This window comes from Caenorhabditis remanei, chromosome IV, assembly GCF_010183535.1.
Source record: "Caenorhabditis remanei strain PX506 chromosome IV, whole genome shotgun sequence".
Classification (NCBI taxonomy): domain Eukaryota; kingdom Metazoa; phylum Nematoda; class Chromadorea; order Rhabditida; family Rhabditidae; genus Caenorhabditis; species Caenorhabditis remanei.
The window spans coordinates 12,575,411-13,663,010 of NC_071331.1; the positions used below are offsets into that span (position 1 = coordinate 12,575,411).

General features: G+C 37.4%; 261 protein-coding genes and 1 pseudogene across 262 annotated transcripts; 133 read left to right on the forward strand and 129 right to left on the reverse strand.

The window, feature by feature from the left end:
- Positions 1-1,610: 1,610 nt before the first annotated feature.
- GCK72_013569 (uncharacterized protein) lies at positions 1,611-9,363 on the forward strand (the record flags this gene model as incomplete). The annotated part of the gene is made up of 10 exons (XM_053729895.1): positions 1,611-1,670; positions 3,018-3,236; positions 3,509-3,858; positions 3,961-4,228; positions 6,872-7,185; positions 7,284-7,446; positions 8,120-8,281; positions 8,534-8,669; positions 8,725-8,874; positions 9,293-9,363. 10 exons carry the CDS (start codon positions 1,611-1,613, stop codon positions 9,361-9,363), a joined length of 1,893 nt encoding a protein of 630 aa, XP_053584667.1.
- Positions 9,364-10,383: 1,020 nt separating this feature from the next.
- On the reverse strand, positions 10,384-12,144 carry GCK72_013570 (uncharacterized protein; the record flags this gene model as incomplete). Its single annotated transcript, XM_003101343.2, has 5 exons — positions 10,384-10,466; positions 10,619-10,782; positions 10,825-10,922; positions 11,057-11,760; positions 12,030-12,144. 5 exons carry the CDS (start codon positions 12,142-12,144, stop codon positions 10,384-10,386), a joined length of 1,164 nt encoding a protein of 387 aa, XP_003101391.2.
- A 1,438-nt stretch (positions 12,145-13,582) lies between these two features.
- Positions 13,583-15,491, reverse strand: GCK72_013571 (uncharacterized protein; the record flags this gene model as incomplete). The annotated part of the gene is made up of 6 exons (XM_053729896.1): positions 13,583-13,768; positions 14,034-14,203; positions 14,258-14,381; positions 14,489-14,622; positions 14,791-14,871; positions 15,347-15,491. The coding sequence occupies 6 exons, from the start codon at positions 15,489-15,491 to the stop codon at positions 13,583-13,585; spliced, it is 840 nt and encodes a 279-aa protein (XP_053584668.1).
- A 1,557-nt stretch (positions 15,492-17,048) lies between these two features.
- GCK72_013572 (uncharacterized protein) lies at positions 17,049-18,277 on the reverse strand (the record flags this gene model as incomplete). The annotated part of the gene is made up of 5 exons (XM_003101369.2): positions 17,049-17,306; positions 17,376-17,669; positions 17,712-17,965; positions 18,010-18,090; positions 18,139-18,277. 5 exons carry the CDS (start codon positions 18,275-18,277, stop codon positions 17,049-17,051), a joined length of 1,026 nt encoding a protein of 341 aa, XP_003101417.2.
- Positions 18,278-19,289: 1,012 nt separating this feature from the next.
- Positions 19,290-20,405, reverse strand: GCK72_013573 (uncharacterized protein; the record flags this gene model as incomplete). Its single annotated transcript, XM_003101325.2, has 3 exons — positions 19,290-19,568; positions 19,621-20,047; positions 20,131-20,405. The coding sequence occupies 3 exons, from the start codon at positions 20,403-20,405 to the stop codon at positions 19,290-19,292; spliced, it is 981 nt and encodes a 326-aa protein (XP_003101373.2).
- Positions 20,406-22,179: 1,774 nt separating this feature from the next.
- GCK72_013574 (uncharacterized protein) lies at positions 22,180-23,046 on the reverse strand (the record flags this gene model as incomplete). The annotated part of the gene is made up of 3 exons (XM_003089100.2): positions 22,180-22,449; positions 22,496-22,922; positions 22,967-23,046. The coding sequence occupies 3 exons, from the start codon at positions 23,044-23,046 to the stop codon at positions 22,180-22,182; spliced, it is 777 nt and encodes a 258-aa protein (XP_003089148.2).
- Positions 23,047-23,870: 824 nt separating this feature from the next.
- Positions 23,871-24,617, forward strand: GCK72_013575 (uncharacterized protein; the record flags this gene model as incomplete). Its single annotated transcript, XM_003101290.2, has 1 exon — positions 23,871-24,617. One exon carries the CDS (start codon positions 23,871-23,873, stop codon positions 24,615-24,617), a length of 747 nt encoding a protein of 248 aa, XP_003101338.2.
- Positions 24,618-25,084: 467 nt separating this feature from the next.
- Positions 25,085-26,116, reverse strand: GCK72_013576 (uncharacterized protein; the record flags this gene model as incomplete). The annotated part of the gene is made up of 3 exons (XM_003089101.2): positions 25,085-25,489; positions 25,540-25,993; positions 26,043-26,116. The coding sequence occupies 3 exons, from the start codon at positions 26,114-26,116 to the stop codon at positions 25,085-25,087; spliced, it is 933 nt and encodes a 310-aa protein (XP_003089149.2).
- Positions 26,117-26,786: 670 nt separating this feature from the next.
- GCK72_013577 (uncharacterized protein) lies at positions 26,787-28,061 on the forward strand (the record flags this gene model as incomplete). The annotated part of the gene is made up of 4 exons (XM_003101351.2): positions 26,787-26,852; positions 26,917-27,015; positions 27,064-27,218; positions 27,266-28,061. 4 exons carry the CDS (start codon positions 26,787-26,789, stop codon positions 28,059-28,061), a joined length of 1,116 nt encoding a protein of 371 aa, XP_003101399.1.
- Positions 28,062-29,706: 1,645 nt separating this feature from the next.
- GCK72_013578 (uncharacterized protein) lies at positions 29,707-33,790 on the reverse strand (the record flags this gene model as incomplete). Its single annotated transcript, XM_053729897.1, has 8 exons — positions 29,707-29,792; positions 29,846-30,201; positions 30,504-30,768; positions 31,365-31,517; positions 31,566-31,860; positions 33,020-33,411; positions 33,561-33,702; positions 33,764-33,790. 8 exons carry the CDS (start codon positions 33,788-33,790, stop codon positions 29,707-29,709), a joined length of 1,716 nt encoding a protein of 571 aa, XP_053584669.1.
- On the forward strand, positions 31,955-32,927 carry GCK72_013579 (uncharacterized protein; the record flags this gene model as incomplete). The annotated part of the gene is made up of 3 exons (XM_003101262.2): positions 31,955-32,119; positions 32,503-32,653; positions 32,698-32,927. 3 exons carry the CDS (start codon positions 31,955-31,957, stop codon positions 32,925-32,927), a joined length of 546 nt encoding a protein of 181 aa, XP_003101310.2.
- Positions 33,791-38,503: 4,713 nt separating the features above from the next.
- On the reverse strand, positions 38,504-40,403 carry GCK72_013580 (uncharacterized protein; the record flags this gene model as incomplete). Its single annotated transcript, XM_003101362.2, has 6 exons — positions 38,504-38,689; positions 38,758-38,967; positions 39,162-39,393; positions 39,571-39,872; positions 39,924-40,022; positions 40,308-40,403. The coding sequence occupies 6 exons, from the start codon at positions 40,401-40,403 to the stop codon at positions 38,504-38,506; spliced, it is 1,125 nt and encodes a 374-aa protein (XP_003101410.1).
- A 3,427-nt stretch (positions 40,404-43,830) lies between these two features.
- GCK72_013581 (uncharacterized protein) lies at positions 43,831-44,871 on the reverse strand (the record flags this gene model as incomplete). Its single annotated transcript, XM_003101312.2, has 3 exons — positions 43,831-43,920; positions 44,354-44,512; positions 44,746-44,871. 3 exons carry the CDS (start codon positions 44,869-44,871, stop codon positions 43,831-43,833), a joined length of 375 nt encoding a protein of 124 aa, XP_003101360.2.
- A 2,433-nt stretch (positions 44,872-47,304) lies between these two features.
- Positions 47,305-48,473, reverse strand: GCK72_013582 (uncharacterized protein; the record flags this gene model as incomplete). The annotated part of the gene is made up of 4 exons (XM_003089779.2): positions 47,305-47,598; positions 47,644-48,070; positions 48,151-48,231; positions 48,289-48,473. The coding sequence occupies 4 exons, from the start codon at positions 48,471-48,473 to the stop codon at positions 47,305-47,307; spliced, it is 987 nt and encodes a 328-aa protein (XP_003089827.2).
- A 515-nt stretch (positions 48,474-48,988) lies between these two features.
- Positions 48,989-50,340, reverse strand: GCK72_013583 (uncharacterized protein; the record flags this gene model as incomplete). Its single annotated transcript, XM_003089776.2, has 5 exons — positions 48,989-49,212; positions 49,504-49,671; positions 49,731-50,020; positions 50,074-50,228; positions 50,272-50,340. 5 exons carry the CDS (start codon positions 50,338-50,340, stop codon positions 48,989-48,991), a joined length of 906 nt encoding a protein of 301 aa, XP_003089824.2.
- A 1,192-nt stretch (positions 50,341-51,532) lies between these two features.
- GCK72_013584 (uncharacterized protein) lies at positions 51,533-52,674 on the reverse strand (the record flags this gene model as incomplete). Its single annotated transcript, XM_003089777.2, has 5 exons — positions 51,533-51,756; positions 51,806-51,970; positions 52,021-52,301; positions 52,408-52,553; positions 52,600-52,674. 5 exons carry the CDS (start codon positions 52,672-52,674, stop codon positions 51,533-51,535), a joined length of 891 nt encoding a protein of 296 aa, XP_003089825.2.
- A 540-nt stretch (positions 52,675-53,214) lies between these two features.
- Positions 53,215-55,225, forward strand: GCK72_013585 (uncharacterized protein; the record flags this gene model as incomplete). The annotated part of the gene is made up of 5 exons (XM_053729898.1): positions 53,215-53,389; positions 53,712-54,061; positions 54,146-54,391; positions 54,461-54,778; positions 54,827-55,225. 5 exons carry the CDS (start codon positions 53,215-53,217, stop codon positions 55,223-55,225), a joined length of 1,488 nt encoding a protein of 495 aa, XP_053584670.1.
- A 446-nt stretch (positions 55,226-55,671) lies between these two features.
- Positions 55,672-60,404, reverse strand: GCK72_013586 (uncharacterized protein; the record flags this gene model as incomplete). The annotated part of the gene is made up of 7 exons (XM_003088366.2): positions 55,672-55,838; positions 55,893-56,227; positions 56,275-56,667; positions 56,713-57,093; positions 57,303-57,430; positions 60,166-60,304; positions 60,385-60,404. 7 exons carry the CDS (start codon positions 60,402-60,404, stop codon positions 55,672-55,674), a joined length of 1,563 nt encoding a protein of 520 aa, XP_003088414.2.
- A 3,694-nt stretch (positions 60,405-64,098) lies between these two features.
- Positions 64,099-67,243, forward strand: GCK72_013587 (uncharacterized protein; the record flags this gene model as incomplete). Its single annotated transcript, XM_003103401.2, has 11 exons — positions 64,099-64,302; positions 64,378-64,490; positions 64,643-64,723; positions 64,770-64,875; positions 64,991-65,355; positions 65,482-65,709; positions 65,821-66,014; positions 66,118-66,236; positions 66,329-66,503; positions 66,899-67,042; positions 67,131-67,243. The coding sequence occupies 11 exons, from the start codon at positions 64,099-64,101 to the stop codon at positions 67,241-67,243; spliced, it is 1,842 nt and encodes a 613-aa protein (XP_003103449.2).
- A 14,908-nt stretch (positions 67,244-82,151) lies between these two features.
- GCK72_013588 (uncharacterized protein) lies at positions 82,152-84,952 on the forward strand (the record flags this gene model as incomplete). The annotated part of the gene is made up of 8 exons (XM_053729899.1): positions 82,152-82,257; positions 82,372-82,445; positions 83,018-83,151; positions 83,199-83,307; positions 83,423-83,750; positions 84,255-84,358; positions 84,431-84,761; positions 84,813-84,952. The coding sequence occupies 8 exons, from the start codon at positions 82,152-82,154 to the stop codon at positions 84,950-84,952; spliced, it is 1,326 nt and encodes a 441-aa protein (XP_053584671.1).
- Positions 84,953-89,374: 4,422 nt separating this feature from the next.
- Positions 89,375-90,747, forward strand: GCK72_013589 (uncharacterized protein; the record flags this gene model as incomplete). Its single annotated transcript, XM_003103365.2, has 4 exons — positions 89,375-89,458; positions 89,965-90,202; positions 90,333-90,427; positions 90,655-90,747. 4 exons carry the CDS (start codon positions 89,375-89,377, stop codon positions 90,745-90,747), a joined length of 510 nt encoding a protein of 169 aa, XP_003103413.2.
- A 316-nt stretch (positions 90,748-91,063) lies between these two features.
- Positions 91,064-92,322, forward strand: GCK72_013590 (uncharacterized protein; the record flags this gene model as incomplete). The annotated part of the gene is made up of 4 exons (XM_003090580.2): positions 91,064-91,260; positions 91,419-91,712; positions 91,782-92,084; positions 92,205-92,322. The coding sequence occupies 4 exons, from the start codon at positions 91,064-91,066 to the stop codon at positions 92,320-92,322; spliced, it is 912 nt and encodes a 303-aa protein (XP_003090628.2).
- Positions 92,323-92,441: 119 nt separating this feature from the next.
- GCK72_013591 (uncharacterized protein) lies at positions 92,442-94,032 on the reverse strand (the record flags this gene model as incomplete). The annotated part of the gene is made up of 8 exons (XM_003103461.2): positions 92,442-92,701; positions 92,747-92,873; positions 92,918-93,057; positions 93,183-93,285; positions 93,331-93,463; positions 93,512-93,639; positions 93,686-93,829; positions 93,880-94,032. 8 exons carry the CDS (start codon positions 94,030-94,032, stop codon positions 92,442-92,444), a joined length of 1,188 nt encoding a protein of 395 aa, XP_003103509.2.
- A 739-nt stretch (positions 94,033-94,771) lies between these two features.
- Positions 94,772-95,510, reverse strand: GCK72_013592 (uncharacterized protein; the record flags this gene model as incomplete). The annotated part of the gene is made up of 2 exons (XM_003090581.2): positions 94,772-94,920; positions 94,967-95,510. 2 exons carry the CDS (start codon positions 95,508-95,510, stop codon positions 94,772-94,774), a joined length of 693 nt encoding a protein of 230 aa, XP_003090629.2.
- A 359-nt stretch (positions 95,511-95,869) lies between these two features.
- GCK72_013593 (uncharacterized protein) lies at positions 95,870-96,618 on the forward strand (the record flags this gene model as incomplete). Its single annotated transcript, XM_003090584.2, has 2 exons — positions 95,870-96,407; positions 96,458-96,618. The coding sequence occupies 2 exons, from the start codon at positions 95,870-95,872 to the stop codon at positions 96,616-96,618; spliced, it is 699 nt and encodes a 232-aa protein (XP_003090632.2).
- Positions 96,619-97,244: 626 nt separating this feature from the next.
- Positions 97,245-100,639, reverse strand: GCK72_013594 (uncharacterized protein; the record flags this gene model as incomplete). Its single annotated transcript, XM_003103471.2, has 6 exons — positions 97,245-97,352; positions 97,408-97,568; positions 97,620-98,025; positions 99,375-99,877; positions 100,101-100,254; positions 100,373-100,639. The coding sequence occupies 6 exons, from the start codon at positions 100,637-100,639 to the stop codon at positions 97,245-97,247; spliced, it is 1,599 nt and encodes a 532-aa protein (XP_003103519.2).
- Positions 100,640-101,695: 1,056 nt separating this feature from the next.
- GCK72_013595 (uncharacterized protein) lies at positions 101,696-101,935 on the forward strand (the record flags this gene model as incomplete). The annotated part of the gene is made up of 1 exon (XM_053729900.1): positions 101,696-101,935. The coding sequence occupies one exon, from the start codon at positions 101,696-101,698 to the stop codon at positions 101,933-101,935; it is 240 nt and encodes a 79-aa protein (XP_053584672.1).
- Positions 101,936-106,838: 4,903 nt separating this feature from the next.
- Positions 106,839-107,237, reverse strand: GCK72_013596 (uncharacterized protein; the record flags this gene model as incomplete). Its single annotated transcript, XM_053729901.1, has 1 exon — positions 106,839-107,237. The coding sequence occupies one exon, from the start codon at positions 107,235-107,237 to the stop codon at positions 106,839-106,841; it is 399 nt and encodes a 132-aa protein (XP_053584673.1).
- Positions 107,238-148,094: 40,857 nt separating this feature from the next.
- On the reverse strand, positions 148,095-149,159 carry GCK72_013597 (uncharacterized protein; the record flags this gene model as incomplete). Its single annotated transcript, XM_053729902.1, has 6 exons — positions 148,095-148,192; positions 148,237-148,434; positions 148,480-148,684; positions 148,737-148,834; positions 148,882-148,994; positions 149,041-149,159. 6 exons carry the CDS (start codon positions 149,157-149,159, stop codon positions 148,095-148,097), a joined length of 831 nt encoding a protein of 276 aa, XP_053584674.1.
- A 359-nt stretch (positions 149,160-149,518) lies between these two features.
- On the reverse strand, positions 149,519-152,350 carry GCK72_013598 (uncharacterized protein; the record flags this gene model as incomplete). The annotated part of the gene is made up of 7 exons (XM_053729903.1): positions 149,519-149,620; positions 149,698-149,810; positions 150,064-150,118; positions 150,215-150,541; positions 150,592-150,678; positions 151,544-151,660; positions 152,300-152,350. The coding sequence occupies 7 exons, from the start codon at positions 152,348-152,350 to the stop codon at positions 149,519-149,521; spliced, it is 852 nt and encodes a 283-aa protein (XP_053584675.1).
- Positions 152,351-158,568: 6,218 nt separating this feature from the next.
- Positions 158,569-159,652, reverse strand: GCK72_013599 (uncharacterized protein; the record flags this gene model as incomplete). The annotated part of the gene is made up of 3 exons (XM_003103509.2): positions 158,569-158,855; positions 158,908-159,525; positions 159,574-159,652. The coding sequence occupies 3 exons, from the start codon at positions 159,650-159,652 to the stop codon at positions 158,569-158,571; spliced, it is 984 nt and encodes a 327-aa protein (XP_003103557.2).
- A 6,603-nt stretch (positions 159,653-166,255) lies between these two features.
- Positions 166,256-168,654, forward strand: GCK72_013600 (uncharacterized protein; the record flags this gene model as incomplete). The annotated part of the gene is made up of 6 exons (XM_053729904.1): positions 166,256-166,426; positions 166,535-167,375; positions 167,427-167,617; positions 167,730-167,878; positions 167,990-168,146; positions 168,439-168,654. 6 exons carry the CDS (start codon positions 166,256-166,258, stop codon positions 168,652-168,654), a joined length of 1,725 nt encoding a protein of 574 aa, XP_053584676.1.
- A 664-nt stretch (positions 168,655-169,318) lies between these two features.
- GCK72_013601 (uncharacterized protein) lies at positions 169,319-172,115 on the forward strand (the record flags this gene model as incomplete). Its single annotated transcript, XM_053729905.1, has 3 exons — positions 169,319-169,593; positions 171,392-171,818; positions 171,861-172,115. The coding sequence occupies 3 exons, from the start codon at positions 169,319-169,321 to the stop codon at positions 172,113-172,115; spliced, it is 957 nt and encodes a 318-aa protein (XP_053584677.1).
- Positions 172,116-178,621: 6,506 nt separating this feature from the next.
- On the forward strand, positions 178,622-180,709 carry GCK72_013602 (uncharacterized protein; the record flags this gene model as incomplete). Its single annotated transcript, XM_003103423.2, has 8 exons — positions 178,622-178,753; positions 178,929-179,039; positions 179,114-179,220; positions 179,264-179,487; positions 179,537-179,654; positions 179,702-179,816; positions 179,881-180,031; positions 180,105-180,709. The coding sequence occupies 8 exons, from the start codon at positions 178,622-178,624 to the stop codon at positions 180,707-180,709; spliced, it is 1,563 nt and encodes a 520-aa protein (XP_003103471.2).
- Positions 180,710-181,081: 372 nt separating this feature from the next.
- Positions 181,082-182,952, reverse strand: GCK72_013603 (uncharacterized protein; the record flags this gene model as incomplete). Its single annotated transcript, XM_003103485.2, has 6 exons — positions 181,082-181,247; positions 181,295-181,704; positions 181,753-182,135; positions 182,269-182,391; positions 182,767-182,827; positions 182,881-182,952. The coding sequence occupies 6 exons, from the start codon at positions 182,950-182,952 to the stop codon at positions 181,082-181,084; spliced, it is 1,215 nt and encodes a 404-aa protein (XP_003103533.2).
- Positions 182,953-185,484: 2,532 nt separating this feature from the next.
- Positions 185,485-187,332, forward strand: GCK72_013604 (uncharacterized protein; the record flags this gene model as incomplete). The annotated part of the gene is made up of 6 exons (XM_053729906.1): positions 185,485-185,553; positions 185,603-185,663; positions 186,039-186,161; positions 186,282-186,664; positions 186,711-187,120; positions 187,167-187,332. 6 exons carry the CDS (start codon positions 185,485-185,487, stop codon positions 187,330-187,332), a joined length of 1,212 nt encoding a protein of 403 aa, XP_053584678.1.
- On the reverse strand, positions 186,278-186,676 carry GCK72_013605 (uncharacterized protein; the record flags this gene model as incomplete). The annotated part of the gene is made up of 1 exon (XM_053729907.1): positions 186,278-186,676. One exon carries the CDS (start codon positions 186,674-186,676, stop codon positions 186,278-186,280), a length of 399 nt encoding a protein of 132 aa, XP_053584679.1.
- Positions 187,333-187,700: 368 nt separating the features above from the next.
- Positions 187,701-193,395, reverse strand: GCK72_013606 (uncharacterized protein; the record flags this gene model as incomplete). Its single annotated transcript, XM_053729908.1, has 7 exons — positions 187,701-187,892; positions 187,938-188,104; positions 188,152-188,452; positions 188,504-188,586; positions 188,786-188,910; positions 189,026-189,148; positions 192,902-193,395. 7 exons carry the CDS (start codon positions 193,393-193,395, stop codon positions 187,701-187,703), a joined length of 1,485 nt encoding a protein of 494 aa, XP_053584680.1.
- A 3,545-nt stretch (positions 193,396-196,940) lies between these two features.
- GCK72_013607 (uncharacterized protein) lies at positions 196,941-197,675 on the reverse strand (the record flags this gene model as incomplete). Its single annotated transcript, XM_053729909.1, has 5 exons — positions 196,941-197,045; positions 197,110-197,190; positions 197,243-197,309; positions 197,471-197,554; positions 197,605-197,675. The coding sequence occupies 5 exons, from the start codon at positions 197,673-197,675 to the stop codon at positions 196,941-196,943; spliced, it is 408 nt and encodes a 135-aa protein (XP_053584681.1).
- A 112-nt stretch (positions 197,676-197,787) lies between these two features.
- GCK72_013608 (uncharacterized protein) lies at positions 197,788-198,494 on the reverse strand (the record flags this gene model as incomplete). Its single annotated transcript, XM_003089026.2, has 4 exons — positions 197,788-197,911; positions 197,958-198,124; positions 198,243-198,376; positions 198,422-198,494. The coding sequence occupies 4 exons, from the start codon at positions 198,492-198,494 to the stop codon at positions 197,788-197,790; spliced, it is 498 nt and encodes a 165-aa protein (XP_003089074.2).
- A 353-nt stretch (positions 198,495-198,847) lies between these two features.
- Positions 198,848-200,139, reverse strand: GCK72_013609 (uncharacterized protein; the record flags this gene model as incomplete). The annotated part of the gene is made up of 4 exons (XM_003089027.2): positions 198,848-199,220; positions 199,267-199,382; positions 199,453-199,762; positions 199,811-200,139. The coding sequence occupies 4 exons, from the start codon at positions 200,137-200,139 to the stop codon at positions 198,848-198,850; spliced, it is 1,128 nt and encodes a 375-aa protein (XP_003089075.1).
- Positions 200,140-200,604: 465 nt separating this feature from the next.
- Positions 200,605-202,877, reverse strand: GCK72_013610 (uncharacterized protein; the record flags this gene model as incomplete). The annotated part of the gene is made up of 9 exons (XM_053729910.1): positions 200,605-200,676; positions 200,723-200,860; positions 200,907-201,018; positions 201,066-201,175; positions 201,221-201,367; positions 201,424-201,524; positions 201,579-201,684; positions 202,356-202,493; positions 202,845-202,877. 9 exons carry the CDS (start codon positions 202,875-202,877, stop codon positions 200,605-200,607), a joined length of 957 nt encoding a protein of 318 aa, XP_053584682.1.
- Positions 202,878-204,638: 1,761 nt separating this feature from the next.
- Positions 204,639-205,060, reverse strand: GCK72_013611 (uncharacterized protein; the record flags this gene model as incomplete). Its single annotated transcript, XM_003089028.2, has 3 exons — positions 204,639-204,842; positions 204,893-205,004; positions 205,053-205,060. The coding sequence occupies 3 exons, from the start codon at positions 205,058-205,060 to the stop codon at positions 204,639-204,641; spliced, it is 324 nt and encodes a 107-aa protein (XP_003089076.2).
- Positions 205,061-206,786: 1,726 nt separating this feature from the next.
- Positions 206,787-207,208, reverse strand: GCK72_013612 (uncharacterized protein; the record flags this gene model as incomplete). The annotated part of the gene is made up of 3 exons (XM_003103465.2): positions 206,787-206,990; positions 207,041-207,152; positions 207,201-207,208. The coding sequence occupies 3 exons, from the start codon at positions 207,206-207,208 to the stop codon at positions 206,787-206,789; spliced, it is 324 nt and encodes a 107-aa protein (XP_003103513.2).
- Positions 207,209-210,320: 3,112 nt separating this feature from the next.
- Positions 210,321-211,498, forward strand: GCK72_013613 (uncharacterized protein; the record flags this gene model as incomplete). The annotated part of the gene is made up of 6 exons (XM_003103382.2): positions 210,321-210,482; positions 210,529-210,637; positions 210,682-210,938; positions 210,982-211,091; positions 211,138-211,249; positions 211,295-211,498. 6 exons carry the CDS (start codon positions 210,321-210,323, stop codon positions 211,496-211,498), a joined length of 954 nt encoding a protein of 317 aa, XP_003103430.2.
- Positions 211,499-211,621: 123 nt separating this feature from the next.
- Positions 211,622-212,286, reverse strand: GCK72_013614 (uncharacterized protein; the record flags this gene model as incomplete). The annotated part of the gene is made up of 3 exons (XM_003103353.2): positions 211,622-211,699; positions 211,767-211,883; positions 211,930-212,286. 3 exons carry the CDS (start codon positions 212,284-212,286, stop codon positions 211,622-211,624), a joined length of 552 nt encoding a protein of 183 aa, XP_003103401.2.
- Positions 212,287-212,960: 674 nt separating this feature from the next.
- GCK72_013615 (uncharacterized protein) lies at positions 212,961-213,745 on the reverse strand (the record flags this gene model as incomplete). The annotated part of the gene is made up of 4 exons (XM_003100914.2): positions 212,961-213,050; positions 213,098-213,211; positions 213,261-213,627; positions 213,672-213,745. The coding sequence occupies 4 exons, from the start codon at positions 213,743-213,745 to the stop codon at positions 212,961-212,963; spliced, it is 645 nt and encodes a 214-aa protein (XP_003100962.2).
- A 493-nt stretch (positions 213,746-214,238) lies between these two features.
- GCK72_013616 (uncharacterized protein) lies at positions 214,239-214,680 on the reverse strand (the record flags this gene model as incomplete). Its single annotated transcript, XM_003100886.2, has 4 exons — positions 214,239-214,283; positions 214,328-214,435; positions 214,479-214,624; positions 214,671-214,680. The coding sequence occupies 4 exons, from the start codon at positions 214,678-214,680 to the stop codon at positions 214,239-214,241; spliced, it is 309 nt and encodes a 102-aa protein (XP_003100934.2).
- A 968-nt stretch (positions 214,681-215,648) lies between these two features.
- On the reverse strand, positions 215,649-221,330 carry GCK72_013617 (uncharacterized protein; the record flags this gene model as incomplete). The annotated part of the gene is made up of 8 exons (XM_053729911.1): positions 215,649-215,774; positions 215,824-215,918; positions 215,962-216,124; positions 216,185-216,518; positions 216,566-216,773; positions 219,376-219,485; positions 219,700-219,999; positions 221,221-221,330. 8 exons carry the CDS (start codon positions 221,328-221,330, stop codon positions 215,649-215,651), a joined length of 1,446 nt encoding a protein of 481 aa, XP_053584683.1.
- GCK72_013618 (uncharacterized protein) lies at positions 218,665-221,440 on the forward strand (the record flags this gene model as incomplete). Its single annotated transcript, XM_003100880.2, has 7 exons — positions 218,665-218,784; positions 219,341-219,631; positions 219,729-220,064; positions 220,137-220,298; positions 220,415-220,606; positions 220,707-220,835; positions 221,240-221,440. 7 exons carry the CDS (start codon positions 218,665-218,667, stop codon positions 221,438-221,440), a joined length of 1,431 nt encoding a protein of 476 aa, XP_003100928.2.
- Positions 221,441-223,000: 1,560 nt separating this feature from the next.
- On the forward strand, positions 223,001-224,264 carry GCK72_013619 (uncharacterized protein; the record flags this gene model as incomplete). Its single annotated transcript, XM_003100962.2, has 4 exons — positions 223,001-223,306; positions 223,363-223,448; positions 223,496-223,675; positions 223,823-224,264. 4 exons carry the CDS (start codon positions 223,001-223,003, stop codon positions 224,262-224,264), a joined length of 1,014 nt encoding a protein of 337 aa, XP_003101010.2.
- A 977-nt stretch (positions 224,265-225,241) lies between these two features.
- On the reverse strand, positions 225,242-226,048 carry GCK72_013620 (uncharacterized protein; the record flags this gene model as incomplete). Its single annotated transcript, XM_003100897.2, has 3 exons — positions 225,242-225,467; positions 225,510-225,784; positions 225,833-226,048. 3 exons carry the CDS (start codon positions 226,046-226,048, stop codon positions 225,242-225,244), a joined length of 717 nt encoding a protein of 238 aa, XP_003100945.2.
- A 1,767-nt stretch (positions 226,049-227,815) lies between these two features.
- Positions 227,816-228,049, reverse strand: GCK72_013621 (uncharacterized protein; the record flags this gene model as incomplete). The annotated part of the gene is made up of 1 exon (XM_003090572.2): positions 227,816-228,049. The coding sequence occupies one exon, from the start codon at positions 228,047-228,049 to the stop codon at positions 227,816-227,818; it is 234 nt and encodes a 77-aa protein (XP_003090620.1).
- A 2,185-nt stretch (positions 228,050-230,234) lies between these two features.
- Positions 230,235-232,089, forward strand: GCK72_013622 (uncharacterized protein; the record flags this gene model as incomplete). The annotated part of the gene is made up of 6 exons (XM_003100865.2): positions 230,235-230,791; positions 230,841-230,956; positions 231,012-231,150; positions 231,196-231,502; positions 231,547-231,821; positions 231,864-232,089. The coding sequence occupies 6 exons, from the start codon at positions 230,235-230,237 to the stop codon at positions 232,087-232,089; spliced, it is 1,620 nt and encodes a 539-aa protein (XP_003100913.2).
- A 2,374-nt stretch (positions 232,090-234,463) lies between these two features.
- On the reverse strand, positions 234,464-237,718 carry GCK72_013623 (uncharacterized protein; the record flags this gene model as incomplete). Its single annotated transcript, XM_053729912.1, has 6 exons — positions 234,464-234,706; positions 234,758-234,892; positions 234,943-235,092; positions 235,139-235,301; positions 235,744-235,943; positions 237,707-237,718. 6 exons carry the CDS (start codon positions 237,716-237,718, stop codon positions 234,464-234,466), a joined length of 903 nt encoding a protein of 300 aa, XP_053584684.1.
- A 5,629-nt stretch (positions 237,719-243,347) lies between these two features.
- Positions 243,348-245,908, forward strand: GCK72_013624 (uncharacterized protein; the record flags this gene model as incomplete). Its single annotated transcript, XM_053729913.1, has 10 exons — positions 243,348-243,433; positions 243,478-243,651; positions 243,699-243,810; positions 243,913-244,048; positions 244,147-244,401; positions 244,495-244,593; positions 244,728-244,908; positions 245,146-245,465; positions 245,512-245,683; positions 245,734-245,908. 10 exons carry the CDS (start codon positions 243,348-243,350, stop codon positions 245,906-245,908), a joined length of 1,710 nt encoding a protein of 569 aa, XP_053584685.1.
- A 5,669-nt stretch (positions 245,909-251,577) lies between these two features.
- Positions 251,578-253,288, forward strand: GCK72_013625 (uncharacterized protein; the record flags this gene model as incomplete). Its single annotated transcript, XM_053729914.1, has 5 exons — positions 251,578-251,620; positions 252,312-252,497; positions 252,607-252,788; positions 252,910-253,113; positions 253,166-253,288. 5 exons carry the CDS (start codon positions 251,578-251,580, stop codon positions 253,286-253,288), a joined length of 738 nt encoding a protein of 245 aa, XP_053584686.1.
- Positions 253,289-254,022: 734 nt separating this feature from the next.
- GCK72_013626 (uncharacterized protein) lies at positions 254,023-255,747 on the forward strand (the record flags this gene model as incomplete). Its single annotated transcript, XM_003089892.2, has 9 exons — positions 254,023-254,079; positions 254,128-254,250; positions 254,298-254,485; positions 254,536-254,750; positions 254,857-255,074; positions 255,170-255,255; positions 255,305-255,495; positions 255,540-255,625; positions 255,679-255,747. The coding sequence occupies 9 exons, from the start codon at positions 254,023-254,025 to the stop codon at positions 255,745-255,747; spliced, it is 1,233 nt and encodes a 410-aa protein (XP_003089940.2).
- A 252-nt stretch (positions 255,748-255,999) lies between these two features.
- Positions 256,000-257,281, reverse strand: GCK72_013627 (uncharacterized protein; the record flags this gene model as incomplete). The annotated part of the gene is made up of 6 exons (XM_053729915.1): positions 256,000-256,203; positions 256,249-256,367; positions 256,412-256,638; positions 256,700-256,832; positions 256,885-257,113; positions 257,192-257,281. 6 exons carry the CDS (start codon positions 257,279-257,281, stop codon positions 256,000-256,002), a joined length of 1,002 nt encoding a protein of 333 aa, XP_053584687.1.
- A 2,801-nt stretch (positions 257,282-260,082) lies between these two features.
- On the forward strand, positions 260,083-262,019 carry GCK72_013628 (uncharacterized protein; the record flags this gene model as incomplete). The annotated part of the gene is made up of 7 exons (XM_003100907.2): positions 260,083-260,152; positions 260,197-260,422; positions 260,741-260,948; positions 261,001-261,252; positions 261,301-261,687; positions 261,740-261,919; positions 261,969-262,019. The coding sequence occupies 7 exons, from the start codon at positions 260,083-260,085 to the stop codon at positions 262,017-262,019; spliced, it is 1,374 nt and encodes a 457-aa protein (XP_003100955.1).
- GCK72_013629 (uncharacterized protein) lies at positions 261,290-264,426 on the reverse strand (the record flags this gene model as incomplete). Its single annotated transcript, XM_003100955.2, has 9 exons — positions 261,290-261,523; positions 262,380-262,517; positions 262,563-262,673; positions 262,723-262,870; positions 262,922-263,078; positions 263,130-263,266; positions 263,369-263,599; positions 263,662-263,795; positions 263,842-264,426. 9 exons carry the CDS (start codon positions 264,424-264,426, stop codon positions 261,290-261,292), a joined length of 1,875 nt encoding a protein of 624 aa, XP_003101003.2.
- Positions 264,427-264,571: 145 nt separating this feature from the next.
- Positions 264,572-265,026, reverse strand: GCK72_013630 (uncharacterized protein; the record flags this gene model as incomplete). The annotated part of the gene is made up of 2 exons (XM_003100883.2): positions 264,572-264,754; positions 264,856-265,026. The coding sequence occupies 2 exons, from the start codon at positions 265,024-265,026 to the stop codon at positions 264,572-264,574; spliced, it is 354 nt and encodes a 117-aa protein (XP_003100931.1).
- Positions 265,027-286,490: 21,464 nt separating this feature from the next.
- GCK72_013631 (uncharacterized protein) lies at positions 286,491-294,572 on the forward strand (the record flags this gene model as incomplete). Its single annotated transcript, XM_053729916.1, has 12 exons — positions 286,491-286,778; positions 286,981-287,334; positions 287,384-287,523; positions 287,955-288,772; positions 288,826-289,580; positions 289,798-290,088; positions 290,850-291,202; positions 291,808-291,940; positions 292,030-293,872; positions 293,957-294,134; positions 294,181-294,362; positions 294,487-294,572. 12 exons carry the CDS (start codon positions 286,491-286,493, stop codon positions 294,570-294,572), a joined length of 5,421 nt encoding a protein of 1,806 aa, XP_053584688.1.
- A 346-nt stretch (positions 294,573-294,918) lies between these two features.
- GCK72_013632 (uncharacterized protein) lies at positions 294,919-295,143 on the reverse strand (the record flags this gene model as incomplete). Its single annotated transcript, XM_053729917.1, has 1 exon — positions 294,919-295,143. One exon carries the CDS (start codon positions 295,141-295,143, stop codon positions 294,919-294,921), a length of 225 nt encoding a protein of 74 aa, XP_053584689.1.
- GCK72_013633 (uncharacterized protein) lies at positions 295,036-315,252 on the forward strand (the record flags this gene model as incomplete). The annotated part of the gene is made up of 7 exons (XM_053729918.1): positions 295,036-295,813; positions 295,938-296,087; positions 296,605-296,631; positions 297,636-301,805; positions 301,854-314,758; positions 314,810-315,040; positions 315,088-315,252. The coding sequence occupies 7 exons, from the start codon at positions 295,036-295,038 to the stop codon at positions 315,250-315,252; spliced, it is 18,426 nt and encodes a 6,141-aa protein (XP_053584690.1).
- A 3,266-nt stretch (positions 315,253-318,518) lies between these two features.
- Positions 318,519-319,178, forward strand: GCK72_013634 (uncharacterized protein; the record flags this gene model as incomplete). The annotated part of the gene is made up of 4 exons (XM_053729919.1): positions 318,519-318,710; positions 318,760-318,850; positions 318,900-319,067; positions 319,120-319,178. The coding sequence occupies 4 exons, from the start codon at positions 318,519-318,521 to the stop codon at positions 319,176-319,178; spliced, it is 510 nt and encodes a 169-aa protein (XP_053584691.1).
- A 4,844-nt stretch (positions 319,179-324,022) lies between these two features.
- GCK72_013635 (uncharacterized protein) lies at positions 324,023-327,007 on the forward strand (the record flags this gene model as incomplete). The annotated part of the gene is made up of 9 exons (XM_053729920.1): positions 324,023-324,102; positions 324,282-324,482; positions 324,645-324,849; positions 324,952-325,026; positions 325,071-325,166; positions 325,377-325,449; positions 325,773-325,849; positions 325,946-326,061; positions 326,905-327,007. 9 exons carry the CDS (start codon positions 324,023-324,025, stop codon positions 327,005-327,007), a joined length of 1,026 nt encoding a protein of 341 aa, XP_053584692.1.
- Positions 327,008-327,425: 418 nt separating this feature from the next.
- GCK72_013636 (uncharacterized protein) lies at positions 327,426-335,060 on the reverse strand (the record flags this gene model as incomplete). The annotated part of the gene is made up of 18 exons (XM_053729921.1): positions 327,426-327,635; positions 327,841-328,086; positions 328,174-328,332; positions 328,457-328,633; positions 328,676-328,762; positions 328,863-328,976; positions 329,170-329,238; positions 329,411-329,542; positions 330,024-330,361; positions 330,655-330,733; positions 330,926-331,030; positions 331,205-331,294; positions 331,546-331,656; positions 332,146-332,427; positions 332,512-333,132; positions 333,319-333,430; positions 333,878-334,002; positions 334,878-335,060. 18 exons carry the CDS (start codon positions 335,058-335,060, stop codon positions 327,426-327,428), a joined length of 3,240 nt encoding a protein of 1,079 aa, XP_053584693.1.
- Positions 335,061-355,737: 20,677 nt separating this feature from the next.
- Positions 355,738-356,034, reverse strand: GCK72_013637 (uncharacterized protein; the record flags this gene model as incomplete). The annotated part of the gene is made up of 1 exon (XM_053729922.1): positions 355,738-356,034. The coding sequence occupies one exon, from the start codon at positions 356,032-356,034 to the stop codon at positions 355,738-355,740; it is 297 nt and encodes a 98-aa protein (XP_053584694.1).
- GCK72_013638 (uncharacterized protein) lies at positions 355,868-363,495 on the forward strand (the record flags this gene model as incomplete). The annotated part of the gene is made up of 14 exons (XM_053729923.1): positions 355,868-356,054; positions 356,301-356,359; positions 357,593-357,700; positions 358,980-359,129; positions 359,468-360,007; positions 360,117-360,465; positions 360,513-360,864; positions 361,032-361,614; positions 361,931-362,136; positions 362,353-362,545; positions 362,639-362,803; positions 362,852-362,983; positions 363,091-363,274; positions 363,404-363,495. 14 exons carry the CDS (start codon positions 355,868-355,870, stop codon positions 363,493-363,495), a joined length of 3,300 nt encoding a protein of 1,099 aa, XP_053584695.1.
- A 735-nt stretch (positions 363,496-364,230) lies between these two features.
- GCK72_013639 (uncharacterized protein) lies at positions 364,231-366,720 on the reverse strand (the record flags this gene model as incomplete). Its single annotated transcript, XM_003100879.2, has 9 exons — positions 364,231-364,414; positions 364,465-364,560; positions 364,766-364,902; positions 365,032-365,254; positions 365,374-365,603; positions 365,650-365,912; positions 366,050-366,182; positions 366,266-366,442; positions 366,556-366,720. The coding sequence occupies 9 exons, from the start codon at positions 366,718-366,720 to the stop codon at positions 364,231-364,233; spliced, it is 1,608 nt and encodes a 535-aa protein (XP_003100927.2).
- Positions 366,721-367,416: 696 nt separating this feature from the next.
- On the reverse strand, positions 367,417-368,174 carry GCK72_013640 (uncharacterized protein; the record flags this gene model as incomplete). The annotated part of the gene is made up of 4 exons (XM_003100884.2): positions 367,417-367,549; positions 367,596-367,698; positions 367,826-368,074; positions 368,123-368,174. The coding sequence occupies 4 exons, from the start codon at positions 368,172-368,174 to the stop codon at positions 367,417-367,419; spliced, it is 537 nt and encodes a 178-aa protein (XP_003100932.2).
- Positions 368,175-368,534: 360 nt separating this feature from the next.
- GCK72_013641 (uncharacterized protein) lies at positions 368,535-370,538 on the reverse strand (the record flags this gene model as incomplete). The annotated part of the gene is made up of 7 exons (XM_003100920.2): positions 368,535-368,718; positions 368,763-368,995; positions 369,080-369,302; positions 369,354-369,846; positions 369,947-370,079; positions 370,128-370,295; positions 370,389-370,538. The coding sequence occupies 7 exons, from the start codon at positions 370,536-370,538 to the stop codon at positions 368,535-368,537; spliced, it is 1,584 nt and encodes a 527-aa protein (XP_003100968.2).
- A 620-nt stretch (positions 370,539-371,158) lies between these two features.
- Positions 371,159-371,772, reverse strand: GCK72_013642 (uncharacterized protein; the record flags this gene model as incomplete). The annotated part of the gene is made up of 3 exons (XM_003100898.2): positions 371,159-371,419; positions 371,474-371,545; positions 371,596-371,772. 3 exons carry the CDS (start codon positions 371,770-371,772, stop codon positions 371,159-371,161), a joined length of 510 nt encoding a protein of 169 aa, XP_003100946.2.
- Positions 371,773-372,043: 271 nt separating this feature from the next.
- Positions 372,044-389,351, forward strand: GCK72_013643 (uncharacterized protein; the record flags this gene model as incomplete). The annotated part of the gene is made up of 16 exons (XM_053729924.1): positions 372,044-372,151; positions 372,457-372,672; positions 374,585-374,676; positions 380,669-380,706; positions 380,755-380,825; positions 381,414-381,479; positions 382,477-382,615; positions 384,643-385,348; positions 386,011-386,073; positions 386,126-386,601; positions 386,676-386,862; positions 386,916-387,017; positions 387,885-388,155; positions 388,201-388,522; positions 388,575-389,191; positions 389,241-389,351. The coding sequence occupies 16 exons, from the start codon at positions 372,044-372,046 to the stop codon at positions 389,349-389,351; spliced, it is 3,585 nt and encodes a 1,194-aa protein (XP_053584696.1).
- Positions 372,837-373,396, reverse strand: GCK72_013644 (uncharacterized protein; the record flags this gene model as incomplete). Its single annotated transcript, XM_003100889.2, has 3 exons — positions 372,837-373,082; positions 373,178-373,249; positions 373,295-373,396. The coding sequence occupies 3 exons, from the start codon at positions 373,394-373,396 to the stop codon at positions 372,837-372,839; spliced, it is 420 nt and encodes a 139-aa protein (XP_003100937.2).
- A 3,955-nt stretch (positions 389,352-393,306) lies between the features above and the next one.
- Positions 393,307-396,163, forward strand: GCK72_013645 (uncharacterized protein; the record flags this gene model as incomplete). Its single annotated transcript, XM_053729925.1, has 8 exons — positions 393,307-393,749; positions 393,796-394,044; positions 394,137-394,436; positions 394,490-394,736; positions 394,783-394,965; positions 395,016-395,741; positions 395,790-395,876; positions 396,047-396,163. 8 exons carry the CDS (start codon positions 393,307-393,309, stop codon positions 396,161-396,163), a joined length of 2,352 nt encoding a protein of 783 aa, XP_053584697.1.
- A 1,243-nt stretch (positions 396,164-397,406) lies between these two features.
- Positions 397,407-401,142, reverse strand: GCK72_013646 (uncharacterized protein; the record flags this gene model as incomplete). Its single annotated transcript, XM_003087925.2, has 8 exons — positions 397,407-397,511; positions 397,584-398,056; positions 398,152-398,420; positions 398,699-398,820; positions 398,872-398,958; positions 399,142-399,255; positions 399,394-399,600; positions 400,996-401,142. 8 exons carry the CDS (start codon positions 401,140-401,142, stop codon positions 397,407-397,409), a joined length of 1,524 nt encoding a protein of 507 aa, XP_003087973.2.
- A 9,360-nt stretch (positions 401,143-410,502) lies between these two features.
- On the reverse strand, positions 410,503-413,625 carry GCK72_013647 (uncharacterized protein; the record flags this gene model as incomplete). The annotated part of the gene is made up of 12 exons (XM_053729926.1): positions 410,503-410,599; positions 410,649-410,941; positions 410,989-411,240; positions 411,292-411,381; positions 411,429-411,822; positions 411,871-412,106; positions 412,154-412,602; positions 412,649-412,764; positions 412,811-412,870; positions 412,914-413,113; positions 413,164-413,417; positions 413,466-413,625. 12 exons carry the CDS (start codon positions 413,623-413,625, stop codon positions 410,503-410,505), a joined length of 2,601 nt encoding a protein of 866 aa, XP_053584698.1.
- A 2,295-nt stretch (positions 413,626-415,920) lies between these two features.
- GCK72_013648 (uncharacterized protein) lies at positions 415,921-416,804 on the reverse strand (the record flags this gene model as incomplete). Its single annotated transcript, XM_003090428.2, has 3 exons — positions 415,921-416,127; positions 416,279-416,556; positions 416,609-416,804. 3 exons carry the CDS (start codon positions 416,802-416,804, stop codon positions 415,921-415,923), a joined length of 681 nt encoding a protein of 226 aa, XP_003090476.2.
- A 1,437-nt stretch (positions 416,805-418,241) lies between these two features.
- GCK72_013649 (uncharacterized protein) lies at positions 418,242-419,235 on the forward strand (the record flags this gene model as incomplete). The annotated part of the gene is made up of 6 exons (XM_003100878.2): positions 418,242-418,260; positions 418,303-418,412; positions 418,461-418,642; positions 418,688-418,768; positions 418,816-419,013; positions 419,061-419,235. The coding sequence occupies 6 exons, from the start codon at positions 418,242-418,244 to the stop codon at positions 419,233-419,235; spliced, it is 765 nt and encodes a 254-aa protein (XP_003100926.2).
- Positions 419,236-419,437: 202 nt separating this feature from the next.
- On the reverse strand, positions 419,438-421,110 carry GCK72_013650 (uncharacterized protein; the record flags this gene model as incomplete). The annotated part of the gene is made up of 3 exons (XM_003090425.2): positions 419,438-419,704; positions 419,751-419,975; positions 421,045-421,110. 3 exons carry the CDS (start codon positions 421,108-421,110, stop codon positions 419,438-419,440), a joined length of 558 nt encoding a protein of 185 aa, XP_003090473.2.
- Positions 421,111-421,375: 265 nt separating this feature from the next.
- On the reverse strand, positions 421,376-422,592 carry GCK72_013651 (uncharacterized protein; the record flags this gene model as incomplete). Its single annotated transcript, XM_003100906.2, has 4 exons — positions 421,376-421,546; positions 421,597-422,257; positions 422,341-422,435; positions 422,485-422,592. The coding sequence occupies 4 exons, from the start codon at positions 422,590-422,592 to the stop codon at positions 421,376-421,378; spliced, it is 1,035 nt and encodes a 344-aa protein (XP_003100954.2).
- A 359-nt stretch (positions 422,593-422,951) lies between these two features.
- GCK72_013652 (uncharacterized protein) lies at positions 422,952-423,746 on the reverse strand (the record flags this gene model as incomplete). The annotated part of the gene is made up of 3 exons (XM_003090424.2): positions 422,952-423,166; positions 423,214-423,439; positions 423,489-423,746. 3 exons carry the CDS (start codon positions 423,744-423,746, stop codon positions 422,952-422,954), a joined length of 699 nt encoding a protein of 232 aa, XP_003090472.2.
- Positions 423,747-425,413: 1,667 nt separating this feature from the next.
- On the reverse strand, positions 425,414-435,229 carry GCK72_013653 (uncharacterized protein; the record flags this gene model as incomplete). Its single annotated transcript, XM_053729927.1, has 27 exons — positions 425,414-425,524; positions 425,572-425,679; positions 425,796-425,882; positions 426,076-426,147; positions 426,195-426,585; positions 426,662-426,935; positions 427,044-427,179; positions 427,338-427,431; positions 427,481-427,637; positions 427,799-428,642; positions 428,744-428,921; positions 428,973-429,067; positions 429,115-429,246; positions 429,324-429,639; positions 429,825-430,007; positions 430,668-430,788; positions 430,990-431,087; positions 431,133-431,311; positions 431,479-431,616; positions 431,713-432,207; positions 432,408-432,904; positions 433,050-433,165; positions 433,216-433,357; positions 433,403-433,502; positions 433,601-433,735; positions 433,814-433,878; positions 435,103-435,229. The coding sequence occupies 27 exons, from the start codon at positions 435,227-435,229 to the stop codon at positions 425,414-425,416; spliced, it is 5,391 nt and encodes a 1,796-aa protein (XP_053584699.1).
- A 12,474-nt stretch (positions 435,230-447,703) lies between these two features.
- GCK72_013654 (uncharacterized protein) lies at positions 447,704-449,727 on the reverse strand (the record flags this gene model as incomplete). The annotated part of the gene is made up of 11 exons (XM_053729928.1): positions 447,704-447,818; positions 447,865-448,019; positions 448,071-448,143; positions 448,188-448,430; positions 448,478-448,592; positions 448,639-448,849; positions 448,895-448,954; positions 449,003-449,155; positions 449,201-449,341; positions 449,390-449,455; positions 449,512-449,727. The coding sequence occupies 11 exons, from the start codon at positions 449,725-449,727 to the stop codon at positions 447,704-447,706; spliced, it is 1,548 nt and encodes a 515-aa protein (XP_053584700.1).
- Positions 449,728-450,320: 593 nt separating this feature from the next.
- Positions 450,321-451,890, forward strand: GCK72_013655 (uncharacterized protein; the record flags this gene model as incomplete). The annotated part of the gene is made up of 6 exons (XM_003100942.2): positions 450,321-450,472; positions 450,567-450,731; positions 450,788-450,920; positions 450,968-451,299; positions 451,380-451,623; positions 451,720-451,890. 6 exons carry the CDS (start codon positions 450,321-450,323, stop codon positions 451,888-451,890), a joined length of 1,197 nt encoding a protein of 398 aa, XP_003100990.2.
- An 8,384-nt stretch (positions 451,891-460,274) lies between these two features.
- GCK72_013656 (uncharacterized protein) lies at positions 460,275-461,827 on the forward strand (the record flags this gene model as incomplete). Its single annotated transcript, XM_003100912.2, has 8 exons — positions 460,275-460,411; positions 460,502-460,633; positions 460,736-460,828; positions 460,875-460,995; positions 461,045-461,145; positions 461,192-461,282; positions 461,365-461,615; positions 461,692-461,827. The coding sequence occupies 8 exons, from the start codon at positions 460,275-460,277 to the stop codon at positions 461,825-461,827; spliced, it is 1,062 nt and encodes a 353-aa protein (XP_003100960.2).
- Positions 461,828-461,989: 162 nt separating this feature from the next.
- GCK72_013657 (uncharacterized protein) lies at positions 461,990-462,518 on the reverse strand (the record flags this gene model as incomplete). The annotated part of the gene is made up of 3 exons (XM_003100869.2): positions 461,990-462,162; positions 462,211-462,307; positions 462,444-462,518. 3 exons carry the CDS (start codon positions 462,516-462,518, stop codon positions 461,990-461,992), a joined length of 345 nt encoding a protein of 114 aa, XP_003100917.1.
- Positions 462,519-463,579: 1,061 nt separating this feature from the next.
- GCK72_013658 (uncharacterized protein) lies at positions 463,580-464,715 on the forward strand (the record flags this gene model as incomplete). The annotated part of the gene is made up of 4 exons (XM_003100936.2): positions 463,580-463,959; positions 464,007-464,261; positions 464,305-464,548; positions 464,596-464,715. 4 exons carry the CDS (start codon positions 463,580-463,582, stop codon positions 464,713-464,715), a joined length of 999 nt encoding a protein of 332 aa, XP_003100984.2.
- A 247-nt stretch (positions 464,716-464,962) lies between these two features.
- GCK72_013659 (uncharacterized protein) lies at positions 464,963-466,270 on the forward strand (the record flags this gene model as incomplete). Its single annotated transcript, XM_003088994.2, has 8 exons — positions 464,963-465,051; positions 465,100-465,265; positions 465,312-465,442; positions 465,490-465,649; positions 465,697-465,773; positions 465,820-465,892; positions 465,940-466,116; positions 466,163-466,270. The coding sequence occupies 8 exons, from the start codon at positions 464,963-464,965 to the stop codon at positions 466,268-466,270; spliced, it is 981 nt and encodes a 326-aa protein (XP_003089042.2).
- A 42-nt stretch (positions 466,271-466,312) lies between these two features.
- On the reverse strand, positions 466,313-467,921 carry GCK72_013660 (uncharacterized protein; the record flags this gene model as incomplete). Its single annotated transcript, XM_003100873.2, has 7 exons — positions 466,313-466,586; positions 466,714-466,850; positions 466,901-467,123; positions 467,175-467,404; positions 467,450-467,601; positions 467,654-467,764; positions 467,813-467,921. 7 exons carry the CDS (start codon positions 467,919-467,921, stop codon positions 466,313-466,315), a joined length of 1,236 nt encoding a protein of 411 aa, XP_003100921.2.
- Positions 467,922-471,334: 3,413 nt separating this feature from the next.
- Positions 471,335-471,817, forward strand: GCK72_013661 (uncharacterized protein; the record flags this gene model as incomplete). The annotated part of the gene is made up of 1 exon (XM_053729929.1): positions 471,335-471,817. The coding sequence occupies one exon, from the start codon at positions 471,335-471,337 to the stop codon at positions 471,815-471,817; it is 483 nt and encodes a 160-aa protein (XP_053584701.1).
- A 258-nt stretch (positions 471,818-472,075) lies between these two features.
- On the forward strand, positions 472,076-473,754 carry GCK72_013662 (uncharacterized protein; the record flags this gene model as incomplete). Its single annotated transcript, XM_053729930.1, has 8 exons — positions 472,076-472,164; positions 472,212-472,377; positions 472,423-472,553; positions 472,734-473,115; positions 473,161-473,237; positions 473,286-473,358; positions 473,409-473,582; positions 473,626-473,754. 8 exons carry the CDS (start codon positions 472,076-472,078, stop codon positions 473,752-473,754), a joined length of 1,221 nt encoding a protein of 406 aa, XP_053584702.1.
- A 162-nt stretch (positions 473,755-473,916) lies between these two features.
- On the forward strand, positions 473,917-475,651 carry GCK72_013663 (uncharacterized protein; the record flags this gene model as incomplete). Its single annotated transcript, XM_003100877.2, has 9 exons — positions 473,917-473,996; positions 474,053-474,137; positions 474,262-474,392; positions 474,439-474,681; positions 474,729-475,038; positions 475,086-475,162; positions 475,205-475,277; positions 475,322-475,486; positions 475,538-475,651. 9 exons carry the CDS (start codon positions 473,917-473,919, stop codon positions 475,649-475,651), a joined length of 1,278 nt encoding a protein of 425 aa, XP_003100925.2.
- Positions 475,652-475,693: 42 nt separating this feature from the next.
- On the reverse strand, positions 475,694-476,114 carry GCK72_013664 (uncharacterized protein; the record flags this gene model as incomplete). The annotated part of the gene is made up of 2 exons (XM_003100925.1): positions 475,694-475,915; positions 475,962-476,114. 2 exons carry the CDS (start codon positions 476,112-476,114, stop codon positions 475,694-475,696), a joined length of 375 nt encoding a protein of 124 aa, XP_003100973.1.
- A 655-nt stretch (positions 476,115-476,769) lies between these two features.
- Positions 476,770-479,698, forward strand: GCK72_013665 (uncharacterized protein; the record flags this gene model as incomplete). Its single annotated transcript, XM_053729931.1, has 7 exons — positions 476,770-476,836; positions 478,342-478,367; positions 478,421-478,545; positions 478,666-479,178; positions 479,228-479,300; positions 479,352-479,528; positions 479,579-479,698. The coding sequence occupies 7 exons, from the start codon at positions 476,770-476,772 to the stop codon at positions 479,696-479,698; spliced, it is 1,101 nt and encodes a 366-aa protein (XP_053584703.1).
- Positions 477,452-477,866, reverse strand: GCK72_013666 (uncharacterized protein; the record flags this gene model as incomplete). The annotated part of the gene is made up of 4 exons (XM_053729932.1): positions 477,452-477,571; positions 477,617-477,700; positions 477,753-477,793; positions 477,845-477,866. The coding sequence occupies 4 exons, from the start codon at positions 477,864-477,866 to the stop codon at positions 477,452-477,454; spliced, it is 267 nt and encodes an 88-aa protein (XP_053584704.1).
- Positions 479,699-480,471: 773 nt separating the features above from the next.
- GCK72_013667 (uncharacterized protein) lies at positions 480,472-483,406 on the forward strand (the record flags this gene model as incomplete). Its single annotated transcript, XM_053729933.1, has 7 exons — positions 480,472-480,540; positions 480,588-480,730; positions 480,828-481,273; positions 481,440-481,618; positions 482,496-482,641; positions 482,688-483,154; positions 483,204-483,406. The coding sequence occupies 7 exons, from the start codon at positions 480,472-480,474 to the stop codon at positions 483,404-483,406; spliced, it is 1,653 nt and encodes a 550-aa protein (XP_053584705.1).
- A 319-nt stretch (positions 483,407-483,725) lies between these two features.
- On the forward strand, positions 483,726-484,800 carry GCK72_013668 (uncharacterized protein; the record flags this gene model as incomplete). The annotated part of the gene is made up of 4 exons (XM_053729934.1): positions 483,726-483,788; positions 483,835-483,983; positions 484,031-484,509; positions 484,562-484,800. 4 exons carry the CDS (start codon positions 483,726-483,728, stop codon positions 484,798-484,800), a joined length of 930 nt encoding a protein of 309 aa, XP_053584706.1.
- Positions 484,801-485,439: 639 nt separating this feature from the next.
- GCK72_013669 (uncharacterized protein) lies at positions 485,440-487,868 on the reverse strand (the record flags this gene model as incomplete). Its single annotated transcript, XM_053729935.1, has 10 exons — positions 485,440-485,551; positions 485,603-486,259; positions 486,309-486,482; positions 486,532-486,628; positions 486,681-486,781; positions 486,827-487,148; positions 487,197-487,338; positions 487,385-487,552; positions 487,597-487,728; positions 487,782-487,868. 10 exons carry the CDS (start codon positions 487,866-487,868, stop codon positions 485,440-485,442), a joined length of 1,992 nt encoding a protein of 663 aa, XP_053584707.1.
- A 3,167-nt stretch (positions 487,869-491,035) lies between these two features.
- Positions 491,036-502,460, reverse strand: GCK72_013670 (uncharacterized protein; the record flags this gene model as incomplete). The annotated part of the gene is made up of 31 exons (XM_053729936.1): positions 491,036-491,092; positions 491,137-491,280; positions 491,331-491,442; positions 491,490-491,599; positions 491,643-492,011; positions 492,521-492,565; positions 492,609-492,752; positions 493,073-493,184; positions 493,230-493,339; positions 493,435-493,803; positions 495,164-495,208; positions 495,254-495,397; positions 495,716-495,827; positions 495,873-495,982; positions 496,078-496,446; positions 497,687-497,798; positions 497,855-497,964; positions 498,011-498,379; positions 499,219-499,362; positions 499,407-499,518; positions 499,563-499,672; positions 499,722-499,868; positions 499,914-500,023; positions 500,071-500,182; positions 501,107-501,196; positions 501,246-501,389; positions 501,436-501,547; positions 501,592-501,701; positions 501,748-501,894; positions 501,940-502,161; positions 502,293-502,460. The coding sequence occupies 31 exons, from the start codon at positions 502,458-502,460 to the stop codon at positions 491,036-491,038; spliced, it is 4,671 nt and encodes a 1,556-aa protein (XP_053584708.1).
- Positions 502,461-504,518: 2,058 nt separating this feature from the next.
- On the reverse strand, positions 504,519-506,030 carry GCK72_013671 (uncharacterized protein; the record flags this gene model as incomplete). The annotated part of the gene is made up of 8 exons (XM_003100896.2): positions 504,519-504,650; positions 504,697-504,840; positions 504,884-504,995; positions 505,046-505,155; positions 505,206-505,352; positions 505,403-505,512; positions 505,572-505,683; positions 505,851-506,030. The coding sequence occupies 8 exons, from the start codon at positions 506,028-506,030 to the stop codon at positions 504,519-504,521; spliced, it is 1,047 nt and encodes a 348-aa protein (XP_003100944.2).
- A 1,091-nt stretch (positions 506,031-507,121) lies between these two features.
- On the reverse strand, positions 507,122-508,616 carry GCK72_013672 (uncharacterized protein; the record flags this gene model as incomplete). Its single annotated transcript, XM_003100953.2, has 8 exons — positions 507,122-507,241; positions 507,289-507,432; positions 507,477-507,588; positions 507,640-507,749; positions 507,798-507,944; positions 507,993-508,102; positions 508,152-508,263; positions 508,449-508,616. 8 exons carry the CDS (start codon positions 508,614-508,616, stop codon positions 507,122-507,124), a joined length of 1,023 nt encoding a protein of 340 aa, XP_003101001.2.
- A 1,001-nt stretch (positions 508,617-509,617) lies between these two features.
- Positions 509,618-513,758, reverse strand: GCK72_013673 (uncharacterized protein; the record flags this gene model as incomplete). Its single annotated transcript, XM_053729937.1, has 15 exons — positions 509,618-509,719; positions 509,773-509,916; positions 509,967-510,078; positions 510,121-510,230; positions 510,274-510,420; positions 510,662-510,727; positions 510,893-511,072; positions 512,211-512,312; positions 512,360-512,503; positions 512,554-512,665; positions 512,714-512,823; positions 512,899-513,045; positions 513,089-513,198; positions 513,244-513,355; positions 513,597-513,758. The coding sequence occupies 15 exons, from the start codon at positions 513,756-513,758 to the stop codon at positions 509,618-509,620; spliced, it is 1,860 nt and encodes a 619-aa protein (XP_053584709.1).
- Positions 513,759-514,185: 427 nt separating this feature from the next.
- On the reverse strand, positions 514,186-515,559 carry GCK72_013674 (uncharacterized protein; the record flags this gene model as incomplete). Its single annotated transcript, XM_003100946.2, has 8 exons — positions 514,186-514,263; positions 514,317-514,460; positions 514,509-514,620; positions 514,663-514,772; positions 514,876-515,022; positions 515,074-515,183; positions 515,227-515,338; positions 515,389-515,559. The coding sequence occupies 8 exons, from the start codon at positions 515,557-515,559 to the stop codon at positions 514,186-514,188; spliced, it is 984 nt and encodes a 327-aa protein (XP_003100994.2).
- Positions 515,560-517,016: 1,457 nt separating this feature from the next.
- GCK72_013675 (uncharacterized protein) lies at positions 517,017-518,472 on the forward strand (the record flags this gene model as incomplete). The annotated part of the gene is made up of 6 exons (XM_003100903.2): positions 517,017-517,124; positions 517,185-517,313; positions 517,374-517,537; positions 517,811-517,971; positions 518,022-518,209; positions 518,254-518,472. The coding sequence occupies 6 exons, from the start codon at positions 517,017-517,019 to the stop codon at positions 518,470-518,472; spliced, it is 969 nt and encodes a 322-aa protein (XP_003100951.2).
- Positions 518,473-519,298: 826 nt separating this feature from the next.
- Positions 519,299-520,395, forward strand: GCK72_013676 (uncharacterized protein; the record flags this gene model as incomplete). Its single annotated transcript, XM_053729938.1, has 3 exons — positions 519,299-519,592; positions 519,668-520,178; positions 520,280-520,395. 3 exons carry the CDS (start codon positions 519,299-519,301, stop codon positions 520,393-520,395), a joined length of 921 nt encoding a protein of 306 aa, XP_053584710.1.
- Positions 520,396-521,463: 1,068 nt separating this feature from the next.
- GCK72_013677 (uncharacterized protein) lies at positions 521,464-524,490 on the forward strand (the record flags this gene model as incomplete). Its single annotated transcript, XM_003100952.2, has 3 exons — positions 521,464-521,547; positions 521,764-521,879; positions 524,394-524,490. 3 exons carry the CDS (start codon positions 521,464-521,466, stop codon positions 524,488-524,490), a joined length of 297 nt encoding a protein of 98 aa, XP_003101000.1.
- Positions 524,491-525,382: 892 nt separating this feature from the next.
- GCK72_013678 (uncharacterized protein) lies at positions 525,383-529,319 on the forward strand (the record flags this gene model as incomplete). The annotated part of the gene is made up of 9 exons (XM_053729939.1): positions 525,383-525,394; positions 525,472-525,717; positions 525,858-526,034; positions 526,171-526,302; positions 527,278-527,641; positions 527,690-528,064; positions 528,430-528,612; positions 528,925-529,181; positions 529,230-529,319. 9 exons carry the CDS (start codon positions 525,383-525,385, stop codon positions 529,317-529,319), a joined length of 1,836 nt encoding a protein of 611 aa, XP_053584711.1.
- Positions 529,320-529,910: 591 nt separating this feature from the next.
- On the forward strand, positions 529,911-530,713 carry GCK72_013679 (uncharacterized protein; the record flags this gene model as incomplete). The annotated part of the gene is made up of 4 exons (XM_003100900.2): positions 529,911-530,046; positions 530,329-530,448; positions 530,498-530,602; positions 530,676-530,713. The coding sequence occupies 4 exons, from the start codon at positions 529,911-529,913 to the stop codon at positions 530,711-530,713; spliced, it is 399 nt and encodes a 132-aa protein (XP_003100948.2).
- Positions 530,714-530,979: 266 nt separating this feature from the next.
- Positions 530,980-531,445, reverse strand: GCK72_013680 (uncharacterized protein; the record flags this gene model as incomplete). Its single annotated transcript, XM_003090047.2, has 3 exons — positions 530,980-531,156; positions 531,211-531,339; positions 531,386-531,445. 3 exons carry the CDS (start codon positions 531,443-531,445, stop codon positions 530,980-530,982), a joined length of 366 nt encoding a protein of 121 aa, XP_003090095.2.
- A 1,562-nt stretch (positions 531,446-533,007) lies between these two features.
- On the forward strand, positions 533,008-535,209 carry GCK72_013681 (uncharacterized protein; the record flags this gene model as incomplete). Its single annotated transcript, XM_003100890.2, has 6 exons — positions 533,008-533,241; positions 533,291-533,367; positions 533,418-533,713; positions 533,765-533,856; positions 534,230-534,544; positions 534,592-535,209. The coding sequence occupies 6 exons, from the start codon at positions 533,008-533,010 to the stop codon at positions 535,207-535,209; spliced, it is 1,632 nt and encodes a 543-aa protein (XP_003100938.2).
- Positions 535,210-535,634: 425 nt separating this feature from the next.
- Positions 535,635-536,601, reverse strand: GCK72_013682 (uncharacterized protein; the record flags this gene model as incomplete). Its single annotated transcript, XM_003090045.2, has 2 exons — positions 535,635-536,468; positions 536,521-536,601. 2 exons carry the CDS (start codon positions 536,599-536,601, stop codon positions 535,635-535,637), a joined length of 915 nt encoding a protein of 304 aa, XP_003090093.1.
- Positions 536,602-538,337: 1,736 nt separating this feature from the next.
- GCK72_013683 (uncharacterized protein) lies at positions 538,338-539,246 on the forward strand (the record flags this gene model as incomplete). Its single annotated transcript, XM_003100932.1, has 4 exons — positions 538,338-538,457; positions 538,503-538,665; positions 538,960-539,061; positions 539,110-539,246. 4 exons carry the CDS (start codon positions 538,338-538,340, stop codon positions 539,244-539,246), a joined length of 522 nt encoding a protein of 173 aa, XP_003100980.1.
- An 8,595-nt stretch (positions 539,247-547,841) lies between these two features.
- Positions 547,842-550,400, reverse strand: GCK72_013684 (uncharacterized protein; the record flags this gene model as incomplete). Its single annotated transcript, XM_053729940.1, has 8 exons — positions 547,842-548,454; positions 548,509-548,702; positions 548,751-548,995; positions 549,329-549,387; positions 549,485-549,629; positions 549,745-549,882; positions 549,928-550,251; positions 550,298-550,400. 8 exons carry the CDS (start codon positions 550,398-550,400, stop codon positions 547,842-547,844), a joined length of 1,821 nt encoding a protein of 606 aa, XP_053584712.1.
- A 568-nt stretch (positions 550,401-550,968) lies between these two features.
- Positions 550,969-551,914, forward strand: GCK72_013685 (uncharacterized protein; the record flags this gene model as incomplete). The annotated part of the gene is made up of 2 exons (XM_003089422.2): positions 550,969-551,049; positions 551,099-551,914. 2 exons carry the CDS (start codon positions 550,969-550,971, stop codon positions 551,912-551,914), a joined length of 897 nt encoding a protein of 298 aa, XP_003089470.2.
- On the reverse strand, positions 551,248-555,327 carry GCK72_013686 (uncharacterized protein; the record flags this gene model as incomplete). Its single annotated transcript, XM_003100862.2, has 12 exons — positions 551,248-551,390; positions 551,487-551,747; positions 552,471-552,525; positions 552,577-552,658; positions 552,705-552,897; positions 553,002-553,104; positions 553,161-553,337; positions 553,484-553,699; positions 553,791-553,899; positions 553,997-554,445; positions 554,656-554,883; positions 555,226-555,327. 12 exons carry the CDS (start codon positions 555,325-555,327, stop codon positions 551,248-551,250), a joined length of 2,118 nt encoding a protein of 705 aa, XP_003100910.2.
- A 9,237-nt stretch (positions 555,328-564,564) lies between these two features.
- On the reverse strand, positions 564,565-567,805 carry GCK72_013687 (uncharacterized protein; the record flags this gene model as incomplete). The annotated part of the gene is made up of 8 exons (XM_003100872.2): positions 564,565-564,702; positions 564,924-565,069; positions 565,214-565,315; positions 566,101-566,181; positions 566,756-566,873; positions 567,321-567,413; positions 567,458-567,571; positions 567,653-567,805. The coding sequence occupies 8 exons, from the start codon at positions 567,803-567,805 to the stop codon at positions 564,565-564,567; spliced, it is 945 nt and encodes a 314-aa protein (XP_003100920.2).
- Positions 567,806-568,487: 682 nt separating this feature from the next.
- On the reverse strand, positions 568,488-569,610 carry GCK72_013688 (uncharacterized protein; the record flags this gene model as incomplete). Its single annotated transcript, XM_003089580.2, has 3 exons — positions 568,488-568,814; positions 568,860-569,475; positions 569,528-569,610. The coding sequence occupies 3 exons, from the start codon at positions 569,608-569,610 to the stop codon at positions 568,488-568,490; spliced, it is 1,026 nt and encodes a 341-aa protein (XP_003089628.2).
- A 280-nt stretch (positions 569,611-569,890) lies between these two features.
- Positions 569,891-571,111, forward strand: GCK72_013689 (uncharacterized protein; the record flags this gene model as incomplete). The annotated part of the gene is made up of 4 exons (XM_053729941.1): positions 569,891-570,105; positions 570,149-570,294; positions 570,344-570,979; positions 571,032-571,111. The coding sequence occupies 4 exons, from the start codon at positions 569,891-569,893 to the stop codon at positions 571,109-571,111; spliced, it is 1,077 nt and encodes a 358-aa protein (XP_053584713.1).
- An 884-nt stretch (positions 571,112-571,995) lies between these two features.
- GCK72_013690 (uncharacterized protein) lies at positions 571,996-573,177 on the forward strand (the record flags this gene model as incomplete). The annotated part of the gene is made up of 5 exons (XM_053729942.1): positions 571,996-572,080; positions 572,125-572,324; positions 572,383-572,519; positions 572,568-572,774; positions 573,126-573,177. The coding sequence occupies 5 exons, from the start codon at positions 571,996-571,998 to the stop codon at positions 573,175-573,177; spliced, it is 681 nt and encodes a 226-aa protein (XP_053584714.1).
- A 1,562-nt stretch (positions 573,178-574,739) lies between these two features.
- Positions 574,740-576,812, reverse strand: GCK72_013691 (uncharacterized protein; the record flags this gene model as incomplete). Its single annotated transcript, XM_053729943.1, has 3 exons — positions 574,740-574,866; positions 575,000-575,083; positions 576,760-576,812. The coding sequence occupies 3 exons, from the start codon at positions 576,810-576,812 to the stop codon at positions 574,740-574,742; spliced, it is 264 nt and encodes an 87-aa protein (XP_053584715.1).
- Positions 576,813-578,860: 2,048 nt separating this feature from the next.
- GCK72_013692 (uncharacterized protein) lies at positions 578,861-580,831 on the forward strand (the record flags this gene model as incomplete). Its single annotated transcript, XM_003100959.2, has 6 exons — positions 578,861-579,000; positions 579,052-579,220; positions 579,295-579,522; positions 580,324-580,479; positions 580,567-580,695; positions 580,742-580,831. 6 exons carry the CDS (start codon positions 578,861-578,863, stop codon positions 580,829-580,831), a joined length of 912 nt encoding a protein of 303 aa, XP_003101007.2.
- On the reverse strand, positions 579,624-579,978 carry GCK72_013693 (uncharacterized protein; the record flags this gene model as incomplete). The annotated part of the gene is made up of 2 exons (XM_053729944.1): positions 579,624-579,827; positions 579,871-579,978. The coding sequence occupies 2 exons, from the start codon at positions 579,976-579,978 to the stop codon at positions 579,624-579,626; spliced, it is 312 nt and encodes a 103-aa protein (XP_053584716.1).
- Positions 580,832-581,094: 263 nt separating the features above from the next.
- On the reverse strand, positions 581,095-582,477 carry GCK72_013694 (uncharacterized protein; the record flags this gene model as incomplete). Its single annotated transcript, XM_003100899.2, has 6 exons — positions 581,095-581,133; positions 581,183-581,431; positions 581,478-581,860; positions 581,910-582,054; positions 582,099-582,233; positions 582,283-582,477. 6 exons carry the CDS (start codon positions 582,475-582,477, stop codon positions 581,095-581,097), a joined length of 1,146 nt encoding a protein of 381 aa, XP_003100947.2.
- A 1,562-nt stretch (positions 582,478-584,039) lies between these two features.
- On the reverse strand, positions 584,040-585,862 carry GCK72_013695 (uncharacterized protein; the record flags this gene model as incomplete). Its single annotated transcript, XM_003089737.2, has 7 exons — positions 584,040-584,180; positions 584,242-584,490; positions 584,548-584,687; positions 584,750-585,143; positions 585,242-585,376; positions 585,609-585,690; positions 585,738-585,862. The coding sequence occupies 7 exons, from the start codon at positions 585,860-585,862 to the stop codon at positions 584,040-584,042; spliced, it is 1,266 nt and encodes a 421-aa protein (XP_003089785.2).
- Positions 585,863-591,947: 6,085 nt separating this feature from the next.
- GCK72_013696 (uncharacterized protein) lies at positions 591,948-593,261 on the forward strand (the record flags this gene model as incomplete). Its single annotated transcript, XM_003089736.2, has 4 exons — positions 591,948-592,072; positions 592,598-592,718; positions 592,897-593,021; positions 593,072-593,261. 4 exons carry the CDS (start codon positions 591,948-591,950, stop codon positions 593,259-593,261), a joined length of 561 nt encoding a protein of 186 aa, XP_003089784.2.
- A 1,165-nt stretch (positions 593,262-594,426) lies between these two features.
- GCK72_013697 (uncharacterized protein) lies at positions 594,427-595,593 on the reverse strand (the record flags this gene model as incomplete). Its single annotated transcript, XM_053729945.1, has 8 exons — positions 594,427-594,520; positions 594,572-594,639; positions 594,715-594,870; positions 594,913-595,080; positions 595,142-595,234; positions 595,278-595,356; positions 595,400-595,462; positions 595,511-595,593. 8 exons carry the CDS (start codon positions 595,591-595,593, stop codon positions 594,427-594,429), a joined length of 804 nt encoding a protein of 267 aa, XP_053584717.1.
- A 716-nt stretch (positions 595,594-596,309) lies between these two features.
- On the forward strand, positions 596,310-597,495 carry GCK72_013698 (uncharacterized protein; the record flags this gene model as incomplete). The annotated part of the gene is made up of 4 exons (XM_053729946.1): positions 596,310-596,375; positions 596,422-596,569; positions 596,622-597,298; positions 597,376-597,495. 4 exons carry the CDS (start codon positions 596,310-596,312, stop codon positions 597,493-597,495), a joined length of 1,011 nt encoding a protein of 336 aa, XP_053584718.1.
- Positions 597,496-598,764: 1,269 nt separating this feature from the next.
- GCK72_013699 (uncharacterized protein) lies at positions 598,765-600,236 on the forward strand (the record flags this gene model as incomplete). The annotated part of the gene is made up of 7 exons (XM_053729947.1): positions 598,765-598,929; positions 598,988-599,077; positions 599,130-599,251; positions 599,300-599,522; positions 599,569-599,881; positions 599,980-600,012; positions 600,058-600,236. The coding sequence occupies 7 exons, from the start codon at positions 598,765-598,767 to the stop codon at positions 600,234-600,236; spliced, it is 1,125 nt and encodes a 374-aa protein (XP_053584719.1).
- A 310-nt stretch (positions 600,237-600,546) lies between these two features.
- GCK72_013700 (uncharacterized protein) lies at positions 600,547-603,719 on the reverse strand (the record flags this gene model as incomplete). The annotated part of the gene is made up of 11 exons (XM_003100908.2): positions 600,547-600,690; positions 600,761-600,875; positions 600,923-601,037; positions 601,555-601,741; positions 602,533-602,670; positions 602,794-602,871; positions 602,917-603,075; positions 603,123-603,192; positions 603,292-603,446; positions 603,496-603,617; positions 603,716-603,719. 11 exons carry the CDS (start codon positions 603,717-603,719, stop codon positions 600,547-600,549), a joined length of 1,287 nt encoding a protein of 428 aa, XP_003100956.1.
- Positions 603,720-613,256: 9,537 nt separating this feature from the next.
- Positions 613,257-613,831, forward strand: GCK72_013701 (uncharacterized protein; the record flags this gene model as incomplete). Its single annotated transcript, XM_053729948.1, has 2 exons — positions 613,257-613,669; positions 613,714-613,831. The coding sequence occupies 2 exons, from the start codon at positions 613,257-613,259 to the stop codon at positions 613,829-613,831; spliced, it is 531 nt and encodes a 176-aa protein (XP_053584720.1).
- A 5,971-nt stretch (positions 613,832-619,802) lies between these two features.
- Positions 619,803-622,623, forward strand: GCK72_013702 (uncharacterized protein; the record flags this gene model as incomplete). Its single annotated transcript, XM_053729949.1, has 10 exons — positions 619,803-619,881; positions 619,989-620,339; positions 620,682-620,855; positions 620,908-621,009; positions 621,088-621,180; positions 621,227-621,423; positions 621,504-621,700; positions 621,838-622,087; positions 622,404-622,475; positions 622,525-622,623. 10 exons carry the CDS (start codon positions 619,803-619,805, stop codon positions 622,621-622,623), a joined length of 1,614 nt encoding a protein of 537 aa, XP_053584721.1.
- A 269-nt stretch (positions 622,624-622,892) lies between these two features.
- On the reverse strand, positions 622,893-623,719 carry GCK72_013703 (uncharacterized protein; the record flags this gene model as incomplete). Its single annotated transcript, XM_053729950.1, has 2 exons — positions 622,893-623,267; positions 623,450-623,719. 2 exons carry the CDS (start codon positions 623,717-623,719, stop codon positions 622,893-622,895), a joined length of 645 nt encoding a protein of 214 aa, XP_053584722.1.
- A 418-nt stretch (positions 623,720-624,137) lies between these two features.
- Positions 624,138-624,933, reverse strand: GCK72_013704 (uncharacterized protein; the record flags this gene model as incomplete). Its single annotated transcript, XM_003100901.2, has 2 exons — positions 624,138-624,620; positions 624,673-624,933. The coding sequence occupies 2 exons, from the start codon at positions 624,931-624,933 to the stop codon at positions 624,138-624,140; spliced, it is 744 nt and encodes a 247-aa protein (XP_003100949.2).
- Positions 624,934-625,743: 810 nt separating this feature from the next.
- Positions 625,744-626,465, reverse strand: GCK72_013705 (uncharacterized protein; the record flags this gene model as incomplete). The annotated part of the gene is made up of 5 exons (XM_003087354.2): positions 625,744-625,779; positions 625,823-625,912; positions 625,962-626,162; positions 626,212-626,391; positions 626,448-626,465. 5 exons carry the CDS (start codon positions 626,463-626,465, stop codon positions 625,744-625,746), a joined length of 525 nt encoding a protein of 174 aa, XP_003087402.2.
- Positions 626,466-627,718: 1,253 nt separating this feature from the next.
- GCK72_013706 (uncharacterized protein) lies at positions 627,719-628,276 on the reverse strand (the record flags this gene model as incomplete). Its single annotated transcript, XM_003100939.2, has 4 exons — positions 627,719-627,847; positions 627,895-627,982; positions 628,031-628,145; positions 628,213-628,276. The coding sequence occupies 4 exons, from the start codon at positions 628,274-628,276 to the stop codon at positions 627,719-627,721; spliced, it is 396 nt and encodes a 131-aa protein (XP_003100987.2).
- Positions 628,277-632,356: 4,080 nt separating this feature from the next.
- On the forward strand, positions 632,357-635,923 carry GCK72_013707 (uncharacterized protein; the record flags this gene model as incomplete). Its single annotated transcript, XM_053729951.1, has 13 exons — positions 632,357-632,561; positions 632,670-632,743; positions 633,044-633,329; positions 633,376-633,520; positions 633,748-633,825; positions 633,943-634,029; positions 634,078-634,192; positions 634,237-634,431; positions 634,536-634,826; positions 634,876-635,087; positions 635,134-635,332; positions 635,454-635,645; positions 635,747-635,923. The coding sequence occupies 13 exons, from the start codon at positions 632,357-632,359 to the stop codon at positions 635,921-635,923; spliced, it is 2,256 nt and encodes a 751-aa protein (XP_053584723.1).
- Positions 635,924-636,323: 400 nt separating this feature from the next.
- GCK72_013708 (uncharacterized protein) lies at positions 636,324-637,742 on the forward strand (the record flags this gene model as incomplete). The annotated part of the gene is made up of 6 exons (XM_003100902.2): positions 636,324-636,433; positions 636,483-636,682; positions 636,729-636,895; positions 636,948-637,031; positions 637,080-637,153; positions 637,241-637,742. 6 exons carry the CDS (start codon positions 636,324-636,326, stop codon positions 637,740-637,742), a joined length of 1,137 nt encoding a protein of 378 aa, XP_003100950.2.
- Positions 637,743-642,416: 4,674 nt separating this feature from the next.
- GCK72_013709 (uncharacterized protein) lies at positions 642,417-644,087 on the forward strand (the record flags this gene model as incomplete). The annotated part of the gene is made up of 6 exons (XM_003100918.2): positions 642,417-642,503; positions 642,549-642,652; positions 642,728-642,988; positions 643,167-643,266; positions 643,814-643,927; positions 644,013-644,087. The coding sequence occupies 6 exons, from the start codon at positions 642,417-642,419 to the stop codon at positions 644,085-644,087; spliced, it is 741 nt and encodes a 246-aa protein (XP_003100966.2).
- Positions 644,088-648,887: 4,800 nt separating this feature from the next.
- Positions 648,888-651,394, forward strand: GCK72_013710 (uncharacterized protein; the record flags this gene model as incomplete). Its single annotated transcript, XM_053729952.1, has 9 exons — positions 648,888-649,052; positions 649,179-649,340; positions 649,392-649,567; positions 649,618-649,735; positions 649,783-649,970; positions 650,198-650,444; positions 650,539-650,642; positions 650,688-650,854; positions 651,285-651,394. 9 exons carry the CDS (start codon positions 648,888-648,890, stop codon positions 651,392-651,394), a joined length of 1,437 nt encoding a protein of 478 aa, XP_053584724.1.
- Positions 651,395-654,055: 2,661 nt separating this feature from the next.
- Positions 654,056-654,907, forward strand: GCK72_013711 (uncharacterized protein; the record flags this gene model as incomplete). The annotated part of the gene is made up of 4 exons (XM_003100874.2): positions 654,056-654,125; positions 654,416-654,576; positions 654,624-654,758; positions 654,809-654,907. 4 exons carry the CDS (start codon positions 654,056-654,058, stop codon positions 654,905-654,907), a joined length of 465 nt encoding a protein of 154 aa, XP_003100922.2.
- A 311-nt stretch (positions 654,908-655,218) lies between these two features.
- GCK72_013712 (uncharacterized protein) lies at positions 655,219-658,819 on the forward strand (the record flags this gene model as incomplete). The annotated part of the gene is made up of 12 exons (XM_003100963.2): positions 655,219-655,252; positions 655,344-655,542; positions 655,606-655,894; positions 655,942-656,103; positions 656,147-656,253; positions 656,300-656,681; positions 657,336-657,407; positions 657,456-657,560; positions 657,641-658,031; positions 658,080-658,225; positions 658,280-658,638; positions 658,693-658,819. 12 exons carry the CDS (start codon positions 655,219-655,221, stop codon positions 658,817-658,819), a joined length of 2,373 nt encoding a protein of 790 aa, XP_003101011.2.
- A 324-nt stretch (positions 658,820-659,143) lies between these two features.
- On the forward strand, positions 659,144-660,373 carry GCK72_013713 (uncharacterized protein; the record flags this gene model as incomplete). Its single annotated transcript, XM_003100864.2, has 8 exons — positions 659,144-659,224; positions 659,271-659,369; positions 659,420-659,553; positions 659,600-659,712; positions 659,762-659,931; positions 659,982-660,071; positions 660,119-660,205; positions 660,275-660,373. 8 exons carry the CDS (start codon positions 659,144-659,146, stop codon positions 660,371-660,373), a joined length of 873 nt encoding a protein of 290 aa, XP_003100912.2.
- An 8,561-nt stretch (positions 660,374-668,934) lies between these two features.
- On the forward strand, positions 668,935-669,615 carry GCK72_013714 (uncharacterized protein; the record flags this gene model as incomplete). Its single annotated transcript, XM_003096832.2, has 3 exons — positions 668,935-668,997; positions 669,044-669,463; positions 669,511-669,615. The coding sequence occupies 3 exons, from the start codon at positions 668,935-668,937 to the stop codon at positions 669,613-669,615; spliced, it is 588 nt and encodes a 195-aa protein (XP_003096880.2).
- Positions 669,616-669,948: 333 nt separating this feature from the next.
- GCK72_013715 (uncharacterized protein) lies at positions 669,949-673,212 on the forward strand (the record flags this gene model as incomplete). The annotated part of the gene is made up of 15 exons (XM_003100866.2): positions 669,949-670,056; positions 670,109-670,201; positions 670,257-670,390; positions 670,442-670,697; positions 670,743-670,990; positions 671,036-671,103; positions 671,157-671,251; positions 671,298-671,456; positions 671,505-671,593; positions 671,646-671,747; positions 671,794-672,071; positions 672,115-672,194; positions 672,241-672,547; positions 672,594-672,898; positions 672,952-673,212. The coding sequence occupies 15 exons, from the start codon at positions 669,949-669,951 to the stop codon at positions 673,210-673,212; spliced, it is 2,583 nt and encodes an 860-aa protein (XP_003100914.2).
- Positions 673,213-673,626: 414 nt separating this feature from the next.
- GCK72_013716 (uncharacterized protein) lies at positions 673,627-675,655 on the reverse strand (the record flags this gene model as incomplete). Its single annotated transcript, XM_003096865.2, has 7 exons — positions 673,627-673,740; positions 673,789-673,955; positions 674,005-674,326; positions 674,371-674,542; positions 674,587-674,796; positions 674,841-675,067; positions 675,563-675,655. 7 exons carry the CDS (start codon positions 675,653-675,655, stop codon positions 673,627-673,629), a joined length of 1,305 nt encoding a protein of 434 aa, XP_003096913.2.
- Positions 675,656-676,767: 1,112 nt separating this feature from the next.
- Positions 676,768-680,996, forward strand: GCK72_013717 (uncharacterized protein; the record flags this gene model as incomplete). Its single annotated transcript, XM_053729953.1, has 11 exons — positions 676,768-676,819; positions 676,863-677,027; positions 677,073-679,290; positions 679,336-679,430; positions 679,482-679,655; positions 679,709-679,906; positions 679,954-680,048; positions 680,094-680,209; positions 680,256-680,409; positions 680,459-680,668; positions 680,718-680,996. 11 exons carry the CDS (start codon positions 676,768-676,770, stop codon positions 680,994-680,996), a joined length of 3,756 nt encoding a protein of 1,251 aa, XP_053584725.1.
- A 590-nt stretch (positions 680,997-681,586) lies between these two features.
- GCK72_013718 (uncharacterized protein) lies at positions 681,587-685,792 on the reverse strand (the record flags this gene model as incomplete). Its single annotated transcript, XM_053729954.1, has 8 exons — positions 681,587-682,083; positions 682,133-682,347; positions 682,395-682,492; positions 682,544-682,857; positions 682,906-683,082; positions 683,135-683,235; positions 683,283-685,632; positions 685,678-685,792. 8 exons carry the CDS (start codon positions 685,790-685,792, stop codon positions 681,587-681,589), a joined length of 3,867 nt encoding a protein of 1,288 aa, XP_053584726.1.
- A 781-nt stretch (positions 685,793-686,573) lies between these two features.
- Positions 686,574-687,526, forward strand: GCK72_013719 (uncharacterized protein; the record flags this gene model as incomplete). Its single annotated transcript, XM_053729955.1, has 5 exons — positions 686,574-686,674; positions 686,722-686,857; positions 686,958-687,078; positions 687,125-687,294; positions 687,341-687,526. 5 exons carry the CDS (start codon positions 686,574-686,576, stop codon positions 687,524-687,526), a joined length of 714 nt encoding a protein of 237 aa, XP_053584727.1.
- Positions 687,527-691,199: 3,673 nt separating this feature from the next.
- Positions 691,200-692,788, forward strand: GCK72_013720 (uncharacterized protein; the record flags this gene model as incomplete). Its single annotated transcript, XM_003096872.2, has 8 exons — positions 691,200-691,372; positions 691,416-691,514; positions 691,585-691,722; positions 691,804-691,909; positions 691,957-692,148; positions 692,199-692,342; positions 692,395-692,518; positions 692,565-692,788. 8 exons carry the CDS (start codon positions 691,200-691,202, stop codon positions 692,786-692,788), a joined length of 1,200 nt encoding a protein of 399 aa, XP_003096920.1.
- A 751-nt stretch (positions 692,789-693,539) lies between these two features.
- On the forward strand, positions 693,540-694,324 carry GCK72_013721 (uncharacterized protein; the record flags this gene model as incomplete). The annotated part of the gene is made up of 3 exons (XM_003096818.2): positions 693,540-693,632; positions 693,871-694,182; positions 694,229-694,324. The coding sequence occupies 3 exons, from the start codon at positions 693,540-693,542 to the stop codon at positions 694,322-694,324; spliced, it is 501 nt and encodes a 166-aa protein (XP_003096866.2).
- Positions 694,325-695,146: 822 nt separating this feature from the next.
- On the reverse strand, positions 695,147-698,052 carry GCK72_013722 (uncharacterized protein; the record flags this gene model as incomplete). Its single annotated transcript, XM_053729956.1, has 9 exons — positions 695,147-695,263; positions 695,309-695,485; positions 695,622-696,004; positions 696,055-696,391; positions 696,439-696,626; positions 696,676-696,868; positions 696,914-697,042; positions 697,325-697,801; positions 697,852-698,052. 9 exons carry the CDS (start codon positions 698,050-698,052, stop codon positions 695,147-695,149), a joined length of 2,202 nt encoding a protein of 733 aa, XP_053584728.1.
- Positions 698,053-701,813: 3,761 nt separating this feature from the next.
- Positions 701,814-704,061, reverse strand: GCK72_013723 (uncharacterized protein; the record flags this gene model as incomplete). Its single annotated transcript, XM_003088533.2, has 12 exons — positions 701,814-701,964; positions 702,013-702,181; positions 702,231-702,327; positions 702,373-702,554; positions 702,603-702,752; positions 702,805-702,904; positions 702,950-703,107; positions 703,154-703,250; positions 703,302-703,496; positions 703,543-703,724; positions 703,771-703,945; positions 703,993-704,061. 12 exons carry the CDS (start codon positions 704,059-704,061, stop codon positions 701,814-701,816), a joined length of 1,725 nt encoding a protein of 574 aa, XP_003088581.2.
- Positions 704,062-704,875: 814 nt separating this feature from the next.
- Positions 704,876-706,615, reverse strand: GCK72_013724 (uncharacterized protein; the record flags this gene model as incomplete). The annotated part of the gene is made up of 8 exons (XM_003096846.2): positions 704,876-704,989; positions 705,038-705,352; positions 705,421-705,558; positions 705,605-705,730; positions 705,780-706,078; positions 706,130-706,357; positions 706,431-706,476; positions 706,520-706,615. The coding sequence occupies 8 exons, from the start codon at positions 706,613-706,615 to the stop codon at positions 704,876-704,878; spliced, it is 1,362 nt and encodes a 453-aa protein (XP_003096894.2).
- Positions 706,616-707,115: 500 nt separating this feature from the next.
- Positions 707,116-709,168, forward strand: GCK72_013725 (uncharacterized protein; the record flags this gene model as incomplete). The annotated part of the gene is made up of 6 exons (XM_053729957.1): positions 707,116-707,199; positions 707,293-707,569; positions 707,616-708,151; positions 708,196-708,333; positions 708,390-708,752; positions 708,797-709,168. 6 exons carry the CDS (start codon positions 707,116-707,118, stop codon positions 709,166-709,168), a joined length of 1,770 nt encoding a protein of 589 aa, XP_053584729.1.
- Positions 709,169-709,545: 377 nt separating this feature from the next.
- On the reverse strand, positions 709,546-710,441 carry GCK72_013726 (uncharacterized protein; the record flags this gene model as incomplete). The annotated part of the gene is made up of 5 exons (XM_003096858.2): positions 709,546-709,799; positions 709,847-709,982; positions 710,031-710,229; positions 710,281-710,369; positions 710,418-710,441. 5 exons carry the CDS (start codon positions 710,439-710,441, stop codon positions 709,546-709,548), a joined length of 702 nt encoding a protein of 233 aa, XP_003096906.1.
- A 498-nt stretch (positions 710,442-710,939) lies between these two features.
- On the reverse strand, positions 710,940-711,483 carry GCK72_013727 (uncharacterized protein; the record flags this gene model as incomplete). Its single annotated transcript, XM_003096836.2, has 2 exons — positions 710,940-711,311; positions 711,367-711,483. The coding sequence occupies 2 exons, from the start codon at positions 711,481-711,483 to the stop codon at positions 710,940-710,942; spliced, it is 489 nt and encodes a 162-aa protein (XP_003096884.2).
- Positions 711,484-712,055: 572 nt separating this feature from the next.
- GCK72_013728 (uncharacterized protein) lies at positions 712,056-712,323 on the reverse strand (the record flags this gene model as incomplete). Its single annotated transcript, XM_003096816.2, has 2 exons — positions 712,056-712,109; positions 712,156-712,323. The coding sequence occupies 2 exons, from the start codon at positions 712,321-712,323 to the stop codon at positions 712,056-712,058; spliced, it is 222 nt and encodes a 73-aa protein (XP_003096864.2).
- A 482-nt stretch (positions 712,324-712,805) lies between these two features.
- GCK72_013729 (uncharacterized protein) lies at positions 712,806-713,097 on the forward strand (the record flags this gene model as incomplete). The annotated part of the gene is made up of 2 exons (XM_053729958.1): positions 712,806-712,997; positions 713,044-713,097. The coding sequence occupies 2 exons, from the start codon at positions 712,806-712,808 to the stop codon at positions 713,095-713,097; spliced, it is 246 nt and encodes an 81-aa protein (XP_053584730.1).
- Positions 713,098-713,181: 84 nt separating this feature from the next.
- On the reverse strand, positions 713,182-714,435 carry GCK72_013730 (uncharacterized protein; the record flags this gene model as incomplete). Its single annotated transcript, XM_053729959.1, has 7 exons — positions 713,182-713,310; positions 713,358-713,388; positions 713,434-713,501; positions 713,563-713,781; positions 713,828-714,028; positions 714,075-714,184; positions 714,348-714,435. 7 exons carry the CDS (start codon positions 714,433-714,435, stop codon positions 713,182-713,184), a joined length of 846 nt encoding a protein of 281 aa, XP_053584731.1.
- Positions 714,436-714,672: 237 nt separating this feature from the next.
- On the reverse strand, positions 714,673-715,249 carry GCK72_013731 (uncharacterized protein; the record flags this gene model as incomplete). Its single annotated transcript, XM_003096807.2, has 4 exons — positions 714,673-714,733; positions 714,783-714,928; positions 714,974-715,110; positions 715,159-715,249. The coding sequence occupies 4 exons, from the start codon at positions 715,247-715,249 to the stop codon at positions 714,673-714,675; spliced, it is 435 nt and encodes a 144-aa protein (XP_003096855.2).
- Positions 715,250-716,692: 1,443 nt separating this feature from the next.
- GCK72_013732 (uncharacterized protein) lies at positions 716,693-716,984 on the reverse strand (the record flags this gene model as incomplete). The annotated part of the gene is made up of 2 exons (XM_003096857.2): positions 716,693-716,746; positions 716,793-716,984. 2 exons carry the CDS (start codon positions 716,982-716,984, stop codon positions 716,693-716,695), a joined length of 246 nt encoding a protein of 81 aa, XP_003096905.2.
- Positions 716,985-717,467: 483 nt separating this feature from the next.
- GCK72_013733 (uncharacterized protein) lies at positions 717,468-717,759 on the forward strand (the record flags this gene model as incomplete). Its single annotated transcript, XM_003090225.2, has 2 exons — positions 717,468-717,659; positions 717,706-717,759. 2 exons carry the CDS (start codon positions 717,468-717,470, stop codon positions 717,757-717,759), a joined length of 246 nt encoding a protein of 81 aa, XP_003090273.2.
- Positions 717,760-720,798: 3,039 nt separating this feature from the next.
- On the reverse strand, positions 720,799-725,079 carry GCK72_013734 (uncharacterized protein; the record flags this gene model as incomplete). Its single annotated transcript, XM_003096837.2, has 21 exons — positions 720,799-720,939; positions 720,994-721,055; positions 721,098-721,185; positions 721,238-721,558; positions 721,602-721,687; positions 721,736-721,939; positions 721,990-722,199; positions 722,247-722,370; positions 722,417-722,631; positions 722,680-722,784; positions 722,832-723,062; positions 723,112-723,239; positions 723,285-723,373; positions 723,422-723,502; positions 723,550-723,716; positions 723,763-723,851; positions 724,117-724,231; positions 724,281-724,603; positions 724,653-724,719; positions 724,768-724,942; positions 724,987-725,079. The coding sequence occupies 21 exons, from the start codon at positions 725,077-725,079 to the stop codon at positions 720,799-720,801; spliced, it is 3,114 nt and encodes a 1,037-aa protein (XP_003096885.2).
- Positions 725,080-725,554: 475 nt separating this feature from the next.
- Positions 725,555-730,273, reverse strand: GCK72_013735 (uncharacterized protein; the record flags this gene model as incomplete). Its single annotated transcript, XM_003096801.2, has 17 exons — positions 725,555-725,716; positions 725,766-725,824; positions 726,744-726,834; positions 726,885-727,196; positions 727,241-727,326; positions 727,370-728,182; positions 728,231-728,461; positions 728,509-728,633; positions 728,684-728,772; positions 728,819-728,899; positions 728,947-729,113; positions 729,167-729,252; positions 729,299-729,401; positions 729,450-729,802; positions 729,848-729,914; positions 729,959-730,133; positions 730,181-730,273. The coding sequence occupies 17 exons, from the start codon at positions 730,271-730,273 to the stop codon at positions 725,555-725,557; spliced, it is 3,093 nt and encodes a 1,030-aa protein (XP_003096849.2).
- Positions 730,274-730,818: 545 nt separating this feature from the next.
- On the reverse strand, positions 730,819-732,401 carry GCK72_013736 (uncharacterized protein; the record flags this gene model as incomplete). The annotated part of the gene is made up of 9 exons (XM_003096814.2): positions 730,819-730,923; positions 730,968-731,084; positions 731,132-731,465; positions 731,515-731,720; positions 731,768-731,838; positions 731,885-731,993; positions 732,042-732,111; positions 732,159-732,295; positions 732,342-732,401. 9 exons carry the CDS (start codon positions 732,399-732,401, stop codon positions 730,819-730,821), a joined length of 1,209 nt encoding a protein of 402 aa, XP_003096862.1.
- A 1,607-nt stretch (positions 732,402-734,008) lies between these two features.
- Positions 734,009-738,608, reverse strand: GCK72_013737 (uncharacterized protein; the record flags this gene model as incomplete). The annotated part of the gene is made up of 19 exons (XM_053729960.1): positions 734,009-734,296; positions 734,344-734,610; positions 734,653-734,738; positions 734,790-735,040; positions 735,086-735,283; positions 735,327-735,471; positions 735,519-735,614; positions 735,658-735,769; positions 735,813-735,919; positions 736,596-736,707; positions 736,755-737,021; positions 737,065-737,150; positions 737,215-737,465; positions 737,509-737,706; positions 737,753-737,897; positions 737,942-738,037; positions 738,091-738,199; positions 738,245-738,351; positions 738,398-738,608. 19 exons carry the CDS (start codon positions 738,606-738,608, stop codon positions 734,009-734,011), a joined length of 3,132 nt encoding a protein of 1,043 aa, XP_053584732.1.
- Positions 738,609-740,374: 1,766 nt separating this feature from the next.
- Positions 740,375-742,539, forward strand: GCK72_013738 (uncharacterized protein; the record flags this gene model as incomplete). Its single annotated transcript, XM_053729961.1, has 9 exons — positions 740,375-740,500; positions 740,549-740,718; positions 740,839-741,027; positions 741,070-741,353; positions 741,398-741,677; positions 741,724-741,844; positions 741,891-742,052; positions 742,159-742,431; positions 742,477-742,539. 9 exons carry the CDS (start codon positions 740,375-740,377, stop codon positions 742,537-742,539), a joined length of 1,668 nt encoding a protein of 555 aa, XP_053584733.1.
- Positions 742,540-742,941: 402 nt separating this feature from the next.
- GCK72_013739 (uncharacterized protein) lies at positions 742,942-745,374 on the forward strand (the record flags this gene model as incomplete). The annotated part of the gene is made up of 11 exons (XM_053729962.1): positions 742,942-743,027; positions 743,076-743,301; positions 743,348-743,559; positions 743,610-743,721; positions 743,767-743,885; positions 743,931-744,068; positions 744,112-744,298; positions 744,347-744,518; positions 744,566-744,898; positions 744,947-745,191; positions 745,237-745,374. The coding sequence occupies 11 exons, from the start codon at positions 742,942-742,944 to the stop codon at positions 745,372-745,374; spliced, it is 1,968 nt and encodes a 655-aa protein (XP_053584734.1).
- Positions 745,375-745,718: 344 nt separating this feature from the next.
- Positions 745,719-746,190, forward strand: GCK72_013740 (uncharacterized protein; the record flags this gene model as incomplete). Its single annotated transcript, XM_003096864.2, has 3 exons — positions 745,719-745,817; positions 745,863-746,009; positions 746,056-746,190. Coding segments are annotated over 3 exons (381 nt in total), but the record flags the coding sequence as incomplete, so codon positions are not given.
- On the forward strand, positions 745,791-750,982 carry GCK72_013741 (uncharacterized protein; the record flags this gene model as incomplete). The annotated part of the gene is made up of 19 exons (XM_053729963.1): positions 745,791-745,817; positions 745,863-746,009; positions 746,056-746,169; positions 746,868-746,931; positions 748,177-748,227; positions 748,594-748,746; positions 748,790-748,910; positions 748,984-749,119; positions 749,170-749,259; positions 749,365-749,410; positions 749,497-749,573; positions 749,618-749,751; positions 749,797-749,906; positions 749,952-750,065; positions 750,118-750,199; positions 750,246-750,340; positions 750,569-750,772; positions 750,829-750,867; positions 750,915-750,982. The coding sequence occupies 19 exons, from the start codon at positions 745,791-745,793 to the stop codon at positions 750,980-750,982; spliced, it is 1,872 nt and encodes a 623-aa protein (XP_053584735.1).
- Positions 750,983-752,049: 1,067 nt separating this feature from the next.
- On the forward strand, positions 752,050-754,265 carry GCK72_013742 (uncharacterized protein; the record flags this gene model as incomplete). Its single annotated transcript, XM_053729964.1, has 3 exons — positions 752,050-752,130; positions 752,187-752,288; positions 754,197-754,265. The coding sequence occupies 3 exons, from the start codon at positions 752,050-752,052 to the stop codon at positions 754,263-754,265; spliced, it is 252 nt and encodes an 83-aa protein (XP_053584736.1).
- A 7,464-nt stretch (positions 754,266-761,729) lies between these two features.
- GCK72_013743 (uncharacterized protein) lies at positions 761,730-763,003 on the forward strand (the record flags this gene model as incomplete). Its single annotated transcript, XM_003096819.2, has 6 exons — positions 761,730-761,814; positions 761,934-762,085; positions 762,136-762,297; positions 762,391-762,502; positions 762,551-762,918; positions 762,968-763,003. 6 exons carry the CDS (start codon positions 761,730-761,732, stop codon positions 763,001-763,003), a joined length of 915 nt encoding a protein of 304 aa, XP_003096867.1.
- Positions 763,004-765,728: 2,725 nt separating this feature from the next.
- On the reverse strand, positions 765,729-770,178 carry GCK72_013744 (uncharacterized protein; the record flags this gene model as incomplete). Its single annotated transcript, XM_003096811.2, has 13 exons — positions 765,729-765,956; positions 766,004-766,415; positions 766,463-766,559; positions 766,608-766,866; positions 766,911-767,033; positions 767,083-767,282; positions 767,572-767,695; positions 767,746-768,045; positions 768,093-768,353; positions 768,516-768,638; positions 768,689-768,868; positions 769,014-769,181; positions 770,107-770,178. 13 exons carry the CDS (start codon positions 770,176-770,178, stop codon positions 765,729-765,731), a joined length of 2,547 nt encoding a protein of 848 aa, XP_003096859.2.
- A 6,703-nt stretch (positions 770,179-776,881) lies between these two features.
- GCK72_013745 (uncharacterized protein) lies at positions 776,882-781,312 on the forward strand (the record flags this gene model as incomplete). Its single annotated transcript, XM_053729965.1, has 13 exons — positions 776,882-776,956; positions 777,009-777,186; positions 777,237-777,427; positions 777,472-777,535; positions 777,582-777,721; positions 777,775-777,875; positions 778,024-778,284; positions 779,024-779,267; positions 779,325-779,864; positions 779,915-780,063; positions 780,136-780,897; positions 780,977-781,119; positions 781,194-781,312. The coding sequence occupies 13 exons, from the start codon at positions 776,882-776,884 to the stop codon at positions 781,310-781,312; spliced, it is 2,967 nt and encodes a 988-aa protein (XP_053584737.1).
- A 913-nt stretch (positions 781,313-782,225) lies between these two features.
- On the forward strand, positions 782,226-783,896 carry GCK72_013746 (uncharacterized protein; the record flags this gene model as incomplete). The annotated part of the gene is made up of 6 exons (XM_053729966.1): positions 782,226-782,400; positions 782,448-782,586; positions 782,631-783,161; positions 783,206-783,398; positions 783,444-783,689; positions 783,738-783,896. 6 exons carry the CDS (start codon positions 782,226-782,228, stop codon positions 783,894-783,896), a joined length of 1,443 nt encoding a protein of 480 aa, XP_053584738.1.
- A 5,071-nt stretch (positions 783,897-788,967) lies between these two features.
- GCK72_013747 (uncharacterized protein) lies at positions 788,968-794,392 on the forward strand (the record flags this gene model as incomplete). Its single annotated transcript, XM_003096885.2, has 6 exons — positions 788,968-789,049; positions 789,232-789,312; positions 793,529-793,664; positions 793,716-794,063; positions 794,131-794,227; positions 794,279-794,392. The coding sequence occupies 6 exons, from the start codon at positions 788,968-788,970 to the stop codon at positions 794,390-794,392; spliced, it is 858 nt and encodes a 285-aa protein (XP_003096933.2).
- A 383-nt stretch (positions 794,393-794,775) lies between these two features.
- GCK72_013748 (uncharacterized protein) lies at positions 794,776-795,444 on the reverse strand (the record flags this gene model as incomplete). Its single annotated transcript, XM_003096803.2, has 4 exons — positions 794,776-794,917; positions 794,964-795,157; positions 795,205-795,362; positions 795,405-795,444. 4 exons carry the CDS (start codon positions 795,442-795,444, stop codon positions 794,776-794,778), a joined length of 534 nt encoding a protein of 177 aa, XP_003096851.2.
- A 536-nt stretch (positions 795,445-795,980) lies between these two features.
- Positions 795,981-796,636, reverse strand: GCK72_013749 (uncharacterized protein; the record flags this gene model as incomplete). The annotated part of the gene is made up of 4 exons (XM_053729967.1): positions 795,981-796,119; positions 796,164-796,360; positions 796,403-796,545; positions 796,597-796,636. The coding sequence occupies 4 exons, from the start codon at positions 796,634-796,636 to the stop codon at positions 795,981-795,983; spliced, it is 519 nt and encodes a 172-aa protein (XP_053584739.1).
- A 1,257-nt stretch (positions 796,637-797,893) lies between these two features.
- On the forward strand, positions 797,894-799,244 carry GCK72_013750 (uncharacterized protein; the record flags this gene model as incomplete). The annotated part of the gene is made up of 6 exons (XM_003096840.2): positions 797,894-798,063; positions 798,115-798,195; positions 798,245-798,462; positions 798,546-798,802; positions 798,853-799,020; positions 799,071-799,244. 6 exons carry the CDS (start codon positions 797,894-797,896, stop codon positions 799,242-799,244), a joined length of 1,068 nt encoding a protein of 355 aa, XP_003096888.2.
- Positions 799,245-799,907: 663 nt separating this feature from the next.
- GCK72_013751 (uncharacterized protein) lies at positions 799,908-802,475 on the reverse strand (the record flags this gene model as incomplete). Its single annotated transcript, XM_053729968.1, has 11 exons — positions 799,908-799,962; positions 800,007-800,109; positions 800,172-800,280; positions 800,325-800,548; positions 800,604-800,739; positions 800,786-800,962; positions 801,011-801,226; positions 801,274-801,692; positions 801,844-801,970; positions 802,042-802,245; positions 802,293-802,475. The coding sequence occupies 11 exons, from the start codon at positions 802,473-802,475 to the stop codon at positions 799,908-799,910; spliced, it is 1,953 nt and encodes a 650-aa protein (XP_053584740.1).
- A 777-nt stretch (positions 802,476-803,252) lies between these two features.
- GCK72_013752 (uncharacterized protein) lies at positions 803,253-806,465 on the forward strand (the record flags this gene model as incomplete). Its single annotated transcript, XM_053729969.1, has 3 exons — positions 803,253-803,334; positions 805,636-805,744; positions 806,252-806,465. The coding sequence occupies 3 exons, from the start codon at positions 803,253-803,255 to the stop codon at positions 806,463-806,465; spliced, it is 405 nt and encodes a 134-aa protein (XP_053584741.1).
- Positions 804,368-806,455, reverse strand: GCK72_013753 (uncharacterized protein; the record flags this gene model as incomplete). Its single annotated transcript, XM_003096813.2, has 8 exons — positions 804,368-804,673; positions 804,725-804,817; positions 804,862-805,236; positions 805,281-805,563; positions 805,608-805,765; positions 805,809-805,901; positions 805,950-806,180; positions 806,225-806,455. 8 exons carry the CDS (start codon positions 806,453-806,455, stop codon positions 804,368-804,370), a joined length of 1,770 nt encoding a protein of 589 aa, XP_003096861.2.
- Positions 806,466-807,608: 1,143 nt separating the features above from the next.
- GCK72_013754 (uncharacterized protein) lies at positions 807,609-808,649 on the forward strand (the record flags this gene model as incomplete). Its single annotated transcript, XM_003089327.2, has 4 exons — positions 807,609-807,734; positions 807,873-808,001; positions 808,144-808,506; positions 808,587-808,649. 4 exons carry the CDS (start codon positions 807,609-807,611, stop codon positions 808,647-808,649), a joined length of 681 nt encoding a protein of 226 aa, XP_003089375.1.
- GCK72_013755 (uncharacterized protein) lies at positions 808,204-808,728 on the reverse strand (the record flags this gene model as incomplete). Its single annotated transcript, XM_053729970.1, has 2 exons — positions 808,204-808,447; positions 808,685-808,728. The coding sequence occupies 2 exons, from the start codon at positions 808,726-808,728 to the stop codon at positions 808,204-808,206; spliced, it is 288 nt and encodes a 95-aa protein (XP_053584742.1).
- A 451-nt stretch (positions 808,729-809,179) lies between these two features.
- Positions 809,180-809,894, reverse strand: GCK72_013756 (uncharacterized protein; the record flags this gene model as incomplete). The annotated part of the gene is made up of 3 exons (XM_053729971.1): positions 809,180-809,412; positions 809,458-809,668; positions 809,715-809,894. The coding sequence occupies 3 exons, from the start codon at positions 809,892-809,894 to the stop codon at positions 809,180-809,182; spliced, it is 624 nt and encodes a 207-aa protein (XP_053584743.1).
- Positions 809,895-810,088: 194 nt separating this feature from the next.
- On the reverse strand, positions 810,089-810,475 carry GCK72_013757 (uncharacterized protein; the record flags this gene model as incomplete). Its single annotated transcript, XM_053729972.1, has 1 exon — positions 810,089-810,475. One exon carries the CDS (start codon positions 810,473-810,475, stop codon positions 810,089-810,091), a length of 387 nt encoding a protein of 128 aa, XP_053584744.1.
- Positions 810,476-810,694: 219 nt separating this feature from the next.
- Positions 810,695-812,835, forward strand: GCK72_013758 (uncharacterized protein; the record flags this gene model as incomplete). Its single annotated transcript, XM_003089325.2, has 11 exons — positions 810,695-810,699; positions 810,748-810,831; positions 810,879-810,966; positions 811,009-811,143; positions 811,204-811,299; positions 811,349-811,563; positions 811,611-811,722; positions 811,769-812,033; positions 812,077-812,325; positions 812,369-812,590; positions 812,645-812,835. The coding sequence occupies 11 exons, from the start codon at positions 810,695-810,697 to the stop codon at positions 812,833-812,835; spliced, it is 1,662 nt and encodes a 553-aa protein (XP_003089373.2).
- Positions 812,836-812,976: 141 nt separating this feature from the next.
- On the reverse strand, positions 812,977-815,172 carry GCK72_013759 (uncharacterized protein; the record flags this gene model as incomplete). Its single annotated transcript, XM_053729973.1, has 10 exons — positions 812,977-813,252; positions 813,298-813,564; positions 813,615-813,700; positions 813,744-813,994; positions 814,040-814,237; positions 814,289-814,433; positions 814,480-814,575; positions 814,625-814,733; positions 814,780-814,886; positions 814,947-815,172. The coding sequence occupies 10 exons, from the start codon at positions 815,170-815,172 to the stop codon at positions 812,977-812,979; spliced, it is 1,761 nt and encodes a 586-aa protein (XP_053584745.1).
- Positions 815,173-816,545: 1,373 nt separating this feature from the next.
- On the forward strand, positions 816,546-817,649 carry GCK72_013760 (uncharacterized protein; the record flags this gene model as incomplete). Its single annotated transcript, XM_003089329.2, has 5 exons — positions 816,546-816,672; positions 816,722-816,831; positions 816,914-817,001; positions 817,288-817,368; positions 817,417-817,649. 5 exons carry the CDS (start codon positions 816,546-816,548, stop codon positions 817,647-817,649), a joined length of 639 nt encoding a protein of 212 aa, XP_003089377.2.
- A 508-nt stretch (positions 817,650-818,157) lies between these two features.
- GCK72_013761 (uncharacterized protein) lies at positions 818,158-820,477 on the forward strand (the record flags this gene model as incomplete). The annotated part of the gene is made up of 5 exons (XM_003096881.2): positions 818,158-818,325; positions 818,389-818,515; positions 818,560-818,702; positions 819,146-819,277; positions 820,343-820,477. The coding sequence occupies 5 exons, from the start codon at positions 818,158-818,160 to the stop codon at positions 820,475-820,477; spliced, it is 705 nt and encodes a 234-aa protein (XP_003096929.2).
- Positions 820,478-822,787: 2,310 nt separating this feature from the next.
- GCK72_013762 (uncharacterized protein) lies at positions 822,788-825,227 on the forward strand (the record flags this gene model as incomplete). The annotated part of the gene is made up of 7 exons (XM_003096856.2): positions 822,788-823,032; positions 823,568-823,678; positions 823,722-823,974; positions 824,020-824,192; positions 824,243-824,382; positions 824,430-824,857; positions 825,180-825,227. 7 exons carry the CDS (start codon positions 822,788-822,790, stop codon positions 825,225-825,227), a joined length of 1,398 nt encoding a protein of 465 aa, XP_003096904.2.
- A 1,118-nt stretch (positions 825,228-826,345) lies between these two features.
- GCK72_013763 (uncharacterized protein) lies at positions 826,346-827,676 on the forward strand (the record flags this gene model as incomplete). Its single annotated transcript, XM_053729974.1, has 6 exons — positions 826,346-826,445; positions 826,491-826,713; positions 826,760-826,878; positions 826,928-827,040; positions 827,087-827,443; positions 827,500-827,676. 6 exons carry the CDS (start codon positions 826,346-826,348, stop codon positions 827,674-827,676), a joined length of 1,089 nt encoding a protein of 362 aa, XP_053584746.1.
- Positions 827,677-828,354: 678 nt separating this feature from the next.
- GCK72_013764 (uncharacterized protein) lies at positions 828,355-829,609 on the forward strand (the record flags this gene model as incomplete). The annotated part of the gene is made up of 7 exons (XM_053729975.1): positions 828,355-828,518; positions 828,566-828,681; positions 828,732-828,773; positions 828,818-829,107; positions 829,197-829,281; positions 829,345-829,542; positions 829,587-829,609. The coding sequence occupies 7 exons, from the start codon at positions 828,355-828,357 to the stop codon at positions 829,607-829,609; spliced, it is 918 nt and encodes a 305-aa protein (XP_053584747.1).
- A 69-nt stretch (positions 829,610-829,678) lies between these two features.
- On the reverse strand, positions 829,679-831,387 carry GCK72_013765 (uncharacterized protein; the record flags this gene model as incomplete). The annotated part of the gene is made up of 7 exons (XM_053729976.1): positions 829,679-829,867; positions 829,921-830,289; positions 830,343-830,473; positions 830,563-830,633; positions 830,679-830,803; positions 830,848-830,890; positions 831,287-831,387. The coding sequence occupies 7 exons, from the start codon at positions 831,385-831,387 to the stop codon at positions 829,679-829,681; spliced, it is 1,029 nt and encodes a 342-aa protein (XP_053584748.1).
- Positions 831,388-832,788: 1,401 nt separating this feature from the next.
- Positions 832,789-834,170, forward strand: GCK72_013766 (uncharacterized protein; the record flags this gene model as incomplete). Its single annotated transcript, XM_003096839.2, has 7 exons — positions 832,789-832,843; positions 832,889-832,998; positions 833,053-833,177; positions 833,226-833,344; positions 833,392-833,513; positions 833,561-833,935; positions 833,991-834,170. 7 exons carry the CDS (start codon positions 832,789-832,791, stop codon positions 834,168-834,170), a joined length of 1,086 nt encoding a protein of 361 aa, XP_003096887.2.
- A 178-nt stretch (positions 834,171-834,348) lies between these two features.
- GCK72_013767 (uncharacterized protein) lies at positions 834,349-838,041 on the forward strand (the record flags this gene model as incomplete). Its single annotated transcript, XM_053729977.1, has 17 exons — positions 834,349-834,403; positions 834,449-834,558; positions 834,606-834,718; positions 834,764-834,882; positions 834,929-835,050; positions 835,095-835,481; positions 835,527-835,583; positions 836,039-836,147; positions 836,196-836,305; positions 836,375-836,487; positions 836,536-836,648; positions 836,699-836,802; positions 836,916-837,275; positions 837,326-837,596; positions 837,645-837,765; positions 837,817-837,941; positions 837,989-838,041. 17 exons carry the CDS (start codon positions 834,349-834,351, stop codon positions 838,039-838,041), a joined length of 2,442 nt encoding a protein of 813 aa, XP_053584749.1.
- An 8,921-nt stretch (positions 838,042-846,962) lies between these two features.
- GCK72_013768 (uncharacterized protein) lies at positions 846,963-849,045 on the forward strand (the record flags this gene model as incomplete). The annotated part of the gene is made up of 9 exons (XM_003096823.2): positions 846,963-847,027; positions 847,116-847,187; positions 847,587-847,683; positions 847,753-848,018; positions 848,173-848,295; positions 848,347-848,477; positions 848,521-848,638; positions 848,684-848,810; positions 848,899-849,045. The coding sequence occupies 9 exons, from the start codon at positions 846,963-846,965 to the stop codon at positions 849,043-849,045; spliced, it is 1,146 nt and encodes a 381-aa protein (XP_003096871.1).
- A 1,499-nt stretch (positions 849,046-850,544) lies between these two features.
- GCK72_013769 (uncharacterized protein) lies at positions 850,545-853,350 on the reverse strand (the record flags this gene model as incomplete). Its single annotated transcript, XM_003096851.2, has 11 exons — positions 850,545-850,602; positions 850,652-850,734; positions 851,140-851,214; positions 851,437-851,541; positions 851,590-851,683; positions 851,937-852,118; positions 852,161-852,350; positions 852,400-852,605; positions 852,760-852,921; positions 852,966-853,020; positions 853,238-853,350. 11 exons carry the CDS (start codon positions 853,348-853,350, stop codon positions 850,545-850,547), a joined length of 1,323 nt encoding a protein of 440 aa, XP_003096899.1.
- Positions 853,351-864,486: 11,136 nt separating this feature from the next.
- GCK72_013770 (uncharacterized protein) lies at positions 864,487-864,780 on the forward strand (the record flags this gene model as incomplete). Its single annotated transcript, XM_003096850.2, has 1 exon — positions 864,487-864,780. The coding sequence occupies one exon, from the start codon at positions 864,487-864,489 to the stop codon at positions 864,778-864,780; it is 294 nt and encodes a 97-aa protein (XP_003096898.2).
- A 989-nt stretch (positions 864,781-865,769) lies between these two features.
- GCK72_013771 (uncharacterized protein) lies at positions 865,770-866,512 on the forward strand (the record flags this gene model as incomplete). The annotated part of the gene is made up of 3 exons (XM_003096890.2): positions 865,770-866,311; positions 866,361-866,419; positions 866,466-866,512. 3 exons carry the CDS (start codon positions 865,770-865,772, stop codon positions 866,510-866,512), a joined length of 648 nt encoding a protein of 215 aa, XP_003096938.2.
- A 2,808-nt stretch (positions 866,513-869,320) lies between these two features.
- Positions 869,321-870,608, forward strand: GCK72_013772 (uncharacterized protein; the record flags this gene model as incomplete). The annotated part of the gene is made up of 4 exons (XM_003089938.2): positions 869,321-869,362; positions 869,411-869,571; positions 869,788-870,381; positions 870,431-870,608. 4 exons carry the CDS (start codon positions 869,321-869,323, stop codon positions 870,606-870,608), a joined length of 975 nt encoding a protein of 324 aa, XP_003089986.2.
- A 1,540-nt stretch (positions 870,609-872,148) lies between these two features.
- On the reverse strand, positions 872,149-874,798 carry GCK72_013773 (uncharacterized protein; the record flags this gene model as incomplete). Its single annotated transcript, XM_003096825.2, has 10 exons — positions 872,149-872,551; positions 872,602-872,738; positions 872,781-873,132; positions 873,259-873,446; positions 873,493-873,637; positions 873,684-873,797; positions 873,846-873,925; positions 873,971-874,057; positions 874,108-874,247; positions 874,687-874,798. The coding sequence occupies 10 exons, from the start codon at positions 874,796-874,798 to the stop codon at positions 872,149-872,151; spliced, it is 1,758 nt and encodes a 585-aa protein (XP_003096873.2).
- Positions 874,799-881,434: 6,636 nt separating this feature from the next.
- On the forward strand, positions 881,435-887,428 carry GCK72_013774 (uncharacterized protein; the record flags this gene model as incomplete). The annotated part of the gene is made up of 22 exons (XM_053729978.1): positions 881,435-881,464; positions 881,515-881,697; positions 881,746-881,900; positions 881,949-882,135; positions 882,185-882,330; positions 882,378-882,497; positions 882,560-882,854; positions 882,900-883,178; positions 883,227-883,350; positions 883,397-883,909; positions 883,953-884,189; positions 884,236-884,975; positions 885,018-885,092; positions 885,140-885,508; positions 885,696-885,850; positions 885,897-886,067; positions 886,120-886,428; positions 886,476-886,595; positions 886,645-886,789; positions 886,835-887,044; positions 887,088-887,319; positions 887,373-887,428. The coding sequence occupies 22 exons, from the start codon at positions 881,435-881,437 to the stop codon at positions 887,426-887,428; spliced, it is 4,851 nt and encodes a 1,616-aa protein (XP_053584750.1).
- A 583-nt stretch (positions 887,429-888,011) lies between these two features.
- Positions 888,012-888,671, reverse strand: GCK72_013775 (uncharacterized protein; the record flags this gene model as incomplete). The annotated part of the gene is made up of 3 exons (XM_003096848.2): positions 888,012-888,238; positions 888,291-888,536; positions 888,587-888,671. The coding sequence occupies 3 exons, from the start codon at positions 888,669-888,671 to the stop codon at positions 888,012-888,014; spliced, it is 558 nt and encodes a 185-aa protein (XP_003096896.2).
- Positions 888,672-889,088: 417 nt separating this feature from the next.
- GCK72_013776 (uncharacterized protein) lies at positions 889,089-889,863 on the reverse strand (the record flags this gene model as incomplete). Its single annotated transcript, XM_003096831.2, has 3 exons — positions 889,089-889,312; positions 889,356-889,604; positions 889,656-889,863. 3 exons carry the CDS (start codon positions 889,861-889,863, stop codon positions 889,089-889,091), a joined length of 681 nt encoding a protein of 226 aa, XP_003096879.2.
- Positions 889,864-890,167: 304 nt separating this feature from the next.
- Positions 890,168-892,503, reverse strand: GCK72_013777 (uncharacterized protein; the record flags this gene model as incomplete). Its single annotated transcript, XM_053729979.1, has 8 exons — positions 890,168-890,301; positions 890,383-890,542; positions 890,587-890,671; positions 890,735-890,884; positions 890,927-891,232; positions 891,280-891,457; positions 891,512-891,623; positions 892,414-892,503. 8 exons carry the CDS (start codon positions 892,501-892,503, stop codon positions 890,168-890,170), a joined length of 1,215 nt encoding a protein of 404 aa, XP_053584751.1.
- GCK72_013778 (uncharacterized protein) lies at positions 892,430-892,790 on the forward strand (the record flags this gene model as incomplete). Its single annotated transcript, XM_003096844.2, has 2 exons — positions 892,430-892,603; positions 892,674-892,790. The coding sequence occupies 2 exons, from the start codon at positions 892,430-892,432 to the stop codon at positions 892,788-892,790; spliced, it is 291 nt and encodes a 96-aa protein (XP_003096892.2).
- A 308-nt stretch (positions 892,791-893,098) lies between these two features.
- Positions 893,099-896,350, reverse strand: GCK72_013779 (uncharacterized protein; the record flags this gene model as incomplete). Its single annotated transcript, XM_003096875.2, has 7 exons — positions 893,099-893,187; positions 893,238-893,379; positions 893,429-893,539; positions 893,587-894,447; positions 894,494-895,433; positions 895,487-896,211; positions 896,255-896,350. The coding sequence occupies 7 exons, from the start codon at positions 896,348-896,350 to the stop codon at positions 893,099-893,101; spliced, it is 2,964 nt and encodes a 987-aa protein (XP_003096923.2).
- GCK72_013780 (uncharacterized protein) lies at positions 895,821-899,008 on the forward strand (the record flags this gene model as incomplete). The annotated part of the gene is made up of 5 exons (XM_003096880.2): positions 895,821-895,898; positions 897,065-897,229; positions 897,279-898,198; positions 898,268-898,526; positions 898,592-899,008. The coding sequence occupies 5 exons, from the start codon at positions 895,821-895,823 to the stop codon at positions 899,006-899,008; spliced, it is 1,839 nt and encodes a 612-aa protein (XP_003096928.2).
- Positions 899,009-899,866: 858 nt separating this feature from the next.
- On the forward strand, positions 899,867-902,689 carry GCK72_013781 (uncharacterized protein; the record flags this gene model as incomplete). Its single annotated transcript, XM_053729980.1, has 10 exons — positions 899,867-899,970; positions 900,018-900,168; positions 900,245-900,464; positions 900,510-900,583; positions 900,867-900,902; positions 901,146-901,301; positions 901,349-901,667; positions 901,712-902,006; positions 902,059-902,286; positions 902,668-902,689. 10 exons carry the CDS (start codon positions 899,867-899,869, stop codon positions 902,687-902,689), a joined length of 1,605 nt encoding a protein of 534 aa, XP_053584752.1.
- A 449-nt stretch (positions 902,690-903,138) lies between these two features.
- On the forward strand, positions 903,139-904,842 carry GCK72_013782 (uncharacterized protein; the record flags this gene model as incomplete). Its single annotated transcript, XM_053729981.1, has 7 exons — positions 903,139-903,180; positions 903,245-903,382; positions 903,434-903,562; positions 903,607-903,883; positions 903,973-904,363; positions 904,421-904,573; positions 904,629-904,842. 7 exons carry the CDS (start codon positions 903,139-903,141, stop codon positions 904,840-904,842), a joined length of 1,344 nt encoding a protein of 447 aa, XP_053584753.1.
- Positions 904,843-905,122: 280 nt separating this feature from the next.
- On the reverse strand, positions 905,123-905,769 carry GCK72_013783 (uncharacterized protein; the record flags this gene model as incomplete). The annotated part of the gene is made up of 4 exons (XM_003096867.2): positions 905,123-905,308; positions 905,358-905,510; positions 905,561-905,626; positions 905,671-905,769. The coding sequence occupies 4 exons, from the start codon at positions 905,767-905,769 to the stop codon at positions 905,123-905,125; spliced, it is 504 nt and encodes a 167-aa protein (XP_003096915.2).
- Positions 905,770-906,108: 339 nt separating this feature from the next.
- Positions 906,109-906,989, forward strand: GCK72_013784 (uncharacterized protein; the record flags this gene model as incomplete). The annotated part of the gene is made up of 3 exons (XM_003096843.2): positions 906,109-906,441; positions 906,606-906,758; positions 906,804-906,989. 3 exons carry the CDS (start codon positions 906,109-906,111, stop codon positions 906,987-906,989), a joined length of 672 nt encoding a protein of 223 aa, XP_003096891.2.
- A 111-nt stretch (positions 906,990-907,100) lies between these two features.
- GCK72_013785 (uncharacterized protein) lies at positions 907,101-909,056 on the reverse strand (the record flags this gene model as incomplete). Its single annotated transcript, XM_053729982.1, has 6 exons — positions 907,101-907,314; positions 907,361-907,744; positions 907,794-908,254; positions 908,299-908,517; positions 908,563-908,826; positions 908,871-909,056. 6 exons carry the CDS (start codon positions 909,054-909,056, stop codon positions 907,101-907,103), a joined length of 1,728 nt encoding a protein of 575 aa, XP_053584754.1.
- Positions 909,057-909,553: 497 nt separating this feature from the next.
- Positions 909,554-909,959, forward strand: GCK72_013786 (uncharacterized protein; the record flags this gene model as incomplete). The annotated part of the gene is made up of 2 exons (XM_003096808.2): positions 909,554-909,694; positions 909,738-909,959. 2 exons carry the CDS (start codon positions 909,554-909,556, stop codon positions 909,957-909,959), a joined length of 363 nt encoding a protein of 120 aa, XP_003096856.2.
- An 862-nt stretch (positions 909,960-910,821) lies between these two features.
- Positions 910,822-913,502, forward strand: GCK72_013787 (uncharacterized protein; the record flags this gene model as incomplete). Its single annotated transcript, XM_053729983.1, has 6 exons — positions 910,822-910,917; positions 911,510-911,735; positions 911,785-912,105; positions 912,705-913,030; positions 913,077-913,259; positions 913,314-913,502. The coding sequence occupies 6 exons, from the start codon at positions 910,822-910,824 to the stop codon at positions 913,500-913,502; spliced, it is 1,341 nt and encodes a 446-aa protein (XP_053584755.1).
- Positions 913,503-913,916: 414 nt separating this feature from the next.
- Positions 913,917-914,585, forward strand: GCK72_013788 (uncharacterized protein; the record flags this gene model as incomplete). Its single annotated transcript, XM_053729984.1, has 3 exons — positions 913,917-914,019; positions 914,103-914,414; positions 914,566-914,585. 3 exons carry the CDS (start codon positions 913,917-913,919, stop codon positions 914,583-914,585), a joined length of 435 nt encoding a protein of 144 aa, XP_053584756.1.
- Positions 914,586-915,017: 432 nt separating this feature from the next.
- GCK72_013789 (uncharacterized protein) lies at positions 915,018-916,062 on the forward strand (the record flags this gene model as incomplete). Its single annotated transcript, XM_053729985.1, has 4 exons — positions 915,018-915,458; positions 915,514-915,606; positions 915,669-915,824; positions 915,877-916,062. The coding sequence occupies 4 exons, from the start codon at positions 915,018-915,020 to the stop codon at positions 916,060-916,062; spliced, it is 876 nt and encodes a 291-aa protein (XP_053584757.1).
- Positions 916,063-918,283: 2,221 nt separating this feature from the next.
- On the forward strand, positions 918,284-920,192 carry GCK72_013790 (uncharacterized protein; the record flags this gene model as incomplete). Its single annotated transcript, XM_053729986.1, has 7 exons — positions 918,284-918,555; positions 918,598-918,726; positions 918,774-918,876; positions 918,922-918,983; positions 919,079-919,443; positions 919,488-919,635; positions 919,739-920,192. 7 exons carry the CDS (start codon positions 918,284-918,286, stop codon positions 920,190-920,192), a joined length of 1,533 nt encoding a protein of 510 aa, XP_053584758.1.
- Positions 920,193-920,558: 366 nt separating this feature from the next.
- GCK72_013791 (uncharacterized protein) lies at positions 920,559-920,939 on the reverse strand (the record flags this gene model as incomplete). The annotated part of the gene is made up of 1 exon (XM_053729987.1): positions 920,559-920,939. The coding sequence occupies one exon, from the start codon at positions 920,937-920,939 to the stop codon at positions 920,559-920,561; it is 381 nt and encodes a 126-aa protein (XP_053584759.1).
- Positions 920,940-921,043: 104 nt separating this feature from the next.
- Positions 921,044-922,182, reverse strand: GCK72_013792 (uncharacterized protein; the record flags this gene model as incomplete). Its single annotated transcript, XM_053729988.1, has 5 exons — positions 921,044-921,195; positions 921,239-921,603; positions 921,650-921,913; positions 921,967-922,078; positions 922,140-922,182. The coding sequence occupies 5 exons, from the start codon at positions 922,180-922,182 to the stop codon at positions 921,044-921,046; spliced, it is 936 nt and encodes a 311-aa protein (XP_053584760.1).
- Positions 922,183-923,086: 904 nt separating this feature from the next.
- Positions 923,087-924,929, reverse strand: GCK72_013793 (uncharacterized protein; the record flags this gene model as incomplete). The annotated part of the gene is made up of 7 exons (XM_003096815.2): positions 923,087-923,534; positions 923,589-923,736; positions 923,786-924,150; positions 924,196-924,311; positions 924,358-924,460; positions 924,511-924,639; positions 924,685-924,929. 7 exons carry the CDS (start codon positions 924,927-924,929, stop codon positions 923,087-923,089), a joined length of 1,554 nt encoding a protein of 517 aa, XP_003096863.2.
- A 773-nt stretch (positions 924,930-925,702) lies between these two features.
- On the forward strand, positions 925,703-927,504 carry GCK72_013794 (uncharacterized protein; the record flags this gene model as incomplete). Its single annotated transcript, XM_053729989.1, has 6 exons — positions 925,703-925,959; positions 926,003-926,234; positions 926,282-926,397; positions 926,441-926,805; positions 926,852-927,161; positions 927,213-927,504. The coding sequence occupies 6 exons, from the start codon at positions 925,703-925,705 to the stop codon at positions 927,502-927,504; spliced, it is 1,572 nt and encodes a 523-aa protein (XP_053584761.1).
- A 1,630-nt stretch (positions 927,505-929,134) lies between these two features.
- On the forward strand, positions 929,135-930,886 carry GCK72_013795 (uncharacterized protein; the record flags this gene model as incomplete). Its single annotated transcript, XM_053729990.1, has 7 exons — positions 929,135-929,313; positions 929,359-929,487; positions 929,536-929,638; positions 929,682-929,797; positions 929,840-930,204; positions 930,247-930,394; positions 930,439-930,886. The coding sequence occupies 7 exons, from the start codon at positions 929,135-929,137 to the stop codon at positions 930,884-930,886; spliced, it is 1,488 nt and encodes a 495-aa protein (XP_053584762.1).
- A 277-nt stretch (positions 930,887-931,163) lies between these two features.
- On the reverse strand, positions 931,164-932,990 carry GCK72_013796 (uncharacterized protein; the record flags this gene model as incomplete). The annotated part of the gene is made up of 7 exons (XM_003093240.2): positions 931,164-931,455; positions 931,503-931,661; positions 931,704-931,851; positions 931,895-932,259; positions 932,312-932,427; positions 932,474-932,705; positions 932,752-932,990. 7 exons carry the CDS (start codon positions 932,988-932,990, stop codon positions 931,164-931,166), a joined length of 1,551 nt encoding a protein of 516 aa, XP_003093288.2.
- A 948-nt stretch (positions 932,991-933,938) lies between these two features.
- Positions 933,939-934,580, forward strand: GCK72_013797 (uncharacterized protein; the record flags this gene model as incomplete). The annotated part of the gene is made up of 3 exons (XM_003093223.2): positions 933,939-934,179; positions 934,232-934,353; positions 934,482-934,580. 3 exons carry the CDS (start codon positions 933,939-933,941, stop codon positions 934,578-934,580), a joined length of 462 nt encoding a protein of 153 aa, XP_003093271.2.
- A 234-nt stretch (positions 934,581-934,814) lies between these two features.
- On the reverse strand, positions 934,815-939,723 carry GCK72_013798 (uncharacterized protein; the record flags this gene model as incomplete). The annotated part of the gene is made up of 11 exons (XM_003088835.2): positions 934,815-934,940; positions 934,988-935,103; positions 935,154-935,230; positions 935,446-935,524; positions 935,568-935,832; positions 935,912-936,109; positions 936,160-936,289; positions 936,336-936,421; positions 936,504-936,662; positions 936,710-936,819; positions 939,678-939,723. 11 exons carry the CDS (start codon positions 939,721-939,723, stop codon positions 934,815-934,817), a joined length of 1,392 nt encoding a protein of 463 aa, XP_003088883.1.
- A 17,796-nt stretch (positions 939,724-957,519) lies between these two features.
- GCK72_013799 (uncharacterized protein) lies at positions 957,520-959,052 on the forward strand (the record flags this gene model as incomplete). Its single annotated transcript, XM_003093216.2, has 7 exons — positions 957,520-957,594; positions 957,644-957,898; positions 957,950-958,189; positions 958,238-958,587; positions 958,634-958,733; positions 958,815-958,913; positions 958,996-959,052. The coding sequence occupies 7 exons, from the start codon at positions 957,520-957,522 to the stop codon at positions 959,050-959,052; spliced, it is 1,176 nt and encodes a 391-aa protein (XP_003093264.1).
- A 529-nt stretch (positions 959,053-959,581) lies between these two features.
- On the forward strand, positions 959,582-961,428 carry GCK72_013800 (uncharacterized protein; the record flags this gene model as incomplete). Its single annotated transcript, XM_003093230.2, has 9 exons — positions 959,582-959,789; positions 959,833-959,939; positions 959,985-960,093; positions 960,137-960,232; positions 960,282-960,426; positions 960,471-960,668; positions 960,714-960,964; positions 961,012-961,097; positions 961,144-961,428. 9 exons carry the CDS (start codon positions 959,582-959,584, stop codon positions 961,426-961,428), a joined length of 1,485 nt encoding a protein of 494 aa, XP_003093278.2.
- A 551-nt stretch (positions 961,429-961,979) lies between these two features.
- On the reverse strand, positions 961,980-964,518 carry GCK72_013801 (uncharacterized protein; the record flags this gene model as incomplete). The annotated part of the gene is made up of 11 exons (XM_053729991.1): positions 961,980-962,222; positions 962,270-962,480; positions 962,525-962,636; positions 962,682-962,915; positions 962,958-963,115; positions 963,158-963,397; positions 963,441-963,612; positions 963,657-963,746; positions 963,789-963,930; positions 963,985-964,273; positions 964,322-964,518. The coding sequence occupies 11 exons, from the start codon at positions 964,516-964,518 to the stop codon at positions 961,980-961,982; spliced, it is 2,088 nt and encodes a 695-aa protein (XP_053584763.1).
- Positions 964,519-967,084: 2,566 nt separating this feature from the next.
- On the reverse strand, positions 967,085-970,140 carry GCK72_013802 (uncharacterized protein; the record flags this gene model as incomplete). Its single annotated transcript, XM_053729992.1, has 8 exons — positions 967,085-967,327; positions 967,372-967,576; positions 967,622-967,736; positions 967,784-967,904; positions 967,948-968,060; positions 968,105-968,556; positions 968,608-968,712; positions 969,881-970,140. 8 exons carry the CDS (start codon positions 970,138-970,140, stop codon positions 967,085-967,087), a joined length of 1,614 nt encoding a protein of 537 aa, XP_053584764.1.
- Positions 970,141-975,023: 4,883 nt separating this feature from the next.
- Positions 975,024-976,728, forward strand: GCK72_013803 (uncharacterized protein; the record flags this gene model as incomplete). The annotated part of the gene is made up of 6 exons (XM_053729993.1): positions 975,024-975,189; positions 975,241-975,304; positions 975,352-975,752; positions 975,800-976,050; positions 976,099-976,199; positions 976,242-976,728. 6 exons carry the CDS (start codon positions 975,024-975,026, stop codon positions 976,726-976,728), a joined length of 1,470 nt encoding a protein of 489 aa, XP_053584765.1.
- A 166-nt stretch (positions 976,729-976,894) lies between these two features.
- On the reverse strand, positions 976,895-977,527 carry GCK72_013804 (uncharacterized protein; the record flags this gene model as incomplete). The annotated part of the gene is made up of 3 exons (XM_003093221.2): positions 976,895-976,945; positions 976,993-977,295; positions 977,387-977,527. The coding sequence occupies 3 exons, from the start codon at positions 977,525-977,527 to the stop codon at positions 976,895-976,897; spliced, it is 495 nt and encodes a 164-aa protein (XP_003093269.1).
- A 731-nt stretch (positions 977,528-978,258) lies between these two features.
- Positions 978,259-979,149, forward strand: GCK72_013805 (uncharacterized protein; the record flags this gene model as incomplete). Its single annotated transcript, XM_053729994.1, has 5 exons — positions 978,259-978,372; positions 978,427-978,545; positions 978,590-978,674; positions 978,719-978,838; positions 978,886-979,149. The coding sequence occupies 5 exons, from the start codon at positions 978,259-978,261 to the stop codon at positions 979,147-979,149; spliced, it is 702 nt and encodes a 233-aa protein (XP_053584766.1).
- Positions 978,882-979,506, reverse strand: GCK72_013806 (uncharacterized protein; the record flags this gene model as incomplete). Its single annotated transcript, XM_053729995.1, has 3 exons — positions 978,882-979,140; positions 979,204-979,371; positions 979,427-979,506. 3 exons carry the CDS (start codon positions 979,504-979,506, stop codon positions 978,882-978,884), a joined length of 507 nt encoding a protein of 168 aa, XP_053584767.1.
- A 1,267-nt stretch (positions 979,507-980,773) lies between these two features.
- GCK72_013807 (uncharacterized protein) lies at positions 980,774-981,735 on the forward strand (the record flags this gene model as incomplete). Its single annotated transcript, XM_053729996.1, has 5 exons — positions 980,774-980,883; positions 980,927-981,055; positions 981,103-981,172; positions 981,265-981,380; positions 981,432-981,735. 5 exons carry the CDS (start codon positions 980,774-980,776, stop codon positions 981,733-981,735), a joined length of 729 nt encoding a protein of 242 aa, XP_053584768.1.
- Positions 981,736-983,990: 2,255 nt separating this feature from the next.
- GCK72_013808 (uncharacterized protein) lies at positions 983,991-985,818 on the forward strand (the record flags this gene model as incomplete). The annotated part of the gene is made up of 5 exons (XM_053729997.1): positions 983,991-984,310; positions 984,356-984,484; positions 984,528-985,111; positions 985,192-985,339; positions 985,386-985,818. The coding sequence occupies 5 exons, from the start codon at positions 983,991-983,993 to the stop codon at positions 985,816-985,818; spliced, it is 1,614 nt and encodes a 537-aa protein (XP_053584769.1).
- A 544-nt stretch (positions 985,819-986,362) lies between these two features.
- GCK72_013809 (uncharacterized protein) lies at positions 986,363-988,674 on the reverse strand (the record flags this gene model as incomplete). Its single annotated transcript, XM_053729998.1, has 5 exons — positions 986,363-986,612; positions 986,666-986,721; positions 986,767-987,122; positions 987,187-987,270; positions 988,590-988,674. 5 exons carry the CDS (start codon positions 988,672-988,674, stop codon positions 986,363-986,365), a joined length of 831 nt encoding a protein of 276 aa, XP_053584770.1.
- A 2,641-nt stretch (positions 988,675-991,315) lies between these two features.
- On the reverse strand, positions 991,316-996,338 carry GCK72_013810 (uncharacterized protein; the record flags this gene model as incomplete). Its single annotated transcript, XM_053729999.1, has 8 exons — positions 991,316-991,429; positions 991,475-991,636; positions 991,688-992,237; positions 992,285-992,394; positions 993,011-993,070; positions 993,117-993,254; positions 995,740-995,982; positions 996,129-996,338. The coding sequence occupies 8 exons, from the start codon at positions 996,336-996,338 to the stop codon at positions 991,316-991,318; spliced, it is 1,587 nt and encodes a 528-aa protein (XP_053584771.1).
- Positions 996,339-1,006,184: 9,846 nt separating this feature from the next.
- GCK72_013811 (uncharacterized protein) lies at positions 1,006,185-1,010,025 on the forward strand (the record flags this gene model as incomplete). Its single annotated transcript, XM_053730000.1, has 15 exons — positions 1,006,185-1,006,292; positions 1,006,341-1,006,618; positions 1,006,665-1,006,875; positions 1,006,918-1,007,012; positions 1,007,059-1,007,326; positions 1,007,374-1,007,730; positions 1,007,774-1,008,072; positions 1,008,118-1,008,495; positions 1,008,540-1,008,811; positions 1,008,854-1,008,981; positions 1,009,026-1,009,116; positions 1,009,166-1,009,269; positions 1,009,314-1,009,402; positions 1,009,449-1,009,842; positions 1,009,891-1,010,025. 15 exons carry the CDS (start codon positions 1,006,185-1,006,187, stop codon positions 1,010,023-1,010,025), a joined length of 3,207 nt encoding a protein of 1,068 aa, XP_053584772.1.
- Positions 1,010,026-1,011,984: 1,959 nt separating this feature from the next.
- On the forward strand, positions 1,011,985-1,014,326 carry GCK72_013812 (uncharacterized protein; the record flags this gene model as incomplete). The annotated part of the gene is made up of 7 exons (XM_053730001.1): positions 1,011,985-1,012,612; positions 1,012,671-1,012,801; positions 1,012,851-1,013,129; positions 1,013,313-1,013,768; positions 1,013,819-1,014,025; positions 1,014,078-1,014,212; positions 1,014,261-1,014,326. The coding sequence occupies 7 exons, from the start codon at positions 1,011,985-1,011,987 to the stop codon at positions 1,014,324-1,014,326; spliced, it is 1,902 nt and encodes a 633-aa protein (XP_053584773.1).
- A 1,363-nt stretch (positions 1,014,327-1,015,689) lies between these two features.
- On the forward strand, positions 1,015,690-1,017,428 carry GCK72_013813 (uncharacterized protein; the record flags this gene model as incomplete). Its single annotated transcript, XM_053730002.1, has 3 exons — positions 1,015,690-1,015,879; positions 1,015,925-1,016,136; positions 1,016,193-1,017,428. 3 exons carry the CDS (start codon positions 1,015,690-1,015,692, stop codon positions 1,017,426-1,017,428), a joined length of 1,638 nt encoding a protein of 545 aa, XP_053584774.1.
- Positions 1,017,429-1,021,640: 4,212 nt separating this feature from the next.
- GCK72_013814 (uncharacterized protein) lies at positions 1,021,641-1,024,974 on the forward strand (the record flags this gene model as incomplete). Its single annotated transcript, XM_003093226.2, has 6 exons — positions 1,021,641-1,021,723; positions 1,023,678-1,023,809; positions 1,023,858-1,024,104; positions 1,024,157-1,024,298; positions 1,024,347-1,024,825; positions 1,024,882-1,024,974. The coding sequence occupies 6 exons, from the start codon at positions 1,021,641-1,021,643 to the stop codon at positions 1,024,972-1,024,974; spliced, it is 1,176 nt and encodes a 391-aa protein (XP_003093274.1).
- Positions 1,024,975-1,025,372: 398 nt separating this feature from the next.
- GCK72_013815 (uncharacterized protein) lies at positions 1,025,373-1,025,902 on the reverse strand (the record flags this gene model as incomplete). The annotated part of the gene is made up of 2 exons (XM_003093232.2): positions 1,025,373-1,025,447; positions 1,025,741-1,025,902. The coding sequence occupies 2 exons, from the start codon at positions 1,025,900-1,025,902 to the stop codon at positions 1,025,373-1,025,375; spliced, it is 237 nt and encodes a 78-aa protein (XP_003093280.1).
- An 879-nt stretch (positions 1,025,903-1,026,781) lies between these two features.
- On the reverse strand, positions 1,026,782-1,028,141 carry GCK72_013816 (uncharacterized protein; the record flags this gene model as incomplete). Its single annotated transcript, XM_053730003.1, has 7 exons — positions 1,026,782-1,026,898; positions 1,026,952-1,027,021; positions 1,027,067-1,027,259; positions 1,027,305-1,027,512; positions 1,027,557-1,027,700; positions 1,027,750-1,027,967; positions 1,028,012-1,028,141. The coding sequence occupies 7 exons, from the start codon at positions 1,028,139-1,028,141 to the stop codon at positions 1,026,782-1,026,784; spliced, it is 1,080 nt and encodes a 359-aa protein (XP_053584775.1).
- A 3,869-nt stretch (positions 1,028,142-1,032,010) lies between these two features.
- On the forward strand, positions 1,032,011-1,034,576 carry GCK72_013817 (uncharacterized protein; the record flags this gene model as incomplete). The annotated part of the gene is made up of 9 exons (XM_003093212.2): positions 1,032,011-1,032,059; positions 1,033,021-1,033,206; positions 1,033,254-1,033,325; positions 1,033,373-1,033,479; positions 1,033,523-1,033,666; positions 1,033,717-1,033,931; positions 1,033,979-1,034,184; positions 1,034,231-1,034,388; positions 1,034,439-1,034,576. 9 exons carry the CDS (start codon positions 1,032,011-1,032,013, stop codon positions 1,034,574-1,034,576), a joined length of 1,275 nt encoding a protein of 424 aa, XP_003093260.2.
- A 3,002-nt stretch (positions 1,034,577-1,037,578) lies between these two features.
- Positions 1,037,579-1,040,370, forward strand: GCK72_013818 (uncharacterized protein; the record flags this gene model as incomplete). Its single annotated transcript, XM_053730004.1, has 9 exons — positions 1,037,579-1,037,620; positions 1,037,668-1,037,828; positions 1,037,878-1,038,024; positions 1,038,067-1,038,107; positions 1,038,516-1,038,584; positions 1,039,716-1,039,888; positions 1,039,936-1,040,138; positions 1,040,186-1,040,247; positions 1,040,294-1,040,370. 9 exons carry the CDS (start codon positions 1,037,579-1,037,581, stop codon positions 1,040,368-1,040,370), a joined length of 975 nt encoding a protein of 324 aa, XP_053584776.1.
- A 103-nt stretch (positions 1,040,371-1,040,473) lies between these two features.
- Positions 1,040,474-1,041,714, reverse strand: GCK72_013819 (uncharacterized protein; the record flags this gene model as incomplete). The annotated part of the gene is made up of 7 exons (XM_053730005.1): positions 1,040,474-1,040,536; positions 1,040,582-1,040,729; positions 1,040,777-1,040,905; positions 1,040,952-1,041,058; positions 1,041,105-1,041,182; positions 1,041,434-1,041,554; positions 1,041,599-1,041,714. 7 exons carry the CDS (start codon positions 1,041,712-1,041,714, stop codon positions 1,040,474-1,040,476), a joined length of 762 nt encoding a protein of 253 aa, XP_053584777.1.
- A 1,054-nt stretch (positions 1,041,715-1,042,768) lies between these two features.
- On the forward strand, positions 1,042,769-1,043,302 carry GCK72_013820 (uncharacterized protein; the record flags this gene model as incomplete). The annotated part of the gene is made up of 1 exon (XM_003089398.2): positions 1,042,769-1,043,302. One exon carries the CDS (start codon positions 1,042,769-1,042,771, stop codon positions 1,043,300-1,043,302), a length of 534 nt encoding a protein of 177 aa, XP_003089446.2.
- Positions 1,043,303-1,045,078: 1,776 nt separating this feature from the next.
- On the forward strand, positions 1,045,079-1,045,365 carry GCK72_013821 (uncharacterized protein; the record flags this gene model as incomplete). Its single annotated transcript, XM_053730006.1, has 2 exons — positions 1,045,079-1,045,253; positions 1,045,298-1,045,365. 2 exons carry the CDS (start codon positions 1,045,079-1,045,081, stop codon positions 1,045,363-1,045,365), a joined length of 243 nt encoding a protein of 80 aa, XP_053584778.1.
- A 48-nt stretch (positions 1,045,366-1,045,413) lies between these two features.
- Positions 1,045,414-1,046,682, forward strand: GCK72_013822 (uncharacterized protein; the record flags this gene model as incomplete). The annotated part of the gene is made up of 4 exons (XM_053730007.1): positions 1,045,414-1,045,527; positions 1,045,856-1,046,062; positions 1,046,388-1,046,626; positions 1,046,676-1,046,682. 4 exons carry the CDS (start codon positions 1,045,414-1,045,416, stop codon positions 1,046,680-1,046,682), a joined length of 567 nt encoding a protein of 188 aa, XP_053584779.1.
- Positions 1,046,683-1,046,809: 127 nt separating this feature from the next.
- GCK72_013823 (uncharacterized protein) lies at positions 1,046,810-1,047,859 on the forward strand (the record flags this gene model as incomplete). The annotated part of the gene is made up of 3 exons (XM_053730008.1): positions 1,046,810-1,047,021; positions 1,047,476-1,047,740; positions 1,047,788-1,047,859. 3 exons carry the CDS (start codon positions 1,046,810-1,046,812, stop codon positions 1,047,857-1,047,859), a joined length of 549 nt encoding a protein of 182 aa, XP_053584780.1.
- Positions 1,047,860-1,048,091: 232 nt separating this feature from the next.
- Positions 1,048,092-1,051,184, forward strand: GCK72_013824 (annotated as a pseudogene). Its single transcript has 2 exons — positions 1,048,092-1,048,303; positions 1,051,040-1,051,184. Coding segments are annotated over exons 1-2 (357 nt in total).
- Positions 1,051,185-1,053,218: 2,034 nt separating this feature from the next.
- Positions 1,053,219-1,055,496, reverse strand: GCK72_013825 (uncharacterized protein; the record flags this gene model as incomplete). The annotated part of the gene is made up of 5 exons (XM_053730009.1): positions 1,053,219-1,053,525; positions 1,053,610-1,053,928; positions 1,054,704-1,054,832; positions 1,054,892-1,055,160; positions 1,055,288-1,055,496. 5 exons carry the CDS (start codon positions 1,055,494-1,055,496, stop codon positions 1,053,219-1,053,221), a joined length of 1,233 nt encoding a protein of 410 aa, XP_053584781.1.
- Positions 1,055,497-1,056,962: 1,466 nt separating this feature from the next.
- GCK72_013826 (uncharacterized protein) lies at positions 1,056,963-1,057,859 on the forward strand (the record flags this gene model as incomplete). Its single annotated transcript, XM_053730010.1, has 3 exons — positions 1,056,963-1,057,126; positions 1,057,169-1,057,411; positions 1,057,715-1,057,859. The coding sequence occupies 3 exons, from the start codon at positions 1,056,963-1,056,965 to the stop codon at positions 1,057,857-1,057,859; spliced, it is 552 nt and encodes a 183-aa protein (XP_053584782.1).
- Positions 1,057,860-1,060,787: 2,928 nt separating this feature from the next.
- On the forward strand, positions 1,060,788-1,061,074 carry GCK72_013827 (uncharacterized protein; the record flags this gene model as incomplete). Its single annotated transcript, XM_053730011.1, has 2 exons — positions 1,060,788-1,060,962; positions 1,061,007-1,061,074. The coding sequence occupies 2 exons, from the start codon at positions 1,060,788-1,060,790 to the stop codon at positions 1,061,072-1,061,074; spliced, it is 243 nt and encodes an 80-aa protein (XP_053584783.1).
- A 5,465-nt stretch (positions 1,061,075-1,066,539) lies between these two features.
- On the forward strand, positions 1,066,540-1,069,560 carry GCK72_013828 (uncharacterized protein; the record flags this gene model as incomplete). Its single annotated transcript, XM_053730012.1, has 6 exons — positions 1,066,540-1,066,718; positions 1,067,043-1,067,250; positions 1,067,576-1,067,814; positions 1,068,665-1,068,929; positions 1,069,245-1,069,451; positions 1,069,540-1,069,560. The coding sequence occupies 6 exons, from the start codon at positions 1,066,540-1,066,542 to the stop codon at positions 1,069,558-1,069,560; spliced, it is 1,119 nt and encodes a 372-aa protein (XP_053584784.1).
- A 9,301-nt stretch (positions 1,069,561-1,078,861) lies between these two features.
- GCK72_013829 (uncharacterized protein) lies at positions 1,078,862-1,079,350 on the forward strand (the record flags this gene model as incomplete). Its single annotated transcript, XM_053730013.1, has 2 exons — positions 1,078,862-1,079,120; positions 1,079,166-1,079,350. 2 exons carry the CDS (start codon positions 1,078,862-1,078,864, stop codon positions 1,079,348-1,079,350), a joined length of 444 nt encoding a protein of 147 aa, XP_053584785.1.
- A 299-nt stretch (positions 1,079,351-1,079,649) lies between these two features.
- GCK72_013830 (uncharacterized protein) lies at positions 1,079,650-1,080,546 on the forward strand (the record flags this gene model as incomplete). Its single annotated transcript, XM_053730014.1, has 3 exons — positions 1,079,650-1,079,813; positions 1,079,856-1,080,098; positions 1,080,402-1,080,546. The coding sequence occupies 3 exons, from the start codon at positions 1,079,650-1,079,652 to the stop codon at positions 1,080,544-1,080,546; spliced, it is 552 nt and encodes a 183-aa protein (XP_053584786.1).
- Between the last annotated feature and the right edge of the window lie 7,054 nt (positions 1,080,547-1,087,600).

The following is a 1,087,600-nucleotide window of genomic DNA, read 5'->3' on the forward strand; positions in this document are numbered from 1 at the left end:
TTATTGTTTATGATTCTTCATCTTCTTCTCGGTGTTCTTCCTTCTTCTACTTCATCTGCATCTTCATCTCCATCTCCTTCCCATCTTCTTCTTGTTTTCCGACCACCAGACGTCTTCAGCTTCTTCTTCTTCTTCCATAAAACCCCGCCCACTTTTCCTCGTATTCCTTTTTGCTTCTTCTTGTCTTGTTTGTGTTTTCATAGTTTTCCATCCCCTTTCCCGCTGCTTTTGCATTCTATTTCCTTTCGTTTCCTATTTTCACTACTCCCACTCCTCCCCCTTTTCTCACTATTTTTGTGTTTTTTTTCTGAGTTGAACAACACAAAACATCTCCAGACAAGGGGAGACATGGTGTGTGAACAAGTTCAATGTTTTCAGTCAAGCGAAAAGTTTCATTCCTTGACGTCTTCTGTTTTGGTCTAGAGAGCATTCAGAAGATGCTCGTGTTTGTGAAGATGCACTTCTATAGTTTCAAATTTGCTCTTCTTTTGTCTAATGATAAGAATCACGTTTTCATTTTGAGATTAGGTAGAGACGTTGGTTCTAATCAGACTGTTTCTCAGCTCAAAGCTGGCAGGGTTGTCTGACGTGATATGAAAAGTCTAGGTCAGAATGACCTAGACCAAAAAGGTCCAGTTAAACTATCTCTGAGCTTTAACTTTCAACTGAAACTCACATTAATCTCAAAGACTCTAGGGGATACTACTAGCCTACAGTAACCCGATTAGACGCATATGCTAGCTAACAAAGATTCTGAGTATCACTGTCCTTTTCTATCATAGTTTGGCACTTTTCAATATTTCTGATCAAACAATCAAATCACCTTTGCCCTCCCCTGTCCAGGACAGGAACTCCACTTTCGATACTTTTCTACCTCCCCCCTCTTCAATATATTAGTGTTCCTGTACTATAACAACACCCTCGTCTCATCTCAAAAGTGCAAAGTCTGTCTCTTCCAACCAGGCAACATAGTTTTGGGTTCAATATGATCACAACCTTTCCTTCTTCTCGACCGAAAAACCGAAAACACAGTGTGTGTATTTAGAAAAGAGGCTGCTAACTGGTGCATCACATAGTCGAATCCCATCCTTCCATCGAAGACAACGACGCGCAAAAGTGTGTGTGCACTAGAGTACAGACCCGCCTCCATCTACCTCAACCCTACTGGCCTTTCTTTTTTTTCAATCGCCCGCCTGTTTTCTGTTTCTTTTTCCGTGGGTGATGAGGCCAAAAGTGCGCAAAAATACCACTTATTCAAAACATCCGAACGGCCATTTTTGTTGTCTTTTTCCGTTTTGACAATATTTTTTTTTGGAAGAATTGAGACAAAGTGACATTGAATGACATAACGATGTAAATATGTTTACTAAAGAAATGCCTTGTTTTTTTTTGCTACTCGCTGGTTGCCGATCTCCTATGACTCGTAGTGACTTGATCTCTTTTTCTTTGGCTAATCCCCTCATTGCTCATTTTTGAATCAAAGAGAGAAAAAAATGTTTGTTTGGGGGGTGGAACCAAGGAGGAGGTGATGATGGTTTTGGAATGTTGAAGAGATTAGAAAAACATCCTGAAATGATAAATTTTGAATTAATTCTTGGTGCAAATAATGTATGATCCTCTGGGTGCGACATGTATCATTTCAATTAAGAAGTTGGCTACGATGTTTGAATGTGTGTACCTGAACTATAAATATGGGGACCTGTAATGTATCATTAGCTGTTTACGTATATTGTTAGGTAGTCGGTAATTCTTTGTGTTTAAAAAGTTTGAGTCATTAAAAACTGTTCCACTCAGTCAGGTAAACATTTCTTATCATACTGTTCCAGGTACTTTCGATCCAGATCAGTTTCTGTACTTTTTCCCCACTTTTCTGTACCTTTCAGTCTTTCTACCCATCACTTCTCTTGTGTACTTTCTCACCCTAGACTCATTTCGTAATCCCATTTACCATCTGTGCCACTGTTCATTAGTACTTCTTCGACTTCTCCTCCTTCGTTTCATGCCGATTGACCTCTTCCTAAACAAATAAAATGACGTGGCAAACAAATACAAATAACCTCTACATCTCCCTCTTCCTATTATCCGATATCCTCTCTCTCTCCATCTTCCAAATAACAAATATGGGCACAGCGCTCTCATTGAGACTGTACATGCAACAGTTTGTGCTGCTTTTGTTGCGGAGGTGGTGAGGTTGGTTGAGGACGATTGCATAGACATATCCGACGACCTCATCTCGAGATTTGAGAGAAATAGTGTGTGAGATGAAGAGACGCAGAGACAAGGCCCAAACAACCAATCGAACCAACCAAACCAACACCGGTGTTGACAAACAAAAGAGTGTTGAGGCGAGAAGAAGAGACGGAGAATAGTTGGGGCGGGCGAAGAGAAAAGATGAAAAAGAGAAAAAAGAGAAGAAGAAGGTCCTTCTCAGAGAGGACCACCTTCCGTCTAGATCAGATGTTTAGTTGCTTTTACAAAGTTTTTTTCTAGTTTTCGGATTTCAAAACTTCAAATTCGTTTTTCATTCTCAAGAAGGATACGGTTTCATACTATTCTCAAATTCTGTCGTATCTAGGTTCGCCGTTCATTAAAATTCCCAAATTTCCAAATTTTTCCTCCTGGCTTTGTTTAAAAGTGCAAGTACATTTGTCTACGTCTTTGATTTTTTCTTCTTCTGATTTTGAAAAATTCTACACTTTTTATCCCTTCAAACACTCACACACACAATGATTTCATATTTATTGGGTCAATTTACGTAAATCGGAATCACATGTGAATAAAAAAAGAGATTGGATGTATATGTTGATTATGTTTTGTTTTTGGTTTTCTAGAGAGGGTTTAACGTTTTTCGCCCCGGTTTCCGCGCCACCAGAAATCCTCTAATTCGTTTGCACTTTCTCGTTTTTTTCACTCTCTCTTTGACTCCCCTATGAGCCTTTTGGTCCTGAAACTCCTCCCACTTTATATCCTCCTGAACTTGATGATTTTTGTGAAACTGATCCATGAATTCATTACAGGACGATCAACATCGCCAGAGCACCACGACGCTAAATAACGTCCTGGCGCCGTCGTCGATGATCACCTCTGAATCATTGCCTCGACCGACTCAGGCTCCCTCATCATCATTTTCACATTCAACGATCGGTGGAGGGAATTCATCCCAATTACCAGTATCATTAGATACTGGAAATCCCCTCAACGATAATTTACTTCTGTTGGCATTGCAGGAGAGAATTGTGAGTTATTGTGAATTATAAAATTTGATGAGCCTTGAGAAGATTTAAAGAAACAGTGAAAACTCTTCAAACTCACAAAATGATAACCTAAATGCAACTAGGTACACAGAGAAGAAGAAGAATCACATGACATCAACAATCCATCAACATTATAAAATACCAAAAACTGAATCAACAGACACGGTACCTCATGAAAACATTCTGTTTCAAACTTCCTACTTTTTCACATATTTTTGAGAAACTCATTTTGTTCATCTCCTCTCTTATTTCAGATGCGTCCCCAACAACCCACCCTCACCCAATCAGCCACCACTCCCTCCCTTTCTCATCTGGCGGCTACCAACTCCTCCACCAATGCCACGTCACTAGCATCTGCTGATACGACACGACTGATACAGCAAATGTTTCTGGGGCAGATGTTGATCCCTCAACTTCCATCCGCACTGGATCTGGCGTCGTCGATGTCACTTCCATTGTCAACTGCAATACCACAAGCGATCACAACTCCCCAACATGCATTATGGCAACATAGTATGTGTGCATGGCCGAATTGTGATCAGCCGTGTGATTCGGTGATGGCTCTGATTGCTCATTTACAACAGGAACATCCATGTTGTGAAAGGTGAGTCTTTGATTACAGTTTCAATTAGATTTGAAGAATATACACATATCTATCGTATTATTAATTGTTTGACCAACATTTAAAAAATCTACACAATTACAGAACAAACGAAGAAATGCGAACGCAGATCGAAAAAGTGGAGAGTCTGGAGCACAAGTTGTCAGTGGAAAGAAATCGTCTGCAAGGGATGATGCAGCATTTACGAATGAAGCCATCTCCCGATACGACGACTCCAAGCCTTGGAAAAATAGATCCACAAAGTCCGATGAGGTCTCCGAAAGTAGAAGGAGCTGCGTTTTCGATTCAACCCGCCCATCAGCAACAACAACAACAACAGCAAGTGACACAACAGATATCACAAGTTTCCCCCGTGAGTATTTCATATTTGGAGTTTTCGAACATTTTGAGTGAAAACTTTTTTGAGAAAATTCGTATAGTAAAAAAGGTTTCGAATTCTTTAAAACTGTGTAGATGTCGGTTACGTCAAAAAAGTTACTGTTAAAATCAAAAATTACTGTTTCCTAAATGTTAGTTTTTACCTATTAGTTTAAATAAGCAGTTGAAACTCTTTGAACCTAATAAAAATTCTTCCTTCGCTATTTTCAGTCTAGCTCAGAAAAATGCATTAACTCATATCGACTTTATAATTCAAACTTTCCTGAAAGATTTCATAAATGCATTTCGAAATCCTCTCCCATACTTTCTTCTAAGAAGTAGTACATATTGACGATTTCGAAAGTTGTTCTCTGAAACATAATGGGCTCAGAATCACATGTTATTTACTTATTTGCTCACTGTCACCTCCTTCTTCCTCTTCTCTTTCGTATCCATGGTGTTTCTTTTCTATGAATGCTCTATCCTATTACACAATTCATAGTCCTTCTAGGATTGCACAACACTCTTGATAGACAACGTGGAACGAGATGGGAAGTCTCTTTTCGTTTTCGATGTGTTTGTCTATTTACAGAGTATTTGTTGAAATACGCTCTCTCTCTCTCTCTTCTCCATTTGCTATTTGGTTGTGTGTGCGTGTTTGTTTACATGTCGAATCGATAGTGCAGATAAACATAAAGGACGTCGCAGCCCTAACCACCAGTAGGACGTCCTTTTCTAAAAATTTTGGAATAGGGAACAAATTTTATAGAGAGTTGGGATAGGGAGCTGTCAGAAAATATGGAATATTATTTGGATACCGTAGTCTTGGCCTTCTAGAATTCCAATTCTCAAGCGGCCACATCAGAATTCAGAAGAGTTTACTGTTTTACTGAGAAAGTATATCTCGGAAAGTTTTGTATAATAGGTTCAATTTTTCTTTTTCCATTGCTAATGAAAATCAGAATCACATTCACGGCATGAATTCCCACGCAATGATGAATATCAGTCCGGAAATCCGCCTGAAATCAAATTAGCCTTCACTTCCGTTGCTTATTTCAGTAAGCACCTTTTCTCCTCCTCCCAGCTGCTTATACATAGATCAAACACTAATAGAAACGTGCACTTTTAGTGTCTCTTCATCCCAGACACCCTTTCATCTCGCGTGGCTTGTTTGTTTATTTACTACGTTTTTGTTTTCTCAGTCTCTGCGTCTATTCAAATTCTCTCATCTCTTATGATGATGATGACAAACTTTTTCGCCTCTTCCCCTCCATGTGATATGGATTTCGAGAACAATGAGTATATGAGGGAAAGCGAAATATGTTGTGTATGTTTATTTTGTGGTCACACAAATACACACGGAAAAAGGACGGATGGGAAGGAGAAGAAGATGCTGCTGCTTATTTTGTGTTGATAAACAATTTTCGCCTCGAGAAAAGAGCGCATCTTTTCGTTTGCTTCTTCATCTTCTCCTTGACTCCTCCCATTTATTTTTGGATAGCAAACAAAACACTTTGCAACTGAATAGAGAGAATAGTGGATGAGGAAGAGAACAAACTAATTGAAACAATATGCAGGGAAAATTGGATAACAAGAAAAACTGGAAAACGGAAACCATGACTTTGGGGATAGAAAAAAAGAAACATAAGCTTACCGTCCAGTTGGACCATTGAAGTTGAGGAAATTGTGTCTTCTTTTTTGAAAAGTTAACAACAGTAAAAACTTTTTGAGATCTAAAAATGTTCAGGGATTTCTCGATAAATTTTGAGTGTGACAGTCCAATTATGAAGATTTTGAGTGAAGTTGTCAGAAGCTAGGACTCACAGATTTCTGAAATCTTCTCGGTTAGGTATTCTAGAAACTTCAATATGTCATGAGTCTCCTGAAATAGATACTATTTTTATATTTATCCATAACACGATGTCACAGATTGAAAGTTGAACTCCACATATTTCAATCGCTGTCTGAAAAACTTTAAATTCTTCATATCAGAAGTACACTTTCCTACTCTTCTTACCATCCGGATAAAGAAAGATTGAAACAGTTCATAAAAGGAGATTTACCGTTTCCAATGACTCATTCCGTTCGTCCTTAAACATTTTATTCAAATGAGTCAGCTACATCTCTTCTCCTCTTCAACCAGATCTTGTCATTTTCCTCAATGAACAATAAAAAACAAAAACAACAAAAACACAACCAGTTGATGACATCAATCCCACTTCCTCAGTTGTTTTTGTTATTGTTTGTTCCCATTTTCCTTCCCATTCTATTCTCAAATGGTTCCCGCGCAATCCTTCCTTACTCATCTCTGATCGCTGAAGAAGACACATAAGAAGGCAAAAAACTGGGCCATTCAGTCAGTTGACTACAACAAAAAGTCAGTTGACACCACCGTACCGTGTAGGAAAAGAGGAAAAATGAGATGGAAAGGGGAAGAAGAGGAAAAAAACATGGATATATGGAAGGAAGAAGAAGAAGCTTCTTCTTGTTTTTGTTCCATTTTTTCCTTGATCATCACTTCCAAAGATACAAAAAATTGAGAATCCAATTGAGAAGGGGTCAATGAATGAGTCAGATCACAAAAAAACTAGAAACTGAGCAAACTCCACCAGAAGTACTTTTATAATCCTATTTTCAGACGTCCGAAGCCGCATCCTCCCTCCTGAGCATCGCAGCTTCAGTAGCCGCCTCTACCGCAGCTTCGAACCAGATGACTACAGTACCTTCCGTCAGTTCGATGCCAACTTTCATCAACCATCAGCTGTCAACATCCTCTCAACCATCATCTCATCAAGCCAGTGGATCAAGCGGACCGATTCTTCTTCAACGAGCAGCCAGTTCAGCATCAACAGAAACATCTCCAAATCCAGATTCGAAGTCATTTGTGCCTAGAAGGAGTCGGATATCAGACAAAACAGTTCAGCCGATTGCCACTGATATCGCAAAAAATCGGTGAGTTATTTTTTGAGACTAAAAAATCTCGGTTTCGTGCTCTTAATTTCAATTCAATTGAGAGAACTTTCTTGTTCGTTTCATAGTGTTTTTTTCAGAGAATTCTACCGAGCTAACGATGTCCGACCTCCTTACACTTATGCTTCACTGATCCGTCAAGCCATCATGGAATCCACGGATTGCCAGTTGACACTCAATGAAATCTACACGTGGTTCACCGAGACTTTTGCATATTTCCGAAGGAATGCCGCAACGTGGAAGGTTCGTAATTCTTTTGATGTTGTTAGAAATACCATAACTTCTACCAATTATATGTTCTTGCGACATTGACATCTAAGTCTCCACCATGAAACATTAGACTCTATTTCTGAAAATCAGTTCAGTTGAACTTTCTATCCATTTGTCCCCAGAGCTCTCTCTCTCTCATTTCCTCTCTCTTTCAATTCTGTCGCCGGAGGTCATATGATCCTTGTGTTGCTTCCTAGCTAGAGGCAATAAGAGTGAAAAAAGTGCATGCAACAAAACATCGTCGTCCGACTCGCTCTGAATGCATCCTTCCATCAGCTGAGTGTTCTCTCTCTCTCTCTCTTCGTCGTTGGATAGTGAGAGGCACCATCCAATCCTAAAAGATCATACAAAAAGAGGAGTGTGGTCGCCAGGAACAAGCAAAAAAGTGCAACTCAACATCATCAAGTGACAGACGTGTATGTGTGCACAGACAGACACGGACGGGGCGCCGGGGGGCCATGAGGGTCGTTTGTGAACAAAAAAAATAAACGAGGGAGTGTTTTTTTATTGTCTGGTTTTTTTTCGAAAGGAGAGAGTAAGGGGTCGAAAGTCATGGACTAGGGGTTGGAAGTTCCAAGAAAACAGAACAGAAAAACAGACTAAACAATTTTCGAAAATTCCGGAGATCAAAGAATCCAGATTTCAGAATGCCGTTCGACACAATCTATCCCTTCATAAATGCTTCCAACGGGTAGAACAAAACGTGAAAGGAGCTGTATGGACTGTCGATGATTCAGAATTCTATAGAAGGAGGCCTAATCGGTCGTCAGCTACAAGAAGTCAACCGCAGACGCCTCTTCCAGAAGACGTAAGTTTCTGATTGTTCTCTATGCATGTTTAGAAGGTTTTTGTTGCTTTTTAGAGTTCGCTTTTGTATTAGTCTCTAGTGTGAGTCTTGTCTTCCATTTTCAACTAACCTTTATATCATGTGATAGTCTATATTTTAACCTTTGAATATGGTCGACAAACCTAAAAAAGCGAACTTTGAATTGACACTGATACACCTGAAAAACATGCTCTTCACTCAAAAGAGCTCCCTTCTAGAACCTTGTCAATTCAGATTTCGCAGCATAGAATGTTTGATTCAAATGCTTTGAGCTCATTTTTGGAAATGCAGAACTTCGATCCGGCCACACTCTCTGGAGAACAATTTCAGCTGAATGGCGGAAATCTTGACAGTGTTTTGTCGCTTCTTGGTGAGCACACTCTTTTTGATGAATGTTTTGGAAATCGAGTTCGTTTCTTTTTTAGCAAACGCCGATGTGAACAACCCATTGCAAATGCTCTCAGCAGCTGCAGCTGCCGGTAATCATTCAGGAATACTGGAAGGGCAGCAGTTGAATAATGTGAAGGATGAAATGATGGATGTGGTGGAGCAGCATAATGGACACACTCTAAAAGGTGAGATTTACATTTGAAAGGGACTTCCGTTTTTCTGTTTCACTGAGTTTACTAGTCGTTAGCTTTATAAAATTTAGTTGCTAATTTTATTACTTTTAATTCAAATTCCATAAATGCATAGGTCTTCATTCGCACAGATTAGGATAAAATTGCCCAATCATTGAATTGATTTTTATCGCTTCAAAACTCGACTCACAGTAAAATAAATAATTTCAGCTGAGCGGTTTTCTTTCCGTAAAAGTTAAACACCAATAATTTTTAGCATCAAATTTGTAGACTATCTGAACACCATTACCAGAGATGCATTAGTAGTTCACGCTCTACATTATCACCATTTTATGTTCCCATTCTCGCTTAAAACCGCTTCTCATAATTACAGAAATCTCCCAAAATCAAAACTGAAACCAAAAAATTTCAGTGGCCGGAAACATTCAAAAGACGACAAAACGGCCCGCTTCAGCGAATCCATCAACAGTTTCCTCGTGCTGAGAGTGACGTTGTGTTAGTAACTTATCAAGAAGTCACAACTCATTCACAAATTTAGGGTATTTATATATCACTTAGGATATTCACTTTTCTTCCCATTTTTTGCCTTTTTTCTCTCTTTTTTCATTTTGCAATACATTGGCATTTGTTATCATACCATGTTTTGTGCTCCTTTGAAAGTCAACCTTTTTTTTTGTCCCCTCAAAAACTTCTTACGGTCTCAAAGTTCTCCTTAGAAAGTACCCTTTTCATATTCATTTGTTGCCTTCTTGTTCATTATTTTCTCAGTTTTCTCCCCTCATATTATCCCCCAAATCAATCATTTCCAAACCATTCAGAGCATTCGATGATCCCGACACACCCTTTTTGATCTACCATCTTCCACACACTTTCCCATCATTTTTCTCTCTGTCAGGGTCTCTCCATTTCACCTAATCTCTCCATTTCGATCAGTCTTTAGCGTTGTTTTCGTCTTGTGATCCCATTTCTTTTTTCGGTTTGTCTGAAACTGTTTCAGACAAATTCAACTACTGAAATTACCTCCTATCGATGCTCTCTCCTTCTCGTCTCTCAAAACCGCCCGAAATCCCATTTTGCCCACACTTATGAACTTTATACGCAAGTTGTGATATGTGTGATGGTTTCCTCTTCTTTGCCCTAATTCACTTTCTATATCATTGAAATACCTCATTTTGATTCGATTTGACACTAAGCCAGTTGATTTCAATGAATATTTCAGAATTGAATTTCAAAACATTTTCTGATTCACAACACTTTGAACAATACATTGAACAAGCATTGCATGTTAAATATGTGGATCTTACAGTAATCATCAAACAGAAAGAAAATAAAATTCCTGAAAGGAAAAATCAACTATTGAGAAGTTCAATACACTTCAAGAGACCTACAACTACCAAAGACATAGTTACGATCAAAAACATCTTTATTCGAAAACGATAAAATTTGTATCTCGTCAATATATTAATTTCCAAATAATAAATAACATAATGATTTTCTGCATTCTCAGAATCTGAAAGCGGCATTTTCGTGCGCGGCGGCGTACTCTCTGAACTCATCTTGTCGTTTCTTCTTCATCAATGATTGACCTGCAAAGTTCTCTTTAAGTTTGTATGGTTCACTGAAATTCTATGAAGCTTCTCAAACAATCAGCAAAGATTATCCATCTCTATAGCGCTTACAGCAAAAAACTAGGTCGTGACGCGAAAATCTATTGCCAGTTAAATTGAGGTTTCCTTACCAACACAACCATAGATACCACTGAAAGTGAAAACAATAATAATGAGCCCAGCGGCTCCACAGAGAATTGACAAGAAAGCGATTCTCTCGTCTGGAGTGAAACAATAATATTCCAAAAGTCCTCCCAGTGAAGGATCCATCCACGTGCACTGATCAGTGTCATGGCTGAAAATGATTTGTAGGAAGGGCAATTGACTCGAGACTTACTTGACACTGTTCACATTTTGGTAGGAAATTGCAGCGAATACAATGACTGTAATTGAGATGAGAACTCCAATTGTGTTTGAGAGATGGTAGAGGTTTGACTGTAACGTGGATAGGTCAAACAACATAAAAATTAACTGTGAAGCTAATCATCCTTAATTTGAAACATGACTTGGAATTTATATGTCAATATTAGGCTCGACAATTTCTAAAATTCAATTGATTGTTTACTCACCAAAATCGACTGTTTTTTGTACGAATTTCCATGAGCTGTTGTCAACACAACTTGACTGGAAAGAATGAAAACTCCAGCAACGAATGAAACAATATAGCATACATTCTCATTTGAATTCACTGAATTCAATCCCAATCCACGTCCCCAAAGCATCCATGTGGAGATGATTGTCATTGCAATAGCTGGATATCTTGAGAAGAAGTAGCATAGTCTCTGATATCCCAGTGAAGTATTATTGAAAAGAGCAAGACGATCCACGTCAGCTGGTGTTTCTGGGATGATTGGATTGTTTGATCTGACACTTGTTGTTTCGAGACCTCCATTTGGAGTGATCATTCTTGGGGGTTGCAATCCAATGACTTCTGCAGTTGCTGGATATTCTGAGAATCGAATGAAATCTTCTCGATTATCAGCAGATGTAATAGCTCGTTCTCTTATATAATCTCTGGCTGTTGTGTTGTAATCAGTGGCTGTATCCACGAATCTTGGAAGATTAGACACGTCGGTTCGAATTCTTAATGGAGTAGTTGAATACCCACTTATTGGAAGATGTGCTCTTGGAGGTCTCTCTGATGTAGACGATAAAAGATTTGGGAGGTAAAAGGGACTGTCGATTTCCGATAAACGACGAGATGGAAGATGATCAGTGATATATGTTGGTGAAGTGAGAACATCATTGCTTCGAGGGAGAGTTGAAGCATGAGCTGAAAGTTTGTTTCAGGTTTTAAGAAGATCCCAGTGATGTAGATCTCTATTTCAAAACTGAAGGTGATCAAATGTATTTCATACTGATCAGAAATGATTTTGTTCTTATTGTTCATCGCTTTTGCGTATTTCGAAAACCTCCACAAAAAAATAAAATTAGTACAAATCCAAAAACATTTTTTGTTTGACTGGAACTATTGCAGCCAGCGCCTAAAAAGTGAGTCACCAATCACAATGACTCAAATTTTAACTCCCTCAAAATACTCACTAGTGATATAATGTGTTCCAGTGAGAGTTGCAGACGGTGGAGCAATTGCAATTCTTGGGATTCGGATAGGTTGGGCTACCGTTGCCGAGTATGCTTGTCTGCTTCTTTCAGTCATTTTACCTATAATTTACACTTAATCAAGTTATGCAAATTCGAGTTCATAATTTGAAAGTAATACACAAAGTTTGGAACTACAAATTGAAAATACAATCAAAAACCGAAGCTCGAAATCGACCACTACGCCTCGTAACAATCAACTGATAAGTCGATTATTCGGCTGATAGTGAGAGGTAAGGCTGCAAAAGAAATAAGGAGAGAAAGAGCTGTACATACATACACACAAATAAAATGAAGCAACAAAATGAAGAATTCAGACTGAAATGTACACATAAAAGCACTTGGGTAACAGAGGTGTACAGAGAGAAAAACTCAAATTTTTAAGAGATGAGTAGTCGAAAAAAGGTGTGAGAAGGTGGGGGTTGAGAGGGTGCTTGATAAGGAGTTTTGGAGGGTAAAAGGGGAGAAAAAGCAACAGAAAATGGGTGGTAATATTGGGAAACATGGGAAGAATTGTTACGTGGCAGTGTTGTTGAAATGGTTCTATGAACATTTCGATAAGAACTCTTACGAATTGGATTTTTTACTGATGATGAAACCACTGGCAATAACCAAAAAACTTGAAGGGTAGCTACCCGATTCGTCTCAATCTGCTCTCATTCTCGCAATCCCAGCCTGACAGTTCCAACCCGTAAATGTTTTCTTAGTTTTGAACGTTCATCCTGGCCAAAATGTGACATCTTTTCTGATTCCGGCGGTTCTGATAAGAAATAGACCCAGAAATAAACATTTCTGTGTCAGAAACTGAGAAGCATTTTGAATTTAACAAACCTTCATTTTTAATATTGTAATAACAGGGTAATCGTAAAACTCATGAGCTCGTCTTCAAAGAATGTGCAATATTATCCACTTATTCGTTACAAATCTTCTTTAGTTTTCTCTGACGCATATAATTCCCATTAATTCTGTATCTTAAACTTGTAGCCAAAAGCTTATGCAGCATAGTTGTCCGGAATCCGGATTCCGGATTCCGAAATTCCGGAGTTCCGGGTTTTTTGACATTCCAGTTTCGGTTCTGGATTCCGGATTCTTCGTTTTCGGTTTTGATCCTCAAAAGTAGTTTTAAACCTTATTTATCATTAAAAACACTCGAAAAAATGACTTGGCCTTGAAAAATCATTCCAAATTCCGGATTGATTCCGAAATTCCGGAATTCCGGGTATTTTCGTCATTCCGGTTCCGGATTCCGGATTTCGAAAATTTGATTCCGGTTCCGGAAAATGTAAAATCTCAGTCGGGTTCCGGATTCCGGATTCCGGAAATCAAAAAATGTCATTCCGTTATGCAGTGAGGGAATACTGAAAAATTGATATAACTTGTTGGTGACATGAAGTTACTGATTCTTCATTCAAAACACGTAATTGACATAACAATGAAACAGTAGAATATTTGAACCCGTTTCTAAATAATTTCCACAAGAATTGTAACAAATCAGACTAGAATTTAACAACAGTGACTCCTCGTTTGAAACTCGTACTCCGTTCAGCTGACTTGATTGGGAATACTGCTTTAATACAAGGCATGTAAGTTGAAATCTGTTCAGTGAGCAGTCGACGATATTCTTCACTTCGGAAGAAGCAGACGTAGGCGTTTTGAGAGTAAGCAGCCATTGCTGGGATTACCTGTAAATAGATCTAGTTTAACGGAAGCACCCTGTTTTGGAACCTTCGAAAATCAAAGATAGGAAATTGAAAGATCTGTGTTAATCACTTCCTATTCAACCCCCTCACAATGAGACTCACAACTCGTAAATCATATTTTCGTCTTCCTGATTCTCTGACAAATTCAATTGAAACTAATCCAACTTGTCAATCATTTCTTTGCAACACGCACGTGTATCAGTCTACTACGTCTCTCTACTAGACTGAAATATCAATAATGACTCACGTTGTAATTATGTACAAGAGCAATATACTCTGGATTCACTTTCAGAACAGATACCAACGTGGCGAGTCCCGTGGAGAAGAATCGAGTGAACAGGAAGATAACAATGAGAACTTTCAGGGTTCGCAGTGCTTTTTTCTCAATCAGGCGAATGTCTGATGAATTGCGACGCACTGAAAGAATTGAATTTCCTGTTGGTCGAGAACTTTGCAATAAAACTAACTCACTTTTAATGGATAATAATCCGAGTGCACCCGAATAAAATATAACAGTCAGAAAAGAGAAAGTGAGCATTATCTCATACCAACATTCACGGACAGATGGAACCATTGATGAGGGGGGATTGCACATCTGAAATTAGTTGAATAACTTCATAAATTACCGTCTTTGCAATGCCATTAAAACAGAAGAGTACACAAAAGATATTGAAACTACAGTGAAACAGGAAAAAATCTTACCAAAATTTCCGAATTATCAAGAAGTATTTTTGCAGATGTAGCTATTCCGATTGCATAGCAAACTGGTAGAAAAAACAAGAAAGGTAGATACCAAGACAAATTGAAGTTCCTATACTTGAATGGTATGGCTACTGCTAAAAACAGATCCAGAGATAATATACAAATAGTTCCAGTCTGCAGACAATGCGCTAGTATCACTGGAAACGTGGTGTGAAAACAAACGTTTCGGAAAATACGGTAAGAGAAGAATGTGGCTGCAAATTATTTAAATTGCAATAAGCAATAACCGTCAAAAGGCTTACCAAGAATACCGTATCCCATGTTTATAAGCTCGAAGATTAAGCAGATAGTGTGGAAAAACGCAAGTGCGAGCATTATACATCCTGGAAATTGAGATCATTAGTGAGTCGCAGAGGTTTTATTTTCTAGTTTATCCAGACTTTTGATGTTGGAATTTTTTAGATGTTTGAACCTTGTAAAACAGAATATGTATTTCGATAAAGTTTGAATCGATCTGAATACTAGGATAAAGGAAAAGATAATGAAGCTACAGTACCTCTTGAGACTACCAGGAAATTGTTCACTATTTTCACATCTATGTATCTGGAATCTCAAGAGACTAGTTTGGCAAAATTGATATATGAAGCTGCTGGAAACATATGACAACAAATCTATCAACGCTTATACGTTTAAAACTGCAAATTACTGCATCTATAAAAATTTATGAGCACCTTCGGAACTTCTGTATCTCTTGGAACTGGATAATTAATTTTTATACAGTTCATTATCAAACCGTTTTAGCTTAGAGTTCAGTTTATTTTTATACAAATCACAATTGTTCACAACAAAAAAACTTACCAAAATTGGACCGCAGCATCTTGTTTCTCAGTAACACAACAATCAAATTAACATTTCCAAATAATCCGAAAACTTCAAAGAAAAGAACAATTGAATAAATAGCAATTCGATGCATTCTGTATTCTTCTTCTGTACTCATTACCATTGAAAGTTGAAATTGAGAGAGAAAAACATTTAAAAAACGAAAGAAAAAGCGAATACCACCAGACAAACAAGAATGGGGGCGGAGTCTTGAAGTAATGAAGTTTATCTAGGTTGGGTGGTGGACAGAGGGGAATTAAACATGAATGAAATGAGGGGACGTAGAACAGAAATGAGAAAATGGATTCACTTGTTGATGTATTTTACGTGAAAATAAAGAAATTAGATGCTTGTTCCGGAAATACGAGGAGTTGAAAAAACGAAAGAGTAGAGGAGGAGGCGGAGCGAATTGTAGAGACACTAATGAGATGTTGCAATGATTTATGCTTTCAAAAAAAAAGGAAGTATCCCGACGGAATGGTGATCTGATATTTGTCAAAGCATTGGAACAGCAAGTTAACTGTCAGATATGTATTTCTTTTGGAATTCATAAAGAAGTGCTAATTTATGAAAAAACATTCTTTAAATCTCTACAGTACTTCTTCACACATATATGTTATTTTCAGTATAGAACTTTATGCGAAACGTAGTGCAAGTCTAGCAGAGGTACGTGGAAAAAAATACAAATAGAACTTGGAATTTCAGAGAACTCCGAAGAGTTCTTCACTGCGAAAGAAAGAAATTTCGTTGCAGAAATTTATTTTTAGAAATGAGAAGTTCATAATAGTGGGACGTCTGCTGTAATCTCAAGAAACTTCGCTTTTGCTCACGAGGGGATCTTGGCCACGGGATCGTTCAGTATTGTTTGAAAGCCAACTTGGAAAATATGTAATGTGTTACTGATTAGCTTTGTTATTTGTAGCCTAATTATAAAAAATTCAGTAAATCTCTGAACATCAGTTCCATGCTAGACACGTTCTGTTTTTTTCATTATACACAACATGAATCATTTATGATTTCTAACATGTTTTGTGGATAATCTTCTTAGATTCATATAACAACAGTAAAAACCCCGACGACTGAAACAACGTGATTAGTAAATTCATAAAACAGGTTCCTGGAAACTGTAAATACTCCATTGACGATATCTTTTGATAGATATGTAGCACGAGCTCTAACTAAGCTTGAAGTGTGGGAATTTATTTGACAGAACGTAACTCGACTTCAAAAAACGCACACTAACAGATACGGCAGTAAATTTGATCGGTGTGGAGTTATTTATACCATGGAGTTAATAAGTTTTTAACATTTCTGAAAATTCCTAAATGATTTATTCCGCCTGCCTACTCTGTCTGGCATTTCTTTGTAGAACTGTTTTTAAATCAAAAGTCACAAAAAGATTTATATAATTTTCTGTCTCATACCAAAACGAATCTACTCTTTCGAAATTACCAAGAACTTGATTACTTAGAATTCAAAAAACAAAACAACAATCTGGTTTCAGTGGGTGTTACAATGCGAATTCTGCTGAAAATTGAAAACAGACTGACGATTTATTCGAAGAAATATGAGATTGGAACAATATAAAATAAAAATTGTAAATATTTTTAACCTGTTCAATAGATAAAACCTGTAAAATAAAGAATTGAAACATCTAAACCCTAAATCTTAAAACTAAATATCAATTGTCGTTTAAATTATTCTGTTGTTTCGATTTTGATTTGAGTCGAGGTTTGAATGGTTTCGTTGTAATGATTGACACTGCAGAAAGATGCCATTGTTGCCCTTCGATACTCGATTCTCCTGATAGTTTTGGCAGAATATTGACTAGTTTCGGATGAATTTTCGAAATTTGTTCGCTGAGTAACAAGCGATATTCAGAGCTTCGATAATAGCACACATAGGCATTTTGAGAATATGCGACGATTTGGGCAAGAACCTGAACTGATAATAATTTCATGGGAACAGTTGATTATCAAAGTTCAAATGACATCTTTAAAGAACGAACATTATAATTCTGAACCAACGCGACAATTTCCTTGTCCACTCCAACTGCAATCAACACACTTGCTATCGTAATTGTGATAAATCGAAACATCACAAATAGAAATATAAGATATTTCAGAGTTTTCAACGCTTTCCTCTCGACATATCGAATATCAGAGTTGTGACGATGTGCCTTGTAGTAGATCAAAACCAGTGCAATAGTATAGAAGACAACTGTGAGAATTGTGAAGACCATCATGAAGTAATACCATTGAGCTTGCACAATTGGATGGAGAGCTGACGGCGGATTACACATCTGAGCTGAAATATTGTTAAGAAAGAGATGAGTTCAACTCACTGGAAGTGTCTCGTCATCTAGATAAATGTAACCAAATATAACAGCCGTAGAACCATAGACAACTGGAAAAAAGAATAGCAAAGAAAAGTAGATTGGAATATTGAAATGTCGACTTTTCAGTGGAAAAATAATAGTAATCAATAGATCCAAAGATAGAATCCACATTGTTCCGGTTTGCATTGAATTGAGAAATATATAAGGGAACACCGCTTTGAAACAGACACCACGAAGAATTTTGTAGGTGTAGAATGTTGCTGAAAATGAAATGTTTGCATGGAATCAGATCTTCTAGACTAACCAGCAATACTGAAACTCATATCAACTAATTCATAGAGAAGACATAGGGTATGTATTGTTGCAAGAGTGGCTAGAATACATCCTGAAAATGTGTAAAGGGAGATTTTAATTGTATATTCGAATAACTCACCATACTTAGTCCTCAACGACTTCTTCCTAATTGTCAAAACTACTAAATTAATATTTCCGAATAATCCGAAAAATTCAAAAAATAAAACAAAGCAATAGATGATTGTTCGATGAATTTGATATGTTTCTTCTGAGAGCATTTGAACTAAAAGAGGCATCAATTAACGGGGAAATTGGGTTGACGGAGAGAAGAAAAAGTAAGAATAGAAATGAGAAGAAGAGCTTACTAATTGGAATTTGAGTGGGGGAGTGGGAAGTGAAAAATGAGAGAAAAGGGTGGATCAATTTGGAAAAGAAATTGCAGTCAGGTCTTAATGAATCACTAATTTCTTCTATGAATAAACAGAAGGGACAAATAGATACTTCAAAGTGTTCTCTTACTTGTCATTTTGAATTTGAGAAAAAGAATCGGAAGCAGTTACTAGTGGTGATAAGGATATAAAAAACAAGCAATTCTAGGTAGAACAATCTCAATAATAAATATTTAAATTAATCAAATCAAACTATAACACCGTCTTTAAAAATGTGATAAGCCGTTCTTTGCCGTCCAAGGTTTTTATTTCCGTATTTGACTTCATTATTCAGGAAAGCAGACCCGAAAATAAGTATAGACAAACACCGAAATCAAGGGAAGTATAAGGTTTTTTAGCAGAATTCCGCGAATTTCGATCATTTGTTGTATTTTTTGTCGAAATAAACAGCTTATCCTGAATAATCAGACACAAAGTGGGCTTGTAACTCCTTTGTCTACTCGAAAAACGTAATTTTATGATCTTTTCCGAAAATTGAATCTCCGGCTCACAAAGGAGACCTGAATAGGCGTAATTAGAGTCTGAATCACATGTGATCAATTTGTAGTCACGTAAATCTTTGTACTTATTTCGGTTCTGTGTCACCTAGGAGGATCGGCACGTTTCAGAAGAGATCGCACACTTTTGACGATCGAAAATGCTTTCGGAACATTTGGATTGAGAGACTCAAAGCGAGGGATTGAATTTTTGAAAAAGGGTTATTGACTTAATTGGAACTAACAACTTTTGACTTCAATTATCGATGAAAACTTGGGAAAATGAATTTATTTATTTGGTTGTAAAAATTGTCAGTCTGAGAATGATCGCTTGGTAAGAGTTTTACAAAAAATTTATTTTTAAATCAGCCAATAACATGAATGTGACTGGTATAATTATGAGGTGTAGAAGACGTTTCAGCTGGTTCCACATGTGCCATTTTGAAAAATGAGTGTTTGATGAATTTGCGATATGGAGTTACAAAAATAAATGAGGCGAGAGGGGATAGAAATGGGATTAACAAGAAAGAGGAAAATGTAAAATATTCTAGAGCTGGATGATTGTAGATTCCGAATTGTCCGATTGCATATGAAGCCACACTGAATAGATAGAAACCAGGAATAGCCGCTTGGTAGGTTAGAGCCTGAAAATTAAATCTGATTGTTTTAGATTTCGTTTTCAATTGAGAAACTCACCATTAAAAGTTGTGAATGCAAGTTTCTAGTGTCCTTTGTTATATTGACTCCTTGAAAACTGAGTCTCGATATAATTTTTCTTCTCAAAATGAGGATGCAAATGTAGACAGGAGTGATGGGTAAAGTCATATGAAGGATTGTGTAGAGTGCAGAGAAGCAGAGGATATTTTTTGTTCCAGTTACAGTATGCCCTGTCAAATTGTATGATGGAAAAGCTTCTTTCAGAATATCTCTGATTTCTTCTGGATCATCTTGGGCCCAGAGGAATGAGACCCATTGGAGTAGCGAAGGTAAGTAGATTACTAGAAGAATAAAAACGAGAATATGACGAGTTGGAGCCGGTTTATAGAGAATGTAGCAACGATAAGAGAAGGAAAGAAGCAGTGACCAGAGGGAATGGGATAGGAAATGAAGCATCAGGCTGTATCTGAAAATAAAATTTATTGTTTCGATGATAACATTAAGACAAGGAACTAGCACAGAATACATTGTAGAAGTATGCTAACTTACGCAACATAACAAGTCCTCGGTCCAAAATGACTACAGTATCCATTTGAAACGTATGCCAGTGTCAGTCCAGTTGGGATTAGTCTTTGTTGAACAAAGAAATCAAACATGCAAGCAAAGAAATCAGTGACTGCGAAGTTAACAATCAACGTGGCATATGACTTGATGACACGAGGAGTTTGAAACAAAGCCATGTATGCCAACAGTACGTTGAACAGCATTCCAAGGATTGCGATGATTGCATGAGCGTAAGAGAAGATGATAGAGAAATCAATCATTTCTGAAATATTAAAATTCATTGCTTTATTAGGAATTGGAAAAATAAGAAGTCAGTAAACTGAAAAATTGAAGACAAAGTTTTTATGGCGTACAAAGTAAAACAGCGGATGACAATTGTTCCAAGAGTTTCTAACGACGTCTGAGTACTATAAAAGTGTAATACTCGAACCAGTTTGAATATAGAAAACACAGATTTCACAAAACCAGTTTTTTTCCAAATTTGGGTAAATTTGAGAATAAAACCTCGATGTCACAAAAAGAAACGAAACTATTTTGTACATGTTGACGCTTTTAAATTTTTCTAGAAATACCTGGAAAACTCATTTGATGCTATTGAAAAGATACATGTTATTGGATATCAATGGATCAGACGCTGATGTTTCATTCCATTGAGAAAAATATCCTGGAGCAATGAAACGGTCATGGTGAGAACTAGATTGTAGTTGTAAATTATTTAAATTTTCCATGTTAACCTTCATAATTATTCAATTAATGACAATCGCCTAGACTTAAAAAGCGATGCTAAACTCTTTACAATCAAAACACAAATTTCGAGAGGAATAATTCTTCTCAAAATCCTGAATAGGCACGTAAAGTAATAAATAAAGGTGGTAAAGCTACCTTCGTCTTTATATACAAACCGCACTGAATAGTATTTCTTATGAGTAATTCTCCTTTCCGAGAAAACATCATTCACTCGGTGGTCCCACGGAACATTCCCGATTCTTCATCAATAGAGACTTGATTGTCAGTAGTACAAGGTGACACAACATGATCAATGAAAAGTATATATCTTTACTCGAAAATATTTGGAATTAATTCGAAGTAATTATCAAACCCATTGAAAAAGGTTATTGGAAGAGGTACTAAGAAATCCAGAGATCTAGGTCATTCTTTAAAAAGTCTAGAATTTTGGTCATTGGTTGTTCCGTTCATACTCCACAAATTAGAGATGATCTGGATTCAGTCAATCGAAAAACTATTTGCATACCTCAAATATCTGAAACACAAAAAGTAATGAAGACATTGTTAAGGAACGAAAGTTCAAACACAGTTTCCAATAACCAAAGAATTCAGTGGTCGCAAGCACACTACAACTACAAAACAACTACAAATGAGCTTAGTATTAAAAACCGACTGAACCCAAAACTTAAGGATTCATAAGGCTGATGATTTATCCCAGTTTTTATACGATTTCTTCTAATCCTTCCTTCCTTTTGTTCTTTAGATTATATTGTTCGATCACCCGCCTCTAAAGGCATTGCTTTCATTTACATACTGACTAAGATCGGTCGTTTTTTTCGCTTTTGAGCTCCTTAAGTGAGCAAACTCATTATAGATTTGAGGAATATCCATTTGGAGAGAATGATCATTGTTTGAATAGGATCAGAGTGAGAATGTGATAAAGATTAGTTATATAGATAGTTGGATGGAATGGGTACACTGTAACTTTCTGATAACTCTAAGATCTCTTTTTTAAAGCTTTAAGGTTTTAAACGAGGATCATTATCTTTTTCTCACAGCGAAGAAAAACTGTCTGTGCTCGATTTATTATTCAATTAATTTCCTTATTCTGTAAGTTCTCTGGTACAGTTCGGAAAATCAGTCTTTTTAGAGTTCGGAAAATCAGTCTTTATTTAAATAATGGGCAGATTATATTGAGGAAGTGTTAGTGTCTGTAAAAAGAATAAGGATGTACTATTGAGATAAAAGGAAATCATTGAACAAAAGATCTAATAAATTTACTGAAATTAGTCATCTTTTCATTATCAGCTATGCACCGATAGTTATCATGGAATTGGTGTGCAGTCGAGCTCTGGACACTTCATTTGACTTCTCTCCTTTGATAATTTTCAAAACAAATCGTTTGTAAGGAGTGACATAAATGAGAGAAGATAATGGTGTCAAAATGGGTACAATGAGAAAACACGTGAAAATTGAGAACTCGATTATTGGATGGGACCATATTCCAAATTGGGCGATGAAATAAAAAATAACTCCGAGAAGATAGAACACTGGAATTGTCGCTTGGAAGGTGAGAGCCTAAAAGAGAAAAGTAAAACTTCGAAAACGAATTCTCTCCACATACCCGTAGAAGCTGTGCATGTAAGTTCCTTGTTGCCTTCGTGATATCGATTCCTTTGTAGGTCAACTGCTTAACTATCTTCCTTCTCAGGACCCATATTCCAATTGAAATCGGTGTACTCAACACACTCATATGGATTATTGCGAACATGGCAGCAAACTTTGTTGTGTCAACCGATCCAGTTATTATGAGACCCGATAAATTATAATTGGGAAATTGAGATTTTAGCGCTTTCCGAACAATCTCTGGGTCAGTATGATCTAGAAGAAGAGAAACCATCATGATGAACGAAGGAATGTAGACAATGAGAATTGAGAGTTGGAGCATCCATCGACTTGGTTCTTCACGGAGCATCACGTAGTAGCGATAGGCAAATGCAAGGAACAGAAGCCAGAGAGAGTGGGAATAGAAGTGAAGCATTATTCCGTATCTGAATAGTTTATTTGAAGTGAGAGTCTGAAATAGCTGACTTACATATCAAAACACATTTCAGGTCCTGACTTGACACATGGTCCGTATGAAATATAGAACAGGTTGAAACCAGATGGAATCATTCTTTGTTGGATTAAAAAGTCAGATACACATGCTCCGACATTCGTTAATGCAACATTTACGACAATAATTGAATACGTTTTTATTAGAGATGGACTATGGAATATTGCCACGTAGCAGAGGAGAAAGTTGAAAAAACAACCGATCATAAAGCAGACGGTATGTGTTATTTTGAAAATCAATACCAGATAAGGAAGCATTGGTTTAGTGGTTGAGAAGTGAGCTGAGCTGATATATTATATAGAAAAAGGATGAGTGGGTTGACTAGTTAAGAGACCATTGAGAAATGAATTTTGGTGTCAAAATCCTCAAGAACTCGAGATGATTATCTAGGTAAGATCAACAATATTAAACTACTGGGTGGAGACTACAATGTTCGAGGAACTGCACTTGTTCAATAACCTAAAGACTCTGAGTGTCCAGGAAGTTAGAAGAAGATATCTGTAAACAAGGAACCAACTTCCAAATAAATGCATTTATTCCATGAATTTGCATTCTTCTTTTGTTCATTCAATAGGTATATCGAAAATATTTTCAAAAGTGAGAAAGAACCCGGAATTTGAAATTACACAAAATACAAAGATTATTTCATGCTTCTTCACACTTTCTTTTTTTTCAGATTTATGTTGTTTTGTTTTCACAACTTTACACCTTCCAAACAACCTGTTCTTATTTTCCGATAGAAGATTCCCAGTACTGGCTTTTCATATAAAAGTCAAACGTTTCAAGACAGAATCATCACATTTACATCTTTTCCTCTGTTGGAGTTTCTTAAAACAGTAAGTTTCCTTGAAGTTATTCGAGATCCATCCTCCTTTTTCAGAGAATGAAGCTTCATTTCTTCTTCACTTTCTCCCTTTCTATCCTATCGGCAACTTGTGACTATGCAAATTCTGGCGGAGGCGGAGGAGGTGATGTGTCTCCACCTGCACCACCAGTGGAACCCGCTCCTGCTCCAGAAGCGCCACCAGCTGATGCTGGAAGTTATGCTGCTGCTGCACCAGCTCCACCTACTGGAGGATCTTACCCAGCAAAAAGAAGAAGATTAGCTCGAGCCTATGCAGAGGGCGGAGATACTCCAGCTGCTCCAGCGGTTCCAGAACCAGCTCCAGCACCAGAGGTTGCCCTGGAAGCCGTACCCGAAGCTCCACCAGCAGATGCAGGAAGCTATGCGGCTTCAGCGCCAGCTCCGCCACCTTCTTACCCAGCCAAAAGAAGACGTGTTGCACGCGCCTATGCTGAAGGAGGAGAGGCTCCAGCAGCTCCTGAACCAGCTCCAGCACCAGAGGCCGCTCCTGAAGCCGCACCAGAAGCTCCACCAGCAGATGCAGGAAGCTATGCGGCTTCAGCGCCAGCTCCTCCACCATCTTACCCTGCAAAGAGAAGACGTGTTGTCCGCGCCTATGCTGAAGGAGGAGAGGCTCCAGCGGCACCAGCGGCTCCAGAGCCAGCTCCAGAAGCAGCGCCCGAAGCTCCACCAGCAGATGCTGGAGGATACGCTGCCTCAGCTCCAGCTTCAGGAGGATCTTATCCAGCACGAAAGATGATTGCTCGTGTTTCCCGTCTTGTCTAATATAATTTCCCTCAATATTTTGATCTTCTATTTCTCAACTGGTTGAATTAATTATACGGTTTCAATTAATAACTTTCAATAAACTTTCAATGATTTTCAAATTAAATGTAAACTTGAATGTTCTTCTTATGAATTTTATTCACACAAACCACAAAACTGCAATATTACAATGAGATGAGATAAATGAGTGGAGTAACAAATGATTTGCAAATAGATAACATCATATGTACAAGAAAAGAGACAAGATTGGATCAATGAGATCTCTCTCAAATATGGACAAAGTATGTGCATTCGAATCAAAGATTACAAATAAATACAGAGGAATCACAATTTTGTTTGACGACTAGTTCAAACATAGGTTTCGAATTAGTTTCCGTTAGTTATACAGGTAATTTAGGATAGTTTAGAAAATATATTAACAACAATATTTTTGAGAAGATGAGATGGAATAGAGAATCTGAAAATAGTTAGACAGCCATGTTGACGAAAGAGATAAATCCATCGACATCAAAAACACTGAGCCAGTTATCTTCACTGCAGATTGCAGTTGTTCCCTTTTGGATCATTTTGAAGCGAACGACGTGACTGATATCACCTCCGAAGATGACTGGAATGCGAACGAAATCTGGCAGGCAGACGACGAGCTCACAATCGGATCCTTCTACGTCGAAGACGAGACATTGAAGATGAGTTGCGTATTCAACATCTGGACGAGTGCATTCCAAATCATAACATTCATGCTTTGGTTGAACTCCGAGTTTTGGATTGAGATCTTGGAGAGCTTCGATTGCTCTCGGGAAGATTCTGGACTCAATTCCACCGGTTCCAATCTCAAGAGCCATTCCAGCAGTGTAGTTGAGAGTTTTGAATTGCTGAAAATTCAAAAAGGTTATTGTTCAGAGCCTATGTCTTTTAGATTTACCTGATAGACAGTTCTAATCATATCAACTCCAAAACGAGAAGCGAAAACGAAAGACTCTGGACACTTGATGACAAGAGCTTTCTCAAGATTTCTGCTGTCATAGCATATGTATCTTTGATGAATCAATTCTGGAACAACACACTTCTCCAGAACGTCCTCTGACGAAATGAGCAATTGATTGATTTTTGTTCCAGGTCTTCCCAAGAAATAATCAGTGATTTTCTTCAAAGAATCGTCGAGAGTCATTCCAGATGGCATATTGAATCCTTGGATCAATCCATTATTCGAGACAACGACTTTCACGGATTCTGGTTGAGGTCTCAAAACGAATGAGTGTTTGTCGATATTAATTTCAATGCGTCTTGGTTTATAATCGATGTGAACCATTTGAATTTGATATGGAACTTGACTTTCTTCTTGACGGAAAGAGGGGTCTTGCTCTCCGAGATTGATTCTGAATGTTTTCATTTTTAAATAAGAAAAACCTAATGAATAATTCCCACCTCTGCTCAATTGGCATGCAACTAATTGCAATATTTCTCAAAGACTCTGCGAGTTTATCTGCTTCAGACGACATTTCTGGAATTTTACGATATGTGGATCAGAAGAAAGTAGAGTAAAAAGGCCAACGACAATCAATAGTATGTGGCGAAATAGTCACGAGAATTCCCCGTCTCGTCTGGTGTTGCGAGCAGAGACAACAAGAGACGCAGAATAATTTGTGGAGGGAAATACAAGAGTTTGAATACAGGACCGGGTCGAGAGTGGATGAATTATAGACGCATTGAGTTTTATTTCCCTAGATTGATTCAATTTTGATATTAAGATTTTTGGAGAAGAAATTACAGTATGCTCAACAATAATGATTGAAACAGTTATGTTTCATCGACAATCTTCTCAATCGTTCAATTATATTGTCAAAAATTAATAATGAGTGCACTTTTTTAAATCACTATCTTTTTTAACTGTCTGAAATCTTTTCAAAATTTCATAAAAACCTATTTTGAAAATCATTCAAAAAAATTAATTTAAACTACCGCGCAAAAATTCTTGTGTCGATTTACGCTAAACAACACGCAGCCGTAATTTCGGAGCATCGTAAGACGCTACCAATTTTGAAGATGACAACGTTCAACGTCGCAATACTTGTGTTTTTTATTGATTCTCCTGCGTTTTTCTTGTTATTTTCTCTTTTCATAATGTCTGTCGGTATTTATCTCTCATTTATTCTCAAATATTTCAGCTAAATGGAAGTTGACAACGTTAAACCGTCGGGCTCAGTTCCTCAGAGAAACTGGGAAAAAGAAAACAATGTAAGTTTTATCATACGCTTTGCTTGAAAAACGTTATTTTTACTGTGTCTACTGAATATTGCAGGTTCAAAATGTCGATTCGATTTTTGAGTACAATAATCAACAGCAGGTAGAGATCAGAAATGCGAAACCATGGGATAAAGATCCACATTACTTCAAACAGGTAAATTTTATTCGTATTTAAGAAATTATTTATTTTCATATTTTCCAGATTAAAATTTCGGCTATCGCCCTTCTCAAAATGACGATGCATGCTAAAAGAGGTGGAAACTTGGAAATCATGGGACTTTTGCAAGGAAGAATCGACGCGAATTCATTCATTATTTTGGATGTATTTGCGCTTCCAGTCGAAGGAACTGAGACAAGGTACTCTTTGATTCCATTTTACAAATTATTGATTTTCTAATTTGCAGAGTGAATGCTCAAGCACAAGCATACGAATACATGACAGTCTATTCGGATTTGTGTGAGACAGAAGGTCGTCAAGAGAAAGTCGTTGGTTGGTATCACTCGCATCCAGGATACGGATGTTGGCTCTCGGGAATTGATGTATCAACACAGACTCTGAATCAGAAGTTCCAAGAACCATGGGTCGCCATCGTCATCGATCCATTGAGAACCATGTCGGCCGGAAAAGTTGATATCGGAGCTTTCCGTACTTATCCAGAAGGTTATCGTCCACCAGATGATGTTCCATCAGAGTATCAATCCATTCCACTCGCAAAGATTGAAGATTTCGGTGTTCACTGTAAACGATACTATTCTCTCGATGTGAGCTTCTTCAAATCACAACTTGATGCTCATATTCTCACTGCTTTGTGGAACAGTTACTGGATTTCAACTCTCAGCAATTCTCCACTCTTTTCCAATGTGGAATTCATAAATAATCAAATCCATGATATTAATCAAAAACTTCTGGCAGTTGATAAGAAACTTCAATTGAACGAGAGAAGTACCGAAGCACAAGAGGCTCTTTCGAAAGTTGTGACTGATGCGAAGGCAGTCGGGGATGAATTGGAAACTGGAAGAATCTCTCATTTCGTCAAACAATTGTTGTTTGCTCGTCAGAACGGAGGTGGTTGTGGATGCGGACATGCCTCTGTTGTCTCTGAATCTGCGATGGACGTCGCCGTTGTTCCAGAAGTCGAGAAAGAACAAGTCGCTGATGGAATTATTCCAGAGCCAGCTGTCGAAATGACCGACGCTTAATTTAACCAATCAGGTTACCCAAAAAGAAACATCTGAACCCCTTTCTTGTTCATATTTATAATTCAAAAGCACGTTCTTTTTCTGTTATTCGAGTCCCCAACATCATCTCTTTTTATCGAAAAATAAAAAGTTCTTCTAAATCAATTGGTTCCTTTTTCTCTTTTAATTTTATTGTAATTGTGTTTTTTGTTGTTGTTCAAGTTTCAAAATTTGAAATGATGGGCCAACATTTTGATTCTCAGTGTTGTATCCATGTTTACTAATTCTAGACTTCTCAGGACTCAGCGAAAAAACTATTCCAGTTTTTCGGTTGTTAAAGTTTTGAATTTGTATGAGAACTGTATGTATTTCAAAGGCAGACCCCAGAAACATGGTTTTGAGTACAAATTTAGAAAAAAATTCTGGAAAAATCGAAAACACCTATTTTCGCTACTTAATTTTTGAAAACTTCAATGGAAATTTCGAAAGTTTTTCGAACGGTTTTTTTTTCGGAAAACCACCGAAAAAGGCAGGCTCGAAGATCTCTTCGCTCGATCCGATCAAACTCCAATGAGTTGGAACTTGTATTGATCTCATCTTTTCTCCGATCATCTTTGTTCTGGTTTAGTTATTGTTATCGAGAACGTGTCACGGGAGTGTTGGAAATCCCACGTTTTGTATGGGGAAAAAGGGAAAGATCGCGTATAAAATAAAATTTGTTTATTGTTTAGCGAGAATTGATACTTTATAGGAAACGTGGACATCCGAGAAGTTTTAAATCGGGAGGCGTTTAGAAACCAAGTCATCTGACGAGTCAAGATCGGAGTCATACGTGTTCAGGATTTCTGCTAGAGGAAAAATTGATTTTTGCCGCCCTATCAGAAATTTAAAGATGAAATTTTAGGAAAAAAACTTTACGAAAAAAAATGTCCTTTCTTTTTTTCGCGCCCGATCACCACCCTCCTCAAATTTTCCTTTAAAAACTCCCTGTACTACTGGAATCTGAATATCTATGTTTCAAATTTATGTTTTGTCAATTTTATTTTTCATGAAGACAAACAATATATGGACATATGAAAATGTACATCTTTTTGAGACGGTAACGGGTGGGGGGATACAGAATCAAAAATACAGGTGGATAATAGATCTGAGAAAGTTGAGAAAAATTGAAAATGACAGAAAAGAAAACGACAGAAAATCAAGAGATTTGAGGATAATAGAAAAATATAAAGATCATAATTCAGAGTGGGTAAGGGTGGTTTGTGGGGGGGGGGGGGGGGGGGGGGAAGAAAAGGGGAAAAGGATGATGAGGGGGTCGTGATCAGTGTTCTTCACGAGACCCGTTTCTATCTATTTGTATGGTGAAGGGACAATGAGCTCCAGGCTCAAAAAGTAGGGGAAACTAGGAAAACGGATGCCAGATAATAAATAATAAACAAATTGGGTATTGGAGATGATAAAACTATTGCAAAGTGTTTGCGCATCCGGTGTTGGTTGAGGTATTTCACAGGGAAATCAGTATCCGAGGGTGGGGGGAAAGGAAAAAGTAGATCAAAGGAGTTGAGGGTGATAAGGAGAAAGGGGGATAGGGTGGATATAAATATTATATCATTAAGGGGAGCTTCATTATGAGTCAATACAGAAAAGTTCTCTTCTCGATTGACATTTAGATGTAATGAGTCATGCTGGAGACTTTGTCGTGGCGATCAGTGCGACGTTGACGGCAAGTGCGAGCAGCGACCTTGTTCTTTCCTGAAATGAAACATTGAATTCAGATCTTAACTTCTTGATTCTGGGTTTCTTACCGCGACGACGAATCTTGCGGATCAATTGTCTCTGATATTCGCTGAGATCGTCTTGCTTCAATACTTGTTGTAGTTCACTCAACGACATCTCCGAGATTTGATGAGCAGTAACGGGAAGAGCGTTCTCAGCAGCGAGCTGCTCATCCTTTGATTGACGTCCACGCTTCCGTGTTGCAACGTTCATAACCCGATTGATCTTGGAAGAGTGTGGAGAACGAGATGGAGATGGTCGATCGAAACGAGATCGGGATGGAATCAACTTCCCGTAGAAGCGAGACTCGTGTTGTCCAGATGAGCTTTCCGAATTGTAACGTGGAGATTCAGATGACAAACGGGAGCATGGGGAGGATGAATCACTGTAAATTTCACTGGTTGCACTTTTATCCTCGACGCTTACAATAAGAGCTTTCATACTCGTTTAAAATCATCAAGGTGTCTAGAGATCCTTACTTGCACTCTTATGCTTTTGAAAAGTGAGTAATGAACTTTTCTAATCCGTCTAAAACTTTATTGCTAATTAACATTCTCAGAAGACTAAGAGTGCACTTCTAACTGTGAACTTCTCATCATCACGAGAACTTGATCAGTTAGTCGCGTATTCAATTCCCAAAGGCCCCTTTGACGTTGATAGAATTGATGTCTCTATGAGTTCACTTACGTTGTGCAATCACTGAACGAGTTTCTTGGCATGTAGTGTGACTCGAAGAGAGAATGAGTTGCCGTGGCAGTGACCGTTGCGCTTCCTGGGCTCGTCTGAGTCTGTTGTTGACGTCCATTGGTGGATCTTGCAAGATTCAATGGGGAAAGTGGAGCCTGAACTGATGAGGAGTACGCGTGATCGTAACCGATTTGTCCATTGGAAACGATGGCTTGTGGAGTGTCATTTGTCATTCCAACGTAGACGTAGTTTGGTGGTTGGAACACTGAAATTGATAATTTGTACAGGAGAAGAATGAGGATGAGACTAGATGAGTTGAATGAAGCTAGAAAGAAAGGAATGAGCCTAGAAGAGAATGACTATGATGATAAACCTCTTTCGAAAGTGCTCGAGATTCCAGAATGAGGGTATTGTTGATGTTGTTGATTATGATACTCCATTGGTGGTTGGCTGAACATTTGGAGATACATGTTGATGATCTTCTTGCCCTCTTCGTCTTCGTCCACAGGATGGGTCTTGTTGGTAGATGGGGTAGAAGAGAGGAGGGAAGTGGTAAAATCAGAAGGGAAGGACATTCGGTGGAGCTTCAATTCCAGCTGCTTATATAAAGTTCTTTGTGCGGAAGGAGAATGGATTAGCTTGATTAAACCCCGCCCCTAAAACTCAAACTTCTTTGTCTAGTTTCAGCAGTTCAAAAAGGGGGCTGGACGATTGGCCACGCCCACTTCATTAGTCTATCAACTTTCGTCAGGAAACATCAGTTATCAAGAGAGCAAGTCTGATAAGAGAAAGTGGAAAAGAGAGAAAAGGAATAGAAAAGCAGAGAAAAGTGACTAGGAGGATGAAGAGCATAGAACTTACAATCAGTATGAACCATATCGGCATCTTGCCACCGTTCACGAGTCTGAGCATCAGTATCATTGAAAAGGGAAGCTGCTTGGGAAGAGGAAACAACTGATGATGCAGTGCAGTTGACTTGATTACACGAATCTTGGAGTTCCTGCATTTCAGTAACTGAAAATAAAGAGTTTAGAATACAGATACTCTCATTGAATAACCAACAGTTTGCTTGTGTGTATACAATTCCCTCGGACAGTGAAATATTGTTGAGCACGGGATTCGTGTTCTCAAAGACTTTGTTCAATTCACTTTCTTCACGAGATACATCTTTCAGAAGCTCCTCAAGATCGTTGTCAGTTGGCAAATCATCTGCAGACTCATCATGCGAGCAGTGTTGTTCAGGAGTATGCAACTTCACTTGTTCTGGTTGCGCTTTCTGGTACTGACATTCAAAGAAACCTTGATACAAATTCAACGATAAACCTTCATAAGCATCACGTTCTTCTTGATTCAGTGGCTGAAATAATATATTGTTTATATTCAGAGAAATCAGATACCATCAAGCACTCTCCTCCAATTTTCCTCTTTTTTTCATTCATTTCATTCAAACAATGATACTACTACCGCTTCTCCCAACTTTTATTTTGTTACCTTTGGCTTCTACAGTAGTTATTCCCAGCCCTCTGAAATCTTCATATCAGTCAATTGCTGGTCAACGTGCGATCAATCTTGATGTCAATGTTCGTCTTCTAACCGTTTTAGCTCTTCAGCAAAGTGTAAGTATGAAATGCGTAATACTCGCTAAACTCTTTCCCAGACGGCTCGCCACTAATATGTATGACGTTGCTAGTCGTTAATTTCGATGCAACTCAAAGTCTAGCTACGTGCTCTTTTTGACCTACAAAATACTCTCTTTCTATCTTTTTCAAAGTACGTCAGTATGGTTAGCGGGTTGAATTGTCATCGTCGAACGCTCCTCTGGAAAAGAGAAAACGCCCTGTTAAGTGATAAGAGTCGAATCACCGACGAATCCGAGAAAGGAGTCTTTCGATAAGGTATCGAGAAATAAGAAAAATAAAAATGACGGCAACCAGGAAAAGTGGCGTGTGCTAAGACTGTTATCAAGGGTGGGAAAAGACAAAGAAAATGACGATTACAGGGATGGCAATTGTACGAAGATCACTGGTACAAACTGTTTGAGACTGATCTCATGTGGATCCCTGCTGAGAACGTGTGCAGATCAATGGGCGGTCATTTGGTCAGTATCAAGGACGAATCGGAGAACTTATTTGTTCACAAGTTGCGGAAAAGTGAGTAAATCAAATTTTATCTCAAACAAGCTCTACATATTCAGAGAGCAATGTCTGGATCGGGTTGAACAAGCTAAATGACACTTTCCAAGTTTACAAATGGTCTGACGGAACAGAGGCTGACTACTTGAATTGGGACTCGTCGCAACCGAATGAGCCAGAAGTTGATTGTGCTTACATGGCTTTTCATCAAGAGCAAAGAGGAACTTGGTTCGATTATGGTTGCAGAGAAATGCTCCCACAATTCTTTGTCTGTGAATTGCCAATGCCTTGATTGAATAAATTTCGAGAACTGTTGATACTGTTAATTTACTTTCTACTGACTCCAGTATTCTATACTCTGTTTTTATCCTATTTGACACTTACTCCTGACGATGATTTTTCAGTCAGTGTCATCAAATCACGCTCGTACTGCTCAGCTGGTTCCACTGTTGGTGTTCCTTTCTCTCCAGCAATATCTCTTCTCCAGAGTACATCAATTAGGTCCATATCTTCAAGAGTTGGACTGTTATATCCGTATCCATTAGAAGTTGTTGCATGATGGTTTGAAGTGGATGGTAAACCGAATGGCGTTCTCGGATGCTCTGTGAGAATGGGTCGAATAGGTACGGCTGATTGCTGCATTCGCATTCGCATCAGTGGTTCATCGTTACGGTAACGAAGACCCATCGGACGATTGAAGATCGGATAATCTGATTTCATGTTGAACATATTTCCTTGATCATACTGTTGATTGTTGTCTAGTTGACCGTTCATTTCTGAAAATAGACAATTTGGGTTCAATTGAAAGTTCATTTTCATCTAAAGTGCATCTGATTCAACTGATCACTTTTTGGTCCCAGGAGGGGAAAAGTGCAATGATGACCAGACGGACTTTCGCAAAATGGTTATAATGAAAGATACTCACTGAATGTTGATGTTATATCGTCCAGACTGAGCTTTTCTGCTGTCGTAATAGGATCGTATGACGTTGATCGGGGGTGATTGGTGGATGGAGGGGTGATCACCACAATCAGTGAAGACGTCGCAAGAATCCAGATGAGTACAGACTGAAAATGGGAGATACTTTAGAAATGTAGAAATTTCTCAATTTGTGAATGAAAAAGGAACCGAAAAAGGCGAAACTTCATCAAACATCAGGGAGATTTGTGTTAACAAGGGGAGGAAAAATAAGAAGAACAACGATTGGAAAAAGAAGAAAATGAAGAGAGAAATGCCGTTTGTCTCTCTCCGCATCCATCCAATTCTCTCTCACGGGGTCGGGAGAAATAGAGGCGGTGGACGTGACTGTTGTCAGTTTTGTACGCCGTCTCCTCTCTCTATAGACCGATTTTCGATGATGTCATCGAGTTTTGGCCCGGCGCCAAGTTAAAATTGAGTTAGAGCAAGAATGGTATGATGGATACATGAGAATATGAGAGTCTGAGATTATCTGAAGAATTCTCAACATGTTCATAAATTTATAGATCAAAATCAGTTCTTAAAATTTAATCGATATGATGCAATTTCGTAATATATTTGACTTTCTGAATTTTTTCTTCAAAATTTTTAGAAATACAATGATCATCTTGAAAAGAAGAACAATATTTGAAATTGCCTGATAGTATTGAAATTCATACTGTACAACTAGTAGAACTGTCTGGGAGAAGAGAAAACTGAACTGTGAACTTTGAAGAGTGATCGGAGAAGAGAGAGAGAAAATCAACGAAGCCAGCAAGATCGGAACAGAACAAAAAATCTAGAGAGCAAATATAAAACAACTTGGACAGTCTATGAGAACAGTTGAAAAAGTGATTTATGAATGATGTGATGGTGATTGGATGTTACGGTAGATGGGTTACGGTAGAATTTATTCAATTCTGCAGTTTCCAAATAGAAGAAGCAATTTGAGACATCAAATCTTGGAGAGTAATTGAAACGATTGCAATCCAAAAATGGAGAAAACTAACGACAGAGTGATTGCAACTTTTCGAGAAAGGTCGGAATGAAATGAGTTGAAGCAAACTAAAAAATCATGAAAATTGAAGCGAGTCGGTTGACTTGAGATGCTTAAACAAAAAGACAGAATCAAGATAAGGACAGCCAAACTAATAGTCGGAAAACCTCGAGTTCGACCTGCTATCAACACATTGCCACGAGAATGAAACTTGGCAAAAAATGAAAAAGGTTTCGATTGTTTGAGCGGAAAAAGAGAGAATTGCAAAAAGATAGAATTCGACGTTGAAAAACATAGAATATTGTGTCTACAGTAAACAACGAGGTCAGAAGATATTCTGGGCGGACCGACCGACATCAAAAAACAGTTTGGAATCGATTTGTAAAAACTGTAAACAGTCAGTAGTTCGATTTGGGGGGAAAACCAAGTGAAAAAGACAGAGGCGCCAAAAAAATCGAGGAGATTGCACGCGGGAAAACAGGAGGAAACCATTGAAACAGTGCACTCGCCTGGCCTTATTTCTCTGATCTCTCTTCACAACTTCTGCTAACTTCGCGCCGAAGAAATGATGACAAATGAGAAATAGTGCGCCAGTAGTGTAGATCATCGACGAGGAGAGGTGGCTGCAACTGTTGAAACCCAGGCGGATGGTGGAACGCTGAGAAGTGTATAGCAAGGGACAAGACGGCGACGAGGAAAGATTTTGTGACCGCCGTGTCTACAAAGGCAGAGAGTGGCGTGTCTATTTGGCTGAACACGGATAGACACAAAACAATGAGAGATCGAAAATCGCAACTTTTTGATCTGAAATATTCGCGGAGAAACTGCAAAACAAAATTAAGTTAACTCGAAGACGTCGTGCGTATTTATTCGAATCCGCTGCTGTTAACGAAGTCAATTCTACTGATAAGATCAACTCTGCCGCACGCGAATTGCCACTACAAAACGACTACAAAACGGAAGATAAGCTGTGTAGTGATAAGAGAAGAGAGACCGATTTGTTTCTGCATCAAACAAGAAGAAAATTGGAGAACAAGAAGAAGAAAACCGTAGATCTTATGAGTTTGTTGACGAACAAATCGATGAAAAATAGAAATATCTCATGTGAACTTGTGTTTTTTGAAACCACTCCAAGGGGTGTGTGTGTGTGTTCAAAATAACTTCTGGCTCAACTACTACTTCCCGAAAACCTTCATCTTCCCGGAACTCAATATCGTTGATCAAAAAACTTGACCAATGTTTTTCTGTGTTCCTGTACCCAATTTTTGATTTCATAAGCCGCACTTTTTGTTTGTCGGGATGAAATGGAGCAGTACACTATGTAGATTCACTTACACTCCAATTTGAAAATTCCTATTCCAATAGGAATTTTCAGCTCTGGGATCTCATGTGATGGGAAAAAGACAATAAATTTTCTGGGATTTACGTTAGAATTAAATTGAATTATTGATAACAAGGAGACTATAAGAATCAAAGTTGTTGATGTGGCCATTATAAAACCAATAAGTGATCACGTTCTTTTACTTTATACTTGTTTCCAGAAAGATGTAAACAATCTACAGTAACCTAGTGTTGGAATTATAGAATTCGAAGTAAAGACGGTGGAAAGTGGAAGTAAAGGTCACGCATTTTCTTTCGATTAATTTTTTCCGATAGCGGAGTGAATTTCGATCATTGAGAAAAATGAGAGAGTCTATAAGGTCAAAAGCTACGTAAACTCTTCTTTCAGTTGATATCGGAATTCCGAAATCAAACACAAACTGATAAGAAAAGCGACTTGAAGCACCTAAATGTTGAATTTGAAATTTGGGTGCACGGGGTGTATTGACATTGAGTGCCTAGGAAACGAGATTTCTTTGACTTCGTTTCGGATACATTTTGGGCACAAAATCTGAGATAAACAACCTACGCAAGTATAGGGGGGAGAAGGTGGGAAAATTTGGTTTCCGAGAGGGAGTTGAATTGGATTATAGTCGGATATGTTGATCACAATTCTTCGAATGGATTTATTTTTCTAAAAAATACTAAGAAAGAACAGAGCAAAGACCACGGATTTAATTTCGTATTGGAAGATTTATATCCGTAGGTCTGACTGATTGTGCTAATGTTAGTCCATGATACTGCTATGAATTGAACTTTTGAACTGAAACGTTTTACGTGTTGAACTATTCATAAACCATGTCTACACCCACTCGGTTCCGAATCAATTCACAGAAATCTCTATCAACCTTTTTCCAGATGATATCATGCAAAGAGAGAGCGTCGCACCGACTTATCAAACAGTTTGATCAAAGAATTCAACGTAGAGGGAAAATAGGAAAACGAGTGAGGGAGAAGTTCAGAAAATCAGCAGTGTCTCGTGGTGGCGTCTGTTAAAGACTAAATGGCGATTAGGCTGAAAAAAGACAAAATTGTGCTTCAATAATTTTAGGCAAACACTAAACCAAGGTGCAGAAGAGAGGGAGCAACTGGAAATGGAGCAGAAAATTTCATTTGAATTCAGATAACTTCTCATAGAGGAAAGAACAGCTTGAAGTATGTTAATCTAACAGAAGGAATGTCAATTAATCCAACGCTCAGAGCTTAAAATCACTGGAATTACAGATTACTCCTACAATACAACTTTCCAGCTCTTGACCCAATTCCGTAGTTTTCGACTTTGTCCTTCACCATTCACGAACATCGTCGTTCCGGCTTCACTCTTGCAAGAAGTTAGTGATAAAAAGAGCAAGTAGATGACAGACAACGAGACAAATGTGACATAACCGATCAGATAGTAACGATCACTATGGGAAATGCGGGAGACTCCAGATAACGAGGGCGATGTGACTGAACTGATAAGGAGCGTTAGAGAAAGTGGTATGATACGGGGAAAAGCTGTTCAAAGTAAATATGTTACGCGATTTCTGAAAAATGATCTGTTGTAAAGAAGAGAAAAATAGAGGGAGAAAAGGAATACATTGTAGCTCCGATGGAAAGAAACAACTAGATCTACATTCTAGGGGCTTAGTCTCTGAAATCAAAAAAAATATCACAAGTGTCCGTTAGGATAATCCGTTATGATAGAAGTCAAACAAGAGTATTTTAAGAAGAGGCATTTTATTAAGAGTTATGGGATCAACAATTGCTGATATACTAGGATAATCTTTTAGATAGAAAGAACGGCAAAAGCAACGAATCGAAAATTGAAATCATATTGCCTCAGAATTGAGAGAATTGTGAAAATGACACGAAAAATGTCATGCTCCGTGAAATGATGATATTTTTAAGGTTCTTTTTTTTTAACTTCTAGATAAAACATAGAGTAGAAACTGACCGACAGGCCATGAATTGTTGTTGTTGTCGTTTCTTCTTCTTCGTCGGACGTCGAGAACTGTCGCCTTCTTTGTGCTCGTCGTCTCGTCGCCGACGTACTTCGTTGGCGTGATGAACCGCCCATCGACTGATTTGTGGTGGATTTGAAAAAGGTTTCTTTGGGTTTCCTGAGATACTCAATTCACGGACTCAAGTGATCAGAGTCCGATCGGAGGGAGGGACACGTGTTTAACGACACGAAATCCTTCTCTGAAAATTTACAGAATAGTTGAGTTAAGAAAAAGTCCAGAGAGAAGTAACGTATTAAAAAAGGGCAGAAGTAAACGAAACAAGAAAAAAAAGAGATGATTAGGTAACACAATTGGTTTCGAACCAATAAACATAAATAAGAAGTAAAATATTTCGCGAAGGTAAAGAAAAAAACCATTTATTTTATATTATTTACAAGTTATACAAGAAAAAGCAGGCGAAAAATCTGTATAAACATCACAAAAATTTAGAAAGCATCCCTGAGAACTTCTCAAATTTTGATAAGAAAAAAAAGTTTCTAGCGTTGAAAATTCTAAAAATCCCCCGTAAGAATTGTCTCATGATCTGCTTCAAATTGGAGCTCTGAGAGCATCACATTGAGCACAAGCGGCCTTCATGTCTGTGAGCATCAGAGCCATCGCTCTACTCCAGCGAACATCAGTATTGAGAGTCATGACTGCGTTGTACTTGACACCATTGTCAACAAGAGACTCAGCATGGATTTGATATGGCGGCTTGAAGTTTTTATTTCGATCCTGAAAAAGAAAAAAAACCGTTTGAATCAACTAACATCAGCTTGAAGAGCTCTAAAGACCCAACTCACTTTGAGTTCTTTGAGCAAAAACTCGAGCAATTGCAAAAATCGTCGAATTCCAGCATCGATACCAGACGATCCGGAGAGTGGAGTGCCTTGACCATACAACGCGTAATTCTCAATGTCATTGCCGTTGCGTCGAAGCTTAATGTAGGAGTGACTACCCATGGCGACGGGCACCAGTTCATGATGTTGGACGCCGATACGCTCCAACAGGATCTGAAGAAAAATGGAATGAAATAGTGTGGTGGGTTGAAGGAGAAATAGAAATAGTGAGATGATTCGAAGAAGAAGAAACGGAATGAAATGATGATGAGAGTGAAGCAATTTGGAAAATTGACGACAGATTTCGGATTGAACTTTTTAGATACAAATGGTGACGTAAAATATCGATATTCTCTCTACAATCTTACCTCTAACAACAGAACAATTTGTCCAAGTGCTGCATTGATTTCAGTGAATTCAACAGGAGCTTCTTTCAAATATCCCAATCGGAATCCGTTAATTTCTCCGACGATTCCATCGACCCAAATGTGGAAACACAAATCGAGAACGTTGGTGTCGATGAGTTTTCTATGCTGAACTTCTGCATATTGTCGTTCTGATTCCAGTGAATGTAACTCATCTTGATCATCGAATACTTGTCTGGAAAACAATCAACTAGTGGATGAAAGTTTTAAAATTTGGTAAGAATGGACACTGATTCCAAGAATTTAAACTGGACAAATGATTTTCGAAATTTTGCGAAAGAATTCGTAACATTTCTCAAAGAATATTTTCGATTTTCATGTCTTTTTAAAAAAGAATTTATCAAAAGCTCACCTCAAATTATCTCTGTACTTCTTCCATAATTCTGTAGATGTTTCCGACGACGCTTCGGCCGCCCGTCTCTTCGTCTGAAGTTCTGTGTCAATCGCCTCTTCTTCACACAACAGTTTTTTCAGTTGTAGCTCCAAATCTCTCTCCTCATCTGCCACATTTTGTAATTTCGCTTTCAGCTCAGGAATGGCCGTTGTCGGATGATTCTCTTTCAAATAAGTTATATATGTTTGGTATGTTTTTACTTCATCATCCAACGTCGTCACTTGAGCATCCATTTCTTTTACGAGAGCGTCAGAGCAGTCCTGAAAAATGGAAATGAAAAAACAGATAGTTTTTAAAAAGGTAAAACTAACATTGCAAACTGGAGCATCCGATGGAAATTGTGCATCTGAGATGAGCTTCATGAGATTCCGAGAGTGTCCTGTCAATGCTTCTGTGATCACTGTTTCGCTCTGAAAAAGTAATTTCGATAGAGAATTATTCAATTTAATATTTCTACAACAAAATATATATTTTGCTTTTTTATTTTCAGATGGAATAGTCTATTTGAAATTATACAGTAAAAAATCACATTTTGAAAGAAAAAATGGAAAACTCTGAAGCAAAAAATGACTTTCGCAAATATGCTCTAAATTATGATAAATTTTCCATTTTCACTTGATTCCCACAGCAAACAGAAATGTTATTTCTCACACAATTTTTAAAAATAAACATTTTAAAACTGCAAAAGAACTCACCTTTTTCTCAGAATCCGCAGAATCTGGTCTTCGTTGTGCGAACTCCAGCCTAAGCGGATTCTGACAATTTAAACAAATGTAGCTCCGTTGCTCCATGCTTGAAACTGAAAAAAAACATTTCCAATTTATTTTCGCTCAAAAACATAGTGACCAACGGCATGAACGACATGATAAGACGACAAAAAAGGAGTGATGGGGTGAGGAGTAAGTGATAACAATTGATTTTATGGCATCCATCTAATTCGTGAAAAATACAACTTCTTAGTCGATTCAAGTGAACAATTTCGAACACAAGACGCCACAAAAGTCACAAAAAAAACGTAGATGACATCGGTTTGTTCGCCACACCACAATTGCGATTAAGTCAATAACTAGATAACCTTGTGAGACGGAAAGGAAGACAGACGAGCAGATGGTGGATCGCGTGGATTGTTGAAACCGAAATTTTCAAACCGACACAAATCTTTTGGGTCAGCCCACCGCTAGTAAATCGATGGTCTTTCTAGCAGGAGACAAGGCCAAAAGTGTCGTGAGGTATAAAGGGACAAACTGAAGGCACTGAATACGACCGCCCGCGATTACGCAGCGGAAGGGACGGAGAGAAGGACGGGCGCCGCGTCCACTACCGCGCGGATAGACGGAGAGGCTATTTTTAAAAGCAGAAAAGAGACGGAGACAGAGAAGAAAATGGGAGGTAGACAGGGAGATAGATTGATTTGCACTTTTAGACTGTTTGGTTGTGCTTTTTTCATTTGGAAAACAAGAGGGAGAGAAAGGGAGAGCTGTTCTGTGGTTTTTTGAGATTAATTTCCATCAGCAAAGTTCGGAAAAGAAGGATTTGAACAGGGAAAAGAGACAGCTTATAAATGTCAATTTTTGAGCATTAGACTAGAGAAGTACATCAATAAGTAGAGAGCAAAAAATACTATCCTGATGCCACTAGAAATTGAAAAATAACTATGAAACTGCTTCCACCTGAGACAGCTACAATAAGAAAGACTGAAAATTCTGCTCTTTCAAATAAATGGCATAATTACTCGAGTGCAAAATATTAATGTTAAACTGTGAAGCTTTGGAGTTATCAACATATTACGAATAAAAAAACTCATTATTTCTATCGTTCAATAGAAAAAGGCATACACACTCAAAACACATTTAATTATGAAAGAACGAGTGATTCATAGAAGATCTAGAACCATCCAAACGGGTTCTGAAGAACTAATGGTCAAGTGAGAATTGGCAAAATCAGAGAGGGAGAGAGAGAGAGAGATAGAGGAGTTCAAATATCTCAAAAGTACTCAAAAACAGATTCAGAAAAAATTGTTTTTCTTATTTTTGAACCAAGTGGAAGCTGAGAAAGTGAGAATCCAGGAAAAAAAACAAGAGGAGAGCTCGAAAGTCACAAGATTCTATTTGGGAGTTCACATGGATCGTCACATTTTGAATGGAGAGAGAGACGAAAAATCAAAAAGGTTGAGTTCATGAAGACGAACAGCTGGTGTTATCCTTGATTTGTGACGTCTTCATCTTCTCATCAACTGCCAATATGTGCTGACAATTGCGAAAGCGCGCCCTGCTGCACGCTCGAATGTTCTACGGGTACACACGTCTCTCGACTTCTCTAACTCTCCCGTCTCCTTCCTGTCTTGATCATGCCTTATTCGAACAAAACTACACATGGTAGGATACAAAAATAAAGGAGTGTGAGTCTCTTAATTCGAAAAGAAAAGTTGTAAACGAATTTGTTAATGAAAAGTGTTCAAAGGATGAGCAATACCATGGAATACAGATGAAGTTCTTGATGAAAAACATGTTTTTTTCGAACTATCTGTCTAGAGAAGGCACAAATGACCTAATTTCGCAACATTTTCGAATAACCGTGAAAACAAGTAAAATACGGAAAGAAATGAGAGAGAAATCGATATGAAGAAATGTAAGAGAAACGCAGATATACTCGTTTCTTACCGTAGCTTACTAGTTAGGCCTGAAGTTTTTTTAAGCCACAGTAAAAGAAATATATAGTTTTCAAGTTATATCTAAAGAGTCTTTTCGGAAAATAAATTTCAAATGAAGCATTGTATTTCTCAAGAACTGGGAGATTAGGTTTCAATGTCGAATATGTTTTCAAGTGAACAAAGTAGAAATAGAACAACAATGGCGAAAAACGTGCCGAGAAAAACAATTACCAGAATGCAGGTGAAAAGTATACATTTCATGGAAGGTGTGAATACAAACTTTCTATGTTAAGTAGGTGTTAGAAAAACTAGAAAACAATTTAATCCTCACCTCCCAAACAAACTCATAACTTCTTGAATTGTTCCAGAACGCTGACGTTTCATTATCAGTGTCACAAGCCGTCCAACTGATAAAAAGCCAAAAATACAAGAAACAGTTCTAGTCAATGAGCACAAACTGGTACTGCTGAGAGTCTCGACTTTTATAGCTTATTCCGAGTGGTACCAGTCACCTGTTTCCCGGTAACTATACGTACTTGAGAATACTTTTTTCGTCTCGCAAATGAACGCTGTCGTCACAAAAAAATTTGAAGAAAAACTGTTCGTTTACCTATTTTTCTCTCAGGGTGACCGAACAGATGTGAAGAGAAAAAAGTTGAGAGAAAGAGAAAACGAACGCGTCAGGGAGAAGCGACGAAAAAAATCATGTGGCCCACCCAATATCGACGCCTGATCTCTTATTTACTGAGCTTTACACCGATTTTATCAGATCTTCGGACAATGTGACAGCGATTTATCAAATGAGTCTACGAAAATAATGGAAAAAACTAGGATTTCAGGCGTGAAAAACAGTGGAAATTGACGATAGATGAATCAATATTTCGGAGAGAAATCGTTAGAAGACACGACGCGCGAACGCAAACGACGAAAATTGTGCATGCGCCTTTAAATGAGAAATTCTTACTGTAGTTCACAACTGAAATTAATATTTTCTGTAAAAAATATGCTCGGTTTTCTTTTTATTTTCGAGGTTTTCAAGTATTTAAAAAAGGTTGACTTCATAGTCAATTGTCAGAATATAAAACTTAAAATGTAACATATGAAGACCTTGTTCAAATGAAGAAGCATTCTCTTGTAGATTTCCCTTGAATGGGCCCCATAAAAACAAATGTAGAATTCGAGGCGCAGACATTCATTCCTTTCTCTGCGTCTCTCTTCCTCTCGTGCTTTTTCATTTGACTGGGGGTCGGTGCCTGTCGGTACTGGCGTTCAGTTGTGGGTCTCTAGCGTGGGCATCCACAAGTGTGTCTCAACTTGTCTCTGTGCCAAAAGTGAGTGAGAGAAAGAAAAAAAGTGGACCGAATAAATAAATAAACAAGATAAACGCAGATAAGTTTTTATTAGACATCAGTGATTAGGGTTCAAGGACACAATTTTATCAGGAAAATAGATTTCGAAGTGGAAGGGGTTCAGGAGAAAAAGAGAAGATATTGACAAGAGATGTGCATTAATAATTCATCAGAGGGAAGTGAAGAAAAATAATGAAAAAGAGAACGGAAATGAGGGTATTATTCGAATCGATATCCACGTTTGTGAAGAATATTTTTCAGAAATTCGATACTTCCATGGCTTTGATGATCCAGTTTTTCGCCGCCGAGCTGAAAATTGGTGGGATTAAAATTTATTTGGAAATACCGTAAAAACTGTATTAGAGCGACACCTTTAATAGAACGGCACCTCTAATAGAACGACACCCACCAATACTCGATTCATGAATATGATTATCCCAGTGTCCTTTCTTGGTTCTGATTAGAAGCAGCGTTAATAGTAACCTCTAGATCAACAAATAGAACTTTCAAAAAAGTTTTTTTCCGTTTAACTTTAATGAGTTTCTGAAACCACAAAATTTTTCTGAGAGGCGGTTGAAAAATAGAGCGACATGTCGCTCTAATACAGTTTTTACGGTAGTCCCAGTTGTGTTCAGATAACTATGTTTGGAGGCGATTCAAATAGGAAATGTAGATTTGAAGACAAAGATTGATAGCGTTTTTTTTTGTGGAACATCCTCAAACTTCTAGTTCAGAAACTCACCAAAATAATTCGATTCTCCTGTTCTTCCAACTCATCTCTTGGCTCTTCTTTCACAATTCGACATCTCAAACTTGGTTTCGAAAGGATGAGAGCAGCAAAGTACTTGTAGTGTGATTCAATGTCTGTCAACATGTATTGAGCGATTCCTTCGTCGAAAATCTAGAAAAATGTTTGGATTAAGTAGAGTAGATCGGTTATATTAGGGTAACACAGGGTTTTCAGAATTACTCTGACACTGACGGTCATTTTTAGTATACTGTCAGAAAACAGAAACTTTTGAAGATACCCTTTTCCAGCATGCTACTCACTTTTAATTTTTAAGATTATTAAAGCTAAATAAATATATCCCTTATTATTTCTACCCGATACAGTAATTCATTTGTTTCCCTCACCTGAATACTTCCATCAATTTCCCAATCATGATTCCATCTCTCCACAAAAAGTGCCAGTTTATCCACGTGGATCTCTGTGATTGTTGGTCGAATGAGTCGAGTCGAAACGTCTTTTTCACGGAACATCTTTTTTTCGTCTTCGTTTTTTGTCGCTGAATCCATTAGAGATGATTGAGAAAATGGAAGAAGTTCAGAAGAATTGACTAATGGATTCGAGATTCACTTGGATAGAGAAGGGTGGATTTGAATGAATTGGAACGAAGAAATGAAAAAGGAAGAAGATAAAAGAAGGAGAAGAAAGAGATTGATTTAAATTTGATAAAGGGTTGATAACCGTGATGACACTGTCAACATCATCCAAATTCGTCCGATCTTTTATAGAAAAAGAGAGGAGTCACAAGGTAAAAAAGTAAACTAATAATAACATTAATAACAGAAAAGTCAACGTTCGTGCCTTTTTTCAATCCAAAAATTGAAAGGAGTACCTCTTGGTAAACACAGAAAAAAGTCATATCTGAAGAGGAAGAACACCAGAATGAGTCAGTCAAACAACACAAAAAAGAGAGATTGAAACAAAAGAATATTTCGAAACAAAATGGGATGAATAGGAAAAAAAGAAGATCCGCCCGGAGGGAAGAAGAGGAAATAAATAATGGTGGTCTTGGAGAAGGCGGGTGAAAAATGAGAACTGAGTGACCGCACATTAAATTGAAAAGACGAGGGAAGAGGATGGGTAGATTTGTAACAAAAATCAAAGAGATTCGTACTGAGATATGCATTTCCGAGTATTTCTTTCTTACAAGATTAAGAATGTGTCATTGATGTATCAACTGTCACTGTATGAAGAACAAACGGAACACACCAAGATTCTCATTTTGGTAGTTGAAAACTTTTTTGCACGATCTCCGCCTAGGAAGCCTCTGCATCTGAAATTAGAACGCTCAAAATCAACATAATTTCAGATGAATCAATTGTTTTGCAGAGTTATACCTTTCTAGTGAGGTCTCTTACAAATAGTCAACAACTACACAAATGGAAATCAGGATTTCCAAACAAAGATAAACTTTTTGATCAGTATTTATCTGCTCAATTTTATGGCAACCGGAACCGTTCTAGAATCTTAGAATCTAACTAGTTGTCCAATAAAAAATGAAACTAGTTCTGATCCCTCTTGCAAAATGAACCCACTTTGCCACGTCACAACTACAGATCGGTGCAAATGATCGAAATGCAAACATGATCGATGATAGTTTTGAGGGTGTCTATTTACTTCTTTTGCTGTTTTTTTCTGTTCGATTGGAAGGAATTAATTGGGTCTCGGTTTCCTTAAAATTAACAGTTTCGGGTTTGATATCATTATCCAAAACCTTCATTGGTAGTGCCTCCTATTTCAGAAAAAATACTCGCAAGTTTGCCGGCTCATAACTTGATTCACAGAAGGATTTAGAAGAATTTTATTTCCGATTCGGAATCTGCTGACTCGAAAGTATCAAGAGCCAATTTCTTGAGTCGTTTGAAAGATGACACTTTGAGGACTTCCCTTGTCGGAATAAGCTCAAAAAATATACAGTGCTTGCGCACCTCAATACCAAAAAGCATTTCTAGCGAGAAAAAGGAGCAGCAAATAAACATGAAAACTGTGAATGGATTGGACAGAATGCATGATGAAAAGAATGAAAAAAGGGCTGTTGACAGGGGAGAGTGTTTGCATAAATTCCGACGGATTAGTAGCCACCCAAACACAGTATGATTCATGCCAATTCGAGAGAGAGTTTAGTGGCAAACTGAACTTCTGGGACAAAAAAACTTTAGGAAGAAGGAGGTCGAAAGTAAAAATATAAATAAACGGAAAAATTAGATACTGTATGCTCTGGGGAGGGCACAAGACAAATAGAAGAATGGAAGAACACGGAGAACCACACATTTAGAAAAAAGAAAGAGTTTTGTGTGCAAGTTGAAGAACAATAGTACATGCGCAAACATACAGAAAAAGAATTGACATTTCGAAATATACCAAATGAGACAGATTTCTGGAAGAAAAGAGATGGAAAAGGACATTTCGGAATGAGGATTCGCACGATTTATACGGGGAAGAATTGTTTCATAGGAGATGAGATGAAGAGTGGAAAAGACACAGAAAGTGTGGAGAATTGTATACAGTTTTTTGAAAAGTTCCGTTTCGTTAGCCAGTCGGAAGATTGATTCCAGTTAGTAGGAACAATTGGTTTAGCCGTTTAGTCATCCAGAAGATTTTTAGTTTTGTATAGTATACTGTAATTGGTTGAAGTTTTTTATAGTTTTGCAATTAAAAAAGTCATAAATCACTCAGAAACTATTGAGTGTTGGTCAGAAACATCTTTGTCAGCTTCTTTTCTGAAAACAGATTTTCACGTTCCTGTTCAACCTGTTCCAAAGTTCCAAAAATAATATTTAGTTCTCTGTTGAAAAATCTCTTTGCTCATTTCTTTTAGTTAACATAAATGTATTATCAATATCACTTAAAATATTTCAAATTTATTAAAATTTCAAAACAGTAAATCTCTTGAACTAATAAATAATTCAGTTTGTTTTTGTCGATTGTCCCCAACGTGTCTCATTCGTCACTTCTTTCGTTGTCTCATTTTTCTCTGATTCAACACGATAAATGCTCAGATGGCATGCTCTCAATAGCCATTTCCTGTAGGGGGTGACAAAAGTGAATGCTGAAATTGGAGAGAGAACAGGAACAAATAGGAATGCAGAGAAAATGAGATATTCGAAGAATGGATCTCTATAGATTTTCAGTCGACTGATGAAGTAACTGACAACTCCAATGAGATAGAAGCATGGGATGATGGCTTGGACGGTTAGAGCCTGAATTAGAGGTACAGTAGTAGTAGATTAGAAACTAACGCTTACCCGAAGTAGCTGCAACTGTAAAGTTCTTGTATTCGAATTCACTTCGACTCCCTTGAATGACATTTTCTTCAATATTTTCTTCCTCAAAACAACTATGCATAACACGATCGGAGTACTCATAACTGCCACGTGGATGATAGAAAACATTGCATTGAAGGAGGTACTATCAGCAATTCCGAATATCATGAGACCTTTCAGATTGTACTGAGGGACTAAGGATTGTTGGATTTTAAGAAGAATTGAAGGATCGGTGAAATCAAAGAAAAGAAGAATCATTTGAAAGAATGAAGGAATATAAATAATCAGAAGAAGCAGGTTAACTCTAGTTTTTGATGGTTCTGACTTCACCATAACATAGTATCGATAGCAGAATGACACGAACAGTAACCAGATTGTGTGAGTGTATACGTGGACAAGGACACTGTACCTGGAAATTCACAATTCTATTTTTCCGGTTCTAGATTATTAGGGTCTAAATCGTAGTTTGACAAAGAAGAGAACACTTACAAATCAAAACAAATTCTGTTATTTAACCATTGACAGGGTCCATATGATACAAAAATTATAGTCTTCTCGATTGGAATCATTCTGAAAAAACCAAATAATTCAGCCCGCTTTCTTTCCTGAAAGTTCTATAAAACCAACCTCATTTGTAATACAAAGTTCACAACACAAATAGCCAGGTTAGTGATTGCAAAGTTGACAGTGATGATAGAATACGTTTTGATTACAGTAGGACTTTTCCATGCTGCCACGTAGCAGAGCAATGAGTTCAAAACACATCCGATTAAGGATAGAGTCGTGTGGAAAATGATAAAGATTAAGGACATTGGCTTAATGGATTTGGGGTAGAGAGAGACCTCCGCTTTTATAGATTTTTTAAAAAGGAATTAGAGGAATATGCCACAACAAAAAATCACGAGATTGTAGTCTTAGATGGAGCACTAGAATTTATAAAATAAGGAGAAGCGATTAGGTAAGAATAATAAAATATGAGAAGAATGAATAGGAGGTGTGATTGATCTTACAGACTTTAGGAAGAGGAATTGGGAAATGAACGATGGTCAGTTCAGTGCATGGACTTTAAAGAATGACGGATCAGTTACAGAATAGGAATTGTGTTTATGTGACGGAAGCTCTGATGCTTTCTTTTTCACAGAGAACAATCTACTTGACAACTACAAACCGATGTTACGCAGTACCGCCTACGATTCAGAGAATAAATTAAAACATCTAAGATACGAGAGAACTCTCGACACAACTGCTACTCTTTGTCTTTGTTCTCAAGAATAGTTCAAATCGATTAGATTTTCGCCATTAAAATGTTCAAAATTCTTCATTCTCATCAATGGTAAACAGTGATATATGCTCCTTGAACATAAGATCTGATTTCCTTTCCGGTGTAGTCATAAATCCAATTACGAGTCTCAGTGTTGCACGTGAATGAAGCTTCAGTTGATTGTCTTTTATTCACATTTATGCATTCTGAAACATAGTCGTAGGTACATCCGCCGTCCACTTCAACCATTATCAGTAGAGCCACGTATGGGTACACTACATTCAATTCACCTGAAGTTTTGATAATTTATCAGATCTAGTAGAGTGAAATGAATTGGAGACATAAAAGTAACTAAAAGGTTCCAAAAAGTTTGAAAATAACAGATATTTAGACAGAAAACTAACTTGACACTTAGGAAAATCGCACACTAAAGTTTCTCATATTTGTTATCCTATGTCAACAATCAGGTGTTTCCTTTGGTATTATCTATTTCCAATCCAGAATCAGTCAGATCTAGATTCATTTTCTACTTTAAAATTCTTCCCCTCTTTTTCAATGCAACAACAACTAGATCCACTTACGAAGGGAACTGCAAAAAGGACTCCCCGGAAAATTATTATGGTTGATCATTTCCAACGTGGCGGTACAGGATTCGTGTTGAATAGCTAAATTCTTCATTGTGCTCGGTCGACCATTGGGAATGGATGGACATGCGCTAGCTGCAGAAGGAGGTTGAACGCAGGGACAATCTATAATTTTCTTTATATTCGACAATCATCTACGAAAATTGAGAGGTTGTTTGACTCACTAGAAGACCCAGTAGTTGGATCCCCAATGCATGGACATCCGACAGACTCAGAAAGGCATCTTCTCGTTCTGACCCATTGGTTATTTATTCTCTGATATCCAGTAGAATAATCGGACCAAAGTCCTCCAACTGGACAACAGCTCACAGCCGGTTCCTTAATAGTTTTAGGAACTGGACCACACATCATAGTTCCATTGATTACCATTGGAACGTAGGGGATACAACAAGATTTTTGAATTGGGTATTGACAAGTTTGCATATTACAGGGAATGAATCTGGATGAAATTCCTCTGAAATATATTTCAGATTAGTCTATTATTTCCTCCTTTCAGTAGTATCTCACGTGCAAATACACTCCGGAATTTCTGAACTGAGACATGTTCTTGTCTGAAACAATTCTGCACAACTTCCACATTCTAGCTTACATACACCATTTCCTTCGGTAGCCCATTCACCCCAAATTCCACCTGGTGGACATTTCCGTCCAGCATCACATGGCTGAAAAGTGATCGAAATGAATATAAACTCTTGATCTACTTACAGGAAATGCTGCATTGACGCAGATTAGAGAAGAAACAAATAGTATCGCCTTCATCATCTGAAGACTCATGTTTAGAGCTTGATTCTGATAGAACTGTAATATTATATAGGTTCCATTGAAACGATTGTTATTCAAATTCTGTCAAAGATCGAGGGTTTTTCATCGGTGCAGATGGCATGGATGTTTCGGAAATATCTGAAGACATGCAATATTTTGTATGTAGTTTGGTTTCTCCTGATCGCTAACAGAAATGACTCGTGTATGGTTCCTATCTCGAAGTTTGAATCTAAATTGGATATTTTTCACGTCCTTGCCTAAACCGTACCAAAATGTTAATGGGGGCCCATTCACAAGATAACTACTAGAAACAAAAACTTTTCTCATTAGTTTCAACATCATAAATTTCGATAGTTTCAGTGAGAACCATCAGAACATGACAGCTGCTGCACAATGAGAATCGTTCTGAAAAAATCGATCAGAGTTTCAACGGACCGCACCGAAAACCGAATTTCTGCGGACCGATCCGGATTTTTTTTAACACTGAAATTTTTTTTTGTTGTTGATTTTTCCGGCGAAAATGCTCACAAGTGTCCCTTCCATGTGTACTCCATTTACGCCACATTCCACCTAGTGACTTTTCGCCTGGAGTTTACCATTGTCTGAACTATACATGACTACTTCCAAGTTTTTATCGGAAGAGGATCGAGACTTTCTTTTTTGCAGTTTTATGGAGAAAACACTAGCTTTCAGAAAATTCCCCATAGCTACAAAATTTTCTACAATTCCAAGTTTCCATGATTGTGAGATTGAGACCTAGAGCAGTGCGTTAAGATGGGAACCTTGGATACGAAAAGCAAATCATGAGTTGACGAATTTTAGTGTACGTTTCCGCACTAGAAAGACTAGTCAAGTTTTCATCCATCTTGACTTATTTTAGGACAGAAACTGCAAGATAATTTCTCTTGCGTGTAGCTTACTGGAGAGTAGTTTTCAAAAAAAAAAGTGATAACTACATGAGTGGAGGTCTAGGGAAACTCCATACTTTCTAAGAAGCACGAAATCATCTGACAGTTTTTGACAACGTGAGAGTTTCCTAAATTTCTAATTCTTCAACTGATAATGAGTCCCGTTTTTTGCTTCTCTCTCCACCCAGAAAAGGTTTGTCGATGAGTCTCGAAATTTTTGAAATGACATATCAGGAAAATATATTTACAAATGAGAATTTTGCAAACACTTTATTCAAAATGATCTGCTAATCTTTTCAGACCCATGATCCAATAACAGTTCGAATAATTTCCATTCCAGTGAAATCATAAATCCAATTTCCAGAAGTTCCATTGCATGTGAACGTTGCTTTCTGTCTTTTGGTATCACCATCAGTACCATTTACGCAATCGAATACTGTATCAGTTGTGCATACTCCCGAAGCGTCTTGCATTATAAGCAGTACTCCTTCAAATTCCATTTCTGCACCATATTTGTCAGCTGAAAATGATTTGTTTAGATAAGTATTTGAGTTGTTTTGACAGCTTACTCAAAAGTTGACAATATGTATTTCCATCTTGATTTTCTCCAATCATAACGAGATCAGCACTATCTTCTCCATCATTCATAACGAGGTCTTGGTGTTTTACAGCTCTCCCTACTGGTATATTCTTACAATATTCTGTAGCATCCCCTGGTTGACTGCACGGAGGTTCTATAAATCATATTTGTCCAAATAGCAACGAACCAGTAATATGTACATACGGGTTTGGGTTTGAGTCGATGCTGCTGTACAAGGACATCCAATAGATTCAGCAATACATTTTCTAGTTCGACTCCACGTGCTGTCTGAAAGTTGCCATCCAGTCCACGGGGAGAACAAATCTGTTTGAGGACAACAGGCAGTTGATTCGATGGTTTTCGGTACTGGACCACACATGTAAACACCATTAATGACCATGGGAAGATACGGAGGACAGCAGGTTTTTTGAGTTGGATATTCACAGGCTCCGAAGTTGCAACCGATGTAACGATGAGAATTCCCACTGAAAATATAATTTCCTGACTTGAGATATTATTTCTCAGATTTAGTTACAACTGATTGTGAGACTCGATCCGTACCAATACGGGATAAATTCACATTATACTCACGTGCAATTACAGACCGGTGTACTCAAACACTCTCTAGTTTGAAATGAAGTTCCACAGCCTCCACACGTCATATTACAAATTGATTTCGTATCATTTTTCCACTCTCCCCAAACTCCATTTGCTGGACATCCAGGTTCTGCGCATTTCTGAGAAGTTACAGTATGGCACAGCTAATTAAGTTCTTTGACTTACTGCAAGTTGAGCGAAGGATACACCAATAAAGTAGAATGTGAGGAAACAAAATATAATATACTGTTGAGTCTTCATCGTAGCTCAACTTTGATCTACTTTCTTTCGTTTGGAATGATATTTATGAAGAACATTCATTCTTTGTTATGCTAATGTGAACATGATTTTCTTTCAAAAGACGTGTTGTTGATACTGATCTTTTTTTCAGAAATTCAAAGCCGAATATTTTACTTCCTCGACCAGAGAACAAAATCAAAAATCAAGTATACTGTAGCGTTCATTTGGATACTTCCTCTCATAATCTTTCCAGTGAGAAGTTTGTTTTTAGTGACATTTAGACATAAAATCTCTCAATTAGCACTGAAAATCTGTATTTCACAATTTTTTCCAATTTTTAGTGAATCCCTCCCGCAAGTGTAGCAAATGCGCTCCATCGGTACCTCTCGGTCGCCAGAGCGCAACCACGACCACTGCATTCCTTTCTACACATTTGCTGCCGCGGCGCTATTGATTTTCATTTCAACCACCCTATTTCTAGTATTTTGGTTATTTATTACTCAAACAATAATATTTTGGAGAAAAAAAAAGAGTTAAAATTTTTTTTCTTAGTTTCTCAAAATGCAACGACCACCAAGATATCCAGGACTTTCGTCTGTGGAGGAGAAAGTTGCGTTGGCTTTGGCTGATAAAGAAGGAATAGCACTGAAAAGACAAAGAGCGATTCAAGAAGAAGCGGAAAAGAAAAGATTGAAGAAAGAAGCCGCTGATAGAGCAAAACAAAAAGCACTTGTGAGTTTTTGATTAAAAATTGTAAAAGTTTGTAATTTTCTTTTTTTTGACATTCCAATTTTATTTTTGCTCTGAAATTTCGAGCGCGGATTTTTGAACACGGAACAGTGGGCGGAGCTTGTTGGGAAAACCGTGCGGCACTTTCCAGCTTCAAATCTGAAACTATTTCTCCTCTTTCGAGAAAAATTATGCGATTTCTTTCGAATTTTTGCTGCTTCTTGAAATCAAAACTTATTATAATTTTTTGAAACGGTATTTTCGTTATTTTTGCTACTTATTCTTCTTCGCAACCAATTTTGTTTCTTTTCGAACATTATTCCTTCTAGAAATGTTCACAAACCCGCGTACTCGTTGTCTGAGATGCTTCGGCACCCAACCGAAAACCAATCCAACAAAAGCAAATCCAACAAAAACCAATCCAACCAAAACATCCTTTCGATCCGTCAGTTGTCAAGTCAAACCAAATAATATTCCGGGATTCCATTGTCTTCAATACATTGGAACAGAATCGCAGTATACTGGAGTTCATTTTAAAGAAGACTATGGTTATATCCGAACGAAAGTCGAAGTTCCTACTTTCCTCCCTTTCAATGCTCCGATTCCGGACAGCATTCCTGAAAAAGTGTTGAGCGTTTGGGATAAAGAAAAGAAAGCTGAGAAGGTTACAGCTAAAAAGGTTGGAGTTATGTGTTTTTAATTAGTTATATTATAGTTAATATTGAAGGTTCAAGTGTAATATAATTAAATGAACATATTACAGGCTCAAGTTCAAGGAATAATAAGAAATCCAGTCGAAACTGCACCAGTCGAAGAGAAGTATTGCGGTCCCCTTCTGGATGGATCTGCACCTGAAATGATTGTGCCATCTGGAGCACTGGGAATGACTGAAACTCGGAGAAAACAACAAATCAATTATCAACAATCAAAAAGGAAAAGAACAGTCGACGCGGGTTTCGGTATTTCTGAAGCGGGGCCACCGAAATTTTACAAACCGAAATCATATCAGGTGAGCAAGTGAATCGCTTCAATTTCTCTAGAAAACACTTTCATCATTCTCCAATTTATATTTTTTCAGCCAATTGATCATTTGAATTCGCACGATTCTTATTATGAAGGATCAATGCCGTCGTCTTCATCATCGTTTCCAACAATTTCTGATTTCGAGTCAGAGCCAGGGAATATTGATCCAATCAGTCAAAGTATCCTGCGTTGCATAGAGAACTCATTGACTGAAACTAGAGAAGAATCAGATTTTCCTATCGAATATTCGAATGAAAAATCCATAGAAGTTGACAATCTCATCGCTCAGGTTCACGAATTCGCTGCTCCTATTGAAGAACCAGCTCCTGAATTGACCGAAGAGGAGAAGAGACGCATCGAAGATAATGAGAAGGTAACAAAAATATTAACTTTAGTTTTTATTTCAGTTTTCATTTTTCAGGCGATCGCTCGTTTCCGAGAAATCGGTCGACGAATTTGCGAGATCGAACTCATCGATTTCTCGGCGGATAAAGGGAAAAACGATCGAAAAACGTTCATGATCGCTTCTCGAGGAGAAGAAATTCTTGCGACTGTCAAACGGAATCTGGCAGTAATTCGAGATAAGCTTGGAGAATATGCGAAAGGAACAATCTTCGATTACGTCGATGAGTTGTCAAATTCATTTGCCGATGTTACTCCGAATGCAATCACTCGTCTCAATATGGTTGTCGCTGAAAAAATGAGACAAAACACAATGCAAGAAGTGGAGAAAGCAGCAACATCTTCGTTGGAGTCAGGGGAATTCAAAACGGAAGACTTTGAAGTCAAACTTGAACCACCCGAATATACGGAAGATTAATGTTTTTTTTTCACATATGATCTCATTTCAAGTGTCAAACGGTTTATTTTTCATACGTTTTAAAACATTGTTACTTTTTAGAATAAATTTTCAAAAACAAGGCAAGTTAAATAACAAGTTTATCAAATTTATTTTCAACTAAGTACTGTATATTTTTAAAATAGGACAAAATTACAAATTCCAAATATCGGGACAAAATTTCAACAATATATCATAGGATGTCATGTGTTTTTAGAAGCATATCTGATGGGAAAAATGATGATGAAGAAGGGGAGAGAACTATACACGTATCAGACGATAAAACCCATGGAACACGTGGCAAAGGGAACAAAACATTTTGAACAAGAAGAGAAAACAGGTTGAATGGGAAATGGAAAATGGCAAAGTGTGAGGGTGAGAATGGCAAGCAGAGGATGTACTGATAAAAATTAAATTTCGAATTATGATTAAAAGAAGTCTAGAAGGCTTCGACGGCGTCTGGAGAATGGGGAAGGCGTCGTCTTCTGAAGGAGTTTTGATGTGTTTGGAATCGAGCTTTTGAGGTCTTTTAGACAAGCTTCTGACTGGAACATTGGTAAAACGAGGCGAGTAGAGAGGGAGAAACTTCCTTCGGCTGAAAATGGATTTTATTCATTTATTTATTTTTTCAAATCGTATCAAAACTCACCTATATCAATCACCACATTATTCGGATCGATACCGCAGAATTTGCTCAACTTTAATCCCTTTCCATATGTTAAATCTTCAATAGCACTCTTGATTTCCGGCCACATCATATCCATAATCATTCCGCGTATCAAATCACTCATGAAGAACCCCCACGTCTTTGGGAATGCTCCTTTTTCCATTTCAATAAGTGTATCGAGCAGTTCAACATTCGTTCGAAGAGTTCCATTATCGAATGATGGACGGAGTTCTGCTTGAATTGTGAGTACCAATGAGACGAAGACCGTTGTTTTCTTTTGTTCCGGGTTCACGACTTGAAGATGAATGCGGTCGGTTCTAAAATTGAAAGTTTAATTTCACATTCTTTGATTTTCAGAAATTACTTTGTCAGCTGTAACGATGAATTTGTTGCTGAAATGGTAGGCCTTCCTTTTGCATTCACATTGACTTGGAAGTAGCATTCAGTACAAAGTGTGGAGAGGAATTCTCTGGAATCTGGTGGAATGATGGGACTTGAAACTGGAATTTGCTCGTCCATCCATTCAAAATTCCAATCGATTTGATCCAAAATCTCATTCAAAATCGCATCTTCTAACCAAATTGTAACTAAGTCTCCATTTTTCATCTCCATATCCAAAAGTTTCGTCGCATTACTGTGCTCTTCCTGACCATTAAGAAGATTCGATGTTTCATCGTTGGCCGCCGGCACCAATTTCTGCCATTCAATTTGAGCACGGACAGTTAGCTGATGGTCATCTGCATCAATTGAATTCACTCTGAAAATATCGATTAATGATTTCAAACGAGCCATTCATTATTACCTATAAAACAGAGTGGTATTTCTCGCAGCCATATGATCTTGCACTTTCTTCGGTAAGAACTCATAAATCGGAAATTTCCGTTCAGTTCTGTGTCGTAAATCGTTTGTCGACGAGGAAAGTGCTGAGCAGAGAGCTCCTTCGAAAAACGATGAAACCATCGAACCGAATGTAGATATTCCCTTGTTAACCAACCACGAATCTCTCAATCGAAATGCGATATCCGGATTGAACAATGCACATTTCGAGAGCGTAACTTTCTGATCGTCCACGATGAATCTCAAATGTCCACGTGGCACTTTCACATGTGAATCAACGAGTGAATCAGCGAATGGAATGGGCCAGATCACATCAGAAAGATTTGCATGAGATGTGATATTGAGACTGAAAAATTAAGATTTGTTCTATTCAATGCAACTTTTTCCGTTACTTTTCAATACATTTAAATCACCTTCGAAGAGTGATATTCTATTTGTATTAGACTTCAGAAGACCTTGACGTCAAGGTGTTCTTCGCTCTTTTTTGTGACTTTCATTGAAAAGTCTTTCAATGCGAACCGTTAGCATTGGCAAATAGAAGAAGAGAATACTCACTTTTCAAAGAATACATGGACAACTTTCGGTCGGAATTGAACAGAAACATTTCGATAAGATACTGTATTGAAGAGTTTCAAATGAGCCAACGAGCCGAATGATGGTTCTTCGTTTGATTTGAGAAGAATCTGAAAACAAAATCGGATGAGTCAGGTTTGAGCATTCAAATTGTATGAAAACAAAAAGCAATTTATAGAAAACCGAGGGGTATTTTGTGCAGTTTTACGCTTCATTGGTCGAAGTTTACGGAACAAATCTATTAAGCTGGGATGATGAAAGCTTCGGAACATTTTTTACATTCTGCTGTTTCGCTCATAGTTTCAGCTTTCAACCTATATAATTTTTTCTCCGACACTTCTCATTTTCTAGCGAAAGATTCAGTATCGACCATTTGTCATTTGAACCTCATCAAAGAGCCCGACATGCCCATTTACTCCAGACAGTCTTCCTCATTTACCCTCATCAATATTCCCATTCCGAATACTATTCCCATCAACCCATTTTTCATCATCAAATCGTTCATTTCATCTATCTCCCTTCGGAGTCACTCCATTATCTTGCATTTTTCACTCGAAATCGCTCATCGACATTCAAATTTCGAAGGTCGTCACCTCCTCCTTCGACGAACCCCTTTCGTCCGAATTCAGTATGTCCTTGTCTGGAGAGGGTCAAATCACTCTCGAATGAAATAAGGAGTGAGGAAAAGAAAAGAGGAATAAGAGAAAGAGATCTCAACACTAGATCCAACACTTTTATTGTCGCATCTTTCATTCTCTCCGGGAAAACGGATCGAATGTTGGTGTATTCGGATGATGATGACCGGAGGAGGAGAGGTAAGATACGGATCATCCGCAAAATGTTTTGTCTTTTCTTTTTCTCTCACTCGTGTCATTTCTTTCAAACGGCACTGTCAAGAGTTAATGCGGAGAAGAGAACGACGAGATTTAGAACAGATTGTGACACTTCTTTGAAGAGTCAGGCGCATCGAACGGAACGTTTGACAAGGATGATGAGGGGAAGGTATAATGAAAAAGGATAAGGAGAGGATTACTGATAGTAATCATTTGTCACCTGACGACATTTATATGGATCACGTTATGCAATGTATTACAAAGCAAAATCTTCACAGCTGGGTAAGACGCCGTCTGATAAGTGTAACATGACGCTAAAGCTTATCAAGAGACGTTTTCAGTGAGCAAATTGTAGACAAAACAACTCTTAACCAACTTTCGCTCTTTACTTTCACTCTGTAATTGATCCAATCGAAACCTCGCTCCATTGCGCAAACACCAAACACTTCGGGACAATTAATCCCCGAATTGGACTAATCTTCTCTTTTTCCTCTCCCACTAAACTAATTTCAGAAGACCTAATCAGAATCAGAACCTAATCGAATCATCACTTTTTTCAAAAAGTTTGTTTAGTTCTGTCCCTTTCCCTCCCAACGTTTTCTTCTAATACCCAGAAACCGTCTCTCTCCTTAGCCGCCATGTCAACCGGGCGGCAGCGGCGAAGAGGACCGTCTAATTGGATTGCGCCAGAAATGACAAGCCATTTTTCTGTATGTGTATGTGTCGATTTGCCGCCCAAGGACGACTGGAAGGAAGAAAAAATAAGGAGGGAGGAGGGAAGAACAAACTCTTCTCTTTCCCTTTTTTGCAGATGAGGTAGCGCCCGCTTTACCTAATTAATCTTTCGGTAAAGAAGAGAAATGAATGGGTGACGAAAACAATTTCGGTTCTTGGATGTTCTGGAACTGGAACTGACTAGATTTGTTCTGGCAACAGTGATCAATTGTTAGCCGTTATACGAGAACCTAACGACCAGCAATAAAACAATGAAACTGTCATTACGAATCACGAGATGGTTTATGGTTCACTATTTCTCCAGTTTCAGAATAGAAGAAACAAACCCCAATAAATTACTCGAATTCTCTTCGATTTCGCTTCTAAAAGTCCATCGACACCTAGTTTCTTTTCAAACCCATTCAACCGTGAGCCATCTCACTTCTTTTTTTGAATCTCGGATTCCCGTGTCCGAATGTTTCTTGTTTTTCCACTGGTGCCTTTCGTTTTCTCATTTCAAAAGAATTGAAAGTAGGTCAAACATTTCAAGGATGACTCAATACGCCGCTCTCAGAGTGCGTCGTGGTGGATTCAGAAGAGGCGAGGAATTGGGCAAAACGATCAGACGGGTAATCTGTGTGTCGCTTTCGAAAAGCTGTGAAAAGAGGATCGGAGGAGGGTGCGAGAGACTCAGAAATCCATGATGAACATGACGAGAACGGTGCATTTCGAAATATGCATGATTGAAAAGTCGGAAGAGGGGAAAAGAGGACCAATTACTATGTTCAGGTCATACGGGTCGACAGGCAGCGACTAGTAGGAAGAAGACAATTAGGTTTTGTAGTAGTGAAGTGTTACAGATGAGTAGAAGTACTGAAGAATCAAATGAAGATGATGTGGAAGAAGTACCTAATTATTCTAGAATGTCATTTCGCAAGAGAAAGTGTGACGTTTCAATATAATAATCGAGAAATGTTTTGTTTCGTTTTTTATTACAATTTTTAATGCAGCCTCTGCATACAGTACATCGAGCAGAAATATCTCCCATGACTCAGAAGATTGACAAATGATGGAAAACAATGTAATGGTAGCTGCAGGAAAGTCAAGGAGGGAAAATCCGGACGAGGATCATAACACATTTGTCGAAAATTTAAGTCGAACTAAACAGTTTATTTCTACTAAAAGTATGAAGACTTTTCAGAAAAGTTGATTAAAAAACACATTGTAAAACTTTGAAAAATCAGATCGGTATTTCGACTTTTTACTTTTTAAAACATTTTGAAATGAAAAGAACTCACATTAGCGACTCGTGTCTCCTCGAGAAACTGTGATGCTGTGTGCCGGATCAGTTGAGAAATCGCAGCATCTCCGAGCGTCACTCCGAATTCTGAGCACTGTCCGGGACTTGAAAATAACAAGAGGAATATTGAGCATTTTCTGAAAATTGTTTCAATGCGTTCTCTCTTTTTTTGTATATTCCGGTGAAGAAAATTAATTTAAAAAATCAGAAAACTCACATGATAAAAGCCTGCAACATCTCGGCGTTCTCCGGCGCTTTGAATGACAAAACGAAAAAATGAAGAGGTGGATCGAAGACTGTTTTTTGTTTTGTTTTCCCGTTTGCTTCTTTTTTCAATAAACTTGGTTTTAATATAAAATAAAAGGATGACAAGACGACGGTGATGCGGCTACTTTTCCTTTGTTCGTCGTCGCAGCTCACACATTTGGACCCGCTGACTAGCTGAAAATGAAAAAAGTTATGGAGAATAGAGGGAATTTGAAAGAAAACGTTTTAGATGAAGATATTGAGAAAATGTATCAAGTTTTGATCGAAAATGGGGGATAAAATAGAAAATCGTTTCAGCAAATTGATAACTTGAAAAAATAAAACAACGATGCTCCGAAATAACGCGAAGCGCTGAGTTTATCACTCATTTTTTCAAAGTTTTTCAAAATGAACATTTTCAGACTTTATTTCCAAAGTTTCTACTTTCCGAAAAGATTATTATCTAGATTTTACAACTTCCAAGTAAATCGAGCTCGAATCCCTGAGAAAATAAATCAAAACATAAATAAAGAGGAAATCCAGTCATGCTGAGAACGTTGTCAGAAGCATATGACTAACCCTAACAATCCAACACCGAAAACGTCTTCGATCACATGCGAGACACAGAGAAAGAGAGATCTCTTTAGATATCTAAAAACTACGCTAACCCTAAACGCGTATCATTTTTTGTCGACGAATGCCAGATGTTCGTGTGGTTCGCGCACATAGAAAGGAATCGGACGAGCGAAGCACAGAAAAACATTGTAAAACAAAAATTACGGGTCGTAGCCGGTGTCAATCGGGTAAATCAGAAATCAGGTTTTCAGGAGAAGAGGAAAAAGAAGACGTTGTTGTCCTTTCGATTGTCGAAAAATCGGAGAAGGCACTGTGGAATAAAAAACAAAAAACATGAGGCCCTCGGCACGGGAAATGAATGACGGAAAGAATTGGGCGAAAATAGGTGAAAGTTAGGCAATGGGGCAAAAAGGGGAGGAGAGAGAAACCATCACGGATGAAAGTACACAGAGGGGGAAAGAGACTGTCACTAATTGTATAGACTCTTCATTTCGACTCTTTGTGGATTCGAACAGAGGAGAAGTGATGAAAGAAAGAGGGAAAGTGAATTGATTGGATGAATGAAGAGAGTTTAGATTAATGGGAAGTGATCGGTAGACAGATGACATAAAAGGAGAACACGATTGATAAATCAGATGAGAGTACATTTTTTCTGTTTCGAAAGTGTGAGAAATCGAATTGAATTCCTGTGAACAACAATGCTTGACTATTTCTTCAGACCGATTATCCAACAAATTCGTCATAAATAATGATCCAAATGGCAAATGATAAGACACTAAATGGTCAGCCATGTTTGCATAGATTGTTGTAAAGTAACTAACAGATGGGTTAGTGTAATGGAGGAAAGTACTGAAGACAGAGACGTAGGACGGCGTTGAGAATTGGTTGCTAATGATGAGTCATGGCAGGGCTTTAGAATCTAGACAAGGAATAGAGGGTTCTGGAAATGAATTTTAACAGAAAGTTTTAAAAATTGGAGTATGTGTTATAAGTAATATAAAAAGAAAGCTCCATGCTCGGGAACTCCTGTGAACTGCCGTTAAACGCAGGGATATTTGTTTTAAAATCATACTAGTGAAATCTGCGAATCGGTTTGGTTCCTGTTGATCATTTTTTAATAAAGTTCCAAAAACAGTATTTTTTGTATATAAATCAGATTGTTGCTATAAACATCGGATCAGAATTGAATTGATAACAGATAAATCAAATATGAAAACTTTTGCAAAACGGGAATTCTTCAATTTTTAGAGTCTTATTTTCTAGAATTTTCTCCTTCTCATGACTAATTTTCAGATAAAATCATTCGAGAAATGGCCCCGTAATGTTGACGAAGTGTAAACTGAAAACGAGTGAGACTATATGTTCTGACGTCATCTGGAAACCCAAAAAAGAGAACAAAGGAACATGAGATAGGTCCAATTGATAGAGTTTTGTGGCATAATTAAACGAATCTTGAAAAAGAGAGAACACAGAAATTAAAAAAGAAAGGAGAGAGATAGAGAGACTGTACACCCAGTGTAAAACCGGGAGAAAAGGCGGGGGAGCGAATAAACGAGAATACAAGATTCAAGAAAATAGAGACAGAAGACGGAGAAAAGTGGGCGGAGAAAGTAGGGAAGAGAAGATAAAGAGGGTGTGGACACGGGGGGACAAACGATATGACGAAGAAGGGGACAGTTGAAAACGAAACAAAAAGAGAAGTGATATAAGGGAAGAATAGAGAAAAAGAGAGAGACGAATACAAGCAGATTCTGCCATCCAAGGAAGGGTGATTCTTCCGATTACAACACTTGACGACAGGCAATCTTTCCTCTCTTTTGATAGCTTCTTCTTCTTCTTCTTCTTCATCATTTTATTCTTTTTTTCTCAGCGTCTCTGTGATCGACAGTATGATCTCATTTATGCTTCTTTATATCTCCATTCCAACACTTATATCTCGAGTTTTGGCAAATCATTTTGCAAGGTTCCAATCACATGTTATTCTATATCACTTTTTGGTTTCTAGTTGTGAGGTCTTCTGGTGGATGGCATCATATTTTTGGTATTTTATCGAGAGAGCACTGATTTGTTTAAAAATTTAAAGTTTCGTCACAGAGTCAAGATTGATTCAAAAACAACGGAAAAACAATAAATACTTGTCCGAGAGCTTTACAATAAACTGTAGTTCTTGTACTCGATTTCTAATGAATCCTATTACTTTAAAAAAAAAATCTCTTCCTGTATTTCAGTTATTCTCGCTGTTCTTAGTTTTACGATTAATTGAAAAAAAAAGACTCCGATTTCATCTATCTATTTTTCTCTTTCAAAATAATTATACTGTTTCAAAATTAAGACATAAAGCTTTAGATTATTTGAACATCAGTTTAAGTGTCTTAATCACATAAATAAATTCAAACCCGATTTTCGCAGCTATTGTAACTGATGTTCCATGAATATATTTAACAGGCATTAGAGTTTACAGACAACAAAAGTCAATACATGATGGAAAGTTGAGGATATTTGGAATTTATTTCCAAATTTTAATTTACTGTCTCGTTAACATCCTGATTCGCATTTGATCAACTGTTACCGAGTCTGTCCATAATCCTTGTATCTTGAATCAATTTGGTATCTATATGAAGTTTCTTTGAAGATTACACAAACAATTTTCTCGTTTTCAAAATAATTATACTGCTTTTTAAAATCAACCCAGAGTCTGAGAAACCAACTTCTTGAAACCAAAATGCCTTCCCCTTTTTTCCTTTTCTATTCCTCTTCATCCCTCGTTCTTCCAGATTTCCCACTCCATAATCAACACCTTTCTTCTTTGAATAAATTGTGTTCTGATTCAGCTTCATTAGTCATTTAGCCAATTACACGGACACTCTTTATTCTCACTTTTTATTCCCTTTTCTTTACACTTTCCATTCGATTAGTTAGTGTGACCTGTGATATATGGATAAGATAAACGGTCAGTTTAGACAATTTTCGATTGCAAATGTTGTATTGATTGTGTCACTGATCTCTATGAATCTGTTTCAGAATTTTTCAGAATATTTCTGATCTGGAAATTTTTTTTCAAGACTCTCGCAGTTATTCAATAAATCCATTCTCAGATTTTCTAAATTCAATGCATTTTCAGATATTGATGACGTCATGCTTCAATCGGCCCATAATATCTCTATTTATACTCCTTTTCTTCTCTTTATTCATCAGTCTTATCAATTCAATAGACAGTGACACTCATGTGTTCCATCCCTTACTTGCTGCACCACGAACACTTCCAGGAGTACGTGTCAGAATATTACCACGTGGATTAGCGTATTTGAATAATGTAAGTTACTGTTTCTTGAACATACTATCTTATCGTTCTCCGAACAAGAAATCATTGCCGCCATTTATTTTATAGATAGCTGCAAATCTTCTCGCAGATCAACTTCCTCGTCTAGTTATCCCAGATGTTGAACATATTCTCCCAAGTAATCAGGGTATCATCTATATTTCAAGAATCCATTTATCACGGTTAGATTTTCTTATTAAACGGGTGTAGATTACAATAATAACACAAAAAGAAGGTAATAAAAATAAGAGAAGTTCCACTCGAAAGGTGTAAATGATATGTTTATTACAATTGATGGTTTTTGTAACGTTGTCATAAATCACATAGAATTTAGATTCCGACGCGCTGAACATCATCAGCTGAATTCGACGGCACCAAATAAGATCTCATGGACCATGCAGAATATGGATATTGGGTAGACTGGAATGAGATGAAGCCTGAATTCAAATTATTCTTTTCAGACTTCTTGGAGACTTGAGTGGATCAGTTAATATTGTAGTTCCACTTAATTTGACAGGACAGGTGGAAATCCTGGCACAAGGACTTACTTTCCATTTGGAATCGTCGGTAAGATATTACTTAATTGGAAAAATCAAGTTAAAACTTCAGAAAATTATTTTCCTCAATAGCATTAGTTTCTAATCGGGCTTTTGAATCAGTAAAAGTATGTGATTCCTTGCAGATAGAGAAAGGAATAAACGGTTCAGCCAAAGTGACGTCACTCTCTTGCCTCGCCACAATCCGAGATGTAACAGTCACAAATCACAACGGAGGACTCTTTGGATTAGCAGTGTCTGTATTCAAACAAGGAGTCTCTGATAATGTTCGACACATGCTTCAATCGATTATTTGCAAGAAAGTCAGGAAATATATAGATGAAGATGCGAATGAGAAGTTGGCAGAGGCACAGACTTCCAGTAAATTGGGAGATGCTCTTGAGACGAATGCATTGAAAATGATATCAGTTGGAGGGGATGAAAAGTCTAGAATTGATATTGCAAGTATTTTTGATTCGTCGTTGGCATCCAAGTTCTTCATTGACTTCAGGTAAATTTGTGATTTAAAATTATCTCGGTTTCGAATGGAGCATTTGCAAACTTTTTGAAAGAGAAGACGTTCTATGCGTAACAACGTCTTTCCCATCCAGCTGAGTATCAAGTTTAATAATTTCAGACTAAAAGAGCATCCAATTTGCAATGAAAACACAGTGGATCTTGCCTCTTGGGGAGAGATTTCATACATGGGACAAGGTGACACTCCATTCGGACCAATCGACTCTTCATGGCCTGGAAAATCTCCGTTCAAAACGAATGTGGTCGATTCAGTGACAAGTAAAGACTCGATGATTGAGTTGGTTGTGTCGGATTTCCTTCCGAATTCGCTCCTTTATCATGCTTATGTGTGAGTTTTAACTTGTCTAATCACAAAGACAACGATTAAAAAGAGTCTAAACACAAAGACAATCAGTAGGGATTACTATGGTCTCATCGAAACCGTATAATATATTTCCAGACAGAGATTCATAAAAGTGTTGCTCACTCCAAGAACCAAAGGTGTCGCCTCATTTCTCCGAACAACTTGTGAAGGCTCTTTTTGTATTTCTGATTTGGCTCCACAACTCGCTGAGCAGTACCCAAATTCAACTGTTGAGTTGGCAATGAGTGCCACGAGAGCACCTGCAGTTCTGTTTAGTGAGAAGAATGGAGGTAAGAAATTGCAGTTTCAAAGAGTTTATGAATAATTACAGTCTATGATTGCATGATGAAGCTCTAGATTTCATAAACTTCTCTTTTTCAATAATTGTTACAGGTACCATCTCCGTGTCAATGGGTGGTTTGGTAGTTGTATTCGCTGTGAATGGAAATCATCGTCGTCAAGTTATTGTAGTAGATCTGGATGTAGTTGCTGATGCGAAGTTGTCTATTCAGGTACGAAAAAAACCCTAAACTTACTCGAGAATAATGTGTTAATCATTAATGAATATCTTGAAACTGAACATTTCTAAAATGATGCTTTTCAGGGTCACAACGTGAGTGGATCTGTGGAACTTCGGAAATTCGAACTGAAGCGGAGAACTGGAACAGTGGATATTTCTGATGCTGAAATTGATGACATTGCTCTTCTCGTTAGTCAGTTGTCGGAAAATCTGCTGAATGGATTACTGGTCAATGGAATGCCAATTCCACTTCCTCATGGTAAGCTATGCAAAAAATGTTACGGTTTCAGAACAAATATGAATGAATTATTAATAGATGCCAACTGTTGCCTCATCCAATATCATGAGCTTCACTTTAAAATAATCGGATATTCATAATCTGGAGGAACCGTCAAAACATTTTACTGAAAATTAATTTATGTTTCAAGAACAATTAGAGAGGAATTTCGATTTATGAGATTCAGTGCGCGCGGTATTGTTTACATAAATTTACCATAAATGGGAAAGCTGATAAAATAATGTAAAAAGTTATAAGAAATGCGTTGGAAGTGATCCTGATACATGGCCTTCGAACCTCGATATTTCCAAACAACCTCGATATCCTGAAAAGACCGCGAAATACTCATAGAGCCAAATGAATCTCTATGTTTTCAGTCCTCCGAATCAAAGACAGTCACATCAATGTACTGAGTCGTCGAATGCATATTCAAGTTGACGTAGATGTAGACGAGAGAAGATTATCCAAACTTGCATCTCAGACATTCTTCAAAACCCCGCAGTTTTCCGATGTGAACTTCAGTGAGTTTTTGTTCGAACTATCGGAAAATTATTACATTTAAAAAACTAGATATCCCTTGACCCAAAGTTTCATTATCATCTCTTTGAGGTCCACTCCGTCGAATGGTTCGTCCAGTTCCGTTCCTCGAAGGCCGTCAACATCTTCAACAATTCAATTTCAACAATTGGTCAACTGACAATACGAGGAGAATATTCAGATGAATCTCTTGGATTCGTATCTAATCAATTAGCTTTTCTATCCATAACTCTAGTCCAGATTCTTTCACCCCTGTTTGGTTCTGTTACGGGTATCCCTTCTTGTGTGTTTGTACATATGAATATAAAAATTAATTTTATATAATCAAGTTTACCAAGAAAATTTTCTAGTCCCTACGGAAACATGAAACGAAAAAGATATTAAACAAATCAAAAATCACCTGTTTCACCACAAAATTAAAATCACTTGTATGCAAAAGTCAGTAGTGACAAATTTGGGGTTGTGAATTTCAAAATTCTGTTCCGATATTTTAAGAAACGACTATCACGCAAACCCCGTCTCATAATTTTCAACCATATATGACATTTTCAATTTTCTTGATCTCTGTGAAGTCATAGCACATCTTGAAAAATCACGAGAAGTACATTTTGTATCTGCAGTCGCCTACATTTTGATGTTCGGGAAAGAGATCTCTGATATCATTTTTCACACTTTCGAATTCTGAATCTTCTATTCCCCACATGACGTCTCATACTTTTTGCAATTTCTTCACGAAAAAAAAACCTGAACCCACAAAAAAGTAAAACAAAATTCATTTTGCCCTTTTCCTTTCACCACTTTCTTCTTTCTCGTATTCCCCGCTGAAAGATTCATCAATTCTTTTCCTCCTTTTTTCCACTCCTCCTCGGTTTTTTCTTCTTTCAGAAGATGTTTGGCACCCTATCTAATTTCGGAAACCTTTTTCTCCTCCTCTTCATCTCGTTTTTTATTTTGTAGTCGTCAGAATACTCAGAAGACGTTAGGAGTACTTCAGATGACGACGTGAGTCTTCAGATGGAATTCAGAAGTTGTAAAAGAAGAAGACAAAGTCAAGATGTTGAAGCAATCAAATTCAATTTCTCCATTCTCGATTGTCTTTTTCTTTCAATCCAGTTCCTTTTCTTTTTGTTTTTTTCTCCCTAAAAATGGCCAAAGACGTATTCAGCAACAGTTAAAAACAATCGCAGCAAGTGCATAATTTATTGCAGAAAACTGTTTTTTCCTTATCCAAAAATAACCTTTACAATACCATAAACATTGATAACTTCTGTTTGAAACTGAACTAGAAAATTCTAGTTTCAGAATAAAAGTAAGAGAGAGAGAGAGAGTAATCCGAAGTGAGAACAGAATGACGTCCTCAAACCGAAAATCGAAACAAAAAGTTAAAGTTCGCACAACTTGTGATTGTGTTGATGATTCGATTCGTTTCATATTTTTTATAGTTTTTATCACTTGACACATTGTTTTTCATTTCTATTCTTAGACAATGGATTCTGTTGGTTTGTGGGAGGAGAAGTGAAGACTGTCCTATTGAAAACAAACTGTCAGAGTTCAAACTTTTGCAAAAAATTAAAAGAGAAACATAAACTGAAGTATTTTTAAACTGAAGAATATTAAAAATTATCTTCAAAACTCATCAAAAATCTCCCTGAAACAGTACTTTTGGTATTTTCATTTTTGAGATTTCCTTTTTGTAAAAAATGGCTTCAACTAATTATGAGATCATCTTTTTTTTGCGTATCTTCATGTGTCCTAATTTCTGTTCAATTTCGGTAGAGCACTCTAACGAAAACCACGTTGTCCTGATAACTCTCCGAATCAACTCAAAACTCCCTCCAACTTCATTTCTCACTATTCCCTCTACTCTGTTTTTGTTTTCTCGTCGTTTTTCTTTCTGTGCTGGAAATTGAACCAATTTGTATTCTCCACTCTTTTCTACTTATTCTTTTTCCTACTTCAAAACATGAGAATTTCAGTTCATTTTGTATTTTTAATCCTCTGAAAATCAGAATCAAAGCATGTTCAGAATTGAATCTCGATTCCGGATTTCGGTAACTGGAACTTACAAAAATATGAAGGCAAGTTTATTACTGTTTCGCCATGATATCTTAATGTGCCAGTATAGTTTCTCAGTACTAACTCCTATTTCATCAAATACATTTCCAATCAATCATTGCAGTCCTGAAGTTTGTCTGGTAAAACTTCCATTTTTCTCAATTTAATTCCACTTTTCTTCCTCCCTCAACTATCCAGACGTAAAACTTTGAACTCTCGGCTGTAAATACGATAACTATTTAACCTCATCAATCAAATTGTCTGCAATGTTTACCAAATCCGTAACACAAATCAACGACTATTAGATTTCTGATTCTTCTGAATTCACGTGAATCTATTTCCAAACAGAGATTCAAAAACGAGAAGCACTTTGGTGCCCATTTCATTTTTTCTTCTTTTTCTGTTTATTCCATCAAAACACTTTTCTTTTCTATGACTGCGTCTCTCTGTCTTACATACTCTCTCGTTGCTACTCAAGTTACAAACATCCAGGCGTGTATGTCAATTCTTCAATTCACAAGTCATCTTCACCCCTTTTGTTTTTTTTCGAAGTGTCGGTACAAAGTCTTTTGAAAATAGGTTAGAGATTGGGATTCTATCAAGTTGAGATAGAGCTCAAGGTAAAAAGTACTTATCTTAATGTTGCTTTCACGGGAACCAACATCTGTATCTTGTGCTAAACTATTTCTCGATTTTAGAATTATCGAAAAGTTATCAAACGGGCCTAGAGCTGTCTTCAACCCAAGTACTCCAATGTAATTTACGATACGATCTTCGGAAATAGTAAATCCGACCATCATCTGACCGCCAAGACTGTCCGAACAATACAATATTGGATTAAGCTTTTCTTTGTACCTCAAGGTTTGAAAACTGTAGTTTTTTCAAAACCGTCTTCCTCATCTACAAAAGTTATGCGGTTTTTTCTCCTCGAAAGCATCCAATATAGCTCAAAATTCTAGACAACCGTAACGAATTCATGTAACAACAACAGAAGTATCGTTGACACACATTCTCCTCCTTCTTCGATATTTCCCTTGTTTTCAATTGTCGCGCCCAGCGGACGCGATTTATAATTGTTCCATAATTATTCTATAATTGTTGCATCATTTTTTCCATCTTCAACCACTTTCACTTTCCTCCGAATCGTGCCCTCCCTTCCATCTATTGAAGTAATTATCCTCCCACCTACTCAAGCGAAACCTTCTCGTTTCGCCTCAATTGCTTTCCCGCATCGGCACGTCAATTACCTTCTTATGGTTTTTTGAGGACGAAGGATGGCCTTGGCAACGCAACAATTTGGCAACAATTAGGCACCGGTCTTCTTGACTATAAATACTCTTGTATTCTGTACTTTGGCATGATTTACTGCTTCCCCGAAGCACAGTTTGATTCCCATCCAACTCTCCCGTGATTTCGTCTCCCCTTCGCTTTCTTCCCTTTCTTCACCCCCTTTTATATTACTTCGATATATATTCCTTCAATAAACAAATACCACTGAACCCTTATACACCGATTTACCGGAGACTCTAGAGAATCTAGGGGTCCCGACATTGGTGCATCGACCAAATCGAGCAATTGGAGGATTTATCCAGGTACGTCCCATTCCACTCAGTGGAATATACCGGTCCTTGATCGGCGCTATAACAGCCAGCTATAATAGCTTAAGCCACGTACGGATATCGGCAACCCTCACACCTCATCGGCGGTGCTTTAATCAGTTACTTCGAAAACAGTACCTATAATCAAACGTTTATCCATCATTAGTACAAAAATCCTAAAAACCAAAAAACAAAAAACTTTTCCCATAACTTTGAAAAATGTCTTCTTTAGAAGAAGTACGCGAAATAAAAGATAGAATTGTTGACTTACAAAAACAAATAAACAGCAACCTTCATAGTTCTAAGCATACTACGCTCCACGCGGTCCCATCCAAAGACCGAGCAGACACCAATAATGAGACAGTTGAGGATTATCTTGGCAAATATATGGTTACTCTTCGCTCAGAAGAAGCAAAATTTAAAGACCAGTACAAAACATATAAAGAAGAACTTTATAAAGGATTGAGTGAACTTTACCAAGCCCCTATAGGAACCACATTTGCAGAACAAGCAATCAAATATGCCGAAGAAATTGAGAAAGGTGACACAACCGTCAGAGAAGGAATCTCCGAGATCGAAAAGCGTCTCCAGAATAGACACGAAACAGCGAACGAAGTCGCAGATGAGGAAAATGTCCAGAAGTATGGAGAATACAGATACAAAATCAGAGAATATGAACCAGCCCCACAATGGAGAAAGGAACAACAACCGATTCAGGTAAATCATCAAAAAACCAAAAAGCACATGTTAAGTAGTAGAGATATGGAAATCCCTATTTTTTATGGAGATATCGCGGAGTGGCCCGCATTCTTCATGATGTTCGACCCAATGGTAGCTAAAAACGAGGATTTCTCAGATGTTATGAAGCATAACATATTAAGACAACATTTGAAAGGCGCAGCCTACGACATAGTCAGACCATTTAAGACAGATGGTACTGAATTCAAAACAGCCCTAAATAGACTGATCAAGATGTATAATGCAGAAAATAAGCAATACGATCATTTTTGGCAGAAACTTACTAGTTTACCAAAAGCTAGAGAAACTGCGAATAGTTTGAGAGCGCTACATAATGAGATGTTAGCAATTACTAATGCCCTAAAACCATTTGGCGATATAGAATCGCAAAATTTCCAGTCAGTAATCAGAAGCAAAATTCCCAAAGCTACCTTATTAGAAATCTTGAAAGCCAAACCGAGCAACACAACTGACCTATTGAAAACTCTCGATGATATTATCGAGATAGAAGAATTAGCTTATAGATCTAATCTTCAACCAGAAAAAGAAGAGAAATCAGTCTTCGCCCTAAGACAAAGTAACGCAAATCCTAGGCAAACACAAAGAAAATGTAAGTATTGCCAGAGAAACAATCACGCCACAAACGAATGTAAAACAGTCGCATCACTTGATGATAGAAGAGAATTCATCAAAAACAACCAATTGTGCTTTAATTGTATGAATAGTGGACACAGATCCCAAGACTGTAGAACCCCAGCATGCCGAAAATGCAACACACGACATAACATGTCAATCTGCCCGAAAAATCAAAACCTGACTAGGAACAATCACACAAGCTCTCAAAACTCAAACTTCAGAAACTCAAACTCAAACTATAGAAACGGAAACTCATTCAAAACTCAGAACTCTCAATCGAATTCTTATCAGAAGAATTACAGAAACTCAAACCAAGGATTCCAAAACGGAAATGGAAATCGCCAGCAGCAAAACTTCACAAACTCAAATCAGAGACCACAATGGAAACAAGGGCAAGGGACCCGACCACAAGGGCAATCGAATCAACAAAAAGGGCAATGGAACCAACCACAAGGGCAAACACAGCAAAGAAACCAAGGTCAGTCAGCACCAAACCGAAACCAAAATTCAAATAAAGTGAGTGGATACCAAGTAGGATCACATCACACATCGCTAATGATAGCAAACGCGCCAATTTACGTGAATGAGAGTATAGAAACTATCCCAGTCTTACTAGACTCGGGAGCAGACCAATCCTTCATATTAGAGGATTATGCAAATAGGGCAAATATGAAAATAGTTGAGAAAAACGTTGAAATCGACCTTTCTGTCTTTGGCAAAGACAAGTCTACTTTAGTTTCTAATAAAGTAGAATTCGATATTATAATAGATAGAGATGATATAACTTCTGTAAGAGTTGTAGCACTCACTGTCCCCAAATTAACCGATCTTTTTAACCCGATCGAATTGACTAAAGAAGATAGAGAATACCTTGAAGAAGGTAATTATAAAACCATCAATATTACAAAACCAGAGGCACCTGTCGCACTTATAGGATGTGATACATTTTGGAATCTAATGGCTGATGAAGCAAAAGAAAAATTGCCATCAGGTAGATTTATGATAGCAACTCATTTAGGACCACTTATTTGTGGCAAGTATGAAAAACCCGTGACTCTGACTCACGCACTTATGACAAGAGTAAACGAAGACTCTTGCCCAGAAACAAGCCTCGAAGAATATTTTCAATTAGGAAATATAGGTATCACTGAAGAAACCAGCGAACCAACTAACCAAGATTTAATCGAAAATTTTGAAAAAACCGTAAAAATAAACAACGACACTAAGCGAATGATAGTCGCTCTTCCATGGAAACATGGACAGAGAGAAAAACTAGCAAATAACAAAGAAGTTGCCTTTTGTAGACTGAAGCAACAATACTCATCCACTTCTCAAAAAGAAGCATGGAATAATTTGATTGAAAATTTCAAAATCATGGAAAATAATAGTATCATCGAAGAGATTGATAACGATCCTAACATAGGCTTTTACATCCCGTATCAACTCGTTTTCAACAATAATAGTAATACTACTAAAGTCAGAACTGTCTTTGATGCCTCCAGTAAAAAACGAGGCGAAATAAGCTTGAATAACGCTCTGCATCAAGGACCATCCTTGATTCCTGACTTACAAGGAATACTTCTAAGAATTAGAATAGGAAAATACGTTCTCAGTGGAGACATTGAGAAAGCTTTCCATGCAGTCGAAGTTAATCCAGAAGATAGAGATGCCTTAAGATTTTTATGGCTTAAGGATCCTAACATGCCACCTTCTAATGACAACATTAGACATATGCGTTTCACAAACCTCCCATTCGGAGTTAATTGTTCTCCGTATCTTTTGTCTATGGCAATTCTTTATGGAATTCAACATTCCAACGCACCTAAAGAACTGATAGAAGCTATTGAGAATATGTGTTACGTAGATAACATGTTCATGACCACAGACGAAATTGAGAAATTACCAGAGTTATACACTCAAACAAAACACTATTTTAAACAAATAGGTATGAACATCCGGGAGTTTAGTGTCAACTGCCCAGAAAATTTCATTAACCCAGAAGATAGAACAACAAATCATGAAAACATTAAGATTCTAGGTTATAACTATTACCTAGAAAGCGATATTATGCAAGTAAGAAAACCTTCCTTTGAATATAACGTAAACAAAATTCCGAGAATGAATAAACGCAAAATAGTAAGCGAAATTGCAACTATTTTTGATCCTTTGCAATACTTTGCACCTTTATACCTCGAAGGTAAATTGATTATCAGCAGCATTGCTGACCACAACATAAAATGGACAGACATTGTCAATGAAGAAACCGTCTTAAAAATGATAGAATACCGCAAGAAAATTGACAACTCATCGTTGAAATTTAGACGTCATATCGACTACCAAAAGGAAGAGCCAGTCGGAATAGCGATATTCACAGATGCATCCGAAACGACATATGGTGCATGCGTGTACCTCAAAACAAAAAAGGAAGGAGAAGAAGGTCAGTTTGATACCCATCTTCTCATTGCAAAGCAAAGAATCGCACCAAAAATAAAAACTTTAACTATACCTAGACTTGAATTATTAGGAATCCTGATAGGTGTAAGACTCTTGAAATATGTTCTAAATCAAATGAAGATTGCAGTCAATGCAATTGAAATAATTTCGGATTCATCTATAGCTTTAGCTCAGATTAAAAACCATTCCACTCCAAAAGGAGAAAAACAACCAGTCTTTGTAGAAAATAGAACTAGAGAGATTTGGACAACTCTACAAGACATAAAAAGTAAAAATTCGACAATCGAAATTTCATTGTCTCACGTTCCTACTGATCAAAACCCCGCAGACCACATAACACGTGGATCGAATTCCGAAATAGAACTAAAAGAAACAAATTGGTTCAACGGACCATCTTGGCTAGCTAATAAGAATCATCCCGAGTACCCTAGTACTAAACCAGACAATAAATTGATCGTCCCAGTAATTACTGAAAGTTACGTAACACTAGTTACTAAAACAGAACCAAATTTGAAAGAGAAAGAAAACGAAATCATAAATTTAGAAAAATTCAATAATTTTGACAAATCCAAAAGGATAGCTGCTTACATACTGAGATTTCTAAAGAATAGAATCTATAACAAACTTAAACCTGAGAATCAAACACTATTAGGTCTAAACATCCCTGAAATTGAGGCTAATAAATCCATCATGAGTAGCCAATTAATGCTAGAAGAACTTCACATTTCTGAAAAACTTTTGATAAGAAATAACCAAAAATTGTTCAAAATTTTACCTAATGAAAAAGAAAATAAGTTTATAACAAAACCTTTCGGAAAAATCAAATCTGATAAAATTGTCTACCAACACTTTCGAGCACATAACCTTCCATTGAAACCTGTTATTCATACTAATTCTGAACTAGCAAGAATAATAATTCGTAAAATCCATAAGGATACTTTACATGCAGGACCAGCTACGACTTTAGGAGCCATTCTAGAAAAGTACGCTGGAAATCGTTGGAAAATTGCAGTTAAAAAAGAGTTGAAAAAGTGTTCACTCTGTAGAAAGAATAACAATCATAGTTTTCGTGATGCTCCCCCAGGAAAAATCCCAGAACGTCGTACTACGGAATGTAGACCATTCCAACATGTAGGAGTAGACTTTATGGGACCCATAAAAACTCAAAGAAGAAATTCTACTGAAATTGAAAAATCTCACATTGCACTTTTTACTTGCGCAACAACTAGACTTATTCATTTAGAATTAGTCCGAGATTTAACTACTGATGAATTCCTATTAGCACTATCTAGATTTATGAGTCGTAGAGGATATCCCGATACGATTACTTCCGATAACGCAGCAACTTTCAAATTGACTGCTGAAATCCTAGATAAATGTTCAACGAAAGATAACGATTTTCTCGTTGAACTAGCTATTGCTAAACTGGAAAATAGGAAAAGTCAAGAAGAAACTAAGAAAATTAGCACTCTTGATAAAGAAATGTCTAGTAAAGGAATTAAATGGTATTTCAATACTGCATTATCTCCATGGCAAGGAGGATTCTTTGAACGACTAGTAGGACTGACAAAAAAGTCACTGAAACACGCTTTAGGCGATGAAGAATTTAGGACTAAAGACCTAGAAACTATTATGATCCAATGCGAAAGTTTAGTAAATAGAAGACCAATAACTTACATTGATGAAGATAATGAAGACTGGAAAGTCTTAAGACCTATTGATATTGTTACTCCAGGACTTTGCTTTCCTTATTTTGATGAAGATAAACTAAGAGACGAGTACTCCGAGTATTCATCCCTTTACCGGCAAGTCAGCCAACACGTTAAAAGATTTTGGCAAGTCTTTCATAGAGACTATTTACAACAAAACAAAAACTTTCAAACCATCTCTCAGCAAAATAGAGCCTTTTCTAATTTAGTGAAACCTATAATAGGAGAAGTTGTACTTCTGAAAGAGGAAAATACTAATCGTAAAACATGGAAAACCGGAATAATTACTGAACTTATAAAAGGTAGAGATGGCGAAATTAGATCAGTACGTGTAAGAACTACGACCAAGAAAAAGAGTCGTAATATTCAATCCAATAAAGCAGGAAAAACAATAGAAGTAACAAGACCATTACAGCTTGTCATCCCATTAGAAATCCGTCCAACCACGGATAAAGTCAAACCAGAACTACCAGAATTAGTAAAACAAAAAGAAGATAGACCTGAACAGTCAATAGCTAGTTTCCTGACACGTAACATAAATAAAACTATTGTTGAAGAACCAAATGAAAACGTTACTGAAAAACAAGTTAAAATTAAAACCAAATTGGTGAATAATTGCAGAATGTCGATAAAAAAGAACTCTCCAATGAGTTTTTGGAAATACCCATCAATGATTTTGGCATTATGCTTACTGGCTACAGCCTCAGCAACCCCAGCAGAAGATCCATTCGCAAAAGTACCAGGAATAGTACCTCACCAAACCACGCCACCACAGCCAAATTCAACAACGGAAACCACGCCGCTTACCAGCACTACTACAACAAAACAAAAGAAAACCACAACTGAAACCCCAACTACAACAGTCTCAACTACAGTAAGTACAACAGTCTCTACGACACAATCAACAACAACCATTCAAATGACTACTACAAGTAAACGACAACCACCAATTACAACGGTAACTACAACTACAACCGAAAAAATCACCAAGCCAACCACAACCCAGCCGAAAACTACTGTAGCAAGAGAGACAACCCCAACAACTAAACCACCCTCGACTACGACCACATCATTTGACCAAAACTTGAGAGGAGATTTTCATCCTGCACTAAGCAACGTTGTGGATAGACAATTCGAAAAACCTGAAGGTCAAAAGAGATCTGCCGAAAACGTCACCAAAACTACAACCGAACCATCAATAGAAACAGAAAACAGAATAAGCAGCGGAAAGAAATATGAAAAAATCATTTCCAATGATGATAAAATAAAATACAGTAGCTCTTTTATACCCGCCGTCTCGATCGCGTAGGCGCCGGAAGATGACGGAAATCCGCCATTTTTCTTTTATGTATTTTTATTGTATCACATTATCTTCCCCAGTTCCTTGAAACTTTTTATGTAATTTTCTTAAAAGCATTCCCCAAGTTTCCCATTTTTTTCAATTCCCTTTCTTCCCCAGTCAGCTGTTTTTCCCTTCCACTCTTTCTTGCTCTATCTCTTATCACACAATCATTGCCGCCCGGGAGTGTCGCGCCCAGCGGACGCGATTTATAATTGTTCCATAATTATTCTATAATTGTTGCATCATTTTTTCCATCTTCAACCACTTTCACTTTCCTCCGAATCGTGCCCTCCCTTCCATCTATTGAAGTAATTATCCTCCCACCTACTCAAGCGAAACCTTCTCGTTTCGCCTCAATTGCTTTCCCGCATCGGCACGTCAATTACCTTCTTATGGTTTTTTGAGGACGAAGGATGGCCTTGGCAACGCAACAATTTGGCAACAATTAGGCACCGGTCTTCTTGACTATAAATACTCTTGTATTCTGTACTTTGGCATGATTTACTGCTTCCCCGAAGCACAGTTTGATTCCCATCCAACTCTCCCGTGATTTCGTCTCCCCTTCGCTTTCTTCCCTTTCTTCACCCCCTTTTATATTACTTCGATATATATTCCTTCAATAAACAAATACCACTGAACCCTTATACACCGATTTACCGGAGACTCTAGAGAATCTAGGGGTCCCGACATCAATCCCTCTTTTCTCATATTTTTCATCTGAAATAAATATCGCCTAACTTCTTTTATTCCCCTTTCTCCACTCACTCACTGACTCCGCCCCGCCTTCTGATTGCCTATAAAAGTAGTCATTTCTATGTTTTTTCTCTCTCCTAACAACCCGTGTATGCTCTGCCTTTTTTCTTAGTTGTCCGCCATAAAAGAGCAATCCAACCAGAACCAAACCAATCCGAGATTGGCGGTGCTGCTCGCCGAGCCGCGTCTAATTTATGCGGAGGCTATGAGCAGCAGTGAAAGAGCAGCTGGAAAAACCAGAAGAAAGAAGGAGAATGGAATCCGGTTATAGGCGAAAGAAGAGAGAAAATAGGTTTCTTCTTTACACAAGATTTCTTGATTCATGCTCTCAATTCATTCGAGGTTTCATCGTTGCCCCTTCTCATATTTCTGAATTTTGGAGTTTTCCGTTTGACACTGTTAAGAAAGAGGAAGTTGTGTGCATGAAGTTGTACATTTCCATTCTCTTCCTGATCTACGTTGTCACTTTTCTGAAATTCCTCATCAGTCATCAACTCCAGATGTTTGTTTTTAACTCGTCTTTTTCTCTCTTTTCAATTCGAAAATTGAATTCTATTTGAGTAGAAAACTAGCTATATAATTATGATTAATATGTTGGAAATTGGAATTCAACCATCCCATCATCATGAAATTCAATTTATTTTTAGCGTTGTTTTCTCTATATTAGTGGTAATTTCGATATGTGTTTTGAGCTTCGCAGTTTTTTTTGAAGTCAGGAAGAATAGGTTTTTTCAAACCTGTTTCTGAATTCTCATAACACTGGACTGGGATGAGTACGAGTTATTGACATAGCTATAAATTTATCCCCATGAAATCAGAAATCATCCGTTTCCTGTTCTCTCCTGCCCACTCACATCAACTCAATTCCATCCGAATTCTCTCGATTACCTTCCGTCATCTTCTTGTTTTTTATACACGAAGGTACTCTTTTCGGTCGTTTTCCTTGAAAGAGGTCTCGTTTTGAGTGAAGAAAGTGCCACTCAAAGCCGAGTCGAGCCATCAAAAATAACGACATAACTTATGCAGACAACCCGGGATCTCTTTCTGCACAAGTAGGAAGAAGCCATTACTCACGTCATAACTCGAGAGGGAAATGTATTCAGATGCGTGTCAGATAAGGACTTTTTGAGAGAGGAAAGGACAAATGACCAATTATTTATTGGGGAAATACTGATTGGTTTCGAGTTCGAAAAGTTCATTTTAGGAAAATACTTTTTTATTCCTTTTTGATGAAATGCCTGTGCAGGATACTTTATTGAAACTGGTTACTGTTTCATGACTTCTTTATTATTATACAGACTATGAATCACAGATATGTCGTTCGTATGTACATAGATTTCGCCCATTAATTTCGCAAGATCTTCGCGAGTCCTAGTTTTTAAGGTTCCCATCTTCTTGTTGTGAGCTCTGCTTTTTTTCAGGGTCATCATTTTTTTCACAAATGTGGACAATTTTTGACTGACCAAATTAATGCTATAAGATACTCTGTTTTTAACTAGACGTTTTCCTTGTCTGGTAATTAAGGTCAAGCTGAAATTGAGAGAAGTTACTGTTACAGAATGCAGATAATGTTAACTATGAATACCTTTTTGGGCTCCAAAATTGGTATTCGATTTCTTGTACCTCAAAAAATATGAAGATCAGGAAAACCAAAAGCACTAGAAAGTGCAACGAAATCCAATCCAAAAATTCTTTTCTCAATGCATCTCATGAAAATTCATTTATTCATCATTTCGTCCGTCTCGACGTCTCCTCAAACATTTCAACGACGTCTCCTTCTTTTGGGAATCTCAGACTCATAAAAAAAGAAAAAACGTCTGAGAAATCTGTGGGAGAAATAGTCCATCGTGTCTCAATCTTTTCTTCATAAATTATTAATTGCTTGTTTCTCCTCGCATACTTTTTTCTCCTCTTTTTCAACTAGTTGAGCCACTTATTTTATTTTTCGTCTTCTCCATTTTCTATTTTTGGTTTCATATAATTATAGTTGTGAGAAGTGATCAGAAGATGTAAGACCGAAGGGCATGAATCTAAACTCTTTATTTCATTCCCTAGATTCAGATATCTAAATTTACATTCTCTTCGAGAAATGCCCTTTTCTATTGCTCACCCAATTATTTTACTCCATGAATCTCATCATCCGCTTCTCTTTTTCTTTTCTATTCGTGCACAATTTCAGATTTCCGTCATCTATTCATAAGAATTTGTATCTCTATTCAATTTTCTCACTCATCTTCTTCTTCCTTCATAGGGCATTAGAATTTTCTATTGGTTTTCAGTTCAGAAAAATTCAAATGAATGAATGCAAATGGTTAATAGTTTCATCCTCAAACTACTGTTCAAAAGTAGACCCGATTATATTTGGTTTTTGAGAAAAATTCCAATTTTAATTCCCGTCTCAGTATGTTCTAGTTATAATTGAACCAGCAGTATTGCTAATGACTTCTTTTTGTGCATTGCAAAAATAGCTGACAGTGATTTTGAATAAAACCGGAAAAAACTCCAAGGTTCAAGAGAGAAAACGTGTTGCGAATATTAAATCACTAGTTCATTACAGTACTAATAAATTACAGGTCATTCGAACTTCAATTTGGATTCCCTTCAGGTTGTCATGAAAATATGACAAACGTTTCGTAGGTCTGCTGCTGCTTTTGAACCCAGAAAGATTGCATTAGTGTTCTTTCCGAGAGCAACTGGAAGATCTTGAAGAAAAATTACAGTTTCAGAGAAACTGGATAAGATCAGTAACATTCCCAGTCAGCAATAGGATTTTGGCCCCTCTATCCAAATTCAGATGTTCTTCGGAACTAAACCTAATCTAATAACTCCTAATTTTCATTTTCCTACCACTGACCATCACTCTTCTTGAACTCTTCGAGACTCCTCCAGAGAATACATAATAGAATTTAAAAATCTCTCTCTCCGAACACTCGTATATTCTGTTCAACACTTCCTCTTCTTCTCAACTCAGCTCCCGATGTCAACAACTTCCCAAATTGCAACGACATTCCCATTCTCCTCTCCTTTTCATCTTCCCCTTCTTTTTCTATTTTTTTCGTGTGTATTTCAACTTGTAGTCTTCGTTTTCCTTTCATTTTCTTTTCTTTTTTCAGTTGCCTCCGTGTGTGTCTGCCTATTAATTTCCGCGTTTAGTGTTGATACGAGCTCTCCCTTTCTCCCCGTCATTTCTCTTTTCTGGAGAGAGAGAAAACGAGCTTGAATTTATCCATGAGTATGTGTCTGTTAGCTCTGAGTTTACTCAAACTTTTCTCTTTCACTTTTCGGTTTATTTCTCAAGTTTTTAGTCGGACTGCTTTTGGTCAACCTGGAAAATGTACTGAAGAGAAGACTAGAACCAGATGAGTGAGATCTGTCTGAAACTTGTTTTTTGTATGAAACATATATTTTTTCTCGTTGTTACAGTATAGACCATGTACTTTTTCTGGTTCAACACTTCAACCATTTTTATGTAACTAAACGAAATAACACAGTCGCCAATTTCAGATACTATCATCAGCTCTCGGAAGCGAAAAAAGAGATCCAAGCTGAAAAATCTCGACCAAAATATTTCGATTTCCTTTCTTCTTTCATTTCCTTTTGCATTCTATCTTCTCCTCTTTTTCATTCTCTTTTTATCCAAAAATGTCCTATAAGGACATGTGCAATTGACATTCATTTTCAGCTGCAGAAATATTTCTGATTTCTTCTTTCCTTCTTCACATCACTTTTATTGCTCAATGTTTATACCGTTTTGTCTTCAGAAATACAAAAATCGAACTTGACCGAAAGAGAGTTTTGGTGAATAGGGATGTTCGCAATTGCTCACAATTCGATCCTCCGGGATTCATTGGCCGGAATTCTTCAATTGAGCCCCGAAAGAGTTTTTGATGAGTACAGACCACCACCATTCACAGGTTTGTTACATATATGAAAATCATTACATTATTTTTTTTTAATAAAGCTTAAAAGAGAATCTAGGATACTTTATCCGAATATAAAATACTCTTGAAACCGTAATAATGTTTCAGGTAACCTTGTCGTTGGAGTTGAAGATCTTCGCGACGCCAATCTCCGTTTTGCAGTCAGATATTTTCTTGCAAATGTGAGGAACTACCCTACTAGGAGGACTGAAGTCATATTTTTTTATTTCAGATTCTGATACTTCAGAAAATTCTGAACAACTTTCATCATTGGAGCATGTGCTAAAAATTGCTCTAAATGCCCTAAATTCACGTTTTCCCGGCTCAAAAGGAGCCTAGATGGAAGAGTTTTTCCACGCGAATTTCTCCCTCCGTGTAGTCCTCTCGGACAAATTTATTTATTTATTTTTTTTTATTTTTCGTTTTCTTGCTTTTTTCAACAAAATTCCGTGTTTTTTTCAATTTATATCGTAAAAAACACGAACATTTGTTGAAAAAGGCAAAAAAACGAAAAATCGAGAAATTAAAAGAATTAATTTTGTCCGAGAGGACTACACGGGGGCAAAAATTCGCGTGAGAAAACTCTTCCACGAAAGCTCAATTTGAGCAGGGAAAACGTGAATTTAGGGCATTTAGAGCGATTTTTAGAACATGCTCCAATGATGAAAGTTGTTCAGAATTTTCTGAAGTATCAGAATCTAAAATAAAAATATATGACTTCAGTCCTCCTTTAATAAAACGACAAAATTTCCAGGTTGAGAAGAATATTTCGTTGTTCATTGTAAAGCAGGAATGGAGTGAGAACGACGAGAAGTTCTTCGATGATCTCGTGAAGACCGAATATCGAAGAGCTCATGACTTGAATCAAGTCGCTATTGACCGTGTCAAGTGAGTATATCCTGAAAAGAAGGCATATGAATATCCAAATTTTACAGTAAGCTACCGGAGAACGATTGGAAGAATGATAGATTGGACCAGTTGAACGAGTGGAGGACCATTCCAGCAATCAATTACAGCTTGCTCACACTCAATGATAACTTGAAAGTGAGAAAATTATCATTTTTATCACGCCTACTAATTTATCGCGTCTACCGATAGAAGATAATAAACCACGATTCAATACCTTTCTGAAACAGTAATAAATTGTGTATAATTCCAGAATCAAATCGACAGTTTCGCCAAAGTGACAGCGTGTGCAATCTCTGATGACGACGAACAATTGACCAGCAAACCACCGGTACTCCACTGGACAGCTGATCCATTGGAAGGAGAGATTCAATTCATTGCTCAATTGAATTTCCCGCTCTCTGGACCAGACGACTCGACTTTTCGAGAGATCTGTCGACTTTTGAAGCCTCATTTCGAGAGTTGTTACGAGTGGACTGGAGGAATTCTGTTGACAAGTGAACCTGTCAGATTGCATGTTCAGAGATTCAGTGATACACAAATCGAGTTCGCTGCCAGGATTTGTGTTGATGAGTTAGAAGGTTTGTTTTTGCTGGAATAACAATTTGAAAAATCAAGAAACTAAAAATGAGTTTGTGAAAAAAAAAAAGTTTTCATTGTTGACAGGCGCACGGTAACTCAAAAACGGAAAAATTGATTGTAGAAAAATAATGGAAATTTTCCTAGCATGTTAACTAACAATTTAAGTTGCTGTTGAAATGATAACTCGGAAAGGTTGTTAACTGAAATGTCTAGTTCAGTACAGTCATTCTGAAACCCCTCATGCTGAAGCCAATAAAATGAAAATAGAGTGATGAGCCAGTAATAATGACTTATCCTTCTCCGTCTCTTCAAAAAGTTTCGGAAAAATGAGAAATCGTCCATTTTTTGACAGTGAATCCAATTTCGAATGTTTTTTTTGAAACATCCTGAAGCCAAATTGTGCAGAGATTTCAAAAAAAAGTCCTGGATAGTTCCAAAGAAATTCCAAGCAAGTTGAAGTGTAAAAACCATATTTTTGAAACACGAAAAAAAGAGAGTTTCAGGAGACGAAGCGGATCGACCAATGCGTTTCATTTGGCCATATCTTGCAGTTTCATTGAAACAAGCAGTCCAAGTGCTCTCCGAGCATCCACATCTTCAGTACTCGGTTAGTTCTAATTTAGTCTAAACTTCAGATCATTTCTGGAATTTATTAGTTCAAAATAGAGAAATTTTCCAGATCTCATTCGTCCCATTCGGCACAATTTTCTTCAAATCCAAGGAAATCGAGGCTCGAGTTTTCGATGCAACCGTCTTCTGTTCGACTGCTTTGAAATACGAAAAAGTCGGTTTCCGTGTCGGAGACGCAGTTCATCATGTCGATATTGCTCATATCTTTCCGGATGGAACATATCCATCACTTTCACGTCTTCTATCAATGAATCCTCCATCTCCGAAATTCTCTCGTCCTGATTCTGTTAATGATTCAGTGTCTCCTTCTCTTATATCTGAACCACCGACTCCTGGAGGACTCGCGGCTCCTCATAACAGAGGAAGACGAGTTTCTTTCGGTCAGTTTCCCTTTTTTTTTTTTTTAATAATTCAACGCTATTTTGTTTCAGGAACCATAAAACTAATGTCCGATGCTCCATCGAATCCAGAAATTCCAATTTTGAATGGAAATGACGACGGCGGAGTGAAGACAGTTGACGCCTTCATCGATAAGATGCTTCAACAGACAATGGATCAGTTGGCAGTTTGATCTGATATTTAGACAAACATATTTATTTTTCATGAAAGGAAAAACAACAAAAAACCTTTTTTCTCTATGCAAACGTTTTTCTAATTTTTATTTTCTTTCTTTTGTTTATTGAATTTGAATAAAACCGATTGATAGAGAAAACAGAAAAGTGAATGAAACAATTGGGATGAAAGTGGGGAAATGGTGGCGGCAAAATGGAAACGATAACAGTAACAAGAAACAAAAAATCATAACAAAATGAAGAGAAATTGAATAAGTTCATAATGCTAATGTGGGTTACGAAGATGATGACGACGTGGTGGGAGCGTTGGAATCGGAGGAAGAAGATGCTGCTTTGGATGCTTTGATCCTTTTCATCTGAAGTAAGAGTTAGATTGATGTTTTTTGAAGGTTTTACAGCCGGAATAGCTGATTGTACTGCATATATGAATGCGCAATTTCGTTGTTTCGATAACTTTTACCATTAAACCAACTTCACCGAAAAGGAAACTAAATGTAATGTTTTTCCAACAACTCACCATTTCATTTGCATTTTTCGTTGCTTGCAGAAGAGCTTGATATTGTGAATGGTTCATTCTAACATCAATCGGCGGTGGTACTACTTTCTCTATTTTTTCTTCTTTCTCCTCTCCATTTTTAACTCCTTCTGTATCTTTTTCTTCGTCTTCTTTATGAATTCCCGCCAATTTTTCCGCTTCACTCAACTTCATCGAACATACATCTCCGTTTCCAGTTCCACGACATTCCGCTTGAAGGAGAAGGTTCTTCGGGAATCCGGAAATCATTTTTCTTGCTTCGTTGTTGGCAACTCCCCAAAGTAAAGACATATTCATGACGTCGACGGGGGAACGGAGATCGAGCATTGTTTCGGCGCCGGAGGAGAAGATTACGTTTTTTGATTTGAGAGATCGAATGAGAACTCGGCCATTGAAAAGGGTCTGGAAACAAATTTACTGTTTTGCTGTTAAAATAATTTCAATTTCTTCTGTTTTGAAATTTGTTTTACATTTCTTCTAGTCGCTGGCATCAAACTTTCCGCATATGCAATTTCATAGAAAACTCCGTCGTTTCGAATTCGATCCATAACTTTCGACATTGACAGCCACTTCCCCTACAATTCAGCATGCTTTCCTCGTTTTCTACTCAATAACTCACTCTTTTTTCTTCTAAATGATCGATGGTGATAATGTCGAAAAGCTCAGTTTTCCTAGCCAGCGTATCCAGAACTGCTGGTTCTCCCGGACGAATGGCGACGATGTCGTAAGACTGAAAGAATTAATTTAGGTGATTTTCTTAAATAGGAATCTTACAAGAATAGTTGGATGAATGAATACTTTGTTAATAACGACTTGTTCGTTGGCAGTGAAAGTGACTCTGCTGAATTGACGAAATACTTTTCCACGTTTTTCGAGATCGGAAGTGTTCAGTTGTGAGATATCAACATAATGTGGTGGAGGAATTAACTTTTTCTTCTGAAAATTTGAATATTTATGTATTCGGCCGAATTCGGTAAGAAATCAATGTTCTTACTAAAATTCCGGCAATTCCATCAGCCAATTCGTCTTTTCTTTGTTGCTTCTTCTTTTTCTTTTTCGGTGGTTCACCATCTGTACCAGATTGGTTTGCGGGAGTCCACAGCGCATCAAGCTGCAAAACAAAAATATCTAGATTTTAGAATACTATTTTCAACCCAAACCTCTGTATAATAATCAGAAATGTCTCCTAATTCCATATTGATAGCAACGGCGTCGTAACCCATTCGAATCGCTCGTTTCACCATTGCTAACGTGCTGAAAAAGAATAAATGATAAATTTTACAAATATTTCAGTAACAACTCACTTTTCTGGGTTGATATGCTTGATATTGAGGTCGGCATACTGAAATGTTGTTTCCGGAGTCATTGGTGTGAATTCCATGTGTCTGAAATATGTATTTTTGACACGTCTTGACTATATAAAATTTAAAATAGGATAATTTAAATAAGTAACTCACTTTTTTCGTGTTTTTGGCTCCGCTTCTGACATCTTTACGTTTTTTATCGAACGAACACGAAGAAACTAATAAAAATTAACTGAAAACCTTTGCAACGACACTCCGGAATAACGGCGGCGCGTGTTGTTTACCGTAAATCCACACTTACGCGAAGTATTTACGTTAACGTAGGTAACATTCTTTAAGGTTTTGTGTGTACACATGTGTTAATTTCTCGGGAAAAGTTCGAAAAGTGATATGATTTATTGATTTCATCATAAATAAGCGTATTAATCAGCAGGAGACCTATCACTGTCTGCAAAATACGATTTTTCAAATCTGTACACACTTCAGATTACAATATTCTATCAGTACATAAGGCATTTCTTCGAAGTTCAAAATTTCTGACCCATCTGAAAATTTTGAACCCTTGTTTTCGAACTAGCCACGCGAGGAACATACTGTTTGCTCCGTGTGTCTTCGTTGTGCATTGCTCCCGACAAAAGTCTCAAAGACCATTGGAGCACATCACAAAAGAAAAGAAAAGTGTGCCAACAAGTAATACTTGTCACTATTTCAAAGAAAATTGCCGTCCGTTTGATGGCGAGACTAAAAATAACGATGAGCATTGGTGCTTTGAGTAATAAAAAGAGGTTGTTAACAAGTTGTACTGCACACAAACCACGAGTAGCCAATGGAACTTTGGTGATGGTAGATTGGAATAGAGTGCTCGAAAGATCAGTACTAAAGTAATTGACAGTTTACAAAGATAGAGACAAAGATCGAAAATCCAAAGTCAGAGCAAACAAGATGAATGAAATTTAGAACTGTTCTTTGAGACTCGACCGAGTTCTGTACAGACGACTCTGTTCAAAGGAGACGATGGAAAAGAGAGTGGGATCAATCTGATAGTGAGTACGTGGTGTGGTGAAAGTATTACTTTCTGATTGTCTGTAAAATCTCTGTAAATATCTCGAAAATGTCTCTTATGAACTTTAAAACAGTGTAATCAGAATGCGGCCAATAAAACTTTCAGATTATGCTCCAATTGCAATGATGGACATAATTTTCATGCTATTTTTGATGTTCACAAATTTTTTATAAAAAAAAAATTAACGTCCAAATTCTAAAACTCAATTTGAGTTGAACGTGAAACAGAAGATTACTATAACTTGGTGTATATGTGAACAGCGCGGCACAGGAATTATTTAACTTTCTATAAAATGTTCCTGACGATCCTTCGTCCCTTTTTTAATTGTATGAAACATTTCTAAACCCGCTGATTCCAATATACATTTTTCTCAATGTTTGTTTTCAAATTAAACTGAAATCTTGCGTAATGAGTTTTTCTTTTTCGGTAGTTTACCATCGCTGCCACGATGAACTCCTCTCACACCGGGCAAATATGATTCTGGTTCGTACTAGAATAGCCGATTCGTTCATTACAATAGCTTGGATCCCATCGAGACTGTAGTTGTGAAGTATCAGAAGAAGAAAAAAATCGAAAACTGCGTTTATGGACCTACCCACGAAGAAACCTTTCCTACCCACGAACGCAAAATAATGCATTTTTATGGCAGAAAAATGCAAAAAATGCATTAAATTGCATTCGTGAATAGAATTAAATTGCATTAAATGGTACAAATTTTCTTCGTGGGTAGATCCATTAGAAAGTTTCAGATTACTCACCACTCAAGAAAATGATGTAATGGAAAAGGATTACAAAAACTCTGAAATTGTTTATGTCAGATTTATCATCATGCCAGATTGCGATGATGATATGAGAACACAACGAAACAGTGACCTATTCTCATTGAAGGCAAATGTATTTTTTTAGCCAGACAACAAAGAGTAACCACTAGAATTGAAATTGTATGAGGTCGACCAAGAGACTTGTGACTGTGCGAACTCATTTTAGGATATGTACATCAGACTACTTGAAACCATTTTCTTCATTACAACGGGTCTGATATCTATACGACATCTATATATTTCAGATATCGTGAGATTCGAGAAAAATAAAATAAAATCTTAATCAGAAAGTGTTTTCAAGGGAGAGTGCATTGTTTTTGATGTCTTACAGTAATCTCAGGAATCAATACTTTGTTTATGTCTTACTGTAGTTTGATTAAACTCCGCGCTCACTAAATTCTTCTCTAAAATAATTGAATGTATGCCGTGGCAATCTTTAAAAGTGACTTCGAAGAACATTATTTGAGAAACCCCTACAATAGGAATAGTTCGAACAACTCTTTTCTTTTTTGCTTGACATTGTTTAACTGCGGCAAACATTTTGCAAAAACCTCGAAAACTGGCAGATGAGAAGTGAGAGAAGAACAAGATGAAGCTACAGTACCTTTGGGTAACTCCGCCCACTTCTTACCTGGTATAAAACTATTAGGGAACGGAAAGATAAAGTACTTGAATACGGCAGTGCACATTTGGAAGAAATGCTTCGATTCTTGACCTGTTCTCTTTTGATTTCAATGGCTTTGGTCTCGGCTAAAAGTCGATTCGGGAGACAGGCAGATGAGGTGAGACTTTTAAAAATTTTCAGAACTATATTGTCATCTGATCATGCAGATGAGATTTTAATTAAAATTTTCTTTTGGCAAAATCTTCTGAACACCTACAGTCATCATTACTTTCACTTTTAGAATTGACGAAACAGTAAACTTGTGCATTTTGAATCTAAAAGCACAAAGACTAAGAAAAATTGTAACTGATATCTGTTCTCTTTTTTTCATCTAACTTTTCAAGTACTTTTGTTTCATTGAACCTAACTTTCATCACTCTTTATTTCTATTTGTGTCTGAGAAAGTGCCAAAAGTGTCTCTCGTTTTGTTTGCACCGCTTTTCAAAAACTGTGAAAAGAGTATTTCAGTTCGTTTTGTATTTTGTGAATCACAAAAAAAAATGGTTAGACTACGACTAATTGTGTTGGCGGTTTGTAGTTATGAATCACTGTTTCAAGGGTAAAACAAGGATTGATAATGCTTCAGGAAAACTGATTTCAACGGTAAATCATAAAGATTTTCAGACACTCACCGACTCTGAGGGATCGGGCCTTCAATTCATAAACTTTGATGAGGGATCTGCATCAAATCCAATTGTTGCGAGAGATCAAGAGAGATCTGGAATGATGTATGATGAAGAAGGTTCTGGAAACACACTTCTTTTTGATTCGGAGGCTCCGATTCAAGTGACGAATGTGACTGGAACTCAAGCTGAACCATCTGCACAATCCAATGTCCTCAATCAATCCATCAATATTACTGGTGAGTTCTGATTATTTTATGTCTGTCGAGAAATTAAACAACTCGACTAAACAACAGAGGCTAATATAAAACAACTGAAACAGTGAAAACTAGTCAACTTCAAAAAGTGACACGTGTCATAAACTTGCAGATAGTGACGCGGAAACCTTGGTGATCACAGTGCATTTGCCGCAAAAAACGACGAGTCAGCTGCTCGACGATCTCAAAGACGATACTGCTCAACAGGTTAGTTGAATTGAATTTTGAAAATTTTGAGAGAACGTTTTTTAAAAATTTTTTTGGTAGGTTGGAATATACGGAAGAAGTCAGATTTGCTTCAGTGTTGCTATATGTTTTTACTAGATTCCCAAAAATTTTCCGCATTTTAAGTAATTTAGATAACAATCATAATTAGATCATCAAGAAAGTTCATAAAAGTAAGAATTTTCAAAGAAACCTAATATTCTTTTCAGACCAACCCACTGAATACATTGGACATAGCTGTCTCATTGACCAGTGTTTTGAACGAACTTCTCGGACGGATTCAGGATGCAACCAATCAATAAAATAATCAAAACGACCCAAAAAACTCTCTTATTTTCACCCGCTGAAAATCTGAAACCCCTAAAAACCTCTCCGATTGGTGCTTCGATTGTCTTCCCAGAAGTGAAAAACACAAACTTTGTACGTATTATGTCGGCTATCTTGCCATTCCTTTGTCTCTTTTTTTCTTATCCCAATAAACGTTCATTGATGTCTCTTATCACTCTCCCTTCTCTCTTTTCAGTTATCATTTCGTGTGCCCGTATTTCGTAGACACAGAAAGGTCAGACCACTACTTGAGTGAGAAAACGCACTCATTCTATTCAATATTCTTTGAAAATGCTGCCACCAACTGTCACAAAACAAGAACTTCTTTCCAACTTTGACACGTTCGTTTTCGATGCGGACGGAGTTTTGTGGACTGGAGATATTCCTATTCCTGGAGCAGCTGATTGGATCAATACACTTCTCGATGACCCGGAAAAAAGTGTTTTCATAACCACTAATAACTCAACGAAAACTTTGGACCAATATATGTGAGTGATTGGGTAATCGATTTCAGATTAGAGTGTTAAGAACTAATATTTAAAGAAGTTCTAATTCGAGTTTCACAATTTTCACTGTTTTTGAAGTGACAAATCTTGAAAATGCAATGGTTCCTGATTGGCTCGCATCCATTTCAACTGAATTCCAGGCAAAAAGTATCAAAAATGGGATTCGGTCGACTTGGAAAACAAAACCTTCTTAGTCCCGCTATTGTTTTATGTGATTATTTCAAAAGGAATGCGGAGAAATTCAAGCATCAATGGATCTATCTGATAGGAGTGGAGAACCTGAAACACAGTTTGGAAGAAGGAGGCGGAGTCAAGTGTTTTGGGACTGGTGTAGATCATAAAGATGACTATACAGAAGGAGATTTTATTAATGAAGTTGATGTCGCTTCAAAAGTTCCGAAAGCTGTTGTTGTGAGCTTTGATTCATGTTTTAGGTGAGTCACTGTTTCAGAAAAGATTTGAAAAACTAGAGTAAACTCGGTTTGAATTTACAACTTTTCTAGCTACCCGAAACTGATGAAATGTGCGAATTTCCTTTCGGATCCATCTGTAGAGTTCCTAGTTTGCAACGAAGATACAACATTCCCTGGACCTGTCCCTGGAATGATTCTACCTGAAACTGGACCATGGTCTGCTGCGATTCAAAATGTATCCGGGCGGAAACCGGATATTGTCTTTGGAAAACCTCACAAGGAGATGGCAAACTTCTTGAAGTCGAGAGTGGATCCAGGAAGGTTTGATTCTCGGAGAACAGTGATGTTTGGAGATCGATTGGACACCGATATGATGTTCGGAAAGAATAATGGGTGAGTATTTGTTGAACTGAAAAATACATATTATGCTGTTTCAAAAAGAGCATACATATGTCTGATCACCTTAACATTGGTTTTTGCTTTTATAGACTTTCAAATTGATAGAAATTTCAGATTCACAACTGTTTGGATGCAGACTGGAGTCAATACTGTTCTGGATATTGAGAAGGCTCGACAGGCTGGAGAGCTGTCGAAAATTCCAGATTTGACATGCAGATTTTCAGAATTTTAATTACTTTATTTCTGAATAAGATTATCGACAATTGAAAAAATAAATTAGGGATCGATATACTTCTTAAAGGAGAATAAAAAATGAGATCAAATTAAAGTTAACATCCCGATAATTGAAATTCAATGATATTCATACCCATCTTCGAATGTGACTTTTCTCAATTCCCAACTCGAATACCATCCAACATTTCTCTCCACATTATTGACTGATTCATAGCAACTGTAGTTTTTAGTTGGCACGTTTTCATACCATTTCTCTCCGTATTCGTGAATTATTGCTTTTTTTGGATCACAGGTTACCCACACCAAGTGATCGTGAAAATCGGCTGAACAGATTGGTTCGAATAGTGGAAAGTTATAGCGGATTTTTTCTCCGTCACCTGAAGAATTAAACAGTGTTTTTTTATTGTAATCTTGGAACATACCACACAACCCAGAAATCCAGTTGAACTCATTCCCTCCTGTCTCATTCTTGTATCGATACATGAAAAACACGTTCGTGTTGAGTTTGTATCCATGTCTTGGAGTCACTGTTAATTCGAGAGAATCCAGCTAAAATGTGGTGATTAAATGCCGCTGTAAATTAATTTACTTACCCCTCCCAGTCGTCTTGTCAGCTTGAAATTAGTCCTTCCTTCTCTCATATCGTTAACAAATTTCGAATTGAATTCAGTTGCCATTATAGCGAAATCAATATCCTGAGTATGTGGAATGATAGAACACTCGCGGTACCATCCTGTAATCAATTCAAATTTCATATAGCGTGTCAATTAGTTCTAATAAGTGTAAACGACACATGAAAAAACACACGTGAAACAGTAGTTATTTGTAGTAGAAATGACATTTTCTTGAAGAACTTACCAAGAAGTGTTTCTTCGACAATAAAGGGATACATATCGTATTGAATCAGTAGATCTCGAAGCCTGGACATTTCGGAAACGGATGACTGAAGGTTTATTCTTCTCTGCAAATATAGTTATAAGCAGAATGAATTAGATAAGAAACATACTTTCTTCTCAATTTCATTTCGATTCATTGTAGTATTCGAACATTCGATAAGTCTCGACTTCTCCCAATATTTTCTGAATCGAAATGGTTTCATCGGTACTGCAATATTTCCAAATTTCATTGTTTCAAAATTTCTGTAAAAATGCCGGAAACGAATTTTAATCAGTCATCTTGTGACCTACTTGGGAATAATTCTTCTCGGTTTCGTGTCAAATTCCAAGTAATCTTTCTGTTCATTACTCTCAAAAAAGAATGGTTCGAATAAGTTACGATGGATGAAATTCAGATCTTTTCGAGAGTTGGTTGCCACCTGAATATCTTAAAATTAAATAAACTATTTTAGAAAAATAACTCACCTGTATTGGAGTCTCATACATTTTCAGTTGATTACATCTGTTTTGTCCAATTATTTCAAGGATGTCCATGTCAATCAGTAAAACTGAAACTGACACTTTTCCTTGTAACTTTTGTAGAAAATCATGACATCCCACTGATTCGTTCTGAACATTGGTAAATTTCAATTTACAAGTAATTTAAGGAATTAACTCACTATTTCTCGCTGTCTTTTATCTATAATTTGCTCCCATTTTTCATCAATAAGTACCTCTGAACTGTCATAATAGACTTCATTGAGAATTAAAATGAACAAAAATATTAGAGCTGCAGCAATAACCGAGAGAAGACGATGTTTTTTGAAACGCATTCGAGTAGAAATTTTAAAATACGATTGTCATGCGAAATGTTGAAAAATGCTTCCACTGGTAACTTTCCAGACTGTAAAGAAATCAAATTGAGTAGAAGGAATATGTACCTGTAGTGTGCAAAAACTTACCTTGCTCTTTTTTAAATCAATTTAGTAGAAGAATATTCAAAGAGAATGAGACAGAGAAAGACACAGAGAAGACATACGGCCAAACTGATAACACAATGTGTAAAGATTGAAAAGTATTCCTTATGGAGGACAAATAAACATGTACTATTTGCTTTGATCGTGATGTGCCAGAATAGTATTCTATTTTCGAATTTTGGAGTGAACCTGTCGTTGAGAGAATTGGAAAGTTGTAGTCAACTCAATTTCTATACTAGGCTCCTTGTTCTCGCTGAATTCACCCGTTTCTTCAAGTTTCATGATTAAGGAGGATACTGTAACAGTAACGGTATTTTATCAGCAGAAGGTTGTCAAGCTGATTTCTTATAATCTTTAGACATAGTAATATTTTTCTGAACTTATTCAAAAATTCTGACAGTCAAATTAAAAGACCAATTCTCGTTTACGTTTGGGGCTCTCGTGTTGAAGCCCGCAAATTTTCAAAAAAAGATTTCCGTTTAAAAAAAGAAGAAACACTATTTAACCCAACCAATCAAACATCCAAAGCACGCCGGGCGGTTCTAAAACTCAACAAAGATCACAAGCAAAAATGTCTTTATCAAATGAATCTTATTCACACGTTCAACAATACAAAGTTCTTCGGCAACCCGTCGGCTCTTCCATTTTCAGTTTTTGTACTCTGACGATCAACCGGACAGCGGATCGAGTTGTTGTTCATCATCAGCTTTCCAGCACATTCAGTACAGATCGTATGACCGCACACTGAAAATTATTCTTATTTTCTGGAATTCGTCATGATTAAACTTACCTAAAACTCGTGGAATTCTAATATCTGTGTCTCCATATGGTTCATCACAGCTCTCACAGTGTTTCCATGGAAATGGTCCATTCTCATCTTCTCCATTTTCAGCTCGATTCATCATATTCATCCACTTCTTCTTATATGATTCAGCAGTCGCTTTCTCTCTATTCAATGCCTCATTGAACTTAGTCTGATTCTTGAAATCTTCCATTTTTCCCTCCATATCAGCAATTATTTGTTTTTGATTCTCAGTCAATTTCGTATAGTTTCCCAACATTGTTTTTGCCTCAGTAGCCACAGTATTTGCTGCTCCGAAAGCTCTCTCCGACTCTTCTAATTTCTTTTTCAGAATCTCCTTCAGTCTCAGTTCATAATTTAATTTATTCTTGGAATCAGACAAATTTCCCTGAGCTATTTTCAATTTATTTTTAAGTGCTTCCAGTTCTTTTTTCTTCAACTCTTCATTAAATCTTGACTTTTTGACCGAAACTTGATTCGGCAAGTTGTTTCTTTCCATTTGCTCAGAAATTCGTTTACTACGACGCAGCATTTCTTTCCTAGAACATTTGAATTTATTGAAAGAGACCAATAGAGAAAAAACTTACAGACTTTCTTATTGACGAAAGGAAATAAATTTATAGAAATCGTACTGAAGAGTTCAAACTGGATCTAATAATTTTCCACGCAAATAGTCTACGTAATCGAGTTCACGCAGGAATCCTTATATCGTGAACTCTGCATCTTTTTCTCATCTGCACACGTGGAGTTTTCTGAAATTCTCGAGATTATTCATTTCTCCATATTGTAAAAGCGACTAATCGAGTTTTCGAGAAAACTAGTAAGTTACAGTTAAAAATTATACTTGCAAACAGATCCAGTTCATAACTTGCTTCACAATTTTAGGCGGCAATGCTGCGTCGAAGCAAACGAATTGCTGAAATTGAAAAAAGAAAAAACCAACCAGAGGATCTCACCAAAAAACCAAAGCTCTCGGAGGAACTAATCCAGCGAGAAATTGAAGAACTGAATGCGAATATAGTCAATCATGAGAATAACACGAGAAGAACAGATGATCGTTGGGCCACTGAAAAGACTGAAAATGATGTGTTAAGATTGAGAATCCACGTGTCAGAGATGAGTACCAGAAGAGCGAAGCATCAGACTTCTGAAGTGAAAATCACGTTGAAAAAGACGACGAAAGAAGCTGGATCTCTGAAGAAAAAAATAGGTGAAATGTTAGAAGAACTTGAGAATTTCAAGGATTTCGATGAAGCAATCACTAAAGCAAAGAAGGAAACTTCATCGAATAGACAGAAATGGATGGAAGAAATTGAGAAGATTCAAGAAAAACAAGAGGAAAAAAATGGAGGTCCGATTGAGTGGAAGATGTGCGAAATCTGTGCTTTCGAGTATTCTGAGGAGGAAAAAAAAGTTCCAAGAGTTTTGAGTTAGTTTTTGGAGTTGAAATTCATTTCATAAAACCCATTTCAATTTCAGATTGCGGCCACACTATCTGTACTGAGTGTGCTGGAAACTTTATTATGAATACCTTCAACAATCATAATACAATCCGTTGTCCATTCGATCGTCAAATGACACAACTCAGAAGTGGAGGAGTTTACGGACTGCCGAGGAACTGTGCTTTAGTGAACTTATAGATGGATTCTAATATTGGAAATAAACTTTCAGTCTGAACAATTCATTAAAACCGCGCAAATCGGAAATTTGCCTAATTGTAGCTAATTGTAACTGAAAAAGTATTGTCTGCAAAATAAAGAGATGCAAAAAATACCACGGATAAAAAAATTGGGTAGAGCGAGGTACAAAAATCCAAATCCTATCCGCGATCGTACGAGAGCTTGATACTCGGAGAAATGTGTAACCTTGATGGGCTGTATTCTGAATTCAAAATTGCTCTTTTTTGTGATTTTAGAAGAAGAAGATAAGCAGAAAACGTTTCATAGTCTTTGTTCTTCAATAGTCTTTAAAAATGAAACAAAAAAGAATAACGAATAAAGCCATGAACACAAAGTACATACAAGTCAATAAATAAACGATTTGAATCTAAAACGAGTTGATTTTTGAGAATGAAACAGGGTGAAGAAGAAGGTAATCACAGATGAGAATGGTTGGGACGAGTTGATGAGGAGAGTTGTGTGTACAATAAATTTGAAGAAAAATCATTGATAACCCGCAAAGCACACGATTTTATAAACGAGAGAAAGAAGGATGAGATGGGGTTGAAGATACGAATCACAGATTAGAACGCGGGGACATTTGGCACCTAAAGCGACTGTTGGGCAGTACAAATTTCCATAGGGACACCACTGAGTTGATGGAGATCGGCGGCAGTGAGTTGTTGGATTAATGTGGATTCAACTTGACCGATATGCTGAAAAAAACAAAATGAAAACCATGTTCCACCTCTAGAAAAAAAGATTACTTACCGAGAAACTAGGTAACATAAGTGAGATCTTGAGAGCTCTTGTCAGTCGTTGACTTTGAGTTTGGAATGGGAACTTTCTTTCGATGTGAGTTGAAAGTGCATCTAGAAGACGGTCACGCATTCTGGAGCAGATTCCGGCTCCGGGTTCAGATAGGATACAGTCTGAAAACTATCACAAATTAAACTATTCAATTGGAAATTTTATATTCTTACCTTGCTGAAACAGTGAAATAGTCTTGATGAGGCAGTATTCTTGTTCCGTTATTTGCAATTCAATCATCACTTTCACTATTAAATCGATCAATTTCTTGCAAACAACTCCATAAGTCAACGCCCATCGTTCGGGAAGTTTCTTCTGTTCTTCGTCATTATATGGGATGAATGCTCCATTTCCAAGTGGAATTCCGACTCCATGTTGTTTTAATTCGAAGCATTTATAGGCGAATGTAATCCATCCGAATGCCATGAAGTTCTGCTTAAAAAGCGTCGTTTGGTCGGCGAGTGGAAGTACTCGGAACTCGGGAATTCCCATCGCCCAATCTGCACAGAAAACGAATGATCGATACCAGGAAAGGTAGAGATCGGCTGCTTCCATTATCCGGTCACACGTGTACATCAACTGAAACATTGAAAATTGAAAAAAAGTCCCTCGATTCTTTATTTTCTCTTTTTACGATCTCTGACCAAATGAGAACTCCCAGCTATATAAGACGGTCAAAATTTCAAAATTTTTTGCTAGCGATTATATTTTATTAAAAATTGAGAAACTCTGTACTAGCACATATTCATTTCTCAGCTTTGATTCCGTTGAAATATGTGTGAAAAATATCATGTAAGCACAAATCTGCTTCACTTTTGTCTGTTCACGTCATTTTCTGTTCTTTTTTCAAAGTTTATTCGAAAGTACAGAATCGGTATGGATACCGGTTCTGTACCAAGAAACTCCTCCAGATTTGGTATTCATACCTATTCTGTACTCTGCATAAAAGATCACGTGAAAAAAGTTTTTTCTCCAAGTTTATTCGAAAGTACAGAATCGGTATCGATACCAATTCTGTACCATTGTAAGTTCTGTATAAAAGGTCACGTGAAGAATTGAAAATCCACAATTTCAAAGTGTCAAATTTTATTTATGATTATTTTCGCTTACGTGGATTCAAATTTGATGTTCAACTAGTGGATAAACTGGCCAAAATGACAATTTTTGAGGAAAAGTTACCTAGATTCTGTAATTTGATTTTGATCAACTTCACCTTTTCTTATTCAACAACATTAAAAACGTCCTTTTAATGAAATTTGCATAAAAAGGTTTGAAAATGTGTTTTCTTTTTATGTAAGAGAAGGTAAAGTAAGTTGATCAAAACCTAATTACAGAATCTAGGTAACTTTTCCTCAAAAATTGTCATTTTGGTGAGTTTATCCACTTGATGAACATCAAATTTGAATCCACGTAAGCGAAAATAATCATAAATAAAATTTGACACTTTGAAATTGTGGATTTTAAATTTTTCACGTGACCTTTTATACAGAATTGTTGTTTGGTACAAAATCGGTATCGATACCGATTCTGTACTTTCGAATAAACTTGGAGAAAACTTTTTTCACGTGATCTTTTATGCAGAGTACAGAATAGGTATGAATACCAAATCTGGAGGAATTTCTTGGTACAAAATCGGTATCCATACCGATTCTGTACTTTTGAATAAACTTTGAAAAAAGAACAGAAAATGACGTGAACAGACAAAAGTGGAAAACTCTGTGCTTCACGTGCAACTTATTCTAGCAATTGCCAGTTTATTGCAAAATCGTTCAAATTCAGGGAAATGCTGTATTTTCAGTACAGATTACTCACAGAAAACCATTTTTCAACTAGCTAGCAAAAAATTTTGAAATTCCAACCGTCTTATATCTTTCCTATTTATATGCAAAGTTGCTTTTCAAAAATTTCAAAATTATTCATAAACTCACCGGCAACCTCTTAATAACCATTTGGGGGTGTTGCAGACCAAACGTCAGACTAATATCCCGACTCCATGCCCCCATCACATCATTATCCTTGACGTCATCATCTGTTAACTGCTCCGTTTGTTTTTCCAGTGCACACATAAATAATGTCAACTGATTCTCTTGCAACGTCTTCTTATCGACAACTTCTGCTTCTGATCCAGAAGACGTTGTGGATTCGACTGGAGCTGGTTGTGATACAGAAGTGACACTGCTGGAAGAAGTGGATGGGGCAAGTGTTGTAGGAGAAGACTCTTGTTGTTGGAGCGTGACTGAGTATTTCTGTTCAATGACTGGAGCAGCTGACGTCGTTGGAACATTATGAGTGACTCCATTCGTGGCAGATACTGTACACGTGTTTCCAGGCATTCTTTCGATTTTTGATCGTTCTTCTCTGACATGTTTTGGATTCATTCCACCATCAAGACAGTTACGAAGACGACACGCTCGGCATCTATTTCGCGATTCTGAAAAATACAATTAATTATGCGGAAAAAGAGAACTTAAAAATAAAGTCAAGTGGTTCCACGAGAATTTTGGCTATCTAGTCAACTATCTAGTCAACCTGGTATGTACTTTTGCGCGAAATAAGAAAAGACATTTCGGAAATTTCGAAAACGATCCAAAACCCGATAAAAAGAGTTCGTGAAACAATTGGATTCCACACAAAAGTTTTTGAAAAAATCTCACCATTAGTAATATCGCATTGGTTGTCAGCTGAACACATGTAGACTCGACCTTCGAAGACTGATCTCCGGAAGAATGCTTTGCATCCGTGGCAAGAACTGGCTCCATAGTGAACACGAATAGCTGATTCACTTCCACATCCAACACATCTTTCGCCCTGAAAACATTGAATTAACTTCTGAATGTTTTAGAAATTGTTTATGTTTTTGGAAATGTATTTTTGATTTTTGAAACTTGAAAGCCCAGTCATCTTTGAAAGAAAACTCAAATCTTGCCTTCATTTGTCCTCCAGAAGAGGGCGCCGATAACGTCGTCGATTCTTGCTCACTTCTCGGTGAGGATTTTAAAGGACTTTGTAGAAGAGGAATCGGTTGATGAAGACTCATTGGTGACTGATTAATTGGTGATGAATGGTGAGAAGTCATAGAGGGAGTGGATGTAAAAAATGAAGCAGTCGAGTGTGGTGGTCCAGTTGGCATAGGTGGATACGGATTTGGTGTTTGAGACTGATGAAAGAAACTCGTGGACCACTCGTTCTTCATCTAAATGAGCAACGAGGTAGACATTGTTTGGTTAATCGATTGACACATAAAGGCAAATAGACAAAGAATGGATATGGATGTAGAGAATAGTTCAGTTTCGATGAAGAAGATGAAAAAGATTGTTGAAGAATATGGAGAAGGTACACGGGACGGCGTCGACACTTTGATATCGATCTGCCCTTCGAGAAGATCGAAAAGACCGAAAAAGGAGATTTGCGCTCGCTGTCGGACATCGGAACAAGCAGTAACAAAGTTTCGAACATGGGAGATAAAAATACAAAAAAGTTTTGCAGAAAATCACGTATCATTTTTTGATATCAGAAAATCGAGAAATCATTCTTATCATTGGTTTTGTGGCAAAAACCTAAATTACAAATAATAAGTGCAATATGTGTATTCTAAAGCTTGCTCACTTTAGTCACAAGATACAGTCAAACACTAAATTTCTGAAAAAGGAGCTGGTTTTGCTTACCTTAAAATGATATTTCCCTTTCTATATCCCAAAAAAGTAGAATAGAACTGTGGTCACTTCTAAACTCAAAAAAAGCTGCAGAAGGTGTTGCAAAAAGTTTCCAAAAAAGTATACAAAATAGACCAAAAAGCAAGTTTTGTGTTGTTTCGTCTAGGCTATACACCTTCCGTTTTCGGATGACAAAAGGTCAAAAAGAAGCCAAGCGACAAAGAGAAAACGAAGAAGAAGAGCTTATGTTGTTCTCAAATTTCGGTGCTATCGCAGAGCTAAGGGCGCAAACAAAGCGTAATTCGAAGCGACGAACCGAAGAAGACCGAAGAAGAAAAAGAAGAAGCTTCAGGAACCAATAGAAAATACTTCGCATGTAGTTTCATCTTTTTCTTCTTCTTCTTCACAGGTCATTCCCGAATAAAGGAATAAACACAGGAAAAAGGACACAAAACCTTAAGAAATCGGGTAAGAGGGTACCACCTGAAGTAGTGACGTCCTTCGCATATTCACCCTTATTTGCGGAAGGATGTTTTGTGCCGGCAGAAAGAAGAAGAAGAAGTATGCGCATATGAAGAAGAGGAAAAAGTGAGAAAATGTTGCAAGAAGAAGAAGACAAATTGAAAAGAAAAGAAGGTGAAAGAAAAGAGTGGAAGAAAAAAGGGAAATACTATGGAAAAGGTGGAATTGAGGAGATACGAGAGCATAGGAGGAGGCTTAAGGCTCAGGCGGACAACTCCCTAATGAGACACCGGGAGGACCCTTTGAAATGTGTGCAAGCTCTTGGCAACCGGCATGGAAACTTCGTGCTCGATCATTCGAACAAGATGAAGTGACAATTGGATGTTGGTCGCGATGGACTCGGCTTCGAACCTCTAATTACATCTAGAAAATTCCCAGACACCACGGGAAAAAATGCAAGAAAAAAGAGATGATTTAGATTTAATCCGAATATCAAAGAATAATAATTTCACCCCCGCTTAATGAGCTTGGAGAATAGAATAAACAAGAAAAAAGAACAATCTTCGATTCCTTTTCTATTTTCACACGATTCGATGATGTCAGAGTCATTAGGTTGTTGACTTGAGTTAAATCACATTTTTAAGGTTATTCCGTGTCAGAAATGACCAGATGTTTCTGTTAGATTCATAGACTTTGTACCCCGGTAATGGCTGAAATCAGGGGACGTGAAGGGGGAAACAGAAGTTAGAAATGAAATAGACTAAACGAAGTTTCAGTTGATATATCACTTACTAACGGGCGACGACGAAACATTTTAGAAGGCGAGAATTGAGGTTAGAGACTAGAAGAAGAAGAGAGATAGACAGTCCACGCTACTCAAGAAACCGGTTTTATAGAGGTAGATAGTTTTTTTGTTGTGTTTTGTTCAGTCAATTTTTAGAAATGCTACTTCTATTTTTGTTTTTTGTTTTTTTTTTGCAGGAATACTGTAGTAAGTTCTAGTAGAATATGCAAATCAAATAATATGTGAACGTTTCAAAAACATGAACATTGACTTTTTGCAAAAAATATAGATCACTGGAGCAGAACGTTTTGATATGTAACTTTTGGTTGACTAGATGCCTATTCATCACAAGCTAGAATCTGATGTATCAAAAAGAAACTTGATGATACCAACATTTTCCGACAATACTAATGTGTTGTCGAAACTTTTCTACAAAAAATGCAAGATTTGGAAGATTAAAAACCATTGTCTCTAGTGACGACACCACTAAAAGTATCCGTTCATTGAAACTTTTTCTCCACGAAAACCGCCGCCGCCCCGCCATCTGAAAGTGGTACTTGTCACCCATCACCGTAATAGAATACTCTTGAAAAAAGGGCGTCGTCTTCGTCATTTTCGCACGCTTTCACACTCAAGGATGTGACGCGTTGCGGTCTGAGTGAGTGAGGTCCTTCTGTTTGCAACATCTGTAGTTTTCTTTCCGCCCCGACACAAAAAAAACTCGAGACCAAACTCTTTTTTTCTTTCTTTAGCTTTCCGAAAAAGAGTGGAGGGAGTGGGGGATTTTGAATGGATGGTCTTTACTCTATGTGTCCTTATTTGTCCTTTTCCAATCATCTTCCCTCCTTTTTTATTTCTTTCTTGTATATATATGTAGTTCATTGTCACAACTCCTTTTTTCTCCCTCTCTCTTTATATGTTTATACATTTCTCAGTACATGACATGAAACATTTCCTTTCGACATTTCGGCTCGAAGGAGTATTAGACACTTGCAAAAAAGAGCAATGAGAGATGAGAGAAATAGAGAAAGAAAGAGGAAAAGAGATATGAATTCATAGAATAAAAAGAGATTGAGAATGACAGAGGATATTTGTCTTCATTTCTCTTTTGTGTGTAGTCATAGAGAGAGAGCACAAAGCGGTCTGAGCAAACTCATACCACAATGCACACACACAGAGTCTCTGACACAGAAGGAATCGTCAAGTTGAGAGCAAAACACGTGGCACATATATACGTGTTTTTGTGTTGGCTCTGGGCTCCAAATGTTCATATTCTTTGTCGTATTTCGTTCTCTTTTGATATTATGATGAAGCGAATTGATCTCTTTGATCCAATTGGGAAAGTGATCTATGCTCGATCATAAAAACAAAACCAAGAAGTTTTTGAACCAGATGTGGGATGGGAAGTAGATCAAAAAAAAAACTAAGCAGATTATGTAGTTGAAAAGAGGAAGGCAGACTAAGAACCTATTCAAACTTTTGTTTCAAAAAAGTTTCAAAAAAATTATTTATGTTTTTGAATTTTCATCTAGGTTTAGGACTATGAAATAAAATCTTGAATTAGAAGTTTCACCCGGGCTTAAACAAAGTTTCATTTCTAATGTCTAGGAAATATCTTGTTCCGGTATCACAATGTGCGTTGATTCTTGCCTTATTTAAGGTTAACCCTAGAGTCTCACTCTGACCACTCAACCCTTATCACGACTAGAATGTACTTCCCAAGCCACTATAAACTAATCAGAACACTCGCAAATCCCCTCGTTTCAAAGGTGCGTGTCTCAAAATGGAAAAAAGAAACTAATTCGGGATTCCAGAAAAAAATTCGAGATGAAAAGTTGAAAAGTGCATGCGATCCTTTGATACGAAGACCGAAAAATGATCGAAGAGAGAGCGAAAGAAGATGGAAAAGGCGGGTTGAAAAGAGTGCAGAGGAATTCAAAGATAGAGAGAAACAGAGAGGAAAACGGAAAATGAAGAAAGGTAGAGATAATGAGAATTCAAGAGAGTAGCAGAGAAAAAGAAAAAAAAGAAGAAGGGACTCTTGAGAGAGTGACGACAACCGGAGTGAGAGAGAGTCGCCCTAAAGTTTACATTTTGTTGCGTATTTCGTTTTGCACAAGGTGGTTAGAGAGGGTTAGAGGGTAGGTTATAGAGAAGATGGACGTGAGAGAATTAGGCATTGAACTGTGGTGTGACATTTGTTGGTAGACGCTTGTGATAACACGGAGAGAGAATAAATGAATCCCTATGGTCTCTGTGGAACTTTTGTTTGATTCTCTCTTTTTTGAACCTTGGCTACCAGTCGAGATGACAGATGATCTATGAGCTTCTAAGTTTTACTGTTCCAATACTGTTACCTATCTTAGGTTAGCTGTTCTCATTTAGTATATTTGGCACTTGTGAAACCGCAGAGGAAAAAGACACTTCTAACGATGATTTCGATGGAGCGCAGTTGTAAAAACCGTGAAATGATTAAAAACCTGTAAATCGTTCTAAATAAATCCATTCTGTGTTCTGATCTATCCTCTGTTAATTTTTAATGTTCTTCATTCCTGCCTTCCCACCAACGTACAGACCTTTTCCGGTTCTCTTTTCTCAAAATGAATGAAGCTTGTGTAAATTGGGTCAATGCTGGCCGCTCAAAAATTGCGTTCCCAAACGGCGAGAGAAATTAGCAACACTCGAAACATACACATACACACAAATCGGCCGCCCCGTGTAGAGAAGAGGAGCGAGAAAGATTTTATGGATGAATTGAGGAAATGGGCATAATGAGTGTATGAAAAGAGACAAGTACAGGAAGAAAGGACTAGGACTACACTCTATATTCGGGCAACAGTTTTGGTACAAAATGATGGATGAGGATTGAAGAGAAGTGAATGATTGAGGGAATGTTCGTTCTGTGGATATTTGAGTATTGAAAATATATCATTCGAACCAGGAAGATCATGAAATCGAAAGGGAGGCGGAACAAAACTCTGGATGGATTCGAGCACGTATACAAAACAAAATCAAAATACAATTCTATTTTATTCTGTTTCAAAATTGTGTTTTGGATATTCATGACAATACAGAATCAGTAGAATAGTATGAACCCCTGGTTAGCCCGGAATAATATTTGAAATTTACAAAGAAGTTGCATGATAATGGAGAACCCCCTGATGGAAATTCACAGGTTTTTTTCTTCTTCAACAAGTGTGGAATATAATTTATTCACTCAAGATGTGTTCTAGATCCTTTATTTCGTTTCTGACTTTCAGCAATATGATGCTTCATCATCCTCCGTCCCCATTTGCAGAACCTCTTCCCCATTACTCATACCAACTTTTCCTTTTTTTCTATTCTGTTTTTTGCTCCCTGTTTCAATGTGCAAATATAGGTTTTAACCGAAAGAAAATGTGTGAAAATCACGTGAACTGTGCTGCTGACTGTCGGAACAACTAGTCGAATTTCAAACATTTTAGACATGTTTCCGGTTGGCATTTTGTTTCATTGATACTGATCATCGTAGAAAAAGAGTCAAAATGGGAGAGAGAGAGGGAGAGCGATTAAACATGCGCCCTATTATTTGTCAATTGATTTTGAAATGTATGTCTTTTTTGCAACATAAAAAAGAGTTAATTGTACAAGTCGTGGTATATTGTTATGTTGATGCAGCTGTTGGGAAGAGCCAAACATAGAATAAAGATCACGTACAAAAATGTTTATGTCTCTCATGGTGATAGAATTGAAACGGAGATTCGGAAGATAGATATCGATTCCGAAAGCCTGATGCACCTAAATCCAGATGTACCGGGAATCAATTGGCTGATCTTCATGTTTCTTCTGAATAGAATAACAACAAAAGAACTAGACCTAGAACATAGATCAGAGACTCCTCATTCAAATATGCAGATAGAAATTAAAATTGCAGAAGAACAGATACGTCATTGCTCTTTCATTCTTTTCAACCTTTCGGGAGCGTTAAATCATTCCATTCCGATTGCACGAGGAGTCACAGAAAAAGAATGATAAAAAATGGAGTGAATCGGAGAGATAGAGGAAGCATCAAAGTATTATACAAAGTTGATAGATCACATTAGGGAAAATAAGATTAGGATGAATTCTGATAATGGAGATGAATTTTAAAATTTACAGTTTCAAAATTTTTACAAGGCAATTTCGAGAAGCAGCTTTGATCAATACCACACTGCTATAATTTTTGAGCAATAAAGTTTGACTTGTTTTCTGAACGAACGCCTGGGCTTTCAAGTTATCGGACAGGCTCAGGGAAAATTCGAAACCAGACGTTTTGGAACCGAACTGATGCATAGAAAAACTTTCCAAAATTGTACAAACAATATTTTCAACCGTTATCCTCTGATGTGAAGAAAACGAATTTTGGATCGAATCAGTACTGAGATATCTCAGTTCATCAACATCTGGTTCCGTAATTTCCTAGAGCCTCCAAAGTTATTTTTGAATATTTTTCAAATACTTAAAAAAAAAAGTTTTTAACCCACCTTGATAGCATGTGGTGGCGAATTTCTTGGTGGTGATGCTGGCATGACTGGAAGCGGATTTTCTTGTTTTACAACTAGGAAATTGAATGCAGACTGCTGTTGTTGTTGTTGCTGTTGATTCAACTTTTGAGCTGCCAACACTGTATCCATCAGAATACTTGTAGTCGTCGAAGTACTCGGGAAACTGAGAAACATCGGAAGACTTGGTGGAGATGCTGATGTTGTGATTGGGATTGGAGATGAGGATGTAGTTGTGATGATATCATGTGGCGATGGAATAACTGGAAGATTTGATGACGGTGACGACTGTTGTTGTTGAAGAGCAGCCGTCACAAATGCTCCAGATACGGGAAATAGGGCCGTTTGGGGCGGCGATCGGAAAAATTCCATGACTAGTGAAGACGTCGTTTTGGCGGTTGGAAGAGAGATAGATACCTGGAACAAGGTACGATTTTAGTCATATGTATATAGAAATTGGAAAACGAGTGAGTGAGAGAAAGTGGAGAAACGAGAAAATAAGAAAAGATGATAATAGATGATAAGAGCACAAACTCAAACAAGAGTGTACATAAAAAGATGCATAAGGGAAAAGTTGGATTTCGAAACGGGGCAGAATTACGGAGGAGAGACGGGGAAAGTGTGAATGGGGAAGTTGTTATTAAAAATAAAGTTGATATTTCATTTCCAGAAGAATCTAGTCAAAATTGAGTAAAAAATACCAATTGCAAGATGGGGATAAATTGTAGATATGGAAAATTGTAGACTATGAAATTTACAGTTTCAGAAAAAATTGTTAAACGCAGGGAAGCTGTGATTTTCAATGCTCCGTTCAAGATGGTCTTGTAGAATTCAGCACGCCAATTGAACGTTTTTATTATTAATCGAATTATAGACTGTTCCTGTTTTTGAAGAACGGTGCCTTAGGATAGTTGTGTTCAAATTTATTACAGTTTCATTTAGTAGTCATTGTTTTGAAAAAACATCAGAGTTCAGTGGTCCGAAGTAATCTAGACCGTACTAGTTCTAAAAGAATCTATCTCGATATTCCATACAACGCGAAATTTTTCAAAAGATTCCAATAGAAGTTCGAATAATTTTGAATAAGCGAAAACTTGCAAAATTTGTAAAAAAGTAGCATCAAAAAACGGAAAAGTGATGTTTCAGTGCTCATTGCATTTCTTTTTTCATCTGATTTGTGTACCTAACCTGACGTGAAAATTGATTCATGAGCAATGAGAGATCAACAGTAAAGAGAAAAAGAAAAAGAGATTGAGAGAGCAAGAAAAGAAATCGGAACAATCAACTTTCCAGTTTCTAGGGTAAATATTGAAATACTATAACATGAGTGTTACTTTGATGTCTTCCAAAATATTTGGTTTAAAACTGAGAAAATAAAATACGAAAACAATGAAAATAATAGAATCAGGAGACGTTGTTATGTTCCGAGATGGAGAAGAAATGAAAGAAGATGTAGAAGAAACAGAAGATGATGAAGATCAAGATGAAGAAGGAAAAAGGGGTGGAGAATATCGGGAGGCACAAACAGGAGAAGGGGTACGGTAAGGCGTTTCGGTGCTGATCGACAGATTTCGATCTAGAGAATCGGAGGGAATATTCGGAAAAGCTGGAAGAGAGGCCTTGGATACAATCGGATGAAAAGAATCAAAGATGGGAAAAAGTGATATGTCAGAAGATCAGCTTATTGTTTCGAAGCAACTGTTCAGTATATTATCTGGAATTCAAAGAAAAAATTGAAGGATAGTCTCTGAGATACATAATTTTGAGCTGGTTACAAAGTCAGAAAATAGTATGAGCTTGGAGAATCGGAAATTCTTCTAAATGTGACTTCCTAGATACTCAAGAGAACCGACCTCAATTTCCAGAAACTCAAATTTTTCCAAATTGAATTTTTATTGTTTAAAAATGACGTTTATCTCTCTGATGTTATGTTGAAACCTTTCCAGAATTATCATCATTATCATACAACTAAACGACTCGAAAAATTGACTTTCGAAATTTTAGGATGACATTTTCCAGGTGAGTGTTTGAGTTTCTAGAATCAGAGAATCAAACCAACATGCTTTGATTCAATTCTGGATAACACGCGAACTGGTATTCTCGTGAACAGCACCAGTGTTCGAGAGTTAGTCGAGACTATTTTCATCAAAACATCCAAAGATTCTTGTGTGGATATATACGGATACATGTGAAAAACAATTCAGACTAGAGTGTCATTTCTCTTTCTGGAGAACCGGGTGATGGAAAGGATAAGAAACATTCTACAGGAGAACGGGGTAAGATTGGAAAGATGGTGAAATGGATCGGCCAGTGAGAAAGAAAGAGACAAGATGAAGAAATTGTTGAAATGGAAAATTTCAATGAGACAATGATTCTGGAATAGATAAGGAAGGAAAATAGAATCATTGTCTGCGATCTGAGGGTCAATAGTTTCGGATGACGAGCTTTCGAAAATGAAACTTTCGGAAATCGAACAATTTCTATGATAGAAGAGCAAAAATACATTCGAAAATGATATTCTGAGAAGTTATTTGAAAATTCAACATCAAGAGAAAAAACCTAATGAAGAAAGCACAGAGTTAAATTTTGCAGAAGCATGGCATTCAGTAGTAGTGAATTGAACTACGACAATTTAAGCTCCCAGTGAAACAGTGAATTAAATATTTTTGCATACCTGCAACCTTCTCACCAAATTTAACAAATTTAGAATCCAGAGTATTGACTTTGAATAGAATCAATGTCGAATAGATACATCTGCACCGAAAATTCGCTCAAACAATGAATAATGCGTAAATATACATTTCGGCGGTACATGGAGAAAGATCCGACTATCTCTAGATCTCGGATAACTGTCTCTATTTCGTAGATCATAAGTTTTAGGTGCGATTTTTGTTGTTATTTCTAGAAAGAATTATTGGGTTGGAAATCTCGAAATATGGAGTAAAAGAGATTCGTTAGTTTCTTTTATCAAAGTTAACAGAAAGTCGAATAAAGTAATTTTAAGAATATGGAATAATGGAAGAAAGATACCGAAAATTCTTACAATTTTTGGTGGATCGTCGACGAAACTGGTGCTATATTTGTTCACAGCATGTTAATGCTCCTGGGAAAATCTGCTCTTAGTGTGTGTTATGACAACTCTTCCTAATTTATTAAGTATATTCAAGGATGGTTATTGACCTTTTAGATCGAGACACCGAAGGTCTAAAACGTCCGAAAACTATTCTGAGATCCGACGAGAGAGATGGAGAAATCTGGTTTGTAGTGGAAAATGGGAAAATTTCAGCATTGAGTGATGTTGCTGTGAAAACTATGTATGACAAGCTGGGAATTATGTCAGTTCACCTATCAGAAAAACAGCAGCCAGCAACATGATCATTAAAAGTCTTGCATTCGAAACAGAACACTTCTTTTTAGAATTTCGATGAAATCCTGATAGCTTCTAACTATGGTAACTTAGCAGAAACCGAACAAGCGACGAGAATCGAGTTATTAATAACTGTAATACAGTCTAGTTACATTCTTGGATTTCTCCGATAGAAAGATTCCATCAGAAGGTATCGCGTCCTAGTGGTGAAGAGATGATCCACTAGATGAATTCTGCCAGATAATTCGGAGAGAATGGGCCTATAAGTGCGAGGGCAGGGAAATGGGTTTCAGAAGCGAAAACTGTTTTTATTATCTGCTTAGTTCTGAAGTACTCAATACAATCTGTTAATATAACATCGATTTCATTGAGATTAAAATAAATTATTTGCAAGAACTGAGTATGAAAAGACATGAATTGAAAAATAGGTTAATTTCAGAAATACATAATTTCTGTAGTCCTAACTTAGAAACTTACGGAATAGCAAGATGTTCCAATTTTGACCTGATTCTCCGAACTTCTATGACATCTACGCAATAAAAAGATCTGCCCCCAAAAAATTCGAAAATCGCTGTCTGCGATCTTGAGTAACTCACAGAAGACGACCGCCACTGGTCTGATGAATTCAGTTGATAAATTCGAAAACAAGAAGAGAAGTCCCGAAATGACGTGGGGTACAATAGAGTATTTTCGTATTCTCATAGTAATGCAATATTACAGAATTCTTATCATTCTCTGATTTCAGAACACACTTTTCATTTCTTTTTTGTTCTTCGTATTCTGCTCAGAAATCACAAAAAAAAACAGTATGACTCTTCAAAATGTCAAATTAATATTTCAGTATCAATTCTCAATTCCGGTAATATTTTTGCTCTGCACGAGGTCTCTCGCTCTCTCTCTGCAATAATCGAAAGATCAAAGACAAAATGATCGGTTTTTCACATGAACAAGTGAGTAGTGAGGGTATCTAGTTTGTAGACACTGATCAATGGTTCATCACTCATCAAACCTTTTTTCGAGTGAAAAGTGAATAGAGAGAGAGACAGACATTAATGAATATTGTGATGATACAATATGGTCTTATCATCATTTGATTTAGACTTGATCATTGAGACGGAAAGTGGGCGGAGCTTCGATGGAAATGGTTTGGAACTGGAAGTGAATGAGGAGAAGAGTTGTGATGAGAGTTATCTTGCAAATTGTTGGAAGAAAGATTCAGAAAAAAAAAATATAAAATGGAAAAGTTGAACTCTGTCAGATGTCAGAAACAGTAAACTAGTTTCGAGGAGAGATAAGATAACGATTTGATTTATTTCTGTCGTTGGAACCAGATGGGTTCAGTGGTACTTTGGTACAAATGAACTAACATTTTTTTGCTGTTTCACCAATTTTTTCTAATTTTTTTCCACTTAGAATAGGTGATCGGAGCAGATTAAAAAAATTTAGAATCGACGTGAGCAAAAATAGAATAGAGAATAGTGCAGTACCTTTTCATCATTAGCTCCAAGCTAAATTAATCTCCTGTCAATTGAATGAAGCAGTGAAATTAGTATATAAAATACAGGAATACTCAAATTTATTTTGGTCTCTGTCCTCAAATAAGAAGAAATAAAAGAGGCGCAAGGAATAGAATGAGTGAGAAACGATGGGTGCGTGTGATAACAGAAAGGACTGTCGACGAGAGATAAGAGAGGGATGAAGAGACTTAGACAAGGCCATAAGATGAACCAAAAGATGGACCGAAAGATAGAATTCAGAAGAGGAAAGGAAGAGAGAAATGTTCATTGATCTAAGAAGTCTCAACACAATTTCAAAACGTGATTGGTTGTGTAGAAAATAGAAGAAAAGCCGCGTGGTTCTAACTTTTCAGCCACGTCATTGATCTATGGAATTGATGGGGAATCAGTTGGTATCAAGAAATTGATCGTGATGGTCTGTGCGAACATTGTTGTCTTTTGGCATGACTATCTCCGAAAGAAGTTGTGTCTTTAGAGATGTCACAACGACGGTACAGTATACGATTTGGAGGTGTTGAAGAGGTTGATGAAGAAGGGAAGGGAAGAGGAAGAGTATAGTTTTGAGGAACTGAAAATGGGAAGGACTGCTACGGAAGGAATGGATGTCACAACGACGGTACAGTATACGATTTGGAGGTGTTGAAGAGGTTGATGAAGAAGGGAAGGAAGAGGAAGAGTATAGTTTTGAGGAACTGAAAATGGGAAGGACTGCTACGGAAGGAATGAGTAAAAGAGCTGGAATTACGGGAAGAAAAGATAACAGGAGGAATGGCAGGCGCAGTATGCATTGCCATTTTTTGAAAAATCGCGGCACTGTTTCGCTGCAGAAACTCATTCAATTTCTCAGTTTTGTTAGCGTGAAGTTGCATAAACGATGCCGTTGGATTACAATACACGAAACTTCTTTGGGAAAAGCAGTACCGTTACTATGATTTTGTAAATTTCAAAAAACTCTGAAACAGTGAAGCTAATAAGCATTCCTCACATACCTTCATATTCTGATCTCAATGGTATAGTTCAATTAAGTTCAGGTAATTCCGATATCTAATCAAATTAGGTACAAACTACGACAAGTGTACAGTAGGCCATATACGGCAACCAATAAAGCCGAAATAATGCAGAAAGTGTGAACCTGAATCCGTCGATTCAATGATCAGAACACAGATTTGGTGGAAGAGAAGAAAGATAAAAACAATCAGTCTGGGAGAGGTTTGGGAAGATTTTCAAATATAGGTTCAATTGGCGAAGAGAATAACTGAAACTGAATTTAAAACTCATGAGCTCCTTATAGCAAAATGAGAGACCATCTCTAATGATAACCAAGTTTGAGAACTGTAAAGTTTTTGAAAGTTTACGTAATCTCTAAACTTTGAAGCAAACAAGCAAGATATGAGTAACTGTGTAAACCATTAAATACACTAGAAACACCATTGAAACAAATTCCAAAAAGCTAAAAAGATAGACAAAAACTGTTAGCCCACACGAAAAAAAGTGAACTTTGATTAAACATCGATGCTTTTACAAGAAAAAAATAATTGAAAAATCGTATGTTGGACCTGGGAAAATAGAGATAGATCAAAGTTTTCGAGTGAACTTTGATACTACCTGAAGAAACGAACAATAGGGATCAAGTGGGAAGGAATACATATATAGAAACAAATTGCGGACAAATCATGTATCTTGAAAAAGATAACCCGACTAAATCACCTGCATTCTAAACACGGAAATGTTCACTGAACATTGTTGTAGACTCACAAAAAAGTGGTAATCTATGAACCATCGGCACAGATATGTAGTTATATTTCAAAAGAGGAGGAGCTTCAAAAAAAAAGAAAGATTCAAATCTCGAAACAATCCCGAAGAAGAAAAAAGGTTTCCGAGATGAAAAACAATTCAGATGATGATCATCGAAACACCCGGTATGACTGCCAGCGGTTAGGGTGGTGGTCGGTGAAAAGAAGAAGAAGAAACAGGTAGACGTTGCGAGAGAATCACAGGAAGAAGAGACACAGACATACCTACATACAACTTTCGATTCATTGATTCTGATGCTGAACTTTTGCCCTCCGGTCGGGGCAAATTCATCTCCTATTGTATTTGAACAGTGTGTCTCGTCACTGCGTGGCCACACTCGCTTTTTGTGGAAGTGATGGTTGGAATTTGGTTGATTTTTCCTTTTAGAAGGCAAACACTTATTTAGGATGTTGAAATTACGATCTGTTACTAATCGTGTGTTGTTTTTGGAATAGATGTGAGAGTCATCTGTCCAGCAGAACTATACGTCACGGTTTTGATGCCGTAATTACGGTTTGCACGAGTCATAAAAAGTTGTGTCCGTTTTCAGAAAGACTGTAAAATTGTCCATTCTAGTTTTGTAGGCTTCCGATTCGAGATTTTTAAATTCGATTAGACGGATTTCAAAGAATTGTTCTATGGAATGAAAGATCGAATCTCGAGATAAAAATGGAAGATGATAGTGTTCTGAAAAATGAATTAGATATCGGAATTTTTGAATTCTAGAATTTAAACGTTTTGGAGATGAGTTGGTCGTACGAAACCTCGAAATAACGGACTGCTAGAAGATGCTAGATAAAATGGAGATATTGAAACATCATAATAATTTCATAAATCCTGTTCCTTGAATACTTCGGGTCTGGAAGTTCTAGGATTCAAATGAAAACCGCCACCAGAACTCGAAGTCCGACACATCTCGTTTTTTAGATTTTCGATTTCCGATTTTCCATCTAGATGCTGAATTCAGATAAATTACAAAGCATTGTTTCACTGGATGGAAAATCTGATCTTCTAGAAACACTGTGTCTTACGGTATTTCGGGAAAATGAAATGGATGTTGTGATGTCCGGATTCTATTAAAGATTGTATCGCTACGATGGAAAAGTCACCATTGAAACAAGGGAGCCGTCTCAGAGATCGGAATGAAACTATCGCTTATGGAAGAAAGAGGGAACTGAATGATAAGTTGTCTTCCAAAAGAGCAAGGTGAATCAGAAATTTCAGTCAAACTTTGATTTATTGGCGAACTAAAACCAGTTCCATTGAACATCATTTCAAATTTAACATTTGGTTGGATTACATAGGTCCACTGAGATTCTATAAAGCCTCTGGCATTCATGACTTTTTTGAAACTATATAATAACTTTACCGTCCCGACTGATGTGTTTTACAATCCATCCCTCCAGAAACCCTACTAAGGTCAGTGTCCGACACCCGCAGCAATCAGATAACTCAAGAATTCGTGTCACACTTCTTATCTACCGTCTGAAATCTTTCGAGATTTTGCCTTCGGTAAACAGAAAATTTGAATTGGAAGTTTTTTGAAACTTTTTTGGGTGTTTTCATTTAATGTTTTCCTTTAAAATGGGAATTAAACAACGAATATTTTTAGGTACAAATTTTACAGTATTTTTAAACAGTTTTCAGTTTTTCTTCATTCACTATCAGAAATGAGCATGATTTTTTCAGATACTTTTCAAGTTTCTGTGGCTCCAGTATGACATCAGAATTCAGTCGAGAGTCCTTTGAAAATTGAAAATCCTTTGTTAGATCTTAATCTGACCTCATCAATACAGTACCCCGAAAAAGATGGGATTTCGAGATTTGAAATGGGAAGAAACACAAAAACGTGAGATCATGTACAAATGCTTCCCAGTTCTAGATGACGACCTTCATTCAGTTTCAGAACTTTTATTTCCACCTGGACGGGAATTTTCCATCTATGGAGATTTAAATCCAATCGAGTGAAATTAACGTGAATGAAGTCTCCTTTCCGAGTAATACGATAAGCTACTATTCTACTCTCAAGGAAGAAAAAACTACCCTTGAAACTGTTTCGATGGACAAGAAAGTCGGAGAGAAAAAGAGATTAAATCAAAGTTCGATTCCTTTTTTTATTTCTTGCAAGTTGGAGTAAAAATACTTGAAAAGGAAAGTGTGGGAAGAATTCAATAATAGAGTAGTCTGAGAAATTCAAAGTTTCAGAAAAATATATGAGGATGGTCGATATAGTAACTTGCTATCGGTTCCAACACTATTACATAAATCTTGAAACAGTAATAATTCTTTTTAAAAATTCTGAGTTTCAAAATAACAAAATACCGTAAATCAAAATCGGAAATTAGCATTTGAGCAGACGCATAACAGAGAAAGATTCGGTAGAGAAGCGTCTGAGTAAATAAATTCGGAGAGAGATATTTGTCTTCATTCGATTAAATTTATAAGGAGAGTAAAAGGGCAAAAACAAGAGGAAAGTGCCTAGAATATAGTCTATCCTATGGAAGTTTGTGTAGATTTGGAATAGTCGGTTACAAGAATTTTAGCGTTTTGATATTAAAGAATCTATATTTCAAATTGATTATCCCTATCGTTTCTTCAAGAAAGTTACGTACACTGGAAGTTTTCGGATAGAGAAACGAGTGACTAAAAGAATTTCCAAGAAATTCCTAGAATCGTTGTGACAGTATTCTTATTTTAGGGTTCAGAATCGGAAAATAAATTTTTATTCAAATTTTCTTATGTGATCACTATCTTAAGCTAAATCAAGAAATAAAACTCTGAAAACCAAAGTTTGAAACATGTACAAAGTCAGATCCAATAGTTTTTTTAGTTGAATGATCAATCCATGCAAAACGCTCATGAAATAGTTTTCGGGGCGGGGAAAAAAGAACAAAAAATGTTCCGAAAGATCAGCAACAAATAAAAATGGCTGGGAAAGCTAGACTTCTCTCCGCCGCTTTTTCATGCTCTTTTTTAGTCAAAAAGTTGAAGAAAAGGCAGACGAACGGGAGGGATGAGATATATATGCTAATGGATGGAGAAATGAATAAAAAGAACTTTCGTTCGAGATGTTTCATTGAAACACGAAAGGACCTTCGACTCAGAGACAACTTTGTTTTGGTATTGATGTTTTTGAGTTGAATTAGAATGCGAACATGTTTCAATGATGTTGAGAAAATTCTAGTTGAGAGGGAGAGATTTCCATGATTTGGTCCCGGAGAAAACGAATTGTCATCAAAAGAAACAAGCAGGTGAAGTATGGCGAGGGAGATGAAAAAGAAATGTTGTAATATCAGTTTCAGAGTTATACTATGTCATAAAGCAGCGAATTGAGTGGACTCCATAATGAGTTTAGTCTCAAAATAAGAAAAATAAATCATAAAAATTTCAGTGGAGTTTATGAACTTTTTCAGGAGTTCCTGATGTGAATAGTCTTACAGCAAACCATAAAGAGAAAGTTTTGTAATAAATGAAATGTTCCAGCTGGTACAGTAAACTAATGAAGAGCTAAAACATCTCTGAACCCTTCTGGGAATACCCTCTCAATGTTCGTTCTTCTTTGATGAGAGAAGCCAAATTGAGACAGAAAGATGAGGGTCCATGAGAAACAAATTGATCATTGGTTCATTTGCTCTGTCTCCTTCTTTTCTGAAGAGTAAGAAGCGACGTCATGAAATCTAATCGAGATGTGGAATGGAATTCAAGATGAGAATTATTGAGTGACTATGAGTTAGAAACAATTGAAAAGACATATTCATTTTGGGATCCAAATATCAGATATTGCATCTGGAAAAGCAGAAAGAAAACTTTGGTTTCGAGGATCTGATTACTGAAAAGAGTAGAGAGCTATAAAACATTTAGTCTATGAAAAAAACTTCCTCTCCTCCTGAAAACCGAATAATGTTTAGTTTGGACCCTAATCTTTCCAGAGATCTTCCAAATGGTCTCATCTTCTTTTTTATTCATTTGCATCTCATTTCTTTTCATCGTCAGTAAATTGCTCATTGAGCGACTGAAAAGAGCACTTCCTTTATGATTGAAAAGAAGGGAATTCCCAGGAACACAAGACTCATTTCATATTCAAAGGCATTAGATGGAAAAATAAAAAGTCTGCAGAATTTTCAAAGAGTGACGATCAAAAATTTTCAGAAAAAGAGTGAATTATGCTGCTGTTCATGTGAAACGGAGCAGGAGTCTTTCAGGGTTTGATTCTGAAATCGAATTGAACTGAACCTAATTTTATCAATAAACAAAAAAATGCAGACAGAAATAGACATGAACTTATAATTTTTTCGCGTTTAGAAAGAAGAAATTTGGAAGACAGGAATATTCGATTCCATGTTTACTTGGTATGAGGTTCAATTGAAACTGTAATTCAAAAGATATGAGAAAAGTTGATAAGAAATTGTAGGGAATGGGAATATTGAAGATCTAGAGAAAACGAACCAGCTGTTCTAACTGCAGATGCACTGTGCAATCGCGGAATGAAGAAGTTCTGCAAAATAAAATTGAGAGATGTTTTTTTTAATGTTCGATAGGATTAAGGAGAAATCGAGAAATTATTGTAAGTTGAAACGACGATTCAAAAATTAAAAAGCTGATTGTCAGCACGTTTTGATGATACAGAAATAGCTTTCAGAGTCTGGTTTAGAAATGGAAAAGAGACTACAGTATATTCTAAAAACTCAATAAGCCACCAGTCTCGTTTCTAATCAAGAAATCGCCAGACCAAGGTATTCAGTGTATTGAATTGTGTCTTGGACGACAACGAATCCATCTCGTATCTCTCCCGAAAATGAATGTAGATTGATAGAATATCATTGGAAATTCGAAGAAGAAGATGGAAAACAAGAACAAGATCAAAAAGACAATGAGATAGGGTCAGAAAGTCAAGTTTTTCAAGTGAAATTGATGCTGATCGAATCAGCGGAAAATGAGGAGGGAAGAGTTGATATAGGACGAAGGATGGAGGAAGAAATACATACAGAGGAAGGGAGAAATGGAACAAAATGTACCAGTTGAATATGAAAACAAAAAGCAAAAAAGGAAAAGCGTGATCGGGAGAAAAAACAAAATAAAAAGACAAAGATCGGTACAGTACTACAAAAATAAATCTTTTGAAAAAAAGATTCCTGGATGGAAAAATCCAAAAATACTTCCCCAAATTAATTCAGCTACAAACATATGTATCCCACCATGTGTTTGACTGTTTTTTGAGTGTTCAGTGTCCAAACCCTTTTTTCTTTTCTTTCTCATAAACATGTTTGCTTGTATGTCATCTCTAACTTCCTCTCCCATCTCTATGCTTCTTTGGAGTGGATTACGGTAAGGATCAACTTTGAATTCTTTTCAATTTTGATCTCTACCAATTTCGACATCATTGAAACATTGAGAGGTGTGAAACGGAAGTTTCGCTGTGAACCTAGTGACCTTTTTCTCTGTTCCTTTCATTTCTTGTTCCTGAGAAATAACTCAGAGTAAATGAACCGCATGGTCTCAGTTTTTTCAATGGAATTGCTGGGGAGTGGGAGGTAAAATAGATGAGTGTTTGGAAGGAGGGAGGGGATGAAATGTTTGTTTTGGATGTACTGTAAATAGAAAAAAAAAGAATCAAATTCCAAAGTGACAATGGTCAAAAATTAGAAAGAGCTGGAAGATCATCTGAGGAGTGAAGTGTTTCAAAAAAAATTTCTGAAAACCATTTAAGGTACTTTATCACTGATTCACAATAGTTTTGGAAATGTAAATAAAATTATGAAAAAATGTGAGTTGAAAACTAAAATTGATCTTAAAATCCTATTACGAAAAACTCGAGGAGAGTCGAACCCCTGACGCTTTTAGCGTGGATCCAGTTAAGTCTATCAAACAAAATACTCTGTTCCAATCAAACCTTTTCAGAAGCTGACTAATTCAAAACCTGTTATACCAAGTTTTCAATGTCACCAGTTTTTTTGAAACAAAACACACTTTTCCGAAAATTTTCAGAATAATCAATTTCATAGTATTTTTTTCTAGAACAGTTGCATTAGTTAGAATTATCTGGTTTTAGTTTTTTCTGGAGAATCTATGAGATAGAATTCGATACAAAATTGAAATGTTGAAGATGATCATTATCCGAAAATTGCAATGAAACGACCTATAAAACGGGATTCATCATACTCTTATATATCTTCAGATATTTGATTTTCGGAATCCCAAATTAAAAAAAAAAAGAAAATATTTTCAAACGTAAAACTTTGTATCGAAAACATTGTCCCAATTTCCCTTTCCGCCTCCTCCTTCTTTTCCTCTTCAATCCGAATATCATGACCAGTACAATGACCATTGACGATGGCACCCGCACACAAACTTCAATTCCATCTCTCCGCCCATTCGAAATCACGGGCGGTTCTATTATGGGCTGTATTATGACAAAAATAGAATAACCTGACGTCGTCACCTCTGTAAGTATTCGTCCTATACTATTTCTATTTTTTATTGTTTCTTTTTGACGAGGAAACACAAAAGGGATATTCCATTCACGTGAAACGAATTGAGGGTCTCGATTTATAAAAATCATCTCTGTAACTCCCGATTGATCAATGGAACAAGTGATGAGAGTGTGTGAGAGTCATAGAGATGCAGACAATCTCCTCCCAAATCACATCACGTAATAGTTGTTGAAAAACTGGTCGAGTACACTACGATGACGTTCGGAGAACAAGTGAGAACAAAATGAGATTGTTCGATCACTGATTTTTTGTGATGATCTTATGATTCGTTTCCATCCAAACACAACTCCGCCCACCACTTCGCTCCAGTTTATTCTATGAGTAAATAGGTAACTCGAGTTGTCTATAAATGATAACAGTGATATAATGAGGAAAGTTGCAGGGGGATAGGCAGGGAAAATAAGAAAAGTAATATCAGTCGGTTTCGTGGCATTTGGAAATCCGAACTATTGCAGAACTAGACGAAAAAATATGCTTCTTGAAGTGATGGTGCATTTTTTGTTAAATACCGTAACTCTTGCTCCGAAACTACTGAATTTCTAGAGTTCAACGTGACAGACTTGGAAAATTCATTGTATGGATATAGAATTTTTGCTTGCAGAATGTTGAAAAATCGGACAAAAAGAAGTTAACCTTCTCGTCAAACCCTCAAAAGCATTCAACAGTTCTCGGCAGATAATTTTCTCAGTTTCAGTCATTACTTTTATGCAGATGATGAATTATTTACGCAGTAAATCACTGTAAATATACTTTTTGTGTTGATCATATCAGTAAATTGAAGCATTCGTGGTTGGAACAACAGAAGGCGCGGCACTAGGATACGGTAGCCTTTGTTACTAATGTTGTGTAAAAAAGAAATCAACCAATGGTTACTGTAACGCCCATCTTTACACACAAATGAATGAATAGAAGTAAGTACTGCGCGCAGTGCATTAAGAGGGCCTCCACTGGAGGCCGTGCTTGCAATATCGCAAAAAATTAGTGTTTCAGAATTACCAAAAAATAATTACTTGATTTGGAATAAACTAGTTTGATCCCTTTCACCACAAAAATAACTATATTCTCTCAACTTTCTTGATTTGCTAGGTAAAAATGCAGTCATAAACCCCGAAAACGGATCGAAGCGTGATAAAGAACAACCACTGATTGAACTTCTTAATTCGATTACTCTACAAACAGAAAATGAATCTCCGATCGAAGCGCAAGTTCGTGGACTTTTAAAAGTACGGTAGCCATGTGTGTCACAACCAACAAAAGAACACATCACGCCTACATGTTTCGTTTTGCAAACCTTTTCCTCCGATTATTTGTATGAGACCAAAACCTAAAGAAGGTAGAGCAAAGCACATACAAACATTAGGAAGAATAAGAATACACCGGAAACCATGGGGTCCCCGTTGTCTCCAAAAGAAAGGGACACTACAGAAGTGGTCGGAAGAGAAGCTAAGAGAGAACAAGCTGAGAAGAAGATGTCTGAGATGAAAGGCCGAAAAGACCAAACAATGGTGACTTTTTGATCGCAGATAATGGATGATAGTGATGTCTGTATATGATGTCAATGTTGACTGACAAATAAATGACCAAATATATAAATGACTTGTTGGTTTTTAGAGATCAGACAGTCGGAAGTTTGTTATTTTCTCACTTCTAAAAGAGTAAATAAGAGGGTTACGGTAGTTCCAGTTTAGAAACTGTTTTTTGAGAAGTGGTGAAGTATGATGCATTTGGAACATGACTCATTTCAAAAATTTGTTTTCAGAAAGGTTCTTGATGAATAAGTTCATGTAAAATCATAACATGGAAGACTGTCATCGAAGGTTAATTTTGGATTGACGTTGACTCATTCTTATAAAACCAATTAACGATAATATGTTTCAGATATGTTATAATATAAATAAGTGTCAGCTGTTGTTATTGAACTGATTTTTCTTTACCTAGATCTGGATGTGGTGGAACCTTGTACATAACTACTTGTTACAGACCGGATAACTTAGAAAAATGAAATACACTCGATATCACTTTGGCCTAGGACAGCGTTGGCTTACTAACGAATTCGCGACCGAATCAGCTCATCCAGTGAATTTTTAACCATCAACCGTTAGTCTGAGACTTCTACTTCTTCAGTAGAGGAGTGTAGTGAACTATCGGGTAAATCTTTTCAGCAGTGCCTCACTTTTACTGCTTCGACAAGTTTTTTTCTGACTTTGACTGGTGGATTAAATGAAACGTGTTATAATTATTTTAACGATACAGAAGAAGTCGAGTTTTGGAAAATGAACTTCTGACTAAATATTCCGATATAAATTACGGGAGAAAATTTAGTTCAGAGCAGTGGTCAACCTAACTTAGTCTAAAGAAGAAGTAACTCATATTAGGAGTGCGGCAAAAAATTAACAGAGGATTCGTTGAAAATACTGTTACAAATATCCTCAATGTACTATGGCAACGGCGAGAACTGATGGCTTGATGTCCAGGTGTCATTTTAACAAAGAAAATAAAGTCAGAATGGAAACTCCGAAACCTCGGAACATACGTCAAACGTTACTGAATGAGAATGTACTACTGACATATCCGGCGGAAATTTTTTGTACTTGATATATATGTAAAATGTACAAATAAACAGATGCACACATCTGCAACCCTTTCTCTCATTCTCTCTCGGCATGATTTCCCATCAGATCGCGAACAAAATGTACATTCATCCCCTCGATTACTGGGTGGGAGACAAGGACACAAATGGGCTGATCAAATAGAATTTTGGTATGATGATCAATTGATGTTGATGTGCAGATAGATACAAAACAGTTCATGAAAAGAGAGAGATTGAATCAGAGAGCTTATTTGGATGGGAGTAATAAAACAGACATGAAGGACAATGAACAGAATGAATTCAATGAGAAAATAGAAGAGGATTTAAATTATGGGATGTGAGAGGGATTGGCTGATCTGCAAAGTTTGATGACGAGAGATGTTTGTTTTTGCAAAAAATACTGAAAAGAGCATCGTTTAAAATTTGAAATCATAGGATCAAGATGGACGCCCGGAGACTGGAAAGCTCTGAGAAAGATCATCACGATACTTCAAGCGGAATCGATTTCTAACTTTGGGGTTTCAGGGAAAAGTAATAATTGAAACGGATTGTAATAATTAAAAAGCCGTGTGAAAACTATTTCTCATCTACCACCAAATGTATTGCAGGGTACTAACTGGAAATTTTCTAAAAGGGCCTTTCAAAACACCATCATTAACCTTCCCGGTGTAAGTTTTAAGTTTAATATAATGTATTCCGCACGCATCATCAAAAAAATCAAATTCCAGTAGATCCAGTATTGAATACAAGAGTGTGATACAGCACCACGTTAGGTAGAAGGAATTTCAGAGTTGGACTTGAAAAGACTGCTTGGTACATGCAACATAAAAGGAAATGTTTGATTGACTACATACACATCGAGTGCTACAAAAGGACCTCCCTTTAAGAAAACTGTATACAGTGTCTTGTGTCGAAAGAGATTGCACAAGTGATAATCACTCGTCGATCATTGATTCTTTTATACAAAGAGAGGTATACGGTACTCCCTGCAAAGGGAAACCCCAATCAGTCTTGTGTCGGGTTTTTGATGATAACGGTTTGCTAGTTTTTACTTTCCTTTTAACAAGAAAATCATGGGGACCTTCACAACCGAACAATGAGCTTGATATCGTAGAGAAATAACTGTTCCAAAACTTATTGACTTCGTGAAACAGTGAATACCGCAAGAAAAATAGTCCTAGGTAGGTCGTGATGAGAAAATTTGAGCAATCCCAAAGTATTACGAATGATTTCTGTCTCCCTCATTTGATGAAAGGTATCGGATTAGATTACGAATTCTAGGGATGCTTGAAAACTTTCAAACTGTTAAAGTAGTGGTATACGGTATGCAGTATACCGAAACATAGATCAAGAATTATTAGTAGTTGATGATGGACTTGCAGGAAAGTGGATTCAAAAATAGTCACAAACCGAAGAATACATAAAACGTTGACGGTCACTCTTTGACCTATCCTCTCCCGTACTTTCGAAATTCGTTTCATTTTAATTTGTAGTGTACGTAAGAAGACTTTCAAAAAAGGACACCGTTTTTTGTAAATATTGGTGGGGAGGAAATCCATCGATTTGTGACCGAGAACCGTTTCTTTCCACGGAACGAAATGTCTCTTGTTTCATCTTTCGACGGGGGGCAAAAGGGGCCAGGGAGCAAGCATGTGAAATGGTAAACAGTGGCAAACAAATGAGAATAAAAGAGGAGGAAAACGAAGAGAATAATATGGATACAAACACAAGTACATAAGGACTTGGCGTGTATATTTGTGATCGTAAGAGTTCACAAATCGGAATATTTTCGGTCGGAAAAGTTTCTCAATAGTTTTGAGAAAGCGGTCGAGAACTTTGTGTTGAACGGATTTACCGTATGAAAGAAAGAAGTGAAAGCAGGAACTTGAGATTAATAAGGGAGTTTCATTCAATCTATTCTTAGATCAATTTCCGATTAGAGTACTTCCAACTACAGTCAGAGTTTTTTTGATTTACAGATTAAAAAATAACTGCCGTTTGACGTTACAGTTTTAGTATCTTCATTTCAACATAATGCAGTCATCTCAATATTATATCTTCACAAATCCAGTCTGATTCTGCCTGTCAGCTTCATTGTTCTGAACAAGATTTTCCCAACGAGATAAGTCCAATCTAGATACCATAACGATGATGGTTTAATGAGTCAAAATTCATGAAAATTATGTTTAGATTATTATCAAATCGTCTCGTTGTCCATTATGAACAATGGTTCATTTCCGGTTGGTCATCATCACATTTGAGATAGACTACCGAATGTTTCTTCTAGAAAAAAAAACAATTATGAATGAGAAATAGATTGTGTGAGACCTGATGCTTCTAGAATATATTTCGGGACGTTAGTCATGCTCATTCGCTTCAAATTAATTGAATACTAGAGTATCGGAACTCAGTTCCGCGTTCAGACTAAAACTATTATGTTCTGACAGGTCTCATGAGTTGAATGTATCTGGAACTACATAAATTTAAGTCATATGAATAATACTTGTAGTTAGTTGCCTTTTCTAAAATTTCGTTAGATTCTTGGGTGTTCTCTGATTTGCTTCAAGAAAACGTTTAGAGCTCCGAGGTCAGTAACATCTTTTATCAAATAACGAAGTTATTAAGTTTCTAGGAAATACAAAAGGAAAAACTTCAAGGATATAGCTTTTAGGAGCCTTCTGATTTGAAATTAGAGTATTTCAAGTTGAGGAGAATTTCTTGCAAGGCTGTCAAAAAGATCTGTAAAGTGATTACATAGGGCTAGTCGCTCCCGCAAAATATTAATGCTCATTTCAAGTAATTAGCTCGAACTCACATAGTAAGGATAACTATGTGAAGTGATAACCTGAACATTTAGACAGATTCCATAATAGCCGGAGTAGACATTATCCAACATAGAAATTTCAAACTGAGAATCCCCACAGACCATGTAGGTTTGAAATTCTTCTAGTTATCACAGGCGGACTAGACTGGATACAAAAAAGGAAATGAAAGTGACATTGATTCTGTGGCGCCTAATGAATGAAAATGAAAACGTTAATATCTATGGATCGGATGTAACAGTAAACTCTGGTTTCAACGAAACTCTTAATTCTAAGCTAGTCTGTACTCTTGAAAGTTCTCGGTTATTCAAACAAAGAATAGGTCAGTTCATGTAGCACAAACAGAGGTGGATCACAGAATAAAACAAGAGAGAGAAAGGTCAAAGTTCGATAAGTGTTTTGTTTCCTTTTCTTCTTCTCGTCTCGCCGATGTGCACATGTTGCACAAGTTTGTCTTTGAGAAACAAACACAAACACGTGAATACGGTCCGCTTCTGTCTCAACTCGTGTCTGTATGTCTGGATGTCTGTCTCTGATTCTCTGTTCATCTGAATCTTTTCATGTATTCTGTGATTCGTGCTTTTTATTTGTATTCTCGTAGGCGTTTGCGCATGTTTTCGATCCAATGAATGAGCGACAAAGAAGGACATTCTTCGGAAGAAAAGAGCATCTCTCTTTTTCTGTATCTTGTTTGTTTCCCACTTTTATGCTAACCGTTTTGTGGATTACTGTATCGAGAAGAGAGACCACGCCTCTTTGTATTTTCTCGCAACAAAGATGATGAAAAACTGTTGAGTGTACACACATATTTGTCTTGTTCTTACCTCTCCTTCTGCACAATAGGTCATTCTTGCAACTTTTTTTATACTGACGTTTGTTGCGGTTTTTTCCCGTGTAGACACAAATACACGAACAGGAGGGAACGGAGGGATTTGAAAAATGAGGAAGAGCAAATTTTGGGAAAATCTAGAGAAGGACTACGGTCTAGCTTAGAGCAGATTGATAAACTGAACCTTTAATAAAGACTGATACATTAAAACAAAAAGCGATAATTTGGAAATTTATGTTTCGTTTTGGAAACAGAAATATCGGTATCTTCATGCCCAACAGAATTTTTCAATTCAAGGCTAAACCGAGAAATTAAGAAAAAACTGACTACATATTCCTCTCTGTTGCATTCAGAACTATTGCCATGGAAGAAGAAACGCAGAGAGAAAAGTTTCCGAAACTTTACGGTAGTGCGAGGTTGTAAAAAAACCAACATGGATAATTTTCTAAGATACAGAGTCAAAAAATAGCTTCCGTCATCTTCAGACTACATGTGACTACAAACTCAAGTCTAAATCAACATTATTCATGTCTGTACATTTTTTTGAAATTGAACCGTTTGCGCTTTTTGTGATTGAAAAGGAAAAAGCCGAAAGGTTAGATCCACTCGAAAACACAAAAGCACCAAGACACAAGAAAAAAGCCAAATGAGGAGAACATATGTTTCCCCGTTTAGTCTATTTTCAATGTGAACACGTGGGTGTCTTTTAAGTGCAACATAATACAGAAAAAGAAGAAAAGAGAGAATACGGTATCGACAGAAAAAAGGGAAACAGATTTCCGGTTCCACTTGAGAGACAAAACCGTCTGTTCAGAATGGAATGCAAAAGACGCGGAAAATGATTTTTGATCCATCAAATGAGGGAAATTTTATGAGATTGCAGAATCTATAATACAAATATTCATGAACCAAAAAGTAGTTATAGATTTTTCCAGGAAGAAAAACGCTGAAATATTTTTCCTGACGAAAAAAACGAAGATCTATCACTGAAGCTTATTAAGTGGGAGGGTGAAACAGTGATTCTATACAAAACAACTTTGCAATTTGCAGATAAAACTGAAGGACACAATTCTAGTAATAGAGAGAATAAAAGTTAAAAATAAACATTTCTTCTAGAAAGTTGTTGTGAATAAGAACATAATTAAACAGTAAACTACCGAATGATGTTTTAATAGTTAATTCATAGAAACGGTTTCAAAAACTGATACGTGAAGGGAGAAAAATATATTCCGTTTTAGCTTGGACAGATTTTTTAACCCTTTCCATTATTTCTTGGAAGATGGTACTTCTTATTTTGTATTACCAAATACTCAGACCATAGAATGATAGAATTTAAAAAATTGATATCATCGATATCGAAAAGATTTATGAAATCCGGAATACCAAGAGAAATTTTGAATGAATACAAATAATTGTAAGATCAGTACGGGAATCGGAAAACCATTAAAACAAGAATTGAAACTCAACAGTTTGAAAAGGAAATGTCAACCGAATAACGGTTAAACCTAAGATCAATTTCTCCCCGTAAAGTCCGAAAATCAAAATTACAAAAAAATGAACTCTCTCTTTTATTATTTTCTCGCCTCGAAGTGTGAGAAATAAACAAAGAGCAACACCCAAAACATACAGTAACCCAGTCTCTTTTCTTCTTCTTTTTTCTTATTTTTCCCCAAAGTGCGATGTCAATAAAGTAGTGACCTCAATGGTAGGAAAAGTGCGGGCGCCTTTCAAAAATTGAACTTTTTTCCCATTTTCTTGTTTGAGGAAGTTCAATGAGATAGAAAATGGAAAAAGGAAAAAGTCAAGCACTTTTGCAAGAAGAAACAGAGAAAAGAGCAAGAGTTCGGGTGTGGCGCTGAAAAAAAACGTAGTTGTTCGCGCACGTTTTGTGCATTCGACCCAATCCGAAAATGGGGTTTTCTGAAGAAAAGTGAAGAAGGGAAATGGAAGTTGTGACTTGTGTTTTGAATGGCTTCTATGTTTATACAGAAGGTGATAAAGGAGACAAATAGAAACATGTTGATTAGGAAGAGGGGAGTACCATTCTTCCGATGGAATCTTTGAAAGACACGGAAAATCGAGAAAGGGAGGAGCGGAGGGTACGGTAGTTTCGTAGTGTTGAGTGGCAATGATTCAGAGAGTTCGGATTCTGAACGAATCTTAATTGGTTTTAATAACGTTGATTGTCCGCCGCTCCAAATTTCGGCCAGCCTAAACTTTAACTTCGTCGGGATAAGAATAAGATGGAAAGTTTTAAACAATTTTGCATCGTTATTTTCGGATTTAACCCGAATTCGGTGGATTCATGAGGTTTTTTTTTGGTGGTTGAAATGTTTTTAACTGAGATAAATTATGAAAATATATAGCCAAAAGGCCATATTAGAAAAATGTATCGCTTTGGATTGGAGAAATGTTGAAAGAATATCCGTTTTTCCCAATTTTAAACTTCAATATAATTTGGAAACAGTAATCTAAATCTAAATATAATAAACTAACAACTACCTGAAACAAATGTCTATTCAAACCTTAAAACCGTTCTCCGATGACTCTTGAAGATCAGAATTGAATAGCTGAACTGATATGTAATAAAGAATCAAAGTTCTCTCCAAAAATGATGAAGTTCTCATAGAAAATTGCAAACGACGCCAGCGGAAGTATAGTCTAAACATATCAAAATATCAGTGATTTACTCAATTTCATTACGTTTTTTTGGAGTTTGATTGACCTCCGAAACTCTGAATATACGTAGAAACTTTTCGACAAGGCAGAACACAAAATACAAAACGAGAAATTCTTTAAAGAGAGTTCATCCTCCGAGAAAATTATGCTCTAGTGCATACAGACAATGAGAGAATCGAAAAGACGGGAGACGAAAAGTGGGAAGAGTTTGCAAACAAAAGTGAAAGTAAATAGACGGAGCAAAGTATCGGGAGATGAAGCTGATCTAGTATGATGTTAGAGGTGGAAAAATACTATTTGGAGTTTCAGGACAGATGAGAGGACTGGGAATGAAGAATTTGAAAAACAACAAAGAAATTCTGAAGTGGATGGGGAGATTTAAATTAGATTCTGATCTGTTCAGAATCACAGAAACTATGTTTCTTTTTATGAAACTAGGTTTATGAACATTTAGAAATTCTCAACTGATTCTCTACAATAAATTTGTTTGAAAATAATCCGCGTTGACTAATTCATCAGTTGCTTCTTACTTATCAGAACATCCAGACTTCCCAAATTGATTGGTTTAGTGAAGTTCAATGTGTGTACACTTTCCTATCGATTTCGATCACACTGATCATTAGAAAGTCGGTCCCAATGGATCATCGTTCGATCATATTTGTATTTCTTTTCCATTTCCACCCGTCGTTTCATTCAATGTCTCTTTGTGCTTTGCTCATATAAAACACCAATGGGATCAAAGTCAGAAAAATCGGGATCAAATGAAAAAAGTTGAGTAAATAAGTGGTGTGTAGAACGGTTTCAATGTGTTTCGTATTAAAATATGCATGTTTCGTTGTGAATTGAACACTCAAAGCTTCGGAGCACATATGGATGAATCTTTCCTTTTTTTGTTGAGACTTTTAGTTAATTAGAATATGGCAAGAGATTATATTAGTTTCTGGCGACTGTACGCTAATTCTGAAATTCATTTCAAAATATGTTCCGTTTCAAACATACGACAAGAATTCTCAAAGATTTGCCAATTCGTTTGTTCGCTCGTTTTAGCTCAAATATTGTTTATTTGTTTCCTAACTTCAATTTTACAAAATGTTATAATTCATTCGGACAAAATTCTGATTTTCTTATATAATGTATACTCTGTAAGAATCGATCATGGTCAATGTAGGGGCGTAGGGCGGCTAAGTTAGCAACAGCTTTGAAACTTTCAAAAAGAACAGGACAATGATGGAAAACTATTGGCAACCTTTTGGAGAAGCAGTTGTGATAAAAAATATTATTATCAAGAATAAAGTTGATGAAAAGCGTCCGATTGTGATCTTACAGGCAAACAACAAACATAAATAAATAGTTTCTGAGACAGGTAGACACTTGTCTTAATTAAATTTCAGAGCGTCTTTCGTTTCAGTGACGAACCGACTAATAAATCAAATTTAACTGAACCAATATCCAAAACTAGAAACAATTGTAAACATTTTAATCTCATCAAATTTCCGCAGAACTTACTTCTCTACAATTTTCACAAGTTACTTCGTCAACATAGTTTAGTGTACGTTGGCAGTCCTAATTTTGTCTACTTTTTTATTATTCCGTGACATTACGTCAGCTGACCTGAACGTGGCATGTTTTTAACTAAAAGTAAACCAGATCAACGATTGAAAGTGATAAGAGTTGGGCGGTCTAACCTCGAATCAGTTCTCACGTTTGAGAGCTTTCGAACTGGTCATCTTCGTCTTCCCTCCCGTTCCCCCACCGAAAGTTAATTAGTCATTTTTGGATGACGTGGAATCGAAGACGGATAATGTAGGGACTATCGATGAACAACCTTGGGTAATAAGATATTTAAACGGAATACTCTTCCTCTCGGACTTTCATACGCTTCTACAATACCCGTTTCCCTGGATCATTGAGACATCTTGTTGATTCCCAGATTTCTTCCTAGATGTGGTCTGATCCTATGTGATTGGGAGATAGCTCATTCCTATCGCCTTGATGACCGACATCTTATTCGTTTGATATCAAATTGTTACTCTCATGCATTCTGAGAGTTTCAGTTTGTGTCTGACGAGTCTCATGTTGACTGTAAAGTAGGCGAACGCATATGATATTCTTTCAATCACTTTAAATTTTTACTGGAATCCCAAACTTCTTAGACTCTCAAACTTCCAGATTCCCCAACTCCCATATTCCCAGATTCCCAGATTCTTAGATGTAGTCTGATTCTTGTGATTGGGAGATATTCGTTCTGATATCAACTGCTCATGAAATTTTCGTTGGATCTCTTTTGGAATTGTATCCAGGGAGTAAGTTGAGTTTTTTTCCGGAACCGTTTTTGTTCTTGGTCCCCTATTCTGGAACAGAACAGTTTTTTTATTTTAAAATGTTGCTTGTTTTCTTTTTTCATTGTATCAAATGCCGTAAAACAAAATACCCCAGACATGCCGAGGTTGAATAGTCTCAAATGACCTAATTACTGACCCCGCCTCTTCCTACCACAACACACCACAAGATTGTAAAACATCACAAAGAGAGCGGTCGATTGGAGCTCCGCCTTTTCTTACCAAGGAGGAGGGAAAGAGTGCCGTCATTTCTTCCAATTAAGAAATCGTGAATATATTTCTCATTCTTGATTTATTCTCTGTCGACTCACTAGTTTCACAATTGGTCTTTTTCTCCAATTGGAGTCATCGAAAATGAACTCAAAGCCGTTATCATATTTATGTCAAAGAAGTGTTATGGAACAACTTGATCCAAATTTCAGGTGCGTTTTTCACTGCATAGTTATTCAAAAAACATAAACTATTTACATGCAAGTTGATGACATCTAGTTTTGAGCTTCCTGTTCCAGTCTGAACATATTTTCTTTCCGCCTTAATTCAATGAAACCATTCTCAGAATCAAGCTCGCTCAACGAGTTCCCTCGCTTCAATCCTTTGATCAGCTCACTCCTCTATCTCTCGAATACCTCCGTTTAGATGACAACATAACTGTAGTCAACGACACCAAGTATACTCTAAAAGTGTTTCGAAAGTATCCAGCCAATTCTCCAATCCCCAGACACCACGTGATAGAAAATAGAGATGGAGGTTCCAATTATGGTATTGATGGACTTGGTTTTCGAGATTTGGAAAAACAGAACAATCCAGGAGATATAATTTTGGAAGGAGGTCGGACTGATGATCTACAACATCAAAATAGTGCGGATGGAAAGAAAGAATTAGAGAGATTATTAGCGTATCATGAAGGAATTCTAGCATCAATTAAATTTACTGTGTCAAGTAGACCGAAGGTTATAGAGCCATCTATTCCTCTAGAACCGATGGGAGACGGCAATGACTATGAGGACGACGATGATGACGATGACGACGAGGATGAGGAGTTGTCAGAAACAGAAGAAGATAATTATGATCTGTTTTATCTGGATGATGTGGTACCAAAGCCGACTTATTGGGAAGAAATTGATCGAATCGAGGTAGGTCAAAACATTAATTTCCTTTTGATTACTTGTCAATTCAGGCCGCTCTTCTTCCATTTCATTATAATGGAAGACTCCCATTCGAACCGTTCATTCAGTTTATCATTGAATCTGATTCTGCTAAATCCATGGAATGTTACAAATACACAAAACTTGATAATGCAATTAGTCTCCTGAGAAAGAAAATGTTTGGAGGACGGAAAATGATAACCGTAAGATGTCTGGAAATCGGGATGAATTCTGAAATCTTGAGAGTTCCGCCTAATCTGAAATTCAAAGTAAACGAGTTGAGAATAATGGGATCTCTCGGTGTAACACTTGAAGAATTGGAACCAATTATTGATCCATCTAGTTATCCACTGGAAATTCTGGAAGCAGGAATTGATGAGCATCAGAGCAAAGTGACTGAAACTGTGGCTAAAAAGTTTGTAATCAACAATAGCAGATTTATATCTCCGGATGTCGTTCGGAATTTGAACCATCCGAATGTTCATTTCAAGCTGGATCGATTGAAAGGGTTACAGTTTCCGGGATTGATTTTGAGCTGGATTGCGATGAATAAGTCTGTTGGAACACGGGTTTCATTCAGTATTTGTCTAGAAGACAAAGCCGCAAAAATCGTAGAAGTTGTTGGGAAAAGAGCTAGAAACGCGATGATGGCGAACGATAAGAGGTGAGTTGCTTTTAGGAAGTAACTATTTTTATTCAAAATCTCACACAAACTTAAATAAAAAACTCTGCAGATTTTGATAGTTAACACTTTTTAGGGTTTAAAGATCCAGAAACTAATCGACTCTATTTCAGCTGTGTCACGATTCCAATGACGAACTCATCCGAAATGAAAGTTTACTTCGAGGACTTGGAAATTGGTCGCATTCTGATAATTGAAGTGGCTCCAGTTAATAATTAATCAATCTTTTAAACTTTATTGTTTTCGTATTCGCATTTTATCTTTGTTCTGAATCTAATCTGTCAATGATTACATATATTTATGATACTTTCATTTATTGCATCCTGGCCATTTGTTGAAACTATTCCTTCTGTAAATTCGCTGTATTCGCAATTTTTTCTTCACATTTTTCCTTTTCAAAAATAGATTTTCGTTCCGGAAAGGAAGTGATCAATTAATACATTGTTTTAAAATATTAATTTTCTGAATTTGCTCCGAAGGTCAGTCTGCAAGAGTCATTTTGCGCAATCTGAAAATTGAAGTTGTTCCGGCTAATAAATTATAAAACTTATAATTGTTTTCTGTTGTTCTTGTTTATCTCATTGACAGATTTCGTCGTAGAAGTACCATCCAAAATATAAGATGACTGATACCGGTACTACATTTTGTTCTGGATTTTTCAAAATCATTATACAAGATGGAGAACGATAGATAGTTAGGCGCACAGACTGGAAGACATGTATGGATTTCCCAATTTTTCTTTTTTTGTCAGATAATACTTCATATTGCCCCCTTACAGTTAAAAAAAATCAGTCTTTCTGAAAAACCAATACTCAAAAAAAAAAAAGTTCACTTTTGAAGAGGTGAAGTTGTTGTCAACTGTACCATGCAAAGCATTCATTTGACAACTTGAAAGCACTTTAATGACTCTCTACGGTTTTGCCCACAAAACTAGAGTCATTAAATGCTTTTATTATTTCCGGTTTACTATATTTCCCATTTTACCGTGTTAAATTACGTTAAAACTGCTCATTAAGCAAACCACACTCACAATAATTATATTTGAATGCCCGCGCTAAAGCGCGGGCACCTACGAAACGAGGGGCACCCACGCAGCCGACCGACTATATAAGGCAGCGGCGCGCGCCCTCTCGAGTTCAGTCCAGTTGTTCAGTAGCGCGGTCGTACAGTCACAGGCTGTCGTCACGTCCCCTCCCCATTCACGGTGTCCCGTATTGGTTCTGATCCAATCTGTGCCCGATCTATATTCTATTCACTGACAACACTTCTACTGCCCCTTCTAATAAGGTGGCAAAATCCCCTCTAATAGGGGTAGAAGGTAAGCCTAAATTATGGCCTAAAAAGTGTGTAAAACCGCTATAATCTTCTCCCTCATGAAGGGTTTTTCGTATGATTTTTCCCCTTAAAACATCGGGTTTTAATCAATTTTCTCCCGCTAATAACGCGACATTCCAACCCGGAACAACTCTTCGGCCAAATCATTATGGACCGCTCTTTATACATTGTTCCACTATTTCCTTAATAAATTGGGATTCGTTTACACTTGTGTACTGTTATCTGCTTGCACCGCTTATCCCCACTTTACCGCTCACAAAACAGACATTCTCTCATAATTCCCCGGAAATGGGTGGGTCCTCCGACGCCCGCTAGACCCCATTGTCCACATGGTGCATACGAACCGGTTCATTTACCTCTAAAAAGGTAGATGATTGGGTTGATTGTCCCAAAAATTCGATTTTTATCGATTTTTTGTGATGACATGATACTAGAACCCAGTCGGATGAGTCAGTGTCTGTTTTTAGGTACTTTGGTGGATTTCTGGTAATCAGAAACACTGTGCGAGTCACTGAACCCCCCAATCTAAAAATTTCGAAGGAATTCTCTTCACAAAACTTGGTGTTGGCGTTGTCCTTCGACGCTGGCATCGGGCGACGTGAATTTCTAGCCAAAAAGGCAAATTTTATGGTACTCGTGGACTTTCGAATGAAAAAATCACTTGTGCAACAATACTTGCTGAAAAATTGCTTGTATTCATCAATAAAGTACTCGGAACTCCTCCTGGAAACACCGCTTGTGCTGAAAAACTGGTAAAACCCCTCTCGAATGAGAGAACTATCAGTAATCTGTAAAATTCCACGTCTGGATGTCCGAATTCATGCCTAAAAATGGTAATTCTGTGACCGATGACGCAAAATACACATAATTTCAGTTGTATTCGGATTTTTACCCCGTAATTTCTGCGGAACGTGCTCAATTTCCACGAAAAATTATCTATTTTCGAATTTATAATGAGCAATAACGTTCAAACTCCCGCGGATTACGGTACGCGACTGCAGGGTGTCATTGCGGACCTCGTGGTGTTTGCGGAGAATAACAGGCAAAATGATGCAATCGCGTCGGCCTAAATTTTTTTTCCGTTTCCCGCGCTTGTTTCTAGCAAAAATACGTCACTTTTCGTTGCCTTCTCTGAAAATTTTATTGTTCCATAGTAGAATAATCACATTTAATTTTCAGAAATGCCGAATCACTGTCGGATCAATCACTCATCCATCGAAATGCTCGCAAACGGCCATGAGCCGAAGGACATTCGATCGAAGACCGCTCATGGTATCATGGAAAAATTCCGTGCGACCGCTACACCTCCATACGAGGAAATTAACTGAGTGAGTCTTTAATTTTTGTAAAAATTACAAAAAGTTGAGTGAAAAACATTGAAATTCCGACAAAAACCTTCTATATTGGCTAAAAATTAAATTTTGAGCCAAAAACCTGGCTAAATCAGTCAAGTATGTGAGAAATTCGTCACGAGGACTGTTAAATAGAGCCAATACGTTATTTTATGAAAAAATTAAACAACCATTTGCACAAAAATTCGTCGAATATCGATCAAAAACAACGTAAAATCGTTATTTTTCGAGAGAAATCTTCTGAAATTTCTGAAAAACTAAGCGAAACCCGCTGATATGTCATCATTTTATCCTCCGGAATCTAGAATTAGGTCGCTCATGAGTTTTCTGATTTATTTTCAGTCAACTCTGGTCGATTTTTGACTATTTTCCCACGAATTTCGAAAATTTTCGAAAAATTTCGAAAATATGACGACAGCGAAAGGTCAAAGCTTATAGGGAAGCAGCAAGCTGTTTTTGAGCTGAAAACTCCTAAAAATTCAAGAGTTTCAAGCAAAATCCCAATAAAATCCAAGCAACTTTAATAAAATTTATTAAAAACCGCTTGAATATTCAGAAATTCCCAATAATTCGTGAGAAAAACTTAATTCCTTTACGAAATATTCTAGAAAAACAAAGTTTCTCTCATCTGCAACGAGAATGAAATAGAACAATTCTTATTTCCAGCTCGTACAACGTCCGCTCCATACTGCGATTCAGTCTGAGGACTTCAAGGGCACAAGCCCATTGGAACCGAAGACCGCTCAATCGATCAGAGCTACGGACGCCAACAGAAGTTGTTGACAGAAGAGGACCGCTCGTGCCCCAATCGACAAGATTGGCGAACGACATCACTCACTCATAACATGCCTCAACAACACTCACCTATAATTTTTGTGCAAAAAACAATTAATTGGTTAAAGAAAAATTCCATAAAGGAAATATTCATTGTTGATTCAGTTTTTTTGGTATCTATCGCCAATCACCCTATCTCTCTCAACGCTTACATAAGCGTGGTGACTAATTCGTAAACATTACAGAATTGTTAACTTGAGAATGGGTCGACGTTCGAATACGATGTCCGCTGAGAAGTCAGATGACAACTCGGCCTCTACATCGGTGAAGATACTGAAACGAGCTCCAAACGGAGAACACTCACAAGAGACTCTTCCGGCTGTTGAAGGCGATGACTCCAATAAGGAAAACAACATCGTCATTTCTCCGAAACGCCAGAAGACCGCTCTCGTCCCAGAAGTCCAACAGGAGGAAGTCGTCATGATTTTATCGGACGAACCTGAACAAACTTCGATGGATCATGATCACTGGTGGCAGGATTACTGCTCAGAGGTTATGAATCTCAGAAAGGGTATGAATCAACAACAAACCAAACACAGGCTCTAAATAAGGCTCTCTTATTTCAGACGTCGCTGAGTCAAATGAGAAACTCCAGTCACTCATCGAAATGAAACAAACCGACGGAATTCCTGACTTCATTACCGAAGTTGCGGATCTGGCTGGGAAAGTCGATGAAGGAATGACCGCTCTCTCTGACCACAAAGCGATCGTGGAGACCGCCATGAATCTCAACTCCACTCTGCTCGCCAAATACGACCAATTGGCCCAGAATTTTTCAACTCTGGCCAAGGCACAGCAGAAATGGGTGGAAGAACAAGATCAGGCGAAGAAATTCAACAGTATCATCGAGTTGATTTCACCGCTCCACGAGAAAATCAATACCATCGGAACCTTTGTCTCCGGCGTCGTCGCCGCCAGTCAAAGACCGCTCACGGATGGGAAAGAGAGAGATCCCTCGCGAATTCCGCTCAAAAAAGTGAGTTAAAAACAAAACAATAAGCTTCAATAAGAGTGCATTACTTACAGAAGTACTGTGTATTCTGCGACAAGCTCACTCACACATCTGAAGAGTGCAAAACTGTCACCGGATACGATGATCGCCGTGCAATGGCAAAACAGAAAAATATCTGTGTCAAGTGCATCGGACAGTACAAAGAGGAAGGTCAAGGACACGTCAACTGCCCACAGCAGAACATCGTCTGTCCACGTTGCTCGGCGAAAGTCGAAAACAAAGCAATGTCCGCTCATAGCGAAACCTTCTGCTTCCTTAAAAAGGAGCAGAATACCGCTAAGGACAGACCAAATGCTCCTCCACGTAATGGACTCTACCAGGTAAAACATACAAAAGATAGCTTTCATGAGAACGAAATGTTCCAGAAGAGATCGTGGGATCCCAAACAATATTCATCCACCTCGGACAAACGTCACTAGGATGGATCGTTGGTTATGGCGACCGCTCCCCAGTTTCCTCTACTGTCTTTACATTGTTAAACCTTATTATCGTTGTTTTTATTGTTAAAGTTGTGGCTGAAAAGCCCGGTAAACTCCGTTCATAACTAGTTTTCAGTGTTTTCGTTCTCCACATCTCCGAGTCAAAACTCTGTTCATATCTACAGTTCAGAAAGTCTTCGCAGATAGTCGAAGTTGGACAAACAAGTACCTGAGCGGTTAATACATCACATACTTCGGCAATAGCCAGCTAAAAAACTTATGCATTCATATGGTATAGGTAGACCCTCTTTCGAGGACACTACTTATGCAACAATACTAGTAGAACTTCAAAGAAAGCACTACCTGTATTCCAACTTTACAAATATCAAGTAGAACCTCAGTCGAGGACACTGCTGATATAAACCAAACAAAAACCTATACTAGTAGGCGTCATGTACGACCGCTAGTTACTTAAGCACAATTTATACAAAGTGCACGCTAAAGAATATCGGTAAATACAGCACTAAAACTTCTGATGGGCAAGAATCCAGATACGTCCGCTACATATACGCGAAGCACGTCCGAGATCACTCCACAGAAGATTTCTGTAGGCAAATTAAGCGCCACAACTGGCTATATGAACTCATTGGTGAAAACATCACTAATTTCTGATGGACAAGAAATCCAGATACGTTCGCTACATAGACGCGAAGCACGTCCGAGATTACTCCACAGAAGTTTCTGTTGACAAATGACGCTTCACAGCTAACTAAAGGAAACTTGACTAGGCAAATTCTAGCCAAAGTCCGCTTATCTAGCATCATACACATGACGCGTCGTCCACTCAACTGAATATGCAAAGCTCAGTCAGCTTGTCTAGACATACTCTAGTCAAAGTCTGCCCGCTAAGCTTCACTTCGCGACAAATCGTCAGCACATCTACATTTGCTTCTAGATCCATCTGGATTCGGAGTATTGTACCCGGAACTAACGGGAAGAATCTTTCAACACGGTGAATTGTGGCAACCATAATTGTTGATGACAATTATAGGCTCGAATGAGGCGCCACCTCACTAGACCCGAACGGAAGACTGCTTATTCCCTATACCACGAGTTTATGACGGACAGTTAAAATGACTCTAAAGTGGCAGCTAGAGATAAAGCACCGCTGAAAGTTAACTCGTGCTAGAAAGGCCTTCTAGTACATAGTGGACCCTAAGCAGTCAGAAGTCGGAATCGATACTTCAACGTCATTTTTCCAGTTGGCTACTTGAATCTTGACATACAACAAAAAGCTATTGATCTGTACATAGAGACAATCATGAGCGTCAATATCGGTTCACAGTGTAATATCGATTTTTCTCTAAGTGAAATGAATTATATTCCTTAGAAATATTTCGTCACGTGGAAAGTTTCATTGCCATCAACTACAAACGTGAAATCCACGACTAGAGAGGTCTCATATAAGAGAAATCAACCTCAAAAAGGGCAATAAGGCAACAAAACCACGTGAAGTCGAAAGACGACTAAAAATGTAGATGAACTGTGATAAATCACGGAGTCACATCATTCCGCCAGCATTACAGGCAAACACCAGCCAGCATTACAGGCAAAAATTCCGCCAGCATTACAGGCAAAAATTCCGCCAGCATTACAGGCACACATTCCGCCAGCATTACAGGCATCCACATTCAAAAACTAGAGACTCGCGAGCTCATAGTTATGCATAAGTCTAAAAGCCGGTTCAAAAGAAACCGTAATGTGATTTGCTAACAAGCTCAACGTACTCGAAACCTAACGACGACGTTCTGCGAAGGATTGCTAGCCTCCTTCAAAGAAAAACAAACGTTAATTTACAGCAGTTAGCTGTTCCTGTCGTTCCCAACGCCAAAGTATGTTGCCTAACCAGCAAAATCGCTCTCGTTCCATGTCTCCAGAAGACCATACGTCAAGAAACTCCTCTCGTGGAGACCTCTTGACTCGCATGAGACACAACTCTCCACCTCTGCAAGCAACCTCGTTGCTTCAGAGAATCGTGGGTCCGCTCAAGACCTCGATCACGAAGAAATGCAAGACCGCTGGCGAACTTATTGAAAGTTCAGATCATGCGATTGCACTCTTTGAAGATCCGCACGCGGAACATATCACAACTCACCAACAAGAACTGGTGGATGCAGAGGAGATCTTACAAGACCTTCACAAGACCTCAACTGCCCTCCAGAACTTGGGTGAATACATCATAACAAAATTCTCGGATCCGGAGATGCAAGCATCCCCGGAGAAAGAGGAATACATGTCGGATGTCAAGAACCATCTTGCCCAGGCACATATGGATGAAATCATCTTATTGATTAACCACAACGCCAACAAGTTGAAAATTATCTTGGCAACCAACACTCCATCAATCGAAAACATCTCACTGAATCCTGAAAATTCGACAATGTCGGATGACTGTGATCACGGAGACAAACATCAGTCTCCCAATGAGAACTCAGCTCATAGCGAAGATGCCGTACCGACTGATCATCGGGAAAGCAACTCTTCTCAGAGCTCGACTTATCACGAAACGTCATCTGACCTTCCAAACCAACTGCCAGAGCCCACCTCGATCAACGAGTCGATGCTCAAGCAAGCAGAAACTGGAAACCGTCGACTTCAGGAGGAAGTCCAACGATTGAAACTCAACAACGAAAAGAAACTCCTAGCCCAAATGGCCACGGAGAAACAACGGTTGGAGTTGGAAAAAGAAAGACTCCTCCGTCAGGAGACCCAAATGGATCTTGCCACAGCCCGCTCCGAAAATCACAGTAAAATACTGACGAACATAGAGCATACCGCTAGGCACAGTGATCCTACTGCTATATCGGTCCAAACGGATTCGAACCAAAACATCGCCAAAGATGCGATTGTTCAGTCTTCTGCGACACCAATAGCACCAACTCCAACGAGCCAACCAAACCCATCCTACATTAAGGATAATAATACAACGCAGGCAAATCCAACTAGCCAAGAGATGCTGCTCATCAATGTCATGAACAAACTCAGCAGTATTGAAATCACCCAAAATAAGACCAACACTGCTATCTTCGCAGAAATGGCAAAAGGTCAGGCGAAACTGGAAACCCTGGTTGATAAAAGACTAGAGCAAAGACTTCGAGATCTAATCAAGGCCGAAGATGCCTCAGTAACTCATGATGGAGACGCTGAAGATGAAGAGCATTTCATTGAAGAGTACGAGAAACAAGGATGTACGGCAGATGAGCCAAGCGGAACGTCTAGATCCAATACGGACAAAAGACACCGCAATTGCTCCAGATCCCGCTCTCCGTCTCACTCTCACTCTCGTCATAGAAGCCGCTCCAGTCATCATACAGACATCAGTCTTGATACTCTAATACAACATATCAAAGCCTTTGACGGCACCGGCAAACTCGACATTTTCGAGAAAACCTTTGCCAACTCAGTCATGAAACACCCGAGGTTGAATGACGACGTGAGATATGCTATTCTCACCACATTAGTGAAAGGAGAAGCTACTCCCTGCATAGATCAGTCCACTGACTCAAAGTCAGCCATCGAGACCACTCTGAAAAATCTCAGAGAAGTCTATGGGAAATGCAATGACAAATACAATCTCCTGACTAAACTCAAACAGTTGCCATTCCATCAATCTAATACTAGACAGATGAGATTGGACGTAGTAACCCATTCAGTGGTACTCAGACAACTTAGAGAAAAGAACATGTCAGAAGACGATGAGTCCGCGATTCATATCATCGTGGGAAAACTCCAACCAGCTATACGTGCAAAGTTGGCAAGCTTTTTGAGCAAGATGGGACCAAGAGTCACCCAAACTCAAGTGCTCCAACGCATTGGTCAGTGTATTGACAATATTGAAATGGAAAACACCATCATGAGTCAAGTTACACCAATAGCTGAAAACGAAGTTCCCACCAGTTTCGCGTCCATCCACTATGCCAGAGCTTCCTCTTATCCCCAAAACACCAACGGTCAACCAATTGAACGTTCTGATGAGCGACCGCAATCGGACAGACCGCTAGCCTATAATCCCAACGCCTACAGAAATTCATTCTATGATACTGCTACAAAGGCCCAACTGGACGGAATTTACGCTCCAGGGGAAAAAGGCGTGAACTTGTATTTGCTCGCTCGATCCTTCCCATTTGAAAATGAGGAAGCCAATAAATGCGGAACATGCGATGGTATGCATAATCCGATCAGATGCAAATTGTCAAGCACCGCCTTCAGACAGGCAGCGGCAAAGCGAGGTCTATGTCCAATCTGCAACTTCAAGCACGATATTACCACGTGCAAAACGCGCAGATGCTGCGGCTACTGCGGTGGACTACATCACATGGGCGGATGCCCAAAGAAAGAGTATTACAGAGATACCAAAAACTATCCAAGAGAAGCTGAACCAATCGTCCAGTTTTTTCTGGCTGCTGGAACTGACAGCCCACAATAGAGGCATTCCGGCAGACACGGGGTCAAAAGTACCGAATCCCGTGTCACAAGCTGACTTGCCAACAGCGCTTTGTAATACATCTTATTCTAAAGTGTCCGCTATCTCACCGCTCCAAACCGCTCCAGTTGTTGACCAACTAACTATCAATTGTCCTCAGACAGTCATTACAAACACGTTCGAAGAATACGAAATATACCGCTCTGTACAATTTGTGTCTCGTACAAGTCCACCCCATCATATTACTACAGCAGTAGCTGAGAATATATATCACCACTTGACATTCATATGCTTTGAGACTCTTGACAACCAAAATATATTAGCACTGGTTGATTCAGAAGGCTCACTATCACAAGTTCTTGGGTCAAAAACACAGCAATTGAGACTTATAGTAAAAAAAAAAAAAAGACACAATTGTCAATTCAAGGTCTCGATTCCCGAACCAACAACGACTCACATATCGTTCTTATCAGTGATTCAAGAGTTTCACTAAAGTTCACGATTGCTGGAAACTTCCTCGCTCAGAAAAAATTAGTGAGAATTGTCACTATAATTCTTAGCACAGTCAGCAAAACTTTGAATAGAAAACAATGGGAAAAACCTTTGATGAAACAGTTTACCGCTTCTAAAGATCCTGTACATCAGGCAAAAGTCGCATGGTATCTCATCATCGGAAAACATTATCCGGACACCGAGTTTATCGGCCCGAAACTCCCATTCTCATGGAGCTTCTACAAGAACTCCAGTGATCTGTATCGTGTGGACAACCCAGTTCTTTCACAGGAAGCACATGGGACAATCCTGTTCCACGACGATCACCATTCAGCTTTTATGATCGTCCCTGAGACACACGAAATCAACGGAAACTTGCCTGAGAACTATACTCGAGCAGTACTCCGGACCACATATTGGACAGCGCAAGATGAAGCGTTAGCAAAAAGTGTAACCAAGAAATGTGTAGCATGCAATATTGCAAATAGCTATCCGTTCGCTTACCCTATTACCGCTACTTTGCCAAAGTGCAAAACAACGCCATCTAAACAGTTTTCCGAAGTCGATCTCGACTATTATGGTCCCGTTGTGTATCAAAACTATGTCGACAAAAGCTTCGAGACAGCAGATGTACTCATTTACACTTGCTCAGCTTCGCGTGGAGCGCTCCTAAGGCTTGTACCAGACGCTATTTCATCTGAAACTTACTCAGATAATGTCGGTACGTTGAAGCTGGACGCTGCTATAATAAACAAGTGTACAGAGTACTTTGAGTTCAGCCAAACGTTGATATGGGTCTCAGCATCAGAATCTATCACGTGTAGATACACCACTCACTTAGCCCCATGGCAGGAAAGTATCTATGAACGAATAGTTCAGATTGTCAAAAGACAAGTGCTGAATAGACATATATGGCCATTAGGAGTCACCATTAAAGTGAACAAATCCGAACGAGACGGAGAAATCCGCTCGGCCATTGTCAAGTGTCAGGGAAAATTAATCGAAAGACCAGTATGCCACCTTATTCCGCTTGAATTAAAATCTCTGAACCACCAATGTCAAGAGGATAAGAGAGAGGGTACAGAGTCTTACGATGTCGAGGTTCCAGCGGAACAAGAGCCTGCTTCTGCAGAAAACACTCTATCAAAGACCGCTCTCCCAACCACCTTGATTACACTTGACAAGAAATACGCACCAAAGCTATTTCGAAAAAATGTCTTACCCAATATTGCTGAAACATCTGCACATCCAGCAGATAAAGGAACTGCTGAAGATGAGTCAGAAGATTACAAGCAGATTGTAATAACACCTGGGGAATCCACCGATCTAGAGAGCATGACTCTCCTGGAGGATTCTTATAGTACTGAGGGTGGAGTCTACCAAGACCCACAGAACACTCTGCCTAACATAGTCAGAGATTATGATGCTGAAAATTCGCCGGCGGGCCGCTCCCAGGATTATAACCCTAGACGGACCAAAGCAACTCACATCAATTATGTTCACACAGCCGACATCAAAATCCTGTCGCGCCCCTCCCCCCCGGAGTGTTGTCAACTGTACCATGCAAAGCATTCATTTGACAACTTGAAAGCACTTTAATGACTCTCTACGGTTTTGCCCACAAAACTAGAGTCATTAAATGCTTTTATTATTTCCGGTTTACTATATTTCCCATTTTACCGTGTTAAATTACGTTAAAACTGCTCATTAAGCAAACCACACTCACAATAATTATATTTGAATGCCCGCGCTAAAGCGCGGGCACCTACGAAACGAGGGGCACCCACGCAGCCGACCGACTATATAAGGCAGCGGCGCGCGCCCTCTCGAGTTCAGTCCAGTTGTTCAGTAGCGCGGTCGTACAGTCACAGGCTGTCGTCACGTCCCCTCCCCATTCACGGTGTCCCGTATTGGTTCTGATCCAATCTGTGCCCGATCTATATTCTATTCACTGACAACACTTCTACTGCCCCTTCTAATAAGGTGGCAAAATCCCCTCTAATAGGGGTAGAAGGTAAGCCTAAATTATGGCCTAAAAAGTGTGTAAAACCGCTATAATCTTCTCCCTCATGAAGGGTTTTTCGTATGATTTTTCCCCTTAAAACATCGGGTTTTAATCAATTTTCTCCCGCTAATAACGCGACATTCCAACCCGGAACAACTCTTCGGCCAAATCATTATGGACCGCTCTTTATACATTGTTCCACTATTTCCTTAATAAATTGGGATTCGTTTACACTTGTGTACTGTTATCTGCTTGCACCGCTTATCCCCACTTTACCGCTCACAAAACAGACATTCTCTCATAATTCCCCGGAAATGGGTGGGTCCTCCGACGCCCGCTAGACCCCATTGTCCACAGAAGTTGAAGACGCTGCTCGCAGAAAAAGACACTATTAATAAATGGAGCAAACAAAAACTGTCGAAACAACAGGATCAGATCAATAGGTTCTCTTCTAATTTAGCCGATTTGTCTCAATCTGTCTCGTTTTCATTCATTTTCATCATAATTCGCTCTAAATCCTCCTTAAATAGGGTAAAATCGATTTCAAACTACGCCCCGCCCCTTTCTACCGTATTTCGAGAGTCCTGTTTTGAACATTTCTCGGTTTCGAATATTGAAATTCTGGCGTGAGGGCTGATGTTCTATCCGTTTTTCAAATTTTTTCGTCAACTTCTTGGTTTCACACTCTTCTAAATTACTCAATCTGTCTCATTTTCATTCATTTTCATCATAATTCGCTCTAAATCCTCCCTAAATAGGGTAAAATCGATTTCGAACTACGCCCCGCCCCTTTCTACCACAGGACACCGCATGATTGTAAAACAACACAAAGAGAGAGGTCGATTGGAGCTCCGCCTTTTCTTACCAAGCGACAGGAGGAGGGAAATAGTAGAGTCATTTCTTCCTATTAAGAGACCGTGAATCTATCCCTCTTTCTTCATTTATTCTGTCGACTCACTCGTTTCAAAATTGATCCATTTCTCCAATTGGAGTCATCGAAAATGAACTCAAAGCCGTTATCATATTTATGTCAAAGAAGTGTTCTGGAACAATTTGATGAAAATTTCAGGTGCGTTCTTGCATAGGTATTCGAAAACAATATTTTTGAGAAGCTAGTGAGAGTAAAATACTCATGTGGCCTGTATTTGAAGGATTAAAATATTTTGTCTTGTAGGCGAGACTAAAATTAAAATAGGAATTAAAATTCAAACACCTGATGTCTTTTTTTATTCGACATTAACTGTTTTCATGCAAATTGATGACATCTAGTTTTGAGCTTCCTGTTCCAGTCTGAACATATTTTCTTTCCGCCTTAATTCAATGAAATTATTCTCAGAATCAAGCTCGCTCAACGAGTTCCATCGCTTCAATCCGTTGATCAACTCACTCCTCTATCTCTCGAATACCTCCGTTTAGATGACAACATAACTGTAGTCAACGACACCAAGTATACTCTAAAAGTGTTTCGAAAGTATCCAGCCAATTCTCCAATCCCCAGACACCACGTGATAGAAAATAGAGATGGAGGTTCCAATTATGGTATTGATGGACTTGGTTTTCGAGATTTGGAAAAACAGAACAATCCAGGAGATATAATTTTGGAAGGAGGTCGGACTGATGATCTACAACATCAAAATAGTGCGGATGGAAAGAAAGAATTAGAGAGATTATTAGCGTATCATGAAGGAATTCTAGCATCAATTAAATTTACTGTGTCAAGTAGACCGAAGGTTATAGAGCCATCTATTCCTCTAGAACCGATGGGAGACGGCAATGACTATGAGGACGACGATGATGACGATGACGACGAGGATGAGGAGTTGTCAGAAACAGAACTAGATAATAATGATCTGCTTTATCTTGATGATTGGGTACGGGAGCCGACTTATTGGCAAGAAATTAATCGAATCGAGGTAGGTCAAAACATTAATTTCCTTTTGATTACTTGTCATTTCAGGCCGCTCTTCTTCCATTTCATTATAATGGAAGACTCCCATTCGAACCGTTCATTCAGTTTATCATTGAATCTGATTCTGCTAAATCCATGGAATGTTACAAATACACAAAACTTGATAATGCAATTAGTCTCCTGAGAAAGAAAATGTTTGGAGGACGGAAAATGATAACCGTAAGATGTCTGGAAATCGGGATGAATTCTGAAATCTTGAGAGTTCCGCCTAATCTGAAATTCAAAGTAAACGAGTTGAGAATAATGGGATCTCTCGGTGTAACACTTGAAGAATTGGAACCAATTATTGATCCATCTAGTTATCCACTGGAAATTCTGGAAGCAGGAATTGATGAGCATCAGAGCAAAGTGACTGAAACTGTGGCTAAAAAGTTTGTAATCAACAATAGCAGATTTATATCTCCGGATGTCGTTCGGAATTTGAACCATCCGAATGTTCATTTCAAGCTGGATCGATTGAAAGGGTTACAGTTTCCGGGATTGATTTTGAGCTGGATTGCGATGAATAAGTCTGTTGGAACACGGGTTTCATTCAATATTTGTCTAGAAGAAAAAGCCGCAAAAATCGTAGAAATCATTGGGAAGAGAGCTAGAAACGCGATGATGGCGAACGATAAGAGGTGAGTTGCTTTTAGGAAGTAGCTATTTTTATTCAAAAATTCAGAATAACTGGAATAACGAGTATAAAACTCTGCACATTTTGATAGTTAACACTTTTTAGGGTTTAAAGGTTCAAAAACTAATCGACTCTATTTCAGCTGTGTCACGATTCCCATGACCGACTCTTCCGAAACGAAAGTTTACTACGAGGACTTGGAAATTGGTCGCATTCTGATAATTGAAGTGGTTCCAGCTAATAATTAATCAAACTTTCAAGCGTTTTGTTTTCGTATTCGCATTTTATCTTTGTTCTGAATCTAATCTGTCAATGATTACATATACTTATGATACTTTCATTTATTGCATCCTGACCATTTGTTGCAACTTTTCCTTCTGTAAATCTGCTCTGCTGGCAATTTTTCTTCACATTTTTTTCTTTTCAAAAATAAAGTTGCGTCATTTCAACTATCAGTTTATTTCATTATCATTTCCATAACAGTATAGTCAATAGTAGTTGTAGTTGCATTTGTATGGTAATGATACATTTCATCAAGTCCTGATAGTCGGGCATCTGAAGAAAATACGTTGAAAGTTGGATACTCTGTAAAAAATAACCATCTTTGATAGCTTCCAGAGCAATATCCAACTGCTCCGAACACTTTTCTATTTTTCGCATCTCAAGAAATTTGGATGATTCTTCCATACAAGTAATGAGATGTTCCCGACAATCTCTGTATTCTTGAGGGTATCTCTCGAATGGCAACATTCTTAACTTGCACACCAAATGATTATAGGCACAGCTGAGTAATGGTTCTGTAAATTGGAAGAATCAGATGCACTCCCACTAAAAAACCTGACTTCTGTATCCAGGACAAACTTTGTAAAGATGGTTATATTCCTTGTTTGCAGTTTGATTCAATGCGGGATGATAAGAGATTAGTATGTCAACATCTCTTGTTTTCTCTCCATAAAAGTATCCTCCAAAGAATTCTACCAATTTACAAGCAGCATCAGTGACGATTGTGGTACACCCAAGTGGAAGGTTAGGTTTGGTTAGTGCGGTCTGGATAATAGGAAGATAGTCTTTCAACTAAAAAACTTTTAAGAGAACTCACAGTGAGACATTTACAAAAATGCTCGTCACAATTATCCCTGCCACCAATTAAGTTGTCATAGCATGCATCATGGACAGAACAACATAAATTAACTTCAGCTGAAAAAATATTGAACATCGTATACTGGCACATCTACAAAACTTACGCATTTTCTCATCACAAGTATATGCAAAAAGTTTGTGAGAAGCATAAAACTGGGTATCACTAGCTCCGCAAACCCATGAATCCAAATTTACTGAACTGGAACCACTCCATGGACTGAAACGGTTTGAAATTATGAAATGAGATGATTTTTGAAACTTACAGATCTAGAAAACTATGTTTATGTTGAGGCGAACGATGGATGTTCGGCGAGATGACTGGCAATGGAGCAGCAGAAAACGTGACGATGAGACAAGAGAGAATCGAAAAAAATATGCGCATTTTTCGATTTCAATTTTACTCCAAATAAGATGTAGAAGTGAAATAAAAGAAGTAGTATCAGTAGGATGACTTAGCAGTGTTGGAGAAAAGTTCACGGAATCAAAGCAAATTAGAAAAGCTTTTGTTATTTTCTAACGATTTTGAATTTGTCTATCGTGTACTCTGAAAAAACTGCTTACAGTTTCAGGTTTTTCACAACATTTTAGAAGTTTTGCAAGGGACTAGAGAAAAATTCTCATAAATTTATTTCACGATTACCGGATAAAAGTATATCAAATGAGACGAGGAGATAATACAAAAGTAAAGCGCAAAGCAAAGAAAAAAGAAAAATTAGATTCATTGCATACGTCGAAATGAATTTAATATCGACGAGATGAGTTGAGAGAGAACTCGTTGATACGTACTTTCTGCTCGATACCGTAACGGAAGATGCATTGGCCACGAGTCTCATAGACGGCTGCCTGAAAGAATAGGTTTTTATCGGTATTAGCTGTTTAAGGGAATAATGTTTTTAGAATTTTTAAAATAGAATACTAACCGGTCCATCAAATCGGAATCCTTTGGCAGTGTAATCTGGCATTCCTCGGATGATATCACAAATATTTCCCTCGAGAATTGTTACCAAGCAGTTGTTTTCTTTCAAGTTGGTTACTGAAATTATCTTTTAAAAATCAAAAAATATCTTTTCCTATTTTTCTTCAACTTTTTCTCTATACCCCCTTCCACCTAATTTTCTCCTCATCTTCTTATTCAAAATATCTTTCCGTTTATTAGTGGTGTGTACTAGAGGACGGAGAAGACAGTTGAATAGTCAAGGACTCTTGACAATTCGTTTCCATTCAATCGGCTGAACGAATTCAATGAGAACTTGTTGAATTTGCATGAAAAAGGAAAGAAGACTCACTTGTCACTAAAATTTTGCCGCTCAGTCGGTTCTCGATACGGAATTCGCGGGTTACCTGAAAATTAATTGATTGATTTATTGGTATTCTTGGGAATGGAAAGTTCTTGAGACAGTGAACTCATTTCCAATGAATTCTCATGAGAAAACTTACAACGTCCTCAATGATGACAAGCTCTGCAACAGTTTCAGCACTCGGTGGAACTCTGACACAACTGTCGACTCCCCATGTCAACTCCTCTTCAGAAGTGTTCTCTCCAATATGATTCAACATGACTTCCGTCGTGAATCCAGCATTTGCTTCGACAACTTCACACGGGGTTTTCAGTTTCAAAGAGACTTCTGCTCCACGGCAAACTCCTTTTTCAATGATAACAGTTGAAGAACTGCGGGTGGCTCGTTCCGTCTTGAACGAGTATTCCTGTTCTCTTTGAGTTGTGTTCGTAAAGGTTGTCTTGAAGATCACCTTCTCGTCTTGTTTCTGAAATATTGATAGATTTGTGGGTGAGGAGTAACGATGAATAGAGTTACCGAGTCAACGACGTTGGTCTTGGCTCCAAGAATTGTGTAGGTGGGCTCCGAGCACTCTTGGAACAATTTTGTCCAGTTGATGTTGTACTGAAAATACATAAAATTTGTTTCTGGTATGGAAAATAGTCTTAACTTATTGTTTTAAGTACTTTTCCAGCTAGGATAAGTGCTCTCTTTTTTCTGAAATGCTCCGTTCTCTGTAAAGCATTCCCTATCCAGATCATACTCCTTCCCTAAACATTCTTCTCCCCACCTATCCAACCTTCAGGTGTGTAACTCGTAAATCAAGAAGGCGGTGATGGTGATGTGACTATTGTTGCTATACACACTCATCCCCCTCCCCTACCCAATTCTCTTTGACACCTTCGTGCCGACATCATTTACATTTACACTATCTGAGCACGAGGTTAACACTATGTTAATGATGAGAGGAGGTGAAAGGGATAGGAGATGAAAAACCAACGGCTTGGCTAAGAAAAACCTTTCAAGTTAGAAAAAATCTGGTCTTTCCCCCCTGAACATTCAACTCAATCCTCTCCATGTGCCCAGTGAATCTCATCAATTTATTCAAGAAAGCGGACCTCATTGTATTCAAATAAATGAAACCATATGGCGGCTCCCCTGGGTGATTTTTGTCATTCTTTCCCTCTTCTTCATTCCCTTTTTCTCTTTTTCCGCTTCCCGCATGAGCATCTCCTCTCCCTTCTTTTCAATTCATTACTCTTTGGACAATCTCTTGGATTAAACACACACATGGGACCTCTCTTTGCCCTCTCTCTAACTAGGACCCTCCGTTTAAACCTATCAATTTTCATGCTCAATTTCCGAGTGAAGGTGCCAATTTCCCCGCAATTTCCGTAATTGGATCGACGATCAAAACTAGGAAAAGGGAACGGAGGGTCCCTAATTTAATATAATGCGTGATGCTCAATGTGAAAAATAAAATGCTCACCGACAAATACTTCTTTTTGATTTTTCCTTCGGCTTTCGATTTCGTGACGTCGAACATGGTCTTGGCCCAGTTGGTGACAACCTCTTCCAGGTCAATCAAATCTGATTTTTTGGCATCCTGAAAGAAAACTCCAGTATGTTTTTGAAGTACTCGTTTCAAAATTCTCTAATGTTGAATCAATGTTCAAAGCTGCTACAGAACATAGGTTATTCTATATTTTATTTTGTTAGATAAGTCATCCAATCTACTGATACATTTTTTATGAACATTGCAATCTTAATAATCTGAAACAGTAAAAAAAGACGAATTTCTGCCATAGAAAAACTATGGAAAACTAATTGTGTTCGAAAAAGAACGGTTTCAAAGTAAATTCTGATACTTGAAATTTTAAAAGCCGGCAGCGTGTATGGCCAACATTTTTTCTTTCAACAGTTTTCTTTGTTTTCAAGTTCGGAGAATTGGAACTTCATATTTTCATGGCCTATCAGTTCAAGGTGAACTGGTTTCGGGACGTCACGAATGGAAATAAACTTTAGTCGGAGTGAAATATATTCAACGCTTTCAAACCCCGAAAAATAAGGGAGAACTTAAAAAATTGTCTGAAAACTAATCTTCCAAGAAGCTAGAAAACTATTGTTCCATCGCAAAAGTTGCTAACTTTTTAAATATTTTGAATCTCGTTTTATCTAGATTCTGCTTTCAAACATTTTTCGATACCTCAACAAAGTTGATATTCAGATTTATTTAAAAACTTACATTTCCTTTCACGAAACTTTGTGGTTCATTCGCTCTGTTTGATTTCAGCATTTTTTCCTGTTCTGGACTGAAAGCCGGAGCTTTTTGTGGTGAACAACAACCTGAAGCAAATAGATTTTTGATCTACAAGTGACCAATGACTCATAATTTCAAAACATTCAATAATTTCAAAATATTCAGATGTAAAGTCCGTTTCTGTATCTGCGCCTCTCTCCATTTTTCTCTGAATCAATAATATATGGCGCTGAGCGAGAGAATCTCTGATTCTCCATTTTTCCTCCACTATTTTCAGTACGTAGCACAACAGATGCAAGAGAAGAAGAAGAGTGGTCTCTCTCCCTCATGGCTCCCTCCAACTACCGTAATCCACTTCTCTACATCTCTACGTCTCCTCTACTTTCTATCTCTCTGGATAGATCTTTCGAAACAAAGAAACATTGGGATACACTGAACTAGTAAGAGAAACATCGAAATATTAAAATTAAAGGAAATGTGGGAAAAACGGAAATGAGACGTGTGTGTTGTATGAATGTATTTATCTCACGGAAACCCTGGAGGGTGAATTCAGAATAATTAGACGTAGAAGGAGAAGGACGACGATGGAAAGAAAAGGTGAAGGCTACAATTAGTGAGGCAAAGTAAAGGTAGGTGAAAGTTTCCTCCGAAAAGAAAATATCGGAGAATTTTTATTTTGACTTCTGAAGACCAGCTTTGAATTAGAATATTGGTGAAATCAACTCACTCTCAACGCTCATGGTAAATTAAAATTGTAGAGGAGAGGACTGTGCGGCTCTTATTTATTCTACTGTTTCAGTGGCTCTTTTATACCAAAGACTTGATCATCTTCCTCATTGCTTACTTTATAGAAAAAACATAATGAGGAAATTGTGAATTTTGAGAAAATTGACTTCACCAAGTGGAAAAATGTCAAAAGTTCATACAATTCTTCCACTCCTAACTCACTTCAAAACGTTGTCTTGTTTATAAATGAGATTACTGTACTCTGATACGAGAGACAACAAAAATGAGAGAAAATAGCGAGGAGAAGGGATTTGGCACGGTACAGTTGCATTCGTTTCGCTTTGACTCAAACAATAAAATTTATAAGCAAACGAGAAAGACGCAGACGCAGATTTTTTAGTTTTTGTAATGTTTTATACATTTTTGTTTGAATTTTAGAAAAAAGACAATGATTCACACTTTCTAAGCTTCTCTTTTTGCTGCAAGATTTACGTCATTTCGGACTTTTTCAAGATTTCCAAAAAAAATTTCTGTTTCATAATCATTAGAAACTGTCTGTTCAATAAGCACAGGCGATTCTAGTTTTGATCTTAACTTGATATAAAACCTACCAAACATTTTCGAAGAAAAAAATCGTTGAATTCGACGCAACGAGAGTAGATGACAGCAAACAGGAGGAGTCTCTCTGAATCGAAACTCGCTCGTTTTCTCGTTTCTCTCCACAGACTCCGCCCACTTTGTATGTCTGCCAGCCAATCGTTGGGTGTTGTGTTGGCTGGGGGCTTCTTCTATTCATCTTCTCTCACTTCTACATTTTTATTTTTGAGAGCTCCATAGGTTTCTCGCGATGTAGTGGCTATAGATAGTCGTATAATTATGAAATTATCTGGGGAAATCAGAGCTTGGTTAGAACGTCTTCTCATTATTTGCTCCCACGACTCTCGTATTTTGTTGATATTTTAAAACAGAATGATTTTAGAAAGTTCTACCCCAATTGTTCTCTTCAGTATGAGTCTGTATAAATTTTAGTTTAAGCTTCATTCAGGTTTTCAACAATTTATTTTTTTGAGTTAGAAATTCCTATTTCAAAAAATATCAATAGTTTTTCGAATGTTCTAGCAATTGTGTTTCTTTATTCCTGGTTCAAATATAACTGTTTCATGTGGAGTTTACTAATCGAACTAATCTCAATGTGTATTGGGGTGTTCATAACCACTATCTGAAAAAAGTTCAAAAATTCTTAAACGGTGATATCGAAAAGATAAAGGATAATCTTTAAAGTTTATTTTAATTTTTTGAAGTCCGGAATAGTTTTTGAATGTAGAATGGTCCTGAACCTATGCAATCAATGAGTCACAGATGGTTCAATATGCATACAACTCTTTTCTGATTCAGAAATTTCATAATTTAAAAACAAATTAAATTGCTTTCAATAACATGATCTTTCGGAAACTTATATTCATTGAAAATGTTGATTTCTCTTCCTTTTATCGTTGAATTTTTTTTCTGTTTCATGTTTCTCTGAAATTCCGACTGTATTTTAGTTGCACAATTTTGCAGTTGATCGCTTGATATTCCAGATTCAAGTAAGCCTGTTTAGAGTTCTTGAAAACAAACTTCCCAACATTTCATTTTTTCCCCTCGTCAACCCAAAACCGTGAAGTTTATGAGTCAGAACGGCCGTGGAAATGAGAATGAATGGGTAGAGAAGGAAATACACAATGGGTCGGAACACGGGTTCACAGAAATATAAAATGGTCGGGTGGAGTGAGAAGAGTATTTTTACATGGTGACATAGAATTTAACAGATTTTTTCAGATTGAACAACGAAGAAATGATGTTGAAAAAATTTCACTACTTTGGAGATCTATCTATCAACGCAACTTACAACTTCGCTCACATAAAAATGAGCGTGGCAATTAAAAATAAATTTAAAAAACACGTTGGTTAAAAATAAATGTGACCCGGTGACAGAAGTTCTTGTACCATCTTTTGAAGCCCAACTACTTAAACGATTGAGAAGTAAAAATAAGACACCAAGAAAAGCGAATCGTGAAACTGAAAAATTGATATTCCAACACTCATGTCGTTTTATTTCAACAACACTCATCAATCAAACTAGATGGCACACCTGAATGTTTCATTCATAAATATAATAATAATTGAGCAAAGCAAACAAATTCTCTCTCTATTCTCACACACAACGTCGGCTTCTCTCTGTTCCCTTTTACGCAACCAAATACGGCCAAAAGCATATGTGTCAGAGTGAAATAATACATTCTGTTTCCCCTTTCTACCTGCATTTTATGAATAAATGTGTCCTTTTTCCCCTCAACCTGTCAACCGATCTGTGCTCAATCGTTTATTTGTGTTGGCTCGTAAATCAACTCTCTCCATGAGAAATTGAGCCAATTAGAAGGTTTTCTGTCAAAAGAGAGGGAAAAGGAAAAGCTCTCAGGAGGGGAAAGGTGAGGTTGGAGTGATCAACAAATTAGCGACAATTTTGGATTTAGGAAAAAGAGGGGAGAGAAGGAAAGGATACGTCAATTAGCGGATTATGAGGAATAGTGCATCAAAAGAAGAAGGGGATGAAGAGAGATTTAGGAAGGGATTTTGTGGAAAAATAGAAGGGAAACCAGAGAAAAAGGGATGGGATGAAATTATCCGAGTTGTATTGAAAAGGTTTCATGTGATTCAAACGGGATGGTTTGGGATCGTAAGATAAAGGGGAACTTGTTAGAGTTCTTGAAAAAATAAAAGGTTTTTAGAATTTAGTTTTGTCTTATTCTGGCGGAATGTTTAAAAAAAAGAATGACTGATAGTTTTGAATGAAGAGAATTCATGAGAATATAAGAACAGTATTTATTGTGAAAATGTTAGGAGATTTACTAGCTATCATCATATGAAACAAAAAGCCATCTATCTGTCAGATTTGAAACATGAATTCTTTGTTATGAGAAGTTTCAGGTTTCCACTTTTCCATGAAAAGTTGCATTTTTTATTTCAAAAACTCGTAAAAGTATTTCAAAAATATTCTATGAGACAAGTGAAAAAATTTCACGGTAAAACTCTGAACAGAGAAAAACAAGATGAGATTTCAAAATAATGTCAATTACAAAATTTCAATATTTCAAAAACTGAATTATTTTCTCAACCATTTCCAGCCATTTCTCATCTCTAAAAAAATGCGCGAACTCGTCCAACAGGTGTCCAACCGTCTGTCACTTCTCTCTTCCTTCTCCCTTCTTGTCACCAATTCTTCCCGCACGTGTTCCCAGTCGCCACCTCGTCAATCAGATGTCCTTCTTTTCTCTTCTGTTCTCTCATCTAACCTGATACCCAAAATCTCATTATTCATAGTCTGTTTCCCATTGAATGACGGACAACTTGTGTCCATCCATCCATTCAATATTAAACTGCTTCTTCTTGTGTTCGGGGGGAGAAGGAGACGAAATGTGCTCATCATTTGGATTTGATTCGATTCACTTATTCATCCGCACTCATTGACACGCAATCGTCCGTGTCTTTTTGAATGAACAGGAGGATGGATGAGAGGGGGACTTTTTGAAACAATGCCGACGATTTGCATAACCAAATAGGGAGTTGAGATTTGGATTTCAGGAGAATTATGGCGCCGGGCCAGATGGGGGAAAGAGCATACGGAACGGGGTAACGGGAAACAACATTACTTGTCTAAACAAAGGCCTATCAACGCAAAGTTTAGGAAAAATTACAGACGAAGAACTAGATTTTGTCGGAAATGAGCTATACAGGTATTTTTGATCTTGAGTAAGACCTAGTCGTTCATCATACATACGTAAAGTCACTAGACATTTGTTCAAATGAAATCAGAACATTGTTTCTACCACGAGGCATTCATTTATTCAATATTACCTAACAAATTAATGCTCTCTGAGACCACAACTTCGCAAAATGCGTTGCTTTCAAGCTCTCATCTCTTTCCTATTTCTGAGAAGAAGAAGTCAGAAAACGATAACTTCTTGTTTGTCAACACATTGCTGATTTTGAAACAGTGATCATAGTGGTTGCCGTGTAAAAACATCGCAATTTATTTTTCCCCGCGAAAAAGATGTCCTTCTCATCAGTTCAGTTGTATGTGGTATCCTAACCATCTGCTATGATATTTACTAGCCGTTTTCTCTGTATTGTTTACCCAATATTGTTTTTCTACTCAACAACATCTATTTTCTTCTTTTTTTCTACAGAATGAAACAGTTCCGTCTACTGGATCTCCCTCTCGTGGACTCCCCTGTTCGAATAAAAGTTGGACATCTTTGGACTCCTCCTCCAAGACTGTGATCCTCGTGGACTCCTCCTCAAATTCTCGGCATCTCCTGGGCTCCTCCGATACTGTCTAGTCTGGTCTCTCCGTGGACTCCTCCTCAAGTTCTCGGCTCCTCCGATTTTCTGCTTCTTGAGGACTCCTCCTCTTCAAGTTCTGGGCTGCTGATCCTTCTGGTGGTGCTGATGTTCACTACTGAACATCCGGCGACCGAATGACCATTTTTGATCATCCAGTCACCGAACGCTCATCGCTGAACATCCTGTCTTGTGTACTCCTACACATATATATATGAATCGAAAAGTTATATATATACCCACACCCAGAGATGTGACCGACTTCTCACGGGTTCCGCCAGTAGCCATATTTACTATGGGAAATGGGCGGGGCTTATAGGCATATAGGACTTTAGGACTCCAATATCTCAGTTTTTCAATAGCGAAAAAAAGAAAAAGCCCTGTGGGGTCTATGGTGGACTTATTGAGCCTGTGAATGATGTCGCAGCGGTGTTTTTTTCTGTAAAATTATGCTCAAAATTAGCTTTCGCTTCAGTCGGGATAGCTGTTTATTAATAAATAAAGGGAAACATTTCAAAGAAAACTGGCAAAGTTTGTAGATCAACAAGTGTTGTGGTGTGCCGAGTTGAATCGGTGTTGACGAGAGGATAAGAGAAGAGAGAACCCTTAAAACCATACTTGCAAACCGGGCCGAAACGGGCCGACACGGGCCGGCGCGTGACTCGCTTCAAACTGAGTCTTATGAGCTGAAAAATATACCAAAATGTAGATCTCGACGAGTTCTATCTCCGTGGCCCATTACGGGCCGGATGGCTATTTGTTAATGTGCCGCGGGCCGGGCTAGAATGACTTTTTTGGTCATTTTCGCGTTTTTTGGCACTTTTTCCCGGCCCGCGGCATATTAACAAATAGCCATCCGGCCCATAGTGGGCCACGGAGATAGAACTCGTCGAGATCTACATTTTGGTATATTTTTCAGCTCATAAGACTCAGTTTGAAGCGAGTTACGCGCCGGCCCGGTTTGCAAGTATGCTTAAAACTAATACATGGCAAAATGAAGATTTCTACTTTATTATTTATAGGTTTATGACACACAGACAGATAAGATAAGGTTGAAAACGAAAACGGAAAACAAGATTATGCAACAACTGTAAATTCAATGGTAATTTAAAAGTTCACTGGAGTATCGATGGCTAATTCGGAAATTTTCAGGCAGATTTGATAGCTGTCAGCATATTCGTCTGTTTCTTCAGTATATCCATTGAAGACTTTCTTGATTCTTTTTTCATTTTCAGAAAATCTCGAACAGTCAAAACCTTCTCTTCTTCTTTTACTTCTTCGTTAACTTCATTCTTTTGCTCCTGTTCCTTAACTTTTCCCTTTTTGATCGAGTTCTTTCCAACACTCTCTTCAACTCTCTTGACTGCATAATTTGAAAGATACGGTTTCAGGAAACTCAAGTCCACTGGAGTTTCTGATTTCTTTGTAATTTTTGCTGAAAAGAAAATTGATCGATTGAGTTTTCTATGGATAGAAGGGGCACCTACGTTTTTTAGGAATCGTCTTCTTATTATTTTCCTTCTCAATCAAATCTTGCTTCTGTTTTTTCAACAATGCTGTCATAACTTCTTCAAAAGCCAAACAATGAGCCGTGCGCGGGTCTTCATTTGAACTCAATAGTCGAATGTATTCCTTTTGATACTTGGATCGATCAATATCATTGAATCTCTTATACATAATCCATTGAGCTGGTTCCACTACTTTCAGTGCCTTCTTTGGATTCGTCATCATCAATTCTCTCTTATTCTCAATAATCTTTTGAACCATTTCGGTTCCTGCCGAAATCATTTCCATTGCTGTCAACTGAGATTCATATTCCTTTAATTTCCTCTCATGCACCTCTTCTTGTTGATTGTAATCCTCATCATCTTGGACATAAACACAATATTGAATAAATCCATACCAATTGTAATACACCATTCCCTCTTTCTCATGAATAAGTTGAGGGAAATGCTTCTCAACAAGCTCTTTACAAATGTCCTCAAAGTTCTCAGGAATATTTGAACCTGTCTCCAAATACCACGCAAGTTCTCTCATTTTAATTTTGTTTGAATTGAATAATTCAAGAGCGATTTCCACGGGAACATGTTTGTAGTTTTCTGGCTCTAAAAAATAAATAAATTTGGATTAGGATTAGGTAAATAAACACTTACGTTGCCAGAAATCATAAATTTTCTCTAGGATTGAGTTAGATAATTTTGTATTAGAAGTAGAAAGAATCGACTGATTCATTTTCTAATTCGTGAGTGAAAAGGAAGAAGACTAACAAGAAGACTATAGACGGGAAGAGTGGATCTATATTTTTTCGAAAATAGTTAATGGCGGGAAGGACAGATGTGAAGACAAACGATGCTCCGTTCATAAACCGCCAATTTTACCGATTCAAATGGAGCGCATCAGTTAGGGAAAAAGGCGCTCCACAATAAACTTTAGATTGAAATAAATAATTAATAGACGTAAAGATATGTGTGAATAAAGTGAAACCAAAAAAGAGGGAATAGTAAGATCTGATTCAAAATATTTCAATCAGGGATAACAAATATGAGAACCTTTTCGAAGCAATCATACAGTATTATTCTGTAGTTCGAGAGGTGAAACATGGCGGCTGTCAATAGTTCTTCATGAAACATACGTAAAAGCAGGTCCAGACTTGTGGAAGACTTGTGCAAGACTTGTGAGCAGCCTGATTCATCGTCACAAAATTTGAATATTTTTGAACTTTTAAGACTTCCATTCTCTTTGTCTGCAATTACAGGAACTTTTCCTTGATTTAGGAAAAAATACTACAAAGAAACAACCTACAGAAAAATAGTAAAATATAAGTCAAGACTTGGTGGCACTATGTGGACTCCTTTGATGATGTAAAGTTGAGCTTAGACTTGTGGAAAACCTACGTCTAGACTTATAATAATAGTTTATTCATCTTTTGTGAGAGAAAAAAAAGAACCGGGCGAAAATTATAAGAACATACAACAAGAAGGGGTGAATAATTATGTAAGATGAGCTATAGGACCCGCAAAGAGTCCAGCGCTCAAATTTTTGGAAAAATGGTCCGTAATGGCAGTTGGCGGAGTCGAGACGCAAAAGTTTGTTCGGTAACGGTTTTAGGGAAGAAGGGTACGATTTTATCCCAGGTCGAAAAGTGTTTATGGAGGAATGAATTGTTTTTCTTACCGCAAAGTACTATTCTATATGGGAACCGGGGGGATAGCGCGGGTTTTATATATAAGGCAAGATTGGGGAAATGGCACTGGTGGGTTACAATTTTAAAGTAAGTTTTGAGAATTAGAATGATGCGTCTATGGTACATGGACATTTGGGATGAGATTTCTAAGCGTCGCTCATAAGGGGAAAGGTGAGAATTGGATGAGGTGGGTTGGAAGGATATGTTACATCTGTGGAATACTTGTGTGGTATGGCCCAGACTTGGTGTCGTTTGCGGAGAAATTAGAGTTTTAAAAAGTTAAAAATTTCAAATTTGACCAGTATGATTAAAACTCAAACCTTAACAAAGTTTAATTATGTATTTAATTTGTCGACAATTAATCCAAGACAATCTGAAATCTTAAATTCTGAAAATTTATCCCAAAACTTCTTTTTATGTCAAATTTCCAAATGAACCTCTATAGTAAATCGTTCTGAACTCATTTCTTTCATCCAGTCATCGAGTCCATTAACTCATCAAAACGTTCATTCCATCCGAATACTCCTCTATTCATCGTCATTCGTCTCGTCATTTCCTCCAATTAGACACACGATCCCGATTACTTTCCTCTGTCATTCTTGCGGTGCCGAACAATAACAATCAAACATATTCCTCTACTTTTTCAAAATGACCTTCATCTACCCCGCCTCTTTTTACCGCAAATTTAGAAGAGAAACTGTTTCTTTTTCCATTTTTCTAATGGAAAGAGAATTGAAGTTTTGTAATTAGCTTCAATTTCGGTGTCTTGTATTTATTTCTTTTTTGACAATTCTCGTGTCTGTACCTGATCTTAAGTCTAAATCTCTTTATCAGTAAATAAACACTTTTGTTATCATGAAAGTCCACTTGAAGTAAGCGACTTGTTTGAATTACAAACCCTCCTCTCCGAGCCATCAACCTTCTGTCAAACCCATAATATTTGCACTTCTCCATTTGTTTATTTGACCAAATCGTACTGTTCTGGACGTCGTTTCAAGCTGTTCATTTTATTACTTCATCATTATATAGTATATTGAAATCATGCTAGAACAGTTTCATTCCCGATTCCACAAAAAAATCTGAAACATCAAATGAAGAATAGTTTGTTCACCTCATTTCCACTTCATCAAACCAGTTCCATCAACTATTTCCTACTAAATACTTTCCCCCATTTTTGTCTTCTTTTCCTCCTACTATTCTCGATTTGTGGTCGTGTAAACAACACACCTGTACAAGTCTGAGAGCGTCTTTTTTCGGATGATGGCCTTTTTTGTTGCGAAATTTTCATGAATTTTGGCGTTACTTCAGATCTTGTATTTTTTTTTGGTTGACTGTCAAAGATCAGTGATCTGACTTGTCATAAAAATGCTTTTGGAATATTGATAGACGATAGTTACAGTATTTTCTGCCGTTTAGGAAATACCGTAAAAAATAGTTAAATGTGAAAATATATTGTCTACTTTTGAGAATTTCCAGTTATGATTTAACTTTAAATAAGTTTTCAAGAGATTTTTAATTTTTTCGGTTTCGAAGTGTTCACTTCCCGGCATTACGTTCTCGAGTTTTTATTAAAGTTGTGTCCATTTGAAGGCCAATATTTTCTCTCAAATTTAGTTCTTTCGTCGATTTGCGCACATTCTAAAAAGTGCATGTCTCCCTGTCCTTGCCCCTTCTTATTCCTCATTTCGTTATCTACCGTATCCATCAAAAAGTCAGTCCCGGCCGAAAAAGTCGTTCACTTTTTACTACCTGCCTATTCCATTTCAAGCTTCGAGACCAGATAGAAAATGACCCCTATTAGAAGAGACATCGAATGAATACGAGAGAAGCAGACATCAAAATAATCGGAAGAAAAGATCCATCCGATGCAATCAGTCTCGTCCCTAAAATCTCTGCGTCTCTCCGATTTCCACTGTATTTCCGTTGAAAAGGCCACTGGTTCGGGATGGACGTTGTGTCCAGCAGCAGCAGCAGTTCGAACTGATTACACAGAGACTCTTCTTCATATTCCTGCGTCTTTTCGTTCTCTTTTCTATCTCTAACTCTCTCTAATATTAATGATCTCTGTCGTCTCATCTACCTTTCCCCGCTCATTTTGCCCTGCTGTGATTCTCTCACTCTTCCCTTATCACTACTTCTAGTACTATGATATATTTCTATCTTACATGATTCCTACAACAATTGTGACCATTTTTGGTAGGAAACAGAGGAAAAAAGGATATTTCCATCCGTGAATTTGCATTTAATTTGAATATTTCCTCTTCTCATCACCGACCCTTTTTCCTTTTATTTCAGTAACAATTGTTTCTCTCTTTTTCCCAGTCATCGGACACTTCTTCTTCCCTACTTGAAATCCGATATGTTCAAAGCCTTCTTTCTAGTTTTTGCCATCTTCTAATAAACAAAGTGAACATCCTGAAGCGCTCAGAGAAAGCTCTTCGGGAAGAGTCCCATAAACTCTCACTGACCACAAATTGTCCATTTCCCATCATCACTTTCCTCGTAAAAACTAAGAAAAAATATAAAGTTTTCCACGGAGCAGACGTCTCCGCATTGTGCTGTACTAACCAGTGCACTCCACCTTTCTTCTTTTTTTTCTTAGATTTTTTTCCCATAGTGACCGCCCTTTTTCCAGAAAATTTCGCAACAAAAATTTTATATATTTGTCTACAGAATTCTTTTAATCTTAAAATTTTAAAACATCATTTCACTGTATTTCTAATATTCTCTCTAAATTTCTTTGGAATTTTATGATCTTCAATTGAAAATTTTCAAAATTATCAACACTTGCCAAATAAACTGATATCCAAAATCTCAAAAGTAGATTAGTTCCTTACCAAGGTGTTAAACCAAGAAAGTAGAATAAGGAGACGGGTGAAAAACGAGAAGAGAGGCGACAGACGGATGCATATTAAATGAGTTCAACGGCCCGTGAATACTCCTTTTCGCACCTAGCAACCTTCTGAGGTTTCCACATTCCAATTGCTTCTTTTCTTGTATCGAACACTTGGATTCTCCACGGATTATGGTTTAGAGAATCATATATCTGTAGTCAAGTTGGAATTATGTATGTATTTTCCCGAAAACCAATTCCTCATCCTGAAATCTCTTACTTCTAACACCACCCTGTGAATCTCAACATCCGTCGTCCAATCCATCAATCAAAAAGTTTCGTTCCAAGACCATCCTAATCACCGATGCACCTCATCCATCTTCTTTCTCCTTCTGTTCCTCGTTTAGTCCGTTTCCTTCCCCACTAAATTCTTGTGAGTATATTCATTGAAACACCTGCCAAAATGCGGCAAACACATCGAATTCGAACACTTCGCCCCCTTCTAAACCACACTGTGAAACAACTAAAAGTGACAAGAACACATGTCAGCAAAAGAGAGAAAGAGAAGGGATTGAAGTGGTGTGTGGTCGGATGGATGAGGTGTCATCACATCTGGTTTTTAAGTTTCGAAATTGTGTTTCGGTGAAAAAATTGAGCAGTCCTTACATCAGATTTCAATATTGTTCGAATTATACAAATTTGATGATCTAGTCTATTTTTTCTGAATTCTACTTCCGAAAAAACTGTTTCAAATTGAATTTCTATCAGTCATGTTATTGAGACTATAATAAATCGGGCTTCCAAGTTTGATTTTATTTATCTGACACTTCATTCTTAAAATAGAAATGGAGATATTTTTAAAAAGAACAATAATGCTCAGAATGCTCTTCTCTCACAATGAATCGAATAAAAATTGAAAAAAAGTGGCAGTCAACCCATGTTCCTTTTCTCTCACTTTCTCTCTATATTTTTTTGTCCATTTGTTCATTGAAATTGTTGCCATTTCATTCATTTTTCTGCTGACTTTCACAATGCTCAATCCTTTTTTCCTAGTTAAACGGGCGGAGTATCTAGATATTTTTCTGAGCCCACCATTCAAAATAAAATCTGAAATTTTTCGACTCCAGGTGAAAAGGTTGGTCTGCAAACAAGAGATTTAGAGAGAAAAAGACGAAGAATTGAATTATTAATAGAAAATTGAATGAGAAAGCTAAAATCGTGGGTCTACTCGATTTTAAAAGATTCCTCACCTGAATCCAAAATAGTTTTTGAAAGCAAAAATTACCGTTTCTAGTAAAACTGATATTCTGGAGTACTGGTAGATTTCTAGTGTGCCATTGCACAGACCATGAATTTATGTCTTCAATTTTCCAGTTACTGTCTTTATTGTTTTCAAAACCACGTGTTCTCTAAAAGTCAGTTCCCACGCATATAGTTGTTCTTATCTGGAAAAAACTTTTGTTTATTGAACATGTAATGATTCATTTATTTACCTTCCTCTTTCGACGGAAACCATGTTCCGATTGCAGTATTGTTATAGCTGTATAACTCAACGCTCACCGTTTCAGATAAGAGAGAATAGTCATTGTTGTGTTCAATTTTATATTAAGAAATCAGCGTTTCCGTGAAAAGCGTTACAGTAATTTTGAATCGATAGATTCTTCGCTATCTTCGATTTAATAGTACCATGGTTATCAATGTCCCCTTTCTTTCAGATTTCAATTTTTTGAAATGGTTGACTCATTGAGAATTCTTATTTTTTCCCTTATTATTTCCGGTAGCCTAGTTCAGACTTGCTACGGTCTGTTCCATAATATGAAAAATCTCAAGAAGTTCACCACGGAAAAAAAGTAGCCAGAATAATCCATTGTTTTAAAACTTTCGTGTGTTTCGTAATTGTGTTTTTCAAGGGACAGCTCATCCTCTCTCTCTCTCTTTGACTAAAAGAGACTAACCATAATAGTATTAGTCCATGTCTCTCCTCAATGTTCTACTCAAAACCAACGGTCTTCCCACTCTTCTCAATTCTCTTTCTCTGTCTGTCCCATGATTTTCTGTTTATTTTTCGATCATTTCCCGTCCTTTCTACTCCCCTCCTTGTCCTGTTCTTTTCGTGTAGTTCTTCTTGTACGGCCTGCTTTGTGGGAGGGAGTGGGTACACTTCTATCTACTCAAATATAACTTTTTATGTTTAATTTGTGACACTTTTTTTTTAACTTACCACTTTTTTCTTAACTTGTGATTTTTCTGCTTACAAGTTCTGTCATGTAGTTCTTCAAGTACTTGACGCTTTGGCTCCCTCCCTGCTTTTTTCGAGAGACTCATCAAACCAAAAGTCGAGAAACATATGTATGCTCGGAAATAGATGAGTCAGTTCTTTTTTTCTTACGATTCCTTATTTTTAGGATGAAAAGAATGAAAAATACTACGATTTTACGATTTGAAAAAAGAATAGAAATACTTTTTATAGACTAAAAAGCTGGTTTTTTTTGTAGTTGCTTGGTCACAAAACTCTGATAATAAAAAAGTTTCTTCTCGGCAGTATTCTTTTTTTAGAGATTTTCCAGAACAATTGCTGTAAATAAACTTTCTCTAGTTTCATAGGACCATTCTTGAAAATTATTCCTGTTTTCAGTTTTCCCGCCCCTCCTTTTCACTTCGAATTTTTAATTTCTCGACCTTCTCTATTCAAGCCTTAAATAAAATGTTATATTTTTCAGGTAAGCCAAAAAAGCGTGCGCACATTTATTGTGTCGACCATTTCATTTTCACGGAAACTTCTATACACGTATCATAACAACTCTCTAACAAATCAAAAATGGAGGAGGCAAAGAATATGGCTCTGCTCTTCTTTATGGACCATCTGATGCAGAAAAATGGACGGAGGACGATTCATGATTTGAGTTGTCAGTTTGGGGCACGCGGGTTTAGTGAGGAAATGAGAAATGCCGTTGGAACTACTCAAGAGGGATTGACTGAATTTTTACAGGTGAGACTTTCAAAAAGTTGGGCAACTTTTTAAAATTATTCTGTTTCAAAACTCTCACAATTACTCTTTGAGTTTGTTACTTTATTACTATTTTTTCCATTTCTTCAGGGTCACCCATCTCTATTCACTGTTGAAGGAGATCAAGTAATTCTGAACGGGCATAACGATCTAAATGCCAAAAACAATCCACTTCTTCAATCCGGTGTTCGCAGTCGGAATTACGAGAAAGAAGCTGTCGATTTCTTCGTAACAAAACTCACCAAATTCGGTCCAGAATTGCAAATCAAATCTCTATTGGGACATCGTTCCCAAGCTGCTCCAGAAGTTCGTCTCGTTTCGGGACGTCATCTGAAAGAGTTCTGCGAGTTTTTGCAATCTCAAGTGGACTATTTTGTTGTCGAAGGGGATCGAGTCCGACTGAAAAATATGCCGGAGCCGGATGAGAATGCGATTGAAATGGATGATGAGGGGAGACCATTGGCTGGAGTGAAAGCAAAACAAGCAGCTGTTGAATATTTGAAATCAGTGCTGGAACAAAATGAAGATCAACCAATTCCTTTGGATATCTTTTATCAGAATTTCTGTCAACGGTTCTCGCATACAATCCGACAGGACGTTGCAACTAATCCGAAAGAACTTCTTCAATTTCTGAAACTCAATCGAGGACTCTTTTTCATTCGGTCGAATAAAGTATCTCTTGTGAAGAATCGTCCAAATGAAGAAGGGTCGGAAAACGGATCAGACGAAGGAGATGAGACAAACAACAATGGAATGTTCCCACTTGATCAGAGTTCTCTTACCAGAATTCACTTTGTGAAAGCTTTGAAACCAGCTCAAGATCTGATTGCAAGGCTTTGGCAAGACATAAATAACATGGAAAAGAAAGTTGTTGGATTGGATTTGAAGACTGTTACCGTAGGAGTCGACGGAGAAATTTTCTTGTCTCTAGGTGAATTTTTCTATTTCAGAAATTTTCCTAAAGCATCATATCTGTTTTCAGGAGTCATTGCCACCACATCTCAAATCGGAATTTTTGATCTTGCTTCAAGTGACGTCATAATTTTAGAATCTGGATTCAAGGGAATTTTGGAGAGTGAAAAAGTGGTCAAAGTGATTCATGATGCACGACGAGTTGCTTCGTTGCTTGCCCACAAATATGCAGTTCACATGAGAAATGTTTTCGATACTCAGGTACGCACTGAAAATGGAAACTGATAATCAAAACTTTCTGATAACTTTTGGACCCTAAATTTACGATTTATCACAATAATTATATAATAGGGTTCAATCATTATTAATTTAGGTAGCCCACTCTCTCCTCCAACATGACAAATTCGGAAAATCTCTTCATGAAATGCGTCCAATCTCTTTCATCAATTTACAACGTGTCTACTATCCACAATCCATTATGCTCAGCGATGTAACTCCACGGAAAATGAGTCAGAGTCCAAAGTGAGCGATTTTTAATGTTTCAGATAGTTGACAAAACTGTAATATGTTTCATTAACCGCTTCGTAGATATCTAAACAGAAGGCTACTTTATTATTACAAATAAACTTTCAGCTGGGGCGTTCGACCAATCACCGAAGAGTTCCAACTGACAATTGTAGAAGAAGCTCACTGTCTCCTTTCAGCTCTTTATCAAGCACTTTCCAATCTGATTCCGGTGCATTTACGTGGTCTTTTCGAAGACAAATGCATCGAGGTAAACCATCCTGAGGTTCGGTTTTGTTCTTTTTTCGTTCAAATCACTTTTTCGTTTCAAGGTGTTATGCACATTTTATAAGTTGATATTTAGTTTAATTCAGTTTTTTTCAGTTCAGAAAACTGATTTTGAATTTAATTTTCCTGTATCTTGATGATTTTGATTCCGGTTGCGAAATTCCGATTTTCATATTAGTTTATACCAGACGGTAAAGAATCAAAAGTTTCATTTTCTAATCCGAAACTGAGCTTTTAAGTTTCAAACATTAGTTTCCAATTATTCTAAATCAATCCCAAGCAATTTCCAGGTTCTCCTCGCATCCCCCAATCGTCCACCACCTCAACCATTTATCTCCTCTCCATATCGTGCCTCAACTCGCCGTGACGCAAGAAACGGCGGTTCCATAATGCAATCCTTTTCACCAGCCCCCTATGCAGCTGCTCCACGTCCACAGATGTCGGATGCATGTACTCAAACATTCTCCACGGGCGATATCGAAGTGCTCAATGTATTCTACGAGTAATCCACTGATAATCAACCAAATGCCTTCTCTGACACTGACAAAACCAAACATCATCAATTTCTTTAAATTTGAAAAATATAATTATTGTTAAAACTGTTTTTCAACCTCAAGTTACTCGTGCAATAGTCATTCTGCACAGTTTCTAAAACTCAACAATCTAATTTCTCCAATTTCCCAGCTTTCAGTTTCATCCGTATCGGTGTTCCCAGTTATTTCTATTTTATTTGGTTCTCTTGTTTTCAAAAATATCTAGAAAATAAAAAGTTGTTTTAAATCAAGCAATTCTTATCAATCCAACCTGAAATTCGCAACATTTGGAGTCCCGTGAGAAAAAAGACATCAACTTGAATAATATTCTGATGATTCAATTGATATTGATATTCTGATGATTCTGATGATATTATGATGATTCTTGATCTATCCATCTTTTTTCTACTTCCGTCATTCAACAGACTAGATACCTGATTAACTCATTTCTTCTTTTTTCTTTTGGGAGTCACTGAAATGGAAAGTTCCGCCTCTTTCAAGTTTGGGACTTGACATTCTCTATCATTTTTCGTGACTACCTGATATTCTTCATTTGGTTTTCTTTCTAACTAAAATATTGCACCCATCACTGAGTTTGTATCTTCCTTCAAAAATAGCGAAACATTTTCGTGAAATCATGTCCGAAGTCACTGTCTCTTTCATTGTAATCAACACGATTGGAACAAGTGTTGGTACATTTGTCAACTTGTTTCTGTGCTACGTGGCAATATTTTATAGTCCTCCGATTATAAAAACCTACTCGATAATTCTCATCAATATAACTCTAGCAAATGCAGGAGCTTGTGTCACTGGATTCTTGTTGCAAGAGAGAATAATTCAAGACAAAAAATCCTTATTTTATGTTTCTTATGGTCCTTGTTCGCTTTTGGGAGAACGATTCTGTTTCAACGTGTAAGTTTTCATTATTGTTGTGAAGTAGTATAGCATACGAAGTTGTTTTCCGCGAGTTTATAAACTAGCTGAAACAGCAAACATTTTGATTTTATGCTTTTAGATTCGGTGCCTACCTACATTTCCATACTCATGCTCTATGGCTGGTTTTCCTTTCATTTGCTTATCGATACTACGTAATGATTCAGAAAGAACAGAGTCGGAGAGCCCTCCAATTCTCTGTTTTCATATTTTATCTTCCCTCTATGACCCAATTCTTAGCTATGATATTTCAAGAAATGGATTTGAATGAAGTCCGAGTGATTCTTCACTCAAAGTTTCCACATTATAATTTGACTGGTTTGACTATAACTGGAGCAGTTGATATTATAACATTTGCTCCACTGTATACTCTGATTCATATGACGGTTATCAGTATTCCCATTGCAATTGGAATTCAAGTTCTAAGAAGAAAAATTATATCAGTTTTGATCTCAAAAGGCGTGGATTTGACGACTCGGTCAAGAAATTTGCATGCCCAGTTATTGAGGGTAAGCGTAAATAAATTACTGTTTCGGGACGGTCTTTTGAGGTTACTCCACTCGAAAGAGAACATTACAACAGCTGTATTCCATCCCATGTCTCCTTCTTTTCAATTTCATATTCCCTTACAAAAAATGGCATATCTTTTCCAAAGTTCATATAAAAGCTCAACAGACCAGAAGAGTTCATACAGAATGTACGTGGAAATGAAAAGAAAACAAACTAGAGTTCACATGATTTTTGGTTGCACATGTATAGTCATCGGAAGTGAGATACAATGAACTTGCACGACAAAACAGAAACATTTTTTATTATAAGCATGATACTTGGTGCAGAAAAACTCCGCCGTAGTTGGAAAAATCTATGTGTTAAAAATATATTTCTCCAAACAGATTCGGATGGAGCAAACTTGAGAAAATATGTAATAAACCAACTATTTTCAGACGCTAACATTCCAAGCCACCGTCCCTTTAATCTACTTCCTCGACGTCTTCTTTTTCTTCTTAACTCGTTTTTGGAGTCATCCGATCCTTGAGTTTTCCATTATAATTCCCTCCTTAATCGTCCCTATTCTTACCCCATTATCCTCACTTTTCTATGTCACTCCTTATCGGAACTTTGTGTTGAGATTGTTTTCTGCAAAATCTAAGTTTCAGACAGTGGGTTCACAAAGTATTATTCAAGTCATTTCTCTTGATTAATAAATAGTTTTCGTGTAGTTTAATCGCTTACAGCACACTTGAGATGGCTTCGAAACTTCTGGAAGTTTCTGTAAACAAATATATTTTTCCAGAATCTAAAGTAAAAATTGTGTTCAGTGTAGTCTATAGCATTTGCTACACAATTTGATCCTGATTTTTTTGAATACCTCCTAATACTAATCGCTACGTAGGCTAAACTCGAGCTCAAACCCCAGTATAAAATAACTTTGAAATGGATGAAAACATTGAAAATGGTGGATATTACTTTGATATTTCTCATACTCAATTCTACAATAACTATCACTGGATGCCTTATTAATATTCTCTTACTCTATATTGTTTTATTTCACAGTCCGAAAGTGATCAAAACATTTTCTGTAGTTGTGATAAACCTTGCATTAACGAACATTGGTTCATGCTTCAGTGGATTTCTTATAGGCGAAAGAATCATTCCATCCGGCAAACATTTATTTTATATCTCTTATGGATTATGTTCAAAGATAGGACCTCAGTTTTGTTTCGATGTGTAAGTCCATTTGATGCTGGCCCCCGTTTTCATGTATTCTTTTTTCCAGATTCGGTTGTCTTCTTCACTGTCACACCCATGCTCTTTGGCTTGTATTCCTCAGTTTTGCCTACCGTTACTATGTGATGATAAAAAGAGAACCAAGTCGATTAGCTCTTCAATTAAGTATTCTCATTATCTACATCCCATCACTAATTCAACTCTTGGCAATGTTTTCACAGGAAATGGATATTGAGGAAATTCGAAATTTGCTTCATGAAGCGTACCCAGAATACAATTTGACTGGATTGACAGTCACTGGAGCAGTAGACAGCTTTCAGTTTGCTCCGCTGTATACATTGATTCACATGACTGTTATCAGCACTCCAATCTCAATAGGAATTCATATTCTCAAGAACAAAATTGTTGGATTGTTGCAATCCAGAGGTGTTGATTTGTCCTCAAAGACCAGGAATCTGCATGCTCAGCTGTTAAGAGTAAGATCATACAATTTTCGTCACTGAGAAATATATTTCCAGACCCTCAGATTCCAAGCTACAGTACCCCTCATCTACATCTTCGGAGTCTTCTGTTTCTTCTCTTCTCATTTCTGGAGTCATCCCATTATCGAGTTCTTTACTGTCATTCCTCCATTACTTGTTCCTATCTTGACACCATTCTCTTGTATTCTTTATGTTACTCCTTATCGTCATTATGTTTTTCGTTTCATTTCACAGAAAGTACATCCTAAAAACTCAGTTCAAACGACGATGTCGATGGTTTGCGTTGATTGAAAGCCGAACGCGGTATTATTGTTGTTTTGAATAAAAAGAACAATTGAAGTTGACAGGTGACGGTGTTATAATTAGTATTATTTTTTAGGAAATCAGTTGTCAAAAAACGAAATGGGGTCTGAGCTAGGAATACGATTTTTCTGACAGAGCTTAAGTTCGGGGATGAGTTGAAAAACGTTTCTGTGTTTGCAGCCAAGAGAGTGATCGGCTGGTTTCTTTGTGAGATTCGACAATTTGCTGTTTCACATTTTTGATTTCAAAGAATCACAACTGATCAATAGTGATCTACCCTTTTTACAATCAAAACGTGGTTTTTGTGACTGTATTCTGTATGAACACATCTGAGGTTCTCATCCCAAAGATCAGAAGAGCTCTTCATCATTTTTCGCATCAAGAAACTATGAAAAAAACAAGATTTTTCTTTCTTTCAATTTCTTTTCTCCATTCAATTGAGAAGTGCACCCCTCCTGACACAATAGAAGAACGAGTGAGAAAAAATTGGAACGAGGAGCAAATACACAGAAAAAAAGAGAAAAAAAAACGTAAAGAATTCAGAAGCAGCGGAACTCTCCTTCTTCTTCGTTTTCTTCTCCTTCTGGAGCACTTATTCAAACAAAAAAGTTGTCAACCAGTGCCTAAAAAACTCCAACCCAAACCTCTTCAAAATTCAAATTTCTCTCTAGGCACCGCCCGTTTTCACATCGTCGCACATCCTTTTCTTTTTTGCTCTTTTAGCCCGTTTTCGGATGGAAAAGAAGAAAGTTTTCTCTCTTTTCTTTTACCTATTGACACGCAAAGAATTCTTTTGGAAAGAAGAAAAAAGAGGCGCTTCTGACATGAAATTCCATGTTATTTTCATCCATCATTTCATCATTCAAACTAGCGTTTTTTTCAGCCACCACTACTTTTCTTTTCTAGAATACGGATATATTTTTTGACAAAAACTTGTCAAGGATCTTCAGTTTTGTTCGAATCGTACAATAATCCAAGTTTCAGACAAAATATCAGAACGTTTTATTTGGTGTTAGAGATTATTACTGAAGCGAGCCAGATAATTTTCGGTCGGCCCGACCATAGCCCTAAAACAAGTATGAAGACGACTCACTGTATTTTGAATTCTAGAAATTGAATTTCGAGATGAAACCAGACGCCGACAATTAATAGAAACATCTTTTTTCGGTTTCGAATTTTACTGATTTTTACCATCCTAGCGATATTTTAGCTTTTGAACATCTCTTGCACTCAATCAAAACTATTATCCTGATTCAGGGTCATCCAATTAACGATATTTTGACACCACTAGTTAGCACGTTTTTCTTCTCAATTCAGCTCAATCAGAGTACATGACAGGGTAGTTTCAGCACTTCTTGAAATCCTAAATCCTCTCCAAAAAGAGTTCCGAGTAGCTTATGTGTTCACATCCAAAAAGTACAAGTTGAAAGTTGAAAGATGTCTTCTCTCTCCATTCTGGTGATCTACTTCTTCCTTTTCTTCTTCCATTCATGCTCATTCAACTGCCGCAAATGGGATTGACGGGAGCACGGATTGTTCATCCCGTCCCCTTATTCTTCTTCTTCCCGGGCGACATTTCGTCTGCTTATGAAAAGGAAAGGTGTCACTTGTTGGGAGGGTAAGAGAATCCTCTTTTAGTATGTACTTGAGATGATGCTCAAGTACAGCATAGTCCTCTTCGAACTTCTAAGTCTCTAGAGTACTTTTGTCTAGGTCGAAAAAAAGTCAGCTGATTTTTGAAACTTTTCTCTCTACTTTTCTCTGTCTAAGCCTCAACATATACAGTAACGAGCATAAGTGAGTACCCCTAGGTACTTTTATGTGTAACTCAGCTGAATCACGTCCGTTTTGCCTAAACTTTTTTTTGAAAGGAAGCCAAAATATTCAGCAATAAGGAAATATGTTTTTTGAAAAACTTCCATTACTGATTTTTTCGATAATCGATTTTTTCTGATCTTGATTTGAAAATCCGAAAAAAAACTTTTTATTTTTCTCTTGGAGTTATTGAGTTTTTTGTTTCGAAATTTTGGAAAATGATCAGATAAACAAAAAATTATGTTGAATTGGCTTCTCAACTCCTGAGCATCCTGCTAGAGCTCCAGAAGTCAAAAGTAGTGTCCTCGGAAAAATCTTCATAACTCATCAAAAAAGGTTTCAAATTAGCCGAAACATGCACCAAAAGACGTGTCTTGTGTTTTTCTACAAACCAACATCAAAAAATTACAGATTTAGAAAAAAAAAATTTTCTAATTTTTTTCACTAACAATTTTTTAAATTCCTATTTTTTCTCAATTTCTGGTATTTTCTGACCACAACACGGACAAGGAACACATAAATGTGTTTTATTATGTGTGATAAAGCATCTTGCATGCAGTTTTTGAAAGTTATGTTTGTTTTTCATCTAGAAAATACCAGAAATTGAGAAAAAATAGGAATTTAAAAAATTTTTAGTGAAAAAAAAATTAGCAAAATTATTTTTTCTTAAGCTGTAATTTTTAATGTTGGTTTGTAGAAAAACACAAGACACGTTTTTTGGTGCATGTTTCGGCTAATTTGAAACCTTTTTTGATGAGTTATGAAGATTTTTTCAAATGCACTACTTTTGACTTCTGGAGCACTAGCACGATGCTCAGGAGTTGAGAAGCCAATTCAACATAATTTTTTGTTTATCTGATCATTTTCCATCATCTTGACATCAAAAACGCAATAACTCCAAGAGAAAAATAAAAAGTTTTTTTTCGGATTTTCAAATCAAGATCAGGAAAAATCGATTATCGAAAAAATCAGTAATGGAAGTTTTTCAAAAAACATATATTCGTATTGCTGAATATTTTGGTTTCCTTTCAAAAAAAAAGTTTAGGCAAAACGGACATGATTCAGCTGAGTTACACATAAAAGTACCTAGGGGTACTCACTTCTGCTCGCTACTGTACCTTCCCTTCAAAAAAGTTCCGCTCCAAATATTTTCCCAATTTCCAAACTCCGCCTATTTTCAATTGTTTTGATAGTGCCACGCGAAACCCGGGAGATGTTGGCTGCTCGTTTTCTTTAAAATCCCTCTTTTCCACCGAATCGTTACATGTCATGCCGCTAAATCGTAACAATGATACGGGTAGCTTACGGTTGATTTGAGTGACCTAAACTATCATTGATATGATTGCGAATTTTGGAACAAGGTTCATACAGCCCTGGATAAATCCAGAGGTTCCCTGCGCCCCTGCTGAGACGAGAGCCGAGGCGAACAAATGAATTATCCTATCCAGAGGCTTCCATGACTCTCTGAAAGATACAAGATCCAATTGTTCTTTCTAAAAATAGTGTCACTTCTCACCCTAAAAAAAGCGAAAAACATTCTCAATTGTTCTCCTTCCTATCCCTTTCCTCTTCTTCTTCCTCTAGTTGTATGCGGCGTGAAATTGAGCGTACTCGTCGCTTCTCGAGGCTACCACAACTCAATGGATTCTCGCCTTTTTTATACTCAATCTCTGATGGAAAAATCTGATTTGTGATGAGATATGAGTTAGAACATTCAGGCTGTTCAGGAGTATCTTCTTCTTCGAAAATCTATCAAGGGATCTTGAACAAATTAGTTTTTTTCTTTTTTTCAAGCTTTGTCGTTTTCTCCTGTTTTTGTACTCGTTCTTCTTCTTCTATCCCCAACTCATCAATCTTCTCCCATTGCCCTTTTTCTTCTTCGTTTCTCTTTCCACCCCACAAATTTCTCTTAAACAATTCTTTCCATTTTCTTCGTTGTTTCTGCCGTTCCCCGTGTCCCATCGGGATTTCGAGATTCCTCTCTTTTCCACGCGGATTCACATGATTGATGCGATAAATGTGGTGCGATTTGACGTGGCATCTCCCCCTTTTTCTCTCTTGTCCATGAGCAGTCTGTCAGAAGGACGACAACTAGAAACGGACTCATCATGATGATGAATATCATTTGAGTGTCGGCAAACCGCCCATCATATCCCCATATCTGTTTCCGTTTCTACTTTTTACATCCGTTTTTGACGAGAATGATAGGTGGTCCAGATCGAAAGTATGGATTCCATTTTGACAAATTTTACAGTTTCAGTCACATTTCAAAGGTGAGAATACTTCTACACTATTAATACTATGGTGCTATTTATAGTGAAATTTTTAAAATTACGAATGGCTCGAACGTTTGTTTTTCAAAAGTTTCAAAATTCTGAATACGTTAAGCGGAACTGCTCAAATAATAGTAGTCTGTAACTCGAAAATTTGTTTTTAAGTGACCAACTTTTCCATTTAGCTTTCTACTCTCGAATATCGGCTCTGTTTGAGAAATTTGGTTATGTTTCCCCTTCTATTCTCTAAAAAAATTTTCTAAATTTTTTTTGCAAAATGAAATTGAAAACTAAAAGAATCTTATCTTTCCTGTGTTTTCTTACGTCCATAACTTTGCCGATTTTGATTTTATTTTTCAACCACACAAATAGATACACATGTACATATGTGAAATATATATCTCAACAAGTCAAGAAATAGTAAATTGGATAAAATGACAACTTCATTCCGTCATAAAGCAAAACTAGTATTTCCAAGTTATCCTTTTTAAACATGTAAAGTATCTTTCATCTCAGTTTTCTTTATATTTGTTTTTTGGATACTGAACAATTATACCTAGATACAAAATTACAGTACAGCGTTGAGAAAGACAAAACTTGCCTTATTCATTATCCGAAACATGTCATCTTAAAACATTACCGGAAGTTCGTCATGGCCAGATCATCACTATTTTTACAGTTCCATCAATATTTTGAAGCAAGATCCGTCACAACAGTAGTGGTTCTGACACATCCGTAGAGGACGCATTTTACAAATTAGTTGACAAGATAATATCCAGTTGTTTTTGTTTTCTTTAGAAAACATCAACTTCCTCCGAAAAAAGTCTCCAAATGCATCTCCCAACGGTCCAATTTCCAAATGTTGCGGTTCGAAGAATTGAGTCAAAAAGGCAAAAGACACCAGTTCATCATAACCCATTTCTCTCTTTTTTGGAGACTTTTTTCTCTGGAATAACTCAGAAAAAAAGTATCGCAGAGAAAGCATAAACTAACGAAGTTATGACAAATCTAGTCGAGTTTTTATCTTTTTTCTTTCCGAAACTCGTCGAAGAAAAACAAAAACAAGATGTGTTCGCGGGAAAGACGACCTGCTCACCGATTTCTTCCCCTTACTTTTTGCTTCTGTTCCCCTCGAGACCCATCCATCTTTTTTTGTTTCTCACCCACTCTTTCTAGTCTTCCGGACACTTTCCTACTATGTATTCTCCTACTTTTACACTAAAAAAAAGTGTCGCCTTTCCATCCTTTTTCTTCCAGCCTTATTTCCATTATTCAAAATATTTCTTCCAAAAGAAAACTCACCTTTCAAGCAAAAGAAGAGAGAAGAAGATGAATGAGTGTTCTTTTTTCCCCGTCTTCTTCCTATTTTTGGCGGTCAAATGACACTAATCCTTCTTCTTCTTCTTCTTCTTCTTTCTCATTCTTCACGAGCTCTGTCATTTCCTATCCTGTGAGCTTTTGAATTGGATAGATCACTTTCCAAAAAAGTACGCCTCTTTTTGGAAATAATGAGGTCGTGGTTTGAAAAATGATCGTCATTACGGGAGACGCTTCTATTTTGATTGGATTCTGACTACGGTAGTTTCTCTGATTGGTTTATCTTTTTGGAATATGGAGGGGATGGTTTCAAAATATTCTAACTCTGCCTATGGGTGGTGAAAATTTTCTAAAACTAATCCGCGGCCAACTCCATTTCATAAAAGTTTTGATAATTGCTTGTTATTGCTTCCAATTTTATCCTTTCTCGAACTATTTTTCTGTTTCAAGAACAGTATTAATATCAAATTCGTAATCAAGGTTGTTTTTCCGCAAATTAAGGAAGCATATTCTAGGCATTTTCAGATAGAACTCGTATCAGTGAGCCCGATAGATTTGAACTCGATCACTCCCAGCTTACAAAAAAGGCTGTTTCAGGATTCACATGAATGTTACATTTCTTGTGTTTATCTGATAATTTGCCCCCATTTCGTTAATGAATACTATCACCTATTACGGTTGATATCAACTGAAGAAAACTCAAAACTCTTGGTTTTAAACTTATTGTCTCCAGAATTCAACTCATTCTTCCCTCTTCAAATAAACGTCATACTTCTCTCCAACTGCTTTCATCTTCCACCCCATCACCCTCAAAAAACGCCCATAAATCGTTTTTGGTGTCACATTCCTGCTGAACCTTTTTCTCCTTTCATAATCCCCCTTCTCCCCGATTTTTCTGTTTTCAAGCCGTCTTCTTTTCCCTTTTTAAACTTTTGTTTGTTGTTGAAAGATGATTGAAACGTCTGGATTACCTTCCTCTTCTTTCTGCTTTTCCTTCTTTTCTTCCCACCAAAAAGTTAGTTTTTCTCCAGAAATCTTCAAGAATTGTTTCCCAATGAGCTCATCTCTCAACCCAAATCCACCGTAATCATGTGGAGACTAAAGGTATTTATATTCCTTTTTCTACTGAAATTCGGTGATGCGAACGGAAATTGTGATGCGAGGAACTATCGATCAGTGGAGAATGCACCAGAAGATGCTCTCATTTATGGGATAACACAGGTGAGAGAATGATTTAAAACTTGTTTTTCTAAAAAAAAAACGAACAACTCGCAACTATGACTGTGACTGCCCTGATGACCCAAATCAGAAGAAAAAAAACTATCATGAATACGAAAAATCCAGAGCTCTCAAGCTGTTTCTGAAACCGAAGATTTTGATATTTATAATATTCCAGGACTGTCAAATGTTCTTCATCCGTCCATCTCAACTTCATCTTCTCTCCACTATTCGAGTTGATAAAAGACATTCGTTCTGTTATGTAAATTTGGTACAATTACATGTCAAAGTGAGTTTAAAGAGAGAACAATTTCTTCTCTGAATTCCAAAATTCTTGGAAACTTTTTCAAAAATTGTTTGCAGTCGCACGACACATTGCTCCTTACATTCAAGCAAGCAACCAATCGAATATGTACACTGGAAGTACACATTCCTGCATTAAATATGCTGTTTGGAGATCACTTATTCCGGTACAAAAACTTCTGAATTCCCAGATAAAATCTCCATTTCCAGATACTCTCTTCTGAATTCTCTTCCCTATGCATCTTGCTCTTACTCCAAGGATCAAACATTCCAACTCGAGCCAGATCTCTCATTTATGGACCCGGTTTACAGTGATGTCATATATTTCATTGATGCACTTTCATCCGGAAAACAATGGAAAGTTCATCAGTTCCTTTTGAAAGACACTGGAAATATGAACATGATGAACAATTTAACTGTTACACTTCAAACAAGTGAGCTCCGCTCAGAAATTGTAGAATGTTATTCACTTTTTGAATTCAGGAGACTCATCAGCCAATGAATTCGTCGTATCACTCGATAACCAACGGGATAAATTGTACAGAAGGAATCGATTTGATAATTTGATTTTTCAACAGTGTGCTTTTGAAATGATGTTCAGGTAAACGTGAGAAATCTCTAATTCTAGACTGAAATGACTCATTTCAGACCAAAAGAATCAGAGGTGAACAGTTTTGAGACGCCAGCACGGGGATATGGAGCAGTTTTAAATGGACAATCGGTGGACGGAGACGTGATGATTTATGTTGAAACTGACAGAACCGTGAGTATCGTTTGAAATCTGTGTGGTTAGTCATCAAGATGAAACATTGCATTGAAATTTGCAGACGGATCCCCCAACGACTCGTCTCAATATGCTTTCAACCTCTCATCCAGAGCATGTTTCATGTGTTTCTGCTACTTCATTCTCGTTCGATGTCGGAATTATTCGTGAATCTACTGTAGAGAAATTGAAAAACGATCCAAGACCTCCATTCGGTAAGTTTTCAGACTATGAATCAAAGAACGGTTTTGTACATGGTTCCGATGAAACTGAAATTTTGGTTTTCAGGTACAAAAGTCTCGCCTCGACCCAGCTCCAAATCCTCCAAACTCAATGAACAAGTGAATCAAAAACTCAAAAATTCCACGCCTGCTTCATCTGGAAAACCAACGATTATCCCCACTCAATCATCTGAATCTTCTGTGTCGTCATCTGCCGCCACGTCACAGAAACCGAAAGGAGCATATTCTCCATCGAAATCCTTCTTCAGTTATGAATTTGGAGGAGCTGGAACAACGACCACGACGACATCAGTCGCAGAAGAGAAAGAGCTGATTTCGAATGAGATTCCATTTCCAGAAATGTCAGAAGAAGAAGAGAGAAAACAAGAAGAAGAGTTGAATGAAATTATAAAAGAATTGAAATCAGATGAAGAGGAAAATGAAGAAAAAGGAGAAGAAAAGAGTGAAGTGAATCAAGAGAAAGAAGTTGGAGAACTGAAAACAAGAGAAGTCAACAGGACTTCTGAAAATGGAGATAAAACAGCTGAATCCACATCTTCGAATGCGACGTCTTCTGATGCAGAAGCGGTGAAATCCAGTAGAATATCGATGAATTTAAATACAATTGTAATATTACTTTCTGCCATTTCATTCTGCAAATATTTCATTTAGAACTAGTTATGTAAACCTGGTGCTTTCTGTCGATATTGACTAAAATAAAAAAACTAAAAATCAAACAATCCAAAGAAAGCTGAGCACACTAATAAAACTGCTTCGAACTTCAACCAAATTCAAAAACATTGTTTCAAAAAAACCAATTTTATTTAAAATTTAAAAAAAGACAAAAAGCATACAATATTATGATAAAGCATTCAGAATGTAGTGGAGGTGATTTGAAATCTACTTGGGAATCAGGAATATTGAAGAGGGAGTTGGGAGGGAGATAAGTGAAGGTAGATGGGAGCAGGACAAGTGTAGCCAAAAACTGAACTGATAATAAACGAGTCGGAAGAAAAATAAATTGATCGCTGAATGATATTTGGCTTAGTGAGCAATTCCAATACAATCAGGAAGTACAGGTCCTTGGGCTTTGGCGAGAAGTTCGGCGGAAATATTAAGATGACGTGGTTGTTCCCATGGGAACTCATTGTGTCCGAAATGCCCGTTCTCAGCGGTTGGCTCATAGATGGGTCTTTTCAGGTCAAGATTTCTGGAAACATTTCGTTAAGGATAAATTACACAAAACCAACTACTCACTTGATAATCATTCCTGGTCTCAAATCGAAATTGTCATTGACAATACTGAGTAGATCTTCTTCGCTGAGAGCAGATGTTCCGAAGGAAAAGACCATGACGGAAAGTGGCTTGGCAACACCGATGGCGTAAGAAACTTGAACCAGACAGCGACGGCAAAGTCCAGCCTTGACGAGTGACTTAGCAACCCAGCGAGCAGCATACGCAGCAGAACGATCGACCTTGGTTGGGTCCTTTCCAGAGAAAGCGCCACCTCCGTGAGCTCCCCATCCTCCGTAAGTGTCGACGATGATCTTACGTCCAGTGAGTCCAGCATCTCCCATTGGTCCTCCGACTATGAATGATCCACATGGGTTGAGATGGTATATGGTGCTTTCATCAATAAGATTTGCTGGGATGACCGCTTTGATGACCTGCAATTACACAACATTGTTTTAAATTTTTCGCTATACCTAATCCACCTTCTCGATAAGTTCTTTTCTGAGTTCCTCCAAGCTAACATCTGGAGAATGTTGAGTCGAGATGACGACGGTATGAACACGAAGAGGAACGCAAGCTCCTCCTTCGGAAGCGTACTCGATAGTGACTTGAGTCTTGGAATCCGGTCGTGCCCAGTCGAGTTCTCCGGAACGACGGAGCTCATGGAGCTTATGATTCAACTTATGAGAGAGAAGGAGCGTCAATGGCATCGCTTCTTCAGTTTCATCGGTGGCGTAACCGAACATGATTCCTTGGTCACCAGCTCCCACATCATCGCTACTCTTGTCGATATGAACTCCTGCGGCAATCTCAGGTGATTGTTGCTCCAAAGCGACAAGAACGTTGCAAGTCTTGTAATCAAATCCTATAAAAAAAACTTATCATCACCGTAACATGTGCTGTTCAACGAGTAAGAAGAATCATTCCACGAGCTTATATCAGGCAATTGTCAGCTGGAGTCAGTAGTTCCGGAAACAAGTAAACTTTATTCTTATTACCTTTCGACGAATCATCGTATCCGATTTTCTTGACGACGTTACGGACGAGAACTTGATAGTCGACGACGGCTTTTGAGGTGATCTCACCGCACAACATGATCATACCCGTTTTAGTCACCGTTTCTGTAATCAAAGTAACCATAGTAACAGGTAAGAAAACATATTGTTGCGATAAGCGTCAGCCCTTTTCATCCAACACCCGCAGAGCCTGTAAATTGAGACATGAATAAGCGAAAAAACGAGAAGTTGCCAATGAGCAAAACGATCTCATCGGCAATCTTCCCGTAATATCAATAACACAACACAAAATTCAAACTCGCAACCGCTTGCAAAGCAATCACGATATCAAACATGGTTTGTCACTGTATTCGCTGCATGTCACCAAGTCTCTGAATGATGTACAGGATAGCTGAAAGGGCCAATCGGTTCATCGTAGAGTAAGAGCGGCTTCTTCTTCATCGAGTTGCTGGCTCTGAGTTCGGAGATTGATTTACTTACCGCAGGCGACCTTAGCGTGTGGATCTTGTTCCAAGTGAGCGTCGAGAACAGCATCCGATATCTGAAAAATTACTATGAGAATCTGTTTATCGAGAAGCGAGTTCGAAAACTTACTTGATCGCACATTTTATCCGGATGTCCCTCGGAGACGGATTCAGAAGTGAACAGGAACTTGTGCTGAGACATGTTCAGGTGTAGAGAAGATGAATGAGATACTTCTTCTGAAATAGAACTTGTTAGGTTAAATAGAAAGGTGGAGAGAGTCGGCAAGAGAAATAAAACAAAGGGCGGGGCGCCACGCGCTAAACGAGCAAAACTCTACGTCTCGTGAAAAATTTTCCAGGAAACACTCTTCAGCAAAAATAATTTGAACGAGAGAGAATACTAATGTGCACAGGGAACATATCAGAAACTTTCTAGAATTGCAATTGAAATAAAAGTAGGCCTATGACTGCGAAAAAAATCGGACTGCAAACACCTGGCGCGCAGCGCTGGCGAGCATGTGCCAATGCCCTCGATTCTACGACAACAGGAGACAGAAATCATAGAGGTAGCTGCAGCTGAGAATCTGCCTTTTATGTTAGATAATGAAATTGTAACACTGAAATGAGACACAAAGATGCAATGATGTCCGGAACATCAGAAACTCGATAAAAGTGGAAACGAGACAACGATGAACACAAGAAATTCCCTCGATTTTTCTTGATATAATCTGGCAAGCGCGAACAACTTCAAAACATCGGAAAAAAGTCTCGAACGGCTACTAAAGAAACTAAACGAGCGAACAAGTCCTATCGTAGTACACAAAAGACAACGAACAACTAACTTGATGAATAAATTGCTATCTTCTCCGTGGCGTCTTATCTGTAATCTTATCGCGTGGTATGATGAATTTGCCACGTTTGTTTGTTCTCATGACCTTGGAGGTCGTCACGGGGATATTCCATGAGAATTATGATTTGAGAACGATAATAATATCAACGTAATAAGAAAGTCTGGATTGTTCTATAGGCGAATTGATTGCAATTAGAAAACTATTTTAATCACCTATAAATACTTTTACAGCAGAAAACGGAGTTGAGAGATTCGTCAATAAAAACAATCCGGCAGTTGTGAGAAGTTGAAAACGATGCACATACTGTAGCATCACATGATTTTCATGCCAGTACAGAATTTAATTTCCGATCTATCGAGAATAGACAAAAAGCTCAGTTAGACAAAAAGCAAATATTTAACTGAAGGATATTTTCAACATTTCGACGTCTAGTTGAATTAATTCTTCCGTGAGGTAAATTTCTGTCGAAACACAATCGCCTCAACTATTTAGTAATGAATGGAAATCTGATCTGGTCTGAAAACGATTTGAGTAGTTCTAATAACAAACAAAAATCGTAGCTCGTTGATTTATTAGCAGTTAGAAAAGCAAATTTGCTTTTTTGCACTGTTGCATGGTTTTCTGATCAACGGATACCACGCATGGCCACATACAAACAGAAACAATACGAAAACTGCGTTTGCAGATATCCAGATATGTGCTTTGAACTTTTGAGCTGTTCAAGAAAAAAGAGGTCTTATGAAAATTGTCTGAATAAAACATTATGTTTTCTGACTTTGTGGTTTTTAGTTTGTAGTCTAGAGCCAACCTCACTCCAAGACAAACAGCAAAAAAAGAAAGCAAATAATGAGATCATTTTTAAAAATGATGACAACATCAGTATCACTACTCAATTGTCATCAGCTGATATCAGCCCTTTTCTCAATTCAAAATTTCTAGTTCCAAAACAGTTTTAATTATATTTCAGTGATTTTATCGGACAACGAACAATTACGATTGTAATCTTTTCAGATCAATTTTTGCTATTTCCACTACAATGAACAACAAATCTAGATAATATCCAGCCCGCTTTTTTATTTGAAAAATCCTGAAAATTTCCTGTTCATGACGCATGCAAATGATATAAATCTTGGGAAATCGACAATGATTTCAAACGCAAACGATCCCTATAAACGAAAAGGAAGAAAACGTTTTTAGAAAAGCAGCAGTCAGCGGCACTCTAACTGAAAATTATCCTGTCGTAAAATCCAGCACATTGTACGTAACAAGTGTTGGCGCGGTGATTGCGGACGGCTGAGAAAAATTTCGTGGATTTTAGGCCAAATTCTTCGGAATTAAAAACTTTGCATTTGAATTTGCTTTTCTGAAATGTTTTATCTTCCTTTATCTTCTCGATTTCATAATATCATGAATTAGATCTTTTTCGATATCTACCTCCTGATCTCTTGCAAATTGGTTTTTTTCCAGTATGACTTATTTTGAACATCTTTCTTTAATCTCAAAGTTGGAGGAACTCCAGCTTTAAGTAGAATAGTGTTATTTACTATTTTCTTCCTTAGTTCCTTTTATGTGTAGATACTTTTCTGCGTTTTTAAGTCTGAAATCGTATAGTTCCAAAAGATCAGTATTCTTCTTGCGGAATCGGCCAAAGCTCACGGTTTAGTATCAAGCCACATCAGTTTCAAATTTACATAACCTTTATTCATAACAATAGAAAGAGAGATCTGTGCAGCTATGAAGAGACGCAGTTTTGTCGTTTTGTTGCGCGTGGCGCCCCGCCCTCTGCTTGTTCCTCCCTTTCGCTTTTCGCTCCTTCCAATTCATTCGAGCTAACACGCGCTCTTCCAGGTCGAAGCTTTCTATCGTCTTCTCTCCAGTGAAAAATGGTTCATAAATTCCTCTTCACTTCTGAGTCCGTCTCCGAAGGACATCCTGACAAGATGTGCGATCAAGTAAGTATTGGTCGTTTAAAATTTCAACCGTCCATAAATTCGCTTTCAGATTTCGGATGCCGTCCTCGATGCTCACTTGAGCCAAGATCCCCATGCCAAGGTCGCCTGCGGTAAGTACTTAATTTTTCTCCAAACTCAGAGACAGCGACACGATGGATCAGCCTCCTTAACTCAATCATGAACCGATTGGCCCTTTCAGCTTACCTATTCAACATTCAGAGACTTGGTGACATGCAGCGAATACAGTGACAAACCATGTTTGATATCGTGATTGCTTTGCAAGCGATTGCGAATTAGAATTTTGTGTTGTGTTATTGATATCGCGAGAAGATTGTCGATGAGCTCGTTTTGTTCATGGGCAAATTCTCGTTGTTTCGCTTATTCATGTCTCAATTTACAGGCTCTGCGCGTGTTGGATGAAAGGGGCTGACGCTTATCGCAACAATATGTTTTCTTACCTGTTACTATGGTTACTTTGATTACAGAAACGGTGACTAAAACGGGTATGATCATGTTGTGCGGTGAGATCACCTCAAAAGCCGTTGTCGACTATCAAGTTCTCGTCCGTAACGTCGTCAAGAAAATCGGATACGATGATTCGTCGAAAGGTAATAAAACACTAATATGAGATTGTGACATCAATGTGTAAATCCAAGACGTGGATCGGGAGGACAGAATGTTTATGGCAACCTATCTCTCTTTAACAAGTAGTTTATTTGTATTTTCAGGATTTGACTACAAAACTTGCAACGTTCTTGTCGCTCTTGAGCAACAATCGCCGGAGATAGCCGCAGGTGTTCACCTGGACAAGAGCAACGACGATGTTGGAGCTGGAGATCAGGGAATCATGTTCGGATACGCCACCGATGAAACTGAAGAAGCTATGCCATTGACGCTCCTTCTCTCTCATAAGTTGAACTACAAACTTCACGAACTTCGTCGTTCCGGGGAACTCGAATGGGCCCGGCCCGATTCTAAAACTCAAGTCACCATCGAGTACGCTTCCGAAGGTGGAGCTTGCGTCCCAGTTCGTGTCCATACCGTCGTCATCTCGACTCAACATTCTCCAGATGTCAGCCTTGAGGACCTGAGAAAAGAACTTATCGAGAAGGTAAGAATACATGGAGGAAAACGTTCTGAGAAATATCGTTTTACAGGTTATCAAAGCTGTAATCCCAGCCAATCTCATTGATGACAACACCATCTATCATCTCAACCCATGTGGTTCATTCATTGTTGGAGGACCGATGGGAGATGCTGGACTCACTGGACGCAAGATCATCGTTGACACTTACGGAGGATGGGGAGCTCACGGAGGTGGTGCTTTCTCTGGAAAGGACCCAACCAAGGTCGATCGTTCTGCTGCTTATGCTGCTCGCTGGGTTGCTAAGTCACTCGTCAAGGCTGGACTTTGCCGTCGCTGTCTGGTTCAAGTTTCTTACGCCATCGGTGTTGCCAAGCCACTTTCCGTCATGGTTTTTTCCTTCGGAACATCTGCTCTCAATGAGGCAGATCTTCTGACCATTGTCAACGACAATTTCGACTTGAGACCAGGAATGATTATCAAGTGAGGACTAAAAAAACGTGATTCGTTGCTAATTTTTTTTTCTCAGAGATCTTGACTTGAAGAGACCCATCTACGAGCCTACCGCCGAAAACGGACATTTCGGACACAATCAATTCCCATGGGAGCAGCCCCGCCACCTCAAGATTTCTGCCGAACTTCTTGCTAAAGTACAAGGAGTACCTCTCGCCAAGGGCAACGGAATCGCTCATTAAACAATGTTTCATCGGTCTTAGTTTCTTTTATTGTATCATTTCTGGGTGGCTCAACTGTAGCAATTTATAATAAGCACATTCTAAAAATTCTATTATTGTACTGGGTTTTTTCACTTGAACGTATTCCATTTCTCCAACATACTCCCTCGATTTACCTGATCTTCTGTCACATTGCAAATCCTATTTGCCTCCCCCGCTTCCCAAATGGTTCATAACCTTCTCCCACGCTTTTATTGCAAGTTTTTTTAGTTCTATAAAAATATTTATTGGAAAAATGTTTGCGAAAGATTGAGCGAAAACGAATCGAAATGAGGCACGAGTAGATGAAAAGGGGGAATGACGTGTTTTGTGAAAATGAATTTTTATGTTCAGAATGCGATGCTGCTACGGTAACGACGGTCATCTGAAGATTGATGCTGTTGTTGCTGTTTCTGAATCCGATAAATTCTTCGTTCAGCGGGACCGCCCATTTCTTTCGTATGAATCGAAAGTGGTGAATAATCAGCTGGTGGGATTTCAGAAGTCGTTAGAAGTTGATGGCTCGAACGAGAGAGAAATGTCTGAAATTTTCTCCTGATTTCCGAATCAAAGAGTGCCCAACTCACTGGTTCTTTCCTATCATTTCGTCTTGCTTCAATCTCGAAAGCAGCCGTTTTTTCCAGAACGCTACTTTTTCGTCTGCGTCTCTTCTCTTCTTCGTTCTCTTTCTCATCATTTGAGCCAACTGGAGGTGGATCCATTCCGAAATAGAATTCTGGAAGGCTATCTATCCCTGAAAAATAGATACGAATTTCAGAGAAGAAGAAGTACAATTCTCACTTTTTGATTCTCTTTTCAGTTTATCCTCTTCTTCATTCACCCATGAGAAATCGATTTCCGATTGATCACATCTCATTTGTGACGTGGCAATCGAAGAAGATCTCGATCCGTATGAAGGTTGTCCACGAATGATTGGCTGTGCATACGTGGCATTCGAGTTTGGTGCGACGTGGTGATGATGTTGGATTCGAGAAGAAGTAGAAGATGTGGTCTGGGTTGATGGAGCCTTCGGCGGTTCGGACACTTGTTGTTCCACTTTTTCACTTCTTTCCACTTTTACTTCGATCGTTTTCGTGACTGGCTGGAAAGACAGTTTTCAGAATTTTCAAGATGAAGAAAATATCTAACATACCGGTTGTGGAGAAGTGACCTGACGAATTTGTTGATGATTATGATGATGTGGAGTGCTACTGTACATTGGTGGAGAGATAATGTCTGAGAATTGAAAATTAGAATGTTAAATATGTATAACATGATTATCATATTCTTTTTCAGAGAGAATATGTACAGTTATTAACTAAAAAAGGAAGATCCTACGCTGTGACGCAATTGTCTCAAAGTTGATCAATGTAAACCAAGAGCAGCATCAGATAACTTAGAGAATTAATATTGAGTTTAAAATCCTATAGCTCACCTCGTTTTCCTGAAGAAATGCTTGATGTATTCCATGGATCTGAAGAATGTCCACCTTCTTCTGACGATGTCATTGGGGACGATGAAGCCAGCGAACCGTTCAGTTCGGTTCGACGGTTTGTGCTTCTGGAATAAGTTTCAAAATGGATAAATGTTCTGTTTCTTAACATTATTATGCACTGCTCGAAGTTTTTGACAACGCTAGTCCCATTTCCCTCAGTACAACAATCGAAAAACTTACGAGTAATTATGCTTCACATACTGACTCTGCGTCTCTCGTCTCGTCGGTAACCCTCGTCGTTCTTCTGTAGCTCTCCAATCACGTTGACGCATTCGAACGTCGATTTCTGGAGCTTCATGCATTCTGGAAATAAAACGAATCGATTCATTTGAAAATGATAGAATAATATATTTGCATTCCCAACTTAAAATCCCATATCCGTTTTCTCATTTCACTGTTCCATTATCCAAAAAACTTGTGTTTCTCTGTTTTTTCTTCTCACCCAATTCGAATCGAATCCATGTTAAATCCATCACATTTTCTCCCTCTTTCAACCCTCACTTTTCCCCTCCCGCCGTCAAAAAGGCAACCATCCAGTTTTTTAGTCTTTCTCCTCTCATTTTCGGTCATCTGTTCGTTTCTCGTTCAATATATCCGGAGAGAGAGATTCACACTGCGAGATTAGCAAGATTTCAAAGAGATTTCCATTTTAAAATGACCATTTCCGAAAAGTTGAGAAAAGAAAAAGAAGAAAAAGACGTTGTTAGGGTTCAGAAAAAAGGAGAACGATGAATAAAGAAGACCTTGAACACCTCAAGAAATCGGGAATGATCAAAAAAGTTCCTCATGCTAATGGTAATGCTAATGGATTGATCAGTGAACTTCGAATATGATGAACTAAAATGTTTCTGTGATTCTTTGATTATTCATGGCTTTTTCACAATCGCATTCGTTTTCTTTTTTAAATTAGTTTAACTTACAAAATCATTACAGTAATTTAAAAAGGTTCCAAAAATCCAGAATCCCTCACCGAAATAATCCGATTTTAAACTCCATCTCTCCAGAAAATATTTCATCATTGTCCGTTCCCTCGATTTCCTTTTCATTCATTTTCCCTTTCTCACCTCCAATTACGCGGCTAATTTCAACACAAAAAACCCGCAAAAGGTCATATTGTTCCCCCTTCATTATTCCCATTTCTCTGATGGTCCGACCAAAAAAGGGAATTCTCCTTGTCTTCTCCTTCTTAATAGTCCGTGACCCATGACCCGGAACACTTTTGTTATAATTGCAATTTACTAAAGGAGAAGGTCGGATTAGTGTGAGAGAATAAGAAATTGGTTGAGATGAGAAGAGGATAAAAAAGAGGCAGGCAGGTGACAATTGGTAATATGGAAATCAAGAGCAAATGAGTGAATTGGGAGCTTAATGCTGTATGATTGACTTTGTTAATTTCAAGACTCAACAAAATGTTCAGCATGAAACAGCGAGAATTGCACAGTTGGAATCAGAAGTGCTCAATTCATCACTCCCCAATATCCTATCCAAGAAAAAGTAATCCCCCATTTTTATAAAGGACACCGTCCGTTAATGACCTCTCCTTCAATTGTAAACCTTCTTCTGAAGGTAATTGAGGGATTATGTTAATCTCGGTTCATGATGAATAGGTATCGTCCCGATTAATTAGAAGGATCAAAGGAAATGACCATACAGAACATATGGAAAATGCAGGAATTTGAATATGAATAATACTGTTTCTCAGTTTCATGAAAAGTTGGTTGTCAAATTAACAGCTGCTAAAGCATCTCTTCCACAGATATTCAATCAGGATACAATTACAGTCATGGAGGTTTTGAATTCAATAAATCTCTCCTTTAAAGATTTTGAGAACTCATCGAAGCAGTCAACTGAAACCAGGTCAACTTTTACGAATTTTAACTTCTAATCCTTCTTTTTCTATTGGAACTTTTGGCAGCATATCCACAACAAGTTCACTATATTGTTTTCAATCAGAATCTCTTGAATAATCAAATAACCCCAGAATCCTCGAAGCTCGATCTCTTCCTTCATATAACCAGTAATCCCTCACTCCCTCACCCAATATTCAGTCATCCCAATCTGACAACTTATAATTGCTCCCTCCCCTCCGTCTCCCATCCAAAACCTCAATTTTCCCCCAACTTTTTGATGGCAGAGGTGCGCATCAAAATGATGAAAATGAATGAAAACAAGCCCACTCAAAAGACCGGTGTGTGAAGTGAAAGAGATGGCGAGACAGAAACGAAATGAGTGGTCATGCTCGCGGAGCTGCAGAAGCTTGTTTGATCACGCCGCGCAAGAGTGGCCATTTCTTCATTATCAGTCAATGAGGATAATGGTGATTATCACTTGGTGTGTGATAATCTCATATAATTTGTGTGAAGAGTAGACACCCGGAAGGAAGGAAAAAGTGAGGGGCAAATAGGAATGAGTCAAGGACAAAGATTACGGATGGAATCTCCGGAGTAGATTAGCAGAAAACTGATCTCCTGTTTAAAAAAAGTGATAATCAAGTGTAACCAAACAAAACAGTAATCGATGGTTTCCTTCAGCTACAAAACATGTCTAGAAATCTAGAATCCGATCTAACCTAGGAGGACCCCCTCTTGAACCTTTTTCCATTCTTCGCAACATCTCAGAATCGTCTTTTCTCTTCACCTAAATGGTGGCGGTAAAGGGTACTTCTGACACATACAAAACAGTAATGAGAGTCCGTCTTCGAGAGCAAACACTTGCTTTGACACCTTCTACCACCATTTACATTTACGTGTTGTATTTGTTGACCGAAACAATTCTTGTTTCGAATGAACGGAGATCGGAAGAGAGGAGGAGGAGGAGGAGGTCAAATGTGGTCAAATAGGTGCAAATGTGTTCGGGTTTTTGATGGAAAGTAGCAATACTAATGTATCGGTTTTAAGTGGAAGGAGAAGTGGAGATGATTCTAGATCAAAAGGTCATGGTTATCATAGAGAAGTGTTCGGAAATATGAAATCTTGGCAATGCAAATATAGATCTGAAGTTGAAAAAATTGAGCTCTGGAAACTGGATTAGGCTCTGGACGTTTCTACATCTGATCTTCTAAACCATCATCCTCAGTGATAGTCAGAATATAAAACAATTTCAAACTTTCTAGAACCCCCGCCCGATTTCCCTTATGTCTCTCTTCTACTAAATTTGAATTCGAAACACCATTTCCTGTCCGATGAAATGAATTCCAAAAATAAAAAATAAAAACACATCCATATACATCAACCTCATTTTAATTACGGTCTCTCTTTCTTCCTGACAATGGAAACTTGTCTCCCGTTTTCTTTCAAAAATTGACCTTCCTTGTCTTCGAATGTCTCCAACCTTGACGTGTGTGCGTCGTTTAATATTTGGTGTGAGTGAGCCACCTGTCATCTGATTTCACCTTTTCCGTATACAGAGACATTACAAACAAATAGGTGAGAAGAAGAAGCGATAAGGTTCGTTATATGATACAATTACCCGATTCCGAATGATTATGTCATTAATCAGAAAAAGAGAAAACGAATGTCTGTTTAAAGAACATCGAATCATTTTTGATGGTGTAATAACTAGAGAAATGGAAAGTGATGAAGGAAAGGTATATGGGATAACAAGTTTTCTCTTCTTTTTGTTTCTTTTCCAGTGAATGTTGTGGTGTATGTTTCATAACAACCACACAGCTAGAAAAGAAGAAAACTTCTTTTTTCGTTTCCTGCAAAACTGGAAGTAGGAGAAAAAGTTCCCTCTTTTCCCCTCAACAGGAAGACATTCATCTTCTCCTCAAGGCTGGAAAAAAGTTTGAGGTAGACAACGGGAGGAGGAGGTATAATAATCCTATTATGTGGGTATGAAGAAGAATAAAAAGAGGAGGAGAAGGTCAAGTTGAAGACGAAAAAAGAAACTGAACGTCTAGAACAATGATGGCATCTCAATTATTCTAATTAGGTGAGAACTTTTCCACATTAAGGAGGAATGGTACAGTGAAATTTTTGGGAAAAGTGATGGAACGTAAAAAATGAATTTTGCTCTTACCAATCAAAACTTATCCCAGCAGTAAAAACAACTAACCTGTGTAAATCATCAAAACTCATTGCTCTCGAATACATTGGATGCATTGGCAGAGGTGGTGGAACTGGCATCTGAATAGGAATTCCTCTTGCTCCCAACTTCTTCATCAACTTCTGATGCTTCTTCTCCATTTTCTCCAACTTTTTCAACGTCTTCGCATCATGTGGAATCAGAATTCTAGGAGGGGGCATCATTGCTGGCTCGAAATCCACTTGATTCAATGACATTCTTGACCCTCTCATCTGTCCTAACCTCTCTGAATCCGGGCCGCCCATATATCCAGAATCTGCATTTAAAGAAATCATTGACCGTCTCATTTGTGCTTTCGATTGTGGATGGTGTGGATTGTGTAGCATGTATGGTTCAGCGAATGCTCCGGGAGCAATTGGTCTTTGTTTCGATTCTGGATAGGGGGATGTGGTCGTTGAATATGATGTCCTCTGATGCATCCAATGCGGAGGAGGCGGGTAGTGCGACGAGCTTCGGTTTCCCATCTGAAACAGAATTTTTGGGATATAAAAAAAGATTTTAAAGTTATAAAGTATCGGATTAATACAATTATTAGCAAAACTGATTCAATGTTGTTAATGAAAAAACACTACTAAAAACCTCGTGAAAAGATGCATGTGAAATCGTAATACAAACTCATTTGAAAAATTCGCTTTAAGGAATATCAGAAACAGAAAACTTCAAAAGGACGAGTTGGAGTTTTCATTAACCGTCTAAAGTAACAATATTGAATTTCCACAATAAGATCAACGAGTTCTTAACATTTTTTGTGTTTTAGAAACTTTTGGAAACTAGACTTTGAGTCTACGGTATGAAATCTTATCTAGGATTTCACATGAGCACTTTTAGTTAACCAGGAAATGAGAGCATTCCACTATGAAAAACTCAAGTTGAGATGGTGAAGAAATAAGGAGTGGACAGAAGATCCTAAGTTGGGTGTTCATAACTCCAAAAAGTTCTGAGACGAACAAAAAACGAAAAGGTCAACTTGATGAATGTGTCCGTCAGGATTCAGAATTCTCTTTGATCATCAAATAACAAAAGAAAAAAAAGAAATGGTATAAAGAAAAAGAAGGCGATTTGTGGGAGGGAAGAAGGGAGGTATGAATGGTGAAGGGGGTCTTTTCTTTTTCTCTCTCGTCGTCAGGGCGGCCCTCCTTCGTCGTCGCCTTCCTGCGTCATTTCTCCTCCGATCGGTCCAGAGGCAAAAGTATCTCGAATCTCTCGAAAATCAACACTATTTTGACACGGGGCTTCCTCTCTCTCACTCCGCACAGTCATTTACCTCTTCTTCGTTACGCGCGCGCGCCCCCCGCATGGCGGAGACTCCGCCCATTTATTCCGCACAGGCAGGATGGAATAAGCAGAAACCCTTCTTCCTCTTGATGTTGAAGGTATGGTGGTGGTAGAAAATGAATGCGATGGAATACGTATGTTACCGGTAGAAAGAGAGAGGCGAATGAATAGAAGAGGTGCGGGGGTCGAATATGGGTGAAAAGGGAGAGAGAACAGGTGTTGACCAGCTGGAAGACATCGTGTACGTAGACTGTCATTTCGGGAAAAAAGAGCTCAATTGGGAGGTGAAGCTGCTGGGTGGAATAGGGTAATTGGGACAAGCTATTGGTCTAGAGTAATGAAGAGCCGCAACGATGAACACGGTAGCATTGGAGGATTTCAGTTCTTCAAAGTTCCACATTTAATGCTGAAGGTGAGACAGAAATCTGAAATTTCGGAATGAATTGTTTCTTTTCCACACGTGAATGGATGGAGTTCAATGCTCTTTGAGTATCATTCTGTTTTGACGAGCCAGATGCAGAACCAAGTCTCATTCCATAACTGAAACATTTGCCGTAGCTGAACCTGAAAACCATTACACGTTATGTGAATCTTAATTTGTTGAGGCCTTCCAAGACCAAGACTTATGGTTCCATAAACTTTCAAATAGAATCCTTTTGAGTTTTGTTAGTATCATAACATTCTTCCAATTTCCAGTCATTTGGATATCAAAAATCACGTGTTTTACGTTCACTACAGCTCAACCTTTGCCTTCTTCAATGACCTAATCTAAATACCCAAAAGTTGGACCTCCAATAGTTTGCACAAATTGAATAGTACCAGAAATGCTTCAATTTTACTCTTCAACTTTCTATATCACAATTTGAAGTTTCCCGGTTCAATTGGTTTAGATCCTCTCCCGTAGCGATTTCCATAGTATAAGAGCCTTTCAAAACTCCTTTCATAATATTCCTTCCTCAAGTCTTGCTCTCAATCAGACTCTCCGAATTTATCCACCATTCCAGATTTCCAGATTCCAAACCCCATCATCAAAAACCGTTTCCTCTCACATTCTTCTAGCAAGTTTCTCCAATTTTTTCGCCTAATCCGAACCGATATATTTCTTTTGTAGAACCTTGCGTAATTTATGTGAATATCTTCTCTTGATACGAAACAACTGATATATTTCTCTCTTCGTAATCATCCCTCCCTTTTCCAATTCGATTACGTTCGTGAAAGCGTAACAAAGTGATTGATGGGTGTACTTTCTGGGAGGCAATTCCAAAAAAGAAACAGACAATAAAATGAATAGAGAAAGAATAATAAGAAACATGCTGGAATTGCATGAAACGGTTATTTCGGAATTGCGTAAAGATGGGATTACACGCTTCCTATGATTATTCTTCTCCTTCTTCTTTTCCACATTCGTTTTGAATTAAATAAACTTGAATTCGGGAAAAAACAATAATGATGAAGAATCTGGTGAGTGAATCAGAATTCAATCATCTGGAGACATGAAGTCAAACGACGAAATGATGAGCCTATAAAGAAAAAGGGAAAAGAGACGTTTATGGTTATCAGTTGGTTTTATTACGACTAGTTTCGTGGAGAGGAAATTGAGGAAATTAAGGTTAACTGGTGACTTCTGATAGGTTGTTCATGACTTGTTTGGATTCTTGAAGCATGATTACTTGACAAAATTAAAGCTGGGACTTGGATCTTCTTTTTTTCTCAGAATTCAGATGACGCATGTTTTTAAAAATCTTTCAGTTTTAAAATGACGGAAACTTCTTAAAAACACGGCAGAAGAACTGGTCATTCTACAACTGTTTGAAACTTGAAATAACAATGATACACTACACTTTAAAATTGTAATCATAAAAACAGTTTTATCTATAACTTAATTTTCTCCTATCACTTTCATCATGTTCCAATCTTAATACATTACCAATAACTCCCCTTCTCATATACAGATTTTAGAGTGCTTTATGTGGTCAACGAACAACAAAAACACCACTTTTGTGTCGCCACTTTCAAGTGCTTATGACTTTTTTCCAGGAAGAAGTTCCAGTCTTTGGAACTGTTGAAAAGCTTTGGTGTTGACAATAATTGAGAGAAGGAAAAAGCATTTAGGGGCGTCAGATTTTAATCTGAAAAGGAAAAGAGGTGAAACAACCTGACAATGTTCCAAGCAAGAGATGTTATCTGCAGAGACATGTCACCTCTTACGTAATTTTTCAACGGAGAGAATTTCAATGTTGAAAGTGTGAATTTATAATATGTGGAAAGGGAAACTAATGTTATGAAGAATATTAATTTATTTCAGATGTAAAGAAATGGATTTTCAGTCCGATAATTTGTGAGTAGTTTTGCTCAAACTTCACACATTTATAGAACAAACCACGCTCTTTTAGATGCTTCTAACGGATTTCCAATATTCGACCCACCGACCGAGTTACAGCCTTTTTTCGATCAGTTGGACCAATATTTAAGTTGTTCATTCCCAAATCATTCTGTAGAGGACATGGATCTCAGTGAATTCGTGTGCAGTTTTTCTCAAACTTCTCAAGTTGATAGGATTGACCATGTTCTTTCAGATGCACCAAACCTATTATCAGTATTCGACCTACCGACCGAGTTGAAACCAGAGACATGCCACCCTCTTACATAATTTTTCAACAGAGAGAATTTCAATGTTGAAAGTGTGAGTTAATAAAATGGAGAAAGGGAAACTAATGTGATGAAGAATATTAATTCAGATGTAAAGAAATGGATTTTCAGTTCGAAGGATCTCATAACTGTCCATTGTTTCGTAGTTACATGCAGACACTAGATCCATGCACGGGTTGATTGGTGGACGCTGCAAAAATAGAGCAAAATCTTCGAAAAACTGGGGAAACGGAGTGTTTTAAATATAAACTCACAACTCTCTCCGCCAACTCTTTCGCTTGTTTGTAAGGGAGAACTGCCATTTCGGGTACACAGTTGTCCTGACATGTTCGATACTAAATATAATTATTACATATATTTTATCTATCCACTTTTCAGAAGCAATACCTTGATACACAATTCGAATAGTTTTGAGCATTCGGAATCGTAACATTTGTATAGTTTGTCATAAGTGCTGGAAATTGAGTTTAGTTTATTTTGACGAAACACCATTGAGTTGAGGTTGAAGTGAATTAATTAATTATTTGAAACAACAAAAATTGTGTCATTATTACAAAAGGAAATCTCATTCACTTCTCATTTGTTCTTTAATAAACTGTTCAGATATTCTCTTACCTTCTGACAGACGATTTTCTCACATTCTCCGTCTCACATCCATCTTTACAAGCTTTATTCTCCACGTCATTGATATCGAAGAGTCTAGAAATACTCGATTTTTCTGAAATAGAAGTTTCTGAAACTGGACTCACTCATCGAGAATAGCAGAATGACAGTAGGATGTGAATGACACAAAAACAGCACAGATCAGCAGTTTATTCATTATTATCCGAAAAATTCAAAAGATTTGGAAACGGAAAAAACAATCGAGAAACTGTTAGGCGGTTCGATGTTCAGAAAGTTTAGGCAAAATTAAAGTTCACGTCGAAAGATATTTATTGTCTCAAATCAGTCGCAATTCGATTCGCTTCCTCAAAGATATCTTCATCTGATCTGAATGTACTTCTTGGAGACAGAAACTCGCATCTGATAAGGAACTCGACACTGGAGGAACGACATCTGAAACTTCCTCATTTCATTCTCTGAAACTACTTTATTTACTCACTTTGCATCTCTCCAAATGAAGAAATTCGGAGATCTCTTCTCAATCTTGTAAGTGAAATGTCCGAAGCAACTACGATGATTTTGAGGAATTCTTTTGATCAAATAAGCTGTGTCGGCTCCCGGACAGACAATGTTACAGTAGTTTCTCGGTTTTCCATCGTTTTCCTCCTATGACAAATATGTATTAATTGGGAAATAGGCCAGATGGTTGTGATCTTTTTGACACTAGCTTTTTTCTGATAATGCTCAAAAACTTTTCGGCAGACCTAATTGAAAATACCCTTACCTCAAAACATGGATCGAACGGAGCTGGTCTCGGATTTGGGTCGTTTTCAGTCTCCAACAGTGACACTTTGCAAGAAGATGCATCTTTCTTCTGGACCGGAGAATCTCCAGCTTTACATGTGATCAGACGCCATTCTGAAAATCAAACTCATCACTTAGCTTCACATATACTATTCTAACGCCAATGTTTGCTCTCCAATCCAGAAACTACAGATGTGTAGAATAATACTAGAATAATAAGAGAACGGATCATAATGATCACTGATGACAAGTATAAACCTTCTCTTCTCGTCTCCTTTTATATGGTCACTTTTCGCTTTCCTTCCGACTTTCGGGTTAACGACATCATCATCTTATGGAAGAGAGAAACGGTGTTCAAAACAAACTAATAAAACTGTCATTCTTGTGTTCCGGATATTATTTGAAGATTATCAAGATTTCATGGTAATTTCATATTTTAATGAATGTTCCATTATTTTGAAATGAGTCTATTGAGAAACAGTTTTTCCTTGATATTCTAGATGAAAACTCAATTTTATTGGAACTCAAATACGACAAGAAAAAGTTCGATTCGAACTAAAATTCTTCAATAATTCTTCGCCTTTCTCAATACAATTCCTCTTTCTTATCATCTTCATATCTCTCCACTTTCTTCTCTTCTTTCGGCTTCTCTTCTTCCTTTTTCTCTTCCTTCTTCTCCTTTGGTTCCTTGACTTCTTTCAATGATTTTCCAGCTTCCAACTCAACTTCCTTCTTCTTAATAACCTTCTGAGTTTGCTCCAAAACTCCATTCTTTTTCTTTTCTTGCTCTTCTTTCATTTTCTTATTCAAATATTCTTCCCAGTCGTATGGATACTCAGTTGATCCCGTATTCTTCATCGCCTCTCTCAACAAATAATACATTCTTTCGTAGTTCGGTTCATCGAAGAATTTTCCCTTGTCAATGGTTTCAAGGATTTCAAGATATTCACGGGGACATCTGAAACCAAGTCTAGAAATAATGAGCCAACACAACTGAAACCAACCCTCCAAACATTTTCTTCTTAACGATCGGGTCAGTTCGAATAGCTCGTTTCTCTTGTCCGACTTGTCCAATTTCAGTCATGTTACGCCATGGAAGAGATCCTTTCGTGATTTCGACCTAAAATTGTTGCTCTCGACAACAATTCAACACCGTCTAGGATGAAACATAAAATCTCAATCAAACTCACCAGCATATAAATCCAAGTTTCACAATCATCCTGTCTACAAAGTTCTCTTCCAGCATGACAACTGACTGGAGCATACTTCACAGTTCCTCGGAATCCAGCTACATTCCGTGGCTTCTTGATAGTTCCATCCTCGTGAGCAAACTTACGAGCCATTCCGAAATCGAGAACATAAACTTTGCGGAGCTCATTCACTTCAGCCCGACCAATTGTGTAGTTTCCAGGTTTGACGTCACGATGAAGATAACCAATGTTATGCATATCTTCGAGAGCTTCAAGAGATTGGCGGCCTACGGAAATGGCGGTTCCCATCCTGAAAAGAAGTTCAAAATGGAATATTCAGACTAAGAAGTTCACTCACGAAAACTTCTTAGTCGGTGCATTTGCTCTCAAATCAGCCAACGACAATCCGACAAATGTCATGACAACATAATTGAAATTGTCCACTTGTCCCTTGTCTTCAATGTTACAGAAATGACGTCCACCCGCCTTTTTCAACTCATTCAACACATAAACTTCCATCTTCAACAACTGAATCTTCTCATCTTTCCCCTCAACTTTCAAAGCGAACAAGTCTCCTTTTGGATTCGAACATTTGTAGACGGCTCCAAATGCGCCTTCTCCAAGCTTCTTGTCGATTTTCCATTTTTTCACTTTTTGACCGACATTCAATTGGATCAAGTCTCCCATTTTTATGAGTTACTGGAACGACAGTTGAAAAATAAGAAACGTTGCATGAAGATTTTGCTCACCTTTTTGTATTCGGCAAAAACTAACAAAGTGAATGCAAACTGAATTTATTCCCGTTCATTTATTTATCAATTGGCCTCGGTTTTTTATTGAATAAGTGTTATTGGATTATTCTTCACGTTATATTTCGACTTTTTGAATTACGGAACTATGAAAAAGGAAAAGGGAGAGAAGATACACTATTCTTCCCTAATGATGAAATAGATTCAACCCGATTAATTTCAGAGTAAATCTGATTCTACAAATTCTCTGTGATTATTGGTGTAAAACGAAACCAAGTCGCAACATTTTAGTAAAGTCAAGTAACTTTATTCTCACAAAAATTTGGAAAGTTCTACCATAAGTAGTTTGTATTCCTCTTTGAATAATTCAAAATTTCAGATAAACACTTATACATCGAAGGGGTCAAAATCTTGTCGTTGGGAAATCTGTTAATTTTCTTGATGTAGATGTAGTCAATGATTCAACTCTCCTAACCTGAAAATCTCTATGTTTCAAATACAATTTAAAGATTCAAACATACCATACGATTTCTTAGAATTATCAGCTGTATTCTTCGAGACACGTCATTATTGAAAATGAGAATTGTGAATGGTCCAATGAAAGATAGGATTCCGTAAACAAGAGGATAGTATTTCCTAGTTTTCACTATTCCTTCTTTCTAAAAATTAATAGTAATATTCATGATAGGATATATTGAAACGCACATTATCCATAACCGCAAAAACATTTAAGCAAGAAAGATAGATGAGTAATATGACTTGAGCAGCAAAAGATAAGAAAACTTGAAAAGCCAAACGAATTTCTCTGCGTAAAGACCTGAAATATTGGAAACCATTTCTGAACAAAACGTCCAGGATTTTCACTTGGACATCGAATGACTTTTATCTCGAATAAATTTAATCATGAGTCCATATGAGATGACACAAGCTGAGCAAGAGAATAACAAATAAATGAACGAAATTCTGGTCGCTTTCTGAAATGATTAATTCTTTCAACAGCTTTGGTTTGTTAATTTTACACTAATGATAGCTGAATCCATAACCAACGCCATATTCTCTGGATAATCGAAGCTGATTTCAGTGTCTGGAAAACATACGGCACTAAAAACGACAGATGGAATCCAGTACATTATCCAAATCGTCCACGGTTTCGCTTGCTGGATGTACTGAAAATAATTTAACTTCATTAATTAGTTCGTACTGTTCGTGTGACCCATGTAACTTTGCAAAGTGGCTTAACAATAATTAAAAATCGATGAATTGTCATGAAAAGGATTCCGTTCACTCGAAAAACGATGCACCAGTAGAGACCATTATAGTATACTGAAAGTTCAGTTTAGTTCGTTTGGGCTTTCCGTTCAAGATAAATTCTGGTACTTGCTGCATATCCGAACTCCGGATGATTGAAAATTATATGAGGAGTCAGAACGAAGGCTACTCTGGATATTGTATAAAACGCCAAAGAAATGAAATCAGCAATATTCTGAAAATGAATTATGAGTTCCGGTCTAATTTTCGGTAATCCTCACATGCTGAATCAATATTGTATAGAAAGCAGATTTGAACAATGTATTTCGTTCTCTCATTTTCAATATAAAAACAAAAATAAAAATGGACACTGGCGTTATGATCACAAACAGAATAGCATATGCAAAGAGCTGCCACCAAGAGTATCTGAAACTCGTTTGATTACAATTTCCATATTCTCCAGAAACTCACAAAGCCATATTTCCTAACTATAATGTTTCAAAGAGGGGAAAATCTGAACAGTTTCGTCGAATGAAATATTCAAACTAAATATTTTTGAAAACTAAAAGTAGACCAGCTGAATTCCAGACATATGTAGACTGAAAAGAAGAGAAAAATGTGAATTTCTCACACTAATAAATCATTTTGAGCTAATAAAAAACTCAATTTCTTCTTGAAATTTTAAGCATTCAGGTTCTGAATTCTAAACTTTTGATTTTTTGAGTGTTTCAATCAGAGAGACTGAGAAAATCGGGAACTTGGAGGGCAACCTCGGATCCAGTAACTCACCTTCAAACACGTGACGTCACCAACACATTCTTCGGTTTCTGAGTTGAAACTACAGAAGAATCAACTTGGACATCCTATAGTTTGAATATATACTCAATTTAACTGTTCAAAACTCACCAATTTCTTGCCAAATACTATCAGTTTCATTTCTTTAGATACATCTTTATTGAAAATGAGAATTGTAAACGGTCCGATGAATGAAAGAGTTCCATAGGCCAGAGGAAAGAATCTCCGGAGATTCACTATTTGTGCAGTCTGAAATTCAAGCAGTTTCTCTAGTGAAGATGTACGAATCCAACATTATCCATTTCTGCAAAAATATAGGAAAAGAATAGATAAATAAGAAGAACAACTTGAGCAGCAAATGACAACGAAACTTGAAGTGCTAGACGAATTTCTCGTCGGAATGACCTGAAACTTTTATACGGACACTTTAACAGATTCCCACTCACTTGGTCACGGAATGGCTACTCGTTCTGATTGACTTTATGATGAGACCATAGAGAGTGACACAAACTACACAGACAACCAATAGATATAGAAATATAACTCTTGTGTAGATCTGAAAACTTCTCATTCATTCCGTTAGCCTGCTCTCTAACTAACACTAATAATTGATGGATCCATTGCTAGCAACATTTTTTCAGGAGAGTCAAAACCAATTTCAAGATCGGAAAAGCATATTGCACTGAGAATTAGAGAAGGAATCCAGAATACAACCCATATTTTCCATGGTTCAAATTTTTGGAACATCTGAAATTAGAAATAAGGGTTGTCGTAAAAATGGATATTCTCCCAAACCCGAGTAATTTTGTGAGCTGGTTTGACAATAATCAAACACCTATGGACTGTCATAAATGCAATTCCATTCGTTCGGAAAACAAAGGACCAATATATTCCGTCATAAAATACTAAAAATCGATGTTTTACTTTTATAAATACAGGCTTGCATACCTGCTGCAAACCGATATCTCTGATAGTTATATAAAAAGTTTGGAATCAAGACGTAAGAAACTTTTTGAAATGCGTAGAATAGCAAGGCCGATATATCAGATATGGCCTGAATCACGAGAGTATTAATTGACTATTTTTTTGAAAGAGAATTAAAATCTCACATGTTGAACTAGAATGGTATAAAAAGTGGACTTGAACATCACAACATGTCTTCTCAGCTTCAAAATACAAACCAAAATCAGGAAATAAATAGGTGTAATAATCACAAAAAGAACGTAGTAAACAACAAGAGGCATTTGATAACTTGTTGTGTTCGTTTTTTCAGTTTTTCCGAAATCAGAAGTGTCTCTGCAAATCAAGAATCTTCTGGAGAACTTTTTGGTGAACTTGATGGGAACTTTTTCAGAAAAAAAATAGTGGAACTGCTCAAAACAAATATTGTTTTTGATTTTTTCAGAAGCTTGAAAAAATTAAATATGAAAAGAACTTACGGATTCATTTTTGCTATCTAGAAGTGAACCCAAAGTCGAAATCAAGCTGTAGGTGTAGTTCAAACCGATCAAAAGGTTGCAGATGACAAAGTAAGTAATAAATTTCTAGAATTCATTTTCAACCGAGTGCAACTTCTTTTTCTTCTCGAAAAACAGCATCACTACAGTAATAAAACTTCAGCTTTTCACTAAATAAATTATGTAGTCACATGATTACAAAGGTTGAAGTTTAGTTTATATAACTTTTAGAACATTTGTAAAGGAAATTTCAAGTAATAAATCAGTAAAGAAACACATGATAGTAGAGTAAACAAGTTTATTGGGAGCCCAATAGCACATGCTATGAATGATCTGAGACGGTCACTGACAGAAGGTAATTTATTGGTTCCAAAATATTCATCATTGTTAATCTTACCATTGTCTCTACACTCCACGATATGCTGGAGCTCGAGAAGTTCGTTTCTTGCCGGAAAAACATTCAGATGTATGGCTGTTCTGGAATACATAATGCATTTTCGAGCTTTATGTGGCGTCGCAGCAAGAATGGCGGCAAGACTCTGAAAACTAATATTCAAATTTCTTGTTGACAACCCAAAACGTAGAACAATCACACGGAAATAGTTAGTATTATCAAATAAATCAGAATAAAACAAAAACCGGAATAGCAATGACGTAGCCAGTTAAGTACGTCACCACCAACCATGGAAACCCGAGTCACAAGTTTTCGGTTTGAAAATATTTGAATTTTGGGAACAGAAAGGTTGTTTTCTTTTTTAGTAAATCACCAAAGACTAAATTAACGAATTCCCAGACATAACCATCAAAATAAAGTGGAAAATAGGACAAAAATAATAAAATGGGTAACTATTTTTTTCGCATGTGCTGGCTAATAACTGTTTTGAAATTGAAAAATTCTCGCTAATTTTCGAATTATTTCTTTTACTTCAAGAAAGATTTATCTCATCATAGAAACATTATCATTATTTCGAGCAGGTTGCAATGAAGAATCCGGACGGGTCTTGTTCTTGTTATTGAATACCAATTCTTTGACATTTTGAGTCAATTCTTTGTTAAATAGAAGAATGGTAAAGGGTCCAATAAATGAAATGACTCCATTCACAAGTGGGAAGAATCCTCTGATCCATTGAATCATTATACTCTAAATCAACATAATATTTATTGTGAATTCTGATCATGATTCCCTCTCACATTGTCATTACTTGCATACATGTTGAGAAACGTCATGTAGAGGAGAAGAGCTAGAAGACCAGCAAATGGAAGAGACATCTGTAGAGCCAGGCGAAGCTCTCGCTTTGTTGATCTAAAAGTATCCAGATTACCGAGAATCTTCTAGAATATAGCTACTTACTGAGACATTGTCTGTACTTTTGACCTCACGAAAACAATGATCGATAGATAAGAAAATAGGCAAAGTAGACAAGAAATGGCGAGAAAGACAACGATGATTTTGGAGTATCGCTGAAAGAAAACATCGAGCTTTTAATCAGATTCTTGACTTACATCAACAATTGATGTATCCATGGCAAATATTAAAATATTAGCCAATTGGAACCTAATTTTCCATTCTAAAAAGAAGAAACAATTGAAGATGATAGGTGGAATCCAGAAGCGAATGCAAATGAGAAGTTGCTTTTCTCTTTGGATAAACTGCAACAATAGAGTTTCAGACATTTCAAAAACACTAGATCTCTCCTACATGAGTGAATACTGATGATGGTTTCACAATGACCAAATATCGATGAATTGTGAGAAGAACAACTCCATGTGCTCGGAAAACTATGCACCAATAGACACCATTCATGGAAACTCAAACAAAGGATAACATTTAAATCTCAACAAGATCCTTACTTTGGGCGAATGGAACAGCTTCTTGAAAAAAGAAATATCCTGAAAACAAGCTAGTAGTTATCTTGAAAATTGTATAAAATGTGAGACTGAGAAGGTCTGATATTATCTGAAAAATCAAACAGTTTTTCCTATTCCTATGGTTTATTGTGACTACATGTTGCATTAGTAAAGTGTAGAAAGACGTTCGAAATACATTATTTGACATCCTGAACTTAAGAAGAGATATAAAAATGAAGAAATAGATAGGTGTAATAAAGATAAAGATAATGAAATAAATGACAAGAGGCCACGATTGAAAACTTGGATAACTCGAATCGACCATTTTTCACCCTGTGAATAGCAGAAAAACGAACGGAAAATTTGATTTCCTGTTAGAATAGAAGAAAAACGAACGAATATAATGAAAGACTCCCACATGTTCATTTTCAAGAATTCGGTGACAAATTTCGGTTTTCTCTCAAAATGAAAAAAATAAAACAATTAACATTATGATCGCGGTCGGAAACTAAAAACATGATGAGCTGTCTTAAATCTGAGCCTAGCAGTATTATCACTCCGAATTGGTCGTATCGATGAATCTGGACGGCTATTGCGCTTATTATTGAACACCAATTCTCTTATTTTTTGGCTCAATTCTTTGTTGAATAGAATTGTAATTGTTCAGATGAAAGAGATAATTCCATTGATAAGCGAGAAAAATCCGCGAATCCATTGTAATATGCTGCTTTGAAAGTTCTGGAATAAATAATGTATTTTTTATTTTTATGTGGCGTCGCAACAAAAAAGTTGGAAAGACTGTGAAAACTAGTATTCAGATTACTAATCGGCAATCGAAAACTTAGAAACTTATATGATGAACTAACAATGTATAGAATGCGGTCTGAAACAATGGAACGGGAATAATTGTTATTATCGAGTGGATCAGGATAAAACATTTACCCGAGTAGCAATGACGTACTCAGGTAAGTACGTCACCAGCTGCCAGTTGAAATCCAAGTCATTCATTTCCGATTTGAAAATATTTGAATTTTGGGAACATAAAGAAATTTTCTTTTTGAGTTAATCCCCAAAGACTAAGTTAACGAATTCCCAGACATAACCATTAAAATGAAGTGGAAAATAGGGCAGAACTAGCTGAAATAACAATTTTCCAAACGTCTACTGGCTAATAACTATTTTGAATTTGAAAATTTTTCTCTAACTTTCGAATTATATCTCTCATGTTAGAACAGTTTTATCTCATCATAAAAACATTATCATTATTTCGAGCCGGTTGCATTGAAGAATCCGAACGGTTATTGTTCTTGTTATTGAATATCATTTCTCTGACATTTTGAGTCAATTCTTTGTTAAATAGAAGAATGGTAAAGGGTCCAATAAATGAAATGACTCCATTCACAAGTGGGAAGGATCCTCTGATCCATTGCATTATTATACTCTAAATCAAATTAATATTTATCGGGAATTCTGATCATGATTCCCTCTCACATTATCATTAATTGCCAATAGGTTGAGAAACGTCATGTAGAGGAGAAGAGCTAAAAGGCCAGCAAATGGGAGGGACATCTGGAGAGCCAGTCGAAGCTCTCGTTTTATTGATCTAAAAGTATCCAGGTTATTGAAAATCTTCTTGAATATAGCAACTTACTGAGACATTGTCTGAGCTTTTGACCTCACGAAAACAATGATCGATAGATAAGAAAATAGGCAAAGTAGACAAGAAATGCCGAGAAAAATTATGATGAGTTTGGAGTATAGCTGAGAGAAAACATCGAGATTTTAATCAGATTCTTGACTTACATCAACAATTGATGTATCCATGACAAATATTAAAAAACCATCCAATTTGTACCTAATTTTCCATTCTAAAAAGAAGAAACAGTTGAAGATGATAGGTGGAATCCAGAAGCGAATGCAAATGAGAAGTTGCTTTTCTCTTTGGATAAACTGCAACAATAGAGTTTCAGACATTTCAAAAACACTAGATCTCTCCTACATGAGTGAGTACTGATGATGGTTTATTAATGATCAAATATCGGTGAATTGTGAGAAGAGCGATCCCATGTGCTCGGAACACTATACTCCAATAGACACCATTCAAGAAAACTGTAACAAAGCATTTATTTTATATCTCAACAAGATCCTTACTTTGTGCGAATGGAATAGCTTCTTGAAAAAAGAAATATTCTGGGAACAGGGTGGTACTTAGCTTTAAAATTGTATAAAATGTGAGACTGAGAAGGTCTGATATTATCTGAAAAATCAAGCAGTTTTTCCTTTTTCTATGGTTTATTGTGACTACATGTTGCATTAGTAAAGTGTAGAAAGATGTTCGAAATACATTATTTGCCCTCCTGAACTTAAGAAGCGATATGAAAATGAAGAAATAGATAGGAGTAATGAGGGTATAGATAGTAAAATATATGACAAGAGGCCACCATTGAGAATTTGGATAACTCGCATCGACCATTTTGATTTCCTGTTAGAATAACAGAAAACGAACGAAAATAATGGAAGACTCTAACATGATCATTTCCAAGAATCAGCTGACAAATTTCTGTTTTCTCTCAAAATGAAAAAAATAAAACAATTAACATTATGATCGAGGTTGGAAACTAAAAACATGATGAGTTGTCTTAAATCTGAGCTTAGCAGTATTATCATTCCGACTTGGTCGTATCGATGATTCTGGACGGCTATTGCGCTTATTATTGAACACCAATTCTCTTATTTTTTGGCTCAATTCTTTGTTGAATAGGAGAATTGTAATTGGTCCAATGAAAGAGATAATTCCATTGATAAGCGAGAAAAATCCGCGAATCCATTGTATCATGCTGCTCTGAAAGTTCCATTATTTTTTCAAATAGTATTTAAATATCCATGTACGTTATTATTTGTTGCAAAAATATTGAGAAACGTCATGTACATTAGAAGAGCTAGAAGACCGGCAAAAGGAAGACACATCTGGAGAGCCAGGCTGAGCTCACGTTTTGATGTTCTGGATAAGTCAATGCAGCGAAAGTTCTGGATGAAAATAACTCACGGAGACATAGTTTGAGCTCTTGTTCTTACAAACACAATTATTGAAAGATAAGAAAAGAAACAGAGAAGACAAGAAATTGCAAGGAAAGTGATGATAAGTTTTGAGTATCGCTGAAAGAATAATTGCGGACAATAGTCAGTACCATTATTACTCACATTAACAATTGATGTGTCCATTGCAAAAGTCAAAATGTTAGCGAAATGAAACTGAATCCTGTTGTCAGAAAAGAAAATAACATTCAAAATAAAAGGAGGAATCCAGAAGCGAACTAAAATAAACAAAATTTTTTCGTTTTGTATGAACTGCAAAACGATAAATTTCAGATATTTCAAATGTTTTGTCTTACATGAGTCAGTCCTGACAATGGTTTCACAATCACCAAATATCGGTGAATGGTGAGGAGAGCTATTCCATGTGCTCGGAACACTATACTCCAATAGGCACCATTCAAGAACACTGAAAAAATGTCAAATCTGTTTTTCCTGAGACCCCTACTCTGAGCGAATGGTAAATCTTCATGAAGAAGAAAAAAGTCAACAAACAAGGTGGTAGTCAATTTGAATACTGTATAAAAGGATAGGCTGAGGAGATCTGATATTATCTGAAAAGAAAATTGTTTTCCTATTTCTTATTGATTATTGTAACTACATGTTGCATTAGTAAAGTGTAGAAAGGCGTTCGAAATACATTATTTGACATCCTGAACTCAAGAAGAGATATAAAAATGAAGAAATAGATAGGTGTAATTAGGATAAAGATAATGAAATAAATAACTAGAGACCACAATTGATGATTTGGATAACATATATGAACCATTTCACTTTTCTGATATTTCGAATATAAAAAGTTGAACGGAAAGAATGAAAATCTCCCACATGTTCATTTCCAAGAGTTCGATGTCAGTTTTTGGTGTTTTCTTCCCAAAAACATAAAACAAGTACAAGAGCAAAAAGAAGAAAGACAGACGATTGTACTGGTGTACTGTCAATAAACAATAACTTGGATAAGGAAGTCAGGGATCGTGCCATTTTAGCCTTCAAAATCTAGAATAGTACAAAATACTTTAAATTTTTTTATAATACAAAAACTTGTGGATAACTGTGAAATAACGTCTTCCTCACTTCTCCACTAGGAATGCCCATTCTACCTTTAAAAGTGAATATTGTGAAATTCCAGCTGAAAAATGTCTTCCAGGAAGCAGATGAATAGTTTATTTTCAGATTTTTCAGATTTACTTCTGTCGGAAAACATGGAGCGACCTAGTGTAAAATTTTTTGCATTAGTCATCAACGATGTTTTTTCAATTTGAGTTATCTGACATTTAATTTTCTATTTGAAACAGTACTTCGGATTCTTCTCTTACTTTTCAACTTCCTCATTCAGTCAAAAGTATGTAGTTTGATATACTCAGAATCCTCTGGGACTTTAATTTCTTCGAAAATCTCTCGAAAACAGACATAATCCTAGCTGATTTACTAATTACAGTCATGTGAAGACGTGACGAGATCATTCGTTTTTCAGAGATCTACTCTCCTGGGGGGATGTGTCATTTGGAAAATGAGAGACGAAAATATTCATTTAGAATCAAAAAATCATTTGGATACCTTTATCAAGCTTTTCGTCAAAATTTCACTTTCAAAAGTGCGCATTTCGTGATTTGACTCTTACCCAGTTACTCCTGATTTCACTCAATTTTCCTTTTCTGAATCAGAATAAAGTTTCCAGATGGTTTCAATAAAGGAGCATTTCAATTGGACACATGCCATCTATTTCGGATTATTTCTTATCATAATGCCAGTTTATTTTCTCATTTTCGTGTGTATTATGAAACTTCGAAGATCTGATTTCTCCTTCCAAACCACTTTCTACTCCTTGTTGATTCAACATGTAAGAGTTTACAGACCCAAAAAGTGAATGAAAATTTCCATTTCAGGCTATTGCTGATCTATTCGCAATGGGTTTATACGCTTTCCAGAAAATCTCCTACATCCTGATTCCTAATTATATTTTCGAAAAGCAAGAGACGTTGTACATTGCTCCGAGTGAGTAAATCTCCAGTCGGATTCAATTCATTTGACGGTTACAGTATTCTACAACTGCTTCTTCTGGTTTATTATCATTCGAAGTAACGGAGTCGCTTTGATGACTCTTCATAGATTTATGGTCATTGTAAGGCCTACTTCCACTTTTTCTTCAATCATCAAACGCTCAAAACCATGGGTTGTCTTCCTCGTTTATTGGATCCCACCAGTAGTTTTTGACTCTTTTTTCTACTCGGATTCAACAGTCAGATTTGATAGTGTTGAGAATTTAAAGAACGTTGTCAAGCCGGAAACTACTTTGGTGAGCTGATTTATTTTTCTTCTGTAAACTGAAATTATTTTAGAAAAGCACCATCGTATGTATTGCATTCCTTTTCATATCCTGTGTTGTTTGCCTCGCTTCTAACGTTTTCATCATCAAATACATCAGGGAAAATAGTAATTCCATCTCGAAGTAGGTTATAATTCCCTAATTCAATTCTGTTAACTTCAATTTTCAGATCCGTCCAACGCGAACTTCGACTAACACTTCAAGTCTCGTTCCCTTTCGGAGCACAACTTGTTCTTCTCTGTTTCATGATATTCGCAAACTTGTATGCCAAAACTGGAAATGTTAGTTTGAATCTGAAATTGTTTTCTGATCATTAGAATTTCCAGACAGAGATGATGGTGTATATTCGAGATTTTTTCCCTATTGCAAATGGCCTTCTTTCCTTTATCAGCCCATTTACTATTATCTTATTCAATAGGGATTTGACACGAAAGGTCAAGATAATGCTGATCGGAAATAAATCGAGAACTGTTGCGGATAATCAGTCGGAAATTTCAGCGAAGACATCAGTAGTACTGCGGATGAGATAATTCTGTTTCATTAACATTTTCCCAATTCAATAAGAAAGAATGGCATGTTTTTAGAGATAAATCCGTTCTCTTTATATTAAAACTTCATGAACACAAAAATTACTGAAAAATAAAGAAAAAAATTCAATATCTCCTTTTCGAAGCCACGTGTAACTCAGCAGTTGCAACATCTTCAATTGGAGATTTCTCTTGAGTTTTCGCCTAAAATGTTGTTATTTTCAGAAATAGAGAATCAAAATTCTTATCTAGAATTGAGTTTCTATCTTACCAAATCGAGAGTTGCAACTGAAGATTTAGTCGTCTTGCTTTCTTGCTCTGCAGAAGGTGACTCGAATGCTGCACTCTTGGTTTCATCCGATTTAGTACAGTCTTCTGATGTCTCAATCTGTAAAAATATCGGCCAACTGTTTTCAATAGTTACACTAATTTACCGTTTTTGATTTCTTTGCACTCTTCATCACACTCTTTTTGAGAGTCTTCTTGACACTTTCTTTCGGTTTTTCCTTTTTGAGTGTCTTCACATTCGGAAAAACAGGTATCTCTTTCTCTTTCTTCGCTTCAAACTCATCGATTTTCTTCTCTTTTTTATCGGGTTTCATCGGGATCACACAGTTCAAAGGCATATATGGTCTCATCATCCTATATTCCTCCAAATCTTGAACCTTTTTCTTCAATTCAATGACTTCTCTCTTCAATCTTTGTGTGTCTTTAATCCAGAGAAAAATAAATAAAAATACAGAAAGTGCCAGAGCTCCGATGAAAGCGGCAACAGTGTAGACTGTGCTCATTCTGAAAATGTTGAAACTTTGCATACACTTTGACGAACTCACTTCAAAATCATTATGTTGGTTGGATGATGCACTACAGTATGATTAGTTCTAGTTGTTTCTCCAGTTTGCCCAGTTTTTTTCGTTGTGTTCTCAGCAACCGAAATCATTGTTATAAATTGTATGATTAGGAACAAGCGAAATGAATCTGCAAGTACAAAATCCGGACTCTTCGTATAAATGATAACTTACGTTTCATTGTCAAATCAATCAATGAGTAAGAAGATTCTCATCTTTGAACTTAAGATTTGAACTTCGCCACGGTCCAATTTCAGGGGTTTCTATGGTAATTGGAATAGTTGTCCGAAATCCGGATTTTGAAGTTTTTATTCCGGTCCCGTATTTCGAATTCCGGAAAATGTATAATTTCATTCTTGATTTGGGAAATTTTTATTCCGGTTCCGGATTCCGGAAATCGAAAAATGTCATTCCGTACAACTATGTTAATTGGATGTCGGAAGACATGCTTGCTAACACTGTAGTTAAATTTTTTGAGTTTTCGTTTTTAGGTCTTTGATGACATGTTTTCAAATTTACAAAAGCACCACAAATCGCGTATTCAAAAGTCATCATTATATAATTTTCCTCATTATTTAAAGTTTATTCAAAAAAAAATTGCCCAAGTAACAAAATTACTAGTATCTTTTCGGAGCAAGTTGTATTTCAGCTGTTCCGGCAGTTCCTTCTGTTCCAGTTGTTATTTGTGGAATTGGGTAGACAGAACGCTGAAAACAGACTATCATTCTACTGAATTCAAACAATTCATGCTTACATCTCCATCACTTTCTTCTTCTTTTCCTACAGTATTCCCTCCTACTGTAGTTCCTCCAGTTGCAGTATGCGCAGTCCGTGTTCTTGCTCTTCCAGTTGCAGTCGCGAGTGTTCTCTGAAATCAAGAATCAGAGGATACAGTTGTTTTATTTCTGTCTTATTACAGATTTCTCATCATCTTGTGTCGACTCCACCGTAACCGTTTCCCGCTTCTTCTGTTTAGTCTTTGTTTTCTTTTTCTTTTTTCTCGTTTCATCATCAACCACCGACTCCATTTTACTCTCAACTATTGGTTTCTTTTGACTTTCTTTCGAAGCAACTTTATTCTCCTTATCTTTCAAGACAACTACTTCATTTGCAGCTACTGTATGAATCACCATTGGACTTGCTTCAATTGTCGAAATACTCGATTCCAAATGAATTATCTTATCCTTGTAACGTTTTCTATCACAGCAACAAATTATTAGAATTATGATAGAAAAGAGAAAAAGCCCGATAGTTGCCACGATCCAGGCGATGATCACATTTCGGCTTTAAAAAATCATGACCTCATTGCTAAAAGAAAAACTACTCACTTTATAGTAACTTCATCTGATGGTTCGCTCGTTTCAGCCTTCTTTCTCTTCTTCTTTTTCGCAAGAACCTCCATCACAACAATAAGGGAAATGATTAGAAACAAACGAAAGGAATCTGAAAGTGTTAGAGGGTTGCGTTAGTTAGCTACTCATATAGTGAAACTTACTTGTTATCATTCTCAGTTAAAGGCGAAGATGAATCAGTAAGAATTGAGAATTTTCAAAGAAACCGAAATCATATACTGGTGGTCATTGTCATTGGAATAGGTTAGGCCAGGACAGGGCAGGCCTAGTTCTTTTGAGAAAACGGGATACCGGATCGGATGTCTAGTTTACAATTCTTGAACACGTCGATACATTAAAAAAGTCAAAACGTGAACGAATATCAGAGCCCGTGGTTAAGTGGTTCAAATAAGAGGAATGATACTTTTATCTTTATTAAGTGAGTAACAATGTATTATGGCGAAGCATTTTAGATGTTTAGGTTTGTTAAAGGTTATTGGGTGTTGATTGTTTTGAAGGTGCGAGTAGTCCACTAACACTTCCGGAAACTGGTTGGAAGAATTTCTATTCCACTGACTTCGTCTTCGATCGAATTTTTGACTTTACCGGCTGTAAAGACATAATCAAAATAATAGAATTAAATTCAAACAAACCTCAAACTTGTCGTGTTCTTCTCCGAAATCATATTGTTCATTGTCCTTTTCATCGTATTCAACATTTCCCAACTCGACTTTCTCTTCATCATTGCATCTTTTTTTGAACTGAAAATCGAGTTCTGACTTTATCAAGAAAGGAATTCTTTACAGCACGATCCAGATTCGTTGCTATTACAACTCCTCCTTGTTTCTTAAACTTTTCTGAGGCGGCATCTGGATCTAGTGCCACAAGAAGTTTCTGCCTTTGCTGTTCTCTTTTACTGAGTCCGCTCAAATCCAGTTCTCCTGAGTGGTCTAAACTTTTTGGAGATTGAATGGCACATTGATGGATAAGGAATACCTTGATTCATTTCACATGTTTTGATACATAAAACAATAGAAATGATGATGAAAATCGCGAGAAGACATCCGGATATCCAATAGGGAGTACTACTTACATGACTACGAAATGAACAATGAAAGCTCTGTGAAAGTAGAAAGAACTATGGTTACTTACCTAGTCATTTTGCGATGCTCATCTTTTAGAATTTCGCACAACTTTTTACAAGAATGAGTAGAGGAAACGTTCTGGCGAAAGATGTGATTTTACTTCCGTCTCGAATTATTCACAAACCTTGCAGGAAGTTATTCCTTGGACAAAACTCAATTCAACATAAACAGTTGTTGGATAAAGTGTAGTTATAGGCGTTGTAAAAGGTATTGTGGTAATAGTAGATGGTGTCGAAAGTGTTCGATTCTTGAGAGGTTTTGAGCGGTTTGTAGCTGGACTTCGAATAAGCTTTCCAAATAAAAACCAACGAGAACTAACCTTTCTTTGAGTTTACACTATCGGAGATCAGTAATATCAAAAATAGAAAAACGAAGAGATTGATTTTACAATAAATATCTGAAAGAGATCAAGACTACACCCAGATATTCAGTTTTCTTTTCTTACGTCTCATTTCCTGAAGATAACACTATTATTTAGCTGTGTTTGGGATAGAAAATAAGAAGAAAAGTAAAAAAAAAGTTCTCTTTTTTCGGATTTGATATTTTACAAGAGGTCACGTTACACTAAAAGTTTAAAGACGTTCTAAGGCAGACTCTGAGAAAAAAAAACGCGCAAATGTTTCACGGAGACTCTATCACTTTCGAAGGAAGAAGAAGTAATTTCAGATTTTATTCGAATTTAATTAGTTTTAGAAAAAAAAAGATTCAACAAAAAGTCTCATTTAAAAAAAAATCAAATTTCAGACAATTAACTAAGTCACTTGTATGGAGGCCAATTAGGGAGAGCTCTGAAAATTGTCAGACGTTTTACTTGAACTTCAAACTTTCCTTACTGATCAATCAACATTCTAATCTCCACTGCTTGATAGTCGATTGAGTTGTAGTTGTAGGTCAAATACACTTCAAAATCTTGATTTCTTTTCAGAAAAATGTCAGTGTTATAGTATCCGTTGAACTAGAAATTTTAATAGTTATACATCTTACCAGTCACTTTATTCACTTACATTTTCAATTCGATTCATATCGATGACCAAGCTTTGAGAGCTTGCATCTGTGTCTATGAGCGTCAAATTCAAAAAATGAAAGTCGTCGGATAAAGCTGAAAATTACAAAATGAAGATGTTTTATTAATCTGTTCTTACCGTGATTTTGAACAGTTATATCAACAAAAACAGAGATAGTTCTAGAGAAATAATCAGGAGTTGTTAGCAGAGGAAGTTCGATTTGTCCTTGTCCAGAAACAATTGGATTAGATGCATAAAGTAGGTATTCATTCAGAATGATGTTTGTGGAAAAGTCAACACTCTGGAAATAATTCTTCCCTGATCCGAAGAACAGATACTTTACCAAGCGGATGGAACCAACCTGATCAAAAGAATCTTCATCCGTAAAAACACCAAGACCATTCGATTTAGACGATATGTTATACATGACGAGAGAATCCGAGCTTCCCAATAAATTTTCCATAAATACAGTTCTCACAAAAACATGCTGAAATTGCAGTTGAGATACAATCTCTGATATATTAATATCATCTGGATTTCGTTGAAGTAATATAAAAATTATGGATCCACAAATAGGAGACTGAGAGTTTGTGAGGAAGTTCTGAATAACATTAAGAACATCACTTCCGGTTGAATCGTCGGCAAATCCGAGAGATGGACCTGGTAGATTATTAGTCACTGATGCGGTGAAACTTCTGAAAATATAGATGGTGGTAGCACCTCATCATTTTAATTCACTCACTTTGTGTCAGTAGAAAAAGTTATTTCCTCCTCCTTTTTTGTATCAAAACGAATGTTTGCCAAGTATTTATATTTCGATTGCTGATAATCCAACTTCATGACAATATCATCTAGAGAATTCTTGACTGATTTGGAATCTAAGTCATTTGAATACGCGAACAAAAACGTGGATGGTGTTTCAGGTGTACATGAGTCATTGTTTGAAGTTCCTGAAATTAGGTAAAGCTTTTCAAAAACCTAATACAAAGCATTTAGTTTTGAAACTGGTGGGATTTATTTTAGCTTCTGATATTGGTGCTTTATATAGTTATGAATATTTTGGAGTTTGTTTGTGAGGGGGGTGGAAGGGTTCAGGTAAGATGGAGATAGCATAATGTCACACTTTTCAATTACTCTCTTATCAGTAAACCTTGATTTTTCGTCTCCTCCTTTTTTCAGTCATCCTCCGGAAGAAACACATGTTTACAGATACGAATGGCGGAACGAATGAGTACTTGAATGTAATGTAACATTAAGATTCCGAGACCAACAACTTTCCAAATCTTCGTAGTTTTGAGGGAAATACTAGATAATTGAAAGTTAAACTATCTTTTTATAAAATCTTTTTTTGAAACGTATTGTTTTCTGTTCAAAAATCCGTCTTTGGGAAAAAGATCAGAATCACAACTCGTTCAGGATCAAATGATGTCTGAGACAATCGCGAAGAATATAACAATGAAAGAAGAAATTATAAGGGATACGAGAAAAGAGGAGATGCCGTTTTCTAGATTCAATGTTCTATTGTGGAATTCTTTTTCAGATAAATTTTATAAAACTCAATTTCTGCCATCATGATGGCAATTTGATGTATCCACTGTTTGTGGGTGGACTTCATGGTGATACAGTCTTCATCATTTCTTGAAATAGTCAAACGAATGTGAACGCTCATCAAGTAATTATTTTCAAGGAACCAAATACAACTTTTAATTTTACATACAAAGTTTTAGTGATGAGTCTTTCACAATTCTTCAAATCCAGAAGTGTCATTTTTCAGAGTTTTGAGATCCTAACCCTTATGCTCCAAGACACTTCAAACGAAGCCATTCATAAATAGAGACGTTTGGGAACTCCGTCAATGAATCGAAACGCCCCAGTTTCTACTTTACAGAAATGTAACACACTAAAATTGAAGAAAACTTATCCGTCAACGAGTGTTGACTTAAAAAATATCTCCAGTGAAATAAAACCCTATAAAGTATAAATCCTCTGACCCATAAGATCCATTCAGAAAAAATTATATCTTCACTTCAAATAACTGAATATATTCTAGGCAGCCATTATGTTCATATTTGAGATTTCATCAAACGAAAATTATTGTTCAGACACCTGAAAAATATTCTCAATCTACGATTCGCAACACGGATTCGCCTTTTTTTTCTCTGAAAAGTTCCGAATCATCCGTCATCGCTACAGAATTCCTTTAGTTGACGTCAACAGATCCACACAAAAATTGTGAAGAAAAAATGGATCGGCTACTATTATCTTGTCTGGAAATCTTGAATCTTCCGAAATCCCGTTCCGATTTCCGCGTCCAGAATGGGATAAAAACAGCGATAGGAGATTAGAATCAGGATAGCTAGAAAAAGAAAGAAGAAAAAGAAGAATCCTCATTTTGATCTGAATTTCTTTCTTTTCCGTAGTTTTTGCCCTTTGAAGAAAAATCTACACTTGATCCACAACACAATGAAAGTGAAAATGGGCGGGAGAAGAGTCTGCTTAGAAGAGTACAAAAGGACAGGTTTCTTCTTCATCCAAGCCACGCCCACTTTTTCCACTTTCTGAGAATACACATACACGCAAATCTCATACTCACACAGGGGGACGATATCTTTTCGTTTATCAACATTTTGCGATCTCGACTTCTCTTTCATGATCTAGGTCAAAATCCATTTCTCCTCATTTTCCTTCTCCCGTTTTCGATTCATTTTCTCTTTTCGCTTTCTTCATTGTTTAGGAAACAAGAATATCGGTGTCCATATCCCGATAGCTTTCACCGTAATTTATGTCTTAGTCTCTTTTTAATGTCGTTTTGATTTCTGCTCGATTGACAACTTTTATAGGATGAAGATCGTTTGCATTGGTGCGGCGCCAACGGCTCTCGGAGCTGCTTATCGGCTCAATGAGCTCAAGAATGAGGGAAATGAGGCTGCCAAGGATGCAGAGATTGTGCTCCTCGAACAAGTTAGTTTTTTTTTCTTACTTCAATGATTTGTTATTTTTCAAAAAGTGTGATCTTCATTCGACCGTAACAATTGAACTTGTCTAAAGAAACACTGTAGAACACTATTTTTTTAAACTTCATTGTCATTTGCTCTTCTATCTTTGAGATGCGGTGGGTCGCTGAGCCAGATCATATCCTATGTATTATGAGCAAAATAAATTTCACTGTAAAACTGTATGATTCGAAAAGGTAGAGTTTGTCGAAAGTGAAAAACTAATCCCAGAGACCATTTGTAAAATTAAGATCTAAGCGGATTCGGTCAACCTAGGGATTGTCGTACCGGCTATTTTCAAGAATCTCTCAAGCTTATCCACTTTGTATCAAGTTTTTTATTGTCATATTCTGAAATCTAATCTCGTTATTTCATCTCAATTCAACCGGTTCAAATTTGTACATCTTCATTAAAAATTGACCATAGTAGATACAAATTAGTAGAAATATCTGTAATGCCATTCGAGACAAAGTGACTTTTCTTGGTTCATCGTAATCTATTTTTTTCAAACATTTCAATTCCAGGAAGAAATCGCCGGAGGACTGTCATGCACTGTCACCGATGCCAAGGGATTCCTTTGGGATATGGGAGGCCATATCACCTTCAACCATAACTTCCCATACTACGAGAAGGCTACTCAATGGGCTGTTGATGACTGGAATAAGTTGGCTAGAAACTGCATGGTTGACATGAATTACTTGTATGATACCAAGGGAATTCACTTGGTTCCATATCCAGCTCAATTCGCTGTTCCATTGTTCCCGGATGAGGTCAAGAATCGTTGTCTTGCTGATTTGAAGGAGAGATATGAGAATGTGAGTGAAAGATCGCAAGGAGAAAAAACGACTAGATAATCGGATAGCCCAAGGATCACATTTTATACCTTTTCAATTTAATGAGTATTCCTTTCAGCCACAAGATGGAATAACTCCAGATAACTTCGAGGAATGGGTTCTCCAACACTTCGGACCAACCATTCTCAACACTTTCTTCAAGCCATACACCAAGAAGGTTTGGACTGTTGAGCCACTCAAGATGTCTCCAAATTGGGTTGGAACTCGTGTTGCCAAGCTTCCACAAGAAAAACTCGAGGAGTTGTGTTCGATGGATCAATCCGAGTTGGCTAATGCTGACTTCGGATGGGGACCAAATTCCTATTTCACCTTCCCAAAATACGGAGGAACTGGAAATGTCTGGAACTCAATGGCTAAGAAGCTTCCAAATGAGTGGTTCAAATTCAATAACAAGGTGGGTCTCTTTCGTCTCTCAGCATTCATTATACTCATTTCCCTCATGTCATATCCATCTGCGAAATTGCAGGTAACCGGAGTCAACCACAAAGAGAAGACCGTTGAGGTTCTCGAGAAGGGACAAACTGAGTCAACCAAGATGTCTTATGATGTTCTTCTCAACACTGCACCAATCGATCAATTGGTTAATAACACTCAAATCACTGCACCATTGGATATTGTTCACAATAAGGTTAGAATACTTTAAAAAAGATCTCTGGGATTGTAAGAAATGGGAAGAAAAAGTACAAGATACAATAGTGAAACAGGGAAATATTCAATACAAATTTCTTAAAACTGCAATTTTAGGTATTCATCGTCGGAGTTGGACTCCGCAAACCAATGACTTCGTTCCTCGAGAAATTCACTTGGCTCTACTTCCCAGACCGTGAAGTTCCATTCTTCCGTGTCACAATTCTCAGCAGATACGGAGAAGTTACTCCAGATAGTGACAAGTACTGGTCTGTGATGTGTGAGTGTGCCAGACCAATTGATGATCCAGTGAGTATTCAATATTAGTAGTTCGTAAGTGGCTGAGGAATCAAGCTCACCAAGTTCAAGATAAATGTATTGAACAGTTGAAACCGCGTTTTATTCTTAGATCACCGAAGAGGAGATGGTCAAGAAGACACTTGATGGACTTGTCATCAAGGATATGATCACTCGTGAGGCTATTGAATCTGTCTATTCGATTACTCTACCATACGGATATCCAATTCCAACACCAAATGTAAGTTGGAGATTTCTGGGTTTTCATAGATCACTAATTATTATTTGAGAAAAGATTATTGAGTCTCCAACGTTAATGTTTTCTAGTTATTATTAAGCAGCATATAGTTAAAGCTCATCCATCACTGCAGAAACAGAAAATTTCGGAATGATTTGTTGGACATTTTTATCACTTTTACTAGTATTTACTGTTTCAAACAAGTAATTATGTCAACCTGTTTTCGAAAGTGTTAGTGAAAAGAGAGGAAAACTCGAGGACTCTCCAATTCAAAACCGTATATCCTTTGACAGTTTTGAACTCAATACTATCGTATTTCATATTGAACTGTTTTTTTGAGAATTATGCTGAATATTTTTCATGGGGAAGCTAGAGTTTTAATAAAAACCTCAATATTCTGTTTCCAGCGTGATCGTGAATTGGCTCGTGCTCACGGAGAGCTCGAACGTCATTCGATCTACTCTCGTGGACGTTTTGGAGGATGGAAATACGAGTCATCAAACCAAGATCACTGTTTCATCCAAGGAAAGGAATTCATCGACAGAGTCATTCTCGGTGAACCAGAGAAACTCTACAAGACTGGAGTTCCAACTATTCCACGTGGATAAGCTGGATAATTATGATCGAATTTTAATATTTTATGTATCGTTTCTTTTATTTTTCCTTTTTGTCTTTCTGTAGCTGATTTTTCAAAACGTCATTGATTCGAATGTGTTTGATTTATTATTAGCTTGTGACTTGTGTATTTGTGCAATAACTTCTTCCGATTTTCTTCTTTTTCTATGGCTGAAATTGATTGGTAATAAATTTGTGATTTGTTTAATTCATATGCTTTTCTACTATTGTTGATGGACAAAATTTTAGTGCCCTGAAAAATATGTTCTTAAGATAATTTAAAACTGTGAAGGCGTTAACAAATACATCACTACTGAGCGTCAGAGCGTCGTAAGAACCTCCCGAAATCCTTTTTTTCCTTCACTGGCCGCCATCATCTTTCCCTTCTTTCGTTTTCCTAGATTCTTCAATCCATCTTCATCATTGTTTCCTCTATTGTAAAAACATTTCAAAGAAAGAGCATACGAATCACTGAGACGCAGACATTTCTTGTTCAAAAGTGCAATATAGTTAAACTGTTGACCAGAAGGAAAAAGAAACGCACTTTTACGAAGAAAACCATTTATTCTATCATCAATTCTTTTTTCTTCTCTCAATATCTGAAGTGCAAAAGAAACGGATAGAAAAGGGCAAAATAGAGAACATTAAACCGTTTCTTCGTCTTGATTATACGAAAAAACCGATTAGATGTGTGATCTAGATGAAAATGTATGTTAAGGGCGTTTATGTACATTGATAATTAAAGGAATTTGATGACGAAGGAGGCTGTTCTCTAATTAAAAAATACAATAAAGTAAGCGCTATAGATGTGATACAGCAAGATTTCAGATGAAAAAGGATTTGAATTCAGCTATATGAATGAATGCGACGACAAGCGTTGATACCAAATTTCATGAAAAAAAAAACTACACGTGTGAAAACGAATAACAACTACTAATAATACAATAATACACTTACTAAATGTTGCAAAAAATACAAAATAATTACTTCTATCACTTGATAGAATTGTCAAAAACTTGTTTTATGTGAAGGTTTTTCGGTTTTACTAAACTCTACGTATGTTTGCCTTCGTATTTTGAACAGGAATTTGAGCGAAAAAAAGTATATAACGCTAAATTGAAATCTGTCAGATATCTGAAAGATTTAATTATAATTTTTATAGATAAATTTAATAGAAAACTACTTTCCAAGGGTGCCAGAAAACAACATGAAGTACTTCCGGAAGTATTTTAATTCTCGTAAATCTATGCGCCAACTACCGTAGTTTAAAGGAACATGAGCAATTTTGAATGACTCTCGCCACGATTACGAATTTTTGGAAAATAATTAATTCGAAGTAGCGACAAACATCTGAAAAACAGCTCGATTTCAACGAATTTTCGTGATTTTATTACTTAAAATTTTTCCAAAAAACTAGTAGTCAACCTGTACTATTGAAAAGTATTTTCCTTGTTTCAACTCTGCTGGCTCGTTTCGATCTTGTAAAAGCGCCAAATCACTCCTCCTGTACATTTCCCATTTGTTTTCATTCGTTTCCCCCGTATTTTTCCAAAATGACGTCTTTTGTCTCTTCATCACGCCTCTTTCCACTCCTTCAGTCCTCTCACTGGGCGGTACTTCGAACATGGGCGGAGCCAGTCAAAGTGTTCAAAACGGCGAAACCATCATCGTTTGCTGCATCAAATATCACTTTTCATCGTTCTGCTCACCAAATGCCTCGTGTTTTGATAACTGGCGGTACCGATGGAATTGGACGAGAAGCCGCATTGAAGCTCGCCGCCGACCAGCACGAAATCACTATTTCCGGACGAGACCCGAACAAAGCGAAAGATGTCATCGAGCAATGTCAAAAGAAATTTGTGAGTTAATTTTTCATTGATTTCAGCAATTATTTTACCGATCTTCTCGTTTTCAGAATAATACACCTCGATTCTTGCAAGCCGACTTATCACTGGAGAATGAAGTGACCAAATTCGCGAATCAAGTTGCAAAAGAGAAATAGTTTGTTTCCAAGAGCTCCCAACACATTGATAGTTCATTATTTTCAGTGACATCTGTATTCTCAACGCTGGCGTCATGAATCCGAAACCGGGGCGTACTTGTGAGGATCGTGAAGCCACAATGATGACTAATTTGATTTCGTCGTACATGATTGCACACAAGATTCTCGATAGTCGGAAGGATGACAAGCCACTTCACTTCGTTTTCAGCACATCGATTCTTGTAAAGTAAGTAAGAGTTGTTTCCAATAAAGCATCCGTTCGTTACTTTGAGTGGTCATGAAGCGAATGAAGCAGGAAAACTGAAAATCAGTCGTTTTTGCTCTGAATTTTGTACAAGAAGCGTGACATCAATAATTCAGCTATTGATTTCAGATTCCACAACGCCACTCCGCTTGGTCTTCGTTTCTTCAACCCACAAAAATTATCGGATTGGCAAAAGTCTCTGGTTCCATCAGACGTCTCCGGTGCTGGAAAGTATGCCATCTCGAAGATCGGACTCGCCACTCTTTCTTCTACAATTTCACTTTCAAATCTTCCGAATGTGACGGCGACAAGTGTTCATCCAGGAACAGTCTACACAAATATCATGTCGAATTTGCCGGCTCGTCAACAATTTTACATTAAACTCGCTCGTCCATTCACCACATCACTCAGTGATGCTGGTGCCAATTTGGTTCGTGCTGCGAAGAATCCATTGCCAGCTGGAATGTTTTATCAGGCGAACAAAGCGACAAAGCTGCCAGAATTTGTATATTCGGAATCAAGTATTGCAGCATTCGAGGAGGTTTTCGATCAATTCAAAATTCGCGATTGATTTTGATAGTTGCTGAAATAACTACTTTATCCATAATCCCTTCACGAGTCCTTTTTCTATCTCATATTTCATATATATTCTCTTGTGTGATACAATAAAACTATGTATTTGCTGGATACGATATTTTTCAGGTTTTACTCATTTTCTTCGTCATCGAGGACTAACGACTCAGAATCGGGAATTCCACTGATGGAAATAAAATACGAGAAATTTGTTTTTGTAACAAATCTCATGACTTTGTTTGTCTCCTGGTACATTTGAACCTTGAACTTCGGACAAAGCAGAATTTTGATAAATAATTATTCAGATTCTAGTTTTTTTAAACTCGTTTTCAGGCAACAATGTGTTCTCTATTTTCCAGTGTCCACTCGAAATATTCCGAAAACCAAAAACCCTTTTTTGTTTTTGCAAAAAAGGATAAAATAACAAAAAACACGAAAATCTAATTAGCATATTATTCAGAAGCTGTTGAAAACAAATTGTGTGGTCTCAATGAATAGAAAAAAGCGAACTGAAAAACAAACGATGACTAATAATAAGTCAGTAATAACACGAAAATGGAGGCAATGATAGGAATAACGAAGGCTAGAAATTGGGAAGGGATTTGGGAATTTCAGTGTATTCTGGAGATTCTGGATCAACCAATCACAACGATCGACGATTTTCTTGCAATAAAATAGTTTGGAGTTTTCTTCGAAAGTGCAACCACTTGTTTATTCGTTACTCGTTTTTCGATCTCTACTACTTCCTGAATACGTCAATTCTATTTAACTATATCGGCGATTGACGACCCGACGCGAGAAGAATGGAAACCGTTTTTCTCTTCACAAACAAATAACATATAATCTTAGATTTCATGCCGATTTTTTCTAGCGGTGATACTACTAACTATGCGATGTTTGAAAAAGGGGAAGGGTTTATGTAAACTGTGAACGGAATAAGATGTATTATTGGAACAGACTTTTGGGAACAGAAATTCAGTTTTTCATCGCTTGATACCACTCTGGAGATCTTAGAAAAGCTGTCAAAAACTGCACTCGTAGACTTTCTTCTACAGACGGAAGCTGTTTGGTTACTTGGGGGAATCTGTCATGCCAAACGACGAATGAGAAAACACTTTCATCCACACATAAAGTGGCAATCATTCCATCACTTCTCTCAATATCCAACCCATTTTGACAATCCAATGCGTATGCTTGTGTTCTGAAACAACTATAAAATTCAAGTTTTAAAAGCCTCACTCACTCAAAAAGTGGTCCACGTTTAGACTTGTCCCATGGCCTCAACGAATCTTCTAAGCCTCGGAAAAGTTTTTCTTGATAGTTTCCGAATGATGCAGCTATTTGAAATACTCTCAATTTAATATCATTACTGTTCATCCAATTCTTGATGAACAAGTTGATGTCCGTGCAAGTGAGTTTGTTGAAATAAATCAGCATTTCTTGACAATGAATCTTGATGAGTGCATCAGATGTTACCCATCTTCCATCAAACATTCTTACAAACCCATCAATGTTCAACTGGAAAAAATAATTATTATTATTATTCGAGAAGAAGTTGTTTCTTACCGGATTTACTAGATCTGCGAATTCTAATCCACAAGAGAAGCTGAGTGACTTCAGATGGGGGAGTTCAGTGATAATTTGACTCAATGTCTCACTCCTAATCGTACCATAATCAAACATCAAATGTTTAATTTGATTCGAAGATTTCCAACCAAAAAATGAATGAAGTTCTGATGGATTCATCGTCATCAAATCAAAGTAAACACTGTTGATTTTCATTCTGAGAACATCCAATAAGAAATCAACGAGATACATGGCAAAAGAGAACGGCCCGCTTTCACAAACAATATCGATTGACTTTTTCAATTCTCTTCAAAAAAAATTATCCAGGTCGGTATCGATTCTCTTTCAACTTACTGTATTTCAACCCGTCGACCCCCTAGTCTACTGTCATCAAATGATCGACTTGACCCGTCTTGCTGATGTCGATCCGAAACGATTATATCGAAATTTGAATCGTTTTTTAGTTTTAGGCGCAATTTATATTCAAACCATTCTGAAAAAAAACAGTTATGAATCGAGTATGATTACTTGTGATTGGATACCTGGAGTGAAAATGTTCTGTCTTTTTCGGAATATCAAATCCAAACCCAAAATATTCGGAAAACTCGTAGTATGTATTTGAAATTTTGTTTTTTTGGAGCACCGTGAAACTTGAATTCTGTAAATAATCAGGAATTAGTGTAATCCAAACATATTTAAAAAATACTTACAAATCAACGAAGCTCATCATCCGAAAAACCTGATCCCGGACCACAAGAGGGAGTTTTAAAAAAGGAAATCCAATAGAAGGTGCGGAAGAAAGAATAAAGGATCTCTTGAAGGTATATAGCTGTTGGGTGAGGTTGCTATTGTAAGAAATTCTTTCGTACAAAGAATCCATTAACTGATAATAATCGCATTTTGCCTTTGCAAGTTGTCTACTTAAGACATCAACATTTCTCTGGATATCCATTCTCCATAAATGCAAACCATCGTTTTCAAGAGCGTTTGTAATTGCTTGATACATCTCGATCATTTTATCAAACTCATGCAATTTCTCTTGTTCTGATTTCAGTAAAATATCAAATTTTTGAAGATCAGGCTTCAGTTTTTCTCTAATTTCTTTGTTTCCCAAAATTTCGAATCCATTTTTTATTGAATTCAGTGCATCTCCATTTTGTCTGCAAGTATTTCGGAGAGTGGTAAATCGTTGGGAAACCAAATCAAACGTATATCTCTGATGTTGTTGTTTGATCGTCAAATAGAACAACTCATCCATGTTTGTGATTCAATTCTTACTCTGAAATAGGCATCTATGAAAATAGGAAAGTCAAATTTCATAAGGTTTGTATAAACCCATCGGGAGGTTCAGCATTAGAAATTAAGGGTGAGAATTACGGTGACTTATTAAATTTTTATAAAAAACGGAAAACAACTAATTTCAGTGACATAAACCTACCTTTTAGCTTCGGTTATTTGACAATTAGAGTGGGGTTTTCAAAATAATATTTGTTCCCTTCAGGACCTGTTCGTAGTAATATTCCTCCTCTAGGAAATCAATAATGAATACTCTCGCATGCACAGATGTATGTGTCGTCTTCTGCTCTCTGTCCTTATGGTGCATTCCGTAACCTGGTTCATAACGTTATGTAGTAGGCATACGTACACTGTGTTAGGACACTGTCTTAATTGTTGGGTTACGCATTCACGAGGACGTCGTGGAAAGCGGACATACATTTTGTCGACAGAGAATTACAGTTCCAGTAGAATTGGGAGGAACAAATTGCATAAACTTTAAAAAACTGCAATAAAATTATAACGATATTTTTTGGAGTTAGGAAAATTGAAAGTAACTGAAATACATGCCATTTATACCTCCTGGTTATTCACTTTTAAAGCAATACTCAGCAATAAATACCCATTTTTATTGTTTTCCGCATTGGCACATGAAAATCAGGAATAAGTGAAGAAATAGTCTTCAAAATATTCAAAATATATATCACATTATCCAACCAACGACGTATTCAGAAGAACAGCCGAAAGTTGTGGAGGAGATTGTTGTGGAAGGAGAAGTGATTGAGGTGGAATTGTCTTTGATTGATTATGTGCAAATGGATGAGCTCGATCATCTGGAGAAAGGGATCCAAGGACGACGACGAGGCAAAGGAAAAGGACAAAGGCAAGCCAGACGAGTAGTAGACACAGCTTTTTGTGACGACAGAGACATTCTTTGCACATTTTGGATTTCTGAAAAACATTGAAAAGTAAGTCTCTAAAATATGATAGTAACCTCATAAGTGATTGCTGGCAGACTGTATCAATAGATTGACACCCTTTCAGATGATAAGTGTCTCCATTTTACTCTCCTCACACGACTATCGTTGTTCAGATGATTCTAAAATGTTTTTATTGATATCACAGTGATCTGGAAGAAAAACTTACAACTGCGCTCCGGCGAAATGCCGTTGAAAAATGTATATTTTTCTCTGATTCTCTCACTTTCGCATATACCGTAAATACTGTATTATAACGGCACCTGTAATAGAACGGCACCTGTATTATAACGGCACCCCATCAATACTCAGAATTCATGAATATGAATATCCCGGTGTTTTTTCTTGGTTCTGATTAGAAACAGCGTGATTGATAACGTCTTGATCAACGAAAAGAATGCCCAAAAAAGGTTTTTCGTTTAAATTTAATGAGTTTTTAAAACCTCAAAATTTCTCTGGGAGGCAGTTGAAAAATATAACGGCATGCCGTTATAATACAGTATTTACGGTAACTTTCTTCGGTTTCGGTAGAGCGCGGTTGTAAGAAGTGTGCCGTGCTAATATTTGAATGCATATTCTTCTAGATTGTTGGAGGATCTCTGAACATCCAATATTAACTAGAGCCTCAGAAAGTTAGTTTAAAAACTTGCATATGCTAATGAATATCAATTTTTCTAACCACCTTGAACGTTAACCTTAATGATCTAGATGTAGTCAAAATGTTCTGATTAGAAAATGGAAGATTCTACAGTTCAAACGTGGAGACTACCAAGTAGCTCGAAGAATCTCTAATTTTCCAATATCTATAATAATAACTTAGTTTTAAAATTTAGATGGTTGCTATGAGTCGAGTTCCAGAATCATTCGGGATCTTTGGGGTGCGTTTGCATTACCCCCAGTTAGTGTCTGATATTTACGTTGAACTTGTATTGAGTATTCAGTCAACACCATGGAGCGCGCTTGCCCTACCTACTGCTCTGTTGTTATAGCGACTGCATCGATACATTTTTCTCGGCTCAAAACTAAATAAATATCGATTATTAAAAATTTCCGAAATCCCAGTAGTTAAAGTATTGTTTTTAGGTATTAATTTTTGCTCAGTTCCTATTTTTTTTCACTCAGCTGCTTTATCCTCAACACAGACTTCACAGGGTCTAGGGGTGAGTAGTGAAATCGAACGCGCTCCACTAGACATTGGCGGCAAATTCAAATTTTAATTTTTGCAATTCGCTGTTTCACTGTGGCAGTTTGATACGCAGCTTAATCGACCAATCTTTGAGCCGATTTATGTCAGTTTATCCGCATTTTTGGCCAGTTTTTCGACTGTCTCGCATCTTTTCAAGACCAATTATATTAAATAAATAAATAAAATTTTAAAATAAAAAATTTATTTCGAATTTCGCGCTAAAATTTTAGCTGATTTCAGCGGAGCGCGTTTATTTTCACTACTCATCCCGAGACCCTGTGAGACTTTTCCAGTTTGAATACCGGCATCCTGCCAAGCATTTTTATAACAATTCAAAAACGAAAATCGGAGGTAACCTGCTCGATTGGTTTTTGTTATGGTCTTTGTTGACTGGTGGGGGGGCTTAACCCTAATTAGTCTATTGGAAAATATAAAGGGCATCGTGATGCACAGACATACATACACTTGTGCGTGAGCGCTCATCTCGTATCGATTCGCGAGGAAAAATTTTTACGGAAAAGTTCTAATACTTTTTGACAGTCACGTTCTCTTACATATATTATATAAACTTGAATGTGTCGACGACTGCAAAAATAACTGTGGCTCTGTTTTTGATGAAATTGTAGTTACAAGTTCGAAATCGCATGTCTGCTGTTTCGTTTATGGTTATTTTCGTTTATGTAATCCTTATTTACCACCCAGCATCGTGAGGTGTTAGGTCCGCAGGACACCGAGTTGAATTTTTTTCGAGTTGCGTTGCGTTGCTTGTAAAGCTCCGCCGCGATTCAAACGATACGACAAATAAAGGTAGAAACCTTTGGCATTGTAGCAAATTAAAATTTGGTTTTCCCAACAGTAGTTCGACGGAGCGCGTTTCGCGACCTTACCTCTCGCGATGTTGTGTCACATAATTAGCTTTTTCACGTCGTAACTAATTTCAGATTCAAGAGATTGAATTTCAAAGATGAACGATTTCGACTATTTAGTCGTGAAATATTTGCATCAAAAGCATACATGTGATTTGCTTTCGGAACGATTCACCACTCTCAGAACTATATGCCATCAGAACGAAAGTCTAATGGATTACACAAATAAGGGACGTGAAGTTATTGGATATCAGAATGGATTGACGCTTGATTTTCAAAATTGGAGCGATTTCTTGAAGTCGGAAAAAGATAATTTACCTAACTTGGAGGAAAAATTGAAGATATATAAAGAAAATACTAACGTTATTGAGAAGCAATATTTCAATTTGATGAATGGAGATATTAAGAATAATATTGAAGTAATGAAAAAGTGTCTAGCGAAAGGAAAGTACGATTACTATAATTTGATGGACTCTTTGTATGATCGAATTTCTTACAACAGCAATCTGTCACAGATGATTTTGTCTTTCAAAAGTTGTTTAACTTTTCCTAACACGGGATACACAAATGGAAAGCATTCGTATGGATTTTCGTTTCTAAAACTTCCATTGGTGGCTAGGGACCATGTTATTCGAATGATGAGCTTTGTTGAATTGTAAGTTTTGCTTAATACATTTTCTATATGAATTCACTTAATTTTTCAGAATTCAACTTTCTCGGTGCTCCGAAAAAACGAAGTCGATAATATACTCTTTGAGCTTCCCGAATATTTTGAGTTTGGATTTGGTATTCCGAAAACGGCAAAACATTATCACTCCAGGTAGACCAAACTAATAATAATAATAATATTAGCTTTTATTCGTATATGTTTTCAGATTGGAATGAATACAAACTTTGTTTAAAACTAAAAAACAGCTCAACTTTCAACATAATCGTGTCAAATAGGCATCAAGAAGATGGATCAAGTAGATCATTCGATGACAGTCGGTTAGGGTATAGACGTGTTGAGATACTGTGAGTTGGAGCATAATCAATATGAATTTAAATAATTTTTTTTAGTGAACTCAAAAAATCAATCAATATTGTTTGTGAAAATGGAACGTTTTCTTTTTTCATTTATTTGGTGGATTTCTTGACAGATGTTCTCAGGATGACGATCAACAATGTCTACATTGATTTGAGGACGTTGTGTTCGACACAACTTCATTCATTTTTCTGTTGGAAATCAGCGAAGTTGATTAAAAACCTTTTGATTGAAAATGGAAGAGTTCGGAGTGAAACTTTAACGTATATTTTCAAGAGCCTTTCTTCCCTGAAGTCACTGCATTTTTCTTGTGGATTGGAAGCAGCAAAACTTTCATCACCGGTAACAAATACATTTTTAAATTCCATAGTGATTCTTAATTTAAGTTGATTGTTGCTGGATGTGTGAAAATGTTTGATGGAAGGTGGATGACAGGTGATGCACTCCTCAAGATTTACTGTGAAGAGTTGCTGATTTATTTCAACAAACTCACTTGCACGGATATCAATTTGTTCATCAAGAATTGGATAAACAGTAATGATACCACATTGAGAGTGATTCAAGTAGCTGGATCACACGGAAATGATACAGAAACTCTTTTTCGAGGAATAGAAGATTTGTTGAAGCCATGGAACAAGTCTGAACGGGGACCAATTTTCGAGTGAGTGACGCTTTGTGAACTTAAAAAAGATTGTTGTTTCAGAACTCAAGCATACGTATTGGATTGTCAAAATGGGTTGGATATTCAGAGAAGTGATGGACTAATTGCCACTTTATGTGTGGATGAAAGTGTTTTCTCATTCGTTGTTTGGCATGATAGATTTCCCCAAGTAACCAAGCAGCTTCCGTCACCAGAAAAAAGTATACTAGTTCAGTTTTTGGCAGCTTTTCTTAGATCTACAGAGTGGTATCAAGTCGTAGAAAATTAAACTCTACTTGTATTTTAAAGTTTTGTAAATATTATTGGAATAAAAAAATCCGACATTTTTAACGACCCGCAGAGGTCGCGTCATTGATCTACGGGAACGCTCATTCATCATCAATATTTCTTCTGCGAGATAAGGGCAGTTTTATTTGCATTGACTTCGCTTCAAGAATCGGGCCATAATCCAAGGGATCATAGGTACATTGAATCGAAGGGTACCGTGAATCTTAGGGTACATCGAGGACCTATGATCATGAGGTACATCCATGGGGTTATCATAGGGTACATCGAGTCAGAATTTTCATAAAATTTCAGAAGTCTCACAGGATTCATCAAATTTTAAAGAAAGATTTACAGATTGAGTTACTGCTATTCTTCAGAGGGATGAAATAACAACATTTAGCATTTAAGAAGATGTTTGTATAAATTAAAGAAACTCCAATGCGATTATCTTGTAAATGGTTGTTAGAATAATTACTATGTTATTTCATTCCTCTGAAAATAACAGTCACATGTTCCTTGAACTCCTTATGTGAAGAATTTCTCAAAAATTGATGAATACTGTGAGACTTCTGAAATTTTATGAAAATTCTGTCTCGATGTACCCTATGATAACCCCATAGATGTACCCCATAATCATAGGTCCTTGATGTACTCTAAGATTCACTGTACCCTCTGATTCAATGTATCATATAAACACGATGTTCCCTTTTTCGATGAACCTTTGAATTATAGGCCTCAAGAATCAGATCATTTCTGAAGATACAGTGGGTCCAATATAAATAATACCCCCTAGATTTTCGGGTCCAATGTTATATCTTTTCGTGGATCAACAATTTTCCCAGAACAAATTCCTCATATTCTGGTGTTAATATTTAAAATAAATCATTCATACCTTCTGACTTACAATCTTACTTTTCTTTTATTTCTCCCTCCTACCAGGTCTGTAGCCTCGTGAGGGCTTGATCCGGTCTCCTGTATAATTTTATGATTTATATTCCCAGTCAATAAATAAATTAAATTGAAAAAAATATGTCAGTGCAAGTGAGTTTGTTGAAATAAATCAGCATTTCCTGACAATGAATGTTGATGAGTGCATCAGATGTTACCCATCTTCCATCCAACATTTTCACAAATTCATCAATGTTCAACTGGAAAAAGAAAATTGTTCATATTGAAGAAGAAGAAGAAGAAGTTGCTTATTACCGGATTTTCAAGATTTTGTGAATTCTAATCCACAAGAGAAGCTGAGGGAGGTCATATATATATTCATCCAGAAAGGTATCAATTCTCTTTAAACTTACTGTATTTAAACCATTCGACCACTTAGCCTACTGTCATCAAACGATCGACTCGACCCGTCTTGCTGATGTCGATCCGATATGATTAAATCGAAATCTGAATCGTTCTTCAGTTTTAGGCGCAATTTATATTCAAGCCATTCTGAAAAAAAAATACAATTATGAATCGAGTGTATTTATCTACAGTACCATTCAGAAGGTTATAAACTTTTGATTTTTCGGCCATAACGTTTTTCAAATTGGTCGGATTGACCTGAACCTTCGAGAAAACATTTATTGTAGAGTTTTCGTTATATTTAATAAACATTCTGGGTGAAAAAAACATGTTTTACAAGTTTTGTAAATTTTCGAAAATCACGAAAATTCGAGGAATCGCATATTTTTATTTACTTGACCGGTGTATCAAAAATAGAGTGTGCAATTAATGTTTATGATTAATTTTTAATAAAAAATGTCTTTATTTTCATTTTTTGATTACTGGACCCCTATTCTTGACTTGATGCCCATATCTCCCGGTCTGCCAAAGTTTGGTAGTACTAATATGTGGAGTTTTGAACTACAAACATCTGTAAAACTTGTATTTTTGTAGAAAATAGTATCGAAGTATGCCCAAGTTTCAACACAGAAGTTTGTATTCATAATGTAACGGAAAGCGATCCTTTTATCGACAAAGAAATGCAGTTCCAGTAGAATTGGGAGATACTAATTCTGAAGAACTAAATGCATAAAGTTTTGAAAACTGCAGGCTACTAAATAAAATTATAGAGACATTTTTTGTCGTTCGGAAAATCAAATGTAACTGAAATACATATCATTGATACCGCCTGGTTACATTGCATTTTTACGATCATCTAGTTACTGTAGTGCTGTAAAATCGATGCCAATGGAGGTCTTTTCACAAACTATGTATCTGAAATTCCGATCGAAACGAAAATTGAAGATGTTGCTTAGGTTTTCGCATTTCATTTGTTTTTTAAAGCAATACTCAGCAATAGATACCCATTTTTCATTATTTTCCGCATTGGCACATGAAAATCAGGAATAAGTGAGAAAAGAGTCTTCAAAATATATATCACATCATCCAACCAACGACGTATTCAGAAGAACAGCCGAAAGTTGTGGAGGAGATTGTTGTGGAAGGAGAAGTGATTGAGGTGGAATTGTCTTTGATTGATTATGTGCAAATGGATGAGCTCGATCATCTGGAGAAAGGGATCCAAGGACGACGACGAGGCAGAGGAAAAGGACAAAGGCAAGCCAGACGAGTAGTAGACACAGCTTTTTGTGACGACAGAGACATTCTTTGCACATTTTGGATTTCTGAAATACATTGAAAAGTAAGTCTCTAAAATATGATTGTAACAATCTTACCTCATAAGTGATTGCTGGCAGACTGTATCGATAGATTGACACCCTTTCAGATGATAAGTGTCTCCATTTTACTCTCCTCACACGACTGTCGTTTTTCAGATGATTCTCCAATGTTTTTATTGATATCACAGTGATCTGGAAAGTGATAACAGTTAGTTATGCTCCCTAACTCTATTGACAATTACCTTGTTAACCTCGGAATCTTTTACCCATAAAAAGTACATGTGCTCCTCTCGAGGAGTCGAATCCAAATATTTCTTGATTTGTGTCAGCTTTTTCTCTCCTAGAGATGAGATGAAGACGTCGGCTTGAGCACCAACTGGTTGTTCGCATATCTGAATATTCAATTATAAAAATGTGTAATTCATAAGAGTATCTTACTGTAGATGGTCCAGGTTCATCTCCATAGATTGAGAATATTGATGGGGATGGAGATACGGGTCGTCCCTCTTCCATCTCCATATCTTTCCTTGATTCATCTTCATTCGTACTCAAAGCAGCGTATCCGAATGTGATTGTGTCCGGCTTCTCTTCTTTTCGTTCTCTGAAAATAAACGAAATTAGAAGAAACATTTCAGTTTTTCTCGTATTGATTAGTTTGGGTCATTAATACTCAAATGTTTATACACAAAAATGTTACATAAACTCAATTCCCAACCCCGTTGTGCAAACTTTTTTTTCTCTCTGTGATATTCTCGGGTTTTCTTCCGATTTTTATCGAATAATTGATCCCAATTACCGCTTTATTCACTTGAACAAACATCTAACGGCGCCGTACAAATTGTTTGATTTGATTCCGACGCCTTCCATTACATTTTACCCACTCTTTCTCTCTCTTTCTCGCCACTTCGTCCCCCCCAAGAGAGATTGTCAAAACATGTTTTTACATGAAATTAAATGTTTTTTCTTGCTCCGTTCCTCTCTGCGTCTCTTGCTCTCACACACTATTTCTCTGAGCCTTTTTGCAGATTTTAGTTCCAACCCACCTGAAGCTTTCATATGGTCTGATTGTAACTCGTCGTTCTTGTTTTGTTGGCATATGGACAAGACTGAATCTTTTGGATTTCAGAGCTGACTCGACTGGAGTAGCTCCTTCTGATAGTTTTGGAACTGGAAGAGGTTTTACCGATGATTTAGAAGTCGGGATAGACGCCGACGTGGCTCGACGCTCCATTATTTCGGGCATCTGAAAATTTGAAATTTTAATTGAAATCTTATGAAGAAATTTAAGAGAAAAGTTTGAAAGCAAATGTATGTCCTCACAATTTTATACGGCGAAAACTAAAAAGCTAAAGAAAGCGCATTACTATCCTGCCACGAAAACAGAAGTTCTCAAATCAGATCTTTGAAAAAAAACTGTTTTCTCTTTCAATCCACTTGTGAATTCCCAGACCCAGACACACCCACAGAACCTGGTATTCAGACGAAGATGAGAATAAAGTACAGTGGTAAATGTCAGAAAGCTAATCAGTGAGTCTTCAGAGAGAAATAACAAGAAATGTGCCACTTGACAACCCGTAATTTGTGAAATCTGTTTTTGAAGTTGGGAAAGAAATTTGAAAGTGACGTGAGCTCCAAGGGAAAGGTCTGGTGCCAGTGGGATATTGGAATGAAGCGAAGAAAGAAGAGAAGGCTACTGGAAATGAAGTGTGGAACTTGGTAATACGGTCGATCGAGTCCAACAGTATAAATTTAGACATTTAAAAATATTGCAAAGATTTCAAAAATCTAATTTAAGAAAATAGGCCAACGAGCAGAAACAATGATTTTCTAATGCCGGAAACTGTTTCATATCCCTGCTAAAACCAATTGGAAAAACGATGATATTGATTGTTGAATTTGCCCGTACATACTCTCACCCTCAGTTTATAAATCAGATATAAATAAATCAATGTTCTCAGGTTAACGATTGGAACTATTCAGTCGATGTTCTCTTTGCTTTTACTTCCCTCGAGTATTTACTGTTTTTCCTGCCGAATTCTCAGAAATCTATTATCTTCTTCCACATGAATTCTGAGAATTCTCAGTACGACACCTATTATTTATTTCCAAATTTCAAAAATAAACAAATCGAACACACGGAAACACAAAACAAACATCGAATGATGATGAGGAAGAGAACTAAAAATGTGAAGTAGAGACAGTCTGATGTCTTGTGATTCGATTAAATACACTCTTTCTTTTCTTCAAAGTTCAAGAGGGTTATTCAATTTTTAGAAAATGGTATTGGTATAAAGTAAAATGGGGAGAATCACATAAATGAGAGTCAGGAGATTGACAACTTCTGAATACTGACGTCTTTTACAGAAGCTATGTCAGATGTTCTCCTTGTGATTGGGGAATTGGTTATAACTATTTAGTCAGTTGGGAAAAGACTAATGAAGCGAACTTAATACTCTAGAAGTTAAGGATTAAAACCAGACATCATCTGTACAAGATTCTGGCGTCAGTGGATTCTGAAAAGTTTCACGTTCAAAATAATTCTAGATTCCTTCATTTTCCTAGATTTGCTTTTTTCAGAAAAGAGAAAACGATTGAAAATATTATTTCTCATCTCTTTTTCTGGTTTTCTGCAAATGAAAGGTAGTCTTCCAATTATTTTTTCAAACGAACGGAGAAAGAGAAAAACTGAAAAACAAACAATTCCAGAGCCAAGACAATGTCAATGTTTTTAGTAATTAGAAAACGGAAGGACAGGGAAAAACGGAGAAAGGCAAAGATAGAGAAATTGGAAAATTGGTGAACGAAGAACAGTGAGAAATTCCTGGAAATAGGAACAAGTAAAGAAGAACAAAAACCATCGAAATAGAAAAAAAACCGGATGAAAAACGGAAGAATCTAGAAGCATTTTGGGTGAAAATATGAGTCCAGACGACAAGGAGCCGCCTCGGCAAAAAGAGAAAAGGAAGCAGAAATTTCTCAAATTTCAGCTCGATTTCTATTTCTAACCTCTTCATGCATATTCTTACGGAAAGAAGAAGAAGAAAAAGAAGGCGGAGAGAAGGACAACATTCAGACAGATTGGGTGTCGAATACGAACGAAATGAGCATTTGGAAGGAGAAGAAGGAGAGGATGGCAGCTGACGGGAAGACAGGCGGTGTCAAAATGAACTCTTCTGATTAATTGCCGTGTTTTTGAGTTTTGATATCGGAAGTGACGTTTAACAATGGCTCTATTTATTGGGGAAAGAAATATGGATGTTCCATGTTCCATCAAAATTGATACCGAAAATAGAGAATAGGCATGCCAATGAAATGGTTCAATGTTGTCTTTTTTTCAGTTCTCATAATGCATGCATGGAAAGAACAGAGCACGAACTGTTATCATAGAAAACTCTTGAGTATCCACTAATTCACAAAACAGGAACTATTTTTCATGAGAAAAAAGAATCGAAATTTCCCAGTGGATTGAATATTACTTCTGGGTTCTTCAGAGTCCGAACATTGCACTCACAAGCCAGTTTTCAAGCTTGGTATTACAATAGAACTTCACACAACATTGGGCATCCCGAACCTTATTTAACCTAATAATAATAGGGAAACAAGAAATCTTGAATATTTAAAAAGTTCTATTACAATTTAATCAATATAGACCAAAAAGAGACGCTCTTCTTTCAGTTGGCAACCAACTTGTCCACTATCTCAAGACAGTTTTAAGTTATTAACACTGAAAGTCTTATAAATCAGAAATTGTTTTTATAACTTGTTTTATCCAGTTTGCCTGACTCCTTCTCTCTGTAGAAGGCTTTTACAGAAAAATGCTAACAACGAATACGAGGTTTCAGGTTAGTTCTGAATCAATAGAGGCTAACAGAATCATGGCGCTTCATTCAATTATTTCCATACAACGAATTCAGCCGTTGTATCACATTTCACTAAAAGTAACAACTGAATGAACCCTCATTGAAACAGTGTTCCTTCGGAATTGTTCCCACCGATAACCTAGGTAAAATAAAAATTGAAAAGTGGTTTTGAGAATATCCAAAAGAGAAAAGAATTGGAAAATTGGGAATTATTCATGAGACTTTTTTCTCTTTTCTCTTCTTTTTTCCCGAACGGAAAGCTTCCACACAATGCCATTTGTCATGCTCCAGATGTTCCCGAAGAAGGGGAAAAATAAGAAAAATATAAGAGAAAATGGCGGTCAACAATCTAAATTTAAAAAAAAGGAGGAGGTGCTCTTCCCTTTTCTCTATAGAATTTTAATTTCAGTTTCATTTATTTTCTTATTTTCTTATTTTTACTTGAACCGAAAGTTAGTAGGTCCCGTTGGAAATTGTCGAAGAGAGAAGGGAAATTTTAAGAAAAGTAATCTGAGGTTTTTGGTTTTTTGGTAAAAGAGAAGGGAAGGAAAACATGTAATTTTGAATTAGAAAGGTTATAATTTCCCGTTTAGATTTCTCAGAAAACAAGAAGGTACAGTAGGAAAGATTTATGGTCACTTCAGAAATTGGATGGAATTGGAAAGTCAAATTGGTTTCACTGATCTTTTGAAGTGAATGAGTCCAAAATAGATGTGATGATTTATTTTTTCGCTTTGATATTCCGGTCGGTATATCAAAAATCAAAATCATTATTATCGAGCTTGTCTAGAGCAGCCAGAATTGGCCCGGATTACTAAAATGCCAAACGCTATCGGAGATGTTAACAAACGAAAAATATCAGACTAAAAAGGAAATATCCGAAAAACTTGCACTGATCCGCCTTAAAACTAATTCGGAAGTAGGGGAGGAAGCAGACTTGTCTTCTTCCTCTTCTCACCTCATCCCGAAATAATTTCAGTCTCATCTTCACTTCCCTAACTCTCTCATTTTCTCTCTTCTCACTTCCCTTTCCTTTTTCGTTTTAATTAAAGAAACAAGACGATTTAGAGAAGACATCTGGATACACGAAAATCAGAAGTATGCAAAGAAAAAGAAGAAGACGTTGCGGAATGGAAACAAGAAGAAGAAGAAGTAAAGAGAAGGAGAAGATCAAGTGAAGGATACGTCGTCGACTGAATAAGAAGTGGAGAACAGGAAATGAAGGAAATGCGCACTTTGAGCTCCAGCTCTTTTGAGACATTTTGAAGGGAACAACGATCTATACGGGAAGGAGAAAACGGAAGAAAAGTGATTTCTGTCACATGAACACTTTTAAAGAACACGACCCGATCAGGCCAACATAACAAAATACTAGTACAACATTTCAAGATAAACATAGCGTAACTCCACTTGGGTTCCAAGTTTTCAAACGTTTTGAGTTTTGTCTGAAACTGTAATTTTAGGAACAAAAATATTTTGAAAAGTGCCAGAATGGCATTTCTCTCCCAGTCACTTTGATTATTGAAAGTCCAAAATAACAAGTTTTTTTTGAAGAACTATTGGTAGTTTCTGATCACCTGGGTGTCCCTTTCCGAAATCAAAAAAGATAAAAACAATAAACTTCCGGACAGAAACGCCCCAATGACACATCTCTCTGTACTTTGTGTCACTGGGATCAAGAGAAAAAAGAAATGAAATTCTGATTGAAATGAGACTACGAATAGATATTTACTACGAACTCAGCACATTTCTTTCTCACATTGTATGATCAAGAATAGAATTCCCGACGGAGAATTCTCTCACTACGAATCACAAATTCGAATGAATGAAATCTCTCTCCAGAATTGGAACGACGACGGCGTCGGCGACGCCGGAAAATATGAAAGAAGGAGAGGAAAAACTGAAAAATAACAAGTAAAGCTTAGATGATAATTGTTTTTGTTGTGGCTTGGAGAGAGAACTCATTTATTCACTTCTTGATGAAAAACTTCCTGGAATTTTTACTCGTGGGAAGATACTATGTCTGGAAATAGGTGGAAACTGATTGATTCGGGAAGAAGATATTTTTGAAATGACGATGTAAAAAGACACAATCGGATACAAATTAGAAGACGGTATGATATCGAGTGCATTGAAAACAAAACTTTACACTACCAGAGCTTTAATGGATAAAAACTGGTGAGAGGAAGTCGAGAAACTGCAAACAATCTTATTGAGTTTGCTTCAAGACGTTTTTGAAACAGTCGCCCTCTTCTAGAATCACAAAAAAATGTAAAAAAGTCATGATTATTTTCAACCTTCTGCGCGAAATCGGACCACCTAATGGAGTTCCGGAAGTCACGAGCATATTTTTTTGAATACTGTAATTTTGGCTATAGAGCTTGGAAAAATGTTTCGATTTCAGATTGTTCACATCAAAACTGTCATCAAATACAAAATGGTCTGAGCGATGAGCGTTTCAAAATGTTCACCGTATCCTTCCTCATTTCGTGACAAATAAAACTCATACACTCTGAAAATAGCCAAATTTCCCACAATCCCCCAAACAGAAATATGAATAACAAGAAGGAATAAAAAACGAGACATTTGTCGAATGACGTGTTAAAGAGAGAGCAGGTGTTTCAGTCCCACAACGAATCGACTCACCGCGCATGATTTTTTATTGAATTTGCGAACGTAAGCGACGGATTGAAAAGCTTTTTGAGTAGACACGGTGATTCAAGGTTTTCAGAATTTTTCAGATTTCCAGACAAGGAGGAAAACTAGAAGGTGGAGAAAAAGTTAATTTCAGAGATGACGGTGGTGAATGTAGTAAGATATAAAAAGGTGGGGGAGGGAATGGGCTGTTTTTGTGGATACAAAATGATGAAATAACAAACGATGAGAAATCTTTGAGAGCTAATTATAGAGTAGATTGAGAAAAAATACGAGTAAGAGAAGGGGAAAGAAGAGGAGGAGGAGGAGAATTAATTATCATTGAAATCTAAAATCTGAAAGTGCATCTGAATTGAATTGATCATTGAAACCTATGTTTTATTCTTTTTAATTATTAATTTTTTAGAAAAAGAATAGGTTCTGAGCGATTAGAATATTCATAAGAGACATAATTGAAACGGAACTTTAAAATTTTAAAATTGATTGGAAGTTTCCAGAATAATGGGAAGAGAATGACAAATTGCAAAAGAGAAAGAAAACTCATGTTGTCAGGCAACTAAGAAATGGAAAGATTAATAAAAACGAGAAGTAGTGATAATTTGATTTCATTTCTTTTCCCGTGTGGAGATGGAGATGGAGAAGGAAAAAGAGAACCGGAACTAGTCTCGTGAATCTGAACTATTTTCGAAATGTCATCTGGAAACTTGTGAAGTTTTTTGAGAGAAACGTTTTGAAAAAAATGAGGCACCTCGTAGATTTGGATTGGAATCATCCTTTTATAGAATCAGTTGACAACTCTATTGGTTACGGTTTTCTATTGGTGAGTCAAGAATTTAAGCTTCATCATACCGTCCTCCTTAGGACAACTTTAGTTATTGGAAAATTCGAAGATAGTAACAGCAATAAAGTTTTCCAGAAAGCTGTTTGCACGTTCTAAACAACATCGACATTGCTCAAAATTCCTAAACATACTCTTGTTGAAACAGAAGATTTTTTTTGCAGATTCTTCTCAGAAAAAAAGAGTTTTCAATGTGACCAGAAAATCAGCAACTTGAAGAAAGAAAAAGAAGAAGGATGTCGAACATAAATAGAACATTTTGTTCCAAATAGGATCAAATTGAGCATCTCTTTTCCTCAAAACATAAGATAAAAAAGAGACTCGTTGATGAGAAAAAGAAAGGAAAAGTGCCGAAAAAAGTGCCTCGTCGCTTTTGCCGTTTTCCCTCTTCTATGGGGCAGTGCTAACGAGTTAGGGACGAATACGACAAATGCGATTTGAGCTCTCCTTCGTCCGCTCTGCGTCCGCTCCGATGCTCTCTTCATCTCTCTTCTTCTTCTTTTCGGGTCCCTTGAAAAAACGAAGGGCAGTTTAGAAAAGAGATGATGAACGGGAATGGGATGGAAATAAAGAAAAAAACTAGGTGAAGAGAGAAGAGAGGAAGTAAAATGATGGAGGAAAGAAAATTAGCATAGAAGAAATGGAAGAAATGGAAGAAGACGACAGAGCAGAAGATGGCGACAGGAAAAAACTTGGAGGAATGCACGGATTAGTTTTATGGGTTTTGAAGTTTGGTGGTGGGGGAGAGAAGTGGTTGGAAGAAAGTTCGGAACAAAAGTTCCGATTTGAACAAGTCAAAAGAAGAACACGGAAGCGGAAAACCTAAAAAAGACTAGATCGAGCAGCGTCTAGATCAGAAATGATACAACTGGGAATGGGTACGAGCCAGAACGAACTGAATGACGATGAACATATTTTATAGCCATCAGTACTAGTGGTTCTGATTCGTACTATTTCTGACCCGTTCAGTACTTATTTTGAGTGGCACCAATGGAAGACGGAAGTGAAATGAACAAAGGAAAAGTCATATTATCATAAGCTGACGTCACGAACGTCAAGAAATTTCATCCGGATGATCCGGCCTCTTGCCTAAAAAAAGAGAACGTTTTCTGGTCATTGATATTTCACAAATCTTGTTCATGGTTCACGCGGTCATTGCTAAAAAGTTTTCAGAAAAAAATTCTGCGCCACGTGTTCAAATAATTGCCACTTTAAAAAGTGTCTTTCCGTGTCCTTCCACAATCCACGTCTTAAATTTCTGCTGTAAAAACGATGTTCCGTCATTCTTTCCCTAATGAAACGAGGAGCTCTTTCGACGATCGAGGAGAGAACAGAAACTACTTCTGGAGCAACTTCAACGACTTCTAACACTTCGAATAGGTGAGATCAAACGAGGATAACTTCACCAAATCAAAAATTTCCAGCGGTACCAAAATGGAGACGAAAATGCAGATCGCATGCCGTGCTGCCCAACAGGGAGAGATTCAAACTGTACGATTTCTTCTAAATGGCCATGTCTCTGCAGATGAGCTGGATCAGGAGGGATGTGGTCTCCTTCATTGGGCAGCTATCAATGATAAAGTGGATATTATTGAACTGTTAGTGATGTTTTATAAACAAAATTCGGGTATTTTAATAATTTTAGTCTTCTTTCCCATCACGCCAATGTCAATCTCATCGGAGGAAACTTGAAGTCGACACCTCTTCATTGGGCTTGCTACAATTCTCATACGAAAGCTGTCATTTCTCTAATCAAAGTAATCTTCTTTTTCTGTTTCACATCCATTTTTTAGTTATTGAATTTTCTCAAAAATCAGTTTGCCAAGGGAAGTTTAGGTTAAATCCGTGTTTTTATTCAGAACGGTGCGAATCCAACAATTCGGAATATCAACGGAGAAACTCCACTTCATATTGCCGCAAATACTGGAAACTTCACTAATGTCGCATATCTACTCGTAAAATGTGAACATATCAAAGATTGGAGAGACAACTTGGGTCAGTTTTCAAAATATTTCATTTTCATGTGTTTTAGGAAAGTACAAGTATTGTTAGTACAGTTATTAATTCATTGAAACAGTAATGTAATATTCCAGGTCGATCTGCTCTCATGAATTCCGCTGCCCACAGTTTCGGACTGTTTCCAATTCGAATTTTCACAAAAGTAGATGCATATCTAGATTTCGCGAGTGATGATACTGGCGACACGGCTCTCCACACGTCAATGGCTCGACAGAATATGTCAGGAGCTGTCGAATTGATTTGTGCTGGAGCAGATGAGACGAAAAAGAACAAAGATGGAAAGACGCCGTACGATATGGTGAATGAAAAGTTCGGAAAGCATGTCAGAGGTTTGATTTTTTTTCGGTTTCACCATCTAGACAAAGTGCTGATTCTGGTTTTCAATTATTCGTCACAATAAATCATAGATTTTTATATTTCAGAACACGTGAAAACTAGGAATATTCGTGAAAATGGAACGACTTTTGAGAAGATGACGTCACGATGGTTTCTCATGCAACTTTTCACTGCTTCGATTACAGGTTAATAATTTAATATCATGTACACTGTACCAGTACAAAGGAGAGAGACTTTACCAGATAGTTACTCACATAGAGAAAACTTGTAAACTGTCTGAAACAGTAACTTCATTCTCCAATTGAACACTTCTTTTCAGGAATCTTGATAGTCGGGGGTCTCGGACTCTTCTATTTGACCAACTTTTGGGTTGTTCTATCCGCTTTGGTCGTCTCTGTTCCACTGACATTTTTCTTCCTTCGAAAGAAAGAAATGGATCATTTCGGGTACCTTCCAGTCACTTATATCTGTTGGATGGGAATGGCTGAACTCGCATTGTTGTGAGTTTTCTGATGATTTTGAATACTGTTTCATCTGGAATTCTTGTTGCCGTTGTCGCCAATCAGCCCCGTTATGTACTCAAATTAACTTAACTTTCAGAATATTCGATTCGGATGGTTTCATCCACTGGTCACTTTTGATGGTGATGTGTACGATTTGGGTTATTTCTGCCTCTTTTTATTGGCTGTATGCATTTCTACACAACTACAACTCTTCTTCATTTTTTTCAATTTCAGTCTGATTCTCACTGATCCTGGAGTCATGCCTCGATCCACCAATCCATTCAAAGATTTCATAGAGCAATTGGAAACGAAACATCTCGAAAGATATTGTTTTACGTGTTGGATTCCGAAGACTTCTTTTTCTCATCATTGCTCTCAGTGTGATAAATGTGTCGATGGATTCGATCACCACTGTCCGTGGATTCACAAGTGTGTTTATCGGAAGAATCTTCGCTTCTTTGTTCTTTTCTGTCTGACCAACTTTGTATTCGATGTCATCTATGTTCCAGTTTTGGTCTATATGATTTTCATTTCTTGGAGTAGTGTTGGGTTTGGTGAGTTCTCAAATCAGAAGGCACTAGGATGACGATTACTTTTCAGAGCAAACTTTGAATGATCATGGAATAATGGTACTCAGTTTATTGTTCTCAGTCCCTCATATCATTGGAGCCGGAGCCATCACTTACACTCAATTCTCACAGATCTCTCGTCATATCACAACTATTGAGATTATTCGGAACACCAGAGCTAAAAGTAGTTCGGATAGTGACAAGTGAGAGTTCCACTGTTTGTCTCAAATTCTAAAAGCCAAAAACTATTCAGAACCACCAGTGCAACCACCTCTTCTCATTACAATCCATGGGAAAATCGTCCAAGTATGAAGGAGAGAATTCGAAATATTTGGAATCTTCTAGCTTTTGATCAGTTTGGAGCAGAAGAAGTATGTGAAACTAATTCAGAGATCGTCTCGTTCGAAACTTCTGAGTCGCATGTCTAATTGTGGATCTCCTTTTTTTGTCTTGTTTTTCCACCGGTTCTAGTATTCCGATTGTCTTTTTTGTCTTGAAAGTATAAGATTGTTTTGATCGCTTTTCGGTCTGCTCTAAAAAAAATTTGCTGTAAGAATCTTGATCGATTTGTTGATCCACATTCTTCGACTTTGTGGATTTTCTCGGTTTCAGGAACTTTTATATAGTGGACAAAGCCTCTCAAATGTATATGATTCCACCGTTCGTAAACTTTATTATGACTCAAATCAAAATACTTGAGGGTAGGTATATCGAGTCGATTCTCAATTGACCATCCAAAATCTCGTAGCCACAAACATCTTTACATGAATTATTTAGATGTAATACGGTTTAATGAAACGCAGAGAAAAGAGCGGCGCTCAAGTGGAAAACGAGTCGAAATTGATACTCATTGAGGAGAAGGACGGGAGCCCTTGTCGGCGAATCTCTTTGTCGAATGTCTGCGTCTCTTCATCTCACACACTATTTCTCTCATTTGCTACGGTTTGCCGCCTTCCGATTTACCACAAAAGAAGGAGAAAAGACAGAATGAATGTGACACATTTCGAAAATGGTTGGGTGACATGATTTGTGGTGTACATCATTTCCATGTCACACCATATCGCGGTTTGCATTTTTCAGTTTTCTCCTCCGTTTCCAAACTATTGTGGGTAAGGGGGGTGCAATGTTTGGTTTTATTGGAACAGCAATTTTTTGTATATGATAACCTCAATAATTTGTCGAAGTGAAATGTTCTGAAAATTGCTCCTCTCGTACGAACTTGTGCAAAAAGTTATCAGATAGGTTGAAGTTTTCAGCCAAAACCTACATGAAAGCTGGAGACATACAGAATCCATTAGTACTTAAATTTTTCGCATAATTTTCTCAACAAAAGAAAATTCAGTAGAATTCCGATTGTAGACCTCCACACTGAAAATATTATAGCAGGGATCAAATTGGTATCAACCAATATCTGAAAAGGTATTCAGAATCTTCACAACGGAAACTTTTCAGCATATATGCTTTACTTGAAACCTCAAAATTACGTGTTCTGGATAGTAATTCGAATCTGTCTTTTAATTCTGTGAATTTCGAATTCTTCTACTGTTCTTCTCAAACTTTATCACAAACAATCACCCAGCCTGATCAGTCATCAACAATTAGTAGTCAACCACTTCAGTCATTAATATCAGAGAAGGGGCTAACGAGAGAGATCGTAAGATAGATTAGCCTTCTTGATTGACACCTTCGAAATTTTCGCGGAGAGCGAAGGTACTTTTGTGAGTGATTGAATGGAAGAAATATGGGAGAACAGGAGACAAGACAGTTTCAATTCAGATTGATGTTGGTCTAATTGGGTCATAAAGACAGTAGGATGAACTGGGTTTAATTCTTGTATTGAGAAGCTTCAAATGAGCATAAATTGATCTGGATGCAGGTTAACAAATATACATGTCTGATCGAAAAATCACCAAAACACGAAGGATAACCCAAACCAAATAACCTCCATAAAACAGTAATATAATTTTTTCATTTCTGGTTACCTTCTATCATAAACGTCAAGAAAAAGCCCACATTATAATTCGATTCAATGAGATTCCATACACCGTTCTTCACCAAGAAAAAAATTTATGATCCCGAATATCGTCCTTCAACTTTTCACTGCCTTCTCATCTTCTCCATCCGTCTCTATCATTGTCATTGATTCCTCTCTTGCCCAAATTTGCAAGGTGATTCGTTTCTATTTCATCACCACTCCTCCTATCATTTCTCTCTTATCTGTTTTTATCTTTTCTCAATCATCTTACTCCTCCTTCTATCTCTCACTCAAGTACTGTCTTCTTTTTCTTCTTCTTTTAGTTGAGTCAACTTTCAAAATATCATTTAGTTTCCGCCCTTTTGATATCAAGAGTATCAGTGAGTCACTTAAGATACCGTTCGTTCTAAAGTGTGTCTATCCAATTAGTGACTAACACTTCCACAAAAAAGTTTATGAGATGATAGAGATGTGGGCATTTCTTACATTTTTCTGTCTTCGGTTTGTAAAGACTTTTCTTAAATATCACAAGATTTTGAATTTGCAAGTTTTAGTGATTCAGAAAGATATATAAATAACTGTTCCTTTTCATATATTATTTTAGTTTTTCTTTTGGGTTCCAGTGATATTTAAGTATTCCTTTACGCGTCCAAATCTGTTTCAAAATGTTATTTTTAAAACATCAGTTGATTTCAAATACTGTTTCAAGTCTACTATTACAACTAATAAAAACACCGCTAGACGCTTACTAAGGATCTAACCTCGGACCTTCCTATCATGTATTCATAATAGCGAAAATCATCCAAAAACTTATTCTCCTCCTTGTTCTATTTCACAATCCAGTTATCCTGTTCATCCTGACATCATCAATGACGTCATCATCATCTTAAAACCATTCCTACTTCTCAATAAAAACAACACACAGTCTCCTCACAATTTCTCCAATTCCTAAAACAACAACTCGCCCTTTCAAAGCTTTTGTTCTTTCTTAAGATTTCATAGATGTTGCCCAAGAGAAGGGGTTGGATACGAAGACAAAGTGTTTTGTGTTTGAGACGGGACATCTAGGAAGGAGCCGAATGAAATGTCATGTTTCCCTTCTTCTCTCCGCCCCTTCATCCATAAAAGTGTGTCTCTCTTCACATCCAGAAAGGTCCCTTCTTTCTCTTCTTTTCCATCCATAACTCTCATTTCTTTCGTCGCCTTCTTGACACTCTCAGCTCACTTGTTGCTTGGTCATCGTAAAAATGGATTGAGGGGAGAAGAAGCAAATATTGAATGTGTTAGTGTGCATGTTGGTCCTTTACTTTTTGTTTATTTTAAGTTTAGTTGAATAACTATGGCATGGTTTTAAACTTTTTCACTATTGTAAAGGAAACTGATATGAAGAAGTTTTGGATCATGAGATCACAAGGTTCTCTTATTTTCGCGATATTTGTACAGTACTTCAGGAAGCTTCGATAAATGTGAATCGAAAAAATTAGCCCAAATTGTGCAGCTCATTCTCTCAATATCATCGGTCAATCTTCCCACTTGTTTTCCCCTCACAAAACTCATTTCTGTAAAACCGAAATGATCAACAAGTATACATTAACAAAGCGGGGGGGAAAGTGTCCTTCAACTTCTTCTATTCCCGACCTATTCATGACGATGATGATGAACCTTCCACACCACTACAGTGCCCTCCGTGAATAGAAGAAGAAAAGGTAAACTAATTGAGATGTACACTTCTTTCTCGCATGTGGACACCCTCTAATTACATGCCTAATTCGGTAGATCTCTCTTTCTCAACACCTGTCCATTTCTCTTCGTCTCTACCTCTTTTCTTATTGTTTTCTTAAATCTCGGAAAGAAGAAAAACGTTAGAATCATAAAAATCCAATAATCGTTAAAATGATTTCTCTTCTTGTTCCGTTTCTAGAATGTCCACTTCGAAATCGATTCGAAAAAGTGAAAATTGTAGGGTGTTGGTGCAAAGAAAACGAAAACGATTTTCTGTTTTCTCATATATTTTTCCAGCTGCCAATGCTCGAAATCTCTTCATTTCCCATTGTATTTCCCTCATTTTGGATTCTGATTTCCTATTGGTTTGTGTCATTTCCCACACTCACCTTTTGTTCATCTATTCTATTTATGTTAATCCCGGTTGTCGATTCATTTTCTAGTAAGTATAGCATTTCATAATAATCTTTTTGGTGACCAGGTGATGACTAGGTCTACCGATTATTTAGTTACTCAAAGTTTGTTGAAGTTGGTCATGATCGTGGAATTCCAACGAGAATCACATATAGCACAGCATATTTTAAGTGATATTGAAACAGTAAAGTTAATGTTTCTCCTCATCCACTTCCATCTCCATCATCCTACCTAACATAACCCCCTCATCAAGCTTCTTGTCAAAAACGCAATATTTCAACCCAATTCCGTCTTTTAGTTGTCCATCGTTTCGTCAATTTCTAATTGAATTTGGAAGAAGGAGCATCTTTTCCCCCATCTTCCGAGACGTTTCTTCTTCGCTCGCATGTCAAGTGAAAACCAATGTCAGGCTCAATTTCCCGCATCTTCTTCTCTTCTCTGTATTTCTCTATTTTCGAAAACTCTTTTGTTTATTCCTATTTTTGGAAAGATATCGATTCACTGAGGGGAAATTAGCGTCATATCGGAAATGAGGAGGACAACTTATCAGTTGTTGAAACAACTCTAGATAACATTTTCGAGATGTCGCTTATTGTTGTCCTCTATATTTTTGCTGAGAGTTCCACGCTGCCTTGATGTGAAATTATAGACTTTGCATGGATTCATGGAAGTTTTGTTACTGAAACAGAATTTTATTGTTTTCACCTGCTGTTAGTCATTTTCAGATGTTAATAAACCGCTCATATAACTTGAAGCTTAAAACTTATGCCCCACGCCCTTGAAAGCAACGTGACGAACGGTGTCAACATCTGGTGTCCATCTGTTGCAAGCATAAGAGATGAGGTCATTGAAGAGAGAATATGAGAAGCAGAAACAACTTTCTTTCCTATTTGCACTTGATTTCACAGCTTCGAGGGAAATATTGTTTTGTTTTCGTGGCAATTAGACTGAACAGGTTTATCTTGAATCTAGACCGCCTAATTCTTCTGTCCCCTATGAATCTCTATGATATTTTATGAGCATTTCGAAACTCTGAATCTTCACCTTTCTGACGATTCAGATGAGTCATCTCAGTTGCTCTCTGGATTCTTCTCAACATACAAATATGTCACCTAACTAACACACCACTTCTCTTCTATCTACCGTTTCCACAAAACATTTCGCAATTCAAAAAATAAAAGAAAAGAAAAAATTGAGTGAGTAAAAGGATGCTCTTCTACTCCTCCCCACCATACAGTACAACACAACAATAGGATGTGTGTTTGTGCTCGCGATTATATTTCTCGCCTCTCTGGAAACCGCGTGGCCCGACGAACCCGAAGAAGTTTCTCACTTTCTAACCTTTCTGGGTCTCTTGATTTCCTATATTGCTTCGGAATTCGATGCTTCTCGATAAATACATGTCGAAAATTGAGAAATCAAAACTCATCGAATTTTATTTGGAGGTTCAAGTGAGTTTTCAATTTTTGTAGTTGTGATTAAAAATGGAGCCTACTGGAAATTCTTGATTCAGAAGACAATTTTGGATCGATTCGATGTTATTTGTTTCGATTCGATGAATTTTTATCACTGTATCACTGTGCTTCCAAAATTTTTTCAGAAAGATTCTGAAATCCTAGTACGTAGTGCTCGAAATCAAACGTTTTCCTAGTTTCACTTAAGAACTGCTTTTGTTTGAGCCAACTCATTTTAACAATTGCTAACTAATATTTAATCCAGAACGTTGTTGAATTTAATAGTTTAATAGTTTTGAGATTCAATTGAAATATAACTGAAGCAGTAACTTTTCTTATTTCAATTGTTACAGTTTTGCTCTTCTCACCGCAACATTTTACACTCTTCGTCTTCTCCTTTCTCCCACTTCTTCTTCTTACTCCCTCCGTGTTTTTTCTATTTCCCTGACAGCTTATCACCCCTATATCTTCTACTTGCTTTTTCATTTTCAGATTTGAATCAATCAATTGTTTCAAACTTCGAAAAGAAATCATGAGTCGTGGCTACTATCGTCCGGAAGAGGAAATCGTACAAGGTATGCGCATGCAACTTCTTCTTCTTCCCCGTTTTGATTGTTTGAGTGTGAAATAGAGACAAAAAGAGAAAAGAGATGACAATGAAACCAAAACTAACAGCCAAAAAAGGGGGCAAAATAGAACGGAAATTTGATCGATTTCATCGTGTGTTTCACTATGCAAATATGGAGAAATATACAGATCGTTTAGTCGCTAAAAGCGTAGAGGGTTACGTCTCGAGTTAGCATATTATCCAAGAAGCTTCAATCCATTTTTAATAGTTTAATTGAGTAATTACGTAAGAATTCTAACCAATATCCGATTATGAATAGTAGTGCATGTTAATCAATACAATTACTGTTTCACATCATACGTCTAAAGTGAGCCGTCTCGTGTTTGATTTGTTTTTCCATGGATCTTTTCATTCTATTGAGCCAAAAAATCTACAAGAAACCCAGAAAACCTTTTCTTTTATGCTCCTTCTAATCCCTTTTTCTATCCTATTCATCTTTCCTATTATCAATTTTTTCAGTGGATATGACAAATGTCTGCTGGGAAAATATTTCCCACTTTTCTGTTTTTTTTTCTGTTTCAGAGTTCTTACAAAAGGACTCCTATTTCCTGATGTTTTCAGTTGTTATGTCCAATTTACGTTTCTATAACTCTTCCCTTTTCCTCTACCATCCCCATGTAAATCATTCCATTCTCTAGCCAAAGTTCTCCACCGTGATCCGGGAATAATCGAGGAGAACTACGCATCGAAGCCACCATCCAGAAGATCGTCTTCTCATACCAATCCGGACAGTTTGATCAATCAAAAGCACGCTCAACCACTTCCATCTCCACTTCACAGTCCTGTCAGAAGTGTTACCGGATTGACAAAATTTGAGTCACCGAGTGAGTTTCACAAATTATTTGTTGACGTGACCCTTTCACGTGGATACTTTTGTTTTCCAACACGACAATAATTCAATATTTTCATTTCAAAAAATGATTCTCCTTCCAGAAATGGCACCCGTCCGCTCGAACTCACGTGGATCTTCCACATCTTCAGAAGACCTCAGCACGCGTTCAGTCTCAGTTTCAGTTCTCAAAGATTCTGGAACAAAAGTAGAGATTATGTTGAAAGCACATGGATTGAAAAAGAAGAAGAGTCTTCTCAATTCCTTCGTCACCGTGTTCAAAAAAGTGAGTATTAACATCTTTGTAATCGCGCTCCACCGTAACTTATAAGAATTGAGTTCGGTGGAGCGAAGTTGTAAAGTGCGTGTAGTGCTGATTTTAATAACTCGACTTCTTCAACATTCAGTGTTTGCAGCCGAGCCAACCATCTCGTCTATTGGCAAATGGAAAATTCACAGAATTCGTGCTCACCGAACACTCGCTTCGATTCCTTCTCGAAGTGAAAACCGACAAAAAGAAGAAGAAGGGAAATGGAAATCGTACGGATACATTCCTCTGCGAAGTTAAGAGATTCCCATCTGATGTCAATCCAGACAGTGCACAGTTTGAAGTGAGTTCTTTCTTTTTTTGAGAGTTGGTAACTTACTTTTCTTATTTTCCAGGTTCTCGAACCAGCATCCGGCGAAGCATTCATCCTCCTCACACTTATCAAAACTGGAAATCTCTCGACAAACTGGAAAGAATTCCTCGATTCCAATGGAACCATTGATGTCACAATGATCTAGATCTGAATTCTCTTTCCTCTCTTTTCTTTTCTTTTCTCTCAAATGTGCATACGGTTGCTACACTGAATTTCAAATCTTAACTCTTAATTGATATTGATCACTTTCCTTTTCTGTTTCACAACATTATTTTGTCATTCCGGAATAAAATAATGAATAATTCAACGATAGGTTGTAAGATAGGAGAAAAAGAAACATAGTGACATTCACAACTCGGTCTGTAAAAGATGGAAATCCAAAAGGAATCAATTTTATAGCTCTCCACAAGTTCAAACATTTCTCCATACAGACAAGGGGAATTGGAAACTGACGATAAGAAATATCTGTTGGAGAAAATGAATATAGAATAAGAGACGCTTCACTGAAGTTTCCAGTTTCGAAAGAAATAATTGTCAAAGAAATCAATTAGTGAATAGGGAAACCTGGAACATTATGAATTTTACATACTACATCAATAAAGTTGTTTCAATTTCAAAAAATTTTATACTGCTCCGTCCGTGTGCTCACTGATATGTTTTCTGCAGGCAGTAGATGCATCAATTCCTAATTGAAATGACGTATTTCTATAAAACATTACTTTCTATTAAAAACGAACCATTGATGTTTGTAATCTCTGGAAATCAGAACAGTAAATTTCCACGTTCCGCAAAAACGTGAGAGCACAAATCATGTGTCGAAAACAAAAATTTATTTCTCCAAATAGTATCTCTACTGGGCCAATCGCGAGGGTAAAAAGGATGAATAATATACATAGATTCATACAAAAACGTTTCTATCTTCGCACTCGACATGCGGTAATTGGAAGATTTCGAGTTTTCAATTAGAATACTTTTCGGTTTCAGCATCCATTCGGAATAGTTCTCGACATTGACGGTGTCTTGTTTCGAGGAAGAAATCTTCTGCCACGTGTCAAAGAAGCATTCAGTTTGATTACGGATAAGAAGGGAAACTTTGTGGTGCCTACGGTAATTTTGTCTCTCTTTCATGTTTTTAGGAGCATGAACTCTTTCAGGTATTTCTGACAAATGGAACAAACAGTACAGAGAAGATCAAAGCTGCTCAACTGAGTGAGCAACTTGGATTTCGTATTCCTGCAGATCACGTCTTGATGTCTCATAGTCCATTGAGAATGTTCACTGATCTTCATGATAAACAAGTACTTGTCGTTGGACAGAAAAATGCAACTTCTATTGCCAAAGGGTAAGAATAAAAACTTCTTCCTGGTCTATTTTCCAATGAAATATTTTCAGAGTTGGCTTCAAAAAAGTGACAACAATCGACCACCTTCGCAAGTGGTTCCCTCATTTGGATTGTACTGATTTCTCGAGAAAACACGTTGATCCAAAAGAAACAGAAGCAGCGAGAAAGAGATTCAGACCAATCGAAGCGATTGTGATGCTTGGTGAACCATTGAAATGGGAGACCTCACTTCAGTTGATGTTGGATTGTGTGCTGACTTATGGAAGTGAGTACGATGGAGAGATTTTTCTGAACATTTGAAATTATCTTCTTGATATCATATTCTTGATTTCAAGCTTGAGAACAAGCAACAAAAACACATGAAATTCCAGGAATGGACACAATGGTATTCCCTCTGATCGCCGGTGGCCTCCGTCCTGATCACATCCCGATCGTAGCTTGCAACGTGGATCTCGTATGGATGGCTGATGTGGCATCACAACTTCCACGTATCGGACACGGAGTATTCATTCATGTGTTGGATACTCTCTATGAGAAATTGACTGGACAACATTTGAAATTTACGGCGACTCTTGGAAAACCAACTGAGGTATTGGAGAATTCATTTTACTTTTTCTAAAACATAATGTTGAAAAAAGATGTTTTGAAAATGTATTCTTTTAGGATAATTTCTTTCAATTTCAGGTCAGCTACCTTCATGCGGCCCACCGTATCCAACGTCTGGCAAAAGCGATGAAACTTGGTGATGTCAAATATCTTTATGTGATTGGGTACAGTACATATATTCTTTATTTCTCTCCTAACTTGTATTCGATTCAGGGATAATCCAATGTCTGATGTACTGGGTGCACGTCTTTTCGATCGATATCTCCGTCATGGAGGTGTCGGACGATTTGACCATTTGGATTTGGAGGCATTTGAAGGGAATGATGGTGAGAAACCAAGAGTTCGAACCAGAAATGTCGTCGAAAGATGCATCTCAATTCTTGTGGAGACTGGTGTTCATCAGGGTAACTGATAAACTCAATGTAAATTCAAATCCCGACATTTTCAGAGCATGTTCATATGAATGGAGTAGTAAAGCCGATTTCGGCTCTCATTGATAACCTTTCGAAAGGCGAGCAGCTGCTTCTTAATCAGGTAAAATCAGAAAAATAACATCCTGAATTCTGAAAAAAAAACATGATTTTCAGCCCAACTTTGTTGAATACGACTTGCACGCTGCTATTCGTACAATTTTGAGAAGGGAATGCTATCGTTGAACTGACTGAAATTGTTTGTATCCACGGAAAAGCCTAGTAAAATTGAAAATTACTCTGTATTCATCGTAAATTACCTATGAAGCGGGGATGAGAAATCGGGACGAACGAAGGCAAGAATATGAAAAGACAAAGTTATTTGTGAAAGAGAAAAAAGTCTGGGGGAAAACACACGAAGTTTTGAATACAATTGAACAGACTAGAATATACAAGCACATAGAGAAAAACAGTGGGAAATGTGAAGGGAATATTAATCTACTTTTCAGTCTCCAAATTTGATAAGTAACTAACGGGAAGATGTTGGAATAAAGGATCACGCATTCGCTTCAGTTGATTGCGGAGGTCCTCGACTTCATTCACCAGACGATTGTACCTTTCGATGTCGAAGTTTTGTTTCTGTGCTCGACGGTAGAATTGCTTTGTGTAAACACGTTCACGAGCTGATGGATATTCGAAACTCTGGAAATATTTGTTTACAATTTGAATAATTCGTTGATTTCTGACCTGTTTAGTATACAAGTAGTAGCCGAAAGTGGCACAAACTGTTGAATAGGTAGCAAAATAGGTGACCGGTTCCATAATATCCCAGGAGTACTCCCACCAGGTTAATCTAGCAAAGAGACCTGAAAAAATCAAATTCATATTGAACATTTGTAAATGTACGTACCAGTTTGCACCCCCATCGCAGCGAATCCACCCCACATGACTCGATCCGTGTGTGCTTCACACTCCTGTTCAATCCTTTGTTTCGCTTCGTGCAACGGTGCCAGAAGCGTTTCAGCGTTCTCCAGTTGTAGGAGAAGTTTCTTCTCACGTGACAGTTTGTACTCATCGACACAGAGAGCAGCGTGTAAAGAGGCGACTGTGGCTCGAAGGTCGTCGAGTTGGCGGAGTCTAGAAAAATGGAATTTTTAATTTCAATATTTAAAAGTTATATTTTTATCCGAACACTAACTTATCACTGTCATAAGGCGTCGTTCCCGATTTGGGCACCGACACATTGTAGAATTTATCGTTGAGACGCAAACGAAATGCTCCAAATTGAAGAAGATGCTCGATAGATGTACATGTGGCTAGTTTAACTCCATCTGGAACATGTAACGACGATTATTACAATATTCTATGGCATTCTGAACTTACTAGTTCCGTAGACAGCCACATAATCGATTCCTCTGTCTTCTTGCCGCAAAAAATTACAAAGAGATCCGACTGAGTCACTCAGAGGTCGCATCGTGAATTGACATGGCTCATTTCTGGAAGGAAGTGGAACATCGAGAAGTGGGAGGCCATATTCAAAACGAATAGCCAATTGTTCGGATTCTTCTTGAACTGGAGGAGTACTTGATGAGGCAACTGATGAGGAGAAGGCCTAAAATGGGAAATATTCAGATGGATTTAACGGGGAACTGTTATTTTTTCAATTGAAAACCAACGCTGAAATTCTTACCAATTGCTGTCTATTCCATAATGTATTTCTAAGATTAGCTAGACGCTGCGCAGCGATGAACGACGTCACCAGCCCTCGACCATTCCTCATTTGTGGTTGGTTGATGACCCTGAAATACGAAAACGGAAGTCTCTTCTGACGCTTCAGATTAGTAGTTTAGTCCTTGGTTCTCAACTGTCTTATCATCATGAAAGAACCTGTTTCGGTGTGGAAAATGAATGACGTGGAAAAGAGAATTAGAGAGAAAAAGGCGAAACACGTACAAAAAGTGACACAACACAATGCATTCATTTGGTATGAAATGGTGATGGAGACGGAGAAAAAGGAGAAAGAAGAAACGTTTTTTCCGTTTCGAATTCTAATTATATTCCCTTGGGATGAAATAGGCCATGGCCTGACCAAAGCCATTGAAAAAATGAAACAAAAATCGATGATTTTCGGTTTTCCCTTATTCCTGCTCGGCGCCCACCCAAAAAAGCAAACAGAAGAGCTCCGACATTTCGGAGAGGACGAAACGATGAAAACTTATGATTTTTTGACACCTTTGTTCTTGCAAAATTGAGTTTAACTTTGAAAAACTATTTTTCGAGCCATAAAGCAGTAGGAGTAGTAAAGTCAACAGATCAATCCTAGAGATTCAAAAATTGTAGTTTCGAATCCCAAATTTTGACGAGAAAATAGGATTGAATACAATATAAAATGCAGGTGTTGCGTTTGGCAGAGTAGGTTGATTTATTATTTGTATACACACATTCCCAGTAAGTGAAGAAGAATAGAGAGAGGTGGGGCTGTGAAAACTACTGCAAAAAAAGTGACGGAAGTGGAAAACAAGGGATTTAGAGAGAACGTTATGGGTAATGCAAATGTGGAAAATTTTTCGGTCAAGGAAAAAATATGAGTCGGGAAAACTGCCTTTTGAGGAACGTTTGAGTGAAAGCTGAAAAATGAGTTCAAAATTATGGTTGGGTTACGGTCAGCAAGCAAGTTGTGCGTGTACTGGACAGTACGGGGAAATGCGGACCAAGTAGGAAAAATTTTTCAGCTGAATTTCAAAACTTCGTCAATCTGTTTCACTAATTTCTTACATCGTAAAAGCGAAGAAAGGATGGATTCGAGTACCCATGTAAGTGTTTTTCATTATTCCAGAAAATTCAGTCAGAACGCAACAAGATGTATACTTACAAAGTGAAAGTGTTCTCATTGAAAAATTTCCGATTCTCAGTGAGACATAAAACGTCGGAAATAGAAAAAAGAGAGATAGGACACATAAATATATATAAGACCGGGTAGAATTTGTGGTGGGAGTGCCCAACCAAGAACAAAATTGGACGACTACCCTCGCTCCCGTTTGCTCCTCTTCCAGAGCTCATTTTCTACGTCTCTTTGTCTTTTCAACTATTTCTTTCTCGTTTGTTTCTGAGCTCTTTTTTTCAATGTGAAAACACGGACGGCTCCTTCAATAATGAAGAAGATCTTTCCTTCCTCCGTTCATATCTTTCAATTTTCGTTTTTGTTGAAGATGATGGCGAGGCAGAAGAGAAGTTTAGCGTTGTTTTGTGTAAAATGACGACAATTGGCACCGGGGAACTTGGAAGAGGTTAGAGGGATGAGAACTGAGAAAAAGTAAAGAAAAATGAAGAAAAAAAAGCTATAGACAAAAAGGTTATATCACGGGGAAGAGATAGATAAGTTTGTGAAAGAAGAGACAAAGAAGAGAGGGAAGGAGGGAAGATATTGACTGATGGGAGAGATAATTGATGAAAATTAAAGATCAATTTAAAGAAAAAATCAATTAAGGTGCGTAAATCAATAAAGAAGTTCAAATTTCAAAAAAAATGCAATAAATTAGGAAGATCTGAAGATTACTTATCTTGAAGGAATGGAACCTTTGGATTTTCAACATTCCTCTCGACTTCTGTGGTCATAGTAAAAACCTCATCGTACTCGGCTTAACCAGTATGAAAAAATGTTGATCACAATCTCATATTTTAGTTTTGGCTCTAATTTGAGAACTATTCAAAACTATCCAATAGTAAATAAAGCTTATCCTAATGCAATAAAATGTCAATAAAATGGAGTAAAGGCTCCAACCACTGAAAACGTTAGGACTATTTGAAGCATGAACCAAGTCAAACTGAGCCTAAAATCGAAAGGTTTCAGATTTAAAATGCATAGAGTTTCCTCGTCAAAAGGTGACATCCCCTTTCTTGACATGGCCGAAATCTCCTAGAATCCTAGGCCATCGCGCACCGTTTGCTTTTTGCAGCGAGGTTTGAAATCCGAAATAATCTCCTCCTTCTTCTCTAATCTTAATGAAATCTACTCAATAGCACAACATCAAACGGGAGTCCCCGGAGACAATCAGTTGTTTATCTCCTCTTTCTTTCTCTCTCCTTCTGCGTCTATCATTTCGTTACACTCATTTGCTCTACTCGTTTCTTCTTCTCGGGCAGCCCGTGTTGTGACTTGTTTTCTTCTTGTTCTCATTCTCCTTCTCCATTTTTTTTGTGTTTTTTGTGTTCCTCCTTGGCCGGTCTATGGCCTAGATTTTGTAATTGTTTTCTGGATTGCATCGAGCCCTTTTTCCACAGTATAGTCAATAAGAATACATTGAGCACATGTTTAGTTTGAAATCAGCAACATTGAGCATCAACAAATAACCTCAAAAATGATCCGAAATCAATACACATCTCAATTTGTTTTACTGCGAGCAGCAGAGTAAGAAGCATTATATTGCGTCATCGAGTGTAGAATTTCATTTTGTTTCTCGATTCGGAGAGCCACGAGCTCACGTTTTCAAGCTCTCCTGACCTTTGTTTCTATGTCTGCGTCTCTTCGGCTCTGATTGCATAGATCATTTTTTGACATATTGATATTATTTTCAGAGCGATATGGAAATCCCACCTGGCCTCGAAACGACGAAGCGAAAAGTGGCTCATAGTGATGAACATGGATTTTCTGGTAAGAACATGTTTACTTTTTTCCATTTCAAGTCAATTTTTCAGACCAAGTTCGCGTTCCGAATGTCATAGTTATGGTTGGATTACCGGCACGTGGAAAGACATACATATCAAAGAAACTGTGCCGATACCTCAAATGGACTGGATTCAAGACGAAAGTGTTCAATGTGGGAGAGTATCGAAGAACAGATGCGAACGCTGCCGACGCTATTCACGGAGCAAATGCTTCGTTCTTTTCGCCTGATAATGCAGATGCTTTGAAAGTTCGAGCGTAAGTTTTTGATGTTATTGACATATGATATATGATGTTAGGGTGACCTTTTGAGATAAGATAATAGATATGTATACTATCTTATCGGTACAATCAGTAATGGTACGATTACTGAGAATAATGACGTCAGATTGAACCAAAATTCTTATCGAAAAACAAACAGATGTATAGAAGCAATTCTTGAACAAAATTATACTAACAATAAGACTAATCAGACAGCAATCGAATGGAAATTAGAAAACACCTGGAATGGAAAGTGGGACAAAAGAAATTAATAATATTAAAAAAAAATAGCTAACTCTACTAAAAGATTTTCAGTGAGTCCGCTCGCCGTGCAATGGAAGACATGGCTGATTATTTGAATTCTGGAAGCGGGAGCGTCGCTATCTTCGATGCCACCAACACCACGAAAGATCGTCGGAGCATCATTATCGACTTCTGCAAAAAGAAACGACTTCGATGCTTCTTCATCGAATCAGTCTGTGATGATCCAGCAATTATTGATAGTAATGTCACTGATGTCAAGGTGAGTTTACGACACAATGGTTTTCAGATTAAAAACATTTTGCTCGTTCCAGGTCAATTCACCAGATTACAAAGGGTTAATGACTGCTGAACAAGCTAAGGAAGATTTTATGAATCGAATTGAAAACTACAAACGACAATACGAGCCATTGGAAGAATCGGAGCATGAAAGTCTCAGTTTCATAAAAGTAATCAATGCGGGGAGATCATTCAAAGTTCATCAAGTTAGAGGCCATGTTCAAAGTCGAGTTGTCTATTTTCTCATGAATATTCATCTTTTACCGAGAAGTATCTATTTGACAAGAGTGAGTTTGAGTATCTGAAACGAGATGTAACATTATATTATTTTCCAGCACGGACAGTCGGAATATAACGCAATGGGACGACTCGGTGGAGATTCTCCACTGACCGACGATGGACGGAAGTATGCATCAGCTCTTGCTGATTTCTTCGAAGAAGAGGAAGTTCCTGGTCTTCGTGTCTGGTGTTCTCAAAAAGTACGAGCTGCTCAAACTGCTCAGCAACTGAAACCAGATTTCCATACAGAGTATTGGAAGGCTCTCGATGAGTTGGATGCTGGTATTTGTGAAGGATTGACTTATGAAGATATTACTCAAAGATATCCGAAACAAGCTGACGATCGAGCAACTGACAAGTATCACTATCGTTATCCAAGTGGAGAGAGTTATGAAGATGTTGTCAGTCGTTTGGAGCCGGTTATTATGGAGTTGGAGAGACAGGTAATTTTTCAATAAGCTTTTTGCAGAGAGCAGTAATATGTAATGATTTCAGGCTAATGTTCTCGTCGTTTCTCATCAAGCAGTACTTCGATGTATTCTTGCTTACTTCTACGATCGCCCACTCTCTGAACTTCCGTACATCGACATCCCACTTCACTCGCTTGTAAAGTTGACTCCACGTGCGTATCATTGTGATTCTACCATCTACGCACTCGATTTGGAGACTGGAGAGGTAAAATAATTGCTGCAAGTTCTGACATAATCTCTCGAAAAGTTTTCAGTGGACCGAAACCAGTGCTCAACTTCCATTGTGTGACAGTCCAAGGGATTAATCAAATATTTATTTTTGTTGTATATTTTCTGTCGGCATAGATTCCACACTGCATGTATTATTTTTTATGTAACTGTTGCTTCTTTTTAATTTTTCTGTACGAGTTATATAATTTGCCCATCCAAAGTTCCCAAACCATATTCATAAATGCGATTTATTATTAATTGAGTTCTAAAATGCAATAGAGACCAGCTCTGTTAAGATTATGCACTAAATATAAATGTGACCGTAAGTTGATATAAAGCTAGTCATGGGGATTGAGAATGACTGAATTTTCAGGCAATATTGTGTGAGCAGGAAAGTAATAAACATGAAAAAATGTACAATTAATTACAAAAAGGTCACCAATTCTTTCTCTCACTTGTTTTTGGAACCTTGGATTCGTTTTCTTCAAGTTGAGTGAATGATGGTGAACCAGTATGAGCCAATGATGGACGATGAGGATTGGCAGACGTGCCAGGGCTGTTCTTCTTTTTGTTGGACTGTGCTTTTTGCTGCTCTGAAAATGATACACACATATAAAAATGAAAACTTTAAATTTCACCTTTTTGCTACTTTTCTCGTCTTCACTGCTGCTATCATCAAACTTTTTAGTCGGCGCGTCCGGCTCCTCAAAACTGTTGAATGGGCGAAGTTGGGTTGAAATCGATCCTTGCTGAAACGAAAATATCCTAAATTCGAATTTCACCGATATCAAAACACACTCTTCCTTTCGGAGCTTTTTCCATTTGTTCAGTTCCACGCCGTCTTTGATTATGACTTGTCGATGGAGCAGTGCTCATCGCACTTTCAACTTGAGCATCTTCATTCGGACGAAGCAGTGGGAGAACTGCATTCATTTGTTTCAAAGTTCTGAATAATTTGAATTTAAAAAAATCGAAGAATAATGATTCAATTTCTTACGCTCTTTGTGCTTCAATCTCAATATAAGTCTTGAAAAGAACTGCAATAAGTTCAGTGGTAAACACGACATCAGCGTGTTGAGCGATTAGTTGAAGAAGGAAAAGACCGTCAGTGCCGAGATAGAGAGTGATGAAACGTTGAACATGTTCGCGGTTTTCTGAAAATGAACCATTATTTTCCGGTAACCATTTTAATTTTGATAACTCACTCAAATTATCTTTATCGAAAGGCGTTTCACACATCTCCAAGTGATTCAGAATAAAATGTTCGTTGTAGGTTTCATTGAAGACAGCAAAAAGCCATGAGCAAAGATTAGCGACTGTGAAGGCGCCGAGGAAGATGTACCTGAATTTCAACTTGATGAAGGGCAGCAATTTCCAACTTGTTAGCCGTCTCGAATAATAAAAATCTCGAAAATCTGCAATTAACCCATTTTTAAAATCTTACCATGCCCACAAAAACACGAAAATCTTTTCGGTGAACAAATTTAGAAGAAGTACGCATTGAACTGTATGCATCTGGACGTTTCCCATGTCGCGAGTCTCGAAATCACAGAGAGTGACACGTGGAAACACTCCACTCTCTCGCCAGGATTCGTTTCCATTCGAGTTTCCATAGAATATCGTTTTCCACATATCGAAACCGAAATTCTTTTGACGATCATGAGGAAGCATGTATCTGGAAATGAATTGTTCCAGTTTTTGAACTAACTTGACTTCGTCAAATATAAAATTTCTCACCTATTCAACAAATTCGACTGCAAGACAACATTGAGCAAGAATGCAACTTTCGCAACGAAATATATGAATGTTACGTAATAAGCAGAGTATTTGATGTTCAGAAAACGAAGAATCTTGTGTGGAGCGATTTTTTTCTGAAAATCAATTGTAAAGATGTATGTTTAGATCTAAAATTCGAACCAGTTTCAGACGTTTCTGGAAACGCAAGACTCCTCGTAAATGAATGCATAACGTGTCGATATTCGCCTTTTTCACTAAAGGGACTGCATTATTTTCATCAGAAGCAACTCTTAGAATTTCGCCGACTTGCATTCCGCTCTGGCTGGCGAAGTATTTCCAGATAAAGCAGGGAAGACGAAAACAAGCAGCTTCAAATAAGAGGAAGAATGACATCCATTGATAGTATGATATCTTTTCACCGCCCTTTTTCACATATCTTGGAACAGGTCCTCTTCCTGATACGGTGATTCCGTCAGCGACAACATCACTTGGATCGATAACTTGCTCAACAAGCTCACTTGTGAATGGTATGAAATATGTCGGCTGAGCCCAGCAATAATTGTTCGAGTACTGAACCCAAGCACTTGTGAAGTCCAATGGTACCATACATTCAATTGGCGTTCCACCGAACTGTTTCCATGATATTAAGACAGCCAGACCAACTAAAAGATTCGATGTGAGAAAAGAATGCACACTGGCTATCAAATCTTTTGCCCCAGTCCTATTTGTATACGGGACCGTGTTTAAGACACGGAAGACGAACATCTAAAAAAGGGGATTGTGTTTGGGATGAACTTAAAGTGCTCGAGATACTCTATGAGCTGATCTTCTGACTTTTGGTGCGATGTAAAAAAAAGAAAGTGGTATGTAAACGTTTTGACGTTTATTAAACATCAAATAAATCAACAAATTATTCGACGATAACGTCAGCCTCCTTGGTGGCACGGGTGTAGACGACTTGTCCGTGGTGGTGAACGACGCACTTGACGAGTCCCTTAGCTTGGAGCTCCTTGAGTCCGGCCTTGGCCAAAGAAGCGCGCACCTTCAGACGCTCAGACACGACGGATGGGGTGATGAGCTTGTAGGTGATAACCTGGAAATTGTCATTTGAAGGAAAAAATAAACTGTGACCATTGAGTGATCTTATGAGGGGAAAACAACCGTTTTAAAACTTTAAAAAAGTTAAAAACTAACCTCCTTGTAGAGCTTGTCGTAGGTGGCCTGGTCGAAAAGCACCATGTTGTTGAGCTTATCCCTGACCTTTCCCTTCGACCACTTCTTCTTCTTGGCCTTTCCTCCTCCAGATCCCTCCTTCTTCTTGGCTGGGGGAGCCTTGCCTCCCTTCGGGTCCTTCTTTGGGGGCATTTTACCTGAAAAACAAACAAATATAGAAAAATCGATACCTTACGGAGATAAGTTAAGAAAAAATTGTGACAGAATTATTATGACGAATTGAACTTAATTTTTTGAATTCGATGAAATCGGAGATTCGTATTTATGTAGTTATAAAAACTAAAAACGTAGTTATAAAAACTAATTTACAAGTTTTTGATAAAAATCTGTCTGAATAATTTATTTCTAATCATACTTGTGATCTAATGAAGCTAATAAGGTAACTAATAAGAATTAATGAAGGAAACGGGAAGAAAAACGGTTGGAAACAAGCAGAAATATAAAAACTTTTTGGGATTGAAGAGAAAAATCGAAGAGTTCGTGCGGCGGCTGCAGTACGGTAGAGAGTCGGTGCGAGACCCGTCCGTGAAATTCAATGCGCCTTTGACAAGTCGCGTCTGCTGTCTCTTCAATTGGCGCGCTCCCTCGCGACGAAAAATAGAAATTAGAAATTTATCGCTTGCAGTTTCAAAAAAATAGTTTTTCCAGAGAAAAAAGTGGTTGTGTCTTGAAATTGATGAAGAATTATTCAAAAATTGACCAAAAATCTTCAAAATCATGAGTTTTCTGTTGAAACATTCAGTACTCGATTTGGAAACAGATGTTTCAATGTTATTCTGATAAAATTGATAAAAAATCGTAAAAAGTCTGCAAATATTTGCGTGAAAAAGGAATAAATTGCTTAACAGGAATACATTCAACAAGAACAAGTTTTACAGAGCGGTACGAAAGAAGTACGAACTAATAATTTTTTGAGGGGTTGAAACTCTTCACACAAACCAACAATCCTTTAAAAAAAATGCCAAAAGGTTATTCAGAGCTTTCAACTCCACTTTTCAGCATTTTTCTCAGTTTTGAGCCTAAGACGATCCTCCTAACCCCCATAAACTAATTATCACACTGTAAGGGGGATCCCTCAAATCCCTCAACGACATCTGAACCGATTCATCACACCCTCTGGACAAGTATCTGAACCAAATCTCTTAAACGAGGAAAACGCCCAGAAAAGGGTTGAAAGGACACAAAAAAAATTGCCGCAACACACTTCAACCGCACTAATTTGATGATGTCCACACCACGACATACAAAAAAATTGGAAGGGAAGCGATGGACAAATAGAGATATATTTGTATGAATGTACCTGTCGTGTCTTTCGCAACACCATTTTCATTTTTTTGTGTGTTATATCTGTCTCTCTTTTCTCCGAATTTCACAATTTATGAGGTGGGAGTCATTGACCTAAAAACCGCCTTTTACTGTCAAAAAACCGAGTCTCTTTGGTGTTTTATGTTTTTATAGTAGTAGTAGTCAAATCAAGAAATCCGGCATCCTCTCCTGGACCCGTTAGGTATCAACTTTCACACGTTTCTCGTTGAATTCTCAATTCTTTTTCCCATTTCTCTTTTCCACTACGTTTCGTTTTTCCCCGTTTTTATTTGCTCAGTTTTGTACTATTAGTTGAGCTGTTTGTGGAAAAAATGCCATTGTTCCGCCCTGCTGTTTTTCAATTTTTTCCCTTTTTCTCCATTTGCAACCTTTTTTGGAAAGTTTTGAAATCTTACTGTATCCGGATCCAATGTTTCTGAATCCTAGACAAGACAATCTTTGTTCTTTCCCCCCTTCTTCCCAAATAGTTTTTCGTCCCGGATGATTTATGATGTCAAAGTGTAACCATACAAATTGATTCAGATTATGCTAATTTCGGCAGTAGCGCACACAAAAAGAGACATACGTGGTCATGCGTTCTATCGATATTTTACCACTTTTGGCCAGTTTTAGACTTAAAATTTCTGTATCTCAATTAGGTTTTCAACTTGTCGCATTTTAAAACCAACAAACCAAGTTGAAGTTTCCAGTTCCGAGAATTAACTGCTTAATAAACCCGTGATGAATTTTCTGATTTAGGGAAATTTAGTAGACAGCGTTTAATCCAAATGCTCCTAGAATCTTCAAAAAAGTCTATCCATAACTGTGTTACTGACCTGAATGAGAATTATCTGCAATGGAACGTATGCAAATTATAACTCTCGGGTTTCAACAGTACCGGTTCTAATTCGGGCTCAAGACTGATCCGATCGGTCTCATCATTATTTTCCAAACTTCTAAATAAGCGACTATTTTCTTATTTACTCGGCATATTTAAAATCAAAACTCAGTGAACTGTCACCAAAAATTCAAAAGTTTCTGGTTTTTCTAATCAGGTATTATGTGAATTCATACATTTTCTTATCCCCATGTTGTTTCTCTTTCTTCAAATACAGAACCAAGAAAACTTCGCCACTATAAGAAGATCGATGCTTTGACCACAATATTGTAGATCCAGGATTCTCAAACCTATCTAATATGAAATTTTCATAAAGTACAGTAAGCTTCTGAACACATTTTAAACATTGTCGTCTTTGGTTTCTTCGTAGGATCTTGAAGATCTCGGTTTAAGTATTGTGAATAGGTAGATTTTAATTATTTACATTAAAAACTGATTTGGAAGCTGAAATTTGGAAAGATAAAAGTTACTGTTTCAAAACGTGAAAAATTGAAAGAAGTGTGACCTATTCCAGATAAAATCAAAAACAGTACGAATAGGAGAAAGACGAATCCAGAACTGCATTTCTCATTCGAACCTATCGACTGGCAGTCAGACAAATAGAGCTTCTTCTTGAGGTAATTTATAAATAACATAAGAAAATTTATTGAATCCCAAAAGACTGCTGGATAAACTAGAAAATAATAATCATAGCTTTAAAATGAACTCGATGAAACACTAATTCCACTTTTCAATTCCTTATGCTCTCATAATCCAAACTCATGTATCTCTCTCCCTGTTTCTTGTCATAAACATATTGTTCCATTTGTTTCTTTTTCCTCCCATCATATCCCCCAATGTCCCTTTTTTCCATCCCATTCCAATTCGTAACCCGATACTTCTTGTCACAAGTGTTTCTCTTTCTCTTTTTTGTTTTTCTTCTACTCTTCATCCCCAGTTTTCTCAAAAACTTTTTACATGTTTCTCATCTGTAGAGTGCACACTTCTTCTACTTTTCTACTTCCGTTCCTCCACCACTTTTCTCCATTTTTTCTTTTTGAAGAACCGAGAAAATGTGCAAAAATGTGAGAGGAGAAGAGCCCAGTAGTCAATCATTGTTCCTCTAGGATTAACGACCACTTTTTCTTTTTTTGAGAACTTCTTTTGATGGAAAAAGTGCACTTGATCTATACTCCTAGTAGTTGAAAGTCCCCAAGAGTTGTTCATTCGAAATTTGACACAAAAGGCTATTGATTCTAATCCAAAATTCCATTGGGATTCATGTGAATACATAGATTTGAATAAATTCATTGAGTCTTCCACTTGACATTTTGGGACTAAGAGAACATGACATTTTGGGACTAAGAGAACATCGGGTTAGTGTCTGTTTGGAATTCAGATGAGAGTTGCGTCGTTGTCTGACAGATTGCTATCTTTTCGAAAAGACAGAGACTGATTGCTTGGAAACTGAAACGAGTAATCGCATCATCATATTGTCTGAAAAGCGAGAAAAAAATATCTCTGAAACAGGATTTTTAGAACTGGAAAATACAGTATTTTGAAAAGTCCTCTTTATTATTATGAATTTGAGGTGAATCAGTTAATTTTTTTGTGAAAAATAACATACTAGGCTAGTTTTCATTTCTATTTCAAGCTGGGAGTCCATTTGTGCTAGCACTCTCTCTGAATATTTCGATTTGAAATCTGAAGCAAATGAAACAGTGACTATCAAATCTATAGTCAAAAGAATCTTCGTTCCTACAATGCCTATGGCGTAGAGTCATTTTTATTTGAAGTCCTATTTTTATGGGTATAAAACCAAAAAAAGTTGCAAAAGTTGCAGTTTGGCCTTCTGAATTTAAAGGTGGACTAAACTCAACTCTGATATTTTCATGGAATAATGTATGAGTACCTGTGAGTTCATTTTCATACCGAAAAAATTGTAAAAATCGGTCTGGAACCCGCTGAGAGCGATCGCCGGTGAGTTTGGGCATTTCGCTGACCGGTGAAAATTGGCGGTATGGCTCAGCAATTCGAGTTCAGTCGTATGTTCATTTGTTCATTTCCGTGAGTTCATCTTCATATTTCAACAATTTTTCAATTCGGTTCATTCCCCGCGGAGAACGAGCGGCAAAACAGTTTGGGCATTTCTGTGGCCATGGAACATTCTAGAACTTTTTCGAAAATGTTGTTTTTTTCGAGTTTTCTTAGTTTTTTCCAACATTTTTGTAATAATTCTACCAATTTTTGCCGTTCACTTTCGAAATTATTGAAAGAAAACAACAAAAATGACCGAAAATAGCGATAAAATTTGAAAAAATAAACATGGCCGAAGTCGAATTTCTAGGCCACCGAAATGCCCAAACTCACCGGCGATCGTTTTCTGCGGGTTCCAGATCGAATTTAAAAATTCTTTCGATATGAAAATGAACTCACAGGTACTCATACATTATTCTATGAAAATATCAGAGTTGAGTTTAGTCCACCTTTAAATTATAAAGATTTTTCAGAACTAACGAGAAGCTCCCGGTCACTTTGAAACAATAAGCTATCGGTAAATCTGTACGGTTGTACCACGTTATCAAAATTTGTCCAATTCGTCGTAGAAAATTCACTTTCCAAGTACTATATCTACAGTTTCAGGAATGGCATACGGTATGATTGTAATCTAGTCTTTCGTTCTTTTTCATTTCGTTCGGAATCGGATATTGTAAATGTTTCTGGGTGTTCAATTAAACCAACATTTTGTTTTCTTTCGTTGCTCCAAAATCTAAATCCCATCTCCCTCTTCGTCTCCCTTTTCACTTCCAAATAGATAAGTTGATTAGGGCGCCAAGGTCTTCTTCTTTCTTCTTTTTTTCACTCTTGTTTGTCGTTGGAATCCTCTGCTTGTCAAATGTGCACAAAAAGAGAAAAGAAGACGTCCGTCTCTTCTTCTTCTACTTTTTCCAAAAATCAATAGGAAGAAGGCGAGGGAACATGCATTTCTGTCCATCTGCGTTTCCATATTCTCTCTGAGTTTCTTCTGGATCAGAGAGACGGAGAAGAAGCTTCCGTTTTGCACCCAAACAGACGAAGGGTCACCACCAACCGCCCTTCTCCCTCCTCCCAGCCGACAAGCACATTTGTGCTTGTGTTTGGAAGAGGAAGATGCCTATGAGCTGTGACATATAAACTACTTTTTGCATATCATATATATTTCACGCCAGTTTTACTTCGCTTTTTTTTCTTTTTTCAAGATTCCAAAGATCTCCGTTTCAAAGTCTTCTTAATAAATACGTCGGCAACTTGTGCTGATTCTGTTGCGGGTTCAGTTCGACATATCCTGTATTAAAACAGGACACACATTTCTTTTTTCATGCAACACATCCTTCTAGAGGACATACTCAATACGAATACCTTTTGTTTATGTAAAGTACCCAAAAATCTGAAAAAGAAAATAAAGACTGTTTCAGCTTGTTGATTTGAGGGTTTCCCTATTTTTGAAAAAAAGTTAAAGCTTCTTAAACTTTTAAAATTTGCGAACTGTCTTTTTGTTCCAACCGTATCTTGAATATAATGCAAAGTTTCTGAAACGGTTCTTCATATGGCATATGTCCTTGTTTTAAACCATACATTCAGAAACTGCATGAAAATTATACGGTTTCAAGATTCTCATCATTTTCCAGTTTTTATTTTTCTTCCCCCATTGCATCCTCCGAAATTGTTCATTTTTTCACCTGTTTCCATTTTACTCTATATATTCCTGCTGAAAATCAAGAATCTTCACAGAGCACGCCTTCATGCTCTCCCATTTTCTCTCTCTAAGTCTCTTCTCTTTCCCGACTCTCTTCCCTATTTCGGAGGGTCTTCCCTTGTCTTTTTCACTGTCGACTCCTACTAAAAAACCAAATGTCAAAGAGAAAAAGGAGCTAATCCTTCTGAAGAAATGTTTCGAAACTTTCTCTCCTACTTCCTTTCTTTCTTCCAAAAAAGGAATTGTCAAAAGATGGCGACGTTTCTCTCTGCAAAACGAGTCGTCTGATGGTTTCGAAAAAAGCGAATGCGTGTGTGTTCTGAACTCAAAAGTTCCCAGTCTAGAGCTTATCGTCAATCCTTTTTTGTTCTCAGAGTTTCCGGAATAGATTTTCGTTTAAGAGAAATGGATGAGGGGTTGAGAGGATATGGAAAAGTAGGTCGTAAATCAGAAAACATTGAGCTCTCGCTCTGAAGTGAGGCGTTTATTCAGAGAATTAGTTTTTTGAGATTGCAGGATTTTTGAAATAATCAAATTCTTCCTCATCTAGTACTTTTCGGAAATTCCTGTGTAGACTTTGTACTTGAAAAATCAGTTTTAGAAATAATTTTTCGTGTTTTGATCTTTCTCGACTAGTGTTGTTTTGTTTACTTCTTCTTCAATTTTTCAAAAATTCATTTCCTTGTGTTTCTCCTCCAAGTACTTTTGTCCCTCGGACTCTCTAATGAGCCCTCCGTACCCCAATCACCCCCATCTGCCACCACTTTTTGCCGGTTTCCGTCCAGAATTGGTGACACTTATTCGATTCTCAATGACACAAGAAGACGTTGGGAAGGGACCCCCTCTTGAGTAGAAATTGATGAGAGTAAGAATGCTCATTTGGAGGCGAAATAATGGAAAGGATATTGGATATTTGAAGAAGATGAAGAAGCCCTTTTTGGAGAGGACTCGGGTTAGATGAATAGGATTTTTTTTAGTTTAAATGCTGAAGTCTAGAACTGATCTATAATTTTTTCTTTTAAACGGACAGAATGAGCTCAGTAAGGCTAGAAGTTATATAACAATTATTTGAAACTGATAGTTCATAATTTTGCTTGTCGGTGTTTAGGGAAAACTGTGAATTAGTTCTAATGTTTTCGGGGAAGAAACTATATTTTACTGCGAGTTTTACCCTTTTTGTCTAGAAAATATTAAACTCGGTGTTTATGTCAGTCAGTGAACTGATTCAATCTCAATGGCTAGCGTGAATTGTCGACAGATAAAAGAGTAAACATTATCAAACTATAACGAAACAGTGAAACTCAACTGGCAAAGTATTGATAACCTGTTTTGAAAAGCAGCCAAAATCCCTTATTTTCTACCGTACTCGTTCTTTCTCTAAATGATCTTCCCCATCCTAATTCTATCTCTTCCTCTCTAAACACTTCGGTTCCCGCCCTTTCAAAAACCGCTCAATCCATTAAAAGCTGGTGTCTTCTTCCTTCAAAACCACTGATTCCATGCAAATCCATCTGCGGTTCATTTACATTCCCTTCTATTCTCTTTTCATCCAAATGAGCCGACATCCGTCCGTTTGCTCTCATTCTTTTTTCTATGTTCCGTTCGGTCATTTTGTCATCGACACAGAAAACAGCCATCTGTCCTCATGTGCATACAAATGGAATATACTCTCTCTCTCCCTCCCTCTTTCTCTCTCCAACCGTAATACATCATATCCTGAGAAAGGAAATGTCGACTTTTGAACACTTCCGGCTAATTTTACCAATTATTGACCACCTGGTTTCTTTTTATTCTCAATTTCTCAATTCCTCAAATTGGGCATATGAACTAAACGCATGAGCATCCTCACTGATAGTATTTTTTACACTTCAAACTTGTCTGAAACGTTAAAAAAAAATGTTGGTCCCTCCTTTTCTCAAAAGTTTCTTGGTCCACCAAAAACTTTCTAAAAAACTCGCAACATTTTGTTGATAATGCCCTTTTTCTTCCTGTCTCATCACATTTTGAATGCATCCGTTTAGAAGAAGAAACGGATCAAATGACACACCCAGAAGAAACAACGTGAAAGTGGCAGCTGCCACGTCATTAAGCAATCCATGTATTGATATTAGAAAATGGCACAGATGGATGCCACCTCATCTTTTATGACTTTTTATGGTTATGCTCCACGTCTGTTAGGGGAATTCATGAGTTATGGGGCGTTTTTGTTTCATTCAACATGAAGGGGGATTCTCATGGTGACTGAATTTTGAGATTAACGTTTAGAGATGTCGCCTTCCAAGGTTTTCTGTACTATGTGCTATAAAAAACCGATTTCTCTCCGAATCAGTCGGTATCTTTCCAAAATATAGAAGTTATATTAGTTGGCATAATCTTTCTTTTAATGTCATGACGGAGCCGATCTTTAGATTTTGTTCGCTTAAACACACTCTCAATTTAATGCCACCTTATTGTGCCAGTGCTCTACCAATTACCGATTTCTCTTTTTATTTAAATTTTATCAGCTCTCTCTTTTCCCATAATATTTGAAACTGTAATATTCCCGTCCACCAACTCAATTCTATTTTTTACACTTGTATACCCTTGAACCTAACCATTTTTCATTCCTCTCCTCGCTTCCATCTACTCCAAATCCACCTACTTTTCGTTCGTTTCCACCCCTAAATCCATCAATATTCTTGAGAATGGATTCGGGATTCCCATCTGTCATTGCAGTGAAAACGAAAAGAAGACGAGGGATGCTCTGTTTCTCTCTTGAAAATACAATGAATAAAATATCAAGTTTCAGCAATAAATCTCATGTCCACTCGATCTTCTTCCTTCTTATTTTCGGTTTCTTTTGTTCGTGTTCGTTTTCTTTTTATGGCGTCGTTTCGATGTTTTCTGAAACAAAACTTGTCTGTTTCACAGAATTTTAAAGACAATTGCATGATCCAATCGATCACAAGATAAGTGCGATAGGAAACTTATACCTAATCTCGTTTTCTTTTCTGAAAAGTCTCACCTCCGTCTCTTTTTCTCTCGTCCTGAGTTCTCATTTCTCACCTGCTGCTTCTTAATTCAACTTCTTCTTTTCCTGCTTACGAATAAATATTCTAGTACATATACACACATATATCTTTCCTCTTCTTTCCGTCCGGATTTCTCCTCCGAGTGCTCTTCTCGTCGAGGCCGAGACGAGATTATCGTTGTTATGGAGACTTGCCGGAGGAGCGTGTCGTAACGCACCGATGGATGCAGCAGAGAGAAAAGCAGTTTTCCCAGCACCTCCTTCGTTTTAGCCGCTATATAGATTATCATATTGAGCAATATTGAGATTTTAGATTTCTGGAAGACGTTGCAATTTTTACCGTTTCGAAATGTGTTCATTAAAGGAATGGAAAAATGAGATCTATTATAGTTTGAATATCGCAATCAGGTTTTCTAATAACATTTTCGATTGATCTAGAATAATACAAACCGTTTTAGTGAATTTATTCTTCATATTGTGACAAGTATTTTGAATTGAAAAGTACTGACATAAGTCAACGTTTTTTCTTTTGAAGTTTAAATTTTTGCAAACCTACTTTTTTTAAACAGTTTCACTTAGTTTTGATCAGCGTTTTCTGTTGCTAGCGAAGTTTTCATTTCTTAATGGTAGGCTACTTCTGACATCCGAAAGAAATGAGAACTTTCAAATGTGGGGTCTTCTGAATCCAACCTTCTCGAAACCTGAAAATTTAAAACCAGAGATATTGAGAACTCAGGAATCAGTCAGTTTATTGAGTACCGAGATTTTCGATATGTGGATATTAATCAAATTCTTCATCTTTCATATCTTCCATTATTTTGCTATATCAGTTTGTTTCTATAATCGATCCCGATCTTCAGTTTTGATTAAGTTTCGCTGAGACACGCGCCCCTTTCTTGACTTTATACAAGACGTCACTCATTTATTTTCGTAATGCTCACCATTTGCCCATTTTTCTCAAAAGAAGCATCATCAACGTTCCCACTCATTTTCTTCTCTCGTTCTTTTCGTTCAAAAAACCGAAAACCCATCAAGAACACATTCAGCCGGATTAGGTGGTTCTTGTGCCCATTTTCTCTTCTTCCGTCATCCCATTCCATCAATTCTTGCTCAATTTTCCTTTTCCTATCTTCAAGGCTTCTTGCCCGAATTTTAATGGGAAAACAAACACTTTTGTCTGTGTCTCTATCGGGATCCTCTAGTTTTCTCTAACTTCTCTCGAATCTATACACTATTTCTGTGTCTCTCGAGAAGTCGTGGGCTCTTCTGCAAGGACAAAAACTAGAAGAGGTTATTTAGAAAAGCGGGGCGGGGGGAAACAGAGGACGAGAAGGAATTGAAAATGAGTTAGGCGCCGAGCCAGGCTCATCTTGGAGCAACACAGAAAAAAGAGCATGAGAAAGAAGTGATTAGAATACAGAGACGCAGATGCATTTGCAGTCAATTACCATTGCCCGGAGGCGTCGGAGAAAGGAAGCTTCTGGCTGTGACAAGAAGAGAAAAAGAGAGAAAAGAAGGCTCTTTTCTGGTGCAAAAAGGGAATGGGAATGGAATTGGACTGAGCGAAAAAAGAATGAGAGAATGAGAACGACGAGTAGAGGACGTTTCTTTTGGAATAGAAGAACAACCACTTCCATTCCGAGAGTCTCTTCTACATCCAGACTCTCCCACTCAATCATTCTTACTTTAGCTTCTATTATTAGTATCACTGTTTCATCGATTTTAGAAGAGAGTTCAGCGATACGGTATGGCAATCCATCTTGGTGAACTGTTTTCTAGTTGAAGTCGAGTAAGCCTTCCCTAGAAATCTGGCTGGATTCATATAGCTGACCATAGGTTCTCAAAAGTATTAATCCACGTTTGTCTTCCGTTAGTTCTCGCTCTGCATACATTGGTTACGAAGTAAGAATATTCTAACTTGTGAATTCTGATTTTGGTCATCATTATCACTTTTCTCAATACCAGATTCTCAAGCTTTCAAACAAATGAAAAACCTTGGTCACATTAATGTAAATAGTGATTACATAGTGGTGCACTGCCTCCTTATCAGAATTTCATACCACTCGAAAACAGTAAAAGTTATGATATTGAATATAGGCCAGAAGCCAGAGCGTCCCATAATATTACTGTTTCAATCCCGGATTTTATCCTGATTTGTTTCATGCCATTGGGGTCAAAGTAGCACGAATATGAATGACTATTGAAATGATAAAGTAACTTACAACATCTATGTAGATAAAACATATGTTCAGTATATTGATTTTGAATTTTTCTCCATGGAAACATAATTTCAAAACTACTCATAGAAGTTGAGAATCTATGTATACAACCTAGATCGGATTCACCGGAATTTTCTGAAGAAGCGATAAAATCTGTGAATAGAGTCACAATGTACTACCTAACAGAATGACCTACCAACTGTCATCTAGTGACAAATTATGCCACGACTTCCCTGCGAAACGTCGGTAACATCAAAAGGGCCACCGTTCTTCTTCCGGGAGGTGGCCCATCAATTTGTCATTGTTTTGTGGTGCAGATATGGGAGGAGTGATACATGACACATATAATGAAGTAGTACTCTTTCTGGGTATTTAGTATTTACCCTCAAGTATTCCCTCCTTTACATTATTTGTTCCGAATATCGAATATCCTCTACACCTCATTCTCTCGATCCCAACAAATACACACACCAATTGTCACCAGGCATTTGTTTAGAAGAGGTGGTCAAGAGGTAGGGAGCCTGAATTGATTGATGAGTTTGTCATCTGCCTCCTAGTCACCGTCCGTTTTTCTGCGCATTTGTCTTCTTCTTCTTCGTCTATTCCGATTCCCTTTCGACCCCAGGTCATTTCAATGAATTCCGTGGAGTCCTTCAAAACTATTCAATGTTTGTTTTACCATTTCCTTCCCTTTTTTCTCTTCTTCATCTGGTAGTAATGACCTCCATCGATCGTTCAACCCCTTTCCACACACCACTACATAATTACAGTATTTGGACGGGATCTAATAAGTCTCTGCATCTCTTCGGCTTCAACACTCTCTCCTGCCAGCTGGCTCTCTTCTCTCGGGAAATTCTATGCATACAGGGGAGACTACCATCGATGCATTTTTTGCATGTGTCACTGAACAGAGACCTACCATCCATTTCCCTCGATTTCTCGACTTCCTGCAGTAATTAGAGGCGGTCATCCCAGGTGTTCCGGTCCATTCAAATTCTGTTTTACACCCTTTTTAGTAGGTGTCAAGTTGTCGAATTTCTTTATTGCGTGGCTATTGTGAAAACTCTCAAATGGTAAGTTTTCTTTTGAAACCTGAAATAATTTGTTTCAACCTCTAGAAAACTGCACGATATCAACGTTCTGCATTCCAAAAATTTCCTTTTCAAACAGTTTACTTTCATTATTAGCTTACAGAAAAAGCTCATCGTTCTACATGCTGTATTTTTGTTTCTGAACTTCCGAGGGAATTTCAGTTTCATATTGTCTGTATATGTTGTGCAGCATCTAATTTTTTGCTAATTTTGCTAAAAAATGGGAAAAATATGAAATCAGAGGAAACGTTTTAACCGACTGAGCTGTATCATGATCAGAATCCCCTAAAGTGTTGATGACCATCTGGAACTCAATATGATTTTGCTGTTTCCTTTTCAAAAAGTGATACATTCAACATTTTAAACTTCTGTTTCAATGTTGTTTGAGCTTTAACATTTGAATATGTCTTCATTAGCACGGTGTCAAGCAATTCCAACAATTTGAGATACTCAAAACATCTAAAAATATCTGAAAAGTGTCCTCGAATGGCAACCAATTTCTGTCTTATTTTTCTATGTACTTTTCAGTCAGACATTTTCTTTCATTCTTCCTCTTTTCCATATTAAGCCTCTACCATTCTCCTTTCATTTTCTCTTCTTTCCATATGTCTCTCGCCTCTTCACAATCATCATCGAAAATCCGATAATTACCGCTTTTTGTATCCGTATCGTATTGCCCATTCTATATACTAGTACATTTCATTATTTGCAGCTTTCTACTTATTCTTTCGACTGTGGACTACTATGAGTCTACAGTAATCACTACAGTAATCAATCCACTAGGAAACAGGAAAAGAAGATTTGAAAAAGGTGTGTTTATTCTTCGAATTTTAATTATTTCTTGAGGGTTTGGCAGGTCTAGGTCATAGGGGAAAATGATTATTTCATCAGAGTTTTCAACTTTTTCTTCTGATAAAATAAGCATTTTCCTATCAGTTATTGTTGATTTCTTTTTAATCTTTCTTTTTTTTCTCAATTTTTCATCATTTTACACATCTTTTTCTATTTCTTTTCCCTGCCAAACCAGTTTGTTTCGAACACTTTTCACTTTTCATCAATGTTTTTCGTTATCTTTTCTTATCATTTATCACCTCATTACCTCGTTCTTCTTTTACAATTTTCTTTTTTTTCTACTTTTATATTTTCCTCACCAAAATGTTCTGTTTCACCAATTCTTCAAATGCCCCTTCTCTTCTTTCTCTCATGCGTTTTGCCACTGTCACTGCCAATTGCTTGAGAGATATTTTCTCTCGACACTTCATGCCATCGCCGCCCGGTTAGCTCAGTCGGTAGAGCACCAGACTCTTAATCTGGTTGTCGCGGGTTCGAGCCCCGCATTGGGCTGAAGCATTTTGCTTTTTTGTTCTGCAAAATACTCACAAACCGCTAGGAATTCCCTTATCAGTTTCATCATTTTCGGCATTTCTCTGATAGTTGTTCCATCTGCTTTGTTTAGACATTGAGAACTGCAAAAAAGTGAAGAGATACAGACAAGAAAAGAAAAGATAGGAGAATGGTTTGTGTTTACTTATTTGACGGCAAGTAGACGTGAGAGTGGAGGAGAAAGGGATGATCCCACCTTACCATCATTTCTTTTTTTCGCAAAAAAGTTTTTATTTATATTTGTCCTTCATTTTTTACTCTCTATTTGCTTTATTGTCTTACATTGAGCTCTCGCTTTTCCCCCATTCTAAACTTGATTACTCTTCAACCATTGTTTGGCATTTTTCTCTTTCGCAACACTCTTTTTCCTATTTGTTTCAATTTCCCAGTGGTTTATTGGATTTTTATTTTTTTTTGTTGCTTGCTACTACTACTACTCCTACTGTTATTCACTATTATTCTGGACTCTCTATTATATTATTATATATTGTAAAATTAGAGACTGCAACGTTTGAATAAATTGACTTTATCTGAAATTTACTGTGACTAGATTTTTTGATTTTTTTTAGAATACAGAGGAACCACTACATTTTGTGGTTTGAGCTGTTCAAACTGTCATTAATTTCAGAACAACCTAGTTAACTTTTCTCAAAGCTGACATGGACGTAGCCAATAGATATTTTCAGAGAAATAGTTCAAACCAAGACTTTTCGAAACAAAAGCTCTGAGAAAAGTGTAACTGAAGAAGCTAATTTTAAGACACAGTTTTTAAGTATGTTTCGGATTTGGATTAGCCCGGAGTCGGAAACTGAAGTCTGAAACAAATCATTTTCTGCATAGGAATCAAATGAATCGAGTGTTTGTTCGTGTGGAAAATTGTTCCAGTGACAATGAGAAGGAAATAGGATACTTTATTCATACGTCAAAGAGTTGGAAACTACCTCTGGAAAAATTATTTGACGTTTTTTTATTTAGTCGAGCCAAAATAGAAATATAATTCTAGGAATTGGATAACATTCATGCATTTGATACTATCCGAACGACTTCAGGAACAGTATCCATGAGACTTTCCTACTTTTCATTTCTGTTAGAAACAGTAACATTTGTCACTAGACTTTTGCCTTCCCGGGAAGCTTATTACTGAAGCACTTTACCATAGCCTCCTTCCTAATTCCCTCTTCCAACATATTCTGGTCATTGCAAATTGCAAACACAACAATAATTGAATTGATTCATCACTCTCATTTCCAAAACCACTTTCTCTCTTTCTCCGTTTTGCCGACGCTTCCCGATCTTTATTTGTCTTCTTCTACTTCGACGAAATTAGCTCACATTACACTGTTTCATGTTGTGTGTGTACAGAAGAGAGAGCGGAGTACACAATGCTTGGATATGCATAGTCAAATCAAATTATCAAGAGAAATAAAGACTTTTCTGGGAAGTTACAGCTTCAGATTTGCATTATCTGAACTGAACAACTTTTTGACGTTGATTGATTCTGAATAACATTTTTCACTTTTCTAAACATAAACCCAAACTCGAAAGATTGTTGTATCAGTCTTAAAATAGTTGTTGTTTCCTTTCTGAAACTGATCGGACATGAGTCTCAACCAGCTAACCAATTTTTGGCGTGAGAAATAAATCAAGAGAACACGATCCCATTTCCGATATCTCTTCTCTTTCATTCTCCTTATCCATATCTCAACCTTAAATTTGTCTCGATTTAGTCTATTTGGGTGGGATATTTCTCAAGTGTTATTCAACCACCTATCTCTCTTCTCGTTTACCTGTTCTCTCTCTTTTCTCTCTTTTTCTTCTTCTCATGTCAACACACTTTTGACTTTAGTAGTGCGCATTCTGTTGGTGACTCACAAACACTAAATACCAAATGATTTGTTTAGTGATCTGAACAACCGTGTTGCAACATTTTGTTTAGTACGAAATCCGGTTGAGGGCATCTTTTGAGAAATATTTAATCTTTATACTTTTTGAAATCACTCGAAAACATATCTTGGCTAAACTCTAATTTTTGATGTATCATAATTTTGAGTAAGCACGGATTATGAACACAAAGCTAGGGTTAATATTTTTCAAAGTTTTCAGAAAGCGGATATTTCTGAAAATGTTTTTGGTCACAATTATATGAACGTTTTGAAAATACGAGATATCTCAGAAAATCCAACCCAAAAAATGTTGTTCTTTTTAGGAAAAGGTTCAGGAAGTCTTAAACTTTTTTTCATTTTTTTTTCAAAACAGAAATAAAAAAGAATTGCATAACACGAATTTGTCAAAAACTGATCACTAATCACAGCTCATCGATGCTGATGAGGACTTTTTGAAGCTGAATTTTTTTCTGAATATTTTTTCACATCACTAAAATTATTCTAGCCATACTCTTAAAAACTGAAATTTCAGCCAAAACCTACGTTTATTTTTATAATTTACTAAATTAGTTTGTATAAATGGGCTCTTATGATATTTTTTAGTATGATAGAGACTGTGATTGAAAATGATATAATTGAGCTTCCAGTTATAACTTTTGAAAAGGCTCAAAGAGCACTATTTACAGTTTCAGCAAAATATTCCAATCCGGTTACGGTATCTTCTCACTGTATCGTTTCTATTCAAACAAGAAATTTTAAAATCAAAATTGTTCTCCTAAATAAACTTAACGAAAACCACAAAGCACCCACCCTTAGCACCCCGTATCCCATTCAATTCTTCACAGAAACGACCTTTCTTTCCGCCATTTACGACCTACTCGTGTCTAGTTGTCTGATTCTCTCCGAATCACCCACTATTTCCATTTCCACCCATCCCTCTTCACCAATACGTTTCTTGCCATCTGTCCCTGTCATCACTAGCGTCTCTTTGCCACCACATAACACCCTCTGTCACCTCAATCTCTCTTCTTTCCACCAAACAACCACACCTCAAAACGACCACAATATAAACCCCATCATTTTCTCGCTTTACCTGACCATTTCGTGTCCGTTTTTCGTGTTTTTTCGAAGAAAGACAAGATTTGTGAGTCGTGAAGAGATGAGTTTGAGACTTGCTTTGTTATTTTGATACGTTTTTTGAGATCTCGAAGTTCCCATCCTTTCAGTAGTAAATTTTAAGCGCAAATGATGTAACCGAAACGGTATTTTTATATTGCTAAACCCTGATTGCAAATTTATATCTGCACTGAAATTTTCAGTTCCTACTGGTCCTATAGACACATTGAAACTGTAAAGATTTCATTTTTACACCCCAATTCTAATTCTCATCCGAAGCAAGATGAATCTTCTCTTCTCCGTCTTGCCATTTTGCTCGCCGAGCAGATGTTTTCTATTCGAAAAGGTGATGAATAGCCGTGACCCATCCATTATTTTGAAACCTCCTCTTCTCCATAGGAGCTTCCAATTACTGTGGGAAAAAACGAATTTCCAGTAGAAAAACAACAAAAAGCATCTAAAAAAATTCCACAGAAGGATTAACACCACTCTTGCTATGTATTTTCTGTTTCCTTCCTTTCCTTTTTTGGTATTCTTTCGAGATGACGTTTGCATTGTTTGGTAAAAGGATGATGACGTAATCAGGAGAACGTAACTCATAGAAAGAGAGATTTGAATATCAAGATAGTTATGTTTTGTTGAGTAAGAAGCAAAGATGTTTTGTAATGATTAGGGAAGGGAGGGTAGTATAAGGTTATGGATGGGTTATGCAATCGTTACTGTTTCATATTTTGGTTAAAGGGGTCGATATTTGGATATGATTCTATTGGATATGTTCTACGGAAATTGCCCATCAATAAGATTCCAACTTTTGAGTCTTCTTGTGCTCAATAACTCTGAAATACTCTCTCATCAGAACCTCACAATCTGAATCCGTGTTTACTCTCCACCTTTATCTTCAATATTTTTTATGCCCGAATCCTGATCAAACCCTTTTCCAAGCCTAAAACCCATTCAACCCATTTCTTGTCCCATTCACATTCGAAAGTCTGACCTCTTTTTCCCGAAATTCCAAAAAAAACGAGATGTGTTTTTTTGGAGAAAAAGAGCTTCGAACTGGAGGCGACACGGATATTCAAAGCAGATGAGGCTCCCCGAGACTCGTCTTTTTTGTTGTTTAGGGTCCAAGAAAAAAGAGAAGTGAATAAAGAAAATTAGATGGGAAGCTAACGGGAAAAGGATACTGACGATGGGATGGAAGAGAGATGTCACGAGCTAGTTTTTTTGTTGTTGTTTGGGAGAAGAAGCAGTTTAGAAATAGAAATAAGACAAGAGAGAGAGAGAGTTTAGCTTGTCGAATTTTCCTAGTTGATTTTTCTATTTGATTCGTGTTGGAGAATCTAGGCATTCTGGAGTTGGAGAGGCTTTTGGAGTTTCATCACTGTCTTATATTTCCTAACAATCTGAGTAAAATGTTCCATTGAGATAAGGATTTGTAACAGAACTATACCTAAATTAGATTAGAGTTACTTTTAAACTCTAACCAGACAAGATGTTCAAACAAGTTGTACGTTTTCTCCAAAACTTTTAACATTTGGAGATTTAAAGAAGCATAACAAAAATTTTCAGATCCTAAATACTTCAATCAAATCTGAAAGCCTCCTTCATCCTAGACTAACCCATTTCTCTACTTGGCATCATGCCAACTCTTTTCCCTAACTCTCTCGTTCTCATTTTCCTTTTCAAGTCTCCAGTTTTCTCTTGGCCTTTCCGCCGTCGCCGACGCCGCCACAGCCCAAAGCCTCCAAAATGTTCGTTTATGCAACAATTGCGTGTGTGTCAATGTGGAGTGAGCCCCCACTGGGATAGAATAGAACGATGTCTGTGTCACTAGGATTCATACAGTCTCTCACTCTGCTCCACCCAAAGAGTCCTTTTCAAAAGCTGAGCTCTTCATAGACCCCATCCCAACTTTATTTATTTACATGTTTATTCACAAAACACACAATCTTTTTTGGAAAAAAGAGAAATCTAGGGAAACGCAGAGAAAACGGCAAAAGATCAACTGGTTTGCTTCCGATTTCCAACCACGAATTCTGATTCGAAGCGACAACTTCGACACTTTTATGTCATCTTTCCCAACCTAGAGATTCTGCGTCTCTTGCACCTACACACTCTCTCACTCTTGGACAGAAAGTTGCCAAATAATGTGAGAACTTTTTTGTAGAAGTACCGAACCGAACACTTTCACATCACACCGAAAATTTCTCCGCAGATGAATTTTTTATGTGGGGAAAGTAGAGAAAAAAGAGAAAGACGAATAGAAGAAATGGAAACATATATGTCCATTTTTATTCTTTTTATTTTCATTTTTCCATGAAAACGATTCGCGGTTTGACGATTTCTCTTCTTTTCCCTTTTTCGCACTTGCCTTCGATTTTCAGTTTTTGGTATCAAAGACAATCAATTCAATCAGTATTATCAAAGCATATATTACATCAATCAGCATATCCAAACTATTTGCAATCAGTTATATTGGGTGTCCCAAAGCCTGAACCAGTTATTTCAGAATTCCCTAGGTCTCAGTTCTGAGAAAGATAATCTCAAAGGCATTTGAGAGCGATTTAACGTTTATCCTTTTGTAAACTTCGATGGAGCGCAATTGCCAAAAGTTTGCATAACTAATACATTACAGTCCTAGTTAACCATACCATGTCATCCAGAATTAATTGAATCCTCGTCATTTTCGATCCGTTCTTCCTCTCGTTCATCTCGTCTCTGACGGTCACTAATTGTCGTCTCTTACTGTCATCACACAGTATACAAGGACGATTTTACCCCCATGAATTGAAATGAGAAGAAGAGAAAAAAAAAGTGGTTATGAAATGAATTACGCCCACTTGAGTTTCATAACATGACTTTGCGGTTTCAATAACTTTACTAAATAGTAACGGTCTTGGTTTTTTTAGTTGGTGTCCTCCGCTGTTTATGGACTATCCGTATCACGTCTTAATAACGTTGTTCCCCTAGTTACCATTTGGTGAAACTTTAGCTACTACCCTAGAAGGCACCTGAAACTCCGCCCCCTTCATCCATGCCCTTGCTACTTCCGGTTACATAAGCCACCTATTGTTTTCGGAACTTCTTGACCACCCACACCTATTCTCCAATTCCCTTCAACTTTTTTCGTTTTTCATCTTCTCCTGTCACGTAATTATCTCGTCAAAAAGCCAGAAACCCTCCTTCGCCTGTTGTCTAGGTTGACTTTGACTCATTGCCACTAAATCTTTTTCCGTCGTTCTCTTTCGAGAGAGAGAGAGATGCCATCGGCTACTCTTCTCTCTATCTTCTCTTTTGAATCTTTGCAAAATGTGGAATGATATCCAATCTCTGAGTGTCTAACGTCTCTCTGATCTCCCCACTATTTCTCCCTTTCAAATTTACTACTGGAAAGGACCCTCTTCTCGTGTCCCCGAGAAAGAAGAAACTGGGGGAGAGAGCTTCTGGTCGTGTGTGGAGCCAACGAGGCTTCGGGTGAAATGGGGCGGGGCTTGAGGGGGTCTCTAGTTTCTCCACAAACTACCCAATGTTTCGACTGTCTCGTTGGGACCCTTGGGGGCCTCCTACCCCCTTCTCTCTTCCCTTCACCCAACACCCCGTATACACTTGCCATTGGGTAGAATAGAAGAAGCAAAAGCCTCTTTTTCTCTCTCTCGTTTCTCTCTATCTACCGTACTCTCTTCTCATCTCTCTTCCACTCTATTGCTCTTGCTCCAAGAGCTCCAAGAGGCCCCCAAAAGAGGCAAGGGTTGGTCGAGAGAGGGAGAGGGAGGGGGAGCACAAATTTGTTGATTTGTGTATGCTTGTGTGGGAGAGAGACCTCCCCTGTGCTCTCCCACACTCTCCTTACTAGACTCAAACGGGAAAAGAGCAAGAGCTCAGAGACTTTCTCTCCACATTTAGAAGAGAGAGAGAGAAAAGGAGCACATGTGCTCTTTTTACTTTCCTTTTTTGCCCATTTTCTTTTTATGTCAATCCCTTTCTTGTTTCTATAAGAGAAACCAGGAAGGACCACCTAGTCATCACCATTTTATGGTTTCCGTTTCTCGTAGATTCTCCCTCCATCCCATTCTATCGAGAAAGTGCTTTTCTCCTCTGGTCGTTTTCTTTTGCATTCAGAATTTATGATTTCCGAAAAAGACATTGGAACCTAGAATATACATAGAGAATTGTGGTAGAGGGCAGTAGAAGTTCTGAAATTTTTGAAAACAAAAAGGCAATAAATTCTGAAAAAATCAAAGCAATTCTTATTTTTTGGTTGCAATTTGTTAAAAAAACGAACTATTGCGTTCTATGGTTTTTCGATTAAATGCCAGTTCTTAAACAGTCCCGTCAATTTGAGGTTCTAAAAAGTTCAAGCTGTGATATTAAAACGGGTTACCCACTTTCTACAGACGTCATTCAGTTTGCCGCTCTTGAAAAAACTTAATTTCTAGGTGACTTTCTGGGTGACTATTCAAAACGTTCAATTTGATATTAATACTCATTGCAATTGTGGACCGCTTTCGAATCGTCATCAAGAATTCAAGCTATGATTGCAACAGTAACTTTTTTGAACTCACGTTTCCCTTGCGGCTCCCTACTTCTCTCTGAATCCCCACACTGACCCAATTCCTCGAAAGTAACAAGTTCCTTTCTTGATCTACATTCCAACCCATCTCTTCTTATGTCGAAGTCTTCTCCTATCTTTCTCTCTTTTTTCATTTCATTTTCCCTCCGGAATAGAAGAATGTCTTCTTCTTCCTTCTTTCTTCTTCTACTTCTTCTCTTCTATTCCATCTTCTTGCCCAATTTGAGCCCCTCTTCCTTCCCCGATGGTGGCATCAAATTTCCCTTTTCCCTACATTTTCTTTGCTCAAAAGAGACATATCTGTTTCTGTTTCAACTTTCTTTTATAGTTTGTTCCATTTGATTCATAAACAATTTTTACACGTAACATGTTCGTTTTTTTTTTCAGAATCAATCTTTCATCAGTAATGATGAACGAAGGCGATCCACCAGCCGCTGAAAAACAAGATCCAGAATCTCAGCCATCTCAGACGCCAGCTGCTCCGGAACCCGGAAAGGAAGGATCTGCCTCATTTCTTCGAGCCGCCCGTGCCGGAGATCTTGAGAAAGTTCTCGAATTGCTCCGAGCAGGAACCGATATTAACACCAGCAATGCAAATGGATTAAACTCTTTGCATCTCGCTTCGAAAGAAGGACATTCGGAAGTTGTTCGAGAATTGATTAAGAGACAAGCACAAGTCGATGCAGCTACTAGGGTGCGTTTTTGAGTTAAAATTCAAATACAAAATAGACAATTTGAGAAGAGTAACAGCTCAAAACGGGAGAAACACAGAACCTTTTTGAAACATTGTACAGAAAAATTAACAATACTCATTAATTTTTTCATTCTTAAAATCTTCTTGAAACCGAATTTTTCTTGTTTTCCCCAACCAAAACCTTCCATTTTCCAAATTTTAGAAAGGAAACACCGCCCTCCACATCGCTTCCCTTGCTGGACAATCCCTCATCGTCACGATTCTCGTCGAGAACGGTGCCAATGTAAATGTTCAATCAGTCAATGGATTCACCCCACTTTACATGGCAGCACAAGAGAATCATGAAGACGTTGTTCGATACCTTCTCAATCATGGAGCCAATCAAGCTCTCTCCACAGAAGACGGATTCACTCCATTGGCTGTTGCTCTTCAACAAGGACACGATCGTGTTGTCGCAGTTCTTTTGGAGAATGATGCAAAGGGAAAAGTTCGACTTCCAGCACTTCACATTGCAGCGAAGAAGGACGACACGAAAGCAGCAACACTTTTGCTTCAGGTAAAAAAAAAACAAGAATGGTTGTAGTCTAAATTATGATTTTTTCTAGAACGAGCACAATCCAGATGTCACATCAAAATCCGGATTCACTCCATTACATATCGCAGCTCACTACGGACACGAGAATGTTGGACAATTGTTGTTGGACAAGGGAGCAAATGTTAACTATCAAGCTAGGCACAATATTAGGTAAGATTTTTATTCATCAATATATCAGAAAATTTCTAGTTCCAAAAGTACTATTTTTTAAAATAGAAAATAGAGCTAAAAATCTCTTGACTGAAATAGGATCCAATTAATATCATTCCCATCGTATTTACTATTTTAGTCCTAATTAGTATCACGTGGTCTCGAATCTCAAGAGCATCGGAGACCCATGTGCTCCGTTTTTCTCTTTGTATAATGCAATTTATGTAAAGAAAAAAAAGACAGCAAAACGAAAGAGCTCCTTAGAATAAGAAGAAGAAGAAAGAAAAGTCTCTGGGGACACTTCTGGTGCCCAAGTGTGCACTTCTTCAAATTGTGTCACATACAAAGAGACATGTCTTTCTTCTTCTCCTTATTCGTATACACCCTTTTCTTTTTGAGTCTCATCAACTAAATTCTCTTTTTTCTTCCAGTCCACTCCACGTTGCAACAAAATGGGGACGTATCAATATGGCGAATGTTTTGTTGGCTCGTGGAGCTATCATCGATTCAAGAACAAAAGACTTGTTGACTCCATTGCATTGTGCTGCACGTTCAGGACACGATCAAGTTGTCGATCTTCTGGTTGTTCAGGGAGCACCTATTTCAGCAAAAACGAAGAATGGATTGGCTCCATTGCATATGGCTGCTCAGGGAGATCATGTTGATGCTGCTAGAACTCTTTTGTATCACCGTGCTCCAGTTGATGACGTCACTGTGGACTACTTGACACCTCTCCACGTAGCTGCTCATTGTGGACATGTTAGAGTTGCAAAACTTCTTTTGGATAGATCAGCTGATCCCAACTCGAGAGCTCTCAATGGATTCACTCCTCTTCACATTGCTTGCAAAAAGAACCGCATCAAGGTGGTCGAACTTCTTCTCAAATATCGTGCAGCCATCGAGGCAACAACGGAATCGGGGCTGACTCCGTTGCACGTGGCTGCATTTATGGGAGCAATCAATATTGTGATCTACTTGCTTCAACAAGGTGCAAATCCAGATGTTGAGACAGTCCGTGGGGAGACTCCTCTTCATTTGGCAGCACGTGCCAATCAAACAGACGTTGTTCGTGTACTCATCCGTAATGGGGCAAAGGTTGATGCACAAGCAAGAGAACTGCAAACACCTCTTCATATTGCCAGTCGTTTGGGGAACACTGACATTGTTGTTCTTTTGTTGCAAGCTGGGGCTAATTCGAATGCAACAACAAGAGATCAATACTCACCATTGCATATTGCGGCTAAAGAAGGTTTGTACTCAGAATTATCACTTATTTCAGACGTTTACATTTTGAAATTTCAGGTCAAGAAGAAGTTGTGGGCATTCTTCTGGATCACAACGCCAACAAGAGTCTTTTGACAAAGAAGGGATTCACACCACTCCATCTTGCATCCAAATATGGAAATCTTGAAGTCGTTCGACTTCTTCTGGAACGGGGTACTCCAGTCGATATCGAAGGAAAGAATCAAGTGACACCACTCCATGTTGCTGCTCATTATAACAACGACAAGGTTGCAATGCTTTTACTCGAGAATGGGGCCTCGGCTAAGGCGGCAGCAAAGAATGGATACACTCCATTGCATATCGCGGCGAAGAAAAATCAAATGGAAATTGCATCGACACTTCTTCAATTCAATGCTGATCCAAATGCAAAGTCAAAAGCTGGATTCAGTCCTCTTCATCTTGCTGCTCAAGAGGGACACAAAGAAATTACTGGACTTCTTCTTGAAAATGGATCAGATGTGCAAGCGAAGGCTAACAACGGACTCACTGCGATGCATCTTTGTGCACAAGAAGATCATGTTCAATGCGCAAAGATTCTTCATGATTCTGGTTCTGAAGTCAACAGTAAAACGAATGCAGGATACACTCCACTTCATGTTGCCTGTCACTTTGGACAACTCAATATGGTCAAATTCTTGGTTGATAACGGAGCAGATGTTGGAGAAAAAACTCGTGCATCGTACACTCCACTTCACCAAGCCGCCCAACAGGGTCATAACAACTGCGTCCGATACCTTCTTGACAATGGAGCATCACCGAACGAGCAAACTGCGGTAAGCCCTTTTTGGAGCCACTAAGCTTTTGGGCTCATTCATCAAATCATCATACTTCTTAGACCAAAACGTCGCATTTTCGAAAGTTTCCTTGACCATTTTAGCTTTTTGGTGATCGATATTTAGAGTCCCACATGTGAAGTTGAAAGCAAATTTTGAATATGATTTTGAATTAATGGCTTATTCGAAACCGCAATTTCATTCGTTCATTTTTCAGACCGGTCAAACTCCACTCTCGATCGCTCAACGTCTTGGCTACGTCTCGGTTGTCGAAACCCTCCGAACTGTTACCGAAACCACTGTCATCACAGAGACTACAACAGTCGACGAACGATATAAACCACAGAATCCGGAGGCGATGAACGAGACAATGTTCTCCGAGTCGGAAGATGAAGGACAAGCGGCTGAACATGAAGCAGCTGCGGCTCATGCGAAGGACTTCTCCGATAATTTGACACAAGGATTGCAAGATTCGACAGGAGTTCATATGATCCATACTGGAGAACAGGTGAGTAATGAGGGAATAATTGGGGGAGAACTAGAGAGAAAGACCGCTGATTGAGCACACTGTTTATAGCACCGCTCTGAATCACTCCTTGCACATGTGAATAACACATAAAACTATTTCAAGATAAGATAACCCCCCGACATACCAATACTCCCTCAGAACACCTTCTTCTCCTCTCTCGTTTCTTATTTCTTTTCCAATAAACAAAGAAAGGCGGTATTGAGAATTCAAAACAAAACGAATCGAAAAAAAGAGGAGAAGAAGAAGAATTCAAGCAATGATGATGAAGAAATTGCATGGGATAGATGGGGGAAAGAAGAAGTGAGAATGAGGAATAAAAGACCGGAAAAGAGTCCATTTATTTTGAAAATCGATCCTTTTTTCTTTCTCAATGTGCCATTCCACATTCACATCCCTTCCTCTTCTTCATCTCATTTCTTCTTCTTTTCTCTTTGGCTTTTCGAATCTTGCTCCAGAAGCACACATCATAAGCGAGAGTGCCCTCTCGAGTACACCGTTAGCCACAAGACATGTGGTTCGTACACTCTCTTTTCTTCTTTTCTTTCTGGCCTTTCTTACAAAGATTATGATGAAAAAGAGAAATCAGAGCACAAGCTGGCAGTAAAAAAAGTTGGAGAAAGAGACTGGTCAAATCAAAATATTTAGATTCGCATCTGATCTCTTTTCTCTCTTTTTCGCTTCTTCAGTTCTTTTTTCTTAGTGCATCTCACAGTTCTCAAAATCAATTTTCAATATTTCAGCTCCTCCAAAGAAGTCAAGAACTCGAGAACGGTGGTGCCATTCCAAAAGTCAACTCGGGTGGCATGTCCCCAGAAAAAGAATTCGCCAAGATTGCCCCAGTCGCCACATCATCTCCAATTGCCACATCACACTCGCAACCACTTGGAATTGCTCCAAGAGCTGGATCAATTTCTGGTCAATTCCAACAACAACCACTTCACGGTGCAGGACCAGAAGACAATCTGGAAGAACTTGTACGACGTGCACAGAATCATCCGATTCATACTGGAAATTATGATACAAGTGGAGCAGCAATGTTGGAGAACGGACATGCTGACAACGTTCCAATTGGACATCATGTAACACAACCAAGGTTAGTTTTTAGACGACGTGAACCGACAATGTTCATGGCGAAGGGGCTTGTTGGCGCTTGATTTTTTCTAGATTCATAACTTTGGGGAAGGACTATTATTTTTGAAATTTTTAAAATAAACTCATAGAAGTTCTGAAACAGAAACAAAATAATTTTTTAGTTACAGTCATCTACGATACATTGATAGTCCGTAAGTTGTCGTGTGATGTTTGCACAGAACTGAACAGTGTGTGCAAACACTTCGCTACGACGACTTGCTGAATTCATAATTAGGTCAATGCTTTGATACTATTCGATTTAATCTGAAATAAATGCTTCCAATTTTAAAATTTTTTTAAACAAGCGCCTCCAAGCCCCTCCCCCTTACACACCCCGATTTGGCATCCCTCTTGGTTAACCCAATCTCTCCCAATTCAATTAAAATAAATCACTAAACCGTCGTCATTTTGCAGTAAACTCCAACACAGAACGTAAGTTTGTTTCAATTTGAAACTGAACACCAATTAGTTATCGTGTTGTCATTTCTCGTGTTATTCAGTTTTCTATCTCTCTTCTGCATGGTCTTCGAATGGTTCATTTCCAAAATCTAATCGTTTTATGTTTAGTTTCCTCATCTCTTTCCTCGTCGATGCACGTGGAGGAGCGATGCGTGGATGCCGTCATTCTGGAGTCAGAATTATTGTTCCACCAAGGAAAGCTTCTCAACCAATTCGTGTTACTTGCCGCTACTTGAGAAAGGTTCGTAAAGTTTTGCTTGGCCTTCGCACCATTGAAGATAAATACTCAATGTGTAGTAACTGAAACAGAAAATATTTCTCAATTTTCAGGACAAGCTTGCCCATCCACCACCACTCAGCGAAGGAGAAGAACTTGCGTCAAGGATCCTCGAGATGGCTCCAGCAGGTGCTAAATTCTTGGGACCAGTCATTCTCGAAGTTCCACACTTTGCATCTCTCAGAGATCGTGAACGAGAAATTGTCATTTTGAGATCGGATGACGGACAACACTGGAAGGAACATCAACTCGAAGCAACAGAAGATGCAGTTCAAGAAGTCTTGAATGAGTCATTCGATGCTGAAGATCTTGCTCAACTTGATGATCTTCAAACTCCAAGAATCACCCGAATCCTCACAAGTGACTTCCCAATGTATTTCGCCGTTGTCACCCGTGTCCGTCAAGAAGTTCACTGCGTTGGACCAGAAGGAGGAGTCATCATTTCATCTGTGGTTCCACGTGTTCAAGCTATCTTCCCAGATGGATCACTCACCAAGACAATCAAAGTCTCAGTGCAAGCTCAACCAGTTCCACAAGAAATGGTCACTCGACTCCACGGAAATCGTGTCGCTGTCTCACCAATCGTCACCGTTGAGCCACGTAGGAGGAAGTTCCACAAACCGATTACCCTCTGCATACCACTTCCACAAAGTAACAACAAGGGAATGCTCACTCAGTATTCTGGACAACAAGGACAAGAACCACCAACTCTTCGACTATTGTGCTCAATTACTGGAGGATCTGCACCAGCTCAATGGGAAGATATCACTGGAACAACTCAGTTGACATTCACTGGAGATGAGGTATCATTCACTACAACTGTATCTGCTAGATTCTGGTTAATGGATTGCCAAACACCACGTGATGCTGCTAGAATGGCTCAAGAAGTCTACAACGAGGCTATCTCCATCCCATACATGGCCAAGTTTGCTGTCTTTGCGAGAAGAACTTTCCCAGTCGAAGGACAACTTCGTGTGTTCTGCATGACTGACGACAAGGAGGACAAAACTTTGGAAAAACAAGAACATTTCAAGTTAATTGCCAAGAGTAGAGATGTCGAAGTGCTCAAGGGAAAACATCAATTCCTTGAGTTCTCTGGAAATCTCGTTCCAATTACCAAATCTGGAGATCAACTTTCACTTTTCTTCCTTCCATTCCAAGAGAATCGATTGGCATTCATGGTTAAGACAAGATCAAAGGATGAATCTGAAGCAGCCACAGAAGGAAGAATCGGATTTATGGCAGAGCCAAAGATCAGATCAGATGCTCTTCCACCACAACAACCAATCTGCACATTGGCTATCTCACTTCCAGAATATACTGGAGAAGTGAAAGCAACTCCAGCACCAAAGAGGGACTCCACTCCATTTGAACAACGATATGGATCAGCCCTCGAGAAAGAACTCCCAGAATTTGTACATGAAAATGTACTGAAAGGAATTGGAGCAGATTGGCCACGTCTTGGACGTGCTCTCGAAGTTCCACACCGAGATATTCAACACATTAGGAAACATTACCCAACTCAAGAATGCAAGAACACCTTGAAAATCTGGATTCATCTCAAGAAGGAAGACGCCAATCAAGAGAACTTAGACCTAGCCCTTAGACAGATTGGAAGAGATGATATCGTCCGATCGATTGCATATGGAGAGCCAGAAGCATTGATCAACTACAGTCAAGCTGATTCGCCGAGTCAGAAGCGTGAGCCAATTCGTCACTTCGAAGATGTTCCAGCCGCTACTTTGGTGAAAAGAGAAGTAAGAACAGAAGATTTGGTCACGAGAGAACCAATTCAACCAACTCATCATGTGGAACAATCGACGACTGTTGCACAAGAACCATCATATTCAGCCCCAGTTCATCACAGTCCCGTACCAGAAGAACCAGAGTTGGAAGGTGAGTAATCGATTTTCTCAAGAACTGATTTCATGCAAAGTTAAATTTTGATTAGTACTTATTGAAACGGGAATATTTTTTCAGAAGAAGCACCAGTAGCCGAGATGCGAACTGTTGTCCGAACGGAACGACATGTTCATGACACGGATGACGGCCCAGTTGTCGAAGAAAGAACAATCACGACAACATATGAAGATGACGTGGCAGTCAACGAGAACATCAGTGACCGAACCGTCCCATTGAACGAGGAAGAACAGCAAAAGTGAGTATAATTGTGTCGGGTACGACTTCTAGTTTCGAATTTTCAGATGGGAAGAACTGAACCGTTTGGCTGACGAATCCTCACCATCCCCTGCTCAACGCTCAACTGTAGCTGAAAGCACCTCGGAGCAGGTTCCAGAAGACGTCGAACAAACCGTAGAGTCGGAAAGCCATCGTGAAGATGATGGAACAATTGTCACGACGACAGTAACCACTAGTCACATCAGCGGTAGGTCTTGAAGCATCCGGTATCTTTTGGGAATTCTGGGAACCTGAGCTTAGATCTAACAACTTTTACAAGCGACCCCTTCTTCTCAAAGCACGTTTAGCACTTTCTATTCTAACCGTTTCAGAATCTCCATTGGGTTCCCCAACAACAAGATCAGAAGAACCAGAAGAACACCGTCACAGTGAAGGAGAACACGAAGGTAGAGCCTGAAGACGTCAATATCAATCCCCCTTTTGAATAATATTATATTATTCCTTCTCATTAACTTTATACAATCTGCTTCTTTGCACTTTTTCAAAAAACCTACACAACACACACAAAACCTGCCAAATCACACCCAATCACTACCATTTGAAAAAAATCGAAAACTGTCAAAACGCCTCTTTGTTCTATCCCTTTTTCTTTCTTTTCTAGAATAAAATGAAGGTCAAATCAATATTTTGTGAATGATATAATGGTTATCGCTTGCTTCTTCTTTGTGTTGTTTTGTTTGTGCCTCCTGGGTCCCAACGAGAAGAAATCCGGAAAAACATGAGGTCAGCTGCCTGAAGGAAGATCAGACGGAGACGCAGGTCCTTAGAGCTCCTCGGGAGCCGCCCATCATCTTCAGCAGGATTTTCTTCACCTCTTTTTCAAGCTCTTCATCTTTCTTCTTGTTCCTCTTTCTTTGAAAATGTCCACTACCGCCAATTTCATCGTATCTGGAGTCCTTTCCGACGGTACTCCAATTGTATTTGGAGCTGTTCCATCTGATGGAACATCTCATACTGCAATTCATCATGTCAGTTCTTCAAACCAGTTCCAAGTCGAATCTTGGGATGGAGAACATGCTGAACACGAGCATCATGATCATGAGGAGCCAAGAAGATTCTCTATTTATTTGGAGGAAGGAGGAGCTGAAAAGTCTGGATTAGCCCAATCTGGAGATCAAGAGGACGAGGAGGATGAGCCAATCGCCAGTAGTGGGCAATTCGAGCGTACTCGTTCCGCTTCCCTTGCCGCCGCTTTGCTCGAACTCGATCCCCGCGGAGTTCCTCTTGTTCAATTTTTCAAACTTGCCACCAGCGAGCCGCTGCTTGAGGTCGACGAGGGAGAGGACGAAGTTGCGCCGTCGGAGGCGGAGCTAGTGCTCAGCCAGCTGCTCTTCACCCTCAGATCGTTGAAGATGTCTGGAGGTGACGCGAAGCATTCGGAAGCTGTTCAACGTCTTCGTGAACTCGAAGAAGAACTTCGTGCAGCCGGAGCAGTGACTCCAGCTGATCCAGCAGTCAGTGAAGCCGTTGCGAGAGCATTGGCTGTCGCTGGAGCAGGAAGAGATGTTCAAATTCGTGTGAATCAGTCGAAGCACACGACTACCACGAAGACAGTCTATGAGACTGAAACTTCAGCAATGGCTCATATGAATGAGGAACAGATTCGCAAGCTTCAGCAAGATATTATTGCCGATATCTGTACGTAAATAGTGATTGTGTGCTTTTTTGTTATGCATGATTTACTGATATTCCCTAACAAACAGGTTTTTGACGGTTTTCTTTTCGATTTCTCAATCATTTTTCAATTAGTTTTTTATTTCAGCATCTGGCGCTGAGCAACACTCTGGCCAAGACTCTGGAACGACGCAAAAGAAAGAAACTGCTGAGGAAGGATTCACAAATGAAGATGGATCTGTCGTGGTATCAAAGAAGATGACAAGAGTTGTTACTACGACCCGTACCACTTTGCCAGGTAAGAGCCTTAAAAAAATTAACTGTAAAACGTTAGGGCAAAAAATGTAAAAGGAATTTTGGAGTCCATAACTTTATTTTATTTGTTCACATATCCTTCCCTTTTGCTCTTTTCCTTTTTGCCGGGTGCTCCGATGGAACGTGAGAAATCTGTTTTGACAGAGGAATTCTCTCCGCTCCTCGATGATTTCAAAACGAATTGAGCAAGCAAGTATCCGACGGCATTTGTTGAGAGAGTACGGGGAGCATAGGAGACGACAGACACTTTACACAAGTTTTGTGAGCCAAGGGCTCCCGTGCTTTCTCAAGGCTTCGGACGGGAAAAAAGAGAAAGAGTAAAGGGGTGGGATGTGATGAACTTTTGATGGACAAGAATTAGATTAAAACATTCGATGATTTATAAAAATGAGAGAACAACTGACCCCACAAATAAATGAGCAAGGAAAACTTCCGGTCTCGCTGAAAAGGCTTAATCCGAACGGTAATGACTCTATTTAATTAAACCCAATTTATTTCAGGAGAAGGAGAAGAGCCATCGGCCCCTGGTGAGTAAGCAGACGTGCATCAACTCGATCCCCGGACCTTGGATACCCTACCGTACTCCCTTATTTTTTTATTATTTTCAAAAAAAACTCTATTTGAACTTTTTCTCTGCTTCTCTCTCACTCTTTCTCGTCACTACACTCTCTCGCTCGGCTCTAGAAATAAAAGAAACCAAAAAAAAACACTTTGAATATATCTATGTTGGTTATTGAATAAAGATAATTTTATGATTTGTGATTCGATCAAAATAGGATTTTTATATCGTATTTTGATAAGTGGGAATGATTTGCATGAACTCGATATCGTTTTTGTTCATTATTAGTTTCGTCATCGCAGAAACCATGCAATGGATGCGGATTATCATTGGACAAGACGCATGGATCAGGTTTACAATAAGAGTGAAACAGGTGAAAAATAAAACAAGGAACTTCTTCAGAATACAATCAAAGCGATTGATAGATTTACATAGATTCATGTAGTTGCCAGTGGTTCATTTAGTATTTGTTCGGTGGTGGATATTTTCAGATGTATTGGAACATATCGATTCTTGTGTGAACTCTACAGAGACCTTCAAAAACATTGGCTGGTGATTCGTTGATTGTATCTGAGTCACCGACTCGATAGAATATAAAGGATAGTTTTGAATTGGTCTTGTGAACGTGTATAGTTGAAAAGATTGTTAAGTTTTTGGTTTCACTGGTTCTGCAACTGCAAGATGGATTTTTCACTCTTGGCTCTTTTGGTTCTTTTGCTACTCGATGGTTGCTCGATTTATTGATTTTGCCTGTGTTGCTACACTTAAAACCGAGTAGTTTCTCAAAAAATGTTCATTCCTCTTCTTTTCACTCAAAATCCTCATGCTTAATAATCTTTGTTGCTCTATTTTCATTTTTTGAAATATTCCTAATAATTGTAAACGTACGGTAGACCCGAGGTCTTGGGAGGTAAACATGTCCACTTCATTCATCCAAAATCATCAATCTCAATTTTATAGTTCTCATTTCAGATTCTCCTGTTGAATCACTTGGAAGTGTAAAAGACCGAATAGCCAAATTCGAGCAGTTCAAAACTCTTCCAATCGATCCATCTGTATCTGGACCTCCTCCATCAATTCATGCTCTTACTCAAGAAGATGAAGAACCAGAGGAGCATGCAGAGTCTACTCAGCAATATGCTCATGAAGAACCAACGCAATCGTCTGAGGGACGAGATAGTGGTCGTTCTGGTCACACAGAGCAATCAATTCCAGAAGTTCATTTCACTGAATCAGATACTGAAATTGAACATCACGATGATCATCATGAAGAGAGCCATCTTGAACCAACTGTCGGAATTGTGATCACTCCACATACTCCAATTCCACCAGAGCATCCAGATGATAGAGAGGAAATTGAGGATGAACAGCCACAAGAACCTCTAGAACCTTCTGAGCCAGAACATGTTGCTCGTGCTGAAATCAAAGATACTCGTGAATACAGTGATGAAGAACTTGCTCATGAGTTGTCTCCATCTGAAGAACATGTTTCAACTGCGGAAATCAAGGACATCAAATCCTACTCTCCAACGTCGTCTGATGATGAAAGATCTTCCCAAAAGGGAAAAGTGAGTCCACCGATTCCCCAAGTACGCCACGTCATCTCGCCATCTGTTGCGAGCGAAGTTTTGAGTTCTCATGACGACGAGTTGGCCGCCCATTATGTGGCTGAGTCATTTGAAAAACACGACGAGGGGAGAGTTGAAACTATGGAACATCAGCCAGTCTACAGAGGACATCACTCTCCAGGACAGACATCTCCAATTGTTTCGGAGCATCCAATTGCTCAAGAATACGCAGAAAGTGTCACAAGTCATGACGAAGGAGACAATTTGAGCTTGAAGAGCGGACATGAACCAGAAATTGCAAGACATTCCGTTGCAAGTGTTCAAGAAGAAGAGGAAGAAAAATCTGGATTAGGAGATTTCGCAAAGAAGGCGGGAATGATTGTTGGAGGAGTAATTGCTGCTCCAGTTGCACTCGCTGCTGTTGGAGCAAAGGCTGCTTATGATGCACTCAAGAAAGATGATGATGATGAAGAGAAAGATCATGAAGCCCAAGAAGTGTTGACAACTCAAACAACTATCATGGAATCTCCAATTCAACACGAAGATGTTCCTCCTCCACATATGGAAGATGTCACTCCAAAAGTTTCTCATCATGAACAACCTCATGAGATCGTAACTGAAACAAGTACCACTGTGACTCGTGAATACTATGATGAACCAGAGGATGCTGAGGTATCTTCTGTCAAACACTCTCCAGTCCCATCTGAAAAGGAGCAAGAGCCACATTTGGTTTCTGAGACAACAACCACAACCACTGTTACTCGTGAATTCTACGATGAGCCAGAGCAAATGCATGAGGAAGTTCAACAAGAATCTCATTCTCCAGCACCATCATCCCATGTCCAGTCAGAACGTCATCAAGCAGGATCACCTGCTTTGTCAGAACAAGAACATCCTCATGTGGTCGAGACAACAACTACAACAACTGTAACTCGTGAATATGAAGAGGAAGAACCAGAAGTTGAAGATAGAGAATCAGTAAAAGAACTCCCACATGTCACAGAGACAACAACGACTACAACTGTGACAAGAGAATATGATCAACCAGAGGGAGGATTTGATTCTGAAAGACTGTCGGAACCAGCTCATTCACCAGAACCAGCAACTGTCGGAACGCCAGCAGACAGTGAGAAATGGATTCCCCACGTGGTTGAGACAACAACGCCGACTACAGTAACCCGTGAGTTCTACGATGAGGAAGATCCCGAACATCGTGAATCTTCTCCAGTTGCCCACGATTCAATCCATGTCGTTGAAGAACAGAGAGAAGTGTCTCCATCTGAATCGCCAATTCCATCAGAACGATCTGTCAGATCGATTCAACAACACCCGGAGTCTCCAGCTGGAGAACGACATTCTCCAGTCCCCTCGGAACCGATGTCGGAGAAAGATGCTCATGGGGTTACTAAAACTACAACAACTACTACAGTAACTCGTGATTATTTTGAAGAACCACAGGATGTATCCCATTCACCAGCTCCATCTTCTCATGTTGATTCTGAACATCCGATTTCTGAATCGCCAGCTTTTTCGGAGAGAGAAGTCCCTCACGTTGTCGAGACAACGACAACAACAACTGTCACTCGTGACTACGAAGTTGCACCTGAACATGATCATCCGGAATCTTCTGATAAGGATATTGCATCACACGTGGAACCTATTCCTTCCTCCATTCATGAGTTCCATCATGAGGAGTATCCAAGACCAGAATCGCCAGCTGAAGTGTATCCAATTCCATCAAATGAGGAACAAGAGCTTCATTTGGTTTCTGAAACTACCACAAGAACCACAGTCACTCGTGAATTTTACGATGAGCCAGAACATGGACAAGAACACCCAGATGATTCATACTCTCCTGCTCCATCTTCTCATGCAGAGTCAGCACACCACGTTTCAGAATCTCCAGTTGCATCAGAGAAAGAACATCCACATGTTGTTGAAACCACCACCACAACAACAGTAACTCGAGAATTCCACGATGAAGAGTTTGATCGACCGGAGTCTCCATCTGACGTTGCTCACGATGCTCGTTCTTCAGCTCCAGCTTCTGAAGTCGCTGAACATCGTGATATGGAATCTCCAGCTGTGTCGGAGAAGGAAGTTCCTCACGTCGTAGAAACAACAACCACTACAACAGTAACGCAGGAAGTTTATGATGATGACTTCGATAAACCAGAATCTCGTCTGTCTGAACAAGAACACAAAGGGCTCGACTCTCCAGCCTCTGCTGCTCATGAATCCTATGGAGACCAACCACAACAAAATATGCCGGAATCTCCACATGCTCAATACTTCCAAGAAGAACAGAGAGTTTCTGAACAACATCAACCAGAATCGGGAGATGAGAGTGATGGAGAAGGTTTTGGAAGCAAGGTTCTTGGATTTGCAAAGAAAGCAGGAATGGTTGCTGGAGGAGTTGTTGCTGCTCCAGTTGCACTAGCTGCTGTTGGAGCAAAGGCTGCCTATGATGCACTCAAGAAGGATGATGATGAGGAAGAAGAAGACAGATCACATGAAGAACCACAGGATGTATTACATTCACCAGCTCCATCTTCCCATGGCGGTGCCGAGCATCCAGTTCTTGAATCGCCAGCTTTGTCGGAGAAAGAACTTCCACACGTTGTCGAGACAACCACCACCACAACTGTCACACGTGAATTCTACGATGAAGAGCCAGAGCATGCTGAACTTTCACAAGAATCTCATTCCCCAGCTCCATCATCCCATGCGGAGCCTGACCATCACCTTGGTGGATCTTCCGCTCTGTCAGAACAAGAACATCCTCATGTAATCGAGACAAGTACTACAACAACTGTTACTCGCGAATTTGACGAAGAGCCCGATACAGAGCAGTTTGAGAAGAGCTATGAAGAAAAGGAAAGATCGCCTTCTCCAACCGAATTACAAGAGCACTTGGTGAAAGAGTCAACCACTACAACGACCGTTACGCGAGAATTCTATGATGAGCCAGAACATGGACAAGAACACCCAGAAGACTCATACTCTCCAGCTCCATCTTCTCATGCAGAATCGGCACACCACGTCCCAGAATCTCCAGTTGAATCTGAGAAAGAACATCCACATGTTGTTGAAACCACTACCACAACAACAGTGACTCGAGAATTCCACGATGAAGAGTTTGATCGACCGGAATCTTCATCTGACGTCGCTCACGATGCTCGTTCCTCCGCTCCAGCTTCTGAAGTCGCTGAACATCGTGATATGGAATCTCCAGCTGTGTCGGAGAAGGAAGTGCCTCACGTCGTAGAAACAACAACCACGAATACAACGACTCGCGAGTTCTACAATGAAGAAGCAGAACCGGATTTCCCACAGACTGCCAGTCATGGAGAATCTCTAATTGCTTATCATCAAGAACAAGATTACGATCGTGCTGCTTCCCCAGCAAAATCAGAAGATGGATCACAGAAACACTTCCCACATGTCACAGAAACAACAACGACTACAACTGTGACAAGAGAATTTGATCAGGAAGAGGGAGGATTTGATTCTGAAAGACTGTCGGAACCAGCTCATTCACCAGAACCAGCAACTGTCGGAACACCAACAGAAAGTGAGAAATCGATTCCCCACGTTGTTGAGACAACAACAACAACTACAGTAACCCGTGAGTTCTACGACGAGGAAGATCCAGAACACCGTGAAGCTTCTCCAGTTCATTCTGAGGAACAGTTTGGAGGAGAACCACCATTAGAGTCGACAACATCGCTCCGAGGATCACCAGTTCCATCTGAAAATGTCGAGGAGTCTCATCTTGTCAAAGAAACTACCACTACGACAACAGTCACCCGTGAATTCTATGATGAGCCTGAATATGAACAGGATCATCCAAAAGAGTCATATTCTCCAGCTCCTTCATCTCACGTAGAATCGGAACGTCATATACCAGAGTCACCAGTCGCTTCGGAGAAGGAATCTCACTTCGTTGAAGAGAACGTTGAGCCCAGATTCGAGCAAACTCAACAGAGAACATCCCTCACTTATGAGGATTCTCCAGCTGCTCAATACTTCCACGAACAGCCAGAACATCAAACTGAATCACCAGTTCCAACCGAAAAAGCTCCACTTCTTACTGAACAACATCAACCAGAATCAGGAGATGAGAGTGACGGAGAAGGATTCGGAAGCAAGGTTCTTGGATTTGCGAAGAAAGCAGGAATGGTTGCTGGAGGAGTTGTTGCTGCACCAGTTGCACTTGCTGCTGTTGGAGCAAAGGCTGCTTATGATGCACTCAAGAAGGATGATGGTGAGGAAGAAACCAGTTACTCACAAGAACACGCACAACACGCGATTCCAACTGCCTCCGAGAAACATCATGTCACTGAAACTACCACAACCACTACAGTTACTCGTGAGTACTTCGATGAACCAGAATCACATGAAGAACATGGCCAGGAATCCGTCGCAGGAAGTGAACATTCTATTCCACACGTTGTCGAATCAACGACTACAACAACTGTGAAACGTGATTACGATGAAGAACCAATCTCCGAGTCTCCAGTTCCTCCAGAAAAAGAATCGACTACAGTCTCGCGTGAAGTTTTTGAGACCGCACAAGGAAATGAACCGGAACATCATTACATTGAAACGACCACGACAACAGTCCAGAAAGAAATTTATGATGAACCAGAAGAGGCGGAAGACGACGGTGAACCAAAACAAGAGACTCCACACGTTGTTGAAACCACCACAACAACCAAGACAACTCGTGAATATGAAGATGATGAGGAAATATCAGAGAGTAGCGCTCCACATGTCACCGAAACAACTACAACTACTACAGTAGTTCGTGAATTCTACGGAGACCTACCCGAAGAATCTGAGGAACCAATTGACGAGCCGGTGTCTGCTCAAATTGATGAGGAAGATGCAGTTTCTCCTGACAGTGACAGCACAACTTCTGTTAGTCGAGAAATTCATACAGAAGAGCCACATGTGGTTGAAACAACTACAACCACCGTGGTCACTCGTGAATATCATGATGAACCGGAAGAAACTGAAGAGTCCGATGTGAAAGAAACAACCACCACAACGACACTCACTCGGGAATACTATGAAGATGAACCTGAGTCGCCAATCAAAGAACATCTAGAAGAAGATCGTGCTAGTCCAGTTGATAGTGAAAAATCTGTTCCTCAGGTCATGGAAACCACTTCCAATACGACAGTTACTCGGCAGTTCTACGATGAAGAAGAACCAGAGTTCAAACAGACTGAACTGCATGGAGAATCTCCAATTGCACATCATCAAGAACAAGATTACGATCGTGCTGCTTCCCCAGAAAAATCCGAAGAAGGATCAGAGAAACACTTCCCACATGTCACAGAGACAACAACGCCTACAACTGTGACAAGAGAATTTGATCAGGAAGAGGGAGGATTTGATTCTGAAAGACTGTCGGAACCAGCTCATTCACCAGAACCAGAAACTGTCGGAACACCAACAGAAAGTGAGAAATCGATTCCCCACGTGGTTGAGACAACAACGACGACTACAGTAACCCGTGAGTTCTACGATGAGGAAGATCCAGAACACCGTGAAGCTTCTCCAGTTCATTCTGAAAAACAGTTTGGAGGTGAACCACCATTAGAGTCGACAACATCGCTCCGAGGATCACCAGTTCCATCTGAAAATGTCGAGGAGTCTCATCTTGTCAAAGAAACTACCACTACGACAACAGTCACCCGTGAATTCTATGATGAGCCTGAATATGAACAGGATCATCCAAAAGAGTCATATTCTCCAGCTCCTTCATCTCACGTAGAATCGGAACGTCATATACCAGAGTCACCAGTCGCTTCGGAGAAGGAATCTCACTTCGTTGAAGAGAACGTTGAGCCCAGATTCGAGCAAACTCAACAGAGAACATCCCTCACTTATGAGGATTCTCCAGCTGCTCAATACTTCCACGAACAGCCAGAACATCAAACTGAATCACCAGTTCCAACCGAAAAAGCTCCACTTCTTACTGAACAACATCAACCAGAATCAGGAGATGAGAGTGACGGAGAAGGATTCGGAAGCAAGGTTCTTGGATTTGCGAAGAAAGCAGGAATGGTTGCTGGAGGAGTTGTTGCTGCACCAGTTGCACTTGCTGCTGTTGGAGCAAAGGCTGCTTATGATGCACTCAAGAAGGATGATGGTGAGGAAGAAACCAGTTACTCACAAGAACACGCACAACACGCGATTCCAACTGCCTCCGAGAAACATCATGTCACTGAAACTACCACAACCACTACAGTTACTCGTGAGTACTTCGATGAACCAGAATCACATGAAGAACATGGCCAGGAATCCGTCGCAGGAAGTGAACATTCTATTCCACACGTTGTCGAATCAACGACTACAACAACTGTGAAACGTGATTACGATGAAGAACCAATCTCCGAGTCTCCAGTTCCTCCAGAAAAAGAATCGACTACAGTCTCGCGTGAAGTTTTTGAGACCGCACAAGGAAATGAACCGGAACATCATTACATTGAAACGACCACGACAACAGTCCAGAAAGAAATTTATGATGAACCAGAAGAGGCGGAAGACGACGGTGAACCAAAACAAGAGACTCCACACGTTGTTGAAACCACCACAACAACCAAGACAACTCGTGAATATGAAGATGATGAGGAAATATCAGAGAGTAGCGCTCCACATGTCACCGAAACAACTACAACTACTACAGTAGTTCGTGAATTCTACGGAGACCTACCCGAAGAATCTGAGGAACCAATTGACGAGCCGGTGTCTGCTCAAATTGATGAGGAAGATGCAGTTTCTCCTGACAGTGACAGCACAACTTCTGTTAGTCGAGAAATTCATACAGAAGAGCCACATGTGGTTGAAACAACTACAACCACCGTGGTCACTCGTGAATATCATGATGAACCGGAAGAAACTGAAGAGTCCGATGTGAAAGAAACAACCACCACAACGACACTCACTCGGGAATACTATGAAGATGAACCTGAGTCGCCAATCAAAGAACATCTAGAAGAAGATCGTGCTAGTCCAGTTGATAGTGAAAAATCTGTTCCTCAGGTCATGGAAACCACTTCCAATACGACAGTTACTCGGCAGTTCTACGATGAAGAAGAACCAGAGTTCAAACAGACTGAACTGCATGGAGAATCTCCAATTGCACATCATCAAGAACAAGATTACGATCGTGCTGCTTCCCCAGAAAAATCCGAAGAAGGATCAGAGAAACACTTCCCACATGTCACAGAGACAACAACGCCTACAACTGTGACAAGAGAATTTGATCAGGAAGAGGGAGGATTTGATTCTGAAAGACTGTCGGAACCAGCTCATTCACCAGAACCAGAAACTGTCGGAACACCAACAGAAAGTGAGAAATCGATTCCCCACGTGGTTGAGACAACAACGACGACTACAGTAACCCGTGAGTTCTACGATGAGGAAGATCCAGAACACCGTGAAGCTTCTCCAGTTCATTCTGAAAAACAGTTTGGAGGTGAACCACCATTAGAGTCGACAACATCGCTCCGAGGATCACCAGTTCCATCTGAAAATGTCGAGGAATCTCATTTTGTCAAAGAAACCACCACTACGACCACAGTCACCCGTGAATTCTATGATGAACCAGAACATGGACAAGAGCATCCAGAAGAGTCATATTCTCCAGCTCCTTCATCTCACTTGGAATCGGAACGTCATATACCAGAGTCACCGGTCGCTTCGGAGAAGGAGTCACACTTCGTTGAAGAAGACATTGAGCCCCGATTCGAGCAAACTCAACAGAGAACATCATTGACTCAAGAGGACTCTCCAGCTGCTCAATACTTCCACGAAGAGCCAGAACATCAAACTGAATCACCAGTTCCAACCGAAAAGGCTCCACTTCTTACTGAACAACATCAACCAGAATCAGGAGATGAGAGTGACGGAGAAGGATTCGGAAGCAAGGTTCTTGGATTTGCAAAGAAAGCAGGAATGGTTGCTGGAGGAGTTGTTGCTGCACCAGTTGCACTTGCTGCTGTTGGAGCAAAGGCTGCCTATGATGCACTCAAAAAGGATGATGATGAGGAAGAACATCATGCTCTTCTTGGAGATGTCCATGAACAACACCGCAGTGACTCTCCTGTGAGATCCGAAGCCTATCATCAATTTGAACAATCGGCTGTACCGTCTCAGCAAGCTTACGACCAAGAATCTCTGAAATCTCCTGTTGACAGTGAGAAATCATTCCGTGTTGAGACAATAACAACAGAAACTCGGGAACAATTCGGCTTTGAGTCTCCAAAACAACAAAGATCTGGATCAGCTTCTCCATCTCACAAAGAAGAAATCATGCAATTCCAAGGTGAACACTCTTCGGAATCATCTGAGAAGGAACGTGAAAAAGAGTCAGAAGATAAAAAAGATACCCGACCAGAACTAGAACGTCAAGGATCTTACTCTCCGGGATATTCTCCAAAATCACCGAGAGGATCTCCAGCTGAATCGGATGGAGAAAGCCGCCAAGCTTTGGAAACTGTTCCATCTGCTATTGCCGAACAGCACGTTAAGCCAGAAGAACATCCAGCTGGATCACCTGTTACATCAGAAGAGGGTTCAACCAAATTTGTAGAGACCACAACTACAACAACTGTTACTCGCGAGCAATTCGAGTCAGAGGATGAACCAACTGGAGAACATGTTGTGGAATCCGAACAATATCCCTCTGGATCCCCAGTTCCATCCGAAGAAGATGTCCGTCGAGTTATCGAGACAACGACGACGACAACTGTCACACGGGAAGACTATGATGATGAGCAAGAGCCGCGTCATGTTGTTGAGTCACGAGAATATTCCGCTTCTGAATCACCAGTTCCATCAGAGAAGTCTGTTGCTTATACCATCGAGACCACTACCACAACGACGGAAACTCGGAAACATGTTGAGCACGAAGACGACTTCGGTTCATCTCCGAGAGAAGTTGAACGATCATCCGTTCCAGTTGAATCCTCATCTCCAGTACCATCGGAAGAAGATGTTCATGGTTACATGAAGACGACAACAACCACAACAACAGTCACTCGTGAACACTTTGAACCAGAGTATGAGCCAATTGGTGGACAAGTTGTGGAATCTGAAGAGTACGCTTCAGGATCTCCAATTCCATCGGAGAAGTCAGCTGGAAAAATTAGTGGAACACACGAACCCGAGGAATATCAATACTCAACTTCTCCAGTTCAATCAGAGAAACAATCGGAAGAGCCGTCTATTGCCCCATACGAGCAACCAACCGAATATGGTCGTGTTGATTCCCACGACGCCCCAGCTTCACCTGCTCCATCCGCCGAGTCTCCAATTCGACGAGAGTTTGACACTACTTCACCATCAGCTACTCAAGAGTATTCTCAGCCAGAAGGAGGATTTGAGTCAGAACGACTATCGGAACCAACTCAATCTCCAGAACCACACGCCATCCATGAGAAGGATCGAGAGTATGATGAGCCCCACTTCGAGCAAACTCAACAGAGAACATCCCTCACTTATGAGGATTCTCCAGCTGCTCAATATTTCCACGAAGAGCCAGAACATCAAACTGAATCACCAGTTCCAACCGAAAAAGCTCCACTTCTCACTGAACAACATCAGTCGGAATCAGGAGATGAGAGTGAAGGAGAAGGATTCGGACGCAAGGTTCTCGGATTCGCAAAGAAAGCAGGAATGGTTGCTGGAGGAGTTGTTGCTGCACCAGTTGCACTTGCTGCTGTTGGAGCAAAGGCTGCCTATGATGCACTCAAGAAGGATGATGATGAAGACGATGAGCAAGAACAACATGCTCTTCTTGGAGACACTCAAGAACAATCTTCCTCTCAAGACCAACAAAAAAGAGAAGACGTTTTGGTCAGTCCAAAACGCCGAGCTTTAGTCAACCCCGTCTCAGATGATGATTCTCAATCTGAAATCGAAGCTGAATACACTGAACCAACTGGATCTGACTCCGAACAAAGCCATCGTTACACGGAAACTATTCGAAAAACTACTGTGACTCGTGAATATCTTGATGACGACGAATCCCAACATTCGCGCGCTGATTCTGAACATCTACCAGTCGAATCTCCTTCTGAACAAGTTGTCGAGACTACTACAACAGTCATTCGTCACTATCATGATGAGCCGCAACCAGAAGTAGAAGGGGAAGAGAAGACACTTCCAGAAGAAGTAACAGTTCTTCGTGAAGTTTATGAAGCACCAGAAGGTGATGAACCAGAACATCATTACATCGAGACAAAGACAACGACTATTATCACCAAAGAAGTTTATGAACCAGAAAAAGAGGATGCTCCAGCTTCTCCAATTGGATCAGAGAAAGATGCTTCTGAGAAAGACTTCCCGAGCCGCGATACTCGTTTTGATGATGACGAACCTCATGCAGGAGACACTACCATTACAACAGTGACTCGTGAACTTTATGAAGAACCAGAAGGTGTTCGACCAGCGTCTGGATCAGAAGCTGATGATGAATCTCACGCTCCGAGATATTTGGAGACGACAACTACAACAACCGTCACCCGAGAATATGAAGTTTCCGATGAGGAAACAGAAGGAGAAGAGAGTCATCCAGCCGTTCAACAAAGAGAAGGATCTCCAGCTCCATCCGAAGAATCAGTCACTCATGTTGTTGAAAAAACCACAACAACAACAGTAACAGAAGAACGGTTTGAGCAAGAAGAACCAAGTTCTCCAGTACCTTCTGAGGAAGATGCCCCTGAATACGTCAAAACAACAACGACCACAACAACGGTTACTCATGAGCGCTTCGAGCCAGAGGATGAGCCAACTGGAGAACATGTTGTGGAATCTGAACAATATCCATCTGGATCTCCGGTTCCATCAGAAGAAGACGCCCATCGTATTATTGAGACAACGACCACCACAACTGTCACTCGTGAGCATTACGAGCCAGAAGAAGAACATGAGCCGCATCATGTTGTTGAATCACAAGAACACTCTGCAGCAGGATCGCCAGTACTATCTGAAAAGTCTACTCCATCTGTGACAGCAGCTGAGCAATCATCTGTTCATGCCGAGCGCTCATCTCCAGTACCATCGGAAGAAGATATTCATGGTTACATGAAGACGACAACAACCACAACAACAGTCACTCATGAACACTTTGAACCAGAAGACGAGCTAACTGGAGAACATGTTGTTGAGTCAGAAGAGTATTCACCAGCATCTCCAATTCCATCTGAACAAGAATCCAGTCGAATTATCGAAACAACAACAACCGCAACTGTCACTCATGAACGTTATGAACCAGAAGAGGAGAGACACCTTGTTGAATCTCGAGATTATGACGCCGATTCTGGACGTAATGTATCAGAGTCGCCGGTCGCTTCGGAGAAGGAGTCACACTTCGTTGAAGAACACATTGAGCCCAGATTCGAGCAAACTCAACAGAGAACATCTGTGACTCAAGAGGATTCTCCAGTTGCTCAATACTTCCACGAAGAGCCAGAACATCAAACTGAATCACCAGTTCCAACCGAAAAAGCTCCACTTCTAACTGAACAACATCAACCAGAATCAGGAGATGAGAGTGACGGAGAAGGATTCGGAAGCAAGGTTCTTGGATTCGCAAAGAAAGCAGGAATGGTTGCTGGAGGAGTTGTTGCTGCACCAGTTGCACTTGCTGCTGTTGGAGCAAAGGCTGCTTATGATGCACTCAAGAAAGATGATGATGAAGATGATGAGGAGGAAGAGAAACATGCTCTTCTTGGAGATTCGCGTGAACGCCGTGTTGATTCTGAAACTCAAGAGCCAGGAGCTACATTCTATGAGCCTGAAGAAGAGGACAAAGTTATCTCGGAAACTGCTGAAGCGTCATCACCAAAGCAGGAAGAACCAAAGATCGTATTCCCAGTTGACTCACCAGCTGAACAATATGTGAGAGACAAGACTGTATTTGAATCGATGGTTCAAGCCGAAGGCCCATACATCATCGAGTCTGAAGACTATGAGCCATCCACTCAACAAGAGCAACGTGTCAGTTCACCAGTTCCTTCTGATTCTGATGATATTCAGACAACACCTGAACAAGAACAACAAGTTGAAGACGAGGAAGCGCAAAGACATCAGGAAACTTCTGAGACCGATGCCCCATACATCATTGACTCAGAAGAGTATGAGTTCAGTAACCGGGAAGAACAGAGAATCTCATCTCCAGTTCATTCGGATGAAGAAGAAAGAGATGCTGCTCGAAATGATGATGTGATTGAGACTGAAGCTTACGGAAATGACCAACAAGACGATGAAGTTGATCCAAGCATTGTCGAGTCAGAAGAATATCTTGGCTCAGGACAAGGATCTCCTAGACCATTTGAGGATTCCACCACAACCACTGTTCTCAGTGTTCATCATGAACCACCAGCAATTCCAGAGCCAGAAGTTGACGAGGAAGAGTTGGGACAAGATCGATCAGTAATTGAATCAGGAGAGTATTCATCTGGATCTCCACTTCCACCAACAACAATTACAACTGTGGAACATGTCGACCCAGCAGAAGAACATGAATACACTCCAGAATCTCCAACTACTGTTACTACAGTCAGAAGTGAACATTTCGAACAACATCAAGATCCATCAGTAGTTGAATCGGAAGAATACGTCAAATCCTCTCCAATTGGACACGAACGTCCAGAGTCACCATCAGGATCTCCAACTCATCCCGATGACTATGACGATTCTCATGTCATTGAATCTCAAGAGTACAGTGGTTCACCAGTTCCATCTGAAGACTCTGTGAAGCATGTCGTTGAGAAGACCACAACGACTACAACGACTGAAGAGCACTTCGAACCAGAAGACTCATCTGAGGATATTCAAGATTATGTGAGGACTACCACCACAACTACTACTGTCACACGTGAGCCCGAAGGAGAAGAGCATCTTGTCGAGTCTCACGAATATTCTGCATCTGGATCGCCAGTTCCATCTGAGAAGTCTGTTGGACACTTTATCGAAACCACCACTACAACTATTGTGACTCGAGAACATGTTGAACACGAAGATCATCCTTCATCTCACACCGGCACTGAACACTTCGAACAATCATCCGAACAATCTGAATCAAAGTCACCAGTACCACCGGAAGAAGATGTTCATGGTTACATGAAGACGACAACAACCACAACTACCGTCACTCGTGAACATTTTGACTCAGAAGACGAGACAACTGGAGAACATGTTGTCGAATCAGAAGAGTATGCATCTGGATCGCCAATTCCATCTGAACAAGAATCCAGTCGTGTTATTGAAACTATCACAACGACTACGACTACTCGCGAGCACTTTGAACCAGAAGAAGAACAAGATCCATATCACATTGTCGAGTCTCAAGAATATTTCTCTTCAGGATCTCCAGTTCCATCAGAAAGATCAGTCGGGCATGTCATTGGAACAACCAGTACGACAACTGTCACCCGTGAATATGTTGAACCAGAAGGACACGAGCATTCTATTTCTGGAAAACAGTCACCAGTTCATTCTGAAAAGTCAGTTGAACATGTTTCGGAGACCCGCTCAACAACTGATGAATCTCACAGCCGCTTCGAACCAGAAGAAGAGAAGAGATCTTCGCCAGTTCCTTCAGAAGGAGAAGTACATGAATCCATGAAGACAACATCAGCCATTACTTCAGAGAGCCGTTATGAGCCTGAACACTTCCAGAAAGAAGAAGAAGGAGATGAGAGCGATGGAGAAGGATTCGGAAGCAAGGTTCTTGGATTTGCAAAGAAAGCAGGAATGGTTGCTGGAGGAGTTGTTGCTGCACCAGTTGCACTTGCTGCTGTTGGAGCAAAGGCTGCTTATGATGCACTCAAGAAGGATGATGATTATGAGGAACATGATCAGTTCCATGACCAAGAACATGTTCAATATGACTCGGCTGAACTTCACAAACAAATTCCATCGATTGAGACACACCAAGAAAAAGATGACTCCGAATCGGAAGGATCCTTTGTAGATCACGGAGAAGAGTCTCAACATCTGCCACTCCAATCAACTGAAGCTGCATTCAAACTTTCATCAGAAGATGTAGCTGAACAAACTGCTGAAAAACTCGTATCTGAAGTATTCAGTCCACTCGACAGAACTTTGATTGAGTCAGAACAATACCGTGCTTCAATTGAATCTCTTAATCGCCGTTCACCTGTTGAACCAAAGAGAAGTGTTGAAGACTTGGCATCGGAAGCTCTCCAAAATGTAACTAAGATCAGCTTTGGACATGCAGATGATTCAGATGACAAACACGAGGACCACGATGAAGAATGGAAAGTCTATGACCGTCACGGAGAAATTCTTGAAGAGTTCTCGACCCAGCTGACAGATGACGTTATTCAAGAAGCAGAAGGAGATGCTACAACCCAGATTATGATGACTCAAGCAGAGTATTCTCCAAGAAGATCCAAGTTCTTGAAGCAAGAGAGTTGCCAAGAAATCTCGAATGAACCAGAAGTTGATTACTATTCAGATCTACAAGAAAAACTCAACATATTGGCTGGAGAGAAGAACAATCTGCATGCTCTCGTTGAGGAAGAACCGTCTTCTAGTGCTTCAGATCAACTTGATGTGATTCATGAATCTGATCAAGAAGCGCACTTGGAGCAAGAGCATGAAGAAGAAGCTGCTGCTCAAAAAGAACAAGAAGAGAAAGAAGAAGCAGCAGAGTACACAGCAACTCATCTAGTAGATGAAGTACTTCAACAAGTTGTCCATGAAATCAGAGAAGAGGAGGATGATCAGAAGACAATGACTTCTGATGCCTACTTGACAGCTACAGAGAAAGATGATCAAGAGTACGACACTTGTGTAACATCTCAGGACGACACGTATGAATCCGCCCAAGGCTGGACTTCTCAAGATTCAGAATACACCACTGCCACAAGCCAAGCGCCAAGCCGTCTCAGCGACTCCGACGGGGAGCACACGGCGCGTGATCGCGATCAAGAACGCCAAGAGACGTCGACTCCACAAGCGATTCTTTCGCCTGTGGATTCTGACCGTCAATTTACAGTTCAACAAGACTTTGATATGCCTGTTATCCGCGCATTTGATCCAGATGATTTCATGCAGACAACAGCTAGATCCACACCAGATGTTGCTCTTCAGGTAACAATCGAGGAGGAAGATGAGAGTGATGACAAGCTGCCAATCAGTCCAAGTGGGATTCTACTCCCACCACAACATGATCCAGGACGTCCAATTTCTCCAGTTCCACCAAGAAAATCCGACGGAACAATGAAAAAAGAAGGTGATCATTTCGTCTTTGTCAGAGAAGAAGATGTCACTGAACCAACACCACCACCACAACTTTCTGAGCAAACTGCAGCAGATGAAGCTAGAAAACAATCAGAAGATACCCAAATCACAACCGAAACTGTGCCGCAAGAAGGAGAAGAAACGGAGATGAGACGACAGGAGACCGAACGCATCCATAGTTTAGCCATGGAGGCGTCGTCCGATCTCGGAAATAGCGAGTCTTCACGTTACTCGCGACAGCTATCGGACCTGTCGTCGTCGGCGGAAAGTCATGCGGACACTGTGATTCGTGTTGAAAGTGAGAGAAGTGGATCGAGTGATTCACTGGAAGTTGTGAGTGTTATCAGTGCAGGAAAGGACGCAAGAACGTCGGAGAAATCATTGACACCTGAAGATCCGGAAAAGCCATTGGACGTTGAGCAGAAACCAGAAGGAGAAGAGAAAGAAGATCAAGAAGCAGAAGATCTTGGATTCGAAGTATACGATGCTGATACAGAAGAACAACAACAGCAGGCACTTGAAGAACTTGAAACTGTTGAAGAAGAACCAGAAGATTCGGATTCATTGAACGAAGGAGGAAACCATTCATCTGGACATTCATCCGTTGGAGTACCAGCTGACACTCTTGCTATGATTGGAAAATATCGTCATCAATCCAGTGACAACCTCTCTTTGACCTCTCTTCAAGAGTTTGAACGACTTGAAAGAGAAGTCGGAGCACGTGGAGATGGATCATTGACAAGATCAGAAATTGAATTGCTTGTTGCCGGAAGATTGAACAAGTCCGGAGAAGGATCAGTAAGTTCCCTCGCTGAATTCGAACGTCTTGAGAAGGAAATGACTGAGAATCAATCACCACCAGAAGACGTCATGATGTTGTCTGATATCCGTGAGGAATCAGAAGCAGAAGACATGAGTATCCGTGACGATGATGAAGAAGATGTCGTTGGAAGTGACACTGAAATGAAGAGTCGACCGGTCCAAGAAGAAGATCTCCGTGGAGTCACTCCAGTTGCTCCATCACCAACCGACTCACTTGAACATGCTATTGATCCCGTTCAAATGCAATATCTTGAGACCAGCACCGATTCTTTGGAACCAACATTCCAAGAAATCGAAGTAGAACAAAGGCCAGACAGTGTTGAAGATACATCTCTCACTGAGTATGAAATGGTTCCACGTATTATGGAGGCAAGCACGACCGACTCGTTAGATGGAACCGCAACTATCGAGAAGGTAATTTCACTTATTTCAGACCAATCTGAATCTAAAAATATCAAATTTCAGGACTCTCTGTTGGAAGGCGCCAGTCAAGGAATCGAATCAACTCAATCAACACATGGTCTCCTGTCTGGAGACACAATGGGAACATTGGTTACAGATGATGATAGAGATTCATTGGATGGTGAAGTGTCAAGCATGCTTCAATCATATCCGACCACTCTTACCACTTTCCAAACTACAGTTGTCGGACCAGATGGCTCTCTTCAGACCATTTCAAGACGTGTTGAGACAAGAGTAAGTGATGAAATAGAAGGTTTCAGATTTTATTCTTTTATTTTTAGGTAACCGATCCATTGGTCTCACATGTCACATTCACTGGAACAGAAAGCCAAGAACGTCTCGATCAACTACCGGATGATGAGCAATTCGAAACTGTGGATACTGAAGGAAATGTGACAAGAACTACTTTCCATCGGGAACACGACCAGCCTCATTCACAATTCTAAGGTATGAATATGTATCACGAAGGAAGAGTAACAGTAGAAAACACTTTTTTTCTGAACTTTCTGCAACAAAACAATTAAATTTAATTTTCAGCCTCTATCAACAGTCGCCATCACTCCAAATCTCTCAAATCAAGTTACAACTTCACAAATTTATCTCTTCTCATTTATTTTATTTTAATATTAATACCCGCTTCTCAATCCCAAATTATTCCACAAAACAATTGTTCTCTTTGTTAAAAAACATTCCATATTTCACCAACCATTTACCAGTTTCCCCCCAACTAGTCCAGTGATCCGAGCTTACAGTATTTTATTTGTCATGAGCCTTTTAATTTATTATTTTCTTTTCTATATTCTGCTGAAAAAAAAACTCTTCAGAAATACGATTCTCCGCCCCAGAGAACCCGTATTCTTGAAGTGAAAAACGATGACTTTCAAGAAGCCCCATCTTGCATTTCATCACAAAAAATTTATATTGAAATAGACATTTCAAAGAATTGCCCCAATTCTTACAACTGTCTATTTCTCTTAACTCTCTCACTTCAGCTTTATCTTTAACTTTTCATGTTTTAAGCTTCCCAATGCATAACGAGCCTCCGCAATGTTTCCTTCTGATTGTTTCTCAAGATGCTCGCCCCAAACAACTTTTGAAATAATCCAGAAAATTTGGCTTTTCCCTTTTCTCCCAGTAGTTTTCTCCTTTTTCTGATCATTTGTTGTATTTCGTTTATAGTTTTTACGCGGTTTTTCATCATAACTTTTTCATAAGAATCGTCATTTTATTAGAGCTCTAAACTTCTTCTTTACAAAAAACTAGTCAAACTCAATGCGCTCCCCATTTCCACTTTTTCATGTTTTTTTCTTTTGATTTTTGATTCATTTTTATAGTAAGTTGCTAATAAAGCTTTGCTTAATTAATTATCTCAATGCATATTTCATGAAATAAAAAAAGGAGTCAAGAAAACTCCAAACAGAGTTAAAGGAGTTGATCCCGTGAAACGAAAGCTATCAGTATCGAAAAGAAGAATTAGATGTGAGAGTGTTGCACAAACTTTTTATTCCGAAGAAAGAACTGCCACGTTGGCAAATATATTGACGTCAGCTCCAGGGCTGGGCAAATTATTTGAATTATTGTTTGAATGTTTGATAACTTTGATGAAAGTTGACCAATCTGTTCAAAATTTTCTGTAAAAAATTTTCTGGTTGTTTTTAATTACCAATTCTTACATTAGGTGACTCAATTCAGTGAACAAGGTTGTGCGGTCACGGTGAACCGAAAACTGGGTCAAATAATTTGTCCAGCCCTTGTCAGTTCCCCTCAAATCAAATATATATTGACGTCAGTTCCCTTCAAAAATGGGGGAAGGGGAGTTCAGAAATCTTTTCTCACTAGGGAAGGTCCTCGACTCGGTCTGGAGATAAGGGACGTGACCTATATCGTTGGAAAGCTGAGAAAACGCTGATTCCAAATATATATTCAGTTTTTGCCCTCGAGGCCTGATATTCGAGAAAAACAAGGTCAAAGTTAGAAAAAATGACAAACTATTGCCTTTTTAACACGCGAAAATCGCAAAAAAATTTCAAAAAAATTTTCCCGTGTTAAAAAGGCAATAGTTTGTCATTTTTTCTAACTTTGACCTTTTTTTTTCTCGAATATCAGGCCTCGAGAGCAAAAACTGAATATATATTTGGAATCAGCGTTTTCTCAGCTTTCCAACGATATAGGTGGCGTCCCTTATCTCCAGACCGAGTCGAGGACCTTCCCTAGTCAGTCAGTCGAAGCAGTCAGGTACACAGTTCTCTAGGGACAGGGCGTAAGGGTACTAAGGTACTAAGGGCAAAACCTACGTCTGAAGGACCTGAGCACTGCAGAGTGTGATCTTCTGTTTCGTTGCATCTATATAAATCGTAAATCTTTCTTAAACTGTCGATAGACTCATATTTTTGAACTAGTATCCATCACTTATTTGCGCTGCAAATAAGACAATTTTGATCCGGAACAAGGAGAAAAGAATGAAATCATCTTGCTGCTGAGTTCCAAAACTAACCATTCGCTGTTCCACTTGGAATAGGATTCTCATGTATTTTTTATTGAGAGGATGAGGTGGAACTAAAATATTGAATACTATCTTCACTTGTTAAATCTCCAAAACTCACTGTTTGGGTTTTCCGTTAAAATCAATTACTAGTAATTCTAGTCGAGGTATTGAATTGAAATGTGGAACTGACGCGTGTTACCGTTTTTTATATTAATTTCTGATCAAGACGTCCTGGTTTACTTTCTTAGGTCACGTGTTACGTTATTTTCTGTTTCTCCGAAACGATTACATGTACTTTCTATTTTTCAAATTAAAAAAAAAATTCTTGAGTCGTTTATTAAATATAGAAAGCTATGTTTCTGATCATGCGAACAAATATAAAATATTTTTTCTTGTTAATTCTACTTATCAATAAGTTAATACAACTTTCTTACAGTCAACTTTTAAGAAACAGCTAGTCATATGGCAGATCTCAACTTAAAAATTTCTTGTTTAACCCGCGGTAAGCAAGTTCTTATGAGGGTGCCGCTATTCAAAACCGACAAAAATTACTTCTCTCGAACGGAAAATTGGAAAATAGAACAAGAAATCCAATTTCTGGAGTAACGGCAATTATTTTACAGTTCTTCAACAAATTTTTTTAGAAAAAATTTCCCAAAAATTTTCAGTTGTTTTCAATAATGTAACAATTTAGGTACGATGCAATCAAAAATGTGTGAAAAGTTGAAAATGAATGTCTGTATTATGTGGAAAAATTTTCAGCTTTGTATTACATGTTTGAAAAAATTAATTTTTTACACGTTCGAGCACCTACCGTACTATAGTACCCGCAAAGTGGGAACCAATATTGTGCATATGGGTTACGCAAGACTCAATGTCCATGTTCATACTAAAATATAGTCACACGTTGCTCGAGTCTTGCAGTGAACGCATCATATGTATTGCTCACTCTTACCGTGCATGGCACAAACCTTAAAATCGGTTTTTGGTTTTGTTTCACTATCGTCAGTTTTCTTCCTCGCTCCAATTGGCGCGATTACCCGGGTAATGTACATAAAGAAAAGCACCCATGATACCCAAGTGGGTGCTGTTATCACTTGCATTCTGAAAATGGATAGAAATCACTTTTGATGCTCTTGAACTCATATTTTTTCATTTACATTCTTTTTCAATGTTTCTTTTTTTCTCTTTTTTTTCAAAAGTGCTTCACTTGATTACTCAATTTCAATGGATTATTTCTCAGTAATTATGAGTCGTCAGCTCGGTAAGAAGCTAATACAGTGGATAGCTACCAGGACGATGTGCACTACAGAGGAACTTGTGAAAAGTTTGACGGTTCCATTGAAAGAACATGAGGAGCCACTCAAAGTTTTGAAACCGGATGAGAAGAGGAATGCGGTTCTACTGAGAATGAGAGAGGTTGGAATTTCTCCTACCGGAAGATGCGAACTATGTTGTTTTTCTTCAGATTGAACAGATGAAAGGACCATTCTTCGATATGTTTATGAGAGAACATACTTACTTAAGGATCTCACTAACAGAAAAATGTAACTTCAGATGTATGTTTTTTGATTTATGAGTTGAACTTACTCAATTTACCTTTTTCAGGCTTGTACTGCATGCCTGCTGAAGGTGTTCCACTGAAGCCAAAAGACAAGATGCTAACAAATGAAGAAGTACTAAAGTTAGTCAAACTATTCGCCAGCCATGGAATTGACAAGATCAGACTAACAGGTGGAGAGCCAACTATTCGAAAGGACATTGTGCAAATTGTTGGTAAGTTTTAGAGTTTTGTAACAGATTTTTCTCAAGAGGAAAGATATTTCAGAAGGAATCGCTTCCACATGCTCTCAAATTTTACATGCTCTCAAATTTTCACGTAATTAACTTACACGTCCTACGTTTCTACCTACGACAGTAGAATGTAAGGAAAACTATACACTCGCCCTCCCAAGAAGAATTTTACACCCAAAGGGTGACGTCACCAGGAAAACCTGTAACTTTCTGAAAAAACCTGTAATTCATCATGCCCCTCTTCATTATTCCCAGGTACGTAAGTACCTTATCTGTGCAGCTGTATACCGTATACCTGTTTACCTATAATAAAAAAATTCTCTGAATACAGCCGCTCTAATAGCGTACCTTCTACCGTACACCTGTACAACTAGTTACATGTACACCTGATTACCTATGATTTCACAGAACACCTGCATACCGTACACCTGTTAATTAAAACTACCGTACAATTACCTACTTAAAATTTTTTTTGGGAATAGTATCGTTTTAGAATGGTAGGGGAAGTCAATAGAAAATAAAATATCCATTTTTTTGGTAGTTTCAATTATAATTTTGTTGATTTCTAGATCGAAACAATTTATCCCGTTTTTGGGAGTTTGAATTATAATTTTGTTGATTCCTAGATCGGGAGGATTCAAATCCGCGTCTACTGAAGTAAACCTCAGCCCGGGTATTATAGACTACTACATCCTCTGATCGATGAGTCTATCCGGAACCGACACAGATAAGAATGGTTGGGGAAGTCAATAAGAAAATAAAATATCCCGTTTTTGGGAGTTTCAATTATAATTTTGTTGATTTCTAGATCGAAACAATTTATCCCGTTTTTGGGAGTTTCAATTGTAATTTTGTTGATTCCTAGATCAAAACAATTTATCCCGTTTTTGGGAGTTTCAATTATAATTTTGTTGATTCCTAGATCGGGAGGATTCAAACCCGCGTCTACTGAAGTAAACCTCAGCCCGGGTATTATAGACTACTACATCCTCTGATCGATGAGTCTATCCGGAACCGACACAGATAAGAATGGTTGGGGAAGTCAATAAGAAAATAAAATATCCCGTTTATGGGAGTTTCAATTATAATTTTGTTGATTTCTAGATCGAAACAATTTATCCCGTTTTTGGGAGTTTCAATTATAATTTTGTTGATTCCTAGATCGGGAGGATTCAAACCCGCGTCTACTGAAGTAAACCTCAGCCCGGGTATTATAGACTACTACATCCTCTGATCGATGAGTCTATCCGGAACCGACACAGATAAGAATGGTTGGGGAAGTCAATAAGAAAATAAAATATCCCGTTTTTGGGAGTTTCAATTATAATTTTGTTGATTTCTAGATCGAAACAATTTATCCCGGTTTTGGGAGTTTGAATTATAATTTTGTTGATTTCTAGATCGAAACAATTTATCCCGTTTTTGGGAGTTTCAATTATAATTTTGTTGATTTCTAGATCGAAACAATTTATCCCGGTTTTGGGAGTTTGAATTATAATTTTGTTGATTTCTAGATCGAAACAATTTATCCCGTTTTTGGGAGTTTCAATTATAATTTTGTTGATTCCTAGATCGGGAGGATTCAAACCCGCGTCTACTGAAGTAAACCTCAGCCCGGGTATTATAGACTACTACATCCTCTGATCGATGAGTCTATCCGGAACCGACACAGATAAGAATGGTTGGGGAAGTCAATAAGAAAATAAAATATCCCGTTTTTGGGAGTTTCAATTGTAATTTTGTGGATTTCTAGATCAAAACAATTTATCCCGGTTTTGGGAGTTTGAATTATAATTTTGTTGATTCCTAGATCGGGAGGATTCAAACCCGCGTCTACTGAAGTAAACCTCAGCCCGGGTATTATAGACTACTACATCCTCTGATCGATGAGTCTATCCGGAACCGACACAGATAAGAATGGTGGGGGAAGTCAATTACTTACCAATTTCCGAGTCCTTTTGTGTGATAAACAACTCTCCTCGTCAGGACAGTTATCGATTCGTCTCGGTCACTATTTCCATTTCTTCCATTTGGTCTTCCATTTGTCGATGTGCAGGCCATGTTCATCTCAGCTTGGCACGCGGTGCTGAAATAAATAGTTAAATTCAACGTAAATGATAAAACATTAAAAAGATATACATAAATAATATGTTGTGAGAAACTATAAGCAATAGAACAAAAGGGAAAACCTAGAAAGACTTCGTTGTAGGCCGGAATGAGGGGCGAATGACTGAGTACTGGTCTACTAGCAGTTGCGCGCAAGAGGCGGAGTCTAATTCCTGCATTGGGTAAGATTTCCCAAGGAGATAAGAAGGCAGATGGTAATATGTGAAGAAAATGTCCCTGACAATATATCGAGAGAGACAACATCTGCTATTTACTCAAAGTAAGAATCAATATTGGAGGGCATTGTAAACGTAACTTTTCGAAACACTATGACAGTAACTAAATAATGAGCTGAGAATATTAATTGTTTGGGTAATTGTTTGGGTGTTTTGGTATATATGCTTGAGATAGTTTTTGAAAGTGGGATTGTGGCTAGAATTCCAGATCAAAGAGAAGAATACGAGTTCTCTACTGATATGAAAAAATTTCGATGTTTTGATAAAATCTGTATAGTAAAAATCTTTTCGAAAGGAAACTCCTTTTGGACCAAATCTCAGAATAATTAAATGGTCATTAAAATATACTACGGGCTTTCTAATGATAGAATCTTTCTACAGATCTCTTACTGCTTACTTGAAGTAATTGATGAAAACTTACACGTGTACAATATTTTCGGTTATTCATATTCCGCGCTTCCTTGTATCGATACGTGATGCATCCTTCGGTATCGAGCATGTGGTGGTTGCAATGTGCCTTCTGCTGAATGTATCTGACGGTTGCTGAAAATGTATCAGTTTCAACCTTGAAATCACTAGTTAAGGAAGTTGAACATGGAAAAAGCAAAAGGGGCTGATAACGTCAATCAAACGCTCAGTTAGATCGAATGCAATTAGAAACAAAGAGAGCTCAAAAAGAAAGGACTGCTCGGTGAAGGAGTGAAAGGGCCAACTGATTGTATTCCATCCATCCAACCTCATATGTTCCGGGTGCACTGTATACGGTCGGATTTCTCAAGAAGATAACATGGCAGGTAGTGTTTGTGAAGACATTTGTCCCAAACAATAGACCGACATCTGTTGTTTGTTTGTTCTAATTATTAACAGAGGTCAGGAGAGAAAAAGTTGGGAACAGGGAATGCAAAGCATGGTACAGTTGACAACAGAAACATGTTTGAAAGAGTGAAAAATCACCATGTATACCGGCCAAACTTCATCTTTCACCTCTCAAGTCTTTAGGTTTGTACCAAAACATTTTCTCTGAGCAAATCCTACTGAAATCCTCAATTCAGAGCAGTTGTTTATTTCAAACGTTTCTATCTCTTGAACAAATTTCTCTAATCTCTGAATATAAACTTGAAGTTCAAACCTGTAATATCAGTGATAATGGAAATTAGATCTATCAGAAAAACCAGATACAACACTCCTTAAAACTTGGGACCTTCTCAAATTTGGGAAAACTTGGAACTTTGAAGTCGGATTAGAGGACGCACCTGTCCTTCCCCAGATAACTGTTATTTCATTTCATCCGACTTCTCTATCGTTTGATTAGTCCCGTTTTTGTTTTGTCCTCAACAATCCCTTCCCCTTTTCCATGCCTTTTCCCAAGACAACATAAAATAGATAGACACTTTCCTATTGTCTCATTATTGTTAACACAAACCAATTATAGGTAAACAGGGATACGGTATACAGCTGCACAGATAAGGTACTGACGTACCTGGGAATTATGAACGGGGTATGATGAATTACAGGTACACAGTTTTATCTGGTGACGTCACCCTTAGGGTGTAAAATTCTTCTTGGAAGGCTGGGTGTAAAGTTTTTCTTACATTCTATTTACGACCTTACTCGAGTCTAACAGAGAACGCGTTATATTTAACAGGTCCACATTTCATCTTTGGACATACATAATTTCTTATAACGTAAGATAATTTGTTCGTGTTCTGCATCATTTTGCAACTGAAGTTTCAAAATAATAAACCTCTGCCATTTTTCCAGTTGACCCATTTTTTCCCATCCGCATTCAATTTTCCATCATTTCTTCCCTCACTTCCTCCCCATCCATCGTCCTCGTCCCACCCACTCTTTCTGATTTTTCTGTGCTTTTCCAAGTGTAATGTCTCTCATCTCTTCTTCTTTTTGCCATCATCATCACAACATTCAGAGAGAATCGGTCGATCCGATAGAGAGCTTTGAAACACGGAGAGACAAACAGACACAGATTTTCTCTCATTCTTTTTTTGCCAAGAGAAAGCTCTACTTCTTCTCGAAAAGAGATAAACGATTGCAATGATAATTGATGAGAGACGCAGAGAAAAAGTTGAAGTTCATGGAGAAGAAGATCTGCTCACCGTTGAGGAGCCGCCTGCCAACCGATTGTTTCGGCAGCGATGAGGCACAACTGGAGAAAGAACTTTTTATTACTATTTTTGTCTTTTTTCACAAATTTCGGGAGGGATTGTTTTCAAGTGTGGTATTTTCCAGTAGTTCAGATGATAGCATCGACTTTTGTTGATCTGAGAGATTGAATGTTTGAATGATTTAACCACTTTCAAGCTGGACCTTATCATTTTCATCAGGCTCAATGCAATTCAAACCTCTTCCTTAAATTGGAAATGATCCTAGTTCTCTGTAAAAAATGGGAGTCTCGCTAGCTATCTTACATATAACCTAATTTCATAATAATTTTCAGTCCTCCATCTCTTATTTATTGTTTCTATTTAACCACAACCCACTGCCTCTTTCCTAACGGTGGAAAGTTGAGAGTCATACTGTACCGTATTCTTGTCTCGTCTTGATTTTTAAAGATTACATTCAGGTTTTCTTCAGGTAATGTCGACCATTGCGGCTGGTCGTTTCGCGAAAGACGACGTCGATGCTGAGACGAAATGGTGGAAGGAGTACCCATCGAAGTGAGTTTCTTAACCTTCTTGATTACTTCTCTCTGATAAAGAGTTTTGTTAATCAGTACACTAAATTTTTCTGTTTCTGAAAAACTGTATGGGATATGCACTTTCTTAGTTTCTGTTAACTCAGGGGGTACCATTGATTGCTCTAAAAATCATTGTTCCAATCCCTTGTTAATTTTCAGATACTACGTTGAGCGTGCTCGTCCACAAAACTTCTACGACGAGTACATCACAAACACATGGAGCAAACCAAAGCGTCTTGCTCACTCAGCTTCTTTCACCAACTTGACCTACATCAAGGATAAGGACATGGATTTCCCGATTAAAAAATCTGATTCGGTTTCCACGTTGGCTCCGTCTCTTGCCTTGCCGCAGTATTGCAGGTAATTGAAACGAATTTCCAATATGCACACAGATGACGCTCTTGAACGCTGTGCAAACTGCTTTGAAAATTGAGAAATTGTTTCAAAATATAGAACGTTTCGGAAGAAGAACCATCTCAGTTCCAAACCCATTATCATTCCCACCAACAATAAATATTCCAGAGAAGCTCAACGCATTGTGCACACTGTTCCAGTCTACAAACCACACGTTTACGATTGGTACAACAAGAGTTACAGTGATGCCCGTTGGAGAGACACTCATCGTGAAGTGAACAAACCATACAAACCATTGGATACCTACATCTCGCCAGCTTCATCTCATGTACCATACTACACTTTCCAGACAAAACGCATCTTCTTCGATGAGGTATTGGGATAATCTTCTGTTTCAAAAACTTTTAAAGTTCTTACGGTTGTGATATGTTTAATTTCTTGCTGGTTGTCGATTGTAGTAGTTTCATTATTCCAGAAAGCCCGTCAATTGGCTCCATACTTGAAAGAATCACAACGCTACATGGACCGATATGTATCCTCTCGTCTCAAGGTTTGGATTTCCCGTATGATATAAAACAATAACAATAATTTCAGGCTGATGACTTCGCAAACCGTTTCGCTTACACTGCATACGAATGGAGAAAACCACAAGATCATGCTTTCAACCGTGAATTTATGACAACCCAGAGAGTACGTTTTCCTTTAAAAGCTGGAGATCTGGAGTTTTTGGTTCGTGAGATTCATGACGCAGTTTTCGAGTTTTTGTCCTAGAGTCACTTTTTCGGAAAAAATTATGTTTCCAACACTAGTTATAACATTTTTGATAGTAATGTCGAACATTGCTGTAACGAACTCATTTTCAAAAGAAATTCACAAAAAATTCCACTATTTCTCCTTCAGGTTTTCGTCGCTACCCCAACTGGACTTCCACACGAACATTACGATAAGTTGGCTATGCGTCGTCTCTACAAACGTACCGGCCGTTTCTTCTTCTAATTTCATTCACTCGACATTGACTGTTTTCTTTTCTTCTTTCGAATACCCTTTTCTGTCAAATGTATAATCTAAATTTTCTGAATAAATTGGGAAAAACCGTGTGAAGAGACCGAGACGGCAAGTTTGATAAGGCCAGAAGCGAAATCGTTGCGAGACCCTCTTCTTATCAGCAACCAGTAATCAAAGACTGTGCGTTGCTCTTTGTGCCAAAAGACTAGCCAAGAGGAAAAATCGATTTTTTGCCATAAACCGCATAATTTTCTGTAATTTAATAGTTGAAACTACTGAGTTCATTTACAGGTAAAACCGAGAAGATGTTCGGTCCATTCTGCACAGGAATCTTCCTGTTTTTGGCTCTCTGGGGTACTGTTTTTATGGTGAGTTGTATTTTGAAGAGAGAACAGTAGTACTCAACAGAATGTTTCTGAATAAAAACTGAAACAGAAAAAAAACTATAAAACATTATTTTGCAGGCCGTTCTCGGAGGATTGTTCTACAATCAATCGGTTGGTCTTTTCGAAGATCTTCCAAAAGAAGGAAAGAGTATGGAGAGTAAACCATGGAAGGATCGAGTGAATAACTTTGATAAGTGAGTTGATTTATATTCAAAGATAACGGAACTTCAAAAACGTTGCTATCAAGGTTCGATATTCTATCTCAACAAAAGAAATACTTTTTTTTCGTTCCACATTTTAAAACTGTTCCATTTTAAAAATTGTGATCAGAATATAATTGTAGGTTTCAAGAGTTTTTTGAATACATCTAGTTTGAATTATGGTTGATAACATCAAGCCAAACGCGGAGACTCAACTAGATTAGAGATCTCGTGAACCGAATTCAAAAAAATGAAAAGGTATTTTAAAGTAAAAATATACAAGAATAATGCACATCGAAGCATTCATCTTTTCTTTTTGCATCTTTGCACCAGCTTCGTTTACAGATATCCACAAAAAATTTATGTTTCAGTTACGGCTTATTTTGACTGAAAAATTATTCATAGTGCTTTTTGACGAGTTTTGACTATATTTTCTCCCCCATTTTCATTCCTGGGTTCATCTAAATCTATGTTGACAGTGACAAGTTCCAGACAAAAACGGACTTGAATGACTCTATCGTTGTAAAGTTAGAAAGAGATTGAGCAAAGTATCATGTACTAAATATTCTTTAAAGCCAGTGTTTTGACATCAAAACTGTAAATCCTTGTTTTGTTGAATGTAGCTGGCTTCACCTATTTAGAAAATAATCCGGAAAGGATTTCATTAACAAATTAAACAGGTTTCATTTAAAGTTCACTCAAAGGCTTTGAGAGCTCCTTAGAACCCTACCATACATCAATAATTTTTACACTGTTTCTTCCTTCCCTTTTGGGTTGAATAGCAGTATCACCACATTAGTGTGTTCATGTCATTTATTAAGCGCCTAATATTTTCAGCCTCTACCAACAGAACGCCTACAATTGCTGGATCGCTTGTGGAGTCTACATCGGAATCGCCGTTCTTCTCAGTCTTCGTGCTTGCTGCCTCGCTAAACGATAAACTTCTGAATCCTACGCTCCGTTTGAAATTCCGCCCGGTCTTTTACTTTTTCATTTTTTTAAATATCCAAGTTGTCTAGTCTCTTTTTATGTACATTTATAGATCGATAAACAATTTATCGGAAACAAAAATTATTTATTTGAATTAGAAAACATAGGATAATGTGTGGGTAATAGAAAGGAAACTAAATCTACACATCAAAATTCGAAAAAATTTTAAAAATTTTAAAAATCGCCAAATATCATATAAAATTTCACAGTTTCATTGACCTAGTAACTACCGTTTTTATTGTGGTTTTTAGTTTAATTTTTTTAAATGAGCAGAACATTACAACTCCAAAATTAATTACGTTATTTCAAAAAATAAAGAAAGAAATTGAGCAAAAATTGGAACAAGAAAATAGGATGGATTGATAAAGTTAGGCAGTGGTTGTAGTGGTATCAGTCACAGTCTTCTTCTTATAGTACTTCGTGGTGACGTGACGAGAGATGACTCCTGGTTCCAATGGAGTCTCGACAACTCTCTTCTCTTCTTCCTTCAAAAGAGCAGTTTCCCGTCCTGGATCAGCTGAAGTTTGGGTTTCTCTTTTGTAAGAGACGTCGTGTCCGTTCGCGTCGCGGTAACCTCCCTGAAATAAATGGGAAGTGAAAGAAAAACTGAGAGCAAAAAAATTCAGTTTCATAAAATGGCTAAGTTTACTATTGATACGGCACTATCTAGTCTGTGTGTTAAAAAAACTAAAACACCATACATCTATAACAGTTTCAGAACTGTATATTACAGTTAATTCTTTCATTCCATTTGGTGACAAAATTATACAGTCGACCTTTTACCTCGGTATTATTATGAGTATTGAAAACTGATCCAACTGGAAGAGACTCATTCATCTCGGTCTTCTTATTGAACACATCATCAACCGATTGAGCATTCGAAAGGTCTTTGTAGGTAACATTGGTAGCTGGAGCCGCGCTTGGAACGGTTGTTGTCTCGGTCTTCTCTTCGTAGTTTCTCTTGTAATTGCGGGATTCCGAATATTGAGACAATTGGGAGACAGGGCGAGAGGTTTCTTCTCGACGGCTCTGGAAATGTCGATAGTTAAGCGCAACGTGAACATTTCAAAAGCTACAAAAGCTAATTATTTAATTATTTGCTGTCCCTAGACAAACCTCCTCCTTTCTGCTGCTCGAATAATTCTCATAAGAGTATCCTCCAGATGGTTGAAGTCTCTGTTGTGGGAATCCTTGAGAAGAGTTGTTTCTCTCAGTGTGAGAAGTATAACTCTCCTGGTTGAATGATGGTTTCGCTGGTTGGGATGGAACGGTGCTCTGAAAATGTTAATGGTTCTTACGTTTTCATGTAAGTGAGAAAGTTCTTCACTTTAACGATCTATACTTTGACGCTATTTTTCCCAGTACCAGTAAATAGAAGTTAGAAAATGCTAATACCAACCGATGAATAATTATAAGAAGTGGTCTTGGTCAATGGAAGAGTCGTTGTATGGAATACTGGTTGTGGAGCAGGAGCAGTTGTCGTGGTAGTCGTCGTTTCTTGCTTGTGATGACGGCTAGATGAGAACTCGGTGCTCTTGATGGAGTGACCTCCTGGCGAGTGCATCATGACTGGTCCCTAAAAAGATGTGGTAGAATTTTTAAAACAGAAATTACTCACAGTTGAGCTATGAGTCTCTGTATGGTAGCTGGTAGAGAGGTTTTGTGGTGGTGGGAGAGCAATTGCCTGTGGTTGTTGGTTGGTGGTCTGGAAGATTTCAGTTTCAGGTAAAACTCAAACTTTCGAAGGCCATATTTGTTTTATTATCTAGATTCTACCAGTAAAATAGTTTCAGATTATGACCCACCGTAGAAGATCTCTCAGTATGGTAGCTAGTCGAATAGTTGTTATTCGCAGCAACTGGTTGTGGCTGATGTTGAGTGGTAGTCTGGCTTGAGTAGCTCTTGTTGTAGTTGGAGCTCTGCAAATGAGATTATCACATTTCAGTTTTGAGTGAAGTTAGATTAGGGAGGATTGGTTATTTTCATTGATTATTTTGATTATGTGTGAACAGTTTAGAGGATTCGTTGAGGGAAAGACGTTTTGTTGATTACTGATTATTTTTGTTTGTTGTTTGTTGTTTTCAATTGATTCAATTAATGGTTATAGATTACTGTAACCACCTCAAGGAACTGATCAGCTGATGGAAGTGGAATAGGTTGAGAAACTTGATAGTTCTCCTCCTGAAAATACATTTTATTCTATAACTTCCGATATTATTTTAGATGCCTGTCTCTCCTTTCTCTCAGAAGTTTCAGTTGTTTCAGCAACTTCACTGTGACACCGAGACTCTTGACGGCTTTCTTCTCTTCTCTAGAACTTTCTTTTTAATCAAAATCTTCCTATTCAGAATACCTCTTCCGAATTGAAAACCTTAGAAACCTCGGAAAAATGACCAGCAGTTTGGACTGGAACTGTTCTAGAAAGTGGTGATGCCAAGTCACGATGAAACTTTTCAGTCGTCTCATTGAACGATTTTTGAGTATTCTGAAGGTGGCTATTACTTGTTGGAAATGCTAGTAGGAACTGAGTATTGGGTTACTGTAACTGAGAAAGGTGTTACTGTAATGTTACCAACTTAAAATTACAGTCACTATCACATGTTAACAAGCCAACTGTGAGTCGCTTTTTGGGTGGTTCTACCTCTATTGACTAGCAACTACATATAGAATCTAACTAAATTTATTCTATTCTATTCTATTTTTTAAAATTGATCAACATTTTGAACCTCAAAAAACGAAGTGCCAAAAGCTGGAGTAGTGATAGAAAGAGGTGGAAATTGAATCTGCAAACGCTTTTTGTTCTGTTTTTTGGAAAAGTCTTTTATGCGCTTAACTTTAACTTGTACAAATTAACATTTTTGATGCCTCCCGCAACAGTAGCAAGTGATGAAAATTTAGAAACGTATTTCTCAGCGGTTGCGGTGGTACCCCAACCGTTCACCTCTTTCATTCCTGCCTTTCCTTACCTGATAATTCTGAACCGGGATAGTCTTGGTCTGTTGTTGAGACGACGATGAGTTGTAAGCCGACGACGAGTAGTTCTGGTTACTGTAGTTGTTGCTCACTGGAGCTCCTCCAGCCCCTCCTCCAACAACTCTTGTCTCAGTTGTATAGGATGAAGAGTGTCCTTGATTTGGTCCTCCCAATGGAATTGCTTGAGAAGAAGTATGGTATTGATTGGAAGAAGAGGATGAGTTGTTGGCAGCGGTAGCCGAGGAGTTGATGATTGGTGGTTGGTAATGTGGTCCCTCGTTGTACTTGTCCTTATGAGAGAGCACATAGTCAACTTGGTTGGTGTTGTAACCTGGAACAATTATTATTTTGAACACCGACACAAGTATTAATTGACGTAAGCAATTAGTGGTGTACTTCATAATCGATTGAAACAGTAAATTCATAGTCATTGTTTTTGGTTTCAATTGTTTTTAGCCAATTTATTCATGCCAAAATGATAACTTTTAATAAAAGTTTGTCAGTCAAAGCTACTTAGCATCTCTTTCTGAATGATATCCCATCTGTCCTTTTTATTTCTGTTCTCTATTTTTTGCGTAGGCGAAAGAACAGCTGTCGAAGAGAGAAAGAAGAAGAAGAACTTACCAGAGTTCAAGAGACGTTGAGCATTCGAATGATCCGATTGATATTGATGTTGTTGTTGATATTGTTGCGTTTGGGATGGCTGAAATCAGAAAGAGGAAGTGAGCTGGACGAGTTTAAACGGAACAAGTCTGATTAGTGAACTCTTTGAAACACAATTTTTAGGTGTCAAACTTGAAACTTGAGTTTTATTGTGAAGGCAAGTGAATCAGATCAAAAATGTTTTTCACTAACGTCTATAGATGAACCGAAAAAAAATAATCTGAAAACTCACATAGTTCGAGGTGGTATTGGATGAGTATTGTCTTGTCTCATTGTAAGATTGTTGTCCACCGGCTGGTTGAGATGGTTGATAACCAGTGGTTGAGTAGGTGTAGTTCTGAATTTGAAGATCAATTGGTTTGTCTACAGTTTTAGGAAACTAGACTTTATAGAACATTTTTACTTCAATGAAAACTGAGTAATTCAAAATTTCAAGACTGTTCTTCCAATCTAAACACTTAATCTAATCTAACCTTTATCAAACATATTTTAATGAGAAGAGAAAACTCACTTGAGTGTTCATATTATCCGCCTGCTGCTGCCACTGTTGATGCTTGTGTTGTGCCTCAGCATGCCAGGATGGAGGCACGCCAGGCGCCACCTAAAACTTTTTTTGCTTGTTTCTGTCTGCGTCTCCATGTGTTCCTATACTATCTCTGCCAAGAAGAAATTTCCAGAGCACACTCAACATCACTTATCATCTCTCTATCTCTTCCTCATTTTTCTTCTTTCTTTTTTCTGATTTTTTCGGTGTTTCCCCTTGTCGTCACCGCGATTTTTCCGTGTTTTTCCTTGTTCCGAACAGGATTTCGCAAGTTGAGTCACCAAATAAATTGGATTCAGCCCACTCACCTTCTCAGAATACGGACGGCTCAAACGCTGCTCAGTTTCAAAAGCACGACGTTCCCATGCAAGACGACGTTGATCCACGTTGCGACGCCAGTTTGGCTCGGTGATGTAGGTCTGAAATAGTGGGAAAGTTAGTCGGAAATTGAGTTGGAAGGGGGAAAAAAGGAAAAGAAATGTGAGAGGAACTAAGAGGACACGTTCAATGAAACATCTGAAATTTAGTAGAACAGTACTTATGTTCTATCCAAAAAAGATGTTATCTGTAGCTAATAGTTACTGTTTCTCAAGATTAGATCTTTGATTTTCACTGAAAAATATTTTCAATTTCACTTTGTTTCTGTTATTCATCATTTCACAAAAAGTTAGCCAGTCTTCAAGTGTAAAATCTAAACATCTACTATCACTTCATCATGGCACCTCATATCTCTGAAGTCTGGGATCAATTCTTCCTTGCCACGCCTCATGTTTCTGCTCAGAACGTCCCGCCCAATACGGTGACTGCTCTCGTTTTCTGGCTCGAAGAGCGTCGTCGTTCAGCAGTGTTCGAATGTTCACCTTTTTACTCATTTTTTAGAAACGAAATAATCGAAAATGATTGATTACCTCCTTGTCAACTTCTGCTTGTTGCACATTCCAAACGTCACGTTGCTCTGGTGGAGCAGATCCACGTGGAACAGATGAAGATCGAGCCAATGATTTATTGGCTGAAAGAGAGTAGACAACTGGTTTTGGTGGTTCCACGTAGCGTTGAGCAGTGTGATGATCGTGAGTGAATCCTTGAGTTGGACCGAATGAAGTTCCGAATTTTGTTTGGTCGATATGACGGACTTCGTGACGGATCTTTTGGTTAGAAAGGGTGTCTCCAACAAGAAGATTTGCGTCGACCTAAATAATTAAAGTCAAAATTCACTGCTTCGCCAAATACTTATTATATTTCAGATCTCAATTCGACACTGTTTCAATACTCACCCCTTCTAGATTCGGAGCAATTGCAACATTGCATGGATCATGTGCATCTGCAGTGTACTTTGGACGAAGTCTTGGTGGATCTGGTCCATGTCCACGGTAGTTGGCATCTCCAGAAACATGTCCTCGATAGAAATCAGTTCCACCCAACTCATAACCAGGTGGGAGCTTTGGTGGTTGTGGTTTTCTTGGTGGTTCTTCATAGTACTGATAATCAGTTCCATGATCAATATGAACTCCTCCAGTGTAATCTATTCCTCCTAATTCATATCCACGATTCGAAAGCTCATGTCCAGCAGAGTGGCTTCTACGGTATCTTGGAAGAGTGTTGCTGGCTTCCCAGTAAGTTCTTCCGAATGGTTCATTGATATTATGAGTGAACACTCGACTCTTCTCAGCGTGTTCACGTGCATTTTCAGCATGAACCGGGTGATTTGAAGGTGCTGGAGAGCTGTTTGGACGGTATGCTTGGTGTGGATCAGCTGGAGTCTTACTGCGAGCTCGTTCGCTTTTTTCTCTTGCAGTTCGTGCCCAAGTTGGCTCCGATTGATAAGGGACGCGTGGAGCCTCGGCTTGAGCAACCTTTTCGAAAAAGTTTTCGCCAAAATTCTCTCGTTCGCCTTCCTGAAAATGTATTTTGTTATTATTTCATTGCAAGTTTAATTTTATGAATGCCTTGAACCTATTAATCAAATTTCAAAATTATTATTTTAGGTATTATTCTTGATGTGAAAAGTGTTAGAATTTACAAAGCAAAAAATGGTAGATTTAAAGAACTTTTGGAGATCGTGAAACAGAAAAAGAAATTACCTTCAAGTACTTGAGAGTTGCACTTTTAGAGGGATCGAAATGTTTATCCTGAGCTGGCAAGTCTTGTGGAGTCTCGCCAATTTGCTGTTGGAATTGTTCAACAGCTGCCTCTCTGGAACATTTTTGTTTGTGTTTCAGCATTAACTTGAGAATTCTATTTGAATTTGGTCGGGATCGCGAGTTACTTAGAACAAATATGTCAAATTTTTTGGAATGGCTTGAGCTGAGAATATATTTATGTATTTCTTGATAAAAAACGATTTCATTCGCTAATACGCTTTGAAATACGTTAGGTTGAAATGTTGTCATTATGTGTACGGTAGGATTCTGTCATTTTCACACTTTCGGGTTGCTACCAGTACGATTTCCATTAAATCTTTCTTTTAAATACACGAAAAGTTTATCAGGGAATCTACTTCTTTTTTTCGGAGAACTTGAATGGATCGAAGTTTCTCTGCAATTTGGAATACGATCGCAAAGCCTCTCACAACTTCCGATATAAACAAATTAGGATAAAAACCATTCAACCATATCATTTGAATACACAAATTCAACTCACTTGGAATACAATCCCATCGGCGAGTTGTACTGAAGATGTACAGTTTGTGGCATTTCCGGTTCGGGTAACGGGACGTCGAGATCCTCTTCGTCTTCAAACGATGACCAGAATGTTAGTGGAACTACCTGAAATCAAATATTTTCAAAGAAAACTCTAAAAGAAAGAGTTGAATTGTTTGAATTTGTAACGGAAGACTTCACGAAACAGAGAACAAGTTAAACAAGTTTTTATCTTTCTGAAAACAATTTGATGATAATGTTAAAGTTAGGCAAGGATGAACAATACAACAGTATAGCACTTGAATAAAAAGATTTCAAAAAGTTCAAAAACTTTTTTACTACTCGAATTTCAGGTCAAAAACCTTGTTGATTTTCGTCTGACCCTCCGGGCGAAAAGGGACTCTAAGAAGAAGAAAATGATAAGAAAAGAATCAGAAGAAAAGTAAAAAGAGGTTGATTTTTGAGTGGGCTCAAGACCTCTCTTGTCTCAGTGTTAACGTATCAACTCATTGGAGAATGTGCCAGGGCGCTCCTGCCAAGATGATGCCTCTTCTCGGCGCCTGGCAGCAGTATTCTTATGAAAGATAATGGATAATGAAGAGGTTCAGAGAAAAGATTCCATGCTGTGTCTTACACATTTTTTGAAAGAAAAGAAGCTTCGGAAAGAAGAAGACAACAACGAGGGAAAGAGAAAAAAAAGGTGATGAGCGGATAGATGCTAACTTTCTTTCGAAAGTATTAATTGATGGGAAAAAGAAAAAAGAAGAGAGTTCTATGAGAGAAAGAACCTCAAAGAGACCTCAAGTATCTCATTTGAAAGGTATTAAAATAGAGGGGTCAGATGGAAGGTAGATGTTTGAAAAACGTAACTGATAAGACCAAGATGGGATTTAAATGTATTATGCAAAGAACAATATTCATTGTTTCAACAGCACTATAATTAAAATCTTCCGGTATATGAAAACTGATTTTTCGTCTATAGAAACAAAAATATATCTTACCCTTGGACACTTGATTCTCTGATGAAGTTTCGGTCCACCCGGAGTAGGTTTCGAGTATGAAAACGGCTGGGAACGAATCGAAGTAGGAGATGTTGTGTTTTGAATATCATCGATTGTTGATTGAGGCATCGAGAAGAGTGGGGCTATTGCTTGTGGGACACAGACTCCACCGACTTCTGTCATTTTCTGAAAATAATTATTCAATCTTTCTATCAAACATGGGAGTGTAAACAGAAGATGTTTTAAAAACTATCTGAAACTGGAAAAATGTCAAAAATTGGTTCGTTGGTAATTTTCTGGGTTCACAAATAATATGGAACAAATGAATTTATTTTGCATAATCTGAAAATGGAAAGATGTTTTGGAAATTTTAGAAGCCATAAATTCACTGGTTGAAACAGAACTCCCAACGTTTAGATTCTCATTTTTTCCTTCAGTTCCGTACCTTTGTTGTCAAGTTTATTTTTGTTTTCATTTTCATCTCACTTCTGTATTTTGATCAACAGACACTGGGTAACCCGATATTCACACTTCTAAGTTATAGTTATTGAGGGAGGATAGAAAAATAAAAGATAGGAAATTCTTGAAAAGACATCGATCATTTCTTTTATGACTCAGTGATACAAGGTGATTGAAACGGTAATATTTTTCCAAAAATAAAGAAACAAAAGCTTGAAGGATCGAAGAGCATTTGTACGCTGAATCTAGATTAATATTTCAAGAACTATAAAGAATAAATTTTTTATAATAAATGACTGTTGCCGATGATCATGCTTTTCGTCAAAAAATATGACTAGAAACGCTATTGATTCACTAAATGATAACATAACTTGATTCCGTACATAGCCAGAGCCGTCCATTCGAATTGAATGAAACGGCGTTTTGTACAGTGAGATAAATTATTTTTTGAGGCGGTGGAAAAAAGGCGTTGATTTTTTATAACCTTCCAAATAAATCAGCTTACCAAACATCAAATTATGTTCTACTGAAGTTCTAAACATGTAGTTTTATGTTCTTCAGTTACAAATAACACATACCTAATGAGCTTAAAGAAACAGTAGATATTTGTTTCGAAATACGGAATAACTAAAACTGAGTTTAAAACCTCTGCATGAAATACATTACCGTACACCCCAAAAGTTTCTCAATATCTAACGCCAAGGGGGGTATTCGCTTTTCGAAGTCGGAAAAATGGAACTGTGACGAAATGGAACTGAGAGAAAACGGAACTGCTTCAATTTGGAACTAGGTAAAATAGAACTTGGAAAAATGGAACTGTAGGATCAAGATGAGAGTCGTTGTTACTTTAAACTCCATTCAATCCAGGTTTTCAAAGAAAAAGAACTAAAAAACCACAAGAAAACTATAGAAGTGTAGATAGAAGGACGGACTCCTGGAAAAACGAACTCTTCTTTGCTCTTTTTTCTTCCTCCTCTCCCCTTTCTCATGCCACTTGTCAACTCATTTACACTAAAAACCGATGTTGTATATCCTTTCCACAAAAACTTGACCGCTGTCCGTTTCTCTGTGTCTCTTCGTCTCACACACTATTTCTCTCAACCTCACAGAGCCTCCAATTGATATTTACAACCTCAACAAAGATCCACAGTAGTCGGAGCAAGAACTCGTCGAAATCACGTTGGATGGTCTGAAAAGGGGAAAAGAAAACAAGTGAAAACTAAATGGAAATCCGTGAGAAAAAGACGGCGAAATGGGTGAAAAATGCAAAGTTTGTTTATAAGTTGTCTCAATTTTAACCCTACTGGAACGCACTAATCTAGGCGCCTCCGGCTATTTCATTTCTCGTTTTTCTCTTCGTTTTTTCACTTTGTGACGTAGACCTTCATTCTCTTTTTCTGCTCTTTTCCAACTGCTTCTGCTCCAGAATAAGCTGTAATTATTTCCCTTTTTTGATGATGAGCTTATGAATGCTTCTGAAGAGACTCCGTGTGTGCTCATTTCACATTTTTCATCAATTTTTTATTGGTGTTTCCCCATTTTTCTAGTACTCTCTGTTACCACACTCAATTTTTGTGTTGTCTTCTGAATATTTGAGTATGAATTTTGCCTTCTTATCAAAATTAATGAAGTCGGTTTGGTCAAGAATTGGGGTATCGTAAGACAAGGAAGTGAAGAAAAGGGGCGGAGCATGGAGAATAAAGAGACATGAATGGGGTTTTGCAATTCTTGCATGAGGTCTTTAACATTGGAAGGCTCGGGGTTTTCTGAAGCCTGAAAGGAGAGAAGATTTCCAAAAAGGGACCGTCTCAGAACTGTTTTGTGATCTACAGGATATCCCTGCTATAAGAAATTCTGAAAATTGTAAAACCTGATAGATTGTTTTTGGGCAAGCACAGAATAATATGTTTCACAGTGTTTTGAAGTTTGGTAACTTGAAAAGCGATCAGTTTTCTGTTAACGAAACGTAGGTAATTTTGAGAAGTTTTTCACTGAAAACTCAAGTTCAGTTTCATGTAATTCATGTAATTTTCTTTTTTCTTTTTTTTCAAACAAACCAATATTTTTCTTCACCAGTAGTTCTTTTTATTTTCAGCGTATCCTTCGTACCGTACACTTTTATTTTCGTCTCGCTCGAAATTCGGAATAACTGCCTAGTTACGTCAAACATAAAAACTTCCCAAGAGACGATTCAGATACATGTTTTTATTCTTTTACGAGAATACACATACTCGCTTTTCTGTGGTGTATGTGCATTTTTAGAATATTTTCTGTTTCTAAGTAGTAAAAAAGCTAAAATACGCAAGACTATGAATTCTTCTGACGATAAAGCCCTGTCTCAAAAGTTACTGCAATTCTCCAGCAATTCTCCTGTTTTTTGAGTATCATTTACTACGTGCAGAGGGAAATTCTATTATTATCAGCATTTAAAAAATACATGGCTCTATTACAGTTTAGATGTCCTTTGAAAACTTGAACGTCCCAAAAAACACTTAGACGTCCCTTAAAACACTTAGACGTCCCTTGAAACACTTAGACGTCCTTTCGGATCCCAAATATGTTCAAAAATGTTTAAACGTCCCAAAAAACATTTAGACGTCCCAAAAAACATTTAGACGTCCCAAAAAATGTTTAGACGTCCCATTAAATATTAAGACGTCCCTTGAAGTCTGAAAATTTGGTTTTAAATAATTAGACGTCCCAAAAAACATTTAGACGTCCCAAAAAACATTTAAACGTCCCAAAAAATATTTAGACGTCCCTTCAACACTAAAAGCCACTGAAAGTGTTCAAGGGACGTCTAAACATTTTTTGGGACGTTTAAATGTTTTTTGGGACGTCTAAATGTTTTTTGGGACGTTTAAACATTTTTTGGGACGTCTAAATCTTCAGAACTATATATTGGGTTTTCAAGGGACGTCTAAACATTTTATGGGACGTTTAAACGTTTTTTGGGACGTCTAAACTTTTGAAAGGACGTTTTAAAAAAAATTAGAGTTTGAAAGGACGTTTAAGTGTTTCAAGGGACGTCTAAGTGTTTTAAGGGACGTTTGAGTGTTTTTTGGGACGTTTCAGTTTTTAAAGGACATCTAAACTGTAATAGAGCCAAATACATTAACAATTCTGAAGCCTACTGTAGCATCCCATTTCGAAATGCAAATTCCAAATCTCGAAAATGTCAAAATTATACAGCAGGGCGTTTCAATCAAAATCATAATCCTTGAAAATACCTTCAATCATATTTTCTGCATTCACAAAACCAATAAAAATGAGAATGCACTTATTCTCTTCAATCCTTCGTTTTTTTCCTTCTCCTTTCTCATCTGATTTTGACATTCCCCACATCTCTATTTCTATTTTCTACATCCACTTTTATATTTTCTCCTTCTTTTTCCTATTTTTCCATATTCTCTTCTTCATCATCTTCTTGTTTGGAGCAACAGTTGCCCACTTCCTGTTCATATTACTTAGGGAACATAAAACAAGAAAAAAGAGAGGAGAAACTAGAAGAAATACATAAAAATGAAAAGTGAGAGATAATAAAATTTTGGTTATGAGGAGAGATGGAGAACCTACTTTTTACTAGAGTCTGGATACTCATTCCATTATTTTTTCAGTAGTTTTTGATAGAATCTCTCAATTTTTTGGAGGTTTTTGAGGTGGTCGTTCACATAAAACACTCAAGAAAGCACTAATTTTTATTAGAATTTATTCGAAAAACCAGATTCATCAAAGAGGAAGACTATTAGTTCTAAATGAATATCAGAATGACTTTACTTTGACAACTTATAATGAAGTGTTTACTGTTTCTGAGTCTTTTTAAATTCCTCTATCCTTTCACATTTTCGCGCTTACTGCTTTTTCTTGCCTAATCAGTTTCAAATTCAGATGTCTTCGGATCCACGTCACACCTTCCTCTACGTGAATCCGAACAACGAGGCAATCAGACTGTTGGATATTGGTTAGTAGATTTTTTTTTCAGTTTCAGGAAAATGTTAAAAAACGCATCTTACTTAAAGTTATTAGTGTTTTATTGGAACAACGAGAAAATATGATTTTTCTGCATAAAGTTCGTGAAAACGTACTTACCTTCGAACTCATCTTGGAGCCACCGACAGGTTCTTAGGAGTCGAAATTTTCCGATATCGGCGACCAAACAACGATGTGGCTTCAAGCATGAAATGTATTATGCCAAGAATTTCTGAGTTTTCCAAGCTGGGAAAGGTCAAAAGTTCTTCAACCGACAAGACATATTTCCACAGAGATATTACCACTCTCAGAGGTATTACCGTCACATCCAAAAGATTTTCTTTTGATTCCAGTAGCGGTAGTTTCGTTCGGGTTACTGTAGAACGAGTTGATCCAAACTGGTATTCTCTGAAATATGGTATTATAAATTCCCAGTCTGCCGCCGGGGGTGTTAAAGGCGCATGGAATTTGTTCGTATGGGTCTTGTAGTTAAAATGGGTGAAAAAAACATTTTTAATACGGTTTTCATGCTTTCAACTACATGACCCATCTGAACAAATTCCACGCGCAGTTAACACTCCTGACAGCAGACTGTGAAGTGAGAAAACCAAACGAAACTTCCTTTAGAACACTTCATTTTAACAATTTTCTGTTTTCTGTTCATTCTAGTTTTGTCTGAAACAGAAAACAATACATCTTGAATATCTGAAAGCACTTGAAAGGAGCTCTTCTCACAACTTTTTTCATCGTTGTTCTCCTACTTGTTTCCTCGTTTTTTCTCATTCTTCTAGACCTTCTGAACGACAACGACGACTTCTTCTTCTTCTGCATCTTCTTCTTTGTCCCTGTCGTCAAATTTTTATGTTTTCCACGGATTTTACGGCTTTCTTTTTTCTTTTTCCTCCCCTTGTTCGGTTTTAAGTAGAAGAAAGTAAGGAGAGCGAAACGAATCTTTGTGCCTTCTGCTTTTTTTCTTCTGAATTCTCTCATTTTGTGGCGGAGCAATCTTCTGTCGGAGGTGGTTCCTATTGTCTTCTAACTGTTGAATTGCCCTATTTTCTTTTCCTCAATCAGTCTACAACTTATTTCTGATTCCGGATGCACATAATGACGGCAGCGGAGAAGAAAAAGAAAGGTAGGAATTGAGTATTTTTGTCAAAAAATGGAATTAACTGGGATGACGGGTCTATCGTATGATTCAAGATTCGAAAGGAAACGAGCAGTTTTCATAGTCCTTTCCATCTACAGTTAGAACGAAATTTAGCCGTTTCAACCTATTTTTGAATAATTCTTCACACTTTTACTCCTATTCTGGTCAAGAATTCGTTAGCGAAATGAAATAATTAGGACTGCAGTTTTTCAGTGACCATTTTATAGTCATGTGTCTCATCGCTCTGAAAATCTTTTAGGGTGCTCATACACATTTCTAGAACAATATACCGAATAACTCTCACGAACGCGATACACGTTTTAGTTGTTGTTGGGACTAATGAATTTCCAGCTACTCCAAGCTTGGTTTAGGGCCTTTATTTCCGTTGGAGACTATTATTCTTCTAAATGATTCTTCTCTACAGTTTCATTCTTGACAAGCTCATTCTGTTGCCACTTCGAAAAATTCAGATAACTGTTCCACTCTTTTGAAACAATGAAGAAAACAAATGTAATGTTTCAAAATTATTGTTTTTCTTTACAAATATTTTTAGACAGTTCTTCTTCTTCCCATCGTTTTATCACAGAATGTTCTGAAATCGGGTAAATGCATGAGGTTACGTATATTTACAGTAAATATTATAGAGGGATATTCTGAAAATGAGCAACTTTCCCTCTCATCACCATTTCAAATTCGTTTGAAGAGCAATATCTCCCAGATTTTGTTACTGACTATACATTTTCCACCTCTGATGTATCTATTACTTGTTCTGGTTTTCTGTACCAACAATGAAAATATCTTCTGCAGTGATAGTGAAAATCAGTTCCTTACTCATATTGATAAGGTGAAAAATAGACAACCAGCCAACAAATTCTCCAATAACCATTTCTCAAAAAACTACCCATTTAAACAGGAAACATGCTTCATTGCATTCGTTTACCAAAACTTCTTGAACTTTTCGAAAACTCACACATTTTTTTCTCTAATTCTTTTATGAAATCATGAGACCAAAAAATACCTGCAAAACCACTTGAAATGGGTGTCCTTTTTCTTCCGGAAATCTACCAGCACCACCTTTTTGAGTTCCCTCTTTCTCTCTTTTTATGTCCGTTTCTATAAACATTCTTCTTTTTTCTTTTGGTCTTTCTTGAATTGTCTGTCTCCGCCCTAATCCCCTGTTTCTCTACATTTTCCACCTTTTTCAACTGCCACACACACCAAACCACGCACCCATTTCTCTTTTTTCTATTCTTTTCTTGAGTTTCAAAGATTTTTTGGAAGAGACAGAGAGAATGCTCCGTGAGCTATGAAGACTAGACGAAGAAAAGAAGAAAAAAGAAGAAACTATGAATATTATTGATATGTTATCAGGTACGTTTACTGTTTTCTGAAATTCTTTTGGGGGATGGTTTCAGCACTTTTCTATTGTCTGAAAACAATTTATCTCAGACAATCCCAGAAGACTTTTGTACGATTTCAGTATTTCTAGAAAACACAGAATTGTTTTGAGTATCACGCCTTGATAAGTTGTTTAAAAGAGCGGATTTTCTGACGTTTTAAACCGAAAAAGAGGTTATCATGCTCGAGAATCCATTAGTTGTGAGTATAATGTTGTAGAGATGTTCAGCCTATTTTTTACAGTTTCAGAATATCAATTTTAAACTTCAAGACACAGAATTTGTTTAATGGGACTAGAATTGGTTTACTCATTGTGAAACGCAAAGAGAATGGTTCTTTGCATAGGGAGATTCATTCACACCTGAACACTCTTGATTTCTTTTTCCTCCTTGAATTTTCAAGACGTGTTAGATGTGTAACAATTATGGAAATCCTCCTGGTTGTAACCTCTATCGGCAAATCATAGCTCGTCGTTGGGTAGTACAAAAAGATGAGCTACACTGATCCCCACTTCAAGACTACCCCCTCACAGAGTTTTGGTCAAGCCTTCTCAAATTAACTTCGAAACTAACTCATCTAACTAATAAACCAATTTTGGAACGGCAACTATACAGCTCTTTCAACTCATCGTTGTTTTGTTTTGTTTCCAAAACAAACTAATTCATCATTCGACTCCATTCACTCAATGAATTTTTCATTAAAAACATAATAATTTGTCACCGATCCCTTCTTCTTCCTTCTCCAGTCTAGCTCTTTTTCAATTAGATCTTCTTCTCTATTTCCAAAGTTAAAAACATTTCAAAAACAAGTTTTTTCTTTCAAAAAAGTTGATATTTGAAGTATATTTCCGGTTGAGCTTTCACTTTCTATTCACGCTTGAACGCTCTCAAAAAACGTGGGCTCAAGAACTGAAAAAGGTGGGCTTTTGGAATGAAATTTGACCCCCCAGATCACCTTTTTCGGGTGGAAAAGGATACTTGCAGAAAAAAAACGTAAGAGAGGGAAAGAGAGAATAAAAACAAGGCAATAAAAGTATGTATCTGGATTGGAAAACGTACAAACATAGACATATTATATTTGTTTTTCATTTCGCCGGCTGGAATTTTAATCAAAACTCTTCAAGTATTGAAGGAGCTCGCTCACGGTGAGACCAAATTGCCTTTTCGGTGACACGAGAAACTTTTCTTCAGATATCTTTAATCAAGAGGATATGGGGTTTGATTTTCATCTTTTTCTGTTTCATAGACATGTCTTTAGAACAGTTTCGTATGGTTTTCGAACGCAGCTATGGCAATTTTCCGTCCAGTCCCAGAAAACAGTTAATTATTTTTATGTGCAGTAATCATTTTGAGAACTCTTGGTATTTATGAATGGTAGATTTGTAGAAATGACCTTCTTTATGTGTTATCATAACAGTAACCTGAGAAAATCACACCAGTAATCTGAAAAATAGATATCTTCACTTGTTGAAACTCTTAAATTATCTCAACTCATTGAATAAACTTCAAATTTCAAACAAAACCAATCAATTCACTATTACCAATTCATTGTTATTTCACTTAACCTATACTCTTAAAACATTAAAAAAAATGAGAGGACTCCTTCCCGATTCTGGGTTTAAGATTTAGTCGTTGACTAGTTTCAATGATAAAGCGAGATTCTCGGGTTGTAATTCGGATATCTACTAAATTGAAAACTTTTTCAACCTCAACTTTTCTAAGAGAAACGATTTTCCTTCATACCATTTTTGCAACTTCAATGAGTTCTGACAAGACAATCACTGACCGTGAATACCTGTTGTATAATAGCACCCCTATCAGACTTTCGAAATGACAATTCCTTCATTTTCTCAGAGGATTTCCTCCTTCTCATAGAAAATTTTAATTTCAAAATGGGAACGTTTCCAATATACTATCTGTTTTTGCATATAATCTTGAAGCGCTTCAGAATAATAAAACTCTGATTCTGATTCAATAACAGGAGACCTTTCGATTACAGTTTTTATGAATCAGAGTGACGCAACATCAGAGCTCAAAAATCTGGGGGAAGTTACGGTTTCCGTACCTTCCATCAATTCAATTTGTTTCAATAGTATTTGTGTTTTCAGAGAGTTTCCTTCTCCTTCAAGTTATCAAATCATAGCTCATCTCTGTCCCACGTCTTCTTCGTTTTTCTCTTTTTTCCTTCTGTGAATTCCCCGGAGACATTTCTACTTCTGTCCAAAAATATTTCACTTTCTTTGCTGTCCTCACTCTCAAGGACCAAACCAAAAATCACAAGAAGTGAATCTTTTCTCACTTCTTTTTTCTCTCGTTTTTTTCTTTTTTTCACTTTTGTCCTTCAATATTTCCCCCCACGTGGAGCATGAAGGATATTTGAAAATTGAAGATAATTTGACAAATTGAGATGAATTTTCCTCTCTTTGCTTTGATCCTTTTCTTCATTTCTTTTTTTCTCTCTGGCTCTCTTCGATATCTTTTTGTTGTGACGGACCATTAGACCATTGTTTTTAAACAACACATTTCTCTAGGTTTTCTCTGAATTCTCTTGTTTTTCAGTTCTATTTTTAGAAATAACTTACCTCTGATCTATGTGATAAGATGAATCAGGGAGCCTGTTAGTATGAAGGGATACTGTCAGTAGACAGTGTATGATAAAAGCCTCAACCAGATAATATTTCCAAATGATTCCTAATATTATCAATCATAACCGTTTTCGCTTTGAGCTGGTCTATGATACCTTGACTTCATCGTAATTACAGTTTCATAGTGTCAGTAAAAATTCTGATTTTCGGTTAACTGTATTCTCTTCTCTTTTAACATGTCTTCAAAATTTTCGACCAGGCGGATTATTTCATTTAATACCAACTATTTTGTAAGTAAAACTATGTTCGTAGACTATTTTACTGCTCCATCTTGCCTATATGAATCAATATTTCCCGGATCAATCACTTAGTTTTTCTTTCTGATAATCTCTCAGTTAAACTTCAATAAAGTTGAGATTTCTGTTTTACTGTCACCTAATATGGTTCTTCAATATATCGGTACGCTGATCCTGCTTTCACGCTATGTTAAAACTGCTATCACATAATATCACTATAAATATAATCTGTTTTCTGTAGGGCTGGACCATAATGGTCAGGGTTACAACTAACCGTAGTCCGTGCTAGTCTGAAACTGGTCCCAGTTTCTCTACATCTCAGACTTGGCTGATTGTAAAACCCAATAAAAAACTCCAGTAATCAAAGTTTCCGCAAGTCAATGGACTTTTAGCTATTTCTTGGTTGTACAAGAAAAATAGTTTTTTTTTTTCAGTTTACCACACAACTCGGGTTTTGCTTTTTTTTTTTAGAATTCCCCTTCTGCAAAGTTTCATTCCATCTCCCCCTACCTCTTCTCAACTCTTTCTTTTCCCCAACCTTCATTGACACATTCCGGTTCGAATAGTTCTTTCAATCCCTTCTTTTCATACTTTTGCACCATTCTCTTCATTTTCATTCACAAATTGCTCCACTATCATATTATTATCATCACAAAAATTAGTTATCAGCGAACAAAATTAGCGCAAAATCGCATTAATTTGCCGGTGTCGCATTGCCTCTTTCGATTTTTCGATTTATTTTTCTTGTCTTTTCCGTTAAACTTTCTCAACGAGCCAAAACCAATTTGTTAGTTCTTATCACTGAGAAAAAAACTTGTGATTTTTCTATCGGGTTACGAAGTGAGAAATGATAGTAAATGAATGAAGAAAACTACAGAGAACTTTGAGAACAAGGGTACAAGTACAAACTATGATATAATTCTCTCGATTTCCGGAAATTGTACAAAAATAGTCCGAGGGAATTCTTCTCCGATTAAAAGTGTATTTTAGAGGAAATGACGATTGTTTGTAGTCCGAAAATAGACATTTCGATAGAGAAAGTGTATGTTATTATCGATAAAAATGTCGTATCACGGGAGAAACTATTCTGGGAAAACATTGCAAACTGACCAATGCTCAACTCTGTCAAAAAGACAAAAACCACAATGAAGAGAGTTATGATCTGAATTCGGGCAAAACGAGTTATTGAAATTATCAAATTAGGATATTTAAAAAAGTCATTTTCTCAATAAAACCGTAGTGTTTCTACAAATCAACTTATAGGTCGATTGAATTCTGCCATAGTCTTTTCCTTTTTTACCAATTGCGATAAATGTCTGGACACTCACAAATTCACAATCATAACCGGCTAGACAAAAGATCTGTCCCACCGTTTGCCAACCAGGGCTAATAATAGGTTAGGAAAAGTAATTTTCTCAATAAAACCTTACTGTTGCTGTAAATCAACTTATAGGCCGATTGAACAGGGCTAATAATAGTATGGGAACCATCGTAGCCAACATTTCTAGCCGTATTCCATGATCAAAACTTTTGAAGTATCTGTTCCAAAACGGTATTTCGACTGCTTCTTGCAAATTTCTGAAAACTCAGCTCACTCTGTTCCGTCCTCCCACCTCCACCATCCCTGATTTTCTGGAAAACCTTTTCTACATTTCTTCTTCCAACCAAATCCAATTTATTTCCGTTTTCCTAACCTTCTTTTTCTACTTCCACTTCCCTCCCATTATCTCAAAAATTAGAGAGAATGATGAGGAGAGAAAAGAGCACGAGACAAGTCTCGAAGATACAGAAAAAACAAAAACATGGCAAAAGAGAGACCAATTGAAGGAATCGAAACGAACATTCCGAACTGGAAAAAGCAGTAAATGGTGGAAAGAAAAAAACAAGTGAAGGAGAAAGAATTGGAACTGAGATGACAGAAAATGTGTGCAATTGATCAAAACTTATTTTTGGTTTTCAGCATAATTCGAAACATCAAATTGATCAAATTGGCAGCAAACGCGCATTGCATCAAAGAAGATGTATTAGGTTCAGAGTTGAGCGGAATGCGTTTTTTGAAATGGCGGAAGGCGGAAGGCGGAAAGCGGAATGAACATTTTTTGGGCGGAAAGCGGAAGGCGGAAGGCGGAATTGAAAAAATATCGGCGGAAAGCGGAGAGCGGAAGGCGGAAGCGAGAAATTTTTGGCGGAAGGCGGAAGGCGGAAAGCGGAATGGAAAAAAATGCCAAAAGGCGGAAGGCGGATTACAATGTCGCTATCAAAAATACGATTTTGGCCTTATTTTGTAGTAAAAAAACACTAAAATGGTTAAATTTGTGTGAAATTTTGTTTTTTTCGGTAAACTCTGATAGCTTTGCTGCAAAAAACCTCAAAAATATCAGTAAATTGGAATAGGTGATCAAATTTTTCAAGCTGAGGAAAAAATCTTTAAACAGCGGAAGGCGGAAGGCGGAAAGCGGAAATAGGAAAAATTTTGGCGGAAAGCGGAAGGCGGAAGGCGGAATAAAAAATTTTTCGGCGGAGAGCGGAACGCGGAAGGCGGAAAGAAAAAAGTGGCGGAAAGCGGAAGGCGGAAGGCGGAAGGCGGAATTCCGCTCAACTCTGATTAGGTTCAAAAAATTAATCGTTTCCTGAAACAGTGAGATTAGGGAACACAAACAATTATGTGTCGTGAGTTGAATCAGTGATGAATACGCTGACTGACGGAATAATTATCGAATTCAGACTTGAAACATTTTACTACATCGGTAAAACAGAAATTTTTACGAAATCAGTAAAGTAAGTCGGGAGCTCTGATTTTGAAGTGACTGTTTTATGAATGTCTGAAACATTTTGGCAATACAGCAGTAATCCCTTCTTGAATAGTAGCTTGTCCACAAGATATTCAGAATTCTCCCTCCTCGCCTTTTTGAAATTTCCGAAACCTTCCACTTTCTCCCCGAACCAAAACTTTAAAAACTTCCGCATTTCCATTTCCTTTTCGATCCTTTTTCGTCTGCAAAAAACCTTCAAAAAAGTTGATGAATTTCAATCCGTGCATCACCTTTTTTCTCCGACTCGTTCACACTTTTCTTCTCTTTCATTTTTTGCAAAAGGGACGAGTCACCGCCCGTTTGGCTCATGGCGCCTCATCAATTCTCTCTCAATTTCTCTCATGGGGCTCATGGAGCACACTGAAGAGAAAAAAGACTGAACGAAGGGATCCATCGTAAAGTGCGAAAAATCTTTTTTCTTCGACTATTTCGGCCACGAAAAAAAAGCAAAAAGATGAAAAAACGACGGAAAGAAAGTTCGACATTCAGATGACCAATGATGAACGTTTTTAAAATTCTGAAGAGACTGAGAAGTTGAAAAAAAGATATGAAAAGAACGAAGAGAATCATGAGATTGGAGATGACTTCTAACGATAAAAAGTGTCGGCTGAAAGAGAAAAGAGTGACTTTCACTCCTATTTTTCATTCTGAATTTCTCAAAAATTTGAATTTTTCATTGCTTCATCGTTGGTTTCTCTTGAATATTTCTGTGATTTCTTGAATTCATTAACTTTGTCTTGTAGTTTTGAAGAAATTGTGATAACTCAAAATCATTTGAGTAATGATGTGATGGTTTTGAATGGTGGATTCTAGGAGCAATAGAATTATCAAACCACGAGTGGAACTCCATTTCTGAAAAGTATGAAATAGTTGTAATTTTTCTGTTCTGAAATTTAACATTATGAATGGGAAATGAAACTTGGAATGGTCCGAAATGTTCTTGTCCAACTGGAGACGGATTCCCGACACCGAAACTCTTAAAAGTGGTGATAGAAATAACACGAAACAGATATATTTTTTTGTTTCAATGTTCATTCATTCCCGTTTCAGTAACTTTGGAAGCAAACGATAAAACTTTCAATATTTTTTCATCCGTTTTTCCAGTTGATCATCTAATTGTTTATATAAATTAGCCACAATCCACATCTCCTCCAATCCTCTCCATTTTAAACAGAACTCCTTCCCACTAAAATCAGATGACATTTTCTTCATTGGAGTTCCTTAAAGTCTGCTCATTTGCCCGTGGGGAACACTTTCGAACCAGAAAAAAACTAGATAAAACCGAAAAAGAAAGGGAGTGGTAAAAAGTAAACAAAGATAATATTCTGTCACTCTCTTTCTTTCTTCTTTTGGAGTTGTTTCGTGTTATCTGAAATGCATGTGGACATGTGACTTCAAAGAAATGTGTTCCGCTTATAGGCCATTTTTGGAGCAAGAAAATAGGAGAATCCAGCAAGAAACCCCTTTTCGGTCGCCTGATTTGATTGAGCAAACTGTCAAATTTTATTGTTAGGCAACTCTAACCTCGATTATAATCAGTTTGAACTTCGTGAATAATGAGAGCGATAACATTTATTGTAGCACTGGAAAGATAGCCAGTTACTACAAATATTGGATCCTACATACAAAGAAAGTCTGTCTGAATTCGTAGACAAGTCTCAATCTGAATCTTCCTCGTTAAACTGTAGCATCTGAAGTCACTCCAGACCACATCGAATCCCAGCAATCTCCAAGATCACGTGAAGGTGCACTGTACTTTCCATGAATTCCAGATTGATTCCAAGATTCTTTCCCCAAAAAACAACGAATTTTTTATTCGAATTCCGGACGAAAACAATTCCAAGAACCTCTTCTCTTTCTCATTGTGCTCCCATTCAATTAGAGAGTCATCGGATTTGTTTCGGCAACTGATGGAACGAAAAGAAGGCAAAAAAGGAAGAAGAAGTCGTAAACAAAAGAAGAATCCCGACGATTCGTCTCAATTTTGGCTCAATTTTCACTCGAAAATCAGTCATTTGAAAAGAAAAGACATGGGTGGAAAGTAATGAGTAATTAGGCGGAGAAAGCGAAAAGAGGAGATTTTCAAAAGGAAACGATCTAATAAGTGTCCCAATTTCTCTATTTCGGAGAGACAATTACGAGAGGGTTATGAGAGAAGAAGAGTGTAACCATCTGCCTTTTCTCGGTACATTTCCTTTAACAATTCTCAATTCTCCCGTCTTCATTCTTATTCTTCATTGAGAATTTGTGGGCGGTCCCTTCATCTTCTCCCTCCATTTCTCCCATAGAGCAATCTGTCTCTCCTCCTGCGTCTCTTCAATTCATAACATAGCACACTGGTGTCCCTCTCTAAACTCTCTCGTGCTCTGCCCGCCCTCTGCTTCTTCGAGGCCGAAACGACCGCCGTCATCTCCATTTCACCGCCCCAACCCCTCCCTCCCACTGTGTTTCCTCTTCCTTCCGCTACTTTCCTGCTGCTTTTGGAGCTGGAATTGAGGGGAACACACATTCATCTGAAAATCTGGAAACAATGTCTGGCGGACGGTTTCGCGTCCAATCGGTAGCTGATGGCGGCGGCGGAGGCAGCGTCGGAGCGGCGGGAAGCGTCGGAACACTGAATGCGGCGTCCGAGTCGAATCTGGCAGTCAATAAGAAAGAGAGTGAGTATTTGACATTTTTAGAAACTCTGAAACATCACGGTTTTATGAAAAATGTATACAAACTATTGGGAAGGGGGAGAACTGTAGGTTTTTGGTTACTGGTCAAGCAATATTTACAGTTTCCCATATGTTTTATTCATGTGAGAACCATGCCCTAGATCAGTCCATCACATTCGAACTTGTTGTTTGCTTGTCGTTTGCTTGTCATGCATAAACTCAAAATTGGCAATTCTTTTTCTTCAAAAGAGTCAAGTGACAAGTAATCAGTTCTCCAAGAAGGAACTTTGTGATTAGTATAATGCGAAACGGGTTTCCATTTTCTCAGAATTCCATTTCCATCTGCTGAGTGAATTCCTGATTGAGCAATGACCAAAAACGCTGTCCTTTTTCTTACCTACATATAAACATACATATCAGTTGAGTGCTCTTTTCTACACTCTTCTCACCTTTTTTCCCTCTCATAGTTATTCTGCGTCTCTCTCAATCACATGATATCTCTCCATCAATCACTGGTTTTCTCTTCATTCTTTACTGCTACGTTTTGCTCGGTTGACCCGACAGGAGAGGCAGAAAGAGAGGGCTTCGAAATGCCGAGGGCATGGATCCCCTTTTTTGTATAACAGTCTGCGTCTGGCTGGTTTCGAAATCTCTCTAGATGGAAACCACACCAATAAGACACAAATCTGTTTGAATTGAGGTGATATGGAAGAAAAGTAAACTCTTTTTTGCTCAGTTTCCGTCATTTTTCATAACCAATTCAAGAAGAAATGACGTGTTTTAATGGGACTGTATGCATAGTGATTGGAAATGGAAAGAACCAATAACGACGGAACTTTTGTAAATGGACGCTTGCATCATTGGAACCGGAAACGCAGTTTTTGAAAAAAATAACTATATTAGAATCAACATCATAGATAAAACTCGAAGTATATCACCTCATCGATTGTAGACATTCAGAAACTGTAATTAACTCTTGCAAGATCAGTTTTCTACTTTCAAATTTCCTGTATTCCTTTTTCTTTTTTTGCACAAAAAAGGAAATTCCGTAGGCTAAAATCTTTTCTCTTTCGGATAGAAAAGCACAATTGAATTTGTGTACCCATCTCATCATTCCCACTTCTCACTTTCCCTTTTTCGGGTACACTTTTACTCAAAAAACCTTCCAGAAATTTCCATTCTCATTTCCTTATTCTCGAGATGTGCAAAAGTTGAAGAAACAGAAAAAAGAAGGGAACACTATGCACATCAAATGAGGCGTAAAAGGAAAAAAGAAGAAGAAAATGGACAAAAACTGGAAAAAAAGAGCAAAAATTGGGAAAAGGGGATTAGAAGAGGACAAAAGCATAAACACAAAGTGGAGAAATTGAAGAGTTTTGAATAAAAATGATATGGGGATTAGGATTAGATTGAACGGAGCGATCAATTTAGATTTGGAAAGATTCAAGGTGATCAGGACTTTTCAAAGTACATCGACATGTATCTATGTACTGTTTCATTATTCGGACAAAAATTTGATTCTACTCCACAAACTCCAGTTTTTCCCCTAGTAGTGTCAATGAAAATCCAGCCAATAAATTCGCTATAATCCAACTGATCTCTAAAGTTTAGCTTACCAAAAACCAGAAAGTCTCTTTCATTTTGTAACTTGATCTCAAACTTCAGGTCTCAAAATTTAGGAAGATTTCCTCGTACTTTTCCTCCCTCTCTTTCATTTTTTCTCCTCCTCCTTCAGTCAAAATGCTCTTTTGTTCCGTCTGTGTTGCTCACAAGTATTCATCAAGGTAGTTGACACAACAAAACACACAAATACCCCCCATTGAGCAGTAGATTTCTGTTATCTTTTCATCTTCAATCAGTATTTGCAACAAGGAGGTAGTTGATCAGACAACAAATCGGAACAGAAAAAAGAATATGCGAAATAGGAAAAAGGAATGAAAAGGACTCTAGAAAGGGACCGGGGGGAACGATAGGCATAACAATTGCCTCTATTTTGCTTCCTCGTTTTCTTTTTTCATTTCATTTTTTTCCTATGAAAACGATTATGTTGTACCCAAAAGAAAAGAAGAAAAGGGAAATGATTTAGAAGAAAAAGGTGAAATGGGGAGGGAAATTGGTTTGTGGAAAGGGGTAGCAAAATGACTTTTTCGAAGACGGGGGAATGTTGCTCGAGGATTTTTTTCCGGTTTCGATAGGTTATTTTCAAGAAAATGTGTCTAATACGTGCATTATGTTTCGGTTTTGATTTGATGTCTGTAGTTTGTAATCCAAATATTCTGGTTGGTTTAGTTCCGCTGTTTTACTCCGTTTCTAGTTGTTTCACTCACATTGGTTCCAGATGTTTCAACAAATTTTTATAAAACTTCCAACGTATTCTTTCGAGTTTCAGTAGCTTTGAATGATCCGAATCTTCCGATTACCATAACCCTCCAAAACCTTATCTCCATCTATCTTTCCCATTTACTCATTTAAAATATGTTTCTGCTTTCTGATTGCTAATCCAATTTTTCCACCTTGTCAAGCGGCTGCAAAATCACGTGTTTTTGTGTTTCTCTTGTTGGCATCTGAAAAAAAACACCGAAAATGGCTTGGGCAGCAGGTAAACAGCAAAATGTCTTGGCTCGCTGGCTAACTACTACCTCCGTCCGTATTTGGGCAGAGAATTTTTAGTCGAGAAGGGAATGAGAAAACGATGAAGAATTTCTGGGTTTGGCAGGCAGTTTGAAATTGGAAGTAAACAGATTTGGATGAGAGAGGATGAAATTGGGATAGGGAGGGAATGATTGAGGAAGGGGGTTTGTAATTCACGAAGGTTGGGAGGTGGACTTGATGATGGTCGAGCAGTATTGGTTACAGTTTCATCGAGGACTTATTCTCATGAGAGCATAGGCAGCGATATACCATATTATGAGCTCCACATTATACCTTACACCCCTTGTAATTACAAGTAAATGTCATCTCTTCCCTTCAGTTCTTCTCAATTTCTTCAACCAACACCCATCTTTCCTCTAATTCATTCTTTATCTATCCCTCAAATCATTATTTTCTCTTCTTCTCATTTTCTAGATCTGAAAACAAGAAAAGCTATAACAAAAGTTGTTACATACAACGTATTCAATTAACCAACATGTAAGAATTGGAGCCAAGTAGCCTCACTTTCAGCGTTTTCTGATTAGCTTGTTGTCTCCCAGTTTCTTCTGACTATATAGTGAGATGTTCTATTCATTTGTCTAGGATAGTTATTCGAGGAATTTGTACAGTGACAGGGGAATTCGAAGTGAGGAGTAGTGGGGTGGGTATCGGCGAAAATTATTTTACGGGTCTAGAGCACATTTTCAGAAAAGTATTTTGTCTCTCTAATTGAATATAAGTCTGAACTATATTTGGATAATTGGTATCACTTTGTAATCTAGGATGCTCATGATCAGGAAAAAAGAAAAAAATGCTTAGATTCTGGGCACCGGATGAAATCAGAACCCTGATAAAATTTGCTGAATTGTTACTATTCCTTCATTCTCATGATTTTGAATCTAGAATTAGATTGTTAGCCGTCGGAGTTCGTGATCACCATTCCGATCTACAGATCCCCACCCAAACCTAGGCAATGTTCATCTGGAGATTCTTGACCAGATGTTTAAAATATTTGCTCCCTGAACTCTTTCAACTTCTGTCCCCATTTGTCCCACCTAATTACTCTTTTAGTCTATTGAATTGCAGCGATTTTTCTCCTTCCCCTTGCTTTTTTCTGTTATTTCAGTCCTTTCGTGTGTCTGTTTTAACTGAAAAGAAATGAGAAAAAGAGCAGATGTCTGTTGAATAATTGATTATCGTTTCCTCTTCTTTCCCCTCCTTCATTTGACTTATTCTTGTTCCCTTATCCAAGATATTCTCCCTTTTTCTTTCTGTTTCTCTGTTTTTATCTTCCTCTTGAACCCTATTCCAACTTTTAGGACACCCTGTCTTATTTCTTCCCCTAGTCGTCCCTCCTGATGGCAGAACAATGAGAAAATGATTCCGTAGGAAATGTAGACTACTAATCGTTCCGAACATTCCATTCACATTTCCTCCGTTCTCTCTTTTCTCTTCTTTTTTCCGTCAATTGGAGCTACTTCATGAGCCATCCGATGGCCAATTACCGAACCAATCTGCTTTTCGGAGTACTCATTCCAGAACGTCATGCCTTTTTATGACATGTTGAATGGGAAAAGAAGCCCCGAAACTGGCATGTCAAAATACTCGGAGATGACGTTGAATTGAGGAATTCGAAATTTGGAAATTTGAAATTCATCGAGATTGGGGATTAGAACTTTGGTTAAATGATTTGGTTGGAAGTTTGGATTTTGATTCATTGGATGAGCATTTCAAAAGATTTCTGTCATAAATATACTGCAGTTTCAGTGTCCATTCAAAAGAACCTCACAATTTTTTCTTTTAATGATGAAGACTTATTTTAAAAATTGCTTTAGTTCCAAAGCACGAATTTTTAGTTTCAATGAACTCGCACTTTGGAATTTCTAGACGAGTCTCAATTAATTATGTATCAAGTGAATTTTAATTGAAGTTCCGTATATTGAATGTGGAAAGTTTCTTGTAATATTTCAAGTGATTATTGTTTCGAATTCATAATATGAACACAACAACGATTTTTTCTTGTTAGGTATTTCAATTTCTGATAAATTAAGCACAAAAAGTAGAAATCATAATATTACAGTACCATCCATTTCTTTTTGAGTCGTCTTCCCTCTCCAGACCCCTAAGCTCACATTCTCTTGTTGCTTATTTAGGTTCTAGATCCTCGTTACTTATTCTCTTTTTTTCTGAAAAGATCCAAGACGTCTTCTTCAGAATCCTCCCATTGTTGCCACCTTTTATGTGTTCTTTTCTTCTTCTTTTTTCTATTTCGAACACCCTCAGAGCTCTCGTGCCACAGGCAACATCCTCCTCCTTCTTCTACTCCTTCTTCTTCTTATTTTCTCACTTTTTCTCCTAAGATTCTGGATTTTCTTCTCCATTTTTCTGTTGCTTCTTCTCCTTCTTATCTCGCCAAAAAAACCCAATTGTGGCGCGGCCACCGTAATTCAATTGTCAAAAGCATGTGTACACGAAAAAATATTCCGTCTTCTTCTTTTTTTCCATGGTGTCCTCTTTTTCTTCATTGAACAAGAACTTCGGATAGAGAAAAAAGAGAAAAAAAGAAGATCCCGGGGACAAATCTCTGACCTTCTTCACTCCTTTTCTTCGTCTTTTTACTCTTTTTTGAAGAGAGATAGAAAGAAAAAGAAGGAGATGATTACCTCAGAGTGAAGAAAAGAAGACACTGAAAGGATGGATACTAGTAAAAGATAGAAAAAAGAAGAGAAAAAAGCATAGGGGGACAGAGCTTCTTCTCCTTAGGCTCCACCCTTTTCCATGTGCTCCATGTGCTCCAGCACTGCACAAATTCTCCAAAGAAGAGGTGCTCCAAGAGCAGAGCCTTCTTCTTTCTCTTCAGCTTCTCACCTCTTCAAACAAACTTTTTCGCTCCTTCAACGTCTTCAAAAGAAGGCGTGGCTCTCTTCCAACAAACTCTTTTTTTCCCTCCTTTCGCCCCATCTATTCTTTGTCATCGTCGTCATTTCCTTCTTCATATTCGGAATCCTTGAAATCGCCTGTTGGTATTCAAAAATGACGTTGACATCCACTTCGATGCTCAGGTCAACTAGTATTCCAGTCAAACCACAAGAATTCGAGCCCGAGCCCACTTCATCCACTTCTACAAATACAGTGACGTCACGAAGATCGTCGGGTGGAGGTGTCGGCCAAGGGCTGGCCAGTAAAAAACCGCCCAACATGCACATTAATATACCTGCAGGTACTGTAGAATGGCTACAGGAAAATTAAGAGCTTTTAGAAAATTTAAACATAAAGTGAAATTGTATATCTAGGCGCTTCAATTAAGAAGTTGGCAAAACAGTTTTAATATTTTAAAATTTTGTGGTTTTAGAAACTATGATTAGTTCATTTGTAGAAATTAAAACTGAGGAATCATTCAGAAACTAAAAAAGAAATCCACATAAAAATATCTCTTCCCACTTCCCTAAAATGTTCGAATTTTCAGATGAAGGAGCCGAGCGGATACCCTTATGTGAGCAGCATTCGCCTCTGGCACTTTATGAGGTAACTTTCTTTTTTCTTCTTCTTTTTTCACTTCCTATATATCCAAAACACTTGTTGCTCTCCGTTTCCATTCGAAAAGAGCCACCCGAGGATAAAGAACTTGTGTAATACAACGGGGGGCACCGACGGGGCTTTTCAAGTGTTGTTATGTGTCTATTTTGTCACATTTCTGTCGTTTTGACGACTTGGAAAAAAACGAATTGGAAAAAATACAAGTGTAGATATAGGTCAAGAGTCACGCTGAAAAAAGTTGGGGGAACCGAATAGAATCTTCTTGATGAGCATTCCCCGAGGGATCTTAATTTTCCTAAAAGACGAAATAATTGTAGAATTAGAAATACTCGTCAAATCAGGTACATCGTACGGAGAAATTCACGTCACCTTCGTCTCCTCGATTTCTTCTGAAACACGATCCCCCTTCATCCACTCTATTCCAGCAAACACCTATTTCCTATTTGTTTTTGTTTTTAGTGAGAGTAAACCTATCTCTGCCTCTATTTCTCATTTGAGAGCAGCCCCGTTTCCATCATCAAATGATCTTCAGACGTGTTGGCGGGGGGACCCAGAAGTTTTTTCTTGTTTGCCAACACACAGTAGTAGTAGGGTTGATATGCGTCAGAATTCCTAGGGAAAGGTATATGGAGGAACAAAAATTGTTGGTGGTAAAGATTCGATCTGAATAGGGATTGATGGAACAGGAACATTTTTCTCAATCTTCAAAAATTGATTGAAACATAAGATAAGAGCAAGATATAAAAGATCCCGATTGTTTTTGAGCAATATTTTATTTTTCAAGATCTTATCCAATAGATAAACGTTACCAGGAAGCTTCGCAGCTTCCCGAGTCGTTGCAACATTAGTTACCGTTTCCCGATTTTTTGATCTATGATTTTGGAAAAAGTTATGATTTGGGACTGTATTATGTAGTCGTTATGGTATTCACTGATAACATTGCCATATCAGTCCTACACAACCTTTGACCTACCCGATATAACATGAACAAGTCTACCCTTTTGACGTCATCAATCCTTCTTCTCAGAAGAAAGTGTCAATGACCATTTTGCACTAGAAGTGGGTAGTCAAGGGTAAAAATGATGTGCTATGAGCCGACTCAAGAAGAAAGTGTCCGATTACACCAAGTTTCCTTCTCGTTGCACACGCAACCGATTTATTTTGAGAGAACAGATTGAAAAAAGTGAATAGGTCAGGGATTGAAATGTTTCCTTTTTTCAGCAAGACTATGACACGCAAGGACAGAAAATTGGAACGATGCTCAGGAAGTTGTCAGTGTATAATGCGACGGAGGCGACGAGTGTGGAAGCTGATGAGAAGCCGAAGGCGGTTAGTTTTTAATGATCTTTACCGGGAGGGATTGTCCCATTGGAATCAAGTTAAAATTAGGGTTCATATCATGTCGTTGAAACAGAATACAGTACCCTAGATTTCGAAACTTTTTGGAAAATGAGTCTTCCACATTTTTAAGAACACAAATCTTGATTGACATGCCACTAATTGTTTTAAAAGTCCATTCCCACTCTCTTCTCGGCTTGGTACAAGTGGTTTTTTGGGGAGTCCCTAGCTTAATCCACTCATCAATCAAGGACCACTTGAAGAGAAAAGAAGAAACTACAGTAATCCGTTTGGTGACATGGAAAGAGTATAAGTACTTTGGGATAGAAGAAGAAAAAAGGGATTAGAAAAAAAGGAAAGAGAGTGATGATGATGAAGAAGTTGGATTGAAGAGCAGAAGAAGAGAGCAACTTTTTGGAAAAGAAGAAGAGGATTGAACTTTGAAGTTTGGAAGGTTAAAATTAAGTTGAGGGATGCAAAAACAGAAAGTCTGTACATTTTTAAGTTGCGTGAGAGCTCAAAACAAAATGATAGATGAGCAGAAAACAGTGTACAATACTGGTATGTATGAACGGTAATTCCGCAGAGTGCCAGACAATCTTTTAAAATCTGATAACTAACTATTAGAATCTTTTGTAGACCGGAATACATCTAGGTGTCTAGAAATGAGCATTTCAGAAAAACTTATCAACTAAAAAGCTATATTTTGAACAAATTAAGTGGGAACCTGTGACAAACTCTTCAAGTTAATCACTTGCAACAGAAAATTTTGAAAAATGGAACCTTTCCTAGCCGGAATTGTTGCAAAATATTTACTCCACACTTTACAATACTAATAAACCTTGTACTTATTTCATCGAATATTGTTACAGTGGTTCATTCGTTTAGAAATTGTTTCATCTAGATCCAAAAAACCAACATCTCAAAGTTCCAATTCAATTTTCTGCTGCTCCAAAAAGTTCAAAGCATTTTTTTTCTGCAAAACTCATCTTCCATCTACGTCACGAGACCACCCTCAACTTGGTACTCACATCACGACGACACAGTAAATGAAATGCAAATCCTCCTTCGCCAACTCCCTGAAGGCACCTCACCCAAATTCAATCTCTTTTCATTTCCGGGCGGTCCTCTCTCTCTTTTAAATTTAAACCTGTTTACTTCATTCAAAAAGAGAAATAAGAAAAAATGAAGAGCTGGGGGAAAATAGAATCGAAAAAATAAAGAAAAACAGATGAAAAATGTATATCTGAAGCACCTTTTCTTCTTTCAGGCGGCCGCGAAAATGGGAACCATCATGGGAGTGTTCCTTCCGTGTCTTCAGAATATTTTTGGAGTGTTGTTCTTCATTCGATTGGCATGGATTATTGGAACCGCCGGAATATTTCAGGCGTTTTTTGTTGTTTTGACTTGTGTTTCTGTGGTAAGTTTTTGAAAAAAAAATAAACGAGAGAGAAAGTGAAAATTTCGGAGAATAGGAAAGATACCAGTTATTGGAAACAGTAAATTTATAGTTAGCGTGTCCAAGAAATCAGACAAGTCAATCTAGTACAGAGTCTCACAAATATCAAACCAAAACAGACAAAACAATTTTTGAGCCGCTCGCACCGTGAAGCTTTGTGCTGATACAAATTATGTTAAACAGAACGCAACTTACACTGGAAGCCTGTGATACATTACAGTTATCCAATACATGAATTTCTTCTTTTTCTCAAATTTTAAGAACATCCGAAACACTGAACACATTTCTTTCATTTTCAGACATTTCTTACTTCGATCTCTCTATCAGCCATTGCGACAAACGGAGTGGTACCATCTGGTGGTCCCTACTACATGATATCCCGAAATCTCGGTCCAGAACTCGGAGGTGCCGTTGGAATTCTCTTCTACCTTGGAACCACAATTGCCGCTTCCATGTATATCACCGGAGCCATCGAAATCCTTCTTCTGTACATTTATCCACAAGCGAAACTGTTCGATGATATCTATCACAACTATCGAGTACTAGGAACTGTTCTTCTTCTCGTTCTCGGTCTGATTGTGATGGCTGGAGTCAAATTTGTGAATCGTTGCGCTCTTCCACTGGTTATCGTTGTGATATTCTGTATTCTCTCGGCAATTCTCGGAGTTTTTGTGAGATACGATGGAAGTGATGCGTTGAAGTTCTGTATAGTTGGAGATCGGCCTGTCGATTTGACCTCCTATTACGAGAAAACGAAGATTACTCCGAATTGTACATCTGAAGGACTTCGTGATTTGTTCTGTAGTGCCAATGGAACTTGTGATCATTATTATGATAGGGTGAGTTGGTTTTTCTAGGTTATTTTTAAATGTAATTGTTTCGGCATCCGATTTTCTGTAGAATAATTGGAAAAAATCTTCGCTATCAGCAAACATTTTATGATTTCAGATGAAAGACATCAAAGTATGGAAAGCATCGGGAATGCCAGCTATTCGTGAAGAGAAAGCCATCAAAGGAATTGCTTCTGGAGTCTTCTTCGACAACCTCTGGCCGAAATATCTTCGAGGCGGAGAAGTTCTTTCGAAAGATCGAAAAGATAAAGGAGATATCAATCGTGGTGGACATCCGTCGTATATTTATGCAGAATCTGTTACTAATTTCATGATACTTGTCGGAGTATTCTTCCCATCTGCAACTGGTATTATGGCAGGTTCAAATCGATCTGGTAACTTGAGAGATGCGGCGAAATCTATTCCGTTGGGAACGCTGGCTGCTCAAAATTTCTCGTCATTTATTTGTGAGTTTTTTAAAACAAAAATTGAAAAATAGATGGAAAAATTCCAGATCTAATCGGAGTTGTACTCTTCGGAGCATCAGTCTCTGAAATGTTTATTCGTGACAAATACGGAAGATCTGCAATGGGAAAACTGATCATCTCTGAGATATCTTGGCCGTTCCCTCAAGTGATTCTCTTCGGTTGCTTCATGTCAACTGCCGGAGCAGGAATGCAATCTTTGACTGGAGCTCCGAGACTTCTTCAAGCTATTGCTGCTGATGACGTTCTTCCATTTTTGAAGCCATTCCGCAAAATGGATTCAAGAGGAGAACCGATCAGAGCAATTCTTCTCACTTTGGCTATCTGTGAATGTGGAATTTTGATCGCCGTCATTGAGAATATCACCGCTTTGATCACACAGTGAGTTTATTTAGAAGTGGACTTTGACCGATATTATCCTTTGCTACAACGTTTTATGAGTTTCTTGAAACAGGAAAATTCGGAAAGAATAATCTACTATTGATTGAGTACAGATTCTAGAACTTGCTTATCCGGCTATAACTAATTTCTGATCGTTCAACTTTCAGATTCTTCCTGATGTGTTACCTCGGAGTCAACGCTGCCTGCGCCCTTCAATCCCTTCTGAAATCTCCTGGGTGGCGTCCAGGATTCCGCTACTTCCACTGGGCACTTTCAATGATTGGAGCAATTCTTTGTGTAGCTGTCATGTTCATTTCTGCCTGGCACTTTGCTCTTTTCGCCATCATCATTGGAGCAGGTGTCTACAAGTACATTGAATACGCAGGAGCTGAAAAGGAATGGGGAGATGGATTACGTGGATTGGGACTGTCGGCCGCCCGTTTTGCTCTTCTCAACTTGGATGACAAACCACAACATTCGAGAAATTGGCGTCCACAATTGTTGGTTCTTGCTCCAGATGTCGAATCGGCTAATACAAATGGAATCCTCTCATTTGTGAGTCAACTAAAGGCCGGTAAAGGATTGACGTTGGTCGCTCACTGTATGGAAGGAGAATATGCGGATAACTATTTGAAAGCACAAGCAGTCCAAGAGAAGTTGAAAGCAATGGTGAAGAAGAATAAGATCAAGGGATTCTGTGATGTATTGGTCACTTCAAATGTTACCGAAGGAATTTCTTGTCTCGTTCAGGTGATTGATCCTGTATGTTTGTGCAGTTCGCTTTCTCGCCCGACTATTCTTTCGTTGCTTTCTGTGTGATTTTAACTGATAATTGAGTTTCACAGAACTCTGGCACTAACTATTCGTTTAATTTTGATACACCGTAACACATGGTTGAAACAGTATTAAAAATTGATTCACACCTTGGATTTCCACTTTCCTACTTCACCGCAACCACACTCACTGTCACTTTTTCTATCACCCTTTAGCACTCTCAACCACACTTTCCACTAACTATCCCTCCTCGCAAAAACTACAATTTTTCAACCGTTCTCTTCTATTTCAGACTTCTGGTCTCGGTGGAATGCGTCACAATACAGTAGTTCTGTCATGGCCTGATGATTGGAGATCTGAACAAGATTGGATTGTTGCCAACAAGTTTGTCTCGGCGATTCGAGCAATTTCTGCCGCCAAATGTGCCATTATGGTGCCGAAATATGCGGAGAAGTTCCCAGCGAATGGAACGAAAGTTTCTGGATTTATCGATGTTTGGTAAGTTGACCGTTTTTTTTTGCTTATGAGTTTTTTCACGCGACTCCCTTTCGGACTACCCTCTAATCTTACTGAGAAGCTATTGAAAACTTTCTGAAACAGTAAAATACATTTCCGACAATCATACTACTATTCAATTTTTTTCAAGTAATTCCACGCCTAAATATTTGAGATCATCGATTTATTCATCACTTAAGTCAAATTATCATTTTTCAGGTGGGTTGTCCACGACGGAGGTCTTCTCATGCTCCTTCCATTCCTTCTTCGTCAACATAAAACATGGAAAAACACGACAGTTCGTCTGTTTGCAATTGCTCAAATGGAGGATAACAATGTACAAATGAAGACAGATCTCGAGAAATTCCTCTATCATTTGAGAATTGATGCGGCTGTTAATGTTATTGAAATGGTGAGTAGAGAAATTAACTGGAAAATAATTTTTGTCGTACTCATGAAACAGAGCCAATTCACTAAAATTATTGCCAACTTTTATTATTTCCAGACTGACTCTGACATCTCTGACTACACCTACGAACGTACTATGAAAATGGAGGAACGTAATCAGTATCTGAAGAATTTGAACAAGTCGGATCGCGAAAAAGACATTCAAAACCATCTGGAAATCGTCACTCGTGAGAGAAAGCTTAGTAGAATCAATGAGGAAGCGGTTCGTTTTGATTGAAGTAGTTCTGTAATAAATTGAAATTTTCTTCAGCCAGCAATCATCCCAGAGCAACGTAATTTGGAAGTTGTAAACGAGGAACAAGAAGAGACAAAGACTGAGAATAGTCTGGAGAAAGTTGAACATAAAGGAGTACGATTCTCGGATGATGAGGACTCGAAAGAGGTATGAAACTATTACAAAAAAATACTGCTTCAAAAATCTTTTGAAACAGAAAGGAAAAAAATTGTGCATTATTGCAAAGCAACTAGAAAAAATTGAAACATTTACAGGTGAAGGTCGGAAATGGAACGTTGGAAAGAGACCGTGAAGAAAGACAACGAAAACGAAGATACAATGTTCATAAAATGCACACAGCGGTCAAATTGAACGAGTTGATGAGACAGAAATCAAGTGATGCTCAACTAGTTTTCGTCAATCTTCCAGGACCACCGGATGCTGATTCTGATTCTTATTGTGAGTACATTCGGGATAGAAAGCCCATTGGTTATGAGATAAAGAGACTGTAATAAGTAATGCAAGTGAAACGGAAGATAATGGATTCGCTATTTTTTTCATCCGATTCCTATATTTCCTTTCTTCCAGACATGGACTTCATCGATGCTCTAACTGAAGGACTAGATCGTGTCCTACTGGTACGTGGAACTGGAGCAGAAGTCGTCACAATCTATTCGTAATTTTCTCAATAAACTAGGTTCCATTTTTCACTGGTCCCCCATATCTTTTCATTGTTTGTTTTTCCAGTTTTTCCCAGTTTTCCCACATTCAAATATCATTCAACTTCACACAAAACAACCATCTCATTCATTCAAATTCTCGTTTTTTCTAGAAACAAAAAACAAAAAATCCCATTGTTTTCATCCCCCGGATTCCCCTTCAACCCCAATCAACGAGTTTCTTGTCTTCATTATTTTTTCGTTTAGATTTTGAGAAGTTTGTTCTTTTTTCCATTGCAAAGACTACTTATTTCTAGAATCTTCTACCAATTTTTATCCCATTTATTTGTTTTATTTCTAATCAATTTCTTTCTTGTCCCTACTGTAATTATCACTTTTTGTCTTATTTTTCTCCCCAACGCCCATCCCGATTTGCATGACATCGAATTTTGCAAAATCACGCACTCACACACTGACTCTTTCGGTTTTATTTTGTAAAATAAGTATGCCACATATACAAAAAATATACATGAAATGAATTTTTTCGTTTGCCTTATTACTATTGTACCATGCTTATCATTTATCAATAGAGTGCGGGAGAGTGGAAAAAATCAAGACCTGTTGAAACAGAAGATAAACTTAACTTTTTGGAAAGTTCACTATAAATCGTATATGGTCGACATGAACAATCACTTTTATTTATTAGTTTGAAGTAGAAAAATTGAAACAGAGATCATTTGATATCATAACCCATAATTATTCTTTTTTATTCTTAATTGAAGATCCTCTACATTTTCTGAATAAATACCCCAACAGTCTATAGAATAAGTAGGAAGATACAAGAACGGTAAAACTAATAATAGAAATGATATCCAAGAAGAAATACTCCACAAAACTTTGATGTCTACCGTAGTTATCCAACAATGGAAGTTTTCCGAATCTGAAAAGATTCCAATTGGAAATACGTATAGAAATTATTTAAAGACTCACCTAGCTGCGAACTCCACATATTTTACTAAAGTTTCTTTTGGATCTGTTGGCTGGTTGTGAAGAATTTCTGCTAGTCGTTTGGCGTTCTCGCGGTAACTGAAAGTATTATAGAATACGGTAACTGAAAGTATTATAAAAATCGTATTTTTACTTCGTATATATATTTTTATCTTGATATGTATAAGCGGCCTTTGGTCCTTCAATCAATAAATGTTACTACTTTGAATACGGATTCACTTTTCTATTGAATTTAAGACGAGCAACTCTTCAAATTTTCAGAATAGAGTGTTAGGTTGCTCACCTCGAATCCGTCATAATTTCTTCAATAACTTCTTGAATTTTGACAGGATTTGCTAGATCAAACTTCTTCAATACTGCTGCAACTCCATGTCGTTTCATCATTTGAGCATTTCTTGTTTGGTCAGCGGCCACGGGAATCTTAATGATATTATTGTGATATAAATTTCATGTGGATACAACTTCCCAAGTAACCTAACTTTCTGATCTCTTCTAAATCTTTGTTTTGAAACAGTAAACACTTGCCATAATTTCTGATCTAAAGCTTACCATAATAGCTGGTTTCTCCGTCATTGCCAATTCCAAAACACTCGCAAGACCTCCATGAGTTATAAAAAGAGTCAGACGAGGATCAGCCAACAACTCATTCTGAGGTAACCAAGCGGAGAGATACACATTTTTGAGATGTTTAGTGAATGGATCTTCTGGATTTTCGTATTTCCAAATGAATGTGGTATCCGACATTGATTGAAATACTTTGAGTAGAGCATTTCTGAAAAATAGTTTATTTACTGGGTTTTATTACTCACAAAGTACTATTTCTGATAAGCTATTTTGACTGTTCAGTAGTTTAAGAAACAGTAAATTTTGTATCCCACGAGTCTCACTCACTTATATTCAATCGGCATTTCTTCTGATCTAGCATTCGATCCAAACGAAATGAGCACATTTTTCTTTCTTTCGTCCAAAATTTTGCTCCATTTTTCTTCGAGCTGCACTTCTTTCTGGTCCGTTTTCACTGTTAACCCTCCAATTGGAATCATTTTATCGAAAATTGGTGCAGGAAAATCCAGATATGGTATGTAGTTTGTGAACAGGAATGTGGCTTCTGGCACCACTTCCTGAATTTCAAGTTCAATTGTTCCATTCATAAAAAGAAAGCCTTACTCTCCATGATCTGATATTTGGATAGAATTCCTTTGCAACTCGATAATTTTCATCTCCAATTCTCGAAAACGCATAGGAATTTGCTTTATACAAATAAAAGTTCAAAAATCTATCCCAAATGTTCATTTTCTCTCCGAAAAGGGAGGTCATTCCAGGTACATAACTTGGCGCAGCAGGTTGTCCGATGACTTCACTGACATGATCGAGACGGCTACATGAGTAGACTGCCACGTGGGCACGAATCGAAATGGCTTCGAAGAATGCTGGAAATTCATAATTCTTTATGATGAAACCAATGAATTGTAGAACCAAATTTCTTTTTGATTAAATAATTTTTGAGAAACAGTTAACTGATGAAACATAGTATCCATAGACACTTTAAAAAATCAGATTATCTCACCATAGGCACAAGTATCAAACGGCTCCGTAATAGCCAAATCGAAGTTTTCACTCTTAATCTGCTCAATCAACTTCTTCTCTGACATCACCTTTCGACAGTGTTCACTGAATAACTCTGACATCAATTTTGATTTCTGAATAAAATATTTCTATTTCAGAATTATTATATCAGTGAGAACACCTCCAATAGGACTATTAATAGAACTATTCGGCTTACCTTCGCCACAACAAATGGATTATTGAAACCCGACGTCCAAAGAGTTTCAAATCGTTTACTCCTCGTGGCCATCAATGCTTTCAGTTTATCATCTTGTTCCACAAATATCACATTTTTGGTACTTTTCAAGCATGTTTTATTGATAAACTGTTGTTCAATGATAGGCATCAGGACTGTCTGAAAGTAACCGTTGCGCTCAATGTCCAAAATTTAATTTTCTGTTTCTTGTAAGTGTTTCAAACTACTTCAACTAAAAATAGTTTAATGAGCAGAACACATCAAATCCTCACCACATTATGACCTGCATCTGTTAGGGCATCTGCTACCGTAGCCATCACTTTCACATGACTGTGGCCGAATAAATTCGTGTAAACCAGAATTTTGAACGATTCAGAGCTAGTTGAACAGAGAAATAATATAAAGCAATAGAATAGGAGATCTTTGAGACCAATCATTCTGAAATTAAACGTATCCTGAAGGCAAGTCTTTCAACGAATGAGAAAAATGAGATCTGATTTTCGAAAATTGGCACTGACTCTTAATAGAAACAAGCACAACATACAAAGTTCGGTGGCAAAAGAAAAGAGAAGAGAAAGAGACGCAGATGGAAAAAGAAAGAAAGTTGAAATGATCAACGTCATTATGATTAGGGAAAGTACGAGTGAAAATTAATGATTGGAATGTTGGACCGATAATTCTTTGGAAAAATGTGAACGTAGACAAATCAGAAATTGTTTCAAAGATCATTCAAACTAAATTATGTGAAACAGAAAGTTTTTGGAGATGGATATTAGTTGTTTGAAACAGAGATCCCTGTGTAATAGATCAGAGTCTTACAAGTCTATTAGTAAAGTTTTAGAAACAGAAAAATGAAATCATATAGAGTGTGACTAGAATAGAGATGCAACGAGAGAAAAGGTCAAAGTGCTAAAACATCACTTGGTAGTTTTTATCACTGTTGGGCAATGTTGTTATCAAAAATCAACAAAACGACTTGTCTCATGAAATAACGAATACTTTCGAGATATTTTCACTGAAACTTTATTTCGAAGAAGAATTCAGAATAGTGCAAGAAAACATTAGCTGTTTCATTGAAATAATAAAGATGGATAACACAGAATTGGAACAATTTGAAGATCCTCCTCATGAAATCAAGAAATCTCTAGACCGCTTCCTTGGATTCCACTCCCCTCGTCATTCATTACTTCTTCCGGAAAAAGAGTCTTCACAACTTGTTTTCTCGATGTGACTTTGTAGATCAGAGAGTGTCCTTTTCCATCGGATCTGAAATTTTGATTGATGAGTTTTGTAATTCGATGATAAATCTAACTGGAATTGTCGTTCAACCATGAATTTCTCTCCGTCTCCAGTGAGAATAATTCCCTCGAACAGTCCATTTACAATGTCGCCGTCAACTGTGGAGTTTGGTTGGTCTGGAAGAGATAACATATGAAATTTTAGCCCTGTTTGGAAGCTCTATTTCAAAAATACTACCAGCAAAGCTTTCTACACTAAAATTACACCAATTTTAAATAACACTAATGAGAATATAACACTCACCTTCCAATTTTCCTTGCCACGTGGATCCCTCATCTGAAAATTGTGCAGTCTCCTCTGCGAACTCTTCTTTTATCTGACAGTTTCTTTGAAGTCGAAGTGGAAAGTCTCTTCCGTATGCTCGGAAGTTGAAGCTTGCAGTCTCAGTACAACACTTTGTCAGAATCTCATCATCGAGAAGATCTTGGCTGAATGATAACTCCACTGGAGTGTATTCCAAGGTTTGGAACTCGAATGCAACGAATGCAGATGCTGAATAGATTACTTTATCGAATCATTAAAATTTTTCGTTTTGATTACCTTTCTGTGAAACAGTGAAAAACAGTAGAAGAGTCGAAAGTGAAGGAAACATTCTTGAGGCAAGTAAAGACCGTAATAAGGGTAGTATAAGGAATATAAAAAAAGAAGATAGAATGGTCCAGTCGGTTGATACAAAGAAGAAGAAGGCGAAGTTGAAGGCCACGGACCATGTCAATTGATGAGTAGAACAAAGGCGGGCCGGGGGCAACTAATAAGGAGGTATTCGGGAGAAGAGGGGTCATTTATCGGATAAGAAAGGTATTTGGAGGTTAAACGCATGTAAGTGGAATTGTGTTCCAAGAAATGGGGTGGTATGAATTGAAATACTCCAAGCATTACAATCTAAATATTTATTATAATAGTTTGAAGTAGAACAATTGAAACAGAGATCATTTGATATTATAACCCATAATTATTCTTTCTTGCTCTTAGTTGCCGATCCTAAAAATCTTCTGACTACACACCTCAGTACCCTATAAGAAATATACGAAGCGACAAGAGTGATCAGAGAGATGATTGCAATTATATCCAAGAAAAAGTACTGTGCGAATGTCTGATGTCTTCCGTAATTGTCCAAAGATGGCAGTTTTCCGAATCTGAAAATTGTTCTTATTTTTAAATTCATATTCTGAAACAATACCTTGCAGCGAACTCAACGTATTTCACAAGTGTCTCTTTTGGATTTGTTGGTTGATTATTGAGCATCTCAGCGAGTCTTTCCGCATTCTCACGGTATTTTGGATTGTTCAGAACGTCTTCAATCGTTTCTTGAACAAGTTTTGTATTGGAGAGATCTGTCTTGGTGAGGACTGCAGCTCCTCCGTGTCTTTTCAGCATTTGAGCGTTTCGAGATTGATCAGCGAAGAGGGGGACCTGAAAAAACATATATCGTTGTCATGTACGAAAATGGAAATAAGATACGGATCTGAAACAGATTTTTTTTCGAAGTTGACTCACCATAACTGCTGGAGTTCCCATCATAGACAGTTCTGTAACTGATCCCAATCCTCCGTGAGTCAAGAAAACATTCAATCTCGGATCAGCAAGAAGTTCGTTCTGTGGAAGCCAGTCTCCTAGGTACACATTTGGAATCCCTTCGGTGAACTTGTCAGTGAGATCTTCATATTTCCAGATGAAAGTAGTATCAGGCATATTCTTAATGACTTGGACGAGAGAATTCCTAAAATATGAGAATCAGTTATAAGCGTCCTCACGAGCATCAAAAACTGACTTGTATTCTGCTGGCATATCCATCGATCTAGCATTTGATCCGAATGAAATGAACACATTTTTCTTCCTTTTATCCAAAATCTTGCTCCATTTCTCATCAAGTTTCATTGCTTTCTTGTCAGTTTTGACCGATAATCCTCCAACTGGAACAATCTTATCGAAAGTTGGTGCTGGGAAATCCAGCAGTGGAATCTGATTAGTCAGTACAAACGAGGCTTCTGGAACAGTTTCTCTCCATGTTCTCCACGTGGCATTGATCTCCTTCGCAACTGCAGCATCAGCATCTCCAACATAACTGAAGAAGTAGGATCCACACATGTATTGAATCATATTCACGAATCTTTGTCCAATCGTCATTTTATCTCCGTTTGCAGATAAAAGTCCCGGATTGTAACTTGGTGCAGCTGGTTGTCCGATGACGTCACTGACATGATCAAGGCGACTGGAAGAGAGAACTGCCACGTGGGCTCGGATGTTGATCGCTTCGAAGAATGCTGAAAGCAGCAACTATTAGACATTTTCAAGTGAAACATAAGTTTGCTCGATTTGATTGAAACCTTTTGAAAACTTAATTTTTACAACAAAAACACTTACGATAAGCACAAGTATCAAAAGGTTCTGTGATTGCCAAATCGTAATTTTCAGCTTTGAGTTTCTCGATTAACGCGGTGTTACTCAACACTTCTCTGCATTGAGAGCTGAAGATAGTGGCCATGGTTCCAATTTTCTGAAACAACATGTGTATTCTCACGTTCCTTGTTCATCTGAAACTCACTTTGATCATGTTCACCGGACTCATGTTTTCCAACCACATGTTAGCAAGCATTTTGGATCTTGCCTTGATGAAATCTTCCACTTTACCGTGTGCATTTACTGTTATCACATTTTTTGTTGATTTCAAAGAAGTGGAGAGACTGGCTTCGAAGACTGAAACCAGGACGGTCTGAAATACTATTTGTGGAAATAAACTATTTCAATAGCAAATCTGACAACTCAATTTACATGAGTTTTCAATTTCAAATCAGATAAGTCTCACCACATTATGTCCTGCATCAGTCAGAGTATCCGCAGCTGCCGCCAAAAATTTCACATGACTGTGTCCGAATAGATTCGTGTAGAATAGAATTTTGTAAGAATTGACTGAACATATCGTGGTGAGAAGGAAGACAACAGATAGTAACCTCATTCTGAAAATCAAAATATAATTGGAGACAAAACTTTAAAAATAGAAAAAAACTGAAAGTTAATAAAAAAGAACCTCGCTTGGCGTGTTTTCCTCAATCCTTCTTCTTCTTCCAATTGCCATTTTCACTTTCCTATTTATACTTGGGTCACAAATCAACAGTTTGTGTCCGAGTGATGCAAAGAATCACTGTTTCGCAATGGGATACACAATTCAGAAGACGCAGAATGAGAAAAAGAAGAGAGATTGGAGACATAGGCGGAAAAAGTATGCGATAATAAGAACAAATTTGACGAGAGACTGATATGGTGGACACAAATGTGTCCGAGTTCATAGAACAAATAGAATAAAGTGTTGAGCAGAGGAGACAGAGGGAGACGAAAACTATATGATGTTTGTTGTTTGTGGTTTCCGAAGATTTTGATCGACCTACTTTCAAATATTTGAGAATAGAGTAGAAAGTGACTAGTGTTGGTTGGATTGACTGGAGGAGGGGGAAGTTTACAATTAGAACTGTTAGATTCTTGAAAATCAAAATAGTTTCTTTTTATAAAACCCTTGAAACCTTATTTTTTAAACACAACAAAATTTTTGCAAGCATATTTATATATTTACTAATCAAATCAATTCATAATCAATTCATTGTCTTCCGATGATCTCACTGATTCAGCTTCCTTTTCTGCTCCAACAACTTTCTTTGGTTCTTTAACCTTTTCAGTAGAAATCTTCACTTCGTAAACTGCCCGTTTCCCGTTCTTCTTCAGTGGGCATCTTGTAGGATTGATATCATTCAACGATCCATCTCTTGCACAAACTGATTCTCCAACCGAAATTTTCATTATGATGAGATCCATTCTCACCACATGCTGCTCTACTGTTAACACCTGAAAACTATTTTCCAATTATTTTATATTTTGAACTTTGAGAAGTTTTCCCACCTCGATTGGCACCCAGTAAAACGATTCCCCGTTAATCACGTTGATTCGAGGCGCAACTGCCCATGAAACACCCTGAAAGAGTCACAGAAGGTAATAGATGTTATAGGAATTGTTGAACTTACAGTGAAATCAGCTGGGTCAAGATTTGAAGGCCTTCCAACAAATGTGTCGGCTGTTTTAGACGGTAGTTTGTCAACTTCACTACTATCAAGAGCGAAAACGGGTCCGGAATTTGGGCGGCGGGGCTTCCCCGTCGCAACAACCGAGGCCACAAAAAGGAAAACCAGGTACAGCTTCATATTTCAGAAATTGATGTTGAGCATCATTATTCCCTGCTTATATACGTTCAGTGTGACTAAGAACTATTCAAAAAATAATTGGTTTCTGAAATTTCTAATAGATTTTAAATTAGATAATATAATTTCATTTGTACTGCAACACTATTGAATTGATATTGTGCAGTTGAAAAAAATAAATTGTTGGTGTATTTGAATATTATACTGTTATAGTTTTCATTGTAAGATAGCAGTATATAAACTGAGTATTATTGAAAGAAAACAAACAGGAAACATGTTAGTTTTCATCATTTTCACTGTATTCTCTGTGATTGCTGCTTCTAGTCGATTCGGTGAACCTAGATCAGGAGGGGTGGCAAAACTAGATCCGAGAGAATATGAGGTAACTAAACTTTACAGTATGGAAGCTTTACTGACGAATAAGGCAATGCAACCATCTTTCGACTGGGGTTTGAGTCACTGTGAAGTTTGCAATACAGTATACATTTTTGACATAACTATGACTATTTCTATTATGATGAGTAATTGGTTTTGAAAATGAGCAATTTTTTTTCAATTTTCATGTTTAGGCTCGAGCTTGGAACTACGTTGCCAACATAAATAAAGGAAATGCTGGTTCATCACTTCTAATTCCAGTCGAGGCAAGAAAGAAGCTCCGTTCGTCTTGAATAATGTCTCGATTTTTAGATTCTCAGTGTTGGAAAACAATCTGTCGCAGGAGAGAAATTCTATCTTGACATAGTTTTTGGAGAGTCAACATGTGAAAAAGATGTTCAAATTTCTGATTTGTTTTTTGTGGAATGTTCATTGAAACAAGATGGTCAACGTTCTATCTGGAAAGTTACTGATCATGAACGAGTATGGATGAAAGGTGCTGAAAGAAACGTCGTTACAGTTTCTAAAGTAAGAGACTTGGAGGCTGGTGAAGAAATCTGAAGCGTTTACATCCTCTTGATGTCATATGAATAAAGTTTTATCAAGCAGAACATGCTCAGTTCAAAACAAATAACAGTAATCACCATCTTAAATAACATTTTTTTTTCCCGTTTCGTCTGAAAAATCATCATTTAAATCTTCTCCTCAGCAGGAACATCTCGGATCTTCTCTGCAGTAATTTGCTCGAAATTCTCCCATGGTTTCTCCCAGATCGAAACTTTGTAAAGTGATCGTTGTCCTCCAGATTTCAGCTGACAATTGGCAGAGGTTACTTTCTCAGCTGTAACTGATCCTCCTTTAGTACATGTTGATTCTCCAACAAGAACTTCTAGAACCGTGTTTGTTCCGGCCACAACTTGGACTTGGGCTTTCACGACCTGGAATGAAATATTTTTATTTAGTTGAACGGTTGTTTCAAGTTTTGAAATTATTTCTTCAGATCTTTCTCTTGAAAACTCGTTTATTAACTAACCTTGATTGGAACCAAATAAGTTTGACCATTATTCTTTTCGTTGATCTCTGGAACTGATTTCCATGCTGTGTTCTGTAATTATTTTATCCATTTCCTCATTCAAATATTCAGACTTACCGTGTACTCCGTCGCGTTTACATCAGATAATCCGCCAGCTAATTGTCCATTGACTCCGTTGGCAACAACCAAAACAGCAGCAATAATGAAAGCGGAATGCATTTTGTGATGGGACAGTCAACAATCTATTGCTTTTTATACCTCGAGACAGGCAGAGTGTGAAGTGATAAAGACCGTCGAAAGATCAACAATTTGTTGAGAGGAAAGAAACGAAGAGAATGATCGTTATGACTAATCGAGACGATTCAATGAGGAATTGAGACACGTAACACTCTGTTTTCTGTTTCGGCAATGTCATCGGACGTCTTCTAAGCAATACAATAGATGTTTTCTTTCCGTTTTCCAGAAGAATTTACTTTTCTCTCTGAAAACAAATGAAACGGAAAGTTGTTATAAATAACTTTTTCAGACCCGGTGGAACAAGGTTTCAGGAAACTCACTCCAATATCTGACAAACTGTATTCTTTGAAGATAGTTGGAAATACATTCTAGAGATTTTGTCTACTATTCAAACTGAAAACTCCCACTGAACAAAGAAAATTAAAATGATTTCAGATTTGTCAGGAGAACTTTTCAAATGGAATCTAGCAGTTTAGTTTCCAATGGATTTACGATAAAAGCTATTTATTATCACTTCTTGTTTCGAAATGTCGGCAGAATTCCATTATGAATCATTACAGTACTTCTTCTAACTCATTTTCTTATCATCTTATTCTCGACAGTTATTTGAATGAACATGCTTGAAAGTTTTAATTTCAATCGGCTATCAGTATTTATTTCTGACATGAAAACATTTCAAAACAGGAAGAAAGAAACTGTAACATAATAACACAAAAAGTGGCATGTGATCGGAAGGAAAATGTTTATTTTTTGAATGAAATCTATGTTTTTGCAGATTCCGTTTCGAAACATGATTCGCATGTGATTTATTGGGAAATAATGGTTTCTGACCTTTTTTGTATTTTTGGACGGAAAAGTACAATGACTTTCACGCCACGCTGGAGCAAAAAGTGTGGTGTTGGATATTGAACGAAAATTTTAAATAACACTTGAAACTTTTTCTGTTTATGTTTTTTTAATACCGCAGAATTCTGCAGAAGTTGAGCCAAATCGGAGAAAAACCTTGTGAATGGAATACGGTAGGCAACGTAGTTGTGCAAACACTATCACGTCAGAATGCACACAATAGAAAATCTTTTTTTCATGAAATTTTATATCTTTTTCACTTTTTCCGTTGAATCTTGCATTATCTTGTTTCTAAACTCAATAATTTTAATTTTTAAATTCCAGTGTATGTCTCTCACCTACAATGCAGATGAAAACTACTACGAACCGCCTCTAACACCACAGCCAACCTGGGATCTCCCGTGCACTTATGAACAGTGAGTTTTTATTTCGAAAAATCTTCAAAAACCATCTGCTGATTAAAAAAAAGATTCCCTTTCTCTTCATTTGAACTTTTATCGAAAAATTTTCTGTCAATTATCGTTTACTTCCATTCCCGATCGCACCCATTTGGTTTCGTCGTCGAATATATTTTGTTTTCGTCGAAGATTCGTCCACTTGTACGTAGAAAAAACAGTTCGCATCTGTAGATAAGGTGTTTTTCACATAGAAGATGATTTATTTCGAGAGACTGCGATTAGTGGTGATTCTGCTGCACCGAGAACATTGATGTTCTTCAATTTTCGGAAATTTTGAGTGTGATCTTTTTGAAATTTATTCTTAAAACGAAGTTTTCCTATTTGAATAGACAAATCTTCAAGCCGTCTTGTTTCCCACAAGTTAACTTTGACTACAGCTTAAAAACATCATGTTCACAGATTCTCTCCACACATTTTCGATACTAAATCCTTGTCTCCCGCTAGTCAACGACACTACTAATTCTCTTGCAAAGTTTCCGTTTCGTCTCATCGTTGACCACCACCGGATATTTACGTTTTTTCCTAGAATGCCACTATTTTCCACTGATTCGCGTTGATTTATGACCGATAAGAAAGTCCGTTAGGTGCATGAATCCTTGCTTTTCAGACATAAACTGATATGAAACATTCTCTCATCCTACTCCTTTTTCTCACACAAACATTTTATTTTTCTTTCATTTTTGTTTTCTCTCTTCATTTTTCTTCCTTTCGTATTCCTTTAGTCTGTTTCGTTCCTTTTGGAAAATGGGAAGGCCGTTCTTCAATTGTTCCCAGGAGAAGAAGAAAAAGAAGTTGTCGTCTAAGAACGGGAACACAAAAAAGAGAGTTGAAGAAGAAACGAGAAGTAAGAAAAAGGGTTGAATACGACCAGAGGTATGTTCCTTCTTCATTGCAATCCATGTGATCTACCGTCTATTGATCTAACTTGTCGAATTTTCTAGTAGTTTTTTCAATGATGTTTTACAAAAAGTTTACTCTTGTATGTTTAGCTACTCAAACCGAAGTTCAGAATCCACACTTCCTGTAGAATCTTCCGTAGTTTTTGGATTATCTTCTCAGAACATTGACCCAAAGAAAGCTTTCTATTCATGTCGAGACGTTTCAAACGATTCAGTACAAAAATTGGAGGATTTTCATATTGATGTGAGGACACCTGCAATGATTCTGTAGGGATAGAATTGGATTTGGGGTCAACTGGAAATCGTTTCAGAAATGTTTTTGAGTTCGTCTAGTTCTGAAATACAATATCCAAATGATTCTGAATTTCTGAAACTCGATGAATTACATTTTGAAGAAGGGGGAGCATCAGTTCTGTGGTAATTGAACAACTTGAGAGACTTCTAACATCAAAATCAAGATTTCTTCTCTCAAGTTCTCAGACACATAGTGGTCCAAAGCATCCTGGAACCCAAAAGCTCTGAGAGTTTCCCAACTCAACAGAGGTCGTGTTTCTTCTTTCCATCCGTGTTTTCTCTCCAGTTTCTTTACTATTTCCATCGTCCATCCTGTCCGCCGTCCTCTTCGTCCCCATCATCGCCCGCCGCCGCCGCCGCCGACACTTTCCCACGCTCGTTTTTCCCACCACACACACCAGTTCCCTCCTCCCCTTTTTTCCGTCTCTCCTACTTCTTCAACGGCCAGTTCGCCATCCTTTTCTCACACATTGTCTGTGTGTATGGGAGTGGAGAGAGTGTGAGAGAATGCCCGGGGGCCGTCCCTCTCTACTCTATAGAGAATAGTATAGAAGATGAAGAGAAGTAGACATTTGAGAAGTGTGTCCTCTCCTCCCTTTTCTCTCTCTCGTTTTTCCTTCTTTCCATCGTCTGCAAACGGCCCCGCAACCGACCGACCACCGACACAGCCACAAGGCCAACCTTTTTTCCACTCGGCGTTTTTCCCACGATACTCCATCTCTCGCACGTTCCCAGAGACCATGTTCCCACCATTTTCCCCTTTATCCGATGTTTCTAGCTTATCTACGAGCCATTCTAGGACTCAGCTACAGTACTCCGACCACTTCGATGAGTTTGTGATAAGAAAGATACTTTCTTCTTCTCACTGTCTCTCTCTCTATCAGTTTCACAATGACTTTGATCCTTTGTTTGACTGCGTCTCTGTGGGAATACAATCTTCTTCTTCGGGGGTTGTCTTTGTGGCAATGAAAGACAACACACACAACTAAATGATGCGTGCCTGGGAAACCCCCGCTGATGACAAGAAGGGGAAGTCCTAGAAATTGGAGCCATAGCTGAATCTTCTCAAGTTTTGACACAAGAATTTACAGATTCATTAATTATTCAGGCTACTATGGATTACTCATTCATGACATCAACAGTTGGGATTCTAGAATTCTGAATTTTGTTAATTAAATTAAATACTAGAATCCTTTCATAGAGGTCTTGGTTACGGTAGATACAGTAATCTGAATTTTTCCAAGGTTACGGTAGATACAGTAATCTAAAGTTTTCCAAGAAATCCTAAAATACAAAGCTCTTAACTTCACATGATATACCAAACCCTTTATGAAATGTTAACCTTTATCGTTTAACAATAAAAAACCAGCATATTAATGTGTATTCGATGTGAACATTCCCACACCCCACTCAACTTCATATTAAAAAAAAAAGAGCAACCGACAGTCATTACCAATCAGCAGATTATTTTCCATGTACGTAGATAGATGAAAATTCAAAAACCGTCCGAAAGTTTCTCGAGTCGTCCTGACCTCTCACTGTCTGATAGTAACTTTTTCACTTGTTATCATATCACATAACACATTTCCGTGTGTCTCACCGAACTTTTTCTTCTCGAACCCAACGCTCCGCCCACTTTTATACATTCTCCTCCTTCTTCCCGCCGTCTTCGTCGCTTTGTGATCGTTTTCCCAGCGCTTCAATGGGTTTCCCAGTCACCGATTGATTTCCATATTTGTTTAGCTGGTATACATTGAAAAATGTCATGACTGTGAGGTGTCATGGTCAGTACCAGTTACTTTCTCAAGTTTTTCCTAACTCGCAGGAATTTCTGTTTCCCACGACAATCAAGGATTAAGAATCTAATTAGAGAGAGAGAGAGAGGAGAGTGACATGAAAGATTACAGTAATTGATTGCCTCTCTCATTACGTAATATGTTTATGTGAAACCTGAGATAGTGAGAGTGCTTCATGGAGACCTAACTTCAGTTGTCGCCAGAAAGCATCTGAATTACCTTTAGTTCTTGCTCTACGAGTCTTCTGTAATTTTATAATTATCTGTATGTTTCCCGAATCTTTTGTGCTGAAACTCGGTTAATATCGGTAGATCATGATTGAAAACTTCCACGACTTCACACACTGGGAACATTGCAATTTTGAATTGATACAATTTGCTACCTTCTCGTCTTTATTTACCTATTCCCTGTCGTTTCTCACCTCTTCTTTCCTTTTCTCTACAGCTCCTCTTTTACCGATTACCCAACATGACCCCGTTTTCCTCGCCTTTTTCGTCTTCATCTTTTCTATTCAATACAGGAATTTTATGTGCGTGTGTATGTATGCATGTGCACCACCAACAACCACCATACCTACCTACCTTCCTATCTTTTCTCCGATACCTTTCCTGGAAATCATTTTATGATTGGACCGACCACTTTCCGATTTTCATGAGAAACATAAAAACGTACTTTGCATGAAGCTTGAAGCGTATGAAGCTTCCCTTTCCTTCAAAGAAAATTGAACTGATCATTTTTCTGTCATTCATCAATATAGATTCTTATCTTAATTGATTGTGCAACAGACGTATTATTATTCACACTCAATCTGCTCTCCGGCGAGTTCTTTGACTTTTAGCACCTGCTCCTGGCTTTAGTGGGTGGTGTAAGTGGAGATTAGAATTTTAGACATTGTAGCTGCGTGTTGTTTTTAAATCTATTTTCAGAGTTTTCGAGGTCTGTTGATCGTAAAGTAGATGACTTCAATTTGTTTCTCTTGGCCTGTAAGGTGATAATTTTTTTAAACATTTCTGAATTCATTCCACATTTTCTGCGCAGACGTCATTCAAACTCCGCCCATTTTTTTTTTGAAATTCTCATCTAATTCTGTAACGAAACGTTCAAGAAAGTTAGTAAACAAGTTATTTTTCAACCGTCCATTTCGAGAATCGGGTGTGGCCATTGTGTTGTGGGCGGAGCTTCCAATTTACTGTAACCTCACCTCATTAAGAGAACCTTTCATCCGCCCTTTCCAGCTGACCATTCTCATGTGATCAATCAGTTTCACCCGTTTTCTCACATATTTCTTTCAATTTTTCTCTCATTTCTCTAATTGTTTCTCTTCTTATCATTCCGCTCTCTCTCCCATCACTGTCTCTTTCATAAAAACGGGGGAATCCCTTTTGCAGGTTCAAGTTGATATCATTAGAGAACCTGTTTTCCACATTATCAATACTGTTCTTTCACTCTTTTTCTCACTCTTTCATATAGGAATTGATTAATTTTTTCTCGATCGAAGGTTTTTTTCTACTTTTTCGGAGATTTGAGAAAGGAGGAAGTGTTCATCCGTTTACTGTATCAATCATCTTGACATCACAACTTTACCGTCTTTTTTGCTGGATTTTGTAATAACCTTCACACATTTTGTTTCCCAACTAAACTGTAAAATAAGAAATAGGTCGTATCATATCTTCAATGTTTTTGCAGAAAAGTGGTGATAATTGTGGAATGTTTATGTAACTGTCAACACCCAAAAACGAGGAGAGAATGATGTAGAATAAGATATCACTCATAGACATAATAGACACATAGACACAAAAAACTGAAGACAGAAGACTAGATTCTGCTTTTTGTTTTTTGGTGAGGTACGATGATAATTGGAACCTGAAACGGTAGATTTAACGTATCGGATGTTGACTTGGAGTGGAAGAACTTCTTCAATTTGTATACAAAAAGGTATCCGAGAGCAAGGAAATAATAATGAAACATGGATTTTCAAACGTTTTTATAGCCCTTCTCCTCATACAAATTGCTTTAACTCGCCGGATTTGTAAATTAAATTGTTTTCAGTAAAATAGATTTTACAAATCGCGCACTTTGTCTGGTGGGAATCCGATCAGTATGATAATTCTGGAATAAGTGAAAAATGCACAACATTTACAGTATAATCAGTTCAATTAGTTCCTGGTTAGTTCCACTCATAACTGAATTATCGATTAGAATATTCATCTTTCTGGATTGATACTGTTATACGTTCTATTCAATAAGTGCTATAACGAGAAACACTGGCAGACTGAGAAGCTACATAGGAGCATATTTGAAACTGAAACTTGAAAAAATTATCCTGCAGGACTGGCTCATGCGAGATTCCATTCGAGTAATTACAGTTTCGAGATGGTATGCGGTCTAGCTGGGCCTATTTTGTCGCGATGGGCTACCGAATTGTAAACAAATTTCCACAACTTCTCTGTTCTATCAGTTCTCCGAAAGGTTCCTGCAAAAGTTTCCTACAGTATCTCGCCTTTTTTGCACAGTTTCTCCGTTTCCCTTTTGCTGCTCTCATATTTTTTATTTCCCTGTTGCTTCTCCCATTCTCATCACGATTCTCTCGATTTCCAAACGATTGTTTCTTCCATCTCATTCGCCATAATAAATTTCCGTCAGAAGCCATCAAAAAACGTCTTGTGTGGGGCTCCATTTCGATGCGTTGTCGTTTTTACCTATTACCGTACCCTTTTCTCCAAGATGTTTCTTTCTCGAAACAATTTAATGATCGCCCCGTAGGCGGGTTGTGTGAATGAGTGGTGATAAAAACGCACCCCGATTCTACCGATTCTCTCCCGCGATTCATTTGTTTTCGAGCACTTCTTCCTACCTACCGCTTCATTCGGCGCTCCCATTTTCATTCCGTCTTTCTTTTTTTCTTATAAGAATCCACTATCTATCAGCACTTCTGAAAAACTATAAATAGTTATTTTTCAGACTGGGTAGACCCGAACACAATCTGGACAAGTTTATAGGTAAGTTGTCGAATCCTACAGTCCCATCACACAATAATTGAATTTCAGAAGCAATGTTTCAGTCGGTCTCGCCGGCGGCTACCACGCCTGGACCGGGTCAGATAGTGGCTTTACAACAGGTAAGCTTTTAACTATTTGAAGAAAAGTGTTTTGAAACTCACGATACATTGTGACAAACGTCAGACCGTTCTTGAAAATCAATCATCAATTTCGTAGGAAATATCTTTCATTCTTATCGATTTTCATCAGTTTGCCCAGAGTTCCTTTTTTTGACCAACTCAATGATCGATTATCCGCTTTCTAATCCACAGGACTATTGGACTATTGTTCTCAACGGTTTCCCATTCAATAAAAAACACGTTGTATTTTGCAATGGTATGTTCCCACAACATTGCTCGTATCGCCAGTGGGATAGTTTTTGCTCTGAAATTTTACATATAAACTTTGAGAATCAATAGAATCAGAGATAGTGTTTCATTTCTTCAGAAATTTCGAATTTTTTAAAATCAATGTAAGACTGGTGAGTTATCTTCCCGTAAAACGAGTCTTCACCTGCTAGCTTCCCAGGAGCACACAGTCCCGTGAGACCTCAGATCCCTGTGAGAACGCGGTCATTTTGGACAGACAGATGCGTCCCTTTGTTAATAAATCGATCTTTCTCTCTCTCAATTATTTCATTTTATTTTCACAGACTATTTCAGTTTCAGATACAAGCGTTGATGGCTCTTCAACTCCAGCAAAACAACATATTTCCAAAAGTTGACGATCATTCTGTGAGTTTATTTAATTCACTGTATACAGTCTCCCAGACTCCGAGTAAGAACTGCAAGGAAATTTTTGATCTACCCTCTTGAAACGAAACATTTGAGAAATTAGCAGGTCTAAAACGTTATTACTTTAATTTTTAGCGTAAAGCTCAAGGTCAGAAATAATAAAATATCAGTTTTAGAATTATTCTGAGAGCATTATCCACCCATTCAATCCAAAAAATCCTGGTTTCAGATACTTTTTGAAGCAGAAAAGGCAATTTTTCATTTTGATTTTGGAAAAATCTACGGGATTTGTTCATTTCTCAACATTATCTAACGAATGATAGCTCAAATCATGCTCCGTAGATTTTTACACATTTCTGTAGGGCGGTTTTTCAAATTGTTCATTAGTTTTTGAGAAAATAAGAAAAAATTGAAAGAAGTTTGGAATTTGATCGATTTCTCAAAAACTAATGAGCAATTTGAAAAACCGCCCAAACCAGGATTTTTTGGATTGAATGGGTGGATAATGCTCTCAGAATAATTCTAAAACTGATATTTTATTATTTCTGACCTTGAGCTTTACGCTAAAAATTAAAGTAATAACGTTTTAGACCTGCTAATTTCTCAAATTTTTCGTTTCAAGAGGGTAGATCAAAAATTTTCTTGCAGTTCTTACTCGGAGTCTGGGAGACTGTGCTGTATAAAAATATTGTCATGTTCTGGTGCTACTTAGAACACGTATGTATATAATGAATAATTTATTTGTGATTCTGGAGTGACGGTATATGAGTGGGATAAGGGGACCAAATGATCTGCAACTGGTCACATTACGGGATCGGCACACAAAGTAGAACTCATTTTGAAAAACGAGAGAAAATGGTGACATTTCCTCTTCGCGGTCAGACGGTTGAAAAGATTAAACCGTGTAGATCAAAACTTTAGATCAAAAAAATACTAAGAATCTTTGTAGCTTACTAACAACGTCACAGCATATATTATTCACTTGCTATGTTTTCAGAGCTCCCCCACCCCTGAAATGGCATCTCCATCGGCGAAACGAATAAAATTGTCGCCAAACACAAGCAATCACAGTGATGTAAGTGTTGCCTCAACGTCAAAAGGAATCAGTGGAGAGGCGAAAAAGTCACCCAAGATATGTAAGTTATGAGGGCATTGTTAATAATTGGAAATAATTGAAAAATTATTTGCTGGAAATTCCCATGCTTCCCTAAAATTTCCCACTGATTTTCTGTCTATCGGCAGTTCGTTTTTGTCAATATTCTGTTCCCTCCAGAATCGAGATATTTCGTACGAGACGCTCGGGGCGTTTGTCTCAATAAGAAACCGAAAATTTTCAAAATTCATAAGTTCATCACTTCCTCCGATCCGTTGTCGATCACGATGCTGCTTTCGCTGAAAAATCTAAATTTTTCCAAATTGCATCGGGATGCTATGAATCGAGACTCACGAAAATTCAGCTTGAGAGTTCTTCGAGAATCCCGACCCATAACATCGATGACTCATATTTTGGTTAAATTCTGGAATTCCGATATTCCTACTCTCTGTGATTTTTGTCTGAAATAATCATCATAACATAACGTTGCCTCCATCACAATTTCCCTTCCCTTGTTGGTTGGGAAACTGAAAACCACGGAATTGTGAGAATGTGAGTGTGTGTTGTCTCCCTTCCTATTGCTTCAGTTTGCTGGTGGCTAATTCATAAGCCCACTCTCGTTTCCATCGAATTTTTCCCACGTCAATCGATATTTTGAGCCGCGACGGCGACTGCTGAGCTCGGCTCTCCTCGACATCTCGAAAAGCTCCCGAAGACAGCTCCACTTTTTCTGAAGTCTGAGAATTTTTGTGGAGCATTGGAACGTATCGAAGAGAAGTTTGTTATCGATGAAGTGTAACCGAGAAACAAAGGTGATACCGACAGTTCTTCGGGGAAGCGAAGTTCATAAAAATATGCATAGTTGTCCATATTCATGTGGGAACTTTTAGCAGTGCCCATATCTGTTTGACGATGGCGAGAGATAATTGAGAACTAAGAAACGCAGAATCTTAGCTTCACATGCATAATGATACGAAGAAATAGATCAAAGAGAGAGAGTCTCTATCAACTGAAGGTACTGTACCTGTGGAATGAGTTGAAGTACCTGGAGGTGCCAGCTCTCTATTACATTGAACGAGCTCTATTGTATGCAGTGAACACACGAAGTGATTATAATGATAATTAGATTCTAATGAGTCAATAGATCTAATGCGTTGCAAAGCGTATGGCCAGGGAGATTCATACTGGTTAAGCGGACAGTTGATGAGCTCGGTGTCATGCTCACTTGGTTTGACGTCGTTTATCAGAAATGAAATGCCTTGGTTAGAAGATTTGTTAAATACCAAATTAGACTAAAATCTGGTACGGTGTTCAAAACTAATTCGGCGGACCGGGATTTTTAGTTAGGCAAAATTTATCTTCGATAAAGAGCGAAGTGATGAACGTTTTCGCGCAAAGAAGAAATAATTTATAAGATTACAAGCACTGCGACTGACTTTCAACTCACATGATATACTGATCTGTGAAGAATGTTCCTCTTTAGCTCATTCGTTTGAACATTGCGAAGATCTTCTCACACACGAATCACTTGAGATCCTCTTACCTGATCACTTTCCCATAACTTTCTTGACTCTTCTTTCTCATTTGTTGTGTGATGAGAATCGGCGGCACAAGTCAAAAGGATGAGTTGTGTATACATGGGTACTGTAGAAGAGGAGACAAGTGAAAATCATTCAAGTTAATTGAGAAGTTTTATGAAGTAAAAGTAGCGAAGAGGACAATGCGGTAGACCTTCAATGGATTAGGCATCCCGTTGTCTTCCGAACTTTTTCGACAGTTACTCAATTAGGGTTCCATGTTCATTCGTGAACTATTCCCCCTTGCTCTTTCACTATTGGATACCTAGACTCCGCCCCCTTGAGTTTGCCTTTCTACATGCTTCTCTACCAGAAAAGCTATAGACTATATGAAGAGAAAGAGTGTTATGGAGGCGTGGCGATTGAGTATCGGAGAAGGAAGAAAACCGAAAAGGGAGAAAAGGAGAGGAAAAGACGATTCGTTTTCCCACCCCGCTTTTCTTTCCATTGTGTGCTCTCCTTACTGACAGCCGGCTTCGTTCACCCTCTCCAGTCAGAAACCACCGTCCTTTTTTCTTTGGCCATCCGAGAGCTTCTACTATTCCTGCCCTGGGAATCTTCGCATCGGGTATCCCACGACGAGAGCTACTTCTCCTTCGGGAAGACCCCCCTTCAAGACTCGACTTTCACGCGCCACCCATCCATCCGGTCCCATCGTCTCCGTCGCCGCCAACGCCACGAGACTCCGAGATGGATTATCATCAGTCTTCTTCGGTAGCTTCTTCCGAATCATCCACAGCATCAACAGTAGCAGCAGCGGCTGCTGCTGCCGCTGCCGCTTCTATTCATCAGCATCATCATCCTCATCACTTGACAATGATGATAGATGAAAAGCCAAATCTATCAGCTCTATATTGTGATGATGGTTTATTATCAAGAAGTTTGACTGATATGGTATCCTCTGGTGGGTATGATAGTTCTTCATCAGCTCTGAGTGCAGCTGCATCAATGTGTTATCCAACACCTGATGCATATTATTATCATCCACCAATACCTCCTCAACCACCCCAACAACAGCAAGGGTTCGGTCCAACAGATGCGTGGCTTCAGATGCAAATGCAGCCAACATATCATAACTTCAGTAATACTGTAGTTTCTACTAATTCCCCTCTTCCAAATCATCTTCTCAGTTATGGCGGACAACCTTCGTTCGGTAAGTGTCAATGGGGTAATGAGAGAAATTATAATTGCGTAAGAAGGTTGGCGGTGTCTCAAAGTTCACAATGAAGAGGTGTTGCATAATATTGTTTCGAAATGATAGAATGGTTGGGAACCAATGTTAGAGACATTTGATGTTTGTTAAGTGTGGGTTACGGTAGGCTATTTTTCTTGTTCTCCCTATCTTGCTCAGTTTTTCATCAGGATACAGTAGGAGTTTTTCGTTTCTTTTTCATCTTGCTTGTATTTTTTCGAAAGGAAACAGATCAAGTTGATGTATAATATGGAGTAGCATTGATATGAACATATAGGTCTCGGAACTGTTTTAGTCTGATGATTTAATCGACAATTGTTTGAACAACACATTTTAATGTAGAAATTCAAAAATTCACATTTACGATTATCGATTCAGTATCGTTAACAATTATTTTAAAACCTTTTGAAAACTTAAACTCCATTGATATGTTTTCAGAATCCCTCGCCTAAGATCACGAATAGAATAATGAAGGCCCTTTTAAGATTATTTGTCTAAACTCAAACTCCATCACTCCTTATCAGTAAATCATTGCCCATATAAACATAATCAGTTTCTCTCGGCTCCTCTCTCCCAAAGGATCCCGCTTTATTTGTACGGTTTTACTATGGGTACGCGGCGACGAACAAAAAAAAACCGAACCCAAAAATTATGCATGACTCGATATAGGGCTTTTGGCGCCACCCACATCACAATCATCCCATATCAATCTCTCACATACATATTGAAAAGGTGAGAAGAGACTGTGTATTGTCGCTTCTATTTTCCCTGTTTTTCTATTCAGTTTTTCCATTCGATTGTCCCGGTTACATCGAATGCTCAACCCATATTACTATCCGTATTATTATGGACTCGGAACTCCAGTTCCTCCGATTCCTCCCGCTACTACGGGTGCACCAGCCTTTCCTATGAGCTCTGTGTCTACTGTAATCACTAGTACTGGTAACGCGACATACACTTCTCCAAGTGGCTCAACATTAACCAATCTCGAGTCTATCGGCAGTGGGTCATCTGATTTTCCAAACGGCCCGCCAGCTCCGACCTTCCCACCGCCGAACTTCTCGACTCCAACTCCGTTCCAATTTAACTTCAATTCGTTCACTCCTGTTCCGTCAGGAGCGCTGACAAACCCAGTCGTGAACACTCCGAAAAGATATGAACCATACGATAAAAAGAGCTCGAATCCTAAAAATACGCCGGCTAGAAATCGATTTGGGCAATTCTCAAGTGCTATGGGAAACATGGGAATGTTCGGTTTGGGTAAGCAATCGAACAGACGGTTCCTAATAATTTAAAATAGTATCTGTAAATTGTATTATGTGCTTTATTTCCAGCTGATCCATTCTACACTCTTGGACAAGCCACTCCGAATACTTCTTCATTTCTGGACACGTCATCATCAAGTTTCGGTCTCCCATCTTCAGCCGTCGCCAATCCAATGTCCAGTTATCAAGCAGCTTTCCAAGGAAAACTGGCAAATCTTCACAGTATGATAAGTGGATCTGCTCAGACATTAACAAGGTAAACTATTGCAATTCAATCACTTCAAATAAACCGAAATCAAAAGTTTTCAGCGATCGGATGATTGATTTCATTAAGAACAAGGAGACATTGGAGTGCATCATATCTATATTCCACGCCAAAGTTGCCCAGAAATCATACGGAAATGAGAAGAGGTAAGGAGATGAAAGGAAGACAGGTGGTGAGAACAAGCCACTCAATATTTGCTCATATTTGATACACTTACAACAAGAAACATACACATTTAGATGGGTTAATGTTGTTGAAGCAGGTGGCCCATCCCCCTTTTCTTGGGTATCAATTAGTAACCGCTCACTTCAAAATAGAAGAAGGGTTACTGTAGGTATCTCCAGACAGCTAATGACTATGCTTTTTTTTCTAACTTTCCCTCGAAGTTTTCAATCGAGAAAATTGAAAAATCTACCGAAAAAGAGAAACTAGGTGAGACAGCGGCACACGTACCGTGGGAACTTTCTATCGTTTCGCTCTCTGTTGATATCTGAAAACACGAGACTCTTTTGATATTATAATCAGTGGGATACTGTAGTTTCATGACTCATGTTGTCATAAAGACTTCCGGAGATACGGAGATGTTCTCATCTCAAGTACTCATTCAAAAGGACTTCCACGTGGTTCTACTTTACATTATATTATGTGTGGTAGATGTCAATTAGGGTTATCCCTTCACCCTCTCAGATTTGTACTCATTTTCTAAGTGTTCTATTTTCTAATTGGTCAGTAGAAGAAAGAGAGAGAGACTAAGCGCATAAATACGGTGGTGTTTGCCACTTGTGTTGCATTAAATATTGTGTTTCTTCACTGCTACTGATGGTGGTGGAAGGAGAGCATGCTGGTTACGTAAGATTAGAAGACTAAGCTGAGTGAAGCATATGTTCGTTAGCGTTTTCCAAGATTTCGCGCATATTTTTGGGTAAAAGGAAAGTTAGAAACATGAATAGGAAAAATATGAAATGAACAGACGTGAGAAAGTCTAGACACCTTCACACGATTTCGTATTTCAGATTCTTCTGTCCACCTCCATGTATCTATCTGATCGGTCAGGGATGGAAAGTCAAGAAGCAGCGTGTTTTCGAGTTGTTCAAGACTTTTAAAGCAAATTCACAGAAAGATCTTTTGAATACTATGGAAACTGAGCCACTTCACGAGCAACAAGCTTCGGAGCTTGTCGCGTACATAGGAATTGGATCAGACAACTCGGAAAGACAACAGTTAGATTTCTCCGCCACCAAAGTGAGGCATCCAGGAGATCAGAGACAGGATCCAAATATACATGTAGGTTGAACTGTCTTTTTTCAAAAGATTACTTTTGATTTTTAGGACTATTGTGCCGCCAAAACACTTTTCATCAGCGACTCGGACAAACGAAAGTATTTCGATTTGAATGCTCAGTTCTTCTATGGATGTGGAATGGAGATAGGACAATTCGTTTCACAACGAATCAAAGTTATCTCGAAACCATCGAAAAAGAAGCAGAGTATGAAGAACACCGACTGTAAATACCTGTGCATCGCCAGTGGAACGAAAGTTGCTCTCTTCAATCGTCTCCGATCACAGACAGTGAGCACGAGATATCTTCATGTTGAAGGTGGTGCTTTCCATGCTTCGTCGACAAAATGGGGAGCTTTCACCATCCATTTGTGTAAGTTTTATTGAAACTTTCAGATTTTTGAAGTTAATTCCTAATTTTTCAGTTGATGATGAACGTGGAATGCAGGAAGCTGACAACTTCGCTGTTCGTGATGGATTTGTATATTATGGAAGTGTCGTGAAGCTTGTGGATAGTGTGACTGGAATAGCTCTCCCAAGACTGAGAATTAGAAAGGTCGACAAGCAACAAGTGATTCTGGATGCATCATGTAGTGAAGAACCAGTATCACAACTGCATAAATGTGCATTCCAAATGGTCGATAACGAGATGGTCTACTTGTGTCTCAGTCATGACAAGATCATTCAACATCAAGCACAAGCCGTCAATGAGCATCGTCACCAAATCAACGATGGAGCTGCGTGGACAATCATCTCAACTGATAAGGCTGAATACCGATTCTACGAAGCGATGGGAGCCGTCGCCAGTCCGATATCACCGTGTCCAGTTGTCGCATCACTTGAAGTCACCGGAAACGGAGAAAAAGTAGAATTACATGGAAGAGATTTTAAGCCCAATTTGAAAGTGTGGTTTGGAGCAACTTCAATGGAAACGACGTTTGAAAGCGAAGAGAAAGTTACGTGCTCTATACCACCGGCTTCGCAAGTGAGAAATGAGCAGACGCATTGGATGTTCACGAATAAGCAGACGAATGATGTAGAGGTAAGAGACAATGTTGTCTTGGGCTTTTCTGTAATTCCGTTTCATTCAGGTTCCGATTGCACTGGTTCGAGATGATGGTGTCATCTATTCAACGGGTCTAATCTTCTCCTACAAATCATTAGAACGACACGGAAACATGCGAATCCTTTCCACTTTCTAGATCACTCTCCTGAGGAGTTACTGTATTTTTATTGTTACCCCCTCCTCTCCCACTCAATGCTAAAAATTCTTAGTTTCTCGGGTCGTTTCATTGAACCGTTCATCCCGCCTTTTCCCGCTTCCATTCACCAATTAATAATCATTTCTAACTCGCTTTTTTTCCCGATTTTCTTGTTACCATTGGTTTTATTTTTCATTTTTTCTTTAATTTTTGATAATGTTCGGGTGGCTTCACCATCATTCTCTCTCTCTCTCTCTCGGAATAATTTCTGCAATACTTTGCCTTTTTCTCACTCTCTTCCTCCCATCATCCTCTCGGATACAGTATTTCCTTTTTTTCTTAGAAAATCCTGTTGAATATGTTTCGGATCAAATTGTACTGGATTTTCATTTTAATATAATGGGCAAACCATTATTAATTAAGTATATAGATATAGATATAATTAACACACGGTGGTGTCTCTTCTCCCTTTCCCATTTTACTCTTTTTCTTAACGATAAATAATCTGAAATGCTTAAAAAACGAATATTAACACTTGTTTATTCCGATGTTTCAGAAGTTACAGTTTCAGCTTTAGAATTGTTATTCATCCACGCATCCGGTTCGACATGATGTATCTCGGGTTTTGTGGAACTTCGAGATTCTCGTCGGTGTACATTTGACGCCATTGACCGCCATAAGTTTGGCTCTGGAATTGAGCATTTTTTCAGATTTCAGCCCACTCAAAAGGCTTCATTATGGAAGCCCTAATGGAATCTTTTTCAATGAAAAATTGTACTTACAGTTGGTGAATTGAAGAACGGAAGAGCCAAAGTGGCTGAGATGAGAACGACAAGCAAGAGGACTTGGAAGAAACGCATAGCTCTCTGGAAATATACGAAATTTCAGATTTATGGAATACAAAATTTCTTATTTTAGAAAAAGAGAAAGAAGGGAAAAAGGAAAAGCAATTATTATGAAAAAAGGGGGACTGAAATGAGAAAAAAATAGTAAAGAAGGATAACAATGAGTAGAAAGATGAGAAATTTAAGTGACGAAAATAGTATAGTTTAAGGATGAAATTTTGATGTATACATGATGATTTGAGATTGTAAACAATTTAAAAATCTGATAGTTTCCAAAGCTTAAGAATCCTGAACTGGAAAGAGTCCAAAAAATGAAAACCTAATAAATATAACCACCGGAAACCGGAAACTTTTAAGGTGAAGTTCAAGAATTCAAAGTGTTCACAGATCATTTTTCAGAGGTTTTTCGGGTTTCCAATGACGCAAAAGAAGGATTTTCTGACGACAGACGTCGAAAAAGCATACTTCTGAAAAAATAATTTTGAGTATGGTGCGCTCATTTTCAGTTCTGCCATAAACTTTAGACATAGTAAGGAAACTGTCCTGAAATAGTTGACAATTTTTAAAATTTTCGAAGTTTTAATTAAGAATGAGCTTAAAACTTGACTCTCATTCCCGGTTGTCGAATAAGTGGCATGGCCCTTCGTCGGAAATAAATCATTCAAACAGCAGTTTTACAGTAATCTAGTCGGGTGACTTGAGATGACAGAGAATATTCAGAGTCATTGTCAAAAAGTCTATGAAGTATCTTTATCAAGATGAAAAATTCTTCTGGAACCTTGAGCTCAAACTACATTCACTCTTGGTATACAAAGAACTAAAAGAATAAACAATATAGTTCTCTTGTTCTCTCATAAATGATTCGTTTCCAATCTGAATAAAATGAAAAAAGAAGAGAAGTAAATGGTAATGTTCATTACGAAAATGCCCTTTTCTTCCCATCTCTCAAAATGAAAAATGCAAAAACTGACATCTTCTTCTGAGATTGACATTTCCAATTATGAATCTGAAGGTGGCAGCTAGTGCAGAAATAATGAGAAAACGAAGGCTTGAGATGGATAGATGCTGAATAAGTTTTGGTATTTTGGTCCTAGTTTCAACAAAAGAACAAGTTTGAACTCCCAGTGAATTCCTTATTGTGAATCAAGGTATCTCTGGAGAACGAAAAATAATTATTTTAATGTGTTTGTTCTGAGCTACCTCCTTTAGATGATGGAGTGTCTCGGCTCTCTTGAAAATAATCAGGAAATTCTGGAGGAACGTGAACTATGTTTATGTACTCTGTGTTATCATAAACAGTTCCGACTAGTGTTTTCACACTACCACTGTTTTAAAAGGATAATAAGATAACTGGCTGCTAATTAACGATGTATTCATACCAAGAACTTCACTTTCAACTGAATCTAGTTTATTGTGCTGATAGCAGGTAAACAGAGTTCTTCAAACTTATTTCGTTCATAAATTGAGGTCATATCGATTCCTAGTTTAGTAGATTAATCGATTACCAGATTTATCTGCATAACAAAAACTAATCAGACATCTCTGAAAAGAAAAACTAACAAAATGTATGATTTATGTATTACAACTCAAGGCAATGACAAGTCACAGCTTTGTCTGATTCTAATGTAGAAAAGTAGTCTCGGAAGTTTTTTCAATTGATTCAATTCAGGTCATTCTAAAATGAAACTTCATTGTTATCTACGAACACGTAAACAAACCATATCAAACAATAGAAGTTATCCGAAAGAAAAAGGGATTTGATACGAGGAAGTTATCTTTTTCAAAAGAAATCATTGACTCATCTGCTAGACAAAGCTCTGAAGCCGAGACGTCTTCTCTTCTTTTTATATAGCAAGCGAAAGTGGGCGGAGCGAAGGGAATACTTACATTTTAAGCTCACGGAGGACAAGAAAAAGTGACGTTTTTTTCTGTTTTAGTGAGTCAAGAAATACAATGATTTTGATTCTTCGCACATCGCATTCAGAGGAATTGGTTTCAGAACTCTATTTTATACTGTACTTCCTTGAATGGGCGTGGCCTGCCCACCCACTTCCCACGAAACTTTTCGAGAATGAGATGAAAGAAAAACAATGGAAGGAACCGAATTTCCGCTTGAATTTCCTTCTTTCTTGATCCTGATTTTCACTTTTTTGAAAAGTTTGGAAAAAGAAGAAAATGGATTTTGCAGGAAAGAAAGGGAATAAAAAATACGAAGGTGGGCGAGAAACTTCTGAACTCAGAAGTCAACAAAGAAGTCGTCTTTTCTCTTTTGAATGAGTAATTAACCTCGTGAGATTTGAAGGATGTTTGGAGTGTGATTTCAGCAGAAGAAGAAGATTCTGAAGAAGTCACGTCATCTGAAGTTGGGAAGTCACTGTAAGTAGTCTAATCCCTTCGAAGTTTCACGGCGCCCCAGACGTTTTCAAAAGGTTCCAGAGTCCCAAATCGACGGCGCCCACTCATTATGCAAAGAGAAAAGTTAAGAACCAAAACCTGAGAAATCAGGGAGAGCGTCTTTTAATGAGCAAAAACGATGCATATGAATAATTAACGAAGAAGATGAAAAGAGAAAAAATTAGAAGATATGATTTTTGAATCTTGGGACTTCCACAGATGACGTGCCAAACGTTAGAATTTATTTAAGTCTGGAATCAAATATGGCGAAGCCTTGATAACGACACAAACATCAAATCTGAATTTATTTCAAATCGGCTCCAAAAATGATATTTTTAGGGCTGTAATAATGTGTAAGTATCTTTCCACTTTTTGCTATGCATTTTTTATAGTTTCAGATGCTAAACCGCATCGGTTTCAGCTCTATTCTGACCCTTTTTGATAATTCTTCTTCAATATCGTCGATAGAGTACACAAATCGAAGAGACGCAGACACACAAATTAAAGGGACATGACATTATTCCTGCGCGGGTCTCGCAACGGCCTCTTTTTTCCCACCGCGAGTTTGAATTTTATGGATTTTCTGTTGCCGGTTTTGGCTTGTTTTTGTTTGTTTTTTCCGTGTAAATTGATGGTTTAACACTGTTTTGACATTTTAGCGTGAATGTGTCTGTTAAATTCAATACTGAAACAAAGAGAACCATTATTTTCAGAAAATGGCGTCACGAAAACGAGGAATAACGCCGGCACGAGACCAAGTTCGACGTAAGAAGCTGTCTCTCGACGAGACCGACAATATTGAAGTTTTTTGCCGTCTTTGCCCGTATTCTGGCTCGACGCCAAGCCTCAAGGCAATCGATGACCTATCCATACAAACATTGCTTCCGCCACCCCAATTCAGGCGTGAGAATGCACCACAAGTCGAGAAAATCTTCGGATTTGGACGTGTTTTCTCAGAAGCCGATGGACAGGAAGTCGTTTTCGAACAAACTTCTGTGGACTTGATTGTAAATCTTCTGAAGGGCCAGAACTCTTTGTTATTCACTTATGGAGTTACCGGATCCGGAAAAACGTACACAATGACTGGAAAACCCACGGAGAGCGATACGGGATTGTTGCCTCGAACACTCGATGTAATTTTCAATAGTGTGAATAATCGGTCAGTAACGAGATAATTTCATTTAGTTTAGCTTTTCATGTTTCAGTGTCGACAAATGCATATTCTATCCGGCGGCTTTGAATACTTTCGAGATTCGTTCAACCCTCGATGCTCACATGAAACGCCATCAAATGGCCACCGATCGTCTTTCCACATCTCGAGAAATCACCGATCGTTACTATGAAGCTATAAAGCTATCTGGATATGACGATAACATGGTGTGCTCCGTGTTTGTTAGTTATGTTGAGATCTACAACAACTACTGCTACGATTTATTAGAAGACGCTAAGAATGGGTAAGGGAAATATAGAATAATATATCTAGTCCAGCTACAGAGAAGACACAGTTTAATCAAATTAACTTTCTAACAACCTTCCGTAGTTCCAGAGTGTTGACAAAGCGAGAACTCCGTCAAGATCGCCAGCAACAAGTTTATGTCGATGGAGCCAAAGATGTGGAAGTATCGTCGAGTGAAGAAGCTCTCGAAGTATTCTGTCTCGGAGAGGAACGTCGACGTGTCTCGTCCACTATTCTTAACAAAGATTCGTCTCGTTCTCATTCTGTTTTCACTATCAAGTTGGTCATGGCTCCAAGAGCCTACGAGACGAAGACTGTATATCCAGTAATGGACTCGTCGCAGATTGTTGTATCGCAGTTGTGCTTGGTGGATTTGGCAGGATCTGAAAGGTTTGTCGAACGTTTTCTTTCGAACAGATTTTCCAACTGGTTTTTTATTCCAGAGCAAAGCGTACCCAAAATATGGGAGAACGCCTCGCCGAAGCCAATTCTATTAATCAATCTCTCATGAATCTCCGACAATGTATCGATGTTCTTCGACGGAACCAGAAGAGTACTTCCAATGTCGAACAAGTTCCTTATCGTCAGTCGAAACTGACACATCTGTTCAAGACTTACCTGGAAGGCAATGGAAAGATCCGAATGGTGATCTGTGTAAACCCTAAACCAGATGATTATGATGAAAATCTGGTAATTTAAATATTGAACATTATTGAAAGACTATTTGACGTTTCAGAGCGCTCTCGCTTTTGCCGAAGAATCTCAGACGATTGAAGTTAAGAAACAAGTTGAAAGGATGCCAACGGATCGTATTCCTCATTCTTTCTTCTCGCAATGGAACTCTGAACTCGATGGAGCAGTTCGAATCGACGTTGACGAACGCAGTGAGACGCCATGTCCACCAACATTCTGTTTGAGGGTAAGAGTTTGCTCGAAGAGTTTCTCAAAACATAGTTGTTCAATTTTCAGGATTACAACGACAACGACACTGTTGAGTCGATGCGTAATTATGCCCGGAAGCTTGCCGAGCTTCAGAACTCGTCAGAAGACGGCGCATCGACTTCTCTGTTATCGGTTATTCGTCAATATATGATGGAGGCTGACTACCAGCGGATCGAAATCGCCCGCCTCAAAAACAGTCTTGATGAAAGAGATAAAGAAGTTGAAAGATTGACCGGATTTGTCAAAAAATACAAAAGAGAATGTCATGGATTGAGAGAACGTGTTGCGAAGTACGAACAAGGAGAACAGGAAACCCAAATGGCAATGGAGAAACTTGTCGAGCAAAACATGGAGGACCGGAAGACGATTCAATCACAAAAGAAGGCGATACGAAATGTTCGTGGAATCATAGACAACCCATCGCCATCTGTTGCTTCCCTCCGATCTCGTTTTGATCAAGAGAATATGGGACTACAGCCGACTGCTCCAATGCAAACACCACCTCCACCATATCAAACTCCTGGACGACAACCTGTATTCAGAAAACGGCTCGAAATGACCACCTCGACTACTGCAGTCAATAGTGCCTCCTCTGGAGCTAACGGACAGCAGGGATACGTGAATCCAAAGTATCAAAGACGCTCGAAATCGGCATCGCGTCTTCTCGATCACCAGCCACTTCATCGCGTGCCAACTGGAACGGTTCTTCAAAGTCGTACCCCAGGAAATGCGATAAGAACTACTAAGCCAGAGGTGAGTTCTATTGTTCTATGATGAGTATCATAATAATCCTTCTTGCAGCTTCACCAACTGAACAAATCTGGCGAATACCGTTTAACTCATCAAGAAGTTGATCAAGAGGGCAACATCAGTACCAACATAGTCAAGGTAACCCCCGTTGTTTCCATCCGTCTATAAGCATGCCAAGTGACTCTTATCGTATCGTATCTGCATTTCCTCCCACTTTGTCCCTCACCTTTGTTCATTTTCCCACTTAACTCCTATAGTTTCCCCACGTGTTTCGTTTTTCACTCTGCACCTCTAACTCATTCTAACAGGGAACTTCGAATATTCCAATGGTTCGAATGGAGGACTCGCAAAGCAGTTCATATTCACCTTGTTCTGATGTTAAGTCTATAACCATTTACTCGAATTATGAAGAGTTGGAAGAGTAGAAAAGACAAAGGAAAGCAAGGATTGTGTGGAGAAGGAATTCAATTTTTGTAGCTGTTTGATGAGTATGATGTTTTCTTGTTTTGATTGTATTTTTTCTGATTGTGCATTTATTCGCTTGCAGCGTTTCAGAAGCGCTTGCATTGCATGGCTAGTCTTATTTAGATTAATTCTGCATGAGTTTTGCAAAAAATTGGCCAGAACAGCAAAATTTCATTTATCTATTAGGCAGTTTGTCGGACAAACCGATCCAATTCGATCAAAGAGAAATAAAACTTATATTTTAGTTTCGCTTGAAGTGCTCGCTGCATTCTTCCAATAAAGTTCTAACTATGGCTATTTCAGGGTGACGTGATTCCAACAGTCTCTGGCGGAACCGCCGTTTTCTTCCACGACATTGAAAAGCTGACACATGAATCGCCGGCTACACGAAAATAAGAGATTGAAGGCTCCACCATCATTATTTCATTCAATCCATCCATCGGTTGCTTCATCTTCACATTTTATAATTTCTCTCCCCCAATCCACTTTCCTGTCAATTCTCTGTACCATACTTCTTCGAAATATTTATTAATGTATTATTTTTTGTCTTTTCTGAGAAGAATTCTAAATTATTACCTCGTACATACCGATCATCCATTCATAATCCCATTTTCAACATCTCAAAGAGCACGCCTATTTTTTTGTTAATTTTCATTGTAATGATCTTTCACACCCATTTCTACGCAGAATTTCTTTTTTATATCGATCTGAAATCTTTTTCATTTATTTCATCTCACCACCATCACTTATGACGACGATTTGACTACTAGTAAATGCTTTTGTATTTTATAATAATTTCTTGGTGTCGTGTTAGAAAAATAGTAATAATTTAATTTTCATTTTTTTTTCTGCAATTAATCAAATCAAATAAATAACGACCCGATTTAGGCCAAGGGTACATAGAAAATGTTGGATGGGAACGGAGTCAAAAAAGGCACGTTTTTATACAAATAATAATTTTAGGTGAGAGGGGCTTTACGCGTTGTTCGAGATTACTCTAAAAATAAAAGAAAAATAGGAATATTCATGAAGAAGAGAAAAGGTAGAAGAGGTCAGAAGAAATATTGATTATCTGTGAATTTTGATTTCTGCGGGGATGAGAAGATTCTGAATGAAAACGATTCAGATGAGAGGGGGCAGAGGCGAGACAAGATCAGAAACACGTGGAGAAAATGGATAGAAAAGAGAAAAAAACATGGATTCCTAAAGAGTATTTTTGATTTGAGTGAACACATTCGCTGCATTCATCATGAACATATTCTCAGGAGTTGCCGTTGTCGTCAGGAAGTTCGAAACGTTCGAGATTAGCTGAAAACGAGAAATTAGAAGAGGTTGCATTTGAAAGTTTAGATACAGAAAAAGTAGAAAAAAGTCACTCACCTGTCGAGTCATCTGCCTGTAATTCTCGAATTCCTCGTCCTTCTTCAATACTTGTTGCTCCAAATCATGAACTCTCTGCCAACTATTCGTACAATCTTTACACGAAGAAGTAGTAGAAGATTCAGAAATTGTTGGCTGAGGAGAGGCACCGGATGAACTCGATGGGCTCACGGAGCTCTGTTCCAAGCATGAAGACTCCATAAGTTGAAGAGGAGACGTCTTCTGAGGACTGGAGGCACACGAGGTGTCAGTTGCTGGATCGGAATCAGAACCGAGAGGTGTTGGCTCGTTTCCCAATGAAATTGTTGGATGGGAGTGATGATGATGTGGAAGATTCAGAAGAGTGGAATCAATCGATAAGTGGGGATTCTGATTTGTGAAATGTTGCATGTACATGTGAAGAGTGAATGATGACTGATTGTTGAATTGAGATTTACAGAGCATACAAGTCAGATTGATGGGCAGGGTGGGAGCTGAAAATTGAAGAGTTTAGATGGATTACTGTTTCAAGAGAGGCACAAAGGATCCTGACATTTTCATAAAACTGCTTTTCTGAACTTCTTCTCACCTGGAATCTCAAATCCTCCAACTTTGATATCTTCATTTTTCAGAATATTCGTTTCATTATTGTTATTATTATTGAGAATATTCTCTTGTTGCTTCACCAGAAGTGTTTTAAATGCACTTCTCTGATTCTCTTGTTGTTGAATTAACAGCTTCTGTGCCATCTTTGCAATCGTTTCAGGTGAGAGAACAATTTGTTCTTGCTTCACGGCGAATGCATTTTCTAGACCAGCTTTCATGGTAGGCGTCAGCAAGGAACGGATGGGAGAGGATCTGGAATGGAAATGAGTTTATATTGAAGGTTGATTGATCAGTTCTCCTACTGCTCACGTTTTTCTATATTAGATTAACCTAATATTCCGAAACAGAAATATTTCATACTGAACTGACATTGGTTGAAAAGAACAGGAAAGAACTACAGTATTGAACGAACGTGTGTCGTTTCTTACTCAGTCTTCAGTCAGAAATGTTTTTGTCTGTTTCAGACAGTTTTTGAATAAAGATCAATTAACTAAATTTCAGTTGCGCATTCATATAATCCTTTCACTTACGGTTTTCCCTTGCATTTCAGATGATGCTCATCCAGCATAACTTGTTTCAAAAACGACCTTCCACACTGTAAACACGAGAATCCGCGTTCTTGATGAATCTTCATGTGCCTATTCAGATCGAACTGAAAATCAAATTATATTACGAAAATTCAAAATTTGTCATTGATACTCACCTTAAAAATGAATGTTTTGTGACATTGTGGACACTCGTGAGGTCTGCCACCGGAATGAATCATCAAGTGTTGAGTGAGATGACCTTTCTGAAAACAATAGGAAAGAGTTAAAAGCAGGGAAGACCGTAGTAGTTAGTTGTGTAAACAGAGTACCTGACAACAGAAAGTATCTGCCGGTTTTATGAATTTTGAATATCAAAAAAAAGTTAAATCAGTTTCACTGTCTCCATATAAATCTTGTTTCAATAATGTTGTTGTTTTCGAATTTACCTGAAAGAATGCTTTATTGCAGTGTGGACAGACATGTGATCGTTCTCCGGTATGCCACATCCAATGCTTTTTCAGTAATTGACGAGTTCCAAACTCTTTTCCACATTGAGTACACTGAAAAGCAAAACTTTGGTTGATTGAATTTCAAAAATTAGTCAAAACAAAAAATCAAATACAGTTTCATCTGGTATTCAAGATGCCTTGCTGGTATCTTGAACTGATCGATATTCAATAAATGTTTCCGATACTTACACTATGTGGTTGCTCTCCACTATGAATCCTCATATGAGTTGCCAATTCTCTTTTCACTGCAAACATCTCATGACAATCTTCACATTCATATCGTGCTTTATCTCCAGATGACTTCTCTGAAGGCGTCGTTGGATTCATGGAAATGTGGGAGGAGTCTGTGTCGGATAGACTGTCCGAGTCTTCAATTTTCACTTTTATCATTGTCATCTGGAAATTGAAAAGATGAGGAATGACAAAAAAGGTATTTGAAATAGAGTGGGTTGTAGAATAAAATATCAAACTAATAAAAGCAAATTGGAATGGTTGGATGACCAAAGTAATGAGTTTTGATAACTGCTCTGTTTTTCACAGTTGGGAAGTGAATGAGGTTTGTAGCAGATGTCATTCAATGGATGTTTCATTTTGGAATATGAAGTTTTTTATCCAAAAATGGGATGTTGTGGCAGGTGCAAACGGGAAAAGGGTAGGCTAGGGAGTCTACATGTACTGTGAGAAGGAGAATGCGAAAGTTCATGGAAAATTGATCAGGAAGGAGTTTCGAGGAAAGTTTGATGTGTTCATCTTTTAGAAATATCAACTGCCTAATAGTCTGACATCAGCTCTTCTTATTATCAGAAGCCCAACAGAATACCAGCTTATTTCTCCATAATTTACTGATGATATCAGTGGATCAGACCGGAAGGAATGGACTAGGACACACAGAAATACACGCACGGATACTAAACAAAAAAGTGAAGACGAATGTGCTCTGTATCGCTTATGAGCATCTTGACTCCTCCGGGCTCTCCGTTCTTCTCTGGTGTCGGTTGGTACCAGGAAAGATCAGAGGTCCGATGGAAAAAAGAGATCGGGAAGAATATGCAAATGGCTGTGAGGAAGTAAGAGAGAGTGTGTAAGAACGCCTGCTAACCGAATGCTTCTGACGGACGGAGCAAGGAAGGGCGATATGTGTGCGTGGCACCAACGCGCACCAATCAAGACACGCCCACTTTTTGGACTGATGGAATGGATGGCAAGGAGGAATGGGTGTAACCATGAGAAGATGCCAATTGATGAATAGCTGGATGATGGTTATGAGAAAAAACAAAGTGGGCGGAGTCAAGGATCTTCGTTGATTCTGTGGGCTCTTTTTCAGAAGATTCATGGGGTTTCAAGCCCGGTCAAAACTAGTTTAAAAAGTTGCAAATATGGATGAATTTTTATCATTTACGAGTTAGAAACTTTCAAAATGCGATCCGCATGTGCGCATTGAGCAATTTTTGTGCGCAACCTATTCAGGATTGTTCGAAACAGTAATCATTCTAATTTTTATTCAAAACAAACATAACTTTCTGGGATTCAATTATTCATAGAGCATTTGGATCTTCTACTATACTGGAAAAAGGAAATTGAATGAAGAGTAGTTACAGTTGTGGATTCAGAGAAATCTTCTGTCACACAACTGAAATTGAACCAACTAGTTTAAAAAAAAAGATAAGTCCAACAATTATCATAAATGAGTATTTCGTTAAATCACTTGCAGTTTCAGAACATTTACATTAAGCTCTGCTCTTCTACCATCTGTTTCTTCTTTCTCAGGGTTATCAAATCTCAACTACTCACCTCATCATTTTCATCTCCAATTTTATCATCATCCATATCTGGATCTGCTTCCATAATCATCTCATGTTCATCCCTTTCGTGCCTTTGTAACTCGTCCAAACTGTGAAATGCACCCGAACAATCACGACACAAGTACAGAGAACTCATTCTGCAAAAAGTCAAGAACTTTGTTCATCAGAGTCAGTATTCCGGACGAAAAAAAGAACAAGCGTCTTGCATCATTTAGAAAAAAAACTTGGAATTGGGGACGGAGGGGACCACCATCGTCGTAAATGAGTGGTAGATGTGCTTGATTGCTTTCACATGTACTAGAGGAAATGGAGAAAAGAAGCTGAAGAAGAAGAATACGGGCCGGTCATTGTGTGCTCACTCACTTATTCAGATATTTGTTAGGAGAATAAGAAAGCAACCGGTGGTAATGGTAAAGGTAAAGATGCGGGAAACCTAGATACGGGAGGGGGTACTTGTGAATGTTTGGATGACCCACTGCTGCCACCACCACACCCATTCCCGCTTCGAGTTGGCTGCTGCTCAAGGTCTTGCTCTTTTCATGACGAAGATAGAAAAGAAGATACAGTAATCTAATCCTAGCCCAGTGGTTGCTATGTTGAAAGAAGTGAAACTTAGAGAAAAGTTGGCGGTTTTTGTTTGCGTGACTGTTTGTATTAAGGAGGTTGAAAGCAAAGAGAGCAGACAGTAGGGGAACGAGTAGAGCCAGCAAAAATGAAGTTAAATGGACGCGAAAAAATTGGGTGAAGGCTTGAGTTTCATGATGATGGTAGTGATGAACAACGAAAAGTAGGTCGGAGCAAACCAAAGCACACTGAGGGACAATTGGGGGGAAAACAGAGAGAGAATTTGCAGATGATGAGTCAGTTTTTGGAAATGAAGAAAGAAGGAATGAGGTACTTGAAAGTGTGGGTGAGAAGTACAGTGATCTTCAGTTTGAGTCTAGAATTGGTTTCAGTGGATCTTCTAGTTTTGGTTCTATAGATTTGTTTGATTCTACAAAAAATCGGCATTGCAAAACTCTTAGATGTGGCAAGATCTTCCAGTTATCAATTTACTAAATTAAACTTGTAAATAGTCTGAATTGGATTTCTGAGTCAGGCAAGTCTCACACTTCAGAAGTTTTGAAATGCCTGAGACTTTAAGAGCTCAGCTCGAAGTAGCATCTCATTTGAAACTATCTGACCTTATTATGAAACTACATTCCGTCAGAAGTTAGTTCCCTCATCCATCGAACCTACAACTCTCCATGACCTTTTCCTACTCCAGGGATATCCGTTCACTTTTTTCTCTTGTTCATCAAGAAGAAAAGTTCAGTGTCGTCCGGTGCCACCCATCTGGTCTTCAGTGATTCCTTCTCTTTTTCTTCTGAGATATCTCACACACTCATAAACCACCACGGAACAACTCGGAGAAAAAAGAGAGAAGGAATCCGTTCAAGTAGAAAAAAAAGAAAATGAAAAAAGATGTTGGAGGTCGTTGGAAAAATCTTGTAAAACATCATGTACCCTTTTAATTTGAAGAGAAAAAAGTGCAAGTGATTCAAGGATTTCAGAAAAGAAAACGTTTCTGAGGAAACAATAAAAAAAGTATTTAGGAGATGGAAGAGAGAACGGAAGGATTGCATGTTTTGGGGGAAGAAGCATGGAGGAGTCAGTGGGTCAAAAAACTCAAAAAGATACCTCACAAGAAGGGAAAAGAAACAAAAAGTGCCCACAGCCTGAATGACCTGGTAACCAGTTGTTGCGCAGGCGGCGCATGCTGAAGTTAGCAACTGGTGTGGTCTCGGAGCAGCAAGGAACACAAAAGGGGCGTAGTCAGGAGGTGTGGGGAGGATTCATGAGGCAGAGATGTGAACGGTAAGGAAGATAGAGTTGTGGAATACGATTAGCTGGAGTATCAAACATGGATTCTGTCATTTTCTCAGGTTTCGAACAAATAGTTTTTTGAAGATAGAAGAATAAATATGAACTCAACTTTATATCGAGAGATAGAAAACTAAAATTACAAGAAATGGTTTAGAGAACATCTGCAAACATTTGAAATAGATTTCTCCAAAGAGATCATGCTCAAACTTAGTCCATCACTAGTGAGACAGGAAGACTCTCAGCCTCAGAATACTGTAGTCTCTATCCCTTCGTATAGGCATGACCCCTTTCCCCCGCCCAAAACGTCAAACAATAACTATCTGTAGGCTCGATAGACTCTTCGCTCAAGTTGGAGTCCATCTCAGTCTTCTTGATCTTGATCTTCTCTTCATTTTTTGCGTGTCATGTCGTGAAAAAGCGCTGCTTCTTTTTTTCCAAACCATTTTCCCCTCTCCCTCTCTCTCAACGTGATATGGTACTTTTGTGGGGATGGAATATAGGCGCCGCCCGTTTTGTCGAAGGCGATGCGCGACGCAATTCATCACGCGACAGGGAGCTCGCGCTGGCTCCCGCGCGAGAGCAACAACACGGTTACCAATTGGTCATGTCTCTGAAAAGAGTGAGAGAGAGACGCTTTTTTCATACTATTTTCCGTGTGCTCTTTCATACAGAATGGATTGAGAAGGAGAGCTTCAATGGGTGTGTGAAAGTTTTTTTTTGGAGGGAAGAGGAGAGAAAGAATCACGCACAAAAATATAGAAAGTATTCTAGGGAAAGGATAAGTTGAGGAGTAGCAGAACAATGTAGTGAGGAATAAATTTCAAAATAATGATTCAGAAGAAAAATGTTGTTCCAATGAAAATGACAAACAGAATACGAAATCCTCCCATCAACTCAAAAAAATGTTCATCATTAAAAAATAAATATGAAACAGAGTTAATCTTACATCATTATCTGCGATTTATAAGTTTTGAGTGAATTAATTCTAGCAGACTGGATCGTCTTGAAACCCTTATTATAGGTAGTTAGACAATGGAAACTTAACCGTATGCAGTCTTCAGTGCAAGTAGAGATTGCAGGCCAAATCTAAACGGCAGTCGAAGTTAATCACTATGAGGACACCGGCATAAAATCTTAAAATGGTCACGTAGTTATAGTCTCATTCGGTGTACTTTTGAGTAGGCATGGCTCGGACTCGATCAATTCTTATCAGCTTCAGAAACAGATTTGAAAGATTTGAAAAAAAAACCTGTTTCATAAATCTCATTAATAAAAAACGGTCGCCTATCTTAATAATTCGCTTGTCCTTAGACGATCAGATGCATGAACGTAGTGATCACCACTTTCATAAGACTATACTGCAGTTTCAGATGACTGATACATAGTAATCCACTAAAAAGTCTTACCAGTCAATACGCATCAAAAAAACATGACTCCAGACCTACCATCTCTTCACTTTATACTTTTGATTCCTCTGGACTCTAATCTAGTTTCAACAAATGATTGTTACTCTAAACTACACTCGAATCAAAAAACACATCAAAACTGTGTCCGAAGAATTCGTGGGATTTCTCTGTAGGCGTCTTCTTCCTATTATTGACTTGACAAATTCTTCAACTTCTTTGCTAAAACCACCTCCACACATGCGAAAGAAACAAAACCAACATTTTGTTTATTTTTTCCACAATCTCTTTTTTCTTCTTCTTCTTCCACCACGTCATTCCAATTGTGTGTGAGCCCGCAAGGTTTACTCAACACCACGCAAAAAACTTTCCCCCTCCTGTGCTCCCGGGCTCCCGTTTCATTATGACCAAACGGTTTTTGTTCGGTTTTCGATTTTCTTCCCGTCTCGAGAAACTAACCAATAAGTTTTTTGAGAGTGAGATAGACATCTCAAACTCAAACTCAAACACACGCCTGAGCAGCATCTAACCCCCCGAATGAGAGCAAACCGAATAGAGCTCAAGCACAGAACGGAAGCTGAGGAGGCTAACGATGGTGTCGGAAAAAAGGTTGTGGGGTTGGATTGTGTGTGTGTGTTTTGTCTGTGTCCCTTTTCTTCTTCTTTTGCGGGTAAATATTAAGAGGAACTGTAGAAAAAGGATCGATAGAATAGAGAGAGAGAGAGAGAGAATCATTCTTTTACACAGTAGTGTGTGCTCTTATATGGTAACAATAATGAGATAAGGGGTTCGGAAGATGAGTTGGAACTAGAAATCTTGTTTCTAGTCGTCGTTATCAACAAAATTGACCAAGTTGTATGATTAACTTATCACTTTGACAAACTGAAATCTGCCGAAAACCTCAAAAAATCCACCGTGATCGTGAGGGTAAAATGTTCTCAAACTTTCAGACCTAAATTTCTCGAACAGGAAGGGCAAAAACTGAAAGCAATTCATTAATTAAATTGTTCTCAGTTTTCCAATGATATAGGTCACATGCTATAACTCCGGTCCCTCCTAGAATATTCCCTAATTCGAAAAATAGTTTTTCTGTTTCACAGTACGAATATCAACATGTTCAGATTTTAGAAATCCAGTCCTCTCCCATTTTCAGATCGGAAAGTTTCAAACATTTGTTTTCACTTTTGTGACCACTAGATACCGTAATCTCATTGTTGCCCAACTTTTAAAGCACTTCGCAAATGCAAGGATTGCAATTGTAGATTCTTTGATTTAAGAAATTCCTGGAGTATATAACGCCGATGGGGGATCCTCATAACCATGTCATACAGAAGATTGGGAAATGAGGGCAGGATTTTGTAACTCAGGTTTCAAAAAATGTACAACACTTTAGTTGAATGTGTTAAAAGAGACTCCGCTTATTTAGACTCCTGCAAAAACTATGCCCATCAGCTCATTATAATCTAAACATATCAAATTATGACCTTTTTCTCCAAACTGTTTATTTTTTTTGGATCAAGCGAATACGGATAGAATGACTGGTAATAAGAGAAACAGAAGGGAGGATATAAACAAAATGGTTTACTCGAATGAGTTGGAGATGGGTTATACCAGAAGGATGGGGATGGGTGTCTGGAGAGCAATACGAGGAGTTACGCCATGTGTCTGGGTGGATATGAGGGGGTGATAGAAGAGGAAAAGCAGTTGGAGTTGGTGGGTCATAAAAACGGTGGGAGAGGAAGGTGTGGTTGGATTTAAATTGATGTAGAGTGACAAGTAATAATTGTGACACGTTGGGAACGGAAGGTGTCACTGGTCATAATTTATCAAGTGAAGTTATTACGGTTTCATGAGTTTTTGATGACTCTGAGTTTATTTTGGACTGCGTTCTTTGGTTAAACATCTCTCAAAACATTTAACATCCTTCCCTATTTCTACAAAATCTTATCCTCGAGTTCAGTATTGAGTCATTCCTCAAAACCCAAATTGATCCACTTTTTTGTATCACCGCTATGTAAACACCTTTATAATACAGTCTCTTAATCTCTTACGGTGTCATGTTTGACACTCGACATGATGAAGAGGGTCCGTCCATCCCGCTTCTCTTGACCTGCTCAAGGAGAAACTATATTGCGCAATTATTCTATTGAGTCATGACGATCAGTCTTTGATGGAGATACTTTTCTAATTGAGGGGATTAGATGAGTGTATTGTATTGTAATGAGAACGAGTGGATGAGGTGTTTTTCAGGTGTGATACTGTAGTGAATTACTAAAAATCTTTGTAAATTAAAATAGCAGAGGAACAATAAATCATTATTGAAGACTGATTCGATTCTCATTGAATTTGAAGTAAGAGTGGGGTACTCGATTCGACTTTTTTACCTTCTGCCTGCTGTATATAAGTTGAGGAAAGTTCAAAATGAGCCAAAGGGTAATGTTTCCTGAGAAAAGTTCAAATTTTTTCTCTGTTTCAACCTAAATGTTAGTGGTTCCAGCTATTCTTATCATTAATATGCAAGATGCTATCGAAATTTATCAGAATTGAGAATCCTTCTATCTCGATATGCTTCTGGATCTTTTCCCAGTCTTCCCACGCTTCAATCGCTTTAGTTCGAAACCAGCTGACCCAAAACACGTATCAAGTGGTCATCCTGATCAAAAAGTATGCGTATTACACATTCAGAACAAGAAGGACCACCCGACTTCTAACCTTATCCACTCCTCCTTCATCTCAAACACGACAGTTGTCGTCGCGCGTCTTCTTTTTTGTGCCGCGCGGCTTCCGCACATCGCTTTGATTGGTTCCGTAGAGAAGAAGCGCACCTTGCGATGGCATGTGTCGGAGAATAGATGTGTATCCTTTTTTCTTACTTACCTACCCTTTACATACCACCGGCTGTAATCTATATCTCGCGTGCGCAGTGTGTTTGCAAGTGAGAGCACTTGATGGTCCGGCCCATCACTCTCACCACAAGCGGCTTCTTCTTTTAGTTCAACAGGTGGAAATTAATGAGATTGAAATGGTTTGAGAGTATGGAGAATAAGAAGTCGGAAGGGAATAAAGGAAGAAGTTAAAAGACAAGTTATGAGATGTTGTTTGAATGGGACGATGGGTTCACAGGGATCAGAAGGGAAATATTTTTTACGGGCATCAAATACAGGAAATGGGTGGATATTAAAGCTGAAAAATTATAATAAATCGGGGGACAAACAAATTTTTCTATTAATGATCAAGTATTCAAATAAGAGACAACTCACAATAATGTTCGAAGACAAAATCTGAAATCAGAAGATGTCTAATTATTACTGTTCCAATGACTTGATATTACTCACAATTTGTCAAACTACGTCACTAACGTCTTAGGCTTATAAGAAAATATCAAAAGAAGAAATTAGTTATTTAAAAAATACAGATCATTGTTGTTCTCAAAGTTTTATTTGTTTCAAACTGAGGCTGAACATGTAAACTTTCAGAAACCACAATTCACAAAGAAGTGCTTTCTTTCCTTTTCTTCTCTATTTTTAATCGAACACCTGACGTTCTTTTCTCTCAATCTCATCTCGAGAATCCGAACAATAGAACACCCAATGTCTCGAGAGAAAAAGAAGATGAGCATGAATAAAAATCAGAAGAAAACACCGGAAGAAACCAGCTGATCTCTTCTCACTGAAGAATTCGACGAGTCGTCGGGAACTGATAAAAAGAGAGATGATAGTGGTCATCCGGTTCGAGAATGTCCGTGTGAATAGGTCAAGTCGGTGGCTCCCCCGGTGCCAGGTGCATGAAGCCACCATGCGGAGACTCGGGAAAGACTCGTTGAGAAGTTGGGGAGAGATGACAACAACTGTTGCGATGAAACACAAAACTTGTTTTGCAGAAAAGTGGAAACATATCAAGAACTTTTCAAAAAGTGCGTGGTAAGTAAGGGAGAGTTGAGGACTTTGACGGTTTCAGAGCATTGAGGTGCGGAATGTGTAGATGAAGTCTCTTCCACGGTATATCTGGAAAGCTGAAACTGAGAGTAGTCTGAATGTTTGTTTGGATTGGGCTTGTCGTCAAAAAGAATCAAGTTATGAGGTTCTTTCGTCTGAAAATGTATAGTGGAGAGCTGAAAAGGTATATTTTGCTATAACGAGATATTGCAGAACACGTTCAAATTACCTTTGATGTTAGCTTTCAATTTGTTTTTGTTTTACCAAAAAAATCCAAATAAGATTATTCTTTTGTAAAAACGGACTGTCAATGATCATCTGTAAAGAAAATTTGTTTCGAATCTTATTGACACTCTGAAACAGTTCAACAAGAAATTGTAAGATATTCTTTAAAAATGTGTTATTCATTTTATCATCTATTTGATAAGTCATCATGTAATTACGTACCATGACTGTCTTCCCAACAAGTTCTTGCGATGTTTGCCCAGGAGATTAGTTATGGAAGATGCAGAGAGATTTGGGATGAATACAGTTGTACTCTATTATTGAATTAGGCTTTCGAGTGTGTGTCGGTGTCTTGTTTCATGCATGGAATCTCTTATTAAACAAAAAAGAATTGGTCCAGGGGGTCTAAGAACTTGTATAACATGGTTTCTGTTTCAAAAGGTTTTTAAATGTGTAGCAGTATAAAGTTCCCATCGCTTTTTCATCGAATTACTGTATTAGGAATCCTAATTTAGGATTGTCATAACTTGAGTCACAAAATGTTTCAAATGTTTTGAAATCTCATTTCCACCCATCTTCCTTTAAGGCACATTTCTACTATTCCAAGAACATACATCTCTCTATTGGCACCTTTTTCTCCGTTTACCGGTAGTATTTGACCAAACTTTTTACTCTCCTCCTTATTCTTCACAGTCATGTTTTGTTTACCGTCACGCCATTCAAAAGGCTGATGTGGAAGCTGGCTGGTTGACTGAGAGCTCAACAAAGAGCATGTAGACAGAAGTGATATTTGAGAAGAAGTCATTGAGACAAAAGAACACCTCCTAAAAAGGTCGAGACAAGTGAAATTGAGTTGAGGGACGAGATGAGAGGGGATTCGTGGTAGTCTCGATTTGAAAATGTATTTTTGAGAGGCACGTATTGCATATCATCAGCAGGACAGTTGATTTACAATATCTGAAACAGTAACTGATGTTTCAACTTAAAATGATTCTTTAATCGAGTTACCTGGCATGTCGCCACTATCAATCTTTCTAGTGTATTCTCTGATCAGTCTTCTTTTATCCTGATTGATGTTCATAACCAGTCCTTCTTCTCCTTTCTTCCATCCTCTCACAACACATGACGGGGGCTGTATCCATTGGCATCCATCCATAGTTTTCATCTTCTGCTGCGCGGAATGCCAGAAACTACTTGGGTCCCTCTAGTTGATGTCTCCTCTTACTCCACACTCTTTCCTCTTGGTTACACTTATGTTTATACCGGACATGAGTTAGAGGTAACGAGAGAACGAGTGATCCGAGGAGGAACCAGAGATATAAATGATATGTGAGAGCTACTTTCTGCATGTGGTGTGCGCGGATGGATCAAACCGAACAGACGCCCTCCAACGGGGGTACCGAAGACCAATCACTTTACGGCGTGAGCAGCACTAAAAACAATCGAGATATTGTGGAAAGCATCCGAGTTTTTGAAAGTAGAGGGGTCGGAAGATAGAAGTTTTGTTCTTTTGAAATAGATGAATTTAGGAAAGGATGGGGTAGACTGTTTGGTTGAAATATCAGACGATCAAGCTTCTGGGATAGTGGTTCGATGTGGGATGGATGGTCTTATGGAGTTCTAAATCCAGACAGATCACACATCTACGTTTTCAAACGTTTGATGTTTCAGTCATGAATTGTCCAAAAATTGTAGACAAAATTGTCAGTTTCATTAAAACTCCAATAAAAGAAAATGAGGGAGACATTATTCTCAAAATCGGGTCAGTTCCAGATTTAAAAGTTTCTTTCAAAACTTTGAATTTTGAAATCACAATTTGATCATTCAATATGGTTGGCTCTGAGCTTTGAGAAATCAAGAAGGTGTTGGTTAAGTGGGGTTGAAGAAGAAGAAATCGGTTCCGGTTCAAGAGAGAAAAGATCATGAGAAGGTGAAACAAATCGAGATAGATAATAATTCAGACAGTGAATTGAACACAAGTAGAAAGTTTTGAAATGGAAAGATGAGACAAAGAAGAAGTCATGAAGCATACAATAAATAGAAAATGAAGTGAGATGAGAAGGTGTTTTAAGCGTTGAAACGAGTTTCTTTGAGTTTCTTGTACTTGTAGGTGAACATGTCGTTAATTTTCTCCTTTTGGAATTCTCCATTTTCGAAGAGTGACCTGGAAAACAATAAAAATTCAAGAAGCTAATGATTCAATTCATTCTTACTCATCACAATACTTCAGATCTGCGGTTCCTCTCTCCGAACAGTCGGAAGCGATGAAGAGAGGAACTGGAAGACTGATCGAACTCTCGATGATTTGATGGTCATAGCAGAGACTGTTCGTGAGCTCTTCCAAGTATTCCATATCAACTCTCTTCGACGAATGAATGACTGTGTATTTCGTGGGTTTAGTAGTTCCTTGGATGGCATTGGCTCCCACATGGTAAAACTCATTGTACACGGGAGAGACGATAGCTGTGTCGACGATGGTGCCCGGCTTCAAGTTGCACACTCTCCCCTGAAAATGTTTCTGCTTTCAAGAGGAACGCAACCAAATAGCTTTACCTGAAACGAGTCAAAGAGCCTTGTGCTGTGCATCTTGGTCGCTGCCATGACAATTAGTTCAGGGTCGTATGACGCTTTGAGCGAAGCGAAGCATTCCAGACACTTCTTAGTGTACACCTCGTTCACAGTTGCCAACTGGCTCTCTGCGATCCCATTGAAGTAGATCACGACCTTCTCGGCCTTCATCGCCCTATTTTTACGGGCAGTCTTGAGCGAATCCTTCAGTACATCGTAGATGACATCTCCGAAAATCTGAAATTTCTCAAATTCGTTTTTGTACACCAGAGGTTTCAGAACTCATACGTCTTTGGTTCTTTTTGTGTAGTAGAATCCTCCACAGAATTTGTGAGCTCTATCCAGAATATTTCCAGCAAATCCAACTGACACTACCTCCTAAAAGAAAATGAAATGAACTAGCTCAACGAGACTGAATGACTTACCGACTCTCCATAAGCAGTGTGTGAGAGTGAGAACCCGAGGACGAGAATGTTCTCTTCATTCAAGAAGTTGGAGCCAATATTATAGTTCAATCCTCCAAGTTTCATGTTGGTTTTATTGACTATATTTCTCCGGGTTCTCGCCTGTCTTGCCAGGGTACGAGCTTTTTCCAAGTTAATTTCCTGAGTGAGAATATCATATCTCTGCTCGCATGCTTTGATGAATTCGTGGTAAGCAGTTTGTTTACTGAGAACAAAGAAGAGCAGTTGCTTTCCTGTTCTCATCGCATTTGTGAAGATGCTGTGAACATCTTTATTTCTGATGTGAGAGAAACTTGGTGGTTCCACTTGCATCCCACATTCAAACATTTCATTCATCAGAATATCACCGACGTCCCTGGAAGTAATTTTCTCGTAAAACTTCTGAGACAAGTGTAAGACATACCAACAAGTTTCATCATTGAGAAATACGATTTCCCAGTTCGTTAGCTTCTTTGGTTCCACAAAATGTCTACTGTTGTTTGATGAATAGTTGAGATGTGGAGCTGGAAGAACGACTGCAGGGACAATCATCGGTTGCTCGATTCTGAAGACATCTGGGTTTACTTCATTGGTCAATCCCACTTGTTCAACGATCCTGTCAACGATATCCATACGCTGCTCAGGTTTCAATGCATTCATCTGAAAAATATTAATTTAACAAGTATGATACTTTTGAATAGTTTTACCCTGATCAGTCTGCTCTCCTCTTCTTTTGTCATTCTTTCCTTCGATACCTTCTGATCCGGAGCCAATCGAAGGACTTCTGGCGGGAAGTACGATACACGTCTTTCTGCATTAAGAGATACAGCAGCGACAGTGAAGAGATCAGGGTATTGGATCTCAATATTGTGACGGCTGCGGAAGTAGTCGTAGACAGAGATCATTAATCCGCTGTCTTGTTGAAATTCTTGATTCCTTGCGCTCGCAGCGAATCCTTTAATCATCATAACAGATCCATCGACTCCGAGATGTTTAAACTCTCCGTAGTCCAGAACAACATAACAGTTTTTGTGGTGTTCGAAAATTTTGCGCGCGACGCTGTTTTCAGCTGACAATCTGCAGTGGAATCCATTAAAAGTCGAGAATACTTTTATAAGTGGCCAACAAAGATTAGGGTGGAAAAGCGAGACTTTGACTGAAATATAAAAAGATTGTTGATTGAGAAAATATTCGAAACGTACTGTCATTTGTCATGAAAAGACTTGGGTTTCCGTCAAATCCCTCCAATGTTTTGATTGATTTCGTGACTCCGACAGCTGACGAGATTTCTCCTTCTGGGAACTTTTCAAGATGAATTCTGAAAATGGAAATTGGAAAAAGAAACAAATGTGATCAAATATTACGGAAGATTATTGCCCTTCATGAGATAGTGGGTTGTGTTGTTGACTTCTAGCACACTCAATCTGAAATTAAATTTTATTCGAATATTGAAGACTGAAGTTTCACCTTGAATTAGGCCCTTCTGCAATCATAGTGCTGATTGCTTGATGAATCGACTTATCCGCCTCGCCAGGACATTGATGAACTGATTTCCAAACGTCGTCGGAGGAAAGCTCACCGGAGCCAAGAATCTTGTTCAACTTGAACTCGGCACGAATGAAATTTGGTCGTTTGCTGATTCCTTCAGTGATGATCAGCGAGATATTCTGAATAAACACAAGTTTTGATCTACTCAACTCAATAATTGATATCTTACCTCATTTTCCAGTTCCGACAAGCTCCAGAGAATGCCTTGGCCATCATAGAACAATGTTCCACCATTTTTCAGATTCACGTAGCTGCTCATCGCTTTTGTGTATACACTCCTGCATCTATTTTTGTCCTTTTCATGCTCTTTGTCCATTTTGTTGGACTTCGAAATTGGAATGGTTACTTCACCTCCTCCTGGGCGGCTGAAGACATAATTGATAGTCACGGCGTATTGGTACACAGTGAACTTTGGAGACAGAACTAAAATTCGGAGAAGTTTTACGTAAAACTCAATTAGTGAAAACAAACCAATTCTTCTGCAATTGGTTCCAACATTAATCATTCTTGCTCCTCCGCGACCCGAATGAGGTGACTCTTTCTTAGCGAGTGGCTGGAATCCGGCATGGTGTCGAGGCGATCTCTCCGAAGCCGGACCCGAACCGTCATGTTCATCGCCAGTTGGCGGCATTACCTGGAAAAAGAGGATTGAAAGTTAGGTGACGAGAATTAAAAAAAGGAAACATCTATTTGGAAAAGAGAGAGATTTAGAAAATTCCCGATAAAATAAATAGAAAGTCAGAAAAGGTAGAAGGAGTTTCCACAAAGAGAAAAAAGAAAACAAAGTACGGGAAAAACTATTTTGAATATATTTATCTCAATTCTACGAGAAGTTGTCGGATTCAGATGACTCGTGACGGTTTTTGAACTCTAAACTTCACTAGATTTCACTAAAAATATTTTTTCAAGCGAAAGCAGCACGGAATAGAAAACGTATTAGTTCTTGTCGAAAATGTCCTTTTTGGGATTAAACAAAAAAAGAAATTTATTTTAATTCAGATAATCTCTCTTCCCAAATATCTATTAAAAAAATAATATTCTCCATTTGTTTTGCAAATATTCGAATATTCAAACAAGCACAGAGGTCCGAAAAAGGAGACTTTGTGAGTAAGAGAAGAGAGAGTCGAGAGAAACACATTCAATGGAGAGTAGAGTGAGAGGTCATTTCGATACCCATGCCAGCGGGTGTTTGGAGGAAAAAAAGAGAGAGAATGAGTGAAAAGAAGTCGAAAACAAGAACGAAGAAGAGGAAGGGGGGATGGGTGGAGCTTCATGCTGACCATGAGTGTTCTGAATGGGGAGAAGAAGAGAAAAAGGTGGGGAACTGAAAAAGAAGAAGGAGAAGAATGATAACTGTTTGTAGATAGAAAACAGTGTGAAGGGGGAATTCAGAGGGGGTACTGGGTTGAAGAAAAAAGAGATTTTGGGTAGGAATTTAAATAGAATATCAGGGAAAACCATGAATGATTCGACGAGAAGCAAGAAATTCTGAGTTGAATGGTTGTAGATAGAAATCTTCCTGAATAAAAAAAGCTAAAACTTTCATCTCGATTCTTGAAAACCATTTTTGAAAAAAAAAAAAAGCTTATTTTCAATATAAACCTGCTCGTTTTGCACATCAATAGATGATTTGTCGATAACCGTTTTGTGAATAATGACGATATTTCCCTTGGAATTGATTATTGAAAAAAAAACTGCAAACTTATTTCCAGACACTTTGTCCCTGGGTAATTGATTCCATAAAAATCGAACTGTGCCTGTCTCCTGAAAATGCTACCTTTCTTCTAAATGATAGAACCTATTTGAAATTGATCTATCATCGGAACAACCTCCATTTGATTGTGATAAAAAATATCACCTTCAAAAACTTTTGAATGATATATTATCGATATCACATGAAGTTGACTGCAAATGGCCTTCTTCTTCTTCTCCTTTTTCGAAATTCCCGAAGGTCTAATTATAAATTTTAGAAAACAACTGAACACTTAACGTAAACATTTCTAGTCTCAAGGTTCTTGTCTGCAGACGGATATTCAAATCACATTTTTCCGAGAAAATTCAAAAAAGAGAGTAAGAGAAAATATATTAGTGCGCATAGGAGCGGATTAAAAAGATGTAGGTGATGTTGAAATGAGAAAGAGAGAGTGGAGTCCAGAAAAGACGCAGATTGTGCACTAATCAGAGCACGGAGGCATTTAGAACACAGAGATTAGAAATGAGGGAGACAAGTGTTGAAAAAAAAAAGAAAATCTGAAAAATATTGAAATAATCTGCTCACAGAAAGAAGCTAATCGACCGAATGTATGTAGTATGAAAGATGACTGACATCTGGCTAGATGTTTAAGAATCCAAAAAAGTCAACAAATCAAATCAATCGTTCTCCCAAATTTATTCAAAAGGGAGGTGATGGCATTGCAATAAGATACACAAGCAACAATTCCCGGCGAGACCCTTCCGGGAGGACACCAGCCATCACTGGCCATTGGAGGTTAGAGACGTAGAGGAAAATGCTCTGTATTTATGATTGGAGGAAGGGACGGTGGTTTTATGTGTGTGATGCAAGCGAGATGCGAGGATACTGTAGAGGGGGAATGGACAGGAGGTATTAACCGTGGAAAACTTTCGGTTGATAGAATAAAATACGATTCCAAGAACAGTTTTCTGAAAAAAGATAAGGCGTTTGTTCAATTTGACCGCCGTTACCTCTTTTATCAACCCTTCAAACGATTGTGGTCGTTGCTCCTATTTCCCCTGATAATAAAATAGACGTGATGCTTGGAAATTTATTTACAGAACCAAAATATACCCGAGTTATAATAGTTATTAGTGAGATAAACACAAAATAAACGTAAGTAATGACATAAGGTGCTGAAGTACAATAATACAAGCAAACTTCGAGTTTCTAGAAATTAGTAGTGTTTCGATTTCAAAGATTTCTAGCCGGTTTTCGGTTAAGAAGATAATGAGTACCGGTATTGGTTTTGAAGTGCTCCGACGGAGTCGAATTCGCGATTTCTTGGGGGAACTGGTTTAGTGGGATCTCTGTTGGCTCGTTTTGTCTCTCGAAAATGAATTCTGCTTTGACGAAATTTGGACGTTTGGAGACTCCGTCGAAGATGACGCAGTGGATATCCTGAAAGTCAAATTAAAAAGATTTTGGAGCAGACTTAAAAATATTTGCTCTCCTAGAGAGAAATTGGAAATTTCAGTTTTCTCTGATTGTTATCTGAAATATTAATGAGGGAAAATGCCGGCAATAAAAATATTTGCTAAATCTTACGAACCTCGTTCGAAAGTTTTGTTGAACTGTAGAGTGTAGACTGGCAGTCGTAGTAGAATGGTCCGCCTTGAAGACGTTCTTCGTAAATTTTCACTGCCACTTTGTAGACACGTTTACATCTATTCTTGTCATGTTCCAGCAGTGATCCGTTTTTTATTGATTTTGAAAAGTCGAGCGATTCTTGAGTACCATTTCGTTTCGTAAATGTATACTTGATAGTGACTGCGTATTTGAAAATCGAACGCTTTGGAGCCGGAGAGCCTGAAAAAGGAGCAGGAGGACCTGAAAATCAATGGCTTACGATTTCCAAGAGAGTTTGAGTGACTGATCTTACCAAAGCTCTTCGTTTTGAAAGATTTTGTACTGTTTTCGAAATTAGTATTGTTAGAATAGTTCGAGTTGTTTGAGTTGTTCGAGTTGTTTGAGTTGTTCGAATTGTTCGAATTGTTTGAGACGCCGAAACTTGGCGTAGGAGTTTTTCCAAAACTTTTCGGAATGCAACGCGACATTTCGGTTTCAAGGAATGTCATTTCTGAAAATGAAAGAGATTTTGAATACGGACATAGCGCAGAGGACAGTGACAAAACAATGCAATTCGACCGAAATCTTGTTTTAATGATTACAAGTAAACAGAAGAAATCTTAAAAGCTATTTATTTACAGAAACAAAAAATATTTTTGGCTGTAATATCTTGAAATTTGAGGCCGCAACTTCTCGTGAGAGTGTTTGCGTACGCTGCATCAGATTTTACGACAACGAATGAAATAGCTTTCGATATTGTTTCTAGCGCTTTGAAATTAAAAATCTCAGTTTTCAAAGTATCATAAAACCATTGAACGTCTTCAAGGTGTTCAGCAGAGTTATTTTATCCGGATAGATCGATTTCCGCTGAAAGTAACGAATTTTATGAATTGAAGGAAACATTAAAACTCACTTCGTGGAGATACAGATACTCCTGGATTCAGGGTTCCATTGAATCCTTCTAATCTCCTCACAACCGACTTGATTCCAACTGCGCTACTCAGTCGTCCTTCATCGAATTCCATTGGGCGGATATTTTGATACTTGTTATATGAAATTCAAAGCTTTGAACTTACCCAAAAATTCGACAATCACAAATAGAGATAATGAACACCATCACTGTTGTTTGATCTTGCAACACTTCAATCTGGATCAATGCATCGATTCCTATCTTCCAATATCTCAATTCATCTTTTTCCTGCTTACAATTCGTTCTATTCGAGTTAGAAACTTCGATGCATTGACCACCTCTTGATAATATACTTCACTGTGACGTCTGAAGTATCCTTAAGAGACTCGAGAAGATCATCGAAGGTGACATTCCAGAAATGAGCCAAAATTAGAAAAAAGTGTATGAAGTCACAAGAGAGTGAGTATAATTTAGAGAAACTCTCAATAGTTTATCTTATCTCTCCCTGGATCAAAACTCGGTGAACATATAATTAGCTGTATATATCAATGATCATATGAGTAAAGTAGACGCACGTTATTAACCAGACATTGTTCGAAGGAAATTTATAAAACGAGGGAATGAAATTGAGAGGGCCTGATAAGTTGAGGTGAGTTCTGGACGGCTTCCTTTCGAAGTTGGTCCCTGTAGGCACTTGAGAAATGTGTTTTTTACTGTAAGATACTGTAGGTGGACAGTGTCAATCATATTGTAGATATTCATATAGAATGTTACTGTTTCACATACTTTGCATGGTAGATTCACTCTATGAACTTTCACTACGATGGATTTTTCGAGCTTCTTAGTCTTCTGAAAAACTGTGATTCACGGAGCCAATTGATTGTTTTTTTCATTCAGTTTCCAACCATCTTTTTTAAATATATGTTTTTCCAGTTCATAGCACAAGTTCAAGTTACAAATTCGTATTACTGCTTCACTGCTTTTCCGTTTCTTATTCAGCATTCTTTATTTTCAAATTGTTGGCTTCAAAAATCCAATGTTTCCTCCGATTTCAGGTATTTACCCTTTTTTCATTTTTTTTCATAGATATGATTCAGGTCCAGATAAATTAGGAACATCATCTTCCAAATTGAGATGGCAGAAGTCAACGAGAAGGATTTCATTTGTGAAACTTCCGTCGATTCAGTCGAAAGGAAAACATCAAAATGTGACACTTTTCTTGTTCCTCATCTTCAATTGAGATATCTGAATTCAGAAAGTGTCATCGGTTCCATCGGAAGAAGAACCCATTCCATCTGATCCAACTCCATCAACTTCTCTCCCACCCATCCCCACAATTACTCCTTCTTTGTGCATTGATAATCAATATTTCGCGAATTATATCAATGAAAAACCGAAAATGGATGATGTTGACTACTTGAGCAGAGCTTTCAGTTCGTGAGTTCTCTCTTCTCGGGAATTTTCATCCAAATTCTTTTCTAGATTCGCCAAAATCCAAGGTTCGCTTCATGCGCAGAGAACAAACTACTTCGAGAAACGAGGACTTTTGGAAGCCATCGAATTGTAATTATTTGTTATTTGAAAACTCTCAAAAACACGTATTCTTCCAGAAATATTGAGCAGCAAAACAGCAAGATTAGTGAGGCATTGGGTTGTCTGGCAGTTTGCAATCAAATTACTGAGAAATATCAGTGCACTTTGGATAATTCCTTCCAGATTCTTGTGGACGATTTCTCAGAAAAAGCGTTCAGATTGAGCAGTTTGACCAGTCAGCTACATGCTCTCAGACAAACTCATCACGCGAATTTGTATGCTTAACGATTTTAGATTCCTGAATGCAATGATCTAATTTCAGACAAGTCAGGAAAAATGAGGAGAGTCAACTGGAAGAGATCGCATGGAGAATTGAGAGAGAAGAGAAAAGGATTAAAAAATTGGATGGAAAACTGTGGAAATTTTATGAGAATCGAGAAGGAAACAGGAAAGGAGAGAAAGAAAAGACACAAGAAGATGAAGAAGAAAATAGATAAATTAAAATGTGATGTTCAAAAAACAGCAATAGATTTTTGAAATATATAATAGAGCTTTTGATAAATTAGGAAATCAATTCTGGAAAAAGTCTTCGAGAAGTCATTAACGAATCATTTTTGAAAGAATAAAATTACCGGGAATATGCAAAAAACTCAACAAAAAATTCAAGAGCAATCATTAAAATCCACGGAACAATGAAATCTAATTCAACGACTTTTCGGCCAAATGCCACAATCCATCGTTCAAATAATGCAGACTTTCGATTCCATTTCCCTTATTGATTGTCTGAATTTCTTCACTGCTCATTGACATCAATCCAACCGCCAAAGCGTGTTGCTTTCCTTCAGCCATCACTGCCACAACCGTGTCTTTTGGTACTAGTGGAGTGAGTTTGGCACCTGGAGAGGTCAAACCCGGGCACATGATTGAGGATCCATTCAGAATGAACTTGATTGCTCCCTTGTCGACCTAAAAAGATTGAAAATCAATTATATTTTCTAATTTTCAAACAAACCTGCTGGTGTGGCAAGATGAATGGATACTTGTGGAGTGTTCTCAAAGTTGGAATGTAATCTGTATTACGTGTCTTCACAAATCTGACGACTCCCAAATGATCGGCAAGCAATTCGATGTGATCCTTGCATTTTATCACCTTGAAATTCTCCTTCTTTGGAAGAATCTCTTCGAGATGTGGCTCCAGATATGGATAGTTTTCGATCAACTTCTTACGAATTCCTTTCTGAAAATTAATTTAGTCACAGGATGTCTAGTGAAATACAGTACCGTGCAGTAAGATAAACAATTTGGACTTTTTCAATAGATCGAGTGAAGTGTTTTTCAAGAGAATACTAATAACGGTAAGTTTCAGCAGACAGAAAAACGTGGAGACTAAGGGGTAATGCCAGAGTAACAGAGTACGTTGTGATAGGATCTCGGGAACACCGGCTTCAGAAGACCGCAGTTCAGGCTGAGACTGATTGTGAGATTTTCAGGTGACGCTGCAACTACGATACTCGGCTCCGGGACATTTCGTCACTAGACGTTTCGCCACCGGACGTTTCGCAACCAGACATTTCGCCACCGGACATTTCGCCACCAGACGTTTCGCCACCAAAAAATGGAGAATTTATAAAAGCTTTATAGGGAAAAAACATACCGCTAGTTCGCTTTGATTATGCTAATTAAAATGATGTGATTTTTTCCCCTATAAAACTTTGGAAATTCTCCATTTTATGGTGGCGAAATGCCCGGTGGCGAAATGTCTGGTGGCGAAATGTCTAGTGGCGAAATGTCCCGGAGCCCGATACTCAACTCTAGAGGATTCGAACGATGAACGCCGACGCCGAACCAATCAATCGATTGATACAGGATATTGCAAGATTTACACATAGACCTCTCCATGTCTCTATTAGAATCGATGTATTGAGGTCATGCCTGTGACGTGTTCCCTAATCTTACTGTAGCTCTGATAGTATTTAACTTAGTCTCGTTTTTCCTAAGCATGTCTCAGAATTCAAAAATACAACACCTCGGAAGGAAAAGAATATATCAAGAAGATGGGAATATTTGTTGAACTTGCATTGTTTTCTCATTACTCTTTGTATTATTATTCACTAATACGTGGCACATTGCACGCGCGCGCGTCCAATAAACTCGTTCTTTCTTTTGGGAATGACATGGTTACAGTACACTGTCAAGTTATTCCGCTTGTGTTCACATGTCAAAAAATATGGAGTTCTCGTAGGTTGTGTTAAACCGGAGAACTATTACTATTACAAAGAATTGTTTGAATTGTTTGAATTGCTCACCTGAACACTCGATTTAAGCTGTGTGGCGCCCGTCACATCCTCCTTCTCGTCAAATTTCTTGAACATTTGTCCTGAAGAAATTACGAAATTTTTGGGCTGAATTAATTCAGTTTTCAAATAAGCATGGTTTAAAAACCAAACAAAACAAGAACAATTATAGAGAAAAAGTGAGGTCTTTAATTTTAAAAAGCACAAAGTGAAAGGTCATTGGAATGTTTAGAATTATAAAGCCGTACAAAATAAAAATCACAAAAAATTCAACCATAAAACAACTATAAATAAAGCAGAGATAACTGGAGCCTATGAAACTCAGGGAAAATAACAAAATGGCTTAGTAATAAATGCAGCGAGTTCTATGGAAAGGAATTTTCTTCTCAACATCCGCAGCATGAATTCTTCTGTATCCCCAGACAAAAACGTCGACTTCCATTGCAGTCACTTCACGAACATCGGTGTATCGAGGATCCGTAGCACGAAGTTTATTCATATGATCAACAATTTCCTGGAAAACAATATTAGTTTTATGAACAGTTGAGAACTGAATCCACTAACATCACAAACCGCAATCGACGCTCCTCTCAATTCAACTTCCGCTGCCGATCCATTATCCAATCGTTTTCCTTCTCCGATTTGATCCAATAACTCCTGCGAATAATCCAGAGCGCCCAAGTAAGCAAGAGCTTGTGGAACGCGATAATCTGCGAACATCGTGATAGTCGAGATATCTTTGAAGTCGGCAATATCATCGTGTCCCTGGAGTGCGCCATAGACGTCGGCGACCAGAATTTGTGCTCTTTTCAAAAGTGAAACCTTCTGATTATGGAATTCTGCGAAGTCGCGGAATGATGTGAAGTTTTCTACGATTAGTTTCAACAGAGTCTGCGCAGATCTCTCTGATTTGATCACACAATTGTAGAATTCGCCGTTGAATTTTTCAAGGAGAACTCGGCCTGATTCGTTGATCGCCTTGACTCTTTCCCCAAGAAGTGGGATTGAGTGCCCCGAGTCTGACTTGAAAATCCGATCGATCTCTTCTTCCGTGACATTTTTCATCCATTCTGCAGAAAGAACTGGAATTTTCGCGGCTATCGCTTTGTTGATAGCGGCACATGCAGAAAAATATCCAGTGTAGGTTTTTCCATTCCAACTCACATCATAATGTGCTCCTTCATCCGGCCAAAACGAAAAATTGATAGTGTCGACTAGGAAGACCCTGAAACAAGAGAATTGGTGTGAATTTGCTATATCGTTTGTCAAAAATCGAAAACCAGGTTTTTAAAAAAAACGGAATCTCACCACTGAACAGCTTCTTTATCTCCACTTTTTGGATGAAGTTCAGGCGAGAGAAACAGAGCTTCCTTGATTGATCCATCTTTAGCTGCTTCGAGAATCTAAAATTGCTCGTGTTTGAAATCGAAAAGAATTATTGAGAATTATTACCTGCTCGGCGACTTTTACAACGCCTTTCTGATTGATTTTCACCAAACTTCCATGCTCGGCGATGAATTTTCCTGATTCTGCTGGACCAAGCACCCCGTCTATAAGCATTTGTCTAAAAAAATTAAGATTGTATTAATATTAAAGTGAGAAAAGCTTGGGAAGCTGAATTCTGAAGTAAAAATTCTCAACCTACAAAACGTGTTGAGTACAACACTTCGCCATCTCGTGTCTGCGTCTCCTTGTTTTGAGCGCTCTTTCTCTCTCGTCTCTCTACGTACTCGAATGTATTATACTTGACGACAAGTAAGTTTCAGACAACCAAAATTTTCAGCACTCTACATTTGAAAAATAAAATAAATGTTTGAATAAAATATTCATTAAAGATTATAGTAATTATTCTAAAAATTCAAAAATACGTAAGAGAGGTATTCGGAGTCAGTTGTGAAAATAAAAACATCAAGAAAAAATTAGCAGAATTGAACGACGTATGTGGCGTCTTTACAAGTAAATGTAGATGTGGCGTCGTCGTAAGCGTATGAGTAAGCTGATGGACAGGCCTCTTTGAACAACATTGCAGTCTTGCTTTGTCTGCATTTATCAGATGTTCCGAAGGCTCCGCGGCAGCATTCTTGATCGTTGTTGTAGGCCAAACATCCAGATTTACAAGCGACAGTGCGACCGTCTGAAAGTTAAAAAATTATCTCAGTAATCCCTAAATCTTAAACTCACTTCTTCTGACAGCAAGATCTCCTGGGCAGATATCATTGATGTTTTTGAAGCAGCCACCAGCTCTTTTGCATGCTCCATGACCTCCTTGAGCATCAATCAGCACTGGAATATTGTATCCATCCACCAAAGAGACGTCGTAGAAATCAAGACCCTCGTGTCCACGAAGAGTAAATTCGGCAAGACTGGCTGGAGGCTCTCCACCAGCTCCATTGCATTGTTCACGTGGCTGAAATTGCATTTGTTAAGTAATACGCAATTTTTGCTTGTTAACTCACTCCACAGCTTCCAGTAGCACAATTCATGTTTCCATCACATTCGGTTCTAGGCCAAATTCTTCCAGACTTCCATGCATCATCCACGAAAACACTTTTTGTCTCTCCTGCATTCAGTCGAAATCCTCCTCCAGCTGGATTTCCGGGACCAAGGATTCCAGCCCATGTAGTGAAAGGACACTTGTTGTATACTTTTATCTCTCTAGCAGAGAGATATCCGGAAATGGAAAGAATGAGTAGAAGGGGAAGAAGACGATTCATTTCTCCGAAGAGAAGATGTTTCTAGTGGGCTTATGGGGCCCTTTTTATACTGTTCCATTAGTGGAAGAGTCACATGAATGACTCAGGTGGGATAGGGTCAAGAGTTGTAAGAAATTGTAAAATACTCGGGATCTCATGAGTTTCTAAAAGAGAAACCTTTTGATTTCTGTTTCTTGTTTGTTCTGTTTTTCTCACAAATGTTCTCGATCACAAGGCTTTCGGACCAACTGCTGCCCAGTGAAACATTTTGAACAACTCGAAGAATAATGATCTTTTGGTCCTTTTCTTGAGAATCAAAGGTGATTTTTTGAAAAAAAAAGTATTTCTGGGTTAGAGGAATTTATTATTTCAAAGCTATAGTTGCAAAAAAAAGAAAAAGCTGATATCCATCTTCACCGGCGTTTTAATATCCTAATTCTCTTGAGACGGTATTCACTATCAGAAAAGATTCTGTAAATTTAAAAAATTATCAATGCTTAAATGAAAAAATAAATTACCTTCTACTGAGAAGAATGAGTTTCCTAATATATAAATCCGGCATTGAGTAATTCACATAGAGACTGCTCAACTCAATATTCCTTTGAAGATCAAATTCATCCATAATCAGTTCTTCCCACCTAATTTTATATTCAGAATACATAGGCGGTCCCGAACCAAATCTTCTGTTTTTCCAATTGAGACATTTGTGCTCAATCATAAGCTTCACTTTGCTTCTCTGAAGATGTTTCAGATGATAATCTATTCTTCCATTGAGATGAAATTTCCCATCGAATCCTACTTCTCTTATCGTAAAAACATGACCTAGGAGACTTGCTGGAATTAAAGTAAATTGGGAGTTAGAGAGAATTTCGATTTACCGTCATCACTGATCATCCATATATTCCCTTTGAAAGGGATTCCATAACAAGTCAGGGTTCCACGGATTGAGAAAATGAAAGTAGAGGCGAATGAGGTTATAGTACAGAAACAAAAAACCAGAACTGTGAAAATGTACATTGAAAGTGAATAGAAAATATAATCCACTTTTGAACGTATATGTACTTAAGGTGAATGGAGTAAGTTAAAGACAAGTCTTTATCAGTTTGTAGATAATGAAGAAGAAGAATAGAGGTGGGCGGAAGTTTGACATGTTTAGTTAGATAATCTGTTTATAAAAGTACAAAAGCATTTTTCACAACGCCTCAATTCATTTGAATCATAAAAACCAAACTTTCGTACTATTATTCTTCACAATCTTATTTTCCATTCATTTGGCATTGCTCATTTTAATTTAAGTTTTTATCAGACACGTCATCATTGAGTACACAAACATATTTTAAAATCTATTTTCCAACCCACAAACTGTATGTTCAAAGACATCGACCGCTCGGCAATCATCGTTCATCAGGCGTTTCATTCGACTTCAGTTGAAGTTATGCCAACTGAAATTCAGCATACTGTAAACTTGCTTCTAAACGTGACGTAACTCACGAAATCTTTACAAACAGACCTGTCTGAAGGACATTTGAACTCGGAAACTTTAAAAAACCCTTGAAAATAGAAATCTGTTTATTCATTGAAAGCACATTTACATTTTGGAAAGCGTCGGGGGAAAGAAATGAATACCTCGTAACTTCAAAAAACCTGGATTTCAGAGTAAAAAGGAAAGATCAACAATAAAATAAAAACTAATCGACCAGAGAATTCCACCATTTATCAATATCTTTTGTAGTTTCACTCGGCATCAGAGGTCTCGGACTTCCCTGTGTCGATGGTACCGGTAATGAAGGAGTTATCACCTGAAAAATTAAGAATGGAGTGAGTTCATTTTACATTTGAAACTAACCAATGGTGAGTGTTCTCCCATGAATTCATCAGATAAGTTTTTGGGTGAAAACGGAGAATCTTCGCCCCGTTCCTCTACGTCAGGAAGGTCATAGACGTTTAGTTGAAGCTGAAAATTCGCATAAAAATGCTGAAAATCAACAAATTTTCACATAAAAAAGCTACAAAAATACATTGGGATAAATATTAAAAAATAAGAAAAGGCTTTATTTGACACGAACTCACATGAAAATTCTTCGGCTGTCCGGAACCCTTTCGGATCTCGGAACTAGCTCGTTTCGGAAGCAACTGGACGGTTTCAGGCGATCGCGACTGCAATGGAAATGAAAAAAAGCAGAAGGCAAAATGGGGAAAAATTAGTGAAGGGGAATACCAAAAAAGGATTTTTTGGAGAGGGGCAACAACCAACAAAACTCTGACTTTACAGAGACAATGGATGGACGTAATTCACTACAAACTACAAACTACACTCTCTTTATCAAGAAAGAGTTCTCGAAAGACATACTTTGACTTGCTTTTTTTCACTTGAACTTCCAACCATGAACTTTCGAGCAGCCTCTTGGAATAGACCGGTTCTCTGAAAAGATCCAAATTGAAAAATGAAATTATTTTATGTTAACTCACCGAGAGAACGTCTGGAATACTTCCTCTCCGATTCTTCACTGCTGCCTTCTTCCGAATCGGAGGAGGCGTGTCTTCTTCACTACTCTCCGTCTCTTCTGTATCCACACTATCTCCTCGATTGCTTTCAAATCGAAGTCGTTGAGCAATAGTTTCTTCATGAGATATCGATGAGTGTCCAGATGAATGAACGACTGGATGTCCTCCAGATGGAATCACGCCTTCTGAATCTTTTTGACTCGGGTTTCTCATTTTTCGAAGGCATCCTTCGAGCCATGTTCGGATAGTTTGTTTTGCAACTTCTTCTTCAATTATGAATTCGAGTTCTTCCCTTTGTAACAGTTCTTCGAGTTGAAGGGATTTACGGATGTCAACGGAACGGTAGGAGAGCATACTGAAAAGAAGCATAGATTATGTTTTCTGCCGTTCCTGGTTCCCAGTGGAGCCTGTTCTCTAATAAAAGAACTCACTATAAAACGTCATGAAACGAAACTTCTTCTCCATTATGCAATCTTTCCATTTCATAACACATATGCTTGAAAAGAATTCGATCAGTTTCCGGATTCACTTCCAATCTTCCTTTCAATAATCTTAAAAGAAATTTGACTCTTTCCACCGGAATCGTTCGTTTCTGTTCTTGATCCACCATATTCCACACGTATTGAAAGTTTCGAATATCAGCGTAACTGAGAAGAGCATCTTCTTCAGATGAGTAGAACAACGAGAAGTTCTCCATGATGATAGCTGGAAAGGTCAATTAGGCCAAATGAAAATCAAAGTAGCGCGATTTCTTCATTTCAGAATAAATGCATACTGTGAAACAGTATTGTTCAAAGATAATCTCTAACTCACCGACAAGAAGATTTCGAACGATGTAAGTGATGATGAGATAGAAAGAGCAAAAATAGATGATAGCTCCATAAAAGTTGCCACAATCCGTCTCCCAATAGTTCATTCCTTCGATCCAATAACAGAATGGCGCACTTCTCTGAAAATGGACAGATGTTAAACAAAACAACAACGAATAATGTCTCTCTCTAGATGTTTTACTTGAAACAGAAACCATTTTTTTTAACATCAGCTTCAAATTAACGCTGAATTCCTCATATTCGTTCCAGTTCACTTTTGTTCATATTCGAAACTTACCATACAATCATGCATAATATCATTCCAATCCTCTCCGGTCAAACATCGAAACAACACAACCAATGCTTCGGAAGCTGTTCGAAAGTTGACGTGTCTGGAAAAGATACTCAATAGTTAGAGAGATTGAGAACCTGAAAACTCACTTGCTAACAGCCATTCCATATTTGACCATCGGAAATAGAATAACTCCAGTGTATGCATAGAAAAGAACCAAAAGAAAGAGAGCAGTGATGATGAAAAACGACCGAAACATTGACATTACGACTGTTAACATCAGCATTTTCAGAGTGGAGTTGCGGCCTGTAATGAAGAAAACTCGGGATAATCAAAGGAATATGTAACATGAATGCTATGAAAAACTATTGTAAACGTATATATATGTACTGTTTCAAATTTTGATAAAAACTTTTCAAAGAATTGAAAAGGTCAGTACTCCATCTATTGACGAACAAAAAACTTACTTGCAATCGTGAAGAATCTCAAAATGACAACAAGATATCCGAAGGTGTATGTAAATTTCTTCAGTTCAACTTGTACGTCAACATCAATTTTCGAAGAAGGAAGCGCCACAAAAAAATGAAGAAAAATCCAGATGACTCCGAAAACAGTGATCAATAAGTCCACTCGATTTCTTCTTGATTGCCAGAATCCGGAGAAAGTGTATGCAATGACTTTCAGAATGATTTCAACTACGAACAACATATTCATACAAGCAGCGAGAGCTGTTACAGTGAACACATATGTGGCTCTTTGCTCCTCTTCTTCTACATTCCATGGTATTACTAAAGTGAACGAATTGAGAACAACGAGAAGAGCAAATGCCTGATTGAACCATCTACTCATTGTCAAATCATATAGTTTCGTTCGAAGACGTGCGGATTCAGAAGGCTTCGGAGGGACGTGAAGTGGTTGAGCCATTTTCAATCTTGCTTTCAGATCATGCCATCTTCTTTGATCAACCGTAAGAAGAGCTGTTCCTCTGTTCTGAGTGTAGTTGGCAATGACCACTCCGACAAACAGAGTCAATCCAATCATACATCCAATGAATACATAGATATGAATGAAGACGACAGCCCAGGGTCCATGTCGATTCCATAGAATATCTCGAATCACATTCCATCCTTTGAAGCTGAGAGTCTCGAATAATGCAAGCATTGCGTTGCCAACATGATCGAAATTAAAGTTTCGAGGATTCGTCCACACTCGGGGAACCATGATTTTGGGATGCATGGCTTCCGTATCTTTCCCATAAACTTCTAGCCGTGTGACAAATAATTTCTGCCAGAAGACGCCGGTGCAGTTGTCCTGGAATAAAATTATAATTTTCCCGTTTCAAATAAATGTCATTTTGGGATGCATTTAGGAAAACCCAATAACCAAGATATACCGATATCAGTACCACATACCCTCGAAGAAATAGTCGGATCATTACACGCCGCCAACTTTCCACCAACAATTTGAACTCCAAAACTTGCAAAAATAAACATAACAACTATCATCAATATTGTCACCAAAACAATTTCTTTGAATCCACGAAAGAATTCAAGAACGACTCGACGAATGTGGGGGACCAGGGTGTAGATTCTAAACATTTTATTGAGTTTTTAGCTTTACTCTAAATTATTTTATGCTTACCTCAACGGCCTCATCGCTCTGCAAATCATAAGAAACTGGGCTAAACTGTTTATCTCCACATGTTTCGGCATCCAGGCAAGAAAGATTACGGATGTCTGAAATTAGATGAAGTGAGGATCAAACTTGATCACTGAAAACGAACAAAATAAATGAAAAGATTCATAACTCCTCCGACATCTCGAACAACTGCTTTTGGAGTAAAGAATAGTCCGTTGGCAATAATTTTGACACAGAGTTCGAAAGTCATTGCAAGAACGAAGAAGTAATCCATGATCTGAAAAAAGAAGGAAATAAGTACTGTTTTCCAAAGTTATAATTAATTCGAAACTTTTGATCGCCGAACTCTCCTACCTGCAAATACGCATTATTCATCACTAAATTCTCTCCAGTCGTCGGCCAAGGACTCTCGAAAAGCATCGAGATACACGAGAGGATGGTTACTGTAGCCATCGCCCAATCAATATACGGCATGATTCCGATGAGAGCACGAATCTCTTTGAATCTCTTTTTTGTTTTTCCACCTCCATTTATTCCATCATCTTGACTGTCATACTTTGAATGGACTAGTTTTTTGCAGAATTCACGAAGTTGTGAAGCTCGACCGACGAGAAAAAGTGGGCGGTCGAAGAACGGATGGTTTTCTCTCATGTCTTCTTCGATTCGATTTCTGAATTGAGATGGATTAGAACATCGTAATACCTCAAGATTGATTATTAAGACTAATGTCTGCATTGAAACTGTAAAATAGTTCAGATAAAAGTGATTTTTCTAGTTCATTTTTCAAATGAATTTTTTCCAGTTCTTGACAAAATCAATGGATTTTAAGGTTCCTTCTATTCCCCCAAATAATACCTTGTAATCTCTGCCAACTGTCTCTTCTGTTGCAGTGCTCGAATATCAATTTCTCCTTGCTTCGCATTCTTTTTCGGTGCAGAATCTGAGGGCCTTGAGAGGTCTCCATTCTCACTATACATATTGAACTGCTTGTTTCTCACAGCTGTTTGCAGAAACTTTCCAGTCATTGATCGAGATTTTCTGAAATGGAAAATAAAGACATTGGCAAATGATTTAAGATGAGATGTTTCTGAAACTTTTGTAGTACTTTTGGACAAGATAACTGAACAGAAAAAGTGAAAAAGTGACCACAAACTGACAGGGGAAAGTGTGTAAAAAGTGAAAAATAAAATTGACAGGACATGTCACAAATTGACAAAGGACAAGAGTTTCGAATAATGAAATCACTAGAATCACATGGCTTCATATACCTTTTACTCTACTTCTATTGAATTCTCTACCCTTTTTTTATTCTCTTAGACTTCTAGAACTTTCAAAAAACGTACGGTAGAGCATCTTTCCTCGGATACAAACTTCCAGATGAACGGGTGAAATGAGGCAAAAAAGATAACGAATTAGACAACGATTGACGAGTGCGATCGGACATTCTGCAATGGGTGATACACGTGGGATCGATCTCTTTCAGAGAGATCCTCCATGTGGAAACTGAAGAATTTAAAGAAAGAGCATGCAGAGTGCTGTGAGAATTCACATGTAAAACAAGAATGATTAGAGAACAGAAAAGAGAAGGAAATTGGGAAAAACATGCATTGATTCACAAATTAGTTTCTTTTCGATTAAAACATTTTTAGTAAAAACAACAAAGGGAGTAATCACACAGAGAGCAGAGATTTGACCTACTCAAGGAGATTATTGAGACTGCATCGAAGAGATGTTGATCCAATCTGACGAAATGTCAAACCGTGTTTCGAGATTTTCCTGTTACCAGCTGATCTCATCAGTCGTTTTGGGAATTCGAAGTCTGAAAATAGATAAAATATTGCTGCCTCAATGCCAAAACTTGGTTCAAGTTCAATAATCATTGATACAGTGATTTTTTTAATGGATAGGATCTAGCATCAAGATTATAAAATAAACCAAGAAACTCGGAGTGATGATATCCGGTATTATCGTAATATGATGGAATAGTAAGAATTAAAACAATTTCTTTTCAGCAACTAACCAGTCTCCATGACATCAGTTGTCTCCAAACTATGATCCACTGCGAATTGATGTGTGAAACTTCCACGAACCTTTGGCATAGGAAAATCGCTGTCTGCTCTGAAAACTTGAAGCTTTATGAAGTTGAGACCACAGTGAACAAACTTTCTCATCACAGCCATCTGAGGTCTCGTTGGAAATTTCTCGAAGACTCGAAGTCTCCAAGGAAGAGTAGATCTCATCGAAGTTGTCGCTTCTCGTGCTTTCAGTTGTTTCACTTTTTTGAGTTGTTCATCCATATCCAAGTTATCGAGAATTACAGCGACGAATAAGGAGAGCACGATCTGAATGTGATCAATAAGAATTGAGATAAGATGTTATAGCATAAGGATACCACAAAATTGAAACAGTCAAATGATCATTGAAAATATTTACTGTGACATCAACTCAATTGGTTGACGATCTATCTCTGCTTCGTCAAAAATTCTTATCTCAATACGTTTTCACTTACCAAAGTAACAAAGAGATGATATGCGACAAAATAAAGTGCCACAAAGGGAACCAGATTGTCATCTGTTGCTCGAAGAACTTCCACAACGAAATCGGTCCAACCTTCCTGTGTTATGATTTGGAACATTGACATGAACGCCTGAAAAAAAGTGTTCCGAGGATATCCTAACTTATTTCATATATATCTAAATCTATTATATCAAAATCAAAACAGCAAGAATATTCCGAAACTTACTTGTGGAAAAGTTCGAAAATGATGAAGATTGGGGACGGAGTAGAAAAGTTGAAGAGAAATTGCAGAGCAACAACAGATAAATGCAATTGTGAATATCACAAGTCCTCCCAATTTCTTCCCTGGACTGAAGATTTTCCATACGAAATCTTCAAGAATCGGGGAGGCCTTGATCAGTCTCAGTAATCGAAACGTTTGAAAATAAGTGAAATAATTCCGTTCGTAGAAGAATTTCACGCAATTCAACGAGCTTCCGATGCAAAGAATCAACTCGAATTTGAATATTCCTCGACGAATAAAGTTTCGAAATCCATAGCAAAGAATTTTGATGATGCATTCCACGTTGAAGAGAATTGTGAATCCAACTTCGAACAGGTAGAAATTGTGTTTCCGTGGGATGTCTGTTTCATCGTGACGGTAGACAAACATAGCATTTCCGATTGCGTTGAGGACGACGAAGATGATTACAAAACATTGAAAATACATACTTCGCAGCATCTGAAATAGAAATTATGTTGGATTGAGACTGAATTGACTAGTCACCAGACTAATTTTTTAAAAATTTTATTTGAAACGAAGGAACAAGTCACTGACGCGTTATATTCAGAAGAAAAGTTAAGTGAGATTTCAATTTAGGCCGGGTGCACAGAATTAGAACTAATAAGGAACATTCTGTTAAAACTTCATAAAGAACTCACCCATTGCAACTTCTGTTTTGGTCCTTCTGCTTCAACTTCTCCATCTAATCGAATCAATCTCCATCCATCATCAGTTTTCTCTAACTTCTTCCGAAATCCTTCATCCAACGTCACCTCTTTCTTCTGCCACATTTCACTAAACTGCACTCGAATCTCCGCGAATGTTTCAGTGATCACAGCAATGAAGACGTTCTTCACAAGCCAGGCCAAGAAGAAAATGAGAGTACAAAAATAGAGAAATGCTAGATAGGAAGGAAGTGAATCCATGCAATCGTAGAGTACGTAGACCCATCCTTCTTCAGAAGCAGCCAGATAAACTGTGAAGACACTTGCTCCGAAGTCATTGAACATTCCATAGAATCCTTCTCCCTTTGCATTCAGATTTAGTTGCATACAAACCATTGGATTTGGGCATTCATATCCTCCAATTCCTTCAGGAGCACACATTGTATCGGGTATGGCAAGGTCCATTATTGTGACGTTGTTAGGGTCGGTTTCTGTGAAAATCACGGAAATTATATATGAAATTCTTGATAATTTATTGGCGGTGATTAAAAAATGTTTTTTAATGTTTCAATCCCATTTCAAGTACCATACTCAATTTCTAGTCGCAATAGCTTCTTTTTTTTTTAAACAACTCACTTGGCTGAACACAATGATAGTCCATTCTTCCAAATAATTGAATTCCAAATATTGCATATAATGTCATAAAAAACACAAAAAACAATGTGACATTCTTCACTTGTTGAGATGAACGTCTGAAAATATCCACGTATTACTGTATTCTGATTCCCCTAGATTCACTCACTTTAACAACTGTTCAATCCTATTTTTCGGTAACTTGAATTTGACTATAAGTGGTATTAATCTGATTATTATGAATGGCCGAATCGACCGAATGACACCGTACCAAACACGGTAATTTAGATGAAGAAATGGAAAAAATTTGTCTGAAAAAAGAAGAATTAGAGATATTTCAGAGAAATGCAACTTACCAATAAGTTGATAACAATGAAGAAGAAACGAGAGTAAGTGAATGATTGAAATGAAGACTGAGAATTGGGACCAGCGATTTGATAAATATGAGGAATCGCACTGAAAATAATTTTTTTTAAATTCACTGTTTCAACAAATTTATATATTGCTGGTTTATATTTCGAATAGTTGCCATATTTTTTGAACGAAAAACTCACTCGAAAAATGCCTTCATAATGAATTCGTAACACTGAATCCAACATAAAAACTGATACTGAAATGAAGTCGGCTGCCAGAATGATATATGTTAACGGTGGAAACAATTCAATTGTTCGTGGAGTATGCAGACAGACCTGAAATAAGAATTGTTTTTAGAGAGAGAGCTTCCAAATTATAGGTTCAGTGAATCAGGCAAAAAAAACCAGACTCACCGTTATCATTGATATTGTACATGCTATTTTGAGGGCCCACTCCACACGATCACTTTCTACGTAACCTGAAAAATCAATTAGAATAAATTAGTAGACAGGACGAAAAGGATCTCGGGTTTCCAAGTTAGCGATTTCGGTACACTCTAATCAAAATGTTCTGTTTCAAACAACTCATGAAATTGTTAGGTGAGTGTCACTAAACTGATTGGTAGAAAACATACGCTTCGAAAGAAAACGGAATTTAAAAATTTACGCAGAAGTTACGGATACTAGTAGTAACCTCCTCCAGGAAGCAATAGCATCCATAGTGGAGTGGGCAGAAAAGGCGAAACTGTCACTAAACCAAAAAAAGACAGTAACAATAACACTGGGAACAAAACAACACGACACAAGTTACAATATTGATGGAGATGTAATAAGGAGGGAGACGGTGGTCAGAGACCTAGGATTCATGATCAACCCAAAACTAACCTTCTCTGATCACTGGAGAAAATTCACAAATTCAGCGAAATTCATTATTTCTCAGATATTCCTACTCTACCACAGTCGCAGTGAAAAATTGCACATTTTGCTTTATAAAACATTTGTGCGTCCGATTCTTGAATACGGCACCGTAGTTAGCAGTCCCATAAAATTAGCAGATGTAAAAGCCATTGAATCAGTACAAAACGCTTTTACGCGCAGACTACTCAGCAGACAAAAAAACAAGTACATACGAATAGATGATCCAGATTACAAAACGGCGTCTGAGCGTAATCAACTATATGGGTTAAGTTCCTTAGAGTCCAGGAGGCATGCAATCGATCAAACATTCATATATAAAATGTTATTAAACAAAGTAGATCTTGAAACCAAAAACTTCTTCTCTTTAAGTGAGTACACTAAAACCAGGTTCGTCTGGGAAAAGTCCAAAACTAAACTACGAAGCCATTTTCTTATTAACAGAACCCTTCCAACTATGAAACTCTAGAATGTTGGCCATCCTGACACAGTCCTGTAGTCTTAGCAATCCGTCTGTTCATGTGACTCTTAATCTGAATGTTCTATGGTTACTTCTTGTCATGTTCCTCTGTAATACTCTCTCTGGTATGATCTCATGTGTTCATGTTTAATGTTTATTCCTCCTAGTATAATGTATTGAACCTATTGTATTTGTATGTATTGAATTCACCGATCTATACTTCTATACTTTCACGATACTTTCACGATCGTAATAAATTATTATTATTATTATTAATTCTTTTAAATAGCAATTTTGATATTCAACAATAATGAATAAAATAACTCACTACTCCTGACTGGCTTCTTATGTTGTGTGCTAAGCATGTCTGATATGGCGGCAATGCTCTCACGAGCTCCGAACGGAGCCGCTGAACCCGGTGCTCCACGTGACGATGAGTTCTTCCGGGCCAACATCGCCGACGACAGGACCGCCGCTTTGGCCACTGAAAAATTGATTTGAGGATTTGCAACGCCACCAATTGAGTTATCAGTTTTTACAAATAGTTTCAAGAATTAAAGACATCTAGAAACAGTGATATTTTCTGCATTCATATATTTTGTGTTTATTTTCTGCTTATTGAATCCAGTTCAGCCGTATATATTTTTTATTACTTCCCCCATTTTCCGACGTCTTCTCCATTTTCTTATTATTTTCAAGATGTGTGAGAAAAAAGACAATTGAAATTGAAAAATTATGAAATTCGATCCTTTTTTCTTCTCTGCAGTTCCTCCTCTTTCCTTCATTTTTTCTCACTTGTTCATTTAAAAACAGAAGAAAACAAAAAAGTTGTTGTTTCATTTTAAAACAACAAAAAACTGAAGGAGGAGGAGAGGAAAGCAACCTAGATTATCAAGGGAGCAATTTGGAATAAAAAGGAAAGGAGCGATACGGGAAGGAAGAGCAAGAAAGTGAAAGCAGGAGAAGAAGAACAGGGGAACAGGAATTGAAGTTTGAACACAAATGAGCCAGAAGATATTGCAACAATTTCAGATTTCTGTATGCTTAGGATTAGGAACAAAGGAAATGAAGCGATAATGCGAATTGTATTCGGTATGTTGAGATGAAGAATGGACGAAACAGTAAGATATTGTAATTGTGACTCGGAGAGGTTCGACTCTGAGAAATCCATTTTCCGATCAAGAGCTGAAGCAGTTACTAGTGTGGTACATTGAAGTTGCAAGACGGTATATCTTACTTCTGTTATAAATAACAACAAAAAGGTCAGTTCGAATCACACCATCGTCGCAATATCCAAGCAAAGAATACATACAGTTAACCCTATTTAGAAACGGAGTCTTTCACAGAGTAGTACATGGGTTTTGGAGTTCCCTTTGCTTCAGTACACTTCTCACTGATAATTATCCAGGAGATGACCCCAGAATAACAAGTAGATCAACGTACCTTGTGAATATTTTCTTTGATTATTGATGGTAGTTATCAGACTCTTTTTCCTCTCCGACATGTTTCAGAGTCGTTTTTTTCTCAGAATAAACCAGTAGAAGATGTCGTTTTGTCTCTTTGAATAGTGTAATAAAATTGAAAGATTTGAAGATGGAATTTGAAGAAGTTGAAAAAAAGAGAAAAAGCAAAAAGTATCTCTTTCTTCCTTCTTCTTCTTCGTTTTCCCCTTCTTTGACTATGTGTGGAAAGGCCGGCTTGTTGCCTTCTTTCCGTTTTTCCGCCGCCGCCTTCTTTCAAATATCTGATGTGATGCTCTCAGTGTGCTCTCAATGCTCCAAACCATGAGAGTAGGCCACGCCCACATTTCGACGTTGTCGCTGCTTTTGAGCCCATCAATTTTTGGCGGAAAACGGACATACTGGGAGACTGAAGGGGGCGGAGAGAAAGAGGGAGGGAACCCAAAATGCTTCACAAATTGTTTGCTCCGACTGAGGTCCTTTTAATTTTGAGATAAGATGAGCCACAAATCTTCTTGTCTCTCTTTTTTTCAGTCTCCAGATGAAAAAGAGACAAAAAGAAACAAAAAGAAGAAGATAGGAACATCAGGAGAGAGAGGGTAAAATAGGATTTCAATTTGTTTACTTGCGCTTTTCAACAAAAAGAGGGATGCTCTTTTAGCAAGAAAAGAAAGGGTTTAAAATGTAATTTCGGGAAAAAATGGTCTTCCAAAGTCTATGATGTCATTCCAATTTATTAGAGTAATTGCGGGGGTTAGGACTTTGGAGGGCAGGTCGATAGGCTCTGACTACAGTATGTTTCTAAGAAAGTTTCAGATTAATTCTCAGTAATCGGGAACTCATCGGTGAGAAAGATCAATACACCTGGTTTCAGAAGTTTCCCCCGACAAGTCATTTTTTCAGAATGGATTTGGCTTTCACTAGAGGATATCTGAAATCACTCCAGGACGTAGGATGAACGGATATATTTTTGGGTTGGAGTTATGGTGGTACCCCTCAGAGTCTTTTCATCGGAAACCGTGTTTTCAAAGATCTGGTTTTGAAACTCTACGGTTTTCAGAGAAAGTGAATTATAGAATCAATATAACTGTCAGGATAATATCACCCTAAAGAAAGTTAAATTCGTCTAGTCTTCTGATAAGAACTGTGACTATCATGGTACATTCTGGTCTGATCAAGAACAAACTCCAGTTTTTTAAAGTTCGAATTTCAAGTTGTACATCATTGCAGAAGACTAGATGAAATGAACTCGCTTATCTGTTAGAAAAATGACTTATTATGAAAAATTCTACTGTTTTAAAATTGACATATTTGAAACTCTTTTTTTTTCAATCTGATGGAGTTCTCGAATTGTATCCTGACTTAACATTAACTTTTTTTCTTCGAATGGAATTTTGCTGTTTCAAATTCGGCCCTTAAGAAGAACAATAAATTGTCAGTGTTCCTTCGTCAAATATGAAGTTCGAATTCGTGATGTTTTTTTTTGTCAAATCTAGGTAACACCTTGAATAATCATCATTCGATGTTCGATAATCAGATGACAACTTCCAACCCATCAACATCCATCATCAGTAACGAATTCCTCACTGTCTTCTGACTTCTGACATATTACTCTCATCTCTCCATCACTACTTTTAGCAGCGCCCTTTCCCGAAAAGTAAAAAAAACTAGGATGGATTAGCAAAGCCTCTTGATGACTCTGTTTCTCCTATTTTGTAGAGTGAAGAAACGAGATAATTTATAGACAAGGATCAACATCAACAACAACAAACAACTTTCTCGGTTTTCAAAAGGTTTTCCAGGGCAAAAATAACTATGTGAGAGGAGAGTAGACCTACATAGAAATGAGACACGTTTTCTGGTATACCATGGTAAGATCAGTTATTTTTTCAAGCCAATAGCTACAATCATCGTTATAGAACTTTTTGATGTCTGGATTCTTCATTGCTTCCGATCTTCCAATAGTATGTGTATTAGAAACTATAATAGCCTAATGAAGTTGTAAAACTTCCGTAAAATTGTTTTCTGCGAGAATCGGTTAACCGTTAAACTTGATTTTCTTCTATCCATCTGATAGATTCAGTTCTGTTTTTTGTTGATCCTAGTCTAATTTGGATGCTTTTGGTACTCCGGAAGTTTGTTGCTCTTTTCCTCTGTGCTCCTTCTTTTATCCGACATCATCCAATCGTTCCTTCTTCTTCTTTTTTCTTCTTCATCTTTTTCTCCAGAAAAAGAAAACGGGTGGTTCGAAGAATAACTTTGACAAAAAGTCAGGGCGACGAACGATCGCGAATTGGGTTTGGATGTCGACGGAGCAATAAAATTGGAGAAGAACAAATCGGTTGGGGAAGAAGAAAAACATAGGGAGAGACATACGTAAATGCTCTATTTTATGTTCTGTTAGCAGAGAAAAAAGAGGTAAACTTGTGGGTTGAAGAGGAAGAAGGAACAAGAAAAAGTGCAGACAAATTGGTGTTGAACGACGGAAAAAAGTTCGGAAAGTTATGAGGAATGAGAGGATATTTCTGAAGTATGGACTAGCTTAAGCTTTGAAAACACTTCAGGGGTTTGATGGAATTTCGATTTATGAAACAAAGAAGTACGGAACGCGAAACAATTGAGAAATTTCCAGGTATATGGGACACTAATAAAACAGTCGACCTCCATATAAATGAGTTTGCGATTGAATTCTTATTGAGGAAAATCCTGACAATTTCCAAATGATTCGTTTTCTTTACCGAACTAGACGGTCAAAAAATATTATCGGGATTGGAAGACAGAATTGACTGGATAGTAAACCGAGACTAGCTCACACCAGAATATACAGTCTTGTTCTTATTTGACTTTTTCTTACGTTGACTTGTGGGACGAAACATCGACAGAACAAAAACTATTATGTATCATAAAAATAAACAACAGTAGTTTAGGCAGATATCTCGACAGGATTTTTTCATATTCAAACACAAAATATCTAGATGACGTTTTAAAGTTCTAGAAACAGTTTGTAGAACAGCGCTGATACAAGATCTCAAAAAAGTATTTCACATTGTCTACATTATCAATACACAGTTTCGGAAGACGGTTATTAGAATGTATTCTTTCGACTTTCAATATTTTGCTGATCTGATAACTCATAAACCGGTTGGTATTAGTCTCGTCCGGCTCCCATCTTACTGTAATTTCAGAAATAAATGCAGAATTTCATGATTACTGAAATAGAAGAGGTTCTCATGCTTAAGCTGTTTGACTTTTACTTTGGCCATATTTTAATAGATATAGAAACATATGTAGAGGATCAATTTTGAAGAAAATGGAATCATAAGAAAGCCATGGTTGGAGTTGGAAATTCAATTATTAGATAAAAACACATGGACCTGCTAGTGGAAATTCAGAAGAATCTAGTTATAACGTTTTTGTATCATTAGATCAGAGGACACAAGATTACTGTATCATCAAAAATAAGCAAAAAGAAGAAAAAGAAGGAGAAGAAGGAGAAGAAGTATTTAAAGACATCCGAATATTCTTCTTACTTGTTGCACCTAAAAACTAGGCTGATTTGATGAATAATTCAAAAAAGGCGGAGAATAAAGAGCCATATTGTGATGAGAATGAGACGCAGAGCACTTGAGAATTGGATAATACAAAGAGTCCTCCTCATAGAAAACGAAGAAGAAAAAGTTATGAAAAAATGAGAAAAATCCCTGAAAGACGAACAGAACATGATGTCGTTTTGGCACATTTTCACACACATTTCTTGAGCAAGTTCTCACTCAAAACATCATAAAATTGGGGAATAATTTGGTCCAGATGCCATGATCAAGACGAAGAAAAACGGGGACTTCTTGGCTATCTAACAAGAAAATGGAACCTTTTCCGAGAGAGAGACACACACGATGAATAATTTTTGGATACGGGGAGGAGGGGTCTCTATATCGGGAGAAAAAGGATAACGGAAACGATGTGTGAGGAGTAAAAAGAGGAGAAGAGAAAGTAGGATCTTAAAAGGATAAATGGTCATTTTGTGGAGAAGAAGTAAGGAAGTAAGGAAGAAAAGAGGAGAGTAGGATAGAGAAGAGCATTGGATCAAATTAACTTTTGGAAGTCGTTCGGAGGAAGTTCTTGACTACTTGATTTAGCTACTTCCCTATTCTGTCTAATTCTAGGTTTTCGTTCGAACAATTTGATGAAGCTTTGGAGTTACCATAACGCTGGGATGGTTTTTGAGGAAGCTGTATGACATCGTTGAAACATATTTGTTCACAATTATTTAAAAAATTATGTATAATCAAGTAATTTTTTGACAATAATTTAGAACTTCAAATGGGAATTATCTTTTCTGGATTATATTCGTATAGAATTCTTGAAGATACAAAAATTACGATTACAGAATTTTAACATGGATTTACAAGCAATACAAGTTGAGAAAATTTAAATGTCCGAAATGTCCGAAATGTGCAAACAATTATTTCTTAGAATCAGAAGAATGTATTCATAAAACTTATGAACCAGTAATCTGTGCCAAAACTTCAATCAGCTCAAAGGATTTTTCTTTTCAAATTTTGATGTGGAAGCCTCGAGTTCACTACAGTACGGGCTCAAGAGGTTCTATCCTGCAAAAATAGACCAAAAAACCACAAAAAACCAAAAAAATCTTCAGAAAACTTTCGAAAAAGAGGGTTGGTATGTTGAAAAACACGCACAAAAAGTAGCCGATTGAAATCGTGGATTTCTGTGTTGTGTGTAGCAATTTCTTTCTCTTTTCACATACGAGGTGCCACATTTGGTGCTGTTGCACAATTTAATTATACGGGGGCGAAGGGCGCATCCGGAGGACAGATATCGAGTCGCTGTCGCACATTTCACGGCTCGAAAACTCGAGCACCACGCCTTTCAAAATGAGAAAAAAGGAGGAGAGATGATGAGATAGAAAAGTAACTGAAAAATGGAGTTGAAAGACCTCTTAATTTCCGAGTTACAGACGTTTTACACTATTTATTTGCTTTTTTCCTTTGGTTTTATGATGGTGACTACAGAAAGTTACTGTATCCGACTGGATACATGTTCAAAAAAAATCTGAAACCTTAATGATGACTTGGTTCTTCATATCAGGGCTGGAGAATCATGCAAACATCCGAAAACCGTTCTACCCACACATTCATTCATAATCGCTGAGACTCTCAGAGATTATCGTACTGTTGAAGAAGATCCGGAGCTGATCGGAAAACGTGAAATCTTGTTTCAAGGGTATTGCTATATTTGTTAGCAGAAAACACTCTTTAAAACGATCATGTAATCGAAAAGCTGAAGTGATACCGTACGGTAACTAGATCAAGATCTCTCACTCGAAACCTAAAGGTAGCTGGTAAGTTGAAAGGAAACGGAAAGCTGCAGAGATCTCTTTTTGGAACATGTAATGACATGGTACCGATGTCAGAATTCGGACTGTCTATCCAAATGAATGAAAACAGAGTACTTTTCTTGTTTAAAAATTATCATTGTTGAGTTTAGATAATTCTGGAATTATGTTTTCCACAATGGCAGTTTATAGCAATTAGAAAAGTTGTTTTGATAACTTCAGAACTGATAAAACTGGCAACTGAACTAAAAAGCTGAAATTGCTTCCGTACCGAATAGGTTGGAGGAAAAATATCGTACCACGTGATACGATTACAAGAACTGATTGCTCGGAGATTCGAGAATATCAATGACTTATAAAATGAGACTCATCAATGGGATTACTGTTCCAAAGATACATACTTGTCAAATGACGGGCCGGGCCTGAAAAGCTTCGGCCCGGGCCCGGCCCGTCAGGCCCGTCTTGTCAGGGATATGGGATTTTTGAGAAAAATTTTCAAATTTTTTTTTTCAATTTTCAATTTTTCATGCGGAAAAATTGACAAAAAGACACTCATATTATTCTATGAGAAAAGTCTGAGTTCATCTTAGTACACCTTAATCAAATTTGAAAAAAAAAATTGAAAAAAATTGAAAAAAAAATCCCTCCAAAAAGACGGGCCTGACGGGCCGGGCCGGGCCGGGCCTGACGTTTTGAAAAAAAAGCCCGGCCCGGCCCGGCCCGGCCCTTGACAAGTATGCAAAGATATGATTCTAAGAATGCTTTACCCATTCCAACATTGGGTCAAAATCAACTTTCAAACTTTGAAAAAACCTTGAAACAAAAGACTTACCCAGTAGCCTGGTAGGCGCGGACATCTCCTTGGGTCGTCCAGTCTTCTGCAAATAAATACAATTTCTTCGTTTTTTCTTCCAAAAGGAATTCCAGACTCAAAGAGAAAACATGAGCATTTTCTGTCGTCTCATACTGAAAAAAACTTGATATCTATTTCAGGGTTAAGTGTCGAGGTAAGAAATGGAAAAACGGAAGCTTGTGAAGGGTGTGAAGAGGAAAAATAAAAGGAGAAAGACTCTACTGAGAGCATATTTTTGGAAGAAAAAACATTTTGGAGGACACAGAATCCGGACACGAAGAATACGAAGACGTGTCTCTTTCTGTTTGCCAACCACAAATTATCATGTTTCTTTTTTGTCTTTTTCACACTTTCCGGACAACATGGATGGGTATGGGTGGGCTTCTCAGAATAAACATAATATACATTCCACCTATTTTTTTCAGCATGAATCTTTAGAAAACAGTTTGGTTTTAAAAATAAAACAAGGCAACTCGTGGTTGTTATGAAACTGGAATATGATTTTCAAACTGTTCACAAATTCTATTGAAACGACAACTCAGATTCAGCTAAGCTGGAAACAATATCGTGACCGAGGGAGGCATGAAAACTTCAAAAAATTTCAGTATCGTTCGGTTTGAACACGCGACGTGCCTTAACAAAAAACAAAGACTAATAGAACGTGGTGCATCGATGAAATTAAACTTCAGCTTTGATAAAATATCTAGTGCTCAACCAGCATGAGAACGATCAAACCCCTTTAGAAATATTTCCTCGATTGTGAAACCATTGAGAGGCAAACTAATTATGAAAAAGTTAATTTTGAATATATAAAGTTCTTGAAACATCGATTTATTTTTAGAACTGTTAATCAAATACGGTATTTCTAAGTAATCACAAATCTTGTTTTCCTTATCGGCTTAGACAGCAGTAATATTTCATGCCTTGGACAAATTTTTTTTTTGAAATCTCAAAAATATCACCCTCTCTGAATTTCCAGGTAGCCAATCTTATTTCTTACAACAAAAAATCTCATAAAAAGAATAAAAAGCAAACGAAAAGTTTGAATGACCTCTTAGAGTCTACTAACTTCTAAAAGAGCAATCTATGCTCAACTCCTCCCCCATCTTCTCACTTTTTCAACCAATTCGATTGTCTCCTCTTGAGAAAAAAAACGAAAAAAGGCGGTCATCGAACTTTTTGTTTATAAATGAAATTGCTTTCGTCTCAAATGAAAGGATTATGACTCTTTTAGGGTGGACAATTTGGAGAATTTATATAAAAATGGAATTAGAGCACTTGTTGTTCATATAAAACTACATGGAAGATGGGATATAACTATTTTGAAGATAACTTTGTGGACAGAAGCAAAGGAACTGGTTAGAGTAACTCATACTGAAATAAACAAACTTCTGAAACAGCGACTTGGGTTCTTTATTGGAAAGACGTGTAACAAGAGTACCTGCTGCTCTCAAACACAGGTACAAACATAAATAATTGAATAATTTGGAAACAAAAAGAAGCAGCAGCCGTTCTTCGGAAATTTCGAATTCTTCGTAACAATGAGAGAAGTCGAATACAAAAATATGATCAACAAAGTCACAAAACGGCGCATAAAGAAAGTGGTCCATAAAAAGTGAGATGATTCACCACGGAGATAAGACTTTGGTTTTTTGTTCATTCACGGAGGGAAGACAGAGAGCAACTAGTAAAACTGAAATTGAGAAAAAATGCGGGATGTTCCTTTAGAGAGAATACAAGAAGGATTTTTTCGATAAACATCAATAAAATTTGATCGAACTGACTAAATAAAGCAAAAAAAAATTGAAAACTATACAAAAATCTCTCAAAACTGTGAGCATTGACTACAATAAAAGTCAAGGAAATCTAATAAGACTCAAAATTTCGAGAAAATGCTTGAGCTGTTTTCAAAGAGTATCCAATTTACAGTAAATGGAAAAAAGTCAAAAAATATGGAAACCACAGTCAGTAGTGGTAGAAGGTACATAATATCATATAAAAATGACAAAACTGTAAACATTCTAGTTACGGTTCATATTAGATCAGTAAGAGAACTCATATCTTCCTAATTAGAAGAGTTTACCAGTTCTTTTCTAACTAAGCCTAAATACAGTAAGCAGCATTCATTTTGAGCCTTTGTCTTATTATCAGAAGACCTAGAGACTACAAAAAGAGAAACCGAAAAGAATAAGAATTCCAAATTCTAAAATGACCTACATGGTTGAAAACATCAGGTCTAGTGGTAAGGAAGTTAATACCACTGGGAACTCGGCAAGAATTTTAGTTTCGAGTTTTGAGAAGCTGTTCGAAAACCTAAAAGTGGTGTGAAAGTTCGAGACGTTCTTGATAGATTGTTCTCTCCGTTTTTTCTATTTCTTTCACCAGGGGTGTTAGGAAGTGAGGGTGGAGATGTACACAAAAACAGAAACATCTTCTCTCTTCTCACCCAAATGACAAGAGAGAGAGAGAGAGTGGTCTATTGGGCAGTGAAGAGAGTGTCCGCCGGAATACACACACTTCTCTTCGTTTCCTTCAGGACTGCTTTTCGGGGGCCCCATGTCTCCTGAATCCCCCAGAGGCGATCTTCTCTCTCCGGAAAAAGTTGATTGGAAGAGAGAGAGAGCAAGGATTTGTTTCCTTTTCGAGAGATTTGTCACCCTCTTTTCATATTGGCATCTTCTCTCCGATGGGTCCAATCGGTTGGGTGTCGGTCTAGAAACGAGAGGAGACAAGGAAGAAAAGATAATTTATGTGAGAAAAGGTTCCTTTCGGAGCAAATATAAAAACGTTTTCATCGAGATGTCATCATTCAAAGCATTGGTACACCATGCCGACATCTGTTCTCGGTTAGACACTGATCAAAGCTAGAAATGATCCTTCCGAATCGGAATGGTTGGGAACTGGGATCATGTCTCCTCGCTACACGTTCATACAAACCAGTTTTGTTTTGGTGAACAGCACCTGTCAGAAACTAAAACTGCTTCGGGTTTATTGTAAATCTGACATTAACCGGAAACTGACAATTGTCTGAGCAAGATCTCCGGAATGAACTGTTTGTGTTTTTTTTTAGCAAAACCGTAATTTTGCCGGAATAGTAGCACTCGAAAAGTACAGTTCCACTCTGGAATGAAAAGCAAATGATTGTCTGATGGCAATATTTACTAAAAACTGTCCCAAAACAGTGACCCTCATAATTTTCCAGAACATTCAGATTGTGCAGTTTACAAGAACGAGTTTTTACTTTTATCGAAGGCCACAGTATAATCACTACGAAACCACTCCAGAACATTCCGAAACCAAACGAAAAATTGGAAGTTGTTATCTTTCAATAGTTTTCACGAGCGTCTATTTTGCCTAGTTTTATGAGATCTGGTACCGAAATTTTCCCAATCTGATTCCCAATCGGAACAGTTTCAAATTTTTCTTCTGGAGTGTCTATTTCTGGAATTACACTTATCGTAAACAGCTTTGAATTTAAATTTTTGGCTTTCAATTAGAAAAAAGAAGGAGCTAGTCGAAATAGTTTTTAAAATTGTTCACGGTTTCAGCCAAGTTATTAAGTAGAGCAGAGTGTTAGCAATTATATTATCACAACAAAATGTTTTAAAAGTTCTAAGTGACAGTTAAAACACTACAAACCCACCTCATTTTTACCAGTTCCTGCTGTTGTCGTTGTTGTTGTTGGTAGCACAGCTGGTTGCATTTACAATTTCCACAACACTCTCTGAAACAGTACGACTCTCAACAAAAAATAGGAAACTAGGACAAAAAAAGACAACGAAAACGGGCGAGAACATATTGAACATGTCAAAATGCTCATCATCTTCAACACATCCTCATCATAGTCCTCGTCCTCTTTTTTGCATTCAGAAGACGTAAAATGGCACTCTTGAGAGGCTCGATTGCTTATGATTTATTGTTGAAAAAGAGAATCGGAGGGAACGAGTTGTGAAGGAAACGGACACAAAATAAAGTGAAAGTGACAAGAAGAGAAACGGGTTGGTACTGTCAGAAGAACACATAAATACCGTAAATACTGTATTATAACGGCATGCCGTTATATTTTTCAACTGCCTCCCAGATAAATTTTGAGATTTTAAAAACTCATTAAATTTAAACGAAAAACCTTTTTTGGGCATTCTTTTTGTCGATCAAGACGTTATCCATCACGCTGCTTCTAATCAGAAACAAGGAAAAACACCGGGATATTCATATTCATGAATTCTGAGTATTGATGGGGTGCCGTTATAATACAGGTGCCGTTCTATTACAGGTGCCGTTATAATACAGTATTTACGGTATGTCTGGAATCCCGTGAAACGTAAGTGAAATGGGAAGTCTGAGAGACTTTGTGATACAGTTTGATCAAACAACTAATGTTTCAAAACATTGCTAAATTGTTTTATAATAGAAGTAATTTTATTAAACAATACACTTATGTAGTTTCTTCAGAGTAGTCGTAAAAATGAAATGATAGGTATGAAATGTTGCAATTCAATAGGGCTATCAGTTTGTGAAGTCACTGTAAGTCATGGCTGAAAGAATGCAAAAAATCAGTGCCCAACAAATTTTTGAGATTCAAAATTGAAAATTTGAAAAAATTGGGTTAAAAAAGAAAGTGAATCACTCAAGTCGATTTATGATATCATTTTTATGAGTTTTCTCTCAATAATTAAAAAAAAACTTTTTCTCAAAAGTGCTTCAGGCTTCACCAACATTCAATTACCCATTCCACAATCTGAAACCATATCCAGGGAGCATCACCTCATATCAAAATAACTTTATAATGCCAGATACGTGAAACAGGAGAACTTTTTAGCTGGTTCCTACCATGAAAATAACCCGAAAACCTCCAAAAACCAATAAGCCAAAATAGTTCACGGGACATAAATCTTCGTTTAAGAAAACACAAGGGGCGAAGAAAAAACAGATGGATGTACTAGTAAACGAAGAATGAGAAGCAGCGGTAGGAATGGCTCTTCCTCCTTCCCAAATGCTCACTTCTTTTTGCATCCTTCTTCATGCGAAAAGAGCATTCCACGTGTCTCGAGGGACCAGTTGTATCAATCGTCTTTATTCCTCAAGTTTCAAATTCAACGTACTTTTCCTTCCTTTTTTGTTTATTGTGTACTTATAAAAGTCAAAGAATAGTTTCTAGTTTGGTCTCTTTGTGACGGCTGTTTTTTAAGAATGTTCCATTATTAGAAACCTTTATTCTCATCTCATTTATAGTCAGTCATTATCAGTTATAATTCAATTTTTAATCAGCAATACTACACGAATTCGAATCTTTCTTCTTCGCTTTTATTTTCTTGCCTTTCGTTCCAAAGACAAGCGGTTTTTTCGTATGGACCGGCTTCTTCTTGTATTGTTTTCTGAAATTTAGACACCTTTTAGGAGAGCTCTGACTATCAATCCAACCTCGTGTATGTCTGACAATAAGTCGGTAAAACTGGTGGATTCCTCCGATTTGGCAATCTCTTTCCTGTTTTGGGCCTTATTACTTTTTTTGTTCTTTCGAACTCTATCGCATGGGTCTTCATGATGCAACAAGAGCGGGCCGTATTGCGGAGAACCTGTATGAAGAAAACGAAATAAAAGGAGGAGAACCAACTTGAACCACTCACTCTGATTTGCGAAAACTGTTCATCCGTCCGCTTCAGAAGCTGGAAGTCTTGACAGTATGGAGTGAAAGGTTCACTGAAATGAAAATTGGACCTTTCTCGACTAAAATCAAAACGTACGTTCTCGGAATGGGCGGCTCAAACTTGATAGTCTTCGCTTTGAGACGAGCTTCCACTTCACCAATCATAATAACCTTAGCTTGTGGAGGTTTCTCGCTTCGATTCATCCAGAATGGACGTCCGCCCGGAAACAGTTTGTCCGGATGATATTTATCGCTTTTCGGGGGAAGAACGCCTTTTGGATAGTCCAGTGGAGTACCATAAACAGCAGTTATTTCAGGTTTTATGATAGCTTCATCTGTTCTGAAAACTAGGAGTTTTTAGTATTCTTTTGACAAAAATCTACTTACGCAACAAGAGTATCCTCAGCCATTGCGGTATCACTCGTCGGAACATAATTCGGATTTTTCGACATTGCCGCTATCTTCTGCTTTGCCTTCGCGTACATCGCCTTCAAGAAGCCCTCTGAAAAAGAATATAGAATACTTGAAGTAGTAAAGCACTGGCATACCATTAGGATCTTTTGCAACAGGAGCAACTATTTTAGGCGCTCTTGGATCCACAGCACCAGGTTGTCCTGCTGGTTTTACTGGCGGAGCTGGAACCACTGCGACACCAGCAGCAGGTAATGGAGCAGGAGGTGCCGCCTGCTTCGGAGCAACTTTAGCTGCTGGAGGTGGTTGCTGGACAGGATTTGGTGCTTTTGCAGCATTCACTTTTCTCTGGAAACCGTAAATCGTGAATTGAATTTCAGAATGATCACTAACCATACTCGCTTGATTCTTCTTCTGTCGATTACTCTGATTAGTTGGTTTTCCTTTTTGGCGCTGTAATTTTAGAAAACGTTAAGACACTGAAAGTCTTGTTATGTATACCAAGCTCTCCGTCTTTGGTTGCTTCTGTCTCTTGATAACTTTTGCATTATCTTTGTCCTTTCCCTCTTTTCCTTTATCCCGATTACTATCCTTCTCTTTCTCAGTTGGACCAGCTCTCGGTCTATCTTTTCTCTCTTTTTTCTTTGGTTTCTTCTGAAATTATCTATTCAAAAACCAGCAACTCATCACAATACACACCTCATCCTCATCATCATCCACAAATAGTCCCACTGCATTATTTCCTTCATCTTTCTTCGCCTCATCGTCATCCACAAATACCGCCACAGCTGTCCCGTCATCTACTTTCTTGGGTTTTTCCTTTTTCTTCTTCTTCGGTTTCTGTAAATTGAAGGTTAAATAGATAGGGATCAAGATATGAGTTCTAACCTGAGCATCAGGTGTTTCGACATCTTTTGATGGAACCTCTTGATTCTGACCGTCTGCATCCACCGGCTGTAACGAATAGTTATGAAAAAAACTTTTAGGTAATTTTCAGAAAACAAACTCACCACATTATCAGCAGCATCTCCTTCCAAAGTTTTCATAGGTGCATCAACTTCCACTGGAGTTTGAGGAGGCGGAGTCTGTGGAGTCTGTGGGGTCTGCGGTTGTTCCACGGGTGCAAACTCGTCAAATCTTGGAAATTTCGGCCTCAATTCTGGTGGAAGACCTGGAGCTGGAGCAGCTTGTGGGGCAGGTTTCGATGGAGCTCCACCACGCCGCATTGGTACACATTTCTCTTCAAAAAAGCTGAAAATAAACATGAAAACTTTCGAAATTCAGTCTCTTAAAGGTACATACTCGCTCATTATTCCTTCCAACGGTGCTCATTGACACTATTTATCACTGAAAGTCTGAATATCTCAGAGGATAAAACATGCCTTACGCCAACCTGATATTGCAATGAATGTATTCAAACAAACGGAAAAACCGAGAAAATATCAAAATGAAGCAAAAAGAAGGGAATTCTAATGTTTTATAATGACGAGACAGAGGAGAATTCAAGTCGGTTCACGCTGAAAACTCTATCGTCGATAATTCCGTTTCCTGTGTAAATTTGTTGCTGCAGAACCTTATTTTCCTCATAATTCGTATAGTTTCTCGACTTGCTCCATGTTATCATCAAAACACCCATGACTAACGCTCAAAAAAAGTACTAAACTCAAAAATTGGTCTCGTTCTCCCACTCAAAAACAAACTAAAAAAGTGATGACGATATTTTGAGTTGATAATAATAATGATAAGTATGTTTTGACCGAAAAACAAAGTAAACTATAAAAGAGAAATTGATATGAATTGGAGAAGAACGCATAGCAAAATGAAACATGCTTCTCTATTATTACTACTAGGTATCATTCTTTTTTCTTTTTCACTTTGTGATGCGAAATATCAAGTCCGAGTACAAAGAGGGAAGCTGATCAAGCATTCAACACAGAAGTATGGATTGAGGAGATTCGATCGCCTTGTGGGGTAAGTTAGTATTGTATTACACGATGATATTAGATCAGCGACAGATGCTGAAGAAACTTCAAATAGAATAATCAACTCAGTACTTTTCTTTTAGTGCTCAACACCAACATGTTGCCGATTTTCGGGACTTTGCATATTTCGGAAACATCACGATCGGAACACCGATCGCCTCGAAATCTGAGCAAACGTTCTTGGTAGTTCTAGATACTGGAAGTTCGAATCTCTGGGTTCCTGATAACACTTGTGGAGTAAATGATGTGTGAGTACTCCTTTCAAAATAACGTCTTTCTGAAACAATAAATTGAACAATTTCAGAAACTCCGCATGCAAACACAAGAATAAATACTTCGGGACCGACTCCAGTTCCTACGAGAAAGATGGTCGGCCGTTCAGCATCAGTTATGGAACTGGAAGTGCTTCTGGATACTTTGGAAAGGATACTCTTTGTGTCAGTCTAGGAGATTGTCATTCGATTTAATATTTGTTTTAATTCAGTTCGCCGACACAACACTCTGCATCAAATCCCAAATATTCGGCCAGGCAAGCAGTATTGCTCCATTCTTTGCCAATCAAGAAATCGACGGAATCCTCGGTTTGGGATTCACTGATTTAGCAGTCAACAAAGCTCCGCCCCCATTTGTCAATGCAGTTGACCAAGGACTTGTAGAGGAACCAATATTCACAGTATACTTGGAACATCATGGAATTAATAAAGCTGCAAGTGGAGGATATTTCACTTATGGAGGAGAGGATCCTGATCATTGTGGAGAGATAATCACGTGGATTCCACTGACGAAGGCGGCGTATTGGCAATTCAGAATGCAAGGGTGAGTGAGCAAGTAAATAGAAATGAAATAGTTCTCCCTAGTTCTCTTTTTCAATGACTACAATAAACAAGAGGTTTCAGAGTGGGAATTGATAGTTCCAGTGAGAATACAGCTGGATGGGAAGTCATCTCGGATACTGGTACTTCATTCATCGGAGGACCTGGAAAAGTAATTCAAGAACTTGCTAGAAAGTACGGAGCCACTTATGATGAATTCAATGATTCATACGTTCTTCCATGCTCCAAAGTGAAGACACTTCCGTCTCTGAAACTGAAGATAAATGATATGGATTTCGAAATTGATCCAATTAATTTGGTGGCTCATGTAAGTTATAAAAAACGCAATTATTTTCAAATATTTCTATTTCGCCCGCTTTTTATACATATATTTTCTACGGGTGTATTAATTGATTTATTTCAGCCAGACGCAACTGAATGTGACCTGACTCTCTTCGACATGTACGGCGGAGGTTTCGGGCCCTCGTGGATTCTCGGAGATCCGTTTATTCGCCAATTCTGTAATATTCATGACATCAAGAACAAACGATTGGGTTTGGCTCATTCGAAACAAACAGAAGACGTCACTTTTTGATCTTTCTTTGACTTTTGAAAATTATTTATAAGTATTTGAGAATTTTTCGAAAATTGGAATAAAATAATTATGTCAAAAAAAGATAGTGACGCAAATGGGAGAATGAAATAATAATTGAAGTGAAGGGGTGGAGGGGTAGAAGCCAGCAATTAAATAATATGGGAAAGAGTTTCAGAGTGATAGAATCATCGTTTTGCGATTTGGTTCACACCCCCTTCCCTGAATGAATCTCGCTGCAAAGATACTTGATCTATTTTTCTGTTGGATCATTCTATTTACAATGCAGAGGTGTTTTCAACTAATCAAACTGGATCCTCCGTGTGACCACACTAAAACAGAAGTTCCATTTTTTGAAATCACTAAAAAAAGAAGATTGCGTGAGACTTCAGAAGACGTCTCGAATCAAAAATTCATTGATTTCAGTTCTCACACTGATAATATTTAATTTTTCAACCTTTTTGATTTCTGATGATTTCTGATAGGAGGGACCACTTTCGAGTCGACATTTACGTCAACAGAGTTTTTCAAAGATTGAGATATTTTGGTCTGAATTTCAGAAATATTTTTAGTTTGAGGAGAGACCTCCGATAAACATTATTTGGGTTTTTTCGATAGAATTTTGTACTTTTTCTTCCGAAAATTCTATGACGAACCTTATTAATAACTCAGTTTTCTCATAGTGTTCAACTTGAGTTCATCGTTTTTTGGAATCCATTAAGCGAGAATATTTTTCGAATTTATCATATCGTCCAACCCACAAACGTTGACCTAAAAATAGAAAACACTATGATATTCTTCATGATCTATTCCCAGACATTTCATGAATTTTATCATTTCTTCTCTTTTTTTGACGCATTTTCCCCCGCATTCAGAACTACAAATGTTCGGTTTTGGATGTTTTATAAGGACTCTTCTATTTTCATTTTCTTCTTTGAATAGACTCTTTTTATTCCAACTTTTTTGGGACCTTTCCATTAACAATTCATGCAATAAAACCTTATATCATTTCTTAGAATTATTCACTGGAAAAGTCTTACTCACTCAATTGTACTCATGTCAGCCATATATTTTTTGTTTCTCGGTCTTATTGTAACTTCTAAGGGAACTGAGTTAACCAAAAAAACTCAAATTTTAAAAATCAATTTTCATAGTTTCTTTGATAAGTAGGCCACAGAATTACACAGTTCCGTGAAATTGGCGTTTTTTTGTTTAAGAAACATGAAAACAGTGAGAAAGAAACATCATTTTTGAATTTTTTGTGCTGGGAAAACTTCCTTGTTTCAGAAATGTTTCAAAAATGTTATAAAACAAAAGTGTCTCAAATCTCTCTAGTCAAAGGAAAAGAAAAAACACTGACCGTTTGAACTAAAATACGTTTGTAACCTACGTTATCATTGTCAGGATGTACATATTTTGAGTAAAACTTGTTCATGGATCCTCTTGTATAATATAACAGATTTTGTAAGTGTATTTTCATCCGCATTTTTTACATGGTATATCACGACAATAATAGTAATCATGCTCTTCAACGAGCCATATTTCTGTGAAACTATCAACTTTTTATCTCAAAGATTCCTATCAATTCCAAACCAACAACTCCTTGAACAGTCATCCTTGGAAAATGTTCCGTGTCTATTTCTAATCTCGAATTGCACAGAGCAAAAAGAGGAAAAAAACAAAATATCTGAAAATATTTAAAACGAATAAATATTTCATTGAGTGGGTTCCAGGAAGCTCATTGCGAACGAACACTTACCCTCTACAACCCACGCATTTTCGAGATAAATCATGCTAATTTTCGCCTCCTGAAATTCTCGAATTCTCTTGTTTTCGTTCCCTCACTTCTTATGCTTTTTTTGTCGTTTCTATCTGTCTCATGTTCATTTTTCCTCCTTCTTGTTCCACTATAATCTTTTAGAGTACAATCAACAAAGAAATTAGTGAAAAGAGAGAAGAAAAGCTTCTAGTGGGTGTAGATGTATGTCAGGAAGGAATGAGAAAGTAGAAGAGAGGTCACTAATAAGATTTAGCAGAAGAAAAAAGTAGGGACCTTTTAGAATTAGGAGTAGAGATCAGAGTAGAGTATCCCCCAAACAGCTACTGCTGCTGTATACGCCTACATTTCCTGGGATTGAGGTTAGCTGAGAATGAACTATTAGATGCCCAAATGGATTTGAGTTTTGTACCCGTCGATATAGATGTAGAAACCGTTTTTTGACGACTCTCAGTTCTAAATGATAGATTATAAAATGAACTGTACAAGTGTTGCAAATTTTTATCAAATCCAAAATACGGTGGCCTTGGTAAATTTATGATGATTCGATCGCTTCTATCGAGATAAATAAATTTGAGTTTCTATCAAACTGGTTCAACTTGATTGGCATAAATTATCAATTATGAACTTGTTGTTTTTCTTATTTTTCTTTTGATAAACAGTTCGAGAGCTTGATCTGAAGATGAAATTTTTGAGAAAATGAAAAGAAAACTTCATGAGATTTGCATGAAAGGGTACTATACTTTTCCAGACTCACTCTTTTTACCGTGTGAGTTCACTTGGATATCATGTAGTTAATTCCTGTCATCTGAACCAATTACTTCGAAATGTACATACTATTGCATCATCAATTACGTACTCTGGAACACACCACTTCTGCTTCCTCAGGCCAGACAAACTTTTCGAAATTTCGAACTACTGTTTTTCGGTCTTCTGAAACCGCTAAACTTATTTTTTGAACCTCTATTTACATTTTCTTCCCGATCTGTGAACTTCTGAATGTTCCACTCTAGTGTACTACATCAGAGTCTCCAGAAATACCTTTTCCAGACTAATCAACTCTCTCCCAGACAACTATCCCATAAACCTATCACGACCTCTCGGAAATATGGCTATTGAGAGGGTGGAACCCCATCAAAAACCCACGCATAATCAGTCAGAATTCTCAGAATCAGAGAGTCCCGATTCCTTTATAAACCCGACTGAGTTTCTTCCCAAATTCAGAATCTCAATCATTTCTGCAACAACGAAAACCCCTGTTTTCACCTGCTTCTTGCCTCCTTACTGCCTTCTCAAAACTTCTTTTTTCTCTTCTTCTCAAACGTCACGCCCCTTTTTTCGAGCATTGACTTTTCCATGAAAAAAAAAACGGAAAAGAAGTAAGAAGAGATGGACTACTTCTTGTTGTTCACACGTACATTCCCTTTTTCGAATTTATCGTTTTCTTTCCAACTGATTTTGGATCATTCATAACATAGTTCATTTTATTCGACTGATAATCAATTTACCTTGAAAAAAATCCGATTAATTAGAAAATGTGAAACCATAGGATACCTCAACACATCCTCATTATCAAGCTCCTCACCAAAACTCAAAGCATATTTTCTAGTTTGTTTATTTTCAGACATTTTGTTTGAACATTCACTCGGTGACGAAATAAACATGAGAAATAATAAACAATTTGTTTCTGATTCCAGAAATCATAAAAGTAATTGCTTCGAGTTATTATTTCTGCTTATCTAATGACATCTGGTTTAGGGGAGATTCGAAATCAGTTTCTAATTATTCAAGAGATTTCTGTTTCCATTTGTCAATAACAAAATGATCTCAGAGTGTGATCGATAGACCTTCTATTTTTGCTACAAAATTTTTATTTTTAAAAGTACAGGATATGACGTTGCAATTGAGTGGAGAGCCGATTGCACAAGTAGTTTAGATTATTTTCGAGGTCGCAGAAAATGATTCGACTACTCCAATGGAACACTTTTCATAACTGTGAAAAAATTTGTTTCTTGTAACATCACATTGTTCAACAATTACTTAGTTTCTCGTCAATGATCTCCAGGAATTTCGATTTGAAAAACAAAGGAAACTTGATTTTCAAAGTCGAAGAATGAGTCAACTAGATCATCTCCACCCTCAATTTTTTCTTCTTCTCTTCTTCGATTTCCTTTTTCTCTTCAAAATCATTCAAAATAAGAACCTATGATGTTCAAGTACCTGATGATGATGAGTGCTCAATGCTCTTTTTCCTTCCTCTCATCCAGAAATGTTGTTCCTTTTTGAGCTTCCTCTTCTCGTTTTATCGTCTAGTCGTTTTATCTGAAACTTTTTTCCAATTTGGAAATGGATTTAGGCAAGAGTGGAAAGTGTTGACTAATGTTCGCAGAGTAATCTTTTTGGGGTGGATAGGGGACTCTTTTGCACATTTATTTCCAATTAAAAGTATTTTGGGTACATCCAAACTGAAGTTTAAAACACAACTATTTCATAGAGAAATCGGAAAAATGTCCGTCAAATCAATTCTAATAAATCTCGGTGCAACTATTTCGGCAACACGCAAAGACTTGCATGAAACCCAAATTTGAGAAAACTGTTCTCATGGCTTGAATCCAAAACCCCATTAAAAATCAAACGATCTTGTTTTTTCTTGTTTCTGTTCAAATATTTCTTTTTTGTTGGTTTTTTACTGAACAAAAGGATCCAGAAGAAGGATTAACATCGAAAATAGAATGAAAGTTCAATTATCGTTTCCCTACAAATCTTTTAAAATCCGATCCAGATGATATTTTTGCAAAAGAAGAGATCAAAATATAATCAGTTCCATTTCGACTGATCCCTTATATATCTTTTCATCTTTTCTCTACAATTCAACGTCACCATATTTTCCACATTCATATATTTTTGCCCACCTACACCGCCTCTAATCCTTGATCTGAAAATCTGAAATTGCTGAACTCCACGCCAGTCTGTGTCCCTCCTGAAAATTTGCTCATTGACCTCGATTACTCTCGTCCCTCTCTTCTGAACACCTCCCCAATTTTCCACGTCAATGAATCAATTTTGGAATTTCTATGTCGAAAATTCTGGAGCATTCGACATTTCTCCTGAATGTGTTGTTGAATTTGTTGACACCATGAAGGGTATATGAGATGAAAAAAGAGATTATCCAGGTGGGAGTCAAGTGGTGTAATACCTAAGCAGAAAACAGGGAGGAAGCCGTTGAATTCCAATAAAAATCTGCGTTTTCCCCCATTTTAGGCGCCTGAAGGAAGTCCCAAAGACCACCTTTGTCGTGTGTTTTCATCTGAATTTCATGCTCAAAGTCCTTCTCTGTTGAAATAAATTCTCCAAAAAACAGACTGAAACTGACACTTGCGTCACCTCAGATTGACTTGAAGACAGACGACGCCTGATTTGTTTCCCCCTCTCTCTCGACTGTTAGCTTTCATTGGTAGATTAAAGTTTAAGCACATGTATGTGACTGACGTACAACTATTGGAGATTAGAAGGTGTGTGTGGAATTAATGATTTGAAGACTGAGAGATATTGAAACAGGTGTTATTTCTGGTGACGTGGCATTTAGAGATTTAGATGAGGGCAAAAGGTTGTTAGGGGGGAGTGGGCTTAAGAAGAGGGTCGTCACTTGACAGTCTTCGATGACATACATTCATTTGTTATACTTTTTGGAAAACATATTTATTCTCAGTTTGTCTATTGTTGGTTTTTTGTCAAGCAATATTTCTCTTCTTCTCCAGATTCTGTACGAACGTCTCAAATTCTTAGCAACCGTATTTTTCGAATATTTCAAAACCACTGTTTCTTGAATCTTAGAACTACCGGGATTACGCTTCCCGAATTTTAGGAACTTATGAAAATCTAGATAATCAGTTTTCTGAAATTTCGCTAAATTGTGTCCTGGTGGACCGGTTAGGCTTATAGCAAGACCGGTCGAGACCTGTATTTCAAAGGAAGCATTCTAAAGAATATTTTTCCATTTTGAATTTCTTTTTCAAAAATAGGAAATTTACGCGGAATTAATGAAATTTCTAACTCGGTGTGCCCGATGCCCTACCTTAAAGCACTAGCAGTTTCAGAATGAATTAGTCTTCACCATCGTTTTAATTGCATCTAAAACTTTAGTTTGTTCTCTAATCTTCTTCTTTGATCGAACTTTTTGACCAATCTGCCAGGTGTTTCTTTCATGACGTGGGGGCGGATTCAGATGATTAGATGAAGAGGTTGAGCTGAACTGAATTTCACTTTCTGACATAATTTCATTTTCTATTGTTCATTTTGTATTGGAAAACAAGCATGCGACCTATGCGAATCTTTAGCTTAAAAATCACAACTCCCTGGAGCAGTAATATTTCCTTCTTTCTTGTGTCGACCTTTCTCCCTGAACACACCTCCATTTCTCTGGATTACAGGTGATATTTTTGTGACGTGACATTTGGAGAAAACGTTGATTGGAATATACGAGTCATAGCTACTGGAATTCTAGATTCTGGGGTAGCCGGTTTTCTTTTTATTCAGTTCGTTTGCTTCCGTAAACAATACTCTGACACTCCTTTCTCTGCGGCTCATAATTTCAGGTGTTTAAATAAATTTCGGTAGAGCTCACTTCTAATAACCGTACAGTATTAATAACCTTCCTCCGATGTGTTCCCCTGATGATCGTAACAATTTGAAGAGAGAGAATACTTCCTCCTATCATTTCTCTTTTCCTGTTTCTGAGCACTAACCTCCTCACTCTTCTTCTTCTTCTCCTTTTTGCCTTTCTTCTACTGCTCATTCTCTTTATTTTGTGTCTGAAAGTTTCCGCAACCTGCCTTATCCAATTACTATTTCCTCTCTCTTTTTCAATACACCCCACTTGCTTCCGTCTATGACCCACCTCTTTTCTGGACGCTTTCATTTCATTTTCGTCTTTTGTTTCGGGGTTCAACTTTATACACTAATGACGTGGATCTGTTGTCGAAGTATTTTTTGTACTGTTTCATCTCAATCTGAAGAGTATGCTAACTGAAAAAATATCGATATGTCTAAGATGTGGTCATAGATCCCAAAACTCATCTTCCATTCAAAACAAGTATACTTTTGTACGTGATCTTGATATCGCCCTCATCATCTCAAAACTCACAGTTTTCAATATTTTGATCTCTGTCTTGTTTGTTTTCCTTCCAGTCTTCTTCATAGCCTTATTCTAGCTCCTCCATTATTTTGTATTTCTTCTCCCCCCTCAGCTGATAAGAAAATGAGTCAAAAGAGAGATGTCTGGATGAGCCGACAACTCATTTTTCTTCTTCCCTGTCTTCCCTGCAAAACCCTTCGTTTTCCATTTCTTCCTGGTATTACAGATCGAACAAAAAGTTTTCAATTAATCTGGTAGTAAAAGTTGACAAAACTTCCTATTTGCTCTCAAAACTTCAAACGACCAAAACCAGAGAAAACAGGTGAATTTCGAAAGGTCGCCACTGACTTCTCATCTGAATTTCTTATTGAGATTTTGGAAGAATTCTATAACTGTTCATTCATTTTCTTCGTTTCATTTTATCTTCAATTGAAGTTATTTTATTATTATCTAGTAAATGGCCTGCTTTAAGTTTTATGTTTTCAGAATGATTTCGTGTCCAATACCAACAAGTTTGAACGAAATGGATCTACGGGGTGCGGCGGATAAAGTAAGATTTTTTTGTTAAAAGATATTATTATTACCGGAAACAATCACCTGTTATCACAACTTTTCAAAACTGTAACCATGTTTCGTAATATTTTTGCACCTAGTTCCTGGTATTCTTAGCTACTTACCCAAGAAAGAACAAAAAGGACAACAATTATAGTTTCTTTTTCTTCTTTTCTCCAAATGCATAATTCTATTTGTGAGGATACTTCTAAACAGAGCAAGTTGGAGAACATTCTTTGCGGTTTTGGACTTTTTGTTTTCGACAACAATTTCTTGTACTTTCTTTTGAAGAAAAAAAACGGAAGAAATTTGGAAAAGAGAATCGAATAGAGGTGTATGGAGTACCTGAAGTATACGGGACTTCCTCTTTTCCCGAATTTCTGACTCTTCATTTCGTAAATTCAAAACAACTATGAAAACTAGTTAGAAACCAGAACTCATTAGACCAAACGTATTCCATTTTTGTACTTTTTGAGTGTTGACTCATTTAACTACAAGATATATGGGAATGTGTCAATAACAAGGATTTCTAGTCGACAGAAGTAAAAAAGAACTTCCGAAAGAATGAGTAACATGGAAAGGACATTCAAAATCATCTGCTGCCGGTTGGGAAAATACGTGTGGAAAGTTGTAAAATAATAGTAGAATAATTCGTTTCCGGAGGAAGTAATTGAAGGTTTAATGACTTATTGGTATAAGAAAAAATGAAACTGAGAGACGGGCTCTACCTGAGAAATAAGATAAACGGAAATTTGAAAAAGGGAAAAGTTTCCACATACGAGAAATATAACTTTAACTACTATCATTAAAATTCTAAAATCAGAAAACTAGTAACTAAAACCCAAAAATTATATTCAAAAACGCTGATTTCAGGTTCTCAACGGTTCACTAACCAACTGTACATTCCAATCCTTCTACGAACAAATGTATTCAATTCACGGCGTTTATTTCATATTCGAATCGACTCCATTCGTTCATCCGATCTTCTCTCAAATCTTCTATGGAATCCTTTTCACTCTTACGATATTTCTAGCGCTCATGGGAAATTTCACAGTGATGTGGTAAGTTCTTTTCGAAAAAGAAGTTGCATGTTCATCTTGTTGATTCACTAGAAATTATCTTGATAGTTCTAAAACAGTTCTCAATTTCAGGATCATCCTTTACCATCGTCAAATGCGAAGTGTCACTAATTACTATCTGTTCAATTTGGCAGTGGCAGATGCTTCGATTTCAGTTTTCAACACTGGATTCTCATGGTCTTACAACTATTATTACGTTTGGAAGTGAGTTTTTATTCTATTAAAGGAAGGAAACGGAACATCATTGTTTTAAATGTTTTTCCATTTCACAATATTTCTGAAACAGTATAAATTGTGATTTTTCAGATTTGGAAGTTTCTACTGTCGAATAAACAATTTGATGGGAATCACGCCGATATGTGCGAGTGTTTTCACAATGATTGTGATGAGTATCGAAAGGTGGATCTATCCGTCGTTTCAGGACTCAATAAACTCCAATTTTCAGATATTATGCCATAATGCATCCTCTTAAAAGGCGACCGGGGCGGAGGTCTACCGTTTCGATTATTATCATGATCTGGCTTCTCGCATTTTTATTCGGAGTTCCCGCGTTTTTGGCGTCAAAGGTATTTTTTTGAAATTCAGAATCCCGAATCTATAACTTGTTATATCCAGGTCGATATCTATTATTTCTACGATGGAACCACTCTTTACGAGAATCCGTTATGCCTAGCAGATAACTATCCAGGTGGAAATGAATCGCTTCTTGGTCAAATGTAAGATTTTTCCCTTTATTTTCATAGAATTCATTTCCGATTCCAGATACAACAATGGACTAATAACAGTGCAATACATCCTTCCATTATGTATTTTATCAGCAGCTTATTATCGAGTTGGAGTGGAATTGAGAAAGGTGGGAATACAGTTTTTTACCGCTTCCAAGTCTCAAACCAACCGAAAAAAAACTATTTTCATGAAAAATCTATTATTTTCAGGATAAAACAGTTGGAGATGTACGGCACGCGAAATCAGTGGCTGCCAAGAAGAAGGCGTCGATTATGCTGGCAGTCGTTGTGTTCATTTTCATGATTGTTTGGTTTCCATACAACGCGTATTATCTCACTTTGCATCTCGTCGAGCCGATTGGAAATAAGATGTTGAGTCTGTACATTTATATCAATATATACTGGTTGGGAATGTCATCAACAGTTTTTAACCCGATTATATATTATTTTATGAACAAGAGGTGAGCCTTGATTCTAGAGATATCTTTTTCGATAAAAAAGATTTTCGAAATGAAATTCTGAAACGCAATTTTTCAGATTCCGCGTTGGGTTCCACCACGCTTTCCGTTGGCTCCCATTCGTTCGTTCTGACAAAGATGAATATCAATCGATTCTCTCCCAAACTCGTCCATCTCTCATGCCGCCTACAACTATGGCTCACACGGATTTCTGACAATTACAGAAAGATAGGAAACAATCTGAAAGTTGTATTTAGATTATTCAATTGCGTATGTGTATAATTTTTATATTTACGGGTTTATAAACTATTCTTATTTTAAAATGTCTCTACAATTATGACTAGACGATAATGGCTAGAAACTAGTGAGTGAAATCTCTATTTTCCTTCTCCGGGTTTCTTTTTCTTCACTCCAATCGCTGCCATATTTCTATATCGTTTTTCTGTCATTGCAAGCTCCATCATCACGTATTCTCTGACTGACGGCGATTCGATTTTGTCTCCGATTTCTTCTTTCACCTTATTCAAGGTGTCCGTTGGATATTTCTGACCTGAATGTTCAAATATTTGAAGTTTTTTTTTTAATTTTAAAAGATTACGGTAATAATCGAGAAGTTCTTGAGCATAAACGAGCCAAACGCAACTTTCGCATCCTTCCTGACAACACAGTCCTGGTTCCGGCTCGATCGGTGGCCTCTGAAATTTAAAAAAAATAGTGAATTAGGCTTCTAGATTTTTTGTAACGTCTTTCTTAATTGTAACGTCTTTCACGTTTGGTTGTGTTCGTCTAATTGTGAATGCTTTGTGAATATTCACTTCGAAAACGACTCACCATATTATAACTTGCTAGAAATCGTTGAGTACACTTTTTGATAACCGAAAATCCATTGTTGACTGCTATGCTCATTAATCTGTAGTTTTTCAAATATATTTTTCGGCGAAAAAGAAGTATAAAGCGCAATATGAAAATATAGGCTTGTATACAAGTATCAAAGAACAGTCATTTGTTATTTGTTCACTAAAAACCCAAGAAAACAACTAGAAAAAACAGAAAAAAGTAAAAACAAAGTGGTTACAAACAAAATAAATAAATAAATACGTTGTCCGAGAGGAGTACACGAAGCTTGTTATTCTCGGCCACTCATCTTTTTACGCCGCGAAGTTCAAATTTGCAGATTTGATGGAACATTGAAAGGACGCATTGGACGTGTTTGCACGCGTTTGTAGTAATGCAAAATGAGCGACAAAGAACTGATCAGAATGAAAATTGTGAAACAAAACTTTATCCAATAATTTATTTAAATTTTCGAAGACGAACTCAAGATCATCATATTTAGCACCACGCATCTCCAACAAACACAATTCTTCACATCTAATAAATAAAGTTTTCGAATTCTCAATGGGTTTCTCAATCTGGAGCAAATTCAGTGGAATCCGTCTGTGAGAGAAATGGGGTCACCCCCTGTTTAATCACGAGCAGATTGAGGTCCGTGCTCTTTGAATATTTGCATTGTTATTTGTTTGTTATTTCTATAATATTCTCGTACATTGAGTTTTCAAAACCGAATCAACTGATAACAATCGACTTCTTCCCTATGAAGTATTCAATTTTATGGTGAACAAATAGAAGTGACGACCAACAATTCTGTTGATATTCTTATCAATATTATCACTAGGAGTGAGCACAACTTTGAATAAAACATTTCATCGATTTTCTGTCACAAAGACGTTTCCTTTTCAATCTATTTCGAAATTTTTGACCTAGCTTCTCTTATAAGTTTCAATCATTTAGAATAAGCACATGCTTATAGATCTAATTCATTTTTCTTTTCCCTCTTTGTCCATAATTTTCAAGAAGTTTAGTTCCAAAATTTCAGGTAATTGATTACTGTACTTCGTACCGGAAAACCGGAAACATAGAATTTTGAAGTTTTACCCAAAAAAGAGAAACATCTAAAAATGAAACCCATGGCTGCCGACAAAAAATTTTTCTTCTTAGCTGCTAGAAGAGAAATGACCAATACTGGAACTGACTTGGTTCTCGTAGATCCATGGACCGGAGAACGTTATCTGAGAAGTGAAAATGAGCTGAAAAACAATTATAGAATTGAACTTGGAGACTTTGTGCATGCTTGTGTCGATCCACAAAAGATTTTGTATAATATATCAAAAACCAAACATACTGGAAATATCTGGACCAAAGTGGATGGAAATGAAGCATTCGTGGAGAACGTCCTATCGAAATTGAATAACGTTCAAGGTCGATTAGTGTTTCAGAATAAACTATTCGGGGATTCACTCTGTCCAGGAGAGTTGCCTCTTGGAGAATATAAGATCAAGATCAGTTTGTGAGTACCTCTATTTCTCAAACATTCTACAAACTTTAAAATTTCAGACTTCCCGAACCAGTGAAACTTCTAACAGGACGACTTGTTCATTTCCAAGCCACTAACCCAGTAGCTAAGCAAACAAATCCAATTGTTGGAGCAGGATTCGCTGTTGCTCCTAAAAAAGATGATAAGATTGTGGGATCAGGATTCCAAGTTGCTCCGAAGAAAGATGACACTTCCAAAATGAGAGCAGTTGTATTGAGTTCAGTTGAAAAACCAATTGGAACTCATTTCTACCTGTGGAATCTTGATTCGAAAACGTTCGTTTCAATTTAATTTCAGTTGCAATTTATTTGATTTCAGAGAAGGATTGTTCGTTTCAAAGAATCATTCATTGGCACAAGGACACCATTTCGAAGGAATATTCAAGAAGAATCCAGATGGAAGATGGACTTGTCAAAAGTATGAAAATCCTATAGAAGGTCTTTTGACAGGGGGAATCAACCCGAATAACAAAATCTATTTTACCGTGAAAATTGATAAATATCAGCCGGCTAAAGGGAATACAAAGTATGGACATGCTACTGCTAAATATATTGGAGATGTTGTGAGTTTTCTTATTCATATTTTACGATTGTTCATCTGTGTTTTCAGTTGGAAGGAGATTCCGAAAACACGAAATTATCAGCCGAATGCAACGGAAAAATGGTGAATATCCAACGTCGTGGAATTGGTGACAAAGATTTTGTTTGGATGGTCACTCAAATTTTGTAAACGAAACATGGAAATGTCTCGTGCTAATATTATCATCCAATATTATTATTTTTGAAGTTGAAATTGCTTTTTATATTTTATTTTACTGACTGTAACTCATGTACTATTGTCGTTCGCTATATAAATTATAAATGCTTATAAAATGTTTTAAAGTCAATATTTAACTGATAAGAATCGGAGTGAATCACTTACTGTTAGCAAGAGAATTCGATTTCTTTTCAATAGTTTTCAGTCAGTTTTCATCGTGATGTCGACTGATTCTGACAAGTATTTCTTTGCTGGATACAGAGGATTCTACACGGATGGATCTACTTTTCTTCAGATTATTGGATTAGGGTGAGAAATGTTATTTCCGATCGAATCGATTGTTCAATAAAATTTCAGAGCTATTAATAATCAATCATTCCACGTTCGAGAGAGCAGGCTGAATGAACGTGGAATTAAGCTGGGAGATTTCCTCTCAGCTACAGTGCCATTAGGAGAACCAGTGAAGAATTTTACTCGACAAAATTACAAGTTCAAGGTGAACGTTGACGGAAACTTTGCATCGGTAAAATATTGATGATTGGTTCTTTCGCAACTTCATCATCTTTCAGATCGAAGATCAAGAAGCTGATATAGAGAAAAACAAGGAAGGGATCCTAGTGTTTCGAACCAAAACTTTTGGAACAGTGAGATCTGTCAGCCAGACTCTAGAAATTGCAAAATATCGAATCACGATTAGAGCGTGAGTTAATTGGAAACATGTTGAACCAAAAAACGGACAATTTTCAGTACCAAGGAGTCAGAAGAATATCTCTTCAATGGAATGAAATACTGTGCTGATGTAAAGGAAAACATTGGATCGTCCTCTGCTGGATCTTCTTCGAACTCTAGCGTTATTGTCGGAAGTGGATTCTCAATGAGTAATTTATCGATTAGCGGAAAGAGATCGGTAGGTAAAATGCCAGAAACAAATTTTAAATAATTCGAAGATTTCAGATGAAAGCGTTTGTGTACAACTCAATCAAAAAAGAAGAACAGAATACTTACTTTTTGTGGATTTGTGACAATCAGGAGTGAGTTTTAGAGTTACATATCCAACTCAAGAACTAGAATTTTGAGGCAATCGATATTCTCATCGAAAACACATAAACTGGAAATCGGTCATTTTTTCGAAGGAATTTTTGAGGAAAAGGTCAGATTATTTCGTTGAAGAATTGTGACAGAATGTATTGCTTGCAGGAGAAGGGAAGGTCAAAATGGCAGTGTACGAAGTATGTAAAAGAAATCCAGAAGCTGATGGAAGGAGATGTTATTGGGAATAAAATTGAACTGAAAACAACAATTGATCGATATGAACCAGGAGATGGAATCGGGGGGAGAAAACCTCAAGTTTTTGTCCAATATCTTGGAAAGATTGTGAGCTTCATTGAGCTTTAAAGAATGCGATGATAATATTTTTCAGATTGACAACCAAGATAAACTTCCAATGAACTGTGTTGGACGTCAAATCAAAACTCGAATGTATAAAGTTGGAGATGACTTCAAATGGGTCGTCACAGAGCTGCTATAAGGTTTTGATTATGCTCGATACAGAAATCAAACTATCAATCATTTATTCTGATTTGCTTTTCTGACTCTTATTTCTAATGAACATGCGTTTGAATAACTTGACAACAACATAAACAATTATAACAACGACTGAAATCAACAATGAAATAATATCCAGAAAGTAGTAAACAACGAAACTTTGATGTCTTCCGTGGTTATCCAACGATGGCAACTTTCCAAATCTTGCAGCGAATTCCACGTGTTTCACAAGAACTTCCTTCGCGTTTGTTGGCTGATTTTTCAACATTTCTGATAGTGTCTCAGCGTTTTTCAAGAACCTGAAACAACTTTGCTTCAAAAATTGACACTTCGAACATACATATGCACTTTTTGGTTCAACAAAAAACCATCTGGATAGAGAACTGAATGAGGTGAACCCTATCGAACTGATTAAGCTTTTCTTACCTCGGATCATTCAGAACTTCTTGAATAGTTCGTCGAACCAAATCTGAGTCAGCCAAATCTGTTTTCTGAAGAACCGCAGCTCCACCATGTCGTTTCAACATTTGGGCATTTCGACCTTGATCAGCAAATATTGGAACCTAAACTTCCAATTTTTGATTCATTTCACTCATCGATATCCGAGACTCACCATAACCGAAGGTTTCCCCATTAACGCTAATTCCATGACACTTGCCAATCCTCCATGTGTCAAAAACAAAGTGACTCTCGAGTCCGCAAGGAGCTCATTCTGTGGAAGCCAAGACGAAATGTATACGTTCTCGAATCCTTGAGCAATATTTTCTGATGGATCTTCATATTTCCAGATGAATGTTGTGTCTGGCATCGATTTGAATACACGGAGGAAACTTTGCCTGAAACAATTACGGTTTGACTGAGCAACCAATTCATCTACAATCTCTTACTTGTACTCTTCAGGCATGTCCTTTGATTTGGAATTGGATCCGAAGGAAATCAGTACATTCTTCTTTCTTCTATTTAGAATTTCATCCCATTTATCATCCAATTTCAAAACTTTTTCATTCATCTTCACAGTGAAGCCACCGATTGGAATAATTTTATCAAATGTTGGAGCAGGGAAATCGAGAACAGGGATGCGATTGGAGAAGATGAACGAGGATTCTGGCATGGTTTCCTGAAGATTGAAGTGAAATACTTTGTTTGAAAAACGGCTACTCACTCTCCACGATCTTTTGATTCCCAGAATTTCTTTGGCCATTTCAAACTCTTTATCTAAAATATTTGCAAAAGTGTATCTTCCAAAGTAGAATGTTACAGCATTCAGAAACCGTTCTTTGATGTTCATTTTATCATTGAAAAATGACTGTGTGCCTGACAAGAAAAATTATAATAGTATTAAAACAACAATAGTTAAACAACTCACTCGGAACATAACTGGGTGCTATTGGTTGTCCTAAAACATCACTAACATGATCGAAACGAGAACATGAGAGTACTGTGATATGGGCTCGAACTTGGATGTGCTCGAAGATTGCTAAACGTTTTCTCAAAGATTTTCAGAAGAATTTTCTAGTTGACGTACCATAAGCACACCCATCAACTACTTCAGTAATTGCCAAATCGAAGTCTTCATTTTTCAATTGTTCCAGAACATCTCGCTGCTGCAGAACTTCTGAAAATATACAACTCATTCAATCAATTTTAACGAGTAAATGACAATCACAAGTATTCTTATCTTTCATTTTCATAACATTTCTCCGTTTCGAAAGAAGCAACACTTGTTCAATTGAACACGAGTATCTTTCACTTTTTAAAAGAAATGGATGATTCCAAGAAGAAAATCGACCCGGTGGAAAATTCTCAATTAAAATATTTTCTATTCGCTGGAAGACGAATCGAATACCTTGGCAAGAATTGTCTGATTCTAATAAAACCACATTCGGGAACACATTTCTATGTGGAAGAGAAGAAACTCAATAATTCTTACGTTTATCTCGGAAGTTTCTTATTTGCAAGAAGGACAACGAGGAGAGTTCTTTATGATTTCGAACCAAATGACAAACCGAAAAAGTTCAATATGAAAGTGGAAGGAGATTTCGCGTTTGTAAGTCTTTTTTTCAATTATTTAAACAGAAAAACACTTGATTATATACAGGTGGTTCGCTAGTAGACGCGTTACGGTTGCGAATCTTATGCGGAGTCTTTACGGATCCGTAACGACGCTTCTCGCGATAGGTCGTTCGCGCACGACTCGCATTCCTCATTCGCACACGGACCGTTTATGGATGTCCAACTTTTCTATCGACTGTGCGCGCACTGCTCGGATACGAGATCGCGTGAGGATGGTGTACGACGTCCGGGTGAGGGACTCAGATTGCTTTCGTGCACGGATGGAATAGTATTATTGATGCACGTACATAGGTATATGGGACCAGGCTCCATAATTATTCAAAAACTTGTTACAATATAACTCGGTCATGCAATCTAATGATATAGCCGCTTCTAACTTTGATTTACTGCTGATACAGTAATCCTACAGTAGTGAATATTCAGCAATCTGTAGGAAACAGACAAACGCAGATAATCTATCGAAAGAAGATAACTGTATGAAATCTCTTTAAATGGTTTGGAGATATTTTACAAATGTTAAGGTAAAATCTAGACATCACGTACAGTACCGTGCGGTATGAAACACAGTGTGTGCAGTGGAAAATGGCCAAGTTTGAGAAGGTGTTACGGTATCACTGATTGACCCACGAAGTAAATTATGTATAAAATATAAAGAACAAAGGTAGAACTTTATTTTTGTAGTTGACAACTTTCTTGTATGAGCTTTCCCTAGCAAATGTCGTATCGACTAAGTAATTTCTCACTCAAATCGACCAATTTCAGTGGAAAATTGAGTGATACAAAAAAGTTGCCAACTACAAAAATGAAGCTCTACCTTTGTTCTGTATGTTTTATACATAATTTACTTTGTGGGACAATCAGTGATACCGTAACACTTTCTCAAAGTTGGCTATTTTCAACTGAAAAATACCAAATTGTTTATCTTACAGCACGACACGGTAGATATCGCGTATCTTAATTATTTTTATTTTCGGTGGATGCGAAGTGAAGGTTTTTTTTTAATGAATGATTACAAAAACATTCATAGCATTCATTAGTCACAACGTAGACTGCCATGTGTGTCTTGGATACAATTCTTCCACGAGACATGGTAAAGCGTTCGCGCACGGTCCGTATATGGATGATTGGCCGAACTGAACTCATCGGGGCCGAACATCACACACGAATTATTTAAATTTTTTTGCATTGTTTTTATCTGCTCTTCTTCCTTTTTCTCGATTTTAAATACTTTTTTCGTTGTTTTTCCATCGTAATAGTATGCGAAATGCCTCGATGTGTTTCAAAGGACTTTTGTAGAAAAGGAGTTCATAGAAAAGGTAAATTCACACTAGTTTTAGAAACTAATTGTAGTTTTTTTCTTTTTTTCAGTTGCTTCTCAAATTTTAACGCAAACTAATGCGGATTATGGTACCAACAATGTTGACGCCGACGAGCGATCACCAGAAAACCAATTTGAAGACAATATCTTCACAGAAGGCGATGAACAGATGAATTGCGGTGATAACTATCAAGGTACGTGAAGAAAACGCTGTTGTCATTACCTAGTAAGAGTTGCTCTTTCTAGGGTTGCTAAACGATCTCAAAAATGCTCCCGACAATGTGATTCAATTCTTATCTGCAACATGCTTGTCACGACTTTCTCAACAAGGTGCGTTCTTATGTTTAGCGCTAGACTAAGAATTATTTTTTCAGAATACCTAAGATTTCTGTCTGTACATGATGATCAGTTTGAGGCAAAGGTTCAAAACTTGTGGAATATCAGAAGAAATTTGTATACTTCGAATTATTACTGCAATTCGTGTGGAAAGAAATGCGTCAAAAATGAAAAATGGTTTTTATTTTTCTTACTTCGCACCAGACTTCTAAATGGACTTCGACAAAATTCACTGAAAACTCGAAATCTTTGTTGAGAGCTGCATTCAAAAAGGTTTCAGGATATTCGCGGAAGTATTTTCAACTATACAAATTTCAGCTTGCTGCACACGACGAATTTTTCGCAACATATTCTCCATTGGACTACTCGACAAATTCGTATTACCCGATAGGGGCTCAATTCTACCGAGACATTTCAAGTGAGTTTAGAACATTCGATCCCTCGAGCAATAATTCATTCCAGGATTCGTCTACAAAGGATTCAAGCAGAAATTCAGTTTGGAGCTGGAATCCAAGTGCTCCGGCATGGCTCGTGAAGTATTACAATATCTGATGTGAGTTGTGCAATTAATTATTTTCCTAGATGTCAATTCTTTCAGGGATTGATTTCGTAAGGAATACAACAACAATTCCGACATCTCAACTTCCGAATTGGCCAAAAAATTAGGAGAAAGAATGGTCACCGGCTGTTTAGATGAAACTGAAATCAATTTCAATGAGGATCCCATTCATCGAAATTTCAAGTGTCTTCAGTATTGATTCTTCACCAACAACTTCTCTGCATCTCCCTTATCTTTCTTTTTCGTTACTATTCACTTTTTCACACCGTTGTTCTTAATTGTTCTTATTAACATTTCTTCTAATAAAATAGTAAACGAAAATGCGAATACAATAATTGTAAGCAATTTTAAATCGGTAGTTGAGTGAACGCGCAGGGATCATTTAAGACTCTCGCAAACGGTTCATATATGGATGAAACCATACGAGGCTCGTACGCTATCAATGCCTTGTCATCTCTTGGGTTAGCAAACGGGTCGGTTACGGATCCGTAACGAGTCTCGTTTTCGGTACCGATATGGACAGTGCGCGATCGTCCGAAGCATCCGTAACGGATCGTTTGCGAACGACCTGTGTAGTGACTTTGCAGATTGAGAATCTTCAATGTGAGCTTGTTGAAGAGGATGGTTTGAAATTATTCAAAAGTAAAACTTTGGGTGACATTCTTTGCAAGGAACCTTTAGAGCTGGGGCAGTACTTCTTGAGAGTTCATTTGTGAGTTTTTTTTTCAGAACAGTAAGTTGTCATAATGAAACAACTCAGAATGTCACAAGCAACAGCCACAAAAGAAAAACGAGTTATTCACTTCGAAGGAACTTATTTGAGTCATGTCGGAGAGAAATCATTTGTTTCCCCTTTTTCTTCGAATGTTGTTGAACCAACTGGAGAAATAGAAACTCAACCTTCTTCGAAACTCGTCGTGAATGCCCCTTTCGATCGGATGAACACCTATTATTTCAAGATTATCAACACTGGAGAGCATCGAATTGGCGTCGGGATAAAGACAAATAATCGGAATAGATTTGAAGTTGAACAAAAGTTTGCAGTCATTGATCCAAATGAATCAATTCTTGCTTCTATGAAAAGTTCACCATTTCCTCAGGATTCTGAGGAGGAAAGTGTTGATAAAATCAAAATCGGTTGGATTAATGCACCAGTTGGAGCTGGAAGAGAGTTTAAACGAGAGTGGTTTCGAGGAGATACGGTTGTCCAAAATAGAAGTTTATTCATTGAATATAACAAGTGATTTGGTCTTTGTTATGTGTTTGTTCATTTTGAATAAATTTGTTAGTTTTGAATTTTATTTATTGAACTGTAAAATCGATCAGTTGATTACAAATGTATGAGTGGGTTTCTTCAATTTTTACAAACATTAAACTATCTTCTGAAAAATGTTTCACTGATAACACCTCTTGCTCTATCAAGGGTCGGGTCAGCAAACCACAATTACATCGATTTTTTCGTTTGCATATGTTAAAATTTCTAGTTTGAATATTTCAAAACAATGGGAGAATCTGACCCAATTCTGTTCTTTGCGGCAAGACGTGGATTCTATACAGATGGAGTCAGTTTTATAGTGATTGTTGGCTTGAGGTGAACATCTTTGTTGGTTTCTTTAATTATTCATAAAAATTTTACAGCCCACACGAAGACAAATTCTATCGAGTAACTGAACGGAAGCTAACGGAAAAAGGAATACAACTTGGACAGTTTTTGATGGGAACAGTGGTTTCAACTGAAGTTGTCAAGGACTTTCAACTGACAAATTATCCTTTGGATGTGGAAATAGATGGAAATGTGGCTTCAGTGAGTTTCGGAAAGCGCACAAAAACTCACAAATATCACATTCAGATAACACTTCAATCTGATAGTCTAGTCCCTTCGATCAATGGAACTCATGGGTTCAAAACAAAACCGTTCGGAATAGTTAGAGCTTTGGATAAGAGTATTCAACCTGGAAGCTATACAATCAAAATTACTGCGTGAGTTTTTTTTCTGCTTTTGAACAACAAAGAAGAATATCTGGAGCTAGTTTCCAGGGAGAGTGTACCGGGAGAGAGGGAGCGAATATGTCAACCACTACAACTTCTTTGCAATCTTTTTAGAAACAAACCGTATTTGATAAAGTTTTGTATAATTCTGGAAAGGATAAAACATTTCAGGAAGTCATCCTCGTTTTCCAAAGGATCGCCATTATGCGCTGCAGTTGTTTTGACAACGGACTCTCAATTGCCTTCTGAAACCAGTTCATATGTCAACTATCATCACGCTTCAGCTCGATCTTCAAGTACAAACTACAGTACGATTTCAATGCAATCCAGGAATCATTTGAACGATTCGGAAAATGGGAATCAACCTTCTTCAAACTCCCATGACCCGGATTCAATGGATGACTTGATTGCTAGATTACCAAAGTTAAAACCTCCTCTTCCACTACCTCGAACAGTGAAACCAATAATTAATACACCATCAAATGCCAACTCTGAAAACAAAATAGTCGGATCTGGATTCGCAGTAAAGGTTCCAGAACTGCCGAAAAGAAATGTGAGTGTTGGTGTATCGCGGCGGGTTGTAAGTTAAGATTTTCAGATGACGGCGTTTGTAACGAACATACATGATGCATCGAAATCTCGACTGTATTTTCTGTGGATTTGTGATGTTCAAGAGTGAGTTTAGCTATCTTCCACGTGATAAATTTTGAATCAAATTCATAGAGAAGGAATGTTTTTCTCGAATCGACATGAACTGGATAGAGGTCACTTTTTTGAGGGAACTTTCGTAAAACAGGTTGGGGGATAAATCTAGGAAACAGGAATGCCAATGCTTTTTTAATTCAGGAAAAAGGAAAGCAGGAATGGAAGTGTATCAGGTATTTGAGAAAAGCCGACGAGTTGGTTCAGGGAAGTGTTGTTCGAGACAAAATTGAGTTGACATTACCAGTTCTGAGTTATGAACTACCATCTGATCCTCTGGGAAAACCTAATGTATATGCTGAACACATTGGGAAAATTGTAAGCTTCAGTGTGTTTTTGTTGTTTTAGTATTCTTTTCCAGGTTGACAGAAACAATCGACTACCAGCCAACTGCATTGGAAAGAATATTACAGTTCAGCGATCGAAAAACAATCAAAATGTTTTTGAGTGGATTGTCACTGGAATGCTAGAGAACGAAAACTGTTCTTGACCCTTCAATTTTCTCTGTAGTTAATCTATTCGATTGGTTTGGCTCTTATCAGAACTGAACAATGTTTACTTTCCTCTTCCTTTGAACATTTTTTTCTGATAAACCATTCACACATTTACTTCTTTTTCCTTCTTCTTCTTTACGACGGTTTGTGAGTGAGTGATGGAAACTAGAACTTTTCTAGCCGGAAAAAGATACTTCGACCCAAACCGGCTATCATTCATAGTTCTTTTTGGATTAAGGTATGTTACCCTCTTCTTCGATAAATGACTTGCCTCATTTCTTATTCAATTTTCAGTCCATTCGAAAATAAAACCTGTCATGTTCTCGAATATGATTTAGAAACATTTGGCGTTCGTCTTGGAGATTTCCTCACTGCTTCAGTAACTCCTTCGAACGCTTTGATGAATTTCAAACGAATCCAGTATCCAATTGAAATTAGTATAATCGAACATTCCGCAGTGGCAAGTGTCTTGATTTGATGCAATTCAACTATTCCCATTTTAGATGAAATTCCAGTCCGCGGAATTGACACGAGACCAGAATGGTCTCCTGGTATTCCAGACAAAAGCATTCGGGCCGGTTCCATCATTCAATCAATATCTTTCACCCGGAAGTTATGAAATTATAATCAAAGCGTGAGTCGATGAATGATATCATAAACAAACACTCGTTTTCTTTTAGATCAGATTCTTATCCAATAAGGCTGATTGCTGAAGCAAAACCAATATTACCACCGAATTTGTTCAATCCAGTCAATACTTCATCCTTAAACTTTTACGAAATTTCTCAATCCCAATTGATGAAAAATCAAAATTTCACTCAATCAGGATTTAAAAATCTCCCAGTTCCCAGTCTTGACTCAAACATTCCGAGGGCAACGTCCACAATGGATTCCTATTATGACTATATTTCTTTGCCACCGAAGTAGGCGATTTTATGGTTCATGCCTTCCAGAATATCATAGTTTTTAGCACGATCCCATCATTCCTTCCATCAGATAAAAATGCTACTAACAAAGGTTACGAAGAACTCCAAAACTGCACTTCGTCGAAACCAGAGTCCCAAGAGGAGACACTCAGCGAACTGATAGCAAAGCTCCCTACATTGGATCTCAATGAATCAAAACAACCAATCCCAAGACCAAGAAAAGTATTTTCTAGTTCGAATCAAACAGACGCCGTTCAGCAACAAAAACCAGTAATGTCAGTAAAACCAACTAAGAAAGTTGCATTCCAACTGGCAGATTCCGAAAACGAAGAAATTCCAGAAACAGGAAAAAAGGTGAATAAGAAAACATCAGAGCATAAAGGAAACTTTTGAAGTTCCAGATGAAAGCGTTTGTTCATTCGTATCAGGATAAATTCGAAAAGAGACTTCATTTCATTTGGGTTTGTGATGTCATGGAGTGAGTTTATGTTAGGTTCGAAAAATAATGATAATTTCTCAGAACTTCCATATTCGTATCTCCAAACCATAGGTTGGAAATAGGTCACTTTTTTGAAGGTGTTTTTCAAAAACAGGTTAGATTTACTCGAAATGATTTTACAATCAAGTATCTCTTCAGCCATCTGGAAAATTGGAATGCATCGAATACAAAAATCCAATTCCAGCAATGCTCCGAGGAAGTATTGTTTATGGAAAAATAGAGTTAAAAGCTAAAATTACAAACTACCAATCCTCTGAAACACTGAAATATCCTCAAGTGTATGTGGAACATCTTGGATCAGTGGTGAGTTCTCTAGATAATAAATTTAATAAATTAAGGTAACATACACTTTAGATCGATAACAAAATGAAACTCTCTCCAAATTGCATCGGGAAAGTTGTGAAAATTATGCGATTACCATTCGAAAAAAAGAAACAATTCGAATGGATCATCACTGGATTGGCATGAATTTGTTTATAATTTTTGTTGTTTGTTCAAGAATAAAATAAACTAACTTTTACACTGTGTTCCGAAAAATTCAACCAAAGTGTTCGATTTTGCAATCATTGCAGATGGTTTCGTTGAATCCAATGTCCAGAGACTTCCAGAAAACTTATCGATCTGTTTCATTTTTTCGATTACTCCCTCATCCGGCTCCACGTAGATCACTTTCTTAGTTTTAACTGATGATTTGTTCAGTTGACTTGTTTCAATTATTGGGCGGAACAGAGTCTGGAAATAGTGAATGCAGATTAGTTTCGAACAAAAACCCACTCACCACATCATGTCCTGCATCTGTTAAAGTGTCAGCTATTGTATTCAGAACTTTGATATGACTGTGACCATATAAATTCGAGTAAACCAATATTTTATATGAGTCAGAATAGTGAATAAAATGAAATACCAATAAAATGACCAATCGTAAATTCATCACAAAAAGAGAATAAGTGTCTACTATTGAGAAAAGAAACAATCTGAATCGGTCAAATATAATAGCGGGTAGAGAAAGAGACAGAGACAGTCAGATTAGGTGTTATTGCGCAATGTTGTGATGGAGGCAGATGGCAGAGAGTTATATTTGTGTGTCGGAAGAGGGTAGACAAATAGTAAAAATGTTTTTGTCTGGAAGAAATCAGGGTATATGTAATGGCAAATCTGCCCTAGGATTAAACTGATAAATTTAAGGAAACGAGGAACTCACTTTTCCGATTAGTCCTTACGTTAAGGTTTCATGTGTTGCGAATATCCCTTTTTGAAACTATAATTTCCCACTATTGTCTTCGAGTGTACTGTAACTACAATGTACACTTTGCCGAACTTCTTGATGTTCTGTGTACATCTAAATGTGCCAAATGAAAAAAAATAGCAGTCAATGTAATGTGTCATTTATGACTATTTCCGGAACAATCAAGGATTCCAAGTTGACGTTTGATTTTGAGTAGTAATAAAATATCCAAATATTTTATGCTGCAAGAATGTCTTTGTGTTTGTCTATAACATCCGGTGAGTCAACATTGTAATAAAGTTCAGAAAAACTATTAACTAGTTCAATCGTTCATTGGGACATCACAATCTTATCGTCTTTCATGAAATTCACTGCAAACAAACGATCGAATGATGCTGAAAGAGTGTCTCTTATCAACAGTTCTCCCAGTAAGAGTGAGCAAGAAACTCAAATAAAAAGAAATCGATTCGTCGTTTTTGGTCGTAGTTTTTCAGTACTAGAAGTTTCTACCCTAGATTTTGTTTCTATTTTTGCTAATTTGAATTTTCAGGCTCATCGTCTCGTAAGGTGATACCATCCCTTTTCATATATCGTCCGGATCATTTCGGAGTGATAAACAACGAACCAAAAGAAATTAAAACTATAAACCAAAACCAAAAACTCAAAAAAAAAATCAAACCAAAAGCTTTTTAACTGAAGAAATGGCCGCTGATCAACAATCTCAGAGAATTTTCGGCGATATCGCCGCCCAAATCGGCGCGAGCGCTGCCAAAATCGGCGCGCGCGCCGAAGTGACGCCGGTGGTCGCCGGCGCTCCGGCCGATTTACCCGGCGAAAGCGCCGAATCAAGCGGCGCTAACGCCGGATTTTGAGGTGGCGTTAACGCCGATTCTAGGCCGCTGTCCCTTCCCTCCCCCTCGGTCCCTGATCAGGTTATCGATTTTTGAATAATAATATTTATTAAAAAACCAATTTAACAACAAAAATTATGTGTAACAATCGGAGTAACAAATTAGAATTGATTTCGGGCCCTCCTCATTTCCTTATTCGTTGCTCTCATCGAAGTGATCGTCTTCCTCATCTACAGTGTCGCTCAATTCCATCGAAGTTGATGACGTCTTCTTATGAGCAGGTCCAGACATGGCGCGTTTCGAACTTCCTCGCTGAAAAAAAAGTCTAAATTATAGAAAAATTTGGGAGATGGTTACCTTTCTGAAATGAAAGTTTCCACTGCCAGGGGATGGGCCTGCCGTCTTCTTGATTTCCAGAACTGTTCTCAATGTCGTCCTTTTCTAAAATTTCCGACTACAGCTTCTCAAATTTCTTACTGTAAATATCACTTACCTTGTGTTTGACTTCTTTTTTGTCGTTTATACATCTCGAATCTGTAAATAATTCGAAAGTAGAGTGAAAATATGAAAATTATAATAAAAAACTGAACAAATAATGAGCCAACATGGATCTGCGTAAGTAAGCATTCCAAGGTCCGGCCAACGAACGGCATAAACGCCGTATCCTGGCCGCAGCTGCGCCCTTCCCTGGCCGCCTCCTCTCCGCCCGGCGCGATTGCGGCGCTTTCGCCGATCTGAAACTTCTTGCTTCCTAATCCTGCGCCGTTCGTTAATCATTCGGCGAAAGCGCCATAACAGGCGGCATTAATGCCGATTTCAGCGGCGCTTACGCCGTTTTGACCGGCGCTTACGCCATTTCGACGGCGCACGCGCCGAACCTACGCCAAAAATTCTCTGAGAACGAATTCTTTTTTGCTCTCGTCGTTGGTCGCCAATCGAAGGAAAAGTGAATATAAATTTGATCAATACGAAGACTGGAGAACGGTACGACGTGGAAGAACATAATTTACAAAAAGATCATTTTCAACTAGGAGATTTTCTGAATTGGACTGATAAATTGGATAAAATAAACTATTTTCCAGTAGAAATCGATGGAAATATCGCTTATGTAAGTTTCGATATTTCATCTACTAAATTTCAATGAAATCGAATTGGATTCAGGTTAAAAATGTTCGGGCTAAGTTACTGCTCAATAACGGGAGTCTCGTTTTTCGCACTGAAGAATTCGGCAATGTTTTCTGTCCAACATATCTGCCAACAGGAGATTACCGAATCAAAATTCACTCGTAGGTCAAACGATATTACTCAGGGAGTCAAGTGCTAATGTTGAGCGTTGTAAAATGTGACGGTTATGATGCCTTAGACAGAAATACTTAAAATATAATGACTAAACGTTGTTTTTTCAGATTGATTACTCCAAAAACACTCTCATCAGGAGAAGAAGTCCATTTCGAAGCCACCGACAAAGTACTTATATCAAATACTCCATCAACTCAAACCACTTTTGCCCCGATAGCACCCGCCCTAGCACAAGTTTCGGCTCAAAGAGTTGGTCCGAAATCCCCTGTGACTGCTGCATCACCGACCCCATCTGGAGGTTCGAGCGTTGGATCGAGAGCATCAACACCTGCGGGAAACAATGATATTGTCAAAGGAGCAGGTTTTCCGAAACAAAATCCAAAATGGAAGCAAAATAAGAAAACAGTAGTTGGAAACGGATTCCCAGTGAAAAAAGAAGACAATAAAGTAGTGGTTGGAGAAGGTTTTGCAGTGCCCAAACAAGAAGAAAAAGTTGTTGTTGGCGCAGGATTCGAAGTGAAACCTCAGAAAACAATGAAACTTCGTGCAGTTGTGTTGAGTATTAATGAAAACAAAAATGGATCGAACACTCACTATCTTTGGATTCTGGATAGACATGCGTGAGTTTCAAGCTATCGAAAGTATTCGCATGAGTATATTCGTTTTCAGAGAAGGCAGATTTGTAAGCAAAGATTATAAACTACTTCAAGGGCACTTCTTTGAAGGAATTTTCAAGGAAAACGTAAATATCCATGAATTGTTTCATTTAGTTCTAATCTTTCCTCATTTCCAGACAGCCAACAGATGGAATTGTGAGAAGTATGAGAGACAAATCGAGAAGTTATCTGGGATCGATGGCGGCATAGATTACGAACAAAAGATTTGGTTCACTGTAACCATTAACAACTTCCAACCAGCCGGAGGAAATCGGAGATTCGGAAATGCCAGTGCAAAGTATTTTGGAGAAATTGCGAGTTATTACTATCAGAAAATTCAGTATAATAATAGTTTTGCTTTCAGATTGAGGGTGAGCCGGAATCCGCGAAACTTTCTGCTTCTTGCAACGGGACACGTGTCAAAATTCAGAGAAAAGGTGTCGGTGAGAAGGATTATGTCTGGATGGTTGTTGAGAAGCTTTGATTTATTTTTTTTGCGATGTTCCTCAATAAATAAAGTTTCTACAACGGTTTTTCATTCACAATTTTTAACTTGAGAATAATTTTATGTGTTCTTCTTTTTCAGTGACATAGTTGAGACGAACTTTTGCACTGTTGAATAATTCCCCCGAATCTGATACTTTTCTGATTATGCATCTCCGCTTTGGAGATCAGCACAGAATGCCCGTAAGGTTAATGTTGCAGACGAAGTGAACGGAAGAAATAATGTTTTCGACCCCTGCAATATATCAATATGCTCAGCTTATCAAGTAATGGAAGATACCAACGACAAACTTATCAAATGATGCCATGCAATAATTTTACAACTTGGACATCATATAAATACAACGTTGCCTTCATTCAATATGTCCGAGGTAACAAAAGTATTTCTCTTGGTTTGAGAATTATGGATTGTGATGCAGCAGGAGATGAACATTCTATTGTAACCTGGTTTCCCAATATTGATCACACACAATCCTGTTTTTTCGGAGCCGTATCTTGCCCCACCATCGGCGAATCATCAACATTTCAGTGTGGAGAAGAGGAGATGGAATCAAACTTCATCCAAACAATACAGGGTAAACCGACTTTCAGCAAAATATCGCATTCAACACTGTGTCAAGTCTCTTCAATAGAAATTGAAGTATCAACAAAGATCATCTAGTTGAATAGATTTTTGCATAACAATGAAAATAAAAGAACCTAGTTTCGATGTAATGTTAGAAGAGTGTTTTGACGCTTCGACCCTGGAAGATTATGAAATTTTACGAGAGGAGTATCATATTCTTGCCAATTCTTATTGGATCATGTTGGGCAGCCTTACCTGTAAATCAAAGTGTTGTGTTATTTCAAACCATCCGTTTATTTTTCAGGCTTGTGCTAATCCTGGTTGTCCAACTGGAGGTATCTGGAGTGAATGGACAACTACAGATCGCTGCCCGACCACTTGCGGATCTTGTTCAAAGGCGTTTCACACTAGAAGATGTCTGACTGCTGAAATAGAATGTCCTTGCACGTAAGTAGGTGAATCTTGGAAGTATGCTAGCATCAAAAGAAATTTTTGACTCACAAGTTGAAAACTATCAACACAAAAATGTTCTAAACACTTACAGCGGAAACGACACTCGTTATTACCCGTGCAACACTCTGGCTTGTGTTTATCCAGCTCAAAGGACCTGCTGTATTCCGTATGTTCCAATGATAATAAACGGATCAATGACTTGTGGACCACTTCCGAAAGATCCAGTTGTCACTTCTTGCTGCCCTGCTGGAGGATTATGGAGCAACTGGGGAGGTTATGTTCGAAACTCAGAAAATACAGCTTTTGAACGTACGAGGAGATGTTTGAGTGAAGAAGCTGGTTGTAATTGCACCACCGGAAATTCTGTCAATACGAATAAATTGTGCCCTTGTGCGTCATTCGTCGACACATATGACACCTACTTTAAAAACGGAACTGATATACTTTATACGACTTCTTACAATCGAGAATTGAATTTAACAACTTGCATTTTTTGGTCTCTTCTATATAAAACCTCTGACGCTTGTAGTAACTGGGGTAAGTTTAATTGTATTATGAAAGTTCAGTTATTCACTTCTCAAAAAAGTTGTAATGATTAAAAAATAGTTGTTTTACTCCATTAGCACTAACTTCTCAGAAACAAAGCAAATAGTACTCCAAAAATACAATTTTTATGAGAAAAACCCAATATACATATTTTCAGAACCATACACTTCAACCAACGTTATCCGATACTGGAAGAAGGATGCTATCAACTACACTGAGTATCGGATGGCTGACTGTAATGATCCTGCCAATCAATACTTCAGAGCGTACTGCGATTTTAAAACGGGATACTATCGATTCTATAACACAGACGACGAAGTCTTGGGTTGGAAGCAAGTTAGAATACTTCCGCCAGGATAAAGAACTGGTGTTTGTCATGAAATAAAGGTTTAACGATGCATTGTTAAAGTCTTTCTGTTCATTCTTCAATATTCTGCAAAATTGACTGTTAAAAAGTATAATTTCCAAGACATCAGCTTCTAGTGGTGCAAGTCCTTTCAGATGGAACTTTGCATACATAGGATTTGGATTGTCACTTTGTTCAGCCCTTGCTCAGTAGACAGTTTCTGAAACGAAGACAATATTCTGAAAAAAAGAGTGATATTGTCGGGAAGAAATGTTGAAATTGTCTCTAATAGATTACTGACTAAAACACTGAATGGGTCATTTCACAAATTGGTTCTGAAGAAACGATGATGATTGGTTCCTTCATGCATAGTTACAACTGATGATGATATTATAACTTATGAATGTGAATAGACAGTTCAGCCCCACATTACAAACTCGTGCTTCAATAGGAGCAACATGACTTAAAATGAAACAGACAGAACTGTTACGTTTTACTTTTGGACAGTATTTTTTACTTTGTCCGTTTAGTCGGTTACAACAGGAGATTACAAGTACGTCTTATTTGATAGCATCTTTGTAGAATATCTCTAAATATTTTCGTGTTTTGTAGTTTTCTTCTAATCCTACAACATATTTTTTTCTGAATCTGCTTTCGTGTTCTACTGATCACCAAATTTAAATATCAATGGTCTTCTGATGGAAAAACCATTCTTCGCTATAAAATGGGCAATGCAAAGGTAGAAATGGCAATTCTTCAAATGAATTCTCTTAGGATTCTTTTAGGATTCTGTTTCCTATCAGTTCTTGCATCTGCAGCGTTGCCGGTAGGTTATCTTGAATATCTCGAATGAATTGATTATTTCAGCAATGTCCAAGTGGTCAGACTTGTCCAATTGGAGGACTCTGGAGTGAATGGGCAACAACTGGAAAGTGTACATCGGAATGTGGATCATGTGAAAAACTGTACTACACAAGAGTCTGTCTGACGGAGAACGCAGGGTGTAATTGCACGTGAGTTATTCTGTGTTGTTTTGTAATCACATTTATGAATTTCCAGTGGTGACTCGTCTCGTTTCCTCCCTTGCAACACTCAAACTTGTATATATCCTGCTCAAAGATCCTGTTGTATCCCTTTTGTTCCAATGGTTATCAACGGGACAATGCAATGTGGACCCATTCCAAAAGATAAAAAATCTTCGAGCGGAAACTCCCAATGCTGTCCACCAGGAGGGATATGGAGCGAATGGACTGCTTTTGGAAGAGATCCTACAAAAACGTTTTGGGTTCAGACAAGGGAATGTGTTTCCGAAGCAGCAGGCTGTCCATGTGAGGGAGATCGAACAAAACCACAAACAGCATGTCCATGTTCTTCTTTCGCTAGCGTGGAAAATGTAGCATCATATTGTGGAGAAACTATTGTGAAGAAACGCGAATACAATGTGACAATAACCGACAACACGTGTTCAATGACTGCTTCGTTGGTCGCTAGCAATGATGACAAGTATGCCAACTGCAAGGCTGTGGGTGAGAAATCGAAAAGCCATTACACAAAAAATGAATTAGTTATTTTCAGGGAACTATGACTATCTACCTCGTATCGTGTTTGCAACTCTCGAATTGCCATGTAAAGAAGATAGACCATTCTACTGTGAAGAAAGACGTAAGGTTCAAAGTAATTATCTCCCCATCAGTTTCACGTGCGATCTGAAAGAACTCAAATGGAGATATGATTATACTGGAGAAATCGTCAATGGATTTATTCAAACCTTGGCTTAAAATAAAAATTGTTCATCTAGCTTTTCATTTAAATTTGTGTTTGAGAACAATAACGTATTCGCGTTAGATCATATTCCGGCAAACCATTATTCGGCACAAGACCGCTACGGAAGCGAGCAAACTTCGGGCCCACTGTATTGCATATGAAACAGATTTTATTTTCGACTACTCACCGAAATGTCTTCAATCATGTGAAAAACGTTGTGGTTCATTGGTTTTCGATCTATTATCTGTTTCGTTGAACTGTCTAGCCTCGAAAGAAAATATCTGCTCATAAAAAGAGTTTCTTCTTTCACTTGAAACATCTTGATCTGTCACTATGAATCGAATTTCGGTTTTCATCGTGTTGCTCTTCATTTCGCTGGCTAGTGCTGGTTTATCAGTGAGTTCCTTCTTTGGCCTTAGTCTAGAATCTAATATTCTCTCAGGCATGTGGTACTTCTGGATGTCCAACAGGAGGAATATGGAGTGATTGGACCGTTACTGGAAATACAAATTGCTCGACATCATGTGGTTCCTGCTCATCTTTGTACTACACCAGAATTTGTATTTCTGAACTAGCAGGATGCAATTGCACGTTAGTCTAAACGGGTAGTTAGTTCAGCACAATTATCAATTTTTCAGCGGAGACACTTCCCGATATATTCCATGCAACACCGACGTCTGTGCCTACCCATCTCAAAAGTCATGTTGCACTCCATATGTTCCAATGGTCATCGATGGATCCTACATCTGTGGACCAATTCCAGTTGATAAATCATCAAGTACCACTTCTTGTTGTCCCACTGGAGGTCTCCTATCGGATTGGAGTTTATATGGAAGAAATGATGAAAACACAGCATGGATCAGGACTCGAGAATGTTTGACGACAGATGTTGGATGCGCATGTACTGATAATCTCATTGAAACTAGCACTGCGTGTCCCTGTCCGACAACACTTGTTGATTTGACAGACACCAGTTGCAATACAGTGAACTATGCAGAGGCTTACTATTCCAATATTGTCGTCAATGATACAAAATGTGAAGCAACATTTTCGATGCAAGCTTCAAATTACACAAACTCCGGCAATAGTGAAAAATATATCTACTGTGGACATGATGGTTTTGACTCATTCGACAACTGATGTTATCGTAATAATGTTCATTATTTCAGGAAACTACACATCCTCTGGTACCCCAATCATTCTTTTCCAAATCTCTCCCAACGAGACAAAAGCAACGACTTGTCAGTTTGATCGTCCATTCGATTGTGGTGCAATATCTACTGAATCAACTGCTCATCCGACAGTTCCCATATCTTTTACTTGTGACTTGGAGGCGTTGACGTGGCAATATGACTACAATGGATGGCATGTCACTGGATATAACCAAGCTATGATTCTTTATGATTGAAATTTCGAGTTGAATGAAATATTGCATTTTCGTTTCATGTAAAGAATTTCTTACAGGGAAATATTTGCATCAAAATGCTCATTGCTCATTGAATACAGACCAAATCTTGTACTTTCTTTTGTGAATTTCTTCCCATTCTTGTCACATGATATGGATGTTTGCGACTCTTTTTCTCTTGAATACATCTATCTTTGCTGTTAATACCAAAGGTCATTCAACTCTGACTGGAAAGTTCTCTCAGCCGGTTATCAGTCTTTCAGAATGCCGAAAAAGGGAAGATCAAACCGAAAGGTTTATCGTCCCCATGAATCTAGATTACTCACAATTTGGATCTTTTTCCTGGTTGCACTGTACATAAAGATATGGTTGGATATAGTCAAATAGTGAATCGAGGTAGGTATCAGCTATGAATTAAAGACCATTGAAACGCAGAAATTGGTTTTTCAGCAGCCGAGCATTCATCAAAATCTCGGTGCCTACCCATCTTAAAAGCAGAGATTTGCTCCATCGTCATCAGTTCATGCATTTGAGATGTTATTCCAGTTGATGAACACTAAACTATTCTTTCTATAAATTTAAATTTCAGAAAAACAAATAAAACAGAAAAATTATTTATGTATCAATCAAAAGTATCTACATTTATAGTTTAGAAGTTTGTGATCTCTTTTGCAGGAACTGTGCCAAATCGCAAACCCATTTTGGTTGTTCATTTGTATACTTCCGGAATTCTTCCATTATATGATCGTACGCTCTGAAAGTACATATTTCATGTTGTCTTCAATTCACTACATTCATAACTTACCGTCCATCAGAAGCACCCAGTGCTGAATGCAGAATGAAATCGTCTGGAGCTATCGAATCAACGAGAGCCATCGACTCTGGTTTCAATTCTGCTACAGCGTGTCTCAGTTTCTCTCTCAAGTCTTCTCCGAATTTTCCTCCTGACGCGTATCCAGTTATATACAACGTGGCAAGATGTCTTTCCAAAAGGAATAGAGAAAATAGATTGAGAACTTTTTGAAGAACTGTCTTTACAGTGACATCTTCAACTTCTTCTATAAACTTCTGAACCCAATCAATCATAGTGTGTTCTGTGTAGGCAACTGACAAGTTGACAGCTCGATGAACTTGAATTTCATTCCGAACTTCGAATGAGTTCTTTCCGGCTCCTTTCAGTTTTTTGGCTTCAGATGATGTTGTTTGAAGTAGGTGATAAGTGAGATATCGATAAGCAGAAAGTGCATCGTCCACTGGATTTGATGACCATGATGAGAACTTTGAAGGGTTTGAATTCAAGAAAGACATCGTAGACATTGGAGTATTAATAGTTCCAATTGATGACACTTTTCCCAACAGAATATTACTCGTTTGCTGAAGAATCATGAAGTTCTCTCCTTCAAAAGTCTGTGATGGATCATTATCATCTCGGAGTGTATTCAGTCGAGACATATGGAGGAATCTGAAATTGCTTATATTGAGTTAAAAGAAGTTCGAGAGAAGTTACGTACCCATGACCTCCACACGCTTTTCTTGCTTCTCCAAGCGATTCAACTCCTAGCCACGTGGCTACTGGCTTTGCTCCAGATGACAGTGCGTGGACTTCTTTTGAAAATTCAGATAATTCCTCTGACTTTTCTCCCATCATTACTCTCATCATGTACTCTGTGAATTTCTCGACGAATCTTTAAAAACGAATGTTACTTGCCACAAAAGTTTTAATGGAAATCTCACGTCTTTTGGAAAATCCTAATACAAATAGCTGCGGAAAGATATGGAAACAGACGATATTGTTGAAGAGGATATTCCAAAACAGGAATCTCATTTTCAGCTGAAATAGGGATAATCGAAAGTGTGTTTTGTTTTTTGATTAGATTATTTACCTCCTTTTTCTGGTCCAAATTGTCTTCTTGCGACACTGTATCGGATTGCTATAGTGGAGGCGAAAGTACAAGCCATCATACCTTTTGCGATGATTCCAAGTCTGAAAATTATTATTTGTTTCCTTGTTAGAGTCAACCCTAATCACCTTCCAACTGAGAGAGTTCCTAAACTGACACTTTGTTTCTCACTAGCCGATTTGAAACTTGTCACATATTTCCCATCTGGAGTGATATCACATCCTTTGTTTAGCAGTGCACTCAGTGGAGCTCTATGATTCTTGAATTCTATCCACCCGTTCTCTACTCCCTGCCAACATCCTGGCTTTGATCCCATATCTCCGATAGTGATTCCAGGAAGAGTTTGAAATGTTTTGGGACATCGCACTTGTATCACAAATCCATGAAATCCTTCGTTCTTCCCACCAACGTGAAGTTGAGCGTACACAACTACATGGGTGGCAGAGTGAGCTGAAATCAAACAGAATGTGTAGCTGAACTTTCTCAAGAATGACTTACAAACATTTCCAGCCCAGCACTTGATTGCACCAACGTCTGGAGTATTGAACACTAGTTGTCCATTATCAAAAGTTGCCGTCGTTTGAATTTCTGCAGTATTTGAGCCATGACCGATTTCTGTCAGACAGAATGCTCCAACAATCTGAATGATATTTTTCAGAAGTTGTGAAACATTGTGTGTCACGAACCTCATTATTCTCAATCTGTTGCACCAATTCCTTGTGTCTTTCAGTGCCCATTGATTTCACAGCTGCTCCAAAAACATTTCCATGAAGAAAAAGTCTAGCAGATGTTCCTTGATCGTATGCTTCAAGAGTCTCAGTCAAAGCGTGGAAGTTTTCAAGATCTGAGTATGGCTGGAAATTCTTAATAGTCTAGACTAACAAAGGGTTTTACTCACATCTTTAAAAAGTCCCCACTCGACAATTTTCTTCCATCTCTGATGAACGACTTCTCGATGCTCTTCACGACTCAAAACTCTAAAATCCCTTTGAAAAACTGGTTCAGATTTCATTTTGGCGACAACTTCTGCCTGAAATTTCCGTTCGGTCACTCTCAATTTGTATAGCTTACCTTGAGTCTAACATGTTCCTCTCCCTCAACAGCTGCTTTCAATTTTCTCCAATCGAAGGTCGCCATTTTCCGATATTTGTCGATTAATGGAGCACTCATTTTTTGTCTGAAAAATATATTTTTAATATCGAAAACGTTGAAAATGAAAGAAAAAAATCGTATATCCAGATGGTTTTATTACATTCCGGTAGAATAGGAAGAGTGTAGCCTTATCAGAGAAAAAGAAGAAGAAAACAAAAAAGAGAGACACAGAGAAGATGAGACAACATGACTACAGCGTGGTGTTTTGGTATAAAAAGAGATGGAGGAATAGACGGTTAATTGGATATAATGATGATTAGGTGGTGTTATGTGTATTTGTGGAAAAATAACAAAGAGAGCAAGGCGTTATCGACAATTAGCTCCAATTTGATCTACCAGTAAACAAGAATAATATTGAGTCTCTCGGATTGCAGAGTACGCGACTGGGGAGTTTAACAAGAAGTTGTGAAGAAGGAAGTCACGGTGAAAACATCAGGTTTCGATCTACACATAAGCTCCAAGTGTATCTAGCAGACTGTGAGGAAACATCTAAATCTTGAATTCGATATTTTTCCATCCAAAGAAAACTTTGCGAGTTTTCCAAGAAGCAACAGAACATGATATCTGTGTGATTTCCCATTTCGAAGACATTTATTTTGGTTTGCAATCAATATGATCACAAGTGAAAATGGTTATACAAAAGAACAGCATGAAAATATTGACAAAAAATGTTTCGGACAAAAAGTTTTTACAAAATTTCTACAAAAAGAGGTAGAAATACGCAAAACGACGGAGAGGGGTGGGAATTCGGAGCCTAGAAGGATACAATAGAGATGGATTATTTGGTGACATAAATAGTAAAATTGAGGAAACACAAAAAGAAAAAAAAGAAGGGCATCTAGGAATTGAAAACACCACCGCTATTCGGTGACAACGAGTCGTTCTGCGTGGTTTCTCCCGCTTTGCTATTTCCACGATTTTTGTTTAGAGTACGTACTTTATGACTGGATCCGGCACGAGACACACGTTTTACTCGAATGGCTGAAAATCGGATTTGTTGGAAAATAATCAAAGGAGGCCTTGTGAGGAAGATGAACGGGAAAACTTTAAAAATATTTGACTTTTCGACAAAGAAACCCATTCATCTCCCTCACTATATGGAAATACAAACACCGAAAGCTTACACAATGATAACAAATGATAATAAATGTACCTACTGAGTTCGAATGCTCACTGGCGTCGTGATCACTTGGGAATGTTGGAAGTGGAGTATCTGTATTACGGCGTTTTCTTGTTTCTGATTCTTCTGTGGTTTCTTCGGTTTCATCGGTTTGAATCTCGTCTTCTGGTTCATCCTCATCATGTCCTTGATCTGTGCTGCGGTGGTGTCGGTGTCCTGGAGAATGAAAATACAGCTAAATCATCAGAGTTCAAAAAGAGTATCCATGAAATAGCAGCCATTTATTCACGGTTGAACTAACGGGAACGGAAACACAAAAAACGATTGAAGCAGCCAACTTTAGTATCAAACTGAGGAACCAAAAATCTCAGAGACCCTAGAGCCTAAATTCCCAGAATCCTCACCTCCTTCACTTCCGCTTCTCTTCACCAAATGATGTTCTCCATGACCTTCAGGAGTGTTTCTCTTCTGATGATCATGCATTTCCAAGTGATGCTCAACATGCTCTGATCTCTTCTGATGCCCATGATGATCATCAGCACTTCTCTTTTCGTGCCCATGATGTTCGTCTGCACTCCTCTTCTGATGACCATGATGGTCTTCTGAATTTCTCTTCTCATGACCGTGATGATCATCTTTAGCCATCACTGCCACGTGTCCTTCCGGAGTGTGAGGAGAACTTCTCTTGACATGTGGATGTCCTTCTGATCTCTTGATTCTGTGATGATCGGAACTTCTCTTGACTGGAGTTGGATGATCTTGATGTGGAAGATGTTCAGCATGACGCTTCTCCCTGTGATGTACTCCATGACTAATTTCAATCTCTTCTTCTGTTCTCTCTGAACTATACAATCCACGCTTCTTTCTTGTTGATGGATCTTCCTCAACTTCATTCAACTGATCTTCAAGAGTTCCCTGAAAATTGAAAATTCTGACTGATGGATGACACTTCAAAAGATTGCAACTTACCTCTTGACTATCAGTTCCTTCATTTTCAGCCTCTGTCGTTGTTTCCAATGAAGATTCTGTCTCAGTTTCAGTTTCCTCAGATTCATTATCCTTTCCGATTGGGAAAGAGTTCACGAAAAGTATGGAGACGCAGAAAAGTAGTATTAAATTCCGAAAGTTCATTCTGATCAATCTGAAACTATTCGAATAGAATATGAATGATCAACTGAATACTGAAAAACAATATCGAAAAACTGATGTAAAAAGTAAAAAAATGGGCGGATCATTGTCCCAGTGGTGCTGGTGACACACTTAGAAAAGATTGACGAATTTGTGACGGTCGAATGATTTTTTCCAGGAAAACCCGAAAAAGAACGATAGGGCAATTATAAACAACCGACCGACCAATTTGAAGTTTTTCGATGGATGAATACTCGTTACGGGTCGCTGGGTTCGGGAGGATATTTTTTTTTAGAATGACGATTTTGGTTTTTGATGACGAGATGATTACGGTAGAATAGAATGGTGGATTGAGAGAAAAGGGGATAGAAGTTGAGGTTTTTTCCTGAAGGGGAAGAAATTGAAATGATGGAACAAAACATCCGGATAGGAAATATTTCAAAAATAACATGATGACATATGTTTGGGGAACAGTTGGTTGAGAAATCGGATGATTGGATGAGTCAAAGGGAGGTAGGACACTTGAAGTGTCCAATGTTTCTTCTGGTAGTTATGAAATCAGTTATCTTATATTATGGGATCAAAGGTTTCAGATCCTGAACCCGACCAACTCGACCAACCAATAAAAAATTGTCATGAATCACAACCATTTGAATTGAGACCAGTGACTTCAACACATTTGATCTTGAATTGTTCCTTAAAGCTAGATCCCAGACACTGTTTAACGAAATAACCCGATGAGCCTTGAATTATTGGATTGATTTGTTTATTCACAACAAAACTTCATTCTTTTTGTTTTGGTTCTCTCTACTAAAAAAAATACAGAAAAATCAAAATAAAACAAAGTGACAATTCATAAATAGGTCATATGAAATTGAAAACGAAGAGTTGAACGCATTCGATGAAAATTTTAATTGTTGGCTAAACAGGAAGACTGTCATAAATGTTTCCTCTGAACTGACTGTGAATTCATTGTCGACACTTTGATCTCACTCTGAAAATCATCTTTGCAAATCTAAAGCTATTCCAATGACTCACGATTCTGACACTCTCACATTTCAAAGTTCTCAAAAACTGTCTGGAGAAGTCTCGATTAAGCAGAAGAATGCAGAATGGATTGATGTATGAAAGGATTCCATTGGCTATTGGATAAAGAGCACGCATTGTGTAGATTGGTCCGGTCTAGAAATTTTAAGAGTAATTGAATTTACAATAGTTTCTAAAAACCTTACATTTTGGGTTTGGGAGAAGTAATTCTGGAAAATATAATAAGCAAACATCACAAAGAATGCACAGAGAAGCGCAAGAACTTGGAAAGCCAAGTGCTTTTCTCTTTGGAGAGATCTGAAAATAATGTTGAGTGAGAAGTCTGTGACTTTTAAGAAATTTACTTTGAAATTCCAGCAGTATGTTTTCTCAAGAACTTCCATAGAGCTAAATAGGAAACCACACAAACCAAACAAGTCATCGCAACAATTATCAGTGCCATCAGAGTATTGCGCTAAAATTATTTTTTCGCTATTTTTACTGGTACAAACACCAACCGTTATCACAGGTCTCGGTGCGACCACCTCCATTGTTTCCAGTGCATCATAATGAAAATCAGTGTCTTTCAGCACAACAATGCTTATCAATGTTGGTAATACCCAGTAGACAATCACAATTTTCCACGTGGAAGCTTCTTGAATTTTCATAGTGATCGAATGGTGAGGAACGGATATAACAAGATAGCGATGGATGGATAGGAAAACTATTCCAGCACAACGAATATATAAAAAGAAGTAAATAGAGTTGTATGTCCAGGCAGCAATGTAATACTCTTGGTAACGAAAATAAAACTCTTTTAGGCCAGGAACCATTCGGATTCCCCAGATTGTGATGAACACTATCATAGCTATAATGTCAGCGATACACTGTAAATTGAACAATAATGTTGTATCCCTCTGTTTTATTTAGGCCTAACGAAGCTCGAACAGGTTTTTTGAACTCACATGTTGCAACAAAATTGTGTAAAACGTCGTTTTGTAAGTTTTCGAGTAGCATCTCAGTCTCAAAAGACAGATCAACACAATAATGTAAAAAGGAAGACTCGGAACAGACATAACATAATAGAAATATAGTGGCCAGGCGGGAGGAGTATCCATTTATTTGATAGATGATAATAAGATCAACTGGATCAGAATAGCGAGCAAAGTTTGGAAAAAACGCAACAAAAAGTAATTATAGAATCGGTTTGAGGGCGGGGAGAGAGAAGGGAAACATGAGAAAGTCCGTGTGAAAGACTATAAGTTTTTTTGTGGGTTTCCTTACTTTATAGGCACGAAATGGGAACATAAAAATGGGGAAAAGTGAAACATAATTGAATATTGCAAGTCAAAAATCACATGTCCGAAATAATTTATGCTCTGGAATGTCGATGTACCGTGCCAGGTTGTGCAGCTGAAACAATGGATAATTTCGCTTCGCTCTGAAAATGAAATGAATTAATTCGATTTAAATGGCTAACAAACCACTCGTATCCCTGCACATTTCAGCATTCTCATAAATTGTCTACAGAATTCACGATTGAGAAAGAGGATACAGTACGGATTGATGTAGGAGAGAATTCCATTGGCAATAGGGTACAAGGCACGCATTATGTAAACTGGACCAGCCTGGAAAACAAGAATGAAAATCAGACATAGTGGGGAAAGAAAAAAGTTGATTTCAAATGAGGAAAACTTGAATGAGCGAGCAGCTGTGCTCCGCCGAGCGCATTATCTGTGTGGGATACCAAGAAGCAGCAGAATCGTTCGGTGTTTCGGAGTGCACTTGTTCAAAAATGGTTGGATCATGAAAGACATAAACTAGTTGAGCCTAGGCAAATGATGTTTTGAAATGTTTCTAAAACAAGTCCGTGATTTAGTTAGTGGTCGAGACTGGGAAGCGGGATTCGCGATAATTCAGAAGTAGTTCCCTGTTAAGGTAAACCTACATTCTGAGTCTGCGAGAAGTAATTATTGGCGAGAAAAAACAAAAACATCACGAAAAATGCACATAAGAGAGCCAATACTTGAAATGCCAAGTATAGCTCCCTCTGGAGAGTTCTGGAAATAATGTTTATAACAAAATGGAAACATTTGGGCACTCACTTTGAAAATTTCGAGGATTGTCGTCGAAGAATGACCCACATTGCAAAGTACGAGCCGACGCATATGAAGCATGTCAATGCAACAATTATGAGAGCCATCATGGTGTTCCTCTGAAAAGGCAAACTTCCTCTCACCAATTTCATAATTTATTGTTTATTGATAAAAATATAATTAAGTTTACCAATAATTTTTACACAAAACTTACTGCAATAATTTCTCTTGGCACAACCAACTCCATGGTTGCCAATGAGTCATAATGGATATTTGTATCTTTCAGAATTACAATACTGATTAAAGTGGGTATAATCCAATAAACCATTACTATCTTCCATGTGGCTGCTTCTTGAACTATAGCTGTAACCAGGCTATGAGGAGCAGAAATTACTAGATAACGGTGAACTGAAAGTAACACAATTCCACTGCATCGGATGAATATAGTATAGTAAGCCGAGTTATAGGTCCAAGCAGGAATATAATAGTCTTGATACTCAAAATAAACATCTTTGAAACCAGGAACTGTTCGAAGACCCCAAGAAGTCATGTACACTATCATTGTTAGAATATCAGCAAGACACTGAAAATGTTGGAATTTGATCTCTATTTTCCTATTTTACTCACATGTTGCAGAAGAATATTATAGAAAGTAGTTTGATACATTTTCGAACTATACCGTAATCTCAATAAACATATAAAAACCATAATATACAATGGAAGACTGAAAGAAGAGACACAATAATATGCATACAGAGGCCAGAGAAGATCCATTCCTGTTCAAAACTGCAGATTGAAAGGAAAGAGGAAGTGAATTTAGGATAGATATTTTGCAAATACTCGTAAACACGTGGTTCTGATTAGTATCAGTGAGAATACACTTTGAAAATAAGTGCACGTGGATGGCTACTTGAGAGAGAAGAACAAAAAATGCTGGGGGATACGGGTGATTAGAATAACAAGCGACGAATTCAATGAAATCGGAAGAAAATTTGAGTTCGTGCTGACAAAGACTGGCAGTGCGGGGCGAGGAAAACAAGGAAAAATTAATTCCAGTATGAGAATCAGACTTCTGAATGCAAAAAGGAAATGTTCAGACATGTGTTTGCAAAGAAAATTCCGGTTTTTCTTTGCTTTTTTGGTAATCAAATTTGGAACAACTTCCATAAAATCCAATAGTATTTCAAAATCACCTACAGTACCGGTCAAAAGGTTATCAACTTTGGCTGTTTTCTATCTCGAAAGTTACAGGTTGTCAAAGTGATTAGCTCCAAAATTACGCTAATATGCACTGAAATTAGTCGATGCACTGAAATTAGTCGATACTTTGACAACCTGTAACTTTCAAGGCAGTGTCCCTACAAAAAAATGATCAACTTCAAAAATGAAGTGATATTTTTGCTCTGTTCAGCCCATACAAAATATAAATTATCGAACATTCAGGTCACACCGAAATACACTGTCAAAGTTGGTCAGTTTCCACTGAAAACAGCTAAAGTTGATAACCTTTTGAGCGGTACTGTATTCACTTATCTTCTTATTTTCTCCTGTAATCAAAATTCCAGACTGCCCTTCGCACGAAAACTCCCAAAAATCTGGAACACATTCTTAGAATTATGTAGATATTTTTGTTTTCTTCATGTTGGTCATCAAGAAACTAGTTTTATTCCAATTTTAAAACATCGGAAAAGTAAGATAAACGATGAATTTATCAGTTTAAATATTCTGAGAGATTTGGGAAGAACTTGTTCGAAGGGCTGGGTTTGATATTCCAGAATGGAGGATCGATATTCTTCTGTTGTTCTGAAAAAAACGAGGTATCATACCATCATTTTAAGATATTCTTGCCTTCTTATCCCGACCACAATTTAACATTGCTCTTGATCATTACATGTCAAAAGTCACATGTCCGAAATAATCTATGCTCTGGAATGTCGATGTACCGTGCCAGGTTGTGCAGCTGAGACAATGGATATCTTCGCTTCGCTCTGAAAATGAAATGAATCTGAAATAGATTTCCATGGCTAACAAACCACTCGTATCCCTGCACCTTTCAGAGTTGTCATAAATTGTCGACAGAATTCTCGATTGAGAAAAAGGATACAGTACGGATTGATGTAGGAGAGAATTCCATTGGCAATAGGGTAAAAGGCACGCAATGTGTAAACTGGACCAGACTGGAAAACATGAATGAAAATCAGGCACTGTGGGAAATCAAAAGTTGAATTCGAATGAGGAAAACGAGCGAGCAGCTGTGCTCCGCCGAGCGCATTATCTGTGTGGGCTACCAAAAATCAGCAGTATCGTTCGGTATTTCGGAGTGCATTTGCTCAAAAATGGTTGGATCATGAAAGGCATAAACTAGTTGGGCCTGGGCAAACAATGTTTTGAAATGTTTCTACAACAAGTCCGTGATTTGGTTAGTGGTGATCGAGACCGGGCGGCGCGATCCGCAACAGTTCAGAAGTAGAATTTCCCTGTTAAGGTAAACATACATTCTGAGTCTGCGAGAAGTAGCTATTGAGGAGAAAATACAAAAACATCACGAAAAATGCACATAAGAGAGCCAATACTTGAAATGCCAAGTATAGCTCCCTCTGGAGAGTTCTGGAAATAATCTTCATACAAAAATGGAAACATTTGGGCACTCACTTTGAAAATTTCGAGGATTGTTGTCGAAGAATGACCCACATTGCAAAGTACGAGCCGACGCATATGAAGCATGTCAATGCAACAATTATGAGAGCCATCATGGTGTTCCTCTGAAAAGGCAAACTTCCTCTCACCAATTTCATAATTTATTGTTTATTGATAAAATTAGAGTCAAATTTGCCAATAATTTGTACACAAAACTTACTGCAATAATTTCTCTTGGCACAACCCACTCCATGGTTGCCAATGAGTCATAATGGATATCTGTATCTTTCAGAATTACAATACTGATTAAAGTGGGTATAGTCCAATAAACCATTACAATCTTCCATGTGGCTGCTTCTTGAACTATAGCTGTAACCAGGCTATGAGGAGCAGAAATTACTAGATAACGGTGAACTGAAAGTAACACAATTCCACTGCATCGGATGAATATAGTATAGTAAGCCGAGTTATAGCTCCAAGCGGGAATATAATAGTCTTGATACTTAAAATAAACATCTTTGAAGGGAGGAACTGTGCGAAGACACCAAGTGGTTATGAACACTATCATTGTGAGAATATCAGCTAGACACTGTAAATGTTGGATTTGGATTTTTGAATCTTTATCTTTCTATCATTGCTCACATGTTGCAGAAGAATAGTATAGAAGGTAGTTTGATACATTTTCGAACTATATCGTAATCTCAATAAACATATAAAAACCATAATATACAATGGAAGACTGAAAGAAGAAACACAATAATATGCATACATAGGCCAGAGAAGATCCATTCCTGTTCAAAACTACAGATTGAGAAGAAAGAAGGAAGTGAATTTAGGATAAATAAGTTTCATATAATCGTAAACACGTGGTTCTGATTATTACCCGTATAGAGATCCGTGAGAATACACTCTGAAAATATGTGCACGTAGAGGACTATTTGAGAGGGAAGAATAAAGAATATTGGAGATACGGGTGATTAGAATAAGATGTGGCGAATTCTGTGAAATCGGAAGAAAATTCATGTTCGTACTGACAATGAATGACAGAACGAGGGAAGGAAAACAAGGAAAAATTAATTTCAGTATGAGAAAAAATTAATTAATTGAATTCCAGTATGAGAAAAAATTAATTAATTGATTTCCAGTATGAGAATCTGAGAATTTTGAATGCACAAAGGAAATGTTCAGACATGCGTTTGCAATGAAAACTTCTGTTTTTCTTTGTTGTTTTGGAAATCAGATTTTGGCACAACTTCCAAAATTGAAAAGTATTCAAAAATCACTTGTTCACTTATCTGTTGTTGCCTCTTGAAAAAAAAACCTATCATTCTTATTTTCTCCTGTAATCAAAATTCCAGACTGCCCTTCGCACGAAAATTTCCAAAAATCTGGAACACATTCTTAGAATTCTGCGGTTATTTTTGTTTTCTTCATGTGGGTGATCAAGTAACTAGTTTTATTCCAATATTAAAACATCGGAAAAGTAAGATAAAACATAAATTTATCAGTTCAAATATTCTGAGAGATTTGGGAAGAACTTGTTCGAAGGGCTGGGTTCGATATTCCAGAATGGAGGGTCGATATTCTTCTGTTGTTCTGAAAAAAACGAGGTCTCATACCATCATTTTAAGATATTCTTGCCTTCTTATCCCGACCACATTTTAACATTGCTCGAAACTGTTTCGAAAAATCTCGATTGAGCAAAAGAACACAGTACGGATTGATGTAAGAGAGAATTCCGTTTGCTATCGGATAAATTGCTCGCATGTAAAAGATTGGCCCGGTCTGAAACTAGTCAATTAGAAGGACACTTGAAAACTTCGGAATACATTTTGAGTTCTGGAGAAATAGTTGACCAGAGCGTAGTACGTGAACATGATGAAAAATGCACATAAGAGAGCCAATACTTGAAATGCGAGGAAGAATTCACGCTGGAGAGTTCTGGAAATACTGAAAAATGATGTAAAGAAACGGCTCGGTAGGAAGAAGAAACAGACTTCTGATTCCCAGTTTTGTGTTTTCTGATAATGATGAACATTACAACATAACAAACCACACATATCATACATGTTGAAGATAGAGTAATAAGAGCCATCAGGGTGTTTCTCTGAAAAGAATTCCATGTTCTTTTCGCCATGGTAAGTTTTTCTTACCGACAACACATCTTTTAGTACTACATATTCTAGAGCTTCCATGGAATTGTAATGAACATCCGTCTCTTTCAGAACAATTATACTGATTATAGTGGGTACAGTCCAGTAGAATGCGATGATTTGCCACGTTTTTGCTTCTTGGATTATTGCAGTTATACGGTGGGTTGGAGCAGAAATAACCAGAAAACGGTGGACGGAGAGGAATACAATTCCAGTGCATCGAATGTAAAGGGTGTAATAAATAGAGTTATAGAGAGCAGCGGCAATGTAGTATTCCTGATACTTGAACAGAAAGTCACGGATTCCTGGTTTAGTTCGGAGTCCCCAAGTGGTTGTGTAAAAGATCATAATGATGATGTCGGCGATACACTGGAAAACAAAGTAATATCTTGGAATGACGTTCACTCTGGCAGCATTAGAGTAGAAACCAATTGAAATTTCAGTTGTTCTTACTGATTATTTAATTAAACTCACATGTTGCAAGAGAATAGTGTAGAACGTTGAATGATAGGTTTTTGAAATGTTGCGTCTTGATTTCAATAAACAGACCAAGACCAGAACGTACAACGGAAAACTTGGCAATGAAATACCATAAAATGCGAATAGCGGCCAACTAGGTGGATTTTCCATGTCGGAAGTGAAGAAAAAATCATAAGTACAATAAGTGTATAGGAAGAAAAAACACCAAAAAGTATAGAGTAGGTACGTGTAGTTCCGTGGGAACTCAATCACTCTTGGGTACGTTAAACATAAAAAGATCGAAGATTTGTGTTTTTTGTTCTCAGATCTCGAAAGCATTTGTGACAGACTGTGAATAGAGTTTGATTGAAAGGAAAACATGAAAGCAAAGATGAGAAGTGCGTAAGGCTCTATGGGCATTGATGAGCACTTTGCAGATTTTGAGGATTATCAGACACCTACATCAACGGATGGGAGGAGGGATTGGTGTGAGATATAACAAGTTTATTTGTACGTTCCTTCAAAAGAAAAAAACATTTGGGATCAGCGTAGAGTTTCATGATTATGGTTCACAATAGTAAATGAGTATGGTTCACAATAGTCGATTCATCCGTTCTAGTCGGTCCGAAATGAACTCCTCTTCTGTGAGCATCATTGTGTTTTGTCGAATTGGAGCCAACCACAGAGATATGAACTTCACTCTGAAACGTACCTATATTTTTTCTTAACAGTGGCCCAAATCCTCTCACCACTTTGAACTTATTACAAGTGATTGACCGAGTCACTTGGAACGCCAGATCCTTGTTCAAAAATAGAATACAAAATGGATTGATGTACGAGAGAAGTCCATTGGCCATCGGGTACAACGCTCGCATGTAGAATATTGGGCCAGTCTGAAAATAAATAAAATTCTCAAAGTATCACATCTTCATTTTACATTTTGAGTCTGCGAAAAGTAGTTCTGGAATCCATAGTACACAAGAATTGCAAAGAAAGCTAAAAGTAGAACAAACACTTGGAATGCCAAATGAACTTCTCGACGGAGAGATCTGAAACAAAACTGAATTTTTGAGTGAGGGAGAACTCAAAGTACCTTGAGAGTCCAACTGTGTGTTTTCTGATGTAATAGAAGAGAGATCCGTATAGCAAAGAGCACGTAACACATGTCAAACTGACTACAATCAGAGCCATCAATGTGTTTCTCTGAAATATACTTGTTCTAGAAGAATTGATCTGATGAAATGTCAGTTACTTTGATAACCTCCTGGTCTGCCATCATTGCCATTGTTTCCAAGTTGGCATACGAAATGTTATAATCTTTGAGAACCACTATACTGATCAATGTGGGAACAGTCCAGTAAACTGTTATAATTTGTAAATTTGATGCATTTTGAACTTTCTGAATCTCTACCATTGGTCAGTCAACATCATTGTTCGAACTCACATGAGTGATATAAGAAGTTGGAGCAGTGATAATCAAATATCTCTGAAGTGACAAAAAAATAATTCCAGTGCATCGGATGTAGAGAAAATAGTATATATTGTTATAGCTGGCTACAAAAAGTGGAGAAGTTACAACTATTGTTCTGATATACGGTTACCTGCTGCAACATAATATTGCTGGTATTGAAAATAGTACTGCTTCAAAAAGGAGTACTCTCGCGCATCAACAGCAACAAAGAAGACGATCATAGCAAGGAGATCGGCGATACACTGAAAGTTTTTAAACGATGATGAGTTGTTTAAATGAGAAGGATCATGTTTAGTCTTTGTTTATCTCACAGTCTTTGATACTTTCGATTAATTCTGTTGCAATCATCATTTACGTAGACGCAACTTATTTTCAGCATATTTACTATTCGCAAAACTACATAACTTCCGTGGGAACAAAAAGGAAACTGAATACGTGACAAATTCAAGGTAATTCTTTGTTTGCACGTTGATCATATAGCCTGGGCATATCCGACTGAAAACAAAAAAACAAAAAATCTGAAACCCACGTGTTGTTGCAAAATTGAGTAGAACGTGGTATTGTAGGTTGTTGAAACACATCGAAGTCGCAGAATACAAGCAAAAACTAGAAAATAAAGAGGAAGAGAGACAATCGACATCCCGTAGAAAACCATGAGTGGCCAGGTTGGGGGGACTAATGAGTCGCTCATCTGAAAAAGAAAAACTAATGTTTCTTGGAATAATTCGGTTAAGATTTTCAGAATTTATAGCCCAGAAACGGTATCCTTTTGGACTATTCGGCCAAGACTTTCAGTTTTATATAGATCTTGAATGATGTTTTGAAAATTCAGAAATATCATGCGAAGTTTATTACAAGCTTAAGCTATAAAAAATAAATCGAATAGATAAAAACTGATAGGTGGTGATGAAAAACTCAAAAAAGGAAACAGACTCTATCTGTCTTATTTTGTACCCTAGAAAAGTTACTCACTCCAAAAACAAAGAGGAATGACAACGTGGGAGACTCCTGGGTGTGAGAAGTACTTGAAGAGGGAATGGAAAGCATTTTTGGGGTGACAAAAAGTTGGAAGAGATGTGTGAGAGCAATCGGATCAAATCAGAAATTTATTTAAAAAATTTATTTCATAAATGAGGATAAAGTTTGAGAATAGAATATTAAAATACAACTTGAGGACTGTGATGTTCATGAATGCCGTCTGTCCGTACTGGATGTTTTGTCGATGTTGTGATGACTCCAGATATTGGAACATCGCTCTGAAAATTAAACAAAAATTAAGTGTTTGAAGTCAGCTTTGTTTCCTACCACTGTGTATTTCCGGCATGTTGCTGATTGATAAACTTGACGAGCAAGATCTTTGTTCAGAAATAGAATGCAGAATGGGTTGATGTAGGATAATAATCCATTAGCAACTGGGTAAAGAGCACGCATGTAAAATATTGGACCAGTCTAAGTGGGATTCCAATTTCAATTTCCAACAGTAATCCGGACCTACATTATGTGTTTGTGAGAAATAATTTTGGAATCCATAGTACGCCAACACAGCGAAGAATGCAATGAGAAGGACGAATACTTGGACGGCTAAGTGGATTTCACGACGAAGAGATCTGAATAGATGTTTTGTCACTAATAATAGAAAAAAAAAACATACTTCGACAGACCAGCAGTGTGTTTTCTGATGTAATAGAAGAGTGCCCCATAAGCGAATGAGCATATCACACAGGTCAAGCTTACGACAATCAGAGCCATTAGTGTATTCCTCTGAAAACGATAGACTGTTTTAATTAATATGAAATGAAAAACCAACCTGAATGACATCTTGATCTGCGATAATAGCCATTCTCTCAAAACTATCATACGAAAAATCGGTGTCTTTCAAGACGACAATACTGATTATCGTAGGCGTCAACCAATAAATCAATATTATTCTCAAATTAGATGCACTTTGAACTTTCTGTAATTCCAGATATTATCTCATTAACTGCTGTTATAAACTGACATAAGTTAGTTGGTACGTCGGACAACAGATGACATAGTATCTCTGAAGTGAGAGAAATACTATTCCAGTACATCGGATATAAAGAAAATAATACACGGAATTGTAGCTAGCTGCTGTAATATAATACTGCTGGTAGTTGAAGAAGAACTCTCGAATGTACGGCAAGACACGCATTGGATTGGTCAGAAAGAAGATTATCATTGCTAGAAGATCGGCAATACACTGAAAATAATCATTTTGGAATTGTTCGCCATCTGATCTATCTGGGTCAGACTTTTGTGCGTGTTTTAATTTTTGAAACTTCTTTGAAACTGAAACATCTCCTCCTTGTTGAAACTGTTAAATTAACTTACATGTTGTAGTAGAATAGAATAGAATGTCGAATTGTATGTTTTTGATACACATCGAAGACGAAGAAATGACACGAAAACCAGAAAATAAAGTGGAAGTGATACAATAGACATTCCATAATAAACCAACATGGGCCATTTCGGAGGAACGAGAGCTGGCTGATCACTCATTTCTAAATTTGGAGAATTCAAGAATTTGCAGCAGATTCTCAAAGTTTATCATGAGAAAATGACCTATTCTTGAAATAATCGAAGCAGCTGACAACGGAAAAGGAGAATAAGCTATAAACTTATCCGAAGTTCAGAATAAAAAGAACCAAAAGTCAGTTAAGCCAAACAACTAATCCTTCCGGAAATCACCTGTCGAAGAGGAAACGACGAACTTATTGATTCTGAGTTTCCTATTTTCAACGGAAAACCAATTATTTTTGATATTCTGATCCAAACAGGAAACTTTTTGACTTCTGACCTTACAAACTAGAGACAGGTGTAGAAAAAGTGACAGTGGTTTTTGTAACAAAATTCAACCTCATCAAAGTAACAGATGTTTGAAGATGAATTGAAAGTTGCAAAATTCTTGAAACTTATCTATCCAAGCAACAAAAATATGTTGCTCACTGAGAGTTCTTTGAGATCGAGTTTATGGGGGTGATTCTCCTATTTTCGAAATGTTTGTGATGTAATGTCCAGCTAAATTCAAAAAAGTGTCATGAAAAACTGGAAATTGAAAGCTGACAGCATTCGGATGTAGTAAAAGTACTTGAAGAACGCAAAATAGGAATTTGAACCGTATTATTAGAGTGAATGAAAGTTTTGTGTTAGGCGTCTCGAAATCAAAAAAACGTCAACTCTTGAAGACGTCTTTTTTACTGAAAATAAATTTCAGAAACCCGGGTTAAGTAGTGGAAAAAACTCTGTCATAGGCAAAAGTTTGATGGAATAGGAAAGAAGATTTTCTTGTCTTTCGGATACATACTCGGCAGTCACCGGCAACTTTAGCGCGGAAGTTGGTCGGCTTCAGCTCGGAGGTTGGTCGGATTCTGGACAAGACCGCTGCTAAAGCCGACCAAGATACGACCAACTTCCGACCAACTTCTGACACGGACCGCATGGAACCCCTTGATCGCCTTATTGATTTATTTTTCGCGCACAAAAACAGCTGAACCATCTTATATTATTATTTATTTACAAGAAAAAGACTATACAAAAAAGTATACATTTTAAGAAACTTAGGGAAAATACAGAAAAACAACTAAATACAATTATTTTTCGAAGTATTCCTGGTGTGCTCGATTTGTTGTCCACATGTAGAATTCGTCAGAAAATTTCTGTAAAACACATTATTTAATTATGTTTTTTTCACTTTCATTTGTTACCTTCTGTCGATATATTCAAAATGGGAAGTTCATATTGTTTTCTGTTTAGTGAGAACCTGAAAAAACTTGAAGATTTTCGGTTATGAGATAAAAAATCACTTACAATAACTTTTCCACTGAACTTGAGCGCCTCCACTAACGAAATTCGTTTATCTCCATGAAATTTCGTAATCTGAATGAAAAATAATTTAAATTTTGATAAAGATAAGCTAAATTGAATCAAAAAGCGTTCATCAGTAAGACGAAATAATAAATAAAACTTTGAAAAATTATTGAAAAAACAAAAAGCACGCGTTGCGAGACACGCGACGCTCTTAAAACCCGACCAAGGTCCGATCAACTTCCGACGGCGGACAGTCATTTCGAAACTTGTGACCAGAAGCCGACCAATGTCCGAGCTAAAGCCGACATTCTCTTAACTTCTGACCAGAAGGTGACCAAGATCCGATCTAAAGCCGCCGTTCCTTTAACTTGCGGGTAAAAGTACCCAGATTGCTTCAACTTCCGGTCAAAAGGTGACCAAGATCCGACCTAAAGTCTGAAATCGTTAAACTTCCGGCCAGAAGGTGAGCAAGATCCGATCTAAAGCCGAATCGACCTCAACTTCCGCCCTAAAGTTGCCACACGACTGCCGAGTAATAATTTATAATTTATACAGTTTTCTTTTTAACACCAAAAAAACTTTTTCAAGTTGATTTATACACAATTCTAGACATGTGATCGATCTTTGAATTCAAAATCATAAGTCTTTCCACGAAATATGGATCATGGCCCAGATTCTCCATAGTCAAAACAACAACTGTACCTATAAGCTTGATATGTTTATTATGTACATAAAACAACTTCAATTAAATTAAAACATGACTTGATTAGATTCCTTTCTATCCAATTCTATAGTTCTGTTCGTCCCCATATGGACTACTTTTCGATGAAAACTATGATGTTTCGTAGATGTTGATGCAATCGCCGAAATCTGTGCTTCACTCTGAAATGTTTGTTGCATAGAACTTTCGAACTGAATTCAATTTTACCACTTTGTATTTATGACATGTCACTGTTCGTATCACTTGACGAGCAAGATCTTTATTCAGAAAAAGAATGCAGAATGGGTTGATGTATGACAAAAGTCCGTTTGCAATTGGATAAAGAGCACGCATGTAGAATATTGGACCAGTCTGAAACAACCATATTTAGTTAGATTACTGAAGTTTGACCTACGTTGTGTGTTTGTGAAAAGTAATTCTGAAAAGCATAATAGACGAGGATGACAAAAAAAGCCAACAGAAGAACAAACACTTGGAATGCCAGGTGAACTTCTCGACGAAGTGATCTCAAGAAATTTCAGTTTAATTGAAAATTTATTTGGCTAGACAGAGATACCTTGAAAGTCCCGCAGTGTGTTTTCTGATATAATAGAATAGTGCTCCATAAGCAGAAGAACATAATACACATGTCAAACTGACAACTATTAGAGCCATTAGAGTGTTTCTCTGGAAAGAATTGTAGTAGATCAAATTGTAGATCAATTGCATTAACTCACCTGGATGATTTCTTGGTATGTTATTATTGACATTCGTTCCAAACTGTCATATTCGAAGTTTGTATCTTTCAATACAACCAAACTTAGCAATGTGGGAACTGACCAATAGACAGATATGATTTGCAGTTTGGATGCGAATTGAATTTTCTGAAATTTTTTCAAGTTTGATGCATTATCTTTCTGAAGAGTTTCTCTACCTGAGTAAGAAGAGAAGTAGGAGAAGTGATAATCAGATATCTCTGAAGCGACAGAAATACTATGCCGGTGCAACGAATGTACAGAAAGTAGTAGACGGAATTGTAGCTACCTTGAAATAAGTGAAGTAGATCAAAACCTGTTGTAATCTCGAAAATCTCTTTGCCTCACCTGCAGCTAGGTAATAATCTTGATACTCAAAAATAAACTCTCTTATCACTGGAATGTTCTTGGAAGTTGCGTTGAGAATGGAGAATGACATCGCGATGAGATCCACTATGCACTGTAAAATAAAGTTCACTTTCTAGGTTATCACGTGTTTATTTTTGTACTTTTTGAAAATTTCTCTGACTTTTGCGTGGGAAAAAATACTCGAAAACATCTAGCAGACTCTAGTTTTGTTATGACGACTGATTCATGCTTCACTAGATTTCGAACAAAAAAACTCACATGCTGCAAGAGAATAGAATAAAATGTTGTATTATAAGATCTTGAGACACATCGAAGACGTAGAAGGCATCCAAAAACCATGAAATACAGTGGAAGTGATACAATTGACATGACATAAAGCACTCTCATCGGCCATTTTTGAGGCACCAAATCGGACGGAGGGGAGGAGGAATTGCTCATCTGAAAGACCAAACAAGTTGAGTTTTCCTTCTGGAGATGAGAAGATGTGTTTTGAGTTGAAAGGTTGGAAGAGCAAATAGTGAAGAGGCTTTTTTGAAAAACATTAGGAAAAAATAACAAATGAAAACGAAGATAAACAGAAAGAATTGAAAATGAAGAAATGGGATTTGATAGGACGATGGAAGGGGCTGGAAGGAACAGTCTTAAATGAATTGTGTTAGTCAAAAACTGCAATTTTTGGTTTGCAAAACACCACAAATTAAGGTGTTACTGCATTTTTGTTGTTTTTTCTGAATTCAGAGCGGTCCTTAATAAAATGAAACCGAGCAGCAAATGAAGCTAAACCGTCTGGTAAGTCTATTATCCTCGTGTCTCTTAATTCTGTTTTGAAAAGGAAGGAGAGTCATGCATTCTCAATGGACACCCCTTTAGAAAACCTCAATTCATGAACAGTCCCAAGAATGTGAGATGTTCGTTTTCAGTCCGAATCTTTGTTCATTTAAAGGAAAGATGAGACAAGTGAAAACAAATTCAATTTACAAAACGTTCAAAGAATGAGAAGAAGGAAGAAAAACAAACATCTATCTCTCTCTTCCTCGTTACTGAAACAAGAGCAGCTATTCCCTACTCCTCCCACTTCTTCTTCTTTTTCTGAAAAGAACTAAATACATGAAAAGTTTTCAGTTTGTAGGTTGATTTAAGATGTGAGAAAGAGAAATGAGTCAACGCCAGAGAGATTTATGATTTAACGCTTGTTTCGGATAGAAGTCAGATGGAGATCGTCGAGCCGGAATGCTCTTGCATCTGATTAGGTAAAGTAGATGATGATTATTTATTCTGAGGTTCTACTTTCGAAACGAAAAGATCAAAAATCTTATAAACAAAAACAACTGGAAACAATAGAAGCAGCACCTTGTGGTCTCCTTCTGAATTAAGATGTTTCAGGAGAACATCAAGAAAACACAAATGTTATGGTACGAAATCAATTTATTTTATTACGATACGAGATGGAAAACAAAACTTTATCGAATTGTGCACGTTTTGAGAGGAGATCTTTGATTTGATAAAATGAAACAGTTTCGAGATGAAATTCATATAATGACGACTCTCTTATTCGCTTTCCTGGATCCATCCTTCCGACTGGAAACTGAATTTTGTTGTTTTGTGGAATGAGAGGCGATTCCGGAGACTTGGACTGGAGACTGTTCACTCTGAAATTTCCGCATTTATATTGAAGTGATATACAAATAAATATCACCACTTTGTACTTGTGACACGTTACACATCGAAACACTTGACGAGCTAGTTCTCTATTCAAAATTAGAATACAGTACGGGTTGATGTATGAGAGAAGACCGTTAGCAACTGGATACAAAGCACGCATGTAGAATATTTGTCCTGTCTGAAAATAAGATATAATGTCTTGATTACTCTAGATTCGCCCACATTCGAAAATTGCGAAAAATAGTTCTGAAAGGCGTAATAGGCAAGAATAGCGAAGAATGCGAGAAGCAATACGAATACTTGGAATGCAAGATGAACTTCTCGACGGAGAGATCTGAAGAATCGGTTTTTGAGAAAGATCCTTTTTCAAAAGGTTGAAAATTACTTTGACAGGCCAGCTGTATGTTTCCTAATATAATAGAAGAGTGCTCCGTATGCCAATGAACAGAAGACACAAGTCAATCCTACCACGATGAGAGCCATTAATGTGTTTCTCTGAAATTTAAAGCATCATTTAGGTTGTTGTGAAACTCTTTATTGTACTTTGATTACTGATTGCTCTGCTATAATTGCCATTGTCTCTAACTTGTCGTATTGGAAGTTTGTATCCGTCAGAACAACAATGCTTATGAGTGTTGGAACTATCCAGTAGACCAAAATTATTTGCAGTTTTGATGCTTGTTGAACTTTCTGAACGTCATTTTCTGTTATTGAGCCATATTTTCGATCCACACTTACTTGAGTCACATAACTATTTGGACACGTAATTACGAGATATCGTTGGAGAGAAAGAAAGACAATTCCCGTGCATCTGATGTAGAGAAAATAATAAATATGATTATAGCTGGCTGTAATTGAAAACATTTTGAACAGGAAGCAATTAAAATAATGACGCACAAGCTGCAAGATAATAGCTTTGGTAATAGAAGTAGAACTCTCGAATTCCTGGAACCGTGCGAACGGAATTTGTGAAGAAGAATAGGAACATGGTTAGCAGGTCGGCGATACACTGAAACAAATTTCAGGTTTCTTATTAATTGGTGACGTGTTTGTCACAGTATTCTAGATGTTTCTAGTTTGTGCACTGATGAGCTATCAGTGTTTGCATCAATGCTGTTTACAAGAGACCTTTGTCTTCTGATTTCTTGAAATAGAAACCGGAATGAAAGAAAAAGTAAAGTTACGTCAACTTACATGTTGTAACAAGATAGAGTAAAAAGTTGTATTGTAGGCTTTCGAAACACATCGGAGACGAAGAAGACAAATGAAAACGAGGAAATACAGAGGAAAAGAGATGATGGACATTCCGTAAAATGCTTTGATAGGCCATTTTGGAGGTACCAGTTCCGAGGTGTCGTTCATCTGAAAATGAGTTGTTCAGGAAGTTTGCAAGAGGAGAATTAAGATATACGATTGAATATGAAGGTTTTTCAACTCTTGTAAAAACGGATTCCAAAAATAACAAAGCTACGACTCTCATAAGATTCCGATTCTAGAAAAAGACAGGGCTTAAACCGACAATTTGGAAACGTTGAACGTTTTTGGAAGGTTTTGTTCCAAAGGTTATTAAGCGACACAATTCAATTATAAAAGAACAACCTTTGTCCCAAAGGAGCTATCAACAACAACAAAAACTAGTTCTGAACCAAGCACCTGGTCTCCTGGAACATCTGAATGAAAGTCAGAATTAGCATAAACGATCAGAAAGTATTCACATGATCAGAATGTATTCTTGGTAGTTTCTCACATCAAAAACTAATGGAAAAAAGACTAAAACATATTCTAAAAGTATCTTTTTTCTTCTAGCAGATTGTGGTTTGACCACCGACATCGTGTGAACCTGTGTTGATACTGAAACTACATTGACTTCTAGATGAATACTTGAGTCATAACTTCTTCACTTTTTGAAACAGATGTCTCTGTTCACTGAGTGGAAGATACTCGGTCACAAAAAATAAACATAACTTGTTGTAGCAAAAGGTGGAGGCGAATGCTCGACGATGCAGAATGCGTGCATCTGATTAGATTAATTCCATCAAAGAGTATGTATATTCCTCTCATTACGTATTCTTGGCGTGCAAGAGAGAAACAAGAATAGAGGTGCCATTTAGAAGAGTAATGACTAGACACTTCTTGGTACACAAAAATAAGGAAGTTGGGATGGAAAGAGAGGGTGGAAAAGTATAAACTTCAGTAGGAAGGAAGACAGAAAAATATAAAAAATTTGTATAATTAAAAAGACGAAGATCGTGTAGAATGTAAGAATTTATTAGGTTCAAAAAGAACTCAAATTGCGAGATTAAAAAACAACTTGATGCCAAAAACCAATTTTTCAAAGATTGACAAGCTGAACTCATTGAAAACTAATTGAAAAGTGATCTACGGAATCCGTCGACTGCGTTCCCCATCTGATTAGTTTGAGGTTTGTTCGAGTTGGTGACTATTCCGGACATTTGCATTTCGCTCTGAAATTTATATTTACTTTTTTACGTTGACTAAACAATGAGTTCTCACTCACCATGTTCCAACCAAAGCAAGAAATTGATTTGATAATTTGTCTTGTCAAATCTTTATTCAAAACGAGAATACAGAATGGATTGATATAGGAGAGAAATCCGTTTGCCATCGGATAGAGACCTCGCATGTAGAATATTGGACCGTTCTGAAAAAAGAAAGACACATGAAACACTAATTGAAATTTGAAATACTCACATTTTGGAACTGCGAAAAGTAATTGAGAAATGCATAAAACACAAGAATAGCAAAGAATGCAACTAACAGAACTAGTACTTGAATTGCTAGATGAAGTTCTCGACGGAGAGTTCTGAAATATCAAGTTAAGTTGGCGAAAAGAACAATAGCTTACTTTGAAAGTTTTGATGAATTCTTCCGTACAAATATAAACAAAGCTCCATATGCCAATGAACTTATAATACAAGTAATACTGACAACAATGAGAGCCATCAGTGTATTCCGCTGAAAATTTGGTAGTTGTTTTAACTTTCTCATGGTTGATCACCTGAATAACAGATTTATCCGCAACAATCGCCATATTTTCAAGTCCATCGAAATGAAAGTTAGTGTCCTTGAGAACCACGATACTAAGAAGTGTTGGAGTGATCCAGTAAAGAAGAATAATATTTCGATTCGCAGCGTTTTGAACTCTCTGAAACATCCTAGTTCTATCTTTTCCAGAAATTGAAAATTTACCAGTGTGAAGAGTGAATGAGGAGAAGTGATCACTACAAACCGTTGCAGAGACAAGAAAATAATTCCCGTACATCTAATGTAAAGTGTGTAGTAGATAATGTTGTAAGTGGCTGAAACCTATCTTGTGTTTATTCCATTAAAATATAGTTACCAGCCGCAATATAGTATCCTTGAAAATCAAAGTAGAACTGTCGGACCTGAGGAATGGCTCGAGCTGGCGAGAGTGCAATGTATCCAAGCATTGAGATGAGATCAGCAATGCACTGTAATGGAAACAAATCTAGTTTGGAACTGGAAACCGATGTTATAAGTTCTCTATGATGTTGCTTTCTCACGAGAATTTGTTTGGAGACTGGTCAGAAACTAACTTTTGATTTCTTGGTTTTTCTTGAAACTAATGACTGATGATTCAATTGATTCCCACTTACATGTTGCAATAAAAGTGAATAAAATGTAGAATTGAACACTTTCAGTGAGCAACGAAGACGTAGAAGACAAATCAAAATGACAATGTACAGCGGAAGAGTAATAATGGACATTCCGTAATAAACATAGAATCCCCATGTTGGAGGTTCCAAAGTAGCAGCCATTTGAATTGGAACGTCTAGCTGGAAACAGAAAAATCCTTGATTGAAAAAGAAAAACGTCAACAGCCAAAAATTAAAAAAAATTAAAAGCAGAACTTCCAGATAATTTCCGGTTTTTATATTTTTCCCAACAGCGCAGAATATTAAAGTAGAACTGAAGTCATATTTGTTATTTTATATTATGATACTTCAGACAATTTTAAGAAACTTTCCTCATTTGAGTATATAAGACAGGACACATTTGAAAAATTTTACTGAAAAATTAGCTACTCTCGTGAAATCAGCCCAAAAGTTTGAAATGTTATCCAAATAGCTCGAAGTTCAAAAAAAAACTTGTTTGTTAAAATAACAGAAAAAAAAGAAAATCACTGAAAAGACCAAGAGTCAATTCTGTGAAAAATAACAAAAAAGAGAATGCGTTGTTTCTCCTATTCAATGAATGTTCTCGTTTCACAGGTTTACCTCATGAGGAAAATCTATGAAAACTTTTTTCTGTTTCACGTTTTTCAGAACGTCTTTTCACAGAATTGACTCTTGAGTCTTTTCTGGGATTTTCTTTTTTTTTCTGTTATGCTAATAAACAAGTTTGTTCTCTTGAAATGTCTTGAAAAACTGTTGAAATCAGGCAAGAGCTTCCGATAAATCTTCAAGTCTTTTGGATTTGCCTTTTCTGAGAATATTGCTCAGAATTTCAAAAATATTTTACTTCATTGCATAAGAAAATAAAATTATCAAATGTGGCCTGTCTTGTATACTCAAATGAGGAAAGTTTCATTGAATTGTATGTAGTATCAAATTCTGAAATAAAAATTGTGAGTTCAGTTCTACTTTAATTTCCTGCGCTGTTGGGAAAAATATAAAAACCGGAAATTATCTGCAAAAAATTTTGCAAGTGGGGCACAAAAGTGTATGCACTTCTTCAGCTTGTCCGAAAAGAGAATTAAAGAACAGAACTCGTGAGAAAACTGAAAAAATGAGTATACCTGAATCATGAATTATTTTGGGCGTGAAAGAAACAAAATAGTGAGATGACGAAAAAGGAAGCATTCGCAAAAACAGAGTCAAGTATGAAAATTTTAACTTTTTGGAAAGTTTGAAGATGTATGTTAATTGAAACGAAAATGGTTTATTTAAAAAATAACATCTAAGCAAAAGCTACTCTTCTAGTAGATTCAGTTCCAGCTGTTGCCCCATTCTGAACAGAAATCAAGTTCTGCTGCTTGGTGGAATTTGAACGAATTCCAGATACTTGAGCTTCACTCTGAATATAACACATTAAGATACACATCTCACTTCTTCTAAACGTACCACTTTGTATCCTTCACAGCTCACTGACTTTATCACTTGACCAGTTAAATCTCGATTCAACAGTAGAATACAGTATGGATTACTGTACGAAAGAAATCCACTGATCATAGGATATATTCCACGTAGATAATACATTTGAGTCGTCTGAACAAGAAGACAAAAGTTAGTTTCTTTCGAAATGTTGATTTTCTCACCATTTGCATTTGAGAAAAGTAATTGAGACTTGCGAAAAACGCCAACACAGTGAAGAAGGCGAGAAGTAGGACCAGTACTTGAAATGCCAAGTGGAGTTCTCTTCGGAGAGATCTGAATTTAGAAAATGGATGGTTGAATGTATCAAATTTAGTATCTCACTTTGACAGTCTAACTGTATTTTTCCTAACAAATGAGAACAATGCTCCATATGCCACAGAACTGACAATGCAAGTGATGCTGACAACGATTAGAGCCATCAATGTGTTTCTCTGAAATAGTAATGTGTCAACAGCTTTACGAAATCTTTTTTTTAAATAGTTTTTATTCAAAGATTTAAGATTGACCTGAGTAATAGCTCTATCCACAATTAGAGTCATCTCGGTTACATTATTGAAATAAAAACTAGTGTCCGTCAGTACGACTATACTCAAAAGTATTGGAGTTATCCAGTAAACAACAATTATTTTCCAGTTTGAAGCTGTTTGAACTTTCTGAAAACAAATATTAACGAAGATTAGTCTTTGAACGACTGACAAGAGTAATTTGTGAATGAGGCGAAGTGATAACTAAGTATCTTTGAAGAGATAAGAAGACAATCCCGGTACATCGGATGTATAGACTGACGTAGATTATGTTGTAAGTAGCTGGAATTTTTTATTTATAAAGGAGTTAAACTATTCATCGGTTACCAGCAGCAATGTAATATTCTTGATTTTCAAAGTAGAATTGGCGAATCACTGGTATTTCTCTTGCAGGAGTCAGAGCAATATATCCTATCATTGATGCCAGGTCAGCGATGCACTAGAAAATAATGATCCCGTGATAGTTCTTTGTATGGAAATGGGTTTTGAGGTTTTCAGTAGTTTAGATAGAAATTATATTTTACATCAATGACTTCTAGATCTTGCTCCGTGTTTTGAGCTCCATATGTCCACTATTAAAGTCGGAAAAAAATCCGGTTTCACAAACAAAACTTCCATTATATAAGGTTTCTAGAAGTGGTGTTTCGCAAATTGACTCACTCGAGAATGAATAAACTTACGTGCTGTTGCAATAACGAGTAAAACGTCGTTTTGTAAGTTTTTGACACATATCGAAGTCTCAAAAGACAAATCAAAATCACAGAATACAACGGAATTGTGACGATTGACATTCCATAATACACCTTGAAACCCCACGTTGGAGGTTCAAATGTTGAGTTCATCTGGAACAAAAAGTTAACTAACTGGACAATAGTTTATTTTGAAAGCAGAAACTCCAAAAAATGAATTTTTGCAAGGCTTTCAGTCTTTTTTTGAAAGAGTACTATGAGAATTCTAGACATCGTGTGACATCTTACTTCGATGAAAAAATGGTTTGACTCATTAGTCTAGATTTGAAACTAACCTAAATTTGAATACGTCAGATGGGAGATTCAGAAGACATAAACATGGAGATGTTTTGCATGTGGGAGTGCTGAACTATTAGTGAAATCAGTGAATCGGAATAAGTAAGGCACATGAAATCAGATGAGGTGAGAGACAGAAAGAGGTTCGAAAGCAGTTTTCATAGATCTGATAAAAGAAACAAAAAAGTTACTAAAAATGAAGTGGTTTCTTGAGGCTTTATTGACTAAAACAAATTGTCATTTATCAAAAAGTAACTTGATTGAGTCCTTTCCTTTGTTCTTTTGTTGAATTTAAGGCAATTCCCGATACTTGAGCATCACTCTGAAAATTAAATTCAAAATCAGTTTAAATCTTTCATCGGGAAAATAACTTACCATTTTCAATTTCTTACAAGACACTGATCGTATCACTTGCTTTGTCAGATCCTTATTCAAAAACAAAATGCAGAATGGATTGATATACGAGAGAAATCCATTAGCCATTGGGTAGATTCCACGCATGTAATAAATGGGTCCCGTCTGGAATGCTGATTTTGTGGTTACGGTTGAAACAAGGGAAACTATTACATTATGAGTCTGAGAGAAATAATTTTGAAAAGAGTAATAGACCAGAATTCCAAAAAATGCCAAGAGTAGAATGAAAACTTGAAGTGCCAGAGAAACTTCTCGACGGAGGGATCTGGACATTAGATATGGAATTGGAAAATCAGAAGATGCTCACTTTGAAATTCGAAAAGAGTGTTTGCGTATGAATACGAATAAAGCTCCATAAGCAACAGAGCTGAGAACACATGTCGTGCTGACAACAACAAGGGCCATCAATGTGTTTCTCTGGAAGTTTTTCTCTTTTGATTTGACATTAGATCCGTATCAAAATGAACATCGAGATGCCAATAGTTTTCCAAATATCAGAAACCCATCACCTCAAACCAACCTGAATAACCTCCTGCTCTGCCACAACTGCCATCGTTTCCAAACTGTCATATTTGAAATTTGTATCCTTCAACACTACCAAACTGATTATTGTTGGAAGACCCCAATAGAGACCAAGGATATACATTTTCGGTGCAGCTTGAATTCTCTAAAACAAAGTATTTTCTATTTTAAAAAAAACTATCATTTTTAACAGTACATCAGTGAAATGAGAATTTGGATGAGTAATGACCAAATATCTTTGAAAAGAGAGCAGAATTATTCCAGTACATCGGATGTAAAGTGTGTAATAGATGTGATTGTATGCAGCTGTAAAAGTTTTTTTCAGAACAGATCTATTTGCTGGTCTTACCTGCTGCAATATAATAGTCTTGATACTCATAGTAAAATTGTCGAACAAAAGAGATAGACCTTGCAACTATTATTAAAAAATAGAAAGTCATTGCGAATAAATCTGCGATGCACTGGAATGAAAGATGATGTTTTGAAGTTCATAGCTCCCAATTAAACTTACATGTTGCAACAAGATAGTGTAGAAAGTTGTGTTATAGGTTTTTGAAATCTGACGTAATCTCAAGAGGCAGATGAATACGAAAAAGTACAGAGGGAGGGTAACAATTGAGGTGATATAAAACACTGTAGCAGGCCATGTAGGTGGTATGAAAGAAGTTGAAGAGGTGCTCATCTGGAACGGAAGAATATTTGAAAAATGAAGGAATCAAAAATCAAGAAATAAAGAAATAGAAACTGGTGAGAGAGTAATTTTGGAACTCAAGAAAATAGAAAAGGTTACTAAATGATGGTTGAGAAAAATGAAATCATTTCGACTCCAAGATTCACCCATAAATAAATATCTTATAAGCTCTTAACTTCATCTTCCAATTATCTGTCTTCGAGTTGCTGAAACAGGAAGAAGTTCAAAATCTATGAAAGAAACTACGGTTCATAAAAAAGTGTCTAGCAATCAAAACAATGATCCATTTTGCGTGCTGGAAAGAGTAAGTGGTGGGTGCAGAAAACATGGAAAGATGACTGACGTGCAGAAAAGAATCATGAGGTAAGTGAAGGTAGCAATTAGAGGTTCACTGTCAACAATGAAATCATTGAATTCAAACTAAAAATTTTGAATATCTCGTAGAATATGATGCCGGGGCAACTCGGAACTTCATAAACAAATGTATTGAGAGACCGAAGAGATCCTGATGGATTTTTCTTTTAAACCTTGAATTCTATGATCTGAGAATTATACGAGAGCACACCCCAAAGCTTTCTCACTAGTTGATCATCCGCTTATGACATGTTGTAAACAGTAATTTATAAAGATGAAAACACCTCCGTAACTTGAAAACTTTGGATTATACAAAGCAATCATCAAAAATCTTTAGCCGATCAAGCCGACTATGTCATTTATATTATGTGTAGGTGAACAAGGAAAACAATGTTGGGACGAACCAAGAAATAAGCGTATCAAAACATTTATTCAGAACAAAAAACTATTTTCATTAAAATTTGTTACTTTTTGTGTTTCATGCTGTTGATTTTTAATTTTGTATTTATGTTTCGTAGTTCTTCATAGAAACTTGGATTGATTCCGAGATACTGCATTGTGTTAATTGAAAGCTCAAAGGCTCTAATCTTCAAAATCTTCTGATTACTCAAATGGCAATTTCTGAATAATTACGAAGAAAATATTCAATAAAATCTGTATTTAATTCGGAGATTACAACGATCAACGTAACACAACATTAAAAAGAATAACCTTAACCTAGCGTTTAGATTATAACCTACTGTTGAGATTGTACGTTTTTTACCCTTTGTGCCTTTATGTATTTCTCGGCCCAATGTTGTATTTTTATGAATTATTCCCTTCAAAATCTCTATAGTTTTAACAATTATCATTTGAACCGCAATTTCAGCCAACATCTCAACTTAAAAGATGCACAGTGAGCTGTGTACACGAGAAGCTTGTACATTTAAACCTCCCTCTTCGTTGGAAAAAAAAACACAACGCTAAATGTGGAAACGCAGACAAATGGAAGAGTTTGTGAACTCGGCCGTGTAGTCCTCGTGGGAAAGAGGGTGTTTCTAAATAATTCGAATTGCACTTCAAATACTCCGTTTTAAACCGCGTTTTCTTCAAACATGAGAGAGATCCGACGATATTTGTTTTGGATCGGTTACGATGGGTCGAAGTTTCCAGAAATGGCAAAAGGCGGAACAGGATTCGGAGTTATGGACCTTCTAAATCAGGTTAACTCATATTAATTGTAATGAAACGCGTTGTTCAAAAAGGAATCAGTTGATTTTCAGACAGTTTCCACCTCATTATTCGGATTTCGAAACGAAAGAAAACCAGAGCAACAGGAATGTCTGAAACTCTCGCCGAGTAGTCGAACTGACGCAAAAGTTCATGCGATTCGAAACTCTGTAATTTGTCAGGTAATTACGAAAAGGTGTCACAACAGAAAATAATTTCTTCAAATTCTTCTTTTTGTTCAGATTCCCTTGGAATATTCCGAATTAGATAAAACTCCTGAAATCAAAGCAGACTACATGAAAAAGTGGAAATCGACGATTGATGCTGCCAATCCAGGTTCCTTGGTTATTCGAGACGTTCATTCTGTTTCAGCAGGATTTTGCATTAGAAGAAGTGTATCATATAGGTGAGTCACTTTCAGTCTCAAACGACATCTAAGAATCTACAAACCGAGCATCTTCCGCTTCTCCGTTTTCTGGGGGTGCAAATTCCTTTCTCTGTGTTTCTTCTTCTCACATTCTGGCTAGAATCGCCCATGACAACAGGAGATCTGCTCACTTTCATGTGTCTCACGATTCAAAAAGTGCTCTTTCTTTTTTTCATGAATCTTTACAACGTTCTGCAAACCTATAAATCTCGTATCAAACTATTGCGATATTTTAATTATTATTACTTTCAGGAAATATACATATCGACTCGCTGTATGTCGTTCTTGGGAACTGTGGGAGTCTATTCGCCAAGAGCCATCGATTGCTTGCTTCTCCGAAAGAGACTATGCATGGAGATTACCTCCTGGCTTCTCACCGGAACGGCTTCTAACTGCTGGTAGACGTTTTGAGGGTAATTCTTTCCAATATTCTAATCGAGAAATTCAAAACAAGTTTTTTTAGGTGAACAAGTTATGGGATCATTTTTCAAGCATACTAATCGTGAGAAACGGTTCGAACCAATTACCCCTTCTGCTCTCAAATACATTTTGCACGTTGGGTTATCAAATGGAGAAGCTTATTCGATAAATAATGATATTTATGACTATTACAATGTGACAATTGTAGCCAAATCGTTTGTTCGAGAGCAGGTTTGTCGTTTTATACTGTTTATTCTTGAACACTGTCGCTTCAGATTCGAAGAATGATGTCTTGTCTGGTTAACTATTCATACGATCGGATACCTCTGGCGACAGTGGATTGGCTACTCAACAATCCGATCAGTTCTAATTTTTTCGATATGGGCATTCCAATAGCTCCTCCTCAAGGTCTTTTTCTAACTGATGTAGTCTACGATCCTAACATGTTTACAAAGCCTGTGCCATATTATTTGCACTCGTGGGATTACGAATAGGCCACGTTTCCTTACTATATCAGAGGTAGTTTTCATAGATGAATTATTATTTAAAACATCATTTACTTTGATAAAACGCAGAAATAGATTGTAGTTTCTCTTGTTCAACAAACGAAAATTGTAAAACTGAGAAGCCACGAGAAACTATACTGAGAACGTTGGATTTATGACTACCAAGCGAAAATCAATACACTTATGCGATTATTGAGTGTAACATTTTCTCTGAACACATTTTCCTCAATTTTTCCGCAAAACAACAGCACTTTCTGACGGAAAACCGCCTGCCGACTCCGCTCGACAAATGTCGAAATAGTCGTTCTTTTGTCCGAGAGGACTACACGGGGGCCGAGAAGCGGCAGGTCTCGCAGCGACTTGCTGACGCCGCGCAATACCGTAGGGCCTGCAGTTTAAATTTGAGACCTTATCCGAAAGGGGCGTTATGCCAATTTTCGGACCTTTTTTAATACTTCCGAAAAATTTTTTGAAATTTTTCCCACGAAATATTGATTGATAAGTGATTGTGCCCTCTTTTTCAAGCGTTTTATTCCTTTTTAATGTATACTTTTCGTGAGAAAAATTGTTTTAGGCCCGCCTCTTTTTTTCTCGAATTTGTCTGCTCGTTGTTGAACTTGGATTTTTGACTAATAATTTTATTTTTTTTTCAGGGTATTTTCTAGATAGTCTTAACGGCTACATTTTTTTTATTCAAAGGCTTTTTTATCCAGCTTTTTTTAACTTTATTTGTTCTTTTTCTGGTTCAGTAAAGTAAGGTAAGTCTCGAATTGAACTTTTTCTCAATAATTTTTTTTTTCAGATAGTAGTAAAAATGGAAGCTACAGATAACAAGATTAACGGTAACGCCTCTGAGACTATCAAGGAAAATGGACACTCGACGAAGGGAAACGAGGACAAGAAGATCTTTGTTGGTGGGATCTCTCCAGAAGTCAACAACGAAGACTTGAGCTCTCACTTCACCCAATACGGAGAAGTTTCTCAAGCACAGGTTAAATACGATCGAACCAATGGACGCTCCCGAGGATTCGCATTCGTCGAATTTACCACCGGAGAAGGATGCAAGTTGGCTTTGGCTGCCCGCGAACAAACTATAAAAGGAAAATCTGTAAGTATTAATTTTTTTTTAATTTCTAAACTCAAAAAAAATCGATTATTCAAATGTTTCAAATTTGTTTTTAAGGTCGAGGTGAAGCCAGCCAAATCCCGGGAAAACAAGAAGGTGTTCGTTGGAGGTCTTCCATCAGACTACAGCGAGCAAGAACTTCGCTCACATTTCGAACAATTCGGAAAGGTCGACGACATCGAATGGCCATTTGACAAGCAAACTAAGACCCGTCGTAACTTCGCTTTCATCGTATTCGAAGAAGAAGAGTCCGCCGACAAGGCTTCTTCCCAGACAAAGCAAACCTTCGGAACCCGCGAATGCGACGTGAAGAAGGCTGTCCCACAAGGAAAACGATTCCCAGGAGCCCAAGGGCGTATTCCAGGAGGTCGTGGAATGTATGGAGGACGAGGCGGAAACAACAATGCCGGATGGTACGCTGGCTGGGGACAGATCGGAGCAATGCCATACGGAGCCGCAGCTACTGCTGGCTGGGGAGATTGGTATGGAAACAATTTCTACCAACAACAAGCAGGTGGACACCATAATAACAGTGGATCTTCCCAAGGATATGGAAGTGGATACCAGAGTGAGTACTTATTTTGGTCGTGATTCAGTGTCATTAAAAAGTACTGTTTCATTGATTTTTAAAAAATCAAAAAATGTTACCAACCTCGTCAGGTTTTTCAGGAAATAACAGTGGTTTCGACTACCAACAAGGGCAGGGAGCCAGACAAAACAGCAATGGCCAGCCCCGTTTCCAGCAACAACCACAACAACAAGCTGCCCAAGCTCAACAGTTCTAAAAGTGCCTTCTGAACTTCACCTCACCATCTGAAATGCCTTCAAAACCGTCCCTTCAGAATTCCTGTTCTTTTCCTCTTTCTACCTAATCTTTCAAAACTGTCATCAAAATTCTTTTGTCCTCACGCCTAAACTCAAACATAAGCAGTTTAAAAATCAATTCTAACGCGCGTTTTTCTTCTTTTCTAGCTTTTTTTGGCAATGACGATATGAGCTGTGTTGTTCCCGAAGTTTCTTCTATCGAACCTGTTTGTTTTGTTTTTCTGATCCTCTCCCAGAGACTCGTCGGTTTTCAGCCCTTCCGGTTGTCTGCTGATGGTTTGAATAACTCCCGGAATAATAATATCACACTTTTTGTTGTTTTAGATGATTTTTTATGAAAAAGTTTCTTTATCCACCCTTCCGTTTAGATACTTAGAAGTGACTTCTCCATCATTGATCAGCTGTCTTTTGTTGTTCTCAAGTTGTTTCAGCTTGTTTCGTGTATATGAAAACATCAAAAAGAAGCTGGAACATCTACTTCTATTTCCTAAAATCTGTATGCTTCCCCGAACCGTCGTTTAGTTGTTGTTATGGTGCTTTTTCCTTTATTCAGGAATTTGTCTCCAATTAGACTGTACGATTCTCCATGATTTGTTGCCACATCTCATATTGAGTTGTATAGTTAGTTGTTATCCCCTTTATCTCATGTTTGAAGTGTATCTGATGAACAGTCAGGTGTCCAATCTTCGTCTAATCTCACAACATCCACCACCATGCAGAAGTCCCACCATTTGCTTTGTCGTTTTGCCACTCTCACCCGTAAATTCGCCCCTTAAAACCCCAACCGATTCTAATAACTGCCTCAGTGTTTGACATGTTATTTGTTGTCACTTCTTTCAATGTATGATAGATTCGTGTCAAACATGTGTGTTGAAATTAAGCTGAGAATGAAATTTTTGAGGACTATATATTTCATATCATCAAGATAATTTTTTATTGAAACTTTGAACGAACAGGTGAGTAGCCGTGCGGAAAATACCTGTGGACTACAAAGAGTCATTCTTACCCCTTTTTTCCAGACAGGAGAAATGACTTCGACTCTTGAATCATACATGAACCGAATGGTGAACGTGGTCACTGGAGATGGTCGAATTATTGTTGGACTTCTCAAGGTAGCTGAAACTGCTGCTTAGTTGATCAATAATAATTGTGTGAACAGAACCATTTGAGTTATTAGGATTCTTCCTGTTATCAAAAGTGTTTCCTGAGGGGAGCATCGTAAAATATTAAAAATAGAAGAAACAAGTTTAGATAACCACGTTTAACTGTGTTTGTTACACGAGTTCGTTTCATAAGAGCTTACTTGGTAATCATAAATATACTTTCAGGGATTCGACCAACTAATCAACTTGGTCATAGAAGACGCACACGAACGATCCTATTCAGAAACAGAAGGCGTTCTAACGACACCGTTGGGACTCTACATCATTCGAGGAGAAAATGTGTAAGCGCGGTTGGAAATTTTAAAAAAATAGGAAAAGATGAATAACGACAACCTGAAAAAGGTTTCATCCAAAAAAAGTTATATATTTCCCGTAAGGGCCGATATGTTTCCTTGCCGTTAGTAGACAAGGGAATTTAATCTGGCGCAGTCGTCTAGCTATTCTGTAGATTTCTATCCGTCTTCAAATCATTCAGTTATTCTCTGCTCTAAAACTACGGCCGTACCACCCAATGCCGGGTCAAACGATCAACACACTCCTGAAAACATTTATTTCCGTGTCCCATCTCTCTCTCACTTCTTTCCGTGCAAGACTTTCGCACAACTGACCAATTGTTTCAATTGCCGAGCTGAGTTGATATCCGCTCGTGCTGGGCAAGCTAAGAATTAGCTCTTTGATCATTTCTTGTCAACTTGATTTTATACGACAGCGGAGAAATGGTTGTTTCAAAAATTATATTCGACATTTGAATTACCCACTTCAACGTACCAAATAATGTTCGAGATCTCTGAGTTATTCCTGTTCTCAAATTGAAGAAATTTCTCACTTTCTTTCCGGACGAAAGGCCAATCCGTACGAAAAATCGACCTGTGTTCCAATGACCTTAAACACAAAAGAACAATCCGGAGCCCGATGTTAGAACATTTTTGTTTATTATGCTAACTCGAGCAAGTCGGTGTAAATATTTGTTGAGACGAATAAAAATTCCATAGACATAAGTTCTCACCATTGAACACCAAGTACAAAATCGGTGCAATAAAAAGAACAATCTGTAGTGGTCATAAGTGTGAAATTATTTTCGCATGTTACTTTTCTCAAATGACCCTGTGGGAAATTAAACGAACTTCCTCACCGTGTTTAGATGAAAACGTTGCCGCTGATAACATATTTATGTCATATTCTTCCTTTCGCAATGGATTCTGTAATTTCTATAGATTTTTTCATGATCTGAATCAAAATGTTGCAAGTGCGCTCGGTCGGCACACTACTCTTGTACTCCTCACGTCTTCTTCGAATTGGGAATCTTTTCTTCTTTTCTCAGCCCTCTCCTCGTGCAAACACTCTTTACGGAATTCTATGAACTCTCCTTCAGGCCAATTATTTTGCCATTTTCAAGAATGTACCACGCTAAATTCCGCCCAGCATCGATTTATCTTCTTTTTTTTTCGAAAATCAAAGGAAGATTGACTAACCGAGTAGATTGACCCAATTTCAAAGACGATTTTGGCTTTTTCATTACCCGACGTGATCAATCGTCTCGTTTTTGCAAGAGAAATGTTAGAAAATCATGATGGTGATAAGATTTAATTGTGATCATCAACGGACACTCCTTAAAATAGAATTCCCAGTAATTCGTAAAGGGCCGTCTGTATTAATTTTTCTGATCTTCCGTTACTTAACTCCATTGAATAAATCTGAGGCATCTTGAGTCATCGCTTCGATAGAATATTCTTTCTGTCTTGGTATTTGTGCTACCTACTGGATCGAGTTTTTTGTTCCGATGGTCGGTTAGTTTCTGTACAGCTCTCTTCAGCACAAGAAATGCTTGTTTCTGTGCTCTTTCTATTCGAAATACACGGCAAGCGGGCACAGGAAGAAATGACGTGTCAAAACATCGCTTCCAATTGCTCTTTTTCTTATTATCCTACCGTCTTTTCTCGCCCCAAAAGCTGTCTGATGCTTGACCATCATGATTGCTTGAAGCTGCAGCACCCGCTATTGTTTGTACTGTCTGCCTTTTTCTCGACAAAAAAGAAGAGAGGAAACGGTATTGCGGACGGCCAAGAATACGAAAAAGGAGAGAGCGAGAAATGGTGGAAAGTATCCGTTTTCCTAGTCAGTCGAAACTTCTCGTGCCGCCTTGTCGTTCAACAAGAATGTTCTCTCTTTCGATTCCATGAGTCATGTCTTTTCTGCAATTAATACACCAAAGAGCACACTTTTAATCATTCAGCTTTAGGCGATTTCATTCCTTTCTTTGAAAATAGATATTTGATAAGTGGTTTCTTTTTCTATTGATTTTTCGTTTCCGATACAGTGCTCACTAGAGAACACACACTCTACACACTTGAAATGTGAAGTGATAATAACTTATTTCGAAATTATTTTTTCTTTTTGGTCACACCAGTGACTAGTTTCATAAAGAAGTTTGCAACTTTCTCTCCGTTTCAGCTGTTAGAACATTCATTTCATATATTAAAAAGGGAGATCTATGTAGACATGCGTGGGATGTCGGCCTTAATCTATCGCGTTTTCACACTTTTCCTTCCATTCAATTCGTTCGAACTGCGTTCAAAGCATCTAAATGTGAATAAAAAAGTGGTCCGAACCTGTCCTTTCATTTCAATAGGTTTTCGGAACGTTTTTGTGAGAGAGAGTGTGAAAGAAACCGTCGCTGTTTTTCTATACGTTTCCATGAGTTTGGACCGGTATATAAACTGAGATTTAGTGCTGGAAAAATTTGATTCGAGTAGAAAACAAACGAAAATTGAATATCTGATTTCTTCCATTTTTAGAGCCATTATTGGCGAGATCGACGAGGAACTGGACAAACGCGTCGATTTAGAAAATGTGAAGGCGGCTCCATTGGCACCGATTTGGATCCCTCAATGAACTAATCGATAGTATCGATTGTGTTTTCCCATTCGCGTTGTATTGACTGGTTACTCCTTTTCATCTTCTTTCTCTCTCCTCTCCCCATTTTCTGACCTTTTCTCTCTTTTCTTCATGATACTTTTCCATTCTTCAATCCCTAATGGACCTATTCTGGGGTAGCAAAAAATAGTTTTTTGCTAATTTTTTGCTATTCAGAAAGTAGCAAAAAAAGCAAAAAACTCCTGGTTTGGAGACATTTTTTGCTTGACCTTTTCTAGGCCAGCCCGCCCTTTTCTAGGCCATTCGCTGCAAGACCTGTGTTTGGTGTAGATTTACGGGAGATTTTTTTGGGATTTTTTCAGCAAAGTTCGGAAAAAAATCATTTAACGTTTACAAAGTATGGAATAAATCAATAAAATTACGAATTCAGTTCAAAAGTAGCGATAAAGTACATGAATGCTGAAAAAATCGCAAAAAAATCTCCCGTAAATCTACACATGGCCTAGAAAACCGCGGGCTGGCCTAGAAAAGGTCAAGCAAAAAATGCCTCCAAACCAGGAGTTTTTTGCTTTTTTTGCTACTTTCTGAATAGCAAAAAATAAGCAAAAAACTATTTTTTGCTACCCCAGAATAGGTCCATAATGTTGTTCTCTTTTTCTTTATGAACTCGGATCTCTTTACTGAATATTTTGTAAAAATTCCCGTACCTGTTTAATTTATTCCACAGATATCTTTTTTTAATGAATAATTGATTTATTATAATTATACTACCTGGCGTTCTCTTCATACCGTCCTTTTTTCATCGGTCGATTATTTTTTTCGTCATTCGCGTGTTCTACCCTTTTCTAAATTACATTTTTCAGCTTATATTTCGTCGTATTTTCAATTGAATAGAAAGAACGACATCAAAATGAATAGCAGAGTAAGTTTTATTTGATATTTTCGTAGGATTTTTGAAAAGTAGAATTCTGGCTAGCTTCATATTCTTCTCTGTTTCAGGATCGTACCGACAGTCGTCGCCCGAAATTCCGGGATCATCGTACTCCACAGTTCGGCGGTGGTGGAGGCCGTCGTCATGAGAATCCTGCACATTATCCACAAAAACACAGAGTTTTGTCTCCAATTCGACGTACGGCCGGTTCTCCCGATAGACGTCAACGTGATCAACGCCACAATTCTCCAGAAGTTCGACGGGATCATAGAGAGCGCCACAGATCGCAGGAAAAGGAAACGAAAGACGCTGTGGTTGGTAGATTCACTCAAACAAAATATCCCTAGAGTAACTATTCTCTATATCTTGAAATGGCATACGGACTATTGACTTCTGAGAATTATCAAGCAATTATTTGGTTATCATGACGCGACGACCGTAACTCTCAATCTAGGTCACATCTTCATCGACGGCGGCAGTGTCTTCTGGATCTTCACGTGGTGCCACGTCAGCATCTGTCACGTCATCGTCGATGAGCCAGAGAAAAGAGAGTGGAGAGAGACGCAGAGAGGCAGACAGAGAGGAAAAGATCAAGGATAAAAAGAATGAAGAGAGAAGGAAAGAAACTACGGTTTGTACTTGAAAAAATTATTGTATTGTTACTGTGTGTATCAATGTTGAGAAATCTGAAGATGTGCTAGAAGTTAACTAGTTTGAAAATATATACCTTCCTAAGATCACAAGTTCAAATTAAAACTTTATTTCAGGATCGCTCTCGATCTTCGAACGTGGCTGCCAGAATTCAAGCTCCAGTCGTTTCATCTTCTTCAACTTCTCAAAATTCACACCGTCATCATCACGGTCAGCAGCGAGAAACCGACTGGAAAAAACCCCTTGAGGTATGTTGGTCGAGTCGAAATTTGAAATTCATCATCTAGTAACATGCACCTATTATATGTTTCAAAAGACATTAGTTTCTTACTAGTAGCATGACGTTTTCGAATCAGGCAAGTACATTATTGTCAACTTCCTCCACTGCTTTCTTACCTGACTGCAGTCGTCCCTTTACTGATTCAGTCTTCCCTGACTATCATTCATTCAACCAGTGTACTTGAATCAAGACTATCAAATTTATTTTCCAACTTTTCCATTCGTTTCCCATTTCATTTCTGAATCGGGGCATGCAAGTTTGCACATCGTAAACTTCCGCTTTCTGACTATCTGTATGGTTTGCATCTTTTTCGTCTTCTTCATATTATTCGCAATTTCTTCCTGTAACTTCAAATAATCGAAATTGCTTTTTGCCATTCTCTCCATTTGAATAGCCGAATGCCGTCACATTTTTCATGCAAACAACCGAGTGATAACACAGTGCGATGGCGATGATAAGAGTGTCAAAGTGATTGTATAATAGAAAGAGAGCATAGCGGCACAGTGATTGATGGCCATTCACGCCTGCTTCTTTTTGTGTTTTAGGTGAAACAGAGCACAAAATGTGTCTCTTCACCGAAATAGTTGCCATTTTTTTTTAGAATTCATCGTCAATATTATTTATTGACGGCATTGGTCTTTGCCTTATTAAGAGTTTGCAGACTTTGGTTGAAATTAAAGTAGTAGTAAAGTGAAAGGCTTCATTTTAAGATATCTTCCCCAATTAGCATCAATAATAATTCAGTTAAATTCGAGTCTCCTTTTAGTGCGTTTCCTTAAATTCCTGTCACTGCCTAAGTACATTGTGTGATAAGGAGATTAACACTATTCCTAAAGTAAAATGATGATTAGCGTCGTTTCAGAGTCTCTAATTCCCGTTTCAGACCAGTTTGCATGTTCTTATTTTCTCACTAGACAATCAATTCTTATTTTCAATGTTTCAGAAACGTCCAGTTGATAATCGTCCGATGACATACGCCACTGACAAATCGTCTTCATCTGGACCCACATCTTCTAGTCGCCCGCGACACAGTTCTGCAGACCGTCACAAGTCTTCGTCAAGTTCTTCACGTCGTCGCGAAGAGGACAAGTCGAAGGACAGAGGACATTCGAAACGTGAGGAAGAAAAGAAAACAGATGACAGATCCAGTAGTAGCAGAAGACGCGACGAAGAGAATAAGGATAGAAATACGGAGAGCAAACGTGAGAAGAAGGAGGAGATCCCAAAAGAAGAGAAATTAGTTGCGGATGAAACAAAAGAAGAAGATGAAGCTGTTGCGATGCAAGGCTTGGAAGAGGTTGATTCTTGTAAGTTCGAATTTGGCAAGAAGAGAAAATGTACTCTTGTTGTTTCAGGTGAAGGCGATGAAAGCGCTGAACTTGTTCCAAAACCAACTGTAGCTGCAGATGAACCAGCACCACCGTCGCCTGAAAAATCAGTTCACAGTGCTGTTGGATCCAATGCTTCTGCAGAATCCGACAGCGAGGAGGAACTAGATTACGAGGAGGATGACATTGATGTTGACATCGGTGATGACATAGACGTCGAAACAATGAAATTGGCAGCTAGAGGAGACTTGAAAGTTGATGATACTACTGACGAGGAACCATACGATGAGAATGAAGCTCATGATCTTATAGACGATGATGATGAGGTTGAGGCCAGGAAGGACGGCGAGCCAGAAACTAAGAAATTGAAAACTGAGAAGAAGGAGGACCGAAAGGAACATGGTACTTATTTTCGAAATTTTCATCGGATTCTGCATGTCCAATTGCCGACAGTCATCTTCTCTTACTGACGCCCGCTATCAAATTTGGAGCTTTTCGGATTCAGACCACTTAAAATCAACCCTGAGCTTTGTCCCTATAGGCCCTCCCAACCGATTTGAATTTTGAAGTCCCCGTTCATAACTTATGGTTTACTGATATCTTTCGAAATTGACGAATTCAGTCAGAAGCTGGCCCGTGACTAACAATCCCTCATTCCACTCTTGTCACTTGCACACCTTTCCAGTTAATCAGTTCCCCGCCCGAGCCAATACTGTCCGGTTCACCTCAAGTTCAAAAGTTGTCCCCATTCAATATCACTTTCCTAGGCTCCTCATCATCGAAAAGCCATCGCCGTCGGGATGAGAACAAGAGTGCGCAGTCGTCTTCGGATCGCAAGGAACGTCGTCGCAGTCGATCAAAGGAGCGTCCGAGAGACGTTAATCGAAAGGATGCGAGGAGAAACGAAAGGCCATCGACAACAGAAAGGAGCGCTCATAGAGGAGGAGCAGGTACAGAAAAACAGCGAATACCATCGCTTCTGACAATGCGGATAGCCGCGCCACCTGGGATTAAGAAAATGGAAACTTTTTATCATAGTAGTGGTGATACTTCTTCTCATTCATCTGAAGGCGTCGGTGAGACGTTTTCTAACAGATGGTGTCAGTGTTCTTGTGCGCATCACATGCCATCAACCTCTACAGCCGGATCCCTAGATGCGTCCCCAGCCTCTACGTCCTCATCGAATTCAGAAGTATCAGCATCCGGAATCCCGTCACTGATGTCATTGCGGACCCCGTTTAATTACAACTGCCTCTTTTTAGCTCCACCTCTACCACCACAACCACCAAGAAGAAGCCACGAGCCTGCAGCACGAATCAGAGCCCCATCGCCGCCGCGTCGATCATTTGGAGATAGAAGTGCCCAGAGAACTGAGGATCATCGTGGAGGAGGACGTCATGTGGCTGGAGAGCAACAACCACGCCGCCGATCGCCAGAACGAGTAAGACGCGATGATAGAAGGTTCGGTGGTTTCGAGGATCGAAAGAGAATCGAAAGAGCACCGATTGACGTTGGAAAAGTCAGTTGATTCGGGAATATGAAAACCTCATCAATAACAATTTTTCAGAATCGTTCTCCACTTCATCGTCGTCGTCTTTCACCACCACGTGGCAGACCAGGAGAGAAGGTCGTTCAATCCTACCGTAATGGAGTCTAATCTTCATTCTTCTTATCCTGTTTCTTTCGGTATTATCTGACTCTGTTCAGATTTTTAAACACAGACTTCAGAAATGGTTCTAATTGAAAAAACAGTTTTCATATTTCCACTTTTTTGTAATTTTTCAATGCGATTATACATTTTTTCCCTGTTAACCGACTTCTGTTTTTGTAAGCACTTGCGTGTGTTATAATTATATTTATTATAACTGCTTTGTTCGTATAATAAAAAGCTTTTATGGATTCTTCAGTACTTTCTGATTTAGAGTTTTTGATCTCTGCGGCAGTATTTTTTCCTTCTTTTACAGTGGAACGAACTGGATTAAAATTGACGAATCCGAAGGGCAAATATAGAGAAGGAGAGCGTCTTCGGCGTATTTTGTCTCCGATGTGGAGAAGAGTTGGATTTATTGATTTTTGAGTATACTTTTTACTAAGAAGGATAAGATAGACCTTAAAATGTATTGTAGTTTCCTCACAACATCAAAATAATAGATAACTGCAATATTCAAATTCTACATTCTTCTCTCTACAGTTCCACATGTTAAACTTCTGTCATAATCCTCTTATTCTCTTTTCATATTTCCAGAAAATGGCAGAAATCAACGAGCGCGCCTCTACGTCATCGCCACCAGTTCCCTCAACACCAGCTCCTGTTCCACATATCAGACAGTTGGCTGACAATATGACTGATAAAGTCGGACAATTTTTCCAGCATCAAATTGAGGGTAAGTTCAGGATGTAACAGAGTGTTTTTTGATTTCAAATAGGTCAAAAAGTGAGAAAATAGAATAAAAAGAAAGCTGACTGAAAGCCCCCACGAGGATTCCATTTTGGTTTTTGTTTTCAGTTTTTCGCTTCTTTTTAGATTTTTGTTCTGTTCGTTGTTCGCTTTTAGAGTGTTTGCGTGCCAGAATGAAAAAGTTGCTTCTGGCTTTCAAAGAACACGAAAACATTTAAAAAAAGAAACTGACGAGTTCACTTTCATTCTTTATATTTTTCCGCTTCAGGATCTATCGAAGAGTATAAATTGCTGGAGACGATGAACAATACAACTGCTCAACGTTATGTCGATATGAAGGTCGTGGCGGAGAAGCTTGCTGGAAAACTTGATAATTTGAACCAGAAGTGTGAGTTTGTTGCGATAATTTCCAATTTTTCAATAAATCATATTTCCAGATGACACTCTTCGTCCATATTTGACTCAGATCGATGCGATGGATGAGAGTACTCGCAGATTAGAAGAAGCGACTGCTGTGTTGGAGAACTATGTTTCACAATTGGGTAAGTGATTCTCGGTGTCTGATTGAGCTACTCCGAAAGACTTATTTCCAAATATATATCTTGTTCATTTCAGAGTCCAAATTGACCACCATTCAACAACAGAATCAATGAGCCCCTTCATTGTAACTCTCGCTCAACAAGTTACCCCCTTCACTGCTTTTCTGTAATTATGTGATTTCTCATTCACATTCCCTCCGAATTCTAGTCATTATGTCTCGCATAACTTATTTGATAACTTCACTACCATTGTCGTCTACCAAAGATTTACTTTTTTCTAATTTTATAACGCTTGTAGAATGAATAAATAAACTAAATTTGATGTGAATCCTTTTTCAGATATGAAAAATGTTTACTTCATTTGAAAAATTCATTGAAATTTATTCATACAGCGAAGCAATAGTCTTTCCTTGTACCGCAAAACTTTTTGCATCTTTGAAATCAAATGATATGAATATCCGGGTGGAGTCTAGTTTCAGTTGATCGGACAGAATTGATGTCAGCTTTTTGGCGTATACATCGTTTTCAGTTCGCGATGAAGGTCTAGTGGTTTGAAACTGAAAGCTGGAGTTTTGTTTCTGTGTTTTTCTAACAGAATTCCAATAACTCACATTAACAACTGCCACCGCAACCTCCTTATTCTCGAATCCTACCCGTATTCTGACAGCTGGCTCCACAATAACCACGAATTTGTCAGATGGCATATCCATTGCAATTGATAAACCATAACTCACGTCTTGCTGAAACTGAATATTTCTTCACAATAGAACTGTCACTTGACCTCACCTCTAGCTTTTCTGGAATGTCTGCACTCCGAATATTCGTTTGAATCCTCACAATCTGCATTCTGTCGGCCTGAAACTACTAGACGTACAGTATGAATATTGTCAGTTTCGCAACATGAATCATTAGAAATTGTACACATTTCCACCGGCCGACAAACTAAAAAAGGCTCTCAGTCAGCTGAGAAAACATTTCATTTTTTATTTCGGAGAAAGAGTCGAGACACTCGACAACACAAAAACACACAACTCCATTTGTCAATGTTTTTGTGCGCAAAAAGAGGAGAAAACAAGATGACATGGAAACAATTAGTGCGGGAATTGGGAGAAGAAGTTTGACCTTGGGTGGTATGGGTACACTAATAGGGGGAATCATTGAAATTGGGTTAGGGGATACGGTCAGAAGGGTGGGATCAGGAAGTTGGTTAACTTACCCGAAAGATGAGTCATTTGGAGAAGAGTCTAGTTGAAACCCAAGGAGCTGAAATAAGTGTTTTCGGTCAGGTGACAGTTGTGCAAAGATATCGTACCTTGTGATAGAATTTTGAATAAATATCTCGGATTGTCACCCGGGTTCTGACTATTTTGAATCAAAAATTGATTATGAATTTTAATTCTTTCAAAAAGGTTCATTATTTGAGTAGTTTACCAATTTCTTCCATTTGCGATCGATGTCGTTCAAATTGTCTCAAATATCTCTGCAGTTTTGTCGCATCCTTCAAAATAGATGATTTCTGTTGGTCAGTGTGTTGAGTATCCTCTCTCTCCAGCATTTTCTAACAATAAGACGATAACTAGCCTTCACTTACTTTCATTCCTTTTGTAGAAAAAAACTAGATTCGTCGTTTTCCTCTCTCGTATTCTATAGTTTGAACTACCGTAGTTGCGATCTCCGAGAAGCAAAATGCTGACCACAACAACTGCTCATTTTCGAAGATTCCAGTTGTTTTCCACCCTTTTCCTCCGTTCGTGACTCAACATTTCGAACTTTCTCTGTCTTCCTAAAGTACTCATGACACACCACGTGGGGGTCTCCCCCTGTCTATGTCGTCACATATCACGTTGTCTTCAGTATATTTCGATTGAGAGACCACGTGCTTCTTCTTCTCAGTGCAGTCTGTCCTTTCCGTTTCATTGTTGTATATATGCATGAATGAGAGAGAATGGGACTTAGAAATAGTAACACTGAGAGACATTTCGAGGGAATCGGAGACGCAGAACGAGAAAGAAGCGACGGGTAGTGCAAGCTGTGGGGTGCTTGGAGGTTGAAACGGACGAAAGTGGCGTGATCCACCCGCCCATGTTCTCTGATGGACCGAAATAGTGTGAGACAAGAAGAGAATGGATAGATATGAGAAAGTGAGAAACTTTCTGTTCTTGTCAGTCATATCACTTAGTTTTCTGAACCTTTTACTCTTTTTTCGAGAAATTTTGTCGAATTTCAATGAAAGTTGGTCTTGATTGCAACTCTATCTCTTATTGACAACCTGCCTATTTTCATGTTAATACTTATTGTCTCCTGTAATTTTTAATACCAGTTTTGTGTTCAATTTTTAACTTTTCTCTTCGATTGTTTGTCTCTTCCGTTTTGTTTCATCTTCTTTCAAACATTTTTCATTTCCAGAAATGACCACCACAAGTACACTAATCCATCGATCAACGCTTCTAATTCTTCGTCGACGTCACAGATCTGTCGATGTTCTCACGATAGACCGCCCGTTTTTCAGTAGTTCAAATACCCAAGGAGGAGCCAGCACACCGCCAGGAGCATCTGTAACACCGAGTGCAGGAGCTGCTGCAGTGACGACAAGTTATGGATATATTTCTGATATGTTCAAAAGTTTTGTATCGAAAGTTGAGGTGAGTATTTTTATTTAAAAGTTCTAAACAAAATTTAGTTTAATTTCAGAATCCTCTGAATTACTTGAGTGTAGGAACATCGAAAGCAATCGGAAAAGAAGCTATAAAAGTTGAATCAAAGACACAGTGAGTATTTAATTTCAAGATTTGTTTGACAAGAAGTAATTGAGTTCCAGAATAATTCAAAAATCCAACGAAAATCGTGTATCCCGTTCTGAAGTGACTGCGAAGACACGTGCTCTCATCAAAAGAATTCTGGTATCTGAAACATCGACATCTCGTTTGACACGAGTTCGAGATCTCTCTGAACACATAATGTCATTTCCACCGACTCGCATCATCGCAGCTCAAGATCAGACGCTAATCGCTGAGTTGTTAGAAATGGTGATTTATGGAACAAGTGATCAGTTGAAAGAGGAAGCGAGACAGTGTTTGACACTTATTGGAGTACAACCAGCGCCTAAAGGAAGAGGTGAGATTTTGATAGAAATCTGTTTTGTGATTTTGGAATTTGAGTTTTCAGGAGTCAATGTTTTGTCGATTGATGGAGGTGGAACACGTGGAATGATGGGTCTTGAAGTGCTTGAAAAGATTGAGAAGCTGTCTGGAAAGAGGGTGAGATTTTAAAAAACTAAAAATTACTTTGAAAAGTTGGAAATTCTTAGGAAAAAGAAGTTTCTAATCTGTGCATTGGGTTTTTTGTATAAAAAAAAGAAGTATGGAGTACAACCAAATTTCATGATTTCCATATTTTTTAGCGAATTCCAATTCTAACTTTTTCAATTTTCCTCTAACTTCATTTTTCACCTTCCTATTGAACCCACGTGACTGAAAAATGCCATCCAAAAGTAGTTGTCTGATTGATAAGGAAGACAAAAGAATCGAAAACGGTTGTTATCAACAATAGAGGCTATCAAATAGAGACACTTGCGGGAAATACCTAATTACGAATTCATCAGAATAGGTGCAAATTTCTAAATGTTTCCAGATTTGTGAACTATTCGACATGATCGTCGGAGTCTCGACTGGAAGTATCATTGCCGCATTGCTCACATGCAAAGGATATACTGTAGCCGAGTGTCGAGAAGCATATATGGATGTATCGAAGAAACTTTTTACTCAAGGAAAGTTTCAAGGTGGAATCGGATTGATTCTTCAGCATTCCTATTATAATACGAATCTCTGGGTTAGTATTCTGAAGAAAATGATCGGCGAAGAGGTGACAATGATCAATACATCGAAGAAACTTCATACTCCAAGATTGGCTATCGTTTCTTCGATTGTCAATTTGCCAACTATTCAGGTAAGAATGGCTTGTTTGAGTTCTATTTCAGAATATCTGAATTTCAGCCCTATATCTTCCGAAACTACGATCATCCAGCTGGACGAGATTCTCATTATCGTGGTGGATCTGAGCATTGTCTTTGGAAAGCAATTCAAGCCTCAGCAGCAGCTCCATTATATTTCTCAGAAGTGAAATTAGACAATTTACTTCTTCAAGACGGTGGAGTCTACGCGAATAATCCGACTGCAATCGCATATCACGAAACGAAACTTCTTTGGCCAAACGAGAAAATAAATTGTGTTGTGTCAGTGGGAAATGGACGAACAGTGACATCTGTTGAGCCGACACCTACCATAACCTCCACTTCTTTTCAAGATAAACTTCTCCGAATCATCGACAGTGCCACGGATACAGAAGGAGTCCATATGAATGTCCACGATATGCTCCCAGATTCAGTGTACTATCGCTTCAATCCATACATGACTTACGCCTATGGACTCGATGAAATCGATCAGGAACGACTTGAACAAATGGCGAGTGACGCTGAATTCTATGTGAGAAGAAATTCGAGTAAACTGGAATCAGCAGCTCAAAGATTGTGTTTGAGACCGAATATGCAACAATGTGTTCATCGGAATATCAAGGAATGGTTGGATTTGAAAGGATTCTATAAGCCAGCATAACTCGTGTTTCTCTCTCATTTGTTAGTTATTTCTAGGTTAATTCTCTGCACTTTTCAATCTTTTTTCTATTGTATTATATGTAAATTTCGCGAAAAATCAATTCATTTTACTGATTTTCTAAATAGTTCTTCTTCTCGCTTCATCTCGCTAAATACTCATTTTCTGTACATTTTCTCTTTGTTTTCAGAACTACGGTGGTAATTCTGAAATTGTAATAGTCTCTGACACACTCGTGCCTTCTCTCCCTATTTTCTAGGTGCCCATCCAATTGTCTCTTTATCGCTTCCGTTGTATTCAATTATGATTTTCCTTCCCAGTTGTTTTGTTTGCCAAAGTTATGTAATGAACGAAGACTTTCGAAAAGAAGAAAAAGTGAACGAAATACGAATTCATTGATTCTAAAATATACAAAGAAGACGAAGAATTTACTTTCTTCTGGTTCCGTCCTCGAAGAAAACTCCTCCATCGATGGCGCAGTACTTTGGACAGATTCCCTTCTCTCCAGCTCCTCCGGATTGTCCTGGCTGTCCTGGTGCTCCTGGATTTCCATCGGCTCCTGGTTGTCCTGGGGCTCCAGATGGTCCCTTTGGTCCTGGGGCTCCTGGTTGTCCTGGTCCTCCTGGTGCTCCTGGAGATCCAGCTGGTCCTGGTGGTCCTTGTGGTCCAGCTTGTCCTGGTTGTCCTGGAGTGGATTCAGATTGAGCATCGGCTCCTGGCTGTCCTGGAGCTCCGGCTTGTCCTGGGTTTCCTGGTGCTCCTGGAGCTCCCTTTGGTCCAGCTGGTCCTGGTGCTCCGGCTCCTGATCCTTGTCCTGGGGCTCCTGGAGCTCCGGCATCTCCTTGTGGTCCTGGTGCTCCTGGAGCTCCAGCTGGTCCTTGTGGGCATGGTTTGCATGGTGGTGGAGTGATTGGCTCACATGGTTGTGCTGGTGGTCTTCCTGGATTTCCTGGAAGTCCAGCTGCTCCTGGACGTCCTGGTCTTCCTGGCTTTCCTGGTGTTCCTGCTGGTCCAGCAGATCCTGGAAGACAACATCCAGAGCATGAACCTCCTTGAGCTCCTTGATTTCCTTGATCGACTCCCTCATCGGCTCCGTATCCAGCTTGACGAGCGAAACGAGAAGAATTCTTTGGAGAAGAACGAATATGGTTCACTTCAGCAAAGATGTCACGAGCAGAATGCTTACAGAATTTGATCTCATGATTGATTTGAGTCTTGATTCCATCGACATAGTTGTACACCAATGGAAGGGTGATGCAAAGCTGAAAACGATTTCAAATCACAGTTAAATCTCAAAATCTGAGAAATTCTTACCGAGAAAACGGCGACAACCGAGAAGGTGACAGCCGAATAGGCGACAAATCTATAAGCGTGAAGGCGTTGTTTCTCGTCCATCTCTATGCTGAATGATGTTCTTTTCGTCTGTAACCTGTTCTTTTATACCGACGGAAAATGTGTAAAATGATGTTGTAATGAGGAACAAAATGGAAAAAATTGAGAAGATGAAGGGCACTTTTTACAAATAAAACAGAAGATTCTTTGTGATCATAAAAAGTTTATTCGTGAGAAGTTTAGGCCGGAAGTTTTACTGTCATAGAGTAATGAAACAAATAAAGGAAATTCTGAAATTTGTATATTTTTCAATAGAAATATCTGAGTTATAATATTTCTTTGTATTCAAATTTCAAATATCAGATGGATCAGTTACGGAACAAGTAGTCGAAACAATAATATTTCAAAAAAGTTAAAATAAGTTGAGACATTGAAACTGAAAAAGTTTGAGCAACGCCAAAAATATTTTCCTGCACAGTAAATAATACAACAAAAAGAATGACCTGAACATATTCTGATTTGTGTATCGGCTCCAGCCTACTCTGGCTTTTCCACTTGCTCCTGGATTTCTGTTTGGGATTCCGATAGTATACGGAGCATAATAGTGAATTATGTATGTTCCATTAGATTTCGGTTTATCAAAGCGAATTATGTCTGTGACACAAAAACTAAAAGTAGAGAAATATGAAGTTTTCGGAAGATTTCAGGATTCTGGAATTAACTGGATGACTCTGAGCAAAACGTTGATAATATAGTTGGGTTTCAGATTGCATCGTCGTGTCCATCGGGAAAAAGAAAATAAAAGAAAATATTCTAAAAACTTCATGAAGAGAAATTGTGGTTGCTATCCAGAACTATTGCAAGGAAATAATGGAAAAACGTAAAAGTTCGGAATCGACTTTCTTCAATCAGAAACTGTAAAATGCGAGATCCTTCCGATGGGAAGTTCTGATAAATTCCGATTTTAAAACACAAATTAAAACAATTTGTTGGCAGTCCTGAAGATTACTAAAACTTCGGAGCAGATCCTGATGAAACTGAATCTTTCGTATAGGGTGCATCTTAGCTGTTCTTTCCTGTCTCCGGTTGACCCTATTTCTCCAGACTTGCAAAATATCGGGCCGGCCCGGCCCGGAGCCAAAAAATGAGCACGATTTTTCAACAAAATAATTTTTCGAAATTTTTAAAAATTTTAATTAAAAATAGTCAGAAATCCTATGTACCGGACCGGGCCGGTGAAAGTTCTCAGATCGGCCCCGGCCTGTTGCAAGTATGTATAACTCCAGTTCCCGCCCTTTGTGGTGGTGCTCCCGATGCTCTAGTTGATTTTTTTCAAAACTGACTTATATCTGACTCGTCGTTCCCCCTCACACTATCTTTTCCGATAGTCCAATTCCTGTCCTTCCACCACGTCACCTGTTACAGTACTCCTCTTCCATTACCCTAATTCTCCCAAATTACTCTCATAACGTACCTAAACATTTTCCACTTTCTTCTTCTCTTTTTTCTTCATCCTTTTCTCATAAGCCCCGCCCCCTTTTTGGCTCTGCTCACACAATTTCATTTTGAAGAAAATAGAGGCTCCGCCCATTTGTGCTCCCGGAGAAAACGAAAAACGCTTTCTCTTATTTCTCTCGTTTTCTTCATCTTTTTTCTTCCCAATGAGTTGATCTTTTTCGTGTTGAAATTCAGTATTTTTGAGTCCATTCACACCTTTTCAGAAGATATTTATTGTCATCGGAATCCAGGCGGCGCCGCGATTCCGACGACACCTAAGCAACATTGCTTAGCCGCCCTGGATGCGGTCGGGCGGCCGAAGATCAAGAGGACGACGGCGAAACGAAATTCAACGAATTCTACAAGTTCCACGAAGATGCCAACTTTTCACGATTCTCACTTTCCTTTTTGTAATGATTCAAGTGAGTTTTTCAATTCAAATCATATGAAAATCTGAGAAATTCCAGCCAACTTCAAGTCTAACATGTCTCACATGTATGTATACTTCATCCACAACACAATTAGACAATTTCCGAGTATCAACTCGTCTTTCACGTCCACAATGCTCGATGGAACCAATAAAATGCGATCGAGATCAAGATGTCTGCGTAACTATCACAATGCACGTTGGTGAGTTTTTTGAATAAAAAGGGAAATTTACAAGAAAAGAACACCTTATTATATGCAAATAGAGACGCATTTGAGCGCATGCGTAAAATGGAAAAATTTCGAGTAGTAAAACAAAAACAGAAGAACACAAAAGAAGAAAAGAGACAAGTATTAGCATAAAAATTGGAATTTCTTCTTTTTCGTCTTGACGACATCGTCGTTTGAAATCTTTCGTTGATTTGCCTTGAGCAGAAGATGTGACTAGTAGAACCTGAAATTTAGAACATACAGTACTCAAATTTAATTCTGTTTCAGGCGGCGGAGACTACTGGATGGGAGCCGGATGCGATCGTCGTGTCAATTTTCAGCACATGAGCTGTCAAAATGTGCGAACAATGTCAAGAAATGTACAACTAGGTGAGTATTTGCAACTTTTGAAAATTTTCAAATAATTCTGAGTCTCAGGATATGTGCAAGAACGTCGAGCAATGCAACGAGTGTGCGTATGTGCACGTGATCTATGCAATCATCAATCGAAACCGTTTCACTTCTCCGTGATCCTCATCTTCATATTGCTTTTTTCTCTCCTCTTTCAGTCATAGTCTATTTTCAAGAATCATCATCATCACTCGAAAATCATTATCACTGCTGCATCAGATGCGTTCTCTTTCAGTTTCCACAACTTTTTGTAAGTTTTGTTCCGTGTGTGTTTACTCTGAACGGCGTCAGCGGGGCGACGTATCAAAATATATTGGGAGCGTATTCATTGTGTGGTTTGGGTTGTGGTAGAGGGAGAGAAAAAACGAGAAAACAAGATATAGACCCTTGTCAATGAGATCGACAGACCAAACACAACTTGTCTCTCATATCAGTCACCCATTGGGTTTCGGACGCAAAGAAAGAGAGACTTCCCCGTTTCTTTCTCACTTGTTCTATCATATTGAAAGTGAAAAAGAGTGTTTCCCACACATACTGACACAATTCTTTGAGAAGAACGGAAAGAAACTGAGACTTAGACACAGAAACATGGTTACTGACTGCTCAGGTTTAAGGTTAGGTAAACCAGATGTAGGGTAGTAAAATCTGGAATCTCAACTCCAGCATCATTCAGTCTTCCTAGGAGAGAGATAGTGAGAACATTACTTATAGTCCCAGACGACAAAAAAGATGAGAAGACATCCCCCTAAACGGGTAAATCTCATTTTCGCACATCATCGCATCTAACCCGCATCATCTTCGTCGTGGCGGTCTTCGCCGGGTCATTCGTGACCAAATAGAGAAAGGGGAGCACAGATTATTTCTGACAAATATATACAAACTAAATGTTCTGGTGGAATGAAAATGGAGATTTCGGAGTGTATAGAATAGGTGATGATCCGTTTGGTTTTTGGGATTTTTAATCTTTGACTCTAAACCAAAATCGTAACGAAAACCCATCGACCTAATAACTCTCCCAGTTTTTTCAATTCAAAAAAGTTCTAGAATCTCTAATGGACTACTCTTTCCTTTGAGTAGTGCCATTTCCAACACCACTTAAACCTTTCGACTTCAGAAAGTATCAGTCATAAATCTGAGTGGCTTCTGAGAGAGAGAGACGAGCCCACACACGCATTACTTTAATTAGGTACCCCAATGGGAACCTTTCTCCCCTACTCAATACTCCAAAATCGCACCCAAAACCCATTAAGAGAGCAACTTTTTTGTGCCTTGTCGTTCTTCATTTCTTTGGAGTCTTTTTGAAAAATTCTCTCTCGATGAGAGTCTCCTCGAGTTTCTTGGGGCACCGCCTCGGGGGACCCAGGGACAAAACTGAATATGAATTCAGAGACGAAAACGGGTGGAATAGAAAGAGGAGTGTGTGGACTTTTTTCTTTTTACTTAAAATTTGTGAGATGGGAATAGGGTTGCACTCAATTTATTACATTTTTGCATTTTAAAGACAGAAAAAGGAAGAGGTAGAATGAAACATTCATCTTCAAGCACGTTATCCATGAGGGGCGAAGAAGATCTAAATGAAAAAAATGGGAAAGGGTAAACTTTTTTGAGACGAAGAGGGATTTCAATGGGTCGAGACGTCATTTTGGGCATTTTTGGACTGGGAATGACATCAGATGTCTAGTTACGACATATTCGAAAACAGAGAGTTATTTGGAACGTTATCGCAAAAACTATAGATTACGGTAGTCGGGATAGGGAGCTTCCTACCCCCGTTCCAGGAATGTGTAACTGATATATTATATTCCCGAAATTACATAATGGAAAAAACATAATTATATATTTCAGGATCTCCACCATCCCAATTCATTCCTGACTGTCTCTCATCCAAAACATGTAGTCCAAATGCCACTGCTTTCAATTTAACAGAAAAAGACCAAGTCGATTACCTACCAAAAAACATTGCTCGAGATGCTCTTCGTCATCTCTCGCCGGATTTTCACCATTCTCCTTCGAGGTGAGGTTTTGGGAATGATGGACGTGATGGGCTGAAAATAGAGTTTTTAGAAGCACATAGTATCAAACGTTCACTTACTTTTTCCTTGCATTTCCTTTTCTTGAACTGTGCAACTGAGCCAGTAACGCCTTCTCCTCTTCCATTTCAATTCTCATATGTTGTCCGAGAGTCAATCGTTTCATATCAGCTCGCTCTTCCTCTTCACGAGCTTTTTCTTCTTTCCAACGACGTTGAAGTTCATCGTCGTCGATATTCACAGTCTTCAACGCCGGCTTGTTCGCCTTTCCACGTACCATCAGAGTGACACGAGATTGTTTTTGACGTCCAGAAGCTGCCATGTTGGATGACGATGGTTGATCATCATCATCGTCGTCGTCGTTGTATTCAGGAGAGCGGGCAGCTACAACTTTCGTGTCTTCGGCTGAAATGTTCTCATTAGTTCTTTTTGGAACACCCTCTCTTTTCTGTTACCCACGCAGAACACTTTTTAACCTCAATATTTCATTCTTTGCAATTGTCTGTGCTCATTCAAAATGCAACCTTTTTGCCCATTTCCTTCTTCCACTCACATACAAAATCATCACTCAAAAACCCAATTTGTAAGTGTATGTCTCTCTTTTATGTATCTGTGCTTTCCATGCGTCCGGGAAATTCGAATCTGCATATCTCAACACTCCTTCTTTTCGAATTTCTCATGGATTCTGGAGTGTAGAGGAATCAGAAGACGTTGTATGGGGAGGAGGGCAACTTTTTAAAGAAAAGAGAGAGAGAGAGGGCATTTGTCGTTTCGTTTTTCCTCATCTTTTTTCGGGTCTTCTTGACAACCCAAAGAAGTCGCGAACGAAATTCAATAAACGTCTTCTTCTCTTTTCGTCGTTGCCGTCGTCGGCTTCTGTGTTGAGAAGTAAGAGAAATAGAAGAGTCAACTTGTGTTGTTGTCCGGGTCGGTCTCGGTCAGCCTATTGTGCGCCTTCTTGTCGACTCCTTTTTTTCTTCCGTACTCACAATTTTTGAGAGTAAAAAAAGAGAAAGGTGTGGATGTCTGAATGTTTGCAACGGGGGGACCTAGACAACAATTGAATGGAACACCAATCAGGTTATAGCGTTGTTGTTGACAATAAGAGAACAATCTCTGATCCCGTAGCCTAATTGTCAGGTATCCGAATTAAATCACTGCACCCGTTGAGGGATGACCTCTAGAAGCTTGCAAATCTGATGTTTGCATGGAGATGACCCTCGACCTTTTCGAAATCTCATAACCTTTGGAAAACACCTATTTCTTTCGAATAAACAGTGAACCGCACTCTTATGCATCTTGCCGATGTGTGTTACTACACATGTTTCCTGTCTTGAAGGAGAAAAAGAGGACACTTTGTGTCGAAAGAAACAATGTGTCAAGGTGGCGGAAGAATGAGGAAAAATGATTGAAATTCGAGACGAACATGATGTTGATGATGATGCTGATAGTTGATGAGATGTCCTAATGACAAGACAAGCGGCGACAAATGAGTGCACTCGGAAGCATAAGAAACAAATATAAGGGTCTAGAATAATAAGAGAAAATTTGGATTCAAGATCGAAGATTTCGGAAAACTGTAGATATTCGGAGATAGCCTATTAGATAGCTTTCAAGATATTTTCCAACAGTGTAACTCCTGCCATCAATCTGACACAGTGCTCCAATTCTTTGTTTTTCCAACCAATATAAGAAAAATGCTTTAGATGATGAAAAATGGATAGAAAACGCTTGTTCCGGGGTCACCTTCTCGAGACATTGTCGACGTCGCCGTTATTCCACCCAAATCCGATTGTTGTTGTTTTTGTTTTCCCGGTTGCCACTGTTTTTTCTTCGGGAGCAGCAGCATACGTTCTGAACACAACCACCAAAATCAATCAAGCCGTCTCTCTTTTCCCTTATTCTATGTGCTCCGTGGCGTTAATCAAATTCGTCTTAGTCGTTGCAATGTGTGTGTGTGCTGGTGAGAACAGATCTTTTTGTCATACCAAAAACCTGTCCGACAGGGACCACTGATTCTCCGGAAAATTAGGAATTCCGCAGACAATATTTGAAACTGAATCTCTCCTTCCATTCAGGGAATAGAGTGGTTTCGAATTATAAATTGCATTGAAAATTCAAAAAATTCTCACAAGCAATATAGTTCTCAAATTGACAATATGAGAAGAGCAAAGGTGTGAAGAAGACGAAATTCGAGATGTTCTTCTTCTTCTTTAGAGAAGAGGGGACCACACCTATAAGTGTGCCAATGATATTCGAGAAGGTGCGTGTAGAAAGAAAAGAAAGATCCGTTGGAAGTGAGAAACCGAGGTGAGACGAAAGTGAGGGAGAGGAGAAAAAAGTTACGAATTTTTGATGATCTCTGGAAGGGGTTGAGAATAATGTCTAGATCTGCATGGAAGGGAACAGCTAAATGCTGGGAAATAATGATTGCTGAGAATCCAGAATAACTTACCAAACTTAATGTTCCTGGAGAATCGATTCTTGGCAGCAGCTGGAAGAGTCACATCGTATTGAGAAGAGACTACTGGCGCCTTCAACTATTCAAGAGTTAGGTCTGAATTATTTTTCTAAACATACCACCGATTGTCTGAATCCTTCTCCCATCATTCGATCGAGTTCTCTTTGGAAGTCTTCGTCCTCCTCTTTCGTCACCGCATTATTCATTGAGAATGTTCTTTTACGGTCCTCTTCTGAATCCTCATCCTCTAGTTCAGAATCTCTGAAAAAATTCAATAATTAACTACTTTTTTTTCAGAAATCACTCCAAAATTCTTTCCGCCGCTTCAACAACAACACATCAGATTGATTCAACAACCAAAAACAATTTTAATTTTTGAAAAGCAATGATTTAAAATTAAAAAAAAGAATTTACCACTTTTCGTAATTTTCTGTGATATGTTAACTTTATGTATTTTTGTAGCCAATGAATGTATTCTCCAAATTTTTTTGAAAATTCTTCAGATACGAACCTATTCTCATCGTCTTCGTCTTCATCGTCCTCTTCGATCACATTCAAATCTTTCTGTCCCATCACATCTCCATCTTCCAGATCACTGTGCTCTCCAACGATGTCTTTCAACTGGAAAAAAAGAAAAATGCGGTGTTTGAAAAGATTTTTGAATTTCTATTACCTCTCCCTTGAACTTCTTCTCAATCTTGGCCACAGCATCCTGTGCTTCTTTCAGATTTTTCGGCCATCGAAGAGAATTCGCTTTCTTTTTGCGGAACTGACGGCACATTTCAGTGTAGGCGATCTCTACTTCGTATGGGAAACTGAAAAAAAAATAATTGTTGAGTTCCCTGTTCATATTTGACGCTACATACCTTGTCTGTACATCAGGCATGACCCCGTTCTCTGTCGCTTCTGGATTCGAAAGCTGCTCCAGTGCTTCTTGATCCCAAGCATCTTTCTTCGTATAATAGTAACGATGGAAGTATGACAAGAAGAATCTCATTTTCAGGCGAGCTTGCCCTTTTGAGAAGAATTCTCTGACTATTTCCAGAACAGCGCACACCATTCTGATACGGTGGAGATCTTTCCAAGAGTTTTCAGGTTCCGGATAGGAAATCAGTTGGTAGAGAATCTAGAAATTACAACTAAATTATGAGTAAAAGCAAAAATTGGACAAACCTTCAATATCAAATCCTCATCACAAAGCTCAAAACTGTACAGCTCTGCAAGATAGACAGCAGCTGAGTGTGCCCATTGGTTGAGGATTCCCGGATTCTCCAGAGAAATTCTGAAAAAGTTGAAAAATTATAAATGTGTTGTTTCAATTTCTAAATATAAACCTGATCGTTTCTATAGTCGAATCAATGACCGCCATTCCAATCCACTGAAGATGTGGAAGATTACAGAGTCCAGCAATAGCTGATGCCACGTGTTGGAGGTTTTCGATAGGAAGAAGCCACGTGGAGGAGAGGTAACGAATTGCGTAGTCTGAGATTTCTGGATCACTCCAATCAAGTCTACGAATACATTTTAAGAAGATGTCCACGTTGGATTCATTGATATCCAGAACTATATGACGAATGAATCGTTTCATAGGAGTGTCCTCTTCGTCTAATTTCAAACGAAGGCGTTCTTCTTTCGAATCTTCTGGTGGAAGGCAAGTGAAGTACGCATTATCAATGAGCATTGCTTGTCTCTGATCTTTCATTCTATCTCGTTTTGCCTTCACAACCTCTAACAATCTCTTCATTTTCGCGTGTGATTCAGTGTGTCTGTACAAATAGAGACCTCCGGATTCCATGAAAGTTGCAGTCATTTCAACAGAATGTCCACGTAGATCATATACAAGTTGTCTCAAACAACTGAGTCCCTCGGCACGAGAAACAACTCCAAATTTCATGAGTTCTGCTATCATCATCACACAAACCATTTTTGATTCAACTTTGATCGCAACGGCTGCCGATGATTGTTTCTGTTGTAAGAAGCCACGGAATTTCTCGAGAAGATGGGTCACAATTTCCGTTGTTAGATCAGGCATCACGTTCTCAAGTGTAGCAATGAGACGAGCATAGAATGGAACGACATCGATTCTAGTCGGTGGAGGGTCAATCATTAGTTTGACAAGTCGTTTACGGCAACCCTTGTTGTTCAAGTTCGACACAAAGTACTCGGCAGCTTTATCAGTTGAATACTTGCTGACGAGATGATCCAGATCGAGAACGAACTTTTGCCATTTGTTAACACCTCGCTCTTCAGATGAATCAGCGGCTTCTTTCAGTAACATCTGAAGATGAGTATCTTCTGGAGTCGTCTCTTTCTCAGAATCCATTCTTGGCATTGAAGTTCTCTTCGCATCGACTGCTCCTGCTTCATTGATATTTTCCACATCAATATCTTCGATTCTTTCAGCCATTTTCGCTTTACTAAGAGTTCGTTGTTCAGAATCTTTGTAGAGATCTTTCGGAACCATCTGACGAAGATCGATGAGATCTTCATAGAACGCTTTCGTTTCCTCGTCATTCCACAACTTGATTGCACCTTCCGCGAGTCGTCTTCCCATTTCCAAATTGGCTGCTTCGTCTTCCTCGTCATCACTTGCTTCTTCCTTCAGCGGTTTCATCTCGATTCCGACAGCACACCCCAGCTCTAGCGCCTGAAAGCAATCTGTTTTTTTCATTAACTTTTGATAAATTCACCATTTTTCGCAGAGTATCCAGCTCTGCTTGCAGCTCATTGAACTTAGTTTTTTCCTCATCAGCAGCGTCTCCTCGACTTCTTTCTTGACGTTTGACTCGCTTCATCGCTTTGTTTCGCGCTGAGCAAACCTTTTCAGTTTTCGAATAAAGAGATTCATAGTATGATTTGAAGAGCTCGCGAATCGTTTTCTTTTGATCATTGGAAAGTGCAGATGAGGTCGGGAGTTCGTCTGCAATAAATTTTCAAAAACGAAACATATTTGTTGTTTTACCTTCTTTGACACTAATGGTTTCCGCATCGTCTCCCATCGGAATCGGCACAATATTTGCTACTTGATAACCGACAGCACGTGAAACTGTAGCCAACAATCCATAGTTAACAAATTCGACTTTATCAGTTTGAATGAGGTAACTGAGAACAGCTCCGAGTACTTGAAGACCTTCCCGTTCATTGAAAACTCCGCAGAGACAAAGTTCAGCGAGAAAGCTGAATAACATCGATCATCAAGATATCAATTCACAATAACTTACATGATATCTACTCTCAACTTAGCTACATTCGTTATTTTGTCACTCTTTTTGACGGGTAGAACCTTCTTGAATTCACCGGCCATTTGTTCACTGAAGTTTGGATATTTCGCTGATACGGCGAGGCATAATTCTGTGACTTTTGGAATGTCTGACAGTTTCAGTTTGGTTTCAATTATTCCCTGTAAACTGAGACTATGAGAAAAGATTACTGTCGAAATTTCTACTCACAGATGCCATTTCTTCAACAAACTTGCTTAAATTCAACTTTGAAAGTTCTTCGATGAGCTGTGGAACCGTGGCAGCACTCAATAATTTCACTTTCTTCATAAAACTTGTCGTCTTTTTCAAAGTGGAATCTAAACTACGCAACTCTTTTTCATTATCGAGAACATTTTCTCGAATTTCAATCATTTTCAGACGAGATTTCTCTTGAAATTCGATTCTCTTTTTCAGTTCCTCCAGCCATGATTTCTCCACTGTGTGATTCATCTGTAACAAAAAAAACGGTCAGTAGCATTCCCAACCAAAAGAAAGAAATAAACTATGCATTTCTCAACATTTCTGGGTTTAGTAAGAACGAACACAATTTCTACAACATAATATTATTTTTCCTAACCAAAGAAAGAAGCAGATCGGTGTATATTAACAGAATGGGCTGAAGCCAAGAGGATTTAGAACATTGAGAAGAAAAAACAAATATAAAGTTGCAAGGTCGTATAGAGTGAAAGTGGGCGAAAGATCAATGATTTGATGATATTTTGATTGTTGGAAAAGAACAGAGGTAAAATTGTATTTCTGAAAGAATAAATGCCGTCAGGGAGCTTTCTGAGGACTTGCAGAGAATGAGGACAATAAATTAACCGAGACCTCAATGAGAAATGAAAACAAATAAAAACGGACACTTAAAGTTCTGAACAAGAGGCTATTAAATTATAGAAAGCATAGTTGCTAGGTGTATCGTATACAGGAAAGAACAGGGATTTCGGGCAGGAAACATCGAGGTAATAAGTTAAAAGAGAACAAAATGAAAATTAAGCTTGAGCATTATTAATATCCTCCTCTACGATCGCCAGCTCCGGCTCCAGATCCCCAACCTCCATAAGCAGGCTGTTGCTGTTGTGCCCATGCGGACTGTGTGTCTCTCGATTCTCTTTGCCGATCATACGACGCTCCGATAGACGCCCCATAAACAGAATTACCAGGAGATCCATAAGCGGAATGAGCGGAATGAGCTGAATAAGCAGGTTGCGCTGCAGTAGTTCCATATCCAGAGTATGTATCCCATGTACCACTGTATCCTGCAGTAGCAGTGCTCTGTTCATAAGTTGCAGCACTTGATGCTCCATAACTTCCCCACGGATCTGGAGCTCTTCCATGTGCAGGTGCGGGAGCTCTAGCTGGAGCTCCACGTGGAGGTGCTGGTTCCCTATCGTATGCTCTTGGAGCTCGTGGACCGTATGGATCTCTTGGCTCTCTGTATGAAGGTGGCATCGCTTGTGGCCCAGCTCGGTATCCGGTTTCACGTGGAGCTGACCGTTTTCCTCCATTTAGCACTGGATCCAGAGCTGGTTCTGCCAACATGTTTGGTCCGCTTGTTTCCTTCCAAAGAAGTCGACGCATTGGTCCTGGTGCACCACGAGTATCGAACAGCTCGACATATCTGAAAAGGAATGGTTCAAGAAACTAGAGCTGATGAATATATATTTTCGCCAACCTTCTTCCCATCCGCTGATTGTTTTTGCTCAAACCAGCCTGCAAATCATTGTAACTGTCGAACTCAGCAATCGCATCTCCGGATGGTCGTCCTGTATCGTTTATACCAAGTTTAATAGAATGGCAGCGTAGAGGTGAGAAGAAAGCTTCAATTGCGTAATGATCAGCATCGTAAGGCAGACCGCGCATATAAATCTGTGAAACAAAACATAACGATTATTTACTCAAAAGCCAAACGCTTACTCTCAATGGCTCGTCACTGGCACCTCCTTTTCCGTAATCGCTTCCATATCCTCCTTGATCGTATGAACTGTATCCTCCATAGTCTTGGCGACCGTATGCTCCTTGACTGTATTCATCATAACCGCCCGAATATCCGCCAGACCCATATCCGCCGCTTCCACCTCTTGCCTGACCGTATCCGGAATCCGATCTATCCAGAGACATTAACGGGCGAATTCCGGTACGTTCGTACGAACCAGCAGATGCTAAAATTGTTTGTGAAATATTTAAAATCAGGAAAATTTAAATTACTTGCACCTTTTCCACGCAGAAACATTGGAGAGGATGTGTTCAAAATCTCTTTTATTTTTTTGGATTTCGAGCGCGAAAGCTGATCGTTGCGAGACCCTCAGCTTTTGGGGGGAGTTCAAATAATGTATTTCAAAACTTTGCAGCTTTCAAAAAGTGCTGATTGTTTCGTGATTTCTGAATATATGAGCGAAGAAGTAGAAAATTGGCTTTTTTTTTTAAAGATTTTGAACACTTCTTCACAACACTTCGCAGGCTTAAGTTGCTACAAAAACAAAAAAAATTCTTACATCCTCCTCCTTTGGCACGATTCAACTCAACCATGCTTGACATGAATACTTCGATATATCTGTAAAATAAACGTTTTATTTTCATAACATTATGATGAAACATTCTCCAACTACCACGAGCAGCAATGATGCGACGCCATTACCAACGATACCCACCTCGTTCCCATGTGCCTGTTATTGTATTCCATTGCTGCCTCGGCTGCTGCTTGCGTTGCAAATCGAACAAACGCCTCCCCAGATGGTCGCGATCTCGGCCCACCCGTCCCGCCGATAACAATTTCTGCCGGTAGTGGTTCTAGCCCTGCATGACCCATAGTAAATACTAATGATTTAGAAAGGGGGAGTTATTTGGAACCCAAAAATATCAACCTTCAGCAGGTGAAATTGTGAAAAAAACTCTGATATTATATACTCACCATCGAAAAACTGATTAATATCTTCTTCTTTGCACGACCATGGAATTCCACGTAGACGAACAACATGATTCTCTTCGCCGTTTCCATCTGGATCAGGACGAAACTCAAACTCACCTTCAACATCAGTGACTGAGAAAACTAAAATGTTTAAGTTGTTTTCTTGTTGTCCAATTAAAAACTCACTCTCAATATATCGATTACTCATTTCTTTTCTATCATTCTCCATAGCTTTTCCAGCATCATCTTGAGTTTTGAACTCGACATATGCTTCTCCATTTGGACGACCTGTGGTGCAAACAAATTTCACTCGTTTGACTCCCAAGCCCGAGAAAAATTCTTGTATATCTTTTTCAGTCGCATTGAAGGGAAGACCACGAAGTCGAACGTATTGCCCTTTTAGTGGAGGTCCGGAAGAAATTTTGTTTGGAACTGGAGAAGAATGGTTCGTTTCAACAATTTCAGATGTCTCTTGTTGTGCTTCTTCTTTCACGGGAACTGCCTCTTCTTCTGTAACAATAACAATATTTTAATACTTGTAATGCAAGAAATTTACCTTTCTTTTCAGCCTCAACTTTAACTTCCGCGCCTTCTACATTCAAAGAAATTGTGGCAGCTTGCGGTGCTTCCGCCGATGGTTGTGTTGTTTCTTCCGACATATTGAAGAAACCTGTAAAAATTCAATAAATATCGATTTTTGGAGAAAATAAATTATTTCAGTGTCTAGAAAATAGATTAATTAATCGTAAATAAATTGTTCAAATAGAAAATAAATAGTAAAACAGTGTTCATTTATGGAAATTACCGATTTTTCGTGAGAAAATTTTATTTGAAAAATATCTGCTCGCATTGGAGCGCGTTTGCATCTCTTACACCAAACACCCGATTCGACGACATATTGCGGACTTTGTCTCCAACATTTTTTGCTGAAAAGAAAAGGAAAACTAGACAATCAATCATGTTGTGATGTTAACCTGATAAATCGCCGACAACTTCGTTGTATAAAAGAAAGCAAAGACCTAGAAGCAAATACAAACTGATAGGACAGTAACATGGGAGAAACGAGAGAAAACTGCGTATCCGTTTGTTTTTTGTTAGGTTTTCCATCACGGAGTGTTGATTAGGATCGGATAACTAGCATAGGCGTATCGGATGTTTAGAAAACTGTTGAAAAACTGAACAATATAAAAGGGAAGATGGGAAACAACGAAATCGACGGCTTTAGCAATGGAGGTTGAGACTCGTGTCAAAGCGTATAGATTCGTGGCTTATGCCGCTGTTACTTTCAGTGTTGTTGCAGTTCTTTCGGTGAGTTTTCATCTAGAAATCTATCAAAATTAAATTGATTTTTCTCTAGGTCTGCATCACACTTCCAATGGTCTACAACTACGTGTCTCACGTGAAAAAGTCCATTCATCACGAGATCCGCTATTGTAAGGGATCAGCCAAGGACATTCTCACCGAAGTTTCTTCGATCCGCTCGAACCGTACCGCCCGTCAAGCGTCCTATGGAGATTCTGGTGCTGCTGGATCCTCTGCTGGTGCCTCTGGAGGATCATGCTCCGGGTGTTGCCTTCCAGGACCAGCTGGCCCAGTTGGTAATCCTGGTAAACCAGGACGCCCAGGAAAGCCAGGAGTAGCTGGACTTCCTGGAAACCCAGGACGTCCACCACAGGCTCCATGTGAACCAATCACTCCACCACCATGTAAGCCATGCCCACAAGGACCACCCGGAACTCAAGGACCACCAGGACCACCAGGAGATGCTGGACTCGATGGACAACCAGGAGGACCAGGACAAGATGGACAACCAGGACAACCGGGACCAAAGGGTCCACCAGGAGTCAACGGGCAACCAGGAGCACCAGGACAAGATGGAAATCCAGGACAAGATGCACCATCGGAGCCATTGATTCCAGGAGAGCCAGGAGCACCAGGAGAGCCAGGACCACAAGGACCACCAGGACAAGCTGGAACTCCAGGACAGAATGGACAACCAGGACAACCTGGACCAAAGGGACCACCAGGACAACCAGGTCAACCAGGATCTGATGGAAACCCAGGATCAGCAGGACAAGCTGGAGAAGCAGGAAGTGCTGGAGAGAAGGGAATCTGTCCAAAGTACTGCGCTATCGATGGAGGAATTTTCTTCGAGGACGGAACCCGAAGATAAAAAATTGATAATAAGCGAACTGTGTTTGTATATCTGTTCTTTTGAAACTGTGAAACTAGAAATTCTTTTTGCGAATGGATTTGTAATGAAGCGAAACGTTGTACAGTGAGAGTTTACTAGTGTTGTCAAAGTAATTTTAATAATAAATAATATTTATCGACAGAGAGACAAAAGAAGAAGAAACTGCACATACAATTAAACTAACTTCAAGTTGGAAATTCTCGAAAAAGGGACAAATTTGAAAGGCTCCTAGCGGTGATATACCGCGAAAATGAAACAAAAAATGGAGGCGAGCGATATGGAAGTTTTCCGGAAAAAAGAAGAGAAAAAACTCAGAAAATCTATTACACAAATTTGTATCGTTGATTGGGAAAAGTGGGTCAAACCGAGAGAAGTGGAGTGGAATTTGAAAAATTCAAATTAGTAGAAACAAAAGAATTCTGAAAACCCGCACGTGGCATGAGAGAAAAAGAGGGAAAGAGATATTTTTAAAAAAAATTGGAAAAGGAGAAAAATGAAAAAGATTACAGTTGGGAGACACATATTTTGTCGCTACTTCGATGATCATTCTGATTATGTTCCACGTCTTCATTTTTTGGTAGTTCACATATCTGAAATTGACTTAAATGAAATAATTCTTTTGGACATGAAAAGTTTCGTACCTGATTAAGATTCTGATTGAACGTGACTCGCGTCTCTCGATCCAGTTCATCCATCTCTTCGTTTTCTTTCGAGACACAGCACCTGAAAATTCAAATCCGTTCCAATATTTGTTAACAGAAAAACTTACAATCTCCGTTTGCGTTTTGTCTTCCCTCTCAATGAAGCCGTTTCACTGGGCGGCGGTGTATTTCGACCACCTTCAAATAACACTTCTGATTCCACAAATTCTCGTTCCGTCGCTTTTTCTAGACATTGGAGGAGATGATGATGTTGGATTTCGAAGATGTCTTCGTCACGGAGGGCATCGAATGAGAGTTGACCTGGAAGGCTTGGAGCTTTATTTTTTCTGTTTCACTAACTCATAAAGAGGATACAATTCTCTAGCAACTCAATTAGTTTCCTGTACTATTAAGAAGAGTCTTACCCTGTTCAAACGCCTGCATCCTAGCTTCATGAGCCTTCTTCTTATTGAACAAAGCTTGTCCTGAAGCGTTCTTTACGATTCGAATGCGAGCAAGACGGGCTTTCTGGAAATGAATAATTATAAATAGGTAGATTAATCTCCTTCTCAGTAATCCCTCACCTTCTGAGCTCTTCTCTTATCAGCTCTTTGATTCTGATGGTAGATTCGAGAGAAGTTGCTGACGATGACAGGAACGGGCAGGGCAATGACTAACACTCCGGATAATGAACATATTCCTCCCACTATTTTACCCATTATCGTTGAAGGGACCATGTCTCCGTAACCAAGAGTTGTCAGCTGGAAAAAGATATGACCGTTTCGGAAGTTTTCGGAAAAATTGAATTTGTAATGTTTCATCATTACCTTCTAGTTTTTTTTGAAATGATCTAGCATTAATCAGTGATTTTCATCAAACTGCAGAAACTCTACAAAAAAGGACTCACCGTGACAATTGTGTACCAGAAAGCAGATGGAATTGATGTGAATCGTGTTGATTCGACCTTCTTCTCTGCATAATACATGATTGTTGCAAATATGATGATAGCCATTGCGAGAGAGAAAACAAGGAATCCAAGTTCACTTGCACACGATTTAAGAGTGTAACCCAGAATTCGAAGACCTTGAGAGTGACGAGAGAACTTGAATATTCGGAATACTCGCTGAAAATAAATTTGATTGAATCTTACAGTTTCAGCAACTAATCAAGTATTTTTTGTTTTAGTAGGTAATTCTTTGATCGCAGAAACTTACAAAAACTCTCAAAGTGACGAATAATCCGGAGACGTCCTTATTATCGGTGAGTCCTAAACTGACGTAGTACGGCATAATGGCAATCACATCAATCACACTCATTATTGATCTGAAATTAACCTGTTGAATATGGTCACAATGAAATAATACTTGATCCCATTACTTCTACAAGTTATTGAAACCGTAAAACATCGAAAAAAACAAACCTCATAAATTTACATCGATCGGGCGCCGCAAACAACCGTAAAAAGTATTCAATCGTAAAAATAATAACACACGCTGTGTCCATCACAAAGAATTGTTCTTCATAGGCTTCTCCACAAGTTACTGCCATATTGTCCTGATACCAGCATGGAATTGTTTCAACTATATTACAAAGAACTGAGACTGCAATGAAGAATCCAGTGACATAATAGAATACAAGAGCTATCGAGGAGGTATGTGGATTCTCGAATGCAGCCCACATCTTCTGTTGAAGTGATTGTTTCGCCGTATTCGCTTCAGCTGTTTCCACTCTTTCCTCCATTAACCTTTCTTGATTTTCTCGTTTTTTATCTTTATAGTCTTCGTAGCAACAGTCGGATATGAGGTCTGGCATGATGCCAAAAAAACTCAGCTCTTCGTCATAGGCAACTAGGCATTCGTGGCGGGGGTACTGTAATTTTGGAAAAATTTCGGTTGGGAGATTAAAAATATTTCTAAACTTTTTAGAATCGAAGGAAAATTTCGGTTTCAGAATACTCATTAATGTTTTCCTCAGACTTCAAAATTAATCCAAACGTTCTATTACCAGAAAAATAGATTCAATTTATCAAAAGGTTCAGTAAAAAACCATGTCACTTCAGTTTAAAGAAGAAAAACTCACATGTAACTTTCCAGTTCTGTAGAAAGTGAGAATATGTCTAAAGATATCTGGATCTCGATCGAAAAAGTATTCTCCCGTGTCTTCGTCGTAGAAAAACTCTTTCTCGTTTGATCCGAGAAGGGTCTCTGGAAACTTCTCCAGCGTGTTCTTCCACGTTTCAAACCGTCGTCCGGATATATTAATCGCCAGTTTCTCATCAGATACATGGTCGACGGCGAGGTCTTTGGCCTGAAAATATTAGTTGTAAGAAATAATTTTACTGATTCGAAATCATAATATAGCCGGGTTTACTTCACAAATAGTGCTTTTCATCCAGCTTTGTCAGCAATTCTCATAAGAATTTCCGGAATTCCCCGCCTATACAAAAATGTTCATAGAATCTAGAAGAGGATCTAATCTCTCATTGCATATGACACTGGTATCATATTTCACTTCTTCTTTCTCTTCATCGACCACCTAACGAGCACACGTGCATGAACGAGCAAAACAAGAGAAAGAAGTCACCTTTCTGATGTATGAACATTCTACATTCCTAATTATGAGAACACGGTTTTCTGAACTCTTTCCTACCTGAATAGCAACTGGGGCCTGTGGCATGGGCTGTCTCGAGATGGGAACCCATCCGATTGCGGCGGCTCTCGCGAACGGCAGCCACGCCGCCACCGAAGCCATTCTGAAGAAGGAGGAGACGACGGATTATGATAGTTTGTGTTTCTTCTATTCAGGAGGAGTATTATGGATCTCTCTTGGTGTAGTTCTGAAAAATTAATCAATATTTGGGTAAGGATGGAAATAAGAAAATGAAATGAGGATAAAGAAATTAACAAAATAATATATTCTCATATAATCTGATCAAACTTATAGTAATATAGAAACAGATAAGAGTTTTGAAGAGTAAAGATCGCTTCATCAACACTTGGGATACCGTTTCTACAGGTAGTTGAATCTATTACTATTTGTTTCTGAGTTTGATAGCTCCACAAGTCTCTCGAAACTTTGAAAAGAAAGAACATTTCCGAACGAACTTTCCTACCTTTGAGAACTACTATAAAACTAGGTTCAAGGTTTGTAAAGTGCACTTTTTGGAACAAGAAACAAGAAACGTTTTTTCCAAGAAAGAGTACTTTTAAAACATCGGTTCCTCGAGTTTCCAACTTTAAACTTTCCCTCTCCTGCAACAAAAAAAACAAAGGTTTTCGTGCAGGCATACACCAATTTCGATGGTTTCTTTGGCGCGGACCCCTTCTCGGCGGGTGACGACGTGGTAGCTCAAATTACCCGTAAACGACGACGACGACGTCGGTCGAGAAGCAAGAAGCCGTGGGACAAAAGGGGATGTGTAAAGGGGAAAAAAGAAAAAAGGAAAGGGAAGAAGTGTTACATTTCCAATTTCACACTTTTCCTCTTCTTCTTCAATTTTATCCAATTTTGTGTAAAGAGCCCCCTGAAGGCTCGCGGGCTCCTTGAGTCAAAGGAAGAGAAGAAGAAAACGATAGACAAAATTGGATAGCAAAAAGTCGTCGTTTCTTCTGAAGACGTACGGGGACGTCTTCAGACGAGAGAGAGAGAGAGAGAATGAAACTCGATATTCAATTTTTGCGAGAGGAGATGACTTGCTCTCCTCGATTTTTTGTGCTTATTTCGGTGAGGATTGAATTGGATAAAGAGAAAAAGAAGAGAAAGAAAAAAGAGAAAGGAAATTGAGAAGAACAACACAAAAATGAATAGAATGATGTAGAGAGAGAGGACAAAATAAGGTCAACTTTCAAGTTTTTTCTGGAAATGACGATAGTTTTTGTGGAAAAGTAGATCAGAATGTTATAAATATATGTTCTATTTCTGACAAGTGTTCTCTAAAACATATGTATTCCTGTTTCAGGTTGTGCTGATTGTGTAGTTTTATATTTCCAAAATAGTCGCATAGTTTCTGACGATCGTCAGTTTTTCTCGTTACAGTCCCACAACAGGACTGATTGATTTCTCATGATCTTAAAATTTCCAGCTTTGATTTTTCTTTTCAGGTGTTCTATGCACATTAACTTTAATCAATATGCAGACTAGGACGTAAGATGGAAACTGGGTTCGATTCAGGAAAATTCGTGTTTCGAACTGTTTTCAATTGGCACAGAGCTAAACAATTTTATTAGCTCTGGTTTGATTTATTTTAGAAAAAAAATCGAGCAAAAACTGTTTTCAGAAGTTCTTTCTCACAAAATCAGAAAATTAAACTTCCCACAAGATAACTTTCTTTATTAATTAGCTGAATCAGTTAAAAAGTAAAATTTTCTGTTGGATTTTATTCTCAGCATTACTGAACAAGCTTTCAAATAACAATTGATCTCACATTCTAAAACTTTATGTCTCTCATAAAATGACACTTTTTGAGAGTTCTTGAACTGAATCACTTCAAAAACAAGAAGAAGTAGCACACCAGTATCCAAAGCAACTCCCGTAGAACTTTTTCCGAAAGTATCAAAACTAGAAACACGGAAGAAAACAAGAGAAAATATTGCAGTTAATGAACCTAACAAACTTTCCCACCCCTATTCCGTTTCACTTTTTCTTCTCAACTCTATTTCTCTCATTCTTCACCTCTAAATGGGCGGTCTCTATCTGAAAGAAGGTCAAAATATCAGAGAACAGTGTCATATAATCTAGTTTGAACTGATTAGACGAAATGTTTGCTATTGATAAACTGCACGGATAACACGAGATATTTAGGTATATAGAATATGAAGCAGTACAGTTTTGGAAGTTCATCTCTTAACCAGAATTCCACTGGCTTAATCACAAAATGTTGAATATGGAACATCCGTTTTTACATTTATTTTTAATAGAAACGACATGAAACTGGCATGTAAATAGACCTAGAGGAACAGTTTTCAATTTTTTTGTTTCCAAATTACAGTCAATAGGCTAAACACCGTTGGTTCACCTGTCTTACGGTAACTCAGCTGTAATGAATAGCAGCTGTAATGAATAAAGACAAATGATCATTGATGACGGGAGAGACGACAAAAAATTGGTGTTGTGGATATAAATATTTGAGAATAAGAAAAAGGAAACAGCCATAAGAGAATGACTCTTGACTACGATTAGAAGAGACAGCGGAAGGGACGAATGAAAAGAAGAAGAGAGAAAAACGACAGAAACGGAGTCAGTGGATAATCACCGGAAAACCAGGCAAATTTGGGGCGCCAGAATCACGAAAATAACCAGAAGAGGAAGAGAAAGAGAGCTCAAGGAGGGTCTCTACGGGATGGAAGGATTAAGGGAAGATCTGAAGGATTTGAAGGATCAGTGAGAAATGTTGGGAATGTTTTCGAGAGGAAATGAAACATCGAACAGAAAATAATAGTAATATATGTTTCAGATTCAGAAAGTTATTAAGAGTATATACAAACAGAAGATGTTATGGAATGTTATCTGAGAGGTTGAATAAAAAGTTGAGACCGTAACCCGAAACTGGCAAAACGTCTGTAAGAGATTCTGATAAAAATTGCATTCTTATTTGATGTAACTTCATTTAGGAACTGTTATGAAGAGAATTACAAAACCTACTTCAATTTTCAAAGGTAACAGCAACAAACAAAAAACTAATAATTAGCGGAAACCGCCTCCCTTTATATAGTGGTATTCCATGTTCCTTAATATAAAATATATTTCATGTTCTCATTAATAATAAAAATAGTATAATCCCAAAGGGCGATTGATTCGATACGAAAACAAACTGTATAGTAGTCGAAATTTATGACGGAATTATCAATAACAAGTCTTCTTCTTCATTTCAAATAGAATTCTTGAAAACAATCTGTGAAAAAAAGGAAAATAAGAGGAAGAAAGAGTAAAAAGCAGGTGAGGAAGAGGAGGAAATAACCATGGCAACACCTCTGATAAGAGCTTTTATGTGAGGGGGATATCTGTCATTTTCATTTTTCGAAAGAATTTTAGAATTTAGGAGAACTCGTTATTGTTACGAAGAAGATGGAGAAGAAGAAGGGAATAAAATGTAATTCTTTTCTATTGTACTCTCGACTCAAAAAGAGAGAAAAAGGGATTAATCTGATCAGTTGAACAATATAAAGTAGGAAAAGAAAGAAAAGGATGGAGAATATTTCATAAATAGAGAGATTTGGGGAGAAACGAGGAGCTTAAGACTTGTGGTTGGAGACGAAGAGATTATGTTTATCAGGTGATTAGAAGTGATATTTGGAAAAGTATTAGTTTCGAAAATGTATGATTTGGGGCATATGTGGAAATGATCAGATGTGGAGGAGGGGATAATGGATATGTATACGAATACGGATAATTTGAACCATGTTGGATGATTTCTGATTTAGGGTTAAAAGATTCTGTGAATTATACAATATTTTAAGAGAGCCTTAAAATTTGTGAAGAAACCGCTTCGTTCTGAATAATAAGAGTTCACCAGATCGAAAAAAACATACATTTCGAAACAGAAGAATAATGTAATTGCCATTTATACTACAGCATTTCAGATCCAAATTTTCAGAGCTCAGCACTCTCAGCCGTACCGATAAAGAGTTAATAGTTGAAAAGTAGCTATAAACCTTATTTTTGTGTAAGTCTTTTGTAAAGTGCCTACTTTGAAACAGTGCCATATTTTGTTCATGATCCTCAGTTTTCTAAATTGTTGATAACCTCTTTTCGGTAACCGAATGATTGAAAAAAGCATGCTTGTCAAGGCCCAACCCGGCAAGACCCGGCAAGGCCCGAAGTCCCGGGCCGGGCCGGGCCGGTAGGAAATGTTCAAGGCCCGGCTTCAAAAAATGATCCTTTTTTTCCCAAATTTTTTTAAAAGTTTTAAAAAAATTTTTATCGAAAATGTGGCCATTTCGATTTTTCAGATTTTCTTCTAATTCTGAATGATAGTCGAAAATTTAACTTTTTGGCAAAAAAAATTCAAAAAAATTTGATTTTTGAACTTTGGCGCCAATTTCCCGGGCCTTCGGGCCGGCCCGGGCCGAGCCTTGACAACTATGGAGAAAAGGACCATGTTCCAATACAGACATTGAGACCATCACAGTAACAACTACGAAGACTACGCTCTTTTTCGAAAATAAACTGTAAAAGCGAATATTTTATTTTTTGGAGATAAAACAAAACTCAAATCGGAAAAGAAACAATTCAGAAACCAAAAGGAACAGAACGGCGACATTTTCTCGCATCTATCAAACACATTTGAACTCTTTCATCCTCTGTCTCTTCCACTTTTTCAACCCATTTTCAGTCAGATTTCAGTCAAAAAACCAAGAGACGCAAAGACATCGGAAGTGTCTCTTCTCTTTCAATCGTATTCATTTCATTCGAAATTCCTCCCTCCTTTTCCACCCAAAAAAGAAAACATCGGAATGGAAGGCGGCAAAAAACAAGTATCCAGTGAGAAGAGTTTAGTTTTTGGATGTTTGGGAGAAATAGAAAAAACTGCTCTGCATGTCACATAAGAGAGATGAAAAAGAGCTCATCTCATTAGTCTTCAAGACAAGATAGATTGTGATGGCGTGGAGTTCTTCACACAAGAACACTTTTTAAAGATCAGAGGAAGGAGGTCAAAGAATGAGGATATGAGGGGGATGATTATCATAGTAGTTATGATAAATGAATGTAGTTTGGATACCTGTCAAACAACAAGAAATTTGTTTCCGTTTTACCGTAGTTATGAATACTTCAAGATCAAATTCCTTTCTAATATGAAACCTCGTAAAATCTCTAATGTCAGAAGTCTTGAAATTTAAAGGCACTATGTTTTTGTTAAAAATTTTATTGGATAATGTCGGAAGCCCGAAGTTTTGAAACTTGCAATTGATTTTCATGGATCTAGTTTTGAATTCAGTCTGGTTTTAAAAAAGTTAACAAAGAAAGAAAAGCGAGTAATCTGCCTATCGAGAAATTAATGCAAATACTGATCCCAGATTTTCAGAAAAAGAAGAAAAGATGTCTCTGGTTGAGTGTGTGTATGAGAAGAGAATATCTTCGGCTCTTCTTCTTCTTCTTTTTTCTTCCAGTAATTAATTCTATATTCATTCAGCAAAAAATGAGAAGAAATATCACTGAAATTCAAGAGAAACGAGTCGTTTTTTCTTCTTTTCACACCACACACACACATGCACACATATAGAGAGAATGACTACATACTCATCATTCTTTTCAGTTTTTATCCATGGTTTTTCAAAGATGAAAGTGGGAAAAAATGGAGAAGAAATAGGGGAAAGATAGTTACGATCTTTCGAAACATACTAGTGTTCGGAAATTTTGTAGCAAAATTTGAAATTTTTCTGAAACAGAAAAGTTTTGCAAAAATCTCTCGGATCATATTTCGGCAAAACATCGAAGATGTTCAAGAGCCTTCGACTCAAAAAACAAAGAGCAATAAACCAGTAAAACTACATGATTCTTGGCAGGTGTTCTACTGGAAGAATTAGGATAAAAGATAAGAAGATGAAAAGAGACGCAGGTGGATAGAGGAACTGGAAAAAGAAGTGGATGGAAATAGAGGCGAGGGATCAAGTTTCAATGCGATTATTACAATGTGCCACGAGCAAAAAAGATGGGAGGGAATCATGAAAATGTAATGTTTTAGATGAGACGAAAACGATGATGATGAGACCGCCCGGAACCACTTGGTCTTCTTTTTTGAAATATTGAATGTGCGGTTTTTAGCAGGTTGTTTCAGTGATAAGATCAACTTGCACAGCGAAAGTTCAAAGTTCACGGAGCTGAGCTGATGGAGAACAAGAAATAACATTTGTCACCTTGCACAGAAGTTTTTATCTCGGCACTGTCGGACCAAAAAACTTTAATGTGAGGAATGTATATAGAAACTCGTAAATGAACATTTTCGAATAGCTGTTTTGCTCCAGAAAGTTCTGATGGCACGATCTCATTTAGAAAATTAAACTGGCGGCTGGAAAAGGGGGAATCCCTAATACGTATGAAATTCCGTGAGTCATAGACATTTATCCAAACACCGGAAATCAAGAATTAAAAAGGGAGATTAGAGTAAGCAGTGACGATGGAAATTTCGACATTAGACCTGCTAAAATGTTGGAAAAAGGGTGAATCAGAGTTCCTATTATTCTGATAGAGCCAAGTGAGTATCCCATTTTTAACATCAAACAATTCAAAAGAACAACAGTTGAAATATTCAGGTTGGGAACATCTTGGAACTTTCGAAGAAATTTGGAAAAACGAGGTTGTAAAAAGAATACAAAGCTTCAAAAATTCGTAAGGGTGTTGATTCATTATGAAATGTTTTCTTGAATTATTTAAATTTTAATTTAAACAAAGACTGTTCCTATGCAAAAATGAGTTTATGCCAAGACTATTTTTCTAGAATTCAAGATATTTTTGTAAACAATTTGAAACAGAAAATTTGATTTCTTCCTACAAGAATTCATCCAAAAACCAGGAAGTCTTCATTCATTCGGATTTCCCACATGACTGACAATCGGATGAAAAACCTTTAGAATCCTAAGGATCTAAAGACTACAAAAAGAATAAAAGAACCTATACGAGATCATAAAATCTCATGGAAAGGATTTCTCCAAATTAGAAATTCCAGACAAAAAGAAGATGATGAAGATGATGGCCTAGATGAGAGATGCTCATCGAAATATCCTTGTGTTGCTCTCTCTCTCTTTCTCTTTAGAGCAAAAAGAATTCTCTCTCTCTGTGTGTGTATCTTCCAGAGCTTCCCTTTCTCTCTCTTCTTCTGGTGTGTGCTCCATGAGCATTCTTCTTCTATTTCGCTTCCCTCTAAAATACTCTTCTCATCTTCTCTCTCCCTCTTTTTTCTCTCTGGATGATGATGAAAAGGGGATCATGATGATGATGAGAAGAAGAAGAGTATGTTGATAGTGAGAGATTCAGATACATATACAACAACTCTATTCTTCTTCTGTTTTTGCTTACAGGTCCAGAGATAATGAAGAATCAAGAGACATGAGAAGAGCAGAGAGAAACTGATAAATTATTAAAAGACGACACATCCGGGTGTCTCTTTGTGTATCTAACACAAGATGGATATCAATCGAAGATGTATGTGTACATTGTACTTCTTCTCAACTCACCCGAGAGCAAAAAAGAAAACTGAATTCTTAAATTTCCTGCTTCTCACTTTTTCTAGTCGTCGTGGTTACTTCAATACAAATAAATTGTTTTGATCGAATTGACTTTGATACTTCATTTGAAAAATTTTTATGAGTTTACTGTTGTAAATGCTTCATAAGAAACACTGTCTACTCTACATTCAATGATTTTCCAGCAGTCACCATTGAAAGTTCTACAGTAAGCACTGATCCTAGAAAATAAACGTTGAGTAATTGGAAACACGTCATCAATTTTATTTTCTGATGATTTGGCTTACAGTGACTTCATTTCGCTCGAAAAAAGTATTGTTAGCGTAAATGTTAAGTTAAGTTATCTTTTTCGGAACGGAGATGATTCTGATCAAATGAAATATGATTCAGTTGGTACCTGAACAACTGGATATAAATGTATGGAAAATGAAAACTGATACACCAGTATAAACTGTAACAGGTTATTCCGGATCAATTCTATTTATCATAACCGCGAGTTTCCTTTTTTTCCTGTTTCATGATGCCTATATGATAGCAAATAAGATTATAAAATAATTCTTGATACTTTTTTATCATAACAACTTCTATCAATCTATATTTCTTTTCAAACATCTTTGTGTAGCCTTAATTTTCCATTAAAAAATCTCCAGAAAAAAGAAAGAAGTTCGAATGGTCAAGAAAAAGTCCATTAGATCATCATTTTCAACATTCACAAACCTTATTTTCCTCATGCGTCTCAAGTGTAAAACACAATAAAACGAGCAAGTAAAAAGAGAAAAAAACGAACTAAATTCAATTCAGAGTTCTCCAGAACTCTCGAAACTCTCATCCTCCTTATTTCTTCAATTTGATTCACTCAAGATCTTTTTCTTTTATCAAATCGAGTACATCATTTTCCATTGGTTTAACCCTTCTCTTTTCAACAAAAAGAGCAAAAAGGGAAGAAGCGAAAAGATCATTTTTGTGCTCATTTTCAACTGGTGAGTGGTACAAGAGAGAAGGAAAAAGGCATCTCATAATTGTTTGTTGGAGAGAAGGAAGAAGAACAAAACGTCGCGTCATTTTTGTCTCGACATCACCCTTTTCAACCAAAATGAAACAATTTGAGAGGAATAGAGAACAGGGAAATTAAAAAGTAAAAGTAGCACTTATTATAAAATTGGAAAAGAGGTTGAGTTATGTTTCACTTTTCAGAACTTCTGGTCTCTCAAAAATGAAATCGAGTGCCTGAACTCATCCATTTGTAGGAGTCTCTTTTCAATTTCGATTTTAAAAGTTTGAATACAGGTAGACATTGTTCTCCTGATCACTTCAAACCTAATTTTTTCTGATTATAAGCATAAGAAACTGTTTCAATCATTCCGTAAATCGCATAATTTAGAGTTCAGAGTATTCTACCCTACGGTTAAACTTATGTAAACAAGTTCACCTGAATTGGAAAACCTATTGCAACGAAATTTGCCTCATTAGACTTTCTCGAACAGAGTGTCTCTGTTTGTTTTTGATAATGACAACTGTCCCAATCCAACCACGGACTTCTGCTCATTTCCAATAACCCAAACTGTTTCTGCTTACTTTCAGTTCTTATACTCTCACGGAATTGCAAAAAATCGACGATAAACTATTTTATGAGTAAAAATTAACAAATGACGGATCAAAGAAACCTGTGTACTTTGTGCAGTTTTGGAAGAAAAAGAAGAAGGGAAAAAGTAAGAGTTGAAAGGATTTTTGGAGAAAGAAGAGGAAGAAAAATATTTAAAAAAATATTAATGAACGCATATATTCTTAATTTCATCGGCAGTTGAATCCATCAAAACATCTGGTATCTTCCCGTATTATGACGTCTCATTTCGTAATAATGCGGACGTCGGGACGCAGATTCACGGATTTCACGACCCAGAGACTGGCAGTTGAGGCGTTGGAATTGGTGGATAGCTCGCTTGAAGTTCTGAAAAAAAAGAAAGATTTCAATTACATAATATTAGAAAGCTCTCAGATTGATTCAACAATTGCAAAACAATTCAGATTTCAAAATTAGGCAGCATTCCATGTTTTCGATTCGAAAAATGATTAATGGTGTGGGCAAGATTCAGAAACATACCACAACATCACTATTTTCTTTTTGAAAATTTCCTTTCGAGTTTTAACATTAGGATTCTCTCAAATCACCTTTTCTTTCTGCCATGGCAACACCAAATTTGCCAAATATTTTCCATCAGATTGCCTACTTGCCATCACCAATAACTTCTCGTTTTGTCCTTTTGCTGGAAGATTGCATGGACATCCTCCATCTGATTCAGCTGACAAACGAATTTCTGAAACGAAATATTTTAAGTTTCAGCAATTTTAAATAAGGTAAGAAAATGTTTTGAAGTTGCATGTGCTGCATCAATGAAACACAATTCGTTTTCTCGTTTTATATTGAAAAGGAGCAGGTAATGAACATTTAAAAAACGTACCAACATCAGAGACACCTCTCCTTCTTTCTCCTTTCTTCAGACTGCGTCCATTTCGAACACGAATTTGATTTGGAGAATCACGGATCACTTTTCCTTTGAGAACTGAAAAACTGGTGTATGTGAAAACAATAACGTTTAGATTAATTTGCTGCATTCTAAAATTTTGAATGGTGGATGATAAAAAAACAGGCATTCAATGTAATTCATATTCCGAAAAAGTTATAGAAATAGTGAGCATTTTGCAGTTTCATTGCCCATTTATATAATCTCTAGATTTCTGAAGGTTGATCAATGTCAAGCATTTTTTTTTTGAAAAATATGCTTTTGACAAATCACTAGTAAATTTTGATAAACTATTTTGGAAACTGGCAAGTTTCTGGTTGATCGCCATGTCTTGTCATAACTTTTTTCAGAGAAAAAGTTTTCTCACAAGGGAAATATCTAAATGAAGATCTTGGTCTTCTCTAAAAATGAAAAGCTCATAATTATTCAGCTAGAAGTGTCACTATATGTTAGTCCGACTACTGCAGTCATTGTAGTATCTAACAACGTTGTTGCAGAATGGTCGTTGAGATATCACTTGCGGGAATTTCAGAAAAAAAAGTTATGGCAAGGCTCAGAGACACTCCAGGTCTAAATTTTGGTTTCAAGAATTCAAAACATTAACTAACAATTGTGGTTCTACTCAAAAACATCTATTTTGTTTCATTACTTTCCTTTATCGCCCTGATTTTTTGGAAAATAGGGAAAAACAACTACGGTTTGAAAACTGCGTCGCGAATTTGCGTTCGTATGTGCACACTTTCCCCGATTTTCGTTCCCATATTCAAAGGCTCTCCCTCTTTTTCCAGTTTAACATCCCATTTTCTTGGAACTCGAAAACTCACCCAAATGTGATCTACAAAATTGATCGACAAGATTCTCGTAGGTGGCGACTTGCGAGCAGGCAGTGCACGTTGTCGTGCTACCTGAAATCGAATACTTTTCATCTATTTCCTCTCGGATTACTGTAATATCTTCACTTTGCTCCATCTTTTCTTCAGAAATTTGACCCTCATAATCTCCCGCACTGAGGTAGAGAATGTCCAGACTAATGTCCACACTTTCTATTGAAACGAGAAAAAGAGTAGAAAAGTTTTTTGTTTCGTTTCCAGAATGTTAAAAGTTATGCATCCAATGGACCATGGCGTGGCGGCACCTCTTTGAAGTGTCCGTGTGATTTTGACAGATTAGGGTGAAGAAGAAGAAATAGAAAATGATTGATGAGGTGCGAGAAAAGAAAGAAAAAGAAATGGAAGCAGAAGAAGCTGAGATGATTGATGATACACTGATAACGATATGAGTTACGTTTTGAAACTTTCGCTAATATTTACTAATAAATATTGTCTTCGTTCAAAAAATAATGTTTCTAGAAACCTCTGACTCATCTCTCCCAAAAATCACATGTTTTTCAAAAACTGAATATAAACGAAAAGTGCGATGGAGGATTTGTTCTAATCCCGAGTTCTCATAACTTAACATAAACAAAGAGAGAAATCTGACCTGCTGGTGGTTTAGCTTCTTGCATTGGTTTTATACACATGTCGTCGTCTTCAAACTTGTCGCAAGATAGCATTTCAGGCCAAGGGAATCCGTAGTTGGCCATTCGATTCTCGCATCCCTTGAAGAGAAAAATTGGGTTTTAATTGTGACTGCGCTCAGATTCTCAGAAAAACTGTACTCTGATTAATTCAAGGGCACTTCAGTGATAACGGAATTTCGAAGCGATTCTAGATCACTAAAATCGCTCCCAATTCTTGCATAGAATCAATCAAGCTGGTACACTTCCCAACCTTCACTAATAAGTTCAATAAACGGACAAATGTCTTAAAACAAAAAACCCTCTACATAGTGAACTGACTTTATGATCCTCCCTTAATAATTTTTGAGCCATCCCTTGACCTGGTATACCATCTCAAGACGTTCAAATCTATCTTTCTTCCCAATCGTTACGTAACCGTGAGAATCCTTTCATTGTTTGACAATGTTTGCTCTCTATTAGTGATTCAATGTTTCTTTTAGTACCCCTTCTCATCTCTAATAACCCTCTCTGTCCAAATCTTCTCACCTGTTTGACTGCCATACATAAACTCTTACAGGGAAGAATCAATCTGTCCATTTGCATAAGACACACTGGGGCAAACAATGAACACAGGAATCTCTGAAGATGGGATGGTTGTTATTGATGAGATGTCGGAGACATACCTGTGTATCAGGATGACAATTGAGACGAAGAAGGCTCTCCCAATCTTTGGATGCATGAATTGCCTCGGAGACAGTCTCATGTTCCAGAATGTTTGGAAGACGCATTTGAGTGTACTAAAAGAAAGAAATCAACAATAGTTGAAATGGTTTAAACAAATCAAAAAATACATTTTAAAATAAGAAGATTCAACTCACCTCAATTCCATTACAAATGGTCAAATTGCTTGGAATATCCACACACTTCGGACCAGCAGGCCTTTCAGAAGAGAACATTGCCCATGAATCTTCCAAATATCCATTTGTTACAGAGAATGCAAGTAATAAATAGAGAACTGAAAAGAGCATCATTTTGTCGGAGAGCTCTCAGACCTCCCTGGACTTGTTGCTTGCTCTCAGAGCAATGGTCTGTTGAAAGAAGAGACAATGGGCGGGGCTTAGAAAGTGAGTGGCTAGATGAGAGGAAAAGAGCTCCGCCCCAGCAGTTTTAAACGAACATTTCCTAGATTTTTTTCAAATAGTTAATGAAATAGGAATTGGAAACTATGATTACATCTACGAAGGTAAATTTATTAATTCTTGTGTAAATCAGTATGTTAGACCTTTGTAGTAACTTGTGGAGGATCGATCCAATTTCAAAACTGGCACGGTCAAAAAAAAATCTGAAATATATTCACTTTTCAAGCTTTGAGCTTTGATTCTATGCAAACGTAATTCAAATTTTCAAATTGAATCTTTAGCAATATTTGTTTCCAGTCGACTGCTCTTTATTTCACCAAGGTGTTAATTAAGGCAGGATACTTTGGAGTGTCCTTTAATTATTGTCGCCGAATTCATAATGGTTTGATGAGTATGAGAACACATTTCTCTTGAGGAAAATAATTTATGTATCAGTTATAATTGTGATAAGGGAATCGTGGATGGCAAAAAGTTGAGCAGCTGAGAACATCTTGACGGTTCTGAGACATAGAAGATTTTGAACTTTCCGCCTTGGTGAAACAATAAGATGTCATGTCCCAAATGGGTAATCACTTTATTCAATTTCAAGAATGAACTTTTTCAAATCATCTTTAAAACTGTTGACACCACATAAAATTCCACTGAAATTGGTTTCACATAAGATGATTAAAAACACATTATTCTGGTCAGTCATTTCGATTTTCTGAGTGTGAAGAGGGGAATGGAAGTGGCTCTTAATCGGCAATCTGGTTATTGTTCTGAATTTAATTGCATCATTTTTTGCTTCGATCGGGAACTTTTTCAGAATATTTGTTAGTGTTGAACCCCGAGAATTGTTGATTGGGGACATAGTTGTGATTGAAAAATAGGATCCTCGTGGGAATTGCTTTGATATGAAGTTCTGAATTAGACATGTTTTCAAAAAGATAATTTAATAGAAACTTACTTGAATCATTGCTGAAATCGATACAGCATTCAGGCTCTTGACCCAAGCATCCAACTTCTCAACGTGTGAAACCCACTTTGGATCCATCTGATCTCGTGTTTCAAACTCCAATTCTTTCACTTTTTTCCACTGTTCCGTTCGTGAAAGTTGGCTCAATTGGCAACGGGTTGACATGCGTAATTTCATTGAAATAAGACTCCCAACATCAAGATTTTTGACGAATTCAATATATTGATCTTTGTGGCGAAATGTTGTTGAGATGATGGCATTGCGAACTTTCAATTTCAGGTTTCTTTCCTTGATTTTGGTGAGCAATTTCTTGAACAACTTGAACTGATGACCGGTTCTGTCATGTCCCCAAACATTGAAGACGAAACTATTCACAATTAACTTTTGATTTGAGAAGACTAGTAGCAAGTGATCAATTGCATCGTTTTCATACAAAGATCTAGTAGTTTCCTTATCGCCGTCGTTCATCGTTACTTCTGCAGGTTTCTGTGGAATTTCAACAGCATGGAATGTTACTTCTGTTATTCTGTATTTCAAATAATCAAGGATCACTGGACGAGAATCCACGAGATTTTTGTCTTCCTTTGAGCAGATGCGGAGTTGGCATCTAGAAAAAACACAGGTTTCATTGAAAGAAAGATAAAGATAAACTGACTAACCTTGAATTATAGTCGAGTTTCGAAACAACATTTTCTTTGAAATGCACAGGAAGATGCTGCCAAATGGGTTGAGGTGCTGGCATGTCACGAATGAAATGGAGTATGAAAAGTTATTGATAAAATGGGGAGAGGAAGAGAGCGAAAAGAAAAAGCGACAACGATAGGGAAATGTGATGACCGAGTTGTTTGTGTTGAAAGAATGGTGTCAACAGATGGTATCTGGAGGAGAGAGTCTGTTGAGAAAACACTGAAACTTTTTGCCCAGAAATCAGAATAACGAAATCAGGACACCTATAATTAAATCTGCTCTCCACATGCATGACCAATGTTTTCTTATTCATCACGAGTTCATTTTGTCTCTGAATGTCCCTAACTCTGGTTGATTACAAGAGAATCTACTATCCGAAATGTGAAATAGACAACAGTTTCCTTGCTTCGTGGCAAGGATTAGCTTACACTAGTCATTCGATTCAAGTTTTCGTTCTGCCTATTCAAATTCTCACTTTCTGGTTGATAGTGAAGAAGACACCCGACTCGATGAAATCAGTGAAATGGCCGTTGTTCGTGGTACAATTCTGGTGGGTTTACAACATGACATTTGATTAAAAAGTTGAATTACAGGTGCACTATTCTAGATATTACAGTTGGTTTTCTTATTACTCCTTATATTTTTCTCCCTTCCATTGCTTTTGCTGGAGTTGGTATTTTCAGTTGGTTGGGTATATCTCAAACCGTTCAGTTGACATTTTTACTAATATTGACAGCAGGTGATTTCGAATGATTTGTCAAAAAATTTCAACAATATAAAAGTTTCAGTGTTGAATGTCTCCCTGATTTATTTATTCGAAAGTCGTAGCAGCTCAATTGAAAATAACATTTTCAAACTAAGAAGACGATTCTCCAAATGTATTTATTACTGCTGGAACTTTGCGGCTAGTTCCATTATTCTATTCTCTCTCGCTCATATTCCAACAAATCAAGAAGAAGCAAAACTCAATCTCCTAGAATCGAATCCCTGCCCAACTCCAGAATTCTTTACACTTCCCGTTCTTGTATGGCTGACAGATCAGTATTGGATCAGTATAACATTCTCTCTGATGAGTCCTCTCATTCTTCTAAATGCTGCTGGAAATGTCACTTTCCATGCTATCTGCTCTATTTACTATCTTTATTTGGCCCCTTCTACAGTAATATCCATTCAAACAAGACAACTTCAACGAAGATTTTTCTTTGGAGTTGTTATTCAGACTCTGGTTCCAACTGTTATTTGTGGTATTCCCTATATAATTATCTCGTTGGCATCTGCATCTGATAAAATAACACAAGAAGTCACTAATTTCCTGGTTATTGTTATTGGATGTCATGGATTCGTTCAAAGTATTACTGTAATTTTAGTACACAAAGCATACCGACATCAACTCAAAATGTTCTTACTTGGTTTGACTAGAAAAAGTTTGATACTTTGATAACTTTCACATTAGTTCTAAAGATGCACTGTTTGCAGATGGAAATGTCATGCCGAAACACGAAAAAGTCACTAATCTACAAGGAAATATTCGCAGAAAGCAGAGTGTTGCTTTGTGAAAACGTTTATTCAGAAGCTCAGATCGTGGTCAAAAAACATTTTGTCATTGTTGTCCCACTCTCTTTCATTATATGCGCTAGAAATCAGGATTACTGCTTTCATTCACTCAGGAATATGGTAGCTGATTTGTTTAATGCTTTTCTTTGTGAAATACAATAATTTTCTAATCTGAGAAATAACCATGCACATAGACCAACTTCTTCTGAAACAAAACAAAATTGAGTTCAAAGGAACAAAAAAACAAAATGAGTGATATGCAGCCAAATGGTATCTAACGAACTTTGACTAACCAAAAACCTAAATTTCTCACTTCGAATCTCGAATATCTCAAAGATTGAAGTGATTTAATTGCTGGTTTTTATGATGCTTTCAAGAAAAACACAGAATATTTTGTGACTATTCCGTTGCTTTTATTCTTGTTTTGCAACAAAATTCACCTGCTAACTCCATTTGATTTCTTCTTATTGGAATGAGGAATTGGTGACATGTAAATTTCAAGATTTTTTTTTTGGTTGGCAAAGACTTTTTTTCAACTTTTCTCTTCTTGAAATCATCCATCTATCACGGCCTCCAGCGGAGGCCCTCTCAATGCACTGCGCACAGTACTTTGAGAGGGCCTCTGTGGGAGGCCGTGATCTATACGAAATCAGGTCACGCGTATCTTCAAAAAATCTTCAAAAAACGTTCGTTTTTCAGTTCAATGATTTTATATACGTCTAATATAAATTAGTTTCTATTTCAGTCTGAACCCAGAAGACGTTCATTTTCTCAAATTGGCTGAGAAATGGCTCTATTACCAACTATTATAACAAATTCAATCGAAATATTCCAGTTTATTCTAGTCACAATTACAGTACCTCTCTACCTATTTCTCCTATTTTTCATGGTAAAAGCCCAGATTCGGAAGATGGATGAGTTGGTGACACCGTTTTTCAAACTGTGCATATCCACGGCTATCATTGATTTGAGTGAGTTTATCCTGACAGAAATGAGAGCGTAATCCACTTTTAAGGTATTCTATTTGCCAATTATTTTGGGGCAATGTTTCCAAAAATGGGATATTTCACCAGTTTTTATTTGAATCTGGATTACATCTATGCTCATATTTATTTATATATTGCCTGGAGTACTGGAATTTGTCAAGCAATGTCTGTATCTGTACTGGCAACTAACCGATTATCAGCTATGATATTACCACAGAGTTATAAGAAAGTTGGTTGATCTTTTAGATTTCTCAAACAAAAAAAGAAAAAAAACAACTAATATTCAGATGTGGCAATCCCAGAGACTTTGGATAGCCATTGCTATTCAATTCGTTCCAGGAATGCTAGTTGGAATATTGACATTTTTCAACAAGACTCAATTGGTGGTGAACAATGAAAATGGTTTGATACCACAGTTTATGAAGTTTGTTTTGTTTTCTTTAAATTATCAATTAAAGATAAATCATTTCAGTAAAGCAATGACGACTATATTCTTCTCAATTGGTGGATTCTTCCTTCTCTCAAATTGCATTTATCTCATTGTTGCTTACTGCTATCTTTTCATTATTCTCCATAAAAGAAATACAAAACTGAATGGATTCTCCGGAAACGTTTCTCTATCGAAAGAGAAAATTCGAAAAAGAGAACGGAGACTCTTCATAATGTGCTCTATTATCGTGTCTGTTCAAATGACAATTCTCGTATTTTTCATGGTGAAAGTGGCTAAACTTTTTGAATTATCTGTTGATGAGTTTTACCTTTTGTACAATTTGTTGAGGTGCATAAGAGACACTCTGAAAGTTATTTAAAGTCTAATGAAAACTTTCAGTGACCTATTTGCCAGTATCAACCCTTATCTCTTATTTATATTTTCTGATTCTTTGAGAAAATACATATTGTTTCAAGTTGGAATTCGAAACAACATGTCAATCAACAATACTGCAGTGATTACGGTACAGTCAATCATTTCTATATGGTCAATTTGAAATCCGAGAATTTAGAAACAGATAAATAATCGGTTACATTTCAGAAAACCGTTCTCGTCTGAGAAGAAAGATCAGGAACAGGATGTTGGAAATTGATAAAATAGATTTGGTTGTAACATTTCTCCTGGATAAACCGCAAACATATTTTCTTAAATCACTTCTTTCCAACTATTCGTCAATTTTCCGTCATTTTTTTTGAAGTCATTGTAGCTGGCGAGATATTTTTGGGAATTTGCTTTTATATTTAATGAATGACAACTCAAAGTACCTATCTCTTGAGCTATCACCCAACATTGTACGATTTTTTTGAAAAAAGTTATTCAAGAAAAACCGTCGGCCCGGCTCGGCGCGGTTGACATATGCTAAAAAATGCTGCACTGCAAAAGTCGTTCAGGCATCCTTCCTTAAAAAGTGACTTTTCGGTGGTTCGAGGTTATGAAATGTGATATTCATGAAAACTTGTTTCCGCGGGTTAAAAAAAATCGATTGGCATTCACAGATTTTTGATGTCTCTTCTTGTTTTTCCAGAACCCCTGAAAATGAGGGGGGGGGGGGGTCCTAAAGAGATTTTGCGCACTGTATACATTGTACATAAACTGCTTTGTGTGTCTTTCAAAATCTGCATGGGCTTAGACTGTTGTTTTTTTGTTTCTTTTGCAGGTATGTAATGTTTCCCTGGAAATTCCAATAAATTAGTAACACGAGAATAAATGGCAAACACTTCATTCGGTTGATTTTTTACGACACCTCCACCTCGCCCATTCAATTTTCTTGTAAAATCCATTCGAGAAAGCACTAAAATCTGTTTGAATCGTCATCTCCTTCCTTCACTTTCTCTTGCTCTAACCACTCATTTCCTGTCCTTGTGTTATTTTCAATCATCGCTACTATTTCCTTTTTTCTGATCCCTCTTCAACTCAACCACTACTTATATTACTACTGCTCTACCACCACTTTCTTCATCTTGTTTTTGTCTCTTCATTTCAGAAAAAAGATGTCAAAAGGTCTTGAACGGAAACATTCGCTCTTCGTTGTTTTGTTGTTTTCTTCCAGGTTTCAATCTGATTGATGACGATGAGTCAAGAAGGTTGAAAAATGGAAAAAATGGAGAATGGGAATGAAAGAAGAAAGTGGAGGAGACAGACCCGGATCATTAGAAAATTATTACTCATTAAATAATAATTAGTCTAGCTGTATAAAAACGGATTATCCATGATTTTTTAATAAGGGGAAAGTATAGAATCCTTGGAAATCGTAGTGAAACCAGATTTTTGAAATAGGATTTCTCTCTAGTTTTAACAGGAATCCCAGTTCATTAACATGTTTGGTAGCTTGAATGCTGCCGAATCATCACTTTTGCTTTTACATCACCAAGAATTTCTCAACCTTATCTGAGTGAATTCCAGAATGAATTTCCTTTTGTTCCCGATTAAATTGTCGTGTTTTTAAAACAAAAATAACATTGTTCTTCATTCAAAAGAGACACAAAAAGACTGGGGCAAAGTTGAGTTTTTCGTTTTCTTCAGATCTTTAGACAGGGGTTTATAATTAGGATGGGGGATGAAAAAGTGCTGAAACTGCTGAAACATGAACACACACACATGGAACAGAGCGATAAAACATAATGGGGGTGAAGAGTGAGAATGAAGATGCGATTTCTATTTACGACGACGTTCCATGAGGACGCATTGAATTGGTGAGAAGTAGCAGTTCTTGAACTGGTTCAAGGCACGAGTGTCGATGTTATGGGCACGTTTCCAGTATCGGTTTGGTCGGAGCATTTCGCTGAAAATTATAAAGTTATGACCACATATATATTTAAGGATTTCGAATTTTCGCTTATTCATGCTAATCTATTTCAATGCAGTTCATTCAATAGCTCCTTCTAAAAAACCTGAAAACCCCCCTAAATTCGTACATTTTAGCCGCCAATGCATCGTAATCAATCTGCCCATCAACGACGGCCGACGATGGAACTGATGCCACAGAAGCGGAGATCAATCTGAAAATAAACTCATTTTTTATTTTTAGAAAAGAAAACATGGATCTGAAAATAGCCGCCTCCCTCTCAGTCTGTACTAAATATGCACGTTTTTGAGCTCTGATGTTTATCTTTTCCTCAAAAAGTAAGACGCTAATACATTCTTTTCCATATCAAATTCGAATCCCCATGGGTAAAATTGCTCATTTCGGAAGAAACGTCATTTTGTATTAGACACTTTTTTCCTCTCGACTAAAAAGTACTCAAAACTCATAAATTTTCTTTTTTCAGAAAAAGTCATGCTGTCGAGTTGGAATATTTCTTTTTCGGAAGGTGACTCGAATGTATTATTTATTATTTTGTTTTCAAGTTCAGAACCGATTATAAACGACAAATATTCAATTTGAATAAGTCGAATCAGAATGTGTTTCAGATGATCACAGATCTCGAATCATACTACAATTGATTCTGTTTTGAATTTTTTTAAAGAACTATTAATGATGGTCAATGACCTCCCTATTCTCCATTGAAATTTTTCTGGAATTTCTCACGTCACCTCCGCTTTCAAACGATCTTGATAAGATTTGTTTTGCGGAGGAGAGTGAAATGAATAGCAGAAGAGTGTGGGAACTTTCTCTTCAATAGAGTTGCAACATGCTCTCAATGTGATCATTCGAGTACACCACTTGACCAAGAAAAATAGTGGAGAAAAAGAGCGTGTGACCCGGAAATGGTGATCGGGAAACAATCGGATGGCGTCATGCGAAACATAGGATCGTTTCCGGAATCGAGAATCGTGTGAAACTTTGGAATTAAGGACATCGAGTCTGAGGGAAAGTGTATGATCTCTCTTTTTCAATTCTCTAGCCGTTTACGATCAGAACAAACAGAATCTACAAATTTCAAGTGTAATCCGTAGCCGCGCGGGCATCTCGAAATCATAATTTCTCAATCGGGTCAAATAGGAATTGAACATGTTTGAGACCATTTCAGATATCAGCAAGTTTTAAATCGAACAAATTTGCCTGGTTTCGAATCACCTAGTCACGTTATGTCTCCGTATCGAAATGGCTCTATCCGGACGAATCTGCTCGGATAAAATAACAATGACTTCAGATACTAGACTTAAACAACGGGCTGGACACGAGTTTTGTGAACTGAACTCTTACTGTTTCAGATAATCTATAATAAAATATGGATCTCAATCAGTATATCATTTATTTGGTAGGCCACAAAATCATATCCCGAAATCAATGTTCAAATGCTTCGTGCAAAAACTACTCTCACATAGTAAACTAGGTTGAACTATTTCCGACGCAGGTGAAGCGTAATAATTGTAAAGTGGCAAAGATACATTTTGAACTTTGTATAGGTGTCGGTAAGCTCATGCATGACCTTGAAGCGACACTTCTTATAGTAGGAGTGATATTGCTGATAACATAGATCTATGTTTAATCTCTATTATTTCCCTGCTAATTCATCAAGATAACTATAGCTCCTCCTCCGAACTCTCAAAGAATCACTTTGGTCCGATGTCTCTTCATATTTATTTCGAAAAAATGAACTCCTTATCCCTAATCCTCTATACAACTATCAAATTTCCATTCCTACTCCAAAAAGAAACTCCAATATTTTGCTCTACTACTACTCCTAGTACTAAAGATACAATCCATCGAACTATATAATATTCCACTTACTGAACGATGACGAGAACAATAAGAGCAGCGGAGAGCACTGACGACGACTTCATATCGAGACAAGAAGCTGGAGACAAGAAGACGTGAAAGCGAGAGCAAGTGAAGGCTTTCGCTCGTTTCTCAGTCTCTTTTAAACGAAGAAGTGGGCGGAGTCCGAGAGACTTCACGAAGAAAAAGGTTTTTGTTGGGGTCTGTGATGAATAAAAAATGAAAAGCGGGCGGATAGTTTTTGTAATGAAATAAAACTTCTTTGAATGCTCAGAATTCTACTAAATAATTTGAGATTCACGATTCTGGAGACGTCAAAAAGGGATACGGTAGGCGTGAGAAATGGCGAAAACGGGTGGATGAATAGGGGCTTTGAAATAATTAATAACTGCTTTTGATCGGTCTCTTTGTCAATGCTAAACGCCCTGCGTCATCTAAATCACCTTACGGCGAATTTCTGTGGGAAATTGTGGGTTTTTTGGATGGAAATTTACGGAAATTATAGACAATTTGATGAGTGAGATGGTGTAGACAGCACGTGGGGATTGTGTGATCAGTTGGATATGCAATAACAATGATTTCAGATTTTAGATTTGAACAACGCGCTGGACACAAGTTTTTGTAAGCTGAAAGAACAGCATGAAATATTATGATGTGTTGCGACATGACTGGAAAATTGGTGGTGAATATTCAAACTTTTCATTAGGCGTTGAAATATATTAGAAGTCTCCGTTACTTCTTGGATCAGAGATTTAGTAGTAGTATTCAGATGTTTCTGATTTTTGACAGTAAAAGTACAGTTCAGTGTAAACTTTTGATACTACTAGAAACCAGAAACCCAGCTCAGTATGGACCAGTATAGCACGGAAAGGTGCACGGAAATTCAAAACTAAGATCGGCAGGCAAAAGGCCAAATCACGAACAGTGAAGACGGAAGAAGGAAGGAAAGCGGAAGATTCCCGTGAACCTCCGGTCTACACTCCGAATCGACCCAGATTTCTCGAACTGACGGTAAATCTAAAAAAGGGTTCTCACTCGGGTAGGTGAAATGCTGTGCCTTACGCCCAGGTTTATTTCCTCCGACTCGACACGATGCCATGGATTAAACAGAAGTTTGAGGACCCATGAAACTAGGAAGTCTTTTACAGGGAATCTTAGAGCAATTGGGAGGAGGTTGGAAACCTTGCCAGAGGAGGTGTTCTTCTCGGTGAGAAGGTTGAGAAACTGAAAGTTGGAGAACCATGGAATCGGGAAGCCTGGTACCGGGAAGCAATTGGGAGGAGGTTGTAGCTCTTGCCAAGAAGGAGCTGCTTCTAGGTGAGAGAGTAGAGTGAACTGACGATTCCTGCTGATTTCTCTTCCTTTTATGTAATGGCTCGGTTAGATCGTTATCGCAGGGTCACGGTCAAATGTCACGTCAGTATAATTTTTTAATTTATAAACAGCTTTCATAATGGAAGCTCTCACGTCGTGTTCGGTTCACTAGTATAATGAACTTCTTGGTAGAAAACGGAAGACCATGAACACGCGAAAGACTATTCTTCCATCTCTGGATTGGATCCTAGACAACTGAATGGAATAAGACCGTTTTTGTATTGCTAGAAGATCATTTAAATAGAATCAACATTCCTGAAATGCTCCCTAAGCGTTAATTTACCAAGAGTCGTGTAGCGTATCTCTTTTTCGAATCATTCTATTTTTGTTTTCTTAGTGTTCTTTTATTTTTTTCACTTTGTCTCTTTTTGCGGATCCATATTCTAACTCATTTTTCTTTACCACAAAATTATAGGTTACGAATTTTGATCCGAAACCCAGAATATACATAACGAAATGTACCCGATGATGTCAAAACATAAGTGTTTTCTATATTCGTCCTGCTCTCTTGTAAAACCCCATTAAATTTGCACGCTCAATTGAATCGCATGCGATAGTTGTCAGAAAACAAATTTGAATGACCCCGCATTTTTGACAGTGTCGATTTACGAGAAACCACGCGCGCTGCGTTATTTCGGAGCGTCGTTGCAAGAATTAATATCAACTTCGAAACAAACTTTTCTAGTTTTTGCAAAAAATAATCTAGTGTTTGTCATATTTTTACGAGAAAAAATTGAAAATGAGTATCGAAATCTCTGGACCACCGCTCGTCTCGCCATGGATGATGTTAACGATGTCAGATGCCCGAAACGATATTGACAAAGATAAAATAGTAATTCCCGGACAAGCGGTTTGCGATGCTCCACAACAGTTTATGAGGTAATTAGAAAACAAAAATATAGCTCTAAAATATAATTCTGATCGTTTCAGAGGACACGGAACGTACATTCGAGATGGAGAAATCGTCAGTTCTCTCTCCGGAGTCGTTCAACAACTGAATCGCCTTCTGATGGTGAAAACAATCAAACAGAGATACGCTGGAGAAGTTGGAGATGTTGTTGTTGCTCGAGTAGTTGAAGTTCAAGCGAAACGTTGGAAGGTTCGTGTAAATATAACACTTTCGATATCGAGAATCTTCATTCGGTTTGTAAATAATTTTATTTTCATTTACAGTGTGATGTTTCATCTCGACTCCACGCTAATCTTCCTCTCGGTTCCGTTCTCCTTCCCGGTGGTGATTTTCGACGAAAAGATGTCGAAGATGAAGAGAAAATGAGCGAATTTCTGAAAAACGGAGAACTCATATGTGCAGAAGTGCAACAAGTTCAACATGACGGAACCCTAATGTTACACACGAGAAACAACAAATACGGAAAACTACAACAGGGTCTTCTCATTAAAGTGAGTGCCAAAATACTAGAATTTGACACAAAGTTGTTCATTAGCTTGTTCATTAATAAGTTTTAGTTTTTAAACTTTTTTAAAAACTTTGTCGGGACCTCTCATTGCCGATGTCTTGCTCTGAAAGCTTCCGACGTCTTTTCCAATTGTCGATCTTTATATTCGATGACTGGATCTCCGACTCTTCCTTCTGTTGGTTGTAAATGAACTGTTACAACACCATATCGAAGAACACAAAACACTATTAGAATAGCAGCGATGAGAATCCATTGTACATACCGACGCCATGCGGAGATATCCCATGTCTGAAAATTATTTAGCTAAAAAGTTAACACGAAACATTCGAACCTCATCGCGAACTTCTTTTGTTTTCTCCTCAAGTCGAAACAGTATAGAATCGATAAGTTTTGTTCTGATGTCATCATTTTGGAATCGATTTTGACTGGGGTGACCCATAACTGAAATAACTGACAAAAACTAAACAGGAAGTGTGTATGAATTGATATCCAGTCACAGAATATCCACGTTATTCGCGTGTTTGCCAGCGACGGTCACGAATTTTAAAGGGTGCGTGAAGTATTTCTGAATATTCGAGATTTTTACATGGATCGACGCAGAATTCCAGAAATTTCATAACTTTCTTCAGATTAATTTCTAGACCCTGCTTCGAGAAATGTTTCTCTTTTCCCTGGAATTCTGCGTCGATCTATGTAAAAATATCGGAAATTCGCAAATAGGTACATCAAATTTCAAAACTAATTTTTTCTCTAAAAAACCATTTCAATCAGTACAAATTTTCAGGTTCCTCCACATTTGATCAAAAAGTCAAAAAAGCATTTTCACACGCTACCGTATGGAATGGCTGTCATCATCGGTTGCAATGGAAATGTGTGGGTGACACCTGCGCTGCCGGAGACAACAGTGGAAGAAGACGGATCTCACGTTCACGAGTTTCAGGTGAGAAAATAATCACGTCAGGTCGTGCTTGAAACGACAAAAATCACTAACGTTCTCTCAATTTTTGAACAATCTTTCTGTTTGCAGATTGTTCCTCAAGACATCCGACTTGTTATGATTCGAGTAGCTGCTTGCATTCGTCTCCTCCGTGATTATTCCATTTCGATCTTCTTGAACTCTCTTACAACTTGTTATGAAATGAGCCAACCTTATGATGTGAGTTCTATCCCCTGACAAGCATTTTTCAAGTAATTTTTTCCAGATAAAGGAACTGTCAGAGCAAGAGACATCTTCACGACTTGCCTACCTCATAGCCGCGCGTCTCCTGCAGGAACTTCAACAACAAAAATAAAGAATCTGAATGTTTTAATTGATCTCTCCGTTTTTCACCGTTTTGTTGTTATTTTCTTGTTGAATTTTAATCATTATTCGTTTTAAAAAATGTTCTTAATTGATGTTTGCTCATTTTTGATCAGCCTATCGTGCCCGACCGAGCGTTTTGGTTTGGCTGTGTAAGAGTTCACAGGAAGTTAACATTTCGAAAGTAATTCAAAGCGACGGTTTATTTAAAAAACTACAAGCGAATTTATTACATTTATTATTCTGTTCGAGAAGTTATGCCTTGTCGCATTGAGCCTTCCAATCGGAGAAAGCCTGAAAAAAAACTTTTGTTGAATCTGGAATCAAAAACTCTGTAACTTACGAATTGCTTGGCATAAGAGTTGAACTGATCCAGTGGGATGAATCCATCCTTATCAGCCAATTTCTTGAGTTTTGGTGTTAGTTCAGCTGGATAGATAACATGGTCATCAACTGGGTTAGGATCGTGATTCAAAAGACGGACGGCTGGTTTTGGAAGACGTTTGAATTCAACAACGAATCCAGCAGATGTAGTCAATTCATCCTTCTCGTATCCCATCAACTTCATGACAGAAAGAGTGATTTCAGTGTGCTGAAAACAGGATAGTTATTTGAATAATATTTCATCAGTGACTTACGGATGCATATCCAATAACTTGTGGTCCCTTTCCTGAATTAGCATCAGCCAACTTCTCAAGTACATTCTGAAGCCAGTATCCAGCCATCAAGTTTCCGCATGGACCGTATTCAGCACAAGCGTTCTGATGAACCTCAGCGAATTCCAGAATCTTTGCCTTCAGCTTCTCGAATGTATATCCTTTCAACTTTGGAGATTTGATCCATGATGGGTATTCCGCTTTGTAGAGATCAATTTCAATCAAATTATCAGCCAAATCAGCAGCTTTTCCAAGATTTTCCATGTTCCATTTGGTGTTATCAGCGAAATATTTCAACTCGGCGGTATTGGATGTCTTCAGTTTTTTGAGAGTTGGAAGAGAGTCCTTGTCGATTGGTCCCCAAACTGAAATTAGAGAAGATGAAATAGATTTAGTTCATCATGAGGTCTTTACCTTTGTCATTTCCCTTGCATTCCTTGACAGCATACATTCTCAGAAGTGGATCGTCAATGGCATATGGAACTGGAGACCAGTGATCGTACCATTTTTTGTCCCAATCTCCCCATTGTTCTGGATCATGAAGAGCAGCAGTGACTGTCTAAAATCAATTGATTAAGTGTCACTTCTTCAGTTAATGAGTACTTGAAGAGTCATTTGACATCTGTTGGCAGAGCTGGAATAGTATTTGACTTGTGAAGAATTGTAGTTACGAGAGATCAAATTTCCGATAAAGCTTCTCAATTCCTTTCCCAATCCGAGTCCTTGACGCTTTCCGAACTGAAAGTTAATTTCTTAATTGACCAATTATCACTAATTGACCACTTACAGAAGTCAATTCGGTGTTTCCTTCGTGTCCCCAACTTCTTGGATTTTCTTGAAGAAAGACTTCCGGATGACGGTTCCCATGACGAGTTCCGAAAAGAACAAGAACTGAATTCTTGTCAATTGCAACTGATTTCTTGGGAAGAAGATGTTCGGCAGAAGCCGTTATGACCAAGGCGAAGAATACCAGAAGGTTCATTCCTGGAAACAGATCAGATTTTATTTCAATCAAGTCTTAAGAAAGAGAGAAAAACAACAAGAGAAGGTTCTTGAAAATCCTATTCAGCCTCTGTTTATGTACTGTTTTTTGTGTCTGAACTGATTAGAAACCGATAAGATAAAGATGGGCGGAACACAGATTCAGAAACTGAATGATGATATGACCTGATTTTCGGTGAAAACTAAATATCATCAATTGTTTTTATTTGAAATGGAGATGTTTTGGTTCCTGGTTGCGGCTACAGCAAATTGAAACAGTTTGCAAGTACTCTGGATTGATATAAAAATTTCTGTTGAGCTATGCTTCACTGGTTATTTTATACAAAAATGCAGACAATTGAAAATAAATATTTAGGTATTTTTCTAGAAATCCTACAAAAACTATTTAATTTATCTTAGTGCTTATGGATAACTTGTAGTTTCCTCATCCAAGTTTGTCTCCATTACAGATACTACGGTACATTGGGTTCTACATGATCTTAATACTTTCTAGACCAACGTTCTATGATTTACTAGACCCCTCTAGTCAAGGACATATCTGACGTGCTGATACCAAAAAACAAAGAAAGATAGATCATAAACAAAATGAATAGTTTGATATTCTATCTCTGAAGATCTCGAAGAGTTCTCTCCTTTTTATACCCGAAGAAAGACCAAACCTCATCCGAATTTCGTCCTCGAAATTGAAATTGGGCATTGAATAGAATCAAAAGAAGGCAAAAGAGAATAATTGTCAACACAAGAAAACACACAAATAAATACATCAAGACACGGAAATAAGATCAATTGTTTCTTTGAACTCATCGATTTCCCTCGAATCCTCAATTTCGTTCTTCAAATTAAACTGAAATGACCTTGTCCATGAGACGTGAAAAATCAACAAAAAGGAGAGAAGACCAATTCTAGTTCCTTGTTTTCTCAGAAAGTTTGAATTGGCAATGACAAAGTTCAAGGTGAATGCAAAAGTAAATTGAGCGGCAATTTAAATAATTCTAGAATTCAATGGACGGTTTCGGAAGACGGAAGTTACGATTTCTGTCATTGTGATTGTTGCCAAGGTTATTTGAGAATTTTCAACTCACACCCAAAGGCACATCCGCTCTCGTCTCATTCATCAACATTTTTACTAGAAAAGAGTGAAAAACTAACTTAGTCTTCATTTCCGAAAATGAAATGATGCTCGCACTGACGTGACATTTGACCGTAGCCTCGCAATAACGATCTTCAACCACCTTCCAATTGCTCCCTGATTACCGGTGCCAGGCTTCCCTATTCCATGGTTCTCCAACTTTCAGTTGAATCTATTAGTGAGATTTTCTCTGTGGACCGTGTACTTAGGCCCAAACATTGAAGTACTCTGGAGCACATTTTCCTTGAGGGTTATCATGCTTTATATATTTTTCAAAGAATCCGTTCATTAAGTTCCAAATTTTTATTTACAAATGAAGCTAATTAAAATATTATGACTGCAAGAGATGAGATGCGTTTAAATTGTGAGTTATAAGAAATGCTGCCGATTTCTCGTGAGTGTTCAAGTCTTTCTTATCGAGTGAAAGCTGCCAAAAGAATAAGAACAACTACAGTAAGACCGCTTGGAGAAGACGCCGACGAAGAGAAATCTTGGTTCGGATTGTCAAGAGCACAAGATGGAGCATCACATTGTTTTGGCCAGTCTGAGTAGCTCTGAAAACATAAGCAATTCTGAGATTACTCGATTCATGGAAAGTACGCAGTATTTTCTCACCTCTGGTCGAACAATTCGAATGAAATCAGACAATCGAATGAATCCATCTGATTCCTGGACATCGGAGAGCTCTTTCGTCAAGTTAGCTGGATAAATGACATGAGCATCAATAGGATTTGGGTCATGATTCAAAATTCTTATTGCTGCATTCGGACGTCTTCTGAATTCAATCACAAATCCAGCTGATGTTGTGACTTCTTCCTTCTCGATTCCCATTAGTTTCATTACGGCAAGAGTGATTTCCGTGTGCTGAAAAGAAATTGGTGTGAATTCAGAAAGGTAAATCTGGAAAACGTATTCACGAACCGATGCATATCCAATGACCTTCAAAGCATTCTTCGTAGAGTTTGCATCATTCAATTTATTAATGATATCATCTAACCAGAGTCCACCCATTAAGTAACGACATGGATAGTAGTATGCACATGATCGAGGATGAATTTCAGCTAAAAATGTTTCAAAATTTCCAACTGATTCCAATTCACTGTCGTCGTCTCTCTGAACTCACCAAACTCCATGATAGTTTTCTTCAACTCATTCCCGTCGTATCCATCAACTGTTGGTTGAGTCAACCATACCGGATATGTTGTGTTATAGAAATCCATTTGAATCAAGTTGTCAGCCAAATCAGCAGCTTTCCCGAGATTTCCAGTCATATTCCAACCAGTTTCTTGACTCAAATATTGTAATACTTGAGCATTATCATTCTTCAAATTCTCGAGTTCCGGTAGGTCATCATTATCAATTGGAGCCCACACTTCGGCCGATTTTTTGCAAGATTTTACAGAATACATTCGGAGAATCGGGTCGGAAATTGTATAAGGAATGGGGGACCAGTCATCGAACTTTTGAGTATTCCAGTCATTCCATGCTTGTGGAGGATGCAATCCAGCTATGGCTACCTGGAAAACTTAATCATTGAGTTAGAACTTTCAGAAATAACTGTTTCTATGCATATTCCTGAGTTCTAATTTCCAGCAGAGACGACTTGTTTCATTACCTGTAACGTCATCTGACATCTATTCGCTGAGCTCGAGTAGTATTTGACTTCAGAAACATTAAAGTTGTTCGTAGTCAAGTTTCCAATGAATTTTCGTAGTTCCGTTCCCAATCCATAACTTTGTCGTTTTCCTACCTGCAACATGATTCTTACAAAAGGGTTAAAAAGGTTGCTGCTGTTTCTTTATCGTTGTGCTTTCTAATTTGAACTGGGTCAATAACAAGATTGCTATAGGTTACTGTATCCAAAAAGTGCAGAACCTAGGCATTTACACGCAAAAAATGTACCGTTTCAGACGTATTCTTTTTTACAGATTCAAACTAATATCGATAATGCCTCTATAGCTATAGGCTCTGTAGAAACTCACCGAAGTCAACTCCAATGATCCTTCTTGTCCCCATGATCTATCGATTCCACTCAGGAACTGATCTGGATTACGGTTGCCGTGCCTAGAATTAGAACGGAACTTATCAAAATCTTTGACCAAACCACGCACCTGGTTCCAAATATAACGAATTCTGTGTTCGGACTGATCGTCGTAGAGACTAATGGAAGCTGAGGTTCGTTAGCAGTTGCAATAGAACTCCAGAATAAAAAAGAAATAAGAATCCAGATTTTCATTCTGAAAATAGGAAAAAGGGATCAGATATGAGAAAGGATCTTCCAAATCGTTCGACCACCTCGAAAAAGAGAGAAATGAAGTTGATTTGTTTGGGTAAAACCGTTGGCAAGTTGAAAAATAGTGTGGAGGATTAGAGACGCAGAGAAAGACACGGTAAAACGAGACAAAAAACGAGTAACTGTTGTGTATGTTCAAATATTGAACCTTTTCAAGTTTAGGCTTTTTTCTTTCTGACAATGAGTTGAGAATTGGCAAAAAGAAAAACGACCGATGAACACAAATTAAACATGGCAAATTGGTATGAGTTTTGGTTTTGAACTTTTGCCGATTAGAGTTTGATCTGAGATGGAAATGAGGTATTCGAGGACTGAAGTTGCCTGAAAGATTCATTTGGTCTAGAACTAATTTAAACAGAAAAGACCATCTTTGGATTTATACGTAAATTTGAAAAAATAACACGAAAATGATTCCAAATACAAAAATGAATTTCAAGATGTGCTCATATAGTTTATAAAATCATTCCACCATCAATGACTCTCTAAAATGCTTTTAAGAACTCATTTTAACGAGAAATGACACAAACGAGTACAGTAATTTTGTCATCAAAACCTCTTTCTCGCAAGTCATAAAAACTTTATTAAAACGGTCAAAAAACATAAAATTTTTGTAGAATATTCCAACAGAAATAATCCTTCGCTGAGGTCAAACCAACAACAACCAGGAAGTAAAATCGGTGAATGTTCTGAATTTTCAGACAGTTTTATTGTCTGGTGCCTCGAGAGAAAGGAGAAAAAATGATAAGAGGATGATAAAAAGAAAAGAAGAAACTTTTATTGTTTTTTGATTATTTTCCTTTTTGTTTAGACTCCGTCACTCTTATTTGTGGGAATACGAAATTAAAAGGGCATTGGAGACAATTGCAGGAGCCCTGATAATACCTACCTCGTAATTCTTTAGAACTAATGAAACAGTAACGTGTAGCTTTCTAGTAATGGTGGCTTTGTAAAAATGTTCTTCAATTTTCAAACAAAACGGGTTGCAATAGCCTACATGGAGTTGCAACATGCATTTCTGAGCGCTTTGAAACAATAAAATATGAGTTTTGAACAAAATTTCTCAATGAATTTTTGAAATGCTACTCTCAATCTCTAAATTTTCCTTGGAAAGAATCACTTTTTATGGAACACCTATTGTATGGCACCTGAAACTATATCAATCTCGTGTAACCTAGGAATATTTTATGAAAAGTGTGAAACTGGGAAAATTTGTTCTCTTTTCAACCAGTCATCTGGTGTTCTGTTTGTGTTTGGAATTAACAAAACTCTGAAAAATGGATGAAAAAAACAAAGTGAAAAGGAGAAATTCAAAAAGAAAAGTCCAGAGAGAGTTCAATTCATCTGATAATTCGAAAAACTCATTTATCATGTGATTCATATTTCTTCACTTTTCTCCCTACTTCTTCTTATCAATAGAAAAGGGTTCAACACTCTTAGAAACTTCCAGAAACAGGAAAATTTTCAAGTTCCAAGTCAATCATTGAAACATGTAACTGGCGATTGGAATTCGTGGAATTCGTGCAGCATCCTGTCCCTCGTTTTATGTTTTATGAAAAAAGGCAGCCTATGGAACAATCTTGTGCTTTTTTTCTTATTTCAGAGTGGTTGACTCGATCTGCAAATTGGAATCTGAAAAACTTGAAACTTCAGTTGCTCTTTCTTCTCAAAAAACTCCAGTCTGTGTTTCTTGGCCATTGACAACGAAACCGTTTCTTTCGAGTGTTTCTTCCTCTAAAAACTTGAGAAATCGAAAGATCAATGAGCACAAAAACCACACCCTTCTCACGTTTTTTGACAATATCAACGATTCGTACGGTAGGTAAAAAAGTCATTGATCTGAAGAAAAGTTTGAAACTTTTCCATCTGATATGTTTGTTTATCTCAACACATGATATCAGATTGTCCACTCTTAACATCACTATAATCACATCTAATTGCAAACATCACAGTCCGTGGACACTGTGCTCGAAATGATAAATAGTGTTAAAAGACGAGGAGAATAAAGATTTCAAGTGGATTCACAGACAACTACTCCAAAATACACAGAATAGTGTGTCTGTTTGTCAATCAATTGTCTACCTATTTTGACATCGTAGACTACAAAAATAATTGGTGAAAAGAGGTGAAACGATGAATGGTTTGAACGTTGAAACGAAAAGTTCAAGAGAACAATTTCACAGGATGACTCAAAAGTTACTGTTTCGGGAAAGTTTTGAAACTTTGAGCTTTTTTTTCAATTGTTTCTTGCAATGTGAGGTTGAAATAAATTTGATAGGATCCTTTGAAAATTTGAAAATACTTGACAATCAATGTCGTGCGAATTTTTTGCATATATTGCTCCTGAATATGTCCATCTTAATTTCAAACCTCAGTGTTTTTCACAACTCCAAAACGAAAAGTTATACTAACTGCAATACACTGCCCGACATAAATATAGAGCCACTTGTGATTATCGACTATCTCACAAAAATGATGATACTTCAGGAAGTTTTCAGAATGGCAAAAATATACATTTATTAGCTGAAAAATGTTGCATGCAAAACATTTTAACTCTGCCTCTTTGTTTTTGGAAAAATCGAAAAAATGTGAAAAATGGCTTCAATCTATCCGACATAAGTATAGAGCCACTTACAAAAAGTGTCAAAAATGAGAAAATCACAAGTTAAAAACATTGAATTTGGAATCTTCGTCGAAAGTTGAGTTGGTTAGAGATATTTCTCCAACATTTTCAGTTAAAAAATTTTCAGAAAAATGAGAATTTCTGCAAATTTTCAAGCCTCTCCATTTTCCGTTTGTTTTGTCCAAATAAGTTGTATCTAGCATCTGATTTTTGTCTATTTTAAGTGTGTAACTCATGAATTAGGGTTTAGTATAGTTTATGTAAATATTTGAATCCTTTTGAACAACTTAGGTTGTCTCAAATCAGGAAAGTAGGATTTTTTTTTAAATTTTGCATGCATTTACATCGAAATTTCTGGTATTTTCCATTTTAACTAAATTTTCTTGCTTGTCAGACACCGAACTGGTCTTGTTGTTTTGTTTAACAACATTTATCCTAAATTAGCTCCACTATAAATTTGCAAAAAAAGTAGCAACATGAAATTTTAGATCATAAAAGTTGAAGCAAAATCATCAGATTATTCAAACTGTGTTCAATGAGCAATTATGACAATAGTTCCGCATATATCAGTGTTATTATCATAGATTTGTTGCATTCTCAAAATTTTACTGAAGGCGTGGCACTTTTTACCAGAGCTAAAAATATACCTCTGTACGATACAGGTGAAAATTCATGTTGCTACTTTTTTTGCAGATTTACAGTGGAGCTAATTTAGGAAAAATGTTAATAAACAAAACAACAAGACCAGTTCGGTGTCTGACAAGCAAGAAAATTTTGTTAAAATGGAAAACACCAGAAATTTCTATGTAAATGCATGCAAAACTTCAAAAAATTTCCAAATCTTCGGATTTGAGATGACCTAAGTTGTTCAAAAGGATTCAAATATTTACATAAACTATACTAAACCATAATTCATGAGTTACACACTTAATATAGACACAAATCAGATGCTAGATACAACTTATTTGGACAAAACAAACCGAAAATGGAGAGGCTTGAAAATTTGCAGAAATTCTCATTTTTCTGAAAATTTTTTAACTGAAAATGTTGGAGAAATATCTCTAACCAACTCAACTTTCGACGAAGATTCTAAATTCAATGTTTTTAACTTGTGATTTTCTCATTTTTGACACTTTTTGTAAGTGGCTCTATACTTATGTCGGATAGATTGAAGCCATTTTTCACATTTTTTCGATTTTTCCAAAAACAAAGAGGCAGAGTTAAAATGTTCTGCATGCAACATTTTTCAGCTAATAAATGTATATTTTTGCCATTCTGAAAACTTCCTGAAGTATCATCATTTTTGTGAGATAGTCGATAATCACAAGTGGCTCTATATTTATGTCGGGCAGTGTACTATAAACGTCGCATTCCGGATCTCCCATGACCATGAACTTTCAACCATGCTTCACCTTCATTGGATTATCATTCATCGAATGTTCTTTGACTTCGTATTTTTCTTATACAAACAATTTTTCGATGTATCATACCAATTATCTCTGGTTTCACTTTTAGGGAACCAGAACCTAGTACAGACTTGTTTCAAAAATTTACAAGAATTTTCCTGCTAGATTTTCGATTCTACGAGTTTTACTTCATGCCCAAGTGTCTTTCATTTTCAGTTTCGGTATCGGTTTTCAAACATTTCCAATCCTATATTTTCCGAGCAAATTCTATCAACTGAAATCTTTCCCATTCGACTGTTTCTACCACATTTCCACCGGTTTCCTTCCAGCTTTTCCGGCAACTTCCGTATCCAAATGAACGTGATTTTTGTTCTCAAGACTGTTCTCACTCACAAAATGACTTTTGTTCTTTCTCTCATGATCAACTCCAAAGAGCACATGAGTACTCTAGAAGTAGTACCCAGTTGTTATGTGTCATACAGTATGTACACACAGACATCCATCACCACAAGAAAATGAAGAAAAAGAGTGAAAACGAGAACAAAAACAGATTGTGAAATTGAACAGGAACACGGTGGAAAGACGAGACAATGAGGAATGTAGTGACGATTATTCGAGTAGGTTGCCAAATAGATCGGACAGAAAAAGAAGAAGACAAATATATCATTCTCGTTGTCACCTTGAACATAATGGGAGGAGGAGAGAAAAGTATCAGTGTCATTTTGAGTGTGGGCTTGGCTCGCTGAGCAGTGACCAACTTTGTTAGTTTTTAAGACTATGCCTAGACTGTTGGGAACTCACAATCAGTCAGTCAGTTCTAGTTTTCATTCTGCTTCTGAATGGTTCAATCTACTTTCTTGATAGTTCAGATCTTCCTTTTGAGCTTACTCTTGTGTACCTATTGAGTATGAATGAAGATTTGATTGTTCACGGTTCCTTCTCTTCTACCTTCGTTAGCTTTCTTCATGGTACAAATTAAGTTTTTAAAACTGGGTACCGCTAGAATCGTCTTTGGAAACCGTCAGATCCGTACAAGATTTCATTCAACTAGGTTGTTATTACTAAGTTTCTTCACCTGAGGTCTTACAGGACTTTCTGAAATGCAACCGACTACTGATAGATGGATCAATGAGTTTTCTAGAAAACTGTAGGTGCTAGAAACGAGGAACAAGCGTAAAAACTGTATCAGAAATGGCAATGCTCACAGAACTCACAATATGCTCTATTCTGAATTATTTCAATTTTTATCAAAGCAGAATCTCCAGGGTAATTATGCAGCGAATTATGAATTGTTTGATAAATTAAAATTCCCTACGAAACAATAACAAAGAAAGTTATAGTCAACTGATGCAGGTAATACGGTAGCTCTAATCAGAAGGATTACTGTATTCCATCTCAGTAGAGAATGTTTTGGAAATAACAATGTAATGGATATCCTTCTAATTGAGATTTCACTACTAGGGTTTTCTCAAACTAATATTTTTTCTCTCCCGAATTTCCGTCTCCAATGTTCAATATGTTCCCTTGTATTTAGAAACATTCAATTCTTTGTTTCGGGTAGCGAATCCCACTGGTCAATCCCAGACTACATACAACCAACCGCACCCTTATCATAATCCATTTCATTCTTTGCTCTTTCTTCTCTCGTTTTCACTCGTAATTTCTTGTTTTCACCCCCTCAAAAGTACCGACAAACACGGGAAAAAGTGTTGGAGAAGTGTTTTTAGCGGGACGGTATGCCAGGAATTCCATCCGTTTCCTCTATGAATCCATCATTACATCATTTCTAAATTTAGATCTCAAAAATCTTTTTTCATTATATCCGATCATATTGACCTATCATTTCAGTCATTGAGATCCCCTACTTTCTTCGCTGCGTCTCTTCGTCTTATTTACTGTTTCAATTTACTTTTCCAAAACTCCTTTCGCTCTTTTTTGTCACTGATAAATTGCACGGATAAAACAAATACTTGTCTTTTCATAGGACTCCGCCCACTTCAGAATGGATCGAGAGAGTGTATTGAGATTAGAGGCGCCGAGAAGAGAGTTGATTTCCCGTGCGCGCTCCTTCAGTCTTGCCACCTCGAAAAACCGTTGCAAAAAAATGGATAACGAGAAGGCGTTAAGGTAAGTGATCTGTTTTGTGTCTTGTGTTGTGTGTATTGATATGTGTTAAGTACGCTCTACTGCAATTGTTTTCCCAAAGTGGAAATTTTGTCTTCAGTAGAGCGCACTTTGAAAACGAGGAAGTGCTTGTTGGGACTGCTTGTTGGGATTCCCTATAGAAGTTTTATATTTGAGATTGAGGATCAGTTGAAAATTTAGAATCATTGTCAATCATATTCACAGCGATTATTCTTCCCAATATCATTTAGTGCTACAGTGTATTAAATGTGCAAATCATTGTTGCTTGATGTTTTTTTTCGATTCTTTTCATCCATACAAAGTGAGTAAACTAAACATAAATTATAAATTACTTGTTCATCTATTCAGCTCATTTTATACACACGTCTTCAAACAATTGACTAAAACATTGAATACTGTAACCATTTGAATATCACCAAACAACTTTAAAATTGAAGAAGTATCATAAATATTCTGCTTCAAAAAACCCAAGTTATCATGATTTTCTCAACTTTTTTCAAACTCCAGATTCGAACTAGAATGCCGTCGAACTGGAAAATGTCGTGAAATCGTGGCAGATGTACAACACAGTCGAATGCCACGTCACATGGAGCAAGAGGCTTGCTCATTGGCCGCCAAAAGCATTATGGTAAGTGGCGGAGCACAAAAAAGATAAAAGTAGTTGAGATTTGAACGTTCAAACCAATTTGGTCAGCGAACACGTGTACAGTTCGAGGACAAAAGTTCGATGACCAAATCAACATTGTTTGTGGAAAATGTGATTTATGAGTGTAGAGTACATGTTAACCTTATTGACCTTTTTCCAGACTTATCACTTGGAACATGATATTGCACGACATCTCAAACTGACGTTCGACAGAGAATATGGACCAGATTGGCACTGTATTTGTGGAAAACACTTCGGATCTTTTGTAACTTTTGAACCAGATAGGTGAGTACAAATTTCCTTATTTCCCCGAATGATTAATACGCCAATTTCAGTTTCATTTATTTCCGGATCGGAACAATTGCTTTCATGCTCTTCAAAACTTCTCTTCAACGATTGCCAATTATGGAAAAACATCTGGAAAATGTGAAGCTGACACCGAAAACCATCCTCGGAAGGAGCAGATTGATGGCTCCGAAAAGTGAAGATGATGAAGAAAGTACAAGTGCTTCTGATGTATCTTGAAAGAACAAATTCTAACTCACATTTCCTGTACACTTCGCATTTGATCCACTGATTTCATTTATGGGTACTTTTTTCTGTGAAAACTTAAAATAAATTTAATTTAATCTCTTTTCGTCGGGAATTTATAGCTAGTTTCTAATAACTTGTGTAGAAGTAGCATAATTTTCTTTTTTTTGTAACTTCCTGAACCTATTTAAAAACTTCTATAAGTCATGTATACAACCCAATCGAAAAGACCATTTCGAATTGATTCTTGTATTTTCGCCGCAAAATACACGACTTGTTCGGGTTTTGTTGGGGAAAAGTAGGAAATAGTGTGGCTTTGTGACGTCAAAAAATTTGTCAATTGGTGCGATAAGTGGACAAAAATGACGTGGCGCGAATGATAGTGCTGGAAAGACTTAGAAAAAGCAGACGAAAAGAAAAGCTGTTGTTGAAACATTTTGAGAAAGAAAACCAGCAAAAACAGGAAATGTATGAGACAGAAAGTGATTAGGATGAAAATTTCATCGGAAAAAATAGCGTTCTTTTCCGAAAAAACTTCCATCAGTACACACACAGAAAGTATGATGGTAATCAGATGGTGTGATAAGACAAGATGGGTTCAATAGAATGAAAATTTTAACAAAATCAAAAGTTATTGGGAAAATTGGAATGGAAAAGAAGCGAGTTGAAAAACAAAAAGAACTGGAGTGCATAGAGGCATTAGTTTTTCGAAACGCAGCAGGGATGGTTCTTCGAGGGAGCACTTTGAATTTCAGTGGATATGGAATTTTCAGACGGTAATGAACTCGATTTCGAAATCACAAAAATTCAAAACTTGCACATAGTAACAAAAGGGTTAAATGGCCAACAAGATATAATGGGACAGGTGTATAAGGGAGCGATAAATTTGGTGAAAACAATTACATTATAATTTATGAAGATGATAGTGATAGTAGGATAATCTCGTGAGCTGCAAATTTTAGAGGTCAATATGAGGAGAACTTAAATGAAGAGAATGGCCAATAAGAAAAACAGCTCACGAGAAAATTCTGTAATATCGGGTTCGTTCAAAGCTATTCTGGGAAATAAAGTATGAGAAAATAACGGATAGTGCGAGTTTAAACCAACATCGGGTGAAATTCACAAAGTGAAAATGGCAAAATGAGTGAGAACACGGGGCCTACCAGTCATCATCATCATTTCGTTTATCCAGACAGTACGGATCGTTGTTGTCCGGTCCTTCGCAAATGACAGGATAAAAGGATATGACCATTCTGTGCGATTCAATTATTGGAAAAACGTGGAAAAGGAAATACGAAACGTACTTTGAATAATGGAGAACTTCCGACTCAGAAATGAACTCTTCTATGTCATTCGAGTTGTTGATATCATACTGAAATTAGATAATGAAATAATTATGTTTCGCATATCAACAAAAGTCTAAAAATCTAAGATAAGAAAAGCTTACTTCCATATCTACCGCCTTGTTTTGGACATCAGTTTGTGATATAAAGAAAGAGTCTCCATTTGCATGTAAACCCGGTTCCGATCTAATATGCTGGACTGGCTCGATGTTCGGTGGAAGAATCGGTTTATCGTTTTTGGCTTGAAGATGCATTATCGCCTGAGAAATGAGCTTCTGTATTTATAACTACTTTTATCAAACCAATTTTCTATCTGTTGACATGAACTCCCGGGGCATCGGTTCAGGTTCTGTCAGTAAAGACGGTATCTCTTGTGCGACGCAAGGCTCACTGTTCGTCGCCCATCTCGGTATTTCTTGGGTGATCCATGAGTCGTCCTCCTCCATGTTTTCATCATAATCTGGGAGTTCCTAAAATTAAAAATATATATAATTTCCGTAAAATTTTCTAATTTATACGAGTAATTTATACCTCTTCAAAATATTCAAAACTATCGGTAAAAATTTGTTCTATCTCCCGGTTCCTTTGGTCATCCTGATAATCTGCTGGATCGTTGTACAACAGCTGGAAAATTATTTAGACACTCAACATAGTCTTTTCGACTTACTTGAATTTCGTCGGGACGGCAAATCCATGTTGATGGGCACCCCGTAGAATATTCAGTGGACATTACCCAATCATTGATACTAAACAAAACAATTATTTAAATAAAAGTAGGAATACTCTCACAATTTCCATTTCACATTTTCATCCACAGGCACGACCTTTTTCCGGCTAGCAAATGCGTATAAGCTGAAAGATCTTCCTTTGATATTTCGAAAAAACATGATACAAACGTACCTTGGAGTTGGGAAAGCTAGAACTGGTTTCTTATATGATTTTCGTGGTTTAAACTTGTAGTCGTATATACGCTGGTTCCACATCTGAAACATTTCTTTTATCCAGAATTTTTCACTAAACTAAATAGTACAACAAATTTATTCAAAAAATTGATTGTTTTGAAATTATAATGATGACAGGTCTCCTTGATAAAGGATTCATGAAACTTCATACTTGTCATTTGACGGGCCGGCCCGGCCCGGGTGGAAATTTTTTTTAAATTTTTGCACCCCAAAAATAATTTTCAAGTGCTTTTTTTTTCACTAAATTCACTGTAGAACTAATAAAAATCATCAATTTAGTTGAATTTTTGAAGAAAATGCCCCAAAAACCACTTTTTCAAAAATTAACGCTGAAAAAAACATGTTTTTCGAAAAAAGTCGCTTCACCCGGGCCGACCGGGCCGGGCCGGGCCGGTGAAAATTTGGAAATCGGCCCGGCCCGGCCCGTGACAAGTATGTGAAACTCAATTAATACGGGATCCGTAACGTTAATAAATAAAGTTGATGCATGAATTGATGAAGAAAAATGGGATAAATTACTGTCATTTTCCGTCTTCGTGGCGAGACCAGCGAAGAGCGCGCCATGAGCCTTTAAATTTTTTGAGTAAAAACATCATGCCTACTTTCTGTCAATTTTAATTTGCCGCCGTAGAAGTGTTTATTCAGTTTTATCTATTTCATTTCGTGTTATTTCTTGTCTTTTCAACATTAAATCTTTGTACTTTTCACTATTCCGAAAAAAATATGTTTTTTTTCATATGGCACCGCTGGAAGCCGCATACAACGAGTCAATCAACAAGTCGCTGGATGTTGTTACCGATTCGGTATTAATTTATTTAATGTTAAATATTTATGATTTTCTAATTGTAGAAGTGGGTCAAGATGTTTCCGCAATGTGTCGCTGATGCTGATAAATCGTCAAATTTCATGACGAGAGCTCTTTACGTCGGGTTTTCGGCAATTTTAAGCAAACGTGGAGTATTAGGGCCTGAATTCTTTTCAAAAAATCATATTACAGGTTTTCTTCGTTTTCTCTCGAATCATAATTCAAAGTTGACTATTTTTTTTAGAGAAACTGAAGTGTATGTCGCTTTGCTTCAAAAATCCGAAAGCTCTACAGATATCGCAACTACTAAAAAATGCCGGAGATGCTATAAAGAAAGGTTATCTGAAGGAAATTTCTCTCGTTATTACTGAAAACGAAGGCGACGTCGACGCAATTGAAGTATACTCTTTCAAGTTCCATTACTTCAAGAATGGAGGAGTTGCTGCTCAGCTAAGTACAAAAGTGAAAACTGATGAACCATCACCATTCGAAAAACTGACAGAGCTTGATTATCAAGGTACAGAGACAGTGCGCAATCAACTCGTGATGATGACTCGAAGCATTTCTCATATCTGTGAAAAAGTTCTTGAACCTTTGCCAAATGAGTTCGATGCAAACTTCCGTATCGACTACACTGACGAGGCTCCTCTAAATTATCGTATCGAAGGTTTTTTTGATTCGTCGACATTTTACACATTACCAAACGACATACAATCTGCTACTCTTGGTCATCTTCGTCCAGGATATCACGCATCGCTTCTCGACGTCTCCAGTATCTTTATTCCCGATACATATGCAGCGGAGTTAAGTCTCAAACGACATGCTGAGAAAACTGCCGAAAAACTTGGCTACACTGCTGATGGAATACTCTACAAGTCATTCAGTTTCGATGGAAACGCCAGCAATACAACTAGTGATGCGGTGAGAGGAAACGACTCCACTATGGAAAATTTAGCGGTATGGTGCTAGGATAATATCAAAAACTGAAAAAATTTAAGAATTCACTGGCTTCATCCACCACACTGACACCGACTGTGGTAAAGAAGAATGGCAAAAAATCTGATCATTCCTCTAGCGCAAGAGTTGCTCCGTATAGTAAAGGACGATCCCGTAAATAATAATTTTAGAAATGTTTAGCTAGAGAGTTCATTTATATACACATTCTCTTTCAGAATTCTATATCATGTTCATTGTTGTGTTTATCCCTCTTGTTGCATCGAATCATGTGTCATTTGTTTTGCTACTGTTTGCTGTTTTTTTCAGATAAACTTCTGGGTTTGAACCCTGCTTGTAATCGATTCCTGCTATGAAAGCACTTCCGGAAGCATGTGAGAACATTCTCTTCTTATCTGTAGTGGAAAAATTTATGATTTTCAATTTTCGATTACAGAGTACATTTTTCTGTTTTCGTTATCTTCAGTGTGATACCATCAAACTCTCCTCATTGAGAGAAAACGTATGATTTTTCAAAAGTTTTTAAAGATCAATGTTCTTCCTCAGCTCATAGCTTTCTAGCACCCGACACAATGAGAAAATATGTAAATCTTAATTTTTCCGAAAGAAAAATTGTACTTTGTACTCACTGTACCATACTCCAGTGAAGTTTCACGACTTCGCAAGACCATGGAGCCTTCCGTCTAGCTGCCTGCGCTACTTCTTTTCTTCGCTGCGTCTCTTGCGCCACGGAGAAAAAGCAGAAAGCTGACCGTCATAAGTATAAATTGTGCATCATTTTTGTGCTCAATCTGCTATTGCTAGACTCAATAACCTGGAAATGCTAGCAACACCACCAAATGAATCGGGTTTTCCGCTTTTACCGTGAGTATTTATGGCAGTTTTAGAGAATTCTTTCAAGAAGAAAAATGAGTCTTCTTTTCATCTCTGCGTCTTGATGCGTCCACCTCGATTTCGGACACTAGAGAAAAAGAAAAATATAGAACGAAACACTGTGTAGGTGGAAGAGACGCTGCGCTTGATGTATTGAAACTGGAATTTCAGGAGGATTGATCAATAAGCGATTTTCTATTGTGTTTATATAAAAAACACTTTATCTTTTTATTGAAAACATCATTTGAAGAAGCATGTAGTTGCTGTTAATACCTACCACAGACAGATTCTTTTAAAACCTTTAAATCTGTTGAGTTTCCGAGTAAAAAATAGGCTGTGATATCATCGAAACAACCTAACGATCTCTGGAGTTTGACACCATCCGTCACATTTTTCGTGTGAAGTCCACCCGCCTACCGTGCAAACTTTGTAAAATATATGCAAAACCTTTTGTTTTTCATGACTATAGCCTACTTTGTCATTGTTTTTAGACTCATTGTTCACTGAAGAATCTCTTTTCAAAGAGTTTTTCCTCACCTACTCGTATGTTTTATTTCAGAATGACGGGTGGTTCAACTTATAGCAGTACATCAGTGTCTCCAACCGATTTGGAACATAATGAATCTAGGAAAGCAAGCAGCAATGGACAATTGGATGATGTTGCATTCAGGAGGAAAACATTGGATTCGGAGAATATTGCTCAGAAGAAGAGTACTCCTGTTGTGGTAAGTAATGAGAAGAATACTCGGAGAGATAAACTAATTGTCGGTACAAGATTTTCAGATTTTCATCAACGCCACAATCATAGGATTAGTAGCAGTTACTTGGTGCCTTTCTACTCAGTTCAGTAAGACCGCACTCAATTTTGATAAGGTTTGTTTTTCAAATTTTAAATTATACATTTATAAAACTGAAATTAATTCAGAAAAACTTCAATGCTCCATACTTTATGATGTGGTTCAACACAAATCTGATGCTTCTCTGTTTCCCAGTTTACGTGTTTGTTGACAAGTTGAGATCGAGAAGAGAAATTGGAGAAATTGTGGGGTGAGCGGAAAGAAAATCGGTTTCTAAAAATAAAGCATTTATTTGTAGCGAAACGTTTCGAACTTTTGGAAAAAAGAAGGGATTCAGTGTACGCAATTTGTTCGTTTACGTGACTCCTTTCGTTGTTTTCTGGGTCGGTGCAAACTATCCATATGTCCGTGCTCTTCTGCTAATAACTCCAAGTGTAGCCACTTCTATCAGTGCATGTAATGCTGCTTTCGTTTATATTCTGGCTATTATTCTTCTCGGAGATAAAGTTAATATTTTCAAGGTAACTAGTCTCCTGATTTTTTAAATAACAATGATTAACATTTCAGATCTTCTCAGTAGTCCTCGCTATCGGTGGAGTCGTTGTAATTTCTTTGGATAATGAAATGAGAATCGAGTGGCTTGGAATTCTATTCGCTTTTATATCCGCATTTATGGCAGCTGTATATAAAGTTTCCTTCAAGAGAATCATTGGAAATGCATCACTCGGAGATGTTTCACTCTTTATGACTTGTCTTGGCTTTTTGAATCTGACCATCAACTGGGTTCCTGCTTTGATATTGGCGTTGACTGGAGTGGAAACTCTTCATTTTGCTTATGCGCCATGGGGACCAATGATTGGAGCTGCATTGCTTTCGATGGGTTAGTGAATTGGATGGTATTGAAATAATTATTTCTTTCAGCATTCAATTTCACAATCAACTTCGGAATTGCTCTCCTGAATCCACTTGTCGTTTCAGTTGGAATGTTATGTGGAATCCCTTTGAATACTGGTTAGAGTTCACATAGCTTTTCTCCAAAACCTAATTTTATTTCAGTCATCGATATTCTATTCCGTGGACTCGAAGCAACACCTCTTTTCATAATTGGAACATGTCTGATCATCCTCTCATTCCTTCTCATCATCATTCCGTATGACAAGTTGAATCTCAATGGAAACTGCACTAGTTGCTCCAAAAATGACAAAACTTCTGCGACTGTTTGCGAGAAACTGTAGATTGTAACAAAAAAACTCTTTTGATGCATAATTATTAAACTTTGAAAATTTTTAATTGCCCATGTTAGTAACTAATTTATTTGTTAACCGGTATTGTCACCCTTTCGAGTGGAACATTCCAGATTTTAACAACTTGTATTGTAATCCATGTCACCGTGTGAATCTAAGATTTTGAATTTTACGAGCTTTCCGAAATGAATTTATTTACAAGAATCACACCGAGCAGTCTAAAAAATGACAAGAATAGTTACCAATAATAAATTAAAAAAAATCGTGGACCAGTAGAATTAACTCGAAAATTTTTAGGTTTTTATAATATTTGTTCTCTCAATTCTGGAGTTGGAAGCCAAGCGACTCGAAGGAATACAGCCAATGCAGAGAGATTCAAAGTCTCGAAAACTACCAGGAAAAAGTAATCGAATCGAGCAAATACACGAGCCCATTCTCTTTCAATCTGAAAAAGAACGAATTGCTTTTTTTGAAAAAAAAAATTCTAGAAACAGAAAAGAAAATCGAAATCATACCAGTTTCTTATTCGCTTTCTGATCAGCTTTCCTTCTCATACTCCTATGAGAATCCGCAATTTCTTCCATCATCATACAAATCGATTGAATTTCAGGAACTTTTGAGTACATCAGACTGAAAATCAAACAACATTTGATTAAATTGGAAGCAGAATAACTCACTCATCACACTCCTGACTGAATCGATAATTGTGGACACCTCGGAATACTGTAGATCTTCTTTTTCGATATTCATTGAGAAACATGAAGCGGAGAAGACGTTTTGATGGCATTTGTTCTGGAATAAAAGAAGATTGAGAGGTTGATTCTTCAAGCCAAAATGATTTGTTTTGGAAGTTTTCGGTAGGATGTGGAGACTTTCAGATTTGTTATACGTCGTTTCAGATGATTCGATGCAATCTAATTCTTCAGAAATTCTTATTATAAATATCAAAGGCTACATCTCTGTAGTTGACGAAATTTTTCACGCACTACACCCAAAAACCGAGAAATTTTTTGGTTTTACTCGGATACATGTCATTTTGTAGCCGCTACTTCGTCTAGCTACATCGCTTCAGAAAAGCACGGAAAAGTTAAATAACACAAAAAATAAGAAAAGGTTTTCGAGTTCTCAAAGTCAGTCTTTTTTCGACTGAAATCAAATCCTTTTTGGTCAGTAGTGTAGGTTAGAAAACAGTTGATCATGCTATATCCAAAGTTACATAACATTTCAAGAACATACTGTTTCAAAATAATATAAACAGCGTAGTAATTTAGCAACGATGTACACAGCACCGTTTTCCTTAATCCCTCACCTTTATGAATGTAATGTCTGCTAACTGCCAAAAAAGCCATTGAAATGCCAACAGCCACTGCACAAAGTACAATAACAACAAGAATATAATATCCTAATAATGGAATATCATTCGATTTTGGCATAGCTCCAGCCACAATTCCAAGTAGAACTGTCATTGCGAGAAGACTTCCTAATCCAAGAGAAACCTGAAATGCGAAATGGATTTCAATTTGGAATCGATTCAAATGTGGTTTTAAGTGGAAATCTAGGCTCTAATGTATATGATTACGAGCTTCTAGTCGACGGGTTATTTTTCAGCGAAATAGATTTAAAGAATTTGAAAATTGATTGAAATTAAAAGAAGCGGTGAGAGTAATTGTAAAATCGTAGAAAATAGAAAATATAGAGATGTGTGATGGGATAATAAATAATCTAAAGGTATATCCATTCAATAATCATGCATAAAAAAAGAAAAAAAAATTGTTCATGCTGAAAAACGGAAACATTGAAATGAGCGTAGCAAGGGGGAAGAATAACTGAATTTCGAGAGAATCGTCGAAAAACGGAAAACAAAAAATCAGGTAAAACTCACATTTTCGTTACTCTGGTTCTAAAAAAGAATGATTTGAAGATTCTGATATACACTTTCAGATGCTACATTTCGAATATTGAAATTAAAACCTTCTATTTTGATCTATTGAAAATTAGAACTGGTTCACAGCAATCCAAAGGGTAAGGAATGATACACGACATAAAACTCAACATGGTTTTAAATTGATTGATTTGTTTTCAGCGAGAGGAGAAAATACGGGAAGCGAGAGTGTATAGAAGAAAGAGAGAAGTTAGGAGAAGAGTTGGATTAGGGCGTGGATGCATTTCAATGTTTTTTCAAATTTCATGTCAAAAAATGGTCTATTTAATGAATCAAAGTTCTATTTAACATTTCTGAAATGTTTCTATTTTACTTGCAACTAATTGTGTAGCTATAATTTGATACCTTCTCATTTCTTGGACCATCATTAGATCCTGGACTGAAAATACCAAGGATTGATAGGGCGGAAATCAGGAATGTTGGAGCAACAATCACAGTGATGTAGTAGATTGGACGACGTTGTAAATGGAAGATGTAGTGAATCTAAAATTATATATTTCCCTTTTTCAGATTGTTCTTATTTTGGAAATCATCTAAAACTATAATTAATTTGAAATACATTCAGATCTGTTGCTCTCAGATCGGACGTTTTCTCAGCCATCTTACCTCAACTCTCGACTCTCCTTCCTCTTCGAACGTCATGTGTCGAACTGTTACATTGAAAAGAAACCACTCTGCATTTCCCTGAAATTTGAAAAGTTCAGAATCATTATCTGACAGACAACCTACCGTAAAATAAGAATCCCTCGGAGGTTGTGTCGCATTCACTATCATTTCTTCCACATTCAGAAGTGGAGATGCTAGAGCAACTGCACAGAATTGACAATCAAAAGGGAACGCTTGAGTTTGAATTCGACAAATTGCTTGCACATATTGTGGAATATTTATCTGAATGAAATAAACATACTGTTTTTCTAAAAATGATGTGTACTCACTTTGATTCTTCCATTGCTGTATAGCCGAACATCTGCTCGATTTTCCGTCAACATGTCCTTTGATTCCAAACTGAAAATGATTAGTTTTTTTGAAAAGCTAAGCCAAGTAAAAGTCAAACAAAAACAGAAAAATTGAACCGAGTCCCCAAAAACGTCTAGTAGAAATTACCTATTGTAAACAAATAATTTTGGAATCCAAACCATATTCTGTGGAACAATAACTTCTCGTTGTCCCCTGTATTTCGTCGGATCCCAAATCAATCGATTGTCGTACCATCGCTGAGTGTGAGATATCACATAGGCGGCCAGTTGTTGGTTTTCTTTCTGGAATTATCTGGTTGAGTATTGGAAAATAGGTTAATTGATAACAAACCAGCTCAATTAGAATTCCAAGAACAATTGTCATATTTACGAGTACGGGACCTTGAACGAATGGAAGAACTCGTTTATCGTATCCCAAGAAAATGTCATTTAGGATAGCTGTCGTTTCGTTATCTGAAAATTGTTGATGTAATGAGGGGCTAAACAATACTCAGGGTTTAAAAGTTATATTTTCCTACTTATTGTTTAAGAATCTTATTTGGCGTGCTTACCCATTGTTTAATGAACTTTCCAACTCAGCGGAACTTTCGAGAAGAATAATATTTTTCTTTTCGATACCTACAATTTCAGAGATTGAGATAATTTGAAAACCAGTTCCAAGAAAATAATCGGATGTGCAAATTGTGAGTAATCGAAAGAAAGGCATAAAGGAATAATGCGAAAATAAGGAATAAAAAGTTGTTTTCTCTTCTATTCTAGGATCTGAAAGTTACGTCAAAAAAGCGAACGAAGAGAGCAAGAGAGGCTGCTGAAAATGAACAGACGGTGGTTGGAAATGGACGAATGAAGTCACGAGAGTGAAGAAGGGAAAGGCAATTAACAAGAAACCAGCACAATGGAGCGAAGAAGAAAAAGGAAGAGATGAAGAAAAAGAAAAATGAATGAATATAAAAATGAGGAAGGATAAAAAGGTATTTTTCATATTCCAGGTAGAATAAAATATTCTTATGTGCTTCGAAACACTATATATATATATATATATATAGTTTCTAGAACTCTCTCATAATCTAATTTCAAAAACACATCTCAAAAAACTAAATTCGTCGCTCTCGTTGACGTCAAACTCCTCCGTTAGTTCCACTTTAAAGAACGCTTCTTTCATAAAAAGAAGAACGAAATTCGGGTAAAAGTTCCGATGATTTTGAATGAAAAGAAGAAGAAATCAAAGATGATTTCATTTGGAAAAGACTCGATTCATCATAAAGTTATATTCCTTTTGGTTGAATAAATCCATACAAAACTCATTATTTCTTTCAATACGAGACATGGATTTTTGGTGTAAAGAGTAGAGCGTTTGGAACCTTTTAGTTGAAGTCGTAGAAACCTTTTCCAGTTGAAAAATAAAATTCAAAAAATGAAAAGACGCGGAAGTTGTAGAATCCAGACGATGCTCAAAGGTACTTGAGTCAATAAAAAAGGTTTATCGAAGAGTGTTTTGAGAGAAATAAAAACAAGTTGAAGCAACATAGAAGTTTGTGTTTATCTCGTTGTTTTGATCTCTGCAAGTCCAAAAATATTTCAAACATCAAGTGGCGAAACGAAGAGTTTCAATGGTTTCAGAATTTAGAATCAAAGTAGCAAGTGCCACGTCATCCTCGACAACCAGAGATAATTATATTGGATTGAGTAACAAAGAAAAAGAGAAAAAGAACGAGAATGACTAATTTAGAGAACATCTAGATACTCACAAAACATAAGTACTTCTTTCAGACATCACAAATTGAAAAATACAACTTTTATTTCGAAGAGTGGGTTGAAAGCTCATAGATTGTTGAGAATTAGTGGGGAAACAGATTACACCTGTCAAATAATCACTAATCAAGTGGGCCAAGGTTGAGAGCTACTCATATTAAAAGAAGAACTGGTATGTAATTCTAATTTCTATCTTGAAACAGAGCTCCAAAAATGAAAGAAAGTTGAGAAAAACCCTCCGCATTTTCTTCCGGATCGACCTACACAATGGGGGAATGAATGCCTTTTTTTATACTTCTTTTATGGAGTTTCTCAGGGCCAAAGTTTAATGACGGGCTGGGAAAAGCTGCCGAATTCTCGATTCTCACTATAAAAAGGTTGGGATGGATATGGCTGGTGAGAGGATTTAGCTGGAACTGGGCTGACCAAACACTTTCTTCATTAAATTTAGAAGAGCCACTACTAAGTATGAGGCTACGGTGAGCGAAACGGACTGTGAGTGAGATTTATCAGTGAAAATCAGAGTAAATTTCTATGATTTTGAAAAGTAAGCTGGTCCTATCCAGATCGACACGACGCACAAGAAGTAAGAAATAATTCTGTTGATTAAAGCCTTCCCTTTACTCAGGAGTTTCCCTGTTTACAGAATTGTAGAAAAAGCAACGATCTACAACCAATCCCAGCATCTTCTCAAAGTTCTCTGAACAGGTGAAAAAGCTCTTTCTGCTCAACGTGCCAAATCTAACGTCAGACCGGAAGTACATACTTCTCATATCCATCCAACAAAAAACGATTATGTGACACTTTCTCCTCTTCTCAAAAAAACACGAAAAGGACAATCTTCACTCTTGAAACTTGATATTGTTGTTTTTGCTGTATAAGGGGAGAAAATAGAAACTTGCAAATAGGGGAAATGCAAAAGGATATAGTATGAAATCTTTTTAAGAAGACGTCAGATGAATTGACGGCAGTCAAGAAGTGAATTAATTAAGAACTGACAGAAGAAGAAAAGTGGAAGAGGGAGGATAAAATATTCAAAAATGACCTCATTGGATTCAGAAGATTCAAGAGATTCCAATGAGGTCAAGACAACTTCTGAATGTCGGCCAGACACAGGACAAATCCAATGAAACAAGGATCTTCCAGACAGAGTCTAAACACGTAGGAGTTAAGTAAAGTAGAAGCAAATCAATTTGTTTGGAGACCTACCTCAACCCACTTTTCTACATTTTTCCGCCCGAGAATGGGACCTTTCTTGTTTTGGAATTGAAGCCAAGGCAAAACAAAACAAAAAAGTACACCTTTCCCTCCGTTTTTCCATTTCGAGTAATGTGTTAAAATGGGCGGAGTCTCTTCCCATCTCATTCATTTTTTTTTCTTACTCAACAGATTCAATTTGACACATTTCTTTGTCATGTGGAGTCTTTCTATAGAAAGGATTTGGATGTTTGGAACACGTCTTTTCTTTTTTTGGAGGAAAACCGAAAACATGTTCATCATTCGATGCATCACATCAGGAAAGAAGAACGTCGTCTTCGAGATATGGAAATTTTAACGTGTTATTTCGTTTTTTGTGCTCTTTTTGAGCCTATTACCAGGGGTCAGAAGGGGGAAATAAAAGGGCTCCGCGACAATTCACAACTGCGACATTTCGCAACTGCGACATTCCGCAACTCACGTAGGTTTCGCAACTACGACACTTCGCAACTGCGACATTTCACAACTAGTCACTTCACAACTGCGACGTTTCGCAACTACGACGTTTCGCAACCACGACGTTTCGCAACCACTGGGATTTACATATTTGGGTCAGCAAAAAATGTTGAGTGTACCAACGAGCATATTTGAAAATGAGAACATATTTGAAAATAATTAAACAGAAGAAAAAGTTATCTGACCCATTTTTAGACAAAACTAGGTTAAACTAATGCTAGTTGAGTGGTTGCGAAACGTCGCAGTTGCGAAACGTCGTAGTTGCGAATCGTCGCAGTTGCGAAATGTCGCAGTTGCGAAATGAACAGTTGCGAAGTGTCGCAGTTGCGAAACCTACGTTAGTTGCGGAATGTCGCAGTTGCGGAATGTCGCAGTTGTGGATTGTCGCGGAGCCAATAAAAGAGGAAGATCTCAAATTTGCAGAAGGGGAAATGGATCGGATAGACAAATTTGAAGTGATGATATTTGCAAAGCACCAAAATTGAGGGAATAATGTGTTTGAGATTAAGAGAAGTTGGAGATAAAAAACTGTATCTCGAAGATGATTTAGCTGGGGTGTATTTGACGAAATCATGATGCTACTCAAAAAAAGTTTTGAACTTTTTATAATTACAGAACACTGTCGTTGTTTTAATCAGGAATCCGAAAAACACACTCGATTTCTCATAAACATTCCGTACATAAAAAAACCAAGAAAACTGAATTTCTTCGGAAAAAGAAGGCCCTGTTTGAAGATTCGCGTCCGGAAGCTTCACTAATTAATAGAACGGAAGGAAAGAAAAGAAGAAAGAATGTAAGTCTGAAAAGAGAAAAGAAAAGAAAATGAGTAGGAGGAGACAATAAATTCGGTTGGATAGTAAGTAGGAAGTTGCAGAAAATTAAGAGGGGAGAGTAGCTAAAAATAGAATTTGACCAAAATATACATTTAATTAATTTGTTGTGTTTGTGATTTCTCTAAAGTATCTCTCTATCTCTCTATACTTTCATTTCAAACTGAACAAGTTTCGAACTTCATATTCCCGTTTTCTGCAAGCTCAGTTTACTTCTTGATTATTTTGTACCCAAATACGTCTTCACTACCTTCTCAATAATATGTACCATAAAAAAATATTTCTGAAAGTATAAAAGAAAACTCACGAACACACATAGTTTCATTGATCAGCAGGAGAGAGAAGAGTGGGAAGAATCGTTGAATCATTTTGAACATTTTGAACATTTCGAATGGAACACTTTGAGAGAGAAGATCTGAAAAGAACTTTAGTTGGTTATCCGGGAAGAAAGAAGAGCAAAAGGTGGTGGAGAAATTCAACATAAAATATTGGAATGAGTAAGACTTTGTTCCTTTTGAGACGGATTGAACCCGAATGAAGGTTCTTCAAATATCTCTTTTTATTGGAAATATGAACTTTAGTTGTTGTGTCATGCATCTTTCTTTGAGACGAAGGAGCAAGAACTACTTCTTTCTCTCGGTGGATCCACCCACATTCGGTTTCTTCAGAATTACTTTCAAAGATCTTTCCGGGCCAATTAGTTTGAGAAAAAAGGAAATTAACATAGATCCCGTGAGAAAAGAAATGATTTTCGTGGAATTTCTAATTATAAATTTGAATCGAACTGGGTGGTCAAAGTACATCTAATTGGTTCTAGGGATCAATAAGAGACTTCGAATGTTCAAAAGATCGACTGATTGAATATAGGTTCTCATCAACTGATTATCATTTTGTAAGAACCGCAATCAATAGAACTGAAGAAATAAGGAAAATTAGTTCTGAATGTGTTTAGAATGATTCCAAGATTAGACTGGTTCTGAGAACCGATTTTAAAAAGAGGTTATGAAACTGAAATATTCAGAAAAACTGGTATGTGAGAAACAGTTGATAATCCGGAAATTAGATGCTGCAGGTGGAAAACAGAATAAAAATGAAACAACTTATTTCGTCAATAACGGAAAACAAGATCATTCGTTGTCTGTTACTTCAGAATATTTACTTTAATATGAATTGAATTGTGACTAACAAATTGTAAAATCTAAACTCCTGAATATATTTTACCAATATCCGAACAGATTTCTGAAACCTTACTCATTGCGATTTCCGGGTAGGTCAAATAATCGAATTAGAGAGTTGCCGAAGGGGATTTCTAATGAGTTAGGGAGGTCCTCTTAAAGAGAGTATTTTTAAAATTGAAAACAGGAAACTGGGTTTTTGTTTTTTGCAGAATGGATGTCTATGACGGAGGGAAGTAGTTTTTTTTTTGAAAATTTAATTTATTGAAGAAAGTGAGAAAGTTCTTTGTTCAGTTACAGAGAGATTCAATTATTTCTATCCGATACTTCCTGAATTTTCAGACTTTTAGAGAAAAACGTTGGCAAGGGATTTCGGTGGAGCGCAGTTGTAAAAACTGTGCAGAGCTAATACTTCAACTCTTTTTTTCCGAAAAAGAAGGTAGAGTAAAGTCTAGACTTCTCCTAATAATTCGTTTCCATGAATGGACAAAAAAGTACGGAAATGTAATTATTTAGTTGAAAAGAGGCTATTTATTTTTAAACTTTTTGAATGGAGTTGCGACTTTTGGACGCTAGAAAAAAGAAGAAAAAGTGAATAGTTCTTCTTGAAATTCACTTCATTGAAAAGATGTTGAATGAATGTAGATTTCGTCAGCAGATTTAGTCAGCTATGCAATTTATTTCGAAATTCGATAGAGCGCAATTAGAAAAAACCACACTGTAATAATGTACCGATAACTTCAACAAGTTCGAAACGTAAACAAATTCAAGTTAGTCAGATTCTTCCTCATCCAGAAGTCATACGGTAACTCTAAGATTTTCTAATTTCTGAACTCAAAACTCATCAAAGATTATATAATCTTCTCAACTCCCACTCCAAAGATTCGAAAAGTTTTATGAAAAAATGGAGAAAATTGCCTCTGGGCGCCAGAAGATGCTTCTGGTGAATAATGAATATGTAAATAAGGATGAAGAAGAAACATATTTTGGACTCAACAGAAGAAGGAGGATGCACGTGGATCAGAATATCTGGAAAATATCAAATTCCTCTTTTTCAGGTTCTCAGATTCAAGAAGAGCAAATCCTTTTGTGAGAGGCAGGAAGAAAAAAGAAGACGGAAATGTTTGTTTGTCTTCTAAAGATTGTAAATGAAGAAGAAGAAGAAGAACTTCGGAAAGAAGTAAGGGACATCAATGAGCAGAGATCTGCTTCTTCTTTTTGTATTAGTCATTATGAGAACTAATTACAGAAAAAAGAATTGAAAAGATTTTGAGGAAAAAGAGCAGGGAGAAGATAATGAGTTTAAGTTGATGAAATAAGTACAAATGACCATTGAAAATAGATTGAACTCTGGTTACATACAATTTCCTCTATTTCTGAAGATCTTCGGTTTGAAACACTCGCAAAGCACATCGGATCAGAATACTGCTACTCAAAGACTACCAGAAGAGCGAATGAAACATATCTTGCGATCTACTGATTTTAACCAATTTTTCGAAAATTGGCTTTGACTTTTCTAACAACCTGAGATCTTTCTGCAGAAATGTATCTAAATTTTTCCATATGCCGGCTGAAAATTCGCTGAAACTTTCCACCGATCTAACATAGACAAAACTGGCAAAAACTCATTGACTACACCTCTCAATGACTACATTGTCTCATTGACTACACATTCTCAATGACTACAAAGTCTCATTGACTTCTTTCATCTCAATGACTACACTTTTCTCATTGACTACACCACTCATTGACTACAAAATTCGAGGGATTCTCTCATTGACTACATCTACAGTACTCGGCAAGAGAACGCAGTACTCGCAGTTTTTAAGTTAAGATTGGTCAGCTTTGAGCATGTGCCACACACTCACTGGCTGTCTCACATAATTTTTCGCCAGTACAATATCCAAAACTAGAAAAAAAATTGGGGATTCCAAATCAGTGTGCTGAAAGAGGAACAAAGTTTATCCAATCTGTGTGATTCTTAAGGGGGACCAGTTTTCACCATTCTCTTAGGCTTAGGTTTCTTAGAATTTCGGAAACAAACTTGACAAAAACGGTTATTAATCGTTTTTCGTTTTTGTCGATTCTTTTCCGAATTTTAAGAAACCTAAGCCTAAGAGAATGGTGAAAACTCGTTCCTAATTTGGTCAGTCCGCTACTTTTTCCGGTCCTGTTTGGAAGATAAGGCTTCTGAGATATGTTATGAATTCAGATGGTCTAGTAGACTGTATCTCAAAGAGATGTAGTCAATGAGAGAATCCCTCAAATTTTGTAGTCAATGAGTGGTGTAGTCAATGAGAAAAGTGTAGTCATTGAGAAAAATGAAGCCAATGAGACTTTGTAGTCATTGAGAATGTGTAGTCAATGAGACAATGTAGTCATTGAGAGGTGTAGTCAATGAGTTTTTGCCGACAAAACTGCTCAATAACTAATTGCTGGATTTGAGAATCATTGTCTGGTAGAAAATACAGTTCTAACTAGTTGTTATGGAAAAACAGTAGTTAAGAACTCATTTACTAAAAGAATTAATATTTCTAAGCTGAACTTTCCATCGGTACGTGACAAAATTCAGATATGCAGCTAAATTATCCTCTTCAAATTCAATAATGACGAATGATGTTTGCATTTCTAATTACGTTCTTAAGAGGATGTATCACATCATTTTTTCTTCTTCTACTCTATCAAAAAATAAAAACTTCTGAGATCTTTTGAACTGACTTCAGAATAAGGTCACGGGGGAGGAGAAGCAGGAAGGAAAAAGTACGTCAAGAATAACAAAATAAGAATGGAATTGTGGTGGTTCGTACCACGAAAAAACCTTCTTCTTCTTCTCTAAAAAAGTTGAGAAAGTCAAATGTGGAACAAAACACAAAGAATCCTTTGACTTCATTTCATATGCACACCACCTATTTTTCTTCTCGTTCTCCCTTTTCAGAAACTGAAATCTTGAAAAAGAGAAAAGGAAGAATACGGGAAAAAAGGAGAAGTGAAAATGAGAGTAAAGGTAACAAAACGAAATCCTTTTCTATTTTCCGCCCACCTCGAAATAGGAAAAGATAAAAGAAGCGATGGCTTCCAACTTTTTTGGAATTTTTAAGAAATCGGGAAGACGAGGACAAGACTAGTTCATGCACCACTGCACGTATTGTTTTTTCCCTTTTTCTAGACTCATTTTGAGATTTGAAACTGAAAAGATAGATACATACAAGGAGAGAGGATTTGAACTGAAATTGAGCCAATTGACATTGAATTTATTAGATGAAAATGAATAAAAAAAGAATACATATGGAAAAGAAAGAGATGTTTGATCTGTGAGAGAACAATTGGCATTGAGACGTTTCGAAACCAGGACATATCGAAACAAAACATAACCAAGCATTTGCCAGCGAACGGCATCTGAAGGACCAAGGATAAATAGTGGTCAGTTACTCAAAGCCAACTTGATATGTTTGCAAGATTATTCATTTATTTCATTAAATAATCAGAAATACAATAAAATACAGTTTCTAAGAGTGTTCAAATCAACCTTCGATGGAACCCCTTTATCGAATTTCTCTTAACTGATATTCAATAAAATATTTTCTTCAGAGAGAAAATAACAAAAAATCAAAAAAATTTTTTAGAATTTTGAAAACTTTCTTTGGATACTATTAAACAAATTGAAAACCCGTCCAATAGAAATGTGGACAAATCTCTGGAGCATGTTTTGAGCTATCATTCGTTTTATAATATTGAGAAATGAACAAGTGCCGTAGATATTCCCGAAATCAAAATTTTAAATTGCCATTCCGACCTGAAATAATATCTGAAACCAGGATTTTTGCATTGAATGGGTGGATAATGGTCTCTGAATAATTCTAAAACAGAAATTTCATCATTTCTGACTTACACCTTTCAGCTAAAAATCAAAGAAATAATTCTTCAGACCTGCAATTCTCTCAACATTTTTGTTTTATGAGAGTAGATCAAAAGTTTTTTTTCGGAGTCTGGGAGACCGCGCAATCTTCTTCACACTGTTTACACGCAGCCCTCGTTCGAAAAATACAGTCATTCGTCTTCTATTTCGTGTCGCAATGGACAAACCGTTCAAACTATTCAGCCTCCCAAAACTGGCTCTTGATGATGTTTTAAAATTTTTGAATCCAATTGAGTTGTGAGTTAAAAGTCTGTTTTTCTTGTCAAAATACCAAACATTTGAGATTTGAGCTATCTCAATGCTCCAAAAAGGCTACGGACTATGTAAAACAAGCCAACACCAAAAACTTCCGCATTCAAGTAAATTTATCACCCTATTATGTTGATGTGAACGGCTACGTGTTCTATGTGGGGAGTAATGCTCATGAATTGCGAACATTTCGACAAGAAGACCGCATTTTTTCGGGAAAAAAAGCAAAGACTTCCAAAACTGTTCCACAACAATGGTTCGAAAATCGTGGTTTCATGACAAAGGATATAAATGCTTGGATGGAGCTGTACAATTGTAGAAAGGATAGTCTAATCAGCGTTTTTGATGATCAATCAGTTGGAATTCGACGTGTGGTGTCCCACTTAAAAGAGTTGTTCAAACGCAATATATATAGTTTGACAATACCAAGTGACCCCAATTCAAAAAGGACTTTGATATGATTATTGATGGTCAGTCTGAAATCGAGGAACTGGTCATATCTCGTAGGTCAATGACTGTTGAGAATCTGACTGCATTGTTTGACAAACTGAAAGTAACGGAGAGCTTAGAACTATGCGAAGACTTTTCTGCAGTTCGAAACTTTCCGTTCACCGTTAAATCGATACGTATTTTTGTGTCTTCTTGGATTACTTCAAACCATTTGAATTTGATGAAGGACTGTGTTGTTATCCAACTGAAAGGGTCCACTCTGACTGACCAGGATGTGACATCATTTTTGGATGAATGGAAATCTGGGGACTACCCGAACCTTCAGTATCTATATATTGGAAGTGACAATCTGAGTCAGGATTTTAAGGTGTTTGGACTACCAACACTTCACAATTTTAGCGGATCTCCCTTTGAGAAACAGTAAGTTTTGACAGGATGAGACAGATCATTAAAAAAATTTTCAGAATTCTTGGTCAAACCAGAGTGATTCGTTGTGCTGCTGATGTTGAACAAAATGGTCGCGTCGTGGCTAAAATTAAATTCACCACCAGTTCCAAAGTGATTGAACTTCTTGTACTATGATTATGTTTGAAGAGCTGAAGTTTCCAATTCTTTATTAATGCTATATCAAGTTTTCAGCAAATAAATATTTTTGTCTGAAAAAGTAAATGTACTCATCATTTGTTTCCGTCTTTGATATGAACATCCGGCACTTTTAATTTTACTTTTTTTCAAGATTAAAAAATTTAAACAGTTGCCGGTGGCAAGGTACCCTCGTAACCCTGTAGTTCTCCGAGTCATCACAATAAATACGCAACGACACTCCGCTAGATCCTCACGCGCCTACCGTAACCTCAGCGCGTCGATTCACGTGGACACGTGTATTCCATGTGGCAACAAGTAGTTTTATGAAATCGGTTGGCTTCGCTCGGGACAGATCGGTACAGGACTGTGCAATGAGATATCTCGTGGATCCATCCCCCGGTTGTTGGCTCCCCGTGGATCCATCCTCCGGTTGTGGGCTCCTCGTGGATTCATTCTCAGGTTGTGCGCTCGAGGGTGGATCCATCCTCCAGTTTTTGGCTCTTCGTGGATCGATCCTCAGGTTGTGGGATCCTCGTGGACTCCTCCTCAATTTAGATTGATCCAGATGGAAAATTTCTCTGAGGCTCGGACTGGAATTGAACGCGACAGGAAGATTGTTTGTGAGTTGTTAGTTGATTACGATATCCAACGAGGAGCCGTATTGCTGACCAGCCACCAGATCAGCAACACCAGAACCTGAAGAGGAGGAGCCCTCGATAACCCCAGAACTTGAAAAGGAGTCCACGAGGAGCCCACAATCGGACGAGGGGTCCACCGGGAGCCCGCAATCGGACGATGACGACAGAGGTCCACGAGGAGCCAAAAACTGGAGGATGGATCCACGAGGAGCACACAATCGGAGGAGGGGCTTGTCACTGAAAACCTAATAAATTTATGATTCTTTCTTGCTCATTTAAAACCGAGCTCATTCTTGAAATGGAACAGACGATTTAAAAAAAAGCAGACGGATAAATCAGACGGAAACTTCGCCACCCGTTTCGTCTCGCGAGATTCTCGGCCCAGCAAGAAATTATGCGTAAATGAGAAATGATTAAGACGGGTATGCTGTATCTGAACTGAACTTTAGCAGAACTATGTTGGAGATAACGAGCCAGAACGAAACGAGAATATTCTGGATTCAGTTGGAATCGTCTCGCAAAGTGCTGAAGCTAGAACGAAACGAGAATATTCTGGATTCAGTTGGAATCGTCTCGCAAAGTGCTGAAGCTGATTCTCGCAAGACGGCACTCTAGCACCCACCTTCTCCTCCTGCGAACTTCCCTTTCCTGTCTTCTAACCTCTGCAAATTCTTGCTATCCCCACATTTTTGTCTCCACTTTGAACATACTCGAAACCCTTGCTCTTCTTCTTTCTCAAATACTCAAATAGTTACGTCCATTGTTCTATTTACTTGTTCTCACTTACATACGTTTTTGTGTGTCGAGTTCTCTTTATTCCACTAATAAGTTTGTAGTTTAGCTACTTTTGAAAGTTACAAAAAAAAACCAAGAGATCAAAACTCAGTTCTAGTCGACTTTATTACTGTAATGGAACTTAGCGAGTGAGATTAAACGAGTAAACGATTTTATTCTTTCTCCTTTTTGGGCTTCCGACGAGCCGTCTTCTGCTTCTCTACTTTCTTATCGACCTTCTTTTCAGCTCCTTTTTCTTCTGGTTTTTCATTTGGAGATGCTCCGTTTCTTGATGAATTATCGGATGCTGAATTCCTCTTCGCAGTTGCTGTATTTGAAGTTCTGGCTGTTGCTGATTTCGGAGTTGACACTCTCGATTCATCAGAACTACTCATGACTTGGACTCGGAACTTCGGATCAAACGGAGGGCGTTTCTGGAAAGAATACAATAAAAAGCTCATCCGAAATCTACATTTTTGAGAACTAACCTCAACATGAACCCTAACTTCATCAGCAACCATCTTCGGAAGTGCCGGAAGAATCTTCTTCTCCACTTCATCTGCCATCGCTGCCAATTCAATTCGATCTCTCGTTTTCATTGAAAACATTCTGTCGAACATCGGCTCAAAAAGTTTCGGCAAGTAATCAACATTCTCCGTAATCTTCAAATGTTGTGCAGCATTTTCCTTGCTTTTCTCTCTTTTCACTGAAGCTGGTACTGCGGCCTTCTTCCTTTTACAAGTTTTGGTCGCTGCTGTCGCTGCTGCTGCTGCTTTCGGAGGCAATTTCCGGACTGTGTAAACCGGTTCAGCTCCATTATGATAGATCTCCCAAATGCATACTCCGAAAGCCCATGTATCACTTTTGGTGGAGAATGTCCATGTTTTACAGACTTCTGGAGCAAGCCATTTTGCTGGAATCTTTTGAGTCGCCCCAAGCTGAAATAATCCAAATTCTGGAGTAACTTTACTACTGAAGATTTTTACTAACCGTGAACTTCAAACCATGTTTTGCCAATCCGAAATCAATGATTTTAACAATACGACAATCGTTAGAAACCATCACATTCCTGGCAGCAATATCACGATGAATGTAGTTATGAGTATGCATGTACAGTAATCCATAGAGGATACCAACAACTACTGGAAATCGCATCGTATTGGACACTTTGTTCTTTTGTAGAGCACTCAATAGTGATGATCCTTCCATGAATTCAATTGCTAGAAGAATCGGAAGTTTCTCAATGACGACTCCTTCGATCCGGATGATATTTGGATGATTGAGACGTCTCATGGCTCTGGCTTCAGCATACATATCGGAGAACTGAAAGTAGTTTTCAGTTTTCTGAATCCCCTCCTCTCAACTCACCACATGAGCTCCTTCTTCTGTCGAACACTTGACTGCAACACTGATTGTCTCCTTCCCTTCTCTCACTAACTTTGCTTTTATCACCTTGCCATATGCTCCTTTCCCCAATAAAACCTCTGGATTCAAGTACTCTATGCTATTCGACAGTAGTTGCCATGGTTTCCTTGTCACTCCTTTCACAAGTATACCTCCATTCGGAAGTGCTTGTTTTGAGTTTATCAGTGATTCGCATAGGCTCTGGACTGTTTCAAACTTTTCAGAACCCCCTTGTACGTTAAAAACATTGTTATCTGATGTGAGTATTGCGTAAGTTTTTAGACGAGTTGTGCAGTTTTCCTGAAAATTTCAGCTATGAAAACAGCTGCTAATCAACGAAAGAACCTTAAATGAATAGTCTTCTGGAATAACTTTTGATTTTGTAGATGCCTGATCCGGTGTAACGGCAACAGTGAGAAGACAATGTATAGATGTAGACGAGCTTGTTGGATCCAATTCTCGAACAAAGTTTCTGATTAGAAAATCACCTAAATCTGGTAACAGTTCCCGACATTCTCTTCTGGAAAGTTTATATTTCCAGCTGAACCCTTTTCATCTGTAACTTACGTGTCAACGGTGCCATGAAAATATAAAAGATCCGAGAGAGGTGCAGCCATATTTTGCTTGGATTATAAGTTATTTTGCTTCTTCAAGATCTTTTATAGAGCCTTGATTTCTTTTTTTCTCTCGTTTTGAAACCAGGCGGCTGTGTCAGTTCACGTTAAAAAGTTCACGTCAGTTCACGTTAACAATGGGATTTTATTCAACTTATTTCAATGAGAAAACATGGAAATGCTACAGAAAGAATAATAAAAAGGTGAACAGCATGAAATTCAAAAAATGGAACTGGAAATTAAAGGGGGACTGCGCTATTCGAATTGAAAATATTTTTTTACATGAATCGACGCAGAATTTAGGCTGGACAAAAAATTCTCTTGAAGGTAGGTCAGGAAATTTGATTCAAAAAAGTTATGAGCTGTCAAAGTTGTCAAATCGTGCCTTTATGGTACACTTTTTCGTTGAATTTTTCATTGAATTTTCCCATGGTGCACGTGAAAGTATAATAAATTTCTAATGAAAACGTCATTCTTTTTTATAAAAATTATTTTATTGACGAACTGAAAAATCTAAATATGTTTACTCGATATTTGACCTGAATGTCACCTTCTGAAAAACGCTTACCAGTTTGATTTACTGTAAGACTCCAGAGATTATGCACTAGAGAGCATAAAATCTCGATGCTCTCAATTTTTTCGGTTTGCTTTTTTCCCTAACTTTTTTATTCGATTGAAGTTTGTATACAAAAGAATTTCGAGACTTCCAGTTTAGAGATGTCGCTGGAGAAAGAAAAGTGATTTCAAGTCTCCTTTCTTTTGTAAAACAAAAAATTGATTATGAAATCTAGAAAATCGTCATCTAAAAACTTGTGGAGAGACCAGGTATTGAATTTGACAAAATAATTGTTTTTGAATCGGAGTGTCCAGGAGGTAATAAGACATTTTGAAAAAAAAAGTGCTATACTGCCTAGGGATATGGATGAGGAAGAGATTGTGACTAGAACAGAAACTGAAATGAAAATGTACAGGCAACCAGGAACATCTCTGGAGTCTTACAGTAAATCAAACTGGTAAGCGTTTTTCAGAAGGTGACATTCAGGTCAAATATCGAGTAAACATATTTAGATTTTTCAGTTCCGCCAATAAAATAATTTTTATAAAAAAGAATGACGTTTTCATTAGAAATTTATTATACTTTCACGTGCATCATGGGAAAATTCAATGAAAGATTCAACGAAAAAGTGTACCATAAAGGCACGATTTTACAACTTTGAGAGCTCATAACTTTTTTGAATCAAATTTCCTGACCTACCTTCAAGAGAATTTTTTTGTCCAGCCTAAATTCTGCGTCGATTCATGTAAAAAAATATTTTCAATTCGAATAGCGCAGTCCCCCTTTAACAAGGTTGTAGGATTCAATGGGAAGACACATATTCCATTTAAATACTACGAGTAGGTCTATTGATTTAATAACGGTTTTCAAACTTCGCTGAAACTAAAACTGATAGAAAGAAGAGCTGTAAAAACCGTTCCGTGCCAGTGAAGCCAGAAGAGAGGGAACGGAATGGATAACATAAAACGGAAAACGGAAAATAGTTTGGCTACCTCATAAATCTAAAAGTTACACTTCAACTTTGTAATTTTGATAATTAGATACATTTCAGAAAATCCTTTTCTTGAACTAATCAAATACGAGAACCAATGAAAAATCGCATATATTATATTTCGATGGAGTTTTTTTTCATACAAAAACACTTCATTCCCGTTGTGAAACTAATTGAACCCATGGATATCAAATATAAATAATTGGAATGTGTCAAATTTTTCCGACGAAGAAAATCCTGCAAAGTCTAAATCTCTCTGATTACACTATACGCTCAATTCTTTTTTCTTTTTGCGTAATGAAGTGAACAATCAATGTTTTCTCTCTAGTGGCTTCTTCTGCTGGCTCTTTAGAGCAAAAATCAGAGTGCAAACAAAAGAAATCAGTGAGATATTGGATGGGATGAGGAGGGTGATTAGACAAGTCGAGACAGTACTCTTTATCCAATAGAGGAGGCAGATTTTCCGAGGGGAAAAGACACTTGTCCTAATCACTTTTTGCTTTGTCTGGCGTCTTTTTTCACAACTTTCTCGGTTTTTTAGGCACTTCTCGAAATCTTCTCTTCTTATTCAAGGATCATTATCTGATAGTATAGTTTCCAATTACTCATGACGTATATTATTTGTCTTCTACTTTTTATTTACTGACCTAGTCATCCCCCCCCCCCCACATTTCAACTAATAGTAATCCAGCGTGTGCAATTCAATTGTCTGTCTGTCGCGTCGTCGGCGCGTTATCAGGTGACCCAATCTAAAACTTTTATGGCTCAGGCTAGACAGGCAACATACTTTTTCAAAACATTTTTTGTGTAGTAACATTGCATGTTTTTCTATATCCAACTGTTTCTAAAAAGCTTACCGTTTCACAAAGTTTATAAATCTTCTGCCATAATTTATATTTTATTCGCTCTTGGATAACCGACATCTCTTTCAAATTCACAGTTTATTCCAGGCACACATATCATTTTCTAGTTAGCTGTGTATTTATGATTTATGGAATATTGCTGGCTCATTCTCAAGCTTTGTCTGCTACTGACACCCGGTAGGAATGGACTTTCAGATAAAACGGAGGGTGAGTCCTTTTTTTACTGTTTCATCTTTTTCATAAATTCAGAAAGAACAGTATGTTGTGCTTAATTTATGTGATGACAATATAATACGAAAATTCAAAAGTTTCAGGAGACCTCTACACGGAACTTCTCGAAGACTATGAACCACTGGAACGTCCAATTGAGAATAGTTCCGAGGCAGTCATGGTTCGAATGGGATTAGTTCTTCAACAGATTGTAGATGTAGATGAAAAGAACCAAGTGGTGGATGTGAATGCGTGGTTGAAATTCTCGTGGATCGATTATTCATTGAAATGGGAACCAGAAAAATACGGCGGAGTGACTGATTTGAGATTTCGGAAAGGGCAATTGTGGACACCTGATGTATTGATGTATAACAGTGCGGATCCACAATTTGACAGTCGATACGCTTCAAATCTGTTGGTTTATCCGAATGGATTGGTCAATTGGATACCTCCTGGTGAGTGATTTCTGATACCTGATTGGAGACAGTATTCGGTTTCTATAGACTGAGGTTGTGATAAGCCGTGAAAACAGATACTGGTGAGGAATATAGTATCTACTGTTTCACAAAGTTTAAAATAGTCGACCAGCCATTATGCAACAATTGCTCGGTTACTCTACCCCATATATGTACATATTTCCCTTTTACTACTGAAAAAGATGGTAATAGTTAGGTATTTCTCAATGTATAAGACATTTGGAAAATACTGTTTCTAAAACTTTTTAAAGTAGAACAAAGTATCGACTCATATTCCTTGTTCGGTAATGTGTCCAAACTATTATTCTCCACATTTTTCAGGTCTCTATCGTCTCTCATGTAAAATTCAAGTTGTCTGGTTTCCATTCGACGTTCAAGAATGTTTTCTTAAATTCGGTTCATGGACTTTCGACGGAACAAAACTGAATCTGGAGATTGATGAAAACGGTTTCGATATTTCAAATTATATGCAAAATGGAGAATGGACTTTGGAAGGTTAGTAATGATAGAGATTCATGGGGAGCGTATTCTATCGTTATGGTTTCAGGTACCACTGTGAAGAGAAACATCCAATATTATCAGTGTTGTCCTGAACCGTATTATGATCTAGTTTTCACTTTTGTCATTCGACGGAGGGCTTTGTATTATGGTGAGATTTATATAACTTGTACTGTTTTTTTCTGTCTGAATTAATGGTTCAGTTGACGTCCTATCAATATTATTCCAGCATTCAATCTGATTCTGCCTTGCATTCTCATCACAATGTTGACACTCGTCGGATTCACTTTTCCACCAGATGCAGGAGAGAAAATGTCACTTCGTAAGCGCTTATTTGACAAAGACTCTAGAAAAATTTTTCATTCCAGAAATCACAATAATGCTCTCCATTTGTATTTTTCAAAACTATGTTGCTGAAATGTCCCCGCCCACTTCAGAAGCTGTTCCTTTTCTCAGTGCATTCTTTGCTGTTTGTCTCTTCACATGCGCTTGCTGTGTGACTGCAACCACGTTGGCTCTAAACTTCCACCACAGAACTGGAAAATCTCATCAAATGAATCGAACGGTATGTATCTGAATGAAGCATAGTTTTGTAAACTAAGCGTTGTTTGTTGAAACTGTTTCGAAACATTCGAAATCTTTCAGTTTCGACTTCTAATGCTCGAATGGATTCCATGGTTGCTCATGATGCGACGTCCTGGATTTGTAGCAAGAGGAGGAAGAATAGTGAAAGAAGATGATTCAGATGACGAGTTTGAGGAGAGGCAAACTAGACTAGATCAACAGAGAATTGCAACATTGATTAGTCAAATTACAGTGGAATCGAACAAGCCGACACCAACGTGAGTTGAAATAATATTGAGGTTATAGGTGGAAGAATAAAAACAAATGAGAACTGAACAGTGAGATATATGGAATCCCTGAAACTGTTAAATTTTCAAAAAAGTGTAACAATAACCAGTAACTTTTTTATTTGTAGATTCCCCCGCCGCGTGACTATCGTGGATGAAGTTAATGATGAAACAGACGGTCCACTACCTCTTGATACAGTAATTTGTGAAGAAGACGACGTGGCATCTCTAGAAGATGAACCCGCCTGGCGAACATCTCAACCACCTCCAACACCTGCTCATTTATGGTGGAATGCATCGAATCGAATGGGAAATCGAGTTCCCGTCGAGCAGATTGCACAACTTTTAGTTTTACAACAAGTTCATGGACATTTATCGGTGAGTCCTTACTCATAAACAAGTACTAGATTAGTTATATAATAGGGAGAATCAGAATAATTCAGAATATAATACTCACTTTTGAGTAGTCCATTTATAACACACTAATGAGAGACAGATAGACTCATTAGGGGTATTTTAAGGCCTCATGACTGACAACATATTTTATTTTAATGGCGCTATTTATAATGATATATGTACCAGGGCTATGAGAATTTTAAGGAGAAACTAATGATTTATTAGAAAACTTGAATTGCAATCGAGTTTCTGCACTTTTCAAAGTCATATCCCTTTTCAGCAACAGTTGATTTTTCAGGAGATCAACAAACACATTCGAGAAAAAGAAAAAGCCAAAAAAATCGAGGACGACTGGAAATTTTCAGCCATGGTAAGTAAGCAACTCAATTCATCTTATCATCAGAGTTACAAGTTTTTAGGTCGTCGATCGTATCTGTATGGTTATTTTCACAGCTTTTCTATTTGGTTCCACAGTTGCTCTATTCGCTTCAGTTCCAAACATCACCAGATCTTTCTAATTTTTTCTAATTGTTTTTCAATATTCTCACCGCATTTGTCTTTTTACTTCGGGTACACAAAACTTCGCATATTGACTTTCTTTTTTAATGGAGACCAATCAGTTTGGAAATTTATAGTTTTATTTCAATGGAGCTTTGTATAAATAAATATGAAATTTCAGAATTACAATTTCAGTAACAGAACTAAACTCAGTGAAACAGAAGCTCTGATCATCGTTTAAAAGAGTTGATTGTGAATATTTTCAGTCGTCCTTGTAGACTTCCTCCATTCACTTATTTCCTCTCTTCATCAACTTTGCCAGAATTCTCTCGTCGTTTGATATCAGTATAGTCTCAACGCGAAGTGCAATCCACAGTTGTTTGACAAGAATATAGGAGATCGAATGAGTTGCAATCATTCCTTTAAATACCAAATCATCCAAGACGACAACAAAACTTGGTGGACACTCATAATATCTTCCACCAGTGGATACAATGGTCGCGACCTGAATGAACACGAAAACGGCTCCCAAGAGGATTGAACGGGGAATTCCTATTGATTCACTGGGATGGACACCCAGTTGATATTCACTTGGCTGTTGGGCTTTCAGAAGAAAAATGACTACCGAGTAGATGGAGAGAAAATGGGCAAAGAAGAAGACAATCTGAAAGGAAAACATGAATTTTGCGAGATCGAGTTGCTAGGCAGCAGGAAAGGTCTCTTCGAATATTAAAAAGAGTTGTAATGTTCTGAGAGATCTTTCATGAGCTAACGACACTAGAATTGCTCAAGAATGGAATACTGCTAGAAAGATAAAAGAGAGAAACAAGAGTTTCATAAACGTACTCTCATATTCTCATAAACGAGAAACAGTGGAATGGAGGTGTAGTACCCGATGAATGCAATCGTAGCTCCAGTTTTGAGAGCCATCAGAGAATCTCTCGTTTGTTTTCTTCCTTCTGTATTCCATTGCTGGGAGAGAATACAGGAGACAACGAGATATCCAATCGGAAAAAGGAATTCCCAGCCACCAGCAGCCAGAACTTCTTCATGATGTTTCCAAAACTCGAGGTCTCTTCGAACAGAAGGACGAGTGATGTTCTCCGCACAAGGCATTGAAGAAAGGAATGAGCTTTTTCTTCTTCTTTTCGTTTTGCTCGGATGAAAAAAAAACAAGGAGAGGTAGAGAAGAAGAGTGCGAGCTTTTCTAGGACACGTCTCCTATTGATTCCACTTCTGAAGGCGAGAAGGGAGCGGCGGCGAAATGGAGAGCCTAATGAGGACATAGGGAGAGCTCGTAATGCTTTTCGTTCCTTTCTTGGGGTCTAATCAATTTATGGGACACTTGTGAGATAAAGCTTTTTGGATGGCTCATTTCTGGTTCGGTAGATGCTTCTCTTGAATGAGGGCATCCCTTCTTTTGCTTTCAGCTTCTCGAATTTTCAGATATACGATTTGAAAATTATGTTTATTCAGTTAATTTATTTTGTTTAAAGATTAGTTTAATATATCAAAACATTGCATTTCAAATTTATTAGATCACAATGTCAGACATCGGAAAACAAGCCACATCCAGTGATTTGATCAGTTCCTCTCTTTGTGTCAGTGTTAAATAATCCATATCCAATAATACTTCTTTCCACATACGATCTTGATATATAAGACGTCCGATTTCAAAATTATTTCTCCGAATAACGAAATACGGGGCACGGAAACATAACCAAGCAGTACTTATCATGAGGAATGCAAAAGCGTGGAAAACAATCAGACACCCCCCAGCAATCTTATTTGCAACTGCATTCTTATCGGGGTCCACAAAAACATAGATTTCGGGACGGAAAAAGAGTGTGAATAGTTCAGCTACACCAAGTATTATGGAAAGAAAGATGTAACGATTTCTTCCGAGCTCAGCGCTGTCATTGAATCCGATTCTATAATAAGCAGAGCTTTGAATTGTAATGCCCGAAAACATGAAAAAGAGATGACACGAAACGATTGTCACGGTTGCGAGAACCTTCTGAAAGTTTTGAAATACAGTATAAGAAATAGCATATTTAAATACAACTCACTTTGACTTCCAGTTCCTTGTAGTATAGTGTCAAATAAGCAGAGATATAGAACACGACCAGAAAAAAAGCTCCACTTGTTTTGAAGAATACAAAGGCAGTTCTATTCAGATGGAATGATCCCAAACCTTTCCATGATATCAGTGAGAGAACAGTAATGTATGGGATTCCATAGATGATGTTCCATTTGAACTGTTCACCAAAATAACCCGCAATACTTTCATCTTTGAAAACTTCAACTCCACCTTCTTCGTAGTTTTCCATTTGGAAAAAAAGTAAAGAATGGGAGGTTGGGATGTTGAAAAGTTAATGATTCCACCGGGAAAGAGGGCGTTGCTAGTAGTAACCAATACCCGGGGGACTGACTTTAAATGAGTTCTCTTCCGGTGGCACTATTAACATTTTCGGGAAAAGAGAGAAAGAGAAAAAACGAAAATGGATCAGTCAAATGGAGGAGCTATGGCAACGGAAATGAGCCCAAATCACGTTGAAATGGAAGAGATTCCGGATGTCATTCACTCGTGTGAAACTCAACGCTTGCCTCTAAACTAAACTGTTCAACGTACACAATGGAAACATATGTAATAACACAGTTGACTTAGAATATGACCAAATATTATAACAAATTTAACATCGAACGAAAATGTTTTCAGATTTCAGGATTTTTGTTGGGCTCATTCATAAGAACTTGAGGTTTTGATATTTTTAGCACTACAAAGTTCATCTCCCACTCGTTTCGACATTAATGAACATCTTTTCGATAACTTAAGCGCTCACAAATATAAAACACTATATTTCAATTATTTGAGTTCTGTAAATCAATTTCATGAAAACCAAAGATGTGAACTGGGATGTAAGACACTCTTCGTCTCTCATTTGGATTCTCAGCTGTAATTTTTTGCGAAAAAGCCACAGACTTAGATTGTTTCAGCGATACGTGAAAAGAAAACTCGGATATTGAAGAAATTTATTCATTTCAAATGCACTGGTTTTAGTTTTTTTTCTGTCGTGGCATTATTTCAGAGATCCTTTCGTAGTAACCCGGTTCATTTTTCTACCAGTTTTTCATTCAACTCATTTCGGAGAGAGTAGAGTTCTGATGGCATGAACCTGAAAAAACAACTTTTCTTTGTTAATAACATGAAATTTTTACCTGGAATCCAGCTATGAAAAGTACTAGAAAAACTCTCATAATATGCCAAAAATTAATCATTTCAAATGCCGTTTCAATGTGTTGTCTGTCCTGAAAAGAAAAACAAGTACAACTAATTTTAGTGGGTTCAAAAACGTACAATTTTTTCTACAAACGCTCGTTTCGCTTGTTCTGTCTTCATAATTTTCAGCTGAACGTCAATATTCAGAGTAATTTGTTCGAAATTCTTCAATGTCATTCGTGTATTATCGAAATCAGAGTTATGTTTGATTCGTTTTAGGTTAGAAGCCACGTCAATGTTGTTGGCATTCTTTTCGTGGATGACAATTATCAAGGAAACCTGAAAAAAAGCCTTTCAAGTATCTGAACAATAACTATTCTTTTCTTACCTGTACGGGTTGTCTGATTTGTCGACTAGAAATACACAACTGAAAGTCACCAATCTCGTGAAAACTTCCATCTACTTCTGGATATTTGAAATAATGCCTTCCACGATTTGGAGTTTTGAAAGCAGATGATCCAGATGGGTTTATCAATTCAACAGATAAAGGGTATTCTGATTTGAGTGCCTTAATTAATAAAGGGAAGAAACTTCGAAGTAATAATCGGAGGAATGAAAACTCACTGAAACAGCAATATCCATTTGTGAATGAGGTTGGTGAACTTCAAAAAATACACATTCTTGCTGAAATACGGAACTCAATATTTAAAAAACAAAAACTGTATTTTTCAACTGAGATCTAAATTTTTAGACGCTCACCTCTGTCTCCAATAAAAACCTCATATCAACATAAGAATCCGAGAAAATACAGAAAACATTTGATGATGCCAAGGCTAATAATAATACAAAGTATCTAGACATTCTATCGATTTGTTTCTTCATGAATTAGGATTGTTTCTTTGAGCAGAAGACTGTTGCCAAATAGGATAAGAAGGATGTAAAGAAGAGAGTGAAAATGGCAGTTTGGAGGGTGATTCAACGAGCAAAAGATGAGGACAGATGGTAGGTGGAGAGAGAGTGTAGAAGATGGAGATACGCAGACATGGAGAAAATGAATAGGTATTGTTTGTTCTAACAGATGGTTGTTGGAGTAAGGTTGGAGGAAAGAAGGAGAAGAAGTATATACTAGTTGGAGACAATCCGGAAACGAATGGCTTTTAGAGTTTGTTTGAGTTCAATAATCATTGAAGAACAGTTGTTACGGAATGAGTTGTTTGTAAGGAATCATTTGCATAGGTCTTCTATATTTTCTCAAGATAAAATAACTGACAGAGATTTCGAGGGCTCAAGGATTCGTCAAGTGATATCCTCATTCGCTTAAGTTTTGGCCCTACCTTTTTTCGTTTTTCAACCATTTGGGAGAGTTTTTCTTAACATTCTCAACCTTGTCAGTTCAATCTAGAAGGATATATTAGCACGGCACGCTTCTACCAAAATTGAGAAACTCAGAGAAAAATAGATATTTTTCAAGGGCATTTCGGTGGACCGCAGTTGTAAGAACTGTGGCGAGCTAATAAGCAACTTCGAAAATCTCAAAAGTGTGTCTACTTCTGACAAATAGCTTCTCAAACTTACTGAACTTTTATCCCTCCTCTTACTGAACTTTGATTCTCATAAATTTCACTGTTTCTCTGATGTTTTACCTCGACATCCACCCAGAATTGCATATTATGCAAAGTTTCTACAGGAGACCAATTATCAATGGAAGTGAATAGATTTATTGGAATTTAAAGATATCAAACAGAGGTCTGTATTTAGAATATCAAGTCAAAGTGCGCTCTATTGAGAACAATAATTGGAAAAGAGAGACCGAAAATGGAAATTTAAAAACATTAGGTACAAAGTTTTTCATAATATACGAGCCGATTTTGGAAAGAAGATCATTGTCATAAGATCTATGTCATTCCGAATTGTGACATTTGATTCTCCCATGATTGTGCAACTTTCTTCTTGATTGTCAGATGACAACAATCTTTTTTCAGTTTCCATGAAATGTCTTCGACTTCTGCGGGGAATCGTTGAATCTGAAACTTCAATATTTCAGAACTCCGAAGCGACAGGAGTTTATTACCTCATAGAATCTTCGATCGATGATTGATTTCTCTGGAGGCGTCTTCTTTTTGTCGACTTTTACTATTTCAACTACACATTTCATACTACTGAAAATTGAAAGATATAGGTGAAGACAACTCAAATGAGTAACTCACAATGGATCACTTTTTATATTGACTTGAGTATTGGCTGCTCGATAGAAACTTTTGGGTCGAATTCCTGGGACAACTAATTGGATATCGAGGTGAAGAGGATGGTCATCGTAACGCGCTGAAAAACGAGAAAATTACAAAATCCAGTTGAAATTTCTAAACGAATGATATTTAAAAATGCTTACCACCAAGAGGTCCCGGTGCACTGTACGGATCCTGATCTTTCCACGAAGCAGATGACGACGTCATTTCAGCTCATCGATCTGAAAGTTTTTAGAGTGAAAATTATAGAAATTATTGAAGCGAAAATTCTAAAAAGTATTCCACCTGGCAGTTACCATAGAGATGAGAAAAAGAAGAAAAAGTGTTACATGAATTATTTCCGAAAAAGGTTTTTGATGTGGAAAGCGGTCACTTTGATGCTGAATCATTGTCGGAACAAATAGAAAAAAGAAAGTTTATCAAGATAAGAAATTGTTAGAAGTGAGCACAGTGAGGTGTGAAGTCAAAAAAAATCTATGGTGGGGCTGAAAAAACAAAACATATTGTTCGCTCGTTGGATATTTGCAAGGGAAACAATGACACCTAATTTGTATTTCATGACTGATTTCACCCAATCAAAACCTCTCCAGCCAACTGTTCAGTAGAATCTTTATATAGCCAATCTGAGATTTCAAAACTTTAAAGCTCATCCACCTGAGAGTCTACCACAATAAATGAGTCACAGAGAGGAATCACTCGTTTTCCTTTTTCTTATTGAGCGGCGGCAACCCGACAAAGTTTTTGATGCACTTGAGAATGTGTATACTCTCTTTCCCTTCTTTCTCCTCTTTTCTAGTCATTTCTCTACAGTATTTCTCAAATTTCTTATTGTCTTTCAACCTTTCGTTCCATTTCGAAGACAACAAAAAATGGAAGAGTGATGACACATTTTTTGTGATTTTTTCCATTTTTCCGTGAGAAAAAGTGGAGGAGAGGATTGAGGATGAGGTGATGATTGGAAACGGTTGAGTGTTCAGAGTTCAGGAAACATGAAGAGCCAAGAGCAAGGAGATTGGAATGGTGGTGCCGTGATATCAGAGAATTTTGGTATTGGAACAAAAATAGTACAGTAGACTCATAGAAGATTGGTTTATGACAAAAATGGAGTGAGATCTACGAGAAAAGGCATTTTATTAAACGAACTGAAACTAATAGTGAGCGTACTAATAGTGAGCGTTGAAACTACGACACATGAAGCGGTCAAAAATAAAGAATGCAGTTTTTGGATAAGAGTTCTCGAAGATAGATACAATTTCGACAGGGTCAAAAGTTACACCTTCCCTAATAAGAAAGATGAGTCACTCTCAGAATGAAATTTCGTCACCAAGAAGACACCCAAAATCGAAATGGCTTGTGCAAAGGAGCGCGTATTGATCTTCTTTTCTGGCCGTTGTTTCTTCGGAGAAAACGAGAGAGTGATGACAAACAAGAGACGCAGACACTGATGGAAGTAGCCAATGATGATGAGATAGTGTATGCTAATGAAGAGAACCTGGAGAAAAAGAGAGTGGGATGGGGGATTGTTTCGGATAAGTGGATGGAAAGGACACCAGTGTGTGAAGGTGATTGACGGATTGGAAAAGTTATGAAAACTAGTAGTCTAGTTACTGGATGTCATTGGAAAACAGGGATCAGGAAATGAAAATAATGTGAAATTTGTATCAGAGAAAAATTATTTCGGAGGAATGATTGGGGTAAACAGAGCATCGTATCAGAAATGCAATATTCAGTCCCTGACTAGTGAATAGAAATGAGAGACAAGTTAAGATTTCAAACAAAACAAATTTTGAAACCAAACCTAACCGAAGAGTTGAATGAACTCCAAAAAATTGGACAGGCTCAGAAACATTGGAGATTTTGATTAAATATGTTGAAGCTTGAGTTTCGGTTACATGCTTTCATGCAGATTAGTTTTATGGGAATTCTATACTCGAATGCAATATTAGGTGAGGTTGAACAGCTCGATAGGAATAATAATAATACCGAAACAGCAATAACATCAAGTATTTTTCTAGCAAAGAATAATTTGATTTGACTTCTTTTACAAGAAATTAAGTTCGAAAACGGAATTAGCAATATTCTGATTCTGAAGCAAAAAGTCATATTTGGAATAAAGTCATCAAGAACTACGAAGATGATAAGGAGAACAGTAGAGTAGCAGGGAAGGTGAATATAGAAACCATATTAAAAACAGTCAATCTTGGTTCGCTTTGGTTTTACAAGGTGAATCTTCCAGAAGATTCATTCTGAAAAACTTTCATGAGTAACGAGTCTGTTCATCTTATGGAAGAGATTATAATCAATTTTATAGTTTCCATAAGTTCTAGAAGTGTTCCCTTCCCTATTTACTTGACGGTCACAAATCATCCAACAACAATTTCCTAATTTTGACCTCCCATAATGTCTCTTCTTTTCCATTCTCTTGTGACCTTTCCACTTTCATCTTTCTTCAGTTTTCAACTGATTTTTCTTCTTTTTATTTTCAACCCATTTCCGTCCCCACCCATCGTCTCCCGCATCGTTTTTCTACAACTATTTCAATGACTCACGAAGAAACATACAGAAGGCGTCAAAAGAATGTTCGTTGGAGGGCGTGTCTTCTAGTTTTCAGTGATGACTTCTGTATGATGGACAGCTGCTGGCCTTCAATGGGAAACCGCAGATGGTATTGTAGTTTGATTTATTTCAGAATTAACAAGAATTCAAATAATTGTGCGTGGGTGTATGGAAATGTGCCTTGCATTGGTACCATAACTCTTCTGCTGATATTTTTTCTTAGTAACAATGAATACTGAACTTGCAACTTACTGGATTATATTTAATTGAAATCTTTGAAAATGCATGTATATGGTCTTGAGCTCTTTTCAATCTTTCTGACCTCTCAACCATTCTTTTGCTGACTTTTCATTCTAGATCTTCCATTTCCTGCCATTCTCCCTCACAACTTCTTCCTCTTCTCTACTCTTGTCACGTCTTCTGAGTTTTTGCAAACTTTTTGTCCATTTGTCGTTGTCCCCATTATCATCTTATCATCATCATCAACATCAATTGATTCCTGTCCCTTCTCTTGTTCTTTTTGACCACCTTTTTCTTCTTTTTTTGTCATTTTTCTTTTTGTTTACTACACAACTTGATTACTTCTGATAACAATTACTTCTCCGTGCCAGCATATAAATTAGAAGGGAACTTTGATTGCTATCTCAAATTATCGGCGACTGGAAGAAAACGGGATAGGAGTCACGTAGTTGAATGGATCCGAAATATACCGTATGTTTCCTAAATTTCCTAAATCTTCTTCGTTGCAATGAATTCGGAGAACTTTTCTCAAAACTCCCACTTTCCTTTTCATCCAAAAAAATTGCGTGATTCACACGTCTCCTCAGTGATCTAGACGATCGAATAAAAAGAGAACCCGTTCCATTTCTGGTCAGTTTTTGAGAAAGATCAACTAGAGAGTGTGGGATCAAGAGAGACTCAGAGATTAAGAGGGAAAAGTGGATGATTGAGTGATAAACGAAAAGAAGAGAATGTGTTACCCAATATATATTCATTTTGTATGGTGACATGACTTTTGTTTCAAAACTTGAAACCATCCGCCCCCATCTCAAATACTTTTGACTACATGTGACTGGGTGGGGTTTTGGAATTTCGGAAACAATTATTTTGTTGGTCGTTTATGTGTTTTGCTATTTCGTTCTTTTAGGGGTTTTAAATATAAAAGAGAAAGTGTGAGAAGTTTCTGTCATGTTTAGCTGGCAGATTTATCTTGAGTTTTAAGTTCAAATGATATTTGAAACAGGGATTTTTTTGTTTCCGGACCGCTTTGAAAATAATTGATAATAAACCACAAGATCTGAAACTAGGAAATTATACAACATTTTTCTATATCTATACAGGAATTAAGCCCATCAAACGCACTGCCTATTAGGTCAGTAAGCAAAAAGCCTTACAGTATTCCAATCCCATCCCAATTCAATTGCATCCTTTATACAAACAAAATAGTTTGATAAACATATGTATCTATCATAATCTTCCGCTATCTTTTGATTATTTCCTCGTTTCATAATCTTTCATCTTCTAAACATTGTCTTTTGATGACGTGATAATGACGTGATAGACTGCCAATGATTCACTGAATTAAGTCAATTCAATGGAACAGTTTCTGTTGAAGTACAACCCAAATCGGCAATGTTTCTCTCCGTTTCAAACTGTTTTCTTGTTAGATTCTGTCCTCCAGTCAATCTCGAACCAATTTTTGTTCCATCTCATTCTGCGCCTTACTTCCAGATGATCCTTCGACTACTTGTCACATTCCTCTGGCTGATACTAATATCCCAATCAAAACTAGACTCTTGTGAGCAATGGCTCAAACAATTGGGTGATCTTGACTTTTTCACAGAAGCCCAGATTCGAATGGTTTGTATGCATCAGAAAGAATGGGTGAAGGATAGAGATGAAGAAGCTGGAAGGAAGTTTTTGGAAGTCACTACAGGTAGATTCTAGTGAAAAGGTCTAATGCGATTTTTTTGAAACAGATAAAATATCGGATTCGGAGAGCTCTTCCAAAAAAGTGTTTCATCTCTATCGTTCATATTTCCAGACAACCAACTAAAATATCTTCGTCATGTCGAACAATGTACACGCGAAAACTGTGTGAGAGACGCGAGACGGAAGGTAAGTCAATAGCGTTCCTTCTTTTTCTTCTTTTCTCTCTGAACTACTCTTTTCCGCGGTCCTGTGGTGTAGTGGTTATCACGTCTGCTTTACACGCAGAAGATCGCCGGTTCGAACCCGGCCAGGACCTTGTTTTTGGGTTTTTAAGGACTGTTTCACCCTGTATGGGTCGTAATTGGAATAGGAATAGTTCAAATAATGAACAAGTTACTCCAATCAGACCTGCCAAGGCCGTGAAGAGCAGGGCGGCCCGATTTTTGACAAATCTGCTCAAAATCAGTTTTCATATGATTTTTCCAGAAACGCGCTCCAACGAAATCAATCCGAAAAGAGATTCGAATGATGTCTCCATCAGAGCTTCGAGATCTGGGAATAGCAATGAACGGTCTGAAAAACAGACAAATTGATAATATCACAGCATGGGATCTTCATACTCTTGTCCACTATCCAGATAGTGCTCCAGGAGCTCATTGGGGTCCCGCTTTCCTTCCATGGCATCGGGAATTTCTGAGACAGTTTGAAATAGCTCTGCAGACAGAAGTACCGTCAGTTACACTTCCTTATTGGGATTCCACTCTTGACCAAGGTGAGAGTGTTTTCTTTTCAATAGCTTCCAATGAGTTGAAATTCAGGGTTGCCTGAGGAGGCAGATAGTGTTTTATGGACGGATGAGTTATTGGGAAACGGTAATGGATACGTGAAAACTGGTCCGTTTGCAAATTGGGATACCAACGTTTTGATGCCACTCAGTCAAATTCCAGTGAAGAAGTTGTACAGGTGAGATTGGTTTTTAAGCTCTTTTCTTTACTAACAGCCGTCAAAACTCATCAATTTTCAGTATCTCGAAATAATGAGAAAATATAAATGTAATTTGCCTGTTTCAGCCAATAGGTTTAAAATCTGAATAAAATGGGTTCTTGTTCATTCCCATTAAATACTTCCTCCGATTCTGTTTGTCCTCGATAAATCGTAGTTTTGCACACTCAATTGATTTCTGTTTACAGATCGACTGGTGGAAGAGAACAAGATCGTTTGATGACACCAAAAGATGCCAATTGGATCATTACGAGGAAGAATTTCAGGTGTATAAACAGGGTTTCAGAAAGTTAGATATTCAACTTCATTTTAGCAATATTTGAATCATTAGAGACTCAAAAAACTTAGTATTGACACATGAAATTCATCAAGTTTTTTTCTAGTCAACTCACATTCTGCCACGACAAAACATTTGAAAGTATGCATGGACTGAGTCATGTTTGGGTTGGAGGATTTATGTATGTTATCAGGTAATAAAAATTTAAAATAAAAGTGTTCAAAAACGAAAAATCTTTTAGAGTGAGCCCAAATGATCCAACGTTCTACATGCATCATGCGTTCATTGACAACTTATGGGAAAAATTCCGACAGAATAGTCAAACGAGAGATGAGAGAGAAGTTCAATGGGCAACTGTTAGTTTGAGAATTCAAAACTAAATTAGTCAGGAAAATTATAGAAAAACTGCAATGACAATCATGGATTTGATGTTCAAATGAAGCCCTTCACAATCCAGAATCGAGATGGACTCTCTAATCAATACACAGATGAATGGTATGAATATCAACCAGTGAGACATTGTTCAGCAGAAGATGCCACGTGTGATTCGCCTTTTTATTGGTGTGATATGAAATTATGGAGATGTAGAAGTCGGGTGAGTTTATGGAAAAAATATAGTTACCATATCGATCATCCGATTTTGATGGAAAATTTGATAATTCCATGAAACGGTAACCATATTTTTTTATTCGTCTTTAGGTAGTTTATGGTGGCAACTGTACCGGATACGAAGGAACTCAAATCTGCTATAATTCAGTCTGCAGTCAAGGAAAATGTGTAGTTCCTCCACGAATTAGATCAGCTACAAAGTCAAGAATAGAAGATGGAAATCTTTCATTCAAAGAGAAAGTTTGGGCTAAAACAGTGCTTCTCGACAAGGATGGGAAAGGAATTGAAGATGATTTATCGAGAATTGTGATCACCGATTTGGATACAAATCAGACACAAATTGTATTCCATTCCGGAGAAACTGAGTTCCCTGAGATTCCAGTAAGAGTCCTAATTTTACTGAAACAACTCAACGATAACTGTTTTCCAGGGTACTGTATACTTGAGTCTCCCAAAACCAAGAGCTGGAAAAATGTCAAGAGTCTCAATGGAAGCAAGAGATCAATTCGGTCGGTATTGTCAGGCTCAATGCATGAATTCAACAAGTGAAAGATATCAAGTGTGCCAACCTTTCCTGAATATTTCTCTGAATTCTGAAATGTCTTCTCCTGTTTCATTCACACATTCTATTTCTTCAAGAACGTGAGTCATTATTGCTATATAATTGAATCAATTTTTTTGAATTCAGATTCCTTAACCTGGATTTATCTGTCCATCCACGTCGAATGCATCCAGAAATGCCGTATATCGTGTTCGTTTGTTCACGGAAATTAGTGACGAGTGCGATGATAAAACAGGCAGCTGAAGTTGTTAGAGCTCCAACTTCTACTGAGAATTACGTCTTCTTCCGAGTGGCTGTATTCAGAGAAGAGACATCGAACTATCAGGTACATTCTTTATTTTCAGAAATACAAGCCAATATGACAAAAAACTTATCAAGAGATCACCAACAATATGTTTATAACTTTCAATAACTGCAACTTTCTTCGAAACAATATTATTTTTCAGATCGAAGTCTCCCCATACTCTGACGTTGGTCCAATCTTCTCTTCTTCAATCGAAAAAGCAGCATCTGCATTCGATCCAAATATAGTTTATGTACAAGCTCCGAATCCAGAATTACATAAAGAAGGTGTTAGAGTCCGAGTGTGGATTTTAAGCAACAATAATCGAGTGCAATGCCAGATTAAGTGTACTGAGGTTAGTTATTTTCTGAACTAGATAATAACATCTTAATAAAATTATATCTTCCGACAAATGTAAATCTGAATAATCGGAAACAGAAAATGTAATTTTTTCAGAAGGACGGATCAATGCACGAGTGTAATGGTGACGTGGATCTTCATTCCGATTCAACTCTATCACAAGAAGATGTATTCACTTCTGATCCTCATTCTCTCCCGGTTCTTGGTTGGAATATGAAAGGACATCCGTCGTTTTGGAGACATAAAATGCCATTTTTGTCTTTTCATTGTTAGATTTTCCATCAGTTTTCATGTTGACTTCTCACCTCCACTGCTTGTTGATTTTTTGATTACAAAACGGGTTCGCTATGGTTTTTTTATTTCAAGAAAAATGAAATGTGTTATGTTTTTAATAGAAAAGTACAATGGAAAGAAACACCAACATATGTCTTCGCAAAGAAGGTTATATCGATTTATTTCTGAAATCCATAGAACCTTAGTGACAAACAATAAAAATATTACAAACAAATAAAAACTAATGACAAACAATAAAAATATCGAAAAGTTAGAGAACTGACAACATTCCTTCCATCCTCTTTTCTAGTCTGCTCTTTTGGGAATTCCGTTTTCCCACGTGGTGATAAGAAAACTTCCCGAAAAAAGAAATCAGTCGCATCTCGAGTCAGCTGCAGAGATGGCGGTTTCCTGTTTACCTATTCTGTTTCTTCTTGTTCCAAGTTCACTTGCTTCTCTCCCAGATTTAGGATATCCTGGCTGGCAGTGTGATGCATTACTGTATCAGAAGTAATCAAATGGTAGAAACCACAACAAACAAGAACGTTTATTATTTCAGAAGCCAGAAAGTGCCAACTTCTGCTCACTCTGTTCGTTTCTCTGACATCAAAATCATCGGAGCACTCGGAGATTCTCTGACTGCTGCAAATGGAGCAGGCGCACCAAAAGGGGATCCATTGGCTGTGATTCTACAGTACAGAGGACTTGCATTCCAAATTGGAGGAGACTCGTCACTGGATGAACATGTTACTGTGGCGAGTGAGGCTCCTCAGGTTAATATTCTATCCGTATCTGTTTATTTTAGATGTAATGAAAAAGTTTAGTCCGAATATCATGGGATACTCGACAGGGATTGGAAGTGCCAATGTTTGGGAAGTGTCAAAGTTGAATCAAGCAGTTCCAGGTGCACAGGCTGCTGATATTATCACTCAGGCTAGAGCACTCGTTCAGATTATGCACAGTCATAAAGATGTACAAAAACAGGATGTACTTCTGATCAGTTGATCATCAAGCTATCTTTCAGATCGACATCAAAAACGATTGGAAGCTTATCAATGTGTTTATCGGAGCAAACGACATGTGTCGATATTGCGAAGAGAAAGAAAATGTGAGTGGAAGAGAGAGAGCAAGAATTGAAATGATCTTTGGATTACAGGGAGTTCATTCAAAGGCGAATTGGAAACAGAATGTGATCACTGCTATTCAGATTTTGAAAGATAATTTGCCGAGGTAGGTGACAATTGAAATATGCAATAGTTCGTGCCTGACGTATCAATTTTGTTTTCCAATTGAAACTGAATTTCTGGTTTCATACAGAACGATAGTATCAATGACTGGAATGTTCGATATGAGAATGCTCCGTCAAATCGATCATGACAAGTATTTCTGCGATGGTCTCCATGTGTTCGAATGTCCTTGTGAGAAGAAAACTTCGTTCACCAACGACGACGTCTCCCAGGCTTGTCACCTCTATATGGATGCTCAACAGGAAATCCAAGATTCTGGAATATTCGACACCACTGACGACTTCACATTCGTCCTCCAACCGTTCTTCAATGGCATCACAATTCCACCCCTCAAACCAGACGGAGAAGTGAATTTGGATTGGTTCGCACCGGATTGTTTCCATTTCTCAAGACTCGGACATGCCAATGTGGCAAAGCATTTGTGGAATAATATCGTTCAGCCAGTTGGGTCGAAGAATCACAAAGTAGACCTCTCGGATCCAACTATCCCATTGAACTGTCCAGATACATCTTGTCCATTTATCAGAACAACCAAGAATAGTGTCGATTGCTCCAAATATTTGACTAACTAATTTATAAATGTATTCTGAATCAATTATCGGGTTGCCAATAAAAATGTTTACTATAGTAAAAAATAGAACAGTAAAACTGATGTAGTAACTGAAACAGTGTATTAGTCGAATAATTGAAACAGTGACATGATGTATGAATTGGAAATGCAGGAAGAAGGAAGAATTCAAACATTTCTATAGGAACTCATAAAGGGGAAAACAAATTTCAAAAATCGATAGAAAATATTTTTTCGAGAAAGTTGAATTTTCTCAGCAGGAGCCGTGTTTTTAGTTAGTCGATTTGAACCGTGGTCAATGTAAGTTGTGTTTTAATGGCCCTATGCCAATTTCAAACCAAATCCACAAACCTTATTTTCAACGAATACGGTATACAATTTTCAGTTCCCTTATGATATGAATCATACTTTCGGAATCCGATCTTTCCCCTCTACCGATCTTCGAACATGTAACATACACGCTCCTCCGATTTCTCCAATTTCTTATCAAATTAATAATTTTTTGAACACGGTTCTTAACTGTCGTTGTACCCTGCATTCTTTCTTAAAACCAGGTCAGACCACCCAGTTTCTTAACACATTTCTTTGTCATCTGACGCTTTTCTGATCGTTTTGGATCATCATAAAAACATGAAAATAAATGTGAACACATGATCGTCTCAAATGATATCGCTTCTTCTTCTTCTCCAAGGAATTCTCGAATCAGTTCTAATCACTCTCCTCTCCTCTATTCTTCCTTTTCTCAGTTTTTTGTTCATCTTTATCTTCCACGTTGATTCTTGTTCGTTTTAATCACTTTTCAATGTCCAATGGCGGCGCCGGCGGTTGTGTTGATTTGATTTGAAGATCTCCCTCCTCTTGAATTCTTTGTCAAATAATGACTAACACTTTTGGATCTATCTCAACGACTACTCTTATGATCTCTTTATGACGAAAGCATTGAGAATATCGCCTTTTGCTCCCGATATCCAGTCACTTACCTCTTTCAAAACACGTGTCAAGATATAATCTTCACCCTTTTTCTACCTACACACTCTCTCTTAACCTCAACTTTTCCATTCTTCTTCTCCGATTCAATCCTCCGATTTCTTGTATCGGTCACTCAAAGATTTAAATTCGCACGTCTTTTCCTCTTAATTTTTTTCCTCTTTTTTTTTTCATTCCACTTGAAAGACTCCAAAAGTGGGTGAAAAACGGGTGAAACGTGCGAGAAATATGTTCGGAATTCGTTAATTCACTGTTTCAAGACATCTTTTATGAGGCACTATCTGTAAGAGTGAGAATGTTTGTGTTGGGCCTTGGCACAGTTGCAAAAAGTTGTTTCAATCCGAACTTTTTTCACAGCATATGTACCCCTATGGTAGTGATTTACAAAAAATATGTCACCAGCCCCCTATGACGTCATCATAGGAAAATATGACCAATTATTGACTTTTCACCCAAAAATTCACAAAAATTTCAATTTTCCAGATAACATTGGGAAACTTTCGGTACATGTTAGAAATGTTTTTGGCTACTTTTACACAAATTTCCAGCCCTCCAGACACCCCAGAAACCGTCCAGATAAATTTCATTTTCATGTTTTTTCAACTTTTCTCGAAAATTCCCTCTAGAAGTCCTCAATTTTCACATTGTATACGTATTTCTCGCAAAAAGTTCTATTAGGGCCAATTAAAAGCATCAAAAAGTAGGGGGACCATTTTGAGATATTTTGATTTTTTCAAAAATCACATAAGGGTCCCCCCTTATGAAAATTTCATTTTTGAAAAAAATTTCAAAAAAAAATTAACTTCGAAAATAATCAGAATATTGATAAAACACTTGAATTAAGCTAATTACAAAATATTAGATCTCAGAAATGTGTTTGAACGGATTCCGTTTTTTTGATCATCTAATTTTTTTCCTGTTTTTCCGTTTTTATCAATAATTTGTACAGAAGTCCTCAAATTTTAGAAGATATCCTAATTCCTCGCAAAATTTAACATATAGTTCAATTGACATCATTAAAAAACAGGGGGACCATTTTGAGATTTTTTCACTTATTTCGAAATTCAGATAAGGGTCCCCCCTTATGAAAGAAAGTTTTAATCAAAAAAATAATTCAACTTTTTTTCGATGCAAAAAACGTTCAAATTATAAAAAAATGTTTTTGATATTTTATCAATGCTCTCAACGTTTTTTGCATCAAAAAAAAGTTGAATTATTTTTTTGATTAAAACTTTCTTTCATAAGGGGGGACCCTTATCTGAATTTCGAAATAAGTGAAAAAATCTCAAAATGGTCCCCCTGTTTTTTAATGATGTCAATTGAACTATATGTTAAATTTTGCGAGGAATTAGGATATCTTCTAAAATTTGAGGACTTCTGTACAAATTATTGATAAAAACGGGAAAAAACTAAAAAAAATTAGATGATCAAAAAAACGGAATCCGTTCAAACACATTTCTGAGATCTAATATTTTGTAATTAGCTTAATTCAAGTGTTTTATCAATATTCTGATTATTTTCGGAGTTAATTTTTTTTTGAAATTTTTTTCAAAAATGAAATTTTCATAAGGGGGGACCCTTATGTGATTTTTGAAAAAATCAAAAAATCTCAAAATGGTCCCCCTACTTTTTGATGCTTTTAATTGGCCCTAATAGAACTTTTTGCGGGAAATACGTATACAATGTGAAAATTGAGGACTTCTAGAGGGAATTTTCGAGAAAAGTGGAAAAAACATGAAAATGAAATTTATCTGAACGGTTTCTGGAGTGTCTGGAGGGCTGGAAATTTGTGTAAAAGTAGCCAAAAACATTTCTAACATGTACCGAAAGTTTCCCGATGTTATCTAAAAGATTAAAATTTTTGTGAATTTTTGGGTGAAAAGTCAATTATTGGGCATATTTTCCTATGATGACGTCATAGGGGACTGGTGACATATTTTTTGTAAATCACTACCATAGGGGTACATGTGCTGTAAAAAGAGTTCGGATTGAAACAACTTTTTGCAACTGTGCCAAGAGGAATCCTCATCTTACAGACAACGCCTCTTATAATAATTTAGAATTTTACCTGAAAAGGTAAGCCCATTTTCTAAGAACCTACTATTCGTTAAAATACGACATTATGACACTCTCAAAACAAGCTAAATTTAACTATATTTCTATAGAAATTCCAAAAATCAGTTCAGTGCGTGTCACTGAACTGATCTAATGTAATTTCAGATTTTTGAACTCAGAATTTAACCAATTCAAAATTTTTCCTAAACCCATAATTTCCCAAGTTCCAAACTTTCGTACTCATCAGAATTGTCATTGAACTATTTTGAATACTCATTCCTACATGTATAATCAATTCATCAATCTTGAAAATGACAATAATTTTCTATTCAATTCGAATTCTTTACTCTCTTTTCCTCAAGTAAGTATTCTTTGACATTGAATTCCGTGAATTCTTCTTCTTTTTTCTTTTCTTCTTCCCAATTAGTCACTCACTTCAAAACCCTCCAAATTCTATTCAGAACACCTTTCTCTCATCTCAATTCCCTTTTTCCCTCGAACTTTTGACCTTTTTTGTCACTCATTCTCATTTATTTTCGGAGGTTTTTACTTCTCTGTTTACCACTCTGATTTACTAGTTAGACAGACAAATCGTCGTCTTCTGTTGGCCTGGCCGTCTACAGAAAACGTCAGTTTTAACGTTTTTGAAAAGATAAAGATCTGGAATTTAGTTGGGGAGAAAGAGAGGCCTGCCACCGGACAAGTAATCGTTTCCTTGTTAAGAATTCTTGTGTTTTGGTTAGTTTACAAGTGGAAGGCATTGTTGATTTGACAGCAATAAAAGGACTTTCAGATACAGTTACTTTTCATAGAATGCTTATATTCAGAGTATTGATGCAAAGGATAGTTCACCTCCGAGTGCAACTAGTTCCTTCTTGAGTACTTTCTGCCAGAAATGAGCAGAAGTGCATTCACGATAAGATGTTTTTACCACTCAAAATCCATAGAAAACTGATGGGTTTTTTTTCAGAAACACCTTCGTATTTTTATAAAACCAATGGCAAAAAATATTATGTTCCGCTCTTCACTCAATAAGACCGTATTCCGCCAAACTCCAATTTTAAATTAGTAGTCCAATGCATTGTACCACACCTCTTTCCAAAAAACTTTATTCCGACAAGGGACACGTGTTCTATCCTCTCTATCCATATCGTTTTGATCTACATTCCATTCGAATTATTTCCTGGTTCTTGCCTGTTTTCGAACTCTCCTCACTACTTGACACCTGACTTTTTTCCTTCGATCAGATTGTTATCTCAACCGATCATGGTTCTCACAAGTATTGAATTCTGAGAAGTAACCTAGGTTTTTGATCTCTTCCTTTTATAATTTGAGTTCATTTTCATTCGCCTTTTCCGGTATGAAAACAAGAAACTAGTCATGGTCATGGTCACTCTTTCATCTCATTTTCCAACCAGACTAATTGCTACTTTTATGTCAGTTTTGAAGGAAATGGTATTGGTTATCCGAGAAGAAGAATACTTGTCTATTCAAATAAACTGCCTACTTTAGAGTTTACAAACTCAATCATTTTTGAAGACGATCTATTTTCCTGTTTCGTCTTGTTTTCTTTTGTTTAGGTTTAAAACCTTAACCAATTGGTTGGTTTCTAATGAAATCTTTTAACTTTTCCAGAATGTTCTACAATATGTTCTGTCATCTTTTTCTGTTACTTCTCATGATGATGCTAGTTGGATCAGCCTATTCAAAGGGATTTTCAAAGGTACTGTAAAACCCGAATATCTGGATTCCAACGAATTAATTCCAGCAAATCAGTGATTCTGGAAGGTTGGAAGGGCAGATTATCGAAGAGAAAGTTCCATGTGAAATGCCAGCAATCACTCCACAACTTCCGACAAGGATTCGGTCAAAGTGAGTTTAGATTTCAAGTTCTAAGTAATAATTTATTCGCGAGGATCACTATTTCCATCATCTCTTCATTTCCAGAATCGAGTTAATCTGGCAACACGTTGAGAAAAATGGAAACTGCTGGATCGAAATGGCTCAAACGCGAAACGTTCTACTCCGTTTGACTTCTGCAGAAAAGTCGGTTCTCCTCCGAAAATCAAGAAAAGAATGCAAAGTTCCATCGGTTGTTCATGCTCTTCCACAGAAATATCAGAGGAAAATTACGGATATTTGGGAGAAAAATATAAACGAAAAAGTGAAAAAAGAGAAGGATTGTTGGGAGCAACAGAGGAAAACTAGGTGAGAATCAAAAGATAAGATGACGTGGGACTAACGTTTTCTTTCTAACGAAGAACCGTTAAAACAACTTTTATTGTTCTGATTGTTGCAAGGTCTGTCGAACACGGCATGGTTCAAAATAATGTTCGTTTTTAACATTTTACTTGTAAGTTATATAATTGAACTTCTGTTTTTGCAGACTGCTTCTTCTCAACCTTCCAATGGGGGTCAAATTCCATCCACCAGCATTCGAATGTGCTCTTCCACACTTCTACAACAGACTTGAACAGAGTTTACAGGTAAGAGATATGTTCCAAGTGGCAACTCAGTTTTCAGTTTTTATTTCAAATTTAGAAGGTCTGAAACCGTAACCGTTCCCCTAAAAAATTTTGTAGTTTTGTGACCATAAATCAATTTGAAGTGGGGGTTGTCCCACTTGAAATTCATTGTCCATTCCGTTCTTTTTACCCATTTCAAAGTGTCATTTCGGTCGGAGAAATAGACATTTTGAATCACTAATGACCTCCAATTACATCTTCTGAAATGGTCAAGAAAATGGGAAAAAACGAGGGACAAGATGTTTAAAATTTTTTCGAGCAAGGCGTGATTCTTGATCATTTTCTTCTTTTCTGAGTCACACGTTGATGAGAATTCCAAAATTAAAAACGACAAGTGACCTATCTTTTAGATTTCCCATCACGTAGATCAAATGAAAAGATAAAGGTCTTCTCTGTCACGAAATTTCTTAAATTTAGACCACCTGTCAGTTCGTAAATCTCTAGATAAGATCGGAACAAAGTTCGAATTCAAAGAAAAATTCTTCGGAACAATACACAGTTTTTGCAGGAGAAATTGAGAGATATTTGGAAGGGATACAAGAAAGGAAGTAGTTGTGTCGAGCAAATCGATCGACAAATTCAACTTTTGGAGTCAAATGATATCTCGTTGAAATCTTTTCAGGTACATATTTTTGTTTTTCAAGCCATCCAATTATGATTCACCAATCACCTAATATCCATCACTTCTACAGTATTAATTCTTGCAGATGCCACCTCCATCGATGTTCCGAAAACAACGAGAAGTGAGAAGAAAACTGAGAAGACGTGCAAACGTTGCATAATTTATGGTTGGAAATGGCCCAAAAGAATACAAAAATATCGACAATGCGGGATGAGAGATGTTTTACGAAAATTGATAATAATTGCTTTTGTTCCAGATTTCATGTTGTTTAGCTTTCTATCGGTGATAATGTAAATACTTGAGAAAAAATTAATAAAATGTATATACGTTTCAGAAAAAAGTACTTTTATTCATGTTAGTACATAAATTAGTTTTGCAAATTGAACAGTGTGATTGGAATTCGAGGATGTTTCCAGATTTACAACCATTTTGAAACAGATGAATATGTCCGTCATCAGAAAAATAAACTCGATTCATGTGAGAAACTGTTGATCCGTTTCAAGTAGTTTGGAAAGATGGATCTGCTGATGAATATTGCCAAATGAAACTAACCTGAAATTTTTACTTTCTAAATTTTAATTTTGATTCAGAATTCTCGAATACCCAAACATTTCAAACACATTCTATTTTTGGTTTCCAGATCCGTGTGATCCTTGAAGAAATCAGTTCCCATGACGCATCGTTTCACACTTTTGCCAAAAGAAGAAGAAGATTCATCACTCTTCTTTCGGGGGATTCCCATACGGTCAAATCAAAGAAGAGTATACAGTTTCGAGAGAATCACAGAGACATTATTTATTTGTTTTTCTTTTCATATTTGTTTCCTCGATCACCGCAGAGCAGCCATCCAGTCAGAAAGAAATGAGTCATTTCCGATGGACACAGATACTTTTTTCGAGTCTACCTGATGATTATTTGTGTGTCTTTGCATTTTTGAGTGACACGGAAACAACCAGAATCACTCGATTTTTTGTCGTGTTGGCATCGTGGGAACCTTTTTGATTTTGATGGTTTTTCACTCGTATCGTACAGAAAACGGATGAATGTCCTCTTATTTTTCTTTTTCTGCAACACTTTTCCATTTATAGGTGTGGCTATAAACATTCATTCGATCATAAACTTTCGATAACATGCATCCCCAGTTTTCCGTTTTCTCTGGATGATTTCTATTTTTTGGGACGGTTTTCGGGAAAAGACACACCTAGGATTCTCATATTTCTGCTATTTTCGAGAAAGCAAAAATTGAATCAGAACAGTTTCAATGTGAATTAACTTGTTGCATGTTGGTGGATCTCTCTGCCAGAAAATTTAAAGTCATTTGCTAGGGAAGATGCGGAAATAAGATTATTCGAAAACTGAGATCACCCTGGATTTATAGATGAATGACAGTAATCAAATTATTCAATTCCAAAACTTTTACTGTAATTACTATAATTCAGTCTATTAAGAACTTTGTTTATTGAAGAGTTTCGGATGAAGAGTTCCCCTTCTCCCGTTTTATAGAAACGCAACATTATGAAAAAAAACTATTCACTCTTAGTCATCCCATTTTAGTTACCATCTGAACGGACCTTCATTCAATTTCTCACCTTCCCACTTCATCATCCTCCCAAATATTTGATAAAATGATTGTTCTCCTCCTCCTTCATTCTACTCCAAAACCATACAATTGTATGCATGAATCATGACCTTCTTCTTCTTCCCAAATGCAACTCGCCCGAAAACTGTTATGAATTGGAATATAGAAGGATGTGTTGAAGAAGAAAAAGTGAGCAAATATGGACGTTCCCTATGCATAATACCCCTCTGATGCTATTGCATGACCTTGCCGCATCTTGTATTGAGATGCTTTAGGATCCAATATAAATATATATATATGTATTGTTTTTAATAAGGGGATAATTGTAGGTTTATATGGGGATAGGGGAAAGGATAGATACTTGAGATGAGTTTATTGTTTTTACCGGAAAAGAGTTGATACTTCGGAAGATGGATGAGTTTAGAATGAGATTAGAACAGTCTCATTTCAAAATGATGAGTCAGTAAGGTCTTGAAAACTGTGTTATTCCAGTTTCTTTAACTCTCCAGGAGCATCTCCAAAACAAAAGAACAATGCCACAATGACAGTTTTCCCTCATTGTGCTCCTCTGATTCTCTGATTCTCTAATCCTCTCTGTCTCTCTGTACTATCTCGTTATCTCTCTTACTGTCTTCTAGTCAACCAACAAACAAAATGCAGTATTTTTCTCTCTTTTCCGTGAAGCTTTTCCCTCTTTTCCTCCACCTTTTCCCCCATCTCGGCCCGCCATAAACTTTTCTCTAATCTGTTGTCAATTTCTCTGTTTACTCTTTTTTGATCTTGTTGTCAAACGAGGAAAGAAGGGGACGTCTTTTTCTCCTCGTGTACAACCAAACACAATAATACAGTTTACGACTCAAAACGGTTCTTACACGTAGAGAAACACATGACAACTCTGGGAGGTGAGAAATTAAATAGAAGTTTAGAAATTCTAGAGTTCAGTTTTCTTTATGAAGCCTCCTTTTGGATGGAGAATGTCTTTAAGTATTCACTTATCTCTTCTGGAAACAACTTCATACTAAAAAGAGTTTTTTCTGTCCTTTCACTAGTTTCTTAAAAGGTGACTCATAAAAAAATGCCCCCCGCATCATGACTTCGTTCTCTCTTGGCTCTGCCAGTTTTCATTTGGGACTGTTATTTTGAAACTTTACTGAAACTTCGTTATTTCTAATCCCTTTAAATTTGAAAGATTAATGATTCGCTTTGTTATTTCTAGAGCATTCAAATTTTAGTTCTCTCAATTCGTTTCTGATGGAAATGGCTTTCAAGGAATGCTGACCCGCTCAATTATGTCTGTATCAGCTCTAATTTTGATTAACAATTTTACATTACTAGTCAGAGTCACCCGAGGGACACATGCTAACAACGTTTCTGTTTCACATTGCCCACAATTACCATTTTCAGCAGTGTCAGTAGTAATGTTGCAGTTGCATGAGTGTACACATTCTATGTGAAAAATTCTTGATTGTTTAAATCGAACTTCTAATGTTTCCAAATTCTTTCCGTTAAGCCGGTTATTACCTGATAACATTTGATGCACTTTTGCGTTTTATGACTGTGAAAACTGATCAGCAGCACCCTCAAAATCATTTACTTTTCCTCCCGAAAATTACCCATTTATAGTATTTCCGAGCAATCAATAGTAACTGTCCATTTGATGGTATACTTATTTTTCTTCTCCTCCTTCTCCTACTTTTTCTTTTCTCCTTCTTATCATTTTTTTGATGATATGACTCACAAACATGGACTCCTCCGCCAGAAATCTCTAAATTCTCTTTCTTTTTCATTTTCTCTCTTTCATTTTTCACTTTCTTATTGTTTACCTTTCGTTTCCTCTCGTTTTGCCGCTTTTCTGTATATTTTTGGTTGAAATTCTACACTCTCTTCTTCTTCTTTTCTCCTTTTTTGGGAATCGAAACATATTACTCATCTTCTTCTTTTCCCAATATATGCATATTTTCTTGAGTGGGAGATGGTTGGGATGAACAGCTCTCTTTTGTACGTTCCACTCTCTTTTCAATTTTGAATTTGATTCTGTGCAAAACGGGGGAATAGGAAGAAAACTGTACGATTTTTTTTTGATATTGAAAAAAGTTTTGCTGGGAAAAATAGTGTTTCAGAGTTCTCGTATTTTCAGTCTTATTTCACTTCTATACTAGAAACTGAAAAGTTCATTTTTCAAAGTTCTTATCGAATGCTAAAGCTGAATTGACCAGCGGGGTATGAAAATTCTCCCGAGTTTCTAAATGATAATTTTTTTTCTACACGTCTAGAGATCTGAAATTATAAAGATTGTTCAGAGGTTCCGGACAGTTTTTTCATGCTCTTGTTGAGTACAGTATTGATTTCAACATGAGTATGACTCAGCAATGCTGGAACAACATAAACACTTCACTGTTTCAATGAAATCATAAAAATATGAAATTGAAACCTCAATTATTCTTTCCATGGACTCTAGAAGTTACTTGTTTCTAATTCAAAACCTTCATTTCCTCTCATCCCTTCCGAATCATTCCGTAGTCCTCTTTCTCATTCTTGCCCTTTGACATGAAGCCAATTAGCATTTTATCGTGTCGATTCAATTCATAAATGCGCTAGAGTTCTTATGTTTTCCTCTTTCTCCCTCACACATGTACACAAAAGACATTATGTCGGCACAGCCGAATCCACTTGATCTGAAGAAGAAGACACCTCTTCCTTCTCTTTGTGATTTTTCGAAAATTTGAATAATTTTTGATGAGTTTTGAAGAATTCCAATTTGCCGGTATCTTTGGTTTTAACAAAAATGGTTTGTTGATATTTAGACCAATCCCTTTAGCGCTTTGAACTCTTGGATGAATATTCATAACTGACCTGTAGGATTCGAACTGTTTCAGCTGATTTCCCAAACCTTGCCATTTCGTATTTGCAACTAATCCCCCTCATTCACAGCTCATAACCTATCCATCCAACAAGAAAAAAACCAGTTTCCATGCACGTAACTTCTTCCAGAAAGACCACTCCTTCTTGTTACTCACCCCCTCCTTCCCCATCAATATTTACTTCTCTCGGGTATCCATTTCACCTTTTTTCTGCTGCTCTATGTCTCAAAGTGTACTTACTTTCTTGCTTTCTATAATAATATCTGTGTTGAAATTGTGTCAAACCCATTAGTCTCCCCATTTCCATTTCGGCGCAATCGTTTTTTCCCTTTACTCACTCATTTTTCATCCGTTCAAAAAGATTTTCTAGTAAGATAAAGAAATAAGAATTATGATAGGAGGCGGAGAAGAACTACCTGACACCTTTTAGAGGTCATCTCAAACAATTTCTATCGCTCATTTGCATATGTTTGCTTTTTCGTTTCTTCTTCGATTCCAATCAGAAAATGTAAATTTCAGAATGAAAACCCGAAGGACCTTATCAATTATAACGTGTTTGTCAGTTCTGCTCACTGCCATCAATGCTCAATACCAAATAAATAATCAGAATCAGAATCCATATCAACAGTATGGGCAACAGGGACAGAATACCAATACCAATGCGAACACACATACTGGATTCGGGGTGAGTTTTCAGAAATTTATTTTAAAAAAAAGGAAAACGGCTAGCGATTGCGAATATTTCAATACTTGTAAAATTTTAGAAACATAATTTTTTGTTCAACTTTTCCGAAATTTTGCAACTTTTCAGTCCCAATCACAATCGTTTGGAAATGCAAATGCCAACTCATGGGGTTCTGGATCCTCTTCAAACACTCAGAATCAATTGCAATCCGGATATCAGAACAATCAAAACAGAGGAGTGTTCAATAACCAGGCTATAACTCCATTCGGATCAGCCAATAATAACACAGTAAGCTTGTCTTCTGAAAAGAGAGATCTTTCTCAATCAATCACATTTTAGCACACGAATACGAACAAAGGAGTGACAATTCAATTCCAACTCCGTGGATATTCCAATCCATCATCAGCCCTTCCAAACAGTCAAACTTGTGTTTGTCCTGCTGGATACACTTGCTCTTTCCTTAAAACTTCTCCAAAATGTTACTTTGCCTTCACTTTCATCGTTTCATCTCCAGAGTAAGTGCTCAATTACATTTCTCAGTGATAGTATAATAATGAATTTTTAGTGAAAGTGTTCGTTACCAAGACACTGACTTCTTCTACTTGGATGGCAACGGACAACTTCCACAATCTTCTCAAGGGCAATGGAGTCAGAACTACGTCATGAACCTTCCATCTAAACCTGTAGGTTTTTCTTAATTATTGCGTCAAGTAATCTGAATTAATTTCAGGCCGCCATCGATGTATTTGCCCATCATTTGGGAGCAGTCATTACTCAAAACGGTCAATTGGTTCAAGATGACACTCTGACTCATGTCGACACATTTGTCGTCCCACTTTCTGATACTCTTCCAGCTGTTGAAGGAGTTCAAAATATGAATCAGCAGAGGACATATCAGGGAAAACTTTTGGGAACAAGGTTTGTGTCTATATTGTTACAGTCCAATATGACTGGAGAAAGTTGATAGATTAATTGTTTTGTTGAAACAGTAACTATAGTTTTCCAATTTTTTGTTTCCAAATTTCTAATGAAATTCCAGTTTTCCACTCTCTTTTTAATGGCATTTCCACGCTTTTTCTAGAATAGAATTTTAAACTATTTCTCAGCCTCGCGGTATGGGATAATTTTGAATATTTGTTTTGCAGTCTCTCAATGTCATTCTCCATCTCTTGCACCGGATCTCTTATCGGACCTTCATGTGATTTGACCTGCAAAGCATCCCATGTTAATGCCAACGTAGCTGCATGTCAATCGAATTCAACTGGTTTCTTCTCAATCTGTAATTATATTTCAAATGGACAAGTTGATAACTGCAAGAATTGTCCATGGGGAATCAGAGACTCCACTTATTGTCAAGATGACCGAGGAAGTGTTTTGGATCCAAGAGAAGCGGTTAGTGTCATAGACATCAAGAATATTTATGTTAAACTTTGATGTGAACAAAATGTTGTTAAAAAACATTTCAAATTCATCCAATTTTTTCCAGGGACTCGTCGGAAGTGGATGGCAAACAGCAACAATCATTCTTGCAATTCTTACATTCATCTTCCTTTTGCTTCTTTGTGCTCTCGTTGTTTTCACGTGTCTTAGGTAGGAGATCACAAAGCAACATCTTCTCAAATCATCTTTTTCCAGAAATCGTCGTGCTCCAGTTGAAAAAGAAATGATCACTTTCCAAAGAACATCAAGTGATCGTGAACCACTTCACAGTAAACCGAATAGAGAAGCAGCCACTTTCAGACAAGATTCGACTGAGAACTCAAGAAGAGCAATGCTTCCACCACAGGATGCGAAGCCAATTAGTAAGTTTTCGAGGAAGAAAAATTCCTTTTGGTGATTTATGGAATAATCTAGTTTTTCTGTTTCGAAAACATTGGAAATCTTTTAAAAGAATTCTTCCGGTACTAGTTTGATGCGAGTTCAAATTTCCTGTCATATTAATTTGTAGACGATCCACTGTTCACCTCTGTCTGAAATTGTCTCCTATCCCAAATCTATGTCGTCTTTCGTTCGATCTCCATCATCACCTTCAGCCTCATAATCTTTCAATGAAAAACTAATTGGTAAGACCTCTCTTCTCCCAGTAAATGTCATTTGCTTGCCCTTGTCTGTCCCATATTTCGGTTTTTCTTTCCAGTCCAAAAGCATGAGGTTGGAGGTGATGGTAAATCTTTTCTTCTAAGTGAAATGATTTTATACAGATTTTTCTCAAAGTTAAACTAAAAATTACAGGATCAGCAATGCGAAAACCGAATTATTCACCAGTGAATCCAAACGAGAGAGATGATTCCAGTTTTGCAAGTGATGTTCCAGTTCGACCGAGTCGAAGTGAAGTTGTCTGAAAATCCTCTTGATTTCCATTGTTTTCTGTAATGTATCATCTTCAATTATCGTCTTGAAACCCAGTTTTTCCCATTTTCTTTCATTGAAATATTGACAGATTTTATAGAATTCCGGTTTGTTCTTTTTTGGTTTTTAAAAATCTTTCTTTTTTATTGAGTATCTTGAAAAATTCTCAAGTTTTAATGAGAATACCGTACTCCTTCCTATTCCTCCGATTCTCTCATCTATTAAATTTACTATAAAGTGCCAACTCATGACCTCCTTTAATTGTTTCCATTGACTTCTTCTTCCAAATATTTATGCTGATTTTTTAAACTGAAAACCCTCTGGTGGATAATAAAAATTGATAATCAAAATCCCCTTGTTGACTACAAAACAAAAGGAATTCAAAGAAACTTGACGTAGTAACTTTCAATTTCTTCTGATTCACACTGCAATTTTGCACACAATTCCGAGAAGGAGTACATTCATCTTCCAAGAACACAAACAGCTGTCCATGTGCTAATCCTAGATTCAAACGCCTTCTCATGAACCTTCACCCCTATTTTTTCGTATTCCATTCTGCGTCTCTTCATCTTCTGCACTCTCTCTGTCCATATCTTCCGGTCAACTCGTTGACCCCTCTTACAATGGTGTCATAGCAACCGAATTAAGATGAAATCCAATATTTCTTGAAATTTCGAATTTATTTTAAAATCATTTTTATAAAATCGGTTTAAAAAAAAAACTCCAGAAAATGCTTAAAATCGAGAAATTTATCTCGGAATTTATATTCTATGTGTTGACATCTGTTCATTTATCATCTCATGTTAACTCCTTTGATCTCTCCTTTTCGTAATCCTTCCATATATAAATAATCAGAAACAAAAGCCCAAAATAAAAAAAGAAATCGTAGTAGTAATCTCTCCCCCTTCCGTTCCACTCTCAATACTTCGTAGAATTCTCCAATTCTTCAGAAAAGACACGGACTTCCCGTTCTGATTCTGATAAGACTGAACTAGATATTATAGGAATATGTACTTTTGGTGTAAATATAAATAATATTCCTATTATGATAGAAGTAAAGATACAAATCGGAAATAGTGAGCAGAACACAAGAAATGGATAGAAAAGATAGAGATAATAGAAGTGTGTTATTGTTTAAGATTCTGTCAATGTGAAGGATAAAGTATCTAATTCTGAACCTATTGAGATAAGTTAGGGTTTTAGAGGAGACAAAATTTCTAGTATGATCTCTTTTTTAGGAAATTCTAGGATGCTTTCCGAAATTGCCCCCAAACGCTCTCTGAGTTGTCCGAGCTAAAAATGTATCCTATCAAAATTTCAGTCGACATTCTGCTCAACCTTGCCCCAATATTCCATCAATCTATGTACTTCAGAAATGGACAAAGTTTTGACACTACTCCTAAACTAAACTAAAAATTAGAACCTTCTGTTATCCACTTCCTCCGTCTACCGGTACAAGTCTAGTATTCCTAAACTTTTTTCATCAAAACAGAAGTATACTTTCTCATGATCTTATCACTTCCTTTTCCTTCCCCTTATCCTCACTATACTTCCGTTTCCTCATAATTCTTCTCCTTCTTCAGATTTCTTTTTTTGCTTCAACCTCGTTACCACCTCTCGAATACATCTAATCTCTGACTCACAGCGTTTCATTTATTCTCAGAATCACATTAGTGGAACTTATTCCGAGAAATAGTTGCATCACATTTGCGTCTTAAGACTTTTCATCTATGTTTCAGCAAAAAGCAATCCTCTAACTTTCTCTATCTCTCCACTCGTTTCCTAATGTTTTCTCTGAACATTTTTCCATCCAATTCCATGTGCACCCTCCCCTTTTTTCTCTTTCGACCACACATTTTGATTCTACGAATCCTTCTATTCCCGGTACTTCTTTTTCTTCTTCTCTCGTTGTTTTCTCAGTCATCATCTCTCCGTCAAGCCATGAGCCTCTCTCCCTTTTTCAAGCATTTCCAAGAATTCCTCTCGTTTCTCTCGCTTAACTCTCTTTTATTTAAATACTATCTCACTTTCTCTGAAATAGGACACAGGAAGGGAATGAGTGTTCCTCTCTTGGCCACGACCCGCCTTTTCAGAGAAACCCTTGAGTGGTTCTCTGTTCTTTGCAGTTTTAATACGAATTGTGGGAGGAGAGACATGGTTTTGTTTTAGGCATAATTTCCAGATAACATCGAGATATTCCTAGAGCTTTCTTTTCTTAATTTCTGAACTCTTAAGTCTCTTCAATTCTGGAAAAGAGACGGAAAAGTAGGCGAGAAAGAACAACTACAGTAGGAACGCTCGGTTCTCATATTTCATTTTTCGGAATGGCAGATGGAGAGACTTCTTTTTCTCTTTCTCTTTTCAAAAGTTTATATTCCCTCGGAGGTTTTGAAAGGCTGCTTCAAAGTTTGTGTTTATACAGAATTCTGATTTCAACAGGAACCTAAAACAAAGAAATCCACACAAACCATCAGTATTCCAGTGATTCAATATAAGCCAGTCCACTTGACTCGTAGAACAGAAAGTTGGATCTTATAAACTGAAAAGATTTGCTTGAATACATAAGCCTCAATTTTTCTGTTTTATTTGCATTTGAATAATCTTCCACTTCTTGAAAATGTTTATTTCCAACAACAAAGAAACTTCAGAGAAAAATGACCGAGGGACAAGCAATGGCCACAGCTTTCGCAATTACAACAAATCTTCCAAATTGGAGTCTTATTGGTTAGTTTTTTTTTCACTCTAGAGGGTTTTTTGTTACAAAAAAGAAAAAGGATGGTTCGTCCAAAACGTTATATACCGTAGGATTTTGTCTGAAGTTTTGTTTGCAATCTGTTAAAATCACAAGAATTCTGAATATTTCAGTCTTTTTGGGCCACTATAATATATGGTTACTGTTTCATGTGAATAACATGATCTCGCAGCACACGGGAAATAATATTAAAAATGAGATTTGAAGTATCGAGCTTTTTTTGATAGACAATAATCCTAATAGTCTCATTCACCATTTTCAGATGAAATCTCCATTCCACTTCTTGAAACAGGAGTTGCGACTCTTCCTGTTCTTCAAGCGGCCCTTCCTTCGGTTCTTTCAATAACTAAAGATGATGAGAAACTAAATGACAGATATTGGAAAGTACTGAGGATTGCACAACTTCAAATTGAGCATTTATTGGTGATTAATTCGGTTTCCAGTATCCTAAAAGCAAAAAGAAATTTCAGAGATCGCAGCAAGAACTTCTGAAACACATGGAGAAATTGGAAACTGAATCTGAATCCAAGCCCCTAAAGACGAAGAATATGAGATCAGAGAGGAAAACTTCTGGAGGATCCACGGAGAATTGTGAAAAGTATAAGGTAAGAGAGACTGTTCTGTAAGACAGTTCCAACTAAATCTATGTTTTCAGTGTGCTGATTGCGGAAAAGTCTTCCTGAATGAAACATTTCTAACATCACATTTCGAACGACGTCATCCGAAAAGTGTTCAGCATTCTGTATCTGAATGAAAACTTGACTTTTGAAGGTTTCCTTTTCTCCTCATCTCACTTTCAATCAATTTTCTTTTCTCTTTTTCCTGCTTATCATTTTCCGTTTGCTTCCGCAACAACTTTTATTCATCTTTTTCTTCTTTTTGCCTCTCCGCAAAACGAACAATTTGGGTCAAATGTCGCTGTTCCGATCTCTCTTTTTCTCTATTTTCTCTTTTACTTTTGTTCATTAATTATGCGAATCCGTATAAAGTTTTTAACTTTTTTAATCGGTTTTTTGGTGTTTCTGCCACTTTTTTGTTTCTACATTGGAAACTTTTTGTCGACAAATGAGGATGACTATCTGGACGAGGAGTACGGTAGGTGGGACGGAAATTTGACAGCTTAGTGGGCGAGATAATAAGAAAAGTCTGAAAAGAAGATAGAGTAAATTGTCTGGAAATTGAATTTTCAGAAGTCTTGACACCAGTTGAACTCGACAGTTCAGAACAAACTACCACGAAACTCCCTTCTAGAGAAAAATCGCAATTCAATGGAATCATTTCTCAATCAGTTCTTCTTGGGTACTCAAATGCAGACAAATTGACGATATTTTCTGCTTATTCTGGATCCAATGGAATTACAGTAATCCTTTCTTCTTATGGATACTTGAAGTAGGTTCCGATGAATTCTCAAAATGCAAAAACCCTCTCTGAGAACTCTTTTTTCTATTCCAGCCGTCGTGTCTACTGTCGCTTATTCGATAGAAATAAGAAAGAAATCTATCAAAAAGCCGTATCAGTATTCCCCGAATTCACAATAAAGTGCTCTGAAAGTTCTTCTCTTCAACCTGAGTTCGTTGCTGTTACAATAAACAAAAAGGATGTTCCTGAGAATATAAAAAAGATTTCTATAGAAACAACAAGTCAAAACAAGAGAGAGTTTACGGTCTGTCTAGCTCCACTGTTCGGAGAATCTCCAAAGATTCTGATGTTGATTGAGTTCATCGAATATTATAAACTTCAGGTATGTTTCGAAGATCAGTTTTAATTTTCGATTAAAAAAAATTTCAGGGTGCAGACTCTTTTCTGATATACTCATACAATATCTCTGGGGAGACAGAGAAACTTCTGAAGTTCTACAAGAACTCATTGACAAATCTCGACGTCATCCGAATTGGGAACGAAACTAAATGCCTGAATCGTCATAGATGTCGTCATGAAATGCAGTTACAAGTAATAAAGAAATTCATGATTCTCTGTAATTATTAGAATTCAGGATTGCATATTTCGAAGCCAAAACCGTGCGAAATGGGTGGCTACTGTAGATTTGGATGAGAGAATCATGTCAATTAAAGATGACTTAACGTTGGTAGACTTCATAAGGTATAATGAACGAAACCTAGGTTATAAGTATTTCTTTTATTTTTAGAACCTTCGACGATCCGAAGATCTCGGAGCTTCGTTTCCGATGTCAATGGACTCTCCGTTATTCTGAAATCCCTCAAGGACCCCCTCAAATTGACAATCTTCCAATGATCATCTGGCATAATACAAGCCACGTCGCCCCACAAAATCATACGACGAAATCAATTGTTCGACCCGAAAATGTCGATTCAATGGGTGTTCATGGTGTACAAAAGTTTCGAAATTCGAAACTTATTGTGAAATTAATAGATCCGGATGTGGCAGTTGTCAGGCATTATCGATTTGTCAAAGGATGGAGTTTCTTCCTAAAAGAGGCTGAATCATTTGGGAAATTCTTTGAATTTAATTTATCTCCTGGTCTGTCTAGTCTCATTGTTGAACGAGTTGTAAGAGTTATTGCTGAACTTCCAAGTTTTACGGGTTTATAAATGCTTTTTTTATCTGTCAGATTTATTTTCGGTTTTGATCCATTTTACGAGAATCAATAAAACATTGATTTATTTTTCTTTAGAATGATGAGCATCCAAGGATGCCCAGAAGGAATTTTCTACGAGGTTCCGCAGTTCCACTCGATCGATCTGCGTTCCCGCCCTTTTTTTCTTTGCCAGATGTCGACGGAACCCAGAAACAGAGAATCATTCTTCCAATGCAACCCTCCTGAACAGGTCGGCCTTCTCAGACCTGCAAATTTCCTCAATTTTCCTTGCGTGTTCAATAGAGCGAAGATACTGACCCCTCCGTTTAACAAAATTTTGTCATTGTTTTGCACCTTTGTCGTACTTGCTCACGGGTTTTCCTCAGTTTTGAAATAGTTTTTACACTTTTGACATTTCATATGACTCGAAAAGTCTAGAATTCGGGAGATCTCTGCTTTTAATACAACATTTAACTCGCTGAACTGAGCAAACTGTTGCTTTCCCACAGCCGTAGTCACAGATCTACCTATCTTCCTCATCTCCTCGTATTCTTTGGCTCTCGCTGTTTTTACACTGCGTTCTTCTGTGAATCAATATATTTGAAATCAATACGCATTATTTCAGATGTCATTTCAACTGAGTGTGGCTGTCAACGACGCACCATTCCAAAAGAAGAATGTTACACCAAATACAACGGTTTGTTTCCAGAATAAAGAAAAACTCTTACGAAATGCAGATTTACAGATCGGCGAGCTTAATAATGACGCTATATTAGTCTGGAAGGATACTGCGATCGTCTACGATGTGACTTCCGAAACAAATGAATTTGGCCCAGCTACGACCATGCAGGTGTGTGATTTTGAAGTTAATTTAACATGAATCTTGGTTCAAAGTTTTATTCTCAATAATCAATAATTTATATTTTACAGCAACTTGGTGTAACATCTCTCTCGGTGCTTTACATTTACACAACTGCTTTCCCTTGCCCTTCTGGAGATCTCCGGTCGATCGTCCCCGCTCAGATCCGTTTGATTAGCCAATTCGCTTCAGCTGCGTCCAGTCTCTTCAATCAAAAAGGAACTACCGCTGCTGCTCCGGCACCTCAGCGAGCTCAGAGGCCCGAAGCTACTGCGGGCAGCGCCGAGGATGAGGATGAAGGAATGAAATCAATCTTTTCTCGGAAAATTTTAGACAGTCCGGCACTACTCAAGGGTATCACGGAAACCATGTTCTTCCAACTGAAGAATGACCCACAAGGGTTGGCGCGCCGGCTTCCGGAGCTCGTAGAAAGGTTTTTCGAGAACAAAGACCAAACTTACAGTAAGTGACATATCGTTATTGAACATATAATCTTTTCTTATTTTTCAGAAGAATTCGAGGCGTTCTTCCGCTTATTCATTGAAGAAGAAGTTCACAAAGAAGAAATTATCAAGAACAACCCAAATTCTGCCGAAGCGAAAATGTTTTTAGAAGCAAAACGGAATAAAGAACTAATTAATGAGCAATACTTACATGTTAGTTTTAGAAAGATTGGTACGTGTTGAGAATTAATTGATTCAATTTTTCAGAGTATGACTCATCACCCCGAAGATCAGGTCCCTGTCACTATGCTCTACATCAACTTGACCATAAACGGTGTACCAGTGAAAGCATTCATCGACTCAGGAGCTCAAAAGTCGATAATGTCTATGGCATGTGCTGAACGTTGCAATCTCAATGGTTTGATTGATCGCCGTTTCCAATCGATGGCCCGAGGAGTTGGAGGAACCGAAAAAATTGAAGGAAAGATTCATTTATGTGATGTAAGAGTGGAGGACGCTCACTTCTCATGTCCTTTCGAAGTGATGAATCGTCGTGAAATGGATTTACTTATTGGACTCAATGTTCTCCGCAAGCACGCATGCTGCATTAATCTAAAAACTCAAAGGTAAGTCAAACGAAACTAAATTCGAACTTTGTTACTAAAGCTATTTTTTTTTAGATTGGAATTCGGAAATGGTACTTCGACACCATTTCTCCAATCATTCGAAATTGACACACATCTCAAGGAAATCATGGCACTTCCAGAAGAAGAGATGCACGTTGATGAGGAAGGAACTTCTTCATAATTTGAAACACTTCGTGTAAATAATCTGAATATAATTATTCATTTCATGAAACCTCTCAAAGTTTAATGTGACCTTTAATCAAACATTTCGAAAATCTCACTACTTGTATTTTTCTCTTTGAATCATTTAAAATGCCCCAATTTATTGAATCTCTGTCCTACAGAAATAAAACTTCTTGTTTTCTACACATCACCGACCCGTTTAATCCTGTTCCCACGGCAACCACCACCTGTGATGTTACCAGGACATATCTCTTATTTCATTTCCTTCTATTTTTCTTCTCGTTTATTGGTTTCCTCATTTGTTTTATCAGATCTAGAGACAATGGCTCCGAAATTTGAGCTCAGAAATGGACAAAAAATGCCGAAACTAGCGCTTGGAACGTATCTCTCCCACGGACAAGATGTACTTTTTTATCTTCACAACTGCACTTCATATACTTTATTTTTAGCTGTTCAATGTTGTCGATAAAGCTCTTTCAGTCGGATATCGTAGTTTTGATACCGCGAAATACTATGAAAACGAGAAAGAGTTGGGCGATGCATTGAAGGTATTCTATCTGAATAAAAACTGTTCAATATTCAATTTTTCTTATATCAGGAGCTTCTGCCACGTTATGATCTGAAAATTGAAGACGTCTTCATAACTACAAAAATCTTCCCGTATTCTGGAGAAAACGCTCTCGAATTGATGACTAAAGACATCAATCAATCATTGGAAAATCTCGGAAGACAGTATGTTGGCGATGGTTGGGTTATGCTAGCCAAATTTTTTTTCCAGATACTTGGATTTGGTTCTCATTCATTATCCCCGTCCTCTTGACTCCGGAGATAAGGATTCTCGAAATGCAATGTATCGCAAGGAATCTTGGCTTGCGTTGGAGAAGTTGCATGGTTTTAAATTCTGATTAGTTTTGCAAAGTTGATAACGCTGTATTTTAAGCCGACAGCAAAGTCCTCTCCATTGGGGTTTCGAACTACGAGATCTGTCACATCGAAGAAATGCGTGATTATCTCACCATCGACCCGGCGGTCAATCAAGTCGAGTATCATCCGCATTTTCAACGCAAAGAGCTTCGTGAATACTGTCAGATCAACAATATTCTCTTTCAGGTAACATAAGTACGTGCCTTGTGACTAAATTTCAGCACTACGTTTTACAGGCGTTCTCTCCACTCGGTCGTGGAAACAAAACACTCCTGAACGACAGCACAATGGTTCGAATCGCAAACACTCATCAGACAAGTGTGGCGGTGAGCGGAAGAGGATGATCTATGTCTAATCAATTGTATATTTTCAGGTTATCATCTTGGCTTGGATCATGCGGGGTAAAAACGGTGTTGTGGCTAAAACGACAAGTGGCGACAGAGCCGGTGAAAATTTCAAGGTAGGTTTTAAAGAGATTTGAGGAGCAATCGTACTCAAAAACTAATTTTCATTTCATTGAACTTTACAGAGCGTCACCTTGAAGCTCACTGACGATGAATTCGCAAGAATCAATGAGTTGGATCTTGCCACGCCGTACGTCGAGGACCGAGGATGGGAAGTGCTCTGAAGCTTCAACATACTGCCCTCTCAATCACATTTCAGTTTCATACATTCCTTTTGAAATCTCAGGTTTTATTTTGTTTTACGAATCTCTATATTTGAGCTTATCTTTTCATATTCATAAAGCACAGTATGTCAGATGCATTTTACGTTGATTCATAATTCATTCATTGCGAGAAACACACAATTTCTTTGAGCACTTTGTCTGAATTTTCGGTTATGAAACGTCAAGGACTAATCCGCAAATATGGATAGACGTCTTGAATTTGATCCTCATCAATTATGAGTCTTTTTCCCAAGAGTTGAAATATGATATCTGGAACGAAGAGTTCGATTCCTAATGTCAGCAATTTATTTAAAAGTATGAGAAAATATATTTCGAAATTTGGGAAAATCTGAACATTTTATATCCAATCATCATTTTCTCCCTCTTCATAAAATAATTCCATTGCAATTTCCTACAATTATCCCTCTCATTTTTTGACAGCTGACCAAACAGGACCGGAAAAAGAGCAAAAATGTGTTTATTTCGAGAGTGGAATGTTCTTTTTGTTCTTCACCACCAAAAGAAGCTTCTCTCCCAATTTTCCGTCTTGGTAAACCCGAAAAATGGACCAAAGAGTAGGCGGAAGTGATCGAAAATTACTTTATTCTCCGCACCCATTGTTCTTTTGTGATATATTCCCAATTTTCGGTGCCCAGCAGTTTTAGGAACGATTTCAGTTTTCTTTCTCTATAGAAATTCTAAGAAAGAAACGGGAAATTTTGGATCGAAACGGAAGTAATCGAGAAAATATTGTTTTGAACTTTCGGAAAAGCTTGAGCCTCGAGCTTTGTTCAGAGTTCAGACAAAAAAGTTCAAAATTTTGATTTGGTTCAGAATATGATCTCAATCAAGAAAGAGATCGAACGGATTGTAAAATATATACTTCTATCAAATCGAGGAATTTGATTTCAAGGTTTCAGATAAACCAGGGAGATACTTCAATTACTAAAAATGTCAGTAACAACCACGGAAAATTTATTGGATTGAATACATTTGGCTGAAATGGAAACAGATTTCATGTCGTGAAAATACCGTTTCAGACGAAAAAAAATCGGTATCTTCTTGCTTGTACGAGAAGTTACAAGATGCAATTACGAGAAATAATACAAACATTCGGAGATCTACTTTCAGAACCTCTCTTCATTTGATCTATATTCATCTCGAAATTCGGTGAATATCTCCGTTCCTGAAACCATAAATTTTTCCGACCGAGTCAAAAAACAACTCAATGTGCGTCATATATCTAAAAATATCTCTCCGTTTTCGAGAACCTATAAAATATAGCTACTTTCCTGTTTTCTCAGATGTCTTCTTCTTCTTCTTGTTTCAGGTTCTTTTCAGTACTTTCTCTAAATTGGAATTCATGTCATTCATTCTATTTTATGGCCAACATCTCTTCTATTTTCGAGACTTCATCAGTCCCTTTTCCGTTCATTTCTTTTATTTTGCACACCCATCAAAACCACTTTTTTCTCCTTTTACATCTCTTCATTTTTCTGATTAATTCCGCGTGAAAGCTCCTTTTTCTCCTCTTTTTATTCGTTGTATTCCTCGCGAATTTTAGTAGTTCCATGAATATTGAATCGACTTTTTCATCCGTTTTTTTTGGATTTTTATTTTTCCTGGTTCACTTGTGTCGTTCCTCTCGACGGAAAGTGTAGGAGGTCATGGGATTCAGATGAAAGTCAAAGTGAAAGGAAATAAAATGAAGGAATAAGAAAAAAGAGACTTTCGGTCTCAAAAACTCATTGATCCGAATAATTTCGAGTTGGCGAGTCATAAGTCTCAGACATTTTTTGACCTGGATTCATGACCTTTTTTGAACTTTTGTGGGAGTTTCTTCCGGAGGAAAATGATTGGATACTTCCTTGAATTATTCACAAAGTTCAGGAGGAGATTGCTGGAATTCTTTTTGGGTGAGGTGTGCGAAACTTGAGAATTTCATTTGTTCCGTGGTCAAAGTGAAATTCTCGATTTTTCCGCAGGAGTGCTGTTACACAATTATCCGGAATTAGAACTCATTTTATTGTGAATCAAAGTACCCTCATATCTCAGACCATTCAGAAGATCCCAATACAGTAGCCTTAGAGCCCACTGTCAAAAATGTTCTGATTTCTAAAAAATTATAGTACTGTTAGAGCTGATCTTAGTGACCATATACATTTGGAACATTTTTTTTTGAAACTCATTGATCATTACAGAATCTTTAATTATTTTTCATACTCCTCATAAATCGCACATACATATGAGACTGTGAGAAAATTGTTTATTGCTGTGCTTCAAAAAATTAAAGCATATCAAGACAACGAAGTGCTTCAAAAAGTGAGTCTTGTAATTTCAATTTTGCCTAAAATAATTCTAAATCTGATTCCGCGTCTTGTACTTGTTTGATGTCCATTCAGTTTGACTACATTTTCTGCTCTTTTGGTCAGATTTCTGATTTCATCTCGATGAAATTCCAGCTTTAGAGACGAGAAGTTGACTCGTTTACGAGTTTTTTGAAGCATTATGTTAGAACTTCTTTTGTCACGACGTTTCTAGTAATCTGGAGCACGACTTGCTCATTTTATCTGAGAACGAGATCAAGTGGAAACTACAGTAATCTCAAAAGAACAATGTGTTCATTTCCTGTTTCCAACTTCCTTGAACCCTTGTTTACTTTCTCTTTATATTCTACATTTCTTTTCCATTTTCTTTATTCTATTAACAATGGAACAAGAGACAAAGACAGATCCTTTTAGATCCCTCTTCATCCAGAAGCCTCAACAAAAAACATTTTTTTTTTCTTCTACTTTCTTAGTTCTTTTCTGTCTTTTCACATAAATAATTCGAATGGAAAATGTTTCAACATTCTACACAAAAAAGTTTTTCACTCTCTCTCTCCCTCTTTCCCTCTATTGCTTTAATAGGTCGTCGGGGTGCAGCTCCAAAAATGGGCGGAGTCTCCTCTTCTGTGCTCCATTCCATTTTTCCTACTCCCCTCTCTGTCTCCATAGCTTCTTCCCTCCCCGCATCCATCCTTCTTCTTTTCTTTCTCGTGTCCCCACCCCGTTTCGTCAAGTGCTCATTTTGGAGGTCCTACACAACCAGCTGTGCTCTTTTTGCCCCCGGTGAAGCTGCTACTACTGCTCGACGAGCTTTTGAAGAAGTCAGTTTCCACGTCATCACGCTTCGGTGAAGAATCCGAAACAAGGAAATACTACAGCTACTATTATGGGCACTCTCAGGTATGCCATCTTCTTTTTTGAAACTTTGAGAATTTGTTAGAAGGGAAAGAGGAAAATAACGAAATAGTGAGGGGTTGCATTGATAATGGTATGAGCAAGAACAAATGAGTGAGTGTCTCAATGATTTATGGTTTCCTTAAAAAGAGATCTGTCATAGTTTCATATAGATCAGAATATTTAGAAAAAAGTGAAGTATCTTTCATGGTCTGAATGGCAAAGAAAATGTCTGGATGCTTTATGTTTTTTGTGAAACCGTAACACGAGATTACGAAAAACTTTAAAATGTCCATTTTCATAGATTAATTCTGATAAAACGCTGTTGCTCTAGTTAATCACAAGTGTTTTGAGTCAAATCATTGATAGGCCTCGTATCGTCTTATGACTGAACCGGCTACTTTACATTCTCCTAGATCAGTTGGTTACGTTTTCGAACCAATTAGCATTGAGCCAGGCGATCAAATCAATGACACGTCAAACCAGTTTACAAAGAATGTTTCTTTTGAACCTTCTGTTATTATTTAAGTTTTTAGTGCTGATCTCTACCAATATCTATAACGTCTCGAAGACTGTTGAACACTCTTTACATACGATTTTTATAATTACAATAGAGAATTTATTCTCGGTTTCTAGAATTCTTCATCAGGTTTAAAATTTCACTGGAAATTAATTTCTTTTCGATTTTTGGTATACCGAATCTCTCAAATCTTTTCAGATTGTAAATCAGAATCAGAATATCATTCCCAAATCATTTGAGACTCTTTCTTGTCCCTATTTTCTCCCGATATAAGTGCATTATATCTGTCCATTTTGTGCCCTAGACTTCCATCTGTCCATGTGACAAATTTCTATTTCTCTCCTTTTAGGAAAAGCGATTTAATAAAATTTACTTCCGCTGACACAATTCCGAAATTCGGTCTCTTTTTCTTTTCTCACTCAAGGTCCGTTTCCCCTCTTCCCGTAAATTGCCTTTATTATGTGCATTTTGGAAGAAAAATTTGAGAAAAGTTCTCGAGAAGTTGCCGTGGAAATGGGACTTTTCTCTATATAAGTGCACCTTTTTATGTGATTTCTTCCCGTTTTCTTTGACGTGGACAATATGACAAAAGGAGTGAAAAAGGGAAAGGGAGCAGAGAAGGTACGTAGAAGACCTATGGACTTTCGACGAAGCAAAAAAGAAGAAAAAGAATAATTGCACTAGGAAATGAACAATTTTCTTTTCTCAAGGTCTTTCTCTGCAGAACGGAGTTAACTACGAATTTCCGAGTCATTTTAGGGGAAAGGAGATAAGAAAATAGAGGAAAGATGTCACAGAATAGTTTCTCGGGGACACCTTGATCATTTGTGCGTGGCATCAGGAACTGTACCGACTGTGCCAAACTATAGCAACAAAGAATTCACTTCGCACCTGAAGTTTAAATAGATGTGTTTTCTCGGAAACCTCAGAAATCTCAGAATTCCTTGGCCTGTCTCGTCTCGTTTGCACTTTGAAACACATTCCAAAACGAGCTCATCCTTCAAAATGAAACATCTCAGGTTGATGTCATCTGTCTCTTTTTTGAAACTCCTTGTTTTATTTTTGGATTTTCCTTGCTTTAACTTTCTTCTTCTTTCTTCTTCTTTCTTCTTCTTTTTTCCGGATAAGAGCCACCCAAATAAGCGTCATTTTTGGAGAAACGAAGCCAACGGAAAACGGGGAAAAGAGAGAGAGAAACCTCTCTTTTACATTGACTTCATGGTGAATCATGAATTTTTGTTCCGAAAAAGAGAAAACAGAGGAACGGAAGAGGAAAGCACTGATAATTAAATCAAAAATCATGCGAAGAAACTTCTTCTCGAGCTTTCTGAATTCTGGGCAGAGCAAATAAGAATCAGAAGTGTCTGGAAGGTTTAGGAGGGAAAATGTGACATTTAGAGGGGCATAGTTAACCGAGGGGTCCGAACTCATAACTGGATGCTCACGGTGCAAATGCATAACCGACTGAGGAGCCACGCAGATCAAAGTGATTTTGATTTCAGAGCAGAACAGTATCTTTCTTACCATTCGCTCGTCCACTCTCCTGTAAAATGTTAAATCTATACCACCAAAGCAAGAATAATTTCGTGTTTTTAAAAAATATTCTTGTACATCTGATCTTCGCTCCATTTCCTTATTTCTTCCTGAAATTCATCTCTTCTTTTTCTTTTTTTCACATTTCCGTTGAGAATACATTAATCTCATCCACAAAAACAACTCTCGTTCTGTATAATTAAATTGTGAAGAAGAACCAACAAAAAAAAAACAAATATCCTGAGAAATGGACAAGAAAATTATGTACATGAGATCTCGGATCTCTCTCTTTCTTTTTCATTTTCTCATCACTCATATCCGTGTTCCGCCGTGTTTCTGGGTGTGAGTCGAGGCTTTCGGAACTGGCAAAATGTGAAATTGAAAAATTGGTTGACTCGAAGAAAAAAGGGACTTCCATATGAAAGATTGAAATTTGAGGAGCCAAAAGGAGACACATATTCGAAAAGCAAAGAGTGGTGAAGGGAGGAAAAAAAGAGTGAAAACTGAGAAGTTTTCGTGGGATGAAGAAGGAACAAGAGGGAAATGATGTGAGAATTGAAGGGAGAAAATATGAAAGACAAAAAGGTCTTTGAAACATTTTCAAAGTGGAAATCAGAATTTGAAAAGGGTTAGTTGATTGAGTTATGAGGAGGGATACTGTGATTGGTATATTCAAACTGAAGACCCGAACGGGTTCTTTCAGCGTGACACAGTCGTTAGCATTTTCAGCTCTAGCTTCATCTTTCCGAGGCAAACCTGCCTGTAAAGCGAATTCCCATAAGTTCCATATACACATTTTTGCATTTTTTGTTCATACTTATAGAAGATTCTACCATAATCAGCACTTTAAGAGGTCTCCAGAAGTATATATTTCACATTTTCTCATTCATCAATTTCATAGTTTCTGCTCCTCCGTGCAGAAGTCTTCTTCTCATGGATTATGTCATCAATTTCTAACAAATTTCTCAATTGAAAGTGTCATTTCCAAATACTCTTTTCCTCTTTTTACTTGCCTTTTTGTCTCTTCTCCATTGTCTTTTTTCCTAAAAACAACATTTGCAATTGACACAATTTCCATAAGAAATAGTCTAACGAATCGAGAGAATCCAGAGAAGAACTTTGAGCACTCATTCAATTGGCTCTAAAGCCCTTACACTCTCAAACTGAGGGGACCTTGGCCTTTCCATTTGAAATTTCAAGAACAAGTATGTCGAGATAGTACGAGAACGTGAGAGAATTAGACAAGAACACTAGAAAAAAAAAGAAAAATGGGTCCATAAACTGAAAGATTGATATCAATTTTGCAGAAACATTGGCCATCACATTGCCGTTTCCGTCCGAAGACTTCTCAAGTCACCGAGAAATAGTGTGTCGAAGATAAGACTGAACGGAAATTCTCGAGGAACTTGTGGGACGCCCGAGTTGAAGTAGGTCAAATGACCAGTAGATAAACGAGCATAGGGAGAAGGCTCTAGTAGATATCAAGGGTACTTTTGAAGGCTTTTAATTGTAGAACTCAAGAATAATTACAGTAACCCTAATTATAAAATCTATTTTATTCTTTCCAGCACTCCCGATTCATCTCGCAGCGTTTCGTTCACGGAAGCTATCACTTGGCCGTATATCGATGAAGACATCATTGATGAATAATCTAATCTTCTCTTCTTTTTTTCTGAAATATTGTATCTGAAACCCATCGAACCCACTTTTTGAATGTTCCCAATCTTATCTTTTTTCTTTTCTTGTTCCAATAATTTTTTGAATAGATGTACCGGTTTCTGCCGGTGTTTTTTCTTTTGATTTCTCCCTGTTTTCCCCCCATAACTTGTTCTCAAATTCCCATTTTTCTCTTTATCGTCATGACGACTTTTTCGTGTACATAAGTTTTTGGTTGGTCTCTCTCTCCCGTTTGGAAATGATTCAAATTGAAATTTCAAATGAATAAATGAATTGTAAATACTCACAGGTGTGAATATCATACTCCAATTCTTCCGGAAAATATAAGTACCTGCCACCCGTTGCCCTACGCCCGCGGGCGCCAATCATTCTCACCCCCGAACCATTATATAAGGCTGAGCGCAAGCTCATTCGAGGTCGATCACCGTACCCCTAACTTGCTTTTCTTTTCTTATTTACTTACCCTTTGTTATCCCTTATTCCCCCGCGCAACTTCATCTGTAAGGCTGAAATGACTCACAATTAGCTTTGTAGGACTAGTTCCGGCTAGTATTACTGTTGAAACCTGTAGACTGACAAATTTTTTCGTCTGACCTACACCCAGGGAGCCAACTCCCGCCAATAAATGGTTACGGTACAATTCGTACGCAAAGACAAAAACACACGAAAACTTTCACTGAATTTCTCGATTTTTATTTGTCTACAATTGCAGTAAACAGATACGTTTATACAGATACTTCAGTTTTAACATTCCTCTGAAACATTTCAAAATCCGTTTTTCTTTATTTGGTTTGGGCTCAAATTTGGGTGCTATAGTTTATGCTGCGTCCAAAGTAACTTTTTCGCGGAAAATCCGCGCGGAAAAAGTGTCCAAAGTAGCCATTTCTTTTCCGCGTTTTCCTCTGCGCCTTTAAGCTAATCGCGGCGAGACCTGCGCACTTTTTAGGAGGGAAAGTTAAATTTTCGAAATTTAAATTTTTTTTTTGAATTCCCTCCAAAAAAGTGAGCTGGTCTCACCGCGATTACCTTAAAGGCGCAGAGGAAAACGCGGAAAAGAAATGGCTACTTTGGACACTTTTTCCGCGCGGACTTTCCGCGAAAAAGTTACTTTGGACGCAGAATTGAGACCGTACAAATCGGGAAGAATGCGCGATCGGGAAGAAACGAATCGGGAAGAAACGGATCGGGAAGAACCAAATCGGGAAGAAACGAATCGGGAAGAACGAAAACCGTGCGGCAAAGTTGCGAAAACCGCGCGCGCAGGTTGCAAATACTGTATTTTCAGAGGCTTTTAGTGGCGTTGCTATTCCTTTTAGCCTGAAAATACAGTATTTGCAACCTGCGCGCGCGGTTTTCGCAACTTTGCCGCACGGTTTTCGTTCTTCCCGATTCGTTTCTTCCCGATTTGGTTCTTCCCGATCCGTTTCTTCCCGATTCGTTTCTTCCCGATCGCGCATTCTTCCCGATTTGTACGGTCTCGCAGAATTACAATTTTTATTAAAATTTGGCGGTTTTCGTAAAGTATTTTCAAACTCTGTTATTCAAACATCTCACCGAATTTGATTTTGCAGATGATACTGACTCCCAAAATGCCGAAAGGATCTCGGCAGCGTCCAGAATTACACCGACCAAGAGTAAGTTATTTTTATCAGGAATCGGATTAAATCGAATTAATTTCAGATCAGAACACAAGAGGTCACACCAATGCGAATGTCACAATTCTCAATGGCCAGGTCATCACTCGAATCGCAAATCAGCATTGGAAAACAGTTGCACCGCCAAGTATCAGTGTCAATGAGATCTCCACCTCGTTCAAAACGATTTTTCGTTCCTGAGTGCACATCAACTCCAGCTCCGCCGGAATGCGTCGAAGAAGTCGAGATGAATGAAGATCCACCGATGGTTCCGATTGTAGCTGAAGTTCATTCCCATCCTTCAGATGCTGAAGTCGAACTGATTCTAAACCCGGAGCCGATAGGACAACTGTCTCCAGAGCCTCGTCCGTCTTCAGCACCTCTGAATAACCGCTCGATATCCCGTCTTCCACCTCGTCCTCGTACGGCAGAACCGGTAGAGCCTCGGAGGGCATGTTCTCCAACGGTACGTTCGATTACAAAGATATTAATTTACTTTTGAATAATTTTCAGCGTAAGCGTACTGCTAGAAAATGCACGATGGCAATGACTCCCCACTGCGCCAGACCGACGATATCGTGGCGCTACAAATGTTCCAAGGAGGGAGCCTTTTTGTAAATGCTTATGTTTTCTTCAATTTTTCCTGTATTATAATCTACAAACTAACTTATTTGATATATCGCATATGAATAAAGATGTATATTTACAATTTACAGTGATCGTATTAGTGTTGAAATGCAAAATATGATCTTATCTGATTATAATAATGATTCTTGTTTTCTATACTTCTGCCCAGGCAACTAGAACTTGCAAACGTTTGCAATATTGGATGACTAGACACTCTGCTCTATCGCCACGCTTTAGAGATAAGAGACGTAGAGAAACGCGCGACTTCAAAATTTGTTTTTGACGATTTCACTCAGATTTCTTCCAATATTTCCAACTTTCAGCATGAGTAGAGTGAAAAAAGAAAAGAAAGAGAAGGTATTGAGTTCAGCAGGTCCTGTCAGCTACAAGCGATCAATTTTAGCTGCGTTTGAGAAGCAATCCAATGGAAGAGTGAGTCAATTTCGCAAGTGGCCTCATTAAATAACTCAAAATACATTTCTAGATATGTCCGCTATGCAAAGTGAAATTTTCGTTGGCTAGTTACAAATCTCATATGAATGAATGTAATGTGGCAGAAGACGATGATGAAATAGAGGTATTTCAATTTTTTTCAGATATTTAAATGAATATAAAAACTGAATTCCTTTCAGGTTCTGGCTACTTATACTCGGGAAGAAGCAGTGTTATTAAGAGCTGGTCCAGAAATAGTACTGGGTGAAGAAAGTTTCTCGGAGATTACTTCAAATCCGAAGAAAAGAAGAAGAACTGAGAAAATCGAAGAACTGTTAGAGTTTATCGTCTACCAAATCTGAATACCAAATGGATTAAATTTCAGAGAAAGTACGTCAGCACCGCCAAATAATGTTGTCTTGGGCACTCCTAGACCAACAACCTGTAATGAAAATCTGGAGACATCATTACAGTCTTCAGAAGTCACAGAAAACATTGCGAATCATGTGAGAAATATCAAGACATCTCCTGATTCTGAAAATCATCGAAGGAAATCTACCAGAGTGTTACGAAGTGAAAGTCAGCAAGGACCTGTGAAAAAGGAGTCGGCGACAATTGCAGAAGTTATTGATACGATTGATGTGAGTTTTCCATTAAAAATCGAAAAAAAATTCAATAAATTTTAGAACTTCGAAAGCCGAACTGCCAATACCCCCCTACCGTATTATGTGAAATGTACAATCCGGATTTTAAAACGTGTCATTTCCACAATGAAGACGGATGGTACTTATTATTCCGATGATTTCTGGCTGCCTGGTGATATAATAACGTTTTACCGGTTTGTAAACGAACTTTCGGATGGAGCAAAATGTCTTCTTGTACGATTATTCATCCGAAAACCAGTATGGTATCATTTGGAAAAGTTAGAACAAAAGTAAGAAATTATAGAAGTACAATGTTTGAAAAACTATTTTTCAAGGTATCCCGAAGTTCAAAACATTAACGAAGTGGTAGTGGAGTTAACGAAGATGGAATTTGTGGACGATGGTCAGTTTGAAAAATTCTTCACGAAAATGTATTATTTTTAAAGTGCCTTTCAGATTCTTCACTGAAGTCTCTTGAGGAAGCTCTTAAAATTTCCGATGTTTCCGTTTTGAAAAATATCGCAAAAAAGTTCAAGATAGATTCAAACAAGGTAATTCTCCACCCTCTCTAGCATCAGACACAAATATTATTTTCAGAATCGCCAAGAAACCATTCAATCAATCAAGTGTTTCGCCCAATCTCAACAGTCAATATTTGGAGGAACTGGAAGCGTTGAGGCATCAGTTTTGAAAGCTCTCAAAAAGGAATTAGGTACTTGTGTGAAAATTCGAGATGGATTTGTAGATCTTTTCAAGGTTTGCTTCGGGATTTACTTGTTAATTGAATGTATATGGTATTTTTAGTGCCTCTTCACCGTATACTGCCCTGTCACCACTAATTCTGCTAATGTAATTGATAATTCGTCAGCCACAAATGTATATCAAGATTTACTGTAAGTGATGGTGATTTACTGTAAGAAATTAAAGGAAAACTGCTAAATTCAGGTTTATGATGCTTTCTGTAGAGAATGGTACTGTACAATTTCCCGCATTGAATCCATGCCCGACTATTACGAGTTTTTATAAAGACAGAAGAATGCTAATGGAGTGAGCTACCTGTTCTCTATAAAATATTTATATAACCTATTTACAGATATGTGATTGCAAAATCTCTTGAAACGACTTTAGTCTTGAACATGTCCAACGGAAACCATGAGACTGCTCTCGATTTGGCAATCGACGCGAAAGAATTTCTGGATCAAATGCCGGAAGAACACAAACGATATTATGACAGTTTAGAGGTTCATGAACGGAAGTTCACACCAATTTGGGTTCATACGCGATGTTGTGGACACGCGACAACTTTACTCGAAAAACAGAAAAAATACGGAATGGCTGTGGAATGGCAGAGAGATTTACTGATTACTAACAGTAAGTATCTTCATTTTTCTATTCAATAATATGCGGTTTTTAGAAGACGTTCAACTATATTGTATTGATTCTCGTGGATTGTGGTGGGATCGAATGTTGCTCAATCTGGATTCACATTTGAAAGTAGGTACATTTGAGATTCTTCATTTAAATCATATCACGAATTTAGGAGAAACAAGAATGCGCAAAGATGATTCAACTAGCTATCAACGACCCGTCAGTTCTTGAAAAAGAGCTTCTATCAATTCAAGATCGTGCTCTGAAATTGAAAGAAATGCCTCCTGATTTCCGACCGCCACTAAATATTGGCATTCCCAAAAAACGAGTGATTAGTGCAAGAACTATAGCGAAAAGTCTTGGTGACGGAAGACTCAATCGATTTGTGATACGAGATGATGAAAAGGAAGAAGACGTGGAGTGCTCTGTTGAGGAAGCTGCAAGAAGATGGTATATGGAGAATGAGGGATACACGATTGGTTGGTTGAGAATAGTTATGATTTAAAATGAGGTATATACTTGCAGGTGTCCATGATGAAGGTGCCACGTGGCACACACTGTTCGGACTCATCTTCTATGACATCATCTTTTCTACGGAAGAAGGCGTGGCATCCACTTGGCACAGCGAAGTTCAAGATTGTCCATCTGATCTAAGTAATACACTCTATTCGAAACGAAAAGAAAAGTTCGAGGATCGGTTTGAATGGTTGGGAGAAGTAGATCAGGAAGTAATTGAAGATAATATACGTAAAATATGGACATTGAAGCAAAACGAAACGAATCGAGAATGTTCTTGGAAACATTTTCCGTCTGGAGTTGAAGATTGTGTGGTTAGTTCTTGATTTTTAGAGAGAAACGTTTTTGTAACATTGTTTAATTTCAGGGTCTCTTCCAATGCATTTCCCGTACTGCTCTGGTGTCAATCTTTCGTCGTCTTGCTGAAAATTACCGAAATTCACGATCAGGTTTCCCGGATTTGACGCTTTGGAATCCCGAAAAGAAGACGGTTGCAGTCATCGAAGTGAAAGGTCCAGGAGACCGTCTGTCCACGAAACAACGACTTTGGTTATCAGTTTTTGCTGATAATGGAATTGAATCGGAAGTGTGCCACGTGGAAGCGCAAAATTCTAGACTACTGGTGTAAATTCTCACTCATGTTTCTTAACTGGTTTTATATTTGTTAAATAGGTACATAAATCTTAATGTTTTAATATTTATTATTTTCCACAGGTTGGGGAAAACGGGCGAAAAATGCGTTTGGTTTTTCTTAAGGCGAGCTGATCGAATGGAAGTGATGAATAGAGCACAAGCAGGGGAAAATGGAAATACTGGAAAATTGAGCCAAAAACAGGAGTTACTGTGAAACTACTTGCCATCGGGAGAAGATTTTGTACAGACTAGTAGAGAGCACAGAAAATTTGAATATTTGGGTTTCGTAGTCAAGGAATCGGGGCATGGGTTACAAGTAAAGCGGGAAATGGGGAAGATATAAACATTTGTGATGTGTGAGTTAACGAATGAAAACTAGTCGATTCGAAAAGCAAACTATCAAGCGATTCTATCTAACAGGACACTGTTCATTGAGACGAGCGAATGCCATTTCCGAGATTCCATAGTAGTGGACGAAAGCGGCAATAACGACGCAGGTATGGAAGAGTTGGTGGGATTGGAACTGAAATTTAGCGATGACTGATTGTATAATTACATTGATAGTACTCACCCAAATATCACATTTTCCTGGGAAAAATCTTTCTGGTGTTCTGGTTGCGTAGAGAGCGGCTCCGAGTAAATACAGGAAGGCCATTAGAAGCAGCCAGTGGAATGAATTATCGGTGAAAAGAGAGTGAACTCCATCGGTTATTATGTAGTGTATCGTGGGAATTACTCCTGAAATTATAAAACTTGAAAAATCAGATTTTTAATAATCACAACGAACCGCTACAACCCATTCCAACGAAGACTGCTGCTCTCACTGGACGATATTTCGATTCACTGAATTTGTCCCACAAAGAAACGACTATCGCACCGATTCCCAAAACGCAAACCATTGCGATATATGTGATTTTGGGTTCTCTTCGACAATAAAATCCATAATAAATCCATGGAATGAAAGATCCGATAATAAGAAGAGAAATTCCCATGTAGTCCAGCTTGCAGAAGATTTTGACGACATTCACCGAGTGACAAGAAAGAGTATGGAATGCGAATGAAAGTCCGAGGCAAACGACGGCTCCAGCGAAGAAGAATGAGAACACAACCTTAAAAAGTCAAATAAGTTTTTACAACAAATTTTCGATCTCACCTTTTCTTGGAACTGAATGTGATTATCGGGTCTCGTCAAGAACCAACAGGCAAGAAAGAAGAACGCGACGCATCCAATCAAATGAGTCCAAATGTTTCCAGTTTCAGTGTGAAGGGACCAAATACTCTTAAAGCATTCGGACACAGATGGTAGTGGGGGGCGATGACCGTGTCTGAAAATAAAAGTTTTATATGAGAAGGGAACAGTGATTTTTACCTTAAAAACTCATTATCCTGTAGCCATTCTGGTAAATGTTCATATTTCAGAACTTTCCAACGAGCCTCGTAAGTCTTTGTCACAATTCCAGTCTGCTCAGATCTATCCTCTTTGACATCAACTTCCAATTCGTCTTCATCGTCCTTCCTTCTATCCGGAGTTCCTTGTGCATTCACTTCTCTCCATTGCCCACCTTTCTTACGGCGATATCTGAAAATCTAAATATGAATTTGACCTCCGAAAGAGATTCTCACCGAAGAACGGTGTGTCTTGGCATAGCTTCATCATCACTTCCTCCACGAACTCTTCCTGCAAACGATGTGGCACGTGATCGATGTCCTTCTTGTTGTGGGAGCAGCTCTGAGTCAGAACAGAAATCTGCATCTTCGTCATCAGAATTGGTTGGTGAAACTACAGTCGTCTTGCGAGAATAGAACACTTCGATCTTATCACCAGTCTTCCGCGCTTCCGGATTTTTCACCTGAAATCTTAATTTGGAGGTTGTTGAGAAACTTTCCTGCAAAGTTTGTGTCATTCTTCAGAACTTTTGATCTTTATTATACATTCTTTTGTTTAAAGTTCCGTTCTATGGTTAGTCTGGTTGTTCTCTATCAGTTGTCACGCGGACAGATAGGTGATAACAGCATGTTCTCTTATCAACATACATTCTCTCATTGTATCCTTTGTGTCGCAATTTAGTATTATCGCTGGAAAAGGTTTGAATTCACTTCGCGATCACGCCAGAATAAAAAACGACAGTTTTCCACGACACGAAAATGGCGAGAAATTTTGCACGTTAGGAGAAACTTTCGTCAGATGATGAAATAAAAAGAGAAAACTTTGAAGAGATAAAGAGAAGGGTCAAAGTCGAACTCATCGAGTCAAAATAGAAGACTGATGAACATGGAGACCAAATAAATTATTGTTTACTGGTTGATGTTTGAACGTTGTAAATCATTTAACATGCTAATCTTACCTGAACTGTGGTGCTGTCCTCGACTACCAACTCGCCCGAATCGGAGTCATTGAGGTAGTGCCCAAGGGCTCGATTGACCTCATCTGGATCCATTTGCCTGTAAATTCAGTAACTTATCAATTTGAAAAGAAAACAAGAAATGTAAGAAAAAGTAAAGCCAGTTCAAAGAAAATAATCTGAGCAAAGCATAAACTATATCCGAAGAGAAGAACAGTTGCGATAAGAGAATAGAAAAGTGAATAGAAAGAAGTTTTTGATAAATTGCACTTTCCGTTTGCCATTTGACTGCCCACGTGATGAGACAGCACGTGGAAAGTCGGGTAAATTAAAAAACGAGACATGAAGAAGGGGAGAGAACAATCGTTTTCAGGGAATACTTGAACTACAAAATGTAGAAAAATCAAGTTTCAAAAGCTGAAACAACTTTAAAGTGTTAGATTGATCAAAAAATGAAAGAAAGAAATACAGAAATTCGAGAGAAAAAGGAACAATTTCGCAACAAACTCCAAAAATGGCTCTTTCCTGAAAACAGCAAACGCGCCCTGATGCTAATGAGCTGGGATTCGGAAAACAGGGGGAGTTCAAAATTGGGTTTCTAACTGGTTGAGAAGTTAGGAGTGTTTTTGAGATTCTGACTGTGAATGTTGAGGAAAACAATCTGGAAAGAAATCGAAAAGAATCTCGAAGAACTGAAAAAAAAGTGCACAGGTGGTGACAATTGTCTGCCGGCGAGAAGAGTGTGGTGGGAGGCGAAATGTCCATTCTATCTCTTTTTTCTTTGTTTATTTCTCTGCGTCCAAGTTGATTCGGCGTCAAAAGGGTGGTTTTTTTGAGGCACATATGTTCAAACACGATAAGACATTTGATGACGGGTTCAACGGAATCGGGAGCTGATTGGACTCTTCAAACGACTTCCGTGTCGTGGGAATCATTACCGAATTACAGTATCCATTTCACAACTACCGTAACCGTTTTCAGTTTTTATCACTAAAAACGTGACATTATCTCTTAAAATATCGCGTACTTCGTGACATCCTACATGAAACAACTCGGGAGGGGCAAAAAAAGATTTCTCAGTATTTTAAATCTCCCATCTGATCATTCTTGATAAAACTATCATCATCTTCGCACAGAATCACAGAAGCTTTGAAGTTTGTTTGTACGTATCGAATAGACTACAAACTACACTTTCAGAATCTTCCGAAATGCGAATTTTGCTTCTAGTGTTCTGTCTTTTTTCATTCGTCTTGCTCGAAGGTATGAAAGTGTGCTCTACTGTAATGTTACTCCAGAATTCCAGAAGCGCCAAATATTCGTCAAGTCACTTCTCAACTATCGATTGTTTCTCGTTTGACTAGTGGAATAACAATCCAAAATGAGCTTTTGGACAGTAAATTGACAGAAATTCAGGCAGTGGCTAGCATGATTCATATCAAAAATCCACAGTCTTTGGAGAGTTTGAAAGGTGGGAATGTAGTGGGCGGAGCTAATTGTACATCTTCTATTTCAGACCTTCAAACTTCTGAAGCTTCCAAAAAACTGGATGATCTCTCAACTCTTTTGAAGCCATTTGAAGGAGAATCCAAAGTTCAGAAACCCGGATGGCTTCGGAAATCTCTTCAAGTTCTTTCTGAATTCAGTAACGAATTGGAGACTCTGAACACAGCATCTAAAACTAGTCTCACTGATGATTTCAAAGCAAAAGCATTGGCGATTACTGGTGGAAAAGTGAACATTAGAGAGTCAATTGTTGGTAAATGGCCACTTACTGTGTTGGCTGACTCACTTTCAACTATCATGAATGAAACTATGACTGGAGTTCCGACTGAAGAGAAAGAATTGTTCAAATTGAAAAATGCGATTATTCGTTTTCGATTTGAGATGGAGGCGTATGAAGAGTATATTAAAAAGTTGAAAGATTACGAGACAGAATTAAAGGCACTGTTTGATTATAAGGATTTGAAGATGGATGAAGTGTTGAAACCAGTGAAAATTATAAAAGATGTTGCAACACGATTTGATCAGACGAAACTCGGAGGAAACAGATTTCTTGTATGGTTGACTTCATTGAAAGAGGAAGCTGATAAATTGGAATCAACGAATATAATGAAAAGTCAAGAACAAATGGAAGATTTGATGAAAGACCTCGACTCATTGTTCCCAATTGTCAGAGATATCTCAGCCGTCAGAATCAGTCCGAAACCTTCTCAATTGGCTCAAATTTTTAAGACAGATCTCAGTGAGAAATGGTTTTTGGATTCATTTGCCGAGGGAGATAAAAAATCAATCGAGAAATTAAAGAAATCATTGGTTCTTTTAGAAAGTTTCAGTGAGAAAGCAACTAAAATAACATTAGGATTAAATGATTTCACTTCCAAATACAATCGATATCAGATATTTGCTTTCAAACGAGTTTTTGCCAGAGTGAAAAACACTGTGGAGAAACTGAAGGCATTCGAGGAAGCCTCTGAAAAGTTTAAAACTGCATTGGATTCTGCCCACACTTGCTTGAGCAACACTAAACTCAAAAGTCGTCGGAAAGAAATTGATCTGGAACTTTTTGAAAAATCGTACGAATTCGCCATGAAACTCTATGAAAAAGTCACAAATTTGCACGATTCGATTCAGAAAGTTTTGGGAATTCCAGAGATTGAAAACTATGATGTTCTTAAAAAACTGAATGAAGAAATCAAAGGAATCAAAGACGATACATTATCCAATGACGAAGCATGGAACATTGTTGAAAAAATGAGAAAAGTCGCTGATGTCGATACGTTTTTGCTGAAATTACAAGAAGCTTCAACGACTTTATCAGAGAGAATGAACTCGGAATTAGATGAACTTTTGATGGAAACTGTTGATTTCGATATAATTCAAACTACTCAGAGTATTCTGGAGGACACAAATCTCCTTGCCGCTCTTGAATGTTTGAAGAATAATGCCGCCGATTTTGATACGAAGCATTCGTTTGAATTGATGGCTCTCGGTAATCAAATCAGATTTATAAAGGAGGAAGATATTCAAGAAGCAAAGGGAATTCTGGAAAATATGGAGAAGATTAAAACTGATTTGAATTCATTGGACAGTAAATCGAAGAAGACAAAACGAGCAGCTGCGAAGAATGAGACTGGAGAACAGGAGCTGTTGAAACTAGAGGAATCGAAGACTATTGGTTCGGAATTGGAGAGCGGAGTCAACACTTTGAATAGGCTCGTCGAGGTGATTGATCAGAAGGAATCGGTGTTGGCTGCCACTAAATTTGGAGAGAAAGTAGACAAAGAGATCTGGTCAATCCGTGTTCCGCCAATGCAGAGTGTTTGGACACCGATAACTCGTCAGAAGATAAAGAGACTCTTTGAAGAAATTGAACAATTCGAGAAAATGGCTGGGCATTATAAAACGAAAGGAGTCGAGAGTGTATTTGGAATTATGGAGAATGCCACGTCTGTCAATGGATTGAAACTTGATTCTAGTCTATTCAAAAACTATGTTCCAACTAGTCTCTCTGCTTCGAAGGACTCAGAAGTTCAAGCCGCTGCTCCAGTTTTTGAGAAATTGAGTTCTCTCGATTTGGATTTCGCTGCAAATCATGAAGCACTGAAAACAGCCTCATTGACTTTTACACCGCTTCGAAAGTTTTTCGACGACTTTTTCGGAATCGATAGAACACTGAAGAATGCGCAGGCACAAAATGGAACAGCGGGAGCTGGAGCTGAGACTGAAAATGGGTTTGTTTAGGCAGTAGTATTTGAGTGAAGTGTTCTGAATTTCAGACCAGCTGCATCTTATTTGTTACTTTTGGCTGCAGTTCTTATTGTTTTCCTCGTAGTTTTGGTAGCTATCATCTTCTGTATGAAGAGAAGAAGTCGTGAGTTTTTTGTAGAAGAAATATTTTACATTTAAAAAAATAAAAGCTCAGGTCTGGCTAAGCTCGGTCGAAAAGAAACTTGGAGACATCTCAGATTTTTGAGTGAAGGAGCACTCACAAATAACGATGGAACTCAATACACTCAACTCCATTTGGCAGTTCTCAAGAAACGAGGAGAAGAAGTGAAGAGACTTGTGAAGAATGGAGCTTATATTGATGTTCACTGTAAGTTTTGTCGGAAATTTCTTGCTTTTCGATACCCTTTTTCTATTTCCTAGGTTACGGAAAAGTGATTGAAACTCCACTCCACACGGCTGTCTCCAATAAATCTGTGGACACGGTGAGGTTCCTGATCAAGCATGGAGCTGATATGGATGCATTGGATTCGAATTATGAGACACCACTGGACAGAGCAAAGGGAAACAAGGAAATGCTGAAGATTCTCAATGGATTCAAAAAGAAGAATTTCAGAAAAAGTGAGACGAATTCTTGAAATATAGATGTATCGTTTTCTTGCTTTCAGCTCTTCCACAAGCGTTGCCTATCGACAAATACAAGATTTTCATTGATGAAAAAGTGAAAGGAAAGAAACAGTTTTGTGATAAGTTTAAACAGAATGTAGGATAATTTGGTTTTGAAATTCAATATATTTCAAGTTTTCAGATTGTGAGCAAGATTGAAAAAGCAACACACGTCATTGTGAAAACTGGAAAAGATGGACTGTTCGAGTTGGATAAGGATGATCCATCAGCGATAGTTTACCTTGGTGTTGTATGCAGGTAACTATAGACTGAAACAGTGATTTTATTTATTTTTGTTCTCTAGTCCAAAGATTTTGATGACATCTGACTGGTTGACTGCTGCGGTTCAAAAGAAAAACAACTTCCGTGATGACTTCAAATTCCAAGTGAAAAAGATAAAATTCAATGGAAAAACATACAAAGGAATCGACGATATTCAATTGAATAATAGTAAAATGGTTTGGTTTCTAATTCATTTTGCAAAATCTTTATTTTCAAATTTTTCAGTTCGTTCCCTACTTGACGAATGCTATCATCCATTTCGACCAAGCCGATCTTCACACAATTGATTGGACCGCTTTGAAGAAGGTTTCAACTGATTTGGGTGCCCAGAACGTGGATGAATTCCCTGTGATGCAAGGAATGATTCCTGGAAAATGCCCGTACTATCGAGACGATTTAGGACACATTTTTGTCATTTATATTCAGAGTAATGCGGTGAGTTATTTTTTAATTCTTCCGTTAATAAATTTCTCATTATTTTCAGGATAAACTGACAGCTCTCTACCCGATTCTGAAAACTGAAAAGGCGTACACTTTCTTGGAAAGGGACGAATTTATTGCGATGCTTCTTTCTCAAGAGATATGTCATAAGAAGATGAAATCAACTAAGAAATCAAAGAAATCTGCAAGTACCGAAGGAACCACTGGAACTACAGGAGGAACAACTGGGACAGCATGTAATACTCTTTGTGAATTGAATGGATCCACTGCAACAACTCTCGGTATTACCGGAACAACTGGAACAACATCGGGTGCCGAGTAGTGGAATATTGAATATTAGTCGTAATTTGGAACTACATTTTTGTATAGAATCAATAAAGTTTTAGAGAAAATATTCATGTTTAGTATAATGATTGTCTTATCTGTAACACTCTGATCTTTTGAAATTAAAGTCTCCAAAAAACCCAATACATGGATCATCATATAGATTCCAAATTGTAGATTCCAAATTTTCCAAGACTTGTTAAAAGTTCAAGGGAACATTTCAGAATTCAGGGTTTCACTTCAATTGGTTTTTATTTGGATTTATTGTAATTTTTCCCGAATTAGAACCAGCCGAGTCAGAACACAGCCCGAATGAGAACAGCCCGGTTGAGTACCGGCCAAAAAAGAACTGCCGGAATCAAAACCGGCCCGAATCAGACCTCACTTAGAGATAAGGAATCATCATTTTAGAGCCAACAGACCTCAGTTCAGATTAGTTCTTATTCGTACCAGTTTTCATTTTGGCACAAGAAACATCTAAAACATCTAACATTAAAACACTAGAACTTTAATTTCAGTATTTCTCTTCATAAAATAGTCAATAATTACGAAAAATCGAGTTCACATGCACAAGTATTCATTTCATATTCAATGTCGTCTATTCTTTCCAGGAGTTCTTGAAGTTGGGGTCACCGAATTTGGTGTTCTTGAGTTTGGAGTTCCGGATGTTGGGGTTCTTGAAACAGGAGTTCCGACTGACATTGTAGATGCACAGCTATCACTACAATCTGTTACACTGCATGATTCTTCGCTCACAAGTTTATCTTTTCGCTTGTTCTTCTCGTCCTTCTTCTTCACAACTCCATTCTTTTTATCAATTTTTTCGATTTTCTTCGATACGATCTTAAAATCGAGCAAGAAATGAGTAAAGTCATCAGTATTCATAAAGAGGTAGGCAGGATTATCCATCCAAGTACTCTTGAAATTTAATTGGACTTGGGCTTTATCGTTCCGATGGTAGAGGAAGAAGTTCCGTGGCAAGTCGTCTCGATGGTAACAATGTCCAGGTTTAGGGCACATGAATGGGAACTCGCCAGTGCCATTGTATACGCCGAGTTGGGTAGTTACAGTACGCATCAAGGACCCTGCAATAAAGAGAGAACATTAGTGAGATACCACATGTAATGAACCCACATTCTTGAGCAAGTGTATGATTATTGTAGGATACTCCGATTCCAAACATATACGGAACATTCATTCGATTGATGTAGTCTTTGATTGCCAATAGTGTATCGTACTCTTTTCCTCGGAAACTCATTTTCGTCACTCGCCATTCTTTATTGTTTCCGATTGCAGATGGATTATCAAGACATGCTTTCAGCCATCTGTGACCCATTATCATTGTGGCGCTGAAAATTTATATGAATTAAAATATATTCGAGGCATTTCATAGTACCTAAAAATCATTGGAAGATGATGATCTTTCACGTGCAACACATTGTCTTTGTCAGTCTTTGCCACGTAGTGAGTCGGTCTCTTCGGATGTTCATGTTGCTGGAATTAAGAATGAAAGTGCATGGAATTCTGAAATTTTACGAAACTTACATACTGTCCAAACTTCTTGAAAAAGTCTCCATGATAGTGTTCTTCGATGGGAATCGCTCTGTCCACATCAATCAAATAATTATTTTTTGTGAATACTTCTGGCAGAACAATCTTGAATTTTTTATGCTCATACTTCTTAAACATTTTAATGCATTTCTTCTTCTTAAGCCTAACTGCCAATTGCATCGGCGTCTCGAATTCATGATTAAGAATCTCTCGAGTTGCTCCATGTTTGATCAGAGCCTCCACGTATTTATGCTTATCATGAAGAACTGCTTCGTGAAGCATTGTATTCGATTGTTTGTCAGTTTGAACTGAAATTATTTAAAGTTTTAGAACAGCTGTGCGTCATCTGAAACTACGTTTTGCATCCACATAAGCTCCATTCTTCAAACATTTCTTGAAAGAATCGTAGTTGTTTTTGATGATATGTTTGTGAGCCTCGATAGAGAATCCACTTCCAAATGTATTCGGTGTATTCTCAGCAGTGAAAGAGAGGAGAACCCAGGTTTCCGGATCATTAAGACGTGCATTGTACTCTGGAAAAAGAATTTTATGTTGAGTTTAGCATATTTCTATATTTCTACTCACGTCTTCGTTTTCGGCATCGAACAATACAGAATATGATACCACTAACCAAGAGAAGGAAGACGATAATGCATCCAGCTATGATACCCAACATTTCAATCGATCTGAAAGAATCAATTTAATTAATTCGAGACATAACTGTATCTCATACAGTCCACTTTGTGCTTCATCTTTCTTCTGGTCGTTCTTCTCGTCTTGCGCAACTACTATTTTTGGAGTCCTTGAAATTTCAAACACCTCATCGAAATAATTTCGTAATGAAGGTAGAGTCAACGTTACTGCATTGATTCTTGTGCTGTGCTTTGAGAAATCTAACTCAAGTTCACCTAGCTTTGAAAATGTTGATGCCGCGTTTTGAATAATGAGCACGGAATTTTTTTGAAGAGCAGGGACAACTGTTTCTCTTATCAGCATGTTGTCGATAGGAGCACCTTTGATTTCACTTGCCTTTCCAAATACTGATCCGATTTGAATAAGGTCGGTGCTTTTTTGGTTCTCCTGAGCATACTTTTCCAATTTTCCTAATTCAACAGGCATTTCTTTGAGGGCTTTCCGATTGTTCTCTGTCCAAACTGACTGCAAAGAAGGCAGAGAACTCAGAGCCGAATTTACAATTTCTGGAAACTCTGCAGCGGTTACCAATTCATCTCTCCTCTCATACACTGTGGCAAGTGACTGAAGTAGGTTCACACCTTTCGCCAGATCAAAAGCAATCGACTTAGAGTTTTTCAGTTTTTTCGATTTATCTCCGACATCCCGACGATGCCTTGTTGCTTTTCCAAATACTTCTTTCGTTTGTTTTATCCCGCTCTTTATCTCTTCAAGAGTAGCAAGAACACTGTTCAAAGATTCAATACTTCCTTTCTGAACTTGGCGAATGTTTGCCCCATATTTCAGCATTTTATCGATCAAATCCAAATTCACAGGGTTGTCAGAAAGTTCTTCCAAGGCGTTTTGAAGTCCAGTGTTGTCCAAACTTCTTTGAACTGGTTTAATCGATGTCCAGTCTGGTGCTGCTTTAACAAAAGTAGCAAACTCCTTCGATAAAAGTGGTTTCAGTTCTTCATCTGCAATTGTTGTAATCTTCACTAGGTCATCTAAACCTTCAACACCTTTCATTTTTTCAATTATCGCGATCATTCCCGGAGTATCATCACCTGTTGGTGCCTTTTTGGAATGTTCATAAATTAGTGAAAATGCTTCTTTTGCTTTTGTGTATCCAATTTCACTCATTTTTTCGAACGCTTTTTCGAATTTTTCCGCATATTCACTAACTTTTGAGGAATATGTGTAGAGTGTTTCGAAATCTTCGAATGGTGGAGATCCTTCTATTTTCTTCAAATCTTTAATTGCTCCTGTCAAAGTTCCTACAGTACCCTCTAAACCACTGCTTTCGCCCAGAGCTTTCCCATCCTGAGCCAAAATTTCCAGTATACCAGAAAGTTCAGTAACGTGCGTGGTTTTATCGCTTGACTTTTTGAACTTAGTCCATTCATTGTCTATTATCGAAAGTTTCTCAGTTAACTTTTCTATCAACGGAAATAAAGAAGATAGCTTTGACATTTCTTTTCCATCCGCTACTTTTTCTCTCAACCATGGCTCCTTCAAATCATTTTTGTTTCGTGTTACATCTCTCAAGCCATTAGGAAATCCTTGGGTCAGCACTCGATCCAAAACTCTCGAATTGGACAGATCTATCACAAGACTTGCTATGAGTTTTAAAGATTTGCTCAACGTAGAATGATATTCATTTTGTGATATATGTGTTTTGAGAATTTTAGCATCATTTTGTAAAATTCCAAGCTTTTCTGAGAGAGATGAAAATGTCTCCCAGTTGTCAGTGAGAACTTGAGCAGCTCTTGAAACTTTCAGAATTGGATTAAGTACAACGTAGCTTCCCTTGATCGACCAAAATGGTTTCAATTTAGTAGCATCTTTGTAACTAGAAAATGTATCAAGAGTGCCACTAAATGCGTCTTCATTTCTTTTTATTGTCTCGAAGGCAGTCAAAAACTTGGACATCACTGTTATACTTGTTCCATTTGGCTTAACATCTCTGATTGTTTTCAGAAGCTTCGTTATATCTTCAAAGTCGCGAAGCTGTATGGATGGCTCATAGGCAGTCGTTATTAGCTCTGCATTTTCTTTGAATTTCTTTGCATGATCTGCAGTTGTTCCCGTTTTCAAATCATTCACATCGCCCTTCATATTGCTCAGAGCATTTACTGCCTCTCTGACTTTAGTAGAATTTGTGAGAGGATTGGCACCTAGTTTCCCAACATCAATCAGCATTTTTTCCAGTTTCGACGATATTCCATTTGTATCCAGTTGCATTTGAAGCAAATCTTGTACCGTATTACTGGATTGGATATTCAAAAACTCGGCAATGACGTCATCTGGATTTGTAGAACCATCAGAAAGGCTTTCTTGTAGGGAAATCATATTGATTAAGCGAGCAAGAATTGAGAAATCATTGGCTATTTGACGAATAGCGGAAGAACCTAAAATACCAAAACTTGACAATTCAAAACTTCTTCTCAAATTACTTTGTCCATTTTGTCTTGCAAACCTCAAAGACTCCAGATGATTCGATTTCAATTCAGCAGTTGAACATAAGGTGAAACAAAACGATAATGAAAGAATGACTCGCATGAGAAGCATTCTGAAATCATAATTGGTCTGTAACTACTTGGAATTTCACTCACCTTTTCATGACTAAGAGACTGAGTTGTATTACCAGCTCCTTTTTTCAATCGTTAATAAATTTTTGGCATTTCATAATGGGGGCAAGAAAAATAAGCCAGAACAGATTTAAAGATTAGATAACGATAAAGGATGGTCACGCAACATTTCAGAGGTTCCAGAGGTTAAGATATTTTTTTTATTGCATGGAAATATATCTTATGGCATGAATCTGACCTTTTTTCATAACCGGTATCTCCTGTAAAACAGTTTTTTTTTCATTCTGTGATAATTCGTGTTCTTTTTTCCACTGGAATTCCTTTTTCTTCTTCTTTCTTTTTTCTTTTTCAAAAACTGAAAAGTAAACACGAGAAATCCCATTAAAAAGTGAACACACCTTTGTGACATTCATTCCCCCCATTCAACACAATCTCTTTCTGTCACCTATCATTCGAATACCTTATCATAATCATTTGCATGTCTCTATTTGCCCATCATATCACTGTGTTTTCCCAGAGACTTCACTTGCTGCAAATATTGATTATTTATTATGTTTTCCCCTATATTTTATTATCATTTCTATCATTTTCTAATTTTAATTCTAGTTTTTCATAGCAATTACTCAAATGCATTAAACTTTTGTGAACAAGAGTACAGACCGTTTTTTAGTTTTCGAATTATTGGAGGAAGTACTGTTGACACGTAAGCAATTCTCATGTGGGAAACGAATTTAATTCAGAGTTTCAGAGGTGTAAATTGGATGTCAAAATTAGTTTCCTATGGGAATGACGGTCAAGGAATACTGTGTGGAGCCACTGTTGTTGATAATTATTGGCTTTTGACTGCGGCTCATTGTGCTCTGTGAGTTCTCAATTTCCTGAAGTTTTGATGTCTTTTTTCAATCTCAGACAACTTCAAAAAAGATCCTTTATTTATGTTCGGAAGCCAACTACAAACAAGGAATACTCATTTAAAGTAGTGGAGGCATATGTACATGCTGGATATAACAATCAAACTGCCGATCATGATATTGCATTATTAAAAGTGAGTAATAACGTTACATTGTTTTTGAAACTGTGCTCCACACAAATTTTTCAAAAACGATCTCCCTCCTCGTCTCTCCGTTCCCACGAAGCTTTTTCAGATTTCATTCGATCTCTCCAAACTAGGAATCAACCCGGTTTGCCTTGTGCGTGATGATTCAAAACTTCTGAAAGATTACAAAAATGGAATGGTTATTGGATATGGATTGACTTTAGGAGAAGGTTTGTAATTTTCTAGAAACCTCATATAAATTTTTTGAATTTCCAGATTCATTAGGCTCCCCAAAACTACTAAACAGCCAGACACTTCAAAGCACTTCCGTTCCAATTATTCCTGATGCAGAATGTGTTAAAACTTGGAGATTCTTATCGTTATTATCTGTTAAGATCACTTATAATCAGATTTGTGCTGGATCTTATATGCATGGAACTGCTCCGGTTAATCTGTTTCCAGTCTATTCCACAGACAACAAATGAGTTTCAGGGTGATTCTGGAGGTCCACTTTTGATTCATAAATCGGATGGAGAATATGTTCAGATAGGAATAACAAGTTACGGAGCTGATGGGTTAGACGGAGTTATAGATCAAGGAAAGTTCCCTGGTGAGCTATTTTTATTCTCTGATTGGAAAAAAACTTTACACATTTTCGGTTCCCAGGATAACATTTAGCAAATTCACATCTGTTGAAACTGGGTGTTTTCATTAGAAAACACACAATTTAAATTTATCTTCTCATCCAACATAAACTCATAATATCTTCACGATTTTTGATCTATTTAACAATGTGAGATTTCTATTTCATTTTTTCGTTTTTCTTTCCAACCTACAATAAAAGAAGGAACATTTTGCCGAGTTGTTCTGTTTGCTCAAAAAGCGATTTCCATATCAAACAATTTTGGCAAATACTGAATTTTAATTTTTTTGCTTTTCAAATTTATTGATTGGATGTTTTGTGCTTGTTTCTGTAAATTTATCATAAACTATTGCGCCTATTCATTTATACAAAATAAGTGTAGAGTTCAAATTAAACTCAACTTTGAAAAACACACGATTCTGGTAAATATGTATTGTCAATTGGAGATATTGACTCAGAGCATGGCAAGTTATCTAAACAATTAGGAATAATTCTGGCGTGTCTTCCAACCATTATCCAATACTCTTCTCAGAGAGTTTCAAAGCTTCTATTCGAAAAGGTCTCCAGTTTTTGTTGGTATTTTGTTCTCTTCTTCTTCATTCTATCTCGAGAACAGCTTTCAGTTCTTTGAAAATTTTTGACAATAGAAGAAGTGTAAAGAAACAATTATCTTCTCATGAATATTTCAAATCTCTCCTCTCAAAAAATCTTTTCTCTTCATCCAACAACATTTCTCTTTTCAGGTGTCTATACAAGAGTATCCAAATATGTTCCATGGATTGAAGGTGTGATTGGAAAGACTTCAAAACAAAAGAGTAGTTCCACGTCTTCTTCTTCTTCAACGCCTTCTACTACTATCACTTTCTTCTTCTTCTTCTTTTTCCCTCTTCTTTTAGCACTTTTGAGGTGAAAAAGAACTACTGTTTACAGCCGTTTTCGATCATAAAGTTAACCATTTTCTCAATTCAACCTTGAGTTTTCAAAAAATGTTGCAAAAAAGATAATGACGTGAATTTCACGTGCAAGTTTTTATGGATACGTGGTATTCCACGTTTTCTTCCACCACGTGGATTGTCTTTTGTCGAGGAAAAGCCTCTCCCATGGTTCTCAGATTTCATTCTAAGCGGCTTCTTCTCCAAATTTAGAAATTCCCTTATTCGTCATTTGATTTTTGGTGATTTTAACTCAAAAAGGTAAGTCAAATATCATGAATTCAGGGAAAAGTATGCTGACAACTATTTGTTACTATCTTTTTACTCTTATTTGCATAACTTGTGAAATGAATTGGAATAGAAAACTTTAAAAGTATTTGTAGAAGCTATCAAGCTGCTGCAATAACATAGCGAAGAAAAAACGTTTAGAATGCGGAACAAATGTCTTGAAAATTGATTTTCAAGTGTTTTTCCGTTCCCGAAATATTATAAAAGCTTCAGGAGGCGAGAACCTAATAAATATGAAATCAAATTTTGATTAGGAAACATTCTGGAAATTTTACGGATTTTGCTGCCAACCCTAAACGATTCGAAATCTTCTCCAGAAACAAATTAGGTCCTGACCTTCCGCTTTCGGTAGACTTTCACCTCATCCTTGAAATAGAACCATCCAGATTTCAAAACGAATTCACAGAATTCCGCCCACAAAACTTGTCAAAACGATCTATTTGCTCAATTTCGCCACCTATATTGATACCGCCCGCTTGCTTTCTGTACTCATTCTTCCGATTTATCCCCACACTTTTTCTCTCGGATACTCTGTATTTTCAATGTTTTATCAGTGAATCTTGAGAGGAGGTCACTTGAGTTTTAACAAGATCGGTAACATAGTTACTATTCATCTATTTCTTCGATTTGAGCACGTTTCCGTTGAAATTTTTTGGAACTTTTTGACTTTTAAACTTTTCGGTTTCTGTTACATGTTAACTTTACTAAGGCCTTTAGATTTCAGTGGGTTGTAGCTCTTGATTTTGAAATGTTGAGAATCATTTCAGAACAATCATCAGAACGCAGAACGTTCCACCAAAATATTTCAATTCGCATCGTTTATCTTCTTTTTCTCCAGATTATATCTTCTTTTTCTTCTTCTTTTTCCTTCTTCTTCTTCTTTTTCCTTCTTTTTCATCTTTTTCTCTTCTCCTAAATTTGCCGCACGGGGGTATACACAGGTCGTCCGCCACGGACGCAATATGGGCGATATATGGGCCGCGCGTGGACTCAGCACGAATTCGCAGAGGATTGTATGTGGTCCGTATACGGTCCGTTTTGAGTCCGCGCGCGGACGTAGTCGCTCGCACCGCCAGCCCTCTCCCTACTTCGTTTTCCGGTTGAGATCGTCATTTAACAAAGAAGAATAGAGATAAAATTACTATTTTATTAAAAGAAAGATAAAAGGAACATTAAAAATGATAAAAATAAGAAGGAAGACACAACAAATTACTTAGAAATTACAAATTTGTCCGCCAGCCGTGTCCTTGAAATCCATCGAAATCCAATAGTCGTAGAAGCAATTTCCAGTCGTTGATTTCCGTTTTTCCCTTTGTATTTCTGAAAAAAATAAATTACTTGCTGAATAAAACATAATTATTCAGTTAACTTACTTTCGAAAATAGTTTCTTCCCTCCGGACGAAAACATATGTCGTGCTTGTGAAAGTAGTTCTGGCCAATTTTATCTAAGTTTCTCACTGAAAAATAATATTTTGAATATAAAATGCTGAATATTATCACAAACCTTTGAGGAAATCGATGAATTGGTTCCATTTCAGCTATCGTCGCTTCTTCTCTTTTTGGGGCCAACGGACTGACTGAAAACACAATAATTGTTTTATCATTCACAGTAAAATGCAAGAATTTTTCACGAAAAAATTAATAAGGAGAAATTTCAATAGAGAAATACATGAAGTAAAGCGAAACTTTAGAAAAATAGGGAAAGAAACGTAAAAACTCCGTAAATGATAAAAAATTATCATTATCCGAGAGAAGTCCGAGAGCTTCGGAAGAGCTGCTGCATGCCGCGGCCGCGGCCAGCGCGCCCATATACGGTCCGCGCGCGGACGCCTGCCGCCCACTTCCACCTCTTTTCCCGAAGTCCACACTGCGTCCATATACAGTCCGCAGCGGACCAAATTTCCGCTGCGGACTCTATATGGACGAAAAATGGGACTGAATCCGCATGCGGTCCGCACGCCAACTACCTGTGTAGCTCAGTGGTAGAGCGCTCCCTTAGCATGGGAGAGGGCTGGGGTTCAATTCCCCATACCTCCAGAATCTTTTTTTCTAAATATTTCCAGAATCTTGACAATTATTTTCAATTAGTCACTCAATTCCATTTGAAAAAATTGCCCGGTTGATCGCTATCCTGGTTAAAAATGAGAATGTAATGGCTTTTTTTGAAAATTTCAATTACCAAAATACGTCAAAATAGGGTTTCCTAACTTTGAAAGAGCAGGAAATCATCAAAGTTCTAGGTACCCAAAAGTTCTCCGTAAGACTGTCAAGTGTGCCTAAAAGTGTTCTTATAGTCAATAGAACTAATCTTTTGAGAAAACATAAAGCGGGTTAGATTGGACAATCAGTCATACACAGTTTATAGCATTTTTGTTCTTTTTGGGCTTATTCTTATTCAAATTTCATCTTCTCATTGTGTGCAACTATTCTGTAGTTCTATTTCTTTTTGGAAAATATATTAGAAAAGGTTCAGTTTCAATTTCAGAAATGACAATATCCTATTCTGGAAATTCCTTCCGTTTGTTACTTCGATGGAAAGGATCAATTTGGAGATCCGTTTGGAGAGAACTTTTCCTGTTTCTAATATTATTTTATTCGATTCGATTCTCTGCTCCTCATTTCTTCAATTGGGCAGATCCAGATGAAACAAAAGGATACAGGTAAGGGTTCATAAATTGAAAAGAATAATGAGAACCGTTTCAGAAAAATATTCAAAGTAATGTGCAATGAATTCCACGAATACACGAAGATGATTCCATTGACGTTTTTGTTAGGATTCTACGTTTCGAATGTGGTTTCCAGGTGCGTCAAATCGAAAATCCAAGAAACATCTTGTGAAAATGATTCTATCCGCAATACTTTCGAATTACAGATGGTGGCGTCAATTTGAATGTTTGAAATGGCCAGAAGACTTTCTCTCGATCCTTTGCCTCCTTCTTCCATCAAAAGAATCTCGTCCTGCACGTCATCAAATCGCACGATACCTCAATTTGACTTGTGCGTTGGCATGGTAAGACTTTTCTCTGTTTTAAACAAAATTGTATTTTACGATAATCCAAAACAAAAGGGAATAGAATTTTTGTGTTTCCAGGCGTGACGTCTCTACGAAAATCCGTCTCCGTTTTCCATCTCTTACAAATATAATTGATGCCGGATTGCTTACTGAAAAAGAATATGAAAAGTTACAAGATATCAATGTGAGTTTTTCCTTTGGTTTCCTTTGAAAACTTTTTAAAAATTCTAGGAACCCTCTCCCGGAATTCGTTGGTTGACTCCACTTCACTGGGTTCAACAACTGATAGATGCTGAAATTGCAGCTGGAAGAGGATCTGTCAATTATGTTTCAGTGGCAATGAATGAATTAAAAGCGTTCAGAATCTCATTCAGACGACTGTATTGCCACGATTGGGTCTGTGTTCCATTGGTTTATACTCAGGTGAGTTCTTTTGGAATGGCAAGCTGAGAAACCAGAAAAGTAACTTCCAGGTCGCTGCCCTTGCAACATATTCATATTTCTTCTTCTGTCTTTTTGGTCGTCAGGATCTGAATCATGATGATTTTTATTCACTTGATGCATTCTTTCCATTATTCACCGTTGTTCAGTTCTTATTCTTTGTTGGATGGTTCAAGGTATTCTATCAAATCTAAAAATTTCAAAAATCTGTATGAGATATGTTTCTAGGTCGGTCAAGATCTGATGCGTCCTTTCGGTTTAGATGACGATGACTTCGAATTATCATACATTCTCGATAGAAATATTGTCACTTCATTCACTATTGTCGACTCACTTCAAGATGACGATCCACGTATGTAATTCTACTTTCTTTTTTGTTTTCATCTTCACCTTTTCAGCTAAATTCGAAGAAGATGTCTTCTGGAAACATCACAGTGAACAACAACAAATGCACCAGAACATGTTCCTTCCAAAAGTTCCAAGTTCACTGAAATGGGGACGAATTGATTTGAGTAGAAATGCACATAAACATCCACCTAAACTACACACATATCTTGAAATGAAAAATCAGGATCCAGAAGAATACAAGAATAGAAAAAATAATAAGTTCATTGCTTGGTAAAAATGGAATGTGAGTAGGAATGATTTTAGTTATTTAATGATCAGTAATCTCTTTTTCGGGTATTTTTCTCCAAAATATTTATTGTTTTGTTTCTTTTTCAACAATAAAGATTTTCTTTCTCTTCTTTCGAATTAAAAAAAAAACTTCCTGATTTTGTTTATTTCTCAAAAATTAGAGTTTCAATCTGTTTCCCGTGGCATTTTCCTTTTCTGAAAACTTCCATCCCCCTTCATGAGAGCTGAAACTTCATTCTTGCCACCTTCACACTCAAATCAAGAAGTGTAGAGAAGAATGAATGCCTCTTCTATATATGTTCTTGTCTCAATTATCTATGGTTTTCCATCCGTCTTACTGTATATTTTCTCATTTTTTGTTATCATCAATTTCCGAAAATCGTTCGATTCCTCATTTTTCAATCTTTATATCTACGATGGACTATTCAATCTATTCACTTATTTCAATGGTTTCGTGTTCTTGAGATTGAGTAGTATCACTTGTGACACGTGTTTCTTCGCCTCTTTCTTCAAAAATACAAGTGGAATTATTCTGAATTTCGTTGTCGCAATGACGTGGCACATGGCATATGTACAGTATGGGACTACTGTACTTATCTCTTCGAATCGGTTTTCTGTCCTTTTGAAATATAATGTACTTGAACCGGTGAGTTTCTCTGAAATAAAAAGCGAGTGAAGTTTGTAATTTTCAGATTTGGAGAGAGTTCACTTGGATTCTTGTAATCTTGGTTTATTTCATGCCATTTCTAGACACTTATCGTTACTTTGTCCATACGGCTGAAATGAAATATTATGAAGAAACGGAGGGATACACTCATATTTCGTCAGTGGTACGTTGTTTTTTCAGAAAAATCAAACGGAGTTTCGTTCGATTCATGAAATTCCCACTGTAGTTTTTAAATGCTCGCATGTGAATCACATGCATTTCCGTTGATCTGGAAAAGTTCTGAGATCCTTTAACGACCCAGACGAGTCTTGGGAAAAGTCTCGAGGATCTGGGAACTGAAAATACTGAAATTCTGTTATGATTTCTCACGAAAAGTTGAAAAACATAGAATCTCACTTCAGCCTATCAACGACAGTTTTGCATATCTCATCCCATTCATGATCATATCGACAATCTGTTCAGTTGCTTTGAATATTACGAGTCTTCTGTTCGTAAAACAAGTGAAACTTCGAAAAAAGAACGAAGTGGAGAGTAATTTCTTAATTATCATGTCAATCACATGTACTGCACAGTTATTCGGAATGATTCTCAGTGTGTCGAGAGTGATTCTAGCAGGAACGAAAGTTGCAAACACGCTGGCTCAAATACTTCCATTTGTCAGTGATGGATTGACTCTGGTTCAACCATGGCTATTGGTTGTATTCTGTCATTCTGTGAGTTTGAAATTTGTGTTGATTGAGAATCAAGTGAATATTTAAGATTCGAGATAAAATGAGGATGACGTTGGGTTTGAAGAAGTCAAATGTTCAAGCAGCTTCCAGTCAAATCTTGAAAGCTCGCTCAATTACAACTTGATTGGAATCATCCCAGAATTTCCCATTGTGTTCATAATTCTTCTATCTGGTTGTGAGAATCAAAATAAAAAACGCCAATTTCAGAGAAAATCTTCAATTAAATAACGATAAATTTTAATAAAAAGTTCAACAAAAAGGAAACGTTTTGAGCAATAATCATACGAAAAATGATGATGAATTCTACAATAATCTCTTGAAATTAGCACTTAAAAAAACAAAACAAATCATGAGGAAGAGAAAAGAAAAAAGGCACATCATGCACGCACACACATATTTTGAAAGGGAAAAACTCAATAATTTAGACAATTTCAGAAAGAATTCTGGATACAAAAAAATGAAAAAAGAGGAATCACAGATTATTGCAAATTAGAAATAAGGCATTATTATGATGTCAATTTACACCGAAAACACACAATAAGTAGAGAAAAACGCGGGAAATTTAGATATTTTTTGAAAGAAACATTTGATAAGATGACTCATGGCATTGGTGATAAAAGAAAGATATAGACAGCCAGATAGATCAAAATTGGTGGAAGAGAAAAGAGAAAAATGACGAGTTGACAATCAGCAAATATTGATTGATTTCCCTCTTCTTCTTTTAATTTCAGTCTCATTCTCTCGATTTCAGCTTCCACTCTCATCTCTTCCATCATCAAATCAATCAATAATTGGGGATCTTCTTCTTCATTTTTCAGGTCATAGGGCCACGTGGTGATGACGTGGCTCTTTTCTTCTCCATTATCTAATTGATTATCATTCGGATCTTCTGGTGTCGGCGTCCTTCTTCTTCTCACATCTGCCACGTCATCACCAGACCACCAGCTTACTGCTGATTGTCTCCCCTGCGTGGCCCTCCCCGTGAGCCCCCCGAAGGTGCCGGAGGGGCTGCTGACGATTGATTATTTGCTGGGTAGCGAACGGCTTTCGGAGGTTGATATGTCTGAAAATAGATGAGTTGTTTGTTGTATTCTGAAAGTAAAGTAACCTCTCTCGTCGGAGCCTTTGTACTCGTTCTTTTGTATGTTTGCCTGTCTCTATCCATATCAACATCTTCCAATCGTTGAGTTAATGAGAGTTTCTGTTGGATAGCCAAACGAAGAAGTTGATTCAAAGTCTTCTTCTCTTCTTCATTTGCAGCTTTGTCTGCTTTCAAGTCCTCGACCTGAAAATTAGAAAAACTCTTTGCTATTTGAGACCAAATGAATGGAACTATAATCTCTGAGAAGGTTTGTTTGAAAAGGATAAGGCTGTTCATAAAATGAGGATCAGAATGAGAAACTTAGCTGTTGAACACTTACCTCTGATCGAAGTTCTTCACACTTCGCATTGAACATTGCTCTGTTCGAAGCGAACGTGGCAGCGTCTTCCTTCAATTGTTTCAGTTCTCTTCTCATCTTCTCCGTGATATCCATTTGCATTTTCTTTTCTGACTCGAACTTTTCTCTCATTGAACTCAATGCACTCTCTGCTGTCAACTTATTCGACTTCAAAACAGTTCTCAATGTCGAGATTTGATCTCTCTTCGTTGACAAAAGACTTCTCAATTTCATATTTTGCATCTCGATTTCATTTTCAGCACCACTTGCCATAACAGCTTGATTGAATGCTTGTTCGGATGTTCTTTTCACAACTTGAAGCATCTTTTTCAACGAATCCGTTGTTTCAGAAATTGGGTTTCCTTCTGAAATAAAGACAATTCTAGTAATTAGCTCATTCCGTTTTTCTACTTACCAGTAAGAATTCTCTGTCTCAAATCAGTCTCCGAAAGAACATCTTGAACCTTCACACTCGCCAATTTCTTCTCAATTTCTTTAGCGAAACTCGGTGCAATCACGAGACGATCAGAGTTCAATGGGATAGATCTAGATGCATTTACATCTGTTTCTGTTCCACTTTCAACTCCTTCTTCTGCCAAAGAGACGCGTGGCACGTCTTCTGCGTTGTCACGCGCCAATTGGCGAAGTTTTTTGACAATCTCTTGTACATTTTTCTCTGTTGAAATTCCTTGATTCTGTGTCATTTGATGATAAAATTGGTATAGTTGGTCTGATGCTTGAATCATTGCGTCCTGGAACAGAAATTTTCTAAATTATTTCATTTCATTTAAATGCTCACCTGAGCAGCAGCCAACTGTGCATTTTTCTCTCCAGCTAATAACACGAGATACCTCAAATCTGCCTTCAGAATACCAGATTTCTTCTCTTCTCCTTCTTTTTCATGACGATCCGTATCTCGAGCAGTATTTTGAAGTTTATCAAGAATCACATCTTTCTGTTGTCGAGCATGCATGTAGTCGAGTTCATCTGGAATGTTCTTTTTGTTTTTCAATCATAATTTCAATCAAAAACTCACTAGTTGGTCGATGAATATTGAGTGAATCTCCCAAAGCAGTGACGAATTCAATGAAAACCTTCTCTTTACTCTTCATTTCTTCCAAAAGTCCATCATTTGCAGCCTCCAATTCTCTCACTTTCACATCACTTGATCCTTGCAGCTCACTGAATAAATCACTTGCTCCAGGTTGTGGAGTTGGGAGGGTCCCGCCCTGAAATATAATAAAGTTAAACTTTTAAGTCAAAAGTAGTCCAACCTCTTCCAATTCACAAATCCAATCATTGAGGGAACTGATATGTTCTGCAGCTTTCACTTGATCCAATTCTCTTTTCATCGCCAATCGTTGATCTCTTTCCTGTTGTGCGGTTTGTAGAGCTTCTTCCAACTGAAAAAAATGTCATTTGAAGACTGAAAATCACTAAAAACCAAAACTGAACTCATCAAAAATATAGGAATTTGTATGGTATTGTTTCTAGTTTCCAACACTTTTCAATTCAAATGACCCAATAAAGTTTATGGTCTCTCAACTACCTCACACGATTTTTTCGTCACAATGAATTGGAGAATGTTCAGAATACTAACTTTGAGAGTGATTATTGGTTTCACTGATTGTTCCACGAAGTAAATTTTTAATGGACCGTACAGATCAAAAGTAGAGCTTACTCACCTGTTTCTCAGCAATAATTCTAAGCATTTCGCTCTCTTCATTATACGATTTCAAGATGTGAATATTATCTTCCAGTCGATTATTATCAATTTTCATTGATTCATAATCCACTTGACTCCCTCTTAAATTCGCAACAGTCTTCTGTAATCCAATATTTTCTTCTTCTAATTCCGAGTATTCAGCCATCAATCTCTGTTCTCTTTCTTTCGTTTCCTTCAATTCTGCTCTCAGTTTCCTCCGTTCATCTTCTAAAACTGCTCCAGAATCCATTTCTTTCGAATGTTGCTTCTCAATTCTCTCTAATTCTTCCTTCTTCACTGCCAATTCTTGTTCTTTTTTCTTCAATTCCAATTCAAGTTTGGCAATTCTCTGGAGGTATTCTTCTTCTTTTGCTGAACTTTCTTCCAGAAGTGATTCCTCATTTTCGAGTTCACTTCGAGTTGATCGTTGATGTTGGGAACGGTATTCAGCAAGGGTCTAGAATCAAATAGGTTGTATTATTATTATTGAAAAGAGTCACAACTAACCTGATTAACCTTCTCCACCTCAGCTCTTGTCGAATCCAAATCCGCCTGCATCTCATCCAATCGTTTTTGTAGATCATCCTTCTCCCCTAATAATTTTAAACCCGCAGCTGCTGCTTCTCGAATATCTTGACATTTCTGTTCATAACTTTGTGTCAGATCTTGATATTCATTCCGCAGTTTTTCAAGTTCTGCTTCAGCCATTTTGGCTTCTGAATAATGAATGATGAGGAGTATTCGAGAAGCGGAAAAGAAGAGAAAAGAAGGAAGATTTCTGAATATGGGCGTGGTCGAAGGTGTTTAGTAGGTTCAATTCCCAAGCGGTGAATTTGCGTTTTGAAGAGAAAAAGGAGGGAGAGAGTGTCGAAAACTAATTGTATATTCATAAGGTTTTTCGTTTTCAACTGAAATAGTATGGATTTTGAGGAGAGTTTAGAGAAAAAGGTAACACTAGTTCCAGTAGAATTATGAAATGAAAAATTGACAAGAGATGGAGAAAGAGAGAAAAAAGAGTAGAGAATGGAACAAAAAACAAATAGAAAGAGATGGAAAAAAGAAGTGTTGGCTGACTGACCTGACACAAATATTGAGTGGTGTTTCGTTTTTTTCGTTCACTCGGCAGCAGCCAAAATCGACACAACGGGCGGGAGTTCTAATGCCTCCGCAAACGGTATGATTTGAGATGGAGGAGAGCAAAAGAAAGAAGGAACGACCGGAAATGAGAAGTTTTGGTGCATCCCAGACTTCCGCTCGATAGTGAAATACAAATTGATGTAAAACGAGATTGGGAATCGAGCAATTTTGAAATGCAGTAGCTCATTTATCCGTGATCAGCTACATAAAGGAAGCACAACTGTTGTAGATTCTTTAAAACTTGAAAACATAGAAGAGATTTCCGATAAAATAGGATAAAATTTCGATTCTGACCATCACGAATTTACTGGTTACTGATGTAATCATAAAAACTTAAGTATAGTTTGAAATAGTAAACTTATCAATAATTCAGATTTATGTAAATTCTACTAAATACGTTTTGAGAAACATTTTTAATCACAAAACTTTTAAGAAAAAGAAAACCGAAGAACAGGATAGGATCTCACCAATCAGTTACAGTAAGCTTGTTCGAGTTGAAGTAAGTTTTGAGGATCATGGCAATTTCAGAGTGCGTTGTTTTGACTCTTTCATTTAAAATAAACAAACTTTTAAAAAGCCAGATAGTTTTGAAAAACGGACATTTTAATAAGCCAATCATAGCCAAACAAAAGAACGAAGAGCACGGGAGAAACCGTAAGAAAAATTTCTGTAGAAAACTAAAAGTTCAGATTTGATTCAGAAGTTGACTAAAAGCATAATAGCCAGAACACTTTCAACATTTTAAAGTTCATAAATTCCACTAAAAACCACAATTTCCCAGAAAAACCATTCAAAACGAAAATACTTGAAAGTATTGAAAAATAAGTTTTATGAAACATCGGCCACACACAAAATGTAGAAGAGATGCAATTTGAAACCAGTTGGGCAGAACCTTGGAAACGAGCAAAAAGAGATTTCATCTCATTCTCTCTGTTCACTCTTTCTCTTTTGCTCTCTAACTCTCTTTTTAAAACTAACACCCCGCTATATCTAAACGACCGCCCGCTGTCCACTGAGAAGTCTGGCTTCTCCCAAAGAGCATAACTCGGAGGGAAAAAGAGCACAAGTGTTGTGCTCTTTATGTGTGTGTGTCGGTCTATGCACAATCTCTCACGCTATCACTTCCACAAATATACAAATTTTGAATAAGACTGATAGGGGAGAATGAATGAAAGGAAGAGTGAGGACGGTTTGACTTTTTAGGTGAAAGGAATACTGTACGAAATTTCAAGAACTTTTTGAGAGCAAGAAGAAACATTTTTCAAAAAATCAGTTTATCTGCTTTGAAATCAGAACAAAATGTTGAACCTTGTTCTAATTTCCAAGACTTTCGAATTAAAAATGATTCATCTTTTCTCTAGATTTTTCTCTAAATGATCATCGACCTTGAGGAAGAAAAAGGGAGTAAAAGGTGGAGTTTTTGAATGAATGACCTCCTCAATCCTTTCTTTTTCCCGATTACGTTTTGACAGGAGGTAAATGAAAAAAAAGAAGAAAAAAGAGAAAGAATGGGTTAAAGTTAAGATGTTGTTTTCCTAGTGAACAGCTAATATTTGGTTTAAATTGTATTCGTGAAGACAGATAAGAAAAATCAGAAGATTCCTGGAGCCAGAAAGGATTTCCTCCTATTTCTGACCATATGTGATGGTTTTGTAATGTTTGCTAACAAATCCATATGGATGATCGGAAAGGAAATAAGGAAATGGAAGAGAGATAGAGAAAAAGTGAATATGCACCAACCGTCTGTCAACAATGAGACGGGAATCCCATTGTGTTGTTGTCCCTGTTCTGGGACGGGAATGATGAAGACACACGCAATCGGACGGAGACGAATTGAGGAGGAGAGAGCAAACTGGACAGTGAGGTGACAGGAATAATACGAGAGAACGCTTATTTTCATAGGGAATTACGATTTACAGTTTTAGTTTTGGCGTGAAAAATAATGGAGAAGTAGTGATGTAGGTGGGTTTGGTTTGGATTTGATTCAGATACATCCTTTGGTATATTCTATTAAAAGAGATAACTTTGATGTTCAGGAGTTGAATATTGCCTGAAAATTGGTACTCTGAAACGTCGTACTTGAGATTTGCGTTTTTTATTAGAAAAGAGGGGAAAACTCAGGCTAATATATTAATTTTCCAGATAGTTTTGATTCATTTTTGTCTCTTTTTGTGATAAAGTAATGTTGACAATCAAAAATATATTGTTACTGATACTCTTTCCCTCTCTTTTGTTTTCAGAAAAATCTGAACACTGAAAACCATTGATACAGGGAATTTTATGAAGTAAACCCGGTGAATAACTCTTTAAATTTCTTTTTTAACCGAGATCACAGAGTTGTTCACTGGAATTATCTTTTTTTCATATAGATTTAGGTATTCTCCATATCAGTGAAAGAAACTATGCGTGTAAAAAACTATGCTTCCTAACTGACATTATTCAGATAAATCATCCCAAACTTACAAAAATAATCAGATTTTGGAGAATCACAGACGAATTTTTTATCGTTAGAACTAATGGATCGCTATCTTAAAACTCCAAAACTAAACAAAATTTTTCATAAAAAGAGAACAAAAATGAAAGAATTGCAATGGCAAGTCAAGAACGACGAAAACCTTCCGGACGGAACTGAAGCGGTGGTAAAAGAGATGGATGAGGGATCGAATTAATACATAAAAATCAGAGAGACGCAGACAGTATCGGACAGGAAAGCGGGAGAGAGACCCTCTTCTTCTTCCCGTTTGTCTCTCTTCACTTCTTTTCGCTCTCATGATTTTTCGAGTTCTCTATTTTATCTCTTCTTCTTTTCATCTCTCTTTCCGTTTTATTTTACAAAACGACGATGGCGGCGACCGCTTGCCTTCCTTCAGTTATTTCTCTCTCTCTCTTCGATCCCGCAGGTGTCTAAGTTTCTTTGATTTATATTGTATCTCAGTATATGGTATATATAGGTGTATAGTTATGTGTACATGTATGTATAATGAGGGAGAAACTTTGAAGAGAAAAAGAAGACGAGAGAGAGAGAGGAGATCGTACTATAAAGGATTACTCTGAAAATCAAAGAACCAGAATGCAAATTAAAAAGTCAATGAAAGAGGTCAATTCAGTCACTCATCTACAGTACCCACAATTCTTGCTATGAAGCGTTTTTACAAACAGTGAATTTCCCAGACTAGACATTTCATCCATTCAATAAATTAGTTTCAATTCCAAAAAAAATCACAGATATTATGAGACTATTTCAGATTACAAATAATGAACAGCGGGGGTGGATAAAATACTTTGAATAAATAATGCAATTTCAGGGACATGGCAATGTGAAGGGGGAAAGATTAGAAGGCATCATGTGGTGGTTGAGCAAGAACCATATTGTAGAAGTGGTCAGTGCTCCAGAAACTGGCTGGTTTCCACGCACACCATCCCTTCGAAGTGATAGTCTTGATGTCTTCAGCTCCAGTGTAATGAGGATCCAAAATGAGGAATCTGTAATAGGAAATGGAAATAGACGTTCCAGTTTTCTGAGCAGCTCACTTTGTCTCTCCAGTAGTTTCGTTGAAATCGACTCCTAAAATAGTGTGTGCCAACATGTTTCCTCCAATCATAACTGGAGTTCCTGAAGTCTCGAAGTGACGAGCCAATTCACGAGCTCGCTCAACAACTTCTGCTCCAGAATTTGTAGCGATGAAGCGACATTCGAGCTCTGAAATGCTTAATGAGTGAATAATTGAAGATTTAAATGGAAATCTTACTGAGCAACTCATTGAGCACATAACTGATTTCAGTGCTACCAATCCACTGGCGCGAACCTACAAATTTCTGCTCCTTGTCTCCAATATTGACAAGCGTCTGAAAAAAGTCAATTTTAAAAAGCAACAGTGTCATTGAATTCACCTGTTGAATATCCCGATGACTTGGCACAGGCTTGTCAGTGTATCCATTCAAAATGAACCAACTCCAAATAGTTTGGAAACTACGATAAGCACATCCCCATCCGTTGTCATCAATTCCGTCTTGCATGTAATGATGATAGTTGTATGGACCATTGACAGTGGTCACCACACCAACTGGTTGATCTGTAATTTAGTGAGTTGAAGAGAGTCTATTGACTATTTCCAACTTACAATTTGAAATCGACAAATGCGGTTCCCGAATGAGTTTCTTGTTGGTCAAACGGACACTGTCCGTGTGGAGAGCCAAGGATTGAGATAACCGGAGACAAGGTTTGGAACTTGGTAGATTGAAAAACTTATGGAGACGGATGCGGTAGTTTCCTGTGAAAATATTAGTAGGTATGATATTTTATTCGAAAAATTGAGTTCCCACTTTGCTCATTTTCAGTCCACTTCAAAGGCAATTGAAGATGAAGAAGGGAAACCCATCCAGGTGGAAGATAGGTTGCTGATGTAGTTGTAGTGACACCGCGCTTAAAAAAGATATTGAGATTTGAGCTTTTTTTAAATTCTATTACCCCAGATCTAACTCCGTTGACAGTCACCATCATTGTGTTGTTTGACCGTCTATTGAATGCTTCACGAGCTCTTTTGTACAAATCGAATGAAGAATCACCGAAGAATGCTGGGAAAACAACATCGCCGATTGTAACGAGACGAGTGAAGTGCTTGTTATCTAGAAAATACATTTTGAAAAATTTAATGAAACAAATAAAGTAAACCTTTGGTAACCTTGACGGTTGGAACAAGCTTCTGATCTTCAGTATCATTTGAAGTGTCACGAGTGAGTGATTGCATGACTTGGAACTCGATGACATCCTGAAAAAAAAACACTTGAATGGAGAAAACATTTTCAATACAATCAATTACTTTGTACGGGAGAGCTCCCTTGGTAAATTTGTCGAGATATTTTGGTTTAGCAGCTTCCTTCTTGTGCTCACGAATTACCAAACCGTGTTCGGCATTCAAGTGAGAGAAACGGAACGATGCCATCGAGAGTCTTTCGGCAGCAGATCTCGCGTCTTCTTGCTCACGTCCGGCACGAAGAGTCCACTCGAATCCGATCTAAACAATCACTTTGTAATTCAGTTTCCGTGTAATATAGGTTCACCTTGCTAACACAGCTAGCTCCCTCCATGAGAACGTGTTCATTGTTGAACATGACATTCTGATCCAAGAATTCGCTGATGTTTCGATTGTCGAGCATTTTCGATGACAGCTGGAGGGTGAATGTCCCGTTTCCGATGAGAGTAGATTGCCCGTCAATGTTCACATTTCCAACAAGTTCAATATCTATACGTAAAAATGTTGAACATGATCTCTAGAAAATTCTATATACCTGCTGACAAAGCGCTTTCCAAGAATTGCAAATTCGACTCGATCAAATCTTCTTTATAAGCGAAAAACACGTGAATGACCTGCTTCCGATCTTTCCGTCCGAAAACGAGCCCACCGATTGATGTCTGTGCTTCTGTGACGTTGGATTTTGAGAAAGAACGTAGATTAGCGTAATTCTGTGAATATTTTTGTTCTCTATGACCTTTTTGAAATTTTTCCTCACCTGGAACATGGCCTGCGTATCGATGAACCATAGTTCATTCACAACCGGTGTTGGAGATTGTGTAGCCATCTTAGTAGGTTTGATTAACGAAACAGTTTCGGAACCAGTCATCGTTGTTTTGGTTTGCGACAACCGAGTATATTGGACTCTTAAAAAAGTAAAGTGTTTATGGATATTACCACGAGCTCGAAGTAAAACAATTACAAACAATTGAGTATGTCATTTATACGACCAGCGGGCAGATTATGAGGATACATTAATTAAAACGAGAGATGAAACAATCGGAAATAATTTAAATTCCATGCACAAGAGTAGAGTAATAAACATAGGGGGAAAGTTCGATCGATAATCGGAAGTGGGGAGAACGAGGCTAATAAATAAATTGAATTTGGCCATTAAGCTTATTGGAATACTGTGATTGTAGAGGAAGAGTAAGAAGGAAGAAATTTAAAATTTCGAAAACGTTTCTTAATCTTGAACTCCAACTAAACCCTAAACAACATTATCACATTACAAAACAGGAAGAATCATTGCAAGAAAAGCCAACGATTAAAAAAAGTGAGTGCAAAAAAGCATTCAACGCTTTCCGTCGAACAGAAGGGGATAGAGACGTTGAAGGCGATCGATGAGTTTTTCTGAAAACAGAAACGAGTTAGAAGATTATGGGTATTTGTCGAAGGTTGTGTCGGTTGTCATGGGTTACCCGAGAGAGAGCGCGAAGAGCTCGAGCAGGTGATACGGGAGAATTATGATACGAAAGTAGGAGGTAGTATTGCTTTTTTGGCGTGGAAAAGAAACCCGCTTCGCAGTTTTCTATGTCGAACTCAAATTAACAGGGAGGAGAACAATAAACAATCTGGACTATTGTTCCTAATTCGAATTCTTACCAACGAGACTCAATGAGAGTGCTGACGCGATTGAAAATGGCACGTCCTCCACGATAAGCGAGATATCCGAGCGATCCCCAGACAACGATTCGGACACCTGTTGCGAACACCTGGAAAAAGTTATTCAACTATGTTTAACTCTGTTGATATCTTCTCACTTTGGTTCCGAGACTTGGTGGCGGAACAACCATCAATGGATCAAAGTCGATGTTGGTGTTCCATTTATTAACGATTCCGGGTGTATGTCCGATTCCAACAACTGAGACAATTGTCAATGGCTGATATGGTTGCCCAGTGGTTCCACGAAGCCATTGAGCCCGTTTCTCGATAGCATTACGAAGAACGAGCATATGAAGAGCATGCGTCATGTATGCATCACGTTCCTCAACAAAAATTTGTGAGAGCTGTGGGAAATCGTCCGCCATTTCCGCAAGAAGTTGCTCAAGAAGATCTTTTTGTTTGCACCTTTCAACCTGAAATATAATGACTGTTCACTAATCAACCTGTTAATAGAACTTGTCGGATTCGGAATGACACGTACCTCTTCAGCAGTAATCTTTTCACGATGAGAGAAAGCAACGTGGAAGAAGAATCTGATTTTCTGCCAAATGGAAAGTGATGCGAGAGCACGTTGAAGTGTGACTTGGATTGGACGATCTCCGAGAACAACACGACAGTTCTAGAAAAATATGGTCTATAGTAAATATGATATTTATAAAACCAACTTCAGTAGCTACTGCAGCACGATGAGCAGCACGGAACTCTCCACCCGGAGCCATTGACAATTCGCGTGTCACATGAGCAGACATAGAGAGAAGAAGAACATGAAGAATTCCTTGAATTGCACCATTCTAAAAAGCTTTGAAAAATTGAATTCGGTTCATAAAGCGAAAAAATTACCTGTTTTATCGTCTGGATAATTTTTTGGGAGTTCAAATCCTTAGCTTCGCTCAGAAGTCTAGCCTCGTCCATTGAGATAATAGAAATTCTTGATGGGCACAATTCAAGCATAACGAAATCTGGCTGAACAGCACGAATTGTATTGGAGACGTCTTCCTGAGATTCCTTTGAGAAATGAGCAGTTCCGATGAGATACACAGTTGAATCTTCCATAGCTTGTTTCCATGCTGCGTCAGAATCGTTTAGAACAGGATTGCGTTGTGGAATCCCCAAGTTGGTAGGCCATTTAAGAATTGTGACTGAAAAAAAAAACATTTAAAGTTACACAATTTTTTTTCAAATAAACTAACCTGTGTTGACATTCGGAACGAAGTCGAGAGCTCTCTTGCGCCCGAAATGATATCCTCCACAGACTGGATTATTAACGACAGATCCATCTTCAGTAGCTTCTGGAGCTTGTTCAAGCTCATAGTCCAACTCGGCGTCGTCTCCAACATGTTCATCGAAGTTCGATGTAGAATCGGCGAGAGAAATGATCGATTGATCAGCTGTCTCACTGGCTCCGCCCACCACTGATACTGAAATTTTGCGAAAATATATTTCGATTAGTTGTTGTTTTTCAAAAAAATAACAATGAAGGAAGGAACTTACATCCTTTTTTAGAGTTGATGGTCAATGAACGCATTCGGAAAAGATCCTAAAAAATAATTTCAAATCAATAAACTTCATTTTATTTATACCTCTTCAGTCAATTGATCCTCAGACGGCGGTGGAACGTCATTAGGGTCTGGAAATTCAGTTCCATCCGGATTCAAGTTGGATGACGAGTCCGACATCTGAAAACGTCTGTTCAAAATTTTTTAAACTTCCAGATTAATGACAATACGGTTCTAATGGCATTCAATAACGATTCCTTTAATTTATTCTTTCGAAACTGTAAAAGCTTGACAATTTTTGGCAAAAATCTTTGAAAAATTCCAAATTTCCATTTTGAGAACCAAAAAATCCACTAGTCCAGTTGAGCACTCTTGCGAGTGTCTGCGTCTCTATTAGATGTCTCGTCTCTCGGTTAAAACCGTGCCGCACTTGAAAATTGCAACCCTGGCACTCTTCCACAATTCGTAAATCTACCCAATTTTTTTCAGATTAATTTTAGATTTATCTCTTTGTTTTATTAAGTTTAAACGACTAACGGTTTTCATAAAAGTAGACACTGAATTTTTGTAACGACTGTTTTCATTCCGGCCAAAGCATGGATGTATGAAATCTTGTTCTCTCTCTTTTAGGATTTCAATAACTTCAAATTAAAATGTCTCTTAATTCAGTATTTTCAGATATGACTACGGGAAATTTACAAGTAGCAATTTATGGATTCACATCACCAATAAGGACGTATGAGCCGGCTGGAATATGTTATGAAGTGAGTTTTTAGTGCTAAAAGAATTTCGTCAATTCAAAAGATTTAAAAAAAACAATGAAGTATCATTTAAATCTATATATTTCTTTTTTCCAGACTCGTATAATTCGTGATAAAATTACTCTTGGTCATTGCACTTTGCCTATCTACAAAAACTCTCCGATGCCTCAGCCTATCAGTCAAGAACAACGGAAAAAATCTTCAGAAGAGCCGGCAGAACTAAGAAAAGAACTTTTTGACGCTGATAATGAGAAATACGAAAAATATTTGATGAAGTTGGATCCAAATGATTGCAAAAATCAAGATCACTATAAGGTTTTGGGACTTTCTAAACTCAGGTGGCAAGCAACTTCTGAAGAGATTCGATTCTGCTGTAAGAGATTTTAGTAAATGTATATTTTTCCATTATCGTTTTATAGATCGCGCGAAAGTTCTGAAGCACCATCCTGACAAGAAGAAGCATCGTGGAATCGTTATGGAGACGGAGGAGTACTTCACTTGTATTACAAAAGCTTATGAACAAATTGGAATGTCAGACGCTAAGCGTCAAGCTTTCGACTCTGTTGATCACAAGTTCAATGATACTATTCCCAATGAGAAGTCAATTAATCCAGATAATTTCTACAACGAGCTCGCTCCAATCTTCCAATTGAACTCAAGATGGTCAAGCTTAAAACCTGTGCCAGAATTAGGAAAAGCTGATGCTTCTCGTCAAGATGTGGAAAACTTCTATGACTTCTGGTTCAATTTTCAATCGTGGCGTGAGTTTTCGTATTTGGATGAAGAAGATAAAGAAAGAGGAGAAGATCGTTATGAAAGAAGAGAAATGGAAAAACAGAACAAAGCGGAGAGAGAAAGGCGGAGAAAAGAAGAGGCAAAGAGAATTAGGAAATTGGTTGATATGGCATATGCTAAGGATCCAAGAATCATAAAGTTCAAAAAGGAACAGCAAGCAGTAAGATTAAGAAAATTTTTCACAAAATAATCAGTATTTTTCAGAAAAAAGACAAAGTGAAAGAAGATCGCCAACGTGCCATTCGTGAGAAGCAAGAAGCCATCGAGCGTGAGAAGCGCGAGAAGGAAGAGGCTGATGCGAAACAGAAGGAAGAAGCTGACCGTAAGGCAAAGGAAGAGAGAGTAAGTGTATTTAAATACTATTAAACGAAACTGTAAACAAATCAATTATATTGCAGGAAAGAGAGAAAAAGGAGCGTGATATTGCAAAGAAAGCCATGTCTCAACAACGTAAGCGACTGAAGAAACTTGCCGAAGAAGCTGGACACTGGACTGAAAATCCACGAGATAAACTAACTGAAATGGAAAGAATCGAACGAATTTGCATCGGTTTCACTGTTGATCAGCTACGAGAGCTCTGTGAGAAAGTGGAGACGCTCAGTCTTCACCTCGATATTCAGAAGGCGTTGACTGATGCTGAACGTCTGAAGAAAGAATCTGCTGGAGCTAAAGTGACTTTGCCGGAAGACAAGAATAAGGAGAATGAGAAGCAAGTTGAAAAAGAGACATGGACCAGCGAAGAAATTCAATTACTCGTTAAAGTTAGTCTTATTATCGATTGAAATTTCTATAATATTTTTTCCAGGCATCAAACACTTTCCCACCAGGAACTGTTGAACGATGGGTTCAAATTGCAGATTATATTAATGAACATCGCAAAGACAGTAAAGGACTTCCACCAAAAACTGAGAAGCAAGTTATCAAACAGTGTAAAGCAGTTCAAACAATGAATGTGAAACTGCCGGCTACAACTCAAAACCAACTCGGAACAGCTTTACCAGATGAAGATGTGTGGTCAGCAGCTGAACAGAAGACTCTGGAAGATGCAATCAAAAAATACCCAGCTAGCGACGCTGAGCGATGGGAGAAGATCTCAACAGATGTGGGTACTAAATCCAAAAAAGCATGCATTCGCAGATTCAAGTATCTCGTACAAATGGTTAAGAATAAGAAATAACTCGTCTGATCCTATTCTTCTATTCGAAAGTCCCGTTTCCAATTACTTTAAACAATATTTTCTCATATCATTTTTGTTTTTTCTTCTTCATAAACTAAATCCCATTCTAGGTCTTTTTCTTGTTTGTCCTCTATTTCTTCATTGTTCCTAAATTCTCGTTGTTTCCCCGCATCTTAATCAACCCTCCAATTTAGTAGTACTATGTACTTTTCCTTTTCATGTTTCACCCACATTGTGTGCAGTGCTCAATATTCATGTCTCAGTTACGAAGATTAGTAGAACGGTGTCATTTCATCTTGAATTTTTGAAGGAGTTTCAGAAAAATTTAAGAAGAACCTCTGTTATCCATTTAACTTTACAACCGAATCAAAATAAATTTAACAATGATGACGATGATGATGATGATATCCATCCATGTAAATAACTTCAGGTTGTGTGTAAATAACAGGTGTTGCAGTTGGATAGACAATTGGCTGAATATTTGGATACATTGGTTGTACCATTGGCTGCATCATCGGCTGCATCATTGGCTGTACAACCATTTGTGGAGGTGGAACCATAATTGGTGGTGGAGCTTGTGCAACAACGACTGGAGTTGGGGTAACAGCCACTGGCATCACTACTTCTGTTCCTGGAAATTAATTGTATGCTAATGAAATGAAAGACTAAACGACGAACCTCCTCCATTGTGATGTTTGAAGTTCTCAAAATGAATCTTTCCAACGCGAATATCTCCACGAACAGTCAAAGCAACGATCTTCTTTGGACACTTGTGATGATGATAGTGACCGATGTGATGACCATCCACATGGACCTATAATCGGAGCTGATTAAAGACTTGATCAAGAAATGATCTACTCACCGAATATTTATGATGCTCATTGTGAATTTTCATACAAAATGGACGTCCGAATACAATATTATTGTGATGATGCTCCTCACGATGCCATCTTCCTCTCGCAAGATGATTGAATACGATCACATTCTGTCCATAAGAACCCATTCGAACAGAAATGTGAAGAGCAACTCCATTTTTTGTCGGGAATTCGACAGTGAAACCACTGAAATTGTATATTTATTTCATTTTTCCCAGGAATCATCTCAACACTAACCCTTGTGGTCCTTGGAATACATCTCCATGAATTTCAACAGAGGAATGTGCTTTCATTCCCTCGTAAATTGGCGTGGCAAGTGGAATTGGCTGAAAATAGAACTGATTGGTGTGGGGGAATCTTTGAGAATAACTTACTGGATTCTCAATAATATGCACCATTTTTGCTAGTTATTCGTGAAGTTCTCAATCGAATTCGAAACGAAATATGAAGGAAAAAAGACTTTTATGACAATTTTTTATCTATTGAGTTTCGAAAGAAATGTGGAAGTGCTGGGAAGTGCGATAAGAGTGAAAAGTGACGACAATTTTATGTGAATCACGATTCGATAAAAAAGACCAAACGATGTTTGCTTAAAATTGGTATTTGTGGTCATTTTTCAGGCACACCTCGAACTAATCTGTCGTCGTAAAAAACGAAGTTTGATACCGGACTCTGAAATTAATCATCGACTTGAGTGTTGTCATTGCTTTTCCTATTTACTGTTCCGAATCTATTTTTTTATTTTGATAATTCAGCTATTCATTCACAGGAATTAGAGGACAATTGTATTGCTAAAAAATTACAAAAAGTGAAAACATGGGGAAGTCGTGGGGAATACAAGAATATTGAGTCGAGTGTGGGAGATGTGAGATTAAAATTGGATTTTCGTCGATGGTCTAGCCCTGGAAAACTTCTGCTGGTGGGTGAAGCCATCCATCGTCCTCGTCGAACCATTTTCCTTCCGGTTCTGCCTTGACACCGAAGAAATCAGCGATTTCTTCGATACTTTTTGTGTCAAGCTTCTTGGCAATAACGAAACCGATGCAATTCATGAAAGGCTGACATTCAAAGTAGTTGGCACACTCGAGGATTTCCTTCAGCTCGTAAAGTCCTTTTTGATCAGCGTCAACGAACTTCTCGATGGCGAGTTTACTGTCGTCGATGACGTCGTATTCGCGGAGGTGTGAAAAGATGAACTCGGCAACCTCTTTTTTGAATGGAACGCTCACCTTCTCAGATACGATGGTGTCTTGGTTCTCCCAGTTAGGCTGAAATTGATTGCTTTAGATTTTTTCAACTTTCTTAACTTTTTATATCACTTACGTGGGAACCCTCGACGGATCTGACGAGTACTGGAATCATTTTGAAGAGTTCTCTCTCGCGAAGATAGACTGGATCTTGGTCATTATTGAAAATGACCGGGAGTTCGAAAGCGGTCATCACTGAACTGAAATAATGCGTTTATCAACTTTATCAATTGAAATTATATCAGGAAAAATCAATTTTAGAGTGAGCAATATAAGATTAAAAATTGCTAGTCCGAAAATCACAATTATTTATCTGAAAAAGAAATACTTTCGCAGAAGAATTCACTAAAAATTGATAGGAATACGAAAAGAAACGAAACTTTGAGAAAATGACCACTTTTAGCCAAAAATGTGCGTATGTCTTGGAAGGTCTCGAAATCGCGAAATCGAGGCGTACACTGAATGCAGGAGAGCGCGTTTTAGGAGAGCGAGAGACTGTAATACGCAGACATACGCAGGCACTGTGTGAGTCTCCCGAGGAACATTTTCCGGTAAATGCTGTTTCGAGAAAATTGCGGGAAATTTCCCGAACTTCTGGGAACGTCACACCGGCAGACATGCAGACAAATTGGGTAATTACAGGAGGAGCGCCTCGTATGACAATTAAGATCAGGAATTCAAGACAATTTAGATATTTATTGAAAACGTTTATTTTCAATTTGGTTTTCGTAATGATATACACATAGATGATTATTTAGAGATCTCTCATTGATTGTTTGTCAACTTCTGAGTTGGAGCAGCAGAAGGAGATTGTTGTCCCTGGAAATAAGATGATGTTCAGATGTTACATCATTCAATATATTACCTTATTTGATCCCCATCCATAGAAAGCATTTGGATAAGCAACAGCCGGAGATGAATAAGAATATGGATAGTAATATGGAGATGAAACGACTTCTGGAGTGTACACAATTTGAGATGAAGCAAGACAGAAGAGAGAAATAGCCAAGACAATCAGAGACTTTTGGAACATTTTTAGATTTATTCGGAGACTTGGAAAGTGATTTCAAATGGAGAAAACTTCCACTTTTATAGGTGTTTCATTGTGTACCTTGACTCTTTTTTGAGCTCAAAATGTGCATTTTCATGCACTCGCTAAAGATAAATAACCAGTTATTCGGAAAGTGTTCGATTTGTTTGAAATGTTGCATTGTACTCTGATATTTGTTTAACTAAACTACAGTAACCGGCTACTGATACTGATCTTACAATTGGGTTGAAATGACAATCTGATCAAATTGAAGTAGTTGCAATTATCAAAAGTCTTATTTCTCTCTGAATCCAATCAGTTGATGTCTATAAAAAGAGAGAAAGAGCAAACTTTATCTTAACTTTTATTCCGAAAAGGTGTCAATAGTTTATTCAAACAAGCCTATACAAATAGAAGATTTCGGTATAAAAGTGACAGTTTTCTCCACTTGAAATCACTTTCCAAGTCTCCGAATAAATCTAAAAATGTTCCAAAAGTCTCTGATTGTATTGGCTATTTCTCTCTTCTGTCTTGCTTCATCTCAAATTGTGTACACTCCAGAAGTCGTTTCATCTCCATATTACTATCCATCTGCAGCTGCCTATCCATATTCTTATACTTATTCATCTCCGGCTGTTGCTTATCCAAATGCTTTCTATGGATGGGGATCAAATAAGGTAATCTATTGAATGGTGTAACATCTGAACACCATTTTATTTCCAGGGACAACAATCTCCTCCTGCTGCTCCAACTCAGAAGCTGACAAATAATCAATGAGAGATCTCCAAGTAACCATTTATGTGTACTATACGATATAATGACAAATAAAATAGTTCAAATACGAATTCACCGTTTCTAAAGTCATTCCTTATTTGAGACTACTTCAGAACTCGCTCCTTTGAATGCCGGCATGTTCTCATTCAATAATTTTTCAATTTTCTTAATGAGTTCAGTCTGATCTGTACACAAGTGAAGGACATCCATGTCGAACTGTAAAATATGCAACAGATAAATGTTAGATATTCAGAGTTACATACCGCAAGAGTGACATCCATCGGAGTCTGGATCCTGAAACGAATTATGATTTTGTAATCCATGAATCGAGTAACTCACAATAGCTCAGCCGCGATAGTAGAGTCTCTCATCTTGTTTAAACAATCAATCATTTCTTTATCTTTTCTCTGAAAATGATTTCTGTAAATTGTCTGAAATATTTGATACCTTCATACGAAATTCATTGACTTCCAGCATGATGAAATGATGAGTGAATACGATGATAATCATGAATCCGAATAGAAAATATGGCCATAATTCATAAGTAATTCCACGAATATATCTACGCCAGGGAGGATTGAAATGCTCAAAATCCAGGCTTCCATTCGCTGCTTTTTTGAATATTTCGTATTGTTTTGCATCTATTTTTAAGTTTGGATTGTTCTCCACAATTGCGTGTTTTTGAGACTGAAAAAATGATTGTTTTGTTCCTAGAACTCTTTCTGAAACCCACTGAATGCTTCACAATTTCTACAAGTTTCCTGATTCTCAAATGGGTCAAATACTTATTATTCTCAATTATCAATGATGCTTTCGAACGGGATTTATCTCTATCATCAAATCCAATTCTTTCAAGTAAAGGAAGTCCGAATTCGAGGATTGTCGTATTCCGTAAGACAAGGCTCCCTTGAATTTCACGAATATCTAGAAGTGACTGAAAAAATAACAATACTAGTCATAGGACTCGATGAACAAGGAACCTGAAAACTTATAGCATCCACATTATTTTCCAGAATCACATCTCCTTTTATATGCTCACAATCTGACGTAGTTCTCTTGTATTTCTTCTTTTCAGACCATAGACAACAAGCTACAAAACGCTTTTCAAATATTATAGAAATGACGGATGATACCTGGCCATCGATATTTCTCATCACACGATTGCCAATTTTTGTAAAAATTTCTTCTCGTTTTCTTATAGTTGTCTGATGGGAAATCGTTCATTAGAACTTGAATGTCTTCCAATATCTCACCTTGTCTAAACTTATTTTGTGCTTCGAACATCATTCGAAATATCTTTTCTTTGTCTTCTCGAGTTGGGAAAGAAGATGAATTCGCCATGAAAACAGATTGACTAAGAATAATTAGTAGAAGAAAAAGAACAAGAAAAGTCATATTTATATGAGGAACTGATAGAGAAAACTTGGAAACAGTAGATGGATAATTGATCCACGTGGATACACAAATCAGCCGAAAAATAGAAAATAGAAAGTTCACGCATGGTAAAAAGAAAATAAATGATAAAAAGAAAATAAATCAGAAACAAATTCTGTCAATTCAAATTAGTTGAAGCAATCTTCATTTTGCCAGAAGCCCACACAAAACTCCACGTTTATAGAAATCTTGTTTGTCTGAGCATCTGAAATTTCTCAGTTCGAATTTACCCTAAACCAATCAATGGAACTCACATTAAATCGTCAAATTTTCCATTTTTATATGATCTACTGATCATCATCATAATGCAGTTCTGATACCCTCTGTACCCATCTGGATTCCTTCCATCCCAATCGTATCCACCCTTCTTCTGAAGTGTTTTATCAAGGAAATTGAATCCCTGAAAACTAAATATATTTCAGATGAGAGTTCCGTCGAAACTCACATTGACTCCATTGCAGGGACCCGGTAAAGAAGTCGTATTCTCTGCTCTACACTCATATTTCTTCTCTCCATCTATCCAAATTCCCCATCCTCCATAATATTCGGTGTAGTTTTTTACCATTTCCCAGTACACACTGTCTGAAATTTTTAGATTTTGGAATTAAGTTAACATTATTTTTTGCTCACTTTTCACATAGTTTGTTTCATTCATATTTTCCAACCCACTTATGGAAGCTTTCTGATTTATACATAGACTCTTTGCAGTCGGCTGATCCATGTTTTCGGAGCTATAAACCACCTTAAAAGAAGAAATTCGAGGAGTTTTACTATGATTTTCGCATGAATTTACTTTGAGACAATACCAGTTGATTCCTCTTAAAAACATTTTATATCCGACATCACATGTTTTGAATTCCATAGATCCACTTGGACACACAGCACTATTCTCCAGATATTGCAGAGAAAAATCGAGAATTGATTGATTTGATACTTTCACCAGATCAGTGAAACCACCGCTCATCTCAAAGATTTTATTGAGAGAACCAAGTTTTGAAATATTGAATCTTACTTTGAGAGCAATATGTTGACTACTGTTTCTACGTGTAATGGACGAAACATTACCGTAAATACAATGTAGACAGTAGGTGTTCGTCATCAATGTCAACTGGAACTGTTATCTAAAAGTGATCTGAAATATTGTTAACCTACTAGACATTCTGGATTCTGACCGCACGCAACGACACACCGTGTACTGTTAACAGTTCTCATATCCAGGCAGCCCTTTTTTGAATTCACCTCCCCTTGGAATATCACAAATTTTGGATTTTCCTGAAACTCCCTTTCCGAGATCTCTTTTTAAAGTTGAAATACCTGCTGACAGAATACAATACAGAAGCATGAAAATAAGCAAAGCAGTTTCACAAAAGTCAACATTTTTGCAAAAGAAGGAATGACGTCTCTTCGATAAAAAAAGTCTTCGAAATGGGAGGAGATAACCATGGAAACATCAGATGCTTGCAGAGGTGTAACTGAAATTGACAGGAGGTGTTCTCTCGTGAGAAAAGAGGAAGTTGAAAGTCTAGACAGGCACAAATCATTCAAATTCAAATGAATTGTATTCAACGTTTCTCAAACGACGCAGTTAATGGGATAACTTTGAGGAATCTGTGAATTTAGGAAACAAAAATCTAGGAGTTCAGGAATCTCAGAAGGAACTAGTGTGATTGAAAGAATATAATACGGGCTCGCCAACTTTACAACAAGTATCAGACTCGTCGGACACGAACTTAGTCTCTCTGAATTCATGAAAGTAACAGTTCGACATCAGAACGAAGGAGACACTAACATCCAAGACGAAAGGGATGAATTACCTCCCAATCACGACGAATCACTGAAGAACTAGGAACCTGGAAATCTAGAAATGTAGGAATCTAAACATCTAAGTACAAAAGTCTCGACACTAGAAGAAGATTAAGCTGAAAGTGGGAGGAAGGAGTTGGTCGAAAAAAGATTTCATCACGAAACACATCCAACCAACGCCCGTTTAGTTCAGATTTTCTATTTTTTCCCTATTTGCTGACTTTGGTTCCAATGGTTGCTTTCTCGAGCAACATGACGATTGTAATCAGGAATTCAAGGCGATTTGGGTATTTATTGAAAACGTTTATTTTCAATTTGGTTTTCGTAATGATATACACACAGATGATTATTTAGAGATCTCTCATTGATTGTTTGTCAACTTCTGAGTTGGAGCAGCAGAAGGAGATTGTTGTCCCTGGAAATAAGATGATGTTCAGATGTTACATCATTCAATATATTACCTTATTTGATCCCCATCCATAGAAAGCATTTGGATAAGCAACAGCCGGAGATGAATAAGTATAAGAATATGGATAAGCAGCTGCAGATGGATAGTAATATGGAGATGAAACAACTTCTGGAGTGTACACAATTTGAGATGAAGCAAGACAGAAGAGAGAAATAGCCAATACAATCAGAGACTTTTGGAACATTTTTAGATTTATTCGGAGACTTGGAAAGTGATTTCAAATGGAGAAAACTTCCACTTTTATACCGAAATCTTCTATTTGTATAGGCTTGTTTGAATAAACTCTTGGCACCTTTTCGGAATAAAAGTTAAGATAAAGTTTGCTCTTTCTCTCTTTTTATAGACATCAACTGATTGGTTTCAGAGAGAAATAAGACTTTTGATAATAGCCAACTACTTCAATTTGATCAGATTGTCATTTCAACCCAATTGTAAGATCAGTATCAGTAGCCGGTTACTGTAGTTTAGTTGAACAAATATCAGAGTACAATGCAACATTTCAAACAAATAGAACACTTTCCGAATAACTGGTTATTTATCTTTAGCGAGTGCATGAAATTGCACATTTTGAGCTCAAAAAAGAGCCAAGGTACACAATGAAACACTTATAAAAGTGGAAGTTTTCTCCATTTGAAATCACTTTCCAAGTCTCCGAATAAATCTGAAAATGTTCCAAAAGTCTCTGATTGTATTGGCTATTTCTCTCTTCTGTCTTGCTTCATCTCAAATTGTGTACACTCCAGAAGTTGTTTCATCTCCATATTACTATCCATCTGCAGCTGCTTATCCATATTCTTATACTTATTCATCTCCGGCTGTTGCTTATCCAAATGCTTTCTATGGATGGGGATCAAATAAGGTAATCTATTGAATGGTGTAACATCTGAACACCATCATATTTCCAGGGACAACAATCTACTTCTGCTGCTCCAACTCAGAAGCTGACAAACAATCAATGAGGGATTCATTTCTCATGTCTGTGTATATTTCCATGATACAATAAAGTTGTGTATTCTAAAAATTCTATTGACAATGCATTAATTCATTATAAAAAGGTGTTCATTGACCAAAATGCACACTGGATAAGAAACGAAGACATCTGAATGTTTAAAAATATCACAATTTCAATAAAGAAAACTTTGGCATGCAATAAAAGAATCTGTTGAAAAAAACTGTGAAACTAGCGGCAATTTCGGAAAGGAAAACGGGATAAGATCTTTAAAAAGCTTTGGAAAGGGGAAACTGATATGAAAATAGATAGAAATGAATAAAAATGGAAATCTATTGCTTCTTCTTCTCAACTTGTTTCTTGGAAGTTTGTCCACCCCAAATATCAGCGAATGCAAGAGTTCCAGCGAAGACGAGTACAGCTCCGACCCAGTGTTGAGCTGAAAAATAGAGAAATAAACAATAATTCGTGGGTTGTTTTCTTACCCGTGAATGGGTTCTTGAAGTACACAATGGAGACGATGAGTGAAAGGAATTTTCGGAGAGTGACAACAAGTGTGACCGTCAATGAATCGACACGAGAATTCAGTTGATAGACGTACTTGATGCATCCATATCTGGAAATGTGAAATTAAAAGAGAAGAATGTGATTCGAAAGCTCACTGAAGCACACAACTTGCGAACAAGTCCACCCAGAGAGATGGGAACCATGGGAGGAGAGCGTAAGGAGCAGACGCGCTGAGCTTTGTAGAGGCAGATACGATATCACCGCCCATGATGAGGAAAAATGGAAGAGAAACGAAATGCTGAAATTTTTATACTTTAAAACACTTCTGATATATAGACTTACTGTGATAAACATGGCCTCATCTGGGTGTTTTCCGTATTGTTCGTACATTTGCTGCTGACAGATTGCCAAATAAGCAGATGCCAGAAGAGCAAAAGTGAGCATTGCAATTCCGATTAACCACTCAGCATAATGTTTCGACGCTTCCTCCATCGAAAGTCCAGAATCTCCTTGTGATGACGTGGCAAGTGTGCAGATGACAATTCCGATTGTAATGGCAATCACCGAGATGTACTTGCGTGCTGAATAACTCTTTCCAACGAGAACAACAGAGAGGACTAGTGTGGCAAGAAGAGAACCCTGAAATTAAACAATTCTGAGTTGAATGAATGCAGTTTCGAAGTGCAGACCGATCTGAAAATGATATGCAACGGAACTGGAACGTGATAGTTGAGAGCCTGATTGTTGACGACGTTAACAATGAAGAACATACTTACTGTCTTCACATATCCTCTAAAATTTTAATGACTATATAAAATTGAAAATGTGAATTCTTACTTCAAAGGAATCTGATTTTTCACTGTGAAGAATTTCGATGTGAAAACGAGACCGATTGTTGAGATGAAGAGGAAAGTGGAAAATGTCATCAGATTCATCGCAGCTGGTTCTTGTCTGAAATTTCTTTTTTCATTTTCAAGTTTGCAATTAGCATTCATATCCCCTTTTCCAAATCTTATCTTCCATTTTTCATTTCGTTTAGCGTACTTTGAACATTTTATTTCTCAATCACAAATCAGATCAATTCTTTATCACCGTCATATTTTGTGTGAATGTTAACCGGTTTTCATGATGATAAAGTTTTGTACTTGTAGGGTACAAAACCATCCCGTAGTCAATGTTTTACATGTAGGAATCAACTCACTTGGCAATATTCTCAACGAAAATCATGCATCCCATACAGCTACCGAGCACACCAAAAATTGGTGCCACAGCCGACGACATGGCTTCTAGAAAAATAAAATTTTGTTACATTCAATTATGTTGGTAGAAGTATAGCATAAATAAAGAAAGAACGAAATCCGAAATCCTGAATAATGTTTCCAATAATACGATAGCACAGATATTTCTAAGTCATTAAACAAACTTCTTCAAGAGAACAATGACTGCAAATGTGGCGACGCTTTCGATGAAACCTTTCATTAAAAAAGTCAAGTACTGAAGCAAATAACATTATAAAGTTGAGCAATAACGCACAGAAATCAAGAAAAATAGTAGGAGAATTCAACAACGTGGTCAAAAAATTATCTTCAACTGATTTCACAAAACTGTCGCGACATTTCAAAACTGCGCACCTGATTTTGGAATGAAAAGTAAAAATGGAACCGCACAGACTACAATTTTACATTGTTGTTTGTGTCTTTTGTGTGTGCTGAGATGGCGAACAAAAAGTGATTGGAACTGCCTATGTGAGCGATTGGAAAGTAGAAATGGAAATAGTAAAAGTGCGTTGAGACGCAGGTGGTTAGAGTGAGAAAGTAGTTGGATTGAGGTCATCTGGATGAGAGAAAATCCCTACTATATAGTGTATACTACTACAATTGAAAGTGAGTGGGGAAATCAAACGAGCTCGAAAGATTAATTTCAATTAGACATTATAGAGGCTAGTCGATGTAGACTAGATAAATTTGTTTTAAAACATTTAACGGTTGAGAATAAGAACAGCTAGACATGATCTTCAACGACGGAACGATCAGTAGATTTCCTTAAACTTCTAAAGTGAGGGGAAATAACTGTGATGAACGAAAAATTTTGATTGTAAATGACTGAAAAAGACGAAAAAAACCTTATGTAATGATTTGATAAGATGGTCATCTTATCGTCAAACTACAAACTACAGAATACATACCACATTTGTAGAGAAGGGAAAAGAATTACTAACACAAGTCACAGATAAATCTGAAGAGAAAAGTTTTAGAGTTTTCCATGAACTTTTATTGGAATAAACCATAATTCAAGTTTGTAATTTGGAAAAATCTGAGCTGATAAAGTTGTATGATTTTATTTCTAAATGCTTCGAAAATATAAAGTATTGAAAATACATGAAAAGGACATTCGGAATTGGTTGATCAACAATATAGTTTGGAGTTAAAGCCAAAAAAAAACCGGAGAGGAATGAAACCGGATAACCGTTAAAATACTAGAAAGAGCAATAAAAGGATTTTTTAACTAATATTATCTAAAAAAAAAGAATATTAACAATGCATTATATTTCTCTGTTGATATTCTCAATAATTCCATTCCGATGAAACTCGAAATTGAGCGAAGCCCGTGCGTGGATTGCATCTCTCATTCTCTGAATATCCAACTGTCGCAAGTCTACAGGTGTAAAATACTTGGAGAGAATCTGAAATATTGTTGATTGGTAGCAATGCGCTGAATTTTTGAAAGCATCACTTACTTGTTTCCATTTTTTGATAGTAATCATTTTACTAGTGTTCCGTTGATCGACGAGGACGATTGCTATAAAACGAAGATATTTTTCTGACTAAAATTATATCTAACCTTCAGCGGCCAAACACGGTAATTCTGAAGAATTCATATCTATTAAACGTCCTATGATGGCTCCACAGTTTCGACCAAGGCACTTCACCTGAAATTCGAATCTATATCGAAAGTCCATCGAACCTGAAAAAAATACTTACTTTTCCAGTGGAATGGCAACGATCAGCATCAGCTGGTGATAACTCCACTTTCCGTACGAGACTCCAAAATTCTGGTCGACAGACCAAGTACTGCGTGTTTCTTGCACGAATATCCCAATTTGTACAAAGAAAGACTTCGCACTTTTTACAGAGAATATTATATGTCACGTTTTGACTGATTTGATCCGCAATACGTTGTGCACGTTCTGCGTCCTCACGCAAGATTCGATTCCAGATATTGCTAGCTTCCGCTGTGACAGCTTCTCGGAAAGCGAATGGATTCGACTGAATTTTCAGTAACGCCTTGTTCATCATATTTTCCTGAAACATATTTTAGCTGAGATTCACTCATTATTTCATTTACCTTGTCTCGATTCGCGCCCTCTTGATCTCGAAGTGGTATACTGTTTGTGATAAGAATGCATTTTGAGTTGATAGCTCTGCCACGACCTATAATTCAAGTTTTTATCAAAATTCGTAAGAGAACTTCTTTAAAACCTCTTCGTTGGACATGAGCGATTTCATTCGTCGCATAATTGTACTTGATCACTAAATTACACTTGGCAATATCCAAACCTTCTTCGGCTACTGAAGTCGCAACGAGAACTCGAATTTCTCCACTCGCGAATTTTCTCAACTTTTCCATTTGTTTCTGCTTAGATGCGGATATATCAGCACTTCCTGCTGTGGATTTATTCAGACCTGTAATAAAGAAAGGCTAGGTGAGATGTGATAGAAATATATATTGATACCTGAGATCCACTCGGAATTGATTCCCAAATTCCTCAATCTCTCATTCTTATTCAGTATCTCATTGAGAATAGTCGCCTCATATCTTGTTCGAACGAAAATGATGGATCTTGAGTCGTTTTGATCTGAATTCTGATCGACAATCTTTTTTTCGACTTCAGTAATCATTGGATTATCAGCAGTTCCTGTAGTCACCAAATGATTCTGGTACCCTAAAAAATCAGAGAACATATAAACTAATTAAATTTTTTGAACGAACTGTCCCATATCCTTGTCATTTCTGGAGTAAAGTTAGATGATCGAAGATTGATTTCCGACTTCAGATATCTCAAAGCGACTTCTGGATTGAAGTTCACATTGTAGGATAGAGTCCAATAACACTCCTGAAATATATTTTTGACAGTGAAACTTTTTTTGAAAGTGAAACACCTTTAAAATTCCAAGTGCTTCGTTGATTACAATTTTGGTTCGGCTCTCATTAAATTTTTTCGAGGAGACAAGATTCATTTCGTTGCAAACCCAATTCAAGTATCCCGAGTGTTCTTTGTCATTTGGTGCCGATTGGAACTCATTAATTGGTCCAAACTGTCGATCATCGATAGGGCGCCCTGGTTGACCATTTTGCACTGGTATGAGTTCTTGAGCTAAAATATACTCAATTATCTCGATACTTCTGTCAAGACAAGTTTTACCAAGAGCTAATGTGATCAAATTTTCCACCTCTCTCATCATATCACAGAGCCATCTCGTAAACAGACCAATTGCTCCATCAGTGCCACGCTCACAATAGGTTACTTCTGAAAAACTTCCAATTTAGATGAATATATCCATGTTTACGGCCTACCGTCCGGGATGATCGGAGAGTATCCTTGCAATTCTTCAAGGTTGTCAGTGACAACACTCAACTCTTTCACATCCATATTGGCACATAAACTGGCGATATGCTCTTTGACTCCCAATTCATTCTTTCCATCTCCAGTTCCGAGTGATGCGGTGAGTCCGATGATTTGTGGAAGATGATGACCTTCTGGCATATTTCCCATGTTTTTGAGAGTGTGGTATTCTCGCATGATATCTGCAGAGAAGCAATTGTTTGGAGAGAAAAATTTGATATAATCACTTACTGGCATATGGAGACTTTTTCAATGTGTTATGACACTCATCAAAGAAAATTATTGTGAACGTCGATAGGAAGAACTGCTCAACTCCTTCAGCTTTCATCAACTCGTCTCGATGTTCATTGCAAAGATTGCTGAAACAGAACACATTTCAATTTAAGAGATTCCCACGGCCTTACACAATCATTTGCGGTGTTGCTACAATCAAATCTTTCGATTGAATTGCACTTCGGACTGGGACATTGTCAGCACCTTGAACAATTTGAACCTGAAAATATAAGATTAACGATATCCCTTGTAACTATTCGGTACTTACGTGATAAGCATGCTCTAAATACGACGATATACTATCGGATTGTTGCTTTAGAATCATAGAATTGGGAGTCATGAAAAGTGCCTGAATTTGATGAACTGATTGTTCCCAATTCATATAAAAGCACAAACCTTGTACCTCTGGCCAAGCCTTTCTCGTGTTTCAAAATGATGTTTGATAATATTTGCAGCAATTACAGTTTTTCCGGAACCAGTCGGAGCTGTTACAATAGTATTATCTCCACGGAGAGCAACAAGACACAGCTCTTCTTGATAGCCTCTCAAACAAAGTTGTCGTTCTAAAAATTCATGCCAGGTTGTATGAATAAGAAAATGAAAACATACGTAAGTGAATCCGATGGCGAACAGACTCGATTACAAGACGAGGGACGGATTCCTCTGCTTGAATGTTGTCGTAACGAATGTTGATCATTCTGTAAATTAGAGGTTATGAGAATCCAGAATTGAAGAAAACATGATATTGAAAGTATTGCATAGATGTATGTTTGTCTTATTTCTCAATTTTCTGCGTCTCAATCACAACAATTGTCAACTATTTTAGTGTTAGCAAGAGGGAAGGGCCTACATGTTGTTATCACAAAGAAATTTCGACAATGATATGAAACACGAGAAAAGTTGTCAGACTTTCTACTGGAATTTTCTATTCTTGGCTTCTTTCTATTATTACCAATATCTCACCTGTATCGTGAATCATTGAATTCTGGTAAGCGAACGAGCATTTCTGTAGCAGATTCATGAATGGGACAGATATATATTCGTCCATTACATTGACGACGGTCAGCACTGATGAATTCTGTAAACAACTTTGAAAACTTTCTTGAATTTTCATACTAGTTACTCACCGTAGAATGCCTTGAAACCTCTTCGCTTTAATTGAAGAACATTCTCAATGAATGTTTTCGCTTCTTCGTTTAAATTGTTCGAAGTGTTCTCATGTATGGAGAACATAATGTCATATGCTGAAGACTCTCCGAGCATCGGAACAGTTCTCAGAATCAATTTCTTGATGAAGTCCTCATCTTCCGTCTCATCATTTCTATTCTGTTCAATTTCTCGTCGAAGTGCGATCACAACATCTGTGTAATGTGGGTAGCAATCGAGATAACGAAGAATCGTTTCTGGGTCGGAATAACGAAGAAATCCATCAAGGTTGTTGAGAATTGTGCTGAAATTTATAGGGTACAGAATTTGAGTGTTTTAAACCGAAATCTTACCTGAATTGGGATCTTCTCATTGTTCTATCCGAACATTTAAGAAGCTTGTGAACGTTTGAACCGGGAACTGGAACTATTAGGTGGAAACATCGTCCAGTATCTTGGAATCACTCACGACAAGCTTGAAGGTACGTCATCACATTTTTATAAAGCCTCTCTTCATCATCTCTTGTGAGTGGACTTTCGCTCAGCTCTTGAAAAAGCTTTTTAGAGAAATCGACGGCGTTCTCGAATTCTCCTATAAGCTCTTCTATTCTTCCAAGTGAGAGTAATTCTTCAAAATATTCTCCCTTGAAAAGAACTACATCGTTTAACGAAGCTTCTGAAGACTCACTTTCTCAGGTTCCTGGTAGACTGGCTCCAAACATCTGGTGATTTCTCGACCGTAGAGCTTCACCAGAGCAGCACACTGCTTTTTTCGCACCATTTTTTACCCTAGAAATATGAATTTGGGAATATTTTAGTGATAAACTTTAATTATTATAGCAAATTATGTTAAAAACATAACTCTGAACTAGAAAATAATACTTTTCAATGTTCGAGCGAACTAAAAGTAAAGTGAGCAATAGTTTTTCATCGGGGCGCACATGCTGACACTCCTTTCTCCATTTTCATGCATTCTTTTTTGTATTTTTTGCATTAAAAAACATATTAAAAAAGTAAGAAAAGCCTCTTTTTGATGAAAAAAACATATTTCAACCGAAAAATATTAATTCGTAATATTTTTAAAACTGTCCAAATAAATAATACATGTTTAAAGAATAATTAATCGATTTGGAATAAAAACCATGATTTTTCTATGTAGAAGAAGGATGATATCATACTCAAGGTTTATTCAACATAAAAACTATAAGATTTTCTTAATTAAGAACGTGGATTCTTCGAAATTACCTATGTTGGTACTATTCATTGTTTGAAGACGTTCGTGATGCCTCGACAATTTCCACATGACCATTCGGTTGGTGAACTTCGAAAGTGAGTGTCCTATTTGATGGACTTGCGTTTCGCATTGTTGCCACGTCTAACGCAGAAATTGGTTTAGGCTTGAAGAATTGTGTGCGGATCTGAAATGATCCCGCAAATACAATATCGGATGAATATAGGAAGGCTTACTTGTTTCCACTGTTTTACAGTGCATCTCTTACCATCCGCCTCATCAATCAGAACAATGTCTAAATTCAAAAAATGATTATTTAATACCAGATTATACACGGTCTCCTAGAACGATTTTAGGGGCAGATTACGTCATCAATCGTGGAATGTCACGAAAAATGAAAATTTTCTGAAAATTCACACGTGAGGGAGTTTTTGAACGGGGAATGAACTGCTCGTCCATTTTCTCGAGAACCAGGGCAAATCTCGAAAAACTGTCACACAGATTTGTTTGAAACCGTGATAGGAACCCACCATAAATTTTTTGTGTTTTTCTGTTGGGTAACTTTTGAGTTATCCTTTGTTGAAAAATCAACTGAAAACACCCGACTATTTCAATAACTTTGAAATATCTGACCTCATTTTGCATATATCAAAAATCCGTTTTCACAACTTTTTTCCTATGTTCATTGGCTATCATTTGCACTCATTCATTACGTGTTTGCTTCTAAACTGACCTAGTTATGTCAGCAATTCCAGTTCGGACGAGAAAATAGTGCCAAAGCAAAAAATGACATAACTAGGTCAGTTTAGAAGCAAACACGTAATGAATGAGTGCAAGTGATAGCCAATGAACATAGGAAAAAAGTTGTGAAAACGGATTTTTGATATATGCAAAATGAGGTCAGATATTTCAAAGTTATTGAAATAGTCGGGTGTTTTCAGTTGATTTTTCAACAAAGGATAACTCAAAAGTTACCCAACAGAAAAACACAAAAAGTTTATGGTGGGTTCCTATCACGGTTTCGAACAAATCTGTGTGACAGTTTTTCGAGATTTGGTTCTCGAGAAAATGGACGAGCACTTCATTCCCCGTTCAAAAACTCCCTCACGTGTGAATTTTCAGAAAATTTTCATTTTTCGTGACATTCCACGATTGATGACGTAATCTGCCCCTAAAATCGTTCTAGGAGACCGTGTTATAATGAAATAACATACGTTTAGCACTCAGTACTGGCATTTCCGAGAATCCGGGAGCTGCTACCAGTTTTCCAAGTTGAGCACCACAGTTTTCAGTCATGTGTTTAATCTAGAAAGAAGTCGCGAGAATTTTCTTCGTAACATTTGACGCTAACTCACACTTCCATTAGAGTACTCGTCATCATCATAAAGCTCTATTTTAACAATTCTCCAAAACTCTGGATTACAAACGAGATACTGATTATCTTGACGAGATCGAATGTCTCTGCTGGTGCAGAGCTGCACGTCACATTTTTTACAAACAATTTTATACGTTGAGTTTTTTAATATCAAAGAATTGTCCAGTTCCCGTTTCTTGGTGCTTTCGTTCATTATTTGCGGCCATATCAATCTGTTCTCTTGGGAAACAAGCCGCAAAAAATTATCCAAGTTCTCGTTGATACGCTCGAGGGCCGCCTTTGACATCTTCTCCTAGAAAAATAAATTTTATTGAAGATATAATAAAGTCCAGAAACCTTGTCTTTATTAGCCCTTTCTTGTTTTTCGAGGCTCGGATCATTCGTTATTAGAATGGATCTAGAGTCATTTGCCCGTCCTCGTCCTGGAATGCGTTAATAAATCCTTTTTCAGTAAATTCTAATTACCTCTTCTTTGTACGTGAGCAATCACATTGGTGGCATAATTGTATTTGATAACCAAATTGCATTCTGAGATATCAAGTCCCTCTTCTGCTACCGATGTTGATACCAAAACTCGAACACCTCCAGTTGCAAACTTCTTCAGTTTCTCTACCTGATCTGATCTTGATATCGCAGAGTCTTCACTTCCTTCCGTTGTTTTATTCAATCCTAAAATGTAATCGGTTCTGATATTTTGCGATAGGAGATTCTCGTTGTCGCACAAAATGTTCTTCAAAGTTATGGCATCATAGCGAGTTTGTACGAAGATGATTGCTTTTGAATTTTGGTTTTCCCGATGGTTCTCTGTCAGTAAATCTTCGATTTTCAGAATCATTGGATTCTCAATTGGCACGTCAGAACCAAGCTGTTCCAATAGAGGGTAGTACTGATGTAATACCTCTTTCATTCTTTCAGTGAGAAATCGTTCTTGTTCTTTCACTTTTTCGTCAAAATACTTAAAAGCAGTTCTCGGATTGAAGTTCGAATTGAAGGATTGAGAACGATAACAAATATCTAACATGTTCAATGCTTCATTAATATTGTTTCGGTTTCCTTGAAAGTTCTGTTCAGCAACACTTCTTTTCAAACAGCTCAACCAATTCAGATACGCAACATGATCTTTCGCTGGTGTCTTCTCCCCGTTTGTCACTTTTGAATACTCTTCTCTGCTAACAAATGCGGTCTCCAACATCATCGTGATGTTATCCATCATTTGTTTGACCAATTCCGCAAACCGTCCACTTGATCCATCTTTGTTCTTTTCAAACGAGTAGATCTCTGTCAATAACAAGAATATTAGATGTTTTAGTTTGGACCTTTACTGACTTTCTGGAATGATTGGGGAAAACATCTGAAGTTCATCCGCGTATTCGCAGACTGTACTCAATTTCTCAACATCTAGTAATGCACACATACTAGCAATATGTTGAATAACTTTCTCGACATTGTTAGCGTCTCCAGTTCCAAGTGAGGCTGTGAGGCCCACTATTTGTGGGAGCTCATGATTATCTGGCATTGTGCCCATGTTCTTCAGGGTGTGATACTCACGCATGATATCTGAAAATCTTGGTGGAGATGCAAAATAACTTTTTTGGAACACTAACTTGCGTACGGAGAATTGTTGACAGTGCTATGGCACTCATCGAAAAGAATTATTGAAAATGTCGATAAATAAAACTTTTCATTTGAGAACTCGGATAATTCGTCTTCATGCTCGTTGCAAAGATTTCTGGAATAAAATATAGCATTTTGACATCTACTGATAGTTGGAAAACATACACAATCATTTGAGGTGTTGCCACAATGATATCGTTCGAAAGTACGGCTTGTCGAGTTGGAGAATTGTCAGAACCTTGACAAATCTTAAGCTGAAAAGATATCTAATTGACTTTTCATCAAAATACTTTAGCTTACATCATAAGAATGCGCTAAAAAGTGATTCAGTCTATCGGCCTGTTGTTGCAAAATTGTTGTGTTTGGCGCTAAAAACAGAGCCTGAAAGTCAAATTTTTGTTTATTAATTGGAAGTATACAAAAAAGACCTTGAATGTCTTTTCTTCTCTAGCTCGAACTTCAAAATGATTTTTGACGATGTTTGCTGCAACTACTGTCTTTCCAGTTCCAGTGGGAGCAGTTACAATTGTATTGATGGCTTGAACAGCTAATCGGCACAACTCAACTTGATAGTTTCGAAGATTGATTGAGTTTTCTTAAAACAGAAAAATGATATACGGTTTGATGAAAAAACTTTAAAAAACTAACCGTTTTGTAAACTTGGATTGACAGAAGAATTGACTATTCGACGTGTAGAATAATCGGCAATACGATCGAATCGGTAGTTGATTGATCTGAAGATAAAATTTAAACTTCAAGATTCATAGTCAAGCACTGTACCTCAATCCATTTGGAGGATCATCCAAACCAAGATGCATCATCATTTCACTAGCCAGTACATCTATATCACATACAATAATCGGTTGTTCTTCTTTGACAGTTCCTGGAAAGCTATATAATCTCAAATTCATTGAAAATGGTCTAATCTTACTGAAATGATCAGAAAATTGGCCATTCTGGAAGTTGAACAACGAATCAACAAAATGGCGAGCTTCTTCATTTGAATTCGGAGAAGGAGATTCATAAATTGTGAACAATATGTCAAGAGCTGCGAACGGACCAAGTCTCGGAACAGATCTCAGAATCAATTTCTTTTTTCTCAAATCTCTTTCTCTTCTCTTTTCAGCATCATCAACTTCTTCACGATTCACTTCGTCAATTATTTCGATTCCGCAGTCTAATCGCCGAACGACATCATCGTAAACCGGGAGAGCTCGAAGATAATTCATAACTACTGTTGGATCGGTAAACTGCAGAAATCCATCGATATTGGACAAAATGAGCCTGAAATTAGTGAAATTCAAAGTATCAAAACAGAGAAATACTCACCCGAACATGCTTTTTCGTGTTGTTTCATCAGAACATCTCAACTGTTTATGAATTCCAGAGTTTTTCACTGAGAAATCCCTGTTTTTGCTTCTAAATTTTCATTTTACTCACTGTACTTATTCAAATAAGTCATAATTTCCTTGTAAAGTCGCTCATTGTCCGTTTTTACGAGCTCACTTGCTTTGAGCTTTTTGAAAAGTTTTTCGGCGAATTCCTCTGCCGTCTCGCTGTTTTCAATCAGTCTCTCAACTTTCATACGTGAAAGTAGGTCTTTGAAGTTATCGATCTGAAAATATGAGTGATTCTAGGAAAATAATTTCCTTCAATACTCACTTTCTCCTTGTCTTTATAAATTTCTTCCAAGCATTTTATAATTTTTTCTTCGTAAAGTTCAATTAGAGCTGCACATTGATTTTTGCGAACCATTTCTCTCCTGAAAACAGTTTTTAGTTGGAGAATATCACTAAAAAAATGCAATTCTACGAGAGAAAGTTCGGGAAAGATCTTGAGTGTTCTCTGATCGAAAATAATTCTGAAGTGAGCAATGATACAGAGGCGGGAAAGAGCGAAGATTTGAAAGAAACGGAGCTTTGTTGCATGGTGTTTTTTTCTGTTGAGAAAATTGCAGAATAAACAAATAAATTCTTAAAAATAGGAACTTGTCACTCATGGCGAGAGAAGAAGAGATTGAAGAGAATGAAGACAGCGAAGGTTGCTGTTGCGCCGCATGTTTCCAGAATGAAAATTGAACTGATAATTATTTCTTTCTTTCACACGGTTGACCATAACGATATTTTTCAAAACGAAAACATTTTGTGCATATTAAATTAAACACTGATTTATGCACAAAACACTCGCGTATTTTCAGAAGTCGAATAATCGGAAAATTATAATCTAAAAGTTCATTCTTATCGCCGAAAAATTCCAAGTAAATCGAAAAAAAAGCAGTGAAAGTAATACAAATGCGAGAGTTATTTCAGACAAATTGAAGCGTGGAGAGTCACTGGTTTGTGTGGACCAACAAACTTTTCTTCGGCAACAAGACCGTAGTAGAGACCAGATGCACAGAATGAATCCTAAAAAACGAAATCACGATAGTCTTACAACTGAACAATCTTACATGTCTGAATAAATCATTCATCCTATCATTGTACATGATCCTGTCACTCCATGCTGGGCAGAGAGTTCTTTGGAACTCTTCTTTTCCTTTCTCATTCAGTTCATAATGACGAGATGGCTGAAACGAAACAATCTGTTTACTAAAAACTTCCAAATCAAGCTTACTTGGAAGAAGCAAGTTTCTTCTTTCAAATTCCCCTTGAATGCGATATTTGCCAACTCTCCATTATATCTTTTGACCATTTGACCTCTTCCCAAACGGAAGAACCAATCATGAATCGAATGTAAATCAAATCGAGTTCTCTCAACAGTTGTGGTTCTTCTACCATGTCTATCCACATGTTCGATTGATTCTACATTTCCATCTTCATCTTTCTTCGCAACTGTCTGGACCATTTGAGTCTTGGCCAGATAGTTCAGAAGATCTGTTTCATGAAGTTGAGAATTGAAAGATCCGGCCACAAGAATAGCATCATTACGAAGACCTTCCTCGTCTAGCCTGAAAGAGAACAACTTGAAAGAAAAATAATTCAGTTCAGTTAACTAACTCTTTCAACAACATTTCGATTTGATCTTCTCTTTTTGCAGCTGCCTTCGTGATTGATGCATTCTTCGTAGCGATCTCATTCACGTCTTCAAAAGGAACAGAATGAAGATTCAGATTCACGAACGTCACTTCTTTTCCATGAATACGGAACCGAGCCAGCAAGAATCCTGTTCTCTGATTTGCCAAATCACGACTTCCATCATCATTCTGGAAAAAATATATTATTCTGGATTTTCAATATTTCTTCGACATACATAAAAATCTCTTCTGAAAGTGTAGCTCTGTCCAAAAGTGTTCTGAATGAATCCATCGCATTCTTTGTTTCCTGAAATGAAATATTCAATCTTAGAACTTCAAAAAAAGAATCTAACCAATGGAATGTTGATGTCCTGAACGAAGATTGATATATCCAGTTGATGAGAATCTATCATAATACTGAACTTCCGAATGATCCTTGAACAGGTACAAGTTTCCGAGACCCTACAGTAACGAACTTCATATCTCTGGCATTTTGAATGAAAAACTTACAGTTAGTTTAGTGTCGAAGAAAGCGATTGAACTATCGAAAGCTCTGTAGATTTCCGGATTGTCAGTGATGCTGAAATGATGAATTTATACTTAACGTACTGAAATATAACAGCTAACCATCCACAAATAACTCTTGCTGCATAATCAGGATTCTCTGCTGAATGAAGTCCTTGAACATGAACGACAGCAAATTCACACTTTTGTTCGTATATTTCCTTCGCAACTTCAGAACACCAAGCTCGAATCAGATCATCCTGGAAGATATATGAAGTAGCATAAGGCTCACTTGATCAGACTTACATCAGTTCCAATTGTGGAAATATCTCCAGTGATGGCAACTTGTTTGATATATTCTGGCATGCTCTAAAAAGTTAAATAGAACCAGGGAATGGAAGAACTATGAAACGATTAACGTTGAAAGTGAATTCTTTTAAAGTCCTCTATGAGAACGGACGGCAAAAAATGAAATGTGAATTTAGTAGAATCAGTTTCTTTCGAATCCCAATTTCCTTCAAAAAGGTATTCCAATTTTCAATTTTCACTTCGAAACCTTTCATTGAAACCAGTTCTCAATCTCTTAAAAAAGGCATTTCACTTCTCTTTATGGGGCGATGAAATGTGAGAGTAGAGGAACTTGTGGACAAACTTTCAGGGTGTGGTTCGGATTGAGGAATTGCTTTTTAAAATTTCAAAGATGATTCGAGAATGTGTTTGGTGACAAAATCTAGAAAACATTCAACCAATAGAACAATCCATCAGAAATAAAGAAAACAATTCGAGAACAAGAATAATGAAAAGGTTTTGAAGGGGTAACCCGATGACTGTATGTCTCTATGTCTATTTGTCTATTTTTTTCTTCTTTTTTCTTTTTGATTCTCTGTCTCTAATTCTATGAACATTGCGCGGGCGGAAACAGTGAAAAAGTATGGAAGACGGAAACGCCCTTTCTATAAATCTCTTCCTCTCTTTTCCTATTTCCTCATCACCGTTCCCTTGTTTCGTAATCTCTCTGAAGGGTATTCTCTGATATTTTCCCATCAACAGAACAGATGAAAAGATGACAAAATGGGAAGATAAAAATCAATGAAAAAGAAGAGAGAACGATTCAAATGACTCATCAGAATAACACCACCACACCCGAAATATGAACGGAAACTTGAAAGAGAAAATGAAAGTAACCTTCAGAAACTAATTGAGTAATGAAGGAGTGGTTATCATCTTATCTAAATACAGGGGTAAAATAGTAAAAAATACAAAAACTAGACAAGATAGGTTGTCATGCAGTCCCACATTTTCGAATTACTTCAGTTTTTCAAAGCATTTAGAATAAATGTAGATCTTCAGTGTTGAAGTCAACAATTTATTCATAAAAGCCTTCCCTGATAACCTGTAACTCGGCAAAATAGTTTGACTTTCATTTTAACAAGTTCTGTGGAAAACAGTACCTCAAAAGTTAGTAAATTTCTAGGAAGAACTCTTGCAAAAAAGTTGACAACTACAAAAATGAAATGCCAGATTAGTTCTGGAATGATTCTTTCGAAAACCTTGAAAATAAAAAGAAAAATTTTCACTTTCACAATCCTAATGTAACTAGTTGAATTTTCAATTTCCAAAACATTTTAAAATAAAATGCAACAACTGACAATTTCGAAACAAAAGAAACCAATCATCGTCTATATAGTCAACGTTTTCTAAAGTAGCAAAAACCGGGGGAGTAATTGTGTATTTTGGTTGTTGACAGTAGTGATTAAAATGAGAATTTCCCGAGAATTTCTCAACTTTTACTCCTTCATCATGTCCTATTTTTCTTTGTCAAATAGAAATGATGGTTTCGAGAAGCATGGGATTTAGGAACTTGTTTTGAGGAGGAGTAAGAGAGGAGACAGGAAGGACAAATGGACGGAACAGAATTTCTAGAATCTTTCCGCATCAGAAAAAATAAAAAATCTCTAAAAGATTCAAAAGTTTCATGAAGTTTTATTATCATTCAATTGTTTGACATTTTCAAAGTTGCTACCATCCAGTCTTATATACAAATCTTTCCTCGAGGAACAGCACTTTCCGACAATGTATCCGGCAAGAAATATAACGATGATTATAAAAGATAAGAGTGATGAAATAGATGCTTGATAAGTTTCAGATGAGACTAGGTCGCGTTTGTTGAATTTTAGGTTAGGTTTCTTCATTCCCTTGTTCTTCTCTTCTGTGATTTTTCTATCGTATTCCATCATGTCTTTCAGCCAATAATCCATAACCTGAAAATATTTTAAATGCTGAAAGAGAAATTGAAAATTCTGAAAACCTTTTTCTCGAAATTATTCCTCATTCGTGGCCTTTCCCCAGTTGTTTCATTCCAATAAACATCAAAGTAACTCGATTTTTCTGCATTTGAAATCTCAAATCCATCTCCAGGATGTCCGTATTTAATAAAATTAATAAACATATCCTGATATACTTTCTTCAAATGAATCTCGTTTTCGTCTTCTTGAAATGGATGAACACCCATTATATAATACAGATCATCTGTATGTCTGGCATGTTTAGGATAGGTGAATTCGTAGAGATACGCCTGAAAAAAATTGTTAATTGTCAGTTTACAAAATTCACTTACAGGGATGTTCTTGTCTAAAAGTTTATTCACTCTAATTTTTGTTGGAACCATAATTAATTGAGTTCTATCCGTATGATTATCTCGATCTGAAACTCTTCATCGTGTTGATCTCTCATGACTGTGGAACTCTCACTAACCAAACTTTCCTTCTTTCAAATCATTTCGGTATTTTGTTTCAGACTCATCAGGATTCTCGAAATCAAGTGACTCTGCCAGTGGAATTTTCTCCGGATCAAAATCGAATTCTGTTTTTATGCATCCTGTTAATATCGGAATCTCTTTTGGAGAGTTTAAGAACTCTGATTGTTTCACATTGGGGAATAAAGGTCCCCGATAGATAAGACCGCCATATTCTGGGTAACCTGATTCTTCCATCGATCTTTGGATTCTGAAACAAAAAGCTTATAATCATTTCACTCAACTCTGATTTCACCTCAACAATTCCATTCCACTTTTCGCCTGTAAGCACCTCATTGTATGTTTATCCTGCTCACTTCTTGTCATCTTTTTGATTACTTTCGAATCAATGAAACAGTTTGCATGCTTTGCAAACAGTTGTGTTCTCTCTATATGATCCTCCAGCTGGTCATAATATTGATGCGATGACATGAGAATAGCTCGTTGGAATAAACTGGAATTTCAATCTATCTTTGTATCAATAAAGAAAACTTTACCTCAAATCCTGATTTATTTCCGTGCTGAAAGTCAACAAAGCAACAATTGTTCCACCGTACGAATGTCCGAACATGGTTACTTTTTTATTGTTTCCACCGAAGTTGTGAATCTCTGATTGAACGTAATCCAAAGATTTCAGGATATCTGAGAAGCAATTTTCAATTAAAATATATTTTTGAGAATTAAAATACCATAAATAGCCACATTGTTCGGTGCAATACTTTGATCATCTACAGCAAAATGAGAGAATATTCCAAGCCGAAACCCAGGAATAACAAGAATAACATCTGAAACTATTTGGATGAATTAAAGAATGGTTCCATTACATACCGTTTTTCACAAAAGAATCCATCAGAAAAGTGTCATTGAACATAACTGCAGAGTCATAGAGTATATCTCCTCCATGAATATAAACAGCAACTGCACATCCTTTTGATTCCTTCTCACAACATTTTACAGTTTGTTCACAAGTTATCAAAACTCACCAAACATTTATCTGAAGTGAAGATATTCACATGAAGACAATCTTCATCAATCCATTCTTGAGGACTACTAGTTTCTGTTGAATTGGACATACATGCTGGACCGTATTCTGAAAGAAAAAGAACTCAGATGAGAGAATTCAAATCTATAAACAGAAGTTACTTTTTGCCTGTCTGATTTCTTTCCATTTATCAGCTGTTTCTGGTTTCTGAAATCTCAACTCTCCGATTGGAGGTTTTGCAAATGGGACATGCTTGAATGAATGATATTCTCCAACTCGCTCTCCATTCAACTTCCCGTAAGAGGTAGTTATAATTACAGATTTGGAGAAACGAATGAATAGTGGAAGTAGACAAATCAAGGAAGTTTTCAACTTCATGATAAAAAAGTGAAAACGATTTTGTTTTTAGAGAATCGATGTGTACTGTCTCAATGATAAGAACATTGTGAGTGATAGGGAGATGAAATGTTCACTTTAGTTTAGTCTGGGGTTTGAGTTTTTGCTGAACATAACTTTATGACTATAAACATTGACTTCCTAGTTGTTCTGAAACATATGTGATGTTGTCCAAAAAAAAAACAGGAAAACCGTCTCATGTATATTGAAATTTATTTTGTTAATCATCCGAAATGTTTTACAGTTTCAAAATTGCTACCATCTAATCTAACATACAAATTATCTTTCCTCGAGGAACAACACTTTCCGGCAAAACAACCGGCAATAAATACAGCGAGTACCATGAAAATAAGAAATTGTAAATGAGATGATTGGTCCATTCCAGAACCTGATAAATCCAATTTCGTATATCTCAGACTCGGTTTCTCGAGACTGCCCCTCTTCTTTTCTGTGATTTTTCTATCGTATTCCATCATGTCTTTCAGCCAATAATCCATAACCTGAAATTATTTTAAATGCTGAAAGAGAAATTGAAAATTCTAACAACCTTTTTCTCGAAATTATTCCTCATTTGTGGCCTTTCCCCAGTTGTTTCATTCCAATAAACATCAAAGTAACTCGATTTTTCTGCATTCGACATCTCAAATCCATCTCCAGGATGTCCGTATTTAATAAAATTAATAAACATATTCTGATATACTTTCTTCAAATGAATCTCGTTTTCGTCTTCTTGAAATGGATGGACACCCATTATATAGTACAGATCATCAGCGTGTTTGGCATGTTTCGGATAGGTGAATTCGTATAGGTACACCTGGAACGTGGTATGATTTCAAACAAACAAGTGTGGGCTCTACCGGGATTCCATTTTCCAGAAGTTTATTCACTCTTATTTTTGTTGGAACAGTGATTGCCATAGTTTTGTCTGTGTGGTTTTCGAGATCTGCAAAAACGAATTTTGAACAAAAAAAAATTTGTTTAATAGTTCTTTAAAGAATTCTGCTCACCAACAGTTGCATCTTTCAAGTCCTTTCTATATTTCTCTTCACATTCTTTTGGATTATCGAAACCAAATACCGTGGCAAGGGGAATGACTTCGTCTTCATGGTCAAATTCAATCTTCGTGCATCCAGTTAACATTGGGATCTTATTCGGAGAGTTCCAGAGTTCCATTGGCTTCACTTTGGGAAATAATGGCTCTCGAAGCACAACTCCTTTCAGATCTGAGTAACCAGCTTCTTCCAGAGATCTTTGCACTCTGAAAATTAAGACTTATCGTAATATTCATTAACGTAGATCACCTCAACAATTCCATTCCACTTTTCTCCTGTAAACACTTCATTGTATGTCTATCCTGCTCACTTCTTGTCATAGTTTCTGCTTGTTTTGGATCAACCAAACAGTTTGCATGCTTTGCAAATCGTTGTGCTCTCTCCATGTGCAGTTCCAAAGTTTCAAAATATTGATGACCCGACATACTGACGCTTTGTTGGAACAGACTGAAAATTTCAACACTCTTTGTCATAAACTTTCCCCAAATTCTACCTCAAATCCTGATTAATTTCCGTGCTGAATGTCAGCATAGAAGTTATTGTCCCACCATACGAATGTCCGAAAATAGTAATTTTCTTGTTATCCCCTCCAAAGTTATGAACTTCGGATTTTACGAACTCAAAGGATTTGAGTATATCTGAAATCGAATGGTAATTATCAGAAACCCTACTTGAACTTCACCATAAAGTGCCAAATTAGTGGGAGCAATACTCTGATCCTCGACAACAAAATGAGAAAATATTCCAAGTCGGAATGCAGGAACCAGAAGGACCACATCTAGAAGGAAGAAGCTGTGAATTAGGGAAAAGGTAATGTAGAAATGAGAAAACCTCTTTTAACAAAAGTGTCGAACATGAAAGTGTCATTGAACATAACTGCCGAATCGAAAGAAAGTTCTCCACCATGAATATAAACAGCAACTGGGCAATTTTTAGATTTCTGAAATTATCGGGGATTGGAATGAATTCATTCAAAATGACTTACTAAACACTTGTTCGATGTGAAAATATTTATATGAAGACAGTCTTCATCCACCCATTTTTGAGGACTTTTCGTCCAAGTTGAGTTCGACATACAAGCTGGGCCATAATCTGAAAACTAATTATAAATGTACCCATTAGACTTCATCAGTCTCACCTACTGCTTCTCTCACATCTTTCCATGGCTCAACTGTCTCTGGTTTCTGGAATCTCAAGTCTCCGATTGGAGGTTTCGCAAATGGGACATGCTTGAATGAATGATATTCTCCCACGTGTTTTCCATTTAATTTTCCATATGAAGTAGATATAATAATAGATATAGAAACTTTAATGAAAGCCAGAAGAAGAATCAATCTCAAATTTTTCATTCAGATATCTAAAATTGTTTTGTTTTCAGAAAAATCGATTATAATGTTTGATTCACTGATAAGAAATATATTGGCTCTAGTCTGATAAAACAAGGAAGTGACCGTCGAAAACGGAGTGGGAATGAACTGGTTTCGAAGGAAACTCAAGAAAGATAGCAGAATATCTAGTGACTATGGAAATCTTTAAAAAATGGGATTCTTTTCAGAATTTAAGATTTTCTCCATTTGGGAACTGAGTCTCTTTCAAATCGATGTGTGATGAGTTGTCTAAAAACCATACATATTTCATCCCCATTTATATAATCAATGCCATCCTCTCTGAATGTTAAATTTTCCACCTGTGTTTCATCACTTTGTTTGTGAGTTCTCGTACCTCTTATACACATTTTGTTGACCCTGACATACATTTTTTCTGCGTCTCTTTCCTCTAGTTTTCCCGACTTGAAGCCTTTTTTCTACTTCATTTCATGTCTGTGGTCTTCAGAGAGGACCTACCCCTAGTTTAGTATTGATTTTATTTGAATTCTAATTTTTTCCACGGGTTTTTATTCTACTGGTATTCAAACGGGCACTCAACGGGTTTCATGGACCTTTAGTCGGATCATTGGTCGAGTTGTTCACGGTTGAAGGTTGATGAGTACAAACTCCGTGGATATAAAACCTTCAAAACGTTACAGATGAGTTGGTTCTGAGCTGCCTTGCTCCTCCTGTAGATGTGAAGATCATACATTTAGCGAAGCGCAAAATGGCAAAAAGTGCTAGTGATCGAGATGCCAAAAAGTAGAAATTATGGTGGAGGAATAGAAGGTTTAAATTGTTACTGTAGATTCAGAACTCTATCGATTTTATTCCAGATTTTCAGAGCGTAACCTCACTTAATTGACTCGACGAAGACTTAGATACCTTCAGTGAAACACAGGATGGCGGGAAGATGAGAGAATGATAAATAATATGTTATAAAAATTGTATATGTTTATTTTGACTTGAAATGTGACAGGTGCGAACGGGTCAATAAATATATATTTTTGAAACAAGTAATGCAAAACAAAAACTAAAAAGAACAATGAGTGACGAGGACACATTCATTTATCCGAGTTATTTTATAGGCGACCTTCAATTTGGATGTTTGGTACAGTATATACAAGTTAATAATAATGATACATATCACTTAGATTGTAGTAAAAATTGCGATGACTTCTTCTGGTGCACCAAACACGAATTTTAAAGTTCATCCAAACATACTCTGTTCGTTACAATGACAAACTACTTTCAATCTGCTTTTAGCTACAGTTACATCCTATAGTTGAACTTCAAGACTTCATCAGGCGCACAATTAACTTTTGGTACAACCATTCTCAAGCCCGATTCGAACTGAGCCGACTACTTTTATTGACGTTAATCATTATTTCTCCCAGTCCAATATCTCACATCCAAGTTGTACTGAATTTACGTTACTGTTAACTACTTTGAACTACAACGTAAGTTAAGTTAACTTAACGCGTTCACTTTTATCAGGTGGCCGAGTTGTCTTCAACACGGTCACCGTCCGTGTACTCCACGTGGACAACACTTGTATTTATTTTTTGCCACTCGTTTCTTTTTTATCCCCAACAAACTCGAGACGCGGCTCGTTTGTCTGCTTGTTTCACCATTTTTCTTACAAAATAACAGTTTTTTTCTCCAAATTTACAAAAATATGAATTTTTCATTCATCAAATGTTTTTCACTACAGGTTTTAGGCCTACGCAACGTCGAATGCTTGAGAAATGCTCATAAAAGTGTTGTTATGTTTGATTGTTCTGCTCAATGCAGTAACAGGACTTTCCAGGCATCCGAAACTGTTGCTTATCTCATTTGATGGATTTCGTTATGATTTATTAGAGGAGGGATTAGTAAGTGATTTGAATTTAGTGTATTAGATCATTGACTGCGTGTTTCAGGTACCGAACATTCACAAATGGGCGACAATGTCAACATGGTTCACTTCTGGTGTCAAATCACAATATGTGACATATACTGCTCCAAATCATATGAGTATTGCAACTGGAATGTTTGAACAAGAACACGGAATCGTCGGAAACTACTTTTTTGATGCGGAAACGAAGAAAATGTACGTGTCTGTATACTGAGTTTGCGACCATAGATTCGGTCTGTTTTTGATTCCTTAACTCCCGAAAGATTAAACTTAGAAGAATAATATTTGATGATCGAAGTATTTCGTTAATTTTAGGTTCGATTATTTCAATTCAACTGGTAAAGATGGTGCTGTGAACGCGTCGCAAGCAGATTTTTGGTTTAAATCAGATCCTATTTGGTTGACTAACGAGCGATGGGAGACGTCCAGGAGGTCTGCTTCGTTTTACTGGCCGAACGGAGAATCACCATTCCCGTACCTTCCTCATAGACCTAAAATCGCTAAGTTAGTGGATAATTCTATATTTTTCTCATTCTGAGTTTGCAGACCCTGGACTATCGTAGGTGATCTCAAAACTTGGATGCAAGATGCTGATGACGTTATCGATGCTTTTACTCGTGAGAAAGAGCCAGTTAATTTCGCTGCTTGGTACGTGGCTGAGCCTGATCACACACTTCATGGAAACGGATTCCATAATAAGGAAATTGAGAAAACATTGAAAAAAATGGACGATCTCTTCCTTTATTTCATCAAAAAGTTCGATGATAACAATTTGGGAACTGAAGTTAATATCATTCTAACAGCAGATCACGGTCATGCGGAAATTAAAGGTATGTAATATAAAAAGTTACATAATCTGCAGTTTTTTCTTCAGACCACAAGCATGTAATGTGTGTGAAAAATTTTGTGAGCGGTGCTGGGTTTGAGATGGGCGATCATATGATCTATCCACATTCGGAAGAAATCGGTAAACAGATTTATACGAATTTGACTGAAGCTGTGAAGAAATATGGATATGAAGTTAATATTCACTGGAAAGAAGATGTTCCGGAGAGGTGGCACTATAAAAACAGTTCTAGAATTGGGAAAATTGTATTTGAACCACAAGTCGGATCCGCAATCTCGTTTTCATGCACCTCTGAGCAGATGGAAAAGTGAGTAGAATTTAGCAGTTCTGCATAATATCGTAATAAACTTCAGACAATACGGAGAGAATGGTACTACAAAATTCAATTCATCCACGCATGGGCAAGATCCTGATAGACCAGAAATGAGAGCGTTCCTCATGATGAGAGGACCTGCGTTTTCTGAAAATTACACTGTAAGAAATCAATCATAATTGTAATTTTTGAAAATACTATTTTCAGATAGCCGATATTCCATCGAACGTAGATTTATATAATCTGATGTGTCATGTACTCGGAATCACTCCATCTGAAAACAATGGAACGATGGAAATTGTAAAACGAGCATTGAAAGAGAATAGATACTTGCCAATGACTCATGGATTCGTATTTAATCAGATCACTGTGAGTCCACAGTTTTAATAAATGTTATTACATGAGTCAAGTGATTCATATCAGTTTATAGTCATCCTGTGAATGTCTCTGTACAACTCGATCTTTTGTATTCCAGGACTCATGGAGTTTCTCCTTAATTCTCATTCCATCAATGTGCATTGTGATCGTTTTCTTTGCTTACGGTTGTAAAAAGACCGTATTGAAGTCGGATCCTAATTGGGGAAGATCTGATACTGTTCAAGGATATCGTCCGTTGAGTAATAGAACAAATGAAGGATTCGAATTGAATGATGATGAAGATGAAGATGAAGGAGATGGGTTGAGGAGTAGTGGTGATATAGAAAGAGGTGGAAGAAGGAATCAAGCAGGAGGAGGAGCTCTCGGAAGTGTAAGATCAACACACAGTTTTTCTAAATTGTGGAACTTTTTTCAGCTCAGCAATGGGACAGTTGCCATGTCAGGACTATTGGACGAAATGAGCGACGATGATATTTGATACTCTACTTATGATTTCCAGTTTTTAGAACACAATGTACATAAGTCTCACTTTTTTATTTTCCACCCCGATTTCCAGCAGAGTGCCTTTTTTCGAGTTTTAATACCGATTTAGCAAAATATCCGAGTTTCTTTGCAAAATAATCATCATGTCACCTAGTCATATTACATGTTTTATCCTCTTTTCGATGTCATCCGGTTGTGGATTTTTTGGATTTCTAAAATCACCATCTTATCAGATTAAATGTGATATTTTCATGTATCATTCAGTCAACTAATGAATATTTCATCCGTTTTGAAAACGCTTTTATACATTTTTGCTTTTGGTTTCATCTTGGCCTTGCTCGTTACTTCTTGCCTTCTTTTTTCTTAGAAAAAGTGATTTTCATATGATTTTCAGGGTATGTCTGCTCCAAATGAGCCGCAGTCGTTCACTGATCCAGCGTACTGGAAAAACTTCTTCGCCAAAAGGAAATCACCATTCGAATGGTATAATTTTGGCAAAGAGGAGAAAAATATTAATATTCGTATTTGAAGGTACGGAGACTACAATTCGTTGTCGAAAGTAATCGATAAGTATTTAAAACCAAGTGATAAATTCCTTCAACTTGGATGCGGTAACTCCGAATTGGCCACTCAACTGTACGACAATGGATTCCATAATATTCACAGTATTGATGTGGAACCCTCTGTTATTGCCGCACAGATTCGGAAAAATAAGGAAAGACCCGGGATGCTGTTCAGTACTGGAGATGCTGCTAATGTAAGTTTTATCAAAAAATGCTTATTGAAATTTTTAACTTTTCCAGCTTACAATGGGCGATGGAGAACTCACAGTTGTTCTAGACAAGGGAACTCTCGATGCTCTCCTTCCACCAGCTGCATCAGACGCTGATAGAGCTACAGTGACAAAAATGTTCGATGAGGTTCATCGAGTACTCGCTTCCGGAGGAAGATACATCATCGTTACGCTTGCACAGCCACATATTACCGAATTCTGGATTGATCATTTCTTCCCGCTGTATGTGGAAACTTTGGTAAATTTATATTGAAAAAATCCCATTTTTGCAGCAAGCAATACATCCTCCGAGTGCAGAAGGTTGAGAACAAAGCATCGGGATTTCCAATGCCCGTGTTCTGTTTCATCGCCACGAAAATGCGTGCTCCAATGCCGAATCCATTGGTATGCCTCTGAAATTTTTCTGCCCCTCATATTAACGAATTTCAGCCACTCGAAGTGCTTCGTTCCAGTTCAATTCGAACTGACCGTATTGAGAGTACTGATGAATTAAAAGATGCCATTCGAGGAGAACAAGAGTTGTCACAGTTCATTTACCTCTGTTCCAAGTGAGAAATTCTCTTGAAAATCCTTCAAAACCAAGATTGTTTCAGAAAGCTTGACGTGGAAGTATCAATTGATTTCCAAGGAGAAGATTCATCATCGGGACCGCGGTACCGTGTTTGTGTCGTCGATAATCCGGAAACTAAAACTATCGATACGTTTGCTGCGTTTGTGGTTCCTATTGGAAGGTATCCACATATCCAATGAACACTTATAACTGTCAATTTCCAGAGATGCCGAGTGGCTCTTCGCTTCACCGAAAGGCAGAAAAGCTCTTCGTTCACAATGTGGTCGTGATCGTCTCGCAATGATTTTTCTCAACAGAAGCCATCAATATGAGAAAGGAATGGATGGAGTGAAAGCGGACATCGGACATTTTGTTGGAATGTTGGATGTTAGAGCGAACGATTCGGGAAATGTGAGCATTTAGAGCAGTGTGAATAGGTTAAACAATTTTGTTTTATAGTATGAGATCTTATCAGTCGGTGGAGTCGATGTCAAGCGAACTATTTCAACTGGTCGCTCTGAAATCAATGGTGGATGGAGTGTTGAAGAGATTACAGTCGACGGAAAGAATTGTAGAAGACTTGTTTTCTTGAACACAATGAACTTGGTGCAATCGGAAGCGTTCTTGAAAAGTGATACTTGAAAATACTCAACTAATTTCAATATTCGAATATTTCAGCCGGAAAGAAGAAGCAAACGATAATTGATCTCGACCAGCTCGCCTGTGATTTCCATAGAATGATGATTGGATCATTAGCACTGAGTTCTCATCAACCACTTGCTAAACTTGATACTCCGTGTAAAATGGCAGTACTTGGACTCGGAGGAGGTCTTCTGACTGCATATCTCCTGAGACACTTCAGAAAAGTACGAATCACTGCTGTCGAACTCGATCCAGAAGTTGCTAAAATTGCCAATGCTCACTTTTCATTCCCTCACTCGGATCCGAGAATCGAAGTAGTCATTCAAGATGCTTTGGTACATCTTCAAGAGACTGCTAAGAAATCGGAAGGTATTTTGAAATAATCTTTGAATTCCCTGTTCATCAATAAACTTGCAGAAGAGAAATACGACGTAATATTCGTTGACGTTTCCGGGAGTCAGAATGCTGCACTCCAATGCCCACCTCCTTCATTCCTCACACCAGAGGCTCTTTCCGATATGAAAAACTCTCTGAAAGAACACGGAATGCTCAGTTTGAACCTAGTCACACGTGACTCTGAACTAGGAAAATCGATTAAGTTGAATATCATTGAGTATTTCCCAACTCTTTACACGGTTTTATCATTCGAAGATGTTAACGAGGTTTGATTGAATAATACCTGTCTCTATCTCATCTCTATTTCTCAGGTTATCGTTGGACTTAAAGCTCCAAAGAACACTCTGAAGCCAGTCGTTCCTCAAAAATTAATCAACACCGTCCGCAAAGACTTGGGAAGTTACGATGAAGTCGTCGGAGCGATCTCGAATATTCGTATGGTTGATTAACTTGTTTTTCTTTTTCTTCTCTGTTTTTTTTTGAGTATCCCGTTGTTTTTAATTATTCCCATGTTGCAAGTTTGATACCGATTTCTTTTCTTGTTGTTTCACTTTTTAAAAATAAATATGGTTTATGATTCCAGTCACAAAATCAGTCGGATGTTCAATAACGTGTCAGTGACCTCCAGTACGATAAAGTCTAGTAGCCCCCAAATATTGAAATAAATCTGTGAATAAATACAGTTTGCACGGGGGATTATTGTCTATTAACCTTTTTGACAATTTTTAATCGTTTCAATATTCACTTCCTCATTTGAATTCCTTTTAAATGTTGCAATTGAAATCTCGTTTCATTCAAAATGATTCGAATAATTTCTCTTGTTTTTCTATTTTCGGTACTCAATGTTTTGGTTGATTCGAATTCAATGCCGATGCGAATGATGGCTGTCAAGGTACTCTGCAATTATTTCCTATTCTATTGAATTTCGTGTTTTCAGCCAGGAGATAAACTAGAAATCGAGTATTACAATCCAACAAAAATCTCCAGATTTGTCAAAAATGCGAAAGGAGTTGAAATTGAACACGTTTTCAGAGTGTGCAATGGAAAGAATAAGGCGAAATGTGGATATTGGGAGAACGTCAAGGTAGACTCATTTTTTTATTTCAGACATTTTAATGTGATATTTTCAGACAAAGAAGAAGGTTGCACGAGCGACAACTTACAATAAAAAGAAGAATATTCTGACTGTTCCAAAAATGAAAGCGGCCGATGCGGGAACTTATAGAGATAATAATTATGATACTGTAACTGTTTATGTTATGTGAAGATTAAGAATGAAATAATTGATATGTTGAACAAAACACAGAAGGAGAAGGATTATTGAGATTGACTCCAGCTATAGTTGGAACTAAAATCTGATCACCTTCGAACCACGTATCCATTCTTAAGGAAGTTGAAAATAAAACGAAAACGTGTTAGGTCTCATAGATGAATCATTTAGTATAGAACATCCTCCATCTGCAATTCTGAAGCCACAAGGGGATCCGAGTTTCCGAAAAGTCTTTCATTTGACTATCCAAGAAAACATTTGATCATGGTTACTGTGAATTGTTTTTACTAGAACAAACTCCTGGAATTCACATCTGTTTGGAACTCAAACTACACATTCTCATCGTGTCTTGTTTTTTGACCAATTCGAGTCAATCGTTTCCAGATCAAACACTATATAATACCATCTTCTTCTTCTTCTCTTCGCTTCCGTCACCATCACTTTCAGCAGCAAAGGAAGGCATCAATTGACGACTTAAAGGTGGAGTTAACAGAGACTCTTTTCTCTTATCACAATAATAAATTAAATTGTGATAAAAGAAGAGAAAGAGAGGCACAGTCGTCACCTACCATTTTTCAACTCTTTTTGATTTATTGCCCCCTTTCTTCTGGTTGTAAAATACTTACTTTTTTGGTTTTGCTGAAAGTTTGAATTGAAATTTCCCGTTTTCAGATGAAATTTCTCTCGGCAGTACTTGTACTGCTGGTGGCATCCAGTCATGTTTTAGGAGATTCTAGTAAGTTTTCAGTTTAAAAAAGAACAAAGAGGCTGCAAATTAAAAAATTTCTAATAGGATAATCATTATTTTTTTCCTACTAATTATCTAATTTCCTATTCTTCGAAGGCAGCCACATATGAAGAAACTATTCTAATAGAGTTTATATGAAAATGCTACAGTAACCAATCCACTGCTTCTTGATTTCTGAATCCCCCAATTCAATTCCATTTGAAAATTCGAAAAGCAGCCTCAACATATTTAAAAATTGGGCGTTTCCCTTGTTCCCGGTGGCGTCGCTCCTGCAATAAATCATTTTGATCACCACTGATTGGTAGCTTTTTGTCAACTGATAACAGTTAAGAGGACTGAAAGAATTAAAATGTCTTCTCTTTTTCAATGAGTATTGTACTCTGATTAGGCGAATGGAATGAAACTGTATTGGGAGAGGAAAGGATGATGATGATGAAATCGGAACGGGACTAAAAATAAATATACAGCGGGAATGCATTTAGAAAACTTGTTGATGTTATGGGATAATCACCGCCGAAAAACTAAGATTGCAAAAAATGGGAAAGCCTTTTAAAAATACACTTTTTAAAAGTTTGAACCTCTTGGAAAACTTTTTTTGGATTGCTATCAACCCCATAAAGATTGTTTTGAGTATCATTTTGACTGCATGAGAATAGTTTTCATAGTTATTCAGTCTGTATGAGCTTGAGATTATATCAAAAAAGATATTTAATATAAGGGCTATTCAAATCTGGAAACAAACATTCTTCCTCATAACTGAAAAACTGAGTGAAAAAAGGTTGTTTCCAGAAGTGAGCAGCCACATAACAAAGAGACTCTTTCTGATACAAGTCTTATTGTTTACAAAAATTTTGGGGGATTTTTACGAAAAGGCTCTTGTCTCAAATTTTCAAGACATCAAAAACGAAGAAAAGGCTTCTTCTTGGCCGTGAGTAACCACAACAGAACTATTCTGAACCACATAACAGAGTTGATTAGCAAATCCAGAATCAAATAATGTTCCATGTCCCATCAAATATTTATTCCTGAAAATTGAACATCGGTTTAACAGAGTTTCTACAAATCCGTTGCTAGTCAATAAATTCAAATAAATAGGATTTATCATAAGATATAAGCCAGCTCTAATTCAGCATACAATCATCGTCCGGCAAAAATTGAAAAGTTAAGTTAAATGAAGAATTCCAATCATAAATTATTCAGTTTCAAAAAGTTTAATACAAATTTTTGTTCCAGGTTCAACTGTCACAACAACGCCTGCTTCGGAACCAAGCACAAGTACTCCAGGTTCGTCTTTAGGATGAAGAAAGTGAACACAATTTGGCGAACTACGTTTTCCAAATTGAAAAGTTTTATCCTTTCACAAAGTTTTTCCTCCCGTTCTAATCAAAGAAGTTGATAACCGATTAATTGATTTCCTTTGCTTTTTCTCAAAAATGTTTAATCAAACTAACTGATTGCTGATTGGTTGGAACTGTAGGAAAGAGGCAAACTCGAGAGAACTGAAAATAGAAAAATGAAGGAATGTGTGAATGACGTCATAGTGATGTCAATGGAATGAATAGAAGAGGAAGTGATAAGAGATGATTTATCTACTTGAATTCCAGAAAAATATGTTTTTGATTTGGAAGTTATCTGAAAACTCAATTACAGTAGTGCCAACTGATGGTTCATCAGCCAGCACTGTCACTGAGGGATCTACTGCTTCTGCAGGAACTGGATCCACAGTTTCAGCTGGTACAGGACCAACAGCAGCTCCTGGAAGTACAGTAACCGATGAATCAAATACAGGAAGCACTGTTCCAGGTGTGCGAATCATCTCTGACATCAATTCAAACTTCAATTTCAGCAGGCACAACCACTCCAACTCCATTGAAACTTTCCACTTTCCCAGTGTCGAATGATGTAACCGTATTAGATGCCAAGCTCATTCTTCAACAGGCAGTACAACTCAATCAGCAAATCAATGCGTAAGTTTTCTTTGGTTTTTCTGAAAAGTAGTAATTCAATATTTTTCAATCCGACAACTCATAAACTATTCAGATTGAATGACTACTTGAAGAAAGCTCAAGCCGACACTGACCCAAACAAATCTCCACTTTTTGCTCAACTCAATTCATTCTCTACAAATATCACAGCTCAAAACACAACTCTGCAAGGATATGTGACGAAGCTGCAGGTATAGCACTTTAAATAAAAACTACTAGAAATGAATAATCCCTCTTTCAGGCACTCGCTGACACTCAATCCAATTTGGATAAACGTGTCACATCTGCTACTAACACATTCGTTTGCTTCTCTCAATCTAGCTGTGTTACTGTGAGTTTTCCATTATAATTTGAGTGAACTAGTCTGAAAAAAAACTCACTCAAGCTTAGAGAACACATTAAAGACAACTTTTTCACATACTCTATCTAATTGCAGGATGTTCCAACTACTCCAGAACCAACTTCGCCAGGACCGACTCCGTGTAAGTCGAGTTGAATGAGATGAGAATATTTAGGACATTTTGAAAAAAGAATCCCGAATGTTAATCTCTCACTTTTTGTTTTTTAGCTGTCACTCCATGCACGAACAAAACTTTGATCACGGACGATACTAAGACTTTACCATATTCTTTTGATAACACTCAGGTGAATTTCGAATTATCGTTTAGTTTAGAAGAATCTTTTTACAGAATGCTGCTCAATGTGTTGTTAGTGTGAAATCTAAAGACTCAACATACAACGTGACAGTGACCCTCAATGCAACATTCACCGGGTCCGATGCTTGGGTGAGATTGGTTGAGACAAGAACTCAGAACAGTGTTACGTAAGTAGAAAACAAAGTCAACACGATATACCAACTTTATTATAGGTTCAATGGCTCGATAAGCGACTACGTTTTTACAGCTTTCCAAGAAGTGGATGTCTTTTATTATTCTGGACCACGATCAACAGTTCAATTCAATTTCGATTATAAACAAGGTTTTTAATTCGAAGTGGAGTTAACAAACAACAAACGTTTTTTAGTTGATAACTGTAATCTCAATTGCACTGGAGATAACGGAAAGTGCAGAGTAAGTCAATCTGGAGTGCAGTATTGTGAATGCAAGAAATGCGAATACACTGGAGATTTTTGCGAAAGTAAGTTGTAGAAACCAAAGTGAGGGAAAAGTTCAGAAACCATCTTTTTCAGCTCCCCTTGCTGATCCATGTCAGTCGAAACAGAAACGAGTATGTGGTCAAAATGCTGACCCACAGTATGGATTATGCTATAAGTAAAATTGTTTTATTCAGAACCAGTTTATAGAAATTTGATTGCAGGAACGCATGTTTTGATCAATGTTATGCTTGCGAATGCGCCCCTGGTGCAGATACTGACTCTCCACAGAAATGCAAGAGCATTCAAAATCCCTCTCGTAAGTAAAAGAACCGCTTGAGTCATGATTCTTTAAACATTATTTTGCCGGTATATTTTTTTCCACGACAAATCGCAGAATATCCCAATGAAGACTATTTTTACAAGTATAGAAAGTTTGCAATTGTTCAGTTAGTATTAAGAACAGGTGTGCATGAATAGGGTACCCCTAACTTTCAATAATTTGAATAAACAAAACAAAAATGATCCCACTCCATGAATCTTTCAGCGCCGGTACTCCCAACTGGTGATCCAGTCTGTCCAAGCACTGCTGCTCCAACTACAACTCCAGCTCTTTTCACATCCACAGTTTCTCTAAGTGGAAGTACTCAAAGTAGTGGTACAGTCAATCCATCTCAACCAACTGATGGATCCACTGCTTCGCCAGCTTCGACTGGGACTACTGTAACTGCGGATCCAAATGCATCTACAGGTAGTATTTCAGATTCCAAAATGTCCTGATGTAAGACAACTTCTGAGTTTTTACAGCAAGTACCGTAACTACTCCAGCACCAAGTTCATCTACAGGTCTGTCGACATAACTACTTTAGTAGTGATAAATTAAGTATTTTCAGTTGTCTCGAGCACGGAAACTTTGGTCGCTTCAACAGCTACTAGCAACTCACCATCAGGAGAAACTTAAATCCGAGTATTTTGTGTAACTTCGGCAAGAAATCAAAAAATTCTCCGATGTTTCGAACATCAAGATAAATATGTAAAGCTTGTGTTAAACTAGGTTTTCTAATTCGCATATTTACTAATGAAAGCCTTCCTAGCACTGAACCGCTCAACTACATCATTATCCTTTTCCTTAATTGGCTCTAGACAGAACTGCAGCGTCACTAGTGAAACTTCTCAAATTTTTTCCGTCTCATCTTTTTTGTACCTTGAGTGCTTGGCCTCAGCCAATAACTTCTAGATTTCAGATGGTTCTCTGCTTTCGAAATATCTCTCTATTCAAACACAATGAGGTTAGGATTTTTGATCCTATTAAGGTTCGAGTAAAGCTCTCACCCATATTGTCTTCCCTTCATACTCTAAATACATATATCTTCTTCCAATAACCTCCTCTTATTACATTTTCCCAAAAACCCATCCAACCATGTGTCCACCCAGTCCCCCCTCTTACGCTTCTTTGTCCTGCACCTTCTGCTGGTGGTGGAAGATCCATTATGTATACATAGACACACACACACTCTTCGGAATATACATACACAAACAAACACACACCTTTTCAAATTGTAGAGACCTTCTCCTCCTCTCTTTTTCCCTTTTTCCCCCCGTTTTCCTTTAGAATATCGTATTCACACTCAGTCACTATGGGGGCCCCCGTCCGCTTCTCGCATAATTTCTCCCGCAGTCAGTCATGGCCAGAACGAGAGAGATTGAGAGACATAGAGAGGAAGATCACGCGCTCATAAGAATAAGAGAGACATGAAATATCATCAGAAATTGAGAGAACATTGACAAGATTTCGTCTCTTTCTCAGAGCTCTCTCTATTCAGAGTACTCTCTCACACAGAGTCTTCAGTCAGCTGACTTCCTCCAAGACCATGAGGGGGGCGGAGCATACAATTGGCACTGTGCCAAGTGGGCGGAGCCTGAAACTAGGGGGCTAACCGTTAAGCCTGAGGCTTTCTTCCACTACTCAGTCAATCCAAATTTTTGATTCCAAATTCACCCTCTCTCCCTCTCTCTCACTTTCTAAAAATGCCAGCCGTCCAAAAAGCCAAGAAAGTCACCAAGACCAAGAAGGTCGCTGCCAAGCCAAAGACCCCAAAGGTCAAGAAGGTAAGATACAAATCTTGAGAAAATCTGAATTCTATTGAATTATTTTGAAGATTCAGGCGTCCCCAAGGAAGGCTGCAACACCGAAGAAGGCCGCTAAGAAGCCAGTAAAAAAGGTCGCCGCCAAGAAGTCTCCAGCCAAGAAGGCTGCCCCAAAGAAGGTAAGTAAAGACTCCTCTGAAACTCTTTTTCTTAGTTATTGAATCCTATCTGATTCTATTTTTCATTTTCTCAAATTTTCAGAAGTAAACGTTCAACATATTCCATTCGAATCTCTGAAACTCTCCAGAATCTCATTACAACCTTCACACCAAAATGCCTTCAATATAAACTAAACCAATGATAAACTACCTCACTTTTTTATGATGTTTTTCAAAAAAACTCTTTCTTATTCTGTACTTTTTCTCTTTTAAATGTACAAACTTACTCTTTTGTCTTCAATAAAAACGTTACATTACATTACAAACACGTGTTTTCCTGTCTTTACGGTCTTCCGAATATTCAAAAATTTGTAACAATTACCCTATCCAGAGGACAAGAATAGACCGTCCAAAGGAGGGTTGGATGGGCAGCAATTAGGGTGCGAAACGAGTATCCGTGCGGAAAGAAACGGAAATTTGATTTGCGTTTACAACGCGGAACGGGAAGGAAAAGAAACAGAGGCGTTAATTATCAACGGCGCAATTAAAATTTTGGACTTAACTACCCTCAAGGTTCTACCAATATACTTTGACAGGAAAACCTCATGTTTCTAATGACTGTCTGTAATTGCTAATGAGTTTAGTAATTATGGTAATCCATCAGGGTCGAGGTACCAAAGAGTTTTTACCAAAAATGTTTTTCAGGCGATGACGTGTCACTGATATAATGCCAATCTAGCAACAAATATTTCAGAGTTCGATATTTCAATCATGGTTTTCCCAGTTAACAGTTGTTGTGCACAATAGCTTCTCTCTCTCTTCAATAACAATTTCCTGAGTTTCACTTTTGATTGGTTTAAAACTCCTCTTCTAAAAACCTTTTCTGTAATTGAAGAAGAAGCTCCTATACTTTCTTTTTCCATTTTGTGTACGTACGAAGTATTCTCAGAACTGAATAACTTTAATGGGAAATAAATTAATTTTTAAATTTCATTGGTACCGTATTCAGACTAACTGACATAATATGGTCAGTTCGAAAATGATCCGACTTGTTCTGTTTCCATAAAAAAGTTAGAAAGTAGACAACTGATTTGAAATAGTTAAGACTTCAGGATTCAAATCGCATGGATTTCTACACGGAACTCACAAATTCGTCTGTAAGTTTTAGAAAATAGCCTGATACAAGATATGAGCATTAAAGTTAGCTCCATTTCGACACTGAAGATTATACCGAACTTACCATTTCGATTTTTTTGATGCGATGTTTAAAGGTGGACTAAGGTCAACTCTGATATTTTCATAGAATAATGTATGAGTACCTGTAAGCTCATTTTCATACCGAAAAATTTTTTAAAATCGGTCTGGAACCCGCTGAGAGCGATCGCCGGTGAGTTTGGGCATTTCGCTGGCCGGTGAAAATTGGCGGTATGGCTCAGCAATTCGAGTTCAGTCGTATGTTCATTTGTTCATTTCATTGAGTTCATCTTCATATTTCAAGAATTTTTCAATTCGGTTCATTCCCCGCGGAGAACGAGCGGCAAAACAGTTTGGGCATTTCTGTGGCCATGGAACATTCTAGAACTTTTTCGAAAATGTTGTTTTTTTCGAGTTTTCTTCGTTTTTTCTAACAATTTTGTAATAATTCTATCAATTTTTGCCGTTCACTTTCGAAATTATTGAAAGAAAACAACAAAAATGACCAAAAATAGCGATAAAATTTGAAAAATTCAACATGGCCGAAGTCGAATTTCTAGGCCACCGAAATGCCCAAACTCACCGGCGATCGCTCTCAGCGGGTTCCAGACCGATTTTTGAAATTTTTTCGGTATGAAAATGAACTCACAGGTACTCATACATTATTCTATGAAAATATCAGAGTTGACCTTAGTCCACCTTTAAATCTTTTTAACACGCCTTATTAAATTTCAGAATAACTTTGCTGGAGAATTCGACCTGGATCTTCCAAAACGATGCATCTTATTCCACATCTCTTTCTAAAATTAAGATGTGCTGTTCATCTCTAATCAACTTCTCGTCTGACGTCGTCTCACATCATTTGTTTTGTCTGAAACCAAGCATATTCCCCAGTCTATAATTTCCATACGTGGGTGTCGTTTGCTTGTTTACAAGGTAAATCACATGTTTGAAGCACATAATTACTGCTTCGAGAATCGGAAGCAGACACCTGCGACTACGGTAGATAATTATTCAAATTATCACTAAACGTGACTAGGTACATTATTAAATTATTTTTTTTGTTTTCCAGTTCTCCTCCAAATTTGGCACCAACTCATTAGTAACTCTTGATGAGCCACGAAAGTAGCATTCTTAATCTTTTCATTCCGAATAATCACGAATGTTTCAAACATCGGGACCTTCCAATTCTGCGTCTCTTCAGATTGTGAACTCTCTCATCTCAATCTATTATATTATATCTAGACGTTCGTTCCTCCTCCTCTTCTTTCACTCTTCTCTTCCATGTCTGCTTCTCTCTGATTCATACACTATTTTCTAGGTTATATGTATATATTGTGCTTTTGGTTGTATGTAAGGCGGAGTGCACTCGGAAAGAGCGACAGAGGGAAAGAAAGAGGGAAAGAGGGAAAAGAGGAATTGGGTGGGGCTCTCAGGGGTTATGCACAGCACGTTTCGTCCCGATGGGCAAGAGAGAAAGCGGAGAAATATTTGGAAATGGAAAGTGTACTTTTGAAAAATGGGGAAAAGAGGAAGAGAGATGGAGAACGGATAAGAGGAGCTGGAGAAGATAATCGACATGTATGGAGTGAGAGAGAATGAAAGATTATGAGATAATGGATACATATCAATCAACATACAATGAAAACGGTATCCGGAGAGCATGAGCTTCACCTCATTTGTTCGAAAACTTTGTCTTTCTCGAGGAACAGATTTTTAGAGACGAGGCCTTTAACACTTTTTAAATGTTAAATCTGTTCTCTGATCCTAGAATCTGGTCCTAGATAGATTTGTTTTGATTACCAGAAAAGCTCTAACATCCCCCCAGATTAGGTCTCTAACACAAAAAAGCTGCTGGATTGGCCGGAAGAATACATTCAGAGACCGTCTACTAGAGGATAACCACTGAAAATTTAACTTATATTATGTTTCCTACGGTATTCATCTTAGACAGAGCAACGTGATCGGATCGGACAAGCAAGACCTTGGAAGTAGTAGCTTTTCCTAAAGTACGAGAAAAAAGTTATAGAATATGAATGTCATGTTGGATACTCGGGGAAACTATAGAGACTCAGCTCTGAATTTACTGCGTATGGAATGATTGTAAAGAAGAATGCATAGGAGCCAATAGGAAATAGTGTACACATTTTTTCAAAAAATCGTATCCCCACCGAATCGTTTCCAACATGTTGCTCAAGACTTTCGACTATGAGCGACGAACTCTTTCAGTGACTCAATCAATCAAATTTCAGCAGAAAACCTCAGACCTCGTATTTTGTCATAAGCTAACTGATTGTTTCAAGAAGAAAAGTTATATGTTTATGTGCTCATACATTGATATGAACTTTAACTTCACAACTATTTCAGAATCCCAATGATTTGATTAGAGCCTATTTACATCAATAAACTCCCATTGGCGTGTTCTGTTCATTTTGAGAAACATTAAACTCTTTGTCTAAATCAAAAATAATGATTCTATCCAACTTGATTCGTTTTCCATCATCAAAACAGAATCAGATTTCCCCCCTGACAAAAAGAAGTTGCATAAGAAGTTGAATTGAATAGTTGACCTGGAAGAAATGCATTATTTCTGGAGAAACAGCACACAGATTCATCCTACTCCATTTGACCTCGAAAAAACATTAATTGTTGTCAAGTCATCTGAAGAAAAGGCTCGAGGTGAGAAGACGAAATGACATAAATATATCCGAATTCGGGAGGAAAACAATTCATTTCTTCTTCTCCGATTATGTTTTTGTTTTTACGGTTTGGAAGTTTTGAGAAAGGAATAATCTGGGATAAAGACGGAAAAGTCAGAATGGTTTTCTTCAGAAAATTTCCATAAGGAAACTAGAGTCTGTTGCTTCCGATAACTGTTGCTTTCGATCGTCAGAGTTTTAAACAGTCTTCATTGTATAGAAAACATGAGATGGAAAGGTTTTGTGTTCCATGAAATTGACTTGGCAATGTCCACTGATATATTTGTTTTTCTTTTAGCAAAACAACATGGTTGAGAATAAAAGTCAAAATCCTAAACCTGGAATATTCATTTCGAAGAACTAAATTTTGAAAACGTTGATTCAAAAATCTAAAAATTTCCAGTTCCCGAGCATTCCAATTCGCCATTTCTAACTCTGACAACAAGTTACCATAATATTATCTTTGATTCTTTCCACGTTTCTCTATTCTCGCCCTCTCACAAACAATCATAAACTTTTCCATCCACTGAATGACCATTCATCCTCATTTTCTGTCTGTCCCTCTGATGATGCCCCGTTGGGACGGCTGACCTAGATTAGACTATTCCGAGTTGAGTATACGAAGCGATGCTTCCGTTCTCGGATCATTGAATCATTGTCCGAACTAGTGAAGAGTTGATTGGGCAGTGTGAATGTTGTATAAAGTCAGGAAAGCGATAGGTTAGATAGGTACAATTCCCAGATAGAAAGCTTACTATGGAATGTGGTTTTGGAAATTATCAATATTTCAGAGTATCCTCAAAAGTTTCGGACTAGTGTGCCATTTTCTTAAAAACTCCTTCCGTAGAACAGAAACTATTGTTGTCGATTGAAACTGCACTCAAACTTATTAGAGACTCTACTGGAGAAAACTACTCTTAAAAATCGTTCATCCTCTGAACACTACGGTTTTTTGTTCTGAAAAACGGCTCGATTCTCTCCAGCTCATTGATCTTTGACATTTCTCTCCAACTCCCATTATTATGATTCTCAGTCAGTCTGATTCCATCCCATAAACCCCGCCAATCCTGTTACAATAATCCTCACCTGAATAACCTGAATGACCTCTCCCGAATATCGTTTCAAATCCCGAGAAACTCTACTTTCATTTCGCTTCATTCATAATTATACTACTCAAATCATCCCTCGCTCTTTCAATTTTTCAATTCAATTCCTTCTCTCTTTCTTCTAAAACTTTTCCACATCCCAATTCAGAAACTTTACGATTTCCATTCCGACGCCATCGTTGTCGCAGAAGTGATGACCTTGTCTTGTGTTAGTACATTCTCTACCAATCTCCTACTTTTTCGTTATCCTTCGATGGATAACTGAAGGTTAATCAGTGTGATACCGCAAAGTATCTGTGACGTGGCTCCTCATTTCCTCTCCTCATCCATCGTCCGATAGTTTCTCAATGGCATTTTATCGGGCCGTGGGTGGGCAAATAACACAAAATCTATGACTGAAAAGGAATCTTCCGTCTAGGCAAGGCCAAATCCTCAATATTTGTTCTTTAAAAATAAAAATAAAGTGCCAAATTTAATGCAAAATTCCGAATTTTTCAAGTTTGCTCAAATCTATGAGCTCATCTGGGCCAAGTGTTACGAACCGGATGGAGATTTACGGGAAAAAAAATAGTTGAGTTTTGAAACGTTTGTCTGAAAACTTTTCGAAAGCTCACTGCAATACCGTTTGGTGTACTGGAAGAATAGCAGTTTGAGTTCATGTTATTTGTAAAAACCTCATATGCCTTGTCAATAAATGAAATAAATTCAATTCATTCCGTATCAGCTATAGCTTTTACTCGAGGGCTCAAACAGAATCTTCTCTTTCAGACAAACTACTGTCTCATTGAGTGCACGTGGAATCAAGCATTCTACGTTTTGCACAATAGAGCTTTAAACTGGAAAAAATGGGGAAGGAATAATTAAATAACAGTAGATTACAAATTTTGTGAATTTTAAGAATTTTCCTTCAAATAACTCATGAAATCATCCCAATCCCATTTACTTCCACTAACTTTCTTCTCTTAACTACTTTGATCTCTAATCATCTAGCTCCTATTCAATGTCCTTTTTCCGTGTTTTCTCCTCATTGAAAAGCGCGAAAAGGTGATTGGATGACCGGATCCAGTCCTCTCTTCTATTCCAATTCCTCCGTTCAATCCCATTTCGATCCCTTTTTGCCCCCTTCCCTCTCTCACCTTCGAAAACCAGTTGTTCCAAAAGCCGAGATGAAAAAGAATCAGCCGGTTTCTACCTCTTCTATATGTATCTATGTATATTCTGAAGTATGCATTGAGAACAAAAAAGAAGAAAAAGAAGAAGAAGACGTGGGAGACTGTACTGGATAGAATACGAACAATTTCTTTTTCTCTCTATACTCGACAGCAGGTTTTGCCGATTGTGGTAGGCGTTTTGTCAATGCGGACACACAGACAAAAGTACCTCTTTTCTGTTTTTTTTGACGACTAGCCCCCTGTGGTCAGCTGATTTCCAACTTTGTGTTTGTCGTTCAGTTGATGCAAAAACAAATTTTTGTTCGGTGGTCATTCAAATAATCAACCGTTCAGGTCCTTGATCTGGAAGAATCAATCAAAAACTAAGTCAATTGGATCAGAATGATTTTGGACACTTTGGCCTCTTAAAGAATATTATTTCTAAACAATTTAACTTTTATTTCTCCCTAGTATAGAATTCAGAGCAAAATTTAGGTTGAAACATTTTCAGGAAAATCTGAAGATTTATCTGAAGCAGTTTCAATTCTTCCTAAGTCCGAATATTTGAGTTAATCCTTTTTCTGAAATCATCCTCAAAAACAATTTCATTGACATTTCCGGTAGACATGTCCAATTGACCATTTGATTTCATTGAATAGACTCTTGACTTTTACTAATTTATGGCCTTTCGCTCAATGACAAACCGTTCGTGACGTCAAAATGAACATTAGAACTTTCTGGAGTATTTCCTAGCAGAAGTGATCTATCCCAACATTCCTATCATTCCAAAAATAAGAAAATTAGCTGTCTCCGCCCTCTCTTCTTACGCCTTCTTTCTCTTTTTTGTTTCATTTGCCAAAAAATGTTTTGCTATCATTCAGTTAGTTTACTAAATAGTTACCACAATTACGTTTCAACTTGTTTTCTTCTTCTTCTCCTTCTTTTTTGTATTTTGTCGCTAAATTAGTTTCTTTTTTTGGATGCAACAAGAGTGTAATCATTGATACTGTTTTTGAAAATTCAATCAGGATCTGATGATGTTCAGTGCACTTCTGATAAAATAGATTGAAAAAAAATTTCTTCGTATGTACAATTTCTGTGGAGAATTTGAAGAGTAAACCTAGAACTTCCGTTTTTGTTGTTGTCTACTTTTATGCGCGAGTTCAATCCGGAGAAGCTCGGCAAAGGTAATTCTCCAAATCTTCCATTTCATTGCAAAAAAGGGTTCCTGTGCTCCTTTCGGATGTAACTGTTGAACCTAAGATTACCAGAAAAAGTTATCAACTACATAAATGAAGCTCTACACTTTTCCTTTCAAAAAATGTTACAATGGAACAATCTGTGACTCCGTGAAACACTGTCAAAGTCTTCGTTTTTTTCAACGGAGAGATGTCGAAATAAATCGCAAAAGCCTTCTGTCCAGTACCGTTTGAGACTATTTTTAATTATCACCATCATCATTTTTAGCTATAAAAATAACTGTGTTTGATTTTTGAAATTACGTTGTCATCCTTCTCCCGTTTTGTCATCTAAAAATCCCGTTCTTCCATTCAATCCTTCATCCCCATCTTCTTCTTGATTCTGCCATTGACAATCCTTCTGATGTAGACAAAGGAATGAGAGAAGAAGAAGAAGATATGTAAGTACAGAAGAGATACAAGAATACAAATGACAAGTGTCTGATGAACAGTGATAATGAATCGGACGGAGAGCGCATGATGATGCTTTCGATGGCGATGATGATGGTGATAAACTTGATTATGTCAGAGGGAGAGAATGGAAACATTCGTATTCGGCAGATTTGTGGCAAACCTATTCCAAGTTCTTCGTTTCCTGTTTTAGTGATAGATGACAGATGAGTAATCGGCAGTTTTCGGAGAGAAAGAGGAAAGAGATTTCTTCCTGAAATTCCGTAGCGTAGCCGATTTCTGTGTCATTGAATATCCTGGTAGATTTAGAAGAGAACTAGAAAAACTAAACATTGAAATTCAATAGGTCTTCAGCTTTTCACTACTGTTCATTCCTTCCAAATTATTCTATAGGCAGCCCTAAACCGTCCTAGATTTCTGTTTCTGGAGATGCAGCTTATTTTTACAACCTTCATCTATCCGCCTTCCCTATTTTTCTCAAATTCACCGCAACGACCTTGATGAAGTCCCCAGTTGGGGAGGTCGGCTAATCCTACCATCCTAAAACTACGACCAATTATTTTTACCCTCTCTTCGAAACCTTCAGTCAATCTTCATACGCATGTTTCTTTTTTCATAGCTTTATACCTTATTGTTTCACGGACTTTGGTGACTGATAGAATAGAAAATTTTAACAGTTGGATCTGAAACTGAAAACAGTTGTGGGCGTTGTTCTATATTCTAGAAGTATAAACTTGGAAAATCGCATTAAAAGAAAAACCATCTTTTCCATTAATATTGATAATTTCTTAGAAAGTTTTCGGAGTTTGTGGGGCCCGTGCCAAGAAGGTCAACCTGCTTTTGGGTGAAGTTCTCACAAAGTTATAGGAGGGCTAATATTTCAGACGATCATTAGTCCAAATAATCGAGGGTACAAGGTCTTTGGGCAGAGTTGCCAATCTTTAGGACGTTACGATCTCGGTTTAGAAGCCTTTCGTTGGCTTGGATGGTCCAGTTGGTTTTGCCAAGAATGTTGTGATCTATATGCTGAAAATTTTCCTGTCTAAGAATCCAGCTGAAAACTGTCTCTCATCAGTTTCACTAAACCGAACAGATATAACTTCTTTGAATCCGAAAATTGACTTTGAACATCTTCAAACTTCGAGATCAACTTCAGATATCTTTGAGATAAAAAACCAAGAAACTGAACTTCTAAAAGTTCACCCCGTAAATTCTATTCAACCTCCTCTCCTCCGTTTTCCTTATCCTAATTTTCTGCAAATGCCGCCCGAATTTGCCGTACTCCTTATCAAATCCCTTTGAATTTATTCTTCAGTATTTCGGAAACCTTGAGAATATTCTCTCCTTCATCAAGTCCCACCTCTCTTCTCTTTTATCCGGTTATCTTTTTCTTTCTTTTCATTGTTCCTCCTCTCTTTATCACTTTCTTCTTCTCCTTTTATCACCTTTTTCCATGTAGATTCGGAGATTGTATAGATGTGAACTTGCAGAAAATATATCTATATGTACTTTGTACACGCAAGAATTTTCGGGAAAAAATGGGAGAAAGTGGTCTATGAGTTCAAAGTTGAGAAATCTGAAATGTTATTCTTCAATCCCGTTGTACTGTGTAATTTCCCAAAAACTAAATATTGTGTTTTCAGAGAAGTAAACTTTCATAATAATGTCAGTGGAACTTGCTCAACTAAACAAATTGGATACCACCAAACTACCAGAATCCAGTGTTGCTTTCGTCAAAAACGCTTCTGGTAAGAATTATGTTTCTATCAGTGTGACTTGCTTTTAAAAAGTGGTCTACCGAGACAGAAGGCCTATTACTTTTCTTTATAAAAAGTTCTTTAAAATTATCAAAATTTAAATTTTCCAGGCAAGACCCTTGCTCGTGAAACCATAATTAAATACACTCCATCCCTTGCCTACGCTGTTGTCCAAGAACTCGATTCTACGATTCTTGGAAAAGATATTCTTGTTGAGAAGAAGCCAGAAGATGACCTTCAACTCAAGCTTATCACCATTGAGGTAAGATTAGCCACTACAAAAACTAGCTTGATAATTTCCCAATCTTATAGAAAGTGAAAGAGAATCGACGCCTTCTTCCAATTGCTCAACAATTCCATACAGTTCCAGATGGAAGACATGCTGAGTGCCATATGACTGATGTTCTTTCAACTCATTCTCTCGGAACTTACAATCTGGATCTCAAGAAAAATGTGACCATCGATTCGTTTGAGGTTTGTCGATTCAGAAATAGTAAGAGACTTTCTGGTAGTTTGGAAATAAAATTCATTGTTTAAAAATGTAAATTAAAAAAAAAGAATTTTCAGCTGACCGACTCATGGAGAGACGATGCTGGATTCATTGTCACTGACAGAAATATTTATATTCAAGGGACTTATGACGTGGCGAAACTTCTCCCAACTCTTCTTCCATCTTCTCGTAAGTCCATGACCCTTCATCCCAAAAAAAGAAGTAAAAATATTTCAGAAAAAGTGACACCATACACGAAGACTGACTTCGACTTGGTTTCTGACTTCGATTCGACAGTATGCGGATTCTCTCGTGACGCCTATCTCACTCTTCTTCTCTCTTCTTCGTCGACAATTCTTCTTGCCAAATCCTCGGGATCCATCGATGGAATTATTGTTGGAAACGGATCCGACAGAATCAATTTGATCTATGCTGAAACTATTGAAATTGCTCATGCTCTTCTCAAATCTTATGTAGAGAAGACGAAAGTGAAGCAAGTCATTTTGTTCACTGTTCAAGGAATCTGGGAGTGTGAGCCAACAAAGAAACGGGCGGTCCACAGAAGACATACTAGAGCTGTTCCTTCTCTTATCAAATGGGCCAAGGTTTGATCAATTCTGAAATTTCCTTTGCTTTTCAATTAAATATTTTCAGATCTACGCGTTGAACATGGGTGTCCACATCGTTTAAAACCAACAGAAATTCTAATTTTTTGAATTATTTTTTCATAACTAAATTCTGAAATTTATATATATTTTTATTCCTCCAATTATCCAACTCCCCTCCCTCCATCCACATATCCCACAATCCACCAAAGTGTTCTTAACCTCCTCCTATTTTTCCAATTTTAAAGCATGCATTGTAACTTTGAATTCTTTTATTAAACGTTTCCAAAACATTATATTATTAAAATTAACAAGAACAACCACAGAACACGTGTTTTAAACTCAAAACAACTCGTCATCCGTGTCATTCGATTCGTTCAAACGTGGAGCTCTGCCACGACGACGTCCACGTTGCAGAATCTCTTCATCGGATGATTCTGGATCTTCTCGTCGTTGAGCTTTTACGGGAGATCTAGAAGTTGGCTTCAATGGAGATGAATTGTTTGAGCTTGCTTGCTCAGTCGATGTGTTGAATTCAGTTCCTTCTGATTCGTCTACTATTGTTCCTTTGAATATTTCAATCAAATGAGACTTCTTCAGAGGATATTGTCTTTCTTCAAGACAGTGGAAGTATCTGAACCCGTCAGTATCACTTATGACGTCATCGGAAGATCCTGAAGTCATGAGCCAATCGACGACCGTTCTGACGTCTCCGGATGTTTCAGATTCTTCGATCTCTTCAAGAAGTTTTGGCGCACTATGGAAGAACGTCAGAAGATGCAAAAGATTCGAAATTTCAAGTACATCTTCTGCTTCTTCGATTCTATTAGCCAACGTTTCCAGAAGAATTCGATAGGAAATTGTCCAGATAGTGCTGATATATCCAACGGCTCGTTGTTCTAGTTCAGTACCATCTTCTGAAAAATTAAGAAAATTTTGATTTTGAAAATTTATAACAGAACGGACCTAAATGTTCATAAACCGACATGAGTGACACAATCATTTCTTTCGACGTGGCCAATTTTTCACTAATTGTTCGAAGTAGAGTTTCGGAGTTTTCGATTTCCAGAAGCTACAAAAAAGGTTTAATGCATCGAAGCGGTATGATTTTGAAGCTTACAAAATGAATTTTCGCCAAACAAGACAGATATAATTCGTTGACTGGCATCGATTTGGAAATGTCTGAAAGTTGAGTAATAGTTAAAATTCAAAAAATAACAAAAATCACCTCGATTAGCAAACTTTTTGAATATTGTGGTCAGACTTCCAGTAGCTGATGGAAACTCGAGAGAAGCATGAAGAGCACGAGTGTGGAAATATACGCTTTCCAAGTATTGAGCACTGAATAATGATGGGGTTTAGTGTTTAATTCTAAACGGAAAGTTACCTGAAAACTGAAATTAGTCCGAGTTGATTCCAAACTGCTCCGTCTGCCGGATTGATTCGACATGATTGTTCGTAGAGTTCTCTCGCTTTTGGCAAACAATCCTATAATATAATTGAATGAGAAAATTAATTCCTCGAATTGTCAATTTTCTCACTTTGTATCTCATTAAATCTCCAATTCTCAAAAGAATATACGCCATGAAAACTCGAGAATTCTTCTTCGATTTCACTGGTTTTCTATCCGAATAAACTGGGGAATTCCATCTCATATGTGGTGAAATATCCTGTCCGAAACTAGGTATTTCGTAGTGACAATCAACAAGAAGTGACAATTCAGTCATGAATCCCATCGCCAAATTTTGAACATTCAAGTCGACGACTCGATCATTTTCTGATGCTTTTCGCATTTCGTCCATCATTTTTTTCAGTTTACTCCAATATTTCATATCCAATCTTTTAGAAACAGACATTTCGAAATCAGCAACGAACATTTTCATTATATGCTGAATATTTCAATATTTCAACTTTTGATTGGCTGATGTCCATGATTTCTTACCCTTAAGTACTGTGGAGCACTTTCTACGCCACGTGGCATCTTTTTCAGTTCAATGAGAAGCTCTTCCCATTCTTCTGACATGTTTGGTACTATAAATAAATAAATGCATTTGCAATTTTCGTTTTTTCTCAAGTATGTAATTGTATAGGAATCTGCAAATTCTGTTCGATTACAATAAACGCCAAGAGGAATCAGACGAAACAAGATTTATCTTCAGTTTGGTTGGAGAAAATTCAGTTCAGAAACCCGGCTCATAAAAGGAATAGGAATGATACACTTCGACTTTAGGAGGGAGAGAAAATTCTAAATTTTCGAAGGAAAACAAAAAAGAGTTGAAAAGGGAAGGATTCTACATAAATCTATACATACAGAGAGAATCTTTGGGATGTTTTGTAGAGACAGAAGAACTGGAGGAACGTATGAATTTTCAAAACATCTGAAAATAACTAAAACATCAAAAAGCATCAAAAGTCAGAAAGAATCTACCGGTTTGTCAGCCGAAACAAAAATATGAAAACAATCACAATTTCACATGCGGGAACGATTGCGGAGGACTTAGACTGGGGGACAAGGGGATTTTTGGTATATTTTCGAAATATTTGGTGAATAAGAGTTAAGACAATAATATTCAGAGTAGAGATGAATAATAGAACAGGATTCAATGTGATGTGAAGGAATTAGTAAAAAACGATTGATCATATTAATCTTCGATGAAGCAGGGGTTAGTGTACACGGGAGGGGGAAGAAAATCACTGGGAAGTTGATGGAATAGAATCGGGAAAACAACGGTGCTTCGTAGGAAATTGATTGATACAGAGAGCGAGCCGTCTGATATCAATCGATTCCCACGTAGTCATGAAAAAAAAAACTAAATAAGTCCGTAGACGTTGTAATATGCCTTTTTGTTGGCAGCTGCAGCTGCTGCAGCGGATTGTGGTGTTTTTGCAGTTGCAGGTGGAATGTATGTAGAAGATACCATTTGACTTCTCATAACGGCATCCATCACAGAATACTGCGAATCGTAGTGAAGAACATTTGGTGCTGATTGAGAACGTGTCAGTTTAGGTAGAATAATGTCGCGCAAACGTTCGAGAACCTAAATGATATCGTTAGATCTAAAATAAAGAACTTGAGAACACTCACGTCTCCGAAAACTGGTCTCTCATTCCTATCGAACATAATACAATTGTCATACAACTTGAGCAAACTCTTTGGCGTATCATGACGAATTTTCGTTCGATCCGGCCTCAAATATCCTCTACCAACCATGAAAAGTATCTGATCTCGGTTGTTAATGTTGGAATATGGAAGGTGTGAGGAGAGAATTTCGTACATGCAGACTCCAAATGAATACACATCCGACTGTGGCGTATACGGATTATCATCTTGCATTCGGATTACTTCGGGAGCCATCCACAATATACTACCAGTTGGCTGTTGTTGTGGTTGACCTCCGTTGACAGTCCATTTCGTTTTGACAGTTGCCAAACCGAAATCTCCTATTTTGACAGTTGACATATCGTCCATGAGGAATATGTTGTTCGTTTTAAGATCACTGCAAGTAGAATATCAGAAATTTGGAGACATCTACTTTCTACTCACCGATGTATAATGTTCTTTGAGTGCAAATAATTCATGCCAAGGGACACCTGTTTCAGTATATCAATAACGGCGCTCATTTCGAACTCAACGCGAGGTTCTGAAAACAAATTAATTCTGTTAGATTATTATTATCGTTAATTCCTACCTTGAACATGAATGTGCCTGTACAAACTGGATCCTTCACACCATTGCGTGATAATTGCTATCTCTGGCTCTCTAACCCATCCCATGAACAACAAAACATTGAGATGACGAGTCTTCTTGAGCACTGCGACTTCATTTTTGAATGCAGCCAATTGCGAAGGCGACGGATCCACAACATTCAATTTTTTGATAGCAACGGTTCCGAAAAATTCGCCCCGATACACGGTACCGAATGAACCAGATCCGACTTTATAGTGTATCTAAAAAAATAATGTTTTGGCCATTCTTTGCGATGGACACCTACCAAGAACTCATTTGGCAAAATTTCCCAATCTTCATGATGTGGTTTCTGTGGTGGACGAGATCTTTGGGCTTCGATGCGTTCTCCAGGCGATCGGCTTCGGTTTCGGAAGAATCCGGGTGATATCTGAAATTTTTCGATGCCATTATGATTTTTCAAAGAAAAACTATCATACCTTTTGTGGAGGCGCTGATTGTGGTGGCGTCAGTGGAAGAGCATGTAGATGGGCAGCGACAAGAGATGAAGTGGTTGATCCCGTAACATTTGACGGTTGGCCGATTAGACCGCCAGGAGGCGAAGAGCATGTTGAAGACGGAGAATTGGAACCAAGCGGTGTACAATCGACAAGCGGATGCAAACGATTCATTCGAGCACCTGAAAAATATTTTTCTTCGTGGAAATGAATGGAAAAATCGCCGCATTGAAAAATTTAACGAGAAATTTTTTGTAGGCGAAACCGCGCCGCACTTTCACTGAACGCTCCGCCCACATTGTGCAACAGTGCTCGAAAACACTGCCGCATTAATTCAATGAGGGCATGGCGTAGTGACGACAGCGATTTAGCTTGAATACATTTGTCTGAGTCAGTAATAAATACTCCGGAAAGTTTCTAACAATTAGTTCGAACATCTTTGCTGATTCATCGCGATGTTCTTGTCCTAACCTGGCAAAATATGTCCACCACTATAGCAATGCGGCCGACGTGCTTGCGTTGAAAGTAATGATCCCGTTTTGTCTTTTGACTCTTCTTCCAGCCGTTTAGCTTCCAGTGCATCAAGAATACGTTGCTGGAAAAGAAATAAAGATTTCGAAACAGAAAAACGAAAAAATAAGTTACATTGTGCTGCACTGTCGCTTCATCGTTGATTGCATTTATGTTTGGTGCAGAAGAGCTTCTATCCCGTGGATATGGTCCAGCAGGTGACAATTGAGCCGTTTCTGCCTGTGGAGATACTGTCAATGGATGCCTTTTGACACCACCCGTTCGCTTAATACTCGTCAAATCTGGATGAGAACTGTCTGGTGTCGCCGCTGGACTTTGTCCGCTCGTTGGTGCAAGACCCGCAAGCACGATTTCGGCGACTGATCTGTCCGGGCCTTCGACTTCCGATGCTATCCCGAATAGTTGTTTGACAAGCTGAAAATGATAAAATTCTAATTTGAAATGGATAGAGGTGAGCATACATCCTCATTCTTCGGCACCGATTGTAGCAAATCACAGTAGAGAGGAGCGAATGATGAGCATCGTTGATGAAATTTGAATTGACAAAATTCACATCGAAACCCCATCATCCATATCGGATTATTGCACACATCACACGACTTTGGTGGAATAAACGTTCTCCGAACAATTGCATGTTTTATAGAAGATACTGTGTTGAGATATTCCGAATGAACCCATAACTCGTTACCCGGGAGACGCGAGGCTATTTCTTCCATTGTCAACTGCAAGATTAAAATGTAAAATGAAGGGTTTCCTTGGTAACCCGCTCATGTCCACAAACGTTCTCACGCATTCACATACTTTTCTCGTGTTTACACCCTTCTTCACACTTGTTTTCGAACATAAGTTCCTTATAATTTTGGTTTACTCGCTTTATGACTAACCGATAAATCAATTGATTCTTGTTTTGGATCCGGTGACGTATTCACGTGGCACAACTGAGGTGTGATGTTTCGTTTTTTGAGCAATTTCGAAATTGCATCTCTAGCTGTTTCACCGGGTCGAACCTGTAATTAAAATATTGCAAAATCTTCATCACTTTATTTCTAAAACTCACCTCAACTCTAGAATGTTGATCAAATGGCAAATGTACCATAATCATTTTGTACTTGAACTTTGGTGGTTCTTTGTCACTTGTCCCTACTCCAGAGTGATCATGTCCAGACAGTGAATGAAGACTGTCGCTATGCTTAGGATATAGTGGAGTTGAAGGGCTTGCCATCGGAGATGCTTGATCCTGTAAAACGCTAATTTAGATGGACACTAGATAAGTAAAAGTTCATTTAGAGAATAGTTAAAAATGAAGTCTTTGAGTATCGCGCTTCCCCACAAATAACACATAGTTTGTTATAAACGGCAATCACATTGAGTTAGTGTTTTACCTTCCGATCAATAGATGACGATGCACATCTCGGCAGGCTAATCAGCCGCGGAGACGGGCAATGTGGACTCGTCGGAGTCGTCGCCGCCGACGATTTTTTCAAATTTATTCGGCTCATTCGGCGACGTGTTGACGATGATGGCGTTTGAGATGACGTGACAGGAGACTTCTGAATAGGTGTTAGTGAGTACATAGAATTAAGAGACTCTAAGACATTTCGGACGGATTCGGACACGGAACATGGACATTTTTGGTAACACATTTATGACGAGGGACATAATAATGGAAAATTAAAGTTCAGCGTTTGAGTAGGGATATAATCGAGGACTGATAGTCAAGTCTCGGAATGTCTATAAATATAGTAATATGGGAACTTTAATTTTCTAAGAACTCGCTAGTTCGTTGAGTTTGTTAATCGCCAGACGAATATTCGTGAAACGGAATGTTTAACTTAGATGAAACTATTTATAACTTTTCAACTTCAATCTCTTTTGCAATGCACAATAACAGATATTAATTTCTATTCTGATTTTTTCTTTTGACATTTTTAGTTTTCTCCCAGCATGATCATATGATTTCCAGATCTGATAATTACATGTTTCTTGATGTTCAATCGTTCAATTCATTGAATTTTTCAAACGCACCGTCGGACGAGAGCATTCCATCAAAAATCAAAGCGATTTAAAAAAGAATAATAAGAAGGAAAATCAATAGTTTCGCCGATAGAAGGTCAACAAAAGAAGAAAAAGAGGCGGTAGCGCAAAGATGATTTTTTTCTTCTTTCCAGCGAGAAGTACACGGAAAATTTAGTCCGCGGGACGAACTTTTCATTACTCTTCCACCATTTTCTCGGGCCTTTTTGAAGCCCTTAAAAAAAAAGAAGGATTTCAAGAGATGAAAACTTGAGAAAAATAGACAAATTGGAATTTTGTGACTTTTGTATGGAAAACGGAAGATATTCTTGCTGTATAATCCGGTTTTCGAATCACCCATTCATGTAACAGTAAGCCAGACTAAAATTACAGTACCACTGACCATCTACACCTCATTAGAGAGGTTTGAGTCAGAATTAGTAAAAGACATGTTCTACTTACCGGTGCTGACTTCCGTCGACTCCATCCACCATGGAAGTGGCACACGGAATAGAGAACTGCCATTGCAGACATTTTCAGCTCAACTTCACAATCAGTAGGACCTCCCGACTCAACTAAGATCGAAAAATAAGTTGTTAGTAGGTGCCCTCTGTGCCAATGGTTCAAAAAATGGGAGGAGTTTGTTTTGCTCCTTTATTTTTTTTTTCTTCTCTTTTGGTCTCTGTGCTCGGAGGGAGCAGAGAAAATGTGTAAATCGGGAGCGGCACGTGCCACCGGTAGGGTAGGTGACAATGTTTTGGTAGGTCCGATTCAAGAAAAGGATGAGTAAATATTGAAAGGAATGACGGGAAAGGAACGTCCTTGCTACGTGAATTGCTTCATAGCATCCTAACAGAAATAGGTCAGAACATGAGAGCACTTTGAATGAGAAACAAAACAATTTGTTCAGTTGATGGAAGGGAAAAGAAGGAAAAAGGAAGGAAAGGGCATTCGAAATAATCCAATTATGGAACTAGGAACTAGTTATCCTCAGACTCATTTAGCTTCTGAAACTAGAATACTTATGTTATTATTTCTGAATCTGACAGCTTTTTGATATCCAATGTTAATGACAAGTTGCAGAAAAGGTTGCACGATTTTCGATAGAATACTTGTCTAAAAATGTTTGGCTGAACTCTTAGAATGTAATATTTGGAAGTAGCTATAATTGGTATGTGGAACACAAGGGCTACTGTAACTGAGAAAATCTCAAAGATCAGAAAGATAGCTGCTATACGTATAGCCAGTTTTTATTCCTTTGGCTATTCTAAAAGGAGAGAAAAATCATTCAGATCAGCACTCTCTCTTTTTATATTTTGCTGCATTCCCCGTTCTTTTTCTTCCAATTTCCGCCGTAATCCACTTGAAAAAGTGTGACTTCTGAAAAGAAACAAAATACACTCTATTCATCATCTCAAATCAAGTGTAGAGGTCATTTCTCTATTTCCTTCAAATATTTGTTTTATTTTTTTACTGCAAAAGGTTCAAAGTGCGCATCTTAGCTGCACGGATACGAATAAACATCAGGTTCTGTAATGTTAGTATACGTTGGTAGTACTCTTCCTCTTTTTTCAAAGTTCACAAATCGTTGTGTCTTGGAATCCATTCAGTTGTCTTTACTACTTTTCTTCTATATAGTTCGCTCACTTTTTTTTCTTTTTCTTGCTCTTTTGCTCCTCTCTCTGGTCACCGAAAGATTGATCATTGATTCTCTGTCAATATCTATTTCTCTCTCGAACTCTACTGATCTTAAATCAGATCAATGCACGGAAAAAAGAGAGAAAATATATGATATGTTTTTGAGTGATTTGGATACGGGATAACAAAAGAAAGAGAAGAAAGAAAAAAGACAAAGAGAGCACGTGTAATCATAGAATCAAAATGACTTTTGAACTGATTACAAGGGATCAAAATGTTAGCGATTTCGGTAGTTCGGGACAAGAACTCCGCGTTTTAAAAGTGCCCGCTTCTTTTTCAAGACTATCTCTTTTATTTTTAGGTAAAACTGTTGCTTTATTTGTTCTAGAATTTACCGATTCACCACCAACTGTTCGTGTTCTTTCCTCTGACCTATATATCATTCGTGCATCCTCCCACGAGTATTCCAGATCAACAAATCAAAGTTAGTTCGTCCTTTTCTTCTCCGAATGTCAGGTGATCTGACCCGAATCCGTAACTACGTCAAATGTCATGACCCATATTTCATCACTCAGAAGTTCAACGGAGAAGAAAAGAGAAGATCTAGAAACTGAGAAAGTTAGAAAACATTCGGAAGAACACATGCACACTCATAAAAAAGACGGGTCGGAGACGAGTCATGGTCCCTCTCTTTTCTTATTCTATCTTTTCATTTCAAAAAAGAAAGAAGAGTTAGTGTAATTTCTCAGGGATGTGTGCAAGATAAACATGCACAAACGGATCCTTGGAAACCCGAAAACAATTGAAGGAACAAAAAAAAAGAAACGAGGAAAACACTTTTTTAATGATTTCGAAACAGGGAGTGGCGAAAAGTACCTGGTTCGGAATGAAGAGTACTGCAGTTATGGGGCAATAGGTAGAGTATTTGGAGTCTTCCTATATGTGATTTATCAGAGAGTTAAGATAGTATTTGGTCTACAGTAAGTTCAATTAAACTTTCGTTCTAATATTTTATTTCTGAAAACAAACTCAGAAACTGCGTCAAGCTGTTTCAGATCTATATGTTCATTTTTAGAGCATTCGGTGAGATTTTCTAAGTTTTTCACATCATTAGAGTGTGACTGTTTAGAAAGGTTCTCACAAAAACCCCATTAACTAAACAGTGTAAGTTTTAAGGTTGCTCTATGTATCATTCTAAATATCATTAGTCAATCTGTGATTCTAGGACACTGTCTCGACGTCGGAGCTCTATGTGAGCACCGGGAAATCTAGAAGGAATAGAAAAATAGATACTTTTAAGAGAAACAGGGAGGAATAGAAACCAAAACATTTCTCTTTCGCATCCTATCTTATGAATCAAATTCCATGAAACGCAGATAAACAAGCCCATTTCATATGACATTTGCACATCAAATCAGAAATCTTGTAAGATCAGTCACATTTACTCCTATTAATCTCTGCACTTTCCCACTGAGAATTCCCATGCAAAAAAGAAAAAAAATGATATTCGAAAACTAATATGAAATAAGTTCTAATTGGTCACTTGGGAGAGAGAGAAATGAGGCGAAATGCTACACAAAAGGAATGAGAGATACGGGGACGTAGGCAAGTAACCGAGGCAACGAAATGAGAGCTTCCGAAATGAGAAAGGAGAGAAATGTTAGTTTTTTGGAGAGAGATGTGAAAACTAAAAGAAAAGAGACAAAATGAGCAAGGAATAGGCGGAGAGAATGGATAGAAGATGAATGTCAGAAGAGGATAATATATATTTGAGAATGAGAAATGGAGCTACTTGAATACTTGGAGAAAGAAGAAGAGAAAGATTTAGATGGTCTAGACTGGATTACGGTAGATGTATAGTCAAGTGCCCTTGTATTTCTCAAACGGGAAGAAGATTAATTGTCTTAAAAATATGGTTAGTTTAAGAGCCAAAAATAAGTTATATTTTGCAATTTTTTTAATTGATTAAAAGTAAAGTAGGAAAGTGGCTCATGCAGACACAGATTATCCCATGATCACCTTTTTAGTGAATTCTGTTCTTCCCATTTAGAGTTTCAGTTTTGGCTAGATTTTGACCTCCAACTTGGAAAATTGTGGAGGTGAAAAAAGGATGGAGTAATACTGAAATAGAGATAATGGTCATTACCAATTTATAGCTTTCATGAAACTATTTTCTGTCTAATTCTATCAGAGAATCTCATTTCCTTTATGTGACAGAAGTTTCTAGCCGAGTTACTGATTGTTTGGAGTATCTTTAGAGGAAGAAGAAGAAAGAAGAAGAAACTTGCACACATTCCTTTTCATTAAAATAGGTGACAAATGAGTCATGAAAGTTGCCAGTGAATAGAGAACAAAAGCCAGAACGGCAGCTCGTTTCCCTCACTGTGGTTGGATGGAAATAGGTGTAATAATGGAGTCGCGAATATCTTTTTGCTGATGACACCAGATCTTTTTTCTCTTTTTTCTTTCTTTACCATCAATCCTGTTGGAAGGAACAATGAACATTTTGCAGAATATTTGAGATGAAGAATTGATAATGAGTTAATAGAAGATGTGATTTATGATCTAGGCGAAGTTAGAGACAAGGAAGTGATTTGATAGACCGCGAGAGATGGTTGTTAAGACAGCTTTCTCCGTAACTCTTATTGTATTCTTGCCATTTCTAATGGTTTTTGAAACATTCCGTTATCAAGAGAGGTAGGAGACCAGCAATTACAGTAATCAGTTCCACCGTTAACGTTGCAGATTTTGAAAAAATTACACGATGTGAAAATCGACGTCTGATATGCAAAAAGGATTAGTAAACAAGAAAAAACTGAAATTATTTGGAAGCTAAAGTTACGCTGACTGGCATTAGATTTAATTTGAGAACTTTTGGTTCAAATTATCCCGTAATTGGTTTCCAACTCTTATCTATTTATTACATCTTTATGATCAAGAAATCGCCCTTGAAGTTTCATTTTGTTTTTGGAAATAGTTTTGATATGAAAATTGAGAAATTGTTTATGTACTTTATTTGAAAATAAAATAAACATAACCTGCCAATTCTTGCAGAACTGTAACTTTAGACGACTAATAAATCTACTCATTCGATCAGTTAGCAATCTTTGCAAATATAGAACAAAGTTGAGGCATAAACCGATTCGAACTGATAAGTAGTGAGTAATTGACAAATAGAAACTGAAGTTCACAGTTCCCAAAAAAGTGAAAGTTTTGATCTACAGTCGGACAGAGGAGGGGGACTTTCCACAAAACCACCCCTTCAGGGGGTTTGACGGAGCGAAGAAAAAAGAAAAAAAGACAAACTGGTTGATAAAAATGAAAAGAAAAGGGGAAATTGAATGATAATATGATAAAGATTTTGGAACTTTCATTCCTTTCTTTTGTAATTAAAACCCTTTGATCATAGACTTTCGATCTCTGAATGACTAGCATCTCCTCTGAAAATAAAATGATTTCCGAGCTTTTTTCTCTATTCTTACGTGCTTCTTATTCTTTCTTTGGTCATTGGATTGTGTGGGAATCTGATACCTAACTCGGCCCTCGCTAACCTTTTTTTAGCATTTTCCTACACTCCCATGAGTTTATTTTTGGATATTTTTGACCTATTTTTGGCATTTATTCATTTATGCAAAACTTATTTTTAGATATGCTCATTATCTAGGTTTCATGAGAATAGAAGAGAGAGAAGATGACAAACATTTGATGAGAATGGAACATTTCCCTCTAGAGGGTACGAATTTTGTAGACAATTAGACTTATTTTAATGGGATTAGTGTTTGATTTCTAAAGTTAATTACTGTAGTTTTGGTTTTTTAAATCTCTTTTATTATGGGTGTGGTGTCATTACTGGATTGTTAGAAGGCAGTATAACTATTCAGTTTAATGAGGTTTTCAGTTAATTGGGTACAAAAATCAAGGCGTAATCATGATGGCATTTTAGATTTTATTAGTTCTCTGTTAATTGGAAATTAATTAGTTGACTAATTACAGTACCACATTTTTCTATAGTGTTATACAGATTTCGAGGAAAAATGGAGGGACAAAAATTGAAAAAACTGGAGGAAGCTCAACATCGAAATGATTATTTTTCTAAGAGATCCTCCAATGTTATTCTTTTTTTCAAGTTAGCTGACGAAATAATAACAAAGTTTGGATACAATGCAAAATTTTGACTTCGCATGTGCAAAAACGACCAAATTGTGTTCATATTTCTATTTTTCTTCATATCATTCACATTTTCTATTTCTCATTTCCTCATAAGCACGCAATCTAACTAATCCAGACACCTATTCCTAGCAGACATAACAAAAAAACGAATAAAAGCACCTAATAAAAACTGTCTAATAATGGGGTTTGCTATGCTGCTTAGGGTATCACACGAAAGCAATAAAAGGAATAAATGGGAGATGAAAAGATGAAATAATGAGCTCCCTTCTGGCTCACAGAGCACAAAAAATTGAGCACAACCCAAAAAAAACCGAGCAAAATTTGTTAGGAAAGCTCCAAAGAGAGACAGAGAGCCACGGAAATGGAAATGGCAATATAAATGGGAGCAGAGCCCAGAGCAGAGACCTCTCCGGGACTCCGTGTGCTCTGTGTGCTCCGCGAGCCGCCGAGACTTTCTCACTGCCTGCGTCTCCTAATTTTTAGTAATGTTCTCATCCTTTTTTTCCTTTTTTGGCATCACTAGCCACTCGTCTTCACTCATTTCGACACACTTTTTCTTTCTCTTTTTTCCTCTTTCTCTTCTGTTCTTTTTTCTATTTTCCACGGGTTTCTGCCCAGTTTTGACCGGGCAAGCCAATGTGGGCGGAGCATGGTAAAAGTGTGCGGAGAGTATGCGAAAGGGTGCGCCGCACTTTGCCAAACCGAACTGCGTTTGGCTCCGCCCATTTTTGAATCCGATTTTTTGAGAGAAAGCCATTTCTGTCTGTGTTTTCTGTCGAAATTTCATTTTTCTCACTTTTTCCGAAATAAAAAAATTCAGGCTTGATCCACGTAGGTTTTCGGAGCATCCGGTTATCTTCGTCAATGTGTGCAACGTGTACAAGCTAGTTTTCCTAAATTTTGAAAAACAGTAAAAATACGCTTTGCGAGATTCTCTCCAAATAAGAATCATTAACGTAAGCTTACTTGATGCTTCTTTTATTCAAACTTATATTGAAAAAAGAAACACATGCTCATTCTAGCCTAAAATTCATCGTTGAAGAAAAATGCTGACAAATTATTTTCACATGGAAAACACAAAAGTTTTTTAGAAAAATAATGAATTCTATATTAAACAAATTTTCTGAATCATTTTTAAATATATATTTCCTCCCGAAGGATCATCAAAGCGAATATCGAAGCAGTTAATGAAACCCCTAGAGTCCTAGAAAATCCAAGAAAATCAAGCTATAATTTCACTGATTTTTCATTGCCACCTGTTTTTATCTTATTTTAACTATTATACGTGTTCTTGAATTTGATTCGTTCTGCGCATGTTTTCATCGTTCTTCACCGCATATATGATTCTTACTTTGCTCTCCGGATTTATTTCTCAGATTCGATTAATCTGTTTACAGTTGGTTCTATCCATACTCAAACCTTCGTGACGATGCCAACCCCAGAGGACGTTCCGATGGAAGACCATGATAATGTGAGAACAGCAGAAGGATCTCAGGACGAATCGGTAAACTTTTCGGAATTATTCAGATTGAAAATCTCATCCCTCCATTTTCCAGACTACTCCATCTCGCGATGTGCTCAAAAACCTTCTTCGCGAAGTTGAGATCGCTGACATGGTAGAGAATGCGATATGGTATTTGATTGCTCAGAAATGGTGGAATGCTCTTCTAAAAGCAATCCGGGATGGATTTGTTGATGATGTCGGACCAATCGACAATTCGCAAATATCGGAATGTAAGTGTCAATGGTAGCTGCTTCTCATTTGTATTAAATTCGATTTTCAGGCCGTCAAGGGGTATTCTACCTGAAACAACGACTCGCCGAACAAATCGACTACACTGCTGTCCCCGAGCATTTGTTCAAACGACTTGTCAGTTTCTATGGCGTAGAAGATGAACGCCGTGACTACATCCGTCGTACTGTTATCAAAAAGAATGGCCAGCTTTCAGTTGAAGTCTACCCACGAATCGTTCATGTAAGGCTGTAAACAAGTTTCCGGTTCCAAAACTGAATTTCTAGATCGCTCTTGCAAGAAATAGAGATATCAAAGCGGACTTGGTGTTGAAGCCGGAAGACACCATGAGTTAGTTTCATCCATTTTATATTCTATCACAATTAATTTATTTCAGTTTCCTTGCGAGAACGAGCTATAATGGAGCTCTCCCTCAACGAAAGTGACAAAATTCGTTTCTATGTGATGAACGACGAAACCCCCGAGCTCATTGATACTTCGCAGTCGATTGATAGTTATTTCGATACTGTTCAAAAGGTATTGTATTGTTGTAGAGAGAATAATGAGACAAACACGGTCAACTATTTCAGGTTTTAGTCGACGTTGAAGAACAAGGAGAGTTTTTCTACAAAGCCCAGAACCCAGTACAACAACAGCCGAAATTATCATTCGCAAGTCAATCGTCTTCGTCGTAAGCTTTTTTTCGTTCTTTCAGAATCTAGATGTTATGTGTTCTATGTTTTCTGTTATTTTTCACCGGTCATATTTCATCTCATCTCATCTCATCGAAGAACCCCTTTTCTAAACTTCTTTCTATTTTGCTCATTTTCCATCTACAGAGAATTGGATTCTGATGGTGATATCGATGGCGAGTATACTATACGACTGCCCAAACCACATTCCCGTAAGCGTACCCGCCAGTTTTCAACGTCCACTATGTCATCTGCCACTTCTCGAGTCCTTATGCCTTTATGGGTTGTATGGATGGGTTTTCGTGAAGTCTGGTGGGGGTTCAGTCAAATCTGGCCAGATGGATTACGACAAGTTGTTGCGTTTTTATTTGGATGGTCAATTTTTCAACCTCCTAATTATTTTGCAAGGTTCGGTTTTTGAGGAGATTGTTTGTTGTGTAGAAATAACTTCTGCATCCTCGTCTCCACCGCCATCATAACCAACTACAAGCACTTTCGGCACCTACAAATATCAGAATCGCACACTGTATTCGACAAGCCCGTCGTCCATGAGAAGCGATACCCACACGACTAATTGATGTTTGTTTGTTGTGGTTTACATATTATTCTTCTCCAATTTTACCAATAATGCGGAGCAACGTGGGAAAAGTTCACGTGACCACAGATTTCATACGGAACAAACTTTTCCGGAACGTTAATTTTGTTGGATGGCGGTGGAGCATAAGTCATACATTGTTCTCGAATGGATTCGATTTCATTGGAATATCTTCAAATTCTATGTCTTTGCCATCCCCGGAAATTGGATGAGAGGGTAATCAGAGAATAACATCAAATTTGATGGTGTTTAATAAAAGTCGCTTCCCATGTGCGATGTTCTTTTCTATCTGTGTGTTGTTTCTGTCGTCCGGAGGTTTTTCGATGTGATGATGAATATGATGGCCGGTGGGGATGAGGATCTTGTTTCTCTTCTGAAAGTTTTAGTTTAAGCAGCGGAGAAGCTGAATGTGACCTTAAGTCCAGTGAAACGGTTAGGTGGTATCATAAATCATCTTACACTGATTTCTTGTTACCTTCAGATCAGAATTTGACAATTTTTACATTACTCCTATCCTTTCAACAAATTTCATGAACTATCGGTATATTCCAGACTCGGAAGCAACGGAAATGGCTTATCGAACGCTTACAGCGCTCAATCTTCTTCCACTGGCATTGCCAATCGAACAACTCCCGGCGCATGCGGACTTTCTAATCTCGGAAATACATGCTTCATGGCTTCAGCATTCCAGTGTTTGAGCAACATGCCACCACTTCGTGATTACTTCTTGAATGGTTCATATCTGTCCGATCTTAACGTAGAGAATCCGCTTGGAACACATGGACATCTGGCTGCGGTAGGTTTAATTTATTTTCCGTCTCATGTCATGTTGCTGAATTGTTAAAATTTCCAGGCTGTTGGAGATCTCATGAAAGGAATGTGGAGTGGAGAATTTGCTTCCATAAATCCTCGCAAATTCAAGGGAATAATTGGTCAGTTCGCTCCACGATTCAACGGTTATTCGCAACAAGATGCTCATGAACTCATGGCTTACGTTCTCGATGGACTTCATGAAGACTTGAACCGTATAAAGAAGAAACCATACATTGAGGACAGTGATGAGGACGCAAAGCTTCCTGAAGCAGAATATGCAGCCAAGTCTTGGGAAATTTACAAGATGCGAAATGATTCTATCATTGTGGACACTTTACATGGACAGCTCAAGTCCACCTTGATATGCCCAGTTTGCGAGAAGATCTCTATCAAGTTTGATCCATTCGGATACCTTTCTCTTCCTCTTCCAGCTAAAGAGCAAATCGTGAAGCAAACCGTAATCGTTATGTTTTTGAATCGCAAGTGGGCCAAGTTCTCTTTGGGAATCACTGATACCACAAATGTGGAGGAAGCCGAGAGATTGATGTTAGACAAGTTGCAGCCGGAGAAGCAGCATCACGTATGTGAAAACTCATTTTGTTTTTTATTTTCATAATTGTAATATTTCAGTTTGTCTTCTTCCATGTCCCAAGTCAATACCATGACGAGGTCACGATTTTGCGACCAAGTGATAAAGTTCGAATTCAAGGACGTGAAGTCTATGTTGCTGAAGTTGAATATGATTTGAATGTTAGAGGAACACGTATTTTCGTTGCTTAGTGAGTTTCAATGTTCTCTTTGTGAATGTTACTACCAGAACTTTCATAAAATCATTTCTATTTCAATTTCAGTAATCGTATCAAATTGCTTCGTCCGGCTTCTCTTCCAATGGTCTACTCTCTTCCACCAAATCAACCATTGACTCGTGACTATCTAAATGAGAATGTTTTTAAAACAACCAAACGATTCTTCGTCAACCAGAAAAATATCATGGAACTCGATGATGATTCTATGACCGGAAGCAACTCGACTGAGGAGCGAGAACCATACAAACTTTTCGTCGCTGATGCTGGATCAACTACACCTCTTCCAATTCCTCCAACAAATGATCCTATACCGTTCCCGGATGAAAAATCGCATGACATCTACCGAAACTTTTTGCAAATTACATTCCAGTGGAAGGATAGCAAGATTTTCAACAACTACAAAGGAAGCGAATTGATAGAGCGTGAAATGACAGTTTCAACTCGGCGGAAAGTCATGTTGGAAGAAACTTTGGAATGGTTCACGAAAAAAGAACAGTTAGGAGAACAAGATTCGTGGTACTGTCCACAGTGCAAGAAACATGAACGCGCAACGAAGCAGTTGGATTTGTGGAAACTTCCAGAGATTCTCATTCTTCATCTGAAACGTTTCCAATACACAAAGTGGTCACGTGAGAAGTTGACATGGGAGGTCGTGATCCCAGTTCGAGGCCTCGATTTGACAGACAAGGTCGCCAATCCCAACCATGAGAAAGCTATATATGATTTGATTGCCGTTTCTCGTCACTATGGATCATTGAGTGGAGGTCATTACACTGCCATAGGATTCAACGACAAAGCTCAGAAGTGGTAGGTCAATTCAGAATGATTATCACTTATTATCATTTAACAAGGTTAGAGTTTAATTAAAATATTGTTTTAAATTCAGGTTCGATTTCAACGACTCATCCGCCAGCTCAACATCCTCACCGACTGAGCCATACGAGTCATCCGATCCATACATACTAGTTTACCGACGAAGAAAGTTGGACGCTAACGGAGAACCAATTGAGCCTTTCGAGGAAACGGATTGTGAGTTCATTTTTTTCGAATTTAATTATTTTATTTTTTCTTAAGTAGCGGGATTCTTATTGAGTATGTTTCAGCTGCCCAAAACGTCCGACCGAAACGAGGCGCTGCTCCTTCTATGTCGTCAGCAACTACTTCGGGAGCTTCGTCATCACGTCATCAAATTGATGAAAACATGGAGATGGAGGAAGATTGAAGGCGTCCTCCGGCGAAAATGTCCAAATTTTCTTTGTAAAAATACTCATTTTGAACGATATTTTTTTATCATTTTCTTGAAAAATTGAACATTTTTGCCGGGTAGGAAACGATTCTAATAACATCTCGGCGGTGTTCTTTCCTCGCTTTAATCCCCTTTAATTTTTGAGCTTTCAACTCAAAATTCCTTTCACACCGCCACTTTTTTTGTGCGTTTCGAGTGTCTTTCCCCCCTAATCATTTCCAATTTCTATGCGTCATGCTCCACAAAAGTTTAATGGTATTCCTTCGTTTTATTTTTCATGCTTACTCGCTTCTGTGATTCTGTCACCTTCTTCTATTCAATTATTCTTCAATTGAACTTCTCGGTTAACTATTGCACACTGTTTGTGGCTACTTTTCTCCTTCCTTTCAATCTCTCTAAAACTCTTCTAACTATACGGTGTTTGTGTCCTAGATTTAAGATGTTTCTTCTTTACTCGTTTCTAATGTCTTAATTCGTGCTCTATGTTTTCTTATCATGATCAGAATACAAAATGTGTGTGCGCTTCTTTCATCCTTCATTGTTCCCTTCAACCGTTTCATAATTGCTCTCTAACTTTTTTGAAAACCACCCCAACGTTTCTTCATTCATAATTCTCTTCTTGCGGCGTGGCATTTTGATTGTATTCATACGGTCCCGAACTCTTTTTCCCGTTTTTTGGGAACCACTTTTATTGATGAATAGCTTTGTTTCCAAGTCGATATACTGGTCCCTCGATGAAATCGAATTATCGGAAAACGTTTTATCTATCTTTCGGAGTCTTTTGTTTCACATCTCTCCCGAGCTTCAATTTGTTTCAGATCAAAACATGTCTGCTCGGATTTCTCGTCACCTGTTTTCTTTTTTCGACTCTTATCGAATTTTTGAAGAAATGGATCGGATGATTCTAGAAGAGAGAATGCTAGAAAATCGAGAGTTAGAAGAAGATTCGTGGAATTTCAGATGGATCATGCCCTCAGCTGCAGCAGTCGGTGGGATTGCGGTTGCCACCTATAAATCCGGAATAGTTAGTGCTGAAAATCAGAAGTTAGGGTATATTGGTTTAGGTAAGATATCTAAGAATTCGATCGAAGGCGGTTTTATGAATTCTCAGGTATATCTGTTGCTGCTTGTAGTACTGTATCTCTAGGATATATGTGGTTTAAACAACGAGCACGAGCAATTCGAGACGTTACTGTTCAGCTTGAGAGAACAAAAATTGCATTACGAAAACGGAGACAAGTGTATTTTAGGTAAAAGATGAAATAATTTTATCGAAGTCATCTGAATAATTCAGTGTTTCAATGCGTATGCCTCTCCTTCGACATCCATTAGTTCTCCGTTCGTGTCGAATTGCTGTTTCAATTATCGATTGTCTTGTTGAGAATACAAAGATTTTGAATGGTGGATCCACGTGGCAAGATCTGTACACTGATGAGATTCAGAAAATCACGAAAAGAAGTTTGGAAAATCCTGAGATTTTGAGAATTGAAGAGATTGAAGAAGACACAGAAATCGATTTTGAGGCGGTGTTTGAAGCTTTGATTACAGTTTTCAAATTGCACGCAAGTGAATATTCACGGGTTGTCATCGTTGACTTTTTGAATTCACCGAAATTTAATTTACGAAATTTCTGGAAGTTTCTGTGCACTTGTGGACTTTTACGTGAATTCACTCAAAGATTGGAGTCACTTGAACGATTAGCTCTGAAGAGTGAATACGAAAAGACGAAGGCTGAAAGGAAACAGAACGAAGCAACGAGTCGATTGGATATGAAAATAGGATGGAAAGAACAGACATCAATGGCTTTAGCATCTATTTTAGAAAGGTTAGAATATAAATGTGTACATAATTTTTGGTTGTATTTTTCAGATTAGAATCAGGAAATGTGAGCAGATCCGAAATCGAACTAGCTCTTCACAAGACCCTTGTCATGGTTGGATCTGAAAAACATGCTCCAAATGCTGAACTCCCTGAAAAGACTTTGTTGAAAAGAGAGGAACCTCAGCTGACAGAGACTGTGGCGATTGAAAATGGAAATCAGGAAAGAACTGATATCGATTTGGTATTTTCCCAGATATTAGAAACTCCATAAACCCAAAATCTTCAGGTTTTCGAAGGAGTTTCTCTATCAGACGCTGATAAGCAAGCTGCTTCGAAAAGTGCAGTGGCTCGTGATGTTCTTCTGGATGGATCAGAGAGTCGTATTCATGAACAAAGTCTTTTTGGAGAACTACGAATGGTTCTGGAGCCGCGGAGAACTGACTTCGCGAAAAGAGAACGGGCTGCGCTGGCAAAGTTTTACGGTGTCGATGAGAAGGAATTGGAAAAAGAGGAGGAGGAGAAGAATGATGAAGTAGTTTAAAACAAGATGGTAACTTTGAATTCATCGTCTATTTTTCAGCTGTTCGAAGGCGTCGGAGCCGGAGGTGATGTGGAACCGGAGCCATATGATTGGCGGAAAGATGCAGAAAACAGTGCTGGAATTCATCAAGAAGCTGATAATGATGACTTTTTGAAAGCTTTAAATTTGAGACGTGTTGAAGATGATATCATAGAATAAATATATTGTTCGTCGAAATGTAAAATTTCACCACAGTAATATTTTGGATATGAATTGAAGTGAGCCGCCCGCGTGCTCAGCGGGATATCATCAGACTATTAAGCATGTCACATGACACCACGTTCATCCTATTGTTGTTTGAGTTTCCATCATTTTATAGTTTCGAAGGCAAACATTTGACACATTATGTCAGTGAAATTCGACGTTTTGTTGACGTGTTTCGCTTAGTGTAACTTGCGGTTTCCGATTTGAATAATGTATTTATTTTCGGTCAGTGGTACTAGATTTTCAGAGATTGGTCTGACTACAAAAATAACTGTTTTGTAGTCTAGGTTATAGAGATTGGAAGATTTTATTTTATACTCATTCTGGAATTATACATGTGATAGTTTTTAGCGCGAGCTCGTACATATGATTGAAAAGCTGACGACGTGGAGATTCCGAATGTGTTTTTGAAATTTGATTTTCTGAAAAACTAATAGAGACTTTTAGCTCACAACTCTTGTGATTTGTTAAGATTTTATTTTATTTTCATTTCGATTCCATTGTGAATTTACAGACTGCTCGTCTCGATTTGGTTTTTAGCGAAATTGTAAACCAGGTTCAGAATCCGCACGATTTCTTCTTTTCAGCTATTCGACTTTCATTTGAAAACCTTATACTCGTGAAACCTCATCCACCCCTATTCAATAGGAGTCCCTCTTGTTTCTTTTCATCTGAACTCTCCAACTTGAACCCGAGTCAATCATGTGTCCCTCTGAATATCAGTTTATGGTCGACCGCTTCTCCGTTGTCATGGAGATTTAATTTGTTTGGAATGCGTTTCAAATCTTTTTTATTTATGAGTTTCTGTCAGAAGTTTTTTGATATTGATTCGTCCTCAACGAGTTCTAGTCTAACAAGTTTTGAAAGTAGAACACAACTTGGATCTAAAGAGAAAAAGAACCGTATTTACCTCTCTTTCTTCTCAAGAAATACTTCAGATTTCAAATCCTTTTGTACTTGTATCCAACTACTCTTGACCCTTTTCTCATTTTCTTTTTCTCATTTTGTCATCAAAAAGAAATAAGAAAAAGAGAACAAACAATGCAATTTGTTTGTGCCGAAAAAGAGATTGGAAGGCACAAAAAATAGGAGAATCTCTTCGTTTCTCTTCCAATTTTTTCCGACAACGGTGTTAAAAGTGTCAAATTTCTGTCTCGTGGCCCCTACTGAAACGACAAAGGACCGCCTTTCTCTCCTGGTTTTTTGATTCCGATATTTCGGGATTTTTAAAGGAAAATTTGGTTAGGACTGGGGTTCAAATGAGATTCTCTGAACGTTCACAAATCGTGTCGATACTGAGAATCCCAACTTCGAGAAATCAACACAATCAGGGTCGGCTGGAAGCATTATACCCAGAGACCCTAGTTTATAGGCTCGAGACGTTTTGATATTAACAAGTCTTCTAGATTACTGATCAGTTTTTTCATGTGAACATCAGATTTCAGAATACGATATGAGTCGCCGCCTTCTTATTCTGAAAAACCATTCAAACCTACTTCTAACTTCCATGTTCCTTCCTTTTTTAATCTCATCTGATTTCCAATTTTCTCTAGTATTCTGATTCACGTAATTCTCTTTTATCTTCTGACTTTTTGGATTCTATTTCCGATGAGTTTTGACGTCGTCCTTTCAAATCTAACCAACGTCTTCTTCTTCTCCTCCGCCTTCTTCGTTTTTCATTCTTTTCTATTCTTGAATTCAATTTTGTCTATCTCTGGATGTGTCGTGGTTGCAATTAGGGAAATTGAAAAGGAAATGAAAAAAGTAGAAAAGGGAAAAAGAAATGATTCAAGAAGAGAAAAGCCAGAAGGAATGAGAAATGACGGAGCAACTTTTATGGTTTATCTCGATTCTCCTACTACAAAAACTCAACTTTTAGGAGAGTGGTTTCTTGAAATAGAGACATTTTCCGTTGGTTTTTTGATTTTCAATTTAGAAAATGAACATTTTTATACTCTTGATTTAATCATTCAGATTGAGTTGTTCTTGTATAGAACTGGTCGGAAATATAGTTTATTTTGTATTTTCTGTTGAAAAATGGGTTCCATGATATGAAGATATATGGGTCTGGAAGGAGTCAGAACCAGAAGTTTCCTTTTGTTCTATTTCTTCAACAAAGTAATCCAATCATTAAAACTTTTTTCATCGATTTCTCATTCAACCATTGTGCAGAACTCAAGACTGTCAAAGTCGTCAAACCTAGAACATAATTTTTTCCAATGAACAACTTTACGAGTTTCCGAACATCACTATTATATGATAATCCCCATTAGTTACAGTAACACCAAAACCTTTTTTCGTGAAATAATTTATCTGAAATTTGAGGTGGTTCAAAATAGAAAAATTCTGATATTTCTCTGATGTCTTGATGTTTGAGTGATAGGTTTGAGACAATTAATGTGTATGTATTACCGTCCGTTCTGTTTTCATTAGTTGGAATTTGTCAATTCTTTGTTTTGAGTAGGGCTCGAAATGGGACGAGTTGGGACTCCCCGCGTCCCCGTTCCGCGCGTCCCAGATAGTCATAAAACGGTTAAAATTGAACCTGTATTCTTGAAGCTTTGGAAATCGCGTCCCCATCTATATCTTCAGGCTCTGTGAAAGTTTGACAACTTTCCGACAAAAATTGACTGTTTTCCAAATGACCGGAAAAAAGTGGGATGCCCCATTTCGAGCGCTAGTTTTGAGTGCTCTTTCAGTCAGTTCTCCCTCTCCCAAGACATTTTTCCAAATCAAGAATCTCCTTTTTCCCCCAGACTTTTCCTCTTGCCTCCAGCTGGAAGCCAGTTGTCTGAGTGCCCTGAAAGGTAAGAAGTAACAAAAGTAACTTACCTTTCTCTCTCCCTCTTTCTTCTCCATCCCCTTACTCTCAGCGGTCCTTCACCCTTTTCGTTCCACGGGCCTCTGGTCATGCTCATGATGATGTGCTCAATGAGCTCACACCATTTTCAACTGACCGCCTGCGTCTCCACCGCGTTAACACTGTTTTCCAGTAGCTCCTCACGTTTCTCTCATGTCTCTTCGTGGTTTTGAAGTAATCGATGTGAAAAAGAGAGAGAAAAGAGAGATTCTGTGTTTGGAAAACATTGAAAAGAGGCCAGAGAGAGGAAGTTACTTGTTACTACAACTGGACTCTTTTATCATCATTGCTCATTATTTTCTCTTTTTCTCATTAGATTCTGTCTCGTTTGAAGCCATTTCGATGGTCCGAGGATTTATTTTTTTATTCGTTTTCTAGAAATCCATGAGACGATTCGGATTCGTACTCGATCCGAACTCCTCGAAGCCTCATTTCAATCTGAAATGCATTCAGTTTTCTTCAGATTTAAACCCATTTTATGAGTATATTCTAAAGGTCTTCCATTTCAAAAACCTACCGTAATACTGTCTCCTCACTCTCTCCAACTCCTCGCTCCTCCCCTCTCACTTCTCAATTCTAACTAGGCATGTTATGTTTTTATGTTTCCAAAACTTTCAGAATTTCTGTCGGTATTCCACTAAACGAATCCCCAATCCTTCTCTATCCACTAATTGTTTTGTCACACCCCTTCGTTGTCTTTGTTTTTCATCTTCTTCGTTCACTTTTAACCGCAAAATTGGTTTCTTGCTATCTTTTTCAGTCACTTTTCTTCTAGTTTTTCAAGAATATCCCCCTTTAAGATACAATTCCAAGTCATTCAAAAAAAACTTGATTCCTTCTAAAAGCTCATGGAAACTTCTTGCACTCTATGAAAGCAATTAGCCAAATTTCCGTTGTAGACAAATCCAGTGAGAGGTCTCATGTGATTGATCATATTCTAATCACATTTCTTTCTCTCTGAAAGTTCATGAATTATTGATTCAAATACTCGTAGACGTCAGAAAAAATTATATTCTTAAGACGTTGATATTCGATTTGTATCAGCAGATTTTTGATAGAAGAAGAAGAATCTTCAAATCAGAAGAACAGAAGATTCCCGTGTGATTTTGAGTTGTTTTTCACTTTCAGATTTCTCTAAACGACTGAAAATTATAGCTTGTTCTCCGATCAATTTTTGATATTCAAGTATTTTTCAAGAAAAAAATGAAGGAGAAGAAGAAGAAAAAGAGAGGAAGAGATCCTTGAATATTCATTCTATCTCTCATTTATCTTATTCTCAAATTATGTGTTTGAGGGTGAGAAATAGATGATATTCGTTTCGAAAATGATAAATTATTGGAGGTTGGTGGAATAGAGGAAAACGAGCTAGGCGGTTATCAGGCCGTGTACTCAGTCGCCGAGTATTGAATTCTTGATCGGGACAGCCAATGGTGGTTGATTTTTTCAATTTAAGTTTTCCTGAAATATTTTCCCTCGTTATTCTTCTTCTTCTTCTTCTCAATTTTGAATCTTTGTTTTTCGGTAATGTCAAACTCTTTTCTCGTTGTCTCCCACCGTCATTTCATTTTCTCAAGTTCAACTTCATCCGCAACCCTCTTCATAATCACGTTTCCAAAACAAAGCAACTGAAAAATTCATCCTTTTCCTAAACTTTTAGTTTTCACGGTCATTTGAAACTCCAGGAGCAAAAAAGTTGTTTGTCACGAGATTATCATTGATATTGAAACCTTTTGCAAATCTTTTTTGAAACTTGTTCTCTAGCCTTCTGCAGAGTAATTGCAGCGTGCAGGTGAAACTTTGAACTCGTTGTTTTTCTCTTTTCATTTTCCCAGATCATTGAATTACTCAAGAAACCTTCTTGTTCAGAAATACTGAAAGATCTTTAATTTCTCTCATTGTTTTTCCCTTTTCGAGTGATATTTACTTGTTAGTTCTAAACTGATTTTAGTTTGGTTATCAGGTGAAATTTCTAGTCTACGTTCATCGAATTTTTTGTTAGTGATAAGAGAGGAAATATCAGCGGTTTGTTGGCATTTATGATGTCGGTTCCTGCTTAAAGTTCTTTTTTGAAATGTTAGTTCTCTCGTTTTGAAGTAACAAATCGTCATATTTTTATTGTTGATGTTATAATTGTAAGTGGGTTTTTTTCAGATTTGATATCAAAGAATGTTTGGATTATTGGCTCGTGGAGTTTCAGCATTCGTTGCGTCGGTCAGTGGACACACAAAAGATGATTCGGGTATTGAAGGTGAGTTGAAGGGAAGTTGTTTCTGAAAACACTTCGGGATCAAATTCGGAAAAGTTTATCATAAACGGAATGAGTCGTTGTGACTTTTCAGTCTCAGTGAACGCAGTCGTTTTCGTAAACATTCAAATATGAGTCAACTTCAGAATATCTAACTCAGCGTGTTCCAAATTCTCAAATTTCAGGAAGCAGTCAGGATGACTCTCGAAGTGTCAGATCCACCAATTCGAGTATCAGAAAGAAATCTGATTCCATCATAAGTGCAGGTTAGTTTCTTATCTTCTTTTTTCTTCTTCACAAAACCTAAAATTGATTATTTTTCTTTAATGGGTTATGTTTTCTGCCTTTCTTTTTCTATTTTTCTCGTCTCGATTCAATTCAAAAATTGTGTCGACGACAGAAGAAATCCGGAGAAAATTTGTAGCCTCTGGCGGTTTCTTTCGTTGGTTGCTTTGTTGTGGTTCTCTCTTCTCATCTCTTTTCCTGGACATATTGAATTATTCGATTTCATTTAGAAGATTGATGAATAGCGTTTTGATGAGATGAACTCGGTTTCTCTCAGTGAAAAAAACTGCTACAGATGACGAGTTCTCAGTTTTAAAGTTCACAATCAGCTTGCTGAAATCGTAGTTTTCGTTATGAGACCACTGAGAAACATAGGTTGGAATCTACACTGTAAAAGTGTACTCCATTTGAATCTTTATCTTTTGAACCTCCATGATTATACTTCAATAGCTCATTCAACCCACCCAGAAATTCTTAATCCATTCTCTTTTCCCCTTTTCAATACATCTTGCACATCTCAAAATTAATCTAATCTAACATCTCCTTCAACCCATTTTTTCTCTTTGAGTCTGAACTGGTATGACAAATGAGTGAGGCGAAATGGATTAGTTTTTGAAAAAGGAAAAAATAAGTCAAGAAGAACAGATTGATGAGCTCTTCTTTTTACTTTTAGTTTTTAGAAGGTCGTGTAGTTCGACGTATCTGAAGATTTACAATCCTGAATGTCACTCCACTTGATTAAACACTTCTTTTAGAACTCTCTGAAGCGGAGAAACTCCCTCTGAATTAGAGCTTTTGCAGATTGGAACTTTGCATTGAAGTGTGAATTCACACATGTTCAAGAATACGTTCAGAACAAACTTTGGCTCACCCGTGAATACATTTTTCGTTCCGTACGAGTGTTGTATCAAAAGAATTTAGACGATCATCGAACGTTTTCTGAATTATATTTCATCGAACCACTGTCAACTGACTTGATGATCCTCGTCAATTTTTATGAGCTCACATTCTCGAAGAATAGTTTTAAGATATGAGTTTGTGTAACTTTTTTGAAGTGACAGCTGGTGATGATGTCGTTATTTCGAATAAGAAAACGATGAAGATGTTTATTTTTTGTTTATGAAAATCGAAATGTTCAACTCAAAAAATGTGTTTTCTTCTTAACGTCCGTAATTTCCCTTTTTCTTATTCTGGAATGGCATCAAACGATTTGAAAAAGAGGAGACAGAGGGGGTATTACTGATAATCCAACCAATTATTCCATTTTCCCTTCTTTTTTTATTTTCACCGCTCTTCGCCACCTCTATTTCTTCCATGATTCGCTCCGTTATTGTTGCCGTTTTCTCGGGTAACATCAACAATTTTTCCCTTGAATACAATATCGGATTGAACGGGCGCAATGAGCATTTGTTTAATTTTATGGAAGAGAAGAAGTGTGAATTTTTACGTGACGGTGTTTGGACAATTTATATTTGACTACTGTAAAAACCCTTGCTTAAATATAAAATCTCTCATGTCAAACTCACATTTTCTGGTCTGCTCTGCCACCTTTAAGCCACGTGCCAAAATGGTACAATTATATGAAATTCGTGAAATTTGAATCATCAGGTCTATTGCAACCTTTCAGTTTTTTTGGCAATAAGTTTTGAAATAGAATAAATACTTCTCCGGAATTCTTACTCACCATCAAAACCATCTGATCCAATTCAACTCTTTCGTTTTATTTTCTGACTAAAAAGTGTATCATTGCATCCGTAACTAGTAATTATCAGCTGCCTTCTACTTTCAGTTTCTTCTAGAATTCAATTGATTCCACGAAGAATATTAAATTGAGAATTATGAGAATGAAATGGAAACGCGGGGACAGTTATAAAGGCAGTGAGAGTGTAGTGGACTTGAAGAGTCTAGGTATTTTGGATTTTGATCTACAGTACTTACTCGGAAATACTCCTCATTTGAAATCATGCAAGAATTCTTTATTTTTGTAACGTCCTTTCCTGCATTTCTTCTCATTCATCCCCTCCTAGTTACTCAATGATCAAGCCTATTTGCTTTTTGAAACCGATATTCGAGTTGTTCTCCATCTCTCCAAAACCCTTGTCATCTAGAAATGACAGTGAAGAAACCAAAAGAAGAGTGGAAGACGTCAGAAAAATAAATGAAAAGAAATGGGAATCGATGGGTTAACAGAAGGCAAACCGCTCCTCCTTGTTTTCTTCTTCTTCTTCTTCTTCCTTTTTCTTTCTCTTTTCTTCCCCAATATTTGATTCTTCTGCTTTTTTCTGGCTTCGTCCGTTTTGTTTCTTCCGTTTCTTCCTCTTCTTTTCCTCATTTCGTCCCAAATCGTCGTCGCTTCAGTTTACCACAAAATTAAAGTCTAGTCATCTCGAAACGGGTAGAAACAACGAGAGCCTTAACAAATAAACAACCAATTTTTGCAAAAAAGAACCTTTGACGTTTAATTTAATCAACTATTTATCTGAAATGAATCATTGTTTGGAGTGTGCATCTCACGAGGTTTTAATTCAAAATGATACCATTGAACTTTTCAATTTAGAGGTAGATCAAAAACTCATTCCTTCCCGAAACGAAATCTAGAAGATTCAAGAAGATCACTCGTTATTTCGAACATTTGTTTGTTTTTTGCCTACCTAACGTTATTCTCAACGCCTCCTATGTTATGGATCATCAATGTTCAACCTTTCCTCTGATTTCTTTGTTTTTTGTTTCGTTCGTTCAGTATAAATAGATCAAATTGAGCAGACAATCTTCCAAATCAAGATCATATCATCATTCAGATTAGTTTTTCGAAGAGTCAAGAAGTCAGAAGTTGGATAAGCTGAAATCTTTCTAATCTCTATTTTTGCACTTTTCTTGCTCAAAATCCACTGTCTCTAGAGATTTTCATTGATTTCTATTGTCAGAAACACTTCTATCCTAAAATCATTCCATCTTATCTCGTCCTGGAGGCTACAAACTAGAAACGTCTCCTTCGTACAATCAAAAAGGGGCGGAGTCTTCGTGCGTGTCAATCCTCGCTGGAACCCTAAATTATGGGTTCACCACGAAACCAATAAATTTTTTTCTACGTTTGACGTCAAGATTCGAAGCTTTTCTCCGCTTTGACTTTACATTTTAACTATTTTTGCAGTGCAGATCAACCTTCAAAAAACCAAAAAACCCTTTTTGATGATGTGCTTCTTGAACAAATAATGTCCGAAAAACGGCACAAAAAGGACAAACTTCTTCAGTTTCTCTCTATGTAATTGGTCTCTCTCTCTCTTTCTCTGCTGGTCCATGTGATAGATATCGAATTTCGTTAAACAAATAAAGTAAAAAGAAGCGCTGCTTTCTATTAAAAATCTTTTTTCATTAATTTTATCTTATTTTGTCTTGCGGATTCTAAATTCTATGGAGTCTCTTCATCTTTTTAGTTAGGGTTACTGTATTCGACGTGTTTGCGTATCATTGCGGACCAGGCACTTTAAACTACGAGCAAATTTTCTTCTCATTCTTTCCTTTTCCGGTTGTGTTCGCATCAGGTGGCTCATAGTTTTATAGATATGATATGAGTATATGTTACCAATGCAAACTCGTTTTGCCCACAACTCTATTTTCATTGAAATCATTAATTTCCTTCTATTTCCTTCATTAAATTGATGATCTTTCCACTCTTCTTTCAAATTTCCTTTAGAAGAAATCAAAATGAAAGCCGAAGAAGGAAGATACGAGTTGGTCGCCTTCTATTCTTCACTTCGACCACAGAAAATTAGATTAGAACCATCAAAAGCTTGCGTTTTCACTTTCTGCGAATTTCTTTGGAATGTTTTTTTCTTTTGCGAAGAACATTCAAAAAGAAGAGTTTTGAAACAATTTCTAGAAATTCGTTGTTCTTCTCTCCCCCAACCAACTTATCGATAGAACCCAAAAGAGTGGCTTATCCTAAAAAAAGATTTAAGTTTCAGTCTCCAGGGACAAACCGAAAACTCGCTCGAAAAGTGGCAAAAAGTTCCGTTTATTTTTATTCAGTCGATTTTCTTTCCGTCTCTCCTTCTACTTTTTCCATCTATCATCACCAACGTTTTGTTGTTATAATCCGAATGATTCGAATTCAAATAAACAAACGAAAACAAAACTTTGACGGTTCATCTTTTGAAGTTTGAAAAAAAAAGCTTCGCAACTTTTCAATTTTTGCAGATATGACAGCGAATAGGCAACAATTCCAAGTGGAGTCAGTTAAAGAGAGCAATTTGGACGAAATCGTTCAGTTTTTGCTCGATAATTTTGCACAGACAGAAGCGATTTTGGCCAGTTTGAAAATCGACGATGATCAGTGAGTTGTCTTATTTTCTTTTTTCAGAATAATCAATTTTATCATTTGCAGGCTTTGTCTGAAAGAGCTGACAGTGATGATTCGCGATCTTGTTCAAGACAGTCTTCAGTGTTCGTCGACGTGTGTTATTCGGGACGCTACCACTCGTCAAATCGATGGAATCGCTTTGGCATGCAAAACTTCCATCTTTGATAAACAAATCGATCGTCTTTGTGCATACGAATTCAATCAACAACGTGTTCGTGATGCTGTCGAATTCCTGAAATACGTCTTCAACAAACTGGATGTCATGTACTATCTCAATGAGTATCATCTGTTCAAGCCAGTTTTCGTCGCTCTGGTGTGCGTTCGAAAAGAATTGTGGGGCCAAGGAATCGGCACGACGTTGATGAATCATGTGTGAGTCAAGTTTCAAAATTGGCGTTGCTATTCTGTTTTGATCAAGTACAAAACCGTTGTTTTTCAGGAAATCAGCAGCTCGTTCGGACAGCTCCGATGGACTTATCAGTCTGTGCAGTAACGAGCGCGGACACAAATTGATGAAACATTACTGTCCGACTGATGTGAGTTTGATAAATAGGGATGTGAGGTATACATTTTAAACTAATTTTTAGTTCGCAGCTGTTCGTTACGATGCCTTCAAAGGAGAACATCTTCGTCCGCCAATTGTGATGCGTCCACCGGAAACGTTCAGCAGCGTCTACGCCATGCTAGCCAAGTTCTCGTAAAAACAATGTAATTCGGAATATCATGTAAACATATTGCAACGATTTGTTACGCCTTGTAGCTTTTTCTTTAAATCTGCCTAAAAATCGAACCGCTCTTCTCGCTAATCTTTTTCATGTCCTGTATTTGCTGTCATTTGACACTATTCTTCTCTTCCCACATCAAAAATCCAAATCAACTGCATTTGCAATTTTCAAAATTAAAATTCAATCAAAAAACAATCGATTTTTCTTTCTGCGATCCTGTTTTCCACCATTCTCTCACTCTCTCAGTCATCGTATATTTTTTTAATTGTATTTTTCGAGAATCTTGCGAAACATTCAAAATAAAAGTAATTTTCTGTGTCAAAAAATACATTACCTTTTATTTAGGTAGCAAGTAAAAACTAAAAATAAAACGAAGACATGATGACAAGTAAGAATAAAAGTCCAAAAGAAGCAGCCGACGATCCGATGCACAATCCCTCTTCTGCTTTTCCACCGCACTCCGATCCCGGTTTTCCCTTTATGACATCTCCGTGACCGGAACTGAAAACTCTGCATTATTATAGTATATTCAGTTAACTGAACTCACTGAGTATCTGTCAAATACAGTTTTCCGCATTTCGGATGTTGAATGCAAGCAAGTTTAGTGGCCAATGGGTTCTCCTTTGTCCCTTCCACGGCATTAACCGCCCAAACGTCCCCTTTATATTTCTCAGGTTCCCATCCAAACGGGCATTCGAATCCTTCCATCGGTTTGAGTTTCTCCATTTCTTTGTCGTATTCCTTCAAGAAAGATTCTTGATTTTCAGACGACTATCATTTTATCTCACCAGTTTTCTCATATTTCCAATGTTCTGTTGCGTCGCATAGATGAGTCTTCTGTTGTTCTCGCGTTGAACACAACTCTTTCTCTCTTCTTCTTTTTCATCCACTTTTCCACTGACTTTCTCATCATCTTCTTCTTTTTCTTGTGCAATTACCAGAGTTACTGAAATTATTTATTACTCATTACTACCTGATTATCACTTACAACACAGAAGAACGGCAGCTACAAGAAGAAATTTCTTCATTCTGATAGGATGTTTTCACGAGTTGTGTAGTTGCGATTTGATGAATAACCGTTCCTTTTCAAGTAAAATTGGCATGTTACTGACCCATGTCGTGTCAGTGCGTCCACAAGACACAGGTCGTTTCGGGAGCAGTTCAGAAAAGGGACGCGAAGGTTGACAACTTTAAGATGTTTTACTTCTGTACTGCTTCGAGCACAATTCAGATTATAGAAGGTACCAGACAAATAGCTTTTCTTGTATCCTGTTTGCAGGTAAACAAGACGAGACTGTCACGACCTTTACAATTGATCTAAAATCTTCATGAAATTTAATTAATTAAAATTGTCATGCTTGGAATTCATGCTCTTCAAACACTTTTGTGCCGGATAGTGGTCAACTGCAATCCTTTATCTTAGAATCAATTGAGATAGCGGATCCTAGAGAGGATAATGAAAGAAACGTGAAGAAACATCCAACTGGATATCGAAAAATAGTCAACTAGGCCACAAACTACAGACAACGAGAGCAAGGCTTCCACATAATTTATTCAGATTCATCTACAGATTGAAGAAAGAAATAAAAGAAATAAGGAAGAAGAAGCCAAAAGAAGCGGCCGATCCGATGCACAATCCATCATCCACTTTCCCACTACACGCTGATCCAGCTTTTCCCATTTTACGTTGTTTTTGATCAGAACTGAAACAGTATAATCATTTTTTGAATGAATAATTTGTACTAACTTTGTGTTTGTCAATAAGAGCTTTCCACATTTTTCATTCTGAACACATGCAAACGTAGTGGCCAATGCATTTTCCGCTGTCTTCACTTCATCATTAGCCATCGTCGCCCATACACCCTCTTTATACTTAGAAGTCATCCAGTTCTCCGGACACTTGAATCCTTCCATCGGATTGGCTTCCATCGATTTGTCATATTCCTGAACATTTCTCTGAAATTTACTAAACTTTTTCAACAGTACCAGTTTTCTCATATTGCTAATTCCTTTTGCTTTTGCCACTGCCCGTCTATTTTCATTCTCATCTTTCAGACATTCCTGTCTCTCCTTATCTTTCGGATCGGGAGTTGTATTCGACGGAGTGCTTTGTGCAAATGCAGAGTTACCTGAAATTCCGAAATTGCCTCACGATTTTTACCAAACATATGAATACTTACTGCACAAAATAAAGAGAGCTATAAGAAGAGCGTACTTCATTTGGAACGATCTCTTCCCCAATGTAGCTAATTGTGTCTTGAAGAACTAACTGGTTCCTCTCGGAATGGATAGGATAGTTATCAAGTTGACCTTGCTGTGCTACGTCTCAAAACTCACGTATTCATCTGTCTTTTAACCATATAATTTCACGAGAACTTCTTTAAAATTATTTCAGAAGAACAGGAAAAACCATAGTGTTTTCCTAGTGGTTTTATGCAATTACACAAGTTACTGAAACCTAGCAGCGCAAAAGGAGCTCCTCAAAAAAATGTTCAGATAACCTCTCCTACATATTTTTTATTTTTTATTTTTATCAAAAAATATTGATAAAACAAAGAAAAATGAGTAAAAGTGATGAATCAGTGAGTTCAGCAGGAGATACAGAAGAACGAGAAGAACGATGAGGTGGAGGACTTGGAGGCGGAGCCACGTAATCCGGAAGACGTTCAGGTGGAGGTCTTATCGTGCAAATTTGCATTTCTTCACATTTTTGATCAGCGTAAGCGATTGATCCTAAGATATGTATATTGGCTTTGAGATGATCTAATCTAAATTTGGATTGTAACTGACCAACTATAATCAATGCGAAGAATATGAGAATCTGACCCATTTGAAGAGACCTTTCAAAGAAAAGACTTGAAAGAATCAATTATGAAATGTTTCCAGAGATAGGTTTTGTAATATTTTTAAAATTGGGACAGGCTACGTAAAAAATCTTTAATTGGCTGTAATGAATTACTAGTGGAGAGAAGAAGGAAAAGTCTCATTTCTCGAAAGCATTGTTACAGTAGAACTACAGTTTTAAGACTGCCAATCCAATAACGATTCCACAATCAGAATTTCGGAGGGATTTCTGAAACCCGATACTCCGGGATCCAAACGATGGAGCTGTTATCTATCTTACATCGCGTCAACGTTACGCCAGTTACGAATTAATCACTACCATCAAAAACGAGTACAAGTTCAATATTCTCTGTTCAAATGATTTCCCTCCAATCACATTCCGTTTCATGACCTTTTTCATTCAGTGCAACCTCTCTTATCAATATGGTTCATTGAGCAGAATTGTCATTTCATGTGCTTTTTTGCACTTTCCTTATTTTTGTGGTTTTAATTTCTAAAAATACGATACAATACGCAAAAATACCACAAAAGTGCATCTGATGACTTTGGAAGTACGAGACCACGTCACTTCAGACCTCGAGATTTTTTCAGTATAAAACGGAAACGAAATGGATCAACACAAATTATCCAAGCATGAATTCTCTAACTTTCATTATTTCTTTGGTGGCACTTTTCTCGATTTCAAATGGATTCCCAGCCACATTGTTCCCTGATCCAGAATTCCAAGATTTCCCGATTCCGGATACTGTAGATGAGTTGGATCCGAGTACTGTAGTCCAATTATTTATTGAATTTGAAAGAGAGTAAGTTTTGAGAAATGAGAATTCCTCGATTTCATTTGGTCTTTTTTCCAGATACAACAAGGAATACATGTCACCATTAGACCAGGCGAAAGCTCGATCTATTTTTCAATTCAATGTCGAAAGCATCATCAGGTAACAGACTTTCAGGTAATTTCATTATTTCAATCTAATTCATTTTCAGACTAAACCAGCAATATGCAAACACTTCCCTCCGTTTTGGTATCAACTATTACACAGACTTCTCAGATTTGGAATTCAAAGAAAAGGTCGCCAACTTGCATGTGGATTCAGTTTCTCAAGATTCTCAAATTGGGGAATCAGCACCAAATCTTGAAAATATTCCAACTTCTTTCGATTGGAGAGACAGAGAGAATACAGTGGGAGGAGTCAGTAATCAAGGTTTGTTTTTTGGAATTGAAAATCTGGATGCCTCCCCCAAAAACTCCCATTCTAACCCGATCAATTCAAATAATCTCTTGCAGGATACTGTGGATGTTCATGGGGATTCACTGTTTCTGCAGTCATCCAATCAGCCTTTTCCATTCAAAACTCCAAATTCTTCATTCCATCCGAACAGCAATTATGTGATTGTGCTCAAGGAGGAAACTCTGGATGTTCTGGTGGAAGTGTGAGAGATGGATTCGAATATGTGAAACAAAATGGAATTATTTTGGAAGAGAATTATCAGAAACACATTGAAAAACATCAAGAAATGTATTGTGTTCAACAGAAAGATTCAGTTAGTTACTTGAGTTTCCAATTGGAATTCCAACGAATTCAATGTTTCAGATCCACGTGTCAAACTATAAATTCATCCAACCAGCAAAGTCATCTGAAATTCAAAAAACTCTAATTTCCAATGGTCCGATTGCAGTTGGATTCAAAGTTTCCAACTCATTCCGCCACTATAAATCTGGAATTTTCTCTTTGAATGATTGCGAGATTTCCGATAATTTTGTGAGTTTTGTTTCTGTTTCTTTTCGAGTATTTCATTTCTCTCTCTTCAGATCGGATGGCATTCTGTAACAATTGTTGGGTACGGTACCGAGAATGAACAAGACTTTTGGATAGCAAAGAACTCATGGAGCCCCAGTTTTGGAGAAGAAGGATTCTTCAGAATTTCGAGAAATGTTGATTTGTGTCAAATCGAATCCAAAATGCCAATGTTTGTACAGCTCTAGGTTTTCCCTATTCAATTTTCCTAATTTATTTCCTATGTACCGCTTTGAACTGATGAAATTAATTTTCAATTTTAATAAAACTGTTCATTTTTCGCTTTGATCGTTATTGTCGAAATGGAGAAGAGAAATTTAAATAGGATTAACTATTTGGAGAGAACAAAGGGAGCTGTTGAAGAGAGTGTGAAGCAGGAAATCAACGATTGATGATAAATTAATCAATCGGAAACAAATAAATTAGAGAAAGGTCGAATCAGCGGAGAGATAAAAATCAAGGAGAAAAAAGAATAGAGATAACTGAAAACGACGTAATGGAGAATGGAAGAAGAGCTGTCAGGATGATGTTTTCGAGCAAAGAATCGAAGAATGAAACTTGAATAAATACCAGAAAATCACAAAAAAAACATAGCGGGGATAAGCAACAATAACCATTTGGAACCGAGAGAAAGGGAGCAAAACTTTAGAGCACACAATTACACACAAGAAAAGGATTTGGCACCAGTTGCCACGTTTCGGACTGATAAAATTCAGAGAGAACCGTGGGAAAATATGCTGTTTATGGGGAAAAATCGGGATAGTAATTGGAAAGAAAACGAGTACCTATATGATTCAAATATGATAATAATAGAAAATCTGTAAAAATAAAAATAAAAGTGAATAATACATCTACAAGTTATATTTCTCGGCCTCCTCGTTAGATTCTTTCATGTCAGATAGCACTCTGAAATAATTATGACTTTTATCGATATCTTTGTGTTGCCTCACCTAGCAAACCGATTCCACTCTTCACTCTTCAACACGTATAAACTTTCCCGAACATCGTACATATGCACCCGACCTTCATCATCACCAACGAACACGTGCTTTCCTGAAATGAATCAGTTTAAAAGGAATGATTTTGAAAAAAAAACGTTAAAAAACAGTACTCACCGTCAGTGGACCAAATCAATTTGTTCATATAGACCGTCTCTCCTTCAGCACCAGCACGAAGTCGTGCAACTGGGCCTTCAACATCTTCGTTCAGATTCCAAACAAAAATCTGAAAATTTTTATTTTTATTGAAATCGCTAGCCTAATACTCACATTTCCATCGGCATCGACCGATGCGAAAACGGCAGGATGTACTGGGGACCATGCAACGTCCAAAACAAGATCCGGATGGGATTCGAAAGAAAATTTCAGGTTTGCATCTTTCGTACTCCACAGTTTGATCGTCCAGTCATGAGAGGAAGAAATGAAAAGATGCGAGAAGTCAACGACGCCTGAAGCACGATGGAATTCGATTCCAGTCAGAGTTCCGTTGTGGCCTGAAAACAGAGAGGTTTAAAATTTTAATTTTAAGAAGAAGCAAAATAATCTTACCTTTGTAGCAAACATCAGTTTTAATGATAGTTGGATCTGCACCATTTCTTGATGCTGCTAGAATATCTCCAGTGTCAGTTCCAACCACAAAAGTTTGCATTTCCCCTATTGGGAATGACATTCTTGTTGCCGAAGCCTGAAGTATATCATGTTAAATTTCGGAAAATATATATGAAACTCACTGGTTTTCCATCCTTCGCCATCATCTCTTTTCCATCAACAGGTTGTGTCAAATTGTCAACATTCCAACTGCAAATTTTCCCGTCTCGACTCAATGAAACAAAGTTGTGCGCGTTTTTGGTACCGACAACAGCGAGACATGAAACCGGTTGTGTATGTGCCTGTGTTGTGAGGGGACTCTGGAAATGGATAACTTTTGAATCACAATAATAACTTTCAAAACTTACCCTATTTATTGGCAGCTTGCGACTCGTCAACCGATTATCCCAAACACAAATTTGCCCGGATTCACATCCAGCGAGAAGTAAATGAGCATGGAATCGGGCGAAAGCGACTGATTGAATTTCGGATTGGCAGTAGACAATGAATTCAGCAGTGATACGTTTGGACTTTGTATTCCAGACGACAATGACACCAGGTGGCTCATTGGGAACGTCACACGGCTGGAAATAAACATTTATTGATACAAGTTAATTAATGAATCACTCACTCCATAAGAAACAGCCAATAAATCAGAGTGATGTTCAGAGAATGCCATTCCTGTCACCAATCTTTTAGCGGTCCACGTCTCATCATAATACACTTGCGCCAAATGAAGAAGATCGTCTGATGTTACAGCTTTCTCATATGGATCTTTCGTATAATTGATGAAAATATCAATGTCTTCATTAAGAGCTCGACCAATGACTTTACATGATCGATTGAATGAATCCAGGAATTCAGGATCTAATGTCAGTCGATTCTTCTCTTCATCACTGAGTGGTTGCACTGTTTGGACATGTTGTGACTTCTTCTCTTCGGTGTCTTGACGTGTCAAAGTCTTATCCGCATGCTTAGTTTGGCCTAGGAGTTTGGCGATTTCCTCATTGTATGGAAGAGGAGAATCCTGATCATGAGAATGTGCACGACCTGAAACAAAAAACTTGGAAATTGACTAAAAATTCTAGCACTCAAAGGTTTTTTCTAGCTCAATCTATAAATGAATGAAACAAAAAGTAAGAAAAAAAAGAAATATTTCTTTCAAAAATAGTTTGTTCACTGAAAAAAAGCATGCACAAACCTCTGAACTGACCATGATCAATTGGCATAATCATATCGTCGTCATAATCGAATTCTTGACTTCCCAACGAGAATTCGCCCACGGAGATGCGCTCGTCGTCAGTTTGCGTTCCTTTCGAATAAATCGCCTGAAAATTTTTGAATTTTAATCGGGATATTGAGCAAATTTTTCTGGATGGAATTTTTCCAAATGAATTACCGAGTCTTTGTTATCAGTAGAAGCCGTTTGCACACTTGAAAACTCCAAATCAACAGAAAGAAGAGATGAAATTCGTGGATGACTGGCTGATGCAGACATCGGATCAAGGTGATTTTCAGAATGAGCTCCACGTGGCGGTGCTGGTGATTCTTCACGAATCGTTGGTTCAGCACTTATTCCGACCTCGCGAAGAATTTCCTCTACCTGCAAAAGTAAATTAAAACATTTCTTTTGAAGATAAATTGTCTTACTTGATCTGAGGATAACGTCTGCCGATGTGAAGCTCCATTCTGTGCATTTCCATTTTCAGTGGGAGCGCGGAGCAAATTTTGTACTCTGGATTCTTCATCACGCTTCCTCTGTGATTTCAATTCCGCAAGTTTCTGCTTTTTGCGGTCAAGTTCGAGCTTTCTCTGCTCCGATGTCGTAGACATTCTGCTGAAAATGAACTGATTTGAGATTGAATTGTATAAAATGAAGACAATAATAAATGGAAGAGAATGAACAGAAGAAAAGAGGGAGAAAACTTTTATATGTAATACAAATAAAGTTTAGAATTTCCTATTTCGAAATCGGCAATTTAAAAAAAGAAGCAGATGGTGGGAAGAGAGATAGAGGGTAACAGACATATCTACGAAGGACATCGTCATCCATTTTGTTTTTTTTTGCTTCAGAAGAACGGAGTGTGACTTACTCAGTTTTCCATTTCTTTTGATACATTACGAGAATGATTATAATAGTCACAAGAACCAAAACATATGTTGAAAATGTATTGCCTACGCTCACAAATACTGTTATGTATGTATGTACTTACTGTTTCCAACTCTTCTCTGCTTTTCTGATTCTCGAAACTCTAGATACTTACCTAGAGATATCAGAGACGCCAGAAGGTGGAAATATGATAGATTGGAAGGAAACTGGGAACACCTAGAGCGGTTAGAGATGTAGAAAGAGTATTTACAATAATTTGAGAGATCATCAACAGAGTAGGCAAAGTGGAGAAACGCAGGGAGGGGGAAGCAAACTGTGCCGACACCACACAAGCCGATCTATCGCAAAGGTCGCTAACATTAAAACGTAAAGAGACTCAGAACGAGAAAGTGAAAAAGAGCTGTCGATCATCTACTTTCCTGACGGTAGGAATGTTGAGAGAAACTACGAGAACAGACAAGCGATGGGGCGCGATTTCGACTACAAATGTCACATTATAGATGCAGATTGGACAGGTTGAACAATCAGAAGTTGAAGGAAATCAGAAACATGGCGCAGTTGAAGTGTTCTTTATAACGTCAGGTACTTTTTCATAGTCTTTCAGGGTGGACTTCGTTCTAAATTAATTAGAATAAAACAAAGTATCGAAGATTTGAAACAAAGTATCGAAGAAGATTACTGGTTTGAAAACTGAGTACAATTTGAAAAAATTAGGAAATGACGCATTTGATTCATTCGATTGAATTGTATGTTATTCAAATCAAATACCACTACACCAGGAGTCCAAAATAGAGGACGTGTGAAGGACCTTTTCAAAAAATAAAAAAACATAAGGTTGAGGTTCCCTATCCGTTGCGAAATTTTCTTTCGGACATTGCACCGAGGGAACGAGCAAGAAGAAGAGTCGCAGACAAAATAGGGGAATGCGTCCTGGCGCCACACTGTGCCTGCGCCTCATCGAATCGTGTTATTTTTCACTATGGGCGACTCTGCGAGTGCTTTTGAGCGGCGGCGCCGAGACCGAAATGACAGAGAAAACAGAGGGAAAAAAGATAGGGAACATTAATTGATGGAGAAAGACAGATGACGTGTCGAGCCCTAGGAGCATATGGGTCTTCCTTCGGTCATCGGAATTTTCGTTTGAAAAACCAACATTTGGAATTTCAAAGTTTTAATAAAAATCACAACTCCCAGAAATTATGTTAGTCAACAAACACAATAATTACACCGGACCACAGGTACCGTATTCGACACAAAAATACTTTTTAAAAAACAAAAAATTATTTCATATAATACCCATTGATAAAAAATTAATCATTCCGTAATTAATATATTTTTGCAGTGAATTTTGCGGAGTTTTAAGGCTTTCAAAGAAGAAAAACATGAAGATTGGGGAAGTTAAGGCATGAAGGGACAGGAATAGCCTACTCGTAGTTTACATCTGGACAGGAGAAATAGATACTCATATTTGAGATTTTGGCATATAAATTATACAAGAAAAATCCTTATTAGGAAGAGAGGAGGTCGCTTATGTACACACTAAAGATGGTAATAGTGGAAAACTTCGGCAAAAAATCCAGAAATAGTTTATTCCTTTTCTTATTATTCAATTCGATCAATGTGGCCTCAAAGACGAATATCGGTTCCTCAAATATGGGTTGTATGGTGTCATATCGCCTTTACGATACTCATTCCAAACGATTTTTGCCACCACCAAATGGAAGGCAACGACGGCAACGAAAACAAACACCCAAAATGTTGTCATTCCTCCAGTTGCCTCTCCGGATCGATGCATCTCTATTACTTCTTCTTCATGGGCGGGAGCTGACCCCACTTCTGACACGTGGATTGCATTCTTTAGTAGTTCTAGGTGTCTGCGAGAGGGTGCGATGTAGAGAAGAGAAGTTACTGGTTTTGTGACCTAAATATATATCTATTTAGCTGAACTTTTAGATATGCTATTATAGTTTACCTTAACTGGTAGTTGAGTTGGAGTCTTCCCTAATGAAACGGGAGAATCGAGACAACCTCCGTCACAAGCGAACAGTTGATTAGAAGAAGAAACCTGGAAAGAGTGTTATTTAAACCTGTAATTTTAATAATTCTTACCATAAAATACGGTCTATTTTCTTTGTCCAACTTAATATCTACACGAATAGTGCCGACAACTCCCATATTGGAATAAACTGGGACTCCGTAGAAGCTCATTTCCCGATGCAAATCGTGAGCATCCAAAGCTACTTCCAGATGTGAATCATGATAACTGGAGGCGGTCAGCGATTGTGTGAATGCTTGTGACACCCCGATCGCTCCGGTACTCAAAAGATTAGTGCATCCTCGTTTTTGGAATGTCAGAATCCATGTATTGACAAGCTCAATGAGTTTCGTCGGAGTGTCCCAGTCTTGCCAAAGACGAGATGGGAATAGAAGATTGGAATGTCCAGTGTAGCATAGTTCACTCTTTCTTGCCAATGTTTCAAGAGACTGGAATAATATAAATTATACTTACACATCCAACTGAAACTCACTTTAACTGTTTCCAACGTGGCTCCATACTCCATGGTTGGCGCTCTCAAACTACTCAATAAAATGTATTTAGTCGCATTAATTCTATCTCCGTTTATTGTGTTTGGCGCTTTTGAATTAGAAACACTGAACCCAGATAAATGCATTTTCGACCATCCTTCGAAGTGCTCAGAATCCAACGTTTTCCCGTCTTTTCCCGATTGGAATAAACGAATTGCATCTCGAGACGCCTCTTCGCTTGTTGGTTTCGAGACGATTGAGCAAGTGAATCGGAAGGATTCTTCTCTGAAACTGATGAAATAGTTTTCGAAACAAACAACTGTTCTTACCGTTTCTGAGATACAATTATTTTTCCAGGTGGATCAGTGCAAACAATGGCATATGATGTTCCACCGACTTGTCGCTGGTTTACAGACAATTCTCCAACTTTAGAGTGTGCCCACCAGTTCGAACTCAATCTCGAGAGGTTTAGGCGAACTGTGGATTTCTGAAAAATTATTGATTGGGAATTTAAGAGAAAAGAATAATACCGTTGGATTTGAAATCTGAATAATTTGAACAAAGTAGTTGGGTCGAATGCGATGAGCATAAAGTTGAGATGTCACACATGCACATTCTCCATCCTGAAAACTTCAGTAACAGCTTTTTCACGATTTTTAAAGACGACTTACCATCGAAAAACATCGTATCACTTTGTACAATCCATTTTTGAAATCAGTCATTTTTGTAACTTCTACTGGTTGTGAGCCATCGATATCAACTTTCAATCCTGGATAAAAGTTGGTTTCCACGTCGAGAACTCGATTTTTCTCTTGTATCCGTAATTGTCCAAGTGAATCCACACCGAAATATCCATTACCGACGAATTCGACGCTTTGGTTGTTGAGGCCAATATCAAATTCCTACAAGTCAGTTACTTCAAATATGTTTTAAAATTATCACCCACCTCAATCTCCCTCTCCCATATTTTCAGCTTTTCGGCAGAACACTGTTGTTGTTTGGTGAACGATGAGCCAGAGGAAGTGCCACGTGTGAAGAGGAACACAATGAAAAGTAGAACTCCAAGAATTATTGCTAATCGTCGTTTCGGGTATCTCCGAATCATTCGAATTTTACTTTCCAAGTCCATATTTTCTATTCGTCGCAAAACTGTACGCCATGTTATCGAGGCGCTCATTGTGGAGTGAGGAATATCTGGAAAATGTAGTTTCAATATTGTGAAATCTGTCATGTGAAGTTTTGAGTGAACAATATTTTAGACTGTCTATATATATATATATATATAGGCAGTGTTTTACACTTTTTTAGAATAATGTTGATCTAATAAGCGTTTTTGAATAGTTGAACATTGTCGCAAGCTAAACAATTTTGTTAAAACTTGAAGGAATTGATAAAATCTTAAAACTTGAAATATAATGTTGTTTTGAAATTGGGAAAATATTTTATTCGTTGCGAGACCTCATTTAAAAAGAGCATGCGCCTTTAAGGTATACGGTATTTTGTCAGCCTGAAGTCAATTTAATCAATTTCAATAGTTCCGTCAAAATCGACTTCCTAATTTTTTAAATTTATAATCTGTTATAATATGTATTTTTTATTTCTGTAATCTTCTGTTGCTTTGATAGAACCAGCCATGCATATTCAAAAACTTTTCTCTACTGGGATATAAACCCACCTCGTGCGATCTTGCTTCACCGTTGATTCTACAATAAATTAATCGTTAGTTGCCACAGAAAACTAAATTGTGAAACACAATATCTATCTGACACCAGATGCGACCTCTATTCCACTTCTCTGTTCATCTGCTTCTTTTGTTTATCCAAATAAATCTCCCTCGAGAAAACCAACGGAAAAAGCGACCCTCTGCAATACCGCTCCGCTGTGAAAAGCGGCGGGTCTCACCACGAAAAATGGAGAGAGAGTTGGCCTCCGTTGTAGAGATCGCCGGCTGATTATTGGCCTTCAGTGGGCGCTGTCGCGTAAAACCAAACTGTCGACGAGAGGCGGCGACGAAAAATCAACAATGACCAACTTTTTGCATTATTTCCATTATAAATATCAGTTTAACATGGATTTTCATGTATTTTTTACTGAGCTCTCAGAAAATCGATGTGAAACGACTTTGTTACTTAAAGCTTGGTGCACGTAAAATTGTATGCAGAATCTCTCTGAAACTAGAAATGAATCACGAATGACATCCATAGTAAAAACGTTTCCATTTTAGCTATTAAAACATCTTTTTTATCCCGGTCGTACTGTTTTATTATGCATTGTCTTTGATTTTGTCAATATTTTTTTTTCAGGGAAAACCACTACTTACGACTGTAGCCATGGGAATCAGCGACAACGATGTTCAGAAGCAGCTCCGCCACATGATGGCTTTCATCGAGCAAGAAGCCAACGAGAAGGCTGAAGAGATCGATGCCAAGGCTGAGGAAGAGTTCAACATTGAGAAGGTTTGTAGTTCTCCTTAGTTTAGAAAATATGATTTTTGGAAAAAGGACTTTTCGCAACTTACTTGCAGACTCCGGTTTTTCAATAATCGAAATAAGTACGAAACAATTATTTAGATTAAAAATATTCAATTTTTCTAGGGACGCCTCGTTCAACAACAACGTCAAAAGATCATGGAATTCTTCGAAAAGAAGGAAAAACAAGTCGAGCTTCAACGCAAAATTCAAGCTTCCAACTCTCTCAATGCTGGACGTCTCCGTTGTTTGAAGGTGGGTAAAATGATGTATTAAAAATAATACAGAGAGTTCAATTTCTAAAAAAAAACATTTTCAAAACCTCCTTCAAAGAATTCTTCCATCAATATTCACGAATTTTTCATGAAAAACATTAAAATTTTCAACAACTTTTCAGGCTCGTGAAGATCACATCGGTGCCGTACTTGACGAGGCTCGTTCAAACCTCTCTCGTATCTCAGGAGACGCTGCCCGTTACCCAGCTATCTTGAAGGGACTTGTCATGCAAGGACTTCTTCAATTGCTCGAAAAGGAAGTCGTTCTTCGTTGCCGTGAGAAGGATCTCCGTCTTGTTGAGCAACTCTTGCCAGAGTGCCTCGATGGACTTCAAAAGGAGTGGGGAAGCACCACAAAGGTTGTCATCGACAAGCACAACTTCTTGCCATCCGAATCTGCCGGAGGTGTTGAGCTTTCTTCTCGTGCTGGAAAGATCAAGGTTTCATCTACTCTTGAAAGCCGTTTGGAACTTATTGCTAGCCAGGTTAGCTTTTCAGAAATATCTGTTTTTCTCTTTTTTCACATTTTAAAATCAAAAAGAAAAATTGATCCCGAATTTTCCAGATTGTTCCACAAGTGAGAACAGCTCTCTTCGGACCAAATCCAAACCGCGCTTTCTTCGATTAAATATGCATCCAACTGTGCACGTCTTCTGAAATCACCGATGATTCCGTTCATCAAAGTCGCTTTCTTCTCTTATCTTCATTCTGTTTAGTAGTTGAAATTATGTATATTCTTTTTCTTTTTATCGGTTACCCCTACCCTCTAATTCTACCGTTTATTCCCCAAATTCCCCGTAATTTCATCGCCCACCAACACATTCCATGATGTAATTCTCGTCGAATATTAATTTTGTGATAGCCCTTCTACGTCCCCGTCCAGTTTTTTTACAAGAAAAATCCAGAAAAGCAATACCACAATTCACAAACGCTGAAATTCTCTTCACTGATTTTCAGATTTTTTGAGCGATAGTTTCTTTTTCGAAATCTAAATTTAAATATGCCCTCGGTTTAAACTTTTCACTTAATTGTTTTTTTTTTCAAATGTAGCACTGTCTTGTAGATAACATAAATTTTTAAGATTCATAGGATTCGAGAAACTTTCAGATTTTTTTCGGGAGAAAAAAATATACGGAAATAGAATATTTATTCAAACGATCACTGCCCCGTAGCCAAATTGTAGTCCTTGATAAATTTCTCGTATTTCTGAGCATTTTCAGGGTGGAGCAATGCGGAATACCGGTCCCTGTACTTATCGAGGAAATAACTGAGCATTACACGATGGATGTAGAGATATTGGAGATCAGTTTGAATGGAATATGCACGTTGATCACGAAGACCTTTGAAAAGTTCTGGCATTGGAGGAACTGACTTGTTTTCCAATATCTTTTCTGAAATTTCAGAAGTGCATCAATGCTTAGTTGTAAAATTCTTACCCAAAATGTACTCAATCGCAACAATTGTTCCAGTACGTCCGATTCCAGCAGAACAATGGACAATAACCGGAAGTTTTGAACCACGAACTGTGGACAACAACTCCATACTTGTCAATTTACACGGCGGAACTCCACGGTCTGGCCATTCACTCCAATGAAGATGTCTCACTTTCATTGATTGACCACAGTTTGTCACGAGAAGGTCTGTGCACTGAAATTAGATTCTGATCATCAAACTTCAGCAAGAAATCACTCACATGAATATCAGGATCTCTTGCTAAAGGGACTGTTCCGTTCATGTTTTCAACGGTAATTCCGTTTTTGAACTCTCTTTTTTCTTTCGGATTCAATGGCCAATACTGAGCACACTTGTACTTTCCAGTCTCAATTGTCTTGCACAACATGATAATTTCTTCAACTTTTTGTTGAACAACCATCCACCAGAAGTCTTCGACAGTATGATCCAAAGGACCTTGAGTACAAATGAAACGAATTTGTGGACAAGCGACATAATTGGCATGAATGTAGTCATTCGGCGCCGGTGGTTTGATCAGCTGGACAATATTTTGATCTTGACATGGAACGTCGGCATAACTGAAAACAAATTTTTTCAATTTTCGTCAGTTCCCTCTTACCGATTCTTGGTTTCATTGATATTAGCAGAGCAATTGGCATTGAATGCATTTTGAGTCATATCGGGTCTCGTATATTTCGCCATTTGACGAAATTCATCCCGAAGTTTTTCAACTCCGAAATCCAAAGCTCTCTGAACCCATTGTCCAACAACCGGATGCGATTGAACAGCAGCTTGTTGAGTTGGTGGAGCCTGTGGAGCCGACGGAGCAGGAGCGGCTGCTGGCGGTGGAGCCATTACAGTCATCGTAAGATCCTCATCGATCGTCTTTCCCCCCTTATCCTTATTCTTTTTCCGAGAATGCTCCGTCTTCGTATTGCCCCTTTTTCTCTCCTTTCTTGTCGTTTTCTTCTTGAAAATGTCGAGCACAGCTGCAGGTTTCATTCTGCTTCAGTTAAGAAACGCTACTCGTTATTGACTTATCGAATTGAACATTTGCATTCAATTCTCCACTATTTATGCATTCGTTATCTGCCCCAAAAATCTGTGAAAAAATAGAGAAAACCAGTCGGTCACGAGGAAAAGAGGACCCCGTGTAGCTCTAAATTCTAAAAGTTTTGAAGATTCAGTAATTGGAAAATTCATTATTCCTTTCCATTGGCAATGGCGTGAGTTCTGATTTTTCACAAAGTTAAAAATGTTTGATTTGTTTTCAGTAACAGTTTTTTCATCACTGAAGAAGTCTACTCGGAAGAAAAGAAAAAAGAGTTGAAAAGAAAGAGATTGAATGGAGATTTTAGGTGAAGAGTAGTGTATTTAATGAGTTTTAAACCATTGATAATTTCAGTCAATGCAACATATCACTGATTCTGGAGAATGGTGAGGTTGAGAAAGTGGATGCGTTCTTGATAAATGAACATTCGGAAAAGTACAAGGTTGGGATGAGTAGCCATTTGCGTGACTGATTGTAGTTTCAGACCACTGGATACATCTTCTCGAAAAGAATAGATGTGTCGATGCTGGAAACAGGAAGCGTAAAAGATTTCGTACATTGGATGTATACTAAAGACATTGTTGTGATGGAATCCAACGTTTGCAATATTTTGAAAACTGTAATGCATTTCAAGGAAAGTTAGAGAAAGTGGTACAGATGAACATTTGAATTGTTTCAGAATATTGAACTAATTGACATAATCGTGAGTCGTATGAAGAAGAACATTGACTTGCTAATAACAGCATTGAATGGAATAACGGAAGCAGTAATTACAGTACGTTTGTTAACAGTTTCATGCAAATCAAACCAATATTTTTTTGAAGGAAACACCCCAAACTCACTTCCGTCCCTACTCTTCTCTGTACCATCACAGTAATCAATTCATCTCAAAACGACTCATTCCTTTATTCTGTGAATTGGAACCGAGAATCAGCATGACTGAAATTTCAAAACTGAACGTCACTTCTGTATATGTTTTGATGAATTCACTTGTCGGTATTCCAACAAAAGTTCGACTAATCTTTTTAGCAATGGATTGGTTTGTTTTTTCATTTCATGGAGTTGAAATTAAAATGTGTTTTACAGGATTGTGATGAAAAATCCATCGAATCAAACAATGAATGGAATTATTCAAAGTGTGATCATAGAAGTAGGACAGAATTGTTTCTCCCATGACATCAGATACAACATGCATGAAGTGAGATAATCAAAATTAAGGAGAACACGAATATTTCTATTTTCAGTATCTCACAAATGTTCTTCCCATCTCTAAACTCTGTGTCTACATGGATGGTTCATCCGAAATTATTCCAGTTTTTGAGAAGGAGCAGTCTGTAATCCCTCCGAATTGTGTCACCCATTCAATTGAAGTCATTCCACGTGTCGTGAGAGAAAACACGCTGAATAGAAAACCGACAGATTTGACTCGTCTCAGACGGAAGGCAAGAATTGATAACCCATCCGGCAGAGAGCCGATTTGCGGATTTTATCAAAGAATTATCATCGGAGGTAGGATTTGTTTTGAAACAATGTAACATGAATCAATTTTAAGAGAATTCCAACACGAAATTATCTGCAATTAAATCTTTTTCGACTGCTGACCAAGTTTCAAATGATGTTACTAATATCCGTTGGATGAGAGGGAAATGGCATTGCGATGGTTATGTAACTCTAAGTTCGTCCACAAGTTCTGAAAGTCGTGGGAGTGTGAATTTAAACGAATCACATCGTAATCCGGGTAATAACCGCAGTCAATACTTGATGGATCGAGGGAACACTTCCATAGATGGACATAAAAGCTGTGAGTTTTTGAAAGACTGAAACCTCAAAGACTCCATTCTCAGACTGTTTTTACGATATGATGGCTGTTTCCAAATCCAATGAAAGTTTCACTGGATATTCGAACAATAAGAAAACTAAAGAAGAGCAAATAACCGAACCATCCCGTGAGCTCTACTCAATATACCGAAATTATAAGAGACCGACGGAGCCAACGGAAGGAACTAGCTCGAATACTAACAATACTAACCAGAGATCTCACCAATCAACTTCTTCTGAATCAAATTGTAAATGAAAGATCTCATTTTCAATTAAAAATATCTATTTTATTAATATCTCAGATAGTTTTGCAAATCTTGCAAATAATGGATCGACGTTCGTTTCTCAATTTGGAACAACTAATCAAAGGAAACCACCTTCAAATCGTCAAAGAGGTGGTAATGATTATTACCCTGGCCATGCTGGATGTCTTTATGTTCCTGGCGTCGTCGAAGATTTGTATCAACAATTTTATAGCCCACCGTATTTTTGAAAATCTCCGACTTACCAATAATAATTGATCTGAAATTCTTCTGAAAATCGAAGAATAAATATTTGGAAGTGGAGACCTGTCATTTTTCATTTAAAGCAATCATAAATACTAAAAATAAAAGAGATAATTGAAATAAACTAATTAGAAGGATTTCAAAGTACCAGCTGGAACATCATTTCCATCTATGCGAATGTATAAATTCCTATTTCTGCTACCATTACAACAACATCTTCCGAATAAACATCCAGCCATAAATATAGAAGAAACGAGCATCAAACTAATGAACATATACGGCAGTTGATGTTGTTTAGATGATTCTTTATAGAATCTCATTGCAGGTTTCACTGATTCTTTTTTTCTCGAAGCGGTAAGATTTCTATCGTATTCCACCATGTCTTTGAGCCAATAATTCAAGATCTGAAAGTGTTTAACTATGTGCATCGAATATTGTAATCAACTAACTTTCTTTTCGAATCCATTTTTCATCTGTGGTCTCTCTCCGGTTTCTTCATTCCAATACACATCATAATAAGATGTATTCTCTATATTTGCCACTTCGAAACCTTCTCTTGGCTCCCCATATTTTGCGAAATTCATGAAAATCTTCTCATAAACTCTTGCCAATTTCTCTTCATTTTCATCCTTATCGAACCGATGAACACCCATCAAATAGAAAAGATCATCAGTATGCTTTGCGTGTTTTGGATATGTGTACTCGTAGAGATACGACTGAAAATGGACACAAGGAATGATGTGGAAAATACGTGGATATTGCTTACAGGTACTCCATTTCGAATCATTCGCTCTGCTCGAATTTTCACTTGTACCATTATTGCTTGGGTTTCATCCGCATGATTTCCAAAATCTGGATTATGAATTGGATAATTTCAGTTGAAGTTCTCACTTACCATAATTTCCTTCCTTCAGATCCTTTCGATATTTCATATCCACTTCTATTGGATTATCATATCCAACTGATTCTCCAATTGGTTTGTCACTTGGAGAATGATCCATTTCGTATCTTGTACAGCCAGTCAATATTGGAATATGTTTAGAAGTATTCATGAACTGATGATACGGAACTTCTTGAAAAAGAGGCTCACGCTGGACGGTGAACGCATATGTCGGATATCCTTCCTCTTCCAATTCTCGTTGAATTCTGGACATTTATTTAGAAATAAAGAAAGTTTAACTCTTTACGCACCTCAAAAGTTCCATTGAATCCTTATTCTGCAAACATTTCATAGAGTACAAATCCTTTTGACTCGAGGTTAATTTTTTTCCAATCTCTTCAGGAACAACACACTTTGCACGTTTTGCAAATCGTTTAGTTTTTTGAATTTGGAATTCCAATGGATCAAAATCATGGCCAGATGACATACTGATTGCTCTTTGAAACAAACTGTAACAATACGATACAAGTAAATATAGATCTAAATTTTAGTCATCTCACCTCAAATCATTATTTATTCGGTTACTAAAAGTGAGAATGGAGGCAAGTGCTCCACCATAAGAGTGTCCCATAATTGTCACTTTCTTGTTGTCTCCTCCAAAGTTATGAATTTCCGATTTGACAAACTCCAGTGCGCGGAGAATATCTGAAAATAGGAGACCTGAGTTAATCTAAAAGCGATTGGAGTATACCATAAATAGCCAAATTGTTCGGGGCAACACTCTGATCTTCGACAACAAAATGAGAGAAAATTCCAAGTCGAAAAGCAGGAATCACAAGAATTACATCTGACAGCAAAATTTGATTAGTTTTTTCTCGAGAATATTCAAAATTTACCTTGATTAACAAAAGTTCCTAGAAGATAAGTGTCATTGAACATAACTGCGGAATCATAATGAAGACCTCCTCCGTGAAAATATGTTACCACGGCACAATCTTTCGATTTCTGAAAATGAACTTTCAGTTATTTTGTTACCTAGCACAGATCTTACCAAACATTTACTTGAAGTGAAGATGTTCACATGAAGACAATCTTCGTCAACCCATTTTTGAGGACTTGTTGTTACTGTGGAGTTTGATAAACATGCCGGCCCATATTCTTAAAGTTTTGTAATTGAAACGCTTTCTAATTTTATTGCTGATAAGAAACGAGATTTACCTTTAGCATTTCTTACACTATCCCATTTCTCCGGTTCTTCTGGTTTCTGGAATCTCAACTTTCCAAGTGGAGGTCTCGCAAATGGAATCTTTTTGAATAAATGAAACTCTCCGATTTGATCTCCATCTAGGTCTCCATATGAAGTTGAGATTATTTCAGAATTACAGTATAACAGAAAACAAAACAATAATGTAAATCTAAAGAAAAGAACACGGAAGTCTTTCATTTCTTTGGAATGGGGGAAATCGAATCAAACACCGAAAAAATCAATGTTGTTTCTACTGATTTTGTCATTCAAGCTCTTTTGAGTAACTGATAAAACGTGTAGTTTTGTAGTTGATAATGTCATTTCGAAGACACGCCGACGCATTAAAACAGTCTGAGCACAATGTGCATACATCACTATTATTGATGATCCATGTGACTTGTGCCTTCAAATAATAACATTGTTGATGTCTAGGAACCAATTAGAAAACCATGAGAAGTTAGGAAGGCGATTGCTTTGATGAACTGAAACATGTTAAAACTATAAAAGAGTGGGATAGTTTCGTGATGATAAGAGATGGGGAACTGCAGGAAACAGTGCATGGAGGATACTGTATGATTCAAACAGAAGCATACGTTCTGAAGTTTACTGTGGATTTTGTCAGAGCCGGTCGAGGGGATTGCCTGTTTCAGCTAGTTTCTCACACTGATTGGAAGTAACTGGTTCGTCTAAAACAGTTGTCCATAACAAAACTGAAGTTTTGAGTTCGTAACATCGTCCCCGCTGAAAAATTGTCGGAAGGAACACTTTGAATGCCGATCTACTTGGATGAAACACAATTTAACCACATAATGAAACCGTTAAGAAAGTCAGAATGTATCACTGATGGGTTTTACAACATTCTCCCTATTCGAAGTAATAAACTGCTAGTGATACTATGTCATCTGCCTTTTAGTTTTCATCGAAATGGAAAAATCTATCGAGGCTATCGGGGAGCCATTAAAACTTTCTCGAGTTTCGGAAGCATCTTTCAACAAAAAATGTCTTGTTGTTGTCCGTATAAACCTAAAAACTCTACTTCATTCCTTCTGAAAAACGACTTCTTCTCCTGGAAAAGTGAACATCTTTCAAATAAAAGCTTTCTAAATCATTGATTCGATTCAATCTTTTCGATTTCCGATGTATATTTCTTCTCTTTCATTTCTTCACTTTTCCTCTATTTCTCTCATAAATCTATCGTGTTTTCTCTCACAATCATCGCCAATTCAACATGAGAAAACCTATTTTCATGATGAAAATTTAATTAAAATTAGAAACGGGTATCAGTTTTAATTCTTATATTGGTTCAGTTTAGATTCTTTTTCTCCCAATCATTGATGACTCATCCTCTTCTATTCTTCTCTAATTCTCTCTTCATTTCATACTATTTTTCGATTTTGTAGCAAATCAAAAAATCATGTGTTGTCAGGTCAGTAGCCGAGACACAACAAATTGTTTTCTCTTTCCGCTACATTGACATTGATTGATCAAGATTTATCTGTGGTTTCACTTTTCACCTTCTCAGTTGATTTATGATTTACTAAATTGAGAACTTGGTTCATTTTCTTTTCCAGATGCCCATTCGACTGCTACCTCTTCTCGTATTTCTGTTAGTCTTTCCAATATTCTCAAATTCCATTGAAATTAGATGTTACGCGGGTCTCAAATATGTAGTTGGACAAGAAGTACTGCAAGATACAGGTATTATTTGAGCACGTTATTCACAATAAAGTTTTCGAGTTTATTTCAGAAAATTGTGATGCGATTCTCGGAATGGGAGAGTCGTACTGCTACAAGTTTATGGAAGAGACGTCACTGAATGAAGTCGTCAAAATGGGATGCTCTAGTTTTTTCTGTAATGTACGTCATCATTTTGTATCCGCGCTCACCCAATTCTATTCCGTTCCGTTGAGACACGGTGTGCCAACTTTAATTTTTCCAGGGAATCCGCAACCGTTGCATGGAAACTGATCTACTTGGAATGAGAGGAACCTTATGTTGCTGTAATGACCGACACTACTGTAACTCAAGTAGACACAGTGTACCCATCCTTTTGTCAGTTTTTCTAGTTTTTGTTTTACTATTTTGAATTTTATATTGATTTTATAGTGAGCCTAAATTTCTAAACGGGACCAATAAAGCTTTAACTTTCGTTCCATGATTGTTGACCTGAAAAACATCATTTCTATATTTTGATTGTTGATGCAATCACCTGAACACGAAAAGCCAACAAAGAGTATCAGAATTTATGTTAATTTTGTCGAGGTGAGATGCAAAAATGACAATATGTGGCTTTTCGCATCTAAAATCATTCAGAATCTATTGTAAAAATGGCAACATTCCACATTCTTCTTCTCATTCTACTTTCTTATGGATTCTCGATATTGGCTACGGAAGGTGAAAGATTATCGTCTGAATGGTAATTAATTCGTGTTCAGTTTTCAGCTTGTGCAATTCCAACGGCTGATTTGTCTCCAGCTAAACTCGCGGATGTTCCAGTTAGTGGAGCAGATGTTGCACTTCCAAAAAAGAATCCAACTGCCACGGAAACCACTCCACCAGTTGGTAATGACGTTGAACAATCAGGAGATAAATCAGAGGAGAACTCAAATTCCCGTTATCAACCAATCACTATATTCTCTGCAATTTTAACTGTGATTCTTTGTAAAATGGTTTAGAATTTATCGAGTTTGACTTTCAGTGTTTGTTCTCAATAAAAATTCTTGTTTTTGACCTCTTTTGAAGATGGAACACTGTTTCCAGGTTTTAGGGATATAAACTTCCTCTTTCTTTGCTCTTTCTCTCAAAATTGAATCTCAAAGTTCTCGAAATTCAATCCGAATCAATGGCCTTCTCATCGTTTCTTTATCTCTCAGGACTTCAAAATTTCGAAATCTTTCGTTTCCTTTGCATGAGTAATAAATAGATTTGACACTGAAAACGAGGAGAAAAACGAGCTCCAAGGAGCAGCTCAAAACCTATCTAAATCTCTCGATTCTGAGAACTCTCTCCTCTTCCTAGTGCTCAAAAATTTAGCCCCCGTCGATACTTCTGCCTGCTATTTTTTTCTCTTTTTTTCTGTTTTCTCTCTCCGCACCACTTCCACTTTCCGGGTGCCGCTTTTAGCTTCTTCTTCTTTCTTCGTTTCCATCTTCGTTGTTTATTCAACTTCTTTCGTTGTTTAAAATGAAGCCGTCCACAAGTAATCAGGCGGTACGATCTCCACTTATCACAACTTCACCAAAGAAAGATTTTGGAGGAGTCAAGGGACCTTCGGGAGCACAGACAGCTCCTGTGGGATCATCTAGAGCTGGAGGAGGAGGAGGAGCACAAGCATTTCTAGGAAAATGGCAGGTTAGTCGATAGCCGAAAGAAATAAAACTATTTGTGATAGAAATGTAACTAAACGAGTTTCAGGACGAAACAAACCAATCGCAAGGAAGTCAAGACTTTGCAAGACTTATTCATACTCGTTATCTTTCTGATAAAGAGAAAATTCTGCTGGATGCACTAACTGAATATAAACGGGTTGGATACAAAAGAAGTGAGATTTTCTTGTGATCTTGAAGAATGAGAATCATATTTCAGCACTTTTCAAAATTATACTAATGATATTCGTTTGCATCTTCCTACTCGTTTTCACAGTTGTCTCAATAGGCTGTTGGTCTGAGCACTTGGAATTAACAGAGCATTTGGGAGTATACGATGAGAGATATGTCAGGACACGGAAGGTAATTTTGGGATTTGGGAAGCGTGGTATGAATGAAATCAGTATCTTTTAGTAATACGTAAGGCTACTCTAGCGTTCTAATGAATTCTGTTAAAATTCCTGGTAAAAATACTTCGTTCTTTAAGAAACCGTACACACTCAACATGACCTGCCGCTTATTCTGAAAACCATTTTGCTCTAAAAGGCTCTCAAAATTAAGGTCACAACTTGTTGCAGTTTGCTATTCAAATAAGTCTTCTGACGAAAAACTGGATCGTATTTTCATAATAAAAGGAGCATCCAGATAGCTTAAAGTTTGCTAAACCAACCAGTCTAGTCCTGCGATAAATTCAAAAACTTTAGGATTGACTGTTGGACAGTTTCACTCTGTTGTTAAGAATTGGAGTACTGAACTTGTTTAATATTCAAATTACTCAAACAAACCTTTCTAATCATTTGTTTCAGAGGAATCAAAGCGAAGTGAATCTTGACTGTCCGATGATCGGGTTCATAGGAAATATTTGGTCTCCGCAGAGTTCACATGTCGATTTGTTTGGCAAGATTATCTCAATTATTTCGATTAGGAAACTGATTCAGGTAAGATTTCAAGTTGTTTTAAGTTGACAAACTTATCGAATTAATAAAAAACTGTGGTCAGTTTACTTTATTTGTGAATAAACTAGAATCACGTAGAATCAACTGTTAGTTTAGATCGAAAGAGCAATTTTGATTAGTAAGTGTTCAAATAAGACATGAAACAATTAAAAGAATCCTCTTAGAAATTAAGTCCGATTTCAACGTTTGCAGTAGAGATCTACTTTGTGATTACTCATATGATCTCCCAATTAGCATTTGTATTTCATAGCTGATTAATTCAACTTAAATTTCTGTGACTAAGAACCAAAATTTCGAAATAATGCAGAGAAAGTAAGAACTCAAAATGTTCTTTGACTCCCTCCAGGCCAATTAAAGGCGGTTCATGTGCATGCGTGTACGTGCCTCACAATGACTTGTCGGAAATGAAGAGAAGATAATTGACAGTTGAAATGAAAATGAGCAAACGAAAGTCCTCGATCATTTTGAAGAGTTGAACTCGAAGACAATCCTGTGCAACTTGAGAAATCAAATAGTTGTAACTGAAACTTATGAGAAGATTGTTTGTTGGGATAATCTCCCATCATTTCTGGATTCATTAGGAGATGTTTAAATTCATTTACCAAGATCTCTCGAAATAAAACTCATTTTCAGATCTGAATCTATTTACCTATAGTCATATTCGCTCGTTTTCCCTGTACCAAAAATTTAAGATCTTTTTCAATTTCCCTGTCAGCTCAAAATGACGATGGTTGGAAAAACAAAACGTATAGTTCGTGAAAACCCGCCCTAATCATTCATGTGCACCACTGTATAACCAATCTGAAAATTGTCAGACCAGAAGCTTCATTTTTTCAACAAGTAGTATATCAGAAGTATGCAAGTACTTCCCATTCCGCAACCAATACTTTAATTCTAAACTTCTTCTCCAAATGAAGACATCGGAGTTCTCAGTTCTGAGCCATCCATTAGTCAAATTGCCATCGAGTTCTGTCAGTCGAGCACCTCATATCTAAAAATGCTATCCGAGTTCAATTTCCCCTTAATCCAATTCTCTGATTTTTTCAGCTAATAATCCGTCTGATTCGATGTATCCGTCTGAAAACGACAACTGAGGCGGAAGCCAGGAAACATGTGGACGAAACTCAAAAAGATCTGAACGGATTGGCCGAGTCGATAATTGAAACTTTGTGTGAAGTGTAACAGAGTTCTTCGATACGAAATGAACAAATGAAACATTTACATTTTGGCATAATATCTACATAACATGACCATCTGTCCCCTCTCTTTTCAATGCCTTCGTGCCTGGTTCGCAGGTCCCTTCTGAATACAACTAGAGAAGGGAGAAAACGAAAAGGAAAAGCTACATAGAACCCTCTCTCCCTCCAAGGGTAGTAAGACCATAGAAGAAGATAGAGAGGGAAAAATCGAGAGAGACTATGGAAAAAGCAGGAGAAATAAGAGATGAGGGACCGCCCTTTCTCGGGTGGTACGTCTCTGCGTGTCTTCTTTAAAACACACTGTCTCCAGAATACAGAGAGCTCTTCCCGAAGAAAGAGCTAGTGGGAAGAGAAGGAGAGCTATGCGTGTGTGTCAGTGTGTGCTCACAGCTTCAAAGCCAACACAGATACAAGACGCAGATAGTAAAAGAAAAAAGAAGGCGTTGTGTGTGGCTCTCTCTTCACTCTATCCCAAACACCCCCAACCAATTCCGTCTTCTTCGGGCCAGTCCAGTTCCACACTTATTCTTGTCCCTATTTGACTCTCTATCTCTCTTTTCTTTTCAGTCCGTCACATTTTCACATTCGAGGTTTTTGATGTCTATATAATTGTAGATTTTGTTTATTTGACACTGATTACTCAGAAGTCTATGAAGCATAAGGTTGTTAATAACAGGCATGACATACCGCCCATAGCCTTGTTGACAGACGGCTGCCTGGGTGGTCCGTTTACATTTTCGAGTGGGAGAAGCCTAGAAGTAACATTGGGCCGCTTCAGTTAGGAACGGAACTGAGTAGAAGCCCGTTGCTCGGCCAAATAGAAATTTGAAACTGTTATTTCTTCTTCTCAGACACTTCTCTGGATTTGAAAATACATTTCTGAATCATGTCTATGTGAACAACAGAAAACGGCTTGGATTTGAATTGCTAAGGAAGTGTTCTAGGAGATGGACAGACTTTAATTTCGAACTGCTGCTTGGTCTCTTTAAATGTGCATCCTATTTCCTGAATGTAGTCTCACCACGAAAAGTTTTAAAACGGTATTTGTAGACTTGCAACTCGTGAAAACTGGAAGGTGTGTTTTACTGTTCATGGTGACTTCTCTCCACCTTCTTTTAAAATCACTACTAAATATATGATTCTATTCTAATTTCAAATCCCAATGTTTTTCCTTCGGTTCAAAACCTGAAAATCCATAATCGTAATAAGAGCCAAGAGTATCATAGACATCTCCCTCTCCATCCGTAGACATTGTTTTTGGAGTTACCCTCAGTTTTCAAGTCACTTGACTCCTCTTCTCTTTCTCTCCTCGTTGTACAGAAAACACAGTTCTTCCTCTCGTTCATGCAAAAACCTATTTGAATAGTTCTCATCAATCATGCCGATAATGAGAAAAGAAGAGAAGACGTCGTTGAAACAATTTCAGTTCTTTTTCAAGTTGATTAATGGGTTAAAAAATACGAAAATCGTTAGGCGTGGTTCGTAGTGCAATGAACTGTTTCTTTTGTTCGTTGAATTTTCCATGATGCCTATCTAGTCATGCTTTCAGAAATTGTCATTTCTGCCCCCACTCACAAATTTCTATTTTAAAATAGAGTGAGTTCAAATTACTACATCTTTCTTTCGAAATCATGTCTTCAAAAAAAAGAGAAAAGAAATGAATGGAGAATCCATCATTTTCTCTATTCTCTGTTCTTTTCTTCTTCTTGGAAAAAGATGGAAATGAAAATTGTCAGTTTTTCCATTTCCTGCCTATACAATTTCGTGTGTTCCCCTCTCGGAAAAAAATGTATTTCATTCGTCTCTTTGAAATATGTATCGTGACATGAGTGATGGGGGGAAAGAGAGAGCAAACAGTGATTAAGTAATTGAATTAGATTATTTTCTACAGAAAATTTTGTGCTGGATTATCAATTATGAGGCAAATCATGCTTTGTTTTGCACTTTCACGAATGAAAATTCGCACATTTCTTTCCAGACTTGAACTTTAAAAACTTGCAAATTACCGTAGTCCGGCCCAAAATCTCGAAATAATTTCTAATCGAGAACAGGAAATTGACAGAAATATTTCATCATTTGTGTATCTAGGGGCAACGAATGTCTATAAACCCATAAACAAACCTAATGATTTACGATTAGTTTTCACGATACGATTTTCATATCTCTTCTTCTTCATCATCCATTTTTATTTTTGTAGTTACCTGGCTCGAATTTGTTTTGCTGAAAACCTTTTTGTATTATTCTTTGTCATTCAATAATAACTAACAAATTCAATATTTTCAGGAAAAAACCAATGGAAGCATTAACAGATTCGGGATCGGACCCGCTCCTTTCAGCAGCACTTCGCTCTCCAATGCATAATCCGATTCTTTCGATGGACGATGAGGTGGATGACAGTTGTGATGACGTGGATGAGGTCTCTCCAACGAGTATTCATGACAATCATTTCATTGATTTCGCCGAAGATCTTGTTGTGAGTGAGAGGAAGTTGGCTCAACAGGGAAGGAGTACTATCAGAAGTGGACCATTAATCTGCGAGTGAGTTTGAATTACATTGCATTAGCAAAAAAAGAAGTTAGTTGAGTGATTGAAGTTTGACAGTAAGATAGTCACATCCAATTCCATACCACAAAGGGGCAGCACCTCTTCTGAATGAAAAATGGAATTGCTCGCCGAGCCGTACCGCTTTTATTTTGATTCTTCTTTGTCAAATGAGGACGTTCTTTCCATTATAGGCTAAGCTTAAAGGGAAAGAGAGGGGGGAAAACATGATTAAAGGAAAGAGAAGAGACAGATGGTCGAGTCACTAAAAGATTGAATATGACACACCATACAACTAATCATCCGTTTCCCTCTTTTCAAAATGAGAAGTCGTTCCTAGGTGGAGAGGAAAAGGAAAAGCGAAAGGCAGTCAAGATTAATGATTTGTAGAAAAATAGGTCAATGAAGAGGTTTTAACCGAAAATGGCTTTAACCGAAAATGTCGACATTCAAATCAAAAGGGCGAAATGACGTCATTTCGTATAGATCCTATCGGGGTTTGAGTGTTGAAAAAGACATACAACATTTTCAGCAACTACGCAACACTTACCAACCTTCGACCACTCCCTCCAATATCTACGGTAACTTCAAAAAAGTATCAGAATACAAGACAATCTCCATCTCCGAACCCGAGTTCTTTGAAGTGAGTTTCTAAAAATCATGCCGATTGCAAATCAACCCTTCAGCTACTATTTTCCTACTTCTTCGACATCCAGTTACGAATTGAAGTATGAAGAAGAAGAAGATGATGAGTGTGGAGGGTTAACTCATTCATCGTCGTCTCCATCTGACTTCAGCAATCATGGAACTGAAATACATCACCCATTTTCCGCTTCATCGTTCGATTCTTTTGATGTTTCCACATCTTCAAACGCTACGAACCAAACTGTTATGAACTCGACTGACAAGTTTATTGCAAGAATTCAAGAAGCTGATAGTGTAAGTTAAGTTTTAAAATTTCTGAAAAACAAATTATACTTTCAGACTACAAAATCACCCAAAGGAACATCTCCGGCTGCTTTAATTATGGGACACGGCGAGGATGATATCGACGACGGAGAAGAGTTGAACACAAAGGAGTTGGCTCTTCAAATCGCATCGGAACTCAAAAGATATTCTATCCCACAAGCCATTTTTGCCGAAAGAGTTCTTTGCAGGTACAGTATTTTTTGTTGAGAGACCTTTGTCAGTATCAGATAACTTTCAGATCTCAAGGAACTCTGTCCGATCTGTTACGCAACCCAAAGCCATGGAATAAACTGAAAAGCGGTCGAGAAACATTCAGAAGAATGGCGAAATGGCTTGAGGAACCAGAGTTTCAAAGAATGTCGGCGTTGCGATTAGCCGGTGAGTAATCTTTTTTTTTGAATTTCGAAAATAACAGTTTTTTTCAGCATGCAAAAGAAAAGAAGAGTTATCCACAAGTCCAACCACCCCAATGATTGTTCCAAAGAAGACACGTCTCGTTTTTACTGATATTCAAAGAAGAACCCTTCAAGCGATTTTCCGAGAGACAAAAAGACCTTCTCGCGAGATGCAAATCACAATTTCCCAACAATTGAATTTGGATCCGACTACTGTTGCCAACTTTTTCATGAATGCAAGAAGACGTGGACATGATTTGAAGCAAGAAACCCCAGAAAGGGAAATGGAAGAATCGAATATTCATCATGTAGATCATCACTCTTCATCGTCTTCCTGTGCTTCTACGAGTTCTTCTTCTTCAATGCAAATGGATAATTATATCTGTGACATCAATACAATCAATATTCTCGAAGAGGAAGAGTCAACTCCACCAAGAGAAACATTGTATTCGATACAGGTTAGTCTATTCATAACTGTACTGAAATATACTTTAAACGAAAACAACTTTCTGAGTAGACGTCAATAAAAGTCCCAAGTCACTCTCTTCATGACCGATAAATGGGGGGTCTAACGTTTAACTCAAGAAGGTTTTGAAAAACGGGAAAAGCAATAAAACTTTTAAAAGTAATGATGTCACTCAACAACTATTGTAGGATATAGGTTTCAAATGACTTCTTTTCATGTCGCTACGAATTTTCCCATAATTAAAAATTGTTCCATGAAACATTTTTAAATACTTCCTTGTATTCCATGCCATATCTAAATCCAATGAATTTCAGCTTCACGAACACGAACTCGATTTCCCTGCCAACATATTGGAGCCGTAATCCCTAAATAATCATATTTGATGTGTAGAATAGTTCTCTCTTTTTTCTTATTTTGATCTCAAATCTTTCCAAAATTGATCTAGTCAATCAAACCTGAAACCGATCTCTCTTGTCTCTTTTCCAGTTGAATTTCAGAGCTTCCCATCTAGTCAAAACCAATAGTTCCCTTCTATTTCTCGCCTTGATTTCTCTATCGAACGAGTCAATTATCTTCACCTTGAAGTTGAATGAGATCATCTCTAAAACTTCAATTCTCTAATCCTTTTCTCAATCACTTTGAACCATTACACGTATTGAAATAACACGAAAACCTAAAACTGACCTATTCTTCTGAGTAATCCGAATCGTTTGCCTTATTTTCATGTTTCCTTTCGAGACTGAAAACTTGAATTCAATCAATTATTCTTGTATTTATTTGATTTTGTGGTATTAATGAAGAGTGCTTTACGTTTCAAATTGACATTTTTTCTTGTGAACAAAGTGGTCTTTGCTTTTTGCAGATAGAAAGAGATGGTTTCTGAACATTCAGGAAGTCAATTTATCAGTGGTAAGTGACGTTATTTCAAGATAACAATTTATATTTTTACAAATGCGTGCAAAAAGTAATTTTGAGGTACATACATACGTAGTTTTGAAAAGGTGTTCATGAGTTCACAAACTTTATACTAGAATAAAATGACAGGCAGCTTTTGGATTTTTCTATAAAAACAAGTCAAACAGGAAAGAAGAATGAAAGTGAACTACCTGCACCATTGGACAGTTACTAAACTCCTACGCCTTCCTTTCCAGAATAGAATGTTATCAGTTAAAGACGTCACTGATAAGAAGGTGGCTCAAAGTTTAGAAAATAGTAATATGCAGGAAATGGAGAAGAGATCACGAAATGGGTATTGCGATTTGAAGAAGCTAGGAGTTCTAGAGGCTTTTTCTAAAAACAAACTGTAAAGATTGAAAAAAAACAATACCGATGCCGTTAAAATGATCAAAGATTCAAATTTATTTTATTTTAGGGGTAGGTTGAATTCAATGATTTCATTCTTTTCTGATAATGACACTTAGATTAAACGAACCAAACGACTCTGATAAGTTTCACAAACTGATAAGAAGGTTGCTATAAAATGTACTCGACCGACAGTGTTAAGAATATTCTTCTGAAAATGGCCCAAGTTTTTTGGATAATCGCACTCGTTGCTTTGGTTGGACCTTCAGCTGCTCTCGGTGAGATTTTGATAATGTTTTTTGTATAAATCGAATTATTTTCAGACTGTGTCCAAATCCCCAAAGATCAAATCATTCCGCGTCATTTCGTGACGATTCCAGCTGGATCCAATGATACCGTTGAAATTCCACCAAATTACAGCTGCACTTATTTGGTAACTGTACCACCAATGGTATACGCTCATGTCAGACTGGAGAATGGATTGGAAGGAAATAACGATATGATTACTGTAATTGATCAACAAGCAACTAGAACTCTTGTGGCTAGGTAAGTGGGATTAAAAGGAACGAATTTGATTGAATTTGAGTTCCAGTCGTTCCTCAAAGATTCTCAACTTCTATGTCTTCCCAAACACAACTACAACATTCCAAGTTGTGACGAAAAGTGTCAACATGCATTCCAAATTCAGACTGGTCATCTTCTACCAAAATAGTATGTGTCGTCAACAGTGTCATATAATTTCTAGTTTCTCTTATTTCAGTGCTTAATCCAAATGTTACTTACTTGGGTAACTCAGATTTGAAGTACTTCACCTTGAATGATTTGCAAGTTAATTCATACAAAAATCCACAGACAATGATTGGAACTGAACAGGTTTGTATGTTTTGTATAAAACTTTAGTTAAATTTAACGTATTCAGATTTCAATGGCGATTGCTCATTCCGGATGGGATGCTGACATCTTTGATAACTATTTTGTGATTGATGGAGACTTTGAAAATCCAAAATACGTGTACAGAATGTCTCGATTCCAGTATTCAAACTATATCAGCACTGGAAATAAATTGACAGTTGTCGGATTGGATAACAGAGTTTCCGAGAGTTCAGTTGTCTTCACACCTCTGTCTCAAGCTCAACAATTTGATTCATTGACTGCATTTGGAACATATTTTGAAGCAAATCAATTGGATATCAATGGAAAAGATGGAAACAAAAAGAGAAGTGCAGTCAATGTGATTGGAATGAAAGACTACACAAGAATCCTTTCAGTTGAAAAAGTGAGTTGCAGGTGGCACATATATCCAATTGAGATTACCAACATCCTAATTTCCAGAGTTCTGATCCTAATTGCGTCTTGAAAGCGGTCGGAGCTCCTCCAAGCAGTTCATCTGAAGTCTATCTTGACTTCTCGACTGTCACCAGTTTTCCAAGAAACATCACTCATCAATCTTTCTCTATTATTGCTGAAAACTGTTCAGCCTCATTCAAATTGGTTTCACTTGAGTATTAAGTTATTGTGCGTCTAATAAAACTTTCAAGATTTATGTGAACTTTCTAAACTTTTAGGGGAACAAATGGAGAATGAATAGTGAAACTGAATGAGCAATTCTGATATATCACTGACAAGTATTTCATTTTGAATGTGTATGGTATCTTCTCGCCAAAACCGGTCTATCTACCGACCACATCTGCCCCCCTGATATAAGTTACCGTCCTCTGTACTCATCTCCCCTCTGCTCTTATTATGTGCCACGTCATCTTCCACTACTCTCTCCCACATTGCCTCCCACAAAAACAAATCCATCATCACTCATTATCCTCTTAATTTACACCTGCCACGTCATCATTTGGATTTGCTGTCCTAGGCGACCCAAATTGTCGTCCGTTCCCCTTGTTCTTCCTAACTGCCACGTCGTCCGCCTCTCTATTTGCTCTCCATTGTTTCCCACACTGAACTTCATTATCTCTCCCCCAAATTGCTGGTTCATTTGCAGGTCTTCCTGCCCGAAACACACCTTCATCTGCTATAGACTGTAAAGTCCTTCCCTTCATTCTGCCTCCTTGTCATGTAATGACCCCTCGCAAAATCGTTTCCCTTATATACGTTGCTTCAACAATATTACGCGATCTCATGATACCTAAAATTGGAAGCAATTAATTCATGGTTTTTCAGATTTATTTCCTTCTCATGATGGCACAGTCAATTCGAGTCAAGATGATGGACAAGGAAAAGAACGTGGCATTGTCTGGAAATTTCATCACCGAAAGCTCTCTCAGACACGCTTTTCTTCTTCCGCCAGATGCGATTGTAAATTTGTCGTATGAGTCCAATGGCATGCAGATTCATTGCGCGTAAGTTACATCTTGTGTTGTTTTTGACTATATTATTATCAATTTAGGGCTCAAAGCGTTCCGAAAATATGCTTTTTGCTTCCGGATGGCTGGTCGACTATGCAATTTTTCTCGGAATCAAACAGGGCACCCTCTCGAATTGCGACGTCGATGGACATTCAAGGTAACTTTCATATATTATTGAATTTAATATATAAATGAATTATCATTTAGAACGCCCACTGAGTTCGTTTGAACTGGAAAAAGAAGCGGACAGTATGTTATGTTCGAATGTGTACTTAATAAAAACTACTGTTTAGGGATCACAAGAATCATGAACTTTTGGGAAAGTCGAGTGTTTCGCATTAGTGGCAATAAATTGACAGGAACATGTGTTTTAATCAATGATCGTCATGTTTTAACCGCTGCTCACTTATCCTTCAAGCTAAATCAATCGTACAAAATCAAAGGAGCTGGAAATCAAGAGTTTACTGTCAACTGCGTTTTTATTTGCAAACCTCTCGATTTCGCCATACTCCAGTCAGATGATTTTCCGATCCTGGAACTGTCAATGACCTCTTTGGAACGAGGCGCTAAATTCTTCATGATGGTATGATATTTTTAGTTTTATTGTAGCCGACGGAACGTTTTTTACGAAATATCGGCCTATTTAATACATATTAAACAATTTCATTTCAGGGCTATCCGGACTGCGTTGATTCTTCTAATCCGACAATCACAAAAGGAACCATCAAAGGACATATGGACGATTGTCTTCATCTAGGTAAGAATAAATATTATCATTATTTTAATCAATGAGTTAATTGTCATAAACTTTTTTGTTTAGTTGGAACTCCTGGTTCGAAGCGAGGCTACTCAGGCGCTCCAGTCTTCAATGATTCCGGAAGATTAGCCGGACTATTGCTCGGCGGCACATCTACATTAAGTGTTAATACGACCATTCAAGAATGTCTGGATTCGTCTGCTGAACAGAAATATGCACGCATCTTAGGAATCGGATACATCGTTAACCTTCATAGTGAAGGTTTCACATTTTTTATTTTCGAAAATTAAAGTGAAAATGTTTAGGCAACTCGGACAGCGGATCCTAAAACGTTCAATATTTTTTCGATAATGGGTTCTTTCAATAAATTATTTAATTGTAATCAAATGTGAACTTTCTAAACTTTTAGGGGAACAAATGGAGAACGAATAGTGAAACTCAATGTGCAATTCTGGTATATCACTGAGAAGTATTTCATTTTGAATGTGTATGGTATGAGATGTTCCGATGTCGTCAAGTCAAGAATAATTGTTGATGAGTTGTTCGGAGGCCCAGTTACTGCATATGCCGAACACTCTCCGGGAAGCTAAATCAATTATCAGTTCTCCGTAGAACTAGTAGATGAAATATTATACTTACACTATCAATTTTCAGCGATGTCATGGTGATTTCTTCTGTATAAAAATCAATTATTTCAACCGCTTCTTTCTCATTTCTCTGATTCAAATAGATTGTATTTGGATCATCAGTTGAACTTCCCATAGAAACAAGACTTGCAAACTGAAGAGATTCCGACAGAGGATTGAGAACTACACCATAATCATCACCGTATTCCGTCCAAAAGGATAAAATAGTTATGGAATTTGTGGTTGAAGTGAATGTCTCATAGTAGAGAAAGTCAGCTAAACGTCGAACATTTGTCTGATTATAAATATTTCCATCGATAAGAAAACAGCTGCACAGATATTCGTAAGGTATATCTGCAGGAGATGCAAGAGTCAGATAAATCTGAGAAGCCAAGAATCTGTTTCTAATAAGAATAATCAAATTACTCAACTCACCGGTTCCTCCCCAATATATGTAACTGAACTCGAGAACCCCTTGTCGTACCAGTAATTAGATCTCAGATCTGCCAAGTTAACAAAATTCATTTTATTTTCAGTTTCCATTGATTTAGTTGATCCAAATTTAGCTGAAACAAGAGTAGTATAAAAATAAGATAAACGGAAACACCTGCTCGATATTGAACTGTAATCGAAATCTTTGAACCCATCAGAACACTTTTAGTTATAACGTCGACCGACATTTCACGCCCGGGTATAACAAAAAACTGATAGAAACGCTCACTTCGGCTGGAAACGTTTCAAGTTATAGGAAAGATAACGAAACACACTAACTTGTTAAAACGGTATTTGAATCCAGTTGTATCAATCACAGTAATGTAATCATTAACTCCTCTTATCCCATTTCTTAATTCCACATAAGCATAAATCCCATTAGTTGAGTTAAGAGGAGCCTTTATCTGAAATTCGAAAATTGCTAAATTGAGTTTTAATTCTAATTTACAGTATACGTGCAGCGGAAATTGGCTGGTAACTCCACTGGTTCACTGGAATTTCCGGGAAAATAGATTGTGCTTCCATTGAAAATTTGAGATTCCTGAATTGTTTGGCACTCTGAATGATAGAAATATATGAAATATGTAACTCGGGAAGCTTTACCACTACTCGAAAAAGAAATTGAGACCTGAACGGATAGTAGACAAGCTAATACACGAATACATTGCATTTTTCTTCTTCAGAGTTGCTTAGTGAAGTTTAGAAACATAGACAACAAATACACAAAAGAAGTCGGTTATCAGCATTCTTTAAGTAATACTCTTATTATTCCATCGGAATGGAATGGAAATGAAGTGAATCTGGATCGAATTTCGTTTTATCAGTAATAAAGTTTTATTTCATTTGAATTACTCGGCTACTTTTCGCTACAGTTGCGCAGCACTAACGCAGCAGTCATTCGTGGACCGCTCGCCTGCTGCGTCAGAGGCGCACAAGTATTGCATGAATGCTGCACAGTTGTTGCATCAGTGCTGCCGGCGTGCTGCATGCACCCATTACTTCTCGTTTCTCATCAGTATAACTAATTTGTAAACAGAATAACAAAAGTAACAAATCATATTTATTTTGAAAGTAAAACTTTAAAAAAAAATTAAAAGCTAAACAAAAAAAACTTATAGAAAACTATCATTTAAAAACAAAAACTATCATTTAAAATCCATGCTGGCCAGCCATCGTTGAAAGTTTCCAAGTTCCTATGGTCTGTAGCTTCGAAAAGTCCAAATTTTTTATCGAATATGTTAATTTTTGTTGATCAGCTACATTGTTGCACCAATTCCGGTAGTCTGAAAATTAAGAACAAAAGTAAAGATAAAAGGCTTCATTCTAAACTGCCAACCTTTCGTTTTACTTCCAATTTGCATTTATGTGACTCATTTTTGCCATCCTGACACATATCCTTCTTCTGAAAAATAATATTTTGAAAAATAGAGTAAAAAAGTATTTAAAAAATGATAAAAATTTGTCAAATAGACAAGAAATAAACGTTGGAAAAAATGAAAAGTGCAGCTAAAGTTCAATTTGCATTGGAGCGAATATACAGTTGCTGCGCGACTGTTGTGAGATTGCTGCACAACTGGTGCATGCCCCAAAAGCAAGAGAACTATCAGTCGCAATACCGTGAATGCTGCATAACTGTTGCATATGTTCTGATTTGTCGTTATTGCGGTGGAACTGTAGCGATTGTGTCGCGTAACTGTTGCAAAAGCTGTGAATGCTGCGTAACTGTTGCGGGAAGTAGCCGAGTAGTTGAACGAGAAGAAGTGGAAAGTCATCAAAGGAAGCCAAAAGAAAGGATATCCCCCATAAAAGTAGTTTAAGATATGAATATCTACAACTCAAAGATTTTTGCGTTGAATGAAACATGAGTAAATGATGTAGAGAACTCCACTGAATTTAGTTATGGTTTGGCTAGTCGAATTCAATGAAATATTAGACAATCGAGCTATAACAAAATCTTTATTCAGAAGTTGAATGATATTGAACTTCTATTTCCATGCACGAGGGCAATAAAAATACGTCTCATGTCTCACTGCAACATTTCAAGTACATACTTCTCATAATGATTTCTTGATGTTGTTAATGCCTCTTCTCTTGATCAATAACTCGAGTATGAATTTAAATCATTGATGTTTCTCTGATTACGTCACTTCCTGCATCTATCAGTTCATATACATAACGTGAGAATTACTAACTGTTTTCGTCTTGTTTGTGCCTTGTCTCTGAAACTTTGAACTTCAAATGATAGGTGCAAATTTAAATTTCATGATAAAAGAGGTGGGAGTGGGTAAGCTGGTGATGACAATATTAATGATGTGATCTTCTGGTTTTCCCTTTAAAAACGTTGCCGTACTTTCCAATTCCAGACATTCAAATTGTCTACTCTCATGCTATGATTCGCTTAGTTATTTTGTGTTCTGCTATACTGGTAACTGTTTTTGCTCTGGGTAATTAGTTAAAATTGAAAAGTTAAACAGCCATCACCTTTTCAGATTGCCAACAGATTCCTGATACAGAAATTTTTGCCGGTGATCAATTCTGGTATCCATATAACTCTACTAATTATGTCAGAATTCCACCAAACTTCAATTGTACCTATGTGGTAAGTTGAATTTGAATAGTATTCGATATCTTAAACAGTTGTCGTTTTTTCCAGATTAAATCTCCAGTCACCGACACTCAAGTGCTCTACGGATCAGTTACACTGACAAACTTACTGAAAGGAGTCAATGACTATATGATTGTAACTGATAGTATGGGAGCACGGTCCACTTTAAAATAGTAATCATTTTATCATCGTGATCGTTTAATCTGATCTTTTGATTTCAGTCGGAGCGATAGTTTTCTGGAGTATGATATTTTCCCGGGAAAACAAATCTCCATTCAAGTGGTCACCAAAAGTGTGGACATGAAGTCAGAGTTCTTGATTCATGTTGCTTATTCAAGCGGTTTGTGCTTATATTTGAAAAAGTCGTCAAAATGATTATATTTTTAGTGAAAGTTGGTCCAACGACTCAAATGAAAAGCGGAGGTTTTTTGAACTATGTGAATCTGGCATCTATCAAAGGATTTGACAGTGTTCTTCAGAATTCTGTTACAGTTCAAGGAAATGAACCAGTATGGTTTGAATCTGAAAGCAGATAAAAATACCTTTATAATTCCAGATTTCCATGAGCTTGGCAACTTCAGCATACATGTTTCCAACCCTTTATCTTTTCCACTCCTATGTCATCGACGGAGATTTCTACAATCAGACATCAGTGCACCGTCTCATTGATTTTGAACATGCCACTCCATTCGTTTCAACACAAAATAGAATCACGCTCGTAACATTCCAAACAGAATCATACTATGCCACTGCAGCCGTTCTGAATCCCATATCAGAAGCCAAACAATTCAATCCTCTCAGTTCTCAAGCAAGTGTAAATGGAGAAATTGACAGAGTTGGTCTTATTCCTGAGGGTCAAGATCAAGAAGCGTGTCAAGTGTTGGCAGTTGACAGTAAGACAATCATTATGACATCAGTAAGCTTGGGTTCGGTGAGTTCGAGATTCAAAAAAGCTGGTTTGAAATCTGAAATGACCTCTATTTCAGAACGTTCTCTCTTCGTGTGTTGCTCAAGTCGTAACTGGGCCACCGAATAATTCATCGCAAGTCCTATTGGACTTGACAAAAGCTCAGGGCCTAATGCCATTCACATTCAACTTGAAATATTTCACGGTTATCGCTCAAGGATGCTCTTTTTCATTCACTATTATGTCACCAGAACATTGAAATTGAATAAAACGTATTTTGTGCAACTTCTGAAATCTCTTCTTTTTTTGATACTTTGACCCAATAATCTCTCATTAATTACTGATAACAGTCACCATCAAAAGTCATCGTTTCAAGATTTCATTGTTCGATCAGTTTATAGATCGGAAAGCATAGGCTAATAATGACTTTCTATATTATGAATCTTAATTTCTTCTTTTTCCTAATTTCAATTGGTTCAGGATTGTCACTGAGTAAGTTTTTTGATGAGTCCAACACAGAAAAATTCTGGTTTTTAGATTGCACTTCAATTCCTCAAAGTGATCAAGTTGCTGGAAAACAGCTGAGTGTTCCAAATGGAGCAGCGATGCCAGTACTTCTTCCAGCCAACTTTAACTGTATCTATACTGTAAGACAAAAAACAAAATTGAAACCTCTGAAACGAATTAATTCCAGATTTCACCGCCGTTGATGGTTTATGCAAAAGTGCAAGTCGAGAACAAGTTGAAAGGTGTCAATGATGTAATCATTGTAAGAGACACTTTAGGGAAGAGTACGATTATCAACAGGTGAGTCTGAAAAATGTTCTGTGTGTCCAATACTTTCATTTTCAGTAAGAGCAACTTTATAACTCTCTTCACGGTCTTTCCAAATACCATCACAACGATTCAAGTGACAACAAAAAGTGTTCAGATGAATTCGATGTTTCTTCTCAATATTTCATTCGAGAAAAGTTTAATTTTTGAGGAAAGGCTGAATAGAAAATTAGCATTTTTCAGTGCCTACGCCAATTTCCAGACTTCTCGAGACGGGGACGAATACAATGAATTATCGAATTCTGAATGAAACTCAAATTGAATTGAGTGGACGTCAACTAGTGACTTACCAGACAACTGATAGGGTTACTTCTGAAAGAGATGACCAAATATTTTCCCGAAATTTCAGATAACAGTAACTCTTGCTAATTCTCTAAACCGAGATGACATATTCAACAACTTTTACGTTGTTGACGGAGACTTCCATTATCCAACAGTCATTCAGAGAGTTTCTGATTTCAATCAATGTGGAAATCAGTGTTACCGTAGTCAGACAAGTACAGTAACCATTGTTGGATTGGATGAGTACACAGACGAATCATCTGTTATTTTGATGTCAACTTCCGAATCAGAAGTATACGATGAAGTGACTGCAATGACGCTATATGATTCTGAGAATTATTTCGATGTTTCAAATAGAACAGTGAATTTCGGCTCAAAAACTTCTAATGTTGCTTATGTTATTTTATCGAAAGATTCTGATGGAATTGTCATTCTAAACTTTGAATTTACTCAGGTTAACATGTTAAGTTTTCGTAGTTTCTGAAATTATACATTTCAGACTACACCAGGAATGGTTGCCAAGGCGGTAGCTGGTCCTCCAAACAGTGCATCGAAGGTTCTCATTGATTTCACTCAGAATTCAAACACTTTTCCTGTGAAGCTTGACGTCAAATATTTTTCAATCATTTTGAAAAACTGTTCTGCTAAGTTCACTGTTTCAAGTTATTTCAATTGGAAACAGAACCAATAAGACGTTATTAAGACAATATCAACATCGTGTATATTTTTATAAAAATATATCAACCGTATTTTACCATCTGTTAAACTACAAAACCACGGAAATCTGACACATTGTTCCATCTCCGGAAACCGAACGATTCGGTCTATGTCGATGACAAATTCTTGTTTGTTCACCCGCTGAAAACGACTTTTTCCATGAGTTTCGCCTACAAAAAAACGATAAAAAGAGAGGGTTATGAGCGAGCATAAGTGCATCATAAACTGATAACAATGACATTATTTGGTTTAAAAATCAGAATTTCTTAAATTGGAAGGCCATCACACTTTCAGTCATACTGTCTGATTCTGAGTCTTCAGAAGAAGAATATGCTAATTTATTCGATTAGTTTCACTTTCTTACTTGTATTTTCAATCTTTTGGGGTCTATCTGAGGAATTAGGTAAGTCAGGAACAACATTATTCTCTTAAAAAGTAGGTTTATTTTCAGACTGCACACAAGTTCCAGTCAACGATCAATCAGCCGGAAAAGTACTTTATATTCCTGATAATCAGAATACTTCGGTACTTCTTCCATCAAATTTCAACTGCAGTTATGTGGTAAGTAGTCTTTTCGTGAATGCAAAATGCTCACTTGAACCTATCATAAAAACCTCAAACTTATTTCAGATCAATCCGCCAAAGTTAACTTACGCCCAAATCACTGTAACTAACAATTTGAAAGGTGTGAATGACATCATAATCGTGACTGATGGACAGCAGAAAACGACTAAAGTTAACAGGTGAGTCAGCGAATTCTGAGTTTCTTTGACAGTTCTTCTTTGTTTCAGAAATAATCCGAGCACGGTCGTCTTTTATGTATTTCCACAAACATCAACTACCGTAGATGTACAGAGTTTTGATGATACATCACGGTTCCAAATGACAGTTTCTTATATTGCATGTGAGTTTGGAGTTTATAAAGTTCTGAAAATTCGAATTGAATTGTTTCAGTGCCAGCACCACAGCAAAGAGCTCTTCAAAAAGGTCAAAACCTCAATTATCTCTCGCTGAGCAGCATCCAAAGAAAACCACTTTCTCTTTCTGGAGATGGAACGGTACGTTCTCGTTCTTATCAATTATTAGTGCATCTACGTTTCATACTTATCTTATTTTACTTGCATTTTGCTTTTCCCCGTTATTGTTTTCAGCTAAAGATTTTTTATTCCAGATCACATTAACCATAGCTAAATCCGACTACAATTACGATGTATTTACCAATTATTTCGTCATCGACGGAGATATGAATAATCCAAGATCAATCAGAAGACTCGATGACTTCACACTCTCTAATTTTAACACGTCGTCAAATGTGATTACTGTAGTTGGACTTGATGATGCTGTATCACATTCATCGATTATTCTGACCCCCTCATCGGATCTTGCTGGTTTTACTAAATTCGCCGGAGTTTCAGTGGATGGATCATCTGGAAATGTGCTCGTATCGGCTACTTATGGACAGAAAATTGGGATAATAATTATTGCAAAGGATATCCAACAGCTGGTTCTTGATAAAATGAAAATTGGAGAAGTGAGTTATTCATTTTTGTCCAATTTTTCCTTTATCCACATCTTTCATAGAGTTCGTCATGCAGTTCAATAGCTGTAACTGGTTCACCGACGGCCGATTCGAAAACTCTCATGAACTTCCACACAGATCAATACACATTGCCTCAGCTCTTTCCATATCCATATTTGTCAATAATTGTGGAGAACTGTGACGTTCAATTCAACTTTACAACATCACTCCCTCCCAATTATTATCAGTTGGATAGCGATCGAAGTGGATTTATTTATTCACCCATTTTCTTTAACAGTGAAACAACAAATGGATATGTGAATCTCACATTTGGTAAGAGACGATATAGGATTCAAGAAGAATGATTATTTCAACTTATAGTGTATACCGGCGATGAGAAAAAGCAGTTCGTTGTAGATGTTGATAGAGCAATGTTGACTTCAAATTCCGAGTTAGACATAAATATTTATGACAGTGATTGGAGGAAGACATTGAGCACAGTGTGAGTTTTAATGGGAGAACGCGTACATATTCATCAATTGATATCTTTCAGAATAACGGGTAACCAGGAGGGAACAAGATCTCGTGCGTTTGGATCATATTTAAATGTTCAAATGTCAGGATACACGTCTGCTAAATTGCATTGGCAGCTCAGTTCATCTATCGGGTCTGTGTTCGGTGAGTATTGTCAGATTTCAGAATATTTTCAATTCTGGATTTTTCAGGTATCCACTCAATTACTCTCATTGTTGCATTAATTTTGATGATCTCATATTGAAAACGGGTTTTGCTATGTATATTTTTTTTTTGAATCTTCCATTCTGAATGAAGAAAATTTGCATTAATTGGTATAAAAATATGTTTGAAATGTTTTGAAAATAAAATAAGGACAAAATGATTTTCAAAAGTTTATTAGATCGACACAACTCTGACTACTGTGTAAAACCGGAACTCTTTATTTTCTGAAAACATGAAAACTTCAGTGGCTCTGGAGATCTACTATGTATTTGAAAATCTGTTATATTTCCATTTCAATCCATCTCATATTACATCCGTCCGACATCTTTATCATCAAATTCGTATCATTGTTGATTTAATCACCTCTTCCGCTTACTTCCCCTATTTTCCCGTCAAACACACCCTTTCTCATTTCCCTGTTTCTCCAATTATCAATGAATGAAAAAGCGTGTAAAAAAGGAAAATCAGAAATAGAAGGAGAGCGATAAAAAAGAGAAAAACAGGGAGAAGCCATAAATCTTGGTGGGGCACCAATCTCCTCCACTATCTATATGTCCCGCAATTAAAGAGATGGAAAAGAAGGCGGTTGTATTCGGTTAGTTGGTCGACACGATACAAGACATCCGACAGAATACGCATCACTTTTTATTACCCTTTTACCCCCCGCGCTCATTTTTTTCTCTTCTCGCGCGGGACACTTTCTCCCTATTTATTACCGATTTGTGTCTTCCAGTCCGAGATTCGGAGCAGTTTCTCAACGAATTACGAGATTGCTTTTTGAGATTTCTTTCTGGGTCTGCTTTACTCTTTTCTGTTTTCTGAGTTCTCTTTAACTTTGAGAGCTTACTGCTCCAATTCCCGCATTCGCGATTTCAAACAAAGTCCGGATTACTGTAACATGCTCTGAAGCTTCCAGTCACTTACAATTTCCGTGTTGATCTTCTCCCAAAATCCCGTCATTTTTCTGGAAAGGGAAACGTCTGACGGCAAGCAATCAGACAGTTCCTTATGTATTCTACGAGATTGATTTATAGCATTCCTAATGAATTCATTCATATTCTCATGTGATTCTTCAATATCATCTTGTTCTCTGTGAAGGCATCTAGGCCACACATGACGGTTTGATGGAGTAATCATCACAAACTTTTTTGATATTTCGTCTAATTCACCTAGACAGTGAAAGGAAATTTAAGTTTTGGCCTCACAACTTCACTATAAGTTTCTAAATTCACCACGAGGCATCAAATCTATGTATTTCTATATTATTTCTCTGAAATCAAGACGCTTATGACTGAAATGGAATATTCGAGATGAGTCATATTGTATATAGTAGTTGTCTCGTTCTCTTACGATTCACATTGAATGAATAAATTCGTGAAGATCTCTCTCGAAAAGAAGAAGAAGACGGAGAAGAATTGCTAAATAAATGCAAGAAGAGAGGGACCTCCTCCTCTTTTTTCTCCGGACACGGAGGCGGACATTTCCTTTTGCTTTCCATTTCTCTCTCTCTCTCTTCTTTTTCAGCAAAAAAAGGAGCAAGTGGGGGTGGATACATACACAACCCCCACGGAAGTCACAGAGACACTTGTCCTCTCTCTTTTTGCTTTGCTTTTTTGGAAAAATCTCTTCAAAGCTCTTGGCACCTTCCGAAATCCTCCAAATGCCAAGCACGAAGTGAGAATTTTTGTTTTTTCAGTTTCCCGTTTTTTGTTTGGGAAAATTTTGCAAAACTATTAGGGTTTGAGGGTTTTTTGTGAGTGTAAGGTAGGAGAGGCGCTGAAAATTGTGGAAAAATCTATGTGAACCATGAAAGGCAAATCAATGAAGTTGTAATGCAAAGATACCAGAGTACTGTATGCACTGATATGCATCTCTGAATTTCCTAAATCTGTCAACCAATAAAAAACTTGAAAGCTACTTTTTTTTAGAAAACTTACAACCTGCAGGTTTTCAAATATAGTGAGAAATATTTGAAGTAGTTAAAATCCATTTTTGTCTAGAAATCAGTTTTTCCGTTTTTTAAAAGCTTGGAAATACCTTAGCACTCTTTTTGTAAAACTTTCAAATCTCAGAGTTATTCAGTTTTAGAATGGATTCATGGGCTTGCCAAGTACAATATTCACTCGATTTATCAGAATCTAGACTTTTAATAAGGAACGAATAGTTGCATAGTGTGAGCATTTCTCATTTTGATGGTAATGCGAAGTAGAAAACACAATTGTTCGTTGTAATGAATTCTCAGTATTAAAACCTTTCACTTGACTCTGACAATGAATAATCTCATCTCAATAAAACCAAAATAATTTCATCAAAACTACAGTATGTTCATTCATAAAAATTCTTTGTGAACTCTTGAACAAAGAAACTTGATATCCCCCAGACCACCTAGTCAAGTATTCAATCTATCTTTCTGTCAGAGAATGAATACCAAAAAGGAACTCGAGAACTTGGAATTAATGAACTCTTATACGAGAGAAATCTGATATATTTCTTCTAATGGTTGAGTACATACATTCCCCCATCTCATTACTTCTTCGTTCCCTTCCCTTCATCTCATTTTTCTTCCCGTTCGTCAGACTTTTTTATGAGTTTTAAGATTGAAAGTCTAAGAAAGTTTACGTCAATATTGGCACGCAAGCACGACTACACATACACCAACACAATGAAGAATTAATGCATTTTTCATAGACGGGGAAGGACCACTCTGAAGAGAAAAGAAGAAGTACACTACCCTTCATATACACTTTTACATCTTTCTTTTTTCATTGACTTTACACTTTTGGTGATTGGTCAAAAAATTATAAAGAGAGCAGATGTCATCAGCAGGTCTGAAGACAACGCGTCAGCACTTTTCATGTAAGGATTCTAGGAAATGACTAGGTATAGAGAGAGAGATGAGTATTAGCTGATTGTTGATTATTTTTGATCACTGAACAACAGAAATCAGAACAAATCCTCTCGTCCCGCATCATTTTAGCATATCTCGTATGCATTTCATCCCACATTCTTTGAGTCTTCAGTCATTTCATTGCCGCAAATTTTTCATTCATTTAATTTATGACTTGAACGTTTCAAAAATCTAAAAGATTATCTGCTGATAGCTCACTTGAATTTGCAAATTTGTTGTGATTTACAATGTTGTCAATGAAGAGAAAACATTGATTTTTCTGAACTTTTTTGTTTTTTCAAAGTTTACTATCCGTTGCATCCGATTCTTGAAAACTTTACTGGTTGCTCCGCACATCCTCTCAAAATTTCAAGCCAATGACAATGAAAGAAACTGAGCCGGTTCCATCACCATTCCAAATTTCAATTTTCATTTAGTTCCAAAACTGCAACTCAATTGGAAGAAAAATCGGATACTGTATTGAACTCTCTTCCCCAGTCTTTTGTCCAATTTCTGATTCCTTCGACTCCATCCAACCCATCCAAGTTTGTACTATTATCTCGTGTCTATCCCCTTCCATCTCGTACTTTTTCCCTCCAAAATGCTCCTTCATCTCCCAGTGTTGCTCTTTTATTGTTCCGCCGACAGAACCCATTTTTCATTTCACTCTTCAAGAGAAAAGAGACATCTTTTCTCGTGATCCGCCCCCTCAACCCATTCAGTTTTCTCTCTTTTCTTTCTCTTCCGGTTTTTTTTCTGCAAAAAAACATTAACACTCATGCTAACATCCAACATAGTTGGCTCCGTGCCAACTTTTTTGAAGTTTCCCGAACAATTGCCTTGTTTTTTTCAGGAGAGCCATCAGAGACCCCTTCTCTTCGATCAGTCATTCACTCCTCCGACAATTTCAGAGATCGCTTTTTGGCAGTTGGTATCTTGGTAAAGCTCATATCAAGCATACAATGACAAAACTCAAAATAACTTTTCAATGATCAAAATGAAATTCAAAAAGTGATCATTGAGAATTAGAATGCTCAAAATTCTGCTGATCACTGACATTTTTAACAGAGGTGTAGCCTGTAATTTTCAGACAAAACCTTTCTATTTTTCCAAATTATAGCTTCTCATTGACGTCAATATTTTCGTCTCCAAAAAATCCTTTTAAGCGTCCACAAAACCACCAATAAATCACCATTTCCTACCGTTTTTTCCCATTTTTGGTTTCCTCAAAATGCGGTTCGAAAACTCTAAAAATAGTGGTGCGGAAGTTCACGGGAAGTACACAATTTGTGAGGTTTTATGGACACCCGCCCACTGGAAAAAGCTCCAAAAAGCACAGCTTGTGTAAACACAGACTGCTTCTTCTTTTTCTTTTTTTGGTCTAGGAACTGCTTTTCTTCTTCGTTTTTTGGTTTGTTCGTACACTTGCTTTCTTATCTGAAAAGCAACTATTCTCATGCTATACAACACTTCTTTTTCACTGTACGGAATTCGTAATAAAATCCTGGCGCTCTAGAATATTCTTTTTTTTCTAAATATTCTTAAAAGTGGTGGAAAACAGGTGGATTCATTGGATCCAGGTGAAGTTTCATTCATGAAAACAACCGAAGTCACATTTGTCTCGAGGATTTTCGTCAGTTTTTTCACCTTTCTCTCGAAGACTTTTCAAGAAATATTAGATTTCAGATCGCTTCAGTTCTAGATTTATCTGAAATTATGAAAGAAAAACGGAATTTTTGAGTAGGAGTTTCTGGAGAACAAGGCGTTTTCGATTGACGTTTTCTCATCTATTTCTTGTTTATTAGTTCCAGTTATATCTGGGTGGAGGGTGATTTATTAAATCTTGGTAAAGCATACAAAATACTTTTCACTCGCAGTCATAAAGTTTGTCAAAACCATTTTTCTTTCTAAAAAAGATATTAAAAACAGGAAAAGTTTTGTAGAATGTTCCCAATTCTAACCAAATATATTTTAGTACGATTCTTTGTTTGAAGTCTCGAAAATTGTAAGTTCAAAAATAAATATTGAGTTGATGTGTTTTTAATAAATATCACGTTTCTCGAGCCTCCGCTTAACAAAAGATAAATAGCTGAAACTGTAAAACTTTTGAATCAAAGCTGAATCCAGTAAAAATTATAAAACGTTGGAAAAGAAGAAGAAAGAAGAATAAAGTAGAGAATAGACAAAAAAGTGCAAAGTGCAAAACTTACACATAAAACTCTTTTTAATTCTATCTCTTTTCTTCTTCTCTTTTGACTTTTTCTCTCAAAAGATTCCCCTCCTTCATTCAAAAAGAAAAGCGACATGACTTTAGGAGAGAAAGAGAAAGAGAGAGCTCGTAGCTCATCGAGCACTTTTTCTCTGCTCACACTATCTTCTCTATCATTTTTGTGTACTATTTTCATCCTCCCACGCACCTCCCTCATCCCTCTTTCTCTCACTTTTTTCATTTTCTTCTTCCTTTCCAACGTCCTTCCCTGGCGTTTTCGAAGACCGAAAAAGACGATTTTTGTCGTTTTCTCTAACACCCTCCTGATTCGTAATTCTATTTCACAACATCTGAATAAGCGTAGTGCTGGTCGCGGTCTTCCAGGGAATTATCGTTCTCCCAGATTTCAGAAATGATCTCTTAATGTTATTTTTATAGTTTTCAAAAGCCTCACATATATCTTCTGAGTCTCCCCATCTCTAATTATTTCCACTTCTTTTTCACTTTCACCTTGAGGACTCACGGCTCACGGAGCACGACTAAATGTTGCCGTTTTCTACTTGTGATACATTCAGAATTCAAGTATTTTCTCCACTAAGAAGAAGTCATGAGTTAGCTTGGTTTTTGGATTGAAATGTTTTCAGTACAACTTAGAAAAAAGGATCTGAAGAATGTTATTCGCTTTTTGAACTTGAGTATTTTATGCATACGCCGTAAACATTGCATTTGTAAATAGTTGATGTTATTCCAATACGAAAATAGGAAATGCTTCGTTCTATTTTTAGAAAAAGGTTAATCGGTCCGTAGAATGAAAGTTTTTCGTTTCTGGAACATAACAAAATTGATTCCAATTTTATTCACAAAACACCAGAAACCAGTCAAAATGCTCTGTTCTTTGAGAGAATTTCATCAAGTTTCGACCAAAAAAACACTCAATTTTTGAATGAATGACCCTTTTCTCTCTTTCATAATCCAATTCATGAAAATTCCATTCACAATGAGAATTCAATTTATGCAAATCTAGTTTTCTGTTCAACTGGGGGTCGCATTCCACATTTTCCAGCTCATTTCCCCATTTTTTGCATTCAATTCATTCGATTTCATTCTAGACACTTCCCATCCTCTTTTCTATTTCAATCGTGTGAAATTCCATTTTTGTTTTATTTATTTTTATTTAGAAATGTGCCGAAAATAGAATGAAAACTCTGAAAAAGAGTAAGAGTACGAGAAAGAGTAGTAGAGGATTCCGTGTCTCATTCTTTCATTATTTTTCCACTTTCTTGAAATCGGAGAATCTGATTTTCATGAAAGAAAAAAGAGAAAACTAAGGAAACGGAGGAAAATGAAGATATCCATTTCGACCACCACTACTGCCCGTTTTCTGTTAATTTCATTCTTTGAGCTTTTACTTTTTTCATAGTTTGATACTTGTACTAGCTTTGATCCATTCGTGAAACCGTGCGCCACCGAAATCCTATTGCGATTATTTTTTCTGCACCGTCGTCAAAATCTACACAAAAGGAAAGCTCTCCAAGAATCCGAATCTATTTCTTCTCCAAATTCTATTTCCTCTATTCTGCAGAAATCGTGATGGGGGTGGTCCTCAGAGCTCATAATAATAGTCTCTCTCTCTCGAAAAACTTTTTTCAAACAACTACGTCAAAACTTTTTGGGCGTCGTCCTATTTTTAGTCCGTTTCCTTTCCACTTCTTTCTTTTTTTGGCGTCACAACGAATTAATGAATTTATTGGAGCGAAAACGACGCCCTGTTGGAGCAGGTCGCGGGCGTAGAAGGACGACAAGAATATATATAAAAGGTGTGCTCCCAGAGAGGCACCTGCTCCCATTTTTCTCCTTTTTTTCGATGGTTCGCGATTTTTTGTTGTTTTTCGAATTCTTTCATTGTTAGGCGTTTAATGGGAAAAAGAGATGTTACAAAATACGCAGATTCTAGTCTTGACTTTTAATATTTCTGGAGGAAAACTCACAAGAGAAGAACTTGGAGAGGGAAAAGAAAGAGTTCAGTTAATAACATTAGTTACAAACTTTAGTTTTTAAAGTCTCATATCTCGAAACTAAACATAAATCTTCTTCAGAATAGGTACATCCCTTCCCTACTCTTACCGGAAATAATTCGAGATCCATTCCAAAAAACAGAAGCCAAGACACAACAATCCGGCCGTGGAAAAGTTCACGAAACACAAGTATTTGTAGACAAATCGTGTGAAAATCTTCAGCAAAAACCTTATTCTTCGAGTGTTCTCTCACCCTCCTCCGCAGTTTCTCTTCCGTATTTCTCTATTTCTCCTACCAAAAATAGTATGGAAAAGTGGAAAAATGAAGGAAAAATATTGGAAGTGACCTTCCTTGCCTGTCTCTCTTTCATTCAGTTTCTTCTCTGATTCTCTATTTCTCTCTTATTCTTTTAATATCTCATCTAGACCCTATCAATCACCTGATTTCCGATCATCGCCGTGTCTTTTCTCGCCCTCCCTGATTTTTTCTTTGCTTCTTCTTTTTCTTCGTTTTTTTCTCTTTTTTCAGTTTGTTTTTCTGAAAACAAGGCTGATAGCACTCTCGCTTTCCGGTGTTTTTTGATGATTAGTGATTAGTGGTTAGGAGTGGGAAAAGACTCTTTTTGAACATTGGAACTTCAAGATTTGGCATTTTTTCAAATTTCTGACAACAAAAAACCACAAGCTGGTGCGTGGGAAACCAGACAAAATAAAGTTTGAATATTAAAGATTACTTGAATTTTGAATTGTTTTTGCTGTCGGAATTCAAAAATCTTATTTTTCTTCACATTCTGAATTCTACTATTCTTCTCAGGAGTACTGTAGCTCAGAAATTAAAACATTTGTAGTTCTTCCAAAGTTCAATTCTCACCGACCAAATACCTCATTAACCGTAAATTCTTATAATTTTTCTTCCCTCCGCGGATACTTCCGTAGGATCCATTCAACTGCTTCTTTCTTTTCCGATAACATGTCTAATCACTGATAAATTGATGACTGTTTTCGTGGGCGCCGGCGCCCACTGATACTTTTCATTTCGAAAGAAAAGGCATTTATTTTCCGATCACACTTTTTCTGATGAGCCGATGATGACGAAACGGGGATTATCCCCCTCACATCGTCTTTCTTCTCCTCTGCCGTAGATCGCTTTGAGCCGCCCAACTCGTTATTAGGAAGGATTTACAATTTATTCCTGCCGGCGCGCATGAATTTTGCTCAAAAACATGGAAGGTTTGGCATTTCTTGTGTTCACTATTCTAATGTTCTGTTGGTTAGCATTTCAATCTTGCTTTATTCAAAACCAGTTTGAATAAATTTGAATAGAAAGATCATTAGATCCAAAAACTTCGCATAAGCTCCGAAAATAAAGAATTGGAACCGATACCCAAGGTTTAATCAACTTTTTGATGTCCACAAATTCTTGAAATATATTAATTTAAATTTCCTTTGCGCGTCATGTATATCATTGTCGTTTGATCCGTAGTTTCAGCTGATAAAACGAAATCTTCTTTTCTCTTCGGAACCCGCTTTAAAATATCCGCCTCGCGCCTTTAAACTTCTACCGTAGTCGAAGCCGCCAACGCGGCAAAAATAATTTTTCCTGCCGATTTTCCGATTTGATGCTTCATATTTTTCCGAATTTTTGGAAACGATAGAAAGATTTTTGATTTTTCTATATTTTCCCGCTACCCCGCCACCCACACGACCATTTTTTTATTCCTTCATAAAACACCCGTTCGTGTTTTCCTTTTTAAATATTTCGCATATATATATTCCCGTTGTGCAATCGACTTTCTTTCCATTTCGTATTGAATCTCGCTGCTTTCATCTAAAATTGTTTTTCTTTTCAGATGGCAACTCATCAGCCGAGCACATCCCAAAATGGTGAGGAGATATCAGCTGAACAATTCAATAGGTGAGTTTTTAGTTCTTAATAATGTAATCAGAACCGCAAAATGCGAAAAATCTTTGAAATTAAGAAAATAAGCTTACTTCGTTTTCAGAATATTCCATGAACGCAACATCATAATTTTGGACTGCAGATCGAATGGAGATTCTATAAAGAAAGCCAATCGGTAAGTGGTTTTCCATCAAACAGTTCAATTCTAACAACTCCAGTTCCTTGTTTTCTCATTTAAATAATTTATCAGTAATTTTGTAGAAATTTTTGTAAGAAATACTACGTGTAAACTAATTTAACTAAAATAAACTACCGTAAATACTGTAATTGAAGCACTAGTGCTTCTATTTTTCAAAAGGTTCTTGCTGCAGTTTTTTTGACCTGAAATACACAAACCTATTGACTTAACATATTGTCGAAATTAAGTTAGATTTTTAAAAGTTTGGACGAATAGTCGAACAAAATGATAGAAAATTTGGAAAAAGTAAGAAAAAAGGCAAGGTGTGCTTCAATTGCAGTATTTACGATAAATTCATTGTTCTTTCCTCTGAGCCATTCAACAATTCCGTTGTAGGTTCTTTTGCAGTCTGCGGCTACCAGCTCTACTCCAACGCCGTCTAATGGGAGGCTCAATGCGGCTTGCTACAGTTCCAGATCTCAAGGATTTAAATGTAAGATCGGGAAACTCAAAAGAAATTTAATGCCTTTGAAAATTAAAAAAAAAACATAGATGTTTCCAGAACCCTCCTGATCTCTGTCCCGAAGTGTTACTCATCCCCGGTGATACTGAACAAGACGAACAGCTATCGACAGCATTGGCACGAAATCTGAAATCGAATCACTATCGTCATTTTATACTCGGCGAATCGGTCAACACCCTCCTTTCACAGTTTCCCTCTCTCCGTGACGCAGCCGATGAAAATTGGAATACCACGTTTCAAATGAATTCGATGCCCGGACAAGGAGTTGGACAACAAGGATCCGGTGGACCGTTACTCAATTTAAAGTATGTTTTTCCCGTCTCCGTTGTTCCTCAATACTGATGCTTGTTATCTTACACGAAATATAATCAGGCTTTTCTCAAATCCCGATTTCAAGCTTATATTTCTAAGAATTAGAAAGCCTATCTCAATAAAATCCTCTCAAAGCCTTTTTTGCAGCCAGCTTCGATTGGAAGGCGAAGATCAAGGCGGAAAACAACGAGCCGAGTTCCCAGTGAAGTTAACAAACTTTTTGTATCTTGGTAACGCTGAGACAGCTAAAAATCGAGATATTCTTAATAAGTAAGCTGATGTTATATGATGGTTCTTTCTAATTCTCCTCTACTCTTTCAGACACTCTATATCGCACGTCATAAATGTAACATCAAATCTTCCGAATGAATTTGAAGAAGATCCAAATATGAGATATCTGAGAATATCAGCCGACGACAATGCTTCACACAATTTAACAAAATTCTTTCCAGGTTTCGTGTTTTTGCTTTTTTATTCATTTTAATTTGTTTTCAGAAGCCATATCATTTATCGATGATGCTCGCCGGAACGGTTCGGCTTGTCTTGTACATTGCCTAGCTGGAATTTCGAGAAGTGTGACTATATGCTTGGCGTACCTCATGAAAACTGAAATGTAAGTGCGAAAAGTTGATGCTCAATTCGTAATTCCATTTTTTAGGTGTACTCTTGATTCTGCATACGAATGGGTTCAAAAAAGGAATGCCAGTATTGCACCGAATTTTCATTTCATGGGGCAACTCACCGATTATGAGAAGATGTTGGGACTGAATACCAATCGAGTTGGGGTAAGGACTTCAATATAATTAGTATGTCATCAATAACTATTTCTAAATCGATTGTGAAAATGGTCTATATATAACTCCTCACTTCCAGACATACCCATCTTCGGCTCCACGTTCCCCATCTTGCGCCATAGAAGCGGCTGCAGTGTCTCAAGTTGGAGGTCTCCTAACACCACCTCCAACAAGTTGCTCAGCATCACCACAATCGAGTAATCACTCGGCCAAGTCATTTCACTAGGGGATCACCCTACTTTTAATAAGTTTTATCACTTTCTGTTCTATTCTTCACTGCAGCTAGATGTACAAAGTAACAATCTACCAATATTTTTCCTAGTTGTCATATAATTGTGATCCTCTTTTTGGTAGATCAATTTCATGTCCCATGACTGTTTTTTCTCCAAATTTCTTTCTCTTGTGAAATGACCCTGATGCCTGTTTTACCAATCAACAATTTTAAACAACCTTTGCCACGTGTCTTTTCCCCTTCCCCATTTTACTATAGGTCCCTCTATGACACTTTCCCCCATAATCTCTGTATCTTATTTTCCCCGTGTGATGGGTTTCTCAGAATATAGCAGCACCCAATTTCATACTGTTCGTACACACGAATCACAATTTTTATTGCCATGACCTTACATTGTCCCACTCAAAAGCACACCATTTCCTGCTATCCATTCTGTCTCTTCACTCTGAATTTTGACTGTTTTCGGTACCCCTAGTTTTCATGTTCACCCCTTTTGTAATTTGAAGCAATTGCCGAATTTCAGATATTGTGAATTTTTGCTTCCCACCTCCCCCACATTAGTAAAATGACCCCACCCCTTCTACAAGCACGAACCTAAAGAATAAAATAATTCCTCACAGAGCAATGTTCAAAATTTGTCAGCCCACAATTTTCAGCTTTGGATTTTTCAAAGCTTTATACATCAATTGTTTTGAAATCAGTTACAACAGAAAGAAAACGATACGAAATCCGAAAACTGAGACAATGAAACCTGTGAAAGCAAAGGAAACAAGGAAAATAGTTTGTGAGAAAATTCGATTAAACAAAAATAACATTAAAAAAAGGGAAGAGATGGGGTGTGGACATTGTTAAGAAGTAAGAGATTACGGTAGAACGAGGGAAGAGTCGTTGTGAGACCCAAATGAGAAAAGAGATCAAAATATGAGTTTACACAGATTGAATTATTGAAACTAGGCCGAAAAGACTACTGTAATTGAAATGAAACAAGAGGAAGAGGTGACTAGAAATCGAGGGAAAGTGGATGATCAAAGGTTATCACAGAGTTAGGATTATGAGCAATCGAGTAGTTTTATTTGAAGAATTGAAGTCTCCGATGAGTTTTGGGTTGGAAAAGGATCACGAAATTTAGATTTTTTATGAGATTTTTTTTTCAAAATAATTTTGAATTTGAATTTCTTACGAAAGAAATGGGATTATAAGTAGTCAGTGATGAGTTATTAGTTTTTGTAAGATAAGATGAAATTGAACTTTAACAAAGGAAAGAGAAACAAAATCATGGATTAAATACTGTGAAAAATCACCCGTCGTATAATGACAAGTTAATCAGAAAAAGACGAAGAGAAGGGACAGAGAAATTAGGGTGAGACGGTGAGATTAGGATTGGTTAAGTAGGTGATGACGATGTTCTTATCGGAGATTCTGCATTTTTTGTTTGTGATTGTTGATGAATGGGAGCATACGCCTACTCCTGAATGCCTTCGAGGACTCTATGCTCACTCTACTTGAGTCAAACAACTGCTCTGTCTCTGGATGTCATCGCGATCACGGAATCTGAAATTATTCAAAATTCCGGTCAATTCCCAGCAGTAGATCAAATTACCTTGTAAGCCGGTAAGCTTGACTTTTAATTGATTGCGCACTAGAGACACCACTGAATTTCTTTTTCGCGCCACATACGTCGAACTGTAATTATAGTTTTTTGGAGAAATGAAAAGAGTTGAGAGAGTACTGAAGCTTTCAACCGAGTAATGCAAGAAGCCAGAACCAAGTCATGCTCAGCAAAATGAACTTTTCAAAAAAAAGAAGAAACCAAAAAAAGCAAACAATGTGGGTGGTGATATGGTGTGATGATATCTCGGGGGACCGGTGGATTGTTTCGATTGTGATTGATTGATTTGTGAGAAAAGTAGCAAATGAGAAGAAGCTCTCTATTGTTTCTATACTGTAGAAGTAGCGGAAATCGGAAAATCAGAAATGAAACCAATTGTAGAAGAAGAAGAAGAAGAAGGAATTCACACACCTCACCACCCACCTGTCTACTTTTTGTGATTCCTTTTGAATGGATCCACAATCATTTCCACAACTTACTCGCCCACGAATCATTTCCTTCAGACGGCGACGGAAGTAAACCGATGACATACAGAACAGGACGAAGTTGGCGACCTTAAATCGTATTAATTGTGAACTTGTAGGTTTACGAGAATCTCATTCTATAGTAATCACTTTTGGTTTCTCGGAAAATGCATAAATCTCTGAATAAACTGCACAGTTGCATTTGCGGAGGTGTTAAGCCTTGGATCAGTTCAGTCTCTACCTTGATCCCTGAGAGAAGGCTCAACCACTAATACGGTAGTTTCTGATTCCCTATGGATACAAATCTCATACCTTTCCAGTGATCAACCAAGAGCTAGCAATTGGAATGGCATACACTTTAACCCAATCGGGATGAAGACCGAAAAGTTCCAAAACGAATGGAAGTACCGATGGAATCTGAAACAGTTCAAACACTCCAGTTTCTGTTATTCCAGACGTTCTTACATGAGTAATGAAATAACAGCAAATGATGGCCAAAACGGTGAAGGTGACCTTGATATCTCTCTTCTGACGAATTTCGAGATCCGAGTATTTTCGGCTGAAATTTTTTCTGTAATACGAGATTCATTGAAAACTAATCTATTATTTGTAGGAGTGTGTCTGAAATTTGGTCTGTGTACTTCGCGATGATATTTACGAATTCTTGGAAATGAGTACTCTGCTCATTGATATTACAAACGAATATCATTGTCTGGCGGTTTGAAAAGCAGAAAATGAGATAGAAATAGAGGAGAAAAGTACACAGAACAAAACAGATGAACACCGAAAATGGAGAAGTCGATGAAACTCACTTTGTATTCTCATCTTTTGTTTCAGCCGAACGAAAGTTGAAATATTCAGATTTACGGAGCATGTAGACGATCAACATATTGAAAATGAAGATTCCGATGGTCGGAATGACGACTCCGAACACAACTTGAAGCACTTTGAAAACGTTTATCATCTTCTTCACCCATGTTGGAACATCAATTAACTAAATTGGACAATTAGAAATACTAATTAACTCGACTCTCACCTTGTCAACATTCACTGGTGATCCATACAACTTTGTCCCATTTCGAATCATTGCATAACCATATTTGTACTCGAAAGTGTGAAAGAAAGTGAGGAATAGTGAGCCAACAATTATAGAGAATATCAAGAAAAATACACGAGAAGTACGCCAGTGATAACGAAAATGTATTGGAGAACGGATTCCCATGTATCTGAAAATCACTTAGTGTTGGATAAAAAAAAAGTGAAATGATCTCTCACCTTTCAACAGAAACGCCTAAAATGAGCCAACTTGTGATACAAGAGCAGAAATTCGCAAGAAATATTGTCCAGGTGTTTGATTTAAAGATGAACGTTCTGAACCAATCAGACATATACATTGGATACCAGACACCCAATGATCCAGGAAGCATTGTGAATAGAAGGATAATATCACAAATTGCCATGGCGGAGAGGAGAATATTCGCCTGAAAATTGAATGGAAGTGTGACCGAAAAACGTTTTGAAAGAAGCGAAAACATGTCTGAAAAGTTTAATTTCAGTTTCCTCTATAGACTCTAATGGTCACTCGACACATGTAGTCAAGATACAGTAACCTAATTGATTCATTCAAAAACCTACTTCGTTTCTCATATTTCTGCTCAAAAGAACACATAAATTCAGAACATTTCCAATGACTCCAAAACAAAATTGAAACGGGAAAACATATTTGTTGAGTGTCACATAAAGACCTGGTGGAACCAATGTCAGCAGTGCCGAATCGTCTCCACCGTGATCGCGTCTCTGAAAGAAATGATATTTTATTGAAGACTCCACCAAAAACTCACAAATTTGTCGACCCACTTGGAGACGTCCGCATTCAGAAACTCCTCACTTTGCATCCTGAAAATGTACGCTTTTAATTTAGGTCAGAAACATTTTTTGATGTAGGAGAGACCCTGCTTTTTTCTATTTTTAGTGCTTGCCGTCTGGTTCCAAAGATCTCCGGAAATTGAAAACCTTTTTAGTCTTCCGGTTTACTTGGAATACTATTCAAACTTTTTGTTTTTTGGAGAAGAAAACAAATGTGACGTTTCAAGAGTATTTCGGATGAATTTACCATTCATGAGGTGGAACAAACGTCGAATTGAACACTCCATCCGTATAGTACTGACATATGTTGGGTATCAGTTTGCATACAGCACGCACGTGTGCAGCTGATTCAGAGTCCATTAACCCTAGATATTCTCTAATCAGTTTTGAGGAGAAAAAGAAGAAGAATTTAGAATAAAAATAAGGAAAGAAATAGTAATAAAGTAATAGGTCAGGAGGTATTCGTGCTGTTTTTCCTTCTTCTTTTTCCTTGTTTCTCTCTGTTTCAGATGGCGAAAATGAGACGAGAAATCGGAGAAGAGTTGACGATGAGTAGATGTTGAAAGAGGGATAGAAAATTGACAGAATGACGACGACGTCGATCAGTAGACAAGTGAGAAGAAGGCAAGGAAATGAAAAATGAGGAGGAGCCAATTAGAGAGAGAAGTAGAGCTCCCGAGAAGAAATTAAAGTAAACAAATGGCGTCGGTCAGGGAATTGGGAATAGTCTCCAAAAGGTGGTGAGGTTTGTTACTAAGGAATCACATACGCGCAGACTAATTTGTATATATAGCATTTTGTATAGTTGCTTATATTATTTTTGTATATCTGCATTCTTAACTTTTGACTGAACAATTCTTGGAAATAATTGGACTCTGGGGGTAAGTATTATTGACTTCAGACAGGAAATACACCTAAATATATTAGTTTTTTCCAAGAGAATTTCTGATTTTGTTTAGTAGCAGAAACTATTTGAACCATTTCTATTCAGGTGGGATCATGCTAGAACCCAAATTTCATGAGAAACTAAAGTTTGGTTTTGGTTTGAGTCACGAGAAATTCGATGATATTCCAGACATTTTCATGTTTACTTTCTCAACTGATTTCTTTATCGGAACATGAAATATGGAAGTCTCATCGAGAATGCATAAAAGTGATCTTAAATTCTGGAAAAGGAAGATTGGCATGCACTGAGCTGGTTATCTGGTATCTGGGCAGTGAGAAAATAAAGTTGAGCTGGAAAACTATGTTGAGAAGTTTTTCAGATACAACCTTCTAAATATTGGGCTTGAAAAATACGTCGTCAGCACTTCATTTCCTGAGTGCAACTGATTTTGAAACACTTTTAAATAAGCTGTTGGGTCGCTGAAAAAAGCTTGCTGAAGCTAAACTGAGTACAAACTTCTATCTAGTGAACCAGAATTTTACGCTACAAACGAAATCTTTACAACACCTCAATTAAATTGTCGCGGTTTTCTGCTACCTTTTCTGCAATTCAAAATGAAAAAGAAAGTTGATAATAAATATTAACCAAACAGACTAGTTAGTTTAGTATATCTGAAAGGACACAACATCACGAGAAAATTAAGAGCATGTGTCTGTTCTGGTGTACATAATAATAATTCAAAGAGTGCACCATTGTATTTTGATATTCTGAATCTCTTCGTCTTCTTCTCGGTGGTTTATGAATTTGAAATCAGAATCCAGAAGTCAGAAAAGAATACGGAACAACTGGGATCTCATGACCTTTTCAAGGAAGGTTAGTTCAGAACTAATAATTAAAAATAATGAACTTACTTGATTAACTCTAACATTTTCTCTGTTTTCCAAGAAGAAGAAGTAGTTTCAAATAAGTTTGTTTTCAGTTAGTTTGAGTTATCACTTTGCTCTAAAAAATCTTTCCATCCTAAGAAAGTGGGCGGAGTCTCGTTCCCCTCAATACATCATCATCAACGTCTACAACATAGCATTTTATTGCACTTAAGTCTTGTTAACAAAGGTAATTTGAGACCGATTGTGTGTATCCTCAAAAGAAGGCTTCTTTCACAGGAAAACGACTTGATTTGGCTAATGAGACCTCGAGAAACGAGAAGAGAAAGACGAGGACTCACGGAGCAACTTTCATCAGGCTCTTCAAGAGAGAAGTGAGCTCTAACGAGCGGAATGATTCATAAGTTGACGATGAGTTTTGAGGAAAAAAGAAATGTCAGCAGGGCATAAGTATAAAGTAAAAGGTGATGACACTACTTATGTTGAAAATGATTTATCTTTTTCGACAAGGAAACGAAATGTTCTCGCACGAAGGGATGAATGAGATACGGGTTGGGATTGAGTACTTTCAGAAACTGTATGGAGAAGGAAATTGTAAAATCACCCATATTCAAACTGTTTAGTTTTTAGAACCGCGCTCCATCGAACCCGAAGAATACATTTCTCAAAAAGACAGCGATAAAGCGCAGTCGTGAAAACCGTGTAGGGTTAAGATGATAAACAAAGCACTACTACCCAGTGAAAACTGGTTCTTTCCTACTACTTGTGAAATCAGGTGCTCTAAAATGCGTGTTTTCATTAACATTCTCGAAAGCCCAGACCTCAAAAGCAAAGAGAAAATCTGATTGATAAATATAGCTATTATACAAAAGACGTCTCAAAAGGGAATACAATTTGAACGACTACGAAGCAGAAAATAAATGAACTCGTGATTGTTCTTGAGGTTTGGTGAAGCTGAGAAACGACTAAAAGTTCGAATTCTTTTCTTTTCAAAGTGTTTTTTTCGAGAAACTGACGTTGAATTCTGAAGTGGAGGGATTAGATCATTACGTGACAAAAAGTGGAAACTCTCTAAAGACTGATTTGAACTGATTGTCATCATGTCGTAATAGAAGATCAGAAACAACTTCTGATTTTCATTCTTCGTGTATTTATGAATTCTAATGGGAGTTCTGGGTTAAAATTATCAAAGAACGCATTTTCAGCACATCAAATTCCATAGAGAATAGGCTATTTTGCAGAAATAGAGTAACTGGAAAAGACCTCCATAATAAATATAAAAGGGTTCTTTGTTGGAATTGGTAATGAAAATATTTTAAATTCAGTGTGAGTTTCTGAATTATAATGTATTCTTAATGGATCTATTGTTAAAGGTTTCGAATGAAAATGTTGGAACTCTAGAACAATGGGATCTATTTGGAATTTGTAATGAGAATGGACATCTTTTTTGAATTTTATGACAGAATTCTGGAGGAATGAAGGAGTTGGATCGGAACTTGGAAAAAATGGAAGGGGACTGTTAAGTTTTTGGAAAAACTAGAAGAAACTCAGAAAGAAGGGAGTCTACAAATTATAGTTACTGTAGACTTGGACTGATTACGGTCGCCATTAAATAATACGGTAATTATCACTGGGACTTAATGATGTGCGAAAAATGTTCAGGAACCCTTGAGTCCAAAGACACAATAAATGAGCACGCACATTCGTATCAGTTCACAGTTCACCAGAATTAGAGTGACTCAATTATTTTTCAGTTTTCTGAATCGATTAACAATGTGAGAGCTCTATAAAACATTAATCCTGTTTTTTGGTTTCCAGTTTTCCTGATCATTGGAAGTCTCTCCAGAACTTTCTTGATCGGGTAATTTTCAATTTTCCTTTTATTATTACCTGAGTCAATATGGTTCCAAGTGATTTCAATAATGTTTGAACAAAATAATATGGACCGAGTTATACAATTAATCCCAAGTTGATTTCCCAGCAATTTCAGTTATTAATGAAGGTTGGAATTGCTGAATTACAGTATTCCAGTCGAAGTACAGTACTCCTTATAAATACTTACGTTGAATTCTCCATATTTCAGTTATTTTCAAGAATATTTCGAATAAGTTACGTAGCTGACTATAATGCACAGAATACAGCCAACAGAAGCCAACTCTTCGGAGCTCACCGAAAAATAATGAGGTTCAGTTTCAGCTGTGTCTTCGTCGTCGTCGTTGTCGAATTCAGAAGCGTGAAGCGTGAATATTTTTTGAAGGGGCGGAGAACACACGTGTTTTTCTCGAAATATTCTCAGAATACCTTCTTTTTTCAGAAGACGTCAGCTGAAGATATCAGATGAGATCTCGAAGATGTTGCCTTCTGACTTTGAAAACTTGCGCTGCTCATCGAGCTCCGCCTTGAATGTTGACATTTTTGGGTGAGGGAGGATTCGGGGGGCTCTCCCCAGATAAAGAAGAAAACGGAGAAACGAAATTGGAAAATTTTCTCATTTTGGCAACATTTTCCTTATTCGCCCATTGGTTTTCTAAACGACAACGCAATCTATGCTTCTTGATGAGATTCATTCGAATCTCATAAAAGTCATTTTGTCTCTTCAAAACGATTTCATTAGAAGAAAACAGAAGAGACGAAAGTTTTTGCAGGAGATGATGAAGTTAATGAGAAAATAGGAGGAATGAGATGACAACGTTTTATTTACGGCGTCTCGAGGAGTTATATTGGATTCAGAGGTTAAACCTTTTTCGAGTTTTCTCAACGAATCAACAAGGGTTCGAAACATCAGAAAACGCAAAGAGTCAGCATGGTTTCGGTTGGTTAGGGGGACAGTATCATCAGAGTTGAAATTCAAATCGACCAGTTTTGGCTCCATAGAAGAGACTGTGGAGAAAAACAGTTATGGATCCAAATCATCATCAGTCTAATCGGACCTGGTCAACTCGATTAGGGATTTTATTGGAGTCTGGGTCCGGGTTCAATTTTTCTGATACTTGAGCAACTGATCGAAAATGAAATAGTCCCAAAACTATTAGAAATTTCGAAAACACTTCGAGGCAATTGGTAACGAATACTAATTCATTCAAAACTCGAAAAAACGTATTTTTCTCTTGTAGAACCCAAGTGTCTCTGGAATGTATCTATCCTTCTCACTGAAATTCAAACCGCGAAGAAATTCACTGATAATATACATTTCCCACAAAATCCTATTCGATCTACTTTATAATTCAGAAGAATAAGTTATCTACAATGAGTAATTGAGTTCTCTTCCAATAAATTTCAATGGTCCCTTTCCTAAACTGCCGATAGCCGGGAAATAATTGAATATTCATCCACCAATTTCTCAAATTTCAGACTTCCTTCTTCACAACAAAAGAAACGAAATTCGACCACTTCGTCTATGGTGTTTGTTTCGTTTTTATGAGCATCAGATCATTAACTTTGATACATCAAAATGTAGGAAACATATCAAAAACAAGAAGAAGAAGAAGCAGAAGAAGAACGAATGAAAATGAAGGTGAGAAAAAGTTGGAATCTTGAAAAAAAGGCTGACGAGAAAAGGGGATGATTCGTTTGTTCTAACCCCACTTTCCTTTCCTTTTCCTCGTTTTCTTTTTCTTCTTTTACTGCATTTCCACCAGGAAAAAGTTTCACATTTCCATCGTCTCCTGAGAATCTTTGAAATCTAATTTTCCCCTATTTCCAAACTTTTTTCAAGACTCTCCAACATTCGGATGCGCTCAAACAGGTTGAGTACAAAGTGCACTTATTCCGTTCTGATGTAGATGAGTCATCGAATGAAATAGTGATAATTTGAGTTATGAGTAGGTCAGTTGTCTGTCTACTGGATCTATGAAAGTGCCTTGCTTAATTGAAAAAAAAAACATTTTGATCCTTCTTTTACTAGACAATTTATTATGCGTGTCTGTTTATTTTTGTCAATAGTTTCAAATTTTCAGTCTTCCTCATTTCAACGTCATCGAGAGATATTCTGATGACGTGGATGTCTATATCCAACTATCCGTTCGTTCTCTCTCATCAAAATGTTTTCAAATTCATCATTTCGTTTAGTCATTTCTCTAATGAGAGAGAAGAGATGTCAAGATGTTTCGCCAACAAAAAAAACCGCTTTCTTTGCTGAAAAGGGGAGGAGAAGAAGAAGAAGCCAATTTAAGAATTGTTTTCAGTTAGTTTTTGTTAGGTTTGCATCTCTAGAAATAGTGTTCGAATCAAAGAGATTTAGACTGGAATAGTCAAAGACCGACACTTAAAATGAATGAGTAAAGATACAGAAACTTGTTGATGGAAAAGTTGAATCAGGGGAGCAAGGAATAACAGAAAAATCCACGCAAGTTAGAACTTGGAAATCAATTTTTTGATTTTCCAAGTTTTGAGAAAACGGAAACCATTTTGAAAATTAAGGCGTTGAGCAGTCTAACTCACTCCGACTGAAAACTTGAATCAACCACTTTTCGTTAACGTGAAAAATAAAAATGAAAGGAACTCCTCATCTGTAATTAAAGCCATCTCGTGTGAGCAATTATTGAGACTCTAGAAGTGAAAACGTTTGTTTTTTAAACGAAAAACATCGATCTATGAAAAACTTAATTAATTATTTGTTTTTTTTTTCTGAGCTATAAAAACATTACTTGTGAAACTTTTCTTTACAAAGATCAAGTAGAGGGCACTTTTTAATTTTTTCAAGTCACATTTCAGGATCTTTTTTTAAACCTCGACTGTTTTGGATAGAGCGCATTTCCATGAAATTCACCATTCTGATACATCAATTTCTCTATTTCCGATGTTCTGCCATAGGCGACGAAAAGGGCTTCCCAAAGTGTTTGCCACGAGGAGTTTCAGAATTTTTTTCGGACGCGATAAACAAAAAAAGCATTAAATCTGGAACGACACATGCATACGTATCCTTCTGGGCTTCTTGGTTTTTCTTTTTCCCTCCGTCTCTTCATTACTCACGAGATTTTTTTACAGTTCTGGTGGAACGCAGCTTCAGAAATAATATAGCAACAAGGAAATGGAAAGAGTCAGTCTCCTCACTTTCAGGTACTATTATGACCTTTTTCTATTTTTTAACTCACAATTTTCACTCACTATTGTTCCTGTTTACGTTAGAAACATTCTTTTGATAATCGACCCCATCATATCATTGTTATTCCAAAACTAAAGTTAACTACTCCGGAATTCTTTCAAAATCTCTCCGGTCATCATTTCCATTATCCCAATTTCTTCCGTGCTACCCATGAGTTGTCTCTTTCTAGAACCATCTCACCCACTTATCTGATATACATCTGATATATCTAACATCTCCCTGATCTTACAACATAAATAACTTCTCATTCAATCTCATTCCAATTTTAGTTGTTTCCCTCCTCTTCTTTTGATCTATTTTTGATCCCAAATCCACTAAGAAGCAGTGATCTCTCTCGCATGCAAATCCTCTAAAAATCCGCAAGCACACATCGACTGCCCCTTCCAAAAACGATGGTCAGCCGATGTCATCACTGCCTGTCTTTACAGAAAAGTGGTCAATGAAGAGATGGAAAAAAACGAAGAAGGATGAGGAGAAGATGACGACAATCGGAGGGAAAGAAGGATTAACAAGTCAAGAAAAATGGAAACTAGAGGTGTTTTTGAGACGTATACTTAGAAACTTCCTCGCGTTATTTTGGGAAAAAATGAAGTTTGAACTGACATTCGGACGACACGCATTAGTCATTCATCCAAGGAAAATATCAGAAATTCATAAAATTTACAAGAACTGTAAAAGAGAAAACAAAAAAAGACTATTGATTCCAGTGTGAAATTTCTAGAAAATGGTAAATACATATTTAGAAAAAAGGGTAAATGTGAATCACATTTTTTTGAATGTGTTTGTTGTTTTTGTCTTAAGGAAATTCCTTGCTCAATTATCTAATCTCTACATCGAATAAATTAAAAGGACCTTTTTAGAATCTGATGAACTAGTTGGAATTTGATTCATCAAAGTGCGATTGGAAATTTAAATTTGATGGAATAAAATGAACTTATCGTATACGAAATGAATTTTTTAACATTCAGAGGTTATCTGGAAAGTGAAAAGATGAAATAGTTTCAAAATATCAACGAAATTATAACAACTTGAAATTTAGAATAAAATAAAAATTGATGTAATTGCGGTGTGACAGAACAACAGAATTTGCAAAATGACTAGATTATTCAACGGTAATTTCATATCAAAACCTATTATTATTGCTGTTAAACGACTCTATTTTTCTGTGAAAATATATGTTATAACATTCTATTTCAATTTGAAATTTTGAGAATTCGAACTGAAAGAAAATTCAAAAAAACTTACAGATAATACTCTGGCGTTGTTGTCTCCACTCCCATCATTGTTTCATTCATTTCTTCAAGTAACCGACTCCAGAGTTTACAGAGAATCCAACGTCTTCAGGTCTGCACGTCTCCCGGATTTCCACTTCCTCCAGCCAAAAAAGGTCAAAAATCGAGAGAATTGAGGTACTCCAAACTGCCGTAGAATTCAACCTCCAAAAAATTCAAATTGAAAATTCAAATCTCAAATCGGTGAAGCGAGAAAAAACGGAAAAATCTTCAGATTTCTTCGTCTCCTACTTCTTGTTCATCTGCGTAGTCAACGTCTTCTATGTCTCTACAAGTGGGCGGAGACTTCTCAAAAAAACGACGCAAGAGGAGAGGAAAGAAGGATGAAACTAGTAGAATAAAAAAGAGAGAGGAAATGAAAAAGAGAAAAGAAAGTACTGAAACTCATCTGAAAATTTGATGAAAAGACTGAAAAAGTAAAGTTGAAAATATTTTTGGCAACCCGAAACTGAAGAAGTGAAAATGGGTAAATATATACAAGTCAAGTTAACAGTAATTATGGGTGTATTTTCGAAATAAGTCATAATCAATTGTTTGAAATACGTCAAGAAAGTAATAGCACATGTCTTGTGAACGAGAATTCAGTCATTTCGGATCAATGGACCAAACTGGACGACTTAGAGAAAGACTTGAACATTGAACGGAGGGGGATTGGAAGTGTCACGCGGTCTGCCGTGACAATTTATTTAGGATAGATGACAACATTGTAACTTCATAGAGGTCTGGTCCCATACTCGATTTTATTTTTCCCTGGATAATAAAATATTATTGGACTGAGAGATAGGTGATTGGATTACAGTAACATAATTAATTAACTGGTTTCTATTTTTAAAGTTTTGTTCCAATCTGAGGTCTAAGTCTCGGAAACATTCAAGAACCAGATGTTTTATAACTAAGAAACAAAAGTGGGAACTATTTTCAAATACCGGAAGAACTGTTCGAGAAAGCATTTCCTATGTACATGGTTATGTAAACTTCTTGCTTTTGAATCATCACCGAGACCTGCAAATTACAAAAACTATAGCATACGGTTGAATATTTTCTAGAAAAACGAACATTTTCAGTTCAGACTTTTCCCGATACAGATCTCCAAAATAGTTGTTGTTGTCAGAGTCATTCAGCAGGAAATTCCAGAGAACATGAAATAAAATAATATGTTTTCAGTTCACTTTTTTCAGATCAAAAATCAATAAAAAATGATTCTAACGTCTACAAAATGTGTTATCAATGTTCACATATGATGGAAATGTAAGTCACGGATTTTCTTTCAGCCGCCTCTCTCTTTGGCCGGATTTAAAAAGACTTTTATATTGTAAAACATTATTATTTTTAGATTTAGATTAATACTTATAGCTCAGTGGATGTGTGGGGTTATGAAATAAAGTTTAGAGAAGATGAAAAGTCTGATGGGATGACTTATCGTCTCAAGAAAGCCTTTTTCAGATGCGTCATAATCGAGAATTCCAAACACTTTCAGATTTTAGGTACTTTATTTTTATTTTCAGAATCCAGATACATGTCATGTCATTAAAATGTTTCAACTCGTTTAAAATTCACCACTTCATTTATTTTTCAGTTCTTTTTCTTTGGTCAACAGAACATTAATGATCTGCGGGTTATCTATGGTATCAGCTGATAAGACTCAGCCTATCAAGTCACCAAAAAACTGAAAATAAACCACTGGAATATCCTCTAATTATCTATTACCACATGACGAAAAAGTGGACTAGTGATGTGGAAACAGGAAAAGGACGACCTTTTTGGGATCATTTTTCTCTTGAATTTCCAACAAAATTTTATATTTTGCAATTTCTTGCTCAATTAAAATGTTTAATTATAGATGGAAGGTACTAGTTGGTGACTAGCAGACGGGTGAACGAAAATTTGAATATCTCAAGATATAAGAGATCAAAATATGGAATTTAGTAGGTCTCTTTCGTTTTCTTTTCGAGACGCCACATGTGCTAATTACTATGAAGAAAAAGGAAAAGTGGGGGAGTGTGTGTGGTTCTTGGTGATTCCTGAATTCTGAAAATATTTCAAAAATTGTGGAACTTAATTTGTGTTTATTTCTTCAAATGTTTTGTGTCCTTTCTCTCAGTTTTGATCATTTCAATGCTCAATCGAGTGGGTTCGCATGTGTGTTTTCAAGAGAAGTAATAGATTGAACCAAGTGAGTTTTGGAAAAGTGTAATTATACAAAATATATCAGTGATTAAGATTGAAAAGAACACAAAACAGAACACTGAAGTTAAAGCCAGAGGAATTTCAATGAAAAAGCCAAATTCAAAGATTCAATCAAACATTTGCAACTTAATTTAGAAGTTTTCATGAATTTTCACTATGATTTCGGAAATCAAAAAAGCGAATTTCGACAAAAACAACATCAGATGAACAGCCTCCCAGAAAGAATATAATCTTGGTACTTTAAAAAAAAAAGAAAAATTGGAGATCAATGAGACTGAAAAAGCTTAACAATGGATGATCCACAATTGAAAAAACACGAGAAAAAACGGGAATGTTCCGGTCTTTGTATGAACTCATAATATGCCGATTTTCGGAAATAAAAAATATTTTGATTCCGATTTTTAATGTTTCTCACTTTGGGAATGTTGATCCATCGTAAATCTGTTTCAGGTGTATACAGTGACCACAATAATTAAAAAGTCATATAGGGTCAATTGAAAAATATTTATATTATATTTCCCATTCGTGAGTTCTAAGAAAAAGCTGACATTGACCCTCCGAATGATATTGGTCAGACAAAATAACAGGAATGAGAATACAAGATATTATAATTACCAAATAGGAGAGTGCTTTCAAAAATAGAATAAAGAGGAAGAATACTTATACAATAATGAATGATTGAACCCTTGTCTTTCCAGATTGTCTGAAAATAAAAACTGTTTGGATAAGATGAGAATATGAGAGTATGAATATATAGATAAATATTCCAGACAAACGCAATTGTTTTTCTTAAAGACTCCGGTGCAAATAGCCACTTTTCGTTCTTGTTTTTCTGACTTTCTTTCACTGGAGTTCATCTACTTCAGATCATAATAATGCATTCCGAAGTTGAATTTACGTTTCTTTCTTTATATTTCCGAAGAAACGTGAAGTTGATTTTTGTTATTTTTCCGAAACATGTTTGTCTCAAACGTGGGAGCTCGTAATCACTTTTGTTTTACAATTTTATTTATCAATTTTATAAAATTACGAAAATAAATGAGCGAAAAAGATTTTCTTCTCTATTATCTGCTAGGTTAGTCCTGATTCGAAAAACATTTCAGTCTGTTTAAACGCTTCGTTTCATTTCCAGCAATCCCAATAATGATATGGTCGGCCACGTTCATTCTGGCATTCATCCGACTTTGGCACAAAAGTCATCGTGATTTGACAGAGGAACGAAACAAATGGGAAGAACAACAACGTGTTCCGTCGAATCGTGTTCGGGAGAGACGAATCATCAGAAGACGTCGAAGGAGAAGAAGAAGAACGTCTTCAACGACAGAGTCATCAACGGCTGTAACCCCTTCTGATAGTAGAGAAAGTACCGGAAGTGATGGAGATATTTCACGTGATGTGTTGCATCCGGAAACTCAGAAATTGCTTAAAAACGCTTGAAATAAATTATTGTAAAATTTGCTAGTTTATCAGATCTTCTTTTATCAGAACAGTTTTCTCCAGAATAGTATTCCCTAGAATACCTTGGATTGACAGCTCACAAGCGATGTGCCTTTTTCTTTCTAAAATTGGAATCTCAAAATGTATAATTGACGCCATGTTTTTCAGAAAGTACTACAAAAGTCTCCTTTGACATTTACGATGTTTTATTGAACCAGATCTTTGAGAATTGCCAGAAGCTTCTATCCTTGCATCATTCACATGCTTCTTCTTACACTATAATTTAATAGTCACTTGCAAACAATTCTATTTTTTACTTTCGAAAGTGATAAATTTTCGTATTGGAAATATCCAATTTCCTGTCTTTATTTTGGTATCATTTGATTCTTGTCCAAGTGTCTCTTTTCCCCTTATTTGTTTCTCACCTGCTCAAAAATGTCGTCGAATTTGAAAAAACTTTAGCCATCCGAAGAGGTCACAGACATTTGATCACTTCCGATTAAAGGGTTTTATCAAATTCTAGTGTTTTCTGACTTCGAAATAATTATTTATCGGATTCAATTTCAAATGGAATCAGCTTCTGATTCACAATTTTATTCACTTGTCTAGTTGAAATCTATTCTTGTCAACAACTGATAAGTAGCAATGTCCTATCAACTGATAAACTCTATTATCACTGTTTTTGTATGTTATTCATTTTCCAATTTTTGTCTCCTGAATTACAAGCTTTTCTTACAGATAATGACTTTTGGTCTAATCACAAACATATTAGTTTTGACTACAGTAAGAAAAATGAATTCCATGAGAAGCTCCTTCGGAATTATCACTAAAAATCAGGCAGTTTGCAATATTTTAATGTGTTTTCTATTTTTGATTTTTGTTGGTCCATTGCAATTAAGGTAAGCGAGGACTTTTTCTCTTGATGAGTCTAAACTTCCAGTGACTTCAAACCATCTTACGAATCATCTCGATTCGTGGGACTCACTTCCATGATAATTTATGAATCAGCTGCTCAATTGAACTTGATAAATTCGATCAATCGATTCTTCGCAGTCTACACAATATTCCTCTATGATAGAATATTCTCTAGTCTGAATACTTACTTCATGATTACGATTTCATACGTTATTTCTATTTCTATTTGTGTCACATTCTACGAAATTCTTGGATGTTATCTCTACTTTGAATCCGAATATTGGATATTTTCGTACCCGGAATCAGAACATTGTACTCATCTCACGTGGTATTGTGACTTTATTTTCAATATCGTACTGGTTGTTTCTACTTTGATTCTCAATTTGTTGGCGGCCTTCAAAGCTAGAAAACTACACAGACAGATAACATCTTTGGATCAAAATATGATATCTTATCAAAGGCAAAGAGATCTGAATTTCATTCGTCAGTCGTTCTTCCAAGGACTTTCAATGAGTGTTGCATTGATATTTTATCATATAACTGCTCCACTGATCAACAATAAAATTCTTTTGTTTTTGGATGCCAGCTTATGGGCATTTATGTTGGCATTCGAGGGGTAAGTCGAGGATTGAAGCATGAATAAATTTAATAAAAATAGCTTACAGAGGAATCATATTACTGTCAAACAGAGAAATTTTCACAGCAATAAAACAGAAGAAGACAGGTTTGTTATTTAAAACACTGGAATACTAAAACTCAAAGTTTTTCAGAAATAACATCTTCCGTTTTCATGCTCGATCTTCATTGCACTCGGTGATGTTTTCATTGTTTTAGATGTAGTTGTTTTTCTTTGAACTTAATAAACTGATTCAGCCGTGGACTAAGTTAACTTGATTGCATTTTTGTCATTCTAATGGAGAGTTGGTTGATTGTGAAGTCTAAAACCACAGTATAGGAAGATCCAAATAAGCAAACTGAGTCAATTTAAAGTTCTTATTGAATATTCACCAAGGACGCGTGTCATGCAATTATCATTTAGAAAAAGAATATCGTTCTCAGAAAAGTGTGTAGAAGTTGGAACATTCGGTTCACTTTTAACGCAATGTGTACCGAATTGGAAATATTTTTTCACCCACGCGGAGTCGTGAAGTTGACGTCATCGATGCTGATCTGCTTTGTATAAATAAAAGTTTCTTATTAAAGATGTGTTGTCTAATTTGTTTTTTTTTGTCTCTGAGGATGATCAGAAGACATCTTTCCTTTTACCACTTTTCAGTTACAAGTAATTGTTTTCAATTGTCTATCCCCCACACCAAGGAACAGAGCTCGTTTAAAATGATGTAGATTGACCGGTACTCTTCCATTTCAGGTCAATTTCTCTTTTAAGTGACTCTTGTTTTCTTCTCGAATTCCACCTGCTTTAGAAGTTATTTTGTATTTCCAGAGAGTTTATTTACATGTTCTATTCTGAAAGTCAGTATGACAAAACAGTTCAAAAAATCATCTTCGTTTGAAAAAATTAGTGTCTTCTCAATGGATTCAAATTGAAAACGTCACACTGCCATCTTGAAAAAACAGAAAACGATACTTCCTTTTATAGAACAAATTCAGAATCAAAAAATCATTTTGTCGTTTTCTGAATCAGAACTTTTCAAAGCTGATAGTTTTTTTGTTTCTAAAGTTTTCGGAAACCTAGAATACCCTCAATGAATTTTCAAATGTCCTGCAAATCTTCTCTGAAAAACTGTATTCTCCCTGTCTCTTTTTTTCTATCGGAAAGATAATTTCCGTCTAAAGTCTAGTCAGAAGATGGCCATGATGGTTTCTTATCCGTTCAATTTCAAGCACGTCTGGTGTTCGTTCGTCACAGTTTCCTCGTATCACTTTATTTCTCAAAATTGTTTTTTAGTTCTACTTATTCCGCCCGGTTTTCGAATATGCATTGTTCCAGTAAATTGTACAAAAACCTTATGAGACATTCAATATATATTTTTCTTGTTATCCAAATAGACTTTAGATTTTGAATATTTCATCGTTGCAATTAATATCGGTCTTGTTTCTATAAGAGCCGAACTGAAGCGACCTAGTTCTCGCCCGCAATCAAAAATTTTAGAACTAATAAAATTCTGTCTCCCATTTGTTGCTTTCCTGATTCCTTCAGATGAACTAGCATATAAGCTACGAGTCTTCATTTTCCAGAAACTATTTTTTCAGAGCGTCCACTAATTCTCATTTCGAGTGCTTCTAAACCCGATTGATGTTATTGAAAGTATTCCATTTCTCGTGAATCCATTAGTAACAATACCAGCTGAAAGACGCTCAAAACATCCGGTACACCGTATGCAAGCACGTATTTTACTAGACTGGAACGAGCTGATCATTGTCTGAAACGTGCCGAATCGCAAGTTTTTTTGTTGCTTCATCTGTACGTCTCTTTTCGTTTTGTGATTATTACCTACAGTATTACGAAAGCTTATTGTCATACCTTTCTTTCTGCAATATTTTGTTCTGAGGCGAATCAGGTGCTTTTGATTTCAAGTAAGAGTTCTTAGTAACATCTGATTTCTGGAACATTCTGACTCTTCGAATTCCAAGATTTCTGTGTCATGTCAATATTTCATCCGATGTTATCATTTTTCTTGAAAACTTTTTAGTTGGTTAACCATGTGTATCTTTCTAGACATTTTACGTCAACTAATATCATGAGTAGTACATTTCGAAATCGCTTGAGTGAAAATTTAAAATCAAAACGCATATATAAAAGATCAAGAAGCATAGTTGATTCAAGTAATTCTATAAAGTCTGAATGTATCTTTTTCCCTCATTTGTTCTCTGTCAGTCTATTAATTTTTCCCACGCATTCGAGGATTCTCTCACCGAAACTCCCTATCAACCTAAGTTCATTCGATCACAAATGTACTTCTCACATATCTCTGGTTTTCTTTTGTTTGGCGTTTCTCAGATGACGAACTTTTGTCTATTGTTCTTGATTCGCATGGATAAAAACGTTTCTTTTTTCCATATAATCCCTATTTGATCTAGACTTGACTTCCACGTATACTGACGGATTCAGACAAAACTTTGTATTATTTCAGGAAGTTTGAAGAGCTCTCAGTCTCAGAACCTTTCTCATTTACTTCCTGTGATGTTTGATATAAAACTCAAGGTCGATCATGTGAGAATAATGATCTTTCCAGATCAATTCATATTCTCATCCAAAACTGTCTATGTACTTTCTCATTAAGTTCTAATAGAACACTCTAACTTTTCAATCAATTCGTTCAAGACGACGGCGGACGAGAGATCAGTAAAAAGAATCTCATAATTAAAGCTGAAACTATCCAAGCGTGTTCTCTCCTAAAGCATCCATTTTCATGCAATTTTTTGAACTTTTAGATGTCAGAACTCATTTCTTCCTCTTCCATCTAACTATAAGTTCTTCTGATTTTTGTAGCATTAAATCTCTTCGCCATCATCATTTTGCACTTTCCGAATTACTAGAAACCCTACAAAACCCTATCTGTACTACCTCCAATTTCACTGGAATTCTGATTTATGAAATTTCTGACCACTCTTGTCATTCACTTGTTTTTAGGATCTACGATTTTCCGTTTTCTCTTTCAAGATGATGAGTGTTCAACTGATAAATTCATGGATAACTGTTGGTGTAAGTTGGATCTTTAAAGTTACACGCTCTTAATTTTCTCATTTTCAGATCATGTCATTCGGGTTGGTAACAAATATTCTAGTATGGATAACTGCGAGAAAATTGAATTCAATGAGAAGCTCGTTCGGAATCATTACAAAAAATCAAGCAATCTGCAATATTTTAATGTGTCTCCTGTTTTTGATCTTCGTCGGACCGCTTCAATTCACGTAAGATTTTCTATAGAAAAAGAGTTTCAGATTGTGAATTTTTGTGAGATTATGTTTACAGTTTGATTCAGAATTGACATTTTGGATACTTCCATATTTTCTGATTCTGTCCAAGAACTCACAATTTGAAAGTCTAGTAACAAATCAAGAACTAGAAATAAATATGTGAATTCATCAATAACTAGACTCTTTTCAACTCAAATAATAATTTTGTAGACCTCTAAAACTACCGTACAAAGAGTCTCGATTCGTTGGAACTGTATCAATGATAATCTATGAGATCGCTGCTCAACTCAACTTTTTCAACTCGTTGAATCGTTTCTGTGCCGTCTACATGATATTTTACTACGATCGCATATTCTCCAACTTCAACACCTACTGTCTCAGAAATTTCGCAATCGTTGTTTCCGTGGCGATGTGCGTCACCTTCTATGAGTTCTTCGGATGCTCTCTTTATTTCGAGACGGAGTTTTGGTATTTTGCGTATCCTGAAGACGAGCATTGTGACTCTCTCACATGGTATTGTGACTTTGTTTTCAATATTGGGCTCGTTGTTTCAACGATGATTTTGAATTTATTGGCAGCTTATAAAGCCGGAAAACTTCATCGAATCGTGTCGGATACTACTGGTATCAGAATGTCAAAGGATCAGAAAAAACGAGAAATCAACTTCATTCGTCAGTCGTTCTTTCAAGGACTTTCAATGAGTGTTGCATTGGTTTTCTATCGCATTACTGCTCCCATGATCACCGATAAGATTCTATTATGTCTGGATGCCAACTTATGGGCATTCATGCTGGCATTTGAAGGGTGAGTTCAGAATCTAAGTATAGCCAAATAAACTGTTCATAATTTTCAGTGGAATAATTCTGCTGTCAAATCAGGAAATGCTGATGGCTGTGAAGAAAAAGAGGCACGGTTCGTTGGTTAATTTCATTCAGACTAATCATTCGATGGTTTATTTCAGAACTGATATCGTCAGTATTCGCACTGGAAATCTAGATTATGTTGTTTCAAATCATGGACGAATGGAATAATTTTTAATAAGTTCTTGTAGATTTAAAGTGTGTATATATTTCAATTGCGTCTCAAATAAACATTCAAGTAATGTATTCCTGAAAAACTGGAAATCTTTTGTGTCAAACAATATGTATTCAAATAGGAAGTCTGAATAGTTCCTGTTTGAGATATCACTTGTTTACTGATCTTCTTCAACCATTTCCTTTTGTCTTCTAACTCGAAAAAACAATGATCACTAGACAAAAACGACAACATGTCAGACTTTTCATAATCAAACACCACAATGAACAGAGACGTTTGTATTCATTTTTCAACTTTCGAGTACAAACTAGAACGTCTAGACCAGGAGACGTTGATGGCGGTTCTGAGAACTTTTGCAGCAACGGAAATCGGGTTGAACTTTTAATGATAAGAGCAGACTGGGATACCGACGTTAGGAATTTGTAGTTTCGATAATAAAGTTGCCTTATTGCGAAAAATCGGATTTTCTTCTGGAACGAATAAAAAACAATGTCTGACTTAGCTACGTACTTTATGTACTGTAGCTATGTCGAAAGAACAAACTAATTTATAAAAAACAGCGTCAATGAAAAAAAAAACAAATTAATAAAAAAGTGAGTGCTCTTTTCCACAGCTTCGGTTCTTCCTTTCTTTCATCCTTACTTTTCGCGAAACAATAAAGTGAAGCAGAATAATATCGTGAAATATAATGGGAATATGGCTATTCATACAAACTGATAAAAGTGATATTATCTTAGAAATAAAGCAGTTCTCCCTCGGGAACATACTGAAACCCGAGTGCCAAGACACCCTGAATCAGATCTACTCAGCCAAGTCGAACAGTACAGTACTCGAAGAACAACTCTAATATCAGTATGCACACGAAAGAAGAAGATGAAAAAGAAATTATTCTAGTTGTGAAACTACTCTACCTATTTCATGTTTTCCTCACCAACTATCAATCTCGCACATTTGAAACTGGATCAGCGATCATGTTCGATTCATTCGAAGTTGCCAGCACCTCAGATTCCCTGCCTTTGCAGATTGTTGACAGCTCGTAAGGTGAATTTTCCCTTGCGAGGCCACGTCATCAACTATCTCGTGTCTCATTTTCCAAAGATTGCCACGTTTCTGTTATTCACTGATTTTGTACGTGAGCCCGAATTCTGAAAAAATAGAGCTTATTTTCTAATAACCGTAAAATATTACATGGCTGCAACTTGTTTGGGAGGTTATCTTGTTATTGTAAGGATGTTAAAGGAGATGCAACGGGGATCGTGGCGGGGATTGAAACCACCACAACCTTATCATCACCTCGGTAGGCAACATGACATGCGGCCAGGTGACATATTCATTTATGGTTTTGAACCCACTAACGTCTTATGTGTACTAGGAAGTTCAATTTTTTGTTGTAGTTCACGTTTTTTAATCATGAATGAGATATTCACGAAACAACAGCTTGAATAATATGAATTGTTCCTTTTATTACCAATTAAATAGCGCAAGAGATGAGAAAAAACCGCATCGAGAGACAAAATATAAATAGAAATCTGTTAATTAATTCTGAATTGAACTATCTGACAGCATCGATTGAAGTGACACAACAGAAGGTGTCTGTGTCAAATCGCTGGCGAAGAGGCGAGCAGTTGAAGAGGATGATGGAGAAGGAGATGTTGGTTTGATGAGTGTTCTTGATAGTGTGACATCACAGCATTCACATGATTCGTAGACTTTCCATCTGATTTGTGATCCATAGTTTTTGAGAAAGTCGAGAACAACTCCATTCGTCCATCCGAAACCTTCTTGCATCACATATTCACCACCTCCTTTCACTTTGTAGCACGGTGACACCGCATTGTACTTCTCGAACATCCGTCCTCCACTAGCTCTCCACATATTGAAATTCTTCTGCACCCACTTCTCCACCAGACTCAATGCTAACTCTTCTTGACCTACTTTTCTGAAAAAAAACAGATATTTTATAATGGCATTCAATCACTGAAACGTTACCTCAATCCCTCAAGAAGAACCCAAGTAGTTGGCGGCCAACAGTTCGGGAAATCCCACTGTTCACCAGAGTTGACCAAAGAAACTGGAATTCCACCCGGAAAACTGACCACTCCAGAAGATGTCAAGTAGTCGACAATCTGAAAAAAAGTTCAACACATCGGATTGGAGACTTCTCTTACAGCTTGTGAATCAAGATCCTCATGATAACTGTCACAATACATCGGGAAAAAGTTAGTGTCGTGGAAGCTCTCCGCATGTTTTCCTTCTTCCAAATCGTAATCGAACCAACAATTGTGTTCTTCATTCCAGAGGACTTGACGAATTGTGGCTCTCAGCAGTCGATGTTCATTGTAGAAGTACTGTGCTTCGTCAGTCTCTCCGCAGATAACGTACATCTCACTCAACGTCTTCATATTTCCACAAATTATGGAATTCAAGTCGACTGGGATCAGTTGAGATGTTCTCGTGCTTGCCAATTGTCCAGCATATGGCCCATGAACAGCAAAGAATCGAGATGAAAAGTCACGACCGCTGCAAATGTGGAAGAGTTCATCTTCTAAGTTCTGAATTGTGCGAGAGAGTGGATTGAAATGACAGTTACAAAACATGCACCGAATTCTAATTCTACTGACTACAAATCCCAACAGCATGAATTACCTCTCCGCAGCTGCAGCTAAATCTCCCCACAGAATACATTTCTTATCAAATGAGTCTAAATGTTCGGCACTTTCAAGATCTTCTCGATATGATTCAGGTCGTGGACGAGTCGTATCGACAACGAATCGATAGAGTGGAGCACTCCATTCAGGCCGACGGAATGATTTGTGGGTTTGGAAGAAAGAGAGCTGAAATAAAACAGGGTTGCTACTATGCTAATCGAATTCTACCAACCTCCTTCCGCAATGTTGGAAGTGTGTCTCTCAAGAATTCCTTGTCTCCAGTTGCTTCATAATATGCTTTCACACACCACGTCAAAAGTGGTGGCTGGGATCTGTTGAGATAGTAAATACGAGTACCGTTTGGGATGAAACCGTAACTGTAAGAATACACTTTCAAAATGAAAAGGAATGATTAAAACTGACGTCTCGACTAGATAAATCATATTTTCAATCATTCCTCGTACAGTAATCAACATTCCGGATGCAATAAGTCCTTTGATTGTGAAGAATGAATCCCAATAATACATTTCACGAAATCTGAAATTTATAGAACTAAGTTATTGTGATTTTTCAGTGACAACTTACCTTCCACCGGGAACAACAAAGGGATTCGGAACCGGGATAATTGAATATTTTTCGGGATTGACACGTACTTTTTTTGAAATCTGAAGAGAAATTTAGTACAATTTCAAGCCTTTTTCAGAACCCACTCTTCTATATAATGTTGGCCATTTGGCATGCAAAGCGGCCGCAAATTTCCTATAATCTTCATCTACAATGTTGCCAAATTGATCTGTCTGAAAAGGAAGAAACTTGGTTTTGTCAGTTGAAACTGGAATGGAATTACCATTGGTTGCCAATCAAGTGGTGCACATTCTTCAAGTTCTCCTTCTGGTTCATCGAAGTTTTCCCGAAGGAAGAGGGCTAACACGTCATTTGTGATCGGAGAAAGTGCCATTAGGGCATTCCATTTGGCCAGAGTGACTTCTGGAAACTTTTTGGATATCATAAATGATAAATGTTTGAAGTATCTTTCAGACTACTGTAGTCTTTCATTCCGATTGCATGTTCTTTTCAAAATGTGATCTCTATTTTATGTATCCGTCTTCTGCAAAGAGGAAGCACATGCGATAGAAAAACAACCAGTCATTCTCTCCGCTGGTTCTTTTTTCCGTTTTTTTCTTTGTCATCCATCCGTTCTCAGCTCGTCTCGCTCCCTCTCACAAGATTTTCACGTGAATGGGAGTGTGAGTGGGCTGAACGGGGAGCGAGAGAAAGAGAAAAGTGTTCAATGCTTTGTCGGTCTATTCTCAGTATTCGTAAAGAAGTGATTATTGTTAATAACATAATACATGATAACATTACAGTGAGATATTATTCACATGGCCACTGTCTTCAGACATATTAATTTTGGAATGGAACTCACCCGCATCATGCTTCAATGGCATATCCACGAATGTTTTACAATCGGGGAAGAGGCCGGATAGTTGAACAGCATGGAGAAGAGTACCTTCACACCAGACTGGTGATGGACTCATTGTTGTAGAAAATGAGCTTTGTGAAGGAAAGATGGCTGAGAATGAGTTGGATGTGTCTGAAAAGTGGAAAAATTGGGTTTTCAAATAATAAAGGAAGAGAAATACAAAGACAAGGTATCTAGGATGAGTTAGATTCGATCGAATGTTCTTGGTTTCGTAGTCTCCCTTTTCGAAAACTAAATGGGCGTGGCCAATACATTTGATACTCAGTTTAGCTCTCAGTCGGATAGAAAGGCAGAGAACAGAAGCAGGAAGCCAAAACTCGTTGGGGAGAGAGTGTGTAAGACGAAGACACGCCGAGAAAAGAGGTTGTTTAGAATCTAGAAGTGTCCAAAATTAGAAAAAATATTTATGAGAATGATTAGTCGTGCTGAGTCAGATTATTAGATGTGTTTTCAGAGAAATGAGAAAAGCTTATCGAATACATTTTCTTAACTTTGAGATGATTCGTGTCCGGTAGCTGTCATTTTTATTATTGATGTCAAATTTCTTTCCACAAAAACTTTTTCGGTTTGTGTCATTTAGTGGCAAAATGACTCCACGAAATCACCCGATTCTCTTTTTTTTCTGTTTCGGAAGAAAAATATTTCAATAATGAAGAAATCAAAAGATCAAAAAGAAAGGAAGAGTCACCTGTAATCCAGTAGTGACGCTTAAACTTTGAAGAAGAACGAGAGAATAGACATTTTCGAGTAAGAAACGAGAAGCACATATTTTAATTGAAAATATAGAAATGATGTAACCAGAAACTTTTTGTTTTGGTTTACTTGAACTTTTGTGAAAACTGATAGTTCACACATATCGATTACACAACTTTTCCCTTTTGAGATCCTAGAGTCAGTAGATACGAAAAGTGCAGCAGAACAAAAAGAACAGAAAAACTAGATATCTTATCCCATTCGACCCCTTATCTCTTCCGTTTAGCAGCTCCACTCGAGGGATTCCCTCACTTTTTTCTATGAAAAGATTGGAAGGGAGATGGAGAGTTGTTTTGGTGATTTCCAATGAGTCTGATATTTATGAATTGAAGTTCAGATTAAAATCGTTGGTTCTGGGAGCCAGATAACCGGATGGCGATCCGTCAAAATTTCAGAGAGACCCGTCAGGAATCTGGAGAAAAACGGGACAAAAAGATGGAAAAAGCTGAAAAAAAGAAAACAAGTTCAGTTTTTGCTCTTTCCCATCTTTTCTCTTTCTTTTCAGTTCCCGGTTCTTATGTACCTAAAGCTTTGCCATCTCTTGTCGTGTGATACACGTTCGGCTTATCATTCCATTTCGGAAAAATGATAAAAGAGTGGGCGGAGTCAGAGTTATCATTGTCAAAGAAGATTATAAGGTCAGTATTAACACGTGCCTTCGAACATTTTATTACAAGAAGATTACAGCGGATCGTAAATTTTTTCTGCTTCTTCCTGTGAAATTGAAATTTTTATGATTCGAAGTTATGAGCAAATGGTGTATTTTATTAGTTTCTGGGCGGTTATAAAAAGTTTGAAAAGAAAAATCTGGAATTTTTATGATCTTACTAAAAAGAGAGATTAGGAAAACCAAAAACGTGATTTTTGGAAAAATTATGATCATTTCTATTCAAGATTCTGACCTAAAAAATTATTCAATTCCATTATCCAGGAGCACCAACGGTACATCAAAATCAGAATGATGAGAAAATGCAGATTTTAAATGAAATGTAGTATAGAGACCTAATGCAAATAGATACAAAAAAGTACCGGTCAATGTGAAAAGCATGTGGAATTGTGCCTCTACCAGCCGGGGGCAGACACTCAATGTCTTCTCTCTCTCCCTCGAAAAATGAGACATACGACACAAAAAGCGTCCAAAAGCTGAGGAATCGAAGGGAATGATGAAACGCAGAAAGTAAAACAGAGGGGACAGGAAGTGGTGAAAAGAGGGGAAAGCTCGGAGTGTACTCGGTGCATGCTGAACTCAAAAGACAACAAAAAATGGATTGGACGATGGAGACATGGGGAAATTAGATGTGATCAAATGGTGGGAATACTGTACGAATGGCGGAAGAGATGAAGGAAACTTAAGAGGTGATTTGAGACCGTTTTGATAGGACGAGGTCTATGAGCACTTTGCACCCAACGTATCTAATAGGAACTACAATTTTCAAAATGATGAATTGTTTGTGGTTTTGAAATTTTTTGTCATGGACAGCTTGGAATTTCTCAATTGGAGCTTATTTCTCAACTCGCTTGTTATGGTAATCATTTGATGGAAACTTTCAAATTTCCAAATTCTTAACTTTCTGACCTTTCTCATCCAAACTGTTATCTTAACTATTGTAAGTCATTTTCAAATAATGAAAAGTCAGCAGTTTCCATTTCTTAACTTTCTATCCGATTATCATCTCAGCCATCTTGTCTTTCGTATTTCTTCTTTTAATTTCCTCCAATTTCTGTTCTTTCCACTATACACTTTGTATCTTGGAGTGGAGGATACAACGAGAACCCTGATGGCTCCAAGAATCAAACTCGAAGTTCTAAAATACTACCCGACAACTGACCCATTTTTTCTCTTTCCTCTTGCAAAGTCTGGCCTTGACTCCCACCGGGTATTGATGAGCAGCATCGTTGTAGTCGATGATAATGATTATATATTCTACGATTTGGATGATGGAGGGATCGTATATTCTGGAAGAATAGTACGGGACCAGCCTGGAAAAACAGGAATTGTTTGGCGGAGCAGTGAAACAATAATCTGTTTTTAGGAATATGTAAACTCGAATACAGACTCGCTACACCAGAACATGAAAAATCTGATAAAAGACTTATGACTTGTTGAAATTTTCGAATGAAGAGAACAATAGAACATATCCCGAACTCGATATTTTCAAAAGTGATCAACACACAAACCTGTCTTTGTAAAAACTTGATTCCTATTCTCATTACATACATGATTTGTACAGATGTTTCTGAAACTTTTTGTAGAATAAGAATCATATAATCAAAAAAATTACTGATGGGTAGAGTACCCAATTAATTTCCAGGAAAGCAAACAGTACATATAATTCTGATTTATTAAAATATTTTTTGAAAAAAATTGATTAAAACCTAGTGACCGAGAATAAAATGAGGATGAGCTAACGCTCGAAGTGGGATATGATGGAAAGAATAACTGTAAACCGAAAGTTGATACGGGGAATTACAATAAATGTTCCTTAGTTTCAGTTTCAAGTAAAGAAAACATCAAACGCAAGGGAACAAAGTGACTAAATAAAATTTAAAAAGAGACATACTGAATAATGACTGGAATTGAATGTAGGTCTATCACAAATTTTTGACGAGAATAACTTAAGGCAAAGACAGTTAAACGATACTTAAACGACTAATTGGAAAATCATAACTATAAATAAAATTGTGTGAGAATTCGAACATGAATAAGTTCAAATTAAAGCCTGACAGATCTTCCTTTCGAAGCTTCTTGAAGATCTTCCATGAATCCTGCACGTTTCGAGAAGTTTTCCTCTGTTTGAATCCGACGGAAATCCGAATGCATATCTCGTTCTGATATCATCTTTTCGCGACGAGACCACTTATCAGTGTCATACTTTCGATTAACCATTCTGAAATTGAGTTTCAGGTTTATCACCACTTTCCCAGTGAAACAGTTACCTTAAGGTATCCTCAAAGTCTTTTCGATTCATTCCATCCATATCCATGTCTGTGTCATCAATGAAATCGTCCATATCGCTAAAGTCATCTCTGTCATCGTACTGTAATTAATCTTTAATTTATATGCTCAAAGTAATTCAAATCTAACCTCATCCTCATCTTCATCATCTTCATCGCTATAATCATCACCTCCTTTATAGAAACTACCACTACCACCTCTGGAACCTCTTTCTTTTTCCATCATCTTCTTCTTCTTTCGCTCTTTTTCTCTCATTTGTTGTTCACGAAGTTCTGCCATTCGACGAGCTTCATAGCTACGCTTATCAGAATTCTTTGAAGAAGAGGACGAAGTGGGGTAAGACGAAGAAGAAGAAGAAGGTCCAGGGTTATCCGATCTTCTCTGTATTTTCTTATTTCTTTCGAATTCCTTCGCATCTTTTTCTGAACGTGCTCTTTTGAGAGCCTTCTGCTTTGCTCTTTCCTTTTCGCGTTGATATTCTGCTTCACGGACAGCGTTTATCCGGTCTTCTGAAAAAGTATTTGTAAAGTGTTGAACTAAATTATTAAATGAACTTACTGTTATTTTGACCATTCGATGGTGGTGCACTTTTAGAGCTTCCAGGAGCGGCAGCAATAGCTTTTATCAATTTTTGCTGTTCCTTGTATCGAACATCGCCGGGAAGATACTTCTTACCAGGAACAGCTGCAGGAATGAGTGGTGGAGGCGTTGGTCCCTTTGTGAACGGTTTTCTAACTCTGAAACTAGTGGAACAGTGATATAAGATGTCGAATTTTTAAGAGCAGATGTTACAGGAATAGTTTATCAATAGCCGGGCGGATAAAATGAACCACTTACTCTTTTTTCGGTGGGACAGGATGACCATTTGAAGAGGAAGCTCCAGAAGCTTGATTCGATGACATTTTGGACGAAGAAGACTTTTGAGAAGAAGTTGCGGCAACAGCAGCCGCTCGTGCTCTAAAATTAATTTGTTCGAATATTTACTGTAATAACTGCAAAAATCTACCTTTCTCGCTCCTTCTCTTTTAATCTCAATTTTTCATTTTCCCGTTCTCTTTCTTGTTTTTCCTTTATTCTTTCCTTTTCTCGTAGCTTCTCGCGATCAGACGAGGAGAGTGAATTCCTTTGATGATTGTTGGAAGAAGACGACGAGGGTCTGAAAGAATAATTTTAAAATCGTGCTTCGAGAACGAGGACCTCACTTTTGCTGTTGTTGCACACTTTTAGCTGGTTTCGCTTTCAGATGATCGAGATTGACAGGTTTTCCTTCAGAAATACTACTTGCGGCTGCCATGAGACTTCTGAAATCATTCTTATATACAAAAGACAAGTGGGTCATCCATTATAAAGCTTTAAATTATTTTGAAAACCTTGAACCCAATAATGGAATCTCATACTCACTTGAAATCGATTGGTGCTGCTGCTTGAATCTTTTTCTTCTCTACAACTGGTTCGCGCCGTTCAGGAGCTTTTTTGCCATCTTTTGGAGGAGAGAATGTATCTCTTCTGGAAAAAGAGCAAAGGTTATGGACTCATTTGTGTTGAACGGAATACATACGTTCTTTCGTGACGAGAGCATAAGCCAGCTAAACTATTGGATTTACTCGTAGATACACGGTGAGGACCTTGAACAGTTGCTCGAAGACTTCCTTCATTTTTCTGTTTTGCAGCTAATGCCTTGTATACTCCAGAACGATATCTATCAGCTTCTACGTCAGCTTCTTCCTGAATTTATCTTATGAATGATAACTTCCCCACTGATGAATCACCTCTTCTTTCCATTTTCTTTTTTGTAAAGTTTCCAAGTGCTCATTGTTGCCACCGAATCTGGTTTGAAGGTCAATAACATCTAATCCGAATTGCTTTCCCATTTTTTTCGTGGCTTTTCCACCATTTGCTTGCATTCTCAACATCATTAATCTCTGCTTCTCGATTTCAGCCTTTTTTTCTTTCGCTTCTTTTTCTGCACGTTGCCGTTCCAAAACTGCCCGAACTGCATCTGTATTTACAGAAGAAGATGATGATGAAGGGCCACCATCGCGTTTCGGGATTGTGAAATTCTGAAAATAAAGCGGTATTATTGACAAGTGTTTTCTAATTGAAAAATACGACCGACATAAGTTTCTCAAAAATATGATAAGAGCAGTGTGAAACATAAAATTACGGATTTAAATTATATGTTTCGTATACTTTCTCGATAAACTATTTCCTCACCTTTCTTCGTTCTTCTTCTTCTCTTTCTTTGCGTTTTCTTGCCAATTCCTGCTCTTTTTCTTGTTTCCTTCGTTGCATTTCCAGCCTAGCTCGTTTTTCAGCCTCCAATTGACGACGTGCCTCATTTTTTTCGCTGTCCACCTGTGAAATTTCGCAATTTCAGAGATAGTTTTCAATCATTTCGAAAATCGATACCTCTCCTCGTATCCTATCTACTTCTCGTGATGCCTTCTTGGCATTTTTACTTGCTGCGTTCATCATACTTGTGAAATCCATCTTCTGAAAAGCATTGGAAGATATAATATAAATTAATCAAATAGGAAACAAGCGAAATCAAAAGCTGAAAGAAAATCCAGGGAGAGAAATCATTCAATAACTGACCAAGCAAACACGCGGAATGAAACCAGAATCTTTCTTGTGGAGAGAGAGTATTGTGGAATAGGAGCGTGCTAGAGAAAAGAGAGGACACTGCTGGCCGAAAGAAATCGCGTCCACTCGATTAGTCGTCTGCGTCTCTCAAATTTAGATGATCTCTCTATTCTCTCTTCTTGACGAATTCATTCCAGAGGTGTAGATATCTATCGGCTCATGTTCCGACCTATGCATAATTTTATTATTTTTCTCCTCACAAATTATTTCCTAAAGTACGCTCATTCTTTCGCCAAGTCATTTTAAGTACGAATGTGCTCGTTTCAACTTTTTTTCATTCCAATCCTCAAAAGTAACAAGAATTAAAGTTATATTGTTTCAGGTTAGAATTAATCAATAATGAAGAACAAGAAAAAACCTCAGGAAAAGGTAGCCGTTATTGGTTAGTTGTTCAAAACTTACACAACTATCAATTTCAGAACTGGGAAGACCTTCCAAAAAGCCGAGTTATTAAAGTTCTGGAAAAATCTGTTTATCAACCAAGCTCTGCTCAAAATGATTATATTCTTCTAAATTCGTTAGAACGTAAATTTCGGCCAGATTATGAAGAACTGTTAGGACAAAAAGCAATTCTCTTTCATAAAAACGCTTCTAAAAACGCTGTAAGTGCATTTCAGGAATTCACACGTTATCTATTCTCATGTTTATAGCTCTCATTATACTTGGAAACAGAACCTCAGAATCAGTCACCATGGAAAGGGACGCGAATGTACATTCCCGGTACATTTGTCGAGGATATGTCTCTCGAATTGGAAGCAGAAAGTCGTTTTTTATGGCTTTTAAGTAGACTGTGCAAAGATACAAAGTAACATGATTCAAGTGTACTTCTTCTAGTTTATTATTAATGTTTCAGATCGCTCACTTCTGCGGGAATATTCCTTTTATATGAATGCTACCCTCCAGACAATATGCGCGTCAACTTCTACCTTCAAAGTAATAAAATTTTCAATTCAATTCTTGACTATCTACCGAAAATGGCATCAATTTTCAAACAAAAAATACAAATCATTCTCAAAACAATCATCCAGTGTGATCAAATCGTAAGAAAGAAACAAAACCGAGAAAATAAAAATAAAAGTGTATTTTTAGACTGCTGAAGCTGATTTGCTCAATGAGGAGACGTCTGATTCCAGTAAACAACGGCGTCAGGAAGATTTGAATTTTGAACGATTCTTCGATTTGAGTAAAGTTTACAAAAAGAAATACTCAGGAATTATTCCGAATCATAAAATCGAGTAAGTGGGATTCTTTTTTTTTTAAGTATCAAGAAGTTCTCATTCAGCGTGGACAGTCTCAATTTCAATCTGATGCCATATCAAACAGAAACAGTACGATGGATGATGCATCGAGAAGCAGAAGGAACAGTTGATGAGAATCTCTCCTGGATGTTCAAATGTGAACAGTGAGTTTTTGAAAGGAATATATTTTATTTAGTTTTCGTTATACTCGAAACAATATTTCCAGGCTGCCCAATAACCCATCATTTTTCTATTACCCATGTATAGGAGCGATAACTAGAAACCAATTAAGTCAAGACGAGTATTGTGATCTAGCCAAACGTTACACTTTGAAAGGAGGAATTCTCTCTGATGAAATGGGACTTGGGAAAACTGTTCAAGTGCTTTCACTGATTTCTTCACACAGAAGAGGAGATACGTTGGATACAGAAAATAATACAAAGAAAAAAACTAAATCTACTCTTTCCGATTATAAAATTGCGGACCAAGTTCGTATCGCGGAGTCCAGTTTCGCAGAAATGGCAAGTCTAAAAAAGAGTGAATCAGTCTGAACTTCTTGTTTTTAGAACAGTGCGAAGAACAACTCAACCTTGATCACATATAATGCCAGCGATTACAAAGAAGGAGAAACAATAGCTTGTTCAGGATGTGCTGAGAACTGCTCTGTATCTATCTGTGGATGGGATTTCGAAAAGTTCAAAGATGAAGAGTTTTATTGTCCAGACTGTAGAAATTATATGCCACGAAAACCAGTGAAAACCACATTAGTCATAGTTCCGGAAAGTTTGATTTTCCAATGGTTCACAGAAATCGCGAAGCATTGTTCTGATAACTTCAGAGTCATGGTATAGTTTCTCATCGACGGAATATTTACCAACAAAATTCAATTTCAGTTCTACTTCGGTGTAAAGAAACATGGATATCTTCAAGCATTAGAAATTGAAAATTACGATGTGATTTTGACAACTTATGACACCCTTCGAAAAGAATTGATATTTACGAAAGATAAAGAACAAAGTTAGTTTTGTTAAATTCTTCAATCCAATAATACAGTAACCTACAGGACGAAGTCTTCGAAATGGTTTCAAACCACTTCATCTCACATCTTCCTTCATGCATGTCAGTTTCTGGAGGGTTATTGTCGACGAATCTCAAGTTATGCCGCAAAGTATTAATTCTAATTTACTGCAAATGATTCTAAAAATCGAAGGTGACAATTGGTGGTGTGTTACCGGAACTCCACTTGTCAGAACCGTCGCAGACATGAGCCCATTGTTTTCATTTCTTGGATTATTTCCATTCAACAATGCTGATTTCTTCTCTCATTATGTTCATCCACAATACCTCAGCTTTGCTCTTGAACTCCAAAATCGAGAGCAGCAGTTAGATGAACAGAATCTTCCGCACATACTTCTTCTGGAGATCCTTGCTCGGATTATGAGCAGAAAAACGAAGAAAGATGTTGATCTACAAATAAATCTTCCGGAATTGACAGAAATTGAGAAAAAGATTCGCTTCAGTGAAGTCGAAGAGCGACAATATAAAGAAGAGAAAGAACGTTTAAGATTTGTAGTTGGTGAGTGTTTATAAGTAAAATTAAGATATGCTTTAAATTTCAGAGAAAGCAATAGGAAAAGCGATTGATTCTGCCCACTTGGCAGACCTCTCATGTCGGGATAAAGTGCTACAGGAACTCCGAACTCTTCGGGAAACTGTTCTCACAGGGCAGAACAATTCATCTGATTTAGGAAGTGCTGGATTCGTTTATGCACCCGAAACTGTGATTTTTCGATTAGTTAGAAACAAAAAGATAGGAATTGAGAATCACGTCAGAACATACATGAACCATGCTTTGGGTATTGTTTCATTGAAATAGACAAACTACTAAATATGAGTTTACAGGCTTGGCTGGAGCACAGCATTTGATGCTTGATCCTGTGAATGCTCTTTCTGTGTATGAACACTGTCTTTCTAAATTTGCGGAAGTTGTTAGCTCAACGTGTATGGAGGATCAAATCGGACCAGAAGTTATGTTACAACTCAAAGCAATCACTTCTTTCTCGGATTCTCCACGTTCAAATTTATTTGATGGGGACGATGAGGTTGATGAAGCAAATTTGATCGATGAGAAGGACACGGACAATAAAGACGAGTTGGATAGAATTCGGAAGATTGCGGGAATTGTGAGGAATGTGAAACAAACTCTCCATAAATATACGAAGAAAGTGTCGAATCCGTCTACTTCCACTGGCAACGTAGAGAATCATGAAGAAAAACACAAAGAACTCACAAATGATTCTGATGATCTTCCTGGACCTTCAGAAGCTAAGAGAGCACGTTTTGACAATGAAACCGAAAATTCTGATGAGAAAGACATCGAGATGAGTCAAGAAGCTTTGGAACCAAGTTCAATGGAAAAATCAGCAGAAGAAGCGAACGATGAATATGAAGAACATCAGCGACGAAAGCATGCGAATAAAATGGCTCTGACAGCTCTTAAACCGATCAGAATGGATGCAACACAAGAGTTTCACATGTTTGTCAACATGCGGAAAATTCAAAATTCCCTCGGAGTCCCAGAAGAAAACCGAATTCCGTTATCACGGGTTGAAATGGCTGCAAATCGTTGCATCAAACTAGAGGTATTCTGCACTCTTTTTTTCATCAACAGTCTTATTTTTCAGAAACAAGCTGCTGAAACGATTAGTAACGTTCTTAACGAATTGACAGATATCTGGGCGAATGACGATAAAAATATGGTACAGAATTTCAATAAAAATTTTATCATCGAACGTTTGGTTTTTAGATTCATCAAATTCGTGAATTTTTCGAAATGATGCGTGCTCATTGTGCGATTCGAAAAGATACTGAAGCAATGTATGAACGTGGAACAGAAGTCCGAGAGGAGATCAAAAAGGACCATTTCCCGAATCTTCCTTATGTCGCTCTGTATGACACTAACAAACTGAAACCGAACAAGATTAAGCATAACACGAAAAGATGCATGGGTAGATGTTCGAAATTTTACTTGGAATGCGAAATGTTCATTGGACAACCATGTTTGAAGTTGTCCGATATAATCAATAAAACAATGAATCAAATTGTGATAATTGATGATCGGAGAAAAACCGAGGATGTGAAGCTGAAAAGTTGTATTCAAATCGTGATGGAAATGGTAAGTGAACCTTCGTTTAAATTGATGATTGGAATTAACGAAAGTTGAAAGAGATTGTCCATTTTCTCACAACTCACTTGTTTTTTTGTTTACTTCGGTCACGTGATAGGCATGTTTTTGAGATCAGTGACATTTCAAAATCAAATTTTTTTAGTTAGCTGGTAATTCAAAAATAGTTTTTTTTCAGAGTGACCCGAATCTGCTTCTTGACTTGATTGAAAAAAAAGAAGAAACGAAAACAGCAAAAGAAAAACGAATGCTTGAAATACTCTCATGTGAACACAAATTGATAAAAGGAACACGAGAACAACAGGGACATGTTCAGCAATACTATGACACTGAGTAAGCTAGTACTAAATTTGACTTTAAAAATTAATTTTGTTCTCAGTCATCCTTGCGAAATTTGCGATACGTGGTGCAAGTTGTCATTGTTCTTCTTCGATTCCGGATTTTCATCATATCATGGGGAGATTCGTCCGAAATCAGGAGTTTATGAGTTTGCCACGTTATTGGTGAACAACTATTCTCCGGGAAGGAAAGAAGCTCAGATGTTTTCAAAGTGAGTACAGGGAATTCTCTCTTAAATCTTCACAATGAAATCAAACATTCAGACATTACCTTCGTCCATTCTTTGAGCGTATTCATGATATGTTGAAGACACTCCAAAATACTACGGGAATCTTTATTGAACTTGTTGATCGTTACAAAGAACTTTCTCAAGCTCAAACTCTTCTCACTGATAATCAAATATGTGCTTGGTTAGGTGATCAAGATGCAATGGAAATTCCAATGGAAATGAAACGGGAGCAATACGCAGCGAGTCATTCGGCTAATCGTAATGATTCTCTACAAGCTATTCAAAAAGATGTCAAAGAACTACGGTATTTGACGAATCTAGTGAAAAAGCAGTTTTCAGACGAGTAAGTTTTGAAAGTCTCATTTTCATAATCAAGAAAAATTCTTCCAGAAACGATGAATTTGAGGAATGCCCTATCTGCCAATCTCTCATAAACTCTTTCATGGTTTTCACATGCGGTCATCGAATTTGTCCAGAATGTTTCGATAGACTAAAAGTTATCAGTCGACAGTGAGCATTTTTCTGAAATTCATACAAAACTATACTTTCTTATTTTTAGTGAGCCACATGGTTACGGATGGACGACGGATTCAATACAATGTCCATCCTGTCGGATCAGAAATAGGAGCCAGCAAATTATGTTGGCACGAAGTGGATATGCCGAGAGAGATTCTATTATTCCTGGTGTTGTCTTATCGGCGAAGGTAACATTGAACCGAATTAATTTTAAAATGTTTTTGAATTTTCAGTTGTCCGCTGCAATTCAGATAATGCGAGAAATATTGGATACTGACAGTTCAAATAAAATAATCGTGTTTACAAGTGTCGAGCCATCATCCACAACTGTCTGGAACTATCTTCAAAAAATATTCAAATTGGCAAAGCTACCGTTCTCTGCAACTTCGCGTTACAACTGTGGAAAGAAAATTGTCGATTTCGAAGTTTCTGAGGACGTGAAGGTATTTACAAATCGGAAAGACCAATTTCATGTTTTAGTTTCAGATCCTATTATGCTCTTTATCACTTTGTGCAAATGGTCTCAATATGACTGGTGCTAATCATATCATTTTCTTGGACCCACCACACCTTCAATCAGTTCTCAATCAAGCTATTGGCCGTATCAATCGTTTCGGACAGAAACGAGCAATGCGTGTCATTCATTTGGTTGTAGAAGGAAGTTTGGATTCTGAACTGAGAGAAATCGCAAAAAATACATATCGTCAAGAAGATGAAAGTAAGTTCAATAATTAAGCGTGTCGGAAGTCAACAATGTTCACTACTTTTCAGAAAAAGGGTGGACAATTGGTGATATTCGTGCTATGTTTAATATAGACCGCGACTAAAAAGAGTATCCGAAATCCACCTCCATCTCTACATTTGAAACATGTTTTCACTCCACTTTCACATTTTGTTTCATCTCAATGAGAAATAGTTGTATTAATTCCTGTAATATTATACTTAGTAAAATTTAGTTTATTGCACCATTTATCTGTTTGTATCTTGTACTCAACCACTAATTTTGTTTTGCGTTCACCATTCCTTGATCCGTTTTTCATGTCGCATACCGTTTCTCTCATTGATGTATATAATATTGCCGAAAACTCACGTCATTCATCTCGACATTTGACTTCTCATACATGACTTCTTGCTTTATTTTTGCCCTACTTACTTCTAAATAATAAATCATCGATGAAAATTTAAAAAAATTTCATCGCTCTGAAGAACATGAATTATGCGATGCGCTCAGCAAAAATAAGAAATTTATTTCCGAGTAAACACAAAAATCACAACTTTAAGATTCAAGAGCATTTTACAGAAGAGGGGATTTAATCCAAGACATAATGTTATCTACAATATTGACATTGATTTTACAGCTTTTCACAATTGTTGACATACGGTGATTATCAAAATATTATTACAAAGAATTCAATCATTTCCTGCGATTCTTTCGTGTCTACAAAGTCCATCGATAGCTGAGATGGCTCTTGTGAAGTAAACATGACTTCCGAATGGTCCATCGTAATAGAATTCTCTTCTCGAATAACAATTGATATTGCAAGAAGATTCATAATTCAAGTCTTTCAAAGTATGTATCAAAGTATTTAAAAACTTTCTACATTTTGATACTTTCGTTTCGATGCCCGAGTAGCATTCTGAAAAATAAAATCCATCAATTACATGCTAACAATTTGTTTACTAACTTACCCATAATTGAAAATTGAAATTCCGGAATCTTTTTTATGATTAATAGAGTGGTAAAATAGATAGGCCATTGGAAATCGTGAATTAAGACTGTTGCCACGATTTCACTGCCCACGGTTAGTTTACATGATTGGTTGAAAATTTCGATTCCAACGTGTCCAGAATCTTTTTGTAAACTGAAATACAATGCAGTGCTCAACAATTTCGGATGCTTTTCAAGATAGTGGAAACTGCAGACTTCGAGAATATCTGGAATAAAGAATATTACGGCAAAGAAGAGAACAGAAACAACTACTCACCAGTTTTTAAGATTTCTTCAACTAGATCCGAAATTTCAGAATTCTCTAATGCCTTGATGAGAGCTACGCTTGAAGCGATTCTCATCAATGAATCTGGGGAAGTTTTGTCCGATTTTTTTGTAGAAATAGTGTGAGTAATTGACCATAAAACGAATGAAGTTTTGATTCCAGGAATACATGCATTTACGATTCTTGACATAGCTGAACAGTTAGTAGTCATTGTGGATAGAGAATAAAAAGCGGATATCAGAAAATTTTGGCAGCAATATGCGAGGAATACGATCGCCGCACGGTAGGTCAAATTATGAAAGTAAAATCAGAACGATCGTTCGCGTTTCAGAGTTTAAACACCCTGGCTGATGGATGAAGAATAGAAACTCGAAAATAAATATGTTATTGATCACAAGCAAACTACCACGATTTTATATGGGCTTACAGCAATAAAATGATATAAGATGAAATATACAGGAGTAAATGAACACAAGTTAAATAATGACCTTCTCTATAAATCTTTGAGCGACATATTCGCATCATGCCTACAAATTCCATCGCTCCCAGTGAATTTCGTGAAATAAATATGACTTCCTCTCAGACTTTGGAAGTGAAATTCTCTTCGTATGTAGCAATCAATTGTGCAGGGTTGGCCCGCTAGCTTTGGCTCTAGCTGGAGTTCTCTCACGAATCTTTCGATTTTCTGTCGGCTAGTTTCGTTATCAGACGGACACTCTGTAGAAAAAGTCTGAGTATTATTTCGAATGTCAAATTTTACCTGTTACGGAGACTCGAAGCTTTATGCAGCCTTTCTGAACTGCCGACAAGACTATTGCTTTTGGATAATCGAACCCCTGTTTTATCGCAAATTCAGCAATTATATATTTTTTAACAGTGAGGATGCACGTATAATTCTGAATATCGATAGACAGTGGTCCGTTATCTCTCGAAAAACTCCAATCGAAGGCTATTTTCAACATTTCCGGATTTCCTTGCAATAAATATAGACTTGACAGCTGTAGTGGGTCTGGAATTCAAAATTATAATCATCAGAAACTACAGATTTGATTTATCTCACAATTACGAAGAATGTTTCCGATTTGTTGCAAGACTTCTTCATCTTCGAGAGCATCTTTCATCAGGCATTCGATGGTGGCATCCATCAAGGAATACGGAGGATTTGTGAGTTTTCCTTTTTCAAATGATTTCGTTATAGAATATAGTAATTCCGTATCCTTGAACTCCGGGAAGCAAACTTCGGCGATTTTTAGGAGAGAAGAAGCCATTTTGATAATTGATTAACGGCTAGCAGCAGTTATTTTCAAGCAGTTTTGAATAAGAAATGAAGAAGCGGGGCAAGCAGAAACCGGGACAACGGAGAAATAAACAGCGAGAACGAGAGAAAAAACAGAAAAAGGAAACGTTCTGCTTCTCTGCGCCCAGCATGCGGAAAATTATTTTTTTAGGTCCGCATCTTCGCGTGGCGGTGTGTGAAAATACCGTAATCGCAATGAAAAATTAAAGAAGCCTTGAAAAAAAAGATAAATTTCCAGAAACTGATGTATTCATTCAACGAGAACGAGATCAAATTTACTTGTTTTTCTTCTTTTTTGCAACCATTAGCTTCCGATTCTGCCACATTTTCATAATTTGAAGTACAAGTGACCCCACTAACATTGCGACGGAAATTCCAGATAACGACACGAAAAACATTATATGCTCATCTGAAATCTTTGTTTTTTTAATCAGATAATCAAGATTACCAAGAAATTCCGAATGTAGATAACTACTGTCCTGCGGTTTACTTGATGATGTTTCTGCATTCTCAACAGTTTCAGATTCTACAGTAGACGTATTTTTTCGTATCTTCCGAGTTGCTGGGAGTTCAGTTGTCGTCGGTATAGCGGAAATAACATCACATGCAACATAACTAGCTTTTCGGCAACTGTATACGGGAATCGACTTCTGAAAACAAATAAATCTGGTTGGTCAGGAAGAAAGGAACAAACCGATGGCAGAGTCTGAAAACAGTTCACAAATCCTCCTGTTTCATTTTTTGGAAAATAGTGAAAATCATTCTTTGAGCAACTTCCTCTGTAAAGTGGTCAACACCTACGTTGTTTTACGGTTTTCTCTACAAAAATATATTAAAATCACCTCGTAAGATACGCATTCAAAATCTTGACTTTTTCATAAAACTTTTTGAAATACATTCTCCCATTCGGTTTTCCAATCTGCATTTCTCTCGAATTATTGTTTCCGAAAAGTTCTGGTGAACTGATTTTCAACACTTGTCCTTTTGTGAATCTCAAAAAGATACAATTTCAGTTAAATTCCAATAAAACTAACTCTAGCTTTAATTCCACAGTTCCATTGATTCTACTCGGAATAGCAATCTTACTGGGTTCTGCTAAATCCTTAACTGCCGAAATTCGAAAAAAAAAGTATGTGTTAAACTTTGTAACCTGTGACACTTCGAACGCCTTCTCAAGTTTCTTTATTGTCCCTCTTCCTACAGTAACCATTTTATACTCAGGTTTTGTATCTATTCCGTTGTTATAATCATTATGAATCGCCAGTTGTAGTATCACATTTTGTATATTATTTGCTGGAATATCCTCAAGAATTGAATCAGAAATTTGAAAAACTTCTACTCTGAAAATCTTTGAATGTTTATCAAAACCTTGCTTGAAGTCTAATACGTGTTCGGTTCAATTTCCAACTTCAAATGCAACATGTCTCCTAAATGAATCGGTTGAGTCATCAATACGCCTTGATTCATTTGAAACTCAAGATCTTCTCTCTTTTCATTCAGATCCTCCCAAATGCAGAATTTCGGGCAGAATGAAGACTTGATGTCACAGTTTTTCAGTATTTCTTCTGAAAATTACACACATTTTGTAAAGACTTAAAATATCGAAAAGTTTCCCGAACCTTCCAAATGTTTCTGATTTTCTTTTATGTTTGTAGCTATTTTCCCTCCAAAACTTTCACAAATATCTCTTGCATCTTTCGGTAAAATACCCATTTCAGATGATCCCTCAAGCTGAAATCAATTGATGAAACAATTGATTGAACAAACGGAGAGACTTTTAATTCCTGAGTGAAAACTCGAAAAGAGACAAGAATCAACGAAATATTGATAGCGAGCCATGAAACCTTTTGTATAATTTTACGTATGCTCATATTTTCGTTTGAATGGAAATATTCCTCGTTGGAAACCTTTTTCAATCATGAAGTATTTAGAGTTTCCAAATAATGTGCGTTCACGTCAAATTACTGCTTATATTTCAATAAAACTGACATTTGGCTTCATGAACTACAGTAATCGTTATATTATTTTGCACTTATGTTCTGGACGTCCAACTTTCGTTGTCACATCCCTCTCGATGCTTTACAACTGCCAGAAAAAAAGAAACACAACAGAACGAACCTGTTAAGAAGTTTGAAAACTAACATTTCAAATTTAAGATGTTTAATCGAACAAGTTCTAATTGAGAACTAACCACCTAAATAAATAAAGCCATTATGCCTTGTTTGTATAGTTTTAGATACAATCATTCACTTCCTTTTCATCTTAAACCGTCTAAATATCTATCAATTCTCTATCAATTTCCATCACTAAAAGTTTCAAAAGTTTACACATTTTTCAACAATTAACCCCTTCTGTATCGTTCGTCAAACTGGTTATTCTTTCTTTTTTCATCTTTTTCTTCTCTCAATTCCCTTTTATCTTTTATCAAATGTTTTCTGTTCACTCTCGTTTTTGTAGCCTTTTTGACTCTTTGTCCATTTATATTGGTCATTTAACTTCTTCTTCTTTTACCTTCAATTACTATTATTCTTTCCGCAATGAAAATATCCGAGTTTCTATGGAAGTTCCGTTTCATTGCAGATTTCGCTGCAATCGGAACGTTATGCTTCATGGCTATTATGACCTGTGTTGTTATTCATTTAACTAATAATATTATCGATGAAATTGATGAAGTCAGAGATGTTTTCATGAGGAAGAAGCATACTTTCGAGGTTTGTTGAACTTGTCTTCGGTAGTTCTATATTCACATTTGGTTCTCTTCGAATAAATTTACTTTATCAGATTTATGCGAACGATGCAGAAAATCTGATGCTCAGCGGCAATCATATCGACGGGTTCTCAGATTTGTTCAACACAATGATTCAAGTTCCACGGCGATCATCCAATACGTGTAATTAATAAAAAATTCTGAATGGTTTCCGAAATAAATAAATAAAAACTAATTGATAACTGTTGTATTTAGATTGAAGACAGGGTAATAATTTACTCGAGTACCGTTTTTACGGTTTCAATAAGTGTACACGTTTTCTCGAAAAAAGAACGGGGAAAATAAATAAAAACGGGGGAAAGGCGATATCATGCAGAGCTTTCGTAAAAGTTCAATCGGCGCACAATTAAACAGGGTCAGAGGGTTCATTTGTAAGGGGGGAAATAATATGGGGAAAAATAATATGGGGAAAAATAAATTAGATCATACATTTTACCAATCACTTCTTTGACGACACGACCACTGGCTGATATTCGGGATTTTTCTTTAGAATAACCAATCCTTCAAGATGTGGTGTTACCGAAATATCTGAAAGAAAGAAATGTTTTTCATAAATCTCGTCTTCAATTAGAACTTACATTCCTCATTCGCCAACTCTGCACGTTCTCCATGGGCCAGAAGAACTGGTGTGGTATGGGTTTGGAATCCGGTGATGGTCTTCGGTTTTCCTGCTTGAGCGACAACGTCGACAGCTTGTCCCACACGAACAGATACGTTCAACTAAAACATCCCGAGTGTATACAAGGAAGATCCTTGAGAGCTAGTTTACCTGTTTCAAGCTTCCAGGCTTCATTTCATCCTCAATCAGAGTCGTGAGCATTCTTGGTTGCATTGCTAGTACCAACGTGTAGAGCAAGTAATGTTGGCGGCTGTTGAGCACCTGAGCTATCGAAAATAGAAGAAAGGATTCATTGAAACAGAACTCACGGTGTTGTTGGCGTCGAGGAAACAATAACAGATCGAGAGCAATGAAGCCAACGCACTAGGAGACAGCAACTGCCGATCTGAGTGCCATGGGTTCAGAGTCATTGTTCCTTTTCCGAGATGAGTCAATCCTTGAGCAATTCTGACAAGCATGAGCGAAACTTGATCTTTGTAGTGGTAAGATGCCAGATTACGGAGCATTGCAACTAGACGAGCATTATTTGTTCCTGCTCCAACAAGTCCCATGGCGAAAATTGCGTTATGAGCGGTATCGGCATCCGAATCATGAGAGAACTTTGAAAGAGTTTCCAGAATGTTGAGCTGTGGATTGGATACGGAAAGAAGCGAAAGAGCTAGTGGAACTGCCCGACGAATTACTGGTTCTCCATATCGAATAAGATGTCCGAACATGCGAAGAGCCATCTGCGAACCAATATCATCTCCCATTGCAATGAGTCCGATTCCGAGAACAGCGACAGCTTGTTGAGAAGAAAGGTCCGGTTTGGCCGGAGGAGCAGGTGTGGCATCGGTAGCAGTAGCAGTTCCAGCAGCCCCCGCAACGCCTGGAGCAGCTGGTGTAGCAGCAGGAGGAGCGTTATCGCGTCTAGGAGCACCTGGGACAGTAGCTGGTGTTCCAGAGGGTGCAGGCGTAGCAGTGGTATCCGTGTTTGTTCCTTGAGCAGCAGCTCGAGCTGGAGTCGCTGTAGCAGCGGCGGCTGAGCTAGCTCCACGTCCACCACGCGATGTGCTCTTCTTTTCTGCAACTGGAGTTTCATAGTGCTCCGAACAAAGATGAAGTAACTTCTGGATTTTGAGAACGTTTCCAGTTCCGGCATAAGCGCAAACTTCCACGAGTGTCGAAACCTTAAAAACATAATTTCAACTCCAATCATATAATGAAAGCACTCACCATTGCGCCAAATGGATCTGGAAGTGAACGGAGGCTTTCCACAAAGACATCACTCTTGTCTTGAGTCTGCAGGAAAATCAACGCAATTCCCAATGCCAAAAACCGCATGTTGGGATCAGTTAATTCAGTCTCGCTTTTGTCCATCAAAGCTTGAAGCATCTCCATAGCAGCTTCGGCATCAGCTGTTCCAACGAGAATAAGTCCTAGGGAAAGCCCAGCAAGACCTTTCACTTCCGGAATAGCAGATGGTTTTTGATCAGAGAGAACTTTTTTGAGTTCAAAAATGACACCTCTTTCCTCGTTTTTCGTCACCGTTTCCCTTTTCGAGTTAGCATAGGCCAAACCAAGACCAAGAATGGATCCCACTCTCATAATTGAACGATCAGACTGAACATGGTCAAGAAGAAGAGCTGAAGCTGGATCACATGCATCTTGAATTCCAGATGATATGATACCAATAGCCAAAAGTGTTCCCGCTTTAATGTAGTCGTCATTAATGTAAAGGAATCTATCACATTGTGCCAAGCCTGTGTCGATGTCCCATCTCCAAATCAATCCTTGCGACGCAGCTGCGGTAAGCATGCCATATTCCTTATTTTTATAGAACCATCTCGAAGCTTCTTCCGTTTCAGCCATCATTTTGTCTACTCCGAATCCGCAATTGACAAATCCATTAACCAAAGCAGCAGCTAGATTCATTCGAGTGGAGTCCGGCTGAGAGGAATTTCCAAATGGACGAGAATGCTCCAAATGAGACTTGTAGATTCCCTCAGGGGTCTTCGGTTCCATAATATCAAGCTCACGAGCGAGTGAGTGGAAATACTCGTAAAGATGGGAATTCGAGTTAAGCTCGGCAAGCGCATCTGAATCATCAGCTCCTTCGTAATCCAAGAAAATTTGATGACGACCGAGCAAGATAGCCATTTGCTTGCGAAGAAGTCTGTAAAAGCATTCATATTATTCCCAATACGTTTTTTTTACTATTAGACTTACGGGTCCGAAGCCTTGGCGAAGATTTCGCGCACTTTCGGGACATCGTTGACCATAATCGCGCAGCGAACAGATTCCAGGAATCGATTGAACTTCAGATAAAGCTGGAGGGCAGTGCGGATAAGAATAACATTGTCCGGATCTGGAGTCAAAGGTGCACAGGAAAGAAGATAAAGGCAAACACGCTGGTGATCTACTTCTTGAACGTAAGTTATGAGTAAATCAAGACGTTCAATTTCGATAAGCAAGTCACAAGCTTCAACTTCAGCATTATGTTTCATGTGATGACTAACAATGTCTTGAGTTAACTGAAGAAGTTCTGTCTTTCTTGCATCGGATGTTCCTTCTTTTTTCCACTCTTCTGACATCTCCATTGCCAAGTGCCGAACATATTCGTGTCCCCAGTCTCCGATTGGTTCGTGTGAACCAAGAATACGATAATTGATAGTGTCGGTTCGCTCATCCGAAGTCATTGCAAGCACTGAAATAATGTCAGCGCAGAGCTTTTTGACATCAGTAGCTGCAATCGATGCGTAGATCTCTTTCATTTTGGTATAATGTGGACGCATAAACTTGAGCGGTTTTGGCACGGAAGTCATTGAAGTTGTAGAGGCCCGGATCAGTGAGCGCATAGTTTCGAGTGATGGTTTGTACAGAGATGTATCGGGCTCAGAAAGACGTTGCACCAGGAGATTGAGATCTTCCTCAAGCTTCTGGTCTTCCTCCGTCTGAAGAATATGAATTTCTAGTTATCTATGTTTAAGTTCTAACCATTTCTTCTTTCTTGGGTTCATTTTTCCCAGTTCCCTTTTTGTCATCCAGTTTTTTTTGTTCAGCCTCAGGCTTCTGTTGAGTAGTCGCGACCATTTTACCGATCTGAAAGATGAAGTAATGAACGAGTTTACAAACGAAATGAACATCAAAAAACGTTTTGACAAAAATAGAAACTCTTGCCGAGTTCAAGAATTTTCGCTCATTACGTCTGCTGTTTTTTAACACTGCAGGGAACACGCAAAAAAAAACGAATAGCCTTTTCGCTCAAAACTCTGCTAAGGATTGGTTTTTGATAAGATGAAAAGGTAATAACAAACTTAAGCTAAAAAATCATCAAGACTGAAAAAAGTTCGCAGGAAAATGATAATTTGAACGAGGGCGGTTTAAAGGCGCAGTCATCATGACGGCCGGCGGGTCTCGCCACGAATGGCTCCGATTTGAAATACGTGGACGAGTTAACCACGTTTTCCTGTTGTTTTCGCGCTGTAATTTTAGCGCTTGGATATTTTTAATTTCAAGTAACGGATAACAAAAAAAATCAGAAAGACTGGAAAAAATTTATTATCACATCGGACTATTTGTTTAAAAATTCAGCTCAGAAAAAGCATACTATTCGGCTATTCTAATTTCACTGGCTATATTGAAAATAATGAAAAAAACATAATGTAAAACGATTTTGTAACAAACTTGCCTTTTTAATTGTCGTAAGATTTCAATTTCAAATATGACAAGCCTCAAGTTTATTTTTCCAAGTGCTTTGCTTTTACTGCGTTTAATCAGTTTCTTTATCTTATTTTCATTTTCCAGATGCGATTGCTGTTAGTCGTCGCTCTCTTGGGTGCGGTTTTTGCCGAAGATGAGTGGAAAGCCGTTAACGTTGACCGAACCATTGATGCAACATCACAAATTGTGAAAACTTCCACACTGTATTCATTTGAGAACATAGGAGCCGGACCACAGTCGAAAGTTTCAGTGAGTAAAACTTTATTTAACGGTTTTATTGAATTTTACGTATTCTAAGATTGCTCTCACAAAAGAAGAAGTTGCCGGTCTTTCTCACATCACTGCAGCAATCGATGGAACTAAAGGCAAGCTGAAGTTAGCCGAAAAACCTGTCGACCGGGGTTTGGGTATCTATGAAGTGGATCTTCGCACCCCCATTGCCAAAGGAGCTAAAGTTACGCTCAGAGTCAACCTTCGCCTAACTCAAGTTCTCGAGCCACTTCCAGCCAAGATTGCTCAATCAGAAAATCAATTTGTTGTTTTCCACACATCAGCTTATGTTCCATCACGGTACGAAACTGTTACCCAGAAGACGACCATCCGTACTACCCAAGGCGGAAAGCTTCTTTCGGCAACTACAGTTTCTCCTTCGAAACAAGAAACGGAACGTGTTTCCTACGGTCCTTATGCCAATATTCCTGCATTTGAGAGCAAGCCAATTAAAGTACATTACGAAAACAATTCTCCATTCGTTGTCGCCACTATCGTCGAGAGATATATTGAAGTTTCCCACTGGGGAAATATCGCTGTTGAGGAATACGTTGAATTAGTTCATAAAGGCGCTGAACTTGATGGTCCTTTTTCAAGAATCGATTATCAAATGGATCGTCGAGGACGCCGTCAGCCAGCTTTCCAGCAGTTTACGACTGTTCTTCCAGCTCAAGCTAAGGATATTTACTACCGTGATGAAATTGGAAACATTTCCACATCGGCCGTCAGAATCCGTGCCGATAGCGTCGACGTTGAGATTCGTCCGAGATTCCCATTGTTTGGTGGATGGAAAACTTCCTACATCATTGGATACAACTTGCCATCAGAGGAGTACTTGTACACTAAAGGAAACCAATATGCTCTGAAGACTAAGTTGTTCGACCACGTTTTCAGCGATATTGTGGTCGAGAAGCTTCGCACTAAAGTTCTTCTTCCCGAGCATGTCAAGTGAGTGAGAAAACCATAAATGATCAAACAGATTCACTTTTTCGATTCGCATAAAATTGATATTTTCAGACGAGTTAAAGTTGTCACCCCATATGTTGTCGACAGGCGTCCTGACGAACTCAAGCCTACATACCTGGATACCACTGGTCGCCTTGTTGTTGTCCTTGAAAAGAATAACGTCGTCCCCGACCACAGCCAATTTTTCACCGTCACTTACGAGTTCAACCACATGGATATGCTTCGTGAGCCACTCCTTGCTGCGGCTTTCTTCTTCTCTCTGTTCTTTGTGATGATTGTGTACTCCAGATTCGATTTCACTATTTCCTCGGTGAGTTATTTTCAGAGTTTTGAGCAGACATATATCACTTTATGACGATAAAAAAATTATTTTAGGACCCAGCCAAGGAAGCCGAAGAGCGATCTCAACTCAGCCTTGAGAAACTATCAAAGTCTGTTGACTCCAAGCAAGCAGCCTATGACGCTTTGATCGATGCTGCACAGCACTACAAGTCAACTAAAGACGAAGCCGAACTTCAAGAGGCTAAGAAAACTTTCAATGAAACTAGAAATCAAGAGAACTCTAATCTTACGGATAAGATTTCTGCCTTGAAAACCGACGTTGGAATTGCTGCGGCTGAAAAGGCTGCTGAGCTATTGAAATATGACAAGGCTGTGTGCGACTCTGTGGAGAACTATATCAAAGCTGTGGAGAAAAGCACAACCAAAACAGCTGGACCAGAAGAACAACAGTTTGTGAACAAAGTTAAAGATGCTAGAATCCGTGCTGACAACGTGCTTGCCTCGATTTAATTTTCCACTCGATTCTCTTTAATTTATTGTCCAGAATAGGCTGTGAAGGAAAGTTATTTATTTAATATGTGATTTCTCTTGTCTCTCTCTCCCAAAGTTGTAATAATCTCCTTCGTCCACCATCTTTTTTATGGGTTTCAAAGATTGTTTTAATGTATTTTTCTGGGATCCTCAAGATTTATAAATTATTTTTTCCCAAAATAAATATGTGTTGTAGGAATTCTGACCGCGGTTTTATCAATCTCGCGAAATACTTTCTCCAGCTCGACTAAGTGAATTTTGTTTTGTCGGAAGCTTATGGGACTCTTTCAAGTTGCCGCCGCCCACTGAAATTCCAGCTTTCAATCATATCTCGAATGTTCTTTGTCCTCCTGTTCAGTATAAAAGTAGCCTCAGCAGCGCTATTCAGACACATTTCTTTCCAGCGCTGCGGAGGCCATCGAGTTTCTCTGTGTAATTTCGAATACACATTTGTTTTTTTCTCTACACTCTCCAAGGTGCTGACGAAAGCTGCGAAAACTCAGCATTTCCGACCTTTTTGATACTTTTGGAAAGCACCTTATTAATAAAACATGCTTTTCAAAGATTATTCATTTCTGGGAAACGCAGACACTCATTTTATGCGTCTATGGATTTGTATCTTGTCGGCACTCCATGGAAACCAAGAAATAATCTCCTTTAAGAGGATTTATTGGTTAAAAAGGAAGCCAGATACATTTTTCGTATCTTTCTGTCTGTGTAAATAAACGAATTTGATTGTTTTTTCCTCTCGATGTTATGGTTCTTCTCTCATTTTTTTCTCTCTTTCTGTTCTCGAAATTTTACGCTCTCAATTAACTGTACTACTTTTAGATTAAGATGGTTCGCCCGGAAGAATTCAATAGCTTGGAGCTCGACAATTCTCTCACCGACGGAGAAACTGTTCACGAAATGATGGCTCACAAAGCAGGACTGACCTACAAGTGAATTTTTCCAACTTGATTTTAGAATTAGTTTCATAATCTTTCAGTGACTTCAACATTCTTCCTGGATTCATCAACTTCGGAGTACACGACGTTTGTTTGGAGACCAATATCACGAAAGATTTGAAAATCAAAGCTCCACTTGTTTCCTCTCCAATGGACACTGTTACGGAGAGTGGAATGGCTATTGCTATGGCTGTAAGTCATGTTGAAAGACAAACTAAAAAATAACGTTAATCCTTCTCTCGTTTTAAATTATGAATATATTTTTCAGCTCTACGGAGGAATCGGTATTATCCATGGAAACTTCCCAAAACCAGAAGATCAAGCAGCTGAAGTTTTGAAAGTGAAGAGATTCAAGCAAGGATATGTAATGCAACCACATTGTCTCAGTCGTGATTCAACAGCTTTTGACATGATTCAAATCAAGAAGAAGTATGGATACACTGGAGCACCAGTTACCGAAGATGGTCGTGTTGGTAGTAAACTTATTGGTGAGTGTTTCTATAGGAAACAAAAATCATAATTTGTTTTCTCAGGAATGGTCACTTCGCGTGATTTCGATTTCATTACAATGGATGTTGCCGGCCAGAAAGGTACCCCGATTTCCGACGTAAGTTTGATATTTTAGGCACCACACGAAACTACATCACTATTCTAGTATTATTTGTTTAAATCACGCTCAAGATCGTTAAAGTTATTCAAATGGACTAAATTCTTGTCGAGTGCGTTTCCCGAAGTAATAATAAGTGATTCCACATATGTGCATGATCTTCTTCAGAATTTTATGACATTTATTCTTCAAATCTACCCTAATAATGTCCTAATCATCAACAACCGAAATCAAAAAACATCTAATCAGTGTGCTTTTCTCCACCCTAATTGTGTGAATTCAGACGAACGATGTGACGCCGACCACACCAATCACAAAGGTAAGGTTTTCTTACCCTGCAATCTACCCTTGTTTCTAACGCGTTTCTTTTTCTTTTACGCCTAACTTGGTCCGTTTCTGTCTATTCCTTCCTACTTTACGGTTCAGCACTTTGAAAACCAATGTGAACTTAGTTATCAGTATCCATAGAATTAAAGTTTCACTTTCACGCTTCAAGTAGTATTTCGCTATACGCATTCATTACAACTTGTTATCTGCTTCACAAGAAGGTTAACCTTTGCAGATTATGGTCGCAGTCGACCAGCTTCATTTGGGACACATCAATGATGCTCCGGAGCTTTCTCAAAAGAAACTCAAAGAACACAGACTCGGAAAACTGCCAATTGTCAATGACAACGGAGAGCTTTGCGCTCTTCTCTGCAGATCTGATTTGCTGAAGGTGGAATTAAGAACATTTGATTTTCACTAATTTTCGTTAATTTCCAGGCTCGTGATTACCCGATGGCTTCATATGACTCGAAGGGTCAATTGCTTTGCGGAGCTGCTGTCAACACTCGTGGAGAATCTCAATACACTGTTGATCGTATTGTTGAGGCTGGAGCTGATGTTCTCGTCATTGATTCTTCGAATGGATCGTCCACATATCAAATTTCCATGCTCCGTTACATCAAGGAAAAGCATCCACATGTGCAAGTAATTGCTGGAAACGTTGTTACTCGTGCTCAGGCTAAAATGCTCATTGATCAAGGAGCCGATGGTCTTCGCATTGGAATGGGAAGTGGATCGATTTGCATCACTCAGGATGGTGAGCTCATCTCATTGAAAGTTTCATTAAGTGCAAAATTTCAGTGATGGCTGTTGGACGTGCTCAAGGAACTGCTGTTTACGACGTTGCTCGTTACGCCAATCAACGTGGAATTCCAATTGTTGCCGATGGAGGAATCCGCGATGTTGGATACATTACAAAGGCAATCTCTCTTGGAGCATCGGCTGTAATGATGGGTGGACTCCTTGCCGCTACCACTGAGGCACCAGGAGAGTATTTTTGGGGTCCAGGGGGAGTGAGAGTGAAGAAGTACAGAGGAATGGGATCTTTGGACGCAATGGAAGCTCATGCTTCCAGCCAAGATCGCTATTTCACTGCGTAAGTTTAGGTGATCTGGTCTGACCAAACAAACTTGGAATGAATTTTTTAGTGAGTCTGATCAAATAAAAGTCGCCCAAGGAGTATCGGCTACAATGAAAGATCGTGGATCATGCCACAAGTTCATCCCATATCTTATTCGTGGAGTTCAACACGGAATGCAAGATATCGGAGTGCGCTCTCTTCGCGAGTTCCGTGAGAAAGTTGACGGAGGAATCGTCAAGTTTGAGAGACGTTCTACGAACGCCCAGTTGGAAGGCGGTGTTCATTCATTGCACTCGTAAGTTTGAAAAGCTAACACAATTCTACTCATTGAAAATTAAAAAAATCTTGTCCTGTAGAATAGAGTTTTCCTATGGTGAAAAATCATGATTCAGAATAGAACAGTCAACGTGGCGGGTTGGTACAATGATGATGAGTATGGCAGGTATTCAAATAAGTGGAAGTGTTGGTGGAATACCTGAGAACATTTTAAAAATGCAACCGGGATTCAACGATTACCAGAGTAATCCGTTCTCGATTGTTTACACTGAATAGTTTCTTTCGTGATGCACCAACAATACATTGTAATACAGATTCAGCACACTTCTACCTGTGAAAACCCTGTCTTATTTCTTCAGATTCCATTCGGTGTCATGTTCCAATATACTCGTATTTTCAGGTTCGAAAAGCGTCTCTACTAACCAGTGACATCCTCAACGAAGAGAAAAATTGTTAATTTTTTGTTGAAAATTGAAATATTCAATATTGTTCGCACCTCAACATTCAGCATTCTGCCCCCATAAATTGTTGATCTTACCCGCATTTCCCCATTCATCCCGTTGTTCTTTTTTCGAATTTGTCCTCTCCTTTCAGAATTTTCCTCGTAACTTTCTTTCCGATTAAAATTTTTTTACCACATGGGCTTGATTTTTATTCATGCAAAGAAGTTCAAGAAGGTCTCTGGATGACTATCTAAGTAATGTCTAACATAACCAACTAGAGAAGAGACGCAGAAAAGGCACATTTCTCGTTTTCGTTGACTGGTGCAGTCCTCGTGTTGACGCATTTCTTAACCGCGACTTTCGAATTTTAGGGTCATTTTTGTCGGTTTTCCTTCAAAACTAATACAAGTTGTGATTTCAAGTATATAATGGCGACATTAGATGGAATCAGTGTGAAGAACATTGTCAAGGTGAGTTAAATAAAGTTTCAAACTGTTATAAACCGAAATTAAAGATTATGTAATTTTTTCTAAGGTGGAGCGTACATCTGTTCATTCACACATTACTGGACTTGGCCTAAATCATCGCTTGGAAGCTGAATATGTGGCCGGAGGAATGGTCGGACAAGTTGCCGCCCGGCAAGCTGCTGGGCTCATCGTGAAAATGATTCAGGTAAAAATAATACAAAAAAGCGTTTGTCACACATCAAGAATTCAATTTTAGGAAGGAAAGATCGCTGGTCGTGCTTTATTAGTCACTGGAGAACCAGGTGCTGGAAAAACTGCTTTGGCTATTGCAATCTCGAAAGAATTGGGTATTGATACTCCATTCGTCAGCATTGTTGCATCAGAGGTTAGTTGTCTATACATAACTTTAAAGTTGATTTCAACTTTCAGATCTATTCGTCCGAAATCAACAAAACCGAAGCACTCACACAAGCTTTCCGACGAGCACTTGGTCTCCAAATTAAAGAAGAAACTGAGGTTTTGGAAGGAGAGGTCATCTCATTGGAAATCGACAGAGCTGCGAGTGGATTGGGACCGAAAGTTGGAAAGCTGACAATGAGAACTACTGATATGGAGACAATCTACGACTTGGGATCAAAGATGGTTGATGCTTGTCTGAAAGAAAAAGTTGTTCCCGGAGATGTCATTCAGGTCGATAAAGCTTCCGGTTAGTAGAGGAGTTTATGATAGTCACAACTAGTTACAGTTTTTTATTCATACAAATTGTGATCTTATGTTATTAATAATTGATTTCAGGCCGTGTAACACGTCTTGGTCGTTCATTCAATAGATCTCATGATTATGATGCCATGGGCCCAAAGGTCAAGCTCGTCCAATGTCCTGATGGAGAGATTCAGAAACGTCGGGAAACTGTCCACACTGTTTGTCTTCATGACATTGATGTCATCAATTCTCGTACACAGGGATATGTAGCTCTCTTCTCAGGAGACACAGGAGAGATCAAGGCAGAAGTGCGAGACCAGATTAACAAGAAAGTTCTGGAGTGGAGAGAGGAAGGCAAAGCCAAGTTTGTGCCTGGTGTTCTGTTTATTGATGAAGCTCACATGCTTGATATCGAATGTTTCTCGTTCCTTAACAGAGCCATTGAAGGAGAACTCAGTCCACTGATTATTATGGCGACGAACAGGTATGCATCCCATTTAAGATTATCTTCATAGAATATTTTAAATTTAATTTTGTTCAGATTGATCGAGAAGGTTCGTGGAACAGACGTTGAATCTGCTCATGGAATCCCATCCGATTTCCTTGATCGTATGCTTATCATTCACGCCAGCCCATATACTCAAGAAGACACCACCAAGATTCTCTCGATTCGGTGTGAGGAAGAAGGCGTCAAGTAAGTTAAATCAGTGAGTGAAGAAGTATGAAGAATTATCACTTTACTATTTTAGATTAGACAAAAGTGCATTGGATTTGTTGGTTAAATTACAATCTGCAACTTCTCTCCGCTACTGCATTCACCTCATCGCAGCTGCTGAAGTTATTCGTACCCGTCGTAAAGCTGAACAAGTTACCACTGATCATATCAGTCAAGCATATCGCCTCTTCTTCGACACCAAGAGATCTGAGAAAATGCTCACAGAAACTCAAGGATACCTTCATTAAATCTAAACTACAGTTTTACTAAAGCGACCGTTGATCCCCAATCCATTCAGATCCTCAAAATTGTTGATGTTCCCCCATTCTCACCTGTTTTACCACCTTTCACGTTTCTTATCATTTTTCCTTTTCCAATTTGTTACTGTTTCATTTTTTCTCCGACTGTGCCCCCGTACAGCGTTTTCACTTATGAAATCTAGTGAATGATGATTTATTCGCTCAGTAAGATTTAAGAAAACGAAAATTCGATAATCCAAAAGCAGAAAGACATTTTAAAAAAACATAATTAATGAGTTGGTGGGGTAATATGTGGTTTTTTGGATACCTTGGCAAAATCGGCAGGTGCCCATGAAATAAGAGATTTCTCATCCACTCCAACCAACTCAACTGGTGCAAATGTACGTTTTCCGATCGGGGAAACGGTGATCTTCTGGGTGAAGGCCCCATGTGGGAAAGTGACGTGGTGGGATAACTGAAAGTAGGTTTTTTTTTCGAAACAAAAGCAGAAATGAGTTAGTTACCTCTTCCTTGTTCGGTCCTTTGGTTTTATGGGTATGAGGTTTCTTGGTCACAGCCAGATCTAATGGTGCAAATGTTTTCTTGCCGAGTGGCGGGAGAGTCCATTTGTGAGTGAATGCTCCCGGTGCAAATGTTGGGAGTTTATGAACGAGTTCCTGAAAAAACACGTCCTCTTCTCAAATACGATATGCAATTGTTTCCAAACCTGTGGAGCATCCGAAATATGGAATAATTCTTCAGGTTTTGAAGACGACGGAAAGTGGCCGATTAACTGAATTCAAAGAATAATTATCACTAATCAGGAGAGCTCAGTACCTGTTCATTTCCAGATGAGAATGGAGATTTTGAGACTGGAACAGCTGCTACAGTAGACAAGAGCAAAACGGAGAAGAGGAAGTTGAGAAGGTTGTTCATTTCAACAAAACGATACTTCTCAACAATTTCAGCTGCTCTTTTATACAATCTGTTGACATTATTTTTCAGATTGTCTTGTTTTGATATTGACATTTTAACTTTGATACATCCGGTCTTATCAATTATATCTTTCAAAACATGGAAACTTTAATTTCGAAATGGAGGTTCAACGGGTAGCTAAATGTTTGATGTTCTCTCGTCAGTATGAATTTTATTTGTTTTGAAACGGAAGAATAGTGTAATCAAAAACAAGTGAAAACAAAATAAAAATGAAATCAATTGATAAGAAACTCGTATAAAATGAGTCTAATTGGGAACCAAAAGTATCATTCTTCAAAAATGAATTCCTCTGTTTTCTTACTGTTGATTTGGACTACTGTACTCGGAGCTTCAATTACCAAAGGCCCCGAAATCGTCCGTTTCACTCGACATCACGGACCATGGATTACTCGAGGAACCAGGCGACCACCATCTGAAGTGAGGGAGTTGTATCAGAAGAGAGAGGCATTTCTATTTCAGAATATTGGTCATTTCCCTTCATCTCACGATCCATTCGAAGTAGTTCATTTCACTAAAGTCACTCATCCACCAGAAGTTGAATCTTTTAAATTTAGTTTTCCTCCAAAGACACATAGAACAATTGGTCCAAACGAATCATTTGCTTCTAAAAAGGTACGATTGATCTTCCAACGAAGAACTCTTCCCAAACTTGCTCATGACATGAAAATATAAAACTCTTATTCTACATAATCCTCACATGTTCTACTTGCTGACAACTCATCCAAAGCTTCAAAAACTATCGAAAATAACTGTTTCTCAATAATTTATTACTTCAGGAACTCGTTCATAAACTCCCAACATTTGCACCGGGAGCATTCACTCACAAATGGACTCTCCCGCCACTCGGCAAGAAAACATTTGCACCATTAGATCTGGCTGTGACCAAGAAACCTCATACCCATGAAACCAATGGACCGAACAAGGAAGAGGTAACTCATTTCTGCTTTTGTTTCGAAAAAAAAACCTACTTTCAGTTATCCCACCTCGTCACTTTCCCACATGGAGCCTTCACCCAGAAATTCACCGTTTCCCCGATCGGAAAACGTACATTTGCACCAGTTGAGTTGGTTGGAGTGGATGAGAAATCTCTTATTTCATGGGCACCCGCCGATTTCGCCAAGGTATCCAAAAAACCACATATTACCCCACCACCTCATTAATTATGTTTTTTTAATGCCTTTCTGCTTTTGGAATATCGAATATTCGTTTTCTTAGATCTTACTGAATGAATTTATTTACAAATCAATCAGAACTCATTCGAAAAAAGAACTTTAACCAGTTCCATCCGAACGAGACATGTAAGAAGTCGTTTCTCCGTCTTCATCGTCATAATCTTCTTCTGACATTGCCAAGTGTGCCTCAACGACTCCTCTGTTCTCCAAACGTCTTCTCCAGTTCTGGGCATGTAGTACTTTCAAAGCACTTTTAGCTCTCGGAATGGGAGGAATTGAGCCAAAACAAGCAGCATCGGGAGTGGGAAGCAGTCTGAAATGGGTCTAATAACTACATAGTCTCTCGAAAACACACAAACATTTCACAAGTGGATTCAACTCTCTCCGTGTATCCAGCAACCGAAACAATCCATCCTTTGTATGAACAAGCGGCACTTGTAGATCTTCCAAACACCAATTTCTCCGAACGTTCTTGCCATTCACCCTTTCGATTCCACATCCAAATTTTATTCAATCGTTGGGCCCCATTGAATCCACCAACAACGAATAAATGTTCTTGATGAGTGACAAGGCAGTGACCAGTTATTGGGAACGGTAGATCAATGTATCGAGAGAAGAAGTCACCGATTGGATTGTAGACTTCCACAGTTGATAAGATGTTATCTCCATTGAACCCTCCACAGACATAAATTTGATTGTCAAATACGGCGGCTGCACAATCAGAACGCATGTCATGGAGACTTCTGGAGTGAGACGATGTTCATAAGTTGAGAAAATTAAAAATCAACTCACCCAGTCAAAGTCCATCGATTAGTTTTCGGATCATAAACTTCTCCAGTTCGACTTCTCGTCGCAACACGTGTAATCTCTCTGAAATTCTGTCCACCAAAAACGTAAATCTTATCATCATAAACAACGGAACTGTTCGAAATATAGTTCCTCGGCTCAAACATGTTATCACATTTCTCCCATTTCCACGTTAGCGATGACAACTTCCATGTTTCACAACGAGTGCGGACTCCATTCGATCCTCCGAACACATAGAGCATTCCTTCGATAATCGCAGCTCCATGGTATGCAAGTGGCATGGGTAGTCTTTGTTGAGACACTTTCCATTCTTTTGAATCTGGATCAAACCATTCGATTCGATCGCATGCTTGTCTGTGAAGCCATCCTCCAACAATCATGATGAGATCACAAGTTTTACGAGGTTTTTTCGTGGATAGATGATATTGGGAAAATGATTTTGCCGTCTGGAAAGAGTAGAATGTTATCGAATTCTAACATTCATAAGCACCTCCTCATCTAATGACAACACACGAACAGTTGACATTAACATCGAACGAAACTTCTCTCGATTCCGGAAGTCTGCTGAAATCCATTTGTCAATGACTCCAACGACATATACTTCCTTATCCAAATTGACACCGTCATTATCAAGAAGTTCTGTCAATTCCTCAGGTGGTAAACGGAAAAATTCAACGTCAATCACCCTATCAATCATAACCATTCTTATCTACAAATAATGTTTTTCGAATTTCCTAAATCTATTGTATCTTACCAAGTTATAGAGGATGTATTCCAATGACTTGTTGGCATGACTGTGACAATCGAACTGGCGAAACTTTTTGTGAAGAAGAAAACAGTTACAATCATCCAGTGTTGAGAGAATATGATCACAAATGGCTTCTTTTGTTGATCTAATTTTTGGATAATTCGGTTGACTTCCGAATCCAGCAATCTCCTCGAGTGACTTCTCAAGGCCAAACCAGTCTTCTTCTTCAATACAATCACTTACTTTCACCAGTCCAAGTAAGTATTTCACCTGAAAATTTGATCTAAACACCTCAGAAAACATTTCAAAAATACCGTATTTGATGAGAATGGCACCAGAATATTCTTTTGCAGCGATCGTGGACTAACAGCTCCGAGATAGTTTAGCTCTCGTGCTATCTCTGATTCAAATAGTTTCACTTCAAAACGTTCTCCTTCTTTCGAGACAATTGCCACATCAGACTTTTCATTTGTGGTCAATCCCGAATTGCAGAAGCGCATCTTGACGTATTTTTAACGATTGTAGAACTTTTGAGGTTTTTGGCGATGTTGATTTCTTTTATGATGCTCTTCTAATCAATGTTCCAGATCTGTTGTCAAGGTTTCTAGCTGGCCACGTTTCCAAAATTTGTGATATTAACAAAGTTTTTTCAAAGTTCAATAATTGAAGATTCATTATTTGAGTTCTCGTTTCTATGAAATTCGAAAAATACTGAATTGTTTATTTGTTCTAAATTGGAATACTTATGAGTATTTCCAAAAAAAGGACCTACTTTAGAAATTAGAAATTGTTTTTCCAAGTGACCACCGCCATCAAAACAATTTCTTCTCCACTTGTATTCTAATTGGTACCTTGTTTTTTGAGAACAACTACTTAAGAACAGGAAAAGGGAAAGTTGGAAATCAAAAACAAACAATTATTATTGTTGAGTTCAACTGTATAAAAAGAAAGTGCGAAATGAAACAATCACCCAAGCATTTCCCCTCGGAAAGATAAAATGTCTTTAAAGTTTGTCTTGATTTCTTGTATTCTCATCGGGTCAGTGTCTGCTGGTTTGAGCCGAAAGCGACGTGGAACTTATGAAGATGAAGCAGTGACTCCTGCAGGAGGTGGTGCAAGTGTTGCTCCAATGGCAGAGGTAAATCATCATCCAGATGCAATTTCGATTCCATTATTTCCAGGAACCTGCGGTAACCGTGGCTCCAGAAGGAGCAGGAGCACAAATTTCGAATGTCGAGAGTTCGGGATATCGTAAAAAGAGAGCAAGTCAGAATAGTTATGGAGATGAAGCATCTGCTCCAGTAGGAGGTGGAGCTCCTGTGGTTGATGTATCAGAAGCACCGGCAGTTACGGTGGACAATGCTGGAGGATCTCACAGTGATGTGGCTTCAAGTGGATATTAATGAGAGTTTTTATGTTTAAAACAATTCTTTTTTTTCGAATAAATACTTGATATTATCTTGAAAAAACAGTTGATCGGAGAATTGAATTTTACTGAACAATTATTTACAGACTTATAGAAAGATGAAAATTAGTTTTCACATTCAAAGTTTATTGAATTACTGGATGTTTATTTACATGTAGATCAAAGCATTGATTTAAACCGGATAAGCCATTCTTCAAACGTCGTTGAAATGTAAACTCGGTCTTGTAAATACGTAGATCAGGAATACAAAGACTAGCATTAATGATAAAACATAATTCAAATGACGATGTAGCTGAACTCTCATGGAAGAGAAATTGAATAAAGAAATGAGAAGAGAAGCCGAAAGAAGAAGACCAGGAACTGGAGAGGAAGATATATATCTGGTGAATCGGGGCGCCTTTTTCGTCCACTTTCGCCGAATCACTGAGAAAAGACACGACGAAAAGTTTGGGTGGAGATATATAAAAAGTAAGATTTTATCTGAATTTCTCAGACCAAAGTGTATACATTATGGTATCTTGGATGACACGTTTGCGATTGAGAAGCTTGAAAGGAAAAGTTCTGATCAATTTAAACTTAAAACACAAGTTTTGATACACAGTATGGTAGTTTTCCAGCTTTTAAATTTGAAACTTCTACTTTCTCCCCCAAAAGGAATCTGTTCCTGTAGAAAACATCTCCTCTAATCTTCAAAATCTTGCCATTCCTTTTAAACAATCGATTTCAACTATTCTTCAGTACAAGCTTTTTCAACTGAAGACAGAAATCGAAGGAGATCTTAATCTTAGGCTTCCTAGCTAACAACTGGCAATCCTTTCATTTGTTCTTCTATTTTCATCATGTCCAACTTGGTACCTGTTCACAAATCTCTCGAAAGTTCGCTCGTAGATGTACCACTTCTCAGCAAAGAAGTCGATGATTCTGATGTTTTTGAGGTTTATGAAGAGTCTGCAATGTCCACGAGATCTGTTATCCTCATTATAATTACTGTCTCTCTCGTCGTAATGTTGTATTTGAATTTCGCTTTCGATAAATCTGATTCTTAGCTGGAATGCATAATTCGGTTTTATTACTATTGGTGAGTAATTTGTGTTATTCAATATTTTCCTTTTTAAACTATTTTCAGGTTAACTATTAGCTCCCAATCAACTGAACACAAGTCCTAATTTTTCTTCATTTATTGTCTAACTTCCTAATAAATATTTATGAATCATTGTGTTTAGCTTCCATAATTCTTTTCAGGTCAAAGTTTCGAAGTTTCAAAAAATTTTCAGTTGATTCTTTGAACACCAACTCCAATGCACTCAAATCATACCGTTTCATCACATTATCACGTTTCATTTCAGTTTTTAATAGTTCTTAACGACCATCATCATTTCTATCCCCACACCCATTTTTCTCATCATTTGCTTCGAATTGATAAGTGAGTATTTTTTGATTTTGTCTCGTTTTAAAACTAAATGCTTTTGAACTGATTCCAACATCAATATTTTCTGAAGATAGACGTCTCATTCTTCTCAATTTCAGATGATCCAACTCAAGCACCTGGTAACCCTTTCTGTTCTCCTCATCGGAGTTGCTAGTCGTGGTTGTTTTGATGCTGACGACAAAGAAATTAGTGGATTTTGTTATAAGTTCGTCAATCAAAAACTAACGTTCGAGGATGCCAGAGACTGGTGTCATTACAAAGATCCTGTGACACAGTCATATTTGGCCTATATTCAAAATCAATTTACAGCTAACTTCCTTGCTTGTGAGTCTCTATTTAAAAATAAAATAGTTGGAAGCAATGAACATTACAGCATACGGAAAAACAATATTTGGAAGTACTGATGCCACATTCTGGATAGGTTTGAGTAGAGAAAGAAACTGGATGCCATTTACATGGGATAACGGATACCAACTGGGACAAAGTTGGAGTAATTTTGATGGTCAAATTAAGCAAAATTACGTCGCCGAGAGAGTCTCCAATGCCAAATGGACTACTTTCGCAGAAAATCAAACCAATTATTTCGTATGCAGTTATGATCCAACTGATCCACCGACTTTTGCTCCAAAAACTCCAACAAGACCAACTACAACCACGACTACAACAACGACTACAAGTGGTCCAACGACTACAGGTAAGTGAGAGAAAATGGTGAGTGCGTTTCTTTGTTGTTGCTGGCTTCGCGTGGTTTCTATTCTATTATCTGATCTATTCTATTCTAATACTACTTGAAAATGAGTCGATCCGGTGGTGAGTTTTCGGTTAAAACTGTATCAGGCTACTAATTAAAAGTTTAGGAATTGGTTGGATTTATGGAAGACTTCGGATTGGGGTTTTGGAGACTTCGACTTCCGAAACGTTTTCTTTTCATTGAAATGTTTCAAAACACGCCGAATATTCTCTAACTGTGTATTTATGAATCAATAAAAGTTTGCTCATGGTAGTAGTTCGATGGTTACAACAGAAAAAAACTTAAAAATAATTCCCAACAGATAACAGCTTCAGATGGTTAAACAGAAAACAAAACATCCACATTGGTAAAGCATTAGACAATCAAAGAACTCGGTAAAATGCAAAACGACTGAATTTCGATAATAAAATAAACTGAACAAGTTTGAAAACACTAGCTCTGATATTATTTCATTATCATTCGATGTCACTGTCTGATGTTGATCTACTACGTCTTCCTACTGATAAAATAAAAAGTTGTTTTCTTAATGAAACATGATCAAGAAGTATGCTCAATAGATGATAGACCGGAAATGAAAAGATCGCCATATAAACATCTTCATCAAACAGTTTGTATAAAAACTGACATTAGGAATTTCAAAATACCGCTCATTGAATCTACAATGAGAGCTTTCCAATTAGTTTTCCTTTTCGGTGCTTTGTTAGTTACTTCTCTCGCTGTCCCACAGCGACCAACTGGCGAACCAGCTTCAAGAAGACCACCACCTCCTCCATCCGATTCTCCAAAAGATCTTTCGAATGCATCCCGTCGTCCACCACCAAGAGGAACTGGAACTCCTCCGCCACCGCCAACCGGAGAACCCCAAGAGGTTAGTTTCGTTATCTAGACGAGATATTATTGGTATTTCGTTTCAGTTTATCGGTGATAACAACGCATCCCGCCGTCCACCACCACCATCACGTGGCACTGGAACCCCTCCACCACCTGCTTCTGATGGACCAAAAGATCTTGCTGCTGAGAACGCATCCCGTCGTCCACCACCGCCACCAAGAGGAACTGGAACTCCACCGCCACCTCCAACCGGAGAGCCAGTAGAAGTAAGAAAATTAACCAATCTTCAAAAACTCCTATTCAATATTATACTTTTATAGCTCATCGAAGACGGAAACTCATCCCGTCGTCCCCCTCCACCACCACGTGGCACTGGAACCCCACCACCTCCACCATCTGATGAACCAAAGGATCTTGTGTCTGAGAATGCATCTCGTCGTCCACCACCGCCACCAAGAGGAACTGGAACTCCACCACCGCCACCAACTGGCGAACCTTCTCAACCATGATTGTTTAATTACTGAGAACATCTCATCTGTATACAAATTTATTTCATATCGTAGCTAATAAACTTTATTTGAATGCTTTTTCGCCATTGTAACTGCAATCGGATTATTTGCTAGGAATCATTCGAATCATCAGAAAATCATCACTTGTTCACACCCATTTCCAAGTTTTTATCACATGTTTCTTATCTAATCAAAGCATAAAAAGTGTTAAACTTCTAGACTTATCATCTCCAGCACAAAGTTTCTTATTCTTTTGTATTTGTTTTCAACCCGAATTTCACCATGCAACAGTTTCAGATGATCAAACAGTTTATTTTGTTGTTCATTATTTTCATAGTCGGAGTTCACACTACTTGTCTCGATCCAAATGAAAAAGAACTCAAAGGAATATGTTTTCATTATGTAAAGCAAAAAATGACATTCGAGAATGCAAGATATTGGTGTCATTACAAGAATCCAGTTACACAATCCAATCTGGCTATAGTTCAGAATCAGTTCACTGCAAATTTCCTAGCGTGTGAGTTATGGATATGTTTCTGTTTTTAATGGAAACAATGCCATATCTTTGATGTAACTTCTTTTGAAACGTCCATCTTTCAGCCTACGCTCGTTCTGTTTTTGGAATCAATGATGGAACATTCTGGATTGGGCTGAGTAGAGCTCACAATTGGAATCAATGGAGTTGGGATAATGGAACTTTATTGGATGGATGGAATAATTTTGACAGTCAACATAGCAAAAATTATGCCGGAGAAAAGATATCCAATGGGCAATGGACGACATTCGATGACACAGAACAACAATATTTCGTATGCAGTTATGATCCGAACAGTCCTCCAACATTCACTCCAAGTACACCGCCTCGTCCCACAACAACAACAACTACAACTACTGGGAAACCAACAACTACAGGTAAGTGGAATTGAGAGAGAGTAAGTGCAGTTTTTTGTTGGCTGGATGCGTATTCACTGAACTATTATATTCTTCATCTGGATGCTCGATGACCATATCGGAATGTGAGTTTGTGAATTTTATTGGAAAAAAAAACTGGGTTTTGATTCAGGTGGAATTCAAATTGGGTAATCTGAGATCCAAAATTGAATGAAATGGCTTGAATTGAACCAATATGATATTTTTCAATAAATAATTCACGAAGTTATTTGAAAAACTAACTTACTATTAGAGCTGTGTTAGAACTGTGTTTTTCAAAAAATGATGTCAAAAAGTGCAAAGGGAACAAAAAAGACACATTCTGTTCCGTTGAACTTGGTTTTAATTAAATGTTATGTTATCACTGAATAATTGATAACGTGATGTTGATCTATCCCTCCTCTCTATTGATAACAATCTTCTTCTGTTGTTATACTTCCGAAATGCTCGAGAACTGTGCTCATCAAGTCTTCAGACTGGCTGGCTCACCGGAAACCTTGATTTTTTCAGACAAGATCGACATCAGATGAAATTAATATAAAAAGAAAACAGACGAATTCAAAGGTATCACTCATTGAATCTACAATGAGAGCTTTAAAATTAGTTCTCATTTTCGCGGCTTTGGTTGTTACTTCTCTTGCTGTGCCACAGCGACCAACTGGCGAACCAGCTTCAAAAAGACCACCACCTCCTCCATCCGATTCTCCAAAATATCTTTCGAATGCATCCCGTCGTCCACCACCAAGAGGAACTGGAACTCCTCCGCCACCGCCAACCGGAGAACCCCAAGAGGTTAGTTTCGTTGTCTGGACTAAGGCGAATTATTATTATGAACAGAAGTTCCAGTTGATCGGTGACAATAACGCATCACGTCGTCCACCATCACCACGTGGCACTGGAACCCCACTACCACCTCCATCAGATGAACCAAAGGATCTTGTGGCTGAGAACGCATCCCGTCGTCCACCACCGCCCCCAAGAGGAACTGGAACCCCACCACCACCACCAACTGGAGAACCACAACAGGTTGTTTTATTTGGATACCTAATTTTAGCATACCTCTAATCGTTTTTTGTTCCAGATGATCGGTGATAACAACGCATCACGTCGTCCACCACCACCTCCACGTGGCACTGGAACTCCGCCGCCACCACCAACTGGAGAGCCAGTAGAAGTAAAAAAAAACTAATTTTCAGAAGTTCCTATTCAATATTATACTTTTATAGCTCATCGAAGACGGAAACTCATCACGTCGTTCACCTCCACCACCACGGGAACCCCACCTCCGATGAACCAAAGGATCTTGTGGCTGAGAACGCATCTCGTCGTCCGCCACCGCCACCAAAAGGAACTGGAACTCCACCACCACCTCCAACTGGAGAGCCCCAAGAGGTTAGTTCTGTTATCTGGACTGAGGCGAAATATTATTGGAATTTCATTCCAGTTGATCGGTGATAACAACGCGTCCCGCCGTCCACCATCACCACATGGAACTGGAACCCCTCCACCACCTCCTTCTGAGGGACCAAAGGATCTGGTGTCTGAGAACGCATCTCGTCGTCCGCCACCGCCACCAAGAGGAACTGGAACTCCACCACCGCCACCAACTGGCGAACCACAGAACCTTTGATTAAATTTCGTAACCGACCATTTCACTAATAAATATTGTTGCATTCAGTTGAAGAACACGCAGTTTTGGAAGAAACACTTTCTATATTCAATGTTCTCCGATCGTTTCATCGTCAACAACCTGCTATAAATCTTCAGGCGTCATTGTAATCTTCTCGGATCTATGTATGTGTTTTCCATTCCAGAGAATAGCAAACTCTGTATTCGTTCGTGACGCAGAACATAGAAAAGTTTTAAAAATCTTTTGTATCGGATCACGGAAAGATACCCATAAAGAAATTCAGTTTAGTGTCTTAAAAGATTTTTGGAGGGAATGCATCAAAGATTAAAATTTTCAACGCTAATGTAGCTTCAAACAGATTCATAAAATGCTTTCCACGTGTATCAAGAAAATCCTATATTCAGGACGAATTTCAAAAAAAAAACAGAAACGAAAACCAATTGTTGAGGAGCTTTCCAACCTTGTAAGATCTGCAAAAACGGCTAGTTCAATTCATTTGAAAAATAAATATGAATTCTGCTTTGATTTTATTTTATTCATGTCTCACGTGACAAACCCTCAAATTTTGTCTACAAGAGTCAAACTTTTAAGATCAACACCTTCTATGATCAACGCCAACCTCTTCTTCTGGGGTCATTCAGGTCATGTAAAAATGTATTTTAATTCATTTTTTCCTTATTCACGACCGGTGAAAGATGTATTTTAATACACATTTTTCTCCCATTTTTCTACATTTCTCCCCAATTTTTTGACAGTTTTTCAACATACGCATGTCGAAAAATGCAAAAAAGGGGAAAAACGCTGTTAGACCAACGGTAAACGGAGATTTGTAAAAAATAGTTTCTCGACTCTCGTGAATAAGAAAAAAATGTATTAAAATACATTTTTACATAACCTGAATAACCCCATTCTAAGATCAACACCATCTCTCCATTGTCTCTGTTGATATTTTTTCGTAAATCTTGATTGGAATCCTTCTCCGTCAAGTTCTTGACGCACGGTGTGTTTTCTGCTATGAAATTATTTTTGAAGAAGAGAACTTCATATTAGATTTAGCAGTTCAAAAACCAGAACAAAAGTACAAAATTATCTGTTTTTGGAATTGACAGTTATAAAAAAGAGTAATATTCAGGCATCTGAGATAATAAAAATTCTACAGTCTACAGTCGGAACTTCAATCAATTTTCGAAATGTTAAATAGAGCTTTCAGGTGCTTTTCTTTTTCTGTTTTTTTTTAAATTTAAAAAACAATCAAATTTTCACATTCGTTCTGAAATTCAGAGCTGAAAATGACATGCTCTGACTATGAGTTCGCGTGAGTTCAAGGAACCATGATTATTAGATTTTCTTTACATTCCTACATTTTTGTCGAAATTCAACCAAAAAACGAATAAAAATAAAAGCATTAAAAAGTGTGAAATTATCCGTTAATTGTTGCCAATGGGTTACCGTACCCACCGTATCTTCTCATTTGTTGAATACGTCATTGTGTTTCGTTTTTCCGTGACGAAAAGATTCTAGACGACGATAGGAAATTCAACACAAAAGACAAAAAACGAGTATCGTCGACTTTCAAAAGTCAATCAATGAAAGTAAGAAAATGACGTTTTTACCCGAATCTGATTTGAAATACAATTTTTCAGATAGATTATTCAATGAGATCATGTTAGATCTCCATACTGTACTGAATATTTGCAACTGGAAACAAGAAAACACTTACTTGCGGCTCGATGTCTGAAAATACATTGGCAACTGTGTTTGTTATAAAATCAAAAATCTTATACTTTTAGATTTATTTCGAAAAATTTTGAAATCCTGTTAATTTGGACCTGATGTCGTGGCATACTGAAATCTAAAATAACACTAAACATTAACCAACAAAAATGAAAGACACTGGATATTAATAATGAGAAACTGAAAACCCTATACAAAGATCGCACTTTTTCCATCCGGAACTCTGAATTCCGTACAAAACTTGATTCTTCTTTTTGTTTCAATGTTCACATTCATCCACTCTATTTTCCGTATTTTTCGTTGACTAGATTTCCACTTGAGATACAAATTTTTCAACAAAATTAATCGCATTTCGTGAATCTTTTTGTCTTTTCCTTTGATCGAAATCTGCACTTCGTCCAGTCCGTCCCTATTTTCATTTCGAGTGCACGATATGAAACTTCAAATGATTCAAAGAGATAGATTATCTCTTCCTTTTATTCTTAAAATGAGATCAAACACAGTGACGAAAAGAAAGTATTTTCTCATTACTATTATTCTTACCTTCATAGTTTTATTGTACATTGTAAGAACTCCGAGCAATCAATTGAGAGAAATATTCGGTCGAAGTGGGAAAAATGTGTCACCTAGAAATGATGATAACCATGGATATATCACTGAAGAAGGTATCATAATTGATCCAACGAGACGATTGGATAGAGTTCTTCCTGTTTCTCACGTGTTCATAACCTCAGCTTACTACTATCCAACATCCAAATCGTAAGTATTTCCACACAGAATAAATTATATAAATAATTCCAGATTGGGTCCAAATGCAATCGCTCTCAATATGGTAGTAGATTCGGTTAATTTCAATGTAGAGAACGCAACTTACAATGTAGTTGGAAGTAATGGAACACATCAAGAGTTTTCAGTAGCTACCTCGAAAGTGTGAGTTTAGTTTTTATTCCTCGTATCTCATGAAAAAATCATTTCAGCGAAGGCGTTCCAAGTTGTCGATATACAACTGCCATGGCCAAAACAAGTACTGTAGCTAATCTGAAGAAGTTGGAGATGGAATCAAATGGAGTCAAAGTAGAGGTTGTGTATTCTCATATTCCAGATCAGATAATTCCTGTGTTTCAGATTCCATTCAAACTAGCACGTTACTCTGCTCCAAAACCAGTCATAATCTGTATCTCTCCACAGTTTGTGGCTGAACAATGGCAGATGTTTCTGATGCATGTACACGTGGCGAATCGGTATGTCACAATGACATTTCAAGAATAATGCTTTCCTTCAGATTCGGTGGACATCTCCACATGTATATAACCTCAATGATTGAATCTTATTTTGAATTAATGAAAGTATACGAACGACTAGGATATCTCACTCTAGATTACTGGTTGCGTATGAAATTCACCACTGTGGAGACTCCATACTTCGAACCAAATGGGAATATTGAGTGGAGAAATCAGGCTGGAGCAGAGACAGATTGTCTTCTTCAATACAAAGAAGCAGCTGAATATATTGCATTTTTTGATATGGATGATATACTTTTCCCCGCGAGTTATCCGACATATCTGGAAGAATTCAATGCCGAATGGGCACTACAACCAAATGCAACTTCTCTGTTGTATGGAAGACGAGAACATGAGTTCATAAAAGGTTCGAGATCTGGCAAAATAATTTTCAACAAACGTGAATTTCAGCAAGATCAATGTTTGAATTCAGTTTCGTAGAACTAGTCGACAGTCTCCGATCTTCCCCAACAGTAAAACGTGGAAAAGTAGTCGTGAAACCAGAAACCTATAACCACACGTGGATTCATTACAGCTGGCATGAAGATCCGACTACTAGGTGAGAATTTGATGGAGAAGATAGTACTCATTTCCTTATTGCATATATGGCTAATAGAGTTCAATGTTCACTCGTCATACGTTTTAAAATTTATTATTTTCAGACATAATGTCTCGTTCCCTCATCTAGTTCATGTTCAACGACCACTTCAGAAAAACGGAGAAAATAATATCACCCAGTTATGGAAAATGGAATTTGGACCTTTGAATGAAACAATCCGATTGGAAGATGTAAAAGCAATTGAACAAGATTATTGGGGAATTCGAAACATCACAAGAGTATTTGAGTTGGCCAAGAGACTTCCGAACGAGGATTACTATCTTCCTATCGTCTTCCAGTGCTATTATGACTCTTTTTATGGCTTCATTTTTGACGGAAAAAGAAGAATTGGACCAATGCAGTGCCCGAATGCAGATTTATGTGAACTACCTCAAAGAGACGAATATCGATGTGTACATTCAGATGCTGAATACTTCTCCGGACCTCCCATGGAACCGTTCACTTTTCATTTCTCGAGTAATTCATTCTGGTCTAAAGACATCGGGTGTTTTCAATAGTTTCATTGTTTGAATTTAGTTAGAATAAAGTTATCGAATGAATGCCAACTACGAAGAAAATATGTACATGCTGATAGTGAGTAAAAATGCTATGTGAAGTTATCTCTCTGTGGATATATTGAACATAATAAAAATAAGAGAACTGTTTACAGATGTTTTCAAAAAATTTAAAAAACTTCAAACTGAAGAATGACTACCTCAAGTCATTTTGAAAGACATCTCAAAAGCCATCTTCTAGCCCATTATCGTGTAGATGAAATCTTCTTGTTCGGATGGTCTCGTTTATAAAATTTTGAATGTCTTTGTCTTCATTAAAAACGAGGAGACAGAAAAAGAATTAACGCGTATAAGCGGGGAAAAATTGTTTTATTGATAACACCCGATATCTTTCGACCAGAATGAGTTATTAGAGAAGTGATAAGTGAAAGGAACCATATGAGGACCGGAGAAGTATTGAGCATCCGAATGAATGCATTTGTAATCTTCTCTTTGAGGCATAAAACACGATTCAGCATTCGGACAACTATGAATTCCAGTGTGTTCGACATTTGATGGTCCATAAAGTACGTCATAATAACACTTGAAAACAATTGGAAGATAGAAATCAGTATTCGGAAGTCTCTTTGCAATTTTAGTTACTTTCGAAATATTGCGGATTCTCCAAATATCTTCTTCAATCGCTCGAATATCTTCGGGGCGGAACTTCACCATTAATGGTCCAAATTTTACTTGCCAGAGACGAGTCATATTGTTTTCACTATGTTTCTGAAGCGGTCGTTGTACGTGAATAAGAGTTGTGATGCCAACACGATGTCTGAAACCCAGGAATCATAATGAAATATACTTCAAGTCTACCTCATTTTTGGATCTTCGTGTTGACTATCATGAATCCACGTCGAGTTGTACAAGTGGGGTTTTACAATAACTTTTCCAGCTTTTATAGTTCGAGAAGATTTCAGACTGGATATGATGTCATGCATGCTGAATTCCGAGAGATATTCCGCTGAAAATAGCCTATTTAAACCTAGCTTCGAATTATCGAGTACCTTTCACAAATTCATGTTCTCTTCTTTTGAACACAATAGAAGATGCATTCGGTTGAATTGTCCATTCAGAATCGAACTCCTCCAAGTAAGATGTGTACATCATTGGAAACAAAATATCATCCATATCGAAGAATGCAATGTATTTCGCTGCTTCTTTATACTGTAACAAACAATCCGTTTGAGCCCCTGCTTGATTTCTTAATTCCGTGTTGATGTTTGGCTCGAAATACGGTGTTTCAGAGTGAGCAAACTTCATCCGACGCCAGAAGTCAATGGTCACGTATCCTTGTTTCTCATATTCTTTCATTAATTCGAAATATGAATCGATGATTGAAGAGAGATAAATGTGAAGATGACCTCCGAATCTGAAATGTGTTTTCTCTTACGGACTGAGGGATAAGGAGTTTGTACCTGTTTGCCACATGTACATGCATCATAAAAATCTGCCATTGTTCTGCAACGAATTGGGGAGAAATGCATATGATGACTGGCTTTGGAGCAGTATAACGAGCCATTTTGAATGGAATCTGAAATTTAGCCGTAAAAATTGTATTTCCAATAGAAATGCGAACTTCAACTCGAGTCCCATTCGACTCCATTTCCAGTTTTGTCATATTTGCCAATGTGTTTGTTTTCGCCATCGCCGGAGCATACCTGCATGGGATAACTCCTTCTCTAAAACGAAACATTTGAAAAAAGTATTCTATTTCTCCTGAAATCTTTCTCACATCTGTGAACCAGCCCTTGCCAGTTTTTCATGAGTTCCATTCGAACCAACAACATAGTAGTTTGCATGCGTAATATCAAAATTTCTAGCATCCACAACCATGTTTAATGCAACTGCATTAGGTCCAAGACTGAAATTATACACCTTGATATTCACTCAGAAGGACAAACTTACGATTTGGATGTTGGATAGTAGTAAGCATTAACAATAAAAGCATGTGAAACTGGAAGTTTTCTGGTCAATCGTCCTGTGGGATCTTCTAATATTCCAGGTGGAAGGGATGGAAAATAATCGTTTGATTCAGAAGATTTGTGAGTGGAAACGTTTTGAAAAATGATCTCTAAATTCAGAGCCGTTGAAAAGTTATAAAATAGAAAAATATTAATCAGGATAACAATGAGAATGAAATATATGAAGTTTCTCCACGGCCTTCTTCGTATTGAATACTCATCACAATTCAATCTATTCGACACGTGAATATGAGACTCCTCGCCATTCCATAACATTATTTTGAATGGAGAATGAATATTTCGAACGGAAAAGAATCCATTCGAAGTGAAACAGGATGCGTTGAATTCTGAAAAAGTGTATATCTCGATTCGGATGAAGAGTCGGGTTGCCGATTTTTAAGAAAAAAATTAGTCAGGAGCGATTCAGTGAATTGAAAATTAAAATCCAACTTTTTTCTCCTATTCTCATTTTGATGAAAATCGGAGATTTTTAAGGAAACATTTTCCGAAGTCTTTTTTATGAAAAGTATACCGTAGAAAATGAAAACAATTTCAGAAAGGAGTTGAGTTTTTTTAATGGTAACACAACAAAAGACTCTTTCGAACATCAGTCTCAAATCTAATTACCTAGTTATCTTTTTTTGAATAAAAATATCCGCTTGACTTCGTATTCAACCAAAAAAAAGCACAGGAAAAACGATTGAAGACGTAGTAAGTAGAAAGAAGTTTCTCAAAACTTTTCAATGAAACTTTTTTTCAGCGAGAATGTCTTTGTTTGATTTTTTCGACTTTTGTAAGACTTTAAAGACCAACAACTAGTTTTATTAACAGAATGACAAGATTGCACATAATAGTTTCAGAATCAAACAAGGAAAAACAAAAATATGATAATTATTGATAGCATCCAATTTCCTTCGACCAGAATGGACTTGTCGAGAAATGAAAAGTAAACGGTTCCATTCGAGGACCCGAGTAATATTCAGCATCCGAATGAATGCATTTGTACTCTTCTCTTTGTGGCATTTCACACATCTCAGCATTTGGACATTGAGTTCTTTTCGTATGTTCAACATTGAATGGACCGTAGAAAATATCATAATAACACTTGAATACAATTGGAAGATAGTAATCTTCTCTGGGAAGTTTCGAACCGATTCTTATGATGTTTGGCAATTGTTTCATTCTTTTTATATCGTTTTCTATTGCTTGAATATCTTCAGAATTATACGTTTCTGCTGTCAAATTGAAATCCATTCTCCATAACTTTGTCATTTCGTTGTCCCCATTCTTCTGAAGTGGCCGTTGAACATGAATCATTGTCACATTCCCCACAAAATGTCTGAAACTTGATTATATGATACATATATCAGTAATAATATAAATATACTCCCACCTAGTTGTTAGGTCTTCGTTTTTGCTGTAGTGAATCCAAGTTGAGTTATATCGGTCTGGTCTCACCACGACCTTTCCAGTACCCATTTCATCAGATGATCGAAGACTTTCAAGAAGATCGGGAAAGTTGAATTCAGAAAGGGTTTCAGCTGGAATAAATTGGAGCAGTGTTATGAACAATATTCCTAAATCTATCACCTTTCACAAACTCATGTTCTCTTCTTCCATAAACAATTGACGAAGAGTTTGGCTGCAACGCCCATTCAGCATTAAACGCCTCCAGATAACTCGAATAATCTTTCAAAAACAACACATCATCCATATCAAAGAATGCAATGTATTCAGCTGCTTCCTTATATTGAAGAAGACAATCCGTCTGTGCTCCTGCCTGATTTCTCCATTCTGCATCAGCATTAGGCTCGAAATATGGAGTATCCGAGTGTTTAAACTTCATTCGAACCCAGTAATCGAGAGTAATATATTCCTGTCTCTCGTATTCTCTCATTAAATCAAAGTATGACTCCAGAATCGAAGTGAGATAAATGTGAAGATGTCCACCAAATCTACATTAAATTTGAAAATGAAAAATTATTTCCATAGAAACTAACCGATTCGAGATGTGCACTTGCATCACAAATAATTGCCATTGTTCTGCAACAAATTGTGGAGAAATACAAATGATTACTGGCTTCGGGGCTGTGTAGCGAGCCATTTTGAAAGGAATCTAAGCAAAAATACAATAGGAATTTCAGTAATCATCTTTCCATTACCTCAACTTTGACTCCTCCAGACTCCATTCCCAATCTTTTCAAATTCGAAACTGTATTCGTTCTGGCCATTGTCGGAGCATAACGACAAAGTGGAACACCCTCACTGAAAAATTTGTGATTTTTAACAGTAACAGAGTTCACTGCAAAACTAACATTTGTGAAGTAGCAACTGTTATCTCTCGGTGAGTTTCATTTAGTCCTAACACATTGAATGTTGAATTTTTGAGATTAAAGTTCTTTGAATCAACCATCATATTCAGAGCAATGGCGTTCTCCCCCAATCTGCAAATTCTAAATACGTTTCCTGTTTCTCAGTTCTTAACTCACGATTTTGAAGTCGGATAATAATATGCAGAAACAATGAAAACATGGGAGACTGGTAGGATTCTTGTCAATCTTCGTGTTGGATCATTCAGTGATTCCTGAGATGCGTTTGCTACTTGTTCCGTTAAATTAATTTCAGATTTCTTAGTTTTCGCATTTTCTTCAGAAATGTCCCAACTCTCAAAGTATTCCTTGATGTTCTGTGACTGTTCCTGGCTCACACGAATTTGTTTCTCAACAGAAAACATAGAAGAATATATCAGAATCAGGGAAAGGATCAGAATTATGAATACCAGGAATAAGTTCTTCTTATTTCTCATTTCACAACAACAATTTAAAAATGAATAAATGAAATGAGAGAAGTCTTCTAAGATCATGTTCTGTGGGTAATCGTCTCTTTTACCCGGATCAAGTCAAGATGAATATCTAACTTCACGGAACGCACATGCAAAAAATTGAATTCGATGCGTTCTCGAAATTGAAATTTTAAGTGAAAATAAGTTTTTTCTCATTTTGAAATAGGGAGGAATGGGAACAAATTAAAATACTTGCAGAAGTTGAAAGTATCTGATGATATAGATACAGAGCTGCAGGAATTTTGTCTAATTGTATTTGAAAATCAAGATTAGAATAACATAAAATAGTTTAACTTCATGTTTACAGTAAGACTTTGAAGAATCAAACATATATCTTGTTGTTTCAGACAAGTCATACATTTTTAAATATAGAGAGGGACTTGACATACTTTGCTTTAAAACCGCAAAACCAGACCGTCAATAGTTCACTTCTCTCCAAGATCTGAATACGAAACCGTTTGTTGCAAATCACCAAGTTGAAAAGTTCTCTTAGTCCGTAACACTCGCCCTAAATCCAGAAACACATTTTCTGGCACGGAACAAACGAGATTCCGTGATCTGGAGCGATCGATCTCCAAGATTTCGCTTTGTGTCGAAAATTTACAATTTCGTTTCTTTTCGTTGTCCATTGTGTATTCACTTTCTACATTCAAACACTTTAAAAAATGCCCTACGAATTTATTATTTCAAAAAAAGTCGTAATTATTGGATGCCTTATTAGTACCACATGTTTACTCTATTTTCTATTTGTAAACTCGTTACAACAGTTAAATGGATCAACTTATTCTCCTGTTAGAGTAGAACATTACAAACGAAATTATGACGAATTCATTATTGCTGATCCGAGAGGAAGTTCCAAAGTAAAATTAAACGTCTCTCATGCATTCATCACTTCTATATACTACTATCCGACTTCTAAAAGGTAGGTCACATAAGTCTTCTAGCTGTTAACAGGTTGCTTTCAGTCTCGGTTCGAATGCAGTTGCATTCAATATGGCTATTGATCAACGTAGCAATCAAATGAGAAACCATACATTCAATGTCATTGGCACAAACTCTTCAACTTCTCTTTTTTCGACTGCCACGTCACAAGCAGAAGGAGTGGGAAACTGTCGGTATACGACACTGATGGGAAGAATAAACACAGTGGAGAACCTGGAAAAGTTGGAAATTGAATCGAATGGAGTTACAGTTGAGGTAAAGACAAAACAATGAATTCCCAAACGGACGTCAAACTAGTTCAGGTCCCATTCAAAATGGCTCGCTATTCTGCTCCAAAGCCAGTAATAATCTGCATTTCTCCACAATTCGTAGCCGAACAATGGCAGATTTTTATGATGCATGTGAATGCAGCTAATCGGTTAGTTCTGACGTTGTTTCGCATTCAATCTAGATATTTTCAGATTCGGTGGACATCTTCACGTGTATCTCACTTCTATCATCGAATCATATTTTGAGTTGATGAAAGTATACGAACGAGAAGGATATCTTACTTTAGATTATTGGTTGAGAATGAAATTAATGTCGACTGAATCTCCATACTTTGATCCAAATTCAAATATTGAATGGAGAAATCAGGCAGGAGCAGAGACAGATTGTCTTCTTCAATACAAGGAAGCAGCTGAATATATTGCATTCTTTGATATGGATGATATCTTATTCCCTAAAAACTATCCGACTTATCTGGAAGAATTCAATGCAGTTCTTGCTGCTAACCCGGGAACAAATTACATGTTCTATGGAAGAAGAGAGCATGAGTTCGTCAAAGGTAAATGAAAAAATGAAGATCCAACTTCATACTAATTTATTTACAGCACCCACATTGTCTGAATTCAGTTTCGTGGACCTTGTTGCAAGCCTCCGCTCATCAATAGTTGTGAAACGTGGAAAAGTTGTTGTGAGACCAGAAGCCTACAACTCCACGTGGATTCATTATAGTAAACATGTAACTTTTATGACACGAGCCAATGTGACAAGTCCAACACTTGTTCATGTTCAATTGCCAGTTGAGAAAAATGGGAAGAGAAAGAATAAATCGAGGGATATGTGGAAAATTTCATTTGGAAAACTGAAAGAAACAATTCGGGAAGATGATATCAAAGCAATAGAGGAGGACATTTACAGGTAAGCAGATATATCGAAGTGTGATCAATTCACGTTGTCTAAACGTTTCAGAATAAGAAATCTGAGTTCAACAATGACTTTGGCATCTAACCTTCCAAGTTCTGATTTCTACCTTCCTATTGTCTTCAAATGTTATTATGACGCTTTCTACGGACCGGCATTCGATCATAAACCTGGTGGTTTTGGATGTCCAAATGCAGATTTCTGTCAATTACCTCAAAGAGATGACTATAAATGTATTCATTCAGATGCAAAATATTACTCTGGACCTTATATGAAACCTGTCACTTATCATTTTACGACTGACTCATTTTGGTCTAAAAATATCGGGTGTTATCAATGAATATTTTGTTTGTTCTGTTTTCAAATAGTAATTATCTTCCGGATGAACTGTTTCTCAATTACGAAAACCTTTTATAATCAATTCAACCTTCTTCGATGTCTCAAACATTTTTGTCTCCCCATCCGAAGAAGTCTCCTAGATCTTAATCTCATCCTAATCGTGCTTTCCGACATGCCATTGATTTCATCTGGCATTCCGAAAACGTCTCCGTGCTTACATTCAATCTCCACATTTTCTCTTTTTTTCTTCCTCTCAAAAATCTGCCAATAATGATGGCAGAAGACGAAAAAATTGCACTACTAATGGACAACTGGATACTGGATGTGCCGAGAGAAGGATATGAGCCAACTCGTTATTATACTACATTGCTTATCTATGTTGTCGTATTTTTTCTAGTCATTCTACTCTATTTTTCAATGTTGCCAGATAAAAAATTCAAGTGAATTGAGAAAAGTGTGAGTTTTTTTCTTTTAAGACTCATCAAACAGTTTTCGATGCCTTGCTCGACGGAAACTGTTAAAACTAATTGATAAATGACGCTGAGCAAAAAATAATGTTCAAAAAGTAATTCGATAGAGCAAAGTTCTGAAAATCGTTCCTTGTTAATGAATCCGCAGAAAACTTCTAAACTGTTTCAGAGTAACGTCGAGACAATGTTCAATCTTCATACTGATCCCTTGTTTGTTTTACGTGTATTGTTTTCAGCATTCATTATTTAATTTCAAATGAAGATTTATAAAAGTCAATTTTTTTACTTGTGAATGTTTTCTGTGATGTGCATTCAATAGAAACAGTAACCAAGTGGTAACAAGGAATCAAACTCTAGTGATATTCAAACCTTGAAACTTCACTTTGAAATAAAAAAAAACAAAAAACAGCTGATTTTCATCATTGTTGGTATTTTGTTATGCTGTGGTCCTTTCTTTTATTATTATTTTGGAAATTCCCTAAAATTTAATACATAATACTAATCCCATCGGTAAACATGTTAGCTTCAAGACATGGTTAGCCGAAAACTGCTGGAAAAGATGCGTATTAAATTTATGAACATAAATCCAGTTCAAATTCAAGTTAATTATTTTTTCACTCAAAAAATGTTGTTTTATCATTACGAAAAAAAAACTTATGTCAGTTTTACTGGATATTTTAGTTATTAGCTGAGATGCACATAAAATTAAAGAGGTATGCTGTACATTTTGAGTGACAAGATAGACAACAACACTGTTCCTGAAAAATGTCTTAATTTTCAAAAAGTATCAAACTTTTCGGAGAAATATTTGATCAGATATTTTTCAGAGAAACTGGCTATATTATTTAAACGTATTTTAAATTGAGAAGAGATTCTGATCTCTAGTTTTTTGTTAGTTTTTTCTCCAAATTTTCCCGAAATCTTATTTTGCCTCCATTTTCTCCGATCCAGAATCATCATTTTGTCCAGATGAAACTTCTAATTGAACACCAGAAGCTAGACAATATTGTCGAAGACGTATTTATCGAACCTCAGATTCTATATATTCCATCAGAAGAACCATTGTCTCCACGTCGTATTCAGATGATAAAAAGACGAAAAGTGATACTTATATTTATTATTTTACTGATTATTTTTTTGTTTTACAACTCATTTAAAGCAATGAATGAGACTCTTCACTTCGAAACGATTGAATCTGATCCCGATTTGAGTAATGAAGAAGAATTGGAAACTCCTTTGAAACCTGGAATTTTAATTGATCCAACAAGAAAGCTGACAAGAAAATTACCTGTATCACACGTTTATGTTACTTCGGCATATTACTATCCAACATCTAAATCGTGAGTTTTTCAAAGTTTGACGAGTTCTCAATGTACATCCTGTAGACTTGGTTCTAATGCAATTGCAATGGCAATGACTGTTGATTCCATTAATTTCAATGTCGATAATGCCACTTATTATGTTGTCGGATCAAATGGAACACACACGATATCAAGTATAGCTACTTCACAGACGTATAATATAAGGATAGAGTGAATAGTTCGAAGATATAACGTTTTCAGAGAAGGAGTCCCGACTTGTCGTTACACTCCAGCAATGGCAAAAACAAATACGGTGGAAAACATCACCAAACTGGAAATGGAATCGAATGGAGTGAGAGTGGAGGTAGATTCTTCGCTTAAAGAACCTTCATTCAAAATTTTGTTAGATTCCTTTCAAAATGGCTCGCTACACAGCCCCGAAGCCAGTAATTATTTGCATTTCTCCACAATTTGTCGCAGAACAATGGCAAATATTTTTAATGCATGTACATGTGGCTAATCGGTGGGTGCTTTTTCTTGGTTCTTTAAAAAATACTTCATACAGATTTGGTGGTCACCTACATATTTATCTCACTTCAATCATTGAATCATTCTTCGAGTTGATGAAAGAATACGAGCGAGAAGGATATCTGACACTTGATTTCTGGCTTCGGATGAAATTTGAACACACCACGACTCCATATTTTGAACCGAATGAGAATATTGAGTGGAGAAATCAGGCAGGAGCACAAACTGATTGTCTTCTTCAGTACAAAGAAGCAGCTGAATATATTGCATTCTTTGATATGGATGACATATTATTCCCTAAAAACTATCCGACTTATCTGGAAGAGTTCAGTGCAGAATGGGCTCTTCAGCCAGATGCAACATCTGTATTTTATGGACGGAGAGAGCACGAATTCGTAAAAGGTAATTGATATGTTTCTCAGTTTTCTATAGTTTACTTTCCAGCTGAAACACTTTCGGAATTCAGTTTTATTGAATTAGTTCGTAGTCTGCGGTCTTCTCCGACAGTGAAACGCGGCAAAGTTGTAGTGAAACCGGATAGGTATAACTCTACGTGGATTCATTTTAGTAATAACGAGAGTGAGGGCACGAGGTATGACATTGTTCCAATTTTCCAATGAACTTAAATTGTTTCAGAAGAACAATTGACAATCCAACTCTAATTCATGTCCAACGTCCTCTCCAAAAACATGGAAACAACAACATAACGAAAGTTTGGAAAATGAAATTTGGACCACTTAACGAGACAATTCGAGATCATGATGTAAAGGCGATTGAGGATGACATCGAACGAATAAGGAGAATTCCAAAAGTATCGGAAATTGCTCCAAGACTTCCGTCATCTGATTTCTATCTTCCTATTGTATTCAAGTGTTACTATGATGCATTCTATGACAACGCATTCGATCACAGAAAGGGAAAACACGGTTGTCCGAATGCTGATACATGTGTTTTACCTCAACGTGAAGAGTACAAATGCGTTCATTCTCATGCTAAATACTTCTCTGGTCCTCACATGAAACCCTTCACTTTCCATTTCGCAAAAAATCCTTTCTGGTCGTGGAATATCGGTTGTTATCAGTAGATTCAACTTGTTAGTATGTTTAATTCTTCAAATAAATAATTGTTCAATCTGTTTCTCAATCCCACCATGTTCTTTTTTCTAATCCGCAGTGATCACCAGTCCCTTATTCCTGCTGGAACCTGTTCCAGGTGTTCCGATTTCTTGAATCTGAGACATATTGTCGTCTTTTGTAGATTTCAATCATCAAAATATTTAATATGTATTGAGGAAAATTATATACTTTCCAAAACTTTATTCAAAAAAAAACTGCACAAAACTACTTTTTAAAACTAATAAATCATTGGTAACACCCGATATCTTTTGACCAAAATGAATCAGTTGTGAAATGATAAGTGACTGGTTGCATATCTGGACCCGAGTAATATTGTGCATCCGAATGAATACATTTGTAGTCATCTCGTTGGGGTAGATCACAAACATCAGCGTTCGGACATCTTGGTACACCAATTTTTGTGACAAAAGTGTCTTTGTAAAATGAATCAAAGTAACACTTGAAGACAATCGGAAGGTAGTAATCAGAGCTCGGGAGATACGGAGCCAACGCAGCGATTCTTGTCATATTTTTCAATCTGAACTGTTTTTGTATGGTAATTATAACTTTTTCTCTTCGATTCACCTGTAAATATCTTCTTCAATTGCTCTCACATCATCTTCTCTGATAGTCTCATTCAGTGGTCCAAACTCAATTTTCCATAAATCTCTCGAATGATTTCGTTTTCCACTTTTGTCGACTGGCAGTTGAACATGAACTAGTGTTGGGGTTTTCACTTTGACACTGAAACAAAACTAGAAGAAGTTCAAATCAATTGGATTATACCCTGTCTTGAAGCTAACATGTTTACTGTTGTGAATCCACGTGGAATTATAAGCATCTGGTCTGACCACAACTTTTCCACGTTTCACTGTTTGAGAAGAACGAAGACTTTGAACAAGTTCGGTGAAAGTAAATTCAGAAAGAGTTGATGCTGGAAATAAACTTAAAGTATTTGTTTAAAGTATTGAACTCACCTTTGACGAACTCATGTTCTCTTCTCCCATAGAACAGGTAATTTGTGCCTGGATTCGCAGCTAGGACTGCATTAAATTCTTCTAAATAAGTTGGATAATACTTTGGAAATAGAATATCATCCATATCAAAAAATGCAATATATTCGGCTGCTTCTTTGTATTGAAGAAGACAATCAGTTTGTGCTCCTGCCTGATTTCTCCATTCGACATTGCCATTAGGCTCAAAATACGGGGTCTTTGTGTTCATAAACTTCATTCGGAGCCAATAATCCATTGTGATGTATCCCAATTTTTCATACACTTTCATCAGTTCATAATATGACTCGATGATGGAGGTTAGATAGATATGAAGATGTCCACCGAACCTAAAAATGTTTCTGAAGTGTTTGCCACGCTAAAGCGGAAACAAGAACTCACTGGTTGGCTGCATGTACATGCATCACAAACATCTGCCATTGCTCGGCAGCAAATTGAGGAGATATACAAATGATAACTGGTTTTGGAGCAGTATAACGAGCCATTTTGAATGGAATCTGAGCAAAAGTAGTTAGATTCTTTCAAAACGAAAATGTTTCTTACCGCTACAGACACTCCATTTGATTCAATTTCAATTCTTTCCAAATGAGAAATTGTATTCGCTCTTGCCATCATTGTCGTATACCGGCATCTTCCGATTCCTTCTGTTTGTGAGGTGGCAACGGATTCTACAACATCTGTCGAGTTGTATCCCAACACCTTGAAAGTATGACCCTTCATGAGGTGGCTGTGTTGGTCAATAGCCATTGTGAAAGCTATCGCATTGTCACCAAGTCTCAAATTTTAATTTTTTAAAGAAGTGATGCTATTTCTAAACTCACGATTTTGAGGTTGGATAGTAGTAGACAGAGTTGATGAAAGCATGAGAAACTGGAAGTTTCGATCGAGATGTGCCCGATGGATCACTGATTATAAATGAAGAAGAAGCGTTATATAGAACATAATTCTCAGATGAATATTTATAAATGCTTTCTTTTCTCAATGAGATCAAAAGTAGTACAACAAAGTAGAATACAAGAGTGAGAATAATTCGTTGCTTATTACTGAAAAACCACCTCATCTGAAAAATAAATATGTTAGAGAGGACAAAACCATTGTTTTCTAAATGGCATGAATGTTGAAAACTTATTTTCACAAAAAGGAGAGGGAAAAAAGAGGAAGATTCGACGGTGTTGAAAGTGCTGTCCGCGCGGACAATCTTGATTTCATCCGGTAATTTCCAAAGAATTGGAAAACGGTGAAGCACGGTAGACAATCACGGATTCGTGACTCTAATAAACTTTTTCGTCGAGTTGGGACTATTTGATTCTGTGATAAATTATCAATATTTTATGCTCTAAAAGCATAAAAATGAAGTATAATGAGGTAGAAGGAAAAAAGTTTAGTTTTGATCTTGGGACAGTTTTGATTTCGTTCTTCCATTCTGATATGTCTTCAATTTCTTTGTGCTGAATTTCAAATAGTTTCTCTTGGTGTTGGATATAGAATCCATCCATTCCCTGTGGATCCAGATTCTGTACCTAAAGATTTCAATCTTCGACCATCTTTAAATTTTCTTTCGGAACATTAACGGAGATATGCATCAACGAATGGATTCCCTTCTTTGAAAATTTCAACATCAGCGATGACTTTCTAACAAAATGCCCTGTACATGCATAAGGAATACAATTTCCTTTGAATAATACTCGATGCGTTTGTACTTTTGATGCATTGAGACTAAAAACTATATACTCTGGCAAATTTTTATTTCGGAAATCACATGAAATTGTGATTATTGGTCAGTCAAATAATGTTCAGACACTTGTAACATTTGCGGATTTAGACTCATGTGGCGAAAGTAACAGGTACTAAATCTGTCGGATTATATTTTTTTGTGATTTGAGCGAGGAGATTCCCAAAAAGTGGTCACCAAGAATCAATACATACTTCCTCTTCATATATAACACTGACAAAAACATAGAACACAACTTTGAACTGAAACTTCTCGATCAAGTTTTTAAGTGAAACAATGGCTTTCATATCTTCTCAAAACACTCTCTCCTATATATTCTGGATTTCCTTCTATATTTCTTTTTCTTCATTCAATTTGAATGTGATTTGTCAAGAAACATTGAATATTGGAGACACTGGAGTCACTTTGGCCACCATAAATGACACACTTCCAGCATTGAATTTCAGTTGCGGGGCTAATCGATTCACTGATTTCATTCCACAACTGTTCAACAGTACTCAATGTAAAAATTTGAAAGGTATAGTTCCATCTTCTTTTTTTGAGAAGGAAAACAAAAAATCAATTTCCAGATGCTATGAACGTTTGTTGCGAGACACATGACAGTTGTTACAATACTCAAGTTGGAAAAGATTTCTGTGATAACACTTTCTGCGAATGTCTCAGTAAAGCGACGGAAAACAATTTATGCTCGGTATTTTTTTCAATTTTTTTTGTCTCCCATGCCAAAAACATTTTTCGCGAAACTCCGTTATCAAACAAAACCTCCAGTTTTTAAAACACACTTTTCCATATTTGTCAACACTATTCAAATCTATTCAGGTTGACGCAGCTGGATTCTGTGCTGCCGTTCGACTTTTCGGTCAAACTGCATACGACACTCTTGGTGGATTAGAACCAGTTTCTCCCACTATAAACTGACAATGTTTGTGTTAACTTACTGTAAATAGATTCGCCCTAAAACATTGAATATGTACATGACCAAATCATTAACGCTCACTCTACAAAGTTCCATAAAATGTATAATCGAATTTGAAGTTTGAACTGAGTTTTATTAAACATTTGTGAGCACACGGTATGAACGAGAAATCAAAATGAAGAGACGCGCGGAAGAGAACACTATCGAGATCGAGAAGGGACCGTAGAATTGAAAAATCAGGAGTAAATATCATGAGTTCTTGCGTAATCAGTCAATTCTCTGAAGATATGCTCTCTCCATGAATCCACGTTCTGCTCAACGTCCATATTATGATCATAAGGGAGTGGGGGAGGAGCGTAAACCTGGAAGCAGTTGATATAAAACTAGTATATGAAAATTATCAACTCACTTCAATCTCATCAAACCACACATTCACATAGGGATGCCTCAACGCATCATCTACTGAAATCCGTCTTTCTGGATCGATCACTAACATTCGAGACAGCAAATCACGAGCTTGAGCACCTGGAGAGAAGGAAATGGATACGTTTGCTAGGAATAACTTGAAAACGAACCGGTCAACCTTGAGCTATCAGCAGTCATTGGGAACATGTTATCACTGAATAAAACTTCGAAAGGTGTTGGTTGATACCTGAAAAAGTTTAATTGCCATGTGATAATTATTAACCAAGTTTAAGGCTATAAACTCGAGACTGTTTTTATACCTGCGCTTCAGTAAAACTGTGAAATTGTATTGTGTGAAACAAAGAGAAACATAGAAAAATGGGTAATTTATCAGTTTTGGTGGAGCACATTTGTAAGAACCATGTTGTGCCGATTTAATTTCCATAAAATTAAATGTCTCACCTGGGTCGATTCTCTACATAATTTCTGACTGTGGGCTGTAACCTTTCCAAAAATGAACGGTCTGGTGTCCCCAATTGTTCTGAATTATTCCTCTCAATATTTTCTAAAACTCTATTACTTACCAATAATCCTAGTCCACTGATCGATATGATCTCCACCCGGAAATAGTACTCGTCCACGAATTAATTCTCCGAATATACAACCAATTGACCAGACATCAACATTCTCTTTGTATCCCATTCCAAGAATTACTTCCGGTGCTCGATAGTATCTTGTAACTACATATGGTGTCATCATAAATGCCTCAATCGCCGTTCGAGCCAATCCGAAATCCAGAATTTTCAACGTACAATCACTTCGTACCACGATATTCGATGGTTTCAAATCCTGAACAAATCAGAATTGCTTTTGCATTTTGAATAATCAATCTCTTTTTATTTTTTCAAATTTAAAATATAAAACGAACCCTATGTATAATTCCAGCACTATGTAAATGCCTGATACCACATAACATCTGATAAAGAAGATATGATAATCTTTCATGATCCAAATCCATTTGAATCACTTGACACAAATTTGCATCCATTAATTCCATTACAATATAGAGATCATTGAACTCGTCGAGTTTCTTTTGCGGAGTGAAACAATTCAAAATTCCTATTATCTGAAATAGCCAGTTTTTAACTTATTGACTTTCAGCATAACTTTTCTTACATTTTTATGATTAACAAGACTCATCAACTTCAGTTCTCGATACGCTCTTTTTGCATGTGTCACATTTTGAAACGGCCTTGATAACTTTTTGATTGCAACTTGTTCATTCCGTACCGTATCAAACGATGAACTGAACGTTAAAAAGTTTTAAAAATAGAGAGAAATTGTGAAATTACCATACGATTCCCTGAGCTCCAGACCCGATCAACCTGAGATTTTGATACCGTTTCAGAACGACCATCTGCGCCTCTCCTATTGTCACCTGGAAATGTATTTTCAGATGAGTTCACACTTTCTTTTTTGTTTTTCGTTTTTAGACTGACACTATCAAAGAAAAAACGAACCGAATAATAATTATCGGGAACATGAATGGAGGAGGGTTCCATGAGAATACCTCCTCCTACACCACTGTTATATTGATGACGGACTGGACTATATGGAGATTGACAACTGTCTAGAGAGACAACGTCGTCGTCTCGACCGGATGATGAGGGAACCAGCCACTGAAAAAACAAATATGATTTCAGGTGAAATATTTTTGAAAACTTACATTTCCAACAGATTCTATAAAGTTGTTGAGGTGTCCACGTGTTCCTCGGATTATTGAGGAAATCGAGGAGGAGGCAAGAAGTGAATTATGATCCTCTTCCACGCTTCTACCTGAAAATTAAAAAAAATTGTTTGGAATATTTTGTGAAAGAAAAATAAAGTAGTACACGATACGCATTTTATACTGATAGATCTCGGCTAATTCTTATTCTTCGGAAAACTAATAGAATTAACTCTGTCCGGCAGAAAGAGAAAACCAAAAAATATTCAGAACAAAAATGTGTCGAGCCCCAAATGTCCACTTTTAAAGACGCGACGACGCCTTTTGGACTCAAAAATGTATCAATAAATGGTCGCTATTCATCCATTTTTTGGTGTCACTTGCACATTGAGCACAATGCACTTTTTGCCTTTTTCTCCACTCTTTTCTGTCCGTTTCGATGTCGTTTTTTGCTCAATTTGGAGCAACACATAGAGAGAAAAATTTGGAGCAGAAAGGAGATAGTATTGGAAATGGATAGGAAAGAGACGATGTAGAGAACACAATTTCACTGATGAGGTTATATTGGGGCAATGGGAAAGAGGACGGAAAGAGACAGAAGAAAAGAGAAAGTAGAAGAAGGACGAGTAGAAGAAGAAGAAGAAGTAGGAAAGGATTATTTAGAAAATACGGAAATTGAAGGAGAAGAGAAGAATAGTTCTGATCAGATTCAATGATTCACGGATTGAAAGATTCAAAAAAATTTGTATTTTACGGCTCAATAGAGCTATGAATAGGGACAGGAATTTTTTCTAGATCATGATTGTCTCTTTCTGGAAAAAGCTTTCAGCATGATTGGTAACGCTTTGGAAACTTGGATCGAAACATGTCAGTTTAATTGTTTCAGATAACTTTCACTTTTATTCTGGGTTAGAGTCAAAAATCTTAAAAAGATTGACCCCAACGTTGAACTTTTTAAAGAGGAATTGTAATACAAAACCAATCCTAAAACTTCGGTGAACTGAAACTTGCGATATTCTGAAAAAAAATTGAAAAACCGAATTGTTTCTACTTCATTCGTTCTTGGATAAGTATCAAATCTGCCTTGAGAGCTTTCCGAAAATGTTAAACTTTGAACGGACTGATTGACTGATCGACTGTAATTTAAGGGCAATCCCTGTATTGTATTCAAGCCTTTTTTCTCAAAATTTTAGTGATAACCTCACTGCACGTAACAGAGCTCGAGTGAAAGTACCGGCAGTATTGAGAATACTAAATATGGCAGTTCATTTTGAGGAATGCAAATGATTGAAGAGTCTTACAAATGAAGACTTATTGTTAAAGGGGTTAACTAAAGAGGAAAAAAAGCGGAAGAAGTGGGATGTACTAGTACGTCCATGGGCCGGTTGCGGGGGTCTCAGTGGTGGTGTGTGTCTTCTCTGGAGCTCCGGAGCAGCGGTCCACACTCTACGTCTCCATGCTCTTTTCCTCGATTTTGCGCAAAACGGGCCTGCGCCTTTCCCCTATCGATTTTTGTGTTTAGAAGAGTCTGAAGAAGAGGAAAAGGGGACAAGAAGAAGGACGTCTTTTCGATTTGTGAATGAAAGTGAAGAAAGAAAATAAGACAAGAAAAAGAAAGAAGAGGGAAGATGTTGAGCATGTTTGTGGAAGAAGATGCTCCAACGTGGAAGATGGTACCCTTGGGACCATAAATTATAATAGAAACGAAAGCAGAAAAACTGAGAAAAGAATATGGAAAAGAACAAAAGGATATTTGGCCTCCCTCAAGGAAAGTATGGGTTAGGGTTCAATTTAATTTTCCCAAGGTATCTATTATCTCTGTTTATTTTCGTGAACAGTAATTACATCTTTCAAGAAACTTTGAAAAAAGGAAACTAGTTTGTTGTAAAACGTCCGAAAAAAAACCATTTTTTTTGTTTGAAAATTACAGTTCAAGTTTGGAAGTAGTAAAAATCGTGAGTGTGTTCTATTGTTTCAAAAAGATTTCGGAGATTTTTGTGAAAAAAATCTACCTATTTTCGGGCAGAAGAATCATTTGAAATAACGTCTATCTTGAAAATTCGTCTTTTTAAGAAAACTGGAAAAAAAAAACTGTGAAACTTGCGTTTTTATTAGATCAAAGTTTTGCGACTTTAAAAAAGTTTGATTCTCACTATCAGAGCAAAAATTAAAAAGGTGTTTCTTTAGCCAGACTCCTCAGTAAAAAAAAGTGCCAAGCTCGCTTTGGAGTTGAAAAATTTGTGAGGAATTCCAACTTTTTCTCTAACAACCAAACAAACTCAATCCTCTTTTTTTGAAAACTTCGAACGCATTCCATACAAAAACAAAAACGTCCAAAAACAACTGTCGATTTAGTAGACGTTTTTGAGAATGCTGATAAATGCCAGATGTCAAATGAAACTAATCATCAAAATTTTACTTGTTCCGAAAACTTGAACTAGATATAGTTTCAACATTGAGTAGTGACTAACATTTGCAAGAAACCCAGTCTTGGTTTTTACAACTTCGTGTAATCCTTTCCAGTAATCGAAGACCACTTGGAATTTTCAATTTTCTGTTAATTTCGTCTGATTAGGACCATGTTAACATTTGCAGAAAATCATAGCTGAAGATGATAGATGGGGATCGGAAATGCCTATAACCTGTGAACTGCCAATAAATGTTTGATCACTGATTAGGAAGTAGTTTTTTAGTTTTTTTGGCATCTAAATCTAAAATCGTGTTTATATAGAAAATGTTAAGTGACAGTCAAATTTTTGTGAAAATAAAAAGTGGGCAAGACCTCCCGAATAAGTAGAAGCTTCTCTTTCTATCTGTTTTTTATTCAGTTGATGACGTCAAATGTCGTTTGTTAGTCATGCACATTGTCTGTGAGCAGACCAAAATTGAGTACAGAAGTTAAACTTCGAGATGAATAAATTGTTGTTTTTCTTGTTAAACTTTTCCACAAAGAATAATAAAGACATACCTGAATGTGATGGATATGATGATGTTGTGGATAATCGGTCCTCCATGTGAACACGCACGATCTTGTTAATCACCTGAAAGATCCTATTAATGTGAGACCTTGGAATTTTTTGAGGTTAGATAAAAAGTATATAGGGATCATGAGAAGTTCGTTGGAGCGAAAACAGACGTTCAAGGAAAGTAAATCAAACCGGGAGACAGAAGAGAGATAACCTACAATTTTCGGCGAAGACATTTTTAAAATGACTCAGTTAGAAGAAATGACGAATGTGTTTTCCCAGTTAGGGAAGGATGAAACGGAGAATAGCAAAAAGGAAATTCGAGAATCTTCGGTGTATTCTTCGATTCCTTTTTCTGCATTCAATCGTCACTTGTAAATAATCACACATTACATTCATTGGTGGGGATGGAAAACTGTGTAAAACTAATGAATCCGAGAAACGATGAATCCTTGGACAACTTAGTAGACTCGAGATAACGGATGCGCCGTCTCCAGAGACACACGGTAGGAGATTAGTCTGAGGTTCAACCTTCTTTTGTATGATTTCAGATTCTGAAGATCCTTGAGAATTTTGAATTTATTGGGTTCCCTCGACACTTCTAGGATTTCTAAGATGCTCTTTTCTCCCATTGCCTATTATCCTCTCATTGTGAAAAGTGTAAAGAAGAAGAAGTCCTCAAAAGGATTCCCGATGCAGTAGGCTCTATTGGCTCTCAAGTCACATGGGCGGCAGATTTGGTGATGAGAAGAAGAAGAAGAATTCTGAGAGTAATGAGACGCAGGCGTTGAAAGTTCTTCTTTTCCACAGATGAAGAAGAAGACCTTCGGAAGAAAATTTGATTTGGACGATGGGATGAAGCAAAGGAAAAGGGTAGGACATGTTGGAAACGGCGGAACTGGAAAGGACAAAGGCGATGATTGCTCGGAGGAGTTTCTATGGAAAGGTCGAAAAAAGTTCGCGAACTGATCGTTAGAGGTACACAGTTGTTCGGGTAGCTACTGCAAAACTGTTTGATAGAAGCCTGAACTAGAACGAAAAGCATTGTACCTGTGAATTCCATCTATTGAATGTGATTTCAGAAAAGAAACGAAAAAATATTCTGGGTATGGTCTCGTTATCAGCTGGGTTTGTAGTGTCGTTTCGAATGCAAAGAAAACCGAAAAACACGGGAATTGAAAACGAAAAAACCAAAATAATATGAGGATATGAACACACGACATCTGACAACTGACTAACTCGTTTTTCTTCGTTTCAGACCCGTTTCTTAGGCAACCATCTATATTTCTTTCAATTCTGATTCCCATTGAACTGTTCAGAAGCGGGTGTAGGAAAGCACAAAAGGATTGTGAACTTAGGTGTATCAATTACATTATTCACACATTCTCTAGATCTCTACAAGTTCTGCCCTTATATTTCCTCTCGAGATTTCATGAAATGTCTTCCAGACTCGCATTAATTATTTAGTTCGAATGATCTTTTGAATTGTAAATTAGATTTTACATGATTTTGAGGAAAGAATACAGAAAAAGTTTGACCTTCCGGTGCTCATTATAATATCCCTTTTCTAATCTGAAAATATATCTCGGATAGAAAAACGTCCATGAAGGGAAGCGCACTCTGAGTGGAATCGGAAATGAGAAAAAAGTATATCTGGTGTGAAAAACTGAGAAGAGGAGATTCCGATTACACTAATGCATATGTATGAAATTGTAAATGCATATAGAAGGAGAAAGCGAACAAGAAAATAAGTAAGCTATCTTGACAAGATTATCATTTTATCATCCAGAAGAAGACCATCTAGGACACTGGATTAGAGGGAAGTCTTTTGAATTGAAGAAAAATAGAGCAAAATCTCCAAAGCTCAGCGATTTTTGTGGCCAGGAGGCCGGAAAAATGAGCGGAAACGGGGAGAAAAAGAGACAAGAACCTATTGACATGCCATGTACTCAAAACTGCCAAAAGCATAGGTAAAATTGAATAGGAGCACATGCGGATATTTGAATTTCGCGCCTTTTTGAGGACACTGAAGATGCTTAGGACTTTCAAAAAATGAGTAAAAAGAGAGGAAAAGTTTTCTCTTTTTTGGGTGGCACTTCTCCTTTTTCTCTCATCCCATTCGTCATCACTACTGGATTATATATTCAAAGAGAAAATGGAAAACAGTACGAAGAGCAGAGAGAAATAGAGATAAAAAAGAAGTTTTTTGGGACAGAGTGAGAGAGAGAGGAAGACGCATTTTTGAACAGTTTTCCTTTTTCAGACTTTTTTGAAATGAGGAGAGAAAAATATGAAAGTTTTTTGGAAGGAACCTTCCTTTTTTATCGAGAAAATAATGATGACGTCGTTTGGAAACTTCTTCGGAATTTCTCTTGAATGGGCATACTAAATGGGAGAGACACTAAAGGGATATACTGTTTCAAAAAAGATGTTTCTGAAACGGAAGCGTTGGGAATAACTTCGAGTGAGTAAGGCAAGAAACTATAAATGAGTGAAAAAAGAAAAGTCGTAACAATGAAAATTACTCCATCGCAGATAAAGTTTTAGTCTTTATGCTCATCTCGTAATCAGGGCGTAATTGTCTTGCTTATGATCCAAAAATATTGAATTAATGGCCATCCGATAGATGAAACCGATAATGAAGTACTCATGAACTAAAAACTCTAGAAGTGATCTACTTAAAGTTCAGAAACCCGAAGTGAATCAAAAATAATAAGAGTGAGAGAGAAAGTGGGAAGTGAAAGTGTGTGGAAGCATGGATTGGAAAGAAGGGGCAGGAAACATGCGGGAAAGGAATCGAATGTGCATAATGGGTTCTCGTCTTTCTTCTTGTTTGCTCAAAAAGAGTGAGAGAGTGCTCCCGGATGACATCCACGTTGTCTTATAAAAACACTCAATTGATCCTTTTTTGTCAATTTGATGTGTCCTTTATGATCTCATTCAGTCAGTCAGTGGAATCCAATTTTTCTGACTTTTGGTGGAATATGAAGAAATTGGACTTCGTACTACACTCACAATAGGAATCTTTATCATAATTAATTAATAAATATGAAATACATGAAATTACACGAAGTCTTACAGTATCTTCCTAGAATCATTCAAAAAGTTCAAATCTTTCTAGAAGAAAAAGCTAACATGTTTGCAAACGAATTTTTCAAACTTCTCGGAATTTCTTTTCATAAAAAGTCTTGGAATTTAGTGTGGAAACTCCAGAAAAAAGTCGATTCCCATTCTGTTGCTAGGGCATGAATTTTTTATGACTGTTCGGTTCATTTCTGAATAATTCCCGAAAAATACCTATGTCTCTTTCACTCAATTTCCCACCTATTTCTCAATTCTGGAAAATGGAAGAAAATCGGGAAAAAACAAGGAGCACAAGTGGCTGAATGTGGAAAGTAGGCGGAAGAAGCTGAGAAAAAAGGAACGACGAGGTTTCTCGTTTTTCTTTTTTCTTCTTCATCTTCCTACCCTCTATTTTACTTTTCGGGAGGAGCACGATGGAGAAAAAAGTGTGAAAAACAACAAATCCGTTTTCTTTTTCTGACAATTTGTTTCCTCTTACATCAGAAAAATAATAATTGGTAGCTGGAGTGTGGTTTGGGAAGAAAATCGAGAAGGGTACTGTAGTAGAGTGAGTGCAGAATTGAGAACATTTAGAGCAAGGACTCGTTTAGCTATCAATTCCAAGTGAATAAAGTATTATGAATCATCTTTACGAGAACATTGCCTTTGAGAGGTGTAAGAAGTTAAGTATTTCTTCGAGAGTCCATTAGTTTTGGTCATTTATAATCCCCTTGATAAAAGCGAGTAACAGTAATAATCTGAAAGTACAAGTTCAATGTGATCAAGCTCAGGTCATGATGGGTCTCTTATGGGAAATCTCAGCACAGAAACGCCAACACATCCATATTCTAGATATTCCTCTCCTTCAAATCCATCAGAGGAACGTGGTCGGTGAATGGATATAACTACTAGTATTCAGCATGTCTTTTGCTTCTTTTCGTGTGCTCATTCACGTCACCAAAAACTTAAAAGTGTCAGAGATTACGGAAAATTGAGAGGATTTTCCAGAGAAACGGAGAAAAGACGAACAAGTGTTCATGAAAAACGGCGGTCACTCTGATATCTTCAGGAGGGGAAGATGGAGACCAGACATCTAGAATGACGTATTGGAAATGGTCTTCTTGGGGGAAATAGATGTCTAACAGGTACCTAATTTTAATTTATGGAAATTGATGGGTTTTTTAAATTTCCATACAGCGCAGGTTCAAACAGAAAATCGAAGCGAGAAAGAAATTTTCATCTTGAAAACATTGAACTCATCGAGAAAGATGCAAGTGAAACAACTATTGGATGCAACTTATTCACAAGAAAAGAGAATGTCTAGATTTACCCTCTTCCTGTATTCTAAAAAAAGGAGAAAGGAAGGTGATTGATTTCTTGAGCTCAACTGATAACTTAAAAGCAAAATAATAACAACTTATAAATAAGAAAAGCACGTGAAAGAGACGCAGTGTAGACAAAACACACGTCTTCTGAAGGCCTGCTTTTTCTCCCGCTAAGCATTTTGAGCACTTGTCTATTTCTCTGTTACTCTCTTGCTCTCTTGCATATTTATATCGGAGGCAATGAATGAATTGCAAAATGAGAAGGAGGAAAAGACCCTTCCTTGGACAGAGAGTGACCACAGCATGCCATTCTGATTGGCATGGTCATTGGGGAGACGGGGGAAATTTGCATTTGTTGAGGTGTGCTTCTTGTTGTTTTTGTCACATCGAATAACAATGAAACAATCTGTTTAAGGTAATTACAGTAGACTCCAGGGTTCATACATGATTATTTTACACAGATATACTTCCAACCTGAAACAAAATTATTCAACTTGAAAAAACGAAAATAGGGATCAATGAAGTGCCATTCCAGTCTACGAATCTTTGCGACAGGACCAACCATGTTAGGCTTGCTAATAGAGTCCGTTCCATCTGTCTCACTTTTACTTTCAAAAGATTGTGATCTCGATCAAGAATGTGGAGTTTGTGATTAATTATCAGATCGCTCAAATGAGTGGGTGCTCACACTGCAAAATAGGTTGACCTAAATTAAAACAATGGAAGAAGTAATATCTGAGTTTCGATTCCAACATGAACACCTCTCTCTCTCTCATTGAATAAGAGCATGATATCTCACAGATCTCATTAGTGAAGTTGTTTTTTTTTGTTTTCATGACAAAATATTCCAATGAATCATGACGGTATTTTACATCTTGTATTGATATATCTTGATTTTTTCGCATCACGCACTGCAATTGTTGCCGAGTGTGCCACTGTGCAACTTTTCAGCAATACTTGAAGTAAAAAGTTCCAGTGGATCTTACTGTTGTCTAATCTTTCCGTCTTCCCGCATATTTTATGTACTCTAATTACAAAAAGAAGTGATAAATTGACGAGAAGTGAGACTCTTTTCTCACTATCAATTGTCAGTGTGTGTGGGATACATTTGTCATAAAATGACACGCTCTTGAAAGTCAATGGATTCTTTCTCCGATAGCATTGACAGCTGACCTTTCTCTTTTTCTCTCATCACCTCTCTGACATCTGATCCGCCAACTCTGATCCAATGCCGAGAGTCGCTGACTTCTTTTCATGTACACTAATCAATTTTCCTACGAGTGGATCAAAGTATCGCGGAATTTTGATGGGAAGTTTTATTTCTATTTGACTTTTCTGAAGTTTAAAAAAATAAGGTGGTTTCTATTTGAATGAAAAATTTTAAGAATCCCTGAACCAATCCGAAGTGTTCTGTAATACTAGTCAAACTGTAAACCTCAATAGAGCTGCGTGTTGCTCAACCTATCTTTGTCTTTTTTGATAGCATCCGATCCTAGCAGAAATAGATGTGACGCACAGAATGCTTTCCTTTGAGAAGTTCTTCGTAGAATCGAAGTTTTATGACCTTCTTCTAGAAATGATGTCCCTGAGTGATACCGCGAGCAATTAAGTTTCATTTTGTCTTCAGAGAAGATAGGATACTTCAGCAATAAAAAATCCTATTCGATTCAATGAGAGCAACAATTGAAAGTGTACTTTGCTGACGTTTCCCGCCGATTTGAAATCCTCATTTATGTAGTTATGGAAAATGAACTTCCTGTTTGAATATGATTAATTTTATGAGAGAAAGTTCAACTAAAACAGATCGAACGCTTGCGTAATCCAGTCTGAAAAACCACTTTACAAATCCAACAGATCAGACCCATTTCTTCCAAATCTCTTTTTTTTTTCAAAAACCATCACCGCTGAGAACAATGGACCAACCAGGATATCAATCGATGTAACCTTTTTCAGTATTTCAAATATTTTTTTCGGGAATGAATTTGACTCACACGCCCGCTTTTCACAATATCATGCTGATAGATATTCCCACGGAAAGAATTTTTCATTTTTGTTTTTCCAGAACTTGGTTTTGGTTCTGACTTTCAGAATTTTCTTTTATTTATTCTCATTGCACGCAAGAATGAAATCAAATCGTAGTTTTGTCTCCAGCATCTCTTACTTCTCTCTCTTTTTTGCAATTTGAGTTGCGATAATTGTCTAGAAATTGGAGAATATGACGTGGAAAAATGAGAAGAAAAATTAAGGAGATACGAAGAGTCTCTTGACAGAAAAAAAGAGTTGGATCTAATGAAGGTACTGCTTTTCCATTTTTCTAGTTATTCGTTTGTTTTTAAGATTTTTATGCGGTCTTGATGGAGCACAAAAACGTTGAGTCGTCGCACTATTTATTCAAAAGACACTGTTTCAAGTTTCGAAGCTCAAAACCCAATTATTATTATTCCTATTACTCAACAACCATGAAGTACAAATACATGTGTACGCTGAACTTGATCTACTCAAGGACACCAATCTGCAAATCTAGAAGTAGTATGCTAATTCAAAGGTCTAGACTCTCGTTAACTTATATATTTGCAAAAAAGGAAGTAAACGGAAGACTGTCATTGACACTTGGAAAAGAACAGACAAAAATAGCGTCTAGAGTCGTTTTGGTAATTCAAAAACAAGGATAGAAATCTCCGAAAAAAGTTATTTTCGGACAGCTCTTGGAGCTGTTCCATTAAATAAAACAACCTGAAACATCTACTAAAATGACTCATTTTCTCTTTCTCTCTCTTTTGTATCCCATTTTATATTTTTCTTTTCACCCCGTGATCTATTTTCTCACCCTCTACTATTGAGTAAGTTGCACTCTTTCTTTAAATTATTGGTCTTCTTCTCCTACTGCAGACTGCACATAATTGTTCTTCTCTTACTCCGTCTTCAAATTATCCTTCTGTCTGAACCTTCAATTCATGATTCTGATGTTAGATGAATCCTTTGTTGATCAATGTCTTTCCCCTTATTAAGTTCCGGCTCAATAGAGCACTTTCAGCCATCATCATCTATCAAAAAAGGGTTTATAAGAAATAAAGTAGCAAAACGTCAACTACCTCTTCTCCGAAACGACTTGTTTCCGTAAGATGTCCGAGATTCTGAGACTCCGTGAGCCACGAGCTCTGAGCCCCGGAATTCGGCGGACATATGATGATGATTTCTCAGAAAAGGTCCCCGATTCTTTTTGTTTGATGGTCTAGACTCAAAAGTTAGACTATTTGGCTAAACTTCTTAAGGTGGGAAAGCGCATTATGATCTCATTTCCCAGTTCGTTTCCTCTATCTAAATATTTTTCGAACAAAGATCGAATGGAGAACATTTAAATCATACGTAACTGCGATGTATGTTGCAATATCCTTATGAATAATCTCAATATCCATTCAAACTGATTCATCCAAACACACTTTGAGTGGGATACAGGAAATATGTCTATGTGTCTCTTTTTCGAATATGAACACGTATTTGTTCAACCCTCTCTCTCTTCCTTCTAAGCCCCCAAAATCCTATGAAAAGTGTAAACAAAACAGAAAAGTACTAGCACAATGTTGATGTCTGAAACTGATGAGAAATCTTCTCTTCGAAATAGAAATTTCGAATTCATTGAATCCAGATGAGACCTCCCATAGCTCCACTCATTTCAATGCTTTTTCTTTTTATTCTCCATTTTCCCTCTTTTATTCTTCAGCCCGATTGTTGCCACGTCACTGCGTTGGAGGTTTTTGATGAAATAAATGGAGGCGGCTTCTGGAAGACAATGAAACAATTGTAGAGGGGGCTTTCTTGATTGATTTGCGAACCAAAAGAGCAAAACATTTATATTTTTCAGTCTATGTTTAGAAGGAACTATTTCTGTGGAAGGTGCGTACTGAATTTTCTCGTTTCCGGTTTGGTCTAACTATTTTGGACACGATTTTCACCTGCACATGCTATATTATTTAATTCTTAAGTTCGTACAAGTGATCCAAGTTCAAGTAGGTTTAAAGTTTAATTTTTGAGTTTGTAGATACATAGCTGTGAATAGCTGCGCTCCATCGTAATCTAAAATGTAGAGGAATTTCGGTAGGGCGCATTTGTGAAAAGTCCACTGAGCTAACACTTTTAACATTTCCTATTCTATCTATTGAACCTACATCTATAAAAATAACTTCAGAACCACCTGGCCTTGTGCAAAAATTGTAAGATGAGGGTTTATACATAGTTTCCAAACGTTTCTCTCCCATTTTTCTTCTTTTCACGTAATAATATTCCCGCTAAAGTTGCGTATGTAAAAAATCACAACCTTTGATTTCCAACTGATTACCTTTAAAGTACCAAAATCTCATTACAGAAAGAAACATTTATGAATGGCACTTACGAATATTCGACCACTTTCATGTCCATTTTCATCAAGTTCTGAGCAATAGAACAAGTTCTTTTTTTCCTTTTTTCCCCATAATCATTTGATGATTGAACTTTCGTCCTTTCCCAAAACGCACTTCTCACCAAACTCTTTCTTATTTTTGATCACTTTCTTTTCTCACTTTTGGTCTTCCTTTATTTTTCTGTTCGTTTCATTCAATTGCTTCTTCAATTTTTCAAAAAGATTTCCGAAAGAAAAGTCGAAGTTTTGAAAAAAGTGCAATTATTTTTTCCGAAAATCTAGATCGAGGGTAATTCTTTTGTTTCCAAAACTTTACTTTTTGTTTATTTTCTTTGTTTTAGAAGGTCTGAGTTCTTGTGATTTTTCGAACTGGTGGAGAGAAAAGTAGATTTGGGAAAATAGCTACAGTATCTAGCACGTAGGCTTTTTGAGAACCGAAACAACAAAATATTTCGTTATTCACCTCATTTTCAACAAGAAATCCCAGTAGCAGTTTGACAGAACGAACACCTGAATATAAATCTAGGTGACTCCCAATTTATTTTTAAACAACTTTTTGTTATTTTACTCACACTAAATCTCTACTTCAGCTCATCCTTCAACTTCTTGACACCCAAACTTTTTCCATAATTGAATCGTGTCACCATTTTCTGAAATTCGATATTGTTTTGAAACAGTAAAATCATTTTCATCAAATGTTCAGTTCCATTTCTTGTTGTTTTCCCCAAAAACCGCCCACTTTGAGACCTGAAGGCTACTCGAAGTATCTATTTCCATTCTCTTTTTATCTCCTTTTTCCTTCTTTTTTATTTCTATGACACCATACTTCTCCTTCGTTTTTTCCTCCTCCATTTCTTTCATTTGTTCATCCGATATCTGCAAAAAAGGGAAGTCCCAGGAGTCTATCATTTTCTCGGAAAGACGAAAAAGTGTGTTTTGGAAATTGCTGGAACCACGTAGAACCTTTGTGTCAAACTAGACAAAAACACATAAAAACAATGGATTTTTGTGTTGAAAAGTTTTAAGAAAAAAGAAAAAAGGGCTCTCGATGCCTTCTCAAGTTTCAAGTGACATTTGGAGAGGATGCTTGTCAGTCACAATGTCAATCTTCTGAGATTTTTATGAGCCAAGACTTCTTCTTTGAGACTCTTGAATCCACCCATTTTTTGTAATAAGTCAGTAGAAAGAGCAAGGATATCAGGTAACTCCGCTAACTTTTTGTACTTGACTCATCGGAAGTTTCTCAGAGAGAAGGCTGTTAGGTGTCATCAAAGCACGTGGCTTCTCGGAAAATTATCCCTCAGACAGACTCGTTTGGAACTTCCGTTTCTTATTAAGTACTAAACGAAGTCATATCCGAAATGGACTAACTCATGCAAATCGTTTTGTTTATCTGGATTAATCAACCTCATCCCTGAAATCTTTATTATCAAAAGCCACTTCAGAGGCCTACGTGTCAATTGTTTTTCTCCTTTCATCTTTTATCCAACAGGAAGAAGTTGCACTACACAGTAATCCTATTTTGTGTGTGTTTTTTCTAGTCTCTTCGAAACTTCATCGAGCATCCTCAATTGTAGGGCAAAGACTAAAGTCGGAGAAGGCGGAGCTTGTCTTCGTAAGCGCGTGAAAACACAACACACGATTCCGTGATATTGTTATCTGAGTTAGAGCCACAAATATATTATATCAAACCATTTTTCCCTCGCATTTTCTCATTTATTTTTATGGGAGAGCAACGCTCGTAAAATCTGTGTGGACATCCTTTTATAATTGGATTATAGTCAGATTTCATAGCATCACGCAGCGGAATTGATCTATATTTTGTTGAGAAACTCAACCTAGATGCAGAATAGAATCCACCTACTTTGATGTATCAAACCTCTTGAAATTATGTTGACAAAAACAAACTGAATCATCTTCCGAAGAGAAACCTAAGAATAAATTTCAAAAATACGTACCCGGTGCTCTCTACAAACTTGTTGTCTATACTAATTTCTGGTCCCTTACTCGTTTTTCCTCTTTTTAAAATGTTCCCTCATTTTAATTTAGAAGGATTACTCTAGTGAACCAATCGGAAATCACAGGAGACCACTCTTCTGAAAAAACATTCATTTCTGGAAATCATTTTCTGCAAGTGAAAAACAGAAAGCAATGTCTGAAAATGATTCAGAATGAGATGCAATTCCTGGATACTCGATGTCCATCAAAGCACTACAAGTATATTTTCCCGGCATTCAGAGGTCATTTTTGGTACCTGTTTATAGATAGAGTACCTCTGAACGTGAATGATTTCTATTAGGATAATAAGTTGTCTTCACAAATATTATTATGTCACTTCACACTTTTCTCTCAACTAGACTTGATGCAAAAGTCCCCTTCTTTCTTTCGAAATTAGATTGAGTTATAATTGATTTTGTTAGTTTGTCTCTTTGAAAATTGAATAATCTTAAAGAGAAGGTAGCAACTAAATTTGGGGAACACTGACCGTTTCCATCAGAGTATTTTTATTTGTTTCTGCTGGAAATCAATAACAAACGTTCTGGGCTGAAAACTTTTGATGTGTAAGCAAAGTTTCCATCTTGCTTTAGGTGAGTTAGTCGGTGGTAAGAATACTGCTGTTTCCAAATGCCGGGTTACTGTAGCACTGTAAGTACGCATAAATATGCCATCACGGAAGAACACATACTTTTTTCGAACTGTTTTCGGTTTCTTCTGGGTCAATTTTTGTCTCACTCACCGCTGTTGTGGTCATTCCGTAGAATTCCCATTACATCTTCTTTTCTTTTTTCTTCCCATTGGTCACTCTCACTTTCCTATTTTCTATCCCACCAACATAAATGATTTTCATTGTTTCGGAGCTTAAGTGTGGAGATTTTAACGAGTGGTGCTCGTCTCAAAGCGATGTGAACCCAGTAATCACATTAGACACAAACCAAAATGTTCACCGCCCACCGGAAAACGATGAGTTGTGCTCATTCACACAGCTCCGTCGACTCGTACTGCATCCTGTGGGACTAGGAATAGAGGGACTCACTTTTTCAATTTATTTGCAGAACTAGAAAATAATAATTTTGCAAAAAACCCAATTATATTTTATGAAAAATAATGTAGAACACTTCAGACTTCTCTAATTGAATAAAAGAGCAAAGATCTGAAGGACATTCGAGATGAGTAGTTTTCTGAAAATGTGTCAAAATCTAATTCAAGTATGTTTAGTGAATACTTCCACTTCCAGTTCTTACATCATGGCCCTTCCTGTTCCTTCACGTTTTCAAAAAAGAAATCTGAAAGTTGCTTTTTTCACTTATTCTGGAACAAAAACATCTGAAAAAAGTAATCTTCGCTGTAAAAACAAGGACCGAAAGGTGTATTTAGTATGCAAGGCGGCTCCGTCTTCTATCCTTGACTGCATTTCTTCCGTCCCTGTTTCCTTTATTCCACGAGACATTTCCTATTCATTCAGGAGCTGTCTTTACTATTCTCCTTACGTTTTTTGTCTTCTTCGTGTCTCTTTTAATTCCCTTACGTTTTCTATCATATCGTCGTTCTCTGTTTTCATCGGGATTTGAAATGAGTCATTTTGGAACAGATGATTTTGAGTCTGTAGTGACTGGACTCGCGCGTAATGGTGACATTGATAGCACATGGTAACTTTTCGACTCTAAAAACTCAGATTCTTTACAGTTTTTTAGTAACATTATCTCCTCATCTACACTTTTATCAGAGTCAAATGTGTTATCTATCTGTCAGATCTGTCTTCGTTTTACATTTATTCTCTCGAACTTTTCATTCGTCTCTTTCTTTTCTACCTCGGAAAAACACGCAATATTTTCGGATTTGCAGGTAACAACCGATTACAGTTTCCATTTCCAACTCTACTTAGTTCCAAGTCAGTATCAGCAGACAAATTTCAAAGTTACTCAGACAATTGACGCCAAAGATGACAATACAGAAGACGTAAGTTACTTTTCTTTCTTTGTCACCTCTCGAGAAGTTCGAAAATGATAACCTGGAACACGCATGACCTTCATGCTCTAACCCCTGTCAGAAAAGACAAATATCTGAAAAGAGCGGAAGAAAAATTCAAACGTTGATCTTTCTGTTTGATTGACATGGAACCGGTGGAACCCCGTAATCACAATTCGTCATTTTTCTTTTTCTGGAAGAAATATATGTTTGTCTTTTTGATTTTTCAGATTTCTGAGGTTTTGTGCCTATTTTCGTAGCTCAGTCACTGCAAACAGTTTTCCATTGAAATATAAAAATGTTCCAACTGTCAGACATGCTGTTGATTTTTTGAAAACCGTGATGATATGCAAATCTAATTTTTCTTCCTCCTTTTCCCCGTTTTATTCCATCAGTTTCATCTTGAAAACCACGTCGTTTCTCTCTCGTTTTCTTCTTTTTTCTCGTTCAAATTCTTATCTAAAACACCCATGTATGTACAATGATTTCCTCTGGTTTTCACGATGGCCTCTGCCCTATGAACAATGTGTCAGTTGTTCTTTTTCTACAAGATTTATGCGAGATTTTTAAATTGGATTCGTACAAACAGGATGTGGGCGTCTAGACAAAATGTCAACTGTCATTTTGAACTCGACATTTTCTAAATTAATTTTTGTACGAAAAATATTATGAAAAGGGATTGAGTTACTATACGAAAGGCATTTGACTATGGACCTTCGTGGCTTTAAGAGATTGAAAATGCATCAGATTCAGCTTAGATTCATTTTTTCAAGAGAAGAGAACCACATTTCACTATATAGCAAGCGGCCAGAATGTCTCACAGTCAGTTTCTGATTGATTTCATCGTTCGAACACAACATTCAGGTCTTTGAAACTCTAAATCTACCTGATCCTAACAAAAAGATCGAAAAAAGAGACCAAGTCCACCTCCAATCTAATAGTAAACTTCCTTGGCATTTCCCTCTCTCCACCCACATTTTCCTATTATTTTCTCTTCATTTCCATGCCTATTCTTGTCTTTTTCTTACTTTTTGAAACACTCCAAATTCACCTTTCTATTCAATTTCCCTACAAACTTCAACACCGAAAAAGACCTCCTCCGTTTGCTTCATTCAAGAAGATTCAATGCTAATCGAGACTTCTTCTTCTCCATTTTCCACGTTTTCTCTCCTGAGAAATAATATGTTTACATGAGTTTTTATCAGTTTTTCCGGTTCAATCAGGAAATTCTTCTCATTAAAATTAGGTCACATCTGCCTCCTTAAAATAGAGATGATCAAAGATCTCGTAATTTCGTACTGAAAATGAATACATGGATTCTGAAATAGACTAGACAACCAGCGGATGAAAATAGAAAATGGACTAACGTTTCTGGGTCAAAAAGCCTTCTGAATAACATTCAGAATTATCAGAATTACTCTATTGTAGCCGAGAGAAAACTCAATAAAAGTCTGATTAGTGGATTCTGTTTATACATCAGACACTTTTCTATCATCATTCGTCTCCTTGTTTTCAAGTGCCGACCGGTGCCATTCGTCTAATTAGTTACCATGACAAATTGATTCTCCCTTGAGCTATGAAGAGTCAACTCGGTCTTAATACCACTGGAAGCTGATTAATTTTTCATGGCTGTCCTCTTTGCCTACACTTTTTTGCTCAATTCTTCTTTCCTCCTTTTTTTGAAACCTTATAGGACGCTTTGTCGTAAAATTAAAAATAAAAAAGCGCGAAAATAGAAACGTGCGCTCTCATACATCTACAAAGCGAAAGAAGGACAATGAAAATAATTCAATGTTTTATTTTTTCAATTTCAATTTCAATTTCCCTCAATTTCTTATCTCGAAACATTGTTCTATTCATCTCGATCTTCAACCTTATCGAGGACAACCTTCTCGAGGACACGCCCACATCTGAAAATTTGTTGGATCCCGGATAATCTGGAAGTGACATTCCGGAAAAATAGAGAAGAAAATGCAGAATCATAGATTAGGAATCAAGAGAGAACACGGGATTTCTCCTGATTTATGAATGAATAACAACTTTCGACTACCAATAGCTTCCTCTAGTTTTTCGAAGTTTTGAGAGAAAAAAAGATTGAGATATAGATACCGAGAATAAGATGGATGGGCCAGGAAAGTTTCAGTTTCTTGTTCCTCAAAGCTCTTGTTAAACCTTGACTGATCGTTCTACGAATGACTAATTCAGAGAAACTTGGAAAACGTTGCTCCAGAATTCTGATTTAGAAAGTAAAATATCTGAATGAATTAATCGTGTTTTGATTGTTCTTACATCACCTTTTACCAAATCAACAGAATATAAAAGAAGCCTTATTCCGATTCGTTTGCATCATCCGCCTTCATTTTTTTATTCTCTCTTTTTGTTTTAAATTTAATTTCAACTTGAATCATATCATTTTCATCCTTATAACCGATAGTTGCCAATTCATTAAATTTCTGTTCAGTTAAATATTATAGAAATTCTAAATAATTTATAATTCACAAATCTAATATTCTAACGAATTATCTAAGACTTCCTTTTCCTTCTAAGCATAGCACAATAACAGAAAATAAAAAATAAAAACTTGGACCCTCCTACTCTTCTATTCTTGTCTATCTATATCCATGAGTCAGAAGAATGGAAAGACACAAGATCACTTTTCTTCTTCACGTTTCTTTTTCTTTCTTGGCTCCTGACACCATCATCACGTCAATTGAATATGTGTGGATGTCAAAGAAAGAAATACAATTAAATTCCAGATTTTCTTGGTCCCAGATCCCAGGAGCATTTCATTCTTTCGTACATCTCTTCCTCTTGTTTTCTGAAAAAAGTTCCGTTTCTTTTTTCGGGGCGTCGATTAAGAAAAAGGGCCCAGACACGTCATTTAGGAGGAGCAAAAGGGTGACTGGAAATGAAATGAATAGGAAATGAATTGAAGAAATAAAAAGAAGCAGAAGAAGATATCTACAAAAAATGAAAACCGATCTGTTTTCTCGTTCACCAATCAAACGTCGCAACTAATTTTTGGAACATTTGATAGGTCACACCTCAGGAATTCATTTATTCTTTCTTCAGGGGGCTTTTCGATCTCACTGAATTCGTTTGCTTTTATTCGAAGATGCATGATGAATTAAATTTCCCATTCAATAGGTATCCTGTAATTTTCAATTTTTTTCTCAATCGGAATCTTTTTTCTCAGTTATTCTGAGCATTCGACTTGACGTATCATTCCACGACTTTCTAGCGTGTCCGAATGGTTATTTCTTCATTAAAATTTCATTCGCTTTTCGTTTTTTTCTTCCTTCTTTATCCCTATTTTCCTCTTATTTCATTCGTTCTTCCCTCTTCTCATCCTAATTGATTCAGGACCGACCGGATCAAAATTGAAGCGTAAAATTGATACGACGACTAAAAGGTTCCACGGAAAAATTATACTCCGCTTTTTGAGAAAAGAACCTTTTTTTATTTTTGTTATTTTGGGTTTTCTGATTTTCGCGGTTCCAGTAAGACCTTCTAGTAAAGGACCCTGGGAACGTAATTTCAAATGAAATTCATGATTTCTCATTGAAAATTCGTAAATTTCATGCCGTTTGAATGGTTGTAGAATCGTAAGAATTTTTGATTTGTTTGAATCTTTGACTCCAGACGAAGCACTTTGTGCTTTCCGTGTGATTTCTGAATTTGAATTTTCTATAGTTTTCTTCTCCAGATGATAGGATATTCAAACTTTCCTCACGTGACTTTTTTTTGAAAACCGTCAGAAGTCTCATCTTGAAACTTTTCGATCTTTAGATCAGTCGAAGTTTCGGAAGTATTTTAGATACATTTCAAATTCATTGCATATACGAGGACTTAGAATTTTTGAACGGAAGAGAAGAGGAGTGAATTCGGTGGTTCCGCACACTGAATTTTCGAATCTGAATTCCGTTTTTAAGTTTCAGAATAGACTGAATCATTTTCATCTTCTGACTAGTTTCTCGACAAATTCGCTCTGAAATTATCAGTCAGAGACTTAAATTCGGTGATTCATTTTGATGATTGACCCAAGAGAACTCTCAAAAATAGCTCTCTGTAGGTGATCACTTGTCTAAAAATCAAAAAAATCTCAAATTCTCTTGTTCCTTTTAGACAACAAATTAGACATTCACAAAACGGCGACCGGTGGAATCTGTGATCTCCTTTTTAGCTTTCAAACCTTCGTCTAAGTCTTCAGATCTCAGTATAATCCGAAACGCAAGATCTGCTAGCCCACGTCGTTTTTATTTTGTTTAAACTGTTTCTGCTTCGATCAGAATGATATCTGCTTAAAAAATAGGATTTGAAAATAATAATCGGGAGGGATGATCTCTGTCTACCATCTGCAAATGTCCCACTCACTTACTTTGGTCCAATGATCTGAAAGTAACTCAATTCCAGTTTTCGAAACTAATAGGTACTCTCTAGACATATAGATATCGGATATCCCGTGGCTAAGCACTTTTTTGTTTTTCTTTAAACCCACTCTCTCTTCTCTCATTTTTGTCTCAAATTCCCATCAATGTTCTCCAGTTCTATCCCGTTCCTCTCTTTCCTGTCGTTATGTTTCTGTTTTTGGGGAAGTATGAAATAATTTCCGTTTTACTAGTAGTTGCCTACACGGAGTAACTAGAAAGAAAAGTGGAGGATGAACGAAAACGAGAAAAAAGTTCGCCACTTTTTTTGTCAAAACTTCCATTTCAGAAGAAAACGAAAAAAGAGCTAAACCAATTAAAAGTCAGTCTCATCCGCAGTCAAGTTCACGTCATCAACGTCTTCTTCCTCAGACTTCTTCTCTTCTACTTCTTACTTTTTGCAAATTTGTGACAACTTTTTTCCTGGAATCATGTCTCCTTTTCTTTCTGGATCACCAGAAATTTCCAGACGCAGCCCATAAATTCCCATTCCTAAAACAGATACTTCTTGTATGCGCGGGTCTCATGTTGAAAGATATAGTATATATATGAAGCCAGATAGAGTCATTCATGTCTGCTTGATTAGTATTCTCGACTCGTACTTCCTCAAATCATTCCCTCGTTTTTTGTAATCATGTCACAAAAGTTCTTACATTTCGATTTCAGTATGCAACCGCCAAATTCAACTGGACAATGGACCGAAATACATTGCGATTGGTTTGCAGAGATGCAAAGTTATCAGGTAAGAGATTTTGATATTTTTCTAAATTTAATATTCCTATTAATTCCAGAACAGTCTCTACAAAATCAATTTCGATGGATCCCCAATAGTGCCAATGTACGGACTTGTATGCTCTTTCGGAGCTCTTGCCAACTTCATTGTTCTCCTCGCTTTTGCCAGAACTGCCAATCTCAGGAATTTAAGAAATAGTTTCATTGTCAACCTGGCATTTTCTGATCTGATACTTTGTGTTGTGACTGCTCCAGTCACTTTATACACTAGTTTGAATTTATTTTGGCCATTTGGAGATTGGTCTTGCAAATTTGTGAGTTTTCATAGACTTCGAATCAATATTTTACTTCTGAAACTATTTCAGTTGGCTGGTGTCCAAGCGGTCAATACATTTGTCTCTTCACTAACACTGGCTTTCATCGCGATGGATCGTGTTCTACTGACTCTTTGTCCAATTCGATGGAGATTAGCAGCCACTGCTCCTCTTCTTTGCTACGTTTTTGTTTGGATTATCTCCATTATGGTAGCATTACCATATGCATTGGCAGTCAGCTCAAAACTTGCTCCATTCGATCCATGGAGTGATAGAGCTACACCAAAAATGGTAAGTCTTTGAGGTCGACTTTAGTTTTTCATAACAAATTACTTTTAGTTGACATACTGTAATCGCCAAGTCCCGGAAATCTGCGCGGAAATGCAAGAAGCTTGGGACAATGCAATCGTTTCGAAGACAACTTACACATTTGTTGTACTTGCGATCCAGTATATTCTCCCACTTGTTGCACTGGCTTTTGCTTATTTCCAAATTGGTTCAACTATCCAAAAAAGATCAAAAGTGTCTCGAACAGTCGATACAACGAGAAGAATGCAAATGCAGAATCGTAACAGGAGAGCCCTTTTATTGCTCTTTTTGTTGGTTCTCACTTATGCAGTTTGCTGGGCTCCGATGAATATTTATCACGTTTTGAATGGGTTGGAGATAATCAACTACTCACAGAATATGTAAGTTTTTAAATTTAATTTTCAAAATGCATTTCTTATATTTCAGGTATATCTTCTGTCACTTGGTTGGAATCTCTTCAACTTGCGTCAATCCAATCGTCTATGCTTTAGTTAATGAATCATTCAGAAATGCTCTGCAGTCTATGGTGAGTTCCTCTAATTCTAATAGAATGGAAATCAACTCTATCCTCAATTGTTTTACTCTGTTCATCTTTAATTTTTTTCAGATACTCCAATTCCGACCATGTTACGTTACCACTACTGGTACAGCTGCAACCAATGTTTATGCTTATTCTGCTACTTCAAAAGCTGAAAATGTTACTTTGGTTAGTTGCTCTTAATTCCATACATTTGCTTTTTGAAGTCATCTTCAATTTGAATTTATAATTCATTAATTTCTGATTCCAGATGCGTGACCCATTCTCCACAACTACACGTGGAAACGAACGTGCTGATAATGTTTGAATATCGACTCATTTGAGTAATATCCTTCTAATAATCTAAATGGGAATTTTCACATAATCGTGATGTTTACTGATTTGCCACAAAAATACTGTCTTGTTTTGTATTTTTTCTCGGGTGCCAGCCGATTTCTCTCGTTTGCCATTTTTTTGAGTATTGAAGCGAAAATGAATTTTAACAAAAAACCTTCGTATTGGTTATTCAGATACACTATGATCTAAACATTATATAACAGCCGATAAATCGGAAGTCAAACGTGCCTGACTCGCTACAGAACACGTCTGTGAGAATATAGCAGAAAACACAGGGAATGGGAAAATGTATTAATTTAAATCAATAAAATATTCCACACAGCACATGTCACAAAACTATCTTATCTTTGCCATTCTCTGCTCTCTTTTCTTCATTGTTTTCATTTGTTATCTAGTCGATTACTGACTGAACTCTCTTGACCACGTTGATTTTTGACCTGCATTCAATTATTGTTTGTCTTCATTTTCGGATTTTCAAGAATTTATTTATTCCAGGTAACATGAAGAAGTTGTTATTCATTCTTCTCAATTTACTCTTTGTTTTTGAATGCTCAATAATCAAAACTTCATTTGGGAGAATCGAAGGAAATGAAGTTGGAAACTTTCGGTCTTTCAAGAAGATTCCATTCGCTAAGTCTCCGCTAGGAAAACTGAGATTCCAAAAACCAGAAACACCTGATAAATGGGACGATGTTCTAAATGCAAAAGGTATTTTTGAAATTTGAAAAAAGAAAATTCTGAATTTATACAGAGTACGGACCGGCATGTATGTCTAACTCATCGTCAACAACAAGTCCACAGAAATGGGTTGATGAAGATTGCCTTCATGTAAACATATTTACATCTCAAAAGTGTTTAGTGAGTAATTTTTCGCGAGTCTCTCAAAATAAAAACATTTTCCAGATGTCGAAAAACTGTCCCGTAGTTTTCTATATCCATGGGGGAGAAATGTATTATGATTCAGCTGTTATGTTCAATGACACTATCCTATTTGACACTTTTGCTAAGCGAGGTCTGAATGAAAATGAGAAATTCTAAAGCAAATTTAATTTCAGATATTGTTCTCGTGATTCCTGCATTCCGCCTCGGCATTTTTTCGCATTTCTCAGTTTATGATCAAAGCATTGCTCCGAACAATTTGGGCATGTTTGGTAAGTTTTCAGAAATTTATCATAGAAAAAAAAAACAAAAAAATCTCAGACATTCTTCATGCGTTGGAATTCACTAAATCAGAGATTCATAACTTCGGAGGGGATATCAAACAAACAACAGTTTTCGGGCACTCATATGGAGGTCATATCGTTTCTATGCTGCAGTTCAGTACCAAGATAAATATGGATTTGAGGTATATGCTCTACTTAAACTTTTAAACCAATTCCCTGTTTTTAGTCTATTCCAACGTGCTGTGAGTATGTCCACGGCATTTTATTTCAATACGTTGGAAGCTGAAATCGAGAAGACAAACCGCTTCGCAGAACATTCCAACTGCTCAGTTCCATCAGCGTTAGCTAAGAAGTTATCGAGAAACCAACAGGACACTTACATTATGGAGTGTCTACAGAAAATTGATGGGATGGAACTTCTCAGGTAAAACATTTTTCCAAAGCATTTCAATGAATACTGTCGTTTCAGAATTCAACGAAGTCTAGAGGATGCCGGTTTCCCGTTGTACGACGGACTCATTGTTCGTGAACCACTTATTCAAGAAGTTCCGATTGCACAACTTTTCGATAATCCAAAAAATATTCCGTCGCTGACAGGATGCACTTTTGCAGAGTTAGATGTCTACATGGCTTACCATGACGTTGTGGGGACATTGGGTTTTGAGAACTACGAGGAATGCGATGAAAAGTTTAGAACAGAAAAAAAAGACAAAGATTTTGGTAAGAAAGAAAGTGTTCACAGCGGATAGGAGTTTGTATAATTTCAGAATTGAAGAATCGTGCTGATGAGACGATGGCAATTTTAGTTCAAACGAAACGGAGAGTTGGCAAACTATTGGATAAAAACATTACAGTAAGTATGTCTCCAGTTCTTTTTATATTCATCATCCTCTTTTCAGACGTATTTATACGAATATTCATACCCAAAACACGCTACACACACGGACGATCTTTCGTATCTTATGGGAGTTCATTTATTTGAAAAAGATGAAAATGAGGTCAAGCTTGCACAATTTTACCAAGAGATATTTACGAACTTTGTCAAGTATGGAGAGCCGGGAGAAGGATTTGAAAGAACGAATGCAGAGAATTCATCATATTTCAATATAAACTGGAATGAGACATCTGGAGAAAGACCAGAAATGAAGAACGAATACGAATCTGAGGTAACTCTTGATAATTAACAAATGTTATCTAGATATTTGCAGCTTGTCAAATACTGGTTAGAAGACATGGTAGAGTTTGATAATAACGTGACAGATCTGAAGAATTTAAACAACTCGAAACAGAAATCCCCTAGATTTTACGTTATCAAAACAGAAGACGATCAGCTTCCTTATATGTTTATAAGTCTATTCTTGATAGCTGCTATCTTTTTATCAGGGTGTATTTTTGGGAAACTGTTCTGCTCTGAAACCAGAGACAGACATCTGTATATACAATTGGATGGGAACGATCATGATTGGAATACTGTTAAAAACTTCTAGAACTGCTCTTCTCATAACACTTATCTGTATTTTTTCGAACGTGAAGTCATTATCTTGTGCATTTATCCAATTTTCAAATTTTAATTTATTATGACGATCTTCAAATTTCTGTATAAATGTTTTTAATGATTTGGTGAAGTGACTTGAGGAAGTTTTTGCTGAATGATGGGAGAAGATACTGCCCTTTATATAAATATTTACGAAATTATTATTCTAGTAGTTCTCTCACATGCGAATCGCAATATTCATTACAGTGTCCTACAAATTTCTGTATAAATATTTCTAACAAGTTCCAGTCCATGAGGTGATAAATGATTTGGAGAAGTGACGTAAGTCAATCCGCTGTTGTTCTCATCATACAAACGCCAATAGTCAGTTGTGCTATTCCACAATAGAGGCATGTAATCAATCGAAACACATTTCTTACAATCTTTGAAGAGTTGATCATAACGACGACGTGCCAGATCTGATGATCGCTTTATGAGAACTTTCTGGAATATATGAAAGTGTTTAGTATTCTGAAGTGGGAAGATCTCACATCAAATTCTTTTAAATCTTCTCTTTGCTTCACCATTCCAACAATATCTTTCACTTTTTCCCCATCAATGTGTGGTAACGGTTTCAACAGAAATAATTTGTATTTCACATTTTCTGCTAATATGTCTGTGTGTCTTCTCATTGCTCGATATATTGGATCGTCTTTTATTTGAGTCACACCCGTAGGCATTGGATCACCAACAGAGTTGAATCTGAAAAGTTTCAAATATCTTTTTTTCCACCGTTTGTGAACAACTTCGTTGTTATAAACAAAAACTCCGGCTTCTCGTTAACCACTCCTTTTCTGTATTTGGCAACTGTACCCGTACAATGCGTGGCTTCTGGAGAATTGTATAAGGGATCGCATCCTAAACAAAATAGCTCGAATCGTTCGTGTTATGTTATAACTGAACCTTGAGAAGACCCTTGAAGTATACTTTTTGAACTATTCTGACATTCTTCGTAGATAATTCTTCCGTGATTAGCTGCCCAACTGTTTCCAATCAACATCAATTTGTACTTTCCATTCAGTTCCTTGTGTCTGCACCATCCAAGAGGACCATTTCCTGTTTCGTAATCACAGCTCGGAACATTCAAATTTTTGAAATCATTAATCGACCAGTCGTGGTTCAGTTTCTCAGCCAACTCTGAAACTCGACCTTTGGAATTTGTTGATAATTTCTACAAACCAAAAGAAACTTTTCCGTTGATGATACCATCTAATCGTGTTGAATTTTGAGAAAGAGAATCAAAATTCAGTTTGTCTTTAAAAAGTGTTCCAGCATTGAGCACGAGAAGAATACCACATAAAATCATTAACGACTTGTTGGATAATTTGAGATACCACCTGAACAATATGTTTCAATCAAACAGTTAGAATTTCACTCACTTTTCATAACACTCGTAACTCAAGACTGCAGCCAAAATGGATATAAGTAGAACAAGCAGAAGGTACGTATTACAGATACTCCCATCACTTAAAACCAGCTTCCAGTATGCATAAAGTGGCCAATGAATCAAGTAAAGTGAGTATGAAAGATCACCAACATAAGTGAGAGTGTGAGAAGAGAGGATCCCATCATTTTCTGACAGAAACATCAGAATTCCGGTGGATATTGTGACTATTGGTCTGAAATAAGTTGAAATCTTTCAACTCGCTCTTCAATGAAAACCTCAATATCGCAGAAGGATACGCAACTGGATATGACACAATCCAGATGATTGAAATCAGCATTATGCATTTTATTGTCTTTTTATATGTCGGAGAATTCTCAGATTCTATCAATAAACTATATTCGTCTGTACTTATTTTTTTCGGTTCAGTAAGCAAATACAGAATAATTCCTGAAAAAATAAGAATTTTTTCGACAGTTTGAGTGATTTTTCACCTATATTGAACTGCCAGACTCTAGCAAAAACGCTATTGAATGCTTGAGTCTCCGTGCAAAAACAATACGAGTAAACAAGAGAAATTGCGCCTGAAAATTAGAATTTCGATGGGAAGAAAACTTATAACTCACTTAAAAGGACATAAAAATGCACTTGAAATTCGTCAGATAATGTTTTGAATCCAATAATGAACAGAATTGGAATGATCAAGTAAAACTGAACTTCGACAGACAACGACCACGTGTGAGTGAATATATCTACCGCGATGGCAAGCTGAAAATTATGTTCAGCTAGTCGTCATTTTCATTCATTTCTCCAGAAACTAACCATTGAAAAGTAGTCTTCTTCTTGAGTTGTCGCTCGATTTGACATGAAAACTAAGGCTCGTTTTCCGGAGGAAATATTGGTTTCGTAAGCAGTATCAGGGAAAATATAGAAAAGGGCTAATACAGATATCAAGATAATGAGCAGATAGAGAGGCACAATTCGTTTCAAACGTCTAATGTAAAAGTCAAAAGCGAAAGGAATAACTGAAGAACGGAAGTTTTCAGATTTCAAAGACGTTGAAGATCTTCGGAGTAACATGCACATCAGGAATCCCGAAAGGACGAAAAATCTGGGAAATGTGTTCTGATTGGGTGGTACAATAAGACGTAGAACTCACTGATCAACTCCGAGATATCCATTTGGAAACTCCGATGGTAAGAAATGAAAACAAAGAACTGATATGATGGCAATTCCTCTGATTCCTTGAAGATCCTGTCGTTTCTTCTTTGTAACATGTTTCGCCACTTCAGGAATAAAAACAGAATCATCAGAATTCGTTTCTAAATCCACAGTCTTGAGAGGTAGTTCAGTCATTTCAATGAATTCAAAAATGAATCAGAAATGAACGCAATAAGAATATCTCGGAAAATGATCTGGTGAATGATTTTCTGGATTGACTGGATTTTGAGAAAAAGTCCGATCCAGGCCGTGTTTACTAGAGAAAAAAGTACACCAAGCAGGTCTTCTTCATCAAAAGATCTGTCAATGAATGCATGCTTTTGATATTTCTACAAAACATTATATCTCTCTTTTCGAATTTGAGAAAGTTGGAACTCTCTATTCACCCATGAAAGCGTGTTGTAATATGCTGGTAATTTTTCCCCCATCAACATCACAATTATCAATTCAGAAAAAAGGAGATTTATTGGTTATATTCTCCGAGTTTATATTTTAATTCAAACTAGAAATAGGTTGTTTGATAATTCCATGTTTTCATTATCAATGCAACTTGAATGCAACACGAACTCGGTTCGAGTTGTAACTGAATGCAGTAACCTATTTTCATACTTGCCGGCCCCGGGCCTAGAAAGCTTCGGCCCGGGCCCGGCCCCTCAGGCCCCTCTTTTCAGGGATATGTGATTTTTGAGAAAAATTTTCAAATTTTTTCCAAACATTAAATTTTTCATGGGGAAAAATTTCCCAATTTACTCGTTTTTTAAACCTTTTTCATGATGATTTAGTATATTTTTCGAAAGTTTGACTGAATTTTTCAGCGAGACACCTCCGGCAATAAAAAACTTGAAGGTGTACTAAGGTCAAATCTGATTTTTTCCCAGAATAGTCTATGTGTTTTCGTGAGTTCATTTCCATATCAAAAGACTTAAAACATTCGGCCGAAACCCCGCTGAGATCGAGCGGCAAAACAGTTTTGGCATTTCTGTAGCCGTGGAAGAAAACAATAAAAAAATGTCGATAGTAATTATAATCTGTCTTATATTATAAAACTTGAAAAAAAATTCTTTGAAAATTTTCTTTCGATATGAAAATAAACTCAGACACACATACATTATTCTATGAAAAAAATCAGAGTTGAACTTAGTAACTACCTTTACTCAAATTCGAAAAAAATTATGAAAAAATTTGAAAAAAAAAACACAGAAAAAAAAATGCCTGGCCCGGCCCTTGACAAGTATGCTTATTTTTGATTAACTTTGGTCCCTTTCGTTTTTCGTTCCAAGAACCCGAGGACTATGATTAAGATAATGAAGTTCTCTGATTTACATTAGAACTTTAATTATAATTCTTTCTGAGAATCTGGTTCTTAATCGACTTCATTTGTCTGAGACACTGGAATCATTCATAAAATTCCAAAATGAATCGAATATGAACAAAAAGAGAGTATCTCGAAAAATGATCTAATGAATGATTCAATGGATTATTTATTTATTTATTTTATTTATTTTATATACGCACTCGAGGTACGTGAAAAAATAGTTCGAATGAGTTCAATATCTCCGTGACCATTATCCTTATAATCTTGACCATCCTTCATGCACAATATTTCCTTTTCTTATTTCTTGCATTGAAAAAAGTTTCGAATGAGAGAAGCAGACACCATCCCCGATAGGTGCCAAGCGGAACAGTATAGACTGATGACATCAGTATTACTTGCTTACGAGCCAGAAAATTGTACTTCAATTCTCGAAACTTCAGCCAATTTCGACTATTCGTTGCCTTCATTTTCTTTTTACAAATTCTCCTAGCCTTCTTTTCACTCTTCATCTTGCGTTTCCTATTTTCCTGTAGTTTCCTTTGCTCCAGACTTGCAAAATATCGGCCCGGCCCGGCTCGGCCTGTCGGCCCGGCCCGGCCCGGCCCGGTCGGCCCGGAGTCAAAAAATGAGCACAACTTTTTCACAAAATTTTTCGAAATTTTTTGAAATTTTCGTCAAAAATAGTCAAAAATCCTATGTAAACTTGAGTTTTATCGATATGTAAAAACATAGTCGAAAATTCGACTTTTTTGCGAAAAAATCAAAAAATTTTCAAAAAAATTCAAATTTTCAAATTTTTGTACTGTGACCCGGGCCGACCGGGCCGGGCCGGGCCAGGCCGGGCCGGGCCGGGCCGGGCCGGTGAAAATTCTCAAATCGGCCCGGCCCGGCCCGTTGCAAGTATGCTTTGCTCCGATTCCCATTTTTCTTTTTGTGACCTTATCCGACACTTGATATTCCGCCTCTCTTCTCTTACAGCGTTTTCTCTTTCCAAATCTTTGGCCAAAAAGGACGCGATGAACCCAGGTAGCTCTTGCTTGAGAAGGTCTATCATCGCTTCCCTGATACTTACGGCAATACTGTTGAAAAATCGGAGCTCTCGACCATGTTGACGACCTCAGCTTCTTACTTCGTTTTAAACATGACTCCCTCGTGAAAAATAAACGGGAATGAAAAATAAACGGGAATGAAAAATAAACGGGAAAAAAGTTCCGATGCAAGCATTTTTTACGGGAGGAACAGTTCTCTAGACATGCTTCCACCGATAAACGAGATCTAATACAGATTTAGTCAGCTGCATATCCGAACTATTGCTAATCCACTCATTATAAACAGTCAGGTCTTTTCATAAAGAACTCTTTCAAATTTCAAATTGTTCAATTTTTATTAAAGTTTTTTGCAAATACTAGTATAGAGACTTCGAACAAGTTCTAATCCATGAAAATTCAAATGATCAATCTGTGTCATATAACTCAATCCACTGTTCTTCACATCATAATATCTCCACGTGTTCGTTGTTGTATTCCAGAATAACGGTTTGTAATCAATTGGAATGCATCTCTTGCAGTCTTCAATAAGCTTGGAATGTCGGCGGCGAGCAGATTCTGGAGATGCATGAACAAATGACTTCTGAATTGGGGAACTATAAGAAGAAGATTGTAAAGAAAACATACATCAAATTTGGTAAGATTCTTTCTGTTTTTTACAGTTCTCACAATCTTCTCAACATTTTCGTGCTCTATTTCCGGTATCGATGTCAAAATGAACATTTTGTATTTCACATTCTCCATGAGCTTTTCAGTTTGTTTTTTCATTGACTGATATATAACATCATTTTCAACACTGGTTGCATTAATAGAGTCACTGATATCAATGAACCTGAAAAAATAAAACTAAAGCCGAGAATACAGACAAGAAAGCTACCTCGACAACAAAAAAACATAGTCCGGTTTCTCTTCTGCTATTCGTTTCTCGAATATCTTCACATTGTCTTTGCAACGTTTTCCACCATAACTATACGAATATAACGGATCACAACCTGCATTCTCTGAGAAAAGATGGAACGAAAAAAGAAGTGAAACTGACCAATTGCAGAGCCTTGAAGAATACTTTTCGCTTTGTATCCGCATTCCTCGTAGATAATTCTAGCATGATTAGCTGCCCAACTGTTCCCAATTATCATAAACTTGAATTTTCCTTTGAGACCCTAAAGATTATTAGAATAGAATTGAAGCTTGAGACTGTTTTACTGTATGTCTACACCATCCAAATGGTCCATTTCCTGTTTCATATTCACATGTTGGATGAATCAAATTTTTAATATCGTCTTTGGACCACCGTCTGTTTAGATACTCAGATTCTTCTGTACTAATACGGAAATTATTAAAAATGTCAATCTCAATATACCAAAATTGTATGTTCTGTTTCCATCCAGCCCATCCAGTCGTTTGAAGTTTCCCGGCTGTCGATTTGCTATCCAATCTTGAATCTTATCTCTGTTCAAGACTAGAATGTTCAAAACAAACAATGAAACACAAAGACAAGTTATCGGTATTGCAGCGAGTTTCAGATACCACCTGAAAGATTGCTGTTGCATGAAACAACGAACTTGCTCATACTTTTCGAAGATTTCGTAACTAAGAATCGACACGAGAAGAGCCAATAGAAATACTAGAATAAGTTGACCGTTCCACACACTTCCATCACTCATATCCAATTTCCAAAACGCATACATTGGCCAATGAATCAGATACAATGAATATGATATATCGCCGATATACGTGAGCAGTGCAGATGACAGAATACTGTTATTTTCCGTGATAGTCATCAGCAATCCAGTTGTGACAGTGAAAAATGGCCTGGTGAGTTGATAAAACATTACAAATTGCCGAAAAAGAAGTGGAACCAACCTCATAACTTTATCAGAAAGTTCGTATGGGTAAACCATTATTCCGATCATTACAAATGTCATAAAATACTTGATTGATTGTTTAATTCGATTTCCTAGAAGAACACTAGAATGTTCAATGATCGGAAAAGTATTCTTTCTAATTTTGGATGCATTAGAATCAGTTATATGAAAAACTATCATTCCTGAAATTAATCAGAAATTGAGTATTGCCATGTTTTTATCCACCAACCAATCTTAAACTGCCACACTCTTGCAAATACGCTATGGAATGATTGGTTTTCGGTGCAAAACTCGATGGAAAACCAATAAGATATCAGACCTGAATAGTTGAATTTCTTTCGTAGACAAGAGAACGGAGATGCACCTAGTCCGCTGTAAAAGCACATTTGATACTTCTCTATGTAACTTATTGTTCCGAACAAAAACAAGAATGGAATAATGAAGTAAAACTGAAATTCAACGGAAAGAGACCATGTGTGTGTGAAGATGTCCACAGCGATTTCTAGCTGAAACTCAAAAAAGTTTGCTCGCGATAAGTTTCATGAATAGTACCATCGAAAAATAATCTTCTTCCTGAGTGGCCGCTCGATTGGAAATGAAAAACAATGCTCTTTTTCCTGACTCGATATTTGTTTCGTAAGCAGTATCAGGAAAAACGTAAAAGAGAGTAACAATGGCTAGAAAGATAATTGTGAAGTATAATGGTAATATCCTTTTCAGTCGCTTGTAGTAAAATTGAGAAATGAGCTTCGTCGGCATTCCTATCCAACTCGCTTCATTTTCTTTCAAACTTTTGTGAGATCTTTGAAGCAACATGCACATCAAGAAACCGGAAAGTACGAAGAATCTATAAATTCATTTGTGATTCGCTTCATTCCGAAAACACCCTCCCGACACAAAAACACGTGTTTACAGCAAAAAAGTCCAGACGGACAATTTTCTAATCTGATCCGTAACAAACTGAAACTTCAAAAGGATATTAAAGATTCATATCGAATACACACTTCAAACAATTGGAACTCGATATTTACGGAAGAATATGCATATAAACTAGTTGTACTTGTGTCACAATATGATGAACAAATACTTGTTTGTTTTCAAATTTTAAAGTAGCCTCTCTCTCAGAGAGTTCTCACTTTGAAAGATCTTGACCTACATTTCAATGTGATTTTCAACAAACCGATGACTGAAAGTCATCCTGAATTCAGGGCTGTTAGAAATCAGACGTGCCATTAGTTGAAGATTGCCGAATATCAATTTGATAAACTCACTGATCAACTCCCAAATATCCATTTGGAAATATAGATGGTAAAAAGTGAAATCCAAGTACTGAGAGAATTGCCAACCCACGGATCCCTTGTAAATCCTGTCGCTTCTCCTTCAGTAATTTCTTCTTCTTTTTCATTGTTGGCACGAGTAATAATGAAGTATCATCGAATAATTGTGGGGAGCATGAGCAAGGAGGTTGTTCATCTGTTGTATTACATTTCAAATTAACAACATCTTCAGAAGGGATAAGGCAGTTTTCCATATTTATGGAATATACAAATCTGATGAATACGAAAATGAACCTCTCCTGTAGTCCGTTACCTAAAAAACCATTGTCCAGTTTTAAGTGGAGATTTTCACGATAAAGAATCATTTAATCTTTTTTCTCATTTTTCTTCCCAGTCTCGTTCATTTAGTTGCCTGTGTGTCTCTTTCGAATTACCGTTAGCTCGGGTGTTATTTTCGATTCGAAACTGAAAACTAACTGGTTGTTTCTTATATAAATATCTCGTGTTGACATATTTTAATAAAAGTTTTTTAAATCAAAAATGATAAAGTTCTGTCTAAATACAAGCTTAAACAGCTCTCGATTAAATATCTCAAACTTCATCTACTTTTTTTATTGTGTTTACTCATTTGTAAACGGAAAGAACCATCTAGTCGAAGTACGGTCTAAGTCACAGTTCAAAAATATCGTTGATTTGCTCATCACGTTTTTATCGTACATTCAGAAGACGTTTCAGATATCAGATATGAATTGAATTGTGTTTATTATGACACCAAATGCTGAATTTGTTTTTAATAAACCTTTTATTCAATTCTCTCAATCGTTTTTGAGCAATTTCTGAGTTTCTGGTGAAAACACATCACGTGAAATACTTCCATCGCTTCCGGTACTTTCTCTACTATCGGACGGAGTTACTGCCGTCGATGACGTTCTTCTTCTTCTCCTTCGTCGTCTTCTGATGATTAGTCTTTCTCGAACATTGGGATTGCTGAAAATAAACTGAAGCGTAGCGAGAATATTTATCTATCCAATAGAACTCATCCAGCAGATACTAGAGAATAAATCCTTTCTCGCTCATTTATTTTTGTAATTATATAAAGTTGGTAAAGAAAATTGTGAAACAATTGACTCTTTGCAAATAAAAAATTGAAAAACGGACATGAAATCAAAAAATCTTCCTAGAAGTTTTCCAAAACTAGACATATTCATTCAAAAATTTGTCAATCAATAGGACGAAAAGATCAGAATTTGGGTATTCGATATGATCTCTAGGTTGGAATCTTTCTAGATCTTTCGGTCGGTGAAAAACGAGAAAAGGACATGTAGAGGATATTTTTATGAACTGCTTTGAAACTCTCCCACCTTCCCATGTCTAGATTGTTCACGTTGATTTTCCATCCATTATCCCGTTTTTTCGAGACAAGAACAGAAAACGAACTCAAGTGGGAGGAGTCAAGGTAGAATGGAAACACGAGTTTTTATATCTTTATTAATTTTAAAGTTTTGCGGAATCCACAACTTTCCACTTAAAACACGAATAACAAATAATAAAAGAATAAAGGGTGGGACAGTTGGGTTCCTCCGACAAGTTCCTCCGATTCTGGGCTCCTCGTGTGCTCCTCCTCCGAATCTGGGCTCTTCGTGGATCCCTCATCCGGTTCTCGGCTTCCCGTGGGCTCCTCCTCCGGTTCTCGGCTTCCCGTATGCTCCTCCTCCGATTCTGTGCTTCTCGTGGGCTCCTCCTCCGATTCTGTGCTCCTCGTGGATCCTTCGCGGCTCTTCGAGGACTCCTCCTCTTCAAGTTCTGGTGCTGTTGATCTGGTTGCTGACAGGATGTTCACTACTGAATATCTGGCGAATGAACGACCATTACTGATCATTCTGTCACCGGATTCTCAGTACTGAACATTCTATAACCGGATGCTCATCGCTGAACATCCAGTCACCGAATGACCATCTTTGATCATCCAGTCACCGAACGCTCATCACTGAACATCATGTCTTGTGTACTCCTACACATTTATATATGAATCGACGAGTTATATATATATACCCACACCTAGAGATGTGCTCGACATCTCACGGACTCCGCCAGTCGCCATATTTACTATATGGGCATATAGGACTATAGGACTCCAATTTCTCAGTTTTTTAATAGCGAAAGAAAGAAAAAATCCTGTGCTGTCGATGGTGGACTCATTGAGCCTGTGATTGAAGCCGTATCCGTGCTTATTTTCTGTGAAATTATGTTCAAAATTATATTTTCTCATCATAGGTGTTTGTTAATAAATAAAGGGAAACATTTCAAAGAAAAAACTGCAAAAAAAGGAGCGGTGGAGGTTGCTCACGGGCATTACTTGTTCCCGACACAACACTCTTCGAATCCAGTCGACTGGATTGCTGAAGCTTTCAAGGGATTTGTAGATGTCCAGACTAATGGATGATTTTCACAGCTTTTAAATTTCTTGAGAGAATTTCAAACAAAATTCTTGTTACAAATAATTTAAAGCATTTTTTTCAGTGGAAAAGAAGAATATCCAAGTTGAACTGACGGTTCAAATATGCACTCGCCAAAGGCTTCTGGAGATCCTCTCCTCCCGAGAATTATCGGAGGGTTTATTTTCACTTGTTTTTTTTCTTTCGTAGTCCGGTCCAACACAAAAAACCACACACACATAAATACACATCTCATTACTGTCTGTGTCCTGTCCTAGAGTATTGATTTCCTGCGAAGTAGACAATCCGACGATGTTTCCTCTTCTACGTCTTCCAGTCCTAGCTATTGAAGAAATCTTCAGTATGATGACACCTTTTGATATGTGAGTTTAATAGACTTTGTATAGAAAACCGTAGAACCTCATTTTAAGCCTCAACGTCACCATGATATCTTTGAAAACCAGAAACATTACAAAATGCATTTTTAAAGGCCAAAAATAAAAATCACGAGTACTTAGTAGACGAAAATAAAATAAAATCAGAAACGATTTGGATTTACTCGGAAGATATAGTACTTAATTGGATGAAACTGTTAAAGAAGGAGCTGTTCAATTTCAGAAGGTTATCTTGTTTTATCAACCCAGATGCATTTCCATACCAACAAAAATCTCTTATTGATTGTGTAAAATCTGAAATATCATCAGTCCAAAATTTTTACGTTTTTGGGCGTAAAGGCATATATGATCAGATGTGGAACAGTTTCTGAACAGTATCGATGTCACTGATGAAATATGTTTACTCACAAATCTAAGTGATCAATTTGATCTGAAAATGAACAAAACTCTCAAATTTCTCCACCTTGATGCTGGAAACTGGCTAAAATACGACAAGTTTCTGCAGTTGAGATGTTTAAACCTCGTGGTTTGAGATTCAAAGCTTCAGAGTTTCGAACTGAACACGTTTCTTCTCAGCTGGATGAATTCTGACTGCCATCAGGATCTTCAGTTTCTTCAAATTAATATTGGAACCCTAAATATTTTTGAAATTATTTTCAACCTACTTCATGGAGTTATCAACAACAATGCAATAAGACAAGGCAGAACGTGAGTTTTTCAGTTTCATTCCTCCCAATCTAATCATAATGAAATTATAGTGCCAGCAATAAGATTATTGAATTACGAGGCGGGGTCGACATCAAAAGAAACGATGGAGCCACTGCAACACTGTCAGTTATTTTGGAGTGTATGCAGTGAAAGTTAGTTATGAATCTTTCTTATTTGATTGTCTGAAAATTTAATCCGTTTTATTGAACTTTTCAGACCTATTTTTAGAGAAATTTTTAAATCTCTTTGAAATCATTACTATCCTGTTACATTTTATTTAATGGTATTTGTTCACAATCAATTGTTATGTTTTCACAATTTGTTTATTTTCTATTCGTTTCATAAAAAATACAGATACAAATGTTTTACGAATACATATTCAATTTAAAGTTGATTCTTTCGATCTCAATCTGAAAATACACGGTCTCCTCATTTTGTAAACAAAAAAGTGTTCAGGTTACGGGGAATGGCAAAACAGTTGTGAAATAGTATAATTTGAGTCTACCACAGTCCATAATCACCCTGTAGAAGAACTCAGAATTAAACGTTCAATTGTGGTTGATGAGGAAATTGGAATCAGAAACCCTCTTTTTTATTCCCAATGCATCAAGCGTTGTTGAGAAGTTTAAATTTTGAACTACACGCAAATTCTGTTACCTTTGAGATTGACGTTACTTGCAGATTAATATAAAATAGTTTTGCCAGTAGAAAATAAGAATATTCAAATTGAACTGACGGTTCAAATATACACTCGCCAAATGCTTCTGGAGATCGATATCTCTCCTCCCGAGAATTATCGGAGGGTTTATTTTCAAATGCTGTTTTTTCTTTCGTAGTCCGGTCCAAACGGATTCTGACAGTTTTTTTTTGCATTATTCTTGGATAAGGATCACACATTAAAATGTGTTCCATGGCCTGAAAAAATCCTTTCAGTGAGACCCACACCACCGATTTTTCAGGAGACATCTGTTTTAACTTCACCATCTGCACTTTTTACATCAACTCAATACATCTAGTTAGGTCATGTTTTAATAAAAATTAGAGCTGTTTATGAGGCCAAGGTTCACAATTCAATGGCCAAAATATTGGAATACTAAATAGGTTTATGATCTCTTCTTGAATGCTCTGAGAAACGCACTGAATCTGTGTTCAGTTCTTGCTCAGAAATATGATTTTCCGTTACTTTAGCCGGAAACTTTGTAAAACCAGAGGGCAAAAACGTCCAAAAAAGTTTGAAACTCTGTGACAACTCCTAACTTGTCAAAAAGGATGTTCATTGGTAAACATTGTTTGGGTATCGGTTTAAAAAAATCATGATTATTCAGTTTCGGAAAAAAATCTAATTTTTGGAATCTAAAGACAGGTTTCTAAAATGAATAATCTTACACTTAATGCTGGACAGAAGGCGGGAACAATAATTATCTATATGTGACTCGAAATGCCGATTTTTGTATCGTTTTTACCAGCATAGAAGAAAATGATCCGGAGAGAAACCTTTTGTTTCGAATGTTTTTTATTGAAAATCGAAAAGATCCAAATACCCGATAGTCACTATAAAATTGATCTGTTTGAACAAATCGGGATCAATTCCATATTACGATGGAACAATCCCGGTTAATTTCAGTAGGAGAAACTACTCAGACTGAAAATATATTTCAGAGAAATGACGATCATATTTTGATGAGTTCTGTTAAATATGTACTTGTTCTCGTTACTTTCTGGATTTTTATTTTCACAGTCGGATTTCTCGTTGGGTTGAAAAAAGGTGAGTACTGGCAATTGATTGATTGAATAAATCGAAATAATTATTTTTCAGACACATCTCACCTCGACGTTATTCCTACTCTCATTCATTATGATCCCCATCTTAATTATGAGAAGTACCTATGATGTAACAGCTAAATGTACTTATTTTTCTTATTTTCAGCTTGTCTCTTCCACTTTGTCACATCGAACATTGGAACAATAAGACAACCATATCGTTTCCATTCTATGACCTCTATAAATACTTTGCTGAACGAAAAGTAACCGGATCAGAAGGTCTTTCAGATGGACAACTCCGTCTTCTCACTGCATTTCTTTACGAAGAATATATTGTGATTACTCATACAGCACAGAATCCAAAAGGAGTTGGAAGAGTTGCTTATTGTCATTACTACGATTGTAATCGTAATGAGTTGCCTGGAACTAGATTTGAATCGTTCGTCTTTCCAATGACTGCAGTTCATTGTCCAAGAAGAGCCGGTGTCAAATATGTTTCATTGAGCTTTGAGAACAGCGACCCGCCAAAAGAGGAACCAATACCTTTGCTAAACAGAATTTTCGAATGTAAGATCGAAAAACAAGTTTTTTTTCAAAAAGTGTAAATTGTTCAGATCCACCTCATGAAATCGGAGTGTGTGTTGGTCAAATATATGGAGAAGAAAAGAAATGGTTAGAGATAATAGAATATGTTGAGCATCACAAACTGATGGGTGCCACAATGTTTTACTTCACAATTCTTGAAATGGATGAGTACAGTAAAAGAACAATTGAAGATTACCAACGATTAGGAGAAATTGAGGCAACTTTTGTAAACACTGAATATGAGAAAATCAATTGGTTATTCCATATGATTCAAGTTCATGTGAGTGAGGTCTTACTTTTTATTATTTCGAGAGTTGTCTTCATTCAGGAATGTTTCTTCCGCAGTAAGTTTCATTCGAAATGGGTAATTGGTATCGATATCGATGAGAGATTGGTGATGACTCAAATGCCATTGATGAGTTATTTGAGGTGAGTTCAGGCTCGCTAGAAAACAATCCAAAATACTTTCAGACAACAAAGTCCGGACACTTGTGAGATCAATTTCGGTAGTCGGCGAATTCAGAAGTTGTATGACGACCCAGAAAAATACATTTCCACGAATCAAACTCGTTCTTCTCTTTCCTTCTACAAATATAATCAGACAACCACTCATCGTTGGGGAGCATTCAAATCAATATTCAAACCTGCAAAGGTACATGCAATTCATTTTCACTGGACAGTTCAACAACACGACGGATGTCGGATCAAGACAGCAAAACGACAAGAAGGATATATCCGGCACTACCGTACAACTGATTCTTCAAGTCTCGCCGGTTCATGGGTTTCTATTTTTAAACCATACACAACTACTCAAATGGATTCGGAATTCTCAAAACAATTGGAGGTTCGAGTGATTAAACGAGTCGAGTATTTATATAAACTTCATCCAGTCTTCTGCGAAACGATCGATCCAAAAATCAGAAAACATTTTCCTCATGATTTGCATTGTGTCAACTAAACATTAGTTAATACTTTTGATAATAAATAATTGTTACTTGATTTAAAAGAACTTTGAAAAGATATACCAAATAAGCAAAGACAAAAGGAAAACATTTATAAAAGATGTTCGCAAACTCTAATACTGGACCTCCAACTAATGAACCCAATGATGCTTCTTGTCTTTTTCACTCGTCCAACACTTCTCGAGACATTTTCCGACCACCAGACGCTGCTGCCTGTAATTATTACTTGGATAACCAGTACCAATTAATTAGTAACTCACCACCAACTTGATCTTGATATGAGCAATCTTGGTACCAGCGGCATCGGCTGCTTTGAATGCAGCTTTAGCGTCCTGGGCATCCTTTTCGATCTCAATATATTGAACGATGGCCTTATCAGTTTGAATCGGTCCAGGCATTCGATTGATTGTCAACTGGCGGCACTTGTTCGGTTCAATGATCATATGAGTTGGCTCAACACGGAACAAAGCATTTCCGCAACGAATTTTCAGAGCCATCCGTTTGGTGGTGAAGTTGACGACCATGTGTTCCGATTTGCCGCCGGCGTTGGAAAACTTGGCATCCTGGAAACGGATAGAGTTCGGATTGAGAATTGAATCTCCGTTAAAATCAGTCGTGATTTTTCTCTAAATGTTTTTTCTTCAAATAACCTACCTCCGGATCAACGGTGATTGGAACCTTCGACGCTTCCGAATTGGCCTCATCGCATTCGATATTTTTTGATGACTTATCCTTGTCTCCAATTTTTGAATTGCTTTCTTTTTGGTTCTCCTTCTGATTGTCTTCTTTCGTCATTTCTTCTTTCGATGAGAATACGAAAAGTGATTGAGTTTTGAAAACTGATATTTTCAACGAGGGGCTTTCATGGGCTTTATGGAATGGATCATCTTGATAAGGAGACGTTTTTGAGGTAGGGTCACGAGAATACACGTCACATTATTCCCCTCATTTTATTGAAATTCTTCGTGGAGGACTTATTTTTTGAAGACGAGCAACATGGTCAAGGAAAATAAGAAGTTTTCGAATATCCATTTTGTTCATTTCATAATTTTCCTTCCCTTTGTGTCACAGAAAAAAGTTAGAATATTCGGCTCTACCGTCCGATCGAGGTTCTTTGAAATTATCGAGGTCCTTTGAAATTATCGAGGTCCTTTGAAAATAACGAGGTCCTTTGAAATTATCGAGGTCCTTTGAAAATATCAAGGGCCTTTGAAAATATCGAGGTCCTTTGAAAATATCGAGGTCCCTTCAAAGTACAGGGGTCCTTTGAAAATTGGGAGTACTTTTCTCGCAAACAGCGAATATTGTTTGAATTTTTGTATTTTTTATTGTTTTTTTATAACAGTTTTCCAATTATTATCGTTTATAAGTTTTATGAATATATATATAACATTGTGATACAAACGACGTTACTACGTTATCATGCGTGCATTCAGGCTCCTCCTACATAGTAAATATTGTAGGGCGTTTCCAAATGGAGCAGTCATTGTCGCATTCTTCTCCCTGCAGCAAGCGCTACAGTCGACATGAAGAGTTTTTTGATACTAATTGTTTTGTTGGGACTGTATGGAGAAGTGTCGTGCCGCTACAAGAGCCGCCACTTTCACTCGAGGCAATCGAAGAAGTTCAGCAATGTAGAGGTGAGTTCAATAGGTCAATTTCGGTATATCAAAAGTTCGTGAATTATTTTGTAGAGGGTATTTCATGGAACTGATATTGTCAATCCGAATGCCCCAGATACCAAATACAACGACGCTATCGAAGATCCATCAGTTGGAATCGTCGTCTCAATAGAGTTGTATATACACGAAAGGTAACTGGTTAGAAATTTTCTCCCTGTAATTCATTTTTTCACAGATTGGACATATTTTTCCACGCCAAAAAAACACAAGCTTCCAAGGAGGTTATCCCGCTTCACATATCGATCCGTCCCAACGAGGATGTAAGTAACACAATAATTTACCAGTTTAAATTTTCAAAGTTCAGGCTATTGTCTTCAATTCCCTAATCAGGGACAAGTGGGATCATGAAGAAAGAAGAAGGCTTCCTTTTGAAATTCAATCTTTGGTTTTGATCGATGTGAAATTCGATTATACTGGTTTTTTGGTAAGATAAATCTGATTGTAACCTTTCCAATGTATGAAGCTTTTTAGGTTACAATTAATGATGAGTGGCTGAAAATGTATGAGTACCGGTACCCAGTAACATCAGCGAACTTTCTAACCATCAAAGGTGACTGTTCGATGCGCTCGGTTTCCATATTTGAGGAGAAGGGAGAGGAGACAATAAAAGCAGCCGAATACCAGCAGCAGGAGACGGAGGAAACGGAAAAAGAAGCCTTGACCAGAGACATGTACTGGCTACACCAGTCCTGTTCACACTCGCGTTCGTTTGCGAGCAATCCATACCTGGAATAAAAAATTGAAAAATATTTTGCGAGACATAATGAATAGTGTGATAATTAAACTCACGTCGCCACAAACTCAAGGGCTTTCTCTGTAGTTGTTGGATGATCCATTTCTCCGATGTACTCTTCTAAGTTTCTAGTAGTCAACTCCGCTAGATTGAGAAGACTGTTTGGTCCTGTGACCAAACTTGGGTCTACAATTGTAACTCTCGACTTCTGAACTCTTTTCCATCTGTAATAAAAGCAAAGACTTTCTACAAAACGGTTTACAAAGCAGATAAAATTACCTGGAAAGAGTTCCATTGCTCCACTCTACAGTAAGCAATTGATGCGGAAGAAGAAAAATCAGAATGAAACAGAAAATCATTTTGCCTTCACAATGATTTTTCACCCGCTGTGCCAGCGCTTTTATACTTGATCACCATCTGCTATGAATCGAAAATTTAACATCTGCTTCATTCTTTCGCTGTTGCATTTTGCCGTTTGACCATCTGCCACTCCCAGCGACCATCTGGCCCGTTTCATTCAAATTGATGATTGAATGTTTGAAATTAATGATTTCAGTACAGAAGATGTAATAACGAAATTCAACTCAAAAAAAAAAACTGTGTACAGAAAAAAATTTTGCAAATAACATTCAAAGGACCTCGATATTTTCAAAGGACCCCTGTACTTTGAAGGGACCTCGATATTTTCAAAGGACCTCGATATTTTCAAAGGCCCTTGATATTTTCAAAGGACCTCGATAATTTCAAAGGACCTCGTTATTTTCAAAGGACCTCGATAATTTCAAAGGACCTCGATAATTTCAAAGAACCTCGATCGGACGGTAGAGCCGAATATTCCGTATTCTGTCAGAATAAAAGAGAGTGTTCCGTTTTTTTTTTCAAAACATCGAACCAATCTTTATTCGCACGGATGAAGCCGATCCCACTTTTATCGTAAAATACGAATCATTGAATCGATCGTATCGAGTGTATATTTTCTAGTCCATCTTCAAAAAACATTGCGGAAGATCTCCATCATTCCAATACTTCAAAGCAGAAAAAGTTTGTTCCTGCAAGTTTTTGACTTTTTCTAGAAAATTATATGAATACGAGAGATTCCGCCCACATCTACAATGGATATCTCATTTTTACCGAACTCAAGACATCATATTTGTCATGAAAAATGGCAACTTCTGAAAGTACGAAACTCCTACTGTCGAAAAAATAAAGTTTCGACAAGGTTTTTCAAAAAAAATTTCGCGGGCTGGAACACGCAAGCGCATGAAGTTCTGGGCGGAGCTTAAACTGCAAGCGGCGCGGTTCTTAATTTGGAAAAAACAACTGGAATTAGAACCGCGCCGCTTAATTAAGCTTGCAGTTTAAGCTCCGCCCACAATTTTATGCGCTTGCGTGTTCCAGTCCGCGAAATTTTTTTTTGAAAATCCTTGTCGAAACTTTATTTTTTCGACAGTAATTGACACGCCGTCGGATGACCATATTCTATCGCCAAAAACAAAACTGCAGAAATTATTCTTGTTTATTCTAATAGCTGTTGTACTGTTCATTCTTGGGATATCTAGAAGTTAAGAAAATCAAGAAGATTTGGAAAACGACCTAGACAGTTCCTTTGAGAGTACTGTGAACTTCATGAAAATAGATTGGGAAATTCGGAATGAAACAGAAAACAGATTGACGAAGAAGTTGGACATTTCACATGTGTTTTTGGTTTCCGCTTACTATTATCCCATCTCGAAATCGTAAGTTTTCAAAATTTTTAAGCAAGTTAATTCATTTTAATAGACTGGGTTCAAATGCAGTTGCATTGAATATGTTAGTCGATTCGAAAAATTTCAACGTGGAAAATGCAACATATAATCTCATTGGATCTAATGAAACACATCAAGAACTTACAGTTGCCACCTCTCAAATGTATTTTTTTCGGAATCGGAGCATCCGAAAGTCAATCAAATTTTCAGAGACGGAGTCACGTATTGTCGATATATTCAAACAATGGCTAGAACAAATGCTGTTGAAAAACTAAAAAAAGTTAGAGCTGGAATCTGATGAAGTAAAATTAGAGGTGTTCTCTTTATTGCCTTATTCTTTAGGAAATACTGACTTTATTGAATTTCTTCCAGATCCCGTTCAAGATGGGTCGTATGACTGCACCAAAACCTGTTATAATATGTATATCACCACAATTCGTTGCTGAACAATGGCAGATATTCTTAATGCATGTACACGTGGCAAATCGGTGTGAACTCTTTAAGTAACTGTGTAGTCAATAGTTCCTTTTGTGTTACAGATTCGGTTCTCATCTTCATATTTACTTGATTTCAATTCTGGAATCATATTTTAACTTGATGAAAGAATATGAAAAACAAGGGTATCTCACTCTCGATTTCTGGTTGAAAATGAAGTTCGCTAATCCACAATCTCCGTTCTATGAGCCGAACATCAGCACAGAGTTGAGGATACAGATAGGTGCGCAAATGGATTGTTTACTTCAATATAAAGAAGCAGCTGAATTCATTGCATTCTTCGACATGGATGATGTTTTATTTCCTAAAAACTATCCGACGTATCTAGAAGAATTCAATGCTGAATGAGCATTGAAACCGCATGCAACTTCTGTAGCATACGGTAGAAGGGAGCATAAGTTTATTAAAGGTAAAACGGTCAGCTATTTTGATTTGTAGTCTATATTTCAGCCGAGACGCTTGCTGATTACAATTTCAGCGAATTGATCTCCAGTTTGAAGTAATCGAAAATGGTGAAAACTTCAAAACTCGTTGTGAAACCAGAGTTACACAATACGACAGGACTTCATTTCAGTTTACACGAAGATTATCGACTACGGTATTTTGTTTCAATCAGAGTTTATCGACTAGCGTCACCCGCCTGCCGGCGGGGTCCGCTATGCTTCCCGGGTCTTCAAGAGTTCCAGGGCCTGCGGCCCTGAGCCAGAGTAAAACCGGGCCTTCGGCCCTGTCTGCCACCTTTATTTTTTTTTATTAGGCGGGTGACGTTCTTCCCGGGCCTTTAATTATAGCCGCCTACTTACTCCTAATTGAAATGAATGGAAATAAATTTGTTATTGTCACTGTTCTAGGCCTTGGTCATTGAAAGGTCACGAATGTATTTTCACTGAAAAACACTTAAAAATACAAACTTTTCAAGCTAAAAAAAGTGACTTTCACTCTATGGCCCATAGCTCGGTCACCAATGATGGTATCAACACCAAATTTTCCAGGAATGACGGGACAGCCTATTCCTAATAGTCAAATAAAAATTAGGTGAAAATGTGAAAAACGGACAAAGTTATTAACGGTCAACAAAGCGTGACATTTTTGCTAGTGAGAAATGAAAAATTGTAACGTTTTTCAAATTACAAAACATTCACCCCCCATACCTAGTGGGTTTAAGAAGAGAAGGTGGCAGAAAAGTTACAAAATTGATAAGAGAAACAACAAAACGTCTCCACATATTGTCCATGTACAACGACCAATCCAAAAACATGGAAGTAATGCAATCAAAGAATTATGGAAATTTGAATTTGGTCCCTTGAATGAAACTATTAAGGAAGAGGACATTCAAGCAATTGAAGAAGATATTAGGAGGATTCGAAATCTTTCTACAATCAAAGAAATTGCTGAAACACTTCCAAAACAAGATTTCTACTTTCCAATAGTTTTCCAGTGTTATTTGAAACAATTTTACAATCGGCCTGTTTTAAAAGAGTGTCCGAATGCTGAAACTTGTGAATTACCTCAAAGAAATTATTTGAAATGCATTCATTCGGATGCTCAATACTTTTCTGGTCCTCATATGACTCCTTTCTCATTTCATTTCGCAAATAATTCGTTCTGGTCAAAAGATATCGGATGTTCTCAATAAATTTTCTTTTTTTTCTTATGTTTTAATGAGGTTCACATTTTTCTAAAATATTGCAGGTTTATTTCTGTTCAAATACACATTTCAACCTTCCTCTCAAAATAGTTGCTTTCTGATTTATGGGTATGAAATCAACACAAAAAAGTTGCATTTCTGAAGACAGCTGGCTCTTCTTGACGTTGTTGCCCATATTCTTATGGTCCAAGGTAGCCCTATCCTTTATTGGAATTTCCTCCTAATCCTTGGTTTTGTTTGTTGTTGGCTCCTCCACCACTCCAGGAAGCATTGTCTTCACGGGCATATCCAGAAGATGATGCATTCGATCCCATGTAGCCGGAGATGTTTTTACCAGTGCTCATGTAAGCTTCACTTGTCCGCCATTGTTGTCTTCGGTTTGGGGTTGTTCAGAGAAACTTGCTCAGGATACTGTTGTTAAAAGACTCTGTTGTTAAATCTAATAGCACAAGATAAGAGTTTTTCATATAATATTTTAAAACGAAAAAACCCTTTTCCAACTCATTAAATTCCAGTGATCAAAAACTTCATACTCGTTAAGCTTCTCGTTAAGCTTCCCACGAATTTGTTGTAGTCAACCAATCGACAAAATCGGTGTAAACTGTGGCATTAGTTGTTTCGATTTTCCTGTAAGCTTCATAAAATATCTCTTTCGGATAACATCCAGATCATTTAATATCTGGGAGAGTCTTCTTTTCATCCGTTCTCAAAAAAGATAGATTATATCAAAAAATTTGTTCAAAAATTTATTTCCTGGATTTCGATCTTGCCGATCTGATTTGAATCTCTACATTCCCGAAACTATTACAAAAAACTATTTCTCGTCGCGAGGCTCGGAATCTGGATTTTTCTCTTTTTCAACCTTTACAAAAACTTACGTAATGTGAATAAAAGGCTTCACTCCAGCAAAAATGGATATTCAAAGTGAAATATTCTGAACTTTTATAGTGTTTTCATGCTATTCATCAAGAAATCAAATGGATATGCCAACTTTATGGAAAATTTGAATAACTACAAGAATTCAAAGAAGCTACTTCTTATGGGTGTCATTACTGTTTTCTATATACTTGTCACTCTACCCAAAGCAAAAGAATTCAATCAACCACAGCTGACAGCATTTACAAATAGTTCTACTGACACTACTCTCAATATATCTGTTATTAAAGTCGAACCAAGCTTACAAATAGAAAATGACACTAAACGAAGATTGACAAGAAAGTTACCGGTTTCTCATGTTTTTATTGTTTCTGCTTACTTTTATCCTACATCCAAATCGTAAGTTGCTCATTTAACAAGATGAAAGAAAAACTGGAACTTTAGACTTGGAAACAATGCGATTGCCTTGAATATGGTTGTTGATTCGAAGAACTTCAATGTTAACAACGCCACGTATAACGTGTTGGGATCAAACGGAACCCATCAAGAACTATCAATCGCCACATCACAAACGTATTATTCTTTTTTAGTGTTTTCCGAACAATTAATATTTCAGAGAAGGATTCCAATACTGTCGTTATATTGCCGCGATGGCTCGAACGAATAGTGTTGCAAACTTATCAAATTTAGAAATGGAATCCAATGGAATTAAAGTTTCGATTCCATTCAAGACAGCTCGTTACACTGCGCCTAATCCAGTTATCATTTGTATTTCACCACAATTCGTTGCTGAACAATGGCAGATATTCTTGATGCATATACATGTGGCAAATCGATTCGGGGGTCACATGCATATTTATGTCACTTCAATTGTGAAATCATACTTCAAACTGATGAAAGAATACGAAAAACTAGGATATCTGACAGTAGAACCATGGCTACGAATGAAGTTTTCTCATTCGGAAACACCATTTTTCGAGCCAAACTTGAATACGGAACTGAGAAATCAGGCGGGAGCTCTAACAGATTGTTTATTACAATACAAGGAAGCAGCTGATTACGTGGCATTTTTTGATTTGGATGATATTTTAGTCCCACTTAACTATCCAACATATCTGGAAGAATTCAATGCGGAATGGTTCAAACATAAAAATTCAACTTCAATAGCATATGGAAGGAGAGAACATGAGTTCGTCAAAGGTACGTTATTATATTTGTACTCGAAAATCATCATTCTGACTTCTTGTCAAACAAATCACAGAACAACTGTTCTTTTTTAGTTGAAGCTTTCTCCGAATTCAGTTTTCAAAAATTAGTATCCAGTCTCCGTTCATCTGATTCCGTCAAAGCTGGAAAAGTCGTCGTGAAACCAGAATTCCACAATTCCACATGGCTCCATGTTAGTCTTCACGAAGATCGAAGTACCAGGTATTAGATTAATCTCAGTAGAATATTGTGCGAATGGATTCTTCAGATATAATGTCCGAACTCCCCGTCTCATACACGTTCAACGACCAATTCAGAAAACTGGAAACAATGAAATCAAGAAGTTATGGAAATTCCAATTTCAAAAGTTCAATGAAACTATAAAGTCTGAAGATATTCAAGAAATCGAAAAAGATATATGGAGTGTACGAAACCTGACAGCTGTCGCTGAAATCTCTTATTCTCTTCCCAAGAGAGATTTCTATTTTCCAATTGTTTTCAAGTGTTACTTATCCGAATTTTACAACAAGCCAATAATTGATAAATGTCCGAATGCTGAAATGTGCAAGCTCCCACAACGAGAAGATATCGAATGCGTGCACTCGGATGCTGAATACTTTTCTGGTCCTCACATGAAACCATTCACTTTTCATTATGCGAAAAATGCATTTTGGTCTGAAAACTACGGGTGTTATCAATAAAATATTACTATCCTTTCGTTCCACAAATTTTTGTAATGTTTGCGGACATTAACAAAATGTAGATGAGAAGAACAAAAAGAAAATTATATTTCCTATCTCCGAAAAATCTTTTGATGTTCCCATTTTATACATCAAGCCCAAAAAACCGAATGAAGGTCTTGTGTACGTCTCGAGGGATTGTTCTACAGTACTTCAAGTCCAAAAGAGAATATATTCAGCCGGAAGTATGTCGAATGCCCAGTGGATGGATTCAGTTCATAATACTACCAGTCGGTTTGATGGCATACAGTATCAAATATAAAAACATTTTATTTTCGCAAGTCAAAGTTCATGCAATTGTATTTCAGTTCTCTGTAGACTGAATATAGAAACCAAAACTTTTTGGAAAATTTTCATAAAGTTGCTTCATTTCTTGGTAGCTATTCTGAAATTGTTCACCAGATATTTTGTTTTTCCTTACTCAAGAGACTTACAAAAATTAAAGAAAGGAGTAATGTCAAATTGGCTATCCTCAAAGCGCTCTCCACTTCATCCATATTTTTCTCTATCTGAAACCGAAGTGATTCAGTGTTTTTCTGTGTCGTCTCACTTTGTAATATTTTGTGAGAGCAGCGGAAACCCCCGAATAATGTTCTTCTGCAAAAATTTTCAACGTTGTTCCGAAATCAAGGATTCCAAGTTTCCAAATGCAAAATGATTTGAGTGCTGAATACTCTACAAAATCGAGATTCAACTGTTTCAATGATTGACCAACATTTCCTTTCAAATTTGATATAAACGAAGAAAATAGTTTTCTGGAAATGGATGATTGGGGGATCAAAAATGCAACTGATCTAGTGATAATTACCTTGTAGTTTCACTATGTAGCTCCTCCGAGACGTGATGCTCTGTCAGTTCTGAGCTCTAAAAGTATAAACTGATTTTTTGTCTGGAAGTGTTCTCACATACCTCTGTAAATTTTTTTAATTGAATTTCAGCCCATAAACCGTCAAGCCAAAGATTAGAGAATGACACATATTGGAACAGTATTTCCACATCAGAAACCTCCAGAAGATCTGCCCCAGGACAGTTTTGACAAATTTGGGTAGCTTCTTGACTATTTCTTTTAACGAAATCAGGTAAGGAATCGAGGGTGATCCGACTTAAAAGATAGAATGACTTGTTATTCAACTCGATATAATATTGCAATAATTCTTGAAATGTAACATTCAAAAGTATGTTTACTTCGTTTTCATTCGATGGGCTTTTCTCCATTTCTTCTGCTTTTGAAGAGTATTCTCCGATTGTTTCGATGGTTAAAGTCGCTGAAACTTGTGTGTATGAAATTGTAGATCAAATTTATTTGTGTTATATTCTAATTATACCTACCTCGACTATCCATATTAATGTTTTGTTGAACTAATTCTCCACCATATTGCCGCATTTTGCAAGCATCTCGTTTTCCTCGAACTACTGTAATAAAAACGAGATTAGCTGGAACTCCCAAGTATTAGGTTGAGTCATAAGTTTCTTTCTTTTTTTGGGGTTGAACTTTGACTTCCAGTTTCTAAGTACTGTGATTGTTTATCGACCCAAACTTTTTTTCATTATAATGACCTTTTCAGTGGCTAACAAAAAATGTTTCAAGTTAGTGCACAGGCTGTCCACTCGTGAAAACGACAGTTTTTTTCTGTCTCTAATCAAATTCCTATTTTGAAAAGATTTTTGATTCTAGTCGGATTTATATCAAAATTCTGAAATTTTCATAAGGAAACGAGTGGTATTTATAAAGATAGACTTTGTCTTGTTATAACAATATAGTTTTGGATAAAACTCTCCAAGATAAAGAATTTAAGATTAGACGACCGACAGGTATGAGAAAACAATGTTCTCCTGGGTTTAAGTCGCTTACTAAAATATTGGAGAGAGCATTTATATCAAACTATTTGTAGAAGTTAGACAGTAACATAAGCAAGTTATGCAACAAAAAACTGTATACCAAAGTCATTCGAATAAGTGATAAAACGTGGTTGATGTGATTGTTAAGATTTTCACACCTTTGAGAATATTAGTGAAGTAGACCTGAGTGAAGTCTGGATCTTTTTTCAACGATCACGAACAAGTCTGAAATATTCTGTTACAAGTAATCAACAGTAGATACATTGTTCTAAAATTGTGCAAAAGATCTAGTGGATTAATTCAAAATTACGAGCAGTAGACTTCATCAAACTCAAAAATCACGTGAATTTGATGATGTTAACTTCTGGCTTCTTGCGAAAAAAGACAAATGGTGTGAATATCCAAAACAAAGTAAATTTAGAAACATCAATGTCTACTCTATTCAATAATAAGCATTTCCACTAATTTACTTATCTAGCGTTAAAGAAAAATCGAAAATACTCGCACCTCTCTAAATTGCTTATGGTCACCTTTCTTCAAAGACCCGCATTAAACCATCGTTGCTTAGTTCAAATATCTTTATTAATTTTTTATACATAATTGTTCTTGCTTGTTTCAATTCCGAATGACTCACACATTCTCGCCAAAATTTTATAGGAAAAAAATGGAGTCGAAAAATTGTACCAAAAAAGGGTTCGTCAAGTGTTTTGACTTGTCTACGGCTGAGATTAAGCAGATGGCGGACGTCAAGTCACAGGTAGAATTACAATGAGTTATATGTGCTGACCAATTATATTTCTCATTATGTGAGTTATTAGCTTTCAAGAAATTGCGTGTCAAAAATCATCTCAAAAAAGAAAGAAACTTATGACTCAGCCTAATACTAAACTAACATCCTGCTTTCATTCCCGCTACTTCACACTGCTTGAAACGGCATGCACGACACCCACTTCTTACAACTGAAATGATAATTCCCATGTCTCAGATCACCAGACGATGACATACCGTGAGAAGTGGGACATTTTTCTACTTTCTTGCACACATACTGTATTCCAAGGGACACTGTTCTTCTGAAAAATGAAGCACATGCCAAGCAAGTAATTGACCCGAAATGATTGTTTGTTTTATTTGTTATGTCGCAAACACGGCATGGGCTGGTGGTAAGATAGGCTGAAAGCTCAGGTTCTTGTACTCGATAAATGAAAATAACGGCTTACAATCATCAGAAGGATTTAATTGAAGCATCAGAATAATTCGGCTGATTTTCAGTTCAATTAGGTGTGAATATGTGTCCATTGACACCTTTTATACATGTGACCCCGCCCGATTTATTATTTTTTCTTATGTTCCCGGTACAATCAGGTTAACTTTTTTCTTCAAATTTACATCGGAGATCTTATTTATTTCGTATAACAAAGGATATATTTTTGAAACACCAAGCGAATATAGTTTCGATGAGAGCGGAGATTAGTTTTTTAGCTGTCAAAAGGTGACTCCGAAAACCTTGAAGACGACTACATTCTTCTGCGATGTTTTGTTTGATTTTATATCCTCGTTCCAAGCAACGATATTTATACGGTTCGAAAATGGGGCTGAGGGTTGGAAGTTGAAAGACTGACACCTTAGAGCCCAAAAATGTATTATATAATAGATCAGTTTTACATAAGAGGTTTCTGAACTGAATAAATGATATCTCAATTCAACAAACACTGGAATGCCACAAAACTTGCTCTCCGATTCTAATTAAATACGTCGAACTGGAAAACTCACAATTAGAAATTCCGTTTTCGAAAACCTGTTTAAGTGATAGTTTGCCGTTACTTTAATGAATTTATTAAGTACTACTTTGTAGTATACAAAAGTACAGTACACAAACTCTTTGTAGTACACAAATTTGTAGTACACAAAAGTACAGTACACTTTGTAGTACACAAAAGTACAGTACACTTTGTAGTACACAAAAGTACAGTACACTTTTGTAGTACACAAAAACTTTTAGAATTATGATAAAGAATGATAAATATAGTTTGATGCACAAACTTTGTTGTTGCACCCGTACACTCATTATTGCTCAAGACTTTTCCCTTTTTTCCAATAAACTTTTTGCTTCTACTATGACTCAAAAGATCATATAAGTAATTTGTAAGAGACTAACGCTGAAAGATATTTTATTCAGATAACGTAAAAAAACACTTGTCTGTTCTGTCCTATTAAACACCGCTCGGAAAATAGATCTTTTTCGAAGATCACAAATCGTATCAGAAGATGTTTTTCTTGTTTTCACGGGCCTATGCACGAGAGAAAAAAATCACGAAAACCCCCGAACATCCGCATGGCGTTTTTGAAGTTTTCTCAAGGTTTTTCGTCTAAAAAACGTGTGTCAAAGCAACACGGAAGTTGGCTGGCTACAGCTCGGAGGTAGATCACTCTAGAGTCTAGACGAAATCTCTTCTGGACCCTCGAACTTCGGATCAGAAGGATTCCAAGTCCCGGTTCCATCTTAAGATCTAATATTGTTACACGACGTTCGAGAGTTTGTCCTTACAATTGTTTCTGCACGGTTTCTCCGGGTGCATCCCAGAATTAATTAGTTTTTTTTACAGTTTGAATATCGACCTCTTCAATTTCAGTATGAGCCAATTTTCTCGGAAGCGCGATCAATAAAACCGATTATTGATAGAATTTACGGACACTTTTGTAAAGAAACATATTCTTTCTGAATGCTCTACTGTGTGTTTTATACGATATTTAGTTACGTAATACACGGAACACCTGCGATTCTAGATAAGGTATCCATAATGTGGTATAAGATCTTAAACAGTCAATAAAATTGATTTTATCTAAGCCACCTCAATTTTATTAACTGATCCACCTGTTTTATTAGGACTGATATCAACCAATCGCCTGAAGCAGCTGGGAGAGAATACTCAAGCGAATGCTTTAAAGTAGACACAAACAATAACCCCGAAGCAAAACTAAGTTCATCTGGACGAACTGTAAAGCTAGATTGAGGAGGCTTTTTTCACAAATCGCGCTTTAACAACAATAACCAAATTGCGCACAAAGATTGTTTCTGATTGGTTTACTATCCCGGTCCATTCCTCTCTCAATTGTACTACTTGTAGGGAGCATTCGTTTTAATAGTATAAAGTACACTCTCATATTACCAGCATTCCTGTATTGTAAAATTATTTTCGCAATTTATCCGGAAACATTCTGAATTGTACTCGGTGATATTTGATTTTTTCATGATTCTTTAATCGTATTTGAAATAAATAAATAAGATACTGTTCGATATCTTCATTGTTGATTCCCTTGTAAAAAACATTTCTCAAGTGAATTTTATTCATAATTATTTGTCTGAAAACAGGGATGGGGGTTTGATAAAATCAAAAAAAAAATCAGATGAAAAGTGAAAAAGAGAGGAAAAGTTGGGTGAGGCATGGGGATAATGGGGTTTCAGTAATTTCTATTAGTTCGAAAAAAAAGATGGGTCATTTCACCGTACACAAAAACGAAAATAGAAAGGCTCATACTTAAAGTTGAAAAGGCGAATCACATGATCACATGGTTTGGAAAAAGAGTATGGTGAAGATCTCGAAAAAGCAGATGTTTCAGTTCAAGAGACAGTACATCTCGAACTCTTCTTCTTTTTCGCCATACGAACACCTCCACCTGACATCATCATTGGCTCGTTTTTCTTCGATTTTCGAGATGAATTTTTGACGGGTGCCTGGAGTTTAAGAATAAATGAAACTATTTCGTCTGGAGAACTTACTCTGCTCAAAGAAGCGGCTGCCATTATATTTGATATATAGAGTTGTTCATCTTCTGAATCTGACGAAGAAGACGTGCTGTATCCATCCATTTCTGGGTATCCAGTTGACAACTTGTTCGGTGTCTTCGAGTAGTAATTATGATGAGATGGAGATGTTGGCATCTGGAAAATTACTTATCAGTTAAAAACTAATGGAGATTTTGTGAAACTTACGTCATGTGGATATTTTTTGTCGAAGTTTGGGCTATTTTGAGATGAACATGGAAGAACAGTTTCGTAGATATTCTCAGATGGAGGTGGTGGTGGAGCTCTTTGTGGTGGCTTTGGGCGTTGACCCTGGCTCTTATTTATGACACTTGGCTTCTGAATTTGCATTGTGGTTGTCATAAAATTCTGATTCTGCTGAACAATGTGTGGAAGACGTGGAGCCACTCTTGGTGAAGCTGGAATTCGGACAACTCTCGTTGACTTCTGTGTTGTTTTTCTATGAGGAGATCCCAAACGATCTTCATCCAAAAGTTCTTCGTCTTCTCCTCCGCATGTCTGATATCCACAGAAAAGCGATTCTCCTACTCTTGAGTATTTGACTCCGAGCAAGTTTTTAGAGCAAACGCAGCAGCAGAAACATTCAGCAGAAGCATGCCAATGAAGATCTCCTTGAGACATATGAGGAGTATCAGAAGAGAAAGAAAGACGGCAGGTTGTACAAGAAATTGTTGATGATGACGAATGAAAACATTTCAGACACACTGGTTTGTTGGCTCTGGAAAAAATATGATACTTGTATCCTCTAGTTATGAAAATTCTTGCCTCTGCATGTACTTCTGATCAGCCAAAACATCGTTGCACTGTGCGCATTGAAAGTGATGGAAATGCCATGAACGGCCTTCTGCTTCCAAACATTCGTCCCCAAAGATGACCTGGAAGAAGGGATTGGATTAGAGAATTTGATGAAAGTTTGTGTAATTTGATAGGAAAACGAGTATTTGAACATCTGGAAGTTGGCAACCTAGGCTGGGAGGTCAAATTAATGATGAAGAGAGTTAGGTTGAGATGGAGGAAACTTTCATATCGTAAAACTAGTACTCAATAGAAACATTTTCAAGTAATGTTTGGAACTAGGAACACGATATATAGTACCAATAAACTTGTATTCAAAATAGTGTTGTAAGCTTTCAACGTCAAGTCTTCCAGTGGAGCACTCTCTTCAATTCCAATTTTCAGATGATTTGATGCATTTTCAGTGTTTTTGCAGCTGAATCACATTCAAAACAAAACTTGAGAACCCCTATTCTTTGTTTTTTTTTGCCCTTCTTCAATTATTTCAAGTTGCGATTCTTTCGTTTTCTCCTTTCGAAAAACTAATGTTTCACCAAATCGCCTATCATAAAATTCTTGCTTCCACACACCACCAGATGTATATCTAAAACTCAAGCAGAAACAGTGTAAAAATCCGTAAAACTTCGTTTCTTGTTTCCGACGGTGGTCGAGAATAAGAACTTAAAGAGCACGAAACTCCCGAACAAAAGTACATACCTCATCACATTTTGCACACCGTGGTTTGATTTGTTCCGCGTGATGTCGACCGCAGAATATCTGAAATGGAATTGATGAAAATGTTGAGGAGATCATGATTCCTTACCTGATTTTCGTGAGCAAAATAAATCAAATCGACCAGAAGAACATCACAAGTCTGGCATCGAAAGCATGCTGGATGATATCTTTTCTGGGTTCTCGTAGCCATAACACTGATTTCTCCTTCTTCGAGACGCTTTGGACACTGAAAATTAACATGAATTAGCTAGTCCGAGATCTCATTTTCATCTGGCTCTTCTTCTGACTCGTTAAGATATAATCTAAGTGTCTCAACTAGTTCTCTGAAGCTAATTTCTTCTTCTCCTCCTAATTTGTGTTCCCATCTCATTTTGTGAATTTTCATTCAGAATGAGAACGATAAGCATCTCGAAACCTAACATCTTCCTAATGTGATGTGCCATTCAAATTCATCATCAAATATCAATCTGTCACTTTTTGTTGCATTTTTTCCAACCAGGAATCGGAAAATGATTATGAATTCTCGCTTTTTTTTGGTTTTCTAATCATTCTCATTATTATTTTTCCCTCCTCTCCAGATGGTAGCAGGTGTCTTTCTAGAAGTGCAAAGAAACAGAGAGGAGACTAGATTACAAGATAAGTAGCAACATTATATGGTCAAGTACCTCCTCACCGTCCAGCCGGTTCACTTCTTCCATGTGTTTCTATAGTTATGTAAATACAAGATGGTGTCTCTCTCCCCAAATGTCTTACTCTCTTCTTGACCGTCTTAGAACGGGGTAATACGGATTAGCAGTGTATGAATAATAGGTATTCAAATTTGAACTGATTCTATGTTCCAATGTATTCAACTAGTGCTTTGAAGGAAAGGAATGAGACAAAAAACAACTGTCATCTGACATTTTCTGTCACTAACACTTCTGTTCATAGTTGAGTAACTTGACTGACAAGTACACACAAAGATACAATACGATCTCATTTATAATCTGGTACATAACTGGCAACATAACACCAGAAGTTTCTGATGGATTAGTTGACATAGATCGTGAATTTGAACTCAAATAAAGTCTCTTAAAAACTGAGTAAAAGGGCACATGTTTTGCTTCACTTCTAATTTTTGTGTTTACACTTACAAAGATTTCCATAATTACTGGTAGAATCCCAACTATCAACAACCAAGTATGTGTCCGTACAATCCTCTTGACACGCGCATTAGTTGAGAAGTAACAATTGGGAATGACACATTCAATCCAGAAAACAGAATCCTCCTAACCATTTCTACAAAAGGCAGATGTTCCTCTCTCTATTTTCCCCTAATTTAGGCCTTCGAACATAATACTTGGCATTGGAAGGAAGGGTATCAAATGCGCGAAAACCACTGAGAGGAAGCCTCTTAGAAAAGTGATTGATGACATGGTATCATGACACTCTCACAGACAGAAAGACCATCTGTTCAGTCTATACTAACCAAAAAATACGCACTTTCTTGACCCTGTAATTGACTTCTCTTTGCTCTATTTCTAAGCTTGTTATGAGTATGTTTAGATCAAAAAGCTCCCGCGCGGAAGCGAATGGATCTTTGTTTGATCTACCTACCATCTACCCATGACGGGATTAGATTAACACGGCCAGCTAATCAGATTATAAGTCGACGGGCGGTCTCAAGTGAGCAGGAAGCAATGAGTATATATCACTCCGTACAAGAAATTACACCGGAAACTCATGTTTGCATAACCGACCAGAAACAGATCCAGAAAAGGTTTCCCTGCTTCTTTCCTAAATGAAATCTCCCAAAAATCGCAGGACCAAAATTGAAATATAGACACAACAATGTGGTTGACTCTTCCTTTTCCTATTAATAAACATGTAACGATGCATAGGTAATTAGCAGTGACTGCTGCTGCTGCTCTGCTTCTCCTTCACTAACAGCCGGAGCTGCTTCGTAGTAAAAGAAAGATGGATGAACGTTTGACAATAATTGCATATTGTCTATGACTCTCCGTTCGAACACATTTAGATGTTGCAATGATGATTGCTTTGAACGGATTCGTGGTCAAGCGAGAATATACGGATGTCGGATAACAATGAATCCATAGGAAGTATAATAGGATTGAAAAACATCCATTTCTGCAGTTCTTTTTTCAATGTCCTCTAACTCAAAACGAACATCCCAACAGCTGGCTTCCTCATTCTTCAGAAGTGCGGAAGGTCAACAACCCTCTCCTTCAGAAAACCTTCAGAACTTTTTTTACCGCACCACTCGTAAGTGGAACTATCCGCTTTCGAGCAGACGGTCCCTTTCTTTCTCTAATGAGCATGACCTTTCTCCTATTTCCGTCATTGTTTATTCTCAAGTGTGACCACTGTTCGGAGTGGGAGAACGTGGTGGCGGCAAGTCAAAAAGGCGACAAAAAAGAAGCCGTGAAGATGATGAGGAAAACGAGAGATAGAGCATCTCATTTCTGTAGCATAAGCATAAAGATGGTGCGGGGAAAGAGAGCGCTCGCGTATAAAGATTTATGACTTTTCGAGGGTGCGGAAAGACGAAAAAGAAAATGGTTGTTTATGGTTGGTTATACGCCACAGTTTGGCAAGATTTACGGTTTGGTATTGGGTTCAATCCCTCATATAGATGGGTCAAAAATCAGGAGAAGGATTAACAGAAAAGTAAAATTGCCAGCCGACTTCAAAAAATAAAAATTGAAACTAACTTTTTCACACTTTGTATCGAATGGTGCATACTGTACAACTCCACTTCCAAGACACTCAGTTTTCCTTGTTCTCTCAAACATTCTCAGAGTGTCTGCTTCTTCTGAATTCAAGTCTTCGCAGTATCTGACATCTGAATCCTGCGGTGGAAGTTGATAACGAGACTGACGTTGTCTCCATTTCTCCCCAGCAGATCCGATGAAAGGCACTTTGTTTTCAGGTAGACAAGCAAAGTAGGCATGAACCTGTAAGATTAAGAATTTGAATTTAAAAACCACTCTATTTAATTGTTAGAAACGAGAGAAAAACACCTGTTGTGTAGATGTTTTGTATGGTCAACAGATTGTGAACAAGATAATTGCTTCGAAAAATTCATTTTTTGAACACTTACCATATTTGGTTTCAAACCACTTGGTACCCAAGCGTATTCGTCCAAAGCACATCCACTGTCATCATCAGAAGTCGAATGTCGATGTGCATCAGCAGCGATTCGGATTCTCGATGCAGGTGACAGTCCGCCCTGAGCTCGTCGGGAAGAAATAAGTTGGGGAGCAAACTGATCTGATGCTTCAAGACGTCGACGTCGAACACGGTCGCTCATCTAAAAAGTGGAACAGTTGGAGAGTTTTCAAACGACGAAGTTCAAGAAAAATTCATAAGGGATACTGTTAGAAGTGAATAGTTGTAAACAATAAAAGAAAAGTCCAAGTCAAAAATCAAATGAAAGTAGGAGGCAAAAGTATGCAAATATTTTAAAAAAGGGTGTGTTTAAGTGCCAAGTGTGAAAAAAGACCAGTCTCTAACCTTCTTTTTCCAAATAAAAATGTCAATCACTTTGCCAAAGCCATCACCACCATCACCCACTAAAACTAGACCGGTCCCCCGTATATCCTCCCAACACTCGACATCTGACCGTTTCATTTCTCATTTCACATTTCACAAAAAGGACGTCGTAATGTTGATTCAATTAGAGAAATCTTCCGAAAATCTTCATCCTTTGCCAAAAGTAGAAGACGTCCCGTTTAGAGATGGTATAGTAAAGATCGGGACGTGTGTTTATGCTAATTTGATATGGCCTTGTAATAGAGGAATGACTGTGTGCGTACCGCCCGTTTTGTCTCTGTCATTATACCGGTAATGACGGAGAAGTGACGAGTAATGAGTGTAGAAATAATAGATTTAGAGGTTTAGAAACATTTGGAGAAAGTTCGAGGAAGAACAGAAGTGAAACGGGAAAAGTGAGAAGAGAGTTGCGGGGGAAATCAAGAACCGAGAAAGAATTTCAGATTTGAGTTGGTTTTCAAAAGTGTACTTGTTCAGTATATTCTGATCAAAACTTCATACAAAAGTTGTTCGAAAAAAATCAAATTAAAACATTTCAATATTCAGCCCGGTGCAAAACTGTACACCGTATAGAAAATGAGTCACTCGTCGGTAAGAATGGAAATGAAGAAATCTGAAACAAAAGTGGAACTAAAACTAATGCATTGGGCGTTGGCCCGGAACCACATGGATTCTTAACATCAGAAGCTACAGGGATCCCTCCCTTTATCTAAACGAGAGACGCAGAACGAGAAAAATAGAAAAGGATGGGCGTGGCTTATTCCTTACCGCATGTGTTTATGTACCCTTCTCTGGTCAGGAAGAGTCTCTCTATATATGAGTGTGTCTGTGTGTATATGGGTGACAGGTGTTATGATACATCGGTACTAAAGATGTTATCGTTTTGGAGGTTGTGGTCCCTTAGGTGTCGAGACCACAATAGTTCTAATCTAATAGAAATAGAGAGTTGCGGCAGATCAAAAGTTGGCGGTGGTCCAACGGGCTCTTTTTGAAGTTTCAGATGTGGAGGTGAGATAATTAATACGTGATTGATTGATCGAGAAGGAAGGAAGAACAATAGTTGGGATAGCTGGCCATTGGATTAAGTTGGTTGGTGTTTTTGAAACCCTTAGTCAAAATATAGAAAGAATGTTGACCAACGTTTCTTTATTTGTGGACAGTCAGTTGCCTGCCAATAAAGTTCCCGGATTAGAAGACCACAGTAATCTACCACCATCTAGCCAAACCAACTTCATATTTCCTAATATAACGGTCATAATTATATTCCACCCAAACGAAGCGAAAGAATGGAAAAAGAGGAAGGATGTGTGCCCTGAATGAGAAGAAAATAAATCGTTTTTGACACTTTTTTGCGCCGGTGCCGTATGATGATGCGCATGTGCGAGATGGGGGAGACAGACACCTCGCACCACTGAAGACAGCCGGTGGTGCATGAGATGAGAGTGAGAAGAAAAAGGTATTAAATTAGGAAGAAAACTGTGTTATTCAACATAAACAAGGTAATAACCATTCAGAGTACTCTCTGCATTCTTGGAGAATTCAAGCTCCCCGGAGTGGGTGAAATTGGTAGAAAATAAACTAGAACAACTCAGTTAGCCTTCTAATCCTGATTGAGAGTGACTTTGAATGAAAACTGACGGAAATTCCAAATGACCTAGAAAGTAGGAAAGTTTTCCTTCATTTTTTTTGGTTCCCATCACCGTTTTCACTTCGAATTTTTTTGTCTCGCTTGCTTCGTTCATGCGAAAATAAAAGTGAGAAGTAGAGGAGAAAAAGTTCGAAGGAATGAATGAATTGTGGTGTTGTGATGTGATGTGCGATGACCGTTAAAATGAATTCGGTGTGAACTTCTATTCGAAATTTCACGAATTGATGTGTGTTCAAGGGAGAGTATTGAGCAGTGATGATGAGTGTGATGGGTGAAAAGTTCAACTTTGGAGACAGAGTTGATCGGGATGAGAATCATTGAATTTAGAAAGTTTTCAAAAGGAAAAGATATCAGAAATAGTAAATGAAACGTGCTATTTTCAAACTTTACGGAACAATAAAAATATGAAACTTTTGCAGGAAAAAAGATGTCGTCAACCTCAAAAAAGGTGCAATCGGTGATGATCGACGATGATGACACTCTTTTTTATACCTCCGATGCCCTTTTTATATCAATAAAAAGAAATAAAAAGGTATAGGTATACCTATACGTTCCGCCAAAACGGAACGAGAGAGAAACTCTCTGATTGTATGCATACATTTGGAGGAAAATAGGAGTGATAGGGGTTGGAGAGAAGGAGAAAGAGAGGAAGAGAGAGAGAGGTATCCTACCCTCACCTTTGCCGTATAAGTAGTTGATATAGTATATAAATAAACGGAAAATAGTATAATGAGAGAGCTGCAAAGAAAGAAAAAGAAGGGGGAAAGTATGACCATGGTATTATGATTAAGTTGAGTTCATCGTTTTGTTAATAGAAGTGTTGGGACATTTTAAGATAACTGTCTATGAATAAACACAATGCGTTATCAATATTTTTGAATCTTCATGCAATTGATAACAGATTAAGAATTTGATTACCAGGCTTGGTATTGCTTGAAAAAAGTTTAGAGCCATCTACCAGAATCTCAAAGTAAAAACAATTATCTGGAAGTTCTAATATGGATAAACTATGAATGATGGATCCTGGTTTTCTATGACGAACACAAGATCCCCACGGATTCTACGAATCCTCCCAACAAAGAGCTAACAACATTTTTTACTAAAAAACGGAATCAATGGAGTAATAAGTTTGAATCAGGTAAAGAGAAATTCAAACAGATTTCTAATAAAAAATGAACTTTCAGCCCCATTATTCTAAGTAAATGACTACTTGCTTATTAATGATTATGGCTAGTACAGTAACCTATTTGGGATTCAAAACAAAAATATTTAGAATGCAATAAAATTGATTAGAATGAACTCTCAGTCTGGTTTTTCAAATCCATAAAATGATAGAAATTCAGTAACCTATATCATTTGAAACATTCAAAAGGAAAAACCAGAAAGCAGGAACACGATCAACCGTTTTGATCAAGAAAGTTGCAAGTTGTGAACGAAAATGAAAGTACTCTGCACCAAAAGAAAAATTTCCAAAAAACTGAAGTGGTCCGTGACACAATTCATATAGAAAGAACAATGACACAACTAGGTCTCGAATAGAAATAGAAATCCGAATAGATTTATTTGTAACAATTCTTCTTTTCTTTCTCCCCATTTTCTTCTTTCTTCTTGCTCCTCTTCTTCTTCTTCTCATTTGAATGACACATTGATCACATCTTGGAGAGGAAGGGAGGAGCCCCCTCTAAAGACCCACTTATTCTATTCATTCATTCCGAAATTTATATATTTTAAACTTTTCGACTCTTCGGTGTCTCATTCTTCACTGATAGAATTTTGAAGAGTTTTGACGAGAATAATGATGAGAAAGAAACGTCAAAAAGTGATAAATGTCAATCAGATTTCGATTTGTTCAGGTGGAAATCAAAATGTTTGGTCTTCTATATTGGAAGACTTTTTCGGAAGACAAAATAGAACTAAACAAGGATATCAAATGGATTTAAAAAAACAAGGTCCTCTTGAAGTGAGTCGTGTGAAATTCACTCTTGAGATCTTTTTTGCAAAAGAAAACGAATGAAAAAATAAACAGAGCGATCCGATGTCATATTCTAAACTATACGATAAAAATTACTGAAAATTATCAGTGTCGGTCTCAGGGGCGGGGCTTCTTAAGAGTCAAATTATCCCGATTCGCCCGAAATCGTACAGTAAAAACTGAAACAGTTGGAAGAAAACTGCGAAAAAAGGGATGAATCGTTTCTTCGTTGCCCGGAATAATAAAATTTTGCTTTTTTTATTGCGCGCGGTGCGAAGCGGAAAAAAAGAAATGTGCAAAAGAAGAAAAAAGGGAATTTTGAAAGCGTATTCATATTCAAATTTCCTTTTAGAAACATTTCAAAACAAACTATTTTTGTGACATTTTTCTTTGCTTTTTGCTCGAAGTCTGTTCGAAAAACAAACACCGAAAAAGGAAGAAAGTAAGAAGTGAAAAAGAGTTTTGAAATACAAAAAAGGCAGAAAAATATTTGAGAAATCTGAGAAACAGAAAGAAAAAAAGAAGATTACCAAGAAAAGGAACCACAAATACTAAGACCCATCTCTTCCCATCATCATCATTCTTTAAACAGAAAACAACCATTTGAAGAAGTGTTTCAAGTGTTTTGATTGCTATGAGAAGACGGAAAGGGTTCTGGAAACATACTTGAGAAGCAAGATTTCTGATTTCAAATCTGAAATGGCGCAGTTTTTTCTGAGACTTAGTGAAGTGAGGTCTCAGAAAACCCAAAAGTCGCTTAACTCCTTAAATTTATTAAAATTTAAATCAGGATCATAACTCACTGGGATAATAAAAATAGTGTGATGTTCTAAATTAAAAGGTCAAAATGTACAAAACATGGAATCGGGATGGAAAAGAGATTCACATGCGCCCAACCCGTGCTGACGTTCGTCCGTTCCTCTTCTTCTTCTTCAGAAGATTTTATCTTGAATGTTTTGGCTGGTCCTGCGCTTCCCTTCTCCTAGAGACGATTTATTACCGGCCACACACATAGACACATGCCCTCTTTTCTTTTATATTCGTTAGGTTTCTGATTCAGAAACAAGAAAAATAAAAAAGATGAAGAAGAAGAACAAGAGGATGAAGAAGAAAGAAAAGGTCGAAAACTTGATGAATTGTTGTAACGGAGAAGTGGATGAGAAGGAGGAGTTTTTTTTTCGTTTGAAAAATGAAATAACTGGAATATAAATTGTATTCAAATCTCAGAAGAATTGGAAAAAGTTCAGACATCAGAACAGTTTCAACAGAAGGAAGCATTGATGAAGAGTGAGATGAGCACTGACATAATGCAGAAAAGAGATCAACAAGAATAAGTGTTTTCTAATAAATTAATTTCAAATTATGAAAAAAACTGTGAAATCTGAGTCAGGCCTAAAAGTAATTGAGATTAAGGTTCTCTGGAACATTTTTCAAATGTGAATGAGCTGGAAACGTTCGAAGAGAATCAGAAAGGGCAAGTTGGCATTTTCACGTGATTGTGTTTCCCTAGTTGGAGTTCTCTGACCGTAATCCTTCTTTCTAAACTATCAATTTTTACTGACTTATTATAAAATATAAGGGTTTTCGTTCTTGCGAGGTGAAACTATTTGGCTGCAACTATCGCTCGTCGATAGTTCTCTAGAAAAAAAAACATCTTAACAAAACATATTTTCTTATCATTCTCACAGCCCACAGATTGACTCATCTACTTATACCATGAGAACGTCGTCTCAATAACTCAAGTAGAGCAAGCAAAATAGGAACTTGACCGGAAATTGGAATGATTTCCGAACGCACTTCCACTATATGTTGTCTCTCTTATTTCTCTCTCCGAATATTGAAAGGAATGAGTGTTTACAAATCATCACACCCTTCCGACGGTTCGAATTGTTCATATTCTGAAGGAGTGAGACGTTTACTCACTCACAAAACAAATGGTCCATCCGAGCATCTGTTGCTTGTTGCTGCTCATGCTTCTTCTTCTTCTTTTCTGTTGGGAGTACTCCCCAAAATACACACATCTGGCAGTTATGGTTCACCAAGCTGCATCATTCCGAAATTAATAGTTTGAGGAAGGAGAAGGCGAAGAAAAATGAAAAAAATTGGAAAGAAAATTTTCAACTTTTCAGTGCTTGATTTCGAGACAGCTGGGCAAGTATTTGGGAGTCGAAATTTGAGAGAAACAGAGGGTTCTGAAACTTAAAACTCCTTCCAAAGCAAGACACAAGACAATAAAAGTGTTGAGAAACTACGGAATGGAAGCACCTGTTTCTCCGGTTGTTATGGCCAATTGTGATCCAGGACCACATTGTAAACACTAATTAGCAGTCGCTCTCCTCTCGTCTACATCATAACTTATGAGTATGAAGACAATGGAATAAATCCGAGTTGAAGAAAAGATATAATCCTGTTCCAAGGTTTCTTAATTAACTTTTCATTTCTCGAGGATACTACTCTATAACTTATTGACAATGAAAAGATCCTAATCAATCTACTTTTCAGGGTTAACTTACTAATAAATCCATCTGATATGTCAACTGTTTCTAATGAATATGGATACGCTCTCTCCTCTTTTCCGCATGGATTTACCGCACGGAAGCTTTTGAAGTGACCGACAGTCGCGACTTGAGAAGGTCACTCTGATGTTACTCTATCTTGCCGCCGATAGCTAAATGGATAAGAGAAATAGAAGAAATGGAGATTTGATTTCAATTTTAATTTCGTCATTTCGAGAAGATGAAGACACTTCAATTCTTCTCCAAAATCCGGAATTTGCACATAAAATTTGCGACTGCGCGCACTGTGAAACTTGATATTTCTTTTATAGAGTTGAAGTGAAAATAGGGGTGAGAGGTGAGAAAATTGTAACATTTTTGGCAAGAAATTTAGAAAATTACTTTTTTCTAAAGAGGAACTATGTCAATGCAATATTGTTCCTACAGTATCCGTAGGATGATTAATATCATTGAACAACACAATCAGATTTAATCTAACAATTCCTTAAACTATTGAAGTTCGAAGAGTTTTGAAATTTTCATGAAGACAGAATTACATGCCTAAAAATCACGCGGCGCCAAAAGACAAATGTGTTCCATCACGAAGCGTGAGTTGCCTGTATGCAAACTATGCAAACTTAAAAGACTCATTTGCATTTGGATTCTCCGAAATGATAAACAAATAAACATATTCTGTTAGGAGGAGGAGAGAGAGCACGCACACGCGCGAAACCTCACACTCTTTTCAAGCCTTCTGTCTGGTAAGAAGAATGCACATTGTGCAAAACCATCAGCACAATGGATCGTATTTCATAGACGGCGGACCGCCTGATGAATTGTGACAGACATAGTGATGGAGGAGAGAAAGTGCGAGTAATGATTGATGGGATTTTTTGAATATACTGTTCAAAACTTTCTACTCCAATTTCACCTGAGTCGTGCTCAGAACATGATTGATCTGAATAAGATGATCCAACAACCTCTTGCTCTTCTCAGCAAATTGTGAACTTCCACTAATCAAATAAAGCATTTGCTACTTCTAACTACTTTTTTCAAACTTCATTAGGTCAAACTTATTCTCCAAAAAGGTCCCATTGCGGCAAGTACTCGCGGAAACAATTGACAGAAAAAGGGGAAAACGGAAAAAGATTTCAAATTTGAACTACTTTCTGTTGAGTGAAATCCTAAACCGAAAAAGGCGGAGAAATTCGAAAATAGACAAGAAGAAAGTTTATGGGGCGGAGCGAATTGATGAGGAGAAAAATAGAACGAGAAGAGGAAGGAATGTTTCAAATATTGTGTTTAAAGCAAACAAGTTATCAGTGTAAATTCGAAATAAACTCGAAAGATCTGATAGTTGGGAAATTCGAGACGATTACCAAAGTGTATACTTTTTATTCAAATCTTGAGAATACGTAAACGCACATGTGTTCTTTCGTTTCTCAACTGCAGATGTCCACAGGTGTCCGAAAGATTATGAGAAAAGTGGCGGCGAATCATAAAAAACCAAATTGAAGTGGTCGAGAAAAATGGAGAGAGGCGAAGAGTAGAGTGTAAAAACATTCGAATGTTAAGAGCATCAAATAATATTCTGTTAGAAAAAGGATGCCGAACTTTGTGTAGTTTCATATGAAAATTGTAGTAGAATTAGTTTTTTTTCGGGTCAGAACAACCTTGAAAAGCTGACTCAAATTCATAATTTTCTCTCTCGGTCTGGTCATTTTCCAAGTCCGGACATGAACATTCATCCACGTTCTTTTCAGATTTATCTCATTTCAATCTCACTAAAATAAAATATAAGGAACGAATAAAGACGCATTACGCAACTTCTCCCTTTCTTCCCATCCCATCATCTTTTCCGTCATTCTCATGTTCCTAATCAGATTGCAACAGAGTAAAATGTTTGAAGGAATTTGGTGGAGCTAACGAGATGTGTACATACAATGTTACGAAACAAATTCGCACAATGGGAGGTCCCTTCGGAGAGATTCTATTAGAAGATCTGGGAAAAAGTATTCAGAAAAGTTTCTGATTCACTTTTATGAGAGCTAATAAAAAGGAAACACCGTAACGAAAATAATATTAAAATCATGTTCGTAACCTCCAAACCTAAATATGATATTTCGGTTTTGGTGCCTTCTCATCCCAATTTGGTTCCAACTGCAGCTGTTGCAAACTCACATAAATAACTCCTTCATGACAGTAATGTCATGTCACATTTAGAGATCGTTAGACGTGGAATCGGTTTCGAAAGTGAAAATTGTGAAATTTTGAGATAGAACTATCAAAAACCTATGGTATCCAGAATGTCACTAAAACAAGAAACTCAAAACAGTAGGGCGTAAAAAAGAAATGTCTGGTGTCGATATGTCTGGTGCCGAAAGGTCCCGGAACGAATTAAGAATAAGTTAAGACAGATTTTTGATGATTTTTAGCCCTAAAACAATCAAAACGTGCAAAAAGTGGAGATGGGCAAAATGACCGTCCAGCGACAATTTGTCACATACTACTGTCTTGAAATTACACCGGATGGACGCTAGTTCACAGTGCCAAGTCTTGAAGCAAAAGTTTTGAGTCTTGATAAGACAAGCTTCACATTTCAAATGAATTCCGTACTCTTTATCCCTGAAATTTTAATTCATGACTCCCCATGGATCTTGCTACTTTCCTTCCAGCTCAAAAATAATTGTCACCCACAAAAAGACGAATCTTGTGTGAATGTGACACAGAAAACTAACTTGTGAGGCGGCAAAAATGACGAATTATTCTTCTTTTCCTGTCTAGGGACACTAAAAAGTAAAAACGCGGCGACGACGACAAAAGTGTTTCTTGTCAGGAAAAGGAGAGAGAAAAGGGTTTGTCAACATACGGAATACTGAAATATTGGTCCCGAGGGAACAAAAATATAACAAAAAGAAGAGGTTAAAGGAAAAAGAGAGTGGTTATGAAATGTTTTAGAAAGAAAAGTTGTTGAAGGGAAATGAAATTGTTGCAAAAATGAGGTGAAGATTGGTCTGGAATGATCTGAAACTGACGGTGGAAGTGAGTGAACTTGGAGTGAATCATTAATAAGCATGCAAAGAGAACAGTTTCAGATGATGCCACTATTGATCCCAGATTCTAAACTTCTGATTCCTCATCAAATCTCAAAAAAAATTTATAAGCATCTGTAACTCTCCCTCAATTTGTCCTCTCGATACCAGTTTCTGTTTCCCATGGTCTACTTTTCTTCATCAAAAATGATCAAATCAATCAACCAAAAAATGCAATCACATGTGGTATGTGGGCTCTCATGGATCTTCCGCCCACTTTTTCTTTCCCGAAAATGTTGGTTTTTATATCAGATTTTTTCTGATCAGAAAAGAAAAAAAGATGGAGTATAAAAGGAGGAGGCTCCAGAAGCTTCTTCATTTTATCCCTCTTTGTTGGATTCTGTTTTTGATCACGTGATTTCTTTTCAATGTGTTTTTAAAAACTATTTTTCCAGAAATGGGTATTAAAACCCTCTTCATTCTTGTTCTCCTCACTGTAGGGGTCTACAGTGACCTCAATGAAGATTTCTCACCCGTACATTATTGCTTTGTGAACCCACCAGTGGTTGGTTTTAATCATTAATTTTTTTAGACTTTAAAATAATTGTTCCAGAAAACTCGCCTCTCTCCGAATCTTCTCGAAAACATCACGTCGTGCACTCACTTGGTATACGGTAGAATTCCGATTGATCGTGACAATGGGTACCCTGAATACAGTGTTTCCGATGTGGAATCTGGATATGATATCGACAACATTAGGACGTTTCTGCGAATGAAATCTCAGCATCCACACGCCAAATTTCTGATGGGAGTTGAGAGAACAACGCCGTTCGAAGACACGTTGCATGCAGGAAAAGTGGCAAATGGACTGAAGAAACATGCAAAGAGCAAGTGAGTTTGGACAGGAAAGTATCTTTTAGAGAGTGATTTCATCTAGGAGATTCGATGGTATCTTCGTGACACTGAATGGAATCCATTTGGAATACCGGTCATCTACCACATTCTTGGAAACTATTTCCAAAGAGAAATCTCTGATTCTTACTTTCGGAATTACTGGACGTCGTGTATTCGCTCATGAGGCTGTCAGAAGACTTCAAGAAATAAATTCACTGGTTGAACATATTTATTTGGATATGGGAGAACTTCCGGTGAGTGAATAAGTGTCTAAAATCGTTACAATTATTTTCTAGTCAAACGAAGAGCCATCAAAAATCACTCAAATCAATCCACTCTTCTCGAACACATCGATTCCATTTGAGGAGACAATACAAGGAACTGTTGAAGAGTAAGTGAATTATATCATCTGATGGTTTGGATCTGAAACAATTTAGACTCTCAAAAGAAGGAATTCTCCCATCACGAATTGTTGTTGGATTAACTGCTGGTGGATGGAAATATGAGATCAAAGACTCACAAGATCCATTGAGAATTTCTCATGGAATGTTTGCAAAAGAAGCTGGAAAACGTGTCGCTTATCAAGATGCTTGTAAAGCCAGAGGAGCAGTGATCTATGATTGGAAGTCAATGAACGAGATTACAGTATACCGTCAATCATGGATGAGTGTCAATCTCCCGACAATGTCTGCAATGGGAGAAAAGGTGTATCATGTCGTTGAGGTTTTTGTTTAAATCAGTTTTTATTCAAGATCAAATGGATCCTTGGGCAAAACTTTGCTGGAGTCGGAATATCCGATGCATTGACAGACGATCCACGTGGCGATTGTGGTACCGATCCGTTTCCAGCTCATCGTCTTGCAATGGATCTGATTCGTGATACCATCCCAGCCAATCCTGCTAAATGTACAAGACTTTGTTATTTGGATCCAGAGGAAGTTGATGAAACATTCCCGATTGATAACTTGAAATCAGATTACTGCAGTCATATTGTGGTCCATTATTTCGATTTGGACTTGAAGAATACTGTAGTTTTCTCAGAAAAAGCAGTGAAATTGGTTAAGAAAATTGATCAGTGGAAGAATAAGATTATCGATGTGGCACCTGATGTAAGCGAAATTCAGTATTTAACAACTCATGCTCGTGTTTCAGCTCATCCTTTCCCTCGGTTCGAAGCAAATAACTGGAGTTTGGCAATTCATTCTTGCAAACGATTTCCGTCGGAAGGAGCTTGCTGAAGAACTTGTCAAAACCTTAAACACTTCAACTGCTGCTGGATTAGAAATCTCTTGGACTCTGGAGCCAATGGCCAATGAATTTGATAAAAAGAATCTGAAAGCCTTGATTGATGATATTGTTTTGGCTGATGTTGAAAAGAAAGTGGATCTTTTGGTGGCGACAACTCCACTCAGCAGTTATTCAAACTTTTATGACTATCAGCATTTGAATGAGTTAGTTCTCATCTTTTTCTCATCTTCTTCAAGTATTTTTTCCAGAACTGCTGATCTCATCGTTCTTCACTCTCATCGTCTTCACTCAGAATCTCTTCCGATGACAGGACATCCATCTCCACTTCGCGCCACTTCTTCGATGAGGGATTCTAAAATGACATGGGAAGCACTTCTGAATCACTGGACAGATCAGAAGGTCTTGAGATCGAAGCTCGTTCTCTCACTGACCGCTTCAACTCTGTCAATGCAATCGCTTGCTGATGTGAGAAATTCGTTGTCAGATCCTTTCGGGCAGCCAGCATTTGTATCATTGTTGAGATCGAAGAACTCAGATATTCACAGTCAACAGGAAATCTGTGAGAGTTTGGAGGCAGCAACAGGAATCACTCATTGGGTTGATGTAGCAGAAGTCCCTTACTTAAGGTTTCTTATTCTTGATAAGTCTTAATTCACAGGCTTCTTTTCAGACGATATGACCAAATGGTTGCCTATGAGAACACTCGCAGTGCTCATATCAAGGCTGTTTGGGCTTCAATGGAAGGAGTTGGAGGGTTGGCTCTTCATAATATTCAACAAGATGATCCAAATGCTGTCTGCAACAATCGAACTTCTTTCCCACTTCTCGACTCACTTTCTCGTGCTCAAGTCTGCCAGAAATGTCTGAAACAACACGATTTCAAAAAGTGTGAACAACACGATTTCATTGTCAGCTGCAATTTTGAATTGAAGAAGAACACTCGTTAGTTTTGCAAATTGTGTGTTATTCGATAAGAAATTTCAGCTCTTTTCAAAACTGACATTGTTCCATACGAGAGATGCACAGAAGTGGTTGTAGAGCAGGCAAAGCTTGTGTTGGGTGGAAATATCACATTCAAGGACTCTCAGCAGGAGCAGGTGCTCAAGAACTTGGTAAGAGAGTGATCGGATTTTGTTATGATTTCTTTGTATTTCAGACAGCAATGCGTCCAAAAATGCTGAAATGCGGAATGGTTCTGTCGTTGTCATGTGGAGATTCTGAGAAACATCTTAATTACATTCTTGGAGGTTCTCTAATGTATATTTGGACAGTTTAACTGTGTTTACTTTATTTCAGACAACATGACAGCTGCCATCGACAATGTGATGAATGTAATGGACAAGTACAAATTTTCTGGTGTTCAATTGGATTGTGAAAAAGCGATTCGTAGAGGAAATCATGTATAATCAAGCAATCCATTCAAAATAATTTTACTGAATTCCAGATCTTCTTCAACACATTCGTTCGAAAGTTGGCAAAGAAAATTGAAAACGCCAAAGCATCAAACGGTTGTAACAGAACACTTTCAGCAAGGTTCCTCTCCTTTCTACTCATTTCCCAAGTGATTTATATTTTCCAGATTCTCCCATTTCACTAGAGCTCCATCCACTTACTACAGTATCTCTCTTCTGAATCGTCTCTCTCATATTTCAATTCGAATGACTGACAAGGATCAAGTAGATCTTCCATTCTTTTTCAATTCTTCCGATCCTCTGTTCCCATCAACTGAAAAATTCGTGAATCTTTGGAAAAATGTTGGATTGAAATCGGAGAAATTGGTCGTGGAAGTGTCTCCATTCGGTTGGCAAGATGGACAAAAAGAAGGAGAAAAAAGAAGAATGAGTCAATTAGATAACTGTGAGACGGTTGGAAATAAAGCAATCTTCCAACATGATTATGAGACATTGACTGGATACACTACCCATCAGAACACAACTGTCCATATGCCAATGATTGAGGACTTCCGTTACAAGGTAAGGTCCTAATTAGCTCTCAATGAAAAGCATTTGATTCATCTTCAGATCGGATACATTCAACGTGAACAACTCGGTGGAATCGCATTGAACTCTGTGAACGGAGATGACTATACTGGAATCTGCGGGCGTGGATCATTCCCAATTCTTAAATCAATTTACAGCTCCAATAACTGTCGTTGACTCTTTTTCTTAACCGTTTTCGTCTAATCTAACCTCCCCTAAAAATAAAAGATTTTCATGGAAAACCGAAAAACCGAAAACACATCGGAAAATGCTGTAATGTTGGAGGATGACCCTAACTGCTCAGAAGCATATGATACTTTTTTAATGGATCATTGGAATCGAGAATTCTATGAATTGGTAAAGATGATACATCATACGGGATAATTCAAGGAAAGCCCCCCCCCCACCTCAGTAGAGCCCCCCACGTTGATAACAACCTTGGAAGAGCCCCCTACCAGTACTAATTTGGTGGGGGGCTTTATCTGGATTTGGGGGGGGATTGTTGAATGATCTGGTTCAATAAAAGACCCCCACCAACGCAAAGTGGGAGGCTGTTCTTTAAGAACCTGGGATTCTTAAAGAATAGCCCCCACCCCCCTTCTGAACAACCTAGTCTTGGTGAAAGATAAGCCCCCCACTATTCAACAATGGGCCCCCACCTAAAATAGCCCCCCACCTAGACATGATCATGGTTCAATTTCCTCCCCCCACCATTCAATATCCACCCCCCACCATTCAATAATAACAAACGTGCACAATATTCAGCTAAAAATTATATTTTCATCTAAAAAATGATATTATTCTGATAAAAGTAATAAAATTTCCTAGAAAACCAATAAAAAATGCATTAAAGCGTGATTTTTTTGATAAAAAATGACTGGAAAATCCCAAAAAATAAGCTAGCGGACTTTCGTAGTCTGTAATCTTCCGATGCATCGGATTTTACAGAGAAATGGGGGCTCTCTTTCAATGCTGTAGCATCATATCGTACGTTAGAATGGGGGGACTTACTTTAATGCCCCAGTGATAGCCTGAACCAGGTGGGGGGTTAATATTGAATGGTGGGGGCTCATTTTTCAATTGTGGGGGCACATTGTTGGATGTAGAGTTTTGGCCTTGAAGAATACTCCCCCACCCCAGTTTAACAAGTGGGGGGCTCTTCTAAGGTTGGTTTTGGGGGGCAATACTTCAATTAGGGTGGGGGCCATACTTGAATAATCCCCATCATACTTCACTTGAGATTCTTTCCAGAAAAAAACATTGAAAATCTTCGTCAATCAAAAACTACATTTTTAGAGAAAAAAACAAACTTTGTTGAGTTTATTGATCATTCTGGGGAGCAAACAAGTAACAAATGGGCCTTTCTTCTAGCTCAAATTTCACCAGCACATCGCATTATAAAAGCAAAAATTAGTTTATTTTCTAATTTATTGGCCGAATGTTTGCCGCCTCACAATGGGATTCAGAATTCTGTGAGTACCCTTAATTCTAAAGTTCACTCTATCCGGTTTGCGCCTTCTTTCTTTTTCTTCTTGTGTTCAACACACCTTTAGAGTGGCGGTGAATGTGTCACCTGTTGTGTATGATTTGTTTAGTTTATTGATTCTTTTCCGTTCTCATTCTCTTTGAATAGTTTTTACTTTTTGAATTACAGATGGAATGAAATCATTGGGCGAACTATTTGGTTGCTTCAAAAGACAACCGAGGCAAGGAGATGGTGAGAAATTTAATTTATTTTAAGATTTTCAACCGAACGTTTATTTTTTAACTCAATTTAAAAATTTTCACTAAAATTTCTCTATTTTAACTGTAAAAAAGGAATTTTTTGTCAAGCTGCGAAAATGCAATTCTGCTCCATTGCGAAACCGGAAAAAGTTTTGAATAAAATTCGCGAAATCAACTGATTTTTTGTTTGTTTTCGACGCATTGCTGATTGATTTTTCAACTGTATTTCATCAGTTTCATTGAAAAAGAAAACAAAGCGAAAAAAGTGAAACGGAAGTAATTGATTGATTCTCAAATCATTTATCGAACTTAATAACTATACATTTATCTATGTTTTTCTTTCCGTTGAAAATAATGGTTTTTTTTTCAGCAACAGCTCCGGCAAATCAATCCACAAGCGTTACCCCGTCTATGGGGGCAGTGGCAAGTGGAATGCCGCCGCCGAAGCGTCCTGCTCCGGCGGAAAGTCCGACTCTCCCAGACGAAAGAAATGTCGATGAACCTGGGATTCCACTCAAAGAGGCTTTGAAAGAAGCTAATAATGCAAAGATTGCCGTTTTCTATTCACATAATACATCTGACGAAGAAAAACAAATTCTGGAAATCGAAGCAATTCTGAAGGCTTTGAAAGATCGTGCAGATGTTGAAAAACCTCTTGAAATTCCCGATGTACAAAGAATTCGAGTTTCATCAGCCTCAAAAAAAGCAATTCAATATCTCACTCTTCATAATTCATGGCCATTGATTTACATAAAGGGAAATGCTGTTGGAGGACTCAAAGAACTTCAAGCTCTAAAGAAAGATTACTTGAAAGAATGGCTCCGTGATCATACTTACGATTTGATTGTCATCGGAGGAGGATCAGGAGGCTTGGCTGCAGCAAAAGAAGCTGCACGCTTGGGCAAGAAAGTTGCTTGTTTGGATTTCGTGAAACCATCACCACAAGGAACTACATGGGGATTAGGAGGAACTTGTGTTAATGTTGGATGTATTCCAAAAAAGTTGATGCATCAAGCGAGTTTGTTAGGGCATTCAATTCGTAAGTTTTTATTTATTTTGAATATATATTTACATCGCTCCAAAGTTTCAAATTTCAGACGACGCTCAGAAATTCGGATGGAAGCTAGAAGGAAAGCCGGAACATCAATGGAGTCACTTGCGTGATTCCGTTCAAGATCACATCGCTTCGTTGAATTGGGGGTATCGAGTACAATTGAGAGAGAAAACAGTACAGAAATAGTAATTTATCAAGAGAGATTATAATTATCTTAATTTAGGTCACCTACATAAACTCGTATGGAGAGTTCACCGGGCCTTTCGAAATTTCTGCTACAAACAAAAAGAAGAAAGTAGAGAAAATCACCGCTGACAGATTTTTGATTGCTACTGGTCTTCGTCCGAAATATCCAGACTTTCCCGGTGTAAAAGAGTACACTATCACCAGTGATGACTTGTTCCAACTCCCGTATTCACCAGGGAAAACACTTTGTGTAGGAGCATCATATGTATCATTGGAATGTGCTGGATTTTTACACGGATTGGGATTCGATGTCACGGTTAGTTATTCCGGTTTATTATCGAAATAAAAAAGTTCCGACATTTTTTCCTCGTCGGTGTTTGCGGACTCAAGCCAAAATTATCAAATTTTGGCTTGAGTCCGCAAACACCGAGGGGGAAAAAATGTCGGAACTTTTTTATTTCGATAATACTTCATCATCAGAAAAATTTAACTATTCCAGGTTATGGTGCGTTCGATTCTTCTCCGTGGTTTCGATCAAGACATGGCTGAGCGTATTCGCAAACATATGATAGCTTACGGACTGAAATTTGAATCAGGAGTTCCCACAAAAATTGAACAAATTGAAGAGAAAACTGACGAGAAAGCTGGAAAGTATCGTGTTTATTGGCCAAAAAAGAACGAAGAAACTGGAGAAATGCAGGAATTTTCTGAAGAATACAATACTATTTTGTATGCTATTGGAAGAGAAGCAGTAACTGACGATGTTGGTCTCGAAACGATTGGAGTTGAGAGAGCAAAGAGTAAGAAGGTTGTCGGAAGACGCGAACAGTCAACAACGATTCCGTGGGTGTATGCGATTGGAGATGTATTGGAAGGTACTCCGGAATTGACGCCAGTTGCAATTCAAGCAGGAAGAGTTTTGATGAGACGTATCTTCGAAGGAGCTAACGAATTGGTAAGTTTCTTGACTTTTTAACTCGTGAACTACAGTTGATTTCTTTTCAGACAGAGTACGATCAAATTCCAACAACGGTGTTCACTCCACTCGAATACGGATGTTGTGGACTTGCAGAAGAAGATGCTGTCAAAAAATACGGAAAAGAAAACATTATTATTTATCACAATGTTTTTAATCCACTTGAATATACAATTTCGGAACGAATGGATAAGGATCATTGCTATCTCAAATTGATCTGCTTGAGAAATGAAGAGGTAACACTTTACAAACTGCAGTTTTTCTGAAACTTATAAAAAATTGTTGCAGGAAAAAGTTGTTGGTTTCCACATCCTCACTCCGAATGCTGGTGAAATCACTCAAGGATTTGGTATCGCTCTGAAATTATCTGCAAAGAAAGCGGACTTCGATCGTCTAATTGGAATTCATCCCACTGTCGCGGAGGTAAGAATCCGAAAATCATATACGCTGGTCATTTAAAAAAATTTCCAGAGCTTCACCACGTTGACATTGGAGAAGAAGGATGGTGACGAGGAATTACAAGCTTCTGGTTGCTGAGGTTAAGAAGGGTCCAATTTGAGAGGAGAATTGAGAAGAGAAAGAATTAAATTTGAATGAACATGGCCAGATTAGATTAAATCCCGCCTATTTTCTTTCTTTTTATATTCGTTCTCTACTTTTTCTCCTCCTAAATTGGACCGTTTGGTGATCGCGAGTATGAGCAGCTTTGTGACGACCTTGGGCTAAACTCCACTGTGAGCGCCTCTGGTCTGATGCGCTCTGAAAACGATTGCCGCCCCCTGGAGATCATCAATACTTCTGGGTTTATATTGTATCCATATCCATGTAAATCTCTTTTTATTTGAAATGAACCCAATTGTATTGACCTCCAGGTTGGATTAATATTGACAGTTGCCACGTGTCATGAAATCAAAACACCTGACAACTTTCAGAATTATTCCTAAATCTTCATTAACCGTATTCGTGTTCCCAATTTCAATTGTCTATAATTTCATTCAACTGTCCCCCACCGCTTCATTTTCATCTGGTTTCTTAAATGCCTTTTTCACCCGTTTATAATGCAATAATTATCGTATGTCTTTTTTCGTATCTGTCTTGTTTTCCTAAATATAAATATTTTCATAGCCTTCAATACAGTTTGAACTTTAAACATAGAACAAAGTTTTCAGTTCTTTCCATCAGCTCGACCACATTCTGATGCTCTCTTCACTTTTCTCCATCTTTCGCACTCTTTCTTGCTACTTTCTGACTTGTCTTTCGAATAGAGACATACAAAAAGATAGAAGAGAAACAGAGATACAGAGACATGGAAACGAGTGAAAAGAGATTATTTGTATATTCAGTTGGAGGAAAATAAAACAAGAAAACACAGATTGATTCATATATTTTCCCTTTTATTTCATTTCTCTGTCCGAGTTCTGAAAATCAATGAGAAATTACTTGGACATTTTCATTTTCGAAATCAGACGAATCTCTAGTACTCTCATATCTAGTGCTTTCTCTAGCAACTCTCTCTCTCCTCCTCCCATCACCTAATAATGTTTGAATATCAGAGAGACCACGAGACGTGTCTCCTCCTTCTTCTTCTCTCTCTTCACCCATCTCTATCGATTCGCAACGTTTTCCGCGCGGTAGGGCCTTCTTTTCTGCGTCTCTTCTTTGCCAGAATCGTTTCTATAGTGACCTCTTCTCGGTAGATTTCTCCGTTTCTTTATCTATTCATGCCACTTAGTCAGGCTACACCCATGTCTATTCATTCTGGTTTTTTGGTTCTTAATTATGAATTCAATTTTTTCTGTGCAAGGAAAGCTTGCAAAGATTTTTTCGTTGAATCCTCTATCTTTCTTACAGAATCATGCATTTTCTATTCCAGAAATAACAAGAAGATCTCATAAGAACGATGGAAGCAGCATGCCGTGACCATAATAAAACGTGGAGAGCCACTGTGAACTTCACGTGGAGAAGATTCGACGAGAGTCACGTCGAGAATATTGATTTGGATCTGTTGTGTCGTTGCCGTGTGTATGATCAATTGAAAGAGACATTCCAGAAGAATTTCTGTCCAAATAATGATATCGAGTTCTCGTGGTGTAAGTTTCCAGATCGAAGTCAACTTATACCAAATAAATTTTCAGTTACTGCGGAGGGAAGAAAAATAATCACTTCTGGATATGAAGTCTACAACCATATTCTTCCGGCCTATCCAAATAAGTTTTATCTTCGTTTGGGAGTTCAGATTATTGAGACTCCAGTATTGGGAAGACTCGCCGAGTTGAATACTCTTGTGAAGGAGTGCAAGTCGGCAATGAATTCGGACAAGAAGTGGAGAATGTTGAAGGATACAGAAGTGAGATAGATTTCAAAATATTTAAATTCTGCATAGAACTTTACCTTCTGTTTCAGATCGCAGAAGAGCAACTCTCAATTCGCGAACTTCTCGAAAAACAACAAAAAGAATTGCAAGGATTGAAAGAGGATATGGCAGCATTGAAGATTGAAAATGAACGTCGTCTCAAAGAAGAACAGAAGCAATTCTCTCGTTTGGAAGTTCATAATGCGGCTTGTGACCAATGTGGTGACTTGATTATCGGTCATCGTTTTAAATGTACCATCTGCATCGACTATGATCTCTGTCCAAAATGTGAATCTCGTGGAGCACATCCGAATCACGCTCTTCTTCGTATTGTATCCACTCAACATACTACTGTACCGGATCATTTGGTTCCGGAGAAGAAACTACCGTGTCAGTCGATTCCAGAGAAGAAAGTGCCTGGTCGGTTGATTCCAGAGGAAAAACTATCCAGTCAACGGACTCCAGAGAATATGGCATCCGTTCAGATGGCTTCAGATGAGCTCAAGTTTCTTCGTGATAGAGGTCTTGAGAATTTTGAAAGGTTTGAAACTGTTTTTGATGGAACTCGAAACGGTTTTGGATTCGAATCATTCTTCAAACCTACAGTTGATAACCTTCCTGAACAACCACGTAAATTTTTTAATGGTATCACTCACGGACCAGAAGTTAACAAACTTCGTATGGCTTCTAAAAGCACACAGTCTAGTGATAATCCACGCATATTCCCTTTACATTCCGTATCGAAGATTTTGTCTGCTACGTCATCAGGCAATATTAGTCAGTTCAATGGTTCGTCCTCGAACAATCTGATGGATGACAACTTCAACAAGAAGAAAGAAAAGAAAGACAAAGAGGATGACCAGGATAATATCGAATACTGGATTCGTTTCTTCAAACAAAACAAGGAGGAATGTCTAAACGAGAGTGATTCAGATGATGATTCTGATGATTCTGATGAGTCGGACTCCAATTCTGTTTCCAATTCCGATAGCGATTCTGGTTCTGACACTGACTCTGATTCTTCTTGCTCTTCCGACTCGTCCTGCTCTTCTGCTTCATCTGGTTCATCCACCTACACCGCATCCTCTGACTCTACGAAATCCTCGGATGTCTCTTTGTCTTACGAAATGCTCTCAAATGTACTTCGAGACCTCAATGTAGACAAAAACTCGAATGAAAGTTCTGGAAACAGCACGAGTGAAGAGTATGAAATAGTCGACGACAAAGAAGAAGAAGACGATGAGATGCACACTGCCGTTGCACCAACTCCAGAAGCCAAAGATTGAAGATAGTGAGTAGTTTTCAAAGCACAGTCCCCTACGGGAATAATTTTCAGTTCAAAATCCATAATTTTCAGATCTTCTTGTACCTAAACTCAGGAAAACTTTAACCTCCAACTCTTTTCAACTCCACATTTGTTGTCTTCGAATCAAACACTCATGCTAATAATGCACTCATTTTTACCTCTCTTCAAAAAAAACTGTAAAAATGTTTTAAAAAATTATAAAAATTGTTCATACATCATGTTTCTCTTTTATCATCTGTCTCACTATTTGTTCACTTTAATATCTAATAATTTTAATTGTTCCTCCGTTCATTTGTGTTTTCAGTCATTTTGTGTTCTTTTCATTTAATCGTTCTTCAATAAACTTCTATTCTCAATTGGAGTTTGAATTACAGGTTCAACACACAAGGTCTTTGCAGCACTAAGAAGTTCCATTAATTTGTATACTAGTTATATTTTGACTGTTCAATGACAAGCTACAGCAGAAATAAAATCTCAATTGGCGAATGGAGCTTCTGAGTTGACGACTATTGATGCAAGATTCTCAGTTTCCACTATATCCACTTTTTCTTCTGAAGTTCATCTTTTGAACATATTTCACACCTCTTCTCAATCAACCGGACGTCCTTGTCCTTTTCAAAATCCACGTGTTATTTTCTGACCTTGTAACCCGTCGTCCAAAACTTTGCTCTCTCTCCATTTCTATCACTTTTAGTTCCAACATGTTATCAGTCTATCACATCTCATAAATCAGATTGGTAAGTCTTGTAAGACATGATATTTTCATGTTGGTTCGAATGTGTCATGTGTGTTTGACATGGCAAAAATGAGGTAAAAACATGAAGGTCATTCATCCGTTTCTTTCATTGTGAATCGACACCTGTTAACGACACAAAAAAACATCGAGACTAAAGTTTCTTCGCGGGTTCAGACTTTTTTTGAAAATAGAGAGTGTACTTTAATGCTTCTGGACTCTTTCAGTTTTGACTTCAATTGAGATTCAATAGAGGCCAAAGAGTAATAAAAATTCTAAAAAGAGACCTTGTTTCCAGAAAACATTGCACCGAGAACATGTCCAAAAGCCGCTCTTTTCCCGCAATAGCAGCAACAATTGCCGTTATAATTTCCTTGTTTTTCTTTCATTTTTCATGCCTAACCACCCACTCTCTCTATTTTTTCCCGCTTCCAGTTGACCAAAAACATGCACTCGAACCAATGTAACCCGTGTCGTCGTCTTCGTATTTTGGGCTTCGTCGAGAGTGGTGACAAAAAAAGAAAACGAGACAAAATATTTACGACATCGAGAAGAAGTTCGTAGAAGCTTGCTTTTCTTTCAGCTCTGCACGTTTTTGGTATGTTGATACTTTTTGAGATTCAGACCAAGAACATGACACTGGAATTCATAATTGTCGAAGGTTCCGGATCCTCGTGTTTAGAGATTCTTAGAATCTTTCAGAAGACACCTTTTATTTTGAAAACACGAGTTCTACGACCTTCTTCTTTTATGAAGACACATCAAATGGGATTCCTAATTTGAATTAGCTTTGAATTCAAAGATTAGGGCTTCTTGACTGAAAAAAGATTTGAAAGATCAAACATAAAAAAATTATATTTGAACTGATAAAACTTTTCTGGAATTGGATTAGTTCAATAGGACAAGCTCCTCATATTTCTTGAATTTCATTTCATTTTTGTTTTCTCTCTCAATTGAAATCCAGATTCTGAAAACAATTCGATTGAAATGGTTTGGTGGATTTGGTGGATGATCTTCATTATCTTCTGGACGGTTTTCAGTCTCTCTGGTAAGGAACCCAAATAAAATTTTCTTTGTTTATGTTTATTTGGGTAAGAATCTAAAAATCTGAGCACGAGGGCTGCAGAATATTTAATGAGATAATTGAATTCACCCTCATTTATTTTGGGAAGTGCGACGGGAAGGCAATGATGTGTATATTCTTTAATAGTTCAGCTCCTCAAGCTAAAACCGAAGGTTTGCCTTTTTTATTGAAGTTTGCAATGTCAATTGTAACTATGCTATTGGCCTTTTTCTAGGAGACTCAATAAAACGCGTACGGTTTGGAAAATATTGAAAATATATTTCCTGAAGTTTATCTATAAATTCTTCAATCCTGCTTCAAAGACTTCTAAATCTCTAAAGTTTTCGTCCTAAATTTGGCCGTTTTTTTCCCTTCTCCACCAAAAAAATTACTCCCGCTCGCAGTTGAAACAGAATTCCTCTATCGTAGAAGTTTTTGAAACAGATTCTGGCCGAATTGTGGACATTATAAATCCTCCAGCCCGAAAAGTTCTAATTTGAAAATACTTTTTTAACTTCCTTTGAACTTTGTTATTTTCGAGAGCTTTTCATCAAGCGTAGTGCCCTATTCATTCGATCGTATTTCAAAAAGACGTGCGTTTTGAAATTCCCCAGTTCCTAAAAATTCCAAAAATAGTCTAACTTATTCATTTAATTTTCTATCTAGATCTAGAATAGGACAATACACAAATACACGTCACAATGCCGTCATTTTTTTACGTTAACGGAAACTAATCCATGTCGTTTTTCCCCATCATTCTTCCTTCTCTTCATTCTGACATGAAGACGTTTTCTCTGGAGTTTCTGCGTTTTTATGGAGGAGCATTGATTGAAACATTTGAGGTCACTTGTAAATCTAGATTATATAGCTAAACGTTATCAAAACTCCATAGTTCATTAATTTTCAATGAGCCAGGCGGAGATCAAAAAGTGTTCCAAGAACTCGTGTTCTTTTCCAAGAAAGTTCAGATATTCATCTATCAACAAGGTCATTTTCCTTCAGTTCCTTGTGTGTTTTATTCCATTTTTCTATTGCATTTTTAATATGTTTCGTATGCCTCCATCGCACTCTTCAATCCCTTTGGGACCCTCCCTTTTCACCTAAATTAGCCGTATTTGCCCTGTCATAGTAGGTCTTTGGACCATTACAATCGCTTCTCTTCTTTCTCTTTATACATCAATTATTTATAATATAAACCTCCCCTTCTCTTATCCACATAACCTCACTATTTCGGTCATCTCTCCGGTCACGAGAGGGCGATGACCATCTGCTCCTCGTGGCCCCTTTCTTCTTCGCATTTGTATCTGTGTCTCTGATGATTTCGTACACTATTTTCCACCTTTTGCTGGTTTTTGTTTGTATCTCTAAATCTGGTATCTTTCGTTTCGTTTCTCACTTTCATGTGGGTTGGCCTTATTTATTTTGTGACGAGATGGATGAGCTTGTACTCACAGTTTTTGGCTTCGAACTAGACTTTACGGTGACGTTTTCTTTCAATTATCTTGACAATATTTGAGGAAGTTTGTTTGAGATGTGGTAGTTTGTAATTCAATGAGCCCAATTTAAAGGAGTGAATCTTCCAAGTGAAGTTTTCAGGAGGCTGCTTTTTAAGTTTGACTGTTGATTGCGGAGAAACCAATTCTGCAATAAAACCTGCAGAATCTTTCTGTCCGCCGAGTTATAACCTCGAAATCATAAACGGTTTTGTGTGAAATGTACTAGAAGTTAGGAAGAAGTTCTAAAAGTGACGGTTTTGGAAACCAACAGCTCGGCCCATATGAACGTTCAATCCACTCTTCATTACTGGAATGTAGTTTCAATAAACACTTTTTAAAACCTGTTTGAGATCCAGAATGTAAAAAGATGTTGTACTAGAAGTTCAATGCCAATATCATCCCACCGCTGAAAGCTTCAACCACGAGACGGAAACATCAATCATCAATATAGTTTTACAGAGTTTCTTCGTCTTCAAAGGCGCCGAAAGTCTGAAGACAAAAACTGTCACACGACCATTCGGATCTCAAAAAAACAGGGTGCTCTTCCACTTCCCGTTGTTATTGTCTCCTGGAAATTAAACCAGTTTGTGTTGTGCTCTTGGGTTCCCTTCCTCTTTTCTCATGAGTCATTACACTTAACACTTTCAAAAATCTTTCTGCAGCTCTGCGTATCTCAATCTTTTCAATCTCTTCTTTTCCAATCAGACATCATTAGATATCATTTATCACTTCCCTTCATCTCTTATTCACTATCATTCATTGATTCTCTATCAAATAGTTTTCTTTTGACATGAAACTTGTCTGAACTTTCGTTATTTTTTTCTTCGTAGCCATCACTGAAAGAAGAACTGAAACTAGATTTTTTCAGAGAGCAGGAAGTTATCCCCATCGGATTCCAAGATGGGTGGTGTTCTATCAGGAGATCGAGTGTTCAATGATACCAAAGCAATTCATAATGTGGACAGACAAATGCTTCATAATCAGTGAGTTTCTTTTTTGAAATTTCAGCTAGGGTCCCTGCAAAAAAACTTTGACTCATGATATCATAAATCAGTTTACCCACTATATCAATCAGAGGTCAGAATTTTGCGCGGACGCCACGTGTTTGAAAACTTTTGAGTAAATATTTGTATTTCATCACGTTGAGCACCACCAAATTTGATGCATCAATAGGGAAGAGGTGTCTCGTTTCGTTTCCATTTTCGGATTTACACGTTTTTCGGATGCCATTTCCTGAGTGAAATTGAAGAAAAAGAAACCCGAAGAGCTGCATGTCTGCATGTTGTTTTTTGTTAAGACACGGGTATTCAGGGGTATACAAAACAGTGAAGTGACGGGTTCGCTGGGGAAAAAACAATTAGCCGGGAGCTCAGAAAATCAGAAGACTAGAAAATTAGAGTTACAAAAAGAGAAGCTACAAACAAGAAGTTTGAAGGAATAACAAGACATGGCGAGGGGTCCAGAGCTACAGTAATCTTCTCATTCCAACTCATCAACTTTTCAAAAAAGAAGCAAACTCCACATATACTTCAACTCACACCCTTATCACTCACCTAGACAGTTCTTAGAACGCTTGCAACTTTTTTTGCTGTGTTGCGTAATCATAAGGTGTGAAAATAAATAGATTCGGTACGTTTTCAAGAGTGGAAAACAAATAAAAACGAGGAGAAAAAGAGTTCAAAAGTTGGAATTCGGACACTCAGTTTATTGATAAGCGGTTTGTCTTAAGAAATCAGCTCCTAATATATATTTTTCAATTTTATTTTGGATCATTATTAGTCTCACATTGAGTAGCTATTTCCATCAAGTCCGTTATCAGTGGAATTGTTGCAGTAGAATGTATTGAACTCCCATCCAAACTTATCACCGAAAAACTCGGCGACGAAAAGTAAATTGATTTTTAGTGTCAACTACTGATCTAGAAATTTCAATTAATATTCTCTAAATGGTTTCTTTCAAAAAATTGAGCAAAAAAGTCTGGAAATCTACTGTTCGAAAGATGTCAAGATGGATTAGTTGTTTGTAAGTGATATAGAAAAGACAGTAAGACACACTTCAAAAACAAAGTACATAAAGATGGAATTCCAGACATTTCTCTGCGAGTTTTCTATTCTGGAATCAGAAGATTACGTGTTCTCCTGCAACACTTATCAATGTTGCAATAATCTCCACCCACCCTTTTCTTGTAATACTCCATAACCTGGCTTGCAAAATTTTCGTTCCACATAATTCACTTCTTCCCACTTACTATTAGTTTCCAACCTTTCGTCGCTTAATTTTTTGCCCTAAATTTAGATAACAAAATTCAACTCATATCAATTGAAATTTATCATCATAATCTGCCTATGATGCTGCTGGCATTGTGCTGACTTTTCGCCTCATGTGTTATCAGTTTGGAAATTGGAAAGAGGAATAAGAAAAAAAGAATCACAACTTTTTTTGATTGGTTTTAGTGTGTCAGGATGTGAATTTGTTATCTTGACTTCCATTTTTCATATGAATTAGTTAATTTCACAACTATAGACATCATATGCGATAGTCAAAGCCGGATTTGAGCTTTTCTTTGAAGATATGTTGTGACTTGAGACCAGAATTTACTTTCTAATCTCATTACATTGGAATTTTTAGTGTTTGAAACAGTTTTTCAATTAGTTCTGATTACTCCTCAAGTTTTTGAATTTCTTAGGATTTGAACCTTTGAACCGGATTAGATGTACCTAACATGGTCTCTTCTCTCACCGATTTCTTTCTTATCATACGAATGTCTGCGAATGATTTCGAAACTTTTAAATGATTAGAACTTGACTTCTTGTAGACATTCTGTTATTGTTGCAACGCAAAACTAAAATCATCATGCAACGGTAAGATCTCTGAGAATCAAAACGATTTTATGTTTCCCTTCCTCCTGGAAATAGTTAATAATCGAAACGCTTACAGTGATCCGACATTGTCAGTGAGTTGTCCGGAAGTCACCACCGAAATGCACGATCGTCTCAACTTCCCAAAAGTCGAACTTCATCTGCATCTCGATGGAGCTGCCAGATTTGACACACTGCTTGAGCTGTCTCAGTGAGTTGTCTCTTCATTAACTTCTTCCAAATTCTCTCCTTGTTTCAGACAGAAAGGAATCTCTCTAGCCGGAGCTAAGACTGTTGAAGAGCTCAAAAAGGTTCTCGTAACTCACGAGCCAGCTAATCTCTCAAAAGTTCTCGAAGCTTTTGAAATCTTTCTGCCAGTTATCCGTGGAGATTTGTCTGCAATCGAACGTGTTGCTTATGAACTCTGTGAAGATCAACATAACAATGGAGTCGTCTATTTTGAAGGAAGATATTCACCACATTTGTTGCTTTCCAACGATTATCCAGTATGTTTCTAGTCATCAATAATTTTCGAATCTCTAATTTTTCCATTTTTAGGAAGTAACAGCCGCCCATGTCGTCGCTGCTGTCAAGAAAGGATTCGATCGCGGAGAGAAGCAGTTCGGAATCAAGGCTCGTTCAATCCTTTGTTGTATTCGTGGTCTCGATAAGAAGTTCCCACAATTGATTCTTGATTTAGGTGGGGTTTTGCATCATTCGTGTCAAATATAATTTAATTGATTTTCAGCCACTGACTTGAAACAACTCGGAGTCGTCGCAATTGATGTCGCAGGATCAGCTCACGGAGCAGATGAACAATATGAGCCAGAAGTTGTTGCAGCATTCCAAGAAGCATTCAAAAGAGGAATTCATCGAACTGTGCATGCTGGAGAGTCTGGTGGACCAAAAGAAGTTTTGAGAGCAATTGAAGATATGCATGCTGAGAGAATAGGACACGGATATCGTGTCATGAGAGATGAACAGATGTATATTGATAACTTTGTCAATTCGAAGACAGTCCATTTGGAAGCATGCCCATACTCTTCCGTTATGACCGGTGCTGTTCCATTGGATTGGAAGAATCATCCGATTTCCAGATGGGCAGAAGATGATGTCAACTTCTCGATTTCTCGTGATGATCCAACGTGTTTCGACAATTCAATGCTCAGTGAATTGACATTGTCTCATAAACAAGTTGGATTGAACGTTCATCAACTCTGGAAGGCTGTAAGTTAACAAAGCTGAAATTCGATTGTGTCAGATACTGAATGTTTCATTTTCAGCAACTCAACGCTGCCCGTTCCTGTTTCCTACCTGAAGATGAAAAGGCAGAACTCGTGAAGTTGGTTCAGGCCGGAGAGCCTCCTCGTCCATAACCATTTCATTATTCTTTTCTCCATTACTCATCACTAATTAATTCCCTTTCGACTTCTTTTTCTTCCTTCCCCGAAACATTCCTTCTGAATCAAATTCGTCTGATTCCTTCATCTTCTGCATTCATTCAAATGAAACCTTCGATAAAACTGGACTCTTTTCATTTTTTGAATTATGATTTCAATGGTAACGATGTGTTTTTGTCTACCTTTTTGTTCGTACTACTAATTTTCATTTTCCAATGATTCTACTTTTTTAAATAAAAAATATTAAATAGATCTTTAATTTGAGAAAAATCCAACAAGAAACAACGAAAATGATGGTAATCTACGCTAAAACGAGCAGGTAACTCGGATGAAAAAAGAATGAGAACAGTCGATGAATCCATCGAATCGTACAATCACATGGCAGCTCCGTTGGCTTGTGCGTTGAGCAGTTGATGCTCTTGGAATCGTTGCGATACTCGTTGTGTCATCTGAAAGCGAATATTATTAGTTATGTGAAGGGAAACATATCTTGAGAGAACATTAGTAATATTCTGAATTTTGTACGTTTTCCACAGAAACCTAATAGTTTTGAATATATGATTCAAAGTAGACCAGACAGTAAAAGTTTAATAAACCCCTGTTTATTATAATCGACTATACTTAGTCACGAATACTGTAAAAAATTTTCTGTTGTTCAAAGCGACCTTAAATATAATTTTCCGTTTCAACAAATGTTTACGAAAACCATTTTTGTAATTTTTTGAAAACATTAAAAGCCAACCTTGAGAAACTTGTCGAGACAATTGTTGGCACACGACTCTTCTTTGGCGTTGACCGTCCGGCTTCCGAATTCGTTAACACAAGACGTAAAGCATTGTTCGGCAACCAAGTTGTATTGGGTGAGGAAGTCACGGAATGTCTGGATGTTTTGCTCGCTGGCCATCTGTAAATATATGAATGAGAATAAGGAGACAGTTTGGATAAGAGATAAAGCATTTCACGATCAGAGAAATAAATATAGCATTAGCATTTGGGCAACAGGAACTTTTCAGCAGCATACATGAACCACATGCTTTTTTTAAACAATTGTTTTAGTAAGAACTGGATTTTATTCCAATTATACACGTATTATCGATAAAAAAAGGAGAAAAACTGAAATGAATAGAAAAATAAATTTATTTCATCAACCATCGAGCTGGCGCAAGTCTTGCCACATTCTGCGTCTCTATGACGCCCACACTCTCTCGTCAAACGTTTCTCACAAAAATTGGGGCCTGAAAATGAATTCAACTCGTAAAAATTACAGTCGATAATTTCTCAGAATGTTAACTAAATATCAAACAATGGTAATCGACTTCTCGAGATTTTAGAAAAAATGTTATTCGCAAAAAATAAGCCATTGAATAAATAATCTCACTTTACTTACATTGGTTATCCGAAAAAAGTTATTTATCTAATCTGGACCCCATGGGGTGCCTCGAAAAATGTGTTTTGTCAATGGAATGCGACATAGAATCGTGTTATCTTTTCCGACAAAAGCTGATAGCACTATTTCCATCCATTTGGTTTCTTGTTTTTTAAATTTTCTTTAATTTCTCTTACTGTAAAACTATCGGTATTTTTACTTCCGTAGTTTTTTTTTACATTCAAAAATAGTCATATTCTTTGACTAACACATTCGACTGAAATTGAAAGTAAAGGTTATTTTATTCATTCGTAAAAACCACAGTAAGAATGCAAGTATAATGAGAATGAACAACGTTTCAAGGTACAACCAACTTCAGAATAATTAAAGTTAATTAAAACATCGGAGCTGGGAGCATCAACCCACATCTGCAACACCACTGTCATTTTCTCTCTTTATTTCTTTTTGTTTTGGAAGAACTCCATTTTCTTTGTGCTCATCATCTCGGTTAAGCAGCCTTTTTGAAATGTGTCGCTGAAAGTTATATTTTTCTGAACTTACTTCTTTCACGATTTCTTTCACTGTACCTGTCTTTTTGCAAAATGACCCTCGGATGTTCCACTAGTAAAAACAAATGTTCCATGGCGAAGTTCTTTGCTGAAAAAGAAGGATTTTGAGAAGAAGTTTCTGCAAAAAACTAACAGAGCTGCTTTGAATTCTAATAAGAAAATGGATGTTTTGAACACCTTTCTTGCTGCTGACATTTCTTCAAACTTCAGTTTTTTTGATTCGTAATCTGGGTGTTCTCTCAGAATCAGCATTTCTGAAAACTCGTCACAATATTCCGGTTCATCGAGATCATCATAGTCCAACTGGAAGAATTCCAAGAATAGCTCTGAAATTGAAGCTTTTTTGAAAAGATGAACATTGTCAAACTAACGCTGAAGATTTTCGAACAACTCTTTCGGAAATGGTTTCGGATCCCCGTAACGATGATTCTTTTCTCCAGGAATAATCCAGAAACGTTGGATATCAGGTCGATTTATACACGATTTTCCAAGAAGTTGGAACAGATAATTTTGAAGTCGAATGTGAGCAGGAGTACTTGAATCCATCAAAGGAATCGAGTCAATTGCGATTAGTTCACCCTGTATTAATTCGAGATTTTTGAGTTTCGAGGCTGTTTTCCTACTGAAAATGGATACGTAGATGGGTATGAGTACACTGATTTGACACATGACGGAGAATCGGAGACGAAGTTGAAATTATCCTTCGTTGGAGTTATGATTCGAACTGCTTTCGAAGTTTTACTTGCAGCCGCCATAGCTAATTGAGCCTGAATCTTTATATTTAAAGTCGAATAAGGTTTTCTCTTCAAAACTTACAGCCAAACCGTATCCATGCATCATAGAATTCATATTCAGAGGATCTGATGACAAACATTCTGGCATTTGAGGAAACGGAACACACGTTGCATTTTTTGCTGCAAACGCAGCAATGTCTTGAGGAATTCCAGGTCTTCCGTTCTCGTATGCATTGTGAATTGCCAATCCAGCAACTAGCAAATTGAATTTTCCGTTTCTGATTGACTGATCGAGCGAAGCTGAAATTTCGATGGAAAAACATTATTCGTTTTCAATTCCTTACTTCTTAAATCTGATTTCCTTTTTCGTTTTGTCGATATTTTATCGTGAGATTGCGGTGAGTGTCCATTGCCTTCTTCCTCTCCTGCTACGTCTTCTTGTTTGATTTCAAGCAAGTTTATTAGTGTATCCATAATAGTTTTTGCTATTAGATCGTCACAAGAGAATCAGTGAAAACAGTTTTCAATAGTTGTCCGATCGAAGGTGTTTCGCGAAAATATATTCACAATTCCACCAAAAAACGACTGGTAGAGAAAACTGCTAAATGGAGAAAACGAGATGCAGAGAGAAAAGTAAAACGGCACAAGCGCCGTCAGCGAGCGGCACAGAATCGGCACGCGCGCCGAGTATTTGTGCTACGGCGAGGGGACTCATGTGTGCTATGTTTGTGTGCAAAATGTGCCAATAAAAGTAAAAAGAAATAGTCTACAATATGAAACAAAGTGTATTGACCTGAATGAAAATGAATATTTATGTGGAAAAACTGATGATTCGAAAATGGATGGGCTACCGTAACCCACGTGAAGCTACAAAACACTATAGAGATGATCTTTGGAAACAACTTCCAGTCAAATATGTTGGAGCTGTAAAATTTATTGGAACGATGGGGAAACAATGAAACATATTATTTGAATTTTTAATAGAGCCGAATTCAGTTTTAGTTCAGTACAAAGATTCTGGTAAAGTTCTAGTTTTTTGATCTTCGTATGTCCTAACCATCTCAAAGTCTTAGTTTCCCACACGTCCATTTCCTTATCTGAAAAATTCAGAAGAGATTAAGTATGTCTACCAGTGTCTCATATTGAATTAAGGATCCGTTCTGATTTGTCCTTTCCAGACATATTTAATCTCATGATCATTTGATCCATTTGATACATCTTTCCAATTGAAATCCAAATGAATCTCGTTGACAAATATTGAAACGAGAAGACCCTTCCTCCGAGCATGTTTCGATGCTCATTTGCACATTTTCCTTTCGTTTTTCTCTCTAAATCTCTTCGTCTCCCCACGTGTGTAACTTTTGAAAATTGCAACGGTGAGTATGAATATGCTTCTGCTTCACGTCTAAATCAATATCATTTTGCATGCTGCATATATTTCGAGGGAAAGGCTAGAGTGTAGTGTTTAATCAAGACACAACCCGAAGATTCGACAATCGGAACCAACTATTGAAGAAGGGTCTAGTTGTTTTAATGATCACTTCAAATGAAGGAAAAATAAATTTGTATAGATTGATTGCTTTTAGATTAAGAATTTCATTGTGTTTCTCTCAATGCTTTTTCACGTCTCTCTGGGTATTTGTCACCTTGAAAACATTTCTTCAGTGAAATTGCAATGCCAAGCTTTTTGATAGTTTTTTGTTTAATGTCACGACAATCTTGATTTCTTTTTCAGATAGAATCTTTTGTTAGATTTAAATTTTGTTTTGAAATCAGTTTTTGAATGTATCAAATTATTTTGATTCGACTTGTAGAATCCTGGAACGTTTTTGCTTTTTTTGCAGATTTCTCAAAACCCAATTAGACTTCATTTATCACTGATCGACAACATTTGATCTTTTATTCCCATATTCTTGTTTCTTAATACTACAAAGAACGACCAAGTTTCACTGACCTTCTAAGCAAATACTTTTTTCTACTTCCCAATTCTTCTCACCTTAATCTTCTTTTTTCATCAGTCGGTCGGTGATCTTTCATAATTTGTTCTTGATTAGTTCAGTTCAGTACATATCATGTTCCCTTAGTTCCAGAGTTTGTAGCCACTATAATCTAGGCTCTATTTTGTCTGAAAGTGTTATACCTACTGATTAAATTATTAATCATAAACTTTTTTCATTTCATTTTGCTTATTTTTCTTCGAGAACGAGAGATCAACGAAACAAGAATAATTCTTCTATATCTGGACGGCACATCAAATTCAGAGAATATGTAAATACGCATTTAAATTATCTAAATCCGGCTAACTGCTTAGTTTTCAATTGAAGAAGTCTAGTTTCTTTTTTCTGATCACCTGTCTGAAAAGTGCATTGACACATCATGTCCCTAGACATCATGTATCTTATTTCCTTCGTATTATGTTCCCGTGATCCTCACGTGGACTAGAACCACCACGTGGTTTACCATAATCTGACATTTAAAAATCGCGAGTTCTAACCCCGAAACAGTTAATCGACATAATCTATGACCAGTTTATTGTAGACCGTAACATAGAAAAAGAGCGATAGAAGACCCTCCTAAAGACACCCCATGAAAAATCAAAAAGTACGGGTTGTTAGAGAGAAAATAATAAGTGAAGAGACTCAGATGTTGCGAGAGATAGATAAGCGTTTCACTGTGTCTGAGTCTCAGTGATTGGTCTAATCTCTCTCTCTTCCCAACATAGTTTCTCTTCGTTGACGAAGATGATCGAGAGACAACTCTCATACAATTCACACAATATTGCTGTATCGACCTTGTTTTATTCATCTTCCTGAACTACTTGTGGGAAATTTTCAGTTTCATTTTATTCGGAATAAGAAGTTGAAACCATTCCAACATAATTCCTATTTGCTCACTGTGCGAGAACATACCACGCGGGGCAACATGTGTGTAGTATTTGTCATAGAAAACGACGAAAAGACTACAGAATATAACAGAAAATTGATGGTTTTTGTTTCATTACTTGTCTAGATTTCCAAGTTATACTGGTATTATTTTGATCTTCTCAAAATTTCTGACTATCCTGCTGTATTCCATTTTAAGCATCTTCTGACTTCTGACTCTCTCAGAAATGTACTATGTAGTTAACTTCTTCTTCATCCTTACTTTTAAGTAGATCTTTGACATTTTTATAAATTTTGGACTTTCTTCTCTTCATTATAAAAAGAAAGAAACACGTGACATGTTCAGGTGATGATATGGAAGATTGTCTCTGTTTTTATTGCCACTTTTTGACACTTTATCTTTTTCTGTAGAACCTCTTTTTATCTTTTTTCTGGAGATTTCTAATTTATCAAAAAACTTATGATTGTATTCTTTCTGTCAAAAATATCTCGTCGTCTTATTGTTTTCATTCTGATCTTGATTTTTGAAAATTCAATTCCAGATCACTATCTGGAAACAAAGATGATAAATCCACCTGCTCAATCATTTTTTTAAAATTGAATCAGAATAGTTGTTTCATTGATGTTAGGCAGAAACTATCAAGTTCACAATACTAGACTTTGAATTTATGCATGTCGAGTGATTGTTGGAGAACAAAAATTTGTGAAATGATAAAAGAAAGACCATAGAAACTTTTTTCCAATTTATATAATACTTTTTCGATTAAAAAAAAGCAGAAATTAAACTAAAACGGAAATTTTTCCGTTTCTCTGACTACTAACTTTTTAAAATGCTACTGACTGTAGTTTCACCACGATATATGATCTCTAGCCTCTTCTCTGTTCACTCTCCCATGACGTCATCTCAAATTTTGTTTCCCACTTTTTTCTCTATTATCTACCAGTTTAAATATACTAGTTTTTGTTACATTTCCATATCTATTTTTATCCTTTTCCTCCCTTTTCCCATCTATATTCATAGCCACTGTTCTACTGATCGTGACGTCATTGATTTCTCATTTCTATTATATATTTTCCAAATCACTTCTCTTCGCCTATCTGTGATAACAAGATATTAAATGGGAAAACACGAGAGTTTTAAAGAAAACAGAGATACTCCCAGATAGTGTGTGAAAATGAGAGAGTCGTGATCTTTAAAAGTGTAAGCTCCGCCTCCTGAATAGCGGACAAAGCACGCAGAGAACGACCACAATATCAGTGATTCAGAAATTAGAACACAGACGAGAAAAATGGAGCAGACTGATCTGTCTTCAGACTGAGACTGCTCTTTTAGACACCGCCCACTCTCTTCATTCTTCTTCCTCTCATTATTCTTAATTTTACTTTAGCATCTTCTTTTCGTATTCTAACTTCGATATGACCTGCTGTACTTCCAGACGACCTATGACATTCAGTGATCCAATGGATCCACCAATACCCGAATTTTTACAAAATGATGATGATCACGAAGGTGTGTTTTCTTTTTGAATTTGAAAAGTCTGAAATTTCAAAAATAGGAAAATAATTTTGAGTGGAAATCTGCCAAAACAGGATTTGAAATTTTGGGATTTTGTTGTTTTTCTTTCCTAAAAAAGAAGAATTTGATATATTTTTCTGCAAAACGAGAAAACAAGAATAGACTAATATATTTTCTTCTTCTTCTTGACAATTTCTGGTTAATCCTTTAGAATAAAAACTAAAGTATATCTCCTTCCCACCACCTAATTTCTATAGAATGAGTAATAACGAGAAGGATTAGTCACCAAGTGCACAATATCTTAAGCGTAACATCACTAGGTTTGGGTACTTGGTGATCCCTGAGATTAGCTTTTTTATAAGCAAAAATAAATAATTTCTCCCGCCTCAAAGTTCATGAGAATTTTCAAAAATTACAAAACAGGGAAGTCTAGACACGTATACTTCCGATGCGGAAATCAACTCTCGAGAGAAGATGTTCTGACATGCAGATAAATAATATAAATATTAGATTCTCGTCTGTTTTTCTGAAGAAAAAGAAGAAATCATATCCTTACTCGAAGACTCGGTAAGCACAAAATACAACTGAACTTTTCTTGTTTTCTGAAAATTCAAGCTATTTGTTAATGTGCCGCGGGCCGGGCTAGAATGGCTTTTTTTGGCACTTTTTCCCGGCCCGCGGCGCATTAGAAAATATCCATCCGGCTCGTAGTAGGTCACGGGCATAGAACTCATCGAGATCTACATTTTGGTATATTTTCGAGCTCATAATATTCATTTTGACGCGAGTTATGAGCCGGCCCGTGTCGGCCCGTTTCGGCCCTTTTGACAAGTATGATTTTAAACACCAGAAATAACCGAACAGAGTAAAAAAATAAAACAATAGTTCTAGAAAAACGGAATATTATAATTTCTCATATTTGGAAAACATCTAATAAAACCAAAAGCCTTCTCAGAAGCAGGTCCCAGTGTAAAAATTGAAGAGGATGGTCCGAGTTGTCTTGTTTGTGGTCGCGTTGCAAACACAGGACATCATTACGGTGTGACGGCTTGTCTTGGATGCAAAACGTTCTTCAGAAGAGTTGTTCTTCAGAAAAACTCACCGAAATGCAAATACAAGAATCAGTGTCGATTGGAAAAAAGTGAGTTGAATAGAAATAAGGATTGCAAAAAAATTATTTGCTTCCAGGTGTGAACGCAAAAAGATTGTGCAGAAGCTGCCGATACCGAAAATGTTTGGAAGTTGGAATGACCGAAGATGGTGAGTTTGTTCCCTAAACTAATTTAAGTCGATGTTTTCATTTCCAGCTCTCCATCCTTGCCGTGATGTCATCGGCCGCCGAGTTCGCCATCATTCTGTGGATTCTTCTCCTATTTCCAGTCCCCCATCAATATCAATATCACCTCAGATATCGGTAAGTGATTCCTAGTGTTTTTCCCCTAGTGTTCATGTTGCAGATATGCAAAATGATGTCCTTATGCGATGGAGACTTCGAACTTTTGCAGACGATCACCGAAATGGACACAGAAATTCGAACACGGACTGCGCATATTCTTGGAGAGCCATCGAATGGAGATCAGCAAATTCATTTCTACAGTCCAGTGAGTTTGTTTGTGTTCCAAGCAATAGACTATTCAGTTCCTTTATTCAGACACCCGATTACACAAATGTATCGGTCAACCATGGAATCGGTCCTTCGCTAAAAGTTGATATAATCCTGTTAAAAGAATGGGTTGGTCGGATTCCTGGTTACTTGGATCTGAGTGAAAGGTGTCAGGAACATCTGATGAGACGGTTTTGTTTGAGATATACTGTCATCGAACACGGTCTTTTCACTGCTCAAATGCCATATCATAAGAATGTTTGGTGAGTTTTCAGGATTTTCTTTTTTGTGAAATTAAAGAAATTTTCAGGTTTCTCTCCGATCGAACATGTCTAGTCAGTGAATTCGAAAATCTTCCGGAAGAAATTCATCGTCATTTGACACCGAAAGTGATAAGAGAACAAAAACTGTTGGCTCCATTCACAGAGATGCTCATTCATGACGTGGCAGATCCATTGAGAAGATTGAAGCCAGATTCAGTGGAAATTGCTACTGTGAAAACATTGATGTTGTTAAGTGAGTATTACCCATTTCATTTCAAAATTCAGATCTTGATTCTCAGAACCGACATGTCTCAAAGAAATAGAAGGAGAATATCTGGCGACTCAGAGAGATTTGAAAACCATCAATGAAGTGAGAAATCGAGTTATCGCTGGACTTTATACTCATTTCATTAAAAAAGGAATTGATCCGGAACAACTACCAATTAGGATTAGTGAGGTACCATCCTATTATTTTAGAGACTTGAATAAAAACGATGCATTTTATAGATTCTCGAATTGACGGGCGGTGTAGAAATATGTGCAAACCGTGCTTTGGAGGAAATGCAACTACTTCGTGTCTTTAATTTATCTTCTTTCGACCAATACAGTGCTGACGTGATTTTTGGATTTTATCGAGATTATTAGTGTGTTTTCATCATTATCTCTTCTCTCATGTATACACCTCTGAAAATTGTGATTATAGATTTTTGAAATGAATAAATGATACCTTCGCAAACAAAAGGCAAACGAAATAATTTCAGATTCGGAAGTTAAGAAACGTCGAACGATCCAGATTAATTCTTAAGTTTATTCTAACCTCGAGGGTGAATTCCGTCTTAAAAACTGGAAAACAATCGAAGATCAGATTCTGATTTAGGATGATCATTCTCTTTTTGAAGAACTTTTATTTATTTTGTCAATAACAATCCAATACCACGAACGTGTGGGATAAAGTAGTTTCAATTCTAGAAGGTAAGAATCAATGTACTGTGATTTTAACTAGAAAAACAATCAGTAAGATTATCTAATTCCGGTTCGGAATTAGTATAAAAATCTGGCATTTCAATTCTGGCTTCTCAATGTTCATATGTTACGTAGAGATGGCTTACTGCATATATCCCAACTTCGCACAGTTTCATTGAACCTGAAGCTCCCTTTCATTATTTACAACCCATTTAGAGTGAAACTTTGAACTATCAACGAAAAGTTCAGTCCCACTTCGTTTTCTAAAATCTCCCCTATTATTTTTCCAGTCCACTGATATGCTTCATGCGTCGAGTACGTTTCTAAGTAATTCTGCTCAAATGATCACTACAAGTGATGGCATAAATCAGAGCACGCACTTTGTCTTTTTAATTTTTTTTCTAATTTATTTGCAAATATTATTGTTGATGATGCAGGCTATCAGACAGTAGACATCAAGTTGAACCAGGCGAATCCGAATTTGCACAACGAATCTTTTTTCAGAAGTCACCAAACATCGAAGGAGTAGGTAGTTAGATGAACTTTTTTCTTTTCAAAAGAAAGCACGATATTCATTTTTGTATGTGTCTTCTGAAGACTTGTCTGAATTCCGAGATATAGTACTCTTTCTTTCATATTACCCTGAATGACATTCTCATCGAACCCAATTCCAATGTCCTCACTCCAGATATTATTGGTGTCTCAAAAACAGGAGAATCATAAAAAAACAACTCGATTTTATTTATCAGAAAACGGAGACTTCAATATTTAATACGATTGGCATACATATAACATACCTAGAAGTGGGATCGAGAAAAATATGTCTTACTGTGCTATTGTTTATATTTGGGTATTCGATTCCATTCTGTTTGTATCATGTGTCCACAGATTCTCAGCTAACATTAAAAACATTAAAATCGATCTAAAACTTGGGTGAAACACAGAAGTATGTTTTTTTGTTATCTAAAACTACTCTTTGATACTTCATCAGTGAATTATTTCTGGTTTGTAGAAACTTTATTATCATTGAATGATGATCAAAACATGATACTGTTTTGAAGAATGTTCGAATTTTGAAAAACGAGTTGGAAAAATTTCCAGTGATGAGTTCTATCATAATATTTTCAAATCTGGTATCTTCGTAACATAAATCTCATATGAAATATTTTATTCACGCATTTCGGATTTCACGTCGTCAATCGTAATCCTTTCTTTTGTTTGAACAGCCTCTGATTCAGAGAATGTGTTTATTTGAAAATTTGAAAATAGGTTACAAAAGAAACGATGATCTCATTGTTTTTATCTGATTTGTATAAATAATCATGATTTCTGATAGTAAAATCTTCTTCTGATCGAGTTTCTTGAATTTACGGTTCACTTCCTTTTGCAGACGGGTACAAGTTTTCTTGGTTTTCTTGTCTCTTCTCAGGTGTGTCCTTCTATTCTATACGTGATTTTCAACTGAGTCTGATTGGGTTATTCCCAAACATTATTCAGGAAACGTTTGACTTAATGAAACTCAATAAACATTTTTTGAGAGTAAATTGCACAAACCTCAAACTTTTTGGATGATACAAAGTAAAACACGTTTATCTTTAACCTTCTTCGATATATTATATTTTCCAACCCAAATTTCATTAACAAAACGCGTGAATCCAACACATCTGATACATGCCGATATATGACTTGAGTCTTCTGTTTTAGAATGATCAGAAACGACATAAAGCTTCATGAATGCGTATAAAGAAATGTACTCCGGAAATCGGATTTTTTAGACTAAAAGGAAAAAAACAATACAGTTTCGCTCTAATTTTCAGAAAAAGAACTCATGAGATCTCTATCTTCAACTGGTTTTTAATATGTTTTGAGAATACCCGTTGACTTTGAATGAGCTACTAAAGCTCTGCCATTTGTTCAGAAAATGAAAATGAACTCACCATCAACACTGAAAATTCAGTTACTTTGCCATCATCTAGAAAGAAAACAACTGTAAGCTATGAATAATTTTATAAGTCATTAGATTTCCAGAAATAAAACTTCCGTTTAATGAACAAGAACTGCTGACGGAACAATCATTGTCTGACTCATTTCAAGTTGTATTTCAGCTTTGAGACTAGACACTTTTCAAGTTTTCTTTCAATCCTTTTAATCTCGTTTACGTGTGGATTCCAATTCATTTCATTACTTTCCGGATTCTGAAAATTCTCAATTTTAATTCAGAAATCGCTTGATCCTAATCTCTTCTGAACTTTCGTCAAAAACTTCCATCTTTTGTTCTTTTGTATTTTCAATGGATTACTATATACGATTTTGAAGAAAAACAAACTACGAAAATAATGATGTTTTCTAATGGAATGGGCGGGCCTGTCGGAAAAAAGATTTTGCCTGTCGAAAAGAAGAATAAATTTTATGTTTTGATTTTTATTTTGATAAGGATTAGAAAGTAAGTAATACATTTTCAATACATCTACAGTAATCCACATATTTTTTGTGAATGTCTCATCATCCCGCCCATTCATTGCAAAACTTATTTTGCTCGATATCAATGAGTATATAAATATGAAGAGATGTTAGAATAGTATTGTTATTTTTTGTTTTCCAGTGCTACAATCCTTGAGCTTTTTTGCAGTTTACTCGGTAATTTTTTCAGTTTTGTTGGAAAATCAACAAGGGATCGTAACAACATGATTGCAGATGAGAAGCTCGCTGGACTTATCGTGTTTCCTGTAAGATTCTTTCGGAAACAGTTTTCCAGAAAACCCAGTGATTCCAGATTGCTCTCATTGGAGTTTTTGCCAACTGGACTGTTGCCCTCTTGATTCGACGATTGCCATCTCTGAAGAATTCTTTCGGAAGGTTGACAGCTTCTCAATCTATTGGAGATGCTATTCACTCAACTGTTTTTTCTTTTTTGTTTTCTCCAATGTGCTTTTTGTGAGTTAGTTAAAAAGGGTCTGTAACAATCAACAAACTCGGATTTCAGCGGAATTGACTTCATGAAAGAGTATTCATCTGTGATCGGTCACATCTTGCTGATCGCTTACGACATCTCAACATACTCCCATTTATGTATCTCACTCAATAGATTCTGCTCTATTGTTGCTCCAATCCAATATGATACTATATTCAGGTATTTCCCACTCTCTTTTCTTTTTGATAACACTATTTTCAGCATGTCTAATACCAAGAAACTCATCATGTTCTCGTGGGCTTGTGCAGTTCTTCCATCATTTTATCTCTACATATTAATTAATTTAATTTAATTTATTGACTGGGATATAAATCATTAAAATATACAGGAGACCGGATCATGCCCCTCACGAGGCTAAAGACCTGGTAGGAGGGGAAATACGTGGAAAGCAAGATAATTAAGTCAGGAAGTATGGGGGAAAAAAATGGGGGAACGAGAATCAATTGATATGAGGAGAGAAGATATGAATGAAATAAGCGAGAAGGGGAGAGGGGGCAAGGTAAAGAGCGAATTCACAGGGGGAGATCATAGTCTATTAATTGAATGATTGAGAAGGGAGACAAATTCACCGGGAGAAAGGAACTTATGGGTATTACATGTGACAGAATTCCATAGGGGGATTGAATTAGAGAAAAAATCCTTAATATCAGGCCTAACACAAATTAAAGTCATGGGTCGTCTAGCCGAATTGGACAGTCTGACATACGACTGGATATTTGGTAAGTACGCTGCGCCGCATATAAATTTATAAAGTAAGATTAATTGAGATTTAAGTCTGCGATGGCGGACTGAGTAAATGTCGAGAATTTCGAGACGGTCGAGATATGAAGAATAAGGGATGTTGCATCGTTGTAGATTTTTTCTAGTGAATAATCTGAGTGGTTTTTCCAGTTTTTGAGACAGAACGCTAGAAGGTGAAGGAGAGTAAACAACAGAGCAATATTCAAGCAAGGGAAGAACATAGGTGTTGAAAAGATGTCTGTAGAGTGATAGAGATCTAGACTTGAAGGCTTTCAGCAGTTGATTACAGCGGAGTAAAGCTAGCGAGGATAATTTGGAAATGTGAAGGTCGAATTTGAGATTAGAGTCGGTTAATAGACCCAAATCCCGTACTACTGTAGATTCGGAGATGGGGATGGAGTCTACATGAAATGGGTGACGAGAGTTTTCGGGACCTAGCCTAAGAAGAGAGGTTTTAGTGTGAGCTAACGGCAAAGCGTTGGCGGAGGCCCATTTGGATACTAGGTTTATACCGTGTTGGAGGAGAACTGGGTCATGGGAATACAATTTGATATCATCAGCAAAAGCGGCAAAATGAATGTTTGGTGGGAGTTTCAGGAGTAGGTCGTTTATGTAGATTAAGAATAATAGGGGACCTGATACAGTTCCTTGCGGAACACCCGAGGGAATAGGAGAAATTTTATTGTCTAGGGATCCGTTAACCATTACTGAGAAGGTGCGTTCTTTGAGGAAAGCTTCAAACCAGGAGATGTAAAGGTTTGACAGACCAAAGTTAGCAAGTTTATTGATCAGAATTATGTGATCCACCTTATCAAATGCTTTCTTGAAGTCAAAGAAGACAACGTCTAGAGAATGATGAGTTTTCAGGATTCTTCTATAGTTTGCGGTAGAGTAGACCAGGGAACTAGGGCAGGAACGGCGGGCAAGAAATCCGTGCTGGTGGATGGAGAATCTGTGACCTAGGTCCGTTCTAATTTGACGGCAAAGTATTCTTTCAAAAATGCGGGCGAATGGATCGGTGAGCGTGATGGGACGATAGTTTTGCGGGGATGAGACATATACCGTAATCCAATCTCTTATTCATTCTAAACTCTTATGCTTATTTTCAGACGACTGCAAGTTTTACTACATTGACGACTTCTGGGTATTCACATTTTCCACGACTCCAGTCTGTGAAACTATCGTTTGGTATGCGGACTTTTTGAAATACAACTCAATCGTTCTCTCAATTGTTATCATCGATATAATCACTGTCTCAAAAGTCAGAAGCTTCAAGGTTCATGTATGTTCAGAATTCATTTTGGATCTTTGTTAACACATAATTTGCAGTTGTCAAGTACCTCCTCCCAATCTCATGCGAAGAAGCGAAGCGCCGAGATGAACTTCTTGAAACAGGCGTGTCTTCAAGCATTTGTCTTCGTTTGTGAACTCATCACCTACTTTTTGATTACCCCGAGAGTTGACGGAAGTGAGAGGTGGCTCAGATTTTTCTTGTCGACGGTTGCATGGGTTTGTGTGCATATGTTGGATGGGTTAGCGAATTCTGCCTCATTTCATTTTACAGATTTTTATATTTCAGAATCATCACTCTTAGTTTCAATAAAGAATTCACCCAAACCATTTTCCGTGGAATAAAAATCAGTAAGTTCTCACTCGTCATTAACATTCACATTCAATCGCTTTACAGAGGATCTCTCTGGCTACTCAACTCGTCACCCTCATACTGAAAACACATCGAATGCTGGGAGTAAAACTAAGCATTGATACTCATTTCAAACTTTTGATATTCTCTTGAAACTTCATTTTTCAACAATAAAACCCTTTATTAATATCGACATATTTCAAAATTTCTTACATGAAATAATTATTAGTTAGACGTTTTCTGAAGTGCACTAATCGCGGATCCACTGCGACGAGAAGATTTGAAAATCTGAAAATCTCTGAGAAAATAAATTAGTTATGTCTTTAATTTTACCGTATTCGAGTAATCTTTCTGGCAACAGAACAAAGATTTCACTGTTTCTCGATACGGGGATGAAGCGACTAGACAGATGATACAATGGATTGATGAGTTTAATGTTATGAAAATTCCCAAGATTGATAAAATCATGGACAGGGTCATTCTGAAAACAAACTACAATTTTCGTATGTTTCGAACTGAATTACTTACAGTGATTTCATCATATTTTTCTCAGCAAGAACTCCTTGAGCAAGACTGATTACTCCGATGGGACCATCCGCTATCACAAAAGTTATTGTCATAAAAATCACAAGCTTTGTCGTGTTATCTGTTTTTGAGCTGAAAACAAACATTTGTTACTATATTAGCTTCCAACTTGCCCAACCTATTTGACGGATTTCTTAACTGAGCAACACTGATTGTTTTTCTTGCCAAGTTGAGTTCAATTATCAGAAATATTGTTAAAATAGGCAGTAATATTGCGGAAGTTATCTGAAAAAAAGAAAATTACTCGTCATGCAACCATCATGCTTTCTACCTTTGAAGCTCCATCGGTTATGTAAAAAATTTTAGAAGCAGTCTCAGGATCTAACATGAAAACACTGCTAAACTCTGGCTGAAATTGTACTTCCGAATAGTTTGAGGGATAACCAGAACAACTGAAAAGGACCTGTTTGTATCAATAACTTGAATTCTATCAACGTACTGATCAGCTGGTATCCAAGGTATCTCAGAAGGTTTAAACCTGAAGCTTCCAAAATAAAAAGCTGAGATTAAAATACTCAATATGAGGCAAATAAGTGAAACATTTCTTCCAAAGGACGGCTTTGAAATCTTATTGAGCTTAGGATTCAGAGTACTTTTTACGATAATGAGACGAATAGTGGCGAGGAGAACTCCAAGCCAAGAAGTAAGGCGACGGCAAATGTCTCTTAGGCCAATAACGAGAACTCCTAGTATCGTTTTCAAGTATGAAGCAGAATTTATGCTGAAAATATGAAGTTTACTGTGAAGTGAACAGACAGAGGTCACCATTCCGGTTGTGCAGCCACAAAATATGAAGTACTGTTATATAAAATGTAAATCATATTCAAGAAATCACAGATAGCAATTCCAATCATAACAGCATTGATACTACTCGTTCTCATAGATTTTTGAGACAAAATGATCAGATGAAATACATTCAAAAATGTTCCGACACAGGCAGGAATATACTCGAAATAGACATATTTCTCTGAGATAAAACTGATGACATTCACAGCTGTTTCTGACATCTTTTGGTGTTCAAAGTGATATACTTTAACTCAAAAATCGATGTGAGTTGAGTAATTCATAACATAGATGTAAGAAAAGAATTTATAATTGAACGTTTTAGGAGCTGAAGGCTGATGTATATTCAGCTGCAAGAGTGACAAACATCATATCCAGTTAGATTTGAAGGAGATTTTCAGTTGAAAGCGTTGAATTGAGTGACCGTTTTGTCACGGTAATTCAGTTATTCAGTCCACTCAGTTGAAAGCGTTGAATTAAGATATTCAGTTCACTTGACAAGAGGGGACCGTTGTTGTCACAAAGTGGTAATTTCAAGATAATTCAGTCATTCAGTCCACAAAAAAAATTTAAGAAACGGAGTATGATTTTGGTATAAAAGCCAGACAGTCTATAATTATCTAAGTCAAATACGCAAAATGAGCGATCTCGAGAGTGCAAATGCCACTAAACTTTTGATTAAAAACATTCAATTCATGAAAAACTGGAAAACAGGGTTTCCTTCCTGAATATTTTCACCTGTAAATCCAGAAATTAGATTCAAGTCTCGAGTTATTCGATCGGCTGAATTGAAAATTTCTGAAAAAATTCGACATCTTTGAGTTCAAGTTTTCAAAGATAATTTCAACGTTTTATGTAATGGGCCTATTCTTGGGCAGCGAAAAACGTTTTTCGCTGGTTTTTTTCCGATTCACGGAACCAGAAAATCAGCGAAAAACTCTTCGCGCGCAGGCATTTTTTGCTGGAGTTTTCTCTTCCATATTTGGTATGTTAGGCCATTCATTTCGGGACCATTTTGTTTCAATCAGTGATCCTTCAATTGTCGATTTACGGGGATTTATTTTCAGAGAAGCACCTTCACCATTTATTGGACTTGGAGGATTTTTAGGGTTTTGTAGCAGTTTTTCAAATATTTTCAGATTCTCAAACAGTATGAACAAGAAAGAATACAATATTTGGGATGATCACAGTTACGAGAAGACGTCGAAATTGAATAATGAACATATAGCGAAAGGAAATGTATATGAAGATTACAAAGGAGAATACGAGAATATGGATGATGGGCGTAGTGTGAATTCTTCGAAACTCAAGATTCAAAATGTAAGGAAAGGAAATGGATGTGAAGGATATGAAGATGATTATGAGATTTTGGATGATCAGAGTAATGTGAAGTCTTCACGGTTCAATATTCAATATATAAGGAAAAGAAATATTGGCGAATCAAATTCGAAGATTAATGAGAATGATGAGAATATTGAATCCAAACTTCTCATGTTTCCTAGGAGCCAAGTTCGTGTTTATCTAATGCAGAAGATCGAAAAGTTGAAAGAAGCGCTTGAAGATGAAGATCAGAAATTGCAAGAAATAAAAAGGGTTCTCAATAAATCAGCTGGAAAAACTCGGAAGTTATTAGAGAAGTTTCTACGAAGCATTGGTTGTGATAAAAAGACGATATCAGACTCATAATGGAAACCAAGTCAGAAGAGTATTAAGAAAAAAAATACATATGCCAATACTTGAGAACACAACTAGAAAAAAGCTGATACGAGAGAGTCCTTTTCAAGTTTCTGAAATAATGAGTATTTCATCGAACGATTCATTTTAACCATCAAAAATAGACGAAATTGAAGGTTTAATTATCATTTTTTCAAAAAACAATCAAAATTATTTTCCAAAAGAGAATACCACACCCAAGTTACATATCTTATTGTATCCTTTAGTTCCTTATCTCCGAAGATATTAAACATGGGGAAGAAGTTCTGAGCAATCATCACGCTATTTTCAATTCGGAATTGGACATTTGACAAGTATGACAATGAAGACAATATGACGTGAAGCGAACTTCTCAGTTGTGACCCATTACTTGTTATTATTATATTAATCATGTTTTTCAGCAAAAAAACTGATTTGTATCATGTTTCTCCAGAAGAAAGTATATCTTCGGAAATCCTATTATACAACAAAATAATTTTTTTTAAATAAACAAAAGGTTAGCGTTAAAGGGGGAGAGATGGCGTGGCGGCGATGTGGGAATTTAATTAGACTTTTTGAAGCGTGTTTCCACGAAACAGCGACATTCACAAAAAATAGAAACATTTTTCATATTTTTCACATTTCACCGACCTCGCCACTTCGCCATCTTAAAAGTAAGTAGAATGAGCTATATCTTTGACACCCTTGACTATCGGTGTCCTTTGAGAATTCTCTTTGGCACCCTAATAGTTTCGAGTCCGCTCTTTTGAATGGTAATAGCCAAGAAGTGCGAAACTCCAAAAAATTTGGATTTTTTGCTCCGAAAGTTTGCTCCTTTTTCATCATAGAAAACACGAGTGCCAATTCATGAAGACTATCGGGCTCGTAAAGGCAACTATCTGCACTCTCGGCCAGCGGTTGGATGGCGTCACGTGGTAGTGAGAGGCACTGGTAGGAGGGAGGTCTGGGGATCGACCCCTTCTCTTTTTTTTCCATTTTTGCTTTTAAAATCTGGCAATATAATGTTAATTACAGCTTTTTCGAACTATTCTATGAAATGTTCTTCAACTGTTTTCTACATTTGGAAAGAATTTTTTTGATAAAAATATTATGTTCTCATCATTTTGCGAAGAGGATTTGCCGGATGAGTTCAAATAAAAGCTCGAAAATCATTTTATACTCGCCAAGCTAGCCTATGATTTTTATATTAAATCCTATGAGTTTTTCGATTTTTTGAAGTATTGATATTATCTGTTTAAAAAAAATAAAGAACTTCGAGAAAAAACGGAGAAAATGTACAAGTCCGAAAAATGGAAAGTGAACAAGTGGAAAAAATGAAAACTAAAACAACATAATAGCATTACATACTAGCAACAACAATGAATTAGCAATTTCTAGTGTTTCTTCCATATGGACACATATAGGACACACCCCTGATTCATTCTAGCTGCATATATTTACGCCACCGCTCGATTCCATATAGGAACCCCAGCGGTTCACCTGTGCTGCCACGCGGCCATGCAACCACTGGGCGCGAGGGCTGCTAGTTGCTTTTACGAGCCCGATAGTCCTCCTAAAGTGGCACTCGTGTTTTCTATGACGAAAAATGATCAAACTTTCGGAGCAAAAAAACCAAATTTTCGAGAGTTTTGCACTTTTTGACTATTATCATTCAACAATCAGGGTGCAAATTTATAGAGAATTCTCAACGCATACCGAAAGTCAATTCTTTTGTGAGACGCCTAATTATTTAACTTAATTCTTCCAGAAATGGCTACCAAAATATCCTTCCATGCTCCCATCAAATCGATTGCATTCTGCGGATCTTCTAACATAGCTGCGCTATTCGAGAACAACGTCAAATTGGCGTCTACAACAACAGGAACTCACTTTGCCACATTTGAGATGAATCAGTACTCGACAGATGTCCACGGTTGTGATGATTGTGAGTGTACTTTTTATTCCAAATGCAACGAACAGTTATTTCAGTCTTATATGTAGCCAACCGTAAGGAATGGGTCTTTTGGACTTGCGAACCTTCAAAATGCTCCCGGTGAACCAGATTAATGTGGATAAACGCGAGAGTATGACGTCGGGCTGCTACAATGCGAACAACGATATTCCCTACGCATCCATCTATCTGGAATCCAACAACGAGACAATCTCGAGTGGAAATAGTCGACAGAAGAAACCCGCAAATAACTACAAATTTGCTTACGGTGAGTTCGTAATACAATCGACATATTTGGATAGGATACAAACACTTTTGATTGCATCCATCATTTCTGCTTAATCACAATCCAATCATATGGAGCTGCTTGATTCATGACATTTTGGCGCTGCTTAGTTATCTCAACCAATTTGGAGTTGCTTGATAAATGAAATAATTTGGGGAGTTGCTTAGTTTCTTGAGATATATTTGAAGCTGTTTAATTACAATCCAACCATATGGAGCTGCTTAACTTGTGAGATTTTGGCGCTGCTTAGTTATCTCAACCAATTTGCAGCAGATTATAAAACATTATTATAACTAAAAGTAATTTTCAGATCAAAAGATCCCCAAAAGATCAAATGATCCAAAAAATGGTGGAAATCGGTGGGGATTCGGTTCTGTTGGAAGACCGCAACGGACAATGCCTTCTATACAAGATAAGAAGAATGGCCAAGCCTCAGTGGACCATCGTCTCAAAAGAACCGTGCTTATCGATCAATGTAACGTCGCAATATGTCTGTTTGGAGAGGCATAAGAATACGGTCCGTGTCGTGAAAATTTGTTTTGGCAATGAAATACCTTGGTACGTTTTGATGAGAATTTGAGAACCTGGAAATTAATCGTTTTACAGGATCTCGATGAGAAAGAATGATTCGTTTTGTGGAATTCGGAGGGAAATGAGAGTGAAGAACTTTTTATTGTCCACAATTGCTCGATGAACACCAACCTCTACATCAGGACGGGATTCTTACGAATAGAAGGGGTTGCCACTGTATTCCTATCAGTCCCATCAAGAGACACCAAATCATTTTGTTCGGAACGGTCGAAGTCTCTTTGCTACGCAAAAACAACAAGTACTAAATAAAGGTGGAGAATCGCGACAGAAGATTGAAAGGAGCACTAGAGGAAAACCAGAGATACGAGTCTAACTTTTTCAAAGTGAAGAAGAAACACGAAGATGAGGGAGATGTAGACTCTGTTGCTTCCCAGAAAGTCAACGAGGGTCCAAAAATTGAGGATTTTGTCCATATCAGAGATGTCGGTCAAGGAACATACGGACTTGTTGGAGAATACCGATCGAAAAGAACTGGACATCGTGTATTAAGGTGAGTTTTGCATCTTCAAAGTCATTTTAATTCAAATAAACACGTTCAGACCCTAAACCGCTCACTCCGGTACAACGAGGCCTATCTCATTCAAAGAGAAACGATAAACATGGAAAAATATCACACAGAAACGTTGTCCATCTCTACCAATGTTTCTCTACACAACCTCACGTCTATTTAGTAATGGAGATGATGACGACAAATCTATCCAATATCATCGATTCGAGTGGACGTCTAGATGAATATGATGCGTCACAAGTTCTGAAATCTATCGGAGAAGCGCTCAGTTATTATCATTTCAAACAACTGATTCATCGAGATGTAAAGCCAGACAACATCTTAATTTCTGGGGAGTCCGTTAAGCTGGGGGATTTTGGCGTCTCAACTTTCGAACAGTAAGTTATTAATGCTTTTTTACTCTGGTTCTGAAATCCGAGTTCAGAATCCCGATACTTTGATATCTGGATTGTTAAATTCTGAATTCTGAATTCTAGGTCTTCAATTCTAGTTTCTGGTATTCTCAATTCTAAATTCCGGATTTTGGGTATTGATATCTGAATTGTTAGATTTCTATTTTTAAATTCTGAATTTTGTATTCTAGATTCTATGATTCTGAATTCTAAATTCTGAATTCCGGATTCTGGATTTTGAAATCTGGATTGTCGATTTTGAAATCTAGATTCTTAGACTCTGAATGATGAATTCTAGGATCTGGGATATCGAATTCTGGAACTCGAAATCTGGATTTTGATATCTGGCTACTTAAATTCTGGATCCTAGATTCTAAGATTCTGAAATTTGAGTTTCCATATTCTGTAATAGGGGCAATTTACAATCATTTCATTCCAGAGGTCGAACGATTTGTGACACCAAAGGATATATGGCGCCTGAAATAATCACCGACCAGATGTACTCGTACCAAGTGGACTCGTATGCTCTCGGTGTCATCGTGCACCAAATTCTAACGACTACGATGCCTTTCAACGATGAAAAAGACGGAGGGAAATCGAAAAAGTGGAGATTTGAAGCAAATGAAAGTTTTAGTGAGGATATCATGGAAGTGTTGAGCGGACTTCTCGAGGCAAAACCGAGAAAAAGATGGACAATGAAACAAGTAAGTTCAGAAAGTTTTAGTGAAACATAAAGAAAAACTTTTTTCAGGTGCTTGAATCTACTTGGATAAAGAAGGAAGAAGAGAAGCTAATTACAATCCAATCATATGGAGATGCTTAATTCATGAGACTTTGGCGCTGCTTAGTTATCTCAACCCGTATGGAATTGCTTAATAAGTGAGATAATTTGGAGAGTTGTCTAGTTTCTCGAGAGATATTTGGAGCTGCTTAATTCATGAGATTTCGGCAATTTTTAGTTATCTCAACCCATTTGCAGCAGATTATAAAGCATTATTATAACAAAAATTATTTTTCAGATCAAAAGATCCCCAAAAGATCAAATGATCCAAAAAATGGTGGAAATCGGTGGGGATTCGGTTCTGCTGGAGGATCGCAACAGACAATGTTTGCTATACGAGATAAGAAGAATGAACAAGCCTCGGTGGACCATCGTCTCAAAGGAACCGAGCACATCGATCAATGTAACTTCGCAATATGTCTGTTTGGAGACGAATAAGAATACGGTCCGTGTCGTGAAAATTTGTTTCGGCAATGAAATACCTTGGTACGTTTTGATGAGAATTTGAGAACCTGGAAATTAATCTTTTTACAGGATCTCGATGAGAAAGAATGATTCGTTTTGTGGAATTTGGAGGGAAATGAGAATGAAGAACTTTTTATTGTACTGTTCTGTAAATTTATTCTCAAATATGAATAACATCTGAAACATCATTATATTTTGATTTTTCCAATATATATATTTCGAAAATGGTGGAATTTCTCAAGTCTCATTTTCTCCTCTTAACTGTTTTGGTTTCATTCAGATCACGGAGATCAAACCGAGAAAAATGTGGACGTTGCAACGGTGTCAACGAAAAAGTACTGTTTCATATGTAATTCATCTTTGAGAATAAATTTACACTTCAATACAACGTTTCTATGTGAAATTTTAGTCATATTGATAGAATTCGAAAAGTTTTAAAGACTAATTTAGAAAAACTTTTTTCAGTTGCTCGTATCTACAGGCTTGTGGTCATCAACTGCATAATCAAAAAGACGTGACTTTCTGTAGAGAAGCATTGGTAGAAAAAACAGCATTATATTTTGATTTTTCCAAAATTTATATTTTGAAATTGGTGGAATTTCTCATGTTTCATTTCCTCTTCTTATAGTATTGATTTTATTCAAAACGCAATTAGATTAAGAAGCTATACTTTTTCGTTAAAAATTCTCCCCAAGCTCGCGAGATGTTGGCAAGAGAGTAAAGTGGCTGGGCACTCGGTGTAGTGATACACGAAATGCTGACAACTACCATGCCATTAGAGGATTAGAAAGATGGAGGAAAATCGAAAAAATGGAAGTATTAACCGAAGGAAACGTTTTGTGTTCATATCATCGAAGTTTTGAATGGACTACGGGGGATCAAACCGAGAAAAAAGTGGACGTTGCAACGGTGTCAACGAAAAAGTACTGTTTCATATGTAATTCATCTTTGAGAATAAATTTACAGAACAGTACAATAAAAAGTTCTTCACTCTCATTTCCTATATTGATAGAGTTCAGAAAGTTTCAGAGAAAAATAAAGAAAAGCTTTTGTCAGGTGCTCTCATCTGAATGGATTTCGAAGAAAGAAGAAAAGAGAAAATTGGAAATTATTGAAGATTTTCGAGAAATGATATGATGTGATCAGGCTTGAATTCTACTGGTTCAGCTGCTTCCTCTCATAATTGTTCAACTGTTCTGAAAATTTATTCTCGAAAATGAATTACATCTGAAACAGCATTATATTTTGATTTTTCCAAAATTTATATTTTGAAATTGGTGGAATTTCTCATGTCTCATTTTCTCTTCTAATAGTTTTGGTTTTATTCAAATCGCAATTAGATTCAGAAGCTATTCTTTTTCGTTGACACTTCTCCTCAAGCTCGCGACTCCGGCTGTGAGCTCCTCGTGGGCCCCTCCTCCAAGTCTGGGCTTCTCATGGGCTCCTCTTCCGGTTTTAGGAAGAGCCCACAAAGAGCCCAGACTTGGAGAAGAAGTCCACGAGGAACTCACAACCGGAGTCGCAAACTTGCTGTTTCAGATGTTATTCATTATTGAGAATAAATACACAGAAGAGTTGAAAAATGAAGGCAAATGACGAGAAAATGAACAATTATGAGAGGAAGCAGCTCAACCAGTGGAATTCAAGCCTGATCACATCATATCTTTTCTTTCTTTTCTTTATTTTTCTCTGAAACTTTCTAAACTCTATCAATATCGCCAAAATCTCACATAGGAACAATTTGCATTTCTACCAATGCTTCTCTACTGCAAGTCACGCCTTTTTGATTATGGATTGATGACCACAAGCCTGTCCAACCTCATAGAGACGAGTGGTCATATAGTAGAGTATGATGCATTGAAGTGTAAATTTATTCTCAAGAATGAATTACATATGAAACAGTAATTTTTCGTTGACACCGTTGCAACATCCACATTTTTCTCAGTTTCAATTAAAATTCAAAACATCCATGATATCAACACAAAACGTTTCCTTCAGTTAATACTTCCATTTTTCGATTTTCCTCCATCTTTCTCATCCTCGATTGGCATGGTGTCAGCATTTTGTGTGTCACTACACCGAGTACCCAGCAGTCGACATGAAACGAGTGTGTCGCATAGGTGAGCATCTCCGGAGCCATGTAGCCGGGGGTTCCCCAAAGCGTCTACCTCTGAAATAAAATTATTGTGAATTGACCCTATTACAGAATATAAAATATCAAAATTTCAGAGTCTTAGAATCCAGAATTCAGAAACAAAGACGCCCGACATCAAAATCCTGGATCCGGGTTTCAGAATTCCAAAATTTATTCTCGAAAATGAATTACATCTGAAACAGCATTATTTTTTGATTTTTCCAAAATTTATATTTTGAAATTGGTGGAATTTCGGCAAATACTCATTGACTACGGTACTCATTGCCTACGGTTACTCATTGACTACGCTGTCTCAATGACTACGGTTGGCTCATTGACTACGGTTACTCATTGCCTACGCCTAAAACAGTCTGCTCGCTACAGTCCAACACCATCTACTTCGGATTATTATTAATTTTTCCTTTTTGTGTTTTGTTTTTCTCTGTTGATTTCGGAGACTGTTATTTGTTAATAGTTGATAAATTTTGTTGAAGACTATGTTCCTTCCTTACCTAAAATTGATTGACAACTCAAATTTGTTTCTGAATTCTGGATTCTAAGACTCTGAAATTTTGAGATTATATATTCTGTAATAGAGGCAATTTACAATAATTTTATTCCAGAGGTCAAACGCTTTGTGGCACCCCTGGCTACATGGCTCCGGAGATGATCACCTATGCGACACACTCGTTTCATGTCGACTGTTGGGTACTCGGTGCTACACGAAATGCTGACAACTACCATGCCATTCAAAACGTTTGGTGTTGATATCATGGCAATTTTGAATTTGAATTGAAACAGAGAAAAATGTGGACGATGCAACAAGTAAGTTCACAAAGTTTTAATGAAAAATAAAGAAACTTGTTTTTCAGTTGCTCGCACCTAAATGGATTTTGGAGAAAGAAGAAAAGAGAGAATTGGAAATTATGGAAGATTCTCAAAAAATGATTTGATGTGATCAAGCATGAATTCCACTGGTTCAACTGTTTCCTCTCAATATTGTTCATTTCTTCGTCATTTTTTTTTATATTTAACCCCTCAATTTCACGTATAATCCATCGTACTGTCCTGTACATCTATTCTCAAAAATGAATTATCTATGAAACAACATTATATTTTTGATTTTTCCAAAATTTATATTCTGAAATCGGTGGAATTTCTCATGCCTCATTTTCTCTTCTAATAGTTGCATTTTTCCCTTCTAATAGTTCTAATAGCAAACTCGCGAGATGGCGGTGAGAGAGTGAAGTGGAAGTGAGAGACGCTGGTATTCTGAATTCTAAATCCCGGATTTTATGTATTGATATCTAGATTGTTAGATTCTTATTTTTAGATTCTTAACTTTGTATTCTAGGTTTCATGATTCTGAATTCTGAATTCTGAATTATTCAAGAAATCACAGATAGCAATTCCAATCATAACAGCATTGATACTACTCGTTCTCATAGATTTTTGAGACAAAATGATCAGATGAAATACATTCAAAAATGTTCCGACACAGGCAGGAATATACTCAAAATAGACATATTTCCCTGAGATAAAACTGATGACATTCACAGCTGTTTCTGACATCTTTTGGTGTTCAAAGTGATATACTTTAACTCAAAAATCAATGTGAGTTGAGTAATTCATAACATAGATGTAAGAAAAGAATTTATAATTGAACGTTTTAGGAGCTGAAGGCTGATGTATATTCAGCTGCAAGAGTGACAAACATCATATCCAGTTAGATTTGAAGGAGATTTTCAGTTGAAAGCGTTGAATTCAGATATTCAGTTCACTTGACAAGAGGGACCGTTGTTGTCACAAAGTGGTAATTTCAACATAATTCAATTATTCAGTCCACAAACAAAAATTGAAGAAACGGAGTATGATGTTTGTTATAAAAGCCAGACAGTCTATAATTATCTTTGTCAAAGACGCAAAATGAGCGATCTCGTGAGTGCAAATGCCACTAAACTTTTCATTAAAAACAATAAAGTCGTAAAAACAACCGGAAAACAGGGTTTCTGTGACGAGGGGGGTTTTATGTAGGTTTGGTGGAAACCTGCCCCTCAACCCTAAGGATGTTTCACTGACTGTTTGTGTATGTTGTGATCTGAAAGCGGTGCACAAAGAGAGATCGATAAACCCTTTATTGGAATAAGTAGCTGGTAGGTTAGTGCATGCTGGTATTGTTGTCCTCGGTTGACGGCGAGCTGGTAGTCGGAGTGTTGGTGTGTCTCACTTTGAAGCGGTGCACCAATACGGCTGGGCTCACACTTCTCCGCGAGAACACATGGAAGTTGGTCCTCCGACGTCAGCTGATGTTGAAGTTGTCAACGTGAGTCGACTTGAGTTGAAGACTGAAGGTTGTTGCTTGTTCCGTTGATGCGTTGGTGGTTTCGCGCCATTTCTCGGAATGTTCTAGAAGGCGAAGTGAAGAGTTAGCGCGCCGGCGCGACCTGCGTCCGGCGGGGCGCACTTGCATCCTTCCTTGTAAACTTCATGGCGGCAGTTTGAATATGAGTTTCTCTCGTTTGAGGGAAATCATACTAGATTGTAGGTTTGCCTTAGTTTTAGCGATGAGATTTGGCTGTGAAGATATGTGTAGGCATCTAAGGTCGTGAGTATCCGAAGGATGGTCGCGACACTCCGGGGCGGCGGGAACCGAACATTTTCTTGATGGAAAATGGATCGGTTGGCTGCTGGTACTCACATAGCTGAATGCCCAAATCTCGAGCTTCCTCGCTTGTAGGTGTTATTCGATCTTCTTTTTGGTCCTTAGTAGTTAGAATTAGACTGATGGTACTGAATTTGTCCTCAGACGGCTGCTTGAAATGAAGTTTTCGTCTTCTGCTTGTGCTTCTTCGCTATTCCAAATTGTTCCTTGTAGCTATCCTCGTCGTGAGGCGTAGCTTCTGCTGTTGCTCGGAATAAGCGGCTGGTATGACTTGAAGTTGTGACTCCGAAGTTTGCTGTCCAGAAGATGAGTTGTGAAGCAGTGGAGTTGTTGAAATTCTTTGGATTTTCAGGTGAAGTTGCTTGTCTGCTTCCTCCTATTAGGTGGGCTTGACGTTGACATCTTGGCTCCTGAATCCTGGAATCGTTGGCTTGTTGTTGTTGAATCCTGTTAATCCTTTGACTATCCGTGAGGTCGAGCTGAGGAACTGATGTTCCTTGACTTCCTCTCGTTGACTAACTGATCCTTAACTTTACTGAAGATCGAGCTGGGGAAGTTGAAGACTTCTTCTTCCTGGCTTTCTTCAGTTGTCCGACGAATCCTTGAATCCTTGAGCAAAGATGTGAATGGTGGATTGTCGTCTTTCCTTGAAGATGATTATTGATTCTTGCTGGTACTTCATAACGATGTTGTTGCTTGAAGCACCTGGTGATGGTTGAATCCGTGCACATCTTCTTGGAATTGTGTGCCAATAGTGATGGTTTCCGATTGACAGCGGGTTGGGATAGATGAAGGTGGAGATTGGCATCCACTCCTTCGTTTGTTTCAGCAGACGAAGTTCTCGCAAAGGCTACACAACCTTTCGGAGGTTGGAGCTCCTAAGCGGTGAATTTCGTGGCTGATCGTGTTGTTTTTTGCAGCATTGTCCTTTCCAGAATCGATTGATCCTGTTTGAGACCAGTTGCTGCTACTGTTGTTGAGCGCAATGAGCTTGTAGATGGGGTCTGAGCTCCTGACGTTGTGCTCTGCGTGGCTGACATCCTTGAGGTCGAGACGGGGAACCTGTCCCTGGCTTCCTTGCTAGAATTGTTCTTGTCAGCTGGTAGACTTGTAGAAGTTGACGTAAGAATTGTTTAAGAAGAATTGACTTTTGTCAGAGCTTTTCAGATCTTTCGCCTACTGGCTCAGACCTGAACCTAACTGAAGCTTTTTCGCTTACAGTCTGGACATAAGACTCTAAATAAATGGGCAGCTAGCTGATGTAATTGCTAGTAAGATTTTGCACCATCTACTCAGAATCCGTATCTCTTTTGGACCCGATACTGACTAGCAGCTGGGCTTACGCCTCTTTTCGGTAGCTCTGATTCTTTTATACCTTTCAATATCTTAAATTCTTAAAATTCTAAATCCTAAGTTATCAATTATAGACTTGATGTCGTTGATGATGACTTGAATCCTAAATTCCTTGACTTCTTGAATATTGAGCTGGTATAAATTCTTCTAGTCGTTGAGTGACTTCTCGTTGTCGTTGTCTGACTTCTGAAGTTGTCACTTCCGGCTTGACTTTTCTTGATGTCCAACTGCCTCATGTCCTAAGCAGTGTGACTTGTGAAGACTTGTCTCACTCAGCTTGACTTCCTTTGATGTCCAACTGCCTCTTGTCCTCAGCAGGTTGACTGACTTCTTGATCTTCGGCTCGGCCTCTTCTTCCAGTTCGTTATTCCTTCTTCTTCTCGTGTGGAATTGATTGATTCCTAGTAGAAGTGTGTAACGAAGAAATATAACTTCTGCTGGTAGAGAGGTGACGTTGAACCATGACGATGGATTGAATCCTTTTGTCGAGATCTTTTGAAGTCATTCGATTGTCCTTGCAGGGATCCGACTGTCTTGCCGAATTTTGTCAAATCTACATTGATTTGAATCTTAGTTGATCCAGAAGACGTTGAGTGCCTTCTTGACGACATCTTGTTGGCTTGTTCTTCGTCAGCTGGTGGAAGAGTGGTGGTGACTTGGAAATCTCTGTCTTGTCCTCCTTTGATCCTGCTAGTAGAAATTCTGGCTTGTGATTCCAGGAAATTCATCCTGAAGAATCGAAATGACTTGAAGAAACTATGATGTCCACCGAAACTTCACGACGCAGCTATTCACTCGGCTTGTCCACTTCTCGTCCATCTTCCTCCGATTCGTGACGCTGATGTTGCTTGTTCACTTGCTTGATCGCTTGAAGATTAAGATGATCAGATCTTCTCTTTTCGCTTGAGCTGGTATCGGCAGAGTGAACTTCCGTTGAAGTTGAGTGACGATTTGACGAGTTCTAGACAGCTTGGCTTGTAGACGTCGTCGCTGAGTTTCTCCTGGAGTTGCTGGTAGACTTCTTGATGACGTGATTTGTCGAAGTCTTCTTGACGCAACAACCATTGGATGCTAGCTAATTTGAACGTTCTTCGGTTGGGATGACGTTGAACATCTTCTTGTAGGAGTTCGCAGCAAGTCTGACAACTTTCGATTTCTTCTCTTATTCGTGTTGATGAATAAGATCGACGTCTTCTGGTAGAAATCTTTTCCGGCTGCTCTCAGAAGTTGTTGGCAGTTGCAGATGACGTCTTAGAATCCAGAATTCAGAAACAAAGACGCCCGACATCAAAATCCTGGATCCGGGTTTCAGAATTCCAAAATTTATTCTCGAAAATGAATTACATCTGAAACAGCATTATTTTTTGATTTTTCCAAAATTTATATTTTGAAATTGGTGGAATTTCGGCAAATACTCATTGACTACGGTACTCATTGCCTACGGTTACTCATTGACTACGCTGTCTCATTGCCTACTCATACTCATTGCCTACGCTCGGCTCAATGACTACGGTTGGCTCATTGACTACGGTTACTCATTGCCTACGCTTGACTCTTTGACTACGCTTGGCTCATTGCCTACTCATAGTCATTGCCTACGCTCGGCTCAATGACTACGGTTGGCTCATTGACTACGGTTACTCATTGCCTACGCTTGACTCTTTGACTACGCTTGGCTCATTGCCTACTCTTACTCATTGCCTACGCTCGGCTCATTGACTACGCTTTGCCAAATACGGCCATGCGTAGGCAAAGAGACTTCGTGGTGGTGGATGGCTCATTGACTACGCTTTTGTAAACGTTTGATACTCAGCCAGCAGCCAATTTCTGACTTGTGGCTGATGACGACGTCTACTGCAATAGCTAAGTTACGCAGTGGACTCATTCTTCAATACGCTACGACAAATCCATCAGAAAAACTTTAATCAGCAGTTGAAGGTGGTTTTTAGAACGCCTTTTTCAGCTGAAATTCTCATTAAAAAGCTTGATGAGTTTTGTAATGGTGAGGATTTTCTGAAAATGACGTAAAATGAAAGAAAGATTTCAGAAAAGCTTTTTGAGTTGATAAAATCAGCAATTGGAGAATCTGAATATGTCGTCACAAAAGAAGACTATACGAGACTGAGTTTTGATGAACGAGAAACAGAATTCCGAAAAATTGGATTGCAGTGTGCTAGACTTTTGGCCTATGATCCACCTCGGAACCTGCTGAAATGTATCATCACGATGTAACGAATCATTCATATATTTACTTCTTTTCAGACATTGACATAAAAAAATGTGACGAAGAGGAAAGCCAGTCAAAATTCATCACGCTCAACTCGATTACGGGTTGCACATATGTTTTAGACAACAGACAGATGTCTCTCACTTCACCAGATAGAATCTCTCTGGTTACCCAAACCAGAGGACTTTTGGAATGTTCTGTTTGTAAACAAACACTTCCTCGGTTTGTTTGCAGACATGTGTTAGTGGATTGCGTGTGTTTCAAACGCCGAATAAGGGGTTTCAGGTTATCGTGTTTGCGAGAGATGGGTGATCTGGACGTGAAAGTGGAGTTGTGGAGAATGGACGACTTTTGTAGGGACAGGCGAATTGTGGCGGTACCCACTAGAGCTGGAAAGAAACCTTCGGATCGTATGGGTTCTAGATCTTCAGCTCAAAATCACATTCGTGAGATTCACGATTTTTCAGAGTGAGCCGAAATATTGAAAGTAATCCTAACATTTTGTTGCAGTATGACTGAATTAGACGAAATTTCATCACAAATTGTGTCAGATGTATCCGGAAACTGTCCAGAAGACAAAGATTCAGAAGAGAGTGAAACTTCTCCAGATTCCACTCCGATCGAAACAACTTTTTTTTCATCGGACGTTGGCGATATATTCAACTCTGTGTCAACAGAATATACGTTTTCACCGAAACTCATGTCTACGAGAATCGATGACACTTCCTCTTCATTTTCTACTCGCAGGATGAGGTAAATCTGGTACCAAAATCTGAGAAAACTCAGCAGATTTCAGAAAACAGTCTGCTCGCTACAGTCCAACACCATCTACTTCGGATTATTATTAATTTTTCCTTTTTGTGTTTTGTTTTTCTCTGTTGATTTCGGAGACTGTTATTTGTTAATAGTTGATAAATTTTGTTGAAGACTATGTTCCTTCCTTACCTAAAATTGATTGACAACTCAAATTTGTTTCTGAATTCTGGATTCTAAGACTCTGAAATTTTGAGATTATATATTCTGTAATAGAGGCAATTTACAATAATTTTATTCCAGAGGTCAAACGCTTTGTGGCACCCCTGGCTACATGGCTCCGGAGATGATCACCTATGCGACACACTCGTTTCATGTCGACTGTTGGGTACTCGGTGCTACACGAAATGCTGACAACTACCATGCCATTCAAAACGTTTGGTGTTGATATCATGGCAATTTTGAATTTGAATTGAAACAGAGAAAAATGTGGACGATGCAACAAGTAAGTTCACAAAGTTTTAATGAAAAATAAAGAAACTTGTTTTTCAGTTGCTCGCACCTAAATGGATTTTGGAGAAAGAAGAAAAGAGAGAATTGGAAATTATGGAAGATTCTCAAAAAATGATTTGATGTGATCAAGCATGAATTCCACTGGTTCAACTGTTTCCTCTCAATATTGTTCATTTCTTCGTCATTTTTTTTTATATTTAACCCCTCAATTTCACGTATAATCCATCGTACTGTCCTGTAAATCTATTCTCAAAAATGAATTATCTATGAAACAACATTATATTTTTGATTTTTCCAAAATTTATATTCTGAAATCGGTGGAATTTCTCATGCCTCATTTTCTCTTCTAATAGTTGCATTTTTCCCTTCTAATAGTTCTAATAGCAAACTCGCGAGATGGCGGTGAGAGAGTGAAGTGGAAGTGAGAGACGCTGGTATTCTGAATTCTGAATCCCGGATTCTATGTATTGATATCTAGATTGTTAGATTCTTATTTTTAGATTCTTAACTTTGTATTCTAGGTTTTATGATTCTGAATTCTGAATTCTGAATTATTCAAGAAATCACAGATAGCAATTCCAATCATAACAGCATTGACAAGCCTCGGTGGACCATCGTCTCAAAAGAACCGTGCTTATCGATCAATGTAACGTCGCAATATGTCTGTTTGGAGAGGCATAAGAATACGGTCCGTGTCGTGAAAATTTGTTTTGGCAATGAAATACCTTGGTACGTTTTGATGAGAATTTGAGAGCCTGGAAATTAATCTTTTTACAGGATCTCGATGAGAAAGAATTATTCGTTTTGTGGAATTTGGAGGGAAATGAGAGTGAAGAACTTTTTATTGTACTGTTCTGTAAATTTATTCTCAAATATGAATTACATCTGAAACAGCATTATATTTTGATTTTTCCAATATATATATTTCGGTAATGGTGGAATTTCTCAAGTCTCATTTTCTCCTCCTAATTGTTTTGGTTTCATTCAGATCACGGAGATCAAACCGAGAAAAATGTGGACGTTGCAACGGTGTCAACGAAAAAGTACTGTTTCATATGTAATTCATCTTTGAGAATAAATTTACACTTCAATACAACGTTTCTATGTGAAATTTTAGTCATATTGATAGAATTCGAAAAGTTTTAAAGACTAATTTAGAAAAACTTTTTTCAGTTGCTCGTATCTACAGGCTTGTGGTCATCAACCCATAATCAAAAAAGATTGACTTTCTGTAGAGAAGCATTGGTAGAAATGCAAATTGTTCCTACGTGAGATTTCGGCCATATTGATAGAGTTCAGAAAGTTTCAGAGAAAAATAAAGAAAAGCTTTTGTCAGTTCCTCTCATCTAAATGGATTTTGAAGGAAGAAGAAAAGAGAGAATTGGAAATTATTGATGATTAGTGTTCTGTTAATTTATTCTCAAAAATGAATCACATCTGAAACAGCATTATATTTAGATTTTTCGAGATGTTGGCGAACCGCGAGAGAGTGGAGTGACAGTGAGAGTGAGAGCCTGAACTTTTCTGTGAAAGCAAGCCAAAATATTCAGCAATACGAATAATTGTTTTTTGAAAAAATTCCATCACTGATTTTTTTCGATAATCGATTTTTCCTGATCTTGATTTGAAAATCCGAAAAAAAAAATTTATTTTTCTCTTGGAGTGATTGAGTTTTTTGTTTCAAAATGTTGGAAAACACTCAAGTAAACAAAAAATTATGTTGAATTGGCTTCTCAACTCCTGAGCATCGTGCCAGAGCTCCAGAAGTCAAAAGTAGTGCCCTCGGAAAAATCTTCATAACTCATCAAAAAAGGCTTCAAATTAGCCAAAACATGCACCAAAAAACGTGTCTTGTGTTTTTCTACAAACCAACATTAAAAAATTACAGATTAAGAAAAAATAATTTTTCTAATTCTTTCACTCAAATTTTTTAATATTCCTATTTTTCTCAATTTCTGGTATTTTCTGTTTACAACACGAACAAGCAACACATAAATGTGTTTTATTATGTGTGATAAAGCATTTTGCGTGCAGTTTTTAGAAGTTGTTTGTTTTTCATCCAGAAAATACCAGAAATTGAGAAAAAATAGGAATTTAAAAAATTTTGAGTGAAAAAAATTAGAAAAATTTTTTTTTAACTAAAATTTTTAAATGTTGGTTTGTAGAAAAACACAAGACACGTCTTTTGGTGCATGTTTTGTCTAATTTGAAGCCTTTTTTGATGAGTTATGAAGATTTTTCTGAGGGCTCTACTTTTGACTTCTGGAGCCCTGGCACGATGCTCAGGAGTTGAGAAGCCAATTCAACATAATTTTTTGTTTACTTGAGTGTTTTCCAACATTTTGAAACAAAAAACTCAATCACTCCAAGAGAAAAATAAAAAGTTTTTTTTCGGATTTTCAAATCAAGATCAGGAAAAATCGAAAAAATCATGATGGAAGTTTTTCAAAAAACAAATATTCGTATTGCTGAATATTTTGGCTTGCTTTCAAAAAAAAGTTTAGGCAAAACGGACACGATTCAGCAGAGTTACACATAAAAGTATGAAGGGGTGCTCACTTATGCTCGCTACAGTAGGAACCCCAGCGGTTCACCTGTGCTGCCACGCGGCCATCCAACCACTGGGCGCGAGAGCTGCTAGTTGCTTTTACGAGCCCGATAGTCCTCCTAAAGTGGCACTCGTGTTTTCTATGACGAAAAATGATGAAACTTTCGGAGCAAAAAACCAAATTTTCGAGAGTTTTGCACTTTTTGACTATTATCATTCAACAATCAGGGTGCAAATTTATAGAGAATTCTCAACGCATACCGAAAGTCAATTCTTTTGTGAGACGCCTAATTATTTAACTTAATTCTTCCAGAAATGGCTACCAAAATATCCTTCCATGCTCCCATCAAATCGATTGCATTCTGCGGATCTTCTAACATAGCTGCGCTATTCGAGAACAACGTCAAATTGGCGTCTACAACAACAGGAACTCACTTTGCCACATTTGAGATGGATCAGTACTCGACAGATGTCCACGGTTGTGATGATTGTGAGTGTACTTTTTATTCCAAATGCAACGAACAGTTATTTCAGTCTTATATGTAGCCAACCGTAAGGAATGGGTCTTTTGGACTTGCGAACCTTCAAAATGCTCCCGGTGAACCAGATTAATGTGGAAACGTTTTGTGTTGATATCATGGATGATTTGAATTATAATTGAAACCGAGAAAAATGTGGATGTTGCAACGGTGTCAACGAAAAAGTACTGTTTCATATGTAATTCATCTTTGAGAATAAATTTACACTTCAATACAACGTTTCTATGTGAAATTTTAGTCATATTGATAGAATTCGAAAAGTTTTAAAGACTAATTTAGAAAAACTTTTTCAGTTGCTCGTATCTACAGGCTTGTGGTCATCAACCCATAATCAAAAAGACGTGACTTTCTGTAGAGAAGCATTGGTAGAAAAAACAGCATTATATTTTGATTTTTCCAAAATTTATATTTTGAAATTGGTGGAATTTCTCATGTTTCATTTCCTCTTCTTATAGTTTTGATTTTATTCAAATCGCAATTAGGTTCAGAAGCTATTCTTTTTCGTTGACACTTCTCCCCAAGCTAGCGAGATGGTGGCAAGAGAGTAAAGTGGCTGGGCACTCGGTGTAGTGATACACGAAATGCTGACAACTACCATGCCATTAGAGGATGAGAAAGATGGAGGAAAATCGAAAAAATGGAAGTATTAACCGAAGGAAACGTTTTGTGTTCATATCATCGAAGTTTTGAATGGACTACGGGGGATCAAACCGAGAAAAATGTGGACGTTGCAACGGTGTCAACGAAAAAGTACTGTTTCATATGTAATTCATTTTTGAGAATAAATTTACACTTCAATGCATCATACTCTTCTACATGACAACTCGTCTCTATGAGGTTGGACAGGCTTGTGGTCATCAACCCATAATCAAAAAAGATTGACTTTCTGTAGAGAAGCATTGGTAGAAATGCAAATTGTTCCTACGTGAGATTTCGGCCATATTGATAGAGTTCAGAAAGTTTCAGAGAAAAATAAAGAAAAGCTTTTGTCAGTTCCTCTCATCTAAATGGATTTTGAAGGAAGAAGAAAAGAGAGAATTGGAAATTATTGATGATTAGTGTTCTGTTAATTTATTCTCAAAAATGAATCACATCTGAAACAGCATTATATTTAGATTTTTCGAGATGTTGGCGAACCGCGAGAGAGTGGAGTGACAGTGAGAGACGCTGGTATTCTGAATTCTGAATCCCGGATTCTATGTATTGATATCTAGATTGTTAGATTCTTATTTTTAGATTCTTAACTTTGTATTCTAGGTTTTATGATTCTGAATTCTGAATTCTGAATTATTCAAGAAATCACAGATAGCAATTCCAATCATAACAGCATTGATACTACTCGTTCTCATAGATTTTTGAGACAAAATGATCAGATGAAGTACATTCAAAAATGTTCCGACACAGGCAGGAATATACTCGAAATAGACATATTTCTCTGAGATAAAACTGATGACATTCACAGCTGTTTCTGACATCTTTTGGTGTTCAAAGTGATATACTTTAACTCAAAAATCAATGTGAGTTGAGTAATTCATAACATAGATGTGAGAAAAGAATTTATAATTGAACGTTTTAGGAGCTGAAGGCTGATGTATAATCAGCTGCATGAGTGCCAAACATCATATCCAGTTAGATTTGAAGGAGATTTTCAGTTGAAAGCGTTGAATTCAGATATTCAGTTCACTTGACAAGAGGGACCGTTGTTGTCACAAAGTGGTAATTTCAACATAATTCAATTATTCAGTCCACAAACAAAAATTGAAGAAACGGAGTATGATGTTTGTTATAAAAGCCAGACAGTCTATAATTATCTTTGTCAAAGACGCAAAATGAGCGATCTCGTGAGTGCAAATGCCACTAAACTTTTGATTAAAAACAATAAAGTCGTAAAAACAACCGGAAAACAGGGTTTCCTTCCTGAATATTTTCACCTGTAAATCCAGAAATAAGATTCAAGTCTCGTGTTATTCGATCGGATGAATTGAAAATTTCTGAAAAAATTCAGCATAGTTTTCAAAGTTCAAAGTTCAGCATAGTCTCAAGTTTTCAAAGATAATTTCAACGTTTTATGTTAAATCCAAACTTCTCATCAGACTTCTCATAAATATTCAATGTTGTCTTCATCAAGTGCGGATTCCTCATGTATCCTTATGTGACAAGTCTTCAATTCTCACCTGTCACACTGTCCATTGACGTGACCAGTCTCTATTTCTCACTCATAATTTGCACAGATGACCAAGATCTGATGATGACGTCATTATCTCATGTTTCCTAGGAGCCAAGTTCGTGTTTATCTAATGCAGAAGATCGAAAAATTGAAAGAAGCGCTTGAAGATGAAGATCAGAAATTGCAAGAAATAAAAAGGGTTCTCAATAAATCAGCAGGAAAAACTCGGAAATTAGTAGAGAAGTTTCTACGAAGCATTGGTTGTGATAAAAAGACGATATCAGTCTCATAATGGAAACCAAGTCAGAAGAGTATTAAGAAAAAAAACATAAATGTCATTTTGCCAATACTTGAGAACACAACGAGAAACAAGCTCATACGAAAGAGTTTTCTTCAACCATCTGAAATAATGAGTATTTCATCGAACTATTCATTTTCATCATCAAAAATAGACGAAATTGAAGGTTTAATTATCATTTTTTCAAAAAACAATCAAAATTTTTTTCCAAAAGAAAATACCACACCCAAGTTACATATCTTATTGTATCCTTTAGTTCCTTATCTCCGAAGATATTAAACATGGGGAAGAAGTTCTGAGCAATCATCACGCTATTTTCAATTCGGAATTGGACATTTGACAAGTATGACAATGAAGATAACATGAAGCGAACTTCTCAGTTGTGACCCATTACTTGTTATTATTATATTAATCATGTTTTTCAGCAAAAAAACTGATTTGTATCATGTTTCTCCAGAAGAAAGTATATCTTCGGAAATCCTATTATACAACAAAATAATTTTTTTAAATAAACAAAAGATTAGCGTGAAAGGGGGAGAGATGGCGTGGCGGCGATGTGGGAATTTAATTAGACTTTTTGAAGCGTGTTTCCACGAAACAGCGACATTCACAAAAAATAGAAACATTTTTCATATTTTTCACATTTCACCGACCTCGCCACTTCGCCATCTTAAAAGTAAGTAGAATGAGCTATATCTTTGACACCCTTGACTATCGGTGTCCTTTGAGAATTCTCTTTGGCACCCTAATAGTTTCGAGTCCGCTCTTTTGAATGGTAATAGCCAAGAAGTGCGAAACTCCAAAAAATTTGGATTTTTTGCTCCGAAAGTTTGCTCCTTTTTCATCATAGAAAACACGAGTGCCAATTCATGAAGACTATCGGGCTCGTAAAGGCAACTATCTGCACTCTCGGCCAGCGGTTGGATGGCGTCACGTGGTAGTGAGAGGCACTGGTAGGAGGGAGGTCTGGGGATCGACCCCTTCTCTTTTTTTTTCCATTTTTGCTTTTAAAATCTGGCAATATAATGTTAATTACAGCTTTTTCGAACTATTCTATGAAATGTTCTTCAACTGTTTTCTACATTTGGAAAGAATTTTTTTGATAAAAATATTATGTTCTCATCATTTTGCGAAGAGGATTTGCCGGATGAGTTCAAATAAAAGCTCGAAAATCATTTTATACTCGCCAAGCTAGCCTATGATTTTTATATTAAATCCTATGAGTTTTTCGATTTTTTGAAGTATTGATATTATCTGTTTAAAAAATAAAGAACTTCGAGAAAAAACGGAGAAAATGTACAAGTCCGAAAAATGGAAAGTGAACAAGTGGAAAAAATGAAAACTAAAACAACATAATAGCATTACATACTAGCAACAACAATTAATTAGCAATTTCTAGTGTTTCTTACACTTTAATCAACCAAATACGGTTGATAGAACTACTTCTGATATGCTATCCATATACTGTGAAAAAATAAAGTTTGGCCAAGGGTTTTCAAAAAAAAATTTCTCGGGCAAAACACTTTAGTGCATTTGTGAACTAAAGTGTTTTGCCCGCGAAATTTTTTTTTGAAAATCCTTGGCCAAACTTTATTTTTTCACAGTACGTTCCTCGGACCGACCGCGCGTGGATCCATATGGACACATATAGGACACACCCCTGATTCATTCTAGCTGCATATATTTACGCCACCGCGCGATTCCATATAGGAACCCCAGCGGTTCACCTGTGCTGCCACGCGGCACAGTCCTTAATGCGCACAACAGACATAGCTGGCGCGCTTCCCGTTTTTTAAAGTTTTGCGTCGCCTCCCTTTAAATTCTACCGTAACCCGAAATTCAATTAATTGAGCTTGTGAGCAAAAATTACCGAGTTCTATAATAAAACGAGTGAATTAGTCGAAAAAAAGGTGTAGAAGTGAATATGTGCCCATCAAACCATGATATACAGCTTTTCAACGCCAGAAAGTCAGTTTTATTTTTTTTTGGAGAAACAAAAAACTCTCAAATTTTCAATAAAAAGTGCATATCTCCTGCTAATTAAGTCTTTCCAGTTGCTGTTATGCTATTTTGAGACCTTTCAAGTACTTCTAGACCGAAAATTTAACAAAAAATTATATTTTTGGAAAAAAGTTGAACTTGAAAATTGATTCAATAATTCCAGTTTTGAATATTATAACACGTATTTAGGCTTAAAATGTTCGCAACAGTCATCTTCATAAATGTTACTAAACGAGAACAAATGAAATCGCTCCAATTTTTCGTATTTCTTCTGAAAATGGCAAAAAATGGTTTTTTTAGTTGATTTTCTTAAAAGTCTTTCAACTCTCTTATTTTTCGACAATGTGAGAGAAGATTACACTCAAACGATGTATTTTTGTCCGCTGAACATTTGTTATTTCTTTTGAACCAGCGAAAACGCTGAAATTTCGAGAAATCGGCGAATAATCGGTTTTAAGCTAAAAAACGAGAATTGCGCCAACAATCGGCGCAATCGCTCTCCGTTGCGGATTATCACTTTGAAGGACTGTGCGCGGCCATGCAACCACTGGGCGCGAGAGCTGCTAGTTGCTTTTACGAGCCCGATAGTCCTCCTAAAGTGGCACTCGTGTTTTCTATGACGAAAAATGATCAAACTTTCGGAGCAAAAATCCAAATTTTCGAGAGTTTCGCACTTTTTGACTATTATCATTCAACAATCAGGGTGCAAATTTATAGAGAATTCTCAACGCATACCGAAAGTCAATTCTTTTGTGAGACGCCTAATTATTTAACTTAATTCTTCCAGAAATGGCTACCAAAATATCCTTCCATGCTCCCATCAAATCGATTGCATTCTGCGGATCTTCTAACATAGCTGCGCTATTCGAGAACAACGTCAAAGCGGCGTCTACAACAACAGGAACTCACTTTGCCACATTTGAGATGGATCAGTACTCGACAGATGTCCACGGTTTGATGATTGTGAGTGTACTTTTTATTCCAAATGCAACGAACAGTTATTTCAGTCTTATTTGTAGCCAACCGTAAGGAATGGGTCTTTTGGACTTGCGAACCTCCAAAATGCTCCCGGTGAACCAGATTAATGTGGATAAACGCGAGAGTATGACGTCGAGCTGCTACAATGCGAACAACGATATTCTCTACGCATCCATCTATCTGGAATCCAACAACGAGACAATCTCGAGTGGAAATAGTCGACAGAAGAAACCCGCAAATAACTACAAATTTGCTTACGGTGAGTTCGTAATAAAATCGACATATTTGGATAGGATACAAACACTTTTGATTGCATCCATCATTTCTGCTTAATCACAATCCAATCATATGGAGCTGCTTGATTCATGACATTTTGGCGCTGCTTAGTTATCTCAACCAATTTGGAGTTGCTTGATAAATGAAATAATTTGGGGAGTTGCTTAGTTTCTTGAGATATATTTGAAGCTGTTTAATTACAATCCAACCATATGGAGCTGCTTAATTTGTGAGATTTTGGCGCTGCTTAGTTATCTCAACCAATTTGCAGCAGATTATAAAACATTATTATAACTAAAAGTACTTTTCAGATCAAAAGATCCCCAAAAGATCAAAATGATCCAAAAAATGGTGGAAATCGGTGGGGATTCGGTTCTGTTGGAAGACCGCAACGGACAATGCCTTCTATACAAGATAAGAAGAATGGCCAAGCCTCAGTGGACCATCGTCTCAAAAGAACCGTGCTTATCGATCAATGTAACGTCGCAATATGTCTGTTTGGAGAGGCATAAGAATACGGTCCGTGTCGTGAAAATTTGTTTTGGCAATGAAATACCTTGGTACGTTTTGATGAGAATTTGAGAACCTGGAAATTAATCGTTTTACAGGATCTCGATGAGAAAGAATGATTCGTTTTGTGGAATTCGGAGGGAAATGAGAGTGAAGAACTTTTTATTGTCCACAATTGCTCGATGAACACCAACCTCTACATCAGGACGGGATTCTTACGAATAGAAGGGGTTGCCACTGTATTCCTATCAGTCCCATCAAGAGACACCAAATCATTTTGTTCGGAACGGTCGAAGTCTCTTTGCTACGCAAGAACAACAAGTACTAAATAAAGGTGGAGAATCGCGACAGAAGATTGAAAGGAGCACTAGAGGAAAACCAGAGATACGAGTCTAACTTTTTCAAAGTGAAGAAGAAACACGAAGATGAGGGAGATGTAGACTCTGTTGCTTCCCAGAAAGTCAACGAGGGTCCAAAAATTGAGGATTTTGTCCATATCAGAGATGTCGGTCAAGGAACATACGGACTTGTTGGAGAATACCGATCGAAAAGAACTGGACATCGTGTATTAAGGTGAGTTTTGCATCTTCAAAGTCATTTTAATTCAAATAAACACGTTCAGACCCTAAACCGCTCACTCCGGTACAACGAGGCCTATCTCATTCAAAGAGAAACGATAAACATGGAAAAATATCACACAGAAACGTTGTCCATCTCTACCAATGTTTCTCTACACAACCTCACGTCTATTTAGTAATGGAGATGATGACGACAAATCTATCCAATATCATCGATTCGAGTGGACGTCTAGATGAATATGATGCGTCACAAGTTCTGAAATCTATCGGAGAAGCGCTCAGTTATTATCATTTCAAACAACTGATTCATCGAGATGTAAAGCCAGACAACATCTTAATTTCTGGGGAGTCCGTTAAGCTGGGGGGATTTTGGCGTCTCAACTTTCGAACAGTAAGTTATTAATGCTTTTTTACTCTGGTTCTGAAATCCGAGTTCAGAATCCCGATACTTTGATATCTGGATTGTTAAATTCTGAATTCTGAATTCTAGGTCTTCAATTCTAGTTTCTGGTATTCTCAATTCTAAATTCCGGATTTTGGGTATTGATATCTGAATTGTTAGATTTCTATTTTTAAATTCTGAATTTTGTATTCTAGATTCTATGATTCTGAATTCTAAATTCTGAATTCCGGATTCTGGATTTTGAAATCTGGATTGTCGATTTTGAAATCTAGATTCTTAGACTCTGAATGATGAATTCTAGGATCTGGGATATCGAATTCTGGAACTCGAAATCTGGATTTTGATATCTGGCTACTTAAATTCTGGATCCTAGATTCTAAGATTCTGAAATTTGAGTTTCCATATTCTGTAATAGGGGCAATTTACAATCATTTCATTCCAGAGGTCGAACGATTTGTGACACCAAAGGATATATGGCGCCTGAAATAATCACCGACCAGATGTACTCGTACCAAGTGGACTCGTATGCTCTCGGTGTCATCGTGCACCAAATGCTAACGACTACGATGCCTTTCAACGATGAAAAAGACGGAGGGAAATCGAAAAAGTGGAGATTTGAAGCAAATGAAAGTTTTAGTGAGGATATCATGGAAGTGTTGAGCGGACTTCTCGAGGCAAAACCGAGAAAAAGATGGACAATGAAACAAGTAAGTTCAGAAAGTTTTAGTGAAACATAAAGAAAAACTTTTTTCAGGTGCTTGAATCTACTTGGATAAAGAAGGAAGAAGAGAAGCTAATTACAATCCAATCATATGGAGATGCTTAATTCATGAGACTTTGGCGCTGCTTAGTTATCTCAACCCGTATGGAATTGCTTAATAAGTGAGATAATTTGGAGAGTTGTCTAGTTTCTCGAGAGATATTTGGAGCTGCTTAATTCATGAGATTTCGGCAATTTTTAGTTATCTCAACCCATTTGCAGCAGATTATAAAGCATTATTATAACAAAAATTATTTTTCAGATCAAAAGATCCCCAAAAGATCAAATGATCCAAAAAATGGTGGAAATCGGTGGGGATTCGGTTCTGCTGGAGGATCGCAACGGACAATGTTTGCTATACGAGATAAGAAGAATGAACAAGCCTCGGTGGACCATCGTCTCAAAGGAACCGAGCACATCGATCAATGTAACTTCGCAATATGTCTGTTTGGAGACGAATAAGAATACGGTCCGTGTCGTGAAAATTTGTTTCGGCAATGAAATACCTTGGTACGTTTGATGAGAATTTGAGAACCTGGAAATTAATCTTTTTACAGGATCTCGATGAGAAAGAATGATTCGTTTTGTGGAATTTGGAGGGAAATGAGAATGAAGAACTTTTTTATTGTACTGTTCTGTAAATTTATTCTCAAATATGAATAACATCTGAAACATCATTATATTTTGATTTTTCCAATATATATATTTCGAAAATGGTGGAATTTCTCAAGTCTCATTTTCTCCTCTTAACTGTTTTGGTTTCATTCAGATCACGGAGATCAAACCGAGAAAAATGTGGACGTTGCAACGGTGTCAACGAAAAAGTACTGTTTCATATGTAATTCATCTTTGAGAATAAATTTACACTTCAATACAACGTTTCTATGTGAAATTTTAGTCATATTGATAGAATTCGAAAAGTTTTAAAGACTAATTTAGAAAAACTTTTTTCAGTTGCTCGTATCTACAGGCTTGTGGTCATCAACTGCATAATCAAAAAGACGTGACTTTCTGTAGAGAAGCATTGGTAGAAAAACAGCATTATATTTTGATTTTTCCAAAATTTATATTTTGAAATTGGTGGAATTTCTCATGTTTCATTTCCTCTTCTTATAGTATTGATTTTATTCAAAACGCAATTAGATTAAGAAGCTATACTTTTTCGTTAAAAATTCTCCCCAAGCTCGCGAGATGTTGGCAAGAGAGTAAAGTGGCTGGGCACTCGGTGTAGTGATACACGAAATGCTGACAACTACCATGCCATTAGAGGATTAGAAAGATGGAGGAAAATCGAAAAATGGAAGTATTAACCGAAGGAAACGTTTTGTGTTCATATCATCGAAGTTTTGAATGGACTACGGGGGATCAACCGAGAAAAAAGTGGACGTTGCAACGGTGTCAACGAAAAAGTACTGTTTCATATGTAATTCATCTTTGAGAATAAATTTACAGAACAGTACAATAAAAAGTTCTTCACTCTCATTTCCTATATTGATAGAGTTCAGAAAGTTTCAGAGAAAATAAAGAAAAGCTTTTGTCAGGTGCTCTCATCTGAATGGATTTCGAAGAAAGAAGAAAAGAGAAAATTGGAAATTATTGAAGATTTTCGAGAAATGATATGATGTGATCAGGCTTGAATTCTACTGGTTCAGCTGCTTCCTCTCATAATTGTTCAACTGTTCTGAAAATTTATTCTCGAAAATGAATTACATCTGAAACAGCATTATATTTTGATTTTTCCAAAATTTATATTTTGAAATTGGTGGAATTTCTCATGTCTCATTTTCTCTTCTAATAGTTTTGGTTTTATTCAATCGCAATTAGATTCAGAAGCTATTCTTTTTCGTTGACACTTCTCCTCAAGCTCGCGACTCCGGCTGTGAGCTCCTCGTGGGCCCCTCCTCCAAGTCTGGGCTTCTCATGGGCTCCTCTTCCGGTTTTAGGAAGAGCCCACAAAGAGCCCAGACTTGGAGAAGAAGTCCACGAGGAAACTCACAACCGGAAGTCGCAAACTTGCTGTTTCAGATGTTATTCATTATTGAGAATAAATACACAGAAGAGTTGAAAAATGAAGGCAAATGACGAGAAAATGAACAATTATGAGAGGAAGCAGCTCAACCAGTGGAATTCAAGCCTGATCACATCATATCTTTTCTTTCTTTTCTTTATTTTTCTCTGAAACTTTCTAAACTCTATCAATATCGCCAAAATCTCACATAGGAACAATTTGCATTTCTACCAATGCTTCTCTACTGCAAGTCACGCCTTTTTGATTATGGATTGATGACCACAAGCCTGTCCAACCTCATAGAGACGAGTGGTCATATAGTAGAGTATGATGCATTGAAGTGTAAATTTATTCTCAAGAATGAATTACATATGAAACAGTAATTTTCGTTGACACCGTTGCAACATCCACATTTTTCTCAGTTTCAATTAAAATTCAAAACATCCATGATATCAACACAAACGTTTCCTTCAGTTAATACTTCCATTTTTCGATTTTCCTCCATCTTTCTCATCCTCGATTGGCATGGTGTCAGCATTTTGTGTGTCACTACACCGAGTACCCAGCAGTCGACATGAAACGAGTGTGTCGCATAGGTGAGCATCTCCGGAGCCATGTAGCCGGGGGTTCCCCAAAGCGTCTACCTCTGAAATAAAATTATTGTGAATTGACCCTATTACAGAATATAAAATATCAAAATTTCAGAGTCTTAGAATCCAGAATTCAGAAACAAAGACGCCCGACATCAAAATCCTGGATCCGGGTTTCAGAATTCCAAAATTTATTCTCGAAAATGAATTACATCTGAAACAGCATTATTTTTTGATTTTTCCAAAATTTATATTTTGAAATTGGTGGAATTTCGGCAAATACTCATTGACTACGGTACTCATTGCCTACGGTTACTCATTGACTACGCTGTCTCATTGCCTACTCATACTCATTGCCTACGCTCGGCTCAATGACTACGGTTGGCTCATTGACTACGGTTACTCATTGCCTACGCTTGACTCTTTGACTACGCTTGGCTCATTGCCTACTCATAGTCATTGCCTACGCTCGGCTCAATGACTACGGTTGGCTCATTGACTACGGTTACTCATTGCCTACGCTTGACTCTTTGACTACGCTTGGCTCATTGCCTACTCTTACTCATTGCCTACGCTCGGCTCATTGACTACGCTTTGCCAAATACGGGCCATGCGTAGGCAAAGAGACTTCGTGGTGGTGGATGGCTCATTGACTACGCTTTTGTAAACGTTTGATACTCAGCCAGCAGCCAATTTCTGACTTGTGGCTGATGACGACGTCTACTGCAATAGCTAAGTTACGCAGTGGACTCATTCTTCAATACGCTACGACAAATCCATCAGAAAACTTTAATCAGCAGTTGAAGGTGGTTTTTAGAACGCCTTTTCAGCTGAAATTCTCATTAAAAAGCTTGATGAGTTTTGTAATGGTGAGGATTTTCTGAAAATGACGTAAAATGAAAGAAAGATTTCAGAAAAGCTTTTTGAGTTGATAAAATCAGCAATTGGAGAATCTGAATATGTCGTCACAAAAGAAGACTATACGAGACTGAGTTTTGATGAACGAGAAACAGAATTCCGAAAAATTGGATTGCAGTGTGCTAGACTTTTGGCCTATGATCCACCTCGGAACCTGCTGAAATGTATCATCACGATGTAACGAATCATTCATATATTTACTTCTTTTCAGACATTGACATAAAAAATGTGACGAAGAGGAAAGCCAGTCAAAATTCATCACGCTCAACTCGATTACGGGTTGCACATATGTTTTAGACAACAGACAGATGTCTCTCACTTCACCAGATAGAATCTCTCTGGTTACCCAAACCAGAGGACTTTTGGAATGTTCTGTTTGTAAACAAACACTTCCTCGGTTTGTTTGCAGACATGTGTTAGTGGATTGCGTGTGTTTCAAACGCCGAATAAGGGGTTTCAGGTTATCGTGTTTGCGAGAGATGGGTGATCTGGACGTGAAAGTGGAGTTGTGGAGAATGGACGACTTTTGTAGGGACAGGCGAATTGTGGCGGTACCCACTAGAGCTGGAAAGAAACCTTCGGATCGTATGGGTTTCTAGATCTTCAGCTCAAAATCACATTCGTGAGATTCACGATTTTTCAGAGTGAGCCGAAATATTGAAAGTAATCCTAACATTTTGTTGCAGTATGACTGAATTAGACGAAATTTCATCACAAATTGTGTCAGATGTATCCGGAAACTGTCCAGAAGACAAAGATTCAGAAGAGAGTGAAACTTCTCCAGATTCCACTCCGATCGAAACAACTTTTTTTCATCGGACGTTGGCGATATATTCAACTCTGTGTCAACAGAATATACGTTTTCACCGAAACTCATGTCTACGAGAATCGATGACACTTCCTCTTCATTTTCTACTCGCAGGATGAGGTAAATCTGGTACCAAAATCTGAGAAAACTCAGCAGATTTCAGAAAACAGTCTGCTCGCTACAGTCCAACACCATCTACTTCGGATTATTATTAATTTTTCCTTTTTGTGTTTTGTTTTTCTCTGTTGATTTCGGAGACTGTTATTTGTTAATAGTTGATAAATTTTGTTGAAGACTATGTTCCTTCCTTACCTAAAATTGATTGACAACTCAAATTTGTTTCTGAATTCTGGATTCTAAGACTCTGAAATTTTGAGATTATATATTCTGTAATAGAGGCAATTTACAATAATTTTATTCCAGAGGTCAAACGCTTTGTGGCACCCCTGGCTACATGGCTCCGGAGATGATCACCTATGCGACACACTCGTTTCATGTCGACTGTTGGGTACTCGGTGCTACACGAAATGCTGACAACTACCATGCCATTCAAAACGTTTGGTGTTGATATCATGGCAATTTTGAATTTGAATTGAAACAGAGAAAAATGTGGACGATGCAACAAGTAAGTTCACAAAGTTTTAATGAAAAATAAAGAAACTTGTTTTTCAGTTGCTCGCACCTAAATGGATTTTGGAGAAAGAAGAAAAGAGAGAATTGGAAATTATGGAAGATTCTCAAAAAATGATTTGATGTGATCAAGCATGAATTCCACTGGTTCAACTGTTTCCTCTCAATATTGTTCATTTCTTCGTCATTTGTTTTTATATTTAACCCCTCAATTTCACGTATAATCCATCGTACTGTCCTGTACATCTATTCTCAAAAATGAATTATCTATGAAACAACATTATATTTTTGATTTTTCCAAAATTTATATTCTGAAATCGGTGGAATTTCTCATGCCTCATTTTCTCTTCTAATAGTTGCATTTTTCCCTTCTAATAGTTCTAATAGCAAACTCGCGAGATGGCGGTGAGAGAGTGAAGTGGAAGTGAGAGACGCTGGTATTCTGAATTCTAAATCCCGGATTTTATGTATTGATATCTAGATTGTTAGATTCTTATTTTTAGATTCTTAACTTTGTATTCTAGGTTTCATGATTCTGAATTCTGAATTCTGAATTATTCAAGAAATCACAGATAGCAATTCTAATCATAACAGCATTGATACTACTCGTTCTCATAGATTTTTGAGACAAAATGATCAGATGAAATACATTCAAAATGTTCCGACACAGGCAGGAATATACTCAAAATAGACATATTTCCCTGAGATAAAACTGATGACATTCACAGCTGTTTCTGACATCTTTTGGTGTTCAAAGTGATATACTTTAACTCAAAAATCAATGTGAGTTGAGTAATTCATAACATAGATGTGAGAAAAGAATTTATAATTGAACGTTTTAGGAGCTGAAGGCTGATGTATAATCAGCTGCATGAGTGCCAAGCATCATATCCAGTTAGATTTGAAGGAGATTTTCAGTTGAAAGCGTTGAATTCAGATATTCAGTTCACTTGACAAGAGGGACCGTTGTTGTCACAAAGTGGGTAATTTCAACATAATTCAATTATTCAGTCCACAAACAAAAATTGAAGAAACGGAGTATGATGTTTGTTATAAAAGCCAGACAGTCTATAATTATCTTGTCAAAGACGCAAAATGAGCGATCTCGTGAGTGCAAATGCCACTAAACTTTTCATTAAAAACAATAAAGTCGTAAAAACAACCGGAAAACAGGGTTTCTGTGACGAGGGGGGTTTTATGTAGGTTTGGTGGAAACCTGCCCCTCAACCCTAAGGATGTTTCACTGACTGTTTGTGTATGTTGTGATCTGAAAGCGGTGCACAAAGAGAGATCGATAAACCCTTTATTGGAATAAGTAGCTGGTAGGTTAGTGCATGCTGGTATTGTTGTCCTCGGTTGACGGCGAGCTGGTAGTCGGAGTGTTGGTGTGTCTCACTTTGAAGCGGTGCACCAATACGGCTGGGCTCACACTTCTCCGCGAGAACACATGGAAGTTGGTCCTCCGACGTCAGCTGATGTTGAAGTTGTCAACGTGAGTCGACTTGAGTTGAAGACTGAAGGTTGTTGCTTGTTCCGTTGATGCGTTGGTGGTTTCGCGCCATTTCTCGGAATGTTCTAGAAGGCGAAGTGAAGAGTTAGCGCGCCGGCGCGACCTGCGTCCGGCGGGGCGCACTTGCATCCTTCCTTGTAAACTTCATGGCGGCAGTTTGAATATGAGTTTCTCTCGTTTGAGGGAAATCATACTAGATTGTAGGTTTGCCTTAGTTTTAGCGATGAGATTTGGCTGTGAAGATATGTGTAGGCATCTAAGGTCGTGAGTATCCGAAGGATGGTCGCGACACTCCGGGGCGGCGGGAACCGAACATTTTCTTGATGGAAAATGGATCGGTTGGCTGCTGGTACTCACATAGCTGAATGCCCAAATCTCGAGCTTCCTCGCTTGTAGGTGTTATTCGATCTTCTTTTTGGTCCTTAGTAGTTAGAATTAGACTGATGGTACTGAATTTGTCCTCAGACGGCTGCTTGAAATGAAGTTTTCGTCTTCTGCTTGTGCTTCTTCGCTATTCCAAATTGTTCCTTGTAGCTATCCTCGTCGTGAGGCGTAGCTTCTGCTGTTGCTCGGAATAAGCGGCTGGTATGACTTGAAGTTGTGACTCCGAAGTTTGCTGTCCAGAAGATGAGTTGTGAAGCAGTGGAGTTGTTGAAATTCTTTGGATTTTCAGGTGAAGTTGCTTGTCTGCTTCCTCCTATTAGGTGGGCTTGACGTTGACATCTTGGCTCCTGAATCCTGGAATCGTTGGCTTGTTGTTGTTGAATCCTGTTAATCCTTTGACTATCCGTGAGGTCGAGCTGAGGAACTGATGTTCCTTGACTTCCTCTCGTTGACTAACTGATCCTTAACTTTACTGAAGATCGAGCTGGGGAAGTTGAAGACTTCTTCTTCCTGGCTTTCTTCAGTTGTCCGACGAATCCTTGAATCCTTGAGCAAAGATGTGAATGGTGGATTGTCGTCTTTCCTTGAAGATGATTATTGATTCTTGCTGGTACTTCATAACGATGTTGTTGCTTGAAGCACCTGGTGATGGTTGAATCCGTGCACATCTTCTTGGAATTGTGTGCCAATAGTGATGGTTTCCGATTGACAGCGGGTTGGGATAGATGAAGGTGGAGATTGGCATCCACTCCTTCGTTTGTTTCAGCAGACGAAGTTCTCGCAAAGGCTACACAACCTTTCGGAGGTTGGAGCTCCTAAGCGGTGAATTTCGTGGCTGATCGTGTTGTTTTTTGCAGCATTGTCCTTTCCAGAATCGATTGATTCTGTTTGAGACCAGTTGCTGCTACTGTTGTTGAGCGCAATGAGCTTGTAGATGGGGTCTGAGCTCCTGACGTTGTGCTCTGCGTGGCTGACATCCTTGAGGTCGAGACGGGGAACCTGTCCCTGGCTTCCTTGCTAGAATTGTTCTTGTCAGCTGGTAGACTTGTAGAAGTTGACGTAAGAATTGTTTAAGAAGAATTGACTTTTGTCAGAGCTTTTCAGATCTTTCGCCTACTGGCTCAGACCTGAACCTAACTGAAGCTTTTTCGCTTACAGTCTGGACATAAGACTCTAAATAAATGGGCAGCTAGCTGATGTAATTGCTAGTAAGATTTTGCACCATCTACTCAGAATCCGTATCTCTTTTGGACCCGATACTGACTAGCAGCTGGGCTTACGCCTCTTTTCGGTAGCTCTGATTCTTTTATACCTTTCAATATCTTAAATTCTTAAAATTCTAAATCCTAAGTTATCAATTATAGACTTGATGTCGTTGATGATGACTTGAATCCTAAATTCCTTGACTTCTTGAATATTGAGCTGGTATAAATTCTTCTAGTCGTTGAGTGACTTCTCGTTGTCGTTGTCTGACTTCTGAAGTTGTCACTTCCGGCTTGACTTTTCTTGATGTCCAACTGCCTCATGTCCTAAGCAGTGTGACTTGTGAAGACTTGTCTCACTCAGCTTGACTTCCTTTGATGTCCAACTGCCTCTTGTCCTCAGCAGGTTGACTGACTTCTTGATCTTCGGCTCGGCCTCTTCTTCCAGTTCGTTATTCCTTCTTCTTCTCGTGTGGAATTGATTGATTCCTAGTAGAAGTGTGTAACGAAGAAATATAACTTCTGCTGGTAGAGAGGTGACGTTGAACCATGACGATGGATTGAATCCTTTTGTCGAGATCTTTGAAGTCATTCGATTGTCCTTGCAGGGATCCGACTGTCTTGCCGAATTTTGTCAAATCTACATTGATTTGAATCTTAGTTGATCCAGAAGACGTTGAGTGCCTTCTTGACGACATCTTGTTGGCTTGTTCTTCGTCAGCTGGTGGAAGAGTGGTGGTGACTTGGAAATCTCTGTCTTGTCCTCCTTTGATCCTGCTAGTAGAAATTCTGGCTTGTGATTCCAGGAAATTCATCCTGAAGAATCGAAATGACTTGAAGAAACTATGATGTCCACCGAAACTTCACGACGCAGCTATTCACTCGGCTTGTCCACTTCTCGTCCATCTTCCTCCGATTCGTGACGCTGATGTTGCTTGTTCACTTGCTTGATCGCTTGAAGATTAAGATGATCAGATCTTCTCTTTTCGCTTGAGCTGGTATCGGCAGAGTGAACTTCCGTTGAAGTTGAGTGACGATTTGACGAGTTCTAGACAGCTTGGCTTGTAGACGTCGTCGCTGAGTTTCTCCTGGAGTTGCTGGTAGACTTCTTGATGACGTGATTTGTCGAAGTCTTCTTGACGCAACAACCATTGGATGCTAGCTAATTTGAACGTTCTTCGGTTGGGATGACGTTGAACATCTTCTTGTAGGAGTTCGCAGCAAGTCTGACAACTTTCGATTTCTTCTCTTATTCGTGTTGATGAATAAGATCGACGTCTTCTGGTAGAAATCTTTTCCGGCTGCTCTCAGAAGTTGTTGGCAGTTGCAGATGACGTCTTAGAATCCAGAATTCAGAAACAAAGACGCCCGACATCAAAATCCTGGATCCGGGTTTCAGAATTCCAAAATTTATTCTCGAAAATGAATTACATCTGAAACAGCATTATTTTTTGATTTTTCCAAAATTTATATTTTGAAATTGGTGGAATTTCGGCAAATACTCATTGACTACGGTACTCATTGCCTACGGTTACTCATTGACTACGCTGTCTCATTGCCTACTCATACTCATTGCCTACGCTCGGCTCAATGACTACGGTTGGCTCATTGACTACGGTTACTCATTGCCTACGCTTGACTCTTTGACTACGCTTGGCTCATTGCCTACTCATAGTCATTGCCTACGCTCGGCTCAATGACTACGGTTGGCTCATTGACTACGGTTACTCATTGCCTACGCTTGACTCTTTGACTACGCTTGGCTCATTGCCTACTCTTACTCATTGCCTACGCTCGGCTCATTGACTACGCTTTGCCAAATACGGGCCATGCGTAGGCAAAGAGACTTCGTGGTGGAGGATGGCTCATTGACTACGCTTTGTAAACGTTTGATACTCAGCCAGCAGCCAATTTCTGACTTGTGGCTGATGACGACGTCTACTGCAATAGCTAAGTTACGCAGTGGACTCATTCTTCAATACGCTACGACAAATCCATCAGAAAACTTTAATCAGCAGTTGAAGGTGGTTTTTAGAACGCCTTTTTCAGCTGAAATTCTCATTAAAAAGCTTGATGAGTTTTGTAATGGTGAGGATTTTCTGAAAATGACGTAAAATGAAAGAAAGATTTCAGAAAAGCTTTTTGAGTTGATAAAATCAGCAATTGGAGAATCTGAATATGTCGTCACAAAAGAAGACTATACGAGACTGAGTTTTGATGAACGAGAAACAGAATTCCGAAAAATTGGATTGCAGTGTGCTAGACTTTTGGCCTATGATCCACCTCGGAACCTGCTGAAATGTATCATCACGATGTAACGAATCATTCATATATTTACTTCTTTTCAGACATTGACATAAAAAAATGTGACGAAGAGGAAAGCCAGTCAAAATTCATCACGCTCAACTCGATTACGGGTTGCACATATGTTTTAGACAACAGACAGATGTCTCTCACTTCACCAGATAGAATCTCTCTGGTTACCCAAACCAGAGGACTTTTGGAATGTTCTGTTTGTAAACAAACACTTCCTCGGTTTGTTTGCAGACATGTGTTAGTGGATTGCGTGTGTTTCAAACGCCGAATAAGGGGTTTCAGGTTATCGTGTTTGCGAGAGATGGGTGATCTGGACGTGAAAGTGGAGTTGTGGAGAATGGACGACTTTTGTAGGGACAGGCGAATTGTGGCGGTACCCACTAGAGCTGGAAAGAAACCTTCGGATCGTATGGGTTCTAGATCTTCAGCTCAAAATCACATTCGTGAGATTCACGATTTTTCAGAGTGAGCCGAAATATTGAAAGTAATCCTAACATTTTGTTGCAGTATGACTGAATTAGACGAAATTTCATCACAAATTGTGTCAGATGTATCCGGAAACTGTCCAGAAGACAAAGATTCAGAAGAGAGTGAAACTTCTCCAGATTCCACTCCGATCGAAACAACTTTTTTTTCATCGGACGTTGGCGATATATTCAACTCTGTGTCAACAGAATATACGTTTTCACCGAAACTCATGTCTACGAGAATCGATGACACTTCCTCTTCATTTTCTACTCGCAGGATGAGGTAAATCTGGTACCAAAATCTGAGAAAACTCAGCAGATTTCAGAAAACAGTCTGCTCGCTACAGTCCAACACCATCTACTTCGGATTATTATTAATTTTTCCTTTTTGTGTTTTGTTTTTCTCTGTTGATTTCGGAGACTGTTATTTGTTAATAGTTGATAAATTTTGTTGAAGACTATGTTCCTTCCTTACCTAAAATTGATTGACAACTCAAATTTGTTTCTGAATTCTGGATTCTAAGACTCTGAAATTTTGAGATTATATATTCTGTAATAGAGGCAATTTACAATAATTTTATTCCAGAGGTCAAACGCTTTGTGGCACCCCTGGCTACATGGCTCCGGAGATGATCACCTATGCGACACACTCGTTTCATGTCGACTGTTGGGTACTCGGTGCTACACGAAATGCTGACAACTACCATGCCATTCAAAACGTTTGGTGTTGATATCATGGCAATTTTGAATTTGAATTGAAACAGAGAAAAATGTGGACGATGCAACAAGTAAGTTCACAAAGTTTTAATGAAAAATAAAGAAACTTGTTTTTCAGTTGCTCGCACCTAAATGGATTTTGGAGAAAGAAGAAAAGAGAGAATTGGAAATTATGGAAGATTCTCAAAAAATGATTTGATGTGATCAAGCATGAATTCCACTGGTTCAACTGTTTCCTCTCAATATTGTTCATTTCTTCGTCATTTTTTTTTATATTTAACCCCTCAATTTCACGTATAATCCATCGTACTGTCCTGTAAATCTATTCTCAAAAATGAATTATCTATGAAACAACATTATATTTTTGATTTTTCCAAAATTTATATTCTGAAATCGGTGGAATTTCTCATGCCTCATTTTCTCTTCTAATAGTTGCATTTTTCCCTTCTAATAGTTCTAATAGCAAACTCGCGAGATGGCGGTGAGAGAGTGAAGTGGAAGTGAGAGACGCTGGTATTCTGAATTCTGAATCCCGGATTCTATGTATTGATATCTAGATTGTTAGATTCTTATTTTTAGATTCTTAACTTTGTATTCTAGGTTTTATGATTCTGAATTCTGAATTCTGAATTATTCAAGAAATCACAGATAGCAATTCCAATCATAACAGCATTGACAAGCCTCGGTGGACCATCGTCTCAAAAGAACCGTGCTTATCGATCAATGTAACGTCGCAATATGTCTGTTTGGAGAGGCATAAGAATACGGTCCGTGTCGTGAAAATTTGTTTTGGCAATGAAATACCTTGGCACGTTTTGATGAGAATTTGAGAGCCTGGAAATTAATCTTTTTACAGGATCTCGATGAGAAAGAATTATTCGTTTTGTGGAATTTGGAGGGAAATGAGAGTGAAGAACTTTTTATTGTACTGTTCTGTAAATTTATTCTCAAATATGAATTACATCTGAAACAGCATTATATTTTGATTTTTCCAATATATATATTTCGGTAATGGTGGAATTTCTCAAGTCTCATTTTCTCCTCCTAATTGTTTTGGTTTCATTCAGATCACGGAGATCAAACCGAGAAAAATGTGGACGTTGCAACGGTGTCAACGAAAAAGTACTGTTTCATATGTAATTCATCTTTGAGAATAAATTTACACTTCAATACAACGTTTCTATGTGAAATTTTAGTCATATTGATAGAATTCGAAAAGTTTTAAAGACTAATTTAGAAAAACTTTTTTCAGTTGCTCGTATCTACAGGCTTGTGGTCATCAACCCATAATCAAAAAAGATTGACTTTCTGTAGAGAAGCATTGGTAGAAATGCAAATTGTTCCTACGTGAGATTTCGGCCATATTGATAGAGTTCAGAAAGTTTCAGAGAAAAATAAAGAAAAGCTTTTGTCAGTTCCTCTCATCTAAATGGATTTTGAAGGAAGAAGAAAAGAGAGAATTGGAAATTATTGATGATTAGTGTTCTGTTAATTTATTCTCAAAAATGAATCACATCTGAAACAGCATTATATTTAGATTTTTCGAGATGTTGGCGAACCGCGAGAGAGTGGAGTGACAGTGAGAGTGAGAGCCTGAACTTTTCTGTGAAAGCAAGCCAAAATATTCAGCAATACGAATATTTGTTTTTTGAAAAAATTCCATCACTGATTTTTTTCGATAATCGATTTTTCCTGATCTTGATTTGAAAATCCGAAAAAAAAAATTTATTTTTCTCTTGGAGTGATTGAGTTTTTGTTTCAAAATGTTGGAAAACACTCAAGTAAACAAAAAATTATGTTGAATTGGCTTCTCAACTCCTGAGCATCGTGCCAGAGCTCCAGAAGTCAAAAGTAGTGCCCTCGGAAAAATCTTCATAACTCATCAAAAAAGGCTTCAAATTAGCCAAAACATGCACCAAAAAACGTGTCTTGTGTTTTCTACAAACCAACATTAAAAAATTACAGATTAAGAAAAAATAATTTTTCTAATTCTTTTCACTCAAATTTTTTAATATTCCTATTTTCTCAATTTCTGGTATTTTCTGTTTACAACACGAACAAGCAACACATAAATGTGTTTTATTATGTGTGATAAAGCATTTTGCGTGCAGTTTTTAGAAGTTGTTTGTTTTTCATCCAGAAAATACCAGAAATTGAGAAAAAATAGGAATTTAAAAAATTTTGAGTGAAAAAAATTAGAAAAATTTTTTTTAACTAAAATTTTTAAATGTTGGTTTGTAGAAAAAACACAAGACACGTCTTTTGGTGCATGTTTTGTCTAATTTGAAGCCTTTTTTGATGAGTTATGAAGATTTTTCTGAGGGCTCTACTTTTGACTTCTGGAGCCCTGGCACGATGCTCAGGAGTTGAGAAGCCAATTCAACATAATTTTTTGTTTACTTGAGTGTTTTCCAACATTTTGAAACAAAAAACTCAATCACTCCAAGAGAAAAATAAAAAGTTTTTTTTCGGATTTTCAAATCAAGATCAGGAAAAATCGAAAAATCATGATGGAAGTTTTTCAAAAAACAAATATTCGTATTGCTGAATATTTTGGCTTGCTTTCAAAAAAAAGTTTAGGCAAAACGGACACGATTCAGCAGAGTTACACATAAAAGTATGAAGGGGTGCTCACTTATGCTCGCTACAGTAGGAACCCCAGCGGTTCACCTGTGCTGCCACGCGGCCATCCAACCACTGGGCGCGAGAGCTGCTAGTTGCTTTTACGAGCCCGATAGTCCTCCTAAAGTGGCACTCGTGTTTCTATGACGAAAAATGATGAAACTTTCGGAGCAAAAAACCAAATTTTCGAGAGTTTTGCACTTTTTGACTATTATCATTCAACAATCAGGGTGCAAATTTATAGAGAATTCTCAACGCATACCGAAAGTCAATTCTTTTGTGAGACGCCTAATTATTTAACTTAATTCTTCCAGAAATGGCTACCAAAATATCCTTCCATGCTCCCATCAAATCGATTGCATTCTGCGGATCTTCTAACATAGCTGCGCTATTCGAGAACAACGTCAAATTGGCGTCTACAACAACAGGAACTCACTTTGCCACATTTGAGATGGATCAGTACTCGACAGATGTCCACGGTTGTGATGATTGTGAGTGTACTTTTTATTCCAAATGCAACGAACAGTTATTTCAGTCTTATATGTAGCCAACCGTAAGGAATGGGTCTTTTGGACTTGCGAACCTTCAAAATGCTCCCGGTGAACCAGATTAATGTGGAAACGTTTTGTGTTGATATCATGGATGATTTGAATTATAATTGAAACCGAGAAAAATGTGGATGTTGCAAACGGTGTCAACGAAAAAGTACTGTTTCATATGTAATTCATCTTTGAGAATAAATTTACACTTCAATACAACGTTTCTATGTGAAATTTTAGTCATATTGATAGAATTCGAAAAGTTTTAAAGACTAATTTAGAAAAACTTTTTCAGTTGCTCGTATCTACAGGCTTGTGGTCATCAACCCATAATCAAAAGACGTGACTTTCTGTAGAGAAGCATTGGTAGAAAAAACAGCATTATATTTTGATTTTTCCAAAATTTATATTTTGAAATTGGTGGAATTTCTCATGTTTCATTTCCTCTTCTTATAGTTTTGATTTTATTCAAATCGCAATTAGGTTCAGAAGCTATTCTTTTTCGTTGACACTTCTCCCCAAGCTAGCGAGATGGTGGCAAGAGAGTAAAGTGGCTGGGCACTCGGTGTAGTGATACACGAAATGCTGACAACTACCATGCCATTAGAGGATGAGAAAGATGGAGGAAAATCGAAAAAATGGAAGTATTAACCGAAGGAAACGTTTTGTGTTCATATCATCGAAGTTTTGAATGGACTACGGGGGATCAAACCGAGAAAAATGTGGACGTTGCAACGGTGTCAACGAAAAAGTACTGTTTCATATGTAATTCATTTTTGAGAATAAATTTACACTTCAATGCATCATACTCTTCTACATGACAACTCGTCTCTATGAGGTTGGACAGGCTTGTGGTCATCAACCCATAATCAAAAAGATTGACTTTCTGTAGAGAAGCATTGGTAGAAATGCAAATTGTTCCTACGTGAGATTTCGGCCATATTGATAGAGTTCAGAAAGTTTCAGAGAAAAATAAAGAAAAGCTTTTGTCAGTTCCTCTCATCTAAATGGATTTTGAAGGAAGAAGAAAAGAGAGAATTGGAAATTATTGATGATTAGTGTTCTGTTAATTTATTCTCAAAAATGAATCACATCTGAAACAGCATTATATTTAGATTTTTCGAGATGTTGGCGAACCGCGAGAGAGTGGAAGTGACAGTGAGAGACGCTGGTATTCTGAATTCTGAATCCCGGATTCTATGTATTGATATCTAGATTGTTAGATTCTTATTTTAGATTCTTAACTTTGTATTCTAGGTTTTATGATTCTGAATTCTGAATTCTGAATTATTCAAGAAATCACAGATAGCAATTCCAATCATAACAGCATTGATACTACTCGTTCTCATAGATTTTTGAGACAAAATGATCAGATGAAGTACATTCAAAAATGTTCCGACACAGGCAGGAATATACTCGAAATAGACATATTTCTCTGAGATAAAACTGATGACATTCACAGCTGTTTCTGACATCTTTTGGTGTTCAAAGTGATATACTTTAACTCAAAAATCAATGTGAGTTGAGTAATTCATAACATAGATGTGAGAAAAGAATTTATAATTGAACGTTTAGGAGCTGAAGGCTGATGTATAATCAGCTGCATGAGTGCCAAACATCATATCCAGTTAGATTTGAAGGAGATTTTCAGTTGAAAGCGTTGAATTCAGATATTCAGTTCACTTGACAAGAGGGACCGTTGTTTGTCACAAAGTGGTAATTTCAACATAATTCAATTATTCAGTCCACAAACAAAAATTGAAGAAACGGAGTATGATGTTTGTTATAAAAGCCAGACAGTCTATAATTATCTTTGTCAAAGACCGCAAAATGAGCGATCTCGTGAGTGCAAATGCCACTAAACTTTTGATTAAAAACAATAAAGTCGTAAAAACAACCGGAAAACAGGGTTTCCTTCCTGAATATTTTCACCTGTAAATCCAGAAATAAGATTCTAAGTCTCGTGTTATTCGATCGGATGAATTGAAAATTTCTGAAAAAATTCAGCATAGTTTTCAAAGTTCAAAGTTCAGCATAGTCTCAAGTTTTCAAAGATAATTTCAAACGTTTTATGTTAAATCCAAACTTCTCATCAGACTTCTCATAAATATTCAATGTTGTCTTCATCAAGTGCGGATTCCTCATGTATCCTTATGTGACAAGTCTTCAATTCTCACCTGTCACACTGTCCATTGACGTGACCAGTCTCTATTTCTCACTCATAATTTGCACAGATGACCAAGATCTGATGATGACGTCATTATCTCATGTTTCCTAGGAGCCAAGTTCGTGTTTATCTAATGCAGAAGATCGAAAAATTGAAAGAAGCGCTTGAAGATGAAGATCAGAAATTGCAAGAAATAAAAAGGGTTCTCAATAAATCAGCAGGAAAAACTCGGAAATTAGTAGAGAAGTTTCTACGAAGCATTGGTTGTGATAAAAGACGATATCAGTCTCATAATGGAAACCAAGTCAGAAGAGTATTAAGAAAAAAAACATAAATGTCATTTTGCCAATACTTGAGAACACAACGAGAAACAAGCTCATACGAAAGAGTTTTCTTCAACCATCTGAAATAATGAGTATTTCATCGAACTATTCATTTTCATCATCAAAAATAGACGAAATTGAAGGTTTAATTATCATTTTTTCAAAAAACAATCAAAATTTTTTTCCAAAAGAAAATACCACACCCAAGTTACATATCTTATTGTATCCTTTAGTTCCTTATCTCCGAAGATATTAAACATGGGGAAGAAGTTCTGAGCAATCATCACGCTATTTTCAATTCGGAATTGGACATTTGACAAGTATGACAATGAAGATAACATGAAGCGAACTTCTCAGTTGTGACCCATTACTTGTTATTATTATATTAATCATGTTTTTCAGCAAAAAAACTGATTTGTATCATGTTTCTCCAGAAGAAAGTATATCTTCGGAAATCCTATTATACAACAAAATAATTTTTTTTAAATAAACAAAAGATTAGCGTGAAAGGGGGAGAGATGGCGTGGCGGCGATGTGGGAATTTAATTAGACTTTTTGAAGCGTGTTTCCACGAAACAGCGACATTCACAAAAAATAGAAACATTTTTCATATTTTTCACATTTCACCGACCTCGCCACTTCGCCATCTTAAAAGTAAGTAGAATGAGCTATATCTTTGACACCCTTGACTATCGGTGTCCTTTGAGAATTCTCTTTGGCACCCTAATAGTTTCGAGTCCGCTCTTTTGAATGGTAATAGCCAAGAAGTGCGAAACTCCAAAAAATTTGGATTTTTTGCTCCGAAAGTTTGCTCCTTTTTCATCATAGAAAACACGAGTGCCAATTCATGAAGACTATCGGGCTCGTAAAGGCAACTATCTGCACTCTCGGCCAGCGGTTGGATGGCGTCACGTGGTAGTGAGAGGCACTGGTAGGAGGGAGGTCTGGGGATCGACCCCTTCTCTTTTTTTTCCATTTTTGCTTTTAAAATCTGGCAATATAATGTTAATTACAGCTTTTTCGAACTATTCTATGAAATGTTCTTCAACTGTTTCTACATTTGGAAAGAATTTTTTTGATAAAATATTATGTTCTCATCATTTTGCGAAGAGGATTTGCCGGATGAGTTCAAATAAAAGCTCGAAAATCATTTTATACTCGCCAAGCTAGCCTATGTTTTTATATTAAATCCTATGAGTTTTTCGATTTTTTGAAGTATTGATATTATCTGTTTAAAAAAATAAAGAACTTCGAGAAAAAACGGAGAAAATGTACAAGTCCGAAAAATGGAAAGTGAACAAGTGGAAAAAATGAAAACTAAAACAACATAATAGCATTACATACTAGCAACAACAATTAATTAGCAATTTCTAGTGTTTCTTACACTTTAATCAACCAAATACGGTTGATAGAACTA